This window comes from Bactrocera dorsalis, chromosome 6 (assembly GCF_023373825.1).
Source record: "Bactrocera dorsalis isolate Fly_Bdor chromosome 6, ASM2337382v1, whole genome shotgun sequence".
NCBI lineage: Eukaryota > Metazoa > Arthropoda > Insecta > Diptera > Tephritidae > Bactrocera > Bactrocera dorsalis.
The window spans coordinates 31775527-32713843 of NC_064308.1; the positions used below are offsets into that span (position 1 = coordinate 31775527).

A 938317-nucleotide genomic window follows, 5' to 3' on the forward strand; every position below is an offset into this window, starting at 1 on the left:
AAATATCTTCGGGAACTGCCGGCATCTACGAGGAATATTTCGATTTGCCCGTTATAAGAGACGTAGATTGGGTGCCAAATACCATTTGCACGCAATGCAACAACAACCTGCATAACTGGTCAAAAAGATTGTGCCTAAAAATGGGGTTCGGCATCCCAATGATTAGGATAGATCCACAAGGGCATCATACTGGTAACCACTACGCGTGCAAGAACAAATTTGCAAGACTCAACAAAAAAAAACACAGTTTACAAAAGTGTTCAATCTGCACAGCTACCAGTATCTCACTCAGAAAATGGTCCGATACCAATATGTCCAAGTCCAACTGACAGATATATTTCGCCAACATTTTCCACCGAGCCTACAGATCTACTCACAATGTATAACCCAACCGAAGTTGAAAGCCCATGTCGTAACTTGGAGATTTCCCAAGCCCGTTTGAATACGATGGTACGACAGCTGAAATTAGCGCAAAGACAAGCGATTTGCCTAGCACATCATCTTCGTTCGGTAAATATATTGTCTAAAGATGTGAAGGTGTATGGATACCGCAAAAGACAGGAGGAGCTTTTAGATTTCTTTGAGGTTAATGGCGACAAAACTTTTTCGTATTGTAAAAATATTCCTGGTCTTATGCAATACATGAACTGTGAGTACAAACCAGAGCAATGGCGCTTGTTTATTGACTCGTCGAAAAATAGTTTAAAAACAGTATTGATGTATGTGGATAACATAAAAAATCCGGTTCCAATCGCCATAAGCTCCAACACAAAGGAAACATACGAAGCAATGAAATTAATTTTGGACAGAGTTCAGTATCAACAGCATCAATGGAAGATATGTGCGGATTTAAAAGTTATCGCCTTGCTTACTGCTTTGCAGACAGGATACACAAAAAATATGTGCTTCATTTGTCATTGGGACACAAGGTACCGCGGAAATCAATATAGAATGCTTGATTGGAAGCTTCGCACAGAATTTCCTAAGTGTTGCGAAAATAAAATAAGGTATTTTAAGTCCTTTAATAGAACGAATGTTATGTTGATACATTATTTTCAGGTGTTCTCAATTGCCCCGATATAAGAAAACTTATGAAGAACGCAAAATTCGGAGAACTTCTAAGGCCAAATGAAAAAATTGCCTGGAACTCCGTTATGATCGTTATAAACCATTGCTTAGGAGTGCACCGGTCTAAAGATTGGAAAAAATATAAGGATGACATGGTAGACGCTTTCGAAGAAATAGGTGTGAATATGTCCTTAAAAATTCATTTCCTTCACCATCACAAGGACCATTTTGAGCAGCAAGTTCCGACTGAATCCGATGAGCATGGAGAAAGATTTCACCAAGTCGCCGCCCCCCTTGAGCATTGGTACAGCGGCAAAAAGCTTGACTCGATGAGTCTTATTAAATTTAATTTAAATATTGTGTACAAATTAATGATACTTATTGATAACGTTGTCTTTGCTTAAGTTTCTTACTATTACAAGATGTCACTTAATGTATAAGTATCAAAGGGTAAATTAAAATATTGACGAAACGGGAGGAAAAAACATTAAAAAAATGGATTAAATTTCAGTTTTTTCGACATATTGGCTATAAGGACACAAAAAACATTGATTTTGGGGTTTACAGTCATCTAAGAACTTAAAGACGGACTTATTCTGAGAAGCTTTGCCAAAGAAAGTTTACCAAAAAAGTCAACATTAAAAAAGTTAGAGACCGAAGAAAAATGTGCCTTTCTCTTACAATGGGCCTCTTTGATGAAAAACTTCAACAAAAATTTTTGTATGAAACCATGATTGTAACTCAAAAAGGTAATGATGCAGTTCGATTCGTAGGACCCGAAATAGGGGGAAACCGTCGAATTTGGTCTTGTCTTTTTTTTTTTTGAAAAAAGCTATCACAGTGTTATTATCAAAATGTTAGAGGTCTTAATACAAAACTTACTGATTTGTATTTAAACAGCATTGATTGTAACTTTAAAATCATTGCTTTCACGGAGACAGAGAATATGCAACAGGGAATTCGAAATCTTTAGATTTGACCGGCTGAACAGAAAGGAGGTGGTGTCTTGTTTGCTGTTTATTCTTCAATTCCATCTGAAGAAGCCGATGTTCCGCAAGCAGACTTCATAGAATATAAGTGCATTCGTCTTTGCGCTAATAGTGGCCATATCTACTTCCCTTTATCTTATATACCACCTCACTCGGACATATCTGTATATATGCAGCATGCTTCATTAATAAATAATGTTCTCTCAATGGCTAATAATACTGACTCCTTGATTGTTTTAGGAGATTTCAATTTAGCGTGCGTATCATGGAAATCTATTGATGATTACACCATTCCTATTAATACTCCCTTATGTTTTAACGAGTTCTTAGATGAAATGTCAAAATTGGGTCTTAACCAAATTCATTTAATTTCAAACGAGTTTGGCAAGTCCTTAGATCTAGTTTATGTTGATAACGCTTCAATGTTCTCTGTTGTCCGATGTGATGCTTTGGTTCGGCCAGAGGACTCGTATCATCCTGCCTTGGAAATAAACATCGAAATCATAGCTAACTTCGCTCATAATAATACACAAGACCTTTGTTTTCGGTTCAAGTTTGCGAAAGGTAATTTTAGGAAGATTAATTACGAACTTTCTAAAGTAACTTGGCCAGATTACAGTGGCAATATTGAATTTAGTGCTTCCCACTTTAATGAAATTATTTTAAATTTATTTGAAAAATATGTTTCGAAGTGTGTTGTTACTCAAAAAGTGAGTTCTAATTTATCGCGCGTTCTAAATGTCGCGCTTTTAAACTTAAAAAAAAAAAACTGGTTAAGTTGCTGACTATTCAAAATATTCTTAATTGCGTCGACAATTTGCTGAAGTTAACAAAATATGTTATAATAATTATATAAATGAAGTAAAAAATAATATTATACGTAATCCAAAATTTTTCTATGGTTTCGTCAACTCAAACGCAGGATTTCTAAGTTTCCGTCCGCTATGAAATATAAGTCTAGTATGTGTAGTAATAATCACACTATTTCTAATATGTTTGCTGAATTAATTACTCTCCAAAATCTCAAAAAAATGTTCCGCATCAGCACAAGTTATGTCCGATTTCTGTCATTAATGCATCTACCATTTCCGAAGCAGACGTCTTATATCAGTTAAATATGTTAGAACAATCATACAATTATGGCCCAGATATGATTCCCTCATGCTTTCTTAAGAAATGTGCCAAATATATATACCAACCCCTAACAAAACTATTTAATTCATCTCTTATGCAAGGCTTATTTCTATTCATAGTGAAAAAATCATCCTTTACATAAGAGTGGATTTATGTCATCTATTGAAAACTATTGGAGAATAGCAAAGTTGACAGCAATATTTAAACTTTTTGAAGCAATTACAACAGATGGCATAACCTTCCGGATCTCTCCACTAATTTCTTGTTCTCAGCACGGTTTTCGTAAAGGGAAATCTACAATAACCAATTTGCTTGAATTTGTATCACATGTATCAACGGGCTTTAGGGAGAATAAGAATACTGATGTTATATCCACAGATTTTAGTAAAGCTTTTGATAAAGTATCCCATTCAATTCTTTTGAATAAACTTGATCTTCTTGGTTTTCAACCAATATTTATAAAATGGGTTGCTTCTTATCTTCGTAATAGAATTCAACAAGTCTTATTTAACGATACTTTTTCTGACATAATCAATGTTCCTTCAGGCGTTCCTGAAGGTAACCATCTTGGTCCAATTCTGTTCTTGTTATTTATTAATGACATATCATCTGTTGTTAAGTTTTCAAAAGTTTTATTATATGCTGACGATGTAAAACTTTTTAAAACGTATACTTCAAACAGCGAAAGATGTCAGTTGCAAACAGACTTAAACAATCCCGTTTCTTGGTGTGATAGAAATGATATGCCACTGAACCTTAAAAAATGTAAAACGATGTGCTTTTCACGTAGATCTGTAGACCCTACTTCAAAGGCAATACAAAACTTTAGGTTGGAGCAAGTAAGCAATTTCGTTGATCTGGGAGTAACTATGGACCCCAAACACAATTTTAATCTTCACGCATCTTCCACGGTTTTTAAAGCTAAAGGCGCTCTTAGGTTTGTTAAACATCTAAAGAATTTAGAGATCCGCTTACCTCAAAAATTCTTTTTACATCTCTGGTGAGGCCTATATTAGAGTATGCATCTGTGGTTTGGAACCCTAGTTACCAAGTCCATTCGGATAAGTTAGAGTCCGTTCAAAAACAATTCTTACTTTTTGCCTTAAATCATTTGCATTGGGATTCCAGTTTAAATCTTCCCCCTTACACAAATCGTTTAAAACTTATAAATATCCCGACACTCGCTAGTCGTAGGGAGATGCTTAGTATAATATTTCTTGTAAAACTCATAAATGGGTCAGTCTGTAGCCAGTCTCTCTTATCTGATATTAATTTTAGCGTTCCCGCTCGCTCTACCAGTTTTAAAGCTGAGCAGCTTAAGATCGTAACGTTTAAAACTATCTTGCCTTTTATGACTCGGCTAATTCCGCTCGTTCGCGGATTGCGGATTTTTGCTTATATTTCATAAAAGACAAAAAATTTTGGAATTTCCTTTTACGAATTCCTGCATTGAGTGAAATTGCTTTGAAAAAGTGCAAAATATTTTTTATAATTTGATAAAAAACATGGCTGAATCAAAACTAACGTGTGGACAATGAGGTCATTCAATGACCATCTGCTGTTCAAAGTGGCAAAAGGAAGTTTTGCGCCATTTTTGTCAATTAATTTTTGTTTAAACGACAGACGTTGTACATATTTTACAAAATGAATCGTGAATACTTACCTGAGCATAGGTGAGTATTTTGATTGATTTCGATGGAGCAAATTTGTCGTCTGACAGAAACCCAAATACAGACAATAATGGAAGATATTGTGGACATTGATAAGTATAGTGATTTTGACGACGATGAGAGTGTATTGGAAGAATTCCCAGATGGCGAATCTTCTGAAAAGTATGGCACATTGCTAGTGAAGAAGAAGACAGTATTGCTGAAGTTGATAAAAGAAACATTCCCGTGTACTTTTCACCGACAGCAACCAATAGCAATAGAGCCAGAACAGAAAATATAATTCGACGACACCCCGGTTACAGCATATTCAGTTCACCGAATATCAGATATTGTGCTAGAGTTCACTAACATCGAGGGCGCTGAAAAATTGGAGAGAAATATAAATATAAATATAAATTGATGATATAGAATTTAATGGATTTTTGGGTATTTTGATATTAGGATGTACTTCAAATGTCATATTTATACAATATGTACTCAAATACATATAATTTAAAAGCAGGCGTTTATAGGTCATACGGAGAAAGTCTCCGCAGTCTTTGAGATGAAGTTCATGGTCGACTAATATTTTTCGTTGTAATGTCACTTACAAAGTTTTTGGAAGTAACTTGTGTGCTGAGGTGTTAACAGAGATAATAGCAGAGCGAGAGTATATGATAAACTCGCTCCAATTCGGGATTTTTACGAGAAAAGGGTAGCTAAACAGTCGTTTCTTCTTTGATGAAAATCATCAATGTTCAATACATTCCTATAAAATAACTTGTAAAATGGTTAGTGAATTGAGCACTTTTCATCGTAACAAAAATTTTATTGAAAACCATCCCAAGAAGTTGCCTGGAAATACCAGATTTTTATAATTCTACAAAATCTGGAGTTGACACAATTGACCAATTAGTAGAAACATATACGTGCAAGAGACAAACTAATCGTTGGCCCTTAGCTGTCTTCTTGAATATTGTAGATGTTTCGGCGCTAAATGCCTAGGTTTTATGGACAGAAATTCACTATAATTGGAGTGCGTCAAAAACATATAAGCGCAAGATTTTCTCGAAAAACTTGGCCTATACCTTGTTCAGGGTGAAATAACTCGTATAAAACGAGTACTTAAATACTAGTATTCGGCTGGTATTGTCAGGAATGTCTGGGCAGAAGCTGAATATACAAATACTTCGGCGGATGTTGCTCTAAAAAAGAGAAAAACCATTCAGTGAGCCATCTGTGCATTCATTTAAGTATATTCAAAAAATGTAAGACATGTTAAGAACAAAATAAAATTATAATCAATACGACTATGAAATGTTAAATTCATACTTAATTTGTAGTCAGTAAAATTAAGAAATATTAGAAAAAAACTAAAATCATAAAGTTTTCATAGGAAAGCCTTACAAAACTCCGACTAGGTCATTTCGTGACTTTAACATCACATGTGCAACTTTTTATTAACATAACAGAAGGGTTAAAGAAAGCACAAACAGGAAGATACAGAGAGAATATTGGAAAATATTGGGCCAGCAGGCACAAATGAAAACAATGTAGCAAGAAACCACAGTGAAGGTGGGGACATAATCCTGGTCACCAAACACCACGAAAGAAGACATAATATTATAGAAGAGAGAAGTGAAGTTTAACGAAACATCGATAAAACCATCAGATCGGCTTAGGCAGGCATCCAAATAGCAGTAGAAGCAAAATACTTGAAGAAGTACGTTAGATGACTGAAATATGACGATGGTATGCAGCAATCTTAAAGACAAAAGTCGTTATTGTATTTACCCCAAATGGTGTATGAAAGTATGTAATATTGACGTAGCAATAATTTTTGAACAAAACAAAAATAATAATAATTAAATGATATGAGCATGTGGAGACAAAATGTTTCAAGACAAATCACCACAACTGCAACATACCGCCAAGTATACTCGTACCAAACAACTTTCCAGAGACGAAGTGAACTGTTTAAAGTCTTCTCTATTTATCAGGGCTATACGCTGTCCTGATAAACACAGCAACAATGAAAATAATAAGCGTGGCGTCATTATTGACGTATCTTTTAATATCAAAGCCTTAATCCGATTAACGGACTGGTGGGTGTGCAACATATATACCAACAGTAATCACCTGACTATAATGATAAACATCAGCAAACACATGAAACCGTTTGTCACCAAAAAGTTCATTCCAAATGATGGAAAGTACACTTGACAAGGAAATTTTCCAATCTATGCTGGCCGAAAACCTGAAGGAAGCTATAGATGCATATCAACCTGTGATAGAAATTATTACCAAAATGTTACGCGACAAAGAAGACGAAAATCCGTGGAGCGAGGCGTATAAAATCGTAATGAGAATTTGTAGTCAGACCAACCTGTGATAGAAATTATTACCAAAATGTTACGCGACAAAGAAGACGAAAATCCGTGGAGCGAGGCGTATAAAATCGTAATGAGAAAAATAGAACTGTAGGAGAAACGCTTTTCCTTAAGCAAAGTTAAGACGCCAGAAGTCCACAACTGAAAAACGCAGAGGCAAAATCGGTATTTCGGCTAAAAGCAAGCGGAAGCATTAGCATTATATCTGGGATGATGCCGGCCAACATAATAGCTCGAGCACTGAAGGAAATCGAGTTTTTATCGGGGTTTCAGAGAGTACTTGCGCTGGTACGGTCATGACAATGGTGTAAATTGTTCTTCCTGTGGCAGCACTAGAGAATAAGCAGAGCAAATATTTTATGTACTGCCCGAAATTTACAACAGACCGGCTCGAGCTCGACGGAAGAGAAGGACGACGTGACCAAAAATGCCTCATATGAAGGTTTAAAGCGCATCTATGACAAAATCGTGCTTGGGGACTTTCACGCCAGGATGGGCAAGGAAGGTATTTTTGGTACATCCAGCCTCCCCTATGAAACGTCACCAAAAGGGTTGAGGCTGATCGATTTCACGGGACCCGAAATATGGTTATTTGTTGTACTAGATTCCAGCATACGAAAATTCACATTGCTATCTGGTTGTCTTCTGATCGAAAAGCCACCAACTGCATCGACCATGTTGTCTTAGACGGAAGACATGTCTCCAGTGTTTACGACAGGAACTGAACCAAACTGAAACCACTGCTTTTTGGAAAATGAAAAAGAACAGCTGGTACAGTGTCGTGTTGCAATGGGGCGAAAGTAGACTGCCTACCTCGCAGCGTTACAGTCGACCACAACACATGCGGCATGGGATAGATACCGAGAGCTGAAGATTTGCAGACAAAAAGAGAGACGGCAATGCGACTGGCGAAATGCTCGAAAATTATGTTCGCTATAGCTGACTAAACCGTTGCATGAAATGAAAAATGGCCTGAACCACTTTGAAAGGAATTCAATGAGAATGGTTTGTAAAAAAAATTATTAATTTTTAACCGACTTACGAGCGTAAATTTTCATTTTAATTTTTTTGTTTTGTTTTCCATTTGGTTTATTTGTAAATTATTTGAATCGTTTAATTTCTGTCGTTTGCTTTTTTTTATCTCGGCTATTCAAAAGGTATATTATTAAAAACGTTCAGTGAAAACTTTATGGGTATTTCATACGAAGTGTTCAATTACAGTTTGAAATTTGTTAGGATGCCACGAAGAGGGCATGCTAATATCGGTCGGCGTTCTTTTTGCCAACATACATTGGCAATCCAAAGCACATGCACGAATACTCGCAAAATGCGATGACATACCTGTACATGAGGAATTCTGGACGGGCGGATTTGTTTGTTACATTCACTTGCAATGCAAAATGTCCATAGATTACGGAATTATTGAATCGCGATCAATCAGCAAGATCGTCACGATGTCACAGCACGACTTTTCAAACAACAGCTACGATTTTTTATCTTGAAGCAGCGTATGTAATGTATATATAGTGCTATTAGATGCTGGAAGTACCCTGTTCAGTGCTAAAAAAGAGGTTTGCCGCATGCACACATTCTTCTTTGTATGGTGGATGGTGGTTACACCAGATGAAATTGATGAAATCATTTCTGCGGAAATTCCTGAGCCATTTTGGCTCCATAACAAATGGTGAAAATCTATATGGTTCATGGCCCTTGCCGACACCATAATCTGACTTCGGTTTGTATGTCTGGCAATAAATGCACGAAACACTATCCACGTGCTTTTCTTTCGGAAACGGAAACTGGAAATGATGGATATCCACTGTATTGGCGTCGCTCACCAGACGACAATCGCAGAACATTCAGCTTGAATTTGAGGAGTGAATATCGAAGTTGACAACACATCGATCTTACCATATTCGCCACTATTGTCTAATTCACATTCAAAGCTCATATCAATGTTGAGTATTGCAGTTTGCAAGTACATCACCAAAGAAAGCAACATCAGATAAGCAATCAAATGGGTCGATATGTGAACTGCGATGAAGCGTTTTGTAGGATATTTACTTTTGCAATTCATGAAGGAGAAGGAGAAGGCCAAAGAGTGTATCTCAACCCAGTATATACAGTACAATAAAGCGCAGCAAGCGGAAACACCGCCAACAATAAAATTGACATTGACGATTTTTTTTTCAACTTGCGTCAATGATCCGTTTGCGAGAACATTGTTCTATTCGGAAATGCCTTGATATTATACATGGAATGCATCGTCGACCCCGCAGCCGTTGTCCTGCGTGAAATTATGTAGTTTGAAAAGAAAAGAAAGTTAAATTTATCATTTCATTTTTTTTTTTTTTCGATGTAACGCAGCTTTATAAACAACATTTTTCGGTTTCTGTTCCGGTGTACAGAAAAGATGGTTTTCCAACTCGTGAGCACGCTACGGCCATGTGAAAAACATAGCATTTCCAAAATTATGCCTCACACTATGCGACTATCTTTAGGTCCTGTTGACTGTCATCTCAAATTCAATTTTCACTGGAAACGGAATACGTTTGAACTGAAATGGCAAATCGTTTGAACTCAAAGGAATTCGTAGGATTAAGCATTCTGTCCCTTTGTACTCGATAGGTGCGTCACAATCTCTCGGGTTCCATTACACAGTTTCGGCGCATGAAGATTGCGAAACATAATAACGACAGATCCTACTTTGGGACGCAAATGATGCGGTGGTATACCAAGCCTGTTCAAAGAATTTAGGAATACCACTGAATAATTCACGGCGTCGTCTTCATAGGCAAGACGATCGATCGATTTGTATGAGCGCAAGTCTCCCGGAACTTGACTTTGAATTCACGGCGTCGTCTTCATAGTCAAGACGATCGATCGATTTGTATGAGCGCAAGTCTCCCGGAACTTGACTTTGAATCTTCCAGTTGAAGTCAACAACATCGGTATTTTTGGCAGCTAACATTGTGCGTGCATTTAAGGAATCGTAGTTATGAAAATTTGGCCAATGTCCGAACATTTGTGATGAGTTCATCCTTCGTGAATTGATAAAGGGAAGATAGAATTGATATCGAACCACCGGAAGTATCAACCGAAATTGAACCATTTCCAATTTTTAGCGAAGACGATGTAAAATGTCTTTGACAATGTCGAGGTTTATATCGAAAAGTATGCGAACTTCATTTTCATTCCAGTGACTCAAATAAAGTTGAACCGCGTACATTAATTAATAGCAACCGAAGGTAGAAACAATCATCGTTTTTCGGGTGGATTGTGTAAATTCGTCCTAATGCATTAGTTGATAAGACACCTGGATGTCAATCTACTGGTTGGCCTTGCTTTCTGCGTAACTATTCGACGATGCATTCCATGTACAATATCAAGGTATTTTCGCAATGTTCTCACAAACGAATCAATGACGAAAGTTAAGAAACAACTTGCCAATGTTAATTTTGTTGCTGGCGATGTTTCCACTGGAGAATACAGTACTCTGGGATGAAATACACTCTTTGGCCATTCTCCAAATTAACTGCGAGACGCACAACAGTCGGAAAACGTTCATGAATTGCAAAAGTAAATATCCTACAAAGCGCTTTATTGCAGTTCACGTATCGACCGTATCGTTCAAGACCAATAATCGTCATGTTGCTTGCTTTGGTGACGTACCTACAAACGTATTTTATCGATTACACCAAACTGCAGTACTCAACATTGACATGAATTTTGAATGTGAATTAGACAACAGTGGCGAATATGGTACGATCCATGTGTTGTCAACTTCGATACTCACGTCTCTAAATTGAATGCTAAATGTTCTGCCATTGTCGTCTGGTGAACAACGCCGATAGAGTGGATATCCATCATTTCTAGTTTGTGTTTCCGAAAGAAAAGCACATGTATACTGTTTCGTGCATTTATTGTGAGATATACAAACCGCAGTGGGATTGTGGTGTCCGCAAGATCCATGAACCATATTGCTTTTCATCACTTCGTATAATACTGGATCTTTCTTTGCATCAGGAATTGCCGCATGATTGAATGATTTCATCAATTTGATCTGGTGTAACAACCATCCACCGTCCAAAAAAGAATGTGTACATGCGACAGACCTCTCTTTTGCCACTCAACTGAGTGCATCTAGCATCTAACAGCACCATATATGCGTTGCTTCAAGATATTGTCCATCGAAGCTGTTGCTTGAAAAGTCTTGCTGTGACATCGTGACGATCGCTTTCTGATTGATCGCGACCCATAATACCGCACGTGTGTCATCGCATCCTGGGAGTACTCGTTCATGTGCCTTGGACTGCTAATGTATGTTGATGCCAAAAAGAACGCCGACCGATATTAGCGCGACCTCTTCATGGCATCGTGACAAATTTCAATCTGTAATTGATCACTTTGTGTGAAAAACACATAACATTTGCACCGAATAATTTTCAAAAATTTTTGAAGCAAACGCCAAATTTGAAAGATTTGAATAATTGAAAAACAAAACAAAAAAATTGAATACAAAAATTTGTATGGAAAAAATTTACTTTTTGGAATTGTTCAATTTTCCGACTTTTCCTCATGAAAGACATACAGGTTTTTTATTTCTAAACCTTTCCCGATCCACAACGAGCAACCTCTTAAAATTTCATCAATATTGGTTCAGCCGTTCTCTTAGCGTTACTAACGAACAAACATTCATTCGTTTGTATGAGAAAAAGAAAAGGGCATTTTTAGGGGTTTTCCGGCAATTATTCGAATTTTTTTCTCCGCGGAAACCATCCCTGAACCTCAACGAACATTTTTGAAAAAGAATTATAAAATTTGTTTCAGTTGTATGAAAGTTATGAGCGTACATACATTTTGGCGATTCATTTTTATTTATATAGACTAGCTACTAACTTCTACTGTGCACCTGGCCAAACCTAATTTGTTTTCATATGGAATTCCTCCTCAAATGTTCGAGGAAGAAAGGAAGGAAGGAAGTTTGAACAATGTGAACTGTTTCAAAAAAGTTTCAATAAAATTAAAAAAAATAGCCCGGAAAATGGAAATCCAGAAATTTAAAAATTTCGTGATGTTCACTTGTGAAAAGTGGCAACGTTGCTTATTGCCGACTCTCAATTTTGGTTTTATTTGTTCATTTCATTTGATACAAGAATATACAAGAACAACCAGAATCACCATTATCAAGTGATTAGTTTTAGCTTTGGCACATCATACCGTTCTACAGTTGTTTGGTCAGGCCATTGTCTCATATGCAATTATTATTAGTTTCGCCAGTTCGCGTACATAATATTTTCTATGTAAGTGAAATCAAATAGTTCATAATTTAAATCGTGGGATTATTTTAGGGCAAATATATATGTACATCATTGAGAACGAGTTTCATTAAATAAAAATATATATATTCTTCAAATATATTTAACCCTAGCTGATCAATGGCGGCGAACATGCAGCCTACAGAAAAATGTGACGAAACTTTCAAGTGTCATTCTAATATAAAAGTACCTAAAATTGTTATTTGTGTTGTTTGTGAAAGTGTTTTTCATGAAGGAGATTTTAACAATTATAAAAGTAAAAAACCTCTATATGTCGGAAAACGATTAGTGGTGTGTTCTGATCATAACATTGAAAACATAACCTCTGCCGACCACGCCAGACTTGATGAAAACGCTAAGAAAATTATCGCACATGTAAAACTGCGTGAAAAAGAGGAGCTTAAAACATGTCTTAGTGCTAGTGTTTTGGTGGATACATCAAACCCTCAACCACTACTAAATAAAACAGTGAGGAATACTGATGAAGCCCAACTGATCAACGACAAAGTGGAAATTGAACTATTGCGGGACTTAAACTCAGAATTAAAATCTAAAAATCAATTGTTACTTGATCTTTTAGAACTGCGAAAAGCTGAAGTAAACAAAAGTAAATCTTATGCTGAAATTCTAAAAGAAAACACTAAAGAAAAAGTTATGGTAAAGGTCCCTGATATTGTTATAAGAACAAAAAACAAGTCAGCAAATAAAAATTATGCTCAGATCGTTAAAAATAATATTATAGAGAATACCAGTGCGCAGATAAAAAACGTCTTATCAACAAAAGCAGGTGATATTATTGTAAAGTGTAAAAATAAAGATGTCTCCAGAACCAAGTCAGTGCTTGTTGAAAAACTTGGTGATAATTATGAAGTTGATCAGGAAAAACTAAACTCGAAGCGTTAATTGTATGTATTAGAATAAACAGTATAATAAAAGTAACTGTATAGACCACGAAGCAACTGATGTCAGCGCCTGTGAATATCTTAAATTTAAATATAATAAAATTATTAAGAGCACTGATTATCCGATGAGCCCATTGATACCGACACATATTGGAAAATTACCAGTGCCGAAGAGGGCGTCAACATAGCAATACGAACTAACTACTACTAATACTACTTTACATGGATACAGACAGTGATCAAGAGGTAAACTGTGTCATTGAAGAATCTGCGGTTACCTTAGAAGATTTAAACGTAAAAATTAGTGATAGGGATGTATTGATACTACATGTTAATATTAGAACCTTAAATGCTAATTATGAGAAACTTGAGTTATTTCTTAACAGTCTACAATCCAAACCACATGTTATAGTATGTACAGAAACGTGGAATTTAATAACTTAACAATTTTTTGCATTAAAGGATTATAGCATACACTATAATCACAGTATGGTAAATAGAGCGGATGGGGTTGTAATTTATGTACTAAATTCATTGGTACAAACAATAACGGTAGATATTAATGGTCGCTCCAACTTAATCTCTTAAAAATAACTGGAGTTTATAGATGCCATGATATAAGTAAAGATGAATTTATGGACAACTTAAAAAACTATGCTAAATCTAATGCGAAAGTCAAAAATCACACAATAGTTGGCGACTTCAATATAAATTTAAAAGACATGGACTATCTGAACTGTTAAACTTTAATTACATTTCATATTTCAATGATACCACTAGACCAAACAACGACAATGGAACTTGTATAGATAATATGTTCGTTAAGACTAACATTAATAATATTAACTCAATTACATATAAACATACGCTTACTGACCACTTTCCAATATTTTTATCACTAAAATTGCAACATGTTAAAAATAGTAAGGAGCCCGAAACATATCTTAATTATAAATTACTGGTAAAGAAGTGTAATGATGTAGCTTGGAGTGACATACTATGTATATAATATCCTAATATTGCAATTAACAACTGTCAGGGGACCTCTTTTAGTTTGAGTTCTGTTTTTATTCTTTTTCAATGTTCAATACAATTATGTTTTAATATTACAAAAATAATAATGTAATAAATATATAATAAGGTGTTTATCCCACCGACGCCACTCGACGACTCTTTTCTGTCCATGCCACCTCTTGACTATTGCTGCTTTGTAGACAGGTTGCCAGATTGTTGACAGTCGGCCTTTCCTGACAGGAAATCGACCTCGATTTCGGCGCCATCGTAGTCTTCGGGAACTAGTTCGTCATCAAGTTCGGGACAGTTGTAGCCCCACGGCTTAAGTTTGTTTGATGAGAATGTTCGCGATTTTATAGGCATACCCGGCACGTCTTCTATTAAATACCGATCATTATTCAATACCTTTGCGATACGATAGGGTCCACGATATTTCGGTTCTAATTTTCTCGACTCACCGGTTGCGGAAACTTCGTTTTCTATGACTACTAAATCGTTTTCGTGACATATACGAGGAAGGGAATGCCTTTCATCGAATCGTTTTTTCCATTTTTCTCTTTCGCGCTCGATATTTTTGGATGGAAGGGTACGTTTTTCAACTATCGGAATAGTATTGATAAATTCGTCTACGTCTTCATGTACGGCGGCAACTAACTGATTGTATGCAAGATCGCGTAAGCTAAAGTCAAAAATGAGTTCGTTTGGGCTATAACCCGTCGTTTTATTTTTCTGCTAGTTAATAGAAAATTGTAAATTTCGTAACATTAAGTCCCATTGTTTTTGATTATCTACAGACGTCCGCAAATAACTATGGATTGTTTGATTTGCGCGTTCGACTTGACCGTTCGACCGCGGGGTACGCACAGCTGTTTTAACGTGTTTTATCCCGTTCTCTTCGCAATAGGCCGTAAATGTTTCGGATGTGTAAGCGGTACCACGATCAGAAATTAGTTTAACCGGTAACCCAAAATAGCTAGTTATCTCGTTTAAGGTATTTATTACGTGAATCGTCCGTGTGTCGCGCACCGCTTTAACTATAAGATACTTAGAAAAGGCATCGGATATAGCCAAAATGTAACAATTTCATTTCTTACTGCGAATGAATGGACCTAGGTGGTCAACGTGAATTACGCGAAACGGTATCGGTTCTATCGGATCGTAGTGCATTACACCTTCGACTTTACCGGATTGGGCTTTTCGATAGCAACAATCAATGCACGCGACGATGTAATTCTTTAGGTATTTACGCATTTGATGACCCATCTTGTCGTGGCATAGTTGAGAAATATGCCATCGTACAGCTTTTGGAACAACGAACTTAAGGCCATCGTCTTCTAGACGATAAAGGCGGTGATTTTGGATTCGAAAATATTTCTTGATTTCTGTTTTTCGATCAGATTTAACATGACCTCGTAGAATGGCGACTACTTCTCGTCTTGAATTTGCATAGTGTAAAGCCAATCGTTGACGTTGGCTTGTATCTCGAGGATAGAACCTACCGGTTCCACGTTTTCAGCGGGCTGTGCGAAGTGTTCCTCCATAACGTTTTGTTTTTCAACCAGGACGATTGGTGATGTGTACGGAGATTCGGATGGTCGTATAATTTCGTTTTCGAGTGATTCTTTGATGATATCGGCGACGATTGGTCTTTTTGAAAAACGGATACGATACGGCTTCATATTTACGGATGTTTGCGAGTTCAGTTCAATTTCCATTTTCTTTAGTTTACAACGACCAAAATCAGAAACTTTCTCTGAGAACACATCACGGTACGACGAAAATATTTGCTCGGGTTTAATTAAATAATTTTTATCGATTGTTGTGTCGGCACGTTTGCTTAAAGTATTTTCGACACGACAACCACCGTTCTCAATCACTAGTCGGCTACCGTTTCTACATAAACAGTCAGTTCCAAGCAAGATATTTTGGTCTAATAAATTGTCTTTCACGATTAAAATGTCACTTTCAAACTTCTCATTGCCGATTTCGACGATTGCGTTTATTTTTGCATCGCATACGTATTTACCTCCACCGAATCAGTGTGATAGAGCATGTACTGATACTACCGAGTTTTATCGCAAAACTTTCTTTGACGAGAGTACGACTGCTTCCCGGATCTACGAAAGTATTTGTACTTACACCATTAACTTTAATTTGCTTTAAAATACCGTCAGAGATTTTTTTTTTTCACTGGCTCGATTGCCCTTACATGGTTTGATTTTTCGGGACACTTTTCGGTTGTATGGTTAGTGCGTTGACATTTTCCACAACGAATTTTTTTCTGTGGCTCCGGGCACTTAATGGAATAATGCCCCGTTTTTGAACAGTTGTAACTCTTTATATTCTCATTCGATTTAGGACTTGTGTTACGCGTACCGAACGTAGGATTTATGGATTGTATTTGCTTTGGTTTAGAATGTGTGTTTATTTTACCGTCGTTATAAATTGAATAGTTATTTATATCACGCAACAAATCAATACACCGTGTATAACTGTTCGAAATTTTTCTTTCAAATCACTATCATTAATACCGTTGATGATGTGAACAACAATATCGTTTTCAAAAATACCACATTTATTGCCGTAAGCTACCATGCGATAATAAAATTCTTGAGGAGATTCGTTTTCCCCTCTTCTCATTTGCGACATTTTAATATGGACATCGGCGACACTGTGTAACGTTGGAAAATCTTCAATAAATCGGTTTGAAAACGCGGACCAGTTCGTGTATAAGTTAACACACATAGCCAAACCACCATCTGCTTATTCATTTCACCTGTAGTGCATCGAAGTGCTTACGATGCAAATTACCTTCCGCGCATGACAACAACAGCAATAACAACAGTATGAGAATTCAGCGACAATAACATTCCCATAGGTACGGATAGTGCTGACGCTTTGTCTGCAGAGTAGGGTGTGACAGCAATAACGACAACAACGGCGAACCGCAGTGGCAGCGGCAGCGACGCTTAGGGTAGCGTTAAGTTAGGATTTGGCTTTTGTTTAGGGAAATAGTTAGTCTAAGACCGACTCTGTAATCGAAAAGATTTCGCTGCTCCTGCATAGCAGGAGAAATAAAAGTTTAAAAAATTATAAGTGAAGAGACTTCATTATTGGCGCCCAACGTGGGGCCACGCGCGGAAAAAGATACGGCAAAATCCTTACAAAAGGATAATAGTCTAACAATTCGCAAGGTGGCCGCGAGCTCGATACCCGCGAGTAACAACCAAAATTTTAATTAAAAATAAAAACAACGCTTAAATCAACAAGCTTAAGGATTTGCACGACGCGCCTAGACGTAGCCAGCGAGGGACTGAGGAGAGAATCGGACTAAGCTGTGGACATCCCCATTAAATATAATATAATAAAATATGATAATTTTTCACATGTAAGTAAAGTGCTCGGCTTTCGAATAAATAAATTTTTTTTCTTAACTTGTGTGCGTGGATCAATTATAGTTATCTGAATAAGCGATGTGTTATTACAATTTTTCTGGTTTTTTATTCTCGTTTGTGTGATCGTTTTTTATGTAAACCATGGACGCACAAACGATGCAGGGCTTAATAACAGTAGCCATAAGGACGGCCACTGAAATAACAAAACGAGATTTCCAAGGAACCATTGACTCATTGACTAACAGACTGGCGACTTTAGAGACCCCTACAAGGGTAATAGAATATGCGCCTGTTACAATCACAGCAATGTTTAATGTGACGAATCTCTGGACGTGATAAAATCGCTGCCCGAATTCAACGGGACACAATCACGGTTTGTTTCGTGGAGAAACGCCGCTCAGGCAGCGTATAAGGTGTATGAACAATATGACGGTAGTTCCCGTCACTACCAAGCGGTAGCGATCATAAGGAACAAGATTACAGGAACAGCTGACACCGTGCTTGCTTCTTTCAACACGGTTCTAAATTTCAAGGCGATTATCGCCAGACTAGATATCACTTACTCCGATAAGAGACCCCTTCATATGATTGAGCAAGAGATGTCGACGTTGCGTCAGAGCAACAAGAACATCCTGCAGTTCTATGATGAAGTAGAACGAAAACTTACCTTGCTCGTAAACAAAACAGCGATGTCGTATAGTGGAAACGCTGAGCTAATCGGCACTCTTAATCAAAAATATCGACAAGATGCGCTACGAGTGTTTATTTCAGGTCTTAATAGGCCTCTATGCGATGTTTTGTTCTCCTCGAGGCCTGCCGATATGCCCACAGCACTAGCCCTTGCACAAGAGCTAGAAGCTAAACAAGCCAGATCTGCATTCGCCTATTCGTTCCTCGATAGGAAGGAGCGACCGCTTGGAGCCATTCAGAGGGCAACCCCATTCATCCCCCAGAATCTCCCTCAATATCGAAGAATGGAAGCCACCCGACAGGATGTGACACCGATGGAGGTCGATCCATCCCTTTCATACCATCGACAGAATGGACAGCAATTGCGTCAATCGATTAACCAAAGCCAGGGAGCCCAACCAGGATCCACTGTGAATCCTCTTTCTCAGAGGAATCCGTTCAATACTTACCGGTCCCAAGGAAAGCAAGAAGTAGCTCAAAAAAGGCGAGTGGAAAGCGACAGACAGACGGCACCAAAGGTGCAGCGCATTAACCACCTAGGAACGCAGGGATATGGGTACAAGAAGCAAGGGTGCGATGAAGACTATAGTGGTGACCAGAATATTAATAACGGCGAGGACATACAGTACGACGACCAATACTTGGACGAACCTATTGATGAAATTAATTTTTTAGATCAAAGTCCCTCCTGCCATATGTAAGCAGATCATTCGCAGGGAGGGAATTAAAATTCTTAATAGACACTGGTGCCGCGAAAAATTATGTTAAGGACTTCGATTTCCTTAAGGGCATTAAGGAGGTTGAGAAGCCCTTCCTTGTCAACTCAATCCACGGGACTGATAACATCGAACATAAATGCACTATACATTTCTTCGACCAAAATGCTCAATTCTATATTCTGACCTCCCTCCAGACATTTGACGGTACCATAGGGTTTGACTTCCTTAGAGAAATAGGTGCAGACCTAGACATGAAGAACGGGATTATTCACTATAATGGTAAAAGAGAAACTCTTAGGCATTTCCCTTGTCGAGACGTGAACGCTATCCTGTCTACTAATAATCGCGAAAATCGAATATCAAAGTTAATAAAGGAGCATTCAGGAGTGTTTGCCGCACCAAATGAGTCATTGCCTTATAATACAAATATTGTAGGAACAATAAGAACCCATATCCAATGGCTTCAGCCGACTTCGTAAATCGAGAAATTTCCGATCTGCTCCGCAACGGCATAATGAGACCTTCACGGTCATCGTATAATAATTCAATATGGGTTGTAGGAAAAAGGGACTTACTGAATCTGGAGAAAAAAACATGCGCCTGGTTATTGATTTCAGGAAGCTTAATGAGAAAACGATAAGCGATAGATATCCCATTCCCGAGACTTCAGTCATCTTGGCTAATCTGGGGAAATCATCCTTTTTTACCACTCTTGATCTTAAATCTGGGTTTCATCAGATAAGACTAGCAGAACGGGAGAGGGGAAAAGACAGCATTCTCCGTTAATAACGGGAAATATGAATTTTGCCGACTTCTGTTCGGCCTTAAGAATGCGCCTAGCATCTTTCAGCGGGACATCGATGACGTTCTTCGAGACGAAATTGGCAAGTGTTGCCATGTTTACGTTGACGACGTCATCATCTTCTCTAGGGATGAAGATCAGCACGTCAAGGATGTTAAACGTATTCTCGAAAAGCTTTACGAAGCAAACATGAGAGTGTCACTTGAAAAAACTAAGTTTATAAGAAGCGAAGTAGAATTCCTCGGTTTCATTGTCTCTACGTATGGAATAAAAACCTGCCCAGACAAGGTGCAAGACATTGTCAAATATGAAGCTCCAAGAACACTTCGTGCCTTGCGGTCCTTCCTCGGACTCTCAGGGTACTATAGATGGTTCGTGAAGGACTATGCGTCAATTGTTAAGCCATTAACGAAATACCTTCCCGGCGAAAATGGACATGTTAGCGCCAATCGTTCTAAAAACGTTCATATTCGACTGGACGAAGAGGCGATACGAGCATTTGGTAAAATCAAGGAAATTTTAGCTTCAGAGGACGTCCTCTTACTATATCCTGATTTTGAAAAACCTTTCGACTTAACGACCGATGCATCCTCACATGCATTGGGCGCGGTTCTGTCACAGGGCGGTCGACCTGTCACCATGATTTCCCGGACCTTGTCATCCACTGAAGAAAATTACGCTACAAATGAGCGCGAGCTCTTAGCAATAGTCTGGTCCCTCCAGAAATTGAGAAATTATCTTTATGGTGTTAAACAGCTTAACATCTACACAGACCATCAACACCTTACGTTCGCCATATCGGATAAAAACCCAAACGCGAAACTTAAGCGATGGAGAGCATTTGTGGAGGAATTTTCCCCTAAATTTTTCTACAAGCCAGGGAAAGATAATGTCGTAGCGGATGCGTTGTCACGACAGCATATTAATAGTTTGGAAAATTCAGGCTCCTCTACGGATGCTACAGCACATAGTGAGGTATCACTCACTAAAACTATTCCCACAATAGAGAATCCTATTAATTGCTTTAGGAGTCAAATAATTCTTGAAGAAGGTAGCTCCCCATCGAAGACTTCAAAAATAATTTTTAAAACGCAGATGAGGCACCATGCCATCTTTAATGACAGAAATGAACTACCGAAAATCATAGGAGACTGTGTTAATCCTAATGTTGTAAACGGACTATTATGTGACCTACCAACACTTGCAAGAATTCAAGACGAAGTATTAACGAAATTCCCAGGTGTAAAATTCCGACATGCAACGAGGCAAGTGATAGACATAACCAATGAAGACGATCAGAAGGAGATATTGGAAACCGAACATAATCGGGCCCATCGTTCTTTAAAAGAAAACCTGCAACAGATTCTAAAGGAGTATTATTTCCCCAGAATGCGACAGAAATTGAGGGAATTAGTAATTAGCTGTAAAATCTGCCGGGAGGCCAAATACCAACGCCACCTCCCGAATCCGACGGTAGGCCAAACCCCTATACCACAGTATCCTGGAGAAATTCTCCACTTCGACATCTATTCAACGGATAAGAAACATTTCCTGACGTGTGTCGACAAAATTGGCGATAGTTTCACCCATTGCTTCCAGGTCAATAATTGACGTCATAGCACATTAACAGAGATTGCAAGGTGCACTAAACTAGGACTGATATTGCTTGCTACATCGAAATATAATAGGTCGGTTCATTCCGTTACGGGACAAAGGCCTATAGATGTAGTTCATTCTATTCCTCAGCAATTACGAGAAGACATCGTGAACAAAATTATCAGGGCACAAGCACTTGAGTTAGGTCGTTTGAATAAACATAAGAAGTTGAAAACATATCAACCCGGAGACAAAGTATTTGTTAAAACCAATAAAAGAATTGGCAATAATTTAACAAAATTGTATGTGGAAAATATTATTGAGCAGGACTTGAGAACTACGGTCATGATAAATGGTAAACGGGTTCACAAGGCAAACTTGAGGTAAAGCAAGTTTTTTTCTTTTTTCCCAGATACTCGTTTTTGACGGTTATTTCCTGGACGCAGGCGAAATTATTTAATTACACCAACTCACACTACATGATGATTTCAACTGGGAAAGTTGCTATTCACGACCAATATGGTATTTTGCTACATAAAACTAACTTGACGAATTATGAAACTATAGCGACAGATACGGAAGGGCTGCTTGAACAGTTTCCACATTCTCCTGCAAGGAAATTGCTCCAAGCGGATGCTGGTCAGATCCTCGTTTTATTGGAGACTCTGAAGACCCATCACCGACATTCACGTTGTATCAACATTATAGGTACTGCACTGAAATACATCGCAGGGACACCCGACTTCGACGATTTTAACGAGGTCGCAACCAAAGAACGTGAACTGATTGAGGCTAATGAACGACAGATTACAATTAACATTCAGCTTCAGACAAGAATAAATAATCTGACACGAGCAATGAATGACCTACTTAAAATTACAAAAGAAAAAATTGTGGACACAGGGCATTTATTTGGGTTGGCTACAGCAAGAAACAGGGCAGTACTAGCAGACCTCACAAACTTAGTTCATTCAGTAACACTAGGAAAGCATAACATAATTGATCCCGTAATTTTACATAGTGATGATACTAAAATTTTGCTATTTGCCGAACACTTTGCCAATATTACTATAAGCGATATTTTAACAGCCTCTAAGCTAAGAATATTGCAGGATAGTGATAATATTTATTTTGTAGTTAAATATCCTAAAATCAGCAGAATTTGTGAAAAAATTAGGCTTTTACCTGTAATTCATAGTAAGAAGATAATTAACTTAGAAACAGATATAGCAGCACACTGCGCTCCCGACTACCAACCTCTCACAAACTGCAAAAATGCGGCAACCCTTTCATTTTGCCAGCCACTTGCTTCAGCCTCATGCGTGGAACAGCTATTGAATCATAATTCAGCGCAATGCAAAACAACTACAGCAGAACACATCGCCCCTATTGAAGAAATTGCCGACGGCCTAATAGTGGTAAATGACCAGTGCGTTGAGGTCAAGCGTTACTATAAAGAGCACCTTTCTCGTTATGTTTGAAGGTAATGTCACCATAAACGGAACTAATCATGTCAACTGGAAAAAAGTTGTTAAATCCCACCCCGAAGCCCCTCCTTCAACGATAGTAAAGTTTACGGAACATATAAAAACTCTATCATTGCCGTATCTGGAAGAGGTACATGTAAAGAACTTAAAGCATATTGCATCACTACAACAAGAAATTGCAACCAAACATTTGATCTCGATTGGTTCACTGGGGCTAGTGGCTACGATCATCATTTTTATGATAATAGCCTACTTTTGGTCCAGGATGCAGCGAAAGCTAGCCATCATTGAAGTGATTAGAAACGCCGACACTGCAACTCCACCCGAAGTGTAAGAGGCACCCGAGGACGGTCGCTTTCAAAAGGGGGAGTAGTTAACACACATAGCCAAACCACCATCTGCTTATTCATTTCACCTGTAGTGCATCGAAGTGCTTACGATGCAACTTACCTTTCGCGCATGACAACAACAGCAATAACAACAGTATGCGAAATCAGCGACAATAACATTCCCATAGGTACGGAAAGTGCTGACGCTTTGTCTGCAGAGTAGCGTGTGACAGCAATAACGACAACAACGGCGAACCGCAGTGGCAGCGGCAGCGACGCTTAGGTTAGCGTTAAGTTAGGAATTGGCTTTTGTTTAGGGAAATAGTTAGTCTAAGACCGACTCTGTAATCGAAAAGATTTGGCTGCTCCTGCATAGCAGGAGAAATAAAAGTTTAAGAAATTATAAGTGAAGAGACTTCATTATTTATACAACAGGCAATGAATCAACCCACTGCTTGGCTGGTCCTTGCAATTTCTGTTGCACAGAAAAAAGTAGAAAATTGTCATCGATACTGTATGCATTACGTAGCATTTCGACGCGTTGAATAAACTGTGTAGCATTTAATGACATCTTTAAATTGGATTAAACGATGGCAATAGATCAATTATTTCGCGCACATTCAACATTGGACGTGGTTGCCAATTTTGCTGGTGGTGGATTGGCGCATACGTGAATCAGATAGATGACGAGTGTGTTTGTGTGATATAGGCGAATCAATGGAACTCGTAGAACGTTAAAAATATTATGCGAGCGTATGGCTGTGTTTTGCATTGTTCTCCGTGTTGTTGTATAAGCGACGATTTACGAATATGTGGCGACAATGTGATAAACGATCGTTGTATTCTTTTTCGTCAACGATATGTGTGCATGCGTGAGTGGAATAACCACACTTCAATTTTTAGCGAGTGATGTTCAGCTTATTCTGCTGAATGAAGAGCGACGAAACGAAAGAAAATGAGAGATAACGAATTCTCTCTGAATTTGTGAGAAGCAGCGAGACAATTTTAAATAAACGTCAAATAATTTCACCACGAATGTTCAGTGGAGTCCCGATTTCCAAGAACTCTGCCAGCGGAGTCTCAACTTTGGAATTTTCTACGCATTTAAGAAATACAACGTTTTTTATATATTTTAAACAGCGAATTTACACTTTCAGATGTTTTTTTCGATTTATTTTTATTAATTCACATAGTTTTTGACGACATACGTATTTTTTTTCTCACAAATGCGACTTTACGTTTGCACGCGTAGATTTTAATCTCACTTCTGAGGCTGTCAGGGGACCTCTTTTAGTTTGAGTTCTGTTTTTATTCTTTTTCAATGTTCAATACAATTAGGTTCCAATACTTATTACAAAAATAATAATGTAATAAATATATAATAAGGTGTTTATCCCACCGACGCTCATATAAAACCTAATAACAATCAACATAAACTTAAACCTCGTGAAAATTGGATCACGACTGGCATTATGAAGTCATGTCGTACCAAAAAAAAACTATATAATAAATGGAAAAGGAATTATGACAATTTTGAACTGAAAAAAATATCTAAATTACTGTAAAAATCTAGATAAGGTAATTAAAATTGCAAAGTGTAATTTTGAAAGAGACACAATCACTAGTAAGGTAAATAATAGCAAGCAACTATGGAAATATATTAATCAGAAACTAGGTAGAAATTTAAATAAATTAAATAATATAGATCTAATAATTGACAATGGTTTAAAGATTACAAATCCAACCCGAATAGCTGATACATTTGTAAATTTCTTTAGTAATGTTGGTATTGACTTAGCGGCTAAAATGAAAACCACAGGTAGCAAAACTAAGACTAGAATAGAGAACAATGTAAAATCAATTTTTTTAAATCCAACAGATGAAATAGAAATACGGAAAATAATTAACGGTCTAAAAGACAAAGCTGGAGGTTTTGATGGTATTAATACAAAAGTTTTAAAATTAATAAGCAATTTCATTAGCAAACCACTAGAATATATATTTAACAGCTGTATAATTACTGGTGTATGGCCAGATACACTAAAATGTGCAGAAATCCTACCAACTTATAAATCAGGTGACAAATGTAAAACTACTAACTATCGTCCAATCTCTTTAATCTCTAACTTAGCTAAAATTTTTGAAAAGATAATACATGAGCGTCTCTATAACTTTATAACTGATTGTAAAATTAAAAATAATAATCAATATGGCTTTTTGAAAAGTAAAGGCACCAAAGATGCTATTGTAAATATTACTAATTTTATATACACAAACCTTGATCAGAATAATAAAACAGTAATAGCTTTTCTTGATTTAGCCAAAGCATTTGACACGGTAGATCATATGATCTTAATTGAAAAATTATACAAATATGGGATCAGAGGCATAACAGCAGACTTAATAAATAATTATTTATCAAACAGATTCCAAGTTGTTAAATGTATGAATGTTAAAAGTAAAGCATGTAAAGTTCAAATTGGTGTACCGCAAGGCACGGTCCTTGGGGCACTGTTATTCATATTATACGTAAATGATATTTTCAATCAATCATCTGAAAATAATATAGCAGCGTACGCTGATGATACAATATAAAATGCTCCTGTAAAACTTGGGATGAGGCTCAAACCAAAATGACTGAGTTAATGGATAAGATTGGGAATTGGATGTGCAATAATTACCTAACTCTTAATGTTGATAAATCCAATTATATAACATTTGGTATCTATAAAGATAGTTTACCAAATAATTTTGAGATAAGGATATATGATAAAGTAATCAGCAGGGTTGAGTATTGTAAATATTTGGGCATAATTTTTGACTGCCACATGAGATGGTATGAACATATCAAAGAGGTCATAATAAAAACTAGATACTTTATATTTATATTCTCTAAGTTCAGAAACAGAATGAATAAAAAAACACTGAAGAAGATTTACTTCGCCCTATTCGATAGTATTGTTAATTATGGTATCATTGCTTGGGGCGGTAGTTATAAAAATGTAATGAACATTCTTGTAAGAATTCAAACTAAATTAATTTGTGCTATTTGTGAGAAAAATGATAGTACACAAATACTAGATATTAAAGATAAATTCATAGTATTCTATCATTACGATTTTTGTAAAAAAAATATTACAACTACAAGGGTATAACCAGAGCTAAGTCTTTAATATTACCAAAGATTAATAAGAACATAGCATATAAGAACTCAAAATATATACTATAATAAAATACCAATGGAATTGAAGTCACTAAATATTAAAGGAAGAAATGATAAAAGAAAAATTGTAAAGTGGATTGTAACGCTATAAATTAAATATTAGAACGCAAAGTCATTGCATAATTTTAATGATACTTGTATGGAATAAGATAGAAAATTGTAATAATTAGATTTTCAGGCTTATGAACAGGTGTTAACTGTAACACCTCTATAGGTGCATACTATGTATGTATATACTTTGTATCCTGGTGATTAAATAAATAAAAATAAAAAATATTTTTAATAAAATGGAAAAGATTTACCAATATTTTGATATAATAAATAAAATTTTAATCAAATCTAGATAAACTACATCTTTAAAAATTTTAATAATCGAAATATAGTTGAAAAATTATTAACGTACTTAAAGTAATAAATTGTATAGCATAACACGGCAACACAATCTTGCCTTTTTTTAGGCATTTGGCCGTTTTAGTAATAGAATATTTCCCTCATTCTTAATGCAATTTCTGTCATTCTATAAGATTTCGCTTGCGTATATATGGGTGAAAATAATAGGATTTGTTACTTGTAGGTTTCTACAATGCTCCTATGAGGTCATATGTACATTGTTTAAATTGCGGGTAACATGTCTGCATTAAACTTGCGTACAACAGCGCGCACATCTTTTTTTCGTATGGGCGCAAATTTCAGTGAAAAACTACCATCCAGACTGTCTTGAAAGGGAACAGCTCTTGTACCCGACAACACACATCAAGTCGTGTCAACAAGACGCGTCTGACTATGAATTCCGGAAAAATTCTCAGTCCCTTAGTTAGTTTCATCGCATTACGAAATGTCAAAAGTTTCGTAGTCTTCAATTTAACGAACGCTGTGATCTGGTGATCATCATTATGTTTAAATTTTCTCAAGGCCGGTCATCGTAATGCCATTATCGTCTATTTGGGTTATGCGTCAACCGTCAACAAAAACACAATACTTTTCTACGTAACGGGTGATCTAATTTCGAGGCTCTCTACTTTTTAAAGAAAAGCACTGCGAAACTTTAAATTTAATGGTAAATGTTTATTATCATTTTCAGCTTTTTTTTAGAAGTATCTCTTTCAAATGTTGGTCGCGGGTATGTCTCAGATGGTCCATTCGTTGAGTCCAATTGTCCATGACTCGTTCGAGAATTTCGATCCTAACTGGTGGCTAACTGACCGGCGTGAAATTATCTGCTCACCGAAGTGATGCACTAAGTTGAAAGTGGTGCCGTCTTGTTGAAACCAATTGTAGCCGAGATAACGAGCTTCAATTTCAGGCATCAAATAGTCGGTTATCATAAAATATGGACCAATGACACATTAAGCCAGAAATAGACCTCATCGCTAAACAAAATTTAGCTCGACAACGTCTTCTTGGAACTTTTCAAGAGCCCTGAGTTGCTGCGAATCGACTCTCCATGTCTTCGTATACTCTCGCAGCACGGCTGCTATATTTTCTTCACTGAGTGCTGGACGTGATCTATTCAATCGAGCTTTGATAACAAAGTTGAATAATTTGTAAACAATGTTAATAATAATTACTACTTTTAACTGTTCGGTCCAGCTTGTGTGTTCTTTTGCAAATTTCATTCTAGCCGCTTTGTTCTTCGGTGACTTGTATGATTTTTAATCATTGGTCTTGCACGCATATTAAAAATTTTCAACGAATTTCGAATGATATTGTTGCATACTCTAGTGCCTGAAGACGTCAATAACACTTTCTTAGCTTCCACCGTGTTTTTAGCTCCGTCAGTCATGATAAAACGCCGTAAAGTCCTTTCTGTTTCAGGAGTGACTTTCTAGGCCTGCTTACATTTTTTGGTGGTGTGTTAATATTGTCTTGTTTTTTTTTTTTAATTTGCTGATGACACCAATTGAAAATTTATGTTATAAGTGAAACCCCTCCTGCAAGTCCGAACATACAGCTTTTTGAAAAATGTGGTTCAGTTTTATAGTCCTGTTGGAAAAATGACCTGGTTTGATAAGTTATCAATTTTTCGACCTTTAATTTTTGTTACAAAACTTAGTAAAAGTGTACAATAAAATTATTAAAAAGTGCTAACAAACAATAATTTGTAAACAATGTTTAAGCGTAAGTCTTTCCATGATGATCAGCCGTTAGAAGGACCGGACTGTTCTCTTAGAAACGGCAAACGTGCTTCTTGCTGATCATAAGGATAACTTAAAAGATTGCCGAAAACTGTGCGATATTGGTTCTCAGGTGAGCTTGGTTTGCGAATCATTAGTAACTATTTTAAATTTTCCGAGAAGCCAAAGCGAATTTGAAGTCACTCCCTCGACTACCTCAAAGCCAAAGGTATTATTAGAGTTAGCTTGCATTCTCATGTGGACGGGAAGTTCCAAATCAGTTTTAATACATACATCATTGGTTCAATCACGCCTATGATTCCTTCTTTTATTATAGATATCAGGACTAATCATCATTGAAAGGGTCTTCATTTGGCCAATCCTACGTTCGGTATACCAGAACTACTGATTGGCGCAGCTATTTGGCTGTTATTGCTTTAAACGACGTTGTTCTCGATTCACATAACAAACCATGTACATTACACACCCGTCTGGGATGGGTAGTGCTTGAACAAGTCGAAACTAAACCTATTAAAACGTTGCGATATATGTCCCAGCCGATATCAAAAAGATGTTCGGACAGGTAATAATTGGTTCCAGGCATCGAATATGGCAATATATCCTCTAGAGGGAGAGGCCTAATGAACTCTTGCATACCTATCAACTTAAGGCAGTACGGTATAGTAAGCAGTCCTTCTAGTGCTGTTAAGTCATTCAGACAGTTGCATACGATAATTGGAAAGTAATCGCTGACGTCTACCGTTCTGTCGCAGCACGGAACAGAATCCTTCATTGCTCTTATGTTCATGATTATTTAGAAAATGTTCACACAATAGAACTGGCCATCCACCGTGTACGGGACGTTGATGCCATTCTTAAATCCTAGTTAAATAAGTGATACTCCGACTGCGTCTAGACCCTGGAAGGAATTAGTGGCCCTATGTCGTCTGCGCCGGAGATAAGTTTTAGAGATTCCTGCTCAACGATTCCCTGATTGTAACAAAAACAAGAGTTGGTCTATTCATCGGAAATGAAGATCCCTCGCCTAGAGCCTTCTGCAGCTCAGCTATTGATGACAACTATCAACAACATTCATTGCACTTTGCAATTAGAAGATACTCCTTACACTCTCTTCATTGAAATAGTATGTGGCGAATAGGATAGCTTTCATATAATCAAATCATTCAGAGCGAGAATTTACCCTAACATGCATTAGCGCACAGTACACATCACAGAAGTTCTCCCCGGCAGTGGCGGATTGGTACGAATAGTAACTGTTGAGTATAACAGTGACAAACGTACACCCGAAGAACTTTTTGTTAAACACCACTGTTAACCTCCAGTGCAAGAAGTCCTGAATCCTCATATGAGGAGGAATGTTAACGATTAATAATAACTTAATTTGATTGATTTGTACTGTGCAATTTGGCATCATCATTATCCAGTCACACACTATCTGGCATCACCTTTATCAGTTGACGCATTTTAAATTCGCATTTTTACCGAAATTTGGGTCATTGTGCAATATGCAAGAACAACTAGAATCATCATTATCCTGTGATGCGTTTTATCTTTGGCACATTATACCATGCAACAGTGGTTTGGTCAGGTCATTGTCCCGTATGGAATAGCAACATTACTACTTTCGATAGTTCGCATAGTAAAAATAATGAAGAAATTCGCTACATTTTGAAATTTTTGTATAAAAAAGGAAATAATGCTACGCAAGCTACCAATGAAATTTGTGACGTTTACTTCTTCACTGGCGAAAACACCGCTTACGCGATTACAGGGTTTGTCCGGAAAGTTAAAGGGTTGATTTTCTTCAGCCGCGACCGTACTTCGAAGCGTGCACGCACCGACTGAATTCGGTAGAAGGCGTTCCTAGCTAACGAACGAGCGACTGTTCAGTTGTCTCCGAACACCTGGTGGGTCAGCATAAGCATTTTCGCGCGTTGTGTTTTTGTGAGTGGAGCAAAACGAAAATGCAACGTTCGTTAAAGCAGACGTACGCGATTAAATTCTGTATGAAACTCATTAAATCTGCGACAGAGACGTTTGATATGATCAAGCAGCCTAACCTGCTTTCGCAAAAAGTGGTTTGACAAAAGAGAGAATCTTCTGAGTGCGAGTGCGGCGTCTTCTGACCCAAAAAAGGGAAGAATGAACAAATCCAATGTGAAAACGATGTTCAATGTCTTTTTTGACATCAAAGGAATCGTCCATCATGAATTTGTTCCTCCTGGACAAACCATCAACGCCAAATTTTACGTGGAAATTCTCAAGAAACTCAAAGGGCGATGAAAGGCAAGCATTGTGAAACGACAGAAAAGATCCAAAAAGCATACACCTCGGCTCTCAAGGATATTCCGGAGAATGCCTTCCGCGATGTCTTCAATGCTTGGAAACCGCGCTGGCAGCGCTGTATATACGCAGAAGGAGTCTGTTTTGAAAGTTTTTGAAGAATTGTAATTGGTTGAATATATTTTTTTAAAACGAATCAGTCCTATTACTTTCCGAACAAACCCTGTATAGCAGAGTCAGAGAACATAAAACATAGAGAAGGAGCAAATTGAATTCTGTATGATGTTCGATTGGATTGTGTAAGATTGTGATACGGAATTTCACCATTCCCGCTGCTATTTAGCAGAAATGAGCACGTTCTCTGGCAGAAATATATGTATGTAAAACGACTGAATTCATGCGAGAATGAATAAAGAGAAATGCTTTGAAGAAAAATATATAAAGTCACACAAAGAATGTAAAGTAGCATTCTCTGAGTCACATATGCATGATTATTTTGTATGACATGAACCATTTTTTTCAGAAAAAAGGTAAAAACCTTAATTTTTTTTACAAAATCGTGAAAAATTAAATAAAAAACAATTTAATTATATTTTTTAATTTGTAAATTATAATATGCCGCGAATACAGAAACCGTGAATACGGGATGGTAATTTATATGGGATTATAGGGGATATGTTCCTAGGTGACAAAAAAAACAAACAGGTATACTTATAAAAAATTATTTAATAGAAGTTTTTGAACATTTTAATTAATTATCTTAAGGCTTAGGCAATGGTTTGAAGAATTATGTAATTCCTGAATGTCACTTGATTTTATCTGTTCGAACCCATCTCGTCCTATTCCATTCGCGATTTCGGCTATGTTTGCCGTCAAAATTTGAGCTTGCAAAGATTCTTCGTAATTTTCTGCAGTCAGGCATGCCACAGTTTTTTCCAGCATGACTTCAATGTGTGTGGCTTCAGTTCTTCCATTGATTCCTTTATGTTTACGATGCATTTTGCTATGTCAAATTTCTTCCAGCATTCCATAACATTCATATCAGGATCACATTCCATATTATCCAATATGATTTTGAAGGTTCGTCTAATGTAATAGAGCTTAAAGGCCTGGATTATTCCTTAGTCCATAGGTTGAAGCAAAGCCGACGTCTTGGGAGGTAAAAATTTCACTTTTATATTTGGATGCATAGTTTCAAGCTCGCGAGGATGACCTGGTGCATTGTCCAAAACTAAGAGCGCTTTAAAGTCTAAATTCTATTTTTTAAATAAGTTTCAACTCAGAAACAAAACAATTCCGGAACCAGTCACAAAAAATAGCGCTTGTAACCCACGCTTTCTTATTAGCACGCCAAAACACTGACAGGTTGTCTTTGTTTTGATTTTTTAAAGCCCGAGGAGCATCAGTGACTGAATGACACAATCTCCAGATGCATTAGAACATAGCAGCAGTGTAACTCTATCCTTGCTGCTCTTAATCCATGAGCAGACTTTTCGCTTTTAGAAATGAATGTTTTGTTTGGCATTCTCTTCCAAAACAGTGCAGTTTCGACTGCATTAAATACTTGCTCAAGTTTGTATCCTCCATCAGCTACTAGGTTTGCGAATTCTTCTGGATATCGTCCGGCTGCAGCAGTGTCTGCAAATGCTGCTTCTCCAACGATTTTGATGTTATGCAATGATTGTCTCACCTTAAATTTATTGAACCAACCTTCTGATGCTTGAAATCCTCCATCTGTATATTCACCACTAAAACTACCATCAGGTTCTTTATAATGAGCGGAAAGACGCTTGCCTTCTCCCGGACCATTGGACCACTCAGGGGCACCCTTTTTTTGGTTGCAGTCTTCGATCCATAATGACAACTCCACTTCCACTTTCACACGCAAAGCGGCTGTTCAAATATCATTGAACATGCTTACTTATCAGCAAAGCCGGAATTCTATTAAATATAAATATCTATTTATACATTAATATACTTACATACATACATATGTATATACATAATGCATTTACATGCAATGCACATCTATACGTAATAATAATAAAAATGCATGGGACACAAATCATAAGTATACAGCAGAGATAACAATAAACACACACACACACATGCAATAAATTGTACACTTGAAATCAACCCCAGTCAAGCAGCAATAAAAAATATGCTGCAATACATAAAAACATACACACATACACATAAGGGGTATTCTCTTGCTCTTGCAAGATTGCAGATTGCAAAAATACTACACCGAAATATACAAGGGCACGAGAGCACCCATTGCAGAATCTAGTGATATATGAGCGACTGATTCAGTCAATTTATTGTAAATGACTATTGTGCATGGCTATTGTGAATTGGCGCACCTTCTGCATACATTTTTAACAAAAAAACTGTAACAAAACTTTATAATTTATATAGAAATTATAAAATATAATTAAAATTTACCTTTCTCAACAATTTAACGACGTAATATGTCTTTATGTAAAATGGCAACTACAACAGGGTTGCAATTTTATTTTTGCGTGACATTGCACGCTAATATACATGGGTTTTGGTCTGACATATTTCACAGCCCTTGCAAATATTTTTCTGCGTGTGTTTGTTGTTGTGCCGTTGTAAATCTGCAATGCTTGCACCGTGCACCGGGTTTTGCAAGAGCAAGAGAATACCCCTATATATTTAGTTATTTAAGATAGTTTTAGAAATTGTATATAAGCAAGAAAAATACTAAATAAAAATTAGAATGAATATATTCTCCCTCGAGATAAGACGTTTAATTTCCCCCCACCAGTGGTAAGGAATGAAAAGTTCTTTTTTTGAGGCAAATGTTTGACAACATAAATCAAACAGCGGCTTTTACTAACTATAAACGGAACAACAACATTTAAAAATATACATACATATGTACTTTATTTATTGAGGTATATTCAACCGATCGCGGCGAAGGCGGCTTGTGTCACAGTCCTCGGCGATATCATTTAACAACATTACATTAGGCTAACCTGTAATAAGATCTATTTTACTTTTTTATTAGTCCATTTGACAAGAATATTGGGTTGGATACCTATTGGAATAATTTTATTATTATGTATGTACTTATTAGATCCGCGAATAGTGAAAACGCGAATAAAGCAAGCGCGAATAAGGAGCTTTTACTGTACATACACTTGTACATAGATACTCACAAATATTCATACGCCTGAGTTATGTTAGTTACGTTGCTCAAACTTTCTTTCGTTCAATAAAACACCTTATTCCTTCGAAGGTTACACCAATAATGAATTTTATTCTTAAACCAATTTTACATCAAGTCAAACAAGTAAAATAAATTTGATGAGTCAGTAAAAATAAAAGTTGAGAACAGGAAGTAAGCATTAATTACAATTTTTGCAAGTAAGTATTAATTACAATTTTTGCAATGTTTTAAATAATAAAATAAATTTAATGATACATATGTTCTTATTATTTTATTGGTGTCTTATGAAGTCAAGCAAATAAATTTGATGAGTCAGTAAAATAAAAACAATAGTGAGTGCACAAAAGTTGATAACAGGAAGTAAGTATTATTTACAGTTGTTGTATTGTTTTAAATAATAAAATAAACTTAATGATATGTTCTTATATTTATTGGTGTCTTCTTGGTTTTGGTGGGGGTTGATGTGACGATATAACTCCTCCCCCCTTAGAGTAGAGCGATGGCCACAACGAAGTTGGTGGAGACAGAGCGGCTTCAGTAGGCTTAGGGTAGTACCGAATTCTGGGGTTTTTCGATAACAGAGTTACACAAGTGATGAGTATCAATGTTATTATCGTTGTTATGTTTCTCCTTTGAATTGCATCCTTTCTTAATCTCGTAATATCATTTTTGTTGATGAAACTGTAATCTTTGATCTTCTCTAGGCTTAAAGTCTCTGTTATTGTTGATATTTGCACTTTCTCCAGATTTGGTGGTGCTACGAAGATTGTGTCCCAATGGACTGAAGGGTTGTCTTTATATGTTGTTCCCGCTATCGTGACGGAGCAATTCGTGTATCATTTAACAACATTACATTAGGCTAACCTGTAATAAGATCTATTTTACTTTTTTATTAGTCCATTTGACAAGAATATTGGGTTGGATACCTATTAGAATAATTTTATTATTATGTATGTACTTATTAGATCCGCGAATAGTGAAAACGCGAATAAAGCAAGCGCGAATAAGGAGCTTTTACTGTACATACACTTGTACATAGATACTCACAAATATTCATACGCCTGAGTTATGTTAGTTACGTTGCTCAAACTTTCTTTCGTTCAATAAAACACCTTATTCCTTCGAAGGTTACACCAATAATGAATTTTATTCTTAAACCAATTTTACATCAAGTGGAGAAGAGAGGTTCCTTCAATTGTGAAGTTTTGCCCACAATCAGAGATTATCGGTAGTCCCTTTACGTTGATAACCATTATATAATTATCTTCCGGTTGGAATATATTCGATGTGGGCCCCACATCGTTCACAGAACATATTGGTGTTTTATTATTTAAGATTCTCCCGATACAAGTTGAATTATTGGTGCTTTCGAAGTCATTTGACCTCTTGCAGTAATACACATTCTCAATTTTTGGGCAAATCTCTGTTAAGTACTGGAGCTCGTGAATATTGTAACTTACGTATGGTTTTGTTTTAATTACTTTTGTATTATTCATAGGAAGAGGAATGAGATGGAAAAGCGAATTCGTACTTTTAGCCAAATTTGGAAGTTTTATATTAAAAATTAGATTGCTATTATTATAATATGCTTGGAGTTCCAGAAGTTCGTAAAGGTGTCCGTCCGAAACTAAGTCAATATTCTGGGACTTAAAATGGTGTCTTATTTCATCCAATTCATCTGGATGAAGAATAAGCTTTGATACTATACCAAGTTTTGCGAGCATTACAGCTTCTATTATGTCAGAGATATGGTTCAATAATAAATCTATATTATAATCAAGCTGATTCATGTATTGGATTTCTAATAGCGCATTGTCTTCTTTTAGAATATGATTAGTTGTTTTTGTTGAGAGTTTTTCTAAAAATTTTGTAATGCTTTCCTGATTGCTATTCATATGCTCTGTCAAATTTTTAAATCTCTGTATCATTTGTATATTCAAACTTTTTTGATTTTCCTCTATTATTTTTGAATTTAATGTTGTGTCCTGTAGTTCTTGTATTTGTTTATTTATAGTCATAGCGTCATTTGCGTCCATGTTCCCAGTTACATATTTTATTACAGAGCCTAAGCCGTTGAATAGTCCCCGTTTTGTACGTTTATATGGATTTAGTGTCTGTAGTTTGTTTTCGAGTCCCTTAAGTTTCATCTTACAAATTTTAGCAGCATCTTTTAGAAGGCTATTTTTTTCAAATTTGTCTACGACAGTAATTAATTTTGAAGTTTGCGAATTATAATTGTCCAAGTCTCTAATATGAATGAAATTGAAATAACTTTCAATCGTTCTCGCGTGAGTTAAGGAACATGTGTTACTTAATCACATTTTTGTATCGAAAACATAAATTATCAACTGGTAACTTAAACAAACAATAACAATAGTCTCGCCTAGCATCATAAATGTAACAAACAAAATGAATGTGCGAAAATGTAAACTGCACCAAACTATCTCATTAGCAAGTAAGCAAATATTGTAAATGCACTATCAGTACAACAGACAATGTATATGTGTACAAACCTAAACAAATAATAGAATCTGTATCTACAGAAACTATCAACTAGTAATAAGTAAACATTCTAGTTAGTATAAATAGAAGCATAACCATACACGCTTCGTCTTTTGTATTTTGAAGATTACGAAATAAAGAACGTTCTGCTGTCAAGGCAGAACTAAAATAATTTTTTTGACTAAAATAACCCAAGTGTTATTAATTGGCGCCCAACGTGGGGCACACATCAAAAAAGGATTCAGTGAATAAAATCCTTACGCGTGTGGCTCCTGATAAAAAGTAAAAGGATAACCTTTATCCTTCAAATCAACGCATATAAAATAAATAAAAAGTGAAAATTTAATAACAGTTTAAAACCTAAAAAATGAACGGCGAAATTCAAGCACTCCATACTATAGTCACCGAACTACAGCGAAAAATAGCTTCAGTGGAACTAGCTAATCCAACATTAACTCCTCAAGCGGAGGAAGAGGACGACGTATGTGTATACAATAATGCACATGAGATAGACTTAAACATGTTCAAACTAATAGGAACATTCAGCGGCGATCCTAAAGAATATCGACCATGGAGAAAAATAGTGACCACTCACATGAATAACATTATGCAATTCAGAGGAACAAACTTATTTGCTCAAGCAGTGCTCATAATTTTAGGGAAAATAACCGGCAGTGCATCACAGGTCCTGGTTAACAATAACACCAGAACTAATTTTAATGCAATCATCGATCGGCTTGACATAACCTATGCCGACCAACGACCACTCTATGTCCTGGAAGATGAAATGAGAAGGTTACAACAAGGAAATTTATCACTACATGAATACTACGATCAAGTGAATCAAGCGTTAAACCTGATCCTGTCAAAGTTAGTAATGACGTATAAAAACGAAGCAGTCCTAGCATCACATAATAAAGAAGCACAATTAAAAGCCACGAGAACATACATCTCCGGCATTAGAAGTTCCTCGATCAAAAACGCATTATACTCCAGATACTGTGCATCACTCACAGAAGCTCACGATATAGCCAGAACTATGCAACATGATGTCGGCTATCAACACCTAGAATACATACCCAGGATGCGACCACATCCGCAACACAATTATACAGTAATCAACAGGAACACATTTCCTCAAAGGATCCAACAACCCAGAGTAGAACCTATGGAAACAGATTCCTCAACACGATTCCGACGACCTACACATCAAAGAAACTTACAACTACCAAACAACCCACCAGTCCAACCAAGACAAGCAATCCAAACAGTTGGCAACCAATTCAAAAGGTATAGAGACGAAACAGTCACTAACGCCCACAACAAAGCACAGCGAGTGAACCAACTCAACAATGAAAGAAGCGAAATCCAGTCACTCTACAACGAACCAAACAGCAACTATACTGAAGAAGAACATTTTTTATAAGATACCACGGTCTACCAACACTCAAGAGAACCGCACCAGATGGTAAGTCCGTGCACATACTGATCGATTCAGGTGCAACCAGTAGTTACGTAAGCAAAAATTATAAATACGCAAAAAGTATACCATTAGGAAAAATAATTAATACAACTACACTTCATGGTAGTTCAAAAATAACACATAAAAGAAAAATTAATCTAGTAGGATTCGACTTAGAATTTCTAGAAATAAATGAATTAAAAGACTTTGATATACTGTTAGGAGAAGATTCATTAAGGAAAATGAAGGCAAAGATAGATCTTTTCAAGTATTCAATAACGTTTACTAAAGTGTCAAATCACTCAAAAAGTGCAAAGCTAAACTATACAGTAGGCGAGAAACAGTCCGAAAATTGCATAAAAGATTTAATGAAAAATAATTATAGAAACGAAAACTTACCGTATACAACTACAATAAAAGCTGAAATTAGAACAGAAACTAATGATCCTGTATGGGTTAGGCAATATCCATATCCATACGCGGATCAAGATTTCGTAAAAAAGGAAATAAATAAATTATTAGCAAACGGAATAATAAAAGAGAGCAAAAGCCCATACAATGCCCCGATATGGACAGTCTCTAAAAAAGGATTAGATGAGGAAGGAAAACCAAAAAAGAGAATGGTTATAGATTTCCAAAAGTTAAACAAAATTACTGTTGCAGATAGGTACCCGATACCAGATATCAATATGACTCTACAAAACTTAGGAGAAGCAAGATACTTCACGACGCTAGACTTAGAGTCAGGGTTCCACCAAATTCTAATTAGGGAAGAGGATAGGGAAAAAACAGCCTTCTCCATCAACGGAGCTAAATATGAATTTTTACGACTCCCATTCGGCTTAAAAAATGCACCATCTACATTTCAAAGATGCGTGGATGACATTCTCAGACCATACATTGGTAAATGCGCGTACGTATACATCGATGATGTCCTAATATATTCAACATCTCCCGAAGAACATATGAAGCACATCACCGAAATTGTACAAACATTACACAACGCTAATATGAAAATCTCTGAAGAAAAGTCAAAGTTTTTCCAAACACAAACCGAATTCTTAGGACACGTAATAAAAAACGGTAGAATAACAGTAGACCCTGAAAAAATAGAGGTAATAGATAGGTATAAAACCCCTGAAAGTTTAAAGGAACTACGCTCATTCTTAGGCCTAGCTTCCTATTATAGGAAATTCGTGCAAAACTTCGCACACATATGCAAACCACTGACAATATATTTGAGAGGAGAAAACGGCAACATTTCAAAGAATAAAAGTTCCAATGTAAAAATAAAACTAGATAAAAATGCACTAGATGCTATAAATACAATAAAGAAACTAATAAAAGAAAAAATCGAATTATACCAACCAAACTTCAAAAAAGGATTCGACCTAACCACAGACGCTAGCAATTACGCTATAGGAGCAGTTTTAAGCCAAGGAAAAAACCCGGTAGCATTCATATCACGAACTCTAACAAAAACAGAACAAAATTACTCCACGAATGAAAAGGAGATGTTAGCAATAGTTTGGTCATTACAGAAACTAAGAAACTACTTGTACGGTATAGCAGATTTAACGATTTACACCGACCATCAATCATTAATTTTTTCAATATCGGAAAAAAACCCAAACACCAAATTGAAAAGATGGAAAAATCTAATAGAAGAATATGGTGCGAAATTAAAATATAAACCGGGACAAGAAAATGTCGTAGCCGATGCACTATCGCGTCAAATTAATACCACATCAGATACGTCTATGCACTCTGCAGAATCGTCTGAATTAAGACACATAACACAAGTGAAAACACCATTTAATTCCTTTAAAACACAAATTGAAATAATTCACGATAAAGAAAATAACTTAGAAGCGAACACGCCATTTCCCGAATACGAACGGTTTACGATTAAATTTCAAACAAAAGAATACTTAATAGAAACATTAAAAAAATTAATGAAACCTAAACGAACCACAGCTTTCCACGCAGACCTAAAAACATGGTACGACGTGAGGAAAGACATAAAGCTCACATTCGATACATACGCAAAAGTGTTTACTCAACACAAACTAAAAGACATAACAGACCCAACAGATAGAGAAAATATATTACAATACACACATACCAGAGCGCACAGAAACGCTAAAAATAATTATCAAGAAATTAAAGAAACTTGTTATTGGCCAACACTAAGAAAAGACACAGAAAAAATAGTCAGACACTGTACAAACTGTACAAAGAACAAATATGAAAGAAAACCAATTAAACACATAATCGGAACAACGCCAACACCCAATTTAGCTGGCACATCTATACAAATGGACATATTCCAAATACGCGGCACGAGATACTTATCTAGCATTTGTCGCTACTCTAAATACACATACTTACGTAAACTCGACACGAAGCGACAATTCCACGAGATAATAGAAGAAGTCATCACACAAATATTCCCCAACTGTACCGAACTAATGACAGATAACGAAAATATATTCAGCGGCGTCGGCACAACAGCACTAATGAAAAAACTACAGATTAAACATATACTCACAGCAGTGCATCATTCAACATCAAACGTACAAGTCGAGCGGTTACATTCGACGATACTAGAAATAGCTAGGACATTAGCAGCAGATAAGGAAAGTACAGCAGATGAAGAAATATTTCAGGCAGTAAAAGAATACAACAGGACACTACATTCAGTAACCAAAGCAAGACCAGTAGATGTATTCTTTAACAGGAACCTACATCCTGATATAGCAGAAAAAATAAAAAAGAAACAAAATTACATGCTTGAATACCACAACAAGAAAAGAAAACACAGAGAATTCCAAGAAGGACAAATAATCTACGAAAAAACAGACAGAAGAGATAAATCCGGTCATCGTTATACAAAACATATAGTACAAGAAAACCGTGAGGACACAGTCTTAACAACCAAGGGGAGGATCATTCACAAAGATAACATACGAAATGTCAACACAACAAATATGGATATTGCTGGTAACAATACTACTACTACATAAACAACTACAAACATACGAAATAACTAACGTCGAAGACAAAAAATAACCCTTCCAGCTATAGATATATTAGAATACGCAGAAATACATATAGTCAGGGTAGATAACGCCTTCATTAATATATATAAATACCCAATCATATCAAAGCAATGTAATACCTACGACATAACTGCTCTAAAATATCATCATGGGAAACTTATATTAGACCCATTGATAGCACAATGTAATAATAAACTCATAACAATCACTAAATGTAAAAATAATATTAGTAAATATATTTGCAAGCAAAACAAACGAGACAATTGTACTATACCAATATTAGAATACCAAGAAGCCTTTTGTAATACAATAGAAGAAAATAATATTCCCCTATTACAGATAAACCAGGGAAACATTCTCCTCGAAGGAGAACACAAAATTAATACTGAAACAATTAATGGAATTAATTTAATACAATTTATTTATACCATAAAAATTGATGGTAAAGAATATCATAACCAAAAAGAAGAAATTAACGAATATATAAAAACACACTCTAATGATAAAATTAAACTATTAGAAATCTTGAATGGAGAATCTAACTATAAATTTAGCAACATCCAAAAATTACATACATTCATAATCCCTTTTGAGGAGCACCCTATTAAAACAACTCTTATAACAATAAGTATAATCGCTATTTTAATAATTTTAACATATTTATCATTTAAGTTATATTATGCAGTACTTAGATATAAAACATTGAAAACACAACGAATGACACAAAAACGTTACGAGGAAATACTACGAAAACAAGGAATGGAATACCTAACCAAGAAGAACACCACTACAACCGTATAAAAAGGCAGGAGCCTTTACTCTTTTTTAAAGGAGGGGAGAGTTAAGGAACATGTGTTACTTAATCACATTTTTGTATCGAAAACATAAATTATCAACTGGTAACTTAAACAAACAATAACAATAGCCTCGCCTAGCATCATAAATGTAACAAACAAAATGAATGTGCGAAAATGTAAACTGCACCAAACTATCTCATTAGCAAGTAAGCAAATATTGTAAATGCACTATCAGTACAACAGACAATGTATATGTGTACAAACCTAAACAAATAATAGAATCTGTATCTACAGAAACTATCAACTAGTAATAAGTAAACATTCTAGTTAGTATAAATAGAAGCATAACCATACACGCTTCGTCTTTTGTATTTTGAAGATTACGAAATAAAGAACGTTTTGCTGTCAAGGCAGAACTAAAATAATTTTTTTGACTAAAATAACCCAAGTGTTATTAATTCGTGTCCAATCTTTAGTGCCTCTGGTCTTCGTCAAAATTTTGTATTTCCAAGACTTGTACATAAGCAAAGGCTATTCTAAAGGTAAATAATTGTTTATTATTTTCGTGGTCTCAGTTTAATTTTTGATTTGTGTAATTTTTTGTCTTTAGTAGTTTGTAAAGTAACGTCATTATCTTTTAATACTTTATGTTTTGAGAATCGTGCAGTTATTTTGTTTCTCCTACATTCTTTTCTATATACATATATCCTCTTCTTTGTTCCTACGCTCTGGAGGTTTCCTAGATTTATTAAGACGACTAATATTTTTTAATTTAGCTTTCATAACTTTTTCTTTAACTATGGGGTATAGTTTTTCTTTAAATTCATTTAACTTAACTAAAAATTCGTGTTTGTTGTCGTGTTTTATGTCTCTTGAGAAGTTATACGGTCTTCCAAAGAATAACTCATATGGTGTAAATTTTGTAGATGAATGGATTGTATTATTGTAAGATATGAACGTCTCATCTAATATCTCTTCGTGATCTAATTCTAATTTCTTGGATTTTCTGGTTGTCATTATAATTCTGTATATTTCAGTTAGGGTTGAATGAAGTCGTTCTACTGGGGAGTTGCTACTGGATTGTTGAAATGAAGTGAAGTGAAGTATAATTTCATATTGTCTACAAAAATCTTTAAAAATGTTAGATGTAAATTCGGTACCCTGATCACAAACAATTTTCTTAGGTATTCCCGCAAAATTCATAAATGTTTTTAAAGCACACAAACGCTTGTTCTTGATGGTAATGTATAGCCTGTCGCATATTTAGAAAATTTATCGATGATGGTCAAAATACATTTACTATTTATAGTATACTAGCTGACCCCACAGCCGTTTTCCTGCGTGAAATTATATGTTTTGAAATGAAAAGAAAGTTGAATTTATATTGTGTTGAAAATCATTTATTTGCGATTTTTCTAATTTTTTTTTTTTAACGTAGCGCAGCTTGATGAACAAAATTTTTTTTGGTTTCTTTTCTGGTGCGTAAATGTTCAGAGAAGATGGGTTTCGAAATCGTGAACACGCCACGCATACATATCTGGCCGTGTGAAAAACGCATTTCCAGATTTATCCCACACTCTTCTAGCTACTATCCTTCTGTCCTGTTGATTGTCATTTCAAATGCAATTTACCTGGAAACTGAATAGGTTTGAACTGAAATGGCAAATCGTTGGAACTCAAAAGAATTCGTAGAATCAAGCATTCTGCCCCCCTGTAGTCGATAGCTGCGTCACAATCAGTCGGGTTCCATTGCACAGTTTCGGCGCATGAAGATTGCGAAACATAATAATGACAGGTTCAACTTTGAGACGCAAATGATGCTGCGGCATACCAAGCCTCTCCAAAGAATTTAGAAATTCCACTGGATAATTCACGACTTCGTGTCATTGTCAAGACGATCGGAATTTGCCCATTTCCAATCCGTAGCGAATACGATGTAAAATCTCATCGGCAATGTAATTTTTTTCGTATCCCGTAAGTGACGCGAATTTGAAGGCTGATATATCGAAATGACCATCGCGAAAAGTGTGCGAACTTCAGTAGCATGCGAAGTAGCTATCGAATCGTCCATCGTTTGATTACATTTATTATCATGTTCCAGCAATTGTAATTGTTTGCATGCTTCTCAAAATGTTACACGCACTCTACCATTCACAGTGCGCATTGACTCAAATGAAATTGAACCACGTACATTTATCAATAGCAACCGAAGGTATTAGCAATCGTCGTTTTTCGGGTGGATTATGTAAATTCGTCCTAAGGAATTAGTTGAGAACACACCTGGATGACAATCTATTGGTTGGCCTTGCTTTCTGCGTAGCTATTTCTTTGGCGATGCATTCCATGCCTAATATCAAGGCATTGACAAATTGAGCAATGTTCTCACAAACGAATCACTGACGCAATTTGAGAAAAAACTCGTCAATGTCAATGTTAATGTTGTTGGAAGTGTTTCCGCTGGCTGTACTGTATTCTCTGGGTTGAAAAACACTCTTTAGCCATTCTCCAAATGAACTGCGAAATGCACAACAGTCGGAAAAGTCGATTTCACCAAACTGCAATATCCATCATTGGCATGGGTTTTGAATGTGAATTAGACAATAGTGGCGAATATGGTACGATCCATATGTTGTCGACTTCGATATTCACTACTCTAAGTTGAATGGTAAATGTCCTGCCATTGCCGTCTGATGAGCTACGACGATAGAGTGGATCTCCATCATTTCCAGTTTGCGTTTCCGAAAGAAAAGCACGTGGATAGTGTTTCGTGCATTTATTGCAAGTGGGCCCGCAAGGTCCATGCACCATATTGGTTTTCATCGCTTCGTAGAATAATGGATCTTTCTCTGCATGAGGAATTTTCGCAGAAATGATTTCATCAATTTGATCTGGTGTAACTACCATCCACCATTCAAAGAAAAATGTGTGCGTGGGGCAAACCTCTTTTTTGCAACTCAACAGAGTACATCCAGCATCTGACTGCACCATACTTGTATATACAGTATATTATCGTGATGATCGCTTGCTGATTGACAGCGATCCATAATTCCACACATATGTCATCGCATCCTGGGAGTCTCATGTAGTTCGTTTGTCTTGGGCTGCCATACGTTGATGGCAAAAAGAGCGCCGACCGATATTAGCGCGATGTCTTCGTTGCTTCGTAACAACTTTCAATCTGTAATTGTTCACTTCGTTTGAAACACACATAAAGTTTTCACTGAATAATTTTCAATAATTTTTCCGGAATAAAAAAGTAAGCGACCGAAATTGAACGATTCAAATAATTTACAAATCAAAATATTGAAAAACAAAACAAAAAAGAACTGTATGAAAAGTTACTTTTTGGAAATTTCCAATTTTTCGACGTTTCCTTATGAAAAGTAAATGATTTTTTTTATATCTAACCCTTTCCAGATCCACAGCGAACAACTTCTGATTTCATGAAGATTGGTTCCGCCGTTCTCGAGCGTTAGCGTTACTAACAAACAAACAATCATTTTTACTTACATATGTACATATGTATGTATGTATGTATATACAAAATAAAACGTTTGTATGGGAAAAAGAAAAGGGCTGTTTTTAGGGGCTTTCCGGCAACTTTCGTAATTTTTTCTTACATAAGAACCTTCTCCTTATAATAACAAATACAACAAAAAAAAAATCAGCCAAATCGGTTCAGCCGTTTATGAGTGATGACCTTACAAAGAAAGTGGCATTGATTTTTATATATATAGATATGTCAATGTGCAAAATTTGAAGAGGTTCGTTTGGTGTTTTTGTAACTTTGAATTCTAATTTTGGTGGATGTCTGTCATATTTGAGTGTATTGCAAATTTCACAATTATTTAAAGTTTTATTTGTTATAGATTGCATAAGGGGAAAATAATATTGTCTCTTTAAGTATTCATAAATTTCGGTAATTCCTCTATGGTTCCTATTTTCATGACAGGTACGAATTAGTTCAACTTGCTTATCATTGTCAGTTACATCTGATAGGATTTTAGTGCATCGGACAATACGAAATTGTTTTCCATTTGAAAAGTATTTTGAGTATATCAGTTGAATAGTTCTGAAGGTTGGTTCATCGGAGAAAATGGCAGTTAGTTTGCCTGAGGGTATACATTTTTTGAAAATCTGAACTATTGTGTCTTGAGAAAATTCTTTTTCTCTTATAGTTCTACGTTGTTTGTTTCTAAAGATGGTTTCAACAGTCATACTGGGTTTTTTGTCAGATTTTTCTAATAAAAGTTGCAAGTTGAATTCATTTAAAGGTTTTTCTGAAATTGGTATGCCATCATTCACATTTTCTTTACATGAATGTATTGTAGACAGTTCTTCCGAATCACACAAATTTATATCAGCGGTTTTATCATGGTCTAATTTTATTCTGCTTAATGCATCTGCGTTACTGCTCAATTTTCCTTTTTTGTATACGATCTCGTAGTCATACTCTTCCAACTTCAGGCGCCATCTCACCAATTTCGAATTGGGCTCCTTGAGACTCATTAGCCATGTAAGTGGTCTGTGGTCAGTAATTATTTTAAATTTACGACCGAAAAGATATGGGCGGAAATATTTGGTTGCCCACACTATGGCTAAAAGCTCTTTCTTAATAGTGGAATAGTTAATCTCACTCTCAGAAAGAGTCCTACTTGCGTAGCAAATAGGTTTGTCACTACCTATGTGACCTTGAGAAAGGACTGCTCCAAGCGCAATGTTACTTGCGTCTGTTGTGAGTAAAAATGGCTTTGTGAAATCAGGGTATTGCAGTATTGGATCGTTCATTAAAATGTTCTTGCATGTTTCGAAAGCTTCTAGGTATCTGGCGTTTAGTGTTATGCTTCTGCCCTTTTTTAAGCATTCTGTCATTGGTTTTGCAAGTCTTGCCAGGTTCGGTATAAACTTCCTATAATAACTAAGTAGGCCTATGAACGATTTTATTTCACGATTAGTTCGTGGTATTGGAAATTTCTGGATGGCTTCTATTTTTGTCGGATCCGGTTTTATGCCTTCCGTCGTGACTACATGTCCTAAAAAAGCAATTTCTTTTCGCATAAACTCTGATTTGTCCATCTGGACTTTAAAATTTGAACATCTTAACTTTAGAAAGACTTTTTCTAGATTCTCAATATGTTCCTGGAGGGACGTCGAAAATATAATAATGTCATCTAAATACACTAGACAGATTTTTTCAACTAAATCATTTAGGACATTATCCATGACCCTCTGGAAAGTTGAGGGTGCGTTTTTTAAGCCAAAAGGCATTCTTACGTATTCGTAGTGACCCTCTTCCACAGTAAAGGCTGTTTTTGATATGTCCCGTGGATCCATTTCAATTTGATGGAAGCCACTTGCTAAGTCCAAAGTCGAAAAGTAAAGGCATTTGCCCAGTTTATGCAAGATCTCAGATATGTTCGGGAGTGGGTACCTGTCCGAGACGGTTTTCTCGTTCAACTTCCTATAGTCAATGACCAGTCTCCATTTCGTTTTCCCCGATGCGTCCTTTTTTTTTGGAACAATCCATACTGGAGAGCTCCATGGGGAAAAGCTCGGTTTAATAATCCCTTGCTCCAACATCTCTGATATCTGTCTTCGAACTTCCTCTTTGTGAACGAAAGGATACCTGTAAGACCTAGTATGAATAGGAATATCGTCCGTCGTCCTAATTCTGTGCTTTATTTCATTTGCAAACGTCAACTTTTCATCCTCTCTATAAAAGATATCACTATATTTAGTACATAGTTTCAAAAGTTTATGCTTTTCTTCGGCATTCAGATGTTCCATTCGGAGTAAGTCAGATAAATTTGCAATTCTTTCACTGTTTGATTTGCAATGCATATTAAAGTTATTAAGTTCGACGAAGTTTTCTGAATCATACGGACTTGTTTTCAGGGGTTGCTCTAAGAAAATTGTTTGGTCATTCCCCGTGGGATTAACTACTTCTATTGTACTAAACCAGTCTTTCGCAAAATATATGCCTGGAGAAATAATTAAGCCGTTGTCCAAAGTTATTGTATTTATCATAATATCTCCTTCCTTAGAATCAACTGGCAGTTTTACAATTTGTTTCGAATTTGCCTCTATTGTGAATTTATCAGAGGAAAAATTTGGTTTCATTTTAAGAGGTATTGTAATATTATTTGTAATTAGTATTTTATTTTCAAGATCAATTTTAGCTTTAATTTTTGTCAGAAAATCTAAGCCTAACAGTCCGTCAAAATAATCATGGAATTTAAAAACTAAGAATGTAAGAGTTCCTGTTTTCCTAATTTCTTTGAAAATTGGTAATGTTACTTGCTTGTCAATTATATATTTATGTAAGATGGTAGATATAGTTATTGGAGTACATTTCTTGATATCTAAGGGATTTATAAATTCCGGGTTTATAAATGAAGAAGAAGCTCCGGTATCTATTAGGAATCGTAATTGTCTGCCAAATGGAGAGCTTATACTGATATAAGGTAAAATACTACCATGTTTATTGCAGTCTATATATCCTGTTTGTTTCTTGAGGCTAACTGTAAAAAATCCTGATTATCGTCAATATTGTAATTTTCATATTGGTCCAGGTTTATCTTGTTAGCGTGGTCAAGACATGGGACAGAGCTTTCATTTCGAAGACTTCTAAATTCGTTAATATTATTCATTTCATTCCTATTTGTTATCCTACTAAATTGAGTGCTTGGGCTAATTTTAAATTTGTTTGTACCCTTTTCAAATTTTGAAAATCCACTACCGGTATCCATAGGTTCTGGTGGAGGCTGTGATTGCCTCCAATTTGTTTGTCTCGAAAAATTATCGAAGCGTTGGCTGGGTTTAAAATTTGAAAAATTCTCGCGATGTACTTGGGAATTTTGGAGTAACAAATTACGATTCTGATTGTTTGAATTTGGCTCAAAGTTATTGTTATTAACATAGTAAGGTCTGGTTGAAAAATTAGAATATCTTTTAGGTTGGTAATAATTTTCTTGTCTTGGTGCATTATTTACAAAATTTTGTGGATATTTAGGATATGGATTATATTGGTAATTTGGTCTCCATTGAGGATATTTGGGTTTATTCAAATTGGACCTAATATAATGAATATTCTGTTCTCTGATGCAGTAGTCAAGGGCAATCGGCAATGATTCTGGTCTCATTGCTCTAATCGTAGATCCCATAGGTTCCCGTAAACCTGACAAAAATGAGTTTAGGCACATTTCAGAAAATAGATTTCTCTTTGCATTAATTACATTAGTGTCGGACTCATGGATAGATAAATTATTAGACAAAGCTGATTGAATTTCCATTATTTCGCTGTAATATTTTTCAATCGGTTTGCCGTATTGTTTTAAACAATGAAGATCTCTAATTAGGGATGTTTTTGTCCTTTTATCTGAATAATGCGATATCAAGTTTCCTCTGATCTCATCCCAATTGAGGGATGTGCCATACATGTTCAAGACTTCATTGGTTTGACCATCTATTTTATTTCTTATGGCCCTCAAGAGGATTACTCCATGAGGAGTGTTATCTGCTCCCCTAATGTGAAGGAGTATTTCTTCCACATTACTAATGAATTCGTGGAGCAATCTTGGATTACCATCAAATTTGGGTAAGTCCTTGATTGCATCTGGAATCCTAAGTGAGCTAAAAATGTCGATATTATTCATGTTGGTACTACTACTTGTCGTTTGAGTCCCTGATATACTTGGAACTTCTGTATTTGAAAGCATATTAAAATTTAATGTACTGTCCTCGGATATAACGAGTAGGCTTCTTGACTTAAAAATCTTAAAACTTTTAGGATATGGAAAATTTCTAGATTTATTACTCATCAAAAATAATAACTTGTTTTATGTACGTAGGATAATTTGGTTCCGATTGATTGATAGGAATTTGGAATCAAATAATGCCTACACAAAAATAATATGTAATTAATTTTTTTTTTTTTTTGTTTTTTACTTTTTCCACTTTTTCACTTTTCCACTTCGTCCTTTTCCTTTTTAATTTTATTGATTTTGGCAAGAAAATATAACTATTTTCTTTTAAATTATAAAGATTATATATATATATATATTTTTTTTTTTTTTGATATTTCCAATCTTCCTTTGGAATTAATATATTTTTAGTTAAAATTTTCCTAATTTTATCTACTTTCACAATATATTTATGTACATACGAGTATGTTAACTTTTCTTAACTTTTCTTAATTTTCTTAATTTTTTTTTTTTAATTATCTTTCCAATCTTCCTTTTGAATTAATATATTTTTATTTAAAATTTTTCTAATTTCATATACTTTTGCATTATACATATGTTAACTTTTCTTCAAAAAATTTTGTTTTGAACTTTCCAATCTTTCTTTTGAATTAATATATTTTTATTTCAAATTTTCTAATTTCGTCTACTTTCGCAATATACTTATGTACATTTGTTAACTTTTCTTCAAAATTTATTTTTATTTTTTATTTGTTTTATTTTATATATATATGTAATTCAATAACCGCTCATTTACTTACAGAGCCCCTATGAGAATTGTATGCATGAGGGGTGTAGGTCCTTTTTTCCACCGGTTCACTTATGTATCTCCTTGTAGCCTTATACCAATGTTCTCTTGGTATTTGTTGTGCGTCCGATATTCCCTCGGATTTAGAACAGGCGGCCCCTTATGTGGTCCAAGGATTCACAAAGTTTTATTTCGATAGCACTTTTAGACTTTCGACTCGAACCGTTGGCTTTTCGACTGCGCCAGTTATGTTAGTTACGTTGCTCAAACTTTCTTTCGTTCAATAAAACACCTTATTCCTTCGAAGGTTACACCAATAATGAATTTTATTCTTAAACCAATTTTACATCAAGTCAAACAAGTAAAATAAATTTGATGAGTCAGTAAAAATAAAAGTTGATAACAGGAAGTAAGCATTAATTACAATTTTTGCAATGTTTTAAATAATAAAATAAATTTAATGATACATATGTTCTTATTATTTTATTGGTGTCTTATGAAGTCAAGCAAATAAATTTGATGAGTCAGTAAAATAAAAACAATAGTGAGTGCACAAAAGTTGATAACAGGAAGTAAGTATTATTTACAGTTGTTGTATTGTTTTAAATAATAAAATAAACTTAATGATATGTTCTTATATTTATTGGTGTATTCTTGGTTTTGGTGGGGGTTGATGTGACGATATAACTTCTGTGAAAAAAGTTAGAGCTACGTCGCTAAAAACACAAAGCACAAAACATCAAATGTATGTACATATATGTACACATGTACATACATACATAAGTATGGGCACCAGGAAATCCCTTGTCTATCACAACCATACCAACATAAATATGACTTCAGCCAAACAAAGAAACACGTGTATGTGGCTACAAAATGTTTTAAAATATGAATGAAGCAGAAACAGCAACAACATAAGTACGTTTTAACACATCTTCCCGCACAAGCGTCGCTGCCCATAAAGTATTTCTCATTAAGTGATGCGGATTGTGGCTAGACGTTCATTCTCCGGAGTGAATGATAGTACTCGGCGACGGAGTCTCTCTCCCACCACGAATCCAACACCAAACTTGCGCTCCTTTATATGGCCACTGTAGTAAATGTCACAAGGACCTACTCGTCTCTGTCCTTGTCCTGCCCATCGCATTTCTTGGACGGCGGTGATGTCAGTCTTTAAGGCTAACCAGTGAAAAACGCTACTCCCTACTTTCCTTTTCCTTCCTTATCGGCAAAATGTGTGCACAGTGAAGAACGTGGTAAAAACGCAGAAATCAGCCATCTTTGTTTTCATTTGAACAATGTTACCATTGCCCAATACGCATATATAGTTTTGAGCACATCTTTGTTTTCGATTACAATTTTTTACAATATAAAGTATCAAAACTGAAAACAAACTATCAAAAATAGTTTATATATTTATAAATAATAGCATTCGACTCTGATTTTGAGTTTTTTTAAAAAAATTTCAAACATATTGAACAAATTGAATTATAAAAGTTGATAATTACTGCAGTATATCGATATTGGCAACCCTGTCGCGGATTCTCACGTCATCCCACGTCAAAGAGAGAAGGGAGTAGCGTTTTTCACTGTGTTACATTGCGCGCCCATAAGATAGGTCGTGGCAGCTTACACGACCCACGATTCTGCGTTTTTGACTGGCTAGCCTATTTATTTTCACGAGGACATCAACCAGCTGGGCAGCGGCACCTTCCCAATTAAGGGACCGGACATTCCGGGTGCATACCCTCAACTCGTAGTCCTTATTTCGTTTGCCATGGTCGTCATCAAAAGGGGGGTCTCTCATCCGAGGCTGATTGTTGGTTTTCATTGGAGGTGTTTTTTTACGTGGCGGGTCCCAAACCCAGCGCACAACCCTAAGTAGGGGATATTTCGCCTTCTCACTTTAGCTCGCCTTCAAACGGATATTCTTAGGCTACCCAGAGGATACTTGGTCAAAGACCGGAAGTCGTGAGCTGCTTGGGTGATATGTAAAAGAATCGTTTCTGGCCACTCCCAAGTGAATGGCGATCAGAGAACTTTCCTCACTTGCGTGAACTTCCACACATTACTCCATCCATTTTAGTCTACATAAAACCTTCTGGTGTATGGCATATCCCGTGTAGTAGCAACGAAACTGTATCTCGGCTGCTTTTTCAGTCTCAGAAAAGTGCTCATCTGGAATACATATTTGTTCCACGGCAAGTTGCTCAGACGGTTTTAAATTTTCTTTGAGGTCGTCTTTTTGGCCAATATTCTAATCAAGGTTTATGTCGTCGTTGCGTCGCAATATGTGCGCGGACAATAGCCTTGTAACATCTCATGTGCGGATGGATGATTATTACATCCTAAATTCGCTCTTATTTTATAAAAAAAAAGTTTTCCAATGCATCTTGGTTCATCCTCCCTAAGAGTATAAATGATATATTCGAATATTCATTGAATATATCATTCTGTTTCTTATCCCGCTTGGCGAGCTGCAGCTGAATTCGCCATTAATTACTACTCGGAGGGCTCGGAAAAATATTACATCGCTATGGGTATTTTCCGAAACAAAATTATTGGTTCCGCTAATACCACACTCTCGTCTCTTAATACAGTGCTAAATTTCAAAGCAATTTTAGCTAGACTAGATCAGGAATATGCCGATAAAAGGCCTCTTTATGTTTTGGAGAACGAGATAGGATACTTATCTAGACAAGATAGTCTTTCTATTACTGATTATTATAATAAGGTGGACAAAAAGCTATGCCTTATCATAAATAAACAAATCATGACGTATAGCGGAAATAAAGATATTATTGCCATTTTAAATAAGCGCGCCAGAGAAAACGCCTTACGCGTCTTCATATCAGGACTTAGACGTCCATTATGCGATATCCTTTTTTTCCTCCAGACCCAAAGACCTTCCAGCTGCTCTTGCAGTGGCTCAGGAGCTGCAAACGAATCATAGAAGACATAATTTTGCAGAAGCATTTGCTGTTGGAAATACTTATAAATTCAATAAGCCGCTAACGTCTCAATTTAAACAAATAGATTACAATAATAGACCGAATGCAGGTATTAGCTTCAATTCAAATCCTAATAAACCAACCCCAATGGAATTCGATAGCAATACAAGTTACTACCGACAGCCTAATAGTATTCCGAAACTATACACTCAGCAGACTCAACCTACACCCAAGTACATTCCTAAACCACAGCATCCAAATCAGAACATGCAATCAACCTATAAACGAAATCGTGAACAGTTCCATTCTGATCGTGCACATTTCACAAACTGCAAAAGGTAAATTTTATGCCGGAAGAATTAGAGGAAAAATTCAGTCAGGATACCAATTTTGAAGATGAATAATATTACAACGACTCGGGCATTGACCACCATAATTATAATGACGATGCTGCAGCGGAATATGGTGACGAAATAAACTATTTAAACTAAAATCGCTCCTACCGTTTATTACGAAAAAGTGCAAAAACGGCCGGGAGCTTCGCATTTTATTTGATATAGGCACATCAAAAAATTATATAAAATACTTTCCATTTCTTCAGGGAATTAAATGTTTGGAGAAACCTTTTAATTTGAATTCCATAAACGGTAAAAATCTAATAAATAAAAAGTGTTTAGTTAATGCGTTAGGCAATACCTCAACGTTCTTTCTGCTTTCAAGTTTAAGTACATTTGACGGTATTATAGGTTATGACTTTTTAAAGCATATTGATGCTAAAATTGATACTGTTGAAGGGTAGTTATTTTACCGAAATGGTAAAGAAAAATTACACTTTCTTCCATGTGAGAAAGTGAACTTAATAACAATAGAAGAAAATTCAGTTCCACTCAAACTCCGAGGACAATTTCGGCAAATAACCAGTAAAAATAGTAATGCATTTGCTGACCCAGATAGTGCCTTGCCTTACAACACAACCGTTAAGGGGAGAATTCGCACAAATACAGTTGAACCGATATACAGCAAGAGTTATCCGTATCCCATGTCTGTAGCTCCGTTTATTAATAAAGAAATAAAAAGACTTCTTAAAGATGGAATAATAAGGCCATCTTGTTCGCCTTACAATTCTCCTGTCCACGTAGTATCTAAAAAGGGATTTGCTGACGATGGAAAGCCCAAACTGCGAATGGTGATCGATTTTCGGAAGCTCAATGAAAAAACCATTCCAGATAGATACCCTATTCCGGATACATCTGCCATCTTATCCAACTTAGGAAAGTCCAAGCTTTTTACAACATTGGATCTTAAGTCAGGATTCCACCAAATCATTATGTGTGAAAAAGACAGGCAAAAACAGCGTTTAGTATAAACAACGGAAAATATGAATTCTTTAGGTTACTCTTTGGGTTAAGAAATGCACACAGTATTTTTCAAGAGCCATTGACGATGTTTTACGCGAAGTCATAGGGAAATATTGTCACGTTTATGTCGAGGATATAATTATCTATTCTTCAGAGGAACAATCACATTTAAAGCACATCAACCACATACTTCAAACCCTTGAAAACGCAGGAATGAGAGTCTCACCTGAAAAATCTAAGTTTTTTAAAACTCAAGTGGAGTTTCTAGGGTTTCTTTTTTCTAACGCGGGTATTAGAACTTGCCCAGATAAAATTCGTGATATTGTTAACTACGAACCGCCGCAAACTCTTCGAGCATTGCGCTCATTTCTGGGACTATTAGGATATTATAGGGGTTCTATTAAAGACTATGCTGCCATAGTCAAGCCTTTGACAGCTTACCTTCGCGGAGAAAGCGGACAAGTAGGTTCACGATATTCAAAAAATGTGAAAATTGACTTTAGCCATCAAGCCCTTCAAGCTTTTGAACGAATAAAACAAATATTAGCTTCGTCCAATTACCATGATTTCACGGACACTCTCAGCTACCGAACAAAATTATGCTACAAACGAACGAGAGCTACTTGCGATTGTATGGGCATTAAAAAAACTTCGTCATTATTTGTATGGAGTGAAAAATATAAACATTTTTACCGATCACCAACCCAAATGCAAAAATGAAAAGTGGCAACTCATTGAAGAGTTTGCGCCAAGTTTTCATTTTAAGCCGGGAAAAGACAACAAAGTTGCTGATGCCCTTTCTAGACAATTCTGCAACAATTTAAGTGAAACCCCCTCAAATGAAACCGTGCATAGTGAAGAGTCCTTAACCAATTCAGAACCCATTTATGATTTCTAAGTCTAATTTTTTTAGCAAAAATACAAAAATTTTTTTAAAAAACTGATACGTCACACAATCACTTTCGATGCTCTTAAGAATCTTATAGAATGCCTAAAAAGTCATGTCAACCCTAACGTCACCAACGGAATTTATTGCGATCACCACACTCTAGCACAGATACAAAATAAAATAATATCAGTTTATTCACACTCAGCTTCTATTAATTTATTTAATTTATAATGATGACCAAATGGAATTGATATCAATGAAGCACAATCGAGCTCATCGTAGTTTATACGAAAACTTTCGCCAGATTTCTCGTGAATACTATTTTCCAAATATAAATAAATTATTGAAATCAACAATAGCAAATTGCAACATATGTTTCGAGAATAAATACCAAAGAAAACCTCCTGATCCTGGAATAGGTAAAACACCAATCCGGAACCGCCCAGGTGAAATTCTCCACATGAATATTCTTATAACTGGCAGGCAATTGTTTTTAACGTGTATAGATACATTTTCCAAATTTGCAATAGTTAAACCCATCACTTCAAGAGCTATTAAGGTTGATATTAAATACGCTATATTAGAAATCCTATTAGTGTTAAATAACACTAAAGTCATTGTCTCTGATTACGAAAGAGCTTTTCAATCTAACGCAATTCAAGTTATGCTCAGAGATACTTATATTGTCTATAGACCAGTTTTTCCCTCCTACTCTTCACAGCGAAAGTAATGGCCAAGTAGAAAGATTCCACTCCACGCTGTTGGAAAAGGCACGCTATATAAAAGAGCAGCAAAAAATAGATGATATTATTGACCTAGTTATTTTATCAACGCACAAATACAATCGCAGTTTTCATTCTGTTATTGATGCTAGACCAATCGACATCTTTCACAACTGTGAGGAAGAAAAATTAAGTTCATAAAAGAAAAATTATCTGAAACTCAAGAAAAAACTCTGCAAAAAAACATTTTACCTTTGGTAAAGGGAGCTACATGTAAGTTGTTGCTGCACCAATATGGAAAAGCAGCGGAATACAGTATATGCTTGGGCTTTAACTTAGTTACGACAGATGTAATGTAAACGTGAAACTATTAACATCAGTAATAAAAGTTTCTAAATAAAATAATTACATTTTTAATTTATGTATATGTAAGAATGAAACTATTAACATCAGTAATAAAAGTTTCTAAATAAAATAATTATATTTTTAATTTATGTATATGTAAGAATATTAAAGATTATATGCACCCACAGGCAATTAAATTAAACACACACACGCACCAGAGAATGACTTTACTTGTATGTGCATCCGCAACTCGCCTGAAGCACAAAATAATTTAGATTCCTTCTTATCAAACGAATATTATATTTTTTGCCGCTGCCATTCGTCGTAAGTGAAATACGTATAGGTTTCTAGTTACATTTTTTTAACTAATATTCATATTTAAATTCTATTGCAGATATGTAGTTGGGTGCTTTTCGATTATAAATCCCTTGCTTTGATGCCTTTTGTAAAGGTCACAGACTTGAACGCTCACAAAACGCTTATTTTTATGTGTAAATGCTGGTTGGGCAAATTATCAAAACACACACACGCACTTAAATAAACACCCACAAGATAAAAACTGATGAAAAACTGAACTGCACTTACCCAGTCGGTACATCATTCCTTTTAAGTTTTTTTTGGGCCAATTGCCTCTTTTTCAAAATGTTTCTCACAAATGAATGAGTTGGTGGCTGGAAAGTGGTCAATGGGAGAAATTTTTAGGTTCTCCTTCCACTTTTCAGCCAGCTCCCATTCATTTGGGATACTAAATAGTCGTAATACCCCACCGTTGGTTCTTTCACAACCGCGCACGCGGTACTTACGAATTTTCGGCATTTTATTACAATTTTTAAAAATAACCCGATTGAAAATTCCGTCCGCACTTCACAAAATCACCAACTTTATGAATATTGGCGCAATTATTGACACTTCAATTTTATATAAAGTTTAAAACATATTTACATATGAATATATAATATACTAGCTGACCCCGCAGCCGTTGTCCTGCGTAAAATTTTATAGTTTAAAATGAAAAGAAAGTTAAATTTATCATTTAATTTTTTTTTCAATGTAACGCAGCTTTATAAACAACATTTTTCGGTTTCTGTTCCGGTGTACAGAAAAGATGGTTTTCCAACTCGTGAGCACGCCACCTATAGTATATCTGGCCGTGTGAAAAACATAGCATTTCCAAATTTATGCCTCACACTATGCACTATGACTATCTTTAGGTCCTGTTGACTGTCATCTCAAATTCAATTTTCACTGGAAACGGAATAGGTTTGAACTGACATGGCAAATCGTTAGAACTCAAAGGAATTCGTAGGATCGAGCATTCTGTCCCCTTGTATTCGATAGGTGCGTCACAATCGGTCGGGTTCCATTACACAGTTTCGGCGCATGAAGATTGGGAAACATAACAACGACGGTTCCTACTTTGAGACGCAAATGATGCGGTGGCATACCAAGCCTGTCCAAAGAATTTAGGAATACCACTGCATAATTCACGGCGTCATCTTCATAGTCAAGACGATCGATACATTTGTATGAGCGCAAGTCTCCCGGAATTTGACTTTGAATCTTCCAGTTGAAGTCAGCAACAACGGTATTTTTGGCAGCTTACATTGCGCGTGCACTTAAGAAATCGTAGTTACGATAATTTGGCCAATATCCGAACATTTGTGATCAGTTCATCTTTCGTGAATTGATAAAGGGAAGATGGAATTGATATCGAACCACCGGCAGTATCAACCGAAATTGCACCATTTCCAATTTTTAGCAAAGACGATGTAAAAGGTCTTTGACAATGTCGATGTTTATATCGAAAAGTATGCAAACTTCATTTTCCTTCCAGTGATTAACGTGTTCCAGCATTTGTAATTGCTGGCTTACTTCTCCAAAACTTGCACACATCGAACCATTCACAGTAAGCAATGACTCAAATAAAGTTGAAACGTATACATTAATCAATAGTAACCGAAGGTAGAAACAATCGTCGTTTTTCGGGTGGATTGTGTAAATTCGTCCTAATGCATTAGTTGATAAGACACCTGGATGTCAATCTACTGGTTGGCCTTGTTTTCTGCGTAACTATTCGACGATGCATTCCATGTATAATATTAAGGTATTTTCGAATAGAGCAATGTTCTCACAAACGAATCACTGACGAATGTTGAGAAAAAAAATCGGCAATGTTAATTTTGTTGCTAGCGATGTTTCCACTGGCTATACTGTATTCTCTGGGTTGAAATACACTCTTTCGCCATACTCCAAATTAACTGCGGGACGCACAACAGTCGAAAAACGTTCATGAATTGCAAAAGTAAATATGCTACAAAGCGCTTTATTACAGTTCACGTAACGACCGTATCGTTCAAGACCAATAATCGCCATGTTGCTTCCTTTGGCGACGTACTTACAAACGTATTTTATCTATTACACCAAACTGCAGTACTCAACTTGTATATGAGTTTTGAATGTGAATTAGACAATAATGGTGAATATACGATCCATGTGTTGTCAACTTCGATATTCACTCTTCTAAATTCCATTGTCATCTGGTGAGCGACGCGGATAGAGTCGATATCCATCATTTTTAGTTGGTGTTTCCTAAAGAAAAGCACGTGAATACTGCTTCGTGCACTTATTGTCAGACATACAAACCGAATTGGGATTGTGGTGTCCGAAAGGTCCATGAACCTTATTGGTTTTCATCACTTCCTATAATACTGGATTTTTCTTTGCATCAGGAATTTCCGCATGATTGAATGATTTCATCAATTTGATCTGGTGTAACCACCATCCACCAACCACAATCCAATGAAGAATGTGTGCGAATCGCTTACTGAATGACCGCGATCCATAGTACCGCATGTACGTCATCGCATACTGGGAAACTCGTTCATGTGCTTTGGGCTGCTAATGTATGTTGATGCCAAAAAGAACGCCGACCGATATTAGCGCGACCTATTCATGGCATCGTAAAAATTTCAATCTGTAATTGATCGCTTTGTGTGCAACACACATAACATTTCCACTGAATAATTTTCAAAAATTTTCGAAACAAACAACAAATTTGAACGATTCAAATAATTGAAAAACAAAAAAAAAAAAAATGAAAACAAATTGTATGGAAAAAATTAACTTTTTGGAATTGTCCAATTTTCCGACTTTTCCTCACGAAAAGCATACAAGTTTTTTTTTATTTCTAAACCTTCCCCGATCCTCACAGAACATTCTCTGAAAATTTGATCAAGATTGGTTCAGTCGTTCTCTCAGCGTTACTAATAAACAAACATTCATTCGTTTGTATGGGAAAAAGAAAAGGGCTGGTTTTAGGTGTTTTCCGGCAATTATTCGATTTTTTTTCTCCGCAGAAACCATCCCTGAACCTCAACGAACATTTAAAAAAAAGAATTATCAAATTTGGTTCAGTCGTATGAAAGTTATGAGCGTACATACATACATTTTGGCGATTCATTTTTATTTATATATAGATTTGTTTTTGGCGCAATTATTGACATTTGTCAATTTGCCCAATATATTAGTAGGAGAAAGAAGGATGGTTACTTTCATTTGAGAGTAAAGCTCAGTACTTATTTACATATGATATATACAAAGAACATGTAAGAAGAAGATTTTTACTTAATATGTAAATATTTATTTGATTTTGGCGCAATTATTGACACTTGTCTTAATATACAAAATTGGGCCAAAAGGAAACAAAGAAATACAGAATAACTTTTATATGTCAATATGGAAATGACTGCCAACAGTAAAAAGAAAGTAGAGCTAACGGCGCGGTTGTTGAGGCTAACGAAATCAATCATCGGCGTACGCCAGCAGCTGTACACTCTTATATACTTAAGATTTATCATTCCTTACCACTGGTGGGGGGAATTGAAACTTCTTATATCAAGTGAGAAATCTTTCATTCTAATTTTATTTTTAAATTTGTAAACCTTATATACTATTTTTATTTACGGCACACCACCTGGGGTTGTTTTCAACTATACAATGTAATACATGTGTGTGTGTTGTCACATAATTTATGTTGCATGGTTTGGGCTGTTTTCAAGTGCCCAAGTGCATTTGTAATCAATTGCCCAAACCTAAGTAAATATGTTTATATTATATTGCTTGAGTGCATGCGTATTGCATATAAATGCATACGTGTCTCATATATTTATGTGTGTTGCATATTAATGCATATATTTTTGTGTTTATTTATGTATGTTTTGTATTGCCTCTGCCTTATCTAATATATGTGACTGTATGGACTGTATCAATAGTAAGATTTTTCTTATCATATTTAACATTTGTGAAATATATAAAAGATTTAAATATAATGTTGTTGTCCGTCCTTTGGTAGCAACGAACATGTTCAATTTTGAACACCTTCTGTAGTTAGCTCTGTTGCTCGTATCATTTTCTCCAGTAATAGGTGAAGAAATTACATGATTGGAAGTCTCCAAAATCTGAAACCTAGCTTGGTATCGAACGGCTCCGAAATATTTTTCTCAATCCTAATGGACGAGCTTTGTAGAATACCAAGTTCAGTCATAGCGGCATACAGGCAGTTCCTTTTCGTGGTGTCGAAGACGGCTTCAACATCAACGAAGAGGTGGTGTGTGTCGATCTTCCTATCACGGGTCTTTTCCAAGATTTGACGCATGCTGAAAATATGGTGAGATATAGATTTTCAGATATATTGCAAAGAAGTTGATGTTTGCTACTTATCAGTTCTTTGTCGCCCTATTGGAATAGCTCGGCCGGCGAACAATCGGGCCCAGACGACAATTCTCACCGCACCAGTGGCTTTTTCGACCTTTACGAAAACTAATGGTCACGTTTTCAACTGTACGCAAGGAGCTTGAAATGCAGTTCAGCAGTCGTGCTCTCAAAGAGCAGGAGTATTAGTCAATTAGTAAACCGTTTAGCTGTCGGTTATGATAGTACCTTCTCGGCGTCGTAACTTTCCTGTGTTTGTTGAAGGGCATGATTTGCTACACAGAGATGGGCGCGTATCTTCGTTACAACAAGATATTGATCCGAGTCGATGTTAGGTCCGCGGTAAGTATGTCAAGGACACTGGACACATGTCGTCAATTTATCAAAGCATGATCGATCTGGTGTCGAACTTTTCGATCCGGAGACAGTCAAGAAGCTTAATGAATTTTCTATGGTAAAATCTAGTACTAGTCTGGGTCATCGTCCCGTTCATCACAGCTAGGGATCGCCACCTTCCTAATTTAGGGACCAAACATTCGAGGTGCATGCCCTTTAATTGTAGTCCTTATTATGTTTGCTGTGGTCGTCATCAAAAGTGGGGTCTTTCACCCGAGGCTTTTATTTCTTTTTTATTGGTATTGGCTTATCCGTGGCGGGTTCCAAACCCAGCGAACAACCTCGCTTGGCGAGTTGTACAGATTTTTATATAGCTAGCCGCATGTTTCAACACTGACTACCGCTCCTCCAGGCGCACCTCCGGGGAACAGATATTGCAATCAGACTTCATATAAATATGCTATGTAGAAATAAGTTGTAACCACCCTCCATATAATGCTTTTATATGTTCACTTAATAATTTCATAAATTTTCGATTTTGCCTATTTTATATATGTATATTCGACGCTTTGAAAATGCAGCCCAATCGAAAAAACCGAGTACTCCAAAAGTGCATAAGTAAATTTTGAATAATAAAGTACTGCAAAATTAACAAAAGTGTCAACATAGCCGACATTGTCCATTCGTGAAATTTTGACAGCTTCGCGACGATGCTTGAAATTTAGCGTCAATACGTATGCGAACTCATATGTGAGTTTGTCATCAAAGTTGTCATTTATTTTCTTCCAATGTTTTGTCAGATGGAGGAGGATGGAGTCATATGTAGAAGTTCACGCAAGTGAGGAAAGTTCTCTGATCGCCATTCACTTGGGAGTGGCCAGAAACGATTCTTTTACATATGACTCAAGCAGCTCACGACTTCCGGTCTTTGACCAAGTATCCTCTGGGTAGCCTAAGAACATCCGTTTGAAGGCGAGCTAACGTGAGAAGGCGAAATATCTCCTACATAGGGTTGTGCGCTGGGTTTGGGACCCGCCACGTAAAAAAACAACCCCAGCGAATAGCAACAACCAGCCTCGGATGAGAGACCCCCCTTTTGATGACGACCATGGAAAACGAAATAAGGACTACGAATTGAGGGCATGCACCTGGAATGTCCGGTCCCTTAATTGGGAAGGTACCGCTGCCCAGCTGGTTGATGTCCTCGTGAAAATAAAGGCTGACATCACCGCCGTCCAAGAAATGTGATGGGCGGGACAAGGACAAAGACGAGTAGGTCCTTGTGGCATTTACTACAGTGGCCATATAAAGGAGCGCAAGTTTGGTGTTGGATTCGTGGTGGGAGAGAGACTCCGTCGCCGAGTACTATCATTCACTCCGGTGAATGAACGTCTAGCCACAATCCGCATCAAAGCGAGGTTCTTCAACATATCGCTGATTTGCGCCCACGCCCCGACGGAAGAGAAGGACGATGTGACCAAAGATGACTTTTATGAGCGCTTGGAGCTCGCTTATGAGAGCTGCCCCCGCCACGATGTCAAAATCGTGCTTGGCGACTTCAACGCCAGGGTGGGCAAAGAAGGTATCTTTGGCACTACGGTCGGTATATTCAGCCTCCACGAGGAAACATCCCCAAATGGGTTGAGGCTGATCGACTTCGCCGGGGCCCGAAATATGGTTATCTGTAGTACTAGATTCCAGCATAAGAAGATTCATCAAGCTACCTGGCTGTCTCCGGATCGAAAAACTACCAACCAGATCGATCATGTTGTGATAGACGGAAGACACGTCTCCAGTGTTTTAGATGTGCGTGCGCTCCGAGGTCCTAACATCGACTCGGACAACTATCTTGTTGCAGCTAAGATTCGCACCCGCCTCTGTGCAGCAAAAAACGCACGCCAACAAACACAAGGAAGGTTCGACGTCGAGAAGCTGCAATCACAACAGACAGCCGAGCGATTTTCTACTCGGCTTGCACTCCTGCTCTCTGAGAGCACTCGTCAACAACTCGGTATAAGGGAACTGTGGGACGGCATTTCAAACTCCTTACGTACAGCTGCAACCGAAACCATTGGTTTTCGGAAGGTGCAAAAGAACAGCTGGTACGACGAGGAGTGCCGTGTCGCAGCGGAGAGAAAACAGGCTGCCTACCTCGCAACGTTACGATCGACCACAACACGTGCGGGATGGGATAGATACCGAGAGTTGAAGAGGGAAGCGAGAGGCATTTGTAGACAGAAAAAGAAAGAGGCCGAAATGCGTGAGTACGAAGAGCTGATAGCTGGCCGACAGGGGTAACGCTCGAAAATTCTACCAAAAGATGCGGCGGCTTACAGAAGGTTTCAAGACCGGAGCATACTCCTGTAGAACCCCCTAAGGTGATCTAGTCACCGATGCCCAGAGCATACTTAAATTATGGAGGGAACACTTCTCCAGCCTGCTGAATGGCAGTGAACACACAACGCCAGGAGAAGACAAACCCGATTCCCCAATCGATGACGATGGAAAAGACGTTCCATTGCCCGACCAAGAAGAAGTTCGAATAGCAATTACCCGCCTGAAGAACAGCAAAGCGGCGGGGGCGGATGGATTGCCAGCCGAGCTATTCAAACACGGCGGCGAAGAACTGATAAGGAGCATGCATCAGCTTCTTTGTAAAATATGGTCGTACGAAAGCATGCCCAACGATTGGAATTTAAGTGTGCTATGCCCAATCCATAAAAAAGGAGACCCCACAATCTGCGCCTATCGTGCGATTTCTTCAATCTGCTGCTGGAGAAAATAGTTCGAGCTGCAGAACTTAATCGAGCAGGTACAATCTTTTATAAGAGTGTACAGCTGCTGGCGTATGCCGATGATATTGATATCATCGGTCTCAACACCCGCGCCGTTAGTTCTGCTTTCTCCAGACTGAACAAGTAAGCAACGCAAATGGGTCTGGCAGTGAACGAGGGCAAGACGAAATATCTCCTGTCATCAAACAAACAGTCGTCGCACTCGCGACTTGGCACTCACGTCACTGTTGACAGTCATAACTTTGAAGTTGTAGATAATTTCGTCTATCTTGGAACCAGCGTAAACACCACCAACAATGTCAGCTTTGAAATCCAACGCAGGATAACTCTTGCCAACAGGTACTACTTCGGACTAAGTAGGCAATTGAGAAGCAAATTCCTCTCTCGACGAACAAAAACCAAACTCTATAAGTCACTCATAATACCCGTCCTGCTATTTGGTGCAGAGGCTTGGACGATGACAACATCTGATGAGTCGACGTTGCGAGCTTTCGAGAGAAAAGTTCTGCGAAAGATTTATGGTCCTTTGCGCGTTGGCCACGGCAAATATCGCATTCGATGGAACGATGAGCTGTACGAGATATACGGCGACATTGACATAGTCAGGCGAATTAAAAGACAGCGGCTACGCTGGCTAGGTCATGTTGTCCGAATGGACGAAAACACTCCAGCTCTGAAAGTATTCGACGCTGTACTCGCCGGGGGAAGCAGAGGAAGAGGAAGACCTCCACTCCGTTGGAAGGACCAAGTGGAGAAGGACCTGGCTTCGCTTGGAATATCCAATTGGCGCCACGTAGCGAAGAGAAGAAACGATTGGCGCGCTGTTGTTGACTCGGCTATAATCGCGTAAGCGGTGTCTACGCCAGTAAAGAAGAAGAAGTTTTGTCAGAATATTTGTCTCTGCAGGAACCGGTCGTTACTTCCACAGAGAAAGGCGTTTCAGCAAGAAGAGTTTTATCTTATTATTATAATTCATGATTTCTATTGAGAATTACTTACATATACCTTAGAGCTTATTTACATTACATAATAATATTTATGTATAAAAATGTACTTAAATTTATACTTTTTTAAAAAAATTGTAAATCAAATCGATTAATAAAAAAGTTAAAATTATAAATGAATAAAACTAAAAGCAAAAGTGGAAAGTTTTAAATATTATTTGCCCGAGGCAAGGAGTAGTAAGCGTCATGTGTATTTAAAAATCTAAGCAAGCATATGCATCGTTATTTCATTTAAGAACATTAACAAAACAAAATTTATGAACGCCACCAAACTTTACAGGAACACTCTCTGGTTCATCCTGATGATCGTCCTTAAATTTCATTAAAATCCGTCAAGCTGTTTTTGAGTCGATGGAGAACATATCGCTCATTTGCTGCAAGACCGGCATAATTCAAAAAACGTGATTTTTGAGTTAATGCTGCAGAATTGTTCGTTATATCATACTTCATGTTGAGTGAAAAATTCATATGAATACCTCTTATATGCTCCGCTTGAGAAGAGGTGTAAGGTTGGAGTCACCGTGTAAGGTTGTAGTAAGTTGAAAACTTGAAACGCGTTTTCTGGCGAATCGATTTTTTTGACTTATGCCGGTCTTGCAGCAAAAGAGCGATATGTACATACACAATTTCTATTTCTTTTCTATTTATGTACATATGTACGAGGGCTGTCTGATAAATAACCGACCTCAACGTGAAGCTAGCGGCACATCTGAAAAAAAAGTTTCTACTTCAAATTGGGGATATTATAATAGCTACTCGCTAAAATTTCAGAAATTTATCTTGCGCAATTATCTGTTGACAATCGTTTTTGTGAGTCTATTTCGGTGATTTCCCCAAAATGGAAAAAATTGAATATCGAGCTGTACATTTACATACACAGTTACTTTCGAACATTGTAAAAAATAAAAGATATAAATGCAACATATTTATTCAACGAAGTAATAGCTATTGGCAGACAAATCGCAGATAAGACATATCGTTCGAAGTTTATTTACAGCAATACGGGTATTGCTTACACTTGCTGTGGCCGTAGCAAGTGAAGAGCGCAGTTTCTCTAATTAAAATTTGTAAAAACCCACGTGAGCTCTGCAATGTGTCAAGAAAGACTGACAGGCTTGACAACATTATCGGTTGAAAAGGTTCGGTTAGATGGCTGACCCATAAGCGCGGCGGAGGAATTACACTTATACTGTTCGTTCAGTTCTTTGTAAAGCCAAAGGAAACATAGGTATACGGGGACTATCGGAATTGTTGATCCAATTCAAAATATTGTTGGCGCACAGGCATACTTTTACCAAAAAAAAGGATTATCTCGGAATTTGTATAATACTATTAGGTATATGGGAATTATTGGAATTATTGATGCGATTCAATCCAGTTTTGGCGCATAGACATAATCTTATCAGAAAAGGATTATCACCGAGTTTCCGTAACATACATATATTACAGATTTTTCAATAAAAAGTTATGTTATGCGGGAAGAAGGTGTAGGTGTAGTCAGATTTCTTTGGTTGAAATCGCTGGAGTAGGTCTCGAAATATTGGTGTTCACTGAAATGTGGCGAGCGAACGTGTCAAAGTTTGACCGCGGCTTCTATAAGCCTCTCATGTTATCTCGGGTGTAAAATTTTGTGTAAAAAATACATTAAGAGTTAAAGAAAAAAGTTATATCGCGAGTGGACAGGATTTCGCCGAATTCGCCCATTCTCAAGCTTCGGTTGGGTGCTAAGAATATTTGTCCTGAGCTAATTTGGTATTATAGCTATATGTACGTGTGTACAATAAACATTTAAAGGACGAGGCCACGCCCACGTTTTACAAATTATTTAAACTGCAAATGCCCCTTCCCCCTTTACGATTTATTATACCAACAGTCTTGTACCCTATTATGGAGCACCTGTTTTGGTACTTTATAACTTTTAAATTAATAGCGTATTGTGAGCGTGGCAATGGTCAGTTACGTCCATCTACAATACCAACCTTCTTATGGTGCGAAGAAAAATGTATACCAAGTTGAATCGAGATATATCAGTTTTCAATTCGTCTCTTTATCCTGATCGAACATTTATGTATGTATCTTTATATATAAAAAGTAGGTGTCACGTTGTTTGTGTGCGATGGACTCCTCAACTGCTGAACCGATTTTAGTAAAATTTAGCACACTGTGTTCATTTCGAACCAACTTAGAAGATAAGATAGTAGAAACAATTCATAAATAAAAAATACAGTGAAACCTCTATTAAGCGGACATCTTCCTTAACCATCCACATCGTTGATGTTTATTAAATACAATCTCTTAAGCGGACAACTCTGTTAAATGGACATAAAGACTGGTAACCAGACAGCAGCTTTAAATTCGTTATTTTTTCCAATGAAATTTATTTGTATGAACATATTGAAAATTAAACCTCAAGTAATCCCTTGGATTTTTATACCGCCAAAAACGTTTTCGCCTTTATTCGTAAATAAAATTTTCATTGTATTGAAAATTTTATTATATGAATAATAGTATATAAAGTATACCACAGCAACGCGTGTTATTTTAGTTAGTGGCGTAGCAACGCGCAAAGAGTACAGCTATAACTATAACTATATTTACTAATACAGTGAACTCGTGAAAATTCGAACATACAATAACTCGTACGTTCGAAAACTTGCAGACTTTTTTCTTCTCCATTGCCTATTTTAAAAGTGGAAAAAACTTGTCTATCGTTTTATACAACTCTAGCAAACCCAGCGAACTCCGTTTCGTCAACAGATGGTTTTAAGTAACATTTCGTTTGGTGATTAAAAGATGAATAAAATTTTTTTTGTGAAAAACAATGATTTTCTAAATTTATCCCCCCAAACACTAAGCGATTGGCCTTGCGACTTGTTAATTGTCATTGCGAACTGGAAATTGTAATCGTTTGAAATCAAACGGAAGATCAGTCGGAATCATTAGTATTCGAGGAATACATACATTTTCACCTGCGTACTTCCCGTTAATAATGGTTGTTTCAATCAAATTCGGCATAAGCCTTTTTACCGAAAGTCGAGACCGTTGCAAAGTCGCGATGGATTCAAATTCCGCAATATCATAATAACTGTACCAACTTTGAGTTGCAAGTTATGTGGTGGAAATCCTGGTAACTCCGGAGAGTTCAAAAACTCCGTTGGATAATTTACTATATCATCGGGATTTGCTATGGAATCAACTGATTTGTATGTCACCAAATCGCCAGCAATATCATAATAACTGTACCAACTTTGAGTTGCAAGTTATTTGGTGGAAATCCTGGTAACTCCAGAGAGTTCAAAAACTCTGTTGGATAATTTACTACATCATCGGGATTTGCTATGGAATCAACGGATTTGTATGTCACCAAATCGCCAGCAATTTTTGATTGAATTGTGAAATTCAGTGCGTGCGCATCAACTGGGACTTTTCCATTTCTAACAGCTAACAATTGTTTGAAAAATTGTGCAGCACTTTGATCATTTTAAAGTTGAACTCTCATATTAGTGGTTAGCGATAATGTTTTTACGTTATTCCATAAAGGTGGTGCCTTCAGACAAGCATTCAATTCATCTGAAGGCTTTCCACGACGAATTACTGGCAACGTCTGCCTGAAATCGCTTGCCAAAAATATCATCAAGCCGCCAAAAATGTTGTTATTTCATTCCTACTTTAATCAGTAGCTTGTTTGCAATAGTCAAGCATTGATCCTCAATCAGAATCAATCCTTCATTGTAGATTTCATCGGTTATTTGGATGTCAGGATAATTCGTTTGAATGCGCAAGCGATGCAAGATATCTTCACATATGTCGTTTTTGTATTTGTTCCATAACTGAATTGGTTGTGAAGGAAAACATGTGTTGATGATAATTGCGAACAGCGAATATTTGGTACGCATTTGATGAAACAACTGAATCCACAAGTGTTAAATCCCAATTAGAAGCGTTCTCCAGCAAACCCAATAGTTGACATGCTTCTCGATATGTTTGACATTGGTGGCCATTCACAGTTTTCAAATGCGCAAATGATTTTGGTACACGTACATTTACCAACAGCAGTCGCAAATAAAAACATTCATCATTTCTAGGATGAACACTATACATACGACCTAGTGCATCAGTGGAAAATACCTGTGGCCAATCTGGAACTGGAGTTCCTTGGTTGCGACGTTGTAATTTTTTGTTGATTGATTCCAAGTGTAATACTTGCGCAGACGTCCAATATTGTGAACATCACCATCAGAATGAATAGCATCACGCAAGTGTATATATGTAGACCTCTGATCGTAGCTTTGCCTGATTGAATCGGATGAAGGCTAAACATTCGGTCTCGACGTTGACATACATGTCGACAGCGAATTGCAGGAAAAGCCGACGGCACTTCAGAATGACATTCTTCCCATGTGTACGAATACGCATAGTAATTCATTGCGATTGGATTTTTATTCGTTGATACGCCTGAAAACGTAAAATTAAATGAATTGTTAATGGAAACCAATAATAGCAATAATTAGTGTATGAATATTGTACCTGAATTTGGATCGACCATCTTCAACGTGATGTCGTATCCGTCTTGCCCTTGCCAATAAATGATTGTATATTGTAACGCATCGTACAAACAATGTGTGTCGTTTACACGATGCAGGATATTGCTTCTTCGCTGAACGACAATGTCTCGCTATTTAGTTGGATCGCCAACAATAATTGCAGCAACATCATTAACGGTGGGTGCAATGAACCTTCGCACATGTTCACCTGTTGGGGTACAATCCGCTCTTATGACAAATTTGTGTATATCCGATGGCATTCGTTCCAATGATGTTTTCAACATATTAACGACACAACATAACATAAAGACATTTTTTATTGTGGTCTCTGTCTCACATACCCAAGAATATGAAGAGTCATAAATAACTATATGTATGCATGCTCCTTATGATACACCCAACAACAGCATTGTGATATTTTCATGCTTCAATTTTTGCTTTCGCAATGTATGCTTTTGCGTTTTACTGTCGGCATTTCCATATTGGCATGTAAAAATAATTATGATATGAGTATAATTTTGTATGAGTGCATGCATAGTACTATTTACAGTCAATTTGGACTTGAATATTTAATAATTTTATTTGATTTTTACATAATATGCTATACTAATAGTAGTAATAGAAATTGAATTTATCACAACAATAATAAATACATACATATATCGGCTATCGTATTAATCTTAATTAGCTCATATGTATACGCATGTGCGCTTTCAGAAAATCAAATCATGATTTTATCACTTAAACATATTACATGTGCGCGCATTAATCTGCTTGTTCATACATTCATATATACTTATATAAACATACATACATATATTTGTATACACTTCCGAACAAATAATGCACAGGCATGCATACATACATATGCGCATATATGTGAATATGTCACCAACAAAAAATTTAAGGATTGTTCTACAAAAACAACAATTGTCAAATAGCAGAAGCATCAAAAGTCAATTTGGCAGCCGAATTGGCGAAGACCAAATGTAGTAAATTTTACAACAAAAACCATTTCATTCATAAACGCAGGCGCTAATTCTACAAGCGACCTCGCTTCATTCATAACAACAGACGCCGTAACATCTCCCCGAGCATGCCTTTGCCTACGAGCGTCTTTTCGCGACGATGGCAAAATCTAAAAATCATAAATTGAACTTTCTGAGGCTTCTTCACAGAAAGAAGTCAGAAAAGTAGCAACAACGGAGTTGTCGATTTATAATTAGGCTCACGATAAGGTGGTTATCGGGTTATGTGGTTATGTGATTAAGTAAACAACAACAAAATGCGTTATGACAAAATAACCAAAGTTGACCAACCTAGGCCCTTGTTTACAGATTATGTGGTTGTTTGCTTATTTCCAGTGTTAGAAAGTCGTTGGAATTTTACTAAATGGCAGCACAAAAAATAAATAAAACTAAGCGGATGGCATTTCCATTTAGATTTTCTTATTGGAAAATCTGCTATTAACAGCTGTTTTTTGTTTACAATCAGCAAATTATGCAAGATGTCTGCAAATTTTATACAAAGCATTTTTTGAACCCTTAAAATTCGGATTATTTAATAAGCACATACCTTCAATAAAGTCCATTTCCTGAATAGCAGAACTTATTTTAAATTCGATTATTTTGCTTTTTAAACTTTGTTTAGGCATTTTATAAGTTGGAATTTCATTGAACTAAAATTGTAAACAATGAACAGCTGTTTGTGTAAAAATAAGCAAATAACCATACAACATAGGGTGCTCACGGAGCATAGAGGTTATTTTTAATCTAATAATCACATAACCCGATAACCACCTTACCGTGAACAGCCTAAATATTTGTCCATTCTAAAATATTTTTCCGTGACTCGCAAAAATCTGCGTCGATATGTATGCAAGCTCATACATATGCAAACATATTTACGCTAGTTTCTAGGCGAAGCTGTTAAAGCGGCAAGGGAAGCGGTCAATAGGCGGCTATTCGTTTATTTTTTTCGGCACAGCTTGGATTTTCTATCATCACACGAGTGCTGAACCAATGAGCGCGACAGATATTAGAATACACACGTTCTTAGGGACACAGGTATTGAGGCAGCTGCACAACTACATAACTGTGTCCCTAAGAACGTGTGTATTTTAATATTTGACAGATGTCGTTTGCAGTCTGTCGTGCTCAATGTGTTCAGCACTTGACTCTTTGACAAAACGCAAGTTTCGGCCATTGGTTGACCATGACAACGGAGATGCGAAAGAAGTGTGCGACACTTGATATTATGAATGTATGAACAAATGTATGTATATGGCTCGTAAACATACAGGCAAATGTGCCAAAGAAATAATATACATATGTACATATGCATGTGTCATAGAAATTCTATTGGTACAATTATGGAATAGCCCTGACAGACGAGCAAAATTAATGCGCCTTAAGCAACGCTAATGCGAATTGAAATTTTATGGTGACAGACGGCATGCTTCTGCATTTAGACAGCTGATAGTGAAATTTGTTTCTTTATTAAAAAATAATGAAATAAAAATGAATAAGATAAATTATTAAAAGAAATTTTGGTAGTTTTGGAAACTCAATATAAATTTAACGAAAAAATTCATTTATTATTATCTACGATAAAAGATAATAGAGTGAAATTAATAGAAATAATTGATTGTAATGCGAAAAAAGTGTGCAAAAAGTTAAGAATATTGGAAAAATGGATAGCAAAAGTGCGACATCTGTCAATAAATAGCAAAAATCGGCCATTTTTGAGCAGTGTTGCCAACTCAAATTTAGTAAATTCAACCAAATGCACGAAATTCTCGTGCATTACAAACTTGCATTAACATGGGTCAAATGCGCAAATAAATGTAAATTAAGCCCGCTAATGCATATTAGCGCTGTCGTCTGTCAGGGCTAGAAATGATAACGAAATAATGCGAATATGCATATGTCATGAAGGTCATCAATTTTCTTCTTCACTTTTTAATAGTCGAAATAAATATAATTTATATGAAATATTAATTTATTTAATCAGTCACCGACTATCACTCGTATCGAGCAGACGTGTTTTTTTCGCGGTCCTTTTTGCGCCTGATCCTTTAAGTGATTACTCAGAGTTTTTGTTTTGTTAGTTGATCTAACTGATCTAATCAGTACTTTCTAGAATAGTGTTAAATATATTGAATACAAGTTTATAGTGTGAAATATAAAAACAATGGCCCCCGGGCCCCCTAATCTCGGGGATAACAGATTCGCCTTGCTGGCTTCTGATCCCCAACCAAAACGGAAAAAAATAAAAAAACAATTTGAGCCCTTTCCCAGTCTACCAGAAATACAAGTGAGAAATCCTAAATACGTTATCATATCGTCCGTTGACATTAATAAACCATTAAATAGGTATAATTGTTTTGCAATTCATTCTGCATAGAAATTATGAATATTCATAGTATGCAAAGAAATTATGAAAATTATAGAATTACGCGACGGAAGTCTATGCCTATTACTAAAAGACAAATCAACCGCCGAAAAGTTCATTCGTACTATATTTTTACACGGTGTCTGTGAAGTGAATGCAAAATACCATGAAAAACTCAATTATACTAAAGGAACAATATATGCCCCATACTTAATCGATCTAAGTGAAGAAGAAATCATTAGTAATTTATCTGACCAAGGAGTTGTAGGGGTATACAAATTCTCCAAAAACATGGATGGAAAACCAAAACATACCGGAGTCTGTCTCCTTACTTTTGACAGATACCAACTTCCCAACCACATTGACGTCACATGGCATTCAGTCAAGGTCAGACCTTACTTCCCTAATCCCATGCAATGCAAAAATTGCGGTAAATTAAATCACACTGCGAAACGCTGCAAAAACCCAAAAATGAGTGAACATTGCAATCTACCCCCCCACAGCCCCGACGTATGCACACGTACAATGTGTACGAATTGCTCGGGAAACCATCCATCTTTTGACAGATCTTGTCCTAAATTTTTGCAATCAAAAGAAATATTAAAACTACAAGTACAAAACAAATGTACAACGAAAGAAGCAATTAACATATATAAAAATCAAACTCCATCAATTGTTGGTGGCCCTTCTTTCGCATCTATTGTCAATAACCCAATTACAAATAATAACCAAAAACAAACATTAAAGGAAACAACACAAAGCGTAAGCCAAGAAACCAGTCCAAAGCTTATTATAGATCAACAACAAAATCCAACATCAAACATCACCTCCTTTCCTCAAATCCCAAACAGTGATAACGGACTTTACGAATTCTTATCACAGCGTATAACCTTGGTACTCGGTTCTACCTGCTCAAAAAAACATTGACATTCCTTCCCAAAACAACAATCCTACAGAAACCAATAATACCTCAAGTACCTTTACCTACAACAACGACGACCAACAACACATCAGCATCGAAAAAACAATTAATCCGAACACAATTGCTTCATTCAATTCTCCTTTCACTAGTCCTTCTTCCCATGCATACACAAAAACACCATCACCTACTAATTACCAAGCCCCACAATAATAAACATATATACACACACATAACAACTTAATACTCCCACAATTTTTGTTTTTGTTTTCAATGATTTCAATTTTGCAGTGGAACATCCACGGATACTTCAATAATTATCATGAATTACAGCTAATTATTAAAGACTTTAGACCTTCAGTCTTATGTTTACAAGAAACACATATACGTCATAATATCTATCCTAAACCTCCTTGTGGCTACAATGGATATTTTTTTAATAACCCTCAGTGCCAATACAGCAAACAAGGTGTGGCAATTTTAGTCAAAAAAGACATACCACATAAAATGGCCTTCACGGACAACACCTTACTCACTATCGCTATTGAGATACTAATTAACCCGAAACTAACAATAATTAATACCTACATCCCACCTAAACAAAACTTCTCTTCTTCAGACATCTTACACATTTTGAATACACCACAAAGTCATATACTTTGGATGGGGGATTTTAATTCATGGAGCCCGATTTGGGGTTCTCCTCTATCAAACGATAGAGGTTCAAAAATCGAAGATGCCTTATTATGCAGTAATCTCATAGTTTTAAACGATGGCAGCCCTACACACTTCTCCACCCATCAATCTTTCACTCATGTAGACGTTACCACATGTTCCTCCAATATTTTTCCTTTATGTTCCTGGAAGGTCCTTAGTGACCTTCATGGTAGTGATCATTTCCCTTTGATAACAGAAATCGGTTTTCTCGCAGAAACGTCAACAAAAAAGTTCAAACCTATTTTTCTAACCAACAAAGCCAATTGGAAGAGTTACAAAGATCTTTGCTCATCTTTATCTAATAAATATATTATTTCTAATAATATCAACCAAGAGGCTGCAATTATACGGAAAATAATATGTTCGTCCGCACATCACACCATACCTCAAACCAAAAATACATATCAACACCGATATAAGCCATGGTGGAATAGTGAACTAGAAAATCTTAGGTCAATAAAACGCAAAAGCTGGTATAAGTATAAACAAACTCGTAACCTTCTAGACCTTTTAACTTATAAACGCGACAATGCTATTTTTAAACGACAAATCAAAAAGGCAAAGAAAAATAGTCTGGAAGAATTTACGGAAAATATCAATCCAAAAACCTCTCCTCAACAGGTTTGGCGAGATATAAGACGCTTGTCTGGCGGAAAAAACCTTAGCACAATTAACTATTTGAACACCCAATCTGGATTAACAAACGACCGAAATATCATAGCGAATGCGCTCGCCTCGTGCTGGAGCTCCTACTCATGTGACTCTACTTTTACTAAACAGTTTGTGGCTGAAAAACAAAAATCCCTAAGCCATATACTTCCACCTAACGACAACCTTAGCATTTCAGCGCTAAATTTAGAATCAAATATTTCCACGGCCGAATTTGATGACGCAATTTCTACCTCCAAGGGTAAAACTCCTGGCTTAGACAGGATTTCCTATGACATGCTAAGAAACATCCCACAAGATGTTAAAAATAGAATAGTTAATCTTTACAATAAAATACTTTCAGACGGTATATATCCTCAAAGTTGGAAAATAGCTGAAATCATTCCAATACCTAAACCTGGGAAATCTCCAACAGAAATTACGAGCTATAGACCTATTTCGCTGCTATCTTGTTTAGGAAAGGTCTTGGAGAAAATAATCTCCAAACGATTGATGTGGTACGCAGAGAAAAATAGACTAATCACTCACAATCAAGTCGCTTTCCGAAAAAACCAAGGTACAATAGACGCCCTTTTACACTTTGAGCATCATTGCTCTAAAGTTATTTCCAACAAGGGACACGTTACTTGCTTAAGCTTAGACTTTGAAAAAGCTTACGATCGTATCGCCTTCACAAAGTTCTAAAACAAATAGAAAATTGGAAATTAGGATCGAAAATATACAATCTCTTCAAAAATTTTCTTACTAATCGTAAATTTCGGGTTAAAGTTAACAATAGTTTTTCTCATTGTTCTCCGCTAGATAATGGGGTTCCTCAAGGATCTCCTTTATCTGTAGTCATATTTATAATTGTATTTAATGAAATCAGCCAGTTATTATCAAATTACCAAGTCGACCATTGTATGTATGCAGATGATATTCTGATATTTTCAAAACATCTTGATTTGAATAACGTCAAACTAACTTTTATGGAAATACTTAATAATATATCTAATTGGTCTCTCACATCTGGCGCTAAGTTATCATTAGATAAATGTAACATCTTACACATCTGTCGCAAAAGAAACTGTAATAGCATTAATATCACATTTAGGAACATAAGTATACCTACTGTTAATGATATTAAAATTTTAGGACTTATTTTCGACTCTAAGTTTAAGTTCAAAAAACATTGTTTATATATAAGAAAAAAACTATTTGATAGGTTAAATATAGTTAAGTTCTTATCATCACGGCATTCATTCATTCATCCTACAATACTAATCAACGTTGTGAGATCTCTAATTTTATCGGTTATTGACTACGGACTACCAATCTACGGGCATCATGCAGGCAGCGATTTAAAAAAACTCTATGCACCGTATCACATGGCAATAAGACGAAGCCTTAGGGCCTTTCCAACCTCCAGCACCATAAGTATACTTGCTGAATCCGGAATGCCACATATAAACGAAAGACTGAAGTTTAACACAATGCAGCTAATACCAAAGGTATATCTAGGCGCTAACGCTAATTTGCTCAATGACGTACGGTCGGCCACACGACGCAAACGAACAATCAAGTTCCCTTCAACTATACACCTTGTTCTAAAGTATGTCCATGAAATTAATATAACCTTTACTCCTAAGCCTTCGAAGATTAGCAAACACCCACCATGGACTCTTCCCTCTTCTGTTATAGAAGACAAATTAATGAGATGGAACAAAGCTTCCACGAATGGTGAGGTATATAAACAACTCTTTGTGCATCGCAAAACAGTGCTCACTTCAGAAGGATGGAAATTCATTTACACAGATGGCTCCAAAAACTCCCACAACACCGCTTATGCAGTAGTTTCGGAGAACTCGAAAATTATTAAAAAGGGATTACTTTTATCGCCGTGCTCGGTCTTCACCGCTGAAGCATACGCCATAAAAGAAGCTATCCAATGGACATCGATTTGCAAAGGCAAATTTGTAATATGTACCGACAGTCTTGCAACAATCACAGCCGTACAAAATACATCCAACAGTAGTCCTCTAATCAGAGAAATTCGGGACAAATTAATTGATGGCCATAGAAAAGTTAAACTAATGTGGATTCCAGGCCACTGTGGTATTCCAGGTAACGAACTTGCTGATGAAGAAGCAAAAAACGTCACTCGTAGTCCATGCACTTACGTGCAAACTTATGAAAGCAATGACATTTTGCGATTTGTAAGAAACTACTTAAAACTTAAAGCAAGAGCGGCTTGGGATTCTTTTGACAACCGCTATCGACTCATAAACCCCGATCATAGAAAAGCAGTATACCCTTCCGCATGCAGCATCCCGGAGATCAAAATTTTCACACGACTTCGCTTGGGACACTGTATCTTAACTCACCAACATATCCTAGATCGGAACATAATGCCTGGCTGCCGGCTATGCAACAGTTCACCAAACTCCGTAGAACACATATTAAACCTCTGTCCTACGCTTTGTAACATACGACGAGATTTCATCGACACCTCTCCTTCGAAACTTCTCCAAGAACCAACAACTGACAACATAAAAAATATCTACAATTTCATCTCCAGAGCCCAATTAAAGCACCTTATCTAAAATCAACCTAATATCGTTATCACAGCTTTGTACATAGTTCATACACTGCAACTTAAAATCAAGTAAATTTCTGCACATAACTACTTTTAATCATACGCATTCACATTGTAAATACTAGCTTAAGCATTTGCACATATAATTATATGTATATGTATATATATATATATATGTATGTGTATATATAATTGTATGTATATATAAGTATGTAAATATATCTGTAATACACGTACATATGTATGTACCTATAATACTTCAACATCATAACCCTAACTGAAAACTAATATTTGTTAATTAAATGTACAAATTAAGTTAATCCCTCAGCCGAAGGCCCTGTCGCTAGTGCTGTTATATTTTATAGGTAGTATAACTATTCATAATTGTATTTCCTTTAAATAAATAAATAAATAAATAAATTTATTTAAAAATTAAAAAATTAAATTAAAGAAAAATAAAATTAAAATAACGTTTCCTAATTTTTCCCGATTTTGTAAAAATAATTAAAATCTGTACCATTTTCCAGAAAACAATGGTTCATATTATACAAAATAATCACGCATATGTGACAATGGTTCATATAATACAAAATAATCACGCATATGTGACTCAGAGAATGCTTTGTATATTTTTCTTCAAAGCATTTCTCTTTATTTATTCTGGCATGAATTCAGTCGTTTTACATACATATACATATATATACCACTGCACGTGCTCAATTCTGCAAAATAGTAGCGACAACGGCGAATTCCTTACTTTGATTCTATCGGCTCTGTTAGCCGCCAAATCGAACATCAAACAAAATTCAATTTGCACCTTCTCTATACTTTACATTCTCTGGCCCGGCGCGCTTTTCAGACTACATCGCAAACAACGGCCACGGCGCTATGGCGCTATGGCGGTTTTGTTTACTGTTTGAATTTTTTAATTCGTAATATCTTTTGAATGGAAAGTCCAATTTAAATAATTTAAAAACTATTTTATAGGTAATTAAATTGTCTTGTCCATAAAATAATTTATTTGGATAAGGATTAATATAAACACATAAATAGCATGGTTTGAATTTGGTTAGCATTTTCATTAATGTTTAAAATGAAAAAAGTTGTTGTAGTGACATAACTAGTTACAATAGTTGGGCATATGCTACCGCGGAACTTTTTGTAGACATTATGATGTTTTTCAATATTGCTGTACATTATTTTGTTCTATCTCTAATAGTTTCGGCAGCGCATTCGACGAAAGACATTTTAAGACTCATTTTTCTACACCTTCGGTTACATTGTTCAAATTTTACCAAGGATCCCTAATCTTTTTCAAAATGAAATGTAGCCTATGTCAAATTGGAAGAATGTAGCATTCTATTGATGAAAGAATTTTTTAAATCGGCACAGTACTTTTTGAGCCTATTCATTACAAACATACAAAAATAGGTACAAATCTTTCCTCTTTATAATATTAGTGTAGAAAACACTTATTTACTGTATTATATACTGTCATAAGTGAAAAAGCTGAGATAATTAATGCTGCCACTAATGTTGAAATTAAAAAAAAATAAAAACAATTTTTAGACTTCCTATATCCGGCCCTTGAAAACGTAAAATGCTCCGTGTTTTAAAACTTCCGACAATGAAAATGTCCTTTGCAAATGGTTTTAATTACAAAGCAGCGAGAATTCCCCAATCAATAGAGTTATTTTTTACTGGCGCAGACACCGCTAACGAGGTTATAACCGAGTTAAAGACAGCGCGCCAGTCGTTTCTTCTTTTCGCTATTTGATGCCGATTCCTTTTCCACCTGATTTCTCAAACGGAGTGGAGGTCTTCCTCTTCCCCTTCTACCACCGGCGGGTACTGAAACGGAAACCTTCAACGCTGGAGTGTTCTCTTCTCTCCAGAAAACATGACTAAGCCATGTCAGTCGCTGTCCTGATTCACTGAAGTATACCGCGAAGGGACTGTCGGAGCTTTCCTCAAAATACGAGGGACTCCTGATGACGGTTATCACCAAGGAGCCTGTGGAGACCTGGTCGATTGTGGTCAGGAGTAAGAAACTTGCAACTTCCTCTAAGGAAGTTATTAAAAGGATGATGAGTTCATGGAAGATCTACTCCAGCTGAAATTTCAGGATTTAACCTGGCGTTCCAGAAATCTGACGTGAGGATGGTAGCACCAATGTTATCCTGGAGGGTATGATAGGTGCTGGATACAGATAGGTGCTACATTAAGTGGTTCTCCTTCTGGGTGTGATCGGATAGCCCCGTTGCTGGCTGCTTCCGGTGTATGGGTTTTCCATCATAATGTGGCTGAGTGTAGGGCCAAATCAGATGTCTATCAGAGGTGCGGTCAGGAAGGCCGGAAAAAATCGACCCCAATGCAGCCCATTGCCGCAATTGTGCATTTAACGGTAGACCAGGGCTGATGCCGCAATAGTTGTGAGTTAACCGAACTACGATTGCGTAGTTGTGGATTTCTCACAACTGTGTGTTTGTGTCGCGATAAAAGGGGAGTTTTATAGGATGGATGTCGCTAGTTTATATTGCAGATATAGCGAGCTCCTAGAGCCCTACCTGGGCTACATGAATAAGCTATTACTACTTGCTAGGACTGGATGCGAATGTCTCGTCTTCGAATGTGGTTCAGTAAGGTATCCCAGCTTTCGTCTGAATACCAAAGCTACAGTCGGAAAGGAGCATAGAGATAATGAACAAGCCGACTTAGCGGTATACGTTCGATGGGCCTGGGGCTTGAGTGACATTGACGTGACATTTATGTAAATTATTCAAATGTATTATTCAATTTGAAGTTATTTTATTTGCCGTCATCACGGCTTAGTTGTCAAGTATATAGTGCCATTTAAATTATTCCTGACTTAGCTCAAGCCACCAACCCGCATCGCGTTGTAGCTCCTCTGCTGACGTTTTGCTGACCTTGCGCCTCGTGCATGGTGTTTGTTTACTTAGATGTCTGGCCAATGTTCTCACGCAAAATGTGCTGACTTAGCGACATGTGCAGAGTGGTAGGCTCTTATTACGACGGGAATTAGGGTGTGTCGTTTCTTCGCGATAACTCCTCCCCTTCTAAATGGGGAACGTCCTCGGTCCTCAAAGAAGCGGTTTTAATTGCAGTTTCAACGGACCTGGCTATGATAATCTCTCTCTTGGTCCTCCTTATCCTGAGAAGGACGTAAACAGTGAATGCCATGATTAATAAGACACCAATGGCTGAGAAACCTGTAACGTGGCCATAATGGATTGATCGCTGCAGGTGATTGATCCTTTGAACATTCTCTAGATTCACATGGTGAAGGTAAGAAGCGCTTAATATTTCTGTGTGCTGCGTCAAGTTGATTGTAGAAGCCCATGGAGTTTCAGGTTTTAGAGGCAATGTAGAATTTTCGTTATAAAAAGTCGTACCATTAATCTTTACGTTGTTTTTGAAGACCACGAGGTATGTTCCGTTGACCGTAATAGGGACCTCATTATTTTCCTCGATGACAGCCAATTGGTCATTGATGACAACAAGGCCGTCACTTATCGGTGAAATTGGTGTGAGGTTGTTAAATGTTGTACTGCAATTAGCGGTGTTGCGAGTCAGTAGTTGCAGAGCGCATGATGTAGTCGGAGATGGTAAGCAAAACGTTGGTGTTGTGTCGCTGCAGTTCTTTACGGCTACGGTATGGTTATAACACTTGGCCATGAGCTACCGGTAAAATAGTAATTTTCTTACATCTAAACATAGGAATCGGATATCTTATTAAAAAGTAAATTATGTTATTATACTGTAATATCTTAATTCTAGCTACTGCCATAACATCGGCCACGGTAAGGTCAGTGAAGTGCTCGTCTCCTGTTATGAAATTTATTTCGTTACTGTCTAAGAGAATGGGACTTAGGACCCCAATTTTGGCGAAAGTGACAGCTGTTATAATGTTATTTAATTCTGTAATAATTGCTCTGTTTCTAGCCAGTAGTATGTCATAAAGGTGACCGGTGTTTATTTCTCTTTCTTTTGTTAATTTCAGGATTTTATTTACTGTAATGGTAAGGTTATTGATTTCTTTCTGTACTTGAGTGTTTATGGTAAACTGTCTGTCCTGCGAGTTAATTAGCTGTTCTTCTGTGCTCATTAATCTATTGAAGTCGTCATGGTCAGGAGTTCCAGCAATGTATTTCAGGACTGTCCCTAGGGCATTCAGGCTTCTCGCCTGTCTGTGGTGAGCGTTTATCATTTGTATCAGTCGACTTATCTGGTTTATGTCCGCGTCTAGTAACTTCCTCATATGTGACTGAGGAAAGTGGTCTGTGGCATTAATTGTCTCGTCTCTCAGTAATTCGTAAAGTGTCAAGTTGGTAACATGCTTGATGTGTCCTGAATTTTCCCAAATTACAAGGTCCTCACCGACCACCGGAATGTACCTTGCATTGGTATAGTCGATTAACCTTCCTGTCGTTACCGATATTGATATGGCCAAAATTATGAAGATCCTAAAAACATATATGAAATTTTTTGTTAATTGTTTATCATTAGAAACGCCTAGGTTCTAGATTAAGTTTAACGAAGGTTGTCCTTATGGACCCTTCTCCCTTTTATTAAAACTGTTGTACCCATGTCTTTTTCCACCTCTTCCTCAGTATAAAGAGGCGTAAGCTTATTGCCTAGTCTCCTGTTATTTTTAACAAGTACTTTTTCTCCAACAGGGAACTCCCTATCCTGCCTGTTCTTATTATGAGTTGTTAGTTCTCTTTCCTGTGCGTTTCTTAAGCGGCATGGTATTTGGTTGTCATCTTTAATTGAACGAAATACGGTAAGGGGCTTCATCCCCGTTACTGTGTGAATGGACCTGTTATACTCAATCGTAGCTAAAAGGACAATTTCCTCAACATCATCAAGATTTTTGTCAAGTTTAAGGCATCGTGCTATTTCCATTAGTGTGCTATGAAATCGCTCCACCTGACCATTTGATGTACTATGTAGTGGTGGAGCATTCGCAATGTCGATATTGAAGTGATTCTTTAATGTAGCTTTGATGCTGTGTGAATTCAGCGACTTCTCATTGTCGCAATAAACTATTCGAGTACCGAAAAACATGTTGAGTAACTGAAGGAGCTGTGGTTTGACATCTACTATCGTTCTTGATTTCAACGACTGTACTATCGCAAATTTTGAAAACTTGTCGATGCACGTCAAGAAGAACTTGGACCCGGTAGAAAATATGTCAATGTGAAGAATTTCTCCACAATATGTTGGTATGGGCGTTTGAGCAATAAGCTGCTTCTTTGGGTGCCGATCATACTTCGCCCGCGAGCAAGTTCGACAATTTCCCACAAATTGTTTAACTTTTTTCTCCATTTTTGGAAAGAAGTAATCCTCTAGAATTTGTTTTGTGTTCTCCTGCGCTGCTCGATGCGCTCTGTTATGTTCTGCAGCGATAATTTCCTGCTGCTCATTCGGATTCGAAATGTCGTTAACGAATTTCTCCGTATGTCTGAATTTAACTGTTGGAAACATTTCGACCAGTTCGTGCTGAAACTGTGCAAGTGCATGCAGATCGCAGTGTATTGCGTTTACTGCTGTTGTGTTTACGGCCTCCTGTAAAAGTTCTAATAAATCCTTTTTTTCTCGGTAAGAAATGATATGCCTTGTCTTTTTTCCAAAAATTATAAAAGTTTTTCTTTGAGGTTCTGTACCTACCTCCACAATAATCTGGTTGCGGAAGCAATTTACCGGTTTTTCCGATCTTTCAATTGTATGGGTTGATGATTCCTCGCTATGAATTGTCTCGATGCTCGTGTTATCTAAAGCATTTATATGTTGCCTAGATAGAGCGTCTGCCACCACATTTTCCTTTCCTGGTTTGTAGATTAGCTTTGCGTTGCATTCGTCTATGAAGGCTTTCCATCTTTTAATTTTCGAATTAGGATTCCTATCCGAAACCGCAAAGGTCAGCGGCTGGTGGTCAGTATAAACATTAAGTTTTGTTACGCCGTACAGGTAGTTTCTAAGAGCTTTCAATGCCCATACAATAGCTAACAATTCCCTTTCATTGGTAGCGTAATGCTCCTCGCTCCCGGACAGAGTGCGAGAAATCATGGTAATCGGTTTGCCCTCCTGAGAGAGGACGGCGCCTATAGCATGAGCCGACGCGTCAGTAGTTAGGTCGAATTGTTTGTTAAAATCTGGATACGTCAGGGTTACATCCTCTGACGCTAAAATTTCTTTAATTGTTTCGAAGGTCTTTTTCTGTTCGTCCGTCAAATCAATTCTGATTTTTTTTGATTGGGACGCAGTAACTCGACCGTATTCGCCTCTCATGATGCTCGACAATGGTTTTGATATTCTAGCGAAATCCCTTATAAAACATCTATAATAACCCGCTAGACCTAGGAATGATCTGAGTCCCCTTAGAGTGGTGGGCTCAGGGAAACTTCGTATTGTGTCGACTTTGTCTGGACACGTTTTTATTCCTCCTTGTGAAACTAAGAACCCCAGGTATTCGACCTCAGTCCTAAAAAATTTGGATTTTTCAACTGACACTCTCATGTTGGCCCTAAATAATTCATTTAAAATTGATTCTATATCTTTCAGATGCTGCTGTTTGTTTTCCGAAAAAATAATAACATCGTCTACATAGACAAAACAGCTTTTCCCAATATGCTCTCTTAATACGTCGTCTATGGCGCGTTGAAAGATGCTCGGCGCGTTTTTTAATCCAAAAGGTAACCGGCAAAATTCATACTTGCCATTCTTGACAGAGAATCACGCTCCAATAGTTTAATCTGATGGAAACCAGATTTTAAGTCCAAAGTGGTGAAGTATTTACTACCACCCAAATTGGAAAGAATTCCTGTTATGTCGGGAATTGGGTATTTATCACCGATAGTTTTTTCATTGAGTTTCCGAAAATCTATAACTAATCTCTGCTTCGCCTGTCCGTTTTCGTCTACCCCCTTTTTCTTTACCACCCATATAGGGTTGTTAAAGGGTGATCTTGATGGCCGGATAACTCCATTTGCTAACAAATCCTTGATTTCTTTGTCCACGAAATCCGCTACACTTAGTGGGTACGGGTATAATCTTGAGTAAACTGGTGTTTCGTCCTCCGTGCGAATTGTTGCTATCACCTTTGTATTGTACGGTAGTGCCTCATTGGGGTCAGCAAAAACCCTATTCATCCTTTTGATCATTCTAGAAAAATCTTCCCTAACGTCTGTTGGTACTAGATTTGTTTGAAGCCTAAGATGGCTTACGTCATGACTGGAAATGAAGAAGATTTCCTCCTCACCAAAATCATGATTTATTGTATTCGATTTAAGGTCAATGTTCGCATGGACCCTGTTTAGTATGTCGAGCCCAATCACGCCATCAAATGATGTTAAGTCCGGTAAGATGAAAAATTCTGCCACTACGCCAAATATTTTCATGTAGCATTTTTCCATGATAGAAGTAACCCCGTGAATAGATTTTACAGAGAATGTGTCCCTGAAATGTTGTGTCCTTAAAGCCGGTGTTGGTTTCATATAACTCCTCGACGCACCAGTATCGATAAGGAGTTTCACTTCTTTCCCTCCTAGGAACTTTGAAATCCAGGGTAGGAGGGACCTTCCCCTAAAAAATTAAGTTGATCTAAACCTACGTCATCCGCCGCTTGTTCGGCTTCTGCACCGTACAATGATTCACTCTGTAGCTCAACTTCCTCCTCCAGATGATTAACACGTTGGATCTTTGGTCCTGTGTAACGTCCAGAATTTGCTGGACGTTTTTGTTGATAGCCCTGTTGCATTCTATTACTGTTTCCTTGATAGGCACCTCGGTCTCTGTCAAACGATTGGTGTTTAAATTTCGATAAGGATGGATCAACGTCCATTGGTTCCGCTCTGACTAGTCTGTCGTTGTCACGTCCGTTATTTACCCTTTGATTTTCCGTAAAATGAGGTGCATGTCCGGGTTTGTACTGCCTATTACTATAGTAGTGTGGGCTCTTATGAGCTGAGGGTGGATCATAAGTGTTTGTCCTATGGTTGTTCTGGCTTGAAATTATATTATTATTTTTTTTAATGTGGGTGCCCTCGACGTTCCTGGCAGCAAAATTGGCCGCGAACGCATACCGCTCATGGTTTGAGTCTACCTCCTGTGCTAAAGCAAGAGCAGACGGAAGGTCAGACGGCCGTGAGGCGAAAAGAATGTCGCATAAGGGCTTCCTTAAGCCGGAAATGAAAACTCTTAGGGCATCTGCCCTATATTTCTCGTTTATAATTTCTGCCACGCTACTCTCGTAAGACATTATAGTCTTATTAGCTAGTAACGTTAGCTTCTTTTCTACCTCATCGTAGAATTCCAGACAGGACCTAGAACCCTGTCTTAAGGTAGATAATTCCTGCTCTATAAGATATACGGGACGTTTGTCCGCGTACGTAAAGTCTAAACGTGCTATAATGGCATTAAAGTTCAGCACAGTACTAAACGATGAGAGGACCGCATCGGCAGCCCCTCTTATTTTGTTCCTCAAAATGGTAACTGCTTGGTAGTGTCGTTCACTGCCATCGTACCTTTTGAACAGTTCATAAGCGTTATGCGCCGCCTCGCGCCATGACACATATGTGCCTATGTGACCATGAAATTCTGGAAGTGATTTGATAGCATCAAGCGTTATGTCACATGTCACTAGTGGATTTACAGATACCTTTAGATATTTTTCTACCTTTGGCCTGCTGCCTGTCACCTGGTTTTGGATTGCTCCTAACTTCCTATCGAACTCCAACCTTTGTGCTGCCAAAGCACTTCTAACTTCCGCCTTAATTAACTCGGTTATTTGTTCCGTGTTCATATTTGCTTTCTGACTTCCTAACTTTAAATTTCTAAAAAGGTCTTCCAGACCTTCACTCATTAATTTTTGTTCTGTCACTTTCCTTTATTTTATTCACAATTATTGCTATATTTATTCCAGGAAACGAGCATCTCACTTACCCTTCCATTGGATTTGAATAGATTAAAATTAGGTTCAGGTTCTTCCGGTTAATTGATCGGGCCAAAGGTTGTCTCTTCTTTAAGTCCACGCTGAGTCCAAGTAGTTGATTGTTGTCGATTTTAAGTGAGCCAACTGTCGTAGTTACACGAGTCGAGTTAAGAACTTTATATTTTTCTATTAAACTTTTCACTCGCGAGCCCCACGTTGGGCGCCAATTATTCAAATGTATTATTCAATTTGAAGTTATTTTATTTGCCGTCATCACGGCTTAGTTGTCAAGTATATAGTGCCATTTAAATTATTCCTGACTTAGCTCAAGCCACCAACCCGCATCGCGTTGTAGCTCCTCTGCTGACGTTTTGCTGACCTTGCGCCTCGTGCATGGTGTTTGTTTACTTAGATGTCTGGCCAATGTTCTCACGCAAAATGTGCTGACTTAGCGACATGTGCAGAGTGGTAGGCTCTTATTACGACGGGAATTAGGGTGTGTCGTTTCTTCGCGATAACTTGTATTAGGTAGCAAGTCCATTTCATATACTTGCGCGAAAACTCAGCGTCTTTGCTTCTTGTTTAATATTGTATCATTCATATGCCTTAACTGAGACGTATACAAATAATTCTAATGTTATTACTAAAAGAATAACATAGCCTAAAAATTGTAAAGGGTGTTCCTCAATAGGAATTAGGTATTTACATAATTCCTGTATATTCTTTCATAATTTTAATTTGTTCATTCTGATAACTATGCAATGTAATTGAACAATATTACAATATGCTTTGTCCTTATTTATTTAGTGGCATTACAAAATGTTCCAATTCTTGTTTACCTATATTTACTCATACATTATTTTTACACTTACATATTTTTATTAATTTACTAGCTGACTCCGCAGCCGTTTTCCTGCGTGAAATTATGTGTTTGAAAAGAAAGTTAAATGTATCATTTCCTTTTTTTCAATGTAACGCAGCTTGATAAACAACATTTTTTGGTTTCTGTTCCGGTGCGTAAATGTACAGAAAACATGGTTTTCCAACTCGTGAGCACGCCACGTATTTTTGGCCGTGTGAAAAACATAGCATTTGCAAATTTATGCCACACATTTCTAGCAACTATCCTTGTGTCCTGTTGTTTGTCATCTCAAAAGCAATTTTCACTGGAAACGGAATACCTTTGAATTGAAATGGCAAATCGTTAGAACTCCAAGCATTCTGCTCCCTTGTATTCGATAGCAGCGTCACAATCAGTCGAGTCCCATTACACAGTTTCGGTGCTTGCAGTTTCTTCTTCTTCTTAATTGGCGTAGACACCGCTTACGCGATTATAGCCGAGTTAACAACCGCGCGCCAGTCGTTTCTTCTTTTCGCTACGTGGCACAAATTGGGTATTCCAAGCGAAGCCAGGTCCTTCTCCACTTGGTCCTTCCAACGGAGTGGAGGTCTTCCTCTTCCTCTGCTTCCCCCTCTTCCTCTCTTTTTCTCCATCCGGACAACATGACCTAGCCAGCGTAGTCGCTGTCTTTTAATTCGCTGAACTATGTCAATGTCATCGAATATCTCGTACAGCTCATCGTTCCATCGAATGCCATATTCGCCATGGCCAACGCGCAAAGGACCATAAATCTTTCGCAAAACTTTTCTCTCGAAAACTCGCAACGTCGACTCATCGGTAGTTGACATCGTCCAAGCCTCTGCACCATATAGCAGGACGGGAATTATGAGTGACTTATAAAGTTTGGCTTTTGTTCGTCGAGAGAGGACTTTACTTCTCAATTGCCTACTCAGTCCGAAGTAGCACCTGTTGGCAAGAGTTATCCTGCGTTGGATTTCAAAGCTGACATTGTTGGTGGTGTTTACGCTGGTTCCAAGATAGACGAAATTATCTACAATTTCAAAGTTATGACTGTCAACAGTGACGTGAGAGCCAAGTCGTGAGTGCGACGACTGTTTGTTTGATGACAGGAGATATTTCGTCTTGCCCTCGTTCACTGCCACACCCAGTTGCTTTGATTCCTTGTCCAGTCTGGAGAAAGCAGAACTAACGGCGCGGGCGTTGAGGCCGATAATATCAATATCATCGGCATACGCCAGCAGTTGTACACTCTTACAGAAGATTGTACCTTCTCTATTTAGTTCTGCAGCTTGAACTATTTTCTCCAGAAGCAGGTTGAAAAAGTCGCACTATAGGGAATCGCCTTCTCTGAAACCTCGTTTGGTATCTAAGGGCTCGTAGAGGTCCTTCCCGATTCTGACGGACTTTTTGGTGTTGCTCAATGTCAGCTTACACAGCCGTATTAGTTTTGCGGGGATACCAAATTCAGACATCGCGGCATAAAGGCGGCTCCTTTTCGTGCTGTCGAAAGCAGCTTTGAAATCGATGAAGAGGTGGTGTGTGTCGATTCTCCTTTCACGGGTCTTTTCCAAGATTTGGCGCATGGTGAATATCTGGTCGGTTGTTGATTTACCAGGTCTGAAGCCACACTGATAAGGTCCAATCAGTTTGTTGACGGTGGGCTTTAATCTTTCACACAATACGCTCGATAGAACCTTATATGCGATGTTGAGGAGGCTAATACCACGGTAGTTTTCGCAGATTGTGGGGTCTCCTTTTTTATGGATTGGGCATAGCACACTTAAATTCCAATCGCTGGGCATGCTTTCGTCCGACCATATCTTACAAAGAAGCTGATGCATGCTCCTTATCAGTTCTTCGCCGCCGTGTTTGAATAGCTCGGCCGGTAAATCCGCTGGCAGATTGCGAAACATAATAACGACAGATCCAACTTTGAAACGCAAACGATGCGGTTGCATAACAAACCTCTCCAAAGAATTTAGAAATTCCACTGGATAATTTACGGCGTCGTCTTCATTGTCAAGACGATCGATCGATTTGAATGAGCGCAAGTCTCCCGGAATTTGACTTTGAATTTTCCATTTTAAGTCATCAACATCGGTATTTTTGGCAGTTATCATTGCACGTTAGGGTGGGTCGATTCCGGAATTTTTTCGATTCGGTATTTTTAATAGTGCGGAAAAGTTGCCTTAGTACTTCCTGATTCCAATGCAACTTTTTGTTTTGAGATCGGATTGCATCTTCAACCCGAACCTCGGCCTTGAAATTTCGGAAATTCGCCTAAAATCGTGAAATTGTCTACCTAGCACCTGAAATACGCATCTCAAGGCAAAATGTATAAAACAAAAGTTATTTGTCACGTCATTTGCTACCGAAATGGTATATGTGATCATGACCGTAGGACGAACCGTTCCCGAGATACGAGCGAAAAGGCGGCGCGCCACAGCGCAAGGTGAAAATCGGCTTGCGGCCACACTTCTTGACGTTGATTTCGCCGAGTGCTATCACTCACATTCATTCACCTACGCCAAAGGACACGTTCGGATAGGTCTCCACACAAATATTTTTTCATCGAGTTCCTTCACTCTTGTCGATGATTTCGCCGAGTTCTATCACTTACATTCATTTCCCTGCGCCATACGACACGTTCGGACTGGTCTCCACATAAATATTTTTTCATCGAGTTCCTTCACTCTTGTCGTTGATTTCGCCAGGTGTTATCACTTATATTCTCTCAACAAAACACAGAACTCAAAATGTCTGTATCTAAATTTAAATTTAGACAGAAATGTCCTGTGTTTGGCATATATCCGTACAATCTCTCTGAGTCCCAGTTACCTACTTACCAGGATGTTCTTTTGTGTTATCAGTTTGAAAGATTTGGTATAGGGCCACTCCGAGGCGACAACTATGAACCTAGGAGTAAAGAGGTTACAGAAATAGTTGCAAAAAAGGTTGAAAATACTTTCAAAAAGTCATCTATTCCGATAGTTTCACATACCAGAGTTGTACAAATGCTCACCACATACCATAAGAAATTTCTGACTCTTAAAAAAATGTTTTTAAGGAACCCAATAGGTTTGAGCTCTAAAAGAGACGACTTTGTCACTGACAAATGCAAGATTAGTCGGGCAAAAAAAAGTGTTGGTGTTAAGCTCCAGAACACCGAAAGTATTGACTCCGTATATGGGCTGTATTTTGACGGCCGCAAAGACAATACACTTACACAAGTCAGCGAGGGGAAAAGTACTACCGCGACACTGTCAAAGAGGAACATATTTCTCTTATAGCGGAACCTGGTTGTCATTACTTTGGCCACGTCACTTCTCCTTCCGGGTCAGCTGAGGACGAGACGCAAGCTAATATGGCAACATTTACAAGACAATTCAGTTGATGTGGAACATCTAGAAGTTGTCGGTGCTGATGGCACCAACACGAACACAGGTTGGAAAGGTGGAATCATTCGGAAACTAGAAGAAAGAATAGGTAGGCCATTACAGTGGGTTGTTTGTCTTCTACATTTCAACGAACTTCCATTCCGTGCTCTTTTCGAACACATAGATGGTGTCTCAAAGAGTCCAAATACATTCTCTGGCGACATAGGTAAACTGCTCCCTTATTGTGAGAAGTTGCCTGTTGTCAAATTTGAAAGTTTTCCGTCCTGACAATTACCTTCTGAGGTTATTAATCCGACCCAACTTAGCACAGACCAAGCTTATCTCTATAAAATATCAGAAGCTGTTATTTCCGGTCAATGTTCCTCAGATTTAGCGTCGATGCATCCAGGTAACATGTGCAAATCTCGCTGGCTCACCTGTGCAAATAGAATTCTGAGATTATACATTTCTACTGACAAACCAACAAAGGAAATAAAGATTTTGGTCAAGTACATACTTACAGTTTACTCACCTTTGTGGTTCTCAATAATATTCAACAGGTCAATCAAAGATGGCTCGCGCCATCTCTATGCTGCAATTCAAAGGTCGAGATACTTATCTGCTAAACTGCGCAAGGTTGTCGATTCATCCATTCAACAGAATGCTTTCTTTGCTCTTCCAGAAAACATTCTCCTTAGTATGATGACTGACGAACGGATAGAAGTCAGAAAGTTGGCCCTTGACCGTCTTCTGGCAGCCAGAGAAGCAGAGTCTGACACCATAAATGGAAGAGTTAGATGTATTAAAGTGCCAAAGTTGAATTTCAAAGCTAATACTTATTACGATATGATTAACTGGAAGACTATTACCTTGACTGTTCCACCAGTTCTTTGTTCAGTTTCTAACGAAGAACTCATAAAAGGGCTGTCGGGAGACACTGCAGAGGTATGGAAATTTAGTGAATTCCCCTCTCACACCGTGGCAGTCGAGAGAATCGTCAAACTGGTGACAGAGGCATCTTCTAAAGTTATTGGCCCCCTATCTCGTGATCTTTTTATACGCTCTACACTGAAATCTAGGCAACAAGTGCCAAAGTTTAGTACAAAATCTGATTTTATCAATAAATTTGACACAGATTCAGACTAAAACAAGCCTGACATATGGTTGGTTGGTTGGGTTGGGCTTGGGAGGAACCCGAAGAGCAGCTACCTCCACGCGGTGGGTTCTGGGTGACCAATACAGGTTAGCTGAGAGCTGCAACAATTTTGACCTTGCGCTGTGGCGCGCCGCCTTTTCGCTCGTATCTCGGGAACGGTTCGTCCTACGGCCATGATCACATATACCATTTCGGTAGCAAATGACGTGACAAATAACTTTTGTTTTATACATTTTGCCATGAGATGCGTATTTCAGGTGCTAGGTAGACAATTTCACGATTTTTGGCGAATTTCCGAAATTTCAAGGCCGAGGTTCGGGTTGAAGATGCAATCCGATCTCAAAACAAAAAGTTGCATTGGAATCAGGAAGTACTAAGGCAACTTTACCGCACTATTAGAAATACCGAATCGAAAAAATTCCGGAATCGACCCACCCTATTGCACGTGCACATCCGTGATGAGTCGTGAATCGATAAACGGCAGATGGAATTGATGTCAAACCACCGGAAGTATCAACCGGAATTGATCCATTTCCAATTTTTAGCGAAGACGATGTAAAATGTCTTCGACAATGCCATTTTTGTTCGTATCCCATAATAGACGCGGATTTGAAGGATATACGAAAATGATTATCGCGAAAAGTGATCGATCTTTATTTGCATTCTAGTGATTATCAGAAAGTTGCACACACCGTATCATTCACAATACGCAATGACTCAAATGAAGTTGAACCGCGTAAATTTATCAATATCAACCGAAGGTAGAAAGAATCGTCGTTTTTCGGTTGGATTGTGTAAATTCGTCTTAATGCACTTGTTGAAAACACACCTGGATGTCCATCTACTGCTTGCCCTTATTTTCTGTGTAAACATTTCTTTGACTATGCATTCTATGTATAATATCACGGTATTTCCGAATGTCCTCGCAAAAGGATCATTGACGAAAGTTAAGAAAAAAATCATATATGTTAATTTTGTCGCTGGCGGTATTTCCACTGGCTGTACTGTATTCCCTGAGTTGAAATACACTCTTTGGGCATTTTCCAAATTAACTGCCAGATGCACAACAGTTGGAAAACCTTCATGAATTGCAAAAGTAAACATCCCACAAAGCGCTTTAGCGCAGTTCACGTATCGACCGTATCGTTCAAGACCAATAACCGCCATGTTGTTTCTTTTGGTGACGTGCTTACAAACGTATTTTATGCGTTATGCGATTACACCAAACGTGCAATACTCAACATTGATATGAGTTTTGAATGTGAATTAGACAATAATGGTGAATATAGTACGATCCATGTGTTGTCAACTTCGATATTCACTCTTCTAAATTCCATTGTCGTCTGGTGAGCGACGCGGATAGAGTCGATATCCATCATTTTTAGTTGGTGTTTCCTAAAGAAAAGCACGTGAATACTGCTTCGTGCATTTATTGTCAGACATACAAACCGAATTGGGATTGTGGTGTCCCAAAGGTCCATGAACCTTATTGGTTTTCATCACTTCCTATAATACTGGATTTTTCTTTGCATCAGGAATTTCCGCATGATTGAATGATTTCATCAATTTGATCTGGTGTAACCACCATCCACCAACCACAATCCAAAGAAGAATGTGTGCGTGCGCAAACCTCTCTTTTCCCACTTAACAGAGTACTTCTAGCATCTAACAGCACCATATATACGTTGCTTCAATATAAAGTCCATCGAAGCTGTTGCTTGAAAAGTCTTACAGTGACATCGTGACGATCGCTTGCTGAATGACCGCGATCCATAGTACCGCATGTACGTCATCGCAAACTGGGAGACTCGTTCATGTGCTTTGGGCTGCTAATGTATGTTGATGCCAAAAAGAACGCCGACCGATATTAGTGCGACCTATTCATGGCATCGTAACAGATTTCAATCTGTAATTGATCGCTTTGTGTGCAACACACATAACATTTCCACTGAATAATTTTCAAAAATTTTCGAAACAAACAACAAATTTGAAGGATTCAAATAATTGAAAAACAAACAAAAAAAATGAAAAAAAAAATGTATATGGAAAAAAATAACTTTTTGGAATTGTCCAATTTTCCGACTTTTCCTCACGAAAAGCATACAATTTTTTTTATTTCTAAACCTTCCCCGATCCACACAGATCATTCTCTGAAAATTTGATCAAGATTGGTTCAGTCGTTCTCTCAGCGTTACTAATAAACAAACATTCATTCGCTTGTATGGGAAAAAGAAAAGGGCTGGTTTTAGGGGTTTTCCGGTAATTATTCGAATTTTTTTCTCCGCAGAAACCATCCCTGAACCTCAACGAACATTTTAAAAAAAGAATTATCAAATTTGGTTCAGTCGTATGTAAGTTATGAGCGTATATACATTTTGGCGATTCATTTTTATTTATATAGATTTTCGTATTTAGCTTTTTTTCATTTTTAATTTTCTATATTTGTTGGCTTACGGAATAAAATTGTATGTATAATTTAGCTTTATTATTAATCATAGGGTATTTATGAATTGTGTTTACCGCATTCCTATACATACAAACGTGGATATGAGAATATTCTTATATAATTATGACAGACACATCAAAAATTTCATTTGAAATCAATTCGTGAATATTCTTCAAGTTTGAGGTTCCGGAATAAAAATTTTTATTTCTGGCAAAGTTAATTGTATTTTGTATTTACTATGTGTAAACTTCTCTAATCACAAATTTTTTTAACAAGTTTCGGATCTAATTTTTCTAATATATCTTCAAACTGAGAATTAGTCTTTCTTTATTTGTTATTATTTTCTATTAAATAATTTAAGCCTTTTTTTATTTCTATAAAATCGTCATGGTTAATTTTATAATTGAGCCTAAAAAGTTTGGTGAACGTCGTGCTTTGTAGTTTGTAGGTATTAATTGTTATTTAAAGGCCTCTATTTTACTAACAAGAATAGGCTCTTCTTCATTTGGATTTGCATTAGAGTTGTTTCTTATAATACGAGTATTTTCATACGATGTAAGTGTAGTCGTTAAAATGGGTACATTAGGGTGTGTCATTCTGAGGCAACCTTTTTTTTCAACTGAAAAACAGGCTCAACACTTTCGAAAATGTGAAAATCAACGTCACTCAAAAGATGAGCTCTTAATATTAATATTAAGAGGTGCCTCATTCAAATTTTCTGTTTTCCATGTAAATAACTTGGAAAAAAAAACATTTTTTTTGTGGTGGTTATTGCGCGGAGGTTATTATATGTGCACGCGATGGCTGCCAGTGGGCATGGTAAACTCGATTCCCATTCTACTCGAGAATCGAGTTTTCTCGTAAAATAATCGATTCCCGAATTTCACGGTCACATAGGCACATATGTGTCATGGCGCGAGGCGGCGCATAACGCTTATGAACTGTTCAAAAGGTACGATGGCAGTGAACGACACTACCAAGCAGTTACCATTTTGAGGAACAAAATAAGAGGGGCTGCCGATGCGGTCCTCTCATCATTTAGTACTGTGCTGAATTTTAATGCCATTATAGCACGTTTAGATTTTACGTACGTGGACAAACGTCCCGTATATCTTATAGAGCAGGAATTATCTACCTTAAGACAGGGTTCTAGGTCCTGTCTGGAATTCTACGATGAGGTAGAAAATAAGCTAACGTTACTAGCTAATAAGACCATAATGCCTTACGAGAGTAGCGTGGCAGAAATTATAAACGAGAAATATAGGGCAGATGCCCCTAGAAGTGTTTTCATTTCCGGCTTAATGAAGCCCTTATGCGATATTCTTTTCGCTTTACGGCCGTCTGACCTTCCGTCTGCACTTGCTTTAGCACAGGAGGTACACTCAAACCATGAGCGGTACGCGTTCGCGGCCAATTTTGCTGCCAGGAACGTCGAGGGCAACCACATTAAAAAAAATAATAATATAATTTCAAGCCAGAACAACCATAGGACAAACACTTACGATCCACCCTCAGCTCATAAGAGCCCACACTACTATAGTAATAGGCAGTACAAACCCGGACATGCACCTCATTTTACGGAAAATCAAAGGGTAAATAACGGACGTGACAGCGACAGACTAGTTAGAGCGGAACCAATGGACGTTGATCCATCCTTATCAAAATTTAAACAACAATCGTTTGACAGAGATCGAGGTGCCTATCAAGGAAACAGTAATAGAACGCAACAGGGCTATCAACAAAAACGTCCAGCAAATTCTGGACGTTACACAGGACCAAAGATCCAACGTGTTAATCATCTGGAGGAGGAAGTTGAGCTACATAGTGAATCATTGTACGGTGCAGAAGCCGAACAAGTGGCGGATGACGTAAGTTTAGATCAACTTAATTTTTTAGGGGAAGGTCCCTCCTACCCTGGATTTCAAAGTACCTACGAGGGAAGGAAGTGAAACTCTTTATCGATACCGGTGCGTCGAGGAGTTATATGAAACCAACACCGGCTTTAAGGACACAACATTTCAGGGACACATTCCCTGTAAAATCTATTCACGGGGTTACTTCTATCATGGAAAAATGCTACATAAATATATTTGGCGTAGTGGCAGAATTTTTCATCTTACCGGACTTAACATCATTTGATGGCGTGATTGGGCTCGACATACGAACATTGACCTTAAATCGAATACAATAAATCATGATTTTGGTGAGGAGGAAATCTTCTTCAATTCCAGTCATGACGTAAGCCATCTTAGGCTTCAAACAAATCTAGTACCAACAGACGTTAGGGAAGATTTTTCTAGGATGATCAAAAGGATGAATGGGGGTTTTGCTGACCCCAATGAGGCACTACCATACAATACAAAAGTGATAGCAACAATTCGCACGGAGGACGAAACACCAGTTTACTCAAGATTATACCCGTACCCACTGAGTGTAGCGGATTTCGTGGACAAAGAAATCAAGGACTTGTTAGCAAATGGAGTTATCCGGCCATCAAGATCACCGTTTAACAACCCTATATTGGTGGTAAAGAAAAAGGGGGTGGACGAAAACGGACAGGCGAAGCAGATATTAGTTTTTCGGAAGCTCAATGAAAAAACTATCGGTGATAAATACCCAATTCCTGACATAACAGGAATTCTTTCCAATTTGGGTGGTAGTAAATACTTCACCACTTTGGACTTAAAATCTGGTTTCCATCAGATTAAACTATTGGAGCGTGATAGGGAAAAACAGCTTTCTCTGTCAAGAATGGCAAGTATGAATTTTGCCGGTTACCTTTTGGATTAAAAAACGCGCCGAGCATCTTTCAACGCGCCATAGACGACGTATTAAGAGAACATATTGGGAAAAGCTGTTTTGTTTATGTAGACGATGTTATTATTTTTTTGGAAAACACACAGCAGCATCTGAAAGATTAAGAATCAATTTTAAATGAATTATTTAGGGCAAACATGAGAGTGTCGGTTGAAAAATCCAAATTTTTTAGGACTGAGGTCGAATACCTGGGGTTCTTGGTTTCACAAGGAGAAATAAAAACGTGTCCAGACAAAGTCGACACAATACGAAGTTTCTCTGGGCCCACCACTCTAAGGGGACTCAGATCATTCCTAGGTTTAGCGGGTTATTATAGATGTTTTATAAGGGATTTCGCTAGAATATCAAAACCATTGTCGAGCATCATGAGAGGCGAAAACGGCCGAGTTACTGCGTCCCAATCAAAAAAAATCAGAATTGATTTGACGGATGAACAGAAAAAGACCTTCGAAACAATTAAAGAAATTTTAGCGTCAGAGGATGAAACCCTGACGTATCCAGATTTTAACAAACCATTTGACCTAACTACTGACTACTGCTATAGGCGCCGTCCTCTCTCAGAAGGGCAAACCGATTACCATGATTTCTTGCACTTTGTCCGGGAGCGAGGAGCATTACGCTACCAATGAAAGGGAATTGTTAGCTATTGTATGGGCATTGAAAGCTCTTAGAAACTACCTATATGGCGTAACAAAACTTAATGTTTATACTGACCACCAGCCGCTGACCTTTGCGGTTTCGGATAGGAATCCTGAATCGAAAATTAAAAGATGGAAAGCCTTCATAGACGAATGCAACGCAAAGCTAAGCTACAAACCAGGAAAGGAAAATGTGGTGGCAGACGCTCTATCTAGGCAACATATAAATGCTTTAGATAACACGAGCGTCGAGACAATTCATATCGAGGAATCATCAACCCATACAATTGAAAGATCGGAAAAACCGGTAAATTGCTTCCGCAACCAGATTATTGTGGAGGTAGGTACAGAACCTCAAAGAAAAACTTTTATAATTTTTGGAAAAAAGACAAGGCATATCATTTCTTACCGAGAAAAAAAGGATTTATTAGAACTTTTACAGGAGGCCGTAAACACAACAGCAGTAAACGCAATACACTGCGATCTGCATGCACTTGTACAGTTTCAACACGAACTGGTCGAAATGTTTCCAACAGTTAAATTCAGACATACGGAGAAATTCGTTAACGACATTACGAATCCGAATGAGCAGCAGGAAATTATCGCTGCTGAACATAACAGAGCGCATCGAGCAGCGCAGGAGAACACAAAACAAATTCTAGAGGATTATTTCTTTCCAAAAATGGAGAAAAAAGTTAAACAATGTGTGGGAAATTGTCGAACTTGCTCGCGGGCGAAGTATGATCGGCACCCAAAGAAGCAGCTAATTGCTCAAACGCCCATACCAACATATTGTGGAGAAATTCTTCACATCGACATATTTTCTACCGGGTTCAAGTTCTTCTTGACGTGCATCGACAAGTTTTCAAAATTTGCGTTAGTACAGTCGTTGAAATAAAGAACGATAGTAGATGTCAAACCACAGCTCCTTCAGTTACTCAACATGTTTTTCGGTACTCGAATAGTTTATTGCGACAATGAGAAGTCGCTGAATTCACACAGCATCAAAGCTACATTAAAGAATCACTTCAATATCGACATTGCGAATGTTCCACCACTACATAGTGCATCAAATGGTCAGGTGGAGCGATTCCATAACACACTAATGGAAATAGCACGATGCCTTAAACTTGACAAAAATCTTGATGATGTTGAGGAAATTGTCCTTTTAGCTACGATTGAGTATAACAGGTCCATTCACACAGTAACGAGGATGAAGCCCCTTACCGTATTTCGTTCAATTAAAGATGACAACCAAATACCATGCCGCTTAAGAAACGCACAGGAAAGAGAACTAACAACTCATAATAAGAAGAGGCAGGATAGGGAGTTAATCAGACCCAGGCATTCACCATATTCAGCTCCAGTATGGATTGTACCGAAAAAACTGGACGCAAGCAAAAAGAAAAAATGGAGATTGGTGGTTGACTATCGTAAGCTAAACGAAGTCACCATTGATGATAAATATCCCATTCCCAACATCGACGAAATTTTGGAGAAATTGGGAAGGTGTCAATATTTTACGACCCTTGATCTTGCTAAAGGCTTCCATCAGATTGAAATAAATTAAAAAGATATTCCAAAAACCGCATTTAGCGTAGAAGGCGGCCACTACGAGTTCCTTCGTATGCCGTTCGGACTAAAAACAGCACCAGCCACTTTTCAAAGGCTGATGAATAATGTCCTAGGTGATTTTATTAATAAAATTTGTCTCGTATACCTCGATGACATAATAATATTTTCAACCTCACTTCAAGAACATTTGGAATCTATAACAAAAGTATTTAATCGTTTGAAAGAAGTAAATTTAAAAATCCAGTTAGATAAAAGCGAATTTTTGAAAAGAGAAACTAGTTTTTTAGGACATATAGTAACTGAATCAGGAATAAAACCAAACCCAGATAAAATTTTATGCGTACAAAAATTTCCATTACCAACAACCCAAAAATAACCCAGGATATTACCGCAAATTTATTAAAGACTACTCGAAAATTGCACGACCAATCACAAAGTATTTAAAGAAAGACGCTAAAATCGATGTTAAGGATCCTGATTATAAAGAAAGTTTTGATACTCTAAAAAAATTATTAACTAATTCCCCTGTCTTGGCATATCCAGACTTCAATAAAAAGTTTGTTTTGCAAACGGATGCAAGCAACTTCGCAGTGGGAGCAGTGTTGTCCCAAGATGGACATCCTATTTGTTTTGCTAGTAGAACACTTAATGATCATGAGCAAAACTATAGTACTATAGAAAAAGAATTACTAGCAATTGTATGGGCTACTCAACAATTGAGACCATATTTGTTCGGCAGGCGATTTCTTATAGAAACGGATCATAGACCCTTAACATGGCTATTTTCTATTAAAGAGCCGAATTCTAAACTGGTCCGATGGAGACTTCGTCTACAAGAATATGATTATGAAATAAAATATAAAAAAGGAGTTTTAAATGGTAATGCAGATGCCTTATCAAGAGTTGAAATAAATATTAATGAAGAAACCCAAAATACTGAAATGGATGAAACAGTCGAGATGACTCAGAATGAAAATATCATTTTAGAAACTAATTACCCAATAAATTTCTATCGATGGCAAATAATTTTTAATAAAACTGTATCGGGATCACTAAAAATAAAAAACGAAAATATTCGACGAAAAAACACTTATCACCATAATAAAAAAACATTTTAATCCTAATAAGACTAATGCCATATTAATTACAGATGAATCTTTATTTAATATTTTCAATGAAACAGTCAAGAAATATTTTAACGAAAATAGGCAATTCAAAATCATTAGATGTAAAAAGCTACTAGAAGATATCGCAGATGAAAATCAGTTAACAGAAAAAATTGAAAAAGAACACAAACGAAATAATCACAGAGGAATAAATGAAAACTTTGCAGAATTGAAAACAATAATCTATCATCCCCAACTAAGAATACGAATAACCCAATATATAAATAACTGCGATATTTGTAACAAGGAAAAATATGACAGGCGTCCAATCAAACAAGAATATAAAGTAACTGAAACTCCTAAGAAACCTGGAGAAATTATTCACGTAGATGTTTTTTATAGTTTACAGAAAACACTATTTTTAACGTTTATCGACAAATTCTCGAAATTTGCACAGGCAATTAAAATTAAAAATAGATCTTGGATAGAATTTAAATTAGCCCTAACGCAGTATTTGTCAATAGTAGGAAATATAAAGAAATTGGTTGTAGATAATGAACTAGGTTTTAAAGCTCTACCTCTATTGGAATTTCTTAGAGAACAAGAAATTGAGATACATTACACGTCAAATAATAGTCATACATCTAACTCAGATGTAGAGAGGTTACACAACACTATAAATGAACATATTAGAATTTTAAAACATGATCCTAATAAAGATACAGAAAATACAGAAGAAAAAATATATAAAATAATTATGTTTTATAACAATACAAACCATTCAAGTACAGGAAAGAAACCAATTAATTTTAGAAATGGAAATATAGACCCAAGCGAATATCAAATAATTAGAGAACTAATAATAAAGAAGAGAAAGAGCGCAAGTTTGGTGTTGGATTCGTGGTGGGAGAGAGACTCCGTCGCCGAGTAATATCATTCACTCCGGTGAATGAACGTCTAGCCACAATCCGCATCAAAGCGAGGTTCTTCAACATATCGCTGATTTGCGCCCACGCCCCGACGGAAGAGAAGGACGATGTGACCAAAGATGACTTTTATGAGCGCTTGGAGCTCGCTTATGAGAGCTGCCCCCGCCACGATGTCAAAATCGTGCTTGGCGACTTCAACGCCAGGGTGGGCAAAGAAGGTATCTTTGGCACTACGGTCGGTAAATTCAGCCTCCACGAGGAAACATCCCCAAATGGGTTGAGGCTGATCGACTTCGCCGGGGCCCGAAATATGGTTATCTGTAGTACTAGATTCCAGCATAAGAAGATTCATCAAGCTACCTGGCTGTCTCCGGATCGAAAAACTACCAACCAGATCGATCATGTTGTGATAGACGGAAGACACGTCTCCAGTGTTTTAGATGTGCGTGCGCTCCGAGGTCCTAACATCGACTCGGACCACTATCTTGTTGCAGCCAAGATTCGCACTCGCCTCTGTGCAGCAAAAAACGCACGCAAACAATCACAAGGAAGGTTCGACGTCGAGAAGCTGCAATCACAACAGACAGCCGAGCGATTTTCTACTCGGCTTGCACTCCTGCTCTCTGAGAGCACTCGTCAACAACTCGGTATAAGGGAACTGTGGGACGGCATTTCAAACTCCTTACGTACAGCTGCAACCGAAACCATTGGTTTTCGGAAGGTGCAAAAGAACAGCTGGTACGACGAGGAGTGCCGTGTCGCAGCGGAGAGAAAACAGGCTGCCTACCTCGCAACGTTACGATCGACCACAACACGTGCGGGATGGGATAGATACCGAGAGTTGAAGAGGGAAGCGAGACGCATTTGTAGACAGAAAAAGAAAGAGGCCGAAATGCGTGAGTACGAAGAGCTTGATAAGCTGGCCGACAGGGGTAATGCTCGAAAATTCTACCAAAAGATGGGCGGCTTACAGAAGGTTTCAAGACCGGAGCATACTCATGTAGAACCCCCCAAGGTGATCTAGTCACCGATGCCCAGAGCATACTTAAATTATGGAGGGAACACTTCTCCAGCCTGCTGAATGGCAGTGAACACACAACGCCAGGAGAAGACGAACCCGATTCCCCAATCGATGACGATGGAAAAGACGTTCCATTGCCCGACCAAGAAGAAGTTCGAATAGCAATTACCCGCCTGAAGAACAACAAAGCGGCGGGGGCGGATGGATTGCCAGCCGAGCTATTCAAACACGGCGGCGAAGAACTGATAAGGAGCATGCATCAGCTTCTTTGTAAAATATGGTCGGACGAAAGCATGCCCAACGATTGGAATTTAAGTGTGCTATGCCCAATCCATAAAAAAGGAGACCCCACCATCTGCGCCAACTACCGTGGGATTAGCCTCCTTAATATCGCGTATAAGGTTCTATCGAGCGTATTGTGTGAAAGATTAAAGCCCACCGTCAACAAACTGATTGGACCTTATCAGTGTGGCTTCAGACCTGGTAAATCAACAACCGACCAGATATTCACCATGCGCCAAATCTTGGAAAAGACCCGTGAAAGGAGAATCGACACACATCACCTCTTCGTCGATTTTAAAGCTGCTTTCGACAGTACGAAAAGGAGCTGCCTTTATGCCGCAATGTCTGAATTTGGTATCCCCGCAAAACTAATACGGCTGTGTAAACTGACATTGAGCGGGACCAAAAGCTCCGTCAGGATCGGGAAGAACCTCTCCGAGCCGTTCGATACCAAACGAGGTTTCAGACAAGGCGACTCTCTATCGTGCGATTTCTTCAATCTGCTGCTGGAGAAAATAGTTCGAGCTGCAGAACTTAATCGAGCAGGTACAATCTTTTATAAGAGTGTACAGCTGCTGGCGTATGCCGATGATATTGATATCATCGGTCTCAACACCCGCGCCGTTAGTTCTGCTTTCTCCAGACTGAACAAGGAAGCAACGCAAATGGGTCTGGCAGTGAACGAGGGCAAGACGAAATATCTCCTGTCATCAAACAAACAGTCGTCGCACTCGCGACTTGGCACTCACGTCACTGTTGACAGTCATAACTTTGAAGTTGTAGATAATTTCGTCTATCTTGGAACCAGCGTAAACACCACCAACAATGTCAGCTTTGAAATCCAACGCAGGATAACTCTTGCCAACAGGTGCTACTTCGGACTGAGTAGGCAATTGAGAAGCAAAGTCCTCTCTCGACAGACAAAAACCAAACTCTATAAGTCACTCATAATTCCCGTCCTGCTATATGGTGCAGAGGCTTGGACGATGTCAACAACAGATGAGTCGACGTTGCGAGTTTTCGAGAGAAAAGTTCTGCGAAAGATTTATGGTCCTTTGCGCGTTGGCCACGGCGAATATCGCATTCGATGGAACGATGAGCTGTACGAGATATACGGCGACATTGACATAGTTCAGCGAATTAAAAGACAGCGGCTACGCTGGCTAGGTCATGTTGTCCGAATGGACGAAAACACTCCAGCTCTGAAAGTATTCGACGCTGTACCCGCCGGGGGAAGCAGAGGAAGAGGAAGACCTCCACTCCGTTGGAAGGACCAAGTGGAGAAGGACCTGGCTTCGCTTGGAATATCCAATTAGCGCCACGTAGCGAAGAGAAGAAACGACTGGCGCGCTGTTGTTGACTCGGCTATAATCGCGTAAGCGGTGTCTACGCCAGTAAAGAAGAAGAATAATAAAGAATAAAGAAAAAGCTATTATTAAACTCAACAAAACACGCGAAAATGTAGAAACTCAGACAGATCCTGTTTATTTAAAGGATGAAAGAGGAGGTAAAAACCATTCTAAATTTCGAAAAATAACCGTCACCGGATTAGATAATGAACAAGTTATAACAGATCGAGGACATAAATATTACAAATCACACATTAAAAGAAATAAAAAATTTCAAAATTTAAATAATGTAATACCTCAAAACTCCTAACATACCACCTTTTCAGATGATTTTTCTTATATTACTTTACGCATCAGTGCTACTCGACACAGGAGCACAATACCTAGAATTTGAAGACTTGACAGACAACCACGGTTATATACCAATTAAACTGAAGGACACGGAAATTATTGAAAACTACTTAAGAGTAATACATATTATTAACACTACTCAATACCAGTGTTACCAACTCTCAAAAATATTTATCCCTAAATTTGTGTCAAAAACCCCTAAAATCGCCTTAATTATTGAGTTGTCCCCCTAAAAAATATTTACAGTAGACGCTCTATAAAGTTACGCTTTCGGGAGTAGCGTAACTTTTAAAAACGGACTTTTAATGGTTTGGTTAAGATATTTGTAACCAATAGCCAATGATAATGTGCATTTCCTCTCAATTCCTTTGAGTGTATGACATAGAGTGGGGAACTAATTTGAGGAGAAGGAAACTTTTAAAACCGTAACTTTATAGGGCGTCTACTGTAAATATAAATACATGTGGGAATGGGATATCGGGGTAGGTGGCAACTCTACGCAGGCGAACGGAGCAACGACAGAACATGAAACGAACATACAGAGGACGAAATAGGAAAAACGGACAAGGTATGGACAGTCAAGTAAGATACACAGAGGCGTGCGCAACGATCAGTCGTTAAACTGTTGCGCCGGGTAGTTCTAAGTTGCAAATTAGCATATAAGCATTTACATATGTACTTTGGATTGTTTAAATAAACGTGAAGTGAACAAATAAAGTGTGTTTTACTACAACTTGGGGGCTCGCCCGAGATATGTGAACAAGTGCTAAGTAAAAAAGTGAAAAGTGACATTGCCAAAATACGCATTAGACAAATTAGCGCGCTCGCAAATAAGCGCATGTGAAAAGCAACGCATTCAAAGACAATTTGATTTGCGCAAAAACTTGCAGAACAAAGTGCAGTGAAAACGCGGTGTACGTGCTGTACGTAAATTCTAACTTCCCCGGAATTTTGGGTGCTCCAACGGACACAGTACCGTTTTACCGGTGAATGACAGTTATTCAAAAACAAGTGTCTGGCCAAGTAGTCACAGTTAAAAGTAGAAAAGACAAATCGAAAGCATTAAAACGAAAGTGCCAAAAGACGTTAGCCGGAAAGAGACAGCAACGTACTTGTGAATTTGTGTGTGTCTGCTTATACTCCGAAAAGCAGCGCATCGAACAGTTCTGCCAACAGAAAGGCACCAGCTTATATACGTATAAATTCTGAGACGCTTTTATGTACATATGTACCGATAAACGGCGCAAGTCAAAGCATCGATCAAGTACATGGTGAGAGTAAGCGTGCATCTACTTGGTACAGCAGCAGGTATAGCAGCGAGAACAACACAACAGGCAGCAGCAGCAAATTAGCGACGGCGAGGAGTAACGTAAATAGAATTACAAGTAGTCGTGGAAATTTTGGGTATTTGTTTTCTCTTATTTATATTGGTTATATCTAAGTTATCCTAAATTATTTTGATTGAAATAACGTATGTATGTCATTGCGGACAAGTAGTTAAAAATAATACTTAATTCTCAGGTTAATATTGTTCATGCTATAAGTGTAAGTTTTGTTTTGGTTTGTAAGATGGATACCGACACGATTAGAGCAATGACGGTGGAAATGCTGAAAGAAAAACTTAGGGAACTTAATTTAAGTGTTGCCGGTAGGAAAAAAGAATTGCAGCTGCGATTGCTACAGCACATGGTTTTTGAAGGGGAAGATGAATCGACAAATTCAATTTACGATGATGCTCCGGCTGATAATTTAGGTGGGCAAAGAGCGATGTTTACACTGCGCGATATAGAAGATAGTGTTTCGCCATTTTCTGGTGATGGTACGCGCGGAGTGAATCACTGGGTGGAGGAATTCGAAGATGTTGCCGACACTGTAGGTTGGAGTGGCCTACAGCGGTATGTGTATGCGAAACAATTGCTTAAAGGTGCGGCTAAATCGTTCGCTCGTGGCTTAGTAGGTTGCAGAGACTGGAAGAATCTAAAAGATGCATTGCTAGAAGAGTTCGGCGAAAAGTTGTGCGCCTCTGAAATCCACCGCGTGTTGAGAAAGAGGCGAAAGGAGGCTAGGGAAAGCATCTACGAATATTTGTATGCACTGATAGAAATAGGGAAACCTATCAATCTCGATGAAAAAAGTATTGTGGAATATTTTGTAGAGGGAGTACCAGACACGAGGTCAAGTAAAGCTATGCTGTACCAGGCGAAAAGCATAAAAGAGCTAAAAGAACAGATCCGAGTTTATGAGAAAATTAGAGGGGGACCAACGTCGTCAAACAGAGTGTCCACGCCTCAGACAGGGTCAGGGAAAAATTTTAGTGAAAAGATGCCACAAAGAAACAAGTGTTTCAAATGTGACAAAGAAGGTCCGGGGTCAGGACCCAGTAATGCAATAAGTTTTAAATGTAGGCAAAGAGGCCATATTGCCAAGGATTGCAAAACGGTTAAAGGTGAGCGAGTAAACACGTTAGGCCACCAGAAGGGGAGCAAACGGAAAAGTAGCCTAATATTTATCGATGTGTCAATTAATAACGTTACTTTTAGTGCGCTAGTAGATACAGGCTGCGACTCATGTATAATGAGATACGATACCCTCTTGATGTTAGGTGACATCGAGCTAAGTAGGGAGAAGCGGAAATTGTATGGAATAGGCAATGGGCAACTCACGACATTGGGTTGCTTTGACGCTGAAATCGAGATCGACGAGGTGGTGTTGGAAATTACTTTCCACGTAGTAAGAGAACGCGATATACCGTACGCTGCCATAATAGAAAGCGATGTCCTCAAGGACGTGGAACTGGTTTTTAGGCAAGGGACAGTAATGTTCAAGAAAACGAGTGCTCGAGTAGCACCGGGTAGTGACGAAACCAATGGAAAAGTTAGCAAGGCAGAGTCGGAGTGCCAGGGCGGCAGCTCTGAACAGGTTGAGACCGAGACGAGGGTTTCGCACCGTAAGTCGGGGGAGTTGACAGGATTAGCCCAGGGTGAAGTTTCCAGGGAAGGTGTCAGCGTAGAATGGGGAAATGGTTTCTTGAGAGAGTTTGAAGCGTTGTGTCTAGCCGAGAATGAAGGACCAGAAGAGAAGTCGAAGGGAATCGACATATCGCATTTAGATGGAAGTATTGCCAAGGAAGTAGAGCGCCTAGTTACTACCTACATGCCCGGAAAGCCGTCAAGCGCACCGGTGCAGATGAAGCTTATTCTATCGGATGATAGGCCCGTGTGGCAGCGTCCACGTCGAACGTCAGTTGAAGACCAGCGTTAGATAGATGAACAGGTGCAAACCATGCTAGAAGAGGGGATTATACAACACAGCACTTCGGAATATGCATCACCTGTGGTAATAACGAAGAAAAAAGATGGGACGAAGCGGTTTTTTTGCGATTTCCGCAAAATTAACGAGAAAATTGTTAGGGACAATTTCCCTATGGTTAGATAAGTTGCAGGGCGCGGAAGTTTTCACAACCTCGACCTAAAAAATGGGTTTTATCACGTACCAGTCGAACCTGACTCACGAAAGTATACTTCGTTTGTCACCCACAGCGGCCAATTTGAATTCTGTTTCGTACCATTTGGTATTACTAACTCACCGGCAGTGTTTTGCAGGTTTATTCGAGCAGTTTTTCAGGATATGCTCAAAGATGATACGATTATCATATACATGGACGACATCGTTATTCCCGCCAAGGATGAGAACGAATCGTTGGAAAAACTACGTAGAGTACTGAGAAAGGCTAGCGAACATGGGTTACAGATAAAGTGGGAGAAATGTCAGTTCATAAAGCAGCAAATTAATTTTTTGGGGTTTTTTTTTACCGTCAGTAGAGAAAACCAGGGCCGTGCGAAACTTTCCTATACCGACAAGTAAAAAGGAAATACAGAGGTTTTTAGGATTAACATCGTTTTTTAGGCGTTTTATACGAGACTATTCCATAATAGCCAAACCACTCTCAGACTTACTCCGGATGGATGAAGCTTTCAAAGTGGGCGTAGACCAGTTATTAGCTGTAGAAGAGTTGAAAAAAGCATTGATTAACGCACCGGCATTAAAACTTTTTGACCCTTCTGCGGAAACGGAAGTACACGCAGACGCTTCTAAACAGGGTTTTGGAGCGGTCTTGTTGCAAAGGGATTCAGAGGATCGATTGTTTCACCCTGTCGAATATATGAGCCGCAAAACTACATGGGCGGAAGAAAAGTATAGCGCATTCGAGGTAGAGGTTTTAGCAGTGGTTAAGGCATTGCAGAAATGGAACGTATACCTTAAAGATAGGAAGTTCAAGATAGTTAGCGATTGCAACGCTTTCGCCATGACGGTCAAGAAGAGAGATGTCCCAGATAGGGTTATGCGGTGGGCTATGTATCTACAAGAATACGACTACGTGGTTGAACACAGGTCGGGATCGCGTATGAGGCACGTGGATGCACTGAGTCGCGTTTATTGTTTACTAGCCGAAGATTCACTAACAGTTAGACAGAGAGAGGCGCAAGAGCAAGATACGTGGATCAGAGCAGTGAAGAAGATCCTGGAAACAGGAAGTTATGAGAATTTCTTCTTGAAGAACGGTATAGTTTATTGTGACACCATAAGAGAACTGCTCGTAGTACCATCCAGCATGGAAATAGAGATAATTAAACTAGCACACGATCAGAATCATTTTGCTCGGAAAAAGGCACAGGAACTTGTAGAGAAAAACTACTATATACCAGATTTGACAGAAAAGTTAGCAAAAGTTGTAAAGGGATGCGTAGAATGCATAATCGTAGACGCAAAAAGAGGCAAAAAGGAAGGGTTTTTGTATCCAATAGATAAAGCATGTGAGCCGCTAGGGACCTATCACATTGATCACGTCGGGCCATTAACCGAAACACGCAAGAAATATAACCACATTCTAGTAATAGTGGACGGGTTTTCCAAGTTTACATGGTTATACCCTACAAAGTCTACGGGTGTGGATGAGGTGATCGATAGGCTGGAAAGACAGGCTTCGATATTTGGCAACCCTAAGCGAGTAGTAACCGATAGAGGGGCAGCATTCACGTCTAATAGCTTCAGAAACTATTGTAATAAAGAAAACATACAACATTTTTTAATCGCAACAGGAGTACCACGCGGGAACGGGCAAGTGGAGCGCGTACACAAAACGGTCATTCCAATTATAGCTAAGAAGTGTCAAAGCAACCCCACCCAGTGGTACAACCAGGTGCCGAAGATACAACAGGTTTTAAATAACACTGTGCCGCGCAGCACTAGAACATCGCCCTTTAAAATTCTCACCGGGTCAGATATGCGGGTAAACGATTACCCAGATTTGAGACAAATATTAGACGATTTAACAATAGAAGAGCTAGATACCGAACGAGACTTAGTAAGACAAAGTGCTCAAGAAAATATAAATAAAATACAAAACGAAAACTGTAGAACTTTCAATAAAAATAGGAAAGAAGAAGTTAACTACAACATCGGTGATCTAGTTGCCATCAAAAAGACTTAGTTTGGGACCGCTATGAAACTAAGGCCAAAATATTTAGGACCGTATAGGGTAGCCGCCAAGCTAAACCACGGTAGATATGAGGTGAGGAAAGTGGGAACCAAGAGGGCCCGCTTAGAACAACAACCATAGCTGAGAATATGAAGCCATGGCGCTAGCTATTCTGGGCCGAATAATGTGTCAGGATGGCCGATTGTGGGAATGGGATATCGGGGTAGGTGGCAACCCTACGCAGGCGAACGGAGAAACGACAGAACATGAAACGAACAGACAGAGGACGAAATAGGAAAAACGGACAAGGTATGGACAGTCAAGTAAGTTACACAGAGGCGTGCGCAACGATCAGTCGTTAAACTGTTGCGCCGGGTAGTTCTAAGTGGCAAATTAACATATAAGCATTTACATATGTACTTTGGATTGTTTAAATAAACGTGAAGTGAACAAATAAAGTGTGTTTTATATGTTGGCTTTTTATTGTAAATTATTTAATATATGAAATATTTCTTCTTCATCTGAAAATTCACATTTTTTGAAATCGTACATATTGACATTAGACAATTTTAACATATTATTGGATGGATTAAATGATGTACACGATCCACCATTTCGATTTAATGTAAGTCGGACCATCAAGATGCTTTGCAACATTTTAATGGATAGTCTATTCCGCAACTTATTTTTTATGACATTATAGACGGAGAATGCACGTTCTACACTAGCGTTTGAAATTGGAACAGTGGCAAATGCTAATCCGAATTTTGAGATATTTTCAAAACGTTTACAGCCAGCTGCGTCACAGACATTATACACTTCAAAATAAAAACCACCTGAAGAAGAGGTATTTGTTCATATTTTATTGCTTAATTGGTGCCACTCAGACTCGATGTCATTTTTTTACCATATATATGAGTTCGCTGAATGTAATTTAATATTGGTTTTGTATCGGGTTTGACTTGAGATGTAGCAACTCTTGGGTGCAAATCAGCAACAGTTTTCAACAATGATAAATTATCCGGAAGCCTTTTCTGAATCTGCTTGGCCAGAGAACATAAAGAGGTCTTGCATCGTTCCCTGACATCCAACAGATTCTTTTCCTCAAGTTTTTGAGATATGGTATGAAAATCAAAACCAAAATACATTGAAGCTGTATGCATCAGATGTTCCTGAAAATTATATTTTACCAGTTCAGAGTCCACCAATTTTTCCAATTGTGAAAGGACAACAAGTCGTTTAAGCAAATTTTTGTATTTATAACAAACAGGTTCAGCATGGTTACCAGAGAGCTGCATTGGGTGTGTTCGAACCTGTTCGATCACCCTCATTAAAAATCGAGCACGAGCGAGCGCCACACTCGGCAGCAATGGGTTCGATCGAGTGGCACACCCGGCAGCTGCTTTCTGTGTGTTCGAGTCTGTTTGATCATACTCTCTTCAAAACGATCACAAGCGAGTGTCCACCAGAGAGCAGCCTCGGGTTCAAGCAGCAAACTCGGATTTTGTGTATATTATATTTTCGGGTGTGTCGTGCACGTGTTGATTGTGATCAACACACTCGAGTGGCACTCGAAGACCAAAGAATAATAGATAAACATACATACCAGAGTCCTGCACGAGTAATTAAAAAAGTAACATGTTAGCAAGCGGCGATGCCGATGCGGCGAGTACACGCTACGTAACGGTACTTTGGCATCGTGGGCATCGGCATCGAGGGTATCGGCATCGCGGGTATCGCCGATTACTAACATGTTACCAGTGGTCGGCATTTCTTAGAACAATTGTGGAAACTAACTTCACACGAACGCTTACGCTCTATCGCAGAGCCGCTCAAAATTTTTCATGCCTATACTCGGAGTATAGGCAAGCAAATGCAGTCGAAGCATGTACGCTATGACGCTAATTCTGCCAGCGTCAAAAATACACTCGAAATACAGGAATTCAGTTTCGAATAAGCATATAGAGGACTTAATGAGAATCAAAACTTACGATCTTGAAGTCGATATGGAAAAAATCATGGAAAGTTAAAAAAATTAACTTAAAATTATTGTTGTTCTTAATTGCTTTTTTAATCAAAAACCATAATTTTTTATTTTTTTCTAAATTTTTAATAACAAAATAACCAAATAGCACGATTTCACTCAGTGTACTAAGCAAGCGCGCGCACACAATCATACGCTAGCAGATATCAAATGTGTGATTGTATGCGTTGGTAAATAAATTGCGCATTATTTTGAGCGGCTCTGCTCTATCGTTCAGTCGTTGTCGAGCCAGCAACGAATTAACATCATGTAAGACTATAGCGTTTCATTTGCCATTGACGATACCAGATATTAATCGTACGATGCCACGATGCCGCGATGCCGATGCGCAATGTTACCTTCGCATCGTGGTAATCGTCAGAAGTGTTACTTAGTAACGTAATCGTACGATGCCTACCTTAATCGTGCAGGCCTCTGATACATACACACATATGTATGTTTGTTGGCGTCGGGATGTCGCGTTCTGTCTTAGCTTCGTTTGTTGAATTAGACGTATGTATGTACATATTACATATTAAATAATAATAATTCAATTAAAGAATAGAATTCACTCAAAACTTATTTCATTTATTAATTAACACATTATAAATAAAAAACAAACATTTCATTGCACTTAAATATTTCTTAAATATTTTGATTTTTTTAAAACATAAATTTCAAGAAAAAAATAATAAATAATAGAAATACATTATATTATTAGTTAAAAAACATATGAGATCGTGTTAAGTTTTATAATTTTTAATCAGTATAGTTTTTATAGTACGAATTTAGGAACAACAAGCTGTCTACCGATCCGGGTCCCAGTCTATTTCTTTTTTCTGATATTATGTTGCCAGCTAAAGAAAAAGATCTCTCGGCCGCTGCACTGCTAGCTGGCATTGAATGAATCTGACATGCAAGTTTTGATAAATGAGGGTATTTCTTCAGATTTATTTGCCACCACTCCATCAAATTGAAAGCTTCAGTCATCTCAACTACTTCCTTGCTATATCTTTCTACTTCGTCTTCAGGGTTTTCTGTGGTATTTGAGACAGATGGCTTAACCCTTGTGTTGCCACCCAAAAAAATCACACTGTCTGCCGCCCAGGGTACCCGGGTACCCGTACGCAAATTCGTGCGTATAAGTGCGTTATACGTAAAAATAATTGAGTGAATTCTATCAGGATCTATGTATTGACATATTAGAAAGGTATACCTACTTGAATTTACCATATAAATTATGTACAGACACCTTCATAGTCCTAAATCAGGATTAAACTGCGCTCTGCTCTAACGTAAATTTTTCGTTTCTCGAAAGGCAAATGCGTGGAATTCGAGTGCTAGAGAAACAGGTCGCTCTCTGAATTGCTTTGTACTTCAGGAACGTTCGAGAATCTCGTGAAACGAATATAATAAAAAAAAATAATAAATAAATAAATAGTTCAGTTTCCATCGTTGACTCGAAGAAGCCAGGCGTATCGCTGCAGTCACTCCAGTCAGTTTGGATAGTTCGTTAGCGTGTGTGCATTACATATCGATATTCGTAGTTATTTATTTATTGCAGATAAATAAAAGGATGGAGGAGTTATCGAAAGCACAGTTTTTGAGGTAACGTAAATACAATAAATACACGATTTATTTACCACGATAGATTTTTAATTTTATCGAAAATTGAATGCGAAAAATATGAAAAAAATATTTTTTTCGATGAGTATGGGGTATATGTAATGTATATAGTAATTTAAAACATATTTTCGTATACTCTCACATATACTTTTATATATTCCAAAGAAAAACAAAGCTCTATACTTCTTAGTACGATGCACTATTATTATGAAATCTCTGATGCAGCTTACAAAAAACCAGAAATGATTTTGTTTTATAATCAAGCAAAAGATGTCGTTGATACCATGGGTCAAATGTGTTCGAGGTACTCCGCCCAACGGCGAACGTGTTGATGACCGCTGGCTTTCTTTTTCAGCATCCTCGGCATCGCAGATGTAGCTGCTTATGCAATCTACTATGAGAATAAGAGCATGCTTCGCAACAAAACAAAGAGACAATTGTCAGAAGAATTACAATGCCGATGATCGAAGAGCGAGCCCCGAACCAGCAAATAATGCGAAACCACTCTACCAAAATCGCAGTCAAAAGTTTCTTTGAAAGGCCAATTTCTGGGTGATACCCAGAAACGACCAACGTTGAGACGCCACTGCGAGAAGAGCTGTTGTTGGATCTTTTTATATTTGTAAGGAGCAGCTTATTCGCAAACGACGAAAAACACGGAAATCCTGCGTTGAGTGCGATAAGCCCGTATGCGATCATCATTCGGTGAACATTTCTAAATGTTTACATTGCAATGAGTAATTTTGAATTTTTCTTAATTTTTTAATTAATCTTAAAATTTAGTTACTCAAATTTACTTGTTCAAATTATTACCTATATTTCACTGTGCAAAAAGAAAAAAAATCATTAATTTTTTTGTAACTTCATGTCGCAAAATAAAATTATTATTATTATTATATATGTACAGTATATTTTATCAATAAATGTTTAAAAATGAACATAATTTGTTATAGTTATCATACAGATACTTATTTACTCCTTTTAGATATAAAATAAAATTATAATCATAATGTATTACACGAACTGCGCCGAATTTCTGTCGGGGTACCCGGGTACCCGGGTGGCTGAGACGTGTTTCTATTTTCAAATGTAACATTTCTGAAGTAAGAAAAAAATTTTAACTATGTATAATGCACAATTTGCTAGATAATCGGTTAAACCATGGGGATCCAAGAGGATTTTAGCCTATCCTTTTTAGAAAAAATATTATTCAACAAAATACACGCCAGTGGGTACCCGGGTACCCGGGTGGCAACACAAGGGTTAAGCAAATTTGAGAAAAAGAATGCATCATTGCTTTTATTGGAATTCGTAGCTGGGAAACTTGAATGACTTTGTTCTAAGTCACTTTCATTAAAAGAAAAACGTGATGTCGAAGCAGAAACGGGAGTGGTTGGGCTTACGGAGTCGTTTTCCGTCAATAACACAGGCGATGATTGTGTAGAAGTTGGTGTATTATATTGAATTTGAGAAATGCAAAAATTCTTTATACAATGTAAGTCATCTGGCTGCATGTTTACAGCAGGCGGGTACAAAAAGCATGCAGCTTTATGCCATATACTTAAATTGGCGACCCATACTTCCTCAATTTTTTGTTTAATATTCGCTTTTAACATCGATATTGCAGCTATGTCATCACTATTCGGTTCGCAAATATTTTTTTATTTTTAAAATAGATGGAAAAACATAACATAGCGATGGAGAACTACAAAGTTGTAATTTCTTGAACACAGTTTCAAAATCCTTGCACAATTCAAACAAGACTTTTAAAATCGGTATATTGACGTGTAGCAATCGTTGGCTTTCTCCGTTATCAATTAGAACGTTGTTAATTTCAAACCAATTGTCAATTATGGATTTAATCATTCCGTAGTGGGAATTCCACCGAGTTGGACATTGGGCTTTCAATGAAGTGGGTAGTAAATGCTGTAAATTTGCTTTTTTTTTTAATATTTTACAATTTTTTTGCAAGACTCTAAGACATCTGTCAGCTCTTTTGTGTCCGCGAACGACTTATCCAAAACATTGGAAAATAGATGGCTGCTGCAGTTTATGCGTATATTTTCCCCTGTCAGTAGTAAATTTAGCTGTGTCCATATTCTGAACTCCATATTCCTTAAACAAATCATCAAGCTTCTTAAAGATATAATCACCCGTAGATCTCTGAAAATCCATGGACTTCATACCCAGCACCATATCATAAAATTTTAGGTCTTTTTGGTAGTGGAAGGTGACGCCTAAGAAGTTCCGCTTTACGTAGTTGTCCGTCCACATGTCGATTGTAGCTGAAGCTCCACCGCTGGTCACAATGCTATTTATTTCATCTTTAAGTTCTTTTTTTTTTCACTTGCGTACTTTTGGACTTTGCGGGAAATTGCTGTTGCGTTAGGTAGCAATTTTTCTACATCAACGTTCTCGCCATAAGTTGCACCGATCTTAACCCTAGAACCATAATATGCGTAAATTTTACGCATATACAATTTTCAAATTGTGTTTGCCCAAGTGTGCCATGACGTAACGGTACCCAGCGCCGGCAGTACTTGTAGCAATTAGTTTTATATATGCAGGAATGAGAAAACCCAGCAAATGTGGTCATTTGAAGGTTTGAGAGCAAGTGCAGCACAAGTCTATACGTAAAATTTACGCATTGTTGGTAAAAAGCGAAAAAATCGAATACGTAAAATTTACGCATTGTTGGTAATAAGTGGAATAATTATTCGTAATAAAAGTATACAACTGTTGTGCAAATTTTATGTAGGCTTGTTTTCACTGACGAAATGGCAGCTGGAAAACCGTGTTTTTCAAAACAAAAATTTGATGATGACAATATAGAGGTTATTCTGCATGATGAAGATTTTAGTGATATCAGTGGAGATGGAGAAGAGGAAAATGAAGATTTCGATAGCGATGATAGTTTGGCCGATATGAGCTATTTTCCTGATCCAATTGATGAAGCAGAGCTAGAAAAAGAACTAGAAGTTGCCTGGTCTGAAAAAAGATAAACAGCAACAGCATTGGAGGGGAATAAGCAGACAAAAATAAAACGTAAAACTTTAACATTGCCAAATTTGGAACAAGAGTTGGATAACCAACTTGCGGAAATTGGGGAAAATAGTCAAATTTTGGGCAAAAACGGTCACATTTGGAATAATTTTCCAATAAAACGTGAATACGTTAAATGCGCAGCACGAAATATTATGTACATTCGGCCAGGTAATAAAATAATAATGAGAGAAGTACACTTTCGTACATCTTCACTAAATATTTACAGGACCATCGGGTAACGCCAAAGAAGCCATGGAACCAAGCGATGCATTTAAACTGTTTATTAGTGACGAGATATTGAATATTGTTTTATACCATACAAATGCCAAAATTTCTCAACTAAGAAATAAATATCAATCAAGAAATGCCACGGTTTCAAATACAAGTCTTATGGAATTGAAAGCCTTGTTGGGTTTGCTGTATTTGTCTGCTGTTTTGAAGAGCAACCATCTATCAACTGATATCTTGTTTGACACTTCTTATTCGGGCGATCGATATAGAGCGACAATGAGTAGACATAGATTCGAGTTTCTTCTAAACTCACTTCGTTTCGACGATATGACTACAAGAGAAGAGCGGAAGAAAAAGTCTTCATTTGCGCCAATTTCTGAAATTTGGGATATTTTTGTTGATAGTTGTACAAAGAATTTTAAGCCTGGTTCCTATGTAACCATCGATGAGCAACTTGTTGGTTTTCGAGGTAGATGCCCATTTAGGATGTATATTCCGAACAAACCAAATAAATTCGGAATAAAAATTGTAATGGTCTGCGATGTCGCTACAAAATACGTTATTAACGCAGAGCCGTATCTCGGAAAGTCTACTAATACACAAGGAAAACAACTAGCCAATTACTTTGTTGAAGGACTGACGAAACCTTTGCATGGAAGTAACCGGAATATAACAATGGACAACTGGTTTACGAGCATCCCTTTGGCAACAAAACTGTTAAGTAATCCCTACAGTATGACAATTGTTGGCACACTACGTAAAAATAAAGCTGAAATACCACCGGAATTACTTGACACTAAGTCACGGCACAACCGTGGCAAGAGGAACGATTGCTAAATGCACGGTTGCCTACAAAATTAAAAGAAAAAATAAATGAAATAATAAAAACTAACAACCCAATAGGTTCAATAGTTAGTCAAAAAGCTTCTCCGCAAAAGGCGAAAAGGAAATACTGCACATTTTGCCACTACACAAAAAGACGATTTACTACAACATATTGCTCTGTATGCAAATCATCAGCAATTTGTGGTGAACATCAAATTAAAGTTTGTAAAAACTGTGTTAATGAAATTTAATCTATTCCTCCTCTTTTCTTTAATAAAATGAACTGAATTTTCTTTTAAAATCTTATACTTTATTTTAAAAATAAATTGTTTGATAAGAATTATCAATTTAGACTGCAAAATGGCTCAAAATCGGGTTATATTAGGCGGATTCTCATTTCTGCGTAAAATTTACGCATAGTTGGTCTTAACGTAGTGTAGAATGACGTTATGGTTCTAGGGTTAATAAAGAATTTTACCAGTTTCGAGAAGCCAGAACCTTGCACTGCCGAAAATGGCCGGCAGTCTTCAATAATCCACGATGTACATCTTTCAATGGCCTCGTTTTTATCTGACGCTGTGACAGTTTTTAACTGTTGACCCTCTTTTATTTTCTTACAGCATGGGTGACGAACCAGATTAGATGTCTGACCTTTGCAATATTTTAACACTTTTAAACAAGAGCGACAGTACACGAAACCTTCTACTACAGTTTCATCTGGCTTTAATATTTCCGACAGAACGTTCCAGACGAAACTTCGGCCTTTGCGCCTACCAGGCAAGGTGTAGGTGCCATTGGAAATTTTCTCACAAACCGAATTTTCTATTGTTGTCATTATGAATTATAAAAAGTAAACAAAACAAACAAAACCACTAACCGTTGATAATCACTATGCAATAAAAGCATATTGTTAAATTTTGTGCACACTCGTGTGTAACTCGATCACATTCAATACGATCGGGTTAGAGTTTCAGCTCGTTCACAAACGAGTGTCAACTCGGCACTCTATTAAAACAAACAGATATGCTTGTGGTTCGAGTGTCGCGAAAGGCTCGTTCGTTTTGAACATATCTCCTAGCGATCAATACATGTATTCATACTAAAAAGTTTGATCAAACAAAATCAGAATGGACATTCGAGTGTGCACGAAAATGATATACCCGTTGCAGCTCTCTGATGGTTACTTTGAAAAAGGAAGTTTAATTGCGTCACATATTTTAATTCGGTTTGTAAAAAAATCAATAACGCTTTAAAAGGAATCCTCCGCATGATATCATAAAGCTGTTCCGCCATGCAACATTTGTCATCAGATTTTGCAATAGAAAAAAGCAGCTTTAATTCCTCCCACTGCTCCAATATTGTGTTGTTAGCATGATAACGAGCGAGCACGCGAGTTCCGCTAAGTACTTGGATTTTTTTCGGATCAGTATTATTATTCATGGTTTCATATAATTTTCTGTAATAGTCCAAACGTTTAGGGCTGTACGAAAACCAGTTATGGGTTTCTCTTACAAGAAATTCTAATTGGCGTGGTAATGACTCAGCCGCCTTTTCCGCGCATAAATGGCAAACACATTTGACAACAATTAAATCAGGCAGTTCTCTTTTAAAAATAGCAGTCACCGAGTTATGTTTACCAACCATAACGTTTGCTCCAGCAACGCCGATTCCGATCATATTCTCAATTTTTTTGCCATCCTGTTTCAGTTGATTGACAATTGCCAATCACCACAGAGTGGTTGTAGAATTATGAAGTAGAGTCGTTATGAGTCGGTAGGTCGAGAAATAAATATTAATGTCTCTGTTGGCTACATTGGTTTACACCACAGCCATTTGTAAAGGGTGATTTTTTAAGAGCTTGATAACTTTTTTTAAAAAAAAAACGCATAAAATTTGCAAAATCTCATCGGTTCTTTATTTGAAACGTTAGATTGGTTCATGACATTTACTTTTTGAAGATAATTTCATTTAAATGTTGACCGCGGCTGCGTCTTAGGTGGTCCATTCGGAAAGTCCAATTTTGGGCAACTTTTTCGAGCATTTCGGCCGGAATAGCCCGAATTTCTTCGGAAATGTTGTCTTCCAAAGCTGGAATAGTTGCTGGCTTATTTCTGTAGACTTTAGACTTGACGTAGCCCCACAAAAAATAGTCTAAAGGCGTTAAATCGCATGATCTTGGTGGCCAACTTACGGGTCCATTTCTTGAGATGAATTGTTGTCCGAAGTTTTCCCTCAAAATGGCCATAGAATCGCGAGCTGTGTGGCATGTAGCGCCATCTTGTTGAAACCACATGTCAACCAAGTTCAGTTCTTCCATTTTTGGCAATAAAAAGTTTGTTAGCATCGAACGATAGCGATCGCCATTCACCGTAACGTTGCGTCCAACAGCATCTTTGAAAAAATACGGTCCAATGATTCCACCAGCGTAAAAACCACACCAAACAGTGCATTTTTCGGGATGCATGGGCAGTTCTTGAACGGCTTCTGGTTGCTCTTCACCCCAAATGCGGCAATTTTGCTTATTTACGTAGCCATTCAACCAGAAATGAGCCTCATCGCTGAAGACCATAAATCGGACGTAAAGCGCGAAACACATTTCGAACCGAACACTGATTTTGGTAATAAAATTCAATGATTTGCAAGCGTTGCTCGTTAGTAAGTCTATTCATGATGAAATGTCAAAGCATACTGAGCATCTTTCTCTTTGACACCATGTCTGAAATCCCACGTGATCTGTCAAATACTAATGCATGAAAATCCTAACCTCAAAAAAATCACCCGTTATATTTATCTTATAAAGCAAAAAATAATAATGTTATCAATTTAAAAATATTAAAGAGCAAAAAATCCCTGAAAATACCCCTAAAAATTTTAAGCCCCTAAAAAAATCCATCTCACTCATTTACCCCCTAAATCTGGGGGGAAAACCCCTAGGTTGGGAACACTGCTCAATACTTTGAAACAGTAGATATTTTACAAGACGATATACGAGTACATAGACTTTCGGACACATATATTTATTTAGTGATAGTGAAAATCTTTAGTGATAGTGAAAACCCTTAGTGATAATAAACATTTTTCAGTAACATAACACTGTTTCTTGAAGAATAAAAATAAGATTATGTATGTACATATATTTATAAGGAAGTTATTTACACAAATTTCGCAGGTTGGTTTCTTTAAATCGAATACCTGTGGACTCGTCATCGAATTCGAGAAATGATGTACTAGCACTTATGGATGGCTGTAAGTTATCTTAATGTGGCCTTTCCTTTTGCATCAAAGTCAAATATTTGTTGAAAACTGGACTTATCAGCTTTTCCTTATAAGCTAGTGATATTGCACATATGTGACATATGTACCTTTGCTAGCATAAGTGCTCATTAGAATTTTGCCACTTTGTTTTGTTACTCTTTCGCTTCAATGTACTTACAGTGAGGAGCAAAACAGAGTACATATTTGCTCTTTTCAGATATTAGCATTGATTTTCATGATACAATTTTTACCATAGGTTTTTTGAAAGTTTGATGATGATTTTTTTTTTCTTCATATAACGTAAACATTTTAGAACATTTTTCATTGTTTTGTAATTATTTAACATGTCGTAGGTGTTGTGATATTTCTACTGGACAAAAAAGCAAACATGCATTCCTTTTTGCTCCCCAGTGTACATTTGAACATTTATACAAACATATGTATCGCATTACTACTGAGCTGCAGTGCAATTTTGATACTGCCAAATCAAGTAGTCTGCACTTGACACCAAGAAATCATGTTTTATTTCGTTGGATTGGCTTAATGACAACGTTTAATTATACCGCCTATATACGACGAAACATTTTTATCAACAAACTAGTTGATAATTAATATCGGCCATAAAATATAAATTCAAATGTATTTAGTTAAAGCTCATGTTTCACTAAAGGTTTAGTGATAGTGCATTTTTTTCACTATCACTAAATATTTAGTGGTAGTGCAATTTGTTTTTCACTATCACTAAATATTTAGTGGTAGTGCAATTTGTTTTTCACTATCACTAAAGGTTTAGTGGTAGTGCAATTTGTTTTTCACTATCACTAAATATTTAGTGGTAGTGCAAAAATGCCCAACCCTGTCAATTAACATTCCCCCTGCTTTATGCTTTTTACAGTTATTGTCAAACAATTCGCGTACACTTGATCTCTTCAAACTTGCAGTTTTAACATCGCTTTTAATTATATTTATTACTTTTAATTTTTCGAAAAGATCAGGCCCATGATTATGTACCTTGTCCTGTTTACCAATTTTACGACAATATAACGCACTGTTGAACTCAATTACAACTGCCATTTACAGTTCTTTTCATAGCAATAATAATAATCAGCATTATTATATTTGTATTTATATTTATAAATTTGCTGTTCTTTTTCTACGTATACCAACTTGCTATTCTTCCTAAAGCCGGATATTATATTATATTCAAAAATATTTCCAAATTTTCCATATCACTTAAATCTATAAACACGTGGATCACTTGCAATGTCGGAATTTGATTGATTGCCAACAACATTTTGGCAGACAAATGCATTTTTTACATCAAATAGGGTGACAAGCGATCATTATCAAAAATATGGCTTTATGTCTCATTTTCGGGAAATAAATTATGGCGGTAAGTCCCATTCCATTGAGACATAAGGGCATATGGGACTTGACGTCATATGGCTTTATGTCCTATAGCTTTATGACACCCCACCGTTGAAAACAACCCCATGCGGTGTGCCGTAAATATACATATGTTTAATTAGACAACTATGAACTCAAAAATAGTATATAAGGTTTACATTTTAAAAATAAAATCAGAATGAAAGATTTCTCACTCGACGAAAGACTGTTTCATTTCCCCCCACCAGTGGTAAGGAATGACAAATCTTTGTTGAGTTTTAAACGTTTGATCTTACAAATCAAACAGTTTGATTTTATAATTCAAACAATTTTATATTTTATTTTTAATTTTTCTTTTAATTTTTAAATTCACGCTCAAGTCCCTGTTCGGGCGCCATGAAAATTTTCTCAAGAGTTTTTGAGACACGAAAAATTACTATAAGTGGGATGCGCGACTAAAAAATAAAAAATCACCAATTGCCTGTTCTGAAAAGTAAAGTTCAACCGACAAATTAAAAAGCGTGAGTACCGTTCCACGTTCAAATTACAAGAGCTTCTTTATTTCATTTCATTTACATAGTTGCTTAGCCTAAATCATAGAACTAAAGTCTTAAACTAGTGGAAATGTTAATGTCGAGGTATGTCGACGTAAGGGGCCGATTGCGTTTAATTAAAAGGTAGTTAGTTTTAGTTTACCAGGTCTGAAGCCACACTGATAAGGTCCAATCAGCTGGTCCTTTGCGCGTTGGCCGCGGCGAATATCGCATTCGATGGAGATAATAGTGATGGGCGATGTTGTGACTTTTAAGGAACACTGCTACTTGTGACTGTGACTTTGTAGTAGCAGTGATTTAAACTGTGACTGTGACTAGAATAAAAATTGTAACAGACATAGGCCAATAAAGTAGAACAAAATTGTTTCCTTTTTTCATTTAGGTACAATGTACATATTTATTAGAATAAACAGAAATTAACATAGTAAATTCATTTTTAGAAAATCACCAAATACAAAGTATATACATAAAAGATAAAATTAAATAGTGTTAAAAATATTTACATTAAATGGAAAAGAAGGACAAAATATCACATTTTGCGAAAACAGCATCCACTTCTTTAAAAAATTGCCACACATAACTCATTTTGCTTCTTTTTGACACAGACATCTTTAATTTTTATTAAGTATAAGTAAACTGATTTGTAACAGTTTCGTACAAAAATTAATGTAAATGATTCGTTATTTTTTAATACGCACATTTTTAAAGTCGCACTAAATATATTCTCTGAAGGTTTTTTTCAATATAAGGATACTCAATAGAAGCTATTTAAAGTAAACGAAAACATACTTTTAAAAATATTTCGTTACTTATAAAATACTTTTTATAAGTTTTTTTACATTACTATATAAATTGATGCAATTTTAAGATTAAAAGTTTTATAATTGGCTTTACTACAGCATTGAGGTTTCTGTAATCAATTTAATTTGTACATGAATATTACCCGTTTAAAGATAAATTAACTTTTTATGTGTTAACCAATTTATACTTATCTAAAATTGAAGAAAATTCATAGCTTTAATGAATATGAATTCATCGCAGTCGCAATTTTTTATATTCCGCGGTGAATGCTATTTTGTGACAGTCGCAATTTTTCATATGATACTGTGACTGCTACTTTGTCACAGTCGCAATTTTTCATATGATACTGTGAATGCTATTTTGTCACAGTCGCAATTTTTCATGTGATACTGTGACTGCTACTTTGTGCGTTAATTCCTGTCACTGCTACTTTAGGAAACTTGTCACAGCTGTGACCAGTGATTTTTAAGTAGCAGTGACAAAGTCACAATTTAATATTTTATAATTTTTATAATTCAATTTTCTTAATTTTAGTTTAAGGTTTAAATATATGGATCATTCCATCAATTGGCGTGGTTCTCCGATTTTGACCAAACTTTAGAATATTATAATATAGACCAAAAGAAGAATATCTGTTAACTTTTTAGTGGCCAAAGTTGCTCCATTGTTTTTTTCGTGCAATTCAAATTGAGATCAAACAAAAAAATGACTATTTGTTTTATTTTTTAATGGCAAAATTGAGTGAAAAAATTTTTAAGTTATCCAATTTTATGTGAAAAAATCTCAGCTTTCTGACAAAAATATTTTCAAAATCCAAAATAAATTTCAAAATCCAAAAAAAATCTATATATATAAAACAAAGACGGGTTTATTCGAACACTTATAGCTCGAGATCTGCTGAACCAATTTTCATGGTTATTGATTCGTTGGATTTGTCTCCACCCCGATTAGCAGAATACATATTAAAAACAATGAACACTCGATAAAATTGGATAATTCCAAATAGTAACTTTTATCCATACAATTTTTTTTTTCAATTTTTGTTTGTTTTGTTTTTCAATATTTAGATTTGTAAATGATTTGAATAGTTTAATTTCGGTCGCTTGCTTTTTTATTCCGGCTATTCAAAAGAAAAATTATTGAAAATTATTCAGAGAAAACTTTACGTGTGTATCACAGAAAGAGGTCAATTGCAGATTGAAATTTGTTACGAAGCCACGAATAGGTCGCCCTAATATCGCTCGGCCTTCGTTTTGCCATCAACGTATGGCAGCTCAAGGCAAGAACTACTCCCAGGATGCGGTGACATTATTGCGGAATTGTGGATCGCGGTCAATCAGCAAGCGATCATCACAGCACGACTTTTCAAACAACAGTTGCGATGTTTGATTGACTTTATTTTGAAGCAACGTAGTATATATGGTGCTGTTGGATGCTAGATGTACTCTGTTGAGTGGCAGAATAGAGGTTTTCGGCACGCACACATTCTTCTTTGGATGGTGGATGACGGTTACACCAGATCAAATTGATGAAATCATTTCTCCGGAAATTCCTGATGTAGAGAAAGACCCAGTATTATATGAAGTGGTGGAAACCAATACGGTTCATGGACTATGCGGACACTGCAATCCCTTTTCGGTTTGTATGTCTGACAATAAATGCACGAAACAGTATCCACGTGCTTTTCTTTCGGAAACACAAAATGGAAATGATGGATATCAACCTTGATATTATGCATGGCATCGTCGAAGAAATAGTTACGCAGAAAGCAAGGCCAACCAGTAGATTGACATCCAGGTGTCTTATCAACTAATGCATTAGGACGAATTTACACAATCCACCCGAAAAACGACGATTGTTTCTACCTTCGGTTGCTATTGATTAATGTACGCGGTTCAACTATATTTGAGTCATTGCTTACTGTGAATGGTTCGATGTGTGCAAGTTTTGGAGAAGTAAGCCAGCAATTACAAATGCTGGAACACGCTAATCACAGGAATGAAAATGAAGTTCGCACACTTTTCGATATAAACCTCGACATTGTCAAAGCCATTTTACATCGTCTTCTTTAAAAATTGGAAATGGTCCAATTTCGGTTGATACTTCCGGTGGTTCGATATCAATTCCATCTGCCCTTTATCAATTCACGAAAGATGACCTCATCAAAAATGTTCGGGCATTTGCCAAATTATCGCAACTACCATTCCTTAAGCGCACGCGAAATGTTAGCTGCCAAAAATACCGATGTTGTTGACTTTAACTGGAAGATTCAAAGTCAAATTCCGGGAGACTTGCGCTCATACAAATGTATCGATCGTATTGACAATGAAGACGACGCCGTGATTATCCAGAGGAATTTCTCAATTCTTTGGAGAGGCTTTATATGCCACCGCATCATTTGCGTCTCAAAGTAGGATCCGTCGTTATTATGTTTTGCAATCTTCATGCGCCGAATACAAGGAAGAGAATGCTTGATTCTACGAATTCCTTTGAGTTCTAACGATTTTCCATTTCAGTTCAAACGTATTCCGGCATAAATAAGGAAATGCTATGTTTTTTACACGGCCGTGGCGTGCTCACGAGTTGGAAAACTATCTTTTCTGTACACCGGAACAGAAACCAAAAAACGTTGTTGATAAAGCTGCCTTACACCAACTTTTCCACCAACTTTTTTTTTCAAAATTGACTTTTCCATTCGATTCCTCATTAAATCTATATATATAAAAGAAAGTTGATGTTAGTTACACCATTTATAACTCAAGAACGGCTGAACCGATTTGGCTCAAAATTGGTGGAGAGGTAGCTTAGAATCAGGGTAAGGACATAGGATACCTTTTATCTCTTTATGTCAAAATTTAATACAACTCATAAATACAAAAATTATATTTTAAATCATAAGCATTTGTTCAAAATTTATGTTTGTAGGAATCATTTAAATTTATCGTACAATTTTAAACAGTCTTCTCAAAAATAATACAATTGCTAAATATTTGGAATAGAAGAAAAGAACTGCAACCAAATACTCAGTATAATAGATTATAACTGGCTCAGTAATCAGTCGTTGAGTATGTATTATAGCACGTGCTTCCCAAAAGGCTGATGTCATAACCTTTCCCGCCGTCTTTTTCGTTTTTGCTCGCCTGAGAACCGGTTCATCATGTGCAGTCCACTACAATGACTGTCGATTGGACTCCAGTGGGAAATGATGCAGCTATGTTTCTATCACTGACGAAAAATTTCGGCTTTATTCTTTAGAGAGCACTTAAACACTTCTCAGAATCAGTTATTCGTCGTTTTTGTTGGATTATGAACTTGCAAGGCACCTACTTTGCTCATTTCGCCTGTTTCCAGGTTAGCAAATATCTTTTCAACGGTGGATTTCCCTGAGCCCAAATTCAACAGTATTTTCCCCAAAAAGCCAAATGCTTTATTAACACACGAAATGATTTATAATCCATTTTTTTGTAAACTAACACAAGTTGCTTCACAAAATATTATATCTCATTAACTAATAGTTATAATCCAACTAATAGAAATCATATAGATGGTAGTAGTATTATCTATGTATCAGCCACAGTGAAGCGTGGACGGGTCCTCTAGTTCTACATAAAAATCAGTGTTCAAAAATATGGGACTCTGATCCCATCAACAGCAAAAAAATGCAAAGTTGTCGCTATACGGTGCATATTTTTATGAATGAAGACACTGATTTCTTCATTAATTCAAGTCTAAGAATACAATTTACATATTATATTTACACAACCCTCTAAGCGAACAGACTGCGCCGTATAGCGACAACTTTGCATTTTTTTGCTGTTGATGGGATCAGAGTCCCATATTTTTGAACACTGATTCTTATGTAGAATTTAACGAGGAATCGAATGGAAAAGTCAATTTTGAAAAAAAGTTGTTGGAAAAGCACAAAAACCGGGTTTTTGGAAAAAAATAGTTTTTTTTTTTTGGATTTTGAACGACAACTTTGCATTTTTTTTGCTGTTGATGGGATCAGAGTCCCATATTTTTGAACACTGATTCTTATGTAGAATTTAACGAGGAATCGAATGGAAAAGTCATTTTTGAAAAAAAGTTGGTGGAAAAGCACAAAAAACCGGGTTTTTGGAAAAAAATGTTTTTTTTTTTGGATTTTTTTACATAAAACTGGATAACTTCAAAATTTTTTTACTCAATTTTGTGGTCGTTAAAAAATAAATCAAATAGTCATTTTTTTGTTTGATCTCAATTTGAATTGCGTGCCAAAAAACAATGGAGCAACTTTGACCACTAAAAAGTTAACAGATATTCTTCTTTTGGTCTATATTATGATATTCTAAAGTTTGGTCAAAATCGGAGAACCACGGGTACATAACCATGTCGCCAATTGATGGAATGGCCCATATATATCTTGTCTCTTGATGCAACATGTGGTGTGTGGAGGTGTATCTGGGATGTGTTTTTTTCTGAACAGCGTGATGATGTACTGAATGGTGTTATTTAGAGGCGACTTGAGCTCATTTCGACATCCCGGCCCTCTAGGCGAGTACTAACGGTTTAGTAATTGTAGACTAACTACAACGCTGCTCAGGCCGGCGACGAGGTTGTAGCCTTATCTGTTGGCGCGTCAATGTCGTATTAAGTGGTCGCCAGGTATGAGCTTTCGGAAGGACGTGGTTGTGCCAATCGACTTAGCTGCGACCGTCAGATGGTAGTACGGTGGCGGAGAACAGTTGGCGAGACAGAACGTCCGGAATTCTTATGTAGCAAAGTATGGAGTGGTCTTTCACACAACCGGCACAAGGTGTCAGACTCGCACTCCTGCGTGGCGTGTGACTGGGACAAGCAGGTTAACAATGCCCATATGCCTGCGCCACCTTCGGACGTTATACGAGTATTATTCCCTTAAAAATGGAGCAGTGTTGCAGCCTATGTGAACGGAAACAGAGCGGACATCATATCGATCTGCATGAAAAAAAATGATTGTATGGTTATAACTTGGTTGCCTGTAAGTGCGCAAGAACAGGGTGTAACTTTATGTGGCATGACGAGATTGTCCTATTGATCTACCGTATGTGTGGTTGCAAGATATAGGGTTGCTTTTGTTTTGCGGCTTTGATATTTGTTAAACTTGTCTTTGCGATTTTGTTAAGATATCGGTTTGTTTTTAATTACTTTCTTTTTCTAGGCTTATCGGATCGGTTTAGGAATGGTTATTATTTGCGTTTTCGTTAGTATCGGCGGTTGGCAAGAAGCAAAATTTAGCAAGCGGCCGGGTTAGCAGTCAGTTTTTTGTCCGGAGATAAACCACCCTGATATGACATCTGAACCGTACTTAAGTTTTTCTATGCGGTCAAGCCGCCATTCTGCAGAGGGGAGAAAATCGTCGTAACTAGGATACAATTTTCAAGCCTTGACGCCTGTTCTGAAATTTTCCATTGTGCCTCTTGCAAAGGTCTTTTAAATACCTTTCTTTCCAACGGCGACTGAAAGTCGGATGGAAAATTTTAATTCTTTCCCATATATTTAATAAGGGCAGCGATTCCACGCCTGGCTCAGATGAGGCTAAAATGGGCGCTCCTTTAAGAAATGAGATTTGAAACTTTTTAGAGCTGATTCCCATAAACCATCCATATGAAGACCTTTTCTGGGGATGAACTACCAATTGATACCTTGGGGTCGTATTTTTGGACAATGTCAGCGGAGACTTGTTTTATGAAGTTCACAAACCGTTTTTCTGTAGCTCTTTGAGCCCCGATAAATAAATTAACGGCAATTTATTTATCGGGGCTCATAATTTTTGATGGAAAACCACGTCATCCGACGAAGCGAGCAAATGCCGCGAGCGAAGCCTCCGTGGTCGGATTAGTACATAGCTCAAGGTTTACTGCTTTTGTAATGAAACAGACAAAGACAGTCACATAGGTTTTTAAGAGGGTAAGAGATCTTAGCATGAACGCCTTTATCTGAAATAGGCCAGCAAAATCGAAGAGCGATGTTAAAGCGTTCAGCTGCTATAATCTTCGTTTGCATTTTCTGCTTATGCATAGTGCAGAACTGGCACATGAAAATGCATTTCTTTATTTGGGGTTTCAGAAGGGAATGTAATACTCTTGGCGTACCATATATTGCATGAGACGATTTTCGGCGTGTAGCATTAATATGTTGATGTAATTCAGGAATAATGTGGCAAATGGAGTCTTCTCAGGTGTTGTTATGAAATGGCGTTGGGCGTATGTTAGCTTTGAATTAGCAAGCCGACCATTGGAACGAAGTAGCCTTTTCGTGTCTAAAGTCGATTTTAAAACTAAGAGTGAGATCTTTTTATCAATCGGTTTCGTTTCTCTTAGTAATGATATGTCGCGGCTAAAGTATCGCGTTTGAGTTGATACGATAAGAGCGATTTTTGCCTTTTGTAAGTCTTGGTGCGTCAATGTATCGCATTGGGGATAAGTTGCTCCTTTAAGTTTAAGTCGCTCTATGAACTTGAGCATATAGGGGACTACCCTGAAGGCTCGGGGGAACGATGAAAAACGTTGAAGAATGTCATTATCATCCAATATTGTATGATAGACATCGATTTTCCGACTTTCTGAGGCAATTATGTTGCGCGTTGGCGAACGACAAATTGTCGTTTGGTATATTTTTTAAGATATTTGGTTGATTAGCTGTGGTCTTCTTTAAGGGAAGTCCTGCGGTATTGAGGCCATTTATTACCTGCGAAAAGGACTCGTATGCTTGTGGAAGACTGTGGCTACCAGACAGTATATCGTTTACATTCGTTTGTGTTTTGCACACTTGTGTTGCTAGAGGAAATTCTGACTTTGCTTCTTCTGCCAGTTCGTGGACTGTACGAATAGCTAGATATAAGGCACAGTTTACGCCAAAGGTAACTGTTTTTAATTCAAAGTCGCGTAGTAGACTATTGGGAGATTTTCGGAAAATAATTCGCTGAAAATCGTGACCATCTTTTTGTACGAGTATTTGTCAATAAATTTTTTCGACATCGCCATTGAAAACGTATTTGTATATACGCCAAATTAATATAAGAAGCATTAAATATGGTTGGACTGTGGGCCCGTCACTAGAATGTCATTTAGGAAATTCTCCGAGCTGGTGGATCTCTAAGCATTGAAGATAACTCTAGCTTTTGTTGTTTTTTTGTTTGGCTCCAGTTCTGCATCATATGGCAAGTAAAAGGAGTAGAATTTGAGGCTGACGATTTTTTTTTTCTTGTTCTTACTTCCTCCATGTGATTTAAATGGAGGTATTCTTCTCTTGGAGGATGGAGTCATGTGTAGAAGTTCACGCAAGTGAGGAAAGTTCTCTGATCGCCATTCACTTGGGAGTGTCCAGAAACGATTCTTTTACATATGACTCAAGCAGCTCACGACTTCCGGTCTTTGACCAAGTATCCTCTGGGTAGCCTAAGAACATCCGTTTGAAGGCGAGCTAAAGTGAGAAGGCGAAATATCCCCTACTTAGGGTTGTGCGGTGGGTTTGGGACCCGCCACGTAAAAAAACACCCCCAATGAAAAAGCAAACACAGCCTCGGATGAGAGAACCCCCTTTTGATGACGACCATGGCAAACGAAATAAGGACTATGATTTGAGGGCATGCACCTGGAATGTCCGGTCCCTTAATTGGGAAGGTGCCACTGCCCAGCTGGTTGATGTCCTCGTGAAAACAAAGGCTGACATCACCGCCGTCCAAGAAATGCGATGGACGGGACAAGGACAGAGACGAGTAGGCCCTTGTGACATTTACTACAGTGGCCATATAAAGGAGCGCAAGTTTGGTGTTGGATTCGTGGTGGGAGAGAGACTCCGTCGCCGAGTACTATCATTCACTCCGGAGAATGAACGTCTAGCCACAATCCGCATCAAAGCGAGGTTCTTCAACATATCGCTGATTTGCGCCCACGCCCCGACGGAAGAGAAGGACGATGTGACCAAAGATGCTTTTTATGAGTGCTTGGAGCGCACTTATGAGAGATGCCCCCGCCACGATGTCAAAATCGTGCTTGGCGACTTCAACGCCAGGGTGGGCAAAGAAGGTATCTTTGGCACTACGGTCGGTAAATTCAGCCTCCACGAGGAAACATCCCCAAATGGGTTGAGGCTGATCGACTTCGCCGGGGCCCGAAATATGGTCATCTGTAGTACTAGATTCCAGCATAAGTAGATTCATCAAGCTACCTGGCTGTCTCCGGATCGCAAAACCACCAACCAGATCGATCATGTTGTGATAGACGGAAGACACGTCTCCAGTGTTTTAGATGTGCGTGCGCTCCGAGGTCCTAACATCGACTCGGACCACTATCTTGTTGCAGCCAAGATTCGCACCCGCCTCTGTGCAGCAAAAAACGCACGCCAACAAACACAAGGAAGGTTCGACGTCGAGAAGCTGCAATCACAACAGACAGCCGAACGATTTTCTACTCGGCTTGCACTCCTGCTCTCTGAGAGCACTCGTCAACAACTCGGTATAAGGGAACTGTGGGACGGCATTTCAAACTCCTTACGTACACCTGCAACCGAAACCATTGGTTTTCGGAAAGTGCAAAAGAACAGCTGGTACGACGAGGAGTGCCGTGTCGCAGCGGAGAGAAAACAGGCTGCCTACCTCGCAACGTTACGATCGACCACAACACGTGCGGGATGGGATAGATACCGAGAGTTGAAGAGGGAAGCGAGACGCATTTGCAGACAGAAGAAGAAAGAGGCCGAAATGCGTGAGTACGAACAGCTTGATATGCTGGCCGACAGGGGTAATGTCGAAAATTCTACGAAAAAATGCGGCGACTTACAGAAGGTTTCAAGACCGGAGCATACTCCTGTAGAACCCCCAAAGGTGATCTAGCCACCGATGCCCAGAGCATACTTAGATTATGGAGGGAACACTTCTCCAGCCTGCTGAATGGCAGTGAACACATAGCACCAGGAGAAGGCGAACCCGATTCCCCAATCGATGACGATGGAGCAGATGTTCCATTACACGACTATGACGAAGTTCGAATAGCAGTTGCCCGCCTGAAGAACAACAAAGCGGCAGGGGCCGACGGATTGCCGGCCGAGCTATTCAAACACGGCGGCGAAGAACTGATAAGGAGCATGCATCAGCTTCTTTGCAAAATATGGTCGGATGAGAGCATGCCCAACGATTGGAATTTAAGTGTGCTATGCCCAATCCATAAAAAAGGAGACCCCACAATTTGCGCCAACTACCGTGGGATTAGCCTCCTCAACATCGCGTACAAGGTTCTATCGAGCGTATTGTGTGAAAGATTAAAGCCCACCGTCAACAAACTGATTGGACCTTATCAGTGTGGCTTCAGACCTGGTAAATCAACAACCGACCAGATATTCACCATGTGCCAAATCTTGGAAAAGACCCGTGAAAGGAGAATCGACACACATCACCTCTTCGTCGATTTTAAAGCTGCTTTCGACAGTACGAAAAGGAGCTGCCTTTATGCCGCAATGTCTGAATTTGGTATCCCCGCAAAACTAATACGGCTGTGTAAACTGACATTGAGCGGGACCAAAAGCTCCGTCAGGATCGGGAAGGACCTCTCCGAGCCGTTCGATACCAAACGAGGTTTCAGACAAGGCGACTCTCTATCGTGCGATTTCTTCAATCTGCTGCTGGAGAAAATAGTTCGAGCTGCAGAACTTAATCGAGCAGGTACAATCTTTTATAAGAGTGTACAGCTGCTGGCGTATGCCGATGATATTGATATCATCGGTCTCAACACCCGCGCCGTTAGTTCTGCTTTCTCCAGACTGAACAAGGAAGCAACGCAAATGGGTCTGGCAGTGAACGAGGGCAAGACGAAATATCTCCTGTCATCAAACAAACAGTCGTCGCACTCGCGACTTGGCTCCCACGTCACTGTTGACAGTCATAACTTTGAAGTTGTAGATAATTTCGTCTATTTAGGAACCAGCATTAACACCACCAACAATGTCAGCCTAGAAATCCAACGCAGGATTACTCTTGCCAACAGGTGCTACTTCGGACTGAGTAGGCAATTGAAAAGTAAAGTCCTTTCTCGACGAACAAAAACCAAACTCTATAAGTCGCTCATAATTCCCGTCCTGCTATATGGTGCAGAGGCTTGGACGATGACAACAACCGATGAGTCGACGTTGCGAGTTTTCGAGAGAAAAGTTCTGCGAAAGATTTATGGTCCTTTGCGCGTTGGCCACGGCTAATACCGCATCCGATGGAACGATGAGCTGTACGAGATTTACGACGACATCGACATAGTTCAGCGAATTAAAAGACAGCGGCTACGCTGGCTAGGTCATGTTGTCCGGATGGATGAAAGCACTCCAGCTCTGAAAGTATTCGACGCAGTACCCGCCGCGGGAAGCAGAGGAAGAGGAAGACCTCCACTCCGGTGGAAGGACCAAGTGGAGAAGGACCTGGCTTCGCTTGGAATATCCAATTGGCGCCACGTAGCGAAGAGAAGAAACGATTGGCGCGCTGTTGTTGACTCGGATATAATCGCGTAAGCGGTGTCTACGCCAGTAAAGAAGAAGAAGAAGATTCTTCTAACACAACATCATATTCTGATTTGAGTTCACCTTTTTTAAGTAAGCTTTTTTCCAAACTTAGAAACTGCTGTCACCATGTGGCTCGTTTATCTATCGGGCTCAATTAGTACTTGATGTGCCATTTTGATAGACTATTCGTAGAACCTTCTGTATCTTCTATTACGATTCACCTTCTCTCTCAAACCATTTTTAGGTTTCGATGAAGCTACTTATAGTATGTCTGACTGCTAAAAGCATAGTACAAATCCATTCAACGTTTGGTGCTTGATGGATTCCAAGTTTTTTGTGTCGGATCTGTGCTAGGGCTGGGCATTCACAGAGATAGTGGGAAATTGTTTCCTTGTTCCCTGCTATTCCGCAGATGTCGTTGTAGGGCATACCCATTTTGGACGCATGTTCCCCAAATGGCCAGTGCCCTGTTGTGGTAGCTGTTACTCTGTAGATACCTTTCCTCGACCTACTTAATAAGTCGTTGGTTCTTTTCTTGTCATATGTTGGCCATAATTTTTTAGGTATGATGCATTATTGATCTCTCTTTTGACTGATCCTAGCGGGCTTGGTATTAGCTCCGTCTCGGATTCATTAAGGAAAGCCCCTGCCTTTGCCAACTCGTTACCAATAGAACTTCGCAGGCTTTTTTTACGCCCAGTACTTCTGCGTGGAAGATGCTAGCCGAGATCGGTAGACGTATAGAGAGAGATATGCCTAGATCAGCGGAGAATACCCCCGTGCCTACTCCGCAGTCCATTTTGGACCCGTTTGTATAGACTGAGATGGTATCCTCCTCTCCTAATGAACCTCTTCTTCATTCTCGTCTAGATGGTATCGTCACCTGGAAGTGTCTATTGAAATCCAGCTTTTGGAGAATGTAGTCTGATTTATTAATGGTGAGCTTGTTTAGGATTACACCATGTCTTCTGCTTCTGCTGATGCCAACCACCCAATTCTTTTATTCTCATTGTCACAAAAGCTGCTGTTTTGTGAATAAAAATGTCCATGGGTAGTCAATGCAGGACCACATTGAGCGCGTCAGTCGGACATGACCTGATTGCACCAGTAACAACCACACATGCTGCTCTTTGTATTTCATTTAATTTTCTAATCTTGTATTATTTATTTAGTGCAGGCCACCATACCAGAGCTCCATATGTAAGTATAGGTCTACATCGTAGGCACATGATTATACTATGTTTGAGGCCCCAGTTCTTGCTGACGATTCTTTTGCAAGCATAGTAGGCCATATATGCTTTATTTATTCTTTTTTCTGTATTTATTTTCCAGGACAGTTTGGTGTCAATCTCCACCCCTAAGTATTTAGCTGTGGAGGATAGAGTGAGTGTTGTACCGTATAGTACCGGAAGTTGAAACTGAGGGATTTTGGTTCTGTTTGTGAATATCATCAATTCTGTTTTGTTCGGGTTAACTTCTAGTCCATTTTTCTTAGCCCATAGGTTTAACCTTCGTAGTGCTCTTTCCATAATCTCGCTGACTGTTGACGGAAACATGCCTGATACCAACAACACTATATCGTCTGCATATGCTACTGCGTTCACTCCTCCACCGTTAAGCTGGAGTAGTATTTCGTGTAAGCCTGGCCTTGCGAATTCCAAAGCTGATTTGGTAGTCAGTCTTTTTAAGAGCCTCAATAGACTCATCGCAAATGGCCACCAGAATTGGTCTACTTGTTTTGTTTGGTTTTTCCTCCTTAATCAGCTGCCACTCATCTAGACCAGGAGGTTTTCGCCCGGCTCCTCTAGAGGGGGTAGCCAAATGCGAGCACGAGGTCTCTTCGGTATGTCCCTGGCGGGTATAAGCCTCAATTGGAGGCGTTGCTTATTTTGACAACACTACCCGTCAGGAAATTTAGGGGGCCTGGTCCGCGCATTTGATGACCCTGTAACCCTTGAGGGTCTCAGAGGAGTCAAACTCCGGGTGATCGTCCGCAGGATTGTCCCGTACGAAGCACCATACTCGACAATCTGACGTCGATCTCCACCCATCTTTCCTGTATTGTGCTCGGGGAGGAGGAATATTTGTCTATGATGGACACTTGTAGGCTATCCCTGGCTACATCGCAGAAATGCCTTGCCGTTGTTGTACTGCTCTGTTCACCTTCACTCCGTCTGTTTTGTGCAGAGTTTCTAGTAGTTCTGTTATAGCGCGATTCCTTTTTTGTGAATTGTTTTGGCTTTTGCTCTCTTCTAGAGGTTGTGATTGCTTCCTTTTCAGGAAGCTTTCATATTCCGGTACAATGGATTTGAGGCGCTTTGTTTCTGCCTCATCAACTGGGGTACCGGCTACCTGGTCTTTGACTATATTTCCCAATATGAAGACTGCCCTCTGGTACCGGTTTTTCCTCAGCTGATTCTGAGATTTCTTGCGCTTTTTCTTGTACTCTCCGCCGCCAGTGCACTTTGGTTGGTGCTCATAGCAGATTTGGAGGTGGACGCTTCTTCTCTTAGATTTACTGTTTTCGCTGCTGTATCTACCGGTATACTTTGGCTGGTATGTAAGGCAGTACTCTTACTCATCTCCTGGCTGGAGGCGAGTAATTCGTCCTCTTCGGATTCCGTTATAGGATTCCTATACGTCATGCCCTTAGTCGTCGCTGTTGTCGTCAATTTGGTTGTTGTTTTTGTTGTATTGTTGCTTACGTTCATATTTGGTCCCACGAGTAAGCCGGAAAGGGTTGGTCACTCCTCCGCAGAGCCGGTAGCCATCGGCACGGGTACCTCAACACCTTGGCTTAGGGTGGTGTTGGTGCGGGTATCCTCATACTTCCACAATAGGAGATGGGCGTAAAACTTAGGGCTTATTCATCCATATCAATATTGTGGTAATTATGAGGTGTCTTCTCTTAGCTCGTAAGAGTAGAGTCGTTTCCTTTGGGATGCACACTTTACTCATAAGGGGCTTAACCCTTCGCCACGACAAGGCGACCAACACCAAAGCAGAAAAAAACTTAAAATCCCCCTTATTGCAAAGGAAGTAATTCAAATGGCTGACCCTACTAGGTCAAGTATCTGAGACGTTCGATTAGAAATATATATTTTCCTACACAGCCGTATTCGTTTTGCGGGGATACCAAATTCAGACTTCGCGGCACAAAAGCAGCTCCTTTTCGTGATGTCAAACGCAGCTTTGAAATCGACAAAGAGATGGTGAGTACGGGTTCGTTTTTTTCATTCTTTTTTCCAGGTCTAAAGCCACACTGATAATGTTGGTTGGATAAGTTGGTTGACGGTGGACTTTAATCTTTCACAAAATACGTTCGTTAGAACTTCTATATGCGATGTTTAGGAGATTAATCTCGCGGTAGTAGGCGCTGATTGTGGGGTATCTTTTTTCTGTCTGCAAATGTTTCTCGCTTCTCTCTTTAACTCTCGGTATTTATCCCATCGGTATCCCATACCGAATTTGCGCTCCTTTATATGGCCACTGTAGTAAATGCCGCAAGGACCTACTCGTCCCATCGCATTTCTCGGACGGCGATGATGTCAGCCTTCTCCCTAACGAGGGCATCAGCCAGCTGGGCAGCGGCACCTTACCAATTAAGGGGTATTCTACCCTAGAAATCAAATTTTGGGCAGTTTTTTGAATTTTATTAAAAAAAAAAAACCAAAAATATTTTTACTATCTATTTTTTTATTAATGGTGTTTTTATTGATAACTCAAGAGAGAACAAAAATTTTACAAAACAATATTTAAAATTAAAATAATTGGAGGGGGGGCGGGAGAGCAGGTGTGCATTGACCCTGACTCTCCTGGTGGTCTGAAGAAGAAAAATCAAATAAGATTCTTAATCAGTAAGGATGCTGTTATATTCCCTACCTCAGGGAACGCGAAAAAAAAATTTTAGAAAAATGGTGACTGCCTGAAAATAAAAATAATTTTTTACGCTTTTTTTGAAATCCCTGATTTTTTTTTTAAATATTAAAGATAAAGGATAAAGGATTATACAAAGATAAAGGATTATATAAAGAAGCTTCACACAAAATTTCAAGTAAATCGGTTGTATAGAACTTGAGATAATGCCGGTACCGTGTGGAAAAAAGTAGTTTCGAGAAAAACGCGTTTAAAAAGTGAGTCCACCTACCTACCGGGCTAGGTACTGCGTCACTAAAGTAACTGTAGCTCTTAAAATAATTTTAATTTTTAAAAGTCCTTTGGAGGATATGTTCTTAAGGGTCTAAACTTTAAATATATGAAAAAAATAGAATTTTTCAAAATTCTAAAGTAGAATACCCCCATAAAGACCGGACATTCCAGGTGCATGCCCTCAAAACATTAGCTGGCTAAATAAGTTAAGCTTCCCGCCCTCAAGCGCCACTACGCCACTACACCACACAACACAACACTTGAATACAGCAGTTTCTCCACACACCACACCTCCACTGGAAGGAGCAGAAAACACCGCACACACACAAATACACGCAGTTTCAAATTCTCCACCACTCAACGAGCAAAAACCTTCGTCCTGGAAGCGGACGTCCCCTTTCAACCTCGAATTTTGATCGGAGAACATCGGCGGGCGTTCCTTTTTTCGTGTCTTCGGCGCGCAGCTGAATCACCGTTCAACATCTGTAGATCTTCAGCGCGCAGCAGCTGAACCAACCTGTTAGTTTCGAGTGTTCTTCTTTACATTTTTATAAATACATCCGTACAACTTCCACTGGTGTTCGACAAGGGAGCCCACCAACTTTAATACATTTACATACATATTGTTGATTTAAATTATTGTCACGCCTCCACTGCTTTCCGACCAGGGAGATCTTTATTATATTATCGCATCGTCTTCAAATAAAACTGTGATCCATTTTGAAGTGAACAAAAACAAGAAAAACGTTAACTTCGACTGCACCGAAGCTAATATACCCTTCACAAGTGTATTTCTTTTAGTAACTATGTGGCAAGTTTGTATGGAAGCTATATGCTATAGTAATCCGATCTAAATTATTTTTTCGGATATTATATTAGTACCCTAAGCAGTAATCCATGTTAAGTTTCGTGAAGATACCACGTCAAATGCGATAGTTTTCCATACAAGCCCTTGATTCCGATCATTCAGTTTGTATGGTAGCTATATGCTATAGTGAGCCGATCGAACAATTTCTTTCGATATAACATTATTTCTATAAACAATAACTCATAACAAATTTCGTGAAGATATATCGATAAATGAAGAAGTTTCCCAAGGAAGCATTTGATTCCGATCATTCAGTTTGTATGGCAGCTATATGATATAGTTAACCGATCTGAACAATTTCTTCGTATATTATATTATTATCTCACAAAATAACCTGTGCCAATTGAAAATACATTGACAAATATGAAAGTTATTTATACAAGAACTTGATTCTGATCGTTTAGTTTGTATGGCAGCTATATCTTATAGTGGTCCGATATCGGTAGTTCCGACAAATGAGCAGCTTCTTAAAGAGAAAATGACGTTTGCAAAATTTCAATACAATATCATAAAAACTGAGGGACTAGTTCGTATATAAGTTAGCACCCTACACATTCAAAAGATATGCATTAATATCATATGATACAAAGTAATATAACATGACACAACTAAATCGCTGAGAGTGCGACACATGTAGTGGCAACCTGTGGGAAGCGCAGCGTCAGCAGCTCCATACTCGTTGCAGTGGCAAACATAGGTCTAGAGCAGCGTTGTCCACGGCCTATGCGCACAATAGCGCACGGACAGTGCCAGACACCTCACACCAACATGTCGCGACAAGTGGCTGTGAAAGCACGATTGTGCTACTGTATTCAACCTCGTAGGCAAGCAAAGTAGAATTTTGCGATCAGTTGACGCTAGAATAACCAACACAAGCATAACGTGCACACAGTCACGTTGGACAACACTGGTCTAGAGTTAAGTATAATTAATTGTAATATTTAGTTCTTAAGTGGAATTCAATAAAGGAGCATAGCTCCCAGAAAACATTTTTTTTAATAAAAATAACTTAACGTTTTTTAACTGGCGCCCGAGCAGGGACCAGCAGTAGTAATTGCCTGAAAACCAGAAAGTAAGGCTACGCGAGTGGCGAACGGTAGTGATTGTGAATAAAAAAGGAAGAAAAACCACAAAAGTAAGGCTACGTGAAAAGTGAAATAGCAAAATACTGTGCTAACGAGCGGCTACAACGCACAACGTGGGATTTGGAAACGTCGAGGGACCTCAGTACCGGTAGAGGAAAGGACAACCCCGGAGCGCATAAAAACATCTCATGGAAAGCTGGAAACCTTTAATAATATTACTACCGCTATGCTAGGCGGAAGTACAGATCCTCGACTACTCAAACTCAAATTAATAACAATGGAAAACGGAACGGCTAGACTACAAACAGGAACATTTAGGATAATACATGAAATTTACACAGAAAAATATACAGAGACACTAGACCACATAGAAGCGACTATTAAAACTGAAACTATCCGCAAAAACCCTAACTACCCCTTCATATCCCACATAATAACACAGATAAGAGCCCAACTTAACAATCTAAAAGTAGAGCAAAAAATAAAAAGATCAATAAATTTCCTGGGTAGCGCATTGAAATGGATTGCAGGAAGTTCAGACTATGAAGACTACGAAATAATTTCAAATAAAATAAATAATGTCTTACAAAATAACAATAATCTGGTATTAATTAACAAACTTACAACAGGCAAAATTAGCGAAATAACAAATATTACAAATAATATAATTAAAACAATGCAAAATGAAAAATTTTTAGAAATTGAAGCATTTTTACAGCTAAAATACAAATTAGAAATAATTAAGGAAAATAGTGCATACGCGAAACATTGATCAAAAGCCAACATAATAAATTCTTTTATTTTATCACATGAAGAAATAAATATTGTGAAAGAAGTAATAGGCAATGACAATATTCCATATGTTAATTTAAAGGAAGCACTCGAATTTTCCGAAGCAAAAATTGCAACTAACAAATTTCGTGAAGATATATCGTTAAATGAAGAAGTTTCCCAAGCAAGCACTTGATTCCGATCATTCAGTTTGTATGGCAGCTATATGATATAGTTAACCGGTCTGAACAATTTCTTCGTATATTACATTATTATCTCACAAAATAACCTGTGCCAATTGAAGATACATTGTCAAATGTTAAAGTTATTTATACATGAACATGATTCCAATCGTTCAGTTTGTATGGCAGGTATATGTTATAGTGGTACGATATCGGCAGTTCCGACAAATGAGCAGCTTCTTGAAGATAAAATGACGTCTGCAAAATTTCAATACAATATCTTAAAAACTGAAGGACTAGTTCGTTTATATACAGACAGACAAACGGGCGGAGAGATCGACTCAGCTCAACATACTTAATCAGAGACCTGCATAGAGTAGGATCGATTCAGTTTGATCAGCCTCGCTCAAAACGGTCACAACTCGGCACAGCGGTTTGCTACAAAATTGTTCGATCGAGTTTCGTGCTTAAAACGAAGGAGTTCGATCAATTGGTTTGATTGCTCTGCTTACTGATTCAAACTGATTTTTTCGTTCCGGTATGATGATGGAAATGATTGTACAGAAAAAGACGGTTGGGCTCGATCGCACGAAAACTCAGACATCGATCAAGTGTGCGTTTGAATTGAGTGTGATGGAACCAATCAGATCGAGAATTCCTGCGAATATGTATGTGCATAGTTTGTATGTACATATTTGTATGTTTTAACGGAAACAAGTTGCAATGCATAAATTTAACCAAAAATTTACTGCTATAATTCTTCATTTTTAACGCTTAAAACTAAAATTCAATTAAAGCTTAAAATTAATAAACAAAGGTAATGCTTAAAATATTAGGGAACACAAATTTCAAATTTTAATCACTTCTTCATTGAGTTCAACAAAAACCTAAAACTAAAATATGGTTTTTTTTCTGGTTTCAATCTTAATCGCTAAAACTGCGCTGCTGGCATGAATCGAATGAATTTGCAATGCGATTTTTGTTAAAAATGGGTATTTCTTTTAATTATTTTGCCACCAGTCAATTAAATTAAAATGTTCATCCTTTGCAGTTTTTTCATTACAGTACCTTTCAAATTCTTCCTCAGGCGTCTCTGCGGTTTGTGTGGAATTCCGTTTTATTAAATGCGGGAAAAAGAAAGTGTCGTTGGTTCTGTTCCCTGCTGAAACTTGGATATTGGTATCTAAGGAACCTCTGAGTCAAATGAAAAATGCGTTGTCGATGAATCCGAAAAAGGTGTATTTGGATATGATGATTGATTTTCTGTCAATATGCGAGTATTGCAAAATAATTGCATGTCTTCTAAATCATTTGGCTGCATATTTAAAGCCGGGGGATATAATAAATATGCAACTTTGTGCCATATACTAATGTATGGGTCCCATATTTCATTAATTTTACACGTTTTTTTTTCACTTTTTCAAGGAACGACGGAGTGGTAGGAGTTGCTACCACTGCTCCTACTGTTGTCTGTTCTCCTTTGTCGTCAAGTGAACCCGATGATTGTGATGATTCGGCTGAAATTTCCACTAATGTCTGCAAAATCGCTGCAGTATTGTGACACTTCAGGATTGTACGTCTCTTCAACACAATTGGCTTCGGATTTATTCTCAAATGGAACCGAAAACCGTTCACAATTCGGACACATTTGTGAAAGTTTTGCTGAAAGAACGGAGAATGATTAAAAAACCAAAAAAGTTTCACTTAATATTAAAGCCTCATTTACCTTTTATACTATGTTCGGACCGGCATTGAAAACATTTTGAAAACACATTTGTATGTTGTGGAATGTAACTCGTTCGGACCGACAATTTGTGTTTTCGCTGAGCTTTCACTGACAGCTCATAAATTTATTTCTTTGTTTACATTTGAGCAACGAGAATGATAAGTCTTGAAATCCTTAATATTTGTTTATTATTATTACTAAAGATCGTGTTTTTTAGAATTCTGAGAAAAAGATGTTAATTGCAAAAGCAATTGCTTTGAGAAGCCAAATAAATATCCTGCTCAACGACAATTCTTCAAGAGAACTATTGGAAAGTCTTACTACTCAGCACCATGCCTTGGCAAAAAATATAGCCGAGTTAAAGAAACAACATCTAATCGTATTAGATTTAATATTTATTAATTATAATTTAGGGAGAACCGCCACGACTGCTGTCTTCTTGTTCTACAGAACGCTTTATTAAAATACCCATACATGTAACGTCTTTTGCATTCATGCCCAACGCTACAAGCGGCCTAAAAAATAATAAATAAAATACTCACTAAAATATACTCTGAACCAAATAGCAAACACCCACCTTAGCAAGACTGGCATCATTTTCAAAGGAAGGAAATAGTTATAACACTGGGGAATACAATTTTTGTTGACTTCGATTTAATACTTGTTTTTGAGTCACTTTTGGCCTCTGAATCCAAAAATAACCTCGCTTTTTGTCTAGCACATCAACTTTTTAAGCTACAGAATACCATCTTTCTCCCAATAGTCATATAAAATATCCTTACGAAACAAAGTAAAGATGAAAAATTATACTGAATATACTGTTCACAAATTGTAATTTAATTTGAACAAATGCTATTAAATCACATTTTTTGTAAAGTGAAATTGTCATTGTAGAAGGGATAACATGATTTTCTAGAACCTGGACATCAATATTACGGTAACAATTTTCTCATAACTCTTTCTGGAGTGTTCAGTTTGTGGACAATCTCGCTTGATGCTCTAACAATAGTCAGCCATCATGTGCTCATCTCATCTTCCCTGATACTGAGCCTCCATGGTTTGTGGTGGAAATGCTCTCCCTGCTCATCACTGACTGCTCCAAGGTTTGTGGGGAAATTGGCGAAATGACTATGTAGAAAATGCAATTCGATGCTCATATTGCAACCTAGCCTTTTGAAAATCTCCAAGAGTTAGTTGACAATGTCAATGTAGTTCTCTGCTCTAGTATTTCCAAGAAAATCTTTGATAATGGTTTTGAATGCCAACCAAGCGTACTTTTGGTGTTCTGTCATTGTTTCGATGAAATGTTCATCTTTAACGAGTTGCCGAATCTGTGGACCATTAAATATACCAGCCTTTATCTTTTCGAAAGACAGTCCAGGAAATGCCAAAATTAAATACTTGAAACAGTCCCCTTCAAAGGACAAAGTTTTAACAAACTGTTTCATGAGCCCAAGCTTTATATGCTGACCAAGAAGGAAGCAGACCATTTTAAGGTCAACACAGATGATCCCCTTATGCATGTCATATTGCAGCAAATCAATCACTCTATGTCTTCATATGCTTCTTGTAAACGAACAGAATGGCCGATTGGAACTGCACCAAAGACATTTCCATTGTGCAATACTACACACTTCAAGCTCCGCTTTGAGCTGTATATGAAAAGTCTCCATTCAGTTGCGTTATATGTTGGAATTCCCAACACATTCATCAAACCTTGTACGTTACAGTAATACACAAATCCTGAGTCATTTCGAAAGTATGGCAGCAATTCACTTTCTCTGGATCGAAAGTAGGATACCGTAGCTCCTTTTTCAAGCAAGTTCTTCTCATACATTCTGGATGCCACCAGTTCTGAAGCTTTTTTGGATAGTCCCAAATCTCGTGCCAAATCATTCTGATCAAATTCCTTTCGAGCAGAGTCGTCTTCAATTTCAAAGTCTTCATCGTTGGAGTCACTTGAATCATCATCTCACACGCTTTCTTGTATTTCTGATAGGGGTAGTTCTTCGAAAGCTGGCACTGGGATTTCAGCTGAATGAGGCACTGGGCGTATAGCCGATAGTAAACTAGGATACTCTATCTTACATTTATTTTTTTTTGTTATTACCTAACGTTTTCACCACACACAGATATAACAGTCACTTGAATGATCTCTGGGCTCTCGCCAACTCATTGGTATACCAAATGGCATTTTATCACGTGTTCCCTTATCCACATTCGTAAACTCTCGACACACTGCTTGCACACCGTGTGAGGGGCCCAAGCTTTATCCTGATCACCGATTTTCATTTTAAAATACGCTAAATAGGCTTGCCTGACAAATGGACTAATGTTTCTCCTTTGACTTGGAATAGTAAAACTGCCACAAATATAGCAAAACGAATCAGCACTGTTTATACAACTTCGACGTGAAATGCCAGAGACATGATCTAAAGGAAAGAGAAGTTATTCTCAGAAATAAATTTAAAAAAAATCCTTGTTTAAAAAACTGACGTTACGTGTGAGCACAAACAACATCTCACCACACAATCTCGCGCGAAACTGAACTTGCTCGTATGGGAAGAAGAGAATGACGCCGTAGGTCACCAACGACAGGTTCATACATGTCCCAACTACCGTCTAGACCAGTGGTTCCCAAACTTATTTTGTCTACCGCCCACTTTGAGAATAAATATTTTTTTAACGCCCCCATTTTTTCACCTATTTAAAAACCACTATAACTTCAAATTAATTATTGTAACCTGTATATGTATATTAACGGAGAATTCTAACAGCAGCGCTTAGGTCTCAAGTTAACTCTTACGGGCTCCACCTGCCAATAAGAATGATTATTGAAACACAACTTTATAGTATTAAAACAGAGAATCTTTTATTAAAAATAAAACTAAAATAATCGATCCATATATAAAAACTAATGTGAAGGAAGAATCTGATGCTGTTTAATAAGTTTGTTAATATCAGGTTCCAATTTACTCAAGAACAGTCGCATGTCGCCACGTTCGGTAACAAGGAAACGATTTCTATTTTTAGTAAGCAGTGTTGTCACAGCTTTAAATCCACGTTCACATAAATATGACGATGGGAATGCTATCAAGAATCGTTGAACGATTGACCACAATTCAGAGTACAATTGCAAGATCAGTTTTTGTAGCCAAAATTCTTGGTAACCATTTTTGAACTTGATTTTTAATTCCTCGTTTGCTGTCAATTCTATAAGTTCTTCTTCCAGCTGAGGTGACATTGCTGTGTTGACATTTGAAAACGGATCCAACACCCAGTCTGGTATTTCCAAATTCAAAATGTCCTGGTATCGTTCGGTGAAGTCAATGTGGAGGTTTTCCAAATGTTGGCAGTAGGCAAACAATTCGTCGTTACTGCATGATACTGATAAATTCGGAAAATTGTGAAACTCACGTCTGCCCAGATTCTTTTTGTGTAGAAGCAGTTTGGCTGCGAAAGCAGCAACGACGAATTCTTATTTCTCCTAGAAATACATTTGTAAAAAAGTATCTTTCTCCTTTTCGTATTTATCTTATTTCCCAGAAATGCATTTGTAAAATAAAAAGATCTTTATCTTTTTTTATTTTGCCCAGAAATACATTTGTAAGAAAGGATAAAGCTACCTACCCGACGTCATTTCGCAAGTGATAAAATTAACTTTTCATGAGCTCAAAGCTACCCTACACCTTTGCGCAAATCATTATATTGTATTATGATAGCAAATGCCCACATATATTGCAATGGCAATAGCAATACGTTTGACAGTTAGTGTTCTATAAATTCTATCTTGTCGAGATGCCCCGTTATGAAGCGGAGCGACCGATTGACATGATTTTCATTTTTTCTAAATTTAATAAAATAGGACAGATATATGAACTACGCAGAGAGAAATATAGAACCGAGTTTGAGCAATCTTTTAATTCATATTAGTTGATGTTCACAAGTTGTTGTTGAGAGTCGAGAGCGCATGTAGTCGTTGTCTAAGAGTCCTCCTAGCTAAATAAAATTACAAATAACCCCCCAGGCCTCTTCAAAACGCCCCCCTTTTCTTTCTGGGTCTCTTACCGCCCCCCTTGACACCTGCAGCGCCCACAAGGGGGCGTTATCGCCCACTTTGGGAAACACTGGTCTAGACGATTGTCGTCACAAGCATGAACCTGCTCCTATTCTCCTACAGCGATATTCACTTATTCCAAATAAAAAAAATTAAACTTCCGTCTATAGAAGAGTGTACCCCGTTTTATGACCTAAGCAGCACACTGCAGGGAGTGGTCTAATTACTATAAGCTGTAGCAAAAAAACTTGACGTGATAGAAGAAAACTGACTTCGGATTTGAATTTAACATGCCTAAATAACTCTAAAACAGCTGTAAAATCGAAAGCAACAAAAATTTTGTTTCACATTGTTCCCCAGTGTAATTGAAACATCCGAAAGTTTTTTGAATAGCGGTGTCGGCACTTACATATGGAAGAGGACGTCACTTTCCAAATGCTCGTTATTGAATAATAATATCTGCTTTACTATTGGTACTTCAGTTTGTAGATATACGCGTTCACGAAAATTATCAATTTGTTCGTCTGGTTCGAGGTAAACTTCCACAGAAGTGGTGCGATTTGTGAAGAAGACATGCAAAACGAATTTACGCAAAATTAATGTTACTCCTTGGATGAAACGATCAAACGACCAGGCTTTCTCTCGATTTTTTTCTAACAAACCAGCCAAGAGCTGTGTCACCAATGTTTTTAGACCTTCTGACAAATTGGAATATGATGGCAGCGTAGTCGACCATTTTATTGGTCCATTTTCGGATAGTTGTGCACCCGAAATTACGCCGGACGCCTTTTTTGTGGTTATTTTATGCATGGTTTTTTGCGGTTTTTACGGCCACCAAAAGGACGGAATGGTAAATTTCCAGTTGCTACATGGTAAGGAGTGACACCAATGGACCACAAGTCCACTTTTGCGGTAAATAAACGATTTATTTGTTTACGTAGCACAGCACGTTCATATTGTACATATCGCGATGTAAATACTCCTCTGTTCCATAAAGTGAAACAAACGCTTGATTATCATCCAATTCCCGGGCAGCATCGAAAATCAGTTAGTTTTTATACGGTTTGACCATTTCCGAAATAAATTTTATTATATTCCCCGGTTTTAAATCGCGATGTACTAAATTATTGTCACGTAGATGTTTCATTCCAGCACATAAAAGTTCCAGCACCAATAGAAATTTGACAACTGTATATGGAATGTAAACAAATATCAGTATCAAATATACATATATAAATATCAAATGACATTTTCTAGTAAATATGTATGCAAATGATTTTCCTCCTCACTCCATTTTTTTTTTTAGGCCTTGCCCTCCTGCGTATTTTCTTTTGAGGTTCCACTGAAATTAAGTATTTAAGGAAATAAAAAGCAACAATTTCTTGAAGATATACTCACTTTTTCAAAATGTTTCCTTAATCACGAAGTGAGCACTAAATTTATTATCCCGTTTAAAAATGTATAAAGGAACGAACAACAAACAAACCGCTGATGTGATATTACCGAGTAACGAAACAATTATCAAGCTTGCCAGATTGATAGTTCGTTACTCGGTAGAACGATAGTCTGCTAATTTTACAAAAACAAAATACATGTACCGGATAACGACTAACGAATTAACAAGGCTGGTCTGAATACCCCTATTATATTTTCTTTTAACGTTAAAATTACCGGTATTTCAGCGGTTGCCGGCTGATATAGATTTTTAATTGATAAAATTGCTGGCAACACATAGCACACTGAAGATGCACTGCAAAACTGCAGATTTTTAAAAACAATTTCAAAATTCTCACACATTTCCAGTTTTTGAACAACAGTTATGTTGATATTTAACATTCGTAGGCTTTGTTCATTCTGCCTTACAATTGTAATCATCTCTCTCCAATTGTCAATAATCGACTTGAGCATAAAATAATGGGAGCTCCAAATGGGCATTGGCTTTTAGAGATCCATTTTGAAGAGATGAAAAACAAGAAAAAACGTTAACTTCGACTGCACCGAAGCTAATATACCCTTCACAAGTGTATTTCTTTTAGTAACTATGTGGCAAGCTTGTATGGAAGCTATATGCTATAGTAATCCGATCTAAATTATTTTTTCGGATATTATATTAGTACCTTAAGCAGTAATCCATGTTAAATTTCGTGAAGATACCACGTCAAATGCGATAGTTTTCCATACAAGCCCTTGATTCCGATCGTTCTGTTTGTATGGTAGCTATATGCTATAGTGAGCCGATCGAACAATTTCTTTCGATATAACATTATTTCTATAAACAATAACTCATAACAAATTTCGTGAAGATATATCGATAAATGAAGAAGTTTCCCAAGCAAGCATTTGATTCCGATCATTCAGTTTGTATGGCAGCTATATGATATAGTTAACCGATCTGAACAATTTCTTCGTATATTATATTATTATCTCACAAAATAACCTGTGCCAATTGAAAATACATTGACAAATATGAAAGTTATTTATACAAGAACTTGATTCTGATCGTTCAGTTTGTATGGCAGGTATATGTTATAGTGGTCCGATATCGGTAGTTCCGACAAATGAGCAGCTTCTTAAAGAGAAAATGACGTTTGCAAAATTTCAATACAATATCATAAAAACTGAGGGACTAGTTTGTATATAAGTTAGCACCCTACACATTCAAAAGTTAGGCATTAATATCATATGATACAAAGTAATATAACATGACACAACTAAATCGCTGAGAGTGCGACACATGTAGTGGCAACCTGTGGGAAGCGCAGCGTCAGCAGCTCCATACTCGTTGCAGTGGCAAACATAGGTCTAGAGCAGCGTTGTCCACGGCCTATGCGCACAATAGCGCACGGACAGTGCCAGACACCTCACACCAACATGTCGCGACAAGTGGCTGTGAAAGCACGATTGTGCTACTGTATTCAACCTCGTAGGCAAGCAAAGTAGATTTTTGCGATCAGTTGACGCTAGAATAACCAACACAAGCATAACGTGCACACAGTCACGTTGGACAACACTGGTCTAGAGTTAAGTATAATTAATTGTAATATTTAGTTCTTAAGTGGAATTCAATAAAGGAGCATAGCTCCCAGAAAACATTTTTTTTAATAAAAATAACTTAACGTTTTTTAACTGGCGCCCGAGCAGGGACCAGCGCGAAAGTAGTAATTGCCTGAAAACCAGAAAGTAAGGCTACGCGAGTGGCGAACGGTAGTGATTGTGAATAAAAAAGGAACAAAAACCACAAAAGTAAGGCTACGTGAAAAGTGGAAAAGCAAAATACTGTGCTAACGAGCGGCTACAACGCACAACGTGGAATTTGGAAACGTCGAGGGACCTCAGTACCGGTAGAGGAAAGGACAACCCCGGAGCGCATAAAAACATCTCATGGAAAGCTGGAAACCTTTAATAATATTACTACCGCTATGCTAGGCGGAAGTACAGATCCTCGACTACTCAAACTCAAATTAATAACAATGGAAAACGGAACGGCTAGACTACAAACAGGAACATTTAGGATAATACATGAAATTTACACAGAAAAATATACAGAGACACTAGACCACATAGAAGCGACTATTAAAACTGAAACTATCCGCAAAAACCCTAACTACCCCTTCATATCCCACATAATAACACAGATAAGAGCCCAACTTAACAATCTAAAAGTAGAGCAAAAAATAAAAAGATCAATAAATTTCCTGGGTAGCGCATTGAAATGGATTGCAGGAAGTTCAGACCATGAAGACTACGAAATAATTTCAAATAAAATAAATAATGTCTTACAAAATAACAATAATCAGGTATTAATTAACAAACTTACAACAGGCAAAATTAGCGAAATAACAAATATTACAAATAATATAATTAAAACAATGCAAAATGAAAAATTTTTAGAAATTGAAGCATTTTTACAGCTAAAATACAAATTAGAAATAATTAAGGAAAATAGTGCATACGCAATACATTGATCAAAAGCCAACATAATAAATTCTTTTATTTTATCACATGAAGAAATAAATATTGTGAAAGAAGTAATAGGCAATGACAATATTCCATATGTTAATTTAAAGGAAGCACTCGAATTTTCCGAAGCAAAAATTGCAACTAACAAATTTCGTGAAGATATATCGTTAAATGAAGAAGTTTCCCAAGCAAGCACTTGATTCCGATCATTCAGTTTGTATGGCAGCTATATGATATAGTTAACCGGTCTGAACAATTTCTTCGTATATTACATTATTATCTCACAAAATAACCTGTGCCAATTGAAGATACATTGTCAAATGTTAAAGTTATTTATACATGAACTTGATTCCAATCGTTCAGTTTGTATGGCAGGTATATGTTATAGTGGTACGATATCGGCAGTTCCGACAAATGAGCAGCTTCTTGAAGATAAAATGACGTCTGCAAAATTTCAATACAATATCTTAAAAACTGAGGGACTAGTTCGTTTATATACAGACAGACAAACGGGCGGAGAGATCGACTCAGCTCAACATACTTAATCAGAGACCTGCATTGAGTATGATCGATTCGGTTTGATCAGCCTCGCTCAAAACGGTCACAACTCAGCACAGCGGTTCGCTACAAAATTGTTCGATCGAGTTTCGTGCTCAAAACGAAGAAGTTCGATCAATTAGTTTGATTGCTTACTGATTCAAACTGATTTTTTCGTTCCGGTATGATGATGGAAATGATTGTTCAGAAAAAGACGGTTGGGCTCGATCGCACGAAAACTCAGACATCGATCAAGTGTGCGTTTGAATTGAGTGTGATGGAACCAATCAGATCGAGAATTCCTGCGAATATGTATGTGCATAGTTTGTATGTACATATTTGTATGTTTTAACGGAAACAAGTTGCAATGCATAAATTTAACCAAAAATTTACTGCTATAATTCTTCATTTTTAACGCTTAAAACTAAAATTCAATTAAAGCTTAAAATTAATAAACAAAGGTAATGCTTAAAATATTAGGGAACACAAATTTCAAATTTTAATCACTTTTTCATTGAGTTCAACAAAAACTTAAAACTAAAATATGTTTTTTTTTTCTGGTTTCAATCTTAATCGCTAAAACTGCGCTGCTGGCATGAATCGAATGAATTTGCAATGCGATTTTTGTTAAAAATGGGTATTTCTTTTAATTATTTTGCCACCAGTCAATTAAATTAAAATGTTCATCCTTTGCAACTTTTTCATTACAGTACCTTTCAAATTCTTCCTCAGGCGTCTCTGCGGTTTGTGTGGAATTCCGTTTTATTAAATGCGGGAAAAAGAAAGTGTCGTTGGTTCTGTTCCCTGCTGAAACTTGGATACTGGTATCTAAGGAACCTCTGAGTCAAATGAAAAATGCGTTGTCGATGAATCCGATAAAGGTGTATTTGGATATGATGATTGATTTTCTGTCAATATGCGAGTATTGCAAAATAATTGCATGTCTTCTAAATCATTTGGCTACATAATTAAAGCCGGGGGATATAATAAATATGCAACTTTGTGCCATATACTAATGTTAGGGACCCATATTTCATTAATTTTACAAGTTTTTTTTTTTCACTTTTTCAAGGAACGACGGAGTGGTAGGAGTTGCTACCACTGCTCCTACTGTTGTCTGTTCTCCTTTGTCGTCAAGTGAACCCGATGATTGTGATGATTCGGCTGAAATTTCCACTAATGTCTGCAAAATCGCTGCAGTATTGTGACACTTCAGGATTGTACGTCTCTTCAATACAATTGGCTTCGGATTTATTCCCAAATGGAACCGAAAACCGTTCACAATTCGGACACATTTGTGAAAGTTTTGCTGAAAGAACGGAGAATGATTAAAAAACTAAAAAAGTTAACATTAAAGCCTCATTTACCTTTTATACTATGTTCGTACCGACATTGAAAACATTTTGAAAACACATTTGTATGTTGTGCTTTCACTGACAGCTCATAAATTTATTTCTTTGTTTACATTTGAGCAACGAGAATGATAAGTCTTGAAATCCTTAATATTTGCTTATTATTATTACTAAAGATCGTGTTTTTTAGAATTCTGAGAAAAAGATGTTAATTGCAAAAGCAATTGCTTTGAGAAGCCAAATAAATATCCTGCTCAACGACAATTCTTCAAGAGAACTATTGGAAAGTCTTACTACTCAGCACCATGCCTTGGCAAAAAATATAGCCGAGTTAAAGAAACAACATCTAATCGTATTAGATTTAATATTTATTAATTATAATTTAGGGAGAACCGCCACGACTGCTGTCTTCTTGTTCTACAGAACGCTTTATTAAAATACCCATACATGTAACGTCTCTTGCATTCATGCCCAACGCTACAAGCGGCCTAAAAAATAATAAATAAAATACTCACTAAAATATACTCTGAACCAAATAGCAAACACCCACCTTAGCAAGACTGGCATCATTTTCAAAGGAAGGAAATATAACACTGGGGAATACAATTTTTGTTGACTTCGATTTAATACTTGTTTTTGAGTCACTTTTGGCCTCTGAATCCAAAAATAACCTCGCTTTTTGTCTAGCACATCAACTTTTTAAGCTACAGAATACCCTCTTTCTCCCAATAGTCATATAAAATATCCTTACAAAACAAAGTAAAGATGAAAAATTATACTGAATACACTGTTCACAAATTGTAATTTAATTTGAACAAATGCTATTAAATCACATTTTTTGTAAAGTGAAATTGTCATTGTAGAAGGGATAACATGGTTTTCTAGAACCTGGACATCAATATTACGGTAACAATTTTCTCATAACTCTTTCTGGAGTGTTCAGTTTGTGGACAATCTCGCTTGATGCTCTAACAATAGTCAGCCATCATGTGCTCATCTCATCTTCCCTGATACCGAGCCTCCATGATTTGTGGTGGAAACGCTCTCCCTGCTCATCACTGACTGCTCCAAGGTTTGTGGGGAAATTGGCGAAATGACTATGTAGAAAATGCAATTCGATGCTCATATTGCAACCTAGCCGTTTGAAAATCTCCAAGAGTTAGTTGACAATGTCAATGTAGTTCTCTGCTCTAGTATTTCCAAGAAAATCTTTGATAATGGTTTTGAATGCCAACCAAGCGTACTTTTGGTGTTCTGTCATTGTTTCGATGAAATGTTCATCTTTAACGAGTTGCCGAATCTGTGGACCATTAAATACACCAGCCTTTATCTTTTCAAAAGACAGTCCAGGAAATGCCAAAATTAAATACTTGAAACAGTCCCCTTCAAAGGACAAAGTTTTAACAAACTGTTTCATGAGCCCAAGCTTTATATGCTGACCAAGAAGGAAGCAGACCATTTTAAGGTCAACACAGATGATCCCCTTATGCATGTCATATTGCAGCAAATTAATCACTCTATGTCTTCATATGCTTCTTGTAAACGAACAGAATGGCCGATTGGAACTGCACCAAAGACATTTCCATTGTGCAATACTACACACTTCAAGCTCCGCTTTGAGCTGTATATGAAAAGTCTCCATTCAGTTGCGTTATATGTTGGAATTCCCAACACATTCATCAAACCTTGTACGTTACAGTAATACACAAATCCTGAGTCATTTCGAAAGTATGGCAGCAATTCACTTTCTCTGGATCGAAAGTAGGATACCGTAGCTCCTTTTTCAAGCAAGTTCTTCTCATACATTCTGGATGCCACCAGTTCTGAAGCTTTTTTGGATAGTCCCAAATCTCGTGCCAAATCATTCTGATCAAATTCCTTTCGAGCAGAGTCGTCTTCAATTTCAAAGTCTTCATCGTTGGAGTCACTTGAATCATCATCTCACACGCTTTCTTTCTTTCTTCGAAAGCTGGCACTGGGATTTCAGCTGAATGAGGCACTGGGCGTATAGCCGATAGTAAACTAGGATACTCTATCTTACATTTATTTTTTTTTGTTATTACCTAACGTTTTCACCACACACAGATATAACAGTCACTTGAATGATCTCTGGGCTCTCGCCAACTCATTGGTATACCAAATGGCATTTTATCACGTGTTCCCTTATCCACATTCGTAAACTCTCGACACACTGCTTGCACACCGTGTGAGGGGCCCAAGCTTTATCCTGATCACCGATTTTCATTTTAAAATACGCTAAATAGGCTTGCCTGACAAATGGACTAATGTTTCTCCTTTGACTTGGAATAGTAAAACTGCCACAAATATAGCAAAACGAATCAGCACTGTTTATACAACTTCGACATGAAATGCCAGAGACATGATCTAAAGGAAAGAGAAGTTATTCTCAGAAATAAATTTAAAAAAAATCCTTGTTTAAAAAACTGACGTTACGTGTGAGCACAAACAACATCTCACCACACAATCTCGCGCGAAACTGAACTTGCTCGTATGGGAAGAAGAGAATGACGCCGTAGGTCACCAACGACAGGTTCATACATGTCCCAACTACCGTCTAGACCAGTGGTTCCCAAACTTATTTTGTCTACCGCCCACTTTGAGAATAAATATTTTTTTAACGCCCCCCTTTTTTCACCTATTTAAAAACCACTATAACTTCAAATTAATTATTGTAACCTGTATATGTATATTAACGGAGAATTCTAACAGCAGCGCTTAGGTCTCAAGTTAACTCTTACGGGCTCCACCTGCCAATAAGAATGATTATTGAAACACAACTTTATAGTATTAAAACAGAGAATCTTTTATTAAAAATAAAACTAAAATAATCGATCCATATATAAAAACTAATGTGAAGGAAGAATCTGATGCTGTTTAATAAGTTTGTTAATATCAGGTTCCAATTTAATCAAGAACAGTCGCATGTCGCCACGTTCGGTAACAAGGAAACGATTTCTATTTTTAGTAAGCAGTGTTGTCACAGCTTTAAATCCACGCTCACATAAATATGACGATGGGAATGCTATCAAGAATCGTTGAACGATTGACCACAATCCAGAGTACAATTGCAAGATCAGTTTTTGTAGCCAAAATTCTTGGTAACCATTTTTGAACTTGATTTTTAATTCCTCGTTTGCTGCCAATTCTATAAGTTCTTCTTCCAGCTGAGGTGACATTGCTGTGTTGACATTTGAAAACGGATCCAACACCCAGTCTGGTATTTCCAAATTCAAAATGTCCTGGTATCGTTCGGTGAAGTCAATGTGGAGGTTTTCCAAATGTTGGCAGTAGGCAAACAATTCGTCGTTACTGCATGATACTGATAAATTCGGAAAATTGTGAAACTCACGTCTGCCCAGATTCTTTTTGTGTAGAAGCAATTTGGCTGCGAAAGCAGCAACGACGAATTCTTATTTCTCCTAGAAATACATTTGTAAAAAAGTATCTTTCTCCTTTTCGTATTTATCTTATTTCCCAGAAATGCATTTGTAAAAAAAAAGGATGTTTATCTTTTTTTATTTTGCCCAGAAATACATTTGTAAGAAAGGGTAAAGCTACCTACCCGACGTCATTTCGCAAGTGATAAAATTAACTTTTCATGAGCTCAAAGCATGCGCTAAATTAGCTCGAACCTACCTACCCTACACCTTTGCGCAAATCATTATATTGTATTATGATAGCAAACGCCCACATACAGATATTGCAATGGCAATAGCAATACGTTTGACAGTTAGTGTTCTATAAATTCTATCTTGTCGAGATGCCCCGTTATGAAGCGGAGCGACCGATTGACATGATTTTCATTTTTTCTAAATTTAATAAAATAGGACAGATATATGAACTACGCGGAGAGAAATATAGAACCGAGTTTGAGCAATCTTTTAATTCATATTAGTTGATGTTCACAAGTTGTTGTTGAGAGTCGAGAGCGCATGTAGTCGTTGTCTAAGAGTCCTCCTAGCTAAATAAAATTACAAATAACCCCCCAGGCCTCTTCAAAACGCCCCCCTTTTCTTTCTGGGTCTCTTACCGCCCCCCTTGACACCTGCAGCGCCCACAAGGGGGCGTTATCGCCCACTTTGGGAAACACTGGTCTAGACGATTGTCGTCACAAGCATGAACCTGCTCCTATTCTCCTACAGCGATATTCACTTATTCCAAATAAAAAAAATTAAACTTCCGTCTATAGAAGAGTGTACCCCGTTTTATGACCTAAGCAGCACACTGCAGGGAGTGGTCTAATTACTATAAGCTGTAGCAAAAAAACTTGACGTGATAGAAGAAAACTGACTTCGGATTTGAATTTAACATGCCTAAATAACTCTAAAACAGCTGTAAAATCGAAAGCAACAAAAATTTTGTTTCACATTGTTCCCCAGTGTAATTGAAACATCCGAAAGTTTTTTGAATAGCGGTGTCGGCACTTACATATGGAAGAGGACGTCACTTTCCAAATGCTCGTTATTGAATAATAATATCTGCTTTACTATTGGTACTTCGGTTTGTAGATATACGCGTTCACGAAAATTATCAATTTGTTCGTCTGGTTCGAGGTAAACTTCCACAGAAGTGGTGCGATTTGTGAAGAAGACATGCAAAACGAATTTACGCAAAATTAATGTTACTCCTTGGATGAAACGATCAAACGACCAGGCTTTCTCTCGATTTTTTTCTAACAAACCAGCCAAGAGCTGTGTCACCAATGTTTTTAGACCTTCTGACAAATTGGAATATGATGGCAGCGTAGTCGACCATTTTATTGGTCCATTTTCGGATAGTTGTGCACCCGAAATTACGCCGGACGCCTTTTTTGTGGTTATTTGATGCATGGTTTTTTGCGGTTTTTACGGCCACCAAAAGGACGGAATGGTAAATTTCCAGTTGCTACATGGTAAGGAGTGACACCAATGGACCATAAGTCCACTTTTGCAGTAAATAAACGATTTATTTGTTTACGTAGCAGCACGTTCATATTGTACATATCGGGATGTAAATACTCCTCTGTTCCATAAAGTGAAACAAACGCTTGATTATCATTCCCGGGCAGCATCGAAAATCAGTTAGTTTTTATACGGTTTGACCATTTCCGAAATAAATTTTATTATATTCCCCGGTTTTAAATCGCGATGTACTAAATTATTGTCACGTAGATGTTTCATTCCAGCACATAAAAGTTCCAGCGCCAATAGAAATTTTTGTTTTTCCATTTTTTAATATTAATATAAAAAACCAACTGACAACTGTATATGGAATGTAAACAAATATCAGTATCAAATATATATAAATATCAAATGACATTTTCTAGTAAATATGTATGCAAATGATTTTCCTCCTCACTCCATTTTTTTTTAGGCCTTGCCCTCCTGCGTATTTTCTTTTGAGGTTCCACTGAAATTAAGTATTTAAGGAAATAAAAAGCAACTATTTCTTGAAGATATACTCACCTTTTCAAAATTTTTCCTTATTCACGAAGTGAGCACTAAATTTATTATCCCGTTTAAAAATGTATAAAGGAACGAACAACAAACAAACCACTGATGTGATATTACCGAGTAACGAAACAATTATCAAGCTTGCCAGATTGATAGTTCGTTACTCGGTAGAACGATAGTCTGCTAATTTTACAAAAACAAAATACATGTACCGGATAACGACTAACGAATTAACAAGGCTGGTCTGAATACCCCTATTATATTTTCTTTTAACGTTAAAATTACCGGTATTTCAGCGGTTGCCGGCTGATATAGATTTTTAATTGATAAAATTGCTGGCAACACATAGCACACTGAAGATGCACTGCAAAACTGCAGATTTTTAAAAACAATTTCAAAATTCTCACACATTTCCAGTTTTTGAACAACAGTTATGTTGATATTTAACATTCGTAGGCTTTGTTCATTCTGCCTTAAAATTGTAATCATCTCTCCCCAATTGTCAATAATCGACTTGAGCATAAAATAATGGGAGCTCCAACGTGTTGGGCATTGGCTTTTAGAGATCCATTTTGAAGAGATGAAAAACAAGAAAAAACGTTAACTTCGACTGCACCGAAGCTAATATACCCTTCACAAGTGTATTTCTTTTAGTAACTATGTGGCAAGTTTGTATGGAAGCTATATGCTATAGTAATCCGATCTAAATTATTTTTTCGGATATTATATTAGTACCTTAAGCAGTAATCCATGTTAAATTTCGTGAAGATACCACGTCAAATGCGATAGTTTTCCATACAAGCCCTTGATTCCGATCGTTCTGTTTGTATGGTAGCTATATGCTATAGTGAGCCGATCGAACAATTTGTTTCGATATAACATTATTTCTAAAAACAATAACTCATAACAAATTTCGTGAAGATATATCGATAAATGAAGAAGTTTCCCAAGCAAGCATTTGATTCCGATCATTCAGTTTGTATCGCAGCTATATGTTATAGTGGTCCGATATCGGTAGTTCCGACAAATGAGCAGCTTCTTAAAGAGAAAATGACGTTTGCAAAATTTCAATACAATATCATAAAAACTGAGGGACTAGTTCGCATATAAGTTAGCACCCTACACATTCAAAAGGTATGCATTAATATCATATGATACAAAGTAGTATAATATGACACCACTAAATCGCTGAGAGTGCGACACATGTAGTGGCAACCTGTGGGAAGCGCAGCGTCAGCAGCTCCATACTCGTTGCAGTGGCAAACATAGGTCTAGAGCAGCGTTGTCCACGGCCTATGCGCACAATAGCGCACGGACAGTGCCAGACACCTCACACCAACATGTCGCGACAAGTGGCTGTGAAAGCACGATTGTGCGATTAATTGTAATATTTAGTTCTTAAGTAAAATTCAATAAAGGAGCATAGCTCCCAGAAAACATTTTTTTTAATAAAAATAACTTAACGTTTTTTAACTGGCGCCCGAGCAGGGACCAGCGCGAAAGTAGTAATTGCCTGAAAACCAGAGAGTAAGGCTACGCGAGTGGCGAACGGTAGTGATTGTGAATAAAAAGGAACAAAAACCACAAAAGTAAGGCTACGTGAAAAGTGAAAAAGCAAAATACTGTGCTAACGAGCGGCTACAACGCACAACGTGGGATTTGGAAACGTCGAGGGACCTCAGTACCGGTAGAGGAAAGGACAACCCCGGAGCGCATAAAAACATCTCATGGAAAGCTGGAAACCTTTAAGAATATTACTACCGCTATGCTAGGCGGAAGTACAGATCCTCGACTACTCAAACTCAAATTAATAACAATGGAAAACGGAACGACTAGACTACAAACAGGAACATTTAGGATAATACATTAAATTTACACAGAAAAATATACAGAGACACTAGACCACATAGAAGCGACTATTAAAACTGAAACTATCCGCAAAAACCCTAACTACCCCTTCATATCCCACATAATAACACAGATAAGAGCCCAACTTAACAATCTAAAAGTAGAGCAAAAAATAAAAAGATCAATAAATTTCCTGGGTAGTGCATTGAAATGGATTGCAGGAAGTTCAGACCATGAAGACTACGAAATAATTTCAAATAAAATAAATAATGTCTTACAAAATAACAATAATCAGGTATTAATTAACAAACTTACAACAGGCAAAATTAGCGAAATAACAAATATTACAAATAATATAATTAAAACAATGCAAAATGAAAAAAGTTTAGAAATTGAAGCATTTTTACAGCTAAAATACAAATTAGAAATAATTAAGGAAAATAGTGCATACGCAATACATTGGTCAAAAGCCAACATAAAAAATTCTTTTATTTTATCACATGAAGAAAAAAATATTGTGAAAGAAGTAATAGACAATGACAATATTCCATATGTTAATTTAAAGGAAGCACTCGAATTTTCCGAAGCAAAAATTGCAACTAATGGCAAAATTATAATTTATATTGTTAGCCTCCCAACCGTAGATAACCAAAATTGTAAAACTTTAGATATTAGAGCATTAAAAAATAACGGGAGAATCAATAAAATCAATTTCAGTACAATTTTAAACTGTGAAAAGGGAATTTATGGAATAGAAAATTATTGTAAAAAATATAATTCCCTACAAATATGCTTAAGCAATAATGTAGTAGATTTAAGTAATGATACTTGTATAAATAATTATTTAAAAAGCCGTTTGCCTAATTGCACGGAGGTCAACAACCAACATATTCCAATTATAGAGAAAATGGGACCTGGAATAATATTTCTAAATAAATACAACGGAGAAATTTCAATAAACAACGAACTTACATTTTTAAACGGGACCTTCATCATTTTGTATACCAACGCAACAACCGTTATCAATGGAAAAAAGTTCTATAACGAAGAAAGAACAGCAAGTAAACCACTACCAGCCATCCTACAACCGTCATTCGCACCACTCAATATAGAAGAATTCCTCTCGCTGGAGATGCTGAAACAGCTTAACTTCAACTATACAAGAGAAGTAAGTCTGTTAGAGGCAGCAACCAGATTCAAATACGGAACCAGCATCACTCTAATCGTCATTCTAATAATCATCGCCTTAATTTTCGGGAAGAATCTTCTAATGAAACAAAAAGAAGATGAACCCAATAAACTATCACAACCGGCAATAGGACTAAACCAAATTTTCGATATACCTAAAGATTCAAACGAGGACGTTTGAATTTCAAAGGGGGACTAGTTAGCACCCCACACATTCAAAAGGTATCATATGATACAAAGTAATATTATGACACCACTAAATCACTAAGAGTGCTACACGTGTAGTGGCAACCTGTGGGAAGCGCAGCGTCAGACGCTCCATACCCATTCCAGTGGCAAACATAGGTCTAGAGTTAAGTATAATTAATTGTAAACTTTAGTTCTTAAGTGGAATTCAATAAAGGAGCATAGCTAACAGGAAACATTGTTTTTAATAAAAATAACTAAACGTTTTTAACTTATATACAGACAGACAGACGGGCGGACAGACGGACATTGCTAAATCGACTCAGCTCAACATACTGAATCAGAGACCTGCATTGAGTATGATCGACTCGATTTGATCAGCCTCGCTCAAAACGATCACAACTCGGCACAGCGGTTCGCTACAAAATTGTTCGATCGAGTTTCGTGCTCAAAACGAAGAAGTTCGATCAATTAGTTTGATTGCTCTGCTTACTGATTCAAACTGATTTTTTCGTTCCGGTATGATGATTGGAAATGATTGTACAGAAAAAGATGGTTGGGCTCGATCGCACGAAAACTCAGACATCGATCAAGTGTGCGTTTGAATTGAGTGTGATGGAACCAATCAGATCGAAAATTTTCCTGCGAATAAGTATGTGCATAGTTTGTATGTACATATTTGTATGTTTTAACGGAAACAAGTTGCAATGCATAAAATTAACCAAAACATTACTGCATACTATATATTTCTTAATTTTTAACGCTTAAAACTAAAATTCAATTAATGCTTAAAATTAATAAACAAAGGTAATGTTTAAAATATTAGGGAACACAAATTTCAAATTTTAATCGCTTCTTCATTGACATCAACAAAAACTTAAAATTAAAAGAAGGTTTTTTTTCTGGTTTCAATCTTAGTCGCCAAAACTTTTATAAAATGAATTTAAAAGCAATAAGCTATCAACTGAACATGGTCCGAGCCTATTTCGCATATTTGTCAATATGCGAGTATTACAAAATAATTTAATGTCTTCTAAATCATTTGGCTGCATATTTAAAGCCGGGGGATATAATAAATATGCAGCTTTGTGTCATATACCGATGTTAGGGACCCATATTTTTATTAATTTTACACGTGTTTTTTCACTTTTCCAAGGAACGACGGAGTGGTAGGAGTTGCTGCAGTATTGTGACACTTCAGGATTTTACGTCTCTTCAACACAATTGGCTTCGGATTTATTCCCAAATGGAACCGAAAACCGTTCATAATTCGGACACATTTGTGAAAGTTTTGCTGAAAGAACGGAGAATGATTAAAAAACCAAAAAAGTTTCACTTAATATTAAAGCCGCATTTACCGTTTATTGAGGAAACTTCATCGCCAACGTCTATTCCAGCACCTGTCGATTTGCGATACTCCTGAGCTTTATTATACATCTGCTTCCAGTATCGGGCTTTGCAGCGCAACATACCCGTAGTCGCATCGATATTTGTTGTTTTAATTAATTTTTGGTAGTACAATTGGGCGTTTGGTTTCTATGAAAAGACGTATTAAAGTGTTTAGTTAAAGCTAATTGTATAAAGAACTACCTCAATTTCCACATTTTCTAGTAAATATGTAATCTAGAAGTAAGTGGTTTTCCTCCTCACTCCATTTTTTTTTTTTGAGGCCTTGCCCTCCTGCGTATTTTCTTTTCAGATTCCACTGAAAATAAGTATTTAATGATATAAAAAGCAACTATTTCTTAAAGATATACCTACTTTTGCAAAATTTTTCCAAATTCACGAAGTGGGTACCAAATTTATTATCCCGTTTAAAAGTGTATAAAGGAACGAACCGAATAACGACTAACGAATTAACAAGTCTGGTCTGAATACCCATATTATATTTTCTTTTAACGTTAAAATTACCGGTATTTCAGCGGTTGCCGGCTGACATAGATTTTTAATTGATAAAATTGCTGGCAACACATAGCACACTGAAGGTGCACTGCAAAGCTGCAGTTTTTTAAAAACAATTTCAAAATTCTCACACATTTCCACTACCGTTTTAACAACAGTTATGTTGATATTTAACAATCGTAGGCTTTGTTCATTCTGCCTTAACCCTTTCAGCCGCAACGTTGTTTATAAGCAACTTTTATATATGTTTGGCATCTTTTAAAAAGTCCTTTGGGGCTGAAAGGTTTAAAATGGTAATCATCTCTCCCCTATTGTCAATAATCGACTTGAGCATAAAATAATGTGAGCTCCAACGTGTTGGGCATTGGATTTTTAGAGAAGTGGTCAGAAGATACTGCAAGTTTGATTTTTTTTAATATTGTTACAAACGTAGTATTAAGTTGTATTTGTATTACTATATGCATCCCTGATTATGAACAATAGCTGTAGGTATGTATATGGAATAGCATTTGTCTTGTTGTAGACATCTGGCGCCACGGCTGTCTGGCGCCGCACTGTCTGCTTGTCTAGGTAAACAATTGCTGAGTCTGGCGCCGCGACTGTCTGCTTACGTCTGGCGCCGTATAGCCGTATGTTCTGGTAATTTCCAGACGCGATATTCTAGAAGGACACGTCGGCATCAGCGAGAAGTGCGTGGCTATATAAGCCGTGGCAGCGCCAACGTAATCAATCAGTGCTAAGAGTAAACTGCTATAGTGTAGACGAGTTGTGAAATAAAGAGTTGTTGAATTAAATTAAACAGTGTTGATTTTATTTGTCAATCCAGAGATACGAACCTAACAAAGCAAACTAGCAAGAGTAAATTCGTAACAATTGGTGTCAGAAGTGGGATTGTCAAATAATCCAAATTCAAGATGGTTAAATTCGGAGAATTGAGAATTCAGCAATTAAAAAAGGAACTGGAGGAGCGTAATTTGCCGATAAGCGGGCAAAAGGCGGATCTGCAGGCACGATTACGTGAAGCAATGGAAGCGGATGGAATTAATGTGGACGAGTTCGAATTTGTTGGGCCAGAAACTTCTACAAAGGTAGAAGAGAAAGTAGAAGAACAACGAACATCATCGAGTGTGGACATGAACATGCTATTAGTGGCTATACAGAAAATAGGTGAAAATACAGAAAATGCAGTGCAAACAGGAAATCGTCTGGCACAGCAAATAGCTGAAAATGCAGAAAAGGCAGTGCAAACAGAAAATCGTCTGGCACAGCAAATAGCAGAAAATACATCACAGTTAAAGTCTTGCCTTACACAACAAATGACTGAAAATAATACGCAGTTAGAAAAGCGTTTGGCACAACAGATTACAGAAAATAATACACAAGTGCAAGAGAAATTTTCAAAATTTGAAGACGAATTAAGCACTTTAAAAAATGACGAAGAAAATTTAAAATCAGAAGTTCTTCAGTTAAGTAATCGTGGGCGAGAACTGCAACTACATGGCCCTGCACCATCAACAAATAATCGAAGATTGAAGGCACCCACATTCGATGGAAGTATTCCATTTCAAATTTTCAAACTTCAGTTTGAAAAGACAGCAATGGCCAATAACTGGAATGCAGCGGACAAAGTGGCGTCCTTGTTTGTATCATTGAAAGGACTTGCGGCAGAAATCCTTCAGACTATTCCAGACTGTGAACGGGACAACTATGAGGCATTGATGAGTGCGATAGAAAGACGATATGGTAGTGAGCACCGGAAACAAATATACCAGATCGAACTGCAAAATAGGGGTCAGAAGATGAACGAGTCATTGCAAGAGTTCGCAACTGAAATAGAACGACTGGCTCATTTGGCAAATGCAGATGCACCTGTGGATTACATTGCGAGGGTAAAAATTCAATGTTTCATAAATGGAATTCGTGATGTGGACACCAAACGCGCCACATATGCATTGCCAAAAAGAACGTTTGCTGAAACGGTTTCGCACGCCCTCACACAGGAAACAGCTTCCCTACTAAGTAAACCAGCACCCAAAGTACAAAGGGTTGAAATGGAACAACCGGCGCTGATGGAGGAAATATTGAAGACTCTGAAGACAATTGCTGCACCGCGAGTAAATACAACAGGCAGATGTTTCAACTGTGGAAAAGCGGGTCACTTTGCCCGAAATTGCAATATAAAAGTAAACCCATCAAAACGGAACAGTTCAAAGGGGCGTGAGCTGGTTCCCACAACTATTTGCCCCACCATCTCGATATCACAAATAGGTCGCCATGACAACAATCTTACTATCAACGGTATCGTAAATGGACGACTGTCAACGCTTACTTTGGATACTGGTGCCACACATTCAATTATCCGACCGGATGTGGTAAGAGGAACGGTTGAACCATTAGTCGGTTGCAAGCTTCGAACGGCCACCGGAGAGGAAGCAGCTGTCGCGGGAAAAGTGTTCTGCGAAGTGATGATTGGTACCCTGGAAGTTAATCACACCTTCATCGTAGCAGAAATCACGGATGAAATTATAATGGGAGTAGATTTCATGATTGATCACGGGGTTACTTTGGATTTAAACAAGCAAATGCTGTTTTGCCAGAACATGGAGATGCCTATAAACACCGGATATGTGACCAACGTTGAAAGTAAGAGGGTGATTGTTGATGATAATCAGAGTATTCCACCAAAATCTGAGGCGATTGTATGGGCTAAAGTGAATGGAGGAGGTGGGACTGAAGAGTTGTGGATTGTGGAACCAACAAAAATAGATACACCCATATTGGTAGGAAGAACGCTTGTGAAAACTAGAGAAGACGCCACCATTCCGGTCAGAGTAGTGAATGAATTCAACACGCCTATAAGGCTGAAGAAAGGAGCAGTAATTGGACAGTGCCAGAATATAAGTGCAATAGCACGATGCGAACGGTCAGAACAGAAGCCTACTATTGAGCCACAGCAGATAAGTCCTACATTCCTAAATAATTTACTGAACGAACTGCATGGAAATGAAAAATTAAAAGCAGAAAAACTATTAGAAAAATACGCATCCATATTTGCAAACGAAGGAAACACAGGAAGAACCGGCATTGTCAAACATCGCATAAATACTGGAGACGCTAAACCAATCCGACAAGCTCCGCGTAGGGTTCCACTAGCAAAACGTGAGGATGCTAACAAAATTATTGAAGACATGCACAAAAACGGTGTAATCGAACCTTCAATAAGTCCATGGAGCTCACCTATCGTCTTAGTTAAAAAGAAAGATGGTAGCACCCGTTTCTGCGTAGATTATAGGAAGTTGAATGATGTCACAAAGAAAGACAGTTATCCTCTACCAAGAATCGACGATACCCTAGACACCTTGTCTGGAGCGAAATGGTTTTCTACATTAGATCTACAAAGTGGATATTGGCAAGTCGAGATTGATGAACGTGACCGTGAAAAGACCGCTTTCAGTATGGGCGACGGGCTATGGGAATTCTCTGTGATGCCATTTGGGTTATGTAATGCGCCTGCAACGTTCGAGCGACTGATGGAACATGTGTTAAAAGGACTCAACTGGAAGACATGTTTGGTGTATCTTGATGACATTATTATCATGGGAAAAAGTTTTGATGATCATCTGAAAAATCTAGAGGAAGTCTTTCAGCGAATAGCATCAGCCGGATTACGCTTGAATCCCAAAAAGTGTTCATTATGGAAGAAGCAGGTCACATATCTCGGACATAAAGTGTCAACTGAGGGGATTCACACCGAGGAGGGAAAAATAAAAGCAGTTAAAGATTGGCCTCAACCCACCAACATACATGAACTCCGCAGCTTCCTCGGCTTATGTACGTATTACCGCCGTTTTGTACCTGGATTTGCGAACGTGGCTAGAAGTTTACATGATTTAACAAAGAAGAATCGCCCGTTTGTATGGCAGTTAGAACAAGAAAAAGCGTTTGAGCAGCTGAAAGAACTACTTTGTACGGCGCCGATGTTAGCTTATCCAATACCTGGAAAGAAATTCATCCTGGATACAGATGCGAGTGCTTATGGAATTGGAGGTGTCCTGTCTCAGTTCATCGACGGACAAGAAAGAGTAATTGGGTATTACAGCAGAGTGCTCGGGAAACCAGAGAAAAACTACTGTGTGACGCGAAAAGAACTACTAGCTGTGGTGGAATGTGTAAAACATTTCCACAAGTATTTGTATGGACAACGGTTCTTGCTGAGGACTGATCATGCAGCATTAAAATGGTTATTACAGTTTAAGAATCCGGAAGGCCAAATTGCACGATGGATCGAAAGATTGCAGAATTACGACTTCGAAACGGAACATCGAAAGGGGATTCACCACAAAAATGCGGATGCATTATCACGTCGCCCTTGTCCACTGGAATGTAAACATTGCTCCAAATCAGAAGGAAAAGAAGGTATAATCGACGTGCGATTACTGAATATAGAACCTGAAGATGATTGGACTCCTCACCGCATCAGAATCAATCAGCTGGAGGACCCTGATCTTGCAAAGCTGATAATGGCCAAAGAAAATGGGGTACGACCACCAAAGGAACAAATAAGTAGCGAGAGTCCAACTGCAAAAGCATATTGGGCCCAATGGAACAGCATAAACCTCGTTAATGGATACCTTCATCGTACCTGGGAAAGCGAAGATGGCAAACATTCTCGTCTGCTGATCATAGTACCGAAGTCCATGATCCCAAAAGTATTGAAAGAATATCACAATGGACCTAGTGGAGGGCACCTTGGAATAACAAAAACTATAGAGAAGATTAAACAACGGTTCTACTGGATCGGTTGTCGAGATTCCATAGCAGAATGGATAAGTAATTGCGTAGAGTGCATGGCAGCTAAAGGTCCTAAAGCCAAAAGTCGCGGTAGGCTACAACAGTACAACGTGGGATCACCATTTGAACGAGTCGCAATGGATATTGCAGGTCCGTTCCCAACCAGTACGGCCGGAAACAAATATCTACTGGTTGTCATGGACTATTTCAGTAAATGGCCAGAAGTATATGCCTTACCAAACCAGGAAGCGAAGACAGTAGCCGAAGCGTTTGTAGAAAATTGGATAACAAGGTTCGGAGTGCCCGTCGAATTACACTCAGATCAAGGCAGGAATTTCGAATCTTCCATTTTCCAAGAAGTCTGTACATTATTGGGCATCCACAAGACACGGACAACAGCGTTACACCCACAATCAGATGGGATGGTAGAGAGATTCAATCGAACGCTCGAAGAACATCTGCGGAAAATCGTCGATAAAGATCAACGGAATTGGGACAAGTGCATCCAGATGTTCCTGCTGGCGTATCGTTCAGCGAAGCACGAGACAACTGGTTACACGCCAGCAAAGATTATTTTCGGATCTGATCTGCGACTCCCTGCTGATCTTAAGTTTGGAACGAATCCTACAGCTGTAAGAAATGATGGAGATTATTGTTCTGCCTTAAAGGAAGAAATGAATGAATTGCATCTAATGGTAAGACAGCATACGCATCTGATGAGCAATAAGATGAAGGACCGGTTCGATCAAGCGGCAAATTCAAAAGGTTTCGAAGAAGGTGATCTGGTCCTGTTGTACAATCCACTTCGAAAGAAAGGCTTGTCCCCGAAACTGCAGACAGCCTGGGAAGGACCCTATATGGTGATGAAACGACTTAATGACGTGGTATACCGCATACAAAGAAATGGAAAAGCACGATGTAAAATGAAAGTAGTACATTTGGAGAGGCTCGCCCCATTTGGTTCAAGAGGATTTGTGCCTAATCGGGACGATTAGGCTTTAGTGGAGGGCAGTGTTACAAACGTAGTATTAAGTTGTATTTGTATTACTATATGCATCCCTGATTATGAACAATAGCTGTAGGTATGTATATGGAATAGCATTTGTCTTGTTGTAGACATCTGGCGCCACGGCTGTCTGGCGCCGCACTGTCTGCTTGTCTAGGTAAACAATTGCTGAGTCTGGCGCCGCGACTGTCTGCTTACGTCTGGCGCCGTATAGCCGTATGTTCTGGTAATTTCCAGACGCGATATTCTAGAAGGACACGTCGGCATCAGCGAGAAGTGCGTGGCTATATAAGCCGTGGCAGCGCCAACGTAATCAATCAGTGCTAAGAGTAAACTGCTATAGTGTAGACGAGTTGTGAAATAAAGAGTTGTTGAATTAAATTAAACAGTGTTGATTTTATTTGTCAATCCAGAGATACGAACCTAACAAAGCAAACTAGCAAGAGTAAATTCGTAACAATATTTAACTATTTTTTGCACGATTCCAACACTGCTGCGAGTTCTGTGGTGGCAGAGAACGACTTGTTCAACACAAATGGCTGCTACAATTTAGTCTATAATAGCCCTGACAGACGAGCAAAATTAATGCGCCTTAAAAAAAACAAATGCGTATTGAAATTTTATGGTGACAGACGGCAGCCTTGCGCATTTAGACAGCTGATTGTGAAATTTGTTTATTTATTAACAAAAGTGAAATAGAAATGGATAGGATGCGGTTATTAATAGCAATTTTATTATTCTTAGAAGATCAAAAAGAACATAACGTAAAAATCTGTTTATTACTAAACGAGTTAAAAGAAAATAGAGTGAAAGTAAAAGCAATTCTTGATTGTAACGCAAGCTTAAGAGCTGGGATTAAAATCTCTCAGCAACACATACGAAATGTTTGGAAATTCGTAAGTAAATAAATATTTTAATTTGGGATTGAAATAAAAATATTTGTTTTTTAAGTACCGAAGTTGTAAATTTTGGGAGCACGATATTCCTGCAATGGATGAAGCAAGGTTCAAGGAAAACTTTCGCGTAGATAGAAGCGCTTTCAAAAAGTTGTGCGAAAAAGTAAAAAATATCAGTAAAATGGATAGCAACATGCAGCGCTGTATCCCACTTGAAAAAAGAGTAGCTATTGCACTCTTTTTATTGGGTTCGGCAGCAGAATATAGAACCGTTGCTAGTTTGTTTGGTATTGGGCGCAGCACTGCTGGCGAAATTGTATTGGAATTTTGCCATGCAGTTTGCGATAGTCTTGCGAATTGCATTAATGCATATCCCCCACATCCACAAGAACTAAAAAGAATTGTAGAAGGGTTCAAAATGATGGGATTTCCACAATGATTTGGTGCTGTAGATGGTTGCCACATCGAAGTTCAGCCCAAAAAAGACGAACCCGTGGATTATTATAACTATAAAGGATGGTATTCGGTCATTTTGTTGGCAAGTTGCGATCACAGGTAAATTTGTGACTACATTAATTTTCATACACATGTGTTTACATTTTTTATTACTTGCAGATCAAAGTTTACGTACATAAACATAGGATCCACAGGACGAAACAATGATTCTTATATATTTGAAAGGAGCTCCCTTAAACATTTCCATGAGCACGCTGGTATTTTTGAACAAAATAACCAACCAATTGAAGGCATCAATGTACCGGTGCTTCTTATTGGCAATTTTCTGAAGATTGAGAACGATGAAGTTTGTTCAGTTTGGATTCAAGACGCAGCAGAAGATGCATCAAGACATCAACCCAATCATACAACAAGATTAGGAGAAAATGATTCATCAGCGACAGCAATTAGGAATGCCATCGCAATGAGTTTCCAAAACGGTACAAAACACTTTACTTACCGCAGTAGCTATTTGTATTCCAATACATTTTCAAAATTTATATTTAGTTTGAATCCATTTTATTTTTACATTTTTTCTAAAATTAATATTCTGTTCAAATTCATTTTTATCATTTTCACATTTTTTCTAAAAATATTATTCATTTCAAATTCATTTTTTTTCATTTTCACATTATTTACATTTTTTCTAAAATATTTTTCATAATACCTATAAACTCTTTTGTATTATTACTTTGTTCTTCGATTGCAGTAACAACTCTCTCGGTAAATATTTTCCCGTCCTCCACCACTGTCTTCAGCAATTCGTTTTGTTCTTTTGCCACTTTTACTATTTCATCCATATAGTTTCTCTTTTTATTTGCAGATGCCCCCGCTGCTGATGTCGAGCTGCCTGGTGGCGACATTAATGGCGAGTTCGTCAATGTCATGGCGTACATACCGGTTCAGGCGACATTGGTTCTGGCTCTGGCGATATTGGTTCTGGCGATCCTATAGCCATAGATGACTGGAACGAAAGTAATATTGAATTCGATATGTTTTAAATTATTTCATATATATGTTTCAAATTATTTTAATAATAAACGTGTAAAACTCAGCTTACCACAGTAAATGACTCATGTACTTCAGCTGTATTGGCTGCTGTCAGTCCAATAATTTGATGGACCGCATCAAAATGTTTCCACAGCGATGGGCTGCCCCCCGAGGGTCCAACTTTTTTCCTTTCCTCTCTGCAATTTAACAAAAGTTAATAATGTTAACAAGGTTATGTGGTTAGAAAGTATACCTATATTTTTGTGTAAGGTTGCGTATTTTAATAAGCACTTCTTTTGGTGTAAATTTATGTGCCATTTGCACCGATATGTCGGCATAGATGTGCAAATTACGTTTGGCACGTCGCAAATCTCCGGCTCGTTCCCGCCTCAAATCTATTAGAACAACTTCGTCGGTATTTCTCCACATTGTTCTCTGTTTGTTCACCTCCATCTAAAAATATTAAAATTAGTTTTCATAAATATACTGGAACAAAACAACTTACCTTTAAAGTTTTAATAATATTGTATTAATATCAATAATAAATATAAAAATAACTAACGCTTTCTTTGAATCTGTAATATAAAAATAACTAACGCTTTCTTCGAATCTGTAATATAAAAATAACTAACGCTTTCTTTGAATCTGTAATATAAAAAAAAACTAACGCTTTCTTTGAATCTTTAATATATGTATGTAAAAAAACGCTTTCTTTGAATCTTTTGCTTTTTTTAATCTTCTTCCTTCTGTCAATCACCATTCACAATAGCAAAATTTTGTCATTTTTAACCAATGTTGCCTACTAAAATTTGGTAAATGCACGGAATTTTTGTGCATTACAAACTTGTATTGAGATGGGTCAAATGCGCAAATAAATGTAAATTAAGCCCGCTAATGCATATTAGAGCTGTCGTCTGTCAGGGCTATAATTGTTTTGTAAGGCTTTTAAGATATTTGTTCCTCCATCCGTTACAAACGTAATTGTTTCAATATTCGAAAAATCAAATTCATTGAATTAACTTTTTAGTTTTCTAAGATGTGGTCGCCTGTTGTCCTTTCAAAATCTATTGATTTCATTCCCAAAAATAGGTCAAAGAATTTGAAATCCTTTTGGTAGTGGAATTTTACTTCTAAAAGGTTGCGCTTTACAAAGTTGTCCGACCACATATCGATTGTTGCTGATACGACACCACTGCCCACAATCTTATTGATTTAAGCTTTAATTCTTCATTCTTTTCATTGGCGCATTTGGAGACTTTACGTGAAATGGTTGTTGGATCCGGTAGCATGTCTTCCACGTCGACGTGCTCGCCATAAGTTGCACCGATCTTAATAAAAAACTTTACTTGCTTGACAAACCCAGAACCGCGCACAGCTGAAAATGGCCGACAGTCTTCTGTAATCCAATTTGCGCATTTTTAATGGTCTCAGTTTTGTCCAGCGGTGTGACAGTTTTTAAACTTTGGGATTGCTTTAAGTTTTTGCAGCAGCTGTGCCCATTTAAATTTGACGTTTGACTTGCGCTGTACTTTAACACATTGCAACATGTGCGGCAGAAAACCAAATTTCTTTTAATGTACTGTTGTCCGGTTTTACTATTTCAGTGAGTATATTCCATATAAAGCTTCTTCCCTTGCGCTGGCCAGATAATGTGTACATTCCGTTTGCTATGTTGTCAGCAACACTCTTCGCCGATTCGCTCTCCATAATTATCCTATTTAGTTCTTATATTTATCATTATTATTATTTACGCCACCAATTATTGAGATTAAACTGCAACTCAACTTTTTAGTAAGTGCTGTATGTGAGCATTTGCTACGAGTATCACAATATAATCATTTACGCAAAGGCGTAGGGTAGATAGGTTCGAGCTGATGTAGCGCATGCTTTGAGCTCTTGAAAAATTTATTTTATCATTTGCGAAATGCCGTCGGGTGGGTAGCTGATGTAGCGCACGTTTTGAGCTCCTTAAATCATTTATGTTGAAAATACAAAAAGGATAAAGATCCTTTTTTTACAAATCTACTTCTGGGAAAAATAAGAATTCATATTTTTGGACTACTATATAATAATTGTGGCATACATTTTATATACCAATTAAAATAATAAATTTAAAATGAATATTTCCCATCGAACCACCCGGTATGACCAAACAGTATGATTATGATCGAGCTGAATGCCAGCAACATTCTTGAACATCCTTTGCTGCTCACACAAGACGTTCGAACGAACAAAATTATTACGAAACAAGCAACAGTGATTGGAACTGAATATTCGCTTTGAGCACGCTCGCTTATACTATGTTCGGACCGACATTGAAAACCAGTTTTTCCCACGAAAACTTGTGTTTTTGTCCATGTAAAATCTGTCAAACGAAAACACAGTTTTCGCTGAAAACTACTTGAAAACTTACATTCCACTCATTATAATCGGTGCCTATTCTAGTTTAATAGAATTTTTGGAAGACATATTTTGCCGGCCCTAAATTGTCACTTAATATTTGTTTACATTCCATATACAAATACAGCTGCTCACTGTTAAGGGGATTCTCTTGTTCTTGCAAAACGCTTGCACCGTGCACCAATTATAGAATTTTCTTCTTGGTTCAACGGCAAAACAAACATACGCAAAAATTTATTTGCAATGGCTGCAAAATATGTCAGACCAAAACCCATGTTTATTTTCGTGCCGTCATATACGAGCATCAATAGATTTTGTAATGGATGCTCCCTTGGCCTTGCATATTTCGGTATAGGATTTTTGCATTTTGTGTCATCTTGCAAGAGCAAGAGAATCCCCTTATTGATAGTTGTCAGTGAAAACTCATCGAAAACACACATTGTCGGTCCGAACGACTTACATTCCACAACATACAGATGTGTTTTCAAAATGTTTTCAATGTCGGTCCGTACATAGTATTACGATCATTTCGTCACAAAAAATCCGTCACAAAAAGTCCGAGTCAATGATCAGGTATGATTGAAAAAATTGTGATCGTTGCAGCTCTCTGATATGAACCAAACTAAGCAGATGACAACCCCGCAGATACGGTCCGCAACAAAAAGATAGCACAATTAAACTTTTGCAAAATTTTCTCTTCAAAACATGTGCAAAGAATTTGTTTTTCACTGTAGTATCTGTAATAACTGTAGTCACAACAGTCCGCTTGGTTTTGTGCACATAACGGTACATTACTTTAAACAATGCAACAACTACCAAAGAAAATAACTGTTTATGACGCGTCAAAATGATAGCACAAATTGGCATAATTATGTTTAGTTGCTGTTTAACCGCCAATAAAGCATCAGCTAGTGTTTGGAAAAATTATCGTATAATTTTCAAAATAGAATCGCGATATTTATTTTGAAAAACAACAATTAATAATCAAAATTTCTACAAAAATGGGTCGAGGAAAACTGCTCAATGACACAGAGGTAAAAATTGCTCTTAATCTTCGAGCAGAGGATAAAAAAATAGCAGAAATCGCGAAATTTTTAAATAGAAGTCGCAAAGCGGTTATGAATTTATTAAAAGATCCTGACAATTACGGAAAAGCGCGTAGTAGCGGGCGGCCAAAAGCGGTAACACCTCGGCTAAAAAGATCAATTTTGCGTGTTGCATCGTGTTGCGGTGTGAAAACAAATGTTCGCCGCCAGCATGGAGGAGGAAGTGTTATGATTTGGGCTGGAATAGGCTATCGTGGAAAAACTGAAATAAAATTTGTTCCGTCAAAAATGAACAGGCAAAATTATCTCGCTTTGATTGGTAATGAAGTAGTGAATCGGGGACAACAATTAACAGATATTCCGATGATAATGCGGCTGTGCATACTGCAAGAGTAGTCAAGTCTTTCTTTGAGGAGAAAAATGTCAAAATTTTAGAGTGGCCTGCACGTTCACCTGACCTTAATATTATTGAAAATTGTTGGGGATATCTGGCAAGGCACGTTTATACAGAAAATAAACAATACACTAGCGTTGAGGAACTGAAAAATTCTATTGTGTCAAAATGGGATTCGATTCCGAAAAAATGCATTAAAAATTATTTAAGTCAATTCACAATCGTCTCACTGAAGTTTTAAAAAACCAAGGAGGATCCACACACTATTAAACACAGCTTAATATCTAAAAATTTTGCCTACTTATTTAATTTTGTGTTTATATTTATAAATGTGCTATCATTTTGTCGTACTACAAGACGTAGTTTTGTTTTATGCTGAATACAAATAAGAGTTTTTTAACGTTTGTTTCTTTTTTGTTGCTACCTTTTATTGTAAAAATAAGATATATAGTAAAAAAAAGTATTTATGTTTCATTAAAATTAAAAAAAGAAAAAAAAAATCAAATGTGCTATCTTTTTGTCATGGACTGTACTCACCAATAATTTAATGGTCATAAGAGCGGAGCAAGAGGTGTCATATGTATGTGTATTCAATTTAATTTAATCATGTCCGTCTGTCTGACGGTCACAGGTTTTAGATATCGATCTGAAATGTTGCAAAAAACTTTTTCGCAAACGAAGTTACCGATTTTTTGTTGTTGTATTTATCATAGTTCTAAGAATTTACTTTTGTACTTTACTGCAATAGCATAAGAAATTGTTTTTGAAATTTTTTATACAAATATATTTGTATATATAGTACACTGAATACTTTCGAAAAGAAACGAAATAAAAATATTTAAAATAATTTAATAAAGTATGCTTTTTATTTTTTATGTATAACCATTTACCGTATATGTATGAAAAGAAACCGCTCTTTGGCTTACAAAATAATCTGCCAAAAAGTCACTAAAACGAAATGCGCTTTAATGCATTGCGTCGATATTAGTGATGAGCGATATTTCACTACGGGTTCTTCTTATTCACTGTTTGGTGCCAAATGGAGATTCCAAGAGCAGCCAGGGTCCTTCCTCACCTTATCTCTCCAGCTAAGTGGAGGTCTTTCTCTTACTCTGCTACTCCCGGCGGGTCCTGCTTCAAATACTTTCAGAGCTGGTGCGTTTTCATCCATTCGGACGACATGACCTAGCCAGCATAACCGTTGTCTCTTAATTTGCTAAACTATGTCAATGTCGTCATATAACTCATACAACTGATCGTTCCATAAAACGCGATACTCGCCGCACAATGCACAAAGAACTATGCATTTTCCGCAGAATCTTTCTTTTGAAAACTCATAACGCCGATTCATCTGATATTGTCATCGTCATCGAATGTGGTCTTTGTTCGTAGAAAGTGAACTATAAGAAGCAGAAGAATTGAGAAGAATTAGAAGCCTCCGAAGTAACACCCGTTAGAAAGAGTTTACCTGCATTTCACTTTCAGGGTGTCATTGTTATTGGTGTTAATGATAGTTCCAAGATAAACGACATTATCCACGATTTCGAAGTCATGACGTCGACAGTGACGTGTGAGCCGCGTCGCGAATGCGATGAGTATTTGTTTGATAGCAGACCCATTTGCTTCGCCTAATTATTCATTATGTAGAAAGTAGGACTGCTGTTTTGGCCAATGATATCGATATAATATATCCCCCTTGTAGAATATTGTACCGTCTCTATTCAGCTCGAATTAGGTAGGCGCAGATTGTGGGGTCTCCCGTTTTGTGGATAGGACAAAGAACACTTAAATTCTTATCGCTTTCCACCATATTCTGCAAACAAGCTGATATATGCTGCCTGCCTGTCAGGCGAAACAGTGTGCGAATTCAGGTGAAGTGATTGTGTTTTTTTGCTGTTTTTGTTAAATCATTTTTTTCATACCTATCTCATATTTCATCCCTTTCCTGAGACTTTTTTGAAACTATAAAAATCCAAACTGATATTAAATCTACAAGGTAATATTAGTACAATTTGAATTTTTTATTAAAAATCCATTTGCTCTTTTACATTTTTTTGTTACATTTTTGTTGAAAACTTATTATTTTTCACCTGAAACAGCAATCCAAACAAGCGCGAGCTTAATTTCTGCATTACCGCCTTGTTTTGATCAATCAGTTGTTCTCCTTTTGTTTCTCTTTTTCGTATTCCTTTTGATTTTGGCTTTTTGACATACTTATTGTCAAGAGGTCCTATTTTCTCATTGAAGTATGGCTTCTGAGAACAGTAATGGAAAAAGTGAGAGTGCAGGTTAAAGACACTCAATAGCACTCTCAATAGCAGTATATTGGAATTTGTCAATTTGCTGTGGCTGTTTGAGAGGTTGTGACTTAGGAGAGTCGTTTTCCCCTCTCACATTCCCCTCTCACCATAGGGGAATGTGAGACTCAATCACAGCCACAACTAAAGTATCTGGGAGTAATAATATTATCAAGGCACAAATTTAAGGAATTTAGAGTAGTGTACTCTCTCCAGGTAAAGCACATCAAACCCCAAACGCCTTATCAGGCGTGTTCCTGCCGGCAATTTTTACTCACAAAGGTAATGAGATAAGTTGTGTTATATGTGGCTCAAATATGGATCCAGGCGGTAGGCATTAAAGCATATGCATAGACATAGTGCACAGGCTGTCGGAACTCAGAGTTATCAGTGCTTTCCCATTCGAATACGGGCAAGTATACAAGTTATCAGTGACGTCTATAGGAGCCAAAAGAGAAGAGAGAGTCTAAAGCTTATCAATATGGCAGTAGCGGTGGCAAACCTCACTCAAAAGACCAACATATTTATATCGATCATCCATTTGTGGATCGACAGACGACATGTCAACTTGGATTTCCACCTAACCCAATTACCAAGTGAACATGGGTGCTTTGGAAGCTACTGTACAGATTCCAATACGAAGTTTTCACGACACTCATGTGCCGGTTCACTGAGAACTTGAAAGCTGTCATCGAATCGGCAGCCCCAATCATGACAAAACTGAGACTTATAGAACAGATTAAGTGTCCATCAGTCCATGCCATAGAGGAGACCTAAATATCTTATCACTCCCACGTAGTAATATTTAGGCAGGTTGGGAGTAGGTTAGGTTTAGCGGATTGAGGGTCCGCACTCCGGCTTTTGATACGCTCCTTATCAGTTCTTTTTTGTTCTTCAGACGAGTAATTGCTATTTGGACTTCTTCATGGTCAGGCAATGGAACGTCTGCTCTACCGTGACCCTTGGGGAATCGGGTTCACCATCTTCCATGTTGCCATGCTTTCACTGCCATTCCGCATAATGGAGAAGTATTCCCACAATAATTTCAGTATGCTCTGGATATCAGTCACTAGATCACTTTTGGGGTTTCTATAAGAGCATGCTCCGGTCTTGAAACTTTTTATTAGTCGCCGCATCTTTTCGTAGAATTTTCGGGCAATACCCTTGTCGCCCAAATAGTCAAATTCTTCGTACTCACGCATTTCGGCTTATCTCGACGTTTGTCTGAAATTACGCCTCGCTTCCCTCTTCAAATCTCGATATATATCCCATCCCTCACGTGTATTGGTTGATTGTAACTGTTTGTTTTCTATCCACTGCAACACGACACTCTACATCGTACGAGCTGTTCTTTTGCTTGAGCCAATTGATTCGTTTGCAACTGAACGTAAGGTGCTTGAAATGCCGTCCCACAGTTCCATAATACCGATTTGCCGATAAGTGCAAGTCGAGCAGAAAGTCGTTAGGCTGCCTGTTGTGATTGCAGCTTCCTGACGTCGAACCTTCCTTGTATTTTTTGACATGTGTTTTTTGCTTAAAGAGGCGGGTGCGTATTTTTGCTTCAACAAGATAGTGGTCCGAGTCAATGCTTAAATCTCGGAGGATATGCCCGCCTAAAGCACTGAAGACGTGTATTCTGTGTATCACAACACAATCGAACTGGTTGGTTTCTTTCGATCCGGAAACAGCACAGCCTTGATGAATCTTAATATGTTGAAGTCGAGTACTAAAGATTAACATATTTCGGGCACCGGAGAAGTCGATCAGCCTCAACAAATTTGGGGATGTTCCATCGTGGATGCTGAATTTACTGACTATTGTGCCAAAGATACCTTCTGGGTGGGTAACCTGGCGTTGAACTCGCCAAGCACGATTTTGACTTCGTGGCGGAGGCAACTCTTATAGTTAATTACCAAGCGCTTATAGAAGATATCATTGGTCATCATCGCGGGTTTCAAGCCCTTCGCACAACTCTGTTGCGAGATTTACTATAGTTGTTAATTGAAAGGTGTCCACTTAATTTCATAAACTAATCTTAAACAATTAGATCGGAGTCCTACCTACTTACGAAATAGTGTCCAAATATTAGAGACGCAAAATAAGCTAAATTTATTTCTGATTTCTTTCTTGATGCTTGATGTAATCAAATAAGTATGGATATGGTGTAACGGTTGCGTAATTTTTTTAGACAGCATTATTTTTTTGCGCTTTTTACACCCTGAACAAGGTATATTGAGTTCGTTTGTAAACAATCAGCGTGACAAGAAAAGAAATTGTTCAGTTCGGACTATTATAGCATATAACTGACATACAAACTAACCGATCAAAATTGAATAAATATTTTTTATACCCTTTTACGCAATAAAGAATGCACCTTTGAAGGGAATTCGATGCAGTTGAAGTTAACGTTTTTTCTTGTAAACTTATTCTTTAAGGAATTGCTGCAATCTGAACACGTTTTTTGAGTATATGTGCATAATGTAAAACTGTAATTTGAAGCGCTCCAAAGAGAAGGTTCTTAACCTTCTGGAAAAGAGGGAATGGTGCAATGAGAATTGAGGAATATGATTTCAAAAAATGGTTTTTTGACTTACCTTAATGCTGTTTTCCAAGCTATGTTTAACATTATCTGCATATACAAAAACGGCACAATATAAAAGTTTTTATTGAGAGATTTTTAGAGACTTTCGATTTATTTTGCTTTTCTTTGTTTTACAGTTATTTGCTCGCCTGATTATGATGTGAGTGTGTTTCTGAATAACAATGTATATTTTTATACTTCAATGCCATATTCATTTATGACTGAATTCTCAATTTCAGCATCTATTGTCATTATCATGTATTATTGTCCATCGCAATTTATAATGTTTGAAATGTAAATGTTCTTCTTTTTAGGCCTCCTTAAAAGTATGTTTGTCACGTACTATTTAAAGTTGCACCTTTTGTATGTTCGCATATATGTATATTAATATTTTTTTCTACATTAACATTCAACAACTTATTTGCAATAATTTTGGGGTTTTATAGGTAAGTAGTAAATACAATATTAATTCTGATTATTTCAACTATATCATTTATAAGAAATTTTAGTACTTTTAGCTTTGTTTGCAAATTAAAAAAAAGGAAATTAGTGTCGTAAGTCGTTTGTCTCGGACTAAGACACAGCGTAATCTCATCCAAGTTAATAGTTGCCACCAAATAATAAAGACACGCTCATTTGAATTGTCAAGTTGAACTCCAAATTATTTTATTCAATACATTTCTTTTTATACAAAATTTTTGCTTATTACTATAAACTTACATATGTACGAATTCTTACTTACTAGTACTTAATTCTATATACTTTATAATGCTAACGTAAGCAATAATATAGCGAAACAGTAAACCTCAGGTTGTTCAAGAAACGGCTTACATTGCGGTGGCACGACTTCCGCTCTGGTTTAGTGCCGACGAAATGTGCTGTTGTTGTAATTTTTGGAATTTAACTTTATTGAGCAACATTCTCGTCAGTATACTCGTATTTTGCTAGCTACGACAACTTTGTTGTTGTATATTTCGTTAGCTATGCTACCTGTGATAACTGCTATGCTAGCTGTGATAACTCCCCCCTTCTTAAGCATCAGCGTCTCGCTGATTAAGAATTATTGGCTACTGAAAGCTGTGGGTAATCTATTATTGGTGGGATAAGATATGAATTTCTGTTTTTTGGTTTGAGTATGATATAGTTATAAAACTAATGATAGTGTTACTGCAACAAGAATTGCTAAGAAGCTTGAGCTAATTGAAATAATGTTTTTTGATGTTATCCGTTCTAGTTCATTTACATTATTTAAATGTAGTTTATGTAAGTAGTTTAAGTCCAATTTAATTTCATTTTCCGTTAGGTTATTCTGAAGTATTGCGGGTAAGATTTGGTAGGAACTTGTTTGCCAGTTTGTATAACTAACGTTATTCAAAGTTATAGTTTCGTTAAAGAAGTTTATGAGAAAAGTACCATTTAGTTTAAAAGAAGTATTATTATAAGTAATATTTCCAATAAAATTTGAGAGAAATATTGTTCCTTCACTAATTAATTCAATTATAGCTTGGTTTACATATTGGTAATCGCAAAGCGCTTTTTCTCCGCTAAGGATTTGTGAAATGCAATGGGATTTGTTTAGTTTTTTAAGTTGGTTTCTCTTGCATATAGTAGTATCACCTATTTCAATGCAATTTCCAAGTATGCCATATTTGTCGTTTTGGGATATGAAAAGATTGGTGAATTCTAAGTATACTCGTTTAAGGTGTTTTACAGTCGATCGTATGATAATATTATTGTAAAGGGTATCTTCGGTTTTTGGTAGTGAAATTACATATAAAAGAAGTGAGTCTTTAATAATCATAGAAGGTTCTGCATATTTGAGTGCTTGCAGTTCATTTTTAAAAGGTAGTGTCTCAGTTTGAGAGAGAATATTTGCGATATCTTCTTTATTTAGAATTTGAGAATGAACGATTCCTTGTTTTGCTAATTGGGTTGCCATTATAATTTTAGTAATTTCGTCTTTTACGATACCTAATCTATTATATAATGTTTGTGCGAATAATTCCTTATTATTCTTACTTATTTCATCCACAATCATGTTATGACTATCTAATATTTTATTATTTGTCTTGATAAGGTATTGGTTTGTGGTGTACTGTACGTTACTGTTTTCAGTCAGTTTATGTGTTGTGGAAAGTATTTGGTCCCAGTCAGTGGCATCGGGATTTCCTGCTAACCATTTCCAAGCAGATCCTATCCAATTGATTGATCTCTTTTGAATGGTTGAATTTTTTGTTTGCAGTTGGCTTAATAAGCTGTCTATCTCGGAAAGTTGATGTTTTAGTTGTGGAAATAAAATATTTGTTTTACTAATTTCTTGGTATATAGTAAGTCTAACGTCGTTGGTAATTTTTTCGTAGTCGTCCAAGTCGATAGTGTGGATAATTTTATACATCCCTTTTGTAATCTTTCCTAGTCCTTGTTTGATCGTCACGAGTGGGCTGTCATATTCGTAGGTGTCCACTGTTGCAGTTGTCCAGTAAGGGAAGAGTCTAAAGAGTAAATGTCAGTTAGTTTTTTAAATGTGATTTATGAATCTTTCTGTTATCTTTAGTAGTTATTGTGACGGTATTGTCTTTAGCGACAGTTTCTTTTTCAAAAATGGGTTTCGTTTTCCCTTTAATTTGTTTGTTCTTTTTAAATATAGTTTCACCAGGTTCGTAATTCCTTATTTTTGACCTATTTTTGTTGTGATAATTTAGTGTATTTTTTTGGTTTCTGGCTATTTCATTTCGAAGGTCAGAATTAACTATTTCCTTAAAGTTTGTTAAATCTTGGTAGTTGATTCTCTGTGTTCTTCCAAAGAAAATATCAGCTGGTTTCCTTTTCGTAACTGAATGTATCGTGTTATTATATCTGTCAACGGCAATGTTGACAATTTCTTTAAAAGAGTAATCAGGATATTCCACTTGGAGACATCTGATTATTTCAATAATAGTGGAATGCACACGTTCTATCGCACCATTGACTTCGCTTTTCTGAGGTGGTGCTAAATAGATTTCAATTCCTAACCCTTCTAAATAGTTCAGAGTTATTGGGCTTATAAAGCTGCCTTCATTGTCCATGACCAAAGTCTTTGGTACAGTGAAATAGTGTAGAAGCTTTATCAATTTATCCCTGATATGCAGTACTGATTTATTTTTTATCCTGAAAAATTTTACAAATTTAGTGAATTTGTCAATGCACGAAATATATTTTTCACCGGACATTTCTATAATGTCGATATGCAGTATTTCTGTTGGATACGAAGGTATGGGTGTTGCCTGTAACTTGGGTTTTTGTGGATGCCGGTCGTACTTATTACATCCGCAAATTTCACATGATTTAGTATATTTTTTAATAAGTTTAGTCATTTGTGGAAAATAGTATTTTTCCAATATCTGGTCTTTATTTTCTTTACCATTGCGATGGGCTCTTTTGTGTTCTTGTTCTATTATTTTAAATTTGACATCTTCGTCTGCGATATCGGTAACTACTTTCTGTGTTATCCTGATACGAAATTGTGAGAAATTTTCTTGATATATTTGTTGAAGTAATGAAATGTATTTCTCTTGAATTTTAATTCCATTGATTATGTTTGGGTTTAGAACGCTTTTCAAGATTTTACTTAGCTTTTCTTTATCGTAAACTTCACATTTAATGAGATGTCTATGGAAGCTTGGATGAGGTTCTTCCTGTGTAATTTCCTCCTTTCCTTCTGTAAATATAACTTGATTTTTAATACGTTAATTGGAGCTTCACAGTGAGGAATGAGCTTTGAGCTATCCTCTTCTGCGCTATGTTGTGTATTTTCATCTGTGGATGTTAGCGTATTAACTTCTATTGGCAGCCGTGATAGCGCATCGGCGACTACGTTTGTTTTTCCTGGTTTGTAAATTAGTTTATAATTATATTCTTCTATCCTTGCTTTCCACCTTTTTAGCTTGGCATTGTTATTACTGTTGCTTAGTGCAAACGTCAGTGGCTGGTGATCAGTAAGAATTTTTATTTCTTTAGCTCCATACAGGTAAGTCCTTAATTTGTCGAGGGACCATACTATGGCGAGCATTTCTTTCTCTATTGTCGAGTAATTCTCTTCGGTTTTATTGAGTGATCTAGAGATGTAAGTTATGGGTCTGTCTTGACCGATTATCCCTTGTGAAAGGACTGCTCCGATTGCAGTATTGGAAGCATCTGTCGTCAGAATAAAGGGTTTGTTGAAGTCTGGGAATACCAGAATTTCAGAAGATGTAAGCAAATATTTTATGTCATTAAATGATTTCAAGCCTTCCTCTGTTAGTGAAATTTGTATCCGTTTGGATTGACTTGCTTTTATTTGAGCATTTTCACCTCTAGTTAAATTGGTAAGTGGCTTAACAATTTTTACAAAGTCTTTTATAAATCTCCTATAATACGATGCTAAACCCAGGAAACTTTTTAATTCCTTAAGGTTAGCAGGTGCGGGAATTTTTTTAATGGCGGATATTTTGTCAGGATCTGGCAAAATACCTTCGCCAGTAACGATATGACCTAGAAAATTTACTTCTGTTCTAAAAAATTTGGATTTTTCCAGATTGACTTTTAAATTTGATTTGTGCAAAAGCATGAACACCTCTTCAATATTTCGTAAGTGTTCCTCTTTAGTTTTTCCCATTATTATAATGTCATCGATATAAACGTAGCAGGCTTTTCCTATAAGTGTTTTGAGAACATCATTTATCATTCTCTGAAAAATGGAAGGGGCATTTTTAAGACCGAATGGCAACCTAGTAAATTCATATTTACCATTGGCTGTAGAAAAAGCTGTCTTTTCTATGTCCTTTTCCTTCATCCTGATTTGGTGGAATCCGGATGTAAGGTCGAGTGTAGTAAAATACTTACATTCGCCTAAGCTAGCGAGCGTGTTGTTTATATCAGGTATTGGATAGGAATCAGGTATAGTTATTGCATTTAGTCGTTTAAAATCAACAACTACTCTATACTTTTTTTCTCCTGATGGACCTGGTTTTTTTGGAACAATCCACAATGGGGAGTTATATGGACTCTTTGAAGGCCTTATTACACCATTGTTAAGAAGTTCTTTTATTTGTTTTTCTACTTCGCCCCGTAGGTTGGTTGGGTAAGGATATGATTTTGTATATATCGGTTCTTCACTTGTTGTTTTAATTTCTGCTAATACAGTTGTGTCGATTGTCCCACTGTCGGAGACTGGTCCGAAAAGTTCCGAATATGTATTTATCATTTCCTTAACTTCATGTTCATAGGGGTTTTCTTGAATATTATTTATAAGTTTAGAGATATTTTGTTTTAGTGGCAGTACCACATCCTTGAGGGTTATTGTGTCATTTTTCCTATTTATGATTGCTCCCAATTCTTTGAGGGTATCATCGCCAATGATGCCATCAAAGGATTTTAAATTGGGTAATGTAAAGAAATCAAAATTACTTGTAATACCTATACTTTTAAAAAATGGTCCACGTAGTTTATGGGTTATATTTACTTGACCTGTGGCTGAGTGAACCTTAAAAGGACACTCAAGTTTCATTGAATTTTTTGAAAGTTTTTCGGAAACAAAGTTTTTATTAGCTCCCGTATCTACAAGGAACTTCGCGATATCCCCGTTCTTTAAAGTTAGTTCTAAATAGGGTAGGGTAGACAGGCGTCTGTCATAAAATTTATTTCCTCGTCCTCTGTTTGGACATTAAATAGTTTTTGGGATTTCCTAGGGATGTTTGAAGAATAATTGGATGGCCTTACTATAGGCGTATTGTTCGGTCGATTCATATACATAGTTTATTCTTCGTGAGTGTATTGAAGGATCCACCTCCATAGGGATTGGTGGTTTAGGATTGGTTGGTCTGGTTGGTGGCGGTGCTTGATTTTGCATGTTTTTATTATAGATTAAATTTTTTTCGGCAGGGTTTAATACCCTTGGCACAAATACTGGTTTTGGATTCATTTGATGGTTTTGTATTTGATTAGAGCTACTTCCATTTTTTTTATATATTGAATAGTTTCTTAAGTTAACGTTTTGAATTTCAAGGCAGGAAGCGTATGCTTCAGGTAGGTTGCTGGGGCGTTGAATGACTAGCATTCTAGACAATTCGCGTTTAGGCCTCTGATAAATATATCAAGGGCTCGATTCCTATAGGTTTCCAGTAGAACATTATTTGTTTCTCTTGAATAATCATGACTCTTTATTTTGTTTATTATCAGGGATAGTTGGTGATTGACTCTTGCGTAGAATTGCTCCACGCTGAAGTGTTTTTGGGATAAGGTTCCTAGTTCGTGTTCTAGAGTCCTAAGGTCGCGTTTGTCTGCATAGTGTAGTGACAAACAATTTTTGATTGTTCCCCAATCATCGTTGAATATGTTGTAAGAGATTAAGGCCGTATCTGCAGGGCCTTTAATTTTCTGCCTAATATGTCGTAGGATGGCTCTATATAGTGGCTTTGTTCTGACTACTTCGTAGTCCTGTAAAATAGATTCTACATTGTGGATCCAGGAGATAAATTGGATCGGGTCTCCTTCGAATGTCGGTAGGTTCTTTACACTATCAGGCAATCTGCTAATTTCGGCTAGGTCTGCCTCTGTTAAGTGAATAAGGTTCAATATATATATTCAATATTTTGTCGCCATATATATATATATATATTTTCTTTTTTTTGCTGTCGTTCGTAATTTATTGGACAAGTACTGTAGTTTATTCTTCGTGAGTGTATTGAAGGATCCACCTCCTTAGGGATTGGTGGTTTAGGATTGGTTGGTCTGGTTGGTGGCGGTGCTTGATTTTGCATGTTTTTATTATAGATTAAATTTTTTTCGGCAGGGTTTAATACCCTTGGCACAAATATTGGTTTTGGATTCATTTGATGGTTTTGTATTTGATTAGAGCTACTTCCATTTTTTTTATATATTGAATAGTTTCTTAAGTTAACGTTTTGAATTTCAAGGCAGGAAGCGTATGCTTCAGGTAGGTTGCTGGGGCGTTGAATGACTAGCATTCTAGACAATTCGCCGTTTAGGCCTCTGATAAATATATCAAGGGCTCGATTCCTATAGGTTTCCAGTAGAACATTATTTGTTTCTCTTGAATAATCATGACTCTTTATTTTGTTTATTATCAGGGATAGTTGGTGATTGACTCTTGCGTAGAATTGCTCCACGCTGAAGTGTTTTTGGGATAAGGTTCCTAGTTCGTGTTCTAGAGTCCTAAGGTCGCGTTTGTCTGCATAGTGTAGTGACAAACAATTTTTGATTGTTCCCCAATCATCGTTGAATATGTTGTAAGAGATTAAGGCCGTATCTGCAGGGCCTTTAATTTTCTGCCTAATATGTCGTAGGATGGCTCTATATAGTGGCTTTGTTCTGACTACTTCGTAGTCCTGTAAAATAGATTCTACATTGTGGATCCAGGAGATAAATTGGATCGGGTCTCCTTCGAATGTCGGTAGGTTCTTTACACTATCAGGCAATCTGCTAATTTCGGCTAGGTCTGCCTCTGTTAAGTGAATAAGGTTATTCGGGTTAGCGCTTTCGCTGTGTGGGTTGATTCTAGCTTCTAATTGATTTATTCTATTGCTTAATACCTTAGCTTGCTCGATTTGCGCGTTTATAGCGCCTGTCAAGTGTGTGATGGCTTCTTGTACTTGCTCCATACTGAGGCTCACTAGTTTTTACAATTTTTTCTATTGCTAATTGTTATAATCTTGCTCTTAATACAATTTATTTTAAATTGCTCAATACATAAATTTTGTTACAAAAAGGTGAATAACTTAATTTTAATTCTTACAACAGTATCGGGAGTATCAGCTTCTGCATCCTGATTTCGGGCGGTCCACTTGTTCCTTTTTGAGGTGTTTTACTCCGCTACTTGGGAGTGGATGACGTCACAGTTCAGGCTTTGATTGTTGTCTTGGTGGTTTTGCACTTTTGTCTGCACAGTTGAATATGCTGCGAGAATAATTTTCTCAGTTGCACAGTTATTATTGTCGTATTAGAGTCACTTTGAGCACTTGGTGTTATGGCAGCTTTTCTACGTTGATTCCTTCTTGTTTAGGGGCAACAATAGTTTTTATTAATGCACAGTTTTGAGTCTCTTTGAGCACGTTTTTAGATAACAGCAGTTTTGTTAAGCTGCTTAGTTATTTACACGCGGATAACAGAAGTTTTATTAATGTGCGATTAGAGTTACTTTAAACACTTTGTTTAGATAACAGCAGTTTCCTAACGCTGTTTTTTTTTTTTTTTCTGCTCGCGGGCAACAACAATTTTATCAATGCGCGATTTAGAGTTTTCTAACGCTGCTTTTTTCAACCGATATAGACAATTTAAATTTGAAGTCTCGGGCGCCAGTTAATAGTTGCCACCAAATAATAAAGACACGCTCATTTGAATTGTCAAGTTGAACTCCAAATTATTTTATTCAATACATTTCTTTTTATACAAAATTTTTGCTTATTACTATAAACTTACATATGTACGAATTCTTACTTACTAGTACTTAATTCTATATACTTTATAATGCTAACGTAACCAATAATATAGCGAAACAGTAAACCTCAGTTTGTTCAAGAAACGGCTTACATTGCGGTGGCACGACTTCCGCTCTGGTTTAGTGCCGACGAAATGTGCTGTTGTTGTAATTTTTGGAATTTAACTTTATTGAGCAACATTCTCGTCAGTATACTCGTATTTTGCTAGCTACGACAACTTTGTTGTTGTATATTTCGTTAGCTATGCTACCTGTGATAACTGCTATGCTAGCTGTGATAACTTCCATACATATAACCAAAATGTATTTTTAAAATTGCTTGAATCCTCTTTTTCATCTCTTTAGACCAAAATACGGAAATTTCACTCAGATATATACATACATATATAATTAACTTGAAACATAAATGCCAAAAAGCACTTCTAATATACGTTTGCTCTTAAGTTGCCCATTATATCATTTTATGTAATTTGAGGTCCGAAAGTTGCCAAATTCAACAAAGGAGGTCTGCTAAAACTCGAATTCAACATTTTTATTATTTTTTTCATTAAATTTAGTAGGGAGTAATAGACCGTTATTGTTAAAATTTTGTCATTATGAGACCGGTATTTGGCATTTTAAAAAGAAATTGTGTTTGGAAATTGTTACAGCAATCAAATCATAGAAGTTATTCGCTCTGTTAGTTGTGTGATTAATTTAACAGCAAGTATTTAGGCATGTAACTGTAGAGTTAGAGAAAAAGTAACTTGAGTCCAAATTAAGATTACTTTATATTTATAAACATGTTGTTAATAATTTAAGCATATATAATTCGTTAAATAAATGAAAATAATAATTAAACCTGGCTTTCGCCTTGAGTATTGTCAATTAATCGTACTCAGGCATGCAAACCAAGTCTTTTTGGAAGTCCTGGAAACAAATATACAAAAGTACTTGAGGCTCAAAAAGCATAAATGACTGTGCGGTTTTCCCACTTTTTAATTGCTGCAAGATGGCCCGTTGCAAAATGAGAATATATACGAATGTTGCATATACAAATTACTGTTGTGAAACCATACAAACATTATTTGCTTATTTTTTTCCATTGAAAATACTTAATACAACTTTGATTTTTTTCAATTACATTGGAGAATAGTATTTTTTATAAGTAGAAATATACTTGAAGTACAACCTATTATTTTCAGTAGTCCTTTTGTACTAACTGCGTATTTTGTACAGCATGTCATATAATTATGTACATATAGTATGTATTTACGTAGGAAATTATGAGCACAAATTATGTTTGATCATAAGTGCAGAAGTAGTTTCTTGTAGATATTTCCATAGCGGTACCGTTGAAATAATCGACAATAAATTCGTATACATCTTATGTTTTGCGTCTAGATCTATTATTCATGATATAATAGCGTTTTAAGCATTTTCACATATGTATATAATATTTCATTGTACGTAATTAGCAATAATTAATAAAGACTAGTTAGTAATGTGTATATCGTTCATTAGCTGCCTTTGTGTACATACTGCATATGTATACATATGTATACAAGATACATAATTTTGATATGGATATATATAGGTTTCTAAATTATATATTTATGGAAAATGGCAAACGTACAAATAAACTATTTTATATATAATTCTAATCTATTTTAATAAGTTATTTTTTACAATTACATAGAACACACAAACTGAAAATTTTGTTGAGCTCGAGGAAAAAATCAAAAATAAAATTAGCGACAGTATAAAATGTTATATACATATGTATACTTTTTGAGTAATATTAAAATTTTGAGACTTTTAACTTCTCTTCATTAGTGTTTAAAAAATTAATGTCCATTCAAATAATTATTCACTCTTTCGTGAGCCATAGAAAATGACAAACATTTAATTGATTTAATTTTTCGTTTAAAACATTTCAACCGTTTAATTATCTGTGAAATCTTCATTTCCTGGGTTGACAACAACAATGAAACTTCGACTAAAAAAGTTGAATTTCGTTAAACTAATAAAAGTGTTTAGCAGATCTGAATTTGAATTATTTTAACATCAATTCAACTGAGTGGAGTTGTAAACCATAATAGAGGTATACCATTATTACACCATAACAGTGGTATTCTAAGTATAAATGATGGGAATAAGTTGTGAAAGAAATAAGAAATTTGGAGAATAAGCTTAAAGGTAATAATTTATTATATTATATATTATATTACTTAACAACTCTGATATTATGTTTATAAACTATTTATGGACATATGTGATTTATACTTAAACAAATAAAGCTCAGAATTTCAGGTCATTCACCATATAGTTTTTACATGTTTTGAAACCATACTCCAAGCTAACTCATAAATTGGTAAACCTCAATTTTCCATAATAATTAAATCTTAAGTAGTTCATATATATTTTGGTTACACGAATAAACCGGCAGCGGCTAATACAAAATATGCCCATCCATTGTGAGGGACCAGCCGTCGACGGTTATTTTAAAATTATTTGATGATTGGGTATACAAACGACATCTAAATAATACATAAGTATATTTTTAAATGTCTTGTACTAGTCACATATAATATACATATATATAATTTTAGTAGAGATCAGGCCTAAAACAATAAACCCATTAAAAGTATGACAGGAATTTAAAACAAGTAAGGAAGTGCTAAGTTCGGGTGCAACCGAACATTTTATATTCTGGCAACTTGCAGGAATCAAAGCCAGGGAAATACTTTAAGGCGTGAAACCAATCATGTAGAGTAAAGTCAACCGGATGTTCGAAAATCCTGATATTAGTTATATGGGGCCTAGGCCAAATTTATCTATTTTCGGCACAGTGTTGTGAATAAAAAAACGCTGTCTTATTTTCATTGGGATACCTCACATATTGGCCGATATATCCATAAAGTCAGATGGAAGTTCGAAAATGTTTATATTAGGTATATGGGGGCTAAGGGAAGTATTGGTCCGATTCAATCCATATTTGACATACAGACAAACCATTATAAAAGAAAAGTTATCCTTTAATTTCAATTATATGTAGATATAACACATTGCCCTACATTTGCGATTAAAAAGCAGCTATAGGTACCATAGTCTAAATATTCGGTACCTAGGGCTTGAACAGCTTCCATTGAATTTAGACAATTTTTGGTAATAAAGTGGCAAGTACTAAAGACATTATTCTTGCAAAGTTTATTTTCGTTATTTTAATTACTTCTTGATTTGTGTACTTTAAACTGAACGAATGAAGTAGAATTTAAAATTGTGCTGTATGGGAAGTAGGCGTGGTTGTTGTCCGATTTTGTCCACTTTCACAATGTGATATAAAAATGTAAAAAGAATGACATGTACTAAATAGAAAATCGTTTAGTCGGGTCTCAAAATATGGGATTTTACCTAAAAGTGAACGGTGCCAAGCCCATCGTCCAATTTTCGCATCGGCTCCAATAAAGCTCTCCTATACCATCTCGCTGGTAAAATTTAATGTCTCTGGCGTTTTTATTCATTTATTGCGCTTTTAGTACCGTTATATGAGGAGTGAGCAGGGTTATCCTCCGATTTCATCCATTTTCTTATAAGATTTATACCCAGCCAATTTGGTTATTTAAGCTTAATTGGTTTAGGATATATGTATATTAAACTTGTTATACAGTGCCCCTTGCTACTACGATTCTCTGAATCAAATTAGAGTTTTATATCTTAATTGAGTGCTTAGTGATGGCACTTTTCATATTTCCGGTTAATGGCGATTTATGGGCGTGGCAATGGTCCGATTACACCTATCCACGAACTCGTAATTTTTTTTTATACTAAGGAACCCTTATACTAAGTTTCATCAAGATATCTCAATTTTTACTCAAGTTACAGCTTGCACGGACGGATGGACAGACAGACAGTTAACCGGATTTCAACTTTTCTCGTCATCCTGATCATTTATATTTATATAACCCTATATCTATCCGGCTTAGTTCTAGGTGATACGTACAAGCGTTAGGTGAACAAATTTATAATGCTCTGTAGCAACTGGTTGCAAGAGTATAAAAATGGCATAGCAGGCATGGCAAGTTAAATACAAATTACGGTGTGATTGCTCTTTCTATAGCATTCGAGAGTCACTCTGTGTAGGTCAGTGATGCCCAAACGCACACTACCAAACTGTGTGCTTGCGTTGGAGTATGAGAGAGCTTGCTGCTACACCCAAAAAAATACAAAACTTTAGTATTAATTAATATAAAAAAAATTTGAAAGTGATTCGACAACTTTTACAAAATTGTGAAATTAATGAAATTCCTTATTAATTTTTTAGCAATTACAAAAATAAAGGCAATTCACGTGTCAAAAAGAAATTAAAATTCAAAAAATTTTAAATATTGAATTTCTGTTGTAGTTTTCACCTAAACGACTGTATCAAAAAACTAAAAATCAATATTTTCATGGTTTTGAACCAAAATTGTTAATCAGCACGCACATACAAATTACATGCGTAGCAGTCAACAGTCGTTGATCAAGTGATTTTCAAATGCACATTAATGTATAGAGAGCGCTTGGCTAATACGTGTGAGCGAATCTGTGAGAGAGCAATAACATGGATAATATGATACGAAACTTTAGCATTGGCTCTCTTTTTCTGTCAAACGCGTTCCCTGATTATTTGACAGCGATGGAGATCAGGGAATTTTTGACAGTTGACTTCAGAAAAGGCGGGATGCCAGAAGTAAAGCGCTATAATTAATTGACGAAATTAATGTGAAAGGAAATTTCATTGAACTGTGCGATCATATTTTGGCAAAATAAATGTTTATGTAAATTAATTAATGATTTTGCATTTTAGCATTTATATATGTATGGCTTTTTAAAGTGTTTAATTTAGTGTTTTGTATAATTTATTATATACCCAATCTAATTTTTTTCAGCAGTGGGATCATTGACAAATGTTATAAAAAATGCGAGTTTTGACAGCTCTCTCTCGAATCAAAGAGTTTCGTATCATATTATCGATGGCAATAAAGTCGGCCACCCGCGGGCTAGGCAAAGCGCTTCACTGGTGTAGGTAGAAGATTCCAAGCTTAGGCGGTAAATACACCCACATTAACTTCACAAACATGAAATCCACCAAAGCACAGATGATGTAAAAACGCTTGGCCTGGATGTACACGGTTGTTTAACCACTGGTTGCTTATAGAGCGGTATCTTGGGTTCCGAAAGTCTACCAAGAAAATGTCCAACAGCAGACCAAATTCCAGCTATACAAGAGGTGCTTTTGGACAATTTTCACAACAGCCGGTTATATACCGGTTCGTACCGATTGGTTTTCTTTGAACATTCATTAGTTATTATTTAGGCTTAAGTTTCTAAACACCAAAAAAACTATATATATTTGTATTTCTATTTTTGAGAATAATTTGTAATTTGAGGAATTCACAAGTAAGACTGGCCTAAAATATGCAAAGCAAAATTTGGTACCATTGAAGATAGCGGTTGTACCATTTTAATGAGGTTTTCGTATACTCTCTTGACAAATTCAACTCGTCAACATTTTTGATACTTTTACATGTAAGTTTTGTGGCAAGAGAGGAGCGCGCAAAGAAAGCGAGCAAAAAACGGCGTAGCTAATGATTCCTGGTATCGAAAGATGGTGGCAAAGGCATTTTGAAGTAAAGACAACTAAATCATGTGAGAAGAGAGGCAACCATTTCCAATTGCAAAAGAAAATAGATGTTCTGACTTTAATTTCTTTCAATTGCTGGCATTTTTACGCTTCACTGTAGTGAGAAAATATTATAAATATGAAATGAAGCTGCCATTATTTCCTTTTTACCTTTCACAGCGCAAAATCAACACGCCGAAAAAGTGTGGTCATCGAAATAAAGTAATTTTCTTCCACTGTCGAATTTATACAAGTTGATAGCACCAGCTTTTACTACAATAACATTGTAGGATTTTGTCTTGCTTCTTTCGTTTATGCTTATGTGTTCTTATACCCGTGGGTGAATGATAAGGACTTTCATAGTCAAGTCCGCTGATACTTTCGTGAAAGTGTGGTTAGCCGTTACCCTAAAAAGGTTCTGATTAAGAGTGATTTTTTACATCTTTTGCATTCAACAGCTGCTTATATAATATATAGAAAATTTACGGGCATACACAATTTATAGCAAATGTTTTGATAAGGCTATGTACATATAATCCAAATTAATTCTTCAAATAATAGCATGGAGTACATAATTGTATGATTACATATTATAATATAATATAATATATTATAATGGTTATATATTTTAAAACATTTATATGATATCGAAATTCTCTCCAGATATTTTTCGTTATGAGTAAATATATCTATAATAATATCTTGTATATATATCTGCTTATGTTCTTTATCTTTTAAATTTAGAATTGACAGCTGAATTATCTTATTGTTCTCATTTACATTGAATTATTGTCTCATGTCGCATTTCACAATCATGAATTGGTTATAAATGTTAATATTTTATATATACTTTTAGTTATTTATTTGTTTAATAGTGTTCTAATTTTTGCATCTAAACATTGTCATTGCTAGTATTGTCAATGCGATAATCACCGAACCGTTGATGAACAATGAAAAAGTACGAAATCAATAACTAATATTTAACCATATATTGTGAAGTTATTACTTCGAATACATTCATGCAAAACTGCATCTACATACATATATAATATGTAAGTATGTATGTACGTAGATAAAATATATCTAAGTTATCATGTTGCCAAGAATTCTTAATAAAAAATTTAATTTTTAATTAAACAATACATTTATCAAATGGTGCATTTTTATATTTGCGCCACAATTATTTATTTAAATGTGTAATTGCTACATGTAAGTATTGTTGTTACTTATTGAAGTTAATATGATATGGATATTATATAGTAGTAATTATGACGGCATAGTATTTGTAACGAAAATTAGCATAAATATGTAAAAATTGAGCTACTAGTAAAAAATTATCAAACATTATTGGGTTATATGTATAATTATGATGACTCTGATATGCCTACAGTGGCTAGAAAAAGATTGTATTGATATGCATTTATCCAAATCATAAAAGAGTGGTATCTTTGGTTTAATTGACAATGAGATATATGTATAGGTATGAAAGTTTTGTGTATAGGTATGGTATCATATTAGATTCTAGTTCGTTCTGGAAACGGTTATAGGACGGGCCCATTCTTACCATATTGGTTGTAGCCATCGTAAACTGTTTGAACATTTTCAGTTCTATTTCCTTTGTTCTGTCATATGTATGTATACATTAGCTTTGAGCTCTGAAATGACATATATGTATATATGTATGTGTAGGCATATGTGATGGTAAAGTCCAGGGATCCTTGTAGGCTTTGCGCTATGGCATTATCTTTACTTATTAAAGTGTTAATTTGATATATCACACCTATAAATATAATATTATAATCTTTAAAATTGTACTATTAATTTCAAGTTTTATTTACAACATAGATAATTTTGGAAATAGTTTATTTTTATAATTTACATAATTAGTAGGCTTCCCGCGTTTTTGATTGCCAAGAATGATAGATTTTATAATTACGACGCGTTACGTCACGAAAAAACGAATGAGAAGAGGCACCATTATCTAATGGTTTCTAACAAATTGTCAACATTTAGACATTGCGTTGAAGAAAAAGGTCCTAATGATCTTTTCCATCACAATTTTCCTTTAAAAGTTATAGGCAGTTAAAGTTATACATCAAATAACCTGAGCATTGATATAAATACTATATATCAGAATATCACTTACTCAAAGTGGTATTTTCTTTGGGGATGAAAAATTTATTGTAAAAATCTCAACGTCACTAATGCTGAAACTTTAGCCGGCGTTTGCAAGAAAAAGCAAAAGTCAATCACGTAGGTAACCATTACATGTATTACATTTCATATTTCATCAACTTTACGACATTCAACTAATTTATTAGGACACCTTACCCTTATAATGATGTAATGGAGAATAATAGGAATGCATACATCATTATATGTACCCATGTATTTCTTTTTCATTCAGTTTCGGCACCAAATTACATTATGTATATGTTAGAAAATGTTACTAATTATGTTATGACATCAATTTCATGCACACCGTTATTCATCCTCTCGCAACATGTTGCAATAGATACCCTATTAATTAGGTAGTTTTGTTTATTTAAGAGATATAGAGCTAAATATATAGATATGTATAAATGATCAGTATGAAGAGATGAATTAAATTCCGGCTTTGTCTTTTTGTGAAAGGTAGTTGATATTGCAGATGAACGGGATTGGACGTTTCCTACGCCTTAAAAATGCAGTTATGAGAAAACTATAAGGGGCTACAAGCCACAAATCAAGATGTATAACTGGAATTTTCATAATGTCACGCCTTCTTCATACATATCGCAGTTCCAAATCAGTTATTGGAACTGCAACTTGTACAAATATGCTACTATATTTTACACCAAAATATTCTTGGACCTATGACTAATTGTTTCCGAAAATGTCTGTGCGATATGTTACAAAGTGAGTCATTCTGTATTAAAAATGGCTAATTTCGGATTGTTCCTCGACAGTACTAACATGATAATATTTCACTGCCTTATGAATAATATTGAATTCATAATTTTTATACTCTTTTAACATGTCGCACAGAGTATAGTAATTTTGAGCACCTAACAATTGTTTGTAAGACTGACTTCGAAAACGTCAATTCAAATGCATACGTACAAAGTACGATATTTTGTAATGTATCCAGAATATTTCTTAAATTTTTCATTTCTTGAAACGTAAAAACGGGTACTCGATGCGCAGTGACACAGAAAGACGCGCATCTCAAATAAGGTGTATGCCTCTTGACATTTACATATGCAACGAAGACATAGTCGTGGGAAGCTTTCTTATTATTTATACTAAAAAATTTGTGATTGTTTAACTTTATACGGTTATAATAACAAAACAGCTTAAAGTGCCCTGGAGACGATCAAATAATTGCGTCAAACAGTGCATATGTGTTAGTGATGTTCAATCGTATGTTGCCCGAGTTAATACATGACTTACACTGAACCCAACTGATAATAGCTACCACACATATACATCTGCCTAGCAATAAGCTGACATTACTTACTATAAGATAACACTATCCAAATAACTAAACTAATTGTCATCCACATCAGTACTTTTCCACAATAGAATAGAAACCACAAAACTACAACTGATAAATATATTACTTTGAAGCTAAGTTTTTTGTATAAATACAAGCACCCGCTTGTATACAATATCTTTTCTGTTCATAACATTCACACTGTTTAAGTGATTAAATAAAGATCGCTCTACGGAGCTAAAAATATATTTTTAAAGAATAATTAAAAACTATTCTTAATTGGCGCCCGAGCAGGGACACACTAATAAAAAGGAGTCAGAATAAATTCCTTAACAAGTGAAGGATATAAAAACATATCCTAGGAAAGTGTCCCAAAACAAAAAGGACCGGTCAACAAAAGGATTCAGTGAATAAAATCCTTCGCGACTTCAATAACGACGAATTCAATATAAAATTCAAGTGTATCGAAAGTGGTCCAACATAAAAAAATTTTCTAATAATGGCACAGACACAAGCGGAAATCCAGGCACTTCAAGCCATGGTTATGGACTTGCAGAGAAGATTCGCCGAAGCTCAAATAACCGCTGCACCAGTGGAAGAAGCACAGGACGAAGTCTGTACGTACACAGATCCCAGGGAAGTCGACTTAGGGCTCTTTAAGTCAGCCCTAACGCACTTTAGCGGAGATTATTACGAATACAGGAACTGGAGAAAGCTAGCAGTGACATTAATGAACAATGTGAAGATATTCCGCGGCCAGAATATCTATACAGAAGCCCTAATCTTGCTTAGAGGAAAGGTTACGGGACGAGCTGCACAAATCCTCATCAACAATAACACCAAACTAAATTTTGAGGAGATCATAGATCGTTTGGATGATTCTTATGCCGACCAACGTCCACTCTATGTCCTCGAGGAAGATATGATGAGGATCAGGCAAGAAGAGAAACCTCTACACATATACTACGACCAGCTAAATCAGGCACTTAATGTAGTTTTGTCCAAAATAGAGATGACACATAAAAACGAATATGTGATCAGTGCTCTATCCAAGGAAGTCCAGATGAAAGCAGTAAGAACCTTTATCGCAGGACTAAGGAGCTCAGCCACAAAAAATGCGCTATACTCCAGAAGCTGTACAAACCTGATGGAAGCCTACGGCATAGCCAGAACTATGCAACACGATTTACACTACCATCAACTAGAATACATACCCAGGGTGCAACAACGTAATCAACAGCAGTGGCAAAACCCACAAAACCAGCAAAGATTCCAGCGAAACTACATGCAACCTCAACAAGCAATGCAATCAGTAGAACCTATGGAGATAGACCCTTCATCTACAAGATTCAGAAGACAACCGTATAATCCTGCACCGCAACATATACAACAGGAACCAAGGCAGACACCGAATCCCTTCAAAACAGTAATGCAACGAGTACGAGAACAATTCAAGAGAAGCAGAGACGAATCATAAATCAACGCAAAGCGCAGCGGATCAACCAAATGAATGATGCACAAACTAATGAAGATAACATATCACTCTACAATGAAGCAGCAAGCGTAAGTTATAAAAATACTAACCAACAAAAACATTTTATTATAAGATACCACGGTCTTCCGACGTTAAGACGTACTGCACCTAATGGAAGATTAGTGCATATACTGATAGATTCAGGTGCAACTAGTAGCTATGTGAGTAAAAATTACCCATTTGCAGAAAGAGTAAAATTAAATAAACCTATTAAGTTTAACACACTACACGGGAGTTCAACAGTTACTCACAAGAGAGAAATCAATCTAGTAGGATTTGACTTAGATTTTTTTGAAGCAGAAGAACTAAAAGAGTTTGATTTAATATTAGGAGAAGATTCCTTAAGAAAAATGAAAGCAAAAATAGATTTATTCGAATATTCTATAACATTTAAAAAAATATCTGAAAAAGTAAAGGAACTAATTAATTATACTATAGGAGACAAAACTTATGAAAACGAAATAAAAGAATTAATGAATAACAATAATAACAATGAACTGTTACCTTTTACAACCACAATACAAGCAGAGATCAGGACTGAAACCAGAGAACCTGTTTGGGTACGACAATACCCCTATCCATATGCGGATCAGGACTTTGTCGAAAAGGAAATACAGAAGCTATTAAAAAATAACATAATACAAAAAAGTAAAAGCCCATATAACTCACCAATATGGACAGTCTCAAAAAAAGGATTAGATGAAGAAGGTAAACAGAAAAAAAGAATGGTTATAGACTTCCAAAAATTAAATAAACAAACAATAGCAGATAGATACCCTATTCCAGATATAACTATGACTCTCCAGAATTTAGGGAAAGCCAGATACTTTACAACAATTGACTTAGAATCAGGATTCCACCAAATAATGATAAAACCAGAAGACAGAGAAAAAACCGCATTTTCAGTCAATGGAGCCAAATATGAATTCCTTCGCCTACCGTTCGGCCTAAAGAATGCTCCAGCCACATTTCAAAGATGTGTCGACGACATACTGAGACCCTTTATTGGAAAATGTGCATATGTATATATCGACGATGTATTAATTTACTCTACTGACCCAAAGCAACATATTAAAGACATCACTAATATTATACATACCCTACATGCAGCCAATATGAAAATCTCAGAGGAAAAATCTAATTTTTTTCAAACAAAAACAGAATTCTTAGGACATATCATAAACACTGGAAGAATTACAGTAGATCCAGGGAAAATCGAAGCTATAGATAGGTATAAAATTCCTGAAACACTAAAGGAATTACGATCATTTTTAGGACTAGCCTCCTATTATAGGAAATTCGTGAAGAACTTCGCACATATATGCAAGCCATTAACAATTTACCTAAGAGGAGAAAACGGAAATATTTCAAAAAATAAAAGTAAAAACGTAAAGTTACAATTAGATAAAGAAGCACTAAATGCTATAAATGAAATAAAAAATAAATTAAAAGAAAAAGTTGAACTATATCAACCAGATTTTAATAAAGGGTTTGACTTAACCACAGATGCTAGTAACTACGCAATAGGAGCAGTACTAAGCCAAGGAAGAAATCCTATATCATTCATATCAAGAACATTGACGAAAACGGAACAAAATTATTCTACAAATGAAAAGGAAATGTTAGCCATAATTTGGGCATTACAGAAATTTAGAAATTATTTATACGGAATAGCAGACCTAACTATATACACAGACCATCAGTCTTTAATATTTTCCATATCAGAAAAAAACCCGAATACTAAATTAAAGAGATGGAAAAATTTGATAGAGGAATATGGTGCCAAGCTAAAATACAAACCAGGGCATGAAAATATTGTAGCAGACGCTTTATCACGACAAATAAACATAATGTCAGATACGTCAATGCACTCAGCTGAATCATCCGCACCAAGAAACATAAAAATGATAGCAAAACCATTAAATTCATTTCGAACCCAAATTATTTTAACACCGTCACAAACAAACGAAAAAACAGCAACAACTATATTTCCGCGACACGAACGATTCGAAATAAAATATAACACTGAAGAATATATGATTCAAACATTAAAACAAATAATGAAACCTAAAATAGTAACAGCATTCCACACTGACTTAGAGACGTGGCATAAACACAAAGAAAAGATAGCAGACATATTTTCAACCTATTTCAAAGTATCACACAAACTAAACTGCATGACATCACTGAACAAATAGATAGAGAAAACATTTTAGACTTTACGCACAAAAGGGCACATAGAAACGGGCTCAATAACTATAAAGAGATATTAGAAACATGCTATTGGCCAACACTCAAGAAAGATACAGAAAACGTAGTACAGAATTGCATTAACTGTAAAGAGAATAAGTACGAAAGACATCCAGTAAAACAATTATTAGGAAAAAGCCCAGTACCAAATACTCCAGGCACATCAGTACAAATGGACATATTTTATATAAATGGCAAAAGTTATCTCTCTTCTATAGATAGATTTACTAAATACGCATATTTTCGTAAATAAGGAAGTAAACTACACTTTCATGAAATAATAGAAGAAGTGTTATCACAAATTTTTCCGAACTGTACCGAACTCATGACCGATAATGAAAGCATATTCGTCGGCATAGGCACAACCGCATTATTAAATAAATTACAAATTAAACACGAAAAGACAGCAAATAATCATTCAACTTCCAACGCACAAGTAGAAAGGTTACATTCAACGATATTAGAAATCGCGAGGACTTTAGCTAACGACAGAACTACAACTACGGAAGAAGAAATATTCTCAGCAGTCAAGGAATATAACAGGACTATTCATTCGGTGATAAAGGAAAAACCAGTAGACTTATTTTTTAATCAAAAGGAAATTAACGAAAAAGTGAAAAATAATATAGAAAAAAACCAAGAACATATGTTAGAATACCATAATAAAAAAAGAAGCCAAAAAGATTTTAAACCAGGACAAATAATTTATGAGAAAAGTAGTAGAAGACAAAAATATAACAAAAGACATATTAAACACATAGTAAAAGAAAATAAAGAAAATACAGTGTTAACTACAAAGAATAAAATAATACACAAAGACAACATTAGAAATGAGAATTTAGATAGAAATTAGAATATACTAAAAAACCAACTCTTAATCAGGAGAAAGCCTAGAAGTTTAAGTTTTTTAGGATCAGCATTTAGTTTTGTTACAGGAGGACCATTACGACATGGTAGACAAAAAAAAAAAAAAAAATAAAAAATTAACGACATAATAGAAAATAATAACAAACAACACCCATTTTGAGAAACTGTTAGAAACATTCAACTATAAAATAATTACCCAACACACAATGTTGCAGGAAGTGCACAAAAAATTAGAAGACTTAACTCTAACAATTAATTTCGCAAAAAAATAAAAACTTTTATTCACCATCAATAAATATTAATGATATTGAAATATAATTAAATCAGAAAATACAGAAATTCCGGTAATCAATATTATGGAATATTCTGATATACATGTATGTAGAATTAATGACACATTTATTGTAGTATATAAACACCCAATTGTAAAAGAAAATTGCGGGATATTTATAAACATGGAAAATTAGTTTTAGACATTAAAATATCCAAATGCGCTAATAAATGTAAAAATATTTTGTCGCTATTATATGTATGTTAGATTTAAGTTATATTATGCCATATTGAAATGTAAAACTCTAAAACTTAAAGAAAATCAACAAAAAAGATATGAACAAATACTGAAGGCTCAAGGATTGGAACATCTCATAAAGAAAGATGCAATCACCAGCGTATAAAAAGATCAGGAGATCTTTTCAATAAAGGAGGGGGGAGTTAATACATGACTTACACTGAACCCAACTGATAATAGCTACCACACATATACATCTGCCTAGCAATAAGCTGACATCACTTACTATAAGATAACACTATCCAAATAACTAAACTAATTGTCATCCACATCAGTACTTTTCCACTTCAGTACTTTTCCACAATAGAATAGAAACCACAAAACTACAACTGATAAATATATTACTTTGAAGCTAAGTTTTTTGTATAAATACAAGCACCCGCTTGTATACAATATCTTTTCTGTTCATAACATTCACACTGTTTAAGTGATTAAATAAAGATCGCTCTACGGAGCTAAAAATATATTTTTAAAGAATAATTAAAAACTATTCTTAATTCCCGCAAACGTTCAAATTAACACGTCAAACATCAGTTTAGTCTTGAGCAGGGATAATGGGATGCCCAACTTATTCCACTGTGAGAGCGCCTCAAAATAAGCGTTTTTTATAACATTTTCCATTGTGGCCAGATCGAAAAAAATTAAAAATTTTGGGCATTAATTAATTAAAATACCCAACATTTATTACGATTGCAAATTATTAGGGGTATTCTCTTGCTCTTGCAAGATTGCAGATTGCAAAAATACTACACCGAAATATACAAGGGCACGAGAGCACCCATTGCAGAATCTAGTGATATATGAGCGACTGATTCAGTCAATTTATTGTAAATGACTATTGTGCATGGCTATTGTGAATTGGCGCACCTTCTGCATGCATTTTTAACAAAAAAACTGTAACAAAACTTAATAATTTAAATAGAAATTATAAAATCTAATTAAAATTTACCTTTCTCAACAGTTTAACGACGTAACATGTCTTTATGTAAAATGGCAACTACAACAGGGTTGCAATTTTATTTTTGCGTGACATTGCACGCTAATATACATGGGTTTTGGTCTGACATATTTCACAGCCCTTGCAAATATTTTTCTGCGTGTGTTTGTTGTTGTGCCGTTGTAAATCTGCAATGCTTGCACCGTGCACCGGGTTTTGCAAGAGCAAGAGAATACCCCTATTATATATTGGACTTTTCATATATGGCGAAACTACTTAATTCCTTTTTTATGATTTTATGGTATATTGAAACAACTGACTTTCGATCTTTCAATATTTAATAAGGCGAATTAAGCCTATTAGTTCTCAATTAATAAATGTTTTGAATCATTTGTAATAGAAAATTAATTATTATGCATTAAATTACAAAACGTTTCATGAAATATATTTTAATTTCACATTTTAATTGATTTTCATTGTTTTAAATTTCTATTAGCGATCTTGAACGACGGCAACAAATTCCTTTGTTCACATATATTTTTGGTATAATTTCAATCTGGCCGTTGCAGTCATTCCAGTTCCAAAACGTCAAACCTACCCAATCCAGTCAACTATCAAAGTTCGGTAGGTGAGCGGCTCTCACATTTCCAGTGACAGGAGAGTTGGGGATCTCTTTATCTCTGGTTTTGAGCTCGTAACGAACGGTCATCATGTTCGTTCGGACGATCGTCGGATGATGATTATCTATTATTGGCATGTGCTACAATTCTTATGAAAAAAAAAAAAAATTAAAAAGAAAAAGAAAAAGGCGGAGTGGACGAAAAATTGATTTTATTTTATTTTATTTATTTTATTTTATTTGATTTTACTTTATTTATTTTATTTTATTTTATTTTATTGTTCAATTTCAATTCACTTCACTTCACTTTATACATACATACATATGGTCTCAGCTTGAAATCCTCACTGCAAATGAGCTCATGCTTGTCAAACGAGAGTGGAGACGATCAAATTATCGTCTGTCAGATAGAAATATCAAAAATTTTTGATTTTCATCAAACAGAGCCGACAACAGGTCGGTGTAGCGTACGTGTAGCCGACGAGAGCCGACGACACCAACACACTTAAAGTGTTTGACGCAATTATTCGATCGTCTCCAGGGCACTTTAGTTATATCGTATCTAAACTTTGCAGTAGTACGTCTTCGAAGTCAGTCTGATATGATACATAATAGCGATAGACGAGGCACAGCCACCTTAAACGAACGTTATGCGATCAAGAAATTGCTTCAAGTTTCAATAAACCCACACTTTTCTACTACATGCAATGTCGGGAATAAGAATATTTCGTTATATTGATGAATCGATATCAAAATATAAGTATATCAATATATTATAACATTATTATTAAATTCGTGCAAATTTTTTAAGAATTTTAAGCGGTTTCCATGACGACGGCATCTTGAAACTATTAATGGTAAGCAAGTTGCAGTCTGCGTCTTTAAAGTTGAATTTATTTTAACAAGTAATTCATGTGATCGACTTGGAAACAAGTTCTTGATCGTGTAACCCTGGTCTGTCCAACACAACAAGATTAAAATTAAACATGTTAAGTATAACACATAATATGATATCATACCGTGAAAATGATATTTACCGTGCGATTCTGTAACGTGAGACAGTCTCAAGTCTGTAAATTTAAGATTTTAATTTAGAGACAATTTTTGAGACTTGAGACGATATTGATATTCTGTAAGTGACAGTCACAAAATCTATTACATTTCATTATTCAGAGATGTTTTTACACTTGAATGAAAATAAATATGTCGATAAAAAATATTAAATTTTCTATAAAATAGTCAAAAAACATAATTATCAATAAAAATATAAATATATGTTCACCTTGTTTCATAGTATTTACGAAATTTATGAAAAATTTATTTATTTTTAACATTTCCGTGTTTGAGTTGCTTACAAAATATAAAAATACGACAATCCATTAATATCTATGATGATCTCTATTCAGTATATTCAAAATGGCAGACAAGAGCTCTTTTTAGTTTTGTGATCTGCTAACTACCAGGTCTCAATATTTTGAGACTAACGCTAGAGACTGTTTAGTGAATAGTAACTAGTCACAAATTGAGATTTTGCCTCAAAATTACTCAAATAGAGACTAGAGACTGGTTACAGAATTCCGCTACTAGCATAATATGTGATAATGTACCAAAATAATTAATAAATAATCTTGTGTACATAAATTAAACGTTAGTAAAAGAAAAAAAGGTAAATGTTCAGCAGAGCGGCTTTTCCGAAAACGTGCACCAATTTTCACGGGAAATGTCTTAAAAAATTCGTTTTTAATTCCGATTCACGAATATGTATGGCGCGTTATCTAATTTTATGTTTTTTTGCAATAAAAACAATAAAAAATATTACGATTTTGCACAATATTTGCGCCATAAATGGCATCACTGTTCGAAATTCAATTGAGAACTCGTGATACAAACAGTGATCGGGTTCGAAATATCGATACTCTCGATATTCGAGACTAAACAAGAATTGATAAAAATGAGAGATATATAAAAGAAAAATATTATTAATTCGAAAAATAAAAAGAAATTAAAATATCGATATTCTCAATATTCGAGTCTGAAAGAAAATTGGTAAAAATGAGAAATACATAATGGAAAAATAATAATAATTGGAAAAATAAAAATAAATTAAAATATCGATACTCTCAATATACGAGTCTGATCGAAAATTGGTACAAATGAGAAATACATAATAGGAAAATTTATAATTCATTATTATTGCAGAAAGAAGAAGAATTTGGACACAGAAGAATTTTGAACGCTCGAAAAATAATATCCCTGGTCGGTCTTAAACCCCGGTGTTCAAAATTCTTCTGTGTCCAAATTCTTCTTCTTTCTGCAATAATAATGAATTATAAATATTCCTATTATGTATTTCTCATTCTCAATCAGTCTTGAATATCGAGAGTATCGATAATACGAAAACGATCAGTGCATGAATCAATAGTGGCCATTCGAATTTACAACAGCTGTGCCACAATTTCGAACATAACCTTGCCATTTTCGTTGAAGTGAAGTGATTGTAAAGTTTTTCATATTTTTATAAAAATAACAAAAAAAACCAATTTCTCTTATTGATTAACTAAACAACATTAATAATTACGTGTATATATGTAACTTATAGAAAGTATAATTTTAACATCTAAAGACGTGTCGTAAAAGTGAATTTATCATTTCGGGAAATACGATGTTTTTTGATAAAAACAAAGAAAATATTGATTTTAAAGGCACGCGCCATACATATTCGTAAAGTAGAACTAAAAACGAGTATTTTAAGACATTTCCCGTGAAAATTGGTGCACGTTTTCGGAAAAGCCGCTCTGCTGAACATTTACCGAAAAAAATAATTATAAGTTAGCAATATTTAGAACAAAAATAGATAAGCAAAATTTTGTTTATAAATGTTAAATGTTTCAATGAATTATCGCATGAAATATATTTTTTTGTTGGTATTGCTGTTATTAAAACATGTCTTTATGACCTTAAATATAATTAAAAAAAATCATTTTTCATAAATTGATTGTGATTACTTAAATTGTGAATTGTAACCCATGCCTAAAAGATACTAATAAATAAATAAATTGTCACGGCCTAAATAGAGAAAAGTAACGAGTAAATTCTTGGGCATAATTCAAAAGAGGTATACCACTCAGTAAAAAGGGGTTCGGACTGCTCATGCAATAAATGTTATATATATAAAATCACATTCCTGGTTAAATTGAGGTGCAATTTATTGTTCTGTAAACCCGAGCAATAAATCTAACAAAAGAAGAGCTTTTTAATTTTTTTTTCAAGAATGTTTTGTTAATATCTGTCCCAAAAACGTTTTACATCAGTTTTCAGAACGTTGAAATGTTATTATCACAACTCACGTTCTCCAAGCCGGTGCATCTCACAGCTATCAGACCGATTGTATTGAAAATTTGGAGTACACTGGAGTATTTTTTTAAAAGTCGTTAATAATCGCAAAAAATTGTGTTTTCTGCTTCAAATTGTTTCCAAAAAGTGAAAATTCGAATAACCTCCCAGCGTTACCTGAAAGATTATCGGACGATATATTTTTGATTTCAAATGATCCAGCATCAAGTTATGGGTGTCATTGCAGTATAATTTTACATTTCTGAATAACAATATAACAGAATATGTAATATGTGCGATTGGTTTTTAAAACTAGATTTTAACTGTTTCATAAAAAGCCTTATTTTACACGAATTAAGCTTACTCTTTCCTTAAGTATTGTTATGGTAGAAGTGTTTTAGATAACAGCGGAGATATTCCAAGACAAAAAATACAAATTGTGGCTTGGTTGGATCAAAGGAACTCTAATCTATCCGCAATAGTCCAAATCGCTGGAATCACTAATTTCCTTCTTGGGAATGATAATTAAAAAGTATAAAGTAATGCAATAAAAATAGTTACACTATATTTAATAAATATTGGCTAAATAAACTTTTGCAATCAATTTCTACTCACAGGCCCGTATATTTCCTCGAATATAAACGATGATTAGCTGCTGTTTTTCCTGGTGATTGAATGTGGAATATACTTATATATCTATGTAGGTATTGTTTTTGATGTAATCAAATTGTCCTCTATACTCAAGTGAGCTGTGCAATAGGTTTCATTTACCGTACAGAGATTAATTTTAATGCTCCTAATGTACTATGAAGTGCGCTAGTTACTCACCGAACGCATAACTCTTGTTTCATTAATAGATATAAAAGTAGTCATACAAGCCCACGGCATCACTTGTAACCTGTGATGGTTGAAGTAATTTTTGGTTGACAAAGTTTAAAAATCCACTTACTTCCGGGTTGTTCTGTCTATCCCACCCTTGAATTTTCGTCGCAGATTGTTCACTAATCCCAAAAGTATCAAGTCTTTTTCCCGCATTAATATTGTATACAGCAGAGACGCTCGATGGCAATATATATTTGGTAGCTTCACTAGAAAATAAATCCTCCGTCTCTGATATATTTTCTGATTCGGTGCCATCTTTGAAAAACTTATCTTCCTGCAAATATTCTGAAGCATTACTTGGCGAATAATAATGCATATTAAGGTCCTTTATGAAGCGTTCTAAAAGCGTAGTCTTTTTGTTGGACATCTCCGGTTGTAACTTAGTACGAATCTTTCGAGAGAAGGAAATGTCTGAGTTTCTTTCCATTGGGTTATCCTATGAAAAAAATAGTATTAAGTGTATATTAAATAAGCTTAAACTAAATCTGATTATGAGAAAGACAATCGGAAGGAACCGCCTCCCAACAAAACAACCACGCGTGAATGTGCCGGTACTCATGTCTTTAAATTTATTTAACACATGCGTCACACATTAATATATAGTTCTTTTTACTTTATACCATGTTTCGACCGACACCTAATCACAAGATTTATGCTATTGAGTCGATTACACTGGTAGACACATCATTTGTGAAATGAAAACAGAATTTTTCTATCACCCACAAATATTCTGTAACCTGCGGCTTTAGATTTTACAATACTACGAGTACTATGAAGAAATTGAAAGATGAATTTTTATTTTATCTTTCGCGTGTTTTTCGAATCGGTATATTTTTTTCCTGTAAGTTGGTAGTACCGTTACTGACATCTATGTTACATATTCATTAGTATTTGATATAGGCGGCGTTTTGTGAGGCTCTAAAAGTGAATTCTTCGATTTTTACTATGTCTGAATTTATTGTACAAAAAAATGCACTGTCTCATACTGCAATAACTAAATACGCCAGAGACATTAAATTTTACCACCGAGATGCTATGAAAGAGCTTTATGGGAGCCGGTGAGAAAATTGGTACACAAATCAAGAAGCAATTAATATAACGACAATAAACTTTGCACGACCAATGTCTTCAGTGCCACCTTATGACCAAAAATTTTTTAAATTCAATGAAAAATGAAGATTCAGTCACTGAGTACTGTCATTCACGCCGGTAGATGAACGTCTAGCCAAAATCCGCATCAAAGCAAAGTTCTCCAACATACATATAGCTGATTTGCGCCTAAGACAAAACGGAAGGATGATGTGACCAAAGGTGCCTTCTATGAGCGCTTGGAGCATATCTATGAGACGATGTCATAATCGTGCTTGGCGACTTTAACGCCAAGGTGGACAAGGACGTTATCTTTGGCACAAAAATCGGTAAAATCAGCCTCCATGAGGAAACATCCCCAAATGGGTTTAGGCTGATCAACTTCGCGGGGTCCCGAATTATGGCTATCTGTAGTATGCTGTCTGTGATAGACGGAAGACACGTCTCCAGAGTTTTAGACGTGTGTACGCTCCGAGGTCCTAACATCGACTCGGACCACCATCTTGTTGAAGTCAAAATTCGTACCCGCCTCTGTGCAGCAAAAAACGCACGTCAACCAGCGCAAGTGCTGTCGGGAAGCTGCAATCATAACAGATAGCCCAACGATTTTCTACTCGACTTGCACTCCTGCTCTCTGAGAGCACTCATTAACAACTCGGTATAAGGAAACTGTGGGACGGAATTTCAAACTCCTTACGTACAGCTGTAATCGAAACCATTGGTTTTCGGAAAATGCTAAAGAACAGCTGGTACGACGAGGAGTGCCGTGTCGCAGCGGAGAGAAAACAGGCTGCCTACCTCGCAACGTTACGATCGACCATCACGTGTTGTGAAGGATGGGATCGATACCGAGAGTTGAAGAAGGAGTCGAGACGCATTTGCAGACAGAAACAGAAAGAGGCATGCGTGAATATGAAGAGTTTGAAAAGCTGGAGGACAGAGGTAATCCTCGAAAATTCTATGAAAAGATGCGGCGACGAACAGAAAGTTTTAAGACCGGAGCATAGCTTGGAGAACATTTAAAAGTGATCTAGAAACCGATGCCAAGAGCATATTTAAATTATGGAGGGAACACTTCTGCAGCCTGCTGAAAGGCAGTGAAAGCATAATGCCAAGAGATGGTGAGTCCGATTAATTTGCCCGACCATGAAGAAGTTCGAATAGCGATTGCGCGTTTGAAGAACAACAAAGTGTCGTTGACCGATGGATTGCCGACTGAGCTATTCAAATACGACGGTCGGTCAACTACATACCCAATGATTGGAATTTAAGTCTGCTTTGTCCAATCCACAAAAAAGGAGATCCCACAATCTGTGCTAACTACCGTGGAATAAGTTTTCTAAAAACTGATTGGACCTTATCAGTGTGGCTTTGGACCTGGAAAATTAACATTTAACCAAATATTAACCATGCGCCAAATCTTGGAAAAGACCCGTGAAAAGAGAATCGACACGCACCATTTCTTCGTCGATTTCGCAGCAGCTTTTAACAGCACGAAAAGGGTTGCCTTTATGCCGCAATGTCTGAATTTAGTATTCCCTCAAAACTAATATGGCTCTGTAAACTGACGTTGAGCAACACCAAAAGCTTCGTTAGCATCGGGAAGGACCTCTCCAAGTCGTTCGATACCAAACGAGATTTCATACAAGGCGATGCTTTTTCGTGTGACTTCTTCAATTTTCTTCTGGAGAAAATAATTCGAGCTTCAGAACTAAGCAGAGAAGGTACCATCTTCTAAAAGAGTGTGCAGCTCCTGGCGTACGCCGATAATCTTGATATCATTGCAGTAAAACCTCGTCAAGAAAGACAAATTAAACGGATGTGGATTAGTGATGACTTTCAACATGCTGGAACAATCAATTCAATATTTTACGAAACCACGGGGGTAAAATTAACTACAAGTTCTATACAAAATGTGCTGAATAATCTTGGATTCCGAGCGCGACGTCCAGCCAAAAAGCCACTTCTCATAACACAAATGAAGAAACAGCGACTAGAGTGGGCAAAATTACACAAATCTTGGACTACATCAGATTGGGGAAATGTTATTTTTTTCGATGAATCGAAATTTAATTTGTTGGAACCCGACGAAAATGCCACAGTGCGTCGTAGGAAAGGGGAGCGTTTTTTGGAAAACTGTGTTTGGCCCACTGTAAAGCATTCGCCTTATTTAATGGTGTGGGAAGCTGTAACCAAGTTTGGTGTTGGGCCGCTAATTATTCTAAAAAGATCTTTGAATACCGAAATATAAATGCGAATAATTTATTTGCAAACACTTACAGGTTTCAAAACAAAACGATTTTTATGGAATAGGGTCTCTCACGCGGCCAGAAAACAGTCCAGATTTCAATCCAATTGAAAACTGCTGGCATTATTTGGGCCAAAAGGGTGGACCAAATGATAAGAGAAAAGCGTCCAATAAGTCTAAAATAAATAGAAAACATAGTTGAAGCTGTGCGGGATGCAGATATTAATAAAAATTATCTTCAACGCTTTTTTGAATCCGTGCCTAAACAAATAGCCGAGGTTATTAGGAGGAGGGGTGTTCTACAAATTACTAAGAATTTTTTTATGCAAAATATGTTATTTTGATTCGTTATGTATTCTAATGCTCAATAAAAATCATAGAAAATATAAAATATGTAAGTAACTTGTTTAAAAATTACATTATTGCTTACAAGTATAACAAAATTTATTTCTGTGATTTGTTATGTGTGTGTTTTTACATTTTTATCCATAACAACTGTTAAACTATAAATATTTTATATAAAAATGCTTGAAATATAAACTAAATAAAAGTGGTTGATCCTCAAAGAAAAATGTTTTTCTTAGAATAATATGAATCCAAGTTTTGAGCTCTATACTAAAAACGCACTCTGTAGAGTGCGTGGTTTTTTTTTTTTTCGCCGAGTGTATATGTACAATAGAAATATATTGTATTCAAAAATATAAATACAAAGTAATAATTATCGCTGACAATTTTCTTTAATCGAAGCATGTCCTAAATGAAATGACAGCATGAATGACATAACAAACTAACAATTTGACAGTACAATCCGTGTCTTAAAAAAGTTTAGGTTTCATATGAAGAACCTCTCAACCGATTTTGTGCAAACTTCGCATAAGTCATCTATTAAGTGGTTCGAACAAAGCCTGAACATTTGGGTTGGATAGGTGAGCTCGTTCTTAGGTTTTAAAATTACAGCGAAATGTGATATTAATTTTTTTATACATATGTAGATATATGTATGTACTATATATATTCTTATGTATATGATCAGGACGAGACGAGTTGGAATCCGGATGACTGTTTGTCTCTCCGTCCGTCCGTGCAAGCTGTAACTTGAGCAATAATTGAGATACATATGGGGTATTCCATATCAAATCGACCACTTTTGAACCCGACCCCTTTAGATTTTGCTGAAACTTATCCATCCTTTTCTACCCTTTGAAAAACATTTTTGAGAATTTTTTAAAAATTTTTTGTCCAACTTAAAAAAAGTTATGAATTTTACTATTTTTTGCTAAAAAACATGGCTTTTTTATATTCAAATAGCCATAACTTTTGCAGAAATTGACTTTTGGGGACCATTTTTTCTTAAAATTTATGTTTTTGAATGAACTTTTCGAAAAAATGCTCGAAAAAAATTTAACACGATCAATTATATAAAATAATCGGTTTCTTTAAGTAAAATCATAATTTTTTTTTTTTGAAATTTCGCCATTTTTGTTTTTTGTTTTCTCAAAAAAAACTCAAATTAATTTGACAACTATCCCTGCTAATCTCGGAGTGGGCTGATTTTTTTTATATATTTTTTTATTTAAAAAAAGAAAAAAATGTTTAAAAAAATAAAAAAAAATATTTACTTTTTTAAGTTAAATCGTATTGTTTTTTTTGGAAGTTCGCCATTTTTTTTTTATTTTTTTTCCCCCAAAAAAAACTTCAATTAATTTGGCAACTATCCCTGCTAATCCCGGAGTCGGCCGACTTTTTTTAATATTTTTTTTTATTTTTTTTTAAATTTTTTTCATTTTTTAAATAAAAAAAATATAAAAAAACGGCCCACTCCGAGATTAGCAGGGATAGTTGTCAAATTAATTTAAGTTTTTTTTGAAAAAAAAAAGCAAAAAACAAAAATGGCGAAATTTCAAAAAAAAAATTATGATTTTACTTAAAAAAACCGATTATTTTATATAATAGTGTTAAATTTTTTTCGAGCATGTTTTCGAAAAGTTCATTCAAAAACAAAAATTAAAAAAAAAAATGGTCCCCAAAAGTCAATTTCTGCAAAAGTTATGGCTATTTGAATATAAAAAAGCCATTTTTTTAGCAAAAAATAGCAAAATTCATAACTTTTTTGAAGTTGGACAAAAAATTTTGAAAACATTCTCAAAAATGTTTTTCAAAGGGTAGTAGAAAAGGAAGGAAGTTTCAGCAAAATCTAAAGGGGTCGGGTTCAAAAGTGGTCGCTTTGTTATGGAATTCCCCATATGTATCTCAATTATTGCTCAAGTTACAGCTTGCACGGACGGACGGAGAGACAAACAGTCATCCGGATTCCAACTCGTCTCGTCCTGATCATATACATAAGAATATATATAGTACATACATATATCTACATATGTATAAAAAAATTAATATCACGTTTCGCTGTAATTTTAAAACCTAAGAACGAGCTCACCTATCCAACCCAAATGTTCAGGCTTTGTTCGGACCACTTAATAGATGACTTATGCGAAGTTTGCACAAAATCGGTTGAGAGGTTCTTCATATGAAACCTAAACTTTTTTAAGACACGGATTGTACTGTCAAATTGTTAGTTTGTTATGTCATTCATGCTGTCATTTCATTTAGGACATGCTTCGATTAAAGAAAATTGTCAGCGATAATTATTACTTTGTATTTATATTTTTGAATACAATATATTTCTATTGTACATATACACTCGGCGAAAAAAAAAAAAACCACGCACTCTACAGAGTGCGTTTTTAGTATAGAGCTCAAAACTTGGATTCATATTATTCTAAGAAAAACATTTTTCTTTGAGGATCAACCACTTTTATTTAGTTTATATTTCAAGCATTTTTATATAAAATATTTATAGTTTAACAGTTGTTATAGATAAAAATGTAAAAACACACACATAACAAATCACAGAAATAAATTTTGTTATACTCGTAAGCAATAATGTAATTTTTAAACAAGTTACTTACATATTTTATATTTTATATTTAGAAATTGACTTTTGGGGACCATTATTTTTTTTTTAATTTTTGTTTTTGAATGAACTTTTCGAAAAAATGCTCGAAAAAAATTTAACACGATCAATTATATAAAATAATCGGTTTTTTTTAAGTAAAATCATAATTTTTTTTTTTTGAAATTTCGCCATTTTTGTTATTTGTTTTTTTTTTTCTCAAAAAAAACTTAAATTAATTTGACAACTATCCCTGCTAATCTCGGAGTGGGCCGTTTTTTTATATTTTTTTATTTAAAAATTGAAAAAAAAATAAAAAAAAAATATTAAAAAAAGTCGGCCGACTCCGGGATTAGCAGGGATAGTTGCCAAATTAATTTAAGTTTTTTTTGAGAAAACAAAAAACTAAAATGGCGAAATTTCAAAAAAAAAAATTATGATTTTACTTAAAGAAACCGATTATTTTATATAATGATCGTGTTAAATTTTTTTCGAGCATTTTTTCGAAAAGTTCATTCAAAAAATGGCGAAATTTCAAAAAAAAAAATTATGATTTTACTTAAAAAAAAACGATTATTTTATATAATTGATCGTGTTAAATTTTTTTCGAGCATTTTTTCGAAAAGTTCATTCAAAAACAAAAATTAAAAAAAAAATAATGGTCCCCAAAAGTCAATTTCTGCAATAGTTATGGCTATTTGAATATAAAAAAGCCATTTTTTTTAGCAAAAAATAGTAAAATTCATAACTTTTTTGAAGTTGGACAAAAAATTTTTAAAAAATTCTCAAAAATGTTTTTCAAAGGGTAGAAAAGGATGGATAAGTTTCAGCAAAATCTAAAGGGGTCGGGTTCAAAAGTGGTCGATTTGGTATGGAATACCCCATATGTATATTGATGAAACTTGGTGTGCTCGTTCCTTACTAAACAAAAAAATGTACGATTTCGTAGGTGAGCGTAATCCGACCACTGCCTCGCCTACTAAACACCTTTAACCAAAAACTTATTAAGGATGTTATTGAAAGGCAGCCCCGCTTACTCCCCGTAAAACGATACTGTTCAAAACTACAATACATAAAGCGCAATAAATCAATAACTAAATAATCAGCCAGAGATATAAAATTTTACTTCTGAGATGGTATGAATAGGCTTAATGGGATCCGGTGTAAAAATTGGGCGATGAGCGTGACACCACCCACTTTTTGGTGAAATAGCATATCTCGCGACCCGACCCACCAATTTCAACTAAATTTAGTGCGTAGCATTCTTCTCACATTCCTTTGTCACCAGTACATAAATCAAGAAGCGACCAAATCCAACCAAAACTGTTCAAGACCTAGGTACGTGGAATCCAGTACCTATAGTTGACTTTGGACCAAAACTATCGACCAATGTATTGGATATACAATCGGATCAATACTTACCTGAGCCCCCATATACCTAATATAAAGATTTTCAAACTTCGAACAGACTTTATTCTGCATATATCGGTCATAATTTCAGTTATCTCAATGAAAATTACAGAGCGTGTTTTGCTCATAACAGTGTATATTTGTGCCTAAAGTATATGAAATTGGGCGAAAACTTGACCTAGCCTCCATTTAACTAATATCCGGATTTTCGAACAACCGGCTGACTTTGCTTCACTGATTGTATGTGTGGTACCTTAATAAAACACAGGGAACAATTTTTTTAGTATGTGGCATAATATTAGTTAATAGATAAAATCGCGTCGACATGACCCCAACTCCCATATATGTATTTTATATTAGGATTTTCGTTTTTCTAACAAAACATATGCCGAATATGGTGGTCAGTGTATGAGTTATATTATATATACATAGTATACGTATATGTACATATACACCCAACTCTTTTTTTACACCGATTTGAAGTTACACGGTTGAAAAACAAACATTTTGTAAAAAATGTTTTATCTAGAATGGTTTAAAAATCACTGTCTTGTAATTATGTTTTGTTTTTACCAGACTGAAATGAACATACATACATAGTAGTAACTGGGAAATCCCCTTATTCAATAACTCTTTCTAACCCATTTTTTTCGCATAATATTTACATAAAATATTGCTTAAATAAAGTGTTTAAAGTTTATTAGCTCGCAATATTTTATCAATTGTTCGTGCTATCTGACCTTTATAAGTGAAGAAAGGTAATTTATCTATACATTTTTAGTGAAGCTTTAAAAATAAAACCTTCCTTGCCTTCCTACACTAAACAAAATTTCATAGATTCGTAGAAGGCAAGCCATTTCTTTGGAAATAAAATTAATAATCTTAGACTGTCTGGCAGGAGGTGAAGGTTCAACATCTGTGGGCAAGGATTTTGGCTTAAACGAAACTACCAACAGGACCATAAAATGAAATACGGAAATTTGTCATCAGTTCATCAAAACATAGTTCCAAACCATCGTAGGAGATAAAGTAGTTAGTAAAAATGGAAACATATGTATTGTTTTGGATTGAGGATTTATTGCAAAAGAGAATACTTTTATATGGAAATATTATAAACCAGAAGTCACTACGAATTTTTAAGAAACTGCAGATATCGGAGCCATCAACAAGTCGTCAAGATAGGAGAAAGGAATTCTCTGCTAGTGATGGATGGCTAACACGATTTCTTAAAAGAAACGCATTTCATGATTAAAAAATTAAAGGAGGAGGATCGCATCAGCAGATAAAAAGGCAGCAAAAACCTTTCCAGTAGAACTAGCCAAAATTACTGAAGATGGGGGCTATGTCCCCGACCAAATTTTCAATGCCAATAAAACGGGTTTGTTCTGGAAAAAAAAATGCCTTCCCGAAATTTTATAGCAAAATCCGAAAAAATTGCTAGTGGTATTAAAGTTGCTACAGATCGGGTAACATTTTTATTGTGTAGCAACGCTTCGGGTGACAAAATTTTAAAGCCTCTTTTAATTAATCGATTATTAAGGTTCACTGGAGGGCGAATAAAAAGGCCTGGATGACAGCAGGTCTATTTAAGGAATGGTTTGAAGAATGTTTTGTTCTTGAAATTAAAATATATGTATATGGAACAGTAATGTCTTGATTTTTGATTAAAATGTATACTCGATACATTGAGGAGCACTCACCACTGCGTTAACTTAAATAAAAACATCCGGTTTATTTTTGACACATTTGGGATTTCAACCATTTTATTTAAATTTATTGATTTTTTTATATAATATTATTAAATATGACACCGACGGGCGAGGCGGCGATATTCCAATCCCGGGAACGATTTGTCACTGTTGGCGATCGAGTGGATACGGATCGTGGTTGAATCCCTCAATTGGAGGGAGGTGAGGTGTCGACACGGCGCAGTGTAAGAATATAATATAAATTTTAATGCGCGAATGTGGATGTGCGGCTTGTGAAGATCAAATTGTTGTCGTGTTGATAGGCGAACGACAGGTGACGAATGAGTCGAACGAATTGTGCCTGATTTCCCTTTGCCCATCCTTTTTGTTAAGTGGGTTTGCTGGTGTGGTGAGTTATGCTGTAGTGTTATCAGCTGTGGTGAATGGCGATGTAGCATTAGGATGCGCCAGTTTTACCGAGTAGAGGGGGTGGATGCTTAACTCATTTAAACATCCTGGGCCCCCTAGGCGAATATTTTGCCTAGTTTTATATATATAATCTGATGCATGTAATTCGGCTTACTGTTGGTGGAGTAACCGAGGCCGCAGAATATTAGCTGTAAGAAGCGATTTTGGTTTTAATAGCCAATTGTATTTGGTGTAAATAGTGATGCTTGAGGTAATAATTGATTTTGCGTACTTTGACGACTTTTTGCATTATTATACCAACAAAGTTCTTTGCTTTTATTAATTTTATTAGCTGTTATTTACAATTTATTATTTATCGGTTTGGCATACCGGTAGTTTATTATATGCCTTTTCGGTATTATCGGCAATGTTTGGACTTTATTTATTCTCGGCTTATGAAGGATAGTAATTCCACGCCTGGCTCAGATATGGCCAGAATGGGTACTCCTTAGCCCTGAGAGTTAGGGCTGTGACAATAGAGGGATGTTGCGAGAGAGTGGCCGGTAATTGCGAACGGCTTCTATTGGAATTATAATTTGCTAATTTCCAGGTTTTTTTTTAGTGAAATGTTCAAGTTGTACAACCGATTCCCACCAACTACCCTTATGAGAAGCGCTTTTGTAGGTGCGATAAGAGCTACCTTTACTTTTGGTAAGTTTGGGTGCGTCACAGTATCGCATTGGGCATATGGTGTACCCTTAACTTTAATTTTGAGTATAAATGAAATTATATTTTATTATTTGAAAATTATTAAGCACTAGTTTATAACAGGTGCCGATGTTTCGATTTTTTGAACCATTTTATTATATGTAACATTTAAGCGTCTGTGCATTAGTTTGGCAAATAGTAGCTTTCCACCGCTTAAGGATTTTTTCAGGACTAAGTTTGTTCTCATTTGTTCTCATGGCGAAAGCCATCTTGCGGGGTCGAAAAGTAACAGTTTTTAATATCGTTAGACCGAAATCTTACATTGTTTTTTCTACCAATATGTGAGGTATTAGAAAATTGTGGCTCCAGTGGTAGTCGTACGACGTACCGGCCATTATTTGGTCGAGTAGTTGTGGCTTTGAAGAAGTCTTCACAATACTGACCTTCTAGAGTTTTGTTTATTATAGGGAGAAGTGTCCTTGACTTTTGAAATTTCCTTAATTGTGAATTAAGGCATTTGTTATTATAGTCAACTTGAGTTGGTATGGTGGTGACTAGTTCTGTGACTATTATGAATTAAGGCATTTGTTATTATAGTCAACTTGAGTTGGTATGGTGGTGACTAGTTCTGTGACTAGTCCATTTTGTGCTTCGCTGTGCAGCGTTTGAGATTTTTGTGCCTTTGAGCAGCATGGTGTCTCTTGGCAATTTTTAGTATTTTGTGTTTCAGGATTTGCTTTTGCAATTAAATCTGTGGTTCTTTGTGTATAAGAGCTTCTTTGGGGAAATGTGCTGTAGTGAAGCATCGAATGGTGTCTTTTGTGACAATACAAGCAGTTGAATTTGCTTTTGCAATTTTTAAGATTATGTGTATGGGACAAGCAGTTTGTACAGAGTCTTTTTGATCTGACAAAGTTGTTCCTTTCGTTAATGTTTAATTTTTTAAACTTCGCACAAGTTTTAAGTTTATGCCCTCTTCTACATAGTTCGCATGACGTATGTTTTCTTTGTTCGGATGTGAACGATTGTGTTTTGTTAAAAATTATGTTTGATTTGTTTTTGCTTCTAGCTTGGGGTCTATTGAAGCTTGCATTGAGGTCGTGTTTAATGTTCTTATTTTTTCTTCTAACCTTTCCGCAATTTCATATTGGGTGGTGAGAAAATCTTCCATTTGCGAGAGAGCGATTGCTCCCATAGAAGTAACGACTTTTCTGGTAATGCGGCGGTGCAAATGTTTACCAGAATTGGGTCCCAGCTGCTTGTGGGAATATTTAGTGTCGAAAGAACCGACAAATAATTAGAAACAGTGGATTGTAGTGTTACAAATTCTTCACTTGTTTCTTTCTTGATTTTAGGCAAGTTTAATAGTGTCGTTACTTGCTTATCGATCAGTATTCTTTCGTTTTCATATCTAGCTTTTAGAGCTTCCCAAGTCAAATTGAAATTATCGTCATTTAATGCGAACTCTTTGACTATTTCGCCTGCTTGACCTTTAGTTTTGTATCTGAGGTGATACAATTTTTGCGCTTGTGACAATTGAGGATGGTTTATGTACACGGCCGTAAACATGTCCCGGAAGGACGGCCATTCTTCATAACCTCCGTAAAAGGTTTCTGTGTCACATGGGGGCAGCTCGAGGTAGATGCCTGAACTTGCCTTTTGACTGTCTATTTGTGACAGCTCTACTCTACTGTGAGGAGTAGGTGCAATTGCTTTTATTAGCTTTAATTGATCGGAGATCATAGCTTTCGTTTCTTCGTACTGGTCTAAGCAGTTTTCGTAAATATCGTAAGCCGATGATTTGAAATTGTGTGTATCTGAATCGTTAGAATCTAGAATGGCGTCATGAGCCGCTTGGTGGCGAGTCCAAAAGTTTTCAAGATTTTGAATTTTGATTTCTAATAACGATTCAGAGTTTTCATGAATCGGCGAAGAAGCAAATCTAGTGCAGTATCTTAATAAACTGTCACTTTGTGAAATGAATTTAACAACCTGTTTTGAGCGTGTAGCTCCTGGAGGTGTATTTTGATTTGTTGCGTTATTAACCATTTGGGTTTTATTTTATTTTTTATTTGTAAATAATTAAATTTGTTTTTGTAAATAAGGCAATAGGGTATTGCTTGAAACCGAATACTCTTTTAGGTAAATAGAGTTTTGAATTTCGATTATCTTGCTAAAATAGTGTTAGTTTTATTAACGTTTTATTTTTTTGGTATTTAATTCCGATAGAATTTGTTTTATTTAAATTTTTTCTTTTCTTCAATTAATTTATATTTCTTATGTCCAAATGTTGTGTAATTAGGCACACCCTAATACGTGTACTTGTATTAACATGCGTATGTATGTACTTATGTTTTGTGCTATTGAGAGCTCGCTGAGGAGATCAATGCGCTATTTACATAAGTATGCACGAATTGTTTGTGTGCTTATGATTATGCTTTTTCTTATATTCTTAAGCAATTGAGAGCTCGTTGGAGAGATCAATTCGCTTTTTTGATTAGTATGCACAAATTGTTTGTGCGTTTATGAATATGCTTTGTTCCTAAGTAATTGAGAGCTCGTTAAAGAGATCAATTCGCTTTTTGAACGCAATCCTGCTTGTTTTTGTTTGCCAAAGAACAAGAGGTATCGCCGGATAATTGCCAATGTGGACTTTGTATATGAAAATATGTGTATACGAATATGTATATGTTCAATTATTTATTTATGCTAAGGTGCGTTTTTTTTTGGGTAGATTTTAATATATTATGTATGTATGTCGTTTATTTAATTTCGCAATCAAAAATTACTTTTTTAATAATTTTGTAATAATTAATTGACCCAATGTATGTAGGGTATAGAATAGGCAGATTTGTATTGCCGTATGCTTATATTATTTCGCGATAGAGAGAGAACGCGAAAACGGAATAGAAAGAAGATATTTTCTCTTGTATATACATATGTTTCTATTAGAACGGCTGTCTGATATGCTTTGTAGATATATGTGAATATATAAATATATATATTGGGTTTGCCGGAAATTTTTCGAAAGTAATTGCTTCAATTTTTTTTTTTTTGAGCCTCAATAATTTTATATATAAATATTTTGATATTTTTTATTTTTTTGCCTTTGAAGCGGATTTTAAGTACAGGTATAATAAGTACGACTGTAATTTTAGGCATATACATACATACTTATGTGCATATGTTTAATAAATACAGGACATAATACGCTCACTTGGTATTCCTTTGCATGTTATGTTTCGCAGGGTGTATGTATGCACATATCTTGCCCCTAATTCCTTCTGCGTTTTGGTTCTCTTCCTTTCTCCACTCCTTTTCTCCTTAAGTTTTGTAGCCGTTTTCAGGTACACCTTCTATTTTTGTTGTTTTAATATATTTTAGCTAGTGTTCGTTCGCGCCCGATTGTTCGTTTTTGTGTATATATTATTGTTAAGCCGCTTTTAGATTTCGCGCCCGATTTTTTGTTTAACTTTGTTTTTATTTCTGTTTTTTTTGTAAGGTTTCGCAACCGATTGTCTGTGTTTCTTTTTTTATTTTTATGTTTAATTCGCTCCCGTTTGTTTATTGCATTTACATATGTTTATGTTATTGATTAGGTACTTTCCTCTTTCGTGCACGAATTATGTTTTTTGTGTTTGTTAAGTTTTGGTATTTTCTTCGTTCCACTGCACTTTTTTATTTTTGTCTTTTTTGTTGTATATAAGTATAAACAAGTTTTTGTTTTTTTCACAGTTTTCACCTAATGAATATATAGTATATACATATGTAGGTGCATAGGTATATTTTTTTTTTGTTTGGGACACTACACTTTTGTTTTTAAACTTTTTTTGTTTGTTTTATAATTTTTGTTTGTTCGCCAATTCACTTTTACCCCACTGCACTGGATATTGTTTTATTTTATTTTTTGTGGCTGTTAATTTATAGTGCCTGTCTTTTAGGCTCGAAGGACCATGATTAAAATGTATACTCGATACATTGAGGAGCACTCACCACTGCGTTAACTTAAATAAAAACATCCGGTTTATTTTTGACACATTTGGGATTTCAACCATTTTATTTAAATTTATTGATTTTTTTATATAATATTATTAAATATGACACCGACGGGCGAGGCGGCGATATTCCAATCCCGGGAACGATTTGTCACTGTTGGCGATCGAGTGGATACGGATCGTGGTTGAATCCCTCAATTGGAGGGAGGTGAGGTGTCGACACGGCGCAGTGTAAGAATATAATATAAATTTTAATGCGCGAATGTGGATGTGCGGCTTGTGAAGATCAAATTGTTGTCGTGTTGATAGGCGAACGACAGGTGACGAATGAGTCGAACGAATTGTGCCTGCTTACCCTTTGCCCATCCTTATTGTTAAGTGGGTTTGTGGTGTGCTGTAGTGTTATCAGCTGTGGTGAATGGCGATGTAGCATTAGGATGCGCCAGTTTTACCGAGTAGAGGGGGTGGATGCTTAACTCATTTAAACAATTTTAAAGTGCTTTTGCTCATATCCATTTGTTCAAGTAATATTTTTGCCACCTAATTCCACTTCCTTGATTCAACCATTAGATCATGGTATAATTGCTACGTTTAAGCTTTATTATAATCAACGAGCATTCCAACATATTTTAGATCCAGTAGAGAAGGACATGGAGGATGGAGTCATATTCAGAAGTTCACGCAAGTAAGGGAAGTTCTCTGATCGCCATTCACTTGGGAGTGGCCAGAAACGATTCTTTTACATATGGCTCTAGCAGCTCACGACTTCCGGTCTTTGACCAAGTATCCTCAGGGTAGCCTAAGCACATCCGTTCGAAGGCGAGCTAAAGTGAGAAGGGGTGCATAGGGTTGTGTGCTGGGTTTGGGACCCGCCACGTAAAAAACACCCCCAATGAAAAACCACCAACAGCCTCGGATGAGAGACCTCCCTTTTGATGACGACCATGGCAAACGAATTAAGGACTATGATTTGAAGGCATGCACCTGGAATGTCCGGTCCCTTAATTGGGAAGGTGCCGCTGCCCAGCTGTCCTCGTGAAAATAAAGGCTGACATCCCCGCCGTCCAAGAAATGCGATGGACGGTACAAGGACAGTTACGAGTAGGTCCTTGTAGCATTTACTACAGTGGCCATATAAAGGAGCGCATGTTTGGTGTGCGATTCGTGGGGAGAGAGAGACTCCGTCGCCGAGTACTATCATTCACTCCGGTGAATGAACTTCTAGCCACAATCCGCATCAAAGCGAGGTTCTTCAACATATCGCTGATTTGCGCCCACGCCCCGACGGAAGAGAAGGACGATGTGACAAAAAACGCCTTTTATCAGTGCTTGGAGCGCACTTTTGAGAGATGCTCCCGTCACGATGTCAAAATCGTTCTTGGTGACTTCAACGCCAGGGTGGCAAAGAAGGTATCTTTGGCACTACGGTCGGTAAATTCAGCCTCCACGAGGAAACATCCCCAAATGGGTTGAGGCTGATCGACTTCGCCGGGGCCCGAAATATGGTTATCTGTAGTACTAGATTCCAGCATAAGAAGATACATCAAGCTACCTGGCTGTCTCCGGATCGAAAAACCACCAACCAGATCGATCATGTTGTGATAGACGGAAGACACGTCTCCAGTGTTTTAGATGTGCGTGCGCTCCAAAGTCTTGACATCGACTCGGACCACTATATTGTTGCAGCCATACCCGCCTCTGTGCAGAAAAAAACGCACGCCAACAAACACAAGGAAGGTTCGAAGTCGAGAAGCTTCAATCACAACAGACAGCTGAACGATTTTCTACTCGGCTTGCACTCCTGCTCTCTGAGAGCACTCGTCAACAACTCGGTATAAGCGAACTGTGGGACGGCATTTCAAACTCCTTGCGTACAGCTGCAACCGAAACCATTGGTTTTCGGAAAGTGCAAAAGAACAGCTGGTACGACGAGGAGTGCCGTGTCGAAGCGGAGAGAAAACAGGCTGCCTACCTCGCAACGTTACGATCGACCACAATACGTGCGGGATGGGATAGATACCGAGAGTTGAAGAGGGAAGCGAGACGCATTTGTAGACAGAAAAAGAAGGAGGCCGAAATGCGTGAGTACGAAGAGCTTGATAAGCTGGCCGACAGGGGTAATGCTCGAAAATTCTACGAAAAAATGCGACACCTTACAGAAGGTTTGAGGACCGGAGCATACTCTTGTAGAACCCCCAAAGGTGATCTAGTCACCGATGCCCAGAGCATACTTAAATTATGGAGAGAACACTTCTCCAGCCTGCTGAATGGCAGTGAATGCACAACGCCAGGAGAAGGCGAACCCGATTCCCCAATCGATGACGATGGAGCATACGTTCCACTACCCGAGCATGAAGAAGTTGGAATAGCAATTACCCGCCTGAAGAACAACAAAGCGGCGGGGCCGATGGACGGCGGCGAAGAACTGATAAGGAGCATGCATCAGCGTCTTTGTAAGATATGGTCGGATGAAAGCATGCCCAACAATTGGAATTTAAGTGTGCTATGAAAATCCATAAAAAGGAGACCCCACAATCTGCGCCAACTACCGTGGGATAAGCCTCCTCAACATCGCGCACAAGGTTCTATCGAGCATATTGTGTAAAAGATTAAAGCCCACTGTTAACAAACTGATTGGACCTTATCAGTGTGGCTTTAGACCTGGAAAATCAACAGCCGACCAGATATTCATCATGCGCCAAATTTTGGAAAAGACCCGTGAAAGGAGAATCAACACGCACCACCTATTCGTCGATTTCAAAGCTGCTTTCGACAGCACGAAAAGGAGCTGCCTTTATGCCGCGATGTCTGAATTTGGTATCCCCGCAAAACTAATACGGCTGTGTAAACTGACGTTGAGCAATACAAAAAGCTCCGTCAGGATCGAAAAGACCTGTTCGAGCCGTTCGATACCAAACGAGGTTTCAGACAAGGCGACTCCCTATCGTGCGCTTCTTCAATCTGCTGCTGGAGAAAATTATTCGAGCTGCAGAACTTAATCGAGCAGGTAAAATCTTTTATCTTGATATCATCGGCCTCAACACCCGCGCCGTTAGTTCTGCGTTCTCCAGACTGAACAAGGAAGCAACGCAAATGGGTCTGGCAGTGAACGAGGGCATGACGAAATATCTCCTGTTATCAAACAAACAGTCGTCGCACTCGCGACTTGGCACTCACGTCACTGTTGACAGTCATAACTTTGAAGTTGTAGATAATTTCGTCTATTTAGGAACCAGCAATAACACCACCACCAACAATGTCAGTCTGGAAATCCAACGCAGGATTACTCTTGCCAACTGGATATACTTCGGACTGAGTAGGCAATCGAAAAGGAAAGTCCTCTCTCGACGAACAAAAGCCAAACTTTATAAGTCGCTCATAATTCCCGTCCTGTTATATGGTGCAGAGGCTTGGACAATGACAACGATGAGTCAACGTTACGAGTTTTCGAGAGAAAGGTTCTGCGAAAGATTTCTGGTCCTTTGCGCGTTTGCCACGGCGAATATCGCATTCGATGGAACGATGAGCTGTACGAGATATACGACGACTTTGTCATAGTTCAGCGAATTAAAAGACAGCGGCTACGCTGGATAGGTAATGTTGTACGGATGGGTGAAAGCACTCCAGCTCTGAAAGTATTCGACGCAGTACCCGTCGCGGGAAGCAGAGGAAGAGGAAGACCTCCACTCCGTTGGAAGGACCGAGCGGAGTAGGAATATCTAATTGGCGCCACGTAGCGAAGAGAAGAAACGACTGGCGCGCTGTTGTTGACTCGGCTATAATCGCGTAAGCGATATCAACGCCAGTAAAGAAAGAAAGAAGAGAAGGACAACCTTACGATCGTTGATGCATGGAGAAAATATTATATTTTGGATTGCATTACATATGCTTCAATTGCTAAAAAAAAGTGAAGGGTATCAACATTAAATTCCTGCTGGAAACCACTTTGGCCAGAATGAGTCAAAAGTAGTACCTCAATGCCCCAAGCAGCAATGAAGACTTCTGAAATTATAGCCTTGGCACGCGAAATCGACGAATAATTATGTAGCTATGTAAATATTTTTTTTATATTTATTAAATAAGTTTTCTGTTGTTAATTCAGGGTTAAGAGATTTCTTTTGTTTTCTGCTTGCTCTACCAATTTTTCACCTGTATGAATTTTATATTTTAAATTTTATTGCTCAACAAATTGCCATATGAACATTTTATTTGTATGCATATATGAAATTTTTACACGGGTTTTCGAAGTAAATATATGTAGTTCTTTATTTCATCTTACACATTTTTCAGATGACATGGATCGTATCACGATTTTACTATAGGAAGCAACTCTTTGTTTTACACGGATTTCTGAGAAACGTATCTACCGTGTAAAAAAAGAATTGGTTGACGACTTACACTTTAAAGGTTGCACCCGAAGTTACTTGTTTATGTTCTATTTATACAGTGTAATCCATTTATAATGGACTCGCTTAAGATGGAAACTCTGTTATTATGTACCTCTTTGTCAAGTCCCAGTTCAAACATATTGTTACAAAAGTAGTATTAAGTTATATTTGTATTACTATATGCATCCCTGATTATGAACAATAGCTGTAGGTATATGGAATAGCATTTGTCTTGTTGTAGACATCTGGCGCCACGGCTGTCTGCTCGTCGAAACAATAGACATCTGGCGCCGCACTGTCTGCTTGTCTAGGTAAACAATTGCTGAGTCTGGCGCCGCGACTGTCTGCTTGCGTCTGGCGCCGTATAGCCGTATGTTCTGGTAATTTCCAGACGCGATATTCTAGAAGGACACGTCGGCATCAGCGAGAAGTGCGTGGCTATATAAGCCGTGGCAGCGCCAACGTAATCAATCAGTGCTAAGAGTAAACTGTTATAGTGTAGACGAGTTGTGAAATAAAGAGTTGTTGAATTAAATTAAACAGTGTTGATTTTATTTGTCAATCCAGAGATACGAACCTAACAAAGTAAACTAGCAAGAGTAAATTCGTAACAATTGGTGTCAGAAGTGGGATTGTCAAATAATCCAAATTCAAGATGGTTAAATTCGGAGAATTGAGAATTCAGCAATTAAAAAAAGAACTGGAGGAGCGTAATTTGCCGATAAGCGGGCAAAAGGCTGATCTGCAGGCACGATTACGTGAAGCAATGGAAGCGGATGGAATTAATGTGGACGAGTTCGAATTTGTTGGGCCAGAAACTTCTACAAAGGTAGAAGAGAAAGTAGAAGAACAACGAACTTCATCAAGTGCAGACACGAACATGCTGTTAGTGGCTATTAAGCAAATAATAGCTGAAAATACATCACAAATAGCAGAAAATGCAGTGCAAACAGAAAATCGTCTGGTACAGCAAATAGCAGAAAATGCAGTGCAAACAGAAAATCGTCTGGCACAGCAAATAGCTGAAAATATATCACGAATAACAGAAAATGTAGTGCAAACAGAAAATCGTCTGGCACAGCAAATGACGCAAATAGCTGAAAATACATCACAGTTAGAGTCTCGCCTTACACAACAGATTACAGAAAATACTACACAAGTACAAAAACAAGTGCAAGAGAAATTTTCAAAATTTGAAGACGAATTAAGCACTTTAAAAAATGACGAAGAAAATTTAAAAGCAGAAGTTCTTCAATTAAGTAATCGTGTGCGAGAACTGCAATTGCATGGCCCTGCACCATCGACAAATAATCAAAGATTGAAGGCACCCACATTCGATGGAAGTATTCCATTTCAAATTTTCAAACTTCAGTTTGAAAAGACAGCAATGGCCAATAACTGGAATGCAGCGGACAAAGTAGCGTCCTTGTTTGTATCATTGAAAGGACCTGCGGCAGAAATCCTTCAGACTATTCCAGACTGTGAACGGGACAACTATGAGGCATTGATGAGTGCGATAGAAAGACGTTATGGTAGTGAGCACCGGAAACAAATATACCAGATCGAACTGCAAAATAGGGGTCAGAAGATGAACGAGTCATTGCAAGAGTTCGCAACTGAAATAGAACGGCTGGCTCATTTGGCAAATGCAGATGCACCTGTGGATTACATTGAGAGGGTAAAAATTCAAAGCTTCATAAATGGAATTCATGATGTGGACACCAAACGCGCCACATATGCATTGCCAAAAAGAACGTTTGCTGAAACGGTTTCGCCCGCCCTCACACAGGAAACAGCTTCTCTACTAAGTAAACCAGCACACAAAGTACAAAGGGTTGAAATGGAACAACCGGCGCTGATGGAAGAAATATTGAAGACTCTGAAGACAATTGCTGCACCGCGAGTAAATACAACAGGAAGATGTTTCAACTGTGGAAAAGCGGGTCACTTTGCCCGAAATTGCAATATAAAAGTAAACCCATCAAAACGGAAACAACCAACAGATAACGAGGACGGAGCATCCACATCTCACAAGTCGTTAAAACTAAAACGGAACAGTTCAAAGGGGCGTGAGCTGGTTCCCACAACTATTTGCCCCGCCATCTCGATATCACAAATAGGTCGCCATGACAACAATCTTACTATCAGCGGCATCGTAAATGGACGACTGTCAACGCTTACTTTGGATACTGGTGCCACACATTCAATTATCCGACCGGATGTGGCAAGAGGAACGGTTGAACCATTAGTCGGTTGCAAGCTTCGAACGGCCACCGGGGAGGAAGCAGCTGTCGCGGGAAAAGTGTTTTGCAAAGTGATGATTGGTACCCTGGAAGTTAATCACACCTTCATCGTAGCAGAAATCACGGATGAAATTATAATGGGAGTAGATTTCATGATTGATCACGGGGTTACTTTGGATTTAAACAAGCAAATGCTGTTTTGCCAGAACATGGAGATGCCTATAAACACCGGATATGTGACCAACGTTAAAAGTAAGAGGGTGATTGTTGATGATAATCAGAGTATTCCACCAAAATCTGAGGCGATTGTATGGGCTAAAGTGAATGGAGGAGGTGGGACTGAAGAGTTGTGGATTGTGGAACCAACAAAAATAGATACACCCATATTGGTAGGAAGAACGCTTGTGAAAACTAGAGAAGACGCCACCATTCCGGTCAGAGTAGTGAATGAATTCAACACGCCTATAAGGCTGAAGAAAGGAGCAGTAATTGGACAGTGCCAGAATATAAGTGCAATAGCACGATGCGAACGGTCAGAACAGAAGCCTACTATTGAGCCACAGCAGATAAGTCCTACATTCCTAAATAATTTACTGAACGAACTGCATGGAAATGAAAAATTAAAAGCAGAAAAACTATTAGAAAAATACGCATCCATATTTGCAAACGAAGGAAACACAGGAAGAACCGGCATTGTCAAACATCGCATAAATACCGGAGACGCTAAACCAATCCGACAAGCTTCGCGTAGGGTTCCACTAGCGAAACGTGAGGATGCTAACAAAATTATTGAAGACATGCACAAAAACGGTGTAATCGAACCTTCAATAAGTCCATGGAGCTCACCTATCGTCTTAGTTAAAAAGAAAGATGGTAGCACCCGTTTCTGCGTAGATTATAGGAAGTTGAATGATGTCACAAAGAAAGACAGTTATCCTCTACCAAGAATCGACGATACATTAGACACCTTGTCTGGAGCGAAATGGTTTTCTACATTAGATCTACAAAGTGGATATTGGCAAGTCGAGATCGATGAATGTGACCGTGAAAAGACCGCTTTTAGTATGGGCGACGGGTTGTGGGAATTCTCTGTGATGCCATTTGGGTTATGTAATGCGCCTGCAACGTTCGAGCGACTGATGGAACATGTGTTAAAAGGACTCAACTGGAAGACATGTTTGGTGTATCTTGATGACATTATCATCATGGGAAAAAGTTTTGATGATCATCTGAAAAATCTAGAGGAAGTCTTTCAGCGAATAGCATCAGCCGGATTACGCTTGAATCCCAAAAAGTGTTCATTATGGAAGAAGCAGGTCACATATCTCGGACATAAAGTGTCAACTGAGGGGATTCACACCGAGGAGGGAAAAATAAAAGCAGTTAAAGATTGGCCTCAACCCACCAACATACATGAACTCCGCAGCTTCCTCGGCTTATGCACGTATTACCGCCGTTTTGTACCTGGATTTGCGAACGTGGCTAGAAGTTTACATGATTTAACAAAGAAGAATCGCCCGTTTGTATGGCAGTTGGAACAAGAAAAAGCGTTTGAGCGGCTGAAAGAACTACTTTGTACGGCACCGATGTTAGCTTATCCAATACCTGGAAAGAAATTCATCTTGGATACAGATGCGAGCGCTTATGGAATTGGAGGTGTCCTGTCTCAGCTCATCGACGGACAAGAAAGAGTAATTGGGTATTACAGCAGAGTGCTCGGGAAACCAGAGAAAAACTACTGTGTGACGCGAAAAGAACTACTAGCTGTGGTGGAATGTGTAAAACATTTCCACAAGTATTTGTATGGACAACGATTCTTGCTGAGGACTGATCATGCAGCATTAAAATGGTTATTACAGTTTAGGAATCCGGAAGGCCAAATTGCACGATGGATCGAAAGATTACAGAATTACGACTTCGAAACGGAACATCGAAAGGGGATTCACCACAAAAATGCGGATGCATTATCACGTCGCCCTTGTCCACTGGAATGTAAACATTGCTCCAAATCAGAAGGAAAAGAAGGTATAATCGACGTGCGATTACTGAATATAGAACCTGAAGATGATTGGACTCCTCACCGCATCAGAATCAATCAGCTGGAGGACCCTGATCTTACAAAGCTGATAATAGCCAAAGAAAATGGGGTACGACCACCAAAGGAACAAATAAGTAGCGAGAGTCCAACGGCAAAAGCATATTGGGCCCAATGGAACAGCATAAACCTCGTTAATGGATACCTTCATCGTACCTGGGAAAGTGAAGATGGCAAACAGTCTCGTCTGTTGATCATAGTACCGAAGTCCATGATCCCGAAAGTGTTGAAAGAATATCACAATGGACCTAGTGGAGGGCACCTTGGAATTACAAAAACTATAGAGAAGATTAAACAGCGGTTCTACTGGATCGGTTGTCGAGATTCCATAGCAGAATGGATAAGTAATTGCGTAGAGTGCATGGCAGCTAAAGGTCCTAAAGCCAAAAGTCGCGGTAGGCTACAACAGTACAACGTGGGATCACCATTTGAACGAGTCGCAATGGATGTTGCAGGTCCGTTCCCAACCAGTACGGCCGGTAACAAATATCTACTGGTTGTCATGGACTATTTCAGTAAATGGCCAGAAGTATATGCCTTACCAAACCAGGAAGCGAAGACCGTAGCCGAAGCGTTTGTAGAAAATTGGATAACAAGGTTCGGAGTGCCCGTCGAATTACACTCAGATCAAGGCAGGAATTTCGAATCTTCCATTTTCCAAGAAGTCTGTACATTATTGGGCATCCACAAGACACGGACAACAGCGTTACACCCACAATCAGATGGGATGGTAGAGAGATTCAACCGAACGCTCGAAGAACATCTGCGGAAAATCGTTGATAAAGATCAACGGAATTGGGACAAGTGCATCCAGATGTTCCTGCTGGCGTATCGTTCAGCGAAGCACGAGACAACTGGTTACACGCCAGCAAAGATTATTTTCGGATCTGATCTGCGACTCCCTGCTGATCTTAAGTTTGGAACGAATCCTACAGCTGTAAGAAATGATGGAGATTATTGTTCTGCCTTAAAGGAAGAAATGAATGAATTGCATCTAATGGTAAGACAGCATACGCATCTGATGAGCAATAAGATGAAGGACCGGTTCGATCAAGCGGCAAATTCAAAAGGTTTTGAAGAAGGTGATCTGGTCCTGTTGTACAATCCACTTCGAAAGAAAGGCTTGTCCCCGAAACTACAGACAGCCTGGGAAGGACCCTATATGGTGATGAAACGACTTAATGACGTGGTATACCGCATACAAAGAAATGGAAAAGCACGATGTAAAATGAAAGTAGTACATTTGGAGAGGCTCGCCCCATTTGGTTCAAGAGGATTTGTGCCTAATCGGGACGATTAGGCTTTAGTGGAGGGCAGTGTTACAAAAGTAGTATTAAGTTATATTTGTATTACTATATGCATCCCTGATTATGAACAATAGCTGTAGGTATATGGAATAGCATTTGTCTTGTTGTAGACATCTGGCGCCACGGCTGTCTGCTCGTCGAAACAATAGACATCTGGCGCCGCACTGTCTGCTTGTCTAGGTAAACAATTGCTGAGTCTGGCGCCGCGACTGTCTGCTTGCGTCTGGCGCCGTATAGCCGTATGTTCTGGTAATTTCCAGACGCGATATTCTAGAAGGACACGTCGGCATCAGCGAGAAGTGCGTGGCTATATAAGCCGTGGCAGCGCCAACGTAATCAATCAGTGCTAAGAGTAAACTGTTATAGTGTAGACGAGTTGTGAAATAAAGAGTTGTTGAATTAAATTAAACAGTGTTGATTTTATTTGTCAATCCAGAGATACGAACCTAACAAAGTAAACTAGCAAGAGTAAATTCGTAACAATATGTAAAAAACTCGGTTAAAATAGACTCGGTTATAATGGACTCCGGTTATAATAGACAATAAAATCGGCCAAGGCAATAAGCAAAAATTTGTACTTCCCCGAAGTCGATCAAGAGACACAATCAGTCTCTGCAGCAGAAAATTTTCATTTTTTCTTGGAAATAAGTCAAAGAAGGCAAACAACTTCTGCGGTTGGCTGAAAGTGACGTTCGTTGGCTTTTCATTGAGAGTTGTTAATTTTAAGAAAAATGTCAGAAAAAAATAAAAAGCGAGCATTTACATTGCATGAAAAATATACAATAATATGCGAACTTGAAGGAGGAACTTCCCAAGCTGACATTTGCTTGAACAAAAACCTAAAAAAAAAACAGACTGTTTCGAACATATGGATTAATCGGGAAAAAATTAAAAATGATTGGAAAGTCAACGACAAGAGAAAACAAATAAGATTTGCGACACATCCTCAAGTTGATGAATTACTGTTTAAATGGTTTCAGCAGAAAAGGGCCAATAATTTTCCAGTAAGTGGTCCAATGCTAATGATGAAAGCCAATGAATTCGGAGAAGCTGTCGATGCTAATCTTAAATGCAGTTCCGGATGGCTAGACAGATTTAAAAAGAGGCATAATATTTGCTTCGGCAAAATTTGTGGTGAATCGGCTTCTGTGGACCAAAGTGTTACAAAAGACTGGCTATTACAAACCTGACCTACAATAAGTAACAATTATTCCATGGACAACATTTTTAATGCGGACGAAACGGGAATTTTCTATAAGATGCTGCCTGACAAAACACATAAGATCAAAGGTGAAACATGCAGTGGTGGAAAAATGTCTAAAGAAAGAATAACTGCCATGATTTGTGCTAATGCATCGGGCACGGTAAAACGGAAATTATTGGTTATTGGTAAGTTTTAAATACAATTTAATACAACCCGCTGTTTAGGATATTTTTTTTGCGGTATATTCTTGTGTTCTAGCGTTGGATGCTTGGACCTTCAGTGAGCTTAGCACTTGTGCGACTACAAAATGTTTTTTTATTGCCCAGCTTTTTCCAGACTGAAATATTTCGGTAGACACGCCTTTGGCGAACCTAGCGAAGTTGCAAGGATTGATTTTAATGTTCTTAATACGTTTGTGGTAAATACAAAACGCTTCGTCAAGCGATGAGTATCTATAGATCCACAGTTTAGAAGTCTACGGGTGCGAATATCTGTCCAAGTGAGATTTGTCGATTTTGGGTCAATTCTATGCTTATTGTGATGCCTAAAGGAAGCTTTAATAATAATAATAATACCCAACGGTTACCATCCTCCCGCCCAACCGACGCGAGGGGCGCAATCCGCGAACGAGCGGAATTAGCCGAGTCATAAAAGGCAAGAGAGTTTTAAGCGTTGCGATCTTAAGCTGCTCAGCTACAGATACAAAAATTTCAACAGCCAAAAGTAAGAATTAAATTAAAGTTTATAATTTTACTTGTTAAGTGTAGATAAAATATTTTTTTAATTGTAAAAAGTGAGTCTGTTAAATCAAATGTGCTGGAATGAAAATTGAAATCATGACACATACGGCGGAATGGTTCGTTTAACTCAAAATGTGTTCTAGAAATTTTTAAAAGTAAGGGTCTAAACTGCCTGGTAGAGCGAGCGGGGATGTTAAAATTAATATCAGATAAGAGAGATGGGCTACAGACTGACCCATTCATGAGTTTTACAAGAAATATTATACCAAGCATCTCCCTACGACTAGCGAGTGTCGGGAGATTTATAAGTTTTAAACGGTTAGTGTAAGAAGGAAGATTTAAACTGGAATCCCAATGCAAATGATTTAAGGCAAAAAGTAAGAATTGTTTTTGAACGGACTCTAACTTATCCGAATGGACTTGGTAACTAGGGTTCTATACCACAGAAGCATACTCTAATATAGGCCTCACCAGAGATGTAAAAAGAATTTTGGTGGTAAGCGGATCTCTAAATTCTTTAGACCAACGTTTAACAAAACTAAGAGCGCCTTTAGCTTTAAAAACCGTGGAAGATACGTGAAGATTAAAATTGAGTTTGGGGTCCATAGTTACTCCCAGACTGCATACTTGCTCCAACCTAAAATTTTGTATTGTGTATGAAGTTGGGTCTACAGATCTACGTGAAAAGCACATTGTTTTACATTTTTTAAGGTTCAATGGCATGTCATTTCTATCACACCAAGAAACTAGGTTGTTTAAGTCTGTTTGCAACTGGCATCTTTCGTTGTTTGAAGTATACGTTTTAAAAAGTTTTACATCTTCAGCATATAATAAGACCTTTGGAAACTTAACAACAGATGATATGTCATTAATAAATAACAAGAACAGAATTGGACCAAAATGGCTACCTTGTGGAACGCCTGAAGGAACATTGATTATGTCAGAAAAAGTATCGTTAAATAAGACTTGTTGAATTCTATTACGAAGATAAGAAGCAACCCATTTTAGAAACATTGGTTGAAAACCAAGAAGATCAAGTTTATTCAAAAGAATTGAATGGGATACTTTATCAAAAGCTTTACTGAAATCTGTGTATATAATATCAGTATTCTTATTCTCCCTAAAGCCAGCTGATACATGTGATACAAATTCAAGCAAGTTAGTTATTGTAGATTTCCCTTTACGAAAACCGTGCTGAGAACAAGAAATTAGTGGAGAGATCCGGAAGGTTATGTCGTCTGTTATAATTGCTTCAAAAATTGTATTGCAGACAACTTTGCTATTCCCCTATAGTTTTCAATAGATGACCTAAATCCACTCTTATGTAAAGGAATTATAAATGACTTTTTCCATATGGGTGGAAATAAGCCTTGCATAAGAGATGAGTTAAATAGTTTTGTTAGGGGTTGGTATATATATTTGGCACATTTCTTAAGAAAGCAGGAGGGAATAATATCTGGGCCATAATTGTATGATTGTTCTAACATGTTCAACTGATATAAGACGTCTGCTTCGGAACATTTTTGGAGATTTTGGAGAGTAATTGGACTTAAAGAATTCAGCGAACATATTATAAATGGTGTGATTGTTACTAGACATACCAGACTTATATGTATTTCATAACGGACGGAAAATTTGAAATCCTGCGTTTGGAGTTGACGAAACCATAGAACAATTTTGGATTACGTATAATATTATTTTTTTGCTTTATTTATATAATTATTATAACATATTTTGTTAAGTTCAGCAAATTGTCGACGCAATTAAGAATATTTTGAATAGTCAGCAACTAAACCAATTTTTTTAGAAAGTTTAAAAGCACGAGATTTTCTATTTTTTAATTTACATAATTCTTTCGAAAACCATAAATTAGAACTCCTTTTTTGAGTAACAACACACTTCGGAACATATTTTTCAAATAAGTTTAAAATAGTTTCATTAAAGTGGGAAGCACTAAATTCAATATTGCCACTGTAATCTGGCCAAGTTACTTTAGAAAAATCTTCTTAAAATTAGCTTTCGCAAAGTTGAACCGAAAGCAAAGGTCTTGTGTATTGTTAAGAGCAAAGTTGATTATGATTTCGATGTTAATTTCCAAAGCAGGATGATGAGGGTTCTCTGGCTGAACCAAAGGATCACATCGGACAACGGAGAACATTGAAGCGTTATCAACATAAACTAGATCTAAGAACTTACTAAACTCGTTTGAAATTAAATAAATTTGGTTAAGACCCAACTCCGACATTTCATCTAAGAACTCGTTAAAACATAAGGGAGTACTAATAGGAATGGTGTAATCATCAATAGATTTCCATGATACGCATGATAAATTGAAATCTCCCAAAACAATCATGGAATCAGTATTATTAGTCATTGAGGAAACCTTATTTATTAATGAAGCATGCTGCAAATATACAGATATGTCCGAATGAGGCGGTATGTAAGATAAAGTTAAGTAGATATGGCCACTATTAGCGCAAATACGAATGCACTTAAATTCTATGAAGTCTGCATGCGAATCATCGACTTCTTCAGATGGAATTGAAGAATGAACAGCCTCCTTTTCTTTCCACCTCCTTTTCTGTCCAGCCGGTCATATCTAAAGATTTGGAATTCACTGATGAATATTTCATTATCAAAAATGTGAGGCTTTAGCCAAATTTCCGTGAAAGCAATGATTTTAAGGTTACAATGAATGCTGTTTAAATACAAATCAGCAAGTTTTGTATTAAGACCTCTAACATTTTGATAATAAACAATCAGCGAATTATTGTTAATTATTTTTTTGTAATACTGGGATTTCTTGGCAATTTGGTGATAACTACAGGGGGTTTATCACGTTTGTGCTCGAATTCGCGCACAAAGACCCCCGATGGCCAGAAGGAGTTAGCAAGTATCGATTGAAAACTGTCTGCGGATACGTTGATTTTAAACGACGAAATAGCTCTGTTGTATTTGAAATTAAATTTACGGATGTCTGTATCTTCCGTTTTTAATTTCGACGAGATGTAATTTTTTATATCGTCGACTGTGGTATCCGCAGCAAGTCTCGAGACAAATATTGCCTTTTTCTGCGGTATTACCACTAAGTTTTTATTAGCTGATTTGAACGTATTTGCAGGCGGATCTTGGGAAGTTTTCTGCTTACTGTGTTCAGTAACAGGAACTTTCTCACCTTGAGGACAAGGGGATGACAGATTAATGAGGTCAATAGTGGGTGGGGTGCATTCGTTTTAAGGAAGATACAGTGGTATCTTCATCAGACGGACGTTTACATTTTGATGAAGGTTTTTGATTCTCTTCCTGAACATTTAGGCATTTAAATGATTGAAAAAGCATTTCATAATGTCCAAATTTTTCAGTAAGGGTTTCAAGCTCATGACCAATTTCCTTGAAACCATTGCGCGCTTGCTTAAAGACTTTAAACAATTCAATTTCAGTTGGTCTACATTTTAAGCAAGACCAGCGCAATCCCTTACTGTCAAGAATTGAATCCAATATCCTACCTGTCAGTCCAGCACATTTAAGATGGACAAGCCCATCACAAAGCCAGCAAGAAACAAAGCGTTCCGACTCGCCTTTTACAGAGCAGTTCGGAAAGTTACAAGTCATAATGAGTAAAAAAAAACAAAAAAAATGAAAAAAAAAACAATATTAAATGGAAATATAAAAATGGTAAATAATAAATGAACAACGAGCAATGACAAAAATATTTATGACAAATGAATGCAATCAAAATTGATGGTTATCAAAGATAACAACCAATGTAGCGAGCAGTTTGAGATGCACTGTAATACGCGAAAAGTAAGAAACTCGCGAACAGCTGTGGGCAAAGATGGAAACGAATAAAAACAAGAAAGAAATTTAAGTAAGCAAAGTAAATTAACGCTAACAATTGCACTACTTAAAATGTAGCACAACAACAAATTTAAAATGACTCGGCGGAATAAATTAAAATTAGCCAACACACAATTACTAAATATCAATTGATTCAACAGCACAATATAACACTGATACTTATCTTAAAAGATCACTTAATCCAGACACTTTCAAATAAAGTTTTAAATAAAATTAAACAAATTCGCCAGAGCACGAAACAAAGCACAGCTGAACACGAGAAGGTTTACAGTAAAATAGTTGTTATAAGTTTTAAATAATTATCTGTTGGCACATTCCTAGATATTGAGGGAACTTTCAACACCGTCTCGCCGGAAGTAGTTGCAACGGTTTTGGGATGTTTCGGGGTTCAACTGAACCTCTAATACCTTATTTTCAGTCTACCGTGCGGCAGAGAAATCGTTTACGGAATGGTATTGCGCACGTACTCGGCGAAATGCGAATAAAGACATACCAGAAGTTAGAGTTACTTTCCCTGTTCTATGGGATGTTGAAAAACCTCTAAGATCGTAGCTGCAGGGTGATTGCATATTGTGCCCTTAGATATAACGGCGAAAATTGTATGCATTGGTCCAAGATCGATCGCAAAAGATCCAGTCCGCTTTTTGCTTTAGTAAGGCCATCCTTTCCCTAGTTGTGGGGGCATTGTCGTAACGGCGTCTATAGATTGAAAATCTTACCGTACGCCAGCTAAAGAATCTGTATGAAGAAGGGAAGGTGGGAGCATCGCAATACTTCCTTCCTAATTGTCCTCTATCTGTGAGCACATCTCGCCGAGCTAGTGAGTATAGCAATTAAACGCCTGAGAAAATCTACTTACTTAAAAGATCAAATACAGAAGTTTTGTTTTTGTGGCTTCACAAGGGACTGCATATAGTAGTCCAAACGCGATCTCCGGATCAGTCATTGAATCTAACCCTAACCCTAACTGTGTACATTCAATTATGTATAACTATAGACCAGGTATGTAGATTCGTATACTCATGCAACTTGTTGATGCAGAGGTTTATTCACCTAGCGGTTGTTTGTATCACCTAAAACTAATGGAGATAAATATGATGTTATATAAAGATAAGTAATCAGGATGATGAAACGTGTAAAAATCCAGCATGTCTGTCTGCTGGTGCAAGCTCTAGCTTGGTAAAATATTGAAATATCGTAATGCAGCTTGATATAATGTACGCGTTTCCTGTTTAAAACGGAAGAACGAGTTCGTAAATGGACGTAATCCGACCACTGTCACGTCCACTAAACGCTATTAGAAGAAATCGGAAAAAGTGCCATAACTCAGCACTAAATTAATATATAAGGATTCACAGTAGCAAACGACAGGAAAAGATCTTGGCCCCGCCGTTTAAAGGGTTAATGTACATATCTCTTACGATACAATATTCACTTTCGCCAATGCCTTTAGGAACTCATAGCGGTGCTGTGAAAATGGACGAAATCGAATGATAGCCCCAACCACTTCCCATATAACGGTTCTGTTAAAGACTACTAAAACTGTAATAGGTCCATAAATAAATATTGTAAATACGTCAGGATCGTTTCCTATACATGTATCACAAATACGTACTAGAAAGATTTTCGAACATCCACTTACTTCATACCGCATGCATCGGCCAATATCGGAGTTATTTTAGTGAAAACGAGATAGTTTGTTTTATTACTATTAATGTATCTTTTGGACGATTTAGTCATGTGTAGTAGTTCACGCAAGTGAGAAAAGTTCTCTGATCGCCATTCACTTGGGAGTGGCCAAAAACGATTCTTTTACATATGGCTCAAGCAGCTCTCGACTTCCGGTCTCTGACCAAGTATCCTCTGGGTAGCCTAAGAACATCCGTTTAAAGGCGAGCTAAAGTGAAAAGGCGAAATATCCGCTACTTAGGGTTGTGCGCTGGGTTTGGGCCCGCCACGTAAAAAAACACCACCAATGAAAATTAGCAATCAGCCTCGGATGAGAGACCCCCCTTTGAAGACGACCATGGCAAACGAAATAAGGACTACGAATTGAGGGCATGCACCTGGAATGTCCGGTCACTTAATTGGGAATTTGCAGCTGCCGAGCTGGTTGATGTCCTCACGAAGATGAAGGCTGACATCACCGCCGTCCAAGAAATGCGATGGTCGAGACAAAGATTGAGACAAGTAGGTCCTTGTGGTCATATAAAGGAGCGCAAGTTTAGTATGGGGTTCGTGGTGGGAGAGAGACTCCGTCGCCGAGTACTATCATTCACTCCGGGAATGAACGTCTAGCCACAATCCGCATCAAAGCAAAGTTTTTCAACATATCGCTGATATGCGCCCACGCCCCGACGGAAGAGAAGGACGATGTGACCAAAGATGCCTTCTATGAGCGCTTGGAGCGTAGCTATAAGAGTTGTCCCCGCCACGATATCAAAATCGTGCTTGGCGACTTTACGCCAAGGTGGGCATAGAAGGTACCTTTGGCACTGCGGTTGGTAAATTTAGCCTCCTCGATGAAAAATTCCAAATGGGTTGAGGCTGATCGACTTCGCCGGGTCCTGAATTATGGTTATCAGTAGTAGTAGATTCCAGCATCAGAAATTCATCAAGCCACCTGGCTGTCTCCGGATCGAAAAACCACCAACCAGATCGATCATGTTGTGATAGACGGAAGACACGTCACCAGTGTTTTAGACGTGTGTACGCTCCGAGGTCCTAACATCGACTCAGACCACTATCTTGTTGCAGCCAAAATTCGCACCCGGCTTTGCTGCACAGACACAGACAAAAACTCACGCCAACAAATACAAGGAATGTTCGACGTCGAGAAGCTGCAAGCACAACAGACAGCCGAGCGATTTTCTACTCGGCTTGCACTCCTTCTCACTGAGAGCACTCGTCACCAACTCGGTATAAGGGAACTATGGGAGGGCATTTCAAGCACTTCATGTACAGCTGCAACCGAAACCATTGGTTTTCGGGAAATTCAAAAGAACAGCTGAACGACGAGGAGTGCCATGTTGCAGCGGAGAGAAAACAGTATCTCGCAACGTTACGATCGACGATAACACGTGCGGGATGGGACAGATATCGGGAGTTGAAGAGGGAAGCGAGACGCATTTGCAGACAGAAAAAGAAAGAGACCGAAATGCGTGACTACGAAGAGCTTGATAATCTGGCCGACATGGGTATTGCTCGAAAATTCTACGAAGAAATGCGGCGGTTAATAGAAGGTTTCAAGACCGGAGCACACTCTTGTAGAACCCCCAAAGGTGACCTAGTCACCGATGCCCAGAGCATACTCAATAACGGAAGGAAGCCTTCCATTGCGCGACCATGAAGAAGTTCGAATAGTAATTACCCGCCTGAAAAACAACAAAGCAGTGGGGGCTGATGGATTACCAGCCGAGCTAGTCAAACACGGCGACGAAGAGCTGATGAGGAGCATGCATCACCTTCTTTGTAAAATATAGTCGGACGAAAGGGCATGATTTGAATATAAGTGTTTTCTGCCCAATCCGCAAAAAGGGAGACCCACAATCTCCGCCAACTACCATGGGATAAGCCTCCTCAACATCGCATATAAGGTTCTGTCAGGCGTATTGTGTGAAAGATTAAAGCCCACCGTCAACAAACTGATTGGACCTTACCAGTGTGGCTTTAGACCTGGCAAATCAACAACCGACCAGATATTCCCCATACGCTAAATTTTGGAAAATACCAGTGAAAGGAGAATCGACACACACCACCTCTTCGTCGATTTCAAAGCTGCTTTCGACAGCACGAAGTGGAGAAGGACCTGGCTTCGCTTGGAATATCCAATTGGCGCCATGTAGCGAAAAGAAGAAACGACTGGCATGCTGTTGTTATCTCGGCTATCATCGCGTAAGCGGTGTGGAAAATCGTATTCGAAAACATCGAATTTCATAAAGCTGACTTAGTGGGTAAAAATATTTGGAAATAATACCAGAAATTGAGGGGGGAGCATACATCGATGTCTAAGGACAATAAATAAAATTGTAGACCAAAAACCGCTAAAACTATTGTAATTACTTTTGATTTATATTGTATAAATAATCATTAGTGTACGTAAACTTTTTTGATATAAATTATGCCCATTTTAAGCTTTAGCATTAATTTTTTTTATTTGTGTAAAAAAAAATTTTTTCATATGCTACATTTAATGTTAAATATACATCTTTTGAAATGGATAGAAAAAACCACAAAATGTATTAATTTTATAACAAATAAATGTACCGTAATTTAATAGAACTAGGTGTATGTAAACTTTATTGACTCACTTTATACATATGTATATGTAAAATATAAAGTGATTAACTATGTACTTAATATTGGTTTTAAAGCGATTGTAGTGGCTCAACAAAAGGTACGCGAAATAATATCTGATTATAAACCAATAAAGACTGCTACAACAGATATAGAAATGCATTTCGTATAAAATGATGAGTCCTCAAATTCAGTAGACCACGCCGTGTACCTTTCTCACAATTATTTATTATAATTACGGTGACCATAATTTCAAATAGAAAAAACAGAACATTTTTTAAGAACAAATTTATTTAATTCAAGTAACAAAAATTAACATAAAAAACATAAATCAGTCTCCTTTGACTTACATATATATATATATATGTATTAAAAAACTTATTTTTAAATAAAGTATTACATAAAAATATAAATATGCATTGAATGCAAATTATTTGTACTTTTCAGAGGAATAAATTTTTGTAATCAAATTTTCTTCGTTTTGTAAGAAATTTTTAGAATCTATGCAGTTCATTTCATAATTGCACTTAGTAACTAAAATTGACTTCACAGTCTCAATTTTTTTCATATATTATTTACAGGGTTGGGCATTTTTGCACTACCACTAATTTACACTACCACTAAATATTTAGTGATAGTGAAAAACAAATTGCACTACCACTAAACCTTTAGTGATAGTGAAAAACAAATTGCACTACCACTAAATATTTAGTGATAGTGAAAAAAATGCACTATCACTAAACCTTTAGTGAAACATGAGCTTTAACTAAATACATTTGAATTTATATTTTATGGCCGATATTAATTATCAACTAGTTTGTTGATAAAAATGTTTCGTCGTATATAGGCGGTATAATTAAACGTTGTCATTAAGCCAATCCAACGAAATAAAACATGATTTCTTGGTGTCAAGTGCAGACTACTTGATTTGGCAGTATCAAAATTGCACTGCAGCTCAGTAGTAATGCGATACATATGTTTGTATAAATGTTCAAATGTACACTGGGGAGCAAAAAAGAATGCATGTTTGCTTTTTTGTCCAGTAGAAATATCACAACACCTACGACATGTTAAATAATTACAAAACAATGAAAAATGTTCTAAAATGTTTACGTTATATGAAAAAAAAAATCATCATCAACCTTTCAAAAAACCTATGGTAAAAATTGTATCATGAAAATCAATGCTAATATCTGAAAAGAGCAAATTGCTTCTCTTTTCCATAATATAAATGCCAAGACCGGTTGTTTATAAGTTTATAATGTTCTTTATTTCCCTTGCTTCGGAGCAAGGGCAGCCGTAAAGGTTGAGCGAGTAAATACAACTGAACTTTTTAAAACTATTGCAGCGGCGACTACGCCTAAATACCTGTCTGAATAAACTGTACACGCTCTGCCGCGTGACTTGCGAGAGCAGTAGCAGCGATAGGTGTTTGTTGTTGTCACGCCAGTGGCGTAACTATACCGTTCGAGGCCCGTGGCAAATTCATCGAATGGGCCCCCTGCCCTCCCACTTCCCCAATATATAAAGAAGCTGAACCAACAACAATAGTATTTTTTATTTTATAATATTTATTTATACACTTTTATTTGTAAGAGTTAACTAATAAATCACTACGTGAAGTAGGTACATACAAACTTTATAATTATAATTTCTTGATTTGCTAATTATTCACTTTTAATTAAAGGTACCTAATTTAAAGTACATATTGAACTGAAATCACAATTTTATTTTAAGTACACAATTTTAATTATTAAAATTCCTTTCTTCGGACTTTCTGTTCAGCAAAAGTGTTATTGACATCATCAAAGTTCAAATTTCGGGCCATAGAATTTTCGATGGATAGAATAGCCAAATTGCTTAACCTTTCTTGTCCCATAGAATTTCTTAAATAAGTTTTTATCAATTTCAGTTTTGAAAATGATCGCTCGGCACTAGCCGTAGTTACAGGAATGGTGAGAAATAACAGAAATGCAGTGCACACTTCAGGAAAGCTTGAAGATATAAAATGATTCTTTGTTATTAATAAGACGACCTTTCTATTTCGTGTTTAAAAGAGGATCGAAAACTGAGAATTTCTTTGGAAAACGACATAGATATATCTTTTTTATATAAATGGACAAATGCTAAAGCCTTTTCCAATAAATCAGTATCATTCAAGTTTTGCAAAGTGGCAGGCTGCAAGACACTAAAATTGGAAACAATTTCAATCATTCCAAGGAAACGCGATCTAAGTTGATTAATGATGATGTCTAATACACGATAGAATACGTTCACTTTAAACAAGCTTTCAGGATCTTGGAGACGTTCATCCTCACAAATTTCATCAAAATGACGTTTCACTTTTCTCTGACGAGTTTTAGGAAATTCAGGGTTTATAGACCATTTAACTGCAATACTATTTGCTTCCGTTTTTAAATCTTCAAATTCATGTCGATACTTTTCAAGTTCTTCTAGACAGACTTGCAAACGCTTTGAAGCATTTGAAAGATCGACGGCTTTAGATTGAAGTGCTTTAGAAGCCGCGTCTATGGTTTGTAAGACTTTGCAATGGAAAACCAGCAACATAATAAAATTGTAGTTCTCTACCTTCTTCTTTAGCAAGATAGCTTCATTTCTCTCATCTGATTTGGAATTTGATAAAATGGTTTTTGTTAGCGCTTTTTGAACATCAACAAATCGAACCTTTAAAGCAAACATGGCATCAAAGCGTCCTGCCCATCAAGTTGGATTCATTGTTTTTAATGTTACTGAATTTGATGATATAACGGTTTCTCCTTTTTTGTTGTCAGATATAAAACTAGATAATATATTCCATCGTCTAATACTATGGCCAAAAAAATTATAAATTTGTTGCACAGTTTCGAATAATGTTTGTATTTCTATGACCTCCTTTACTGCATCATTTACTACCAAGTTTAAATTATGAGCAGCACAATGGACATACACTGCATTTGGCTCTATATCTCTTATGAGTTTTTGAATTCCGCCATAAGTACCTTTCATAGTATTAGCTCCATCGTACCCTTGTCCACGGCACTTATTCAGAGAAATACTTTTGCCATTTATGGATTTTATTATCTGCTTGGACATTGCTAAGGCAGTTTGATCCTCATGAAATCTTAAAAATGACTCTTTAATTACGAGAGCCTTTGGAGTTCCATTTTCATCTTTCTCGATTACACAGTAACGGTAAAGTTCACACAATTGATCTGTTTTGGAAATATCTTGAGTAGTATCAAACAAAATGGAATAAAACGGCGCGGTGACTATTTCATTTACCAGGGCATTTTCCACTTTTTGAACCAGAACAGCAATGAGGTCATTTTGTATTTTTGGACTTAAGTATTTAATCTGGTCCTTAGGTTTGCTTAGCAACTCTTGTAAAATAGGTTCGTATTTGGCTAATAACTCAACAATACTCAAAAAATTTCCTTTTGGACCAGAATCGTTGCCATATACCGTTTCTTTATGACCACGAAAAGCTAAATTACAGATTGAAAGTATCAGAGTAACATCAAGAAGTCTAGTGAGTACCTGGCGCCAAAAAAAATTTTCTCTCTTGATAATGGACTCTTGCTCTTCATCTAGTGTTCCATGTAACTGCCACTGTCGATGTACAAAACATGAATGCAAATGTTCTTTCGATGTCTCATGTCTTTCTATGGCTTCCACAATATGTTTCCAATCATCATTGCCTTCCATTCAAATATTTTGTATATTTTTAGACGCCCTATTTGCGAATAACCAACATGGTGCACAATATGCTTTTTGAAGCAATAGAGAATAGGACAGCCATGTACGTTCTAACTTTACGCCAGATTTAGAAACAGTGTAATAATATTTATCTAAGAAAGATCTATTGTTACTATCCCTTAACAAGGGGCCTTTTGGTTTACAGTTGTGGTTGCTCTGAATATAAATATTCACTGTTATCGGGCCCTGCGATATTGCCACTTCTTCTTGTATACTATCTTGATTATTAAAGTACTGACTTATTTTAGGCAACTTTTTATTTTGTTCTTCAGACTCCTTCTTTCGCTTTCGTTTTTCGCTTCCACTCTGATACTTTCTAGAACAAAACCGCAAAAAGTTTGTAATAATACTATAGCTTTTATTTATTGAAAAATCTACTTAATTGCTAACAAATGCCAAAAAAGCGACCGTAAAAATGTTTATAACGAAAGTCCACCGATTGTTCAAAGTTCAATTCAAGTGTCAAATTTTGTAAGTTTTGAAAGAACGATGAACATAGGTACCGAAATAGTTTTGGTGGTTACGAATGTCAAAATAGTGAATTGATTTTGAAATGCGCGATGAGAATCATTATTTTAAATAATAATTTCGTAACTTGTGATTTCAAACTTTACTACCGATACCTACCGACGATGTAAATGATTAATTTTATGGGTAGATTAAAAATTAAAATAATTGTAATAGTATAAATTAATTTAAATATTAGAATAAAATTCTTACCCAGTAGACATTGTCAACCTATTTTCACAATTAACTAATTAAATATATCTTCACTTGCAACAAACAACCATATCTTACAACAATAAACTGCTAATTGCTTGGTGAGTTCTTGCGTAATACAATAGTGGAGTTTTTCATATATACAAACTCGAATCGGGGATTCCCCAAGCATCAGCAAGTATTACCAACATAAATTTTAAGCAGTGTTGCCGTTTGAGAAAGAAAAAAATACACCAAACTCATTTCAAAATTGCGCTAAATTTTAGCTGTGCATTTTTAATGGCAATAAGAGAAGATGTGCTTTTATGTGAATTTATTTAACCATTATTACATTTATCAAAATCAACTAAATTAAATAACTGAATATCTTTCTGGTCATCATTACGTTCGGGTGCGATTGGTGTGCCTTCACCAGATGCCGTTTCTTTTTTTACAGTTTTAGTCATTTTCTTCAAACCGTGTTCAGGCAACATAAAAGTGTGGCAATTTTTCTTAAGAACTTTCAACTGATGACGTATCATTATAATTGAACTCTGTTAGTAAGATCAGAGACAGTCATAACATAACACTTTAATGTAAAAAAGAGACAAAATATTAAACGCATCAATAACATTGTTGTCGGCGAATACTAAACCCTTTGGGGAATTCCCAGCTCGTTATTTTCCTAACGTTTTACGGCTCTGACAATTAACTTATTGGCTTAAATTTACGATCGTCAATAATTTTTACGATTTTCTACTAGATTCCGAAAAATATTTGTTAGCGCATTGTATTGAGAAAAAAAGCGCTGAAGAGTCTAGAATTGCGCTATCTAGCGCGAAATGCGCTTAAACGGCAACACTGATTTTAATGGCGGCAATATACCTAGTCCCAGCGAGACACCCTGAGACATGCCCAGTGAATATAAATATAAACCAATAAACAAATTTTTGAGGTATGTTTGTCCACACATGTTTCCGAAATTATTACGAGTAATTGGATTTTGACCATTCTTTCTAAAACTGGGTTAAATTTTTTTTTACTAATGCATTGAAAGTTTAATACCTAGGTATATTTTTTTTAGCTATGTATGCAACTAAGAAGGTAACAAATAAATTAAAGACAAAACTTTTTTTTTACTTAAGTAATGTGTATGTGTAATAATAAATGTTGGGAATTGAGATTTCCTCTGACCGGGGGCCCCTTCGGGCTGGGGGCCCGTGGCATTTTGCCGACTTGCCACCCTGTAGTTACGCCACTGTGTCACGCGCAACTCGTTGAGCGCGTCGTCAGCAATATTGTTGGCAGTGGAGTACCTGGCTTCTGTGGTTTGAAAAATAATTTCCGCACGCTCAGCTCCAGACGCATCGTCAGCGATTTCGGTGGAATTGAAATGTTTTCCGGAAGCGTGTTGTTGCTCTTGTTCTTTTGTTGTTGGCTACTATGGTGTGTTAACTTACACACTAAATTTTTTTCAACCTCATCCCAAGATGGCACTGTGCGCAGAAGAATCCATTCCGTTACCTCAACCTCTTTAAATGCATGATCCCACTGGTTTATATAATCAACACAATTATTATAAAAGTTTTTAACGTGATCTTTAATTTCTCTTAAGTTTCCAGTTTCTGATTTTTCTTCGCTGATCGTTTATTGTACGTGTCCTTACAAAGCTCATCACGGCTTTGCTGCGGGAAGGAGGCATTTTGTTAAGCTAAAACAAAAGAATTCTTCCCAGTTTAAGTTTTTAACACTACTGGCAATAAAACTTTCCTAGTTGTTTGTCAATAGAACAATCAGCTGTTCACATCAGGGATGACAATTTAGTATTGATAATACCTTAATCATTAAAGGGCTGTCCAGTAGTAGAAACTTTTTAAGCTGCTTGGTGCTAAATTTCAGAACAAAAAAGAGTACGTTCGGAAAAAAACAGAAAATTTTTGCCATTTTCACAAAAAAAACCGCAGAACAGGTGCTTCAAAATCAGTACAGTACTGCGAAAATCAGTGTGGATGGTCACCGTAATTATGTTTAATCAAATTTGCGAATGTTTAAAAGAATTTTGCGGTTTGGATTATCAAATGCTCCTCCAGCTTTCCGAAGGCATATCAACACGATTGTTAGAGATTCAACACGAAAAGGTATTACAAAATTTATCAACGACATAATAATCCCAGTTAAGGATGAAGAAAAAGCAGTAAAGCATCTTTACAGCTGAACATTAAAAAATGTCAATTCTTGAAAAACAAAATTACTACATTTGAAGTATTATATATTTCTCGGTTACGTCATTGAGAACCAGACAGTCTGGGCATCACCAGAAAAAAAGCAATATTGAATTATTAAGTACCACAAGCGCCGAAACAACTTCTTAGCTTTCTGACAACTTAGTTCTCTAACAGGCATGACTAGCAATTGTTCGTGAGCTCAAACACCTTAATGTGAATAAAGTTTTTGTTTATCGCACCATTACTTGTTACAATGATACTGGTAGCATCGCAAAACACCATGGAGGTGACCATCCAAAGACTTCAACGTCATTTGAGATGGTTCGGAAAGTGAAGAAGCGACTTGAGCGAAATCCACGACATAGTGTCAATCAAATGGCTAAAGAACTGAAAATATCCGACCGCAGTATTCGACGCATATTGAAAAATGAGCTCAAGGTCAAGCCTTACAAGATCCAAAAGGCCTATGATCTCACACTGAAGCAGCAACAAGTAAGGCTTGAGAGAGCGAAGCAGTTGCTTCGCTTGGCCAAAAGCAGTCAAATTCCGAACATTGTGTTTTCTGACGAAAAAATTTTTCCAACTGAGCAATTCGTAAACTCTCAAAACGATAGGGTTTACTTGACCGACCATTTATACGAGAATCTAAGTAATCGGTTGGCCACCAGAAGGCAACACCCGCCAGAAATACTGATTTGGGCTGCTGTCACCGCAGAAGGGCGCTCTCCAATTGTTTTCATCGAGCCTGGCGTCAAAGTAAATGCGACATATTATCGGGAAGTATTCTGGAGGCTGCTTTGAAGCCGTGGGCAAACAAACGTTTGGGTCGCAAACCATGGACGGTTCAACACGACTCAGCACCGTCTCACAAAGCGTGAGTGAACCAAGAATGGCTGAAAAACAACGTTCCGAACTTCTTTACGACCAGGCAATGGCTCTCGAATTCACCAGGTGCGAATCCAATGGATTATTCTCTCTTGGCCATTTTGGAGAGCAAGGTCCGAAGAAAAAAATATACCAGTCCCGAGATGATCAAGAAAGCCATTGTCCGTGAGTGGGCCAAAATACCGGCAAGTCACATTCGGGCCGCTTGCGATCCGTTTTTTGACCGTCTCAAGGCCATAGTTAAGGCAAAAGGTGGTCATATCGAGCAAAACTGAATTTTTACTTTAAAATAAATAAAAATAATTTTCCAAACCGAATTTATGGCTTTTTTACTTGAGTAGAAAATCGACTGATGACCAAAGAAAATTTACTTCCTACAAACTCAAAATACTTGCAGTGGTAGAACTTTAACGAAGTTCAGAGTAAATTTGTGGGGTATCAAATTTAAGTTAGTTACGGACTGCAATTCTTCAATGAAGCCAATAGAAAAAAAAATGTATACACGTGTATCAAGATGGATTCTGTTGTTTCAAAAGTTCGACCATATGGTTTAACATAGAAGTGGTATTCGTATGAAACACGACGATGCTCTCAACCGGTATGCAATTATGATTATACAGCACGAAACTATGATAATATGTCAATCACAACAGCAACAAGATTAACAAATAAAGAAGGCCTAAGTTCTGGTGCAACCGAACATTTTACTCTTGCAACTTGCAAGAATCAACGCCAGAGAAATACTTTAAGGTGTACGAGTAAAACCAATCATATAGAGTACAGCTCAGAAATCCTTATATTAGTTATATAGGGCTAGGTCAAGTTTTCGCTCAAATTTATCTATTTTAGGCACAAAGATACACTGTTATGAACAAAAAACGCTCTTTTGTTTGCATTAGGATAACTCACAGATTGACCGATATATGTGGTACAAAGTCACCCGGAAGTTCGAAAATCTTTAATTATACAATATGTGGTCTAAGGTATTGGTCCGATTCAACCCATTTTTGACATACAGACAAACCATTATAAGAGAAGGATTATCCTTTAATTTCAGTTATATACTCGTATATCACATTGACCGACATCTACGACCCAAAGTCAAATATAGATACTGGGGTCTAAATAATCGGTACATAGGGGCTTGAACAGTTTTTATTGGATTTAAACAATTTTTGTCATAAGGTGGCACACACTAAAGAAAATATTCGTGCAAAGTTTTATCCCGTTATATTAATTGCTTCTTGATTTGCGTATTGGAATTTAAACTGTCCTATATGGGAAGTAGGTGGGGTTGTTGTCCGATTTCATCTATTTTCACATACCATTATAAGAGAAGGATTATCCCTTAATTTCAGTTATTATTCGTGCAAAGTTTTATACCGTTGTATTAATTGCTTCTTGATTTGCGTATTGGAAACTGAATGAATCAAGTGGAATTTAAACTGTCCTATATGGGAAGTAGGCGTAGTTGTTGTCCTATTTCAGCTATTTTCACAATGTGACATAAGAATGAAAAAAGAATGGCTCTTTTTTTTTACTCGAGTTACAGCTTGCACAGGCGTGCGTGGCAGTCAAGAAGACAAACGAACGTATCATTCAAGAATTTTTCCATATTTCAACCATAAAATTAAAAAGTATGTACCGTGTATATTCGGCAATCGAAAACAAAGCTTACTAATAACATCCGTTGCATACAGAAGAAACCCCGCTACATACATTTCACATAAATTTTGTGAGCAGGTTTTCGGAAATCCAGCAAATATTATTTGCGATAGAGGTCTTGCTTTTTCCTCAAACGGTTTTCAAACAGATTGTGACTGCGAAAACATAAAGCTATTCTAGAAAACAACTGGGTTACTTCGTGTAAACGAGAAAATAAACGCTAACATTATTTCAGTCTTATCGAAGCTTAGTAAAAATGGTCCAACGAAATGGTACAAGTATGTAGTACCACAAACCATTAATTCGTTATTTTCAGTAAGTATAAAAACAACGCATTTGGTAGTGGTTTTTAAATTAAAACCAAGCAACTAATTAAGGTGAAAAAAAATAATTCATATGATGTACCGGAACTCACACACGCAGAAGGTCCTGTGAACACAACAACTACAGCTGAATATATCAAGCCGTGGGTTAAAGACAGCGACGCGAAATTCAGGGCTACAAGAGAAAAGTTGCAGTTGCAAACGATTGCTAAACACGAAAGACGTGTGCCGCGGAACGACGATTCTGAAGATAGATTTCTTCCGTTTTATTTTGTACTCTCACATTATTTTTTCAATTAAATGAAATATAACGAATAATAGTTTATTATACAATAAAGCCTTAAATTTACAAAAAAAAAAAACGGCGTAAGCAAAGTTTTAGACCTAATACTATATTTCAAAATCAAACAAAAACATGGAATGTTCAAGTTCTGATGGATGGAGGACATGTCTACAGTGACCTCTACGTGCGTACGCTCTGAAAACCTAACATCGACTCGGACCAGATGGAAGATATGCATCCACTTCTGTACAAGATAACACACCCCTCAACAAATACAGGAAAGATACGACGTCGTGAAGCTACTCTCACTACCTACAGCGAAACGACGTTCTACTCGACTTGCACTCCTCAGCAACTTTTTATAAGAAAACTATGGGACGCATTTCAAACTCTGTAAAAGGTAAAGGTGCATATGCAGACAAAAAAGAAAGAGGCAGAATGCGTGAGTATGAAGCGATTTTGAAGCTGGCCGACAGGGGTAATGCTCGAAAGTTCTACGAAAAGCTGCGGCGAGTAACAGAAAGTTTCAAGACCTCAATAGCAATTGCCCGCCTGAAGAAGATCAAAACGGCAGGAGCCGATGAATTACCGGCCGAGCTGTTGAAATTCGGCGGAGAAGAGCGGATCATCAGCTTCTTTCAAAGATGTGGTCGGCCGAAAGCATGCTAGACGATTGGAACCTAAGTGTTATCTGTTCAATCAACAAAAAGGGGGACCCCACAATCTGCGCCAATTATCGTAGGATAAGACTCCTTAATATCGCATGTAAAGTCTTATCGAGCACAGTGTGTGAAAGACTGAAGTTAACAAACTGATTGGCTCTTATCAATGTGGCTTTAGGCTTAGAAAATCTAACTCTTCTTCGATTTTGAAGTAGAGAAGGTATAATCTTTTACAAGAGTGTACAACTGCTGTCGTACGCCGATGATATTAATATCATTGGCCTCATCAAAGGCGCTGTTAGTTATACTTTTCCTAGACTGGATAAGGAAACGAAGCGTAAGGGTCTGGTTGTAAATGAGGGCAAGACGAAATATCTCCTGTCATCAATTAAACAGACATCGCATTCGCAACTTGGTTCGCACGCCACTGTTGACAGCCATAATTTTGAAGTTGTAGATAATTTCGTCTGGCTTGAAAACAGCACTAACACCAACAATATCAGCCTTTAAATCCAACACAAAATTGCTCTTGCCAGCAGGTGCTACTTAGGACTGAGTAGGCAATTGAAAAGTAAAGACCAAACTCTACAAGTCTCTTATCATTCCCGCTCTAATATACCATACTATATATTAGAGCGGTAATGAGGCATGGGCAATGACATCATTTAATGAGTCGGCCTTATTTTTGGTCCCTTCCACAATGGCGACGGCGAGTAACGTAATGGATGGGACGATGAGTTGTACGAGATATACGACAACATTAAAATATAAGTAGTCCAGAGAATTAAGAGACAGCGGCTACGTAGCCTAGGTCATTTCGTCCGAATGGATGAATACTCTCCAGCTCTGGGAGTGTTCGATGCAGTATCCTCCGGCAGAAGCAGAGGAAAATCTCCACGCCGTGGGAGAGATCAGGTGGAGAAGGACCTGGCTTCACTTGGTATCTCGAATTGGCGCAAAAAAAAAAGAGGCTGGCGTTAACTCGGCTAAACGCCGTCTACGCCAGTAAAGAAGGAGAAGACGTGGACTGAAGAGGAACAAAACGTTTTAGAAATTAATTTTAATCAAAAAGTTTGTTCCGATGAATAGTACATTCTAGGAACTTTTTATGTTCGAAACACTATCCACAGTTCCTTAATGATGTTAAAAGCAAAAAATTAAAAATTTATTCAGTCGAGATTCGAAACTGTGTTAGCATCTTGACTTTCCAAGCGCTTACCACCAACACCACCATTGGCACTTAGGTTGCCTTGACTTAAGTATGGTTTGGTTATGCATGCAAGAAACATACGATGGTTCTAATAATTTTGTTTAAGTATAGAAATAAGCTTTTGTAGAACATTTGCTTTCGCAAACATACAGACAAATGTGCAAACGACATAATATATGTATGTATGATTGTTTCGCATTTTACTTCTGAATATAACTAAGAAGTATAACTTCTTCCGCGCGTAAGGACTCCACACGCACCTTTTAAAGTATATTATGTATACATATTGCTGTGACAAATTTAATTTCTATTAGCAAGAAAAATATTTATTTGTATAGTATACGATGTTAAAAGGCATACATCTTCTATCCTATCTTGTGTATCTGCACATGCTCATATGAGTGTATGTATACGCATGTGCGCGTTCAGAAATTGAAATCATATTTTCATCACTTATCAATATACTAATTACATGTGCGCGCATTGACTTGCATGTTCATACATTCATATATACTTATATGTACATATATTTGCATACATTGCCAAACAAATAATGCACAAGCATACAAACATACATATGCGTACACATATGAATATGTCACCAACAAAAAATTGATCTTCACAAATCAATATGGCAGCCAAATTGGCGAAGAACAAGTGTAGTACATTTACAACAAAACGATTTCATTCATGAACGCAGGCGCAAATTCCACAAGCGATCTCGCTTCATTCATAAAAACAGAGGCCGTAACATCTCCCCGAGCATGCCTTTGCCAACAAGTCGTCTTTTCGCGACGATGGCAAAAGCCAAAAATCATAAATTGCACAACTTTCTGGTGCTTCTCGCAAAAATCTGCGTCGATATGTATTCACAATCATACGTATACATATTTACGCATGTTTGTAGGCGAAGCTGCTACAGCGGCAAGGGGTGACAATCGGCGGCCATTACTTTACTTATGCCATAGAAATTCTATTGCTACGAATATGGAAATGACAACGAAATAATGCAAATATGCATATTTCTAAAGGTCATTAATTTTTTTGAAGAAATGAAAGGAATGAATGATCCTGAGAAGTATAGTCTTAACTTTTTAACGGCCAACGCGGAGCATTTCAACCAAAAGATACGCAAAATAGTTGAGAATTCGCAGAAATGAAAGACAAACGAAAGAAAAAGAAGTATAACTTCAATAATGCACAGGCATACAAACATATGCGCACACATGTGAATATGTCACCAACCAAAAATTGAAACATTGTTCTACAAAAACAACAACAGCATAAGCATGGAAACATTGTGTTGTTGGTAGAAAAGCCGAGCTGTGCCGAAAGAAACGAACAAACGATCGCCGATTGTCACCGCTTCGCTTGCTGCTCGAACATCTTCGCAGACAAGGTTGCGTTAGATTCATATTGAGCAAGGTTGCGCAACCTGAACTCGTATAAGAAGTATAACTTCAATAACAAAAATAATTTTTACCCGTTTTACGTTTTCTTTTAATAAATTACCTGAATAAACGCAGTAGTGTTCCACAACTGTTGATTGATGTTGAAGTATACTGAAGTACTTTTGCTAAAGCGCACCAACAATATTTTCAGCTAAATACCATAATTGTAATTTAAAAAAAATGTCTACTAGATATAGTAGGCACTGAGGAATTAATTATTTTTTTATGAAATTGGTTTGAACACGGTTCATTCATAGTCGTGTTGTGGTTAAATATTTGAAAATACCAAATAATCAAATGAAAATAAATGGCAGCTAGAATGTCAGTTGAGAGAACAGACAGCTTACTGCGGCAGATAAGTTTAAGTGAAGATGCAAAAATTTCACCAAATGGATTAAAGAGTCGTAATCATATGTCGACGGCTTAGAGACGGAACATGCCCTGCCAAAACCCCGCCATTAACAAGGCTGCACGACTTCCTTTGGCTAAAAAGCACCAAAATCGGGATCAAAATGATTGGCGACAGATTATGTGATTTGACGAAAAAAAATTTAATATGTTAAGCACACAAAATTTGCTTTACGTGTGCCGTTCAGAATAATTGTGTAGTAATGAAAATTAAGTTTTGATTGGAAACAAATCTTGTATACAACATCTATACAATATTTGTATATATGATCCTATTCAGTTCAAAGTTTTTTTAGTTGGATTGGCCTGAAAAATCACCCTATTTAAACCCTATTAAGTAATTATGGCATATAATGAAGTGTGAATTATGCTAAACAGAAGCCAAAAAATAGAAGTCATCTGTTAATGATTTTAGAACTGGTTTGATATGGTCCCGTTATAAGTAAATCAATCGTCCTAGTAGTGAATTACACGCCTTCAAGGATTAAGTTAGTTATTGACGCTAAATGAGGAATGAATCGTTATTAAAATAGCCAATTGTGAATATACAATATTTATACCGTTGCACAGTAGTTGGTCTTGTATCGAATCAGCAGCCAAAAATACTTCCTCTGCCTATATAAAAGTGAAACTCTTGCCAAAGCTTTTTAAAATCTTCCTCTTCTGTTTCCCACTCCGCCAACCCCCGATGGTAACGAATTTTAATTCTTCTTCTTCTTCTTTACTGGCGTTGACACCGCTTACGCGATTATAGCCGAGTTAACAACAGCGCGTCAGCCGTTTCTTCTTTTCGCTACGTGGCGCCAATTGGATACTCCAAGCGAAGCCAGGCCCTTCTCCATTTGGTCCTTCCAGCCGACTAGACGTCTTCCTCTTCCTCTGCTTCCCCCGGCGGGCACTGTGTCGAATACTTTCAGAGCTGGAGTGTTTTCGTCCATTCCGACAACATGACCTAGCCAGCGGAGCCGCTGTCTTTTAATTTTCTGAACTATGTCAATGTCGTCGTACTCCTCATCGTTCCATCGAATGCGATATTCACCGTGGCCAGTGAGCAAAGGACCATAAATCTTTCGCAGAAGTTTTCTCTCAAAAACTCTCAACGTCGACTCATCAGTTGATGTAATCGTCCAAGCCTCTGCACCATATAGCAGGACGAATTTTAATTAATTGTATTATATTAAAGAAGTTGATAAACGAAAAAAGGAATTTTTTGAATATTATTCAACTTAATCAAAAACTGATTTTAATGATAAATCATTTTCTTTGACTGGTAATGACAGAATCAATATGATCAAAAGGAATCGGATTATCAAGTCCTGAGTTTTAGCGACCGGTTAGTTCTTTGGTGTATGATAGAGTCGATACATCCTAACCAGACTTAATCTAGGAACTCCTCGATCTTGACTTAATACGGATGATTGTTGACTTAATAATATACATACATATATTCAAATTGTGCAAACCAATTCGAATGTTTTTGTATAACTTTTGATTTTCTTCTGTAGCTTTTATTCCACATTTCTGCAAATCTTTTAAATATCTAATCAAGTCTTTTCATAACAATATTTTCAATATCTTCGTAGCCATCCGATTCAAATCTACGGATTATGTCGTCACATACTTTTTTTGCTTTATCAGCAAATGAACCTTTTTCCAAACACCACAATTCAAAAATATATAGGCGTGAAAGTTCACATTGATATGGCGTGTCTGAATAAAAGTACCTATAAAACAAACATATGATAAAAGTGAGAAAATGAAAACCAAAGCTCAAATAAATATGACGAAAAAACATAAAAGCTAATATAATATACTCGTTTATACATATACTTTAATACAAAAAATTATGAAAAATAACACACAAAAAATTGCATGCCTAGTAGAATAACATGACAGTTACAAAATGTTGCAGCTGAAATCAAAAGCATAGCCTTGGAAAACATTAACTATTATAAACAAACTTGAATTATTTGAGGGCGAGACAGCGATCACAACTTCTTTTTTTACTTAATTCGATGTACTATATAAAGAAAAATATATCACTCAACAGGTCACTTGTAAAACAGTAGTACTAAACCAGTTTAAACCGATTAAACACGATTGCAAATTAATTTATTATAAGAGATAATTTTTAAGCTATTTTCACTACACAGTCCGCGTGTTTCTTTTGTCCCACTTCTCTCGCTTTTGGAATAGAGCAAAAATGTATTTATTGTTGGTATTATTGGTTTTTTAAGAAATAGCTTTGATACAAAAAGTGATAATTTTTAAACTTTTATTGTTTTATTTTTGTCCTATGAAATCGACAAGTGTGCGTTGGTGGAGTAAATGATTTAGTTGCTTATAATTAACTTCAATTTGCTATGCTTTAATAAATCATGCATATCATGGATTGTTCATTTCTTATAATGTTTTCATTGAAATGGGTATTCCTTTTAAAAACCATTATCGAGAAAAAATTTTGTGGATAACTTTACACTCATTTTGGTGCCTAAGATTTTATACCTGATTTTGGATGTATTTTGTGAGTTGATACGAGAAAACAAGTCACATTTTCCATAACAGCTCTCGCTCATAAGAAAGAAGAAAAAACATCTAGTAGCGGGAATGTGGTTCATCCTACCTACTATACCGACTACTGATGCCCACAAAGCTGTACCAAATCAAAATTTTTTTTTGTAGGCCAGTGTTATTGGTGATGCGTTTTTATTGCTTTTATTGCCGCAAGTGTATAAATTAAGCCTATTGAAATATGTAATTTAGCACAATAAACTTTTTAAGGTAAGTAATAGGGTCACGAATGATGTTATTTCATTTCATTGTCACTACGAGAAATCTTTCTATACTTCATTGATATTTTTGTAATTAATAAAAATGGCATAGTCTAAGAAAGTATGGGAAGACAATTCGTTACAGAGTATCTTCATTGCAAATCACAAAAAAAAGTCGATTTAACGTTCGCGGCATTCAATTAAAACAAGGATGACGATTACTGAAATCAACAGAGAGGACATTGAAAGCCGATCCGAGCGAATTTTTCATATTTACGCTTGGTACGGCTTTGAGCGTCCACTCTACGGGCTCCCTAAGGTGTAGTGATCGCTGCAATGAACAAAGTTTGTTTACATTGTAGTGCTTTGTAGTTCGCTGGGATGTGTTGTTTGAACGGTAAAGTTGTTTTACCAGCAAAGACTCAGCCACCTGTTCCACTTCTTAGTTATATTTCAGATGACACTCCGATTTCCAAACTTTTTTTCAAAAGATTCCAAAATATAAATAATGCTTCTAAATTTTTTCTCAGCAATTAAAACAAGCATTCGCTCCAACTCGGAACAAATCGATCGATATTTCTGTTCAGGGATGGGCAAATTCTTAATCCCCAAAGTTAGCAAAGCGCGAACGAAGGCAAGATAAGGGGAATATCAGTTTACGGAAGGAAGGGCATACAAGAAAAAATCAATAACATTCCTGCCAAATTTGATTTTCGCCGCAGAATGTAGAGATAAAGAGATCCCCAACTCTCATGTCACTGAAAATGTGAGAACCGCTTATCTACCGAACTTGACAGTTGACTGGATTGGGTAGGTTTTGACGTTTGGCAATTAGAATGATTGAAACGGCCAGATTGAAATTATACCAAAAATATATTTGAACAGAAGAATTTGTTGCCGCTGTTCAAGATCGCTAATAAAAGTTTAAAACAATGATTTAAAACATTTATTAATTGAGAACTAACAGGCTTAATTCACTTTATTAAGAATTGAGAGATCAAAAGTTTGTTGTTTTAATATACCCTAAAATCATAAAAAGGATTTAAGTAGTGTCGCCATATATTATATGTCAAGTATATAATAATTTGCAATTGTAATAAATAAATCTAGCACCCCTTGGTGGCGCCATCTATTTGTAGATTGGTGCGTTGAAATCTGCTATCTTGTTGACGATTGTCCAGTGAAAATTTCATGACATCTCATCTATGGGAAGTGAAGTTATTTAGTTTTAAGTGTCAGTATGTTTGTGTTGCCGGTGCGGAAATGAGCTTCGAACAAATAGCCAACATTAAATTTTGTTTAAAAATTGGTAAAACTTTTGCCGAAACGTTTCTATTGAAGAAACAAGTTTATGGCGATGATTGCCTATCCCGTAGCAGAATGCACGAGTGGTTTCCACGGTTCCAAAGTGGTCGTGAGGACATGCATGACAATCAACATGTGGGCCAATCAAAATCCGTGATCACCGGAAATTCCATCGAAACTGTTCGTGAATTCATCAAAAATCAGCCGAAATCATCACTGAAATTCATGGAAATAGAATTAAACGTAAAATAATCGATTTTTCGAATGTCAAGAACCGATTCTTAATCGACTTCGACTACTGAAGATCGATTTTGAAAAATCGATTATTTAACGAGAAAACTCGATTCTCGAGTAGTATCGGAATCGAGTTTACCATCCCTACTGGCCGCCATCGCGTGCACATTAAAATCTCCGCACAATAACCACCACAAAAAAAATGATTTTTTTTCCATGTAATTTATATGGGAAATCGAAAATGTCGATGAGGCACCTCTTAATATTAATATAAAGAGCTCAGATTTTACCAGGACTTGTTTTTAGTCATGTTGAATGAGATTTTCATGGTAACTACGAAAAATAAAATATAAACTAATTTTTGGCCCACCTTAACGTACATATATATAGTTTTGTACGCATCTAAGTTTTCAATTACAATTTTTCATAATATAAAATAGCTAAACTAAAATCAAACTATTAAAAATAGTTTATATTATATATTTATAATTAATAGCATTCGACTCAGATTTTGAGTTAGTTTTTTTACGTAGTGGGTCCCAAACCCAGCGCACAACCCTACGTAGTGGAGGTTTCGCGTTCTCACTTTACCTCGCCTTCAAGCGGATGTTCTTAGGCTACCCAGACGATACTTGGTCAAAGACCGGAAGTCGTGAGCTGCTAAAGCCAAGTGAATGGCGATCAGAGAACTTTCCTCACTTTCGTGAACTTCTGCACATGACTCCATTCTCCTTCTGCACATGACTCCATCCGTGCGTGAGGGATGGGATAGACACCGAGAGTTGAAGAGGGAAGCGAGACGCATTTACAGACAGAAAAAGAAAGAGGCCGAAATGCGTGAGTATGAAGAGCTGGATAAGCTGGCTGACAGGTATAATGCTCGAAAGTTCTACGAAAAAATGCGACGGCTTACAGAAGGTTTGAGGACCGGAGCATACTCCTGTAGAACCTCCCAAGGTGATCTAGTCACCGATGCCCAGAGCATACTTAAATTATGGAGGGAACACTTCCCCAGCTTGCTGAATGGCAGTGAAAGTATAACACCAGGAGAAGGCGAACCCGATTCCCCAATCGATGACGATGATATTGATATCATCGGCCTCAACACCCGCGCCATTAGTTCTGCTTTCTCCAGACTGGACAAGACGAAATATCTCCTGTCATCAAACACACAGTCGTCGCTCTCGCGACTTGGCTCCCACATCACTGTTGACAGTCATAACTTTGAAGTTGTAGATAGTTTCGTATATTTGGAAACCACCATAAACACCACCAACAATGCCAGCCTGGAAACCAACACAGGATTACTCTTGCCAACAAGTGCTTCTTCGGACTAAGTAGGCAATTGAAAAGTAAAGTCCTCTCTCGACAAACAAAAGCCAAACTCTGTAAGCCACTCATAATTCCCGTTCTTATATATGGTGCAGAGGCTTAGACGATGACAAAAACTGATGAGTCGACGTTGCCAATTTTCGAGAGAAAGGTTCTGCGAAATATTTATGGTCCTTTGCGCATTGGGCACGGCGAATATCGCATTCGAAGGAACGATGAGCTGTATGAGATATACGACGACATTGACATAGTTCAGAATTAAAAGACAGCGGCTACGCTGGCTAGGTAATGTTCTCCATATGGACGAAAACACTCCAGCTCTGAAAATATTCGACGCAGTACCCGCCGGAAGAAGCAGAGGAAGAGGAAAACCTCCACTCCGTTGGAAGGACCAAGTGGAGAAGGGCCTGGCTTCGCTTGGAATATCCAATTGGCGCCACGTAGCGAAAAGAAGAAACAACTGGCGCGTTGTTGTTAACTTGGCTATAATCGCGGAAGCGGTGTCTACGCCAGTAAAGAAGAAGAAGAAGTTAGAATTTAAGTAATTTTTTGAAACATAAATAAATTTAAAAATTAAATTTTGATATTGAAATTGAAAAGAAAATAAAAAAATAAAGTAAACCAGATATTATGCCTGAAAAGTTAACATTTTATGGAAAAGAAAATACAGATTAAGCTTAATTGAAAAAAAAATTATATACGAGAATTTTCAATTTTATAAAAAAAATTTGATATTAAACTAAAACATTAAGCATATGTGGAAAATTAATTTTATTTCATAAAAATATTGAACCTTATTGAAAGTGAAAATAATTAATTGAAATTGTGAAATTTAAGTGCATATAATATTTATTACAAATAATTAAAAGGGCGTAAAGCGATAAAAAATATAACAACCACGCAAAAGCAATATTACTTCTTTCCACTCATATTGCACACATTGCCATTTCTCGTCTATGTTCCCAGGAACCCTTTAATATTTTCCTACCCGTATTTTCTTAATCGTCTACTAATTCTCATTTGGATTGAGATCAGGAGGTTGTCCCGGCCACTTTATTAGCTGAAAACGCTGCTGAAATAACCATTCATTAACTACTTTGGAGATGTGTTTTGGGTTCCCGTCCTGTTGGCAGATCACTTCGTCTTCAGGGTAGGCTCTAAACCCTACGACGTCTAGCAAATTGTTCTGCAAAATGTTCAGGTAGTCTTCTTTCTTCATTATACCAGTTATATTTACAAGAGAACCAATATGCCATCATGTAAAGCAACCCCATACCATAAAATTGCCCTCTTCATGTTTTACGGTTTGGTTTAAATGATGCCTTTGGATACTTTCTCTAAGACGACGCCTGTAATTGCTTATCCCATCAGACTGAAATGGGTTAATCTTCACTTCGTCCGACCAAATAATACGTTTCCAGTCCTACATGCTCCAATTTTTGTGTTGTTTGCACAAAGCTAGATGAGCTTAATATTTTTGATCGATAAAGCTGGTTTTGGTTTTTTTAATAGCTGACTCCAAACCGATTCTATTTAAAGCTCGTCTCGCAGTCCATTTGCTAACTGGTATGTTTAACATTTCTGTGGCCTATTTGGGTGTCGTCGAACTGTAAAACTGTAACTATAAAACATGATAGTTTTGCAAATTTTAAATATATATATATACATGATTTACAAAGTAAATTTTTGTGTTCGTTACATATATTTTTTTTTACATTTTTCATACTTAAAACTTTTCATTTTAGACATACGACGAGTTTTCGATGGACAATACGCGCAGTATTTTCTTTTCTTGGAAGAGGATGGTTCTTCGTTGTTGGGTGCTTCCGCATGGAAAAGAGCTGCAATACTGCATCGCAAATTCTTAGACAAAGTTAGTATTTCCCGTCTTTGTTCTTTCCAAGGCATTGATACTGCCATAGAAAGTACCCTAATAAACTCCTTTCGATTGAACGGCTTTTTGCTCTTGGAAATCATATTGCGGCAGTAACTGACATACGAGTTTATAAACTAAATATTAAGCATGCCATAAAATACTGCCATGTCCCGCCTATTCGTTTTTCTGGAACATGACAAGAGTGAACACATCTAGTCCAATGTGTAGACACTTCCCTTTGTTGTTCGTGTTGGAGATATCTCTACATTAGTCTACTGAACAATTTCTGATATTATTTCGTCAGTGAAAAGCATTGAAGGACGAAATCAGATCATATAAGACTTTACATGCTCTTTTGGGACTTCTTATTGCTCGGATAACATTCATCGATGGTTGTGCTATACTTTTTAAGAACGGTAGGGAGACAAAAAATTCAATATCTTTGGAATGGTACGAATGAGCAAACATTTTTTTTGCAGATTATTAAAGGTGAATATTTTCCGCCTTGTGTCTTATCCTTTTCAGTTTTTTTATCGTGAAGAACACATGAAAAATTTAAATTGTTTAACCAAAATTTATGGACCACTTAACGTAGTTTGACCCACCCCAGTGGTTTGACTCACCGCAATACCTGAACTTCCTGGACTTATGCTTTACATAGACATATTCTTTCCGAAAAAAATTAGTCTTAAGAGCACTACTACAATTAATCAATACATTGAGTAACAAACCAACGCCCACTAGAAATATTTTTCAGCAAAGACGTGACAGACCCTGAGAAATACGATAAACGCAGACAGAATAACATAGAAAAACTAAAAGAAAAATAGGCAAATGACTTAAAAACCATAACAAGGACCGTAATGAAATTAAAACTTACTCACCAGGGCAGACAATATTCGTCAAGCAAAATAATAGACTAGGATCTAAACTCTTACCACGATACAAAAAGGAATTTAAGAAAACAAACTCACAACAATAATTGCAGAATAAGGGAGAATTGTTCACAAAAGTAATATCAGAAAGGTGTAAATAATAGTCTGAAGGTGAATAGAGCTGAATCTTCTAATAACGAGAAAAAACATGTATCAGGCATAAAAAAAAACTACAAACAAAAACAAAACACAATATTTCTAACCTTTTATAATTCATTGTTCTAGGATAATCTTGTCAATCGTAAAGGCAAATTTCGACATTACGAACTATATGGACGCATACAACATTAAAATCTATAAAGGAATAGAGAAATTACAAACGTCATCCATAAAATTAATTCACTTAATTATCTTAATAATCTTCAGCAAATAGAAATCGAACTTCTAAAAATCCGCGATCACACCATTAAAGATCTTTAAACAAGCTATATCTTTCATACTCTAACTCACGAAATAGTACAATCACTCTATGCATTAAATACACTAACTTTTCAATGCCATCGAACTAAACCAGATCATGATAAGCTATTAACAATACAAAAAAATCTCAATACCCTTAACACAACCAATTACGACCAAGTCATTATAAATAAACAATTACAGAAAAGAATAAACGATTTAACTACAATCTCAAATATGTTAAAAAATACAAACAGAAGAGATAATTTGCTTAATAATGAAGTAGCAATAAATTTCCAAAATCAAGTCAGACCAATAAAAGAAGAAATAATAATATGCAACTGAATGGGCCAGTCTGAATATAATAAATACTTTTCTTCTACACGAAATATAATTACACAAACATTAAAAAATAATGTAACACTCCACCAGTCGAAGAAATGTTAGAGCTTGCTGAAGTATCCATCTATATATATAAAAATAAGTCCGTATATGTACGTTGCCGAACTAATCATAAACCGCGATTTCAACCAAACTTACACACTACGTAGGCAGTGGCCCATATATGGTTTATATGAAGTTTGGTTGAAATCCGATAACGCATGTTTGTGCGATGCGTATGTGAAGTGAGTGTGATTTTGCCGCAGGCGTTTTTTGTACCGCATGCAGCATTCATTAGTATTTAATACGAATACATTTAGGTCGTTTGTGTATTGGAGACCATTGCACCGAGTGATGCAAATAGCAATTTGTTATCATTCCTTTTTTCTCTTTGGACGTCGTTGGTGATTGATCTTATCGTAATCGATTTTTGAAAATATTAATTTCTTCGCATTTTTTGGTGAGTATTTTGATAAAAATAAATTAATTTTCGTTCTAATCATCGTTTTAATTTGAATATTTTGTTAAACAAAATTAAAAAAAAAAAAAACAATGATTACTGAGATAAAAATCGATTGTTTTGCTAAACAAGTGTTCTGATTTTTACAAACGACATACTCACAAATTTGATATTTTGTGAAAAAAATTGAGTGAATTTTTTTTGTTTAATGTCCGATCAGTGAGCTAGATCAGCAGATTTTCGTTCACTTTTTGGAGCTTTTCGAGTGCAGACGATCTCGAACGTTTCATTTTCGCTTCCGAACGGTAGGACAAAAATTATTTCGATTTTTTGGCCAATTTTTAATTGAATTTTGACACATTTTCAGCTTTTCGAGTCCAGAATTTGCTGGATTTCATCAATTTATTACTGAAGTTCTTTATTATCTTTAGTTTAGTTTCTTCTAAAAATGCCACGAAGAGCAAGAGCTGACATTGGACGTCGGTCGCGTAGAACGCAAAATAGATCAAACGAAAGGGAAAATCAATCGCAAGAACAGCGGAGAACAAGAGATTGCAAATACAAGGGAACGTGTTGCAAGATCGGTCTCAGATCGTAGGCCGACAAGTATTAATCAAAAATTTCGAAGGCGTGCCGCACAAATCTACGTTAATGTTGTTTGTTGTTGTTGGTGCTAGATTTAGATATAATCACGCAATTGATTACAGTTTGCATAAGTTTGTGGTTATGCACATAGAATTAAGATGCGACAAAATCAGGAAAATCATATTTTGAAATGTCGGAGACTCTTTCATCAATATGTCGTAGACATGTATGCAAAGATAGAAACAGAGCGTTTGAACTTTATTCAATTCAATCAACGGAAGTTGCGATCAGAAGAGTATATACATCTCCGCGAAGCAATCAATAATGATGGAAATGTTGACAATGTTGGACAAGTTGTTATTTTACCAGCAAGTTACACAGGCAGTCCAAGGCACATGCATGAATATGCACAAGATGCTATTTGCTATATTCGTTTGTATGTTCGACCAGATTTGTTTATTACATTTACATGTAATCCACAATGGGACGAAATCAAGCAATATTTATCTGTAGGGCAATCTTCTACAGACCGTCATGACATATTTAGACAGAAGCTGAAGTCATTGATAGATTTTATTGTTTAACTTTTAGTAGTGTTCAGAAGATAGTAACGGTGCAATCCATGCTAACCATGTGATTGTACTAAAAATGGTTTTAGGTAACCACTCATTTTTCGATGTAGATTTCATTAAAGAATGCATTTTGGAAGCAGCTGGAACTTTAGTCAAAATACATAAAATATTTATTAGACTTTTTGTTATTAGTCTTACATTTTTAAATTTAGGGTAGTTATAAAGAAACTTAAAATTGTTAGGCAATTTTACAATTGTGAACCACTGTGCAACTTCCCATATATGGGCGCGCTCTCATTGGTAAATATGGAATGGTAAAATACGTTGCTCTCCATTCTTTTTTAAGGTTTGCCCGTGTCAAGAACCGATTCTTAATCGACTTCGACTACTGAAGATCGATTTTGAAAAATCGATTATTTAACGAGAAAACTCGATTCTCGAGTAGTATCGGAATCGAGTTTACCATCCCTACTGGCCGCCATCGCGTGCACATTAAAATCTCCGCACAATAACCACCAAAAAAATAAATGATTTTTTTCCATGTAATTTATATGGGAAATCGAAAATGTCGATGAGGCACCTCTTAATATTAATATAAAGAGCTCAGATTTTACCAGGACTTGTTTTTAGTCATGTTGAATGAGATTTTCATGGTAACTACGAAAAATGAAATATAAACTAATTTTTGGCCCACCTTAACGTACATATACATATATAGTTTTGTACGCATCTAAGTTTTCAATTACAATTTTTCATAATATAAAATAGCTAAACTAAAATCAAACTATTAAAAATAGTTTATATTATATATTTATAATTAATAGCATTCGACTCAGATTTGAGTTAGTTTTTTTACGTAGTGGGTCCCAAACCCAGCGCACAACCCTACGTAGTGGAGGTTTCGCGTTCTCACTTTACCTCGCCTTCAAGCGGATGTTCTTAGGCTACCCAGACGATACTTGGTCAAAGACCGGAAGTCGTGAGCTGCTAAAGCCAAGTGAATGGCGATCAGAGAACTTTCCTCACTTTCGTGAACTTCTGCACATGACTCCATTCTCCTTCTGCACATGACTCCATCCGTGCGTGAGGGATGGGATAGACACCGAGAGTTGAAGAGGGAAGCGAGACGCATTTACAGACAGAAAAAGAAAGAGGCCGAAATGCGTGAGTATGAAGAGCTGGATAAGCTGGCTGACAGGTATAATGCTCGAAAATTCTACGAAAAAATGCGACGGCTTACAGAAGGTTTGAGGACCGGAGCATACTCCTGTAGAACTTCCCAAGGTGATCTAGTCACCGATGCCCAGAGCATACTTAAATTATGGAGGGAACACTTTCCCAGCTTGCTGAATGGCAGTGAAAGTATAACACCAGGAGAAGGCGAACCCGATTCCCCAATCGATGATGATGATATTGATATCATCGGCCTCAACACCCGCGCCATTAGTTCTGCTTTCTCCAGACTGGACAAGACGAAATATCTCCTGTCATCAAACACACAGTCGTCGCTCTCGCGACTTGGCTCCCACATCACTGTTGACAGTCATAACTTTGAAGTTGTAGATAGTTTCGTATATTTGGAAACCACCATAAACACCACCAACAATGCCAGCCTGGAAAACCAACACAGGATTACTCTTGCCAACAAGTGCTTCTTCGGACTAAGTAGGCAATTGAAAAGTAAAGTCCACTCTCGACAAACAAAAGCCAAACTCTGTAAGCCACTCATAATTCCCGTTCTTATATATGGTGCAGAGGCTTAGACGATGACAAAAACTGATGAGTCGACGTTGCCAATTTTCGAGAGAAAGGTTCTGCGAAAGATTTATGGTCCTTTGCGCATTGGGCACGGCGAATATCGCATTCGAAGGAACGATGAGCTGTATGAGATATACGACGACATTGACATAGTTCAGAATTAAAAGACAGCGGCTACGCTGGCTAGGTAATGTTCTCCATATGGACGAAAACACTCCAGCTCTGAAAATATTCGACGCAGTACCCGCCGGAAGAAGCAGAGGAAGAGGAAAACCTCCACTCCGGTGGAAGGACCAAGTGGAGAAGGGCCTGGCTTCGCTTGGAATATCCAATTGGCGCCACGTAGCGAAAAGAAGAAACAACTGGCGCGTTGTTGTTAACTTGGCTATAATCGCGGAAGCGGTGTCTACGCCAGTAAAGAAGAAGAAGAAGTTAGAATTTAAGTAATTTTTTGAAACATAAATAAATTTAAAAATTAAATTTTGATATTGAAATTGAAAAGAAAATAAAAAAATAAAGTAAACCAGATATTATGCCTGAAAAGTTAACATTTTATGGAAAAGAAAATACAGATTAAGCTTAATTGAAAAAAAAATTATATACGAGAATTTTCAATTTTATAAAAAAAATTTGATATTAAACTAAAACATTAAGCATATGTGGAAAATTAATTTTATTTCATAAAAATATTGAACCTTATTGAAAGTGAAAATAATTAATTGAAATTGTGAAATTTGAGTGCATATAATATTTATTAAAAACTAGAGGACCCGTCCACGCTTCACTGTGGCTGATACATAGATAATACTGCTACCATCTATATGATTTCTATTAGTTGGATTATAACTATTAGTTAATGAGATATAATATTTTGTGAAGCAACTTGTGTTAGTTTACAAAAAAATGGATTATAAATCATTTCGTGTGTTAATAAAGCATTTGGCTTTTTGGGGAAAATAATGTTGAATTTGGGCTCAGGGAAATCCACCGTTGAAAAGATATTTGCTAACCTGGAAACAGGCGAAATGAGCAAAGTAGGTGCCTCGCAAGTTCATAATCCAACAAAAACGACGAATAACTGATTCTGAGAAGTGTTTAAGTGCTCTCTAAAGAATAAAGCCGAAATTTTTCGTCAGTGATAGAAACATAGCTCCATCATTTCCCACTGGAGTCCAATCGACAGTCATTGTAGTGGACTGCACATGATGAACCGGTTCTCAGGCGAGCAAAAACGAAAAAGACGGCGGGAAAGGTTATGACATCAGCCTTTTGGGAAGCACGTGCTATAATACATACTCAACGACTGATTACTGAGCCAGTTATAATCTATTATACTGCGTATTTGGTTGCAGTTCTTTTCTTCTATTCCAAATATTTAGCAATTGTATTATTTTTGAGAAGACTGTTTAAAATTGTACGATAAATTTAAATGATTCCTACAAACATAAATTTTGAACAAATGCTTATGATTTAAAATATAATTTTTGTATTTATGAGTTGTATTAAATTTTGACATAAATAGATAAAAGGTATCCTATGTCCTTACCCTGATTCTAAGCTACCTCTCCACCAATTTTGAGCCAAATCGGTTCAGCCGTTCTTGAGTTATAAATGGTGTAACTAACATCAACTTTCTTTTATATATATAGATAATTAAAAGGGCGTAAAGCGATAAAAAATATAACAACCACGCAAAAGCAATATTACTTCTTTCCACTCATATTGCACACATTGCCATTTCTCGTCTATGTTCCCAGGAACCCTTTAATATTTTCCTACCCGTATTTTCTTAATCGTCTACTAATTCTCATTTGGATTGAGATCAGGAGGTTGTCCCGGCCACTTTATTAGCTGAAAACGCTGCTGAAATAACCATTCATTAACTACTGTGGAGATGTGTTTTGGGTTCCCGTCCTGTTGGCAGATCACTTCGTCTTCAGGGTAGGCTCTAAACCCTACGACGTCTAGCAAATTGTTCTGCAAAATGTTCAGGTAGTCTTCTTTCTTCATTATACCAGTTATATTTACAAGAGAACCAATATGCCATCATGTAAAGCAACCCCATACCATAAAATTGCCCTCTTCATGTTTTACGGTTTGGTTTAAATGATGCCTTTGGATACTTTCTCTAAGACGACGCCTGTAATTGCTTATCCCATCAGACTGAAATGGGTTAATCTTCACTTCGTCCGACCAAATAATACGTTTCCAGTCCTACATGCTCCAATTTTTGTGTTGTTTGCACAAAGCTAGATGAGCTTAATATTTTTGATCGATAAAGCTGGTTTTGGTTTTTTTAATAGCTGACTCCAAACCGATTCTATTTAAAGCTCTTCTCGCAGTCCATTTGCTAACTGATATGTTTAACATTTCTGTGGCCTATTTGGGTGTCGTCGAACTGTAAAACTGTAACTATAAAACATGATAGTTTTGCAAATTTTATTTATTTTTTTATTTATAAAAGTTTACATAACAATAAATTATTAAATAAACTAAAGATAACGCAGCGCTAGCATCGGAGGCTTTCTGTGGCCTATTTGGGTGTCGTCGAACTGTAAAACTGTAACTATAAAACATGATACTTTTGCAAATTTTAAATATATGTATATACATGATTTACAAAGTAAATTTTTGTGTTCGTTACATATATTTTTTTTTACATTTTTCATACTTAAAACTTTTCATTTTAGACATACGACGAGTTTTCGATGGACAATACGCGCAGTATTTTCTTTTCTTGGAAGAGGATGGTTCTTCGTTGTTGGGTGCTTCCGCATGGAAAAGAGCTGCAATACTGCATCGCAAATTCTTAGACAAAGTTAGTATTTCCCGTCTTTGTTCTTTCCAAGGCATTGATACTGCCATAGAAAGTACCCTAATAAACTCCTTTCGATTGAACGGCTTTTTGCTCTTGGAAATCATATTGCGGCAGTAACTGACATACGAGTTTATAAACTAAATATTAAGCATGCCATAAAATACTGCCATGTCCCGCCTATTCGTTTTTCTGGAACATGACAAGAGTGAACACATCTAGTCCAATGTGTAGACACTTCCCTTTGTTGTTCGTGTTGGAGATATCTCTACATTAGTCTACTGAACAATTTCTGATATTATTTCGTCAGTGAAAAGCATTGAAGGACGAAATCAGATCATATAAGACTTTACATGCTCTTTTGGGACTTCTTATTGCTCGGATAACATTCATCGATGGTTGTGCCATACTTTTTAAGAACGGTAGGGAGACAAAAAATTCAATATCTTTGGAATGGTACGAATGAGCAAACATTTTTTTTGCAGATTATTAAAGGTGAATATTTTCCGCCTTGTGTCTTATCCTTTTCAGTTTTTTTATCGTGAAGAACACATGAAAAATTTAAATTGTTTAACCAAAATTTATGGACCACTTAACGTAGTTTGACCCACCCCAGTGGTTTGACTCACCGCAATACCTGAACTTCCTGGACTTATGCTTTACATAGACATATTCTTCCCGAAAAAAATTAGTCTTAAGAGCACTACTACAATTAATCAATACATTGAGTAACAAACCAACGCCCACTAGAAATATTTTTCAGCAAAGACGTGACAGACCCTGAGAAATACGATAAACGCAGACAGAATAACATAGAAAAACTAAAAGAAAAATAGGCAAATGACTTAAAAACCATAACAAGGACCGTAATGAAATTAAAACTTACTCACCAGGGCAGACAATATTCGTCAAGCAAAATAATAGACTAGGATCTAAACTCTTACCACGATACAAAAAGGAATTTAAGAAAACAAACTCACAACAATAATTGCAGAATAAGGGAGAATTGTTCACAAAAGTAATATCAGAAAGGTGTAAATAATAGTCTGAAGGTGAATAGAGCTGAATCTTCTAATAACGAGAAAAAACATGTGTCAGGCATAAAAAAAAACTACAAACAAAAACAAAACACAATATTTCTAACCTTTTATAATTCATTGTTCTAGGATAATCTTGTCAATCGTAAAGGCAAATTTCGACATTACGAACTATATGGACGCATACAACATTAAAATCTATAAAGGAATAGAGAAATTACAAACGTCATCCATAAAATTAATTCACTTAATTATCTTAATAATCTTCAGCAAATAGAAATCGAACTTCTAAAAATCCGCGATCACACCATTAAAGATCTTTAAACAAGCTATATCTTTCATACTCTAACTCACGAAATAGTACAATCACTCTATGCATTAAATACACTAACTTTTCAATGCCATCGAACTAAACCAGATCATGATAAGCTATTAACAATACAAAAAAATCTCAATACCCTTAACACAACCAATTACGACCAAGTCATTATAAATAAACAATTACAGAAAAGAATAAACGATTTAACTACAATCTCAAATATGTTAAAAAATACAAACAGAAGAGATAATTTGCTTAATAATGAAGTAGCAATAAATTTCCAAAATCAAGTCAGACCAATAAAAGAAGAAATAATAATATGCAACTGAATGGGCCAGTCTGAATATAATAAATACTTTTCTTCTACACGAAATATAATTACACAAACATTAAAAAATAATGTAACACTCCACCAGTCGAAGAAATGTTAGAGCTTGCTGAAGTATCCATCTATATATATAAAAATAAGTCCGAACGTTGCCGAACTAATCATAAACGCGTCGTGCGATTTCAACCAAACTTACACACTACGTAGGCAGTGGCCCATATATGGTTTATATGAAGTTTGGTTGAAATCCGATAACGCATGTTTGTGCGATGCGTATGTAAAGTGAGTGTGTTTTTGCCGCAGGCGTTTTTTGTACCGCATGCAGCATTCATTAGTATTGAATACGAGTACATTTTGGTCGTTTGTGTATTGGAGACCATTGCACCGAGTGATGCAAATAGCAATTTGTTATCATTCCTTTTTTCTCTTTGGACGTCGTTGGTGATTGATCTTATCGTAATCGATTTTTGAAAATATTAATTTCTTCGCACTTTTTGGTGAGTATTTTGATAAAAATAAATTAATTTTCGTTCTAATCATCGTTTTAATTTGAATATTTTGTTAAACAAAATTAAAAAAAAAAACAATGATTACTGAGATAAAAATCGATTGCTTTGCTAAACAAGTGTTCTGATTGTTACAAACGACATACTCACAAATTTGATATTTTGTGAAAAAAATTGAGTGAATTTTTTTTGTTTAATGTCCGATCAGTGAGCTAGATCAGCAGATTTTCGTTCACTTTTTGGAGCTTTTCGAGTGCAGACGATCTCGAACGTTTCATTTTCGCTTCCGAACAGTAGGACAAAAATTATTTCGATTTTTTGGCCAATTTTTAATTGAATTTTGACACATTTTCAGCTTTTCGAGTCCAGAATTTGCTGGATTTCATCAATTTATTACTGAAGTTCTTTATTATCTTTAGTTTAGTTTCTTCTAAAAATGCCACGAAGAGCAAGAGCTGACATTGGACGTCGGTCGCGTAGAACGCAAAATAGATCAAACGAAAGGGAAAATCAATCGCAAGAACAGCGGAGAACAAGAGATTGCAAATACAAGAAAACGTGTTGCAAGATCGGTCTCAGATCGTAGGCCGACAAGTATTAATCAAAAATTTCGAAGGCGTGCCGCACAAATCTACGTTAATGTTGTTTGTTGTTGTTGGTGCTAGATTTAGATATAATCACGCAATTGATTACAGTTTGCATAAGTTTGTGGTTATGCACATAGAATTATGATGCGACAAAATCAGGAAAATCATATTTTGAAATGTCGGAGACTCTTTCATCAATATGTCGTAGACATGTATGCAAAGATAGAAACAGAGCGTTTGAACTTTATTCAATTCAATCAACGGAAGTTGCGATCAGAAGAGTATATACATCTCCGCGAAGCAATCAATAATGATGGAAATGTTGACAATGTTGGACAAGTTGTTATTTTACCAGCAAGTTACACAGGCAGTCCAAGGCACATGCATGAATATGCACAAGATGCTATTTGCTATATTCGTTTGTATGGTCGACCAGATTTGTTTATTACATTTACATGTAATCCACAATGGGACGAAATAAAGCAATATTTATCTGTAGGGCAATCTTCTACAGACCGTCATGACATATTTAGACAGAAGCTGAAGTCATTGATAGATTTTATTGTTTAACATCAAGTTTTCGGCGAAGTTCGATGTTGGATGTATTCGGTGGAATGGCAAAAGAGAGGATTACCGCATGCCCATATTTTGGTATGGTTAGTCAACAAAATAACAAGCGATCAAATAGATGACATCATCTCAGCAGAAATTCCTGATCAGGATGCAGGTTTATTTGATGTTGTTACAAAAAGTATGATTCATAGACCATGTGGTGTTCTAAATATTAATTGGCCATGTATGAAAGGTGGGAAATGCACGAAGCGGTATCCCAGAGATTCGATTTCCGAGACAATTAATGGAAAAGATGGTTACCCATTGTATCGCCGACGCTCAACGGATGATAATGGCAAATCAATAAATCTACGAGTCAATAATCTAGATGCTAATTTGCTAAAACATTGCTTTATCCACAAGTACCAACATATTGCACTTGGAATGCATCTGGAAAGAAATGGAACAGACGTAAGCAGGGAAGACCAGTTCAAGGTTATGCTGGCATTTTTGAAAGTGAAGCCATTGGACGTCTCTACACAGTGCATCCCAGTCATGCTGAATGCTTTTATTTGCATCTATTATTGATTTATGTTCGTGGGCCTACATCTTTTTTGAGTTTGAAAAGAGGTCACGGGGTCACACTTTTCGTCAAGCATGTCAGGAATTGCATTTACTGGAAAATGATAATCACTGGGATGCGACACTTAGGGATGCATCAGCAACAGGTTCTCCTCATGAAATACGAACAATATTTGCTATTATTATTGCAACATGTTTTCCATCTGATCCACTGCAATTATGGGAAAATTTTAAGGATTTTATGACCGAAAACATTTTGCATCGAATGCGCCGAGTTGCAGGAAATAACTATTTAATGATTACACTTGAAATGTTTAATGAGGCATTGATTATCATTGAAGATATTTGTTTGGTAATTGCAAATAAAGCATTGACACAATTGGGTTTGCCAGCTCTAAATCGACCAATGCATGATGCATTCAATCAAGAAATAAACCGTGAAAAACAATATGATTTGAATAAGTTGACCACATTTATAAACTTGAATTTGCGTAAATTGAATCCAGAACAGAGACACGCATATGATACCGTAATGGAATCAGTACGAAACGAAACTGGAGGAATGTTTTTTTTTAGACGCTCCAGGAGGAACTGGCAAAACATTTCTGATTTTCTTGCTATTAGCGACTATAAGATCACAGAGTAATATAGCATTGCCACTTGCATCATCTGGAATAGCAGCGACGTTATTAGATGGTGGTCGGACAGCCCATTCTGCACTTAAATTACCACTGAATATGAATGTAAATGAAAATCCCATCTGTAATGTTTCCAAAAATTCGGGAATGGGCAAAGTCTGCAACAATGCAAATTAAAAGTGTGGAATGAATGTACAATGGCCCATAAGAAATCAGTGGAAGCGTTAGACAGGACATTGCAAGACTTGCGTAGTAATGATCAACAGATATTTGGTGGCGCTTTGATTCTGTTGGCTGGTGATTTTCGTCAGACATTGCCTGTGATTCCCCGTTCAACACCAGCAGATGAATTAAAAGCATGTTTAAAGTCATCTTATTTATGGAGACATGTAAAAATACTCAATTTGACTACAAATGTGCGAGTACAAATTCAAAACGATCCATCGGCCGACACATTTTCAAGGCAACTGTTGGCAATAGGCAATGGTCAACTTGCTGGTGATCGTGAAACTGGCTTAATCACTTTACCAGATAACTTTTGTAATATTGCACCAACAAAAGAAGAATTGGTGTCAAGTGTTTTTCCAAATATTGCATAAAATTATCGCAATCATAATTGGTTGGCTGAAAGAGCTATACTGGCCGCTAAAAATAAAGACGTTGGTCAAACGAATGCAGACATTTTAACCCATGTTCCTGGCGAGGTTGTAACATATCAGTCAGTTGGCACGCTTACGAATCAAGACGACGCTGTTAATTATCCGACAGAATTTTTGAATTCCTTAGATTTACCCGGATTTCCACCTCATCGTTTACAATTGAAAGTGGGTGCTCCCATTATTATGTTTCGAAATATAAATCAATCACGATTGTGCAATGGGACAAGATTAGCGGTTAAAAAGGTCATGAACAATTTTATCGAAGCAACAATTTTAAAGGGGAAGTTTAAAGGTGAAGATGTATTGATTCCACGCATTCCAATGATTCCATCAGATTTACCTTTTAAATTCAAAAGACAACAGTTTCCAGTTCGTCTTGCATTTGCTATTACAATAAATAAAGCGCAAGGGCAATCGTTGGAATTCTGTGGAATTGATTTAGAATATCCTTGCTTTTCACACGGCCAGTTATATGTTTCGTGCTCACGTGTTGGCAAGCCTTCAGTTCTCTTTATCTACACAACAACTCATGGCAAAACCAAAAATGTTTCTACGAAAGAGCTCTAAGATAGTTTAAGTGATACATACTCTAAGATTGTAAGAAACTAGAATTAAAAGTTGAATAATAGGGAACAAAACCAACTTTATTAAAAACAAGTGTGTTTCTTTTCTTATTTTGTTTTGCCGTGCGAAGCAGGCACCGGGCCCGCTAGTATTACATAATAAAACAGTAAAAGTTTACATTGTAAAAATTCTAGAATTAGAAGCAACCAACTACTATTAAAACATAAATAGTTCACTTAGGAATAAATGAAATATTTTTGTCTGAAAACTCTATTGTATGTTAAAAGTACCAAAAAATTTTAAAATATCCAATAATATAAAAATTTGTATAAAAAAAATACACCATTAACTTAAGAGAATCAAAATGTTTTTATAAATTACCTAAGGGCAAAGAATCGCTGTGTGACTTCAGTAATGCAGACTATATGAAGAAATCGAAGAGATTGACAACAGCTTAATCCTACTTAATAACTCTAACCGCAGTCTCAACAATATAACCCCTCATCTGAAAAGAACATATCTCGTACACTTTGGAATGAACACTTAACTATTTTTTTTTTCAAAATCTTTTTATTTATCGAATCTGCTTTTGGTTTTAAAAGCCTAACAATAAGATATAAAATCTTTAATCTATTTAAAAACTAGACAAGCTCAAGCAAGTGATTGAGCTGTTTGGTGGTACGTTGCTCCTTAGTACGTGGACATATCTCTTCCTTTAAGGGGTGTTTGATTGCAGGAATGTACCAAAGTAGTAACCAACGGGTTTGGGTGATCTCGGAGTTTAGATATATATTTAATTGTGCTGTCTTCTACCTCTTTCTTTACCATAGAAATACCAAGGTCTTTATGGATATTTTCATTACGCATGTACCATGATGAACAGGTGGTTGTTCTAAGCATTTTGGATAGGATTAGTCGGCTTTATGACCGCGTTATATAAAAGAACTTTGTTATTTAGGCTAGGTAGGTACGTAGGTAGGAGTGCAGCCCTATCGGGCTCAATTAGCACTGATGTGCCATTTTGGTACACTATTCGTAGAACCTCCTGTATCTGCTGTTACGTTCCACCTTCTCTCTCAAACCATTTTGAGGTGTCGATGAAACTACTTATGTCCGATATGCTTTTGGTGGAAATCCATTCAAGGTTTGGTGCTTGGTGGTTTCCGAGTGTTTTGTGTCGGATCTGTGCCAGAGCTGGGCATTCGCAGAGAAAGTGGAAGATTGTTTCCTTGTTCCCTGCTACTCCGCAGCCACGGCAGATGTCGTTGTAGGGCATACCCATTTTGCATGTTCATGCAAATGCATGTTCCCCAAATGGCCAGTGCCCTGTTGTGGTAGCTGTTATTCTGTAAATTTTTTTTCTTGAACTATTTAATAGATCGTTGGTTCTTTTCCTGTCGTATGTTGGCCATAATTGTTTAGTTATGACGCATTTTGTAATGTTTTTCCACCTGTTGTTAGCAATTTGTTGAAATTGTCTATTGATCTCTCCTTTGATCGATCCTAGCGGGCTCGGTATGAGCTCCGCCTCGGATTCATTGAGGAAAGCTCCTGCCTTTGCCAACTCATCTGCTTTTTCGTTACCGAAAATGTTCCTGTGGCCGGGAACCCAGATCAAGTTTAGCTGGAGCTTGTCTTTTATTGAGCTTAGTGCTCTCTTGCATTTGTGAACTATACTGGATTTTGTCATGGGTGAAGACAATGCCAGGAGGGCCGCCTGGCTATCCGTAAATATAGTTGCTTTATGTATATTCCCCTGGTTTTCTAATAGAACTTCGCATGCTTTTTCTATGCCTAGTACTTCTACTTGGAAGATGCTAGCCGAGTTCGGTAGACGTATAGAGAGAGATATGCCCAGATCAGCGGAGAATACCCCCGTGCCCACTTCGCAGTCCATTTTGGACCCTTCGGTATAGACTGAGGTGGTACCCTCCTCTGCAATTGAACCTCTTCTCCATTCTCGTCTAGATGGTATCCTCACCTGGAAGTGTCTATTGAAATCCAACTTTGGGAGCATGTAGTCTGATTTATTAATAGTGAGCTTGTTTAGGATTACACTATGTCCGTAGTTCTGCTGATTCCAACCTCCCAATTCTTTTATTCTTATCGCCGCAATAGCTGCTGTTTTTTGAATAAAAATGTCCATTGGTAGTTGATGCAGGATCACATTGAGCGCATCAGTCGGACATGACCTGATTGCGCCCGTAACACCCGCACATGCTGCTCTTTGTATTCCATTTAATTTTCTAATGTTGTACTGTTTGTTTAGCGCTGGCCACCATACCAGAGCTCCATATGTGTGTATGGGTCTTATGACCGCCGTGTACATCCACATGATTATACTTGGTTTGAGGCCCCAATTCTTGTTGACGATTTTCTTACAAGTATAGTAGGCCATGTATGCTTTGTTTATTCTTTTTTCTATATTTATTTTCCAGGACAGTTTGGCGTCAATCTCCACCCCCAAATGCTTAGCTATTGGGGATAGAGTGAGTGTTGTGCCGTTTAGTACCGGAAGTTGAAACTGAGGTATTTTGGTTCTGCTAGTGAATAGCATCAGTTCTGTTTTGTTCGGGTTAACTCCTAGACCATTGCTTTTAGCCCATAGGTTTAACCTACGAAGTGCTCTTTCCATAATCTCGCTGACTGTTGAAGGAAACATACCTGATACCAACAACACTATATCGTCTGCATACGCTACTGCTTTCACTCCTCCACCGTTTAATTGGAGGAGTATTTCGTTCAGCGCTACAACCCATAGAAGCGGAGAGAGAACCCCCCCTTGAGGCGTCCCTCTACTCACATAACTTGTTTGTGTTGCAGCGCCGTTTGAAGCTATAATCTTCCTATTCTCAAGCATCGATAGTATCCATCTGCACACAGTGTCATCTATGCCCCCATGCGCCAGAGAATTAATTATCGTATTTACTTCTATGTTATTGAAGACGCCCTCTATGTCTGGAAAAGCAGCCATGGTGTATTGTTTGTGGTGTAGTGATTTTTCAATCACACTTATCACCTCGTGAAGGGCGGTTTCGGTTGATCGGCCCTTTATGTACGCATGTTGGGACTTCGATAACTTCTTCGCCATTATTGTTCTTACGTGTATATCTATTAGCCTTTCTAGTACCTTCAGCATAAATGAGGTAAGGCTTATAGGTCTAAAATCCTTGGCATTCTCGTGTGTTCTTCTGCCTGGTTTCGGAAGGAACACAACTTTACCCTTTTTCCAACTTCTTGGGATGTAAGATAGTTGAATGCTTGCTTTGTATATATTTTCAAGCCTTAGAACCATTGGTTCTACCAGTTTCTGCAGCATTATGGGCATAATCCCGTCAGGACCTGCCGCTTTAAATGGTGCAAAACTATTTATGGCATATTTGATTTTCCTTTTGTCTACTATTTGGCTTCGATAGTCAGCTGCGTTCACCGGTGGTTCCGGTTGAACCCTCGTTGAAGGTGTTTGCTGACTCCCGGGGAAGTGTGTTGTAATTAGTACCTCCAGAGACTCTTTTGCCGAGGAGGTCCAATCACTTCCCTCCGTCCTAATGTAGGCAGTATTAATATGGTCTTTGGATAGCATTTTACTCAGCCTAGCGGCTTCTCTGCAACTTTCAATCGATGTGCAGAAAGATCGCCATGAGTCATTTTTAGCTTTTCCTGACTATTTAGGCTAAGTTTGGAGTTTTTTTATTGAAAAGCCAATTTAAATTATTTTTGGTCTTAGCGAAAATGTAACATGCTTACCTTAATAGCTATTAGACCTTAAGTGCTCGGCTAATATTCTTGATGATATTATGTGGCATTTGTTACGGCTCACTAAAGCTGTGTCATCCCCAAAAGCTGATGTTAATCGATTATTAGCTGTTGGAAGATCTGCAGCATATACGATGTATAGAATTGAGCCTAGAACACTGCGCTGTGGTACACCAGCCCTTATGTGTCGTTCATCCGATATGAAATCTCCCACTTTTACCATAAATTGTCTATTTTTTAAATAAGACTCTAATGTTTTATACAATTCTAAAGGTACAAAGTTTTTAATAAAAGAGCTTCATGCCACACCTTATCAAACGCCTGAACCACGTCTAGAAATATAGGTGAACAGTACTCTCTGTACTCAAATGCTTTTCTTATTTCGTTAGTAATTCTATTTACTTGCTCTATCGCGCTATGTTTCTTACGAAACCCGTTACTATTATATTATTTTCCTGGAGGAAAGGAGTCATATTTGATAGTAACACTTTTTCAAATATTTTAGAAAGACAGGGTAGAAGACTGATTGGTCTGTATGATAACGGCTTTGTTAAGTCTTTTCCAGGTTTATGTATCAAGATCTGCGACTTTTTCCATGAATTAGAATAGTATCCGATATTAACAATTGCATTGAAGAGCAAAGAGAGCACTTTTACAGCAATATTTGGTAACTCAATAAGCATTTTTGGCGTAATATTATCATGTCCTAGTGACTGTTTTGGGTTAAGTTCTTTTATTATTCTAATAATTTCAGAAAGATAAGTCTTAAAAGAATCGAGTGACTCGTTAACTGTGTTGGGTAAGCTAGACAGCTCAAAGTGGTTCTTTGGGCAATTAGGTTGAAATACCTTTTCTAGGTGATTTGCAAGACAATTAGCCATTTTCTTTTTTTTTTTGGCTTCCCAAATTGGATTTTGCTTGCTTGAATTTGGACACAGCTTCTTTATATATTTCAGTGTTGAATTCTTCCTCACGTTTAAGTGATTTTTTTAATTTACGTGCAGCAGATTTTAATTGAAGCTGAGTGGAAGGGGAGCGATTTATCTGTCATTCTCGTCTTGCACGCCTTTTTTCATTTACAAGCTTTTCAATTTCTCTATTAGAGTTTTCTTATGCTTTCGTCAATATCTCTTCCTGCATTTATTTTGTGCTCAATATTAATGTGGCTACTAACCCATTTTTTATATTTTAGCCAATTCGTTTTTTCAGATGTTAGACCCACTTTTGGATCAACAATAATAAGTAGCTCACATATCTTTATTAGTACAGTAGAGTGATCAGAAGATAGGTCAAGGCATGTATCAATTGTTATGTGCGATTTATCTAAATTTTTGAATGCAGCAAAATCAATTAAATCTGGTATTTTGTTACGATCACTAGGCCAATATGCCGGCTCACCAGGAGATATTATCTCAAGGTTATTGTGCCTATTCATAATAGTGTGATACAGCTGTCGTCCTTTCGGATTAATTAGTCGTGAGCCCCAATACATGTGTTTTGCATTGTAATCTTCACCTGCTGGAAATCTATGGCCTAGTGTTCCAAAAAAGTCTTTAAATTGAATGTCTGTAATTTTAAACCGAGGTGGGCAGCATATGGCCGTCAGGTTTAAGTCCCCGCGGAGATTTTTTTATAGCTATTGATGTAGCTTGTAATTGTGCTGTGGCATAAGATTCTAATGCGTGGTGACGTCTTCTAACCAACACTGCTGTTCCTCCATGTGTCTTTCCATCTGGATATAAAGAAATTGTTTTTGTTCGTAAGATGAGTTTCAGACATTAGCACTACATCAATATTATTTTCATGCAGAAATCTAATAAGTTCCAGTTTGAGTTGATTAACACCGTTAGCAATCCATAAACAAATCTTCAATACACTCATCTTTTACTTAAAACAGTTTGTAAGATTTGGTTTTGTGAGTTGATAATCTCTTGAATCATATTTTGCATTGAAGCCGTAAGATGTGTCATACATTGGGTAAGGTTGAAAATCATAGTTTCAACGCTTTCATTTGGTTGGTTTTGGGGCAATTGCATTTGTGCAGTATTGCCTTTCACTACGTTTGCATAGCTCCCTTGTGCAGCATTGTCTTTAGGATTTACTGGTTTTGAAATATGGACGGGGATTTCAATATTTTTATTAGGGGGAATATTCAACATTTGTTTAAGACGTGATTGAATGCCCTGTGACAAATTCAATTTCAAATCTTTATATAGTTAGCAGTGTGATTTCCTCCACATTTGCTGCATGCTTTATTTAAATCCTCTTTTTTACGAGTACATTTTGAAGTAGGATGTGGATCACCACACACCACACAGACACTGCGTAGAGTGCAATATGCTTTCGTGTGTTCATACTCTTGGCAGTTTGTACATTGTACTTGACCATTTCTCTTATGTGGTTTCTCAACGGTGATTCTGCGATGGAACAGATATTTTAAATTGTAAATCGGGTGTATTTCATTTTTCTTTAGAACGTTAGAATTTTTTTTTTTTCAAATCTATTTTATTATTATTTTATTTCTTAAAGCCTAACATTAAGTTATAAAATCTTACATCTATTTATAATAAAAATTAGACAAGCTCAAACAAGCGATTGAGCTGTTTCGGTGATACGTCGCTCTTTAATACGCAGGCATATATCTTCTCTTTTAAGTCGTGTTTGATCGCAGGAATGTACCAAAGCATTACCCATTTGGGTGATCTCGGAGTTTAGATATATATTTAATTCTGTTATCTTCTACTTCTTTCTTTACCATAGGAATACCAAGGTCTTTATGGATATTTTCGTTACGCACGTACCATGGTGAACATGTGATTGTTCTAAACATTTTTCATTGGAACCTTTGTATTATATTAATATTAATTGCACAGGTCGTACCCCACAGTTAAATGCCATACGTCCAGATCGGCTTTATGACCGCATTATATAAAAGCACTTTGTTGTCTAGGCTAAGTTTGGAGTTTTTATTTAAAAGCCAATTTAAATTTGCAGCTCTAATCTTCATACATGTTATTTTACTAGCCTTAGTTGCCTGCCCCACATCACACCTACACCTATCTCTAACACCCACACTCACCACACTCAACTCGACATCACCACAGTCCACATCAACACCACCCACACGCGAGAGTCCAGAATCAACACACTCAAACACACACCACACCATTCCACTTAAAAAGGGTCAGAGTATACACAGGCCAGTCCTGATTTGACCGCCTTTGAATCTTCGTCGTATTTCCGCCACCCCTACGCAGCGCTCCAGATCGATCCATCATTTGAAGTCAATTTAAATTATTGCTTATATTATAGTAGTGCTTATATTGAGGAAACATAACCAATTTGAAATTAATTTATAATAGCGATTATATTGGTGAAAATACATATCACGTAAGTGTTAAATTTATACTGTGGAAAGCTACACGAATAAAGTGATAAAACCGGAGTTTGTTTTTTTATTTTAAAACTAGAGGACCCGTCCACGCTTCACTGTGGCTGATACATAGATAATACTACTACTACCATCTATATGATTTCTATTAGTTGGATTATAACTATTAGTTAATGAGATATAGCATTTTTCTGAAGCAACTTGTGTTAGTTTAAAAAAATCGAGCATAAAGCATTTCATGTGTCAATAAAGCATTGTTTTTTTGTGAAAAATACTGTTGAATTTGGGCTCAGGGAAATCCACCGTTGAGTTGCAAAGTAGGTGCTCGCAAGTTCATAATCCAACAAAAACAACTAATTCTGAGAAGTGTTTAAGTACTCTCTAATCGCAATAAATAAAGAAATATAGCTCCATCATTTCCCGCTGGAGTCCAATCGACAGTCATTCTAGTGGACTGCACATGATGAAGTTGGTGGTGATGGTTTTCAGGCGTGGAAAAACGAAAAAGGCGGCTGGAAAGGTTGTGACATCAGTCTTTAGGGATGCACGTGGTATTATACATACTCAACGACTGATTACTGAGCCACTTATAATCTATTTCACGGCGTATTTGGTTGCAGTTCTTTTCTTCTATTCCAAATACTTAGCAATTGTATTATGGAAAATGTCAATGTTATTGGAAGTGTTTCCGCTGGCTGTACTGTATTCTCTGGGTTGAAAAACACTCTTTAGCCATTCTTCAAATAAACTGCGAGACGCACAACAGTCAAAAAAACGTTCATGAATTGCAGAAGTAAAGCGCTTTATTGCAGTTCACGTATCAACCGTATCGTTCAAGACCAATAACCGCCATATTGGTTCCTTTGATGACGTACAGTGTTGGACAAAACATATTGGACTCATATCAACGAATTACATTATCATCTCCTATTCTCGCAATTATCATTTTATATAAAAACAAATCACTCAAATTTGAAGAATAACTATTTGTTTTATGAAAACATACAAAACCGTAGAAATTATTTGATTCCTTGCCATTTTATACGAAAAAAATTAAACATATTCAATATTCAGTGCGACAAAACATATTGGAATAATGATTGTTATTTAATATTTTATAGCATAACCATAATTTTTTATTACTTCACTGCATCCATTTGGCATAGAAGCTATAATATTGTTAATAACTCCTTCTGGAATGCTTAACCAGGCTTGTTTTTCAGCTTCGAACAATTTGTTTTTATCTCCATTCACTCCTTCTCGTCTATCCCTCTATTTGTTATATACCAAAGATTCTCAAAGGATTGAGATCCGGCGATTGAACTTGCCACTTTAGGCCATTAATATTTTGAGCTACGAACCGATTTGCCACTGGTTTTGACGTGTGCTTTGGGTCGTGTCGTGTTGAAATTACCATGAAAGTGGCATATTCCACTCGGCATGGGGAAGCATCACGTTCTCAAGAATATCCTTGTATATCAATCGATCCATACTGCAATTGATTCCATGAAGAGGTTCAACGCCAAGCTCGGAAAAACGTCCTCATATCATATTGCCACCTCCAAGGTGCTTAACCAAACCTTGGCAGTATTGGGGATCTTATTTTTGGTTGGCGAACTCTTCTCATTCCGTCTGAATTTTTCAACCAAAATTTCTTTTCATCAGAGAAAAGTATTGTTTTCTATTGTTGATTTACTGATCAGTCGATGTGTTCCCGAGCAAATTGTAATCTTCTTAGTCTTTGGTTTCTTGATATAAAAGGCTTTTTAGCAGCCCAATAACTTGTTAGCCCACCTGCACACGCTCTTCTTTGTACAGTACGGCTTGAACTTTCAAATTTAAAGCTTTAACCCCACTCGCTGCCGACATATCAGGAAACTATTTATGTTCTTTAAGTTTTTTTGAATCATCATGTCCTGTTCTAGCTTTGGGTGGTCTTCCACGATGGCTAGTTTCCACAAATCCACTGTCCCTAAATTTCTTTATAATAAAGGTCACTGTGGATTTTTTGATATAAAATTCGTTACAAATGTCTTTTTGTGATAATTCATTCATGTAGTCTTTACTAATTAATTGTTTTAATAGAATTGAATGTTTGTTTCTAGCCATGGTCACTTTTTGTTATTAATTTCTTCGAAATAAATAGAATTTTAATGACGTCACAACTTTTTTTATGAAGATTCTTGGTTAAAATAAAATGATGGTGTTTTTCTATGTCGTTGTTCAAATTACGGAGAGAATGCAAAATCGTCGGAAAATAACGGGATTTTCGAGCCTTATCACAAAAAAACCCGACTAGTCCAATATGTTTTGTCGCGGTGAATGTTGGGTACTTGTAATTTCTTTCGTATAAAATAAAAACTATTAAAAAAAATTATATGGTTTTTCGTTGTTTCACTAAATAATTAATATTCCTTTATAATTAAGTACTTTTTTGATATCCAAAAATTGTACTTTGGAGAAAACCACATATTTTTAGCATTCATAGCCATCAGTCCAATATGTTTTGTCCGACACTGTACCTACAAACGTATTTTATAGATTACACCAAACTGCAATACTAAACATTGATATGAGTTTTGAGTGTGAATTAGACAACAGTGGAGAATATAGTACGATCAATATGTTCTCAACTTCGATATTCACTACTCTAAGTTGAATGGTAAATGTCCTGCCATTGTCGTCTGATGAGCTACGACGATAGAGTGGATATCCATCATTTCCAGTTTGCGTTTCCGAAAGAAAAGCGCGTGGATAGTGTTTCGTGCATTTATTGCAAGTGGGATTGTGGTGTCCGCAAGGTCCATGCACCATATTGGTTTTCATCACTTCGTAGAATAATGGATCTTTCTCTGCATGAGGAATTTCGGCAGAAATAAGTTCATCAATTTGATCTGGTGTAACCACCATCCACCATTCAAAGAAAAATGTGTGCCTGGGGCAAACCTCTTTTTTGCAACTCAACAGAGTACATCCAGCATCTGACTGCACCATACTTGTATATACATACGTTGCTTCAAGATAAAGTTCATCAAACACCGTAGCTGTTTGAAAAGTCTTGCTGTATTATCGTGATGATCGCTTGCTGATTGACAGCGATCCATAATTCCACACATATGTCATCGCATCGTGGGAGTCTCATGAAGTTTTTGTGTCTTGAGCTGCCATACGTTGATGGCAAAAAGAACGCCGACCGATATTAGCGCGATGTCTTCGTTGCTTCGTAACAAATTTCAATCTGTAATTGATCACTTCGTTTGAAACACACATAAAGTTTTCACTGAATAATTTTCAATAATTTTTCCTGAATAAAAAAGTAAGCGACCGAAATTGAACGATTCAAATAATTTACAAATCAAAATATTGAAAAACAAAACAAAAAAAGAGGTGTATGAAAAGTCACTTTTTGGAAATTTCCAATTTTTCGACTTTTCCTTATGAAAAGTATATGGTTTTTTTATATCTAACCCTTTCCAGATCCACAGCGAACAACTTCTGATTTCATGAAGATTGGGTCCGCCGTTCTCGAGCGTTAGCGTTACTAACAATCATTTTTACTTACATATTTATGTATGTATGTATATACAAAATAAAACGTTTGTATGGGAAAAAGAAAAGGGTTTCCGGCAATTTTCGTAATTTTTTCTTACATAAGAACCTTCTCCTAATAATAACAAATACAACAAAAAAAAATCAGCCAAATCGGTTCAGCCGTTTATGAGTGATGAAATTACAAAGAAAGTGGCATTGATTTTTATATATATAGATAAACAAAGCGAACAAGTGGTGAGTAAAGCGGGCAGTCAATGGAACATTGGTCCTTCGAGCCGGATAGAACGGCACTATTGGAAAAAAGAAAAAGAAAATCGAATTCTGAAATTCTGTGACATAAAATACATTTTTAACCTACAAAAATTCGTGCAAAATATAAGTGCAGTGACAAATACATTCATACATACAAAAAAAAAAAAAAACAGTTGAGAACGGAAAACACGAAACATCAAAATAAAAAAAAAAAAAAAAAATTTATGCAAATACTAAAATTTTAAATCGCGTCTGAAACACAAAAATATAGCGTGTGAAACATATAAATACACATAAACATACATATAAAATATTCTAAAAATTGTGCAAAAGCCCCTAACGTGCAATTGGCAAAACAACAAAACTAAACCCAAAAAAGATTTGCCAAAAGTTAAAAGAAAATAAAACAAAAAACAATTCCTCAATAACCAGGCGCGAAAAATAAAAGTGGCCCAAATGTCAAGGCGGGCGCGTTTAATGATAGTGCAATAATCGGGCGCGAAAACAACAAAAAATTAATTTAAACAAAAGAACAAAATTTAATAGTAAATGATAAATAAATAACATAAAAATAATAATAATAATAATAATAATAATAATAATAATAATAACAAAAATAAATAAAAAGAGAGGAAAGGAAACCAACATCGGCAACAACACAAGAAGCAGTTCGGAAACCAAGGGAAAAAAACGGAAAGGAACCGGATCAAAGGCATCAGCATATCCCCACATCTTTATTTGCAGAAATAACCCCTAACCCTTGAAGCGGCTCAAAGTGAGTTGTATCGACTCCACTTCTTATTTAAAAATTATGTTTTCATATTTGTATGTCGGTTACGGTTAACAGATACAGTTCTTATCCATAAAAACTGTATTCAAGTCGGTTAACATTTTAAGAGAACGGTTGCTGCCAAACTGTTTCAACTTACGGTTAATTTCCGGGAAACCGAACTTCTCATGTGTACTTAGCGTGCATACCTGCATCTAACCAATTTTCTTCTCCCGCGTTATTCGTACGGCAAAATAATATACACGCATACACACGGCATACAATTTGCCTATGCCGGTACATACATACATACATATAACGTAGATAGGGTACATAATTAAATTTTAAATTACAATTTAAATATATCGGAAAAAATTTCGGTGCGGTAAATGCAACCGTTTAATAAGGAAAAAATTATATTCGTTATCTAAAATTCGATCTATACAAGCCGCGAATCAACAATCGCTTCATACATTCGCTTACACACGGCGCCGCGTCGACCTACAAATCCGTCAGTTGCAACACCTATCCCGCGCGAATTACGTCATCAGATGACTCCACCACTCCCAAAATATTGCCTAATATAAGAAGAAGCATATTTTAAAAAAAGAAAGAAGAATAATAATAATTGTAAATATGTCTATTTTGCAACTATAAATCATATTTACAAAAGTTGCAAAATAGCATAACCAAATACGGTACCATGATCGTGTATATACAAACACACATTTATATATATAAACGAATAAACGTTCTTGGTATCGTATTACCTAAATATTAAATTGATTACTTAAGTTATGCCGGGTCGTTGACAGTAATAATGAAATGTCGAATCAGCACAACGGCCCTAAGTAAATTACGCTAAGCATAGTTTAAGAATGAAATAATAATTTAATAAAGAACCTGACGGTAAACCGCACAGTACGGTGAAAGGTCTTTTATTCAAAATAAAACATTTTCTGTGCCGTCGCAGAAAACGTAACTCGCGCAGCATCAACGTCCGATTCTATACTGCGTCGCATCAAGACCACCTTTGGATATGATCGACATCGTTCCCCCCGCGCCGACATATACATAGCATTGCAAAGCATTAGACTGTCGTTACCAACACAATTTTATAATATACTAGCTGACCCCGCAGCCGTTTTCCTGGGTGAAATTATGTGTTTTGAAATGAAAAGAAAGTTAAATTTATCATTTCTTTTTTTTTTCAATGTAACACAGCTTGATAAAGAACATTTTTTGGTTTCTGTTCCGGTGCGTAAATGTACAGAGAAGATAGTTTTCCAAATCGTGAGTACGCCACGTATTTTTGGCCGTGTGAAAAACATAGCAGTTACAAATTTATGCCACACATTTTTAGCGACTATCCTTGTGTCCTGATGATTGTCATCTCAAATGCAATTTTTAGTGGAAACGGAATCCGTTTCAACTGAAATGGCAAATCGATAGAACTCACAGAAATTCGTAGAATCAAGCATTCTGCCCCCTTGTATTCGATAGGTGCGTAACAATCAGTTAGGTTCCATTACACAGTTTCGATGCATTGGGAAACATAGTAATGACAGATAAAACTTTGAGACGTAAATGATACGACGGTATACCAAGCCTCTCCAAAGAATTTAGAATTTCCATTGGATAATTCATGGCGTCATCTTCATTGTTAAGACGACCGATCGATTTGTATGAGCGCAAGTCTCCCGGAATTTGACTTTGAATCTTCCAGTTTAAGTCATCAACATCGGTATTTTTGGAAGCTATCATTGCACGTGCACTCAAGGAATCGCAGTTGCGATAATTTGGCCAATGTTCGGATAAACATTCGTGATGAGTTCATCTTTCGTGAATCGATAAACGGCAGATGGAATTGATATCAAACCACCGAAAGTATCAACCGGAATTGATCCCTTTCCAATTTTTAGCGAAGACGATGTAAAATGTCTTCGACAATGTCATTTTTGTTCGTATCCCATAATAGACGCGGATTTGAAGGCTGATATGTCGAAATGATTATCGCCAAAAGTGTGCGAACTTCATTTGCATTCCAGTGGTTATCATTTTCCAGCAATTGTAATTGCCGGCTTGCTTCTCAAAATGTTGCACATACCTTATCATTTACAGTACGCAATGACTCAAATGAAGAATGAATTGTGTAAATTCGTCCTAAAACACTCCTGGATCTACTGGTTGGCCTTGCTTTCTGCGTAACCATTTCTTCGACGATACATTCCAAGTCAAAAATCAAGGCATTTCCGAATATAGCAATGTTCTCGTAAACGGATCACTGACGAAAGTTGAGCAAAAATGTTAATTTTGTTGCTGGCGGTGTTTCCACTGGCTGTACTGTATTCTCTGGGTTGAAATACACTCTTTGGCCATTCTCCAAATTAACAACGAGACGCACAACAGTCGGAAAACGTTCATGAATTGTAAAAGTCCGACAAAGCGCTTTATTGCAGTTCACGTATCGATCGTATCGTTCAAGACCAATAACCGCTATGTTGCTTCCTTTGGTGACGTAATTACAAACGTATTTTATCGATTACATGTCGATGTCGATTACATATCGATTACATGTTTTGAATGTGAATTAGACAATAATGGTGAATATAGTACAATCCATGTGTTGTCAACTTTGATATTCACTCTTCCAAATTGAATGCTGAATGTTCTGCCATTGTCGTCTGATGAGCAACGCCGATCCACTCTATCCATCATTACTAGTTGTCAAACCGAATTGGGATTGTGGTGTCCGAAAGGTCCATGAACCTTATTGGTTTTTATCACTTCGTATAATACTGGATCTTTCTTTGCATCAGGAATTTCCGCATGATTGAATGATTTCATCAATTTGATCTGGTGTAACCACCATCCACCAACCACAATCCAATGAAGAATGTGTGCGTGCGCAAACCTCTCTTTTCCCACTTAACAGAGTACTTCTAGCATCTAACAGCACCATATATACGTTGCTTCAATATAAAGTCCATCGAAACTGTTGCTTGAAAAGTCTTGCTGTGACATCGTGACGATAGCTTGCTGATTTACCGCGATCCATAATACCGCACGTATGTCATCGCATCCTAGGAGTACTCGGTCATGTGCTTTGGGCTGCTAATGTATGTTGATGCCAAAAAGAACGCCGACCGATATTAGCGCGACTTCTTCGTGGCATCGTAACAAATTTCAATCTGTAATTGATCACTTTGTGTGCAACACACATAACATTTTCACTGAATAATTTTCAAAAAATTTTGAAGCAAGCGACAAATTTGCCCGATTCAAATAACTGAAAAACAAAACAAAAAAATTTAAAAAAAAATTGTATGGAAAAAATTAACTTTTTGAAATAATCCAATTTTCCGACTTTTCCTCACGAAAAGCATACAGGTTTTTTTATTTCTAAACCTTCCCTGATTCACACAGATTTTTCTTGCCGTAAAAACCATCCTTGAGCCTCAACGAACATTTTAAAAAAAGAATTGGCAAAATTGGTCCTGGCGTTTTTGAGTTATGCGCTTACCAACACATTTTGCGATTCATTTTTATATATAAGATGTATATAATAATAACATTTTATAATATATGTATATAATAATAACATAATTATAAATATATTGTGCTTTTTATAAACACTGGTTTTTCTTTTTAAACTCTCGCGCGAATGTGAGTGTAAGTGGAATAATTTAAATTCAGTGGTTGGTATTTCCCAATAAATTAATAAATTATTACATAATTATTCATTCCTTCGAGCCAATCCGAATGGCGCTATTGGTTTTGTCCAGAAAAAATAAAAAAAAAGACAACGCAAGCCACAAAATAAAACAAATCAAATATCAGTGCAGTGCGGTGAAATACAGTGACGAACAAAAACAAGAAAAAAACAAAGTCGTGTTACACATTAAAAAACAAAAACTGGTGCAATGCGGTGAAATGACAAAATAATAACTAATAGATGTTATGTTTTTATATACAACAAAAGTCAAAAAAAAAGTATAGTGGAGCAAAACAAAAATAATGTGGTGACTCGTCAAAAAAAAAAATCAAATATCAGTGCAGTGCGGTGAAATACAGTGACGAACAAAAACAAGAAAAAAACAAAGTCGTGTTACACATTAAAAAACAAAAACTGGTGCAATGCGGTGAAATGACAAAATAATAACTAATAGATGTTATGTTTTTATATACAAAAAAAGTCAAAAAAAAAGTATAGTGGAGCAAAACAAAAATAATGTGGTGACTCGTCAAAAATATATGCATATATGTAAAGCTGCGGAGACAAAAACAGAAACTTACAAAAACAAAATACCCAAGACTTTACAAACACAAAAAAAATTAATCGGGCGCGAAATATAAAAACTCCTAAACATTAAAAAAATAAAGCAAAGGAAAAACCAAGAATTGGTAGTCAAAGCGCATATTAACATTTAATTATATATTCTCTATTCAAAGACCAAATCGGCACATTTTCAGCAATACCCCTTGTCCTTGTTAATATACAAGCAAGCAGGATTGCAACAACATTTTAAGCATATAACCTATGCACATAAACACGCACATATCGTGCATACTCAAAGGCCATTAACCTTTTGCTTTCTCTCATTATCGCCCGTACACTCGTACGCTAGCATAAACTAACGACTGCGAAGCAATAAATAAAATAGAAAGAAAACAAGAACAGACTAATAGCACAACTATTAGGAATACGAAGCAATAAATAAAATAGAAAGAAAACAAACAAATTAATTGCACAACTATTAGGAATAAGGGAACACCTGTTCGTTAGTTCGTACATTGCGTATACAACAAAAATACAAGATTATAATAAGGAAAACGAAATACGCGTTCGTTATTCGATACGTGTGTATACAACAAACATACAAACCGCTTATCTTAAAGATTCAAACGTATTTATTGTTACCAGAAATACACTGAGAGATTTTTTCTTTCTCATATTTTCTCACATTCTTACCTATTATCTAAATGAACAGAGATTCTAAGGAATCTAAATCGATACAATATCTGAAAGTACAAAAAATGATTTCTGAAGAAAAGAGCCCATGTACACCTGCTGAAGCTACACGCTCAAAGCAAGGTGCTACAAAGAAAAAAAAAATTAAAGACATTTCATATACTAAATTTGTTGCTGAGAGTGAGAGTCTAATTCGATACTGGACTCGATTTTCATCTTCACCGATTCACGATAATTCTGAATCGGTATTAGAAATCAAAAAAGAAAATCTAGGCAATTTCTGGACACGTCTCCAAGCTGCGTATAATTCAATTCTAGAATCTGACGAATCAGATCTACCGGAAAATTTTTCGGTTTGCTCCAAATACGAAAACTGCTTAGTACGAGGAAAAGAGAGCTATGATCACCGATCAATTGAGATTAATTAAAGCAATTACACCTACTCCACAACCGAGAGTAGAGCTGCCACAAATTCAAAGCCAAGAGGCGAGTTCAGGCGTTCACCTTAAAGTGCCAGCATGTGATACAGAAATATTTCACGGAGGTTATGAACAATGGCCGTCCTTCCGGGACATGTTTACGGCCGTGTACATAAACCATCCTCAATTATCACAAGCTCAAAAATTGTATCACCTTCGATACAAAACAATAGGTCAAGCAGGCGACAGTCAGAATTTCCTCTGGCAACGCAAGTCTTAAAAACACAAACGTATGTAGGCGATATCCTGTCTGGGAGCCACAGTCTCTCACAAGCATACGAGTCCTTATCACAAGTGATAAAGGCCCTCAACACCGCAGGGTTTCCTCTAAAAAAGATCAGAGCTAATCACCCAAAAATCTTAAAAAATATACCAAACGATAACAAGTTGGATACTAATTTCCTTATATTCGAAAAGGAAAGTATAATAAAAACACTGGGCATCCAAAGCAATGCGATATCGGACCAGTTCTCATACACGACAGAGTCCATAACCGCATTATCCGCCATAACAAAGAGGCAAATTTTATCCTCAATGGCAAAACTTTTTGACCCCGCAGGATGGCTTTCGCCAATTATGATACAAGCGAAAACCCTGATCCAAGAATTATGGCTAGATGGAACTGACTGGGACGAACAAGTGAAACCTCTTCGCTTAGCAAAATGGTCCCAGTTCGCTAATAATTTGACCGTCATTTCGCAGATACAAATTCCACGGTGGGTAAACTATTCCCTCGAATACAAAGTGAAACTACACGGCTTCTGCGATGCCTCTGAAAAGGCATATTGTGCCACGTTATATGTGCGCACACAAAGCAACACCACAACCATAAGCCAGCTACTAGCGGCAAAAGCAAAAGTAGCACCTCTAAAAACGATAAGTTGACATCGACTTGAACTCTGTGGCGCTCTGCTACTAGCATAGCTGGTTTCCATAGTGCAGACCCCCATGAACATTGCCAAATGCAAATTATATCTATGATCCGATCCCGAAATCGTTCTAGCCTGGTTAGAAAAGCCACCACACTCGTGGAAAACATATATTTCTAATCGAACCTCTCAAATACTTGACCTAGTAGGAGCAGCCACATAGCGACACGTAGCCAGTGACAACAATCCTGCTGATCTAAATACAAGAGGGCAAACCCTGGATCTTGCCATCACCACTCTCTGGTGGAATGGCCGCCGATGGTTAACCGAATCTACAGATTCTTAGCCACAATCGGCAATGCGCAACATAATCGCCCCAGAAAGCCGAAAAATCGACACCTATCATACAATAGTGGATGATAATGAAATCCTTGAACGATTTTCATCGTTCCCTCGAGCCCTCAAAGTAGTCGCATATATGCTCAAATTCATAGAGCAACTTAAACTTAAAGTTAAAGGAGTAACTTACATCCATTGCGATACAATGACGCACCAGGACTTACAAAAAGCAAAGGTCGCGCATATCGCATCAACCCGAACGCGCTACTTCAGTCGCGACATATCATTACTCAGAAAGTCGAAGCCGATTGATAAGAAGAGCTCACTCTTAGTTCCAAACCCATTTTTAGACACGAAAGGTCTGCTTCGTGCCAATTATCGGCTCGCTAATTCAAGAAGTATCCTTTTGCCATATTATTCCTGAATTATATCCATATATTAATGTTGCACTCCGAACAGCTCCTCATGCAACATATGGTACGCAAGGAGTATTATATTCCCCGTCTTAGGCCCCAGATCAGAAAATGCATTTTCATGTGCAAGATCTGCACTATGCATAAGCAAAAAATGAGAAAGCAGATTATGGCAGCACTTCCATCGACAGGTGTCGATTTTGCTGGGCCTTTTCAAATAAAGGCGTCCATGCTAAGATCTCCCACTTTCATGAAAGGCTATGTGGCTGTCTTTGTATGTTTCACGACAAAAGCAGTACACCTTGAGCTGTGTGCTAATGTGACGACGGAGGCTTTTCTCGCGACATTTGCTCGCTTCGTTGCTCGACGTGGCTTCCCATCAAAAATAATGAGCGATAATGTCAAAACATTCATAGGAGCCCAACGAGCCACGGAAAAACAGTTTGTGGAGTTCTTAAAACAAGTGTCCCATGATATCGTACAAAAGTACGCCCTTCAAGGTATCAATTTTCAAGCGCTCCTCATATGGGTGGTTTATGGGAATCAGCTGTAAAGAGCTTCACATCTTATTTCAAGAAGCTAGGCGGCAGCTATAAATTTAATTATGAAGAATTCACGACATTATTAGCTAAAATTGAAGCCGTTCTCAACTCACGGCCGCTCACAGCGCTATCGCAAGATCCCTCCGACTTCACAGCCCTAACTCCAGGGCATTTTCTCAAAGGAGTACCCATTCTGGCCACACCTGAGCCAGGCGTGGAGTCGCTATCCTTATTAAATAGATGGGAAAGAATTAAAATTTTCCATCATAATTTCAGTAACCGATGGAAAGAAGACTATATAAAGGACCTCCACAAGAGGTACCGATGGAACAGTACAGAAAATGTGCCAAAAGTTGGAGATTGTGTCCTGATTCATGACGATTCGCCTGCCACCTACCGAATGGCGGCTGGGCCGCATAGAGAAGCTTTACCCATTTATATATATATATTAGGGTGGGTCATTCTGAGGCAACCTTTTTTTTTTCAACTGAAAAACAGGCTCAAAACTTTCGAAAATGTGAAAACAACGTCACTCAAAAGATGAGCTCTTAATATTAATGTTAAGAGGTGCCTCTTTCAAATTTTCTGTTTTCCATATAAATAACATGGAAAAAAAACATTTTTTTTTGTGGTGGTTATTGTGCGGAGCTTATTATATGTGCACGCGATGGCTGCCAGTGGGGATGGTAAACTCGATTCCCATTCTACTCGAGAATCGAGTTTTCTCGTAAAATAATCGATTTTTTGTAATCGATCTTCAGTAGTCGAAGTCGATTAAGAATCGATTCTTGACATTCGAATATTTAAAATAACACTCCAAACCCATGAATGTACCTCGGGCAACCTCTGCCAGATTTGTATGCGGCCGCATCACACCATGTTGCACCGTACTACTCGGAACGACCCAAGCCAACCTCCTGCCGGCCGCAAACGCGGCGCAGTACGACGACCGCCATTAAGCCTGGAAATACGGTCCCGTCGAACAATAGGGCCATCATCACCCCGTGCCCGGCGGCCACATAACGGGGCGTCAATACGACGCCAGTAACAACGACATCCTACTTCAAAATGTACTCGTAAAAAAGAGGATTTAAATAAAGCATGCAGCAAATGTGGAGGAAATCACACTGCTAACTATATAAAGATTTGAAATTGAATTTGTCACAGGGCATTCAATCACGTCTTAAACAAATGTTGAATATTCCCCCTAATAAAAATATTGAAATCCCCGTCCATATTTCAAAACCAGTAAATCCTAAAGACAACGCTGCACAAGGGAGCTATGCAAACGTAGTGAAAGGCAATACTGCACAAATGCAATTGCCCCAAAACCAACCAAATGAAAGCGTTGAAACTATGATTTTCAACCTTACCCAATGTATGACACATCTTACGGCTTCAATGCAAAATATGATTCAAGAGATTATCAACTCACAAAACCAAATCTTACAAACTGTTTTAAGTAAAAGATGAGTGTATTGAAGATTTGTTTATGGATTGCTAACGGTGTTAATCAACTCAAACTGGAACTTATTAGATTTCTGCATGAAAATAATATTGATGTAGTGCTATTGTCTGAAACTCATCTTACGAACAAAAACAATTTCTTTATATCCAGATGGAAAGACACATGGAGGAACAGCAGTGTTGGTTAGAAGACGTCACCACGCATTAGAATCTTATGCCACAGCACAATTACAAGCTACATCAATAGCTATAAAAAAATCTCCGCGGGGACTTAAACCTGACGGCCATATGCTGCCCACCTCGGTTTAAAATTACAGACATTCAATTTAAAGACTTTTTTGGAACACTAGGCCATAGATTTCCAGCAGGTGAAGATTACAATGCAAAACACATGTATTGGGGCTCACGACTAATTAATCCGAAAGGACGACAGCTGTATCACACTATTATGAATAGGCACAATAACCTTGAGATAATATCTCCTGGTAAGCCGGCATATTGGCCTAGTGATCGTAACAAAATACCAGATTTAATTGATTTTGCTGCATTCAAAAATTTAGATAAATCGCACATAACAATTGATACATGCCTTGACCTATCTTCTGATCACTCTACTGTACTAATAAAGATATGTGAGCTACTTATTATTGTTGATCCAAAAGTGGGTCTAACATCTGAAAAAACGAATTGGCTAAAATATAAAAAATGGGTTAGTAGCCACATTAATATTGAGCACAAAATAAATGCAGGAAGAGATATTGACGAAAGCATAAGAAAACTCTAATAGAGAAATTGAAAAGCTTGTAAATGAAAAAAGGCGTGCGAGACGGCAATCACAGATAAATCGCTCCCCTTCCACTCAGCTTCAATTAAAATCTGCTGCACGTAAATTAAAAAAATCACTTAAACGTGAGGAAGAATTCAACACTGAAATATATAAAGAAGCTGTGTCCAAATTCAAGCAAGCAAAATCCAATTTGGGAAGCCAAAAAAAAAAAAGAAAATGGCTAATTGTCTTGCAAATCACCTAGAAAAGGTATTTCAACCTAATTGCCCAAAGAACCACTTTGAGCTGTCTAGCTTACCCAACACAGTTAACGAGTCACTCGATTCTTTTAAGACTTATCTTTCTGAAATTATTAGAATAATAAAAGAACTTAACCCAAAACAGTCACTAGGACATGATAATATTACGCCAAAAATGCTTATTGAGTTACCAAATATTGCTGTAAAAGTGCTCTCTTTGCTCTTCAATGCAATTGTTAATATCGGATACTATTCTAATTCATGGAAAAAGTCGCAGATCTTGATACATAAACCTGGAAAAGACTTAACAAAGCCGTTATCATACAGACCAATCAGTCTTCTACCCTGTCTTTCTAAAATATTTGAAAAAGTGTTACTATCAAATATGACTCCTTTCCTCCAGGAAAATAATATAATAGTAACGGGTTTCGTAAGAAACATAGCGCGATAGAGCAAGTAAATAGAATTACTAACGAAATAAGAAAAGCATTTGAGTACAGAGAGTACTGTTCACCTATATTTCTAGACGTGGTTCAGGCGTTTGATAAGGTGTGGCATGAAGCTCTTTTATTAAAAACTTTGTACCTTTAGAATTGTATAAAACATTAGAGTCTTATTTAAAAAATAGACAATTTATGGTAAAAGTGGGAGATTTCATATCGGATGAACGACACATAAGGGCTGGTGTACCACAGCGCAGTGTTCTAGGCTCAATTCTATACATCGTATATGCTGCAGATCTTCCAACAGCTAATAATCGATTAACATCAGCTTTTGGGGATGACACAGCTTTAGTGAGCCGTAACAAATGCCACATAATATCATCAAGAATATTAGCCGAGCACTTAAGGTCTAATAGCTATTAAGGTAAGCATGTTACATTTTCGCTAAGACCAAAAATAATTTAAATTGGCTTTTCAATAAAAAAACTCCAAACTTAGCCTAAATAGTCAGGAAAAGCTAAAAATGACTCATGGCGATCTTTCTGCACATCGATTGAAAGTTGCCGCTAGGCTGAGTAAAATGCTATCCAAAGACCATATTAATACTGCCTACATTAGGACGGAGGGAAGTGATTGGACCTCCTCGGCAAAAGAGTCTCTGGAGGTACTAATTACAACACACTTCCCCGGGAGTCAGCAAACACCTTCAACGAGGGTTCAACCGGAACCACCGGTGAACGCAGCTGACTATCGAAGCCAAATAGTAGACAAAAGGAAAATCAAATATGCCATAAATAGTTTTGCACCATTTAAAGCGGCAGGTCCTGACGGGATTATGCCCATAATGCTGCAGAAACTGGTAGAACCAATGGTTCTAAGGCTTGAAAATATATACAAAGCAAGCATTCAACTATCTTACATCCCAAGAAGTTGGAAAAAGGGTAAAGTTGTGTTCCTTCCGAAACCAGGCAGAAGAACACACGAGAATGCCAAGGATTTTAGACCTATAAGCCTTACCTCATTTATGCTGAAGGTACTAGAAAGGCTAATAGATATACACGTAAGAACAATAATGGCGAAGAAGTTATCGAAGTCCCAACATGCGTACATAAAGGGCCGATCAACCGAAACCGCCCTTCACGAGGTGATAAGTGTGATTGAAAAATCACTACACCACAAACAATACACCATGGCTGCTTTTCCAGACATAGAGGGCGTCTTCAATAACATAGAAGTAAATACGATAATTAATTCTCTGGCGCATGGGGGCATAGATGACACTGTGTGCAGATGGATACTATCGATGCTTGAGAATAGGAAGATTATAGCTTCAAACGGCGCTGCAACACAAACAAGTTATGTGAGTAGAGGGACGCCTCAAGGGGGGGTTCTCTCTCCGCTTCTATGGGTTGTAGCGCTGAACGAAATACTCCTCCAATTAAACGGTGGAGGAGTGAAAGCAGTAGCGTATGCAGACGATATAGTGTTGTTGGTATCAGGTATGTTTCCTTCAACAGTCAGCGAGATTATGGAAAGAGCACTTCGTAGGTTAAACCTATGGGCTAAAAGCAATGGTCTAGGAGTTAACCCGAACAAAACAGAACTGATGCTATTCACTAGCAGAACCAAAATACCTCAGTTTCAACTTCCGGTACTAAACGGCACAACACTCACTCTATCCCCAACAGCTAAGTATTTGGGGGTGGAGATTGACGCCAAACTGTCCTGGAAAATAAATATAGAAAAAAGAATAAACAAAGCATACCTACTATACTTGTAAGAAAATCGTCAACAAGAATTGGGGCCTCAAACCAAGTATAATCATGTGGATGTACACGGCGGTCATAAGACCCATACACACATATGGAGCTCTGGTATGGTGGCCAGCGCTAAACAAACAGTACAACATTAGAAAATTAAATGGAATACAAAGAGCAGCATGTGCGGGTGTTACGGGCGCAATCAGGTCATGTCCGACTGATGCGCTCAATGTGATCCTGCATCAACTACCAATGGACATTTTTATTCAAAAAACAGCAGCTATTGCGGCGATAAGAATAAAAGAATTGGGAGGTTGGAATCAGCAGAACTACGGACATAGTGTAATCCTAAACAAGCTCACTATTAATAAATCAGACTACATGCTCCCAAAGTTGGATTTCAATAGACACTTCCAGGTGAGGATACCATCTAGACGAGAATGGAGAAGAGGTTCAATTGCAGAGGAGGGTACCACCTCAGTCTATACCGAAGGGTCCAAAATGGACTGCGAAGTGGGCACGGGGGTATTCTCCGCTGATCTGGGCATATCTCTCTCTATACGTCTACCGAACTCGGCTAGCATCTTCGAAGCAGAAGTACTAGGCATAGAAAAAGCATCCGAAGTTCTATTAGAAAACCAGGGGAATATACATAAAGCTACTATATTTACGGATAGCCAGGCGGCCCTCCTGGCATTGTCTTCACCCATGACAAAATCCAGTATAGTTCACAAATGCAAGAGAGCACTAAGCTCAATAAAAGACAAGCTCCAGCTAAACTTGATCTGGGTTCCCGGCCACAGGAACATTTTCGGTAACGAAAAAGCAGATGAGTTGGCAAAGGCAGGAGCTTTCCTCAATGAATCCGAGGCGGAGCTCATACCGAGCCCGCTAGGATCGATCAAAGGAGAGATCAATAGACAATTTCAACAAATTGCTAACAACAGGTGGAAAAACATTACAAAATGCGTCATAACTAAACAATTATGGCCAACATACGACAGGAAAAGAACCAACGACCTATTAAATAGTTCAAGAAAAAGTATTTACAGAATAACAGCTACCACAACAGGGCACTGGCCATTTGGGGAACATGCATTTGCATGAACATGCAAAATGGGTATGCCCTACAACGACATCTGCCGTGGCTGCGGAGTAGCAGGGAACAAGGAAACAATCTTCCACTTTCTCTGCGAATGCCCAGCTCTGGCACAGATCCGACACAAAACACTCGGAATCCACCAAGCACCAAACCTTGAATGGATTTCCACCAAAAGCATATCGGACATAAGTAGTTTCATCGACACCTCAAAATGGTTTGAGAGAGAAGGTGGAACGTAACAGCAGATACAGGAGGTTCTACGAATAGTGTACCAAAATGGCACATCAGTGCTAATTGAGCCCGATAGGGCTGCACTCCTACCTACCTACCTACCTAGCCTAAATAACAAAGTTCTTTTATATAACGCGGTCATAAAGCCGACTAATCCTATCCAAAATGCTTAGAACAACCACCTGTTCACCATGGTACATGCGTAATGAAAATATCCATAAAGACCTTGGTATTTCTATGGTAAAGAAAGAGGTAGAAGACAGCACAATTAAATATATATCTAAACTCCGAGATCACCCAAACCCGTTGGTTACTACTTTGGTACATTCCTGCAATCAAACACCCCTTAAAGGAAGAGATATGTCCACGTACTAAGGAGCAACGTATCACCAAAACAGCTCAATCACTTGCTTGAGCTTGTCTAGTTTTTAAATAAATTAAAGATTTTATATCTTATTGTTAGGCTTTTAAAACCAAAAGCAGATTCAATAAATAAAAAGATTTTGCAAAAAAAATAGTTAAGTGTTCATTCCGAAGTGTACGAGATATGTTCCTTTCAGATGAGGGGTTATATTGTTGAGACTGCGGTTAGAGTTATTAAGTAGGATTAAGCTGTTGTCAATCTCTTCGATTTCTTCATATAGTCTGCATTACTGAAGTCACACAGCGATTCTTTGCCCTTAGGTAATTTATAAAAACATTTTGATTCTCTTAAATTAATGGTGTATTTTTTTTTACAAATTTTTATATTATTGGATATTTTAAAATTTTTTGGTACTTTTAACATACAATAGAATTTTCAGACAAAAATATTTCATTTATTCCTAAGTGAACTATTTATGTTTTAATAGTAGTTGGTTGCTTCTAATTCTAGAATTTTTACAATGTAAACTATTACTGTTTTATTATGTAAGATGGATACTTCAGCAAGCTCTAACATTTCTTCGACTGGTGGAGTGTTACATTATTTTTTTAATGTTTTTGTAATTATATTTCGTGTAGAAGATAAGTATTTATTATATTCAGATTGGCCCATTCAGTTGCATATTATTATTTCTTCTTTTATTGGTCTGACTTGATTTTGGAAACTTATTGCTACCTCATTATTAAGCAAATTATCTCTTCTGTTTGTATTTTTTAACATATTTGAGATTGTAGTTAAATCGTTTATTCTGTTCTGTAATTGTTTATTTATAATGACTTGGTCGTTATTGGTTGTGTTAAGGGTATTGAGATTTTTTTGTATTGTTAATAGCTTATCATGATCTGGTTTAGTTCGACGGCATTGAAAAGTTAGTGTATTTAATGCATTGAGTGATTGTACTATTTCGTGAGTTAGAGTATGACAGAGATAGCTTGTTTAAAGATATTTAATGGTGTGTTCGCGGATTTTCAGAAGTTCGATTTCTATTTGCTGAAAATTGTTAAGATAATTAAGTGAATTAATTTTATGGATGACGTTTGTAATTTCTCTATTCCTTTATAGATTTTAATGTTGTATGCGTCCATATAGTTCGTAATGTCGAAATTTGCCTTTACGATTGGAAAGATTATCCTAGAACAATGAATTATAAAAGGTTCGAAATATTGTGTTTTGTTTTTGTTTGTAGTTTTTTATGCCTGATACATTTTTTTCTCGTTATTAGACGTTTCAGCTGCAGCAGGCTGCAAGCGACATCTGTCAAATTTTAAAATACAGCTGCCTCAATAACTGTGTCATTAAGAACATTAGTATTTTAATATTTGACAAATGTCGCTTGCAGTCTGTCGCGCTCTACGTGTTCAGAGCGTAACTGTTTTTAAAGTAACGATTTATATTTGAATATTTATGATAGTTATAAAAAAAACAAACGCTTAAGTTTTTTTGAAGCTCTGAATGAAAAAACACTTAAACAAATTTTTGCTTGTGAGCGGCATTTTTCTAATAAAATGCGTAATGCCAAAAAATTTAGTCCGAGAGCCGTTCCGGACATTAATTTTATTATTGAGCCATTATTTAACGCTCCAAATTCTTTTTTGAAAATACTATTGAAATGGGAGTAGAAGATTTTTTTCCCCAAATGGGAGGACCTGCCTCAAATGCAAACGGTGCGTCGAGGCAGCTGCTTCCGCATTTAGAGCCTCAGCCACTTCTTGAGCAGGAGCTACTAAAGAGTAGTGAAAAAGCCGCGCAAAACGGGTAGGGGTCTGACAGCAGGGACAGATAGAAAAAAAAATTGAGGGAAGAGAACAGGATTTTAAAAATAAAATTAAATGAAAAAGAACAGGAGAATAGGAGTTTAAAAGCTCAGTTGGTCCAAATGGCAACTGAATTAGAAAGATGTAGAGAAATGTTAAGAAGTAGTTCATTTAGGAAAAAGTCAGATCCTCTTGAGATAGTTTGCAGCAAAGTTCCTCCTCAGTTAGGTGCTTGTATTAGGAGTAGTTTTTAAATTGTAATCGCCAAAATCACGGTCGGCGATATGATAGTTTTTTTTTTAACTTTAGCTTTGGGTGTATTTTTTTTTTCACCAATCGCTTACCGCTACCTAAAGCACCAACTTAGTTTTCTCTCGGAAAATACGTTACATAATTTTGTCGCAGATTGCCCTCGTTTCCCAGATTGAACCCAAAGCAGAATAAAGACTTTACAAATTAGGAGTAAGGGGTTTTCTTTCGAACAAAAGTTCATATCAGTTTCTTGTGATGAAATGTCACTGAAACGTCAATTTGATAGGGTGATAGGTCTTGAAGATTATGGCGATGAAAATCACACATCTAGAATAGCCACAACTGCAATGACCATAATGGTGGAAGGTATAGGTGGGGAACCTTAGTTCCACCCGTTAGCTTATTTTTTTGTTAGAGGGAATGTCCACAAGAAATATATTCTTGAAGCCATTACCCAACTTCAAAAAATAGGGCTAGTTCTTTTCGATTTTGTTTGTGACCAGGCTACCAATTTTCAAAATTTAGCTAATTTGTTAGGTGTTTCAATGTCACGGCCTTCTTTCAACGTTAATGGAAAGGACATATGTTTTTTTTTTACGATAGCTCCCATTTATTAAAATGTAGTCGAAACTGTTTACAAAATATGAAAAATAAAGTTGATTTTAAAAATAGTCGTGTATGTTGGTCAAATATAGTCCATTTTTATAAGCAGAACTCTAAGTCGAGTTATCGGTGTGCGCATAAATTAACCGATGTTCATATTTACCCCAATACCTTTCAAAAAATTAAAGTTAAATGCGCGTCTCAAGTGTTAAGTAATACGGTCGCTTCAGGTATGCCATTTCTTTACAGCTTGGGAGCTTTAAGCTCAAATAGTATGAGCTTTATTAATACCGCGGATTTCGTTTCTTTTTTCAATAAATTATTCGATATCTTTAATAGTAGTTTCACTGAAGCCATTGTACCCACTAAACAAGTTTTTATAAGTTTCCCAGAGCAAAACCATTTTTTTGATGAGGCAGAAAAGTTTTGAAAACAATTCGGGTCGTAGATGAGTAAGGAAACAACACAACAAATAATATCAATTTTATCAAGGGGTGGTTAATAAATAGGAGGATGGAGTCATGTGTAGAAGTTCACGCATGTGAGGAAAGTTCTCTGATCGCCATTCACTTGGGAGTGGCCAGAAACGATTCTTTTACATATGACTCAAGCAGCTCACGACTTCCGGTCTTTGATCAAGTATCCTCTGGGTAGCCTAAGAACATCCGTTTGAAGGCGAGCTAAAGTGAGAGGCGAAACATCCCCTGCATAGGGTTGTGCGCTGGGTTTGGGACCCGCCACGTAAAAAAACACCCCCAATGAAAAAGCAAACACAGCGTCGGATGAGAGACCCCCCTTTTGATGACGACCATGGCAAACGAAATAAGGACTATGATTTGAGGGCATGCACCTGGAATGTCCGGTCCCTTAATTGGGAAGGTGCCGCTGCCCAGCTGGTTGATGTCCTCGTGAAAATAAAGGCTGACATCACCGCCGTCCAAGAAATGCGATGGACGGGACAAGGACAGAGACGAGTAGGTCCTTGTGACATTTACTACAGTGGCCATATAAAGGAGCGCAAGTTTGGTGTTGGATTCGTGATGGGAGAGAGACTCCGTCGCCGAGTACTCTAATTCACTCCGGTGAATGAACGTCTAACCACAATCCGCATCAAAGCGAAGTTCTTCAACGTATCGCTGATTTGCGCCCACGCCCCGACGGAAGAGAAGGACGATGTGACCAAAGATGCCTTTTATGAGTGCTTGGAGCGCACTTATGAGAGATGCCTCCGCCACGATGTCAATATCGTGCTTGGCGACTTCAACGCCAGGGTGGGCAAAGAAGTTATCTTTGGCACTACGGTCGGTAAATTCAGCCTCCACGAGGAAACATCCCCAAATGGGTTGAGGCTGATCGATTTCGCCGGGGCCCCAAATATGGTTATCTGTAGTACTAGATTCCAGCATAAGAAGATACATCAAGCTACCTGGCTGTCTCCGGATCGAAAAACCACCAACCAGATCGATCATGTTGTGATAGACGGAAGACACGTCTCCAGTGTTGCAGATGTGCGACTCGGACCACTATATTGTTGCAGCCATAATTCGCACTCGCCTCTGTGCAGCAAAAAACGCACGCCAACAAACACAAGGAAGGTTCGATGTCGAGAAGCTGCAATCACAACAGACAGCCGAAAGATTTTTCACTCGGCTTGCTATCCTGCTCTCTGAGAGCACTCGTCAACAACTCGGTATAAGGGAACTGTGGGACGGCATTTCAAACTCCTTACGTACACCTGCAACCGAAACCATTGGTTTTCGGAAAGTGCAAAAGAACAGCTGGTACGACGAGGAGTGCCGTGCCGCAGCGGAGAGAAAACAGGCTGCCTACCTCGCAACGTTACGATCGACCACAACACGTGCGGGATGGGATAGATACCGAGAGTTGAAGAGGGAAGCGAGACGCATTTGCAGACAGAAGAAGAAAGAGGCCGAAATGCGTGAGTACGAACAGCTTGATAAGCTGGCCGACAGGGGTAATGCTCGAAAATTCTACGAAAAAATGCGGCGGCTTACAGAAGGTTTCAAGACCGGAGCATACTCCTGTAGAACTCCCAAAAGTGATCTAGCCACCGATGCCCAGAGCATACTTAGACTATGGAGGGAACACTTCTCCAGCCTGCTGAATGGCAGTGAACACATAACACCAGGAGAAGGCGAACCCGATTCCGAATCGATGACAATGGAGCAGACGTTCCATTACCCGGCCATGAAGAAGTTTAAATAGCAGTTGCCCGCCTGAAGAACAACAAAGCGGCAGGGGCCGACGGATTGCCGGCCGAGCTATTCAAACACGGCGGCGAAGAACTGATAAGAAGCACGCATCAGCTTCTTTGCAAAATATGGTCGGATGAAAGCATGCCCAACGATTCGAATTTAAGTGTGCTATGCCCAATCCATAAAAAAGGAGACCCCACAATCTGCGCCAACTACCGTGGGATAAGCCTCCTCAACATCGCGTGCAAGGTTCTATCGAGCGTATTGTGTGAAAGATTAAAGCCCACCGTCAACAAACTGATTGGACCTTATCAGTGTGGCTTCAGACCTGGTAAATCAGCAACCGACCAGATATTCACCATGCGCCAAATCTTGGAAAAGACCCGTGAAAGGAGAATTAACACTCACCACCTATTCGTCGATTTCAAAGCTGCTTTCGAGAAGGAGCTGCCTTTATGCCGCGATGTCTGGATTTGGTATCCCTGCAAAACTAATACGGCTGTGTAAACTGATGTTGAGCAACACGAAAAGCTCCGTCAGGATCGGGAAGGACCTTTCCGAGCCGTTCGATACCAAACGAGGTTTCAGACAAGGCGACTCCCTATCGTGCGACTTTTTCAATCTGCTACTGGAGAAAATTATTAGAGCTGCAGAACTGAATCGAGCAGGTACAATCTTTTATAAGAGATTGCCTTTTGTACAGCTGCTGGCGTATGCCGATGATATTGATATCATCGGTCTCGTATCTTGGAACCAGCGTAAACACCACCAACAATGTCAGCCTGGAAATCCAACGCAGGATTACTCTTGCCAACAGGTGCTACTTCGGACTGAGTAGGCTATTGAAAAGTAAAGTCCTCTCTCGACGAACAAAAACCAAACTCTATAAGTTGCTCATAATTCCCTTCCTGCTATATGGTGCAGAGGCTTGTACGATGACAACAACCGATGAGTCGACGTTGCGAGTTTTCGAGAGAAAAGGTCTGCGAAAGATTTATGGTCCTTTGCGCGTTGGCCACGGCGAATATCGCATATACGACGACATTGACATAGTTCAGCGAATTAAAAGACAGCGGCTACGCTGGCTAGGTCACGTTGTCCGGATGGATGAAAACACTCCAGCTCTGAAAGTATTCGACGCAGTACCCGCCGCGGGAAGCAGAGGAAGAGGAAGACCTCCACTCCGGTGGAAGAACCAAGTGGAGAAGGACCTGGCCTCGCTTGGAATATCCAATTGGCGCCACGTAGCGAAGAGAAGAAACGACTGCCGCGCTGTTGTTGACTCGGCTATAATCGCGTAAGCAGTGTCTACGCCAGTAAAGAAGAAGAGGTTAATAAATATTAATAGTTTAAGACGATTGTGGCGATTGCTGTCACACTCAGGATTTCCTTACCTTAAGTCAAGACGACTATGTCAGGACAGCTTAGAACATTTTTTTGGTCAGATTAGAAGAAGTAGGGGAGGTACTAGAGTTACACCTTTCATGTTCTTTATTTCATTTAGGAAGTCGTGAGGTTTTCGTTACGTAAATATCGTAACAAAAGGTAACTGCGAGATGCCTTTAGAACCCGAAAGCATAGTTATTTCAGAACATAGCCGTAATGTTCTTTTAATGTGTGCAATAATTCCGTTTTAAGTGACCTTTCTTGGCAGGATTTCCAGGGTTTACCGCGGCCCGAACACTCCATTGTTAGATCCATTACTTTAGATAGTAGTTTAGAAATTAACTTTTTAAAGGAAAATGCTTTTAATTATTTTTGCGGCTACCGTTATTTGGAAATTTTTAAAATGCACACATGCCTTCTGCCATTTCCTTATTTAGGAGATGAAATTCCTTCCGATGAATTCATCTTCATACACCAAAACCAGATCGATACATGCAGCCTGAAGAATTTGTTGCATTTATTAATAATTTAGAAATAAAATTTATTGAGGAATTTGACAAAAATTGTCATAAAATAGGCGTAGAAGAAATTCATTTTACTAAATTAAAAGATATTAGCCCCTTCTTGTGTTGTGAAGACTGTGACCCAAAATTAGTTATTGCTCTATTTATTAGAATTACAATTTATTTTGTGACAAGATCTTTAAATTAAGATTTATCTCTACCCAATTTAAGGAATACAATTTTGTGTGTTTCACATTAGTAGTTTTTATCTTCTTTTTTTAGTGGTTGCAATGAGCCAAATATTTAATACAAAAAAAGTTTTTTTTAAGCAGATTCGCATTAAGAGGCTCTAAAGTTAGAACGATAAAGATTAAAAAGTTTTTAATTACAAATTAGAATTTTGGGCCTAAATATTGGTATTTGTATATACGTTTATTTTTATACTTTTAAGTATTATATTAATATTCTGTGAAATGGAGTGATATTGTTTTTGTTAATTTTTTTGTACTATATGAATTGTTATCGTTTTGTTTTTTTTTTTTTAATTTTTTTATGTAAATAAGTTTTTAATGGGTGATATAGGCCTACTGGAGAACCGAGCACCAAAAAATAACTTCGGTAACGCGCTCTTTTGCATACCTCATAGGTGGTGTGGAAAATGCGAATTGGGTGTTTTATTTGAAATGCCCAAAAAATAGTTTTTTTCTGATCTGGCTACTATGAAAAATGGCATAAAAAACGTTAATTTTGAGGTTGGACATCCATTCATTCTTGCAAATACATTCAGAAGAAAGCTCACCATCGAGAAATCTAAAAACAGGGCTGCATTTTGTTATGCATTTCACTACATAAACAATATCTAAACATCAGTAAATGATAAGTGCGAAATATTGCACACTATGGCGGATTCAAACCTATTAATAAATATATATCATTAATAAATAAATTCCTTTCATATTAAGAAGCAATACGAGTATATATAGTTTTTGTTATTTGATAAAATAAATTTGTCTAGTATATACTACCTCAATATATATAGCACTGCGTTGCTACCACGAAAAGATTTTTTCCTGCTTCTACTGTGCAATGGCCGAAGCTTACGTTTTGTCAAAGAGTTACACATAAAGCGTTACAGACTGAAAGCGAGATCTGTCAAATATTAAATACACACGTTCTTATGGAAACAGTTATGTAGTTGGCAGCCGTATCAATAACTGTGTCCTTAAGTGAGTAAGTGAGTTTGACAGATGTCGCTTGCAGTCTGTCGCGCTCTATGTGTTCAGAGCGTCAACGCATCGCAGGACTGACGCCACGAAAAAGCGTCACAATATAGTGTTATTGGTAGAAAATCTGAGCTGTGCCGAATAAGATTTCCCATCGTCGCCAGAAGACGCTTGTTGGTGGTGGTAAAGGCATGCTCGCGGAGATGTAATGGTGTTTGCTTTAAAGAATGAAGCGAGTTTACCTGTTGAAAGTGCACTTGCGGTCATGAATGAAAATGTTGTTGTTTGCTATAAATTTAGACTTAGGCTATTTGCCTGCCATATTGATTTGTGACGCCATTGATGCTATTTGAGACGATTGTTGGACAATGTATATGTATGTGGTTTTTTTGAGTGACATATTCACATGTGTACGCATATGTATGTGTACAATATTTTTTGGGCAATGTCAAACAAACATTTGTACATACAGAGCGTTATCTTATATCTTACATATAAAAAATGAAACGCCTTTTTTGTATGTCCGCGCATTACGCCCGAACCACAGCCCGGAAAGACGTGAAAATTTGCACGGGTATTCTTTTAGTTCTGAAGAAGGTACTAACGGCGGCCTCAGGACGGACATAAACTTCTTGCTATCATTTTATTTTAAAAGTCACAACAATTAATAAATAAAAAAAATTATATTTCAAAACATGACTGAATAAGAAAAGTGCATAAGACAAATATTCCTGAAGCCTTGCACAGAACAATACAAAATTTAAAAGGAAAGTTCAAGTCTGTGTTTTATTAAGTCTAGTGTCTGGGTTTTAGCCGTCGATTTTGAAATTTAATTCGATGAATGTTGGACAAAGCATTACCATATGTTTAGACATAGCGTGTTAGACGCGCCCTCTTCTGCTCTACTCCTAGACTTTAATGTGCACGCGACGGCGGCCAGTAGGGATGGTAAAATCGATTCCGGTTCTACTCGAGAATCGAGTTTTCTCGTAAAATAATCGATTTTTCCAATGTCAAGAACCGGTTCTTAATCCACTTCGACTACTGAAAATCGATTTTTAAAAATCGATTTCGAGTACCTGCCAGCGTCCGTTTTGATGCAACACGAACAACCGGCTCTTCGGCAATCACGATCGAGTGAACGGTATGTCAGTTCATAGCGTTGCGGCGATTGTTTGAATCGATGTGAAACTGCGGGTAAATTACGAGTACAGCAAATGACAACAATTTTCTGCTGGCTTGATTTCAATCATATGTGAATGTATATACATATGTTGGATGGAGTCATGTGTAGAAGTTTACGCAAGGGAGGAAAATTCTCTGATCGCCATTCACTTGGAAGTGGCCAGAAACGATTCTTTTACATATGACTCAAGCAGCTCACGACTTCCGGTCTCTGACCAAGTATCCTCTGGGTAGCCAGAGAACACCCGTTTGAAGTCGAGCTAAAGTGAGAGGCGAAACATCCCCTGCATAGGGTTGTGCGCTGAGTTTGGGACCCGCCACGTAAAAAAACACCCCCAATGAAAAAGCAAACACAGCGTCGGATGAGAGACCCCCCTTTTGATGACGACCATGGCAAACGAAATAAGGACTATGATTTGAGGGCATGCACCTGGAATGTCCGGTCCCTTAATTGGGAAGGTGCCGCTGCCCAGCTGGTTGATGTCCTCGTGAAAATAAAGGCTGACATCCCCGCCGTCCAAGAAATGCGATGGACGGGACAAGGACAGAGACGAGTAGGTCCTTGTGACATTTACTACAGTGGCCATATAAAGGAGCGCAAGTTTGGTGTTGGATTCGTGATGGGAGAGAGACTCCGTCGCCGAGTACTCTAATTCACTCCGGTGAATGAACGTCTAACCACAATCCGCATCAAAGCGAGGTTCTTCAACGTATCGCTGATTTGCGCCCACGCCCCGACGGAAGAGAAGGACGATGTGACCAAAGATGCTTTTTATGAGTGCTTGGAGCGCACTTATGAGAGATGCCTCCGCCACGATGTCAATATCGTGCTTGGCGACTTCAACGCCAGGGTGGCAAAGAAGGTATCTTTGGCACTACGGTCGGTAAATTCAGCCTCCACGAGGAAACATCCCCAAATGGGTTGAGGCTGATCGATTTCGCCGGGGCCCGAAATATGGTTATCTGTAGTACTAGATTCCAGCATAAGAAGATACATCAAGCTACCTGGCTGTCTCCGGATCGAAAAACCACCAACCAGATCGATCATGTTGTGATAGACGGAAGACACGTCTCCAGTGTTTTAGATGTGCGTGCGCTCCGAGGTCCTAACATCGACTCGGACCACTATATTGTTGCAGCCATAATTCGCACTCGCCTCTGTGCAGCAAAAAACGCACGGCAGCAAACACAACGAAGATTCGACGTCGAGAAGCTGCAATCACAACAGACAGCCGAAAGATTTTCCACTCGGCTTGCACTCCTGCTCTCTGAGAGCACTCGTCAACAACTCGGTATAAGGGAACTGTGGGACGGCATTTCAAACTTCTTACGTACAGCTGCAACCGAAACAATTGGTTTTCGGAAAGTGCAAAAGAACAGCTGGTACGACGAGGAGTGCCGTGTCGCAGCGGAGTGAAAACAGGCTGCCTACCTCGCAACGTTACGATCGCCCACAACACGTGCGGGATGGGATAGATACCGTCAGCTGAAGAGGGAAGCGAGACGCATTTGCAGACAGAAAAAGAAGGAGGCCGAAATGCGTGAGTACGAACAGCTTGATAAGCTGGCCGACAGGGGTAATGCTCGAAAATTCTACGAAAAAATGCGGCGGCTTGCAGAAGGTTTCAAGACCGGAGCATACTCTTGTAGAACCCCCCAAGGTGATCTAGCCACCGATGCCCAGATCATACTTAAATTATGGAGGGAACACTTCTCCCGGCTGCTGAATGGCAGTGAACGCACAACACCAGGAGAAGGCGAACCCGATACCCCAATCGATGACGATGGAGCAGACGTTCCATTACACGACTATGACGAAGTTCGAATAGCAGTTGCCCGCCTGAAGAACAACAAAGCGGCAGGGGCCAACGGATTGCCGGTCGAGCTCTTCAAACACGGCGGCGAAGAGCTCATAAAGAGCATGAATCAGCTGCTTTGTAAAATATGGTCGGACGAAAGCATGCCCAACGATTGGAGTTTAAGTGTGCTATGCCCAATCCATAAAAGATGTGAATGATTAAAACCCACCGTCAACAAACTGATTGGACCTTATCAGTGTCGCTTTAGACCTGGCGAATCAACAACCGACCAGATATTCACCATGCGCCAAATCTTGGAAAAGACCCGTGAAAGGAGGATCGACACACACCTCCTCTGCCTTTATTCCGCGATTTCTGAATTTGGTATCCCCGCAAAACTAATACGGCTGTGTAAGCTGACGTTGAGCAATACCAAAAGCTACGTCAGAAGCCGGAAGCACCTCTCCGAGCCGTTCGATACCAAACGAGGTTTCAGACAAGGCGGCTCTCTAACGTGCGACTTTTTCAATCTGCTGCTGGAGAAAATTATTCGAGCTGCAGAACTGAATCGAGCAGGTACAATCTTTTATAAGAGTGTACAGCTGCTGGCGTATGCCGATGATATTGATATTGATATCATCGGCTTCAACACCCGCCCGTTAGTTCTGCTTTCTCCAGACTGGACAAGGAAGCAACGCAAATGGGTCTGGCAGTGAACGAGGGCAAGACGAAATATCTCCTGTCATCAAACAAACAGTCGTCGCACTCGCGACTTTGCACTCACGTCACTGTTGACAGTCATAACTTTGAAGTTGTAGATAATTTCGTCTATCTTGGAACTAGCGTAAACACCACCAACAATGTCAGCCTGGAAATCCAACGCAGAATAACTCTTACCAACAGGTGCCACTTTGGACTGAGTAGGCAATTGGCAAGCAAAGTCCTCTCTCGTCAAACAAAAACCAAACTCTATAAGTCGCTCATAATTCCCGTCCTTCTATATGGTGCAGAGGCTTGGACGATGACAACAACCGAAGAGTCGACGTTGCGAGTTTTCGAGAGAAAAGTTCTGCGAAAGATTTATGGTCCTTTGCGCGTTGGCCACGGCGAATATGGCATTCGATGGAACGATGAGCTGTACGAGATATACGACGACATTGACATAGTTCAGCGAATTAAAAAACAGCGGCTACGCTGGCTAGGTCATGTTGTCCGGGTGGATGAAAACACTCCAGCTCTGAAAGTATTCGACGCAGTACCCGCCGCGGGAAGCAGAGGAAGAGGAAGACCTCCACTCCGGTGGAAGGACCAAGTGGAGAAGGATGCACGCACATCTAAAACACTGGAGACGTGTCTTCCGTCTATCACAACATGATCGATCTGGTTGGTGGTTTTTCGATCCGGAGACAGCCAGGTAGCTTGATGTATCTTCTTATGCTGGAATCTAGTACTACAGATAACCATATTTCGGGCCCCGGCGAAGTCGATCAGCCTCAACCCATTTGGGGATGTTTCCTCGTGGAGGCTGAATTTACCGACCGTAGTGCCAAAGATACCTTCTTTGTCACCCTGGCGTTGAAGTCGCCAAGCACGATTTTGACATCGTGGCGGGGCATCTCTCATAAGTACGCTCCAAGCACTCATAAAAAGCATCTTTGGTCACATCGTCCTTCTCTTCCGTCGGGGCGTGGGCGCAAATCAGCGATATGTTGAAGAACCTCGCTTTGATGCGGATTGTGGCTAGACGTTCATTCACCGCAGTGAATGATAGTACTCGGCGACGGAGTCTCTCTCCCACCACGAATCCAACACCAAACTTGCGCTCCTTTATATGGCCACTGTAGTAAATGTCACAAGGACCTACTTGTCTCTGTCCTTGTCCCGTCCATCGCATTTCTTGGACGGCAGTGATGTCAGCCTTTAGTTTCACGAGGACGTTCATTCACCGCAGTGAATGATAGTACTCGGTGACGGAGTCTCTCTCCCACCACGAATCCAACACCAAACTTGCGCTCCTTTATATAGCCACTGTAGTAAATGTCACAAGGACCTACTTGTCTCTGTCCTTGTCCCGTCCATCGCATTTCTTGGACGGCAGTGATGTCAGCCTTTAGTTTCACGAGGACATCAACCAGCTGCGCAGCGGCACCTTCCCAATTAAGGGATCGGACATTCCAGGTGCATGCCCCCAATTCGTAGTCCTTATTTCGTTTGCCATGGTCGTCATCAAAAGGGGGGTCACTCATCCGAGGCTTGTTGTTCCTTTTCATTGGGAGTGTTTTTTTTACGTGGCGGGTCCCAAACCCAGGGCAGGGATGTTTCGCCTTCTCACTTTAGCTCGCCTTCAAACGGATGTTCTTAGGCTACCCAGAGGATACTTGGTCAAAGACCGGAAGTCGTGAGCTGCTTGAGTCATATGCAAAAAAATCGTTTCTGGCCACTCCCAAGTGAATGGCGATCAGAGAACTTTCCTCACTTGCGTGAACTTCTACACATGACTCCTCCCCTATAAAAGACACCCTGTAGTTCGGCTGGTGTCAAGCGATTACCAGAGCGCGATTTCTACTAGCGATTTCATGCATTACCGCTAGATAGTCTTTTCGCTAATGATTTGTAATGCAACGAGGCATCGAATCTGAAAAAAACCCACCCCTAAAAAACGAAACTCAATGCGTATATGAAATTGCAATAACAACATTAATCCGATTGAGCGAAAAGTGTGTGATTTTTTTTGCGAGCAGATCAAAATTCAACAGAAATTTAGTGTCCCGTACTATTCCTGCAGAAATTCGCAGGAATTGTAGTTCGATCGGTCGCTCAGTCTGCCGTTGTCATTTTTACACTAAATTGTTTTGATCTTGAGTGTCAATTGTAGTTGAAGAGCAGTCGAAAAAGGTCAATAAAGAACAGACATTCCTTAAATAAAAATAATTTATTTTAGTGTTGTTAGTGAAAAAATTAAAGTCGAATAAAAAAACAAAAAAAGTGAAGTATAAAGTAATTTATGTATAAGGTATACATTAATACCATAATAATCAATCAATATAATATTAACGTTAAAAAATTTTACAAGTGAGATAAAACAAATAATAATAATAAAGAAGTTATAATAATAAAAAATAAAAACAAATGAAGGTAGCTAAAAAAATTGTAGGTAGGAGACATCTGCGTAGACTAGTAAAGAATGAGAGGTACAGGTGCGTTGAAAAGTTTAGAAGTGCTACTTTGCAGGATTTTATGCCAGAAAAATCGGTGCCCAATGTGCAAATAGCTAATAATTTACAGGAAATGGAAGTAGAAGAAAATTTAAATGTTTTTGAAGAAGATTATGGAAAGAGTTTCAATTTAAATGAAGAATTAAGAGAATGTTACATAAAACATAGAGTTTCACGCGCATGTGCAATAAACTTGATACAAATTCTGTTACCTGTAAATACGTATTACTAAATATATTATAATATATATAAATATCTTCAATAAAATAAAGCAGTAAAAAACGATTCATTAACATGAAATCTAGTGATAATAAAACTAAAAAAATAACAATAATAGTAATAAGTAACAAATAAAATAAAAATAAAAAATAAATAAATATAAAAATATAAAAATTGCGAAATAAAAAGTAATAAATTACAGAAGGCAATATGGATGGTCCGAACCCAAAACGAATTAAAAAGACTTGCTACAATCAAGTATATACAGAAAAGGCATGTAAATGCGAAGATAAGGAAGCTTTAAAGGCTTTCTTCGAAGGTAAAGTATAAGCTGCCAACAAGTATATTCCTCTTTTCATTCATATATATTTTTTATTTCTAGAACTGATGGAAAGAAAAATGAGCCAAATTTCTGCACAGTACCAAGTGCTCCTAGAAGAAGTAGCGCAGCAGAAAGTCATCATTCAGCAGCTTGTGAAAGAACGCACCCACGACTCATCGATAATGAGAGAATTTCCAATTAAAAACAAAACAGATTTGGGCCGAATTAATGAAAATATAGAAGTTCGCGGAAAGAAGAACTACGTAAGTAATATTTTTTCTTTCGATTTCCTTATTTAAAATACGTTTCAGTAAATTTCGATTTTTTTTTATTTTTACCGTTTCAACCCTTTACTTTCTTGCAGATCAAATGTATGACTCAAATTCTCCAGGGTTCTAGTGTGGTGAAAAACCTGAAGAATATTATAACAGACGAATTGGCCATGCAGTACAATATTGATGGAGTGTTGGGCAAAGATTCGCTCAAAAGCTTTACAAATTTTTTCGACGCCCTTATTGGTAAGAACAGGACAAGCTTTTTAATTAAAACAGTTAATCACAAATATATTTTAATTATTTTAGAGTCCATTCCTACCGGGATAGACGCTGGATCGCCAGAGAATCAACTGCGCCAAGCCCTTCAGCGTCAAACAAACGCGTAATAAAAAAAAATCATTTAGTAAATAAAGAAAATAAATGATTAATAAATAACAATATAATGTAAGATAGTACATATTTTAAAACTACTAAGTAAGAAAATAAATTAAAAAATACATATGTATAATTGAATTTAATAAATCTATTGCTTTGAATTTCATAAAAATTTCTTTTATTTTCGTAAAATTGAACCAGTAGAATCGCTAGCGAGTTAGAATAAATGAAATCGCTATCGATTTTGAATTAGTCAAACCACCTGTAATTTCGAATTAACGAAATCACTAACGGTTTGGAGTTAGTCAAATCACTAGCCATTTTGAATTATTGAAAACGCTAGCGATTCTGTATTAGCGATTCACTAACGATTTTGGAACTAGTCATTTCACCAATGACTGGTAATGTAGCGTCGCCCCGCTCGATTACTCTCGTAGGACATTGCAATGTAAAAATCGTTAGTCAAATAACATTGCGAGTAATCGGGCTGGAACTGGTTCTAATGATTAGGAATTAGTCATATCGTTAGCTCTTCCCCGATGGTACCGAACTACAGGGCCTCTTGTATCTACACTAGCGGACCCATCCATGCTTTACAGTAGTACAGTAGTTGCTAGTACATAAGTGGACCAACTAATACCATCTATATAATTTCTAGTTAGCCCCTACTTTAAAAAGAAACGAATACAAATTTAGCATCTTGGGAACTATTAGTTAATGAGATATAACATTCTGTGTGAAGCAACTTGTGTTAGTTTAAAAAAATGAATCAAAAGGCATTTCGTATTTTAATAAAGCATTGATTTTTGGGGGCTGTTGAATTTGGTCTGTACACCAAGGAAATCAACGGATAAAAATAGATTTGCTAAGTTGGAAAAAGGCGAATTAAACTCCGAGGACAATGAAGGCAATGGACGCTCTAAAGAGGCGAAAGCTCTGTGCAAAGTTCATAATCTAACAAAAACTACGAATTGCTGATTCTGAGGAGTGTTTGAGTGCTCTTTAATCATAATAAAATCGATTTTTTGCTGATTTTTATGAACCAGTCCTCAAGCGTGGAAAGATGAAAAAGTTGGCTAGGAGCGTTATAGCATCAGTATTTTGGGATGCACGTGGTATAATATTCATCGACTGATTACTGAGCCAGTTATGATCTTTTGCATTGCGTATTTGGTTGCAGTTCTATTCTACCATTCCCTATATTTAGCAAGTGTATTATTTTTTATTTTTATACTTTGTATGTGATATTACTCACCTCTCTCAACAATGCTCGATTTCGTTCACGAAAATGTGATGAGCGCATTGGATACGTTCTGGGTATACCGATACTTTGATCGTCGTCGAAGTAACTGCTGCTATGCGCAATTGTTGCAGAGGATCCACTGCTGCCAGTTGGCACTATTGACAAAGATCTTTGTTTATTATTATTTTTGATGTTTCGATTTTTACTTGTTATCATAGAGCTACGCATAGATGATGTTCCTGCACCTCCTGTTGCCACATAAGATCCAACTTCTTTAACTCCATCCTTGCTGTTGCCTATTCTACCGTTTCCTTTATAATTAGTTTTTGCATTTTTACGTTTATTATTGCCATTATTGCTACTGCTGCTTAAATATGTATTCGATTTTTTTTTGTTACCATAATTGTTATCAATATAGCGCGCTTGGCCAGTTGCAATAGACATGCGATCATCATTCAAATACTGATATATATCCCGATCAGGGCTACGATTTACATCCATTAACGGTGATTCCGATTTTGAAGTATGTTTATAAGAGGATTGAACACTAAATAGAAATAAGGTTAAAAATTAAAATTTCAGTACATTCAAATTTATTATTTAACAAAATTTAATGTCGTTTCCAGCTACACCTAACCAAAAAGCAATAGAATTATTTTTGAATTTACACCTGCATTTTTACCGCAAGCATTAGGTTCAGGCTAATATCTTATTTCCAGTTGAAATGTTAATAATAGTGTTCGTTTTAACTTTTGCTAACTTTACTGAAAGTAATTTTTACAAGATTTCCAACTGTACAAAAACTAATTTGTATTTTGCTATTATAACTGTCAAAGCGTTGGAGAGTAAAGAATCGAACAAAAAATACCAAATTCTCAATAAATTGTGAAACCTAATTGCCTGTCACGAAAAGCATGAATATTCTGAAAAAATGAAAATCACGTCCGATCGGTTTCACGTTCTTTATATATACAAGAGAATTCTTTATTCCGTTTTATGGAATCGCTTAGCCTGAATCTTAAACTAACGGCTTAAGCTAGTGGTAATGTAAGTATGTGTTACAAAAGAGGTAAGTATAATTATCTTTCGTTAAACACTGTACTACGTTATGTTAAGGTAAGTATTAAGGAGAGTAATAGATTAGTATTATTAATGCACTATTAGAATAAGTATGCTATGTTTTATAATTCAATGTATATAAATTCCAATTTTAATATTTTTACAATTAATTTTCTTAAATTTAGTTTTAGGTTTTAAAAAATATGTCGCTTGACGCAACACCGGCCAACTTCACGATCGGGTTCCTTCAATGTCCATTGGAAGTAAGGCTAGTTTGTATATGGGCACTAATTGTGCCCGCTTTTTTTGCCACGTCTGCCACTCACACCTTGCCGTCTTGCCCTTCGACGGTTGCGACGACTCGTCCTGTTACCCACTGCCGCGGTGGTGTGTTGTCTTCGTGTACGAGGACGAGGTCGCCGGGCTGCAGATCCCGCTTCGGGTGTAACATTTGGAGCGCTCCTGAAAACCCGTCAGGTATGTTTTGGACCACTGTCAACAAAACTGTTGCATGAGACAGCAAATAAGTTGTCATCTCTGGCAGCAATGAATTGGGTCCATTGCTACCTGTGCTGGTGGGAGTGCTCGCAGGGAGCACTCTATTAAAGGATGCGCTGGAGCTAACGCCTCGCCGTCGTTGGGCTCCTGGCTCAGAAGTGTTAGGGACCGTGTTGATACTTCCTCTGCTGTGAGGAGAACGCTGCCGATTGCGCGAACGATGAGATGTTTGGCGGAATTCACAGCCGCCTCCCATAATCCGCCGAAGTGGCTCTCGGTGGTATAAAGATGAAACTGAACCCTTTGTCAGCGGCGAATCTCCTTAATTCTGGAGCCATTGCTAGAAACGCCTCCTTCAGTGATCGATGCCGACGAAGTAGGTGGCGTTGTCGCTGAATATCTTCGTCAACATTCCTCGGCATCCAATGAACCTTTTTAGGGCAAAAACAAATGAATTAGAAGATAGGCCCGAAACTAATTTTAAATGTACTGCATTAGAAGTAAAACAAACGAAATATATGTCTTTACGGGTGGTCTACTGCTTATTTTTAATGTTGTGTATATCGAACCACAAAAATCTACGCCACATATAAGGAAGGGCCGAAGTGCTCGAAGTCTTGCGACTGGCAAATTTTCCATTATTTTAGCTTCTCGGGCATTAATTAGTCATATGCATTCTCGAAGAAGCGCAACCAACGCTTTAGCTTCAGCGTAGTTATTGCGAAGCTGCAGGAACCGTAAATATGTTATAACGAAGTGCGAAATTTTATTTAATAAAATCGGAAATTTAGCATCATATGGGAGAGGTGCATTTAATAAGCAATCTCCTACACGGATTAATTTTTTTTTTTAGTTTTGTTGGCACATGCCGCCAGAACGAGCAGAAATTGACAATAAATAGTTCATTGAGTGGCTCGCAGATCATTAAAATTGTCTTCTAAACCAAAGCGAAACAAATCCTCTTTTGGCAACCAATGAATTCGTAACGTTTTAATGGAATTTTTATCATTGAAGGCTAATGACTTTTCAGTGCAATTACGGTATAAAAATGTAAGGTGGTTTGAAAACTATTTCGTTAAGGTGAATCCGGCCGAGTTTAATATTTTAATTACTTCACTTTTTAAAAGATCTAGAGGATCGAAATTTTCGGATCCAGTTAATAGGTCATCAACATTAGAGTTTATTTTAATAGCAAATGAAAAGAGCGGATATTTGCCCAGAAGGATGCTTTCCCCACACAATAATTTGACAGTTTCTGTCTTCTTCATGCATAATTATTTGGCGATACATTTTAGTAATGTCCGCTGTTAGTGCATACTTATGTAAGCGAAAACGAAAAAGTGTTGAGTATAACTCTTCGTGGATGGTTGAACCTACTATCAAAGGTTCATTCAATGCTATCTGAGTTGAAGATCGACTCGAAGCATCAAAGACAACACGTAATTTGGTTGTTGTACTATCGGGCCCTAGAACGCATTGATGGGGTATGAAGTAGTGTGGCTCATTCGGTGCTCCATATTCATTCATAAACTCCAGATACCATTTACGAAGTTCTGGATCTTTTTGGGGTTTCATAGGAGTGACCGAGTAACTTTCAGTCAGCTTTAAATGGCATTCTGACTTGTAGCAGTTATGAAGGCAATACTTGAGTCGTATTTATGAAAAATTGTTCACTCTTGTTGCTCTGGTGTGAATTTGATGCCATTTAAATCTGAACGTAATTCTTTTAGAGCCCAAATATTTTGCACTAATCTATTACTCGAATCTATTTACGCAAAGTCTTCTTCAACTTGGCATAATGTGCTATGTAATTTGGGAGGAAAACTTAAATTGCTTGCGTATTTACCAGATACAATCCATCTTAAAAGGGTTTTCTGAAGTGTTGGTTGATTAGGATCATTTTTAATTGACCATCAGCTAAAAAATCGAAAAATGCTTCAGCACCTAAAAAGATATCCACTTTTTTTAGATTTTTGGAATTCTATATCCGCCAATTCAATATTTTGCGGAATTTTCCAGCCACTAACATTGATGTTAAGGTTTGGATGATTAGCTGAAATGCATCGCATTACCCAGAATTCCGCCGGAAGTTCATAATTATTTATCCGCGATTTGTAAAACGCGTTTAGTTTTGACTTTTGTATTGGAATTGCCAATTTCTATTATTCTTAACGTTTTGTGCTAACATCGAGTCCGAAACATCTGTGCCAAGTTGACCTTGAAGCCTGACCAGAAACACTCTCGCAGGCAGGGAATCTCCACAACTGGTCTTCACTAAAAATACTGCTGTTGCCAACGTTACCCGATCCGTCATACTCGCTGTATGCATGGCATGTGTGGTGAATGGTTGTTGATGAGGCACAGCGGGGAAGAAAACCGGACGCTGGTGCAAAAGCGTGTGATGAGATCAATCCACTCTACATTTGGATACGGTATGCCCCTTACGCAAACAGTATTTCACAAACTCAAATCTCTGTTGTACCGGAAGTGCCTTGAAAGTGGGGCAGGCAGTTAAATGGTGATTCCTCGATTTGCACTGTTGACAACTTGGCTGCCTTGTATTTGCAGCAACTAGCGTCGATTTGGTCCTATCATTTTGCTGTTGCTTCCGATGACTCGTACTGCCTGTTGGTATGGGATTCGTGCGGATGGCTCTGGGATGATTGGCAGCTCAAAAAGTTTAGATATTGTATTGAAGAATATCAAACATTTATTATCATAAGCTTTCTTGAAAATTGCCAAGGCTTTCGGGTAATTTTTACATATGAAACGCTTTAACTGTTCCCAAAGCCTCTGCAGATAGACAATTTACCAAATGGTTAAATTTTTCAATATTTGGGTTATTTGAAACATTATGAACCAAGCTCTCAAATAAACTCATACAATTTTTAAATTCTGAATATTCTTCCCAGAATCTCGGCAGTTTTATTTTAGGGAACTTTGAGCTGTGAGAAGCTACAAAACATGTTTCGGCAATTTAAATTTAAGTTTTTGCTAAAATTGACTTTATTATGGACTTCGTTTCAACGATTATGTCCTCTAACTTCCCTCGAGCCATGTGTCTTCATCAATTTCTTCAATTTGTCACTATGTGAATTTAATATGTCGAAACGACATCCTAATTCGGTTGGATCTAAAGACGTAGTCTTTTCGCAACCGTTCTTTGACATCGTAATGACCTTAACTCCGTCAACTCCTTATTTGGAGACCGGTTTGCGAGAGTTGGCTTTGGCTTGCTCATTTTGCTTTGGTTGAAATAAAATTCACGAAAAAATTATTTAGCACAGAATATTTAAATATTGAGAATAGCTGGCGAGAACGAAAAATGTCGAAATAACGAAAAGCCAAATAGAAAAATTCACAAAATAAACACTAGCACAATAAAGTCCGATTAAATGGAACGTGTCCGAAAGATAATCGATAAAAATGGCAAAAAATTTACTAATGAATGCAAAACCGGATCGAAAATATTGCGGAAATATAATAATTTAATTTGGTAATTAATAATTTTTCACCTTTATTTCAAAATAAAGAGCTACCGCAAAACCAAAAATCCATTGATTCACTTTGAAATATACGTAGTAAGGATGTACTAATACGAGTATATGAATATATGCATGTGCAATATTAATAAAGTCAATAAAATACATTATGTATAAAGTGAAAAAAGGGAAAGCCTAAACTGAAATTGTGCACTTTGTTTTGTTGTAGTGTTTTTTATTTGCATTTTTTCACTAATTCGCACTCGTTATCTGGTGCGTCGGCTATTTTCTGGCGCTTACGTCCCTTTGGCACAGGATGCAGTGGCAGCTCATTCCCACGACAGCTTAATAGCAGTAGCGTTGGCAGCAACGGTGCGTTGACACAAGCGGATTGATGGCTGCAGCTGTGTGATACAGCAACAACGTTATCGTACCAGCGGAGTGATGGCAGCGAAGTGATGGTATTGACGTAGCGTATTAACTTAGCGACACTATGTATGTTGTTACGGGGTTTTGTAGCGGCATTGGAAGCGGTAAGTTATAGTGGTATTGCACTGTTACGGTACAAGAAGCGTTAATTTGTAGCGGCACTTCACGGTCTAATCTTAATTTTTCGTCATACGGCACTTTTACACAATATAATTATTATTTTCCGGTTGTTAGCTGAAACTATTTCCAACACCTTGGTACAATTAATTTGGATTTCACTGTACTTTCAGTTTCTTCACAAACGTTTATATTATTTTCCCCAGTTATGTTTCCCAACCCAAGCCCACAATTTATAAATCTTGTTCCCCGCACCTTCTTCCTATGTAGACACGTACATTTATGTATATATGACTTATATATATATGACACACGCAGGCGGAGACATTGTGTAAAGTGGACGAGTTTTTTGTGCGGTCCAGTGTTTTTTATAGTTTTCCTTTTTTTAAGGCAGCTTTGGCTAAATTTCAGGTGACGGACGCAAGTGGGCAATTTAAATCGAAAGAAAGAGATTTTTTGTATCTCATATTAATCTTTTTTATATACCTACACATTTTTCCGCGGAAAATTTGTTTTTAATAAAATTGTTTTCCCTAAGAAAAGAAATCCAGGCACAACGTGGCGACTAATTTTTGTTTTGCCGTTGTGGTTGTAAACTTTAACTGTTGTCCCCTTCCGTTTTCTTCTTTCCTTTGTTGTTTTTATATTTTTTTGCAATCCCTTTTGGTTTTAGCGTCGCCCACCCTCGAAAATTGAAATAAGACTTAAGAGATAAAGACTGACAAGTTGGCAGGTGTCCCCAACTATTTCCTAGTGAGGGTATGGCCTCTGAGAATAGTTCTGGGTGTACACCAAAAATAATTTTCGGAGAATTTCAAAAATTGCAAGAACGCCGCCAAATGGCAAAAATGAGGAGTTCGCCGTTGCTGGCCCAATACAAAATAGTGAATCTGAGATAGATGGCAAAGTAGAAAATGTATCAATAATTTTTGTGAATTAGGACGGAACCAAGCTATGAGAGAACTTGTAGCAGCATAACGTACTTGTATGGCAAAACAAATAATCCAGAAATCTAATAGAAAATTGTGTTGGTAGGGAAAGCGTCACAAATATCGCCCCAAAATACCCCAAAAAGAGCACGGAAGACCTACCACCTATGAAGAAGCTATAAAACGTAACTCAAAAAGCGCAAGAAACATTTAGTGAATCCATGAAAATAAATAATAAAGACACACTAGCAATGTGTCTCTGTTTCTCGCTGTTACAGATGTTTGCATCCAGGCCATATGGCGCGTAAATGTTGCAGTCTGATCGACAGGTCCTCTCTTTGCACACGTTGTGGAAGCGCGGACATGGTGCAAAAGTATGCATTAACACACCGGGTTGCATGCTATGCAAAGGAGAACATTTGGTTCTAAGTACGACTTGCCTCAAATACGTGGAGGTGCTAAAAACAATTGACAAATAAGAATATTGCAGCTGAACTTAAACCAATGCGTCGTAGCACAAGCCTTGCTGCAACAAACCGTGATAGAAAGCAACATTGATGTCGCCTCACTGAGTGAGAAATATTCCCAACGTTCGAAAAGCACTTGGATTACAGATAGAAGTGGCAAAGCAGCAATATTGTCCTGCAATGGAAAAACATTTACGTCTTGCTGCAGAAAAGCAAAAAATGGCTTTACGTGGGCGCAAATAGAAGGAATTTATTACGTAAGCTGCTATGTTAGTCCCAGCGCGTCCGTTAGAGAACTTGAAGACTTCTTCCTGGAATTATCCTTAGAAAGCAGAGGCAAATCGCCGATAATAATGGCAGGCGATATTAACACAAGGCCTAATGTCTGGCGTAGCAGAAGTTCAAACCATCGTGGGCGTCTAGCTCTAGTGACCACTTGGCAATCATTGCAGAAGTTTTATTCTCTCGAAACCAGGTATCCCCACGTAGTAACACTTTACAAAAACGAACCTGGAAGCAAACAGATTTTGATACTGACGTTTTTGAGACAGTCTGGAGTGCAGCCATAGCATCAGCCGAAGGCGGCGTCCACTTAGTAACCGCATTGCGAAAGGAACTGGTAGCAGCATGCGACGCTACAATGCGAAGGACAAAATGCCACAATAAGCGAAGACCTGTATACTGGTGGAATGAAGAAATCACTCAACCCGACGTCGCCTACAACACAATTAAAGCAGCGAAAATGAAAACCGTCTCAAAGAAGCTTTTAAAGCCAGCTATAATCCGTAGCAAAAAAGTATGCTATGAAAAGATATGTAAAGAAGCGAATATAGACCCCAGGGGTACTGCTTATAAAATCTGTATGTCCAAATTCCAAAATAAGCGGCAGCAACCTAAATACGCTCCGTTCATGAAGAAAGTCGTCGAGGCTGGTAAATCACCTCCACTGGTCACAGAAGAAGAACTATTGGCCATAGCTAAAAAAATCAAAAACAACAAAGCGCTTGGTGTCAATGGCATACCCAACAGAGCTCTAAAGGTAGCCATAATTTCAAAGCCAACTCTTTTCGCAAAAATGTACAACGCATGTAAAAAGAAAGGATGTTCCCCGATCCCTGGAAAGTCCAGCGCCTGGAATAAATCCCAAAACCAAAAAAAAAAAAAACACCAGATGAACCTTCTTCATATCGACCGCTGTGCATGCTCGACACAATGGGCAAAGTGTACGAAAACATAATAAGAAACCGCTTGGAGTTACAATCCAGAAAGCCGGCGGACTATCAGAAAGACAATACAATACTCTTGTAACCAGTTGCTACAGTTTTTTTTCACCTAACGGTTGTACGTATCACCTAAAACTAATCGAGATAGGTTATATATTTATAAATGATCAGTGTGACGAAAAAAAAAAGTTGAAATCCGGTTGACTGTCTGTCTGTTCGTCCGTCCGTGCAAGCTGTAACTTGAGTAAAAATTGAGATATCTTAATGAAACTTGGTATGCGGGTTTTAAGTACAGAAAAAGTTAGAGTTGGCGTAATCGGACCATTTCCAAGCCCAAAAATCGCCATTAAGCCCATAAAGTACCACAAATAAGCACCTATTTAAGATATAAATTTGGCAAAAGAGATCGCAGTAGTAAGGGGCACCGGTGGATAAAAAATTGTGAAAAAGTGGGGATGGCCCCGCCTTCTAACAAGTTTAATGTTCATATCTCCTAAACCATTTAAGCTACATTAATCAAATTTGCACGAGCTAAAATCTTATGAGAATTTCTACCGACAATGTGAAAATGGATGAAATCGGAGGATAACCCCGCTCACTTTCCATATAACTTTACTGTTAAAAACTACTAAAAGTGCGATAAATCAATAACTAAATGCGTCAAACACGTAAAAATTTTCCGTCAGGATGGTATGAGGAAGCTTTGTGGAAGTCGATGTGAAAATTGAACGATGGGCGTAGCACCGTCCACTTTTTGGTGAAATCCCATATCTCGGGACCCGACCAACCGATTGCGACAAAATTTGGTACTTGGCATTGTTTTAATATTTCTATTTCACATTGTGAAATTGGTGCGAAATCGGACAATAACCACGGCTACTTCCCATGTAGCACAATTTTAAATTTTATTTGATTCATCCAGTATGCAAATCAAGAAGAAATTAATATAACGGCATTACACCTGTCACAAATAATGCCACTAAAGTATACCACCTTATGACCAAAAATTGTTCAAATCCAACAAAAACTGTTTACGGCCCGGCAGTAGACTTTTGTTAAAAAATATTAATCAATGTCTGCGATATAAAATTGAAATTCAGGGATACTACTTCTCGGACAACGGTAGTTCTGTTTTTAAAAATGGGTTGAATCGGACCAATATTTGCTGTTTAAACTTAATAAAGACTTTATCAATTTTACCACTGAGGGAAATGTAAAAGTCTTTTCATGAATGAAAGATTTCTCAGGTAAGATTGATAAAGTCCTTATTGAGTTTAAACATTTGATCCTTCGAGCCGGATAAGCAGCTCGAGCCAAAATTGTAAGACCTCTATGAATAAAATACATGCAATATATGTAAAAGTCCTATTATATATGTATGTGTATAGGCAACATAAAAGCCCTGTTACTTACACTGGCAAATTAATAAGGAATTTTTGACTATTTTTAAGACGGGTGCATGTTCCCACGTATTCATTTGATCACATAAGCCGCTTTAGTTCGAAACTAAACGCTGTGTAAAAACTGTTATTTAAAAAAAAACTTTCAGCGGCTTTCGAGTCACAGCAAGGTCAATCAGGCGACCAAAACAAACAGTTTATTAAACAAATGATAGTTAAAAATGTCGAGCATTGCGGATATGTTACAACGGAAAGGCGATCTACGCGTAGAAGGAATCACTTTTGAGAGGAAGTTGCGCGTAGAAGACATTAGATTTGAGGAAATAAATCTAGAATATATATGGAGGAGAGCCGAAGATAATAAGAAGAGAATCCAGGAGTTAAAAAAGAAACTTACTGCCAATAAAATCATAGAGCAGGCAATAAAGAAAAGTGCGGAAAAATTCAATTTACAATTGCAGAGGCAAAAATAAATATAAATATTGAAGACGAAACTGAAATCGAATTTTACGAAGACCGTCTTAAGAATTTATGGAGCAACAAGGAAAGTAATATCCAAGAATTTTAAGGTTGAGGTAGAAGATCGATCTTATGATGTAACTCACATTATGAAAAGATTAAAGAAAAAAAATCAATTTAAGGCGTGGAAGATACACGTTTCGAGAAGCATTTCGTTGATGACACAATGGAAGAGTATAACCTAATGATAGCTGATAATAAGTCAACAACTACATAAATGCGATCAAAAACCATAAATCCTGGCAGAAACGAAGAAAACTGAAGAACAAAAGGAGTCTTGGGAAGTTAAAATTTTGGATAATGACATTAAACAAGGGATTTTATCACCTAAGGGAAGAGAAGACTTTATTCTCCGGGAGAGTCCTCACTTCGGAGGAAGTAGGGAGGCTGGTTATCTTGTTACAGATGCAACAATGGATCTTGACACGCCTGATGACACGCCGAAGAGACATGCCGACCGAGTTGAAGTTTAATTCAATGGTCATGCCCCTTCGGACCCGAAGAAGTGCCGGCAGTTTACACTGCACCCTTCGGTAGACAAAGTCAAGAGATCTGTTAACCGACGGCTGCGCAAAATGCCAAACAACTGCGCGCCGCTTACTTTCACCGATGAGGAGGTTCAGAGTGTCATCAAAAAAGCAAAATCATCCAAATCCATTGACCCTAATGAAATCAACATGCTTATGCTAAAGTATATAGGCTCGACGGGAGTAAGCTACCTAACCAAGGTCCTCAACCTGTCGCTGACCACTCTTCAAATACTCGATGTGTGGAAAGTCGGAAGAGTGGTCCCACTACTGAAACTCGCCAATAAAAGGGAGTCGTATCGTCCGATAACTCTACTTTCTCCAGTAGTGAAGACACTTGAGGACTTGCTACTCCCTACATTCCCTCACCACCTGACCCTAGCAAACCACCTGCATGGATATTGAAAAGTGCACAACACCACTACAGCACTTAGCGTCATAAACGCCCAGATTGTTTGTGGCCTGCCCCAGAAACCACCCAGTGAGGGAACGATCCTCGTAGCACGCAATATTACTGCAGGACCCCGAAAAAACTTCCCTTCCTCCAGACCTGAAGAGGTGAACCATAAATTACCTGAGCGGTCGACAATCATCCGTACTATTTCGAGGAGAAACTCTAAACTGAGAAAAATTAAACAGGGTGGTGTCCTCTCCCAGTTACTGTTTAACTTCTAACATTTGGAAACTCCCACAGCCGCCTGAGGGACTTTCCATAATATCACACGCTGATGATTGCACGATATTGACGTCGGGCAATGGAATCGATGGCATGTGTTAAGAATTAAACAGGGGTTTCCGCAGGGTAGTGTCCTCTCCCCGTTACTGTTTATGTTATACATCTCGAAAATCCCACAGCCACCAGAGGCGGTATCCACAACCTCGTACGCTGATGATTGTATTGACGTCGGGCAATGGAATCGATGGCATGTGTTCAAAAGTAACACGGAACCTTACACTTTCCCCCACCAAATCCACAGCGACCATATTTTATGAGGGCGAAGAAGAAAACATAATTGTCCATAGTGCCAAAAGAAAATCTCAAAAAGGGTAATAAGAAACCGATTGAAAGACGCATGTCATTAGTGGTCGAACCATCATAAAGGAGGCTCTTACAACAAGAGGGTAAGTAAGTGAATTTTATGTGATTTTTTTTTTAATAATTTGCAAATAATTACTTCATTTATTTTTAGAGCATTGGAAATCCGAATGAATTGGAAAAAGCAACAGCAGCAATACCATCAGAAGCAGCAAATATCAATTGTTAAGTATGTGAAAAAAAGTGTGTGTACTTTGAAATTGGACTGCGCAGTCCAATATAATACGCAAAAATAAATACATACATACATATGTATGTATTTTATGCGTTTAAGTCGGCTTGCACAATCCAATATAATAAGTGAAAAGAAATGTTTGTTTTATATTTTAAATGATCAAATAATATTTATCTTTTCTTTCACAGTAAATTCTATTTGTATTTAATACATTTTATTTTTTCAGATAATATTAATCTTTTCTTTCAGATATTATTATCATTTTATGCATCTAATCTTTCTTTTTCCTTTAGATATTACAAATTCAATGTAATTATTATTTATGCTCAGGTTTTAATAACCTTTATTTTATTTCAGGTATTTGTCTTTTATAATCCTTTTTCACTCTTTTATTTTCAGCTATTAATAATTCTTTTCTTTAATTAATCTTTTTTCAGATGAAATTATTTCTTTAAATTAAATATACTTTTATTTATACAATGTTAGCGTTAGTAAAAAAAACTTTCTTTGAAATTTGAAGAAATTTTTAAAGTAGGAATCAAAAAATGCAACCCTGCATCAGCCGTCGATTGGCGATATTAGATCAGGACAGATATACTTTTTTATATGACACTGCTAAATGAGCGCAAAAAAAGATGTATGATCACAAGTATACGTACGTGTGAGGGGAAAAGTAGGTAGAATCTTTACGCGGCCTATGGCGAACTACCCACATGTTTACCCACTGATTATCTGGACTTTTACCCGCTCATGGTTGGCAGGGTATACATCAGTGGTCGGCATTTCATAGCAAAATTTTGCAAACTAACTTCACACGTACGCTTACGCTCTATCGTTCAGTCGTTGTCGAGCCATCAACGAATTAACATCACGCAAGACTATAGCGCAAAACGAAATATGCCCTGCGAGAAATATTCTATGGTTCTAAATGCCTTTGATGCCATGCAATGCCTTTTATGTTCGAAGTCTTTTAAAGATAATAGGGAATATATCCTCAAAAGACAATTTGTTAATTTTCATTATAGTATTAATTAATAATTAAAATTGCTTAATTTTAATTCCAATTTCTCACTGGGCTACTTTTTTTTCGTGCTCACCAGCACAGTGACAGATCCTCTCATGCCGACCACTGGTATACATTCATTTATATGCAACACACATACATATGTATATGAGGCACTTATGCATTTATATGCAATACGCATGCATTCCAGAAATATATTATAATAGTATAAACATATTTACTTAGGTTTGGGCAATTGATTAGAAATGCACTTATGCACATGAAAGCAATCCCAAACCATACAGCATAAACAATGCGATAACATACATGTATTGCATTGTACAGTTAAAAACAACCCCATGTGGTGTGCTGTCCATACACATACATATATTTAGTTAGATAAGTAAGACTTCAAAAATAGTTTATAAGGCTTATTAATTTAAAAATAAAATTAGAATGAAAGATTTCTCACTCGTCAAAAGACTTGTTCATTTCCCCCAACCAGTGGTAAGGTTGACAAAATCTTTATTGAGTTTTAAACACTTCCCTTAGTCACAATGTATCCAATATAAAGATAAACGAAGTTCCGGGTGACTTTGTACTCCATATATCGCCCAATATGGGAGTTATCTCAATGAAAATGAGCCAGCATGTTTTATTCATAGCAGTGTATCTTTATACCAAAAATTAATAAATTTTAGCGAAAACTTGACGTAGCCCCCATATAACTAATACAATATAAGGCTTTTCGAACATCCGACTGACTTTACTCTATAAGAATAGTTATTCAGTACGTGACATGTAAACAGTTTGTGGTGTTGGGAAAAAGAGATAAAATTTGGTCGATACTACCCCAAATTCCATATACTACATTCAATGTTTTTCGTTTTTCTAAGAAACTTTAGGTGTCTGTCAGCATATGAGTTATATGAATGGTATGTATAATATATATACATACATATGTATAATATATATACATATAATATAATATATATACATTGTATATGTTTATAGAATTGCTTGGATTTCAATCCTCAGGTTGACCTTATACATGTTAAGGCATTTCCCTGGCTTTGAAATTTGCACCCGAACTTAGCCCTTTCTTACTTGTTTTCTTTTGTTTTTGATAAATGCCGGTAAGTATAGAGATTATAATTTTAGCACACTCCACGTCACGTATATAAAATATATACTATGTTTACGCACTTAGTCCCTGCTCGGGCGCCATGAAAATAAACCTAAAAATATAATATAATAAAATAAAACTAAAAATTTGCAAATCATCACCTTAAAGGAGAACTTCCTTTCTTTATAACACAAAACAACTCTGCGATTCATCTCAAAGGAGCCTCCATAAATTGAGAATCATAAGTTTACAAAGTGACATAAAAAAATTGTCTTTTAGAGGAAACCTACGACTTTATAACGCAATACAACTCTGCGACCTCACAGCAATGGGACCCTTTAGAGATTGATAACTTAAAAGAGTATCTATATATTAATTTTTCGATTTAAACATTTATTTAATATAAATTCCCAATGTTACAAAATTAGTAATCCGGAATATATTATTATTCAGAATATTATTAAACCAGCTACGGAAATAATAACGGACCAGACAATAAACCCAAGGCAAGCAGGGAACTTATCAGCACTTAACATAGTACAAGTCGTGGTTAAGTGTTTAAGAGATTTTTCCGGCGAACCCAAAGAATTCGCTTCTTGGAAAAAAGTGTGGAAAAAATTTTAAGATTATATGGAGCGGAAATAGGGACACCTCGTTATTTTGGCATATTACATTCAATATAAGGAACAAAATAACAAAGAATGTATCTTTAGGATCTTATAATACTCCGCTCAAACTATCATAATACGCACTACGCAGACTAAAGATACAGTAGTACATTAGTGGTACAAATGTCTTCCCTTTTCCAAGGAAAGAAGTCGATAAACGAATTTTATCACGAAGTGATCTCATCTTTCCTTAATATTTTACAAAACTGTCTGCCTTGACATAGTTAAAGAATCCTTAAATATATTAACTAAAACCTATTGCGATAAATATTTAGACACTTCTGTAAGAGGTTTGAATGGCGAACTTCCTAAATTACTTGTTGAAAAAAAGGGTGCGCTGACCTACCAGATCACGTGGGATTTCAGACATGGTGTCAAAGAGAAAGATGCTCAGTATGCTTTGACATTTCATCATGAATAGACTTACTAACGAGCAACGCTTGCAAATCAATGAATTTTATTACCAAAATCAGTGTTCGGTTCGAAATGTGTTTTATCGACAAATTTTGTTCAGCGATGAGGCTCATTTCTGGTTGAATGGCTACGTAAATAAGCAAAATTGCCGCATTTGGGGTGAAGAGCAACCAGAAGCCGTTCAAGAACTGCCCATGCATCCCGAAAAATGCACTGTTTGGTGTGGTTTGTACGCTGGTGGAATCATTGGACCGTATTTTTTCAAAGATGCTGTTGGACGCAACGTTACGGTGAATGGCGATCGCTATCGTTCGATGCTAACAAACTTTTTGTTGCCAAAAATGGAAGAACTGAACTTGGTTGACATGTGGTTTCAACAAGATGGCGCTACATGCCACACAGCTCGCGATTCTATGGCCATTTTGAGGGAAAACTTCGGACAACAATTCATCTCAAGAAATGGACCCGTAAGTTGGCCACCAAGATCATGCGATTTAACGCCTTTAGACTATTTTTTGTGGGGCTACGTCAAGTCTAAAGTCTACAGAAATAAGCCAGCAACTATTCCAGCTTTGGAAGACAACATTTCCGAAGAAATTCGGGCTATTCCGGCCGAAATGCTCGAAAAAGTTGCCCAAAATTGGACTTTCCGAATGGACCACCTAAGACGCAGCCGCGGTCAACATTTAAATGAAATTATCTTCAAAAAGTAAATGTCATGAACCAATCTAACGTTTCAAATAAAGAACCGATGAGATTTTGCAAATTTTATGCGTTTTTTTTTTAAAAAAGTTATCAAGCTCTTAAAAAATCACCCTTTAGTTGAAAAGTATCATATTTTGTCAATACATTTCGTTGCAGTCGTATATCACATTGCGTCATACCAAATAGTGTTGAAAATGTGAGATTTTAAGCAATTCGGTGAAGTTGAAAAAAGTCAAAAATGAGTGCAAATAATGAAGAAATTCGCTATATTTTGAAATTTTTGTATAAAAAAGGGAAAAATGCCACGCAAGCCACCAAGTTTGTGAAGTTTATGGAGACGATGCTGTATCAGTTCGTGTAGCACAATAATACAACAGTTCGCCCGCTTCCGTTCTGGAAATTTCGATGAGAAAGATGCACCTCGCTCTCGTCGACCTATCATTGACAATGTCGATAAAATTATGGAAAAGATTAAGAAACTCAAATCGATGCTTGGGTACCAAACGAATTGTCTGTGAAAAATTTAATGGACCGAATTAACATTTGCGATTCTTTGCTGATACGAAATGAAATCGAACCATCTCTGAAGCGAACGGTAACAGGAGACAAAAAGTGGATCAAATACGACAATAATGTGCGAAAAAGATCAAAACTAAATGTCGCAAAGCCAGGATTGACGCATTGAAAGGTTATGCTGAGTGTTTGTGGGATTGAAGAGGAATCATCCGCTATGAGCTGCTCCAGCGTGGTCGAACGATTTATTCTACATTCTCGAGGGTTTGAAAAATGGTTTAAATTTTTTTTAAGTGAAAGTTTTCATTTATGCCGAAAATGATAATATCGGCTTAAGATATGGGTAGTATCTAGAATATACTGGTGTGTTGTGTGTTAGTTCTTATTTCGGCTTTTCCTACTTGGTGTATATTAGCTTTTCGTAGAGCAAAATATAATTCGTTAGCCTAAAAAGTGGATATATGAAAATTCTATTGTATCTCTGTTTGTAATGTCGCCTTGAGAAGTATATTGGTTATAATATAGAGTAGTCGAAAAAGTCTTTTCGTATTTCTAATCAAACTTCAACTTATTTTCTTTTATATTTATAATGAACCAAATGCGTACCATTTTGGTCGACAATTTGTTGCCATACAAGTATTTCCGAAATAGACTTTATTCCATTAGAATAAACCTTTTCTGGTTTTTCGGCGAAAAACTGCGAAAAGTAATTTTCACAGCCTTCTCTAGAAACCAACTTTACACTCTGTTAAGGGAGTTCTGCATTGACCGAAACAAAAGGTTGTCCGATGGTGCAACGTCAGAGCTATATGGTAGATGCATCAAAATTTCTTAGCCAAGCCTCCAAGTTTTTGCCGAATTATGAAATTGTCGTCCTAATGGAAGACGAAGTCCTTACTGTTGATCAATTCTGGTAATTTTTTTTCGACTGCTTGCTTCAGTCTCTCAGTTGTTGACAGTAAAATATAGAATAAATCGTTCGACCAGGCTGGAGCAGCTCATAGCGGATGATTCCTCTCCAATCCCACAAACACTCAGCATAACCTTTCAAGGCGTCAATCCTGGCTTTGCGACATTTAGTTTTGATCTTTTGCGCACATTATTGTCGTATTTGATCCACTTTTTGTCTCCTGTTACCGTTCGCTTCTGAGATGGTTCGATTTCATTTCGTATCAGCAAAGAATCGCAAATGTTAATTCGGTCCATTAAATTTTTCACAGCAATTCGTTTGGTACCCAAACATCGATTTAAGTTCCTTAATCTTTTCCATAATTTTATGGACATTTTCAATGATAGGTCGACGAGAGCGAGGTGCATCTTTCACATTGAAATTTCCAGAACGGAAGCGGGCGAACTATTGTATTATTGTGCTACACGAACTGATACAGCATCGTCTCCGTAAACTTCACAAACTTGGTGGCTAGCGTGGCATTTTTCCTTTTTTTATGCAAAAATTTAAAAATTTTTCATGTGTTCTTCACACAAACAAAATTTAAAAGTATGTGACACAACGCGGAATATATTCACCTTTAATATAATTCGAAAATTCATACCATTTTAAAGATATTGAATTTTTTGTCCCCAACCGCTCTTAAAAAGGGCGGCACATCCATCGTTGCGTAATGCGCTTATGCTCTTCTTGCGGCACTGATGTCAGTAGCTTACGAGCGCACTGCGCAACTATGGATGTGCCATACGTTATGCTAAGCGCAGGGTTTTGGAACCCGCCACGTAAAAAACACTCAAAATGAAAAATAACTACTAGTCTCGGATGACAGACCCTCCTTTTGCTGACGACCACAACGATTTGAGGGAATGCACCTGGAATGTCCGCTTCCTTAATAGGGAAGATGCCGCTGCCCAGCTGGTTTATGTCCTCGTGAAAATTAAGGCTGACATCACCGCCGTCCAATAAATGCGATGGACGGGACAGGGACTGGAGCTTGTAGGTCCTTGCGAGGTCCTTCCACGTCTCGGTGGAAGAGAAGGACGATGTGACCAAAGCTGCTTTCTATGAGCGCTTGGAGCGCACCTATGACAGCTGCCCCTGCCACGATGTCAAAATCGTGCTTGGCTACTTTAACACCAGGGTGGGCAAAGAAGGTATTTTTGGCGAAACAATCGCTAAATTCAGCCTACACGAGGAAACATCCTCAAATGGGTTGAGGCCGATCGACTTCGCCGGGGCCCGAAATTTGGCTATCTGTATTACTAGATTCCAGCACAAGAAAATACATCCAGCCACATGGCTGTCTCCGGATCGAAAAGTCACCAACCAGATCGATGAGGTTGTGATAAACGGAAGAGACGTCTCCAGTGTTCTAGTCCGCGGTCCTAACGTCGACTCGGACCACTATCTTGTTGCAGCCAAGATTCGCACCCGTCACTGTGTAGCAAAAAACTCACGTCAACAAGTACAAGGAATGTTCGACGTCGAGAAGCTGCAATCACAACAGACAGCCGAAGGATTTTCTACTCGACTTGCTCTCCTGCTCTCTGAGAGCACTCGTCAACAACTTGTTATAAAGGAACTGTGGGACGGCATTTCAAACTCCTTACGCACAGCTGCAACTGAAACCATTGGTTTTCGGAAAATGGAAAAGAACAGTGCCGTGTCGCAGCGGAGAGAAAACAAACTGCCATTCTCACAACGTTACGATCGACCACAACATGTGAGGGATGGGATGGATACCGAGAGCTGGAGAAGGAATCGAAACGTATTTGCAGACAGAAAAAGGAAGAGACCGAAATGTGTGAGTATGAATAGCTTGATGAGCTGGCTGACAGTGGTAATGCTCGAAAATTCTACAAAAAAATGCGGCGACTAACAGAAGGTTTGAGGACCGGAGCATACTCCTGTAGAACCCCCCAAGGTGATCTAGCAACAGATGCCCAGAGCATTCTAAAATTATGGAGGGAACAGTTCTGCAGCCTGCTGAAAAGGCAGTGAACGTACAACGCCAGGAGAAGGCGAACCCGATTCTCCAATCGATGACGATGGAGCAGACGTTCCATTGCTCGACCATGAGGAAGTTCGAATAGTAATTACCCGCCTGAGATCAACGAAGCAGCCGATTTATTCAAACAAGGCGGCGAAGAGCTGATAAGGAGTATGCATCAGTTCCATTGTAAAATATGGTCGGATTAAAGCATGCCCAATGACTGGAATTTAAGTGTGCTCTGCTCGTTGATCAACACTAAAAGCTCCGTCAGAATCGGGAAGGTCCTCTCCGAGCCGTTCGATACCAAACGAGGTTTCAGACAAGACGGCTCTCTTTCGTGTGACTTCTTCAACCTTTTTCTGGAGAAAATAATTCGAGCTGCAGAACTAAACGGAGAAGGTGCAATCTTCTATAAGAGTGTACAGCTGCTGGTTTACGCCGATAATATTAATAACATTGGCCTGAACAACCTCGCCGTATTACTTTCTGCAGAATGGATAAGGAAGCGAAGCAAATGAGTCTGTTAGTGAACGAGGGCAAGACGAAATATCGAAATGTCATCAAACAAACAGTCGACGTACTCGCGACTAACTTTGAAGTTGTAGATAATTTCGTCTATTTAGGAACCAGCATCGAAACCAAAAACAACGTCAACCTCGAAATCCTTCGCAAGATATCTCTTGCCAACAGGTGGTACTTTGGACTAAGAAGGCAATTAAGAAGTAAAGTCCTCTCTCGACGAACAAAAACAAAACTCTATGAGTCACTCATTATTGCCGTCCTACTATATAGTACAGAGGCATGAACGATGACAACTGGTAAGTCGACGTTGCGAGTTTTCGAGAGAAAGGTTCTGCGAAAGATTTATGGTCCTTTCCGGATTGGCCACGGCGAATATCGCATTCAATGGAACGATGAGATGTATGAGATATACGACGACATTAGCATAGTTCAGCAAATTAAAAGACAGCGGCTATGTTGGCTAGTAGGTCATGTTGTCCGAATGGGAGGAGCAGAGGAAGAGGAAGACTTCCACTCCCTTGGAAAGACCAGGTTGGAGAAGGACCTGACTTCGCTTGGAATCTCCAAGTGGCGCCGCTTTGCGAAAAGAAGAAACGACTGTCTCGTTGTTTTTAACTCGGCTATAATAGCGTAAGCGGTTTCCACACCAGTAAAGAAGTGAAGAGAAGCTTTAGTGATTTGGAAAATATGTATGTACATGCAGCTTATTACAAGGCGGGGCCTCGCCCACTTTTAAAAATTTAAATGCATGCTCCCCTAATGCATCAGTTGTGTAATATAAAAGCAATACTTGCCAAACTTTCTGAAATAAGTAGAGGAAGTTTTTACGAATGCAGGTACATATAACTACTATATACTGTTCAATAAGAATATATCAACAATGGAATTATAGATTGTTACATATGTACATATATAAAGGGAGTGTGGTCGTAAGAAGGATAAAGTTAATATTTTTGGTAGTTTCTGCATATAAAATTTTAATGTTTTAAATATAACTTGAAATGTATGTAACAGTATGGTATACTTGCTTTTGACCATTGGTGATCTCTTTAAGAACGGCTGCACGTGCGGCCAACTCTTCTGCCCTGCGCTGTTGCGTTAGTTCCTTGGCGCGCTCCGTCCAAATCAGTTCTTTCAAACGTTGGAAACTTCCTTGAACATTCACAGAGTTCGGGCTTCCACCATTACCCGCATTAGTTGCTGCATTATTAGAACCCACGTGACGATATTTTAACGGACGACGAGAGCTACCACCGGCGCCGTGATAAGAGGGTGTTCCTTTCGTTTCAGCACCGTAGATGCGGGAAGACGAACCACCGAAGTTACTTCCATCAACACCGTAATGTCGCTGATGTTGACCGATATTTACACGTTGGGGCATAATGGGTTCTCTGCTAATCACTCGGCCGAAAACTGGTGACCGAGACCGATCGTTGTATCGGGGCAAAATACGCACTCTGTAAAAAAATATATCAAATATACTAGAAGACCCAGATACGCATTAGCATTCAAAAAAATAAACTAGTGTGTAAATTTTAAACTGACATTGAAGATGTGACACCAAGCTAAAATCGAATGTTAAATTTCATTTGATATAAATTTAATAAAAAGTTCGAAACAAATAATTGATTCACAAAGTTATTAATTGATGATATTAAGCATTTAATATTATGAAAGAGGTAGGTAAGGTTAACCTTTGTTTTACTCTCGCAAAAGGTTGCTACAAAGTATAATGGTTTTGTTCACCTAACATCTAAGCATTATAGATATAGGGTTAGGTATATAAGTTAACATAAGCTGCCCTTTATCAACAATAAAGTCCGCGCGTGGCCTGAGTCAGCGAATCCACATTCTCACTCTGGCAGCTAGCAGTCAACATAGTCAACAACAAAGTCCGCGCGTGGCCTGAGTCAGCGAATTCACATTTCCACGCTGACAGGTAAGGCACAGCGGTAGCGGCAAACTGCCAACGCAAGCGTCGGCGTCTCCACAACAACTGAGACAAGGTGCAGGTTTAAGCCATTTACAGCCGGTTTCACGAAACTGATTTAAGTGAAAATTAATTTATTTCAGTTTCACCATTTGACTTAATTTGTATTTAAATGGTCACCCTTTGCCATTTAAATATTAATTAAATACTGTCATATGCAACTATGTTAACGTTTTCCAATCAGCTGATTTGCAAGTAGCAGAAGATAAATACTTATATTGTAAAAAATGGAATCTGACGACGAAAGTGATATGGAGTGCGAGGTTTTAATAAATATATTTATAAATCGTCGCTCTCGTATAATGAGGGAAAGAAAAAATGCACTAGGCTTAGCAAAGTAGAAATGTCACTTGATGAAAAATTCTTGCTTCGAGCTACACTCTCCATTTTTATTAATCAGTACAATTTATTTGTTTACATAAATCAGCTGTTATTCTTACTAACATCCCTGCTTTGTCATTTTTGGGTTGCCAATTATGAATAATGGTGAAACGCTGCAAACTTAAGTGCAAAGTTAAATAAAAATCAAAATTAAAATTAAATGAAAGTTAATTTTCAATTAGAAAATTTCGTGAAACCGGCTGTTAGAATGTAAGTTTAGTTTTAAACAGAGAACTCATCAGACAGGATGGTCTGATCAAGAAATCAATAATTACAAAAAACAAGACGGTTATTTGTAATTGGCGCCCAACTATATGGGAATAAAAGAAACTAAAGTTCGCTAAAAAATAGTAAAAACTATTCGGGAACAAAAATTAAAGTTCGATAAAAAATAGTAAAAACTATTCGGAAATAAAAAGCTCGATAAAAAATAGGAAAAAACTATTCGGGAATAATTGTACGGACCATCAAGGAGGAGACGTCACAAAAAAAGGAATCACGGACCAAAGGGGATCGAAAATTTCTACAAAAATTAAACAATAGAATTAAGATTCAAAAATATGTAAGTAGAGTGCAAAAAATATAGTATGTTGAATTGCTCTAATAAAAAAAGTAGATAAAAAAGAAAACTTGTGTTAAATATAACTGTAAATCTTTGCACGAGTTTTTGAGAAATAAATTTTGCGCAGGCCAGCTTATTGGTATCGGTTTTACTTCAAGCTCATGAGTGATCAGGACCTGGACAAAATATTTGAGAGACTTAACGGAATAGAAGTTAGTAAAAAACAGTGCAACAATAGGATAATACTGAAAATTGGTGGACAGAATATAGAGTGGCAGACAAAAGACAAGAATTGGCGCTGGAACCAGACCAATTAAGGGCATTAGTGGAAAGTGCAGTTTGTAGTGCACTTGCCACTCAAAGAGAAAATTTCGAACAAAAGCTTGTAATTATTAATCAACGACTAAATGACGTTAAAATCGCCATCAATGTTGCAATCATTAGGAATAAAGTTAAAGGCCCGGCCGACATGGTTCTGGCCTCATTTAATAGCGTTCTAAAATTTAGGGCCATAATTAATCGACTCGATTTTAGTTATTCCGACAAACGACCAATTTACTTGATCGAACAGGAGACGTCAACTCTCCGTCAAGGAAGTTTGTCACTACTACAATATTACGACGAGGTAGAGAAAAAGTTAACCCTTTTAACTAACAAATCGATAATGACTTACGAAAAATCAATTGCTGCATCACTGAACGAAAAATACAGAATGGATGCATTACGCGTATTTATTTCAGGGACTAAGAAACCCCTTAGTGATGTGTTATTCTCAACCCGGCCTAAAGATCTACCTTCGACTCTAGCGTTAGCACAGGAGGTGGAATCTAACCATGAGCGATACCAGTTCGCAAGCACATATGCCAGGAGCCTGGAAGACAAATCCCAAAGGCTAAATATAGAGCAATCTAGGCAAAAAGGTACAAGTAGTAGATATCAGACGAATGACATGTATCTTGCGAAAAATCCCCATTTTAACAGAACGCGGGACTTCAACAGCAGGACTCCGCCGAAACTAGAGCCAGTACAGCCAATGGACGTTGATACCTCGCAACGCTTCAGAGAACCTTCAGCACAACAGAAAAATAGTGGATACTCATCTCGATATTCTAATAATCAAAATCAAAGATACGGACAGACAGTGAAGAGACCAAGTAATGATTCTGCAAAATTCACAGGACCAAAACAACAACGGGTTAACTACCTGCCAAACGTAAATTCTACTTCTAATCAAGAAGATACGACGTATCATGAGGTAGCAAACTCAGAGGCCTCATCAATCGAAGACGACCTTACTGAACCTAACCAGTTAAATTTTTTAGACAGGACTCCTTGCTACCGTTCATTGAAAGAACAGTTGCAGGGAGAAAACTAAAATTATTGATTGATACGGGGGCATCAAAGAACTATATAAAGCCTCTAAAAGTGCTTAAGCACATAGCACCTGTCGAAAATTCTTTCTTGGTAAAGTCAATCCATGGCTTTACTCACATTAAAGAAAAATGCACGGTAAACCTTTTCGACACAAACAGTACCTTTTTTATTCTCCCGTCTCTTTCAACGTTCGACGGAATAGTAGGTCTGGATTTGCTAACGCAAACAAACGCAACAATAGATCTAAAATCAAAAAAAATAATAACTAATAATGGCTCAGAAGAAATAAAGTTTTTAAAGTGTGCAAATGTGAATTTCACACGAGTAGAGGACATAGAAGTCCCCGAGATTGTAAGGGGCAAATTTCAGAAAATGGTGAAAAATTTATTACGCGTTTTTTCTGATCCTAATGAGGCCCTTCTAAGCTATACCCTTATTCAATGGGTGTAGCGGAATTCGTGAATACTGAAATTCGCGATTTACTAAGAAATGCCGAAAATCCGACCGTCTAGGTCACCATACAACAACCCAATATGGGTTGTAGATAAAAAAGGAATGGACGCACAAGGCAATGTGAAGAAACGTCTTGTAACAGACTTCAGAAAATTAAACGAAAAAACCATCGATGACAAATATCCCATCCCCAATGTAACCGTAATACTATCGAATCTAGGAAAGGCCAAGTATTTCACAACACTCGACCTGAAATCGGGCTTCCACCAAATAACTCTCGCAGAATCCGATAGGGAAAAGACCGCTTTCTCGGTAGGCAACGGAAAATACGAATTCTGCAGGCTTCCTTTTGGATTGAAGAATGCGCCCAGCATTTTTCAAAGGGCTATTGACGACGTACTGAGAGAACAAATAGGAAAGTCCTGTTACGTTTACGTCGATGACGTTATTATCTTTTCAGAAACCGAAGAAAAACATGTCGAGCATATCGAGTGGGTGTTAAAGAGGTTACATGAAGCTAATATGAGAATTTCGCGCGAGAAATCACAATTTTTTAAGGAAAGCGTTGAATACTTAGGCTTTGTTTTGTCTAGGGGAGGCATTAAAACGAGCCGCAGCAAAGTAGATGCTATACATAACTACGAGAAGCCCGCTACTCTTTTCAATGTCAGATCCTTTCTAGGTTTAGCAAGCTACTATCGTTGCTTTATTAAGGACTTTGCGGCAATAGCAAAGCCTTTAACAGATATTTTAAAAGGAGAAAACGGCAAGGTTAGCGCCACACAATCGAAAAAGATTAAAGTGGAATTAGACGAAAAACAATCACTTGCTTTTAACAAATTGAAGGAATTCCTTACATCGGAGGATGTTATGTTACTCTACCCAGACTTCAGGAAGCCATTTGATCTAACGACAGACGCTTCATCTTTGGGTATAGGGGCAGTACTGTCACAAGACAATAGGCCAATCACCTTTATTTCAAGGACTTTGAAAGATCGTGAAAAAAACTTTGCAACTAACGAACGCGAGTTACTTGCCATAGTCTGGGCCCTAAAAAGCCTTAGAATCTATCTCTATGGCGTTAAAAATTTAAACATTTTTACAAACCATCAGCCACTTACGTTTGCGGTTTCAGACCGAAACCCAAATGCCAAAATTAAACGCTGGAAAGCGTTTATCGACGAGCACAACGCTAAAATTTTTTACAAACCGGGCAAGGAAAATCATGTTGCTGACGCGCTATTACGACAGAACATCCACGCTCTAGAGGAGGATGCCCAATCAGATTTGGCTACAGTCCACAGCGAAATGTCACTATCCTATACGATAGAAGGAACTGAGAAACCATTAAATTGCTTGTGAAACCAAATCGTTTTAGAAGAAGCAGACATGACTTTAAGACGGAATTTCATATACTTTGGCAATAAAACTCGTCATATAATTCAATTTACAAATAGGAAGCACCTTGTTGAGGAGATAAAAATAGCTGTAAACCCAAATGTGGTAATTGCCATACATTGCGATCTACCAACATTGGCTAGCATACAAGATGAATTAGTAAGGAGTTTTTCGTCAACAAAGTTTTGGCACAGATGACAAATTTGGCGAATGAAGTTGTCGCGAATTGTAGGATCTGTGGTAAGGCCAAATACGACAGACACCCACGTAAGCAGGAACATGGTGTAACTCCAATCCCCTCCTATACCGGGGAAATGTTGCACATTGATATCTTTTCGACAGATAAAAAGTACTTTCTTACCTGTCTGGACAAATTCTCAAAATTTGCGGTGGTGCAGCCTATACCTTCTCGAACAATTGTGGATGTAAAGGTCCCAATCATTCAGTTAATGAATATATTTCCAAACACAAAAACAATTTATTGTGATAATGAAGCTTCTCTAAATTCTGAAACGATAACCACATTGTTGAGGAATAGTTTTGGTGTGGACATCGTAAACGCACCACCCCTTCATAGCACCTCGAACGGGCAGGTTGAACGCCTCCATAGTACACTTTTGGAGATAGCCAGATGTTTGAAACTGGACAGAAAAATTAACGAGACGACAGACCTCATATTAATGGCAACAACTAAATACAATCGAACGATTCACTCGGTGACCAATATGAAACCAATCGAAATACTTCACGCCAACCCACCCGAACTGAGGAATGAGATAACCATGAAAATAATGAAGGCTCAATAAGTACAAATGGATAGGAATAACCCCTCCAGACGGAATAGAGTATTCGGCGTGGGGGAAAGAGTATTGGTAAAGACTAACAGACGACTCGGAAATAAATTAACCCCTTATATGTTGAGGAGGAAGTTGAAGCAGACTTGGGAACCACGGTTCTCATAAAAGGGAGGGTGGTCCACAAGGACAACCTAAAGTAAGGGAAAATTCTTAGCATATTTTAGAATTCTTTAAATAGCATAGGGTAAATTATTTAAGCTTCTTTCACACTATCTTTCAGGATACTGATTGCGATACTTCTTATTCAGACGACGACGGCAAAATTGACCGACTATTCGACTTCCGACTACATACCGATTCAGGATGGTGACGCGACGATTTGGGAGGAATTTGGCTATCTAAGGCATACAACTAATTTTACAGTATACAAGGGAATAGTTGAGGAAACCAAAGGCTTAACAACGCAATTCCCTCTATCCCATATGAGAATGTTACTCGACGCAGACATTGCACATATAAAGGTGCTTCTGACAACACTGGACATCCATCACAGGCAGGCTAGGAGCATTAACGTTTTGGGTACTGCCCTAAAGGTTATCGCAGGTACGCCTGACTTTGACGATTTCGAAAACTTAAAGTTCCGACAACAGGAACTCGAAGACTCAGAGCGACATCAGGTAGGAATAAACACAAGGATACAAGAAAAGATAAATGAACTGACGGAAACGGTTAACCACATCATTAAAAACTCAAAAGCTGGACAGATCGACACTGGTCATTTGTATGAAATGTTGCTTGCAAGAAAGAGGATCATTATAAATGAAATTGAAACTTTAATTTCAACTACTACCCTTGCAAAGATAGGGATAATAAATCCCATGTTGTTAAACTCAAATGATATAAAAAACATTATTGAAATGCACTCTACAAACACAACTATCACTGATTTAATGGAGGTATCATATATTAAGGTTCTATTAGACGGTAATCTTCTACATTTTATTATCAAATATCCCAAGCCAGTACTAGTCTGTAAGAGAATTATTATTTTTCCTGTCCAACACAACGGAACAATCCTGCACCTTGGGAATGACAACAATGTTGCCGCTTGTCATAATCAAATTTTGGCGATTGGAAATTGCAGCGCAACGCTCACATCAACGTTTTGCAAAAAATTACAACATCCAACGTGCGCGCAGCAGCTTCATTCTGGTAATGTTGCCCACTGCAGCACTCGCCCTAGCCACCTTGAACCAATTATGGTGGCCGATGATGGCAAAATCATCATTAATGATAATACCGCTTTAGTCAAGACTACCGCAGACACCGAGAAGACCATAAAGGGAACTTATTTACTTTCCTTCGAAAATGAGATTCAAATTAATGGATCCTACTTCAAAAACGTAAACGGCATGTTTAAAAAATTACCAGGATCAGCAACGACGCCGCTCCTCAATATCACCAGTCATCAAGAGATTTTGAGTCTTCCATACCTTCACAAGATAAGTATGGAAAACCTGCGTATTATCGGGAAAATCGAAGGGAAGACTATGATGGGACCAACGATATCAGGTCTCACTAGCATTGTCATACTAATTACCTGTTACGGTCTAATTAAACTATACCGAGAGCGAAAAAGAAGACTCAAATCCCAGAATCTTCAGAACGTCATAAACAATCTTAAGAAGTCCGTGGACGGCCTTCATTTAGAAGGGGAGGAGTTAACATAAGCTGCCCTTTATCAACAATAAAGTCCGCGCGTGGCCTGAGTCAGCGAATCCACATTCTCACTCTGGCAGCTAGCAGTCAACATAGTCAACAACAAAGTCCGCGCGTGGCCTGAGTCAGCGAATTCACATTCCCACGCTGACAGGTAAGGCACAGCGGTAGCGGCAAACTGCCAACGCAAGCGTCGGCGTCGTATCCGCTGCAATAACTCCACAACAACTGAGACAAGGTGCAGGTTTAAGACATTTAGAATATAAGTTTAGTTTTAAATAGAGAACTCATCAGACAGGATAGTCTGATCAATAAAGCAATAATAACAAAAAACAAGACGGTTATTTGTAATTTATACATATGTACATATAAATGAAATGCCGTTCGGCCGTGGATTCAGACCAATGATGCGCCAAAAAACACATTTAATCAAAGAATTTTTTAAAAATGGAAGATATGGATGGATGATTTTTTCTCTTTATGGTAAAGAATGCGAGGGCCAATAAATATATCGTTTTAAAAATTTACACAAATGTGTTTAAGAACCTTGGTGAACATCAATGCCTTTGTACCGAAAATATTAGTCAATTTGTGAGATATGTCATTAAGATTTTGGGGAGAATATTTCTCTGACATTAAAGTACTCTTGTAACAAAAATGTATAAGATCGGCTCTATAAGTCTCCTAATCCTTATATACTAAACACTTCAAACTTCCAGTCAACTTTTTAGCAATCGGTAAATCTGTCAGGTTCATTAATAAAATTCATTCGGTTGAATGGCGAAAATGTATGGAATCAGTTCACGAATTACCTGTTCCCCAATATATTACAAAAAATGATTTTCGTTATTCTAGCAGACTTCACAAAATTGTATGGAAACAATGTCTCGAGTATACTTGAGTAATGATAAAAGTTTATACAGTTATCAGAGGAACTTCCGCCTTTCCAGATGACTTTGAACTTTTATGTTTTTTTTTTTAATATAAATATCTCGGACACGAAGTAAAATGTAATATAAAACATAATGAGTTTATATCCTAGAATTAGTCAAAGTTTGCTAATTTATTGTCCGATATACATATGCAAAGCCTGCCCGAAACTCTTATATTAGGAATATGGTAGCTAGACACAAGTGGCATTATTATCAGAGTTTCAATAATAGGCGTGTTTTAATTAACCATCATAAGTTAATAGCTGCATCATTGAGAAATAAAATGCATTTAGCATATTGTATATTTTCGAAAAAGGTTTATTTCTACTTTGACATCGAACTCTTCTTAAAGAAACTCACTATGGAAGGCGAGAAAACTTTAAGCCACCAGTAAGACCGCTCAGACAAAAAACTAGAGCTTGGACCTGCTCTGAAGAAGAAAATGAACATTTTTTGTGGATCATATTTGCGTAGTATTTCAACCACACACGAAAGTGAACAATTTCTCGATTCCTCAAGCTTAAAATCAAATTGGTTATTGGGTACAAATTCAAACCTTTTGGAGCTCTATATGTATGTTACACATCTATTGCCAGGGTACAGTAACTTTTTTTATGCACATCTGAATATGGATTATACTGGTTGTTGTTAGTGAACAAGACGGCTTTTTGGGACACACCATGTAAAACCGGCAATGCTTTTATAATATCGCGATAGAAAATCGCATTGGCGAATGCATCGCCAGGTATTGTGGCTTACTTTTACCTTTATAACAAACCAAACAGAAAATGGAACATAAAAAATAGCGGAATAGCTACAGTGTTAACTGGTGCATTAAAGTGAATGAGCAAAAGTATAAGCATGCCAAATTAACTGTAAAAAAGGAAACATGCTCATCACTGGAATAAAACAATTTAATTCCTTAAACAAATGAAGTTTAATACCTTAAATACCTCAAACTTAGAACCACCAGCTTAAATTGGTTATTGGGTAAAATTTCAAACCTGTACTTGGACCATAAAATCCTTCATACAATTCAGTCATAAAGCTTATATGGATGTATGGTATATAATTACGGGTCTCTGCTGCCGGGATTAGTATTCTTAAAATACAACAGGGGTATTCTCTTGCTCTGGCAAAACCCTTGCATGGTGCACGATTTGCAGAAATTTCCTCTTGGTGCAACGGTACACACACGCAGAAAATTATTTGCAATGGCTATAAAATATGTCAGACCCAAAACTATGTTTATTTTCGCGCAATGACACGTAAAACTATAATGGCAACCCTGTTTTAGCTTCATTTTACATAAAGACATATTACGACTTTAAATTGATGAGGAAGGTAAGTTTCAAATAGATTTTATAATTCTACTTAAACTCAACATCTTTTTGTAGTTTCTTTGTAAAGAAGAAATTTAAATTTTCACATTTCCAATTTAAAGATGCCGAAAAAATTTTAGAGAAAAATTTGCTGACTCTTTAATTGATGAAGTTGCTGAAGAAATTATAGACGTTGAAGTTAAGAAATATTTTTATGGGAAATTTCAACCAATAACAATTTACTTCTAGAAATTGAAAGTGATAATGATGTTGTGAATGCAGTTTTAAATGAAATTTATCTGTTGTTATGGAATGTCGTCGAGAATTTTACGGAACGGACGGAGACTGCCAAATGTTAAGAGTAGATAGAGACCAATAGAAGATGCTTATTGATTTCATAAAATATAGTGAGGAATTCAACAAAGCGCAATTTCTCTTTTTCCCATTCCAATTGAATTTTAATCATTTCTTTTCGCTGGGTTTGGAAAGTAACCAGATTTTTTTTTTAATTTTTCTTTATTTATTGGATCTGTTTGGTAAAGCCTAATAATAAGTATGCAAATCTGAAATCTATTTAAAACTAAAGAAGCTGAAGAATGTGGCTGAGCTTTTTTGCTAGAACGTTGTTCTCTAGCAGGCTGGCAGATCACTTCCTTTTAAACGTGTTTAATTGCAGGAATTTACCAAGGTATTAGCCAATGGGTTTGAATGTTAGCGAAGTTTAGAAATATATCTCATTCTGCTGTCCTCTATCTCCTTCTTTATCATAGGAATAATCAAGATCATTATGAATGTTTTTATTAACCATGTACCATGGGTCACGCGTGATTGTTCTTAGCATTTTAGATTGGAACCTTTGTATTACATCAATGTTGGTTGCACAGGTCGTACTCCACAGTGGAATGCCATATATCCAAATCGGTTTTATGATTGCATTGTATAAGAGCACTTTGTTGTCTAGGCTAAGTTCAGAATTTTTGTTTAAAAGCCAATTTAAATGTGGTGCTCTTAACTTCATTCAAGTTATTTTCCTCGTTATATGTTTTCGCCACGCGAGTCTTCGATCCAGGTGAATCCCAACATAAGTTACTTCATACGCTTGGGGTACTAGAACATTGTTCATTTTAACTGTCCGACACGTTTCTGGTCTTAACGAGAATGTAACACGCATTTATGCTCATAAAGATTTATACGCCAGTCGGCTAGCCATTCTTCGACAAAAGTTAAGTGCTGATCTAATACACTTGATGCTCTGATGGAGAATTTGTTACGGGTTACTAGAGCTGTGTCATCCGCGAAAGTGGATGTCAATACGTTAATAGCTGTTGGAATGTCTGTTGTATATATTATGCACAGAGTTGGGCCTAGCATGCTACTCTGAGCTACACCAGCCCTTATTACTCCTTCTTCTGATATGAAGTCTGCTACTTTAATAGTAAATTTCCAGTTTCTTAAAGTTTTATGCAATTTGTAAGGTAAAACTTTTTGGATTTTATTGACTTATCGAACGCCTGAGCTACATCTAGAATAATAGGGGAACAGTGCTCGAATGCCTTATTGGTTTGGTTGGTAATTCTATTTAATTGCTCTGCAGTGCCAAGTTTAGCACGAAAACCGAGTTGGTGCGTTGGTATTATTATATATTATTTACGTGGAGGAAAGGAGTCATCATTGATAGTAACACTTTTTCAAATATTGAAGAAATACAGGGTAAGAGACTTAATAGTATGTTATGTCTTTACAATGTCTTTACCAGGTTTATCTATCATGATGATCTGTGACTTTTTCCACGAAACTGGATAGTATCCGAAACCAAGAATTGCATTTAAGAGCAAGGAGAGCACTTTTAGAGCAATATTTGGTATTTGGTCAGTTATCATTTTTGGAGTAATATTATCGTGTCCTGATGCCTTTTTTGAATTTAGCTGTCTTATGATTCTAGTAACTTCAGAATTAGAAGTCCTTAGACAAGGTTGGCAACTTAAAATTGTTTTTCGGGAAAATGGGTTGAAATACCTTTTCTAGGTTATTTGCCAAGCAATTTGCCTTTTCCTCATCACTATGTGCCCAATTACCATTCAATTGTCTAACAGGCATGTTGGAATCTACTGGTGGCTTAAAAGACTTTTGGGCTTTTCAAAGAGAGCTTTACTTGCTAGAATTTGGACACAGTTTCTTCATATAATTTTCAGTGTTGCGTTTTCTCATTTACAAATTTTTCTATTTCATTATTAGTGATCTTTCTAAAACCAACTGGTTTGTTGTCTCTTTTTGGTGTTGCCAATACAGCTGCATTAGTTATTACGTCATTAATTTCTCTTATATTTTCATCAATGTCTCTTCCTGTATTTATTTTGCAATCAATATTGATGTGGGTGCTGATATATTTTCTATACTTCGACCAGTTAGTTTTATGAGATATTAGAGAAACTTTTGACTCAAATATCATGGGTTGTTCGTAAAACTTTATTAGTACAGGAGAATGATCAGATGATAAGTCTGTACATGTATAAGCTGTCTTAGGCGATCCATTTATATTTTTGACTACAGCAAAATCTATTAAGTCCTGTGCCCCAGTACGTGTGTTTTGCGTTTTAATCTCCACCTGCTAGAAATCTTTGATCTAGCGTTCCAAAAAAGTCTTTAAATTCCTTATCTGTAATTTTAAAACGAGGCGGACAGTATTTAGCCGTAAGGTTTAAGTCACAATCCCGATTTTTTGGGGATATTGTTGTAGCTGGTAACACTGACGTGCCTCCATGGGCTTTTCCATCCGTATGATTTGTAACATAGAGTCTAAATCCCGGTATATTGAAATAATTTTTATTTATTAGATGAGTTTTTGATATAAGCATCACATCTATATTTTTTCAGACAGAAATCTAATAATCTCTAATTTATGTTGGCTGACGACGTTAGCATTTGGTATACAGATATTTAGTATGCTCATTTTTTTCTTAATAAATTTTGCAGCATTTGATTTTGTGATTTTATTAAATTTTGGATCATGTTTGGCATGGTACACATAAATTGTGTCATACACTGTGTTAGATTTATAATCATAGTTGCAATACCTCCATTTAGAGGATTTTGCGGCAGTTGCATTTGTACAGTGTTGCCTTTCACTACATTTGCATAGCTTCCTTGCTTATTATTATTGTTAAAATTAATACGATTTGAACTTTTATCTGAGGTTGCTATAATTTCATTACGGGGTGTTTGTAACATTTGGTTACGACGTGCATGACAATATCGATTTCAAATCTTTATATACCTGTAGTTATCAGAGTGATTTCCTCCACAATTGCTGCATTTTTTATTTAAATCGTATTTCCCTGCATTTAAAAGTGGGATGTAAATCACTGCGTACCACACAAACACTCCGTAGAGTGCAATATGGTTTGGTATGCCCATATTCTTGGCAGTTGGTTATTGTACCGTACCGTACTTTTATGTGGTTCTTCAACAGTTACTCTGCGATGCAGCAAATATTTCAAATTATACGAGTTATAGGATGTGTTTATTTTTTTAAGTTGATTAGAGTTTGTCAACAATTTAATCTTAAACATTGGCTATATTACTTTGTTTCTGTTTGATATATTTATGTACAACAGTTTTAATACCAAAACCGCAGTCTTCCAATGCTTCTTTGACTTCACTAGAGTCTACGGCGGACTCTATACTCTTAATTACAACAACTAGCCTCTTAGAGCTCTTCAGTTGATACGAATAGTTCTTGTTTTTATTTGACAAAAATTTAACAATTTCTGTAAAACTTTTTTCAGTATAGGACTGAATTTTTGTTTCATCTATATTGCCTTTTTTCAAAGGCACTATATGAAAATTATTAGTACCTACAATTTCACTTAGCAACAAGAGCATTAATGCTACGCTCGCGCAAATATATTGCAGGGGGTTTGGCATTCACGACTATGGTGGTACCCTTCGCATCGTCGTCTGAACCATTGCTTAGTAAGGCAAATCTGTTGCCAATGCAGTTGTACGTTTTGCTCCCAAAATAACGCGGATTTATTAAAATTAGGGTACATCTGCAGCACTTTGCCTGAAACATAAACATGTGACAAATTTCTTCACATTCGTTTACACTTACCTTCAACATCCGCCATTGGACTCAGGCTCGGAAAGGCCTGTTCCTAATGTTTTCGACAATCGCTTGCTTTTTTTAAAAGAGGTCGAATTACCTCCCTTGTGGCGTATATGCCGGTTTTTTCTATTAGATATTTCTCAAAAAAATTGTGCTTTCGGTACCTATAAATAATAAAATTATTGTAAAAGAAATGAAGGAATGGGTTAAAATGTATTGCAGTGACAACGAAGTGCTTTTGGATAAAAACTGCGAATAAATGCTCCAAGCAAAAATTTTATCTTTTCAATTACGTCTACTTCTGGAGCTTCCTGCAAAAAGTCCAATACATTTTTGATTTCACTTACTTTCCATTTTTTCTTTGGCTTTTCTCTTTTTTTTTACAAGTTTTTCCCATTTTTATTCTGACAATTTGCAAATCAATATTGCAAGCCATACAATGTCGTTTTAGTGTTGTTTCTTTGAAGGGGCGTAGCAAGTGCATCCCTGTACATTTTGTTAGTGTAAAGCAGAACTATGCTCGGTAGTTTTCACATGCACGGATGCAAGACCATTTGCACCACATTCTGAATTGCTCCACAGAGATCTTGAAATACCACTGGTAAACAAAGAAGTGACAAATACCTGTCGAAGCTGCAAAATCATCTTAATCCCCAGCAAAATTAAATTTCTAAAACTGATCGATAGGCTTAAATTATGTAATATTCAATAAATAATTATTTGATTTAAAAAAAATAAATATTTTCGAATTGTGTTGGCAATTCGCGCAAGAACTGTCAACTAATATTCAATTTATTTCTAAACTTTAAGAAAACGTAAGTTTCAATTTTTAATTTGTAAACGTTTATTATTATATTATGCATTTGTATGATATGGATATATATTAGGGTGTGTCATTCTGAGGCAACCTTTTTTTTCAACTGAAAAACAAGCTCAAAACTTTCGAAAATGTGTAAAAAAAAGTCACTCAAAAGATGAGCTCTTAGTATTAATATTAAGAGGTGGCTATTTCAAATTTTCTGTTTTCCATATAAATTACATGGAAAAAAATCATTTTTTTTGTGGTGGTTATTGTACGGAGGTTTTAATGTGCACGCGACGGCGGCCAGTAGGGATGGTAAAATCGATTCCGGTTCTACTCGAGAATCGAGTTTTCTCGTAAAATAATCGATTTTTCGAATGTCAAGAACCGGTTCTTAATCAACTACGACTACTGAAAATCGATTTTTAAAAATCGATTATTTAACGAGAAAACTCGATTCTCGAGCAGAATCGGAATCGAGTTTACCATCCCTACTGGCCGCCGTCGCGTGCACATTAAAACCTCCGCACAATAACCACCACAAAAAAAATGATTTTTTTTTCCATGTAATTTATATGGAAAACAGAAAATTTGAAATAGCCACCTCTTAATACTAATACTAAGAGCTCATCTTTTGAGTGACTTTTTTTACAAATTTTCTAAAGTTTTGAGCCTGTTTTCAGTTGAAAAAAAAGGTTGCCTCAGAATGACACACCCTAATATATATGGATACTTTTTTTCTAGAATGCTGAAACTCATCCCTCCTTTAGTTATAGCATTTAAGCAGTAGGACCGTTTTGGCCTTTGCCTCGATCATACCTTGCATATTGCCGCATATAAAAGAAAAGGACAAAATTTTCGGCGAGAGTTGCTTGGTGTCCAACGAACACAAAATTATTTTCGGAACAGACTCTTAACATGCTCTTACCAAAATATAAGGTAAGTTAAAATCATTTTTTCTTTATGTATTGTCCCTATTTAATTAGCAAATTTCTGTTCGTTCTTCGTTATCCAGATAATGTTCCAAGTATATCCGGGCAAAGTCAGCAACTATGTGAGCATTTTCAAATGCCTAGCAAAGTCATTGCTCTTCCATCTCTTAGATAGGGGTGCAAGGGAAAAATATTTTGCAAAAAAAACTGTTGGTAAAGAGAAAAATTCCGAAGAATCGCAGAAATTCCAAGGCAAAATATAAAAATGTGATAGGAGAATTGATGAAAAAATGAAGTGAATAAAATGAAATTGAACAAAAAAAAGCTAAAGCTAGAGAAAAAAAGTCAAACTTCTCGAAAAATTCTTTGATAATAAATAAAAAAGAACAGTTGATTTTATAACTAAATTATATTTTTTATTAATATTTATGTACATATGTGTGTTCACAAGGCAGGTAAATAAAATACAAATATCTAAGATAAAATATAATCCTAAATAGTGTATGTACAGACGTACGTATATCAATATGCGTATTTACCATACACACTAAGGTGTGTCATTCTGAGGCAACCTTTTTTTTCAACAGAAAAACAGACTCAAAACTTTCGAAAATGTGTAAAAAAAGTCACTCAAAAGATGAGCTCCTAATATTAATATTAAGAGGTGCCTATTTCAAATTTTCTGTTTTCCATATAAATTACATGGAAAAAAAATCATTTTTTTGTGGTGGTTATTGTGCGGAGGTTTTATATGTGCCCCGATGGCTGCCAGTAGGGATGGTAAACTCGATCCCGATTCTACTCGAAAATCGAGTTTTCTCGTAAAATAACCGATTTTTCAGAATCGATCTCCAGTAGTCGAAGTCGATTAAGAATCGGTTCTTGACATTCGAAAAATCGATTATTTTACGAGAAAACTCGATGTTCGCTGCACTTCGTTTGGGGGGAATACTTACCCTTGGATTATGTATCCCTTTGTGGGTCTAATTAAGTGAAATATTTATAAAAAACAATGTAGTATTTTTTATTTGGATGTATTTCCCTTTGCGGGCGAGACTTCTGAATTTAAATTCAAATTTACACGTATAATTAGCTAGGTATAATTCCTTGAACACTGTTCACTTTCACACACTGTTCACGGCACACACACACACGCGACCGGATGGGGGATTCCAACGTTGGATTAGACCTTTATGCAGTTCAAAACTGGCAGATTGACGATGCACGAATTGGCGGGACGTGTGTCTGGTGTTCAAATGGGCGACGCGGTGCACGAATTGGCGAGACGTGTGTCTTGTGTTCAAAATGGCGAGGCGGTGCACGAATTGGCGAGACGTGTCTCTTCGGTACGGGCGTAAAAAAGCGAATTAATTCCACCCCGAGCTCGCCAATCCTTTTTTATCGGTTTGATGGTGAAAACGATAACGTATGGTGGGTGTAGTGTGGTTGGTTTGTTGCGTAGGGTTGTGCGTATGATGATGCAAGTTTTGTGCTGAATGTTGTGTTGTGCGATGAGTGTGATGTTATGTGTGCTGGATGTTGTGTGGTGTGATGAGTGTGAGTTGTGTGACAAATTTTATGTGCTCTGAATGTTGTGTGGTGTGATGAATTTTGTGTTGAAGGGTGAGATGCCATGAAGTCGCATAGACATCCCGGCCCCCCTAGGCGAATTAATTGCCTAGAAGCCGCTGGAGTTTCTGTAGGGTGCTCACTACAGCGCTGAAACCCGTCGACCTTCGCGGGTTGCGATGGTTATGATGTGGTGGTGTATGCGAACGTGCACCTCGGGATGGCTTAGAGCGATGGGCTCTTCGGTGTTGAACCTGATCTCTATGTTGATTGTGCCGCGGTTGACCACGCCGGTGACTGGCGTGCGTTGAATGATCAGAGCGTCGAGGAAAACGGTGAAACAGTGTATGATGCGGTCGGTGACTGTACTGACACGACCCGTCTGAAATGCACTCCGAGGTAGCGTGTGTGTCTGCCAAGCATGTCATGCAGTGGCCGTGGGCTCTAGCGACTTGTTGGCGCTGAGCGGACGTCATTGTCTTGAAGATCGTACACTTCTTTAAGAAATGGGGTCGATGGCATAGGCTACATCGTGGCGGTACATATTCCTCGAAGTGCTCCTCGCCTGCTTCCCTGACTGGTGGAACGGATGATTGTTGTCTCCTTGGTGCAGCGACGGGTGTAGCGGATGCAGTATTTGCGGTGACGGCGGACCTCACCGACTGGGGATTATTGCGTATGTCCTCTACGTCCATTTCTAATGGAATAGGAATATGGATATTAAATATGGTTTTGCTAGTAGTATGGAATAAGCTACTCATTATATATATGTGTATATATAGATATATGTATTTGTGTATTATATATTATGTATATACGGATTTTATTGTTTATTATTAACCGCGTTCATTATGCTTTTGGTTTGTACGTACGGATTGTAAAACGGTGTATTTTTAATGAATTATTGTTTGACTTTATGTATGCGTTTGCGTTCGCTTGTGTTCGGTAATCGGTTCTTCGGTATTGGGAAGAAAACACAATTTCACTAATGGTCGAGTTAGTAGGCCAGTTTGTGTTCGCACATCTACTACTCTTATATGACCATCTCGTCCCCGATGTACCTTTTCAATGCGACCTAGTCGCCATTCGGTTGGGGGGAGGCATTCGTCCTGTATGATGACGCATTCGCCTGTACTGAGTTCCTTCTGGATCGTTTTCCATCGATATCTCTTATGGAGATCTTTAAGATAGTCCTCCTTCCATCTGTGGCTGAATTCATGATGGAGAATCTTGATTCTTTCCCATCGATTTATTAAAGTGAGTGAGTCTTCTTCTGTCTCAGGTATGGCGAGAAGAGGAGCTCCTCTGAGGAAATGTCCAGGTGTAAGAGCTGTGAAATCGGAGGGATCTTGCGAGAGTGGTGATATAGGTTTTGAATTTAATACGGCTTCGATACGGGGAGTAGTGTAGTAAACTCCTCATAATTAAATTTATGATTACCAGCCGTTTTCTTTAAATGGGACTTAAAGCTTTTGACTGCTGATTCCCAAAGTCCGCCCATGTGTGGAGAACATGGAGGTATAAACTGCCAATTGATCCCTTGAGGTGCATATTTTTTAACTATTTCAGGGGAAACTTCTTTCATAAAGTTTATGAACTCTTTCTCGGTGGCTCTTTGAGCTCCGATAAAATTTTTCCCATTGTCGCTCATAATCTTTGAGGGAAATCCGCGTCGTCCGACAAAGCGTGCGAATGCTGCGAGGAAAGCCGCAGTTGTCAGATCTGAACAAAGCTCGAGGTGTACTGCCTTTGTCGTAAAACATACAAAAACAGCCACATACCCTTTTCTAAATGTAGATGATCTTAACATTGAGGCCTTTATCTGGAAAGGTCCAGCAAAATCAACCCCAGTAATAGTAAAAGGTAGAGCATAATTGCAGCGTTCAGGTGGTAAAGCTGCCATGATCTACGTACGCATTTTATGTTTCTACAAGGTACATTGTTTACACATAAAAATCGTCTTTTTAAGATGTGGCTTTAGTCGCGGTATATAAAATTCTTGTCGGACCATTTGCTGCATCAAGCGATGCTCACCATGTAGTGTAAGCTGGTGAAGGTATATTAGGAATAAATGAGTAAAACGGGATTTCTCAGGTATTATAATGGGATGTCGTTCGTTATAACTAAGGCTGGAGTTCGCTAATCTTCCATTTGCTTTATTAATCCCTTAGCGTCCAAGAATGGATTTAACACGAGAAGAGAGCTTCCCTTTTCGAGTGGTCGTCTTTCGACCAACTTTGCTTTCTCTCGACTGAAATAGCGAGTTTGGGTGTAGGTAATGAGACTAATGTCGGTATTCTGCGTGAGACGATTGTCTCATGTCTCTAAAAGTGACTATAGTAATTTAGTGATTCTGTTAGTCAGGAGTCTCATTTTGGTATTCTGGCAGTTACAGTATAGTAGTATACTGTAAAGTAGTATACTCTATTTGCCAGAATACCAAAATGAGACTCCTGACTAACAGAATCACTAAATTACTATAGTCACTATTAGAGACATGAGACAATCGTCTCACGCAGAATACCGATATAACTTTGGCATGTTGCAAATCGGTATGCGTTAGTTGCACGCAAGGATCATTTAGTATCCCTTTCATTTTTTGTTTAAGTCTTTGAGTGAATTTGTGCATGTAAGCGACTACTCTTAGTGCTCTAGGAAATGAAGAAAATCGGTGGAGAATATCATCCTATTCGGGAGTGATATGAAAATTTTCAATTTTCCGACTTTCCGGCGGTATTATATTACGAGCGGGAGACTTTGGCCAAAATTCTTGTGATTCTGTTAGCCATGTTGGACCATTCCACCAGAGTGTAGTGCTGGTGAGGTGCAGTGGCTTGCAACCTCTTGTCCCAAGATCCGCTGGGTTATCCGCACTTGCAACATGTTGCCATTTTGCTGGGCCAACTAAGTCTAGAATTTGGGATATTCGGTTAGATACATAGGTCTTCCAGCAATAGGGTGGTTTTTCTAACCATGCTAAAACTATTTCTGAGTCTGACCAAAGATATGTTTTATGATCGGTTAATTTTAGATGGGTTTGAACTATTGAAATTAATTTTGCTAACAGAAGAGCACCATTCAGTTCAAGCCGTGGCAGACTGAGTGTCTTCAAAGGTGCAACTTTGGCTTTGGCTACCAAGAGGTGTGCAGATATTTTGTTATCGTATTGTGTGCATATGTAAACTGTTGCGCAATAAGCCTTTTCAGAGGCATCACAGAAACCGTGTAATTCTGTGTTAATGTTAGGGGTGAAATTTACCCATCGAGGGATTCGAATTTCAGATATAGTATGTAAATTGTTAGCAAATTGTACCCATTTTGTTAAACGTACAGGTTTTACCTGTTCATCCCATTCAGTGCGATCTTGCCACAATTCTTGAATGAGGATTTTTGCTTGAATCATTATTGGCGAAAGCCATCCTGCGAGGTCGAAAAGTTTTGCCACCGAGGAAAGTATTTGGCGTTTTGTACTAGCGGACATTGCAGATATTGACTCAACTGTATATGAGAATTGATCTGTTATCGCATTCCATTGAATCCCTAGGGTTTTTGTTGTACTAGCCTTTTCAAATTTAAGGAAGTCTGTATCTAATAAGTCTTCTTTTTTAATGTCTTTTATTATATCAGGATGATTTGAAGTAATTTTCTTTAGGGGGAAACCTGCTGAATTTAATGCTTTGATCACTTGCGATAGTGATTCGCATGCTAACGCGATACTGTGGCTACCTGATAGTATGTCGTCCACGTATGTTTGTGTTTGTAACACAGAAGTTGCTAAGGGCAAATTTGTTTCACACGTTTCTGCCACTTCATGCAGTGTCCTGATCGCCAAATAGGGTGCGCAATTGATGCCAAAGGTGACGGTTTTAAGTTTGTAGTCCTGATTGGACTATTACTTTGCGGAAGACTATTCGCTGGAAATCTTGGTCATCTTTATGTACTAGAATTTGTCTGTACATTTTCTCTACATCCCCATTAAAAACGTATTTAAACATGCACCAATTTAGTATTAGCAGCATGAGATCAGGTTGTAAGGTTAGGCCAGTATATAGTACGTCGTTTAGTGATTTGCCTGAGCTCGTACACTTTGAGGCATTGAAAACCACTCGTAATTTTGTTGTGAGTTTTTCAGGTCGTATTACCCCGTGATGTGGCAGATAAAAAGATAAATATCTACCTTTAGATACTTTTTCATATGGTACAGCTTCTTCCATATGGTTGAGGTCTAGATATTCATCCATCACATTATCATATGCTGATTTAAGCTCACTTTTTTTCATCAGGCTTTTTTTCCAGGCTTAGAAATTGTTGGATTGCTGATATTCTAGAGTGGCCTAGAGCTATGGTTTCAGGAAAAGTTGGTTTGAATGGTAGTCGCACAACATAACGACCATTTTCGTTTCTTGTTGTTGTGGACTTAAAATAGGCTTCGCATGCCTGATCTTCTTCTGAGAGTTGAGTAGTCTGAGGTAATTCTTCTACTTCCCAGAATTTTTTGAGTTCATCATTTAAATATTCGTTTGAAATATTTTCAACTTCAGTTGTAAAAGAATTAATTTTTTCTGTGACTTGGCCACTTAATATCCACCCAAAGATTGTATTTTAGGCTAACAATTTATTGGATATTTTTTCTATACCTTCAAGAATTATTTGAGGTATTAAGTCACTACGTAATAAAAAATCAATTTGTGATGGGGTATGGCAGTTGGGATCTGCTAATTTGAGATATGAGCATTTTTCCCATTGCTTTTTATCTACTTCACAGCTTGGAAGCAAATTTGTGAGTTGCGGTAGAACGATGGCTTGTGCATCTATTCTTATATCCGCGTTTGGGCAAATTTTGTTTGAATTTTGTATAATTCTTCCGCCCATTCCTGAAATTTGGAAATTTGAATTTTTGACAGGCAATTTCAGCCGATTTTGAGCTTTAGATGATATAAAGGATCTTTGAGAACCTTGATCTATTAATGCTCTTAATTTGAATAATTCTCATTTATGTTCAATAGCGATGACCGCAGTGGGTAAAAGTATTTTGCTTTCATTCTCTGAATGAAGAGCTTGAATTTTTGCTGCTTTAGAGCAACATGGTTGTTCTTCCCTTTTTTCGGGATTTGAGATTTCGGGATTATCACTTTTGGTTGTAGTGACTAACCCGGTGGTTTTATGAAATTGATTTTGCTTCATATTTTGAAAATTTGTAATATGAAGCAATGAGTGATGTCTTCGTTGACAGTACACACAACTAAATTTGCTTTCACAGTCTTTTGTCGTATGAGCATTCGACAGACAGTTGGTGCAAAGTTTATGTTGTCTGACAAGATTGTTTCTGTCAGAAACGGATAATTTTTTAAATTTCTCGCAAGATCTTATGTTATGACCTCCCTTACAAATTTCACATAATGGTTGCCATTTATTTGTTTGGTTTGACACAAAAGTGTGACTTCTATTAACGTGTCTATTGTATTGCATATTATTGCTGGCTTGAGGTTTAAACAAGTTTTTACTTGAGTCATTTTGATGACTTTTTAGATTTATAATTTTTTTGTCTATTCGCTCAGCTATCTCGTATTGAGCAGTGAGGAATGTTTTCATCTGTTGCCAGGTGGGCATTTTTTTTCTTTCCACAAGTGATTGTTCACATCGTAGTAACGCAGCATCAGGGAGTGTTTCTGCATAAATAGTTACTATGATGGGGTCCCACGATTCTGTAGAGATATTTTGTGTTTTTAACACTGATATGCAATTAGTCACTGTAGAGTATAAGTTTTGAAACTCCTGGCTAGTTTCTTGTTGAATTTTTGGCAAATGCAATAAAGTTTTTATTGGGTTTTCTATCATAACCCTTTCATTTTCGTATCTTTCGACTAGTGCTTCCCAAGCCAGCTTAAAATTTTCGTCATTTAAAGCGAATCGCTTGACGATACTGCCTGCTTCCCCTTTTGTTTTGTACCTTAGATGGTATAACTTTTGTGCTTGTGAGAGTTTAGGATGGTTTATATAGACGGCAGTGAACATGTCCCGGAAGGACGGCCATTGATCATAACATCCATTAAAAACTTCAGTATCACAAGCTGGTACTTTGAGATACATGCCTTTATCTAGGTCTTCTTTTGGTGTTGTAACTACTCTGGGAGGGGGAGTAGTGGCTCTACTTGGCCTTACTAAACTTATTTGTTCAGTTATCATTCCCTTTGTTAACTCATACTGATCGCGGCAGTTATCGCACTTGGCTGTCGCCGAAGCTTTTGCGTTTTCTGGGAGTTCTGCGTCGTCAGTATCTAGTACTGTATCGTACGCTGCCAGAAGGCGACCCCAGAGATTGTTCACACTTTCTAGTTTTATATTCAAAACTGATTCTGTGATGTCAGTAATAGGGGAAGCTTGAAATCTTGTACAATATCTTATAAAACTGTCACTTTCAGTGATGAATCTACATATTGTCTGATCTTTTGATCTTTTTTGTTTTATACTCTGCTTCGAGCGTGTAGCTTTGTGATTTATCATTATCAGCCATTTTTGGAATTTCCAGTAATTGAGGTGTTCTTGGTTTAACCTCTTTAGATCTATCAGATTGCATTTATAGAATTAAATTGTAAGCTTTGAGCTTAAAATTGTTTTGCTTTAAAATACAATTTAAAAATTTATAATAGGAGCAAATGTGTAATTAAAAATGAGAAGAATAATAGAATTGAATCTTTTATTATTAATTAATTGAATTATATAAATTTTCGAACACGTATTCACCGCATAAATAGTCAAATCAAAAAATATTTGTATATAATTATTTTATTTTTTTTTTGTTACCGTGTATTGGTTAAAAGTATCTGCGATATACTCGCGATTAATTTGTATATTATTCCTTAGTACGTCTATCTTTGGTGATAAGAACGCAAAAGGAAAGAAATTAATAATGACGCAAAATAAACGTATGTATATATTATATGCATATAGTTATGCTTAATGTTTGTTTGTGCTTAAGTTTTCCTTATAGTTTCGTACACTTGTCACATACATATGTACATGCATATGTATGTATATAATACGAATGTGCAATATAGGGAAAAGAGCGGAATAATAATACTAAATAAGTATAAAATTTTTATATGTTTGTAAATATGTTAACATTTAAGTAAGCAAGTATGTGTGCAAATGTTTCGTTAATCTGCATACGTTAGTCCAAAGGAGCGCGAAAAAGAAATTTCGATAATTACACGATGTATGCACATATGTATATACCATAAGCATGTATATATGTAAAAATGCGCATACGTAAATATGTTTTTTTATTTTTTATTTTCCAATGTTTGAATACGGATATCCTCCATGTACATGTAATTTGATGATTTTTTTATGTTCCGTTTTGACGCCTTTCCCTTTTTTTGTTTAAGTTCGTTGACCTTAGTAATAAATATTTTCTATATATTGTTACTTGTATGTAGGTACGTATGTATTTGTAGCCTTTATATTGGTATGTTGGTATATATTAAGGTCGAGAGAAAACGTAAGAGAGATAACCGCGAAATATGTAGTTACATCGCGATATACATATGTACTAAAGGGCTGCATGAATACGCAAAAAACAAACTTTGAGTCACTGTCCAAAAATTTCAACTTGCACTCACTCACACAACGTAAAAATGAATTCTCATGTTTGGGTAAAATAAGGACCGAGTCTCATTAGTGAGAACAACAACGAGTTCGCTCAACTCATAGCGCTCTCACAAGTAACGACCCACTCTTTGTAGAATTGGTCTACCAAAGCATTTCATTCTGTTGGTGTGAATTAATTCTGTGCAAGAAGGATGTTGGATGAGTGAATGATGTTCGTGTGAATTAACAACTGTTAATTCGAGTTATTCTAGTTGCACGACTAGAAAGAAGTATGTATGTAAATACGCATAGATAATTGCATATGAATGTGGATAAAAAAATGTTTCCAATATTCAATTTTATTGCAATTTTTCATGAAGTTTAAGTAGGGATTAATAGATTCAACAAAATATTATAAAAAATAAAAATATTTTAGAACTAAAACCTGTCCTTTGGAACAATTGAAAAAAAACTCTTTTTAAGTCACAAAATACACACAACATTTAGTTCCAAAGTATCACATTTTTATTAGTTACATTCGCGTTCATTTCCAGTCACAGTATACACAAAACAAATGACGAATTTAAATATTTAATAAACTGTCTCGGTTAAGCGTCTACGGCCAGTACAATGCAGGCAAACATGTTCTGGGGAAAACCCTTCCGTTTATCTTCTCTATTTGCTTGCTTAGCTGAACACTATGGGTGCACAGTGTTCTGTTAAAAGAATGAGAGAAACAATGAATTCACATAACAATAAGTGACGATCACACACTATTCCACTACTAAGCGAACGCTAACGCTTTGCATTCACTGCTGGTTGATGATATGAGTGTGAGTTGGGTTTGTTTATGAGATGAATGAGCTGAGTCTACCTGCTAGCGATAAACAGCAACTCACAATGTCTTCTCTGTATCTGCAAATTAACTTCCCTTGTGTGGGAAGTATTAAAAAAATATATTCCGTTCCGCTACGCGCGGTAGAAATTAAACAAAGTGTTGGTTTGAGTGACAATGTATGGTGCGCTTTGATCATCAAGATGATCACTCAATACGCTTGCCGATTATACACTGATCTTTATTAGTAAAAGCACTTATATTTATATTCTTATAATTCTATGCTTATTACTAAAGATGCTTTGGCATTACATTAAGTGATGAAATGCCAGAGCATTGGATTTCCAATTATTCTCATTATCAAAACAAATAATGGAATATTGGATTTTGCTTACTTATCAAAACAAGTGATATATTGATTTCTTATTAATTAAAGTATTCTGCTGACCAAGCAGTAATACTGTGAGAAGATACAATTTGTTTACATTTATCGTTAAGTATCTGTGTGGCTGCTGCCGTTAACTCCCCCCTCTCTAAGATGAATCGTCCCCGATTCAGTATCATTTTTTGATATTTTGTAAATGCTCTCTAAAATAGCATTATATGACAATTCTTGAAATTTTAATTTTTTGCTTTGCTTATTGGTTTTATATATTTTTTTTAATTTTAAAATCTTATAGTTTATGTATATTGTTATTAATAGTACAAGTATTACAATTATGTACCAGAAAAGTGAATGATTTTTAAATTCTTTAATTCTTTCACTCAAAATATTTATGTTTTCAAATTCAAATTCTTTGTTTTTTGTTTCAATGTATTCTATAATTTCAAAGTTATTAATATGATTATTTTTTAAATAATTCCAAATTTTACAATCAATATTTTCGTAAGTTATATTATCAATATTTGTATAATTTTCAAATGTTACAAGGTAAACTCCATTTATGGCAGAGTCATCTATAGTATGATTTCCAGAGACTAATATTGCTCCTTCTTTAATTATATCTATGTCTTTATGTTTTTCTTTAATTTTTTTACATTTCCCTTTTTTATTGGACAAAATATCTGATAGGCAAGTATTTTTATTATTAATTTTACAATAAGTATTTATCATTTCTCTTTTGCAATTTTTAATATTTATATATTCTTTTTTGCATTTCGCAATTTCATTATTAATTATTAATTTACCATCTTTTTGTGGAATTGCTCTTACTTCATAATATTTGCAATCATATATAATTTTTGGATACTTAATATATATAACTATTACATCTTTATTTTGTACTATTTTAAAATTTGAAATATCTATTATATCAGTTATTGTCAATCGTCCATGTTCATTCTTAATTATACTTTTAATCTCGTCTAAATTTAAAATTGTCGGGTTCAAAATTCCCATTTTTCCTATAGCTATTGTATTAATCATATTTTGTAATTAGAATTTTAATATTTGAGTTTTCATTAATGTTATTGATTGTTTCAGTTAATTGGTTAATAATTCCAAAAGTTTTAGAATTTGTTGTGTATTGTTTATTATTATTGTCAATTAATTCGTTTAATTTATTATTTACTAACACTAGGTCGTCATGGTCTGGTGTTCCTGCTATCCACTTCCATAATGTACCTATTTCATTTATTCCTCTCCTATATCTTGTATCTTTAGTTTGTAGTTGTTCTAATAAAGTTTCTATGAGTTCTATTTCTGGATCTGTGTCTAAATCATTAATATATGCCTTGTCTTGTTCATTATTTTGTTCAAAATTTTTATATCTGAGTTTTTTATTATAATAATTTGTGTCTGAACTTATAAGTTCTCTAAAGTATGTTAAATTAGTGATGTGAAAAATATTTCCGTAGTCATTATACAGGGCTACATCTCCGTCGTCTAATAATACGTAATCTTCTCTTGTGTAGTCCACAATGTCTGTCATTGTATATGTAATTAATGTTAGAATAATTAGGGGTATCATCCTCTAAAAATATATGATTAAGATTTAATATTATCTTTATGTACTATTCTATTCCTGTAGTTAATTCTAACTTTATTCCCTAAGTCTTCTTTTACTACCTGTTTCTTGTATCTAGGATTTAGTTTATTTCTCTCTCCTGTAATCTTTTCATATATAACATCTCCGCATAAATATGTTTTATTAATTCTACTTTTATTGTGTCTTTCTAGCATCTTAGTTTGTGCTGATAAAAGTTTGTCTGGTAAAATATCATGAGAGACTTTATTATAAAGTACTTCAAATGGTTTCTCATTAGTTACCGAATGTATAGTTTTATTATATTGTTGGGCAGCTCTAAATATTGATTCTGAAAAGCTTATTAAATTATATTCTTGTTTAATACATCGTGAAATTTCAATTATTGTTGAATGTACTCTCTCAATTTGACCATTCGTGGTACTATGATTTGGGTTACAAAAAAATATTTCTATTTGAAGTCTCTGCATCAAGGACTTAAATTGTACCGTAGTGAATCCTGGTTCATTATCAATTGTTAACTTCTTTATATTAGGGAAGCTTTGTAATATTTCTAACACTTTATCTTCTAAATTAATCTTATCTTCGATTTGGAATAGCTATCTATACACGTAATGAATTTTAAAGATTGCGCATAGAATATATCCATGTGTATCTGTACTCCTTCCTCTGTAGGTATTGGGACCTCTCCAATTGGTATTTTTATAGGGTGTCTATCATATTTGTTTTTATTACATATGTCACAATTCCTTACATATTCTTTGAATTGTTTTCTCATTTCAGGCCAATAATATTTTTTGCAAATTTGATTCAAATTTTCTTGGTAACTTCTATGTGCTCGTGTATGAGTTTGTTCAATTATAATTCCTTGGTCTTCTCTGTTCGTTATGTCAATTGCAAAATTTTTCGTATATATGAATTTATTAGTAAATGTTTCTCTTATTTTCGCTTGTATTTCGTACAGATCCTCTATTGAGCAATGTATTGCCGTAACTATATTTGGTTTGATGTATTCCTTTAATATTGTGATTAAATTATCAACAGTATCGTATTCAATTAAATGTCTAATTTTCCCAAATTCTTAAATTTGCTCATGTGTTGTAAATCTATTTTTACTTAGTAAAATTTGTTGTTTAAATTGGTTTAATGGTTTTTTTGTCTCGGGTATCTGAGTATGATCACTACTTTCAGCTGAATGTTGGGTTACTGTGGTTGACGATTCGTCGGATAAATTATTAAGAAATTGTCGTGATAGAGCATCTGCTACCACATTTGTTTTACCTGGTTTATATATAATTTTTGCTCCATATTCTCCAATTAAAGCATGCCATCTTTTCATTTTGGCATTTGGATTTCTAGGTGAGACTGCAAATGTTAGTGGTTGGTGATCAGTATGAATTTCCAAATCTGAAACTCCGTATAAATAATTTCTTAGATTTTTTAATGCCCATACGATAGCGTATAGCTCCTTTTCATTAGTCGCGTAATTTCTTTCTGTTGAATTTAATGTTTTAGATATAAATGTAATAGGTTTGCCCCCTTGGCTTAAGACTCCACCAATAGCTTCATTTGATGCGTCTGTCTTTAATATAAATGTTTCGTTAAAATTTGGTTGAATTAATTCGACTTGATCTACTAATATAGACTTCATTTTCTCAATTGCCAAAAGTCCTTCTTGTTCCAATCTAATTTTAATTTTTTTGGACATATGTTGTGAAACTCTTCCGTTTTCACCTGATAAATGTATTGTTAATGGTTTTGCTATTTTAGCATAATTTTTAATAAACTTCCTGTAATATCCAATCATTCCTAGGAAACTTCGTAACTGTCGTAAAGTTGTTGGAACCGGAAAATTTAAAATTGTTTCAACTTTTTTTGGATCTGTCTTTATAACATTCTTTGCAACAATATATCCCAAAAATTCTACTTCTTCTTGGTAGAATTTAGATTTTTGTAATGAAATTTTCATATTTGCGTTTTTTAGAACTTCTATTATTATACTTAAATGTTTTTTATGTTCCTCGAAGCTTTTTGAAAATACGATTATATCGTCAATATAAACGTGACAAAATTTTCCAATAAAGTCCCTTAAAACATTGTCCATCGCCCTTTGAAATATACTAGGCGCGTTTTTTAAACCAAATGGCATTCTTAAAAATTCGTATTTTCCGTTATTTACTGAAAATGCAGTTTTTTCAATATCGTGTTCTTTAATAAGGATCTGGTGAAAACCCGATTCCAGATCTATTGTGGAAAAATATTTCGAACTTCCTAAATTTGAAAGTATTATATTGCTATCCGGAATTGGATATTTATCCGATTTTGTTACTTCATTTAATTTTTTATAATCGATTACCATTCGCAATTTCGGCGTACCGTCTTCATTTACACCTGTTTTTGGTACAACCCAAATTGGTGAATTATATGCGCTCTTACTTGGCCTTATTATTTTATCTTCCATCATTTTTTTTACCTCTTCGTTTATGAAGGAATTAGCAGAAAGAGGATATGGGTATTGTTTACTCCATATAGGAGTTTCAACAATTGTCGTTATTTCCGCTTTTATATCCGTTCGAAACGGTAAATTCATATTTATTGAAGAATGTATTTTATATATTTCATTTCTAATTTCCTCTCTTAAATTTTCAATTTCATCTTCGTTTATGTCGGTATTTCCTTCGACTGGCGCTTTAGAGAACTTTTCCTCTAAAGTAATTTTGTTTACATAGTTTTCCTCTTCTATATTACCGGTATTATCATCGGCTGGCGTTGTAGAACTTCTTTGTTCCACAATATATTTTTTATTTAATTTGCCGGTATTATCATCGGCTGGCGTTGTAGAACTTCTTTGTTCCACAATATATTTTTTATTTAATTTGCCGGTATTATCATCGGCTGGCGTTGTAGAACTTTTTCGTTCCACAATATTTTTTACATAATTTTTACTTCTACTCTGCTGGTATAAATCTTCAGCTGGCGTTGTAGAGCTTTCCTGCTCCACAATATTTATTTTTTTATATTTGCCGGTATTCCCGTCGGCTGGCGCTTTAGAAGTCTTTGCTTCCAAAGTAATTTCGTCCTCCTTTACGATCTTTAAATTATCCTTACTTTTCTGATGCTCATATTCGCATCCTAAGCTAAATATATCCTCCTCTTTTTCATTATTTATTATTAATTTCTTTTTTTCCAAGTTAATCACAGCATTAATGTCGTTCAAAAATTTGTATCCTATTAATAAGTCTGCTTCCAAATTTTCGATTTCGTAGAATATTTGTTTTTTACCGAATAATGTGATAATGTGATAATAGCGTATTATCGAAAATCCATTAATTGTTTTTACTCTCTTTTGTATATCCAATTTATTTTTATTTTTGTATATTCCTGATTTAATATAGCAACTAGTTGCTCCTGTATCTATTAATATTTTAAAGTTTTGACCCGTAACCCTGTCATCTAGAAATATATATGGCAGAGTTAATTTTGGCCTAAAAAATGATCCTCCTTAATAAAGGGTGATTTTTTTTGAGGTTAGGATTTTCATGCATTAGTATTTGACAGATCACGTGGGATTTCAGACATGGTGTCAAAGAGAAAGATGCTCAGTATGCTTTGACATTTCATCATGAATAGACTTACTAACGAGCAACGCTTGCAAATCATTGAATTTTATTACCAAAATCAGTGTTCCGTAATCCGCTTTTTTATCGACAAATTTTGTTCAGCGATGAGGCTCATTTCTGGTTGAATGGCTACGTAAATAAGCAAAATTGCCGCATTTGGGGTGAAGAGCAACCAGAAGCCGTTCAAGAACTGCCCATGCATCCCGAAAAATGCACTGTTTGGTGTGGTTTGTACGCTGGTGGAATCATTGGACCGTATTTTTTCAAAGATGCTGTTGGACGCAACGTTACGGTGAATGGCGATCGCTATCGTTCGATGCTAACAAACTTTTTGTTGCCAAAAATGGAAGAACTGAACTTGGTTGACATGTGGTTTCAACAAGATGGCGCTACATGCCACACAGCTCGCGATTCTATGGCCATTTTGAGGGAAAACTTCGGACAACAATTCATCTCAAGAAATGGACCCGTAAGTTGGCCACCAAGATCATGCGATTTAACGCCTTTAGACTATTTTTTGTGGGGCTACGTCAAGTCTAAAGTCTACAGAAATAAGCCAGCAACTATTCCAGCTTTGGAAGACAACATTTCCGAAGAAATTCGGGCTATTCCGGCCGAAATGCTCGAAAAAGTTGCCCAAAATTGGACTTTCCGAATGGACCACCTAAGACGCAGCCGCGGTCAACATTTAAATGAAATTATCTTCAAAAAGTAAATGTCATGAACCAATCTAACGTTTCAAATAAAGAACCGATGAGATTTTGCAAATTTTATGCGTTTTTTTTTTAAAAAAAGTTATCAAGCTCTTAAAAAATCACCCTTTATTATTAATGCGCTGTGTCTTAGTCGGTGGCTGCACATTCTGTTGTGTACTTCCATGTGGCCTTTTTTCCAAATTGTTTTGATTAAATGTTGTTGGCTTTTGCAACATACGGTTGCGTGTATGGATGCTTGAGTCGACATCCATTGGTGTAGGTCGTGGTTGGTTATTCTGGTATCCCATTCTTTGGTTATAATTCCTTTGTGGTTGGACTTGTGGGAAACGTAAATTATTATTAAAATTACCATTATTGAATCTGTTGTTAGTAGTATGTTGCCTGTTATTATTGTTGGGATTTGAATAGTTTTTTCCAAATTGTAATGCGAATGCTGCTCGCATATTGTTGGATTCTAATTCTTGTGCTTTTGCTAAAGCATTTGGTAAGTCGCTTGGCGATAGAGAAAATAGTATATTAGCTAAATTTCCGTTTAGTCCCGTTATAAATGTGCGTAAAGCATCCCGCCTATTTTTAGCATTGAATTCCTTAGTTACGGCGCTATCTGATCCGTAAGTCATTATGGTTTTATTTATTAGCAAGGTTAATTTCTCATTAACCTTATTATAATATTCAATTATAGAGTAATTGCCTTGACGCAGAATACTCATTTCTTGCTCGATTATATGAGCTGGTCGCTTATCGGCGTAAGCGAAATCTAATCGTGCTAATATAGCATCAAAATTTAGGACTGTTCCGTGGTTGGACAAGATGTCATTAGCATCGTGAGTGATTTTATTTCTTAATATAGTTAATGCAGCAAAATACCTACGGCTGCCTCTTATGTATAAGCTCATTGCGTTGTTAGCCGATTCCCTCCAGCTAACATATTTATTTTGCTTTCCCCCAAATTCTGGTAAAGATTTTATTACTTCTAGGGATTCGTCACAGCGAATCTCTGAATTTATTTCTTCAGGTTGGTAATCTGTTATTGTTGTAGACTTCGTTAAGTCTTCTATTTGCCTGCGCATTTCAGATATTTCTAATCTGAGTGATGCGTTCGTGGCCGCAATTAGTCTTGCGACTAAAGTCTCATTTTCGCTACTTAAAGGCATTTTTGATAAATTAATTTTTCTTTAAATATGGGCAATTTTAATCCTATCGACTTCTACAAATCTTTCAAAATTTCTAACTATTCTGTCTATTTTGTTATAGTCCAAGTCAGTTGTTTTATTTTTTTATTTTTATTTTTTGATCCTTTCTAGGAAAGGAGACTCTTTTATTCTGGAGGGTCTGTAGTTCAGAATCGCAGAATTGAGTTTTATTATAAACCGGCGGGTCCCCCTTGCGGTGGTAAATCGCGGCTTTAAAAATATTTTATTATTTGGCTGGTCGAGCCTTCAATGATTCTTAATAGTTTAAACTTAATTGCTAAAATTGTTTGTCTTATGTATTAATGTACTAATATATTTGATAAATGTGGATAATAAAATCTTACTCCTTCTTCTCCTCGTCTTTTGTGGTGTGTTGTAATTTCCTTAGTCCTTGGTTTCCCTCGATGGCTACGCCGCTGCTTGACGTGCAATGCCTAATGATGTTTTTTTGTTTTTTAAATATTTGTATTTTGTGATTTAAGTCACTCTTTACTTTTTTATTCACTGTTCATTTTTTAAAAATTTATTTTAAAAAAAATTTTGTTCTTATTTATTCTGCGATTGTCACAACACAACAAGCAATGAAGTTTTTGCTCACTTTACTTCAAGTTTGGTTTGGCTTTTCTCCCTTTTCTTGGGATACTTGTTTTTTCTCTTTAATTTTTAATGCGTTATTCACATATGTACTACCTCTCGCACGAGGTTTATGTACGTTTACCGGTTAGTGTTCACTAATCGCGACCGTTATGGTTCTAGGGATACATTTCTCTCCCTTTATACGACGAACACGTGCCTTAACGTTGGGCGCCAATTAACTTCCCTTGTGTGGGAAGTATTAAAAAATATATTCCGTTCCGCTACGCGCGGTAGAAATTAAACAAAGTGTTGGTTTGAGTGACAATGTATGGTGCGCTTTGATCATCAAGATGATCACTCAATACGCTTGCCGATTATACACTGATCTTTATTAGTAAAAGCACTTATATTTATATTCTTATAATTCTATGCTTATTACTAAAGATGCTTTGGCATTACATTAAGTGATGAAATGCCAGAGCATTGGATTTCCAATTATTCTCATTATCAAAACAAATAATGGAATATTGGATTTTGCTTACTTATCAAAACAAGTGATATATTGATTTCTTATTAATTAAAGTATTCTGCTGACCAAGCAGTAATACTGTGAGAAGATACAATTTGTTTACATTTATCGTTAAGTATCTGTGTGGCTGCTGCCGTTAACTTGTATTCACATAATTCCAACTCAGCGTCGGCGCTTAACTCGAGTTATGAGATGAATTCATAAATTCTCTGTTGCATTCATAGCGTGAATTAATTCTTGCAACCCTTTAATATGTACACATATGTACATACACAAATATCCACTGTTATGTTGTTGTTATATTTTTTTTTTCTTCTGCCTTTGCTTATTTTTAAAGCGATCCTGCATGTTGCTTTGTTAGCACAAGGGGTATCACCAGAACTTGCAAGTACGAATACTTGACTTTGAAAAAATTTTAGTTTTTTTTTTTTGTAGTGTGTTTGGAGACACGAAGTAAGCTTGAAGGCAGGTAGTTATGTAACAACAGTTTTTCAAAAAATTTTTACAGTCGATTTATGTATGTACCATATGTCCATGAATATATGTATATTAATTACGGCATATAAAATTTGGCGCGGAAAGTTCGATTGCCCATAAATTTTTGTATGTATGTATGTATATGCCCATATGTATGTATGTATCTCTTACACGATCGAGTACCTTTACTTATTTGTGTACATATGTATGTATTTGCATGTTCTTTTTTTTGCTCGCCTTTGCTTATTTATTATAGGCGATCCTGCTTGTTGCTTTTTTAGCCCAAGGGGTATCACCAGGATATGCAAGTAATAATACTTGACTTGGAAAGAAAAAATTTTTTTTTTTTTTGATTTTGGAAAATTACAGTGTGTTTGCAAACACAAAATAAGTGACAGGCAGGTACCGCAATTTTTTCAATTATTTCGGTACCTATACATACATATGTATGTATATACCGAACTGTCTAACCGATTTTTCGTATAGAACAGTTGGGTTATTTCTAAATAGCTGTATGCGTCTTACAGCTTCAACTATATATCAAGCATACATATGCGCATACATAATTTTATAAAAAATCAAATTGGAATGAACTCACTTTTTCTTCCGTCAAAGGTTTTTGGGCAATACTTTGTGTTCTCCTTAGTCGTTTTCCTCTTTTTGGTTTTTGTTTCCTTTTTGAAGTTTTCCGTGTTGGATTTGTAGTCTGTTCCCACGTTGCTTGTACTCCTTGTTTGTTCTGACGTATGTTTTTGGGGTTTTGTCACTTATACGTTATGTATGTACGTATTTTTCTTGTTCTTTTAGCACTGCACTGCACTTTGAGCATTCTTTTATATATTTATGTATGTATTTCTTGGTTTTTTAGCACTGCACTTTGAGCATTCTTTTATACATATATGTATTTCTTTTAACAGCACTTTTCAGTATCGTTTCTATTGTCACTTCACTTTCGTTTTAGTTTCTTTAGTTAGTTATTTTGTATTAACCGCGCCCGCTTATGTATTTTGAGGTTATTGACCTTTGTTTGGTGTTATACCGCGCCCGTTTTATGCTATTTGTTAATATTAATTTTCTTCACTTTTTTTTTGTTTTTTTTGTTTGTGGTGTTTAACTTAGGTGCCTTTCTGAGCGGCTCGAAGGACCACTTGTTCTCTGCACTTCGTTTGGGGGGAATACTTACCCTTGGATTATGTATTCCTTTGTGGGTCTAATTAAATATTAAGCGAAAGATTTATAAAAACAATGTAGTATTTTATATTTGGATGTATTTCCCTTTGCGGGTGAGACTTCAGAATTTAAATTCAAATTTACACGTATAATGAGCTAGGTATAATTCCTTGAACACTGTTCACTTTCACACACTGTTCACGGCACACACACACACGCGACCGGATGAGGGATTCCAACGTTGGATTAGACCTTTATGCAGTTCAAAACTGGCGGATCGATGGTGCACGAATTGGCGGGACGTGTGTCTGGTGTTCAAATTGGCGAGGCGGTGCACGATTGGCGAGACGTGTGTCTTGTGTTCAAAATGGCGAGGCGGTGCACGAATTGGCGAGACGTGTCTCTTCGGTACGGGCGTAAAAAAGCGAATTAATTCCACCCCGAGCTCGCCAATCCTTTTTTTATCGGTTTGGTGGTGAAAACGATAACGTATGGTGGGTGTAGTGTGGTTGGTTTGTTGCGTAGGGTTGTGCGTATGATGATGCAAGTTTTGTGCTGAATGTTGTGTTGTGTGATGAGTGTGAGTTGTGTGACAAATGTTATGTGTGCTGGATGTTGTGTGGTGTGATGAGTGTGAGTTGTGTGACAAATGTTATGTGCGCTGAATGTTGTGTGGTGTGATGAATTTTGTGTTGAAGGGTGAGATGCCATGAAGTCGCATAGACACTCGATTTTCGAGTAGAATCGGGATCGAGTTTACCATCCCTACTGGCAGCCATCGGGGCACATATAAAACCTCCGCACAATAACCACCACAAAAAAAATGATTTTTTTTCCATCTAATTTATATGGAAAACAGAAAATTTGAAATAGGCACCTCTTAATATTAATATTAGGAGCTCATCTTTTGAGGGACTTTTTTTTACACATTTTCGAAAGTTTTGAGCCTGTTTTTCAGTTGAAAAAAAAAGGTTGCCTCAGAATGGCACACTCTAATACACACATGTAGATCATTGTTTTATTTTAGCTTCTTCGGAGCAAAGTAAAATTCACATATAAGAAAATTTGCAAAACTAAAGTCATTCATACCTATTAAGTAGTCCAAAGTCCTGCGATTTAAGCGAAAATGGAATTACAAATCCTAATCTGCAGAGTTTTCAATCGTATATATGAAATCAAAATATTTTGAAAGTTCCGGCTATTCGCCTTCAGAATTCTCCGTTGAAGTACTTGGTGAAGTGGCTGGATAATCCAATATATTTAAAACTATATCATCCTCTTCATTGATTGAGGCTGAGAAGACATTGCCAAAAAGTTGACAACAAAACATGTTTTAATTTTGGCTTAGTTTTAATTTACTACTTACCAGATCTTTTTTCAGTTTTCCATCTAGTATTTCCACAACAATCTATTTTGGTTCGTTTACGTTTTCATCTGTCATAATAATATTTATACAAATTTCCAACGATAGTTTTTTTGGAAAAAACAAAATGTTGTAAATGAAAAAAAACGATGAACTGGCAATGCATATAGTTCAATACATAAGCTAATCCGAGGGCTGCTATATATATTTCTGGCCTAATAATGAAAATAGGAATATTTATTAACGAAAATGTTTTTTTTTTTCGTTGGATTTGGCTCGTCTTGGAAGACCCACACGGTCGATTGCTGTTTTGTTTCGGGCTCATACGCATAGATCCATGATTCGTCACCTGTGACGATCTTATAAACGTCTTGTCTTTTGAAGTACCGCGATTTTTTCAGCATTTCTTTACACCAATCCAAACTAGCCTTTTTTTGAGCGATTGTCAAATTGGCCGGGATCCAACGAGAACAAACCTTTTATACGGCCAGGTGTTCATGCAATATCGAATGTATGCTGGTGGGAGAAATGCATAGGCATGCCTCTATCTGAAGGTATGTTACATGACGGTCTTGCATTATCAGTTCACGTACGGAATCGATGTTTTCTGGCACAACGGCTGTTTTTAGACGACCTTCACGGAATTCGTCTTTGAGCGAGCGTCGGTCACGATGGAATTCGTTGTAACAGTTTTTCACAGTGCTATAAGATGGTGCTTCATAGCCATACAAAGATTTTAGTTCATCGATGCACTCTTGTCGTGATAATCCACTTCGAAAGTCGTGAAAAATGATCGCACGAAAATGTTCACAAGTTAATTCCATTTTTTGACCGAGATGAATTTTTTAATTCCCTGTAAATAAAACAATTCACGATTAAATGGCAAAACCTTCTGAGTTATGTTATGCTAAAAAATGTCAAACTTTCCAATGGAAATGTCAGATTGCACCTGGCAACACTTACTGTTGCCTAGTCCAGAAATATATATAGCAGCCTATGTACAGATTTCGATTAGCCAATATGTTGGCTAAGGCTTTCCTACAAATTAAGCTGATAACTTAACGCGCTGGTCAAATAAAATAGGCCTAATACGAGTATATCTCATACATATATAATATTAAACTATATTTTTGATATTAAGTCATCTGATACTTGGTTCGATCCAATTTGTCCACGTAATATAGAATATGTTAGAGGTATTGCTTACGCAAGGTTTTATATATTGTAAAGGGAAATAATCATTTGATATTTAAAAATGTGATTTATGGAAAGTAGGCGTGATTGTAGTTCGATTGTGGGCATTTTCACAGCATAATACTGTGCGCGAAATAATTACATGTGCCAACCGTTTTTCGCAAACTTTAAGAAATACAAACTGTTTATTTGTTATGATATACTGAATATACTGAAATATACGAATGTTATATGTTTTATTTATTTCTAATTATTAACATAATAAATGCCACAAGGATCTACTCGCCTCAGTCCTCGTCCCGTCCATCGCATATCTTGGACGGCGGTGATGTCAGCCTTCAATCTAACGAGGACCGCAAATAGTTGGGCAGCGGCACCTTCCCAAGTAAGGCACCGGACTATCTTGTCGCACTCGCCTCTGTGCAGCAAAAAACGCACGGCAGCAAACACAAGGAAGATTCGACGTCGAGAAGCTGCAATCACAACAGACAGCCGAAAGATTTTCCACTCGGCTTGCACTCCTGCTCTCTGAGAGAATTCGTCAACAACTCGGTTTAAGGGAACTGTGGAACGGAAGTTCAAACTCCTTGCTTACAGCTGCAACCGCAACTATTGGTTTTCGGGAAATGCGAAAGAACATCTGGTACGACGAGGAGTGCCGTGCCGAGAGAAAACAGACTGCCTACCTCGCTACGTTACGATCGACTACAACACGTGAGGGATGGGATAGATATCGAGAGTTGAAGAGGGAAGCGAGACGCATTTGCAGACAGAAAAAGAAAGAGGCCGAAATGCGTGAGTACGAAGAGCTTGATAAGCTGGCCGACAGGGGTAATGCTCGAAAATTCTACGAGAAGATATGGCGTCTAAGAGAAAGTTTCAAGACCGGAGCATATTCTTACAGACCCCCAAAGGTGATCTAGTGACCGATGGGCAGATAAAATTATAGAGGGAGAAATCTCTAGCCTGCGGAATGGCATTGAAAGTACAAAACCAGAAGAGAAGGCGAACCCGATACTCCAATCGATGACGATGGAGCAGACGTTCCATTGCTCGACCATGAAGAAGTTTGAATAGTAATTACCCATTTGAAGAACAATAAAACGGCCGAGCTATTCAAACAAGGCGGCGAAGAGCTGATTAGGAGCATGCATCAGCTTCTTTGTAAAATATGATCGGACAAAAGCATGCCCAACGATTGGAATTTAAGTGTGCTCTGTCCAATCCATATAAAGGGAGATCTCACAATCTGTGCCAACTGCCGTGGGATAAGCCTTCTCAACATCGCGCATAAGGCTTTATCGAGCGTATTGTGTGAAAGATTAAAGCCCACCGTCAACAAACTGATTGGACCTTATCAGAGAGACTTTAGTCTTGGAAAATCAACAAGCGACCAGATATTCACCATACACTAAATCTTGGAAAAGACCCGTGAAAAGAGATTCGTTGATTTCCAAGCTGCCTTTGGCAGCACGAAAAGGAGCTGCCTTTATGCCGCGATGTCTGAATTTGGTATCACCGCAAAACTAATACGGGTGTGTAAACTGACGTTGAGCAACACTTAAAGCTCCGTCAGAATCAGGAGGGTCCTCTCCGAGCCGTTCAATACCAAACGAGGTTTCAGACTAGACAACTCTCTTTCGTGTGACTTCTTCAACCTTTTTCTGGAGAAAGTAATTTGAGCAGAACTAAACCGAAAAGGTACAATCTTCTATAAGAGTGTGCAGCTGTTGGCGTATGCCAATGATAATGACATCATTGACCTTAGCAATCGCGCCGTTAGTTCTGCTTTCTCCAACCTGGATAAGGAAGCAAATCTGCGAAAGATTTATGGTCCTTTGCGCGTTGGTCTCGGTGAATATCGCATTCGATGAAAGAATGAGAGCGAATCAAGAGACAGCGGCTTCGTTGCTAGGTCATGTCGTACGAATGGACGACAACATTCCAGCTCTGAAAGTAATTGACGCAATACCCGCCGGCGAAAGCAGAGGAAGAAGAAGACCTCCACTCCGTTGGAAAGACCAAGTGGAGAAGGACCTGGCTTCGCTTGGAACCTCCAACTGACGCCACCTTGCGAAAAGGAAAAACAACTGACGCGCTGTTGCTTACACCAGTTAATAAGAAGATTAACGTAGATACATAATTAAACAAACAAAATTCATTCTATAGGAAATATTGCATAAGACATGTAATTATGTTTCAGAATATATCTGTTTGATGCAAATTTCTGAAATTTAAATGTGACTTTAGTAATCAATACTATCTGCCTTGTTTTTGCAAGGTTTTTAAGAGCTTCACTTGTATGTATGCATGTACATATGTGTGTATTTTATGTTTTGGAAAGGATAACTTGAGTGAAAATGTAGATATCTAGATGAAATTTGTCACATGCTTGGGACCAAAGAGCGGTCGATGTTGCAGGTGGGCATAATCAGACCTCCAAAAAACGCCATTAATCGAAAACCTATCTCCCATAACTAAGTACTAAATGAAGTTATAAACCTGTAAATTGTTACAGGGGATTTTTTTTAAGTGAGCGTAACCCCGCCCTCAATTTGGTTTAATGCATATACTTTCCAAACCGCCAAAACTTACCCAACCAAACTTGCTCGGAATAAGTATCTTTAGTTTCTACTCATACATTTTTATGAGAATATTGGTAAAATCCGATAATAACCACGCCCATTCCCCATATAACGGCTATGTTGAAAACTACTAATGGTGGGGATGAGCGTTACAGGGTGTGATAAGTGAACAATTCCTATCACATACTGTGAAAGCGGACCAATTCCATCCGATTCTTTCGCTGCCAGTATACAAATTCAGCTGCAATGAATATATCGGAATAAAACTTTGCACAAGTAGTACTCTTAAAGTATACGATCTTATGCCAAAAAATTGTTCAAATCGGATTTTTAACGGGCTTTGACTTCAAATAATTGGATCTGGGATCCATTTGACTGAATTTATAACGCTTTTATTAGCTTCGCGGGCATTTTTGTATGTTCATAACTTTTTACAGTGATACTGAAACTGAACGGAACTGACAAAAGAATTAATTGTTTGATAGGTACTGCAAAAAAAAATATAAAGCAAAAAAATTACACTGTAACTATACAAGTACAACTAAAAGTATTAACTTTCCATGCTATAATTTGAATAACAAATTTACTCAAATTAATCCTTAAGGGCGTATTCTACTCTAGAAATCAAATTTTGGGCGGTTTTTTGAATTTTATTAAAAAAAATATATATATTTTTGCTATCCATTTTTCTATGGTATTTTTATTGATATCTTAAGAATACAAAAAAACAATTTTACAAAAAAATATTAAAAATTAAAATAATTAGAGGAGGGGAGAGACAGGTGTAAAAAAATGGCGCATCCTGGTGACATTGATCCTGACTCTCCTGGTGGTCTGAAAAAAAAATTAAAAGAAATTCTTAATCAGTATGTATGCTGTTATAGTCCCTACCCCAGGGAATACGAAAAATTTTTTTTTAATGGCGACTGCCTGAAAATAAAAATCATTTTTTACGTTTTTTTTTTGAAATTCCTGAATTTTTTTTTTAAATATAAAAAACAAAGGATTAAGGATTATAAAAGATAAAGGATAAAGATTTATATAAAGAAGGTTCACACAAAATTTCAAGTAATTCGGTTGTATAGAACTTGAGATAATGCCGATACCGTGTAGAAAAAAGTAGTTTCGAGAAAAACGCGTTTAAAAAATTCGATACGGCCGAACCGGGCTAGGTACTGCGTCACTAAAGTAACTGTAGCTCTTAAAATAATTTTAGTTTTTAAAAATCCTTTGGAGGATATGTTCATAAGGGTTTAAACTTTAAATATATGAAAAAAAATCGAATTTTTCAAAATTCTAGAGTAGAATACCCCATTAAAGAAAGTGAAAAGTCACATGTATCTCATGTGTGACTAAATAATAAATATGGGGTAGAAGGCTAAAAAAACATATTTTTTAGCAAATTAAACTAAAATATAAAAGGCATGCTTTTAAATAACATCAAACTAAAAAGTGAGAAATAATAGCTAATATAACCAGACCACAATAATAAAATAAAAGTACTCTTATTACGCTGAAAACAGCCTAACATCTTTGTGCCAAATATCGCGCATATATTTTTTTGCTCATTAAGAGTACTTTTCTTTTATTATTGTTGTCAGGTTATATTAGTAATAGTTTTTTCGAAGGCACATCGTACTGCAAAAATGATATCGAAAAGTTGGAACTATGTTCAATAAAAATTGAATTTTTCAAACAAATGTGTTTTATATGATAGGCCTAGGACTTTTAAATTGATCTATTATAACGAAAGCGAATTTAAATCACACACGAATTTGTGGTATTTAACAGTTGAGTTTTGATTTGGTATTTATGGATACCCCTTTTGATGGCGGCCATGGCAAACGAACTAAGGATTACGATTTGAGGGAATGCACCTGGAATGTCCGGTCCCTTAATTGGGAAGGTGCCGCTGCCCAGCTGGTTGATGTCCTCCTTAGTGTGAAGGCTGACATCACCGCCGTCAAAGAAATGCGATCCATGTGGCATTTACTACAGTGGTCATATAAAGGAGCGCAAATTTGGTGTGGGATTCGTGGTGGGAGAGAGACTCCGTCGACGAGTACTGTCATTTACCCCGGTGGATTAACACATAGCCACAATCCGCATAAAAGCGAAGTTCTTCCCCAAAGGAAGAGAAGGACGATGCCTTCTATCAGCACTTTGAGCTTACCTATAAGAGCTGCCTCCGCCATGATGTCAAAATCGTGCTTGGAGACTATTACCGCCAGGATGGACAAAGAAGGTATCTTTGGCACAACAGTCGGTAAATTCAGCCTCCACGAGGAAACATCTTCAAATGGGTTGAGGCTAATCGACTTTTCCGGGGCCCGAAATATGGTTATCTGCGGTACTGAATTTCAGCAAAGAAAAATTCACCAAGCTACCTGGTCGGAGCGAAAAGTCAGCAATCAGAACGATCATGCGTGAGTACGAAAAGCTTGATAAGCTGGCCGAAAAGTTGCGGCGATGCGGGCTTCTTTTTCACAATAATAATACTGAAAACCATCTAAATTAAACTTTTTCTCGTCGGCAAATATGAAGGATTGCCACTCGGTACCCAAAAAAGTTATTTTAAGCAAACTGAAGTCACACCAACATTTTAATATCCGTATTTGGGACTGCTCCAGAATAGGGAGCTTTGTACTGCGTGGTATTTCTGTTTAAAAACTTATTTGAGGAAGGCATTAAATTTGTTTATTTGAATATTTAGTTCTTTAATATAAGTAATAAAACAAAGACACATATGGTCAATTAATTTGCAACCGATCTGAATGCGCAAATCGTGTACAACTGTTTCATATACTTATTTCTCTTTAGCTATGATATAAGCAAATAAGGAAGGACTTAGTTACCGATGCCCAGAGCATACTTAAATTATGGAGGGAACACTTCTCCAGCCTGCTGAATGGCAGTGAAAGCACAACACCGGGAGAAGGCGAACCCGATTCCCCAATCGATGACGATGGAACAGACGTTCCATTACCCGACCATGAAGAAGTTCGAATAGCAATCACCCGCCTGAAGAACAACAAAGCGGCAGGGGCCGATGGATTGCCGGCCGAGCTATTCAAACACGGCGGCGAAGAAGTGATAAGGAGCATGCATCAGCTTCTTTGTAAAATATGGTCGGACGAAAGCATGCCCAACGACTGGAATTTAAGTGTGCTATGCCCAATCCATAAAAAAGGAGACTCCACAATCTGCGCCAACTACCGTGGGATTAGCCTCCTCAACATCGCATATAAGGTTCTATCGAGCGTATTGTGTGAAAGATTAAAGCTCACCGTCAACGAACTGATTGGACTTTATCAGTGTGGCTTTAGACCTGGCAAATCAACAACCGACCAGATATTCACCATGCGCCAAATCTTGGAAAAGACCCGTGAAAGGAGAATCGACACACACCACCTCTTCGTCGATTTCAAAGCTGCTTTCGACAGCACGAAAAGGAGCTGCCTTTATGCCGCGATGTCTAAATTTGGTATCCCCGCAAAACTGATACGGCTGTGTAAACTGACGTTGAGCGGCACCAAAAGCTCCGTCAGGATCGGGAAGAACCTCTCCGAGCAGCTCGATACCAAACGAGGTTTCAGACAAGGCGACTCCCTATCGTGCGACTTTTTCAATCTGCTGCTGGAGAAAATAGTTCGAGCTGCGGAACTTAATCGAGCAGGTACAATCTTCTATAAGAGTGTACAGCTGCTGGCGTATGCCGATGATATTGATATCATCGGCCTCAACACCCGCGCCGATAGTTCTGCTTTCTCCAGGCTGGACAAGGAAGCAAAACGAATGGGTCTGGCAGTGAACGAGGGCAAGACGAAATATCTCCTGTCATCAAACAAACAGTCGTCGCACTCTCGACTTGGCACTCACGTCACTGTTGACAGTCATAACTTTGAAGTTGTAGATAATTTCGTCTATCTTGGAACCAGCGTAAACACCACCAACAATGTCAGCCTGGAAATCCAACGCAGGATTACTCTTGCCAACAGGTGCTACTTCGGACTGAGTAGGCAATTGGGAAGCAAAGTCCTCTCTCGACAGACAAAAACCAAACTCTATAAGTCTCTCATAATTCCCGTCCTGCTATATGGTGCAGAGGCTTGGACGATGTCAACAGCGGATGAGTCGACGTTGCGAGTTTTCGAGAGAAAAATTCTGCGAAAGATTTATGGTCCTTTGCGCGTTGGCCACGGCGAATATCGCATTCGATGGAACGATGAGCTGTACGAGATATACGACGACATTGACATAGTTCAGCGAATTAAAAGACAGCGGCTACGCTGGCTAGGTCATGTTATCCGGATGGATGAAAACACTCCAGCTCTGAAAGTATTCGACGCAGTACCCGCCGGGGGAAGCAGAGGAAGAGGAAGACCTCCACTCCGTTGGAAGGACCAAGTGGAGAAGGACCTGGCTTCGCTTGGAATATCCAATTGGCGCCACGTAGCGAAAAGAAGAAACGACTGGCGCGCGGTTGTTAACTCGGCTATAATCGCGTAAGCGGTGTCTACGCCAATTAAGAAGAAGAAGAAGTTTGGGTGTAATAATAAAAGCCAAGGAAATACCCAAAGGTAACCAGAATACGGATCCAAGCAATTATATGTACATATATAGGTATATAAGCTGACCGACATATTCGACGTTTTGGTTTGTTAAAAAAACGAAAATTATTATTGTTCATACCAAATGAACACATCCCTGCATTGTCCTCCTAACTCGTATAAATACGAATTAGAGGACAATGCAAAAAACACCCAACAGCGCCAACATAACAGCGAAGTATTCAACAAAACAAAAAGACACAATAAAACGAATCACCACAGTGGACAGACACATAGGCGCCAAAATTAGCAGCAGCAATATTAGCAGCCACAACAACAACCAGCAGCAGCAGTATTAGCAGCAACAACAGCAGCAGAACCTTTGAAAATCAACGCGGGAATTAGTAACCACATCAGGTTTTATTTGAATTTTATATTGTATTATACTTATAAATTACCCCTTAAGTTATATAAGAATTATATTTGTACCTAATTCATATAACCCACATTATAAGTATATATCCACACATACCCACACACTTGTATATACTAACATACATATACATATATTACACACCCTCAAATACACAATGTGAATTGTTAATTACCCGAAATCTAATAGTTTTTATTTTATTTGGCACACCGGCACATATATCGTCGATCACCCCGACATTTTGGTCCTTCGAGCGGATTTACTGCCTCATAAAATCAACCCACCCAATTAAACACCAATTAACCATCGTTTGGATCATCAGGATTTACACAAATTCACCCACCCAACAACCACCTATCGGATCTTCAGGAGTTTACCCACCCAATCAACTACTCAACTACAGCAAACACATAAGTGGAAAGAATTGTAAGTACCTAAACCCAAATTTATTCAAAATATAATAATATAAATTAGTGCAAATCGGAATAAAACGGCAAAGTGAAACAAAAACAAAATTAATATTCTATTCCAAAGTAAATCTTTTGCTTAACCGGTATTAAGCACAAAGTATTTGCTAACTTTGTTATTGCCATATTCCGCTTTGCACCTTACCCGTTGACATACAAACATACGCATATAATTATTGAGAGCCAAGTAACGTTGCTTTGGCACCCACCCGTACCTACGCGTACATATGTTTTATTGCTTTACCCGCTCAACTAACAACGAACTAACGTTGACTGCAAGTGCAGTGTGAGCAAGCAAAAAACAGACCCGGTAGGAAAAATTTCAAAAGACCCAATAGGAAACTTTTCGTTCTTCGGAATTTCACCCATCATAATTTGCGGTTCAAAATTTACACAGCAAACAAAAGAATAAAGTCGTTGCTTACTAATTTATTAAAATTCAAACTTAAATAAAGAAATATTTTTTTCAAATTTATTATTTGTTTTATTTCAATTTAATTCGTCGTCGTAAACCCGGATAAGTGAATTTTCAATAATAATGGAAGAGTTTCAATTTTGTATGTCCGATTTGTTCGAATACATTGAGGAACATTACGACACCCAACCCGAAGATGAGTCAATTTATACCCTAGAAATAAAAAGGGTTGAACTCAACGCGATATACGAAAAGGCAAACAAGTCGTACGATGCCTTTCGTAGAACCCCACAAAAACCCGGTGAAACTATTGATTTTGCAAAAATCAAAGAAAAATTTAAAAAAGGTCATCAATTCTATTTAAAATGTTTAGGATCCATTAATCAAGCTATTGATGATTTCAAGACCCCAACCCCAATAAAGGAAAGAGTTTCAGAAGAATTTACATCGCGGGACATTAGACCCTCAATACATATACCCCCTTGTGATACGGACATATTTTATGGAGATTTCGCAACCTGGCCTTCATTCCGAGATATGTTTACGGCTATATACGTAAACAATCACAAAATCAGCAACGTGGAAAAACTGTTCCATTTGATTCAGAAAACCCGAGGAGAAGCAAGAGCAATTGTTAAAAATACACCCTTAACAAATGATGGTTTCTTGATGGCATGGAGAGACCTGGTATCCCAATACGAGAACAAACGAGTTCAGGTCAACGCGCAATTGAAGATTTTATTCAACTTACCCCAAGCAACCCAAGAAAGTGGAAGCGCGATCAAACACCTTCAGAGGACCGTCAACAATTGCCTCACAAATCTACACAACGTGTACATAGACACTAGTAGCTGTGACCCCATCTTAATCTTCTTATGCGGATTGAAATTACCCAAAAACCTACTTCATCAATTCGAGGACACCCTAGAAGATAACTCGGAAATACCATCCTGGAAAACTTTCGACGCGTTTCTCACTCATCGATATAAATCTTTGGAAGCAGTCGGAAATCTAACTGACCCCGTTCCAGTGACCCAATCCGACAGTGGATCCTATAGGAAAGGAAAAGACAGGAAGTTTAGCACATTTCACGCTAATGTTTCCGGAACTTCGACCCTGGATTTTTCACACGCTAGCGCACACCCGGTTAGAGGCAACAACCTTTCAAAAAAGCCTCAAGACATTGAAAGTTGTGAGCTTTGTAGAAGACAACATTCAATTCGAGAATGTCCAAAGTTCTTACAAATGAATGTTGAGACCCGAATAACCACAATAAAAAATAATGGTTATTGCTTCAATTGCCTTGCATTATCTCACAGTTTCAGAGATTGCAAGAGCAAATATTTTTGTAGAATATGCAGAAAGAAACATAACACACTTCTGCATAGGGATACACCAACCCGTTCCCAATCCCCCCCGCAAGGATCAAGAGCCTCAACCCGCCTCTTGACCCAAACACCAGTAGTACCTCTCAGACCCTTAATACCAATATAAATACGCAAGCCTACACAACCCTCTTACAGTCCACTACAAATAAAACCCAAGACCCGCAAAACTTCAGTGGGAAGCAGATTTTCTTAGGTACTGCTGTAGTCCAAGTTTTATACAAAGGGCAAACATTCACAGCTCGCGCACTAGTCGACTCCGGGTCAGAAGCCACTTTTATTTCAGAGAAATTCCAGAGAAAATTGGACATACCCACGTTCAGGAGAAATGCACAAGTGACTGGATTGAACAACACCGTTTCGGCGACACCCTCCAAAATTTGTGAGCTCACCCTTAGTTCACCGGCAAGAAAGGAGTTTAAGATAACAACACACGCGTTTATCTTAAAATCTTTAACCGATAATTTACCCGCTCACTCACTTAGTAGGATCATCACTAATACAGATTTCGGTTTTAGTTTAGCTGACCCTCACTTTTATAAACCCAGACCAGTGGACATATTGATGGGAAGTGACCTGTACCCACAAATAATTCTCAGTGGTGTACGGAAAAATGTACTCGGGACCCTTCTAGCCCAAGAAACGGAATTCGGATGGATTTTATCCGGACCCACACCAGAAAAACCCTTATCACCCTCGATAATGTCATTTTTCAATAAGATGACCCCAGACAAGTTGCTCATACAATTTTGGGAAGTTGAAGAAGTTCCAAGGAAGCCTCTACCTTCAACTTCAGATATAGTTTGTGAGCAAATTTATAAAAATACGACCCACAGAAACTCAGATGGGCGCTATGTGGTAACATTACCCTTTAAAACTCCAGAAAACATAGAATTGAGCAACTCAAGACACATAGCTCTAGCTCAATTTCTTAGAAATGAAAAGTCATTGTCGAGGAAACCCGAAATAAAAGCGGAATACGACAAGGCCATCAACGAGTATTTGGAACTCGGTCATATGACCAAAGTTGAATGCGACCCTGCGGATAATACGAAAACGTATTATCTGCCACATCACGCAGTCATTAAACCGGATCGCATAACGACTCAACAGCGAGTGGTATTCAACGCATCATGCTCCACCTCGAACAGGAACAGCCTCAATGATGTACTACATACTGGACCCATTCTACAAGCAGACCTCGTCATCCTAGTAGTAAAATGGCGAATGTTTCGAATCGTATTCAACGCAGATATCCAAAAAATGTATCGCCAAATACTCGTTGAAAGCAGACACACTCCGTTTCAAAGAATCTTATTTAGGAAATCCCCTAACGACCCTATAGAAGATTTTGAATTACAAACTGTTACGTTCGGTATTAACTGTGCTCCATTTCTAGCTATCCGTACCCTCCTCAAATTAGCGGATGATGTACAAGGAACCCACCCACTGGCAGCAGAGATACTTCGAAACGGAATGTATGTTGATGATGTACTTGCAGGAGCACATGACGCACCAACAGCGATATTGGCACGAGATGAACTCACTTCATCTTTAAGGTCCGCAGGATTCGCTCTACGCAAATGGACCTCAAATGACCCGACAGTTTTATCCGGAATCCCACAAGAACATCTATTGGATACCAACTCACTCAGTTTACCAGAATCCAATAACACAAAAACACTAGGACTCAGATGGAATGCAAAAAAAGATGCGTTCTTTTTTCTCATCAACCCTATTCAAGATAAAACCTCGTATACTAAAAGAGAAGTACTATCGATTATAGCAAAATTGTTCGACCCAGCTGGTTGGCTCAGCCCCGTTGTAGTCACAGCAAAAATAATAATGCAACAGATATGGCTGGATAAATCCGATTGGGATGAATGTCTGAAACCCTTAACCCTACATCGATGGAAAATATTCATAAAGGAATACGATTCCTTAAATCACATTGAAATTCCTCGATGGACCCACTTTTCGACATCGGCGATCATCAATTTTCATGGATTCTCTGACGCGTCTGAAAAAGCTTACGCAGCAGCCCTATATATCAGTGTTTCTACAAACGCAAATACCTGGACAACCCTTTTGGTATCCAAGACTCGTGTGGCCCCAATAAAAACCATATCATTACCAAGGCTAGAACTTTGTGGAGCTGTTCTTCTGGCGAATCTAGTGGATGCGACCCTACCCCAACTAAGTATAACCCAATACCGTACTCACCTTTGGACGGATTCCACAATTGTTCTTTCATGGCTTAGCAAACCCCCATGCACATGGACAACCTTTGTATCCCACCGAATTGCCACAATCGCAGAAAAGGTTGGAACCGAAAATTGGACTCACGTCGAAAGTCAAGACAATCCGGCAGATCTAGCTACTCGCTGACGCACACCTCTGGAAATGGTTAACAATGACCTCTGGTGGCAGAGGTTTGTTAAAAAAACGAAAATTATTATTGTTCATACCAAATGAACACATCCCTGCATTGTCCTCCTAACTCGTATAAATACGAATTAGAGGACAATGCAAAAAACACCCAACAGCGCCAACATAACAGCGAAGTATTCAACAAAACAAAAAGACACAATAAAACGAATCACCACAGTGGACAGACACATAGGCGCCAAAATTAGCAGCAGCAATATTAGCAGCCACAACAACAACCAGCAGCAGCAGTATTAGCAGCAACAACAGCAGCAGAACCTTTGAAAATCAACGCGGGAATTAGTAACCACATCAGGTTTTATTTGAATTTTATATTGTATTATACTTATAAATTACCCCTTAAGTTATATAAGAATTATATTTGTACCTAATTCATATAACCCACATTATAAGTATATATCCACACATACCCACACACTTGTATATACTAACATACATATACATATATTACACACCCTCAAATACACAATGTGAATTGTTAATTACCCGAAATCTAATAGTTTTTATTTTATTTGGCACACCGGCACATATATCGTCGATCACCCCGACATTTTGGTCCTTCGAGCGGATTTACTGCCTCATAAAATCAACCCACCCAATTAAACACCAATTAACCATCGTTTGGATCATCAGGATTTACACAAATTCACCCACCCAACAACCACCTATCGGATCTTCAGGAGTTTACCCACCCAATCAACTACTCAACTACAGCAAACACATAAGTGGAAAGAATTGTAAGTACCTAAACCCAAATTTATTCAAAATATAATAATATAAATTAGTGCAAATCGGAATAAAACGGCAAAGTGAAACAAAAACAAAATTAATATTCTATTCCAAAGTAAATCTTTTGCTTAACCGGTATTAAGCACAAAGTATTTGCTAACTTTGTTATTGCCATATTCCGCTTTGCACCTTACCCGTTGACATACAAACATACGCATATAATTATTGAGAGCCAAGTAACGTTGCTTTGGCACCCACCCGTACCTACGCGTACATATGTTTTATTGCTTTACCCGCTCAACTAACAACGAACTAACGTTGACTGGAAGTGCAGTGTGAGCAAGCAAAAAACAGACCCGGTAGGAAAAATTTCAAAAGACCCAATAGGAAACTTTTCGTTCTTCGGAATTTCACCCATCATAATTTGCGGTTCAAAATTTACACAGCAAACAAAAGAATAAAGTCGTTGCTTACTAATTTATTAAAATTCAAACTTAAATAAAGAAATATTTTTTTCAAATTTATTATTTGTTTTATTTCAATTTAATTCGTCGTCGTAAACCCGGATAAGTGAATTTTCAATAATAATGGAAGAGTTTCAATTTTGTATGTCCGATTTGTTCGAATACATTGAGGAACATTACGACACCCAACCCGAAGATGAGTCAATTTATACCCTAGAAATAAAAAGGGTTGAACTCAACGCGATATACGAAAAGGCAAACAAGTCGTACGATGCCTTTCGTAGAACCCCACAAAAACCCGGTGAAACTATTGATTTTGCAAAAATCAAAGAAAAATTTAAAAAAGGTCATCAATTCTATTTAAAATGTTTAGGATCCATTAATCAAGCTATTGATGATTTCAAGACCCCAACCCCAATAAAGGAAAGAGTTTCAGAAGAATTTACATCGCGGGACATTAGACCCTCAATACATATACCCCCTTGTGATACGGACATATTTTATGGAGATTTCGCAACCTGGCCTTCATTCCGAGATATGTTTACGGCTATATACGTAAACAATCACAAAATCAGCAACGTGGAAAAACTGTTCCATTTGATTCAGAAAACCCGAGGAGAAGCAAGAGCAATTGTTAAAAATACACCCTTAACAAATGATGGTTTCCTGATGGCATGGAGAGACCTGGTATCCCAATACGAGAACAAACGAGTTCAGGTCAACGCGCAATTGAAGATTTTATTCAACTTACCCCAAGCAACCCAAGAAAGTGGAAGCGCGATCAAACACCTTCAGAGGACCGTCAACAATTGCCTCACAAATCTACACAACGTGTACATAGACACTAGTAGCTGTGACCCCATCTTAATCTTCTTATGCGGATTGAAATTACCCAAAAACCTACTTCATCAATTCGAGGACACCCTAGAAGATAACTCGGAAATACCATCCTGGAAAACTTTCGACGCGTTTCTCACTCATCGATATAAATCTTTGGAAGCAGTCGGAAATCTAACTGACCCCGTTCCAGTGACCCAATCCGACAGTGGATCCTATAGGAAAGGAAAAGACAGGAAGTTTAGCACATTTCACGCTAATGTTTCCGGAACTTCGACCCTGGATTTTTCACACGCTAGCGCACACCCGGTTAGAGGCAACAACCTTTCAAAAAAGCCTCAAGACATTGAAAGTTGTGAGCTTTGTAGAAGACAACATTCAATTCGAGAATGTCCAAAGTTCTTACAAATGAATGTTGAGACCCGAATAACCACAATAAAAAATAATGGTTATTGCTTCAATTGCCTTGCATTATCTCACAGTTTCAGAGATTGCAAGAGCAAATATTTTTGTAGAATATGCAGAAAGAAACATAACACACTTCTGCATAGGGATACACCAACCCGTTCCCAATCCCCCCCGCAAGGATCAAGAGCCTCAAACCCGCCTCTTGACCCAAACACCAGTAGTACCTCTCAGACCCTTAATACCAATATAAATACGCAAGCCTACACAACCCTCTTACAGTCCACTACAAATAAAACCCAAGACCCGCAAAACTTCAGTGGGAAGCAGATTTTCTTAGGTACTGCTGTAGTCCAAGTTTTATACAAAGGGCAAACATTCACAGCTCGCGCACTAGTCGACTCCGGGTCAGAAGCCACTTTTATTTCAGAGAAATTCCAGAGAAAATTGGACATACCCACGTTCAGGAGAAATGCACAAGTGACTGGATTGAACAACACCGTTTCGGCGACACCCTCCAAAATTTGTGAGCTCACCCTTAGTTCACCGGCAAGAAAGGAGTTTAAGATAACAACACACGCGTTTATCTTAAAATCTTTGACCGATAATTTACCCGCTCACTCACTTAGTAGGATCATCACTAATACAGATTTCGGTTTTAGTTTAGCTGACCCTCACTTTTATAAACCCAGACCAGTGGACATATTGATGGGAAGTGACCTGTACCCACAAATAATTCTCAGTGGTGTACGGAAAAATGTACTCGGGACCCTTCTAGCCCAAGAAACGGAATTCGGATGGATTTTATCCGGACCCACACCAGAAAAACCCTTATCACCCTCGATAATGTCATTTTTCAATAAGATGACCCCAGACAAGTTGCTCATACAATTTTGGGAAGTTGAAGAAGTTCCAAGGAAGCCTCTACCTTCAACTTCAGATATAGTTTGTGAGCAAATTTATAAAAATACGACCCACAGAAACTCAGATGGGCGCTATGTGGTAACATTACCCTTTAAAACTCCAGAAAACATAGAATTGAGCAACTCAAGACACATAGCTCTAGCTCAATTTCTTAGAAATGAAAAGTCATTGTCGAGGAAACCTGAAATAAAAGCGGAATACGACAAGGCCATCAACGAGTATTTGGAACTCGGTCATATGACCAAAGTTGAATGCGACCCTGCGGATAATACGAAAACGTATTATCTGCCACATCACGCAGTCATTAAACCGGATCGCATCACGACTCAACAGCGGGTGGTATTCAACGCATCATGCTCCACCTCGAACAGGAACAGCCTCAATGATGTACTACATACTGGACCCATTCTACAAGCAGACCTCGTCATCCTAGTAGTAAAATGGCGAATGTTTCGAATCGTATTCAACGCAGATATCCAAAAAATGTATCGCCAAATACTCGTTGAAAGCAGACACACTCCGTTTCAAAGAATCTTATTTAGGAAATCCCCTAACGACCCTATAGAAGATTTTGAATTACAAACTGTTACGTTCGGTATTAACTGTGCTCCATTTCTAGCTATCCGTACCCTCCTCAAATTAGCGGATGATGTACAAGGAACCCACCCACTGGCAGCAGAGATACTTCGAAACGGAATGTATGTTGATGATGTACTTGCAGGAGCTCATGACGCACCAACAGCGATATTGGCACGAGATGAACTCACTTCATCTTTAAGGTCCGCAGGATTCGCTCTACGCAAATGGACCTCAAATGACCCGACAGTTTTATCCGGAATCCCACAAGAACATCTATTGGATACCAACTCACTCAGTTTACCAGAATCCAATAACACAAAAACACTAGGACTCAGATGGAATGCAAAAAAAGATGCGTTCTTTTTTCTCATCAACCCTATTCAAGATAAAACCTCGTATACTAAAAGAGAAGTACTATCGATTATAGCAAAATTGTTCGACCCAGCTGGTTGGCTCAGCCCCGTTGTAGTCACAGCAAAAATAATAATGCAACAGATATGGCTGGATAAATCCGATTGGGATGAATGTCTGAAACCCTTAACCCTACATCGATGGAAAATATTCATAAAGGAATACGATTCCTTAAATCACATTGAAATTCCTCGATGGACCCACTTTTCGACATCGGCGATCATCAATTTTCATGGATTCTCTGACGCGTCTGAAAAAGCTTACGCAGCAGCCCTATATATCAGTGTTTCTACAAACGCAAATACCTGGACAACCCTTTTGGTATCCAAGACTCGTGTGGCCCCAATAAAAACCATATCATTACCAAGGCTAGAACTTTGTGGAGCTGTTCTTCTGGCGAATCTAGTGGATGCGACCCTACCCCAACTAAGTATAACCCAATACCGTACTCACCTTTGGACGGATTCCACAATTGTTCTTTCATGGCTTAGCAAACCCCCATGCACATGGACAACCTTTGTATCCCACCGAATTGCCACAATCGCAGAAAAGGTTGGAACCGAAAATTGGACTCACGTCGAAAGTCAAGACAATCCGGCAGATCTAGCTACTCGCTGACGCACACCTCTGGAAATGGTTAACAATGACCTCTGGTGGCAGAGGTTTGTTAAAAAAACGAAAATTATTATTGTTCATACCAAATGAACACATCCCTGCATTGTCCTCCTAACTCGTATAAATACGAATTAGAGGACAATGCAAAAAACACCCAACAGCGCCAACATAACAGCGAAGTATTCAACAAAACAAAAAGACACAATAAAACGAATCACCACAGTGGACAGACACATAGGCGCCAAAATTAGCAGCAGCAATATTAGCAGCCACAACAACAACCAGCAGCAGCAGTATTAGCAGCAACAACAGCAGCAGAACCTTTGAAAATCAACGCGGGAATTAGTAACCACATCAGGTTTTATTTGAATTTTATATTGTATTATACTTATAAATTACCCCTTAAGTTATATAAGAATTATATTTGTACCTAATTCATATAACCCACATTATAAGTATATATCCACACATACCCACACACTTGTATATACTAACATACATATACATATATTACACACCCTCAAATACACAATGTGAATTGTTAATTACCCGAAATCTAATAGTTTTTATTTTATTTGGCACACCGGCACATATATCGTCGATCACCCCGACATTTTGGTCCTTCGAGCGGATTTACTGCCTCATAAAATCAACCCACCCAATTAAACACCAATTAACCATCGTTTGGATCATCAGGATTTACACAAATTCACCCACCCAACAACCACCTATCGGATCTTCAGGAGTTTACCCACCCAATCAACTACTCAACTACAGCAAACACATAAGTGGAAAGAATTGTAAGTACCCAAACCCAAATTTATTCAAAATATAATAATATAAATTAGTGCAAATCGGAATAAAACGGCAAAGTGAAACAAAAACAAAATTAATATTCTATTCCAAAGTAAATCTTTTGCTTAACCGGTATTAAGCACAAAGTATTTGCTAACTTTGTTATTGCCATATTCCGCTTTGCACCTTACCCGTTGACATACAAACATACGCATATAATTATTGAGAGCCAAGTAGCGTTGCTTTGGCACCCACCCGTACCTACGCGTACATATGTTTTATTGCTTTACCCGCTCAACTAACAACGAACTAACGTTGACTGCAAGTGCAGTGTGAGCAAGCAAAAAACAGACCCGGTAGGAAAAATTTCAAAAGACCCAATAGGAAACTTTTCGTTCTTCGGAATTTCACCCATCATAATTTGCGGTTCAAAATTTACACAGCAAACAAAAGAATAAAGTCGTTGCTTACTAATTTATTAAAATTCAAACTTAAATAAAGAAATATTTTTTTCAAATTTATTATTTGTTTTATTTCAATTTAATTCGTCGTCGTAAACCCGGATAAGTGAATTTTCAATAATAATGGAAGAGTTTCAATTTTGTATGTCCGATTTGTTCGAATACATTGAGGAACATTACGACACCCAACCCGAAGATGAGTCAATTTATACCCTAGAAATAAAAAGGGTTGAACTCAACGCGATATACGAAAAGGCAAACAAGTCGTACGATGCCTTTCGTAGAACCCCACAAAAACCCGGTGAAACTATTGATTTTGCAAAAATCAAAGAAAAATTTAAAAAAGGTCATCAATTCTATTTAAAATGTTTAGGATCCATTAATCAAGCTATTGATGATTTCAAGACCCCAACCCCAATAAAGGAAAGAGTTTCAGAAGAATTTACATCGCGGGACATTAGACCCTCAATACATATACCCCCTTGTGATACGGACATATTTTATGGAGATTTCGCAACCTGGCCTTCATTCCGAGATATGTTTACGGCTATATACGTAAACAATCACAAAATCAGCAACGTGGAAAAACTGTTCCATTTGATTCAGAAAACCCGAGGAGAAGCAAGAGCAATTGTTAAAAATACACCCTTAACAAATGATGGTTTCCTGATGGCATGGAGAGACCTGGTATCCCAATACGAGAACAAACGAGTTCAGGTCAACGCGCAATTGAAGATTTTATTCAACTTACCCCAAGCAACCCAAGAAAGTGGAAGCGCGATCAAACACCTTCAGAGGACCGTCAACAATTGCCTCACAAATCTACACAACGTGTACATAGACACTAGTAGCTGTGACCCCATCTTAATCTTCTTATGCGGATAGAAAGTACCCAAAAACCTACTTTATCAATTCGAGGACACCCTAGAAGATAACTCGGAAATACCATCCTGGAAAACTTTCGACGCGTTTCTCACTCATCGATATAAATCTTTGGAAGCAGTCGGAAATCTAACTGACCCCGTTCCAGTGACCCAATCCGACAGTGGATCCTATAGGAAAGGAAAAGACAGGAAGTTTAGCACATTTCACGCTAATGTTTCCGGAACTTCGACCCTGGATTTTTCACACGCTAGCGCACACCCGGTTAGAGGCAACAACCTTTCAAAAAAGCCTCAAGACATTGAAAGTTGTGAGCTTTGTAGAAGACAACATTCAATTCGAGAATGTCCAAAGTTCTTACAAATGAATGTTGAGACCCGAATAACCACAATAAAAAATAATGGTTATTGCTTCAATTGCCTTGCATTATCTCACAGTTTCAGAGATTGCAAGAGCAAATATTTTTGTAGAATATGCAGAAAGAAACATAACACACTTCTGCATAGGGATACACCAACCCGTTCCCAATCCCCCCCGCAAGGATCAAGAGCCTCAAACCCGCCTCTTGACCCAAACACCAGTAGTACCTCTCAGACCCTTAATACCAATATAAATACGCAAGCCTACACAACCCTCTTACAGTCCACTACAAATAAAACCCAAGACCCGCAAAACTTCAGTGGGAAGCAGATTTTCTTAGGTACTGCTGTAGTCCAAGTTTTATACAAAGGGCAAACATTCACAGCTCGCGCACTAGTCGACTCCGGGTCAGAAGCCACTTTTATTTCAGAGAAATTCCAGAGAAAATTGGACATACCCACGTTCAGGAGAAATGCACAAGTGACTGGATTGAACAACACCGTTTCGGCGACACCCTCCAAAATTTGTGAGCTCACCCTTAGTTCACCGGCAAGAAAGGAGTTTAAGATAACAACACACGCGTTTATCTTAAAATCTTTAACCGATAATTTACCCGCTCACTCACTTAGTAGGATCATCACTAATACAGATTTCGGTTTTAGTTTAGCTGACCCTCACTTTTATAAACCCAGACCAGTGGACATATTGATGGGAAGTGACCTGTACCCACAAATAATTCTCAGTGGTGTACGGAAAAATGTACTCGGGACCCTTCTAGCCCAAGAAACGGAATTCGGATGGATTTTATCCGGACCCACACCAGAAAAACCCTTATCACCCTCGATAATGTCAATTTTCAATAAGATGACCCCAGACAAGTTGCTCATACAATTTTGGGAAGTTGAAGAAGTTCCAAGGAAGCCTCTACCTTCAACTTCAGATATAGTTTGTGAGCAAATTTATAAAAATACGACCCACAGAAACTCAGATGGGCGCTATGTGGTAACATTACCCTTTAAAACTCCAGAAAACATAGAATTGAGCAACTCAAGACACATAGCTCTAGCTCAATTTCTTAGAAATGAAAAGTCATTGTCGACGAAACCCGAAATAAAAGCGGAATACGACAAGGCCATCAACGAGTATTTGGAACTCGGTCATATGACCAAAGTTGAATGCGACCCTGCGGATAATACGAAAACGTATTATCTGCCACATCACGCAGTCATTAAACCGGATCGCATAACGACTCAACAGCGAGTGGTATTCAACGCATCATGCTCCACCTCGAACAGGAACAGCCTCAATGATGTACTACATACTGGACCCATTCTACAAGCAGACCTCGTCATCCTAGTAGTAAAATGGCGAATGTTTCGAATCGTATTCAACGCAGATATCCAAAAAATGTATCGCCAAATACTCGTTGAAAGCAGACACACTCCGTTTCAAAGAATCTTATTTAGGAAATCCCCTAACGACCCTATAGAAGATTTTGAATTACAAACTGTTACGTTCGGTATTAACTGTGCTCCATTTCTAGCTATCCGTACCCTCCTCAAATTAGCGGATGATGTACAAGGAACCCACCCACTGGCAGCAGAGATACTTCGAAACGGAATGTATGTTGATGATGTACTTGCAGGAGCACATGACGCACCAACAGCGATATTGGCACGAGATGAACTCACTTCATCTTTAAGGTCCGCAGGATTCGCTCTACGCAAATGGACCTCAAATGACCCGACATTTTTATCCGGAATCCCACAAGAACATCTATTGGATACCAACTCACTCAGTTTACCAGAATCCAATAACACAAAAACACTAGGACTCAGATGGAATGCAAAAAAAGATGCGTTCTTTTTTCTCATCAACCCTATTCAAGATAAAACCTCGTATACTAAAAGAGAAGTACTATCGATTATAGCAAAATTGTTCGACCCAGCTGGTTGGCTCAGCCCCGTTGTAGTCACAGCAAAAATAATAATGCAACAGATATGGCTGGATAAATCCGATTGGGATGAATGTCTGAAACCCTTAACCCTACATCGATGGAAAATATTCATAAAGGAATACGATTCCTTAAATCACATTGAAATTCCTCGATGGACCCACTTTTCGACATCGGCGATCATCAATTTTCATGGATTCTCTGACGCGTCTGAAAAAGCTTACGCAGCAGCCCTATATATCAGTGTTTCTACAAACGCAAATACCTGGACAACCCTTTTGGTATCCAAGACTCGTGTGGCCCCAATAAAAACCATATCATTACCAAGGCTAGAACTTTGTGGAGCTGTTCTTCTGGCGAATCTAGTGGATGCGACCCTACCCCAACTAAGTATAACCCAATACCGTACTCACCTTTGGACGGATTCCACAATTGTTCTTTCATGGCTTAGCAAACCCCCATGCACATGGACAACCTTTGTATCCCACCGAATTGCCACAATCGCAGAAAAGGTTGGAACCGAAAATTGGACTCACGTCGAAAGTCAAGACAATCCGGCAGATCTAGCTACTCGCTGACGCACACCTCTGCAAATGGTTAACAATGACCTCTGGTGGCACGGACCCCAATGGCTAACACTCGACCCGAAACACTGGCCAGTTACCAAAATATCAAGCGATACAACACTGGAACTCCGGCCAATCAGGACCTTCGTGAACACAACACAAGAGGATATCCTGGATAGATTCTCGTCCTTACCCAAAGCCATTCGAGTTGTAGCATATTTGTTTCGATTCTGTTCGAATGCGTCAGCCAATGAATCACAACAATCATACACAACGTTGGAAATAACTCCAGAAGAGTTCAACACTACCCGCATGAAGCTAATTATTTTATCCCAAAAGAAGTATTTCCAAGAAGAATATGAAGCCTTAACCCAAAAAACCAGCATACCCAAAAAAAGTACAATTTTGACACTAAACCCTTTAATCGATCCCAAAGGAATAATGCGAGTTAATGGTCGGTTGAGCAATTCAGCGGCATTATCATACAACGAGCGTTATCCGATTATACTACCCTATAGCAGTCGATTAGCCAAACTACTCACCCAATTTACCCATCTAATAACCCTTCATGGCGGCAACCAGCTAGTCTTACGACTTATGCGTTCGGAATTTTGGATACCGAAGCTGAAAACCCTCATCAAGTCTACCATTCATCAGTGCAAAACTTGTGTTTTGCTCAAAAAGCGTAACACTACTCAGATAATGGCAGCATTACCCGCAGAACGTACCACCTTAACCCGTCCATTCGCAGCAACAGGAATCGATTTCGCCGGTCCTTATGACATAAAAAATTACACCGGCAGAGCATGTCTGATCACAAAAGGCTATGTATGCGTATTTGTTTGTTTTGCAACCAAAGCCATACATCTAGAGCCAGTAAGTGATCTCACCACCAACGCATTCATGGCCGCATTCGCACGTTTCTTTTCCAGGCGCGGATGTCCCGCCGATCTCTATTCGGACAATGGTACTAATTTTGTTGGAGCGTCTAAACTTTTAGTTAAAGATCGGCGAGAATTCATGAAGTCATTGAAAACTCAACTAACAACTAGTGAAGCACACCAAAACATCAACTGGCACTTTAACCCTCCAGGAGCTCCACACATGGGTGGACTCTGGGAAGCAGGAGTGAAAAGTTTAAAGAGCCACTTGAAAAAGGTGTCTCAGAACCAGAAATTCACTTTCGAAGAACTAGCTACCCTTTTAACCCGAATCGAAAGTTGCTTGAATTCTCGCCCTTTAAGCCCATTAAGTGAAGACCCAACAAATTTAGAACCTTTAACTCCAGGCCATTTCTTAATAGGTACCCCTTTATTAATCCCAGCAGAACCCAACTTAGAAGATGCACATCTAAACACCGCACAAAGATGGCAAAAACTGAAGATACTCCATCAACACTTCTGCAAACGATGGAAAGAAGAATATTTGAAAGAACTCCACAAAAGATATAAGTGGAAATACCCTCAACGCAACATAGACGTTAACGATATGGTAGTTATACGTCAAGAAACTCTACCCCCAAATGAGTGGAGACTTGGTCGCATCGAAAAAACATATCTCGGTGCCGACAATAAAGCAAGAGTAGTTGACATACGTACCTCTCAGGGAACTATTACCCGCCCAATAACCAAAATAGTCACTTTACCAAATAATTAATCTTATTTCCTTATAGTGACATGGCCCCTCAAAGCAGTACGAAGTCAATTTGCAGCCGCCAAAGCAGCCCCACATTCACTGTGCGATCACTTAGCGTGACCCGTAGTATCAGCCCACTCTCCGACGAAGGAACCCGTGCAAGACGCCTGCATCGCTTTAAAGCGACCCTTTCCCCCATTCGAGAGGAGCGTGGAAGTACGCATCGCACGGCCCGACGTACCATCAGCCTTTCCCCTATTCGTGAAGAACGAGGAAGTACTCATCGCACGGCTCGGCGTGCTATCAGCCGTTCATCAAAGCGAACACACAAACACGTCGCCTGTGGATTGTGCAAAAAAGACCATAGACTGGTAACTTGTTCAAAATTCACCAAAATGAACATCAATAAAAAGCTTGACGCAGTTAATAAATACAAGTACTGCGTCAATTGCTTGGCCAGATCACATTCCACCCAAAAGTGCACAAGTAAAAAACGATGTGCCACGTGTAATGGGGAACACCATTCAACTACATGGACACCCCAGGTTGTTCTGCAAAGAGCCAACGAAATCATCAAAGAGCGAAGAAAGATTGCACAGACAAAAAGATCTACCCACGCTACTGGCCAAGCCGACCCTCATACCAACAGTCATGGTCAAAGTCAAACACGATGGCAAATGGAACAACATATGAGCCATAGTCAACCCAACCCGAAAGGTGACTATAATTGCGTCAGAGCTGGTTCAGAGATTGAGGTTACCGAAAACGTACCTCGACTCGCATCGCATATGCAAAGTCGTCATAGGATCGTTAACTGATTCCGACTGGCATGTCGAAGTTAACTGCCTATTGATGCATGATTTACCGACCCGACCCTATAATCGTGACTTAAGTGGCGAAATCATTAAAAAGTTCGACCACTTAGTCCTAGCCGACCCTAAATTCTGGAAGGACGATAAAATCATGTTGGAACTGGGAGCTGACATCTAACCAAGATTGATGAAACCCGGACTATTCAACCCCGATAACAGCACCGTGATCGCACAAAACACCGCACTCGGTTGGACTTTAACCGGTGCTTGTGCGATTTAAACGCAAAGTATACCTCCAACCCGTTGATAACAATACTCATTTACCCAATTCAAAATAGATCTAAAAATCTTTTTATTCGCAGACACTGCAAGGCGGCCGGGATGTTCATACCAAATGAACACATCCCTGCATTGTCCTCCTAACTCGTATAAATACGAATTAGAAGACAATGCAAAAAACACCCAACAGCGCCAACATAACAGCGAAGTATTCAACAAAACAAAAAGACACAATAAAACGAATCACCACTGTGGACAGACACATAGGCGTCAAAATTAGCAGCAGCAATATCAGCAGCCACAACAACAACCAGCAGCAGCAGTATTAGCAGCAACAACAGCAGCAGAACCTTTGAAAATCAGCGCGGGAATTAGTAACCACATCAGCTTTTATTTGAATTTTATATTGTATTATACTTATAAATTACCCCTTAAGTTATATAAGAATTATATTTGTACCTAATTCATATAACCCACATTATAAGCATATATCCACACATACCCACACACTTGTATATACTAACATACATATACATATATTACACACCCTCAAATACACAAAGTGAATTGTTAATTACCGGAAATCTAATAGTTTTTATTTTATTTGGCACACCGGCACATATATCGTCGATCACCCCGACAATTATGTTATTTATACGAAGTTTTTGGGAGTTGGATACTACCGACTCGATTTAATCGATTTTTGCCAATATTACAGATTATTAACATCCAACATACTAACAAAATGTTATATGAATTTCAAATATACTATATCTCGCATATTGACCAATATTTGTGGTTAAAACATAATAATGGTGCCAAATATTCGGTATCTAGGGGCTGGAAGTCATGTGTAGAAGTTCACGCAAGTGAGGAAAGTTCTCTGATCGCCATTCACTTGGGAGTGGCCAGAAACGATTCTTTTACATATGACTCAAGCAGCTCACGACTTCCGGTCTTTGACCAAGTATCCTCTAGGTAACCTAAGAACATCCGTTTGAAGGCGAGCTAAAGTAAAAAGGCGAAATATCCGCTACTTAGGGTTGTGCGCTGGGTTTGCGACCCGCCACGTAAAAAAACATCCCCAATGAAAATCAACAATCAGCCTCGGATTAGAGACCCCCCCTTTGATGACGACCATGGCAAACGAAATAAGGACTACGAATTGAGGGCATGCACCTGGAATGTCCGGTCCCTTAATTGGGAAGGTGCCGCTGCCCAGCTGGTTGATGTCCTCGTGAAAATAAAGGCTGACATCACCGCCGTCCAAGAAATGCGAAGACGGGACAAGGACAGAGACGAGTAGATCCTTGAGACATTTACTACAGTGGCCATATAAAGGAGCGCAAGTTTGGTGTTGGATTCGTGGTGGAAGAGAGACTCCGTCGCCGAGTACTATCATTCACTTCGGAGAATGAACGTCTAGCCACAATCCGCATCAAAGCGAGGTTCTTCAACTTATCGCTGATTTGCGCCCACGCCCCAACGGAAGAGAAGGACGATGTGACCAAAGATGACTTTTATGAGCGTTTGGAGCGCACTTATGAGAGATGCCCCCGCCACGATGTCAAAATCGTGCTTGGTGACTTCAACGCCAGGGTGGGCAAAGAAGGTATCTTTGGCACTACGGTCAGTAAATTTAGCCTCCACGAGGAAACATCCCCAAATGTGTTGAGGCTGATCGACTTCGCCGGGGCCCGAAATATGGTTATCTGTAGTACTAGATTCCAGCATAAGAAGATACATCAAGCTACCTGGCTGTCTCCGGATCGAAAAACCACCAACCAGATCGATCATGTTGTGATAGATGGAAGACACGTCTCCAGTGTTTTAGATGTGCGTGCGCTCCGAGGTCTTAACATCGACTCGGACCACTATATTGTTGCAGCCAAAATTCGTACCCGCCTCTGTGCAGCAAAAAACGCACGCCAACAAACACAAGGAAGGTTCGACGTCGAGAAGCTGCAATCACAACACACAGCCGAACGATTTTCTACTCGGCTTGCACTCCTGCTCTCTGAGAGCACTCGTCAACAGACAGAAAAAAAAGAGGCTGAAATGCGTGGGTACGAAGAGCTTGATAAGCTGGCCGACAGGGGTAATGCTCGAAAATTCTATGAAAAGATGCGGCGGCTTCCAGAAGGTTTCAAGACCGAAACATATTCTTGTATAACCCTCAAAGGTGACTTAGTGACCGATGCCAAGAGCATACTAAAACTATGGAGGGAACACTAGCCTGCTGAATGACAGTGACAGTACAACGTCAGGAGAAGGCGAACCCGATTCCCCAATCGATGACGGTGGAGCAGACGTTCCATTGCCCGACCATGAAGAAGTTCGAATAGCAGTTGCCCGCCTGAAAAACAACAAAGCGGCAGGGGCCGATGGATTGCCGGCCGAGCTATTCAAACACGATAAGGACCATGCATCAGCTTCTTTGTAAAATATGGTCGGATGAAAGCATGCCCAACGATTGCAATTTAAGTGTGATATGCCCAATCCATAAAAAAGGAGACCCTACAATCTGCGCTAACTGCCGTGGGATAAGCCTCCTCAGCATCGCGTACAAGATTCTTTTGAGCGTATTGTGTGAAAGATTAAAGCTCACCGTCAACAAACTGGTTGGACCTTATCAGTGTGGCTTCAGACCTGGTAAATCAACAACCGACCAGATATTCACTTTGCGCCAAATCTTGGAAAAGACCCGTGAAACGACACTCACCACCTATTCGTCGATTTCAAAGCTGCTTTCGACAGCACGAAAAGGAGCTGCCTTTATGCCGCGATGTCTGAATTTGGTATCACCGCAAAACTAATACGCCTGTGTAAACTGACGTTGAGCAGCACGAAAAGCTCTGTCAGGATCGGGAAGGACCTCTCCGAGCCGTTCGATACCAAACGAGATTTCAGACAAGGCGACTCCCTATCGGGCGACTTTTTCAATATGCTGCCGGAGAAAATTATTAGAGCTGCAGAACTGAATCGAGCAGGTACAATCTTTTATAAGAGTGTACAGCTGCTGGCGTATGCCGATGATATTGATATCATCGGTCTCAACACCCGCGCCGTTAGTTCTGCTTTCTCTAAACTGAACAAGGCAATGGGTCTCTCAGTGAACGAGGGCAAGACGAAATATCTCCTGTCATCAAACAAACAGTCGTCGCACTCGCGACTTGGCTCCCACGTCACTGTTGACAGTCATAACTTTGAAGTTGTAGATTGTTTCGTATATTTAGGAAACAGTATAAACACCACCAACAATGTCAGCCTGGAAATCCAACGCAGGATTACTCTTGCCAACAGGTGCTACTTCGGACTGAAGGCAATTGAAAAGTAAAGTCCTTTCTCGACAGACAAAAACCAAACTCTATAAGTCGCTCATAATTCCCGTCCTGCTATATGGTGCAGAAGCTTGGACGATGTCAACAACGGATGAGCCGACGTTGCGAATATTCGAGAGAAAAGTTCTGCGAAGGATTTATGGTCCTTTGCGCGTTGGCCACGGCGAATATCGCATTCGATGGAACGATGAACTGTACGAAATATACGACGCCATTGACATAGTTCAGCGAACTAAAAGTCAGCGGCTGCGCTGGCTAGGTCATGTTGTCCGGATGGATGAAAACACTCCAGCTCTGAAAGTATTCGACGCAGTACCCGCCGGGGGAAGCAGAGGAAGAGGAAGACCTCCACTCCGTTGAAAGGACCAAATGGAGAAGGACCTGGCTTCGCTTAGAATATCCAATTGGCGCCACGTAGCGAAGAGAGGAAACGACTGGCGCGCTGTTGTTAACTCGGCTATAATCGCGTAAACGGTGTCTACGCCAGTAAAGAACAAGAAGGGGCTGGAACAGTTTTTGTTGGATTTGGAGAATTCGTAACTCTAAAGGCATCAATCATGCAAAGTTTTATGCCGTTATATTGTTTGCAGTTAGAAGTAGGTCGACTTCGCTATTTTCGCACTCTTAAATGGGGATGTTAAGAGAATGACAGATACCAAATTTGGTTGAAATCGGTCGAACGAGTCCCGAGATATGTGATTTTACCTTAAAGTGAGCGAAGCCCCGGCTGCTATTAAGCCTTCTTACACCATCTCGAATGTAAATTCTTATGTGTTTGGTTTATTTAGTTCTTTATCTTATATTGATGCTTGGTTATGGCACTTTATAAGTTTTCTCTTAATGGCGGTTTGTTGGCATGGCAGTGGTCCGATTACGCCCATCTGTAATATCAACCGTCTTATGATGCTAAGAAACATGTGTACCACGTTTCATTAAGATATCTCAGTTTTTGCTCAAGTTACAGGTTGCATAAAAATTATGTCTTGTTTCCATTGCAATTTTAAAATTATATTACCCTCCTCCCATGTTGCGGGTAGTTGAATAATACGGTTCCCAGACATTGTAGGCAAACGGATCCCGATAGGTTGGTATTTCGTTTGTAATTTCTGCGGCTCGAGATTGTCTCTTGGAAAAACTGCAAATATGACACGAAAATTGTGTTATATATAATAAAGTTTATACGTACATATATATCTCTTTTACTGTCGTACTTACATCCACATCGCACGTAACTGTTCGCACGTTGGTTCTTGTGCACTCAATGGAAAAGTTTTTGGCACGACTATTTCACCACCGGTGTCTGTCGGACTCTCGAGGGCAGCGGCTGTAGATGAGGCCGCATTATTTGCAGTTGTTCCAAAGTCAGTGTTAGTAGCATCCTCCTCAAACACTCCAGATGAACTAGCAGCTACTTTTGTCGGCGTGCCATATTCTAGCGATCGTACATTTAGTGAAGATACTAATGGTCCATGACTGTATTTTATTGATTCAGCCTCAGCCCCGCACGATAGGTGGTTGAAATGAAAGATACTGGAGATGAAAAACAATAGCAATTGCCGCGACAGCTAGTAAATATAAAAAAGTACATTTAATAAGAATTTATATAAAATAGATTCAGCAGATATTGATATAAAGACTGATATTCATATTAGTACATATATTCGTATAATACTTTGGATCACTTATTCATTGGAGATAAAATAGTCAAGGCACATAAAGATTTGTATATAGTACATAGATTTAATAGATTGAAATTTACGGAATGTATTGCGAGATTCGTGGAGCACTACCCAAATTAGTGCAGATGACACCGCAACTTGCAGTGACCTGTTTCTAAGCCTGCAAGTTGCGTTCATTTCCTGGTAGGAAGGCCGATTAGTTTCTCGACCCTTTTTGTATCGACCATTTCAAGAAGTGGACCTTCAGCTATGTTCTACGTATCGAGTTTGGTTGAAACCCGTCAATACCCACGCCTAACTAGAGGGTAATAAAGCTAGAGAAAACAGCGCAACTTTATTGGCAAGTGCTGCTAACTACGGAGTCCGTCGGTTCTCTCAGCGAAAGCAAGGAGCCATAAGCTATGGGTTTGAAGACGGTACTCAGGATCCTCGCAATGGTAACTGGCCGGAAGGCCAGTCGTCGCAATTTTCGACGACTGGCCTTCCGGAACGTGGTGCATCTTCGACCAACTCTACACCAGAACGAAAAGGTTGAAACTATCGTTGTGCGGTGGAAATGGAAACTGTATCGGGTCCATAAACGGCACAAATTTTATTGGCGGCTTGAGATGCATTTTTGCCTTTATCGTAGTAGTACTGTAAAATATGCCGTGTTTTCTCTTTATTTTGCTCCATGTTTGCGACGCTATAACTCACGAACGACTTGAAAGAAACGACAATCAATCAAACACGTGTTAGCGCGTGAAATGAGCTTTCCAAAAAGGTATAGCATGACCCGATGCGACGAATAAAACTAGAACTACGCGCTTTCAGCGCAAACTAGCGAAAATGCCGCAAGACTTTTTTGACAACCCAATATTTCTGGGTTGATATGGCTATTACTGACATATATGTGTGTCAAATATCACATCAAAATATTAGTGTTTAGAATACGCTTAAAAACGTTTTTTCGGATGACAGTAGATTGAACCAGAACTTTCATCTCCACCACGGACCAACTGGCAATTATATTACGAAAGGCGAAATAGAGAGAGCTATACAATCAATGAAAAATTACAAAGCAACAGGTCTGGATGAGGTTCCAGCAGAAATTTTAAAGTTGGGTCAAACCACGTCAAGTGTTCCATGAAAATTGCAAAAAATCTCCGATTTTGAAAATTAGTAGTTCATTAGGAAGGAATCCAGGAGCATACCCCGTGATATAAATATTTCGTCAAAATTCTTTTTTTTTTGTTAAAGTTATTGAAGGTTGAAATTTAAAGCACAACAAAATTGTAAAATTATTTTCTCATAAACTACTGGAGATAAATTGATGAAATTTTGTGAAGTCAAAGAAAAACGTTCGTGCTATATTATAAATGTTTTTTAGGTTCTTTTGTTTAAGTAATAATATTTTACATAATTTTTTGTTAAACAATTGAAATTTTTTAAATATTCTTCTCCCTAAATAAATTGAAAAGTATGTGACACAACGCGGAAAATATTCACCTTTAATAATCAGCCAAAAAATTTTTGTTCATTCATACCATTCCAAAGATATTGAATTTTTTGTCCCGCTTCCGCTCTTAAAACGTATGGCACGTCAAGAGATAATCAAATCACAAAACCAAATCTTGCAAACTTTTTTAAATAAAAAATGTTAATGTGTTAACCAACATAAGCTGGAGCTTAATACATTTCTGGATGAAAATAATATTGATGTAATGCTATTGTCAGAAACTCATCTTACGAACAAAAACAATTTCTTTATACCGGGATTTAGGCTCTATGTTACAAACCACTAAGATGGAAAGGGACATGGAAGAACAGCAGTGTTGGTTAGAAAATGGTTATGCCACAGCGCAATTACAAGCTGTTAAGTAAAGGGTGATTTTTTAAGAGCTTGATAACTTTTTTTAAAAAAAAAACGCATAAAATTTGCAAAATCTCATCGGTTCTTTATTTGAAACGTTAGATTGGTTCATGACATTTACTTTTTGAAGATAATTTCATTTAAATGTTGACCGCGGCTGCGTCTTAGGTGGTCCATTCGGAAAGTCCAATTTTGGGCAACTTTTTCGAGCATTTCGGCCGGAATAGCCCGAATTTCTTCGGAAATGTTGTCTTCCAAAGCTGGAATAGTTGCTGGCTTATTTCTGTAGACTTTAGACTTGACGTAGCCCCACAAAAAATAGTCTAAAGGCGTTAAATCGCATGATCTTGGTGGCCAACTTACGGGTCCATTTCTTGAGATGAATTGTTGTCCGAAGTTTTCCCTCAAAATGGCCATAGAATCGCGAGCTGTGTGGCATGTAGCGCCATCTTGTTGAAACCACATGTCAACCAAGTTCAGTTCTTCCATTTTTGGCAACAAAAAGTTTGTTAGCATCGAACGATAGCGATCGCCATTCACCGTAACGTTGCGTCCAACAGCATCTTTGAAAAAATACGGTCCAATGATTCCACCAGCGTACAAACCACACCAAACAGTGCATTTTTCGGGATGCATGGGCAGTTCTTGAACGGCTTCTGGTTGCTCTTCACCCCAAATGCGGCAATTTTGCTTATTTACGTAGCCATTCAACCAGAAATGAGCCTCATCGCTGAACAAAATTTGTCGATAAAAAAGCGGATTTTCTGCCAACTTTTCTAGGGCCCATTCACTGAAAATTCGACGTTGTGGCAGATCGTGCGGCTTCAGTTCTTGCACGAGCTGTATTTTATACGGTTTTACACCAAGATCTTTGCGTAAAATCTTCCATGTGGTCGAATAACACAAACCCAATTGCTGCGAACGGCGACGAATCGACATTTCACGGTCTTCAGCCACACTCTCAGAAACAGACGCAATATTCTCTTCTGTACGCACTGTACGCATTCGTGTGGTTGGTTTAATGTCCAATAAAGTAAACTGAGTGCGAAACTTGGTCACAATCGCATTAATTGTTTGCTCACTTGGTCGATTATGTAGACCATAAATCGGACGTAAAGCGCGAAACACATTTCGAACCGAACACTGATTTTGGTAATAAAATTCAATGATTTGCAAGCGTTGCTCGTTAGTAAGTCTATTCATGATGAAATGTCAAAGCATACTGAGCATCTTTCTCTTTGACACCATGTCTGAAATCCCACGTGATCTGTCAAATACTAATGCATGAAAATCCTAACCTCAAAAAAATCACCCGTTAAAAGCTATTGCAGCACTGCGTCACTTATTCCTTACCTCGGGTGGGGGGCAATAAGTGATAGGCACTGTATTTTACTTGAAATATTTCCTTTTATTTTCTTTTACCCCTTACCACTGGTGGGGGGAATTAAAAGATATACATAAAAATAATATTTTCTAGCTGAGATTGTATTTCAAATCTGATTTTATTTTGATATTTTCCTTGCTTATTTACAAATTTTAAATAATAAATAAAATAACTAAATATATGTGTATGTGTGTTTGTTTGTATGTATTGCAGCATATTGTTTATTGCTGCTTGACATTAGAGATGAGCGATATTGCGATTTTTCGACATCTGTGATTTCAGTGATTGCAATTTTTAAATCACTGTGATTTTATATTGCTATTGCGATCGCAACTGAGTCGACGTTAAAACGGAGACCTTTTGTTGTTGTTGTTGTAGCGGCAGATTCTGCCGATTTGACAGTGTTTGGTCGAATAAAAGTCCTTCCAGTTACGTAAACCCGACTGTCGTAGGAATGACGGAACCTTTTGTCGTTATTGGCGGCAAATTCTCTTTTGGTTCCTGTAACTCGAGTCAAGTTTTTTCGCCTTTCTTTTCACTACATTTTCGCAAATGTTGGAGCGGTTCGGCTACCTGAAACTTAGAGCTTATTGCATAGTTCATTTGTATGTTGGTATGATCCGCTTTTAATATTTTCAACGAAAAACTAATGACGGGAGTTCCATAATCCATCAGAATGTTTTGAATACTCGCTAATAATATTTTCAAGACCAAATTAATAACGGGAGTTTCCTAATCTTTGGGAAAATATTAAAAACCCGTAATTTTTTTATTCCATATTTTTTTCTGAAATTAATTAATTACAATTCTTGTTTTAAATTAAATAATATTCGGTTAAACGAAATAATTATAAGAGCATCTTAATAAAAGAATAAATAAATATAAAAAAGTAAAAGTAAAAGTAAGTTCATATAATTTATTACTAAGCGTTATTAAAAACTTAATTTAAATATTCATGAATATTGCAACCATGAAAAGAGTTTCAATTTATACTCTAAGCTAATTTTTTAAATTCATCACAAAAGCTTTCAAATTTGGTTTTAACAATAAGTAAAATTAAAAATTTCATCTTCTACTTCAAACATCTGCCATACTTCACTTTTTTTCCTTGATAATTTTCCTGCCATTATTAAAAATTATAAGAACGTTATACTCAAAACTTCAAACCGCTATGACGAAAAATAGCATATACGCATGTACATAAATATACAACACTCTGAAGAAAGCTGCTACTTTTCTGCTATTAGCTATTGTGATCGCATGTACTGTACTATTATAAAATCACAGTTTCACAAATTTATTGTGAACTGCTATCGCAATCGCAATTCACTGTTTCGAACTGCGATCGCAATTAACAGGTTCGAACTGCGATCGCAATTCACAAGTTCGAACTGCTATCGCAATCGCAGTTCATAGAAGCGAACTGCTATTTATAAAATGTGATCGCAGTTGCGATTTTTCAATCACAGTGAAAAAATCACCGGTAGTGAAATATCGCTCATCACTACTTGACATGGGGTTATTTTCAAGTCACATCTGTAAATTTGTGACTTGTGTCCCCATGCATTTTTATTATTATTGGATGTGCATTACAAGTAAAGGGATTATGTATATATGTATATATATTAATATATAAATAGGTATTTATATTTAGTAGAATTTCGGCTTTGCTGATAAGTAAACATGTTCAATGATATTTGAACATATTGTCGAGGGAGAAATGATTATTTACAAGTAAGGAAGGGCTAAGTTCGGGTGTCACCGAACATTTTATACTCTCGCATGATAAAGTGGTAATCGAGATTTCATTATCCGTCATTTACATGTTTTTTTTATTTTGCTGTAAAATTAATTAGATTAATAGTTCCTGAGATATGGTTTTTGGTCCATAAGTGGGCGACGCCACGCCCATTTTCAATTTTCAAAAAAAGCCTGGGTGCAGCTTCCTTCTGCCATTTCTTCCGTAAAATTTAGTGTTTCTGACGTTTTTTGTTTGTCGGTTAACGCATTTTTTTACTGATTTTCAACTTAACCTTTATATGGGAGGTGGGCGTGGATATTATCCGATTTCCTCCATTTTTGAACTGTATATGGAAATACCAGAAGGAAACGAGTCTATAGAGTTTGGTTGACATAGCTATAGTAGTTTCCAAGATATATACAAAAAACTTAGTAGGGGGCGGGGCCACGCCCACTTTTCCAAAAAAAATACGTCTAAATATGCCCCTCCCTAATGCGATCCTTTGTGCCAAATTTCACTTTCCTTCTTATGGAGCCAAGAAATACGTGTACCAAGTTTCGTCATGATATCTCAATTTTTACTCAAGTTACAGCTTGCACGGAAGGACGGACAGACGGACTATACTCGTCACCCTAATCACTTTGTTATATATAACCCTATATATGACTCTTTTAGTTTTAGGACTTACAAACAACCGTTATGTGAACAAAACTATAATACTCTCCTTAGCAACTTTGTTGCGAGAGTATAAAAATTAGTGGACTGTATATGGATATGTATGTATACGAGTGTGATATTTCTTATCTTATTTTGTTTAATATAACTACATGTTCAATTTCGAACATTCTACCGGACGCCAAATGTGAGTGCTAGAAAGGTGGCAACAGCTTGCGATCCTGTCAAGGTCGTGAACTAATTGACGTTCACGATGACTATGCGCCTTCCTGTGTTGCTCGTAACTATTTGTTGATATTCGAGTCCTGTCCGCTTTTCTCCTTTTACATCGGACGACGGTATACCTTTGACTTTACGCATCTTTTTGTGTATCTTTGTACACTTTTCTGCACTGTCCGTCCTTCGGTGATTGTTGTACTTGTTTTGTCGGTGGACATCCCATCCTCGTTTTGGCTTTGGCTCCATCGTCAATGACTTTAATTTTCACGTCTTTACTTAGCTCTTCGTCAAGTAGATCAAAGTCCAGTGTTGAATTATCATTAATTTCATAATGTGTTTTTAGCTTCAATGCAATGGACACGGTCGGATATATTTTGGAAATTTGTGTATTGATGCCTTTAGAAGACTTATTAGTTCTTCCTTTTTGGTAAGATTACGCTGCTCTTTTTCGGCATTGCTATTTTACTTGTTAGTTTGTGCAAAACTTGAATTTCCTCTTCCTTCTCATAAGAGATAAGTGCCAAGGTGCCAATTCAGTTGGTCTTTCCGCAGTTTTTGAAGGTTTATGAAGTTCTTCAAGTGATTTTTCTTCAACTTCATTTTTTTGTTTTTTTGCCTTCCTCTATTACTTTTAATATTTGGAAGTGCTGGTCCAGGAATCCTTGAATGTCAGATAATTTCTGAATATCCCTGGTCTTTCTTACAAACTGCTCATATAATCTGGGTAGTTCCTTGTCTAGCTTCCGTACAATAACTCTAGCTATAAGAGAATCAGCCTCTTCTGTTTTAACGCCCAATGACTTTATTGCAATGAGGCATTCGTTTATAGTGTCTAGAAGCTGCCTTACACTGTCGGCGTTGTCACTATTAATAACTGGCTGATCCATTATTCTGTCCCACTGTGTCGTGAACAAAATCCGTTTGTTGTCGTACCTTTCTTTAAGGATACTCCACGCTGCTGTGTAATTATCGGCTGATATCTGCAAATGTTGAATCAGACGAGCAGCTTCACCTTTCAAGCAAAGGCGTGAACGAAGAATTTTTTCGTTGTTGTGTACCATGTCTTGGAAGACGTTGAAAAAATTAGCCCATTCTTTTATTTTCCCATAGAAATTTGGAATTTTCAATTTTTCCAATTCCAAATTATGACGAAATGCTATTTTTGGCTCTTCAATTTTTAAGCCATTTTTTAGACGAGGGAGCTCTTTATAATAATGTGCTACTATTTCGTCGTAAGCTTCCTCAATTTCCAAATTAAACTATTTTGAAAGATCGCTGCTGTACGCATTTTCTATGTTGTTAAACAGTGTTTTCAAACATGCGAATTGATCAGAGTTGACAACCACTTCGAAACTCAGGTCAGCCATTTGCTTCCGAAGGTTTTCAATTTTCCTTCTAAAAATAGCAAATTTCCTATCTGACGTAGTTTGCTGTTGTTCTAGTGTGTCAGTTTGATGTTTCTGTTTTCTTTCTGACAATGGAAATTAGACTTCTTCTTTAAGAGCTTGTTTGAGTTGTTAAATAATTTCTTCAATTTGCTCTGTCACGTTGTCATAAGAATTCGACTTAAAATATTCCTCTTCACCTATGCCATCAGCCATTAGTTTTTCGTGGTTGGCGTCAAAATCTTTTTGTATTTTAATAACATATTTATTTAACTGTTCAACTTTTGATTTTCTTATCGATTTGTCCGCTATATTATTGTATGTTTGCAGGACTTTCTCTGCTAAGTCAAGTTGGCTTTCAAGGATATTTCCTCTGTTGATTCCCATGTTGACAGCTTCTTTTTTTTAAATTGCAATATTGCGCTTTTATTCTTCAGAGGGATCGTTGGAGGTTATTGATTGGTCGCCTAGTTGACCTTGCTGTGCCTCGACTCACAGCAGTTGAGTATCTTTCTGAATCGCAATTAAAAGATTTTTGCGTACAGACTTTTGCTATTACGGCTTACGTATCCTGTTCCTTATTCTCAGTATAAGGCGTTATTATACTCAATTGTTGAGTTTATTGTCGCTTGAGCTCAAAATATCCGGTTCGAAGGACCAAAATGTTAAGTAAAAGTTAATACAGCGCTGCGTGACTTATTCTTTACCTCGGGTGGGGGGCAATAAGTAATAGGCATTGCTATTTTACTTGAAATATCTCCTTTTATAGTCTAAGAGCCAGTGAATGGCAGAGTGCATGTATTTTACCAAAGATGATATTTTGTTCGGTGACCCTTCTATACATACCTTACATGAAATAGGGAACAGCTAAGCCCAGCGAAGGTAGCTATGACGTCACCCAGGTAAGACAGGTACGTAAATCAGACCAAGTTCGCAAGTATTTTAACAAAGCTGGCGTTGGGTCACAGCAAATAATATGGTAAATATAACCAGAAAAATAAATAGCAGACGACGGTTGTAACCTCGTGGCAGACGTTTTTGAAAATTAAAAAAAAAAATCGAAAGTATTTTAACAAATCTGATTTTTATATATGTTATTTGTAATGGTATTATTAGTTTATTTTTCGGTTATAATACTCCGGCAGACGATAATATATATTGACAGTGTGATTATATGTACCTACTGTGATTACTTCAATTTCGATCATTTCTGTATGGAAATAAATATATTATGAAAAATATAAGAACAAAATTATATTTACTACTTTATAATAATGAATGGGGAAGATGGTCTGTTTATAAATCAATATAATAACTATTATAACAACATTCGCTTAATTGGTATTAATGAAAATATGTTTCGAGTTTTTACTGATATATTTTTATATATATTTTTATTCCATCGTATTATGATTCGTCAGTTTCGTCGTCGGAATCATTACTTTTGTCATAATGCTCATCATCTTGGTCATCTTCGTTGTCGTCTGGTAAATTATGTTTAAATGTTTCAACTGAACAATTTGAATATAAAATAGCATACAGTATAATAAAATTACCTGGTATATCTTGAATAAACCACTAACTAAACATGGTAGCTGGTCTCCCTCAAACCACTTGAACACGGATGATGTATCTTGGTGTTCCCAACCATATTTTAGTGGATTTGACATCGTCGGATTTTTCTGTGAAGAATTTTTCCAGATGCTGGAAATGTAATAAGCCCTCAAGAATTGTTGGTAAAGTTCAGCTTTACATGGAAGTATTGAACTAGTGTCGAAGTTTACAACTTTTTTATTAAAGTTTTCATTTAAGTCAGATGCTTTGTAGCTATTGACAAATATCTGAATACGACTATCATCAACGCCTGTGGTTTTCTTGGTGTTATATATACATGTGGCAAGTAAATTAACTCAGCGTTTCCTAAACTTTCAAACCCTTTTTGAAATTTAAACATTTTTTTTAAGAAGGTGACAGGTCTTTATTTACCTTTATTAAAAAAAGCAGGGTTAAAGTCTCACCCCGTGAAAGAGTGAAAACCAATCAAGCTCTTTGTCAATAATTCACCGTGCAGCTCGTAAATTTTAGTAATATCAATAAATCTTTCATGGTTTCCAGTCCCAATAAGCATCTAAATATGAGACAACAGATTTTTTAAGAGAACCATATTGCCAAGCATTATAATTAATATATTTGTATCAGAACGATATTAGACTCGTCCAGAATACTGCACACATGATAAATAATTTTACTATCGGCTTCCTCGTGTAAAGGACAGGGGTGATCATCAACAAAACTCGATTCAACAATTCCATGATTCACTTTGTAGGAATAACAGTCGCGAAAGTTTTTACCAGTTTTTGTTTCAACAAACCAATCGTAGTTGTCATACGCAATACCTGTTGACAGATTTTCAGTTTTTTATGACTTCCGCACACACTCCAGTTCGTGAAGTTTGAGTTAAAGTGGTTTCTGTTACTAATTCTTCAACAGCAACTAATACAATGGCCATACCGATTTATAATATCTGTAACTTTCCGACTGCTTGTCAAACTGTTCAATGCTATACCTAAGCAAATATGTTTTGACGTTTTGATATTACCATTATGTACCATATATACCATAACTTCAGACATAGAATTGACGTGCCGTTTAAAATTGTCACAACTCCGACGCTTACGACCATAACATCCTATAACAGAAACTACAAAATTAGAAACTGTTAGTGGTATCGAGCATTCACCTTGTATCAATCGTTTACTAGTTATGTCATCTGGTAATCTAGATTTATTTATGTTTATCATCTCATTACGCTAAATGAATGCTGCGGCTTGTAGAATATCTTGATCTTGTAAATGAGTAAATATTGTAAATGAGAAATAAATAGTAGTTATTCCTTTAAGTGCAACGACTTTTTTAATATTTGATTGCAAGATATGAATATGATCTTTAAATTTATTACGAACACTGGATGTTTCTTCGTTATTTAGCTCTCTGAATGAGTCATTATATTGTTTAAATAAATATGAAACGCAATAACATCGCCCACGTTTAATTACGTTCTCTTCTATTAGAGAACAGATTTCTTCAAAAACAATTTGATAATTTTCTTGGAAAGCATGCCACTTACATTACTATTTCTCTTACCGGTCAAATCTTGCATTGAAGTGTCAGCAATTGTCGAGTTGCTCGTAGATATTGATGGCTGCTCATTTAATACGAGTAAATACTCTGATGAAGTACTATGTATATTGAGTTACTGATGCAACGACATTGTCACTAACGTTAGACAGGTTATCTACAGTCGAATCTTGCACCAAAGTGTCTGTAATTTCACAATTATTCGCTGATGTTGATGGTTGCTAGTTTGATGAACATTCTGATCTAACACGTGTTTTAATTGCTGACAAAACGACATTTTTACTTGTTTCAAGAAATTTTCTCTTCAATGCTGTAAATGAACTGTAACATGCACTGTGATAACCTGATTCGTAAATATCACTAGGTATAACAGTATTTTGATATTTAAGTTCATGAAGGTATTTAAAAATATATCAATAAAAACTCGATACATATTTTCATTAATACCAATTAAGTGAATGTTGTTATAATAGTTATTATATTGATTTATGAACAAACCATCTTCCCCATTCATTATTATAAAGTAGTAAATATAATTTTGTTCTTATATTTTTCATAATATATTTATTTCCATGCAGAAATGATCGAAATTGAAGTAATCACAGTAGGTACCAGAGAGCTGCAACGATCACAATTTTTTCAATCATACCCGATCATTGACTCAGATTTGTTGTGATGGAAAACTTTGCTTCAACAAAAATGAATGATCGTAAGCGAGCGTGATCAAAGCGAACAATCAGTTTCAATCACTGTTGCTTGTTTCGTAATGATTTTTCTCGATCGAACGCCTTGTGTGAGCAGCAAAGAATGTTCGACAATGCTGCTTGCATTCCGATCGATCACAATCATACCGTTTGGTCATACCGGGAGGTTACTGCCAGCAGCGCAGTCGCTGAGCGTTCTTTTTCTTTAGCTGGAAGTATTATAACTGAAAAAAGAAATAGGCTCGGACCATGTTCAGTTGATAATTTATTGTCTTTAAATTTATTTTTTAAAAGTTTTAGCGATAAAGAAATCAAATTTATTACCTTCTTTTAATTTTAAATTTTTGTTGATCTCAATGAAGAAGTGATAAAAATTTGAAATTTGTGTTCCCTAATATTTTAAGCATAACCTTTGTTTATTAATTTTAAACATTAATTGAATTTTAGTTAAAAATGAAGAAATACATATATGCAGTAATGTTATGGTTAATTTTATGCATCGCAACTTGTTTCCGTTAAAACACACAAATATGTACATTAGGCATATAACTTTTTACAATTTTTGCAAATACGAAAAACGGCATACCATAGTCGAATAGAGAATAAAAAAGTATGAACTCCATTATTTTTTTTTTTTTGCGAAATTGCAAAAAAGTTTCCGCGCAAAACGAAATTACTTTTTTATCAGAACTGCTGAAAAAAACGAAAAAAGTTTTGTACACTGTACACGTTTTTCTTCATAATAATAGATATTTATTTAACTAATAATCTTCTAATTATTCCAAACGCCTTTTAATTGACCTAAGGGAAGTGCCCCACCCACCCCAAACTAATTTTTCTTCAGAAAATTCTGATTCAATATAATAATAACACAAAAAAACATGTTGACTTTTTTTAGAAATCCATTTTTGCGCGGAACGTTTTTGAACCGAAATCACATAAAAAAGTGATATTCATTACTTGTACAATATTTGCCACCACGTGGTGGTATGCCAAATTTTTCGTCAAAATTTGTTATATGCCTAATGTACATACAAATTATGCACATACATACATACATATTCGCAGGGCAATTCTCGATCTGATTGGTTCAATCACAATCAATTCAAACGCATAGTTGATCGATGCCTGAGTTTTCGTGCATCGTTGGACTTGATCGTCCTTTTCTGTACAATCATTTCCAATCATCATACCGGAACCAACCAATCAGTTTCAACCAGTAAACAGAGCAATCAAATCAACTGATCGAACTACTTCGTTTTGAGCACGAAAGTCGATCGAACAATTTTGTAGCGAACAGCTGTGCTGAGTTTGATCGTTTTGAGCGTGGCTGATCAAACCGGATCGATCATACTCAATGCAGGTCTCTGGTAGGTACATATCGCTCATTTGCTGCAAGACCGGCATAAGTCAAAAAAATCGATTCTCCAGAAAACGCGTTTAAAGTTTTCAACTTACTACAACCTTACACGGTGACTCCAACCTTACACCTCTTCTCAAGCGGAGCATATAAGAGGTATTCATATGAATTTTTCACTCAACATGAAGTATGATATAACGAACAATTCTGCAGCATTAACTCAAAAATCACGTTTTTTGAATTATGCCGGTCTTGCAGCAAATGAGCGATATAATCACACTGTCAATATATATTATCGTCTGTCGGGGTATTATAACCGGAGAAAACGTCTGCCGTTTGAAAAATAAACTAATAATACCATTAAAAATAACATATATAAAAATCAGATTTGTTAAAATACTTTCGAAAATTTGTTTTTTTTTAATTTTCGAAAACGTTTGCCACGAGGTTACAACCGAAAAAATTGTCTGCCATTTATTTTTCTGGTTATATTTACGATATTATTTGCTGTGACCAAACGCCAGCTTTGTTAAAATACTTGCGAACTTGGTCTGATTTACGTACCTGTCTTACCTGGAATGTCAAGAATCGATTCTTAATCAACTTCGACTACTGAAGATCGATTACAAAAAATCGATTATTTTACGAGAAAACTCGATTTTCGAGTAGAATGGGAATCGAGTTTACCATCCCCACTGGCAGCCATCGCGTGCACATATAATAACCTCCGCAATGCTTTTTTCCATATTATTTATATGGAAAACAGAAAATTTGAGTGAGACACCTCTTAATATTAATATTAAGAGCTCATCTTTTGAGTGACGTTGTTTTTCACATTTTCGAAAGTTTTGAGTCTGTTTTTCAGTTGAAAAAAAAGGTTGCCTCAGAATGACACACCCTAGTATGTATAGAAGGGTCACCAAACAAAATATCATCTTTGGTAAAATACATGCACTCTGCCATTCACTGGCTCTAAGACTATTATTTTCTTTTACCCCTTACCACTGGTGGGGGGAAGTAAAAGATATAAATAAAATAAGTTTTCTGGCTGAGATTGTATTTCAAATCTGATTTTATTTTGATATTTTCCTTGCTTACATACAAATTTCAAAACTATCTTAAATAACTAAATATATGTGTATGTGTGTATGTTTGTAAGTATGGCACCGTACTGTTTATTGCTGCTTGACATGGGGTTGTTTTCAAGTGTACAATTGAATACATGTGTGTGTGTGTTTAATGTTATCACATCTGTAAATTTATGACTTGTGTCCCCCTGCATTTTTATTATTATTGGATGTGCATTACATGTAAAGGCATTATGTATGTACATATATATTAATATATTAATATTGTATATAAATTGATATTTATATTTAGTAGAATTTCGGCTTTGCTGATAAGTAAGCATGTTCAATGATATTTGAACACAAGCTAAAACAATAACTATAAAAAAAATCGCTGCGGGGACTTCAACCTGACGGCCATATACTGCCCACCTCGGTTTAGAATTACAGACATCCAATTTAAAGACTTTTTTGGAACACTAGGCCATAGATTTCTAGCAGGTGGAGATTACAATGCAAAACACACATATTGGGGCTCACGACTAATTAATCAGAAAGGACGACAGCTGTATCACACTAATATAAATAGGCACAACAAACTTTAAATAATATCTCCTGATAAGCCGACATATTGGCTTTATGATCGTAAGAGAATACGAGATTTAATTGACTTTGTTGTAATCAAAAATATAGATAAATCGCACATAACAGCTGATAGTACATGTACTGATCTATCTTCTGATCACTCTCCTGTACTAATAACGTTATGTGAACAACCTATATTCGTTAATCCAAAAGTGGGTCTAACTTTTTATAAAACGAATTGGCTAAAATATTAAAAATAGTTAGTAGCCACATTAATATTGAGTACTAAATAAATACAGGAAGAGTTATTAACGAAAGCATAAGAGAAGTCAATGATACAATAACCAGCGCAGCTGTCTTAGCAACTCCAAACAAAAGCTGTAAGCCGCTTGGTTTCATAAAAATCTCTTAAAGAAATAGAAATGCTTGCAAATGAAAAAAGGCGTGCAAGACGCGAATGGCAGATAAATCGTTCTCTTTCCACTCAGCTTCAATTGAAAGCTGCAGTACGTAAATTAAAAAAAGCGCTCAAACGTGAGGACCGAAATGTACATAAAGAAGCTGTGTCAAATTCAACAAAAAAAATTAATGGCAAAAGTGGGAGATTTCATATCTGATGACCGACAGATAAGGGCTGGTGCACCCCAGGACAGTGTTTTAGGCCCAACAATATACATCATATATACGGCAGATCTTCATAATGTATTAACTTCAACTTTTGCGGACTACACAGCTATAGTGAGCCGTAACAACTGCCACGTCAAGAATAACTATTAGCGGAACATTTAAGTTCTGTCGAAGAATGGCTAGTGAACTGGCGTACATATATATGTGAATGAACAGAAGTGTAATTACATTTTCGCTAAGACCAAAGATGTGCCCAGCAGTAAAAAATAAACCACATTTTAGTACCCCTAGCAAACGAAGTAACATAGTATATTGGAATTCACCTAGATAGAAGGCTAACGTGGAGAAAACACATCTCTAGTAAAATAACATGTATAAAAATTAGAGCTGCAAATTTAAATTGGCTTTTAAATAAAAACACCAAACTTAGCCTAGACAACAAAGTGCTTTTATATAATGCGGTCATAAAGCCGATTTGGATATATGGCATTCAACTGTGGGGTACGACCTGTGCAACTAATATTGATATAATACAAAAGTTCCAATCAAAAATGCTTGGAACAATCACGTGTTCACCATGGTACGTGCGTAACGAAAATATCCATGAAGACCTTGGTATTTCTACGGTAAAGAAAGAAGTAGAAGATAGCAGAATTAAATGTATATCTAAACTCCGAGATCACCCAAATGGCTAATGCTTTGGTAATTCCTGCGATCAAACACGACTTAAAAGAAGAGACATACCGTCGTATTAAAGAGCAACGTATCACCAAAACATCTCAATCACTTGCTTGAGCCTGTCTAGTTTTTGAATAGATTTAAAATTTTAAAACTTATTGTTAGGCTTAAAAAAAGCAGATTCTAAAAAAGAAGTACATGATTATTAATAGGAAAAACACATATGCTCATCGAAAGAGTTAAAAATTTCAAGTACCTTGGTTGTCAGATCAATGAAAATGGTGATTGTTCTAAAGAAATAAAATGTCGAAATACAAATACAAAAACATGTTATATAGCCATGACCTCAACATCACAACCAAAATACGTTTTTAAAAATGCTATGTTTGGTCAGTGCTTCTCTATGCGATGGAAACGTGGACTCTAAAAATCACAGATGTGAACAAGCTAGAGTCCTTCGAGGTATGGCTTATTAGAAGAATACTAAAAATCCCATGGACGGATAGAGTTACAAATATTGAAGTTTTAAGAAGAGTGAACCGTAATAGAGGTTTGTTAAAGACAATAAAACAAAGAAAAGCAGCCTACCTGGGACATATAATATTATGAGGCACTCTACGTACGAGATTCTACAAATAATTATCCAAGGAAAAATTGAAAGAAAACGGGGTATTGGCCGCAAATAACATTCGACAAAGGATTGGAATCCAGAACGTTGGCAACCTTATAGATGTGGCGAGAGATAGAGAGAACTATGCTGCGATTATTAAAAACCTGTGATTTTTTAATACACAATAGATATATTTAACATGTAAACATTACATTCTTCTTCCTTACTGACGTAGACACCGCTTACGCGATTATAGTCGAGTTAACAACAGCGCGCTAGTCGTTTCTTTTTTTCGCGAATTGGATATTCCAAGCGCAGCCAGGTTTTTCTCCACTTGGTACTTCCAACGGAGTGGAGGTCTTCCTCTTCCTCTGCTTCCTCCGGCGGGTACTACGTCGCATACTTTCAGGGCTGGAGTGTTTTCGTCCATTCGGACAACATGACCTAGCCAGCGTAGTCGCTGTCTTTTAATTCGCTGAACTATGTTAATGTCATCGTATACCTCATACAGCTCATCGTTCCGTCGAATGTGATATTCGCCGTGGTCAATGCGCAAAGGACCATAAATCTTTCGCAGAACCTTTCTCTCGAAAATCGTCCAAGCCCCTGCACCATATAGCAGGACGGGAATAATGAGTGACTTATAGAGTTCGGCTTTTGTTCGTCGAAAGAGGACTTTAATTCTCAATTGCCTACTCAGTCTGAAGTAGCACCTGTTGGCAAGAGTAATGCTGCATTGGATTTCCAGGCTGACATTGTTGGTGGTGTTTATACTGGTTCCTAAATTGACGAAATTATCTACGACTTCAAAGTTATGACTGTCAACTGTGACGTGAGAGCCAAGTCGCGAGTGCGATGACTGTTTGTTTGATGACAGGAGATATTTCGTCTTGCCCTCATTCACTACCAGACCCATTTGCGTTGCTTCCTTACTTCGTCCAATCAGTTTGTTGACGGTGGGCTTTAATCTTTCACACAATACGCTCGATAGAATCTTATTTGCGAGACTTATCCCTCGGTAGTTTACGCAGATTTTGGGGGGGCTCCTTTCTGTGGATTGGGCCGAGTACACTTAGATTCCAATCGTTGGGCATACTTTCGTCCGACAATATTTTAAAAAGAAGCTAATACATGATCCTTAAGAGTTCTTTCCCGCCGTTTTTATCTCGGCCGGCAACCCATCGGCACCCACCGCTTTGTTGTTCATCAGACCGGTAATAGCTACTTCTTCATGGTCGTGCAATGGAACGTCTGCTCCATCGTCATCGATTGGGGAATCGGGTTTGCCCTTTCCTGGTGTTATACTTTCTCTGCCATTCAGCAGGCCGGAGAAATGTTTCCTCCATATTTTTAATATGTTCTGGGCTTCAGTTCTTCTGTTAGTTTACAAAAAATGAATCATAAAGTATTTCGCGTGTTAATAAAGCATTGGGCAAAAATGCTGTTGTTGGGCTCTGCACCAGGGAAATCAATCATGGAAAGAAGATTTGCTAAGTTGGAAAGAGGCGAAATGAGCACCGAGGACAAACGTGGAAAGACGTAAAAGTTGGCAAGGTTATGGCATCAGTCTTTTGGGATGCACGTGGTATAATATTCATAGACTGATTACTGAACTAATTATGATCTGGCTGTGTGTTTCTTCTATTTAGCAATTGTATTATTTTTGAGGAAGGTTAATTCTGAAATTGTACGCATATAGTACTTCATCGTTTCCGTTTGGATATTGCAGTGCGCTGTGCAATGCTTCGAAAATATTTCTGTATATCTATAATTGTAATAGACCTTTTTATCAACACTGTAGTTATTTCGTTATTTTTTATGTTATATTTCGCATTTGGGTTGTTGTAAATGCATTTGCGTCCTTCGCTCATAATCTAGCAAAGTCCCCGCAATACCTAGACGAAGAAACTAATGCCATTTTTTGTTTTGATATTAAAAATAGCGGACTGTTTCGTTAAAACAATTGGCTTGTTCAGGAGCAATAAGCAGTATAATCCATATACTAAATACTTATTTCTTTCTTTTTTGTGAAGTAATAAATTTTTCAAATGGTTTTTATTATAATTATGAATTGTATTGAATTTACACATAAAGAAATAAAAAGTATACTTTATTACCTTCTCACCAATTTTCAGACGTTCTTCCGTTATGTGTAACACTGTGGAACATTTTTGGGATTATTGTCTGGGGGGTGAGAAATTCCAAGTCAGGGTGATGGTACTAGGTCAGTATAGCAAAAGACTCAAAGGGTTTGGCGTTCGTATGTGTCAGTTTTTTTTATGACCTTTTAAATTTTTTCCTTATCTTGATGTTTTTTCGCGAACCACTTGTCCGATTTTTTTGAAACAAATTTAGAAAAATTAAGAATTACAATTTCTATTTGTTTTTATTCAAAAAAGTGTCATTTATCGCCTTTTTTATAAATTTTCCCCAATAACTTCAGACTTCTGGCCATAAACTACTAAAAAAATAAAGTAAACATTTTTATAATTTTTTATTTTTATTTAATTTATTTATTTTTATTTATTTTAAAAAAACCCTTTGAGGCTTTAACTATACTGACCTAGTACCATCACCCTAACTTGGAATTTCTCACCCCCCAGATTAGCTGTTGTACTGTGTAATTAGTGTACTCAAACTTTCTTTTATATATGTAATATAGACTATAGCGTTAGCGAATATTTTATTATAATCATCCTCAAATGAGATATGTCAGACATAAACTTAACCGAGGAGACTAAATTTACTGTTGATGTGCAAAAGGTCAACTACATGGAAGATCACAATGGATAATATTAGAGATATGAGATTAAAGCCAAGCCCTAGACCAACTCCAATTGTGTTCAGCACGAAACCGTTAATATACTCGCACTTAGGTCTGATAAAAAACGAAAATTATGATATGAAATATAATATAAATTAACATATTTTCGGCATTAAATTAACATATACAAGATGTGTTCCAAAGTAAACAGTACTTTAAAAACAGAACAAAATCAATTTATTTTATTCAAAATAGTCTCCTGGTTCAACAGCTAGTTGCACGGTCCAAAAGCATGTCGAACGAGTGTTTTAGCTCGTCTACGTCTGCATAACGTTTTCTTTTCATGGGTAAATGCATTTTTCCGAAATAGAAGAAGTCGTAGGGTGCCATATCAGGTGAATACTGGGAGTGGTTAATGGTTAAAATGTGATTCTTAGTCAAATAATTGTCCTCCGTCGTCAAAATCGTCGTCAGTCAATTTGTGCGGAGCAAACCGTGCACACACCTTCCGTAAGCCCAAATATTCGGTCAAACTGCGATAAATCGATGTTTTCGAGATGTTCGATTCCATTTCCACGAACTTCAATGATGATTTGGGCTGATTTTTGATGAACTCACGCACAGTTTTGGTGGAATTTCCGGTGATCACGGATTTTGATTGGCCCACATGTTGATTGTCTTGTCCTCCCGACCACTTTGAAAGCGTTGTAACCACTCGCGCACTTTGCTACAGATAGGCAATCATCGCAATAAACTTATTTCAACAATTGTAATGTTTTGGTGAAAGTTTTACCAATTTTAAAACAAAATTTTAATGTTGGCTCTTTTCTCGAAGCTCATATGCGCACCGATAACACAAACATACTGCAATAACTTCACTTCCAATTGATGAAATGTCATGAAATTCTCAGTGGACAATCGATAAAAATAGCAGATTCTAACGCAGTCGACATACAGATGGCTCCACCAGAGGACGCTAGATTCAAAAAGTCCTGTTTACTTTGGAGCGCACCTTGTAATGCGATCACATGCTAAAATATTTCACATATCGACCAATATATACGGTATAAGGCCAACCATAAGTTTGAACATCTTTTATTATATATATTGGAGATAAGTGTTGTATTGACCAGATATTATCTATTTTTGGCGGTACTACATATTATTAACATAAACATATGACCTCTGAGTTTCATTAAGTTACCTGACATACCATTCAATATATAAACAGCCAAGCTTACCGGATGCTTAAAAATTTTAATATTAGTGATATGGGGGCTTTATCCATTTTAGTTATGTACACTTAACTCACCTTATAGGCCACTCACAATTATTGTCGTAAGGAAAAATGCACTAAATTTCGAAAATCGTTATAAACCTTTTATTTCCTTCAAATTCACTTAAGAGTATTATTATAAAATGAATTTCAATTTACTAAACACTAGGTTTCAGACCGTTAAATATATAGTATATATATATACACATTGAGGAAAGTTATTATGAAAATTATTTTAATATTAAGTGAAAACTTTAACTATACAAATGCGGGTAGCGAACGGGAACCGGGATGCTGAGAGGCTGCGAAAATCGATGTTGCTTGGACGACGTCGTATCAACGAAAGGTGCCCGCGCTGGTTTCTCTATTCCTTTTGTTATAATTAGACTGCAGAATGTCATCGCGTTTGGGTGCATGTGCGTGTATGTGTGTTAATGTGTGGTGTTCGCTCGCGTGATGAGGTGATTAGTCGATTCGGTGTGATGAATTGATGCAGATGTGATGCGACGTCGCTACTCATTTAGCCATCCCGGCCCCCCTAGGCGAGTATTTAACCTAGAAGCCGCTGTAGCTGCTGTAGCGTTGCTACAACGCTGCTGAGACCTGTTGACCGGCGGGATTGCGGCCTAAGCTGATGACGTCGTGTTGATGTTGCCCGGTTATGGCGCCAAGGACGGGATTCTGCTGCAGAGGGTCCGCGGCGGCGGTATGCCGTCACAGGAGTCCTTTGGGAACGCCTGACGTTACCACTGGTGCGAGGAGCCGGTGGGCGCCCGGAGTCGCGTCTGGTAGTGCGGTGCAGCATCGTATGATGAGCCCGCAAACAGATTTGGCAACGATTAGGTGATGGGCACTCCTGAGTTGCGTGGGAAGTTGCCAGACAATTCAGGCAATACCCGTGCGCCTGTGCCACCTGCTGGCGTTGCATCGGCGGCATGCCTTTGAATATACCGCAGTGCGATAGCCGATGAGGGCGGCGGCATAATGGACAACGAATTACTTGCAAATCCACTGGTAATGCTGGCGTGCTTTGACGCGGAGCCGTTGTCGCGGTGGAGCCTGTTGTTGTTCGAGGCGCTGCCGGTGCAGTGTTGGTCCGGGGTGCTGCTATTGGGGCAGCTTCAGCGCGAGGGGCGGAAATTGCCGAACGCGTGGTTGGCGTTGACGTTGATGCCATATCCACGTCCATATTACTCTGTGAGAGAAATTATAATATTAGAAATGTATTGTGAAATTTACAATAATATGGACTTTTGTGCCACGATATGTGGCATGAATAGGATGTCATTTTTTATCAGACATTTATGTTAAGTCTTTGTGTCATTAATGTTATTCGAGGTTTCGATTTGGTAAGCGGTTTATATGTTTTAACGATTTATTGATTTATTATTTCGGTTTCGGTTTTACGTTTCTTTATCTTCGGCGGTTGGTAGAAAGCATAATTTTACGAGCGGTCTGGTTAGTGTTCCGGTTTGAGTGCGGAGATCAACTACTCGAACATGACCGTCGGAACCGTAATGAAGTTGTTTTATGCGGCCGAGTCGCCATTCCGTAAGAGGGAGACAATCATATTGTATAAGGACGCAGTCTCCAAGCTTTGGTGCCTTTTCTTGAGTTTTCCACCGATATCTCTTGTGAAGGTCCTTTATGTAGTCTTCCTTCCATCGGCGGCTGAAATCATGATGGAGAATTTTAATTCGCTCCCATCTGTTCAATAAGGATAGCGACTCCACGCCTGGCTCAGGTATGGCCAGAATGGGTGCTCCTTTAAGAAAATGCCCTGGGGTTAAGGCTGTGAAGTCGGAGGGATCTTGCGAGAGTGGTGAGATAGGTCTAGAGTTTAGTACGGCTTCGATACGAGTGAGTAATGTAGTAAACTCCTCATAATTGAATTTATGGTTACCAGCCGTTTTCTTTAAATGGGACTTAAAGCTCTTTACTGCTGATTCCCAGAGTCCGCCCATGTGTGGAGAACATGGGGGTATGAATTGCCAATCGATTCCTTGGGGTGCATATTTTCTGACAATTTCGGGGGATACTTCTTTCATGAATTGTAAAAACTCCTTTTCCGTGGCTCTTTGAGCTCCGACAAAGTTTTTTCCATTGTCGCTCATAATTTTTAAAGGAAATCCGCGTCGTCCGACAAAGCGGGCAAATGCTGCAAGAAAAGCCGCAGTAGTCAGATCCGAACATAGCTCGAGGTGTACTGCCTTTGTTGTAAAACACACAAAGACAGCCACATACCCTTTCCTAAATGAGGAAGACCTTAGCATTGAGGCCTTTATCTGGAAAGGTCCAGCAAAATCAACCCCAGTGATGGTAAAGGGTAAAGCATAGTTGCAGCGTTCAGGTGGTAGGGCTGACATGATCTGCGTACGCATCTTGTGCTTGTACATAGTACACTGTTTACACATGAAAATGGTTCTTTTAATTTGTGGATTTAGTCGCGGTACATAAAACTCTTGCCGGACCATTTGTTGCATCAAGCGATGCTCACCATGCAGTGTAAGCTGGTGGAGATATATTAGAAATAAGTAGGTAAAACGGGATTTCTCTGGGATAATGATGGGATGTCGTTCATTGTAACTAAGGCTGGAGTTGGCTAGTCTTCCATTTGCCCGTAGTAATCCCTTAGCGTCCAGGAATGGGTTTAACACGAGAAGTGAGCTTCCCTTTTCGAGAGGTCGCTTTTCAAGCAACTTTGATTTCTCTTTGCTGAAATAGCGAGTTTGTGTATACAAGATTAGACTGACCTTGGCATGTTGCAAGTCGGAATATGTTAGTTGTACGTCAGGATCGTTTGATATCCTTTTCACCATTTGTTTAAGTTTATGGATGAATTTGTGCATATAAGCGACTACCCTTAGTGCTCGAGGAAATGAGGAAAATCTTTGGAGAATATCATCCTCTTCTGGAGTGATATGAAAATTTTCGATTTTCCGACTTTCCGGAGGTATGATATTCCGAGCAGGAGACTTTGGCCAGAATTCTTGTGATTCTGTTAGCCATGTGGGACCGTTCCACCAGAGTGTAGTGCTGGTGAGGTGAAATGGTTTGCAACCTCTTGTCCCCAGATCCGCTGGGTTATCTGCACTTGCAACATGTTGCCATTTTGCTGAGCCAACTAAGTCTAAGATTTGTGATATGCGATTCGATACATATGTCTTCCAAGTATAGGGTGGTTTTTCCAACCATGCTAGAACTATTTCTGAGTCTGACCAGAGATACATTTTGTGATCGTTTAATTTTAGATGGGTTTGAACTATCGAAATTAATTTTGCTAACAGAAGAGCACCATTTAGTTCAAGCCGTGGCAGGCTTAGTGTCTTCAAAGGTGCAACTTTGGCTTTGGCTACCAAAAGATGTGAAGTTATTTTGCTATCATACTGAGTGCGTATGTAGACTGTTGCACAATAAGCCTTTTCAGAGGCGTCACAGAAACCGTGTAATTCTGCGTTAATGTTAGGGGTGAAATTTACCCATCGAGGGATTCGAATTTCTGATATAGTATGTAGGTTGTTAGCAAATTGAACCCATTTTGTTAATCGTACAGGTTTTACCTGTTCATCCCATTCAGTGCCATCTTGCCACAGTTCTTGAATGAGAATTTTAGCTTGAATCATTATTGGCGAAAGCCATCCTGCGGGGTCGAAAAGTTTTGCCACCGAGGAAAGGATTTGTCGTTTTGTACTGGCGGACATTGCAGATATTGACTCAATTGTATATGAGAATTGATCTGTTATCGCATTCCATTGAATCCCTAGTGTTTTTGTTGTACTAGCTTTTTCGAATTTAAGGAAGTCAGTATCTAATAAGTCTTCCTTTCTTATATCTTTGATTATTTCGGGACGATTTGAGGTTATTTTCTTTAGGGGAAAACCTGCTGAATTTAGTGCTTTGATCACTTGAGATAATGATTCGCACGCTATTGGTATACTGTGGCTACCTGATAAAATGTCATCCACATATGTTTGAGTTTGCAACACAGAAGTTGCTAAAGGTAAATTTGTTTCACAAGGTTATGCAACTTCATGTAATGTCCTAATGGCTAAATAGGGTGCGCAGTTGATGCCAAAGGTAACTGTTTTAAGTTTGTAGTCGCTAATTGGACTATTAATTGAATTGCGGAAGACTATGCGTTGGAAATCTTGGTCTTCTTCATGCACCAGAATTTGCCTATACATTTTCTCAACATCCCCGTTAAAAACGTATTTAAACATGCGCCAATTTAGTATTAGCAACATGAGATCAGGTTGTAATGTTGGCCCTGTGTATAATACATCATTGAGTGATTTGCCTGAGCTCGTACACTTTGAGGCATTGAACACCACTCGTACTTTTGTTGTGATTTTTTCTGGTCTTATTACCCCATGATGTGGAAGGTAAAAAGATAAATATCTACCTTTGGATATCTTTTCATATGGTACGGTTTCTTCCATATGATTGAGGTCAAGATATTCCTCCATCACATTATCATATGCTGATTTTAGCTCATTTTTCTTCGTCAGGCTTTTTTCCATGCTTAGGAATTGCTGGACTGCTGAGATTCTAGAGTGGCCTAGAGCTATAGTTTCTGGAAAGGTGGATTTGAATGGCAGTCGCACAACATAACGACCATGCTCGTTTCTTGTTGTTGTGGACTGGTAATAGGCTTCGCATGCCTGGTCTTCTTCTGAAAGTTTGGTAGTCTGAGGTACTTCTTCCACTTCCCAGAATTTTTTAAATTCATTGTTTAAGTATTCGTTTGTTATATCTTCTACTTGTGTTGTGAAAGAATTTATTTTTTCAGTGACTTGGCCACTTATAATCCACCCAAAGATTGTATTTTGGGCTAACAATTTATTGGAGATTTTCTCTATACCTTCAAGAATTATTTGAGGTATTAAGTCACTGCCTAATAATATGTCGATTTGTGATGGGGTATGACAGTTGGGATCTGCTAACTTGAGATGTGAGCATTTTTCCCAGTGTATTTTATTTACTTCATAGCTTGGAAGCAAATTGGTAAGTTGCGGTAGAACGATGGCTTGTGCATCTATTCGTATATCCGCAGTTGGAGAAACTATGGTGATTGGGCATATTTTATTAGAATTTTGAATAATTCTTCCGCCCATTCCCGAAATTTGAAAATTGGAATGTTTTATTGGCAATTTTAGCCGATTTTGAACCTTTGATGATATGAAGGATCTTTGAGAGCCTTGATCTATTAACGCTCTTAGTTTGAATAAATCACCTTTATGTTCGATGGTGATGACCGCAGTGGGTAAAAGAATTTTGCTTTCATTTTCTGAATGAAGCGCTTGAATTTTTGCTGCTTTAGAGCAACATGGTTGTTCTTCCCTTTTTTCGGGATTTGAGGTTTCGGGATTATTTAATGTAGTTGTGGCGACTAACCCCGTGGTTTTTTGAAATGGATTTTTCTTCACATTTTGAAAATTGGTAACATGAAGCAATGAGTGATGTCTTCGTTGAATTGTACACAATTGAATTTGCTTTCACAGTTTTTTGTCATATGAGAATTCGACAGACAGTTTATGCAAAGTTTGTGTTGACGGACCAGATTGTTTCTATCTGAAACGGATAATTTTTTGAATCTCTCGCAAGATCTTAATTTATGACCATCCTTACAGAGTTCACACAATGATTGCCATTGGCTACTTTGATTTGACACGAATGTGTGACTTTTATTAACGTGTCTATTAAATTGTATGTTATTACTGGCTTGGGGTTTGAACACGTTTTTACTTGAATCATTTTGATGACTTTTTGGCTTTATAGTTTTTTTGTCTATTCGCTCAGCTATCTCGTATTGAGCAGTGAGGAATGTTTTCATCTGTTGCCAGGTGGGCATTATTTTTCTTTCCACTAGAGATTGTTCCCATCGTAGTAGAGCAGCATCAGGCAGTGTTTCTGCGCTAATGGTTACTATAATAGGGTCCCACGATTCTATGGAGACATTTTGTGTTTTTAACACTGATAAACAATTTGTCACTGTGGAGTGTAAGTTTTGAAATTCCTGGCTAGTTTCTTGTTGGATTTTTGGCAAATGCAATAAAGTTTTTATTGGGTTTTCTATCATAACCCTTTCATTTTCGTACCTTTCAACAAGTGCTTCCCAAGCCAGTTTAAAATTTTCGTCATTTAAAGCGAATTGCTTGACGATACTGCCTGCTTCCCCTTTTGTTTTATACCTGAGGTGGTATAGCTTTTGTGCTTGTGAAAGTTTAGGATGGTTTATATAAACAGCAGTGAACATGTCCCGGAAGGACGGCCACTGGTCATAACATCCATTGAAAACTTCAGTATCACAAGCTGGTACCTTTAGGTACATGCCTTTATCTAGGTCTTCTTTTTGTGTTGTAACTACTCTGGGAGGGGGAGTAGTGGCTCTACTTGGTCTTACTAAACTTATTTGTTCAGTCATCATTCCCTTTGTCAACTCGTACTGATCTCGGCAGTTATCACACTTGGCTGTCGCCGAAGCTTTTGTGTTTTCTGGGAGTTCTGCGTCGTCAGTATCTAGTACTGTATCGTACGCTGCCAGAAGGCGTGCCCATAGATTGTTAACACTTTCTAATTTTATATTTAAAACTGATTCCATAATGTCAGTAATAGGGGAAGCTTGAAATCGGGTGCAATATCTTATAAAGCTATCACTTTCAGTGATAAATTTCGATATTATATGAACTTTTGATCTCTTTTGCTTTGTACCGTGCTTAGAGCGTGTAGCTTCTGCAGGTGTGCTTTGTTTATCGTCGTCAGCCATTTTTGGAATGGTAAGAAACTGACCTGATTTAGATTCTTTTGAATCTGTGCTCATTTAGAATAAATAGAATTAAAATTTGATGAGATATTTCTGATAAATACCGAAAACCGAAAACTCTTTTAAGTAAATAAGAGTTGTTATTCCCGTAAATTTACTAAAATACGCGTTAATTGTTTTTGTTAACCGCACTATTGTATTTAAATTGTATTTAAATAGTTGCAATTTTATATTTATTTTTATATATTTTATATTACGGATTTATCCGTATGTCCTTGTATATAAGTACTCGTACAGACGGTATACGAGGTCAATAACCTTTGTACATATATGTGCCCGCTATGTGCGTATTGACGTGCATATGCTGTACTAAATTTCAATAAATATTTAATCCCGCTTGTTTTTGTAATACAAAGAACAAGGAGATATTGTTAAATAATATTTGCCTATACGGGCTTAGAGTACGTACTATATAAGTATGTACTAATATATTTGTCGTTAATAAGACTTTATTATTTATTATTTTTTTTTTTGTTGTTAAAATTCCGCACCGCTTATTTTTGTAATTAGCTATTATCGCAGCTTCTAATAATTTAAAATTTGTTATAATTTTTATGTTTCGGATATACCCCCTAAATCAGGGTATGTAGCGTATGCTAAAAGAATAACGAATATATGTATACAGTATGTATATCATATATGTATATGTATATGTACTTATGTTTGCGCGATTAGAATATAGCGAGATAAGAAAATGAACAAAGTGCAGGTCATTAACCTCTGCACTTGCGGATCAGCAAGTATATGCTTCAATATATGTATTAATATTAATTTGAATGTTTGTTCGTATTTGTTAGTAAGTACTAATTTATGTTTGTTGCATTTATGTATTTTAAGTATGCTTTGGGTAAGTGCATATGTAAATATGTATGTTTGTATTTATTCTCGCATTGGAAATTTTGCTTTTATGCCTTTCGCTTACCTATTTTATGCAATCCTGCTTACTGTTTGAAGAAACAGAAGGGGTATTGCTGGGAAGATTTGCAAGTAAATGCTTGAATATAATATGTTTGTTTTGTTGTATGGGGTGTGTTTGTATACACAAGGGTAAGCTCAGAAGGCAGTAAATGATTTCCTTTTGTATTTATAAAAATATATGGATGATATATTTTTTCAACTGTATTTTGTTTCCGTTTAGAAATTGATCAAACGGATTATATATCATACATATTTACATATGGGCATAAAAAATGGAAACGACTTACTCTGTCTCGCCTCAAGGGGGTTTTGGGGAGAATATAGTACATATATGTAAGTATGTATTTATTAATTTTAGGAATATTATCCGCTTTCGGTTTCCGCCTGTGTTTAGTCCTATTTCCTCCTGTGTTTGATGTTCCTTTCCTAATTTCCTCCTTGCTTAGTGTCCTCTTGCTCCCGTTTCCTCCTTTGTAGAGTATGTATGCATGTAGGTATGCGTTCGTTGTTATGTTGGTTTTGTTTTTTTTTTTATTATATCGCGCCCGATTTAAGTTATGATTTTGCTTTTTTTTGTTTTGGTAGACCGCGCCCGATTTGTTTTATAATTATTGGTATTTTTGTAGTTAGAACGCGCCCGATTTATGGTTTTTATAAATTTTTAATATTTATATTTATTATTTTTATTTAGTTTTTCTCAACACTGAATTCTTCTAGTTTTTTTTTTTGTTGTTTAATATGTTAACTACTCCCACTGGATAACTCTTTTAAGTTTTTTAAATTTTTCTTTCTTTATTTTATTATTTATGTTTTCATAAAACAAACCTATCACTACATTCTTAAGTATATTTGTTTTGTTTTATATGTGGTGGCCTAGGAGAAATTTTTGTTGGTGAATTTTTTATTTTGTAATTATGTATGTACATATATGTACGTATGTTTTTTGCACAGCACTTTTATATATATATATATATATTTTTTTTTTTTTATGTTTTTGAATATATGTATATGCACTTTTTGTACCACAGTACTCGTATATTATAGTTGCATATACATATCTGTATATGTATGAACTATATCTTAGTTTATTTATTCACTGCACTTGCTGTATCCAAAACCGGTTTTTGGTACATATGTTCTTTGTTTTTTTTTTTTTTTATATATTACCTTTTCGGTTTTTATTACTGCACTTTTTCACAGTTTAGATTTTTATTTTATTTTATCGCAATCTTAATTTTTTATTTATTTTTTTTTTTTGACTTTATTTAGCCACAGTGCCTTTCTTTATGGCTCGAAGGACCATGTACACTTAACTCACCTTATAGGCCACTCACAATTATTGTCGTAAGGAAAAATGCACTAAATTTCGAAAATCGTTATAAACCTTTTATTTCCTTCAAATTCACTTAAGAGTATTATTATAAAATGAATTTCAATTTACTAAACACTAGGTTTCAGACCGTTAAATATATATTATATATATATACACATTGAGGAAAGTTATTATGAAAATTATTTTAATATTAAGTGAAAACTTTAACTATATACATAAATGCGGGTAGCGAACGGGAACCGGGATGCTGAGAGGCTGCGAAAATCGATGTTGCTTGGACGACGTCGTATCAACGAAAGGTGCCCGCGCTGCTTTCTCTATTCCTTTTGTTATAATTAGACTGCAGAATGTCATCGCGTTTGGGTGCATGTGTGTGTATGTGTGTTAATGTGTGGTGTTCGCTCGCGTGATGAGGTGATTAGTCGATTCGGTGTGATGAATTGATGCAGATGTGATGCGACGTCGCTACTCATTTAGCCAAGTTACATACATAAATGCTACGTTAGGCAAAATACACGCTAACTAAATTTAGTTAAATACTACTGTAATCAATTTGAAAGGTGAATTTTGTTCATTTCATTTCCTCCCGCTGCAATACACTTATGCCAACGAATTTTGCAGTCTTCATAGCACTTGGAAAAATCCCCGGTCGTGATGGCCATCACGCCTTCTTCGATTCAGCTTTTATACAATATCTTCAATTGAGTCAAAACTGTGTCCTCGGGGTGGTCATGTAAATTTTATGAATAGCCAGAAGTTACACGAAAGTAAATCAGGCGAAGACGGTGGTTGTGCCACGATATTAGTTCAAAATGTGGCGAAATGATAACGAATAACCAATCCCGAACTACAGACATACTATTATCAGGAAAGGATTCTCTTTGAATTTTAATAGTACTCGTATATCTCACGGTTTGACAGACATTTTCGATAAAAGGTTCGCAAGAGGAACTGGGGTCCACATATTAGGTATCTGCTGGCTTGAATAGTTTTAGCCGAATTTGGAAAATTTTTGGTTGTAAGATGGCATCCCATAAAGGTACTAATTGTTACAGTTTTATCCTTATTTATTAATTGCTGCTGGATTTGTATACTGGATAGTGAAATATGGATCAAATGGAATTTAAAATTGTCTTACATGGGAAGTAGGCGTGGCTGTAGTTCTGACGCATTAAGTTTCAGTCGTTTCTAATAAAACGGTTACATTTGGAGTGTGCGTTGTTATCATCTGATATCACCTGTTTTAACGCTATCGCAAGGGACGTCGAAATGATTTGAAGAATAAGAGATATAAAGCCTGTTAAGGGACGGGTCTTGTTAAAAACCATAGGCGCCCTTCGTTGTTTCATATTGTAGTTGTATATTTTAATTTTCGGATTAGTAATGAAAATTTATGAGTTTTCCATTAATGGCATTTTTGGGCGTGATCCGATTTTTGCCATCTACGAATTCGTTCTGCCTTTATATACAAAATGTATATCTAACTACTCAAGTTGAAGCCTGCACAGACAGACTGGTGGATGGACGAACCGATATCATGATTACAAAACGTCTCATCATTCTGATTACTTATACGAGAGCTGTCCGATAAATAACCGACCTCAACGTGAAGCTAGCGGCACATCTGAAAAAAAAAAGTTTCTACTTCAAATTGTGCATATTATAATAGCTACTCGACAAAATTTCAGAAATTTATCCTGCGCAATTATCTGTTGACAGTCGTTTTTGTGAGTCTATTTCGGTGATTTCCCCAAAATGGAAAAAATTTAATATCGAGCTGTAATTAAATTTTTATTTTTGAAAGGCAATACACCTTTACAAATCAAAGATGAGTTGGACTCTGTGTATGGTGACTCTGCACTATCGTTTACCACCGTAAAATTTTGGGCAGCTGAATTTAAACGTGGTCGCAGGAGCTTGGAAGATGATGAACGTCCTGGGCGTCCAAAAACTGTAACCACTAACGATAACATCGCTAAAGTTCATCAATTGGTACTAGACGACCGCCGGATTAAAGTTAGGGAAATAGCTGAGATTATGAAGATGTCAAAAGAAACTGTTTGTCACATATTAAACCAAGGTTTGGGCATGAGAAAGCTGTCCGCGCGTTGGGTGCCGCGTTTGCTTACGCTAGACCACAAACGTGCGCGCATGAACATTTCCAGCGCTCTGTTGGCTCAGTTTAGAGGCAATAAGACCGAGTTTTGGCGCCGATTGATAACTGTAGACGAAACTTGGATTCATCATTATACGCCCGAAACAAAAATCCAATCTAAACAGTGGATTGAAAAGCTGTGTATTCGGCTGGGAAAGTGATGGCGAGTGTTTTTTGGGACAGCCATGGAATTATTTTCATCGACTATCTTGAAAAAGGAAAAACTATAACAGGAGCATACTACGCATCGTTATTGGACAAGCTAAAGGAAGAAATTTCGAAAAATCGGCCACATTTGCAAAAAAAGAAAGTCTTGTTCCACCAAGACAACGCACCATCTCACACCTCAACAGTCGCCATGGCGAAAATCCACGAATTGCGGTTCGAACTGCTTGACCATCCACCTTATTCACCGGATCTAGCACCAAGCGACTTTTTTTTGTTTCCTCAACTTAAAACTACGCTCGGCGGCCAGAGATTTTCGTCAAATGAGGAGGCAATCTCTTTCGTGAACTCGTATTTTGCAGACAAAGACGCCAAGTACTATTTGGAAGGGTTGCAGAGATGGGAGCATCGCTGGGAGAAGTGTGTGGAGTTACAAGGAGACTATGTAGAAAAAAAAAAAAAAAAAAATTGAAAAAGTCGCGTGCATCATGGTTAGGTCGGTTATTTATCGGACAGCTTTCGTATAGCTTCTATCTCCATTAGTATTAGGTGATATAAACAACCGACCAAAACTATTGTTCTCTGTAACAACAAGTTGCTGGAGTATAAAAACAACAGAAGAGGAATCAATAAAGACAAAGGGTATTCAATGGATTCCTGCCAAAGGCACATTTGGATTTAACACATATCTTTCAAAGACACAAACTTTATCTGAATTAGATGGAATTTTAGACTGAGTCAAAGCAAATTTGTGCACACAAAAACTGTGGTTGATGAAATTCGACGGGCACGAGTTAATTAACGAGAATTTAACAAAAGAATGGAAAAGTTGGTGCAGCATACATCAGAGATAAAAATAATAAAAATTTGTAGATGGTTTGAAACAAAAGATTAATTTCTGTTTGAACTGATTAGATTCACGAAGCTTACGAAGCAGTTGTGTGTGCAAAAGTTGGACCAGTTTTAATAATAGTAGGGGTGTAAAAACAAAAATGAAAAGATGTTGCCAAAACTAGATCTATACCCCGCTCACATTCTTGCGGAATCAATACAAACAAAATTTGTTATCAAGAGAGAAGTTAACACATTTACTGAGAGCGATTAATCTGTTACATTAGCATGGTTAAATAATTGCCAAAATAAACACATATTCATCAACACAAGAATAGAAGAGATTAAATAATTTGCTTTGACTGCGATTTGGCAACACTTTCAAACAAAGGACAAACCAGCCGATGTAGCATCCAGAGGATATTCGCAAAAAACTGATCGATGTTTATCTATGGCGGAGGGGTCCCAAATGGTTACAAGAAAAAGAACATCAATGGCCAATGTATTTGACATCATCAAGTGAATCACATTTCTTGGATAAGGTAATATTAAAATATTCTAGTTTAACGAAAGTAGTAAGGTAAGTAGTTTATGTTTTGCGATTCGTAAAAAAATAAGAAGACTAAAATGTTCTACATACTCAGTACAATCAGAAATTAAAGAAGCTAAAAAGATGATAATAGGATACCAGCAAAGATTACTGTTTAGAGAGGAAATACAGAGGTTAGAAATAAAAAAACAAGAAATTGGCAATAAGAGTAACATTGCAAGCTTACATCCAATTTTGAATAATATTCCAGTTCTTCGTGTAGGATATGAATGAATGAATAATTGATCAAAAGCACATAGTAATATTACAGAAGTCATTTGTCTTCTCTAATAATGTTCACAAAATAACCTTGCAAACACCATAAAAAAGACAATCAATCTATATACTTGTATATAAAAGAAAGTCGTGTTAGTAGCAATATTTCTAACTGAAGCACAGGAGCAACTAGGTGTTGTTTTACGTGCGTTTATTTCATTCAATCAAACGGAAGAGAGTCGTATTAGTTATAGTTATTACATGAAAACTTAACCCATGTTACAGTGCTATGGATTCTTTGCAAAGTTGCAATTACCTACACCAACACCTCCCCTCGAAGAATTTTGATTGCTTATAATTTATAACTCAAGTTGATATCGCCGCTTTGATGCTTCTCGCGTATGAAGTGATGACGTACGTCTATGTGCTTAGTACGTGAACGGAATGGCTGTCGTTGTAAATAGTTATACTTTCGTGCTTAAACCAGATCTCATTCACAATTTCTCGTAAGTACACAGCCTCTCTTGTAGCTTTACTCAGAGCCATGTATTCGGATTCGGTACTTGAAAGTGATACTGTCTTCTGCTTAACCAATATAAAAGCATAACCGGAATATGAACGTCTATCGCTTAAATTACCACCCCAATCAGCATCGACAATCGCATACACTTTTTCAACTATCTGCTCATAAAGTAAGCCATAATTTAAAGTCCCTTTTAAATATCTCAGCACTCTTTTGACCGCTTTCCAAAGTTCGAAACTATAATTAGAATTGAATTGGTTTAAAAACTTAACTGTGAATGCTAAATCAGGTCGTGTTGTTACAGCCAAATAAAATAGAGCACCAATTAATCTTCGATATGGAATATTCTGTATTTCTTTGTTATCTGACTTAACTGGTTTTTCAAGTTTGCAATTGTATTCGAGGTGTGTCTTAACTGGCTTACTGTCTTCCATTTTAAAATATTAATTGAGTAATTTCGTTGATTTAAAAATAATGCATGATTCTCCAAATCTTGTTTTAATTTTGTTTAACGACTCTTGATCATTCGTAGCAATGAGTAAATTGTCTACATACACTGTAATTAACATTATCTTTGATTTTTGTTTCATTATAAATAAATATGGATCGCATTTAGATGCATTAAATCCTATTTGGCTTAGTTTATTCGTTAATTTTTGATACCATTGAAAACCAGACTCACGTAACCCAAAGTCCAATCCAGTATACTTATTTGGTTTTGGATATTGTCTTCTGCCAATTTCCTGCTGTAGGTCGTATCTCTTCAGCTTTAGCCTTTTTTATGTGTATCGGATATCCTGCTGCTACCTTTTTAAGGATCAAAGTATTCAGGTATTTTCATATATACTGCTTTATCTAGGTCACCGTTCAAATAAGCAGTATTAACATCCATTTGATGTATTTGAAGATTATAATCCTCCCCTGGACGTTGCGAGCATCCTTTTGCTACTAGGCGTGCTTTTTTAACATTACCTTCTTTTGTACGAAACACAAAACGATTCCCAATAATTTTTCGTCCTACATTTCGATCTACTATGTCACATGTTTTGTTTACTGTTTATAGCTTTTTGAAAAGTAGTTGGATCATTTACTAATGATATATTCGCATATTCACTTTCTTTCTTGAAAATCTACACTAGATTCAGATTCATTATCAGTTCTCTCAGTTGTAATTTCATGAAATAACTTCTTGGGCCGTCCACGGGTTCCACTTCGATTTTTGGACTACATTTGCCCTTTTCCGGAACGATTGATTCAGTATTTATGTTTTTAGTTTCAACTATACTTTCATCTTTTCGTATATCGAAATCTATCTCTACAGCTTCAGAGTTTTTATCATCATTTTTACTCGTATCAAACGTTTCATCTAAAAATTTCACATCTCGACTGACTACAATCCTCTTCTGAAGTGAATGACTGTGGGAGTTTTATCTGACCTCATCTTGATAGGCACTTCATCTTTTAGTTCGCTGTGTTTACAGCCTCTGCCCAAAATGTTGCTTTTAACATTGTTTGTGTTAACATGCATCTAGACCAGCGTTGTGCACGGCCTATGCGCACAATAGCGCACGGACAGTGCCAGACACCTCACACTCGCATGTTGCGACAAGTGTCTGTGAAAGCACGATTGTGCTACTGTATTCAACCTCGTAGGCAAGCAAAGTAGAATTTTGCGATCAGTTGACGCTAGAATAACCAACACAAGCATAACGTGCACACAGTCACGTTGGACAACACTGATCTAGACACTTCTAAAAGAGTTCTATTTTTCCTTTCCGTTATGCAATTTTTCTGTGGTGTGTAAGGAGCGATCAAACGCCGCTTAACTCCACATTCATTTAAATAGTTTTGGAATTCGCTACTCATATACTCTAACCCTTTGTCTGTCTGAAGTGGTTTAACTTTCTTCCCTATATACGTTTCCGACAAATTCTTAAATAGTTTGAATTTTTGTAAAACTTTTGATTTATTTTTCATGAAATAATCCTCAGAATATCTCGAAAAATCGTCAGTAGTCGTCGAACTTTTGTTCGTTTATCTTGCTTTTCTTTTGTTGACTTTTTGTTGGGATTGATAGAAGACTTACCATCATTTGTATTACTGATTTTTGTTCTTCGTTGAGCAGTTAACACGTTATGCTCTGCTGTTGCTTCTTTTGGTTTCCAGCATTGTTCTTTTTCCAGTATTTTAACTCTTTTCATCTCCAACAGTAACATTTATTTCCTTCAATTTGTTGACAGCATGGAACAGTTCGTTCAAGTGTTCACGGACGTTATCGCCCTCTTTCATGCGGGCAAGTACAATACGTTTCAATACGGTGGCTTTTCGCGCTGGGCCCTTTGACTGGAAAGTTGACTATTTCCACATTTAGTGTAAATTTTTGCATTCACTTATCAGACCCAATTCTGATGGTTTATATCCCCTCAAGCTTTCTGATCAACATATATTCATTTCGCTGCGTTATTGTCGTTTGGACAAGGTACACTTCCAGATGCGTACCTCCATAAGTCACCTTTCACAAGAATTGCACGCATGTGCAACTTCCAGGTATCGTAGTTATCAGCGTTTAGCGGATCAATCCTGACAGTTGAGCCCGCCATTTATATGATTTTCACCATATATATTTCAATTAATATTATACGAAACTTTTTAGTTATTGTAGCTAATAAAATAAAACTTTAATTTAAAAATCTTTGGGCTGGGCCCATAAACTGTTGTTTTGCGTGCGTTTATTTCATTTAATCAAACGGAAGAGAGTCATATTAACTATAATTATTACATGAAAGCTTAACCTTATTTACAGACTGTAACTTACAGTGCTATGAATTCTTCCCAGGGTTGCAATTAAATTGCTTCATTCTCTCCAAGACCAGCTACTAAAGCCTTTTTGGGCACTGCAGGGCAGGTATTAAGCAGTAACAACATAAATTACAATAAATACTTGGTAAAGGTTTGGCTAATAAAACGAGATAGAGAAGATTCAAGGGTTTATTATATTAAGGTCGGGTTGAGAGAATTTAAAAAATCTTGCGAGTAGTGCACTGTATTGGACGGTTGGAGTCATGTGTAGAAGTTCACGCAAGTGATGAAAGTTCTCTGACCGCAATTCCCTTGGGAGTGGCCAGAAACGATTCTTTTCCATGTGGCTCACGACTTCCGGTCTTTGACCAAGTATCCTCTGGGTAGCCTAAGAACATCCGTTTGAAGGCGAGCTAAAGTGAGATGGCGAAACATCCCCAACATAGGGTTGTGCGCTGGGTTTGGGATCCGCCACGTAAAAAACACCCTCAATGAAAGGAAAAAACAAGCCTCGGATGAGCGATCCCCCTTTTGGTGACGACCATGGTAAACGAATTAAGGACTATGATTTGAGGGTATGCACCTGGAATGTCTGGTCCCTTAATTGGGAAGGTGCCGTTGCCCAGCTGGTTGATGTCCTCGTTAGAATGAAGGCTGATATCACCGCTGTCCAAATAATGTGATGGACGGGACAAGGACAGAGAAGAGTAGGTCCTTGTAGCATTTACTACAGTGGCCATATAAAGGAGCGCAAGTTTGGTGTGGGATTCGTGGTGGGAGAGAGACTCCGTCGCCGAGTACTATCATTCATTCCGGTGAATTTCGCACTACGGTAGGTAAATTCAGCCTCCATGACGAAACATCCCCTAATGCGTTGAGGCTGATCGACTTCGCCGGAAACCGAAATATGGTCATCTGTAGAACTAGATTCCAGCATAAGAAGATACATCAAGCTACCTGGCTGTCTCCGGATCGAAAAACCACCAACCAGATCGATTATGTTGTGAATGACGGAAGACACGTCTCCAGTTTTATAGATGTGCGTGCGCTCCGAGGTCATAACATCGACTCGGACCACTATCTTGTTACAGCCAAAATTCGCACCCGCCTCTGTGCAGAAAAAACACACGCCAACAAACACAAGGAAGGTTCACCGTCGAGAATCTGCAACCAAAACAGATAGCCGAACGATTTTCTACTCGTCCCACAGTTCCCTTATACGGAGTTGTTAACGAGTGCTCTCAGAGAGCAGGATGCACTAAGAGCACTCGTTAACAACTCCGTATAAGGGAACTGTGGGACGGCATTTCAAGCTCCTTACGTACAGCTGCAACCAAAGAACAGCTGGTACGACGAGGCTTATCGTGTTGCAGCGGGGAGAAAACAGACTGCCTACCTCGCAAAGTTACTGTCGACAACAACACGTGCGGGATTGGTTAAATACCGAGAGTTGCAGAAGGAAGCGAGATACATTTGCAGACAGAAAAAAAGAGGCCGAAATGCGTGAGTATGAAAAGCTTAATAAGCTGGCCGACATGGGTAATGCTCGAAAATTCTACGAAAAAATGCGGCGGTTAAGTGTAGGTTTCAAGACCGGAGCATACTCTTGTGGAACCCCAAAAGGTGATCTAGTAACCGATGCCCAGAGCATACTTAAATTATGGAGGGAATACTTCTCCAGCCTGCTGAACGGCAGTGAACGCACAACGCCAGGAGAAGGCGAACCCGATTGCTCAATCGATGACGATGGAGCAGACGTTTCATTGCCCGACCTTGAAGAAGTTCGAATAGCAATTACCAGCGAAGAAGTGATAAGGAGTATGCATCAGCTTCTTTGCAAAATATGGTCGGACGAAAGAATGCCCAACTAATGGAATTTAAGTGTGCTCTGCCCAATCCACAAAAATGGAGACCCCAAAATCTGCGCCAACCACCGTGGGATTAGCCTCTTTGATATTGCGTATAAGGTTCTATCGAACGTATTGTGTGAAAGATTAAAGCCCACAGTCAACAAACTGATTGGACCTTATCAGTGTGTCTTTGGACCTGGAAAATCAACAACCGACCAGATATTCACCATGCGCCAAATTTTGGAAAAGACCCGTGAAAGGAGAATCAACACACATCACCTCTTCGTCGATTTCAAAGCTGCTTTCGACAGTACGAAAAGGAGCTGCCTCTATATAGAGAAGGTATCATCTTCAATAAGAGTGTTTAGCTGCTGGCGTATGCCGATGATATTGATATCATTGGTCTCAACACCCGCGCCGTTAGTTCTGCTTTCTCCAGACTGGACAAGTAAGCAAAGCAGAAGGGTCTGGCAGTGAACGAGGGCAAGACGAAATATCTCCTGTCATCAAACAAATAGTCGTCGCACTCGCGACTTGGCACTCATGTCACTGTTGACAATCATAACTTTGAAGTTGTAGATAGTTTCGTATATTTGGGAACCAGTGTAAACACCACCAACAATGTCAGCTGTGAAATCCAACGCAGGATAACTGTTGCCAACAGGTGCTACTTCGGTCTGAGTAGGCAATTGAGAAGTAAAGTCCTCTCTCGACGAACAAAAACCAAACTCTATAAGTCACTCATAACTCCCGTCCTGCTATATGGTGCAGCGGCTTGGAAGATGACATCAACTAATGGGTTGACGTTGCGAGTTTTCGAGAGAGTTCTGCGAAAGATTTACGGCTCTTTGCGCGTTGACCACAGGGAATATCGCATTCGATGGAACGATGAACGATGAGCTGTATGAGATATATGACGACATTAAAATAGTTCAGTGAATTAAAAGACAGCGGCTAAGTTGGCTAGGTCATGTTGTCCGAATGGACGAAAAGACTCCAGCTCTGAAAGTATTCGACGCAGTACCCGCCGGGGGAAGCAGAGGAAGAGGAAGACCTCCACTCCGTTGGAAGGACCAAGTGGAGAAGAACCTGGCTTCGCTTGGAATATCCAATTGGCGCCACGTAGCGAAAAGAAGAATCGGCTGGCTCGCTGTTGTTAACTTGGCTAAAATCGCGTAAGTTGAGTCTACGCCAATTAGAAGTAGAAGTGCACTGTATTTTCGATGTTGCACACGGTGTCAACACATTTAAAAAATTTAAAATGACCCGGTACTTTTTCCACAATCATTCTATTTATCTCATTTACTGAGTCGTTTATCGGTGAGTGACTGTCGCCCTCGAATAGAGCCAATCAAATTTTTTTTGTGTGAGATTTTCGATGTCGGAATAGATTGTGTCTACTTGTATAAGAATTTCTATTTCTATATTCAGTTTGAGCCAATTCATTGTCCAACAATACTTGGGAGCTATTTGAAACTGTAAATGGTAATTTTCCATATCCAAGTTGAAGTATTTTTTGTGAGAAATTTCCACTGTGGTTATTACTTAATTGTGCAAATGAAGAGTTTCAATTGATTGCCGTAAAGGTGATGACTTGAGGCACGCTTTAATAACGTCGGCACGTGTACCTTTTGTTATAACAGCCACCCAAAGGTTACGCCCCCCCCCATCAAATTGCTTGAGTTTCTGATGTGATGTTGGCTCATGGTGCACTCATCCCAAATAATCAGTGGCGTGACCTGTAAGAGCTTTGCCAATGGACCATTTTTGCGGATTGAGCATACAGATTGTTTTTCTAAAGCACAGCCAACGGTAATTTAAAGGTTGAGTGAGCAGTTTTCTCGCCATTTAATAGAGTTGCAGCAATTTCGGAAGACGCAACTGCGGGGCTTTTCTTCCAGATTGTCGTACTTTGGCAATAGTAAATTGGTAAAAAAAACCTGTTCCGCCAGACGCATCCAAAAAGAGGCCACCGTTAGTATTTGCCACATTTCAATTATAGCATCGAACGCTTTTTTTGTGACATGCAACCAACTTGACAAGTATTGATAATGCATTAATATCGTATGCACAGCTCGGTATGACATTAACTGCATTTTGTAGTCAGGGATTCGGAGAAGGTAACCCAAAGTGCCCCATAAATTGATAGGTTCCGAGAGGAAACAAAGTAATAATATCACCACAAACACTTCTCTCAGCTTTAACGGACATTGGCAAATCGAAACTATCCTTAAGGCTTTTTCTCATTGATTATCATTTTCCAGCAAACCTCTATCTCGGCAAGTGGCTTGGTAAGTTTCTTTAACAATGCCATCAACTGTTTTTAAGTCCTGAAACGAAGATGAAGTAGAATTTTGAGATAAAAACTTTCTGAGTGGAAAGCATGAATGCTGTACCAATGACGAAGCGAGTGGCATGTGCTATACTCGCTTCGTCATTTCATTTTTAAGCAAAACATTTTGAGCAAGGCGTTGCAAACATTTGGCGCCTACGTTCTCTGATGTGTGAGCATATCTGCATTTTCAGAAGATGGTTCTCGAATACGTCGTATTTTTGCTAATCTCGCTTGGGAGCAACTATTGGAAAGTTGAGATGTTTTTCTCCTAGGCATATTGTTTTATAAACCAGATAAAGAAAGGATATCACTTTTGATAAATACTTACTATTGACAAAGTGAGAAAATACTATAAAGAATAGAAATTCACTTTTTATAATTAGTTTTGAGAAGAACTTTTTAAGTTGGAGAAAAAAAATTGCAATTAAAATAGTAAAAATGACTAATTTCGGTTACGTCCGCTGCGTAGGCATGCGAATGCGTGAATGAGCCGCGCGGCTACCTATATATTTCTTTGCGAAGTTTTGTTGTAGATATTGATGTGTTCTTTATTTCTTGACATTACATTAACATACGAATTGCGGTTCGAACTGCTTGACCATCCACCTTATTCACCGGATCTAGCACCAAGCGACTTTTTTTTGTTTCCTCAATTTAAAACTGCGCTCGGCGGCCAGAGATTTTCGTCAAATGAGGAGGCAATCTCTTTCGTGAACTCGTATTTTGCAGACAAAGACACCAAGTACTATTTGGAAGGGTTGCAGAGATGGGAGCATCGCTGGGAGAAGTGTGTGGAATTACAAGGAGGCTATGTAGAAAAATAAAAATTTTGAAAAAGTCGCGTGCATCATGGTTAGGTCGGTTATTTATCGGACAGCCCTCGTATATATAATACATATTAGCTGTACCCGCAGGCGTTGTCCTGCGTGAAATTATGTACTATGAAATAAAAATAAAGTTGAACTTATATTGTACTGAAAATCATTTATTTGCGAATTTTCTGCATTTTTTTGTAACGCAGCTTGATAAACAATACTTTTTGGTTTCTGTTCCGGTGCGTAAATATACAGAGAAGATGGGAATTTTCACTGAAAACTGAATACGTTTGAATTGAAATGGCAATCGAATACAAGGGGGGTTTTAGCCTTGTATTCGATAGCTGCGTCACAATCAGTCGGGTTCCATTACACAGGTTCGGCGCATGAAGATTGCGAAACGTAATAATAACAGATCCAATTTTAAGACGCAAATGATACGGCGACATACCAAGTCTCTCCCAAAAGTTTAGAAATTTCGCTGTATAACTCACGACTTCGTATTCATTGTCAAGGCGATCGATGGATTTGTATGGACGCAAACATCCCGGAGTTTTACTTTGAATCTTCTAGTTTAAGTCATTAACATCGGTATTTTTGGCAACTGAAATTGCGCGTGTACTCAAGCAATCGTAGTTACGATAATTTGGCCAATCGGATAAATATTCGTGATGAGTTCATCTTTCGTTGAATTGAATTGACAAAAGGCAGGTGGAATTGATATCAAACCACTGAAAGTATCAACCAAAATTTGCCCAATTCCAATTCATAGCGAATACGATGTAAAAAGTTTTCGGCAATGTCATTTTTGTTCGTATCGTACCATACACAATACGCAACCATTAATCAATAGCAACAGAAGGTAGAGGCAGTCGTGGTTTTTCGTGTGTATTGTTTAAATTAGTCTTAATGAAGTAGTGGAGAACTCATCTGAATGTCCATCAACTGCTTGGCCTTGCATTCTGCGTAAAGATTTATTCCATGTATAGTATCAAAGCAATTCCGAATAGAGCAATGCTCTCCCTAACGGATCACCAACGCAAGTTGAGAAAAAACTCGTCAATGTCGATTTTGTTATTGGCGGTGTTTCTGTTGGTTGTACTGTATTCTCAGGGTTGGAATACACTCTGTGGCCTTCTCCAAATGAACTGCGAAATGCACAACAGTCGGAAAACGTTCATAAATTGTAAAAGTAAATATCTTACAAAACGCTTCATTGCAGTTCACGCATCGACCCATTTGATACCACCATGTTGCTTTCTGTGGTGACGTACTTTCAAACGTAATTGATCGATTTCACCAAACTGCAATTGACATTTTGAATGAGAACTAGACAATAATGGCGAATGTGGTTTGATCCATGTGTTATCAACTTCGATATTCACTCATCTAAATTGAATACTGAATGTTCTGCGATTGTCATCTGGTGACCGACGCCGATACAGTGGATATCTATCATTTCCAGTTTGTGTTTCCAAAAGAAAAACACGTGGATAGTGTTTCGTACATTTATAGTGAGACATACAAACCAAAGTGGGATTGTGCTGAACGCAAGTCCATGAACTATATTGGTTTTCACCACTTCGTATAATTCTGGATCTATCTCTGGATCAGGAATTTCCGCAGAAATGATTTCATCAATTTGATCTAATGTAACCACCATCCACCATACAAAGAAGAATTCGTGAGTGCGGCAAACCTATTTTTTGCCACTCAACAGAGTACATTCAGCATCTAACAGCACCATATATACATACGCTGCTTCAAGATAAATTCCATTAAATATCGTAGCTGTTTTTTGAAAAGTCGTGATGTGACATCGTGACGATCGCTTTCTAATTGGCCTCGAACCTTAATCCCGCACGTGTGTCATCGCGTCCTGCGAGTACTCGTGCATGTGCATTGGGCTGTCAATGGATGTTGATGGCAAAAAGAACACCGATCGATATTAGGGCGCCCTCTTCGTGTCATTGTAACAAATTTCAATTTGTAATTGATCACTTTGTATGCAACAGACATAAAGTTTTCACGTAATAATTTTCAATAATAACCTTTCAATAGCCGAAAGAAAGAAAACGACAGAAATTGAACGATTCAAATAATTTCCAAATAAATCAATTGGAAAACAAAACAAAAAAAAAAAATAGGAAAAAAGTGTCGGTTTTAGAGTACCGCCCCATGATTTCGAAAATATGGGTATGATCGAATAGAGGAGGTTCTCCAGATCAAGACTATATAGTTATAGCCGCAGGAAGCCAATAGTTTTCGAGATATTTGCGTTTAAGATTGAAAATCATCACTATTTGAATTACGTTTTTTTTCAATTTATAATTAGTTCTGCACTTATTTTTTTCAGATTTATGTTCATTAACACTTCACTAATTCTACTAATTCGTTTGTACACATTTATTTTACATTATATAGTGCAAAAATAGTTTTACAGTCTCTTAAGTAAGAGCGTGGTCGTATTGAAACACCCCGGTGATGCAATTTGTACAATAATATATATGTCCAGTCACCACCGGTGTCGATAATTGCCTGTAGAATCCAATCTTCATTTTTTTTTATGAACCATCGTTTGGCAGATAGCAGTAACATTTTTTTGTAGATATTTATGATTTTTTAGCATTTAAGTAAATATAGTAAAGAAGTACAAAGTGCCGAATCTCTGCTTTGAGAAGTAGCCCCAAAGATGCACCTTTATTCCATGTTTTACGGTCCGCTAAAGAAGCCTATTGGTGGAAGTTGACCAGGATCGCGTGAGGACAGAAACCTTTTACCATTTAATTACATGTTGACCCAATTTATGGGAGAATAAAAACCACTGTATCTGGAAGTTTAAAATTTCACTCACACTCGGCCGAGTCTTTAAGTAGGAAAAGATGTATTTATGTATTTATGAATTTAAAATATATAATTTATTTAAAACGAGCTTCGGTTTACAAAACAATGGTTTAATTTGTTTATCGTGTCGAACTGTGTGGGATCGCTGTAGGTCGGCGCGGGGGGGACGGTGTCGTTCGTATCTAATCGAATGTCGAAAATGATGTTTATGTACGAAATGGAGCAAACAAACGTATATATAATTAACGAATGCAGCCCGGTGGCTGCTGATGTATCGATGACTTGAAATTCGACTCGAATTAACGTAGCACCCAGGATCGGTGGATAATCGAAACGTAAGTTGACGCGACGCAGTGCTGAAACGAATGTTGATGGACGAATTCCTGACGTGCGAATTGTATATATCGAATTGTGTCAGCTTCCCCGTTGTCCCTTACTTTTATTGGTTGGGTTGGTGCGAGTTTGGTGTGTTATATTGTAGTGGCATCCTGTGGTGAATTGCGCTGTTTCATTAGGATGGGCCAGTTTTACCGGGTAGAAGGGGTGGATGCTTAACTCATTTAAACATCCTGGGCCCCCTAGGCGAATATTTTGCCTAGTATTACACGTTGTTGCATGTATTCCGACGTACTGCTTGTAGAGTTGCCGAGGGCGCAGAATACATGCCGTAAATCCTGAAAATGCCTTTGGTTTTAAACATAGTATTTGGTATTTGGCAAGGAACTAGGAACTATATTTTGCGGCCTCATCCGACTTATAGTAAAACAGTGTATGCGTTGTTTGCTGTTATTAATTTTCTTTGCGGTTATTTACAATTTCTTATTTTATTGATTTGGTATATCGGTTATGTATTCTTTGCTTTTTCTGAAATGGTTTTCATTTTTTTTTATTGTTATGAAATATAGCGACGCCACGTCTGACTCAGATATGGCCAGAGTGCGTGCTCTTTAGCCTTGAGTTTTGAGCTGTGGAATTGGAGAGTTCTTGCGAGAAAGTGGCCGGTTATTGCGAACGGCTTCATTAGAATAATAATTTTTTAAGTGGTATGCTCAAGTTGTAAAACAGATTCTCACCAACTACCCTTATGAGAAGCGCTAATGTAGATGTGATAAGAGCTACCTTTGTTAAGGTGCGTCACAGTATTGCATTGGGAGTATGGTGATCCCTTAACTTGCTTTTGAGATTTTATTTATTTGAAAATTTAAGCCTCTGTGGGGCAATATTGTATGAAAAGTGTAAATTTTTTTTTTTTTTGACTTTTTGAGACACTTTTTTTTTTTTTATATGTTTAAATGCGTATGCACTATTTTGACGTTTAGTACCGCGCCACATAGTTGACGTTTTTTAAGCAGGATTTTTGTATCATTATTGGCGAAAGCCATCCTGCGGGGTCGAAAAGTTACGAACATATATTTTTGTTTTTATATTAAGTTGTCAGGGGGAACCTGACTATGTTTCTTCTACCATTATGTGGTGTATTGCAAAATTGTGGCTCTAGTGGTAGTCGTACGACGTACCGGCCATTATTTGATTGAGTAGTTATGGAGGGACGTTTCCTTAACTTTTGACATTTCCTTAATTGTGAATTAAGGTATTTGTTTTTATGATACTCAACTTGAGTTGGTATGGTGGTGACTAGCTCTGTGACTAGTCCATTTTGTACTTCGCTGTGCAGCGTTTGAGATTTTTGTGCCTTTGAGCAGCATGGTGTCTCTTGGCAATTCCTAGTGTTTTGTGTTTCAGGATTTGCTTTTGCAATTAAATCTGTGGTTCTTTGTGCATAAGAGCTTCTTTGGGGTGAGCTAGGAAATGTGCTGTAGTGAAGCATCGAATGGTGTCTTTTGTGACAATATAAGCAGTTGAATTTGCTTTTGCAATTTTTAAGATTATGTGTATGGGACAAGCAGTTTGTACAGAGTCTTTTTGATCTGACAAAGTTGTTCCTTTCGTTAATGTTTAATTTTTTAAACTTCTCGCAAGTTTTAAGTTTATGCCCTCTTTTACATAGTTCGCATGACGTATGTTTTCTTTGTTCGGATGTGAACGATTGTGTTTTATTAAAAATTATGTTTGATTTGTTTTTGCTCCTAGCTTGGGGTCTATTGAAGCTTGCATTGAGGTCGTGTTTAATGTTCTTATTTTTTATTATGTTTTCTTCTAACCTTTCCGCAATTTCATATTGGGTGGTGAGAAAATCTTTCATTTGTTGCCACGTTGGGCACTTTTTTCGAGATGAGAGCGATTGCTCCCATAGAAGTAACGACTTTTCTGGTAATGCGGCAGTGCAAATGTTTACCAGAATTGGGTCCCAGCTGTCTGTGGGAATATTTTGTGTCGACAGAATCGACAAACAATTAGAAACAGTGGATTGTAGAGTTATAAATTCTTCACTTGTTCCTTTCTTGATTTTAGGCAAGTTTAATAGTGTCGTTACTTGTTTATCGACCAGTATTCTTTCATTTTCGTATCTAGCTTTTAGAGCTTCCCAAGCCAAATTGAAATTATCGTCCTTAAGAGCGAACTGTTTTACTATTATGCCTGCTTGACCTTTAGTTTTGTATCTGAGGTGATACAATTTTTGCGCTTGTGATAATTGAGGATGGTTTATGTATACGGCCGTGAACATGTCCCGAAAGGACGGCCATTCTTCATAACCTCCGTAAAAGGTTTCTGTGTCACAAGCGGGCAACTCGAGTTGGATGCCTGAACTTTCGTCTTGATATTGTCGCATTTGTGGCAGCTCTACTCTCGGATGTGGAGTAGGTGCAATTGCTTTTATAAGCTTTAATTGATCGGAGATCATAGCTATTGTTTCTTCATATTGGTCTAAGCAGTTTTCATATATTGCGTAAGCCGATTGTTTCAAATTTTGTGGTACGTTTGAATCGTCAGATTCTACTATGGCGTCATGAGCCGCTTGGAGACGAGACCAGAAATTTTTAAGATTTTGGCTTTTTATTTCTAATAACGATTCAGAGTTTTCTTGAATCGGTGAAGAGGCAAATCTAGTGCAGTATCTTGTCAAACTGTCACTTTCTGAAATAAATTTAGCAACCTGTTTTGGGCGTGTAGCTCCTGCAGGTGTATTTTGATTATTGTTGTTGTTAACCATTTTGTATTTTAAAATTTTTTTTTTTTTTTTAATAATATATGTCGGTATATAGGCACACCCTAATACTTGGCTTGCATATACATATGTATGTATGTACTTATGCTTTGTGCGATTGAGAGCTCGTTATAGAGATCAATTCGCTTTGTGACTAAGTATGCACGAATTGTTTGTGCTAATGTACTATATGCTGGCAAAGAATAAGCGGTACTGTTTTGTAATTCTGTTTGGTTTGTTTTTGTTCTTAAGCAATTGAGAGCTCGTTAGAGAGATCAATTCGCTTTTTGTACGCAATCCTGCTTGTTTTTGTTTGCCAAAGAACAAGAGGTATTGCCGTATAGTTGCCAATCTGGACTTTGGGTATTTGTTTGTTCTAATATGTGTCACAGGCAGATTCTTTGCCGTGTGTTGGTATATAAATGTAAATATATTTGTTTGAAAAAAGGAGAGCGAGATTTAAAACGGAATTGAAAAAATGTTTTTTTCCTTTTTTTTTCGTTCTGCTCTTATGTATTAGACCCGGCGTCTAATATGCAATATAGATATATGTACATATATAACCGTGTAGGTTATATATATTTTGCTTCTGTTTTTATATTTTTAAATATTTCTTTTCGCAATTGTTTTGACTCACTCCTAGTTAATGCTTTATTTAGCATAAAGAGTATTGTCGGAAAATATTATATAGTACTTGCTTAAATTTTTCTATGTTTTTGAGCTTCAATAATTCTATATATGAATATTTTGATATATTTTACCGTGTTTGGTAAAATTTTATTATTAGGATTTTAATTACAGGTATGCTGATAAGTACGTCTGTAATTTTAGGCATATAAGTACATAGATATGTATGTATGTGCATATGTTAAATAAATAAAGGACATAATACGCTCACTTGGTATTCCTTATGCTTTGCAGGGTGTAAAGTGCGCTTATTATTTTGACCTTATGTGTATACATATGTATTTATGTCTCTCCCGCCAATTTTGTTCCTCCGCTTCTTCTAGTCTTCCAACTGGCTGGCTTCTTCGTTTCTCCTCCTGTGCTCCAGCTACCTTCTCGTACTTTTTTGTTTGTTTGTATATTTGATTTAATTGGTCGCGCCCGTTTGATCCGTTTTTGTGGATTTTTGTTGAATTTTATTGTTTTTATTGTATTTTTAGACTTCGCGCCGATTTATGTTTCGTGTTTAGGTTTCGCGCCTAATATTCTCTCTCTTATTATTTTTTTGGTTTTTGTTGGAGCTGTTATTTATATTTTAATTTTCCTTGTAATTTGTTTTTATTTTTGTTATGGTTGGGTCACTGCACTATTTTTTTTTTTGTTTTTGCACTGCACTTTTTGTTGCGTTATATATATACATATATGTACATGCATGTATGCATTTAGATTTATGTACCACTGTGTTATAATATATTTATGTCACTGCATTTGTTTTTTGTTTTTTAATCTTCGCACTTTTTTTGTTTGTTTGTCTATTTGTTGTATACATATGTATATTACAAATGTATGTAAAGTTATAACTTTTGTCACTTCAACGCACTTGTTTCGTTTTATTTTATTTATTAGTGTTATAGAAGCACTCTTTATGTCACCACACTTTTCTTCTGTTTGTTTTTTCTTTTTTAGATTTGTTTAAAATCCATTAGTGCCTTTCTGTTAGGCTCGAAGGACCATAATTACATGTTGACCCAATTTATGGGAGAATAAAAACCACTGTATCTGGAAGTTTAAAATTTCACTCACACTCGGCCGAGTCTTTAAGTAGGAAAAGATGTATTTATGTATTTATGAATTTAAAATATATAATTTATTTAAAACGAGCTTCGGTTTACAAAACAATGGTTTAATTTGTTTATCGTGTCGAACTGTGTGGGATCGCTGTAGGTCGGCGCGGGGGGACGGTGTCGTTCGTATCTAATCGAATGTCGAAAATGATGTTTATGTACGAAATGGAGCAAACAAACGTATATATAAATAACGAATGCAGCCCGGTGGCTGCTGATGTATCGATGACTTGAAATTCGACTCGAATTAACGTAGCACCCAGGATCGGTGGATAATCGAAACGTAAGTTGACGCGACGCAGTGCTGAAACGAATGTTGATGGACGAATTCCTGACGTGCGAATTGTATATATCGAATTGTGTCAGCTTCCCCGTTGTCCCTTACTTTTATTGGTTGGGTTGGTGCGAGTTTGGTGTGTTATATTGTAGTGGCATCCTGTGGTGAATTGCGCTGTTTCATTAGGATGGGCCAGTTTTACCGGGTAGAAGGGGTGGATGCTTAACTCATTTAAACACCATTAATTTTGCTTGTCTTTGCCGCAGTGCTAAAAAAGGATTCCGCGAAAAGAGATTCACTATTATTTTTTCATCTTTTTTGTTCACTTTTCCTAACGAACCCGTTCTGGTAAATCATCGTCATTTTTAGTCGACGCTGTATTCACTTCTGTACAAATACCTTCGACTTTCTCATATATTTAGCAGCCGCTGATTGCGACATTTTCGGACCTTTCGGTTGGATGCAAAGGAACACAGCTTCGTAGCGCGACGCGTACTTAGCACTCATGTCGTTTAACGTGATTCTTTTTCAAAAGATCAACGACAACTGAACCTTTGTTGACAACGGATCAAGGACAAAGCTTCCCTCTACCGGCTCGCGAAGGAATTAGAACGAAATCTTTCATTAACTGTCGGTAAAGTCGACCACGCTCTTATTTGACAGACTGTAATTCAATATTTAACTTATTGTTCAAATCTATTTACTTAACAATAACAAAAAAGCTACAAACTGCCATATAATCAGTGTTACCAAACTAATATATTTGAACAAACTAACAAAAATACAATGGAAAAGAAGATTAATAAAAAGAAATTTAACGCGGGAAAACTTGACAAACCCCGGGGTTTTTTTGAAACGCGGCCGAAGGCCGCCAACACAATAAGGAGTTCTCGGCGAAAAAAACTTGAAACACCCCGGTGTTGGACCGACCAGGGTGATTTTTTTGAAGCACACCGGAGTTTTGCGCGAAAAAAACTTGGCACACCCCATTAGAAATAAACAGATTTTTGTGTGATAGATAACTGCAAAAATCCTTTTGTTGGGAATAATCTATTTTATTTATTTCTCTTAGTGCATTTACATAATGTCGATAAGGTAACACTGATTATTTGACAGACTGCAACCCTTTAGTTGTTGTCAAATAGATAGATTGCAATATATAATGTAAAAAAAATGTGTACAAACGATTTAATGGAGTGTAAGTGAACATAAAAATGAAAAATATAAGTGTAAAATTAATTTTAAATCCAAAAAATACGTATTTCAAGTAGTGATAATTTTCAACTGTATTTGACCATTTGATACCTTTCTTGTTTCTTTAAAATGAAAGCCGGTTTTATCACTTTGTTCGTGTATTTGTTTCACTAAAAATTTCGCTTAACTTGTATGGTGTTTCACTAATATCATATATAATGAGTATTGTATTTAAACAACGATGACTCGCCCACAATAAGCGATCTAAGAAAATTTCAAAGCAAATTTCACGCAATTTCAAAACAAGATGAGTACTTTATTGAAATAAGGATGATCCGCACACAATAAGCGACTGAAGTAAGTTTCAAAGTTTAGAGCGGGAACACTGCGTGGCGGGAAGCAACGTAAATTCAAAGGCGGTGCCAATACCAAATTAGCTCGTTCTGCGTCGAAGCAGCGCTGTGAGTGCGATTTCTAAGCATTAAAGGCGTCGACATTCTCTGAAATAGCCTTGAGAGCGGAGGAGCACACTGCTTGGATCCTCTCTGTCGTCTCAAAATGCTTGCCGTTCATCGACCTTTTAAGACCAGGAAAGAAAAAAGTCCGGAGGGCCATATCTGGGTTTGTGCGGAAGTGTGTAGATGTCGGCCTTGGTTAGGTAGCTGTTCACAAGAAAGGCCTTGTGAGCGGGGGCATTGTCGTGGCCCTTCGTTCGAGTCTCTTGAGGACTTCCACGTAAAACCTGGCGTTGACGGTTTGGTCAGTAGGAACAAGTTCATGGTGGACGATGCCTTTGATATGAAAAAAGACAATGAGGATCGCTTTTACTTTGAACTTGCTCATTCATCTGCGACCTCTTCCCGACCCTCCAAAAAGGCCTGATGCCAACGAAACGCACCATTTATTGCTTAGCAAAATCTGGGTAAGCCTGCTTAATCACATCAAACGTATTTGTCGCAGATTTACCGAGTTTAACACAGAATTTAATAGCGTACCACTGCTCTCAATATTATGTGGGTCCACTACACGACATTTCTATTATTTTTATCCGTTTTATTGTGGCACGCTAAGAGGGTCCTCTCCATAATTCATATACAGCCTTTGCTGCTTCTTTTTCGGCAAAAATTTTCAATTTTAGAATGTCGCAAAGGTGTTCAATGAGGTTCAGATCATCAGATCATTTCCCTATAAAAAAATATTTCCTTTTCCTTACACAAGTTCGAATATATCCAATCTTGGAAAACTCGAGTCCTTCTTAATATCAACATAATCTGTGGCACGCATTATACAATCGATACGCTAAATTACATCAAGCTCATTTTCGCAAAAACACTCCCAAGCCATGAGAGATTAGAGGTCCGCCTCTAATCTTTTTCGAATCATGGATATTAAAAAGGGGTTTTAATGATCCCTCTAGCATTGAGCCTAGACGAAAGCATGCATCGATTGCAATTGAAGTGTATTCTGCCCTATCAACAAAAAGGAGATTCCCACAGTCTTCGCCAACTCGCATATAAGGTCCTATCGAGTATTGTGTGAAAAATTAAACCCCCACGTCAACAAACTGATCTGTGGCTTTAGAACTGGAAATTCAACAACCGACCAGACCGTGCGCCAAATCTCGGAAAGGACCCGTGAAAAGAGAATCAACATGCACCACCTCTTCGTCGACTTCAAAGCTGCCTTCGACAGTACGAAAAGGAGCTGCCTTTATGCCGCGATGTCTGAATTTGGTATCCCCGCAAAACTAATACGGCTGTGTAAACTGACGCTGAGCAACACGAAAAGCTCCGTCAGGATCGGGAGGGACCTCTCCGAGCCGTTCGATACCAAACGAGGTTTCAGACAAGGCGACTCCCTATCGTGCGACTTCTTCAATCTTCTGCTGTTGAAAATTGTTCGAGCTGCAGAACTTAATCGAGCAGGTACAATCTTTTGTAAGAGTGTACAGCTGCTGGCGTATGCCGATGATATTGATATTGAGGGCAAGACGAAATATCTCCTGTTATCAAACAAACAGTCGTCGCACTCGCGACTTGGCTCCCACGTCACTGTTGACAGTCATAACTTTGAAGTTGTAGATAATTTCGTCTAACTTGGAACAAGCGTAAGCACCACCAACAATGTCAGACTGGAAATGGAACGCAGGATAACTCTTGTCAACAGGTGCTACTTTGGTCTGAGTAGGCAATTGAGAAGCAAAGTTCTCTCTCGACGAACAAAAATCAAACTCTTAAGTCACTCATAATTCCCGTCCTGCTATATGGTGCAGAGGCCTGGACGATGACAACAACTGATCAGTCGACGTTGAGAGTTTTCGAGAGAAAAGTTCTGCGAAAGTTTTATGGTCCTTTGCGCGTTGGCCACGGCAAATATCGCATTCCATGGAACGATGAGCTGTACAAGATATACGACGACATTGACATAGTTCAGCGAATTAGAAGACAGCGGCTACGCTGGCTAGGTCATGTGGTCCAGATGGACGAAAACACACCAGCTCTGAAAGTATTGGACGCAGTACCCGCCGGGGGAAGCAGAGGAAGACCTTCACTCCGTTGGAAGGACCAGATGGAGAAATATCTGGCCTCGCTTGGAATATCCAATTGGCGCCACATAGCGAAGAGAAGAAACGATTGGCGCGCTGTTTTTAACTCGGCTATAATCGCGTAAGCGTTGTCTACGCCAGTAAAGAATAAGAAGAAGAATATAACTGCCACCAAATACGCAGTGAAATTTAAAAATTAAGAGGTTTTCTCAAAAGTTTAGCAAATTTATTTTTTATATGAAGTTGAATCCCAATAAATTCTTACTAATTACTTGGAAAATTCTGACTGCGATCGAGTCAATTAACTTTTGCAGTATACCTCTGTCCAGATCCAGCCACGCCTGCAAATTTGCTGTTTTTAGTTCTTGTGCGGCTAAGTACTGGCGCCCATTCGCATACAGCCCTTGAAATTATGCCCCAAACATTTTCAATGGGGCTTAAACTCGGACTTTTAGCTGGCTATCCTAGCCACGGTATAGAGCGCGAAGAAAAAAAATTCTTTTACAATCTTGGAAACGTTGATGCTGGCATTGTCCTGCTGAAAGGTAAACGTAATTTCGACGTTAACCTCCAAATACTCAATGAGCATATTATCCAACAACTCAATATAATTTCCCATCCATTTTCGTCGTAATAAAACATAGATTGCGCTTTCTGTGGTAGAAAACCCCACCCCATACCAGCATAGATCCACCCGCGAAATTACGGCTCATTCTAGGGGGATTATTTCCGTGCAGATCATGCCAGTAATAACTGAATCCATCAGGTCCGTCTAAGCTAAACTGAAATTTTCTGAACCATTCTTTTTCCAATTAGGAGATCTAATTTTGCTACTATTTTAGAGGAACTCAACCAAGTTCCGAACAGTTCTCCTTTTAGCTTCTTCTTTAATAATGTTATTTTGCGCGTTATCTTGGTTTTTCTCCTTGATTTTTTATTGGATATGCCATATGTATCTCCTAATCTCAGAAAATTTCCCAGGACTTTCTCTGACCTTTTGATTTGCCGGCTGATTGCTCTGTTAGAAAGACCATTTTTCTTCAAAATTTCAGTTTGACCCTTTTCCACATCATTTAAAAACTTTTTTCTAGCCATTTCAATCACACGGTTGTCAACTGAATATAATCACATTAAATAAGCGTAAATGTTAACAAAACTTAAAAAAAATATATTAAAAACACAGAGAACTTACCGCAAAAACAGTGAAAATAGGACTGCGGCTAACCAAGGTTCGCATCAGTTGCCAGAAAATATTCAACTTTTGCTATTTTAGTACCGCTATGCTCTTGTTTTTGTATGCATGCTAACTTTCTATGTTCATAATTATATTACCTAGAAACTATTGTTCACAAAAACAAAAAATTTAAAACTTTCGCGTGCATAGTTATTTTTCGCTTGGCTGAGCTCAGACCACCAAGAGCTAGTGCTTGACAAACTGTTGATAACCTAAATTCCAAGATTAGCTGTGAATATTTAACCCCTGAACACGAGTGCCAGGGAAGGAGGGTTCGACTTAGAAGATAGAAAACATCAATGAATCTCCGGTAAAGAGATGAATAAATGACACCTCTAAATAAACAAACACAAATGTGAGTTTTCAAGTGAGGTGGATGTGTTTTTGGTGGGGTTCTGGAGTTTTTCCTAAAATTCCTACTTTTCCACACCAATTTTTATCGGTTTCTTTGCTGAGGCTTTTCGGAAGCTATAACAATTAAAACGGCAGGATAAGATAAGTACAATTTGCATTTTTTAAATAAAAATTCATTTTTCTGTAGCTTTTTATTGAAAGAACATTATTTTCCCCTGTAGCAGCAATTCAAACAAAGCGCGTGCTTAATTTTTTGTGTTGCCGTTTTGTTTTGATTACTCAGCTGTTCTCCTTCTCTTTCTGCTTTTCGTATTCAATTTGGTTTTGGCATTGCCAACTACCGAAAATATAAGCAAGGTTTTAGGACATTGACTGAACATACTTATCGTTAGGAGTTCCCAACTATTTTTCTCATTGAGGTATGGCCTCTGAGAACAGTAGTGGATACCCCCAAGAGAATACCACTGGAGAACATGATGGCTGGTCAAAGGCATATAAACCAGGCAATGCGCGACTTAGTTAGCAGTATAGTAGCGCTACATGCTGAGAAAGGCGGAAACCTATCCAAAAGAATTATGGTAGGGAAAGCGTACCAAGCCAATGCAATGGTTAGACCCACCGCAGGCGAAACTTGGTTAAGTCGTTGTTAAGAGCCGAAGACCGCTCGAAAAGAAAATTAGATCGAGGCCAGACGCTATCATACTTATGGAAAAGGATGGTGCATCATGCGCTGATATTCTCCTTAAAATAAAAGGTGATACCAGGTTAGAAGAATTGGGCTCAGGAATAACATATATAAGAAAAACGTTGAAAGGAGACCTGCTTTTAGAGCTGAAAAACCAAGCAAAGTGCCCTAGAGGAAGTGGTCAGTGAAATGGCTGTGATATAGCCCAAAACTCACAATGTCACGATTATATGCAAGGATTTCGATGAAGTAACAACCCCGGAAGAGATTGGCGAGGCACTAAAAAAAGACTGCGGGATAGAAAACCTAGGGGAAAATAAATATTAAGAGAAACCCGAAGCGGTACCCAAATAGCTTTCCTATGCCTGCGGGCCCAGGACTCCAAGCTGCGCTTAAGGTAAGCAAGATAAAAATCGGCTGGTCAATCTGTCGGTGGACAAGTCGTCCTTATGTACACGTTGTGCAGCCCGTGAACATGTAGCGAAGTCATGCACTAGAGATCCTAGCTGCATGCCCAGAACAGACAGCATTTGAAAAAAACAATGATGCTTTTTTTACACGCCATCAAAGCGTTCGGAAAGCACTTGGACCACAGATATATCTAGCAAGGCTGCAATATGGTCATGTAAATAACAGTAGGCATACAAACCATCGTAGACGTCTGATACTTGAATTTCTCGGCCAAACGAATCTTACGATTCTGAAAAATGGAACGCAAAATATATTTCAAAAAGGAAATAAAGGCTGCATAATCGACCTCTTGTTTACCAACGACGCTCTTAGCAGGCACATTAAGTAGGCGGTGTGGGACATATTTACAAACAGTGACGACATGGCTATTATTGCTGAAGTCTCATGTGCCGGAGTGATGGAACGCCGCATGCCAAAAACGAATCTGGAAACAACAAGATTTTGATGCCGAACTTTTTGAGATGGTCTCGAGTTCAGCAAATATTCATGGCGAAGACGCCATTCACTTGGTATCCGCAGATTTTGAGATGGTCTGGAGTTCAGCAAATTTACAAGACGAACACACAATTCACTTGGTATCCTCAAAAACAAAAGAACTGTTGACAGCTTGCGATGCAACCATGCGTCGGACAGTACAACACAACAACCGGAAGCCAGCGCATTGGGGGAATGATGAAATAGCTGTGCTCAGAAAACTCTGCAATTCAGCTAGGCGCCGCCTACAAGGTAATCAACGTGAAAAAAAATGAAAGCAGTCTCAGAAAAGTCAAGTCAGCCATTTGCCGCAGTAAAGAGAGCTGTTTTGAAAACTTTGTAAGGAAGCAAACGAAGACCCCTGGGGAATAGCATACAAAATATGTATGTCGAAATTCAAAAATAAGACACAACAACCCAAAAGTGCAACTTTAATGAGCAATGTCGTCGAACATCTTTTTCCTAAACAACACATTATTTCTTATGCTAATACTCGAGCCGAAGTCGAAGAGCCACCACTGCTAGTTAGTGAAAAAGAAATATTGGCCATAGCCGGAAAAATTAAAAGCAGCAAAGCGCCTGGATTAGATGGCATTCCAAACAGAGCCCTAAAAGAAGCCATGACTCTGAAACCTAAATTATTCGTGAAAATGTACAATGCGTGCTTAAAAAAAGGAATATTTCCCGACCCATGGAAAGTCCAGCGATTGGTTCTACTTCCTAAACCAAAAAAGCCTCCGGAGGAACCACCTTCATATCGACCTCTGTGCAAGTTAATGACAGCCTCCACACAGCCACTTGACCATAACTGTAAACAATATTGAATCTCTACACTTTGTAGTTGTGCGGCCTCATAAATTAAAATCTTTATTAATGCTTTTGCTTACTGGCGTAGACAACGCTTACGCGATTATAGCCAAGTTAACAACAGCGCACCAGTGGTTTCTTCTTTTCGCCACGTGGCGCCAATTGAATATTCCAAGCGAGGCCAGATATTTCTCCATCTGGTCCTTCCAACGGAGTGAAGGTCTTCCTCCGGCGGTTACTGCCTCGAATACATTCAGAGCTGGAGTGTTTTCCTACATTCGGTCAAAATGACCTAGCCAGCGTAGCCGCTGTCTCTTAATTCGCTGAACTATGGCAATGCCGTCGTATAACTCATACAGCTCTTCGTTCAATCGAATGCGATATTCGCCATGGCCAACGCGTAAAGAACCATAAATCTTTCGTAGAAATTTTCTCTCGAAAACTCGACCCGTCGACTTGATAGTGTTATACTGGTTCCCAAATAGACGAAATTATCTACGACTTCAAAGTTATGACTGTCAACAGTGACGTGAGAGCCAAGTCGTGAGTGCGACGACTGTTTGTTTGATGACAGGAGATATTTCGTCCTGCCCTCGTTCACTGCCGGGCCCATTTGTTATGCTTCCTTGTCCAGTCTGGAGAAAGCAGAACTAACGGCGCGGGTGTTGAGACAGATGATGTCAATATCATCGGCATACGCCATCAGCTGTACACTCTTATAAAAGATTGTACCTTCTCCATTTTCTCCAGCAGCAGATTGAAGAAGTCGCACGTTAGAGAGTCGCCTTGTCTGAAACCTCGTTTGGTATCGAACGGCTCGGAGAGGTCCTTTCCGATCCTGACGGAGCTTTTGGTGTTGCTCAACGTCAGTTTACACAGCCGTATTAGTTTAGCGGGGATACCAAATTCAGACATCGCGGCATAAAGGAAGCTCTTCTTCGTGCTGTTGAAAGCAGCTTTGAAATCGACGAAAGGTTGGTGTGTTGTAGATTTGGCAGGTCTAAAGTCACACCGATAAGATCCGATCAGTTTGTTGAGGGTGGGCTTTATCTTTCACACAATACGTTTGATAGAACATTATACGCATTGTTGAGGAGGCTTATCCCAGTTGTCGCAGATTGTGGGATCTCCCTTTTTGTGGATTATGCAGAGCACACTTAATTTCCAATCGTTGGGCACGCCTTCTTCTGACCATATTTTGCAAAGCAGCTGATGCATGCTCTTCATCAGTTCTTTGCCGCCGTGTTTGAATTGCTCAGCCGGCAATCCATCGGCCTTCGCTGCTTTGTTGTTCTTCAGGCGGGTAATGTCTAATGTCGGGCAATGGAACGTCTGCTCCATCGTCATCGATAGGGGAATCGGGTTCGCCTTTTCCTGACGTTGTACTATCACTGCCATTCAGCAGGCTAGTGTTCCCTCCATAGTTTTAGTATGCTCTTGGCATCGGTCACTAAGTCACCTTTGGGGGTTATACAAGAATATGTTTCGGTCTTCAAACCTTCTGTAAGCCGCCGCATTTTTTCGTAGAATTTTCGAGCATTGCCCATGTCGGCCAGCTTGTCAAGCTATTCGTACTCACGCATTTCGGTCTCTTTCTTTTTCTGTCTGCAAATGCGTCTCGCTTCCCTCTTGAACTCTCAGTATCTATCCCATCCCGCAAGTGTTGTGGTCGATGGTAACGTTGCGAGGTGGGCAGTCAGTTTTTTCTCGGCTGCGGCACGGCACTCCTCGTCGTATCAGCTGTTCTTTTGCATTATCAAAAAACCAATTGTTTCAGTTGGAGCTGTACGTATGGAGTTTGAAATGCCGTCCTACAGTCCCCTTATACTGAGCTGTTGACGAGTGCTCTCAGAGACCAGGAGTGCAGGTCGAGTAGAAAATCGTTCGAACATTCCTTGTGTTTGTTGACGTGCGTTTTTTGCTGCCCAGAGGCGGATACGTATCTTGGATGCAACAAGATAGTGGTCCGACTCGATGTTAGGACCTCGGAGCGCGTTCTCATCTAAAACACCTCAGCCCATTTCGGGATGTTTTCTTCCATCTATCGACCTTCCATGATCGATCTGATTGGTGCTTTTTTGATCCGGAGACACTCAGGTGGATTGATATATTTTCTTATGCTGGAAGCTAGTACTACAGATAACAATATGTCGTGCCCCGGCGAGCTCGATTAACCTCAACCCATTTGGGGATGTTTTCTCGTGGAGGCTGAGTTTACCGACCGTGGTTCCAAAGATGAAGGTATCCATCCTGGCGTTAAAGTCGCCAAGCACGATTTTGACATCATGGCGGGGCAGCTCTCATAGGCGAGCTCCAAGCGCTCATATAAGGCATCTTTGGTCACATCGTCCTTCTCTTCCGTCGGGGCATGGGCACAGATCAGCGATATGTTGAAGAACTTCGCTTTGATGCGGATTGCGGCTAGACGTTCATTCACCACAGTGAATGACAGTACTCGGTGACGGAGTCTAAATCCCACCACGAATCCCACACTGAATTAATGCTCCTTTATATGGCCACTGTAGTAATTGGCGGAAGGACCAACTTGTCTCAATCCTTGTCCAATCCATCGCATTTCCTAGACGGCGGTGATCTCAGCCTTCACGCTACCGAGGACATCAACCAGCTGGGCAGCGGCACCTTCCCAGTTAAGGGACCGGACATTCCAGGTGCATATCCTAATATCGTAGTCCTTAATTCGTTTGCCATGGTCGTCATCAAAAGGGGGGTCTCTCATTCGAGGCTTGTTGCTGATTTTCATTGGTACTGTTTTTACGCGGCGGACCCCAAACCCACAAACCTGTGGAGGAAATATTTCGCCTTCTGACTTTAGCTCGTCTTCAAACGGATATTGTTAGGCTACCCATAGGATAGTTGGTCAAAAATCGGAAGTTGTGAGCTGCTTGAGCCATATGTAAAAGAATCGTTTCTGGCCACTCCCAAGTGAATGGCGATCAGGTAACTTTCCTCACATGCCATTCACTTGGGAGTTTGAGCCATATGTAAAGGAATCGTTTCTGGCCACTCCCAAGTGAATGGCGATCAGGTAGCTTTCCTCACATGCCATTCACTTGGGAGTTTCCAGAAACGATTATTTTGCATATGGCCCGAGCAGCTCACGACTTCCGGTCTTTAGCCAAGTATCCTCTGGGTAGCCTAAGAGCAGCCGTTTTAAGGCGAGCTAAAGTGAGAAGGCGAAGCATCCCCTACATAGAGTTGTGCGCTAGGTTTGGGACCCGCCACGTAAAGAAAAACACCCAAACATGAAACATATAGTATGATGGGGTGCTAAGGAGACACCAACCGAAAGCTATAAATTAGTTGCATACGCAGACGACCTCGTTGTGCTAGCAGTTCCTAAACACCTCGATGACCTCTGATGCAATGAGTGTATTAACGGACTGCGGCAATGGTTCTCCTCAATGAGTTTGGAATTGGCTGAGCAAAAGGCAGAAATCTTGCTCATAAATAAAAGAAAAGTGCAAGTAAGTATATCTCTCTCCATAAGGGAGTGCAAGCTTCATTCACAGCCCCACCTAAAATATCTGGGAGTAATTGTAGACTCATGGTTCAAATTTAAGGATCACCTAGAATACACCGCAGATAGTAAAGCAAATAAAATCCTGAATACCTTTTCAAGAATGATGGCAAGTAAAGGACGCGTGCGTTCCAGCCGTGGTTTTTTACTCGCAAAAGTAATGAAATCGATTGTTATATGCGGCTCCAATATGGATCCTAGCGCTAGGCATCAAAGTATATGCCAAACGAATAAACACAATGCACAGGCTGTGGGCACTAAAGAGTTTTCAGGGCTTTCAGAACAATTTCAAGTGATGCTACTGAAGTAATAGCCAGTAGGATGACCAATACGAGCGAGCATACAAATTATCAGAGCCATCTATATGGGCCAAAAGAGAAGAGAGAGTTAAAAGTTTAACGATGTGCCAGCAGCGATGGCAAACCTCACTCAAAGAACGGTGGACCCACATATTGATATCGGTCATCCATTCGTGGATCGACAGACGACATGGGGACCTGGAATTCCACCTAACTCAAATACTAAGTGGAAATGGATCCTTTAGAAGATACCTGCTCAGATTCCAGCGCGACATTAGTCCGAATTGAAAAACTGGAAAGTCGATTAAATACGCCCCACTACTTGATAAAAGACAGGGAACTACTATACGATACAAACTACAGCCCTCAAAGAAGGAAATAACCTCTGGAGCATGAACGACATCTCCGCCGTCATAACCACATGAAATACTGATATAGCCAAACGCAAACTACATAGCTTAAGTCATTCTACTGACACAGATATGGCTAAACTTACACCGTTTAGGCTCACGACGGAAAAAACTTAGCTGATCCTGCTTACTTGGAAAGACAATCTTCCAACGTGCAAGTTCATTCGGAAACTGTCTAAATAATGAAAACCTGGCTTTTTTTTATACAATTGCAAGTAAAATAAAATTTTGGCCTATTCTTTTCGCTTGGTCCAATACCTAGTTTATGATATTAAATAAAGCACGTATTTTTGTGGGGTGGCAGTGGTCCGATTACGCCCAACTACGAAGTCGCAATTTTTTTTTTACTAAGTAAAGCGCAAACCAAGTTTAATCAGGATATCCCAATTTTTACTCAAATTACAGTTCGCACGGACAGAGTGACAGACAGACAGTCACCCGGATTTCAACTCGTCGCTTTATCCTGATCAAATTTTAGGTGATACGTACGACCGTTAGGTGAACAAAACTATTATAGTCTGTAGAAACAGGTTGCAAAAGTAATAAAATGTATAAGCTATTCCTTCGCTACAGTTGTTCTTAGGCAGGAAAAAGAGAACATACTTATTTATTTACAATGGAGTAAGAGACGGGATCAAACAAATTTGAAGAATGGTGTGACTCATCCCAAAATGTTACTTAAATTATCCGTTGGCTTTTATGAGTAAAATTCGTGGCCAAATTTCAGATGGGATTCTGTTAGAACCATAAGTTGTGGCAAATGTGAAAATGGCCATAACCCAAAAAATATTAATAACATAAAGGTTCTTGCAGAGACAATTCGCAGAAAATTACAAAATGTCATCTAGATGGTCGTGCAAAACTCAAAAAACTTTATTCACTGAGATACACAGTTGCGCCTAATTTCGCAAAAAAATGCAAGATGTAGAATATAAGGTCCTGGGAGAAAATCCTGTGGTCGGACGAGACTAAAAGAAATCGCTTGGGATCGGATGGACGCGACTGGACAAAGGTGCGAAATTACACGCACACCACATTAACCCTACGCTTAAGTTTGCAGGAGGTTCCATTGTGGTCTTGGGTTGCATGAATAAAATTGGTGTGGGTAGGTTGGCGAAAATCGAAGGACGAATAATGGGAAAGACTTAAGTGATAATGGGTCTGACTTTGTCTTCCATCAGGACAATGATCCGAAACACACAAGAAGGACTACTTACAAATGGCTTTAGCACAATAATACTATTACGCTACTCCGGACGTTAACCCCATCGAGCACCTGTGGGGTTTATAAAAAAAAAACGGTCACAAGCGAAATCGACTGATTGAGCGAATTACGGCCTAAAGTGCAGCAGCCATGGGATCCTACTTCGTCAGAAATAGGGGTAAATTTGTGTTTAACTATGCCAAGAACAATCAAAGTCGTTATAGATGCTGAAGGTGGTTATACGAAGTTACAATACTAAGTTTTAAACTTGATAAGAAAAAAATGATCACACTGAAACATTTTATATTTAATTTCATTGTTTCGTTGTTCAATAAAATATCACTTTTTTTGATTCTTTCATATTAAATTTTTTTTGCAAAATCCAAAAGTTTTAAATTATCACAATTTTTATGACTTTTAAGCATTGATTAGATCAAAAACTAATGCAATCAGCCCAGCCTTTCTGCTCCAATATACTCATTTATAATAAGTACTCTTTCCACATGATTTAAACCGTTTATGTTGGCCCAAATGTGTGATATTTAAATGAAAATAAGGAAGAGTTAAGTTCGGATGCAACCGAACATTTTATACTCTTGCAACTTACAAGAATCAAAGCCGAGGAAATACTTTAAGGTGTAAAACCAATCATATAGAGTAAAGTCAGCCGGATGTTCGAAAATCCTGATAATAGTTATATAGGGGCTAGGCAAAATTTTTGCTCAAATTGATCTATTTTAGGCACAAAGATACAATGTTATGTATAAACCGCGCTGTCTTGTATTCATTGGTATAACTCACATATTGACCGATATATGTGGTAAAAAGTCACCCCGAAATTCGTAAATCTTTATATTAAGTATATGAGGGCTAAGGGAAGTATTGGTCCGATTTAACCCAATTTTGACATACAGACATATCATTATAAGAGATGGATTATCCCTTAATTTCAGTTATACATATCACACAGTGACCGACATTTTCAACTATAGTTACCGCGATCTAAATATTCGGTAACTAGGGACTTGAACAATTTTCATTGGACTTAAACAATTTTTGGTCATAAGATGGCACACACTAAAGAAATTATTCGTGCAAAGTTGTATCCCCTTATATTGATTTCTTCTTCATTTGTATACTGGAAAGTCCAAAAATCAAATGGAATTTAAAATTGTGCTATATGAGAAGTAGTCGTGGTTGTTGTTGTTTCGCCCATGGAGTGAGCGGACTTATCCTTCGATTTCATTAGTTTTCTTACTTCGTAGGTTCTTATAAGATTTGTACTCAGCAAATTTGATTTTTGTAGTGTAAGTGGTTTTGAAGATATGTACATTGAACTGTTAGAGGGTGAAGCCGAGCCCACTTTTTCAAAAATTTTTACCCACTGGTGCCCCTTGCTAGTACAAGCTTCTGTGCGAAATTTATATCTATATGTTTTCGGTGAATGGGGATTTGTATGCATGGCAATGGTCCGATTATGCCGAATTTTTTTGTACCAAGGAACATGCACTCCAAGGTTCATCATGTTATCTCAATTTTTACTCAAGTTATAGCTTGCACGAACGGACGGCCTGACAGACAGTCAACCCGATTTCAACTTTTCTCGTCACCCTGATAATTTATATTTGTTTAAATGAGTTAAGCATCCACCCCTCTACCCGGGAAAACTGACATCAAAACAACTCACCATACCTATACACTCACTCAACAAAAAGTATGGACAAGGAGAAAACAGGGACAATTCTTTCTACACAAGCCGTCCAGTCACAACTTTCTTACTTTCGCATATTCTCTCCGCCCCGTCGACTCCTCACGCTACTATCTTCGCTACTAAGTTCGCATAGACACTGACTCTTCGATACCTATGCGATTCTACAGAGTTTTCTACCTTTTGATATCGATGCGCGAAAATTCGACCAGCAGCACCGTGAAATCATCTTCGGCATTGTAGTCTCGCCGCCCCGCATATTAACATTTTTTTAAATAAAACTTACAACATTTATAACATTTAATTTTATAATTTTGTTATTATATAATATTTAAAATAAAAACAAAATTTATAATAAAATAAATTTTGTATCCTTATGTTTATAGTCCTTCGAGCCATAGTGACAGGCACTATGGATTTTTAAAGAAAATAAATTAAGACAAAATTAAGTGCAGTGCGGTAAAGAGCAGTGGCGAACAATCAAAACAAAAAAAGCCCAAAAAAACACAGAAAAAAAAGTCACCCAGCCAAAAAAAAAAAAACAATAAACAACATCCACATATTATATGTGTGTACACGAAATATAGATCAGTGCAGTGCAGTGAAGTGCAGTGGCGAACAAAAACAAAGTGCAGTGACCCAAACAGAGACAAAAATGCGGTAGAAAAAATTTAAGAATATTTAAACAGAATAAAAATCAAACAAAAGAAAGTGCAGTGCAGTATACAAAAATGTAATATACATTCATACATACACATGAAATATAAAGATTTACGGTGGGTGAAGTGACAAACGCAAAAACAAATTACATCGAAAATAAAAATACAGAGTAAAACAATTCCAGCAAACCAAAAAACCCCAACACAAACCGGTCGCGAAATCAGCAAACAAAACAAAATCTAATAAACAATCGGGCGCGAGTTTAACAAACAAACAACACTTTCAAGAACCCCGTAAGCAGCTGGAAGAAGGAAAGAGGAATTGGAAAAATACGAGCAGGCATGCCAACAACAGCAATATACCCTACAAACCCAAAGTGAGCGTATTCAGTTCATTTAATTTAAAATTATCATGCACATATGTATTATATGAAAAAAAAATTGTTGTATGCAATATTATAACGCTAGTAACGATTCCGTTGACTAGTTTTATACGGTTAACATTTCGGATTTAACGAAAATAATTCGGCCTTATAACGGGTGATTTTTTTGAGGTTAGGATTTTCATGCATTAGTATTTGACAGATCACGTGGGATTTCAGACATGGTGTCAAAGAGAAAGATGCTCAGTATGCTTTGACATTTCATCATGAATAGACTTACTAACGAGCAACGCTTGCAAATCATTGAATTTTATTACCAAAATCAGTGTTCGGTTCGAAATGTGTTTCGCGCTTTACGTCCGATTTATGGTCTACATAATCGACCAAGTGAGCAAACAATTAATGCGATTGTGACCAAGTTTCGCACTCAGTTTACTTTATTGGACATTAAACCAACCACACGAATGCGTACAGTGCGTACAGAAGAGAATATTGCGTCTGTTTCTGAGAGTGTGGCTGAAGACCGTGAAATGTCGATTCGTCGCCGTTCGCAGCAATTGGGTTTGTGTTATTCGACCACATGGAAGATTTTACGCAAAGATCTTGGTGTAAAACCGTATAAAATACAGCTCGTGCAAGAACTGAAGCCGAACGATCTGCCACAACGTCGAATTTTCAGTGAATGGGCCCTAGAAAAGTTGGCAGAAAATCCGCTTTTTTATCGACAAATTTTGTTCAGCGATGAGGCTCATTTCTGGTTGAATGGCTACGTAAATAAGCAAAATTGCCGCATTTGGGGTGAAGAGCAACCAGAAGCCGTTCAAGAACTGCCCATGCATCCCGAAAAATGCACTGTTTGGTGTGGTTTGTACGCTGGTGGAATCATTGGACCGTATTTTTTCAAAGATGCTGTTGGACGCAACGTTACGGTGAATGGCGATCGCTATCGTTCGATGCTAACAAACTTTTTGTTGCCAAAAATGGAAGAACTGAACTTGGTTGACATGTGGTTTCAACAAGATGGCGCTACATGCCACACAGCTCGCGATTCTATGGCCATTTTGAGGGAAAACTTCGGACAACAATTCATCTCAAGAAATGGACCCGTAAGTTGGCCACCAAGATCATGCGATTTAACGCCTTTAGACTATTTTTTGTGGGGCTACGTCAAGTCTAAAGTCTACAGAAATAGGCCAGCAACTATTCCAGCTTTGGAAGACAACATTTCCGAAGAAATTCGGGCTATTCCGGCCGAAATGCTCGAAAAAGTTGCCCAAAATTGGACTTTCCGAATGGACCACCTAAGACGCAGCCGCGGTCAACATTTAAATGAAATTATCTTCAAAAAGTAAATGTCATGAACCAATCTAACGTTTCAAATAAAGAACCGATGAGATTTTGCAAATTTTATGCGTTTTTTTTTTTTTAAAAGTTATCAAGCTCTTAAAAAATCACCCTTTATATTCACTTATAGTATCTTATATATAAAATTAAGTGGCTAAACTTCCTGTTCGCATACTCCTCCTAGACGGCTTGCCCGATTTCAATGAAATTTTCAGGGGTGATTGGGGTCTGTTTGGAGGGTGCACATAAGAAATTTAATGTGTGTATCATTGCACGTTTTGCAAAAAAAAAAAAAAATAAATGATACATCGCGCCTATACAACTTCTAATGAAATAATGTTTTGCCGCAAGATTGGCAGTCCTGTCAAATGCCTTTTACTAATAAACAGAAACACTGGCGGATGTATACAAATAATAAAAAACATTGACATCGCATGTTGATCGTATTTGCCTTTATGTTCTTTCTATTGACATATTTCAAAATTGTGTGTATTTTTCTCAGATTTCAACGTGATTAACATTCTGCGTACAACACAAAGCAAGTGAGTACGAGTATTGTTGTTGTTTCGTATGTGATGCCATGCGGTTCGATTGTCGCTTGAAAATGCGCGGTGTGTGTAAAAAGAGTGTTTCAACATTGTGTGTTTTTTCCAGATTTAATTCCATCGATTTGCTACATTTATTCGAACTGATTTTGTGTTTTTCTGCTGACCGTGCAACACACACAAAGCAAGTGAGTATTGTTATTGTTTCCATGCGGTTTACAAATACACTGTTGGTGGGTCTTATTGCATATGCGTGTGTGGGTAAAATACATAGTTTAAGATGTAGTTTTAGGTTAATTTTTCCATTTTTATTTATGTACTTCAAATATGCATAATCTAGAAAATGCCTCGACTACGCCAACGTAATATGGTTGGCAGGCATACGAGTGATTCACGTCGAATGTCAATATCAAGAAGAAATCAAAGCGAAGAGCAACGCGCTCAAGTGAATGCCAGAGGTAGAGCGGTGTACAGCCAGCGGCGTGCACAGATTAGAGCTGAATTCGCCGGCAATCAACGGCCAAATTACCGTCATGGCCGAGTTCCGCTCCGCCTTCGCGATCAAATGGAACATGATCGCTTTCACTACGATCCTGACTGCGACTACAGCCTGCATGGTGCCATTGGAGCAATGGATATTATTTGTACGCATTGCAATGCAGCGAAGTTTCGAGGAGAAACAGCTGGCATGTGCTGCTCCAGTGGCAAAGTGAAACTGCCTGCATTGGAACCGCCACCAGAACCATTACATTCCTTGCTCACTGGAGAATAGCCGACGTCTAAGCATTTCTTGCAGAACATACAAGCGTACAATTCATGCTTTCAAATGACTTCTTTTGGTGCCACAAAAATCATTAGAGATCCATTTATGCCGACGTTCAAGGTGATTACTTTGCATGAAATTTCAAGTGAAACATTTGACATTTTTATTCTGCAGATTCAGGGACAAATATACCATCGAGCAGGCTCGCTCATACCATTTGCCGATGCCGACTATCAATTTTTGCAAATATATTTCATCGGTAATGAAACTGACCAACTAAATCAACGATGTAAAATTGCGACCGGCACAAGGCGAGAAATCGTACTAAATTTGCAAAGATTTCTCCATGAACACAATGAATTGATTCGATTGTTCAAAATCGCATTGGACCGCATGCCGTCTGATAACCATCGAATCGTCATCAGAGCAGACAAATTTCCGATAGGGCAGCATGCCAGACGATTCAACGCACCAACAATCGATGAGGTGACAATCGTCATTGTTGGCGAACAGTTTGAATCGCGAGATATTGTACTGCACCGTAGAAACGAACAACTTCAGCGTGTTTCCGAGCTACACCGTAGTTATGATGCATTACAGTATCCGATATTATTCTGGAGAGGTGATGAAGGCTATCACATCAATAAGCGATTGATAAATCCAACTACTGGTAAAAAAGTACAATTTCTGAGAAGAAATGTTACTTACGATTCAATATTTTGTGTATTTTTCATTTATAGGCCAAGAAACACCGAAAAAACTCAGTGCGATGAACTTCTATTCGTACAGAATATTGATTCGTCCGCAGGAAGACAACTACATCCTGAAATGTCGCAAGCTTTTCCATCAGTATTTGGTTGACATGTATGCGAAGATCGAGACCGAACGTGTCAACTTTATTCGATTCAACCAAGCGAAATTGCGTTCTGAAGAGTACATCCATTTGAGAGATGCCGTAATGAATGATGAAAATGTGAATAGCATTCTGACAATATTGCCAGCCACATACATCGGCAGTCCGCGCCATATGCACGAGTATGCGCAAGATGCGATGTCGTATGTGCGCCATTACGGCAGACCGGATCTGTTCATAACGGTTACGTGCAATCCCAAGTGGAATGACATCAAATGCCATTTGTTCCCCGGTCAATCAACAACTGAACGTCACGACTTAACAGCACGTGTATTCAGGGAAAAGCAAAAAGCAATGATGGATTTAATTGTGAAACTTCGTGTTTGTGGAGAAGTTCGATGCTGGATGTACTCGATCGAATGGCAGAAAGAGGATTACAGCATGCACACATCTTGATTTGGTTAGTTCGCAAAATACGACCAGATCAGATTGATAAAGTCATCTCAGCGGAAATTCCAGATGAAGCAATCGACCCACAATTGTTCGACGTTGTAACAAAAAACATGATCCACGGCCCTTGCGGCGCTATTAATCCAACGTCATCATGCATGATTAACAATAAGTGTTCAAAGCGCTATCCTAGAGCTTTAGTTGATGATACAATCACTGGAAATGACGGATATCCATTATATCGGCGTCGATCCGCTGAAGATGGTGGTAATTCAACGGTCATAAAAGTTCGGGATCAAGACGTTGATGTTGATAATCGTTGGGTCGTGCCGTATTCACCATTGTTGTCAAAAATTTTCGAAGCGCACATCAATGTAGAATATTGCAACTCTGTCAAATCGATCAAATACATCTGCAAATACGTAAATAAGGGCAGTGATATGGCAGTTTTCGGAGTGGCTGATTATCAGACAATCGATGAAATTAAGCGATACCAAATGGGCCGTTATATAAGCAGCAACGAAGCGGTATGGCGCATTTTATCGTTCCCAATACACGACCGGCATCCCGTTCTTCTTCATTTGGCAGTTCATCTCGAAAATGGTCAACGCGTTTATTTCACTGCAGACAATGTACAACAGAGCGCCGCACGACCACTGCGGACAACACTAACTACCTTTTTCGAGTTGTGTGAAAACGATGAATTTGCAAGAACATTGCTATATTCCGAAATACCGCAACATTTCACTTGGAATCCATCATCGAAAACATTTCAACGACGAAAGCAAGGGGAGCGTATTGACGGTTATCCAAATGTCCGTAAAACCGATGCCATAGGACGCATTTACACCGTCCATCCGAACAACGCCGAATGTTTCTATTTGCGTCTGCTATTAGTCAACGTGCGCGGACCAAGATCATTTGATGATTTGAAAACTGTTGACGGTCAGTTGTGTGCGACGTATCGTGAAGCATGTCAGCGATTGCATTTGTTAGAAGATGATATGCATTGGGACACCGCACTTCATGACGCATCACTCACATCTCATCCAAAACAAATACGCGTATTATTCGCAATAATAATATCTACATGCCTTCCGTCAAATCCGCAAGAACTGTGGAATAAGTACAAAGACTGCATGACCGAGGACTTATTAGTTTTGGCGCGTAATCGAGCATCGGACGCAGACTTGCTATATACATTACAAATGTATAATGATGCTTTGATATTGGTTGAAGATCTGTGCCCTACAATTGCGAATGGCATAACTGCGCCCAATCGTGACCATGAGCTTCAACGTGAACAACAATACGATTGCAATGAATTGCGTGCTTTCATACAAGCTAACATTACTAAATTAAATATTCAGCAGAAAAATGCTTATGATAAGATTATACGAGCGGTTGACAATAACGCCGGTGGATTCTACTTTCTGGATGCGCCCGGTGGTACAGGGAAAACGTTTCTGATCTCTTTGATTCTTGCTACTATACGGTCACAGCAGAAAATTGCGCTGGCAATTGCTTCGTCAGGCATCGCTGCTACTCTACTTGATGGCGGCCGAAAGCACATTCTGCGTTGAAATTACCGTTGAACATCCAAGTCGTTGAAACACCAACGTGCAACATATCGAGGAATTCAGCAATGGCAAAAGTTTTGCGAGGAGCTGGAATAGTTCAATGGGATGTGTGCCCAATGGCTAACAAAAAGTCATTAGAAGCATTCAATAGAGCAATGCAAGATTTACGCCAAAAGCAACAACATTTTGGCGGAGCATTAGTCTTATTATCCGGCGATTTTCGGCAAACTTTGCCAATCATTCCTCGATCAACTCCTGCCGACGAAATAAACGCATGTTTAAAATCGTCAGTTTTGTGGAGACATGTTCAAAGGCTGACTCTTACCATCAACATGCGAATCCAATGATCAATCCGCAGCGGCGTTTTCGAAGCAGTTGTTGGACATTGGCGAAGGCAAAATACCAATCGATGATACCGGTTTGATCACATTGGCGAACAACTTTTGTACACTTTTACAATCGAAAGAAGAATTGATTGAAAGTGTATTTCCGAATATTGTTCTACACTATCGACGCAACGATTATTTAAGTGAACGCGCAATATTGGCACCGAAAAATGTACACGTCAACGAAATCAATTTTGCCATTCAAGAAAAACTACCAGGAGAAGCTACAACATATACATCGATTGATAGCGTTTTGAATCAAGATGAAGTAGTCAATTATCCAACTGAATTCTTGAATTCTTTGGATCCCCCCGGTCTGCCACCGCATCGTTTGGTCCTGAAAGTCGGTTCGCCCATTATACTTCTACGAAATCTGATACAACCGACTTTGTGTAATGGCACCAGACTTTCAGTCAAAAAATTGTGGCCAAATTTGATTGAAGCAACAATACTAAATGGCAAGGCAGCAGGTGATGTTGTATTCTTACCACGCATTCCCATGATTCCAACGGACATGCCGTTTAAATTTAAGCGCTTGCAGTTCCCAGTACGTCTTGCCTTTGCGATGACCATCAACAAATCGCAAGGACAAACGTTTCAAGTGTGCGGCGTCAATTTGGAAGAACCGTGCTTCTCCCACGGCCAATTGTTCGTCGCTTGCTCGAGAGTGGGAACACAAAGGTGCTTATTCATTTACGCGCCAGGTGGAAAAACCAAAAATGTTGTATACCAATATGTTTTATAAATAAGTAACAGCTTTACAACAATAAATAAAACACAGAGTAAAAACCCTTAAGAGTTTTAATCGATTTAGGTGTAGCGAGGCACACAGGGTAACAGCTATGTAGTACTATATACATTAGAGTGGGTCAATTTGTATGGAGCAAAAAAATGCACCAAGCGGTTATCAAAATCGTAAACTACGATGAATTCTAAGAAAATTTGCCCAAGAAACCATGGCTCTAAAATCAAAACGGAGCCTCCGGTTTTTAACGAGAAACTTTTCATTTTGTTTTTTTTTTTTCAATAAATGAAATGGAAAATAGTAACAACTACTGGAGCCGAAAACATCAAGCTGTGACCGTACAGGTGCTGCTCCACCTTCTCAGCAGCGTTCTTTTTGTGATGCATATCAAGTTGATCTTAAGATCTCTATATACTTGCAATTTTGAGAAAGTGCTCTACACAAATTTAAAACATTCAAAAATCTTATTGAATCTTTTAAGAAAACTAACAGTAGTGGTTATGTCTGGATTTGTTCGAAATGAAATTCCAACAGCTTTAGAAGCTGTATAGATAACGGTCTAATTTTGATGTTTAGCTTAATGTTAAAAAAGTTTTTTATGAAATTGGCCATTAAATCATCAATACACAAGAAATGTAAAAGCTCATGGGTTTTGTAATTTTAAGAAATAAAACGTTGTGACCCTTAAAAATAAATTAGATATTTATAAAATAATAGTATTTAGATCGGGTTTTAAAAAGCTTCGGTGATCGGACGAAAACCGATGTATTCAGCGTGGTATGGTCGTTGGCCGCTGTGGTCGGTGTGTGTATATGTTACCTATCCACCCATAAAAATTAAAATAATATTAATTAATTATATGGGAGGTGGCCGCAGTTTTTGCCCAATTTTAATCATTTTCATAATCTCACCTAACTAGGTACAATCTAAAATGTGTACCAAATTTAGTCGAAATCGATAAAGAAGTTCCAGAGATTTACATATGCACTCAAAAGTGGGCGGTGACATGCCAAAATTTTCATATTGTCGAATTTCTGGCTGCAATACAACACCGAATACCAAACTCAAGATGTTTCCCTTCAACAGTTATTAAAATTTCCGATCTTTACTGTTTTCAAAAATTACCGTTATATGGTAGGTGGGCGTGGTTATTATCCGATTTCGATCATTTTCCAGATATCTCTTAAGTAGGCATTGTGTAATATGTATACCAAATTTGAACGAAATCGGTGGGGTGGTTCCAGAGATATGCATATGAACTCATAAGTGGGCAGTGCCACGCCCCTTATAAAAAATTTCTGTACTGTCGAATTTTCTGCTTAAACTTACCAAATTTGAGCAAATTAGCTTCGATAGCTACAAAACAAGCAAACAATCGACAGTGGAATAGGAATTGGATTTTTTTTTACAAAATACAATATACGAAATTTTCTCGCTAAAAACCGGAGGCTCGATTTTCATTTTAGATCCATGGTTTCTTGGGCAAATTTTCTTAGAATTCATCGTAGTTTACGATTTTGATAACCGCTTTGTCAAGAAAAAAATTGACCCACTCTAATATACATATATAGATAGCTAGTAACCGTTTGCCTATTTGTGTTTAGCAATACCTCTTCTGTGAAAAAAAAAAAAAACAAAAGAAAAACAGTAAGCGGGATTCACAAATAAGCAAAAGAAAATTTAAAAACGCAACTAGCATTATTAACAAACAAAAGTAAATGCATACATACATAATAAAAACATTTGCTAACATTTTATATTAAAAATACATATTTACATATGCACTAACAAAGGAAAATACCCTTTTTGCCATTCCGTTTTCTCGCTCTCTCACTTTGCGAAAAAATAAAATATAAATACAAGTATACATACACAGACATACGGCATTCAATCTGCATTAAAAAACAGATCGTTACAAAACAGAAACAAAATAAATACAGGGTAGGCCATTTAAAGTTGACCCATTTGTTTCTAAAAAAAAGAACAAAAGAAAACAATGTTTTTTGTTCATTTCAAAAATAATTTATTTTGGTCCAAGGGGATTTGTTTCAGCTAATATTTAAAAATTAGATCGCGTAAATGGGCACCTTTAGCTTTGACAGCTAAATGCACTCTTTTTTCGACATTTTCCATGACTTTGGCCAATGTTTCGGATGATATGGCGGCTGTTTCACGTCGAATGTTGGCTTTCAGTTGAGCTAAGGTCTTTGGCTTATTAGCGTATACCTTGGATTTCAAATAACCCCACAAATAAAAGTCTGGTGGCGTCAAATCTGGTGATCTCGGTGGCCAGTCAACATCACCATTTTTCGATATCAATCGCCCAATCGCCCATTTGCCAAAATTAAGGCGTCGCGGATAATCAGCTGGGTTTAGTTTTTGTGCCATTTGAATTTTATATGGAAACATCTTCAAATCTTTATGAATTATGCGTCGGAGAGTGGTGCGAGAGATGTCTAATTCCTGAGAGCGGCGATAACTCGATGTCGATGGAGTCTCCTCAATACTGGCTCGTACAGCTTCGATATTTTCATCAGAACGTCTTGTGCGTTTTCTGGATGCATGACTGGCATTACTGAGATTACCGGTGTTCACAAATTTTGCGTATAAAGACTTAATTGTGTTCTTAACTGGAGCACTTTTCACTTTATTTTTTTTGCGAAACGCACGTTGAGTTAACACAATTGAAAAGTTATTTTGAATATAAAGCTGAACAATTTCAGCGCGTTCTTTTGGAGTGTACTGTTCCATGGTATAAATTGTCTTCGAATGACGCTTCTAACGCGGTATGACATTAGCCGATTTGTCAGCGCTGTTAAAAGTTACAGCGTTGCCAGATGGGTCAACTTTAAATGGCCTACCCTGTATATTACCAAAGTGCATTCGGGAACATACCTGCACTATACCCAGTTTGCTTTTGTGCTCTTCTCTCAGAGCGCACATACATTAGCACAAACAATTCGTGCATACTTACATATGGACAAAGCATATTGATCTCTTCAACGAGCTCTCATTTGCACAACAACATATACATACAAGTCCAATTATTAGGGTGTAACTACATACCTACATAAGGACATAAAAAATATAATAAATTAAAAGTGCGGTTTTATGAAAAACACAATAATAATAAATTAGGTTTCTAAATTTATTTCAGTAAGTGACAGTTTAACAAGATACTGCACTAGATTTGCCTCTTCACCCATTCACGAAAACTCTGAATCGTTATTAGAAATAAAAAATCAAAATCTAAAAAATTTTTGGACTCACCTCCAAGCGGCTTATGACGCTATTGTAGATTCTGACGATTCAGATCTACCACAAAATTTTAAATTATCTGCTTACGATATTTACGAAAACTGCTTGGACCAATATGAAGAAACGAAAGCTATGATCTCCGATCAATTAAAGCTCATTAAAGCAACTGCACCTACTCCCCACAGCAGAGTAGAGCTGCCACAAATAGACAATCAAGAGGCAAGTTCAGGCATCCAACTCGAGGTGCCTGCATGTGATACAGAAACCTTTTACGGAGGTTATGAAGAATGGCCGTCCTCCGGGACATGTTCACAGCCGTTTACATCAACCATCCACAACTATCAAAGGCACAAAATCTGTATCACCTCCGATACAAAACAAAAGGTCAAGCAGCCGAAATAAATAGTTAAACAGTTCGCATTAAATGACGACAATTTCAATTTGGCTTGGGAAGCTCTAAAAGCTAGATTTGAAAACGAAAGAATACTGGTCGATAAGCAAGTAACGACAATATTAAACTTGAATAAAATTAAGAAAGAAACAAGTGTAGAATTCATTAAACTAGAATCCACTGTTTCTAATTGTTTGTCGGTTCTATCGACACATAATATTCCCACAGACGGCTGGGACCCAATTCTGGTAAACATTTGCATCGCCGCATTACCAGAAAAGTCGTTACTTCTATGGGAGCAATCGCTCTCATCACGAAAAAAGTGCCCAACGTGGCACCAAATGAAAGATTTTCTCACCACCCAATATGAAATTGCGGAAAGGTTAGAAGAAAAAATAATCAAAACTAAGAACAAGCACGTCCAAAATAGAAGCTTAAATAGACCCCAACCTAGAAGCAAAACAAAATCAAACAGAATTTCTAACACAACACAATCGTTCACATCCGAACAGAAAAACGTACGTCATGCGAACTATGCAAAAAAGAGGGCATAAACTTACATCTTGCGAGAAGTTTAAAAAATTAAACACTAACGAAAGGAACAACTTTGTCAGATCAAAAAGACTCTGTACAAACTGCTTGTCCTATACACACAATCTTAAAAATTGCAAAAGCAAATTTAACTGCTCATATTGTCACAAAAGACATCATACAATGCTTCTTTACAGCACATATCCCATCTCACCTCGAAGGAGCGCATATACAAATAATTACAGTTTAAATACAAAAGCAAATCCCGAAAGCCAAAATACTAAAAATTGCCAAGAGACACCATGTTGCTCAAAGGCACAAAAAGTTCAAACGTCTTAAAGATTACGATTTAAATGCATGTACCTGGAATGTCCGGTTACTTAATTGGGAAGTTGGCTCAGCTGATTGATGTCATCGTAACTGTAAAGGCTGATATCACCGCCGTCCGAGAAGTGCGATGGATTGGAGAAGGATTGAGACAAGTTGGTCCTTCCGCCAATTACTACAGTGGCCATATAAAGGAGCATTAATTCAGTGGGGGATTTAGACTCCGTCGCCGAGTCCTAGGATTGACCCCGGTGGATGAACGTGTAGCCACAATTCGCACGACGACTGCCTCTACTTTCTGTTGCTATTGATTAATGGTTGCGTATTGTGTATGGTACGGTACGAACAAAAATGACATTGCCGAAGACTTTTTACATCGTATTCGCTATGAATTGGAATTGGGCAAATTTCGGTTGATCATTTCAGTGGTTTGATATCAATTCCACCTGCCTTTTATCAATTCACTTCAACGAAAGATGAAATCATCACGATTGGCCAAATTATCGTAACTACGATTGCTTGAGTGCACGCGCAGTTTCAGTTGCCAAAAATACCGATGTTAATGACTTAAACTAGAAGATTCAAAGTAAAATTCCGGGATGTTTGCGTTCATACAAATCGATCGATCGCCTTGACAATGAATACGAAGTGGTGAATTATACAGTGAAATTTCTAAATTTTTGGAAGAGGCTTGGTATGCCGCCGTATCAATTGCATCTTAAAATTGGATCTGTCAATATTACGTTTCGCAATCTTCATGCGCCAAAACTGTGTAATGGAACGCGACTGATTGTGACGCAGCTATCGAATACAGGGGGGTCGAATGATTGATTCTAATAATCGCTTTAAGTTCCAACGATTTGCCATTTCAGTTCAAACGTATTCAGTTTTCAGGGAGAAATGCATTTGCGATGACAATCAACAAGACACAAGTACATTCGCTAGAAGTGTGTTATACAGGTACGCGGCGTGTTCACGAGTTGGAAAACCATCTTCTCTGTATATTTACGCACCGGAACAGAAACCAAAAAATATTGTTTATCAAGCTGCGCTACATCGAAAGAAAAATCGCAAATAAATGATTTTCAACACAAAATAAATTCAACTGTTTTTTTTACATCAAAGCACAACTAGCTTGGATTTCGATCTTCAGGTTGATGTTTTACACCATAAAGTATTTCCCTGAGGGGTCAGCTAGTATAGTACCTATATGTATAAAAAATTGCTTGGATTTCGATCCTTAGGTTGACGTTTTACACCATAAAGTATTTCCCTGGATTTGATTTTTTTACGTTGCAAGAGTATAAAATGTTCTGTTGTACCCGAACTTAGCTCTGCCTTACTTGTTCATATCTAATTAAGGCATAATGATTTATCTGACAAGCTCAAAAAGACGCAAAGAAAATTTTGTTATCCACAACTATTGAATAGAGGGGCATAAGTGAAAGGAGAGCAAAAAATATAACCCTAATATAAAAGACATCTGGTTAAGAAACATTAGGGAGTAATATAATAAAACTGGTCTACCTTCGAAATATGACTTATGACTTGAATAACAGGGCTTTGATACTCTGAATCTATACGGATTGGACGGATTCTGTAATATGTCTGAATTTTTCAATATTTTTCATATATTTTTGTTTTACACCAAGCACCCCTTAGCCAACCATACGTTATATAAAAATTTTCGAGCTTCATGTTGACTTCACGCTGTTGAGGAGTATGTCGGTCAATTCATGAGTTTTCTTAACAAAACTCAGGGAAGATTTTCTTCTGATAATGATATATCGAAATGCCAAAAATGATTTAAAAGGGTCCGCAGAATTATCTCAGCACGCATATAAGTGTGCGAGATATGATATCTTCAAAAAACTGCGAGGAAATATATTTTCAACTTTATTTGGGTAATGCTAAAAGTAGTGCAATATACTTACATACAGCCATGGACATATAAATAGCACACATCTGAATCCCATATTAATTCTAATTTTTTTTAATCCTAAAGTAGCTGAACAATAAAAATTTGGTATGTATCTACTTGTCACTGTTATGAGGCTCATTTCCCTGCATAAAAATACTGTTTATTTTCTATTAAATTTTGTACGCGACAATTTTATTGCGTATAGTGTTGATTTGAGGTGGACACATAAATAGCACATTTTTAAGTTCGTACTTTTTTTTTGATTTTGTGTGAGGTTCTCGCATATTTTTAATTTAATTCTGCGAATATATAATTATTTCATCGATATTTCGTTAAAATGAGAAGGAAAAAAACATTCCACGCCGAAAAGGGAGTCCTTATATCCAATATGAGCAAAAAAGGAAAAGATCCTGCCGAAAATTGCTAAAATAATATTTTGCTCTCCAAAAATGTTATAAAATGCTCTTTATGCAACAAAGCAGACCCACCTTGTGTCAATAAAAAGATACCAAGAAAACCAGGACCACGTAAAACCGATATTAGTGTTGACAAATACATAGTACGGAAGAGCAAAGCGGATGCTTTTAAGTCAACCACAGAAATTATGATCGAAATTAATGACGAATATGGTGTGGAAAGCTTGTAGGAAGACGACTCAACTTATCTCAACTTTTTAGACAAATTACCAGCAAGAAACCACTCCGGTCAAAACGCCACTTAAAAATGCGACTAGCATTTGGAAAGGCCCACAGAGACAAACCAACACAATTTTGGAAAAACGTGTTTTTGAGCGACAAAACCAAGATAAATAGGAAGGTTCCAGTGGGAAAATCATTTTTACGTCGTCCACAAGGTCAATCCCTTAAACCTAGGTATACCAAAAAAACCATTAAGCACGGCGGTGGAAGTATCATGGTCTGGGGCGTGTTTTCATGGCATGGCATCGTGCCAGTTGTTCGAATAAATGGTAAAATGGACCAGTTTTAGTATTTGGATATACTGAAAAATAAAATGTGTTTCAATCCATGCCCATAAACTGGACATTTATGCAAGACAATGATCCGAAGCACACCGCAAAGGTAGTAAAGTATGGTCTCGGCAATAAAAAATTTAGAATATATGAGTGGCCTGTGCAAAACCCAGATCTGAAACCAATAGAAAATTTATGGAATGATATAAAGTTCAAAATAGCAAGCAAAAAATTAAAAAATTTTGATGATTTATGGGCTGGAATTGAGGAGCCTTGGTATTCAATCCCAAAGGAACGATATCAAGAACTGGTGGACAGCATGCAGCAAAGATGTGAGCGGTTGCTTAAAAATGATGGATATAGTAGAAAGTACTAACGAAATGAACAATATTTTGCAATTTTCTAATAATTTTTATAAGTTTTTGTACCTTTTTTTAAACCCCTTTTCAGATTGTGCTATTTATGTGTCCCAGCTGTCATATAGGATATTGACATTTTCGTCTTTTTTTGGCGATAATAAAATATTTATTGTTTTAGTGTTATAGTTATATTAAAGTGAATAATTTTTAAAATAAAACGCATTCCTCTTTAAGTCCGTAATTGATAAACCTAAGGAATTAATAAATGTTTTCTTATTTGATGACCAAGTGTGCTATTTATGTGTCCATGGCTGTATATATTGTAGCGAGGGTTAACGTTCGCTCTGAAAGATAGACACCTCTTAAAAAGTTTCTCTAAGTACGTGTTCATAATTGTAACGAAGATTTTCTATTTTTTTTAATATCAGATAGAAAAATTCATATCTCTCTTCCCACTACTTGAAAACATATTTAACTTTGTGGATTTTGTAAGAAATTGGTCCTCTTGAAAATCTCAAAGATATCTACTACTCTTATAAAGGCAAACGTTTGTGTGTGCAAATGAGGTCCAGATATTTCGAGCAGGCCAATATATTATATAAGTAGTAACGAAGCGACATGCAGAATATTCCGTTTACCATTTCATAGAAGACACCAAACAGTCTTACTGTTCACGTCTCAAACAGCGAACGCAGAGTTGCACTGCCATTATCCTCTTCACTACATTTTTCTACCATGGGGATCCCACAAGTTGAAACTTACAGACCGATTCTGTGCACTTAACAAATTATCAAAATATTGTTTATTGATCAAGATTTTTATCAAGCCAAAAGCTTTTTGTTATTCTGTGCAAATATTTATAAAACTTAAAGCTTCAGCGCGAATCGCTTTTCACCATACTGTGGTGAACAAAATAATGTAAACAGAAATCAGCTGTTTAGTGCGAAATGGATTCTTCAACAACGTAAGTATTCATTATTATTAATTGTTAATTTTAAAGAAATAAATGGTTTAATATTTAATTCAATTTATAGGAAACCAAAAAACCAACGTGCTACGCACGAACAATTAGAAACTTACGTTTCATTTTGCCGCGCGCATCCGGAAATCGGTATAGGAAAAAATACGCCAAAATCGCCTCGACAAATGCAGGATTTGTGGCGGCAGCTGGCGGAGCAGTTAAATGCGTGCAGAGGGCCATCTCGTACTGCAGCTAAGTGGAAAGAGGTAATTCGTCTGATATTTTCTACATTTGTTAAATGATTTTGATTTACAGACAATGGGTGTTTGGAAGAGCCAACTACGTACGCGGGCAAGGCGCTTAAAAATGGAGCAGAGGCTCACTGGAGGGGGGCCCTGTGGCAAGCCGTTGACTGATTTCGAATAAAAATCTTTGGCAGCTTTTGGATCAGTAGCTGTGGATGGAGTGGAAACTGTTGAAAGCTTTGGTTTAGGGCTGCCTAGTTCAGCACCACTGCCAAGCCTATTATTGTCGCCAACCGCACTACCTTCGCCAGGCCCACTACCATCGCCAAACACACTGCCATCGCCAAACCCACTACCATCGCCAGGCCCACTACCATCGCCAAATTCAGCACAATCTCCATATGATTCACCGTTATTTAGCCCGGATAATCAGGTATGTAATTTCTATTTTATTCTACAATGTCCAAGTACATAAACCCCTGGCCACTGGTTAAACGCACTGGCTTTTTTTCTTTTTTTGGGTTATTTTTCTTTTATTTATTCGCAAAGAAAAGCCATATGAACCCAAGATTTTAGCTTCATACGAATTCGCACCAATATACTCCTATCTATATGAGTACCTATACATATTACATAGTTATGCATATATGTACATATATGTATACATATTTGCATAATGCATATGTATTTACATATGCCCATATATATATATTCATATATACAAACATACATATGCCTTTACGTAGTTTTTAATAATATTTTTTTTTTTAAGATTGACACCGATTCGGATGCCAGGACATCACGGCCATCACGAGGGGAGCGCAATAAGCTAATTAGCACTCTTATTGCTAACATAGCAAAGAGGAATGCTGCTGAAGAACACAGGCAACGTCGTGAAGAGGAACAGCGTCGGGAGCACCGGGAAGTAATACATGCCATCCATGACCTAACAAGAGTTGTCGCAGATTTAATAAATGTTTTAAAACAAAACTCTGGTCATTAGAGTTGAAATTCATTTTATATTTTTTTTAATTCCTTTTTTCAAAATTTAGTTTTCTTGTTTGTTTTCTTGTTTGTACATATCCATATGTATGTATGTTAATGGACTTTGTTTTTATTAAAATAAGTTATTCAAACTAATGAATTAAACTAATGAAACAATGTTGTTAATAATTATATCTGGTTGTGTTATTATGTAGCTGAAGATGTCGTGACTCAGACCGAGCAGCTTAGCATGTGCCTGACACAGGCAATGCAGGGGTTACTTTTAAGTGCGGTGATGTGTGCTTCTGTTTAGATATTCTGTTTACATATGACTTGTGTATACACATATTGTTAGCAGTCGTTATATTGTGTAATAATAGACGGATAATGTAACAGGAGTAGGTTAATGTGTAATGTCATTGTGCAGTGTATATATGCATATTGTTAGTAGTAATGTAGTGTATAGTGTAATAATGTGTTAAAGTGTAGATATATATCTTGCCCTTATCCTTTCACCTTCTCGTGTATACTGCAAAGAGTCACCGGAATTAACTACATGGTCAGAGTCTTCTTCAACCTCGTTGTCCACCGCGTGCATGGTAATACCAGCTTTCGTAATTAGGATTTCCGACCGGTGTTAAGAGCCAAGGTTCTAAAGGGTAACCTTGGTCACCAATCAGCCACGACTCCCTTCGGTGCCCTACAGAGTCATTGGTGTCTTGACGAATGAGATGCTCTCGTAGGTCAGAAGTTGCCCAAATTCTAGAGTCATGTGTCGCACCCGGAAATTTAGCATTCAGAAACGTGAAGCATAAACGGTGATCACATACCTGAGAAAGTTGACTTATGTATGTCAGTTATTAAGTTTATACACAGCAAAACATACCGCTTCGACATTAATGCTGTAGAAGCCCTTCCTATTTAAATATAAGCCAAGGGGACGTTCAATATTATTTGACGCAGGAGCAATAATTGCAACATGTGTACAGTCGATTGCTCCTATAGTATATTTTGTGAAAAATCTGAAATTGAACTCAGTGAATTTAGATGAATCCAATTGTTTTAATACACATGTATGTACATACCCGGTTCTGACTATATTTTCTTCCTCAGTGGAACTAGGAAATTTTATTTCTTCTCCTTTAACTTTTACTATAAGTTTGGCCACGGCCCGCATACTTCTCGAGAGTGACGACTGACTCATTGGCAAGTTGCAGTTATTACCGACACATTTTTGGTAGGAACCGTGACCAAAGAAATTTAAAGTTGCCAGGACTCTAATGGTCAAAGGCAATGAAGTCTTTTGTTGATCATGAGGCCGTAAGTCATCTATTAGACTCCGGCAAATATCACGCGGCAGTCGGAAATTTTTCATGAACTCACTTTCACTGAGGGCAAATGGATCAGTAGAATCCCTCAAACTCCTGAAATAACGTGCGCGATCTCTATTTTCTAAATTTTCCTCCTCTTCTAACAGCAACAATAATAATATGTCTTCTTCCATTTTATTTTATTTAATTTCAATCAAAATTACAATTAAAATGTGTTCACAATATTTTCACAAACAGCTGTTGAATTTGTCAAGAGCATTTGACATCTTGATAATTTATCTAGAAAAGAGCTTTTGGTTTTTGACACAGAATACCAAAGACTTGATAAATAATAAATTTTGATAAAAAAGCAAGATGGTGAATTTATCAAGTGCACAGAATCGGGCTGTTAAAGTTGGTGCGCCTGTCATACTGATGCGTAACCCGGATGCGTCCAGTCTGTGCAACGCCATTTCGTTACGTATCACAGAGCTGAGAGGGGCCAAAGTCGGGACGGTATTGCTACCCAGAATTTCTACAATACCCGCAAACTTATCATTTTAGTTCAAATGCCTACAATTTTCATTAAAAATGGCTTTCTCTATCACAATAAATAAAAGTCAAGGACAAACTTTAAATCTAGCTGGCATTCATCTGGTCATCCCTTGCTCCTCCCACGGAGAACTGTTCGTGATCGCATGTGTCAAGGACAAGAATTTTTTTATTTACGCTGAAAACAAAAAGTCCCTAAATGATTTTTACTAGGATGTGCAGTAAAATGATTTCTAGCTCTCTTCGACCCGAGACAAAAAACAATTACATACATAAGTCTAATCAACTCTCCTTTTTTGTCAGTTATCAACTTTTGTAAATTGATCTTTCTCATGCTCAAACCTAAATTATTTTCTTTTGAAAATGTAGTCACTATTTGGTATTGTGATTCAAAAACAATAAAAAGAGATCTAAATCAAATTACCTCGATTCAGAAACGCCAAATTGAAGGAAGGAATTTTCGTAGGCCTTCCAGATTCGGGAAATTGAGACGGATGCAGCTTTCAATTGCATGTTGGATCACGCCGAAAAATGAGCAGTTATGCCTTTGTAAAAGTATGTCATATTTTTAATAAACGGATTGAAAAGGACTTACAACTGTTTATGTGTACGTCCACGCAGCTTTTGTGTCTTGAAAATCTTTAAGCGGTATCAGCTGAGCATGTTATTAAAACGGGAAATGAACAGCAGTAATGCTTGCACAGCTCAAAGATGGGATAATACAAGGTGGCGCAAAAATAACCTTCCACTTGGCCTTCAGCATATCGGTTGTGGCACGTGAAGTGTGTGCCGTTGCACCGTCCTGTTGAAATCACATGTTCTCCAATCCTCATTGCTCTGTAGCGCTCACCACTCACAGTAACCGTTTGATCCGCGACGTCTACGAAGAAAAAAGGTCCGATGACTCCTCCAGCAAAAACAGTATACCATACAGTGAGTTTGAGCGGGTGTAATGTCTCTTCGTGAGCAGCATCTCGTATTGTGCCAGTCTCTTCGAGGCGAGTGGCTAAACGACGCAGTGTTTCACCAGTACTCGTCGGACGGCCAGGAAATCTGCGACGAAATTCACGTTGTGCCAAAGTCACCGACCGATTATTGGTCAAATAAATAGTCACCAATAACTCGCGTTCTGAGTAGTGTAGGGCACCATTGTTTATTTACGTGTATTTCGCATGTATATACTACACATATGTCAAAACAGAACTGACATTAGTGATCAAATGCAAAATTTATAGCGTCCTCTGATAGGAAGATTAGTTTTGAGCCACCTTGTACTTTCAGGTGTTGCAAAACTTTATACAACAAAATTCATATTCATTATACGAAGAAACTAAATGGTTTACAATTAAAATTTGGTATATTCAAACTCTTGTAAATTATAGATAGCCGAATCAGTTTTTTTTCGAAACGTGCCGGTTTTTTGGTACGAGCCTAGCACTGGCGCGATTATTACACACAGCGTTAACCAAAAGTCATCGATCCGTAAGAAATAGTTAGATCCTCTGCTATGTGCCTGGTAACAACACAAAGATTTACAAACACTGATCTTTAAAATCGTTTATCGTCATTAATATGAGCCAAGTTTTCGATAACATCACGGCCTTCACTGAATTCTTTGTATCTGTGAAATACTTTTGCTGGTGATAAAGGGTACTCCTCAAAACAGTGCTGTAACATTTTTAACGATTCAGCAAAGAGCAAACAAACTTTTCGCGTGGAAAGTATTTCGAATGTAAAGAATTGGTGCAATCTACTATTTCTAGGAATATACTTTTTGAGTAAAACTAAATTTTTGAAACATTCTGCGCCTCTTCATCCATTTATGTTTTATCCACTATGCACAAAAAGGGTGTTTATAATATTTAAATCTGATAAATCATTATGAAGGAAGGGTCGGATATACATATATATATATAAATATTGAAAATTAACTCAATGCTACTTTAATTCAATAAATACTATCAAACGAGAAATATATTGGTATTCTTGATAAAAGTAAAAGCTTCAATTCGCAAAGCTTTTCCCCACACGTGTGGTGAACAAAATAATGTAAATAGAAACAGCTGATTTCTATTTAAATTATATTGATAGCAATATGCGAGCAGTCAATTGCTCCTTTGGTGATTTTTATTCCAAATTTTTTAAAAAATCTGGAATATATGTAATGAAAAGGATATTCTTTCCATTCACTGTACATCTACTAACAGTAGATGTCACTAGGTACATTATACACATGCATAACAAGGTAAAAAAAAAACACTGTAAATAAAATAGACGAATAATTGACATTAAGTTTCTCTTAATTTTTAGGTAAATAAAAATGTAAATAATGTAAATGGTGTAAAATTAAATAAAAAAACTCTTAATTTTTAGATGAAACCACAGTGTCAATTATTTTCCAAAATAATACTCCATTATAAAACGACATTTAAGTCATAACATAACCAAAAATAAAGGAGAATATAATCATAATGGAAAAGTTGAAATTTACCTTCGTTATCAAAGCCGCACAAGGAGGTAAGAGTCATTTTATGGCTGTAACCCAAATAGAAAATACATTGGGAGAAAAATTTGAGATCCCAGAAGATCAACAACCTACCTCACTCCATACTACATTAAAAGGAACGAGTGAGTTCGCAAGAGTAAAGGAAACGTTGACGAAACGACATGAAAAAGGGAGCGTTTGGATTTTATTGACCCCAGCGCTAAACCATTGCTATATGGATGAGGCAGGAAATATGCTTTTTGGGGACACATTCCTTGAACAAATCCAAGACAAGGTTGAGCCAGAAGAAGGGTTACTAAAAGAACTTTTAAAACAACTACTTGTTGAAAAAAAGAAGAACACCACAGATAATTTAAGTAAAAAAGCTGAGAAATTCATTATAGATAAATTTTCGAACAAAAACCCAAATGCAGAGCAGTGGATACGAGAATTTGAAACTGAATGCAGAAGATTGGAGGTAATAGAGAATCAGATGATTGAGATGTTTGAATTATTTCTAGACCGGTCGTATCTTGACTGGTACTCGTCCATGTTGCTTAAATTGACCATAAATTCAAATTGGGCAGAATGGAAATACAATTTTATCGAAACCTACGCTTGTAAGGGTTGGGCACCTGTCAGGTATGCATTGGGGTATAAATACCATTCGGGGTCTCTGGTAGACTTCGCGACTATTATTAGAAATTCGTAAAACCACGGACACGGGAATGCTGAGCGACCTGATTACAACAGCTCTGCCAAACTTTATTGCTGATAAGCTAGATCGTGAATCATTGAAAAAAACTAAAAACTTATTCGGCGCGTTGGGAAAACTGCAACACCTAGCGGAGAAAAAAAAGAACGAAAACCCGACACCCAGAAGACCAAACCTGAGAAAAATGCATGCACAATATGTGAAAAAATAATAAGCCCGGACGGCGCCACTCGGAATCGAACTGCTGGTTCAAGAGTAAAGAAAATGGAGAACAAAAAAATGGAAAAATCAAACATGTCAATAACGCGGAATTAGAGGTAGAACTACAACACGAGAGTCCCAAAAACTAATTTTGCCATCACTGATTAAAATAAAAGTATTACTTAATGATTTCCTTGAATTGGAATCTATGATCCGGATCAAACGTGTCATTAATCAATTCAAAATTCTTAAAAAAAAAGAACGTAGTCAATAATCAGGGAAATGATACTAATAATTTACAAACAATCAGTGGTGTAAAGAAAGCCGAAGGCTGTATAGAGGTGAAACTTAAAATTTTCGAAATGGAAAAAAAATTAATATATTTGTTGTTGATGATATGAATTTCAAATACGATCTCCTACTCGGTTTAGATTCAAAAAAAGAATTCAAATCGACTCAAGACGAGAATTTAAACGTCAAACAGAGTTGTTTGAACACAAAAGAAATTGATAACCAAGAAAATATTAAAAAAAAAATAATGATATGCGATTTGTTATAAACTTCAATGAACATATAGTAATAGAAAATTTCCAAATTCAAATTAACCACTTATTATGTGAAGAAAAAAACGAAATCAATAAATTAGTTGAACGATACAAAAGTCTATTCGCCAAAGATAAATACGATAAAAGGACAGTGAGGAACTATGAAGCTCACATAGATCTAGTCGTTGAAAAATACCCCAGTAAACCTCCATATAGGTGTACTATAGACGATAAAAAAGAAATAGAGGAGCAGATAGCGAAGCTGTTAGAAAGAGACCTGATCGAGGAATCATATAGCCCCTTTGCTGCCCCAGTCACATTGGCATACAAACGGGACGAAGGGACGAAATCTAGACTGTGTATAGACTTTAGGGAATTGAACAAAATCGTAATACCTGAATCTCAACCTTTTCCTCTAATCGAGGACATATTGGAAAAAGCGCGAAATTGTAAATATTTTACAAAATTCGATATAAATTCTGCTTTTTGGTCAATTCCCCTAAAGATTACAGATAGGCAAAAGACAGCTTTCGTAACTCAAGAGGGTCACTTTCAATGGACCTCCTTACCGTTTGGCCTGAAAACAGTACCAGCAATTTTTCAACGGATATTTAGTAACATTATTAGGAAAAATAAACTAACGGATTTCACAGTAAACTATATTGATGATATTCTTGTTTTTTCTAAAAGTTTCGATGAACATGTGAATCACGTCGGGCAATTGCTGGAGGCTGTATTGAAGGAAGGAATTAGACTTAAATTTTCAAAATGCACGTTTGCGGCAAGTTCGGTAAAATACTTGGGCCACATAATAGAAAATAATAATATATGTATATCCAATAAATGATAATTTAGTAGCTATAAAGGCCTTTCCGACACCGAAAACTAGGAAAAATATTCGTCAATTCCTTGGAAAAATAAATTTTTATCACAAACTAGCTGACCCCGCAGCCGTTGTCCTGCGTGAAATTATGTAGTTTGAAATGAAAAGAAAGTTAAATTTATCATTTCATTTTTTTTTTTCAATGTAACGCAGCTTTATAAACAACATTTTTCGGTTTCTGTTCCGGTGTACAGAAAAGATGGTTTTTCAATTCGTGAGCACGCTACGGCCGTGTGAAAGACATGGCATTTCCAAATTTATGCCTCACACTATGCGACTATCTTTAGGTCCTGTTGACTGTCATCTCAAATTCAATTTTCACTGGAAATGGAATACGTTTGAACTGAAATGACAAATCGTTAGAACTCAAAGAAATTCCTAGGATCAAGCATTCTGTGCCCTTGTATTCTATAGGTGCGTCACAATCAGTCGGGTTCCATTACACAGTTTCGGCGCATGAAGATTGGGAAACATAATAACGATGGATCCTACTTTGAGACGCAAGTGATGCGGTGGCATACCATGCCTGTCCAAAGAATTTAGGAATACCACTGGATAATTCACGGCGTCGTCTTCATAGTCAAGACGATGGATCGATTTGTATGAGCGCAAGTCCCCCGGAACTTGACTTTGAATCTTCAAGTTGAAGTCATTAACATCGGTATTTTTGGCAGCTAACATTGCGCGTGCACTTAAGGAATCGTAGTTGTGATAATTTGGCCAATGTCCGAACACTTTTGATGAGTTCATCCTTCGTGAATTGATAAAGGGAAGATGGGATTGATATCGAACCACCGGAAGTATCTACCGAAATTGTACCATTTCCAATTTTCAGCGAAGACGATGTAAAATGTCTTTGAAAATGTCGATGTTTATATCGATAAGAATGCGAACTTCATTTTCATTCCAGTGATTAGCGTGTTCCAGCATTTGTAATTGCTGGCTTACTTCTCCAAAACTTGCACACATCGAACCATTCACAGTACGCAATGACTCAAATAAAGTTGAACCGCGTACATTAATCAATAGCAACCGAAGGTTTAGAAACAATCGTCGTTTTTCGGGTGGATTGTGTAAATTCGTCCTAATGCATTAGTTGATAAGACACCTGGTTGGCCTTGCTTTCTGCCTAACTATTCCTTCGACGATGCATTCCATGTATAATATCAAGGTATTTTCGAATAGAGCAATGTTCTCACAAACGCATCGCTGACGAAAGTTGAGAAAAAACTTGTCATGTTAGTTTTTTTGCTGGCGATATTTCCACGGGCTATACTGTATTCTCTGGGTTGAAATACACTCTTTTGCCATTCTCCAAATTAACTGGAGACGCACAACTGTCGGAAAACGTTCATGAATTGCAAAAATAAATATCCTACAAAGCGCTTTATGGCAGTTCACGTATCGACCTTATCGTTCAAGACCAATAACCGCCATGTTGCTGCCTTTGGTGACGTACTTACAAACGTATTTTATCGATTACACCAAACTGCAACAGTGGCGAATATGGTACGAACCATGTGTTGTCAACTTCGATACTCCCGTCTTTAAATTGAATGCTAAATGTTCTGTTATCTGATGAGCGACGCCGATAGAATGGATACCCATCATTTCTAGTTTTTGTTTCCGAAAGAAAAGCACGTAAGTATATACTTTTTCGTGCATTTATTGACAGACATACAAACCGAAGTGGGGTTGTGGTGTCCGCAAGGTCCATGAACCATATTGGTTTTCATCATTTCGTATAATACTGGATCTTTCTTTGCATCAGGAATTGCCGCATGATTGAATGATTTCATCAATTTGATCTGGCGTAACCAACATCCGCAATCTAAAGAAGAATGTGCGCGTGCGCAAACCTTTCTTTTGCACTCAACAGAGTACATCTAGCATCTAACAGCACCATATATACGTTACTTCAAGCTATTGCTTGAAAAGTCTTGCTGAGACTTCGTGACGATCGCTTGCTGATTTGCCGCGATCCATAATACCGCATGTATGTCATCGCATCCTGGGAGTACTCGTTCATGTGCCTTGGGCTGCTAATGTATGTATGTTGATGCCAAAAAGAACGCCGACCGATATTAGCGCAACCTCTTCATAGCATCGTGACAAATTGCAAGCTGTAATTGATCACTTTTTGTGAAAAACACATAACATTTTCACGGAATAATTTTCAAAAATTTTTGAAGCAATCGCCAAATTTGTAAAACTTAAATAATTGAAAAGCAAAACAAAAAAATTGAATAAAAACATTTGTATGAAAAAAATTAACTTTTTGGAATTTTTCAATTTTCCGACTTTTCCTCATGAAAGACATACAGGTTCTTTATTTCTAAACCTTTCCCAATCCACAACGAACAACCTCTTAAAATTTCATCAATATTGGTTCAGCCGTTCTCTAAACGTTACTAACGAACAAACATTCATTCGTTTGTATGACAAAAAAAGGGCTGTTTTCAGGGGTTTTCCGGCAATTATTCGAATTTTTTTCTCCATCTCTGAATCTCAGCGAACATTATAAAAAAAGAATATTCAAATTTGGTTCAGTCGTATGAATGTTATGAGCGTACATACATTTTGGCGATTCATTTTTATTTATATACTCGTAGATATATCAAAGATAGCACAAAGATTCTGGTACCTTTGCATTATTTATTACGAAAAGATCAAAAATTTATATGGACAGAAAGATGTCAAAACTCATTTAATGATATAAAAAACCTTCTATGCTCAAAACCAGTGTTGGGGATCTTCGATCCAGATAAACAAATACACATATACACTGACGCAAGCATACAAGGACTCGGAGCGATTCTAAAACAGCCACAAGAAAACGGGGAGGAAAATCCTATTGCATACTTTTGGAAAAACTGACAAAAAGTCAAACCCAAAAGAAAGCTATTTACTTAGAATGTTTAGCTATAAATGTAATAAGTATAAATGTAAAATCACAAACAGATAAAGAACTCGGAAACATAACACTCTTTTTATCACAGTACAATGTTGATAACAAATATAATCCGGGAAAATGTAATACTGAAGAAGACAAAATCCTAAAAATCGTGAATCTCGTTAGCTTAAACGAAATCTTGGAAGACCAGAAAAAAACCCAGATTTACAAACAAAAAAAGAAAAATTGTAACAATACAGATATTGTCATTGGTTGTATATATATTCCTCCCCTGTCCTCTGTTGACACATATTTGCTCCATATAGATTTGTTGTCATATATCCGTGACAAACTACCGGATGCGAGTCTACTGATCATAGGTGACTATAATCTTCCCAGCAGTATATCAAGGACAGAATGCACCAAAATAATCTACGAAAATCTATCCATGCTTGGATGCCAGCAGTTCAATAATGTCCTAAATAATCACCACAAAACCCTGGATTTGTGCTTCAGCAATGCTGGTATCGTGCTACGTAAAACACCAGCTATCATCGAGGAAGATAAACTTCACCCAGCAATAGATATTACCCTTGAGTTTAACACGCATCTTAGACCAGAAGCATCATCAAGTTATGTATTCAAGAAAGCAGATTATGACAGCTTAAATAAATTTTTCATCAGAACTAATTGGACCGATCTCTACAAAATTGATTGTATAGATGATAAATTGAATTGGTTTTACCAAAAGGTGTACGAAGGCGTTGATAAATTCGTCCCGCTACACGCTAAAAAACCCAGTAACTATCCGTGTTGGTTTACCTTGGAACTTATACGTAAAATAAAATTAAAAAACAAGGCACACGCAATCTACAAACAAAGAAGCACAAGACTCAACTATAATAGGTTCGCCAGTTTAAGACACGAGTGTAAAGCATTAAGTGCTAGATGTTACCGGAATTATGTGATCCAGATGGAAGACTCCATCAAGACAGACACCCAAGCCTTCTGGAAATTCATCAAGAACAAAAAAAAAAATAATACAGAGATACCGGCGAAACAGCGACAACAGCGAACACTGGAGAAGATATTAGTAACTTATTTGCATCTTTCTTTGAGGGTACCTATACATCCACTGATGCTGAATACACACAAGATTCAGAGGCCGTACATGCAGCTCCAACTAACCATGACGGCAATTTCGGAACAAACTGCAACTTATCCGACATGGATGCTACCTTTGACGTCGTCTTCAAACAGCTAACATTACTTGATATAAATAAAGGCGCAGGCCCCGATGGACTACCAAATATTTTTCTTCGAGGTTGTGCGGTAGGACTCTGTGAGCCAATATCTCATATATTTAGTAAATCGCTATCACAAGGAATTTTCCCAACATGTTGGAAAAAGTCATACGTCTGTCCAATACACAAATCTGGACATAGATCTGATGTCAAAAACTACCGTCCAATTTGCATCCAATCGTCACTAGCAAAGCTCTTTGAAAAAGTAGTCTTAACACAACTGGCAGCGTCATTCAAGGATATTATCATCACCCGTCAGCATGGGTTTGTTGGCAGAAGATCCACAACAACCAATCTGTTTGTTTATGTTAATTACATACTTGAGTCTATGAATGCTGGTACTAGTGTTCATGCAGTGTACACTGACTTCAGTAAGGCATTCGACAAAGTTGACCATGATACATTATTGATGAAACTCAAAAATTATGGTGTAAACGGCACGGCACTCAAATGGTTCCATTCTTACCTAGTTAACAGACATCTTCAGGTCAAAGTTGATGGTCATCTGTCAAAAGAATACGATGTGCTGTCTGGAGTCCCTCAAGGTTCACATCTAGGTCCTTTGTTATTCAATATATTTGTTAATGATATTGGTAAACATTTCAAGTCGGAATACTTGCTGTATGCGGACGATCTTAAAATCTTCAGGACGATACATGATGAACAAGATAAAATCGGTTTGCAGCATGACTTAGATAGCCTAAACACCTGGTGTAATACCAATAAATTATACTTAAATATCACTAAGTGCGCTGTAATGTCCTTCTCAAGAGCACGCTCACTTGAAGTCATGAACTACACAATAAACGGTCAAAAACTTCAGGAAGTCATCGAAACTAAAGATCTCGGAATAAATATAGATAATAAGTTAACTTTCAACAAACACACTGATAAAATCGCCTTACAGGCTTACAAAGTGCTTGGACTTATCATTAGAGCAGCTAAAGACTCCAGTAATGCGTCCACTCTGGTTAAACTCTTTACGACGCTAGTTCTTCCCATCTTAAAATATGGGACGGTAATATGGTCACCATTTACTGATATTCAAGTCAAATTCAATGAAAAAATTCAGAAAAAATTCTGCAAGTCACTGTCTTTCTTTATAACTCGGCAAACATCAACAGCAGCAGTGGAGGATGCAATGAAAAAGTTCCAGATTAAACCTCTATTGATTCGGCGTAAACTGGCGGACTTAATGTTCTTTTATAAAGTAATGAATGGTCTCATCGATGCTCCAGAGGTACAAGACAGCTTTAAAATGATCACAGACGGCCCAAGTCTCAGGCGCAACCGCTTTATTAGAACAACCAAATCAACAAAAAATTATGTCATACATGGTCCCAGTAACAGGATAGCTAATTACGTCAGTGACATGGCTCCTCAGATCCAGTTCTTCGGAGGTTCCATCCATTCCTTCAACTTTAACCTGAGAAAACATCTGTTCGACCACCACAATAGCTAGAACTCGGATTGCATTTTTTGAATTTTTTGTATTATATTTCATTTTCTCTGATATAGCGACTTAATTTATTCTTGCAATATTAATATTAATAATAACATTATTATTCCTTTTTACTGTATGTTGCCGATTGGCGTTCATAAATAAATAAATAAATAAATAAATAAATAAAAATTGGTACTAACAGATAGAATATATTATAAATGCGTAAAAAAGACAAACAAAATTCTGCTATCGGAAAACATGGGCGTTGCATTAATAAAGAAAATTCATAACCATTACTGTCACATAAGTAGTGAACAAATAAAAAGCAAAATAAGCCCGTACTTCACGTTTAAAAATATGACAACGCACATAAAAGAGAGTTGTAAGAAATGTACCATATGCATAAAAAATAAGACTAGAGGCCAGGAAAAGTTTGGATTAATGTCTCATTTAGGACCAGCAGAAAAACCTTTTGAAATAGTATCCATAGATACAATTGGTGGTTTCGGCGGTTCTAGATCAACGAAGAGATATTTGCATCTTCTAACGCGATATGCCTATATCTTAACATCACAGACTCAATCGGCAAGAGACTTCACAAAACTCGTAGAAAATGTAATAAAATCGTACAAAATTGAAATAATACTAGCTGATCAATACTCTGGAATAAACTCTACAGAGTTTAAAGAGTTTCTACAGAAAAAAAACACAAAAATAATATTCACTTCGGTTGATACTCTCTTTTCTAACGGCCTAAATGGGAGACTAAATCAAACGCTGATAATAATATAGCAATGATAATAGCATAAGATGTAAAGATAATAAAGGGGAAACAAAAACTGCTTGGATAACAATAGCTCACGAATGCACAAAGCGTTACAACGAAACGGTGCATTCTGTGACAAAATTGAGTCCAAAATATTTGTTAGAGGGTGACGATGTAAAAATTCTGCCAAAAGAGCTGGATAAAGAACATAAAGACCTAAAAGATGACAGAGAAATCGCGTCTACAAATAGTCAAGGTCACACAATCATAATAAGAATTGACACAGATAAATCAAGAGTCGAGTATGAATTTAAGATCGGAGAAAAAGTATTTGTAGAAAACGGCAACAAACTGAATAGAAAGAAATTAAGCGAAATCAGAAGCGGTCCTTTTGAAATACTTGAAAAAATATCAAAATGTATCTTTAAAATAAGTACAGGATATAAAAAAGCGGAATCGAATTTATTCCATGTATCAAAACTACTACCAGCTCCTAAAGATGAGATTAGGTAATTGTTGAACATTTTTTTTTTATACGTCAAAAAACTCAGTCAAGAGGGAGATGTAATGAAAAGGATATTCTTTCCATTCATTGTACATCTACTAACAGTAGATGCCACTAGGTCAATTATAAAACTAGACTTAAGATATAATCGATAGAGGTCACCACATGCATAACAAGGTAAAAAAAAAAACTGTAAATAAAATAGACGAATAATTGACATTAAATGTCGTTTCTCTTAATTTTTAGGTAAATAAAAATGTGAATAATGTAAAAAGTGTACAATTAAATAAAAAACTCTTAATTTTTAGATGAAACAACAGTGTCAATTATTTTCCAAAATAATACTTCATTATATATATTTCAAATAAATTAGCTTAAATTAATATATTATTGATACTTGCCCCGTTTTTATAAAAGTTTCTTCTTGCACAATGGTATTCTCCCTCAAAAAAAAAAATGGATTGCTATCGTCGCGTAAACATTTTAAATGCCGCACGCAATTCCTATTCTCACAATTTTCATCTTCGTTTAACAATAACAACAAAAGTAAAATATCATTTCACTGTTAAGAGCAATTGACAACTTAACAACTTATAAAGAAAAGAGCTTTTCATTTCAGACACAGAATACGAAAAGTTTGATAAACTTCAAATTTTGACAAATTAAAAATATGTTAAATTTGTCAAGTGCACAGAATAGGGTTGGTAGTATGTTGTAAAAAAAATGCTAAAATTTGGTTTTTATACTTTTACGCAATAAGAGTTTAAGGGTAACTTTAATATTTTTTCATGAGCAATAACCAAATTTAATTGTTTTTTTTTTTTATTTTTCTTTTAAAAGTTTTCAGTTGTTTAATCACAATAGTATACAGTTATTTTTCAGCTGTGAACCATTTACTACAAGGTGCTTTCTAAAGTAAACAGGTCTTAAAAAAAAAACAAAACAAATGTCTTTTTCGTCAAAATCAATTTATTTTATTCAAAATAGTCTCCAATCTGTTTCAATACAGCTTTTTACACGGTCCAAAAGCATGTCGAACGAGTGTTTTAGATCGTTGGCGGGTTGACCGCCAGAAAGCCTTTTGAATGCCCTCTGCGTCTGCTTAATGGGCAAATGCAGTTTTCCGAAAAGGAAATAGTCCCACGGTGCCGTATCGGGTGAATATGGGGAGTGGTTAATGGTTAAAATATGATTTTTGGTCAAATAATCGTCCTTCGAATATGGGATTCTGAGCAATTTTTAGTCGTCAGTCCATGTGTGCGGAACAAACCGTGCACACACATTTCGTAAGCCCTAATTTTCGGTCAAAATGCGATAAATCGATGGTTTGGAGAAGTTCAATTCCATTTCCATGAAGTTATGTGCACTCTAGTGATGAGCGATATACTTCTGTATATCACTACCGGTGATTTTTTCACTGTGATTGAAAAATCGCAAATCGCAACTGCGATCACATTTTATAAATAGCAGTTCGCTTCTATAAACTGCGATTGCGATCGCAGTTCGAACCTGTGAATTGCGATCGCAGTTCGAACCTGTGATTTACGATCACAATAGCAAATAGCAGAAAAGTAACAACTTTCTTCAGGGTATTGTATATATCGTATATGCTATTTTTCGTCATAGCGGTTTGAAGTTTTGAGTGTAACTTTCTTATAATTTTTAATAATGGCAGGAAATTTATCAAGGAAAAGAAGTGAAGAAGTGTATGGCAGATGTTTGAAGTAGTAGATGAAATATATGCAAAATGCAATATTTGCAAAACAAAAATTTCATATAAAACATCTTTAACAACCAGAAGTTTCAACTACTTATGGAATACTTTAATTTAATATTATTAAAATTTTAATTTTATTTATTTGAAAGCTTTTGTGATGAATTTAAAAAATTAGCTTAGAGTACAAATTGAAACTCTTTTCATAGTAATATATATATAGTATAAATATTTAAATTAAGTTTTTAATAACACTTAGTAATAAATTATATGAATTTTATAAAAATGGAGTTACTTTTACTGTTTTATATTTATTTATTCTTTTGTTAAGATGCTCTTATAATTATTTCGTTTAACCGAATATTATTTAATTTAAAACAAGAATTGTAATTAATTAATTTCAGAAAAAAATATGGAATAAAAAAATTACGGGTTTTTAATATTTTCCCAAAGATTAGGAAACTCCCGTTATTAATTTGGTCTGGAAAATATTATTAGCGGGTATTCAAAATATTCTGATGGATTATGGAGTTTATTAGTTTTTCTGTGAAAATATACAAATACATACAAATGAACTATGCAATAAGCTCTAAGTTTCAGGTAGCAGAACCGCTCCAACATTTGCGAAAATGTAGTGAAAAGAAAGGCGTAAAAACTTGACTCGAGTTACAGGAACCAAAAGAGAATTTGCCGCCAATAACGACAAAAGGTTCAGTCGTTCCCACGACAGTCGGGTGTACGTAACTGGACGGGACCCGGACTTGTATTCAGCCAAACATTGTCAAATCGGCAGAATCTGCCGCTACAACAACAACATCAAAAGGTCTCCGTTTGAACGTCGACTTAGTTGCGAACGCAATAGCAATATAAAATCACAGTGATTTAAAAATAGCAATCACTGAAATCACAGTGATTTAAAAATCGCAATATCGCTTATCTCTAGTGCACTCTGCTACGGGTTAGGAAATAATCACCATAAACTTGTTTCATCAATTGAAACGTTTCGCTAAAAGTTTTACCAATTTTAAAACAAAATTTAATGTTGGCTCTCTGCTCGAAGCTTTACTTCACAAACGCAACTTGTAAAATGACAAAATAGCTGTATGTGATGTTAAAATTTTGAACTCAATTTCGTAATCAGGACACCTCGAATAACCCAAAGATATCTTTTCACATCACTCGCAAATTTTTCCGTCAGATTTGTTCAGTTGTGTTATCTGTCCAATCTAAATTTTTTAATGTTGGCAACATCAATGAAACTTCGACTGAAAATAGTCGATATCCGTAATACCAAACAAAGCTAAGTTGATCTAAAGTGCAATTGCTTCAACTTCAATCTAACTAAATGGAATTGAAAACCGTAATAAGAGTACTTATATTTTAAACCTTTAAAATATTAGTGTTTTTTAATAGTTTCAATAATTAACAAAAGTTATAAACTTTGTTAAGACCAAATAGGCTTATAGGCGTGCAGAATTTAGCATTTGCTTAAAGGTTCGTATCCAACTCTTAAGTCATTGCTCAAGAAAATAAAATTCCTTATTTCTTGAGCTGTAATCAAGTAATTTTGACAGTTGGTTATCCATTTTAAATGAGGCACGATAGAAGAGCAAGAGAAAATAAACTTATGTGTGTAAGTATATAAATATTTTCATTGCGGTTTTAGTAATATGGAAGAAGTTTAGTGAGGTTTATACAAAATGTCAAAATGAACTATATTTCATAATAATGATTTAATTATTACTTTGAATTTTCTTCAAGAAATAATTTTTGATTTCATGTTTCTTCGCAAAACGAGCATTGCCATGTTCGCATTTTATTGAAAAAATGCATTAAAAATTAGTACTAGATTTCTTCAGAGCTGCATAGAAAATTTACTGCAGGAAATTTGCTTGCCCATTTCTTAAGCGTTTTTTTATATGAAGTTTTTATGTTCCTTGCGAGCTGGATACTAAGCTAAGATGGTAAATTTGCTCGGGCAGGTCTTGCGGAAGCAGTTTCTTCATATATGTACACATAAAGTTAAAAATCATGAAAGTATCAATATTCATACATGTGTTCAACTTTGTAGCAAAAAAATAGAATTTTCTATAACAGAACTTCAGGATTCAAACCCAAGCATCGTTTGAACCATGAATAAGTGTTGACCACCTGTACGAATACTAATTATTTATATACACTACACAGGCTTGTTACGATATTTGTAATACACAAAAAAAGAACGTCGGAAAAGTTCAACATGGCAAGCTAAGTAGATTTAGCCAGGTTCGTCAGGCAGTCCGTTTGTCTGGGTATATGTTTCCCTCAGTTTTTGAGATACAAATATTAAATTTGGAACACGTCCTTTTCTCCCCAGGAAACTACTTACAATTTTCGACAATTTCGTATTCTGTGTCTGAAATAAAAAGCTCTTTTCTTTATAAGTTGTTAAGATGTCAAATGCTCTTGACAGTGCTCGTTATGAATTAAATATCTGATTATGCATATTGTTGTGAAAATGGAAGATATTTTACTTTTGTTATTATTGTTAAGCGAAGATGAAAATTGGGAGAATAGGAATCGCGCGTGGCATTTAAAATCTTTACGCGACGATAGCAATCCATTTTCTTTGAGCGAAAATACCTTTGGGCAAAATTTTCGATGAACTCGTGAAATTTGCCGTCGCCTAATTGATGAGTTAGCCCCACAAGATAATCAGAAAACGTCACTACCCTTAACTGTAATGGTTCTAGCAGCTTTGAATTTCTTTGGGCACGGATCATATCAGAAAATGTATAGGTAACAACGTCAACTTGCCCATGAGTCAGTCGTCCCTTTCGAGAAGTGTGCAGCAAAACTTATTGTGATGGTGAAGGGAGGAGAAATAAAGTTTCCCAGTTCAAAAGAGGAAGAAACTTTTTTAAAAACGGGACAAGCATTATTGTAATACAAATAATAATATACTAATTTGAGGTAATTTATTTGATATATGTTCCAGATTTTTTAGAAAATTTGGAATAAAAAGCACCATGGGAACAATTGACTGCACGCATATTGCTGTCAATATAATTTGAATAGAAATCAGCTGTTTCTATTTACATTATTTTGTTCAAGCACGTGTGGGGAAAAGCTTTGGTAAAAATTTGAGTTAATTTTCAATATTTTACTAATTTGTCAAGTGCACAATATTATAGTTGCTACAAAGTATTATAGTTTTGTTCACCTAACGCTTGTACGTATCACCTAAAACCAAGTGAGATAGATATTGGGTTATATATATATAAATGATCAGGATGAAGAGAAAGCTTGAAACTTTGCACGAAAAATGTCTTTAGTGTATGCCACCTTATGACCAAAAATGTTTAAATTCAATAAGAACTGTTCAAGCCCCTAGATACCGAATATTTAGGCCCCTATAGTTGACTTTTGATCGAAAATGTCGGTCATTGTGTGATATGTATAACTGAAATTAAGGGATACTCTTTCTGTTATAATGGTATGTTTGTATGTCAAAAATGGGTTGTATCGGACCAATACTTCCCTTAGCCCCCATATATCTAATGTAAAGGTTTCCGAACTTCCGGGTGACTGTGTACCGCATATATCGGTCAATATGTGAGTTATCTTAATGAAAAAGAGCCAGCGTGTTTTACTCATATCAATGTAACTTTGTGCTTAAAACAGAAAAATTTGAGCGAAAACCGGGCTTAGCCCCTATATAACTAATATGTATCAGGGTTTTCGAACGTCCGCATTTACTTTATATGATTGGTTTTGCACCTGGCTTTGTTTGTTGCAAGTATGAAATGTTCGGTTACATCCAAACTTAGTTACTTGTTTTATTTTTGATTTACTTACCTTCTTACACAAGTTTTAAATCTTACTTATCTTATTTATTATATATGTTTATGTTAATGTTTGCATGTAAGTTGTCACATGACACGTGATATGAATTTCGTTTTTGTTTTTATGTGTTACATTACGATACTATTTTTATACTCTTCCGACATGATATAGTAGTCTTGTTCACCTAACGGTTGTACTTATCCCCTAAAACTAATCGAGATAGATATAAGGTTATATTTACATATAAAAATGATCACGATGACGAGACGAGTTGAAATCCGGGTGACCGTTCATGCACGCTGTTACTTGAACAAAAATGGAGATATAGTATATATTGATGAAACTTGGTAAAAAAAAAAACAAGATAAGAGTATGTACTATATAACTCAATTCACGGGGTATACTTACTTGTAGCCTTGAATTATGTATCCCTTTTTGGTTTGTGTTTAATTGAAAGATATGTAATTTAAAGGTAAAATTTCAACACCTTATATTTCCAGGCAAAAATTCAATCAATTGACACTTAAATATTTTATATTTTTTATTATATTATATTACTGGGCAAAAATTCAATCGATGGACACTTAAGTCTGGTGCACAATATTTTGTATTTTTTGATTAAATATACTATATGTATATTCTTTTGCTTTTATTTATAATATATTCACTGCTGCTGCTGCCAGTGCACAACCACACACGACCGAACGGATTTTCCAAATTTTGACCACAACTTCGACGAAAAAATCAATAGCTGGCAAGACGCGTGTAAAGTTTGCGGGCGTAGAAATCGAATTGGGGCCCCCCGATCTGACCACTTCCTTTTTGCTCGATTGAGTGGTGAAAACGATGTATGTTGTGGTATGGTAGTGTTTGGTGCGTGGGGTTGCGTGGTGTGATGCTGTATGTTGTGTGTGATGAATGTTGTGTTTTATGATGAATGTTGTGTTGTGGGGCGAGATACCATGAAGTCGCATAATCATCTCGACCACCTAGATGAATTAATTGCCTAGAAGCCTCAGTAGTTTTTGTAGGGTACTCACTACAGCGCTGAATCCCATCGCTTTTCGCTGGTTGCGATGACTATGATGTGGTGGTGTATGCGAGCGTGCACCTCGGGCTGCTTAGAACGATGGGCTCTTCAGCGTTGGACTTGACTTCCATGTTGACTGTGCCGCTGTTGATTATGCCGGTGACTGGCGTGCGTTGACTGATCAGAGCGTCGAGGGAAGCGGTGAAACAAGGTGTGATGCGGTCGGTGGCAGTACTGACATGACCCGTCTGACATACACTCCAACGTGGCGTGCGTGTCTGCCATGCATGTCATGCAGTGGTCGTGGGCTCTAGCGATCTGTTGGCTCTGAGCGGGCGTCATCGTCTTGAAGATCGTGCGTCTCTTCAAAAAATAAGAGCGATGGCATAGACTGCATCATGGCGGTACATATTCTTCGAACTGCTCCTCGCCTGCTTCCCTGACTGGTTGAACGGATGATTGGCTGGGCGGACTTGTGCCTTGTTGCCTCCTTGGTGCGGCGATGGGTGTAGCGGATGCTGTATTTGCAGTAATTGAGGACCTCACCGACTGGAGGTTACTGCGGATTTCTTCTACGTCCATTTCTAGTGAAATAGGAATATGTATATTAAACATGGTTTTGCTAGTAGTATGAAGTATGCTACTCATTATACTTGTATATCTGTGTGTATATATGTAGATATATGTATTTATGTCTTTATATGATACTTTTATTTATATGTATTATAAATTTTATATATATATGGATTTAGTTGTTTATCATTAATCACGTTCATTAGGGTTTTGGTTTGTACGTACGGATTGTAAAACGGTGTATTTTTAATTAATTATTTCTTGATTTTATGTATGCGTTTGCGTTCGCTTGTTTTCGGTGATCGGTTCTTCGGTATTTGGAAGAAAACACAATTTCACTAGTGGTCGAGTTAGTTGGCCAGTTTGTGTTCGTACATCTACTACTCTTATAAAACAATCTCGTCCCAGATGTACCTTTTTAATGCGACCTAGTCGCCATTCGGTTGGGGGAAGGCATTCGTCCTGTATGGTGACGCATTCGCCTGTACTGGGTTCCTTCTGGATCGTTTTAAATCGATATCTCTTATAGAGACCTTTAAGATAGTCCTCCTCCCATCTGTGGCTGAATTCATGATGGAGAATCTTGATTACTTTTTTAAAGTGAGTGAATCTCCTTCTGTCTCAGGTATGGTGAGAAGAGGAGCTCCTCTGAGGAAGTGTCCAGGTGTAAGAATTGTGAAATCGGAGGGATCTTGTGAGATTGGTGATATGAGTCTTGAGTTAAATACGGTTTCGGTACGAGTGAGTAGTTTAGTAAACTCCTCATAATTGAATTTATAATTACCAGACGTTTTCTTTAAATGGGACTTAAAGCTTTTTACTGCTGATTCCCAAAGTCCACCCATGTGTGTAGAACATGGAATTATAAACTGCCAATCGATCCCTTGGGGTGCATATTTTTTAACTATTTCAGGGGATACATCTTTCATAAAGTTTATGAACTCTTTCTCGGTGGCTCTTTGAGCTCCGATAAAGTTTTTTCCATTGTCGCTCATAATCTTTGAGGGAAATCAGCGTCGTCCGACAAAGCGTGCAAATGTTGCGAGGAAAGCCGAAGTTGTCAGATCTGAACACAGCTCTAGGTGTACTGCCTTTGTCGTAAAAGATACAAAGACAGCCACATACCCTTTTCTAAATGAAGAAGGCCTTAGCATCGAGGCATTTATCTAGAAAGGTCCAGCAAAATCAACTCCAGTAATAGTAAAGGGTAGAGCATAATTGCAGCGTTCAGGTGGTAAAGCTGCCATGATCTGCGTACGCATTTGATGTTTGTACAAAGTACATTGTTTACACATAAAAATCGTCTTTTTAAGTTGTGGCTTTAGTCGCGGTATAAAACATTTTTGTCGGACCATTTGCTGCATCAAGCGATGCTCACCATGTAGTGTAAGCTGGTGAAGATATATTAAGAACAAATGAGTAAAACGGGATTTCTCAGGTATAATAATGGAAGCTGTTCGTTGTAACTGAGGCAGGAATTCGCTAATCTTCCATTTGCCCTTATTAATCCCTTGGCGTCCAAGAATGGATTTAAGACGAGAGGGGTCGTCTTTCGAGCAACTTTGCTTTCTCTCGACTGAAATAGCGAGTTTGGGTGTATATGATGAGACTAACTTTGGCACGTTGCAAATCAGAATGCGTTAGTTGTACGCAAAGATCATTTGGTATCCCTTCCATTTTTTGTTTAAGTCTTTGGGTGAATTTGTGCATGTAAGCGACTAAAGCTATTTCTGAGTCTGACCAAAGATACGTTTTATGATCGGTTAATTTCAGATGGGTTTGAACTATTGAAACTAATTTTGCTAACAATATTGCACAATTCAGTTCAAGCCGTGGCATACTGAGTGCCATCTTGCCTTAATTCTTGAATGAGGATTTTCGCTTGAATCATTATTGGCGAAAGCTATCCTGCGGGGTCGAAAAGTTTAGCCACCGAGGAGAGTATTTGGCGTTTGGTTATGGCGGACATTGCAAATATTGACTCAATTGTATATGAGTATTGATCTGTTATCGCATTCCATTGAATCCCTAGAGTTTTTGTTGTACTGGCCGTTTCAAATTTAAAGAAATTTGTATCTAATAAGTCTTCCTTTTTTATGTTTTTTTATTATTTCGGGATGATTTGATGTAATTTTCTTTAAGGGGAATCCCGCTGAATTTAGTGCTTTGATCACTTGAGATAGTGAATTGCACGCTAATGACAGACTGTGGCTACCTGATAGAATATCATCCACGTATGTTTGTGTTTGTAACACAGAAGTTGGCAAATTTTTTTCACACGTTTTGCCACTTCATGCAGTGTCCTTATCGCCAAATAGGGTGCGCAATTGATGCCAAAGGTGACGGTTTTAAGTTTGTAGTCGCTGATTGGACTATTACTTGATTTGCGGAAGACTGTTCGCTGGAAATCTTGGTCATCCTTGCGTACTACAATTTGTCTGTACATTTTCTCTCTATCCCCATTAAAAACGTATTTAAATATGCACCAATTTAGTATTAGCAGCATGAGATCAGGTTGTAAGGTTAGGCCAGTATATAGTAAGTCGTTGAGTGATTTACCTGAGCTTGTACACTTTGAGGCATTGAAAACCACTCGTACTTTTGTTGTGATTTTATCAGGTCGTATTACCCCGTGATGTGGCAGATAAAAAGATAAATATCTACCTTTAGATACTTTTTCGTATGGTACAACTTCTTCCATATGATTGAGGTCTATATATTCATCCATCGCATTATCATACACTGATTTGAGCTCGCTTTTCTTTATCAGACTTTTTTCCAAGCTTAGAAATTGCTGGACTGCTGATATTCTAGAGTGACCTAGAGCTATAGAATCTGGTAAGGTGGGTTTAAAAGGGAGTCGCACAACATAACGACCATTTTCGTTTCTTGTTGTTGTGGACTTATAATAGGCTTCGCATACCTGGTCTTCTTCTGAAAGTTGAGTAGTCTTAGGTAATTCTTCTACTTCCCAGAATTTTTTGAGTTCATCATTTAAATATTCGTCTGAAATATTTTCAACTTCAGTTGTAAAAGAATTAATTTTTTCTGTGACTTGGCCACTTAATATCTACCCAAAAAATTGTATTTTGGGCTAACAATTTATTGGATATTTTTTCTATACCTTCAAGAATTATTTGAGGTATGAAGTCACTACCTAATAACAAATCGATTTGTGATGGGGTATGGCAGTTGGAGTCTGCTAATTTGAGATATGAGCATTTTTCCCATTGCTTTTTATTTACTTCACAGCTTGGAAGCAAATTTGTGAGTTGCGGTAGAACGATGGCTTGTGCATCTATTCTTATATCCGCGTTTGGGGAGTTTATAGTGATTGGGCAAACTTTGTTTGAATTTTGTATAATTCTTCCGCCCACTCCTGAAATTTGGAAATTTGAATTTTTTACAGGCGATTTTAGCCGATTTTGAGATTTAGATGATATAAAGGACCTTTGAGAACCTTGATCTATTCTTCTTCTTCTTCTTTACTGGCGTAGACGCCGCTTACGCGATTATAGCCGAGTCAACAACAACGCGCCAGTCGTTTATTCTCTTCGCTACGTGGCGCCAACTGGATATTCCAAACGAAGCCAGGTCCTTCTCTACTTGGTCTTTCCAACGGAGTGGAGGTCTTCCTCTTCCTCTGCGGGTACTGCGCCGAATACTTTCAGAGCTGGAGTGTTTTCATCCATCCGGACAACATGAGCTAGCCAGAGTAGCCGCTGTCTTTTAACCTTTCTCTCGAAAACTCGTAACGTCGACTCATCGGTTATTGCCGTCGTCCAAGCCTCTGCACCATATAGCAGGACGGGAATTATGAGCGACTTATAGAGTTTGGCTTTTGTTTGTCGAGAGAGGACTTTACTTTTCAATTGCCTACCTAGTTCGAAGTAGCACTTGTTGGCAAGAGTAATTCTGGGTTGGATTTCCAGTCTGACATTGTTGGTGGTGTTAATGCTGGTTCCTAAATAGACGAAATTATCTACAACTTCAAAGTTATCGCTGTCAACAGTGACGTGAGTGCCAAGTCGCGAGTGCGACGACTGTTTGTTTGATGACAGGAGATATTTCGTCTTGCCCTCATTCACTGCCAGACCCATTTGCGTTGCTTCCTTGTTCAGTCTGGAGAAAGCAGAACTATCGGCGCGGGTGTGGAGGCCGATGATATCAATATCATCGGCATACGTCAGCAGTTGTACACTCTTATAGAAAATGGTACCTTCTCTATTTAATTCTGCAGCTCGAACTATTTTCTCCAGAAGCAGGTTGAAATAGTCGCAGATAAGGAATCGGCTTGTCTGAAACCTCGTTTGGTATCGACCGTCTCGGAGAGGTCCTTCACGATTCTGACGGAGCTTGTGGTATTGCTCAACGTCAGTTTACACAGCCGTATTAGTTTTGCGGGGATACCAAATTCAGACATCGCGGCATAAAGGCACCTCTTTTTCGTGCTGTCGAAAGCAGCTTTGAAGTCGACGAATAGGTGGTGCGTGTCGATTCTCCTTTCACGGGTCTTTTCCAAAATTTGGCGCATGGTGAACATCTGGTCGGTTGTTGATTTTCCAGGTCTAAAGCCACACTGATAAGGTCCAATCAGTTTGTTGACGGTGAGCTTTAATCTTTCACACAATACGCTCGATAGAACCTTATACGCGATGTTGAGGAGGTTTTTCCCACGGTAGTTGGCGGAGATTGTGTGGGCATCGCGCACTTAAATTCCAATCGTTGGGCATGGTTTTGTCCGACCATATTTTGCAAAGGAGCTGATGCATGCTCCTTATTAGTTCTTCGCCGTTCTGTTTGAATAGCTCGGTCGGCAATCCATCGGCCCCCGCCTCTTTGTTGTTCTTCAGGCGGGTAATTGCTATTCGAACTTTTTCATGGTCTGACAATGGAACGTCTGCTCCATCGACATCGATTGGGGAATCGGGTTCGCCTTCTCCTGGCGTTGTACGTTCACTTCTCTTCAGCAGGCTGGAGAAGTGTTCCCTCCATAATTTAAGTATGCTCTGGGCATCGGTAACTAGATCACTTTGGGGGTTCTACAAGAGGTTGCTCCAGTCTTGAAACCTTCTGTAAGTCGCCGCATCTTTTCGTAGAATTTTCGAGCATTACCCCTGTACTCATTTCGGCCTCTTTCTTTTTGTCTACAAATGCGTCTCGCTTCCCTCTTCAACTCTCGGTATCTATCCCATCCCGCACGTGTTGTGGTCGATCGTAAGGTTGCGAGGTAGGCAGTCTGTTTTCTCTCCGCTGCGACACGGCATTCCTCGTCGTTCCAGCTGTTCTTTAGCACTTTCCGAAAACCAATGGCTTCGGTTGAGCTGTACGTAAGGAGTTTGAAATGCCGTCCCACAGTTCCCTTATACCAAGTTGTTGACGTGTGCTCTCAGAGAGCAGGAGTGCAAGCCGAGTAGAAAATTGTGCGGCTGTCTGTTGTGAGTGCAGCTTCTTGACGTCGGACTTTCCTTGTGTTTGTTGGCGCGCATTTTTTTCTGCACAGAGGCGGGTGCGAATCTTGGTTGCAACAATATAGTGGTCCGAGTCGATGTTAGGACCTCGGAGCGCACGGACATCTAAAACCTTGATCTATTAATGCTCTTAATTTGAATAATTCTTCTCTATGTTCAATAGCGATGACCGCCGTGGGTAAAAGAATTTTGCTTTCATTTTCTGAATGAAGAGCTTGAATTTTTGCTGCTTTAGGTTGTTCTTCCCTTCTTTTGGGATTTGAGATTTCGGGATTATCACTTTTGGTTGTAGTGACTAGCTGGGTGGTTTTATGAAATTGATTTTGCTTCGTATTTTGAAAATTTGTAATATGAAGCAATGAGTGATGTCTTCGTTGACAGTACACACAATTAAATTTGCTTTCACAGTCTTTTGTCCCGTGAGAATTGGACAGACAGTTGGTGCAAATGTTGTCGGACAAGATTGTTCCTATCTGAAACAGTTATTTTTTTAAACTCCTCGCAAGATCTTGTATTGTGACCTCTTTTACATATTTCACATAATGATTGCCAATGATTTGTCACAAATGTTTGGCTTCTATTAGCGTGTCTATTATATTGTGTATTATTGCTGGCTTGGGGTTTCAACAAGTTTGTATTCGACTCATTTTGATTATTTTTTGGCTTGACTATTTTTTTGTCAACTCGCTCAGCTATTTCGTACTGAGTTGTTAAGAAGTCTTTCATTTGATGCCATTTTGGCGATTTCTTTCTTGCCGGCAGTGTTGCTGCACAAATATTTACTAGGATAGGGTCCTATGATTCTGTGGAAATCTTTTGTGTTTCTAACACAGATAAACAATTACTAAATTCATTAAAATTGTTACTTGGTTGTCTACCAATACTATTTCATTTTCGTATCTTTCGAATAGTGCTTCCCAAGCCAGATTAAAGTTTTCGTCATTTAAAGCGAAACGCTTGACGATACTGCCAGCTTCCCCTTTTGTTTTGTATCTGAGATGGTACAGTTTTTGAGCTCGTGAAAGTTTGGGATGGTTAATGTATACGGCAGTGAAAAGAACGGCCACTGCTCATAACCTATGTGAAAAACTTTAGTATCACAAGCTGGCACTTTCAAGAATTTACCTGTATCCATTTCTTCTTTTTGAGTCGTAACTACTGTCTGAGGAGGAGTAGTGGCCTTATTTAATTTATTTGGTCTAATATCATTGCCTTCGTAATTTCATATTGTTCGAGACAGTTTTCATATTTAGCTGACGCCGAAGCTTTTATGTTTTCTGGGAGTTCAGCAGATACTCGTACTGATCTAGTACTGTATCGTATGCTGCCAGAAGGCGTGCCCATATGCTATCTATGCTTTGAATTTTTAAATTTAGAACCGATTCTGTGTTGTCATTAATAGGGGAAGCAGTAAATCTTGTGCAGTACCTAACAAAACTGTCACTTCCAGTTATGAACCTTGACACAGAATTATATTTGACTCTTTTTTGTTTGGCACCCTGCTTTGAGCGTGTAGCTTCTGCAGGTGTGCTTTGTGATTTATCTTCATCACCCATTTTCGGAATTTCTAATAATTGAGGTGTTCTTGGTTTAACCTCTTTTGATTTCTCAGACTGCATTTAGAATTGAATTGTAAGCTTTGAGCTTAAAAATGGTTTGCTTTGAAATACAATTAAAAAATTGGTAATATGAGCATATGTGTAATTAAAAATGAGAAGAAAAATAGAATTGACTTTTATTATTAATTAATTAAATTATATAAATTTGCAAACACGTGTTCACCGTATAAATTGTCATAATCAAAAAATATTTGTATTTAATATATACTATAAGTACATATGTATATATGTATAAATGCGCATACGTAAATATGTACGTTGGTTAATTTTAATTTTCCAATGTTATGATATGGATATCCTCCATGTACATGAACTTTGATTTCGTTTTGTTCTTTTTTTTTTAAGTTCGTTGACCGTAGTAATAAATATATTTAATATATTATTACTTGTATAAAGTTAGAGAAAGCGTACGAGAGATAAAGTAGAGAAATTGTTGGATCGCGATATACATACATATATGTACATTAAGGTGGGCCAAAAAAAGTTTTTATTTTTATTTTTCTTAGTTACCATGAAAATCTCATCCGACGTGACTAAAAACAAATTCTGGTAAGTTCTGAGCTCTTAATATTAATATTAAGAGGTGCCTCATCGGCATTTTTGATTTCCCATATAAATAACATAGGAAATTATGTTTATTTTGTTTGGATTTTTAATGTACACAAACAAATAATTGGTTTGCGAAAATCAACACTTATTCTTATAGGAAATTTACCGATCTACAAAAAAGGTCTATAACATTTTTTGACTGAGTCAACTCATTCAAAGTTATTCGTAGTTAAAGTCCAACAAAAAATTATAAAAAATGATTTCCACAATTTTTCATCTTATATTACAAATTGATGGCTAATAAACATAACAAATCATATTTTTCGTAAAACTTATCGAGTGTTTAGCGATGTAACCATAGAATTTTTACAAAATATTGTTACAAAAGTGGTATTAAGTTGTATTTGTATTGCTATATGCATCCCTTATTATGAACAATAGTTGTATGTATATGGAATAGCATTACGTGTGTTTGTCTTGTTGTAGACATCTGGCGCTGCGGCTGTCTGCTTGTCGACTTAAACAATAGCTGCATCTGGCGCCGTATAGCATTATGTTCTTATAATTGCCAGACGCAATATTCTAGAAGGACACATCGGCATCATAAACCGTGGCAGCGCCATCGTAATCAATCAGTGCTAAGAATAAACTGCTATAGTGTAGACGAGTTGTAAAATAAAGAGTTGTTGAATTGAATTAAACAGTTTTTTGGTTTTATTCGTCAATCCAGAGATACGAACCTAGCAAAGTAAACTAGCAAGCAGTAAAATCGTAACAATTGGTGTCAGAAGTGGGATTGTCAAATAATCCAAATTCAAGATGGTTAAATTCGGAGAATTGAGAATTCAGCAATTAAAAAAGGAACTGGAGGAGCGTAATTTGCCGATAAGCGGGCAAAAGGCGGATCTGCAGGCACGACTACGTGAAGCAATGGAAGCGGATGGAATTAATGTGGACGAGTTCGAATTTGATGGGCCAGGAACTTCTACAAAGGTAGAAGAAAAATTAGAAGAACAACGAACATGATCAAGCGTAGACACTAACATGCTGTTAGTGGCTATTAAGCAAATAATAGCTGAAAATACATCACAAATAGCAGAAAATGCAGTGCAAACCGAAAATCGTCTGGCACAGCAAATAGCTGAAAATACATCACAGTTAGAGTCTCGCCTTACACAACAACATCGTTTGGTACAACAGATCACGGAAAATACTACACAACTACAAAAACAAGTGCAAGAGAAATTTTCAAAATTTGAAGACGAATTAAGCATTTTAAAAAATGACGAAGAAGATTTAAAATCAGAAGTTCTTCAATTAAGTAATCGTGTGCGAGAACTGCAACTGCATGGCCCTGCACCATCAACAAATAATCAAAGATTGAATCCACCCACATTCGATGGAAGTATTCCATTTCAAATTTTCAAACTTCAGTTTGAAAAGACAGCAATGACCAATAACTGGAATGCAGCGGATAAAGTAGCGTCCTTGTTTGTATCATTGAAAGGACCTGCGGCAGAAATCCTTCAGACTATTCCAGATTGTGAACGGGACAACTATGAGGCATTGATGAGTGCGATAGAAAGACGATATGGTAGTGAGCACCGGAAACAAATATACCAGATCGAACTGCAAAATAGGGGTCAGAAGATGAACGAGTCATTGCAAGAGTTCGCAACTGAAATAGAACGACTGGCTCATTTGGCAAATGCAGATGCACCTGTGGATTACATTGAGAGGGTAAAAATTCAATGTTTCATAAATGGAATTCGTGATGTGGACACCAAACGCGCCACATATGCATTGCCAAAAAGAACGTTTGCTGAAACGGTTTCGCACGCCCTCACACAGGAAACAGCTTCTCTACTAAGTAAACCAGCACACAAAGTACAAAGAGTCGAAATGGAACAACCGGCGCTGATGGAAGAAATATTAAAGACTCTGAAGACAATTGCTGCACCGCGAGTAAATACAAAAGGCAGATGTTTAAACTGTGAAAAAGCGGGTCACTTTGCCCGAAATTGCAATATAAAAGTAAACCCATCAAAACGGAAACAACCAACAGATAACGAGGACAGAGTATCCACATCTCACAAGTCGTTAAACTAAAACGGAACAGTTCAAAGGGGCGTGAACTGGTTCCCACAACTATTTGCCCCGCCATCTCGATATCACAAATAGGTCGCCATGACAACAATCTTACTATCAACGGTATCGTAAATGGGCGACTGTCAACGCTTACTTTGGATACTGGTGCCACACATTCAATTATCCGACCGGGCGTGGTAAGAGGAACAGTTGAACCATTAGTCGGTTGCAAGTTTCGAACGGCCACCGGGGAGGAAGCAGCTGTCGCGGGAAAAGTGTTTTGCAAAGTGATGATTGGTACCCTGGAAGTTAATCACACCTTCATCCTAGCAGAAATCACGGATGAAATTATAATGGGAGTAGATTTCATGATTGATCACGGGGTTACTTTGGATTTAAACAAGCAAATGCTGTCTTGCCAGAACATGGAGATGCCTATAAACACCGGATATGTGACCAACGTTGAAAGTAAGAGGGTGATTGTTGATGATAATCAGAGTATTCCACCAAAATCTGAGGCGATTGTATGGGCTAAGGTGAATGGAGGAGGTGGGACTGAAGAATTGTGGATTGTGGAACCAACAAAAATAGATACACCCATATTGGTAGGAAGAACGCTTGTGAAAACTAGAGAAGACGCTGCCCTTCCGGTCAGAGTAGTGAATGAATTCAACACGCCTATAAGTCTGAAGAAAGGAGCAGTAATTGGACAAAGCCAGAATATAAGTGCAATAGCACGATGCGAACAGTCACAACAGAAGCCTACTATTGAGCCACAGCAGATAAGTCCTACACTCCTAAACAATTTGCTGAACGAACTGCATGTAAATGAAAAATTAAAAGCAGAAAAACTATTAGAAAAATACGCATCCATATTTGCAAACGAAGGAAACAACACAGGGAGAACCGGCATTGTCAAACATCGCATAAATACCGGAGACGCTAAACCAATCCGACAAGCTTCGCGTAGGGTTCCACTAGCGAAACGTGAGGATGCTAACAAAATTATTGAAGACATGCACAAAAACGGTGTAATCGAACCTTCAATAAGTCCATGGAGCTCATCCATCGTCTTAGTTAAAAAGAAAGATGGTAGCACCCGTTTCTGCGTAGATTATAGGAAGTTGAATGATGTCACAAAGAAAGACAGTTATCATCTACCGAGAATCGACGATACATTAGACACCTTGTCTGGAGCGAAATGGTTTTCTACATTAGATCTACAAAGTGGATATTGGCAAGTCGAGGTTGATGAATGTGACCGTGAAAAGTCCGCTTTCAGTATGGGCGACGGGTTATGGGAATTCTCTGTGATGCTATTTGGGTTATGTAATGCGCCTGCAACGTTCGAGCGACTGATGGAACATGTGTTAAAAGGACTCAACTGGAAAGACATGTTTGGTGTATCTTGATGACATTATCATCATGGGAAAAAGTTTTGATGATCATCTGAAAAATCTGAAGGAAGTCTTTCAGCGAATAGCATCAGCCGAATTCAAAAAAGTGTTCATTATGGAAGAAGCAGGTCACATATCTCGGACATAAAGTGTCAACTGAGGGGATTCACACCGAGGAGGGAAAAATAAAAGCAGTTAAAGATTGGCCTCGACCCACCAACATACATGAACTCCGCAGCTTTCTCGGCTTATGTACGTATTACCGCCGTTTTGTACCTGGATTTGCGAACGTGGAGAAATTTACATGATTTAACAAAGAAGAATCGCCCGTTTGTATGGCAGTTGGAACAAGAAAAAGCGTTTGAGCAGCTTAAAGAACTACTTTGTACGGCGCCGATGTTAGCTTATCCAATACCTGGAAAGAAATTCATCCTGGATACAGATGCGAGCGCTTATGGAATTGGAGGTGTCTTGTCTCAGCTCATCGACGGGCAAGAAAGAGTAATTGGGTATTACAGCAGAGTGCTCGGGAAACCAGAGAAAAACTACTGTGTGACGCGAAAAGAACTACTAGCCGTGGTGGAATGTGTGAAACATTTCCACAAGTATTTGTATGGGCAACGATTCTTGCTGAGGACTGATCATGCAGCATTAAAATGGTTATTACAGTTTAAGAATCCGGAAGGCCAAATTGCACGATGGATTGAAATATTACAGAATTACGACTTCGAAACAGTACACCGAAAGGGGATTCACCATAAAAATGCGTATGCATTATCACGTCGCCCTTGTCCACTGGAATGTAAACATTGCTCCAAATCAGAAGGAAAAGAAGGTATAATCGTCGTGCGATTACTGAATATAGAACCAGAAGATGATTGGACTCCTCACCGCATGAGAATCAATCAGCTGGAGGACCCTGATCTTGCAAAGCTGATAATAGCCAAAGAAAATGGGGTACGACTACCAAAGGAACAAATAAGTAGCGAGAGTCCAACGGCAAAAGCATATTGGGCCCAATGGAACAGCATAAACCTCGTTAATGGATACTTTCATCGTACCTGGGAAAGCGAAGATGGCAAACAGTCTCGTCTGCTGATCATAGTACCGAAGTTCATGATCCCGAAAGTATTGAAAGAATATCACAATGGACCAAGTGGAGGGCAATTGCAAAAACCATAGAGAAGATTAAACAACGGTACTACTGGATTGGTTGTCGAGATTCCTTAGCAGAATGGATAAGTAATTGTGCAAAGTGCATGGCAGCTAAAAATCCCAAGTGGAGTGCCCGTCGAATTACACTCAGATCAAGGCAGAAATTTCGAATCTTCCATTTTCCAAGAAGTCTGTACATTATTGGGCATCCACAAGACACGGACAACAGCGTTACATCCACAATCAGATGGGATGGTAGAGAGATTCAATCGAACGCTCGGAGAACATCTGCGGAAAATCGTTGATAAAGATCAACGGAATTGGGACAAGTGCATCCAGATGTTCCTGCTGGCGTATCGTTCAGCGAAGCACGAGACAACTGGTTACACGCCAGCGAAGATTATTTTCGTATCTGATCTGCGACTCCCTGCTGATATTAAGTTTGGAACGAATCCTGCAGCTGTAAGAAATGATAGAGATTATTGCTCTGCCTTAAAGGAAAAAATGAATGAATTACATCTAATGGTAAGGCAGCACACGCATCTGATGAGCAATAAGATGAAGGACCGGTTTGATCAAGCGGCAAATTCAAAAGGTTTTGAAGAAGGTGATCTGGTCCTGTTGTACAATCCGCTTCGAAAGAAAGGCTTGTCCCCGAAATTGCAGACAGCCTGGGAAGGGCCCCATATGGTGATGAAACGACTTAATGACGTGATATACCGCATACAAAGAAATGGAAAAGCACGATGTAAAATGAAAGTAGTACATTTGGAGAGGCTCGCCCCATTTGGTTCAAAAGGATTTGTGCCTAATCGGGACGATTAGGCTTAAGTGGAGGGCAGTGTTACAAAAGTAGTATTAAGTTGTATTTGTATTGTTATATGCATCCCTTATTATGAACAATAGCTGTATGTATATGGAATAGCATTACGTGTGTTTGTCTTGTTGTAGACATCTGGCGCCGCGGCTGTCTGCTTGTCGACTTAAACAATAGCTGCATCTGGCACCGCGGCTGTCTGCTTGTCTACTTAAACAATTGCTGCGTCTGGTGCCGCGGTTGTCTGCTTGTCTAAACAATAGCTGCGTCTGGCGCCGTATAGCATTATGTTCTGGTAATTGCCAGACGCAATATTCTAGAAAGACACGTCGGCATCAGCGAGGAGTGCGTGGCTATATAAACCGTGGCAGCGCCAACGTAATCAATCAGTGCTAGGAGTAAACTGGTATAGTGTAGACGAGTTGTAAAATAAAGAGTTGTTGAATTGAATTAAACAGTTTTTTGGTTTTATTCGTCAATCCAGAGATACGTAGCAAAGTAAACTAGCAAGCAGTAAAATCGTAACAATATCGATAATCGTTTAACAAAATCAATTTTTTAAGTACTTAATTTAAACAAAAACTTTGAACTCTACTCTGTGTGAGCGATGATTTAGAAACATTAATCGTAATTATCATCTTGGTATTCACCTATATAGAAGGCTCATGTGGAGAAAACACATCTCTAATAAAATAACATGTATGAAGATTCTTCTTCTTAATTGGCGTAGACACCGCTTACGCGATTATAGCCGAGTCAACAACAGCGCGCCAGTCGTTTCTTCTCTTCGCTACGTGGCGCCAATTGGATATTCCAAGCGAACCCAGGTCCTTCTCCACTTGGTCTTTCCAACGGAGTGGAGGTCTTCCTCTTCCTCTGCTTCTCGCGGCGGGTACAGCGTCGAATACTTTCAGAGCTGGAGTGTTTTCGTCCATTCGGACAACATGACATAGCCAGCGTAGCCGCTGTCTTTTAATTCGCTGAACTATGTCAATGTCGTCGTATATCTCGTACAGCTCATCGTTCCATCGAATGCGATATTCGCCGTGGCCAACGCGCAAAGGACCATAAATCTTTCGCAGAACCTTTCTCTCGAAAACTCGCAACGCCGACTCATCAGATGTTGTCATCGTCCAAACCTCTGCACCATACAGCAGAACGGGTAATATGAGTGACTTATAGAGTTTGGTTTTTGTTCGTCGAGAGAGGACTTTGCTTCTCAATTGCCTACGCAGTCCGAAGTAGCACCTGTTGGCAAGAGTTATCCTGTGTTGGATTTCTAAGCTGACATTGTTGGTGGTGTTTACGCTGGTTCCAAGATAGACGAAATTATCTATAACTTCAAAGTTATGACTGTCAACAGTGACGTGAGTGCCAATTCGCGAGTGCGACGACTGTTCGTTTGATGACAGGAGATATTTCGTCTTGCCCTCATTCACTGCCAGACCCATTTGTTTTGCTTCCTTATTCAGTCTGGAGAAAGCAGAACTAACGGCGCGGGTGTTGAGACCGATGATATCAATATCATCGGCATACGCCAGCAGCTGTACACTCTTATAAAAGATTGTACCTGCTCGATTAAGTTCTGCAGCTCGAACTATTTTCTCCAGCAGCAGATTGAAGAAATCGCACGATAGGGAGTCGCCTTGTCTGAAACCTCGTTTGGTATCGAACGGCTCGGAGAGGTCCTTCCCGATCCTGACGGAGCTTTTAGTCCCACTCAACGTCAGTTTACATAGCCGTATTAGTTTTGCGGGGATACCAAATTCAGACATTGCGGCATAAAGGCAGCTCCTTTTCGTACTGTCGAAAGCAGCTTTGAAATCGACGAAGAGGTGATGTGTCTCGATTCTCCTTTCACGGGTCTTTTCCAAGCTTTGGGGCATGGTGAATATCTGGTCAGTTGTTGATTTACCAGGTCTAAAGCCACACTGATAAGGTCCAATCAGTTTGTTGACGGTGGGCTTTAATCTTTCACTCGATAGAACCTTATACGCGATATTAAGGAGGCTAATCCCATGGTAGTTGGCGCAGATTGTGGGATCTCCTTTTTTATGGTTTGGGCATAGCGCACTTAAATTCCAATCGTTGGGCATGCTTTCGTCTGTCCATATTTTACAAAGAAGCTGATGCATGCTCCTTATCAGTTCTTCGCCACCGTGTTTGAATGGCTCGGCTGGCAATCCATCCGCCCCCACCGCTTTGTTGTTCTTCGGGCGGGTAATTTCTATTCGAACTTCTTCTTGGTCGGGCAATGGAGCGTCTTCTCCATCGTCATCGATTGGGGAATCGGGTTCGTCTTCTCCTGGCGTTGTGTGTTCACTGCCATTCAGCAGGCTGGAGAAGTGTTTCTCCATAATTTAAGTATGCTCTGGGCATCGGTGACTAGATCACCTTGAGGGGTTCTACAAGAGTATGCTCCGGTCTTGAAACCTTCTGTAAGCCGCCGCATCTTTTCGTAGAATTTTCGAGCATTACCCCTGTCGGCCAGCTTATCAAACTCTTCGTACTCACGCATTTCGGCCTCTTTCTTTTTCTGTCTATAAATGCGTCTCGCTTCCCTCTTCAACTCTCGGTATCTATCCCATCCCGCACGTGTTGTGGTCGATCGTAACGTTGCGAGGTAGGCAGCCTGTTTTCTCTCCTCTGTCGTACCAGCTGTTCTTTTGCACTTTCCGAAAACCAATGGTTTCGGTTGCAGCTGTACGTAAGGAGTTTGAAATGCCGTCCCACAGTTCCCTTATACCCTTATAGACCGACTTCCGGTCTTTGACCAAGTTTCCTCTAGGTAGCCTAAGAACATCCGTTTGAAGGCGAGCTAAAGTGAGAAGGCGAAATATCCCCTACATAGGGTTGTGCGCTTGGTTTGGGACCCGCCACGTAAAAAAACAACCCCAGCGAATAGTATGAAGATTAGAGCTGCAAATTTAAATTGGCTTTTAAATAAAAACTCAAAACTTAGCCTAGACAACAAAGTGCTTTTATATAATGCGGTCATAGAGCCGATTTGGATGTATGGCATTCAACTGTGGGGTACGACCTGTGCAACTAATATTGATATATTACAAAGGTTTCAATGGAAAATGCTTAGAACAATCACGTGTTCACCATGGTACATGCGTAACAAAAATATCCATAAAGACCTTGGTATCCCTATGGTAAAGAAAGAAGTAGAAGACAGCAGAATTAAATATATATCTAAGCTCTGAGATCACCCAAACTATTTGGCTAATGCTTTGGTACATTCCGGTGATCAAACACGACTTAAAAGAAGAGATATTCCTGCGTATTAAACGAAAATTAACAATTAAGTTCAGCATGACAAGATTGCATGAATTTCTATTATGTTTATTAGCCATCAATTTGTAATATAAGATGAAAAATTGTGGAAATCATTTTTTATAATTTTTTGTTGGACTTTAACTACGAATAACTTTGAATGACTTGACTCAGCCAAAAAATGTTGTAGACCTTTTTTGTAGATCGGTAAATTTCCTATAAGAATAAGTGTTGATTTTCGCTTACCAATTATTTGTTTGTGTACATTAAAAATCCAAACAAAATAAACATAATTTCCTATGTTATTTATATGGGAAATCAAAAATGCCGATGAGGCACCTCTTAATATTAATATTAAGAGCTCAGGTCTTACCAGAATTTGTTTTTAGTCATGTCGGATGAGATTTTCATGGTAACTTAGAAAAATAAAAATAAAAACTTTTTTTGGCCCACCTTAATGTACATACATAAACATCCACTGTTATGTTGTTGTTTTTTTCCTTCTGCCTTTGCTTACATGTATGTTAAAGCGATCCTGCTTGTTGCTTTGTTAGCCCAAGGGGGTTTTTTTATACTCTCGCAACAAAGTTTCTAAGGAGAGTATTATATTATAGTTTTGTTCACATAACGGTTGTTTGTAAATCCTAAAACTAAAAGAGTCAGATATAGGGTTATATATACCAAAGTGATCAGGGTGATGAGTAGAGTTGAAATCCGGATGTCTGTCTGTCCGTCTGCCCGTCTGTCCGTCCGTTTGTGCAAGCTGTAACTTCAGTAAAAATTGAGATATCATGATTAAACTTGGTACACGTATTTCTTGGCTGCATAAAAAGGTAAAGTTCGAAGATGGGCAAAATCGGCCCACTGCCACGCCCACAAAATGGCAAGAACCCAAAACCTATAAAGTGTCATAACTAAGCCATAAATAAAGATATTAAAGTGAAATTTGGCACAAACGATCGCATTAGGGAGGGGCATATTTAGACGTATTTTTTATGGAAAAGTGGACGTGGCCCCGCCCCTACTAAGTTTTTTGTACATATCTCAGAAACTACTATAGCTATGTCAACCAAACTCTATAGAGTCGTTTCCTTCAGGCAATTCCATATACAGTTCAAAAATGGAAGAAATTGGATAATAACCACGCCCACATCCCATACAAAGGTTATGTTGAAAATCACTAAAAGTGCGTTAACCGACTAACAAAAAAGGTCAGAAACACTAAATTTTACGGAAGAAATGGCAGAAGGAAGTTGCACCCAGGCTTTTTTTTAATTTAAAATGGGCGTGGCGTCGCCCACTTATGGACCAAAAACCATATCTCAGGAACTACGAAAATTAAAAAAATATGTAAATGACGGATAATGAAATCTCGATTATCACTTTATCATGCGAGAGTATAAAATGTTCGGTGACACCAGAACTTAGCCCTTCCTTACTGATATCAATATCTATGTATATATGTATATAAATTTCGGCGCGCAAAGTTTGATGGCCCACAAATTTTTGTATATATGTATGTATATGCGCACATGTATGTATGTATGTATCTTTTATACAATTTAGTACCTTTACTTATTTGTGTACATATGTATGTATTTGCACTTTCTTTTTTTGCTCGTCTCTGCTTATTTATTATAGGCGATCCTGCCTGTTGCCTTTTTAGCCCAAGGGGTATCACCAAAACTTGCAAGTAGAATGCTTGACTTTGACGAAAACTTTTTTTTTTGGAAAATTACAGTGTGCTTGGAAACACAAAATAAGCAATAGGCAGGTACCGTAACATTTTCATTTATTTCGGTACATATGTATATAGTTACATACATATGCATATACCGAACTGTCTAACTGGTTTTTCGTTTAGAAGAGTTGGGTTATTTCTAATTAACTGTATGTCGTAAACTGTATTTTAAACATACATATGCGCATAAATAATTTTATTAAAAATTTAATTGGAACGGACTTACTTTTTTCTCCGTCAAGGGTTTATGGGTAACAATACTTATTTATGTGTGTGTATCTCTTCGTTCTTTCTCTTGTTTATTCTCCTTTTGTCTTCTTGGTTTTTTTTTTCTTGTTTGATGTCTTCCGTGTTGAGTTCTTTTCCTCTTCCCACGCTGCTTGCCTTCTGAGAATTCTATATACTTGTATGTAGGTTTTGGGTTTTTATTTTTGTTGTTGTTTGCGTATTATAAATTTTACCGCGCCCGTACTTGATTTTTAGTTTTTTTATATTCGTTTTGTTTTATTTAGTTTCGCGCTCGTTTCGTAGATATGATCACTTAATATATGTTTAAGTACGTATTTATTTATTATTATTTTTTCTTGTGTGTTCTTTTAATTGTTCTGTTGTATAGTTTCTTTTAAAATCGTAGGTGCTTGTCTAAGAGGCTCGAAGGACGTTCGCTACACTTAGTTTCACTGGGTATACTTACTAGTAGCCTTGAATTATGTATCCCTTTTTTGTTTGTATTTAATTCAAAGATTTGTAATTTAAAGGTAAAAATTCAACACCTCATATTTCCGGGCAAAAATTCAATCAATTGACACTTAAATATTGTGTTGTCAAAAAAGTCTTGCGGTATTTTTATTGAATCAATTCGTGTGGCACCCATACATCGAGCTTCTTAGTGACTCCAAGCTCCTTCAAATGGTTTATAACGGTTTGATGACTGCTATGCCGGTCTCTTTCGAACAATTCAGCGATTTTATCGCAATTTTCGACGACAGGCCTCCCGGAGCGTAGCGCATCTTCGACCACCTCTACACCAGAACGAAAACGTTGAAGCCATCGTTGTGCGGTGAAAATAGAAATTGTATCGGGTCCATAAACTGCACAAATTTTATTGGCGGCTTGAGATGCATTTTTGCCTTTATTGTACTAGTACTGTAAAATATGCCCTATTGTCTCTTTATTTTGCTCCATGTTTGCGACGCTATAACTCTCGAACGACTTAAAAGAAACGGCAATCAATCAAACACGTGTTAGCGCGTGAAATGAGCTTTCCAAAAAGGTATAGCATGACCCGATACGACGAATAAAACTAGAACTACGCGCTTTCAGCGCCAACTAGCGAAATTACCGCAAGACTTTTCCAAATTCGTACCACAACTTCGACGAAAAAATCAATAGCTGGCGAGACGCGTGTAAAGTTTGCGGGCGTAGAAATCGAATTGGGGCCACCCCGATCTGACCAATCTCTTTTGCTCGATTGGGTGGTGAAAACGATGTATGTTGTGGTACGGTAATGTTTGGTGCGTGGGGTTGCGAGGTGTGATGCCGTATGTTGTGTGTGATGAATGTTGCGTTGTGGGATGAATGTTGTGTTGTGGGGCGAGATACCATGAAGTCGCATAAACACTTGTAAACGCCCCTAGGTACCGAATACATAGACCCCTGTAATTGTAGTTTACTTTTTGTCGAAAATAACCGATCAATATTTCCGATGCACAATTGAAATTGAGAGAAAATCTTTTCCTGATAATAATATTTCTGTGAATAGAACATAGGTTTAATTAGGTCAACAATTGAATGAGCCCCCATATACCCAATATAAAGATTTTCGAACTTCCGTGTGATTGCATATATCAGCCAACATGTGAGTTATATCAATGAAAATTAGGGACCCTGTTTAACACACACACATGCAAAACAAATGGGTCTGGCAGTGAACGAGGGCAAGACAAAATATCTCCTGTCATCAAACAAACAGTCCTCGCACTCGCGACTTGGCACTCACGTCACTGTTGACAGCGATAACTTTGAAGTTGTAGATAATTTCGTCTATTTAGGAACCAGCATTAACACCACCAACAATGTCAGACTGGAAATCCAACCCAGAATTACTCTTGCCAACAAGTGCTACTTCGGACTGAGTAGGCAATAGAGAAGCAAAGTCCTCTCTCGACGAACAAAAACCAAACTCTATAAGTCACTCATAATATCCGTCCTGCTATATGGTGCAGAGGTTTGGACGATGACATCTGATGAGTCGACGTTGCGAGTTTTCGAGAGAAAGGTTCTGCGAAAGATTTATGGTCCTTTGCGCGTTGGCCACGGCGAATATCGCATTCGATGGAAAATAAGCTGTACGAGATGTACGACGACATTGACATAGTTCAGCGAATTAAAAGACAGCGGCTATGCTGGCTAGGTCATGTTGTTCGAATGGACGAAAACACTCCAGCTCCAGCTGAAAGTATTCGAAGAGGAAGACCTCCACTCCGTTGGAAAGACCAAGTGGAGAAGGACCTGGCTTCACTTGGAATATCCAATTGGCGCCACGTAGCGAAGAGAAGGAACGACTGGCGCGCTGTTGTTGACTCGGCTATAACCGCGTAAGCGGTGTCTACGCCAGGAAAGAAAAAGCTGTATGTAGATGAGCATAAATTCCAGTAGTGCACTTGTTTTCAACGGATGAGTATACGAGTATATACGTATAATAAAGAGAAAATATATATTTGTGTGTATGTAGATGAGCACAAATTCCGGTAGTGCACTTGCTCTCAACGGATGAGTATATGTACATATGGGGTATTCCATACCAAATCGACCACTTTTGAACCCGACCCCTTTAGATTTTGCTGAAACTTATCCATCCTTTTCTACCCTTTGAAAAACATTTTTGAGAATTTTTTTTAAATTTTTTGTCCAACTTCAAAAAAGTTATGAATTTTGCTATTTTTTGCTAAAAAAATGGCTTTTTTATATTCAAATAGCCATAACTTTTGCAGAAATTGACTTTTGGGGACCATTTTTTTTTTTAATTCTTGTTTTTGAATGAATTTTTCGAAAAAATGCTCGAAAAAAAAATTTTAAATAAATAAAAAAATATTTAAAAAAGTCGGCTAACTCCGGGATTAGCAGGGATAGTTGCCAAATTAATTTAAGTTTTTTTTGGAAAAAAAAATAAAAAAAGGCGAACTTCCAAAAAAAATGCGATTTAACTAAAAAAAGTAAATATTTTTTTTTATTTTTTTTTTTTTAATTTTTTTCATTTTTTAAATAAAAAAAATATAAAAGAAATCGGCCCACTCCGAGATTAGCAGGGATAGTTGTCATATTAATTTAAGATTTTTTGAGAAAAAAAAAACAAAAAACAAAAATTTCGAAATTTGAAAAAAAAAATTATGATTTTACTTAAAAAAAACCGATTATTTTATATAATTGATCGTGTTAAATTTTTTTCGAGCATTTTTTCGAAAAGTTCATTCAAAAACCAAAACCAAAAAAAAAAATGGTCCCCAAAAGTCAATTTCTGCAAAAGTTATGGCTATTTGAATATGAAAAAGCCATTTTTTTAGCAAAAAATAGCAAAATTCATAACTTTTTTGAAGTTGCCCCATATACATACGTATAATAAAAACTTAAAATATATATATTTGTATGTATGTAGATGAGCACATATTCCGGTAGTGCACTTGCTGAATATATATATAGTATATATATGTATACGTATGATAAGTTTTTAAGTGTAATAAATCGTATATATATATAATTATATATATAATATTATATATACAACTGTCGAGAGTGTTTTACGTGGGATCCTACTTGCGAAGGCCTAAATCCATGGTGCTCAGAAGCACAACGGATCAATACAATGCGTCGATCAGCGCCCTGAGAATTGGGTAACGATTTTCAGTACCAATCGGCAGTGTGGCATGGACACACTAACCACCTTGGTAGGATTCGAGGCCCATCTAAAACCTCTTCCGTACTATGTGCACGGCGCCAGGTTGCAATGCAACTCCACATTTAAGAGGTGCCTCATCGACATTTTTGATATCCCATATAAATAACACAGGAAATTTTTAATGTACACAAACAAATAATTGGTAAGCGAGAATCAACACTTATTCTTATAGGAAATTTACCGATCTGCAAAAAGGTCTAGAACATTTTTTGGCTGAGTCAACTCATTCAAAGTTATTCGTTGTTAAAGTCCAACAAAAATTAAAAAAAATGATTTCCACAATTTTTCATCTTATATTGCAAATTGATGGCTAATCAGCATAACAAATCATATTTTTTCGATTTATCCCATTTTTATTTAATTAATTCATACAAGATATGCAATCTTGTCATTCTGAACTTAATTGTTCATTTTCATTACTATTTTTGTATTTTACCGCTTATGTCATTGTAACTATCGATCTTAGCGACACCTATATTTTTTTTAATTATTTTATTTATTGGATCTTCTTTTTCTTAAATAAAGCCTCTGTCTACTTATAAAATCTTAAATCTATTTAAAAAGTAGACAGGCTCAAGCAAGTGATTGAGTTGTTTTGGTGATGCGTCGCTCTTTAATACGCGAGCATAGCTCTTCTTTTAAGTCGTGTTTGATCACCGGAATGTACCAAAGCATTAGCTAAAGAGTTTGGGTGATCTCAGAGCTTAGATATTTATTTAATTCTGTTGTCTTCTACTTCTTTCTTTACCATAGGCATACCAAGGCTTTTATGGATATTTTCGTTACGCATGTACCATGGTGAACACGTGATTGTTCTAAGCATTTTCGATTGAAACCTTTGTAATACATCAATATTAGTTGCACAGGTCGTACCGCACAGTTGAATGCCATACATCCAAATCGGCTTTATGACCGCATTATATAAAAGCACTTTGTTGTCTAGGCTAAGTTTTGAGTTTTTGTTTAAAAGCCAATTTAAATTTGCAGCTCTAATCTTCATACATGTTATTTTACTAGAGATGTGTTTTATCCACGTGAGCCTTCTAATAGGTGAATACCAAGATAATAATTACGATTAATGTTTCTAAGTCATCGCTCACACAGAGTAGAGTTCAAAGTTTTTGTTTAAATTAAGAACTTAAAAATTGATTTTATTAAACGATTATCGATATTTTGAGAAAATTCTATGGTTACATCGCTAAACACTCGATAAGTTTTACGAAAAATATGATTTGTTATGTTTATTAGCCATCAATTTGTAATATAAGATGAAAAATTGTGGAAATCATTTTTTATAATTTTTTGTTGGACTTTAACAACGAATAACTTTGAATGAGTTGACTCAGCCAAAAAATGTTCTAGACCTTTTTTGTAGATCGGTAAATTTCCTATAAGAATAAGTGTTGATTTTCGCTTACCAATTATTTGTTTGTGTACATTAAAAATTTCCTGTGTTATTTATATGGGAAATCAAAAATGTCGATGAGGCACCTCTTAATATTAATATTAAGAGCTCATTTCTTACCAGAATTTGTTTATAGTCATGTCGGATGAGATTTTCATGGTAACTAAGAAAAATAAAAATAAAAAATATTTTTGGCCCACCTTAATATAGATATATATGTATAAATTGTCGGTTATACCCAACTGTTTGATAACCGGTATTTTCTTTTGCAAAACCAATAAATAAAGTGCGAATAACTTGATGAGTTATTCTATGCAAGTTAAATGAATTTGTCAATTTGTAATATTATACATATATGTAGAAAATGAAGAATGAAATACTAAAAGGAATCGATACGACTCACTTTGATATCCCTCATGGGATTTTGGGGATTAGTGTTGGCCAAAGTGTGGGTCGGAAGGTTTTTGTCCCTGTAATTCTGCCCTGGGATGGTTCGGTGGGTTCCTTGCTTGCTGGCTTGTTGTTATTTGTGGTTTTATTCCGCGCCCGATTTATGTATTAATATGTAGTTAATTACATATACATATGGCTTTTTGATGCGCCCCCGTTTTCTTTTTGATTATATATATATGTATTGGGTTGTCAAAATAGTCTTGCGGTATTTTTATTGAACCAATTCGTGTGGCACCCATACATCAAGCTTCTTAGTGACTCCAATCTTCTTCAAATGTTTTATAACGGTTTGATGACTACTATCCCGGTCTCTTTCGACCAATTCAGCGATTTTATCGCAATTTTCGACGACAGGCCTTTCCTAAGGGTGGCGCATCTTCGACCACCTCTATACCAGAACGAAAACGTTGAAACCATCGCTGTGCGGTGAAAATAGAAATTGTATCGGGTCCATAAACTGCTCAAATTTTATTGGCGGCTTGAGATGCATTTTTGCCTTTATCGTAGTAGTACTGTAAAATATGCCCTATTTTTTCTTTATTTTGCTCCATGTTTGCGACGCTGTAACTCACGAACGACTTAAACGAAACGACAATCAATCAAACACGTGTTAGCGCGTGAAATGGGCTTTCCAAAAAAGTATAGCATGACCCGATGCGACGAATAAAACTAGAACTACGTTCTTTCAGCGCCAACTAGCGAACATACCGCAAGACTTTTTTGAGAACCAATATACAATATATGTATAATATTTATATTTCGCGCCCGATTTCTTTTGTTTTTTATAACTGCTAATTTTTGGCACCGCACTGTCACTTACGTGTTAAACAAATGATTTATATATGCATATACATATGTATATGTTTTTGCTTTTGTTTTTTGCATTAAACTTCGCTGTAGGGTTTGCGCCAGCACACAGACTTTTTTATTGTTTTCCTGTACTTGTATATTTGTATGCACTTTCCCTCTTTTTTCTTTTCCTTACACTTATATATATGTATGCATATATCTTTTTTTCTCCACTGTACTCTTTTTCAATTTTCGAGCACTTTGTATTTGTATCAGTTTTCTGTTTCGCTACACTTGTATGTTTTCCTTTCTTTTTGTGTTATGGCCAAAGGATTGCCTTTTAATTATTTTAGGTCTTTATATGCACAGTATTTCAAATAAAGAAAAGTCTCCCTGGTCAGATACCAGTGGAATTACAGTAAACGTATGGAAGAACCGTATATTGATGGGCTCCTTGGTCGGATACAAATGGAGGTTGTACCAAGTATGTAGAAAATCGAGATTAAGAAGATTGGCGAAGACCGAGAAAAGCTGCTGCGCGCCGAAAATATCCAAAAAGCGTCCACTGATGTCAATCGTTCGTAGATCGTGGTCGAAAGGGAGCCGGCCTCTTCCAGGACGAGGGTTTTCGCTCGTTGGGCTGTGGAGAGTTATGGTGGGTTGATGTATGGCGTGTATTGATGTGTGGGTGTAGAGTGCTGCTTCCAATCAATGAGTGTTGTCTCCAAGTGTGGTGTAGTGGTGTATGAGGGCGGGAAACTTAACTCATTTAGCCACTTTGGAAATTACCTTGTATTTGTAAGAAAATTGGGCGAAAACTTTACCTAGCCCCATGGAATAAATATTAGGATTTTCGAACATCCGGCTTGCTATATTTCGTATAATTATGATTTGTATGTGTGGTACTTAATGAAACCAAAGGAACAAATGTTTAATATATGGCATATTAATAGTATGTGGTATTGGTAAAAATAGGCAAAATCTGGTCGATACTACCCGAACTCCCATTTACTACATATAACAATTTCCGTTTTTTTAGAAAACAAAAATAATCACAGGGTGGCATGTCGGGCGAATAAGGCGGCTGTTGCAACACGTCAATCCCTCTAGAGGCCAAATACTAGGACGCACTGAGGGCGGTGTGGCACGGCGCGTTGTCGTGATGAAGGATCCAGTTACGAGCGATATCTGCGCGCACCCTGTTGACTCGTTTTCGCAATCTTTCGAGTACTTAGCAATAGTAGACTTGATTCACAGTTTTTCCTAGTGGAACGAATTCTTTGTGGACGATTCCATCGCTATCAAAAAAGGCAATAATCATCGTTTTCATCTTCGACTTGTTCATGCGAGCTCATTGTGAGCTTTGGTGTTTGGTTTCCGGGTCTAAGAGAACTATCACCATACACTCTTACAATTTTAGCGTACGTTTCCGAAGTTGCTTCGCCAAATCTGACGCAAAATTTTATCGCGACGCGTTACTCTTGATTTCCTTTTTCCATTTTCGTGACGAGCACTACAAACGCACGTCTACTCAACTTGACGCAGCAGGCGAACTAAACAAGCCAGAGCGATGGTACATATATCAATGGGGAGGGATGCCGAAAAGAAAGAAAGGAGATTTCAAGGTCACAGGTTTTCCACAAGCGCGGCAATAATATCAGACCCATTACTTAGTTGTCAAACCTAGTATATTGTATATGGTGGTCACCACTCTACATTAATTATCATAATTAATCTTAATTTTTATTTTTACGGTACATAATCCTTATTCGTACCCTATTTCTTAAATTTTCCATTCCATGTAATTTATATGAAAACTTAACGGATGTGAGAATATAAGATCAAAAGCACAAAATTAAAATACCTATACGTCGTTCGTCAAAGACCAGCAAAGTATTCACTACGAATTGCTTAGTACGGCATCATCACCAAATTGGTGTCAGAGGATTAAAATTGTGAATATTTTTTTTAAACACCGAGCTTACTCAAAATAAACAAACATCTTCAACCTGTGGAAATTCCAGTATGCCCAGAAGCATTTAGACACTAAAGAAGCAGTTGGAGCGCCAATGGCATCCAACTTGAAAGTCAAGGTCATGCAGTCATAATTTTTGAAGCAGCGAGTGAAACTGCGCGTCAGACGAAGCCAGCATAGACAGAGAACAGCGAAGTACCGCTTAGAAATTGACATCAGCCGAATATTGTATTAATATATGTAATGCGATTCGAAAGCCCAATGCCATGCGATAGGCAATTGATACTCTGTATTGCTTACGCATCACTAACAATGTTGTGCTTTTTTTTTTATATAATAGTTGGCATTACTTCCAAAAATCTCAAATTATAAACGAGAAAAATAAAGAAAATAATAATAATTTGTTCGTTAAAACTGTGTTGAATAATTTAAAAATGAATTCTGTGGCATTGTGGGATCATTATTATTCTCAGGAAAGAATTGAAAGAAGATAAAAGGTTAGTAAAAAATTTCGGTTTTAAAATGTACTTAACATCTACATATTTTGTGTTTTTAGCTTCATGCAAAATTTCCGCCTCAATAAGCACGCATTTTTATATGTTTTGGACAACATAAGACCCCAATTAAAAGTCGCTCAAAGGACCACATCAATTCCAGAAAATGTAAAACTGTCAACAACCTTGAAGTTCCTCGCACAGGGTGGGTATCAACACTCGGTCGGCCAAGATAGGCATTCAGGGCTAGCCCAACAATCGGTTTTCCGATGCATCTTGGAAGTGTGCGATGCCATCGAGAAAATTCTGTGCCCAAAGCATATCGTGTTTCCCTTGACCATTGAGGAAAAAATTGAAGCAAATAGAACCTTTTACTTGACGTCCGGAATTCCAGGCGTAATTGGAGTGATTGAATGAACACTTTTTAATCGTAAACTAAACACAGCATAAATCAGTGGCGGATTAACGTATAAGCACTACAAGCACGTGCTTGGGGCCTCTGTTCTCCAGGGGCCTCCATCCTCTGCTGGCGTTTCATTTTATACTTACATTTTATTGAAATTCATCCACAATAAATATGTTCGAAATCACAAGGCGCGAGCAGTCCGGGAGTGACCCATCATACACCCCCGCAGGGCCCTGCCTCTGCGCGTCCCGCCCGCACGTCGCGTCGCGCCCCCGCGAGACCGAGTGAGTGAGTTGTCTTTGCATTGCAAATGATAGCGCCCATACCCATTACCGCTCGTACTTACCTACTTTATTTACGGAGTGGCTTTGATTGAAACTATATACACTTATCGTTACCTCACACAATATCTAGAGGGTAGCAAAATAGATATTACAAAGTGTAGAGGACAATCATATAACAATGCTTCTAATATGTCAGGACGATACAAGGGGATGCAGCAAAAAATTTTAGAGCATAATAAAGATGCTGTATTTATACCATGCGCTGCACATTCTCTAAACTTGATTGGTCGTAGTGCTGCTGATTGTTGTACGATCGCAGTGAATTTATTTTCAATTGTGCAGTTGTTATACATTTTTTTCGGCTTCTACTCATCGTTGGGCAGTTTTAGCATTCTGCGATAGCATTCTGAAGTCGCTGTCGGACACTCTTTGGGAAGCTTACGCTGTAGCTACGACTGTAATATTACAATCCTATCCGAAAATTTTGGATACTTTAGATGAAATTGCTGAGGACACAAGGTGAGATCAGGTTAGAATCACAAAATATTTCAAACAAAATGCAAAATTTTGAGTTTATATTTATGCTCACTTTGTGGAATGATATTCTACAAGTTTTTCATCGCACCAGTAAAGGACTCCAAGAAGAAGGATTAAATCTTAAAACGTGTTCCAATTTGTATCATTCTTTATCGGGTCATCTCGTTGAAATGAGGAATCAATTTGAAAAATTTAAAGGCGAGGCAAGAAAAATTTTACCTAATGTGTAATATAAGGAAACTCGAAGACGAATTAGGAAGAAACAAGTAAATGATGGAAATCAGAGGAACTTGATTTGAATTCTAGAGACAAATTCCGCATTGAGGTTTTCAATGTAATAATTTACACACTAACAGCCGGTTTCACGAAATTTTCTAATTGAAAATTAAGTTTCATTTAATTTTAATTTTGATTTTTATTTAAGTTTGCACTTAAGTTTGCAGCGTTTCACCATTATTCATAATTGGCAACCCAAAAATGACAAAGCAGGGATGTTAGTAAGAATAACAGCTGATTTATGTAAACAAATAAATTGTACTGATTAATAAAAATGGAGAGTGTAGCTCGAAGCAAGAATTTTTCATCAAGTGACATTTCTACTTTGCTAAGCCTAGTGCATTTTTTCTTTCCCTCATTATACGAGAGCGACGATTTATAAATATATTTATTAAAACCTCGCACTCCATATCAATTTCGTCGTCAGATTCCATTTTTTACAATATAAGTATTTATCTTCTGCTACTTGCAAATCAGCTGATTGGAAAACGTCAACATAGTTGCATATGACAGTATTTAATTAATATTTAAATGGCAAAGGGTGACCATTTAAATACAAATTAAGTCAAATGGTGAAACTGAAATAAATTAATTTTCACTTAAATCAGTTTCGTGAAACCGGCTGTTAATGCTCAAATGCAAGAAGAGGTGATGTATATCACGAAGTTTCACAAAAGTTTTAATTTCTTGCGGATCTAAATAAGTCATTTTCAGAATATGAAAAAGATATCCAATTGCTCTTAGAATCTTACCCAGAAGACTTCAATGAAAACATTCTCGGCGAATTTAATCATTTTCACAAATATGTTCGAATAAAATATGAATTTTCAGAAATAAAGGTCGCCCATTTCGATCTATAAGAAATGATTATTAAAGATAAAGTAAAGTGTGTTTTCCCAAATATAGAAGGGGCGTTTAGAATTTTTTACAGCTTAATTATACTAACTGCTCTGCTGAACGATCCTTCTCACAACTAAAAAGATTAAAAAACCCGCAAAGAACAAAAATCCGTCCAGACAAGCTTAATTCTTTAGCATTAATGTGTATTGAGGCAGACATACTTCGACAAATAAATTTCGACGAGGTAATTTCGGAATTTGCTCTGATTAAGGCAATGAAAAAAATGTTTTAAGTTTTAAATTATACCTACTACACTTTCTATTTTTATGAACTTTCATTTTATACTTTCTACCTTCCATTCCATTCCTTCCATTTCCATTTAAGCAATAGAGGGCCTACACAGGCTCTGTGCTTAGGGCCTCGGATACTCTTGATCCGCCACTGGCATAAATGCAATGGTGGTAAGAACATTCATAAATACAATAATATACACGTACATACATATATTGATTCCAGTACAATGACCTAAAACTTTTTTTAGATATGTGATCACAAAATGCAGATAAGGGCAGTAAATGGTAGATTTGGAGGCGCGTCGCATGACTCCCACGTATGGAACCTCTCAGGAGAACGTGAAAGTTTGAGGACGAACTACGAAAGTGGAAATAAAAGTGAACGAATTTTTGGTGAGTATATATAACTGTAATAATAACTTATGGCGGCTAAATCGCCATAAGATAAAATTGTTATATATTATGACATTATATTAATGTTTTAAAAGAAATTATCGACATCTCTCAGCAACACTTATGTATATGATTAAATCGCCATAAGATAAAATTGTTATATATTATGACATTATATTAATGTTTTAAAAGAAATTATCGACATCTCTCAGCAACACTTATGTATATGATTTTGTTATTATTATTATAGGAGACTCCGGATATCCTCTTGAACCTTGGCTGCTAACACCATATAGGAATGCGCCAGAACGTTCTGATTAACTCTATTTCAACCAACAGTTTATAAAAGGTCGATCACTAATTGAACGCGTGTTTCGTGTATTGAGAGGGATATTTCGATGCTTGTTATCTGCAAGAGACCAACATTACGCACCTGAAAAAGTCGTTAAAATTTTGAACGTATGCTGCGCTCTCCACAATATATGCATTTTGTACAAGGTAGAAGTACCAATTAATATTACACTTGAGCCAGAAGAATTTTCCACCACTAATATAGATTTACCTAATAGTGGTAATTTTATTACTATTGCTAGAAACATTAGGGACGATATTAAAACAAATATGATAAATGATCGTAACTCAACTTAATTAAAACTAACTATTTGCAAATTAATAAATCCAGTCTTTTATTTTATTGTAGTAAGGAAAATTAAATTTAAATAATTACAGATTAAATTTGTAATTTTTAATTATACTTCTCGCAGTTATATAGTTATTTAACTTACATTTTCCAGTTTCTTAATTTTTGTTCATCAAATTTTTGATTATATAGAAATCTTTCCTTTTCAAAAGTTAGTCTCCGTTTTTCTAATTTATTTCTTTTTTTCAATATTTTAAAAATGTTTTTTATATTAAATTTTACCTCCGACATGCTGCTTGTAGCTGCACCTAATGACAAGGTACCACTCATTCCATTTATTGATTCCTCTATTGACAATAACTCACTAACTTGATCCTCTAACTGTGATAAGGGTATGAAAAGTGAGGGACCACCTCCAGTTCCCGAAATATTATTTTTGTATCGTCGCATTTTTCATCAAGTGAATCTTATTTTTTTATTTGATTAAGTGAATCTTATAGTCTGCCCAAACCTTTAATTGATTACATTTAATCACATTTATAATTTATCTGTGCAATTATTGGAATTACCTATTTCCACCCCGCAATGTCGCGCAATGGTGGCCCAGCTGCGTTTAAATGGGAAAATAAATTTTTCCATAAATTATTGGAGGTACTTTTGGCGTCTGGTGTTTTTAGTGATCCTACCGATAAATCGGGATGCGCCTTCATGAAATCCACGAGAATTTCAAATTGCGTTGGTTGAGTTTGAAGTTTTATTTTCGGTTCTTCCCTGTAAATTTGTGCAAAATAGTTCATATGCACCACGTTATATATTTTAGTAGCAATTAAAACAACTAATTTATATTTGAAACTTACATTTTCAAGCAATGCGACTTCTTTATACTTGTAGCACAAGAATTACGAATATAACACATGTTTGACAATTGCTTTAGCAAAGCAGAGTACCGCCAATGCGAAAGGGAAAAACTAAATTCGAAAATTTCAAAATTTACTGCGATTGTCGAATTACAGAGTACCAAAATTGAAGATGCGAACATTTTCATATTCGTATCGCATTACAGAGAAACCCCCTTGATTTAAGGCATGCAACATAAACAGGGACGCTCAATATCATCGCCATACGTCACCAGCTGTACACTCTTATAAAAGATTGTACCTGCTCGATTAAGTTCTGCAGCTCGAATTATTTCCTCCAGCAGCAGATTGAAGAAGTCGCACGATAGGGAGTCGTCTTGTCTGAAACCTCGTTTGTTATCAAACGGCTAGGAGAGGTCCTTACCGATTCTGACGGAGCTTTCGGTGTTGTTCAACGTCAACTTACACAGCCGTATTAGTTTTGTGGGATCCCAAATTTAGACATCGCGGCATAAAGGCAGCTCCTTTTAGTGCTGCCGAAAGCAGCTTTGAAATCGATATAGAGGCGGTGTGTGTCGATTCTCCTTTCACGGGTCTTTTCCAAGATGGTGAATATTTGGTCAGTTGTTGATATGCCAGGTCTAAAGCCATACTGATAAGGTCCAATCAGTTTGTTAATGGTGGGCTTTAATCTTTGACACAATACGCTCGATAGAACCTTTTACGCGATGTTGAGGAGGCTATTACCACAGTAGTTGGCGCAGATTGTGGGGTCTCCCTTTTTGTGGATTGGGCAGAGCACACTGAAATTCCAATCGTTGGGCATGCTTACGTCCGACTGTATTTTACAAAGAAGCCGACAATCAATCAAACACGTGTTAGCGCGTGAAATGGGCTTTCCAAAAAAGTATAGCATGACCCGATGCGACGAATAAAACTAGAACTACGTTCTTTCAGCGCCAACTAGCGAACATACCGCAAGACTTTTTTGAGAACCAATATACAATATATGTATAATATTTATATTTCGCGCCCGATTTCTTTTGTTTTTTATAACTGCTAATTTTTGGCACCGCACTGTCACTTACGTGTTAAACAAATGATTTATATATGCATATACATATGTATATGTTTTTGCTTTTGTTTTTTGCATTAAACTTCGCTGTAGGGTTTGCGCCAGCACACAGACTTTTTTATTGTTTTCCTGTACTTGTATATTTGTATGCACTTTCCCTCTTTTTTCTTTTCCTTACACTTATATATATGTATGCATATATCTTTTTTTCTCCACTGTACTCTTTTTCAATTTTCGAGCACTTTGTATTTGTATCAGTTTTCTGTTTCGCTACACTTGTATGTTTTCCTTTCTTTTTGTGTTATGGCCAAAGGATTGCCTTTTAATTATTTTAGGTCTTTATATGCACAGTATTTCAAATAAAGAAAAGTCTCCCTGGTCAGATACCAGTGGAATTACAGTAAACGTATGGAAGAACCGTATATTGATGGGCTCCTTGGTCGGATACAAATGGAGGTTGTACCAAGTATGTAGAAAATCGAGATTAAGAAGATTGGCGAAGACCGAGAAAAGCTGCTGCGCGCCGAAAATATCCAAAAAGCGTCCACTGATGTCAATCGTTCGTAGATCGTGGTCGAAAGGGAGCCGGCCTCTTCCAGGACGAGGGTTTTCGCTCGTTGGGCTGTGGAGAGTTATGGTGGGTTGATGTATGGCGTGTATTGATGTGTGGGTGTAGAGTGCTGCTTCCAATCAATGAGTGTTGTCTCCAAGTGTGGTGTAGTGGTGTATGAGGGCGGGAAACTTAACTCATTTAGCCACTTTGGAAATTACCTTGTATTTGTAAGAAAATTGGGCGAAAACTTTACCTAGCCCCATGGAATAAATATTAGGATTTTCGAACATCCGGCTTGCTATATTTCGTATAATTATGATTTGTATGTGTGGTACTTAATGAAACCAAAGGAACAAATGTTTAATATATGGCATATTAATAGTATGTGGTATTGGTAAAAATAGGCAAAATCTGGTCGATACTACCCGAACTCCCATTTACTACATATAACAATTTCCGTTTTTTTAGAAAACAAAAATAATCACAGGGTGGCATGTCGGGCGAATAAGGCGGCTGTTGCAACACGTCAATCCCTCTAGAGGCCAAATACTAGGACGCACTGAGGGCGGTGTGGCACGGCGCGTTGTCGTGATGAAGGATCCAGTTACGAGCGATATCTGCGCGCACCCTGTTGACTCGTTTTCGCAATCTTTCGAGTACTTAGCAATAGTAGACTTGATTCACAGTTTTTCCTAGTGGAACGAATTCTTTGTGGACGATTCCATCGCTATCAAAAAAGGCAATAATCATCGTTTTCATCTTCGACTTGTTCATGCGAGCTCATTGTGAGCTTTGGTGTTTGGTTTCCGGGTCTAAGAGAACTATCACCATACACTCTTACAATTTTAGCGTACGTTTCCGAAGTTGCTTCGCCAAATCTGACGCAAAATTTTATCGCGACGCGTTACTCTTGATTTCCTTTTTCCATTTTCGTGACGAGCACTACAAACGCACGTCTACTCAACTTGACGCAGCAGGCGAACTAAACAAGCCAGAGCGATGGTACATATATCAATGGGGAGGGATGCCGAAAAGAAAGAAAGGAGATTTCAAGGTCACAGGTTTTCCACAAGCGCGGCAATAATATCAGACCCATTACTTAGTTGTCAAACCTAGTATATTGTATATGGTGGTCACCACTCTACATTAATTATCATAATTAATCTTAATTTTTATTTTTACGGTACATAATCCTTATTCGTACCCTATTTCTTAAATTTTCCATTCCATGTAATTTATATGAAAACTTAACGGATGTGAGAATATAAGATCAAAAGCACAAAATTAAAATACCTATACGTCGTTCGTCAAAGACCAGCAAAGTATTCACTACGAATTGCTTAGTACGGCATCATCACCAAATTGGTGTCAGAGGATTAAAATTGTGAATATTTTTTTTAAACACCGAGCTTACTCAAAATAAACAAACATCTTCAACCTGTGGAAATTCCAGTATGCCCAGAAGCATTTAGACACTAAAGAAGCAGTTGGAGCGCCAATGGCATCCAACTTGAAAGTCAAGGTCATGCAGTCATAATTTTTGAAGCAGCGAGTGAAACTGCGCGTCAGACGAAGCCAGCATAGACAGAGAACAGCGAAGTACCGCTTAGAAATTGACATCAGCCGAATATTGTATTAATATATGTAATGCGATTCGAAAGCCCAATGCCATGCGATAGGCAATTGATACTCTGTATTGCTTACGCATCACTAACAATGTTGTGCTTTTTTTTTTATATAATAGTTGGCATTACTTCCAAAAATCTCAAATTATAAACGAGAAAAATAAAGAAAATAATAATAATTTGTTCGTTAAAACTGTGTTGAATAATTTAAAAATGAATTCTGTGGCATTGTGGGATCATTATTATTCTCAGGAAAGAATTGAAAGAAGATAAAAGGTTAGTAAAAAATTTCGGTTTTAAAATGTACTTAACATCTACATATTTTGTGTTTTTAGCTTCATGCAAAATTTCCGCCTCAATAAGCACGCATTTTTATATGTTTTGGACAACATAAGACCCCAATTAAAAGTCGCTCAAAGGACCACATCAATTCCAGAAAATGTAAAACTGTCAACAACCTTGAAGTTCCTCGCACAGGGTGGGTATCAACACTCGGTCGGCCAAGATAGGCATTCAGGGCTAGCCCAACAATCGGTTTTCCGATGCATCTTGGAAGTGTGCGATGCCATCGAGAAAATTCTGTGCCCAAAGCATATCGTGTTTCCCTTGACCATTGAGGAAAAAATTGAAGCAAATAGAACCTTTTACTTGACGTCCGGAATTCCAGGCGTAATTGGAGTGATTGAATGAACACTTTTTAATCGTAAACTAAACACAGCATAAATCAGTGGCGGATTAACGTATAAGCACTACAAGCACGTGCTTGGGGCCTCTGTTCTCCAGGGGCCTCCATCCTCTGCTGGCGTTTCATTTTATACTTACATTTTATTGAAATTCATCCACAATAAATATGTTCGAAATCACAAGGCGCGAGCAGTCCGGGAGTGACCCATCATACACCCCCGCAGGGCCCTGCCTCTGCGCGTCCCGCCCGCACGTCGCGTCGCGCCCCCGCGAGACCGAGTGAGTGAGTTGTCTTTGCATTGCAAATGATAGCGCCCATACCCATTACCGCTCGTACTTACCTACTTTATTTACGGAGTGGCTTTGATTGAAACTATATACACTTATCGTTACCTCACACAATATCTAGAGGGTAGCAAAATAGATATTACAAAGTGTAGAGGACAATCATATAACAATGCTTCTAATATGTCAGGACGATACAAGGGGATGCAGCAAAAAATTTTAGAGCATAATAAAGATGCTGTATTTATACCATGCGCTGCACATTCTCTAAACTTGATTGGTCGTAGTGCTGCTGATTGTTGTACGATCGCAGTGAATTTATTTTCAATTGTGCAGTTGTTATACATTTTTTTCGGCTTCTACTCATCGTTGGGCAGTTTTAGCATTCTGCGATAGCATTCTGAAGTCGCTGTCGGACACTCTTTGGGAAGCTTACGCTGTAGCTACGACTGTAATATTACAATCCTATCCGAAAATTTTGGATACTTTAGATGAAATTGCTGAGGACACAAGGTGAGATCAGGTTAGAATCACAAAATATTTCAAACAAAATGCAAAATTTTGAGTTTATATTTATGCTCACTTTGTGGAATGATATTCTACAAGTTTTTCATCGCACCAGTAAAGGACTCCAAGAAGAAGGATTAAATCTTAAAACGTGTTCCAATTTGTATCATTCTTTATCGGGTCATCTCGTTGAAATGAGGAATCAATTTGAAAAATTTAAAGGCGAGGCAAGAAAAATTTTACCTAATGTGTAATATAAGGAAACTCGAAGACGAATTAGGAAGAAACAAGTAAATGATGGAAATCAGAGGAACTTGATTTGAATTCTAGAGACAAATTCCGCATTGAGGTTTTCAATGTAATAATTTACACACTAACAGCCGGTTTCACGAAATTTTCTAATTGAAAATTAAGTTTCATTTAATTTTAATTTTGATTTTTATTTAAGTTTGCACTTAAGTTTGCAGCGTTTCACCATTATTCATAATTGGCAACCCAAAAATGACAAAGCAGGGATGTTAGTAAGAATAACAGCTGATTTATGTAAACAAATAAATTGTACTGATTAATAAAAATGGAGAGTGTAGCTCGAAGCAAGAATTTTTCATCAAGTGACATTTCTACTTTGCTAAGCCTAGTGCATTTTTTCTTTCCCTCATTATACGAGAGCGACGATTTATAAATATATTTATTAAAACCTCGCACTCCATATCAATTTCGTCGTCAGATTCCATTTTTTACAATATAAGTATTTATCTTCTGCTACTTGCAAATCAGCTGATTGGAAAACGTCAACATAGTTGCATATGACAGTATTTAATTAATATTTAAATGGCAAAGGGTGACCATTTAAATACAAATTAAGTCAAATGGTGAAACTGAAATAAATTAATTTTCACTTAAATCAGTTTCGTGAAACCGGCTGTTAATGCTCAAATGCAAGAAGAGGTGATGTATATCACGAAGTTTCACAAAAGTTTTAATTTCTTGCGGATCTAAATAAGTCATTTTCAGAATATGAAAAAGATATCCAATTGCTCTTAGAATCTTACCCAGAAGACTTCAATGAAAACATTCTCGGCGAATTTAATCATTTTCACAAATATGTTCGAATAAAATATGAATTTTCAGAAATAAAGGTCGCCCATTTCGATCTATAAGAAATGATTATTAAAGATAAAGTAAAGTGTGTTTTCCCAAATATAGAAGGGGCGTTTAGAATTTTTTACAGCTTAATTATACTAACTGCTCTGCTGAACGATCCTTCTCACAACTAAAAAGATTAAAAAACCCGCAAAGAACAAAAATCCGTCCAGACAAGCTTAATTCTTTAGCATTAATGTGTATTGAGGCAGACATACTTCGACAAATAAATTTCGACGAGGTAATTTCGGAATTTGCTCTGATTAAGGCAATGAAAAAAATGTTTTAAGTTTTAAATTATACCTACTACACTTTCTATTTTTATGAACTTTCATTTTATACTTTCTACCTTCCATTCCATTCCTTCCATTTCCATTTAAGCAATAGAGGGCCTACACAGGCTCTGTGCTTAGGGCCTCGGATACTCTTGATCCGCCACTGGCATAAATGCAATGGTGGTAAGAACATTCATAAATACAATAATATACACGTACATACATATATTGATTCCAGTACAATGACCTAAAACTTTTTTTAGATATGTGATCACAAAATGCAGATAAGGGCAGTAAATGGTAGATTTGGAGGCGCGTCGCATGACTCCCACGTATGGAACCTCTCAGGAGAACGTGAAAGTTTGAGGACGAACTACGGAAATGGAAATAGAAGCGAACGAATTCTTGGTGAGTATATATAACTGTAATATTAACTTATGGCGGCTAAATCGCCATAAGATAAAATTGTTATATATTATTACATTATATTGATGTTTTAAAAGAAATTATCAACATCTCTCAGCAACACTTATGTATATGATTAAATCGCCATAAGACAAAATTGTTATATATTATTACATTATATTGATGTTTTAAAAGAAATTATCAACATCTCTCAGCAACACTTATGTATATGATTTTGTTATTATTATTATAGGAGACTCCGGATATCCTCTTGAACCTTGGCTGCTAACACCATATAGGAATGCGCCAGAACGTTCTGATTAACTCTATTTCAACCAACAGTTTATAAAAGGTCGATCACTAATTGAACGCGTGTTTCGTGTATTGAGAGGGATATTTCGATGCTTGTTATCTGCAAGAGACCAACATTACGCACCTGAAAAAGTCGTTAAAATTTTGAACGTATGCTGCGCTCTCCACAATATATGCATTTTGTACAAGGTAGAAGTACCAATTAATATTACACTTGAGCCAGAAGAATTTTCCACCACTAATATAGATTTACCTAATAGTGGTAATTTTATTACTATTGCTAGAAACATTAGGGACGATATTAAAACAAATATGATAAATGATCGTAACTCAACTTAATTAAAACTAACTATTTGCAAATTAATAAATCCAGTCTTTTATTTTATTGTAGTAAGGAAAATTAAATTTAAATAATTACAGATTAAATTTGTAATTTTTAATTATACTTCTCGCAGTTATATAGTTATTTAACTTACATTTTCCAGTTTCTTAATTTTTGTTCATCAAATTTTTGATTATATAGAAATCTTTCCTTTTCAAAAGTTAGTCTCCGTTTTTCTAATTTATTTCTTTTTTTCAATATTTTAAAAATGTTTTTTATATTAAATTTTACCTCCGACATGCTGCTTGTAGCTGCACCTAATGACAAGGTACCACTCATTCCATTTATTGATTCCTCTATTGACAATAACTCACTAACTTGATCCTCTAACTGTGATAAGGGTATGAAAAGTGAGGGACCACCTCCAGTTCCCGAAATATTATTTTTGTATCGTCGCATTTTTCATCAAGTGAATCTTATTTTTTTATTTGATTAAGTGAATCTTATAGTCTGCCCAAACCTTTAATTGATTACATTTAATCACATTTATAATTTATCTGTGCAATTATTGGAATTACCTATTTCCACCCCGCAATGTCGCGCAATGGTGGCCCAGCTGCGTTTAAATGGGAAAATAAATTTTTCCATAAATTATTGGAGGTACTTTTGGCGTCTGGTGTTTTTAGTGATCCTACCGATAAATCGGGATGCGCCTTCATGAAATCCACGAGAATTTCAAATTGCGTTGGTTGAGTTTGAAGTTTTATTTTCGGTTCTTCCCTGTAAATTTGTGCAAAATAGTTCATATGCACCACGTTATATATTTTAGTAGCAATTAAAACAACGAATTTATATTTGAAACTTACATTTTCAAGCAATGCGACTTCTTTATACTTGTAGCACAAAAATTACGAATATAACGCATGTTTGACAATTGCTTTAGCAAAGCAGAGTACCGCCAATGCGAAAGGGAAAAACTAAATTCGAAAATTTCAAAATTTACTGCGATTGTCGAATTACAGAGTACCAAAATTGAAGATGCGAACATTTTCATATTCGTATCGCATTACAGAGAAACCCCCTTGATTTAAGGCATGCAACATAAACAGGGACGCTCAATATCATCGCCATACGTCACCAGCTGTACACTCTTATAAAAGATTGTACCTGCTCGATTAAGTTCTGCAGCTCGAATTATTTCCTCCAGCAGCAGATTGAAGAAGTCGCACGATAGGGAGTCGTCTTGTCTGAAACCTCGTTTGTTATCAAACGGCTAGGAGAGGTCCTTACCGATTCTGACGGAGCTTTCGGTGTTGTTCAACGTCAACTTACACAGCCGTATTAGTTTTGTGGGATCCCAAATTTAGACATCGCGGCATAAAGGCAGCTCCTTTTAGTGCTGCCGAAAGCAGCTTTGAAATCGATATAGAGGCGGTGTGTGTCGATTCTCCTTTCACGGGTCTTTTCCAAGATGGTGAATATTTGGTCAGTTGTTGATATGCCAGGTCTAAAGCCATACTGATAAGGTCCAATCAGTTTGTTAATGGTGGGCTTTAATCTTTGACACAATACGCTCGATAGAACCTTTTACGCGATGTTGAGGAGGCTATTACCACAGTAGTTGGCGCAGATTGTGGGGTCTCCCTTTTTGTGGATTGGGCAGAGCACACTGAAATTCCAATCGTTGGGCATGCTTACGTCCGACTGTATTTTACAAAGAAGCCGATGCATTCTCCTTATCAGTTCTTCGCCGCCGTGTTTGAATAGCTCGGCCGGCAATCCATCGGCGTCCACCGCTTTGTTGCTCTTCAGGCCTGTAATCGCTATTCCAAAGAATGGGAGAAAGGGTCGGGCAATGGAACGTCTACTACATCGCCATCGATTGGAGAATCGAGTTCACCTTCCCCTGTCATTGTACTTTCACTGCCATTCAGGAGGCTGGATAAGTGTTCCCTCCATAATTTTAGTAGTGCTCTGAGCATCGGTCACTACATCACCATTGGGGGTTCTACAAGAGTATGCTCTGGTCTTGAAACCTTCTGTAAGTCGCCACATTTTTGCGTAGAATTGTCAAGTAGTACCCCTGTCGGTTAGCTTGTCAAGCTATACGTACTCACACATTTCGGTCTCTTTTTTTTCTATCTGCAAATGCGTTTCGCTTCCCTCTTCAGCTCTTTTTATCTATCCCATCCCGCACGTGTTGTGGTCGATCCTAACGTTGCCAGGTAACTTGATGTATTTTATTGTGGTGGAATCTAGTACTACAGATAACTCAGTTCGGGCCCCTGCGAAGTCGATCAGCCTCAACCCATTTGGGGATGCTTCATTGTGGAGGCTGAATTTACCGACCGTAGTGCCACAGATACATTCTTTGCCCACCGTGGCGTTAAAGTCGCCAAGCACCATTTTGACATCGTGGCGGGGGCAGATGTCATAGGTGCGCTTCAAGTGTTGGTTGAGGGCATCTTTGGTGACATTGTCCTTCTTTTCCATCGGAGCGTGGGCGTAGATCAGCAATATGTTGAAGAACTTGACTTTGATGCGGATTGTGGCTAGACGTTCATCTTCCGGAGTGAATGACAGTACTCGACGACGGAGTCTCTCTCCTACCACGAATACCACACCAAATTTGCGCTCCTTTATATGGCCACTGCAGTAAATGCCATATTGACTTACTCGTCTCAGTCCTTGTCCCGCCCATCGTATTTCTTGGACGTCGGGGAAGTCAGCTTTAATTTTCAAAGGGACATCAAACATCTGGGTGGGACGTTCCGAATTAAGGGACTGGACAATCCAGGTGCATGCCCTAAAATCGTAACCCTTAATTTGTTTGCCATGGTCTCATCCGAAGCTTGTTGTCATTTTTCAGTGGGTGCGTTTTTTATGTGGAGGGTCCCGAATCCAGCGCGCAACTCTGTGGAGGGAATGTTTCGCGTTTTCACTGTAGCTCGCCTTCAAACGCATGTTTTTAGGCTACATGTCAAAAACCGGAAGTCGTGAGCTGCTTGAGCCATATGTAAAAGAATCATTTTTGGGCACTCGCAAGTGAATGGCAATCAAAGAACTTTCCTCATTTGCGTGAACTTCTACACATGACTCCATCCTCCAACATGTTATATTGATGTTTCTTCTCCTTGACTTTTATGACCGTTGTTGTTGTGACCGCTGGTTTCTTTTATCAGCAGCACCACGTCGAGATTCTTTCTATTTGGTTGTGTTCCCAGAATCATATGTGTCATCTTCCACCATCGTTGGAGACTTTAAATCTGACTTCGACATTTGTTAATTTGGCTCTTTATCTGGTTGTTCAGAGTATTGGATTGAATGCTCAGGATCTTTACATTGTGTTCTTAACTCTAAAGCAGTCGATATAAAGTCTTTTTAGGCAATGGATACGGTCGCAGATATACTTGCCAATTTATCAATTTGTGCATTGATAACTTTGGAAGGGCTGATTAGATCTTCCTTGCTGGTGCAGACGTGATATTGCTTTTCTTCAACGTCGTTCTGGATTTTAGCAGCTTCGCTAGCTACACTTATTGACTGCTTTCAATAGTCTATACATTTTTTTCTTTTTCGGTGGGATGTGAATGTGACTCGACTAAAACTTCTTTACGCTTTTCGGAAATTATGCTAGTTTGTGCAAAACCTGGTTTTGTACCTTCTCTTTCTTCTCATATCGGAATCAAGTTCTTGTACGGAAAACTTTCACATTTCACAATGTATTTTCACAAAAGGTGACACGGGTTTTTTTTTTAAGCAACAATGTAATCTCCGAAGAAATTGTTTCAGATCGGTTAACTATAGCATATAGCTGCCATACAAACTGAATGATCGGAATCAAGTTCTTGTATGGAAAACTTTTACATTTGACAAGATATATTCACGAAATTTGGTATAAATTATTTTGTAAGGCAACAATGTAATCTCTGAAGAAATTGTGCAGATCGGATTACTATAGAATATATAGAATATGGCTGCCATACAAACTGAATGATCGGAATCATATGCTTGCATGGGAAACTTCCTCATTTGATGATATATCTTCACGAAAGTTGGTATGAGTTATTGTTTTTAGAAATGTAATGTAATATCAGAAGAAATTGTTCAGATCGGATTACTATAGCATATAGCTTCCATACAAACTGAACACATAGTTACTAACACCTGTGAAGGGTATTTAGCTTCGGGGCAAACGAAGTTAACGTTTTTTTTGTTTATTTATGAATTGTTTATACTATCTTATATTCTAAGTTTGTTCGAACTGGACACAGGTTACTAAATTTTACTAAAATCGCTTCAGTAGTTTAGGAGTCCATCGCGGACAAACAACGTGACGCGTAATTTATATATATATATAGATATACTTTACTTACCGGAATATTCATTATATGAAGTGACGTCATACCAATATAGATTTGCTTTTGCCACCGTCAGAACCTCGGATCGGTCGTGCAGCTTGTTACGATATTGTGCAAGTCGTCCACACTACAGCTGAAGAGAAAGCCTGTGCTTCCAGAGATTTCATGAATGCAGCATTAGCGAAATAAACGCAAATATTTATATTATAAATTTATGTATTTGATAATAAATTGTTTTTATCTAGTCTGTTAGTGTTCATATGATTGTGCCAGTGCTTCAATAATCGTGTTTCATGCAGACGAAATTATTTATGTGATACAGATACAAAAACATATCCAACTCAAAGTCAAAAGTTATTTTCCATTAAATGCAAAAATCTACGAAAGTATAATATCTACATTCATATGTGTTGCATGCAGTATAATAAGAATTTATTAAATTTTTCAAGTTTTTCCGCAAATAACGCATATATTCTTCATTATTGTTTTTCTTCTTGTACATTCAGTGCATTGTGCTAAAATTGATTATTAATCAAGTGTGCTGAAGATAAAAGGGATTCCAAGGTGTCTTAGGTAAATACAACATGTGTTGCATGTTGGCGGACATATCGCTAGGGGTGAAATGTGCTAAAGAAATTTGGAATAGCACCTGTTGTTCGCCGTTGCCACCAGCAGAACGGTTTCTCCGCACCGCAAGAAGCTTGTGTGTGTTATCCGATAGAGGGTACACAGCTACATCCTGTTGTTGTAGATTCTACATTTGATGTCTCATGTAGTATATTATGTGGGGAGAGTCGTCACACACGTATATGCAGATGCCAGCCGCAGCATACCCATTACAATGAGAGGGCAACATTGGTAGTGTATCCACATGCTGCACGCTTCTGCTTAGTCCAATCTATCGCCCACACTTGTCATAGACATAGGTTGAGGGCACTGAAGAGGGGATGATTAAACTAAATCAATGAGTTTAAGTTTTTCATTGGAAGCATCTAGGTGTCCCTCAAGCTTAGTTAATTATTTGGTTTCTAACAACTGTTTGCATAAATTAAAATATGCAGAATATGGTTACTAAGAGTATATTATGTAAGTATATTAAATATGTGTCTATATACCCACGTACATGCATATATACTGTACACGTTTGGCGGAATTAAGTGATACTATACATCAAAGCATAACATTCATACCATTAGGTAACTGCTTCATCTTTCAAGCATATAAACATTTTTGTATACAATGGAACAAAGTCAACCTTTTACGCCCTGTGAAATATTTCACCTTTTCTTATGGTTTCAATACTTTTACAATAATAATGTCAATGCAAAATGTTATTAGTCCTTCTGATTACCGTTTATTTAAAAAATATAAACTTAAAATATCGCAAAGCAATTAATAAAATTTAACACTAAATACAAAAATGAGTAAATTTAATATGAAAACCAATCTCTTACAGCCTTTGCACTTTTGACATCAATGGCAGCCACCTTCGCTAATGTTCAATATATTTAGAGGAATCACCTACACAGAAACCATTAACTGTAAACCCACTTAAGTGCGCCAAAAGTAGTTGCAGTCGCTTAAAATGATGTGTGGAAAACAGTACACCCTCAAACGATCAGACTCGTCTTCTTCTGCTTTACTGGCATAGAAACCGCTTACGCGGTTATAGCCGTGTTAACAACAGCGTGTCAGCCGTTTCTTCTTTTCGATAGGTAGCGCCAACAGCAGATCCAAGCGAAGCCAGGTCCTTCTCCACCTGGTCCTTCCAAAGGAGTGGAGGTTTTCCTCTCCCTTTGCTTTCCCTGGCAGGTACTGCGTCGAGTACTTTCAGAGCTGGAGTGTTTTCGTCCATTCGGACGACATGAACTAGCCAGCGTAGCCGCTGTCTTTTAATTCGCTGAACTTTGTCAATGTCGTCGTATATCTCATACAGCTCATCGTTCCATCGAATGCGAAAGGACCATAAATCTTTCGCAGTACCACCTGTTGGCAAGAGATGTTATGCATTGGATTTCGAAGCTGACGTTGTTGTTGGTGTTGATACATCAAACATCATCAGCATACGCCAGCAGTTGTACACTCTAGTAGAAGATGGTACCTTCTCAGTTTAGTTCTGCAGCTCAAATTATTGTCTCCAGAAGAAGGTTGAAGGAGTCACACGAAAGGGAGCCGCCTTTTCTGAAACCTCGTTTAGTATCAAACGGCTCGGAGAGGTTCTAAAAAAACTTCGAGTTAGAGAGACTTCGGGTTATGGTATGAAATTTGTACGAAATTTTACTTCAATTGACAATGCAAGAGTTCGAGTTATGAATATATATGAAGCGATTACTTAATTGAAAAACTTAAATAAATCTTCTTATGTCGAGTGGTTAATTTAAAACTTTTATTTATTTCGTTTCTCAACTTTGTTATATAGGAATTGGTTAAGTTGCACGAGTCGTTAAAACACGCGTGTGCTTAGCAAGCGCAAAAGATAGAAGAAGGATATCTTCTGTATGCATTACAGACCAAGCGGGCGCTGACACGAAGGACAGTGGAAACGTCAGTAATGAAGGAAATTCGTCATTCGTTGCCACCACATATATATTTAATATGGATCTATATATATAATATTATAGTATAAATAATAATTAATTTGTAATTCTTAATACAACCATGCGTTTTGCGTTATAAAAAAGAAAAGCGGTATTCTCCCATTTCCAAGCCGTGTTGAAGCATTAACAAGCTTAAAGGTGTTTTGACAATGCTCAACTTTTATCGGAGATTTTTTCCAAATGCCTTCGAGCTGCAATTGAAATTAAATTGGAAAAAAATATACTAAACGCCATTTTAAGGCTGTAAAAGCCCAACTAGCAAATTGTGATGTAGAACTTTAATTGTAGGTAGATGCATCCGATTTTTCAGCTGGAACAGTTTTGAATTATATGGTAGATGGTAAACTTCACCCATCAGGATTTTTCTCAAGAAAATTTTCATCAGCTGAAATGCGATAAGGTACGTATGATCGTGAGTAGACCGCCCTATACAGCGTCGTTCGTAACTTTCGTTACATGTTAGAAGGTCGTAACTGACCATAAGCCAGTTATCAATGCGAATGATATATCACAAAACACCTTTTTGGTAGTTGGAATTGGAGCCTTATACAGTTGTTGTCGGCTCCAAGTCGAATTCGTCCCATTGTGGCATCACAAACTTCGACAAACTTTTCTGAGGGCTACATACAATCTATCACATCCCGGTACGCAAGTTATCGCTGTCAACTTCTGTATTCAACTAATTTTCTTCTGAAATTTGCTCCCCGATTGCACCAGTTATCGCTATCAACTTCTGTTGACTTTTTTTTTAAATATAAAACAAAACTAAATTTCGATTTGGTGGTTGTTTCTTGCTTTATTTATTTTTCAGAACTGCTCTTAAATTGAAAAATTCTTATTATTTATATACATTGTTTATGAATCAATTGATTTTTTATTTGTTATTGTTAATGCAAAATTTCTAAGAAAGAATTTCAGCATTTTATATTGTTTAAAGGCCAATTGGTTCATATTGTATATATTGCTTAAGCTGTTGCCACACTAACGGAATCGTAACCTGATATTTACGATTTCGTTTGGTTCGATCACTTCCTACATTTGCCAAGTTTTTTTACATTAACTTTTTTATTGTGTCCAATTAATGGCTTGTATGTATGTTGGCTGTGGAGTTGACATAACTCGCATGCTACTGTCAAGATAATGGTTGATAGATTCGTTTGGCAAGGCATTACGAGAGATAGTAGACTTTTTGCTAAACGTTGCATACAGTGCTAACGATGTAAAGTCATTCGACACAATAAAAGCTTACTCCAACGCAGAGTAAACCCCAGTAGCCGACAGCTCCAGTTATAGCAAAGGCCTTAGCAAGGCAAATGGCAGAATTTCCCGTTTTGGAGTACCCATCAACATAACGTCCTATCTCGGCCTTCAATTGGAAAGCGCCTTTTACCAACAACTATTAAACTATTTGCGAGTGACGCATTTAAAAAGAACGCCGATCATCCACAATGTAATGGACTAATAGAAACGATGGCATTGCACATTACAGTCTGTCTTTTTATGTCATAAAGTGGATTAGTGGACGACCTATAACATTTGAACTGCGTTCAACATATAAAGACGACTTCGGCTTGACTCCTTCTGAATTGGTACATAGAACACCATTACGATTACCTTCATAGCTTGTCATTGAACAACCCAGCAACCAGAATTAAACAGAAATCTTATCATGCGAGACCTGCGTCCTCCTAGTGCAGCTTGGCATACTAACCAAAAAGTTTTCGTTCATGGCGATCTCTAGTCTTGTGATCATGTCTTCATCCGCTATGATTCAGTCAGACCGTCATTATCTGAAAGTCGCTCATTTAAGTATTTCGAAATGGAAATAAAGGAGAATAAAGTTAAAGTTTCCATCGATCGTCTGAAGGCAGTTTTCATCACACCACCTATGACTCTCTAGGAGGAGGGTACTGGCAACACTATAAATAATAATTATTTATTATTTTAATTCTCAATACCACAATGCGTTTTAACATATTTTTATCCTTTATTATATTGGGTGTAGATTTGATATGTCAATAAATCTTCATTTTGTACATCAACTGCCAGGTAGAGATGGCAAATATCTGAGTACCTGTGACTTTGTCACTGCTACTTAAAAATCACTGGTCACAGCTGTGACAAGTTTCCTAAAATAGCAGTGACTGGAAATAACGAACACATGGGAAACAAAGTAGCAGTCACAGTATCACATGAAAAATTGCGAATGTGACAAAATAGCATTCACCGTGGAACATAAAGAATTGCGACTGTGGCAAAATAGCATTCACAGGGAAACATGAAAAATTGCGACTGTTGCAAAATAGCATTCACAGTGTAACATAACAAATTGTGGGTGTGATGAATTCATATTCATTAAAGCTATGAATTTTCTTCAATTTTAGATGAGTAAAAATTGGTTAACATATGTATAAAAACTAAATTTAGCTTTAAACGGGTAATACTTATGTACAAATTAAATTGATTACAGAAACCTCAATGCCGTAGTAAAGCCAATTATAAAACTTTTAATCTTAAAATTGCATTAATTTATTTAGTAATTTAAAAAAACTTATAAAAAGTATTTTATAAGTAACGAAATATTTTTAAAAGTATGTTTTCGTTTACTTGAAATAGTTTCTATTGAGTATCCTTATATTGAAAAAAAAACCTTCAGAGAATATATTTATTGTGACTTTAAAAATGTGCGTCTTAATTTCTGTATGAAACGGTTACAAATTAGCTTGCTTATACGTAATAAAAATTAAAGAAGTCTGTGTCAAAAAGAACCAAAACAAGTTATGTATGGCAATATTTTAAAGAGGTGGATGCTGTTTTCGCAAAATGTGATATTTGTAAATCCAAAATATCATATAAAACGTCAACATCAAATTTAAAAAAACATATGGAACGGAGGCATCCTACTGTTCGATTGGAAATGGTAATATAATTTTGAAGTTATTATCAAATAAGTATTTTGAAAATGTTTTTGCAGTCGGAAATTACGCCAGCGCCGCAAAATGCGCCAGTTACTTTTGAAAAGAATATTTCATCAACTTCGACTGCATTACCAAAGCCTTTAACACAAACTAAGATTTTAAATGTCGCGCGACTAAAATCAAAAAGTGAAATAACAAGCAAGTTATTGCAGCTCTTTACGGTGAATTTGCAACTTTTCTCTATAGTTGAGGACAAAGGTTTTCGGGAATTTGTAGAAGCATAAAAAGTGGTAAAATTAATAAGTTAGCTTGGAAGCATTTTGGATGTATGGCTCACACAATTAATTTAATAGTAAAAGAAGGATTGTGCATTCCTGAAGTAGAACACGTAACTGATAAAGTTAAAATAATAGTTGCTCACTTCAAGAAAAGTACTTCAGCGAATGAAGCGTTTGAAAATTACCAGCGCAACAGCGGTAAAGAACCTCTTAAATTAATTCAACAAGTTGAAACGAGGCGGAACTCCACACTAGCAATGTTGGAGCGTTTTTCGGAGTTGGAGGAAGCGGTGAAATGTACTTTGGTAATTATAAACAAAAATTTACCTATATTAACCTTCAAACGGGCGCGCGGTCATTTGTAACGGGAGCGGGCGCGCGTAACCGAAAAGACGTTTGAGATGAATAAAAGAAATAAAGCACTAATTATTCAGTAATTATTTATTTATTTGTACTTAGATATATTATCATTGTCCTTAAAGTCTATTTTGTCAAAAAAAGTAATTAAAATTATTAAAAATGTTATGTGTAATAATACAGGGTAGGCCATTTAAAGTTGACCCATCTGGCAACGCTGTAACTTTTAACAGCGCTGACAAATCGGCTAATGTCATACCGCGTTAGAAGCGTCATTCGAAGACAATTTATACCATGGAACAGTGCACTCCAAAAGAACGCGCTGAAATTGTTCAGCTTTATATTCAAAATAACTTTTCAATTGTGTTAACTCAACGTGCGTTTCGCAAAAAAATAAAGTGAAAAGTGCTCCAGTTAAGAACACAATTAAGTCTTTATACGCAAAATTTGTGAACACCGGTAATCTCAGTAATGCCAGTCATGCATCCAGACAACGCACAAGACGTTCTGATGAAAATATCGAAGCTGTACGAGCCAGTATTGAGGAGACTCCATCGACATCGAGTTATCGCCGCTCTCAGGAATTAGACATCTCTCGCACCACTCTCCGACGCATAATTCATAAAGATTTGAAGATGTTTCCATATAAAATTCAAATGGCACAAAAACTAAACCCAGCTGATTATCCGCGACGCCTTAATTTTGGCAAATGGGCCATCGAAATGGCTGAAAACGAAAAATGGTGATGTTGACTGGCCACCGAGATCACCAGATTTGACGCCACCAGACTTTTATTTGTGGGGTTATTTGAAATCCAAGGTATACGCTAATAAGCCAAAGACCTTAGCTCAACTGAAAGCCAACATTCGACGTGAAACAGCCGCCATATCATCCGAAACATTGGCCAAAGTCATGGAAAATGTCGAAAAAAGAGTGCATTTAGCTGTCAAAGCTAAAGGTGCCCATTTACGCGATATAATTTTTAAATATTAGCTGAAACAAATCCCCTTGGACCAAAATAAATTATTTTTGAAATGAACAAAAAACATTGTTTTCTTTTGTTCTTTTTTTTTAGAAACAAATGGGTCAACTTTAAATGGCCTACCCTGTAGTAACATAAACGTAAATGTACTAAGCTTCGTCGATTCGACTACGCGCGCCCGCTTGAAGGTAAACCAGCGACGAGTGGGCGACTGTTGCTGCTTTGTACATAATTTGTAAACCATTTAGAGATGCCACAGTAAGCATTAGTGGTGAAACATATTGCACAGGTTCGCTGGTAATACCACTCGCAAATGGTCTATTAGATGTGTATAGACACTTGCGAACTGAAATATTTTCAAACACCATACAAAAAATGATTGAAATTTTTTTAAATGGAATTAGGGAACGTTTTAGCAGTTTACAACACAGCAATACACTTACGGTAGCTACTTTTCTCGACCCCAGATTCAAATTAGTGGTGTTGACTGATGAATCAGCAGCTCATAACACAAAAAAAAAACTTATAAAACGTTATCTAATAGAAATTCAAAGGGAAGAAATAGAATTTCAGACTGAAAGAACAGAAGAAAATGTTGAAAAAACAGTATCAATATGGTGTTCCTTCGATAAATACGCTAATGAACATAAACCACATAGTAGCGTAGAAGCAAAAGCCATTATTGAAATTCAGCGCTATTTGGAAGATGGCCGGGTTTCCCAAAGTTGCGACCCATTTCATTGGTGGCTTGAAAATAAATACAGATACCCTAAAATGGCAGAAATAGCAAAAAAGGATTTATGTGTTTTAGCCTCCTCCGTTCCTTGCGAGAGAATTTTTTCCAAAGCGGGGCAAATTGTATGTGATCGTCGGGCCAGATTGAGCGAAGGGAATACTGAAATATTGTTGTTTTTGAATAAAAATGGAAAATATTTATTAACATAATATTTTGGCCTTCTTTTCCATTTCATGTAAATATTTTTAACACTATTTAATTTTATCTTTTATGTATATATTTTGTATTTGGTGATTTTCTAAAAATGAATTTACTTTGTCAATTTCTTTTTATTCTAATAAATATGTACATTGTCCTCAATGAAAAAAGGAAACATTTTGTTCTACTTTATTGGTCTTTGTCTGTTACAATTTTTATTACAGTCACAGTCACAGTTTAAAATCACTACATACAGTGGACCAATAAAGTTTACGTACACCTAGTTCTATTAAATTACGACACGTTTATTTGTTTTAAAATTAATAAATTTTGTGGTTTTTTCTATCCGTTTCAAGATATATATTATATTTAACATTAAATACAGCATATCAAAATATTTTTTTTTACACAATTAAAAAAAATTAATCCCAAAACTTAAAATGCGCCTAATTCATACCAAAAAAGTATATGTACACCAATTATTATTTACATAAATCAAATGTAATTACAATAGTTTTAGCGGTTTTTGGCCTACATATTATTGCTATTATTGTCCCTAGACATCAACGCATGCTCCCCACTTGATTTCTAGTATTATTTCCGGATGTTTTGACCCACTAAGTTGATGATCCAGTTTTTTGACCTTATTTTGATGAAATTCGATGCTTTCGAATACGATTTTCCAAAAAGTTCCAGCTATTTTTAATAGGATTAATGTCTAGTGATTGCGGGACCTATGGAGTTATTTTTATATCCATAACAACCCTGCACGTACAAGATAGAATGTGTATTTTGGTTCGGTATCCTATTGGAAATTGATTTTGTTGCTATTAACAGCCGATTTATGTACACTTAAATTTTGAATTTATTTCTTAAAATGTTTGCTCATGTTTATCCGTTTTCGGCACAAAGATATCTACATTGTGATCAGTCAAACACGCTCTCTCATTTTCATAGAGACAGCTCACATGTTGGCCGATATATGCGGTATTTATTTAACTGGTAGTTCGTTAATTGTTGTGTTAGGTATATGGGAGCTGAAGGAAGTATTGACACGATTCAAGACCTTTTTCACACACAGACATACCACAGGAAAATAGTATTGCTGAATTTCAAGCTCCCTCATACCATCTCGGGGATAAAATTTAATGTCTCTGGCGTATTTAGTTATTGATTCCCCTTGCTATTACAATCCTCTGTGCCAAATAAGCCTGATCACTTATATGTATATCACCCTATATCTATCTCGTTTAGTTTTGGATGATACGTACAACCGGAACAAAACTATTGAGGTGAACATGAGGTAAACAAAACTATTATACTCTGAAGCAACGTGTTGCAAAACTATACATAAAAAAATCGCTGCTGTGTAAGAGTTTGGCTTTGATCCACCTTACAAAGGTTTACTTTTAGTTTTGCGAAGGTAACCAACCATAAGAACATGAAATAAATAGCATTCTATTTGATATTTTATGTACCTAATTTAAGCATTCTTTACGATTTCTTAATTATGGATTGTATTAAGTTTAAGAAAATTGATGATCAACATGTTGACATTTAAGACACGTTACACGATCTTGATGGTTTTTACGCCCATTTAGTTTTTTACTTTAACATTTTAATTAAAGCTTTGCATGTAGATGTCATCGGCATTAGTTGAAGATTTTTAAGGGTGCCTGCAGAGTAGACGCTCAAAATCGAGCCGAGCACAAATTTTATCAGGGCTGAACGATTTCAGATACCGCAAAGTGGATGTGAAATTCAGCGCTAAAGTTCGAGCGTATTTTACTATTAGACAGATACATTTTTGTTTTTAAATAGGGTAATTTTATTTGCGCTTATGCAAGTAAAAAGATAGGACATGGATTCCTCAGGTGACGAATATTTTACTTTTACTTCTGTACTAAATAGTTTTATTTTAAGAAAAAGTTAAGAAAACACCATACATACAAAGCGGGAAGAATTTTATAAATTTCACCATTTGTATAAAAATTTAATACGTTATCAGAAGTTTTTGAATTTACCCGATTGAAAATGGAAACATTCACTTACATTCTTGAGAAGGTTGAATTAAAATTGAAAAATAATTGAAATACGGAACTATCTCGCTACTCCGACAACGCAACCGTATACGTATACATTCGAGCAATGACACAATTCCTTCAATAATTGAAAGCCACATACGTCATAAACAAAAACTTCGTTTATTTTAACGTGAATTTAGTATTTCCTTAATTTTTTGTATTCTATTCGCACATTTTTGGACATTATATATCGTATTTTCATCATAAATGGTTGACAATTATGGTTATTTCACAAAATTTCTGTAGCGGAAACAGATGAGATTATTATCCGATTTCAAGGACGAGTAATAAAATAAGAACGAAAACGAAGGAAACACAGTATATCAATTCAATAATACTTCCTGAAAAATCTTTTAAGCATGTCAATATAAGTAACTATATATTTGAAACTACTTTACCAATTTTAACTTAATTTTATGTATATTGATTGTCCAAAAAGTCTTTTTGTATTTCTAATCAAACTTTAACTTCTTTTTTTATATTTATAATGAACTTTAATGAACCAAATATGTAGGTACCATTTTGGTCGACCACTTTTTGCCATTTTTCCGTTAGAGATATTCCATCAATGTAAAATGTTTCTGGTTTCTCGGCGAAAAACTGCGACTAGTAATTTTCACAGACTTCTCTTGAAGCCAACTTTACTCTATTAAGGGAGTTCTGCATTGACCGAATCAAAAAGTAGTCCGATGGTGCAAGGTTAGGACTATGTGGTGGATGCATCAAAACTTCCCAGCCAAGCTCTTCCAGTTTGTGGTCTAGCGTTGTATTGATGACAGACGATACCCTTTCTGTTGATCAGTTCTGGCCGCTTTTTTTCGATTGCTTGACTCAATCATATCAGTTGTTGGCAGTAAAATCTAGAATCAATCGTTCGACCGGGCTGGAGCAGCTCATAGTAGATGATTCCTTTCCAATCCCACAAACACTCAGCATAACCTTTCAAGGCGTCAATCCTGACTTTGCAACAATTTGTTGAGCTTCACCAAGCTGGTCACATTTTTCACATCGAAATTTCCAGTACGGAAGCGAGCGAACTATTGTATTAATGTGCTACACGAACTGATACGCATCGTCTCCGTAAACTTCACAAATTTCATTGGTGGCTTATATGCGCTCTTCCCATTTTGTACAAAAATTTCAAAATACAGTGAATTTCTTAATTATTTTCACTCATTTTTGAACAGCTGTAACTTTTTTTCAACTTCCTCGAATTAAATTTTTGGTTAAATTAAGCTTAAAAACTCATCTTTACAACACCATATGGGATGACACAATGTAATTGGAAGCACTTAAGATATACGACTGCAACGACATCTATTAACAAAATATGAAAAGACTTTTCCGACTGCCGAATATAGTATATAAATTGCACAGAAATATCTGTCTTAGATTATTAAAATATACGAAATTGAACCACAATCACCTTTGCTTTCAGAATTTTTAATCTAATTTCTTTCTTTAATTTTACAGTTTATAGACGTTATTGAAATGAAACATTGTACAAACTGTGCTTTTTGAGTAGAATCAGACAATTTTTTCCTTATTTTTCATCAAAAAATTGCGTAAAAACATGTTTCCGAACATACTTGAGTAATGCCAGACATTAACGTAATCAGCCCAGATCACCCCCTAACCCCAATAAAGCCAATACAGTGATTTTAACCATTTTGAATTTCAATCTGACTTATGCCGGTTAATACTCGTATGTGTGACATTTGATGAAATAGTGTGAATAATTAAAAAAAAAACAGTAAGGAATGGCTAAGCTTAGATGCAACTGAATATTTTATACTCTTGCAACTTGGACGAATCAGAGTCAGGTCAACCAGAAGATCGGAATGTAAGCAATTTTATATTATATATACATTTACCATATACATATAAATCACAATTTTATATTATACATATATACATTTACCATATACATACAACTCACACATTGCATGTCAGCCGGATGTTCGTTAAGCTTGATATACTGATAAATATACGATACCACCCTCGAAAATCTTTATTTTAGGTATATGGGGGCTCAGGGAAGTATTGACCCAATTCAACCCATTTTTGATATACAGAAATAATATTATCAGAAAATTTTAATTGTATATTCCATACATTGACCGATATTTACGGTCAAAAGTAACTATATATGTATGTATACTGCGGTCCACATATTCGATACTTAGAGGTTTGAATACTTTTGGTTGGATTTTGAAAAATTTTGGTAAAAAGGTGGCATATTCTAAAATAATTATTCGTGTAAAATTTTATCCTTTTACATTAATTTCTTCTTGATTTGAACACTCAAATGAAAAGATTCAGAAGGAATTTGAAATTTATACTGTAAAAAAATATACCAAATTTGGTTCAAAGCTGCAGCGCGTGTTATGTTAATTTATTTAAAACAGGGCGGTGCCATCATCTCGGGGGTAAAATTCAATGTCTCTGGCTAATGTAGTTATTGATTAATCGCGCTTTTAGTTTTTAACAGTAGGGAGCGAAATTTTTATCCGATTTCATCCACTTTCACAAAGTCGGTAACATTCCTTATGAGAATTGTTCTAAACGAATTTGGCTATTGTAGATTTAGGGGTTTAGGAGATATGTAAGTTAAATCCATTAGAAGGCGGGGTCACGCCATTTTACCAAAATTTTTAGCCCGCAGGTGCCCCTAGCTGCTGCGATCCCTTGTGCTATCAAAATATTTTTTTTTTTTACACAAATAAAAAAAATTAATACCAAAGCTTAAAATGCGCCTAATTCATACCAAAAAAGTATACGTACACTAATTATTATTTACATATCAAATGTAATTACAATAGTTTTAGCGGGTCGGCTTTAGTATACCGTCCCAGGATTTCGGGAATAAAAAGGGTATGGTCGGATAGAGAGGTTCTCCTAATCACGAATGTATATGGTTATAGCCGCAGGAAGCTTATAGTTTCCGAGTTATTCGCATTTAAAGTTAAAAATTGGCAATATTTTATTTACATATTTTCGATATATAAAATTAAATTTTCACTTATATTTTTCAATTTTATATACACTAACACATCACTTATTCATTTGCACACATTTATTTTATATACTATAGTGCAAAAATTGCTTTTAATATATATTTCAATTATTGTTGAATTCTTATTATTTTAGAATAACAAATGAATTACAAACTGTCAAATAATCAGTGCTACCTTATCGACATCATTTGTAAAAAAAATTTGTAAATTTGTCAAATAATCAGTGTTACCATACTAACCTAACGTAACTAACATACCCTCTATGACATTGCTACTTCTCTCTCCTCCTTTTTGCGTAGGCGGTTTTCGGTCGCGCTTTAAAAAAAATAACCCTAGTCGGTCCAACACCGGGGTGTATCAGAATTTTTTCGCGTTGAACTCTTTTATGCGTAGGCGGCACGCAGTAAACGTTTATCTTTCTTTCAGTAATCGCCGATACACACTAAACGTTTCAAAAATGTTTTCTTCTGCCGACACACAGCAAAAATTAAAAAAATCGTTCTTATAACCACTTTTTTCTTTTCTGCCGACACACAGCGAAAATGGAAAAATTAAATCCTTAAACCCATACCGATACACAGTAACATTTTCTTCTTTTTTCAATTTACCGACACACAGCAATAAAGTTTTTAAAAACAATACACAAAGCTTTTTTCCGTTTGCTGACACATAGCAATAGTGAAAATATAAAATTTTTTAAAAACACTAGCCGATACACAGGGACGTTCTTGGGACTGGGCCCATAACCTGTTTGAAGTTTAAATTCTTTGGCAAAGCTTTTATTCCGACTAAATAGACTGGAGGTTGAAAATGGAGTGAGGTTCTGATTGACATGTCATTCTTACAAGCTATAATTCAATAACGAATAAGGAAGAGAATAGAAAATAGTGATGGGAAGTATTGTCATATAAAAATTCCAACTTTATTTCCAACAATTATTTTAGTGATTTCCTTATTTATAAAAATGAATCGCAAAATGTGTTGCTAAGCCCATAACTCAACAACACCTGCACCAATTTGGTCGTTTCTTTTTTCTAAATGTTTGTTGAAATTCAAGGATGGTTTTTACGTCAAGAAAATTTCGTATAATTACCGGAAAACCCGTAAAGCCCTTTTATTTTTCCCATACAAATGAATGAATGTTTGTTGGTTAGTAACGCTAATAAAACGGCTGCACCAATATTGACGAAATTTTCAGAGGTTGTTCTCTGTGGATCGGGGAAGGTTTCAAAATAAAAAAACCGTATGCTTTTCGCGAGGAATATTCGGAAGCTTGGACAATTCCAAAAAGTAACATTTTTCATACAATTTTTTTCAATTTTTGTTTGTTTTGTTTTTTAATATTTTGATTTGTAAATTTTTTGAATCGTTCAATTTCGGTCGCTTGCTTTTTTATTCCGGCTATTCAAAAGAAAAATTATTGAAAATTATTCAGTGAAAACTTTATGTGATTCACACAAAATGAACTAATTGCAGATTGAAATTTGTTACGTAGCCTCGAAGAGGTCGCCGTAATATCGGTCAGCGTTCGTTTTGGCATCAACGTATGGCAGCCCAAGGCAAAGCAAGGCAAGATGTACTCCCAGGATGCGATGACATACATGCGGAATTATGGATCGCGGTCATTCAGCAAGCGGTCGTCACAATTTCACAGCACAACTTTTCAAACAACAGTTACGAGTTTTTATGGATTTATCTTAGAGTAGTGTAGGTATATGTGGTGCTGTTAGATGCTAGATGTACTCTGTTGAGTGGCAAAAAAGAGGTTTGTCGCACGTACACATTCTTCTTTGGATGGTGGATGGTTGTTACACCAGATCAAATTGATGAACTTATTTCTGCGGAAATTCCTGATGCAGAGAAAGATCCAGTATTATACGAAGCGATGAAAACCAATATTGTGTATGGACCTTACGGATACCACAATCCCACTTCGGTTTGTATTTCTGACAATAAACGCAAGAAACACTATTCACGTGCTTTTCTTTCGGAAACACAAACTAGAAATGATGGATATCCACAGTATCGGCGTCGCTCGCCAGACGACAAAGGCAGAACATTTAGCATTCAATTTAGAGGCGTGGATATCGAAGTTAACAGCACATCGAAGTTGACGACACATCGAAGTTGACAACACATGAATCGTACAATATTCGCCACTGTTGTCTTATTCACATTCAAAAGTCATGTCAATGTTGCTTATTGCAGTTTTGTGTAATCGACAAAATACGTTTGTAATTACGACACCATAGGAAACAACATGGCCGTTATTGGTCTTGAACGATACGGTCGATACGTGAACTGGGCACAATTCCGATTTCTTTGGCGCCGTGCTTTGAAGGTACCGTTAGATAGAGGAAGTCCTCCTGATTAAAAAACATATAGGGTTATACGCTTAGTTTAGGAGATATTCGGCCTTAAAGTTCAAAAATTCGAAAAATTAGACCATTTCAATAAGCTATTTCACCACATTAAACACACATTGTTCACATTTTTCACTTCAAATTAATTAAATTGCATTATAATCTTTTAAATAATTGTACATTTTACACTTTTAGCAGGTTTTTTACCTAAAAAATCTTTATTTTAAAAATCACATTTTACACTTGTTTGAACCTCATTTGTTTACCAAAAATTACGACGAAATGGAACGCTGCCATGTGATGATAAGGCAATTGGCTGAAATTCCTCTTTTTCGCAAAAATTCCTCTATTCATGCATATGGTTATTTTCTTTTTTAAATTTATTAAGCAAATAAGTAATATTATATACATGTATTAGTAATATTATATAATAATATTATATATACATATGTATAAGTAATATTCTTCTTCTTTACTGGCGTAGACACCGCTTACGCGATTATAGCCGAGTCAACAACAGCGCGCCAATCGTTTCTTCTCTTCGCTACGTGGCGCCAATTGGATATTCCAAGCGAGGCCAGGTCCTTCTCCACTTGGTCCTTCCACCGGAGTGGAGGTCTTCCTCTTCCTCTGCTTCCCGCGGCGGGTACTGCGTCGAATACTTTCAGAGCTGGAGTGTTTTCATCCATCCGGACAACATGACCTAGCCAGCGTAGCCGCTGTCTTTTAATTCGCTGAACTATGTCGATGTCGTCGTATATCTCGTACAGCTCATCGTTCCATCGGATGCGGTATTCGCCGTGGCCAACGCGCAAAGGACCATAAATCTTCCGCAGAACTTTTCTCTCGAAAACTCGCAACGTCGACTCATCGGTTGTTGTCATCGTCCAAGCCTCTGCACCATATAGCAGGACGGGAATTATGAGCGACTTATAGAGTTTGGTTTTTGTTCGTCGAGAGAGGACTTTACTTTTCAATTGCCTACTCAGTCCGAAGTAGCACCTGTTGGCAAGAGTAATCCTGCGTTGGATTTCTAGGCTGACATTGTTGGTGGTGTTAATGCTGGTTCCTAAATAGACGAAATTATCTACAACTTCAAAGTTATGACTGTCAACAGTGACGATTATATAATAATATTACGTAATGAAGTGTAAAGTATACAGTACAGTACGTAAACTCAAATTTTCTTTCAATATGAGTGCATGATAACCAAAAAATATAACCACTTCATACCCAAAACTCATATTTTAAATATAATAATATATATGTATATCGTTGCCTAAAATACAAACCAATGTATCATCAAAAATAAATGGAAATCGCTGACAGATACAAAAACCAATATTTATCCATTTTATAACGAAAACTTAAATTTTATTTCAATATTGGATATAAAGTGGTTATATTTTTTGTTTTGGTTATTATGCAGTCATAATATATTTTTTCAATATATTTTTTTATTTTCAACGCAGAAAGGAGTACTATTTATTAAATATAAATCACATATTATTCATATATTCATATATGTATGTATGTATAATATGTATATGGAAAAGTGTTCACAAATTCCATTTTAGCTTGAAAAATCTTCTGTATAGTTTTTTTTTTATAAATAAAAAAGAAAAAAGAATCACTCGAAAGGACAAACAAAGAAAACGCTGTGAAACGCTGAAAAATCCTTCACTTTCGGGTTTTATGGTGTGGCAATGCTGGTTTTCCTTGTAAATATAAGCGCTCTAAGCTTTTCAGCCATTAATTTGACAAGTGATTTTTAAATTACTAAATTTAGTTGAAAAATTGCAAAATAAATGTGAAATGTGAGCTTATTTCAATGCTTAGAGTGTATATTTGAATATACATAGTAAAAAACGTGAAAAAATTAGTGAAAGATGGAGAAATAACGTGTGTTTCTAGTGCAAATTTTTGAATTTTTAAACGTGAATATTTAAAAAAATATTAGTTATTTTTACGTTATTTTTGGATATTCCTCCTCTGGAGAAGCTCCCCTATCCGTACATTCCCCATTTATACGGAAATTCGGTTTTTTTACCCCTCCGCCAAAGTAATCAATCGGAATCGTGCCGTGATCTGCAATAATGCGCTTTGTAGGGTATTTACTTTTGCAATTCATGAACGTTTTCCGACTGTTGTGCGTCTCGCAGTTAATTGGGAGAATGGCCAGAGAGTGTATTTCAACCCAGAGAATACAGTACAGCCAGTGGAAAAACCGTCAGCAACACCTTTGACGAGTTTTTTCTCGACTTTCGTCAGTTATCCGTTTGTGAGAATATTGCTCTATTGGGAAATACCTTGATATTATACATGGGATGCATCGTCGAAAAATAGTTACGCAGAAAGCAAGATCAACCAGTAGATGGGCATCTAGGTGTGTTCTCAACTAATGCATTAAGGCGAATTTACACAATCCACCCGAAAAACGACGATTGCTTTTACCTTCGGTTCCTATTGATTGTAATTGCTGGAACATGATAATCACTGGATTCAAACGATGGACGATGCGATAGCTACTTCGAATGCCAGAGAAGTTCGCACACTTTTCGCGATGACCAGCCTTCAAATCCGCGTCAATTATGGGATACGACCAAAAATTACATTGCCGAACACATTTTACATCGTATACGCTAAGAAATGGAAATGGGTTAATACCTGTTGATACTTCCGGTGGTTTGATATCAATCGCATATGCCGTTTATCAATTCACGAAAGATGGACCCATCACGAATGTTTATACGAACATTGGCCAAATTATCTTAAGTACGATTCCTTGAGTGCACGCGTAATGTTAGCTGCCACAAATACCGACGTGCATCTGCTGGAAGATACAAAGTCAAATTCCGGGAAACTTGCGGTCATACAAATCGATCGATCGTCTTGACAATGAAGACGATACCCTGAAGTATCAAGTGAAATTTCTAAATTCTTTGGAGAGGCTTGGTATGCCACCGCATCATCTTCATGCGCTGAAACTGTGTAATGGAACACGACTGATTGTGACGCACCTATCGAATACAAAGGAGCAGAATGCTTGATTTTACGCATTCCTTTCAGTTCTAACGATTTGCCATTTGGCATAAATTTGGAAGTCTTATATTTTTCGCACGGCCAGATATACGTAACGTGCTCACGAGTTGGAAAACCATCTTTTCTGTACATTTACGTTACATTCAAAAAAATATAGAAAAATCGCAAATAAATGATTTCCAACACAATATATATAATTAAATTTTGTTTTCATTTCAAAACATATAATTTCACCCAGGGCAACGGCTGCGGGCACAGCTAGTGTCTTATAAAGGTTTTGGAATTCTATGAAGTTGTTATCATTTGGCATAAATATATTTGTAGTGGTATTATTTTTTTGTAAATACTTTTTAATTATTCCTTTGATCTATTCTAAAGTGAGATCTTTGTATGTTGTAATGATTAAGTTATTTGAAAAAAACTTTTGATATTGTGATTGAATCTTTAAAATCTCTAATTAATTTAATTTTATTTTTGAATACATTTAATGGTCGTTCTGTTATCTTAATGAAGCTTTCAGAATCTTCATCGGCGGAATGAATAGTGTCTATATTAGATTCAGATTCTTCACTAAAGAGGCACTCTCCGATTTTAATACGAGAAAGAGCGTCTACCACAAGATATTCTTTACCTGTACTTTACATCAATCTTTGCAATTGTTTCCTATAAGTTATGAAGCCATTGTAATGGTCTATGGCCACTGTTTATCATACATTTCCTGACCAAACCATGGCTAAAAGTTCTTTCTCAGTAGTTGAATAGTGCAATCCATGTTCATTGAGTGTGCGATTAGCAAAGCAAATGGGATATCCTTGTTGACTTAATACTGCCTCTAATGCTACATTTGACCCATTAGTCATCAGTGCAAATATCTTCTCCGAAGAAATTGTTCAGATTGGTTAACTATAGCATATAGCTACCATACAAACTGAACACAAAGTTGCTAAAAGAAATGCACCTATGAAGGGTATATTAGGTTTGGTGCAACTGAAGTTAACGTTTCTTCTTGTTTTAAGAGAGTTAGTCAATGGTTTTGTTATTTCTTAAAAATTTCTAATAATTTTACGATAAAACCCCACTTAGCTAAAAAATTATTTTATTTCTTTTTCCGTTTTCGGAACGGAATAACTTAAAATAGCTTTGATTTTATTAGAATTGTGCTTAATACCTTCTGACGTTATGATATGACTTAAAAATTCGGTTTCTCTTTTGAAAAACTCGCTTTTATCCATTTGAATTTTTTGATTTGCTTCACTTATTCTAAGAAAAACTCTATGTAGAGTTTCTATATGTTCCTGTAGTGACGTACTGAATACTACAATGTCGTCCAAGTAAACCATGCAGTCCTTTCCTGTTAATTCACCAAAACTGTATTCATCAGCTTTTGGAAAGTAGCTGGTGCATTTTGAAGCACAAATGGCTTTCTTAAATATTCAAAATGTCCACCTTCAGTAGAAAAAGCTGCTCCTATCTTCTGGATCCATTTATATCTGATGGAAGCCTTGCGCTAAATCTATTGTTGAAAAATACATACACCTACCTAGTTTTTCGAGAACTTCATCCATGTTTAGAATAGGATAGGTATCATCGATAGAATTAGTATTAAGTTTACAAAAATTAACAACAATTCTCCACTTCTCCTTACCTGAAGCATTTGACTGATACCACCCAAATTGGTGCTGAATATGGGGAATGGCTGTGCGAAATTATAATATTTTATTTTCGAGCTTTTATTTGCTTCTTTACTTCCAATTTTTGAATTACAGAATACCTATAGGATTTTACATAGATTGGATCTTCGTGAACACTTTTGCTTCTATATTTTATTTTATGGGTAAACGTTTAGTAAGTTTATCCCCTACTTTATAAATTATGTTTTCAAACATAGCTAAAAGTTTTTCCAATTTATTTAATTCTGCCGAGTTTAGATGCTCAAGTCTTAATTTACTGTATCTAATATTATGTTTTTCATTCGTATTTAATTCTTGTAGGCAATTATTAGCATTTTTACAATTTGATTTATTATTGAAAATATTATAACGAATCCCATTCAAATTTATCAAATTATTTTTTAGGTCGACTTTAGCTTTAAGTAGCTTAAATATGTTACAACCAAGTAAATCGTCGTAACTTTTAGAAAAGTTATAAACGAAAGATTGTAATTTCTTAAACTGCGTTCACTGCGTACTTTTCCTGTCGCTGCTGTTAACGTTATTGGTAGAACACGTATTACCTTTTAGTTAAATATTCTTGGTTTTATTAAACTATCTTATGAGCCTATGTCAACTAAAAACTTACAATGTTTTTTATTTAATGGCAATTAAATTTGTTGCATCTTGTTCCATTGGTTCAGAATAACCGAAACGTCTTATTCGAGACTAGTTTGAGCCATTCATCTTGTTTTTTGTATTTTTTTTTTGGTATGCTTAATTTCTGGGCAATTATTGTTTTGTAAATTAGGTTGTCGATTGCTATATTCATTGTATTGATTGAAGAATGGCTTATTTTTAGGATGCACATTTTAGTGGAACTGCTTTCATTTTTTAATTGTATAACATCTTTTACTCTAAAAACGTGTGTATTAACTTCTTCACATAGTAATTTTACATTGTGGTTAAATCTGATAGTATTTATTTCTAAAGTTAATGTTGTAATTGGAGTGTGTTCCCCAAACTTGTCAATGAGTAACTGCCTTAACGTCGTCCAATCCCGTGGTTGTTCTCGTCTTACCACATCTAATGCAGCGTCCCCTAGTGTTCTTATAAGTCAGCAAAAGTTGAATGAGCTTGATATTTTGAATGCCCAATTCTCTTTTTAATTTTAATTGAATTCAAAATTATGCTTAAGGGGTTAAGGGTAGTCAGAATTTTCAAAAAATTAATTTTTGCAGTTCGTTAAGTGTATTATCTTAAAATTTCATGTTGTTCCAATAATCAGTTTTTGAGTTATTCGACAAATAACAAAGAGCGCTCGAGCACTTAAAAGTGCTAGTGTGAAACTTTAAACGCGTTTTTCTCAAAACTATGTTTTTTGAACTGGTGACAACTGTAACTCGAAAATCGCTCAGTAGATTTTAATGAAATTTATAGCTTTTAGAATATATAATAAACTCGGGCCTGATCGAAAGATTTTTATTTTTTCGAACATTTCGATTTTTTAAGACCAATTAACTGTTGATTTTTAGAAAAAGATTTCCTGAGGCCGCCATTTTGTTAATTTTTGAAAAGAAAATCTTTCGATCAGGACCAGGATTCTCTATTCATAAAACTAGTTTATTTTGTCCGATTGTTTTTAGATAAATCTCCAAGGTCTTATGGTTGTCACCGCAAGTACCTTTTTTGGAACTGGGTCAACACAAACAACTATAACATAATTTTTTTTTTTTAATTTTCGTGACTTCAAGTCAGCACATTCTATAATAAAGCCATATTATTACTTTTGTAAAATAACACGATTTAATAGCAAAAAAAATACTAAAAAGTCTAATTTTTTTGTGCCTCTGACTACCCCTAACCCCTTAAGTCATCCACTTCTTATTCTATAAGCTGTTTTTTTTTTGAACAATTATTGTTGCGTCGTAGTTATTTTATGTAGCAACTTTAAAATACAATGTAATCTAAAACATTTCAATTTTGGAATTTTAATTATTTTTAATTTTTTTTTGTTAATTTATTGAAATAAATTTTTTTTGTTTTTTTTGATAATACACAAAAAGGTTTTTAAGGTTTAAAACTTGCTTTTGCACGATTGCGTGAATTTTAAAAACAGGGTACAGCCCGACACGTGTTTCAAAGTAACTGTGTGGGTTTTTATAATAGAATAGGTTCTTTTTTATTCAAGATCTTTTACGCAGATCCTAACGACTGAGCACTATTATTTAAATTTTAAAACACTATTTTTTAAATTTTCGCGGAGTAAAGGTGTTCCTCTTGCTCTGTTTCCCCCGGCGGGTACAGCGTCGAATATTTTCAGAGCTGGAGTGTTTTCGTCCATTCGGACAACATGACCTAGCCAGCGTAGCCGCTGTCTTTTAATTCGCTGAACTATGTCAATGTCGCCGTATGTCTCATACAGCTCATCGTTCCTTCGAATGCGATATTCGCCGTGGCCAACGCGCAAAGGACCATAGATCTTTCGCAGAACCTTTCTCTCGAAAACTCGCAACGTCGACTCATCAGTTGTTGTCATCGTCCAGGCCATATAGCAGGACGGGAATTATGAGTGACTTATAGAGTTTAGTTTTTGTTCGTCGAGAGAGGACTTTACTTCTCAATTGCCTACTCAGTCCGAAGTAGCACCTGTTGGCAAGAGTTATCCTGCGTTGGATTTCCAGGCTGACATTGTTGGTGGTGTTTACACTGGTTCCCAAATATATGAATATATTATCAGTTTTTCACCACCGTGTTTGAATAGCTCGACCGGTAATCCATCGGCTCCCGTTACTTTGTTGTTCTTCAGACGGCTAATATAGCAACATGTTGCAAGAGTATAAAAAACAAATTCATTTCTCGGTCGATCAAGAACGCAGTCGGACATTGCTCCATCATCTCCTATCTTGCTCGCTTAGTCTAGTGTAATGTTTTATTTGCCAACTGCAATAATTGCTGAATTCGATATTTAACACATAATTATAACTTTGCAAAAATAAAAAAAACACTATTTTTGAATAATATTTTCAGACAGATGATGAAACTCAATGAACTCCTAAAAAGCTGTGAGTTTTATACTCTCGCACCATGTTGGTACAGATAATAATAATTGGGTTGACGTAACGGTTGTTTGTATCACATTGTATCACCTAAAGCTAATAGAGATAACGGGTGATTTTTTTGAGGTTAGGATTTTCATGCATTAGTATTTGACAGATCACGTGGGATTTCAGACATGGTGTCAAAGAGAAAGATGCTCAGTATGCTTTGACATTTCATCATGAATAGACTTACTAACGAGCAACGCTTGCAAATCATTGAATTTTATTACCAAAATCAGTGTTCGGTTCGAAATGTGTTTCGCGCTTTACGTCCGATTTATGGTCTACATAATCGACCAAGTGAGCAAACAATTAATGCGATTGTGACCAAGTTTCGCACTCAGTTTACTTTATTGGACATTAAACCAACCACACGAATGCGTACAGTGCGTACAGAAGAGAATATTGCGTCTGTTTCTGAGAGTGTGGCTGAAGACCGTGAAATGTCGATTCGTCGCCGTTCGCAGCAATTGGGTTTGTGTTATTCGACCACATGGAAGATTTTACGCAAAGATCTTGGTGTAAAACCGTATAAAATACAGCTCGTGCAAGAACTGAAGCCGCACGATCTGCCACAACGTCGAATTTTCAGTGAATGGGCCCTAGAAAAGTTGGCAGAAAATCCGCTTTTTTATCGACAAATTTTGTTCAGCGATGAGGCTCATTTCTGGTTGAATGGCTACGTAAATAAGCAAAATTGCCGCATTTGGGGTGAAGAGCAACCAGAAGCCGTTCAAGAACTGCCCATGCATCCCGAAAAATGCACTGTTTGGTGTGGTTTGTACGCTGGTGGAATCATTGGACCGTATTTTTTCAAAGATGCTGTTGGAAGCAACGTTACGGTGAATGGCGATCGCTATCGTTCGATGCTAACAAACTTTTTGTTGCCAAAAATGGAAGAACTGAACTTGGTTGACATGTGGTTTCAACAAGATGGCGCTACATGCCACACAGCTCGCGATTCTATGGCCATTTTGAGGGAAAACTTCGGACAACAATTCATCTCAAGAAATGGACCCGTAAGTTGGCCACCAAGATCATGCGATTTAACGCCTTTAGACTATTTTTTGTGGGGCTACGTCAAGTCTAAAGTCTACAGAAATAAGCCAGCAACTATTCCAGCTTTGGAAGACAACATTTCCGAAGAAATTCGGGCTATTCCGGCCGAAATGCTCGAAAAAGTTGCCCAAAATTGGACTTTCCGAATGGACCACCTAAGACGCAGCCGCGGTCAACATTTAAATGAAATTATCTTCAAAAAGTAAATGTCATGAACCAATCTAACGTTTCAAATAAAGAACCGATGAGATTTTGCAAATTTTATGCGTTTTTTTTTTTAAAAAAAGTTATCAAGCTCTTAAAAAATCACCCTTTAGATATACACAAACGCGTCAGAGACATTAAAATTTACGGCTGGGATAGTAATAGAGGGCTTCATACAAGCTTATATCAAAATTAGACAATGAGCGTGGCACCGCCTACATTTAGTCGAGCAATTGCATCTTAAATCGGTACATAATTATGATAACATTGTAAAAATGGCTTAATTGGACTATAACCACGCTTATTTCTAACATATAGCTCAATTTAAAATTTCATATGATTCCTTTAGTTTCCAGAACACAAATGAACCACCGATGAATATATTCAGATAAAACTTTGCATAAAAAGTGCGTTTGACATACATATGCATATCAGTCTAAAAATTTTCAAAAGCAAACCATAGCTGCCAATCCCCCCAAATGCCGAATATGTGAACCCCAGCGCGTCTGGCTGGCTGGTTCGGGGATAGTCTCTTTCTGATTATTACTGTGTGTCAAAAATGGAATGAATTGGGTCGATACTTCCCTTATCCCCCAAATACCTCGTCGAAATATTTTCCAACTTTCGGTTTACTTTATACCGCTGGATCGGTCAATATGTGCTATCTTAATAAAATTCCGGGTATATAAAATTTGTTACGAAGTTTGTAACACACAGAAGTAAACGTGGGATATATACATATAAGTGATCAGCATGCCATGTCTGTTCGTTCGTTAGTATATACGCAGTCCCCCAATTTTTGACATAGCGAAATTTGTCCACACTTTTTTCCCCACAAAGCTGCTTATTCGGACCACTATATATATTGTTGCCGTACAAGCTAATCGACAAAACCAAGCCTTTGTATGGAAAACTTATGTCACAAATCATCTTTACGAAACGAAACAATTATACCATAGTCAAATTTAATTCAATTTGTCAAAATTAATTCCACAGACCGACACAAAACGACATTAACCGAAAACTTAATGAAAATTTCTGTGGGCAAGCAAATTATATAATTATATTAAATTTTACCTTCGAGGTGGTATGAGAGGACTTTATATGACCCCAGGGGAGATACACGATGGGTGTTGGGAACTGTGGGAGAGTGCAAAAGTTAAAAGTTATACGTTATTTTCAGTGAGCCACAAAAATTATCATGAACCAGAAGATGTAGTTCTATAGTTACCCAGTTGCTATTTTCAAGTCATATGTCAATCATTTTAGTGCATTTTGAAACAGATTGAGAACGACACCCAATAAAGTGTAATCCTAGCATGGAAAACATGTGATATATGAAAAAAAATTTTATTTAATTTATACATTAGCGTGCTTACAAATGCCACTTGAAGTTTGATATTTTGCATTCAGAAAGTACTACAACTTTGAAAGATTGATACTCTAATACAAAATTTTCCGCTCTACAAGAAAGGTTCCGACAATTTTTTTTCATAAAAACTTTTCTTTAAAGTTTTAACTGACCTCAGCATTCATACAAGTGAATCGTGGTATTTATTCTGTGTTGCTTATTTGACATGGTGTGCCCACGCATATAAGAATACAGTATATGAGGTGAATTAATTTAAATGTGTATACCTTCGAAAGGCATATGTTTAGAAAAGATATGAATTCAATTTATTTTTGTGGAGCGAAAAATTTTGTATTAGAACATCACTTTTTCAAACTTTTGATTTATTTGCGTTGAAGAAACAACATTTATTGCAAAAGTTCAAAAATTCGATATAAAAATGTATGGGTATACATAAATATAAAACGAAGAACTGGTTTACGGAAAACACCGTAACTTCAGGTGGCATTTGTTGAAAATAAACTCAACTTGGGGAATAACAGTCACACCAATATACATGCATATACATATACTGGTATATACGTAGTCATTGCAGCACACAAAAGCACGCTGCAATAAGTTTTCATATTTTGGCCTGTCTCGAACGCGTAAAACTACTGACATTTAATTCTTTATTACATAAATGATAGCTGAATATATCGAAGTTCTATTATTCTTAATTATTCTAAGTTTAATACAATGTATAATATACACTAGAAATAACAGGTTTTCACGTTTTTTTCAGCTCTCAAACGACCCAATGTTTTATGTAAATTGCCTATATCGATTTCTTTAGATAATAATTACTAAATTCACATTTCACATTTTTACTTACTTTTGTTTGGTGGGCGTTAGGAACTCAAAATATTTTGCCAGTTCAATTCAATCGAGTACTGTTGCTTCCAGTAGCTGGAGTTTAAAACCGTACTTCAGGTGATTTGTCTGTTCACAAACTATTATACACTTTAACATAAATTGTTATCTTTTTATACAGTTGTCATATTGTCTCGAAACACTAGTTCCTTTGTTTTAAGGTCCTGATAATGTACATTTTGCCACTTTTGCACTTCGAAGGAATTTGCTTAGTATTGTAATTATTATGATCACATATATTTCATTTCGGACTTGATTTGCACTTGTTATTTGTGAATAAATTATGTTGAAAACGCTATGAGGCAATTATTATAAGTTTCAGACTGTATATACCAGACTGCTGCATTTTTTGTGCCTTTTATACTAATGCGCTATATGAGTGAAGACGTGCGCGACTATTAGCGTGCTGGCGTTTTCTGCCTTAGTATCCACCGTGGCTACGACGTCAAAGTCATTGGCGCATTGCGTTCGGGCCGCCCGAACAGGATGGTCGCCTTCATCACCATAGTGGTAGTAGTAATCATAGTGGTGGCGCTTTGTCTTGAATTCGGAAGAGTGGTATACTGAAGGGTTTTACTTAAGTGCTACATGTATGTATTAAAGAGGATTTTTGTTTGTATGCGTGGCATGTTTTAGCATATGTGAAACAACAGTGAGTGATAGTATGGTAGTAGGAAACAAACCGAAACTAATGTTTTAGCTGAAGTAGGAAAACACAGATGGGCGGAAAAATTGCGTGAATTAAGTTTTAAAAAATTGAAAGAGTTTACAGTGCGCAGATGAAAACAAAATATAACATATTAAGATCAACTATAGTATTAAAGCGTTGCGAAATACCAAAACCCACGACAGTCCAGTCCACGTCATCGCAATAGACCCGATTTTTTATTAATTTTAATTCGACTAAGGATTATCAACTCGGCAGCATTCTTAAAAATTATATTCAGGAATGGTTTCTGTAGCTATAATAATAATAACTAATACAGAATGGTATACAAAAAATCCTGTTCGTTCATCAATCTTTTGAATGAAGATTGGATAATAAATAATTATTTTATTCGTACTATGGAAAGTAAGCTTTTGTTTTTCATTAATATAATTTTGTGAAAAAAGAAAGCTTAAAGATTAGGGTAAATCATAACCCTCTCAGTCTGGAAGTGAGCTGCGAAACCAATTAATATCTCATGCATCCTTATACAACCGCAAGGTATCATGAAAAAGTATTTGCCCTAGTTCGCACTTTAAAGTTTTATATATTTCCCAAGCTTTTTAATTATATAATACGTAATTATTTTTTGGACAAAAATATATTCTAAAACTATCTAAAATTTGTATGATATTTTTAAATGTTCTCTGTAATGTAGAAGAATAGAGTATGAATGTGATGAGATCGGAGACTGCGCATTGTCAGTGCCGGAATATGAGTGGTGTTTTATCAGCTGCAACATCCGTTAGTTGTTTTGTGAAGGTGTGTATTTACGTACCAAATTTATTTCTGCTACTATACATATACTATATATGTATATATATGACTAAGATTGTATGTATAAGTAGAAAAATTCGTATACATTGGTTATAAATGTAGGCGAAATAGCGGAAATAGAAATAAAACAAGATTTGTGATAAGTTCAGGACCTTTTTTCCGACACCTGATATCCAATTGCAGTAGTTTTTCGTGTGACTTTGGGGCTGTACATAGCACCCTAAGTGTGATCTCGCCACCCTGAGAGATCGGCCATCCAACCTAACCTAACCGAACCAATTAGCAACAAAAAACGCTGATGGTACCGCAGATTTCTTAGAAAATTCTGCCACAACTTCAAAAGTTTCTAAAGTGGTATTACTAATTTATGAAACACAACTTGTGTGAACTTTTTTTGCCTTCAATTAAAAATGCTTTTCATACAAACACTTTATTCCAATATACATATATAGAAGTTCCACATCGACCGATTCAAGAAATGAGCAGCTTCTTGGGAAGAAAAGGAGATGTGCAATATTTCAGAGCGATAAATTATAAAGGTATTAGTTCTCGTATATTCAGACAGACAAACATGACTAAATCAACAAGAGCTCTGTTCATCTCCGACGTTTTTGTCTGAATGTTGCAACCGCGCAGAGGGTTTGAGAGAGAGGAAGTATGTTTAATATGTTACACCAAGTTTTGTGAAAGAACATTTTTTTTGTAGAATATAAATATAAAGAACCTAAAAACTTTGATTTTGAACTTTTCACATAAATCTTGAGGTTATGTAAAATATATGTTGATAGAAAAATTTTTGATGTTTTCCTTCAGGATATATCGTGTGTAACCCCTTATAATCGACCGGATTCCGGATTTCCGAAAATTTTATTTCTCTTTTCATTTTAGGGACATAGTATTTTCTTCCTTTCAGTGAGTTTCGTCGTATTATGATTTTTTTTTGCTTTTAAAAATTCTACGATGGTCAAGATGTTATACATTTTTGTATGTATTTTGTGAAGGCATGAATGAACTGAAATTCTGTATACACAAATATATTTAATATACCATATAGTTCAACGAGCACATATGTACATACATGCAATAATTGTGTGGGAGTTGCTGTTGCGCCGTCCAAAGCGTCGAACGAAGCTGTGGGAGTGCCAACCAATTTGAGTGGGAGCAGCAACTACATCTATACGTCGTAATGGATACATTAACATGTATCCTTTAGAATACGGCAAGCGCAATGAAGTTGAAGAACAATGTTAGTCTCACTTTCAGCACTACAAACAACGCTGGCCAGGGTCTGGCATTGGTAATGAACTATATTTTAATGCGTTAATGCAATTAATTTTTATGCTTTCCTATTAGCTTTTACATATTTTGACAAATGGAAGACGGTTAATTGTATGTAATCATTCTTATTATGTTATGTCCACTATTTTAAACCAGATTTTCTACTTCTTTAAACGCATGAGCCACTTTATATGTATATTTAAACTTTTTAATTTTAAATATAATTTCTATATTTTATCATGTTTGTAGGTGATATAATATTTGCATTGCGGTCACGCCATCTTACATATGTACATATGTATATCGCCTATCGTTATCTGTCCATGTACGAGTATAGTACACACATACTATATATCATACAATGTATAACAATATAAATGAATAAAATTTAAGGCATGTGTATATTGGCATAATTAGAAAGTTGTGGCCTAACGAATGGGCCACCAACAATTTTTATCCTGGTTAAAATCTTTTTATATTAAGTAGTCGAAAAAATCTTTTCGTATTTTGTCAATAGATGTGGTTGCAGTCGTATATCTTCAGTGCTTCGAATTACATTGTGTCATCCCATATGGTGTTTTAAAGGTGAGATTTTAAGCTTCATTTAACCAAAAATTAAATTCGAGGAAGTTGAAAAAAAGTTACATCTGTTCAAAAATGAGTGAAAATAATTAAGAAATTCACTGTATTTTGAAATTTTTGTACAAAAAGGGAAGAATGCCATATAAGCCACCAATGAAATTTGTGAAGTTTACGGAGACGATGCGTAGCAGTTCGTGTAGCACAATAATACAATAGTTCGCTCGCTTCCATTATGGAAATTTCGATGTGAAAGATACACCTCGCTCTGGTCGACATATCGTTGAAAAAGTCGATGAAATTGTGGAAAAGATTTACCCGGACCGTCACATAAGTTGCCATGACGTTGCCAAAGAACTTAGCATTCATTATCAAATTGTTTTGAACCATTTAAAAAAGGCTGGCTACAAAAATAAACTCGATGTTTGTGTACCACATGAATTGTCTGTAGAAAAATTTTATGGGCCAAATTACCATCTGCGATTCTTCGCTGAAACGAAATGAAATCGAACCATTTCTAAAACGAGTGGTAAGAAGAGATAAAAAGTGTATCAAATACTACAATAATGTGTGAAAAAGATCATGGTCCAAGCTTGGTGAAGCTCAACAAATTGTCGCAAAGCCAGGATTGACGCCTTGAAAGGTTATGCTGAGTGTTTGTGGGATTGGAAAGGAATCATCTACTATGAGCTGCTCCAGCCTGGTCGAACGATTGATTCTAGATTTTACTGCCAACAACTGATGTGGTTGAGTCAAGCAATCGAAAAAAAGCGGCGAGAACTGATCAACAGAAAGGTCTTCGTCTTTCATCAGGAAAACGTTAGACTACAAACTGAGAGAGCTTGGTTGGGAAGTTTGGATGCATCCACCACATAGTCCTGACCTTGCACCATCGGACTAGTTTTTGATTCGGTCAATGCAGAACTCCCTTAATAGAGTAAAGTTGGCTTCAAGAGAAGTCTGTGAAATTTACTAGTCGCAGTTTTTCTCTAAGAAACCAGAAACATTTTACGCTGATGGAATAATGTCTCTAGCGGAAAAATGGCAAAAAGTGATCGACCAAAATGGTACACATTCATTCATTCATTCACACAAGTTCATTATAAATAAAAAAGAATAAGTTGAAGTTTGATTAGAAATACGAAAAGACTTTTTCGACTACCCAATATGATGTCACCAACAATTCTGCAAGGCTAACAACAGGATATTTAAGCCTTCTTCAGGTTGCAATGCTCTTGTCGCATTCTAGATGCATGCTGATTACATGGTTCTTAAATAAAATAAATACATATGTATAGTATGTACATACGAAAAGTCCCTCTGCGAAACGCTGGTTTTGTTTCGAATCTGAGTAACTCAGCAAATAAATGCATACGCATGCATACATATTCCTGTATACATATGTACTCGTATATGTATGCGTATTTGTGATACTTCGGCTCAATATACGAAATTTATCCTTTATCGTGAGGGTGACTATTTTATTTATACACAAAATTTGAAGGAATTTATGTTTTTTCTAAGCTTTCACTTCGGCTTTTATCGGTTAACGCTGAAATCCATTCATTCATTCATTCGTTCGTACGTTTAACAAGTGAAACACGAACGGCAGTGGCTCGATTCATAAATTCGAAATGTAGCCTTTTGGCTTTGCTTAAGGAGCAATTGATATTAAGCGTAAATACACTGTCTGCAAATGGAATGCATTTTAATATATTCGGAATTGGCATTTATATTAAACAGAGCATATGAGTATATTTATTGGATGAACAGTGTTTACTAAATCAAGGTACAACACTTTCCTTTAATTACGTAAAAGAATATTGTCACCTGAAATGCAAAATAACGTAACAACATTTTCTGAAAATGACAGTGGCATGAATGAAACAGGAAATAAAATGGAACAAGAGTGAAAAAATTTTAATATTGGTTAAAACTGGTTTATATCTGAGCGCAGAACCTGAAAATGTTGGACATATGTAGAGTTATGTATGTAATTTAAAGTAGTGAATCGTAATCAATTAGACACTCAATTTCGAATTTTTTGATGATACGTTATTTTGCATTTCAGGTGACGATATGCATATACCAATGATGTATGTATCGCATACAGCAGAACTGTATTCCGCAAATGTTGTACACATGTATAAGTAAGAATAGTAAATGTGTATAGCATAATATACCTAACTAGTTAGCAGCCTTTTATTTTCACCATTTTTATACTCTTGCACCCAGTTGCTACAGAGTATTACGAGTATAATTTTGTTAACGTCTGTCCGTCCGTCCGTGCAAGCTGTAACTTGAGTAAAAATTGAGATATCTAGATGAAACTTGATGTGCAGGTTCCTTGGTACATGTAAAATTTCAAGTTCGTAGATGGGCGTAATTGGACCACTGCCACGCCCACAAATCGCCTTTAGTCGAAAACATATAAAGTGCCATAAATAAGTACTAAATTAAGATATAAAATTGTAAATTTACTAAGCTCGAATATTATAAGAACTCCCAACGACAGTGTGAAAATGGATGAATGCCCATATAACGGCACCGTTCAAAAGTACTAAAAGCGCAATATAATCATAACTATTTACGCCATAGGCCTTAAATTTTACCTTCGAGATGGTATGAGAAAGTTTTATGAGAAATTGTGTGAAAATTGGACAATGAGCGTGGCACCGCCCACTTTTTGGTGAAATCCTATATCTCGGGACCCTGCCAACGGATTTCGACTAAATTTAATTCTAACTTTTCTATGTTACAGTGTGAAAATAGACAAAATCGGAAAACAACCACGCCTACTTCTCATATAACAGAATTTGAAATTCCATTTGATTCTTTCACTTTTCAGTACATAAATTAAGAAGTAATTAGTATAACGAAACCTTAAACCTTTTGACCAAAAATTCTAACTTCAACCAAAACTTTTCAAGACCGTAGGTACCGAATATATGGACTTTTGACCGAAAATATCAGTCATTGTGTGATACAGAATTGAAATTCAGGAATAGTTTTTCTCAGACAATGGTATGTCTGTATGCCAAAATCTCTGACCCCCTAATATAAAGATTTTCGAAATTCCAACCGACTTTATGCTGGATATATTAGCCAATATTTGAGTTATCTTAATGAAATTGGGAGAAATGTACCAAAAATGAATTTGAGCGAGAACTTGACCTAGCCTTATAACCATTACCAGGATTTTCGAACATCTGGGCCCTATTCCACAAAACAACTTATCAACTTTTCACTTTGTACTTTGCAAACTTTTCGTCAATTTGCAAAGCTTTCTGTTCCACAGAACTATCAAATTTGATAAACGATAAGTTGAAATTGATAAGTGTAATTTGCAAAGTCTTTGCAATTTTTATGTTCTCTGTGTAATTTCTGTTCCTCGTACGTTCTCTTGTGCAAAGTGCAAAGCTTATATTGAAAAGTGTAATTCGCAAAGACTTTGCATATAATTATGCTGTTCCGTTCCACAAAAACTGTAAACTCTATTTTTGCAAAGCAAAATTTGATAAGTTTGTCAAAAATTTACAAGGTAAATGATCGCTTTGCAAATTCGTTTTATCATAACTAGTCAAGCTTTCAAAATGTTAAGACATGAGTTTTTGTTCGACAATAGTAAAGACGCGGTTAAAGCTAGAAATTATAGAGACCGAATTAATTTTTCGGGACTACAAAATTTCAATTTTAAAGAGTGCTTCCGTTTAAATCCAATCCAGGTAGATTTTCTTTTAAATAATGTTGGACAAAAATTAGAGCACAATATACAGCGCAGTCATACTTTGTCGGCTGAAAATCAACTGCTACTGTGCCTGCATTGGCTCGGAAATGGTTGCCAGTACCATGGAGTTGCAGCTTTGCATGGTGTTGCAAAATCCACAGTTTGCAGAACCATCCATAGAGTTGTCGACATTATAATAGACGTTTTATTTCAAAAAACAGTGCGATGGCCCGATGATGTCAGTGGTATTGCTGAAGAGTTTTTTCTGATGGGTGGATTCCCTTCTGTGTGTGGTTGCGTTGATGGCACAATCATTAAAATTGATGCGCCTCCATTACACGAGGAAGGATATGTTGACCGGCATGGAAACCACTCATTAACTGTGATGATGATATGTGGGCTAGACTACACATTTTACAGTGTAAATGCAAGTTGGCCGGGCAGCGTTCATGACTCAAGGGTGCTACGGAATTCGGCTGTAAGTCGAAGATTTGACAATGGATGGAGACCATTTCCGGATGCTGTTGTTTTGGGTGATAGTGGTTATGGATTGAAAAACTGGTTGATACCACCATTACGCCGAAATCCCAATAATCCTGCTGAAGAAGTTTTCAATCGTTGCCACAAAAAAACACGCCGCATAATTGAAAATAGTTTTGGCATTCTTAAAGAAAGATTCCAGTGTCTAAATTATTTGCGACTGAGGCCTTAGTTTGCAGGAAAGACAGTCATAGTTTGTGCCATCTTACACAATATTGCCTGTAGCATCGGAAGGAGTAGTGAAAATATGCAACCCACTGAAAACACTGACAATGAAAGCGAGGAATTGGATGAAAATGCTGAAGAATAAAGTGATGCCCTTAATAATATAGATCAAGAGAGTGGAATGGAAAGGGTTACTTCCCTGCTACAATACTTTACCTAATGCCAACTATTATAGTATTGTTTTAAAATAAAAGTGGTGTTTTGGCCATGACTTTTTTCCACTGCAAAAGCGTTGTATCTTATTGGGTTTGAGATTAAGGTCTCAGGGAATAAATAAAAAAGGAAGTATTTTTGTATTTATTTACATCATTTTATTAATTTCAGAGCTTTTTTGTTTTTATCACAAATTATTTCAAAATAAAATGTTTAGAAATCAAATATACACAAATGAAAAATTGGCCTTCGGTAATCAAACCTCCTCAAATAACAGACGCGATACATTTTCTGTTTCTGCCGTTGCAATTCCCTGTGTGATAGCAGAGGGTGGAAGTAGGAGCTCCCTCTCCAGTTTTAGGCATTGAAGTTTCCGGTAGTAAACCTCAACCTCAAGGAGCTCCATCCGGCATTTTTTCTCTCTATCCAAAGTTTCACTTGGAAACTTGGTAGAGCGCTTCCTCTTTCTTGGGTTTAGAGGTGGATTGGCAATTGTTTCTTCTGAAATAGATATTCTGGAATCATTCTCAGCTGATGGTAGATTTTCTGAGTTGCCATAACTTTCTGGCAAATTCAAACCATCTACCACAGCTGAGTCTGATTCCAGAATATCGAGTATGGCCAAGTCAGCTTCATCCATTACCTTCTCCTTCCCACCTCCGGATCCAGTATTTCGGGCGTTATCCCTTTTACTCTGCAAATTAATAAAATTAAATTCGCAAAAATACAAAAAGTTTCTCGTCAAAAACCGGAAGCTCGATTTTGATTTTAAAGCCATGGTTTCTTGGGCAAATTTTCTTAGAACTCATCGTAGCTTACGATTTTGATAACCGCTTCGTCGAAAAAAAATAGATCCACTCTAGTACACATAGCAATTAGTAATATTTTGGTTAAACCGGTTGTTATCAGCAAGAGTTGTTGTACAGTGTACTCAACTGTTAACTCACAACAACAATGTCTATGATGACGTTTTGTTTTGTTGTTGTCAACAACATGCTTGTTAGTTATTAGCAATGCACAATAAAATAATTCCAACAACAACAAATGATGCAAATATAATTATTTGATATGTGTAGGCATAAAATTGTTGTACTTACCATTGTCCGGCTCTTCCAGAGCCCAAACAAACTGTCCCTTGCATAGGTCCATGTTTTTTGTGCTGACGCCAGTTGTAGGGATTGGGCTTTTTATAACACATCCTCCCATGCTGCCTGTTTATCTAATTTGTTAACCTTCACAAAGAAATGTATATTTAAATATGCTTGAAATTTACAATTATTTATTTAAAAAAATACTTATTCTGTTGTTTTTAAAACTAGCAAATAAAATGCTTTTTTTTTCTTTTATCACATTTAAAACAGCAAGTTTTTTTTTTAATTTGTATTTTGCAGCTCATTTTAACAACACATATAAAGCAATGCGAAGTGAAAAGTGATGAGACAGAAATGCAAAGTTGATAAAACGCTTTGTGGAACACTTTGCACACTCACTTTGCAAGAGAGTGCAAAGACTTTGCCAATAAAGCGCAAAGACTTTGCACTGAGCGGAAAGAGCGTAAAGTCTTTGCCAAAATATGCTCAATGCAAAGTGAGATTCGCAAAGAATATTGTGGAACAGAAACGCTTTTCACTTTGCAGTACAATATCAATTGATAAGTGCAAAGTGAAAAGTTGATAAGTTGTTTTGTGGAATAGGGCCCTGGTTGACTTTGCTCTATATAATTGGTGATTGTATGTGAGGTACCTTAATGATAATAGTTAATGGATAATATTGGGTCATTACCAACCCAACTCCTATATACGACATATAATACCTTTCGTTTTTCTAACAAATCTTATGTGGCATTTGTCGACCAGTTTATGAGTTATATAGAGTATATGTATGTGGGAACGAAGAAAGGACAGGCTAGAAATGGGCGAACGTACGGACAGTAACATGCAACACTAACTGCAATAGAAAACGAATAGAATAGCGACAAAGAAACGGGTAACGAAGACTTTGGAAACGACAGTCAGTCGACACGCGGACGAGCACGGTGCCAGTTGCAAACAGTTTGTTAAACTAAAACTAAAACATTTTTGTAAAATAAAATAAGAACATTTTTGGGAAACAAACACTTTTATAAAACCAACACTTTAATAAAATAAACACTTTTATTATAATAAATACAAATCCACCCCACAAACTGGGGGCTCAACCGGTAGAATTGTGAAAAAAAAGTTTTAAATCATGTTTACTGTGCTCAACGCAAATTGCGTCGTCAAAGTGAAAAGCAGAAAAGTTGAACAAGTTGAATTAGCTGAAGGCAGAAACATAGAAGATGAACGAAGAAGTAGAAAAGTTGAACAAGTTGAATAATCTGAGGGAAGAAACATCGAAGTTGAACGAAGAAGCAGAAAAGTTGAACAAGTTGAATAAGCTGAAGGCAGAAACATAGAATTTGAACGAAGAAGCAGAGAAGTTGGACACAGAAAGCAAATAAGTTGAATATAAAATCGTTATATTTACACATACATATGTATATTATTAATTATTTTTACATTTCTAGTAGTTTATTTAGAAATACCTTTTAATTATAAGTGAAAATTTGAATTGTAACAGTGCATTGCGAAAATGGACAGACAAGCAATACTGACACTCAATATTAGAGAATTGTAGCAAGCACTACGTGAACTAAATATTTCCACTACTGGACGTAAAGCAGAGTTGCAAAAGAGACTGTTGTTGTACCATGAACATGAGACACATGAGGATGATGAAAATGCTGAATCAGTTAGTTCCTACGACGATGTACCAAATACAAATTTTACTGCCGCTGGGACACCGATAGGTAGATCTGTTTTTACGTTTAGTGATATCCAAGAAAGCCTAACACAATTTAGTGGTGACGATAATATCGATATTCAACAATGGATAAATGACTTTGAGGAGAATGCAGTAGTAGTAGGGTGGAATAGTGTGCAGAAATTTATTTATACATAGTAAGCAGTTGCTGAAAGGAGCTACCAAATTGTTTATTAGAAGTCAACGAAGCTTGGTCAATTGGGAATCACTGAAAGAAGAATTGATCAGTGAATTTGGGAAAAAGGTGTCTTCGTCAGATGTGCATAGTCAGTTGAGAAGTCGTAAGAAGAGGGTAAACAAAACGTTTGGCGAGTATTTGTATGTTCTTACAGCAATTGGAAAGACAGTAAATATCGATACTGAAAGTTGAATATCATATTTTATTGAGGGTATAATGGATACGAAATTAAACAAAGTGGTTCTGTACGAAGCAAAAACAAAAAATCCATAGGAAAGCAGACAAGTCAATACAAAAAGTCGTAAATACAAAGTCTCAAAATCGTGTTAGGTGTTGAAGCTCCACACATCTCATTCGGAACTGCAGCAGTCAACAAACCAAATGTTTCAAATGTAGTGGTATAAAACGCAAGTTTTTTGAATGCAATGGTACTGCAGGTATAAAAGTAAAGAAGGAATCAGATAAAATTAATGTTATGAATATTGACAAATAAAAAATAAGTTTACCAGTAAAAATAGTGAAGGTAGGAGGACTAAAAGTTGATACATTGGTTGATACTGGGTGTTGTTTGTGCTTAGTACGGAGCGATATTTTCAAAAAAATTAAATTTGACGGTGAAGTGGTCGATGATAAGCGAACTTTATATGGCGCATGCGCCAAAGAATTTTCAACATTTGGTAGTTTTGTCGCAGAATTGGAGGTTGATGGTTTGAAATTCTTACAACAGTTCCACATCACCAGCGAAACCGGTATTCCATACTCAGTATTCATAGGCAGAATTTATAAAGAGGAGTGATGTTGAACAAGAGATGGAAGAAAGACGCAAAGAAAAAAGAATAGAGTTATTAGAAGAGTTTCAGGAGTTATGTTTGAGTGCAGGGGAATATAGTGAAAACGTAGTTATTCAGGAATTGATAAATAGTTATAAACTCCAATGTATTGAAAAATGTCAATATAAAATGAGAATTGTTTTATGTGACGAAGTCCAGCGTCCACGAAGATTGTCTTTAGAATAAAAAAGTTTCGTAACCCAGCAAGTGGAAAATTGGCTAAAAGTTGGCATTATTCAGCCAAGTTTTTCGAATTACGCATCTCCGATTGTTATAGCAAATAAAAAAGATGAGTTAGAAAGGTTGTTTTGCGACTACAAGTTTTTAATTAGGAAAATTATTCGAGATAACTTTCCCATGGCATGGATGATGGATTTCTCCATGTGCCTGTAGCTGAAGATTTAATGAAATATACAGCATTCGTTACCCCAGATAGGCATAACGAATTTAAATACTTTCCATTTGGTATATGTAACTCACCAGCTGTATTTTGTAGGTTCATAAACTATATTTTCAGAGACCTTATAAAAGACGGAACGATTACTATATATGGACGACATCATTATTCTACCCAAAGATATTAATGAAGGAATAATGAAATTAAGACGAGTTTTAGAAATAGGATCTCGATACGGTGTGCACATCAAGTGGAAAAAGTGTCAATTTTTTTAGCGAAAAGTTAATTTCCTTGGATATGTAATAGAGTCGGGTACATTTAATCCATCTGAGGAAAAGATTCAGGCCATTAAAAATTACCCAATGCCAAATGATAGGAAAAGTGTCGAACGATTCCTTGGATTAACTTCTTACTTTAAACGATTTGTTAGTGGGTACACCATACTGGCAAAACCTTTGTCAGATTTGCTTAAAAAGAACAGTAACGGAACAGGTAATGTCTTTTCAAAATTTAAAGACTGGCCTAACCTCCTCACCAGCTCTTCGGTTATATCACCCTCATGGTGAAACCGAGATTCATACGGATGCATCCAAATTTGGAGATGACGCAATATTTATGCAAAAGTGAAGTGAAGATCAAAATTTTTATCCAGTTCAAAGTAGAAAAACAAGTCAAGCAGAAGAAAAGTACAGTTCATATGAACTAGAGGTTTTAGCAGTCATTACAGTGTTAAAATAGTGGAGAATATATTTAAAAGGAGTAAAACTTACAATAGTTACAGATTGTAATGCATTTGCACTTACAATGCGAAAAGAAGACATGCCTCCCAGGGTTGCAAGATGGGCAATATTTTTACAGGAATTTGGCTACGAAATTGTACACTGATCTGGAACCCAGATGAGGTATGTAGATGCCTTAAGCAGAATGCATTGCTTACAGATGGAAGATACTTTAAGACATCGGCTATTACAGGCACAGCTGAATGATGATTGGACAAAAGCAGTTAAGGCTATATTAGAAAAGGGTTCTTACAAAGATTTTTACATTGCTTATGGAATTTTATGCAAAGATCACTCCAAAGAGCTAATCGTTGTTCCCTGTTCCATGGAAGATGACATAATACGGACAGTGCATAGACAAAATCATTTTGCTGCACGTAAAACACAAGAGTTAGTAGAGAAATCTTATTATATTCCGAAGTTAGGCCAGAAAGTTGTTCGAGTAGTAAACAATTGCGTAGAGTGCATTGTAGCAAATGCAAAAATGGGCAAGAAAGAAGGGTTTCTTACCCCAATCCCTAAAAACGATCAACCATTAGGCACCTATCACTTAGACCATTTAGGACCCTTGACGGTTACCGCGAAACGTATAACCACATTTTATCAGTTGTAGACAAATTCCCTAAATTTGTCTGGTTATATCCTACCAAAGATACTAGTGCATCAGCAGTAATTGATAGGTTGCGTAAACACGCTGCAATTTTTGGAAATTCAAGAAGAATTATCACGGACAGGGGAGCTGCTTTTACCTCTCAAGTGTTTAAAGACTATTGTAGTGAGCAGGAAATACAACATCTCTTTATAGCAACGGGTGTACCGAGAGCGCATCCACTGAACAGTAATTCCAATATTGACGAAACTTTCTTTGAACAATCCAGATCAATGGTATAAAAACGTTGATAATGTACAGAAAAGTTTAAACAATTATCCAAAACGTGGCACAAAGGTGTCCCCATTCAAGCTGTTAACAGGGCTTGACATGTGTGTAGAAGATCAGATAGACTTGAGTGAGTACATTGAAAATTAAGTAAACAAAGAGCTAGAAACAGAAAGTGACCAGGAGAGAGTGATGGCTGGGAAAAATAATAAAATAATACAAGAAGAAAATCGAAACAATTTTAATGCAACAAGAAAAGCCGAACAAACGGTTGAAGAAAATGAGTTAGTAGCTAAAAAGCGTACACAATATGGTGCCGCATTAAAGGTTAAGAAAAAGTTTTTAGGACCGTATAAAATTGTTAAGAAATTGAATCATGGTAGGTATGATGTCGAAAAAGTAAGTGAACACAAAGAACCGTATCGAACGACAACAGTTGCCGCGTTCATGAAAAAATGGTGCACGTCGTTCGAGGACGAACGAAGATCAGGACGGCAGAGTGTGGGAACGAAGAAAGGACAGAATAGAAATGGGCGAACGTACGGACAGTAACGTGCAAACACTGACTGCAATAGACAACGAGTAACGACGAAGAAACGAGTAGCAAACACTTTGGAGACGGCAGTCAGTCGACACGCGGACGAGCACGGTGCCAGTTGGAAACAGTTTCTGAAACTAAAACTAAAACATTTTTGTAAATTAAAATAAGAACATTTTTGTGACAAACACTTTTATAAAATCGTTGGTTTATACATACATTTCTTTAACCTATTTAATAAGCCCTTAGTTCTTGGCTTATTATATGTTGGTTGAATCTGCTTCGCTATCAATCTCTTCGGAGTTACTTGTTCAACTTATGTATTGAACTCCTCGAGCTTACCCTTTTATGATTGGTGCATGAAATCGAAGCTTCTTCTGAATCTAGATAAATGCTCGCAGATCTCTTATGGTAGGGGACGTAGCATCTTATCTTCAAGTTACAATATTTCTAATTACGTCCTAAAATTCCGCAGAAATATTTCACAACATTTTTTTTGAAACCATGTTTTTTTTGGCAATTTTTGTCAAAATGTTTTTAATTTCTTTCTAAAAATTGGTTATAGTGGTAATCTAATATATAAAATTTCCATGTAACAATGTTAGTTACCGTACTCCTCCGAAACGGCTTTACCGATTTTTACCAAATTTTATATGCGTATTTAGTAGGTCTGAGAATCGGCTACAATCTATTTTCCATACCCCTATGCATTTTTTTTTTAAGTTTTTGACGAAATTTTTTGCTTTTATTTTTTTATAATGTGGCATTAAAAAATACATACAACCCTAAAGATTAATTTTTTTATCACCAACCCCTATTTTTTTACAGCCATTTTAGTAACTTAATCCGTTTTCATCCCGCTCGACAACTTTTTTTTTTAATTATATATTATACTAGCTGACCCGGCGAACTTCGCCCCGCCCAATTTTTATTTTTTTTTTGGAAGTCATAGACTCATAACTTTACCACAAATAATATAAACTTCAAACAACGCATTTTCATTTAATGTTTTTAATGTTTGTAGCGCCATCTACTGTAACATACCGCACTCAATACCGCTGTTAGCGCCACCAACTGGTGGATAGCTCTTTGCTAATAATAAACAAATAATTTGTAATAAATAAATAATGCGACTATAAAGAGAGTTATAAACTATTCTATCTTTCAAGTTGGACCAAACTGCACACAGTGTTAAAAATTTCATTAAAATCGGTTCAGTAGTTTAGGAGTCCATCGCAAACAAACAACGTGACACGTGATTTTTATATATTAAGATAAAGGGTGATTTTTTAAGAGCTTGATAACTTTTTTAAAAAAAAAACGCATAAAATCTCATCGGTTCTTTATTTGAAACGTTAGATTGGTTCATGACATTTACTTTTTGAAGATAATTTCATTTAAATGTTGACCGCGGCTGCGTCTTAGGTGGTCCATTCGGAAAGTCCAATTTTGGGCAACTTTTTCGAGCATTTCGGCCGGAATAGCCCGAATTTCTTCGGAAATGTTGTCTTCCAAAGCTGGAATAGTTGCTGGCTTATTTCTGTAGACTTTAGACTTGACGTAGCCCCACAAAAAATAGTCTAAAGGCGTTAAATCGCATGATCTTGGTGGCCAACTTACGGGTCCATTTCTTGAGATGAATTGTTGTCCGAAGTTTTCCCTCAAAATGGCCATAGAATCGCGAGCTGTGTGGCATGTAGCGCCATCTTGTTGAAACCACATGTCAACCAAGTTCAGTTCTTCCATTTTTGGCAACAAAAAGTTTGTTAGCATCGAACGATAGCGATCGCCATTCACCGTAACGTTGCGTCCAACAGCATCTTTGAAAAAATACGGTCCAATGATTCCACCAGCGTACAAACCACACCAAACAGTGCATTTTTCGGGATGCATGGGCAGTTCTTGAACGGCTTCTGGTTGCTCTTCACCCCAAATGCGGCAATTTTGCTTATTTACGTAGCCATTCAACCAGAAATGAGCCTCATCGCTGAACAAAATTTGTCGATAAAAAAGCGGATTTTCTGCCAACTTTTCTAGGGCCCATTCACTGAAAATTCGACGTTGTGGCAGATCGTTCGGCTTCAGTTCTTGCACGAGCTGTATTTTATACGGTTTTACACCAAGATCTTTGCGTAAAATCTTCCATGTGGTCGAATAACACAAACCCAATTGCTGCGAACGGCGACGAATCGACATTTCACGGTCTTCAGCCACACTCTCAGAAACAGACGCAATATTCTCTTCTGTACGCACTGTACGCATTCGTGTGGTTGGTTTAATGTCCAATAAAGTAAACTGAGTGCGAAACTTGGTCACAATCGCATTAATTGTTTGCTCACTTGGTCGATTATGTAGACCATAAATCGGACGTAAAGCGCGAAACACATTTCGAACCGAACACTGATTTTGGTAATAAAATTCAATGATTTGCAAGCGTTGCTCGTTAGTAAGTCTATTCATGATGAAATGTCAAAGCATACTGAGCATCTTTCTCTTTGACACCATGTCTGAAATCCCACGTGATCTGTCAAATACTAATGCATGAAAATCCTAACCTCAAAAAAATCACCCGTTATAATATTTATTTATTTATTTCGGGTATTCGATCGTCGCTGTGAACGGACGTGTTTTTTTCTGCTCCGCGTTCTATTGTTTAATCTTTATTAATGCCGTGTGTTTGCGGCCATAGAGTTGATCGTGCTCAGCCCAAGATCAGCTGCAGTAAATGCAATGAACTCTTCCACTTATCGTGTGTGAAATTATCACAGGCTGATGTTGATTTTTTGGTGAAGTCTAAAAACGCTTTTTATTGCAAAGTATGCGCTGTAGTTCGCAGAAATTCTATTCGCTCGCCGCCTGTGTCGCCATCTGTATGCAATGCTCGATCCAGTGGTGAAGTGAACGAACCTTTGTTAGAGTCTAATGACCTTAATATGGTAAATGCGATGCTTAATTCTTTGGTTTCGGAAGTTAGTTCACTGAGAAGTGGACAATCGAAGGCGCTCACATTATTACAACAAATCTGTGATGATCGAAATTCGTTAATCGTTAAGCTTAACGAACTTAAATCAGAGTTCTGCATTGTGCAAAAGAAATTGTCCGTTATCGGCAAGTTCTCGGCACCAGCTTCGAATGCTCTCTCTGCTACGACTGCTGTTGATTCAAATGCTTCTTCAATCGCTTCTCCACCTAACGCTGATGTTTCTGATGATAATGAGAGTGTGAATTATCTCGCTCCCACTATACTGAAAACGCGCTCTATAGCTTCAACTACTGCTAACTCCACTACTATTAATTATGCCAGTACATACATATGCTGATGCTGTTGCTTTGAATAGCAACACTCATTCGAAAGCCAAAAACAATCGAACAGTTGCTGCTAAACCAGTTCGTCCCTCTGTCGCTGTCAATGCTGCTCAATCAGTTGCCGTCGATGACTCTGTTAATCTAAACTCTTCGACTTCAATTAATGCTAATGGAAATGTGAAGTTAAAAGTGAGTACTAGGAGCAAAAAATCCCCAGCTGCTTCAACTGTTGTTGGTTTTAATGCCAATTGTGATCTCGATGTCATCATACCGAAGAAATGGATTCATTTGTCGTCCTTTGAAAACTCAGTCACCGAAGAAGATATTATATCTTTTGTCGTTGAACATGCTAATGTTGATAGAGAGAGCATCTCTTATGTTATAAGTTAATTAAGAAAGATACTGATATTAATAATCTTAAGAGGATTAACTTTAAGTTAGGTGTGTCGCCATCTTGTTTTAACGCTGTTTTCTCCTCTTCAGTGTGGCCTTCTAGCTTTAAGTTGCGTCCCTTTAAGTTTTTTCCAAAGGGAGGGGAAAACAGCGCTGCAGATTAGTGGATGTGCCTCTTAGTCAAGACTTTTTTCATGCGTTTTCTGCACCTTCTTCAACTGGCTCCTGTAAATCAAATATTATTCGCAACTTTTCTTCACTTTCGGATTTCGATATTATCGTTATTGTTGAGACTTGGCTGAATTCCAGTTACTTTGATAGTGAATATTTTGATTCAAATCTCTATTACGTCTTCCGTAAGGACAGAGATCATGAAAAAACTGGCTGTTTAAGAGGGGTTGGTGTTCTCCTAGCAGTTCATCGCAAATATCGTCCTCGTCTTATTATGCTTGATAATGATGATTCCATTCTGGACCAACTATGTATTTGTATCAACGACGCTCTGTTCATTGCAGTCTCATACATCCCTCCTAATAGTCCTCTAGAGTTGTATAAGTTGCACGCAAATAATATTTCCTCGCTGGTACTAAATAAGGTGAAAGAGAATAATATTTGTGTACTGGGTGACTTCAATTTAAGCAATATCGCCTGGTCTGGTTATTCCTATAGTCCTGCTCTTATTCCTTCCAATTTTTCGTCTCCTCAGGAGTTATTTTTCATTGATAGCTTGCTTAGTCTCAATCTGATTCAAGTCAACTCATATTCAAATAACCTCGATCGTTTTCTTGACTTAGTCTTTCTCAGCGATAACTTAAAATTCAGGTTTCTTGATGGATTATCTTCAATTATTCCTGCCACCATTCCTCAGTCTCCGCTAGCGTTTGAGGTGGATACTTATCTTTTCGATCCTGTTAAACCTATTGATGGGCTTGGTTTTAATTTTGCATTTTGTGATTTTGAACGGCTCAACAATCTGCTCTCCGAGATTAAATGGGATGATTTAATTTCGGGACCTGTATCTAGTCCCAATAGTTTCTCGATTTTTAAGAAATCAATTTAGGAATTTTGTCATAATAATATCCCGCTCAAACATATGCAACCATATAAGTTGCCTTGGTACACTAAGGACCTCAGGCGGGTAAAAAACCTTAGAAATAAATACTACAGAAAATTCTCTTCAACTAAATCTCATGTTTTCTTTGTTCAATATCAGCACTACACAAAACTGTTTATTGAATTGGATAAGTCTCTTTATAAAAGGTTTATTGTTAGTACGGAGTCTGCAATTAAGTCGAACCCAAAGTTCTTTTGGAACTTTGTAAAATCTAAAAGAGCGTGTTCGGCCATTCCCTCTGCTCTACGCTGGGGTGATAAGTCAGCATGCACTTCTGGCGAAATCTTCAACTTGTTTGCTGATTTTTCAAATCGAATTATTTTCACGATGATCCCGGTACTAATTCCACTTTTTTTGGCTGATAATTTCCCATCCATAAATTTTGGCTCACTGTGTCTTTCACAGGATGATATTGCCAAGGCTATGGGTGATATTAAGTCTTCTTCCAAATTGGATTTGGATGGGCTTTCGCCTGTACTTATAAAAAGTTGTACTGCCTTGGTATATCCTCTCATGCTTATCTTTAATAAGTCTCTCTCCTCTGGGAATTTTATTTCTGACTAGAAATTGACATGCATTACCCCTATTCTCAAAGGTGGTAGAAATGATATAATCTCCAATTACAGACCTATTTCTAAACTTTCTAATATTTCGAAAATTTTTGAGTGTTCTGTTAAAAATAAACTATTTTTTGCAGTAAAATCAATAATTAATGTCAACCAGCATGGGTTTATTTCGGGACGCTCCAATGTATCAAACTTAGCGGTTTTTAGCGATTATTGTATGTCTGAATTCTCCGCTGGATTTCAGATAGATTGTGTCTACACAGATTTCTCTAAGGCCTTTGATAAAGTTTCACACGATATTCTAATTAAAAAATTATCATCTTTAGGGTTTCACTCGGTCTTCTTGCAGTGGATTAAATCAGTCAGTGTCGATGGAGTCTCATCTGATTTATTCATTGCGTCATCGGGAGTGCCACAAGGAAGCGTTTTGTTTCTCTTTGTGCTATTTATCAATGACATCTCCTGTTGCTTCTCTTTCGCTAACTTCCTGTTATATGCAGATGACTTAAAAATTTTTGCAATAATCAAAAACCCACAAGATGTACTCAAACTTCAGTGTGATATTGATACTTTTTATGATTGGTGCATGAAATCGAAGCTTCTGCTGAATCTTGATAAATGCTCGCAGATCTTTTATGGTAGGGGACGTAGCATCTTATCTTCAAGTTACAATATTTCTAATTACGTCCTAAAATGTGTTACTGAAATCAAAGATCTTGGGGTAATCTTTGACAACAGATTTTCTCTCAGTAATCATATCAACTACATCACTTCTAAATCATTCTCTGTGCTCGGCTTTGTCCGTCGAAATGCTTTAAATTTTTCCGACCCCTACACGTTAAAATTATTGTATACATGTTTTGTTCGGTCCATTTTGGAGTACGCAGTGTTCATTTGGAGACCATATTGCATTTCGTCAATTAATAGGATCGAGCGGGTTCAGAAGATTTTTCTTAAATTTGCTCTCCGCTCCTTAAAGTTCGTTGACCGAATACCATCGTATACATCTCGCTTATTGCTTTTACATTTTAAATTGTTGGAAAATCGACGGTCCATTCTCTGCCTTTTATTTGTTTACAATGTAATAAATGGAGATATTGACTGTCCCTATTTACTAGGGGAAATTAACTTCAATACTCCTCAGCGTTGTCTCAGATCTGTTTCCCCATTTTATTATAAAAAGGAAAGTACTACTTTTGCTGGATATGATCCTCTCAAGCGTGATATGCGGGAGTTTAATTCGATTTCCGAGAAAGTTCTTCTAGATTTTTCTCACTCTAAGGTGTCCTTCATTGATACCCTCAATTCTGTTTTTTAGTTTAAGTTATCTACCTATTTAACTCTTAATTTAATTCTCCATTAGTCTGTAAGAATTAATGTTCATAGACTTAACTAAATAAATAAATAATATATAATATATACATAACAACGAGTTGAAATAAAAGAAAGAACTAACAAGCAACTTGAATATGACTTAAACGTATAATTACAAAATTACAAAACTACTATGAGAGTATTGGCTAATTTGAAAGATCGCTGGGTTTGAGGCGTTTGAGTCGTCTTGGTGGTCCGTCTCTAGGAGTTAACATGGCTACTTCTTCATTACAATGCTGAAGCAATCTTGCACTATGTGCTGTTGCAATTTTTAATATTTCTGCGTTAACCGAGTTCACGCCTAGATCACGCTCTATATCAGCACATCTACAATAACAAGGCGCTTTGACAATTAGTCTTAGTACTTTTTTTTGAAATTGTTGGATGACTTTCTTATTGTTTTCGTTAGTACATCCCCAGAGTTGTGCACCATAGCTCTATATAGGTCGGAGTTTTTGCTTATAGATAAGTAGCTTATTTTCGATGGATATAACTGATTTGTTACCGATTAAACCATTATAATTTTTGAGTCGCATGTCCAGCTCCTAACGTTTGTTTTTTACGTGAACTTCCCACCGTAGCTTAGTGTCAAGCGTCATTCTTAGCGGAATTAAAGTACGGTATTCGTGCACCGTCTATGAAAATTGGCAAGTGCTGTATCTTGTTGTAAAAAAATTTGTACAGACTTAGCTTCATTCAGTTTTACCTGCCAGTTCTTAGCCCATTGTAAGACTTTACTTTTGGAGACTAGTAGTGGACTCGTGTTCACTACTATCAACAGCAAGCAACGCGGTATCAATATAAAGAAGAGGGCCCAACACACTACTGAACTCCTGCTTTTATTTCCATAAGAATAGAATATTTGTCTCCTTGTTTAACGCGAAAGTAGCGATCTGATAAGTACGATTTTATAATGTCATAATGCTGTTTCGGTAAAATCAGTTTCAGTTTCGAAACCAGTCCTTTGTGACAAACTTTATCGAACGTTTTTGCAACATCCAAAAACACGGCAGAACAGATTTTTTTTTCCTCAAAGGATTTTCCAATAATGTGTGTAATTTTATGGATTTGATCAATCGTAGATGGTTGGCTCGAAACCCAAACTGATGCACTGGAATTATGGTTTTTTCTTCAATGATTTTATTGATACGTTTTATGAAAATTTTCTCAAATACTTCGATATTATCGATAGAGATGATATGGGCCTGTAAGAAGATACTATACATCATATCCTGGTTTTCCTGGCTTTGGAATCATGATAATTTCAGCAATTTTCTAATAAGTTGGCACGTATTTAAGATGAAAAGCCGCGTTAATAATGTTGATAATTTTTACCATATTTATTTGAGGAAGCTGTTTTAGAACCTCGGCCGCAATCAGGTCGTAACCGGGCGATCCTTTACAACAACTTTCTTTAATTCCGGTGTACTTTTCCAAGCTGCGTATTGCATACTTGTTGTAAAGTATAAAATTTCAGATTCCAACTTCCATGATCGTTCTAAAGTATTCCCAATCTGCTCGTTTATTATACAAGGCCGCGGTTTTGTCTTTAAAGATGACGGTTTCACTATAGGTTAAATAGATTGGAGAATGATCCGAGTTAAGGCTATAACCCTGATTGATCGGCAAGTAGTTCCTGGATATTTTGCCCACAATGAAAAAATGTATCAGGTCTGCAACCTTTTGGTTATCTGATGGCCAATATGATGGTAAGCTCGTCGAAAATGCGTAACTTCCGGTTGACTGCAGTTCTTTATAGAGTTCTCTCCCCTTTGTAGTCGTAAACCTTGAACCCCAGTGCATGTTCATTGCGTTGAAATCTCTACCAGTTATGAATCTATACCTGAGTCTGCTTATTAAGTGTTGGTACTCTTCAAATTGGATTTGATGCCTTGGAGGACTGTACACAGAGGTAAGTGATAGCGGACTTTAAACTCCGTAAATAGTGACTGTTGTAGCTTGAAACTTACCAGTTGAAAGTTTTTCTTCCTCAAAATGTTTAATCGTACTTTTAATTAATATTGCGCTCCCGCCACGAGCGCAATTGCTAGGATGAATTGTATGGTAAGTTTCATAGTTTTTAATTTTAAAAAAGGTTTGAGACGATTTTGTGGGGAAGTGTTGAATTCGTCTTTTTTGTTGAGTTTGTATAAGATCTGTGATAAAATGCTGTTTTTGGATATATTATCATGATTATTTGCTTTTAAAAGATAAGCAAAAGTAGATTTTTCTGATGTTTCGGTTGTAATTTTAGGGTCTTCTTGTTGATGATGTTCATTGATTTTCTTCCCGAAGTCTACAGGAATTCTACCTTTTGGGCTAGGTCATCACCTTTTTTGTGGCCGATTGTTGCTCGTATTTTTTGTAATTCTTTGACAACAAGGCACCCTTGATAGTTCGCTGTATGTGCTTCGCCACAGTTACAGCATTTAGGCTGCTGCTTCTCTGGTTTCGAGCATTCAGATGTCTTATGCTTACCGGCGCACTTAACGCATCTTGGTTGTTTGCTACAATAGTTTTGTGTCTGGCCAAATGACTGGCAATGTTTGCATTGTTGTATAATCTTAGACAGTTTTACCGGTTCAATAGAAACAATTGAATTTAATATAGTTTTGGTTTCGTAAATCTTTTTTATGTTCTCCATGGGATCGAATGTTACCAAAAACATGTCGAGGGGAGTTTTAGTTTTCCATTGAAGACGATGTAGTGCATTTAATCCTTGCTCCTTTAAGTCATCAATAATTGATTTTGTATCATAAGAATTAAGCAAATTTTTTACATTACCTCTAATTGTTCTAATCGTTTGCTTGTTCTCAAAGCTAGATATATTTTTACTTGAAAGTGCTTTTGATATGCATCTGTAGTCCTCTGTGGAGAAAGTATTTACTTTGTATATTCCATTATTTAAGAGCTTAATGGTAAACTTTTTTTTTGCCTCCGATTTCGCAATGGCATGTTGATAATTACTGCCGTTGGACTCTCAAGGCAGCATAATTGGTAAAGACCGCGAACTATTTTTTGGGTTAAGCGGTTTTAATATGGCGTTATCTCATTTTTCCTGAAGATCAGGAGAATACTCCGCTTTTCGTTTTTAGCTGGTCTTTTTTTTTTGGATCCGTTCTAGCTAGTTCTTCTTCATCCGTTGAGAATTCAACCTCATTTTCCAAATTCTGAATTTTTTTTACAGCTGTGGACTTAAACTTTAAATGTTTTATTTTCCTTTTTCGGTAAGATTAAGATTTGGCTCAACTAAAACACCTTTGCGATTTTTCGACAATTGTGTTGGTTTATGCAAAACTTGAATTTGCTCTTCCTTCTCATATGATTCAGTTTTATTCTCCAAAATGTGGTCGATATCTTCAGCTTCGTTCTCATCTTCAATCCATTTAATCTGGACTTCACATTCTCACATTTCTCCAAAATGTGAGCCTGCCGGAAGAGATACTAATTTAGTTGGTTTTTCTCCAGTTTTTGAAAGTTTATGAAGTAATTCAAGTGATTCTTCTTCAACTTAATTTTTTTTGGTTTTTGTCTTCCTTTATTACTTCTGCTGTTTCTTCCTCAGCAGAAGACAGATATATGCAAGATAGATAAAATATTGGAACTTTTGCGCATTTTAAATCCGAGTCAAAACGGTACAAAATTTCTGATTCTTCTTCTATAGTAAAATCTTCAAACAGTACAGCACGCTTAAGAGAACTATAACTTATTTCGTGCTTTCCTTCTTGTAATCTCGCTTTACAATGTTTAAGATTTTCAAAATACTCCGGCGTTATTTCAAAATACAATTTTTCAACTTCAAGAAAAATGTTTTAAAAGTTCTTTGTGTGAAAATTGTGCATAGAAGAAACACAATTTCCCAAGTGTGATATCATCACTTTTTATTGTAGTGATTTTGTAGAGATCATCCATTACTTTTATGAGGAGTTGAATTTTCCTCTATGAAGATTCCATGACTAAAATCAAATGTATGAGATATGTATTTATTTGTCATGTCATTCCGCAATGACTTTGTTGGAAAAGTGTTGGACGTGTGCAACACCGTTTCGGATAAATCCGCTTGGGCGTCAAGAATTTTGTTCCTGCGTATACCCATTGTTTTTTCCGCACCTCTTTTCGTATTTGTATAACTGCTGGTATTCTCCAAAAAAATCGTTAATAAGAATCTTTAAGTTCTTACCGCTGGTGGGGGAAAAATAAAGACCTTATTTGATCTGAGAAATCTTTCATTCTAATTTTTATTTGATACTAGCTGACCCTGCATACGTTGTCCTGCGTGAAATTATGTGTTTTGAAATGAAAAGAAAGTTGAATTCACGTTGTGCTAAAAATCTTTTATTTTCGATTTTTCTAAATTTTTTTCAATGTAACGCAGTTTGATAAACAACATTTTTTGGTTTCTATTCCGGAGCGTAAATGTACAGAGAAGATGGTTTTGGTTGACAAAAGGCAAATGGAATTGATATCAAACCACTGGAACCGAAATTTGCCTATTTCCAATTCTTATCGAATACGATGTAAAATGTCTTCGGCAATGTAATTTTGTTCATATTCCAAAATTGACGCGGATTTGAAGGCTGATACTCGTATGTCGAAATGACCATCGCGAAAAGTGTGCGAACTTAAGTGGCATGCGAAGTGACTATCGAATCGTCCATCGTTTCCATTGATTATCATGTTCCGCTGGCTGTACTGTATTCTGTGGGTTGAATAACACTCTTTAGCCATTCTGCAAATGAACTGCGAGACGGACAACAGTCGAAAAACGTTCATGAATTGCAAAAGTAAATACCCTACAAAGTGCTTTATTGCAGCTCACATATCGACCGTATCGTTCCAGATCAATAAACGCCGTATTGGTTCCTTTGGTGACGTACTTACAAATGTATTTTATAAACTACACCAATCTGCAATACTGAACATTGATATGAGTTTTGAATGTGAATTAGACAATAGTGCAGAATATAGTACTCGGGCGATCCACATGTTGTCAACTTCGATATTCACTACTCTAAGTTGTATGGTCGTCTGATAAGCTACGACGATAGAGTGGATATCCATCATTTCCTGTTTGCGATTCCGAAAGAAAAGCAAGTGGATAATGTTTCGTGCATTTATTGTTAGACATACAAACCGAAGTGGGATTGTGGTGTCCGCAAGGTCCATGAACCATATTGGTTTGTATCACTTCGTTTGATACTGGATCAGGGATTTCCGCAGAAATTATTTCATCAATTTGATCTGGTGGAATCACTATCCACCATCCAAAGAAGAACATCGTAACTGTTGTTTGAAAAGTCGTGCAGTGACAACGTGACGATCGCTTGCTGATTGACCCCGATCCATAATTCCACACGTATGTCATCGCATCCTGGGAGTACTCGTTCATGTGCCTTGGCGTTTATGGAAAAAAGAACACCGACCGATATTAGCAAGACCTCTTCTTGGCTTTGTAACAAATTTCAATCTGTAATTGATTCTTTCGTTTGAAACTTCTTCTTCATAATTGGCGCAGACACCGCTTACGCGATTACAACCGAGTTAACAACCGCGCGCCAGTCGTTTCTTCTTTTCGCTACGTGGCGCCAATTGGATATTCCAAGCGAAGCCAGGTCCTTCTCCACTTGAACCTTCCAACGGAGTGGAGGTCTTCCTCTTCCTCTGCTTCCCCCGGCGGGTACTGCGTCGAATACTTTCAGAGCTGGAGTGTTTTCATCCATCCGGACAACATGACCTAGCCAGCGTAGCCGCTGTCTTTTAATTCGCTGAACTATGTCAACAATCGTCGTATATCTCGTACAGCTCATCGTTCCATCGAATGCGATATTCGCCGTGGCCAACGCGCAAAGGACCATAAATCTTTCGCAGAATTTTTCTCTCGAAAACTCGCAACGTCGACTCATCCGCTGTTGACATCGATCAAGCCTCTGCACCATATAGCAGGACGGGAATTATGAGATACTTATAGAGTTTGGTTTTTGTCTGTCGAGAGAGGACTTTGCTTCTCAATTGCCAACTCAACAGAGACGTGAATGCTAAGTCGCGAGTGCGACGACTGTTTGTTTGATGACAGGAGATATTTCGTCTTGCCCTCGTTCACTGAGAGACCCATTCGATTTGCTTCCTTGTCCAGCCTGGAGAAAGCAGAACTAACGGCGCGGGTGTTGAGGCCGATGATATCAACATCATCGGCATACGCCAGCAGCTGTACACTCTTATAGAAGATTGTACCTGCTCGATTAAGTTCTGCAGCTCGAACTATTTTCTCCAGCAGCAGATTGAAAAAGTCGCACGATAGGGAGTCGCCTTGTCTGAAACCTCGTTTGGTATCGAACGGCTCGGAGAGGTTCTTCCCGATTCTGATGGAGCTTTTGGTGCCGCTCAACGTCAGTTTACACAGCCGTATCAGTTTTGCGGGGATACCAAATTCAGACATCGCGGCATAAAGGCAGCTCCTTTTCGTGCTGTCGAAAGCAGCTTTGAAATCGACGAATAGGTGGTGAGTGTCGATTCTTCTTTCACGGGTCTTTTCCAAGATTTGGCGCATGGTGAATATCTGGTCGGTTGTTGATTTACCAGGTCTGAAGCCACACTGATAAGGTCCAATCAGTTTGTTGACGGTGGGCTTTAATCTTTCACACAGTACGCTCGATAGAACCTTGTACGCGATGCTGAGGAGGCTAATCCCACGGTAGTTGGCGCAGATTGTGGGGTCTCCTTTTTTATGGATTGGGCATAGCACACTTAAATTCCAGTCGTTGGGCATGCTTTCGTCCTTATCAGTTCTTCGCCGCCGTGTTTGAATAGCTCGGCCGGCAATCCATCGGCCCCTGCCGCTTTGTTGTTCTTCAGGCGGGTGATTGCTATTCGAACTTCTTCATGGTCGGGTAATGGAACGTCTGCTCCATCGTCATCGATTGGGGAATCGGGTTCGACTTCTCCCGGTGTTGTGCTTTCACTGCCATTCAGCAGGCTGGAGAAGTGTTCCCTCCATAATTTAAGTATGCTCTGGGCATCGGTAACTAGATCACCTTTGGGGGTTCTACAAGAGTATGCTCCGGTCTTGAAACCTTCTGTAAGCCGCCGCATCTTTTCGTAGAATTTTCGAGCATTACCCCTGTCGGCCAGCTTATCGAGCTGTTCGTATTCACACATTTCGGCCTCTTTCTTCTTCTGTCTGCAAATGCGTCTCGCTTCCCTCTTCAACTCTCGGTATCTATCCCATCCCGCACGTGTTGTGGTCGATCGTTACGTTGCGAGGTAGGCAGCCTGTTTTCTCTCCGCTGCGACACGGCACTCCTCGTCATACCAGCTGTTCTTTTGCACTTTCCGAAAACCAATGGTTTCGGTTGCAGCTGTACGTAAGGAGTTTGAAATGCCGTCCCACAGTTCCCTTATACCGAGTTGTTGACGAGTGCTCTCAGAGAGCAGGAGTGCAAGCCGAGTAGAAAATCGTTCGGCTGTCTGTTGTGATTGCAGCTTCTCGACATCGAACGTTCCTTGTGTTTGTTGGCGTGCGTTTTTTGCTGCACAGAGGCGGGTGCGAATTTTGGCTGCAACAATATAGTGGTCCGAGTCGATGTTAGGACCTCGGAGCGCACGCACATTTAAAACACTGGAAACGTGTCTTCCGTCTATCACAACATGATCGATCTGGTTGGTGGTTTTTCGATCCGGAGACAGCCAGGTAGCTTGATGTATCTTCTTATGCTGGAATCTAGTACTACAGATAACCATATTTCGGGCCCCGGCGAAGTCGATCAGCCTCAACCCATTTGAGGATGTTTCCTCGTGGAGGCTGAATTTACCGACCGTAGTGCCAAAGATACCTTCTTTGCCCACCCTGGCGTTGAAGTCGCCAAGCACGATTTTGACATCGTGGCGGGGGCATCTCTCATAAGTGCGCTCCAAGCACTCATAAAAGGCATCTTTGGTCACATCGTCCTTCTCTTCCGTCGGGGCGTGGGCGCAAATCAGCGATATGTTGAAGAACCTCGCTTTGATGCGGATTGTGGCTAGACGTTCATTCACCGCAGTGAATGATAGTACTCGGCGACGGAGTCTCTCTCCCACCACGAATCCAACACCAAACTTGCGCTCCTTTATATGGCCACTGTAGTAAATGCCACAAGGACCTACTTGTCTCTGTCCTTGTCCCGTCCATCGCATTTCTTGGATGGCGGTGATGTCAGCCTTTATTTTCACGAGGACATCAACCAGCTGGGCAGCGGCACCTTCCCAATTAAGGGACCGGACATTCCAGGTGCATGCCCTCAATTCGTAGTCCTTATTTCGTTTGCCATGGTCGTCATCAAAAGGGGGGTCACTCATCCGAGGCTTGTTGTTCGTTTTCATTGGGGGTGTTTTTTTACGTGGCGGGTCCCAAACCCAGCGCACAACCCTAAGTAGGGGATATTTCGCCTTCTCACGTTAGCTCGCCTTCAAACGGATGTTCTTAGGCTACCCAGAGGATACTTGGTCAAAGACCGGAAGTCGTGAGCTGCTTGAGTCATATGCAAAAGAATCGTTTCTGGCCACTCCCAAGTGAATGGCGATCAGAGAACTTTCCTCACTATCCATATTAAAAGTGCAGAAAAAAAAGAGACTAAAGTGAAGTGACACACACACAAATACGTATTAAAAGTGCAAACATAAAAAAAAAAATACATACATACAAATGTGAGGTACATGTGAAACAAGAAGTTATTAAAACAAAAAAAAAATTATAATAAGAAAAACAAAAAACGGAGCGGGCGCGTAAAACAGAAACAAAACAAAAAATTACCAACGGCGCGGCCGCGAAAACAAAACCAAAACAACAAAATTACTAACCGCGCGGGCGTGAAAAGTTAAGAGAACAGGAACTAGAGGGAGGAAAGGAACGCAATTAGTAGGAATCGCCAACGCAGAGCCCTGTACATACATAGGTATCCAAAACCCATGCCCCTGGAGGAAATCTATGTGAGTGGTATCGTTTCCATATAAAACTATATACTACTTATTATATGTATGTTCCTATGTATGCCTGTTAAAATGCGATTTTATGCGTATATATAGATAAAATCGGTAATTAAGAACCGCCTTAACGGTCAAAAATCAATATCAAACTGCTTCAATTTTCGGTAATTACGGGAAAACTGAAAATTCCGATATCACGAAAAAATCCAGTTTGGTATAATACATATATGTACAAAAAAAATACATATATACAAAAAAAAGATATATACAGTAATACCCCGACTTACGCTACCCCGTTTTACGCGAATTCGAAGATACGCGGTTTTTCATTTTGATTGCCGCGCGAATTAAGAATGCTATTTAGGCAATTCAGGCACACAATCAAGAGCTAACAATTGACGAGGTTATAGAAATGCGTAAGTATGAGCAAGATATTGACCAAACTGATTCGCTAGACCCAGTTGAATCGGTAAATCAAATGACAATTGCAAACTTAACAGAAGAGCTCAATTCAATTGAAAAGGGGTTACAAATTTTGGAAAAAATTGATTCTAATGAAGAACGCATTTCTACTACAAAACGACTGTTAGAATATATGAAGCCTTCGACATCAAAATAACTTCGGTTTAGCTTACTTTATTCATAACAATGTAATATTTTTTTATTATCCTACACTTTATTAAACATTTTTCTTCTAAATTATTGTTTTCTTTAAACTCTGGTCCCGATTAAACAAACTTTATATGTATTTATATGCAACGTTGAACCCCGACTTACGCGAATTCGACTTACACGGCAACCGCTCGGACCCACCTATCGCGTAAGTTCGGGGTATTACTGTATACATATATATATACATATTTAAGAACATACATACGTACATACATATCGGTCTGGGGCAAATTTTCATAAATAATACATACATATTTACATTGCTTAAGTACATACATACTTACACGCATAAACTTGCAGACATTTTCTTTTGAAATATGCTTTTCCAAATATATACATATTTTTATGGGATAATATTCATCAACGTATTTTAACTACATACTTATGTATAACAAGTATAATTACATAAAGATTATATGAATATGCATTACAACAATTATGCTGAAATTATAAAGAAGTGAAGTACATAAGAAAACGGAAAAACAATTTCATACTTACTATCTCTTTACCTCCGTACCGCGAAAATTAAGAAATACGCGTACATATATACATATATACCTAAATACAACATAAAACCCATTTATGTCGGTATACCCTGCGTACATAGGGTACAATTAATCGGAGAATAATCTAATAATAAAAATACATAATAATCTCTAAATTGACCGGTGGTAAATTGAAATTACGCCAATTCAATATAATCGCGGAAAAAAGGTTTATATACTTATATTTAATATATGTAGCCGAATTACAACAATAATTCTACTAGCTTCAAAGTCCATATCGGCATCTGTCTTGCAATACTCCTTTCAAAAGGCAAGCAGGATTGCTTACAAAAATCAAAGCACAAACAACGCGTGGTTATATACCGAATAGTGCATTAACATCTTCAGCGAGCACTTAATAGCTCAAGAACAAATACATACAAGTCCAAATATTAGGGTGCGCCTACATACAACATAAGGACATTAACAAAAAAGGAAAAAAAATTTTTACATATACATTTGTATAACACATAATACATATTTCTAAATATTATTAACAAAAAGTGCGGTTAACAAGCAAACCACAACATTTCGAAATAAAATTCAAAATTTACATATATATTTCTGGTAAACAAATCGAAATAAAAAACTCTTATTTACGTAAAACAGTTTCGGTCTCAATTTTAATTACAAAGAATAATTATAATCAGTAAACACTGAGAATAATTATTTTGAAAAATTATATTTTCTAAATGAACTCAGATTCAAAAGAATCAAAATTTTCGAAGTATTTACGAATACCAAAAATGATTGCAGACGAAAAAAGTCCACGTACACCGGCAGAAGCTACACGCTCAAAGCAAGGTGCTACAAAAGTAAAGAGGGGTAAAGATATTTCTTAAACAAAATTCATTGCTGTTTGATACGATACTGCACTCGATTCTCATCTTCACCGATTCAAGACAATTCGGAATCGGTATTAGATATCAAAAAAGACAATTTAGATAATTTTTGGGCGCGTCTCCAAGCTGCATATGACGCAATCGTAGAATCTGATGATTCAGATCTACCAGAAAATTTCAAATCCTCGGCTTACGCCAAATATGAAAATTGCTTAGACCAATTTGAAGAAACAAAAGCAATGATTACACTGGTTTACAGCAAAAATGTTCCATGAACGCCACTATCCAATTTGTATGTGAAATGGCTCGCTGATTTCGAAAATCGAGTTAATTTTTTTTTTTATGGATACGTTTTTGAGATATTTGCAATTTACCGTTATTCGACAAAAAAAAAAGGTGTCTTCATTTAATCATGTATATCTCACTGACCAGTTGAGCAATCTTACTGCAAATTATAGAAAATAAAAGTGAATGAAATTTCCTAAAAATATTGTCTACTTCATTTTTCCATAGGCCTTATAATTTCTGAGAAATTGATTAATAACTTCGTGTTTTTAAATTTTTTTATGAAAAAAATAAAAAAAAATAAACTTTGGCAAGGAAAAAATTTTAAAACAAAGGATATTTTTAATTTTTTTTTTATTTTATATGAAGTCCTGTTTCTTTATAAAAAACTAAACTACCAACGAACAAAATCCATGGATAAATAGGAAAGTTGTACATGATCAAATAAATATATCCAAGTCGCGCAAAGTCAATGTATTCGTATATGCGTATGTAGTGTGTAAAGTAGGGGTGGGCGCTGTTTCTGTTAAGTAAAAAGCCAATTTTCATGTCGTTTTTAGTTTTTATAAACTCATTTATTTATATATTAGTAATATATATTAAAACAATGTGTTATTTTTGTCTTAAGTTGATGTTCTTACATTATAGTCGAAATGATTATGTGTTTTGTTTTGTCGTTTATTTAGTTTAGGATCGGTTTCTCTTATGAGAAACCAACAGTAGTCACCCATCATACCGACGTCCCAGAAACCTTGGTATCGATTCTCAACTAATTTCATTTGCTGGTGAAACCTTTCGCCATGCTCGTCACTTTCGTCTCCGAGATTTGCCGGAAAAAAACTTAAATGGGAATGCAGAAAATGAATTTTTAGAGACATATTTACGCCTGGAGAAAAAAGAAAATGTAAATAAGTAAATTATAAAATTTTATATAATTCAATTAAATAAGTTTTGAATAATCACCCATTTCTGCATAATTTTTGATTAAGTCGCTCACTATCTTCTCGTAGTTTGGACTTTTGTGTTTACCGAGAAAAGAAGAAACGATCATTTCGAAGGAATCCCACGCTGCTGCCTCAACTGGTGACAATAGTTCTTTGAATTGGTCATTATTTATCAACTTTTTTATTTGGGGTCCAACAAATATACCTTCCTTTATCTTGGCCTGGGAAATATTTGTGAAAAAATTTTGCAAATAATTGAATGCTTTGCCTTCTTTGTCCAACGCCTTAACAAAATTTTTAATGAGGCCGAGCTTGATGTGCAATGGCGGAAGAATGATTTTTTCCTTCTTTACAAGTGGGATGTATTTGATATTATCCACACCAATTGTAAATTCAACTCTTTCCGGCCAATCCTTAATGCAATAGTGGTCTTTACGAGCTCGGCTATCCCATTTGCAGAGAAAGTAGCAGTGTTTTGTGTAGCCACTTTGTAGACCACATAACATTCCAACGACTTTAAGATCGGCACATATTTTCCAATCATGCTCTTCATATTTCATGAATTTTAACAATTTCTCCATTAACTCGTATGTTTCCTTCGTGTTTACTGCATGCGCGATCGGGATCGAGGGCTTTTTGTTGCCATTATGCAGTAATACGGCCTTCAAGCTCAGTTTATTGCTGTCTATGAACAATCGCCACTCCTCGGAATCATATGGTTGACCAAACAAAAAAAACAAAAACACCACCCCTACTTTACACAGTACATACGCATTTACGAACACATTGACTTTGCGCGACTTGGATATATTTCTTTGATCATGTACAACTTTCCTATTTATCCATGGATTTTGTTCGTTGGTAGCTTAGTTTTTTATAAAGAAACAGGACTTCATATAAAATAAAAAAAAATTTAAAAATATCCCTTGTTTTAAAATTTTTTCCTTGCCAAAGTTTATTTTTTTTTAATTTTTTCATAAAAAAATTTAAAAACACGAAGTTATTAATCAATTTCTCAGAAATTATAAGGCCTATGGAAAAATGAAGTAGACAATATTTTTAGGAAATTTCATTCACTTTTATTTTCTATAATTTGCAGTAAGATTGCTCAACTGGTCAGTGAGATATACATGATTAAATGAAGACACCTTTTTTTTTGTCGAATAACGGTAAATTGCAAATATCTCAAAAACGTATCCATAAAAAAAAAAATTAACTCGATTTTCGAAACCAGCGAGCCATTTCACATACAAATTGGATAGTGGGATCCGTGGAACAAAAAACAAATTCAAATTTGTGATCCAGTGTTACTGATCAATTAAAACTAATTAAAGCAATTGCACCTACTATACTTCCGCGAGTAGAGCTGCCACAAGTACAAAGTCAAGAGGCAAGTTCAGGCATCCACCTCAAGGTGCCCGCATGTGGCACAGAAATTTTTCATGGGGGTTATGAACAATGGCCATCCTTCCGGGACATGTTCACAGCCGTTTACATAAACCACCCAAAATTATCTAATGCACAAAAATTGTACCACCTCCGATACAAAACGAAAGGTCAAGCTGGCATCATAGTAAAACAGTTCGCATTAAATGACGACAATTTTAATATGGCTTGGGAAGCTTTAAAATCAAGATACGAAAATGAACGAATATTGGTCGATAAGCAGATAACAATTCCAAAGATTCAAAAGGAAACCAGTGAAGAATTTATCAAACTTCAATCCACTGCTTCTAATTGTTTGTCGATTTTATCGACCCAAAACATTCCCACAGACAACTGGTACCCTATACTGGTAAACATATGCACAGCAGCATTACCAGAAATGTCTTTATTATTGTGGGAGCAATCGCTCTCATCACGGAAAACCTCAATAGAAGCTTCCACAAGTCCCAAGCCAGTAGCAACAACAATTCAAATAAAAGTTTCTTTAAAAATCAAACGTTCACATCCAAACAATACAAACAAACGTCATGCGAACTATGCAAACTTAAATCTTGCGAGAAATTTTAAAAATTAAATATCATTGACCGAAACAATTTTGTAAAAACTAAAAGACTTTGTACAAACTGTCTGTCACATGCGCATACACTCAAAGAGTGCGAAAACAAATTTAACTGCGTCTATTGTCATAAACGACACCATTCGATGCTTTATATAAATAATTTTTCCAGCTTACCCCCAAACAGCGCAAATATCAAAAGAGCCGCGGGTTTAGTTGCAACAAAATATCCCGAAGTGCCAAATTCACAAAATTGCCAAGAAGCACCATGCTGCTCAAAGGCATTGAAAACACAAACGCTACACAGCGAAAATCAAAGTAGGGTACTACTACCAACCGCTGTCGTCTCCATCGAACATCGAGGAGAATTGTTTAAGCTCAGAGCCCTAATAGACCAAGGATCACAACGATCTTTCATAGCGTCTAGGGCACAAAACAGGCTACAGTTGCCAACCAAACTGGCCAATTTTGAAATTACGGGAATGGGCCGAAGAGTTGTTCAAAACTCAAATAAAATCTGCCCCATTACCCTCTATTCCCCCCAAGCGGACAAGCGCATACAAGCAGAAGCTATTGTCTTACCGCAATTAACCAATATGTTACCGAGCTATCATATAAATAGCAGGCATTGGCAAAAGGTTTCACACCTAAAGCTAGCAGATCCAAACTGCAACACCCCCGCTCAAATAGATCTTCTATTAGGCAGCGATCTCATACCACAAATAATTCTCGAAGGTATTGAGAAAGTAACAAATACACTACTGGCGCAAAATACCATTTTCGGATGGGACCTAAGTGGACTAGTTGCGGAACCAGTTACAACATTGACAACTCAAGTTGAGGAAGTCTCAAACGAGTACCTCAATTCACAATTGAAAAACTTTTGGGAATTAGAAGAACTCCCCCCATATCAATCACAACCCCGGAAGATCAGTATTGTGAGGATTTTTACAAAGCCACAACTACTAGATCAGAAAACGGTCCGTACGTCGTACGACTACCACTTAAGCAACAATTTCCAGATACACTCGCCTTAGGTCACTCTCGCACCTCTGCAATACAGCAGTTTCTAAGTATGGAAAAAAACCTACTTAGAAAAGGTGAGCTGAAACAAGAATATGATGGTGTCTTAGAAGAATACCTTCATTTAGATCACATGGAGGAAGTAAGCCCATGTGAAAAAATCATAAAAGGCAAATATTATTCATTCTACTTGCCACATCATGCAGTAGTAAAGCCTGACAAAAAAACAACAAAAGTCAGAGTTGTCTTCAATGCCTCAAGAACCACTAGCTCGGGGAATTCCCTAAATGATATTCTATTTACGGGACCCACACTACAACCAGACTTAATGCTCCTCATATTAAATTGGCGTATATACAAATACGTATTCAATGGGGAAATCTTAGTGATATCTCACAGATCCAAATCCCACGATGGGTAAATTATGCCCCAGAGCACAAAGTCGAACTACATGGCTTCTGTGACGCCTCTGAAAAGGCATATTGTGCCACCATTTATGTGCGCACCTACTAGTAGGCAAGGCAAAGGTAGCTCTTCTAAAAACAATAAGTCTACCACGACTGGAACTATGTGGTGCGTTACTACTTGCTAAACTAGTATCCATTGTGCAAACACATCTAAAGATGGAAAAGTACAAATTGTATCTCTGGTCTGATTCCGAAATCGTATTAGCCTGGTTAGAAAAACCACCACATGCATGGAAGACGTATATATCTAATCGAACGTCTCAAATCCTTGACCTAGTGGGATCAGTCACCTGGCGACATGTAGCCAGTGCTGACAATCCTGCCGATCTAGGTACAAGAGGGTGCAAACCCCTGCATCTTACCTCCACCACTCTTTGGTGGAATGGTCCCCGAATGGTCTCCCGATTCTTGGCCACAATCGCCTATGCGCAATATAATTGCCCCGAAAGTCGGAAAATCGATTCCTTTCATACAACGATAGATGACGACGACATCCTTGAACGATTTTCATCATACTCCCGAGCACTCAGGGTAATCGCTTACATGCTCAAATTCATAGAACGACTCAAGGTTAAAGTCAAGGGAGAACCCTCAGCGTACTCCCAAGGCAAAGGTCGCTCTCATCACTTACACCCAATCGCGCCATTTCAGTAGCGAGATGTCACTACTAATAGAATCGAAGCCGATTAATAAAAGGAGCTCACTCTTAGTACTAAATCCATTTCTGGATACAAAGGGTGTGCTTCGTGCGAACGGTCGGCTTGCCATTTCAAGTCTGACATATAACGAACGCCATCCCATAATTTTGCCAGAACAATCACAACTTGCCACATTACTTATCCGTTATATACACATCTTAATGCTACGCGCTGAACAATGCTCGATGCAACATATAATCCGTCAAGAGTTCTATATTCCCCGACTTAAGCCTCAAATAAAAAAGTGCATCTTCATGTGTAAGATCTGCACGATGCATAAACAGAAAATGAGGACGCAGATTATGGCGGCACTTCCACCGGAACGCTGCAACTTTGCTCCGCCTTTCACTACCACAGGTGTCGATTTTGCTGGGCCTTTTCAGATAAAGGCGTCCATGCTAAGGTCTCCCACACTAATGAAGGGCTACGTGGCTGTCTTTGTCTGTTTTACGACAAAAGCAGTGCACCTCGAGCTATGTACTAATCTGACAAAAGAGGCTTTTCTCGCGGCATTCGCACGCTTCGTCGGACGACGCGGTTTTCCGTCAAAACTTATGAGTGACAACGGAAAAACGTTTATACGGACTCAAAGAGCCACAGAAAAACAGTTTGTTGATTTCATTAAGCAAGTTTCCCCTGATATCGTACAAAAGTACGCTCACCAAGGCATTAATTGGCAATTTATTCCCCCAAGCACGTTTCATATGGGTGGTTTATGGGAATCCGCAGTAAAAAGTTTTAAATCCCATTTTAAAAAAGTAGTTGGAAACTACAAGTTTAATTACGAGGAATTCACAATATTACTAATCCGCATTGAAGCCGTACTCAATTCACGGCCACTAACAATGCTCTCGCAAGACCCCTCAGATCTTACAGCCCTAACCCCATGGCAATTTCTCAAAGGAGCACCCATTCTGGCCACACCTGAGCCAGGCGTGGAGTCGCTGTCTTTATTAAACCGATGGGAACGAATTAAAATTCTCCATCACAATTTCAGTCGCCGATGGAAAGAAGACTATTTAAAAGACCTCCACAAGAGCTATCGATGGAAAACATCAGAAAATGCGCCTAAGGTTGGAGATTGTGTCCTAATTAACGATGATTGTCTCCCTCCGACCGAATGGCGGCTTGGCCGCATAGAAAAGCTTTACTATGGCTCCGACGGTCATATCCGAGTAGTCGATCTCCGTACACAAACCGGAACGTTAACTAGACCACTTGTAAAACTATGTTTTTTACCAACTACCGATAATAACGAAACGGTGTCAAAACTCGCTAAAACAACCGCCGAAATAAACGATAATCATACAATATAACTGAATTATTTAAAAGCTCGTCCAAAATGACGACCCATTAGTGCCACATATTGTGGAACAAACTATGAATGACAAATCTCTAAACACTTCCTCTTCTTCCACACAGGGTATTATGGATGCAGAAAGGCCAGTTAAACCAACGCCAACTATACGTTCGGCTATCACTGTGCCGCGCACTGGGGCTGTCCCCGTAGCAGCGCCCCGTACAACCACTGTAACCACTGCCCCAACCGTTGCACGAACCGCCGCCCGACAAACAACGACCGCGGCTTCGCAGCCGCCTCGAACCCGATGCCCGCTTTGTTGTCGCCCACACCGCTTGCAGCACTGTCCTATTTTTAAGGGGATGACTCCCAATCAGCGTCAGCAGGTGGCTCAGGCACATGGACACTACTTGAATTGTCTGGCTCAAACGCATGTTACACAGGAGTGCGTGTCTGACACCATGTGCCAGCACTGTGAGCGGCCACATCATACACTACTACACCGTCATCCCAGACGCGCTGTCGCCCGTTCATCTGCTCCCCGTAGCCGCTATTTAGCTCGACAGGCGCAGCCAAGCCGTGTAGCACGGACCCATCAAAGAAATGTCCTCGCAGCACCTGGCGTCCACATAACGACACTTCGATGCGGCTCCAATCATCCAGGCCACAACCTCGCCGCACGACAGGCCTCAGCAACGTGGTCGCCACCTTGCAGCAGCTACAGCGTCTCCTAGGCTAACTATTCGCCTAGGGGGGCCGGGATGGCCAAATGAGCCTCAGCGTACTACACCAGCATACAACCCTACATAGAGGCGCAACACCGACACACCGCATTCATAATTTCACCCCACACACGTTCCACATTATTTCCTCACACAACATCCACAATGGCACCGCTACAGCAGATCTAGCAGCTGACCGACACCCCACACCAAAACGCTAAAAAAGGAATAACGGGTAGCGGGCCGGCTCTTTTCCGACGTCACGCTCAAGGAGTTGGCAACGCGCGCTTGACCGCTTTTCATCTTTACCGATATTTTTTAAGAACGACATCTCATTAAAATTGTGTTTTTCTTTCCAAAACCAAGTTTTTTTAAATTAGCGATTTTTCCTCGTCGGAATAAATAAATATTGTAATTTTTTTCATCGGAACAAAAAAGGTAGTTTATTGTTCAAAGTGGGGTTTAATTTTGTTTGTTTTTCAATTATTTGAATCGTTTAATTTCGGTCGCTTGCTTTCTTTATTCCGGTTATTCAAAAGAAAAATTATTGAAAATTATTCAGTGAAAACATTATGTGTCTTTCATACAAAGTGATAAAATACAGATTGAAATTTGTTACGATGCCACGAAGAGGTCGCGCTAATATCGGTCGGCGTTCTTTTTGGCATCAACATACATTAGCAGCCCAAAGCACATGACCGAGTACTCCTAGGATGCGATGACATACGTGCGGTATTATGGATCGCGGTAAATCAGCAAGCGATCGTCACGAAGCTACGATGTTTGATGGACTTTATCTTGAAGCATCGTATGGTATATATGGCACTGTTAGATGCTGGATGTACTCTGTTGAGTTGCAAAAAAAGGTTTGCCGCGTGCTCACATTCTTCTTTGGATGACGGATGGTGGTAACACCAGATCAAATTGATGAGATCATTTCTGATGCAGAGAAAAATATAGTATTGTTACGACTTTACTCCTTGCTAGTTTTACTTTACTGGGTTCGTATCTCTGGATTGACAAATAAAACCAATAACTGTTTAATTTAATTCAACAACTCTTTATTTTACAACTCGTCTACACTATAGCAGTTTAATCTTAGCACTGGTTGATTACGTTGGCGCTGCCACGGCTTATATAGCCACGCACTTCTCGCTGATGCCGACGTGTCCTTCTAGAATATTGCGTCTGGAAATTACAAGAACATAATGCTATAGGCGCCAAATGCAGACAGCCGTGGCGCCAGACTCAGCAATTGTTTAAGTAGACAAGCAGACAGCCGCGGCGCCAGATGTCTACAACAAGACAAATGTTATTCCATATACCTACAGCTATTGTTCATAATAAGGGATGCATATAGCAATACAAATACATCTTAATACTACTTTTGTAACACGGCCCTCCACTAAAGCCTAATCGTCCCGATTAGGCACAAATCCTCTTGAACCAAATGGGGCGAGCCTCTCCAAATGTACTACTTTCAGGTTTTTCTTCAAAACCTTTTGAATTTGCCGCTTGATCGAACCGGTCCTTCATCTTATTGCTCATCAGATGCGTATGCTCTCTTACCATTAGATGCAATTCATTCATTTCTTCCTTTAAGGCAGAACAATAATCTCCATCATTTCTTACAGCTGTAGGATTCGTTCCAAACTTAAGATCAGCAGGGAGTCGTAGATCAGATCCGAAAATAATCTTTGCTGGCGTGTAACCAGTTGTCTCGTGCTTCGCTGAACGATACGCCAGCAGGAACATCTGGATGCACTTGTCCCAATTCCGTTGATCTTTATCAACGATTTTCCGCAGATGTTCTTCGAGCGTTCGGTTGAATCTCTCCACCATTCCATCTGACTGTGGATGTAACGCTGTTGTCCGTGTCTTGTGGATGCCCAATAATGTACAGAATTCTTGGAAAATGGAAGATTCGAAATTCCTGCCTTGATCTGAATGTAATTCGACGGGCACTCCGAACCTTGTTATCCAATTTTCTACAAACGCTTCGGCTACTGTCTTCGCTTCTTGGTTTGGTAAGGCATATACCTCTGGCCATTTACTGAAATAGTCCATGACAACCAGTAGATATTTGTTTCCGGCCGTACTGATTGGGAATGGACCTGCAACATCCATTGCGACTCGTTCAAATGGTGATCCTACGTTGTACTGTTGCAGCCTACCGCGACTTTTGGCTTTAGGACCTTTAGCTGCCATGCACTCTACGCAATTACTTATCCATTCTGCTATGGAATCTCGACAACCGATCCAGTAGAACCGTTGTTTAATCTTCTCTATAGTTTTTGTAATTCCAAGGTGCCCTCCACTAGGTCCATTGTGGTATTCTTGCAATACTTTCGGTACGATGAAGGTATCCATTAACGAGGTTTATGCTGTTTCATTGGGCCCAATATGCTTTTGCAGTTGGACTCTCGTTACTTATTTGTTCCTTTGGTGGTCGTACCCCATTTTCTTTGGCTATTATCAGCCTTGCAAGATGAGGGTTCTCCAGCTGATTGATTCTGATGCGGTGAGGAGTCCAATCATCTTCAGGTTCTATATTCAGTAATCGCACGTCGATTATACCTTCTTTTCCCTCTGATTTGGAGCAATGTTTACATTCCAGTGGACAAGGGCGACGTGATAATGCATCCGCATTTTTGTGGTGAATCCCCTTTCGGTGTTCTGTTTCGAAGTCGTAATTCTGTAATCTTTCGATCCATCGTGCAATTTGGCCTTCCGGATTCTTAAACTGTAATAACCATTTTAATGCTGCATGATCAGTCCTCTGCAAGAATCGTTGTCCATACAAATACTTGTGGAAATGTTTTACACATTCCACCACAGCTAGTAGTTCTTTTCGCCCCACACAGTAGTTTTTCTCTGGTTTCCCGAGCACTCTGCTGTAATACTCAATTACTCTTTCTTTCCCGTCGATGAGCTGAGACAAGACACCTCCAATTCCATAAGCGCTCGCATCTGTATCCAGGATGAATTTCTTTCCAGGTATTGGATAAGCTAACATCGGCGCCGTACAAAGTAGTTCTTTAAGCTGCTCAAACGCTTTTTCTTGTTCCAACTGCCATACAAACGGGCGATTCTTCTTTGTTAAATCATGTAAATTTCTCCACGTTCGCAAATCCAGGTACAAAACGGCGGTAATACGTGCATAAGCCAAGGAAGCTGCGGAGTTCATGTATGTTGGTGGGTCGAGGCCAATCTTTGACTGCTTTTATTTTTCCTTCCTCGGTGTGAATACCCTCAGTTGATGTCCGAGATATGTGACCTGCTTCTTCCATAATGAACACTTTTTGGGATTCAAGCGTAATCCGGCTGATGCTATTCGCCGAAAGACTTCCTCTAGATTTTTCAGATGATCATCAAAACTTTTTCCCATGATGATAATGTCATCAAGATACACCAAACATGTCTTCCAGTTGAGTCCTTTTAACACATGTTCCATCAGTCGCTCGAACGTTGCAGGCGCATTACATAACCCAAATGGTATCACAGAGAATTCCCATAACCCGTCGCCCATACTGAAAGCGGTCTTTTCACGGTCACATTCATCAATCTCGACTTGCCAATATCCACTTTGTAGATCTAATGTAGAAAACCATTTCGCTCCAGACAAGGTGTCTAATGTATCGTCGATTCTCGGTAGAGGATAACTGTCTTTCTTTGTGACATCATTCAACTTCCTATAATCTACGCAGAAACCATCTTTCTTTTTAACTAAGACGATAGGTGAGCTCCATGGACTTATTGAAGGTTCGATTACACCGTTTTTGTGCATGTCTTCAATGATTTTGTTAGCATCCTCACGTTTTGCTAGTGGAACCCTACGCGGAGCTTGTCGGATTGGTTTAGCGTCTCCGGTATTTATGCGATGTTTGACAATGCCGGTTCTTCCTGTGTTTCCTTCGTTTGCAAATATGGATGCGTATTTTTCTAATAGTTTTTCTGCTTTTAAGTTTTCATTTCCATGTAGTTCGTTCAGCAAATTGTTTAGGAGTATAGGACTTATCTGCTGTGGCTCAATAGTAAGTTTCTGTTATGACCGTTCGCATCATGCTATTGCACTTATATTTTGGCACTGTCCAATTACTGCTCCTTTCTTCAGACTTATAGGCGTGTTGAATTCATTCACTACTCTGACCGGAATGGTGGCGTCTTCTCTAGTTTTCAGAAGCGTTCTTCCTACCAATATGGGTGTATCTATTTTTGTTGGTTCCACAATCCACAATTCTTCAGTCCCACCTCCTCCATTCACCTTAGCCCATACAATCGCCTCAGATTTTGGTGGAATACTCTGATTATCATCAACAATCACCCTCTTACTTTCAACGTTGGTCACATATCCGGTGTTTATAGGCATCTCCATGTTCTGGCAAAACAGCATTTGCTTGTTTAAATCCAAAGTGACCCCGTGATCAACCATGAAATCTACTCCCATTATAATTTCATCCGTGATTTCTGCTAGGATGAAGGTGTGATTAACTTCCAGGGTACCAATCATCACTTTGCAAAACACTTTTCCCGCGACAGCTGCTTCCTCCCCGGTGGCCGTTCGAAACTTGCAACCGACTAATGGTTCAACCGTTCCTCTTACCACATCCGGTCGGATAATTGAATGTGTGGCACCAGTATCCAAAGTAAGCGTAGACAGTCGTCCATTTACGATACCGTTGATAGTAAGATTGTTGTCATGGCGACCTATTTGTGATATCGAGATGGCGAGGCAAATAGTTGTGGGAACCAGCTCACGCCCCTTTGAACTGTTCCGTTTTAGTTTAACGACTTGTGAGATGTGGATGCTCCGTCCTCGTTATCTGTTGGTTGTTTCCGTTTTGATGGGTTTACTTTTATATTGCAATTTCGGGCAAAGTGACCCGCTTTTCCACAGTTGAAACATCTTCCTGTTGTATTTACTCGTGGTGCAGCAATTGCCTTCAGAGTCTACAACATTTCTTCCATCAGCCCCGGTTGTTCCATTTCAACCCTTTGTACTTTGTGTGCTGGTTTACTTAGTAGGGAAGCTGTTTCCTGTGTGAGGGCGTGCGAAACCGTTTCAGCAAACGTTCTTTTTGGCAATGCATATGTGGCGCGTTTGGTGTCCACATCACGAATTCCATTTATGAAACATTGAATTTTTACCCTCTCAATGTAATCCACAGGTGCATCTGCATTTGCCAAATGGGCCAGTCGTTCTATTTCAGTTGCGAACTCTTGCAATGACTCGTTCATCTTCTGACCCCTATTTTGCAGTTCGATCTGGTATATTTGTTTCCGGTGCTCACTACCATATCGTCTTTCTATCGCACTCATCAATGCCTCATAGTTGTCCCGTTCACAGTCTGGAATAGTCTGAAGGATTTCTGCCGCAGGTCCTTTCAATGATACAAACAAGGACGCCACTTTGTCCGCTGCATTCCAGTTATTGGCCATTGTTGTCTTTTCAAACTGAAGTTTGAAAATTTGAAATGGAATACTTCCATCGAATGTGGGTGCCTTCAATCTTTGATTATTTGTTGATGGTGCAGGGCCATGTAGTTGCAGTTCTCGCACACGATTACTTAATTGAAGAACTTCTGATTTTAAATTTTCTTCGTCATTTTTTAAAGTGCTTAATTCGTCTTCAAATTTTGAAAATTTCTCTTGCACTTGTTTTTGTAGTTGTGTAGTATTTTCCGTAATCTGTTGAACCAAACGCTTTTCTAACTGCGTATTATTTTCAGTCATTTGTTGTGTAAGGCAAGACTTTAACTGTGATGTATTTTCAGCTATTTGCTGTGCCAGACGATTTTCTGTTTGCACTGCATTTTCTGCTATTTGTGATGTATTTTCAGCTTTTATTTGCTTAATAGCCACTAACAGCATGTTCGTGTCTGCACTTGATGATGTTCGTTGTTCTTCTAATTTTTCTTCTACCTTTGTAGAAGTTTCTGGCCCATTAAATTCGAACTCGTCCACATTAATTCCATCCGCTTCCATTGCTTCACGTAATCGTGCCTGCTGATCCGTCTTTTGCCCGCTTATCGGCAAATTACGCTCCTCCAGTTCCTTTTTTAACTGCTGAATTCTCAATTCTCCGAATTTAACCATCTTGAATTTGGATTATTTGACAATCCCACTTCTGACACCAATTGTTGCGAATTTACTCCTTGCTAGTTTTACTTTACTGGGTTCGTATCTCTGGATTGACAAATAAAACCAATAATTGTTTAATTTAATTCAACTACTCTTTATTTTACAACTCGTCTACACTATAGCAGTGTACTCTTAGCACTGGTTGATTACGTTGGCGCTGCCACGTCTTATATAGCCACGCACTTCTCGCTGATGCCGACGTGTCCTTCTAGAATATTGCGTCTGGATATAACAAGAACATAATGCTATAGGCGCCAAATGCAGACAGCCGTGGCGCCAGACTCAGCAATTGTTTAAGTAGACAAGCAGACGGCGCCAGATGTCTATTGTTTCGACAAGCAGACAGCCGCGGCGCTAGATGTCTACAGCAAGACAAATGCTATTCCATATACCTACAGCTATTGTTCATAATAAGGGATGCATATAGCAATACAAATACAACTTAATACTACTTTTTTAACAGTATTATTCGAACTGGTGAAAACCAATATGGTTCATGGACCTTGCGGACACCACAATCCCATTTTGGTTTGTATGTCTGATAATAAATGGACGAAACACTAGACACGTGGTATTCTTTTGGAAACGCAAGCTGGAAATAATGAATATCCACTCTAGCGGCGTCGCTCACTAGACGATAACAAAGAGGAGTCAATATCGAAGTTGACAACACATCGTACCATATTCGCCTCTATTGTTTAAAAGTCGAGTATTGGAGTTTGGTGAAATCAATCAAATAAGTTTGCAAGTACGTCACCAAAGAAAGCAACATTGCGGTTATTGGCCTTAATCGAGATGAGATCAGCAAGTATCAAATGGGTCGATACATGAACTGCAACGAAGCGTTTTGTGAGATATTTACGTTTGCAATTCATTAACGTTTTCCGACTGTTATACATCTCGCAGACCATTTGGAGAATGGCCAGAGAGTGTATTTCAACTCAGAGAATACAGTGCAGCCGGTGGAAAACCGCGAGCAACAAAATTGACCTTGACGAGTTTTTTCTCAACTTTCGTCAATGATCCGTTTGTGAGAACATTAGTCTATTCGGTAATGCCTTGATATAAGACATGGAATGCGTCGTCGAAGAAATAGATACGCAGAATGCAAGGTCAAGCAAAAGATGGATATCCAGGTGTGTTCTCAACTAATGCCTTAGGAGGAATTTACACAATCCACCCGAAAAACGACGATTGCTTCTACCTTCAGTTGCTATAAATGCACGTGGTTCAATTTCATTTGAGTCAATGCATACTGTGAATGGGACAGTGTGTGCAACTTTTTGAGAAGCATGCCAAACGATGGACGATTCGATAGCTACTTCGCATGTCACTGAAGTTCGCACACTTTTTGCCATGATCATTTCGACAAATCAGCTTTCAAATTCGCGTCAATTATGGGATACGAACAAAAGTTACATTACCGAAGACATTTTGCATATTTGATAAGAATTTGAAATAGACAAATTCCGGTTACATGTGGCAAACACATAATTTCACGCAGGGCAACACCTGCGGGGTCAGCTAGTGTTATATAAAAAAGATCAAACAGTAAATTAAATGAACTTCTTTTCTTTTAAACATTTTTTTTTGTTCAACGTTCACCAATTTCTGCTGCACACAGAAAGAACACACGGAACTCTGTAAAAAACCAACTTACTATTATTACTCATCACCAGGTTAATACTTTGTTGTAAAGCCCCAAGTTTTCGAATCAGTTTGAAATCTGCGATGTAAACTTTCCACCAGCTTCTGAGATCTACTCAGTGGAATGGAACACCACGCCTCCTTAATTGCAGCCCAACGGTCATCCGAATTTTTGAATTTTTTTGCTCAATCTAACTTAAAGGGTTAGGATCGGGACTTTGCGCTGGCCATTCTAATACAATAATACTTTCTGTATATAACCAGTCCCTTACTGCCCTCGCTGCATGTTAAGGATCATTTTAATTAGTGATGAGCGATATTTCACTACCGGTGATTTTTTCACTGTGATTGAAAAATCGCAACTGCGATCAATTTTTATAACTAGCAGTTCGCTTCTATGAACTGCGATTTCGGCTGTTGATCGCAGTTCGAACCTGTGAATTTTGATCACAATAGCAAATAGCAGAAAAGTAACAACTTTCTTCAGGGTATTGCATATATTGTATATGCTATTTTTCGTCATAGCGGTTTGAAATTTTGAGAGTAACGTTCTTATAATTTTTAATAATGGCAGGAAATGTATCAAGGAAAAGAAGTGAAGTGTGATGTTTGAAGTGGTAGATGAAATATAATCAAAATGGAATATTTTAATTTGTTTTAATAAAATTTTTAATTTTACTTATTGTTAAAACCAAAATTGAAAGCTTTTTGTGATGAAAACAAGAATTGTAACTAATTAATTTCAGAAAAAATGATGGAATAAAAAAATTACGAGTTCTTAATATTTTCCCAAAGATTAGGAAACTCGCGTTAATTATTTGGTCTTGAAAATATTAAAAGCGGGTATTCTAAACAAACAAATTATCAACCACACCAACATACAAATGAACTATGCAATACGCTCTAAGTGCCAGGTAGCCGAACCGCTCCAACATTTGCGAAAATGTAGTGAAAAGAAAGGCGGAAAAACTTGACTCGAGTTACAGGAGCCAAAAGAGAATTTGCCGCCAATAACGACAAAATGTTTCCGTCGTTCCCACGACAGTCGGGTCTACGTAAGTGGAACAGACCCGGACTTTTATTCGGCCAAACTGTGTCAAATTGGCAGAATCTGCCGCTACAACAACAACAACGACTTTTGAACGTCGACTTAGTTGCGATCGCAATAGCAATATAAAATCACAGTGATTTAAAAATAGCAATCACTGAAATCACAGATATCAAAAAATCACAATATCGTTCATCTCTAATTTTAATGCAAGAAAATCCAATTTACAGGCATTGATTCAAATGAAAATGCCTCCATTGTGTGTCTTATTATGTTTAAATAGGCATACTGATCCATTTTATCATCAATTCTGACCAACGGCCCCACTCCATGCCACGAAAGGACACCCAACACCATGAAATTACCTCTACCATGTTTTAGCGTTTTTTTGGGTTTAATTAACGATGAACAAACGTTTTACCATCGGGTCCAACTTGACTTACTTTTGTTTCATTTCTCCATAATACCATTTTCCAAAAATTTTCATCACTCCCTAATACCATGTTCAGACCGACACTTAATCACAAGATTTCGGCTGTTGAGTAGTTTATCCCACTAATTTTATAAATTTAACAAGATTGCGCCATACACAAACGACCGTTCTTAATTTCGTCTCCGATATGATTCGAATCTAATCTACTCGAAAACTCTCTGTGCGACACTGATTTAGCACCATCTACTTCAGCATTTGAAATCGATTACACTATCACAGCTGATTTAGACACTACGAAGAGAAAAAAATGTAAACAAACAAATGAATTAAACACAATGAATCTCAATTCACCTGGAACCGACTTCCCAAATAAAAAAAAGGCATCCATAATTTCCATTTTATGGAAAATATTTAAAAGAGGACGGCTTTTATAACAATATACTAAATGCCAATGATTTTAATAAATGTTAAGGGATGTGAATTCTTGAATGGCAAAAACATCTGTTTTATCACCTATCCAACGGCAGTGAGAACGGACTTGATTAGTGAAGGGATAATACAATTACTTAAATTTTTTGGTGGGAACATAGTATAATATGTTTAGTTTTTTTAGTATAATATGTTTAAACCAAATTCTTCATTTATTTTGGCCACAATGGCGCCAGAGAACTTAAATCAACCTTGCACATTTGAAGTGGCCTCCACCGATTTGTTGTTCTTCAGACGGGTAATTGCTATTCGAACTTCCATGGTCATCGATAGGGGAATCGAAATCGCCTTCTCCTGGTGTTATGCTTTTACTACCATTCAGCAGACTGGAAAAATGCTCCGACCATAATTTTAGTATTCTCCGGTTGTGAAACCTTCTGTTTGGCCAATTCTTTCTGTAGAATTTTTGCGCGTCATCCTTTTAGCCAGCTCGTCAAGCTCTTCATACACACGCATTTCGGCCACCTCCTTTTTCTGTCTGCAAATGCGTCTCGCTTCCCTCTTTAGCTCTCGGTATCCATCACATCGCGCACGTGTTGTGGTCGATTGTAACGGTGAGAGGTAGGCAGTCTGTTCTGCTCTTTACTGCAACACGGCACTCCTATTCGTAACAGCTTTTATGTTGCCTTTTCCGAAATCCAATAATTTCGCCTGCAGCTGTACGTAAGGAGTTTGAAATGTCCTTCCCCTGTTCCCCTTTACTCTAACGAGGAAATGCATGTCTCCAACTCATAATCCTTAACACGTTTCGTTTCCATTGGTAGGGTTTTTTACGTCAAATAATAATCAAAATGCATGCGTAAAGACAAGTTATAAAGTTACAGATCAGATAACATTAAAGACACACACACGTATTAAATTGTATAGTTAAAAACAACCCCTGCTAACCACGGCTACCCAATTTTGTCAAATATTTCAATACAACCACACATTTTTTCTCTATGCACTAACACCAACACATATTTTCGCGTTATTTTTTGTTTACCTAAATACGATAAAAAAAGTTTCTTTCATTCAAAATAAGAAAGCTCTTTGTAAAATTTCATGTCAATCGCTTGAGTAGAATTTGAGATATCATGCACACCGTTTCTAGAAAAGCAGTTATGAGAAAAACAAGTTTAAAGTTATCACCGGCTGCGAAACGGGTTTGTCGGCGCGTCATAAATTCGAAAATCCTCTTAGGGACATTTTCTTGAAGGGTTATACTATAAAAATATGCTAAAAAAATCGTTTTTTTTCGAATTTCTAAAGCAGAATACCCCCTTAACTGCTATCCAAGAAATATTCAGCGGCTGTGAGTCGAGGCACTGCAAGGTCTAGGTGACCAAATCAATATACCACCAACGATTTCTTGGTGTTACGAAAAGTGTTGCTGAAAAAATCATGGACATGAACAGGATCAAAATTCTTGATGCCCAGGCGGATTTATGCGAAACGGTGTTGTACACGTCCAACACTTTTCCAACAAAACCATCAAGTAAAAAAATTTAAAAAGTTGAAGTAGAGGAAAATTGAAAACCTCAAAAGATAAATGGAAGATCTAAGTATGGAATTATTGATCGACAACGGTCATTTAAAGTGTTTACACTTTTTATTCATTGAAATTGAAAATCTAAAAAGCAAATTAGATTTCAATGAAGAAATTGAAGACATATTCGAAACAATTAATGACTAATCGAAGAGCTTCAAAATTTAAAAAAATTTTACAAAAAAAAGAGCGTGAAATTTCTTATCGCCCTAACTTTGAATTAAGAAAAATAATAAAAATTCCAACACTTTATGGCAACATTAAAGAATGGGCCAATTTTTACAAGTGTTCCAAGTTATGGTCCATGACAACGAGCAGATGCCGAACACAGAAAAATGCTGCGTCTTAGTCAATGCTTAAAAGGCGAAGCTGCACGAGTAATATAGCATCTACAAATTTCATCAAAAAATTATGAAGCTGCATGGAGTCTACTTAAGCAAAAGTATGACAATCAGCGGATTCTATTCACAACGCCTAACCACACATACAAACCAAAACTATCTAATGTGGTCCAAAAGATAAAGGAAGAAAAAGTTACAATGGTTCGATTACTCTCTCTATCTTCTGTTGAGAAATGAAGATAGAAAGGAAAATTAAGTTGAAGAAGAATCACTTGAAGAACTTCATAAACCTTCAAAAACTGAAGAAAAACTAATAACTGTTCGATTACTTCCTCTATCTTCTGTAAATATAAAAAACCAATTGAGTTAGTTCAAACATCAGTCATAGCAAAAGAAGAAGATTTTGAAAACTATGAAAATCAGCCGAATAGTATAGCTCGCGAAGCTTCTAAAATGCTGAACCAAATGAAGGAGAAACAATATCGCATCTATGCAAGCAAGGAAGATATAATTAGCTCTTCAAAAGTTATCAAAACACAAATTGATAAAATATATGCGACTGTATCCATTGCCTCAAAGGATTTTATATCGATTGCTAATTCAACATTGGACTCTGATCTACCTGACGAAGAGCCAAATGAAGACGTAGAAATTAAAGCCGCTGACGACATTCTATTTCTGATAACTATTGCCAATGAATAAAAATTATGCAGGATAACTATTGCCAAGGACGGAACTGAGCAGGCAATTGGGAAGTAAAGCCCTCTCTCGACGAACAAAAGCCAAGAATGCCATACTCTTTAAGTCGCTCATAATTCCCGTCCTCCTGGTGCAGAGGCTTGGACGATGACAACAACTGATGAGTCGACGTTGCGAATTTTCGAGAGAAAGGTTCTGCGAAAGATTTATGGTCCTTTGCGCATTGGCCACGGCGAATACCGCATTCGATGGAACGATGAGCTGTACGAGATATACGACAACATTGACATAGTTCAGCGAATTAAAAGACAGCGGCTACGCTAGCTTGTTCGTGTTGTCCGGATGGACGAAAACACTCCATCTCTGAAAGTAGTCGACGCAGTACCCACCAGAGGAAGCAGAGTAAGAGGAAGACCTTCACTCCGTTGGAAGGACCAAGTGGCGAAGGATCTGGCTTCGCTTGGAATATCCAATTGGCGCTACGTAGCGAAAAAAAGAAACGACTGGCGCGCTGTTGTTAACTCGGCTATAAACGCGTAAGCGGTGTCTACGCCAGTAAAGAAGAAGAAGGTTATTTTCATTACAACCGTAACAATTTGAGATCGTGAACAGTTGAGCCCGTGGTAAAAATGCAGAAATCAGCCATCTTTGTTTCTTTTCATTTCAACAATGTTGCCATTGCCCACATCTATGTTTTCAATTCAAATTATTTACAATTTAAATATCAAAACTGAAAACAAACTATTAAAAATAGTTTATATATTTATAAGTAATAGCATTCGACTCTGATTTTGAGTTATTTTAAGAAAATTTCAAACATATTGAACAGATTGAATTATAAAAGTTGATAATTACTACAGTATATCGATATTGGCAACCCTGCGTTGTGAGAGAGCAATCAGCTGACACGTTTTTGCGGCAAAAATCCAAATGTCGTGAATTCTCACGTCATCCTACGTCAAAGAGAGAAGGGAGTAGCGTTTTTTTCTGTTTACTTACATTGCGCGCCCATAAGATAGGTCGTATCAGCTGACACGGGCCACGATTCTACGTTCTCTACTGTTTCTGCTATTAACCCCATCCCTTGGGTGGTGAATCGCAGCTTTTGATTATGTTATTTATTGGTTGTACAAACCATTACTTATATTCTTTGGTTATATTGTTTTTTAATTCTTGGACACTCCGTAGTGTCATGAGCGCCCTTGCAGAAGTCGCAATATGACAATTTATAATATTTGATAGTTGGACTATTTCCCATTTTTAATATAATAACAGTAAATTTTAAATACAACTTACAAATGTATTCTGTTGCATGTTGTCAACTGCTCCACTCTTTTCTCCTGGTTCAATTTATTATGGGACGTTGCTGTCTCTGTTGATGATATTGATTTTCATGTTCACCTCCGCCGATGATGCTGTTTTTTTACAATTGCTGCCGCTGCTGTTATTACCGCTGTTGATGATAGTGTTTTATAAAATACTAGGGAATTCGGCCACGCGTTGCTGTGGTATACATTTTATACTATTATCCATATAATAAACTATTCATACAATGAACATTTTAGGCGAAAACGTTTTTGTCGGTAAAAGAATCCGAGGGATTGCTGTTGATGATAGTGTTTTATAAAATACTAGGGAATTCGGCCACGCGCTGCTGTGGTATACATTTTGTAAAGGGTGATTTTTTAAGAGCTTGATAACTTTTTAAAAAAAAAAACGCATAAAATTTGCAAAATCTCATCGGTTCTTTATTTGAAACGTTAGATTGGTTCATGACATTTACTTTTTGAAGATAATTTCATTTAAATGTTGACCGCGGCTGCGTCTTAGGTGGTCCATTCGGAAAGTCCAATTTTGGGCAACTTTTTCGAGCATTTCGGCCGGAATAGCCCGAATTTCTTCGGAAATGTTGTCTTCCAAAGCTGGAATAGTTGCTGGCTTATTTCTGTAGACTTTAGACTTGACGTAGCCCCACAAAAAATAGTCTAAAGGCGTTTAAATCGCATGATCTTGGTGGCCAACTTACGGGTCCATTTCTTGAGATGAATTGTTGTCCGAAGTTTTCCCTCAAAATGGCCATAGAATCGCGAGCTGTGTGGCATGTAGCGCCATCTTGTTGAAACCACATGTCAACCAAGTTCAGTTCTTCCATTTTTGGCAACAAAAAGTTTGTTAGCATCGAACGATAGCGATCGCCATTCACCGTAACGTTGCGTCCAACAGCATCTTTGAAAAAATACGGTCCAATGATTCCACCAGCGTACAAACCACACCAAACAGTGCATTTTTCGGGATGCATGGGCAGTTCTTGAACGGCTTCTGGTTGCTCTTCACCCCAAATGCGGCAATTTTGCTTATTTACGTAGCCATTCAACCAGAAATGAGCCTCATCGCTGAACAAAATTTGTCGATAATCACATTTCGAACCGAACACTGATTTTGGTAATAAAATTCAATGATTTGCAAGCGTTGCTCGTTAGTAAGTCTATTCATGATGAAATGTCAAGCATACTGAGCATCTTTCTCTTTGACACCATGTCTGAAATCCCACGTGATCTGTCAAATACTAATGCATGAAAATCCTAACCTCAAAAAAATCACCCGTTACTATTATCTATATAATAAACTACTCATACATTGAACATTTTAGACGAAAACGTTTTTGTCGGTATAAGAATCCAAGGGATTGTACTTGAGATTAAATTTAGAATATGTTCATAAAAATAAATTTCATTGGAAAAAATAACGAATTTAAGCCTGTTTCCTCAATATCTGGAACGCAGCGTTTCTTTCCAGATAATGGAGTTGTCTGCTTAATCCATTTAATTTATTTTTGAATTGTTTTAAATATCCTATCTTCTAAGTTGGTTCGAATGAACACGATCTGCCACATTTTGCTAAAATCGGTTTAGTAATTTAAGAGTCCATCGAGGAAAAACAACGTTACACGTACTTTTTATATACAAAGATTTTTATTTTTGTGATTTAAGTAACTCTTTCTATTTTTATAATTTTATATTTTGTTGATTAATTATGTTTTAATTAATTAATTTAATTTAATTATTAATTTTTAAATTAGTTATTTTTAAATTTCTTTCAATTTCTTATTTTTGTTTTTATTATCCCGCGATTGTCACTTCGTTGCTTGTTCTCACTCACTTTATTTTAGTTTTGTTTGGTTATTAACACACTTGTAGTTTTTATACTCTCGCAACAAAGAAGCTAATGAGAGTATTATTGTTTTGTTCACATAACGGTTGTTTGTAAGTCCTAAAACTAAAAGAGTCAAATATAGGGTTATATATACATAAGTGATCAGGGTGACGAGTAGAGTTGAAATCCGGATGTCTGTCCGTCCGTACGACCATGCAAGCTGTAACTTGAGTAAAATTGAGATATCATGATGAAACTTGGTACACGTATTTCTTGTCTCCATAAGAAGGTTAAGTTCGAAGATGGCAAAATCGACCTACTGCCACGCCCACAAAATGGCGAAAACCGAAACCCTATAAAGTGTCATAACTAAGCCATAAATAAAGATATTAAAGTGAAACTTGCACAAAGGATCGCATTAGGGAGGGGCATATTTGGACGTAATTTTTTGGTAAAGTGGGCGTGGCCCCGCCCCCTACTAAGTTTTTTGTACATATCTCGGAAACTACTATAGCTATGTCAATCAAACTCTATAGAGTCGTTTCCTTCAGGCAATTCCATATACAGTTCAAAAATGGAAGAAATCGGATAATAACCACTCCCACCTCCCATACAAAGGTTATGTTGAAAATCACTAAAAGTGCGTTAACCGACAAACAAAAAAGGTCAGAAACACTACATTTTACGGAAGAAATGGCAGAAGGAAGCTGCACCCAGGATTTTTTAAAAATTGAAAATGGGCGTGGCGTCGCCCACTTATGGACCAAAAACCATATCTAAGGAACTACTAATCTAATTAATTTTACAGCAAAATAAAAAAATATGTAAATGACGGATAATGAAATCTCGATTATCACTTTATCATGCGAGAGTATAAAATGTTCGGTGACACCCGAACTTAGCCCTTCCTTACTTGTTTATTATATTTTAGTGCAAGTTTTCTTTACACTTTTTTAGTCAGTGTTACTTTTCTTTACCCCAGTTAAAAAAAATGTTTTTCCTTATTTTTTTGACACCGTTAATTCCTTTTACTTTTACTTTTGGCAGGCACAAATAGTTTTTATTGAACTGTTTCTTTTCAAAACAAAATTTTTTGTAATTATTTTTCTTTCACTTTTCACTTTAGTAAGCTCAAATAGTTTTAATTAAACTATTTCTTTATAAAAGATTTTTTGTAATTATATATTTTTTCCACTTTAGTAGGCACAGCTACTTTTTATTTCTTGCCCCACGTTGGGCGCCAATTAATTCCCGCGACGAGGGAATTTTAAAAAATATATATTTTATATCCGCGAACACGCGGATAAAAAGAGAACACGTGTGGTTCTAGTGGATTGCCAGTAAAAAATCAAATCTTTATTTCCAAAATTCTAGTATTTATACATTTTAGTCTTATATACTTAAAGTTAGAGCTAAAGCTGAAGTATAAGCATCAGTTAGTGATTGAATCCAGAACAAAGAAAGTATCAATTACAATGTTAGCTGCTTCAGCATATTTCGGCAGAACGTTAAGCGTTCTGTTTTCTTTACAATTATTACTGTTATGCCTTCTCGTTAATTAAGACTTTTAATTTATGAGACTGTGTAATTGCAAAATGTAACGATTCTATTTTATTTACAGTTATGATTATGATGCATACGTACATTTTTACGCAAGTTTGTGGCAAAACTGTTAGAGCGCAATCAGCGAATTCAGCAACACCGCGGCCCGGATCTGCTGATACGACCTCTTATGAGAGCGCATTGTAAATGATCAGTCAACACCACTTCTACCGCCCGCTTTACCGTAGGATACCGTATATTTCCACGGTATTTGGATTTTTCCCGTAGGAACGTGTCAGCTGATTGCTCTCTCACAACGCAAGGTTGCCAGTCTCGATATACTGTAGTAATTATAAAAATTGTCTTCAATATGTTTGAAATTTTCTTAAACTAACTCAAAATCAGAGTCGAATGCTATTTAAATATATAAACTATTTTTAATAGCTTGTTTCAGTTTCGTAATTTCATATTATGAAAAACTGGAATTGAAAACTAAGATGTGTACAAAACTATACTCGTATATGCGTATTGGAGGATGGAGTCATGTGTAGAAGTTCACGCAAGTGAGGAAAGTTCTCTGATTGCCATTCACTTGGGAGTGGCCAGAAACGATTCTTTTACATGTGACTCAAGCAGCTCACGACTTCCGGTCTTTGACCAATTATCCTCTGTGTAGCCTAAGAACATCCGTTTGAAGGCGAGCTAACGTGAGAAGGCGAAACATCCCCTGCATAGGGTTGTGCGCTGGGTTTGGGACCCGCCACGTAAAAAAACACCCCCAATGAAAATCAACTATAAGCCTCGGATGAGAAACCCCCCTTTCGATGACGACCATGGCAAATGAAATAAGGACTACGATTTGAGGGCATGCACCTGGAATGTCCGGTCCCTTAATTGGGAAGGTGCCGCTGCCCAGCTGGTTGATGTCCTCGTGAAAATAAAGGCTGACATCCCCGCCGTCCAAGAAATGCGATGGACGGGACAAGGACAGAGACGAGTAGGTCCTTGTGACCTCTACTACAGTGGCCATACAAAGGAGCGCAAGTTTGGTGATGAATTCGTGGTTGGAGAGAGACTCCGTCGCCGAGTACTATCATTCACTCCGGAGAATGAACGTCAAGCCACAATCCGCATCAAAGCGAGGTTCTTCAACATATCGCTGATTTGCGCCCACGCCTCGACGGAAGAGAAGGACGATGTGACCAAAGATGCCTTTTATGAGTGCTTGGAGCGCACTTATGAGAGATGCCCCCGCCACGATGTCAAAATCGTGCTTGGCGACTTCAACGCCAGGGTGGGCAAAGAAGGTATCTTTGGCACTACGGTCGGTAAATTCAGCCTCCACGAGGAAACATCCCCAAATGGGTTGAGGCTGATCGACTTCGCCGGGGCCCGAAATATGGTTATCTGTAGTACTAGATTCCAGCATAAGAAGATACATCAAGCTACCTGGCTGTCTCCGGATCGAAAAACTACCAACCAGATCGATCATGTTGTGATAGACGGAAGACACGTTTCCAGTGTTTTAGATGTGCGTGCGCTCCGAGGTCCTAACATCGACTCGGACCACTATATTGTTGCAGCCAAAATTCGCACCCGCCTCTGTGCAGCAAAAAACGCACGCCAACAAACACAAGGAAGGTTCGACGTCGAGAAGCTGCAATCACAACAGACAGCCGAACGATTTTCTACTCGGCTTGCACTCCTGCTCTCTGAGAGCACTCGTCAACAACTCGGTATAAGGGAACTGTGGGACGGCATTTCAAACTCCTTACGTACAGCTGCAACCGAAACCATTGGTTTTCGGAAAGTGCAAAAGAACAGCTGGTACGACGAGGAGTGCCGTGTCGCAGCGGAGAGAAAACAGGCTGCCTACCTCGCAACGTTACGATCGACCACAACACGTGCGGGATGGGATAGATACCGAGAGTTGAAGAGGGAAGCGAGACGCATTTGCAGACAGAAGAAGAAAGAGGCCGAAATGCGTGAGTACGAACAGCTTGATAAGCTGGCCGACAGGGGTAATGCTCGAAAATTCTACGAGAAGGTGCGGCGGCTTACAGAAGGTTTCAAGACCGGAGCATACTCCTGTAGAACCCCCCAAGGTGATCTAGTTACCGATGCCCAGAGCATACTTAAATTATGGAGGGAACACTTCTCCAACCTGCTGTATGGTAGTGATAGCACAACACCGGGAGAAGGCGAACCCGATACCCCAATCGATGACGATGGAGCAGGCGTTCCATTGCCCGACCATGAAGAAGTTCGAATAGCAATTGCCCGACTGAAAAACAACAAAGCGGCAGGGGCCGATGGATTGCCGGCCGAGCTATTCAAATACGGCGGCGAAGAGCTGATAAGGTGCCTGCATCAGCTTCTTTGCAAAATATGGTCGGACGAAAGTCTGCCCAACGATTGGAATTTAAGTGTGCTATGCCCAATCCATAAAAAAGGAGACCCCACAATCTGCGCCAACTACCGTGGGATTAGCCTCCTCAACATCGCATATAAGGTTCTGTCGAGCGTATTGTGTGAAAGATTAAAGCCCACCGTCAACAAACTGATTGGACCTTATCAGTGTGGCTTCAGACCTGGTAAATCAACAACCGACCAGATATTCACCATGCGCCAAATCTTGGAAAAGACCCGTGAAAGGAGAATCGACACTCACCACCTATTCGTCGATTTCAAAGCTGCTTTCGACAGCACGAAAAGGAGCTGCCTTTATGCCGCGATGTCTGAATTTGGTATCCCCGCAAAATTAATACGGCTGTGTAAACTGACGTTGAGCAACACGAAAAGCTCCGTCAGGATCGGGAAGGACCTCTCCGAGCCGTTCGATACCAAACGAGGTTTCAGACAAGGCGACTCCCTATCGTGCGACTTCTTCAATCTGCTGCTGGAGAAAATTATTCGAGCTGCAGAACTTAATCGAGCTGGTACGATCTTTTATAAGAGTGTACAGCTGCTGGCGTATGCCGATGATATTGATATCATCGGTCTCAACACCCGCGCCGTTAGTTCTGCTTTCTCCAGACTGAACAAGGAAGCAACGCAAATGGGTCTGGCAGTGAACGAGGGCAAGACGAAATATCTCCTGTCATCAAACAAACAGTCGTCGCACTCGCGACTTGGCACTCACGTCACTGTTGACAGTCATAACTTTGAAGTTGTAGATAATTTCGTCTATTTAGGAACCAGTATTAACACCACCAACAGTGTCAGCCTGGAAATCCAACGCAGGATTACTCTTGCCAACAGGTGCTAATTCGGACTGAGTAGGCAATTAAAAGTAAAGTCCTCTCTCGACGAACAAAAGCCAAACTCTATAAGTCGCTCATAATTCCCGTCCTGCTATATGGTGCAGAGGCTTGGACGATGACAACAACCGATGAGTCGACGTTGCGAGTTTTCGAGAGAAAAGTTCTGCGAAAGATTAATGGTCCTTTGCGCGTTGGCCACGGCGAATATCGCATTCGATGGAACGATGAGCTATACGAGATATACGACGACATTGACATAGTTCAGCGAATTAAGAGACAGCGGCTACGCTGGCTAGGTCATGTTGTCCGGATGGATGAAAACACTCCAGCTCTGAAAGTATTCGACGCAGTACCCGCCGCGGGAAGCAGAGGAAGAGGAAGACCTCCACTCTATTGGAAGGATCAAGTGGAAAAGGACCTGGATATCCTGGATATCTGGACTGGAATATCCAGTTGGCGCCACGTAGCGAAGAGAAGAAACGATTGGCGCGCTATTGTTGACTCGGCTATCATCGCGTAAGCGGTGTCTACGCCAGTAAAGAAGAAGATATGCGTATTGGGCAATGGACACATTGTTCAAATGAAAACAAACAAAGATGGCTGATTTCTACGGGCTCAACTTTTGACACATTTTGCTCGCTTCGAACGGCAACTGAGGAAGTGAGGATCGGAATTCGGTGATTCAGCTATTAGAGCGGGAAGGGAAGCCGTGATCATCGGCGATCGTTCGCTTATATTTTCGGCACAGCTCGGATTTTCTAACAACAGTACAATATTGTGACGCTTTGTCGCCTCGTCAGTACTTCGACAAATTTACTCTTAGACAAAACGTGAGCTTCGCCATTGGTTATCTGTGTCAACGGAGATTTCGCAGAAAGCATTGAGTGTACATATTTACATACATATGTTGCATGTGGACTAATTTTCAAACATCATGCCTATGGTCTGTTATATTTATTTACATGTACACATAATATGTGTATGAGTATATGTGCGACCACTTGGTCTTTTGATATGATGACAAAACGTTTAATGACCGAATGAAGTAAAAAATTTATAACTAATTCCCATAAACTTAGATATATGTATATATTAAATTCAATTTGGTAATAATACGTACCGTATATTTTAAATGGTTCTAAGGAATCATCATGAAAATTGCAAATTTTAGAACACATACATATATGTACATATATGTATATAGTTAAGTATATGCTTTGCCCTGCCAACCATGAGCGGTTAAAAAACCAGTGAAACTGTAGATAGTAAATGTGGGTAGATTGCCATAGGCCGCCTGAAGATTCTACCCACTTTTCCCTTTACACGTACGTATACATTTGATCATACATCTCTGTTGCGCTCATTCAGGAGTGTCATATAAAAAGTATATCTGTCCTGCTTTAATATCCCCTATTGACCTGAAGTGCCGTTGCATTTTCTCTTTTTAAACAGCTGATTCAGGGTTGCATTTTTTGCTTCCTACTTTTAAAATTCCTTAGAATTTCAAGCAAAACTTTTTTATTTTTAAATTATTAATTTTAATATTTTTAATACAAATTTACTTAAATTATTATAATCTTATATATAAAAATGAATCGCAAAATGTGTTGGTAAGCGCATAACTCAACAACGCCTAGACCAATTTGGCCAATTCTTTTTTCTAAATGTTCGTTGAGGTTCAAAGATGGTTTTTACGGCAACAAAAAGTCGAATAATTTCCGGAAACCCCCTAAAAACAGTCCTTTTATTTTTTCCATACAAACGAATGAATGTTTGTTTATTAGTTACGCTAAGGGAATGACTCAACCAATCTTCATGAATCAGAGAATATTCTATGTGGATCGGGGAAGGTTTAGAAATAAAAACCTGTAAGCTTTTTGTGAGGAAAAGTCGGCAAAGTGGACAATTCCAAAAAGTTAATTTTTTCCATACAAATTTTTTTTTCAATTTTTTTTTGTTTTGTTTTTCAATTATTTGAACCGTTCAAATTTGTCGTTTGCTTCAAAACGTTTTGAAAATTATTCAGTGTAGAAATAGAATAGAAATAGAATAAATGTGAGGTTCTGCACCGCGACCTAGGGTCTATTGTGCCCTCCCCTATATCACAGGACCTCCCAGAGCCCCAGCAGCCTGAATAGTTCCAGCAGTTTGCCGGGTGCCAGTGAGGTGATGTGATCCCTGCTGATGTATACTGAATCCAGGGCCTTGAGCCTTTCTCCACAGATTGCTGAGCAATCTAGGATTAAGTGTGCTGGTGTTTCCAGCTCCAAGTCGCAGAACCGGCAGGTAGCACAGAAGACCATGCCCATGTTGGACAGGTGCTTCCTGAGCTTACAGTGCCCTGTGTAGACTGCGACGAGGAGGCGGAATTTCTCACGGGGTAGGTTCATTAATTCTTTGAACCTGGAGAGGTTATATCCTCCTAGGAGCAGCTTGGCGTGATGCATACTTGCTGCCTGCTGCCAGTACCGCTCCCTCTCCTCTCTCTCCTCCGTGCGAAGCAGCTCCTTCAGAGTGTGGGGTCCTACTGCTATATATGGCTCTGGTCCCAACATCTTGGACGCTGCCGCCTTGCGCGCCAGTTCGTCGGCCTTCTCATTTCCTTCCACTCCCTTGTGCCCTGGTACAAAAGTTAGGTGCACCCGGTTGCGCAAGGACAGGCGGTTTAGCCTTTCTACACATTACTCGACTAAAAGCGATTTGGTCTCGAACGACAGGATCGCTTTTAGTGCCGCTTGACTATCACTGAGAATAGCTATGCGCTAGTTGCGATAGTTACGGTTAAGGTTAACTTCGGCGCACTGACTGATGGCAAAAACTTCAGCCTGGAAGATGCTCGGGAAGCAGCCTATAGGGATGGACATCTTATTATGCGGACCCACTATGCCTGCTCCAATGCCTTCCGGTGTTTTTGAGCCATCAGTGTATCACTGAATGGTACTGTCCCCCTGCAGCCTTTCCAGAGTGGAATCCTTCCACTCCGTTTTGCTGCCTAGAGTTACTGTGAAGTTCTGCTTGAAGTTTATTTTCTTTGATGTGCCGTCTCTTGGGAGGAGGGCTAGCGGTGTACTTTCCTCTAAAGCATCCATCTGTTTAGAGGACACTATCTTCCCTCTTCCACAGCCTTCTGCTGACATTAGTAGCATGGTGTGTTTAGCTGCTAGCTTGATCACCTGATGCAGCGGTGTGAGCTCTAGTATGACTTCCAGTGCCACCGTGGGGCATGTGCGCATTGCCCCCGAAGCACAGACACAGGCAAGTCTCTGCAGCTTTGTTAGTCTCTGAATCACAGAGGACTGTGCTGCTTTATCAGCCCAGGTAACCGCTCCATAGGTGATGATAGGCCTTACTATCATGGTATACAGCCATCTGATGATGTTAGGCTTGCATCCCCATGATCTGCCGGCCAGGCGTCTACATATCATGAGTGCTCTAGTTGCTTTGGACAACGTTAAGTCCAAATGCCTGCTCCATCTCAATGTTGAGTCTAAGGTAAGGCCAAGGTATTTGACCTCCTTTGACATTTCCACCTCTGTGCCCCCAATTGTTAGGGACCTCAGGCCCGGAAGAGATCTCCGCCTAGTGAATGGGACCACGGTGGTTTTTGCTGGGTTGATGTTTAGTCCTATCGTGGTGCACCATCCTTTCGCCAGGTTTAGGCCCCTTTGAACAATGTCACAGAGAGTGTTCTCAAATCTGCCTCTCGCCATTATGACAATGTCGTCCGCGTATCCCTGACAGCGGATTCCATTGCTGGTGAGCAGCTCGAGTAGTTCGTCTACTATCAGGCTCCATAGCAGAGGGGACAGTACTCCGCCCTGTGGGCAGCCCCTCGTGGTGCCAAGACGTATCTTGCTATTCCCTACCGATGTTTCTGCAACCCTCGTGCGCAGAAGGGCTTCTATCCATCCGCGTATCGTGGGGTTGACGTTCCTTCTCTCGAGTGACTTGATCAAGCTAGTGTGGGATGCATTATCAAAGGCACACTCAATATCAAGGAAGGCGCAGATCGCAACCTCGCCATTGTCCAGCGAATCCCGTAGCTCAGACGTGATTTGGTACAGAGCAGTGTTCGTTGATCTACCCGCTCTGTACGCATGTTTTCTGGCATGTAGGGGTGCGATCCTTAGCACTTCCGATCTAATATGATTGTCTAGAACTTTTTCCATCCCTTTCAGCATAAAGGATGTGAGACTTATAGGCCGAAACGATTTGGCTAACGAGTAGTCTCTCTTCCCTATCTTGGGGATGAAAATTATTTTTGCTGTTCTCCTCGGTTCAGGGATATACGACAACGCCAGGCTGTCTCTCATCAGCCCTAGGAGGTGTGGAAGGAGGATATCCATACCCTGCTGCAAGAGGGCAGGGAAGACGCCGTCCACTCCCGGTGACTTGTAGCTCGAAAAGGAGGCTAGTGCCCACCTGACCGAGTCTGCAGTGAACAGGTTCCTCGCAGTCAGCCAGTCTGAGCGGTCCGGCCTACGTGTGACTGAGGTTGAAACTAGGTCCGCTTGAATTGTCCCCGGGAAGTGCGTTTGTAGGAGTGTATCTGCCCTCTCCTCCGCGCATGTCGTATAAGTCCCGTCTTGTCTTTTTAGCGATAATACTGTGTCCGTCCTACCCTTCGACAACGCCTTGTGCAGTCTTGCTGCCTCAGGGGTCGAGGAGACGCTATCACAGAATTTCCCGAAACTGTTTGACTTGGCAAGCCTAATCTCCTTGTTGTAGACTGTTAGGTGCCGTTTGTAGTCCTCCCAGCTGCCTGTGCGCTTGGCTTTGTTGAATAGCCTGCGCACCTTAAGTCTGAGGGCTGAGAGTTTACTGGACCACCAGGGGCAGTTTTGTTTGCTGGTGGTCGTTCTCACTGGACAGGCACAATGATAGGCGTTCACAATGGACCGGTTTATGGCACTCAGTCTGCTCTGTCTGTGACTGTCTCTCCCGGGAAGTACGCGGATGCGAGGACGAAGTCCGACGCTTCCCTGTCCTTCACCTGCACCGCCACCAGATCTTGCGTTAGAAACTCTGAAATACGGAAAAAGTCTATATCGACTCTAACGACTACATGGGAACGGAGTCTTTCGCTGGTGAGATCCCAGATTACCTTGCTATTTCTCGTGTTGAGGCCTCTTACCTCTGAAAACCCAGGGTTCCTGGATTAGAAGGATGCTCAGGTTATCCGAGATGAACCTCTTCACGAAGACCGCCGAGGCCGCCGATGCGTGATGCAGGTTCACCTGAGCCACTTCCATGCCGGTTCTAGAGCTTATAGTATTGGTTCTGTAAGAGGCAGGTCTTCGTCCACGATGTCTTCCTCGACCTGCATCTCCAGCCCCTCCAGAAGCTCCTGGGTTGATGGTAGCGTGCAGCAGCTGCTGTTGCTGCTGCTGCTTTTGTCCGTTGCTCCGATTGTTGTTGTTGTTGTTTCGGTTGTCGATGTTGTTTTTGCCATTGTCGTTGCCGTTGTTTGTTTGTTGCTTGTTGTTTTGTTGTTGTTGTTTTGTTGTTGTTCCATCTTTTTCTTACGACCGTTTGGCTCGTGTTGTGGGCCTCCCGGTCTAGTCCTCAAAAAAGGGAATCTAAAAATCCGCTGCGCCAGAGCCCCTTGACGCAGTAAGGCCACCGTTACTTCCCAACGCGGCCCGGTATTGGGAAGGCTCCGTACGAATACAGCCCAATTGACCTCCTGGCTGCAAATCATCCAATGGGCACGGGTCGCATAACACCTTGGATTAGGAGGTGGTAGCTCTTGGTCGCCGCGCACATGCGGCCTCTGCCATCCCCCAGGGGAGATGCTAAGCAGCATCATCCCTGGTGGATGGGAGATGCCGTGCTGTGCTGCGGTTTAAGCCCCTCGCAGAGGTTATTCAGTGTAAATGTTTTGTGTGTTGCACACAAAGTGATCAATTACAGATTGAAATTAGTTATGATGCCACGAAGAGGTCGCACTAATTTCGGTCGGTGTTCTTTTTGGCATCAACATATATTAGCAGCCCAAGGCACATGACCTCGTACTTCCAGGATGCGATGACATACGTGCGGTATTATGGATCGATGGATATCAGCAAGCGATCGACACGATGTCACAGCAAGACTTTTCAAGCAACAGCTTCAATGGACTTTATCTGGAAGCAACGTATATGTATATAGTGCTGTTAGATGCTAGATGTACTCTGATGACAGGCAAAGGAGAGGTTTGCCACAGGCACACATTTTTATTTGGATGGTGGATGGTGGTTGCAACAAATCAAATTGATGAAATCATTCAATAATGCGGCAATTCCAGATGCAAAGAAAGATCCAGTATTATACGAAGTGATGAATACCAATATGATTCATGGCCCTTGCGGACACCACAATCCCACTACGGTTTGTATGTCTGACAATAAAATCACAAAACACTATCCACATGCTTTTCTTTCGGAAACACAAACTAGAAATGATGGATATCCACTCTATCGGCGTTGCTCCCCAGACGCTTCCATTGTCGTCTTGAATTTAGCATTCAATTTAGAGGCGTTAGTATCGAAGTTGACAACACATGGATCGTACTATATTCACCATTATTTTCCAACTCATATTCAAAACTCATATTCTTCTTCTTCTTCTTCGTTACTGGCGTAGACTCCGCTTATAGCCGAGTCAACAACAGCGCATCAGTCGTTTCTTCTCTTCGCTACGTGGCGCCAATTGGATATTCCAAGCCAAGCCAGGCCCTTTTACACTTGATCCTTCCAATAGAGTGGAGGTCTTCCTCTTCCTCTGCTTCCCGCGGCGGGTACTGCGTCGAATACTTTCAGAGCTGGAGTGTTTTCATCCATCCGGACAACATGACCTAGCCAGAGTAGCCGCTGTCTTTTAATTCGCTGAACTATTTCAATGTCGTCGTATATCTCGTACAGCTTATCGTTCCATCGAATTCAATATTCGCCGTGGCCAATGCGCAGAGGACCATAAATCTTTCGCAGAACCTTTCTCTCGAAAACTCGTAACGTCGACTCATCGGTTGTTGTCATCGTCCAAGCCTCTGCAACATATAGCAGGACGGGAATTAATGTTGAGTACTGCAGTTTGGTGTAATCGATAAAATACGTTTGTAAGTACGTCACCAAAGGAAGCAAAATGGCGAGCCAACCAGTAGGTGGACATCCGGTATGTTATCAACTAATGCATTAGGACGAATTTACACAATCCACCAGAAAAACGACGATTGTTTCTACCTTCGGTTGCTATTGATAAATGTACACGGTTCAACTTCATTTGAGTCATTGCGTACTGTGAATGATACGGTGTGTGCATCTTTGTGAGAAGCCAGCCAGCAATTATATACAATTGCTGGAAAATAATAATCACTGGAATGCAAATGATGTTCGCACACTTTTCGCGATAAGCATTTCGACATATGTATCGGCCTTCAAATCCGCGTCTATTATGGGATACGAACAAAAATGACATTGCCGAAGACATTTTGCATCGTCTTCGTATTTTTACACGGCCAAAAATACGTGGCGTTGTTGAGTACGAGTTGGAAAACTATCACCTCTGTACATTTACGATTGGAACAGAAATCAAAAAATGTTGTTTATCAAGCTGCGTTACATTAAAAAAAAAGATGAATTTAACTTTCTTTTTATTTCAAAACACATATGTAATTTTACGCAAGAAAACGGCTGCGGGGTCAGCTAGTTAAATAAATAAAAATATATTTAATTTAAAAAAATAAATAATGTCTGAAAGACAAGAATAATATTATCTAAAAAAATGAAATATATTAAACACAAATAGAATTTACTCTGATATTTTTTAATATATAATTGATATTTGCTGCTTCTGATGATATTGCTGCTGCTGCTATTTCCAATCCATTCTGATTTCCAATGCTATAAAAATAAATGAAGTAATTATTTGCAAAAAATTAAAAAAAACTTACATTAAATTCACGAACCTCCTTTATGATGGCACGATCACGAATTACATGCGTCTTTCAATCGTTTTTTTATTACCCTTTTTGGGATTTTCTTTCGGCACTATTGACAATTACATATGTTTTCTTCTTCGCACTCATTCAAATAAATCAAGAAATGAAATAAACTTTTTTTATCGTATTTAGGTAAACAAAAAATAGCCCGAAAATTGCGTTGCTGTTAGTGCATAAGGAAAAAATGTGTAGTTGTATTAAAATATTTGACAAGGGTGGGTAGCCGTGGTTGGCAGAGTGGTACCATATATGCAGAGGCGTTCGGGCATAGTACATAAGCGAATCTGTAAGTGTACATTCCTTAAAATTGGAATTATCATTATTTTTCTCATTTAACACTGAAAATTCTTAATTCTGTTATTTTCGAGTGTTCTGATGTAAAACTCGTTTATATTTTGTCTGTGGTGAAACTCCCTCATCTCTGCCGAGTACCCCTGCGAAATGTTTCGATATCTACAACGTGAATCTTCTCTGTGATAAACGTTCTCTGATTATGACATACGATAGCAAACGGATCGTAATTTTATTTCAATTCACAATAGTTTTTATATTGCTATGGGGCGTATTTTTAGGGTTATATGAGGGGATCAGCCGCTTACAAATAATTGTTTCGAAAACTTTTCCAGCCGTACCAAGCATACATAAGGGCCGATATGACGAGGGTTCTTCTGGAGGTTTATCACCTTTGGGAAAAAGAACGAGGCGTTGACGCTTTCAACATTTGGGAAAGGTCCTTCCTTCAACCAGCTTGTGTATGCGTTTTGGAACAATGTTGGCTTTCTTTGGATGATACGCTTAGTTAGATTCTTTTCACTGCATGTTGTATTTCTTCGTGGGACACTTCAGCGATTTCGTGCGAGTTAATTTAAAGAATTGGCACTTGCATAGGTTCGCATCTTGGAAATGAATTATGGACTATCTTACGTAAAATTGCAGGAGATATAGGTGGGGTGCTTGATCTACCTTTTTTCTGCATTACGATTCGGTAGGCTTTTCCCCAAGGGTCGTTATCTACCTCTGAGGTAAGTTGGATAAAGGCATTTCTTTTGCTGTTGGCTACGGCCTTATGCAGTTATTTCCTTTTTTTCTTCCCGTTGTTGTCTGCGTCAAAACTTGAGACATTCAGCTCTTAGTTGAGCGATTTCACCAGACCACCAGTATAGTGGGGTCTTGCTTCCTCCATCTTTTCTTCGTGGTATCGTAGGCTCCCGTTACTATCGATTTTGTGATGTATTTAATCTGGTACCGAGCGTTCCCTTGTGGATCCTCTTTTACTTGGTTAATAGCGTACTCGAGCATTTCTGTATCACAGACTTTTGTTTTCCAGCGTCTTATTACGCTTTAAGTTGCGAAAATACCAACCATTCTGTCAAAGAGTAAGAGACGAAATGACTGTGGTAAAACGCAGCAAACGCAAATACCTGACAGTATAGCCCTCCCCCGGAAGATCAAGCACCTGAATGGCAACTGGTGAAAAACAAGCGTAATAAACCGGTATTGAAAAAAACAGAACCAAAGATCCCAAAACGGACACTGAAGCACACAGAAGCCCTGGTGATTTCGAAGACCAGTGAGATGTCTTACGCAGAAATGCTAAAGAAAATGAAATCAGACCCCAGACTTCAAGGTCTCGGTGACAGCTTGAGCAAAGCAAGGAGAACAGCGAAAGGTGGACTTGCTCTTGCAAAACCCTTGCACGGTGCACGAATTGCAGATATTTCCTTTTGGTGCACCAGCACAACAACAAACACACGCAGAAAATTATTTGCAATGGCTGTAAAATATGTCAGACAAAACCCATGTTTATTTTCGTGCAATGACACGTAAAAAAATAATTGCAACCCTGTGCTAGCTGTCATTTCACTTAAATACATATTTTGACGTTATATTGTTGAGGAAGGTAAATTTTATAATTTCTATTTAAATTATAAAGTTTTGTTATAGTTTTGTGGTTAAGAATGAATGCAGAAGGTGCGCCAATTCACAATAGTCATTTACAATAAATTGACCGAATGTTCATATAACACTAGATTCTGCAATGGGTGTTCTCGTGCTCTTGTATAATAATCAGAGCTGTGCCGAAAAAATAGCGAACGATCGCTGATTGTCACCGCTTCCCTTGCCGCTCCAACAGCTTTACCAACAAACTTGGGTAAATATGTGTACTATGTATGAGCGTGCATACACTTATTGGCGTCTATACAAGAAGTGACACTTCTTAAAAACTAAATTCCATGAACTGAATTGAAAATGTAACTTTCCAAAAAGAATAGCAAGAGAAAGAAAGAACAGAATAACTGACAAATGGTGCTGCCAGATTTTATACTTTTTGTCTGTGTGCCCACACTAGAAATTTGGGCATCGACTATTTGGCTGCCATAATGATTTGGGACGCTGCTGATGCTATTTGAGATGATTGTTGTTTTTGTAGAACAATATTTGTAGTTTTTGCGGGCGACATATTTACATGTTTACGCAGATGTATATAAGTGGGCTTTTTTTTTTTTGTTTGTTACCGGAGGAGGAATCTTCGAAAGATACCGTTCTATGTCAGACGGCATGCACGATTCATCCTACACGCGCATGGGCCGCCATTGTTACCAAGTGCGGAACCAGCGGGGTAGGACGCCTACGTACTAAACCCTAATTCCGTCTCCTCTAGCTATTTATCTTCCTTGCGGGACCGCCGCTAGGCATTTCTTCACAAGGATTAGCTTTAGCCGCTTGGCTCTCGATCTATAAACTTACCAACTCCATGTGGGCCACCTGTCTGTCGCTCTTTCTTTGCCATTCCTTCCGTCTAAGTTCTATTAGGGCTGTCGCGCTCCATTCTCTAACAAAGTTCCACACCTGCTGGGAACGTAGCATGTGTGGTACAATGTTTTCAGGGGTTAGCCGCTCTGAAAGTAGTTTCTCTAATTCCTCTCTTTCATCCTTATAACGGGGGCACAGAAAGAAAATGTGCCACACGTTCTCAATCCCGTTTCCACAAAAAGAGCACTCAGACCCATCGTCATGTCCATATTTGTGTAAATACTCTCTGAAGCAACCATGCCCAGTCAGGAACTGCGTCAAGTAATAGTCAGTTTCTCCGTGTTGTCTCTCTACCCACATTTGCACGTTTCTGATCAACGTGTGGGTCCATCTACCATTAGTTGTTTCGTCCCATCGTTTTTTCCACTCATTAAGGCTGGTTCGTCTTTCTCGCTGTTTTTCTTGAATATATAGTCGTCTCCCCGCGTTTTTCGCTGTGTCATACATTCTTTTTAGCTCCATTGCCATAATATCTGGGGGCATGATACCTGAGATAATTCCAACCGCTTCGTGTGACACAGTCCGGAAAGCGCACGCTACCCTAATTGCACTTAATCGAACTACTGCTTTTGCCGCGTTCGCATACGTTTTGTGCAGCAATGCTCGCCCCATATGAGTGCGGCGTACATTAAAACTGATTGGCTAACTTTTGCCAGAAGAGCGCGTCTATTCTGACTTCTTCTTCTTTACTGGCGTAGACACCGCTTACGCGATTATAGCCGAGTCAACAACAGCGCGCCAGTCGTTTCTTCTCTTCGCTACGTGGCGCCAATTGGATATTCCAAGCGAAGCCAGGTCCTTCTCCACTTGGTCCTTCCAACGGAGTGGAGGTCTTCCTCTTCCTCTGCTTCCCCCGGCGGGTACAGCGTCGAATACTTTCAGAGCTGGAGTGTTTTCGTCCATTCGGACAACATGACCTAGCCAGCGTAGCCGCTGTCTTTTAATTCGCTGAACTATGTCAATGTCGCCGTATATCTCGTACAGCTCATCGTTCCATCGAATGCGATATTCGCCGTGGCCAACGCGCAAAGGACCATAAATCTTTCGCAGAACTTTTCTCTCGAAAACTCGCAACGTCGACTCATCCGCTGTTGACATCGTCCAAGCCTCTGCACCATATAGCAGGACGGGTATTATGAGTGACTTATAGAGTTTGGTTTTTGTTCGTCGAGAGAGGACTTTGCTTCTCAATTGCCTACTTAGTCCGAAGTAGCACCTGTTGGCAAGAGTTATCCTGCGTTGGATTTCAAAGCTGACATTGTTGGTGGTGTTTACGCTGGTTCCAAGATAGACGAAATTATCTACAACTTCAAAGTTATGACTGTCAACAGTGACGTGAGTGCCAAGTCGCGAGTGCGACGACTGTTTGTTTGATGACAGGAGATATTTCGTCTTGCCCTCGTTCACTGCCAGACCCATTTGCGTTGCTTCCTTGTTCAGTCTGGAGAAAGCAGAACTAACGGCGCGGGTGTTGAGACCGATGATATCAATATCATCGGCATACGCCAGCAGCTGTACACTCTTATAAAAGATTGTACCTGCTCGATTAAGTTCTGCAGCTCGAACTATTTTCTCCAGCAGCAGATTGAAGAAATCGCACGATAGGGAGTCGCCTTGTCTGAAACCTCGTTTGGTATCGAACGGCTCGGAGAGGTCCTTCCCGATCCTGACGGAGCTTTTGGTCCCGCTCAATGTCAGTTTACACAGCCGTATTAGTTTTGCGGGGATACCAAATTCAGACATTGCGGCATAAAGGCAGCTCCTTTTCGTACTGTCGAAAGCAGCTTTAAAATCGACGAAGAGGTGATGTGTGTCGATTCTCCTTTCACGGGTCTTTTCCAAGATTTGGCGCATGGTGAATATCTGGTCGGTTGTTGATTTACCAGGTCTGAAGCCACACTGATAAGGTCCAATCAGTTTGTTGACGGTGGGCTTTAATCTTTCACACAATACGCTCGATAGAACCTTATACGCGATATTAAGGAGGCTAATCCCACGGTAGTTGGCGCAGATTGTGGGGTCTCCTTTTTTATGGATTGGGCATAGCACACTTAAATTCCAGTCGTTGGGCATGCTTTCGTCCGACCATATTTTACAAAGAAGCTGATGCATGCTCCTTATCAGTTCTTCGCCGCCGTGTTTGAATAGCTCGGCTGGCAATCCATCCGCCCCCGCCGCTTTGTTGTTCTTCAGGCGGGTAATTGCTATTCGAACTTCTTCTTGGTCGGGCAATGGAACGTCTTTTCCATCGTCATCGATTTGGGAATCGGGTTCGTCTTCTCCTGGCGTTGTGTGTTCACTGCCATTCAGCAGGCTGGAGAAGTGTTCCCTCCATAATTTAAGTATGCTCTGGGCATCGGTGACTAGATCACCTTGGGGGGTTCTACATGAGTATGCTCGGTCTTGAAACCTTCTGTAAGCCGCCGCATTTTTTCGTAGAATTTTCGAGCATTACCCCTGTCGGCCAGCTTGTCAAGCTGCTCGTACTCACGCATTTCGGCCTCTTTCTTCTTCTGTCTGCAAATGCGTCTCGCTTCCCTCTTCAACTCTCGGTATCTATCCCAGCCCGCACGTGTTGTGGTCGATCGTAACGTTGCGAGGTAGGCAGCCTGTTTTCTCTCCGCTGCGACACGGCACTCTTCGTCGTACCAGCTGTTCTTTTTCACTTTCCGAAAACCAATGGTTTCGGTTGCAGCTGTACGTAAGGAGTTTGAAATGCCGTCCCACAGTTCCCTTATACCGAGTTGTTGACGAGTGCTCTCAGAGAGCAGGAGTGCAAGCCGAGTAGAGAATCGTTCGGCTGTCTGTTGTGATTGCAGCTTCTCGACGTCGAACCTTCCTTGTGTTTGTTGGCGTGCGTTTTTTGCTGCACAGAGGCGGGTGCGAATCTTAGCTGCAACAAGATAGTGGTCCGAGTCGATGTTAGGACCTCGGAGCGCACGCACATCTAAAACACTGGAGACGTGTCTTCCGTCTATCACAACATGATCGATCTGGTTGGTAGTTTTTCGATCCGGAGACAGCCAGGTAGCTTGATGAATCTTCTTATGCTGGAATCTAGTACTACAGATAACCATATTTCGGGCCCCGGCGAAGTCGATCAGCCTCAACCCATTTGGGGATGTTTCCTCGTGGAGGCTGAATTTACCGACCGTAGTACCAAAGATACCTTCTTTGCCCACCCTGGCGTTGAAGTCGCCAAGCACGATTTTGACATCGTGGCGGGGGCAGCTCTCATAAGCGAGCTCCAAGCGCTCATAAAAGTCATCTTTGGTCACATCGTCCTTCTCTTCCGTCGGGGCGTGGGCGCAGATCAGCGATATGTTGAAGAACCTCGCTTTGATGCGGATTGTGGCTAGACGTTCATTCACCGGAGTGAATGATAGTACTCGGCGACGGAGTCTCTCTCCCACCACGAATCCAACACCAAACTTGCGCTCCTTTATATGGCCACTGTAGTAAATGCCACAAGGACCTACTCGTCTTTGTCCTTGTCCCGTCCATCGCATTTCTTGGACGGCGGTGATGTCAGCCTTTATTTTCACGAGGACATCAACCAGCTGGGCAGCGGCACCTTCCCAATTAAGGGACCGGACATTCCAGGTGCATGCCCTCAATTCGTAGTCCTTATTTCGTTTTCCATGGTCATCATCAAAAGGAGGGTCTCTCATCCGAGGCTGGTTGTTTCTATTCGCTGGGGTTGTTTTTTACGTGGCGGGTCCCAAACCCAGCACACAACCCTATGTAGGGGATATTTCGCCTTCTCACTTTAGCTCGCCTTCAAACGGATGTTCTTAGGCTACCCAGAGGATACTTGGTCAAAGACCGGAAGTCGTGAGCTGCTTGAGTCATATGTAAAAGAATCGTTTCTGGCCACTCCCAAGTGAATGGCGATCAGAGAACTTTCCTCACTTGCGTGAACTTCTACATATGACTCCATCCTCTATTCTGACTAGGTCCACCTATATTGGTCATGATTCTACTTAATGCAGCCGTCACCTTTGCTGCTTTCTCACAGGCTTTCGTGATGTGGGTCCGATAATTTAGCCTCGCGTCAATAATTACACCCAGGTATTTCAACGACTGTTGCGTTGTGATATTGTATCCTTCGATGTTGAGCGTAGTCGCCTCTAGATTTTTCCTGCTTGTTATCAGCACCGCTTCAGTTTTTTGGCTTGCTAACTGGAGCTTTGCTTTTGTTAGCCATTCTTTTATTTTAATCGCCACGTGATTGCACAGGCAATCTATCTGGTTTATTTCTTTTGCTACTAGCGTTACTGCTATATCATCAGCGTACCCGATTATCTGTATTTCTTTGGGCAATGGAAGACGTAGCACCCCATCATACAAAACATTCCACAGTAGCGGCCCTAGTACAGAGCGTACCATAAGTTGTAATGTAGTTTCTAGGACCTTCTTCTGTGTCATATAGCAGTAGTCTATCGGAGAGGTAGCTGGATATGATCCTCAGCAGGTAGAGTGGTGTCTTCTTTTGTTTCAGGGCTTCCATGATGTGCGGCCAATAGGCCGAGTTGAAGGCATTTTTTACGTCGAACGTCACTACCGCACAGTATTCCTTGGAGCCATATAACCACCTGGTTCCTTCAATAGCCTTGCTTGCGACCTTTGTTACCTTTTTTATGGCGTCTATTGTTGACCTGTGTCCTCGAAAACCATATTGGTTTTCGGCTAAGCCCGGCGGCTCTCTTTCTAGGTGTTGCTCTAGCCGCACACAGATTATGCGCTCCAGTATTTTCCCCATTGTGTCCAGCATACATAGTGGTCGATAGGAGCCTGGCTCCCCTGCTGGTTTATTTGGATTTTGTATAAGCACTAGCCGCAGTTTTTTCCAGATCTTTGGGAATACTCCCTCTGGCAGACATCGCGTATAAACTTTCGTAAACGGGGTTGGTTTATATTTAATAGCCAGTTTTAGGGCCTTGTTCGGGATGCCATCTAGGCCTGATGCTTTACTATTTGCGAATCTCTCTGCTGCTTCTATGGTTTCTTGGTCAGTGACTAGCGGTGCGTTTGTAGCTCCAGATTCTTTTATTTGCTACCTTTGTAGCAATTGCGTCGGGAAAAGAGTTTGGACAACCGTCTTTAATAAACTAGGGCATGTAAGCGCTTGTCCTTTATAGTCTTTAATCTTTGACATGACGATTTTATATGCATCTCCCCAAGGGTTTTCTTCGACCTTGTTGCAGAGCTCTTTAAAACAACAGGCTTTGCTCTTCTTTATTGCTTTCTTGAGTTCATTTCGCTTTCGTTTAAAGCGCTCATTTAGCATTGTGAAATCCGCCGTTTGTCGTCCCCTTTGACACTGGCGCCTCGCTTTGTGGCATTTACTTCTTAGAGCTTCAATACCCACATTCCACCAGTATGCGGGTTTCCTGTATGTGCCTTGTTTTTTCCTACACATAGCGGCATCGCAAGCTTTGCTCACTCAGCCTTCTTTTCTATGTCTAAGGTGTTGTTCGTATTGTCATCCAGCATTAACTTGTACATATATATCCTCATCAAGGGTTTCAGTTTTCCAACCACTGTTTTGAACTTTTTTGAGATACTTGCTTTTGTGCGTTTTGTCAATTTCAAGCAGTATTGCCAAGTGGTCACTGTGTGTATACAGATCGCTCACTTGCCATGTTCACGACCGCACAAGGGAGCTACTAGCAAACGTAATATCGATTACCGAACCGCGGCCGTTTTTTTTCAAAGGTATTTCTTTTGCCGGTATTCAGCAAGACGGTGTCCAGTACCGAAAAAGCCTTCAGAAGAGTTTCTCCTCGCCTATTTGTGTGTATGCTACCCCACTCCACTGCCCATGCATTGAAGTCACCTGCCACTACGTTCATTGTGGTATTCGACACTTCTCGTACAAGGTTATCAATTATTATTTCATATTCACCTTGTGCGATGCTTGGCGGAATGTAACAGCTATAGAAGTTTATTTCGCGGATCTTTGCCCGTGTGTAATAGGCTTGTCCTGTTAATGGCTTTTCTTGGAACACGTTTTCTCCACAGGCACAAATGGCCGCTTTGCCCATTAGGTCGGAGGTCCACGTTGCTGCGCTGACGTTTTTGTATTGTTCGCAGACTATTGCCACGTCGATTTTCTGCTCAAACACTGTATGCGTAAGCAGGTCTTGTGCTGCTTCGCAGTGGTTGAGGTTGAGCTGTAGAACCCTCATATTTTGGCTTTTTTGCACGCTTCTTGGTAGAGAGGACATTTCTTGCTACCTATCTGATGGTCAGAGTTTTCCTTTCCTTGTTTTTTACATGCAATGCAAGACGGCTCCTTGTTGCATGTCTTCGCAAAGTGACCTTTTTCCCCACATTTGAGGCAGCACTGACTCCTATCGTCTGGGTTTTTGCAGGTTCTCGCCAGGTGGCCATATTCCAAGCGCCGGAAGCATTTTTTAAGGTTCGGCTTCTCCCTAATCCTACACACTACCCATCCTATTTTAATTTAGCCTAGCCTGTAAGGCGGGGAGGCTTATTACAGCTATTTGGGTGCCTGCGTATGACGCCCTAATGGCTCTGATTGAGGCTTTACCAAACTCCTGCAGTTTTCCTATTTGCGTACGAATAGCATTGGCAATGTCTTCCTCTCCGGTTATTTCATCCAGATCCCGGATTTCCACAGTGGTCTCACTCGTTAGGGCTTTAATTTTGGCTTGATCTCAAAGCACTTTGCCTATTTCGCTGGTGTAGTCAGCAGTGTTTTCCATCTGCGCGCTCTTCAGTTCCATTAAAATTTCACGTTTGGCCGTCTTTCTAATCCGGGTTACACTTTCTCCCAGTTTCTGCAGAGCATCTTGTTTTTTAACCGCCTTTAAAATATCGCTGTATGTCATGTTACCAGTTCGCTCGATCATCATCGCATCAGGCCTTGGTCGATGCTTATATGCTGCCTTCTTTTTCTTTTTTATTTCCGTCCAGCCATCTTGTTTTCCCGGTGCCTTTCCATTGTTAATTGAGGTTAACGTATTTACTTTTTCCTCGTTATTTTTGGCCTTCTTTGGTTCTTCTCCATGGGTGGTTTTATTCTTTTTTGGAGGAGTCTGCCTTTTCGCCTGTTTTTCCTCGCGAGGCCTTTTAGGCGTTATCTCCGTTGTTACGGGCATGTTTAAAATATTTCGTCTTACTTCCTTGCTCTTCTGGTATTCCTCTAAGGCTTTTTCGTAGATCTTCGTTATATTGCCAACGAGGTCCCTAAGGTTGTTGTTAATTGTTCGATGCGGTGGGCGCATCAAATCTAACATCTTCTTAATTTCCTCGCCAAGCTCCGTCATGTAGTCGCCGCGAGGTTTTACTGCCTTCGCTTGCGGCGTGTTGTCTTGCAACGCCGGTGGCGACGATCTTGTTCTCGTCGGTTTTTCTACACTTAGCATCTTTATTGGGGATCTACTAAGTCGCGATGACCGCTTGAATGGATCTATTTCCATTACCGGTGTCCTTTGCAAGTCAGTTCCTGCCGCTTTGGTATTATTCGGGTCTTTTGGGCTTCCGCGTCATTGCTCAGTATAGTAGCATAGATGTTACTGCTACTGTTGCTGCTACTTCTGCTGTCGTTTAAGTTATTGTTTTTTCTCAAGTACAAATCCATTCTTTCTATTATACCAGCGCATCGTGTGTAGGTGGGCGGGCCGAAATAAACAGGAGCGGGTGTACCCTCGGTGGCTATGCACCTACCCCAGTTCCCTGAGGCCTGTTCTTCGCTTTACTGGTCCCGGAAAACACGGACGGACCAGAGCTTGCCCGGGGCAACGCAGACTACTAATCTTGAGCCCGAAGGGGCTGGTTACTAATGGGCACCGCGGCTAACACCTCGGCAGAGCTAGCTCACATCACCTTATCCATCTTGGCAGCAGAGAAGTCGCTGGAAAGATTTAAAGGGACTCCCAGTGCGCCGCGATGTACATCGGTCAAAGAAAAACTAACAGCCATACCTAACATGGTGAACAGACGCTGACCAGGAAGCCGCCCATTGTGAGTCCGTCACGCCTGGATTTTTTTTTATATTACCCACCATGCCCGTGCATGATGGGGGACACCTATTTTTGAGAGGCGGTATCGGCTCGCTTCTGTCGCAGGAGTTTCATCGGCTTAGCTAGCTTTTATACCGCAACCTCCACTCCTGCCGCTCCTCGTCGGGATTGCTTATTCGTCATGGCTTATTTCGCAACTAACCTGCTACTACAGGCCGTCCGGCTATCCGCGACCTGCCGACGCCCCCGCTAGCTTAGAGCTCAGCTGAAAAGTCTGGCCCCACTGAGAAGCCAAGACCAACGGGGCTTGTGTATGTATTATTTGTGTGGGAATGCCATACGCACATATGCATGCATGTATGTATGTGCAGTGCGCGAGTTAAGGAATGTATTCCTTACAATAGCAACAAACATCAAAACAACCTTTTGCTTCCGTAAACAGAATGCATCAAAAGAACCTTGACTTGGAACAATTGAAATGCACTATCACTATAACAAAGAATCCTAAACAAACAAGTATAAAAACAACATTGAGTTTGAATACCACAACAACTTTATCTTAAGACAAAGAAAATGTATCTAAGCAAACAATATATATACATATATATAAACTTAAAGGGCTGCATGAATACGCAAAAAACAAACTTTGAGTCACTGTCCAAAAATTTCAACTTGCACTCACTCACACAACGTAAAAATTAATTCTCATGTTTGGGTAAAATAAGGACCGAGTCTCATTAGTGAGAACAACAACGAGTTCGCTCAACTCATAGCACTCTCACAAGTAACGATCCACTCTCTGCAGAATTGGTCTACCAAAGCATTTCATTGTGTTGGTGTGATTTAATTCTGTGCAAGAAGGATGTTGGCTGAGTGAATGATGTTCGTGTGAATTAACAACTGTTAATTCGAGTTATTCTAGTTGCACGACTAGAAAGAAGTATGTAAATACGCATAGATAATTACATACGAATGTGGATAAAAAAAATGTTTCCAATATTCAATTTTATTGCAATTTTTCATGAAGTTTATTTACTGATTAATAGATTTAACAAAATATTATAAAAAATAAAAATATTTTAGAACTAAAACCTGTCCTTTGGAACAATTGAAAAAAAACTCTTTTTAAATCACAAAATACATACAACTTTTAGTTCCAAAGTATCACATTTTTATTAGTTACATTCGCGTTCATTTCCAGTCCAATTAACTCATATGTAAATATACCTATGTATTATGCTGATAAACTGTCGATAAATCGTAAAAAAAAACATTAGAGAAAACCAAAGAACATACGTACGTGCGACGTACGAGTCTTTTATATCGACTAACGAGAAACTTATACATATCATGAAATGAAATTGTAATGAAAAGCATCAAATACCATACATGGATACATATGTATTTTTTATTTTTATGTATTCTAAACTATAAAATAAAAAAGAAATTCACATATACAACAAAAAAAATAAATAAATAAAATGTAAAGCCCTTCAGTCTCATATAACTTAAAAAAATTGCGCTATTAAAAACTTAAACAAAAAAGAAGCAATTCATTTATCTAACAAAAATATACAATATATACATAATTCATTTATTTAAAAAAAATGTGTAAAACATCCACCCGTCTTTTTGAACTAAAAAATAATTTATTTAAAAAATTAATGACTTCAGAAATTTAGAAAAGATAATTATCAAATTCGTTTTCAATGTTGCACATGTCCTATTACTTCCTATTAATTTAAATTCCTATTAGTTTAAACTCTAGAAATAATTAATTAATTTACATATTCGTATGTAAAAACATAATTTTTCCTACAGTAACAGGGTTAGACCCAATAACACAACGCTTTTGAGAAAGTAAATTTTTGGCATTTAAGAATATTCTCTCAGACGAGGCACTACTAGCCGATGTTGCTAAGATTTTTAAACTCAATTTAAAAAGTAACGAAAATTTAAGTTTATTTAATTCCCACCATTGTAAAACATCAAAATTGTCGTGCATTACTTCGTTAACATTTTCGTATAATAGTAATTCATTTTGAACTCGATCAAGATTATTTGTTGGATTTGAAGGCTTAAGAAATCCTGAGAAAAGTTGTTCTTTATTATTTGAGGGAGAAATTAATTGACTACTTTCGTTATTGCTTTGATCTTGCTCAATAATCAATGCTTCTAGCATGTTTTTGCAAGGTAGTTTTATATAATTTTTTTCTTTATTTGTAAACTGTAACAATTTATTAGTCGGTGGAAACAAAAACAAAGCAATTTTGTGAAAAATTGTTAAGTTTTTAATTACGACATCATTTATCAATTAATTTTTAACGATTTTATGCATTCTGAATCATCATCGCTATTTGTTTCACATATTCGTTTTAAAAAGTAAACATGCACAATAACTAAATTTAAAGTAGGGTAGTTATCTCCTTCTAATTCTTTTGATATTTCTCCGAACTTTTTCAAAATATTTATTATATCTGTTAAAGTATTTAAGCTGATGTTACTTATTTTATGGGTTTGACTTTTTATCTGTAAAATCTTTATAATATCGATCCAATTGCTTTGAACAGATTGCAATAAATAATAGATTGAGTTCCATTTCGTTACAGAAAAACTATTTAGTGTGGTTTTTAGTTGTGCATTAGCTCCAGACTTTTTAAAATATGTTACAAGTTTGATGCACTTTTTACATATTTCCCTTATATCTGAACACTCCTCAATAGATTTTTGAACTATGTTGTGCAGCATATGACTGACGCAGAATATGTGATCGTATGTACTACTTCTTTCACCTATGTTAAATAAAGTAACACTTCGTTTTTAAATATGAAACTTTCGCAAGTATAATGAAAAACTAAAAATTAAAAAAATATATACATGGTATCAAGGCATAATGAACAGGTAACCTCATGTGAAAATCCCATGTATTTTGTTGTTGCCTGAAACCTCGAATTCATCAACCTACGAAATATCAAGTTTGATTTGAAAATACGTATGTACAGCTGCGAGCACTGAAATATTAGTGTGCAATTGTGGTAAACATTTCTTGAAATTACGACAAATTGTTGTACTTGACACCACATATAGTACGTACAAGTAAACAATTTCTTTTGAATTTGTTTTTAAAATTTTATTTCCCTTGGTAATACCAAGGGCAGCCGGTCTCAGCGGAAGAGTTGAAATAACTGATTACATTACGAGCGACGTTAGCGTCTAAATACCTACACTACTTTGCCCTAACTTTAGTTGCTGCACGTTATTGGCCGCGTGACTTCTTAGTTGCTTACACTTTGTTGTTGTCACGCGCAAGGCTAAAAGCGTTCGATCAGCATAATGGCCGGATGCATACTTAATGCGGTATTGAGTTCTTATAAAGTTGCAGACGCACCGTCAGCGAATTCGGTGCAAGTGATATTTTTGCCGGATGTTTGGTTACCTGTGCTAACTACTCCCCCTCTTGAAGTGAAAGCGTCCCCGGTTTCCTTTATGATGTTCTTCATTACTACCATATTTCTTTGTCGTTTTCGCAGAAATATTGCTATGCTCATAGCTGTGGCAATTAGGATTAGGATCAAGGCGGTTCCCGATTGTATGGAGCGGGTTTCAATAAGATTCTGTAGGTGCGCTATGTGCCTGAGGTTTTTTATAACGGGTGATTTTTTTGAGGTTAGGATTTTCATGCATTAGTATTTGACAGATCACGTGGGATTTCAGACATGGTGTCAAAGAGAAAGATGCTCAGTATGCTTTGACATTTCATCATGAATAGACTTACTAACGAGCAACGCTTGCAAATCATTGAATTTTATTACCAAAATCAGTGTTCGGTTCGAAATGTGTTTTATCGACCAATTTTGTTCAGCGATGAGGCTCATTTCTGGTTGAATGGCTACGTAAATAAGCAAAATTGCCGCATTTGGGGTGAAGAGCAACCAGAAGCCGTTCAAGAACTGCCCATGCATCCCGAAAAATGCACTGTTTGGTGTGGTTTGTACGCTGGTGGAATCATTGGACCGTATTTTTTCAAAGATGCTGTTGGACGCAACGTTACGGTGAATGGCGATCGCTATCGTTCGATGCTAACAAACTTTTTGTTGCCAAAAATGGAAGAACTGAACTTGGTTGACATGTGGTTTCAACAAGATGGCGCTACATGCCACACAGCTCGCGATTCTATGGCCATTTTGAGGGAAAACTTCGGACAAACAATTCATCTCAAGAAATGGACCCGTAAGTTGGCCACCAAGATCATGCGATTTAACGCCTTTAGACTATTTTTTGTGGGGCTACGTCAAGTCTAAAGTCTACAGAAATAAGCCAGCAACTATTCCAGCTTTGGAAGACAACATTTCCGAAGAAATTCGGGCTATTCCGGCCGAAATGCTCGAAAAAGTTGCCCAAAATTGGACTTTCCGAATGGACCACCTAAGACGCAGCCGCGGTCAACATTTAAATGAAATTATCTTCAAAAAGTAAATGTCATGAACCAATCTAACGTTTCAAATAAAGAACCGATGAGATTTTGCAAATTTTATGCGTTTTTTTTTTTAAAAAGTTATCAAGCTCTTAAAAAATCACCCTTTATTAACTCTTTGTAGGTGTGGGAGTGATAACAACTCGATATGTTCTGTAAAGTTAACGTGCTGCGCGGGTACTGCTTCAGGATGCGAAAGTATTACTTCATTCAATTGCTATAAACGGTGGTGTTTATCGTAATTTCGCCTTTGAATGTTATCAAGTAGGTTCCTCTAGCTAATTTTGTCAAATTTTCATTTTTTTATTACAGTGGGTTGATCATTAATTAGAATTACGCCGTTATCGATCTCCTCAAGGGCGGGAACGTGATCGGCGGATTTGGATTTGCATTCTGCGAAGTGCTGGTTCAATAGTTGTCGTACGCAGGAACTTTCTTTCAAGGGTTGGCAGAAGTTTGCTATTATGGCTTCCTTGCAATTATAAAGTGGGATGTATTCTATGTTGCATTCGGCAATAAGATTTGTTTCTAAGGAAATAATCTTTCCTTCCTGGATTACGGGCAGCAACTTTACTTTATTACAAACTCTAGCCATTTTTGGGTATTTAATAATGAAATAAATAAATTGTGTATTTTGAAATATCTTAAGTTTAGAAACAGAAAGTATGTCAGTTATACTGGTATTTGTAGAGAGCTCAGCAGCAAATATATTATTTATTTCCATGCCATTAAGCAGAATGGGGTTAATAAAATTTACTTTTCCCAGAGCTACCGACGTTATAATGGTTTCTAATTCCATTATCACCGCTCTATTTCTAGTACTGACTAAAGAAAAGAGATTTCCAGTGTCGATCTGTGTCTGTTTTGCCTGTGCTAAAAGTTTATTAACTGTCACCGTCAATTCGTTTATTTGTTTCAGTGTAACTAAATTAATTGTTGCCTGCTGTTCGTTTGCTTCTATTAGGGCTTCAGCTCTGGTCTCAATTGCTTGAAAGTCATCAAAGTCCGGGGTGCCGATTATGTATTTTAATGCAGTCCCTAGGATATTGATGCTTCGCGCATGTCGGTGATGTACTCTGACCGCGTCTAGTAGTTTTAATATTTCGTTAGCGTCGTTTCGAAGTAGTTGCCTGGCGTGGGAATGCGGAAATTGCTTTAATATTGTGTCCGTCTCTTCGGCTATCGTCTCGAATTCTGATAAGTTTGTCTTGTGTAGTAAAAAATCGTATTGTTCATGGAGGATTACTTTCCCTGTTGTTAATGGAATGTAGTGAGAGGTGGTATAGTTGAATATCCTCGCGGTAGTCCAATGGTTCATTGCCAAGAGTAGGGTTATCCTAAGGAGGAGGGAGAAGTTTTAGTTTTTTAAGTTGGATTTGTGAACTTCGCGTCCGTCTATCAGAACATAGGTACCTAAACCGTTTTGGACTGTTGGTCTTTACAAAAACTTTTTCTCCTGACTTATATTGTCTTGTTTGTTTTTTTATATTGTGCGTTCTTAAGTCCTTTTGTTGGGTGCATATAAGTTTGTTTTTTATTTCGTTAAGAAGTTCGTCAGGCGCTGCATGTATGACATCTATGGGTTTCTTGCCTGTTACGGAGTGTATGGTGCGGTTGTGGTTGTATTTAACCGTGGCTTGCAGGATTAATTCGGCAGTGTCGGAAATGCAGGTCTCGAGCTTTTGGCAGCGTGCGATTTCCGTTAATGTACTGTGGAACCTTTCCACTTGGCCGTTAGTCGCACTATGAGCCGGTGGTGTGGTGTAGATCGTGACTCCGAAGTGGTTTTTTAGGATTGCTCTATTAGTCTCAGAATTCAATGACCTCTCGTTATCGCAAACCAGAACTTTAGTATTTTTGTAAAGGTTGAGGAGTTCATAGATTGGTTCCTTAATATCTACTATGGCCCTAGATTTTATTGGAAAAACTATTGTAATTTTAGAGAATTTATCTATTGTTGTGAGAAAGTGCGTTTTGTCTGTTGAATAAATGTCAACGTGAAGGATTTCTCCAGGGTAGGAAGGTATGGGGGTTGACCCTATTTCAGGGTTTGGGGGATGTCGTCGGTATTTGGCTTCGTGACAAATTTTGCAGTTTGAAACTATTTCTTTTAACATTTTCCTTAAGTCAGGAAAGTAGTAATTCTCTAAGACTTGTTGTTCATTTTCGCGACAGGATCTATGTGCGCGACTGTGTTCGGTTTGGAGGATCTATCTTTGGTCTTCCTTATTGAAAACGTCGATAACCTGTTTTGTAGTGTGACGGAACTTTATTCCCGGGAAAGATGTGGTAAGTTCGCTTTGGATCAGTGCCAGAGTGGGGAGTTCGCATAGCAACCCGTTAACAACGTTCGGGTTAACACATTGTTTAATGGATTTCAGTAAATCCTGTAGGTTACTGAACGATATTCGATGCCTCACTCGTGTCCTAAAGAGGATTGACGTGCTAACCGGTAATTTGGCTCCCTCTTCCAGAATAATCTGAGTTTGGAAACAATTAATGGGGTTCTTTACTGTAGGTATTGCTTGAGTGAGTGACAACTCGCTGTTGGTGGCCATACTTTCTGTGTCTACCTCATGATCCAAGGCATTTATGTATTGCCGGGGAAGTGCATCGGCGATAAAGTTTTCTTTGCCGTGTTTGTAGTGAAACTTGGGTGAAAACTCCTCAACAAAAGCGCGCCACCTTTTCATCTTTGCATTTGGGTTTTTATCGGACAGAGCAAAGGTGAGTGGTTGATGATCTGTATAGATGTTTAGGTGTTTTACGCCGTACAAATAGTTGCGCAATTTTTGCAGGGCCCATACGATCGCCAAGAGCTCTCGTTCATTGGTCGCATAGATTTTCTCTGTTTGAGACAGAGTTCTCGAGATCATGGTGATGGGTCTGCCGTTTTGCGACAGAACAGCGCCTATGGCATGTGAAGAGGCGTCCGTTGTCAGATCAAAGGGCTGTTTGTAGTCTGGGTAAAGGAGCAGTACATCCTCTGATGCAAGAATCTTTTTAATTGTACCAAAGGCGTTAAGTGCTTCTTCATCTAATGTTATCTCGATTTTCCGGGATTGGTTAGCACCGATATTTCCATTTTCCCCTCGCAAGTATTTTGTTAGAGGCTTTGTAATCGCAGCGCAGTCCTTTACGAATCGTCTGTAATAGCCGGCCAATCCCAAGAATGAGCGTAAGGCTCTCAAGGATTTGGGAACAGCGAAGTCCAAAATGTCCCTGACTTTATCGGAGCATGTATTTATACCTTCTTTAGACACTGTAAAGCCCAGAAATTCGACGCTTTCTTGAAAAAATTTGGATTTTTCAGCAGACACTCCCATGTTAGCGGCATGAAGTTTGTGTAGTACCTGGTCTATGTCCTTTGAATGTTGCTCAGCACTTTCTGAAAAAATTATCACATCGTCCAGGTAGACATGGCATATTTTACCGATTTCTTCTCTTAATACGTCATCGATAGCTCTCTGGAAGATGCTGGGCGCATTTTTTAAGCCAAAAGGGAGCCTACAGAACTCGTACTTGCCGTTATTGACTGAGAATGCTGTTTTTTCCCGATCCTTTTCAGCTAACTTAATTTGGTGGAAGCCGGACTTGAGGTTTATTGTTGAAAAAAACCTGGTATTTCCCATGTTAGCCAGAATTACAGAAGTATCCGGAATTGGATACTTGTCGCTAACCGTTTTGTTGTTCAGTTTTCTAAAATCTATCACGAGTCTGGACCTTCTATTGCCATCTTCATCGACGCCCTTTTTACTTACAACTCAAATCGGATTATTATAAGGAGAGCGGGATGGTTTTATTATACCATCACGCAAGAGGTTCGAAATCTCCTTATTGACAAACTCGGCTGAAGCTATGGGGTATGGGTAGCTTCTTGAGTAAACCGGAAGGTCATCGGTGGTCCTTATTGTTCCTATGATATTGGTGTTATAGGGTAGATCTTCATTGGGGTCCGCGAAAACTTTAGCATGTTGTTGCTGTAACTTAGGAATATCCAACTCGCTCACATTTGTTTCTATTAATTTATTCACGTCCGGGCAATAGTGATAAAAGAGCCTTTCCTGCCTACCATTATAACTAAGAAGACCATTTTTACAATCTATTTTACTGTTTACTTCAGTTAATAGGTCAAAACCTATGATACCGTCAAAAGTGTCCAGGTTGGGTAGGATAAAAAATCTAGTCTTTTTGTTAAAAATATTGATGGTACAATATTTGTCAATTTCAGTGGTGCCGCGGATGGATTTGGCTGTAAAGGTGCGGTTTGCGGATTTGATTACCTTTAGATCGTTGAGATATCTTATGTAACTCTTCGCGGCACCAGTGTCGATAAGGAACTTTATACCTCTTCCCCCGATTGTCCGCTCGATGTAGGGTAAGAGGGATTTTGCCCTAAAAAATTCACCTCGTCATTTGCTTCGTTTTGGTATTCGACTGGTTTAAACTCTTCATAAACCGCGCTCTGGTGGTAATAATCATTATTGTCATTATTCCAATATTCTTCTTCAGACACATCCTGTTCATGGGTAAGGTTGTTTATTCTTTGTACCTTTGGTAGTGCCTGCTGGCCACTTCCGTGTGGTCTTTTCTTGGTTGGGAGCCTGAATTGTTTGCCTGTTAAAGGACTGGGCAAACATTGACCTAGCTTGATTTGATTCCAGCTCCTGTGCTAAAGCTAATGCAGAAGGGAGATCGCTAGGCCTGGAGGAAAACAATATGTCGCGCAAAGGACGATTCAGTCCTGAGATAAAAACACGAAGAGCGTCTTCGCGATACTTATTATTGAGTGATTCTATTAGGGTGGCATTTCCACCATGGGTCATAATGGTTTTGTTAATTATTAGGGTCAGCTTCCTTTCAACCTCATCGTAGAATCCTATCACTGAAAGTTTACCCTGCCTCAAAGTGGAGAGTTCCTGCTCTATCAAATGGATAGGCCTCTTATCGGCGTAGGCGAAGTCTAGCCGTGAAATAATTGCATGAAAATTTAAAATGGTGTTGAAGGACGACAGAACACTACCTTATTCCTGATGATGCCTACGGCTTGGTAGTGCCTAGAGCTACCCCTGGAAATTTTCAAAAACCTTATAGGCAGTGTGCGCGGCTTGCCTCCAAGATACATAGCGGGTATTGAATTCTGGCATGGTTTTTACCAGATCCAAAGATTCGTCACACACTACGTTTGGTTCGATTGTGACTGGTTCATATTGGACGACCTGGGTTGGAGTTTCAATTCTGGCTAGCCTGTTTGTCAACTCATTTATGCGAGTCTGGAATTCCTGCCTTGAATGTTCCGTTGCTGTACGGATTGCGGTATTAAGAAGGATCTGGAGGGTTTGGGAGTCCATGGTTTAGAATTAAAAAAAAAAAATCTCTGATTTTGTATTTGTAATTGTATTTATTTTAACAATTTATCAAGTTATCTGATTCGAATAATATATTGCTCTCGAATGGAATTCTCAGAATAGTAGCTGCTGAACTTTCTACTTACATAAATATTCCCATGTTAAGTTGCTTTCGGTCTTTAGTGGATGATTGATGCTTGATTATTGACCCTCGAAGGTAAGGCCTCTGCGTGGCTTGATGACTTATTGATGATTTTATTGTGGTGCTTAACGTTCTTATCTACAGGTTTCGCCAAACGAAATTTTTTGGTAGTTTTTTACTGTAGTACCTTTATGGTGGCAGTGATGATTTCACTTAAACAATTTTCTCGCAATGCTTGGCGGTTTATTTATTATGGCACTTCTTTGGTGACACTGATGGTTTTATTTAAAATTTTTAGCTCGTAATATTTGGTAGCACTTCTATGATGGCACTGATAGTTTTTTAAAATAATATTTGGTGGCACTTCTATGGTGGCACTGTTGGTTTAAAATTTTTAGCTCATAATATTTGGTGGCACGATGGCACTGATGGTTTTATTTAAAATTTTTTGTTCAAAATATTTGGTGGCACTTCTATGATAGCACTGATGGTTTTTTTTAAATAATATTCGGTGGCACTTCTATGGTGGTACAGATGGTTTAAAATTTTTAGCTCATAATATTTGGTGGCACTTCTATGGTGGCACTGATGGTTTATGTAAACTAGTAAGGAGGTGGGTCCGAACCCACGGCCAAACTCGCGTGTCCTTTTATAAGGATTTTTTTGTTTGGCCCCACGTTGGGCGCCAGTAAACAATTTCTTTTGAATTTGTTTTTAAAATTTTATTTCCCTTGGTAATACCAAGGGCAGCCGGTCTCAGCGGAAGAGTTGAAATAACTGATTACATACGAGCGACGTTAGCGTCTAAATACCTACACTACTTTGCCCCAACTTTAGTTGCTGCACGTTATTGGCCGCGTGACTTCTTAATTGCTTACACTTTGTTGTTGTCACGCGCAAGGCTAAAAGCGTTCGATCAGCATAATGGCCGGATGCATACTTAATGCGGTATTGAGTTCTTATAAAGTAGCAGACGCACCGTCAGCGAATTCGGTACAAGTGATATTTTTGCCGGATGTTTGGTTACCTGTGCTAACTTACACATACATATCTGCAAATATATACCGTTTCAACAAATACTTACTGCTACAAGATTCAAAATCCATTCATCGAAAAGCAATAAGCTTCATTCCAATTTTTCCGCTTTTTATAAATATAATGAATAGTCATAGACAAAAACGATTGTTTTAAATAATTATCGCTCCATAAATCTGACGTAAGTCCAAAGGTACTAAGTTCACTTAGTTCTAATTTTAAGGAATCGTGGGCTGTATTGGATAGATTGTCTATGTTTCTGGATATCGTTGTTGGATGAGGTAATACGTTCGATCCATACTTAACTCCAATTGAAAGTATTAGATCCGTATATTTTTTCAGTCCTGCATCTTCGATCATCTTGAATGGTCTGCAATTTTTAGTGACCCATTCAGTGAACGTATCAGCAACATCCGAACGGTTTTTTTTAATTTTTATAGCATTTATGTTTCACAAGGTTAGACGTGCTATTCGGTTAAGCATCTACGGCCAGTACAATGCAGGCAAACATGTTGTGGGGAAAACCCTTCCGTTTATCTTCTCTATTTGCTTGCTTAAAGAGGACATACACGGGCACACATGTGCGTTCGATCTGTGTGAATTCGTTTGCCCATACACGACACACAAATCCATTTTACGTTCGTTCTTCACACAGTTAACATGTGCGACAGGCAAGCGGAACATTTCTTCGAATTTATTTCTAATGTAGCACTTTTATCTATTTCTTTGTATTTCGTTAATGAGTCATTCCAACTTTTATTTTTCTCAATTTTATTTTTATATTTATCACTTTTCGTTTGCCAAATTGCCAATTAATTTTTTATAAGATCAATAAATTCAGATACGAAATCTTTATTAAGGGGAGAGCCTGCTTTAGAAGCTTCAAACAATCGCTTAAATCTCTTTAAAAATTATCTAACAACAAACAAAGTTATAGATTGGAATTTGAAATATTGTCGAAGCTAGAAGGGAAATAGTGTCCGAGCGTCAGACAGATACATACAAGTATATGAGCGCTTGGGCAAAAAGCGAAAAGCGCGATTTCTCGGTTTTTTATTTTTACGATTATTTTAATTGGCGGGCAAAGTTGGAATTGGGCAAAGTTTATTATCTTTCGCATAAAATTATCTTCTATTTAAACTAAAAAAAAACTAGGAAAAGTCAAGTTTGAACATATTTTTAAACAAAATAAAGTAAATTTTTTTGAAATTTTCTTAGTTTAACTAGAAGATAAAAACATGAATCTCTTTGAATTTTTTGTTCCTGATAAATGCATATGCGAGATGCATCGGGTAATTGCTTCCTAAAGGCAGAATATCAAAGATTTCGTATTCAAAAAATTTGTGAAAGATTTTCAAATATATGACTATAAAGCCTAGAAATTTCGATTGAATCAATTATTTCTTTCCCTCCCAAAAAAATCCTCAAAAAAATCGATTTTTTGAAGCCTCTAAAGCAGTCTCTCCCCTTAACATTTCCAATTGTCCGCCATCTTCACTGCTCGGCGACACGAGAGAAATGAGATTTTGTGCGCTCACAACGCCATACACGATAAACATGTTCGCGCACCGATCGTAAAAAATCAAACATTTTCGCGAACATGGATCGGTACGCGAACAAGCCCATACACGAGTAAACCGCATGTTTACACATACCGATCGAACGCACATGTGTGCCTGTGTATGGCCGCTATTAGCTGAACACTATGGGTGCACCTTGTTCTGTTAAAAGAATGAGGGAAACAATGAATTCACATAACAATAAGTGACGATCACACACTATTCCACTACTAACTCGCTTATTACACGCAGCAACTTTTGTCTCGGCAACTCTTGGTTTATAGGCGAGGGGGCGACGAGGAGAGGAGAATCGCGCCGAGTTGCCAGTGTTCAGCAACTCGCTTTGTGTTCTCATTCGTAGCAGTTCGCTGCGACGTTTTTCGGCATTCGTGTTCTTTCTTTCGTAGTACATAGTTGCATTTGAGTATATTTTTTTGAAATTAATATTTTGAATTTATTTAAAAAATTTAATATCATCTTTTGGCAAATAATTTGCAAATATGTATACAGATATACATAATATAATATAAATATTTTAGAAAATGGAGTATGACGAAAAAATCGAATTAATTAAAGATATTGTGAAATGTATGGAGAAAGCCATACAAATTGATTCAGACGATAGTGAAAAGGGTGATATATGTGAAAGTCTGTCATATAATCTTTGTTTTAATTTTAAATTATAAATAAAATGTATTTCTTAATTGACAGAACTGATTAATATATGTGATAGAGTGGAACAAATATCTATAAGAAAAAAGAGTAGACAATGGGTTAAAGTAAGGTGAAAGAGAATGAGAAAAAAACTCGAACAGAGTTGCGCAACACAAGTTGCTCGTGTGAAGGTAATGGGCGACAGCAAAAGAGAATCGCCCGAGAATTAGCAACAAAAGTTGCTTCATGTAATAGCGCTCTAAGCGAACGCTAACGCTTTGCATTCACTGCTGGTTAATGATATTAGTGTGAGTTGGGTTTGTTTATGAGACTCACAATGTCTTCTCTGTATCTGTATTCCAGTGGTCGGCAGCCCATAGACCCACGGGCCCGACTGCAATCGTGTTTTTACACAGACACGATCGGAAATTCACATGTACGCAAGAGATTTGTGTACACAAAGCAGCTAATCTCTGCTTGACTTTTGTTAAAGCAACATTATGCGCGCTTGTTTAATTCAAATACACTGCAAAAATCTGTTTGGCAATTCTTGGGAATTGATGTTTTTTTTCTTTGAAAATTATTTAAAAACGCCGCAATGCTACATTTGTTCGACAGAATTAGCAAAATGCAGCAAATATAACATAAGAAGGCACTACATGTCACACCATATTGGTTATGAAAAGTACAAAAATGATAAAAGAGCGGAACTACTTGTCGATATGAAAGCCAAAGTGTTCAATAAATTTTTAAAACAGCCAGATCCTAATCAAAATTGTGAAGAACGCCAAATATTAAAAGCATCTTATGCTGTTGCGTTTGCATTGGCAACGAAATGTCGTCCATATGAAGACGGTCCTTTTGTAAAAAATTTTGTTGAAAATGTTTTAAATTGCTTTGGCCAAAGTGGCAAAGACATGGCTTTGCTTGTTGAAACGATTCCATTATCAGCCAGAACTCTTAATCGCCGTACAGCAAAAATAAGTAATTTTTTATTTGAGGATTTGAAAAAACGCCTTCAGGAATGTTTGTTTTTTTTTCTATTTGTTTAGATGACAGTACTGACATAGGTAATACATGCCAATTAATAATTTTTTTGAAAACAGTCCACGAAAATTTGGTTACTTATGAGGATTTTGTTGGGTTAGTTTCTTTGCATGGTCACGTAAATGGGCAAACATATGAAAATATGTGTAGAAATTATAAAAAAAATATGACCCCCTCTTATTTTTTTTATAATTTCTACACAATGCGTTAAATCATAGAAAATTTACAACATTTCTTGAGGAGGTTGAATCTGACTACCGTGATTTACTGTTATTCACAGAAGTAAGGTGGCTTAGCAGAGGAAGAAGTCTAGAAAGGATTTTTGAACTTCGATGCAAAATTTTAGAGTTCTTAAAACTGGATCAGTCCCCAGATTCTAGAAAATTATCGGATCATTTAAGCGAGAACGATTTTTTAATCAGACTAGCATTCTTTACTGACTTTTGTAATATGATTAATGAACTTAATCTTGCACTGCAGGGCGAAAATAAACATATTTATATTTGAATTATTTCCAATTATTAACAATTTCAGACTAGCATTCTTTACTGACTTTTGTAATATGATTAATGAACTTAATCTTGCACTGCAGGGCGAAAATAAACATATGTATATTTGAATTATTTCCAATTATTAACAATTTCAAATTTGGTAATCTTATAACTCAAGAACCGTTGAATCTATTGAATCTATTGACACAAAAAGTTCGTTCCTACCAATAAGGAGGTGGTTTGTGTGAAGTTTGTTTGGAATCGGTGCAGCCGTTCCTGAGTTTGACATTTTTTATGAGTAAATACACTGCACCAAAATCAAGTATTTTCAATACGATTTATCAATTTTACATCGTGCTCTCATTGCGAACAGAATATTAATTTGCTGTCATTGGAATTCAGTTGACAGTTTTCTTATGTGCTTTGAGATATAATCTTGCTCTCATTTTGAACAAACATACTTTTGGTGAGTGTTAACCATGTGTTTCTTTTTTAATTGTATTTTAATTCCTTCATTTTTATATATATAGTTCAATTGCCAAGCGTTACTTAATTTTCACAATTTTAATTTGATCTCATTTTCCGGTGAGTGTTTTCTTTATTTGCACAATTGAGGTTATGTCCAGTGTGAGTGTATGTGAATTCATATTTCCACGCACACACATTGAAGTTTGAATTAAATGTATAATTTTTTCTAGAAATAATTTTCAATGTATTGCTTTTACATTCAATTAGTCATACACTCTACTGAAAGAATGCCACGTTCAAGACGACCAAACATTGGCAGACGTTCACGTCAATCAAATGCTACAGCGTTAAATCGAAGATCACAAAGTGAAGAAGATCGTGTTCGACGAAATGAAATGGAAACACAACGACACAGACGGAGAAATCACTTGGATAATAGTGAAGCACCAAGAAACCGTCGTGGGCGTACGTCCGTTTATGATATACGCCAATTACGATGCCACCATTGATTACAGCATGTATGCCTATATACATTGCAAAGCATTTAAATTTATAAACGAAACGCCTGGCATGTGTTGTGCTGGTGGGAAAGTCAAATTACCGGTGCTAGAACTTCCGCCAGAACCTTTGCATTCATTGGTTTTTGGTAATTCGCCAACGTCAAAGCATTTCCTCTTAAATATTCAAAAATACAATTCATGCTTTCAAATGACATCTTTTGGAGCTACAAATATTATAAAAGATGGATTTATGCCGACGTTTAAGGTGATTTCTTCGTGTGGAATTAGCAATATCATTTTTAATTTATGTGCCGTCCCTGTGTTCGATGGTTTTAGAAATTAAGATCCGTTATCATCTATATATATTTCTTGACCGTTACAGATTCAAGGTCAAATATACCATTGAGCTGGGTCTTTGCTACCATTCCCAGATGGTGATCATAAATTTTTGCATATATATTTCATTGATGGTGAGAATCGTGAATTAAATAAGCGCTGTGCAATTTCGACGAATACGAGAAGATCAATCGTGAATGAATTGCAAACATTTTTTTATCAACACAATGAATTGGTGAAATTGTTTAAAGTGGCACTCGAACGGATGCCCTCCGATGGCCACAAAATCATAATAAAAACCGATAAAGCACCAATTTGGGAGCACACCAGACGATTCAATGCACCAACGATTGATGAAGTAGCCATTGTTGTGGTTGGCGAACAGTTTCAGTCACGAGACATTGTTTTGTATCGTAGAAATGAGAATTTACAACGTATTTCAGAACTCCATCGCTGTTATGATGCATTACAATACCCCATTTTGTTTTGGAGAGGGGACGATGGCTATCACATCAACATACCAATGATAAATCCAACAACTGATACATATACATTTTATTTTGTTTAACACGTTCGCGTTCATTTGAATTTAGCGGGCGGCTGCCAAATAATCACTTAATTTTTCCATACAAAATTGAAGGGCGGGAATTCCCGCTTTTTTCTACAGGTTAATTTTTTTAAATAGTCTGAACAAATTAGGGAATTACCGCCATTACCACATGAATTTCCTATGCACTTTTGTCGGGATTTCCCGCATTTCGTTTTATTGAAACTTCCCCTCAACAAACCACAAATAACTGGCACGTTAACTTTGAATGGGGATTCTCCAAATTAAATTTGTTTGAATTGCGGTTGGCCTGTCAGGGATGGTAGTTCACGACTTTACCAACACTAAAAATGTGCAGTGATAAGAAGTGAACCATTTTTGACGGTAGAAAAGCCCTATTCAAATAGCGCGGGAATTCCCGCAATTTACGTCAATGTGCTAAATATGATTTATAAATCATTTTCATTCGCTAATTAATTTTTGCAATACAGGTCAAGAATCAACAAAAAAAGTAAGTGCGATGAATTTTTATTCGTACCGATTGATGATTCTCCCTCAAGAAACAAATTTTATTTTGCGATGCAATCAACTTTCGCAACGCATTTCGTACACCAAAGTTGAAAGTGAGCGATTAAATTTCATCCGTTACAATCAAGCCCGATTAAGATCAGAGGAATACATACATTTGCGTGACGCAATAATCAATGATGTAAATGTGGATGATATCGGCCGTTTAACAATTTTACCATCATCATATGTTGGTAGCCCACGTCATATGCATGAATATACGCAAGATGCGATGACATATGTACGAAATTATGGACGACCGGATCTATTCATAACATTTACGAGCAACCCGAAGTGGGTCGATGTGTCTGATTGTTTACTTGATGGTCAGGTGCCAAAAGATCGGCATGACATAACTGCCCGTGTATTCCAACAAAAATTGAAAAAATTAATGGATCTGATTGTCAAACCTCGTGTATTTGGAGAAGTGCGGTGCTTTATGTATACCATAGAGTGGCAAAAAAGAGGCTTACCTCACGCACATATTTTGATTTGGTGGGTAAACAAAATAACCCCTGATATGATTGATACCGTCATATCGGCCGAAATTCCAGATCAAACCATCGACCCAGTATTATTCGAAGTTGTCACGAAAAATATGATTCACGGTCCCTGTGGTGACATTAATCGAAATTCACTTTGTATGATTGATGGTAAATGTTCAAAGCAATTGATTGCTGAAACAATTACATGAGATGATGGATATCCACAGTATCGTCGACGATCAACTGAAGACAACGGTAAATCAACTGTAATTAAAATTAAAAATCAAGATGTTGAAATCGATAACCGGTGGATAGTTCCGTACTCACCGATGCTGTCAAAAATGTTCAACGCTCACATCAATGTAGAATATTGCAATTCTGTAAAATCAATCAAATATATTTGCAAGTATGTGAATAAGGGCAGCGATATGGCTGTTTTCGGAGTGGCTCCTGAGAATAATCATGACGAAATTTTGCAGTACCAAATGGGGCGCTATATTAGTACGAATGAAGCTGTATGGCGTATTTTATCGTTTCCAATTCATGACAGACATCCGGTTGTTGTACATTTGGCAGTTCATCTTGAAAACGGCCAACGTGTTTACTACACTGCTGCAAATGCCGAACAAAGAGTAGTTATGTGAAACTGATGAATTTTCCAGGACTTTGCTATATTCGGAAGTGCCTCACTATTTCACATGGAATGCATCAACAAAAAAATTTCAACGTCGCAAACAAGGCACACGTGTTGATGGTTATCCAGGTATTTTTCGAACAGATGCTTTGGGACGCATTTATACAGTTAGTGCAGCTAATGTTGAATGTTTTTACTTGCGACTTTTGTTGGTGAACGTACATGGACCTCAATCATTCCAACATTTACGAACTGTTAATGGTCAATTGTGCGCAACATTCCGTGAAGCATGTCAACACTTGCATTTGCTGGAAGATGATACGCATTGGGATGCTACGCTTCGTGATGCATCAATTGTTTCTCCACCAATTCAAATTCGTATGTTATTTGCGATCATAATATCAAATTTAATATCAAAGTTTTCCATCAAATCCACTGGAATTGTGGAATAAATACAAAGATTTCATGGCTGAAGACATTTTGATTCGACTTCGACATCGTTCCAATGATCCTGCATTGCTGCTGACATTGGAAATGTATAATGAAGCCTTGATAATGATCGAAGATTTGTGCCTTACGATTGCAAATAAGGCATTCGGGCAATTAGGATTGACTCCACCAAATCGTCCAATGCATGATTTATTTGAACGAGAATTGCAACGCGAACTGCAATTCGATCGTAATGAATTGCGTGCGTTCGTACAAACGTATACTCCACAATTAAATGATCAACAAAAATATATATATGACACAGTGATGCAAGCTGTCAATGACAACACTGGTGGATTGTATTTTTTGGATGCACCTGGCGGCACTGGAAAAACATTTTTGATTTCATTAATACTGTCAATGATTCGGTCGGAACAAAAAATCGCATTGGCACTTGCTTCTTCCGGAATTGCAGCTACATTACTTGATGGCGGCCGCACAGCACATTCCGCCTTGAAATTGCCATTGAACATGCAAGCAATTGAAACACCAACATGCAATATTTCAAGGAGTTCTGGAATGGCTAAAGTCTTGCAACAAACATCCATTATTTTATGGGACGAATGTCCAATGGCCCATAAGAAATCTTTGGAAGCCTTAAATCGAACATTACAAGATTTGAGACGGAGTTTACAGCTGTTTGGCGGTGCATTAATATTGTTATCTGGTGATTTTCGTCAAACGTTGCCTGTTATTCCGAGATCAACACCAGCTGATGAAATTAATGCATGTTTGAAGAGTTCATTTTTGTGGGCACACGTACAAATGCTTTCGTTGACGACCAATATGCGTGTACGTCTTCAAAATGATTCTTCAGCACGTGAGTTTTCAAAGCAATTGCTGAAGATTGGCGATGGAAAAATGGCAAGTGATCAAAATGGGTTTATCACGTTACCGAATAATTTTTCAATAATTGTATCATCAAAAGAAGAACTCATTGATCGCGTTTTTCCAAGTATTGCTCAAAATTATAATAACCATGATTGGTTACGAGAACGTGCAATTTTAGCACCAAAAAATGTCAATGTCAATGAAATCAATTTCCACATCAAGGAAAAATTGCCAGGTAATTCGGAAACGTATAAATCCATTGATACTGCTATGAATGATGAAGACGCAGTCAATTATCCGGTTGAATTTTTAAATTCTTTGGAACCACCAGGCATGCCACCGCATAATTTGAATTTGAAAGTTGGTTCATCGATTATGCTTCTTCGAAATCTTAATGCACCGAAACTTTGTAATGGGACGAGACTTTCAGTGAAGAAATTGATGCTAAATTTAATTCAAGCAACAATTCTCACTGGCAAAGCAAAAGGTGAAATTGTACTAATACCGCGCATCCCATTAATACCAACGGACATGCCATTCGAATTTAAACGTCTTCAATTTCCTGTTCGGCTATCTTTTGCTATGACCGTCAACAAAGCCCAAGGGCAAACGCTCCAGGTGCGTGGAGTTAATTTAGAGGAAGCTTGCTTTTCTCACGGTCAACTGTACGTTGCATGTTCGAGAGTTGGAGCCACGAAAAATTTGTTTATTTATGCACCACAAGATAAAACAAAAAATGTTGTGTATACAATTGTATTAAATTGAACATTGCTTTTCTTTTTCATTATTGTGTTAAGAAATCAAATCTTTTAAGCAATCAATTTTTTGCGTAGAGAAGCGCGCCGGGTAACGCTAGTTAAGAAATAAAAATATAAGCTCACTGCCGAAAACTGGATCACTTAATTTATGTATTTCAGATTCTTTATTTCAAGAATTCTTTACAACAAGTGAGGAAATATTTCACAACATAAATAAGAGATTTTAAGATTTTAATAAAATATTACCGGCTGTAGACCTTCACAATAACATTTTCTGATGTTTCTGATGTACAAAATCAAAGCCCTGCAATTAGAAAAGAAATACAACAAATGATAGAAGATGTCTCATTACCTTTGGCGACGAGAAAGGAGTTTTGGAAGCAAATAAGTAAAAATAAATACCCGAATTGCACAACCGAAATATGTAAGCTAAATTCAATGTTGGGCACCACCTATACTCGCCTATCACACACGGCAACTTTTGTTGCGGCAACTCTTGGTTTATAGGCGAGGGGGCGACGAGGAGAGGAGAATCGCGCCGAGTTTCCAGTGTTCAGCAACTCGCTTTGTGTTCTTATTCGTAGCAGTTCGCTGCGACGTTTTTCGGCATTCGTGTTCTTTCTTTCGTAGTACATAGTTGCATTTGAGTATATTTTTTTGAAATTAATATTTTGAATATATTTAAAAAATTTAATTTCATCTTTTGGCAAGTTATTTGCAAGTATGTATACAGATATACATAATATAATATAAATATTTTAGAAAATGGAGTATGACGAAAAAATCGAATTAATTAAAGATATTGTGAAATGTATGGAGAAAGCCATACAAATTGATTCAGTCGATAGTGAAAAGGGTGACATATGTATGTCATATAATCTTTGTTTTAATTTTGAATTATAAATAAAATGTATTTCTTAATTGTCAGAACTGATTAATATATGTGATAGAGTGGCCCAAGTACTCATAAGGAAAAAGAAACGACAATGGGATAAAGTAAAGTGAAAGAGAATGAGAAAAAAACTCGAACAGAGTTGCGCAACACAAGTTGCTCGTGTGAAGGTAATGGGCGACGGCAAAAGAGAATCGCCCGAGAACTAGCAACTTTTGTTGCCGCGTCTAATAATGGACATATGTGCGAAAACGCTTTTTCTATATTAAAAAACATTAAAAGCAAACATAGGAATCGTTTAACAGACACGAATTTAGAAGACCTCATGAGAATTAAACTTAACAAAACTGATATAAATATAGATGACATTTTAAGAACTGTTTAATGGTTAAACTTAAGGTGCAAACAGTAAACGCAAAGTTAACCTATAATTTCAAATAATATTAATAATATTTTTTTTTTAAATTAAATATTCATATATTTAACCCTGCAGTGGTTGTGCGGATTACATATGTAACAGGTGATTTTTTTGAGGTTAGGATTTTCATGCATTAGTATTTGACAGATCACGTGGGATTTCAGACATGGTGTCAAAGAGAAAGATGCTCAGTATGCTTTGACATTTCATCATGAATAGACTTACTAACGAGCAACGCTTGCAAATCATTGAATTTTATTACCAAAATCAGTGTTCGGTTCTTTTCTTTTTTATCGACAAATTTTGTTCAGCGATGAGGCTCATTTCTGGTTGAATGGCTACGTAAATAAGCAAAATTGCCGCATTTGGGGTGAAGAGCAACCAGAAGCCGTTCAAGAACTGCCCATGCATCCCGAAAAATGCACTGTTTGGTGTGGTTTGTACGCTGGTGGAATCATTGGACCGTATTTTTTCAAAGATGCTGTTGGACGCAACGTTACGGTGAATGGCGATCGCTATCGTTCGATGCTAACAAACTTTTTGTTGCCAAAAATGGAAGAACTGAACTTGGTTGACATGTGGTTTCAACAAGATGGCGCTACATGCCACACAGCTCGCGATTCTATGGCCATTTTGAGGGAAAACTTCGGACAACAATTCATCTCAAGAAATGGACCCGTAAGTTGGCCACCAAGATCATGCGATTTAACGCCTTTAGACTATTTTTTGTGGGGCTACGTCAAGTCTAAAGTCTACAGAAATAAGCCAGCAACTATTCCAGCTTTGGAAGACAACATTTCCGAAGAAATTCGGGCTATTCCGGCCGAAATGCTCGAAAAAGTTGCCCAAAATTGGACTTTCCGAATGGACCACCTAAGACGCAGCCGCGGTCAACATTTAAATGAAATTATCTTCAAAAAGTAAATGTCATGAACCAATCTAACGTTTCAAATAAAGAACCGATGAGATTTTGCAAATTTTATGCGTTTTTTTTTAAAAAAAGTTATCAAGCTCTTAAAAAATCACCCTTTATAAACTTTTTATGATTAACAAATTGAAGTTTTTATTTTTTTTATAATTTTAGTGAAATGAAATACATTTACGTTTTTTTCTTAGTTAAAATGAAAAATACCTGAAGTAAACAATAAACAAAGAAGTAAGCAAATATGTGGATTAGTGTGTTTTATTTTTAAGCTTGAAAATGACATATGTACATACTTATATAATCCACGCGACCTATCATGTCACTTTACGGTGCGCTGGCACTGCAAGATGAATCGAATTAGCTTTGTGCATTTTTCCAATATTTTTCAAAATACGTTTAACATTTTTTCAGACTTCTACCCCTTACAAGGGAATGATTTTTCAAATTTTCGAAAAGCAGTTTTGATATTTTTTATTTTGTAATATCTAATACTTCTCAGTTATTTTTAAAGTGTTCTGTGAAATTTTCAAAAAAACATATATTATTTGCGTGCAAAATTTTTTGGGTGTACAATTTGACAGCGGCAATGAGTATTTTTGCCACATACACAAGCAAGAATATTTTTGTATGCGTGCACTCGGCACTTGCCGACCACTGCTGTATTCACATAATTCCTCATGTGCTGAACACAAAACGACGACAGACGACAAACGACATCTGTCAAATATTACACACGTTCTTATGGACACTTATTTTGACGACGACACGAATACACGACTGTAGGCCGACAGTTGTCATTCTCGCTAACTTAAAAATTCTCCTATTTGCCAACGACAGTAGGACGACAGTGGAATGGAAGAAGAGAGATGAGGAAGAGTGGTGATACCACTAATATGTAAAATGTAAAATTATTCACAGCTCTTACAAACTTGACGTTATTTTACAAATAAAAGCATAAAATAGCTCTGTTATAGCTCTATTTTACCATTTGTAAAAACAATTGATAATTTAAAACAAATAAATTTACCTATTTACTTATTTTTTGCATAAAAAATTTCACTTTGAACAAAATATTAAAATTTCATTAGCGTGAATTAATTCTTGCAACCCTTTAATATAAACCTAAACAAATAATATAATCTGTATCTAAACAAACTAGTAATAAGTAAACATACTAGTTAGTATAAATGTAACCATGTAATAAGTTAGCCTTAAGAGTATAAATAAAAAGTACACATTTCGGTGCAGCTCAAAATATATTCTTTTGGCTAATTTTTACTTCTGGTAAAAATTAACTCGCGCACATTATATTACTGATAAACGATAACATCATGATTTTTATTTGAATTGTACTTACACACATATGTATGTAAATATGTGCTGATATGTAGATGCGTATGAAAATTAAAATGAACACCCCTATTCTGTGCACTTGACAAATTCAACATATTTTTTATTTGTCAAAATTTGAAATTGATCAGGCATATGGTATTCTGTGTCTGAAATAAAAACTATTATCTTTATAAGTTGTTAAGATGTCAAATGTTCTTGACTGTGCTCGTTATGAATTAAATATCTGATTGTGCATCTTGTTGCGAAAATGGAAGATATTTTACTTTTGTTATTATTGTCAAACGAAGATGAAAATTGTAAGAATAGGAATCGCGCGCGGCATTTAAAATGTTTACACGATAGCAATCCATTTTCTTTGAGCGAGAATACCTTTATGTAAAATTTTCGATTAACTCGTAAAATTTGTCGCCGTGTGTTTTAAAATCTCGCATCAGATGTTTGTTGAAGCACCGAGTTCTACATTATTCACACTAAACTTCCGCTTTGTTTGTTAGTACTTGCGTTATATTGCATAATATAATAACGAAAGCAGGCATTACGTTGAATGAAATAGATGACAGGGTTGCAGAAAATTTTGATTCTCCAATTAATGATTATAACTATTCACAGTACATGCGCGAAGGTGAAAGAACAAGTTCAAGATATATATCAACTCTTTAGTTATATTTATATACACAAGCCAATCCATATATGTACATATATAAATATTCTCACAATTCGACTTTCGAAATGCTATACTTACTTGTATTATTTATTTATCCTTTTTGTTAAAAGAAAACGAATTGAAATTTGCATTCCATTTTTTTTTTATTCGAAAACAAAAAAACAAACTTATTAAATTCAATAAATATTAATTAAATAAAAGTATTGTACTCGTATTACACATAAGTTGTTATTATTTTAATTAAACTTTAGAAATTATTTTACATTATTATTATACGTTAGTTTCCGTTATAGAATTAGTTAGGCCTTGAATGGCCTGCATCATTTCACGATGCTCCCGTCGCCTCTCCTCTTCAGCAGCATTCCTTTTTGGTATATATCAAAGTGCTGATGATCATGTTTCGTGTACTTCGTGATAGCACCGAAGTTGAAGCATCCTTAAAATAAAAAACGTAGTAAGAAATTGCAAAAAAAATTTATATATTATGTAAATACATCATACTGAAAACTTACCTGTTTTTCCAAGCTAAGATATGTAGATGGTGTCGATGGACTTCCTGATGGTGCTCGGGATTTGGGGTTGCATCTACGGTACTCAACCGTTTGCTCAATTGGCGTTAAACCAAGGCTTTGTACATTTTCTATCCCATCTACAGCAGCCGAACCAAATGTAGACAAAGCCATTTTTTCAAAGTCCGTCATCGGCTTGGAGCTTGGACCTCCACCTGTGAGCCTTTGACTCATTTTCAACCGCCTTGCACGAATGCGCAGTTGGCTTTTCTCAACGCCTAACGTCTACAAATTAACACAATATAATAAATAAACGAATATTTGTATTAACATAAACTAAAATGTTACCTCTTTCCATTTTGCAGGACTTCGTATTGGTTCTCTACACGAATCAAGTGCATCTGCCAGCTGTTGCCATAATTCCTTCATCTGTTGAGGCGTTTTTGGGCAATTTTTCCCCGTACGCATTTCTGGGTGTGCTTGGCAAAATAAAACATATGCCTTCAGCTTCTCGTGAGTAGATCGATCGTGTTTTGGTTTACTATCAAATAAAAGTTAAATTATAAATTTAGTTAATTAAAATTTGAAAACTTACGTTGCAGAAAGTCTATTTTAACGAATAATTTGAATAGAAATCAGCTGTTTCTATTTCCATTATTTTGTTCACCACACGCGTGGGGAAAAGCTTTACGAATTGAAGCTTTTACTTTTATCAAGATTGCCACAGAATACCAAAACATTTATCGCTTGATAAATAATTGAGTTAATTTTCAATATTTAATTAATTTGTCAAATGCACAGAATAGGGGTGTAAATGTAATTTACATATAACATTATTGTTATAGTATATAGCATATCCACATAGATACATACGAGTGAATTTAAAATATGTTATCAAACATATGAAATATTTGAAAAGTAGCTCTTATTTGTACATTAACTACGAATATTTCTTTGAGAATAGCATACGAGTATCACCGGAAGTGAGAGAGCAATTGCTAAACGTCAAAACCACCTAAACTTTTCCAGTTGATCGAGTTCAGGAGGTTTTGACGTTTAGCAATTGGAAACGAGCGATGGCCAAATTGAAATCTTACCAAAAAAATATGTAAACGGAGGGATTTGTTGCCTCGTTCAAGACCACTTATAAAAAATGTTAAACAATGAAAATTAAATCAATTTGTGAAATTTAAAGGTATTTGATGAAACGTTTTGTAATTTAAAACAGCATAGTATTATTTTCAATGGAAAATGATTTAAGACATTTAATGATTGGTAGCTGACAAGCTTAAATTCTTTTATTGGGTATTGAAAGGTCAAAAGTCAGTTGTTCTAATATACTTTAAAAGGATTCTCCATATAATAAATAAACACTATATAGTAATTTATATTCGTACTAAATGTTGGGTATTGGGTTGATAAATGTCCAAAAATTATTATTTTGTTCAATCTGGCCATAATGGAAAATGTTACAAAAAACGCAAATTTTGAAGCGCTCTCCCACTGGAATAAGTTGAACATCCCTTTATTCCTGGTTCACGCGCTTGTCCACAGTTGGACCTTCTCTATAATTTACGTTCTCTGCAACGTATTTTCCCACTCCTGTTACACAAATAAGAGCGCGCATATACGAGTATGTATATGGGGAGTTGCACTGAGGGCAATAATTGTAAAATTGCCTAAGAATTTTAAGTTTCTTTATAACTACTATAGATTTATAAAATATAAAACAAATAATAAAAAGTATAATAAATATTTCGGAAGATGTTCTTTAGTTAAAGTTCCAGATGCTTCCAAATTAATTAATCAACTTTTCATTTTAAATGAAATGTTTTCACGCGCTGATAACATTTCTACACACTTAAATTATAATAAACTCAGTTTATGAACCATTGTTTCTTCAAACACATATCGCTCATTTGCTGCAAGACCGGCATAAATCAAAAAACGTGATTTTTGAGTTAATGCTGCAGAATTGTTCGCTATATCATACTTCATGTTGAGTGAAAAATTCATATGAATACCTCTTATATGCTCCGCTTGAGAAGAGGTGTAAGGTTGGAGTCGCCGTGTAAGGTTGTAGTCAGTTGAAAACTTTAAACGCGTTTTCTGGAGAATCGATTTTTTGGACTTATGCCGGTCTTGCAGCAAATGAGCGATATGCACAAATGAGCGCTCTGTGTTTGTATTCTATTTGTGTGCTTTGCCATTCTCAATTTACAATTCCATACCGCGGAAATATATTTTTAATTGATGATTTTATATTTTTTGAAAATATGTGTTTCTTTTCTTAAGTGCGTATTATTATTTTAATATATTTCCAGAGGAAACTTAGATCTTTAAAATCTAATATATCAATTATAGAAAAAACCTCAAATCTTTGAATATTTTGGTAAAATAACCAAACTAATATCTAACTAACTAATACTTATCACAAATCATATATTTATATAAGCATTTTCATTAAATGGAACTGCAATATGTTTAAACACAATATGTAAATATAACAGTCACAAGTATCTTTTCTTTTTTATTTATGCAGATATGCATATGCACGTATAAAATCCCACAACTTGAGAAAAGTTTGCCCAATTGTATCTAAAATGAATTTTTACAACTGGCATCACCACCATTAACTGATCTATCACATGTACAGTGGTGTGAACAAAATAGGAACAAATATATGTAGGTGTTGTGAGGTTTTAAAATGTGCTGTTTTCTTATTAAATAAAATTGGTTTTAGATACAAGTATAACTTATATATTTTTTCCTAACAGTGCACTATGGGGAATTTGGCCGATTTCATGGTATTAATTAATAACTTTTAAACTAAGTAAGATTTTTCGAAACGGTTTTTTTATTATTGTTATAGACACCGATAGGAATGTTTTTAGAAAAATGGGCGTGGCTCCGCCCCTTCCCTGATGAAATATTATTTATTAACTTTTAAACTAAATAAGATTTTTTGTAACGGTTGTTTGTATTAGTCTTATGGAGATCATTGGAAATAGTTTTTTAGTAAAATGGGCGTGGTTCCGCTCTCCCATTTGGATAAATTAATCAAAAACTTTTTAAATAAATAAGATTTTTCAAAACGGTTTTTTTTTTATTATTGATATGAACTGTGTTGGAAATAGTTGTTGTATAAATGGGAGTGGTTCCGCCCTCCCAGGACGAGAAACAATTTTTTTATTTCATATAGCAAAGTTGATAAAGTGACAACTAAATAATACAATAATAAGTTTATAAAATATTTTCATTCTCAAGGTCTTCGTCAGACATAAAATAAAAATCATCAATTTCATCTCCAATTTCCTCAATTTGATCCTGGCCTTCAAAATTGCACAATAAAACGCTTAAAACTTCTGAAGGAAGTTCCATACTTTTATGCTTCCGAATTCGCTTCATAAGGTTTGTTGAAGAAAAGACAGGATCAGAAGTGTCTAAGGCTCTGTTGAAAACATCCATGAAATTATTAACACGACTATGCTTCCGTGCGTGATGCAGTCTATCTGCTTTATAAATTTTGTTGCGTGCTTCCGACGCTTCTTCTCCGAAATATCCAACGGGAAGTATTGCATTTTCCATAATTTGCCTTGAATGGACAATTATTTTGTGAACAGTTGCCGTCATTGGCAACCATGGATAACAATCCACAATTTGTTCCCCAGTTTTAAAACAAAATTGTTCAAATTTCTCCAAATCATTGAAGCGGACTTAACCCGTGTTTTAAATTATCTAAAAGTGGAACAAACTCGAGGCACTTAAAATTTTTGTTGGCAAGGAAGTCCTTAGGTGTTGCATTACATATTGGGCATGCTTGAGAAGACGTTGTATTTGTCAGTGCATTGAGCACTTTTCCATCTATGACAGTCAATTGAAGTTGAAATTTTATGTAAATGCACTGCCTGTCGTTGAACATTATTTTGCATGGTAAAAGTTTCTTAATTTCTTCTTTGATGTTCAGGTCCTCTTTTAATATGGCTTCTCTTGTTTCTTTCAAAAACTCCAATTTGAGAGGGCGGCAAAATCTTATCGACTGTGGAGTACGGTTATTCCATAAAACAAGTCCAGAAGCATCAATTAATCGAAGAGGCATTACGGTTGAGGCAAATAGGCATGCATCTGAATCGCATGATCCTTGGTTAGCATAGGCCTGGTTATAGTTCGACTGCCCGGTACTACCATCGAACCCATAACTTAGGATTAAATCAGCTGATATAAAATCTACCTCCTGCTGCCTCATCGTATTCATAATTACTTCTTCTTGAAGCACAACAATTCGAGTAGCCGTATGACTTAAAAGATATTTCATTGGGACCATTGCTACAGTATCGCTAATGTATATATTAGCAGGTCTACAAAGCTTTTTTTGTTCCACAACATCTTTATATAGAGGGTATATTTCGGCATCTCTGTGCTTAGCATCGTCCCTAATTGCGCAATACTGCTCCTTGCTTAAGCTTTGATCTAATAAAAGGGCCAATGCTTCGTCCTTTGATGCACGAATAGGCTGCTTAATAGGGAATTTCAAAATCTCCCTTATGTCCTTTGCCTTTTCCGGACTAATTGCAAGAGTATTAAGGACTACAGAAAGATCAATGAGGCCCTGAGATCGCGCAGCTTTACTGGCTGTTTGAATTAACAAGGAGACGTTGCATCCGTGTGATTTAGATAGAGCTGCAGCTTCTTTCCTCTGTGCTTCTTCTCCGAATAAGCCATTTTCGGGCGTCCAATTTGACGTTTCTCGATTTGATTCGATTCAGAGAAACAAAGTTTTATTGCACTTTGTAGCCAATTTGCATACTTCTTCTCAAAATATTTTTTGTTTCTCTTGCATATCTTCCATTTACCATTTATATTTAGGCAAAATAAACTGCTTTTCTTTTTCAAATAGTTGTTGTGTTTTACAACATCAATGTTTCTACTTATTTTGCTCGAAAGAAAATCAAGAATTGATCTTTCTTGGTTTGAGTTCTCCGTCTCCTTACGCCATACTTCAAAAAGCTTCGCGTTCGAAAACTCGAAGATACCTGACAAAAAAACGAAATTACGCAGATTGTGCGCATTTGTGCACATTGAGACAAATTGCCTTTTATTCATAATTAATGGCTCTACGACATATACTGGACTTACACTGTTACAACGATACGTATTTTTTGTAAGTCTACGTAAAGTTAATTTTTTTTTTTCAAAAAATTACCCTTTAGACCTGTTTTAAAATTGGCTAAATATTAGTAAGACAGGCACATATCAAAATATTAGTACCCACAACATATAATACAAACAAGTATAATTGTTTTCCATCATAAATTGAATTAATAACTTGTTTAACTTTTAAGTATCGCACTTTCAAAGTAGCTAACCAAAAACTGCATCTTCTCAACCATGTGCTTTTGGGCTGCAACAGCTGACTTTAACAGTGCATAGCCTTAACAGTGCACTGTCAACTAACATTTTTGGTATGGAGTCATATGGAGCCATGTGTATTTAATATGTTTACATAAAAAAAAACCCAAATATTTAAACTTTGATAAAATGACTAAATACCATGAAATCGGGCAAATTCCCCATAGTGCAGTGTTTAGAATTTCCCACCATGCAAAGGTAAATAAAAGCAAATTTTAATGCGAAACTCTAAACCCTGCAAATTATGTTTACCTCTTTTTGTTCACACAACTGTACAATTCCGATATGAAGTAAACTTCCGCTCTTTAATTTGTGTACAATGCAAGAATGATAGAATGCAAGATTACGACGACCGCCATTACGAAACGTTATAGTTCCGTGATGAGAAGAACAAGAGTGAAAAACTTGCAAATTGTAAACATAAAAGTAAACACTTTTGTAAATTTGCAAAATATTATTAATTCTTTCGATTTTAATGAAAAGTTTTAGTGAAGCGATTGAATATTGTTGAGTGAAAAGATTTGAATAATTTCTAAAGAAATATATCGGCTTATTATTGATAATAAAATTGTCTATTAAGTTGTGATTCAAATGGAGAAGACATTTCTTGTGTTGTATATAAATACATATATACATATATTATAAGTTCAGATGTATCAGATGTATGAAGTTATGATAAAAGAATTGTGAAATTATATTGAAGATATATTTGTAACATATTTTTAACCTATCGTCAACTAATTCCAAATAAAGTGAATGATTAAATCAATTGTGTTTATAATATTTCAGTCTTTCTTTTATTAATTGCATAACAATTATTACAACAAGCCACTGCACATTTCATTTTAAAAAAATAATATATTTATGCTTAGAAATTTAAATCAATACAACAGTACACTTTCACTGGTTTCCTTCATTTGAACAATTTCCACACATGCTATTCTATTTATTGTGGATGTGTCTAAAACTACTTATATCTTTTCTCGCAACAATATTCTAAACATTCCACTGAAATTTTTCCTGCAAAGACGAATGAATTAATATTATTTTGGGAATTTCCAAAAGTGTTTACTTTTCTGTTTACAATTTGTATACATTTCTATGCTTGTTCTTCTCAACGCAAAACTGTTACGTCACGAAATTGTTGCACAATGTATTTGTTTTTGTAAGAATTGTCACGAGCTAAACCGAAAAAAACTAACGGTAAACTAGTGTCTTAATCTTATATTCCATCATTCTTGGTACAATGTCAGTATTGCCGCAACCACTCTGCGATGAACATTAAGTTAAGAAGGAATGTAATTGATTTTTGTTGCAACTTTTCGCAACTTGTTATGCCCTTCTCTCCGTAAACTGATATTCCCCTCATCTAGCCCCCGTGCGCACTTTGCTAACTTTGCGGGCTAAAAATGTGCCCATCCCTGGTATAACGTAAAGTGAAATACACATAATATAATAATTTTGCCATAAATTAATTTTTTTTATATTTAATGATCCATTATCCATTCATCGGCTTCTTGCTTTATCACAAAGGCAATATTCTCTTATTCTAAATATTGTAAAAGTAAATATAAATTCAATAACAAAAAAGGTTCTCCACTAAATGCTTAAAACTAAGTATTTATATTTCAGGTACATTTAATTTTTTTGCGTACAGCTTCGAGCTCCAGTCTTTTTATCTTCACATCTATTTCCCTCTTTGGAAATCCGACATGGATTTCAAATTTTGTTGAAGTAACCCAAACTTGTCATCACTCTAATTAATTTTCCTTGGTGTCCTTGTAGTTTTTTGAGTGGGCGTCGATGGTCCTTGTAGTAAACTATCCTCGTCGCTGCTAACACTGCTACTAATAATTCCTAATGCTTGCATAGTCGGGTTGCTTCCAAAAGCAAAAACATTTTTGATACCCTCTACGCAAGCTTCCAGTCCAGTTGCTTCCAGTCGAACAGCGTTGAATACTTTCAAAGCTGGAGTGTTTTCGTCCATTCGAACGACATGATCTAGCCAGCGTACCCGCTGTCTTTTAATTCGCTGAACTTTGTCAGTGTCGTCGTATATCTCATACAGCCCATCGTTCCATCGAATGTGATATTCGCCGTGGCTAATGTGCAAAGGACCATAAATCTTTCGAAGAACCTTTCTCTCGAAAACTCGCAACGTCGACTCATCAGTTGTTGACATCGTCCAAGCTTCTGCGCCATATAGCAGAACGGGAATTATGAGCGACTTATAGAGTATGGCTTTTGTTCGTCGAGAGAGAACTTTACTTTTCAATTGCCTGCTCAGTCTTAAGTAACACTTGTTGGCAAGAGTTGTCCTACGTTGGATTTCCAAGCTGACAATGTTGGTGGTGTTTATACTGGTTCCATGATATACGAAAATATCTACGACTTCGAAGTCATGATTGTCAACAGCGACGTGGGTGCCTAGTTGCGAGTGCGTCGACTGTTTGGTTGATGATAGGAGATATTTTGTTTTGCCCTCGTTCACTGCCAGACCCATTTGTTTTGCTTCCTTGTTCAGTCTGGAGAAAGCAGAACTAACGGCGCGGGTGTTGAGATCGATGATGTCAATATCATCGGCATACGCCATCAGCTGTACACTCTTATAAAAGACTGTACCTTCTCCATTTTCTCCAGCAGCAGATTGAACAAGTCGCACGTTAGAGAGTCGCCTTGTCTGAAACCTCGTTTGGTATCGAACGGCTCGGAGAGGTCCTTTCCTTGGTCAGTTGTTAATTTCCCACACTGATAAGGTTTAATCAGTTTGTTGATGGTGGACTTTAATCTTTCGCACAATACGCTCGATAAAACCTTATACGCGATGTAGTTGGCGCAGATTGTAGGGTCTCCCTTTTCGGGAATTTTTTCGGAGCACACCTAAACTCCAATCGTTGAGCATGCTTTCGTCCGACCATTCTTTACAAAGAATCTGATGTATGCTCCATATCAGTTCTTCGCCGCCGTATTTGAATAGCTCGGCCGACAATCCATCGGCCCCACTGCTTTGTTGTTCTGCAGGCGAGTAATTGAATCGTACTTCTTCATGGTCGGGCAATGGAACATCTGCTCCATCGTCATCGATTGGGGTATCGGGTTCGCCTTCTCCTGGCGTTGTACTTTCACTGCCATTTAACAGGCTGGAGAAGTATTCCCTCCATAATTTTAGTATGCTCGGGACATTGGCTACTAGATCCCCTTGGTTGGTTCTATAAGAGTCTGCTCCCGTCGTGAAACCTTCTGTAAGCCGCAGAATTTTTTCGTAGAAATTTCGAGCATTACCCTTGTCGGCCAGTTTATCAAGCTTTTCATACTCATGCATTTCGGCTTTTTTCTTTTTCTGTCTCGCTTCCCTCTTCAACTCTCGGTATATATCTAAGGAGCTCGAAATGCCGTCGCACAGTTGCCTTATATCGAGTTGTTGACCAGTGCTCTCAGAGAGCTGGAGTACAAGTCGAGTAGAAAATCGTTTTGCTGTCTGTTGTGATTGCAGCTTCTTGAAAAGGAAACCCTTGAAAATGAAACCAGTTTTCCGTTGTCACGGCATCACGCGTGAATGGCTGGACTGATTTCACTAATTCTTTTTTTGTTGTATTTGTTATTATTAGGAGAAGGTTCTTATTTAAAAAAAAAATAACGAAATTTGCGGGAAAACGCCTAAAAACAGTCCTTACAAACGTTTTATTTTGTATATACATACATATGTAAGTAAAAATGAATGTTTGTTTGTTAGTAACGCTAAGGCTCGAGAACGGCGAAACCAATCTTCATGAAATTTTCAGAAGTTGTTCGCTGTGGATCTGGAAAGGTTCAGAAATAAAAAAAAACTTTTCATAAGAAAAAGTCCAAAAATTGAACTTTTTTACACAATTCTTTTTTCTTTTCTTTTTCAATATTTTGATTTGTAAATTATTTGAATTGTTCAATTTCGGTCGCTTGCATTTTTATTCCGGCTAATCAAAGAAAAATTATTGAAAATTATTCAGTGAAAACTTTATATGTATTTCAGAAAATGAGATAAATTACAGATTGAAATTTATTACCAAGCCACGAAAAGGTCGCGCTAATATCGGTCGGCGTTCTTTTCGCAATCAACATATGGCAGCTCAAAGCAAGGCAAGGCAAGAAGTACTTCCAAAATGCGATGCCATACGTGCGGATTATGGATCGCGGTCAACCAGCAAGCGATCGTAACGATGTCACAGCACGACTTTTAAAACAACGCTGCGATGTTTGATGGACTTTATCTTGAAGCATCGTATGGTATATACTTATAGTGCTGTTAGATGCTGGATGTATTCTGTTGAGTAGCAAAAAAGAGGTTTGCCGCTCGCACACATTCTTCTTTGGATGCGGATGGTGGTTACACCAGATCAAATAATTTCTGTGGAAATTCCTGATCCAGAGATAGATCCAGAATTATACGAAGTGGTGAAAACCAATAAGGTTCATGGACCTTGCGGACACCACAATCCCACTTTGGTTTGTATGTCTGACAATAAATGCACTAGTGTTGCGTGCATTTATTGTCAGACATACAAACCAAAGTGGGATTGTCCCGTGCTTTTCTTTCGGAAACGCAAACTGAAAATGACGAATATCCACTGTATCGGCGTCACTCACCAGACGACAATGGCAGATCATTTAGCATGAAATTTAGAGGCGTGAATATCGAAGTTAACAATATTCGCCACTGTTGTCTAATTCACATTCAAAACTCATGTCAATGTCGCTTCTTGCAGATTGGTGAAATCGATCAAATACGTTTGCAAATACGTCACCAAAGAAAGCAACATGGCGGTTATTGGCCTTGAACGAGATGAGATCGGCAGTATCACTTTCAACTGCATTTAAGTCAATTCGTATTGTGATTGGTACAATGTGTGCAACTTTTTGAGAAGCATGCCAGCAATTTTAATTGCTGGAACATGTAATTACTGGAAATAAACGATGGACAATGCGATAGCTACTTCGTATGCCACAAAAGTTCGCGTACTTTTCGCGAAGATCATTTCGACATATCAGCCTTCAAATTCGCGTCAATTATGGGATTTGAAAAAATAACATTGCCGATGACGATTTTACACTATATTCGCTAAGAATTGGAAATGGGCACATTTCGGCTGATACTTCCAATGGTTTGATATCAATTTCACTTCTTCTTCTTAATTGGCGAAGACACCGCTTACGCGATTATAGCCGAAATTTTCAATGGGTGTTTTTTTTTACGTGGCGGGTCCCAAACGCAGCGCACAACCCTGCGGAGGTAATGTTTCGCCTTCTCACTTTAGCTCGCCTTAAAACGGATGTTCTTAGGCTACCCAGAGGATACTTGGCCAAAGACCGGAAGTCGTGAGCTGCTTGAGCCATATGTAAAAGAATCGTTTCTGGCCACTTCCAAGTGAATGGCGGTCAGAGAACTTTTCTCACTTGCGTGAACTTCTACACATAACCCCATCCTCCAATCAAATCAATTTCACTTGCCTTTTGTCAATTCACTTCAACGGAAGATGAACTCATCACGAATCTTTATCCGAACATTGGCCAAATCATCGTAACTGCGATTGCTTGAGTGCACGTGCAATTTTAGCTTCCAAAAATAATGTTCTTAATAACTTAAACTAGAAGATTAAATGTCAAATTCCGGGAGGTTTGCGCTCATATAAATCGATCTATCAAATTCTTTGAAGGGGCTTGGTATGTTACAGTATCATTTGCGTCTCAAAGTGTAATGGAACCCGACTAATTATGAAGCAGTTATCGAATACAAGGGACAGCTATTTCAATCCAAACGTATTCAAATTCCAGGGAAAAATTCATTTTCGATGACAATCAACAGGACACAAGAATGGTCGGTAGAAGAGTGAGGCATAAATCTGGAAATGCTTTGTTTTTCACACGTTTAAGATTGTATAACTTATTGTTAGGCTTTTAAAACTTAAAGCAGATTCAATAAATAAAAAGATATTGCAAAAAAATATATGTTTATGAAAAAGTAAGGAAAGCTAAGTCCGGATGCAACCGAACATTTTATAACTCTTGCAATTTGCAACAATCAAAGTCTTCGAAATACTTTAAGGTGTAAAACCAATCATATAGAGTAAAGTAAACCGGATGTTCGAAAATCCTGATATTAGTTATATAGGGGCTAAGACAAGGCTACTCGGCTTGCACTCCTGCTCTCTGAGAGCAATCGGTATAATGGAACTGTGGGACGGCATTTCAAACTCTTTACGTACAGCTGCAACCGAAGCCATTGGTTTTCGGAAAGGGCAAAAGAATAGCTGGTATGACGAGTGCCGTGTCGCAGCGGAGAGAAAACAGGCTGCCTACCTCGCAACGTTACGCTCGACCACAACAGGTGCGGGATGGGATAGATACCAGGAGTTGAAGAAGGAAGCAAGACGCATTTGCAGACAGAAAAAGAAAGAGGCGAAATGCGTGAGTACGAAGAGCTTGATAAGGTGGCCAACAGGGGCAATGCTTGAAAATTCTACGAAAAAAAGCGTCGTCTTACAGAAGGTTTCAAGACCGGATCATACTCCTGTAGAACCCCCAAAGGTGATCTAGTCATCAATGCCCAGAGCATACTTAAATTATGGAGGGAACACTTCTCCAGCCTGCTGAATGGCAGTGAATGGACAACGCCAGGAGAAGGCGAACCCGATACCCCAATCGACGACGATGGAGCAGACGTTCCATTGTCCGACCATGAAAAAGTTCGAATAGCAATTGCTCGCCTGAAGAACAACAAAGCGGCGGGCGCCGATGGATTGCCGTGCTGTGAAAGATTAAAGCCCACTGTCAACAAACTGTTTGTACCTTATCAGTGTGGCCTTAGACCTGGCAAATCAACAACCGACCAGATATTTACCATGCGCCAAATCTTGGAAAAGACCCGTGAAATAAGAATCGACACACACCACCCATTCGTCGAATTCAAAGCTGCTTTCGACAGCACGAAAAGGAGCTGCCTTCATGCCGTGATGTCTATATTTGGTATCCCCGCAAAAATAATACGGCTGTGTAAACTGACGTTGAGCAGCACCAAAAGCTCCGTCAGGATCGGGATGGACCTCTCCGATCCGTTCGATCCCAAACGAGATTTCAGACAAGGCGACTCCCTATCGTGCGACTTCTTCAATCTCCTGCTGGAGAAAAGTATTCGAGCTGCAGAACTTAATCGAGCAGGTACAATCTTTTATAAGAGTATACAGCTGCTGGCGTATGCCGATGATATTGACATCATCGGCCTCAACACCCGCGCCGTTAGTTCTGCTTTCTCCAGACTGAACAAGGAATCAACGCAAATGGGTCTGGTAGTGAATGAGGGCAAGACGAAATATCTCCTGTCATCAAACAAACAGTCGTCGCACTCGCGACTTGGCACTCACGTCACTGTTGACAGTGATAACTTTGAAGTTGTAGATAATTTCGTCTATTTAGGAACCAGCATTAACACCACCAACAATGTCAGACTGGAAATCCAACGCAGAATTACTCTTGCCAACAAGTGCTACTTCGAACTAGGTAGGCAATTGAAAAGTAAAGTCCTCTCTCGACAAACAAAAGCCAAACTCTATAAGTCGCTCATAATTCCCGTCCTGCTATGGCCCGTCCCGTCCGACGATGGCAACAACCGATGAGTCGACGTTACGAGTTTTCGAGAGAAAGGTTAAAAGACAGCGGCTACTCTGGCTAGCTCATGTTGTCCGGATGGATGAAAACACTCCAGCTCTGAAAGTATTCGACGCAGTACCCGCAGAGGAAGAGGAAGACCTCCACTCCGTTGGAAAGACCAAGTGGAGAAGGACCTGGCTTCGCTTGGAATATCCAGTTGGCGCCACGTAGTGAAGAGAATAAACGACTGGCGCGCTGTTGTTGACTCGGCTATAATCGCGGAAGCGGTGTCTACGCCAGTAAAGAAGAAGAAGAAGTTAGAATTTAAATAATTTTATGAAACATAAATAAATTTAAAAATTAAATTTTGATATTGAAATTGAAAAGAAAATAAACAAATAAAGTAAACCAGATATTTTGCATGAAAAGTTAACATTTTATGGAAAAGAAAATACAGATTAAGCTTAATTGAAAAAAAAATTATATACGAGAGTTTTCAATTTTATAAAAAAAATTTGATATTAAACTAAAACATTAAGCATATGTGGAAAATTAATTTTACTTCATAAAAATATTGAACCTTATTGAAAGTGAAAATAATTAATTAAAATTGTGAAATTTAAGTGCATATAATATTTATTACAAATAATTAAAAGGGCGTAAGGCGACAAAATATATAACAACCACGCAAAAGCAATATTACTTGTTTCCACTCATATTGTACACATTGCCATTTCTCGTCTATGTTCCCAGGAACCCTTTAATATTTTCCTACCCGTATTTTCTTAATCGTCTACTAATTCTCATTTGGATTGAGATCAGGAGGTTGTCCCGGCCACTTTATTAGCTGAAACGCTGCTGAAATAACCATTTATTAACTACTTTGGAGATGTGTTTTGGGTCCCCGTCCTGTTGGCAGATCACTTCGTTTTCAGGGAAGCCTCTAAACCCTACGACGTCTAGCAAATTGTTCTGCAAAATGTTCAGGTAGTCTTCTTTCTTCATTATACCAATTATATTTACAAGAGAACAAATATGCCATCATGTAAAGCAACCCCATACCATAAAATTGCCTTCTTCATGTTTTACGGTTTGGTTTAAATGATGCCTTTGGATACTTTCTCTAAGGCGACGCCTGTAATTGCTTATCCCATCAGACTGAAATGGGTTAATCTACGCTTCGTCCGACCAAATAATACGTTTCCAGTCCCATATGCTCCAATTTTTGTGTTGTTTGCACAAAGCTAGATGAGCTTAATATTTTTGATCGATAAAGGTTTGGTTTTTTTAATAGCTCACTCCAAACCGATTCTATTTAAAGCTCGTCTCGCAGTCCATTTGCTAACTGGTATGTTTAACATTTCTGTAGCCTATTTGGGTGTCGTCGAACTGTAAAACTGTAACTATAAAGCATGATAGTTTTGCAAATTTTAAATATATATATATACATGATTTACAAAGTAAATTTTTGTGTTCGTTACATATATTTTTTTTTACATTTTTCATACTTAAAACTTTTCATTTTAGATATACGACGAGTTTTCGATGGACAATACGCGCAGTATTTTCTTTTCTTGGAAGAGGATGGTCCTTCGTTGTTGGGTGTTTCCGCATGGAAAAGAGCTGCAATACTGCATCGCAAATTCTTAGACAAAGTTAGTATTTCCCGTCTTTTTTCTTTCCAAGGTAGAAAAACACTCCGAGAGTTTTTTATATAAAAACTCGCGGAACTTACCAGTGGTTTTAAATTAAGAAAATGCGGGATAAGAAAAAATGCCGGTGGATGCGTATATGCGCGCTGATCGTATTGAAAGAGAGGCTGGCGCCGTCCGCCAGTCCCTTTTGTTGATTGTGTTTGGTGTCCTCGTGTGTGGTGTGGAAGGTGTGGTGTAGATGATGATGAGTTGGTGTGTGTGGGATGAATATTGGTGTAGAGGTGTGGAGTATGATGTGTGGATGATGTGGATGGTGTAACCGTGTTGAGTATGGTGTGTACGTTATTATATTAAGGGGGGTCAGGTGCTCATTTAGCCATCCCGGCCCCCCTAAACGACTGTTTAGTCTAAAAGGCGCTGCAACTGTTGCAGCGTTGCCACAACGCTGCTCAGCCCCGTAGACCGACGAGGTGGTGGTCCAGCCTGCCGACGCCGCAACGAGGTTACGCTTCGCTGGGGCGCGCCACGAGCTACGGATTGGAAGCGGGGTATGCGGCCGTGCTGGATGGGTGGCCGATTCACTTCGCGTGCCGTGCTGCGATGTATCAGCGTGTGATGTGGCCGGTGGCATATTTGGCACCGCCCTCGTGACTAACACGCTGCAGTTCCATGGGTATGTGACAGGCAGTTATGGCAATGCCCGTGGGCCTGGACCACTTGCTGCCGTTGCACGGGTTGCATACCCCTAAATATGCCACAATGGTGCAGGCGATGTGGGCGCCGACAGATGGGGCACCTTAGGGCTTCCGTGGTCCGTGATGGGGGTGGTGGTGGTTGAGTGCCACCACGAAGTGCGGATTGAGGGGCCGCTGCAGACGCGGTCGCCAGTACCGATGCCGGCGTTGTTGCCGGTGCAGTTGCCGGCGTCGTTGCCACCACAGTTCGGGGCGCTGGAGTAGGCATGGTGCGTGGCGCATTGGTAGCCCGAGCTGTTGGCGCGGTTGCGACTGGTGTATCTACATCCATGGTGATCTATGTATAAATGAGATTGTCAATTAGAAATCTGTCATACAATTAGATATTGGCAATCGTGCCACGATATATGGCATGAGTGGGCTGTCGTATGGATCGACCATTTTTTGTTAGTTTTCTTTACGGTTTGTTAAGTTTATGTACGGTTTGTTACCTTTATTTACGGTTTGTTATTTTCGGACGGTTGTTATTTTTTAACGGGTTGTTATTTGCGTACTTTCTCGTGTTTTATTGGTTTCATTTGGTTCGTTTATTGTGTAGCGATAATACCGGTTTATTTTTGAGGTTTTCGGATTCTCGATCATCGGAAGTTGGCAGAAAGCATAGCTTCACGAGCGGTCGGGTTAGCGTTCCGTTTTGCGTACGGAGATCAACGATTCGTATGTGACCGTCGGAGCCGTAATGTAGCTTTTCTATGCGGCCAAGCCGCCACTCGGTAGGGGGCAGACAATCATCATGAATGAGGACACAGTCTCCAAGTTTAGGCGCTTGTTCAGGAGTCTTCCAACTGTATCTTTTGTGGAGATCCTTTATATATTCGTCCTTCCATCGGCGGCTGAAATCATGATGGAGAATTTTAATTCGTTCCCATCGATTTAATAGAGATAGCGACTCCACGCCTGGCTCAGGAATGGCCAGGATGGGTGCTCCTTTTAGAAAATGCCCTGGAGTTAAGGCGGTGAAATCTGAGGGGTCTTGCGATAGTACTGTGAGTGGCCGTGAATTGAGAACGGCTTCAATTCGATTTAATAGCGTCGTGAACTCTTCGTAATTGAATTTATAATTTCCAGCTACCCGTTTGAAATGGGTTTTGAAGCTTTTTACAGCGGATTCCCATAAACCGCCCATATGAGGAGCGCTTGGGGGTATAAATTGCCAATTGATACCTTGGGGGCGTACTTTTGTACGATGTCGGATGACACTTGTTTTAAGAAATCCACAAATTGCTTTTCTATGGCTCGTTGAGCTCCGATAAAAGTTTTGCCATTATCGCTCATGATCTTTGATGGGTAGCCACGTCGAGCGACGAAGCGAGCAAATGCCGCTAGAAAAGCCTCCGTCGTCAGATTACTACACAGCTCAAGATGTACTGCCTTTGTCGTGAAACATACAAAGACAGCCACATAGCCTTTCATGAGAGTGGGAGACCTTAACATAGAAGCCTTTACCTGGAAAGGCCCAGCAAAATCAACACCTGTTGTGGTGAAAGGCAGAGCGAAATTGCAGCGTTCCGGTGGAAGTGCTGCCATAATCTGCGTTCGCATCTTCTGCTTGTGCATAGTGCAAATCTTGCACGTGAAGATGGACTTCTTAATTTGCGGCTTAAGACGGGGGATATAATACTCCTGGCGTACCATCTGTTGCATGAGACGATGTTCGGCGTGTAGCATTAAGGTGTGGATGTAGTGGAGGAATAATGTGGCAAATGGTGACCTCTCTGGAATTATTATGGGGTGGCGTTCATTGTATGTTAGGCTCGAATTAGCGAGCCGACCATTGGCACGAAGCAGACCTTTCGTGTCCAGAAATGGGTTGAGAACTAAGAGTGAGCTCTTTTTATCAATCGGCTTCGATTCTCTTAGTGCTGATATATCGCGGCTGAAGTAGCGCGCTTGTGTGTATGCAATTAGTGCGACCTTTGCCTTTTGTAACTCTAGGTGCGACACTGTGTTGCATGGGGAATTTTGTGATCCCTTGATTTTGCTTTTGAGTTGCTCTATAAATTTGAACATATAAGCAACTACTCTGAGAGCTCTTGGAAACGATGAAAATCGTTCAAGGATGTCGGTATCATCCAATAATGTATGAAAGGAGGCGATTTTTCGACCTTCTGGGGCGATAATGTTGCGCATGGGGGATTGTGGCCAAGAATCAGGAGATTCTATCAACCATCGGGGGCCATTCCACCAGAGGGTGGTAGTGGCAAGGTGCAGTGGCTTGCACCCTCTTGTGCCTAGATCGGCAGGATTGTCAGCACTGGCTACGTGACGCCAAGTGGCTGATCCCACTAGGTCAAGAATTTGAGACGTTCGGTTAGAAATATACGTCTTCCATGCATGTGGTGGTTTTTCCAACCAGGCTAGTACAATTTCTGAATCGGACCACATATATAGTTTGCATTTTGTCATATTTAAATGCATTTGCACCATGGCTACTAATTTTGAAAGTAGTAGTGCGCCACATAACTCAAGTCGTGGGAGACTTATAGTTTTTAAAGGTGCCACCTTTGCTTTTGCTACTAATAAGTGGCTTGTGGTCGTGGTATCACTTTGCGTGCGCACATAGATAGTAGCGCAGTATGCCTTTTCTGAGGCGTCACAAAAGCCATGTAATTCGAATTTGTGTTCGGGGGAGTAGTTTACCCATCGTGGAATTTGTATCTGAGAAATGTCATTCAGATTTTTTGCGAACTGGGACCATTTTTCTAAGCGAAGAGGTTTCACTTGTTCGTCCCAGTCGGTTCCATCTAGCCATAATTCTTGTATTAAGATTTTCGCTTGGATCATAATTGGCGAAAGCCATCCTGCGGGGTCGAAAAGTTTTGCCACCGAGGATAAAATCTGTCTTTTCGTTATGGCTGATAATGTGGATATGGACTCTGTCGTGTATGAGAACTGGTCCGATATCGCATTCCATTGGATGCCTAATGTTTTTGTTGTACTTTCCTTTTCGAAAATAAGGAAATTAGTGTCCAACAAATTTTCTTTTGGTATATTTTTTAATATACTTGGGTGATTCGCCGTAATCTTTTTTAATGGAAACCCTGCGGATGTGAGGGCTTGGATTACTTGTGATAATGATTCGTATGCTTGTGGAAGACTGTGACTTCCAGACAGAATATCGTCTACATACGTTTGTGTTTTTAACACCTGGGTCGCCAGAGGAAATTCTGACTTGGTGTTTTCTGCCAATTCGTGGAGCGTTCGAATGGCTAAATATGGGGCACAGTTTACGCCAAAGGTAACTGTTTTTAATTTAAAGTCGCGCAAAGGACTGGTGGGGGATCTTCGGAACATAATACGTTGAAAATCTTGGTCGTCTTTATGTACGCCTATTTGCCGATACATTTTTTCAACGTCCCCATTGAATACGTATTTGTATATACGCCAGTTTAGAATAAGCAGCATTAAATCAGGTTGGAGCGTGGGTCCCGTAAACAGGATATCGTTTAGGGAATTCCCCGAGCTAGTGGATCTTGAGGCGTTGAAAACAACTCTTACTTTAGTTGTTTTTTTATCTGGCTTTACTACTGCATGATGTGGCAAGTAAAAGGAGTAGTATTTGCCGTTGACGATTCTCTCCCCTGGGTTTACTTCCTCCATATGATCTAAATGGAGGTATTCTTCTAACACACCATCATATTCAGTTTTGAGTTCGCCCTTTTTAAGTAGGTTTCTTTCCATACTTAGAAACTGCTGTATTGGAGAGGTGCGAGAGTGACCTAAGGCGAGTGTGTTAGGAAATTGTTGCTTAAGTGGTAGTCGTACGACGTACCGACCATTTTCTGATCTAGTAGTTGTGGCTTTGTAAAAATCCTCACAATACTGATCTTTAGGGGTTGTGACTGATATGGGGGGGAGTTCTTCTAGTTCCCAAAATTTTCTCAATTGTGAATTGAGGTATTCATTTGAGACTTCCTCAACTTGAGTTGTTAATGTTGTAACTGGTTCCGCAACTAGTCCGCTTAGGACCCATCCGAAAATGGTATTTTGCGCCAGAAGTGTTTTGTTAATTTTCTCAATACCTTCGAGAATAATTTGTGGTATGAGATCGCTGCCTAATAGTAGATCTATTTGAGCGGGGGTGTTGCAGTTTGGGTCTGCTAGCTTTAGGTGTGAAACCTTTTGCCAATGCTTGCTATTTATATGATAGCTTGGTAGCATGTTGGTTAATTGCGGTAAGACAATAGCTTCTGCTCGTATGCGCTTATCCGCTTTGGGGGAAAAGAGGGTAATGGCGCAGATTTTATTTGAGTTTTGAACAACTCTTCCGCCCATTCCCGTGATTTCAAAGTTGGCCAGTTTTGTCGGTAACTGTAGCCTGTTTTGTGCCCTAGACGCTATAAAGGATCGTTGTGATCCCTGGTCAATTAAGGCTCTGAGTTTAAACAGTTCTCCTCGGTGCTCGATGAAGACAACTGCTGTGGGTAAAAGTACCCTACTGTGATTTTCGCTATGTAGCGATTGGGTTTTTAACGCCTTTGAGCAGCATGGTGCTTCTTGGCAGTTTTCAGAATTTGTTGTGGCAACTAATCCTGTTGCTCGTTTAACGTTTGCATTGTTTGGGGGTAAGCTGGAAAAATTGGTTATATGTAACATAGAATGATGTTTATTTATTTATTTATTTATAATAATTCATATAACAAAAGTAGTTTTATTATATAAATACATAAACGCAGCACTGGCTACGAGGCCTTCAGCCGCCTTGTAATTATAACTAGGTAAAAAATTCTATTTGCTAAGGGTTAGTAAAGGTGTAAGTTGCTTAAATATATTTTAACAAATCGTTGGTTTTTAAGAATCTATAAACAATCATAACATTTTTTTCTGAAGGTTCACTTAGTAGTTTTATGAGATCAATGTTGCCAGAGTTGTGGGCTGTTGAGTGAAGCATCGGACAGAGTGTGAGTAAGTGTTTGATAGAAGCGGTGTCCTCGCAAAGGGGGCAAATGGATGGGCTTTTACCCGATAGTAAGTGGGCGTGTGTTATGATAGTGTGTCCAATCCTTAATCGAGTATATGTCTTCATTGCGCTAGTTGGAACTGTTGACGAGTAGATTATTCGATTTCTGGCTGGGTTTATGTCCGCGTAGTGATGTTTAAATGTTTTCCATTCGCTTGCGTTTTTTTGATGCCTTTTGTGCTTAATAAGGTTAGAAATGTCTTGCTTGGATGAGGCATAGTATGTTAAGGCAGGAGTCCTGGCTACATTTTTCGCAGCGAGGTCTGCAAAGTGGTTGCCTGAAATACCAGCATGGCCAGGGATCCACATTACTTGGATTTTCTGAGGGGCACCAATGACCGCGTCCCTGATAACTTCTATTATGGGATTGCGATTGGAAGGAGACGTTATTGCAGACATACACGATTTGCTGTCTGTACAGATGAGGAACTTTCCTTTAGTCTTTTTCGCGTGATTAACTGCGTGAAGGATAGCAGATCCTTCAGCGGTAAATACAGAGCTCGTTGAGGGGAGAAGCCAATTGCAAATAATTTCTCCTGTGGCAGTGACAACTGCTAACGAAGTGGAATCGATGGACTTGGAGCCATCCGTAAACAATAGCTTCCAGCCATTATTTGTATAATTAGATTCCAGTTCAGCAAAGGTTTGTTGAAAGACTACGTTTGGTGTGTTTTGCTTGGACAAAAACAAGAGCTTATTCTGTAGGATTTTGTCATTGATCAGCCAGGGAGGATGTCGTGTGGTGGATTTGCATTTTGCGTTACGTAAAATATTATTTTCTTCAGCGAAACTTAAGCATCTCGACATAGCCGATTGTATTCTTGGAATTTTTCTTTTTTTCGTGGCATGGTTGATAGTTGCATTTAGTAATGGGTTGGTGTTCTCAGCCGTTTTCGCAAGAATTTGGAGCGAAGAATCTATAATTCTATCTTGAATAGTTGGTAAACCAGATTCAGCCATTATCGTTTTTATTGGCGAGGTTGGAAACGCCCGGAGACTTCGTCGTATTGCGCAGTGGTATGGTGCATTTAAAAGGTTGATACTGCTTTTGGAGCAATTGCCATAGATGGGGAGCCCATAATCTATTTTTGAAGTTAGCAAAGCTCTGACAACATTGACTAGTGTGTTCAGATGAATAAATGAATGCTTAGACGAGAGATATTTAACAATATTTAATCGTGTCATTAACGAGTTTCTGACATATTTACAGTGAGCATTAAAATTATACTTAGAGTCAAAAATTAATCCTAGTAATTTCAGCTGTGTTTTACATTCGATGTTAGTTTGGTTGTGGGTAAGTGAAATACCGCTGCAATTTTGCTTCCTACATACATGAAGGATATGTGTTTTGTCTAAAGAAAGTGAAGCACCAGACTCCAGTGACCAAGTCTCAATTCTGGCGAGTATATTAGTAAATAGGGATTGTGCTAAATTAACGTCAGAGACTTTTGTGTAGATTAGGACATCGTCAGCATAGATCTGGTGCTCAACTCCTTTGTAATTTTTTATCATCCTACTAATATCATCGAAAGCAATGATAAAAAGGAAGGCTGAAAGAGGTGAGCCTTGCGGCGTACCATTAGAAAGCGGGGGTGTTGAAGAAAGAAAACCATTTACGTTGACTTTGAGTTTTCTGTTTGTGAGAAAGTTGGTAATAAAACGTATCATATTCTGGCCTATTTTCCATTTTCTAAGTTGTCGAATAATAATATGGGCTCCAATTTTGTCGAAAGCTCTGTGGAAGTCCAGAGATAGTACGGACACGTGGTTTTTGCTGGACAAAGCGTTAGTAATGAAGTAGTCAAGTTGGATTAAAGCATCTAACGTGCCTTGACCTTTTTTGTAGGCGACTTGATTCGGTGATATGAACTTGTTTCGCTGAGCATACCACATCAAGCGGTTTGCCACGATCTTTTCCAAAATTTTGCCCATACATGGAAGGAGGGAAATCGGCCTATAGTTAGCAAGTTCATCGGAGGATTTGTGTGGTTTAAGTATTGGTATAACACAGGACGTTTTCCAAAATTGGGGGTAGACACCAGTATTGAAAATTTTGTTATAAAGCTTTACCAATCGGAGCTTAAGACTTTTCGGCATATGTCTGATAATTGGATAAGAAATTTTATCTTGCCCCGGCGACTTACCCTTAACGGTAGATGCAACGAACTCGAATTCAGACAGTGAAATGCTGGTTTCTATTTGTCTAGCAGAAAAAGAAAGAGGGGAGACAGAGTAGGAAGTGTCGGACAGTGTGGTGGTTTTAGAGGTTTGAAACTGTGTGCTGAATGAAATATCTTAGAATAGTGGTTTGCAAATAACTCGGAAATTTCGAATGGATTGGTTACCAAACCTGTTGGCCCCTTTACGCATTGAATGGTTAGATTTCTAGGCACTCCAGAAAGTTTTTTTAAAGCGTTCCATATTAACTTAGGACTAGACGAAGGATTTATTTTGCTTGTGAAATGCTGAAAACATTTACGCTTGGCCTTTTTCGCGGAACGACGGAAAAGAGCATTGGCTTTCCTGAAAGATATTAAGTTGACTAGTGTTCGAGCCCGTTTGTACTCATACCAAGCTGTCTGTTTTTTTGCCCGCAATTCAGCGATTTCTTTATTCCACCAAGGAACACTCCTTGAACTTGCTGTTGGCTTTGTATGAGGAATGCTAACATTCGCTGCTGAGCGAATAATTTTTGTTAAACTCGCACTTTCTTGGTTAGGGTTGTCAGATATTGGGATATTATTGCTATTTATCTCGCAATGTGTCTGGAACTTCTCCCAATCAGCGTAATCAGTTTTGAATAGCTTATTTATTTTGTGGTTTTTAGTTGTTGAACCTAGGTGCAATTTTAGTACAATGGGGAAGTGATCGCTTCCATGCAGGTGATCGAGTATACTCCATTCGCACTCTGTGACAAGTGTGTCGGTGCACATTGTAAGATCTACATGGGAAAAAGTGGAGTGAGTGGAAAAGTGCGTCGCGGATCCGTTATTCAAACATATTAAGTTAGAGAAAAGTAAAGCATCTTCAATGCATTTGCCCCTCTTGTTGGCTATTGGAGATCCCCATAGTGGACTCCATGCATTAAAGTCACCAGCGAAAATTAAAGGAGTAGAAGCTTGGTTGATTAATTGCAGGATGTCTGTACTGGTAAATTGTTCGTCTGGTGCAATATAGGTGCAGATAATGGTGATTTTTTTAACTAAGATAATTTCGATCGACATAGCCAGCAAATTGGATTGAATGGCATTAATTTTGTGTGGAATATCTCTTCTAATGAGAATCGCAATGCCTCTTTTACTTGTGCTAATATGTCAGTGGTCGGCATTTCTTAGCACAATTGTGCAAACTAACTTCACACGTACGCTTACGCTCTATCGCTCAGTCGTTGTCGAGCCAGCAACGAGTTAACATCACGCAAGACTATAGCGCAAAACCAAATATGCCCTGCGAGAAATATGTTATGATTCTAAATGCCTTTGCTGCCATGCAATGCCTTTCATGTTCCAAGTCTTTTAAAGATGATAGGGAGTATATTCTTAAAAGACATTTTGTTAATTTTCATTATACTATTAATTAATTAATAATTTTAATTCTAATTTCTCACTGGGCTACTTTTTTTTCATGCTCACCAACACAGTGACAGATCCTCTCATGCCGACCACTGTAATATGTGGAAGATTGTGAAACATGCCAATGTACTGCTTAGGAGTAAAAGCCGACAAGTTGAAAGAGATGTGGGTTTCATTTAAGAGTATAATAGCTGGGGTATGATCATGTATTAATAATTGAAGCTCATTGTAATTGTTAGTGTAGCCGTTTAAATTCCATTGTAATATTGGAATCATAAGATCTATGTAGGAAGAAAAGAAAAAGGTAAACAGAAGAGAGCTAGAAATTCAACTCGTATGAGCAGTCAGTTGAAGCTGAGTGTCACCAATTGAGTACTAGTTCAGAAGAGAGTAAAAGCTAAGCGTATTTATTCAGAGTCAATTTCTATTTGTTCCGTATGTTCAGTAGAGTATTGATTATCGTTGGAAATGTTTGTTGTTGGAAAGAGATTTTCGTGATTAGGTGGATTAGATTGCACAGTAGTGTTGGTAGTAGTATTTTTGAGGTCAGTATATTTATTAAGCGAGTTTAAGGAGTTGTTTAAGTTAGATATGAAAGAGGCTGTTGTTGGACTGAAAAGTTTGGGATTTAAGAAAGAGTCTTGTTGGGTACAGTTGTCGCTGATATTTTTAGCTGAATGTGAGACGTTGTTGTAGTCAGAACTGATCGATGTAGGCTTGTTGATGGAAATATGCTTATTGTTGGCGTTTGATGAGTGATTTTTGTTAGTTAAAGATTTTAATGATGAGTTGGGTGCAGAGGTGATCTCTGCGTTTTGTTTTGATGTAGTAGGCAAGTCATTGTTGGCGGTTATATGAGTATTTTTAGATTTTGTGGAATTGTTGATGGCTGAAATTTTTGTTGGTGTGGTGGTTTCAGAGGATACCTCTTTTGCAGGTTGAAGCACATGTGCATAGCTAGGAGTGAGGGAAGGGAGGGAAGTATTTTCTCTATACTTTTTGAGGGCTTCGTGCATACTGCACTTTTCTAGTGTCTTTATTTTTAAAATTTCTTTGGTTTGCATATACTTTGGACACGTATAGTCAGAAGAGCGATGTTCGCCAGAACAATTCGCACACATAACTCGGATGCAGTCATTATCGTGTGGTGAGGGAAAATTGCAAATTTCGCATGTTGGGGAGCCTTTACAATGTTTTTGCGTATGACCCAATTTCTGACATGACCTGCAGCGCATTGGATTAGGCACGTACGGTCGCACAGAGGTCATCCTCCATGCGATGTTTATTTTGTTTGGAAGGGAATAACTGTTGAATGATATTAGCATAACACCAGTAGGCTTTATAACACCTTCAACTTTGCGAGTGAACTTATAAACCGCGGAAACTTCGTAAGAACTCAGTCCTTCTATTATTTCGTTTTCAGGCACATCGTTTAAGAACGGTGCATAAATGGTGCCTTTGTTACAATTAAGATGTTGATGATAGCTAGCGCTAACAGCGCCAATGTTGAAAAGACATTTCGTTTTTATAAACTTTTCTGCTACTTGCTTATTTTTCACTAGCAGTAATAGGCTGCCGTCGCGTAACTCACTAATTTTGTTTATATCTTTGCTCACGGTGAGTAAGGCATTGTAAACACGAAAACAAGAAACCTTCGAAAGCGGTGTAGTATTCTCATCGTATTTAATCACTATATACTTTGGGTCATCACTTTTTATTGGCGGTAAGTCAGGAAAAGCATCTTGCAGTTTTTGATACGATTTTTTACGTTTTGGTTGGGGACCTTGGGCCAGCGCAGCAAACCTGTTGTCCCCGAACTGGAAGCCCACCGGGGGCATAGTGGAAAAATTATAGTACACTTATATAAGTATTGGATTATATTTCTCACTACAAATAAGTATTAATCGCGTTACTTAAGTAAGCAGACCGGTGTGCAAAAAAAAAAAAAAACACCAAAAGAGAGCTATACGAATAGCTGTAAACACAGAGAAAGACGCTAACTCAACTGCTCAGTACGAGGTTTAGTCGGTGACTGATAGAATGATGTCTTTTATGGCAATAAACGCAATTAAATTTGCTTTCGCAATCTTTAAGCGTATGCGCATGCGACATACAATTGGTACATAATTTTTTCGATCTTACGAAATTGTTTCGATCGCTAACATTCATTTTTTTGAATTTTTCGCATAATTTTAATTTGTGACCTCCTCTGCACAGTTTGCATGACGTTTGTTTATATTGTTCGGAAGAGAACGATTGATTTCTGAAAAAGCTTCTATTTAAGTTATTGTGGCTACTTGCTTGGGGTCTGTTGAAGCTTCTATTGAGGTCGTTTTGAACGTTTTTCGTTCTGACTAGTTTTTTATCTACCCTTTCTGCAATTTCGTATTGGGTAGTAAGAAATTCTTTCATTTGCTGCCACGTTGGGCACTTTCTTCGCGATGAGAGCGATTGCTCCCACAAAAGTAACGATTTTTCTGGTAATGCAGCTGTGCATATGTTTACCAGAATGGGGTCCCAATTATCTGTGGGAATATTCTGTGTCGATAAAACCGACAAACAATTTGAAACAGTGGATTGAAGCTTTATAAACTCTTCACTTGTTTCTTTCTGAATTTTTGGTAAATTCATTAATATCGTCACCTGTTTGTCGACCAATATTCTTTCGTTTTCATAACGTGCTTTTAGAGCTTCCCAAGCAAAATTAAAATTTTCGTCATTGAGAGCGAACTGTTTCACTATTACGCCTGCCTGACCTTTGGTTTTGTATCTGAGGTGATACAATTTCTGTGCATTAGATAATTTTGGGTGGTTTATGTAAACGGCTGTGAACATGTCCCGGAAGGACGGCCATTGTTCATAACCCCCATGAAAAATTTCTGTGTCACATGCGGGCACCTTCAAGTGGATACCTGAATTCGCCTCTTGACTTTGTACTTGTGGCATCTCTACTCGCGGAAGTGGAGTAGGTGCAATTGCATTAATTAATTTTAGCTGATCTGAGATCATCGCTTTCGTCTCTTCGTACTGGTCTAGGCAGTTTTCATATTTGGAGTATGCTGAAGATTTGAAATTTTCAGGTAGATCTGATTCGTCAGATTCTACGATTGCGTCGTATGCCGCTTGGAGACGCGTCCAAAAATTGTCTAAATTATCTTTTTTGATTTCTAAGACCGATTCAGAATTGTCTTGAATCGGTGAAGATGAAAATCGAGTGCAGTATCGTACTAAACTGTCACTCTCAGCAATGAATTTTGTATAAGAAATATCTTTACCCCTCTTTACTTTTGTAGCACCTTGCTTTGAGCGTGTAGCTTCAGCAGGTGTACATGGGCTCTTTTCATCTAAAACCATTTTTGGGACTTTTAGTGACTGTGTTGTTTTAGATTCCTTTGAGTCTGAACTCATTTAAAGATGTATAGAATGAATTAAAACGTCTTAGTGAAAACTAGACTTGTAGCTGATTAGAAAAAGTTTCGTATTTAAGATGTTGAATAAAAGACTCTTTTGTATGTAAGAGTTTCAAACAAATAAATAAAACCAATGGTTTTTTGATAAACCGAGATTTTAAAAATATTTTCGTATATATGTATATGTCTTTATTTATATAATCAGACGAGAACTCTTTTAGCTAAATAAGAGTTTTGAACGAAATTGAAGTATAAGAAAGCGCTTTACGTATTTGATAATATGCGCGATCGCGAACTCTTGTACGTTAATAAGAGTTTTAAAATTAAGTAAATAATTGATCTCTTAAATTGGATTTAATTATTATTATTATTATTTTTTTTTTTTTATTTATTTTTTTGTTTAATGACCGGAAATATTTTACGTATTTTATTTTTCTGTGTATATTTCTTTTATATATTTATTATGTCCAAATGTCCTATAGGGTATACCTATGGGTGGATCTTTTATTTATTATGTACTAATGAGCGCTCGTTTTAGAGATCACTGCACTTTGTACATATGCTTGTATGTACATATGTATTACGCTTTTGGTTTTTTATGCAATCCTGCTTGCTTTTGTTGCTCAAAAATCAAGGGGTATTGCTGGAATATGCCAATGTGGACTTTGAATATGTTTTATACGCAATCCTGCTTGGTTTTGTTAGACGAAAACCAAGGGGTATCGCGGAATATATGCCAATGTGAACTTCGAAGCAATGAGCGTATCTGCATATGAGACAATACACTTTTGTACAAATATTTGATTATGAAGAGAAAGTTGTTATGAAAAAACAGTCTATTTGTTATATAATTTGTACCCGATGTCGATCGGGGATACTTTTCAGTATATATTGTATATCTGATATTTATATGCGCCCGTATGTGCATATATATATACGCATGTATGTAAATATGTATATATGTTCGTACGAAGAAACCACGAAAAGGGAATTAAACGACCGCAGGTAATTCTCTCAAGCTCACTCGTTTTTATGTATATAACGGGTGATTTTTTTGAGGTTAGGATTTTCATGCATTAGTATTTGACAGATCACGTGGGATTTCAGACATGGTGTCAAAGAGAAAGATGCTCAGTATGCTTTGACATTTCATCATGAATAGACTTACTAACGAGCAACGCTTGCAAATCATTGAATTTTATTACCAAAATCAGTGTTCGGTTCGAAATGTGTTTCGCGCTTTACGTCCGACAAATTTTGTTCAGCGATGAGGCTCATTTCTGGTTGAATGGCTACGTAAATAAGCAAAATTGCCGCATTTGGGGTGAAGAGCAACCAGAAGCCGTTCAAGAACTGCCCATGCATCCCGAAAAATGCACTGTTTGGTGTGGTTTGTACGCTGGTGGAATCATTGGACCGTATTTTTTCAAAGATGCTGTTGGACGCAACGTTACGGTGAATGGCGATCGCTATCGTTCGATGCTAACAAACTTTTTGTTGCCAAAAATGGAAGAACTGAACTTGGTTGACATGTGGTTTCAACAAGATGGCGCTACATGCCACACAGCTCGCGATTCTATGGCCATTTTGAGGGAAAACTTCGGACAACAATTCATCTCAAGAAATGGACCCGTAAGTTGGCCACCAAGATCATGCGATTTAACGCCTTTAGACTATTTTTTGTGGGGCTACGTCAAGTCTAAAGTCTACAGAAATAAGCCAGCAACTATTCCAGCTTTGGAAGACAACATTTCCGAAGAAATTCGGGCTATTCCGGCCGAAATGCTCGAAAAAGTTGCCCAAAATTGGACTTTCCGAATGGACCACCTAAGACGCAGCCGCGGTCAACATTTAAATGAAATTATCTTCAAAAAGTAAATGTCATGAACCAATCTAACGTTTCAATTAAAGAACCGATGAGATTTTGCAAATTTTATGCGTTTTTTTTTTTAAAAAAAGTTATCAAGCTCTTAAAAAATCACCCTTTATATAATGCATACATATGTATGTATATGTGTTCGCGGTACGAATAAATCACGAATAGAGAACCAAGTGCCCGTAGGTAATTTTCGCAAATTAGCTTGTTAACAAGTATATAAGTATGTAATTGTATAACTGCGACGCATATACATACGTATGTATATATGTACGCAGTGAGAAGAGGCCGCGAAAAGAAAATATAATGATATTCTGACTTTAGAATATATGTAAGTATGTAAATGTATGTATATATTTTGAAATATGCATATAATTTTAGCAGTAACTGAGCCAGTTATGCTCTTTATTGTTTTTACAAATATACGTGGAATATATGTACATATGTATGTATGGTACAAACTTGAATTCTCACTACGCTTTTGTTTGTTGTTATTTTTTTTTTTCTTTTTGATTACCGTAGCTTACTTTTAGCAATTCTGCTTATACTTGGTTAAGTATAAGGGGTCTTGATGGAAATTTCAAAGGTAAATACTTGAATTTTAATATGTATTTTCTCGGGGTAATTTTGTGTTATAACACAACGGTAATCATTTAATCTCTTATATACAGTACCAAACTGTTTTGTTATCGGTTTTTGGTTTTTCTTCTTCTTCTTCTTTACTGGCGTAGACACCGCTTACGCGATGATAGCCGAGTCAACAATAGCGCGCCAGTCGTTTCTTCTCTTCGCTACGTGGCGCCAATTGGATATTCCAAGCGAAGCCAGGTCATTTTCCACTTGGTCCTTCCAACGGAGTGGAGGTCTTCCTCTTCCTCTGCTTCCCGCGGCGGGTACTGCGTCGAATACTTTCAGAGCCGGAGTGTTTTCATCCATCCGGACAACATGACCTAGCCAGCGTAGCCGCTGTCCCTTAATTCGCTGAACTATGCCAATGTCGTCGTATATCTCGTACAGCTCATCGTTCCATCGAATGCGATATTCGCCGTGGCCAACGCGCAAAGGACCATTAATCTTTCGCAGAACTTTTCTCTTGAAAACTCGCAACGTCGACTCATCGGTTGTTGTCATCGTCCAAGCCTCTGCACCATATAGCAGGACGGGAATTATGAGCGACTTATAGAGTTTGGCTTTTGTTCGTCGAGAGAGGACTTTACTTTTCAGTTGCCTACTCAGTCCAAAGTAGCACCTGTTGGCAAGAGTAATCCTGCGTTGGATTTCCAGGCTGACACTGTTGGTGGTGTTAATACTGGTTCCTAAATAGACGAAATTATCTACAACTTCAAAGTTATGACTGTCAACAGTGACGTGAGTGCCAAGTCGCGAGTGCGACGACTGTTTGTTTGATGACAGGAGATATTTCGTCTTGCCCTCGTTCACTGCCAGACCCATTTGCGTTGCTTCCTTGTTCAGTCTGGAGAAAGCAGAACTAACGGCGCGGGTGTTGAGACCGATGATATCAATATCATCGGCATACGCCAGCAGCTGTACACTCTTATAAAAGATTGCACCTGCTCGATTAAGTTCTGCAGCTCGAATAATTTTCTCCAGCAGCAGATTGAAGAAGTCGCACGATAGGGAGTCGCCTTGTCTGAAACCTCGTTTGGTATCGAACGGCTCGGAGAGGTCCTTCCCGATCCTGACGGAGCTTTTCGTGTTGCTCAACGTCAGTTTACACAGCCGTATTAATTTTGCGGGGATACCAAATTCAGACATCGCGGCATAAAGGCAGCTCCTTTTCGTGCTGTCGAAAGCAGCTTTGAAATCGACGAATAGGTGGTGAGTGTCGATTCTCCTTTCACGGGTCTTTTCCAAGATTTGGCGCATGGTGAATATCTGGTCGGTTGTTGATTTACCAGGTCTGAAGCCACACTGATAAGGTCCAATCAGTTTGTTGACGGTGGGCTTTAATCTTTTACACAATACGCTCGACAGAACCTTATATGCGATGTTGAGGAGGCTAATCCCACGGTAGTTGGCGCAGATTTTGGGGTCTCCTTTTTTATGGATTGGGCATAGCACACTTAAATTCCAATCGTTGGGCAGACTTTCGTCCGACCATATTTTGCAAAGAAGCTGATGCAGGCACCTTATCAGCTCTTCGCCGCCGTATTTGAATAGCTCGGCCGGCAATCCATCGGCCCCTGCCGCTTTGTTGTTTTTCAGTCGGGCAATTGCTATTCGAACTTCTTCATGGTCGGGCAATGGAACGCCTGCTCCATCGTCATCGATTGGGGTATCGGGTTCGCCTTCTCCCGGTGTTGTGCTATCACTGCCATACAGCAGGTTGGAGAAGTGTTCCCTCTATAATTTAAGTATGCTCTGAGCATCGGTAACTAGATCACCTTGGGGGGTTCTACAGGAGTATGCTCCGGTCTTGAAACCTTCTGTAAGCCGCCGCATCTTTTCGTAGAATTTTCGAGCATTACCCCTGTCGGCCAGCTTATCGAGCTGTTCGTACTCACGCATTTCGGCCTCTTTCTTCTTCTGTCTGCAAATGCGTCTCGCTTCCCTCTTCAACTCTCGGTTTCTATGCCATCCCGCACGTGTTGTGGTCGATCGTAACGTTGCGAGGTAGGCAGCCTGTTTTCTCTCCGCTGCGACACGGCACTCCTCGTCGTACCAGCTGTTCTTTTGCACTTTCCGAAAACCAATGGTTTCGGTTGCAGCTGTACGTAAGGAGTTTGAAATGCCGTCCCACAGTTCCCTTATACCGAGTTGTTGACGAGTGCTCTCAGAGAGCAGGAGTGCAAGCCGAGTAGAAAATCGTTCGGCTGTCTGTTGTGATTGCAGCTTCTCGACGTCGAACCTTCCTTGTGTTTGTTGGCGTGCGTTTTTTGCTGCACAGAGGCGGGTGCGAATTTTGGCTGCAACAATATAGTGGTCCGAGTCGATGTTAGGACCTCGGAGCGCACGCACATCTAAAACACTGGAAACATGTCTTCCGTCTATCACAACATGATCGATCTGGTTGGTAGTTTTTCGATCCGGAGACAGCCAGGTAGCTTAATGTATCTTCTTATGCTGGAATCTAGTACTACAGATAACCATATTTCGGGCCCCGGCGAAGTCGATCAGCCTCAACCCATTTGAGGATGTTTCCTCGTGGAGGCTGAATTTACCGACCGTAGTGCCAAAGATACCTTCTTTGCCCACCCTGGCGTTGAAGTCGCCAAGCACGATTTTGACATCGTGGCGGGGGCATCTCTCATAAGTGCGCTCCAAGCACTCATAAAAGGCATCTTTGGTCACATCGTCCTTCTCTTCCGTAGGGGCGTGGGCGCAAATCAGCGATATGTTGAAGAACCTCGCTTTGATGCGGATTGTGGCTAGACGTTCATTCTCCGGAGTGAATGATAGTACTCGGCGACGGAGTCTCTCTCCCACCACGAATCCAACACCAAACTTGCGCTCCTTTATATGGCCACTGTAGTAGATGTCACAAGGACCTACTCGTCTCTGTCCTTGTCCCGTCCATCGCATTTCTTGGACGGCGGTGATGTCAGCCTTTATTTTCACGAGGACATCAACCAGCTGGGCAGCGGCACCTTCCCAATTAAGGGACCGGACATTCCAGGTGCATGCCCTCAAATCGTAGTCCTTATTTCGTTTGCCATGGTCGTCATCGAAAGGGGGGTTTCTCATCCGAGGCTTATAGTTGATTTTCATTGGGGGTGTTTTTTTACGTGGCGGGTCCCAAACCCAGCGCACAACCCTATGCAGGGGATGTTTCGCCTTCTCACGTTAGCTCGCCTTCAAACGGATGTTCTTAGGCTACCCAGAGGATACTTGGTCAAAGACCGGAAGTCGTGAGCTGCTTGAGTCACATGTAAAAGAATCGTTTCTGGCCACTCCCAAGTGAATGGCAATCAGAGAACTTTCCTCACTTGCGTGAACTTCTACACATGACTCCATCCGAAAAAATAAACCGAACTCCGAAAACAGTTTGGTAACGGTTTTCAATTATTTTTCGACCTGAAATTTGGTCTGAACCGTAAATTTAAGTTTAGATTCTACCATACATATGTATATGAAAGAGATATATAAATTGAAAGGAACGATACAACTCACTTTGAATTCCGCCAGGGGCTTTTGGGGATAATATGAGTGTATGGTGTGGTGATTCCTTGGTGACTATCTTTTTGTTTTTTTTTTTTTTTTGTTTTTTCCGTTTGTTAATTATTTTTCACTGCACCTGATTTTTTTCCTTTTTTGTCTTTTTCACAGCGCAATTTTTTTTTTCCACCTCACTTATGCACACTTTTTTTGTTATGTTTTCGGTGACTTTAGCCACTCCACTATCTCTCCTTAATTTATATATGCATATATGTATGAGTATATCATAAAAATTTTTTTCTTTTTCTTTTTCCACCGCACTTCCCTCCTTTTTTTTTTTTTGTTTTTTGCACTTTGCACGTTTGTTCACTTTTTTTTTTTCTTTTCGCACTTTGCACGTTTGTTCCCAGTTTTATATGTTATGCATTTTTATGCATGCATGTAAAAAATTTTTTTGTCGTTTTCACTAACGGTTTTTCCTTCCCGTTTTGGCACCAACGGGGTTTTTTTTCCCCTTAGATTTTGGCACCACCGATTTTGTCACTTTTCACCATCACCAGCAAGATTTTTTTTTTTTTCCAATATGTATTAATATTTCACGGTTTTTTTTTCTTTTTGTTCTTACAGTTTTGTCACTAACGGTTTTCACACTTTTGACAATTTTTTTTTTCTTTTTTTTTTCACCGTTTTTTGTGTTTTTGTTAAATTATAATTTTGTGCACATAGAATGTGCTTGTTTCCATATATATACCAATGTACAAGTATGTATATTCTTTCACTGCACAACAATTTTGTAACTGATTTTATTTATCGCGTCGTCGCGTCACCGTGATTAAGTTAAATTTTTTTTTTTTTTCTTTCCGATTTTTAAAAGTTATCACTAGTGCCGTCCGGTACGGCTCGAAGGACCATAGAAAAACACTCAGAGAGTTTTTTATAAAAAAACTCGCGGAACTTACCAGTGGTTTTAAATTAAGAAAATGCGGGATAAGAAAAAATGCCGGTAGATGCGTATATGCGCGCTGATCGTATTGAAAGAGAGGCTGGCGCCGTCCGCCAGTCCCTTTTGTTGATTGTGTTTGGTGTCCTCGTGTATGGTGTGAAAGGTGTGGTGTAGATGATGATGAGTTGGTGTGTGTGGGATGAATATTGGTGTAGAGGTGTGGAGTATGATGTGTGGATGATGTGGATGGTGTAACCGTGTTGAGTATGGTGTGTACGTTAGGGGGGTCAGGTGCTCATTTAGCCACAAGGCATTGATACTGCCATAGAGAGTACCCTAATAAACTCCTTTCGATTGAACGGTTTTTTGCTCTTGGAAATCATATTGCGGCAGTAACTGACATACGAGTTTATAAACTAAATATTAAGCATACCATAAAATACTGCCATGTCCCGCCTATTCGTTTTTCTGGAACATGACAAGAGTGAACACATCTGGTCCAATGTGTAGACACTTCCCTTTGTTGTTCGTGTTGGAGATATCTCTACATTAGTCTACTGAACAATTTCTGATATTATTTCGTCAGTGAAAAGCATTGAAGGACGAAATCAGATCATATAAGGCTTTACATGCTCTTGTGGGACTTCTTATTGCTCGGATAACATTCATCGATGGTTGTGCCATACTTTTTAAGAACGGTAGGGAGACAAAAAATTCAATATCTTTGGAATGGTACGAATGAGCAAACATTTTTTTTTGCAGATTATTAAAGGTGAATATTTTCCGCCTTGTGTCTTATCCTTTTCAGTTTTTTTATCGTGAAGAACACATGAAAAATTTAAATTGTTTAACCAAAATTTATGGACCACTTAACGTAGTTTGACCCACCCCAGTGGTTTGACTCACCGCAATACCTGAACTTCCTGGACTTATGCTTTACATAGACATATTCTTTCCGAAAAAAATTAGTCTTAAGAGCACTACTACAATTAATCAATACATTGAGTAACAAACCAACGCCCACTAGAAATATTTTTCAGCAAAGACGTGACAGACTCTGAGAAATACGATAAACGCAGACAGAATAACATAGAAAAACTAAAAGAAAAACAGGCAAATGACTTAAAAACCATAACAAGGACCGTAATGAAATTAAAACTTACTCACCAGGGCAGACAATATTCGTCAAGGAAAATAATAGACTAGGATCTAAACTCTCACCACGATACAAAAAGGAATTTAAGAAAACAAACTCACAACAATAATTGCAGAATAAGGGAGAATTGTTCACAAAAGTAATATCAGAAAGGTGTAAATAATAGTCTGAAGGTGAATAGAGCTGAATCGTCTAATAACGAGAAAAAACATGTATCAGGCATAAAAAAACTACAAACAAAAACAAAACACAATATTTCTAACCTTTTATAATTCATTGTTCTAGGATAATCTTGTCAATCGTAAAGGCAAATTTCGACATTACGAACTATATGGACGCATACAACATTAAAATCTATAAAGGAATAAAGAAATTACAAACGTCATCCATAAAATTAATTCTCTTAATTATCTTAATAATCTTCAGCAAACAGAAATCGAACTTCTAAAAATCCGCAAACACACCATTAAAGATCTTTAAACAAGCTATATCTTTCATACTCTAACTCACGAAATAGTCCAATCACTCAATGCATTAAATACACTAACTTTTCAATGCCGTCGAACTAAACCAGATCATGATAAGCTATTAACAATACAAAAAAATCTCAATACCCTAAACACAACCAATAACGACCAAGTCATTATAAATAAACAATTACAGAACAGAATAAACGATTTAACTACAATCTCAAATATGTTAAAAAATACAAACAGAAGAGATAATTTGCTTAATAATGAAGTAGCAATAAATTTCCAAAATCAAGTCAGACCAATAAAAGAAGAAATAATAATATGCAACTGAATGGGCCAATCTGAATATAATAAATACTTTTCTTCTACACGAAATATAATTACACAAACATTAAAAAAATAATGTAACACTCCACCAGTCGAAGAAATGTTAGAGCTTGCTGAAGTATCCATCTATATATATAAAAATAAGTCCGTATATGTACGTCGCCGAACTAATCATAAACGCGTCGTGCGATTTCAATCAAACTTACACACTACGTAGGCAGTGGACCATATATGGTTTATATGAAGTTTCGTTGAAATCCGATAACGCATGTGTGTGCGATGCGTATGTGAAGTGAGTGTGTTTTTGCCGCAGGCGTTTTTTGTACCGCATGCAGCATTCATTAGTATTGAATACGAGTACATTTTGGTCGTTTGTGTATTGGAGACCATTGCACGGAGTGATGCAAATAGCAATTTGTTATCATTCCTTTTTTCTCTTTGGACGTCGTTGGTGATTGATCTTATCGTAATCGATTTTTGAAAATATTAATTTCTTCGCATTTTTTGGTGAGTATTTTGATAAAAATAAATTAATTTTCGTTCTAATCATCGTTTTAATTTGAATATTTTGTTAAACAAAATTAAAAAAAAAAAAACAATGATTACTGAGATAAAAATCGATTGTTTTGCTAAACAAGAGTTCTGATTGTTACAAACGACATAATCACAAATTTGATATTTTGTGAAAAAAATTTAAAAATTGAGTGAATTTTTTTTGTTTAATGTCCGATCAGTGAGCTAGATCAGCAGATTTTCGTTCACTTTTTGGAGCTTTTCGAGTGCAGACGATCTCGAACGTTTCATTTTCGCTTCCGAACGGTAAGACAAAAATTATTTCGATTTTTTGGCCAATTTTTAATTGAATTTTGACACATTTTCAGCTTTTCGAGTCCAGAATTTTCTGGATTTCATCAATTTATTACTGAAGTTCTTTATTATCTTTAGTTTACATTGGACGTCGGTCGCGTAGAACGCAAAATAGATCAAACGAAAGGGAAAATCAATCGCAAGAACAGCGGAGAACAAGAGATTGCAAATACAAGGGAACGTGTTGTAAGATCGGTCTCAGACCGTAGGCCGACAAGTATTAATCAAAAATTACGAAGGCGTGCCGCACAAATCTACGTTAATGTTGTTTGTTGTTGTTGGTGCTAGATTTAGATATAATCACGCAATTGATTACAGTTTGCATAAGTTTGTGGTTATGCACATAGAATTATGATGCGACAAAATCAGGAAAATCATATTTTGAAATGTCGGAGACTCTTTCATCAATATGTCGTAGACATGTATGCAAAGATAGAAACAGAGCGTTTGAACTTTATTCAATTCAATCAACAGAAGTTGCGATCAGAATAGTATATACATCTCCGCGAAGCAATCAATAATGATGGAAATGTTGACAATGTTGGACAAGTTGTTATTTTACCAGCAAGTTACACAGGCAGTCCAAGGCACATGCATGAATATGCACAAGATGCCATTTGCTATATTCGTTTGTATGGTCGACCAGATTTGTTTATTACATTTACATGTAATCCACAATGGGACGAAATCAAGCAATATTTATCTGTAGGGCAATCTTCTACAGACCGTCATGACATAACTGGACGAGTATTTAGACAGAAGCTGAAGTCATTGATAGATTTTATTGTTTAACATCAAGTTTTCGGCGAAGTTCGATGTTGGATGTATTCGGTGGAATGGCAAAAGAGAGGATTACCGCATGCCCATATTTTGGTATGGTTAGTCAACAAAATAACAAGCGATCAAATAGATGACATCATCTCATCAGAAATTCCTGATCAGGATGCAGGTTTATTTGATGTTGTTACAAAAAGTATGATTCATAGACCATGTGGTGTTCTAAATATTAATTGGCCATGTATGAAAGGTGGGAAATGCACGAAGCGGTATCCCAGAGATTTGATTTCCGAGATAATTAATGGAAAAGATGGTTACCCATTGTATCGCCGACGCTCAACGGATGATAATGGCAAATCAATAAATCTATGAGTCAATAATCTAGATGCTAATTTGCTAAAATATTGCTTTATTCACAAGTACCAACATATTACACTTGGAATGCATCTGGAAAGAAATGGAACAGACGTAAGCCAGGAAGACCAGTTCACGGTTATGCTGGCATTTTTGAAAGTGATGCCATTGGACGTCTCTACACAGTGCATCCCAGTCATGCTGATTGGTTTTATTTGCGTCTATTATTGATTTATGTTCGTGGGCCTACATCTTTTTTGAGTTTGAAAAGAGGTCACGGGGTCACACTTTTCGTCAAGCATGTCAGGAATTGCATTTACTGGAAAATGATAATCACTGGAATGCGACACTTAGGGATGCATCAGCAACAGGTTCTCCTCATGAAATACGAACAATATTTGCTATTATTATTGCAACATGTTTTCCATCTGATCCACTGCAATTATGGGAAAATTTTAAGGATTTTATGACCGAAGACATTTTGCATCGAATGCGCCGAATTGCAGGAAATAACTATTTAATGATTACACTTGAAATGTTTAATGAGGCATTGATTATCATTGAAGATATTTGTTTGGTAATTGCAAATAAAGCATTGACACAATTGGGTTTGGTAGCTCCAAATCCACCAATGCATGATACATTCAATCAAGAAATAAACCGTGAAAAACAATATGATTTGAATAAGTTGACCACATTTATAAACTTGAATTTGCGTAAATTGAATCCAGAACAGAGACACGCATGTGATACCATAATGGAATCAGTACGAAACGAAACTGGAGGAATGTTTTTGAAGTTATATTTCTTATACGACGCCGGAAAAAGTTGCGATAGATTCTGGTTGCGCAACCTTCCATATAAAAGTAACGCAAAGTTGCGCAACCTCGCTCCATCCATATGAATGTAACGCAACCTTGTCTGCGAAGCTGTGCGAGCAGCAAGCGAAGCGGTGACAATCGGCGATCGTTTGTTCGTTTCTTTCGGCACAGCTCGGCCGACACAACAACACAACACAATCTTCCATGCTTATGCTGTTGTTGTTTTTGTAGAACAATGTTTCAATTTTTGGTTGGTGACATATTCACATGTGTGCGCATATGTATGTCTGTATGCTTGTGCATTATTTAAGTTATACTTCTTTTTCTTTCGTTTGTCTTTCATTTCTGCGAATTCTCAACTATTTTACGTACGTTTTGGTTGAAATACTCTGCGTTGGCCTTTCAGAATCACACATAATCATTTCTGTGGTTTTTGAAATTGACCCACGAGGACGAGGTATATGGTTTTATCTGGGAGCGTGAGATTTAAGAAAATCGCTCGCTTACAAGGGATAAAACGACTTCTGAGTGGCGATTTTAATGAATAAATTCACAGAATCATTTCTGTGCTTTTGGAAATCAATACTAATAAATATTTTTTTCTTACTAATAGAAAATAAATTTATCACAGCAATATACATAAACATATACATAATATTGCTGTGATAAATTTAATTTCTATTAGTAAGCAAAAAATTAATAATAAATTTATTAAGACTATACTTCTCAGGGCATCACAGAAATGTTATGTACATATATGTATATTAGGGTGGTTTTAGTGAATAGAGGTGAATTTTTTTTTTCTGAAATTTGTGTGTGCTCACTTCTAGGAATGTGCCATTTAGTGTAAAAATACAATTGTAAGAGTTTCAGCTTAATCGAACTTTGCCTTCCCGTGCCGAAAGAGCCTTGAAGTTTGATAAAATGGCCATTTTTCGCGGAAAAGCGTTATTTTTCGAGTTTAACTTACGACTGATTCCACCTACCTCGGGCCCCTCCTCTGGAATATAATGTATGACGGAGTACTGCGACTCAAAGTACCGGAAAACGTACACATCATTGGGTTCGCAGACGATATCGCGGTTGTGGTAATAGCAAAACACATACACGATATACTTACGATTACCAACAAAGTAATAACGTTAATAAGCGATTGGCTCGAAACTAACGGACTGACCCTAGCGGAGAGCAAGACCGAGGCGGTACTCATTACTGGCAGAAAAGTTCGGGAAGTTGCCACGTTCAGCACAAAAGGTGTAAGCATCACTACTCAACCCGCAATTAAGTACTTAGGAATCATTCTTGATGCAAGGATGTCCTTTAAAGAACACGTAGCGTACACATGCGAAAAAGCTACAAAAGTGTGCAGAGCCTTGACCCGATTAATGCTAAATACCCGCGGGCCAAAGCAAAATAGAAGACGACTATTAGCTGGTGTATTAAAGTCAGTCGCACTGTACGGCGCCCAGATTTGGGGGAATGCCCTCGAAGTAAAATCTTATCGCCGTGGCCTCTTTTCTATATATGCCACTTGCGCGCTAAGAGTTTGCTCTGCGTTTCGCACAGTATCGGAAGATGCTGCCCTAATAATCTCGGGCCTACACCCTTTAGACCTCTTGGCGAAAGAAATTCAATGTCTTACAAATGACAGGTTACCGCATAATACACTGAAAGAAATTGCAAGGGCAGAGACGGTGAATCACTGGCAAAAACGCTGGCAAGAAAGCGAAAATGGGCGGTGGACATACCGACTGATCCCCAACGTTGAACCATGGTTAAACAGACCACACGGTGAGGTAGATTTCCACTTAACTCAAATCCTCACAGTACATGGCTGCTTCAAAGCATATTTGAAACGATTCGGACACGAAAACAACGACACATGCGGTTATTGCGGTACCGTCGAAAATGTAGAACACACATTTTTCTATTGCCCGAAATATAACCATCAGAGGCAACACTTAAAAAATGCTTTCGGTGTAGACCCAACTCCTGATAACTTGGTAGACCAAATGGTCGAATCAGTAGAGAAGGGGAAAGCTGCTTGCGAAGTGGCAGCCAGGGTTATGAAATCCCAACGTGCTAGCGAACAGCAGCGGAGAAGAGAGCGGCTAAACGAAACGAACAACCACGACCCAAACACACTAACATTGACGTGACGGGAAGGGTTGGCGACGAACAATGTAACAATGTACATGGGGGTTATCAGACCAACAGAGGTGGGGCCAAGTAAATGCAACTTCTAACTGACTGCATTTGGACCATTACGTACATATGAGTGTCACTCAACCATCCTCCCGAGGTAATACTTGACGGTGGTACCGGGGGGAACGGTACAGGATGGTAGGAGGTTTAGTTCGGATTCAAGTTCCACACTTACCAGGGGTCCAGGCTTTCGATGCTTCCTCCTCGTAAAAAACAAAAAAAAAAAAAAAATTACAATAAATTTATTATCAAATGAAAGGTAATTTTGTTGAAATTAAAGTCTATTATAATACATTTTCTTTAGAAATGTAAGGTTTGGAAGATATTTAACATTTAATGGACCAAGTTCGTGTTATGTGTCTTTTTGGTGACACTCATACATGTATTTTAAATTAGAATTTTATATATTCATAAAAGGTATGAAGGCTTCGGCATGGCCGAAGACAGCCCTTCCTTACTTGTTTTTAAGTATTTTTTGACATTTTTGAGAGTTTGGCCTTGGCCTAAGACAGTGACATAATTGGGCCGTCAAATTTCTTAACTTTTCATTCCATGCAACTTTACTTTAGTATATCCTATACTTTTACTAAAATAAAGCGACAACAACAAAAGATCAGAATAACTTTCATTAACCTTTACTTTACTACTTTTTCACATTTCAACCTCACTAAACATATTTTTTCTCCAATAAGCTGGCATCTCTAGTATTATTTGGTATTGTATATTTCTGGCATCTCGTGGCTGACTTGTTGCTCATATTTACCGCTATGTATTCTGGTAGTAAGTAAAAAGTGGGGAATCCCCTATTTGATTTCGACGCTTTAAGAGAAATGTTATTTTAAAGTTTGTTGTGCTAAGTGAACAGTTCGATATTAGAAAGTGCAAGATATTACATACATAGTTATATAATTAAAATCAAATGGCTACTACCTCATCTAATGTTCATGTTCGATCTAAAACCCTAATTTATTTAATTGGGTATTCATCTCATCAAATAATCGAGAGTAAACTGCCATCTAATCATCAAGTGTTAAAGTCATTGTTTTACAACATTCGTGAAGTTGGATTACCTTTTAGTGATGCTGCAAAACTCACTCTGACGGAAGTTCTTGTGTTCTGGGAGAAAGCTAAAATACCTTATCAATTACAAAAAATGCTGTTCGCAAAGTCGAAAAATTATATAACGAATGGAGGGCACTTCAGAAGTGTTCAAGATTGAAGACAAAACGTCAAGAGGAAAAAAATCTTGCATTCACATCCAAACTGTCCGATCTTTTTAATGTAGCAGTGGAAGATGCCATTTCAAAAATGTCTAATCAGGAAGATATTAAATTTTTGTCATATCAGAGAATGAAAGGACGTCCAGGCCATATGGAAGGTATCGATGTGAATACAGCTCTAGCTGAACAAAGAAGAGAAGCAAAAGCAGAAGAGTGGCGATGGCGACAGATTTCACCAGTAAGCGCTGGTAAGTTTATAGTATAGTTGCCCAATTTTACTTAAAAACTAGATACTCAAACCCATACTTAAATAGGTAATAAAATGCTGGCTCTTAGAAGCTATAGCCTTTATTCGTTCCTATTTGTTACCAACATCAACAGTATTTTTCTCCCAAAATCCATACATTTTCTTTCGTTTTTTCATTGCAACAGAAAATGTACGAGACATCTCATTGTCTTCTGAATCAGAAGTGGAAGAAATCACCTCGGATGAAGTATTTACCGATGATGAAAAAGCCAGCAAAGCGGAGACAGCGAGTAAAAAAAGGAAATACAGTCGTGGTTATAAAGAAGTAATGACGGAAAAATTATCAATTTTGCTAGATAGGTGCAAAATTTCTGATAGAAATGCTGTGCGAATAATTTTCGCAACAGCTGAAAGTCTGGGCTGTAATGTCGAGGAATTTGCACTTAGTAGAAGTGCTTTAAGAAAACGCAGAATATCCTTTCGAAGTCAACGGGCCCAGAAAATCAAGACGAGGTTTAAAAACTTAGACTTAGAGGGTATTGTTGTTCATTGGGATGGAAAACTTTTAGCAAACCTTTTTCAGAAAGAATGTGCTGAACGGTTGGCAGCCTTGGTAAGCAAAGGAGACTGTGAACAACAACAACTACTGGGGGTCCCGGAATTAGAAAATTCCACAGGCGCCAGTCAGGCAGAAGCTGTTAGCGGTAGTCTAAAAGAATGGGATATTGGCGATAAAATTGTTGGTATGTGTTTTGATACGACGGCTTCCAACACAGGACGAATGAAAGGCGCATGCACCTTGTTAGAAAAACAGCTAGGTAAAAGTTTGTTGTACTTAGCCTGCCGCCATCACATTTTAGAAGTCGTTTTACGGTCAGTATTTGAGTACAAAATGGGATCAACGACTGCTCCCCAACGTGACATTTTTAGAAGATTTCAAATACATTGGCCTAACATAGATCAGTCTAAATACATTGAAGGGGTATAGGATGATTCGGTAAAGAAGTCAGTGAAAGAGTTCGAAAAAGAGGTTTCGGAATTTCTTCTCTTTCAGTTAACTGAAAAACAGCCGAGGGATGATTACTTAGAACTTATTAAGTTATGTTTAATATTTTTAGGAAAAGTCCCTTCTCACGATGTTTCGTTTAACACTCCTGGTGCTTATTATTACGCCCGTTGGATGGCAAAAGCCATTTACTCTCTGAAAATGTTCATTTTTAGAGAACAGTTTTTTATGACCGAAGGGGAGTTCAGTTCACTAAAAGCTATTTGTTTATTTATTGTTAATTTGTATGTGAAGATGTGGTGTCAAGCTTCAAATGCAATAAGTGCACCTAGTAATGATTTACAATTTGTTCAAAATGTAATTAAGTACAGACGTATTGATCAAGGTGTATCAGAAAAGGTATTGGGAAAATATTTACTTCACCTGTGGTATCTGAACCCGGAACTGATTTGCCTTAGCTTATTTGACAAAAATGTTTCAAATGAAATAAAAAGAAAAATGGCAAAAGAGATTTTATCGTACAGAAATTTAACAGAAGAAGAAAGTCTTCAAGGATAATGAGGGTGCAAGTTTCTGAAAATGAAGCTGTAAGCCTATTTAAAAATATTTCACTCAGAACTTTGTTTCGGATCAAAGCCTGGCCTCTTTCGAATATTTCGAAGTCAAAACTGATTTTTTGACCGAGGACCCCAAGAAATGGTCCGAAAATAAAGACTTTTTGAAACTTCAAAGTTTTGTTAGGAGTATGAAGGTAGTAAACGACACGGCAGAGAGAGGGGTTAAGTTAATTCAAGACTTCAATAATATTCTTACAAAAGATGAGGAGCAAAAACAATTCGTGGTAGCGGATTGTCTTCGGCTTTACCCTGATACTTCCAAAAGTACCCTTTCTCTACCCTTATCTGATGAATGATATTGGAAACAATAATATATAAATAAATTGATAAATTTTTTATAATTTTTGTTTTTAGTATGAATTCTCTTTTCTATATGTTTATTATACTCTCGCAACAAAAATGCTAAGGAGAGTATTATAGTTTTGTTCACATAACGGTTGTTTGTAAGTCCTAAAACTAAAAGAGTCAGATATAGGGTTATATATACCAAAGTGATCAGGGTGACGAGTAGAGTTGAAATCCGGATGTCTGTCTGTCCGTCCGTCCGTCTGTCCGTCCGTGCAAGCTGTAACTTGAGTAAAAATTGAGATATCATGATGAAACTTGGTGGACGTACTTCTTGGCTCAATAAGAAGGTTAAGTTCGAAGATGGGCAAAATCGGCCCACTGCCACGCCCACAAAATGGCGGAAACCGAAAACCTATAAAGTGTCATAACTAAGCCATAAATAAAAATAATAAAGTGAAACTTGGCACAAAGGATCGCATTAGGGAGAGGCATATTTGGACGTAATTTTTTAGGAAAAGTGGGCGTGACACCGCCCCCTACTAAGTTTTTTGTACATATCTCGGAAACTACTATAGCTATGTCAACCAAACTGTATAGAGTCGTTTCCTTCAGGCATTTCCTATACAGTTCAAAAATGGAAGAAATCGGATAATAACCACGCCCACCTCCCATACAAACGTTATGATGAAAATCACTAAAAGTGCGTTAACCGACTAACAAAAAACGTCAGAAACAATAAATTTTACGGAAGAAATGGCAGAAGGAAGCTGCACCCAAGCTTTTTTTAAAATTGAAAATGGGCGTGGCGTCGCCCACTTATGGAGCAAAAAGCATATCTCAGGAGCTACTCAACCGAATTCAATGAAATTCGGTATGTAATATTTTCTTAACATCCTGATGACATGTACGAAATATGGGTGAAATCGGTTCACAACCACGCCTTCTTCCAATATAACGCTATTATGAATTCCATCTGATGCCTTCTCTGTATAATATATATATTAGGAACCAATGATGATAGCGGAATAAAACTTTACACAAATACGGTATTTGAGCTGAGGTATTCCTTGTGGAAAAATTGTCGTGATCGGACTATAACTTTTCAAGGTCCCTGATGTCGAACACGAAGAACTCAGTGCCTAACCTAACCTAACCTAATTTTTCACCGAAAATATCGGTAAATCTCTCAGAATTTAATTATAATTAACTTTACAGCAAAATAAAAAAATATATAAATGATGGATAATGAAATCTTGATTATCACTTCATCATGCGAGAGTATAAAATGTTCGGTGACACCCGAACTTAGCCCTTCCTTACTTGTTTTTTATATAGATTTGTTCCCATCGTCTTATCTTTTTGTTAAATATTGTACCAATTAATGTACGAAAACTGAAAATACAATATATAACTAAAAGATTTTACTAATTTCTAGCATTTTCTATTATAATAAAATAAAGGACTTCAGTGTATGCATTGTTTATGGTTAAGGTAAGGATAGTTTCAAAAATCGTGGAGAACCTCGAGTGTTACTGCGAAGAACTATACTAAGGCATTTGACACGAACTTGGTCAATTAAATGTTAAATATCTTCCAAACCATGCATTTCTAAAGAAAATGCATTATAATAGACTTTAATTTCAACAAAATTACCTTTCATTTGATAATAAGTTTATTGTAATAGGTGGAATCAGTCATAAGTTAAAGTCGAAAAATAACGCTTTTTCCCGAAAAATGGCAATTTTATCAAACTTCAAGGCTTTTTCGGCACGGGAAGGCAAAATTCGATTGAGCTGAAACTGTCACAATTATATTTTTACACTAAATGGCACATTTCTAGAAGTGAGCACTTCCAAAAATTGAAAATTTATTTTGAAAAACCACCCTAATGTATATACATATTATGCATATGTATTGCTGTGATAAATTTATTGCGAAAGCAAATGTTCTACAAAGTATGTATATTTCTATACTTAAACAAAATTATTAGAACCATCGTATGTTTCTTGCATTCATAACCAAATCATACTTAAGTCAGCGCAACCTAATTGTCAATGGTGGTGTTGGTGGTAAGCGCTTGGAAGGTCAAGATGCTAACACAGGTCCCAGGTTCGAATCCCGACAGAATAAATTTTTAATTTTTTGCTTTTAACATCGTATACTATAAAAATAAATATTTTTCTTTATTTTAATTTCTATTAGTAAGAAAAATATTTATTTGTATAGTATACGATGTTGAAAGGCATACATCTTCTATCCTATCTTGTGTATCTGCACATGCTCATATGAGTGTATGTATACGCATGTGCGCGCATTGTCTTGCATGTTCATACATTCATATATACTTATATGTACATATATTTGCATACATTGCCGAACAAATAAATCACAGGCATACAAACATACATATGCGTACACATATGAATATGTCACCAACATAAAATTGATCTTCACAAGTCAATCCGGCAGCCAAATTGGCGAAGAACAAAAGAGAGATGATTACGCTGCATATTCTCTTCGGCAACGAAGAGACGGAACTACTTTCTGAGTCAAAATTCATTCACTTAGACTTTGCTTTATTCTTCATTTTATGTGCATAATAAATTTATAAAATGTGAATTTAAGTTTTCTAGGTTTCTTTCATACAAAATGATATGCATTTCTGAATATCACTAAGAAGTATAACTTCATCCGCGCGTAGGGACTCCACGCACCTTTTTTTTTTAGACGCTCCAGGAGGAACTGGCAAAACATTTCTGATTTCCTTGCTATTAGCGACTATAAGATCACAGAGTAATATAGCATTGCCACTTGCATCATCTGGAATAGCACCAACGTTATTAGATGGTGGTCGGACAGCCCATTCTGCACTTAAATTACCACTGAATATGAATCTAAATGAAAATCCCACCTGTAATGTTTCCAAAAATTCGGGAATGGGCAAAGTCTGCAACAATGCAAATTAAAAGTGTGGGATGAATGTACAATGACCCATAAGAAATCAGTGGAAGCGTTCGACAGGACATTGCAAGACTTGCGTAGTAATGATCAACAGATATTTGGTGGCGCTTTGATTCTGTTGGCTGGTGATTTTCGTCAGACATTGCCTGTGATTCCCCGTTCAACACCAGCAGATGAATTAAAAGCATGTTTAAAGTCATCTTATTTATGGAGACATGTAAAAATACTCAATTTGACTACAACTGTGCGAGTACAAATTCAAAACGATCCATCGGCCGACACATTTTCAAGGCAACTGTTGGCAATAGGCAATGGTCAACTTGCTGGTGATCGTGAAACTGGCTTAATCACTTTACCAGATAACTTTTGTAATATTGCACCAACAAAAGAAGAATTGGTGTCAAGTGTTTTTCCAAATATTGCATAAAATTATCGCAATCATAATTGGTTGGCTGAAAGAGCTATACTGGCCTCTAAAAATAAAGTCGTTGGTCAAACGAATGCAGACATTTTAACCCATATTCCTGGCGAGGTTGTAACATATCAATCAGTTGGCACGGTTACGAATCAAGACGACGCTGTTAATTATCCGACAGAATTTTTGAATTCCTTAGATTTACCCGGATTTCCACCTCATCGTTTACAATTGAAAGTGGGTGCTCCCATTATTATGCTTCGAAATATAAATCAATCACGATTATGCAATGGGACAAGATTAGCGGTTAAAAAGGTCATGAACAATTTTATCGAAGCAACAATTTTAAAGAGGAAGTCTAAAGGTGAAGATGTATTGATTCCACGCATTCCAATGATTCCATCAGATTTAGCTTTTGAATTCAAAAGACTACAGTTTCCAGTACGAAAAAATTTAAAATTAAAAATCGATTTTCAGTAGTCGAAGTGGATTAAGAATCGGTTCTTGACATTCGAAAAATCGATTATTTAACAAGAAAACTCGATTCTCGAGTGGAACCGGAATCGATTTTACCATCCCTACTGGCCGCCGTCGTGTGCACATTAAAACCTCCGCACAATAACCACCACAAAAAAATGATTTTTTTTCCATGTAATTTATATGGAAAACAGAAAATTTAAAATAGCCACCTCTTAATATTAATACTAAGAGCTCATCTTTTGAGTGACTTTTTTTTACACATTTTCGAAAGTTTTGAGCTTGTTTTTCAGTTGAAAAAAAAGGTTGCCTCAGAATGACACACCCTAGTATACATATCTTATCAACCCTACATTAATTAAATATTTAGGTAAAAACATAAACATGACTTTATTACATATGTACTTCTAAAGGTTTTAAGGAATTCGCCATGAAATGTTTCAATTTCTACGCTTGTTTGTTTTGATATAAAATATAACATACTTATGTATGTATGTATGTATATAAATTATATGCAGAGTTGTTTGCGCATTGTAAATATGCGAATCTGTAAGCGTACATTCCTTAACATCGCAAATATCATAAGTTTTCTCATTTAACACCGAAAATGCTCAATTCTGCTATTTTCATGCCCCTGATGTTAAGTGTTGAAACAGGCGAATAATATTCTGTGGTGAAACACGCCCATCCAAAACAGTAAATATCCCAAAATTGAAATATCCCTAAATTTTCGACATCGTGAACTATCTCTATAAATATACGTTCTCTGGACCAGGTAAAAAAGCTTAACATATAAAGTGGTCGTGAGGACATAAACGACGATCAACATGTGGGCCAACCAAAATCCGTGATCACCGGAAATTCCATCGAAACTATTCGTGAATTCATCAAAAATCAGCCGAAATCATCATTGAAATTCATGGAAATGGAATTGAACGTCTCCAAAACATCGATGTATCACATTTTGACCGAACATTTGGGTTTACAAAAGAGGTGTGCATGGTTTGTTCCGCACAAATTGACTGACGACCAAAATTGCTCAGAATCCAACACTTCGGAAATTTGGACAATTCCAAAATATAACTTTTTCTATACATTTTTTTGTTTTGTTTTTCAATATTTTGATTTGTAATTTATATGAATCGTTCAATTTCGGTCGCTTGCTTTTTTATTCCGGCTTTTCAATAGAAAAATTGTTGAAAACTATTCAGTGAAAACTTTATGTATGTTGAAATATTCAACATCGACATGAGTTTTGTATGTGAATAAGACAACAGTGGCGAATATGGTACGATCCATGTGTTGTCGGTTTCGATATTCACCCCTCTAAGTTGAATGCTAAATGTTCTGCCGTCTGAACGACGCCGATAGAGTGGATATCCATCATTTCCAGTTTGCGTTTCCAAAAGAAACGCACGTGGATAGTGTTTCGTGCATTTATTGTCAGACATACAAACCGAAGGGGGATTGTCGTGTCCGCGAGGTCGTAAACAATATTGGCTTTCACACTTCGGGGTGGGGGCTTTTAAGGTCTTCACTGATCTTAGAGCTAACGCCGCAATAGTTGTGAATAATCCACGCTACCGCTTAGGGTTTTTGAGAGTTGGGGTGGACGAGCAAATTTCTCGTCTCCATGAGGTAGTTTGGAGGGTTAATGATGGGATTTTTGGTAGGTATGAGTGTTCCAAGGATGGAGGATGGAGTCATGTGTAGAAGTTCACGCAAGTGAGGAAAGTTCTCTGATCGCCATTTACTTGGGAGTGGCCAGAAACGATTCTTTTGCATATGACTCAAGCAGCTCACGACTTCCGGTCTTTGACCAAGTATCCTCTGGGTAGCCTAAGAACATCCGTTTGAAGGCGAGCTAACGTGAGAAGGCGAAACATCCCCTGCATAGGGTTGTGCGCTGGGTTTGGGACCCGCCACGTAAAAAAACTCCCCCAATGAAAAGGAACAACAAGCCTCGGATGAGTGACCCCCCTTTTGATGACGACCATGGCAAACGAAATAAGGACTACGAATTGAGGGCATGCACCTGGAATGTCCGGTCCCTTAGTTGGGAAGGTGCCGCTGCCCAGCTGGTTGATGTCCTCGTGAAAATAAAGGCTGACATCACCGCCGTCCAAGAAATGAGATGGACGGGACAAGTACAGAGACAAGTAGATCCTTGTGACATTTAATACAGTGGCCATATAGAGGAGCGCAAGTTTGGTGTTGGATTCGTGGTGGGAGAAAGACTCCGTCGCCGAGTACTCTAATTCACTCCGGTAAATGAACGTCTAGCCACAATCCGCATCAAAGCGAGGTTCTTCAACTTATCGCTGATTTGCGCCCACGCCCCTACGGAAGAGAAGGACGATGTGACCAAAGATGCCTTTTATGAGCGTTTGGAGCGCACTTATGAGAGATGCCCCCGCCACGATGTCAAAATCGTGCTTGGTGACTTCAACGCCAGGGTGGGCAAAGAAGGTATCTTTGGCACTACGGTCGGTAAATTCAGCCTCCACGACGAAACATCCCCAAATGGGTTGAGGCTGATCGACTTCGCCGGGGCCCGAAATATGGTTATCTGTAGTACTAGATTCCAGCATAAGAAGATCCATCAAGCTACCTGGCTGTCTCCGGATCGAAAAACCACCAACCAGATCGATCATGTTGTGATAGACGGAAGACACGTCTCCAGTGTTTTAGATGTGCGTGCGCTCCGAGGTCCTAACATCGACTCGGACCACTATATTGTTGCAGCCAAAATTCGCACCCGCCTCTGTGCAGCAAAAAACGCACGCCAACAAACACAAGGAAGGTTCGACGTCGAGAAGCTGCAATCACAACAGACAGCCGAACGTTTTTCTACTCGGCTTGCACTCCTGCTCTCTGAGAGCACTCATCAACAATTCGGTATAAGGGAACTGTGGGACGGCATTTCAAACTCCTTACGTACAGCTGCAACCGAAACCATTGGTTTTCGGAAAGTGCAAAAGAACAGCTGGTACGACGAGGAGTGCCGTGTCGCAGCGGAGAGAAAACAGGCTGCCTACCTCGCAACGTTACGATCGACCACAACACGTGCGGGATGGGATAGATACCGAGAGTTGAAGAGGGAAGCGAGACGCATTTGCAGACAGAAGAAGAAAGAGGCCGAAATGCGTGAGTACGAACAGCTCGATAAGCTGGCCGACAGGGGTAATGCTCGAAAATTCTACGAAAAGATGCGGCGGCTTACAGAAGGTTTCAAGACCGGAGCATACTCTTGTAGAACCCCCAAAGGTGATCTAGTTACTGATGCCCAGAGCATACTTAAATTATGGAGGGAACACTTCTCCAGCCTGCTGAATGGCAGTGAAAGCACAACACCGGGAGAAGGCGAACCCGATTCCCCAATCGATGACGATGGAGCAGACGTTCCACTACCCGACCATGAAGAAGTTCGAATAGCAATCACCCGCCTGAAGAACAACAAAGCGGCAGGGGCCGATGGATTGCCGGCCGAGCTATTCAAACACGGCGGCGAAGAACTGATAAGGAGCATGCATCAGCTTCTTTGTAAAATATGGTCGGACGAAAGCATGCCCAACGACTGGAATTTAAGTGTGCTATGCCCAATCCATAAAAAAGGAGACCCCACAATCTGCGCCAACTGCCGTGGGATTAGCCTCCTCAACATCGCATATAGGGTTCTATCGAGCGTATTGTGTGAAAGATTAAAGCCCACCGTCAACAAGCTGATTGGACCTTATCAGTGTGGCTTCAGACCTGGTAAATCAACAACCGACCAGATATTCACCATGCGCCAAATCTTGGAAAAGACCCGTGAAAGGAGAATCGACACACACCACCTCTTCGTCGATTTCAAAGCTGCTTTCGACAGCACGAAAAGGAGCTGCCTTTATGCCGCGATGTCTGAATTTGGTATCCCCGCAAAACTGATACGGCTGTGTAAACTGACGTTGAGCGGCACCAAAAGCTCCGTCAGGATCGGGAAGAACCTCTCCGAGCCGTTCGATACCAAACGGGGTTTCAGACAAGGCGACTCCCTATCGTGCGACTTTTTCAATCTGCTGCTGGAGAAAATAGTTCGAGCTGCAGAACTTAATCGAGCAGGTACAATCTTCTATAAGAGCGAATATCGCATTCGATGGAACGATGAGCTTCTTAAAAGACAGCGGCTACGCTGGCTAGGTCATGTTGTCCGGATGGATGAAAACACTCCAGCTCTGAAAGTATTCGACGCAGTACCCGCCGGGGGAAGCAGAGGAAGAGGAAGACCTCCACTCCGTTGGAAGGACCAAGTGGAGAAGGACCTGGCTTCGCTTGGAATATCCAATTGGCGCCACGTAGCGAAAAGAAGAAACGACTGGCGCGCGGTTGTTAACTCGGCTATAATCGCGTAAGCGGTGTCTACGCCAATTAAGAAGAAGATGAGTGTTCCAAAGTTAGTAAAATTAAATGGTGGACGCGTGAGTTAACCTTGAAGAGGAGGACTGTCAGGCGATTGAGGCGAAAGTTTCAACGCACCCGACGGTCCAATTCAGATAGGCTGTCCCAGCTTAGGTATGAATTTAGTTGTGCGGATAGGGAATACAAGGATATGTTGGTGAAAATTAAGGAAGAGGAGTGGAGGAGCTTTGTTAGGGAAAACAGGGGTCAGGTCTACAGGATCTGCCGGGATCATAGGAGGGAGGATGTCAACTCTCTTCGTGTCGGTGACACTTTGTTATCGTCGTGGAGATAGTGTGCGGGGGTTCTGTTAGGTGTGTTCTTTCCCAGGTCAGAGGTGCAGGTACCTCAAGCACAAGAGGTGCCTGTCCCTCCATTAGATGATGGGGAGTTGGGGTACGCCTTTGGCCTGGTTAAGTCCTAAACGGACCCCGGGTTTTGATAGTTTGAACGGAGAGATGTGTAAAAGCTTATGGTAGTTCATTCCGGAATACCTGTAGGCCATTTATAATAAATGCGTCCGGGAGGGATACTTTCCACGCAAGTGGAAAAGTGCTAGGGTTGTTCCTCTCCTGAAGTCCCCTGATAAGGTCAGGAGCGATTCTCGATCTTATCGGGGCATCAGTCTTCTTCCAGTACTTGAAAAAGTGATGGAATGAGTCATGGTGGAACGGCTTCAGGAGCTAACGCGGGATATGTGGTCAGATAGGCAGTTTGGGTTCAGAAAAGGACGCAGTATAGAGGATGCGAGGTTTTTTGTTCAGAATGTCGTTAGGGAGAATGTCAACAAGTATGTCCTTGTCATATTTGTTGACTTCAAGGGGGCGTTTGATTACCTAAGCTGGGGTCGAGTGGTGCAACGGCTGGAGGAGCTTGGCTGTCCGGAAATTACTCTTTGGCAGAGTTATTTTTCGGACAGAAAGGACTCTCTTGTCGGCATGAATGGGAGTGTGGAAATTGGAGTTGTTCGTGGCTGCCCGCAGGGCTCCATCTGTGGTCCAAATATTGAGAACCTTGGGCAGCTCGAGCCACTCTGTGAGTGTTGTGCGTATGCGGACGATCTCTTTGGGTTCGTTTATTCTTGGGGTTTAGGTGTGGGGGTTGACATATCGATGCATAAAACGGTGGCAATGCTGCTGAAAGGTAGATTGTCACCGGTTCGATTGTCCGTGTGAATGGGGTCAACATCAGATATGTGACGCAAGTCAAATATGCTTGTTTGCCTGTATGTCGCGCCGTCCTCAACGGATGCGATGCAGGTTTTATTAAGTACACCCCCTCTTGACCTGATTGTCATACAGCGTGCTGTTGCATTCAGGTTAAGAAGGAGTTTGAGTGTGTCATTGCTGCGAAACGATTGGATTTCCGACGATGATGTGGAGAGGGAGGGATATCTAGGGAGCAAGAGGCTTCTAGATGATAGGGTCAGGCCAAGTCCTATCGGCCGAGTGACGTACGAGTACATTCGGGACGTTGGGTTCGTTGAGGATAACCCAGACTTCAGATTTTGTCTGAGTTTGGGTTTTCTGCTTACGGGGCATGGGCCTCTGAATGCATTTTTGCATCAGAGGCACCTATCGGATACGTCGGGGTGGTTTTGTGGGGCGGTGTTAGAAAATTGGTCGCATTTAATTGTGGAGTGCCCGATGTACTCGGACATTTGGGATCTGGGTGGTATGGGGATTAGCTGGACTGATGGACAGACTAGATATTAGTGGTGTGATCTCCACTAGTCGAAATACCGAACAGTTAGGGTCGTTTGCACGTGAATTATTTAAGCGGCGAAGGCGGTTAGCTGGAAATTAGCGTTAGTTTTTCTATGATTGGTGTATGTATGGAGTCCAACCCCTGGCCACTAGTCCAGAGCAGAATGGAAGCTCAACTGGTAGTAGTTTCGGCTACGAGGTCTGACCGGAGACTTAATTCTGGAACCACGGGGAACAGGAGCCCTTGGAGGTAACTCCAAATGCGGGAACAACTGACTTTGTCAGTTGAATGTGGAGTTGCATTGCAACCGGGTGCCGGACCTAAAGCACAGCAGAGGATTTAGATGGGCCTCGAACCCGACCAAGGTGGTTAGTGTATCCATTCCACACTCCCAATTGGTACTGAAAATGCTTAACATTCTCAGGGCGCTGACCAACGCATTGAATTGATCCGCTGTGCTTTTGAGCGCCGTGGAGTAAGGCTGTCGTCAGCACGTACCCACATAAAACACACCGGACGTTGTAACAAGATAGTGGTCGGAGTCGCTGTTAGGACGTCGGAGCGTACGCACGTCTAGAACTCAGGAGACGTGTCTTCCGTCTATCACAACATGATCGATCTGGCTAGTGGATTTTGGATCCGGATACAGCCAGATAGCTTGATGTATTTCCTTGTGGTGGAGTCTAGTACTACAGATAACCATATTTCGGGCCCCGGCGAAGTCGATCAGCCTCAACCCATTTGGGGATGTTTCGTCATGGAGGCTGAATTTACCGACTGTTGCGCTAGAGATACCTTCTTTACCCAGTCTGGCCTTAAAGCCGTTAAGCACAATTTTGCTATCGTGGCGGCGGCAGCTCTCATAGGCGCGCTCCAAGCGCTCATAAAAGGCATCTGTGGTCACATCGTCCTTCACTTCCTTCGGGGCTTGGGTGCAATTCAGCGATTTGTTAAAGAACGTCGCTTTGATGCGGATTATGGCTAAACGTTCATTCACTGAATGATAGCACTCGGCGACGGAGTCTCTCTCCCACCACGAATCCCACACCAAACTTGCGCTCCTTTATGTGGCCACTGTAGTAAGTGCCACAAGGACCTAGTCGTATCTGTCCTTGTCGCATCCAACGCATTTCATGGGCGGCGGTGATGTCAGCCTTTATTTTCACGAGGACATCAACCAGCTGGGCAGCGGCACCTTCCCAATTAAGGAACCGGACATTCCAGGTGCATGCCGTCAAATCATAATCCTTGTATAGGGGATATTTCGCCTTCTCACTTTAGGTCGCCTTCGAACGAATGTTACCCAGAGGTTACTTGGTTAAAGACCGGAAGTTGTGAGCCGCTTGGGTTATGTGTAAAAGAATCGTTTCTGGCCACTCCCAAGTGAATGGCGATCAAAGAACTTTCTTCAGTTGCGTGAACTTCTACGCATGACTCCATCCAACAATCTGTAAGTCATGTATTTAATATTTGCACTTCACGTATTTCTAATGTTTTGTTTTATTAATATACTTTTAGGTGAACAAAACTATTATACTCTGTAGCTACATGTTGCAAGAGTATAAACATTTTAAAGAGTGAAAAGTAAATTATCAGCTAATCAAATCAATTTGGTTTTTTTAATTTCAGATGATCCAATCATGAGTTGTGCGGTTCACCACGAATCAATTTTTTTTTTTTGGAACGCCTGCAAAGATTCTCTGTCACCGGCTCATTTTATAATTTTTTTCTATGAAACTTTCACAGAATATTTTTTAAATATCATATAATTATGCTATAATTATACAAATAAATAAATATTGATTGTATCTTTAAAAAAATCATTGAAAATATGCTTTTTTCGCTCGAATTAACCTTACTACCCCTTAAATAGATTGGATATGTAGTTTTTAGAATGTAAAATGAAACATTGTACTTTGCTTATACTGTCCGCCGTAAGTGGTCCCAAGATGTAATTCATAGATTGTAAGATGATCCAAAAAATTCCCGTGTTATAATCACGAACGAGTATCGGGAGAAGTGCGCGAAAAGTGAAAAAACAAAATTAAAATATAAAAAAAAAACAAATAATAAACAAAAATAAAAAATTTTTCAATATGACAAAAAAACAGAAACATATACAACAAAAAGTCTGTATGCAAACCCTCTTCTCTCCTCAGATTAGAAAAAGAATAAAGGCAAAAAGCAATGAAAAAAATTTATTAATTGAAAAACTTGACAAATAATATAAACAAAATAAATAAAAGTAAAAGTTGAAGAAAAGTATAAAAGAAACAAAAAACATTGACACATAACGAAAAATTTTGTACACAAACCCTAAGACAAACACACAAAGAAACATTTGTAGTTCAATATACATCGTTAAGTTTAGTGTAAAAGCTTTATATTGTATGATAAAACTACAAAAGCACCAACAGCAAATAGCTAGTGAAATATAGCAGCCAACAACAACAACAGCAATAGCAATAAAAGCAGAAATAGCAGTAACAAATTTCAAAGGCAGCAACAAAATAGTTGTAAGTAACTACCTCTTATATTCATTGATTGCATGGGAAATATTTAATTCCTCTAGTATTAAGTACAAAATGTTCACTCTGAGTACTATAAACATAATAATCATGCCACTCAAAACTGTCCGTGTTTAAAAAAGAAAAAAGTATCAAATATATACATATTAAGTTAAATTAAATCTTAAAAATTTTAAATGAAGACACGACCAGCCAAATATTTTTAAAATTGCGATTCACTACGGCAAGGGGGAGCCTCCGGTTTATAACATAAACTCAATTCTGCGATTCTGAACTTTAGACGCTCCAGAATAAATGAGTATCTTTTTCTAGAAAGGATCAAAACAAATATTTAAATTAAGACAGCCAGCAAAATATATGTTATTTACATATTTTTTATTCATATTAATAGGAAATTATTACGATAGATTTATGCAAAAAGAAATTTAACCATATTTTTGTGAGTATTGCTACAAAAACTTCATTAAACTCACAAATACGAGTATATAAAAAAAAACCAATCAATAATTTTACTGTAGACGATATAGCTAGATTAATAGCTACACAAATCACAAATTTAAGAACTGAGATAACTCAGTTGAGTCAGTAATTACCCCCTAAACCAAATACTATTTACATTAACACCTATCGGTTTGCCAAATGCTCTTGCTGAAGCACAAGAACTTCATTCAACTTAAATACGATCACTAAAAACAACTAATTTCATGGAGTTCACGAAACCAGCCTCAAGCTAACCGAAGATATCCGAATTTTCAGAATAACTTAAGGTACCCCCAAATGAATAATAATTCATACCAAATGTATTACAATCACCCAAAACCCATGGAAGTGGATGAATCAATTCAATTAATAAATAAATCTAATTATGTGCAAAGAAACCAACCACATGTTAGGGGTAACAGGTATAATTGGCAAACCAATTATCAGCCAACAAATGTACCAAAAAGGTCAATTGAAAGTGTACAAATAAGCACAGAACCTCAACTAAAAATTGAAAGAATTAATAATATTGGTGCGAACCATTTTTTAGGGTAAACTCCGATTTGCCATATGTTATTAAAACCGATAGGTCATATTTACAGGCTGGAATTTATAATAATAAAAACATTTTTAATTAAGAAGAGAGTTAGAACCATTCATGGTTCGACCATTATAAAACATTTTCATTTAACGTTTTTATGAAATTAACAATTTAGAGAGCGATCTTTTAATTGGAACTAATAAAATCGGAGCGCCAATTAATATGCCAAATAGAAAAATGATTTATGGGGATAATAAAACAGAGAAAATAAATTTTCTCAATGATTTAATTATACTAAACCCCTTGGGACAAAAAAGTCCTGAGGCACCCGTCAATGATAATACTACGAAAAATGATACTAAGGATAGAAAAATTAACGAAGCAAATGCTCACAACATTTTAAAAATAAATAATGTTGAAATTTCTAACGAACTTACTGATACGTATAAATATAATAATAATGAAACGAAGATATCAACCTTCATGTTCAAATAGCATTGAACATGCATACTTATCAGCAAAGCCGAAATACAATTCAAAATAAATATCTATCTTCAAACATACATACATACATATGTATGTACAAGTTAATACAACACCTATCAACAATTCGGCAACATAACTTGCGCAACTACTACATAACTTACTGACTTAAGCAAATCGCCGCAGCAGTTTCAGTAACAACGACTTGACTTCCGGCACGCGTACCCGAAATGCTTACGCACATTCACAAGCCAATTCCTGGAAGTGCATCACGCCACCACACTGCAGGTTAGACGGAATTTAGGTATAAAATTATGTTAAGCACTAATTTTAGTTACATTTTATGTCAATCAATAAAGTAACGCGGTCGCGCTGCCATCCATGCAGCACCGTTGTTAAACGCGAAAACAAATTTGTGTTTTTAGCTTTCTCAACGAGAGAAAGCTTAACTGGCGCCCGAGCAAATTGCAAGCGAGCGTAAAGCTGTTTGTACTAAAAGTAAAGCCACCTGTATCACGCGCCGTGTAAAAGTGTAAAAACTTAGCTAAAAAGTTAGGCGTAAAGCTACTTTGCTAAAAACAAAAAGCGTCGATCGGTCGGTTCCTTAGTAGCTTAGGCAAAAAGGAGACATTACGTGTCGGCCTAAGATCGCGGATATAAAAAAAAATTTAAACTAGAATAATAACAAAAAATACTGTAAAAAAGTGTTGGACAATAAAGAAGAAAAATCTATATAAACAATATCCCTAATCGATCACGGATAAAATAAGAAGTGAATGTGCAAAAAAGACTGTGAGAAAAATCTATCCTTAAACGAACAAAGGATAGTAAAAATATTTGACTTTCAATAAGAAGTGAACTATAAAGCAAGTTCTGCGAGCAGCGTGAAATTCTGTATCGAAGTAGTCCTGCTACCAAATCCTATTGAGCATTATAATCACACTATCAACTCCATCAAGAGAAGTTACAACAGCATCAACAGCTTTAACTACAGAATCCGTAACGAAGGAAGAAAATACAAGCACAAAAGCAGCGCTACAAGCAGTGAGTCGGTGCTATATTTTTTATTATTTCTAAATATATTTATAATTATATACATAGTATTTTGTAAAAATGGCAAATCCCAATAACCTAGTTCGTCCACCAATTCTTTCCTCATCCCAAACTTCTGTCGCCCCCCCCCACAATCTGCTCAGTTATCAGTAGATGATTTGACTAGGCTAATATCGACAATTGCCACACACATACTTAGACAACAAGGACCACAGGTAGTACAGTCAGTACTTAACCCCCGTCCGTCGCAAGTATTAGACCAACAAATCGAGGTTAGACATAGGAACAATTTAGGGGAATTAGATAAAATTCCTGACATAGTTAAATCTCTTAAGGATTTTTCGGGACTGCCAGGAGAATACAACTCCTGGAAGAAAGGTGTTGATCGAATTTTGGCCATATACGAGCCATTGAAAGGACAACCAAAGTATTTTGGCATATTAAGTGTGATAAGAAATAAAATAGTCGGCAACGCCGACATCGCCTTAGAATCTTACAACACGCCGCTTGATTGGCAGGCCATATCAAAATGTCTAACGATGCATTATGGTGACAAGAGAGACTTGTCCACTCTCGAGTACCAAATGACGACATTGATACAAGGGAACAGACCCGTCCCTGAATTCTACCAGCAGGTGTATACACACCTTTCGCTGATTTTAAACAAGTTAGGATGCCTAGAAATAGGTAAGGAATCCTTGTGCCTCCTGACACAGGCATACAGGGACAAAGCGTTAGACACATTTATAAGAGGACTAAGTGGGGACTTACCCAGACTCTTAGGAATACGGGAACCGGCGAACTTGCCACAGGCTCTTCATCTGTGTATGAAACTAGAGAACCAAACTTTTCGCACAAATCATGCGACTAACGCAAGGAAAGGTCAACCCCCTCAGCTGCCACCAAGGAGAAACTTTGTGCAGCAGCAAACACAACAATTTTATCCCCAACTGGCTCATTTTCCCAAGCCAAACTAACCTATTAGGCAACCACGGCCACAATTTCTTGGTCAAATAGGGCAGCATAACGCCAATTACCCCCCTAGACCACCCAAACCCCAACAGCGGCCAGAACCGATGGATGTAGACCCAAGCATCCACTCCCGTAGGATAAATTATATGAATAGACCCACCCAAAACCAGGCTTATGGCAAAAGATCTCAGCCGACTGCTCATCATCAACCAAATAAATATCAAAGAACTTTTCATCTAGCCACAGAACAGGCGGAAGATGAGAATATCGTTGAACAAACGAGCATTAATTTTTTAGCATGATGAATTACGTAAAACCCGAACTTGCAAGGAAGCATATACCAAACGAGGTGCCCTTCTATGCAAAATCCGTTGTAGGTTGCATAAAAATATGCGAGCATACAAAAGCAAAGTTGTTTGATATGAATGAGGAGATAAAATTCTACCTCATGCCTTCTTTAGTAACTTTTGATGGCATACTAGGTAACGACACTCTAAAGGAGTTAGAGGCCGTAATTTACACAAACAAAAACTACATGAAAATAAGAAATGGTAAGGCAATAATATTAAAGCAGCTGCCTTCTAAAGCAGTCAATGCAGTAAATATAAAAGAGGAAACGTTGGCTCCTCAAACGAAAACAAAAATGAATCACCTTGTCAACTCCTACAGAAATCTTCTCTCAGAACCCGATGAGAAACTTACATATACAACCAAAATTGTTGCCCAAATTAGGACAACGAGTGATTCACCAGTTTACACGAAATTCTACCTATACCCCGCAGCTCTAAAAGGCGAGGTAGAAAACCAAGTAAAAAAGCTTCTAAATGATGGTATAATAAGGCCGTCAAGGTCGCCGTACAACTCCCCAGTTTGGATTGTACCCAAAAGGCGGATTCAGCGGGAAACAAACAGTACCGCATGGTCACCGACTACAGAAAGCTCAATGCAGTCACGACTGCGGATAGGTACCCTATCCCCGAGATAACAGAAGTTATCTCCCAGCTGAGCAACAGCAATTTTTTTTCTGTACTTGATCTAAAAAGTGGCTTTCACCAGATTTCACTAAAAAAATCTGACATTGAAAAAACCGCATTTTCCATAAACAATGGAAAATACGAATTTACGCGTTTACCTTTTGGCCTGCAAAATGCGCCATCAATATTCCAGCGCACATTAGACGATATATTGCGAGAATATATCGGGAAATGTTGTTATGTCTATATTGATGATATAATAATCTTTAGTAAAACCGAGGAGGAACATCTCGGACGCATTGAAACAATTTTTAGGACCCTAGATGAAGCCAACATGAAGGTGCAGTTGGATAAATGCAACTTTTTTAATAGGGAAACGGAATTTTTAGGTTACCTCATTACACCAAATGGCATAAAACCCAATCCGGCAAAAGTGGAGGCAATTTCCAATTTTCCACAGCCCAAAAATTCAAAAGAACTCCGTAGCTTTCTAGGTATGTCAGGATATTACAGGCGATTTGTTAGAGATTACGCAAAAATCGCCAAACCCTTGACATCCCTTTTAAGACGGGAAGAATGTCGAACGTCTAAAAACAAATCGGCCAACATTAAGATTGACCTCGATAAAAATGCAATCGAGTCTTTTATCAAAATTAAAAATTCCCTAACGTCCAAGGACATTAGGGACATTACAGTTCACGCAAGGTAAAAATCACGACCGACCACCAACCTTTAACCTACGCGCTAGGCAACAAGAATAGCAATAGTAAAATGAAGCGGTGGAAGGCGATCTTGAGTTACCAATTCAAAATTATATTTCCAACGTATAATCGCCATCTAATCACCGAACCCGAATATACTGATGAAAATTTGATAGATATTTTGAAAAGATACCTCAATCCGTCCGTCATAAATTGCATAGAAACGGATGAGCATATTATGGGAAAAATTCAGTTATTTTATCCCTTACACTTTAACAAATATAAAGTTAGGTTTACCCAAATAATGATAAAGGATATAACGAATGAACAAGAGCAAGAAGAAATAATAGTTAGCACCCATAATAGAGCAGATTGGAATTGCAGGGAAAATAGAATGCAGATCCTAGAAAAATATTATTTTCCTGCAATGGCAAATAAAATTAAAAAAATTATGAAAAAAATGCGAAACATGCAAAGTTAATAAATACGAACGGCATCCGCTAAAGCCGCAAATACAGGCCACTCCAATTCCACGGTTTCCTGGTCAAATAGTTCACTTAGATATCCTCATAATAGGAAAACAGTTGATTTTGACAGCCGTAGATAAATTTTCAAAATTTGCTGTCGCGAAACCCATACAATCTAAAGCTGCAGAGGATATCAGGCAACCTCTGAGAGATATACTACTTTCCCTCATACCGGAAACGGTAGTATTTGACAATGAAAGATCATTTAAATCTGAGTCAATAAATTTTATGATAGAGAATGAGTTCGGCATACAAATATTTCGAACAGCCCCTTACACCAGCTCCTCAAATGGACTGGTTGAACGGTTTCATTCAACTCTACAGGAGATCATGCGTTGCGTGAAAAGCGAAAAAAACGCATAATTCTTTTAACGAATTACTGGAGAAATCGGTAAAAGAATACAATTATTCAATTCATTCCACTACCGCAAAGAAACCCGTAGAAGCTTTCGTTGGCAGAAGAGTTTGTAGTGACCCAAAATTACTAGATAAGGATAGAGAGGAAACTGCTAGGAAATTATTAACTAAACAGAATATCGACCTTTTGTGCCATAATAAAGATCGAACCTCGTTAAAACAATACGTCAGAGGAGACGAGATTTTCGTAAAAATAGACAAGAGAATAGGAACAAAGTTATCTTCTAAATACAGAAAGGAAATTGTAGAGCAGAACTACAATTCCACAATAAAAACTAAGTCAGGTAAAATCGTTCACAAAAAAAATATTAAACAATGTTAAAATTATTTTTCCAGTTAGTCATAATGACCCGCTACTATACCTTTCTGATTCAACTAACGATGACATTGACCGTGATCACACAACAAATCGACATACAGGATCTTACCAACAACAACGGGTATCTACCCATTAAGACAGGAGAAGTAAGGACAATCAACCATTACGACAAAATTTTACATTTCATCAATTTAACGAAATATGAAGAAACGCTATCGCTTATTTCAGGCAACATTAACACTCTAAAAGCAATCACTTTTGAGGACAGACAATTTCTTGACTCAATCCATAAAAATTTTGTTTTATTAGAAGCTAAGTTAGACGGTTTGCATCCGCACTTTAAAGTCAAACGAGGCTTACTCAATATCGTAGGAAAAGGACTAAAATTTATAGCAGGCTCCATGGACAGTGACGATGAAAAAGAAATTAGGAACGCTCTCACACAAATTCATAATAACGAAGAAATTACCACGAATAATGTTAACAATTTAATGCAAATTAGCGACTTTCTTTCTGGACAGATAACGAACATTACAGACCACATAAACAAACAACAAACTGTTATTAGTAGTTACATAAACGAATTTACTGAATTAGCACAAAATAAAATAAAAACAATAGAGGACGAAATTCAATTCATCATGCATACTTACCAAATTAACAACGACATATCGCTTTTACGCAATCACGTAGATGACATCGGACAAATCATTTTTTCAACTAAATTAGGTATCTTGCCAACGGACATTCTAACCCCTACTGAATTGAATCATATTAGCAATTTTGAAAGTTACAGCCACATTAGAACAGCCGTACTGTTCCAGGAAAATACAATCATCCTATCCCTACTCATACCTCAATATTCCCAGAATACATTATCCAAAATAAAGTTTGAACCCATCCCAAACATTAATAATAAATCAGTAATACTAAGCCATTCAGAAATCCTTGTAGACGAGGACAATAAAATGTACCAATTAGAAATTAAGGATAATTTAGAAAAGAATATTATAAGAATTGGAGACACATGTATAGGCAATATATTAATGTTTAAAGAAGCGAGCTGTAAACTTGAATATTTTAATAAACCTGATGTAATAGAAGTGCTACCAGGCACCCTTGTATTTAAGAATTTTAATTCAAATATAACCCAAAATTGTAATAAACAAAAGATAAGCCAAAAAGGCACATTTTTATTAAGGTTCGAAAATTGTGAGATAAAGATTTCTAATAGAACATATTTCAATGTAAACTTGAGGATATTTGAAACATTTGTATTACCAAATGTAATAACAAAAATAAATGATACAAACGAAATTAATAAAAAAATAAAGATGGAAGCATTGTACATAAAACAGCTTCAGCATGAAAATACGTAATTTTAAATTACTAAAGAATGGAAACAGTGTATCCTCAATAATTAGCTTAAGTTCTGATATTTTAATTGTTTTAATTATAGTAGTCACTACTGCAATTTTATTTTTTTTTATCAAAGAAAAACAAAAAATGTACATTTCGCCTAGCCCAGAAGCAGAATTTATTGAAACGTACAGAAAGGCCCGTTCCTGCAAATTACAACATCGCAGCCCAACAATAACACCGATCGCGGACGATCGAACTAAGAGGGGAAGAGTTAATACAACACCTATCAACAATTCGACAACATAACTTGCGCAACTACTACATAACTTACTGACTTAAGCAAATCGCCGCAGCAGTTTCAGTAACAACGACTTGACTTCCGGCACGCGCACCCGAAATGCTTATGTACCTTCACAAGCCAATTCCTGGAAGTGCATCACGCCACCACACTGCAGGCTAGACGGAATTTAGGTATAAAATTATGTTAAGCACTAATTTTAGTCACATTTTATGTCAATCAATAAAGTAACGCGGTCGCGCTGCCATCCATGCAGCACCGTTGTTTAAAGCGAAAACAATTTTGTTTTTTTAGCTTTCTCAACGAGAGAAAGCTTAACTCATATGTACTTATGAAAGTGCACATGCGCCCAGTTAGAACAGTGACGGTCATGTTACCTAGTGACATGCCGGTAACGCATGCCGGTTTAATTGTCACTTTTTCCTATCACGTTCTTAAGGGCGAATCAAAAAAGCTCCCAAAACTTTTGTATACATGTGATCTTTTATCACCTTCTCGCTCACATATTTTCTGCTGTACTAAAATTTCATCCTTCTTTCTCACACTTTCATTAAATTTGGAACAAATCGACAAAACTGCTTTCAGGAAAGCGTGACATTCTGCCATAGCCTTGTGGGTAAGCCCCTCGCTTGTCAATACTTCAACCTAAAGTTCGAAACTCTAAAATATAAAGATTTTTTTTTATAAAATATTTTTTTTTTATTAATTTTAATAATAAAATAATTTTGTTTAGATTTACATTATATTCATTTCCTTCATCTTTTGACATTTTTTTTAATAATATAAAAATTATTTATATACATTTTTATATATTTACTTACAAAAAATAATATATACATATACATTAGGGTGATTCAAAAAAAAAAATTTTTTTTTTTTTATTGGTACTCGGAAAAATGGGTTCCTAGACACCTCTAAGAAATCCTCACCAAATATGAGTTTTTAATTGTAACGGGAAGGTCCTCCGCCTAACGGTTTTCTATTTTTTCTTATTATCAGATAGAAAAATTTATATCTCGCTTCCTACTTAAAAAAATATCTTGTTAATTAGGTTTTGTAGGAAATTGAATGCTCTAAATTTGACTATTTTTGGAAAAATTCTTTATTTCTTATTAATTTTATAACTCAATGAAAAAAAATTATTATGAATGATGAAACACATAGTTTTGTAGGAAATTTACTGCTCATGGTGCTCTAAGAAATCCTCTCATGCACTAAATGTATTTTGCTTCATATTGAATTATTATTTTCTATACTCACCCTTTTTCCAAATAACGGGTGATTTTTTTGAGGTTAGGATTTTCATGCATTAGTATTTGACAGATCACGTGGCATTTCAGACATGGTGTCAAAGAGAAAGATGCTCAGTATGCTTTGACATTTCATCATGAATAGACTTACTAACGAGCAACGCTTGCAAATCATTGAATTTTATTACCAAAATCAGTGTTCGGTTCGAAATGTGTTTCGCGCTTTACGTCCGACAAATTTTGTTCAGCGATGAGGCTCATTTCTGGTTGAATGGCTACGTAAATAAGCAAAATTGCCGCATTTGGGGTGAAGAGCAACCAGAAGCCGTTCAAGAACTGCCCATGCATCCCGAAAAATGCACTGTTTGGTGTGGTTTGTACGCTGGTGGAATCATTGGACCGTATTTTTTCAAAGATGCTGTTGGACGCAACGTTACGGTGAATGGCGATCGCTATCGTTCGATGCTAACAAACTTTTTGTTGCCAAAAATGGAAGAACTGAACTTGGTTGACATGTGGTTTCAACAAGATGGCGCTACATGCCACACAGCTCGCGATTCTATGGCCATTTTGAGGGAAAACTTCGGACAACAATTCATCTCAAGAAATGGACCCGTAAGTTGGCCACCAAGATCATGCGATTTAACGCCTTTAGACTATTTTTTGTGGGGCTACGTCAAGTCTAAAGTCTACAGAAATAAGCCAGCAACTATTCCAGCTTTGGAAGACAACATTTCCGAAGAAATTCGGGCTATTCCGGCCGAAATGCTCGAAAAAGTTGCCCAAAATTGGACTTTCCGAATGGACCACCTAAGACGCAGCCGCGGTCAACATTTAAATGAAATTATCTTCAAAAAGTAAATGTCATGAACCAATCTAACGTTTCAAATAAAGAACCGATGAGATTTTGCAAATTTTATGCGTTTTTTTTTTAAAAAAAGTTATCAAGCTCTTAAAAAATCACCCTTTATAAGTATAATAATAGACACAAGATGTTCACAAATATTAACGAAACACAATTCTAAAAGATTTCAATATTTATTTTCAATAATTTTGCATAAATATGCACAAGCACAAATCTGCACAATTCTTTATCGACGCGTTTGTAACCGAAATTTTTTTTCTTCGAATACAATTTGTCACAACGAACAAGCAAATGTCAAATTCACGGTATCATGCTGTACGCTTTCACATCCATCGTTTTCAATACGCGGTGACAGCTAAAAAAATTGTTTGTCTTCTTTTGTTTTATTTTTGCTTAACATCTGTTGAGTGAAGAGCTTATAATATAAAACAATCAAAAGACACAATAGATTGACTTCTTACTCATTTCAAAGATTTGTTAGGGAGTGTTAGTGACAAAATTGTGTAATGTATTGTAGTTTCGGTCACGCAAGTATTGCTGGGTAATGTGCAACAAATAAAGCGCACACATATCATGATTTCAAATCATGAAGGCGTTGTGTGTACTTACATTCATATATACATACGTGTGTGCTTGCTACATGTGCATATGAATACGTAAGTTTCAAATTATGAAAAGTATAGGGGTATTCTCTTGCTCTTGCAAAACCCGGTGCACGGTGCAAGAATTGCAGATTTACAATGGCACAACAACAAACACACGCAGAAAAATATTTGCAAGGACTGTAAAATATGTCAGACCAAAACCCATGTTTATTTGCGTGCACTGTCACGCAAAAATTAAATTGCAACCCTGTTGTAGTTGCCATTTTACATAAAGACATATTACGTCGTTAAATTATTGATAAAGGTAAATTTTAATTAGATTTTATAATTTCTATTTAAATCCTAAAGTTTTGTTACAGTTTTTTTGTTAAAAATGTATGCAGAAAGTGCGCCAATTCACAATAGCCATGCACAATAGTCATTTACAATAAATTGACTGAATCAGTCGCTCATATATCACTAGATTTTGCAATGGGTGCTCTCGTGCCCTTGCATATTTCGGTGTAGTATTTTTGCAATCTGCAATCTTGCAAGAGCAAGAGAATATCCCTTATGATTTATGTACATATGTACATATATATTTGTTTGAAATTATATATCAAACTGTTTGATTTGTAAGATCAAACTTTTTAAACTCAACAAAGAATCTTTAAATTCTTACCGCTGGTGGGGGAAAAATAAAGACCTTAGTCGAGCTGAGAATATTTCATTCTAGTTTTATTTATAAATTTGGAAACCTTATATACTATTTTAAAATTCTAACTTATCTACTTAAATATATATATATTTACAGCACACCACTTGGGGTTGTTTTTAACTATACAATACAATACATGTGTGTGTGTGTGTGTGCTGTCATAGAAGTATAATTTATATTGCTTGGTTTGGGTTGTTTTCAAGTGCACATGTGCCTTTCTAATCAATTGCCCAAACCTAAGTAAATATGTATGTTTATTAGATATTTCTTGAGTGCATGCGTGTCACATATTAATGCATGCGTGCCTCATATATGTTTGTATGCTGCATATCAATGCATACATTTTTATGTGTTTATTTTATGTATATGTGTATGTATGTTCAATATATTTGAACATAGATATCTATTACTAGTGGACTGTATGATTATAATAGCTTATCTTATTTAACATTGAAATATATATAAAAGACTTAAATGTAATATTGTTGTCCGTGCTTTGGCAGCAACGAACATGTTCAATTTTGAACATTCTCCCGGGCGGCAAAAGTGACTGCTGGGAAAATGATTGCAGTTTGTAGTCGTCGTTTGGTTTTTAGCTTGTCCGTTTGTTTTAACGCAAGCTGCCATGGTATTAGTAACTCCCAAATGGTTGTTACTACATCCGCTTTTCGAACTGGATCTATTTCGGCTATTTCAATAGTTTCATTTACTTTTATGTCTCTTTTATTATAGTCCTTCTCCTTTTCTTTATCGCGTTGCTTTTCCTTCTCCACTTCAGGTTTCTTTGATGCATCGTTCCTTGTATCAATAGTTTTACGTTTGTCGTCTCTCGTCTTAGAAGTTGTGTCTCGTATCTTCTTGTCTTCATCTTTTTTTGTTTTATCGTCATCAAACTTGCTGCATTTACTGCTTCTGGATCCACCCTTGGATGTTCCTGTGTCATCCAAAGCTGCAACCGTTTTTGTACTCTTTTGCGCTGAATTCTTGCCGGTAGTATCACCTCCTACATCGGTGCATTTTTCTTTTTCATCAGGTGCCTTATCATGCAAAAGTTTTTGTTCGTCTTCACCAATAGTTATATTTACCGATTCCTCATTCGATTCGCCTGCATTATCCTCTTCCCCCTCTGGACCATCTTCAACGACTTTAATTGTGTTGTCTTCATTTGGCTCTTCATCAGGCGGTTCCAGATCCATTCTTTCATCTGTAAAAAGATAACCAGCCTCTCTACTTCCTCCGAAGAGAGGACTCTCTCGGGGAATAAAATACCTGTTAACGTCCTCTCTTCTCGTGGTAGCTCTCCAAGATTCCTTTTGCTCTTTTGTTTTGTCATTGATTTTACTTTCGTTAATTGAGGAGGTGCTTGCTTTAACCCCCTCTTTAGTTTTCTTCGTTTCTGCCAGGATCCATGGTTTTTGATTAGTTGTCGACTTCTTGTTAGCTACCATTAAGTCGTGCTCTTCTGTTGTCTCATCAACTTCAACATCTCTTTCTGCAAGATATTTTATTTCATCTTTTGCATTCTCCTCAATTCCCACAGGAGACATTTTATTGTTCACATCGTTAAATATGCCTTGCTCCTCAAAAGTAATTTCATCTACGCGCAGCTTGTCTTCTTTAGATATATTATCTACGCGAAGTTTCTTGAAGGTTATATCTTCCACGCGCAGCTTGTCAAAGGTAATGTCTTCTACGCGCGGCTTGCGAATATCATCAACGCATTGCTTTTCGATATTGTCATTAAATTGTTTGCGTACGTTATCATATCTGCGTGCCAGTAATTCCCAAGCAGTGTTGTAATTTGCACCTGATCCCGTTATCAGGTGACTAACCATTAGTCTAGCATCTCCTTGAAGACAAGATTTTAAATAGCTCATCTTTTTGGAGTTACTAATGTCCTTATTATTATGGACATACTCCTCGAAGAGCTCTTTGAATGATTGCCATTCTCGGAATTCCCCTGAGAATTTTTGCGATTCTATATTTGGTAATTCCAATTTTTTCGTTTTTATTAAGTTGATTCCCTTTTGCTCCTCCAATACACGCAAATTATTGGTGACTTCTAAAAAAAGTTCTTCTAATCCTAAAACATTACGTGGCTTGTTGTACTTCATCGCCAATTTGGCGATATCCCCCTCCATGCAGCTCCAATAGTGCTTGAGACGGTGTTCGTAATATTCGAAGTCAATTCCGTCTCTTATTTTTAGCTTTGCCTCTGCAATTGTAGATCGAATTTTTTCCGATCTTCTTTCAATTGCCTGCTCTATAACGCCTATCATTGTATCTGCGTCTTCTACGCGTAGATCGCCTTTCCTTTTTATCATGTCCGCAGTGTTCGACATTTTTAATTAATATTTTTTACTAAACTGTTCTTATTCTTTAAAAAAATCGTTGGAGGAATTTGTTTTGGTCGCCTGGTTGACCTTGCTGTGCCTCGATTCACAGCCGCTGAATATATAATTTTTTTTTTTTAAATAAACAGTTTTACACAGCGTTTAGTTTCGTACTAAACGGCTTATGTGATCATATAAATATGCGGGAATATGAACCCGTCTTACAATTTCTGTATTAATTTGCCTGTGTAAATAACAGGGCTTTTATATTGCCTATATTTACGTATATAATAGGGCTTTTACACATGTTGCCTGTATTTTATCCATACAGGTCTTACAATTTTGGCTCGAGCTACTTATCCGGCTCGAAGGACCAAATGTTTGAAATTATATATCAAACTGTTTGATTTGTAAGATCAAACTTTTTAAACTCAACAAAGAATCTTTAAATTCTTACCGCTGGTGGGGGAAAAATAAAGACCTTAGTCGAGCTGAGAATATTTCATTCTAGTTTTATTTATAAATTTGGAAACCTTATATACTATTTTAAAATTCTAACTTATCTACTTAAATATATATATATTTACAGCACACCACTTGGGGTTGTTTTTAACTATACAATACAATACAATACATGTGTGTGTGTGTGTGTGCTGTCATAGAAGTATAATTTATATTGCTTGGTTTGGGTTGTTTTCAAGTGCACATGTGCCTTTCTAATCAATTGCCCAAACCTAAGTAAATATGTATGTTTATTAGATATTTCTTGAGTGCATGCGTGTCACATATTAATGCATGCGTGCCTCATATATGTTTGTATGCTGCATATCAATGCATACATTTTTATGTGTTTATTTTATGTATATGTGTATGTATGTTCAATATATTTGAACATAGATATCTATTACTAGTGGACTGTATGATTATAATAGCTTATCTTATTTAACATTGAAATATATATAAAAGACTTAAATGTAATATTGTTGTCCGTGCTTTGGCAGCAACGAACATGTTCAATTTTGAACAATATTACTAGTTTTTTCATATATTATTATAGTATTTTACACAGATACGTATATGTATGTACATATTATACACATATGTATCAAATGTTCATACATACATACATATACTTACATGTCTACTAGGGTGGTTTTAGTGAATAGAGGTGAATTTTTTTTTCTGAAATTTGTGTGTGCTCACTTCTAGGAATGTGCCATTTAGTGTAAAAATACAATTGTAAGAGTTTCAGCTTAATCGAACTTTGCCTTCCCGTGCCGAAAGAGCCTTGAAGTTTGATAAAATGGCCATTTTTCGCGGAAAAGCGTTATTTTTCGAGTTTAACTTACGACTGATTCCACCTACCTCGGGCCCCTCCTCTGGAATATAATGTATGACGGAGTACTGCGACTCAAAGTACCGGAAAACGTACACATCATTGGGTTCGCAGACGATATCGCGGTTGTGGTAATAGCAAAACACATACACGATATACTTACGATTACCAACAAAGTAATAACGTTAATAAGCGATTGGCTCGAAACTAACGGACTGACCCTAGCGGAGAGCAAGACCGAGGCGGTACTCATTACTGGCAGAAAAGTTCGGGAAGTTGCCACGTTCAGCACAAAAGGTGTAAGCATCACTACTCAACCCGCAATTAAGTACTTAGGAATCATTCTTGATGCAAGGATGTCCTTTAAAGAACACGTAGCGTACACATGCGAAAAAGCTACAAAAGTGTGCAGAGCCTTGACCCGATTAATGCTAAATACCCGCGGGCCAAAGCAAAATAGAAGACGACTATTAGCTGGTGTATTAAAGTCAGTCGCACTGTACGGCGCCCAGATTTGGGGGAATGCCCTCGAAGTAAAATCTTATCGCCGTGGCCTCTTTTCTATATATGCCACTTGCGCGCTAAGAGTTTGCTCTGCGTTTCGCACAGTATCGGAAGATGCTGCCCTAATAATCTCGGGCCTACACCCTTTAGACCTCTTGGCGAAAGAAATTCAATGTCTTACAAATGACAGGTTACCGCATAATACACTGAAAGAAATTGCAAGGGCAGAGACGGTGAATCACTGGCAAAAACGCTGGCAAGAAAGCGAAAATGGGCGGTGGACATACCGACTGATCCCCAACGTTGAACCATGGTTAAACAGACCACACGGTGAGGTAGATTTCCACTTAACTCAAATCCTCACAGGACATGGCTGCTTCAAAGCATATTTGAAACGATTCGGACACGAAAACAACGACACATGCGGTTATTGCGGTACCGTCGAAAATGTAGAACACACATTTTTCTATTGCCCGAAATATAACCATCAGAGGCAACACTTAAAAAATGCTTTCGGTGTAGACCCAACTCCTGATAACTTGGTAGACCAAATGGTCGAATCAGTAGAGAAGTGGAAAGCTGCTTGCGAAGTGGCAGCCAGGGTAATGAAATCCCAACGTGCTAGCGAACAGCAGCGGAGAAGAGAGCGGCTAAACGAAACGAACAACCACGACCCAAACACACTAACATTGACGTGACGGGAAGGGTTGGCGACGAACAATGTAACAATGTACTGGGGTTATCAGACCAACAGAGGTGGGGCCAAGTAAATGCAACTTCTAACTGACTGCATTTGGACCATTACGTACATATGAGTGTCACTCAACCATCCTCCCGAGGTAATACTTGACGGTGGTACCGGGGGGAACGGTACAGGATGGTAGGAGGTTTAGTTCGGATTCAAGTTCCACACTTACCAGGGGTCCAGGCTTTCGATGCTTCCTCCTCCTAAAAAACAAAAAAAAAAAATTACAATAAATTTATTATCAAATGAAAGGTAATTTTGTTGAAATTAAAGTCTATTATAATACATTTTCTTTAGAAATGTAAGGTTTGGAAGATATTTAACATTTAATGGACCAAGTTCGTGTTATGTGTCTTTTTGGTGACACTCATACATGTATTTTAAATTAGAATTTTATATATTCATAAAAGGTATGAAGGCTTCGGCATGGCCGAAGACAGCCCTTCCTTACTTGTTTTTAAGTATTTTTTGACATTTTTGAGAGTTTGGCCTTGGCCTAAGACAGTGACATAATTGGGCCGTCAAATTTCTTAACTTTTCATTCCATGCAACTTTACTTTAGTATATCCTATACTTTTACTAAAATAAAGCGACAACAACAAAAGATCAGAATAACTTTCATTAACCTTTACTTTACTACTTTTTCACATTTCAACCTCACTAAACATATTTTTTCTCCAATAAGCTGGCATCTCTAGTATTATTTGGTATTGTATATTTCTGGCATCTCGTGGCTGACTTGTTGCTCATATTTACCGCTATGTATTCTGGTAGTAAGTAAAAAGTGGGGAATCCCCTATTTGATTTCGACGCTTTAAGAGAAATGTTATTTTAAAGTTTGTTGTGCTAAGTGAACAGTTCGATATTAGAAAGTGCAAGATATTACATACATAGTTATATAATTAAAATCAAATGGCTACTACCTCATCTAATGTTCATGTTCGATCTAAAACCCTAATTTATTTAATTGGGTATTCATCTCATCAAATAATCGAGAGTAAACTGCCATCTAATCATCAAGTGTTAAAGTCATTGTTTTACAACATTCGTGAAGTTGGATTACCTTTTAGTGATGCTGCAAAACTCACTCTGACGGAAGTTCTTGTGTTCTGGGAGAAAGCTAAAATACCTTATCAATTACAAAAAATGCTGTTCGCAAAGTCGAAAAATTATATAACGAATGGAGGGCACTTCAGAAGTGTTCAAGATTGAAGACAAAACGTCAAGAGGAAAAAAATCTTGCATTCACATCCAAACTGTCCGATCTTTTTAATGTAGCAGTGGAAGATGCCTTCCCCTACATAGGGTTGTGCGCTGGGTTTGGGACCCGCCACGTAAAAAAACACCCCCAATGAAAAAGCAAACACAGCCTCGGATGAGAGACCCCCCTTTTGATGACGACCATGGCAAACGAAATAAGGACTATGATTTGAGGGCATGCACCTGGAATGTCCGGTCCCTTAATTCGGAAGGTGCCGCTGCCCAGCTGGTAGATGTCCTCGTAAAGATAAAGGCTGACATCACCGCCGTCCAAGAAATGCGATGGACGGGACAAGGACAGAGACGAGTAGGTCCTTGTGACATTTACTACAGTGGCCATATAAAGGAGCGCAAGTTTGGTGTTGGATTCGTGGTGGGAGAGAGACTCCGTCGCCGAGTACTATCATTCACTCCGGAGAATGAACGTCTAGCCACAATCCGCATCAAAGCGAGGTTCTTCAACATATCGCTGATTTGCGCCCACGCCCCGACGGAAGAGAAGGACGATGTGACCAAAGATGCTTTTTATGAGTGCTTGGAGCGCACTTATGAGAGATGCCCCCGCCACGATGTCAAAATCGTGCTTGGCGACTTCAACGCCAGGATGGGCAAAGAAGGTATCTTTGGCACTACGGTCGGTAAATTCAGCCTCCACGAGGAAACATCCCCAAATGGGTTGAGGCTGATCGACTTCGCCGGGGCCCGAAATATGGTTATCTGTAGTACTAGATTCCAGCATAAGAAGATACATCAAGCTACCTGGCTGTCTCCGGATCGAAAAACCACCAACCAGATCGATCATGTTGTGATAGACGGAAGACACGTCTCCAGTGTTTTAGATGTGCGTGCGCTCCGAGGTCCTAACATCGACTCGGACCACTATCTTGTTGCAGCCAAGATTCGCACCCGCCTCTGTGCAGCAAAAAACGCACGCCAACAAACACAAGGAAGGTTCGACGTCGAGAAGCTGCAATCACAACAGACAGCCGAACGATTTTCTACTCGGCTTGCACTCCTGCTCTCTGAGAGCACTCGTCAACAACTCGGTATAAGGGAACTGTGGGACGGCATTTCAAACTCCTTACGTACAGCTGCAACCGAAACCATTGGTTTTCGGAAAGTGCAAAAGAACAGCTGGTACGATGAGGAGTGCCGTGTCGCAGCGGAGAGAAAACAGGCTGCCTACCTCGCAACGTTACGATCGACCACAACACGTGCGGGATGGGATAGATACCGAGAGTTGAAGAGGGAAGCGAGACGCATTTGCAGACAGAAGAAGAAAGAGGCCGAAATGCGTGAGTACGAACAGCTTGATAAGCTGGCCGACAGGGGTAATGCTCGAAAATTCTACGAAAAAATGCGGCGACTTACAGAAGGTTTCAAGACCGGAGCATACTCCTGTAGAACCCCCAAAGGTGATCTAGCCACCGATGCCCAGAGCATACTTAGATTATGGAGGGAACACTTCTCCATCCTGCTGAATGGCAGTGAACACATAGCACCAGGAGAAGGCGAACCCGATACCCCAATCGATGACGATGGAGCAGACGTTCCATTGCCCGACCATGACGAAGTTCGAATAGCAGTTGCCCGCCGGAAGAACAACAAAGCGGCAGGGGCAGACGGATTGCCGGCCGAGCTATTCAAACACGGCGGCGAAGAACTGATAAGGAGCATGCATCAGCTTCTTTGCAAAATATGGTCGGATGAGAGCATGCCCAACGATTGGAATTTAAGTGTGCTATGCCCAATCCATAAAAAAGGAGACCCCACAATCTGCGCCAACTACCGTGGGATTAGCCTCCTCAACATCGCGTACAAGGTTCTATCGAGCGTATTGTGTGAAAGATTAAAGCCCACCGTCAACAAACTGATTGGACCTTATCAGTGTGGCTTCAGACCTGGAAAATCAACAACCGACCAGATATTCACCATGCGCCAAATCTTGGAAAAGACCCGTGAAAGGAGAATCGACACTCACCACCTATTCGTCGATTTCAAAGCTGCTTTCGATAGCACGAAAAGGAGCTGCCTTTATGCCGCAATGTCTGAATTTGGTATCCCCGCAAAACTAATACGGCTGTGTAAACTGACGTTGAGCGGAACCAAAAGCTCCGTCAGGATCGGGAAGGACCTCTCCGAGCCGTTCGATACCAAACGAGGTTTCAGACAAGGCGACTCCCTATCGTGCGACTTTTTCAATCTGCTGCTGGAGAAAATTATTAGAGCTGCAGAACTGAACCGAGCAGGTACAATCTTTTATAAGAGTGTACAGCTGCTGGCGTATGCCGATGATATTGATATCATCGGTCTCAACACCCGCGCCGTTAGTTCTGCTTTCTCCAGACTGAACAAGGAAGCAACGCAAATGGGTCTGGCAGTGAACGAGGGCAAGACGAAATATCTCCTGTCATCAAACAAACAGTCGTCGCACTCGCGACTTGGCACTCACGTCACTGTTGACAGTCATAACTTTGAAGTTGTAGATAATTTCGTCTATTTAGGAACCAGCATTAACACCACCAACAATGTCAGCCTAGAAATCCAACGCAGGATTACTCTTGCCAACAGGTGCTACTTCGGACTGAGTAGGCAATTGAAAAGTAAAGTCCTCTCTCGACGAACAAAAACCAAACTCTATAAGTCGCTCATAATTCCCGTCCTGCTATATGGTGCAGAGGCTTGGACGATGACAACAACCGATGAGTCGACGTTGCGAGTTTTCGAGAGAAAAGTTCTGCGGAAGATTTATGGTCCTTTGCGCGTTGGCCACGGCGAATACCGCATCCGATGGAACGATGAGCTGTACGAGATATACGACGACATCGACATAGTTCAGCGAATTAAAAGACAGCGGCTACGCTGGCTAGGTCATGTTGTCCGGATGGATGAAAACACTCCAGCTCTGAAAGTATTCGACGCAGTACCCGCCGCGGGAAGCAGAGGAAGAGGAAGACCTCCACTCCGGTGGAAGGACCAAGTGGAGAAGGACCTGGCCTCGCTTGGAATATCCAATTGGCGCCACGTAGCGAAGAGAAGAAACGATTGGCGCGCTGTTGTTGACTCGGCTATAATCGCGTAAGCGGTGTCTACGCCAGTAAAGAAGAAGAAGAAGAAGAAGTGGAAGATGCCATTTCAAAAATGTCTAATCAGGAAGATATTAAATTTTTGTCATATCAGAGAATGAAAGGACGTCCAGGCCATATGGAAGGTATCGATGTGAATACAGCTCTAGCTGAACAAAGAAGAGAAGCAAAAGCAGAAGAGTGGCGATGGCGACAGATTTCACCAGTAAGCGCTGGTAAGTTTATAGTATAGTTGCCCAATTTTACTTAAAAACTAGATACTCAAACCCATACTTAAATAGGTAATAAAATGCTGGCTCTTAGAAGCTATAGCCTTTATTCGTTCCTATTTGTTACCAACATCAACAGTATTTTTCTCCCAAAATCCATACATTTTCTTTCGTTTTTTCATTGCAACAGAAAATGTACGAGACATCTCATTGTCTTCTGAATCAGAAGTGGAAGAAATCACCTCGGATGAAGTATTTACCGATGATGAAAAAGCCAGCAAAGCGGAGACAGCGAGTAAAAAAAGGAAATACAGTCGTGGTTATAAAGAAGTAATGACGGAAAAATTATCAATTTTGCTAGATAGGTGCAAAATTTCTGATAGAAATGCTGTGCGAATAATTTTCGCAACAGCTGAAAGTCTGGGCTGTAATGTCGAGGAATTTGCACTTAGTAGAAGTGCTTTAAGAAAACGCAGAATATCCTTTCGAAGTCAACGGGCCCAGAAAATCAAGACGAGGTTTAAAAACTTAGACTTAGAGGGTATTGTTGTTCATTGGGATGGAAAACTTTTAGCAAACCTTTTTCAGAAAGAATGTGCTGAACGGTTGGCAGCCTTGGTAAGCAAAGGAGACTGTGAACAACAACAACTACTGGGGGTCCCAGAATTAGAAAATTCCACAGGCGCCAGTCAGGCAGAAGCTGTTAGCGGTAGTCTAAAAGAATGGGATATTGGCGATAAAATTGTTGGTATGTGTTTTGATACGACGGCTTCCAACACAGGACGAATGAAAGGCGCATGCACCTTGTTAGAAAAACAGCTAGGTAAAAGTTTGTTGTACTTAGCCTGCCGCCATCACATTTTAGAAGTCGTTTTACGGTCAGTATTTGAGTACAAAATGGGATCAACGACTGCTCCCCAACGTGACATTTTTAGAAGATTTCAAATACATTGGCCTAACATAGATCAGTCTAAATACATTGAAGGGGTATAGGATGATTCGGTAAAGAAGTCAGTGAAAGAGTTCGAAAAAGAGGTTTCGGAATTTCTTCTCTTTCAGTTAACTGAAAAACAGCCGAGGGATGATTACTTAGAACTTATTAAGTTATGTTTAATATTTTTAGGAAAAGTCCCTTCTCACGATGTTTCGTTTAACACTCCTGGTGCTTATTATTACGCCCGTTGGATGGCAAAAGCCATTTACTCTCTGAAAATGTTCATTTTTAGAGAACAGTTTTTTATGACCGAAGGGGAGTTCAGTTCACTAAAAGCTATTTGTTTATTTATTGTTAATTTGTATGTGAAGATGTGGTGTCAAGCTTCAAATGCAATAAGTGCACCTAGTAATGATTTACAATTTGTTCAAAATGTAATTAAGTACAGACGTATTGATAAAGGTGTATCAGAAAAGGTATTGGGAAAATATTTACTTCACCTGTGGTATCTGAACCCGGAACTGATTTGCCTTAGCTTATTTGACAAAAATGTTTCAAATGAAATAAAAAGAAAAATGGCAAAAGAGATTTTATCGTACAGAAATTTAACAGAAGAAGAAAGTCTTCAAGGATAATGAGGGTGCAAGTTTCTGAAAATGAAGCTGTAAGCCTATTTAAAAATATTTCACTTCAGAACTTTGTTTCGGATCAAAGCCTGGCCTCTTTCGAATATTTCGAAGTCAAAACTGATTTTTTGACCGAGGACCCCAAGAAATGGTCCGAAAATAAAGACTTTTTGAAACTTCAAAGTTTTGTTAGGAGTATGAAGGTAGTAAACGACACGGCAGAGAGAGGGGTTAAGTTAATTCAAGACTTCAATAATATTCTTACAAAAGATGAGGAGCAAAAACAATTCGTGGTAGCGGATTGTCGTCGGCTTTACCCTGATACTTCCAAAAGTACCCTTTCTCTACCCTTATCTGATGAATGATATTGGAAACAATAATATATAAATAAATTGATAAATTTTTTATAATTTTTGTTTTTAGTATGAATTCTCTTTTCTATATGTTTATTATACTCTCGCAACAAAAATGCTAAGGAGAGTATTATAGTTTTGTTCACATAACGGTTGTTTGTAAGTCCTAAAACTAAAAGAGTCAGATATAGGGTTATATATACCAAAGTGATCAGGGTGACGAGTAGAGTTGAAATCCGGATGTCTGTCTGTCCGTCCGTCCGTCTGTCCGTCCGTGCAAGCTGTAACTTGAGTAAAAATTGAGATATCATGATGAAACTTGGTGGACGTACTTCTTGGCTCAATAAGAAGGTTAAGTTCGAAGATGGGCAAAATCGGCCCACTGCCACGCCCACAAAATGGCGGAAACCGAAAACCTATAAAGTGTCATAACTAAGCCATAAATAAAAATAATAAAGTGAAACTTGGCACAAAGGATCGCATTAGGGAGAGGCATATTTGGACGTAATTTTTTAGGAAAAGTGGGCGTGACACCGCCCCCTACTAAGTTTTTTGTACATATCTCGGAAACTACTATAGCTATGTCAACCAAACTGTATAGAGTCGTTTCCTTCAGGCATTTCCTATACAGTTCAAAAATGGAAGAAATCGGATAATAACCACGCCCACCTCCCATACAAACGTTATGATGAAAATCACTAAAAGTGCGTTAACCGACTAACAAAAAACGTCAGAAACAATAAATTTTACGGAAGAAATGGCAGAAGGAAGCTGCACCCAAGCTTTTTTTAAAATTGAAAATGGGCGTGGCGTCGCCCACTTATGGAGCAAAAAGCATATCTCAGGAGCTACTCAACCGAATTCAATGAAATTCGGTATGTAATATTTTCTTAACATCCTGATGACATGTACGAAATATGGGTGAAATCGGTTCACAACCACGCCTTCTTCCAATATAACGCTATTATGAATTCCATCTGATGCCTTCTCTGTATAATATATATATTAGGAACCAATGATGATAGCGGAATAAAACTTTACACAAATACGGTATTTGAGCTGAGGTATTCCTTGTGGAAAAATTGTCGTGATCGGACTATAACTTTTCAAGGTCCCTGATGTCGAACACGAAGAACTCAGTGCCTAACCTAACCTAACCTAATTTTTCATCGAAAATATCGGTAAATCTCTCAGAATTTAATTATAATTAACTTTACAGCAAAATAAAAAAATATGTAAATGATGGATAATGAAATCTCGATTATCACTTCATCATGCGAGAGTATAAAATGTTCGGTGACACCCGAACTTAGCCCTTCCTTACTTGTTTTTTATATAGATTTGTTCCCATCGTCTTATCTTTTTGTTAAATATTGTACCAATTAATGTACGAAAACTGAAAATACAATATATAACTAAAAGATTTTACTAATTTCTAGCATTTTCTATTATAATAAAATAAAGGACTTCAGTGTATGCATTGTTTATGGTTAAGGTAAGGATAGTTTCAAAAATCGTGGAGAACCTCGAGTGTTACTGCGAAGAACTATACTAAGGTATTTGACACGAACTTGGTCAATTAAATGTTAAATATCTTCCAAACCATGCATTTCTAAAGAAAATGCATTATAATAGACTTTAATTTCAACAAAATTACCTTTCATTTGATAATAAGTTTATTGTAATAGGTGGAATCAGTCATAAGTTAAAGTCGAAAAATAACGCTTTTTCCCGAAAAATGGCAATTTTATCAAACTTCGAGGCCTTTTCGGCACGGGAAGGCAAAATTCGATTGAGCTGAAACTGTCACAATTATATTTTTACACTAAATGGCACATTTCTAGAAGTGAGCACTTCCAAAAATTGAAAATTTATTTTGAAAAACCACCCTAATGTCTACTATATCAAGCATAGGATATAATTAAAAATATGGTCTTATTTTAACTTTGAGTAAAATATTGCCTTATATAAAATAGTTAGTTAATTAATTAAAAAGTAATCAATTTGTGATAGATAATTTTCAAATCAATTCATATACATAATTGCACATAAACGCATAAAAATATAAGCCAAAAGGCCGGCATGCCGCTGTAAAATCGAAGTAAGTCTCTGAGTATATTTTTCATTTAATGCTCAACTCTGTTCACGCGCACTGTTAAAATTTCTCCTTCTTAGCTATGTAGCTGTGATGAAATGCACTCATCGAATTTTGTTAGCTTTTGGCAGTTCACACGCTTGTCCCTTGTTGGACCTTCTCTATAAATACACGTTCTCTGGTGGAAGCGATACACTTACCCTTTCTTGCATCAAGGCAATTTTGGGGGAGTGTACTTATTTTCGGTTTGTCCTAACGTTTGTTGCCTTATGATTATTATCCCACTGCCTTAGTATGCTCCTATTTTCCTGTGTGCCTTTTGTAAGTGCTTTTGCCCGTCTGTTCTCTTTGTTTTTATTATTATTGCATTATTGCATTTTTATTGGAGTATGCGCCGGTGGTGTGATTTAATTAGTTACTAGTTCCGCGCCCGCTGTTGTTTTTGTTTTCGTTTAGTCTTCTTTTTTTGTTTTTTTTTTCGTTTTTGTTCGCTTCACTTTATAGCTAATACATTTTATTTCTAAATATTATATAAAAAACGTTAGAAACTGATCGTATACCCCAATCGGCGACGGAATCAACGAACGATGATGGACGTGGAAGGAGAAGAAAAAAAGATACTGCAAAAAGCGTGCGCGCGTCTGTCTTGAGTCTTGACTCGTATGGAAGCAAAAAGCGAAGTGCTGGCGGCTGGAGTTGTCCGTCCCTTTTGTGAAAGTTGTTGTGTTCTGGTTGGTAGTGTGATGTCATATTTGAGTGCATTGGTGTGATATGGAAGGTGAGTGGTGAGTGTGGTGTGTTGTTCGTTTATGATGATTTTGTCTGCCAATGTGGAGTGTTGAAATGTGGTGTAGCTGTGTTTCATGACGATGTAGGCTGAGAGTCATTTAAGCACTCATCATTTCGCGTGGTTTTCAACGTCTTCGTGAAGATACACAGTTTTTTGGACCAAAACTACTTGCCAATATCGTCCTTCATCGCTTTCGAAAATGCAACGTAGCCGTCATCGTAGACGTAAAGAAGATGTTCTGACAATACTGGTAGATGCACGACGTGAATTGCCAATGAACCTCTTCAAGTGTATGAATTGAAGACGGTAACTTATGGAATGGCTTCTAGCCCATTTAATGCATTCCAGCACTGCGTCAAAGTGCGAATAACAATTATAAAGTCATATATGACCCAAGCCGGGCTGCCATAGCGCGTCATAGCATACTTTATAATTTCTAAGTTGATGACTATTTGGATAGCGTCAACAGCGACGTACTTACCCTTACCCGTGCTGAAGATGTAGCGACTATTTCGAAGCAAGGAAAATTAATAATGGGAAAATGGAATTTCAATTCTACACACGTATTATCTACCAAAATCGGTCCAACAGTTTCTGCTTCAGAACTGGAGTTGAGCAACTCAAAAGCAAAGGTATTGAGTCTTTATTGGGATCCAGTGGGATTTTCAGTAAGATTGGCATAGTTGACGACACTTCAATGTATACCAAGTAAAAGGTTTTGAGTGACGAGACGTAATTATATGATCCATTTGGGGTATTGGCATCCGTAGTCGTGGTGGCCAAACTATTCATTCAGGACCTGTGGAAGGGTGGTCTGATATGGGATGTCGAACTTTCACCAGAGCTACTCATTTCATAGATGATGTTCCGCACCAGCTTACAATATATTGCACGACTTCGTATTCCTCGTTGGCTAGCTATACGAGAGCCCCTTGGATGCATTTACGCGGTTTCTGCGATGCTAGTCGTACAGAGTATGCAGCAGTCATATATGTTCAACCCATCGATAATAGTGAAACGTCAAACACAGTTCTTGTTTCAGCGAAGACAAAAATAGCACCAATTGAGGATGTGACGATACCACGCCTCGAACTGTTTGGTGTTCATCTTCTTATAACGATGGATAACGAGTGTCAAGCCTTGGACTTACAGGAAGACAGATGTACATATTTAAGTGATTAAACTTAATTGTTCTATTAAGTTTCCCGGCACTCACCTTGCGGTCGAAAAAGAAATTCGCAACTAAATTACGGATTTAAAATGCGGAGCACGGAGCACGTCTGCGATGTATCGTATCGAAACGAAGAAAGAGGCTAGTGCCTTGTCCGTCGGTCCCTTTGTTCTTTTTTGTGTGGTGTCCTCATGTGTGTTAAATTCGTGATGTTGGTATTGTGTGCGTGTGATGTGGTGTGGAATGATGATGTGGTGAATGTAATGTGTGTGGTGTGGAAGTGTAATATTGTGAGGGGGGTCTGAGACTCATTTAGCCATCCCGGCCCCTTTAGGCAACTGATTAGCCTAGGAGTTGCTGCAGCTGTTGCAGCGTTGCCACGACGCTGCTAAGACCCGTGGATCGCCGTGGTTGGGGTCTAGGCTGACGACGCCGAATAGGCATTCCGACCCGCTGATGCAATCGCTTTACGGGTTGATGCCTTGTTGCGTGGCTGCGCGGTATAGTTGGCCTATCATCGTCGCGCATCGCGGTGCGATGTAGCAGCGTGTGATGCGGCCGGTTGCAGATTTTTCACAGACCCAGTGACTCACACTCTTGCAACCTATGCGTCTGCGATAGGCAGTTCACACAGTGCCCATGTGCCTGGGCAATTTGCTGCCGTTGTAACGGTCGCATCCCTCTGAATATCCCACAATGGTGCAGACGATGTGGGCGTCGACATAGGGGGCATCTTATGCGATGCCCGTCCAGGACCTGTGAAGAGCGGTTGCCTGTTGCAGGTGCGGTTGCCGATGCTGTTGCCTGTGCTGTAGCCGTTGCTGTTGCCGGTCCTGTTACGGGTGCTGTTGCCGGGCGCTGGGGTAGGCCCGGTGCGTTGCGGACCGTACGGTTGGCGTGGCTAATACTTGGGTATCTACGTCCATGGTAATCTATGTATAAAGGAGATCGTTAATTATAAATCTGTCAAACAATTAGATATGGGCAATCGTGCCACGATATGTGGCAGGAATGGGTCGTCGTATTGATCGACCATTTTTTGTTAGCTTTCTTTGTTATTTTTTGACGATTTGTTATTCGTTGGCGGTTTGTTATTTTTTAACGGTTTGTTATTGGCGTATTTATCGTTTTATTGTTAAATTTAATGATTTTATTATATCGCGACAGTATCGGTTTGGTTTTTTCGGTTTTCGGATTCGCGGTCGTCGGTGGTTGGCAAAAAGCATAGCTTAACGAGCGGTCTGGTTAGTGCTCCGTTTTGCGTACGGAGATCCACGACTCGTATGTGATCGTCGGAGCCATAATGTAGCTTTTCAATGCGGCCAAGCCGCCACTCGGTTGGGGGTAGACAATCATCGTGGATGAGGACACAGTCTCCAAGTTTAGGCGCTTGTGCAGGAGTCTTCCAACGGTATCTTTTGTGGAGATCCTTTATGTACTCGTCCTTCCAGCGTCGGCTGAAATCATGATGGAGAATTTTAATTCGTTCCCATCGATTTAATAGGGATAGCGACTCCACACCTGGCTCAGGAATGGCCAGGATGGGTGCTCCTTTTAGAAAATGTCCTGGAGTTAAGGCGGTGAAATCTGAGGGGTCTTGCGATAGTACTGAGAGTGGCCGTGAATTGAGAACGGCTTCAATTCGATATAATAACGTCGTGAACTCTTCGTAATTGAATTTGTAATTTCCAGTTACCCGTTTGAAATGGGATTTGAAGCTTTTTATATCGAATTAGCAAACCGCCCATATGAGGCGCGCTTGAGGGTATAAATTGCTAGTTGGTATCTTGAGGGGCGTACTTTGTACGATGTCGGGTGACACTTGTTTTAAGAAATCCCCAAATTGTTTTTCTATGGCTCGTTGAGCTCCGATAAAAGTTTTGCCATTATCGCTCATGATTTTTGATGAGTAGCCACGTCGAGCGACGAAGCGAGCAAATGCCGCGAGAAAAGCCTCCGTCGTCAGATTACTACATAGCTCAAGATGTACTGCCTTTGTCGTGAAACATACAAAGACAGCCACATAGCTCTTCATGAGAGTTGGAGACCTTAACATAGACGTCTTTACCTGGAAAGGCCCAGCAAAATCAACACCTGTTGTGGTAAAAGGCAGAGCGAAATTGCAGCTTCAGGTGGAAGTGCTGCCATAATCTGCGTTCGCATCTTCTGTTTGTGCATAGTGCAAATATTGCATGTGAAGATGCACTTCTTGATTTGCGGCTTAACCCTTTCAGCCCCGAAGTTGCTTATAAGCAACTTCTATATATGTTTGACATGGTTTAAAAAGTCAAATACACAAAAACTTCTTTAAAATATAAATCTTATAGATCAACTTCATGATCATGATTAACTCTTTTAGCCCCAAAGTTGCTTATAAGCAACTTCTATATATGTTTGACATCGTTTAAAAAGTCCTTTGGGGCGGAAAGGGTTAAGACGGGGAATATAATACTCCTGGCGTACCATATGTTGCATGAGGCGATGTTCGGCGTGTAGCATTAAGATGTGGATGTAATTGAGGAACAATATGGCAAATGGTGACCTCTCTGGGATTATTATGGGATGGCGTTCATTATATGTTAGGCTCGAATTAGCAAGCCGACCATTGGCACGAAGCAGACCTTTCGTGTCCAGAAATGGATTTAGAACTAAGAGTGAGCTCTTTTTATCAATCGGCTTCGATTCTCTTAGTAGTGATATATCGCGGCTGAAGAAGCGCGCTTGTGTGTATGCTATTAGTGCCTTTTGTAACTCTAGGTGCGTCACTGTGTTGCATGGGAAATTATGTGATCCCTTGATTTTGCTTTTGAGTTGCTCTATAAATTTGAACATAGTATGTACGCTCATAACTTTCACACGACTGAACCAAATTTGATAATTCTTTTTTTTTAATGTTCGTTGAGGTTCAGGGATGGTTTCTGCGGAGAAAAAAATTCGAATAATTGCCTCAAAACCCCTAAAACCAGCCCTTTTATTTTTCCCATAGAAATGAATGAATGTTTGTTTATTAGTAACGCTAAGGGAACGACTGAACCAATCTTGATGAAATTTGCATAGAATGTTCTGCGTGGATTGGGGAAGGTTTAGAAATAGAAAAACCTATATGTTTTTCTTGAGGAAAAGTCGGAAAATTGAACAATACCAAAAAGTTAATTTTTTCCATACAAATTTTTTTTTCAATTTTTTATTGTTTTGTTTTTCAATTATTTGAATCGTTCAAATTTGTCGCTTGCTTCAAAAAATTTTGAAAATTATTCAGTGAAAATGTTATGTGTTTTTCACACAAAGTAATGAATTACAGATTGAAATTTGTCACGATGCCTGTACAGAAAAAACAGTCTTTGCTTAAGTCTGTACTGTGAGAGTTCACTTTTGACTCTGATTTTCTTTATTAAAATTTCTTCCCTCAATACATTTCTTAATTCTAATTTCTTAATTATGTATATATGTATATGTGTGTATGCTTAGTGTGCATACACATGTGTAAATATGTATTATATTTTTATTGCATTTTTCAGATACCAACGCATTGATATTTTATAGTTTTTTAGATTAGTGCATCTAACGCACTTATACACATACGTACACACGCTTGATACTTTCTTATCTGTTGCTTGTGTGCATTAATATTTCGAGTATGTATATTTTGTATTTTAATATTAGTATTATGTATACTCTAATTTATGAGTTTTCTTTTATGTGCAATGATTTTCACATTTTTATGAGCAAGTCTCATATTACAATTTTGTTGCTTACCATTGCACTTGACATTTAGTGGACTGTATATACTTTTTATTTAATTTATTGTTTACATGTATATTTTTATGTATTAATGTAGTTGTGTCAAAAATATAATTTTGTATATATAATTCTATCTTAAGGTTACAAAACTTTCATGTTCATATCTTTATGAACATTCTGCCAGGGGCCAAAGTTGTATCTTAACTTTACTTGTATATTTTGTTTTATTATTAATATTTTTTAATTATGTCTAACTGGAAGTTCAAATGGAACAGTCACAGTTCTTGTTACACATTTGGATCTTATATATAAAATAGTAATGATTAATGCTATTATCAAAACTAATGTTAGCGAAACGTGACCACTTACGTGATGACAATTTATACTTTTTAATTTTATATTTTCTGTTTTGAGGAGTTCTATTTGTTGTTTAAGATGTACGATATCTTTGGTATTGTTTATTAATGTTGAATCAAAAGGTTTTATTTGTAGTTCTGGAATATCTTCAATATCTTTAACCCAAGAAGAGGATAGCAATTCTTTTTTAATTTCAGTTTGTACGTGATGAGATGCTGTTACAGTTACTCCTTCATGCCGGACTGTGCATCCTTCTCTTATTGTCATAATGCCTTGACTAGGGATTTCCATATGCATTTGTTGATTATTATCACATTCTAGATATATCATTGCTTTGCTAAATAATTTGTAAAGTCACCGATTTTGAGAAGATAATTTTATCCAAACGTTTTCATTTGTAGAAATTTCACTTCTTCTTATAATATTTGTATTTACAGTGACTAATGTATATAAGTTAAGAGTACAGGCAATTTTGCCTTTTCTACTTAAAAATTATTTGAGAATGAGCTATGAAATGTTACTATAAATAATATAGTTTTTTACTTAGAGGTGGGAAATCCGAAGTAAAAATGTTGTACAACAATGGAGACAGACACGAACCTTGGGGACAACCAGCATTGATGTCAATTTTGCGAGAATGAGCTTCGCCTAGGTGGACTGTAAATGATCGGTTGGTCAAAAAACTTTGTATAATTTTAATATAAACTAAGGGAAATTTCAAGAGCATCATTTTGTACAAGAGCCCGACGTGCCAAAAAGAGTCGAGTGCAGCTTTGATATCTAGTAAAACCATACCAGTGGACTTAGAGTTTATAAAATTTGTTTTTATGATTTTTTTTATTCTAAGCAATGGGTGTAAGGTATTATGTTCACGTCGGAAACCAAATTGCACTGGCGGGAGCACTTCATTGTCTTCCATGAAGGTCGACAGTCTTTCTTTTATAACTTTTTCAAAAATTTTACTTACTGATGACAGCAAACTTATTGGGCGATATGACGTTGGGCATTCTGCAGGTTTGTTGGGTTTTAATATTGGTACAACCTTTGAAAGCTTCCACTGGGACGGAAAGTAGCATAAACGAAGACATTCGTTTATAATTCTTGTGAGATACTTTAATCCTTTTCTAGGCAGGGCCTTGAGGCATAGATTTTGTATATTATCTAATCCCGGCGATTTAGATGTTTTAAGATTTGTGATAATTGAGGAGATCTCAGAGGTAGTTGTAAAAAATGTCTGTTCGGAGGTTATTATCTGAGAGTGTAAATCGCACACAAAGTTGTTGACTTCTGATATGGTTGCATGATCGCTGAGGTTGTTAGAGTGACACTGATTCATTTTAAATGTATCTGCTAAAATGTCCGCCTTTTGTAGTGGTGTGGAAAAACAGCAAGCATTTTGTCGTAATGTTGGTATGCTAGAACGTTTCTTCTTGATCACTTTAGATAGTTTCCAAAATGGGGAAGAATTATCCTCTAACGTTGCTAAAAGATTGTTCCAATTTTCGTTTCTGAGAACAAAAATCTTATTGACAATAACATGACTAAGCCATCTCACTAGGACGAGATCGGCCGTATTTCTGTATCTCAACCAATTCCGCCGGTGTCGATTTCAACGTTTTATAAGTGCAATGATATTTTGAGGAAGTGGCTTTGTGTGAGAGTATATACTCTTTTTTGGAATACTACCTGCTTTCGCACAACAGATTGCCTCGTTGAAGTTGTTTATTAACCTATCAATGTCGTCTGTATTTCTGACCGCTGCTTGATCAATGCAATTTAGGTGCAGATTAACCAGTTTACCAAATTTTGCCCAGTTGGCTTTATTAAATACGTATCTAAATATTTTTACTGAGGTAAAATTTGTGTGAAAAAGAGTTTGCACGGGTAGGTGATCGGATCCTAAATCATTTATTGCCTTAGTGTTAGAAAACACTTGGGGGTAGTTTGTTAAAGCTTAGTACGCAGCTCTCAAGAAACGTAAAAACTTCATATAAAAAAACGCTTAAGAAACGGTCCAGAAACGTTCCTGCGATAAACTTACTGGTGCTAGTACGCAGCTCTCAAGAAATCTAGTACTAATTTTTAATACTTTTTTTCAATAAAATGTGAATATGGCAAACCTGGTTTTGCGAAGAAACATCAAATCAACAATTGTTTCTTGAAGGAAATTCGAAGTAATCGTCAAATTCATCCTAAATTAGTTGAAATCATTATTATAAAGTATATTCCATTTTGAAATGTATAAAACCAAACAATCATCAACAACATTCCTTAAATCTCAATGAAAATTGCTTGAGCAATTACTTGAGAGCTGCGTACCAACCTTAAGAACAGATCTAGATTAGAAGTTCTGCTGCGACTATTAGCGGGCACGTATGAGTGTACTGCTGAGTGTAACACACTGATACCTCTTAATGACGAATGATCATGCAGAATGCCACCCCAATTATTTGCACGGTAGCAGCCCCAAGAGCTATGGCGACAATTAAAATCTCCTCCCAATAGGTACTTTCCTGTAGCTCGAGTGAGCAGCTTTAAGTCATTTTCAAAGTTACGTTAAAGTTCGGGGCTTGATTGGCCTCCAGGAAAATAGCAGCAGTGGATTGATAAAGGATTCCCTGTGGGGCAAAGTACATTAATGCCAATGCATTCTATAGCTTTCGTGTTTAGGAGAGGCAAAAGGGTATGGCGAATAGATTTTTTAATGATTATGGCTACCCCTCCCCCCTTATTGTTAGTTCTATCATTTCTGTATATATAATATGAATTGTTTTTTATAGAAATTTTATCATTTAGCCACGTTTCGGTTAGTAAACAAATATCAATGTTTCTATTAATGATGAAATTGAAAAGCTCATCTTTTTTAGATCGAATACCTCTGGCATTCCAAGTGACAATTAATAAGTGCTTCAACATTATTTAAGAAATTTGCAAGCTAGTGAGGTTATAACTTCAAACTGATCTGATTTTGATTTACAATTTCTTAGATTTTTAATTAAATCGAACGTGAGGGACTTTATCTCTTCAATACTGAAGAGTTCTTCATTGCTGTTTGGTGAATTTAATTGTTGCGAAGTTACCCAAGTAGGGTTTGCCGGTGGGATTGTTTGGCTAAGTGAGTTTGGAAACAAGTTTCTGTCATTTATACGAGGAGCATTAATAATGTTGTTTGGCTTAAGTCTAGAAAGATTCTGCTGTTTTTGAGATCTTAAATTAATATAACTTAATCTACTCGGGCATTCGTAGAAGTTAGACTTGTGGGGCCCGTTACAATTTGCACATTTAATAGCTGACTCCTCTTTACAGTCCGTAGTTTTGTGGTGTCCCGCACATAATGAACAATACGCCTTTACTGCACAGCGACTGGATCCGTGGCCAAACATTTGACAGTTATAGCATTGCGTTAGTTTATTACTATTTCGCTTTTGGTATTCCCATTTTACTCTCACGTAATTTATAACAGCATGATTTTTTCTGAGAATATTCAGAGATGTAGACTTGTTGGTAAAATATACCACATATAAAATTAATATGGAGTTATTAGGCCTCATTCTTTGAACAAGCTTTACATCCAAGCACTGTAGTTCCATAGCAATGAGTTCGTTTTTAAGGACTGTAGTGTCCATAACATCGAGCCCCAGGAGAATTGCTTTGTATGGTTTCTCGTTCTTGTTGGCATATGAGAAGTATTCAAATTTGCCTTGCATGTAATGACAGGCCGCTTCATAGCCTGATTTCAACACACAATAGAGCTTTATTCCAATCGATATTTTTTTTATAGAGTATTTGGTGCAATTTATTTCTTTGCAAATTTTATGTAGTTGTTCCACTGTGCACTTAAGTACCGTAATGGGTGGGACGTATGTTTTGTTATTTACAATTTGTTCACATTCTTCGTCACTGTATCGTCGAGAGTTTGTAGAGGCGAAAAGAAGTTTTGGTCAGTACCAATGCGCTGACCAGTATCAGTTTTTAATTTTTTCTTATGCACACGCGGCGACATAACGGTGCCGCTTACACTCTTTGGTCTCTTTATTTTGTTTTTTTTTTTTTATATTCTTTTAAAGAAATCACTTTGTCTGTTTTCCGATTAAGCGATGATACACGCGCGTTCTGTTTGAGTGTTCACACCCGACTGTTCATTTGTAGAAGGTTTGAAATGACATGCTTCATTTTCTAATTATTTTAAAGCTGCTACTTCACATGAATTATCCGTCGCTGATTTCTAAGCTAAATTTCCAGGACATTGGTAATGATTCTCTGAGTTAGTAGAACATTTATCTAGATCTACTTGGTTTATAAGTGAATATTGATTCAAATCAAACTTGTATGTTAAATATTCTGCCTTTATTTCTGGAATAATCATATTCCCTTTGTAATTTATTGGAAGTGGATTTAATTTATATACGTTTGACGGTTCATACGATATTAAGGGAATTTCTAGGTTTATGACTAGCCGTGAATCAACAATTAAACCTTTAGCAGTCATCGATTTATAAATTTCTTTTAATTCGTTACCCGATTGTCTTCCAGGTAGTATTAATTTGTGTGGTAGTTTGTTTCTAATAAATTCAATTTCTTTATGAAGTTGCGAAGGCTTTAATAGTTTTGGATTTATGCGACCATGATTTGTGTCAATTAGAAGATTAATTATTGAAGTTTGGATTTCTTCACATTCGTCCATAACTATTCCTATTGAAATGGTTAATATTTGAAACATCAAGGTCATTCGTTCAGCATTTTGATCTTTTATTAGTTCGTTATAAAATTTATTAAGTTGTTGATTCATTTTCTCAAAATTACGGTTAACTTCATTTGTTGTCTTTTTTGATATATTTATGGTAGAATCAACTACCGATGTCTGCCTTTTAAACAATTTTGCTATATCTTTTTGGTTGTCGAAAATATTTCTAATATTTGATTCCATATTTTCTCGGTCATCAGCATCCATAATTCCGAATAATATATGGTAAATTGAACCAACGAATTCGAATGGTGCTCGCTTTTTTCGATTTTGTTTTTTCATAAACAATTCATTATTTGCTTTAAGACTATTATATTTGTCATTTAAAGTTGCAGTAATCATTATGCAGGCATCTTCGTAATAGGTTAATATTTTGCATTGATTTTCAAGTCTGTTAATAAATTCTTGTATTTTATGCATCCGATCATAATAAGTACCTAATTCGTAATAGACTATTAAATTCCATTTTGAATTTATTATGTCTATTTTACTAATCGGTTCCAAATATATTGCTGTATTATTTTTTAGTTTAGTCACTGAAGCTCCTGATTTAGATGTATCATTAATGTACATATAATGATTTAGTTTGTGTTGCTAGCATGAGTATCGTTAAGAACCACATCATCAATTTGCTTGATTTACTCGGTCGTTCTGAGGTTGCAGTATTTTTTGTTATTCTCGAAGTCAGCAAACTTGTCACATGATTTGCTTCCTCTGCTCTACTGCTGTTTGTTACCTCCAGTGGGCATAATTTGTGAACGGGCCGTTTAAGTATGCCATTTTGTAATTTTAGAGTTACAACTCTTATATTTCCATCCTTTCCCGGATGAGTTTCAATGATTTTTCCTAATGGGCATTTGGCTGGATGAGTTTCTTCATCTTTAATAATAACTATTTGTCCTTGTACGAGATTAGCTTGTTTGGTTTTCCACTTCATGCGTTGTTGCAACATTACAACATATTCGCTTTCCCATCGTTTCCAAAAGTCTTTTTTAAGTTTTTGTATTAATTTCCATCTATCTAATGAACCTATTTGGTTATCATTAATTGCTTCAGGACAATCTATTATTGGACATCCTATTAAAAAATGGCCAGGCGTTAAAACGTCCATATCGCTTTCACTATCTATCGCACATAAAGGTCGTGAATTCAGTACTGCTTCAATCTGTGATAGCAAAGTAATCATTTCTTCAAATGTCAATTTAGTTTCGCCTATCACTCTTTTTAAATGATATTTCACCGACTTCACTCCTGCCTCCCAAATTCCTCCGAAGTGAGGAGCTGCCGGGGGCCCGAAATGCCATTGAATTTTATCTGCTTCTAATATGGGAGCTACGGCTGAATTATTTTTGATTGCCATTTTAAAATCTCGGTCTAATCTTCTACAAGCTCCGACAAAATTTGTTCCATTGTCCGAATATATATGTTGACTTTTACCTCTTCTAGCAAAAAATCTTTTCAAAGCAGCTAGGAACGCTTCGGTTGTTAAATCACTTACTGCTTCTAAATGAATAGCTTGTGTTGCCATACAAACAAATTCAGCTATATATCCTTTAAATGTTTTTTGTCCTCGTCCTTTTGAACATTTCAGATTTAACTAAGTATTCAGGGCATTTTTTCCCTCTTATTCTTTTTACAAATCGTAAAATATAAGCTACTACCCTTATTAATTTGCTTAAACTAGAATATTTAAGTATTACCTTATCCAAGAAATGTAATTCTTCTGAGGTTGTCACATACGTTGCATCGATTTGAATAATCTTCTTTATTGGCCCATGATGTTCCTCTTCTCGCAACCATTTTGGTCCCTTCCACCATAGATCGTGTTCTATTAGTTTGTTTGCCAGTACCCCTCTGGTTGCTACATCAGCTGGATTGTCCTTTGTTCCAACGTGTTGCCATTTCGCATTGGAAACAAGTAATTTGATTTCTTCTATTCGTGTTCTAATAAATCTGTCTTTACTTTGGCAATTATTTATCCATGTTAACGTTATAGTTGAATCGCTCCAAGCAAATATTTTCATTTCTCTGTTGATGACTGTTTTTATCCCTTGCAGCAATTTAGCAAGTAGGTGAGCCGCGCATAGTTCCAGTTTTGGTAACGTTTTCTTATTTTTAATTGGATTCACTTCAGTTTTACCAGCAACAATTGTTATAACTGATCCAACTTTAGCATATACAACTGCTGCATAAGCTTTCTCTGAAGTATCTGCGAATCCATGTAGTTCAAATTTAAAGTTGTTTTTAGTTTCAAACCATCTAGGAATTTTTATTCGTTTTATCTCTGGTATATGCTGCATAAACTCTTGCCATTCTTTTGTTAAATTCTCGTCAAGTAACTCGTCCCAGTTGAGTTTCATCAACCAAAGTTTCTGTATAAATAACTTTGCTATAACGGTTGTTGGTGAAAGCCATCCCATTGGGTCGAAAATTCGCGCTAAATCAGACAAAGCTTGTCTTTTTGTAACCAGCTTTTGCGTTGAGAGATTCGTATTAAATCCAAACATGTCTTTGGTAGGATCCCATTGAATACCCAATGTCTTTATTGTTTCGTCTTCTGCTATTTTTATTACTTCATTCGCGTTATTTACCGGAATTGTTGCTATGATTTCACTGTTGTTTGACATCCACTTCCTTAAGTGAAATCCATATTTTTGTAGTTGTTTCGATATTTCATACTGAATGGCCTTACATTCATCTATTGAATCTGCTCCTGTCATTAAATCGTCCATGTAGAAGTCGTTTTTAATGATGTTTGAAAGCAAATAGTTGTGGGGCTCGCATAGTTTGGCAATTTCTTGTAAAGTTCTCGTTGCTAAAAAAGGAACTGATGCTGTCCCATATGTAACTGTTTGTAGTTTGTATTCTTCTATCGGCTCTCCTTTTGTTTCTCTCCACAATATACGTTGGTAATCTTGATCACTATCTGTTATTTTAATTTGTCGAAACATCTTTCCAATATCACTAGTTAATACATATTGCCAAAGTCTCCATTTGATTATAATGTCAAATATATCTCTTTGAAGTCTCGGTCCTATGAAGAGGATGTCATTTAAACTACTTCCATTTGTAGTTTTTGCAGACGCATCGAAAACTACTCGTAGTTTAGTCGTTCTACTGTCTTCTCAAATCACTGCTTGATGTGGCAAATAGTATTTTCCGCATTTATTTTCACTTGCTTTTTCCATGTGGCCCATTTCTGAATATTCTTTCATAAATTGCACATATTGTTGTTTTAACTCGTTATTTGTAGCGAACCTTTTCTCAAGATTAAGAAACCTCGACATAGCTTGTTTGCGAGAATCGCCCAATTCTTTTTCTTGTTTAAAAGGTAGATTGACGACAAATCGATTATTTTCATTTCTTACTGTTGTTTTTTCAAAAATTCTTAGGCATTCATCATCATCTGCTGTATCTGCTGGAGTTGTAGTGTCTTCTATTTCCCAAAACTTCTCCAATGTTGTAGTAACCGCTGCTAAAATTGTATTGTTTTTTCTCGGTTGTTGTAAAACTCCCAACAATATCCAGCCCAATTTCGTAGCTTGACCTAGTATTCGATCCTTTTTAAATATACCTTCTTCTAGTATGTCGGCATATATGTCACTTCCAATGACAATGTCGATTCGATTTGATTTATTGAAATTGGGATCAGCTAAAGTGTAGTTTTTCAATTGTTCTACATCCCATTTAAACGTTTGTCTGGTTGAGCACTCGCTAATTTCGGCAAAATTAGTGCTTCGACATTGTACGCCTCGTTGCTTAGGAATCTCGGCTTGATTTTAAATTTGGACACTCCCACTGTGGTATTTCCTATAGCTTGTAGTTCAGTTACTTCTCTTCTTCTTGGTAAATTAAGTATTTGAGCTGCTTTTTCGGAAATAGTAGTATTTTGGTATCCTTGATCGATTAGAGCTCGCAATGTCACATACTCTCCATTTGCTGCCTTTACCCTTATCTGTGCTGTTGCTAGGAGTATCGCCGTTTCCGAATGTTTCGTCATCATTGTGGAAGATGTTTTTGTGATATTTTCTTCACTTCCTCCTTTTCCTTTTTGGAATTCATTGAAGTACTCGTACAATAAATTATGGTGATCTTTCACACTTATTGCACTTCTTCTTATTATTACATTTTCCTTCATATACGTGATCAAGGCAAATGTAGCATAACTTGTTGTTTGTTATGAATCTTCTTCGATTCATCGTAGTCAATGTCTGAAACTTTCTGCATTCACCAATTTGATGCCCAGGAACCTTGCAGTATACACAATTATTTTGTGCCGCTGTATAAAATGTAGGTGTTCGCTGTGGCTGCTTTTGATTGTTCCATTTAGTTGGTGTTCTGTCGCGTATTGCTTCTAGAGCTTGATATTGCTGTTCCAGAAAACTGAAGACGTCATCTAGGCTTTGTATATCCCTACTTTTTTTTACGTTTTGCTCGTATAAACGTAAACTTTATTTGTCTAGTTTTCGAACCACTATCCGAGCTATGATGGCTTGTTCGTCATTTAAATTTAGATTTAGCCCTTTTAAAGCATAAATGCATTCTTTGGTGGTATCTATCAGCTGCTTCATGCTTTGTGCACTTTCTCCATTTGCTGCCGGTTGATCAAGTAGTCTGTCTACTTGTGCTGTAAATTGTAGCCTTCTATTCTCATACCTTTCCTTGAGAATTTGCCAAGCAGCTTCATAATTTGTTGCTGTTACTGGTAGATGTTGAATTAATCTACCAGCTTCTCCACCTAATGATGTCTTCAATCGGAACATCTTTTCCACTTCTGTAAAGTGCTTCGAATCATGCACCAAACTTTTAAAAAGATCGTGGAATGACGACCATTGTTTCATTTCACCGTAAAACATCGGAATTTTAATTTCCTGCAGTTTTATATTAGAATACATTGTTTGTGGTGAATTATAATTATTTAATTTCTCCGTTATCCTTTCGATGATGATTTTGTATTCTTGACGAAATACATCTATTTGTTCCTCAATAGATTCTTCAGTTGTTTCAACTTATTTGATATTTTCAGTTTCAAAATATGATTCTTCAACATTTTCAAATTGTATTTGAAGCTTGGTTTTGAATTCTCTCATTTGCTCCAGAGAATCTAATGCATTTCTTCGTATTTCATCCATCGTGCTTTTGACCATTTTTGCTCGACGTTGATATTTTCTTTCAACGCCAGACGCGGCTTCAGGTGGTGCGACCTGAATAGTTTGTGGCGTAGATTCTATTTGCTACATGCTGCTCACTGCTGAAACACCTTCGGCAGTACTTTGAATTCTTAAATTCTGAATAGCATTCTCCATTGTTTGCATTACATGCTCGAAGTAGTTCTTCGCAATGTATTCCTCAGCTTCTTGACTCTTCTTAGCCATTATTTTATTATAATTTGCAGTAAACTCTTTCATAACAGTCTGAATATGATCCATATATTCCAGATATAAAGCCTTTCTTATTTTTCCGCTCAGGATTTTCTGCTCCTCCAACGCAGCTAGATCTCCCAACTCCTTCTGTCGTGTTAGCAAATTCTTCATATTTGCTTCTTTATAGATGGTTTTGTATATATATATATTTTTTTTTGCACTGTTCTTGTTGTTATAGCCACAAGGACGCTTTAAAAATTTTTTTTTTTAACTTTTACTAAAAGTAATTTTTATAAATGCGGGTAGTCTTTGCTATTCCGGCTTACATTTATTTTTACGTGGCTAAGTAATGCTCTTTTTCTTTTAAGAGGCTTCTAGTACTTGCACTTGCTCGATTCTTTTTCAAAAAGAGGATCGAAGGACCAAATGTACAGAAAAAACAGTCTTTGCTTAAGTCTGTACTGTGAGAGTTCACTTTTGACTCTGATTTTCTTTATTAAAATTTCTTCCCTCAATACATTTCTTAATTCTAATTTCTTAACTATGTATATATGTATATGTGAGTATGCTTAGTGTGCATACACATGTGTAAATATGTATTATATTTTTATTGCATTTTTCAGATACCAACGCATTGATATTTTATAGTTTTTTAGATTAGTGCATCTAACGCACTTATACACATACGTACACACGCTTGATACTTTCTTATCTGTTGCTTGTGTGCATTAATATTTCGAGTATGTATATTTTGTATTTTAATATTAGTATTATGTATACTCTAATTTATGAATTTTCTTTTATGTGCAATGATTTTCACATTTTTATGAGCAAGTCTCATATTACAATTTTGTTGCTTACCATTGCACTTGACATTTAGTGGACTGTATATACTTTTTATTTAATTTATTGTTTACATGTATATTTTTATGTATTAATGTAGTTGTGTCAAAAATATAATTTTGTATATACATATAATTCTATCTTAAGGTTACAAAACTTTCATGTTCATATCTTTATGAACAATGCCATGAAGAAATCGCGCTAGTATCGGTTGGCGTTCTTTTTGGCATCAACATACATTAGCAGCCCAAGGCAATATCCACTCTATCGGCGTCGCTCACCAAACGACAATGACAGAACATTTAGCATTCAATTTAGAAGCGTGAGTATCGAAGTTGACGTCATACCATATACGTCACTGTTGTCTAATTCACATTCAAAAGTCATGTCAATGTTGAGTATTGCAGTTTGGTGTAATCGATAAAATACGTTTCTAAGTACGTCACCAAAAGAAGCAACATGGCGATTATTGGTCTTGAACGATACGGTCGATACGTAAACTGCAATAAAGCGCTTTGTAGAATATTTACTTTTGCAATTCATGAACGTTTTCCGACTGTTGTTCGTCTCCAGTTAATTTGGAGAATGGTTAAAGAGTGTATTTCAACCCAGAGAATACAGTATAGCCAGTGGAAATATCGCCAGCAACAAAATTAACATTGACGAGTTTTTTCTCAACTTTCGTCAGTAATGCGTTTGTGAGAACATTGCTCTATTCGAAAATAAATTGATATTATGCATGGAATGCATCGTCGAAGGAATAGTTAGGCAGAAAGCAAGGCCAACCAGGTGTCTTATCCACTAATGCATTAGGACGAATTTACACAATCCACCCGAAAAACAACGATTGTTTCTACCTTCGGTTGCTATTGATTAATGTACGCGGTTCAACTTTATTTGAGTCAGTGCTTACTGTGAATGGTTCGCTGTGTGCAAGTTTTGGAGAAGTAAGCCAGCAATTACAAATGCTGGAACACGCCAATCACTGGAATGAAAATGAAGTTCGCATACTTTTCGATATACGAGTAAACATCGGCTTCGCTAAAAATTGGAAATGATACAATTTCGGTTGATACTTCCGATGGTTCGATCTCAATTCCATCTTCCCTTTATCAATTCACGAAAGTTTAACTCATCACAAATGTTCGGACATTGGCCAAATTATCGTAACTACGATTCCTTAAGTGCACGCGCAATGTTAGCTGCCAAAAATATCGATGTTGATGACTTAAACTGGAAGATTCAAAGTCAAATTCCGAGAGACTTGTGCTCATACAAATCGATCGATCGTCGTGACAATGAAGGCGACGCCGTGATTATCCAGTGCAGTTTTTCAATTCTTTGGAGAGGCGTGGTATGCCACCGCATCATTTGCGTCTCAAAGTTAGATCTATCGTTAATATGTTTCGCAATCTTCATGCGCCGAAACTGTGTAATGGAACCCGACTGATTGTGACGCAGCTATCGAATACAAGGGGACAGTATGCTTGATCCTACGAATTCCTTTGAGTTTTAACGATTTGCCATTCCAGTTCAATCGTATTCCGTTTCCAGTGAAAATTGAATTTGAGATGACAGTCAATAGGACCTAAAGATAGTCGCATAGTGTGAGGCATAAATTTGGAAATGCTACATTTTTCACACGGCCTTAGCGTGGTCACGAGTTGGAAAACCATCTTTTCTGTACACCGGAACAGAAACCGAAAAATGTTGTTTATAAAGCTGCGTTACATTGAAAAAAAAAATGAAATGACAAATTCAACTTTCTTTTCATTTCAAACTATATATGTAATTTCACGCAGGACAACGGCTGTGGGGTCAGCTAGTAAAAAATGAAAACGATACACTTACTTACTTTGACTCGCTTCAAGGGGTCTTATTTTTGTGCTTATTAGTGTGGGGAAACGTAGCGGTGTAGCTACTTTTTCTATTGTTTTTGGGGTCAGTGGCCTCCTTTGTTCGAGCCCTTTTGTTCGCGACGGGCCGCTCCTCCTTGTTGTTTTTTCTTCCTTCCTGCAATTGTCCCACGTTGGTGTATGCAGGTCTCTGCGATGTCCAGCTGTGTTGTGTGTTGCTCCTGTTTTAACGTGTTGTTTTTGTTTTATATAGTTTTAGTTTCGCGGCCGTTATATTTTTCTTTTAATTTTTTTTTTTATAACGCGCCCGTTTTGTTTTTTTTTCTTTGGCGTCACTTCACTTGTCGTATGTGTGTATGTGTAGTTTTTTTTTTTTGGTGGTTTTTGACTCACTGCACTGCACTTACGCTATGTTGATTTTACAGTTTGAGACACTTCTACTTGTTTGTGTTTTGTGTTGTTGGTTAAGTCACTCCACTGGACTAATGTAGTTTAGTTGGTTTTTTCACACTACCCCTTTTTTTTTGTTTTTTTTTCGCAACACTTTATGTATGTATTTTATTTCTTGTTGCTGCTGGGCAGTAGACACTTCACTTCACTTTTTCTCCCTCTTTTTTTTTTTTGTTTCCGTGTATTTCTTAAGTCAGATTTTATTTTATTTTATTCTTACTCTTACCTTTGTACTTTTGCTTTTGTAAATCACTGGTGCCGTCCGGTACGGCTCGAAGGAACAATAATTGTTCTATTAAATTTCCCGGCACTCACCTTGCGGGCGAAAAAGGAATTCGCAACGAAATTACGGATTTAAAATGCGGAGCACGGAGCACGTCTGCGATGTATCGCATCGAAACGAAGAAAGAGGCTAGTGCCTTGTCCGTCGGTCCCTTTTGTTCTTTTTTGTGTGGTGTCCTCATGTGTGTTAAATTCGTGATGTTGGTATTGTGTGCGTGTGATGTGGAATGTGATGATGATGTGGTGTAAAATGAAGATGTGGTGTGGAATGATGATGCGGTAAATGTAATGTGTGTGGTTTAGTCACAACTATTGTTTCATGCTGGACGCAAATGCTTGGGAGCACATTCATTCGGAGGTTAGGTTTAGCGGATTAAAATTCCGCACTCCGGCTTTCGATGCTTCCCCCTACTATAAAAAAAAAAACTTCACTCGGAATCAAATCCAGCCGATTGCGCAAGTAGAGGCTTATCTCCCACTGTCTTAGCAGATCATCAGACGTGCATTCACCAAGGCGTGGGATATGAAATGAGTTTGCTTTCTTTAACGGAAGAGGAGGAGCACCTCTCCATTGCTGAATCTCGTGTGGTCTCCATCTTCATTTCTAGAGCTGATAACCAGTGGGTTATGACATCCACGAAAGACAACAGGGTACCTGTTGCAGAGAAATTTAGCAAATTGAGTCATATACTTAACACCACTGTTTAGTTGAGGCGATGGTTACCGAAAGGGAGGATGGAGTCATGTGTAGAAGTTCACGCAAGTGAGGAAAGTTTTCCGATCGCCATTCACTTGGGAGTGGCCAGAAACGATTCTTTTACATATGACTCAAGAGGCTCACCACTTCCGGTCTTTGACCATGTATCCTCCGAAATAAGGACTACGAATTGAGGGCATGCACCTAGAATGCCCGGACCCTTAATTGGGAAGGTGCCGCTGCCCAGCTGGTTGATATCCTCGTGAAAACAAAGGCTGACATCACCGCCGTCCAAAAAATGCGGTGGACGGAACAAGGACAGAGACGACTAGGTCTTTGAAGCATTTACTACAGTGGCCATATAAAGGAGCGCAAGTTTGGTGTTGGATTCGTGGTGGGAGGGAGACTCCGTCGCCGAGTACAATCATTCACTCCGGTGAATGAACGACTGGCCACAATCCGCATCAAAGCGAGGCTCCTCAACATATCGCTGATTTGCGCCCTCGCCCCGACGGAAGAGAAGGACGATGTGACCAAAGATGCCTTTTATAAGTGCTTGGAACGCACTTATGAGAGATGCCCCCGCCATGATGTCAAAATCGTGCTTGGCGACTTTAACGCCAAGGTGGGCAAAGAAGGTATCTTTGGCACTACGGCCGGTAAATTCAGCCTCCACGAGGAAACATCTTCAAATGGGTTTAGGCTGATCGACTTCGCCGGGGCCCGAAATATGGTTATCTGTAGTACTAGATTCCAGCATAAGTAGATTCATCAAGCTACCTGGCTGTCTCCGGATCGAAAAACCACCAACCAGATCGATCATGTTGTGAAAGACGGAAGACACGTCTCCAGTGTTTTAGATGTGCGTGCGCTCCGAGGTCCTAACATCGACTCGGACCACTATCTTGTTGCAGCCAAGATTCGCACCTGCCTCTGTGCAGCAAAAAACGAACGCCAACAAACACAAGGAAGGTTCGACGTCGAGAAGCTGCAATCACAACAGACGGCCGAACGATTTTCTACTCGGCTTGCACTCCTGCTCTCTGAGAGCACTCGTCAACAACTCGGTATAAGGGAACTGTGGGACGGTTGTCGAATTCCTTGCGTACAGCTGCAACCGAAATCATTGGTTTTCGGAAAGTGCAAAAGAACAGCTGGTACGACGAGGAGTGTCGTGTCGCAGCGGAGAGATAACAGGCTGCCTACCTCGCAACGTTACGATCGACCACAACGCGAGCGGGATGGGATAGATACCGAGAGTTTAAGAGGGAAGCGAGACGCATTTGTGGACAGAAAAAGAAAGAGGCCGAAATGCGTGAGTACGAAGGGCTTGATAAGCTGGCCGACAGAGGTAATGCTGGAAAATTCTACGAAAAAACGCAGCGGCTTACAGAAGGTTTCAAGACCGGAGCATACTCTTGTAGAACCCCCCAAGGTGATCTAGTCACCGATGTCCAGAGCATACTTAAATTATGGAGGGAGCACTTCTCCAGACTGCTGAATGGCAGTGAACACACAACACCAGGAGAAGGCGAACCCGATTCCCCAATCGATGACGATGGAGCAGACGTTCCATTGCCCGACCATGAAGAAGTTCGAATAGCAATTACCCGCCTGAAGAACAATAAAGCGGCGGGGGCCTATGGATTGCCGGCCGAGCTATTCAAACACGGTGGCGAAGAACTGATAAGGAGCATGCATCAGCTTCTTTGTAAAATATGGTCGGATGAAAGCATGCCCAACGATTGGAATTTAAGTGTGCTATGCCCAATCCATAAAAAAGGAGACCGCACAATCTGCGCCAACTACCGTAGGATAAGCCTCCTCAACATCGCACATAAGGTTTTATCGAGCGTATTGAGTGAAAGATTAAAGCCCACCGTCAACAAACTGATTGGACCTTATCAGAGAGACTTTAGACCTGGAAAATCAACAAGCGACCAGATATTCACCATGCACTAAATCTTGGAAAAGACCCGTGAAAAGAGAATCGCCACGCACCACCTCTTCGTTGATTTCCAAGCTGCCTTTGGCAGCACGAAAAGGAGCTGCCTTTATGTCGCGATGTCTGAATTTGGTATCACTGCAAAACTAATACGGCCGTGTAAACTGACGTTGAGCAGCACCAAAAGCCCCGTCAGGATCTTCCTGAACAAGGAAGCAACGCAAATGGGTCTGGCAGTGAACGAGGGCAAGACGAAATATCTCCTGTCATCAAACAAACAGTCGTCGCACACGCGACTTGGCACTCACGTCACTGTTGACAGTCATAACTTTCAAGTTGTAGATAATTTCGTTTATTTTGGAACCAGCGTAAACACCACCAACAACGTCAGCCTGGAAATCCAATACTGTTACTCTTGCCAACAGGTGCTACTTCGGACTGAGTAGGCAATTGAAAATTAAAGTCCTCTCTCGACGAACAAAAGCCAAACTCTATAAGTCGCTCATAATTCCCGTCCTGCTATATATTGCAGAGGCTTGGACGATGACAACAACCAATGAGTCGACGTTACGAGTTTTCGACAGAATGGTTCTGCGAAAGATTTATGGTCCTTTGCGCGTTGGCCACGGCGAGTATCGCATTCGATGGAACGAAGAGCTGTACGAGATATACGACGACATTGACATAGTGCAGCGAATTAAAAGACAGCGGCTACGCTGGCTAGGTGATGTTGTCCGGATGGATAAAAACACTCCAGCTCTGAAAGTATTCGACGCAGTACCCGCCGCGGGAAGCAGAGGAAGAGGAAGACCTCCACTCTGTTGGAAGGACCAAGTGGATAAGGACCAAGTGGATAATTACCTGGCTTCGCTTGGAATATCCAATTGGCGCCACGTAGCGAAGAAAAGAAACGACTGGCGGGCTGTTTTTGACTCGGCTATAATCGCGTAAGCGGTGTCTACGCCAGTAAAGAAGAAAACGGTTACCGAAATATCGTGTTTACACCAACGATATACTATAGCTTCTGTCACAGACCAGCACTGGGCGTTACTTCGGCATGTTCGACAAGCACAAGGTAATTTGAAACAAGAAATTAAAGCACTTGCTTTGCAGAATTGTGGGTCGTAGTTAAATCTTAGCTTTCAATCCTTTCCTAGATGCAGACGGCATACTAAGACTAGGTGGTCGACTCACAAATTCCGAATTAAATAAAGACCATTGACATCAAATTATAATTCCGCTTAGGGCCCTGGCTTATTAACTAGTCGCTGATGCACACACACGTTGCTTACATGGTATACTGTACAACAAATGCTTCAGTTTCTGAGAAAATGTTTCTGGCTTATTGTGGACCAGGCGCAAATAAAGTCTTTCATCTGCACATGCTCTACATGTTATAGGCATCTTCAAATTATACAACGCCAATAAGTGGCTTCACCATTCCCTCTCGTACTGGCTTGGATCACTGCGGCCCTTTCCATGTTCGTTTGGAAACGCGTTGAGACACCCCGGTACGTATTGAGCGGGATTTAAGTTCTTTAACAGTTCTGCGCATAATTAGTAAGGACACAACCCAATCCCAATACCAGTCAGCTGATTGCTGAATGATCTTTCTTTTAGCCTTTCATTTATAGACTAGTAGTTTCACTCTAGCTTATATCCCTGACAGACGAGCAAAATTAATGCGCCTTAAGCAACGCTAATGCGCATTGAAATTCTATGGTGACAGATGGCAGACTTGTGCATTTGGACAGATGATTGTGAAATTTGTTTATTTAAAAAAAAAATAGTGAAACAGAAATGAATAAGATAAATTATTAATAAAAATTTTGGTATTTTTGAGAAATCAATATAAATTTAACGAAAAACTTATTACTAACTACGTCAAAAGATTATAGAGTGAAACTAAAACCAATAATGTGGAAAAAGTGTGCGAAAAAGTTAAGAATATTGGAAAAATAGATAGCAAACTGTGTGTTGTTTATTTTCTGCCATCTAAAAACATTAAAATTTGTGTGTTTGTCAATATACTTCCACACAATTTAATCTTATATAAATTATTCAAATGTAATGTTTAATTCAAAATTACTTTATTTGCCGTCATCTCGGCTTAGTTGTCAAGTATATAGTGAAACTTATAATTATCCCTAACTTAGCTCAAGCCACCAACCCGCATCGCGTTGTGGCTCCTCTGCTGACGTTTTGCTGACCTTGCGCCTCGTGCATGGTGTTAGTTTACTTTGATGTCTGGCCAATGTTCTCACGCAAAATGTGCTAACTTAGCGACATGTGCAGAGTGGTAGGCTCTTATTACGACGGGAATTAGGGTGTGTCGTTTCCTCGCGATAACTTTAGGGTGTATCGTTTTCTCGCGATAACTCCTCCCCTTCTAAATGGGGAACGTCCTCGGTCCTCAAAGAAGCGGTTTTAATTGCAGTTTCAACGGACCTGGCTATGATAATCTCTCTCTTGGTCCTCCTTATCCTGAGAAGGACGTAAACAGTGAATGCCATAATTAATAAGACACCAAAGGCTGAGAAACCTGTAACGTGGCCATAATGGATTAATCGCTGCAGGTGATTGATCCTTTGAACATTCTCTAGATTCACATGGTGAAGATAAGAAGCGCTTAATATTTCTGTGTGCTGCGTCAAGTTGATTGTAGAAGCCCATGGAGTTTCAGGTTTTAGAGGCAACGTAGAATTTTCGTTATAAAAAGTCGTACCATTAATCTTTACGTTGTTTTTGAAGACCACGAGGTATGTTCCGTTGACCGTAATAGGGACCTCATTATTTTCCTCGATGACAGCCAATTGGTCATTGATGACAACAAGGCCGTCACTTATCGGTGAAATTGGTGTGAGGTTGTTAAATGTTGTACTGCAATTAGCGGTGTTGCGAGTCAGTAGCTGCAGAGCGTATGATGTAGTCGGAGATGGTAAGCAAAACGTTGGTGTTGTGTCGCTGCAGTTCTTTACGGCTACGGTATGGTTACAACACTTGGCTAAGATGGATTCTTCAAGGTGCAGGATTTGGTGTCCATGAGCTACTGGTAAAATTGTAATTTTCTTACATCTAAACATAGGAATCGGATATCTTATTAAAAAGTAAATTATGTTATTATACTGTAATATCTTAATTCTAGCTACTGCCATAACATCGGCCACGGTAAGGTCAGTGAAGTGCTCGTCTCCTGTTATGAAATTTATTTCGTTACTGTCTAAGAGAATGGGACTTAAGACCCCAATTTCGGCGAAAGTGACAGCTGTTATAATGTTATTTAATTCCGTAATAATTGCTCTGTTTCTAGCCAGAAGTATGCCATAAAGGTGACTAGTGTTTATTTCTCTTTCTTTTGTTAATTTCAGGATTTTTTTTACTGTAATGGTAAGGTTATTGATTTCTTTCTGTACTTGAGTGTTTATGGTAAACTGTCTGTCCTGCGAGTTAATTAGCTGTTCTTCTGTGTTCATTAATCTATTGAAGTCGTCATAGTCAGGAGTTCCGGTAATGTATTTCAGGACTGTCCCTAGGGCATTCAGGCTTCTCGCCTGTCTGTGGTGAGCGTTTATCATTTGTATCAGTCGACTTATCTGGTTTAAGTCCGCGTCTAGTAACTTCCTCATATGTGACTGAGGAAAGTGGTCTGTGGCATTAATTGTCTCGTCTCTCAGTAATTCGTAAAGTGTCAAGTTGGTAACATGCTTGATGTGTCCTGAATTCTCCCAAATTACAAGGTCCTCACCGACCACCGGAATGTACCTTGCATTGGTATAGTCGATTAACCTTCCTGTCGTTGCCGATATTGATATGGCCAAATATGAAAATCCTAAAAACATATATGAAACTTTTTGTTAATTGTTTATCATTAGAAACACCTAGGTTCTAGATTAAGTTTAACGAAGGTTGTCCTTATGGACCCTCCTCCCTTTTATTAAAACTGTTGTACCCAAGTCCTTTTCCACCTCTTCCTCAGTATAAAGAGGCGTAAGCTTATTGCCTAGTCTCCTGTTATTTTTAACAAGTACTTTTTCTCCAACAGGGAACTCCCTATCCTGCCTGTTCTTATTATGAGTTGTTAGTTCTCTTTCCTGTGCGTTTCTTAAACGGCATGGTATTCGGTTGTCATCTTTAATTGAACGAAATACGGTAAGGGGCTTCATCCCCGTTACTGTGTGAATGGACCTGTTATACTCAATCGTAGCTAAAAGGACAATTTCCTCAACATCATCAAGATTTTTGTCAAGTTTAAGGCATCGTGCTATTTCCATTAGTGTGTTATGGAATCGCTCCACCTGACCATTTGATGTACTATGTAGTGGTGGAGCATTCGTAATGCCGATATTGAAGTGATTCTTTAATGTAGCTTTGATGCTGTGTGAATTCAGCGACTTCTCATTGTCGCAATAAACTATTCGAGTACCGAAAAACATGTTGAGTAACTGAAGGAGCTGTGGTTTGACATCTACTATCGTTCTTGATTTCAACGACTGTACTATCGCAAATTTTTAAAACTTGTCGATGCACGTCAAGAAGAACTTGGACCCGGTAGAAAATATGCCGATGTGAAGAATTTCTCCACAATATGTTGGTATGGGCTTTTGAGCAATTAGCTGCTTCTTTGGGTGCCGATCATACTTCGCCCGCAAGCAAGTTCGACAATTTCCCACACATTGTTTAACTTTTTTCTCCATTTTTGGAAAGAAATAATCCTCTAGAATTTGTTTTGTGTTCTCCTGCACTGTTCGGTACGCTCTGTTATGTTCAGCAGCGATAATTTCCTGCTGCTCATTCGGATTCGTAATGTCGTTAACGAATTTCTCCGTATGTCTAAATTTAACTGTTGGAAACATTTCGACCATTTCGTGTTGAAACTGTGCAAGCGCATGCAGATCGCAGTGTATTGCGTTTACTGCTGTTGTGTTTACGGCCTCCTGTAAAAGTTTTAATAAATCCTTTTTTTCTCGGTAAGAAATGATATGCCTTGTCTTTTTTCCAAAAAGTATAAAAGTTTTTCTTTGAGGTTCTGTACCTACCTCCACAATAATCTGGTTGCGGAAGCAATTTACCGGTTTTTCCGATCTTTCAATTGTATGGGTTGATGATTCCTCGATATGAATTGTCTCGACGCTCGTGTTATCTAAAGCATTTATATGTTGCCTAGATAGAGCGTCTGCCACCACATTTTCCTTTCCTGGTTTGTAGATTAGCTTTGCGTTGCATTCGTCTATGAAGGCTTTCCATCTTTTAATTTTCGAATTAGGATTCCTATCCGAAACCGCAAAGGTCAGCGGCTGGTGGTCAGTATAAACATTAAGTTTTGTTACGCCAAATAGGTAGTTTCTAAGAGCTTTCAATGTCCATACAATAGCTAACAATTCCCTTTCATTGGTAGCGTAATGCTCCTCGCTCCCGGACAAAGTGCGAGAAATCATGGTAATCGGTTTGCCCTCCTGAGAGAGGACGGCGCCTATAGCATGAGCCGACGCGTCAGTAGTTAGGTCAAATGGTTTGTTAAAATCTGGATACGTTAGGGTTACATCCTCTGACGCTAAAATTTCTTTTATTGTTTGGAAGGTCTTGGGACGCAGTAACTCGACCGTTTTCGCCTCTCATGATGCTTGACAATGGTTTTGATATTCTAGCGAAATCCCTTATAAAACATCTATAATAACCCGCTAAACCTAGGAATGATCTGAGTCCCCTTAGAGTGGTGGGCTCAGGGAAACTTCGTATTGTGTCGACTTTGTCTGGACACGTTTTTACTCCTCCTTGTGAAACCAAGAACCCCAGGTATTCGACCTCAGTCCTAAAAAATTTGGATTTTTCAACCGACACTCTCATGTTGGCCCTAAATAATTCATTTAAAATTGATTCTATATCTTTCAGATGCTGCTGTTTGTTTTCCGAAAAAATAATAACATCGTCTACATAAACAAAACAGCTTTTCCCAATATGCTCTCTTAATACGTCGTCTATGGCGCGTTTTTTAATCCAATAGGTAACCGGCAAAATTTATACTTGCCCTTCTTGACAGAGAAAGCTGTTTTTTCCCTATCACGCTCCAATAGTTTAATCTGATGGAAACCAGATTTTAAGTCCAAAGTGGTGAAGTATTTACTACCACCCAAATTGGAAAGAATTCCTGTTATGTCAGGAATTGGGTATTTATCACCGATAGTTTTTTCATTGGGCTTCCGAAAATCAATAACTAATCTCTGCTTCGCCTGTCCGTTTTCGTCTACCCCCTTTTTCTTTACCACCCATATAGGGTTGCTAAACGGTGATCTTGATGGCCGCATAATTCCATTTGCTAACAAGTCCTTGATTTCTTTGTCCACGAAATCCACTACACTCAGTGGGTACGGGTATAATCTTGAGTAAACTGGTGTTTCGATCTCCGTGCGAATTGTTGCTATCACTTTTGTATTGTATGGTACTGCTTCATTGAGATCAGCAAAAACCCCATTCATCCTTTTGATCATCATAGAAAAATCTTCCCTAACGTCTGTTAGTACTAGATTTGTTTGAAGTCTAAGATGGCTTACGTCATGATTGGAAATGAAGAAGATTTCCTCCTCACCAAAATCATGATTTATTGTGTTCGATTTAAGGTCAATGTTCGCATGGACCCTGTTTAGTATGTCGAGCCCAATCACGCCATCTAATGATGATAAGTCCGGTAAGATGAAAAATTCTGCCACTACGCCAAATATTTTTATGTAGCATTTTTCCATGATAGAAGTAACCCCGTGAATAGATTTTACAGGGAATGTGTCCCTGAAATGTTGTGTCCTTAAAGCCGGTGTTGGTTTCATATGACTCCTCGACGCACCGGTATCGATAAGGAGTTTCACTGTGGATTTGGTGGGTGAAAGTTGGAGGTTTCGTGCAGTGAGGAAACGAGAAAGGTCGGAGAGGTAGCTGTTTACTTTCGAACACATGCCATCTATTCCATTGCCCGACGTCAATATCGCACAGTCGTCTGCGTACGAGGTTATGGAGACCCCCTCTGTCGGTGGTTGAGGAAGTTTCGAGATATAGAAATTAAACAGTAACGGGGAGAGGACACCACCCTGCGGAACCCCCTGTTTAATTCTTCTAAGTTTAGATGTTTCACCTCGAAATAGTACGGATGACTGACGACCGTTCAGATAGTTCATGGTCCACCTCTTAAGCCCTGGAGGGAGAGTGGTTTTTTCGATGTCCTGCAGTAGCGTTGTGTGGTTGACCGTGTCAAAAGCTTTTGACAGGTCTAACGCTACGAGGATCGTTCTTTCGCAGGGTGGTTTCTGGTTGAGGCCACGAACTATCTGGGCGTTTATGACGCTAAGTGCTGTGGTGGTGCTGTGCACTTTGCGGAAACCATGCTGGTGGCTGGCTAGGCTCAGGTGGTGAGTGAAGGTCGGGAGTAACAAGGCCTCAAGTGTCTTCACTTCTGGGGAGAGGAGAGTTATCGGTCGATAAGATTCCCCTTTGTTGGCGGGTTTCCCAGATTTCAGTAGTGGGACCACTCTTCCGACTTTCCACACATAGGGTATTTGAAGAGTGGTGAGCGACAGGTTGAAGACCTTGGTGAGATATTTTACTCCCGTCGAGCCTAGATGCTTTAACATTAGCATGTTGATTCCGTCTGGGCCGATGGATCTGGAGGATTTTGCCTTGTTGATGACACCCTGAACCTCCTCATCGGTGAAAGTAAGTGGCGCGCAGTTGTTTGGCATTTTGCGCAGCCGCCGGTTAACACATCTCTTAGCCTTGTCTACCGAAGGGTGCAGTGTAAACTGCCGGCTAAAGTAGCTCGCGCACTTCTTCGGGTCCTTGCTGCCGGTCCTCAACTACGCAGCACCGATATGGTCGCCTGGATGCAGTGGTACGCAGATGAGGAAACTTCAGACCTGTCAAAATACAGCACTCCGGACCACGACGGGATGCCTCTTGATGTCTCCCGTTGAACACCTCCATAGTGAGACGCGCATGCTTCCTGTAAAGGAGCATAATCAACTCCTCTCCAGGCAGTTCCTACTTGGTTGTTTCCGTAGGAATCACCCCTGCACCCATCTGCTTGGAGCGGAACCGCCTCCCAGGAGCATCAAGAGGTCATTCCTCGACTATGTCGACGACATTGCACAGTACGCCGACCAGACTTCGGACGCAACTATCTTTCGACAGGCACTGACCGCCATTCACAGTGGAGCCATCAACACCTTCACCGACTCCCTTCCCGTGAATGGCGTTCTTGGAGTCAAACCACCACCTATTGCAGACGAAGAGCTCCAGTTTCCGCGAGAAACGCGAGTGACCCTAGCGCAACTTCGTTCTGGATATTGTAGCAGGTTAAACTCCTACTTATCCAGAATCGACCCCGACATACCTAATGTATGTCCTGCATGCAACGAGTCTCTGCATGACACTGGCCACCTCTTTGCATGCCCCACAAACCCCACCCATCTAACACCCTCTTCCCTTTGTTCCGACCCCGTCGAAACAGCACGTTTCTTGGGCCTACCGTTAGATGATCCCAACGACAACACAAACAACCCTTACCATCCTAACGGGGATTAGCTAACCGTTAAAACAACAACAACAAGGAGTTTCATTTCCTTCCTCCTAGGGACTTTGAAATCCAGGGTAGGAGGGACCTTCCCCTAAAAAATTAAGTTGATCTAAACTTACGTCATCCGCCGCTTGTTCGGCTTTTGCACCGTACAATGATTCACTCTGTAGCTCAACTTCCTCCTCCAGATGATTAACACGTTGGATCTTTGGTCCTGTGTAACGTCCAGAATTTGCTGGACGTTTTTGTTGATAGCCCTGTTGCGTTCTATTACTGTTTCCTTGATAGGCACCTCGGTCTCTGTCAAACGATTGGTGTTTAAATTTTGATAAGGATGGATCAACGTCTATTGGTTCCGCTCTAACAAGTCTGTCGCTGTCACATCCATTATTTACCCTTTGATTTTCCGTAAAATGAGGTGCATGTCCGGGTTTGTACTGCCTATTACTATAGTAGTGTGGGCTCTTATGAGCTGAGGGTGGATCGTAAGTGTTTGTCCTATGGTTGTTCTGGCTTGAAATTATATTATAATTTTTTTAATGTGGTTGCCCTCGACGTTCCTGGCAGCAAAATTGGCCGCGAACGCATACCGCTGATGGTTTGAGTCTACCTCCTGTGCTAAAGCAAGAGCAGACGGAAGGTCAGACGGCCGTGAAGCGAAAAGAATATCGCATAAGGGCTTCCTTAAGCCGGAAATGAAAATACTTCTAGGGGCATCTGCCCTATATTTCTTGTTTATAATTTCTGCCACGCTACTCTCGTAAGGCATTATAGTCTTATTAGCTAGTAACGTTAGCTTCTTTTCTACTTCATCGTAGAATTCCAGACAGGACCTAGAACCCTGTCTTAAGGTAGATAATTACTGCTCTATAAGATATACGGGACGTTTGTCCGCGTACGTAAAATCTAAACGTGCTATAATGGCATTAAAATTCAGCACAGTACTAAATGATGAGAGGACCGCATCGGCAGCCCCTCTTATTTTGTTCCTCAAAATGGTAACTGCTTGGTAGTGTCGTTCACTGCCATCGTACCTTTTGAACAGTTCATAAGCGTTATGCGCTGCCTCGCGCCATGTCACATATGTGCCTATGTGACCATGAAATTCGGGAAGTGATTTCATCGCATCAAGCTTTATGTCACATGTCACTAGTGGATTTACAGATACCTTTAGATATTTTTCTACCTTTGGCCTGCTGCCCGTCACCTGGTTTTGGATTGCTCCTAACTTCCTATCGAACTCCAACCTTTGTGCTGCCAAAGCACTTCTAACTTCCGCCTTAATTAACTCGCTTATTTGTTCTGTGTTCATATTTGCTTTCTGACTTCCTAACTTTAAATTTCTAAAAAGGTCTTCCAGACCTTCACTCATTAATTTTTGTTCTGTCACTTTCTTTTATTTTATTCACAATTATTGCTATATTTATTCCAGGAAACGAGCATCTCACTTACCCTTCCATTGGATTTGAATAGATTAAGATTAGGTTCAGGTTCTTCCGGTTAGTTGATCGTGCCAAAGATTGTCTCTTCTTTAAGTCCACGTTGAGTCCAAGTAGTTTATTGTTGTTGATTTTAAGTGAGCCAGCTGTCGTAGTTACACGAGTCGAGTTAAGAACTTTATTTTTTTCTATTAAACTTTTCACTCGCGGGCCCCACGTTGGGCACCAATTATTCAAATGTAATGTTTAATTCAAAATTACTTTATTTGCCGTCATCTCGGCTTAGTTCTCAAGTATAAAGTGAAACTTATAATTATCCCTAACTTAGCTCAAGCCACCAACCCGCATCGCGTTGTGGCTCCTCTGCTGACGTTCTGCTGACCTTGCGCCCCGTGCATGGTGTTAGTTTACTTTGATGTCTGGCCAATGTTCTCACGCAAAATGTGCTAACTTAGCGACATGTGCAGAGTGGTAGGCTCTTATTACGACGGGAATTAGGGTGTGTCGTTTCCTCGCGATAACTTTAGGGTATGTCGTTTTCTCGCGATAACTTATATTAGCAATAAAAAGTAAGTGCAGACCCGATGGTGTACTTGTAGATGACAAATGTTCAAAGGTTCCTTTACAAATGCTTTTAAACCATTCGGCTAAAAGAATTATAGAGATGTAAAAGGCAGTATTTGCGACAATTACGGATAACTTCATATCAACGAAAATGATATTTAGCTTCGGTTTTGACAGCAGCTCTGGTCAATCTCAATATAAGAAATCTTTCCTTGATCAAAGTACATCACGAAATACTGATTCATGTCTTTTGGACACAACAGTGATTCCCTTGAGACTCTTGAGTAGCGCGGGAGCCCCGATTTGGAATAATTGTTTTCCGCAGTCCACAAGATTTTGTCGGCCTTTAAAATTAGAATACACGAGTGAAACTAAGGAAGTGATAACAAGAGAAGCTGCTGGCTTAAATAAACAAATTCAAGAGCTTGAAAACTAACGTGTTGAAATCGAAGCTGGTAGGATAATCGAAATAACGTTCAGAGTGTTTTTAACTGTTATAGATGGAAAAGTTTTGAATGTTTTAACCGATACAAAATCAAATCAAAAATGTCCAATATGCCATGGAACCCAAACTGACTTTGTTAAAGTCACAGATTATAACAGCGTAAAGCTTCATCCTATCGATGGAAATCTAAAGTACGGAATTAGTCCACTGCACTCCTGGATTAGATTTTTTGAGTTCGTACTACATTTAGGATACAAGATGGGAGTAAAGAAATGGCGAATTAGATCGGAGGAAGATAAAAATGCAATTAAGATAAGAAAAGAGTATATCCGGAATGAGTTGTGGAAAGAACTAAGTCTTCATGTTGATGTTCCGAAAGCAGGTGGTTGTGGTTCCACAAATGACGGCAACACGTCGCGAAGAGCATTTACGGAATATGATAAATTTTCGAAAATTTTAGGAGTAGACACTGAATTAATATTTCGAATGAGAATAATATTAATATGTTTATCTTGTCCATTTTCCCTAAATTTGGATAAATTTGAAAAGTATTGCTTTCCAACTGGTCAATTATATCAAAGCAAGTACCCCTGGTTGCCAATGACTCCCACAGTACATAAAGTTATAGTTCACTCAAAGAAAATAATGCAGAATACAAACAAAATATATAAAAGCGACAGACTGCACCATGCACGTAAGACTAGCCGCATTGATAATCTTTTCGATGTATTTCATAGAGCTCTTGACACATCGGATCCATTAATTTCATCTCTTCGCTTAAATACACGTGTGCGCCAAAGGAAGCGTTTAACGCTGCCACTAGAAGTAAAGGAATTATTGTATTGTGAGGATATCGGGGAAACATGTGTGACAGAGAATTTAGAAAATATGGTTGACGACGAGGGCGACGAGGGCGATTATCCAGAAGAACTTAAACAGGAAAATACATTTTTGGAAAATGAATTGTATTTAAATTAAAGAGTTTAATAAAATTTTAATAGTTACGTAAATACGTGTGTAAATTATATTTTCAATTTCCAGAAACAACATATTTACTCGTAAGTATCGTATATTTTCTCATTCTTCTTCTTCTTCCTTACTGGCGTAGACACCGCTTACCCGATTATAGCCGAGTCAACAACAGCGCGCCAATCGTTTCTTCTCTTCGCTACGTGGCGCCAATTGGATATTCCAAGCGAGGCCAGGTCCTTCTCCACTTGGTCCTTCCACCGGAGTGGAGGTCTTCCTCTTCCTCTGCTTCCCGCGGCGGGTACTGCGTCGAATACTTTCAGAGCCGGAGTGTTTTCATCCATCCGGACAACATGACCTAGCCAGCGTAGCCGCTGTCTTTTAATTCACTGAACTATGTCAATGTCGTCGTATATCTCGTACAGCTCATCGTTCCATCGAATGCGATATTCGCCGTGGCCAACGCGCAAAGGACCATAAATCTTTCGCAGAAATTTTCTCTCGAAAACTCGCAACATCGACTCATCGGTTGTTGTCATCGTCCAAGCCTCTGCACCATATAGCAGGACGGGAATTGTGAGCGACTTATAGAGTTTTGTTTTTGTTCGTCGAGAGAGGACTTTACTTTCCAATTGCCTACTCAGTCCGAAGTAGCACCTGTTGGCAAGAGTAATCCTGCGTTGGATTTCCAGGCTGACATTGTTGGTGGTGTTTACGCTGGTTCCAAGATAGACGAAATTATCTACAACTTCAAAGTTATGACTGTCAACAGTGACGTGAGTCCCAAGTCGCGAGTGCGACGACTGTTTGTTTGATGACAGGAGATATTTCGTCTTGCCCTCGTTCACTGCCAGACCCATTTGCGTTGCTTCCTTGTTCAGTCTGGAGAAGGCAGAACTAACGGCGCGGGTGTTGAGACCGATGATATCAATATCATCGGCATACGCCAGCAGCTGTACACTCTTATAAAAGATTTTACCTGCTCGATTCAGTTCTGCAGCTCCAATAATTTTCTCCAGCAGCAGATTGAAAAAGTCGCACGATAGGGAATCGCCTTGTCTGAAACCTCGTTTGGTATCGAACCGCTCGGAGAGGTCCTTTCCGATCCTGACGGAGCTTTTCGTGTTGCTCAACGTCAGTTTACACAGCCGTATTAGTTTTGCGGGGATACCAAATTTAGACATCACGGCATAAAGGCAGCTCCTTTTCGTGCTGTCGAAAGCAGCTTTGAAATCGACGAATAGGTGGTGAGTGTCGATTCTCCTTTCACGGGTCTTTTCCAAAATTTGGCGCATGGTGAATATCTGGTCGGTTGTTGATTTACCAGGTCTGAAGCCGCACTGATAAGGTCCAATCAGTTTGCTGACTGTGGGCTTTAATCTTTCACACAATACGCTCGACAGAACCTTATATGCGATGTTGAGGAGGCTTATCCCACGGTAGTTGGCGCAGATTGTGGGGTCTCCTTTTTTATGGATTGGGCATAGCACACTTAAATTCCAATCGTTGGGCATACTTTCGTCCGACCATATTTTGCAAAGAAGCTGTTGCATGTTCCTTCTCAGTTCTTCGCCGCCGTGTTTGAATAGCTCGGCCGGCAATCCGTCGGCCCCTGCCGCTTTGTTGTTCTTCAGGCGGGCAACTGCTATTCGAACTTCGTCATGGACGGGCAATGGAACGTCTGCTCCATCGTCATCGATTGGGGAATCGGGTTCGCCTTCTCCTGGTGTTATGTGTTCACTGCCGTTCAGCAGGCTGGAGAAGTGTTCCCTCCATAATCTAAGTATGCTCTGGGCATCGGTGGCTAGATCACCTTTGGGGGTTCTACAGGAGTATGCTCCGGTCTTGAAACCTTCTGTGAGCCGCCGCATCTTTTCGTAGAATTTTCGAGTATTACCCCTGACGGCCAGCTTATCAAGCTGTTCGTACTCACGCATTTTGGTCTCTTTCTATTTTTCTGTCTACAAATGCGTCTCGCTTCCCTCTTCAACTCTCGGTATCTATCCCATCCCGCTCGCGTTGTGGTCGATCGTAACGTTGCGAGGTAGGCAGCCTGTTATCTCTCCGCTGCGACACGGCACTCCTCGTCGTACCAGCTTTTGCACTTTCCGAAAACCAATGGTTTCGGTTGCAGCTGTACGTAAGGAGTTTGAAATGCCGTCCCACAGTTCCCTTATACCGAGTTGTTGACGAGTGCTCTCAGAGAGAAGGGGTGCAAGCCGAATGGAAAATCTTTCGGCTGTCTGTTGTGATTGCAGCTTCTCGACGTCGAACCTTTCTTGTGTTTGTTGGCGTGCGTTTTTTGCTGCACAGAGGCGGGTGCGAATCGTGGCTGCAACAATATAGTGGTCCGAGTCGATGTTAGGACCTCGGAGCGCACGCACATCTAAAACACTGGAGACGTGTCTTCCGTCTATCACAACATGATCGATCTGGTTGGTGGTTTTTCGATCCGGAGACAGCCAGGTAGCTTGATGTATCTTCTTATGCTGGAATCTAGTACTACAGATAACCATATTTCGGGCCCCGGCGAAGTCGATCAGCCTCAACCCATTTGGGGATGTTCCCTCGTGGAGGCTGAATTTACCGACAGTAGTGCCAAACATACCTTCTTTCCCACCATGGCGTTGAAGTCGCCAAGCACGATTTTGATATCGTGGCGGGGGCATCTCTCATAAGTGCGCTCCAAGCACTCATAAAAAGCATCTTTGGTCACATCGTCCTTCTCTTCCGTCGGGGCGTGGGCGCAAATCAGCGATATGTTGAAGAACCTCGCTTTGATGCGGATTGTGGCTAGACGTTCATTCTCCGGAGTGAATGATAGTACTCGGCGACGGAGTCTCTCTCCCACCACGAATCCAACTACCACTTATATGGCCACTGTAGTAAATGTCACAAGGACCTACTCGTCTCAGTCCTTGTCCCATCCATCGCATTTCTTGAACGGCGGTGATGTCAGCCTTTATTTTCACGAGGACATCAACCAGCTGGGCAGCGGCACCTTCCCAATTAAGGGACCGGACATTCCAGGTGCATGCCCTCAAATCATAGTCCTTATTTCGTTTGCCATGATCGTCATCAAAAGGGGGGTCTCTCATCCGAGGCTGTGTTTGCTTTTTCATTGGGGGTGTTTTTTTACGTGGCGGGTCCCAAACCCAGCGCACAACCCTAAGTAGGGGATATTTCGCCTTCTCACTTTAGCTCGCCTTCAAACGGATGTTCTTAGGCTACCCAGAGGATACTTGGTCAATGACTGGAAGTCGTGAGCTGCTTGAGTCATATGTAAAAGAATCGTTTCTGGCCACTCCCAAGTGAATGGCGATCAGAGAACTTTCCTCACTTGCGTGAACTTCTACACATGACTCCATCCTCCATCTCATTTTCATTTAGAACTGAAAAAAATAAAAACTCAGAAAGAAAAGAAACAAAAATTTTATGTAAACATTTTTTTTGAATTTGTAATTTTAATTTTAATTCTAAATGTTGATAATTAAAAAAAATTATTTTATACAAAAATACTTAAATTATACTGCAACTTCAAATTCCAGTTAAAAATTCCGTTATTTTAAGTTTTAATAGTTTTGGCCAAGAAAAGTGATGTTTCCGACCATAGTGCTATGGCGAGGTTTCTTAATCTTGAGAAAAAGTTCGCTACAAATGAGGAGTTAAAACAACAATATGTGCAATTTATGAACGAATATTCAGAAATGGGCCACATGGAAAAGCAAGTGAAAATAGATGCGAAAAATACTATTTGCCACATCAAGCAGTGATTCGAAAAGACAGTAGAACGACTAAACTACGAGTAGTTTTCGATGCGTCTGCAAAAAGTACAAATGGAAGTAGTTTAAATGACATCCTGTTCATAGGACCGAGACTTCAAAAACATATATTTGACATTATAATCAAATGGAGACTTTGGCAATATGTATTAACAAGTGATATTGAAAAGATATTTCGCAAATTAAAATAACAGATAGTGATCAAGATTACCAACGTATGTTGTGGAGATCAGCAAAAAGAGAGCCGATAAAAGAATACAAACTACAAACAATCAAATATGGGACAGCATCAGCTCCTTTCTTGGCAACGAGAACTTGACAAGAAATTGCCAAATTATGCGAACCCCACAACTATTTGCTTTCAAACATCATTAAAAACGACTTCTACATGGACGATTTAATGACAGGAGCAGATTAAATAGATGAATGTAAGGCCATTCAGTATGAAATATCGAAACAATTACAAAAATATGGATTTCACTTAAGGAAGTGGATGTCAAACAACAGTGAAATCATAGCAACTATTCCAGTAAATAACGCAAATGAAGTAATACAAATAGCAGAGAACGAAACAATAAAGACATTGGGTATTCAATGGGATCCTACTAAAGACATGTTTGGATTTAATACGAATCTTTCAACGCAAAAGCTAGTTACAAAAAGACAAGCTTTGTCTGATTCAGCGCAAATTTTCAACCCAATGGGATGGCTTTCAACAATAACTGTTATAGCAAAGTTATTTATACAGAAACTTTGGTTAATGAAACTCAACTCCGACGAATTACTTGACGAGAATTTAACAAAAGAATGGCAAGAGTTTATGCAGCATATACCAGATGGTCCTAGATGGTTTGAAACTAAAAACAACTTTAAATTTAAACTACATGGATTCGCAGATGCTTCAGAGAAAGCTTATGCAGCAGTTGTATATGTTAAAGTTGGATCAGTTATAACAATTGTTGCTGGTAAAACTAAAGTGAATCCAATTAAAAATAAGAAAACGTTACCAAAACTGGAACTATGCGCGGCTCACCTACTTGCTAAATTGCTGCAAGGGATAAAAACAGTCATCAACAGAGAAATGAAAATATTTGCTTGGAGCGATTCAACTATAACGTTAACATGGATAAATAATTGCCAAAGTAAAGACAGATTTATTAGAACATGAGTAGAAGAAATCAAATTACCTGCTTTCAATGCGAAATGGCAACACGTTGGAACAAAGGACAATCAAGCTGATGTAGCATCCAGAGGGGTACTGGCGAATAAACTAATAGAACACGATCTATGGTGGAAGGGGAAGAAGAGGAGAAGAGGAACATCATTGGCCAATGAAGATTATTCAAATCGACGCAACGTATGTGCCAACTTCAAAGGAATTACATTTCTTGGATAAGGTAATACTGAAATATTTTACTTTAAGCAAATTAATGAGGGTAGTAGCTTATATTTTGCGATTTATAAAAAGAATAAGAGGGAAAAAATGCCCTGAATACTTAGTAAACTCAGAAATGAAAGAAGCTGAAGAGATGTTAATAAGATATCAGCAAAAATTACAATTTAGAGAGGAAATTCAGAGTTTAGAAATCAAAAACGAAATTAATCATAAAAGTAGCATTGCACGCTTAAATCCAATTTTGGATTATAAGGAAATCCTTCCTGGTATGAGGTAGATTGGGTAACGCAAATCTTCAATTTAATCAAAAGCAGCCAATAATATTAAATAGGTCACATTTGTCATCATTAATAATTGAAAATATTCATAAAATAACTTTGCATGGAGGAAACAAGTTAATGGAATCAATGATTAGAAGGAAGGAAGGATTGTTGGATTGAAGAATTCCATAAAAAAGACAATTCGATCTTGTAGTCGATGCGTACGTTACCGCAAGAAAGTAACAAAACAATTAATGGGAAATCTTCCAGAATTCCGAGTATCTATGTCAATTCCATTTAGACACGTTGGTATAGACTATGCAGAACCGATTCATATGAAATGTTCAAAAGGAAGAGGGCAAAAAACATTTAAGGGATATATAGCTGTATTTGTTTGTATGGCAACAAAAGCTATTCATTTAGAAGCAGTAAGTGATTTAACAACCGAAGCGCTTTGCTTTGCGCCAAAGAAATGAACCGATCAACAAATTCAAATCAAATTCAAACTGAATATTGCTGAATACATTTACTATACAATGACCTATGATATTTTTGAGTGGTTGACAATTGTCATTTTGGCATTAAAAAAACGACCATTTTTTACCTAAAAAAACGATTTCAAAATTACGCCATTTTCTTAATTTTTGATATTTTTCAAAGGTCATTGCATAGGAAATATCTTTAAGCTTAATAAACTTTTTGAACTTATTTGTTTCAGCTTGGGTCCCTTACTTGTAAAACAAGTAAGGAAGGGCTAAGTTCGGGTGTCACCGAACATTTTATACTCTCGCATGATAAAGTGATAATCGAGATTTCATTATCCGTCATTTACATATTTTTTTATTTTGCTGTAAAATTAATTAGAATTAAATTCTGAGAGATGTATCGATATTTTCGGAGAAAAATTAGTTTAGGTTAGGTTAGGTACTGAGTTCTTCGTGTTCGATATCAGGGACCTTGAAAAGTTATAGTCCGATCACGACAATTTTTCCACAAGGGATACCTCAGCTCAAATACCGTATTTGTGTAAAGTTTTATTCCGCTATCATCATTGGTTCCTAATGTATATATTATACAGAGAAGACATCAGATGGAATTCAAAATAGCGTTATATTGGAAGAAGGCGTGGTTGTGAACCGATTGCACCCATATTTCGTACATATCATCAGGGTGTTAAGGAAATATTATATACCGAATTTCATTGAAATCGGTCGAGTAGTTCTTGAGATATGGTTTTTGGTTCATAAGTGGGCGACGCCACGCCCATTTTCAATTTTTAAAAAAAGCCTGGGTGCAGCTTCCTTTTGCCATTTCTTCCGTAAAATTAAGTGTTTCTGCCGTTTCTTGTTAGTCGGTTAGCGCACTTTTAGTGATTTTCAACATAACCTTTGTATGGGAGGTGGGCGTGGTTATTATCCGATTTCTTCCATTTTTGAACTGTGTATGGAAATGCCTGTAGGAAACAACTCTATAGAGTTTGGTTGACATAGCTATAGCAGTTTCCGAGATATGTACAAAAAACTTAGTAGGGGGCGGGGCCACGCCCACTTTTCCAAAAAAACTAGGTCCAAATATGCCCCTCCCTAATGCGATCCTTTGTGTCAAATTTCACTTTAATATCTTTATTTATGGCTTAGTTATGACACTTTATAGGATTTCGGTTTCCGCCATTTTGTGGGCGTGGCAGTGGGCCGATTTTGCCCATCTTCGAACTTAACCTTCTTATGGAGCCAAGAAATACGTGTACCAAGTTTCATCATGATATCTCAATTTTTACTCAAGTTACAGCTTGCACGGACAGACGGGCGGACAGACGGACGGACGGACAGACGGACGAACGGACGGACAGACAGACATCCGGATTTCAACTCTACTCGTCACCCTGATCACTTTGGTATATATAACCCTATATCTGACTCTTTTAGTTTTAGGACTTACAAACAACCGTTATGTGAACAAAACTATTTATAATACTCTCTTTAGCAACTTTGTTGCGAGAGTATAAAAAAAAATTTAATATAGCTGAAAATATACTTTATTACGTTCAAAGAAGTTCAAAATATTCAATTGCGTACTTTCTCTTAAAAAAAATTCACGAAAATCGCCCCTTAAATCAGTTGAACATTGCTTTGGGGAACACATACTGAGATTACTAATTGGTAAATTAGCAATGACAGTGCAATAGTCCTCTGTAGCAATCATTGCTTCATTGAACATTACGTCACTAAATGATATCGCTAGATTGTTGAACCTTATACGATCGCATTTCATCATATCATCACTTATCAAATCCTTGTGATTATCCCACAACATTTGTGTCGTTGGCACAATATGTCGGCCAGAGTATGAGTTATATATTTTATAGGTATACATAAAATTGCTTAGATTCCGATCCTCTGGTTGATGTTTTACATCTTAAGGTACTTCCCTGGCATTAATTTTAGTAAAAAAGTATAAAATGTTTGGTTGCACCGGGACTTAACCCTTCTTTACTTATTTTACCTATATAACTATATCGGAGAAATATAATTTTAGGCATTTTATCTTAAAAAAAGTTTCATTAATAATTCATTCATTCGTTACTTGTTATTAAAATAGTATTAGGTTGGTTTTGTCTTGTGAATTTCGCGGCTATGTATGAAGCGCTATAGAGCTCGTATCCCTTTCAGACCTAGCTTAATCAATTGTGAGATCTGCTGTTTTTTGCCTTCAATGACGTTCAAATATTATTTTATAGCTTTGTTACCGATATGTAATGATTGCGTTCTCTTGTGGTCTCACTCTAAACAAAAGAAAACTAAAAAACTGCACAAAAGAAACAAAAGAGTCAGCCGTTTGAGAACGTCATCCGATAAGTGTAAACATGCGGCCACATAGTGAGTATTTATTTATTTGTTTTACATAAATTTAAATCATAAGTAGTGAATTTTGTTGATAAATAGTAAGTGTGTTCGATCTTGCCACAATATAATGTTGAATTGTTTAACATTTTCAGGCATCTAGGTGTTAGTAAAGTTGACATATCACAATTGTGCTATATAGGCACAGCATGTTTTTTTGATGTAAACTCACGCTTGTGCTATCTTACATTTTTTTACAGGAAAATACTTTGATTTGAATAAGGATAACGACGTTCAAGCTGCATTAGACCTCTTAGACGATTCTGATGCAGATTTCAGTGACGATAATAATATTGATGATGAAACTTGGGTACCATTCAACATTTTCCCAGAATCTCCAGCGAGTGATGAAGATGATAATGAGAATGCAACTGCATCTGCGACTGCATCAGCAATTTCTTAGGACGATTCAAATGTAGCAGCTCCGCAAACATCACGGCCAATCATTATTTCTAATATTTTGTTAAATGCAGCACAACCATCATCTATCAGAAATGTTTCACTAAATACGACTCAGTCATGCACTTCCACAAGTAATACAGCGAAAAGACGCCAACTATGGAAAAGTGCTCCATTTGATTGCAACGATCTACCCATTGCATCTGATTGTCAAAACATAGCATTAGTGAAAACACCATTGGAGTACTTCAAGAATTACTTCCCAGAATCGCATTACGACGATGCTATAAAATTTACAAAAATGTACGTTATGAGCACACGTGGGCAGGAAGTCTGATATCAACAAGCCGATTTTAAACAATTTTATGGATGCGCAATGGTAATGGGGTGTCTTGGATTTTCGAAAATAAGAATGTTCTGGTCACATGAATGCCAAATTCCTGCAATTTACAATTCAATATCACGTGACAAATTTTTGCAAATGCGATCGGACGTTCATTTTGCAGATGTTTCTGTGCCAGACCCCTGTAACAAATTATGGCGTGTACAACCTGTGATCGATTTAGTAAGAAACCGTTGCAATAATTTAGCAACTGAAATAACACAGTATTCAATGGATGAACAAGTTATTCCATTTATTGGAAGATGCCCTGCGCGTCAAACAATTCGATCAAAACCAAGACCTACTGGTCTAAAAAATTTGGTATGTGCAACTGCAAGTGGCATCATAGTGGACTTTGAAGTTTTTCAAGGCGCTGGAACTTTTCAAGATTGTGGTTTAGGGCCTGGCCCGTCTATTATAATGAGGCTAACAAAACACCTTCCAAAAGGCAGCCATATATATTTTGATCGCTTTTTCACAACAATACCCCTCATTCAGTCGTTGCACCAAATCGGTTTCCATGGAACAGGAACTATAATGGCAAATCGATTGGACAAAAATTTGAAATTTCCCCAGGACAAGGAAATGAATAGGGGTGATATTATTCAGTTCACGAACGGTGACAATGTAGCCGTTGTCAAATAGAAAGATAGCAGAGGTGCCGTAGTCGTTTCCAGTCAGTGCGGCAAAGACCCCATCGGCGAGACAGATAGATGGAACAAAAACATGAAACGCCCTTGCTCTGTGCAAATCCCAAACGTTATAGAAAATTATAATGAATTTATGGGGGGTGTCGATATAGCTGACCAGATGCTTGAATACTATAGGATAAAAATTAAAACCAGGAAATGGACTGTAAAAGTATTTTTTCATTTTCTTGATCTGGCTGTATTCAGCCCATGGATGGAGTCTAAAAGAGATGCCAAATTAGCCGGCCTGCATAAGTCCAAAGTTAAGCTCTTTTTAACGTTCAAAATGGAGCTGGGAACAGTACTGGCGGGATATTATCAAGCTCCTGACTATGTTGAACCGTTTAAAGTCGATGAAAATATGTATGGAACGAAGTATCGACCACAAGACGCGCCTGACGACGTAAGATTTGATCGCTACGATCATTGGCCCTCATTCGCAGATGAGGCACCTAGAGTTTGCCGCAATAATTGCGGTAGTCGGACAAGAGGACGATGCCAAAAATGACACATCAGCCTTTGTCTAGCAAAAAACAAGGATTGTTTTGAACAGTACCACACAAAAAACTAAATATGTTCCTTATTAATTAGCTATTTTATTCCTAAGGCAATGAAGTACCTAACATTTTTTTCTATTAATGCACTGAATTTTCGGCACAACTTTTTGTTCATTTTTTTTCAATAAAAGAGAAAACCAAATATTAGTTTTGTGTCTTATTTCTTGGAGCAATTTTTCGGCCTAAGACCTAGGTATCACAATTGTGCGATGTCCTTTTTCCAAAAAAAAATCATTACAGTCATGTTCATCATGTAATTTGTGATCAAAATATGCAAAACTTTCTTTCAGATAGGTGATTTCGGTGGAATTAGAAGGAATCAAAAGCATAGGTCTGAAAGGGGTATGTGGCAATACTATACATCTTTGAAAGGTCTTGACATAACCTACAAAACGACGCGTGCATACATGCATGATTAGTTTGCATATTGCGTTCAACAGTTATAAACGTGTAAACATGGAGTTCACAAACGCCGAAATTCGCGATAATTTATTCTTTCAGACAGGTGATTTCGGTGGAATTAGACGGAATCAAAAGGGGTATGTGGCAATACTATACATCTTTGAAAGGTCTTGACATAACCTACAAAACGACGCGTGCATACATGCATGATTAGTTTGCATATTGCGTTCAACAGTTATAAACGTGTAAACATGGAGTTCACTAACGCCGAAATTCGCGATAATTTATTCTTTCAGATAGGTGATTTCGGTGGAATTAGACGGAATCAAAAGGGGTATGTGGCAATACTATACATCTTTGAAAGGTCTTGACATAACCTACAAAACGACGCGTGCATACATGCATGATTAGTTTGCATATTGCGTTCAACAGTTATAAACGTGTAAACATGGAGTTCACTAACGCCGAAATTCGCGATAATTTAAAGTTTTCCTTCGTTAAAGATAAATCCGCTAGTGGGGGGTATTATGAAGTCGGCGTCTAGATGGAAACAGATTATCGAACGAAACGGCGGATATTTGAGCAAAATCCGATAACTGCAAGACTTTTTACAAAGCATTGAATAAATAGCAAAGAAGCGGAATATTTGACAACCTAATATATTGGTCATGATATTAGGTTGTCAAATATCTCCCTTCCGCGGGACAAAAAGGCGGAAGAGAGATATTTTCAAACCTAATATTTCACTTCGATGTAGACCAATTTTTAGTGGTAAACCACATAATTTTCTTTAAAGTATCATACATTTCGACAAACTGTACGGTTTAAATCAGGTGAAAAGTCGGAAATCATTATATCAGATAGGACAAAGAATGATTGCATTAATTTGGCCATCGCTGATACATGCTTGAAAACAATAATTTTCAAGCAAATTTACAAATATTTAGTATAACTCACACTTAAAAAATCGCTCAATTGTATAGTTGTCTAAGTCTCACGATAAATGGCGATCTTGCAATACAGTAATTACCGGAACAACAACTGATTTTGAATGGCCATCCAAATGGATGGTGTGATTAACGATCTGGATTGAATTCACCATACCAATGATAAGCGCTGGTCCTCGATCCCGCGAAAATGTTTGCGGTTTAATTTCATTTTTAGGCCGATATCAATAATTTAAGTTACTATAAATAACGCAAAGAGCGCTGGTATTTCAAAATATTCTGAGTATGTATCTCGAAATCGCATATAAAGTCGGGTCGGCTTTAGTATACCGTCCCACGATTTCGGGAATGAAATGGGTATGGTCGGATAGAGGAGATTCTCCAGATCACGAATATAAGTATATGGTTATAGCCGCAGGAAGCTTACAGTTTCCGAGTTATTCGGGTTTAAAGTTGAAAATTTGCAATATTTTATTTACATATTTCCGATATATAAAATTAATTTTACACTTACATTTTTGAATTGTATATACACTAACACATCACTTATTCATTTGCACACCTTTTTTTTATATACTACTAGCTGACCCGGCGAACTTCGCCCCGCCCAATTTTTATTTTTTTTTTGGAAGTCATAGACTCGTATAACTTTACCACAAATAATATAAACTTCAAACAACGCATTTTCATTTAATGTTTTTAATGTTTGTAGCGCCATCTACTGTAACATACCGCACTCAATACCGCTCTTAGCGCCACCAACTGGTGGATAGCTCTTTGCTAATAATAAACAAATAATTTGCAATAAATAAATAATGCGACTATAAGGAGAGTTTTAAACTATCCTATCTTTCAAGTTGGACCAAACTGCCCACAGTGTTAAAAATTTCATTAAAATCGGTTCAGTAGTTTAAGAGTCCATCGCAAACAAACAATGTGACACGTGATTTTTATATATTAAGATAGTGCACCGATTATTTGACAAATTTATAAATTTATTTTTACAAATGATGTCGATAAGGTAAGACTGATTACTTGACAATTTGTAATTTATTTGTTATTTTAAAATAATAATAACTCAACAATAATTTAAATGTATATTATAAGCAATTTTTGCACTATATTATATAAAATAAATGTGTGCAAATGAATAAGTGATGTGTTAGTGTATATAAAATTCAAAAATATAAGTGCAAAATTAATTTTATATATCGAAAATATGTAAATAAAATATTGCAAATTTTCAACTTTAAACGCGAATAACTCGGAAACTATAAGCTTCCTGCGGCTATAACCATATACAGTCTGTCTAGTAGAAGCGTGATCGCCATAACTTGGAATTTATTTGTCCGATTCGTTTCAAATAAACAACATTTTACACGTTTATAATATTTATTGTACGCAATACTTTTAATAACATGTATAGTTACCGCCATTATTATTATGACCTCACACCTCCGACTCATACTTTGCACTAAGTTCTGAGCAAGTTGCCGAGGCAATCGTTTCCAAATCAGCCGAATTTGTCTTGACAAATCCAAGAGTGTCCTCTTCTCCCGAACATCTTCGCAGCTGATGGTAATAAAGCTGTTTGATAAATTTTGTTCATCAAAACCGCATTCAAGTTGCTGGTAAACACGAAAAGGTGTCCAAATCCTTTTTCTGAGAAACATCCCCAAACATGGACCTTCACTGGGTGTTTAACAGTTCGTTGGAGCAATCGATTGTTAGCGGTACACCAAGATCGATTTATGTTACTATTTGCCCAAAATGAAGATTCATCCGTGAATATTACATTATTCCAATTCCGTTCTGAATTGGCGCGGGCCCAGGCGAGTCTTTTTTCAACGTGTGATGATGAGAGCAACGGTTTTTTAAGAAAGCTGCGGTATTTGACGTCGTTAGCGCCCAAATGTTTTCGAATCGTCTCTACCGATATTTTAAGAACACTTTTCTCTACAACTTCTTTAGCTTTACGCAACGATAAGCCCAGCTTCGTCGCAAACAAATCAAGGATCTTCTTGTCCTGCTTTGGTGAGGTCCTTTTTTTAGGGCCCCGCCCAGGCAAATCGTCGACATTTTTCACTTCTAAATACCGATTCGTTCACTTCGTTACGAATGACTTCGACTTCTTCATATATTTTGCTGCAGCTAAACGTGACATTTTCGGCCCTCTAGGGTGTAGACAAAGAAATACAGCTTCAAATCACTTCTAGTACGCGGAACTCATTTTTTAAAACAACGTGCACTTTGTAATAGTTTCACGAAACTGACAGTTTTTGCAATGCGTACTACAAAAATGATGTCGCTACCAAGGTGCATTCAAATTATTTTGATAACGGCACTTTATGTGCAAATTTTGCCGATCACGATTCTACCAAACAGACTGTATATACAGCCATATTCAAATGTTATTACACATTACTAAATTTTTTTGCATTTCGGTAAGACTGCTTCGATTGCCGTTGTTGTTGTTTTCAATATGAAGCAAATTTGTTGTTGTTGGATGAAATAGAGTGTGTAGAAGAAACGAACAAAAATTCAAAGAAAATAACGGAATATTTCTTACAAAAACAATACATTTGTTTGATGCATATTGGCGTCAGAAGTTATTATACACATTTTATTCGTGTAAAGATCATTAGTTTTTAGCTATCTTGTGAGTTAAGTAGGCGCATTTTACATGATTCTTGGCGAGGATTGCGCAAAAATTAATATTGTTAATTTAATCCACGAAAATGGTCAAAAGAAAGCATTTAAATATTGAAACACGATCCGAGATTGTGACCAAATTTAAAAAGGGATCGGATCTTCTGAAAATTTATGGAATTTCGCGGAAAACTGTGTACAATTTAGTAAAAAAAGAAGGACACTTGTGGGAATTTAGAAGATAAAAAAAAAGTGGACGAAAACTCGTTATAGGCCAAAGGGAAAAAACAAGATTAATGAGAGTCCTTATGGTAAATCCAACAATAAGCCCTATTCGTCTTGCAGAAAATTCGGAGGAACTAATTAGGAAGAAAGAAAGAATCAAGACCTATGTAGTTCGCAAAGTGATCGACATAACTCCAAACAACAAAGCCAAACACCTTGCCTTTGCTCGAGAACATATTAATAAGTCCATAGAGTTCTGGCACAACGTTCTGTGGACTGATGAGTCCTCTTTTCAGTTCCAGGGGTCTTTTGGAAGAAAGTATATGCATCTACCGTCAACTCTGAAAAGCAAAGCCTCTAAACAGATTCGGTGGAGGATCTGTAATGTTTTGGGGATGCATATCATTCTATGGATTGGGAGAGCTCGTACCGATTGAAGGAACTTTGAATCAATGTGGGTTTATCGATGTGTTGAATGATCATGCATTTCCTTCAGCAAATAGCCTGTTTCCAAATACCGACTGGATTCTGCAACAGGATAATGCTCCTTGCCATAAAGGATGGTTGGAAACGAAGTTTTTAAAAGAGGTAGATCAAGCTGTTCTTGCATGGCCCCCTCAAAGCTCGGACCTTAACATCATTGAAAATGTTTGGGGTTTCATGAAACAACAAAGAAAAATTGAGAAAAGTCGAAAACTAAATGACACTCTTGAAGAAATTAAAAGTATTTGGGCTAAACTACCTCTTTCTTTTATCCACACCTTGATTGAGTCTATCCCGGCCAGGTTGCAAGCAGTAATTGATGCCAAAGAAGGAATAACAAAATATTGACTCATTAAAATTAAAAAAAAAAATTAAAAATTTATAGTTCTTAATATAAACCATATAATATGACATTGTGTAATTATCTTTGACACGAATAAAATGTGTGTAATAACTTCTGATGCCAGTATGCATCAAACAAATGTATTGTTTTTGTAAGAAATATTCCGTTATTTTCTTTGAATTTTTGTTCGTTTCTTCTACACACTCTGATTCATCCAACAACAACAAATTTGCTTCGTATTGAAAACAACAACAACGGAAATCGAAGCAGGCTTACCGAAACGCAAAAAATTTTAGTGATGTGTAATAATAAGATTTGACTATGGCTGTATATCCTTGATCAGGATCATCTCCTCTATCCGACCATATCCTTTTTAACCTTGATATCCTGGGACGGTATACTAAATTCTTCCCATAAAGTCTTATTGAAGGATGTTGGCTAAATGAGTTAAGTTTCCCGCTCTCACGCGCCACTACACCACACAGCACTCACAAGCAACACTGGCAGATACACCACACCTGAAGACAACAGTTTTCCCACACACCACACATCCATTGGAAGCAGCAGAAAACACCACACACACACCAATACACGCAGCTGTTAATCCACCACCGCCCAACGACCAAAAAGCTCCGTTCTGGAAGTGAACGGCCCCTTTCGATCACGATTTTCGATACGTACACATCGGCGGACGTTTATACTATAATTCGTATTCGGCACGCAGCTAAAACACCATAAAACATCCTTTTTCATGTCTGGCGATTTTCGGCACGCAGCTAAAACATCCTTTTTTATATCTGGCGATCTTCGGCACGCAGCTAAAACATCTATTTTACGTCTGGCGAACTTCGGCACGCAGCTCAACCATCTTTTTTACATCTGGCGATCTTCGGCGCAGCAGTGCAATCAACATCATAATTTTCGAGTGTCTCCTTTTTATAATTGTGGAAACCTAGCAATACAGCCTCCACTGGTATCCGACCAGGGAGTTCATTAATTTCATTCCGTTTTACAAACATACATTCTCACGCCTCCACTGGTATTCCACCAGGGAGATTTTTTATTATAACATTTATTACTTTATCAAATAAAATTGTGATCCCTTTTAAGTGAAACATTGCGTTCAGAAAATCTTCTTTCCGGAGTTAGTGAAAAAGTAAGTGATATTTATATATAGTCCTTCGAGCCATCCTGAATGGCCCTATAGTGAAAATAAAAAGCTAAAAATATTAAATTTTACAAAAATTTTACAATTGGTGACAAAACAAAATGAAAAAGTGTACAAGTGCAAGTGCAGTGAAATTACATACACACAAACATAGTGACGAAAAAAGGAGAAAATAAAATAAAAAAAAGTGCAAAAGTGCGAATATATGCAGTGGCAGTGCACAAAAAATACATACATATGTATGTATGTAAAACAAAAAAAAAATATAGTGCCCCAAACGAAAAATAGATTACAAAACTAAGTAAAATCAAATAGAATACACATACATACATAAATGTACATAACAGTGCGGTGAAAAAAAAAGCAGTTACTACTACAAAAAAAAACACAAAAACGCGGGCGCGAAAAAAACACCTAATTACAAAATACGGTACAATAAACCAAAAACCAGCGGGCGCGAATATAAAACCATATATGTATGTAACTAATACATATTAATTTAAAACGGGCGCGGAGTAAAACCAACAAAAAACAACAACCACTAGGAAGCCACCGCAGCAGGATTTGGAATAGAAACTACTATCCATTGGCCTAACGTAATCCCCAAAATCCCATGACGGATAACAAAGTGAGTCGTATCGATTCCTTTTAGTATTGCATATTTTATTTCAATTTTTGCATACACGTACATACATATACATATGTATCATTACAATAAAAAATTTTGCGTCAAATTCAATATTTCCATAGAATAACTCATCCAGTTATTCTCATTTCGATTATTTAATTTGGAAAAAATTACTTTGCATAGAATAACTCATAAAATTATTCTCATTTTATTTTATTGTTTTTGCAAAAACACCGGTTGCCAAGCTGTCATATGTAGCTTTTGGTTAAAACGGAATACTGAAAATAAAACGGTTTGACATAACAGATAATATATATATAAAAATATTTATATATGTACATTAGGCCGGGTCGTATTGTGGGGAGGCAAAAAAATCGCCCATTGCTCTATGAAAATCATATTCTAGGGATCAAAATAAGAAACTTTGCCGAAGGAACCATACCTCTGAAACGAATTCTGATGTCCCCCAATTTGGGTCGAACTTTCGGGTAGGGGCAAATTTTGAAATAGAATTGAAATTACCATTTCATTCTTATTACCTCTGAAAGTGAGGAGAACTAAAGCAACAACCACTATGGTATTTCAAAAAAAATAATAAGTGAAGTGACCATTCCAAATCAAAAAGTTTACAATGAATCCACCATTTTCTACACCACAAGATGAAGCAACTACATCAACAACTATCGAAAACCCAATGAGTCATATACCCAAGCATGATATTACTGTTTTTGGTGTGTCTACTGATTTGACTGATCTTAATTTACCAACCCATCTGGATATCTTGAGATATTATTTTTACTTAAGCGAACGTGCTAAAACAGAACAAAAAAAGTTTTCCCATAAATCATTCACTATTCAAGTACAAGATAAGTTGATTGGAATTTGGGAAAAACTTGGTTTGGAAATAATGCTGAAAAAAAGTGTATGTAATAAATTAAACAAATTGCTTGACAAGTATCAAGAGCAAATCAAGAGAAGAAACAACACCCAACAATTTACAGAGTATGTAAAATCTCTGGAAACAATTTTGTACATTGGAACATGGAAATGGGATTTGAAGGCAGCTGGGCTGGGTTCCCAAACGCCTCAAAGAGTTCATGCACGATCAACATAATCAGAGGAGACTAACAATGAATGCATTTATGATGGAAACTGAAGAGCAAGGAGCAACGTCTATGTCATCAATGCCAACATACCAAGATCCCGATGATTCAACATACGCACCGCCACCGGTTCAAGAAGATATGGATAGAAGCAAAAATTCACAATACACAGAGAGATACGATTGTTTTAACTTTGCCTTGGTATGTGACAGATTTGGTGTGCCTGACAGAGTAGCATCAGCATTGGGAACCGCTCTATTGCAAGATTTTAAAATTAAAGATAAGCATGGGAAACCTCTCATCATGGATAAATCGAAAGTTCGCAGAAAAAAGAGAAATGCAGACAAGAAGTGCTTCGCAAACGGTTAGATGATACCAATTTGTTAGCGTTTTCATTCGATGGTAGAAAAGATGATACTTTAACGATAGATAAAATTGATGAGAAGTATCATACTAGGATGGTAAAAGAACCTCATCTTGTTATTTTGAGAGAACCCATTTCTGAATTGATTGACATGAAACCGCTGAATACAAAACAACCAAATTAAATGTTTTTTTCAACGATAAAAATATATCACTGGATACATTAATTGGAATATGCACTGACGGTGAGCCAACAAACACTGGCCCACACGGTGGAATTATACGACGATTCGAATTGCTGTTAAAAAGACCATTGCATTGGTTTGTTTGCCTTCTACACTTCAACGAACTTCCGTTTCGGCATTTGTTTGAAGCTTTGGATAAATCAACCAGCACTGGACCAAGATCGGCAACCGGAAAACTGAGCCGTCAAATCGAAACTTGTGAAACTCTTCCGGTAAGTTATTGCTATCACTCACTTATTATAATTGTATTTTTAGGTGATGGACGGCTTCTAGAAAATTGAGTTGCAAAATATGCCCCCTGCTCCAGAAAAAAAAGAATTTTCCACCGATTCGAAGTACTTATACGACATGGCCCATGCAATTTCTAGCGGCGTGGTTCCGGTGGATCTGGCTAACATCAAACCAGGGAAAATTGTACATTCTCGGTGGCTCACCAAGACCGCTAGATTATTGCGATTATATGTGACAACGGAAAATCCAGATGCAAATTTAAGAATTCTGGTTGAATTTATAATTAAATGTTATGTGCCAATGTACTTCAATATCAAGTATTACAGCTCTATCGTGTACGGTAGTGCATTATTTTTCAAGTTCATTGGTTGGTCACAATTTCTAGAACCTCGTTTACACAAAATTGTCAATCAAGTAATTAAAGATAATTCATATTATGCGCATTCGGAAAATATCTTGTTATCAATGTTGTTTGATGATAGGAAAGAAAAGCGCGACTGTGCCATCAAGAAAATTCTACGCTATCGAACCGATGTTGACAGCCAATGGAACTTAGAGTTTTTAAAAAACCAGGTATAAACTTTAATTGCACAAGTTATACGGAAATGATCAATTTGAATGATATAAATATCGTATTTGAACCACCATTCACGCGAAGCATTCCGTACGATACATTGAAAGAATATTTAAATCAAGATGATCCACCGTTTAATGATCCAAAAATTCCATCACACATACAAGGAACGGAACGACATGTTCAATTGCTAGCTAGCGTTTCCAACCGGGTTATACCGGAAAATGTAAAGGCTGTTATGGCGACGACATTAGAGAGCCGTGCGAAATTGCCCAGACTTGAAAGTAAAAAAAACTTCAAACAATAATTTTTTTTAGTTTCTTTTCTATAACTCACTTAAATTAATTTTTTCTTTTACATATGCTCCGACTAAATAAATTTCTTAAGAGAAAAAATAGATATTATTATAAATAAATAAATAAAAATAAAGAAAAGACATACCCATTTAGCTGATTTTTTAAGTAAAGGCCAAAAATGGTGATTTTTTGAAATGATTGTATGGGGAACCCCCCAGGGGAGTTCCAGGGGGTGTGCCACTGGCATGGGTGGATCGGCCGTCTAAAGTTAGTGGGGGTCGGTCATACATTTGGACTCGATTGGAGCACTCTAAATGGGTCAAAGTGGGATTTTTCAAATTTTGCCCCTACCCAAAAGTTCGACCCAAATTGGGGGACATCAAAATTCGTTTTAGAGGTATGGTTCCTTCGGCAAAGTTTCTTATTTTGATCCCTAGAATACGATTTTCACAGAGCAATGAGCGATTTTTAAATCGACCCGCCCTAATGTACATATATATTTATGTACATATATATTTATACACATATGTATTTATATACTGTATATATATATATCCAATATAATATATAAAGATTGTTTATTGGCCACTAATGCTTACCTTCGTGTTTCAAAATACAAAATATCCACAAACATAAAAAAAAATTCAAGTTTTTACTTGCACATATGTCCGGTGATACCCCAAATGCTCGATGAAGCATAAGCAGGATTGCCTCAAATAAGTAAGCAAAACGAAAGGCAAAAAACAAAAAACAATTATATATACATATATATATACAGAAAAACAAGAAAAAGGTAAATAAAACCGAATAGGAAAAAATTACATATTCACATACATTCATATGTATGTATATTAGGGTGTCCGTTATTTACCAAATTGATTATTTTTGACGAGACGCCCCCTAAACTTTTAGTTTTCCATCTAAAAAAAAATATCAGACCATAAAAAGCCCTTAATTTTCGTAATAAACCTTGCCCCAAACACGATACATTTCCCATTGAAATTACATGGGATTTTGCCACTTTTTACAAATATTTTTTTTTTCTCTGGAACTTTCTCGTTTGTAGGAATAAAAAAGTCATATTCTTATACAGAATTGAATGCTCTACAAAAACCGTCTGGACAATTTTTCGATATACTCACCCCTTTAAAAGTTATTCAAGGTTAAACTTCTGGGTAATTTCTGGAATTTTCGAACTTTTACGGCAAATTGAAATTTTTTTTGTAAAATTCAATTGTTTTGTTCGACGTTTTTTGTAGAGCATTCAATTCTGTATAAGAATATGACTTTTTTATTTCTACAAACGAGAAAGATCCAGAGAAAAAAAAATATTTGTAAAAAGTGGCAAAATCCCATGTAATTTCAAGGGGAAATGTATCGTCTTTGGGGCAAGGTTTATTATGAAAATTAAGGGCTTTTTATGGTCTGATATTTTTTTTTAGATGGAAAACTAAAAGTTTAGGGGGCGTCTCGTCAAAAATAATCAATTTGGTAAATAACGGACACCCTAATGTATATGCACCAATTTGAACATACGTACATTTATGTATATTACTAGCGGGCCCGGTGCCTGCTTCGCACGGCAAAACAAAATAAGAAAAGAAACACACTTGTTTTTAATAAAGTTGGTTTTGTTCCCTATTATTCAACTTTTAATTCTAGTTTCTTACAATCTTAGAGTATGTATCACTTAAACTATCTTAGAGCTCTTTCGTAGAAACATTTTTGGTTTTGCCATGAGTTGTTGTGTAGATAAAGAGAACTGAAGGCTTGCCAACACGTGAGCACGAAACATATAACTGGCCGTGTGAAAAGCAAGGATATTCTAAATCAATTCCACACAATTCCAACGTTTGCCCTTGCGCTTTATTTATTGTAATAGCAAATGCAAGACGTACTATAAACTGTAGTCTTTTGAATTCAAAAGGTAAATCTGATGAAATCATTGGAATTCGAGGAATCAATACATCTTCACCTTTAAACTTCCCCTTTAAAATTGTTGCTTCGATCAAATTGTTCATGACCTTTTTAACCGCTAATCTTGTCCCATTGCATAATCGTGGTTGATTTATATTTCGAAGCATAATAATGGGACCACCCACTTCCAATTGTAAACCAAGAGGTGGAAATCCGGGTAAATCCAATGAATTTAAAAATTCTGTCGGATAATTAACAGCGTCGTCTTGATTCGTAACTGTGTCAACTGATTGATATGTTACAACCTCGCCAGGAACATGGGTTAAAATATCTGTATTCATTTGTCCAACGTCTTTATTTTTAGCGGCCAGTATAGCTCTTTCAGCTAACCAATTATGATTGCGATAATTTTCTGCAATATTTGTAAAAACACTTGACACCAATTCTTCTCTTGTCGGTGCAATATTACAAAAGTTATTTGCTAAAGTGATTAAGCCAGTTTCACGATCAACAGCAAGTTGACCATTGCCTATTGCCTTGAAAATGTGTCGGCCGATGGATCGTTTTGAATTTGTACTCGCACAGTTGTAGTCAAATTGAGTATTTACATGTGTCTGACGAAAACCACCAGCCAACAGAATCAAAGCGCCACCAAATATCTGTTGATCATTACTACGCAAGTCTTGCAATGTCCTACCTAACGCTTCCACTGATTTCTTATGGGCCATTGTACATTCATCGCACACTATTAATTTGCATTGTTGCAAGACTTTGCCCATTCCCGAATTTTTGGAAACATTACAGATGGGATTTTCATTTACATTCATATTCAGTGGTAATTTAAGTGCACAATGGGCTGTCCGACCACCATCTAATAACGTCGCTGCTATTCCAGGCGATGCAAGTGCCACTGCTATATTACTCTGTGATCTTATAGTCCCTAATAGCAAATAATAATAATCAGAAATGTTTTGCCAGTTCCTCCTGGAGCGTCTATAAAAACAATTTTCCAGTTTCGTTTCGTACTAATTCCATTATGGTATCATATGCGTGTCTCTGTTCTGGATTCAATTTACGCAAATTCAAGTTTATAAATGTGATCAACTCATTCAAATCATATTGCTTTTCACGATTTATTTCTTGATTGAATGCATCATGCATTGGTCGATATGGAGCTGGCAAACCCAATTGTGTCAATGCTTTATTTGCAATTACCAAACAAATATCTTCAATGATAATCATTGCCTCATTAAACATTTCAAGTGTAATCATTAAATCGTTATTTCCTGCAATTTGGTGCATTCGATGCAAAATGTCTTCGGTCATAAAATCCTTAAAACTTTCCCATAATTGCAATGGATCAGATGGAAAACATGTTGCAATAATAATAGCAAATAATATTCGTATTTGATGAGGAGAACCTGCTGCTGATGCATCCCTTAGTGTCGCATCCCAATGATTATCATCTTCCAGTAAATGCAATTCCTGACATGCTTGACGAAAAGTGTGACACTGTAGGCCATTAACTCTTTTCAAACTTAAAAAAGATGTAGGCACACGAACATAAATCAATAATAATAACATTCGGCATGACTGGGATGCACTGTGTAGAGACGTCCAATGGAATCACTTTCAAAAATGCCAGCATAACCTTGAACTGGTTTTCCTTGCTTACGTCTGTTCCATTTCTTTCCAGATGCATTCCAAGTGTAATATGTTGGTACTTGTGAATAAAGCAATGTTTTAGCAAATTAATCATTTTGACACAATTCGGAAACCATAATAATGTAGTTGATGGTGGTCGCTCTGCAATTTGCTATTGATACTGCAACTGTGAAATATACATGTTGTCCATTTTCCAAATGTACTGACAAATGAATAACTGCCGGATTTCGATCATGAATTGGGAACGATAATATTCTCCAAACTGCCTCATTGCTACTGATATACCTTCCCATTTGATATTGTTTTATTTCATCATTTCGGTTCTCTGCAACACCAAACACAGCCATGTCGCTGCCTTTATTTACATACTTGCAGATATATTTGATGGATTTAACAGAATTGCAATATTCAACATTGAATGCTTTTGATAGTATTGGCGAATAGGGGACAACCCACCTATTATCAACTGTAATATCTTGATTATTGACTCGTAGATTGATTCATTTGCAATTATCATCTGTTGAGCGTCGGCGATACAATGGGTAACCATCATTTCCATTAATTGTCTCGGAAATCAAATCTCTGGGATACCGCTTCGTGCATTTCCCACCTTTCATACATGGCGAATTAATATTTAGAACACCACTTGGTCCATGAATCATACCTCTTGTAACAACATCAAATAAACCTGGATCGATTTCCTGATCAGGAATTTCTGCTGAGATGATGTCATCTATTTGATCGCTTGTGCAGTAGATACCAAAATATGGACATGTGGTAATCCTCTCTTTTGCCATTCCACCGAATACATCCAACATCGAACTTCGCCGAAAACTTGATGTTTAACCATAAAATCCATCAATGACTTCAGCACTTATGTCGTGACGGTTTAGAAGATTGCCCTTCATATAAATAGTGCTTGATTTCGTCCCATTGTGGATTACATGTAAATATAATAAACAAATCTGGTCGACCATACAAACGAACATAGCAAATGGCATCTTGTGCATATTCATGCATGTGCCTTGGACTGCCTGTGTAACTTGCTGGTAAAATAACAACTTGTCCAACATTGTCAACATTTCCATCATTATTGATTGCATCGCGGAGATGTATACGAGTATACTCTTCTGATCGCAACTTCCGTTGATTGAATCGAATAAAGTTCAAACGCTCTGTTTCTATCTTTGCATACATGTCTACGACATATTGATGAAAGAGTCTCCGACATTTCAAAATATGATTTTCCTGATTTTGTCGTATCATAATTCTATGTATTCGTACATAATAGTTCATAGCGCTGACATTTTTATTGACTTCACGTTGTGAAGAGAAAAAAAAAACAAATGGAAATTTAAATAATTTCATACTAATTCTTGTTAAACAAAATTGGAAGAGTATATTAAACACAACAAACACTCATGGGTTTGCGGGATCTACCATTTTTAAATTAATAGAGTATCCATCTTCACCCCGACAAAACAAAATTGGGTACTGTAGGGCATCGTAATAGCGATGTGTTTCACAAACACGTTGTAATTGATTATTTCTTCTACGCAAGGCAATGTCACGTGATTGAAACTCATCGCCGACAATCACCACAGAAACTTCATTATTTATAGGTGCATTAAATCTTCGTTCGTGTTTTCCGGTTGGTCTTCTATCAGCACGAATCACGATTTTATGATCATCAGACGGCATCTGATCAAGTGCTGTCCGAAAAGTATTAATCAAATCATTATGTTCATGAAACAATGCTTGCAATTCACGTATTATTATTCTTCTAGCACTTGTGAATATCGAACAATGGACATCTACTTCATTTTCATTATTCCCAAGGAAGTTGATTTGCAAGAACTGGTGGTTTGCATCTGGAAATGGCAATAATGAACCAATCCTATGAGAAATTTGTCCTTGTATCTGAAATTGTTAGGCAAAATATGATTGATTAGAACTTGTGAAAAGTTCTGAAATGTCGCTGTATACTTCATTCGAAATTCCCAGAGCCGAGAATACCTTAAATGTCGACATGAAATTATTTCGTATTACATTCGTCGCTCCAAAGGAAGCACGAATTATACATTTGGATATTATCCAAAAAATGTTTCGATTGCGGCGTTGTTCCTGAAATTAATGTTGCCAATGGTTCCGGTGGGTATTGTAATTCGGGTAATCTTACTTTGCCACTGGCACAACACATTCCAGGTGTTTCATTATGAAATTTCAGTGCATTACAATGTTGGCATACTTTGTTAATTCCACCAATCACCACAAACTTATGCAAACTGTAATCAATTGTGTGATTATATCTAAATCCAGCACCATTTAAAGCAACATTAACGTAGATTTGTGCGGCACGCCTTTGAACATTTTGATTAATACTTGTCGGCCTACGATCTGAACGAGATCTTGCAACACGTTCCCTTGTATTTGCAATCTCTTGTTCTCGCTGTTTTTGTGATTGATTTTCCCTTTCGTTTGATCTATTTTGCGTTCTACGCGACCGACGTCCAATGTCAGCTCTCGCTGTTCGTGGCATTTTTAGAAAAAACTAAACTAAAGATGATAAAGAACTTCAGTAATAAATTGATGAAATCCACCAAATTCTGGACTCGAAAAGCATCAAAAAGTCACGAAAAGACACGAAAATTGTTAAAAATATGCTGAAAATGTGTCAAAATTCAATTAAAAATTGGTCAAAAAATCGAAATAATTTTTATCTTACCGTTCGAAAGCGAAAATGAAACGTTCGAGATCGTCTGCACTTGAAAAGCACCAAAAAGTGGCGATAAGACACGAAAATCTGCTGAAAATTGGCCAAAAATATCCAAGCTCACTGATCGGACATTAAACAAAAAAAATTCACTCAATTTTTTAATTTTTTTCACAACATATTAAATTTGAGATTATGTCACAAAACACTAGTAACAATCAGAACACTCGTTTAGCAAAACAATCGATTTTATCTCATTAATCATTGTTTTTTTTTAAATTTTTTTTTAAACAAAATATTCAAATTAAAACGATGATTAGAACGAAAACTAATTTATTTTTATCAAAATGCTCACCAAAAAATGCAAAGAAATTAATATTTTCAAAAATCGATTATGATAAGATCAATCACCAATGACGTCCAAAGAGAAAAGAGAAATGATAACAAAGTATTCAATCCTAATGAATGCTGTATGCGGTACAAAAAATGCCTGCGACAAAAACACACTCACTTCACATACGCACCGCACACACATGCGTTATCAGATTTCAACCAAACTTCATATAAACCATATGTACATATATCGGCCACTGGCTACGTAGTGTATAAGTTTGGTTGAAATCGCGGCACGCATGATTAGTTCGGCGACGTACATATACCCAATAAACAATTGCGTAAATGTTTCGAAAATCTGCGCTAAAATAAACTTATCTACAAACATTTGAGTAAACTTACTTACAAATGTGAGAAAGAACTTTAATTATAAGTTTACTAGTCTTATATTTGTAATTTTAAAATAAATGCGTTGAAAAAACGTTTACTTACAAACATAAATGTAAACTTATGATGCAACATTGAAAATCAGCTTACATGTAAACACAAAAAGTAAACCGTTTACTATTTCCCGTTAGTTTTTTCGCCGACTCTCTGACGACTGTTTTTCCTTTTTTGAGTAATCGCAGTTCATAATTATTGAATTTGTAAGATGTAAAGACGTGCGTTTTAAATAAAACAGTGGAAAAGTTAATAACTAAAAAAAAATTGAAAAATTACTTACATATAAGTATTATTTAAAAGTGTAGGTAAGAAGCTTGCGACGAGATATCGCAGAGTTGAGGAATAGCAGAAACAATGTTCCATCAAAAAAGATTATGCCGGCGGAACCTTTAAACACAGTGGAGCAATTTATGGAATTAGAGGGTTTACTCCAGAAGGATGAAGAATATGCTAAATTTGTAAGTAAATATTTATTGGCTGTTTGAAAGCCAATTTTACAATTTCCTTTTTTTGAAGAAATCGGAACTTATGCAAAATATTAAATACACAGGAGCGAAATTCGTCAGAACAGCTTGGCGCTCATTGGTATCCGATGAATGTGCTGAACATTTTGCTTGGAGTGGAACGTCAGACAAAAAACCTGTCCGCGTCTTAAAAGTATCTATGGCTCTCCGAGGTACTTAAGGGGGGAGCCTGCTTTAGGAGGCCTAAAAAAGGCAGTTTTTCGTGATTTTTTTTAGGATAGAAAAAAACAAGCAAATGTAATGAAATTTTTACATCATTTTATTACATATTTAAACTTACTAAAAACATTTTTTAAAATTTAAAATATCGAAATACAGCCCACTTTCATCTACTTTTGTGCACCACCGCGCAATTGAAGTGTCCAATTGGCGGGCAAAATGTAGGTCGCAATTTTTGTCTGAAACAAAAAAATCAAATGGATAATTAATTTTCATTAGTCGTTCTTCTATGTGAACCTAAAAAAACCCGAAAAAAACGCTAAAATCAATATTTTTTTTAGATTTGAAAAAAAAATTGCATTTTTCACCAAAAAACCTAACTTCAATTTATTATTTTTTATTATTACAATTTTGTTTTCAAGAACTTTTTAGGTTCACAGAGGAGGTAATAAGATACTGAATCTAATAAGCTTTGGTTTTATACGATTGGTTGAATACTTTTTTTGTAATTTTGCCCGCCAATTTAGAAAAATCGTAAAAATGAAAAACCGAGAAATCGCGCGTCAAAGTCTTCGCTTTCTGCCCAATCGCTCATATATCCGCTAGACGCTCGGTCATTATTTCCCTTCTAGCTTCGCAAATACTTCGAATTCCACTTTAACCCTTTCAGCCCCAAAGGACTTTTTAAACGATGTCAAACATATATAGAAGTTGCTTATAAGCAACTTCGGGGCTGAAAGGGTTAAAACTTTGGAGGCATATTCTTAGATTATTTTTAAAGAGATTTAAGCAAAAAAAAAAAATCGATTTTTTGAAAATTCTAAAGCAGGCTCCCCCCTTAATAATAAAACTTAATAAATTTTATATTTACATGTGTACTTATATACTTATACATATATATTTTTAATTTAAATTTCAGATGTCTCCTTACATGAAGTGAAGGGCAATGACACTGAATATATAAGTGGCACTAAGAAGATTTTTCAGTTTGCCAAAAATAGACAAAAACGGAAGCACCAAAATGCAGCAAATTAATTATTTTACCTAACTATTTTTCTATCATTTCATTTTTAAAGAATGTTTTTTAAATTTTAATTTTTAGTATAAGTACATATGTATATATAATAAATAATATTAAATGAATTAAAACTAATAAAGAAAATAATTATATATCATATGTCTTCTATATATAATCATGCGATTTATTTTACTACCATTACATAAAATCATTACAACACGTTTACAAATACAGTAGAAACTCGATTAACCGGACTAATTGTTGTCGATAGGCATTCGGATAATCGAAAATCCGGATAATCGAATGTATGAAGAAAAACAAATAGATATTCATATCCTGCAACGAAAATCAATGTATTAAGAAATGAAAACTTACTTATGTATGTATGTATATATTTTCTTAGATTACACTACATACGTAATACTAAACTGCAGCATTAATCATGAAATACAATAAAATATTTAGGTACGTATGTACGAATAATTTGTCTACAATATGTATTTGGTAATTTGTATTTGGTAATCATGAAATAAGTAGGTAGGTAATAAGTTTAATTTGGTTTAAAATATTTGGTAATTGTCATTTGACGTAAGCAACTTTTTCACTTCATTGCTGCTATATCACGAATTCGTTTCAGTTGTAGTAGAGTCACAGTATCACTCTAGGGGTATTCTCTCGCTCTTGCAAACCCCTTGCACGGTGCAAGAATTGCATATATTTCCTCTCGGTGCACCGGCACAACAACAAACACACGCAGAAAATTATTTGCAAGGGCTGTAAAATATGTCAGACCAAAAACCATGTATATTTGCGTGCAATGTCATGGAAAAATATAATTGCAACCCCGTTTTAGCTGACATTTTACATAAAGTCATATAGCGTTGTTAAATTGTCTCTTACGCTTTGGCAGGTTTAAATATGTAGACGTGACACGCACGTCAGAGCGGAGTCACAATTGCAAATGAACTAAAACAATAATGAAACGCGCGGGGCAGCGGCAGCGACCCCACCTGCGCGAGCGGAATATGCAAGTTCCGACACGTTCATGATTTCATAATTTCTACGTAGGTACATATAAATTGGTCGCGATTGGTAGTCCGGATAATCGCGAATACGTATAACTGAGGGCCGGATAAACGAGTTTCTACTGTACGTACATTTGAAAATAAACTTACAAGCGGTTGGATATTAATTTAATAAATGCTTACTTTTAAGTTTAAAAATAAGCGATTTTACAAGTATGTGAAAAAGCCCAAAGTAATGTAACGTTTTGGTTCTTTACAAGTCTTTTGTAATTGTTTTGTAATGAAAAACGTAAACTTTTTGTAACGAAAAGGTTTACCAGTGTAACGCGATTGTTTACTGGGTACGGACTTATTTTTATATATATAGATAAACTCAACCTTTAGAGAACATTTGAGTACATGCCAATAGACTGTACTCGCATACATATACATATTTACGGGATATAGAGAGAGTGCACATTTACAAGCCGAAGTGCACATACTTTAATTTCGTTTCTCAATTCCGCTTATGCGCGCTCGCTCCACTAAGAAACAATATATGCACGATTGCATATACACTTCCACATAAGTATATACGTAACGTAAATTATACCCTACGAGGGTACCTAAAAATATTATCTATATATATAAAAATGAAATGGTGTATAGTTGTAACGCTAAAACTCGAAAACGGCTGAACCAAATGAAGTACTTCCTTTGGGGGATTTGTTTGTTATTACCACGCGCAGGTCATGTCTTAAAATCAGAATAAAATATTAAGGGGGCGTGGCACCTCCCATACAAATTGAATTTTTCAAGTCGAATATCTTCAAAAGTGTTTAAGGTAGGAACATGAAAATTGGTATAGAGCTATAGGAAACAACACCATTCTCACCCATAAAGCTTGGCGTTATCGAAAAAGGGGACGTGGTACCTCCCTTACAATCTTTAATTATTTTGGTTGTTAATCCACCATATATTTATCTCATTTTCCACCTAGCATGACATTTTGGTTGTTCTTGCTGCAGCGGTTATATGGTAATTTTGGTTGTGTTACGTGCTATTTTTGGTTTATGGAAATGGCAGTTTTATGAAAGAAACACAAATTAAATTAAACGTCAATTTTGCTTTGTAATCGAACACGCAAAATTTAGAGGGCAATAAAAATGCGCCTTGCTTTACTGATATATTGATATATTTTGTTTTAAAAAGTGAGTTATTTAGTGAAAGTGATTTAGCGTGTTGGCGAATACCGATTTATGTACATTGGAATTTATCATTCAATTGATCTGCTTCCTTAGTTTAATTCATTCATTTTTGGAGTTTTCAAAGGTAAGTTATTGGTCCGTAAAACCTTATATGAACTTTATGCAAATGAATGATCATTTCCAATTAGATATTTGTTACGATGTCAAGAATCAGTACGTATGGCTTCTCGGAGTTCCCAGGACGCAAGGAGAACACGAAATAGCAGAGCACGTCAAAGGGAAAGTGTTATTGAGAGGGTATCACCACGAAATAGACTGCTGGAGAGTAGCACGCACCAGTTAGAAGATGTCAACCAAACATACAATCAGCAAGAACGATTGAGAAGAAGGGAAGTTCACAATCAGCAACAACGATCGAGAAGAAAGGAAGTTCGTGCTCGGCAAAGTGATGAAGTAAGATCACAACATGCGATTATTCGACGACAACAGCGGCAACATCTTTCTTTTGTGAACTTTGAACGGGCAGGTTTTCGATATGATCCAAACATTTAATATAGCGCATCTGTTCAAATTGGTCAGATGTCAGTAGTTTGTCAATATTGCAATGCAGTCAAATTTAAAAATGAACCGTTGCCAGAATTGCTTCCACCACCACAGCCATTGTTCCAGCTGCTTTATGGTGAATCTCCTCACTCGAGCCATTTCTTAAAGCAAATTGTAAATGAACAAAACTACAATCCAACGTTTAAGGTATTTTTGCCAAACAATATTTGACAGAAACTACAGAGCTTTCCTCCAATTATACACGTTCATGGGCAAATGTTTCATCTCGCTGGATCGCTGTTGCCGCATCCAGATCAAGAACACAAATATCTCCAAATTTACTTTCTGGGAGATTCACATGGTGAAGTAAATCGGCGTTGTGCTATCTTCAATACAACGAAAAAAGAAATAATCGAACAATTGCAGCAAATGTTACACGAACACAATGGCCTCATTAAACTGTTTACGATTTCGTTGGAACGTATGCCAACAGATGATCATAGTATAATCATACAAGACCAACAGGGTCACATGAAAGACAATATAATGCACCTACAGTTAGCGAAATATCAGTTGTTGTTGTTGGAGAAAATTTGCAGTCGCGTGATATTGTTATCAAACGTAGAAATCAAAACGCACTAAAACGGATAAGTGAGACACATCGGTCTTACGATGCAATGCAATATCCGCTCATGTTCTGCCGTAGAGAAGACGGATATCACTTAGGATATAAGATGATAAATCCGGTGAATGGTTAGTAAAAAAAAATTTTTGTTTGCTACTTCATATAAGTAATTTAAGCTTTTAGGTGTCGAGTCAAATAAAAAAGTCAGTTCAATGAAGTTTTACGCATATCGAATGATGATTCGCCAAAACTATGACAACCATTTACTGAGATATGGACGGTTATTTCAACAGTATGCAGTTGACATGTATGTTAAAGTTGAGACAGAACGACTTAATTACATGCAATACAATCAGTCGAAGTTGCGATCTGAAGAGTATATTCACTTAAGAGATGCAATGAATGGTGATGCGGATATTACAGATATAGGTCGACTCTATATTTTGCCATCGACATACATTGGCAGTCCTAGACACATGCATGAGTACTCCCAGGATGCGATGACTTACGTGCGCAATTATGGACGGCCGGATTTGTTTGTTACATTAACTTGCAATCCAAAATGGCCAGACATTAGGAATCTATTGCATCCCGGTCAATCACCAAGCGATCGCCACGATGTTACAGCACGCGTGTTTAAACAAAAACTCAGATGTTTGATGGACTTTATTACGAAACAACGTGTATATGGCACTGTTCGATGCAGAATGTACTCATTGGAGTGGCAGAAGAGAGGTTTGTCCCACGCACACATTCTTCTTTGGATGGTGGAGAAAATTACACCTGAAAAAATTGATGACATCATTTCCGCCGAAATTCCTGATGTTGAAATAGATCCAGAGTTGCACGAAGTGGTGATGGCCAATATGGTTCATGGGCCATGCGGAGAACACGATCCATCTTCGGTTTGTATGTCGGACAGTAAATGCAAAAAATGCTGTCCCCGTGCTTTTATTTCGGAAACTCAAACTGGAAACGACGGATACCCTCTCTATCGGCGTCGCTCACCCGCTGACAATGGCAGAACATTCATCACTCAATTGAAAGGAAAGAATTTCGTGGTTGATAACACATGGATCGTTCCATATTCGCCAATTTTGTCTAAGGCATTCAAAACACATATAAATGTTGAGTATTGCAGTTCAATAAAATCAATTAAGTATGTTTGCAAATATGTCACCAAAGGAAGCGATATGGCGGTTATTGGCGTTGAACGAGATGAAATTAGCAAATTTCAAATGGGCAGATATGTGAACTGCAATGAGGCAATCTGGAGAATATTTTCATTTGCAATTCATGAACGCCATCCTACTGTTGTGCATCTGTCAGCTCATTTGGAGAATGGCCAGCGAGTTTATTTCAACGCAGAGAACATAGTACAGCGAACGGAAATACCACCAGCAACCACTTTAACAAGTTTCTTTGCAACTTGCGCCAGTGATCCGTTCGCGAGAACATTGCTTTACTCGGAGATGCCTCGGTATTATACATGGAATGCATCGTCTTTCCCCCGGCGAAACATAACCCTGGCGGTTCATTTTTAAATTTGACTGCATTGCAATATTGACAAACTACTGACATCTGACCGATTTGAACAGCTGCGATATATTGAATGTTTGGATCAAATCGAAAACCTGCCCGTTCAATGTTTACAAAAGAAAGATTTGTAAAAATTTTGTTAAAGTATACACAATGAAATTAGGAAAAATCGTTCATATTCTATTAAAACCAATACCGGTGTAATTTTTGAAATGAAAAAAAAAATCTCTTTTGGGCAGAACGAAGTTTGCCGGGTCAGCTAGTATACTTATAAAACGGTTCAGTAGAAAAAGTATAAAGTATTAAAATATATATTTACATAAATAAACAAATCATTAAATATTTCGAAAAACTTATATTTAAATTTTCAAAGTCCAAATTGGCACATTTTCGGCAATACCCCTTGTGTTATAAGCAAAAACAAGCGTATATATGTATGTACAAAAAACACTGATCTCTTATACGAGCACTCAGTTGCAAGTACATAAAGGGTGATTTTTTAAGAGCTTGATAACTTTTAAAAAAAAAAAAACGCATAAAATTTGCAAAATCTCATCGGTTCTTTATTTGAAACGTTAGATTGGTTCATGACATTTACTTTTTGAAGATAATTTCATTTAAATGTTGACCGCGGCTGCGTCTTAGGTGGTCCATTCGGAAAGTCCAATTTTGGGCAACATTTTCGAGCATTTCGGCCGGAATAGCCCGAATTTCTTCGGAAATGTTGTCTTCCAAAGCTGGAATAGTTGCTGGCTTATTTCTGTAGACTTTAGACTTGACGTAGCCCCACAAAAAATAGTCTAAAGGCGTTAAATCGCATGATCTTGGTGGCCAACTTACGGGTCCATTTCTTGAGATGAATTGTTGTCCGAAGTTTTCCCTCAAAATGGCCATAGAATCGCGAGCTGTGTGGCATGTAGCGCCATCTTGTTGAAACCACATGTCAACCAAGTTCAGTTCTTCCATTTTTGGCAACAAAAAGTTTGTTAGCATCGAACGATAGCGATCGCCATTCACCGTAACGTTGCGTCCAACAGCATCTTTGAAAAAATACGGTCCAATGATTCCACCAGCGTACAAACCACACCAAACAGTGCATTTTTCGGGATGCATGGGCATTTCTTGAACGGCTTCTGGTTGCTCTTCACCCCAAATGCGGCAATTTTGCTTATTTACGTAGCCATTCAACCAGAAATGAGCCTCATCGCTGAACAAAATTTGTCGATAAAAAAGCGGATTTTCTGCCAACTTTTCTAGGGCCCATTCACTGAAAATTCGACGTTGTGGCAGATCGTTCGGCTCACTCTCAGAAACAGACGCAATATTCTCTTCTGTACGCACTGTACGCATTCGTGTGGTTGGTTTAATGTCCAATAAAGTAAACTGAGTGCGAAGCTTGGTCACAATCGCATTAATTGTTTGCTCACTTGGTCGATTATGTAGACCATAAATCGGACGTAAAGCGCGAAACACATTTCGAACCGAACACTGATTTTGGTAATAAAATTCAATGATTTGCAAGCGTTGCTCGTTAGTAAGTCTATTCATGATGAAATGTCAAAGCATACTGAGCATCTTTCTCTTTGACACCATGTCTGAAATCCCACGTGATCTGTCAAATACTAATGCATGAAAATCCTAACCTCAAAAAAATCACCCGTTACATACACACGGATTCGTCTATAGGTATACCCTATAAGACATACAAACACTAAACAAATTAACACGTTCCCTGTCCCCATACAAAAATTAATTTTTAACTGTACACGTGCAACACTTATTTTTGAAATTATATTGCTGTAGGCGTTTTTAGAAGTTATCGATGTATTTTTGAACTATCCCACACATCTTGACAGCGATATAACGGTAAAAAAAAAAAATTTATCAGCTATGATACACGATTGCATACGCTCTATGTATCATATATGAATTAAAATTAAAAATTAATTTTTGTATGGGGGCAGGGATATCATATATCATATGTATCATATATGATACATGGACGCTGTACACATGGTACAAGAAAATAATTTTGTATCACATGTGATACATTGGACAGGGAACGTGTTAATAAAATAAATATTGCATTTTTAACAATTAAATAATAATAAATAAATTCGTTAATACTTTTATACTTTTTTCGAGATTAATTAAAACGAAACGCGTTATTTAATTTAATCCGATCAACAAAATAAAATAAAACAAAACATTTTACAATTTTACCAATTTACAAAAAAAACTTCGCTTTGCAATCAGAAATTCCATTCAAACTCAATCAGTTTACACTGAAGAAAAAAAAATATTTCGTTAATTTATTTGTTCTAAATGGACGCAGATTCCAAAGAATCTAAATCTTCTCAACTACTGAAAGTTCCAAAAATGATTTCGGACGAAAAAAGTCCATGTACACCTGCAGAAGCTGCACGCTCAAAGCAAGGTGTTACGAAACAAAAAAGGGGGAAAGACATTATATACAGAAAATTTATTGCTGAGAGTGACAGTTTTATTAAATACTGCACTCGATTTTCATCTTCGCCGATTCAAGATAATTCTGAATCGGCATTAGAAATCAAAAAAGAAAATCTGGACAATTTTTGGATACGTCTCCAAGCTTCTTATGACGCAATAGTAGAATCTGATGATTCAGATCTACCAGAAAATTTCAAATCCTCGGCTTACGCCAAATATGAAAATTGCTTAGACCAATTTGAAGAAACGAAAGCAATGATTACAGATCAATTGAAACTAATTAAAGCAATTGCACCTACTCCACTTCCGCGAGTAGAGATGCCACAAGTACAAAGTCAAGAGGCAAGTTCAGACATCCACCTCAAGGTGCCCGCATGTGACACAGAAATTTTCCATGGGGGTTATGAACAATGGCCGTCCTTCCGGGACATGTTCACAGCCGTTTACATAAACCACCCAAAATTATCTAATGCACAAAAATTGTATCACCTCCGATACAAAACGAAAGGTCAAGCTTGCATCATAGTAAAGCAGTTCGCATTAAAAGACGACAATTTTAATATGGCTTGGGAAGCTTTAAAATCAAGATACGAGAATGAACGAATATTGGTCGCCAAAGCAGATAACAATCCTAATGAACTTGCCAAAAATTCAAAAGGAAACCAGTGAAGAATTTATCAAACTTCAATCGACTGTTTCCAATTGTTTGTCGATTTTATCGCCCCAAAACATTCCCACAGACAACTGGGACCCTATACTGGTAAATATATGCACAGCAGCATTACAAGAAAAGTCTTTATTATTGTGGGAGCAATCGCTCTCATCACGTAAAAAATGCCCAACGTGGCAACAAATGAAAGATTTTCTCACTACTCAGTACGAAATCGCAGAAACGGTAGACAAAAAAATAAATACAAGTAAACCAAAAGGTACACTGAGAAAAAAAGTGCGCTTTAAAATTAAATGTGAACACTTTTAAATTTTATTTAAAGTGTCTCAGTCTATAGGTTCTTTATGGGGAACACAAAAAAAAATATTTTGTAAAAGTGCTAATTTTAAGTTTTTTAATTGTTTGCTTTTAATTTAAAAGTTAAAATTTTTGTTTTTAATGTAAAATTCTTAAATTTAAAAATGTTAACTTTATTTTATAATGACAAACTTTATATTTTAAAGTAAAATATATTATTTATAATGTAATCACTTTTAAAATTGTATTAAAAGTGAATCCATTTAATTTAAAATTTTTAAAAGTTTAAAAATAAAATTATAACCTTTATTTTGAAAGTGTTAAATTTAAAATGTAAAGTGATCAATTTGCAGAAAAGTGTTAACGTTTACATTTAAAGTGTTCACTTTGTAAATCAAAGTGGCACTTTCTAATTAAAAGTGTTCACTTTTTAAATCAAAGTGGCACTTTCTATTTAAACGTGTTCACTTTGAAATCTAAAGTGTTCACTTTTTAAATCAAAGTGGCACTTTCTAATTAAAAGTGTTCACTTTGAAATTTAAAGTGTTCACTTTTTAAATCAAAGTGGCACTTTCTATTTAAACGTGTTCACTTTGAAATCTAAAGTGTTCACTTTTTAAATCAAAGTGGCACTTTCTATTTAAATGTGTTCACTTTGACATTTAAGAATTTAGAAGTGTAAACAAGATACAAAAATGACCAGTCAGGGTAAAATTATACCGGAAAACGACTTGCTGCGAATTTTTGGCAACGATATCCAAATTAATGAGCAGGGTGATTTAACGTACACGTGTGTTGAGGAAGATATGGATCTCCTTAATCTGCTAAAGGAGTTTGATCTGGAAACACTTTTTCTTGGCCTAAAAAGTAAGTAAAAATTCTTCGGCAATATTAACACTTATGCATTATTATTAATGTTCCTTAGATGCTGGAATAACTTTTCGAAGCTTCAAATATTTGTCGAAAGAAGACATTGCGGAAGCAGTAAAAAATATTGGTCTTCGAGCAGAGTTTAGAGAAAAGTTCTTTTTCTTGCGCAAGTCAAAGGTAAATATAATATTAATTTTGAAGCTTATTTGCGACGTTAAGCACGTACATAGATACAATTACCATTTCAATATTACTACGTTTATAATTTAGCAAACTTATTTTTTCAGTTTGGAATAGAAGACGAAACGTTGAGCCAGACTTCAAAAGTTGTTGGTTGGCTAGAAAAAAACCGTCACAAAGATTCACCTTGTTCTTCAAATAATTCAATAAGAAACGCATTTGGATCACAGGTAAAAATATACAGTAAAAGGTTTTGTATTAAATTTTATGATAAATTTCATTGCAGCCCCTTTCAACATTTTTAAACGATAACTCAGCCGGAAAACAACTTATTCAATATTATGAGGAATGGGCATGTTTTACGGATAACCAACGCGATGCCCTCTTTAAAATAATTTTAGAAGATGTCATGTTAACAAAGACAAAGCTTAGACCAGAACACTTTGCTAGTATTGTGGAAGAAATAATTGGTTTATTTCCCAATGAAAAAGAGTCCCAGGTATTATTAAAAACGATATATTTAAAAGAACATATTGTAAACTGATTTCTTTCAGGATTATTACTACATTCCTCGTCAAAGAAAAAAAAAACCCATCAGGCAAGCTCTATTCCAAATATTTTAATTTAAAGACAAAGATTAGAAAGAGTAGTCCATCTGCGGAAAGATCTCTTTCGAGTGAAGTACGTGATCCATTAGTAGACGAAAATGTTGAAGTTGACGAAACGCTGTCGTTATGTTTAAAAACTTCGCTTCAAAAAGATTTCAATAATTGGGATGAGGTTATTGACAAATGAAAAAAAACATTTACATTTCGGAAGAAGGATTTGGCAAAGCTTTCGAATTCTGATTTTTTGCAGGAGTGGCCAATTTTAAAAGACTCCAGAGCACCATTTCTGGTATTTAAAAAGAACTTTAACTTTACTTTTACTTCAAAATTCAAGGATATAAAAATTTTTATATTTTTTTAGATTAATCTAGATTTCAATTTGATTTATTCACTAAAATATAATCTTTTAAAAACAAAGTGGGATATTTTTAAAACCAAGATAGTGAACTACTACTATGCCAACATACGGAATCAGCAATCAATAGATCTTTTGAACCAAGCAAAAACGACGAAAAAAATTGGTAAGTTGTTGTTAAATTAATAAAATAACACTAAATATTTTTTTTTTAGATTTTCAAGACTACATTTTTACAATTCTTCTCAATTCAGTTCTGCTGCCTTCAGCAAGATTTAGTGTAGATGGAAATACAAAAAAGAAAGCCACCATTATAGATGCTAATGAAAGCTTCGTATTGCAGTTAACAACAATTAGCGATTACTCAATACGAATAAAAGAAATTATCGGTAAATATTTTTATAATAAATTGACTGTACATCCGTTTATAATTGTGGTAGGAGACTCTGAGGACGATCTTAAAACTTTTTACATTTAATTTGACAAAACTTTTTACAAACTATTGAAAGTTTGGATATATGCTTTAAAATCTTTCACGTGTTTAATCTTCAATATCCTAAGATCTGCGAAATGCCATGGATGTTTATCCAAAAGTATTTTTATGCATTAGATTAAAAATTTGATTTAAAAAGTTCAAATCTTACTTCATTGTTAACACACATGAATGAAAAAAATTAAATTTTGTAAATTCATATATTCAGCAAGACTTCAATAGAAGCTTCCACAAGCCCCAAGCCAATAGCAACAACAATTTAAATAGAAGCTTCTTCAAAACGTAATCGTTCTCATCTGAACAGAATAAATATAGATCATGCGAACTATGTACAGGAGGGCATAAGCTCAAATCTTGCGATTTGAGATTTAAAAAATTGAATGTTATCGACCGCAACAATTTCGTAAAAACTAAAAGACTTTGTACAAACTGTCTGTCACATGCGCATACACTCAAAGAATGCGAAAGCAAATTTAACTGCGTCTATTGTCATAAACGACACCATTCGATGCTTCATATAAATAATTTTTCTAGCTTACCCCCAAACAGCGCAAATATCAAAAGAGCCGCGGGTTTAGTTGCAACAAAATATCCCGAAGTGCCAAATTCACAAAATTGTCAAGAAGCACCATGCTGCTCAAAGGCATTAAAAACTCAAACGCTACACAGCGAAAACCAAAGTAGGGTACTACTACCCACAGCAGTCGTCTCCATCGAGCATCGAGGAGAACTGTTTAAGCTCAGAGCCCTAATAAACCAAGGATCACAACGATCTTTCATAGCGTCTAGGGCACAAAATAGGCTAAATCTGCCAACAAGACAAGCCAACTTTGAAATTACGGGAAGGGGCGGAAGAGTAGTTCAAACTTCTAATTAAATCTGCCCCATTACCCTATTTTCCCCCCAAGCGGATATTAGAATACAAGCAGAAGCTATAGTTATAGTTATAGTATAGGTTTCACACCTTAAGTTAGCAGATCCCAACTGCAACACCCCCGCTCAAATAGACCTTCTATTAGGCAGCGATCTCATACCACAAATAATATAATATATATAATTTCAAACACACTTTTGGCACAAAAGACTATTTTCGGTTGGATCCTAAGTGGACTAGTTACGGAACCAGTCACAACAATGACAACTCAAGTTCAGGAAATCTCAAATGACAAATCACAATTGAGAAAGTTTTGGGAGATAGAAGAACTCCCCCCCATTTCAATCAAACCCCCCGAAGATCAATATTGTGAAGACTTTTACAAAGCCACTAGATCAGATAATGGTCGGTATGTCGTACGACTATCACTAAAACAACAATTTCCCAACACAATCGCCTTATGTCACTCTCGCACCTCTGCAATACAGCAGTTTCAAAGTATGTAAAGAAACCTACTTAAAAAAGGTGAACTAAAACCAGAATATGATGGTGTTTTGGAAGAATATCTCCATTTAGATCACATGGAGGAAGTATGCCCATGCGAAAAATCATCAATGGCAAATACTACTCCTTTTACTTGCCACATCTCGCAGTAGTAAAACCAGATAAAAAACAACTACAGTAAGAGTTGTCTTCAACGCCTCAAGATCCACTAGCTCGGGGAATTCCTTAAACGATATCCTGTTTACGGGACCCACGTTCCAACCTGATTTAATGCTGCTTATTCTAAACTGGCGTATATTCAAATACGTATTCAACGGGGACGTCGAAAAAATGTATAGACAAATAGTCGTACATAAAGACGATCAAGATTTTCAGCGAATTATTTTCCGAAAATCCCCCAATAGTCCACTACGCGATTTCAAGCTAAAAACAGTGACCTTTCGCGTTAACTGTGCCCCATACTTAGCCATTCGAACACTCCATGAATTGGCTGAAAACACCAAGTCAGAATTTCCTCTGGCGACCCAGGTGTTAAAAACACAAACGTATGTAGACGATATTCTGTCTGGAAGTCACAGTCTTCCACAAGCATACGAATCATTATCACAAGTAATCCAAGCCCTTAATTCCGCAGGGTTTCCATTAAAAAAGATTACGGCAAATCACCCAACTATTTTAAAAAATGTACCAAAAGAAAATTTGTTGGACACTAATTTCCTTATTATCGAAAAGGAAAGTACAACAAAAACTCTGGGCATCCAATGGAATGCGATATCGGACCAGTTTTCATACACACCTGAGTCCATATCCGCACTATCCGCCATTACAAAACGCCAAATTCTCTCCTCTGTGGCAAAACTTTTTGACCCCGCAGGATGGCTATCGCCAATTATGATACAAGCCAAAATCCTGATACAAGAATTATGGCTAGATGGTACCGACTGGGACGAGCAAGTAAAACCACTTCGTTTAGAAAAGTGGCACCAGTTCGCGAGCACTCTAAAAGATATCACACAAATACAAATCCCAAGATGGGTAAGTTATATCCTAGAACACAAAGTCGAACTACACGGCTTTTGTGACGCCTCTGAAAAGGCGTATTGCGCCACTATGCATGTTCGCACACAAAGCAACAAGGCGACCACAAGCCACTTACTAGTTGCAAAAGCAAAGGTGGCTCCTCTAAAAACCATAAGTCTACCACGACTAGAACTATGTGGTGCACTACTACTTGCCAAACTAGCATCCATAGTGCAAACACAACTGAATATTGCAAAAAATAAATTATATCTCTGGTCCGATTCCGAGATTGTATTAGCCTGGTTGGAAAAACCGCCACATGCATGGAAGACGTATATCTCCAATCGAACGTCTCAAATTCTTGACCTAGTGGGATCAGCCACTTGGCGACACGTAGCCAGTGCTGACAATCCTGCTGATCTAGGTACAAGAGGGTGCAAACCTCTGCACATTGCCACCACCACCCTCTGGTGGAATGGCCCCCGATGGTTAACAGAATCTCCTGATTCTTGGCCGCATTCGCCCATGCGCAATATTATTGCCCCAGAAAGTCGAAAGATCGACTCCTTTCACATAACATTGGATGATACTGACATGCTTGAGAGATTTTCATCTTACCTCCGGCCCTCATTGTAATCGCTTACATGCTCAAATTCACAGAGCGACTCAAGCTTAGAATTAAGGGAATACGCACAGTATACCCCCAAGGCGATACAGTGACGCACCTAGACTCTTATCGCATCTACTCAAGCGCGCTACTTCAGCAAAGAGATATCAGTACTGAGAGAATCGAAGCCGATCGATAAAAAGAGCTCACTCCTAGTACTAAACCCATTCATAGATACGAAGGGTCTACTTCGGGCAAATGGTCGGCTTGTCAATTCAAGCCTAACGTATAACGAACGTCATCCCATTGTTGTACCAGAGAGATCGCAACTTGCCACATTATATCTCAATTATGTCCACGTACTATTATTACACGCAGAACACCGCCTCAGGCAACAAATAGTCCGCCAAGAGTTTTATATTCCAAGATTCAAGCCAAAGATAAAGAAATGTATTTTTTCGTGCAAGATCTGCACTATGCATAAACAAAAGATGCGAACACAGATTATGGCAGCACTTCCACCGGAACGCTGCAACTTTGCTCTTCCCTTCACTATCACAGGTGTCGATTTTGCTGGGCCATTCCAGGTAAAGGCGTCTATGTTAAGGTCTCCCACTCTCATGAAGGGCTATGTGGCTGTCTTTGCATGTTTCACGACAAAAGCAGAACACCTCGAGCTATGTACTAATCTGACAAAAGAGGCTTTTCTCGCGGCATTTGCTCGCTTCGTCGGACGACGTGGTTTTCCGTCAAAGCTCATCAGCGACAATGGCAAGACATTTATAGGTGCTCAAAGGGCCACCGAAAAATAATTTGTGGACTTTATCAAGCAAGTTTCACCTGAGATTGTAGAAAAGAATGCTCCCCAAGGGATTAACTGGCAGTTCATCCTTCCAAGCGCTCCTCATATAGGTGGTTTATGGGAATCAGCGGTAAAATGCTTCAAATCCCACTTTAAAAAAGTAGCTGGAAACTACAAATTTAACTTTGAAGAATTCACAACATTATTAATTCGTAGTGAAGCCGTTCTCAATTCACGGCCATTGACGACACTCTCGCAAGATCACTCAGATCTAACAGCTCTTACACAAGGGCACTTTCTCAAAGGAGCACCCATTCTGGCCATACCTGAGCCAGGCGTGGAGTCGCTATCCTTTCTAAACAGATGGGAAAGAATTAAAATTCTTCATCATAATTTCAGCCGCCGATGGAAGGAGGAGTATATAAAGGACCTTCACAAAGGTACCGCTGGAAACCTTCGAAAAGGCGCCAAAGCTTGGAGATTTTGTCCTAATACACGACGATTGTCTCCCCCTTACAGAATGGCGGCTTGGTCGCATAGAGAAGCTACATCACGGCTCCGATGGTCACATACGAGTAGTTGACCTCCGTACTCAAAACGGAACTCTAACGAGGCCGCTCGTTAAACTATGCTTCATACCAACCGCAGATAATAACGAAAATGCACATAATAAACAATCCGTACAATAATACCGATACGCAGAAATTGAAAAATCCGTCTAATAAATAAAACCGAAATCAATCGCACATATGATAAATCATAAAGATACTACAAAACAATAGGCAGATTACCAAATTCTGACAAACCAAATAAAGTAAGTTACAAATCGCACAATTTCATAATATATAGAAATAAGTTGCAACTAAACACGACTTTTTCTCCATACAGGCAAACATGGATTCAGAGAACATGTCACCTCAAACGCCAACACTGCGATCGGCCATCAGTGTGCCCCGTCCTGGGGTTGCCCCAACACCGGCGCCTCGAACAACCACTGCAACAACACCGTCAACTACCGCTCGTAGTATCGTACGAGCACCAACAACAACACCGTCATCACCAGCGGAGCCCCTTCGCTTACGATGCCTCCTTTGTCACCGCCCCCACCGACTGCAATACTGTGGGCTCTTCAAGGGGTTGTCACCAATTCAACGCCAGCAGATAGTACAGGCGCATGGGCATTGCCACAATTGTCTGGTACCCACGCACGCAACTCATGAATGCGACTCTGGGGCTTTGTGCCACATCTGCGGCGGGCAGCATCACACGCTGCTCCACCGCACCCCGAGACGTGAATTCGGTCGGCCACCTGCCCCGCATAGCCGCGGTACAACCAGACCGCAGCAAACCAATCGTGCGGCACGTCGGCGAAGACCGGCACCTCCCCAGCAATCCCGTTTATGGCGTCAGCGCAATGCAGCATCGACAAGGCGTCATCAAGGGCTGCCCCATCGACGTACATCCGGGCTCAGCAACGTTGTGGCAACGTTCTTTTTTATACATCTGGCGATCTTCGGCACGCAGCTAAAACATCTTTTTTACGTCTGGCGAACTTCGGCACGCAGCTCAACCATCTTTTCTACATCTGGCGATCTTCGGCGCAGCAGTGCAATCAACATCATAATTTTCGAGTGTCTCCTTTTTATAATTGTGTAAACCTAGCAATACAGCTTCACTGGTATTCGACCAGATGTGTATGAAAGTATGAAAGACTGAAGTCCACCATCTGACCTACTGATTAGACTTTATCAGTGTGCCTTTAGACCTGGCAAATCGAATTACCGACCACATTTTCACCATGCACCAAATCTTGGAAAAGATCCGTGAGAGGAGACTGCCTATCGTATGACTTTTCCTATCTATTGCTGCAGAAAATAATACGAACTGCAGAGCTAAATAGATTATCTATAAGTGTGTACAACTGCTGGCGTACGCCAACGTTGATATCATTGACCTCAACAACCGACCCGTTAGTTCTGCTTTCTTCAGACTGGATGAGGAGCGAAACGTATGGGTCTGGTTGTGAACGAGGACAAGACGAAATATCGTCATTGCATTCCCGACTTGTCTCACATGTCACTGTTGATAGCCATAGTTTTAGGGAATTGCAATAACATTTCTCACAAATTAATATTTTCGATAAAATGTTTGCTGAGAGACATACACATATTCGGTAGCTGGGGCTTGAACAGTTGTAGTTTATTTTTGACGGGTCAGATGGTGACCTATAATACTTTAAGCACACTATTCGGACAACGATTTATCCTGATAGATTCTTAGGTGCTTGATTTGCATACATGGGTTTTTAGTGCAATGCGGGCTGTGTCATGCTCATCGTTTTAATTTGTATCCCAGCTGCTCGTACCATCGGGAGTGTAAAATTTAACGTTTCTGCCATATTTACTTATCCATTTATCGCGTTTTAAACAGAACTCTTTTATGCTTAATAGATTTCCTTTATTTTCACGATGTCGGAAGGGTTGCCAACAACTAAGGGTTGTATTTAGTCTTTTTTAGGTTATTGTGTCTTAATGATTTAGAAGATACAACCGTGTTTGTAGCTACTGCGATCCCCTATCCAATACTATAATTTTGAATCTTAGTTTAGAGTTGAGGAATGGTCTGGCGGCTTGTGAGCGTCGAAGGGATTCGATTACTCTCATCTGCGAGCTCAAAAGAGAACAAACGCAAATATTAATAATCGAAATCGATTTATTGTTCTTAAAATTATTCTCCATTAAGGCCTATGTACCTGGAACTAGAAGAAGTCATTCGGACCAAATTAGGACTATACGACTGAAGTAAAACTTCTTTCTCTCTATCTATATGTATATATTTAAATGTGTGTGTGCAATATATACATGTATGCACATATACATATATTTATTTCCTACAAAAAGTTTCTATTTAAGTTCAATCACTGCATGTATGATGTTCTCTGATACTCCCTTATTACACGCGGCAACTTTTGTTTCGGCAACTCTTGGTTTATAGGCGAGGGGGCGACGAGAAGAGGAGAATCGCGCCGAGTTTCCAGTGTTCAGTAACTTGCTTTGTGTTCTTATTCGTAGCAGTTCGCTGCGACGTTTTTCGGCATTCGTGTTCTTTCTTTCGTAGTACATAGTTGCATTTGCGTATATATTTTTGAAATTAATATTTTGAATATATGTATGTACATATTTAAAAAATTTATTTTCATCTTTTGGCAAGTAATTTGCAAATATGTATACAGATATACATAATATAATATAAATATTTTAGAAAATGGAGTATGACGAAAAAATCGAATTAATTAAAGATATTGTGAAATGTGTGGAGAAAGCCATACAAATTGATTCAGACGATAGTGAAAAGGGTGATATACATATGTGAAAGTCTGTCATATAATCTTTGTTTTAATTTTGAATTATAAATAAAATGTATTTCTTAATTTTCAGATTAATATATGTGATAGAGTGGCCCAAATACCCATAAGGAAAAAGAAACGACAATGGGTTAAAGTAAAGTGAAAGAATGGGAAAAAAACACAAACAGAGTTGCGCAACACAAGTTGCTCGTGTGAAGGTAATGGGCGACAGCAAAAGAGAATCGCCCGAGAATTAGCAACTTTTGTTGCCGCGTCTAATAATGGACATACATACCAGGAACTGCAAAACTCACTTTTTCCTTGAATCAGCTCATACGCAAAAGTTTCTATTTAAGTCCAATCACTGCGCGTGCCGAAACTCAAAGAGTCACGCCCGGAACACATAGAGCGGTGCAGGCTGCAAGCGACATCTGTCAAATATTAAAATACACACGTTCTTATGGACACAGTTATGTAGTTGTGCAGCTGTCTAAATAACTGTGTCCTTAAGAATGTGTGTATTTCAATATCAGATTCAGATGGCGCTTGCAGTCTGTCGCGTTCTATGTGTTCAGCACAACAATCTGTCGAAGCATTGACGCGACGAGACGCGAAAGAAGCTAACAAACGATCGCCGATTGTTACCGCTTCCCTTGCCGCTGTAACAGCTTCGCCTTCCAACGTGCATAAATATGTATTCATATGTATGAACTTGCATAAGGAGCATGCATGCATGTGTTTATGTCTTCATATTCATATTCATGCATACATATATACTAAAATATTCGAGTCCAATAAATGTCCCGTCGAAAGACTAAGGACAATGCTAAGATCCGTTTTTTTCAATAAATAAAATACAAGTGTTCAAAAATGTTTCATTATTTATTATTTATTAAAAACCGCACGTAACAAAAGAAAGGCTCGTGTGGTTTAATCGGATTTCAGCTTAAGACTAATTTACAAACAGAATGAAAATCTTGGCTTTGGCTATTGGCTATTGTTTACATTAAAATCTCTGCACAGCAAAAATGATGCGCAGCTCTTGTTATTTGTTTACTTGACTTTTATTTGTTTACTTGACTTTAATGGATGGGTGTGAGAATGAATGTCACCAAAATATTGATGCTGCAGTAATTGGATATTAGTAGATGGATGTGAGAGTGAATATGTCACTCCTCCCTCCTTAAAAAGGCAGCCTATACTTGGGCTGGCATTGATGGGTACAGTGTGGGTAATGGGTTTTCTCCAAGTTCGTTTTCTTGAAGTTGTGGCTGATTTCTTTCAGTTTGTTTTCTTAATTTTGTATACAAAAATATAAATGGATTAAAGTTTATGTACTTAAGAATAAAAATCATTGCGACCAAAGCCAGAATAGCCAGTATAATAATTGTATAAAGTGTGATATTGTTTTGTGAAATCATTTTTATAATGTCATTGTGTTTTAAGATTTTGATTATATTTATTTTGAGCGGTGGATACAAAGTTGTTAGGTCAATTTCTGGGTGTAAATAATTTTCGCTTAAAATAATATTTTCGATTTTTACTTTACATTGTGTTATTCTTATAATTTTATTTCCCTTTATTTGTATGTTGCTGTTTGAATTTTGACAGTTTTGTGTAAGAGTTGTTTGGGTCAGATTCCATGTTATTATTACATTTGGTTCAATATACTTAATTATTTCTTTTGTAAGGACTGGTACAAAATTACATGTTGGGTTTCTTTGTTTTATTATGTTTGCAATACATTCACTATTTACTTCTTTGTTGTCTTGATTGTAAATTTTATTATCGTTTTCAAAGTAAGAATCACTGCCTGAGTACTCCAATTGGTACCCGTTTCTATCGGGATAAGGGATTATTTTAATGGTGTTAATTAGTTCGTGATTAATAGGAATATGTGAGATTATTAGTATTTCATTATTCTTATAGTTAATCCAAGTGGATGTTTTTGTTAATAATATGTTTTCGCTGTTAACGTTTTGGAGCTTGTCGTAATTAAGCAGTTTTGGGTTGAACAGTCCCAGTCGTGAGAGCTGCATTCCCATTTCAAGGTCCTCAATGTACTCAATGAACTGTATTAGTTCATAAACCAAGGTGTCAATGCTATTTCTATTGTTTTCATACTGTTTGATTCTCTGCAATCCGTCATTAACGAACTGCATTACTTCGTTAAATTCGTGCATTTTTATTGAATTTTTCGCCTCCGAATTCAGTTTCTCTTCGAATTGTACTCTGTCATTGTCGTCGAGTGTGCCGAAAAGGAATTTAAAAGCTGAGCCTACGAAATTGAAAAGACCGCGTTTTTGTCTACGTTCTTTGTGTAGAGTGATCCCGCTTAGTTCTTTAATCAGTTTGTTATACAAAAATTTGATCCGGGGTGTGTCTGTACCGTTTTGTATTTTGTTTCCAAAATATGTGGTTATAGTGTTTATTGCTGTGAGGTTGACTGTTAGGCAATGATGTTCGAATGCTGATGGTCTTTGAATTGGTTTACTTGAGAAAAGAAGATATCCATGGTTTGTATCGATGCCGCCTATCTGAATTTGTTGGGCATGGCTCATGGTAAGCAACAGGGACAGTATCATCACTGTGCGCCAGATACCTGTGGAATGGGGACCTCATTAATTTTCTTTCGTTTTTTAAACTGCGTTTTATAATAGTTAGTAGCTCTGTTCCGATTAGTGATTTTGTAATGGTCCGGGTCGGTTTGTTCGACATTTTTGTTTTCTTTAAATGGGTTTTCTAATTTTCCCTTCTGAAGGGGACCCTTTCTGTATTTGGTGTCTATGTCGTATTCCTGACGATCATCATTTAATTTGTTTATTTTTTGTTCTTTAATTTTTTGTGCGTCCAGGGTTGGTTGTCCGGCGTAAAGAAATATGTGTGCGGGTGTCTGTCCAGTGGTGTCATGCCTGGTTTTGTGATTGTAAATATAAAGAATATTTTCCATTTTGCCCAGTTTGATTTCATCGTTTTTGGAGGAATTAATTATGCGAATTTTTTCATTTATTGTTTTATGTAATCTCTCAACATCCGCCACGCCCGTTTCAGCTGTGTTTAATTGTAATTCACCACCCTCGCTCTCGAGCCATTGCTTAAGAGCTAGGCTGGAAAATGCACCGTTCCTGTCTGCCTTTAACAGTGTAGGTTTTCCGAGTTGGTTAAAGATACGCATCAGGGCGTTTTTGCATTCTATCCAATCTTTTGTTTTTATTTGTTCTAGAGTGGCGAACTTTGAGTAAATGTCAATGCAACTAAGGTAATGCTTACCCTCGGATGAATAGATGTCTATTACAAATTTATCGCGGCAATGCCCAGGGCTAGGTGTGACTTTAAAAGGCATTTTTGTGTTTCTGTGTTCTGTCTTGGCTAGGTTACACACACGGCACTCATTTATGATGTTTTGAATCAGTAGTTGGCTATTTGGGAAATAATGATTTTCTTTGAATAATTTAGTCATTTTTTGGATACCTGGATGCAACAGTTTTTCATGGGCTTGAAGTATGATTTCTTTAAACTCAGCATATGAGCTCACGTTGTTCAATAGAATGAGGCTACGAGTCACTTTAGTATAAGAGGGGTTAATAATTTCCCTATAGGCTGTCTGGATGATCTCGAAATCGGCATCGCTCACGATGTACATGGCAATGCTTTTGGAAATGAAATGGTCAAGTAAGAATTGCTTGGCGTTCTCAACAGTCATGTTGTTATAGTGAATTGTGGTTATTGAATTTCCGAAAACGGTTGTCTGCTTTACACTATTCTGATCTGATTTAATGAATATTATCTGTTTTTTGAATACATTTATTGGTTTTTCTGTTAACTGGATAAGATCATTACTGTCTTCTACTGCACTATGTTGGGTGGCTTCACTGAAATGATTCTCCTCAACCTTGATTCTGGACAGTGCGTCAGCAATTGAATTCTGTTTCCCTTTTATGTACTCAATATCAAAGTCAAACACAGCCAATCTAATTCTCCATCTCTGCAGTTTGGCATTTGGCTCCTTTAAATTATGTAACCATCTGAGAGGCTGATGATCACTAGCTATTTGGAAATGTCTTCCCAACAAGTAGTGACGGAATTTTTTTGTGGCCCAAACTATGGCAAGTAATTCTTTTTCGATGGTGCTGTAATTTAATTCATGGTCATTCAATGTTCTGCTTATGAAAGATATGGGGTGATTGTTTTGAGAAAGGACGGCTCCAAGAGCCAGGTTACTAGCGTCTGTAGTCAATACAAATTTCTTTTCAAAATCGGGAAGTTGTAGAATTGGTTCGCTTGTTATTAGGGTTTTAAGTTTCTCGAATGCTTCCACATATTCGTGGTTGTTTATGTCTATTTTTGCTCCTTTTTTTAAGTAGCGGGTCATGGGCTTTGCTATGTCAGCGTAGCTTGGGATAAACTTTCGGTAATAACCGGTCATTCCGAGGAATGCTCTGATTTCTTTTACTTTTGTTGGGATTGGGTATGATGCTATGGCTTCTACTTTAAGAGGGTTTGGTTTTATTCCATCGGGTGTTACGATGTGTCCTAGAAAGGTTGCTTCCTTTTTCAGGAATTCGCATTTATCTAGTTGCAACTTTAGATTTGCTTCGGACAATTTTTCAAAAACCAATTGCAATGAGTTTAAGTGTTCGTCGAGAGATGTGGAAAAAATAATGATGTCATCCAAATAAACCAAACAGTGTTTGTTAATTAATGGTCGGAGTATGTTATTCATGCACCTCTGGAATGTGGCGGGTGCATTTCTTAGGCCAAATGGCATGCGAACATATTCATAATGACCACGTTTGGTTGAAAATGCAGTTTTCTGTATGGATTATGAATCCATTTCTATCTGATGAAAACCCCTAGCTAGTTTCCAAGTATTTCGTCCATGTTGGGAATAGGAAATCTATCGGGAATGGTTATTTCATTCAGCTTCCTGTAATCAATGACTACTCTGTATTTTGCTTTTCCCGAAGCGTCGGGTTTCTTTGGTACAACCCAAGTGAGACTATTGTAGGGTGAATTACTTTCTCTGATTAATCCCTGCTCAAGCATCTCCTGCACTTGGTTCTCTACCTCATTTTCGTGTGTTTGAGCAAGTGGGTATTGTTTTGAATAAATGGGAGAATTGTGTGTTGTGTTTAATACTTGCTTGATTGTGTTTGTGAATGTCAAACGTTCTCCTTCAGAATATTGCAAATCTTTAAATTTGTTCAATAAATGTTTGAATTTAGAGGTTTCCTCCGGATTAAGGTGATCCAGACGGAATAGTGAAAAGTCTATTTTTTTATCTGATTTGGGGATTGGTTTCTCATATGAATCTTGTGTGTAGAAAAATTGACCTTTGTTTGAATCTGTGTCTATCAATGGGTAGGTTTTATCGAAAAGTGTAATAGTATGAGTTTTGTAATTTATTATACCTTGTGCTTTATTGAGCAGTTTTCTGCCAATTAGCATATCGTAGTCGCCAGAAAAGTCGTGTAAGTAAAATTGTTCAGGTGTCCTAATTATGTTGTTGCTTGGCAGAGTTATTGAATCTTTTAATGTCATCGGGCCATTTGATGTAAAAACTTCACATTCAGTATTGTGTATTGGTAGAGAAAAAAAATTCTTTCGCATCATGTTGATTGTGGATCCTGTGTCAATCAAACATTTGTGAGCGTGGCCCTTGTGGGTAATTATTAAGTATTGGTATCTTCCGGGGCTGGTGACTGAAAATTTTCGTCAAAATTGATTTCGGCTTGGTCTTGATTGAGTGGTGCCTGACACTGTTCTTCATAAGTCTGGTCTTGGTACTGAGTGTAGTCGTAGTATTCTTGTTCGTATGGTTGTTGATAATCTTGTTCGTATTCTTGTGCTTCTTGTAATCTAAGTTCGTCAATGGACATTTTGGTTTGTTCGCTGTCGGATGGTCTTGGTCGTTTGGTTGTTTGTTGTAGTGGGAAGTTTGGGTTAGATGGCATGCGTGGTTGTTGTGTTTGAGGGGTTAGGTTAAAATTAGATTTGGGAAATGGAGTTCTGTTTAAAATTGGTTGAGGATTCATGTACCTGTTGGGTCCGGGATAAGTTTGTCCGGGTCCCATGGGTTGGTTGTTAGATAATTGTTGTGTATAAATGGGTCTGGGTGCATGCATGTATGGGTTGAAGCTGGGTTGTAATGGTTGAGGATATTGGGGGTATCTCGGTTGGTATTGGGATTGATTGATTGGGTAATTTTTAAATGCTTTCGGATTTTGGTAAAAATTTGGAGTTTTATTTTTAATTTCAATGTTTTTATTTGTTTCAAAATTAATATGTTCTTCATAAATGCCCTCATTTTGTGCAATGTTAATTAGACTTCTCAAGTCTGGAATGTCGTGATGGGCCAAAATTGTAAATAATTGAATTGGTAATTTTCGAATTAGTGTTTTTATGGAATCTCTGACCGCTTGCAAATAAATAATAAGGTTTGATTGATTACCTTCGAGATGTAATTTGGAGATGAGTATTTGGCGTCGTCGCTCGGCCTCCTCGCAGAATGCACGCAGATTTCCCCTGTAGGGCGTCTCGCGGAAGTTCTCCAGCACCTTGTAGTTCGGCGCCTGTGGTTTATACTCGCTGATCATTCTGGACTTCAAGGTCGGCCAGTCTTCTATGGTTGGCAGACCCAATGTTCTAGTCACATGACCCTCTATGTTCCGCTCAATGGCTCCAAGCAGGATGCGTTGTTGTCGCACATCATTGGTATGGTAGAGGGACAGTATGTAATCCACTCTGCTGATGAAGGTAAAAAGTGTTTCTGGCTCTCCCCTAAATGGAGGGACATCCTTAAGTTGTCCACGGGCCTCAGCAAGGTTGCTCTCGTTTAATGTATTCTCTGGTTGTGCCATTTTTTTTTTGTTTGATTGTCACTTAATTCGATGTTTTTACCTTGCCTTTGGACTTACAGGTTTTTGTGTTTTTGAATTTTTGTTTTGCTTCCACTTGTTTGGGATAACCGTATTGGAATTATTTTCCCAGTTGAAGCGCGTATTTTTGCGAATTGCGGATTATAAAATTTAACTTATTTTCCACTCGCGGTTCTTTTTTTCGGATACTTGTAGTATCCTACCGACTGCGCCACTAAAATATTCGAGTCCAATAAATGTCCCGTCGAAAGACTAAGGACAACGCTAAGATCCGTTTTTTTTCAATAAATAAAATACAAGTGTTCAAAAATGTTTCATTATTTATTATTTATTAAAAACCGCACGTAACAAAAGAAAGGCTCGTGTGGTTTTATCGGATTTCAGCTTAAGACTAATTTACAAACAGAATGAAAATCTTGGCTTTGGCTATTGGCTATTGTTTACATTAAAATCTCTGCACAACAAAAATGATGCGCAGCTCTTGTTATTTGTTTACTTGACTTTTATTTGTTTACTTGACTTTAATGGATGGGTGTGAGAATGAATGTCACCAAAATATTGATGCTGCAGTAATTGGATATTAGTAGATGGATGTGAGAGTGAATATGTCACTATATTTATGTCTCTTCATATTCCTGCGTATGTGAGACAGAGACATAATGTATTTTGTACACATTTTCGGTGTCAAAATGAAACAAAATATAAACAAGCAAAACGAAATTCTTCGTTGGGAGTCTCTTCATATTCTCTTCTTCGGCATATGCCTTGTCATCATATGCCGTAAATACATATATTTCTGTCTCTTCATATTCTCGGTTAGAATATGTGAGAGAATTGTAAACAATGTTAAAATTGCGAGGCGAATTCCGACCTTACATACAATGTTAACAAATTTTATAAGTCTAGCCAGTGAAAAACGCTACTCCCTTCCTTCCTTTTCCTTCCTTATCGGCAAAATGTGTGCACAGTCAAGAACGTGGTAAAAACGCAGAAATCTTTGCTTTGTTTTCATTTGAACAATGTTGCCAATGCCCAATACGCATATATAGTTTTGAGCACATCTTTGTTTTCAATTACAATTTTTTACAATATAAAATATCAAAACTGAAAACAAACTATTAAAAATGGTTTATATATTTATAAATAATAGCATTCGATTCTGATTTTGAGTTATTTTAAGAAAATTTCAAACATATTGAACAGATTGAATTATAAAAGTTGATAATTACTGCAGTATATCGATATTGGCAAGCCTGCGTTGTGAGAGAGCAATCAGCTGCGACGTTTGCGGCGGCAAAATCCAAATGTCGCAGATTCTCACGTCATCGTCACATCAGAGAGAAGGGAGTAGCGTTTTTCACTGTTCAGTTACATTGCGCGCCCATGAGATATGTCGTGCCAGTTGACACGACCCACGATTCTGCGTTGTTCACTAACTAGCCTATATGTTCTCTTTCTATACTTTTAAGTTCTCTGGTTCTTGCAAATTTGTTTACATCAGTGATGCCCAAACGCACACTACCAAACTGTGTGCTTGTGTTGGAGTATGAGAGAGCTTGTTGCTACACCCAAAAAAAATACAAAACTTTAGTATTAATTAATATAAAAAAAATTTGAAAGTGATTCGACAACTTTCACAAAATTGTGAAATTAATGAAATTCCTTATTAATTTTTTATCTATTACAAAAATAAAAACAATTCACGTGTCAAAAAGAAATTAAAATTCAAAAAAATTTTAAATATTGAATTTATGTTGAAGTTTTCACCTAAACGGCTGTATCAAAAAACTAAAAATCAATATTTTCATGGTTTTGAACCAACTTATCTAAATCTAGTTCGGAGCCGCAAAATTTTATACGAAGTAAGTCTTCAGGGTGCCGATCGTTAATTTTATTTCTAGTATTTGATTTTATTAATTTCAAAGTGGAAAACGAAACTTCGCAACAATAAGTAGTTCCAAACATTGAAAAGAGTTTCCACATTTCGTTCTTTAATTTCGGATAAAAGTTGTCGTTCAGATTTTTCCAAAACTGTTGCCCTGTTTCACGAGGCAACAATAAATCACGTTGCATCTTTTCTAATTCGGATTTTAAATCTAAACTCACCCCAGAAGTATTACACCCAGTAGGGTCGTTATGAATTTCAATAATATGCTTAATTTTATAAAAGTCATGAAATCGGTTATGAAAATTAGTCTGCAATATATCAAGGATTGGTTGATATTCTTGCAGCCTTGCATGGTTAGAATATTTTTCTACAACAAAGCGTGTTCTTCTTAGCTCTTCAGCGCGCACATACAAAATACATGCGCAGCAGTCAACAGTCGTTGACCAAGTGATTTTCAAATGCACATTAATTTTCCACAATGGCTAGAAAAAAACCGTCACAAAGATTCACCTTGTTCTTCAAATAATTCAATAAGAAACGCATTTGGATCACAGGTAAAAATATACAGTAAAAGGTTTTGTATTAAATTTTATGATAAATTTCATTGCAGCCCCTTTCAACATTTTTAAACGATAACTCAGCCGGAAAAAAACTTATTCAATATTATGAGGAATGGGCATGTTTTACGGATAACCAACGCGATGCCCTCTTTAAAATAATTTTAGAAGATGTCATGTTAACAAAGACAAAGCTTAGACCAGAACACTTTGCTAGTATTGTGGAAGAAATAATTGGTTTATTTCCCAATGAAAAAGAGTCCCAGGTATTATTAAAAACGATATATTTAAAAGAACATATTGTAAACTGATTTCTTTCAGGATTATTACTACATTCCTCGTCAAAGAAAAAAAAACCCATCAGGCAAGCTCTATTCCAAATATTTTAATTTAAAGACAAAGATTAGAAAGAGTAGTCCATCTGCGGAAAGATCTCTTTCGAGTGAAGTACGTGATCCATTAGTAGACGAAAATGTTGAAGTTGACGAAACGCTGTCGTTATGTTTAAAAACTTCGCTTCAAAAAGATTTCAATAATTGGGATGAGGTTATTGACAAATGAAAAAAAAACATTTACATTTCGGAAGAAGGATTTGGCAAAGCTTTCGAATTCTGATTTTTTGCAGGAGTGGCCAATTTTAAAAGACTCCAGAGCACCATTTCTGGTATTTAAAAAGAACTTTAACTTTACTTTTACTTCAAAATTCAAGGATATAAAAATTTTTATATTTTTTTAGATTAATCTAGATTTCAATTTGATTTATTCACTAAAATATAATCTTTTAAAAACAAAGTGGGATATTTTTAAAACCAAGATAGTGAACTACTACTATGCCAACATACGGAATCAGCAATCAATAGATCTTTTGAACCAAGCAAAAACGACGAAAAAAATTGGTAAGTTGTTGTTAAATTAATAAAATAACACTAAATATTTTTTTTTTAGATTTTCAAGACTACATTTTTACAATTCTTCTCAATTCAGTTCTGCTGCCTTCAGCAAGATTTAGTGTAGATGGAAATACAAAAAAGAAAGCCACCATTATAGATGCTAATGAAAGCTTCGTATTGCAGTTAACAACAATTAGCGATTACTCAATACGAATAAAAGAAATTATCGGTAAATATTTTTATAATAAATTGACTGTACAGCCGTTTATAATTGTGGTAGGAGACTCTGAGGACGATCTTAAAACCTTTTACATTTACTTTGACAAAACTTTGTACAAACTAAATTCTTTTATTGAAAGTTTGGATATATGCTTTAAAATCTTTCACGTGTTTAATCTTCAATATCCTAAGATCTGCGAAATGCCATGGATGTTTATCCAAAAGTATTTTTATGCATTAGATTAAAAATTTGATTTAAAAAGTTCAAATCTTACTTCATTGTTAACACACATGATTGAAAAAAATTAAATTTTGTAAATTCATATATTCAGCAAGACTTCAATAGAAGCTTCCACAAGCCCCAAGCCAATAGCAACAACAATTTAAATAGAAGCTTCTTCAAAACGTAATCGTTCTCATCTGAACAGAATAAATATAGATCATGCGAACTATGTACAGGAGGGCATAAGCTCAAATCTTGCGATTTGAGATTTAAAAAATTGAATGTTATCGACCGCAACAATTTCGTAAAAACTAAAAGACTTTGTACAAACTGTCTGTCACATGCGCATACACTCAAAGAATGCGAAAGCAAATTTAACTGCGTCTATTGTCATAAACGACACCATTCGATGCTTCATATAAATAATTTTTCTAGCTTACCCCCAAACAGCGCAAATATCAAAAGAGCCGCGGGTTTAGTTGCAACAAAATATCCCGAAGTGCCAAATTCACAAAATTGTCAAGAAGCACCATGCTGCTCAAAGGCATTAAAAACTCAAACGCTACACAGCGAAAACCAAAGTAGGGTACTACTACCCACAGCAGTCGTCTCCATCGAGCATCGAGGAGAACTGTTTAAGCTCAGAGCCCTAATAAACCAAGGATCACAACGATCTTTCATAGCGTCTAGGGCACAAAATAGGCTAAATCTGCCAACAAGACAAGCCAACTTTGAAATTACGGGAAGGGGCGGAAGAGTAGTTCAAACTTCTAATTAAATCTGCCCCATTACCCTATTTTCCCCCCAAGCGGATATTAGAATACAAGCAGAAGCTATAGTTATAGTTATAGTATAGGTTTCACACCTTAAGTTAGCAGATCCCAACTGCAACACCCCCGCTCAAATAGACCTTCTATTAGGCAGCGATCTCATACCACAAATAATATAATATATATAATTTCAAACACACTTTTGGCACAAAAGACTATTTTCGGTTGGATCCTAAGTGGACTAGTTACGGAACCAGTCACAACAATGACAACTCAAGTTCAGGAAATCTCAAATGACAAATCACAATTGAGAAAATTTTGGGAGATAGAAGAACTCCCCCCCATTTCAATCAAACCCCCCGAAGATCAATATTGTGAAGACTTTTACAAAGCCACTAGATCAGATAATGGTCGGTATGTCGTACGACTATCACTAAAACAACAATTTCCCAACACAATCGCCTTATGTCACTCTCGCACCTCTGCAATACAGCAGTTTCAAAGTATGTAAAGAAACCTACTTAAAAAAGGTGAACTAAAACCAGAATATGATGGTGTTTTGGAAGAATATCTCCATTTAGATCACATGGAGGAAGTATGCCCATGCGAAAAATCATCAATGGCAAATACTACTCCTTTTACTTGCCACATCTCGCAGTAGTAAAACCAGATAAAAAACAACTACAGTAAGAGTTGTCTTCAACGCCTCAAGATCCACTAGCTCGGGGAATTCCTTAAACGATATCCTGTTTACGGGACCCACGTTCCAACCTGATTTAATGCTGCTTATTCTAAACTGGCGTATATTCAAATACGTATTCAACGGGGACGTCGAAAAAATGTATAGACAAATAGTCGTACATAAAGACGATCAAGATTTTCAGCGAATTATTTTCCGAAAATCCCCCAATAGTCCACTACGCGATTTCAAGCTAAAAACAGTGACCTTTCGCGTTAACTGTGCCCCATACTTAGCCATTCGAACACTCCATGAATTGGCTGAAAACACCAAGTCAGAATTTCCTCTGGCGACCCAGGTGTTAAAAACACAAACGTATGTAGACGATATTCTGTCTGGAAGTCACAGTCTTCCACAAGCATACGAATCATTATCACAAGTAATCCAAGCCCTTAATTCCGCAGGGTTTCCATTAAAAAAGATTACGGCAAATCACCCAACTATATTAAAAAATGTACCAAAAGAAAATTTGTTGGACACTAATTTCCTTATTATCGAAAAGGAAAGTACAACAAAAACTCTGGGCATCCAATGGAATGCGATATCGGACCAGTTTTCATACACACCTGAGTCCATATCCGCACTATCCGCCATTACAAAACGCCAAATTCTCTCCTCTGTGGCAAAACTTTTTGACCCCGCAGGATGGCTATCGCCAATTATGATACAAGCCAAAATCCTGATACAAGAATTATGGCTAGATGGTACCGACTGGGACGAGCAAGTAAAACCACTTCGTTTAGAAAAGTGGCACCAGTTCGCGAGCACTCTAAAAGATATCACACAAATACAAATCCCAAGATGGGTAAGTTATATCCTAGAACACAAAGTCGAACTACACGGCTTTTGTGACGCCTCTGAAAAGGCGTATTGCGCCACTATGCATGTTCGCACACAAAGCAACAAGGCGACCACAAGCCACTTACTAGTTGCAAAAGCAAAGGTGGCTCCTCTAAAAACCATAAGTCTACCACGACTAGAACTATGTGGTGCACTACTACTTGCCAAACTAGCATCCATAGTGCAAACACAACTGAATATTGCAAAAAATAAATTATATCTCTGGTCCGATTCCGAGATTGTATTAGCCTGGTTGGAAAAACCGCCACATGCATGGAAGACGTATATCTCCAATCGAACGTCTCAAATTCTTGACCTAGTGGGATCAGCCACTTGGCGACACGTAGCCAGTGCTGACAATCCTGCTGATCTAGGTACAAGAGGGTGCAAACCTCTGCACCTTGCCACCACCACCCTCTGGTGGAATGGCCCCCGATGGTTAACAGAATCTCCTGATTCTTGGCCGCAATCGCCCATGCGCAATATTATTGCCCCAGAAAGTCGAAAGATCGACTCCTTTCACATAACATTGGATGATACTGACATGCTTGAGAGATTTTCATCTTACCTCCGGCCCTCATTGTAATCGCTTACATGCTCAAATTCACAGAGCGACTCAAGCTTAGAATTAAGGGAATACGCACAGTATACCCCCAAGGCGATACAGTGACGCACCTAGACTCTTATCGCATCTACTCAAGCGCGCTACTTCAGCAAAGAGATATCAGTACTGAGAGAATCGAAGCCGATCGATAAAAAGAGCTCACTCCTAGTACTAAACCCATTCATAGATACGAAGGGTCTACTTCGGGCAAATGGTCGGCTTGTCAATTCAAGCCTAACGTATAACGAACGTCATCCCATTGTTGTACCAGAGAGATCGCAACTTGCCACATTATATCTCAATTATGTCCACGTACTATTATTACACGCAGAACACCGCCTCAGGCAACAAATAGTCCGCCAAGAGTTTTATATTCCAAGATTCAAGCCAAAGATAAAGAAATGTATTTTTTCGTGCAAGATCTGCACTATGCATAAACAAAAGATGCGAACACAGATTATGGCAGCACTTCCACCGGAACGCTGCAACTTTGCTCTTCCCTTCACTATCACAGGTGTCGATTTTGCTGGGCCATTTCAGGTAAAGGCGTCTATGTTAAGGTCTCCCACTCTCATGAAGGGCTATGTGGCTGTCTTTGCATGTTTCACGACAAAAGCAGAACACCTCGAGCTATGTACTAATCTGACAAAAGAGGCTTTTCTCGCGGCATTTGCTCGCTTCGTCGGACGACGTGGTTTTCCGTCAAAGCTCATCAGCGACAATGGCAAGACATTTATAGGTGCTCAAAGGGCCACCGAAAAATAATTTGTGGACTTTATCAAGCAAGTTTCACCTGAGATTGTAGAAAAGAATGCTCCCCAAGGGATTAACTGGCAGTTCATCCTTCCAAGCGCTCCTCATATAGGTGGTTTATGGGAATCAGCGGTAAAATGCTTCAAATCCCACTTTAAAAAAGTAGCTGGAAACTACAAATTTAACTTTGAAGAATTCACAACATTATTAATTCGTAGTGAAGCCGTTCTCAATTCACGGCCATTGACGACACTCTCGCAAGATCACTCAGATCTAACAGCTCTTACACCAGGGCACTTTCTCAAAGGAGCACCCATTCTGGCCATACCTGAGCCAGGCGTGGAGTCGCTATCCTTTCTAAACAGATGGGAAAGAATTAAAATTCTTCATCATAATTTCAGCCGCCGATGGAAGGAGGAGTATATAAAGGACCTTCACAAAGGTACCGCTGGAAACCTTCGAAAAGGCGCCAAAGCTTGGAGATTTTGTCCTAATACACGACGATTGTCTCCCCCTTACAGAATGGCGGCTTGGTCGCATAGAGAAGCTACATCACGGCTCCGATGGTCACATACGAGTAGTTGACCTCCGTACTCAAAACGGAACTCTAACGAGGCCGCTCGTTAAACTATGCTTCATACCAACCGCAGATAATAACGAAAATGCACATAATAAACAATCCGTACAATAATACCGATACGCAGAAATTGAAAAATCCGTCTAATAAATAAAACCGAAATCAATCGCACATATGATAAATCATAAAGATACTACAAAACAATAGGCAGATTACCAAATTCTGACAAACCAAATAAAGTAAGTTACAAATCGCACAATTTCATAATATATAGAAATAAGTTGCAACTAAACACGACTTTTTCTCCATACAGGCAAACATGGATTCAGAGAACATGTCACCTCAAACGCCAACACTGCGATCGGCCATCAGTGTGCCCCGTCCTGGGGTTGCCCCAACACCGGCGCCTCGAACAACCACTGCAACAACACCGTCAACTACCGCTCGTAGTATCGTACGAGCACCAACAACAACACCGTCATCACCAGCGGAGCCCCTTCGCTTACGATGCCTCCTTTGTCACCGCCCCCACCGACTGCAATACTGTGGGCTCTTCAAGGGGTTGTCACCAATTCAACGCCAGCAGATAGTACAGGCGCATGGGCATTGCCACAATTGTCTGGTACCCACGCACGCAACTCATGAATGCGACTCTGGGGCTTTGTGCCACATCTGCGGCGGGCAGCATCACACGCTGCTCCACCGCACCCCGAGACGTGAATTCGGTCGGCCACCTGCCCCGCATAGCCGCGGTACAACCAGACCGCAGCAAACCAATCGTGCGGCACGTCGGCGAAGACCGGCACCTCCCCAGCAATCCCGTCTATGGCGTCAGCGCAATGCAGCATCGACAAGGCGTCATCAAGGGCTGCCCCATCGACGTACATCCGGGCTCAGCAACGTTGTGGCAACGTTCTTTTTTATACATCTGGCGATCTTCGGCACGCAGCTAAAACATCTTTTTTACGTCTGGCGAACTTCGGCACGCAGCTCAACCATCTTTTCTACATCTGGCGATCTTCGGCGCAGCAGTGCAATCAACATCATAATTTTCGAGTGTCTCCTTTTTATAATTGTGTAAACCTAGCAATACAGCTTCACTGGTATTCGACCAGATGTGTATGAAAGTATGAAAGACTGAAGTCCACCATCTGACCTACTGATTAGACTTTATCAGTGTGCCTTTAGACCTGGCAAATCGAATTACCGACCACATTTTCACCATGCACCAAATCTTGGAAAAGATCCGTGAGAGGAGACTGCCTATCGTATGACTTTTCCTATCTATTGCTGCAGAAAATAATACGAACTGCAGAGCTAAATAGATTATCTATAAGTGTGTACAACTGCTGGCGTACGCCAACGTTGATATCATTGACCTCAACAACCGACCCGTTAGTTCTGCTTTCTTCAGACTGGATGAGGAGCGAAACGTATGGGTCTGGTTGTGAACGAGGACAAGACGAAATATCGTCATTGCATTCCCGACTTGTCTCACATGTCACTGTTGATAGCCATAGTTTTAGGGAATTGCAATAACATTTCTCACAAATTAATATTTTCGATAAAATGTTTGCTGAGAGACATACACGTATTCGGTAGCTGGGGCTTGAACAGTTGTAGTTTATTTTTGACGGGTCAGATGGTGACCTATAATACTTTAAGCACACTATTCGGACAACGATTTATCCTGATAGATTCTTAGGTGCTTGATTTGCATACATGGGTTTTTAGTGCAATGCGGGCTGTGTCATGCTCATCGTTTTAATTTGTATCCCAGCTGCTCGTACCATCGGGAGTGTAAAATTTAACGTTTCTGCCATATTTACTTATCCATTTATCGCGTTTTAAACAGAACTCTTTTATGCTTAATAGATTTCCTTTATTTTCACGATGTCGGAAGGGTTGCCAACAACTAAGGGTTGTATTTAGTCTTTTTTAGGTTATTGTGTCTTAATGATTTAGAAGATACAACCGTGTTTGTAGCTACTGCGATCCCCTATCCAATACTATAATTTTGAATCTTAGTTTAGAGTTGATTTAGAGTTGAGGAATGGTCTGGCGGCTTGTGAGCGTCGAAGGGATTCGATTACTCTCATCTGCGAGCTCAAAAGAGAACAAACGCAAATATTAATAATCGAAATCGATTTATTGTTCTTAAAATTATTCTCCATTAAGGCCTATGTACCTGGAACTAGAAGAAGTCATTCGGACCAAATTAGGACTATACGACTGAAGTAAAACTTCTTTCTCTCTATCTATATGTATATATTTAAATGTGTGTGTGCAATATATACATGTATGCACATATACATATATTTATTTCCTACAAAAAGTTTCTATTTAAGTTCAATCACTGCATGTATGATGTTCTCTGATACTCCCTTATTACACGCGGCAACTTTTGTTTCGGCAACTCTTGGTTTATAGGCGAGGGGGCGACGAGGAGAGGAGAATCGCGCCGAGTTTCCAGTGTTCAGTAACTTGCTTTGTGTTCTTATTCGTAGCAGTTCGCTGCGACGTTTTTCGGCATTCGTGTTCTTTCTTTCGTAGTACATAGTTGCATTTGCGTATATATTTTTGAAATTAATATTTTGAATATATGTATGTACATATTTAAAAAATTTATTTTCATCTTTTGGCAAGTAATTTGCAAATATGTATACAGATATACATAATATAATATAAATATTTTAGAAAATGGAGTATGACGAAAAAATCGAATTAATTAAAGATATTGTGAAATGTGTGGAGAAAGCCATACAAATTGATTCAGACGATAGTGAAAAGGGTGATATACATATGTGAAAGTCTGTCATATAATCTTTGTTTTAATTTTGAATTATAAATAAAATGTATTTCTTAATTTTCAGATTAATATATGTGATAGAGTGGCCCAAATACCCATAAGGAAAAAGAAACGACAATGGGTTAAAGTAAAGTGAAAGAATGGGAAAAAAACACAAACAGAGTTGCGCAACACAAGTTGCTCGTGTGAAGGTAATGGGCGACAGCAAAAGAGAATCGCCCGAGAATTAGCAACTTTTGTTGCCGCGTCTAATAATGGACATACATACCAGGAACTGCAAAACTCACTTTTTCCTTGAATCAGCTCATACGCAAAAGTTTCTATTTAAGTCCAATCACTGCGCGTGCCGAAACTCAAAGAGTCACGCCCGGAACACATAGAGCGGTGCAGGCTGCAAGCGACATCTGTCAAATATTAAAATACACACGTTCTTATGGACACAGTTATGTAGTTGTGCAGCTGTCTAAATAACTGTGTCCTTAAGAATGTGTGTATTTCAATATCAGATTCAGATGGCGCTTGCAGTCTGTCGCGTTCTATGTGTTCAGCACAACAATCTGTCGAAGCATTGACGCGACGAGACGCGAAAGAAGCTAACAAACGATCGCCGATTGTTACCGCTTCCCTTGCCGCTGTAACAGCTTCGCCTTCCAACGTGCATAAATATGTATTCATATGTATGAACTTGCATAAGGAGCATGCATGCATGTGTTTATGTCTTCATATTCATATTCATGCATACATATATACTAAAATATTCGAGTCCAATAAATGTCCCGTCGAAAGACTAAGGACAATGCTAAGATCCGTTTTTTTCAATAAATAAAATACAAGTGTTCAAAAATGTTTCATTATTTATTATTTATTAAAAACCGCACGTAACAAAAGAAAGGCTCGTGTGGTTTAATCGGATTTCAGCTTAAGACTAATTTACAAACAGAATGAAAATCTTGGCTTTGGCTATTGGCTATTGTTTACATTAAAATCTCTGCACAGCAAAAATGATGCGCAGCTCTTGTTATTTGTTTACTTGACTTTTATTTGTTTACTTGACTTTAATGGATGGGTGTGAGAATGAATGTCACCAAAATATTGATGCTGCAGTAATTGGATATTAGTAGATGGATGTGAGAGTGAATATGTCACTCCTCCCTCCTTAAAAAGGCAGCCTATACTTGGGCTGGCATTGATGGGTACAGTGTGGGTAATGGGTTTTCTCCAAGTTCGTTTTCTTGAAGTTGTGGCTGATTTCTTTCAGTTTGTTTTCTTAATTTTGTATACAAAAATATAAATGGATTAAAGTTTATGTACTTAAGAATAAAAATCATTGCGACCAAAGCCAGAATAGCCAGTATAATAATTGTATAAAGTGTGATACTGTTTTGTGAAATCATTTTTATAATGTCATTGTGTTTTAAGATTTTGATTTTAGTTATGTTGAGCGGTGGATACAAAGGTGTTAGGTCAATTTCTGGGTGTAAATAATTTTCGCTTAAAATAATATTTTCGATTTTTACTTTACATTGTGTTATTCTTATAATTTTATTTCCCTTTATTTGTATGTTGCTGTTTGAATTTTGACAGTTTTGTGTAAGAGTTGTTTGGGTCAGATTCCATGTTATTATTACATTTGGTTCAATATACTTAATTATTTCTTTTGTAAGGACTGGTACAAAATTACATGTTGGGTTTCTTTGTTTTATTATGTTTGCAATACATTCACTATTTACTTCTTTGTTGTCTTGATTGTAAATTTTATTATCGTTTTCAAAGTAAGAATCACTGCCTGAGTACTCCAATTGGTACCCGTTTCTATCGGGATAAGGGATTATTTTAATGGTGTTAATTAGTTCGTGATTAATAGGAATATGTGAGATTATTAGTATTTCATTATTCTTATAGTTAATCCAAGTGGATGTTTTTGTTAATAATATGTTTTCGCTGTTAACGTTTTGGAGCTTGTCGTAATTAAGCAGTTTTGGGTTGAACAGTCCCAGTCGTGAGAGCTGCATTCCCATTTCAAGGTCCTCAATGTACTCAATGAACTGTATTAGTTCATAAACCAAGGTGTCAATGCTATTTCTATTGTTTTCATACTGTTTGATTCTCTGCAATCCGTCATTAACGAACTGCATTACTTCGTTAAATTCGTGCATTTTTATTGAATTTTTCGCCTCCGAATTCAGTTTCTCTTCGAATTGTACTCTGTCATTGTCGTCGAGTGTGCCGAAAAGGAATTTAAAAGCTGAGCCTACGAAATTGAAAAGACCGCGTTTTTGTCTACGTTCTTTGTGTAGAGTGATCCCGCTTAGTTCTTTAATCAGTTTGTTATACAAAAATTTGATCCGGGGTGTGTCTGTACCGTTTTGTATTTTGTTTCCAAAATATGTGGTTATAGTGTTTATTGCTGTGAGGTTGACTGTTAGGCAATGATGTTCGAATGCTGATGGTCTTTGAATTGGTTTACTTGAGAAAAGAAGATATCCATGGTTTGTATCGATGCCGCCTATCTGAATTTGTTGGGCATGGCTCATGGTAAGCAACAGGGACAGTATCATCACTGTGCGCCAGATACCTGTGGAATGGGGACCTCATTAATTTTCTTTCGTTTTTTAAACTGCGTTTTATAATAGTTAGTAGCTCTGTTCCGATTAGTGATTTTGTAATGGTCCGGGTCGGTTTGTTCGACATTTTTGTTTTCTTTAAATGGGTTTTCTAATTTTCCCTTCTGAAGGGGACCCTTTCTGTATTTGGTGTCTATGTCGTATTCCTGACGATCATCATTTAATTTGTTTATTTTTTGTTCTTTAATTTTTTGTGCGTCCAGGGTTGGTTGTCCGGCGTAAAGAAATATGTGTGCGGGTGTCTGTCCAGTGGTGTCATGCCTGGTTTTGTGATTGTAAATATAAAGAATATTTTCCATTTTGCCCAGTTTGATTTCATCGTTTTTGGAGGAATTAATTATGCGAATTTTTTCATTTATTGTTTTATGTAATCTCTCAACATCCGCCACGCCCGTTTTAGCTGTGTTTAATTGTAATTCAACACCCTCGCTCTCGAGCCATTGCTTAAGAGCTAGGCTGGAAAATGCACCGTCCCTGTCTGCCTTTAACAGTGTAGGTTTTCCGAGTTGGTTAAAGATACGCATCAGGGCGTTTTTGCATTCTATCCAATCTTTTGTTTTTATTTGTTCTAGAGTGGCGAACTTTGAGTAAATGTCAATGCAACTAAGGTAATGCTTACCCTCGGATGAATAGATGTCTATTACAAATTTATCGCGGCAATGCCCAGGGCTAGGTGTGACTTTAAAAGGCATTTTTGTGTTTCTGTGTTCTGTCTTGGCTAGGTTACACACACGGCACTCATTTATGATGTTTTGAATCAGTAGTTGGCTATTTGGGAAATAATGATTTTCTTTGAATAATTTAGTCATTTTTTGGATACCTGGATGCAACAGTTTTTCATGGGCTTGAAGTATGATTTCTTTAAACTCAGCATATGAGCTCACGTTGTTCAATAGAATGAGGCTACGAGTCACTTTAGTATAAGAGGGGTTAATAATTTCCCTATAGGCTGTCTGGATGATCTCGAAATCGGCATCGCTCACGATGTACATGGCAATGCTTTTGGAAATGAAATGGTCAAGTAAGAATTGCTTGGCGTTCTCAACAGTCATGTTGTTATAGTGAATTGTGGTTATTGAATTTCCGAAAACGGTTGTCTGCTTTACACTATTCTGATCTGATTTAATGAATATTATCTGTTTTTTGAATACATTTATTGGTTTTTCTGTTAACTGGATAAGATCATTACTGTCTTCTACTGCACTATGTTGGGTGGCTTCACTGAAATGATTCTCCTCAACCTTGATTCTGGACAGTGCGTCAGCAATTGAATTCTGTTTCCCTTTTATGTACTCAATATCAAAGTCAAACTCAGCCAATCTAATTCTCCATCTCTGCAGTGTGGCATTTGGCTCCTTTAAATTATGTAACCATCTGAGAGGCTGATGATCACTAGCTATTTGGAAATGTCTTCCCAACAAGTAGTGACGGAATGTTTTTGTGGCCCAAACTATGGCAAGTAATTCTTTTTCGATGGTGCTGTAATTTAATTCATGGTCATTCAATGTTCTGCTTATGAAAGATATGGGGTGATTGTTTTGAGAAAGGACGGCTCCAAGAGCCAGGTTACTAGCGTCTGTAGTCAATACAAATTTCTTTTCAAAATCGGGAAGTTGTAGAATTGCTTCGCTTGTTATTAGAGTTTTAAGTTTCTCGAATGCTTCCACATATTCGTGGTTGTTTATGTCTATTTTTGCTCCTTTTTTTAAGTAGCGGGTCATGGGCTTTGCTATGTCAGCGTAGCTTGGGATAAACTTTCGGTAATAACCGGTCATTCCGAGGAATGCTCTGATTTCTTTTACTTTTGTTGGGATTGGGTATGATGCTATGGCTTCTACTTTAAGAGGGTTTGGTTTTATTCCATCGGGTGTTACGATGTGTCCTAGAAAGGTTGCTTCCTTTTTCAGGAATTCGCATTTATCTAGTTGCAACTTTAGATTTGCTTCGGACAATTTTTCAAAAACCAATTGCAATGAGTTTAAGTGTTCGTCGAGAGATGTGGAAAAAATAATGATGTCATCCAAATAAACCAAACAGTGTTTGTTAATTAATGGTCGGAGTATGTTATTCATGCACCTCTGGAATGTGGCGGGTGCATTTCTTAGGCCAAATGGCATGCGAACATATTCATAATGACCACGTTTGGTTGAAAATGCAGTTTTCTGTATGGATTATGAATCCATTTCTATCTGATGAAAACCCCTAGCTAAATCAATTGTTGTGAAGTACTGGCATTTTCCCAGTTTTCCAAGTATTTCGTCCATGTTGGGAATAGGAAATCTATCGGGAATTGTTATTTCATTCAGCTTCCTGTAATCAATGACTACTCTGTATTTTGCTTTTCCCGAAGCGTCGGGTTTCTTTGGTACAACCCAAGTGGGACTATTGTAGGGTGAATTACTTTCTCTGATTAATCCCTGCTCAAGCATCTCCTGCACTTGGTTCTCTACCTCATTTTCGTGTGTTTGAGCAAGTGGGTATTGTTTTGAATAAATGGGAGAATTGTGTGTTGTGTATAATACATGCTTGATTGTGTTTGTGAATGTCAAACGTTCTCCTTCAGAATATTGCAAATCTTTAAATTTGTTCAATAAATGTTTTAATTTAGAGGTTTCCTCCGGATTAAGGTGATCCAGACGGAATAGTGAAAAGTCTATTTTTTTATCTGATTTGGGGATTGGTTTCTCATATGAATCTTGTGTGTAGAAAAATTGACCTTTGTTTGAATCTGTGTCTATCAATGGGTAGGTTTTATCGAAAAGTGTAATAGTATGAGTTTTGTAATTTATTATACCTTGTGCTTTATTGAGCAGTTTTCTGCCAATTAGCATATCGTAGTCGCCAGAAAAGTCGTGTAAGTAAAATTGTTCAGGTGTCCTAATTATGTTGTTGCTTGGCAGAGTTATTGAATCTTTTAATGTCATCGGGCCATTTGATGTAAAAACTTCACATTCAGTATTGTGTATTGGTAGAGAAAAAAAATTCTTTCGCATCATGTTGATTGTGGATCCTGTGTCAATCAAACATTTGTGAGCGTGGCCCTTGTGGGTAATTATTAAGTATTGGTATCTTCCGGGGCTGGTGACTGAAAATTTTCGTCAAAATTGATTTCGGCTTGGTCTTGATTGAGTGGTGCCTGACACTGTTCTTCATAAGTCTGGTCTTGGTACTGAGTGTAGTCGTAGTATTCTTGTTCGTATGGTTGTTGATAATCTTGTTCGTATTCTTGTGCTTCTTGTAATCTAAGTTCGTCAATGGACATTTTGGTTTGTTCGCTGTCGGATGGTCTTGGTCGTTTGGTTGTTTGTTGTAGTGGGAAGTTTGGGTTAGATGGCATGCGTGGTTGTTGTGTTTGAGGGGTTAGGTTAAAATTAGATTTGGGAAATGGAGTTCTGTTTAAAATTGGTTGAGGATTCATGTACCTGTTGGGTCCGGGATAAGTTTGTCCGGGTCCCATGGGTTGGTTGTTAGATAATTGTTGTGTATAAATGGGTCTGGGTGCATGCATGTATGGGTTGAAGCTGGGTTGTAATGGTTGAGGATATTGGGGGTATCTCGGTTGGTATTGGGATTGATTGATTGGGTAATTTTTAAATGCTTTCGGATTTTGGTAAAAATTTGGAGTTTTATTTTTAATTTCAATGTTTTTATTTGTTTCAAAATTAATATGTTCTTCATAAATGCCCTCATTTTGTGCAATGTTAATTAGACTTCTCAAGTCTGGAATGTCGTGATGGGCCAAAATTGTAAATAATTGAATTGGTAATTTTCGAATTAGTGTTTTTATGGAATCTCTGACCGCTTGCAAATAAATAATAAGGTTTGATTGATTACCTTCGAGATGTAATTTGGAGATGAGTATTTGGCGTCGTCGCTCGGCCTCCTCGCAGAATGCACGCAGATTTCCCCTGTAGGGCGTCTCGCGGAAGTTCTCCAGCACCTTGCAGTTCGGCGCCTGTGGTTTATACTCGCTGATCATTCTGGACTTCAAGGTCGGCCAATCTTCTATGGTTGGCAGACCCAATGTTCTAGTCACATGACCCTCTATGTTCCGCTCAATGGCTCCAAGCAGGATGCGTTGTTGTCGCACATCATTGGTATGGTAGAGAGACAGTATGTAATCCACTCTGCTGATGAAGGTAAAAAGTGTTTCTGGCTCTCCCCTAAATGGAGGGACATCCTTAAGTTGTCCACGGGCCTCAGCAAGGTTGCTCTCGTTTAATGTATTCTCTGGTTGTGCCATTTTTTTTTTTGTTTGATTGTCACTTAATTCGATGTTTTTACCTTGCCTTTGGACTTACAGGTTTTTGTGTTTTTGAATTTTTGTTTTGCTTCCACTTGTTTGGGATAACCGTATTGGAATTATTTTCCCAGTTGAAGCGCGTATTTTTGCGAATTGCGGATTATAAAATTTAACTTATTTTCCACTCGCGGTTCTTATTTTCGGATACTTGTAGTATCCTACCGACTGCGCCACTAAAATATTCGAGTCCAATAAATGTCCCGTCGAAAGACTAAGGACAACGCTAAGATCCGTTTTTTTTTCAATAAATAAAATACAAGTGTTCAAAAATGTTTCATTATTTATTATTTATTAAAAACCGCACGTAACAAAAGAAAGGCTCGTGTGGTTTAATCGGATTTCAGCTTAAGACTAATTTACAAACAGAATGAAAATCTTGGCTTTGGCTATTGGCTATTGTTTACATTAAAATCTCTGCACAGCAAAAATGATGCGCAGCTCTTGTTATTTGTTTACTTGACTTTTATTTGTTTACTTGACTTTAATGGATGGGTGTGAGAATGAATGTCACCAAAATATTGATGCTGCAGTAATTGGATATTAGTAGATGGATGTGAGAGTGAATATGTCACTATATTTATGTCTCTTCATATTCCTGCGTATGTGAGACAGAGACATAATGTATTTTGTACACATTTTCGGTGTCAAAATGAAACAAAATATAAACAAGCAAAACGAAATTCTTCGTTGGGAGTCTCTTCATATTCTCTTCTTCGGCATATGCCTTGTCATCATATGCCGTAAATACATATATTTCTGTCTCTTCATATTCTCGGTTAGAATATGTGAGAGAATTGTAAACAATGTTAAAATTGCGAGGCGAATTCCGACCTTACATACAATGTTAACAAATTTTATAAGTCTAGCCAGTGAAAAACGCTACTCCCTTCCTTCCTTTTCCTTCCTTATCGGCAAAATGTGTGCACAGTCAAGAACGTGGTAAAAACGCAGAAATCTTTGCTTTGTTTTCATTTGAACAATGTTGCCAATGCCCAATACGCATATATAGTTTTGAGCACATCTTTGTTTTCAATTACAATTTTTTACAATATAAAATATCAAAACTGAAAACAAACTATTAAAAATGGTTTATATATTTATAAATAATAGCATTCGATTCTGATTTTGAGTTATTTTAAGAAAATTCCAAACATATTGAACAGATTGAATTATAAAAGTTGATAATTACTGCAGTATATCGATATTGGCAAGCCTGCGTTGTGAGAGAGCAATCAGCTGCGACGTTTGCGGCGGCAAAATCCAAATGCCGCAGATTCTCACGTCATCGTCACATCAGAGAGAAGGGAGTAGCGTTTTTCACTGTTCAGTTACATTGCGCGCCCATGAGATATGTCGTGCCAGCTGACACGACCCACGATTCTGCGTTGTTCACTAACTAGCCTATATGTTCTCTTTCTATACTTTTAAGTTCTCTGGTTCTTGCAAATTTGTTTACATCAGTGATGCCCAAACGCACACTACCAAACTGTGTGCTTGTGTTGGAGTATGAGAGAGCTTGTTGCTACACCCAAAAAAAATACAAAACTTTAGTATTAATTAATATAAAAAAAATTTGAAAGTGATTCGACAACTTTCACAAAATTGTGAAATTAATGAAATTCCTTATTAATTTTTTATCTATTACAAAAATAAAAACAATTCACGTGTCAAAAAGAAATTAAAATTCAAAAAAATTTTAAATATTGAATTTATGTTGAAGTTTTCACCTAAACGGCTGTATCAAAAAACTAAAAATCAATATTTTCATGGTTTTGAACCAACTTATCTAAATCTAGTTCGGAGCCGCAAAATTTTATACGAAGTAAGTCTTCAGGGTGCCGATCGTTAATTTTATTTCTAGTATTTGATTTTATTAATTTCAAAGTGGAAAACGAAACTTCGCAACAATAAGTAGTTCCAAACATTGAAAAGAGTTTCCACATTTCGTTCTTTAATTTCGGATAAAAGTTGTCGTTCAGATTTTTCCAAAACTGTTGCCCTGTTTCACGAGGCAACAATAAATCACGTTGCATCTTTTCTAATTCGGATTTTAAATCTAAACTCACCCCAGAAGTATTACACCCAGTAGGGTCGTTATGAATTTCAATAATATGCTTAATTTTATAAAAGTCATGAAATCGGTTATGAAAATTAGTCTGCAATATATCAAGGATTGGTTGATATTCTTGCAGCCTTGCATGGTTAGAATATTTTTCTACAACAAAGCGTGTTCTTCTTAGCTCTTCAGCGCGCACATACAAAATACATGCGCAGCAGTCAACAGTCGTTGACCAAGTGATTTTCAAATGCACATTAATTTTCCACAATGTATAGAGAGCGCTTGACTAATACGTGTGAGCGAATCTGTGAGAGAGCAATAAAGTCGGCCGCCCGCGGGCTAGGTAAAGCGCTTCACTGGTTTACATGCACACATAATTACATATGTATGTACGTGAATATGCGCGACCGCTTGGTCTTTTAATATGTACATGTGAAAATGTTCAATATTCCTCTTATTCATGTGTACAGTCAATCCCGGTTAAGTAGTACTCCGCTTAAATGAAAGTCATCCCTCTTAACTGCCTATATCTTGCTGCATCTCACGGTTTGTTTTTTGAAATACATTCAAACTATTGTTTTAAGTATGTACGACTCGGTTAAGTATCCGCAGTCGCTTATGTACCATATTATATTTTTATTTTTGACAAACCACAAAAATCTGTATCTTTGATTGTGCCACATAACCGGGATTGACTGTATTTTACGCGGCTTGCAAAAATCTGCGTCGATATGTATGCAAGCTCATTTATATATATTCATACATATTTACGCAAGTTTGTTGGCGAAGCTGTTAGCGCGGCAAGGGAAGCGGTAACAATAGACAATCGTTCGTTTATTGTTTCGGCACAGCTAGGATTTTCTACCAACAACACAATGCTGTGTCGACAGATTGACTCGTTGACATGGAAGCAAAAAACGCGAGCTTCGCCATTGGTTGTCCGTCTCAACGGAGATTTCGCATGAAGCATTGAGTGTACATACATATGTACTGCATCTAGACAAATTTACAAACATTATCCCTATGGTCTAGCATATTTGTTTACATGCACACATAATTATAACGGGTGATTTTTTTGAGGTTAGGATTTTCATGCATTAGTATTTGACAGATCACGTGGGATTTCAGACATGGTGTCAAAGAGAAAGATGCTCAGTATGCTTTGACATTTCATCATGAATAGACTTACTAACGAGCAACGCTTGCAAATCATTGAATTTTATTACCAAAATCAGTGTTCGGTTCGAAATGTGTTTCGCGCGCGTGTTTTGTTCAGCGATGAGGCTCATTTCTGGTTGAATGGCTACGTAAATAAGCAAAATTGCCGCATTTGGGGTGAAGAGCAACCAGAAGCCGTTCAAGAACTGCCCATGCATCCCGAAAAATGCACTGTTTGGTGTGGTTTGTACGCTGGTGGAATCATTGGACCGTATTTTTTCAAAGATGCTGTTGGACGCAACGTTACGGTGAATGGCGATCGCTATCGTTCGATGCTAACAAACTTTTTGTTGCCAAAAATGGAAGAACTGAACTTGGTTGACATGTGGTTTCAACAAGATGGCGCTACATGCCACACAGCTCGCGATTCTATGGCCATTTTGAGGGAAAACTTCGGACAACAATTCATCTCAAGAAATGGACCCGTAAGTTGGCCACCAAGATCATGCGATTTAACGCCTTTAGACTATTTTTTGTGGGGCTACGTCAAGTCTAAAGTCTACAGAAATAAGCCAGCAACTATTCCAGCTTTGGAAGACAACATTTCCGAAGAAATTCGGGCTATTCCGGCCGAAATGCTCGAAAAAGTTGCCCAAAATTGGACTTTCCGAATGGACCACCTAAGACGCAGCCGCGGTCAACATTTAAATGAAATTATCTTCAAAAAGTAAATGTCATGAACCAATCTAACGTTTCAAATAAAGAACCGATGAGATTTTGCAAATTTTATGCGTTTTTTTTTTTAAAAAGTTATCAAGCTCTTAAAAAATCACCCTTTATTTTTGTATATAGTAAATACATATATGACCTGTCAAACCCATATAAAATGTATATTTAGGTAGTAATACTTGCAAAGATTTTATGGTATACAAATACATAGGTCAAATTCAAAATACACACTTATGTGTTTTCATAACAAATATACTCGTACATATGTATGTATACCGATCTATAAATTATAAGCAGAGTCGTTTGAGCATAGTAAATAAGCAAATCTGTACGCATACATTACTTTACATTGGAATTAGCATTATTTTTCTCATTTAACAGTGAAAATGCTCAATTTTGCTATATTCGTGGTGAAACACGCTTATAATTTGTCTGTGGTGAAACTGGACCATCTCGACCGAGTTAGCCAAAAATATTTTTACGATCTCCGCGCCGTGAACCTTCTCTATATTAAACGTTCTCTGTCTATATTATACGTTCTCTGCGTTCACCTCGCCTGATTACACTTAGGCGAATCACACTAAGGCGAATCACACTTAGGCGAATCACACTTTTCACCAGTTTACTCCCCAAGCCAAGCGCGCCTAAAGAAGTTTTACTTCAAAAATATAAATGTTTCAATCCATGTGAGAGAGCTTACATTGTCGTGATAAAGAGTGATCCAGCCGCAGCGGTTGGTTTTCCTGATTTATATACTCTTGCATCCAGTTTCTAAAGAGTATTATAGTTTTGTTCACCTAACGGTTGTACGTACCACCTAAAACTAAGCGAGATATATATGGTTGTCAAAAAAGTCTTGCGGTATTTTCGCTAGTTGGCGCTGAAAGGGCGTAGTTCTAGTTTTATTCGTCGCATCGGATTAAACCATTTGAAGAAGCTTGGAGTCACTAAGAAGCTCGATGTATGGGTGCCACACGAATTGATTCAATAAAAATACCGCAAGACTTTTTTGACAACCCAATATAATTGAAATTAAAAGATAACCCTTCTCTAATAATGGTATGCCTGTATGTCAATAATTGGCTGAATCGGACTAAAACTTCCAGTAGCCCCCAAAGACTTAATATAAAGATGTTCGAAATTCGGGGTGACTTTGTACCGCATATTTTGGCCAATATCTGAGTTATCTCCATGAAAATGGGAGAACGTGTTTTACTGATAACGTTGTGTTGTGTTAATTTTAGGCACATTAATAAAACTGGGCGAAAACTTGACCTAGCTCCTATGTAACTAATATCAGAATTTTCGAACATCCTCTTTACTGACTGACTTTACTCTAGATGTTTGGTTTTTTAATACGTGGCATGTTAATAGTACATACAAGTATGTGGTATCGGAAAAAATAGTTAAAATTTGGTCGATACTACCACAACTGCCATATATTACATATGTATAATGGTTTTCGTTTTCTAACAAACCTTACGTGTCTGTCAGTATAGTAATTATATATGGAATATTTATATGTATAAAATTGCTTAGATTTCGATCCTCAGGTCTAATTTTTACATCATAAACTATTGCCTGTTCTTGATTCTTGTAAGTTGCAAGAGTATAAAATATTTGGTTGCATCCGAAATTAGCCCTTCCTTACTTCTTATTTATTTATTATATTCTATTTGTTGGAAAATATCTCAATCAACATTTTGTTGCGCCTCCTTTTGCTTTAATCGCCACCCTAATTCGTGCTGACTCCATCATCTTTCGGACTCTCCGCACTCTTTTTTCCGAGCAAGAGACAAAAATTGTTACAAACACAATTGATATTTTAGTTATGCAGAAAACAGTGGCATAGCTAGGTGGGGTGATGGGGGCGGCAAAACGTTCTTCTCTGCTTTTTAATATTCAGAAAAATACTTCAACAAATTTTTTTTACAAAATTTATTATAAAAGATAAAGAGTTGTACACTCACAATGTAATAATCTGAATAAAAATGAAAAATATTAATTTTTTATTCGAATACTCTTCAGTCTTTGAATTTCTTTTTTCTTTCTTAAAAATAGTGATAGAACATAAAGATGCACTCATTGGCGCCACGTAGCGAAAAGAAGAAACGCCTAGCGCGCTGTTTTTAACTCGGCTATAATCGCGTAGGCGATGGCTACGCCAGTAAAGAAGAAAATATCTTTCGCAAGATAAAACTGATACAGGTATATTGAGTAGTATTCTTAATTCTGTCGCTAACGTCTTGTAGGCTTCCAGTCCCATTAAAGAAATATATTATAAAACTTTTTCTGTCGAAAATCCAATTTGTTCTTCGTTTTTCTCATTAATAAAAGTAGGACGTCTTGGATGTCATTGTATAAATCTTCGTTATCCAAGTCATCAGCAGAATTTTAGAACTTCAGAATTTTATTTACTTAATATCGAAGTTGTTTTGTAAAAATTCACTTTTGTTCGAACCATTTCATGAAACTTATAGGTAGGTAGATAAAGGGGGGCGGCAAAACTTCTTTGGTCCCGGGCGCCCGATGTTGTAGCTACGCCACCGGCAGAAAAACTCTTTACAGCACTTTATATACAAAATAGGAACTGCATGCCAAGCGAATAAGGAATACCAAACTCACTCAAACTTATAGTCATAGCAACTACCTGAAAGGTGTTTATGCCCAGTACTCTATATGATATCCATAAATTATCAGCTTTTTAGTAATAAAATTTATTTTTAAAGTTTTGATTAGGTTTCTGCGCACTTTTTACACGCATACAAATATCCTCTGATCCACATTCTTAGCCTCCTTAAAGCAAGTATGCGATTTTTTGTATTTTCAATAAAAATTGCCCTTTGAGTTTTGAAAGTTATCGGCATCCTCTCAGAAACATTGATAGCGGCAGGGTAGTGTATACAATATAACAATAATATATGTATAAATTACAAATAACCGTCTTGTTTTTTGTTATTATTGCTTTATTGATCAGACCATCCTGTCTGATGAGTTCTCTGTTTAAAACTAAACTTACATTCTAAATGCCTTAAACCTGCACCTTGTCTCAGTTGTTGTGGAGTTATTGCAGCTGATACGACGCCGACGCTTGCGTTGGCAGTTTGCCGCTACCGCTGTGCCTTACCTGTCAGCGTGGGAATGTGAATTCGCTGACTTAGGCCACGCGCGGACTTTATTGTTGATAAAGGACAGCTTATTGTAACTCCTCCCCTTCTAAATGAAGGCCGTCCACGGACTTCTTAAGATTGTTTATGACGTTCTGAAGATGATTGGGACCTTTACATCCACAATTGTTCGAGAAGGTATAGGCTGCACCACCGCAAATTTTGAGAATTTGTCCAGACAGGTAAGAAAGTACTTTTTATCTGTCGAAAAGATATCAATGTGCAACATTTCCCCGGTATAGGAGGGGATTGGAGTTACACCATATTCCTGCTTACGTGGGTGTCTGTCGTATTTGGCCTTACCACAGATCCTACAATTCGCGACAACTTCATTCGCCAAATTTGTCATCTTTGGGAAATAGTAATCGCAGAGGATTTGTTTAATATTCTCCTGGGCTGCTCTGTGAGCTCGATTGTGCTCAGCAACAACAATCTCCCTCTGCTCGTTTTTGTTGACAATATCAGACACCATGTGTTTGCAGTGCCAAAGCTTTGTTGACGGAAAACTCCTTACTAATTCATCTTGTATGCTGGCCAATGTTGGTAGATCGAAATGTATGGCATTTACCACATTTGGGTTTACAGCTATTTTTATCTCCTCAATAAGGTGCTTCCTATTTGTAAATTGAATTATATGACGGGTTTTATTGCCAAAGTATATGAAATTCCGTCTTAAAGTCATGTCTGCTTCTTCTAAAACGATTTGGGTTCGGAAGCAATTTAATGGTTTCTCAGTTCCTTCTATCGTATAGGATAGTGACATTTCGCTGTGGACTGTAGCCAAATCTGATTGGGCATCCTCCTCTAGAGCGTGGATGTTCTGTCGTGATAGCGCGTCAGCAACATGATTTTCTTTCCCCGTTTTTTTTTTTAAATTTTAGTGTTGTGCTCGTCGATAAACGCTTTCCAGCGTTTAATTTTGGCATTTGGGTTTCGGTCTGAAACCGCAAACGTAAGTGGCTGATGGTCTGTAAAAATGTTTAAATTTTAAACGCCATAGAGATAGATTCTAAGGCTTTTTAGGGCCCAGACTATGGCAAGTAACTCGCGTTCGTTAGTTGCAAAGTTTTTCTCACGATCTTTCAAAGTCCTTGAAATAAAGGTGATTGGCCTATTGTCTTGTGACAGTACTGCCCCTATACCCAAAGATGAAGCGTCTGTCGTTAGATCAAATGGCTTCCTGAAGTCTGGGTAGAGTAACATAACATCCTCCGATGTAAGGAATTCCTTCAATTTGTTAAAAGCAAGTGATTGTTTTTCGTCTAATTCCACTTTAATCTTTTTCGATTGTGTGGCGCTAACCTTGCCGTTTTCTCCGTTTAAAATATCTGTTAAAGGCTTTGCTATTGCTGCAAAGTCCTTAATAAAGCAACGATAGTAGCTTGCTAAACCTAGAAAGGATCTGACATTGAAAAGAGTAGCGGGGTTCTCGTAGTTATGTATAGCATCTACTTTGCTGCGGCTCGTTTTTTGCCTCCCCTAGATACAACAAAGCCTAAGTATTCAACGCTTTCCTTAAAAAATTGTGATTTCTCGCGCGAAATTCTCATATTAGCTTCATGTAACCTCTTTAACACCCACTCGATATGCTCGACATGTTTTTCTTCGGTTTCTGAAAAGATAATAACGTCATCGACGTAAACGTAACAGGACTTTCCTGTTTGTTCTCTCAGTACGTCGTCGATAGCCCTTTGAAAAATGCTGGGCGCATTCTTCAATCCAAAAGGAAGCCTGCAGAATTCGTATTTTCCGTTGCCTACCGAGAAAGCGGTATTTTCCCTATCGGATTCTGCGAGAGTTATTTGGTGGAAGCCCGATTTCAGGTCGAGTGTTGTGAAATACTTGGCCTTTCCTAGATTTGATAGTATTACGGTTACATTGGGGATGGGATATTTGTCATCGATGGTTTTTTTCGGTTAATTTTCTGAAGTCTATTACAAGACGTTTCTTCACATTGCCTTGTGCGTCCATTCCTTTTTTATCTACAACCCATATTGGGTTGTTGTATGGTGACCTAGACGGTCGGATAATACCATTTCTTAGAAAATCGCGAATTTTAGTATTCACGAATTCCGCTACACCCATTGGATAAGGGTATAGCTTAGAATACACCGGATCGTCACTTTCGGTGCGAATAGTGGCGACAATATTTGTGTTAAATGGTAGGGCCTCATTAGGATCGGAAAAAACGCGTAATAAATTTTTCACCATTTTCTGAAATTTGCCCCTTACAACCTCGGGGACTTCTATGTCCTCTACTCGTGTGAAATTCACATTTGCACACTTTAAAAACTTTATTTCTTCTGAGCCATTATTAGTTATTATTTTTTTTTGATTTTAGATCTATTGTTGCGTTTGTTTGCGTTAGCAAATCCAGACCTACTATTCCGTCGAACGTTGAAAGAGACGGGAGAATAAAAAAGGTACTGTTTGTGTCGAAAAGGTTTACCGTGCATTTTTCTTTAATGTGAGTAAAGCCATGGATTGACTTTACCAAGAAAGAATTTTCGACAGGTGCTATGTGCTTAAGCACTTTTAGAGGCTTTATATAGTTCTTTGATGCCCCCGTATCAATCAATAATTTTAGTTTTCTCCCTGCAACTGTTCTTTCAATGAACGGTAGCAAGGAGTCCTGTCTAAAAAATTTAACTGGTTAGGTTCAGTAAGGTCGTCTTCGATTGATGAGGCCTCTGAGTTTGCTACCTCATGATACGTCGTATCTTCTTGATTAGAAGTAGAATTTACATTTGGCAGGTAGTTAACCTGTTGTTGTTTTGGTCCTGTGAATTTTGCAGAATCATTACTTGGTCTCTTCACTGTCTGTCCGTATTTTTGATTTTGATTATTAGAATATCGAGATGAGTATCTGTGGAGAACCGAACCTGAGAGCGAGCGGCGAGAGCCTGTCAATACCGAGTGAATTCGTTATTGTATATAAATTCTAGTATAGTACTCTTGAGACTGTGAAGCTGTTAACACCTATCAATAAAATACCGGAGTGTTGTACTATATAAAATTTGTTTAATTACTTCCACGCGGACAGGTGAGTTCTTACAGTGGCGACGAAGATGGGATTGTGTGTGGCAACAGAACATATTCTTTCAGTTGGAGAACTAAAATTTGTTTAATTTCTTCCACACAAAAATAGTAGCATCGGTTTTTCTACATCGGATTTTTCTTCTTGGCGAGTCAGAAGCAGCGAGTTGATATACATACTTATATGCGTAGTTGGTGTGGTTGCGACGGAGAAGATAAGTATTTCTTTACATGTAGCAAATCAGCACAACTGTCAACTCGAAGCAACGAGTACATACACAGTTGATGAAATAGCAAAGGAGAAAATATTTCTCTACATTCAGCAAACCAGCACAACTGTCAATAAGAGACGTAGCAAACAAGCTAATAAAAGCAAATAAGCAAAGGCCATTCAATTGGCGCAACTGAATAAGTAAAGAGGCTGCCCATTAAATTGGTTTGTTGAACGACGAATACAGTGGCCATTAAATTGGGAAAGCATTTAATTGAAATTAAAAGCCACTAAACTGGTAAAATATACTTCTGTCCGGGGCATTAAATTGGCTAAAGAGGAAATAAAAGCAAGCAAGATGAGCGAAATTAAACCATTCCTGTGCGATAGCATTGACAGGGCGTTATTACGAAGCGAGTGGGAAAAATGGCTGAGATCGTTTACTCTGTATCTTCAATCGGAAGATATTACAAATGAGGTAAAGCGAAGAAACAAACTGCTTCACTTAGGTGGACCACAACTACAAGAGATAATTTATAATATCCCTGGGGCCATCGTGGAAGTTGACACTGAACAGCCGGTCGATGTATTTAATATTTTAGTCGAAAAATTAAATAATTTCTTTTCGCCAAAACGAAACTCGTCATTTGAGAGACATATATATAGAAACATAGCGCCTTTAGAGAACGAAAATTTTAACAATTTCTTGTTGCGTTTGAGGTACCAAGCTTCTAAATGTCATTTTGGCGAAACAAAAAGCGAAATAGAAGACATCGTTCTAAAAGATAAACTCATTGAGTCGTGGGCTCCAGTGGAGCTTAAAAAACGCTTACTTGAAAAAGAACACGACTTGAAAGAAGTTATTGATGCTTGCCAGATTCATGAGCAGATATATAAACAATCGCAGGACATGTTGCCTAAAAAAGAGGGTGAAGAAGTGAACAGGGTGGTTGCAAAATCAAAAGGGAGCAGGAATAATGGGGGTGAGTGTGGTAGATGTGGTCAGGCGGGGCACGTGAGCTCTGACATTAATTGTCCAGCAAGAAATGCTAAATGCAATAAATGTGGATTAATAGGGCATTACTCACGCAAATGCAAAACGAAGAATTTTAAAAGAAAACTCGGCGATGTAAAATACAATAATTCGAAACAGCGCCGATTACATCCGTCAAAAGTTAGGTGTATTGAAAAAGCTAACAACGATTCATCAGATGATTCCCTAGAATATGACTGCCTTCAAATGGAATCGTGCGGTTCGACGAACGAGTTGATAAGTTGCCACATTGGTGGACATACTGTCCCTATGATAATAGATTCAGGATCTAGGTTCAATTTGTTAAGTCAAGACGTTTGGAATACGTTGAATGCCAGTAAGGCAACCATGTGGAACATCCGCACGGAGTCAGCAAATCAATTTAAGGGTTATGCAGCTAATAAAATTTTAACAGTCTTATATGTTTTCGAGGCACCAATAGGGGTGAGAAAGGGTAAGGAAGTTATAGCCACTTTTTATGTAATAAAAGATGGGAAACAATCTCTTCTCGGCCGAGATACTGCCATTCAACTAAAGGTATTGTTATTGGGGCTTGACGTAAATAGAATTGAGAAAATAGAACCGTTTCCGAAAATTTTCAATATTAAGATAAAGCTATCGTTTGATAAGTCCATTAAACCAGTCAAACAGCCTTTACGTCGCATTCCAGTTGCCCTAGAGAAACAAGTTGAGAAGAAATTGGAAGAAGCGCTCGCCAAGGATATCATAGAGCCAGTTAGGGGTCCAACTCAATGGATCTCACCAATTGTCGTAGTCCTAAAGGATCATGGTGAAATGCGTCTTTGCGTCGATATGCGTAGGGCCAATAAAGCTGTACTACGAGAAAACTACCCTCTGCCCACGTTCGATACCTTTATGACGAAACTGAGCGATGCAAAAATATTTTCTCGACTTGATCTTAAATGGGCGTATCACCAATTGGAACTTGAAGAATCAAGTCGAGAAATTACAACATTCATAACACATAAAGGCTTGTTTCGTTACAAAAGATTAATGTTTGGCATCAATTCCGCCCCAGAAATATTTCAGCGGGTTTTCGAGGAGCTACTCTCGACGTGTCAAAATTGCTTGAATTATTTAGACGATATTATTGTATATGGGAAATCGGAAAAAGATCATGACGCAGCCGTTGAAAATGTACTTAAGGTTTTGAAGAACAACAATGTTTTACTCAATGATGAAAAATGCGTTTGGGGGGCAAGAAAGCTTAAATTTTTGGGTCACGTATTGTCGGATGTAGGTATATTTCCGGACCCGGACAAAATTAAAACAATTTTGGAGTTTAGAGCACCGCAAACAAAAGAAGAAACAAGAAGCTTTCTTGGCCTCATCACGTACATCGGAAAATTTATACCGGACATGGCTGATACGACAGAGCCGCTGAGAAAGCTACTTAAGTTAGATGCAAAATTTATATGGGGTCCCACACAACAAAACGCTTTTGAAAAACTGAAACATCTTTTATCAAACATACTCACCTTATCATATTTTGATCCCTCAAATAAAACAAGGGTCATTGCGGATGCGAGTCCTGTGGCTTTGGGTGCAGTTCTTATACAGTTCAATTCTAACAATGAACCGAATATTATTTCTTTTGCCAGTAAAAGCCTTTCGGAGGTAGAAAAAAAATATTCTCAAACAGAAAAAGAAAGTTTGGCACTTGTATGGGCTGTCGAGAGGTTCTATTACTATTTAGTAGGACTAGAGTTTGAATTGGTCACCGATCATAAGCCTCTTGAAACCATATTTAAGCCAACTTCAAAACCTCCTGCGAGAATTGAACGGTGGCTCTTGAGGCTTCAGTCGTTTAAATTTAAAGTTATATACCGCTCAGGAAAAGAAAATATTGCGGACTCCCTTTCGAGGTTATGCAAATTGGAAAGAGCGAAGTCCTTTGATGACAACGTAGAGAAATCTATTTTTCACATAATTTCCAATTCAACACCAACAGCATTGACCATAAGCGAGATCTCAGAGAAGGGTTCAAGGGATAAAGAAATGACTGAAGCCATGGAGTGTATTAAATGTGACAGCTGGCCATCAAATACTATCAATAGATACTTTCCATTTAAACACGAATTAACAACAGATTGTGATATAATCTTGCGCGGCACCCGGATAGTTATACCAACAGACCTACGGGCGAAGGTTTTGGAGCTAGCTCATGAAGGACACCCTGGTGAATCCGCCATGAAAAGAAGGTTGAGGGCAAAAGTGTGGTGGCCTTTAATTGACAGAGAAGTAGAAACCTTTGTTAAAAATTGTCGTGACTGCTTAATGGTTTCACGTCCAAATAATCCTGCGCTGATGCAAAGGCACGTATTTCCAAATGGCCCTTGGCAATGTGTAGCTACAGACCTGTTGGGACCCCTACCGAATAACGTATATCTACTCGTTTTAATTGACTATTATTCACGCTACCAAGAAATAAAATTCTTGAGGAAAATTACCTCTGATGAAATAATTAACGCTTTGCAAGCGATTTTTTGTCGCGTAGGGTTACCTAAATCATTAAGAGCAGATAATGGAAGGCAATTTATTAGCACAGAGTTTAGAAAATATTGCAAAGATAACAACATCACCCTAATCACGACACCACCCTATTGGCCTCAAGCAAACGGCGAAGTTGAAAATATGAATAAGTCGTTGGTGAAACGCTTGAAAATCGCCCATTCAAAAAAACTTAACTATCTAAAAGAACTTGAAAAATTCATTTTAATGTATAATGTTACCCCTCATGGTACTACCGGATCCGCACCAACTGAACTGATGTTTAACCGCACGATTCGAGACAAGATACCGGGGATACAAGATATATCTGATGATATTTTAGACTCCGCAGCGCGAGACTTGGATATGATAAATAAACAAAAAGGGAAAAGAAAGGGAGATACGACCCGCAGAGCAAAACCATCTGATATAAAGCCGGGAGACAAAGTATTACTTCGCAATGTTGTGACCTCACATAAACTTACGCCCACGTTTGACTCCACGGAATACGAAGTCGTAGAGTGTTGTGAGAATGAAGTAATAGTAGCGGCTGACGGAAAACGCGTTCGTAGGAATATAAGCCACGTTAAGAAGGTGCCACTTCAGTCCCAAGGCGAAAACTCAACTCAAACTGCAGTGTCTGCAATAACACCCCCTGCCACATCCACACCTCTCCCTCAACCATTAACCACTGACAGTCACAACGAACATCGGACCAATACCTCTGGAAGTTGCAAGCCTGACGATGGATCCAAAATACGTTTGAAGCTTTATAATAAAGGAGGGATGTGGAGAACCGAACCTGAGAGCGAGCGGCGAGAGCCTGTCAATACCGAGTGAATTCGTTATTGTATATAAATTCTAGTATAGTACTCTTGAGACTGTGAAGCTGTTAACACCTATCAATAAAATACCGGAGTGTTGTACTATATAAAATTTGTTTAATTACTTCCACGCGGACAGGTGAGTTCTTACAGTATCCACTATTTTTCTGTTGTGCTGAAGGTTCTCTGAAGCGTTGCGAGGTATAAACGTCCATTGGCTGTACTGGCTCTAGTTTCGGCGGAGTCCTGCTGTTGAAGTCCCGCGTTCTGTTAAAATGGGGATTTTTCGCAAGATACATGTCATTCGTCTGATATCTACTACTTGTACCTTTTTGCCTAGATTGCTCTATATTTAGCCTTTGGGATTTGTCTTCCAGGCTCCTGGCATATGTGCTTGCGAACTGGAGCGCTCATGGTTAGATTCCACCTCCTGTGCTAACGCTAGAGCCGAAGGTAGATCTTTAGGCCGGGCTGAGAATAACACATCACTAAGGGGTTTCTTAGTCCCTGAAATAAATACGCGTAATGCATCCATTCTGTATTTTTCGTTCAGTTATGCAGCAATTGATTTTTCGTAAGTCATTATCGTTTTGTGAGTTAAAAGGGTTAACTTTTTCTCTACCTCGTCGTAATATTGTAGTAGTGACAAACTTCCTTGACGGAGAGTTGACATCTCCTGTTCGATCAAGTAAATTGGTCGTTTGTCGGAATAACTAAAATCGAGTCGATTAATTATGGCCCTAAAATTTAGAACGGTATTAAATGAGGCCAGAACCATGTCGGCCGGGCCTTTAACTTTATTCCTAATGATGGCAACAGCCTGATAATGTTTGCTGCTACCCTCATAGCCCTCAAAAACTTTGTAGGCGGTGTGTGCCGCCTGCCGCCACTATACATAATTCTCCTGCTTACCGTCGAAGTCCGGTAAGGACTTTACAATATCGAGTGGCTCCTCACATCTAATCCCGGGTACAATTTCTGTTTCCCTATATGTTTCTATGTTCGGTGTGTCGATTTTAACGTCATTTAGTCGTTGATTAATAATTGCAAGCTTTTGTTCGAAATATTCTCTTTAAGTGGCAAGTGCACTACAAACTGCACTTTCCACTAATGCCCTTAATTGGTCTGGTTCCAGCGCCATTTCTTGTCTTTTGTCTGCCACTCTATATTCTGTCCACCAATTTTCAGTATTATCCCTATTGTTGCACTGTTTTTTACTAACTTCTATTCCGTTAAGTCTCTCAAATATTTTGTCCAGGTCCTGATCACTCATGAGCTTGAAGTAAAACCGATACCAATAAGCTGGCCTGCGCAAAATTTATTTCTCAAAAACTCGTGCAAAGATTTACAGTTATATTTAACACAAGTTTTCCTTTTTATCTACTTTTTTTATTAGAGCAATTCAACATACTATATTTTTTGCACTCTACTTACATATTTTTGAATCTTAATTCTATTGTTTAATTTTTGTAGAAATTTTCGATCACCTTTGGTCCGTGATTCCTTTATTTGTCTCCTCCTTGATGGTCCGTACAATTATTCCCGAATAGTTTTTTTCCTATTTTTTATCGAGCTTTTTATTTTCGAATAGTTTTTACTATTTTTTATCGAACTTTAATTTTTGTTCCCGAATAGTTTTTACTATTTTTTAGCGAACTTTAATTTCTTTTATTCCCATATAGTTGGGCGCCAATTACAAATAACCATCTTGTTTTTTGTTATTATTGCTTTATTGATCAGACCATCCTGTCTGATGAGTTCTCTGTTTAAAACTAAACTTACATTCTAAATGTCTCAGTTGTTGTGGAGTTATTGCAGCGGATACGACGCCGACGCTTGCGTTGGCAGTTTGCCGCTACCGCTGTGCCTTACCTGTCAGCGTGGGAATGTGAATTCGCTGACTCAGGCCACGCGCGGACTTTGTTGTTGACTATGTTGACTGCTAGCTGCCAGCGTGAGAATGTGGATTCGCTGACTCAGGCCACGCGCGGACTTTATTGTTGATAAAGGGCTGCTTATGTTACCTTATATACAGAATTTATCTTCTCAAAGTTAACTCAGTGATTTGTTACTTGGCCAAGTTAGGAAATATAAATAAAATATTCAAAGCGTTGGATTCCACGAATATTGTCTTAGTTACATTTGTGGAAAATTTCCGAAGTGTTGTGAGGAAAAGTTTAAAGATAGGGTGTTTAATGGTCCTCAAATATGGCAATTAACGAAATAAAAACTATTATTAAGGTTATGACTGTTCCGAAAATTGAATCTTGGAAAGGTTTTGTATTGATTTCCCAGGTAACCATAAAACAATAATAATTTTTATATTTTGACAGTAACAGTAGTTATCGTCTCTACCAGAATTGTTTATTTCCGAAAATATATTTATTTTTGATTTCCTGTTATGAATCACTATTCGCATTAGCTAAACCAATGATTTGGACTAAACCAAAGGATCATGAACGTGATTATAACCAAGACCAGACACTCTACCAAACTTGTCATCGGTTAACAGACCCAAATATATTTATATATCTGAACGAGAAATTTCCCAAACTCACCGAATCCAAATTTTCACGGAAAACATAAATCGGAAAGTGACTAAGACTTGATAAATAAAATTATAATCTCACATAAAACTTTGAGATGAAATATACTTTCGATTCTTACGTGCTGTGAGTGATGATCAAGGCGACGGGTTCTATTAGAAGATTATCTTAATAGAAGAGCGCTGTAAAGAAAGATGGAGCCCAGGAATGCTAGCAGATTCTTGGGGGAGACTTAAAAAAGACCTTCAAGAATCCATTCGTGGAAAATCATAAGTATTTTTTCTATATTCAGCAACAATTTCTCTAAATGTAACTAATATTTATACTTTTCAAGAAAATCAAGATTTAAAACTAAAGTGAGTGACTCTAATAAAATCATTAATAGGTGGCCACCACCGATGTGGGGGATGGGTGGGTGGAAATCTTCAGCTCGGCGTGCAATACTGCACTGGAGAGCTTCTGTCCACTGAAAACAACGAAGGGCAGAGAGAAACCTCTATGGTGAACTATGGAACTCTCGGATATCAGGGCATAGGAACGGGTTATCTGATGACTGGGTTTTGTGTAAAACGGGACTTTTATTATACAAGTCCGAGTTAAGAAAGGCTAAGAAAATCTCGTGGAAGAGCTTCTCCGAAAAAGTGGAGGCTGTCACGAGTCTCTAAATTCAGGCGTATTCTCGCAAAAAAAAATGTCCCTGGGTTATTTCAAAGATGCAAATGGGAAGTGGGCCCTGAGTGAAGAAACACTTCAGATGCTCCTTGATACTCACATCACGAGCAAAACGTCCTCTATGTGGGTATCGGAGGGCTGCATGATAACTGCACGGCCTTTGTCTACCTTCTGGATGAGCGAGACTTGACATGGGCGATTAATTCGTTCAAATCGATCAAGTCCCTGGGACCGAATGGCATCATACCAGCGCAGCTGCAGCAGGATGTTAAGGTGTCATGCAGCTGGTTGGCACCTATCTATGCGAACTGCATCAGATTAGGTTACATCCCGGGTGTCTGGAGACTAGTCAGAGTTATGTTCATCCCAAAGGCTGACAAGGCTCCCGTGTCAAGGTGTCACGGTTAAGGATTTTAGACTCATCAGCTTCTTCTCCTTCTTGCTTCAAACTCTGTAGAGACTGATGGACTAGTATATAAGGAGGCATATTCCGAGAGTCTATCTATCAGGAGCGCCACAATGCACTTAATGCAATTTTGAACATAACGCCCGAGGACATCGCGGGAAGGTGTATAGTCGCGAAGGTCGCTATTAGACTCAGAGAATCGGCGTTCTTAAAGGAACGCGTATTTGAACACTCAGATATCTTCACACACTTTGACTGCATATCGGATTATCTGGATCATGGAGTCGCCATATCGAACTCTGGCGGATCCTTCTCTACCCATATACCGATGAGAGAGCTATGGGTGGGAAGACGTTGGAGGAGTAAGCTTATTTACGGATGGGTCAAAGCTTGGGGGGGAGGTTGGTGGAGACGTTTACTGTCGGTTTTACTCTCTAAAAACTCCAATTTCAGACTTCTTGACTATTGCAGTGTCTTCCAGGTCGAGGTAATCAAGGTAGCAGCAGATTTGCCGCTCAGGAGTGCGTCCACCTTTAGAGAAGTGACCATTCACTCAGATAGCAGAGCGGCGATACTAGCCTTGAACTCATCTACAGTGTGTTCAGGGTTGGTCGAAGAGTGTCTAACGTCGCTATCTCTAGCAGTGAGGGTATTTATGATTAGATTGGAATGGGTGCCGGGCCACGGTGGAATCGCAAATAATTGCAAAGCTGAAGGGCAGCCGAGAATCATTATCGGTAGAATGGGACGGGTCGGCTCCCCTGCATCCTCTTTTGTTCTACTACTGGATAGCTGAGCTTCGCAGACGCTTGGCCAACGCTGGGCCAGCATCAGTACTTGCGCAATCGCAAAAGCCTTTTGGCCCAAGTTAGATCGCAGGAGTAGTGGGGCTTTTAACAGTCAGTCCTAAGTATACATATATAAGTAGACAAAGTCATTTTTTTGTCTGATCTCAATTTGAAGTGCGCGCCAAAAAACAATGGAGCAACTTTGGCCACTAAACAGTTTACAGATATTCTTATTTTAGTCTATATTATGATATTGTAAAGTTTCGTCAAAATCGGAGAACCACGGGTACAAAACCGTGTCGCCAATTGATGGAATGTCCCATATATATACATATATACTATTTAAAGGTAGACATATATATATAAATGACCACGATGACAAGACGATCTGACTTTCCAGTAACCGTCAAATCGGCGGCCATGATTAAAAATTGAGATATCTTGATGAAACTTCGCACATTTATTCCCAGGTACGCAAGGGTGATTCCTACTGCATATGGGTGATATCAGAATATTGCCTCGCCCAGAAAATTCCATTACCATAGTTACATAAGTCACAAATTAAGATACAAAACTGTAATTTCGAAGCATGATTAAGCCAGTTGAGTTTAATTCCCGGGAAGTATGTTGAGGAGAGTAGGAAATTTATTTGGAGTATCTGAAAGTATGTTAAGTATTTTATAAATGAGATTTGTAAAACATATGTTGCCCATAACGTTGCCACATCTATAATATAAAAATGAATCGCAAAATGTGTTGCTAAGCGCATAACTCAACAACGCCTTGACCAATTTGGCAAATTTTTTTTAAATGTTCGTTGAAGTTCAAAGATGGATTTTACGGCGAATAATTGCCGGAAAAACCCTAAAAATAGCCCTTTTATTGAATATTTGTTTGTTAGTAACTCTAAGGCTCGAGAACGGCTGCACCAAACTTGATTCAGAGGTTGTTCGTTGAGGATCAGAAAAGGTTTAGAAATAAAGAAACTTTATTCATTTCATGAGCAAAAGTCGGAAAATTGGACAATTCAAAAAATTACTTTTTTCCATAAAGTTTTTTTGTTTTGTTTTTCAATATTTTGATTTGTAAATAATTTGAATCGTTCAATTTCGGTCGCTTGCTTTTTTATTGAAATTATTCAGTGAAAACTTTTTGTGTGTTTCACACAAAGTGATCAATTACAGATTGAAATTTGTTACGAAGCCACGAAAAGGTCGCGCTAATATCGGTCAGCGTTTTTTTTACCATCAACGTATGGCTGCTCAAGACATGAACGAGTACTCCGAGTACTATGGATCACGATCAATCAGCAAGCGATCGTCAAGATGTCACAGCACGTCTTTTTAAACAACAGCTACGATGGTTTACGTACTTTGTTGTGTTGTTAAAAAGAGGATGGTGGTTGGAAATGATGTATTATATCCACTCTATCGGTGTCGCTCACCAGACGACAATGGCAGAACATTAAGCATTCAATTTAGATGAGTGAATATCGAAGTCGACAACATAGACCGTTTCATATTCGCCACTATTTTTTAATTCACATTCAAAACTCATGTCAATGTTGAATATTTCAGTTTGGTGAAATCGATCAAATACGTTTGCAAATACGTTATCAAAGAAAGCGGCATAGCGGTTATTGGCCTTGAACGAGATGAGGTGAGCAAGTATTAAATGGTTTAATACGTGAACTGCTATTCATTGTAAGATATTAACTTTTGCAATTCATGAACGTTTTCCGACTGTTGTACATCTCGAAGTTCATTTGGAGAATGGCTAAAGAGTGTATTTCAACCCAGGGAATACATTACAGCCAGTGGAAACACCGCCAGCAACAAAAGTGACCTTGAAAACTTTTTTCTCAACTTGCGTCAGTGATCCGTTTGTGAGAATAAGCTCTATACGGAAATGCTTTGATATTATACATGGAATGCATTGTCGAAGAAATAGTTACGCAGAAAACAAGGCCAAACAGTAGACTGATATCCAGGTGTGTTCTCAACTAATGCTTTAGGAGGAATTTACACAATCCACCCAAAAAAAGAACGATTGCTTCTACCTTCGTTTGCTATTGATAAATGTACGTGGTTCAACTTCATTTGAATCATTGAGTACTGTGAATTGTACGTGTGTGTGCAAATTTTTGATAATTGTAGTTGCAATTGCTGGAGCATAATAATCATTGGAATCAAACGATGGACGATTCGATAGCTACTTAGCATGCCACTGAAGTTCGCACACTTTTCGCGATGATCATTTCGACGTATCAGCCTTCAAATCCGCGTCAATTATGGAATATGAACAAAAATTACATTGCCGAAGACATTTTACATCGTATTCTCTAAGAATTGGGAAAAGGCAAATTCTGGTTGATACCTCCAGTGGTTTGATATCAATTCCACCTGCCTTTTGGCCAAATTATCTTAACTACGATTGCTTGAGTGCACGAGTTACGTCACCGTCGTTGCAAGCCAAATTGCTGACGACGTCACCGTCACCCCACTTCCACATTGACTGGTCTGCATACATGTAACCAATGCATAAAATGCAACCAAAGCATATTTAAACACAGGTAACACAATACCTACTAAATTTCATATTTTTGCATTTCTCTTTCCTACGGTGGTCATGTTACGAAAATTACAATAATGCTCTACATTATGAAATGGCAACTAAACAAATTTTGTAAATGAAGAATTAGACTAAGAAATTTCAGTTTTATTCAATAAAAGTTTAGAAATAATTTGGACACTGAAGTGTACGGTTGTTTTAATCACATTTCTCATTCCTGGCGCAGTCGAATGGCGTACAACTCCAAAGAATTGTACGGGACCACAGTTCTAACCTTATCGAAAAATATTCTGAAGAATATTAAGTGGTAAAAATAAATAATTAAAAACAAAATCAATTTAAGATATTAAGTAAAAAAATAAATAAATAAATAAAAAAAACTCAGTAACAAATCAACTTAACATATTCGAAAAAATGAACAACCAAGAACAACAAAAACTCCCGGTAACGGAGCTAATCAAAGAAGCAGCGAGAATCCACCCATACTTCGGAAATGTGGAGAATGACTTAACATCATTCCTACGGGAGGTCGACTTGATACTTCCTCTATTCAATGACAACACAGCAATACAGCAATACGAGTACATCCTGGAAAGACACATCAAAACCAAAATACAGGGGGATGCACTCCGGGTTATCCAGACCCTGAGCGAGGCAGCAACGTGGAATGAAATTAAATTGGAACTGATCAAAAACTTTGGAGTTGGAGTAACGTATAATCAACTCCTTAATCGAGCTATATCGATGAAGAACTATAACGTAAGTCAATATTATTACAATTTAAGAAACATACTAGATAAAATGAATGCTAAGTATAACGAAACATTAATGAGTCTCTTATTCTACGAGTAAAAACATTCTTGAGCAACATATCGCCACACTTATCTTCAATAGTGTATGCGAGAAATATAAACTCGCTTAGGTTAGCTTACTATACCCTGGAAGAAACAGGCTTAATAAACTATAACAACAATGGTACAAGGAATTATTTTTTATTATTTATTAATCTACAAAGCTTTGGTAATGTACGTGAAAATATACGACGAATGCGAAGATAGACATTGAGAGCGCATTGCATAGATTTATTTTCGAAGACGAGGGTAATAGACAAAATAGACAGAGGCTGCGCGAATTTGAAGGTTTTAATTACGACGAGCACGACGACGAGTATGCGCAAAAGTCCGCATACATTGCATCAAATTTGTCTGTAGTAGAGTTGATTTCCATTTGCAACTTGCTGCAACTGAGCTGCAAACAGGAAAATGTACAGTTGCATATCTTTCGAAATCTACAAAAAGGGAATTTGCCTGGTTCCAACGATAACGAAGAAGACGATAATGATGACGATGAAAATGACGACGATTGTGAAGGCGAATGCAGCGGTGAGGTAGCAACAGGCAACATAAATGGCAGAAATTGCGGCGAACTGGTGGACAAGTGATCTAATCAGTTTAATCCAATTAGAAAAACAACTAACACTCAGGAAAGAGAAAACGACGATTGCTTTGTATCATTTTTAAACAACGATTACGTAACCGGAAAAGAGAACACAATAGCATCGAGAAGCAGAAGAGCGCAACCATCACAATTGTCCCGATTTGCAATGAATTTTCGTGATGTAGAAGAAACAATACGACAATATGATGGAACTGACAGCTTACCAGTTGAAGTTTGGATAGACGAATTCGAGGAAATATCAGCTGTTATGGGATGGGTTGATTTTCAGAAATATGTATGTGGGAATGGGATATCGGAGTAGGTGGCTACTCTACGCAGGCGAACGGCGGAACGACAGAAGGACAGACAGAGGACGAAGTAGGAAAACCGGATAAGGTATAGAGAGTCAAGTAATATACACCGAGGCGTGCGCAACGATAAGTCGTCAAACTATTGCGCCGCGTAGTTTTAAGTGGCTAATTAGTGTCTAAGCATCTATGTACTTTAAACTATTTTAATAAACGTGGTTGTAAATGAATAGACAAAGTGTCTTTTACTAGAACTTGGGGGCTCGCCCGAGATATGTGAACAAGTGCGGTGCTAAGTAAAAAAGAGAAAAAAAAACTATTACGCAGGCCCGCAGGCAAATCAAAGTGAAAAGTGATATTGCCAAAGTACGCAGTAGACAAATTAGCGTGCTCGCAAATAAGCGCATGTGAAAAAGCAACGCATTCAAAGACAATTTGATTTGCGCAAAAGCAAAATCAGACAATTTCCAGAATAAAGTGCAGTGAAAACGCGGTGTACGTGCTGTACCTAAATTCTAACATCCCCGGACATCTAACGGACACAGTACCGTTTTACCGGTGAATGACAGTTATTCTAAAACAAGTGTCTGGCCAAGTAGTCACAGTTAAAAGTAGAAAAGACAAATCGAAAGCATTAAAACGAAAGTGCCAAAAAGACTTTAGCCGGAACGAGACAGCAAAACACTTGCGTACTCTTTATGTGAATTTGTGTGTGTCCGCTTATACTCCGAAAAGCAGCGCATTGAACAGTTCTGCCAACAGAAAAGCAGCAACTTATATACGTATAAACTCTGAGACGTTTTTATGTACATACTAGCTGACCCGGCGAACTTCGCCCCGCCCAATTTTTATTTTTTTTTTAGAAGTCATAGACTCGTATAATTTTACCACAAATAATATAAACTTCAAACAACGCATTTTCATTTAATGTTTTTAATGTTTGTAGCGCCATCTACTGCAACATACCGCACTTACTCAATACCGCTGTTAGCGCCACCAACTGGTGGATAGCTCTTTGCTAATAATAAACAAATAATTTGAAATAAATAAATAATGTGACTATTAAGAGAGTTATAAACTTATCTTTCAACTTGGACCAAACTGCACACAGTGTTAAAAATTTCATTAAAATCGGTTCAGTAGTTTAGGAGTCCATCGAAATCAAACAACGTGACACGTGATTTTTATATATTAAGATGTACCAATAAACGGCGCAAGTCAAAGCGTCGATCAAGTACATAGTGAGAGTAAGCGTGCATCTACTTGGTATTGCGATAGCAGCGAGAACAACACAACAGGCAGCAGCAGCAAATTAGCGACGGACGGCGAGGAGTAACGTATATAGAATTACAAGTAGTCGTGGAAATTTTGTGTATTTTTTTCTCTTACTTATATTTGTTATATCTAATTTATTCTAATTATTTTGATTGAAATTACATACACATATGTCATTGCGGAGAAGTAGTTAAAAATTATATTTAATTCTCAGGTTAATATTGTTCATGCTATAAGTGTAAGTTTTGTTTTGGTGTAGTCAACAATTTGTAAGATGGATACCGACCGACAGGAAAAAAGAATTGCAGCTGCGATTGCTAAAGCACATGGTTTTTGAAGGGGAAGAAGAAGCAGGTGAAGATGCTCTTAGTGAAAATGAATCGACCAATTCAATTTACGATGATGCTCCGGCTGATAATTTAGGTGGGCAAAGAGCGATGTTGACACTGCGCGATATAGAAGATAGTGTTTCGCCATTTTCTGGTGATGGTACACGCGGAGTGAATCACAGGGTGGAGGAGTTCGAAGATGTTGCCGACACTGTAGGTTGGAGTGGCCTACAGAGGTATGTGTATGCGAAACAATTGCTTAAAGGTGCGGCTAAATCGTTCGCTCGTGGCTTAGTAGGTTGCAGAGACTGGAAGAATCTAAAAGATGCATTGTTAGAAGAGTTCGGCGAAAAGTTGTGCGCCTCTGAAATTCACCGCGCGTTGAGAAACAAGCGAAAGGAGGCTAGGGAAGGCATCTACGAATATTTGTACGCACTGATAGAAATAGGGAAACCTATCAATCTCGATGAAAAAAAGTATTGTGGAATATTTTGCAGAGGGAGTACTAGACACGAGGTCAAGTAAAGCTATGCTGTACCAGGCGAAAAGCATAAAGGAGCTAAAGAACAGATCCGAGTTTACGAAAAAATTAGAGGGGGACCAACGTCGTCAAACCGAGTGTCCACGCCTCAGACAGGGTCAGGGAAAAATTTTAGTGTGAAGATGCCACAAAGGAAAAAGTGTTTCAAATGTGAAAAAGAAGGTCATTTTGCCAGAGGATGTCCGGGGTCAGGACCCAGTAATGCAATATCTTTTAAATGTAGGCAAAGAGGCCATATTGCCAAGGATTGCAAAATGGTTAAAGGTGAGCGAGTAAACACGTTAGGCCTCCACAAGGGGAGCAAACGGAAAAGTAGCCTAATATTTATCGATGTGTCAATTAATAACGTTACTTTTGGTGCGCTAGTAGATACAGGCTGCGACTCATGTATAATGAGATACGATACCCTTTTAGGTTAGGTGGCATCGAGTTTAGTAGGGAGAAGCGGCAATAGTATGGAATAGGCAAGGGGCAACTCACGACATTGGGTTGCTCGAGTCGGAGTGCCAGGGTGGCAGCTCTGGAGAGGTTGAGACCGAGGGGAGGGTTTTACACCGTAAGTCGGTGGAGTTGACAGGATTAGCCCAGGGTGAAGTTTCCAGAGAAGGTGTCAGCGTAGAATGGGGAAATGGTTTCTTGAGAGAGTTTGAAGCGTTGTGTCTAGCCGATATTGAAGGACCAGAAGAGAAGTCAAAGGGTATCGACATATCGCATTTAGATGGAAGTATTGCGAAGGAAGTAGAGCGCCTAGTTACTACCTACATGCCCAGAAAACCGTCAAGCGCACCGGTGCAGATGAAGCTTATTCTATCGGATGATAGGCCCGTGTGGCAGCGTCCACGTCGAACGTCAGTTGAAGACCAGCGTTACATAGATGAAAAGGTGCAAGCCATGCTAGAAGAGGGGATTATACAATACAGCACTTCGGAATATGCATCACCTATGGTACTGACGAAGAAAAAAGATGAGATGAAGGGGGTTTATTGCGATTTTCGCAAAATTAACGAGAAAATTGTTAGGGACAACTTCCCAATGGCCCTTGTAGACGAAGTGTTAGATAAGTTGCAAGGCGCGAAAGTTTTCATAACCCTCGACCTAAAAAATGGGTTTTATCACGTACCAGTCGAACCTGACTCGCGAAAGTATACTTCGTTTGTCACCCATAGCGGCCAATTTGAAATCTGTTTCGTACCATTTGGTATTACCAACTCACCGGCAGTGTTTTGCAGGTTTATTCGAGCAGTTTTTCAGGATATGCTCAAAGATGATACGATTATCATATATATGGACGACATCGTTATTCCCGCCAAGGATGAGAACGAATCGTTGGAAAAACTACGTAGAGTACTGAGAAAGGCTAGCGAAACATGGGTTAGTTAGTAGCTGTAGAAGAGTTGAAAAAAGCATTGATTAACGCACCGGCATTAATACTTTTTGACCCTTCTGCGGAAACGGGGGTATACGCAGACGCTTCTAAACAGGGTTTTGGAGCGGTTTAGTTGCAAAGGGATTCAGAGGATCGATTGTTTCACCCTGTCGAATATATGAGCCGCAAAACTACAGTGGCGGAAGATAAGGAAGATATAGCGCATTCGAGTTAGAGGTTTTAGCAGTGGTTAAGGCATTGCAGAAATGGAACGTATACCTTAAAGATAGGAAGTTCAAGATAGTTAGCGATTGCAACGCTTTCGCCATGACGGTCAAGAAGAGAGATGTTCCAGATAGGGTTATGCGGTGGGCTATGTATCTACAAGAATACGACTACATTGTTGAACACAGGTCCGGATCGCGTATGAGGCACGTGGATGCACTGAGTCGCGTTTATTGTTTACTAGCCGAAGATTCACTAACAGTTAGACTGAGAGAGGCGTAAGAGCAAGATACGTGGATTAGAGCAGTGAAGATGATCCTGGAAACAGGAAGTTATGAGAATTTCTTCTTGAAGAACGGTATAGTTTATTGTGACACCATAAGAGAACTGCTCGTAGTACCATCCAGCATGGAAACAGAGATAATTAAACTAGCACACGATCAGAATCATTTTGCTAGGAAAAAGACACAGGAACTTGTAGAGAAAAACTACTTTATACCAGATTTGACAGAAAAGTTAGCAAAAGTTGTAAAGGGATGCGTGGAATGCATAATCGTAGACGCAAAAAGAGGTAAAAAGGAAGGGTTTTTGTATCCAATAGATAAAGCATGTGAGCCGTTAGGGACCTATCACATTGATCACGTCGGGCCATTAACTGAAACACGCAAGAAATATAACCACATTCTAGAAATAGTGGACGAGTTTTCCAAGTTTACATGGTTATACCCTACAAAGTCTACGGAGGTGGATGAGGTGATCGATAGGAGTAGTAACCGATAGAGGGGCAGCATTCACGTCTAATAGCTTCAGGGACTATTGTAATAAAGAAAACATACAACATTTTTTAATCGCAACAGGAGTACCTCGCGGGAACGGGCAAGTGGAGCGCGTACACAAAACGATAATTTCAATTATAGCTAAGAAGTGTCAAAGCAACCCCACCCAGTGGTACAACCAAGTGCCGAAGATACAACAAGTTTTAAATAACACTGTGCCGCGCAGCACTAGAACATCGCCCTTTAAAATTCTCACCGGGTTAGATATGCGGGTAAACGATTACCCAGATTTGAGACAAATATTAGACGTTTTGACAATAAAGGAGCTAGATACCGAAAGAGACTTAGTAAGACAAAGTGCTCAAGAAAATATAAATAAAATATAAAACGAAAACAGTAGAACTTTCAATAAAAATAGGAAAGAAGAAGTTAGCTACAACATCGGTGATCTAGTTGCCATCAAAAAAACTCAGTTCGGGACCGCTATGAAACTGAGGCCAAAATATTTAGGACCGTATAGGGTAGCCGCCAAGCTAAACCACGGTAGATATGAGGTGAGGAAAGTGGGTAACCAAGAGGACCCGCTTAGAACAACAACCATAGCTGAAAATATGAAGCCATGGCGCTAGCTATTCGGGGTCGAATAATGTGTCAGGGTGACCGATTGTGGGAATGGGATATCGGGGTAGGTGGCAACTCTACGCAGGCGAGCGGAGGAACGACAGAGCATGAAACGAACAGACAGAGGACGAAGTAGGAAAAACGGATAAGGTATAGAGAGTCAAGTAATATACACCGAGGCGCGCGCAACGATAAGTCGTCAAACTATTGCGCCGCGTAGTTTTAAGTGGCTAATTAGTGTCTAAGCATCTATGTACTTTAAACTATTTTAATAAACGTGGTTGTAAATGAATAGACAAAGGGTTTTTTACTACGTGTATTTGCTAAAAAGTCCATTAAAGGCACTGCAAACTTATTTCAGAATAGCGAAAGGGGAGTTGTTTCTTTTGAAAAGCTGAAATGTGCATTGCTGAAAGAATTTCAAACAGCAACGAACAGTGCTACCATACACAAACAATTAAGTGAAAGAAAAATAAAAAAAAAAACGAAAACGTGCAAGATTATTTTTTTAAAATGAAAGAAATCGCATCAAGGGGAAACGTTGAGAATGCTGCTTTTATCCAGTATGTGATCGATGGCATAAGGGATTTAAGTTTAAACAAAAGCATTTTGTATGGCGCTCGTGATATGACGGAATTTAAACAAAAACTTAAAATATACGAAATGATGCGATCGAAATCAAAAGATGAAGAGAAAGAAATATTTAAGAACCAGAAATTAAATAGTGATTTTAACAAAGAAATAATAAATTCAGAAGAACGAAGTGTAAATAGATTCAGAAAAACAGTGAATAATGTTGAAGCAAAAGTGGACATTCGTTGTTATATGTAATTGTGGTGTAAAAGGCCATAAAAGTATTGATTGTAAAGACAGAGAGAAAGGTGTAAAGTGTTTTGGGTGTAATAACTTTGCCCATATGTCAAAAAATTGTCCAAACAAAAACATACAAAGTGACAAACGTAATTTGCAAATTGTTAAATCAAGTAAAGATATCATGATGAAAGAAGTAGGGATGGCAGATAAGAAGTGGTTAGCTTTGTTTGATACAGGCAGTAAATTTAATGTTGTTACATGTAGAATGTACGAATTATTAAAGAAACCGAAGTTGATAGAATCAAACTTTTATTTAGTTGGATTTGCACAAAAATCAAAGGAAAATAAAATGAAACCGATTGGACAAAAAGTATAGAAATAGACAATGACATTTTCAATTTAAACTTTCACGTTGTACCATCAAACAGCATAGACGTTAACATTATTATAGGTGAAGAATTATATTCACAAGCTGAGGTGCGAATTAATTCAAGTGGTATTTTTGTACAAAAATTAAATACGTGTGATGTATTTGAAGAACATGCGCTGATGATGAAATTGATAAATGTAAAGACGATATAAACGTGGACCCACTTGCTAGTGCTGTTGCAAAGCAAACAGTTTTTGATTTAATTGAACTATAACGCCTAATGAAACAAAAACAACATGCGGTCTGAATTCTGCAGTCCAGCAGTATTGGTGAAAAAACGCGATGGCACACCCAGGCTGTGTATAGACTACCGACGCATAAACAAAGTAATAATTAATAATAGATTTCCACTGCCCTTAATTGAAGACCAACTCGATCGACTACAAGGCTCCAAGATATTTAGCCCGATTGATCTAACAAACGGGTTCTTCCACGTTGACGTGTCTGATACAAGTCGCAAGTATACATCATTTGTAACACATAACGGTCAATATCAGTTCCTCAAGGTTCTATTTTGGATTTTGCAACTCTCCTAGCGTTTTTCAGAGGTATGTAAATGCTATATTTCGAGGTTTTACGAAAGAGGAATTGCTCTTCCTTACATCGACGACGTTATAATTCCGGCAACTGACGAAAAAGAAGCGCTAATTCGATTACAAAAGGTTCTAAACTTGTGCCAAGATTATGGGCTTCAAATTAACAAAAAGAAATGCAAATTTTTACAAAGACGAGTGGAATTTTTAGGCCACGTTATAGAAAATAACCAAGTCGCTCCATCAAGTGTGAAAATAGAAGCAGTTATCAAGTATCCATTACCAAAAACGTTGAAACAGTTAGATAGTTTCCTTGGCCTAGCCGGGTACTTTAGAAAGTTTATTCGCAACTTTTCATTAATTGCAAAGCCGCTGAATGATTTCAAGAAGCAAAATATTGTATTTAATATGGGGGATGAACAAATGAAATCATTTAATACTTTAAAAACCCTTTCAAGTCAAAAGCCAGTATTAAGTATATACAATCAGACGTATGAAACGCAAGTACACACAGACGCATCCATAAATGGTTACGGCGCTCTTTTATTACAAAAATCCCCAGATGATAGTCAATGGCACCCCGTGTATTATATGAGTAAAAAGACGATGGAAGCTGAGCGAAAATTTTGCAGCTACGAACTCGAAGTACTCGCTGTAATAGAGGCTCTTAAAAAGTTTAAAGTTTATTTATTGGGTTTACATTTTACCATCATAACCGACTGTAATGCGTTTGCCAAAACAATAGACAAAAAAGAGTTATGTACGAGAGTAGCTAGGTGGATAATGTTATTGCAAGAGTATGACTACGCTATTAAACACCGTTCTGGTTCAAGTATGAAGCACGTAGATGCATTGAGTAGATTTCCGATTTTAACAATTGCCATAGATCACGTCACTTTAAAAATCAAAGAAGCGCAAGCACAAGATGACGAACTGGGACTAATTAAAGAAATTTTACAAGAAAAGGAAAGCTATGAAGATTACTTTATGAAGGGTGACATTTTATATAAATTAGTAAACGACTGCGAGTTATTAGTCCTACCCAAAAACATGCAAAAAGAAATTATACGACAATCCCACGAAAAAGGACATTTCGCTTTAGCAAAAACTAAAGATATTATATCTAAAGAATTCTATTTTTCCAAACTGAATGAAAAAATTCAAAAGTGTAATTGTCATTGCGTTCAATGCATCGTTGCCAATCGCAAAAGAGGAAAACAAGAGGGCGAGTTACATCCATTACATAAAATAGATACTCCATTACATACGTACCATGTCGATCATTTAAGACCATTAGAATCTACAAGTAAAATGTATAAGTATATATTTGCAGTAATCGACGCATTTACAAAATTTTCTTGGTTATAACCTACCAAATCAACGTCAGCAAAAGAGGTCATCAGGAAGCTATAGACGCAAAACACCAATTTTGGTAATCCAGTAAAAATTATTTCTGATAGAGGTTCGGCATTCACGTCCGACAAATTTAAAAAATACTGTCGGTCAGAAAACATAAAACAGGTTAAGATAACTACAGGACTACCACGTGCCAACGGTGAAATTGAAAGATTGAACAGCACAATAATTGCAGTTTTATCGAAACTGAGTATCGAAGATGCAACAAAGTGGTATCGTTATGTCGACCGAGTACAACAGGTGCTAAATTCTACATATCATCGAAGCATAAATATGACACCGTTTGAAATGATTGATTAAAGAAGATATTTATATTAAAGAACTCATCGAAGAACAATTAGTGCAACAGTTCAACCAAAATCGAGATGAAATGCGCAACGACGGGAAAAAACAAATCCTTAAAATTCAAGAAAACAAAAAAATCATACAATCTGCGACGTAAAAAGGCTCATATTTACAAACTAAATGATATTGTTGCTATAAAACGTACACAATTAGGTAGCGGTTTAAAGCTCAAACAAAAGTTTTTGGGCCCCTATCGAATTACTAACGTGCGCAGAATTTATGAAAGAATGGCGAAATACATTTGATGACGACGATTCTACTTAAGTTATTCGAGACGAATATCACGCAGGATGGCCGATATGTGGGAATGAAACGATATGGCAGCACAGAAAAGTCAGAAGAAGAAGAATATCAGCAAGACGAGCAAGACGAGTACGAAGTGTACGACGTGCGGCAAGATAGAGCTGAATTAATTTTAATATTATATAAAACGTTTCTTAGAAGATAGAAACAGTCTCACAATCGTAGAAAAAATTAGACTTTATCTCTCTCTCAGAGGTAAGCCAACAAAAATTATAACAGACAACGAATTTAACTCAGTAAACATAAAAGAACTCTTAAGACAGGTATCCATTGACGCTCATTTTACAAAACCAAATAATCACACAGGCAACGCTGATGTAGAAAGGCTACACAGTACTATTTCCGAAAAATTTAGAACACTGGAAGCCATGAAATCACCACTGTCAACTCAAGAAAGAGTTTTTAAAAGTATACAACTCAGTCCACTCCACGATAAAAGCAAAACCTATAGATGTAATTGAAAGTAGAACAGATAAAGCCAAAATATACAAAACTCTAGAGGATAATAAAAAACGTACAATTGAAAAATTTAACGAACGGCGCGAAAGTTTTCAAAATACGGAACAGGAAGGGTATGTGAAGAACTATAAGGCTCTTAGGCATAAATACGAACAAAGATATCGCAAACTAAATTTACAAAACATAAACTCTTCCAATATTAAAAGAAAAAAGAAATTTTCAGGTGAAAGGTATCCTAACCTCTTTGATGATACTACTGGCATTGACACCAGTCTAACCTCAGCTCACAATAGAAAAAATTGAAACTAAGCTTGGATACATGGAAGTATGGATCGAAGACGTCCAACTTGCAGAAACCTACGACACTATACTACATATAATAAATATAGAGGAAATATTAGGTATAATCGGCACAATTCACAAAAATATAGAACATGCTGGCCTTAGGAAAAAACAGTAATTTTGGAAATGCAACTTAACAATATAAAAAGCAAAGCTTTAACTTTAATACCGCATAGACAGCGAAGAGGCCTAATTAATATTTTTGGAACAGCTCAAAAATGGTTATTCGGCACTATGGATGATAACGATAGGCAAGAAAAAGAAGCACATCTGAATTAAATAGATACAAATAACCATAACACAATTAAAAATCTTAATAGTCAGATAAGCATTAATACACACTTTAATAAAACTTTCTCTACACTCAAGTCTATTATAGAAAGCGACCGTAACATAATAAATTCGAAATTAAATAGTATAAATAAAGTTAACAACGAAATACAAAGCCATATCCAATACAATGACTTTACACTTAAACTAAAAATTATACAGGACAACATCGAACACATTCAGGAAAACATACAGTGACTCACACGTCTAACCGGACGCATGCATTGCCAATCATGGCACCCGCCAATCATATATTGAACATCTTAAAAATTATACATATGATACATCAAATTAAAGGAAAAATCTTCTATTTTATTTTGGGAACTTAAAAATAGTAATAAATTTATTCACTGCGTAAAATTTAGAGAAATAGCTCGCAACGATACTTCTGATCGTTGTGGAATTCCACTGGAATAAACTCCGAATATTTTTTCCTGCATATTAGTAGTTACCGGTAACTCAGTGAGTAAGCCACACGACAATATGACACCCCCGCGTACTCATTCTTGTATCGAAATTCTGAAGCAAATTATTCAGTTAAGGGAAGAAGGAAAAATCATTAAAGTTATTTCGCATTTAAAAAAAAAAAATAAAAAAAAACTACATAAACTACTTTATTTATTTTAATAAATATTGCTTAAAAAAAATATAAAAAAGGCGATAAATGACACTTTTTTGAATAAAAACAAATAGAAATTGTAATTCTTAATTTTTCTTAAATTGTTTTATCAAAATTGGACAAGTGGTTCGCGAAAAAACATCAAGATAAGGAAAAAATTTAAAAGGTCATAAAAAAAACTGACAGATACGAACGCCAAACCGTTTGAGGGTTTTACTATACTGACCTAGTATACCCTGACTTGGAATTTCTCACCCCCCAGACAATAATCCCAAAAATGTTCCACAGTGTAATAATACCTATATTAACGAAAGTACTATCGAATTGAAAAATCTAAAGCCGTTAAAAAACTGCTTAATAAAGAAAATTTGTATAAAAATTTTTAACAAAGCATCAGAAATTATAGAGATAAAGCCAGGCAGCTATATATATTTCTGGCCTAATAATGCAAATAGGAATATTTATCAACGAAAATGGTTCTATTGTTTTTCAAAATATTCTACATCAAGATTTATACACTTTTGCATGCGCTCAAACCAATTTTCGAAGCACTGTTTCCACTCCGATTGAGACACCTCCAAAATATGGTTTTTGAATGCTTCAACAGCATTTTCTGGCGACGAAAATCGTTGACCACGCATTATTATCTTGATGTGTGGGAATAAAAAGAAGTCATTGGGTGCCAAGTCAGGGCTGTACGGCGATGACCCATCAATTCGACGTTTTGGCCGGTCAAAAAGGCGCTGGTTTGAGCCGATGTGTAAGAGCTCGCATTGTCGCGGTGCACAATGATTCGTCTTCTCTTGTTCGTTTTTCGAATTTCTCCGAAGACTTCAGGCAAACAAATGGTGGTGTACTACTCAGAATTGACCGTCCTACGTTGCTCAAACGGCCCATTTGTTTCGAAGCGCTTCTTCCACGAACAACTTTCGTTGGATTTGGCTCGTATTGGAAGACCCACACTGTCGATTGCTGTTTTGTTTCGGGCTCATACGCATAGATCCATGATTCGTCACCTGTGACGATCTTATAAACGTCTTTTGAAGCACCGCAATTCTATTTTTTTCAGCATTTCCTTACACCAATCCACACGAGCCGAGAACAAACCTTTTTTACGGCCAGGTGTTCATGCAATATCGAATGTATGCTGGTGGGAGAAGTGCATAGGCATGCCTCTATCTGAAGGTATGTTACATGACGGTCTTGCATTATCAGTTCACGTACGGCATCGATGTTTTCTGGCACAACGGCGGTTTTTGGACGACTCTCACGGAATTCGTCTTTGAGCGAGCGTCGGCCACGATTGAATTCGTTGTACCAGTTTTTCACAGTGCTATAGGATGGTGCTTCATAGCCATACAAAGATTTTAGTTCATCGATGCACTCTTGTCGTGATAATCCAAGTCGAAAGTTGGGAAAAATGATCGCACAAAAATGTTCACGAGTTAATTCCATTTTTTGGCCGAGATGAATTTTTTAATTCCCTGTAAATAAAACAATTCACGATTAAATGGCAAAACCTTCTGAGTTATGTTATGCTAAAAAATGTCAAACTTTCCAATGGAAATGTCAGATTGCACCTGGCAACACTTACTGTTGCCTAGGCCAGAAATATATGTATAGCAGCCGTAATTGTACTCATAAAAAAATCAAGTAAGAACACACTTTTTTTATTGATTGTAACAACAGAGCACAAAAACTAACTGGCAACTATTTAATAAATTTCAATAATTGATCTGTCAATGTAGGCAACCAAACTTTCTATATTTAAACAAAGTTTCGCTAGCTTTAATCACATACAAATAACCAAAAATAAAAATGAAAAACTCATATTTGAAGACATTGTATTAAGTAACATAAAAAATACGGCAATAATAAGCTATTTAAGAATAACGCATTATATATACGGCTCCACATTAACTTTAATTTTAATCACCATTGCATCAATAATTGTGAACGATTTTGTTGCCAAAAAATTTAGAAACAAAGCAGTATTCACTTTCACGATATTAAATAAAAATGCGCACGTATTTCAAGTGTAAAATAATTTAAGGTTTATTTAAACTTATTGAAAAATATGATATAAAATATTATGGTCTGTTTGAAATCCGAGTACACGTATACGGAGCGGGGAGGATGTCAACCGGACCGCTGAATGATCGGAGTAGGTGCAGTGTTGACGCGGCGCAGTATCTAAGCGAAAGTCCCTGATCAAGGCGTATGTGTCGAATTGATGATATGCGCAGTGTGTCGGTAGCGAATTGATCAAAAACGAATGTTGACTTGCGAAAGTGTGTATATCGAATTGTGTCGAGCGAATGTGCCTGCTTTCCCTTTGCCCATCCTTTTTGTTAAGTGGGTTTGCTGGTGTGATGAGTTATGCTGTAGTGTCATCAGCTTTGGTGAATGGCGATGTAGCATTAGAATGCGCCAGTTTTACCGAATAGAGGGGGTGGATGCTTAACTCATTTAAACAAATTGTATTAAGGAAATTAAAGAGCAAAAATAACAATGTTAAAATAACCAACATGATCACCCAGGAGAGTGTTCAATCAAAGGGAGGAGGAGTTACGTCGCCGTCGTTGCAAGCCAAATCGTTGCCGACGTCGCCGTCACCCCACTTCCACATTGACTGCTCTGCATAAATGTAACCAAAGCATATTTAAACACAAGTAACACAATACTCGAGCTGCAGAACTGAATCGAGCAGGTACAATCTTTTATAACAGTGTACAGCTGCTGGCGTATGCCAATGATATTGATATCATCGGTCTCAACACCCGCGCCATTAGTTCTGCTTTCTCCAGACTGAACAAGGAAGCAACGCACATGGGTCTGGCAGTGAACGAGGGCAACACGAAATATCTCCTGTCATCAAACAAACAGTCGTCGCACTCGCGACTTGGCACTCACGTCACTGTTGACAGTCATAACTTTGAAGTTGTAGATAATTTCGTCTATTTAGGAACCAGCATTAACACCACCAACAATGTCAGGCTAGTAATCCAACGCAGGATTACTCTTTCCAACAGGTGCTACTTCGGACTGAGTAGGCAATTGAAAAGTAAAGTCCTCTCTCGACGAACAAAAACCAAACTCTATAAGTCGCTCATAATTCCCGTCCTGCTATATGGTGCAGAGGCTTGGACGATGACAACAACCGATGAGTCGACGTTGCGAGTTTTCGAGAGAAAAGTTCTGCGAAAGATTTATGGTCCTTTGCGCGTTGGCCACGGCGAATATCGCATTCGATGGAACGATGAGCTGTACGAGATATACGACGACATTGACATAGTTCAGCGAATTAAAAGACAGCGGCTACGCTGGCTAGGTCATGTTGTCCGGATGGATGAAAACACTCCCGCTCTAAAAGTATTCTACGAAATCCTTTAAGTTCCAGCGATTTGACAGTTACATTAAATAAAATTAGAAAAATCGAAAATAACTGATTTTCAGTACAATGTAAATTCAACTTTCTTTTCATTTCACATCACATAATTTCACGGAGGACAACGCCTGCAGGGTCAGCTAGTATCATAATAAAACGTTATAGAAATTAAGCATTGACTGTGAAACGCAAACGACTTCTCAGTCAGCAACAATGCTCAGCTAAGATTTTATTTGGGCACAACTTAAGTATGGACAAAGTGGGCCAGCTGCATATCTCGCAAACTATAAGGGCTATTTTAATCAAATGACAACTACGCCCAGTCCGTTTAAACCCCCAATAAAAATGCGATATAACAAAAGTAAAAGCGTCGAAGACTTTAAATTTTATCTTGTATATAAAAATGAAATGCTATTTCGTTATGAACCACAGCGCGGAAAGACGTGAAAATTTGCACAGGTATTCCTTTAGTGCTGCAGAAGGTCATAACGCCGATTTTGCAATATACTATGTATATATTTATAACTCAAGAGCGGCTGAACCTATTTGACTGAAAATTTGCCATTACGTCGTTAAACTGTTGAGAAAGGAAAAATTTTAATTAGATTTTATAATTTCTATTTAAATTATAAAGTTTTGTTACAGTTTTTTTGTTAAAAATGCATGCAGAAGGTGCGCCAATTCACAATAGCCATGCACAATAGTCATTTACAATAAATTGACGGAATCAGTCGCTCATATATCACTAGATTCTGCAATGGGTGCTCTCGTGCTCTTGTATATTTCGGTGTAGTATTTTTGCAATCTGCAATCTTGCAAGAGCAAGAGAATACCCCTAACATTTACACATTATTAGACATGGGGCATGAGATGCGCTCTTTTCTGCTCTACTCTTTTCCTGTTATACACTATAAGAAGAAACATGTGTATGTGTAACGATACACGATGCAGCAATATGCAGAAACTGTGACATATTTGTTTTTTTACGTATTATTTATTTCAAATTATTAAGATATTTGTGATTTTTACATCATATGTATTTATATAAGTACTATTCTTTAAGGAACTTCGGAAATAGTCAATAAAAAAATGTAGGATTGATAACAAGGAGCGAGCAGAACCGCGGGTTTAGGAATTAAAACATTTATTTAAATATTTATATTTATTTATAAGAGTATGTAACTCTTACTTTATTGGGCCAAAGAATCTGACTCCTGCTTTGCTGAATCAATGAATATGACTGTTACTTTGTTGAATCAAAGAATATGACTAAACTAGTTTACAAAAATTCTTAATCTTAAATACAAAATTGCTAGTAAAGACAGAAAGCAAAATACAATTAAAATTCCAAAGAATTCTTATCAGCAAAATCAATAAGTGCAACGCCTCTTAAGAATGTCGATCGTAAAGACATACTTGAAGCAAAGCGGAAATGCACTTAAAATTCTTTAGAATTTTGGTTACAAATATTGTCAATGCAATTTTGACTATTTTATAAACAAATAAATAAAATTAAAGAGTTCGATGCCTCTTATGCACAATTAAGTGGAAAACAATAAAAGAACTTAGTTTATTTTAATTTATGACGTAAGTATGTTTAAGTGTACATGTATGTATGTATGTAAACAGACATACATGTATGTTTATATTAATATTTTGTGTGATGGTGAAGTGGATATCATAACTCCCCCACCGTTAGCCTGAGGCTCCGACGAAGAGATTACATAAGTTCTGTTATTGTTTTTTATACAGATTATAATAATAGTACAGATAAAAATAATTAGAATTCCTATATTACTCCCAGTGTTTATTATAGCATTTCTAGAAAGATTATGTTTTACAGCCTTTATTGTTTCGTTAAAATGTATTTCGTTAAGATTTAAATTCGGGAGTGATATATTATTTTCTTTAGCTCTTAATGCTATTTTGTTTAGGATAAACTTTTCTTTTTTAGTTTTCGTAGATTTTTAAATTAGTTTCTACAAAGCAATTTTCATATTTTATCAAAAATGTTTTTAAATTTTCAAATATTCGTGGTTTTTACAATTGGTAATAATTTTATCATGGTAATTCTTAAATATAAGTAAGCCTGGATAAATTTCTTTTTCTTCTTGGTTTTTCATTGTAGTCATATTACAATTAGGTTCTAAATTTTTTACAATGTTTGTTAAGCAGTTATCATTTATTTTTGTTAATTTCTTATATTCTAAAGTGTTCGGTTTATATATTTCATTTTTATATATTAAGACAGTATTTTCGTTTAAAACTACAGTTTTATTTTGGATGTTTGGTAGTGGTTCAAATACAACTTCAGCGAATGTTTCATTTAAAAATTTTGGGATGCTCAATGTCAAAACTACTAACTTTTCTTTATATGTAACGGATACTTTTGTGTGTAGGTAAGATTCTGTTTGGTTAATAAAATTGAATTCTTCAGTTGTCAATATATCTGATGGAATTATTCCTAGTTTTGAATTAAAAATGACGTGTCCTATTTCATTTACGTGGTCTATTAACAAGTTGATATCATTATTAATCTGAAAAATGTTTTCGAGAAAATTTGTTTCATCTTCTAAATTTAGAATTTTGTTTTGGATTTCGGTTTTAAACTTATTTATATATTTTTGAATAGTTTTCTGTTGTTTGTTAATATGGTTTGTGATATCTATATATATAAAAGAAAGTTGTTGTTAGTTACACCATTTATAACTCAAGAACGGCTCAACCGATTTGTCTGAAAATTGGTGGAGAGGTAGCTTAGAACCAGGGTAAGGACATAGGATACCTTTTATCTCTTTATGTCAAAGTTTAATACAACTCATAAATACAAAAATTATATTTCAAATCATAAGCATTTGTTCAAAATTCATGTTTGTAGGAATCATTTGAATATATTCGTACAATTTTAAACAGATTCTTCCTCAAAAAATTGCTAAGTATTTGGAATAGTAGAAAAGAAGTGCAACCAAATATGCAGTGAAATAGATTATAACTGGCTCGGTAATCAATCATTGAGTATGTATTATACCACCTTCATCCAAAAGACTGATGTAATAACCTTTCTAGCCGCCTTTTTCGTCTTTCCACGCCTGAGAACCGGTTCATCATATGCAGTGCACTAGAATTACTCTCGATTGGACTCCAGTGTGAAATGTTGGAGCAATGTTTCTATCACCGACGCAAAAATTCGGCTTGCGAGGTACCTACTGTGCACAGAGCTTTCGCCTCTTTAAGCTTAGCAAATATATTTTCATCGGTGGATTTCCCTGAGCTCAAATTCAACAGTATTTTCCTCCAAAAAGCAATGATTTATTAACACACGAAATGCTCTATGATCCATTTTTTTGTAAACTGACAGAAGTAGCTTCATATATTTCATTTTGTAAACTGACAGAAGTTGCTTCATATATTTCATTAACTAATAATTATAATCCAACTAATAGAAATAATATAGATGGTAGTAGTAGTATTATCTATGTATCAGCCACAGTGAAGCGTGAACGGGTCCTCTAGTTAGTAATATAAGAAAAATCATCTGAAAAGGTGGTATATTAGGAATTTTGAGGTATTACGTTATTTAAATTTTGAAATTTTTTATTTCTTTTAATGTGTGATTTGTAATATTTATGTCCTCGATCTGTTATAACGTGTTCATTATCTAATCCGGTGACGGTTATTTTTCGAAATTCAGAATGGTTTTTACCTCCTCTTTCATCTTTTAAATAAACAGGGCCTGTCTGAATTTCTACATTTTCGCGTGTTTTGTTGAGTTTATTAATAGCTTTTTCTTTATTTTTTATTATTAGTTCTCTAATTATTTGATATTCGCTTGGGCCTATATTTCCATTTCTAAAATTAATTGGTTTCTTTCCTGTACTTGAATGGATTGTATTGTTATAAAACATAATTATATATATAATTTTTCTTCTGTATTTTCTGTATCTTTATTAGGATCATGTTTTAGAATTCTAATATGTTCATTTATAGTGTTGTGTAACCTCTCTACATCTGAGTTAGATGTATGATTATTATTTGACGTGTAATGTATCTCAATTTCTTGATCTCTAAGAAATTCCAATAGAGGTAGAGCTTTAAAACCTAGTTCATTATCTACAACCAATTTCTTTATATTTCCTACTATTGACAAATACTGCGTTAGGGCTAATTTAAATTCTATCCAAGATCTATTTTTAATTTTAATTGCCTGTGCAAATTTCGAGAATTTGTCGATAAACGTTAAAAATAGTGTTTTCTGTAAACTATAAAAAACATCTACGTGGATAATTTCTCCAGGTTTCTCAGGAGTTTCAGTTATTTTATATTCTTGTTTGATTGGACGCCTGTCATATTTTTCCTTGTTACAAATATCGCAGTTATATATATATTTGGTTATTCGTATTCTTAGTTGGGGGTGATAGATTATTGTTTTCAATTCTGCAAAGTTTTCATTTATTCCTCTGTGATTATTTCGTTTGTGTTCTTTTTCAATTTTTTCTGTTAACTGATTTTCATCTACGATATCTTCTAGTAGCTTTTTACATCTAATGATTTTGAATTGCCTATTTTCGTTAAAATATTTCTTGACTGTTTCATTGAAAATATTAAATAAAGATTCATCTGTAATTAATATGGCATTAGTCTTATTAGGATTAAAATGGTTTTTTATTATGGTGATAAGTGTTTGTTCGTCGAATATTTTTGCAGTTATTGTTTTTCTTTTATTTTTAAAAATATTTTCGTTTTTTATTTTTAGTGATCCCGATACAGTTGTATTAAAAATTATTTGCCGTCGATAGAAATTTATTGGGTAATTATTTTCTAAAATGATATTTTCATTCTGAGTCATCTTGACTGTTTCATCCATTTCAGTATTTTGGGTTTCTTCATTAATATTTATTTCAACTCTTGATAAGGCATCTGCATTTCCATTTAAAACTCCTTTTTTATATTTTATTTCATAATCATATTCTTGTAGTCGAAGTCTCCATCGGACCAGTTTAGAATTCGGCTCTTTAATAGAAAATAGCCATGTTAAGGGTCTATGATCCGTTTCTATAAGAAATCGCCTGCCGAACAAATATGGTCTCAGTTGTTGAGTAGCCCATACAATTGCTAGTAATTCTTTTTCTATAGTACTATAGTTTTGCTCATGATCATTAAGTGTTCTACTAGCAAAACAAATAGGATGTCCATCTTGGGACAACACTGCTCCCACTGCGAAGTTGCTTGCATCCGTTTGCAAAACAAACTTTTTATTGAAGTCTGGATATGCCAAGACAGGGGAATTAGTTAATAATTTTTTTAGAGTATCACAACTTTCTTTATAATAAGGATCCTTAACATCGATTTTAGCGTCTTTCTTTAAATACTTTGTGATTGGTCGTGCAATTTTCGAGTAGTCTTTAATAAATTTGCGGTAATATCCTGGGTTATTTTTGGGTTGTTGGTAATGGAAATTTTTGTACGCATAAAATTTTATCTGGGTTTGGTTTTATTCCTGATTCAGTTACTATATGTCCTAAAAACTAGTTTCTCTTTTCAAAAATTCGCTTTTATCTAACTGGATTTTTAAATTTACTTCTTTCAAACGATTAAATACTTTTGTTATAGATTCCAAATGTTCTTGAAGTGAGGTTGAAAATATTATTATGTCATCGAGGTATACGAGACAAATTTTATTAATAAAATCACCTAGGACATTATTCATCAGCCTTTGAAAAGTGGCTGGTGCTGTTTTTAGTCCGAACGGCATACGAAGGAACTCGTAGTGGCCGCCTTCTACGCTAAATGCGGTTTTTGGAATATCTTTTTAATTTATTTCAATCTGATGGAAGCCTTTAGCAAGATCAAGGGTCGTAAAATATTGACACCTTCCCAATTTCTCCAAAATTTCGTCGATGTTGGGAATGGGATATTTATCATCAATGGTGACTTCGTTTAGCTTACGATAGTCAACCACCAATCTCCATTTTTTCTTTTTGCTTGCATCCAGTTTTTTCGGTACAATCCATACTGGAGCTGAATATGGTGAATGACTGGGTCTGATTATCCCGGCCTTCAACATTTCTTTAATTTGTCTACCCACTTCTTCCTTATGAATATATGGGTATCGATAAGTTTTTGTATTAATTGGAATGTTATTCACAGTCCTTATTTCATGCTTTATTGCATTGGTAAAAGTTAAATCGCTATTTTCTGAATAAAATATTTTTTTAAATTTGTTTATTAACTGTAATATTTTTTCTTTTTCTTCGCTATTGAGGTGTTCAACTCTTATTTGTTCCGAAATTGGAAGTTGTTGGGTTTCCTCTCCTACATTATATATGCAAAAATTTTTTGTGTTAGCGTTTTCAATTTTAAGAGGTGAAAATTTTATTATTTTTGGAGTGTCTCCACTAAAATTTATTGTAGCGTTAATTTTAAAGTTATCTGCTTCATATATGCCTTCTAATATTTCTAGACTTTTATCGTTTGAAAATTCTTGGGTTTTATACACTAATCCTTCTTTGCACTCTACTGGTAATTCAACTTGATATATTCCTGGTTTTCCAAAATGATGTTCCACTTGTTGATCTCCATATATTAAAGGTATTTTATTTTCACCTATAATGATTACGTCGTCGTAAGTTTATTATTGCTCCTAATGGCTTTAAAATATTATTTCCTATCAATCCATCGTAAAAATCATGGAAGTTACAAATAAAAAATTCAATTGATGCGTCCTTACTACCTAGTTCTTCAAAAAGAGGGATACGAACCTTTTTATTTATTTTGATTATATGTTGTAGAGTTTTAATAGTTATTTCATTCGTTGGTATATTCCATTTTGGGTGGCATATGCCTGGATTAATAATTGAATGTGAAGCTCCTGTATCAATTAAAAATTTTAAGTAGCCTAATTTAGATTTTATTGTTATATGTGGTAATTTTCCCGTGAGGCTGGAAATTGAAAATTTTCATATGTTGGTTGTTTTTGGAAAATATTTACGTCCATAGGTTCTGGTTGATTATTTTGCTGGTGACTTACATTGGGTGTATTATAAGAACTATAAAGGTTTCTTTGTTGGTTTGAGTTATTGTTAGGCCTATATTGAAAATTTTGTCTAGAATAATTTTCTTGCGAATTATAATTAGGTTTATATTGGATATTTTGTCTATTATGATTATTAGAATTAAAATTATGTCTGTTTTGAAAATTTGAATTTGGTCTTTGTGAATTAGAATTAATTCTGTGATCATTTTTGTAGTTTTGTTTATTAAAATTTCTATTTCGTGGATCTTCTTCGATTTGTTTGGTCTTGTTGCCATTATATGCGTAGCCTGCTTGGAAAAGAATTTCCATTGCTTCCTCCAGCGTGTCTGGATTTCTACAAGTCAAAATAGTTTTCATTGGTTCGGGAATTTTTCCTTTAAAAATGTTAAGCGCTGATTTCGTGTTATTTCTGGCTATTTCGGATGTGCCAGTATTTTCTCCCATTACTAAATTGGTTTTATTATTTAATCTCCGTAGCTTATCTTTTATTTCGTTATTAAATTCTGTTGTGTTTGTTCTGAATGCTACTGCTCTCATATTATCATAAAGTTCTTCTACGCTCAATTTTTCTCCAAAATTATTTATAAGGACATTCTTAATGTCCGCCCACTACTGTACATGAAAATTTATTTCTATTATTTCCCTAGCTCTACCTTGTAACCTACTTTTTATTATATCAGAGAAGAGAAGTTGAGACATTTGGTCATATTGCGTTAGTAAGGGGTGTATTCTATCTATAAGAGTAGTAAAGTTGTAAAGGTCATGTCGTTGTCCGTTAAATTCAGGTAATGTTTTGAGGTATTTGATGGGGTCAAGGGTAATAGAAGGTGCTTGAGTCATGATTAAAAATAAAATGAATTTATATATGTAACACTTAGAATTTGACTTCGCAACTTCGCTTAGTAATTTTAATGGTTCTCTCTTTTTTTTGTTATTCAAATGATTTTTTTTTGTAACAATAACTTTGTAAAACTTATACTTATGATATATATGCAAATAACTTACTTTATACAGGATTCTTCGTAAGTATTGTCTTCTTCTTGTAGGGACTCACTTTATAAAGGATTCTTCGTAAATGTGGTCTTCTTCTTGTAGGAACTCACTTTATACAGGATTCTTCGTAAGTGTTGTCTTCTTCTTGTAGGAACTCACTTTATACAGGATTCTTCGTAAATGTTGTCTTCTTCTACTCTTTGATGTTTGTTTTTTTTTAATTGTTGGTTTGTTCACTACCTTAATTCTTTAAGGATTTTAGTAAAAATTTATTTGGTACGCGTTAATTATTGAAATAAAAAAAGTCCTTGATTCTTCAAAGAAACTTTTCCGCGTATCCCATCCTCGTCGCCAATTAAAACATTTATTTAAATATTTATATTTATTTCTAAGAGTATGTAACTCTTACTTTATTCGGCCAAAGAATATGACTCCTGCTTTGTTGAATCAATGAATATGACTGTTACTTTGTTGAATCAAAGAATATGACTAAACTAGTTTACAAAAATTCTTAATCTTAAATACAAAATTGCTAGTAAAGACAGAAAGCAAAATACAATTAAAATTCCAAAGAATTCTTATCAGCAAAATCAATAAGTGCAACGCCTCTTAAGAATGTCGATCGTAGAGACATACTTGAAGCAAAGCGGAAATGCACTTAAAATTCTTTAGAATTTTGGTTACAAATATTGTCAATGCAATTTTGACTATTTTATAAACAAATAAATAAAATTAAAGAGTTCGACGCCTCTTATGCACAATTAAGTGGAAAACAATAAAAGAACTTAGTTTATTTTAATTTATGACGTAAGTATGTTTAAGTGTACATGTATGTATGTATGTAAACAGACATACATGTATGTTTATATTAATATTTTGTGTGATGGTGAAGTGGATATCATAACTTTTAGACTAGTATACAATATAGTACGAGAAGGCTTTATAGAATCTGGTATCAAAACAACAACCGGCGTGCAAACAACCACCTTTGGTTGAAATCCTATACTTCAGGGAATACCTGACCAAATTTTATGCATAACATTATTTTGACTTTCTTATATTAAGTTGTGAAAATGTGCGGCTACAACCACTCCTACTTCCCATATATAACAATTTTATTATATTTTCCATTTCTTTTTTCTGAATGAGAGCCAGCAAACTTACTCTTTGTTGAAAAAATATGACGTCATTCTTAAATGAAGATCAAAAATGAGGAACAAAAGAGCGCCTCGTCGTGCCTGTAGAGTGAACGCTCACAACCGAGCCAAGCGCAAAACTGATTTCGATCAGCGCTATTCAATTGTAGGTAGCTCAGAGTAAATGTGAGACTCAGGTCTGAGTTGTGGGCGTACTTTGCTACGAGTATTATACTAAAAAGTGTCGCTAAGCGAAATTTATCCTGAACAATTTTTTTCTCATGGTGAATACTTTATGATATTATGAATTACATATTGTGTTTTACGTTATTTAAATACAACAAAGTGAAGTTTTTTGGCTCGATATATTTAGGAAGGAGGATGGAGTCATGTGTAGAAGTTCACGCAAGTGAGGAAAGTTCTCTGATTGCCATTCACTTGGGAGTGGCCAGAAACGATTCTTTTACATGTGACTCAAGCAGCTCACGACTTCCGGTCTTTGACCAAGTATCCTCTGGGTAGCCTAAGAACATCCGTTTGAAGGCGAGCTAACGTGAGAAGGCGAAACATCCCCTGCATAGGGTTGTGCGCTGGGTTTGGGACCCGCCACGTAAAAAAACACCCCCAATGAAAATCAACTATAAGCCTCGGATGAGAAACCCCCCTTTCGATGACGACCATGGCAAACGAAATAAGGACTACGATTTGAGGGCATGCACCTGGAATGTCCGGTCCCTTAATTGGGAAGGTGCCGCTGCCCAGCTGGTTGATGTCCTCGGGAAAATAAAGGCTGACATCACCGCCGTCCAAGAAATGCGATGGGCGGGACAAGGACAGAAACGAGTAGGTCCTTGTGACATTTACTACAGTGGCCATATAAAGGAGCGCAAGTTTGGTGTTGGATTCGTGGTGGGAGAGAGACTCCGTCGCCGAGTACTATCATTCACTCCGGAGAATGAACGTCTAGCCACAATCCGCATCAAAACGAGGTTCTTCAACATATCGCTGATTTGCGCCCACGCCCCTACGGAAGAGAAGGACGATGTGACCAAAGATGCTTTTTATGAGTGCTTGGAGCGCACTTATGAGAGATGCCCCCGCCACGATGTCAAAATCGTGCTTGGCGACTTCAACGCCAGGGTGGGCAAAGAAGGTATCTTTGGCACTACGGTCGGTAAATTCAGCCTCCACGACGAAACATCCCCAAATGGGTTGAGGCTGATCGACTTCGCCGGGGCCCGAAATATGGTTATCTGTAGTACTAGATTCCAGCATAAGAAGATACATCAAGCTACCTGGCTGTCTCCGGATCGAAAAACCACCAACCAGATCGATCATGTTGTGATAGACGGAAGACACGTCTCCAGTGTTTTAGATGTGCGTGCGCTCCGAGGTCCTAACATCGACTCGGACCACTATATTGTTGCAGCCAAAATTCGCACCCGCCTCTGTGCAGCAAAAAACGCACGCCAACAAACACCTTGTCCCGTCCATCGCATTTCTTGGACGGCGGTGATGTCAGCCTTTATTTTCACGAGGACATCAACCAGCTGGGCAGCGGCACCTTCCCAATTAAGGGACCGGACATTTCAGGTGCATGCCCTCAATTCGTAGTCCTTATTTCGTTTGCCATGGTCGTCATCAAAAGGGGGGTCACTCATCCGAGGCTTGTTGTTAATATTCGCTGGGGGTGTTTTTTTACGTGGCGGGTCCCAAACCCAGCGCACAACCCTATGCAGGGGATGTTTCGCCTTCTCACGTTAGCTCGCCTTCAAACGGATGTTCTTAGGCTACCCAGAGGATACTTGGTCAAAGACCGGAAGTCGTGAGCTGCTTGAGTCATATGCAAAAGAATCGTTTCTGGCCACTCCCAAGTGAATGGCGACTACGGTCGGTAAATTCAGCCTCCACGAGGAAACATCCCCAAATGGGTTGAGGCTGATCGACTTCGCCGGGGCCCGAAATATGGTTATCTGTAGTACTAGATTCCAGCATAAGAAGATACATCAAGCTACCTGGCTGTCTCCGGATCGAAAAACTACCAACCAGATCGATCATGTTGTGATAGACGGAAGACACGTTTCCAGTGTTTTAGATGTGCGTGCGCTCCGAGGTCCTATCATCGACTCGGACCACTATATTGTTGCAGCCAAAATTCGCACCCGCCTCTGTGCAGCAAAAAACGCACGCCAACAAACACAAGGAAGGTTCGACGTCGAGAAGCTGCAATCACAACAGACAGCCGAACGATTTTCTACTCGGCTTGCACTCCTGCTCTCTGAGAGCACTCGTCAACAACTCGGTATAAGGGAACTGTGGGACGGCATTTCAAACTCCTTACGTACAGCTGCAACCGAAACCATTGGTTTTCGGAAAGTGCAAAAGAACAGCTGGTACGACGAGGAGTGCCGTGTCGCAGCGGAGAGAAAACAGGCTGCCTACCTCGCAACGTTACGATCGACCACAACACGTGCGGGATGGGATAGATACCGAGAGTTGAAGAGGGAAGCGAGACGCATTTGCAGACAGAAGAAGAAAGAGGCTGAAATGCGTGAGTACGAACAGCTCGATAAGCTGGCCGACAGGGGTAATGCTCGAAAATTCTACGAAAAGGTGCGGCGGCTTACAGAAGGTTTCAAGACCGGAGCATACTTCTGTAGAACCCCCCAAGGTGATCTAGTTACCGATGCCCAGAGCATACTTAAATTATGGAGGGAACACTTCTCCAACCTGCTGTATGGCAGTGATAGCACAACACCGGGAGAAGGCGAACCCGATACCCCAATCGATGACGATGGAGCAGGCGTTCCATTGCCCGACCATGAAGAAGTTCGAATAGCAATTGCCCGACTGAAAAACAACAAAGCGGCAGGGGCCGATGGATTGCCGGCCGAGCTATTCAAATACGGCGGCGAAGAGCTGATAAGGTGCATGCATCAGCTTCTTTGCAAAATATGGTCGGACGAAAGTATGCCCAACGATTGGAATTTAAGTGTGCTATGCCCAATCCATAAAAAAGGAGACCCCACAATCTGCGCCAAATACCGTGGGATTAGCCTCCTCAACATCGCATATAAGGTTCTGTCGAGCGTATTGTGTGAAAGATTAAAGCCCACCGTCAACAAACTGATTGGACCTTATCAGTGTGGCTTCAGACCTGGTAAATCAACAACCGACCAGATATTCACCATGCGCCAAATCTTGGAAAAGACCCGTGAAAGGAGAATCGACAAGCGACTTCTTGAATCTGCTGCTGGAGAAAATTATTCGAGCTGCAGAACTTAATCGAGCAGGTACAATCTTTTATAAGAGTGTACAGCTGCTGGCGTATGCCGATGATATTGATATCATCGGTCTCAACACCCGCGCCGTTAGTTCTGCTTTCTCCAGACTGAACATGGAAGCAACGCAAATGGGTCTGGCAGTGAAGGAGGGCAAGACGAAATATCTCCTGTCATCAAACAAACAGTCGTCGCACTCGCGACTTGGCACTCACGTCACTGTTGACAGTCATAACTTTGAAGTTGTAGATAATTTCGTCTATTTAGGAACCAGTATTAACACCACCAACAGTGTCAGCCTGGAAATCCAACGCAGGATTACTCTTGCCAACAGGTGCTACTTCGGACTGAGTAGGCAATTGAAAAGTAAGATCCTCTCTCGACGAACAAAAGCCAAACTCTATAAGTCGCTCATAATTCCCGTCCTGCTATATGGTGCAGAGGCTTGGACGATGACAACAACCGATGAGTCGACGTTGCGAGTTTTCGAGAGAAAAGTTCTGCGAAAGATTTATGGTCCTTTGCGCGTTGGCCACGGCGAATATCGCATTCGATGGAACGATGAGCTGTACGAGATATACGACGACATTGACATAGTTCAGCGAATTAAAAGACAGCGGCTACGCTGGCTAGGTCATGTTGTCCGGATGGATGAAAACACTCCGGCTCTGAAAGTATTCGACGCAGTACCCGCCGCAGGAAGCAGAGGAAGAGGAAGACCTCCACTCCGTTGGAAGGACCAAGTGGAAAAGGACCTGGCTTCGCTTGGAATATCCAATTGGCGCCACGTAGCGAAGAGAAGAAACGACTGGCGCGCTATTGTTGACTCGGCTATCATCGCGTAAGCGGTGTCTACGGCAGTAAAGAAGAAGAAGATATTTAGGAAGTCCGAAAGTACTTTTTTAAATAAAGAACGAAAAATGTTCACGAAATTTACGGAAACAGCAACTGTGTGATTAAAGTAAAAATAAATATACCCACTGAGAACAGTGTACTTTCAGTATGCTTTTATTCTTTCATGAAACAAGATATTCCGTGCCATTTTTATTAATTTTAAATATATTGTATTACGATTAAAAGAAATATGTAAGAACGTAACTAGTTTAACTTTATTATGACTTAATTATCTAAAAAACACAAAATATACATTAGTTACACCAAAATGCGTTCATAATCATAAAGAATTTCGTGCAGAGCACATTTGCTTTAGCGGCATTTCAATATGGGATGTTATTTTGACCCTGTCCGTACAATGACCTATGTAAATATATTGTAGGCTTATTGTCTGTTGCATTTTTATTTCTGTACTGTGTAAAATTTCAGATAGAGCAGGGATGGGCACATTTTTAGCCCGCAAAGTTAGCAAAGTGCGCACGGGTGCTAGATGAGGGGAATATCATTTTACGGAGAGAAGGGCATAACAAGTTGAGAAAAATTGCGAAAAAAATGAATTACATTCCTCCGTAACTTGATGTTCATCGCAGAGTGCAGAAATAATGGGATGCCCAACTTATTCCAGTGTGAGAGCGCCTCAAAATAAGCGTTTTTTATAACATTTTCCATTGTGGCCAGATCGAACAAAATAAGAATTTTTAGGCATTTAAATTAAAATGCCCAATTGCACTTTCCACACCACCCAGGAGGTATGCAAAGCGGCGCGTTACCGAAGTTAGTTTTGGGTGCTCGGTTCCCCTATAGGCCTATATCACCCATTAATAAATTTATTTACATAAATCAACAAAACGATAACAATAACAAGTGTATAACGAAAAAAACAAAACGATAAAATTATACATATAACGAATAAAACAAAACAATAACAATTCATATAAAATATATATAAAAATATCACAATATAGTTATTTACATATATACAAATGCCTACATTTACATCCCAAATCTTAATTTTCCTTAAAAAAAAAATGCTTTCTTATTTTAAAGCCTCTTTATCCTAACTGTTTACAAAATTTTTACTTTTTTATTTTCTATCGTAAGTTTAAGTTCGCTTATTGTAACCACTAAAAAATAAAAAAAAAATTGAAACCTATAGGTGTGAAACACACAAAATTTTATTTTTAAAATTAGGGACAGAAAGGTCTTTATTTAAAAATTTAGTTAAAAAATATATTCTAATTCTAATAAAAAGGGCTAAAACTATTTTTGGGTCACAATTATCGCAACACAAAAAGGGCCTAACATCTTTCATTTTATTAAAAAGAATATCTCCTAATCCTATTTTATGACAACTCACTTCCCTCTTCATGTTTGCCCGCGATGATCCCCGCACCTAGCCCTCAAAGTGTGCACTCGTGCCCGCACGGGCAAAATGCCACTGAGGGCTAATGTGCCCATCCCTGAGATAGAGCACCGCTACTCTTTCTTTCTCACCTCGTCTGTTGTGACATTTTTACTTTGTCGGCAATAAATTTTTATTAACGCAAGTATTTTGCCTTTTATATTACTGAAAATATTTTTTTTATTAATAATAGTATATATAAAATGAATAACGAACGATGAATTGAGGAAGTGCGAACACGTGAAATATTTTACAATAAAACGTGCCTTAGATACCGGTTCTCAGATAGAAAGAAGGGCTTGGGCAAACATTGCCCAAGGACCAGAAGCAACCGATTGGTAAATTTATATATATTTTTGTGTTCTTATTAGTTGATTAAATTATGCTTTTATTAGAGGAGCAATGTGAAAAGCGGTGCAGTCCTTACGTGAAATATACGCGAGGAAAAACGGAAGATTGAACCCCTTCCGACAGAGCGGTGCTCATGAGCGACACTTGGCCGTGACTAAAAACCACATGTTAAGACCGTTCGTACATATTTTTTTCATTTTTAATGTATTATAACTATTATTTATTTTTATTATTTTATTGAAATTGCTACACATCGAATATGATGTATATGATTTTGAATACTTGCAAAACTCGCCGCAAACATGGCTGTTGATAGATCCAGAGGAGTTACTGCCGGAGTTGTTAGTATCCATTCCAGTAAGACGGAAACCAAAGCGAGCAAACAGCGACGATGACGACAGTTTTAAAGGAGCAGTTTTATTATATAAAGAAATTTGTAAGGATCAGACTTTTCAAAAAGGAAACGAGATCATTTGTTTTGCATATTTTAGATTAGTTTTTCTGTGAATTAATAAGCAAAAGACCCTAAGAACCGTTTTCTCAACGTCTGGTTAGAAGCCATCTTTCAGTTAGGTTTCAGTTAACTTAATCAATACTCCGTCCTTTCGTTAACGATTGTTTTTTTAACCAGAACTTAACTGATAGATAGCTGCTAACCAAATATTAAAAAAACGGTCCTGAAATTAAATTATTATAAGTAGTTTTTAGAAACTAAATAAAAGTTTTATTAAAACGTTTTTTGATGCCAATAGAAGTATTTCTCCAGCAAGAAAGGAAACTAACATACAGTAAGTGCTACAGGCGGCATTTAACCATCTGGTATGGTTGTTTGATTCGCTACTCTCAAATGTTAGGGACATCGAATAATCTATCTATAAATATACAATATATATACATATATATATATATAATGTAAAGTCGTGTTAGTTACACCAACTCAAGAAGGGGTGAACCGATTTGGCTGATTTGGTGGGGAAGTAGCTTAAAAACAGGGTAAAGCCATAGGATACCTTTTTTTTAAATCTTTATGTTAAAATTCAATACAATTCAAAAATGCAAAAATTATTTTTGAAATCATAAGCATTTGTTTTCAGTTTGTAGGAATATTTTGAATACTTCATTTCCTAAAACCGATAAAAAAAAGCCTCACATCAATATCAATCCTTCTTTATTTGCCAATTCGTATTCGAATAATATATCATTTATATATATAGGGTGATTTTTTAAGAGCTTGATAACTTTTTTTAAAAAAAAACGCATAAAATTTGCAAAATCTCATCGGTTCTTTATTTGAAACGTTAGATTGGTTCATGACATTTACTTTTTGAAGATAATTTCATTTAAATGTTGACCGCGGCTGCGTCTTAGGTGGTCCATTCGGAAAGTCCAATTTTGGGCAACTTTTTCGAGCATTTCGGCCGGAATAGCCCGAATTTCTTCGGAAATGTTGTCTTCCAAAGCTGGAATAGTTGCTGGCTTATTTCTGTAGACTTTAGACTTGACGTAGCCCCACAAAAAATAGTCTAAAGGCGTTAAATCGCATGATCTTGGTGGCCAACTTACGGGTCCATTTCTTGAGATGAATTGTTGTCCGAAGTTTTCCCTCAAAATGGCCATAGAATCGCGAGCTGTGTGGCATGTAGCGCCATCTTGTTGAAACCACATGTCAACCAAGTTCAGTTCTTCCATTTTTGGCAACAAAAAGTTTGTTAGCATCGAACGATAGCGATCGCCATTCACCGTAACGTTGCGTCCAACAGCATCTTTGAAAAAATACGGTCCAATGATTCCACCAGCGTACAAACCACACCAAACAGTGCATTTTTCGGGATGCATGGGCAGTTCTTGAACGGCTTCTGGTTGCTCTTCACCCCAAATGCGGCAATTTTGCTTATTTACGTAGCCATTCAACCAGAAATGAGCCTCATCGCTGAACAAAATTTGTCCGAAAAAAAAAAAAAAACCGAACACTGATTTTGGTAATAAAATTCAATGATTTGCAAGCGTTGCTCGTTAGTAAGTCTATTCATGATGAAATGTCAAAGCATACTGAGCATCTTTCTCTTTGACACCATGTCTGAAATCCCACGTGATCTGTCAAATACTAATGCATGAAAATCCTAACCTCAAAAAAATCACCCGTTATAACATTTAATAATATATACAATATTAATAAGCTTAATAGTAGTATAATTTAATTTTTAATTATCGCAGCATCTATCTCTCGCCACATCTATAAGGTTGCCAACGTTCTGGATTCCTGTCCATTGTCGAATGTTTCGAAGCCACGAAAGTTGTTTGCGGCCAATAGAAACGGAATGGGGCAGCGCGTGCGCGGTGCAATGTGAATAGTGAAACCCCACAGGGTGGAGTTCTCTCTCCTCTCCTATGGATCCTAGTTCTTAACCACCTGCTCAAAAAAACTCGAGGATCGTGACCGTCGGGTGATTGCCTATGCAGACGATGGAGCACTTATGGTCAAAGGAAAGTTCCTTAGCACCATGTATGAGTTCACGCAGGGATATCTCGGCATTATAAGAAAATGGGCGGTCGGAAGTGAACTCACCATCGACCCAAATAAAACAGAAATGGTTTTATTTAGTAGGAGTCATAAGATGCCGGTGGCACCGTTGCCGCACTTGGGAGGTATTCGCCTGCAACCAGCGGATGCAGTGAAATATCTAGGACTCATTCTGGATAGGAAGCTTTCATGAAATCCGAATATCGAGGAGAGAGCAAAAAAGGCACCGATTGCCCTATACTTCTGTAGAGGAGCTATTGGCAAGAGGTTTGGCCTCTCACCGAAAGTGATCCTCTGACTCTATGACACCATAGCAATCCCATTATGTTCTATGGAGTCTTTATGTGGCTTTAGAGAAGACCACACTTTCAAAGAAACTCGAGATTGTTCAACGGGCTGCGCTCATCAGCATGTGCGCTGCATTAAGGTTCACGCCAACCATGGCACTTAATACTATTTTGGACATAACGCCGGTGGACATCGCGGGAAGGTGTATAGTCGCGAAGGTCGCTATTAGACTCAGAAAATCGGCGTTCTTAAAGGAACGCGTATTTGAACACTCGGATATCCTCACACACTTTGACTGCATACCGGATCATCTGGATAATGGAGTCGCCATATCGAACTCTGGCGGCTCCTTCTCTGCTCATATACAGACGAGGGAGCTATGGGTGGGAATAAGACGTTGGAGGAGTAAGTTTTTTTTACGGATGGGTCATAGCTTGGGGGGAAGTTTGATGGAGTGGAGGTGTTTACTGTCGTTTTACTCTCTCTATCAACAGAACAACATGAATGTTCTGTCGATAGTAGAAATAATTGTAACCAAACCTAATGTCTTTTAGTCTTAGTATTGCCATCAAACGTGAGGGTGGAGATATTAAACTCAACAAATAAAAAAATAATAAACACAATATTATTATTATTATTTAACTGTGGGCTCAACCGGGATCGCAAATGAACTTGCTTTCCAGGCAGTCTTTGATATATAAGACTTAACAAACCAAAATCCACGGTCTTAAAGAAAGACACTGCAGGTTTCTGAAAAATTGGAACAAAAACAGAATTCTGAGGAACTGCTAAAAACTGGAGCACATCAAGAATTTCAGGAATGAAAGAAGGGAAAAAATTTACGACAGTCGTTGAAAATCAGAAGCGGTTACGATGACATCAGAAATGGCACAACTACGCGCTCACATACTCAAAGTTTGCATCAGCAAAGCATTGAGATGCAGAATCGACTATCAGGGATTGAATCAAGCCAATAGTTTGAATGAGTATCGACGGTCGATCAACACGAAGCAATACGCTTGCACATTAACCCCTTGACGTATTTCCAAGAGCCTGTGTCGTGGTACAATTTCTGTGCCTAACATGATTATCACGAGCCTGGCTCGTGGTGTGTAGAAGTGTATATTCGATGAAGAGAATTGAAATCGTAGTATTTTATTTTATGTAAATTTGTAAAACAAGTGTGCCACAGTTCGTAAGCATCAAAACTGGTTTGTTTAGTGCAAGTTGCGTGCGAACAGTTGGAAGCGAATTTTGTTGCGCTCATGTTTGCTGCATGAAGTTAGAGCCTAGAAAATACAATCAACCGCAACAACAACTTGTACCACAACCAATGGAAGTGGACAATTCCCAGTAGTACCAGAAATCAACACATTATTTCAACCAACAAAAGAATCCGCCTCACCAACCAAATCCATTTAAAAGGGATAGGAACGTCTCGTCTTAAAACTTCAATCAACCAAAAATGCAGCGCATCAATCAAACCGCACAAGTAGACTACGATGGACATTTTGAGATACGAAGTACTTCTTAGGCGAGTAAACGGGTTGCCTTGTATCGAAACAAAATGTGAATTAACCGGCACGCCCGTTACACAGTACACAAATTCAACTAATAATACAAATTATTTCTTTTTTTTTTGTTTTCAAAATTATTTTATTTATTGGATCTGCTTTTTCTTAAAGCCTAACAATAAGTTATAAAATCTTAAATCTAATTAAAAGCTAGACAGGCTCAACCAAGTGATTGAGCTGTTTTGACGATACGTCGCTCTTTAATACGCAGGCATATCTCTTGTTTTAAGTCGTGTTTGATCGCAGGAATGTACCAAAGCATTAGCTAAAGGGTTTGGGTGATCTCGGAGTTTAGATATATATCTAATTCTTCTACTTCTTTCCTTACCATAGGGATACTAAGGTCTTTATGGGTATTTTCGTTACGCATGTACCATGGTGAACACGTGATTGTTCTAAGCATTTTTGATTGAAACCTTTGTAATATATCAATATTAGTTGCACAGGTCGTACCCCACAGTTGAATGCCATACATCCAAATCGGTTTTATGACCGCATTATATAAAAGCACTTTGTTGTCTAGGATAAGTTTGGAGTTTTTATTTAAAAGCCAATTTCAATTTGCAGCTCTAATCTTCATACATTTTATTTTACTAGAGATGTGTTTTCTCCACGTGAGCCTTCTATCTAGGTGAATACCAAGATATGCTACAGCGTTCGCTTGGGGTACTAAAATATTGTTTATTTTTACACTTCTGTTCATTCACGTTTATACGCCAGTTCGCAAGCACCTCTTCGACAGAACTTAAATGCTTCGCTAATATTCGTTATGCTAAAATGTGGCATTTGTTACTGCTCACTATAGGTGTGTCATCCGCAAAAGTTGAAGTTAATATATTATTAGCTGTTGGAACATCTGCTGTATATATGATGTATAGTGTTGGGCCTAAAACACTGCCCTGGGGTACACCAGCCCTTATCTGTCGTTCATCAGATATGAAGTCTCCCACCTTTACCATTAATTTTCTATTTTCCAAATAAGACTCCAATGTTTTATACAATTCTAAAGGTAGAATTTTTTAATCTTGTATAAAAAACCTTCGTGCCACACCTTATCAAACGCCTGAGCTACATCCAGAAATATTGCTGAACAGTACTCCCTGTGCTCAAATGCTTTCCTTATCTCGTTAGTAATTCTATTTACTTGCTCTATTGTGCCATGTTTCGCACGAAAACCGAATTGATGCATTGGGATTATATTATTTTCGTGGAGGAAAGGAGTCATTTTTGATAATAACACTTTTTCAAATATTTTAGAAAGACAGGGTAGAAGACTGATTGGTCTGTATGAACACGGCTGTGTTAAGTCTTTCCCAGGTTTATCTATCTAATAATTTCAGAAGGAGAAGTCTTAAAAGACTCGAGTGACTCGTTAAATGTGTTGGATAAGCTGGACAGCTCAAAGTTATTCTTTGGCCAATTATGTTGAAATACCTTTTCTAGGTGATTTGCAAAACAATTGGAATTTTCCTCTTCACTTCGAGCCCAATTTCCGCCCATGTCTTGTATAGGCATGTTGGAGTCAGTTGGTGGCTTCATGAACTTTTGGACTTTCCAAAGGGAATTTGGCTTGCTTGAATTTGGACACAGCTTCTTTATATACATTTCAGTATTGAATTCTTCCTCACGTTTAAGTGCCTTTTTTAATTTACGTATAGCTGATTTTTATTGAAGCTGAGTGGAAGGGGAGCGATTTAACTGCCAGTCTCGTCTTGCACGCCTTTTTCATTTACAAGCTTTTCTATTTATCTATTGGAGATTTCTCTGAAACCAAGCGGCCTATAGCTTTTGTTTGGTGTTGCTAAGACAGCTGCGTTAGTTATTATACATATCATTGAATTCTCTTATGCTTTCGTCAATACTTCTTCCTGTGTTTATTTTGTGCTCAATATTAATGTGGCTACTCACGTATTTTTTATATTTTAGCCAATTCGTTTTGTAGGATGTTAGACCCACTTTTGGATCAACGAATATAGGTTGTTCACATATATTTATTGGTATAGGAGAGTGATCAGAAGATAGATAAGTACATGTATCAGCTGTTATGTGCGATTTATCTATATTTTTGATTACAGCAAAATCAATTAAATCTGGCAAATTACCAGGAGATATTTATAACAGTTTGATACAGCTGTCGTCCTTTCGGATTAATTAGACATGAACCTCAGTACGTGTGTTTTACGTTGTAACCTCGACCTGCTAGAAATCTTTGACCTAGTGTTCCGAAAATGTCTTTAAATTCGATTTCTGTAATTTTAAAACGAGGTGGACGGTATATAGCCGTAAGGTTTAAGTTACAACCCCGATTTTTTTAGTGATATTGTTGTAGCTTGTAACTGTGGTGTAGCATGAGATTCTAGAGCAGTGGCTCCCAAACTTGTTTTGTCTACCGCCCACTTTGAGAATAAATATTTTTTTAGCGCCCCCATTTTTTCACCTATTTCAAAACCACTATAACTTCAAATTAAGGGGTTATATCCACTTGTAATTTTCAAAACATCGATTTTTTTTTCATTTTTTGAATGTACATATATTCAAGAATATTCTCTGAAAATTTCAAATCGATCCGACAATTAGTTTCGGAGATATGAGCGTATTACTAAGAACGTTTCCGAGCGTTCGAAAGTAGGCGGAGCACGTAAATCGTAAATCGTTCCCGAAACTTTAAACGCGTTTATCTCAAAACCGTGTTTTCAGAGTCGGTGAGCAAAATTTCTCCGAAACCGCTAAACCGATCGGTTTGAAATTTTCACACGACTTACTCAGATATATTTTTCAGGTAATGATCGAAGGAATAAGAATTTGGACAATAATTTCGATTTTTTAAGCCACTTTGAAGTGAAAAATTTTCATGAAAAACTGAATTTTTTTTTTGAACCGTCGCCATTTTGTCAAAAATCAAAATTTTGACTAGACCTTCGATCATTACCTGTGTTTATTTATCACAAAACTAAATATTTTTGGTTTTTGGTTTTCAGATAATTTGGACCAGAGATATCCTGCTCACCGCCAAGCACCTTTTTTTGGACGTCTCTCCGCAGATCATCTACAGGATCTAGGAAATCCAATATTTTTTTAAATAAACTGCTGATTTGTAAAGTACATTAAATTCTGTTTAAGTACATTTTTTTCATTAATGTATAAAATAAAATGCCTCTTTGGAAAAAATTCACAAAAAAAAAGCGTTTTTTCTGCCTCGCAAGTGGATATAACCCCTTAATTATTGTGACCTATATATGTATATTAACGGAGAATTCTAAACGAAACTTTTACTATAACCAGCAACTTGAGACCTGAGCGCAGTAGGTAACATACAACGGCGCTTAGGTCTCAAGTTAACTCTTACGGGCTCAACCTACCAATAAGAATGATTATTGAAACACAACTTTATAGTATTAAAACAGAGAATCTTATATTAAAAATAAAACTAAAATAATCGGTCCATATATAAAAACTAATGTGAAGGATGAATCTGATGCTGTTTAATAAGTTTGTTAATATCAGGTTCCAATTTACTCAAGAACAGTCGCATGTCGCCACGTTCAATAACAAGCAAACGATTTCTATTTTTAGTAAGCAGTGTTGTCACAGCACTAAATCCACGTTCACACAAATATGACGATGGGAATGCTATCAAGAATCGTTGAACGATTGACCACAATCCAGGGTACAATTGCGGGATCGGTTTTTGTAGCCAAAATTCTTGGTAACCATTCTTGAACTTGATTTTTATTTCCTCGTTTGTTGTCAATTCTATAAGTTCTTCTTTCAGCTGAAGTGGCATTGCTGTGTTGACATTCTAAAATGGATCCAACACCCAGTCTGGTATTTCCAAGTTCAAAATGTTCTGGTATCGTTCGGAGAAGTCAATGTGGAGGTTTTCCAAATGTTGGCAGTAGGCAAACAATTCGTCGTTACTGCATTATACTGATAAATTCGGGAAATTGTGAAACTCACGTCTGCCCAGATTCTTTTTGTGTAGAAGCAGTTTGGCTGCGAAAGCAGCAATGACGTTTTTTGTTTTAATTAAATTTAGTTTATCGCCTTGCAGTTGGAGATTCATGTCGCTGAACAATTTATACAGGTCTGTCATGTAAGGTATATCATTCTTTGATGTTATGAGCTTTTCTTGAAATTCTGTATCTTTAGTTTCCAAGAACTCTATAACAGAGTCAAACAGGTTGTAGAATCGAGTCAGACAATTGCCTCTTGACAGCCAACGAATTTCAGTATGAAACAACAAACGTTTGAAATCCTCGTCATTAGTAACACAAAGCTGATGAAATAATCTATCATTCAAAGAGCTGTTGCGGATTTTATTGACTGCTTTGATGACATATTGCAGTGATTGAAATAGTTTTTCACTTAAGTTTCTAGCAACTAAATGTTGTCTATGAATAACGCAATGTACACCAAGGATATCTGGAATTTTATTTTTTAAGTGCGCTATTAAGCCTTTTGACACCCTATCATAGCCGGAGCGCCATCCGTAGCAATTGAAATAATATTTTTCAAAGGAATCTCTTTCTCATCGTAAAACTTTTCCAATATATTGAATATGGTTTCGCCTTTTGTATCGGTCTCTAAATTTTTAGCAAATAATAGTTCTTCACATATTTTCTCATCTTTAACAAACCTCACGTAAGACAACAACAATGCTTCATTAGTTTGTAAAGTGGACTCATTGAGCTGAATTGAGAATTGGCTGGTCCTCAGGTGATCGCACAATGATTCTTCAATATTTTTAGCCATTTCATCAATTCGTCTTTGCACAGAATTATTACTAAAATAAATTTTTGGGATAATATCTACGGCCGGTTTATGAAGCACGGTAGTTATTACTTCATTTATTGCTGGCAATATTAATTCTTCTCCGATGTTATGTGGTTTGCCTTTTTGAGCAATTAACAAAGAGATAATGTACGAAGGCCGAAGTCCGTCGTCATCTTGCTTAGCAGCCGCCGAAAATAGTTTTGCTACACTTGGCTGAAAACTATTTTCAACTACAAACTACATTCTCTAGGTCTTGAAAATATGCTACATTCTTGTCTCTCTTATCTGGATGCATTTTATTCAAATGATCTTGCAGTCTTGAAGGCTTCATTGCTTCATTCGAAAATGTTTTTAGACATAGAAGACACAAAGGCGAGGATGGGTTTGTGGGATTTTCAATGAATCCGAATTTAATGTATTCCGCACAGTATTGCCGTCTCTTCTTTTTTACTTCCGACATTGTTTTGCTGTGAGAAATACGTTTAACTTCGCGAGAAGTGTAAAGGAGGCGTAAGTAATGCTCATCTATTGCGCGCAAAACCACAAATGAATCTATATATATAAAAGAAAGTCGTGTTAGTTACATCACTTATAACTCAAGAACGGCAGAACAGATTTGGCTGAAAATTGGTAGGGAGGTAGCTTAGAGCCAGGAGACGGACATAGGATACTTTTTATCTCTTTATGTCAAAATTTAATACAACTCATAAATACAAAAATTATATTTCAAATCATAAGCATTTGTTCAAAATTCATGTTTGTAGGAATCATTTCAATATTTCATTTCTTCAAAAAAACAAAAAAAAACAATAAAAACAACCTTACATCGACAGCGTTCCTC

The 938317-nt window shown here is 37.6% G+C and overlaps 4 protein-coding genes, 1 long non-coding RNA gene and 3 pseudogenes across 20 annotated transcripts; 4 read left to right on the top strand and 4 right to left on the bottom strand.

Annotated features, from left to right (window-relative positions):
• Nucleotides 1-147813: 147813 nt before the first annotated feature.
• On the bottom strand, nucleotides 147814-155701 carry LOC125779741 (serine/threonine-protein kinase TBK1-like; annotated as a pseudogene).
• Nucleotides 155702-158281: 2580 nt separating this feature from the next.
• LOC125779742 (serine/threonine-protein kinase TBK1-like) lies at nucleotides 158282-159064 on the bottom strand (annotated as a pseudogene).
• A 13029-nt stretch (nucleotides 159065-172093) lies between these two features.
• Nucleotides 172094-584473, bottom strand: LOC105234143 (probable serine/threonine-protein kinase DDB_G0276461). 15 transcript variants are annotated; one of them, XM_049460456.1, is made up of 10 exons: nucleotides 583874-584473; nucleotides 557713-557999; nucleotides 557079-557209; nucleotides 410583-410932; nucleotides 410383-410502; nucleotides 342480-342908; nucleotides 321650-322184; nucleotides 172845-173044; nucleotides 172662-172788; nucleotides 172094-172565 (listed from the first exon to the last, which is right to left on the bottom strand). In XM_049460456.1, exons 3-10 carry the CDS (start codon nucleotides 557106-557108, stop codon nucleotides 172485-172487), a joined length of 1872 nt encoding a protein of 623 aa, XP_049316413.1. In that variant the 5' UTR covers nucleotides 557109-557209; nucleotides 557713-557999; nucleotides 583874-584473; the 3' UTR covers nucleotides 172094-172484. The 15 variants fall into 15 exon arrangements, 11 of the variants coding, with proteins under 11 accessions (XP_049316413.1, XP_049316415.1, XP_049316411.1 ...); XM_049460458.1 differs by lacking the exons at nucleotides 172094-172565; nucleotides 172662-172788; nucleotides 172845-173044 and adding an exon at nucleotides 203645-210327 and having other exon boundaries at nucleotides 321650-321792; nucleotides 321844-321948; nucleotides 322036-322184; XM_049460454.1 differs by lacking the exons at nucleotides 172094-172565; nucleotides 172662-172788; nucleotides 172845-173044 and adding exons at nucleotides 203645-209758; nucleotides 209838-209907; nucleotides 209959-210327 and having other exon boundaries at nucleotides 583874-584466.
• LOC125779587 (uncharacterized) lies at nucleotides 352387-358595 on the top strand. Its single transcript, XR_007423363.1, has 3 exons — nucleotides 352387-352401; nucleotides 358031-358225; nucleotides 358302-358595. It is a non-coding gene; the product is annotated as an uncharacterized LOC125779587 (long non-coding RNA).
• LOC125779478 (uncharacterized) lies at nucleotides 431194-432301 on the bottom strand. Its single transcript, XM_049460840.1, has one exon. The coding sequence runs from the start codon at nucleotides 432298-432300 to the stop codon at nucleotides 431662-431664; it is 639 nt and encodes a 212-aa protein (XP_049316797.1). The 5' UTR covers nucleotide 432301; the 3' UTR covers nucleotides 431194-431661.
• Nucleotides 584474-584518: 45 nt separating the features above from the next.
• Nucleotides 584519-748010, top strand: LOC125779535 (uncharacterized). Of its 2 annotated transcripts, XM_049460900.1 has the most exons (5): nucleotides 584519-585118; nucleotides 585276-585379; nucleotides 688109-688256; nucleotides 702300-702427; nucleotides 744044-748010. In XM_049460900.1, exons 2-5 carry the CDS (start codon nucleotides 585287-585289, stop codon nucleotides 744056-744058), a joined length of 384 nt encoding a protein of 127 aa, XP_049316857.1. In that variant the 5' UTR covers nucleotides 584519-585118; nucleotides 585276-585286; the 3' UTR covers nucleotides 744059-748010. The 2 variants fall into 2 exon arrangements, with proteins under 2 accessions (XP_049316857.1, XP_049316856.1); XM_049460899.1 differs by having other exon boundaries at nucleotides 584519-585379.
• Nucleotides 727238-727367, top strand: LOC125779868 (small nucleolar RNA U3; annotated as a pseudogene).
• A 17795-nt stretch (nucleotides 748011-765805) lies between the features above and the next one.
• On the top strand, nucleotides 765806-766952 carry LOC125779392 (uncharacterized). The gene is made up of 2 exons (XM_049460735.1): nucleotides 765806-765965; nucleotides 766150-766952. The coding sequence occupies exons 1-2, from the start codon at nucleotides 765806-765808 to the stop codon at nucleotides 766950-766952; spliced, it is 963 nt and encodes a 320-aa protein (XP_049316692.1).
• Nucleotides 766953-938317: the final 171365 nt, after the last annotated feature.

What these genes read in the sequence shown, in the direction of transcription:
- LOC125779478 (XM_049460840.1), bottom strand. Translation starts at nt 432,300, where the DNA reads ATGGACGTGGATATGGCATCAACGTCAACGCCAACCACGCGTTCGGCA.
- LOC105234143 (XM_049460451.1), bottom strand. Translation starts at nt 557,108, where the DNA reads ATGACGTCACTTCATATAATGAATATTCCG. An exon ending in TTCATATAATGAATATTCCG is followed by an intron (nt 410,933 to 557,078) that starts GTAAGTAAAGTA and finishes TATATTTACTAG; the next exon opens with CTGTCGCGGCAATTGCTATT. An exon ending in ATCGAGCATTGTTGAGAGAG is followed by an intron (nt 210,328 to 321,649) that starts GTGAGTAATATC and finishes TTTTTTTCATAG; the next exon opens with GATAACCCAATGGAAAGAAA.
- LOC125779535 (XM_049460899.1), top strand. Translation starts at nt 585,287, where the DNA reads ATGAATGTGATGAGATCGGAGACTGCGCATTGTCAGTGCCGGAATATG. An exon ending in CCGTTAGTTGTTTTGTGAAG is followed by an intron (nt 585,380 to 688,108) that starts GTGTGTATTTAC and finishes TCCATTTTGCAG; the next exon opens with GACTTCGTATTGGTTCTCTA. An exon ending in ACATATGCCTTCAGCTTCTC is followed by an intron (nt 688,257 to 702,299) that starts GTGAGTAGATCG and finishes TTTTCATTTTAG; the next exon opens with ATATACGACGAGTTTTCGAT.
- LOC125779392 (XM_049460735.1), top strand. Translation starts at nt 765,806, where the DNA reads ATGTCTAATCAGGAAGATATTAAATTTTTGTCATATCAGAGAATGAAA. An exon ending in GATTTCACCAGTAAGCGCTG is followed by an intron (nt 765,966 to 766,149) that starts GTAAGTTTATAG and finishes TCATTGCAACAG; the next exon opens with AAAATGTACGAGACATCTCA.